Source organism: Andrographis paniculata, unplaced genomic scaffold (assembly GCF_009805555.1).
Source record: "Andrographis paniculata isolate CXL003 unplaced genomic scaffold, ASM980555v1 Contig52END, whole genome shotgun sequence".
Classification (NCBI taxonomy): Eukaryota; Viridiplantae; Streptophyta; class Magnoliopsida; order Lamiales; family Acanthaceae; genus Andrographis; species Andrographis paniculata.
The window spans coordinates 6,905,716-7,979,306 of NW_026137587.1; the positions used below are offsets into that span (position 1 = coordinate 6,905,716).

General features: G+C 35.0%; 213 protein-coding genes, 6 long non-coding RNA genes, 9 other non-coding genes and 1 pseudogene across 374 annotated transcripts; 117 read left to right on the forward strand and 112 right to left on the reverse strand.

Moving 5' to 3' along the window:
- Positions 1–1,103: 1,103 nt before the first annotated feature.
- Positions 1,104–2,917, reverse strand: LOC127254925 (uncharacterized). The gene is made up of 3 exons (XM_051280277.1): positions 2,627–2,917; positions 1,660–1,865; positions 1,104–1,535 (listed from the first exon to the last, which is right to left on the reverse strand). Exons 1-3 carry the CDS (start codon positions 2,714–2,716, stop codon positions 1,277–1,279), a joined length of 555 nt encoding a protein of 184 aa, XP_051136234.1. The 5' UTR covers positions 2,717–2,917; the 3' UTR covers positions 1,104–1,276.
- Positions 2,918–3,702: 785 nt separating this feature from the next.
- On the reverse strand, positions 3,703–11,143 carry LOC127254439 (beta-glucosidase 18-like). The gene is made up of 13 exons (XM_051279531.1): positions 11,107–11,143; positions 6,789–6,848; positions 6,505–6,626; positions 6,324–6,390; positions 6,182–6,240; positions 5,980–6,055; positions 5,778–5,852; positions 5,604–5,691; positions 5,086–5,338; positions 4,888–5,003; positions 4,514–4,787; positions 4,324–4,426; positions 3,703–4,234 (listed from the first exon to the last, which is right to left on the reverse strand). The coding sequence occupies exons 1-13, from the start codon at positions 11,141–11,143 to the stop codon at positions 3,831–3,833; spliced, it is 1,734 nt and encodes a 577-aa protein (XP_051135488.1). The 3' UTR covers positions 3,703–3,830.
- On the reverse strand, positions 10,913–13,923 carry LOC127254506 (beta-glucosidase 18-like). 2 transcript variants are annotated; one of them, XM_051279637.1, is made up of 12 exons: positions 13,619–13,922; positions 13,486–13,552; positions 13,333–13,391; positions 13,175–13,250; positions 12,968–13,042; positions 12,793–12,880; positions 12,353–12,605; positions 12,172–12,287; positions 11,812–12,076; positions 11,635–11,737; positions 11,457–11,556; positions 10,913–11,368 (listed from the first exon to the last, which is right to left on the reverse strand). In XM_051279637.1, exons 1-12 carry the CDS (start codon positions 13,802–13,804, stop codon positions 11,164–11,166), a joined length of 1,593 nt encoding a protein of 530 aa, XP_051135594.1. In that variant the 5' UTR covers positions 13,805–13,922; the 3' UTR covers positions 10,913–11,163. The 2 variants fall into 2 exon arrangements, with proteins under 2 accessions (XP_051135594.1, XP_051135595.1); XM_051279638.1 differs by having other exon boundaries at positions 11,187–11,385; positions 13,619–13,923.
- A 4,714-nt stretch (positions 13,924–18,637) lies between these two features.
- LOC127255013 (ABC transporter G family member 9-like) lies at positions 18,638–20,939 on the forward strand. Its single transcript, XM_051280420.1, has 3 exons — positions 18,638–18,922; positions 19,028–19,820; positions 19,892–20,939. The coding sequence occupies exons 1-3, from the start codon at positions 18,812–18,814 to the stop codon at positions 20,872–20,874; spliced, it is 1,887 nt and encodes a 628-aa protein (XP_051136377.1). The 5' UTR covers positions 18,638–18,811; the 3' UTR covers positions 20,875–20,939.
- Positions 20,940–25,316: 4,377 nt separating this feature from the next.
- Positions 25,317–26,869, forward strand: LOC127255014 (NAC transcription factor 56-like). Of its 2 annotated transcripts, XM_051280422.1 has the most exons (3): positions 25,319–25,625; positions 25,689–26,005; positions 26,075–26,869. In XM_051280422.1, exons 1-3 carry the CDS (start codon positions 25,436–25,438, stop codon positions 26,540–26,542), a joined length of 975 nt encoding a protein of 324 aa, XP_051136379.1. In that variant the 5' UTR covers positions 25,319–25,435; the 3' UTR covers positions 26,543–26,869. The 2 variants fall into 2 exon arrangements, with proteins under 2 accessions (XP_051136378.1, XP_051136379.1); XM_051280421.1 differs by having other exon boundaries at positions 25,317–26,005.
- A 1,810-nt stretch (positions 26,870–28,679) lies between these two features.
- Positions 28,680–33,448, reverse strand: LOC127255016 (peptidyl-prolyl cis-trans isomerase CYP37, chloroplastic). Of its 3 annotated transcripts, none has more exons than XM_051280423.1 (12): positions 33,172–33,448; positions 32,326–32,583; positions 32,155–32,244; positions 31,270–31,365; positions 30,550–30,657; positions 30,296–30,345; positions 30,052–30,154; positions 29,772–29,825; positions 29,417–29,575; positions 29,200–29,322; positions 29,061–29,110; positions 28,680–28,951 (listed from the first exon to the last, which is right to left on the reverse strand). In XM_051280423.1, the coding sequence occupies exons 1-12, from the start codon at positions 33,445–33,447 to the stop codon at positions 28,840–28,842; spliced, it is 1,479 nt and encodes a 492-aa protein (XP_051136380.1). In that variant the 5' UTR covers position 33,448; the 3' UTR covers positions 28,680–28,839. The 3 variants fall into 3 exon arrangements, with proteins under 3 accessions (XP_051136380.1, XP_051136381.1, XP_051136382.1); XM_051280424.1 differs by having other exon boundaries at positions 29,200–29,347; XM_051280425.1 differs by having other exon boundaries at positions 32,326–32,591; positions 33,172–33,313.
- Positions 33,449–33,486: 38 nt separating this feature from the next.
- Positions 33,487–33,558, reverse strand: TRNAQ-CUG (transfer RNA glutamine (anticodon CUG)). The gene has a single exon. It is a non-coding gene; the product is annotated as a tRNA-Gln (tRNA).
- A 699-nt stretch (positions 33,559–34,257) lies between these two features.
- LOC127255017 (uncharacterized) lies at positions 34,258–36,022 on the reverse strand. Its single transcript, XM_051280427.1, has 2 exons — positions 35,000–36,022; positions 34,258–34,912 (listed from the first exon to the last, which is right to left on the reverse strand). The coding sequence occupies exons 1-2, from the start codon at positions 35,515–35,517 to the stop codon at positions 34,537–34,539; spliced, it is 894 nt and encodes a 297-aa protein (XP_051136384.1). The 5' UTR covers positions 35,518–36,022; the 3' UTR covers positions 34,258–34,536.
- Positions 36,023–41,104: 5,082 nt separating this feature from the next.
- On the forward strand, positions 41,105–44,746 carry LOC127255018 (receptor-like protein kinase THESEUS 1). 2 transcript variants are annotated; one of them, XM_051280429.1, is made up of 3 exons: positions 41,105–41,245; positions 41,330–41,496; positions 41,676–44,746. In XM_051280429.1, exon 3 carries the CDS (start codon positions 41,850–41,852, stop codon positions 44,367–44,369), a length of 2,520 nt encoding a protein of 839 aa, XP_051136386.1. In that variant the 5' UTR covers positions 41,105–41,245; positions 41,330–41,496; positions 41,676–41,849; the 3' UTR covers positions 44,370–44,746. The 2 variants fall into 2 exon arrangements, with proteins under 2 accessions (XP_051136386.1, XP_051136385.1); XM_051280428.1 differs by having other exon boundaries at positions 41,107–41,496.
- Positions 44,747–45,156: 410 nt separating this feature from the next.
- LOC127254661 (uncharacterized) lies at positions 45,157–46,973 on the reverse strand. The gene is made up of 3 exons (XM_051279890.1): positions 46,655–46,973; positions 46,003–46,080; positions 45,157–45,446 (listed from the first exon to the last, which is right to left on the reverse strand). The coding sequence occupies exons 1-2, from the start codon at positions 46,838–46,840 to the stop codon at positions 46,024–46,026; spliced, it is 243 nt and encodes an 80-aa protein (XP_051135847.1). The 5' UTR covers positions 46,841–46,973; the 3' UTR covers positions 45,157–45,446; positions 46,003–46,023.
- A 1,288-nt stretch (positions 46,974–48,261) lies between these two features.
- On the forward strand, positions 48,262–53,112 carry LOC127254010 (ADP-ribosylation factor GTPase-activating protein AGD5-like). The gene is made up of 11 exons (XM_051278860.1): positions 48,262–48,556; positions 49,426–49,484; positions 49,801–49,891; positions 50,363–50,417; positions 50,501–50,591; positions 50,681–50,912; positions 51,314–51,518; positions 51,679–51,857; positions 52,080–52,322; positions 52,421–52,479; positions 52,778–53,112. The coding sequence occupies exons 1-11, from the start codon at positions 48,506–48,508 to the stop codon at positions 52,929–52,931; spliced, it is 1,419 nt and encodes a 472-aa protein (XP_051134817.1). The 5' UTR covers positions 48,262–48,505; the 3' UTR covers positions 52,932–53,112.
- A 39-nt stretch (positions 53,113–53,151) lies between these two features.
- On the reverse strand, positions 53,152–55,821 carry LOC127254009 (pentatricopeptide repeat-containing protein At5g43790). Of its 2 annotated transcripts, none has more exons than XM_051278858.1 (2): positions 55,591–55,821; positions 53,152–55,098 (listed from the first exon to the last, which is right to left on the reverse strand). In XM_051278858.1, the coding sequence occupies exon 2, from the start codon at positions 54,952–54,954 to the stop codon at positions 53,152–53,154; it is 1,803 nt and encodes a 600-aa protein (XP_051134815.1). In that variant the 5' UTR covers positions 54,955–55,098; positions 55,591–55,821. The 2 variants fall into 2 exon arrangements, with proteins under 2 accessions (XP_051134815.1, XP_051134816.1); XM_051278859.1 differs by having other exon boundaries at positions 55,583–55,821.
- Positions 55,822–56,246: 425 nt separating this feature from the next.
- LOC127254011 (actin-related protein 4) lies at positions 56,247–63,498 on the forward strand. Of its 3 annotated transcripts, XR_007839384.1 has the most exons (21): positions 56,247–56,383; positions 56,482–56,573; positions 57,112–57,258; positions 57,340–57,413; positions 57,603–57,683; positions 58,235–58,295; positions 58,446–58,495; positions 58,574–58,628; positions 59,591–59,668; positions 59,797–59,850; positions 60,256–60,309; positions 60,381–60,441; positions 61,089–61,140; positions 61,329–61,395; positions 61,520–61,582; positions 61,679–61,741; positions 61,907–61,969; positions 62,246–62,310; positions 62,434–62,502; positions 62,814–62,941; positions 63,243–63,498. XR_007839384.1 is itself a non-coding variant. In XM_051278861.1 (20 exons), exons 1-20 carry the CDS (start codon positions 56,371–56,373, stop codon positions 62,857–62,859), a joined length of 1,308 nt encoding a protein of 435 aa, XP_051134818.1. In that variant the 5' UTR covers positions 56,247–56,370; the 3' UTR covers positions 62,860–63,068. The 3 variants fall into 3 exon arrangements, 1 of the variants encoding a protein (XP_051134818.1); XM_051278861.1 differs by lacking the exon at positions 63,243–63,498 and having other exon boundaries at positions 62,814–63,068; XR_007839385.1 differs by lacking the exons at positions 58,235–58,295; positions 59,797–59,850; positions 60,256–60,309; ... (8 more) ...; positions 62,814–62,941; positions 63,243–63,498.
- A 3,876-nt stretch (positions 63,499–67,374) lies between these two features.
- LOC127254692 (myosin-2-like) lies at positions 67,375–77,491 on the forward strand. 2 transcript variants are annotated; one of them, XM_051279935.1, is made up of 24 exons: positions 67,375–68,198; positions 69,073–69,174; positions 69,260–69,403; positions 69,485–69,635; positions 69,750–69,777; positions 69,937–70,105; positions 70,207–70,270; positions 70,394–70,431; positions 70,509–70,593; positions 70,933–71,036; positions 71,299–71,437; positions 72,199–72,317; positions 72,707–72,859; positions 72,941–73,030; positions 73,261–73,338; positions 73,684–73,842; positions 74,271–74,474; positions 74,718–74,923; positions 75,023–75,158; positions 75,338–75,467; positions 75,739–75,813; positions 75,972–76,075; positions 76,246–76,449; positions 76,604–77,491. In XM_051279935.1, exons 1-24 carry the CDS (start codon positions 67,749–67,751, stop codon positions 77,060–77,062), a joined length of 3,591 nt encoding a protein of 1,196 aa, XP_051135892.1. In that variant the 5' UTR covers positions 67,375–67,748; the 3' UTR covers positions 77,063–77,491. The 2 variants fall into 2 exon arrangements, with proteins under 2 accessions (XP_051135892.1, XP_051135893.1); XM_051279936.1 differs by having other exon boundaries at positions 70,394–70,407.
- Positions 77,492–77,674: 183 nt separating this feature from the next.
- Positions 77,675–77,747, reverse strand: TRNAF-GAA (transfer RNA phenylalanine (anticodon GAA)). Its single transcript has one exon. It is a non-coding gene; the product is annotated as a tRNA-Phe (tRNA).
- Positions 77,748–77,806: 59 nt separating this feature from the next.
- On the reverse strand, positions 77,807–82,267 carry LOC127253957 (diacylglycerol kinase 1-like). Of its 2 annotated transcripts, XM_051278775.1 has the most exons (14): positions 82,060–82,267; positions 81,846–81,947; positions 81,328–81,538; positions 81,101–81,223; positions 80,865–80,993; positions 80,368–80,453; positions 79,909–80,032; positions 79,612–79,660; positions 79,376–79,458; positions 79,172–79,239; positions 78,788–78,862; positions 78,610–78,697; positions 78,402–78,518; positions 77,808–78,325 (listed from the first exon to the last, which is right to left on the reverse strand). In XM_051278775.1, the coding sequence occupies exons 2-14, from the start codon at positions 81,893–81,895 to the stop codon at positions 77,993–77,995; spliced, it is 1,536 nt and encodes a 511-aa protein (XP_051134732.1). In that variant the 5' UTR covers positions 81,896–81,947; positions 82,060–82,267; the 3' UTR covers positions 77,808–77,992. The 2 variants fall into 2 exon arrangements, with proteins under 2 accessions (XP_051134731.1, XP_051134732.1); XM_051278774.1 differs by lacking the exon at positions 82,060–82,267 and having other exon boundaries at positions 77,807–78,325; positions 81,846–81,979.
- Positions 82,268–83,366: 1,099 nt separating this feature from the next.
- LOC127254731 (uncharacterized) lies at positions 83,367–87,475 on the forward strand. 3 transcript variants are annotated; one of them, XM_051279985.1, is made up of 6 exons: positions 83,367–83,597; positions 83,923–85,261; positions 85,671–85,944; positions 86,307–86,518; positions 86,678–86,799; positions 87,247–87,475. In XM_051279985.1, the coding sequence occupies exons 1-5, from the start codon at positions 83,584–83,586 to the stop codon at positions 86,795–86,797; spliced, it is 1,959 nt and encodes a 652-aa protein (XP_051135942.1). In that variant the 5' UTR covers positions 83,367–83,583; the 3' UTR covers positions 86,798–86,799; positions 87,247–87,475. The 3 variants fall into 3 exon arrangements, with proteins under 3 accessions (XP_051135942.1, XP_051135945.1, XP_051135944.1); XM_051279988.1 differs by having other exon boundaries at positions 86,307–86,458; XM_051279987.1 differs by lacking the exon at positions 87,247–87,475 and having other exon boundaries at positions 86,307–86,458; positions 86,678–87,240.
- Positions 87,476–87,957: 482 nt separating this feature from the next.
- Positions 87,958–88,039, forward strand: TRNAS-AGA (transfer RNA serine (anticodon AGA)). Its single transcript has one exon. It is a non-coding gene; the product is annotated as a tRNA-Ser (tRNA).
- A 275-nt stretch (positions 88,040–88,314) lies between these two features.
- On the forward strand, positions 88,315–90,848 carry LOC127254865 (uncharacterized). Of its 2 annotated transcripts, none has more exons than XM_051280189.1 (4): positions 88,315–88,786; positions 89,004–89,169; positions 90,076–90,169; positions 90,271–90,848. In XM_051280189.1, exons 1-4 carry the CDS (start codon positions 88,452–88,454, stop codon positions 90,552–90,554), a joined length of 879 nt encoding a protein of 292 aa, XP_051136146.1. In that variant the 5' UTR covers positions 88,315–88,451; the 3' UTR covers positions 90,555–90,848. The 2 variants fall into 2 exon arrangements, with proteins under 2 accessions (XP_051136146.1, XP_051136145.1); XM_051280188.1 differs by having other exon boundaries at positions 88,317–88,786; positions 90,256–90,848.
- A 1,690-nt stretch (positions 90,849–92,538) lies between these two features.
- Positions 92,539–93,805, forward strand: LOC127254869 (uncharacterized). The gene is made up of 2 exons (XM_051280193.1): positions 92,539–93,005; positions 93,123–93,805. The coding sequence occupies exons 1-2, from the start codon at positions 92,543–92,545 to the stop codon at positions 93,746–93,748; spliced, it is 1,089 nt and encodes a 362-aa protein (XP_051136150.1). The 5' UTR covers positions 92,539–92,542; the 3' UTR covers positions 93,749–93,805.
- Positions 93,806–93,897: 92 nt separating this feature from the next.
- LOC127254867 (calcium/calmodulin-regulated receptor-like kinase 1) lies at positions 93,898–97,813 on the reverse strand. Of its 2 annotated transcripts, XM_051280192.1 has the most exons (10): positions 97,656–97,813; positions 97,494–97,558; positions 97,099–97,167; positions 96,518–96,878; positions 95,919–96,072; positions 95,349–95,475; positions 95,096–95,181; positions 94,894–94,965; positions 94,608–94,811; positions 93,898–94,518 (listed from the first exon to the last, which is right to left on the reverse strand). In XM_051280192.1, exons 4-10 carry the CDS (start codon positions 96,829–96,831, stop codon positions 94,156–94,158), a joined length of 1,320 nt encoding a protein of 439 aa, XP_051136149.1. In that variant the 5' UTR covers positions 96,832–96,878; positions 97,099–97,167; positions 97,494–97,558; positions 97,656–97,813; the 3' UTR covers positions 93,898–94,155. The 2 variants fall into 2 exon arrangements, with proteins under 2 accessions (XP_051136149.1, XP_051136148.1); XM_051280191.1 differs by lacking the exon at positions 97,099–97,167.
- A 3,518-nt stretch (positions 97,814–101,331) lies between these two features.
- Positions 101,332–102,203, forward strand: LOC127254909 (desiccation protectant protein Lea14 homolog). The gene has a single exon (XM_051280258.1). The coding sequence runs from the start codon at positions 101,529–101,531 to the stop codon at positions 102,045–102,047; it is 519 nt and encodes a 172-aa protein (XP_051136215.1). The 5' UTR covers positions 101,332–101,528; the 3' UTR covers positions 102,048–102,203.
- Positions 102,204–103,568: 1,365 nt separating this feature from the next.
- LOC127254846 (organelle RRM domain-containing protein 2, mitochondrial-like) lies at positions 103,569–110,997 on the reverse strand. The gene is made up of 6 exons (XM_051280155.1): positions 110,766–110,997; positions 109,554–109,622; positions 109,364–109,470; positions 108,149–108,782; positions 104,311–104,826; positions 103,569–103,723 (listed from the first exon to the last, which is right to left on the reverse strand). The coding sequence occupies exons 1-4, from the start codon at positions 110,917–110,919 to the stop codon at positions 108,693–108,695; spliced, it is 420 nt and encodes a 139-aa protein (XP_051136112.1). The 5' UTR covers positions 110,920–110,997; the 3' UTR covers positions 103,569–103,723; positions 104,311–104,826; positions 108,149–108,692.
- Positions 110,998–111,698: 701 nt separating this feature from the next.
- On the forward strand, positions 111,699–112,627 carry LOC127254492 (histone H2A.6). The gene is made up of 2 exons (XM_051279612.1): positions 111,699–111,980; positions 112,133–112,627. The coding sequence occupies exons 1-2, from the start codon at positions 111,792–111,794 to the stop codon at positions 112,346–112,348; spliced, it is 405 nt and encodes a 134-aa protein (XP_051135569.1). The 5' UTR covers positions 111,699–111,791; the 3' UTR covers positions 112,349–112,627.
- A 25-nt stretch (positions 112,628–112,652) lies between these two features.
- On the reverse strand, positions 112,653–118,056 carry LOC127254440 (formin-like protein 5). Its single transcript, XM_051279532.1, has 7 exons — positions 117,400–118,056; positions 115,784–116,288; positions 115,620–115,673; positions 114,765–115,539; positions 114,476–114,678; positions 113,777–114,012; positions 112,653–113,702 (listed from the first exon to the last, which is right to left on the reverse strand). Exons 1-7 carry the CDS (start codon positions 117,565–117,567, stop codon positions 112,776–112,778), a joined length of 2,868 nt encoding a protein of 955 aa, XP_051135489.1. The 5' UTR covers positions 117,568–118,056; the 3' UTR covers positions 112,653–112,775.
- A 2,352-nt stretch (positions 118,057–120,408) lies between these two features.
- On the forward strand, positions 120,409–125,887 carry LOC127254491 (kinesin-like protein KIN-14N). Of its 2 annotated transcripts, XM_051279610.1 has the most exons (18): positions 120,409–120,880; positions 121,230–121,478; positions 121,587–121,731; positions 121,855–121,964; positions 122,063–122,182; positions 122,281–122,484; positions 122,797–123,006; positions 123,086–123,160; positions 123,271–123,417; positions 123,517–123,655; positions 123,753–123,862; positions 124,083–124,244; positions 124,333–124,523; positions 124,615–124,696; positions 124,795–124,899; positions 124,995–125,099; positions 125,197–125,413; positions 125,499–125,887. In XM_051279610.1, exons 1-17 carry the CDS (start codon positions 120,836–120,838, stop codon positions 125,374–125,376), a joined length of 2,379 nt encoding a protein of 792 aa, XP_051135567.1. In that variant the 5' UTR covers positions 120,409–120,835; the 3' UTR covers positions 125,377–125,413; positions 125,499–125,887. The 2 variants fall into 2 exon arrangements, with proteins under 2 accessions (XP_051135567.1, XP_051135566.1); XM_051279609.1 differs by having other exon boundaries at positions 125,197–125,887.
- Positions 125,888–126,830: 943 nt separating this feature from the next.
- Positions 126,831–128,838, forward strand: LOC127255005 (transcription factor ILR3-like). The gene is made up of 5 exons (XM_051280408.1): positions 126,831–127,105; positions 127,675–127,737; positions 127,934–128,011; positions 128,087–128,249; positions 128,418–128,838. The coding sequence occupies exons 1-5, from the start codon at positions 126,969–126,971 to the stop codon at positions 128,688–128,690; spliced, it is 714 nt and encodes a 237-aa protein (XP_051136365.1). The 5' UTR covers positions 126,831–126,968; the 3' UTR covers positions 128,691–128,838.
- Positions 128,839–128,983: 145 nt separating this feature from the next.
- On the forward strand, positions 128,984–130,136 carry LOC127255004 (uncharacterized). The gene has a single exon (XM_051280407.1). The coding sequence runs from the start codon at positions 129,032–129,034 to the stop codon at positions 130,109–130,111; it is 1,080 nt and encodes a 359-aa protein (XP_051136364.1). The 5' UTR covers positions 128,984–129,031; the 3' UTR covers positions 130,112–130,136.
- An 806-nt stretch (positions 130,137–130,942) lies between these two features.
- On the reverse strand, positions 130,943–136,695 carry LOC127255003 (autophagy-related protein 18f-like). The gene is made up of 7 exons (XM_051280406.1): positions 135,754–136,695; positions 133,753–134,217; positions 133,221–133,649; positions 132,859–133,095; positions 131,968–132,771; positions 131,697–131,863; positions 130,943–131,542 (listed from the first exon to the last, which is right to left on the reverse strand). Exons 1-7 carry the CDS (start codon positions 135,970–135,972, stop codon positions 131,203–131,205), a joined length of 2,661 nt encoding a protein of 886 aa, XP_051136363.1. The 5' UTR covers positions 135,973–136,695; the 3' UTR covers positions 130,943–131,202.
- Positions 136,696–138,885: 2,190 nt separating this feature from the next.
- LOC127254540 (pentatricopeptide repeat-containing protein At4g21880, mitochondrial-like) lies at positions 138,886–147,647 on the reverse strand. 3 transcript variants are annotated; one of them, XR_007839457.1, is made up of 18 exons: positions 147,080–147,647; positions 146,950–146,997; positions 146,189–146,812; positions 145,647–145,826; positions 145,279–145,343; positions 144,199–144,306; positions 143,927–144,040; positions 143,585–143,683; positions 143,411–143,509; positions 142,523–142,642; positions 141,970–142,074; positions 141,219–141,383; positions 141,014–141,141; positions 140,858–140,933; positions 140,468–140,685; positions 139,901–140,135; positions 139,353–139,459; positions 138,886–139,263 (listed from the first exon to the last, which is right to left on the reverse strand). XR_007839457.1 is itself a non-coding variant. In XM_051279687.1 (17 exons), exons 1-16 carry the CDS (start codon positions 147,558–147,560, stop codon positions 139,925–139,927), a joined length of 2,841 nt encoding a protein of 946 aa, XP_051135644.1. In that variant the 5' UTR covers positions 147,561–147,647; the 3' UTR covers positions 138,886–139,459; positions 139,901–139,924. The 3 variants fall into 3 exon arrangements, 2 of the variants coding, with proteins under 2 accessions (XP_051135644.1, XP_051135646.1); XM_051279687.1 differs by having other exon boundaries at positions 138,886–139,459; XM_051279689.1 differs by having other exon boundaries at positions 138,886–139,459; positions 146,189–146,863; positions 147,080–147,162.
- A 4,750-nt stretch (positions 147,648–152,397) lies between these two features.
- On the forward strand, positions 152,398–154,197 carry LOC127254858 (polyubiquitin). Its single transcript, XM_051280181.1, has 2 exons — positions 152,398–152,535; positions 152,862–154,197. The coding sequence occupies exon 2, from the start codon at positions 152,862–152,864 to the stop codon at positions 154,005–154,007; it is 1,146 nt and encodes a 381-aa protein (XP_051136138.1). The 5' UTR covers positions 152,398–152,535; the 3' UTR covers positions 154,008–154,197.
- A 470-nt stretch (positions 154,198–154,667) lies between these two features.
- On the forward strand, positions 154,668–159,372 carry LOC127254859 (vacuolar protein sorting-associated protein 20 homolog 2). Its single transcript, XM_051280182.1, has 8 exons — positions 154,668–154,811; positions 154,991–155,065; positions 155,832–156,240; positions 156,701–156,853; positions 156,968–157,120; positions 157,787–157,870; positions 158,549–158,687; positions 158,793–159,372. The coding sequence occupies exons 3-8, from the start codon at positions 156,139–156,141 to the stop codon at positions 158,816–158,818; spliced, it is 657 nt and encodes a 218-aa protein (XP_051136139.1). The 5' UTR covers positions 154,668–154,811; positions 154,991–155,065; positions 155,832–156,138; the 3' UTR covers positions 158,819–159,372.
- Positions 159,373–163,236: 3,864 nt separating this feature from the next.
- LOC127254537 (protein translation factor SUI1 homolog 2-like) lies at positions 163,237–165,393 on the forward strand. Its single transcript, XM_051279683.1, has 5 exons — positions 163,237–163,412; positions 164,210–164,317; positions 164,496–164,701; positions 164,804–164,857; positions 165,082–165,393. The coding sequence occupies exons 2-5, from the start codon at positions 164,281–164,283 to the stop codon at positions 165,124–165,126; spliced, it is 342 nt and encodes a 113-aa protein (XP_051135640.1). The 5' UTR covers positions 163,237–163,412; positions 164,210–164,280; the 3' UTR covers positions 165,127–165,393.
- A 315-nt stretch (positions 165,394–165,708) lies between these two features.
- On the reverse strand, positions 165,709–170,754 carry LOC127254535 (uncharacterized). The gene is made up of 11 exons (XM_051279681.1): positions 170,204–170,754; positions 169,427–169,522; positions 168,960–169,063; positions 168,344–168,480; positions 168,144–168,224; positions 167,866–167,988; positions 167,567–167,655; positions 167,269–167,374; positions 167,072–167,169; positions 166,718–166,966; positions 165,709–166,352 (listed from the first exon to the last, which is right to left on the reverse strand). Exons 1-11 carry the CDS (start codon positions 170,294–170,296, stop codon positions 166,239–166,241), a joined length of 1,290 nt encoding a protein of 429 aa, XP_051135638.1. The 5' UTR covers positions 170,297–170,754; the 3' UTR covers positions 165,709–166,238.
- A 1,599-nt stretch (positions 170,755–172,353) lies between these two features.
- Positions 172,354–173,474, forward strand: LOC127254536 (early nodulin-like protein 3). The gene is made up of 2 exons (XM_051279682.1): positions 172,354–172,683; positions 172,771–173,474. Exons 1-2 carry the CDS (start codon positions 172,476–172,478, stop codon positions 173,250–173,252), a joined length of 690 nt encoding a protein of 229 aa, XP_051135639.1. The 5' UTR covers positions 172,354–172,475; the 3' UTR covers positions 173,253–173,474.
- A 701-nt stretch (positions 173,475–174,175) lies between these two features.
- LOC127253977 (uncharacterized) lies at positions 174,176–177,243 on the reverse strand. Of its 4 annotated transcripts, XR_007839379.1 has the most exons (3): positions 176,124–176,614; positions 175,029–175,632; positions 174,176–174,956 (listed from the first exon to the last, which is right to left on the reverse strand). XR_007839379.1 is itself a non-coding variant. In XM_051278810.1 (2 exons), the coding sequence occupies exons 1-2, from the start codon at positions 176,163–176,165 to the stop codon at positions 175,132–175,134; spliced, it is 543 nt and encodes a 180-aa protein (XP_051134767.1). In that variant the 5' UTR covers positions 176,166–176,613; the 3' UTR covers positions 174,179–175,131. The 4 variants fall into 4 exon arrangements, 3 of the variants coding, with proteins under 3 accessions (XP_051134767.1, XP_051134769.1, XP_051134768.1); XM_051278810.1 differs by having other exon boundaries at positions 174,179–175,632; positions 176,124–176,613; XM_051278812.1 differs by lacking the exon at positions 176,124–176,614 and adding an exon at positions 175,795–176,115 and having other exon boundaries at positions 174,179–175,632.
- Positions 177,244–178,453: 1,210 nt separating this feature from the next.
- Positions 178,454–182,307, forward strand: LOC127254305 (microtubule-associated protein TORTIFOLIA1-like). 2 transcript variants are annotated; one of them, XM_051279353.1, is made up of 7 exons: positions 178,454–179,306; positions 179,682–179,873; positions 180,192–180,291; positions 180,394–180,457; positions 180,536–180,947; positions 181,025–181,831; positions 181,926–182,307. In XM_051279353.1, the coding sequence occupies exons 1-7, from the start codon at positions 178,614–178,616 to the stop codon at positions 182,115–182,117; spliced, it is 2,460 nt and encodes an 819-aa protein (XP_051135310.1). In that variant the 5' UTR covers positions 178,454–178,613; the 3' UTR covers positions 182,118–182,307. The 2 variants fall into 2 exon arrangements, with proteins under 2 accessions (XP_051135310.1, XP_051135309.1); XM_051279352.1 differs by having other exon boundaries at positions 180,394–180,947.
- Positions 182,308–182,552: 245 nt separating this feature from the next.
- Positions 182,553–188,802, reverse strand: LOC127254304 (DNA polymerase I B, chloroplastic/mitochondrial-like). Of its 3 annotated transcripts, none has more exons than XM_051279350.1 (14): positions 188,695–188,790; positions 188,442–188,618; positions 187,829–188,075; positions 187,148–187,594; positions 186,818–187,009; positions 186,033–186,706; positions 185,199–185,652; positions 184,688–184,783; positions 184,516–184,608; positions 184,232–184,426; positions 183,820–183,912; positions 183,527–183,739; positions 183,152–183,241; positions 182,553–183,073 (listed from the first exon to the last, which is right to left on the reverse strand). In XM_051279350.1, the coding sequence occupies exons 2-14, from the start codon at positions 188,564–188,566 to the stop codon at positions 182,912–182,914; spliced, it is 3,081 nt and encodes a 1,026-aa protein (XP_051135307.1). In that variant the 5' UTR covers positions 188,567–188,618; positions 188,695–188,790; the 3' UTR covers positions 182,553–182,911. The 3 variants fall into 3 exon arrangements, with proteins under 3 accessions (XP_051135307.1, XP_051135306.1, XP_051135305.1); XM_051279349.1 differs by having other exon boundaries at positions 188,689–188,782; XM_051279348.1 differs by having other exon boundaries at positions 188,442–188,802.
- A 2,510-nt stretch (positions 188,803–191,312) lies between these two features.
- On the forward strand, positions 191,313–194,722 carry LOC127254308 (vacuolar protein sorting-associated protein 22 homolog 1). Its single transcript, XM_051279356.1, has 8 exons — positions 191,313–191,508; positions 192,131–192,200; positions 192,297–192,407; positions 192,860–192,995; positions 193,225–193,379; positions 193,818–193,925; positions 194,326–194,415; positions 194,507–194,722. Exons 2-8 carry the CDS (start codon positions 192,150–192,152, stop codon positions 194,609–194,611), a joined length of 756 nt encoding a protein of 251 aa, XP_051135313.1. The 5' UTR covers positions 191,313–191,508; positions 192,131–192,149; the 3' UTR covers positions 194,612–194,722.
- A 986-nt stretch (positions 194,723–195,708) lies between these two features.
- Positions 195,709–198,459, reverse strand: LOC127254306 (cytochrome P450 716B1-like). Its single transcript, XM_051279354.1, has 4 exons — positions 197,735–198,459; positions 196,661–197,099; positions 196,266–196,453; positions 195,709–196,164 (listed from the first exon to the last, which is right to left on the reverse strand). Exons 1-4 carry the CDS (start codon positions 198,230–198,232, stop codon positions 195,844–195,846), a joined length of 1,446 nt encoding a protein of 481 aa, XP_051135311.1. The 5' UTR covers positions 198,233–198,459; the 3' UTR covers positions 195,709–195,843.
- Positions 198,460–198,788: 329 nt separating this feature from the next.
- LOC127254307 (purple acid phosphatase 18-like) lies at positions 198,789–203,212 on the reverse strand. The gene is made up of 5 exons (XM_051279355.1): positions 202,967–203,212; positions 201,022–201,690; positions 200,360–200,548; positions 200,176–200,264; positions 198,789–200,060 (listed from the first exon to the last, which is right to left on the reverse strand). Exons 1-5 carry the CDS (start codon positions 203,099–203,101, stop codon positions 199,850–199,852), a joined length of 1,293 nt encoding a protein of 430 aa, XP_051135312.1. The 5' UTR covers positions 203,102–203,212; the 3' UTR covers positions 198,789–199,849.
- Positions 203,213–207,086: 3,874 nt separating this feature from the next.
- LOC127254309 (uncharacterized) lies at positions 207,087–210,152 on the forward strand. Its single transcript, XM_051279357.1, has 3 exons — positions 207,087–207,609; positions 207,970–208,101; positions 208,306–210,152. The coding sequence occupies exons 1-3, from the start codon at positions 207,283–207,285 to the stop codon at positions 209,758–209,760; spliced, it is 1,914 nt and encodes a 637-aa protein (XP_051135314.1). The 5' UTR covers positions 207,087–207,282; the 3' UTR covers positions 209,761–210,152.
- On the reverse strand, positions 209,913–211,504 carry LOC127254310 (reactive Intermediate Deaminase A, chloroplastic-like). The gene is made up of 6 exons (XM_051279358.1): positions 211,250–211,504; positions 210,850–210,965; positions 210,640–210,684; positions 210,442–210,515; positions 210,277–210,326; positions 209,913–210,164 (listed from the first exon to the last, which is right to left on the reverse strand). Exons 1-6 carry the CDS (start codon positions 211,410–211,412, stop codon positions 210,067–210,069), a joined length of 546 nt encoding a protein of 181 aa, XP_051135315.1. The 5' UTR covers positions 211,413–211,504; the 3' UTR covers positions 209,913–210,066.
- Positions 211,505–217,086: 5,582 nt separating this feature from the next.
- Positions 217,087–219,996, forward strand: LOC127254847 (NEP1-interacting protein-like 2). The gene is made up of 5 exons (XM_051280156.1): positions 217,087–217,394; positions 217,747–217,898; positions 219,192–219,281; positions 219,487–219,666; positions 219,764–219,996. The coding sequence occupies exons 1-5, from the start codon at positions 217,256–217,258 to the stop codon at positions 219,884–219,886; spliced, it is 684 nt and encodes a 227-aa protein (XP_051136113.1). The 5' UTR covers positions 217,087–217,255; the 3' UTR covers positions 219,887–219,996.
- Positions 219,997–220,154: 158 nt separating this feature from the next.
- LOC127254848 (protein translation factor SUI1 homolog) lies at positions 220,155–221,621 on the reverse strand. The gene is made up of 2 exons (XM_051280157.1): positions 221,516–221,621; positions 220,155–220,821 (listed from the first exon to the last, which is right to left on the reverse strand). The coding sequence occupies exon 2, from the start codon at positions 220,768–220,770 to the stop codon at positions 220,432–220,434; it is 339 nt and encodes a 112-aa protein (XP_051136114.1). The 5' UTR covers positions 220,771–220,821; positions 221,516–221,621; the 3' UTR covers positions 220,155–220,431.
- Positions 221,622–223,260: 1,639 nt separating this feature from the next.
- LOC127255011 (ATP synthase gamma chain, chloroplastic-like) lies at positions 223,261–224,944 on the forward strand. 2 transcript variants are annotated; one of them, XM_051280415.1, is made up of 2 exons: positions 223,261–224,334; positions 224,433–224,569. In XM_051280415.1, exons 1-2 carry the CDS (start codon positions 223,498–223,500, stop codon positions 224,508–224,510), a joined length of 915 nt encoding a protein of 304 aa, XP_051136372.1. In that variant the 5' UTR covers positions 223,261–223,497; the 3' UTR covers positions 224,511–224,569. The 2 variants fall into 2 exon arrangements, with proteins under 2 accessions (XP_051136372.1, XP_051136371.1); XM_051280414.1 differs by having other exon boundaries at positions 223,262–224,944.
- Positions 224,945–226,346: 1,402 nt separating this feature from the next.
- Positions 226,347–228,305, forward strand: LOC127254003 (CASP-like protein 2D1). The gene is made up of 3 exons (XM_051278843.1): positions 226,347–226,791; positions 226,911–227,022; positions 227,912–228,305. Exons 1-3 carry the CDS (start codon positions 226,628–226,630, stop codon positions 228,167–228,169), a joined length of 534 nt encoding a protein of 177 aa, XP_051134800.1. The 5' UTR covers positions 226,347–226,627; the 3' UTR covers positions 228,170–228,305.
- A 1,157-nt stretch (positions 228,306–229,462) lies between these two features.
- On the forward strand, positions 229,463–235,665 carry LOC127254905 (transcription initiation factor TFIID subunit 12b-like). The gene is made up of 8 exons (XM_051280252.1): positions 229,463–229,735; positions 230,352–231,566; positions 232,199–232,324; positions 232,871–233,362; positions 233,530–233,604; positions 233,894–233,972; positions 234,329–234,399; positions 234,884–235,665. The coding sequence occupies exons 2-8, from the start codon at positions 230,481–230,483 to the stop codon at positions 234,977–234,979; spliced, it is 2,025 nt and encodes a 674-aa protein (XP_051136209.1). The 5' UTR covers positions 229,463–229,735; positions 230,352–230,480; the 3' UTR covers positions 234,980–235,665.
- Positions 235,666–235,730: 65 nt separating this feature from the next.
- Positions 235,731–238,854, forward strand: LOC127254441 (uncharacterized). Its single transcript, XM_051279533.1, has 3 exons — positions 235,731–236,048; positions 236,125–238,330; positions 238,436–238,854. Exons 1-3 carry the CDS (start codon positions 235,731–235,733, stop codon positions 238,630–238,632), a joined length of 2,721 nt encoding a protein of 906 aa, XP_051135490.1. The 3' UTR covers positions 238,633–238,854.
- Positions 238,855–239,068: 214 nt separating this feature from the next.
- Positions 239,069–241,171, reverse strand: LOC127254906 (autophagy-related protein 8C-like). Its single transcript, XM_051280253.1, has 5 exons — positions 241,001–241,171; positions 240,299–240,354; positions 240,144–240,196; positions 239,635–239,753; positions 239,069–239,338 (listed from the first exon to the last, which is right to left on the reverse strand). Exons 1-5 carry the CDS (start codon positions 241,035–241,037, stop codon positions 239,244–239,246), a joined length of 360 nt encoding a protein of 119 aa, XP_051136210.1. The 5' UTR covers positions 241,038–241,171; the 3' UTR covers positions 239,069–239,243.
- Positions 241,172–242,572: 1,401 nt separating this feature from the next.
- On the reverse strand, positions 242,573–248,038 carry LOC127254904 (uncharacterized). Its single transcript, XM_051280251.1, has 9 exons — positions 247,429–248,038; positions 246,735–246,780; positions 246,530–246,623; positions 246,407–246,452; positions 246,214–246,312; positions 245,346–245,414; positions 244,939–245,272; positions 244,664–244,812; positions 242,573–244,583 (listed from the first exon to the last, which is right to left on the reverse strand). The coding sequence occupies exons 1-9, from the start codon at positions 247,852–247,854 to the stop codon at positions 243,135–243,137; spliced, it is 2,712 nt and encodes a 903-aa protein (XP_051136208.1). The 5' UTR covers positions 247,855–248,038; the 3' UTR covers positions 242,573–243,134.
- Positions 248,039–250,090: 2,052 nt separating this feature from the next.
- LOC127254803 (probable tetraacyldisaccharide 4'-kinase, mitochondrial) lies at positions 250,091–254,261 on the forward strand. The gene is made up of 9 exons (XM_051280084.1): positions 250,091–250,290; positions 250,504–250,627; positions 251,227–251,454; positions 251,632–251,781; positions 251,903–252,112; positions 252,202–252,261; positions 252,367–252,447; positions 252,556–252,698; positions 253,926–254,261. The coding sequence occupies exons 1-9, from the start codon at positions 250,109–250,111 to the stop codon at positions 254,134–254,136; spliced, it is 1,389 nt and encodes a 462-aa protein (XP_051136041.1). The 5' UTR covers positions 250,091–250,108; the 3' UTR covers positions 254,137–254,261.
- A 33-nt stretch (positions 254,262–254,294) lies between these two features.
- On the forward strand, positions 254,295–255,808 carry LOC127254804 (mitogen-activated protein kinase kinase kinase 18-like). Its single transcript, XM_051280086.1, has one exon. It carries the CDS (start codon positions 254,314–254,316, stop codon positions 255,568–255,570), a length of 1,257 nt encoding a protein of 418 aa, XP_051136043.1. The 5' UTR covers positions 254,295–254,313; the 3' UTR covers positions 255,571–255,808.
- A 1,560-nt stretch (positions 255,809–257,368) lies between these two features.
- LOC127254901 (imidazole glycerol phosphate synthase hisHF, chloroplastic) lies at positions 257,369–262,078 on the forward strand. Of its 2 annotated transcripts, XR_007839527.1 has the most exons (20): positions 257,369–257,615; positions 257,757–257,839; positions 257,966–258,060; positions 258,308–258,411; positions 258,840–259,009; positions 259,109–259,223; positions 259,341–259,396; positions 259,479–259,517; positions 259,724–259,822; positions 259,920–259,982; positions 260,074–260,136; positions 260,381–260,463; positions 260,601–260,709; positions 260,784–260,837; positions 260,953–261,040; positions 261,136–261,173; positions 261,297–261,402; positions 261,508–261,674; positions 261,761–261,889; positions 261,967–262,078. XR_007839527.1 is itself a non-coding variant. In XM_051280249.1 (19 exons), exons 1-19 carry the CDS (start codon positions 257,429–257,431, stop codon positions 261,818–261,820), a joined length of 1,779 nt encoding a protein of 592 aa, XP_051136206.1. In that variant the 5' UTR covers positions 257,369–257,428; the 3' UTR covers positions 261,821–262,078. The 2 variants fall into 2 exon arrangements, 1 of the variants encoding a protein (XP_051136206.1); XM_051280249.1 differs by having other exon boundaries at positions 261,761–262,078.
- Positions 262,079–262,970: 892 nt separating this feature from the next.
- Positions 262,971–266,262, forward strand: LOC127254733 (uncharacterized). Its single transcript, XR_007839489.1, has 2 exons — positions 262,971–264,900; positions 264,994–266,262. It is a non-coding gene; the product is annotated as an uncharacterized LOC127254733 (long non-coding RNA).
- Positions 266,263–270,705: 4,443 nt separating this feature from the next.
- LOC127254732 (mitogen-activated protein kinase kinase kinase 18-like) lies at positions 270,706–272,751 on the reverse strand. Its single transcript, XM_051279989.1, has one exon. The coding sequence runs from the start codon at positions 272,471–272,473 to the stop codon at positions 271,247–271,249; it is 1,227 nt and encodes a 408-aa protein (XP_051135946.1). The 5' UTR covers positions 272,474–272,751; the 3' UTR covers positions 270,706–271,246.
- A 1,377-nt stretch (positions 272,752–274,128) lies between these two features.
- LOC127254827 (uncharacterized) lies at positions 274,129–279,443 on the forward strand. 7 transcript variants are annotated; one of them, XR_007839507.1, is made up of 4 exons: positions 274,183–277,936; positions 278,178–278,268; positions 278,470–279,036; positions 279,137–279,443. It is a non-coding gene; the product is annotated as an uncharacterized LOC127254827 (long non-coding RNA). The 7 variants fall into 7 exon arrangements; XR_007839508.1 differs by having other exon boundaries at positions 274,183–275,912; positions 276,002–277,936; positions 278,178–279,036; XR_007839503.1 differs by having other exon boundaries at positions 278,178–279,036.
- Positions 279,444–282,645: 3,202 nt separating this feature from the next.
- On the forward strand, positions 282,646–287,200 carry LOC127254936 (uncharacterized). The gene is made up of 2 exons (XR_007839531.1): positions 282,646–286,290; positions 286,388–287,200. It is a non-coding gene; the product is annotated as an uncharacterized LOC127254936 (long non-coding RNA).
- Positions 287,201–291,758: 4,558 nt separating this feature from the next.
- LOC127254935 (uncharacterized) lies at positions 291,759–296,323 on the forward strand. Its single transcript, XR_007839530.1, has 2 exons — positions 291,759–295,095; positions 295,238–296,323. It is a non-coding gene; the product is annotated as an uncharacterized LOC127254935 (long non-coding RNA).
- A 1,651-nt stretch (positions 296,324–297,974) lies between these two features.
- Positions 297,975–300,749, forward strand: LOC127254937 (cytochrome b561 and DOMON domain-containing protein At5g35735-like). Of its 4 annotated transcripts, XR_007839532.1 has the most exons (4): positions 297,975–299,060; positions 299,131–299,648; positions 300,178–300,285; positions 300,483–300,592. XR_007839532.1 is itself a non-coding variant. In XM_051280290.1 (3 exons), exons 1-3 carry the CDS (start codon positions 298,416–298,418, stop codon positions 300,574–300,576), a joined length of 1,257 nt encoding a protein of 418 aa, XP_051136247.1. In that variant the 5' UTR covers positions 297,975–298,415; the 3' UTR covers positions 300,577–300,749. The 4 variants fall into 4 exon arrangements, 3 of the variants coding, with proteins under 3 accessions (XP_051136247.1, XP_051136249.1, XP_051136248.1); XM_051280290.1 differs by lacking the exon at positions 300,178–300,285 and having other exon boundaries at positions 300,483–300,749; XM_051280292.1 differs by lacking the exons at positions 300,178–300,285; positions 300,483–300,592 and adding an exon at positions 300,061–300,172.
- On the reverse strand, positions 300,121–302,766 carry LOC127254939 (uncharacterized). Its single transcript, XM_051280295.1, has 4 exons — positions 301,927–302,766; positions 301,363–301,504; positions 300,748–301,283; positions 300,121–300,265 (listed from the first exon to the last, which is right to left on the reverse strand). Exons 3-4 carry the CDS (start codon positions 301,268–301,270, stop codon positions 300,225–300,227), a joined length of 564 nt encoding a protein of 187 aa, XP_051136252.1. The 5' UTR covers positions 301,271–301,283; positions 301,363–301,504; positions 301,927–302,766; the 3' UTR covers positions 300,121–300,224.
- Positions 302,767–302,900: 134 nt separating this feature from the next.
- LOC127254940 (uncharacterized) lies at positions 302,901–304,497 on the reverse strand. Of its 2 annotated transcripts, none has more exons than XM_051280296.1 (2): positions 304,332–304,497; positions 302,901–303,330 (listed from the first exon to the last, which is right to left on the reverse strand). In XM_051280296.1, exon 2 carries the CDS (start codon positions 303,322–303,324, stop codon positions 303,115–303,117), a length of 210 nt encoding a protein of 69 aa, XP_051136253.1. In that variant the 5' UTR covers positions 303,325–303,330; positions 304,332–304,497; the 3' UTR covers positions 302,901–303,114. The 2 variants fall into 2 exon arrangements, with proteins under 2 accessions (XP_051136253.1, XP_051136254.1); XM_051280297.1 differs by having other exon boundaries at positions 304,199–304,334.
- A 247-nt stretch (positions 304,498–304,744) lies between these two features.
- LOC127254938 (uncharacterized) lies at positions 304,745–307,194 on the forward strand. Of its 2 annotated transcripts, none has more exons than XM_051280293.1 (4): positions 304,745–304,868; positions 306,075–306,494; positions 306,597–306,783; positions 306,851–307,194. In XM_051280293.1, exons 2-4 carry the CDS (start codon positions 306,084–306,086, stop codon positions 306,982–306,984), a joined length of 732 nt encoding a protein of 243 aa, XP_051136250.1. In that variant the 5' UTR covers positions 304,745–304,868; positions 306,075–306,083; the 3' UTR covers positions 306,985–307,194. The 2 variants fall into 2 exon arrangements, with proteins under 2 accessions (XP_051136250.1, XP_051136251.1); XM_051280294.1 differs by having other exon boundaries at positions 306,597–306,763.
- A 1,492-nt stretch (positions 307,195–308,686) lies between these two features.
- Positions 308,687–311,146, reverse strand: LOC127254060 (GDP-L-galactose phosphorylase 1). Its single transcript, XM_051278932.1, has 6 exons — positions 310,471–311,146; positions 310,262–310,377; positions 310,123–310,182; positions 309,806–310,048; positions 309,278–309,712; positions 308,687–309,188 (listed from the first exon to the last, which is right to left on the reverse strand). The coding sequence occupies exons 1-6, from the start codon at positions 310,589–310,591 to the stop codon at positions 308,853–308,855; spliced, it is 1,311 nt and encodes a 436-aa protein (XP_051134889.1). The 5' UTR covers positions 310,592–311,146; the 3' UTR covers positions 308,687–308,852.
- Positions 311,147–311,868: 722 nt separating this feature from the next.
- Positions 311,869–313,963, forward strand: LOC127254061 (uncharacterized). Its single transcript, XM_051278934.1, has 3 exons — positions 311,869–312,190; positions 312,299–312,442; positions 313,627–313,963. Exons 1-2 carry the CDS (start codon positions 311,999–312,001, stop codon positions 312,437–312,439), a joined length of 333 nt encoding a protein of 110 aa, XP_051134891.1. The 5' UTR covers positions 311,869–311,998; the 3' UTR covers positions 312,440–312,442; positions 313,627–313,963.
- A 763-nt stretch (positions 313,964–314,726) lies between these two features.
- On the reverse strand, positions 314,727–316,501 carry LOC127254062 (small ubiquitin-related modifier 1-like). The gene is made up of 3 exons (XM_051278935.1): positions 316,321–316,501; positions 315,164–315,313; positions 314,727–315,006 (listed from the first exon to the last, which is right to left on the reverse strand). The coding sequence occupies exons 1-3, from the start codon at positions 316,390–316,392 to the stop codon at positions 314,935–314,937; spliced, it is 294 nt and encodes a 97-aa protein (XP_051134892.1). The 5' UTR covers positions 316,393–316,501; the 3' UTR covers positions 314,727–314,934.
- Positions 316,502–320,063: 3,562 nt separating this feature from the next.
- LOC127254614 (ethylene-responsive transcription factor 3-like) lies at positions 320,064–322,758 on the forward strand. Of its 2 annotated transcripts, none has more exons than XM_051279822.1 (2): positions 320,064–321,372; positions 322,072–322,758. In XM_051279822.1, exon 1 carries the CDS (start codon positions 320,673–320,675, stop codon positions 321,369–321,371), a length of 699 nt encoding a protein of 232 aa, XP_051135779.1. In that variant the 5' UTR covers positions 320,064–320,672; the 3' UTR covers position 321,372; positions 322,072–322,758. The 2 variants fall into 2 exon arrangements, with proteins under 2 accessions (XP_051135779.1, XP_051135780.1); XM_051279823.1 differs by lacking the exon at positions 322,072–322,758 and having other exon boundaries at positions 320,066–320,406; positions 320,560–321,662.
- A 1,610-nt stretch (positions 322,759–324,368) lies between these two features.
- On the forward strand, positions 324,369–327,088 carry LOC127254013 (uncharacterized). The gene is made up of 4 exons (XM_051278862.1): positions 324,369–324,870; positions 324,961–325,410; positions 326,115–326,436; positions 326,579–327,088. The coding sequence occupies exons 1-4, from the start codon at positions 324,463–324,465 to the stop codon at positions 326,713–326,715; spliced, it is 1,317 nt and encodes a 438-aa protein (XP_051134819.1). The 5' UTR covers positions 324,369–324,462; the 3' UTR covers positions 326,716–327,088.
- A 297-nt stretch (positions 327,089–327,385) lies between these two features.
- Positions 327,386–332,979, reverse strand: LOC127254558 (uncharacterized). Of its 5 annotated transcripts, none has more exons than XM_051279718.1 (8): positions 332,862–332,979; positions 331,502–331,942; positions 330,394–330,496; positions 330,148–330,318; positions 328,803–329,932; positions 328,120–328,233; positions 327,777–327,928; positions 327,386–327,598 (listed from the first exon to the last, which is right to left on the reverse strand). In XM_051279718.1, the coding sequence occupies exons 2-8, from the start codon at positions 331,898–331,900 to the stop codon at positions 327,550–327,552; spliced, it is 2,118 nt and encodes a 705-aa protein (XP_051135675.1). In that variant the 5' UTR covers positions 331,901–331,942; positions 332,862–332,979; the 3' UTR covers positions 327,386–327,549. The 5 variants fall into 5 exon arrangements, with proteins under 5 accessions (XP_051135675.1, XP_051135676.1, XP_051135679.1 ...); XM_051279719.1 differs by lacking the exon at positions 332,862–332,979 and adding an exon at positions 332,111–332,122; XM_051279722.1 differs by lacking the exon at positions 332,862–332,979 and having other exon boundaries at positions 328,803–329,185; positions 329,282–329,932; positions 331,502–332,102.
- LOC127254559 (putative BPI/LBP family protein At1g04970) lies at positions 332,750–335,742 on the reverse strand. The gene is made up of 5 exons (XM_051279723.1): positions 335,233–335,742; positions 334,281–334,420; positions 333,765–334,116; positions 333,446–333,694; positions 332,750–333,372 (listed from the first exon to the last, which is right to left on the reverse strand). The coding sequence occupies exons 1-5, from the start codon at positions 335,644–335,646 to the stop codon at positions 333,058–333,060; spliced, it is 1,470 nt and encodes a 489-aa protein (XP_051135680.1). The 5' UTR covers positions 335,647–335,742; the 3' UTR covers positions 332,750–333,057.
- A 199-nt stretch (positions 335,743–335,941) lies between these two features.
- Positions 335,942–339,302, forward strand: LOC127254363 (serine/threonine-protein phosphatase PP-X isozyme 2). Of its 4 annotated transcripts, none has more exons than XM_051279451.1 (8): positions 335,944–336,297; positions 337,061–337,213; positions 337,349–337,411; positions 337,499–337,584; positions 337,841–337,916; positions 337,995–338,263; positions 338,340–338,418; positions 338,745–339,302. In XM_051279451.1, exons 1-8 carry the CDS (start codon positions 336,157–336,159, stop codon positions 338,799–338,801), a joined length of 924 nt encoding a protein of 307 aa, XP_051135408.1. In that variant the 5' UTR covers positions 335,944–336,156; the 3' UTR covers positions 338,802–339,302. The 4 variants fall into 4 exon arrangements, with proteins under 4 accessions (XP_051135412.1, XP_051135410.1, XP_051135408.1 ...); XM_051279452.1 differs by having other exon boundaries at positions 335,947–336,297; positions 338,751–339,302; XM_051279453.1 differs by lacking the exons at positions 338,340–338,418; positions 338,745–339,302 and having other exon boundaries at positions 335,943–336,297; positions 337,841–337,925; positions 337,995–338,143.
- LOC127254362 (cell division protein FtsZ homolog 1, chloroplastic) lies at positions 339,152–342,542 on the reverse strand. The gene is made up of 6 exons (XM_051279450.1): positions 342,182–342,542; positions 341,325–341,424; positions 340,776–341,005; positions 340,224–340,391; positions 339,750–339,983; positions 339,152–339,564 (listed from the first exon to the last, which is right to left on the reverse strand). The coding sequence occupies exons 1-6, from the start codon at positions 342,425–342,427 to the stop codon at positions 339,301–339,303; spliced, it is 1,242 nt and encodes a 413-aa protein (XP_051135407.1). The 5' UTR covers positions 342,428–342,542; the 3' UTR covers positions 339,152–339,300.
- A 528-nt stretch (positions 342,543–343,070) lies between these two features.
- Positions 343,071–345,346, reverse strand: LOC127253954 (V-type proton ATPase subunit e1). The gene is made up of 4 exons (XM_051278770.1): positions 345,201–345,346; positions 344,819–344,952; positions 343,773–343,820; positions 343,071–343,384 (listed from the first exon to the last, which is right to left on the reverse strand). Exons 2-4 carry the CDS (start codon positions 344,914–344,916, stop codon positions 343,318–343,320), a joined length of 213 nt encoding a protein of 70 aa, XP_051134727.1. The 5' UTR covers positions 344,917–344,952; positions 345,201–345,346; the 3' UTR covers positions 343,071–343,317.
- A 604-nt stretch (positions 345,347–345,950) lies between these two features.
- On the reverse strand, positions 345,951–347,421 carry LOC127254638 (long-chain-alcohol O-fatty-acyltransferase-like). The gene has a single exon (XM_051279855.1). It carries the CDS (start codon positions 347,225–347,227, stop codon positions 346,232–346,234), a length of 996 nt encoding a protein of 331 aa, XP_051135812.1. The 5' UTR covers positions 347,228–347,421; the 3' UTR covers positions 345,951–346,231.
- A 399-nt stretch (positions 347,422–347,820) lies between these two features.
- On the forward strand, positions 347,821–350,920 carry LOC127254637 (uncharacterized). Its single transcript, XM_051279854.1, has 6 exons — positions 347,821–348,326; positions 348,986–349,097; positions 349,165–349,336; positions 349,440–349,630; positions 350,177–350,328; positions 350,584–350,920. The coding sequence occupies exons 1-5, from the start codon at positions 347,893–347,895 to the stop codon at positions 350,300–350,302; spliced, it is 1,035 nt and encodes a 344-aa protein (XP_051135811.1). The 5' UTR covers positions 347,821–347,892; the 3' UTR covers positions 350,303–350,328; positions 350,584–350,920.
- A 1,592-nt stretch (positions 350,921–352,512) lies between these two features.
- On the forward strand, positions 352,513–356,459 carry LOC127255025 (glycerophosphodiester phosphodiesterase GDPDL3-like). The gene is made up of 9 exons (XM_051280435.1): positions 352,513–353,030; positions 353,483–353,776; positions 353,860–353,969; positions 354,055–354,556; positions 354,651–354,689; positions 354,776–355,060; positions 355,147–355,289; positions 355,371–355,851; positions 356,024–356,459. Exons 1-9 carry the CDS (start codon positions 352,922–352,924, stop codon positions 356,320–356,322), a joined length of 2,262 nt encoding a protein of 753 aa, XP_051136392.1. The 5' UTR covers positions 352,513–352,921; the 3' UTR covers positions 356,323–356,459.
- A 728-nt stretch (positions 356,460–357,187) lies between these two features.
- On the forward strand, positions 357,188–358,840 carry LOC127255027 (pirin-like protein). 6 transcript variants are annotated; one of them, XM_051280448.1, is made up of 6 exons: positions 357,188–357,472; positions 357,580–357,629; positions 357,729–357,770; positions 357,857–357,885; positions 357,997–358,154; positions 358,268–358,840. In XM_051280448.1, the coding sequence occupies exons 1-6, from the start codon at positions 357,210–357,212 to the stop codon at positions 358,770–358,772; spliced, it is 1,047 nt and encodes a 348-aa protein (XP_051136405.1). In that variant the 5' UTR covers positions 357,188–357,209; the 3' UTR covers positions 358,773–358,840. The 6 variants fall into 6 exon arrangements, with proteins under 6 accessions (XP_051136405.1, XP_051136403.1, XP_051136401.1 ...); XM_051280446.1 differs by having other exon boundaries at positions 357,201–357,472; positions 357,735–357,770; positions 357,997–358,163; XM_051280444.1 differs by having other exon boundaries at positions 357,205–357,472; positions 357,997–358,163.
- A 648-nt stretch (positions 358,841–359,488) lies between these two features.
- On the reverse strand, positions 359,489–361,489 carry LOC127255029 (40S ribosomal protein S8). Its single transcript, XM_051280450.1, has 5 exons — positions 361,353–361,489; positions 361,171–361,243; positions 360,362–360,689; positions 359,851–360,023; positions 359,489–359,768 (listed from the first exon to the last, which is right to left on the reverse strand). Exons 1-5 carry the CDS (start codon positions 361,354–361,356, stop codon positions 359,690–359,692), a joined length of 657 nt encoding a protein of 218 aa, XP_051136407.1. The 5' UTR covers positions 361,357–361,489; the 3' UTR covers positions 359,489–359,689.
- A 250-nt stretch (positions 361,490–361,739) lies between these two features.
- Positions 361,740–362,440, forward strand: LOC127255030 (uncharacterized). Its single transcript, XM_051280451.1, has 2 exons — positions 361,740–361,925; positions 362,033–362,440. Exons 1-2 carry the CDS (start codon positions 361,772–361,774, stop codon positions 362,179–362,181), a joined length of 303 nt encoding a protein of 100 aa, XP_051136408.1. The 5' UTR covers positions 361,740–361,771; the 3' UTR covers positions 362,182–362,440.
- LOC127255026 (probable WRKY transcription factor 20) lies at positions 362,095–366,956 on the reverse strand. Of its 6 annotated transcripts, none has more exons than XM_051280440.1 (8): positions 366,750–366,954; positions 365,533–365,685; positions 364,955–365,000; positions 364,466–364,861; positions 364,235–364,367; positions 364,001–364,156; positions 362,902–363,170; positions 362,095–362,776 (listed from the first exon to the last, which is right to left on the reverse strand). In XM_051280440.1, the coding sequence occupies exons 1-7, from the start codon at positions 366,855–366,857 to the stop codon at positions 362,909–362,911; spliced, it is 1,254 nt and encodes a 417-aa protein (XP_051136397.1). In that variant the 5' UTR covers positions 366,858–366,954; the 3' UTR covers positions 362,095–362,776; positions 362,902–362,908. The 6 variants fall into 6 exon arrangements, with proteins under 6 accessions (XP_051136397.1, XP_051136398.1, XP_051136394.1 ...); XM_051280441.1 differs by adding an exon at positions 365,835–366,025 and having other exon boundaries at positions 364,466–365,000; positions 366,750–366,896; XM_051280437.1 differs by having other exon boundaries at positions 364,466–365,000; positions 365,533–365,670; positions 366,750–366,952.
- A 535-nt stretch (positions 366,957–367,491) lies between these two features.
- LOC127254921 (receptor-like protein CLAVATA2) lies at positions 367,492–369,751 on the reverse strand. Its single transcript, XM_051280271.1, has one exon. The coding sequence runs from the start codon at positions 369,720–369,722 to the stop codon at positions 367,611–367,613; it is 2,112 nt and encodes a 703-aa protein (XP_051136228.1). The 5' UTR covers positions 369,723–369,751; the 3' UTR covers positions 367,492–367,610.
- A 555-nt stretch (positions 369,752–370,306) lies between these two features.
- On the forward strand, positions 370,307–371,183 carry LOC127254442 (probable serine/threonine-protein kinase WNK11; annotated as a pseudogene).
- A 4,090-nt stretch (positions 371,184–375,273) lies between these two features.
- LOC127254677 (heterogeneous nuclear ribonucleoprotein 1-like) lies at positions 375,274–379,782 on the forward strand. 2 transcript variants are annotated; one of them, XM_051279906.1, is made up of 5 exons: positions 375,275–375,491; positions 375,613–375,759; positions 376,055–376,288; positions 376,586–377,795; positions 378,887–379,782. In XM_051279906.1, the coding sequence occupies exons 3-5, from the start codon at positions 376,067–376,069 to the stop codon at positions 378,898–378,900; spliced, it is 1,446 nt and encodes a 481-aa protein (XP_051135863.1). In that variant the 5' UTR covers positions 375,275–375,491; positions 375,613–375,759; positions 376,055–376,066; the 3' UTR covers positions 378,901–379,782. The 2 variants fall into 2 exon arrangements, with proteins under 2 accessions (XP_051135862.1, XP_051135863.1); XM_051279905.1 differs by lacking the exon at positions 378,887–379,782 and having other exon boundaries at positions 375,274–375,491; positions 376,586–378,153.
- A 1,793-nt stretch (positions 379,783–381,575) lies between these two features.
- On the reverse strand, positions 381,576–383,047 carry LOC127254834 (serine acetyltransferase 1, chloroplastic-like). The gene has a single exon (XM_051280139.1). It carries the CDS (start codon positions 382,903–382,905, stop codon positions 381,820–381,822), a length of 1,086 nt encoding a protein of 361 aa, XP_051136096.1. The 5' UTR covers positions 382,906–383,047; the 3' UTR covers positions 381,576–381,819.
- A 4,017-nt stretch (positions 383,048–387,064) lies between these two features.
- LOC127254997 (30S ribosomal protein S10, chloroplastic) lies at positions 387,065–389,350 on the reverse strand. Of its 2 annotated transcripts, XM_051280397.1 has the most exons (4): positions 389,093–389,350; positions 388,939–388,983; positions 387,959–388,274; positions 387,065–387,203 (listed from the first exon to the last, which is right to left on the reverse strand). In XM_051280397.1, exons 1-3 carry the CDS (start codon positions 389,276–389,278, stop codon positions 387,963–387,965), a joined length of 543 nt encoding a protein of 180 aa, XP_051136354.1. In that variant the 5' UTR covers positions 389,279–389,350; the 3' UTR covers positions 387,065–387,203; positions 387,959–387,962. The 2 variants fall into 2 exon arrangements, with proteins under 2 accessions (XP_051136354.1, XP_051136353.1); XM_051280396.1 differs by lacking the exon at positions 387,065–387,203 and having other exon boundaries at positions 387,680–388,274.
- Positions 389,351–390,380: 1,030 nt separating this feature from the next.
- LOC127255000 (uncharacterized) lies at positions 390,381–390,925 on the forward strand. Its single transcript, XM_051280398.1, has one exon. It carries the CDS (start codon positions 390,436–390,438, stop codon positions 390,742–390,744), a length of 309 nt encoding a protein of 102 aa, XP_051136355.1. The 5' UTR covers positions 390,381–390,435; the 3' UTR covers positions 390,745–390,925.
- Positions 390,926–393,167: 2,242 nt separating this feature from the next.
- LOC127254996 (DEK domain-containing chromatin-associated protein 4-like) lies at positions 393,168–398,937 on the forward strand. Its single transcript, XM_051280395.1, has 12 exons — positions 393,168–393,312; positions 393,715–394,520; positions 394,632–394,665; positions 395,420–395,499; positions 396,321–396,383; positions 396,484–396,594; positions 396,714–396,794; positions 396,868–396,936; positions 397,266–397,707; positions 397,845–397,957; positions 398,188–398,218; positions 398,378–398,937. The coding sequence occupies exons 2-12, from the start codon at positions 393,765–393,767 to the stop codon at positions 398,557–398,559; spliced, it is 1,962 nt and encodes a 653-aa protein (XP_051136352.1). The 5' UTR covers positions 393,168–393,312; positions 393,715–393,764; the 3' UTR covers positions 398,560–398,937.
- Positions 398,938–400,361: 1,424 nt separating this feature from the next.
- On the reverse strand, positions 400,362–401,727 carry LOC127254647 (nuclear transcription factor Y subunit B-3-like). Its single transcript, XM_051279866.1, has one exon. The coding sequence runs from the start codon at positions 401,300–401,302 to the stop codon at positions 400,700–400,702; it is 603 nt and encodes a 200-aa protein (XP_051135823.1). The 5' UTR covers positions 401,303–401,727; the 3' UTR covers positions 400,362–400,699.
- Positions 401,728–403,908: 2,181 nt separating this feature from the next.
- On the reverse strand, positions 403,909–404,403 carry LOC127254443 (uncharacterized). The gene has a single exon (XM_051279534.1). It carries the CDS (start codon positions 404,401–404,403, stop codon positions 403,909–403,911), a length of 495 nt encoding a protein of 164 aa, XP_051135491.1.
- A 199-nt stretch (positions 404,404–404,602) lies between these two features.
- On the reverse strand, positions 404,603–406,781 carry LOC127254646 (putative pectate lyase 21). 2 transcript variants are annotated; one of them, XM_051279865.1, is made up of 4 exons: positions 406,689–406,781; positions 405,243–406,004; positions 405,017–405,149; positions 404,603–404,956 (listed from the first exon to the last, which is right to left on the reverse strand). In XM_051279865.1, the coding sequence occupies exons 1-4, from the start codon at positions 406,775–406,777 to the stop codon at positions 404,726–404,728; spliced, it is 1,215 nt and encodes a 404-aa protein (XP_051135822.1). In that variant the 5' UTR covers positions 406,778–406,781; the 3' UTR covers positions 404,603–404,725. The 2 variants fall into 2 exon arrangements, with proteins under 2 accessions (XP_051135822.1, XP_051135820.1); XM_051279863.1 differs by having other exon boundaries at positions 405,017–405,155.
- A 3,952-nt stretch (positions 406,782–410,733) lies between these two features.
- Positions 410,734–412,308, forward strand: LOC127254621 (fasciclin-like arabinogalactan protein 1). The gene has a single exon (XM_051279834.1). The coding sequence runs from the start codon at positions 410,856–410,858 to the stop codon at positions 412,074–412,076; it is 1,221 nt and encodes a 406-aa protein (XP_051135791.1). The 5' UTR covers positions 410,734–410,855; the 3' UTR covers positions 412,077–412,308.
- A 1,899-nt stretch (positions 412,309–414,207) lies between these two features.
- On the forward strand, positions 414,208–415,021 carry LOC127254879 (early nodulin-like protein 1). Its single transcript, XM_051280209.1, has 2 exons — positions 414,208–414,461; positions 414,565–415,021. Exons 1-2 carry the CDS (start codon positions 414,302–414,304, stop codon positions 414,945–414,947), a joined length of 543 nt encoding a protein of 180 aa, XP_051136166.1. The 5' UTR covers positions 414,208–414,301; the 3' UTR covers positions 414,948–415,021.
- Positions 415,022–415,493: 472 nt separating this feature from the next.
- LOC127254528 (uncharacterized) lies at positions 415,494–418,607 on the forward strand. Of its 2 annotated transcripts, none has more exons than XR_007839455.1 (4): positions 415,494–415,631; positions 416,391–416,573; positions 416,738–417,839; positions 417,914–418,607. It is a non-coding gene; the product is annotated as an uncharacterized LOC127254528 (long non-coding RNA). The 2 variants fall into 2 exon arrangements; XR_007839454.1 differs by having other exon boundaries at positions 416,738–417,829.
- A 23-nt stretch (positions 418,608–418,630) lies between these two features.
- LOC127254527 (cellulose synthase-like protein E1) lies at positions 418,631–421,585 on the reverse strand. Its single transcript, XM_051279671.1, is given in 9 exon segments — positions 418,631–419,309; positions 419,407–419,754; positions 419,854–419,967; positions 419,969–420,079; positions 420,160–420,372; positions 420,448–420,579; positions 420,678–420,824; positions 420,900–421,221; positions 421,317–421,585. Coding segments are annotated over 9 exon segments (2,208 nt in total). The 3' UTR covers positions 418,631–418,757.
- A 3,162-nt stretch (positions 421,586–424,747) lies between these two features.
- On the forward strand, positions 424,748–428,412 carry LOC127254192 (WEB family protein At5g55860). 5 transcript variants are annotated; one of them, XM_051279146.1, is made up of 5 exons: positions 424,748–424,963; positions 425,124–425,179; positions 425,293–425,342; positions 426,044–426,246; positions 426,364–428,412. In XM_051279146.1, exons 4-5 carry the CDS (start codon positions 426,076–426,078, stop codon positions 428,170–428,172), a joined length of 1,980 nt encoding a protein of 659 aa, XP_051135103.1. In that variant the 5' UTR covers positions 424,748–424,963; positions 425,124–425,179; positions 425,293–425,342; positions 426,044–426,075; the 3' UTR covers positions 428,173–428,412. The 5 variants fall into 5 exon arrangements, with proteins under 5 accessions (XP_051135103.1, XP_051135106.1, XP_051135108.1 ...); XM_051279149.1 differs by having other exon boundaries at positions 424,748–424,930; XM_051279151.1 differs by lacking the exon at positions 425,124–425,179.
- Positions 428,413–428,674: 262 nt separating this feature from the next.
- On the reverse strand, positions 428,675–431,247 carry LOC127254194 (serine/threonine-protein kinase D6PKL2-like). Of its 2 annotated transcripts, none has more exons than XM_051279154.1 (3): positions 430,871–431,247; positions 429,757–430,510; positions 428,675–429,676 (listed from the first exon to the last, which is right to left on the reverse strand). In XM_051279154.1, exons 2-3 carry the CDS (start codon positions 430,458–430,460, stop codon positions 428,815–428,817), a joined length of 1,566 nt encoding a protein of 521 aa, XP_051135111.1. In that variant the 5' UTR covers positions 430,461–430,510; positions 430,871–431,247; the 3' UTR covers positions 428,675–428,814. The 2 variants fall into 2 exon arrangements, with proteins under 2 accessions (XP_051135111.1, XP_051135110.1); XM_051279153.1 differs by having other exon boundaries at positions 429,757–430,506; positions 430,871–431,246.
- Positions 431,248–432,024: 777 nt separating this feature from the next.
- LOC127254190 (serine/threonine-protein phosphatase 7 long form homolog) lies at positions 432,025–436,813 on the forward strand. Of its 4 annotated transcripts, none has more exons than XM_051279142.1 (7): positions 432,025–432,345; positions 433,063–433,837; positions 433,939–434,057; positions 434,160–434,247; positions 434,342–434,776; positions 434,858–435,317; positions 435,394–436,813. In XM_051279142.1, exons 2-7 carry the CDS (start codon positions 433,076–433,078, stop codon positions 436,638–436,640), a joined length of 3,111 nt encoding a protein of 1,036 aa, XP_051135099.1. In that variant the 5' UTR covers positions 432,025–432,345; positions 433,063–433,075; the 3' UTR covers positions 436,641–436,813. The 4 variants fall into 4 exon arrangements, with proteins under 4 accessions (XP_051135099.1, XP_051135101.1, XP_051135100.1 ...); XM_051279144.1 differs by lacking the exon at positions 432,025–432,345 and adding an exon at positions 432,399–432,561; XM_051279143.1 differs by lacking the exon at positions 432,025–432,345 and adding an exon at positions 432,404–432,576.
- Positions 436,814–436,847: 34 nt separating this feature from the next.
- Positions 436,848–441,858, reverse strand: LOC127254193 (26S rRNA (cytosine-C(5))-methyltransferase NOP2B-like). Its single transcript, XM_051279152.1, has 18 exons — positions 441,689–441,858; positions 441,139–441,422; positions 440,893–441,053; positions 440,726–440,789; positions 440,510–440,643; positions 440,328–440,411; positions 440,168–440,242; positions 439,998–440,069; positions 439,849–439,922; positions 439,529–439,581; positions 438,981–439,090; positions 438,777–438,845; positions 438,604–438,678; positions 438,075–438,167; positions 437,918–437,997; positions 437,732–437,831; positions 437,321–437,583; positions 436,848–437,216 (listed from the first exon to the last, which is right to left on the reverse strand). The coding sequence occupies exons 2-18, from the start codon at positions 441,416–441,418 to the stop codon at positions 437,147–437,149; spliced, it is 1,857 nt and encodes a 618-aa protein (XP_051135109.1). The 5' UTR covers positions 441,419–441,422; positions 441,689–441,858; the 3' UTR covers positions 436,848–437,146.
- An 854-nt stretch (positions 441,859–442,712) lies between these two features.
- LOC127254444 (oligopeptide transporter 1-like) lies at positions 442,713–445,809 on the reverse strand. The gene is made up of 6 exons (XM_051279535.1): positions 445,743–445,809; positions 445,057–445,508; positions 444,883–444,980; positions 444,237–444,809; positions 443,881–444,145; positions 442,713–443,797 (listed from the first exon to the last, which is right to left on the reverse strand). The coding sequence occupies exons 1-6, from the start codon at positions 445,807–445,809 to the stop codon at positions 442,988–442,990; spliced, it is 2,265 nt and encodes a 754-aa protein (XP_051135492.1). The 3' UTR covers positions 442,713–442,987.
- A 1,936-nt stretch (positions 445,810–447,745) lies between these two features.
- On the reverse strand, positions 447,746–450,142 carry LOC127254197 (nucleotide-sugar uncharacterized transporter 2). Its single transcript, XM_051279159.1, has 7 exons — positions 449,967–450,142; positions 449,436–449,587; positions 449,101–449,309; positions 448,925–449,018; positions 448,670–448,836; positions 448,402–448,572; positions 447,746–448,289 (listed from the first exon to the last, which is right to left on the reverse strand). Exons 1-7 carry the CDS (start codon positions 450,043–450,045, stop codon positions 447,950–447,952), a joined length of 1,212 nt encoding a protein of 403 aa, XP_051135116.1. The 5' UTR covers positions 450,046–450,142; the 3' UTR covers positions 447,746–447,949.
- Positions 450,143–450,997: 855 nt separating this feature from the next.
- On the reverse strand, positions 450,998–453,993 carry LOC127254204 (uncharacterized). Its single transcript, XM_051279172.1, has 8 exons — positions 453,861–453,993; positions 453,563–453,750; positions 452,639–452,730; positions 452,494–452,535; positions 452,313–452,397; positions 452,137–452,239; positions 451,448–451,548; positions 450,998–451,344 (listed from the first exon to the last, which is right to left on the reverse strand). The coding sequence occupies exons 2-8, from the start codon at positions 453,691–453,693 to the stop codon at positions 451,221–451,223; spliced, it is 678 nt and encodes a 225-aa protein (XP_051135129.1). The 5' UTR covers positions 453,694–453,750; positions 453,861–453,993; the 3' UTR covers positions 450,998–451,220.
- Positions 453,994–455,753: 1,760 nt separating this feature from the next.
- LOC127254201 (farnesyl pyrophosphate synthase-like) lies at positions 455,754–459,580 on the forward strand. Of its 4 annotated transcripts, XM_051279168.1 has the most exons (13): positions 456,151–456,192; positions 456,723–456,790; positions 457,116–457,140; positions 457,333–457,448; positions 457,567–457,653; positions 457,751–457,873; positions 457,950–458,038; positions 458,286–458,337; positions 458,599–458,697; positions 458,862–458,906; positions 458,984–459,073; positions 459,156–459,227; positions 459,317–459,580. In XM_051279168.1, exons 3-13 carry the CDS (start codon positions 457,116–457,118, stop codon positions 459,419–459,421), a joined length of 903 nt encoding a protein of 300 aa, XP_051135125.1. In that variant the 5' UTR covers positions 456,151–456,192; positions 456,723–456,790; the 3' UTR covers positions 459,422–459,580. The 4 variants fall into 4 exon arrangements, with proteins under 4 accessions (XP_051135124.1, XP_051135123.1, XP_051135126.1 ...); XM_051279167.1 differs by having other exon boundaries at positions 455,754–456,790; XM_051279166.1 differs by lacking the exon at positions 456,723–456,790 and having other exon boundaries at positions 455,754–456,192; positions 457,977–458,038.
- A 517-nt stretch (positions 459,581–460,097) lies between these two features.
- LOC127254199 (farnesyl pyrophosphate synthase-like) lies at positions 460,098–463,874 on the forward strand. The gene is made up of 12 exons (XM_051279162.1): positions 460,098–460,358; positions 461,076–461,100; positions 461,247–461,362; positions 461,502–461,588; positions 461,678–461,794; positions 461,883–461,971; positions 462,234–462,285; positions 462,899–462,994; positions 463,072–463,116; positions 463,237–463,326; positions 463,400–463,471; positions 463,564–463,874. The coding sequence occupies exons 1-12, from the start codon at positions 460,248–460,250 to the stop codon at positions 463,690–463,692; spliced, it is 1,029 nt and encodes a 342-aa protein (XP_051135119.1). The 5' UTR covers positions 460,098–460,247; the 3' UTR covers positions 463,693–463,874.
- A 2,997-nt stretch (positions 463,875–466,871) lies between these two features.
- LOC127254445 (chaperone protein dnaJ 11, chloroplastic-like) lies at positions 466,872–467,309 on the forward strand. Its single transcript, XM_051279536.1, has one exon. The coding sequence runs from the start codon at positions 466,872–466,874 to the stop codon at positions 467,307–467,309; it is 438 nt and encodes a 145-aa protein (XP_051135493.1).
- Positions 467,310–468,728: 1,419 nt separating this feature from the next.
- Positions 468,729–477,263, reverse strand: LOC127254188 (enhancer of mRNA-decapping protein 4-like). The gene is made up of 12 exons (XM_051279139.1): positions 476,075–477,263; positions 475,845–475,894; positions 475,603–475,759; positions 475,293–475,511; positions 473,812–473,940; positions 471,818–473,431; positions 470,789–471,148; positions 470,593–470,712; positions 470,159–470,329; positions 469,893–470,057; positions 469,655–469,780; positions 468,729–469,409 (listed from the first exon to the last, which is right to left on the reverse strand). Exons 1-12 carry the CDS (start codon positions 476,993–476,995, stop codon positions 469,104–469,106), a joined length of 4,338 nt encoding a protein of 1,445 aa, XP_051135096.1. The 5' UTR covers positions 476,996–477,263; the 3' UTR covers positions 468,729–469,103.
- A 1,486-nt stretch (positions 477,264–478,749) lies between these two features.
- Positions 478,750–481,793, forward strand: LOC127254206 (uncharacterized). Of its 2 annotated transcripts, none has more exons than XM_051279177.1 (2): positions 478,750–479,543; positions 481,703–481,793. In XM_051279177.1, exon 1 carries the CDS (start codon positions 479,300–479,302, stop codon positions 479,501–479,503), a length of 204 nt encoding a protein of 67 aa, XP_051135134.1. In that variant the 5' UTR covers positions 478,750–479,299; the 3' UTR covers positions 479,504–479,543; positions 481,703–481,793. The 2 variants fall into 2 exon arrangements, with proteins under 2 accessions (XP_051135134.1, XP_051135133.1); XM_051279176.1 differs by lacking the exon at positions 481,703–481,793 and adding an exon at positions 479,627–479,766 and having other exon boundaries at positions 478,752–479,543.
- Positions 480,613–482,697, reverse strand: LOC127254200 (BTB/POZ domain-containing protein At1g55760-like). Of its 3 annotated transcripts, none has more exons than XM_051279165.1 (5): positions 482,424–482,697; positions 482,020–482,287; positions 481,741–481,892; positions 481,507–481,625; positions 480,613–481,438 (listed from the first exon to the last, which is right to left on the reverse strand). In XM_051279165.1, the coding sequence occupies exons 2-5, from the start codon at positions 482,139–482,141 to the stop codon at positions 480,836–480,838; spliced, it is 996 nt and encodes a 331-aa protein (XP_051135122.1). In that variant the 5' UTR covers positions 482,142–482,287; positions 482,424–482,697; the 3' UTR covers positions 480,613–480,835. The 3 variants fall into 3 exon arrangements, with proteins under 3 accessions (XP_051135122.1, XP_051135120.1, XP_051135121.1); XM_051279163.1 differs by having other exon boundaries at positions 482,020–482,291; XM_051279164.1 differs by lacking the exon at positions 482,424–482,697 and having other exon boundaries at positions 482,020–482,414.
- A 5,057-nt stretch (positions 482,698–487,754) lies between these two features.
- On the forward strand, positions 487,755–492,250 carry LOC127254195 (uridine kinase-like protein 4). Of its 4 annotated transcripts, XM_051279157.1 has the most exons (16): positions 487,755–488,156; positions 488,839–488,897; positions 489,009–489,167; positions 489,249–489,340; positions 489,508–489,577; positions 489,729–489,844; positions 489,934–490,030; positions 490,139–490,218; positions 490,415–490,609; positions 490,698–490,781; positions 490,879–490,939; positions 491,159–491,219; positions 491,289–491,382; positions 491,466–491,538; positions 491,761–491,843; positions 491,953–492,250. In XM_051279157.1, exons 3-16 carry the CDS (start codon positions 489,017–489,019, stop codon positions 492,100–492,102), a joined length of 1,407 nt encoding a protein of 468 aa, XP_051135114.1. In that variant the 5' UTR covers positions 487,755–488,156; positions 488,839–488,897; positions 489,009–489,016; the 3' UTR covers positions 492,103–492,250. The 4 variants fall into 4 exon arrangements, with proteins under 4 accessions (XP_051135114.1, XP_051135113.1, XP_051135112.1 ...); XM_051279156.1 differs by lacking the exon at positions 488,839–488,897 and having other exon boundaries at positions 488,975–489,167; XM_051279155.1 differs by lacking the exon at positions 488,839–488,897 and having other exon boundaries at positions 487,757–488,156.
- A 311-nt stretch (positions 492,251–492,561) lies between these two features.
- LOC127254198 (sufE-like protein 1, chloroplastic/mitochondrial) lies at positions 492,562–493,993 on the forward strand. The gene has a single exon (XM_051279161.1). It carries the CDS (start codon positions 492,596–492,598, stop codon positions 493,769–493,771), a length of 1,176 nt encoding a protein of 391 aa, XP_051135118.1. The 5' UTR covers positions 492,562–492,595; the 3' UTR covers positions 493,772–493,993.
- A 646-nt stretch (positions 493,994–494,639) lies between these two features.
- On the reverse strand, positions 494,640–495,856 carry LOC127254203 (uncharacterized). Of its 2 annotated transcripts, XM_051279171.1 has the most exons (2): positions 494,993–495,856; positions 494,640–494,911 (listed from the first exon to the last, which is right to left on the reverse strand). In XM_051279171.1, exons 1-2 carry the CDS (start codon positions 495,656–495,658, stop codon positions 494,855–494,857), a joined length of 723 nt encoding a protein of 240 aa, XP_051135128.1. In that variant the 5' UTR covers positions 495,659–495,856; the 3' UTR covers positions 494,640–494,854. The 2 variants fall into 2 exon arrangements, with proteins under 2 accessions (XP_051135128.1, XP_051135127.1); XM_051279170.1 differs by having other exon boundaries at positions 494,640–495,856.
- A 2,249-nt stretch (positions 495,857–498,105) lies between these two features.
- On the reverse strand, positions 498,106–499,503 carry LOC127254205 (histone H4). 2 transcript variants are annotated; one of them, XM_051279175.1, is made up of 3 exons: positions 498,730–499,503; positions 498,544–498,569; positions 498,106–498,464 (listed from the first exon to the last, which is right to left on the reverse strand). In XM_051279175.1, the coding sequence occupies exon 1, from the start codon at positions 499,417–499,419 to the stop codon at positions 499,108–499,110; it is 312 nt and encodes a 103-aa protein (XP_051135132.1). In that variant the 5' UTR covers positions 499,420–499,503; the 3' UTR covers positions 498,106–498,464; positions 498,544–498,569; positions 498,730–499,107. The 2 variants fall into 2 exon arrangements, with proteins under 2 accessions (XP_051135132.1, XP_051135131.1); XM_051279174.1 differs by having other exon boundaries at positions 498,544–499,503.
- Positions 498,497–505,714, forward strand: LOC127254189 (kinesin-like protein KIN-14F). Of its 2 annotated transcripts, none has more exons than XM_051279140.1 (17): positions 498,497–498,632; positions 499,890–500,053; positions 500,154–500,291; positions 500,575–500,931; positions 501,227–501,295; positions 501,421–501,645; positions 501,762–501,843; positions 502,041–502,136; positions 502,211–502,390; positions 502,608–502,714; positions 502,875–503,053; positions 503,134–503,298; positions 503,388–503,641; positions 503,819–503,982; positions 504,074–504,235; positions 504,501–505,177; positions 505,251–505,714. In XM_051279140.1, the coding sequence occupies exons 1-17, from the start codon at positions 498,497–498,499 to the stop codon at positions 505,396–505,398; spliced, it is 3,303 nt and encodes a 1,100-aa protein (XP_051135097.1). In that variant the 3' UTR covers positions 505,399–505,714. The 2 variants fall into 2 exon arrangements, with proteins under 2 accessions (XP_051135097.1, XP_051135098.1); XM_051279141.1 differs by lacking the exon at positions 498,497–498,632 and adding an exon at positions 499,530–499,710.
- A 919-nt stretch (positions 505,715–506,633) lies between these two features.
- On the forward strand, positions 506,634–509,690 carry LOC127254776 (heat shock cognate protein 80-like). Its single transcript, XM_051280053.1, has 3 exons — positions 506,634–506,855; positions 507,350–507,491; positions 507,594–509,690. Exons 1-3 carry the CDS (start codon positions 506,733–506,735, stop codon positions 509,432–509,434), a joined length of 2,106 nt encoding a protein of 701 aa, XP_051136010.1. The 5' UTR covers positions 506,634–506,732; the 3' UTR covers positions 509,435–509,690.
- A 475-nt stretch (positions 509,691–510,165) lies between these two features.
- LOC127254778 (protein YELLOW LEAF 1, choloroplastic-like) lies at positions 510,166–512,503 on the reverse strand. 2 transcript variants are annotated; one of them, XM_051280055.1, is made up of 5 exons: positions 512,367–512,503; positions 511,670–511,741; positions 511,350–511,507; positions 510,823–510,898; positions 510,166–510,579 (listed from the first exon to the last, which is right to left on the reverse strand). In XM_051280055.1, exons 2-5 carry the CDS (start codon positions 511,716–511,718, stop codon positions 510,380–510,382), a joined length of 483 nt encoding a protein of 160 aa, XP_051136012.1. In that variant the 5' UTR covers positions 511,719–511,741; positions 512,367–512,503; the 3' UTR covers positions 510,166–510,379. The 2 variants fall into 2 exon arrangements, with proteins under 2 accessions (XP_051136012.1, XP_051136013.1); XM_051280056.1 differs by lacking the exon at positions 512,367–512,503 and adding an exon at positions 512,185–512,257.
- A 2,454-nt stretch (positions 512,504–514,957) lies between these two features.
- Positions 514,958–519,560, forward strand: LOC127254777 (MLO-like protein 11). Its single transcript, XM_051280054.1, has 15 exons — positions 514,958–515,496; positions 515,928–515,985; positions 516,058–516,293; positions 516,390–516,506; positions 516,856–516,916; positions 517,254–517,348; positions 517,445–517,519; positions 517,682–517,767; positions 517,866–517,915; positions 517,992–518,032; positions 518,142–518,312; positions 518,424–518,459; positions 518,554–518,621; positions 518,690–518,750; positions 518,846–519,560. Exons 1-15 carry the CDS (start codon positions 515,362–515,364, stop codon positions 519,239–519,241), a joined length of 1,686 nt encoding a protein of 561 aa, XP_051136011.1. The 5' UTR covers positions 514,958–515,361; the 3' UTR covers positions 519,242–519,560.
- Positions 519,561–519,926: 366 nt separating this feature from the next.
- On the forward strand, positions 519,927–523,802 carry LOC127254932 (uncharacterized). 3 transcript variants are annotated; one of them, XR_007839528.1, is made up of 4 exons: positions 519,927–520,102; positions 520,310–520,388; positions 520,710–522,266; positions 522,405–523,802. XR_007839528.1 is itself a non-coding variant. In XM_051280285.1 (3 exons), exons 1-3 carry the CDS (start codon positions 519,942–519,944, stop codon positions 521,499–521,501), a joined length of 1,032 nt encoding a protein of 343 aa, XP_051136242.1. In that variant the 5' UTR covers positions 519,927–519,941; the 3' UTR covers positions 521,502–523,802. The 3 variants fall into 3 exon arrangements, 1 of the variants encoding a protein (XP_051136242.1); XR_007839529.1 differs by having other exon boundaries at positions 520,710–522,100; positions 522,174–523,802; XM_051280285.1 differs by having other exon boundaries at positions 520,710–523,802.
- Positions 522,870–525,509, reverse strand: LOC127254933 (E3 ubiquitin-protein ligase RMA1H1-like). Of its 3 annotated transcripts, none has more exons than XM_051280288.1 (3): positions 525,208–525,509; positions 524,518–524,593; positions 522,870–523,801 (listed from the first exon to the last, which is right to left on the reverse strand). In XM_051280288.1, exon 3 carries the CDS (start codon positions 523,783–523,785, stop codon positions 523,084–523,086), a length of 702 nt encoding a protein of 233 aa, XP_051136245.1. In that variant the 5' UTR covers positions 523,786–523,801; positions 524,518–524,593; positions 525,208–525,509; the 3' UTR covers positions 522,870–523,083. The 3 variants fall into 3 exon arrangements, with proteins under 3 accessions (XP_051136245.1, XP_051136244.1, XP_051136243.1); XM_051280287.1 differs by lacking the exon at positions 524,518–524,593 and adding an exon at positions 524,628–524,791; XM_051280286.1 differs by lacking the exon at positions 524,518–524,593 and having other exon boundaries at positions 525,208–525,507.
- A 967-nt stretch (positions 525,510–526,476) lies between these two features.
- LOC127254934 (uncharacterized) lies at positions 526,477–528,364 on the reverse strand. Its single transcript, XM_051280289.1, has 2 exons — positions 528,122–528,364; positions 526,477–527,009 (listed from the first exon to the last, which is right to left on the reverse strand). The coding sequence occupies exons 1-2, from the start codon at positions 528,336–528,338 to the stop codon at positions 526,696–526,698; spliced, it is 531 nt and encodes a 176-aa protein (XP_051136246.1). The 5' UTR covers positions 528,339–528,364; the 3' UTR covers positions 526,477–526,695.
- A 266-nt stretch (positions 528,365–528,630) lies between these two features.
- On the reverse strand, positions 528,631–531,375 carry LOC127254446 (uncharacterized). The gene has a single exon (XM_051279538.1). The coding sequence runs from the start codon at positions 531,373–531,375 to the stop codon at positions 528,631–528,633; it is 2,745 nt and encodes a 914-aa protein (XP_051135495.1).
- A 1,818-nt stretch (positions 531,376–533,193) lies between these two features.
- On the forward strand, positions 533,194–535,753 carry LOC127254174 (exocyst complex component SEC15B-like). Its single transcript, XM_051279121.1, has one exon. It carries the CDS (start codon positions 533,317–533,319, stop codon positions 535,705–535,707), a length of 2,391 nt encoding a protein of 796 aa, XP_051135078.1. The 5' UTR covers positions 533,194–533,316; the 3' UTR covers positions 535,708–535,753.
- Positions 535,754–536,296: 543 nt separating this feature from the next.
- Positions 536,297–540,826, reverse strand: LOC127254175 (probable ubiquitin-conjugating enzyme E2 25). Its single transcript, XM_051279123.1, has 9 exons — positions 540,719–540,826; positions 540,421–540,610; positions 540,191–540,308; positions 538,907–539,002; positions 537,769–538,797; positions 537,617–537,680; positions 537,330–537,469; positions 536,926–537,237; positions 536,297–536,838 (listed from the first exon to the last, which is right to left on the reverse strand). Exons 2-9 carry the CDS (start codon positions 540,462–540,464, stop codon positions 536,497–536,499), a joined length of 2,145 nt encoding a protein of 714 aa, XP_051135080.1. The 5' UTR covers positions 540,465–540,610; positions 540,719–540,826; the 3' UTR covers positions 536,297–536,496.
- A 1,235-nt stretch (positions 540,827–542,061) lies between these two features.
- On the forward strand, positions 542,062–549,895 carry LOC127254783 (vesicle-fusing ATPase-like). Its single transcript, XM_051280058.1, has 21 exons — positions 542,062–542,395; positions 543,291–543,387; positions 543,473–543,554; positions 543,705–543,755; positions 544,059–544,229; positions 544,332–544,486; positions 544,588–544,696; positions 544,872–544,971; positions 545,040–545,095; positions 545,491–545,556; positions 545,669–545,751; positions 545,877–546,010; positions 546,180–546,390; positions 547,321–547,452; positions 547,528–547,588; positions 547,678–547,737; positions 547,989–548,047; positions 548,130–548,217; positions 548,567–548,689; positions 549,064–549,129; positions 549,253–549,895. Exons 1-21 carry the CDS (start codon positions 542,233–542,235, stop codon positions 549,394–549,396), a joined length of 2,211 nt encoding a protein of 736 aa, XP_051136015.1. The 5' UTR covers positions 542,062–542,232; the 3' UTR covers positions 549,397–549,895.
- LOC127254785 (uncharacterized) lies at positions 549,754–553,291 on the reverse strand. The gene is made up of 4 exons (XM_051280060.1): positions 552,013–553,291; positions 550,335–551,305; positions 550,203–550,241; positions 549,754–550,091 (listed from the first exon to the last, which is right to left on the reverse strand). The coding sequence occupies exon 1, from the start codon at positions 552,523–552,525 to the stop codon at positions 552,091–552,093; it is 435 nt and encodes a 144-aa protein (XP_051136017.1). The 5' UTR covers positions 552,526–553,291; the 3' UTR covers positions 549,754–550,091; positions 550,203–550,241; positions 550,335–551,305; positions 552,013–552,090.
- A 4,603-nt stretch (positions 553,292–557,894) lies between these two features.
- Positions 557,895–563,543, forward strand: LOC127254786 (probable hexosyltransferase MUCI70). The gene is made up of 10 exons (XM_051280062.1): positions 557,895–558,021; positions 558,649–558,952; positions 559,190–559,471; positions 559,618–559,831; positions 559,925–560,034; positions 560,190–560,389; positions 560,840–560,943; positions 561,052–561,239; positions 561,315–561,514; positions 561,602–563,543. Exons 2-10 carry the CDS (start codon positions 558,709–558,711, stop codon positions 561,779–561,781), a joined length of 1,722 nt encoding a protein of 573 aa, XP_051136019.1. The 5' UTR covers positions 557,895–558,021; positions 558,649–558,708; the 3' UTR covers positions 561,782–563,543.
- On the reverse strand, positions 561,990–563,922 carry LOC127254784 (beta-glucuronosyltransferase GlcAT14B-like). Its single transcript, XM_051280059.1, has 4 exons — positions 563,082–563,922; positions 562,926–563,001; positions 562,720–562,838; positions 561,990–562,633 (listed from the first exon to the last, which is right to left on the reverse strand). Exons 1-4 carry the CDS (start codon positions 563,623–563,625, stop codon positions 562,134–562,136), a joined length of 1,239 nt encoding a protein of 412 aa, XP_051136016.1. The 5' UTR covers positions 563,626–563,922; the 3' UTR covers positions 561,990–562,133.
- A 6,067-nt stretch (positions 563,923–569,989) lies between these two features.
- On the forward strand, positions 569,990–570,644 carry LOC127254855 (VQ motif-containing protein 4-like). Its single transcript, XM_051280170.1, has one exon. It carries the CDS (start codon positions 570,093–570,095, stop codon positions 570,570–570,572), a length of 480 nt encoding a protein of 159 aa, XP_051136127.1. The 5' UTR covers positions 569,990–570,092; the 3' UTR covers positions 570,573–570,644.
- A 763-nt stretch (positions 570,645–571,407) lies between these two features.
- LOC127254358 (uncharacterized) lies at positions 571,408–575,499 on the forward strand. Its single transcript, XM_051279444.1, has 12 exons — positions 571,408–571,721; positions 571,812–571,876; positions 572,127–572,225; positions 572,535–572,667; positions 572,829–572,888; positions 573,128–573,187; positions 573,376–573,498; positions 573,796–573,867; positions 574,088–574,225; positions 574,404–574,559; positions 574,792–574,902; positions 575,257–575,499. The coding sequence occupies exons 1-12, from the start codon at positions 571,497–571,499 to the stop codon at positions 575,293–575,295; spliced, it is 1,281 nt and encodes a 426-aa protein (XP_051135401.1). The 5' UTR covers positions 571,408–571,496; the 3' UTR covers positions 575,296–575,499.
- Positions 575,500–576,878: 1,379 nt separating this feature from the next.
- Positions 576,879–579,624, forward strand: LOC127254357 (ent-kaurene oxidase). Its single transcript, XM_051279443.1, has 8 exons — positions 576,879–577,345; positions 577,474–577,634; positions 577,812–577,973; positions 578,059–578,199; positions 578,291–578,545; positions 578,645–578,806; positions 578,881–579,075; positions 579,154–579,624. The coding sequence occupies exons 1-8, from the start codon at positions 577,207–577,209 to the stop codon at positions 579,463–579,465; spliced, it is 1,527 nt and encodes a 508-aa protein (XP_051135400.1). The 5' UTR covers positions 576,879–577,206; the 3' UTR covers positions 579,466–579,624.
- A 3,571-nt stretch (positions 579,625–583,195) lies between these two features.
- On the reverse strand, positions 583,196–584,907 carry LOC127254588 (glycine-rich cell wall structural protein-like). Its single transcript, XM_051279773.1, has 2 exons — positions 584,526–584,907; positions 583,196–584,451 (listed from the first exon to the last, which is right to left on the reverse strand). The coding sequence occupies exons 1-2, from the start codon at positions 584,701–584,703 to the stop codon at positions 583,331–583,333; spliced, it is 1,299 nt and encodes a 432-aa protein (XP_051135730.1). The 5' UTR covers positions 584,704–584,907; the 3' UTR covers positions 583,196–583,330.
- A 4,217-nt stretch (positions 584,908–589,124) lies between these two features.
- Positions 589,125–591,909, reverse strand: LOC127254866 (protein DETOXIFICATION 19-like). Its single transcript, XM_051280190.1, has 7 exons — positions 591,579–591,909; positions 590,502–591,046; positions 590,318–590,404; positions 590,177–590,233; positions 589,861–590,099; positions 589,647–589,765; positions 589,125–589,384 (listed from the first exon to the last, which is right to left on the reverse strand). Exons 1-7 carry the CDS (start codon positions 591,837–591,839, stop codon positions 589,250–589,252), a joined length of 1,443 nt encoding a protein of 480 aa, XP_051136147.1. The 5' UTR covers positions 591,840–591,909; the 3' UTR covers positions 589,125–589,249.
- Positions 591,910–594,841: 2,932 nt separating this feature from the next.
- Positions 594,842–597,699, reverse strand: LOC127254880 (expansin-B3-like). The gene is made up of 3 exons (XM_051280210.1): positions 597,073–597,699; positions 596,171–596,300; positions 594,842–595,414 (listed from the first exon to the last, which is right to left on the reverse strand). Exons 1-3 carry the CDS (start codon positions 597,549–597,551, stop codon positions 595,223–595,225), a joined length of 801 nt encoding a protein of 266 aa, XP_051136167.1. The 5' UTR covers positions 597,552–597,699; the 3' UTR covers positions 594,842–595,222.
- A 2,973-nt stretch (positions 597,700–600,672) lies between these two features.
- Positions 600,673–603,261, reverse strand: LOC127254881 (tetraspanin-19-like). The gene is made up of 6 exons (XM_051280211.1): positions 602,934–603,261; positions 602,701–602,800; positions 602,067–602,147; positions 601,878–601,982; positions 601,047–601,241; positions 600,673–600,926 (listed from the first exon to the last, which is right to left on the reverse strand). Exons 1-6 carry the CDS (start codon positions 603,083–603,085, stop codon positions 600,915–600,917), a joined length of 645 nt encoding a protein of 214 aa, XP_051136168.1. The 5' UTR covers positions 603,086–603,261; the 3' UTR covers positions 600,673–600,914.
- A 99-nt stretch (positions 603,262–603,360) lies between these two features.
- TRNAV-UAC (transfer RNA valine (anticodon UAC)) lies at positions 603,361–603,433 on the forward strand. The gene has a single exon. It is a non-coding gene; the product is annotated as a tRNA-Val (tRNA).
- Positions 603,434–606,384: 2,951 nt separating this feature from the next.
- Positions 606,385–608,357, reverse strand: LOC127255033 (E3 ubiquitin-protein ligase RMA1H1-like). Of its 2 annotated transcripts, XM_051280456.1 has the most exons (3): positions 608,230–608,357; positions 608,033–608,115; positions 606,385–607,237 (listed from the first exon to the last, which is right to left on the reverse strand). In XM_051280456.1, exon 3 carries the CDS (start codon positions 607,222–607,224, stop codon positions 606,574–606,576), a length of 651 nt encoding a protein of 216 aa, XP_051136413.1. In that variant the 5' UTR covers positions 607,225–607,237; positions 608,033–608,115; positions 608,230–608,357; the 3' UTR covers positions 606,385–606,573. The 2 variants fall into 2 exon arrangements, with proteins under 2 accessions (XP_051136413.1, XP_051136412.1); XM_051280455.1 differs by lacking the exon at positions 608,033–608,115.
- A 2,362-nt stretch (positions 608,358–610,719) lies between these two features.
- LOC127254819 (switch 2) lies at positions 610,720–615,540 on the forward strand. 2 transcript variants are annotated; one of them, XM_051280121.1, is made up of 8 exons: positions 610,720–611,287; positions 612,000–612,106; positions 612,445–613,369; positions 613,531–613,778; positions 614,083–614,209; positions 614,291–614,566; positions 614,656–614,899; positions 615,015–615,540. In XM_051280121.1, exons 1-8 carry the CDS (start codon positions 610,898–610,900, stop codon positions 615,341–615,343), a joined length of 2,646 nt encoding a protein of 881 aa, XP_051136078.1. In that variant the 5' UTR covers positions 610,720–610,897; the 3' UTR covers positions 615,344–615,540. The 2 variants fall into 2 exon arrangements, with proteins under 2 accessions (XP_051136078.1, XP_051136079.1); XM_051280122.1 differs by having other exon boundaries at positions 611,148–611,287; positions 611,990–612,106; positions 615,015–615,539.
- Positions 615,541–615,783: 243 nt separating this feature from the next.
- On the forward strand, positions 615,784–616,542 carry LOC127254447 (GPI-anchored protein LLG1-like). Its single transcript, XM_051279539.1, has 3 exons — positions 615,784–615,916; positions 616,010–616,048; positions 616,169–616,542. Exons 1-3 carry the CDS (start codon positions 615,784–615,786, stop codon positions 616,540–616,542), a joined length of 546 nt encoding a protein of 181 aa, XP_051135496.1.
- On the reverse strand, positions 616,050–618,703 carry LOC127254158 (putative pentatricopeptide repeat-containing protein At3g23330). The gene has a single exon (XM_051279089.1). It carries the CDS (start codon positions 618,651–618,653, stop codon positions 616,653–616,655), a length of 2,001 nt encoding a protein of 666 aa, XP_051135046.1. The 5' UTR covers positions 618,654–618,703; the 3' UTR covers positions 616,050–616,652.
- Positions 618,704–619,458: 755 nt separating this feature from the next.
- LOC127254162 (late embryogenesis abundant protein At3g53040-like) lies at positions 619,459–621,126 on the forward strand. Of its 2 annotated transcripts, none has more exons than XM_051279101.1 (2): positions 619,459–620,709; positions 620,795–621,126. In XM_051279101.1, the coding sequence occupies exons 1-2, from the start codon at positions 619,576–619,578 to the stop codon at positions 620,909–620,911; spliced, it is 1,251 nt and encodes a 416-aa protein (XP_051135058.1). In that variant the 5' UTR covers positions 619,459–619,575; the 3' UTR covers positions 620,912–621,126. The 2 variants fall into 2 exon arrangements, with proteins under 2 accessions (XP_051135058.1, XP_051135057.1); XM_051279100.1 differs by having other exon boundaries at positions 619,460–620,709; positions 620,806–621,126.
- A 1,451-nt stretch (positions 621,127–622,577) lies between these two features.
- On the forward strand, positions 622,578–626,056 carry LOC127254159 (uncharacterized). Of its 2 annotated transcripts, none has more exons than XM_051279090.1 (4): positions 622,578–622,761; positions 623,626–624,700; positions 624,798–625,664; positions 625,742–626,056. In XM_051279090.1, the coding sequence occupies exons 2-4, from the start codon at positions 623,666–623,668 to the stop codon at positions 625,769–625,771; spliced, it is 1,932 nt and encodes a 643-aa protein (XP_051135047.1). In that variant the 5' UTR covers positions 622,578–622,761; positions 623,626–623,665; the 3' UTR covers positions 625,772–626,056. The 2 variants fall into 2 exon arrangements, with proteins under 2 accessions (XP_051135047.1, XP_051135048.1); XM_051279091.1 differs by lacking the exon at positions 622,578–622,761 and adding an exon at positions 622,799–622,944.
- A 113-nt stretch (positions 626,057–626,169) lies between these two features.
- Positions 626,170–628,555, reverse strand: LOC127254167 (receptor homology region, transmembrane domain- and RING domain-containing protein 1). Of its 4 annotated transcripts, none has more exons than XM_051279107.1 (5): positions 628,435–628,555; positions 628,042–628,232; positions 627,725–627,955; positions 626,753–627,145; positions 626,170–626,684 (listed from the first exon to the last, which is right to left on the reverse strand). In XM_051279107.1, the coding sequence occupies exons 2-5, from the start codon at positions 628,154–628,156 to the stop codon at positions 626,584–626,586; spliced, it is 840 nt and encodes a 279-aa protein (XP_051135064.1). In that variant the 5' UTR covers positions 628,157–628,232; positions 628,435–628,555; the 3' UTR covers positions 626,170–626,583. The 4 variants fall into 4 exon arrangements, with proteins under 4 accessions (XP_051135064.1, XP_051135066.1, XP_051135067.1 ...); XM_051279109.1 differs by lacking the exon at positions 628,435–628,555 and having other exon boundaries at positions 626,753–626,971; positions 627,050–627,145; positions 628,042–628,274; XM_051279110.1 differs by lacking the exon at positions 628,435–628,555 and having other exon boundaries at positions 626,753–626,971; positions 627,050–627,142; positions 628,042–628,273.
- A 9-nt stretch (positions 628,556–628,564) lies between these two features.
- On the forward strand, positions 628,565–631,901 carry LOC127254165 (rRNA (cytosine-C(5))-methyltransferase NOP2C). Its single transcript, XM_051279105.1, has 9 exons — positions 628,565–628,707; positions 628,979–629,123; positions 629,794–629,884; positions 630,053–630,262; positions 630,351–630,592; positions 630,692–630,823; positions 631,422–631,489; positions 631,600–631,661; positions 631,754–631,901. The coding sequence occupies exons 1-9, from the start codon at positions 628,565–628,567 to the stop codon at positions 631,885–631,887; spliced, it is 1,227 nt and encodes a 408-aa protein (XP_051135062.1). The 3' UTR covers positions 631,888–631,901.
- Positions 631,845–637,742, forward strand: LOC127254164 (uncharacterized). Its single transcript, XM_051279103.1, has 11 exons — positions 631,845–631,976; positions 632,888–633,530; positions 633,784–633,861; positions 634,537–634,578; positions 634,670–634,775; positions 635,155–635,219; positions 635,297–635,335; positions 635,442–635,549; positions 635,656–635,743; positions 636,702–636,748; positions 637,552–637,742. The coding sequence occupies exons 2-11, from the start codon at positions 632,928–632,930 to the stop codon at positions 637,624–637,626; spliced, it is 1,251 nt and encodes a 416-aa protein (XP_051135060.1). The 5' UTR covers positions 631,845–631,976; positions 632,888–632,927; the 3' UTR covers positions 637,627–637,742.
- Positions 637,743–638,532: 790 nt separating this feature from the next.
- LOC127254163 (aspartate aminotransferase, mitochondrial) lies at positions 638,533–641,967 on the reverse strand. The gene is made up of 10 exons (XM_051279102.1): positions 641,632–641,967; positions 641,247–641,332; positions 640,514–640,720; positions 640,280–640,385; positions 640,056–640,160; positions 639,745–639,917; positions 639,366–639,525; positions 639,083–639,178; positions 638,893–638,987; positions 638,533–638,807 (listed from the first exon to the last, which is right to left on the reverse strand). The coding sequence occupies exons 1-10, from the start codon at positions 641,812–641,814 to the stop codon at positions 638,741–638,743; spliced, it is 1,278 nt and encodes a 425-aa protein (XP_051135059.1). The 5' UTR covers positions 641,815–641,967; the 3' UTR covers positions 638,533–638,740.
- Positions 641,968–644,468: 2,501 nt separating this feature from the next.
- LOC127254155 (probable alpha,alpha-trehalose-phosphate synthase [UDP-forming] 7) lies at positions 644,469–650,077 on the forward strand. Of its 3 annotated transcripts, XM_051279077.1 has the most exons (6): positions 644,469–644,531; positions 644,701–644,878; positions 645,168–647,295; positions 648,861–649,134; positions 649,222–649,571; positions 649,666–650,077. In XM_051279077.1, the coding sequence occupies exons 3-5, from the start codon at positions 645,314–645,316 to the stop codon at positions 649,558–649,560; spliced, it is 2,595 nt and encodes an 864-aa protein (XP_051135034.1). In that variant the 5' UTR covers positions 644,469–644,531; positions 644,701–644,878; positions 645,168–645,313; the 3' UTR covers positions 649,561–649,571; positions 649,666–650,077. The 3 variants fall into 3 exon arrangements, with proteins under 3 accessions (XP_051135034.1, XP_051135031.1, XP_051135032.1); XM_051279074.1 differs by having other exon boundaries at positions 644,470–644,531; positions 649,222–650,077; XM_051279075.1 differs by lacking the exon at positions 644,469–644,531 and having other exon boundaries at positions 644,687–644,878; positions 649,222–650,077.
- Positions 650,078–650,215: 138 nt separating this feature from the next.
- On the reverse strand, positions 650,216–657,103 carry LOC127254154 (callose synthase 12). The gene is made up of 2 exons (XM_051279073.1): positions 651,385–657,103; positions 650,216–650,558 (listed from the first exon to the last, which is right to left on the reverse strand). The coding sequence occupies exon 1, from the start codon at positions 656,704–656,706 to the stop codon at positions 651,391–651,393; it is 5,316 nt and encodes a 1,771-aa protein (XP_051135030.1). The 5' UTR covers positions 656,707–657,103; the 3' UTR covers positions 650,216–650,558; positions 651,385–651,390.
- LOC127255053 (small nucleolar RNA J33) lies at positions 653,670–653,750 on the reverse strand. Its single transcript, XR_007839554.1, has one exon. It is a non-coding gene; the product is annotated as a small nucleolar RNA J33 (small nucleolar RNA).
- A 540-nt stretch (positions 657,104–657,643) lies between the features above and the next one.
- Positions 657,644–662,655, reverse strand: LOC127254161 (uncharacterized). 5 transcript variants are annotated; one of them, XR_007839419.1, is made up of 4 exons: positions 662,495–662,655; positions 661,303–661,593; positions 658,630–659,980; positions 657,644–657,865 (listed from the first exon to the last, which is right to left on the reverse strand). XR_007839419.1 is itself a non-coding variant. In XM_051279098.1 (4 exons), the coding sequence occupies exons 1-4, from the start codon at positions 662,545–662,547 to the stop codon at positions 658,823–658,825; spliced, it is 1,329 nt and encodes a 442-aa protein (XP_051135055.1). In that variant the 5' UTR covers positions 662,548–662,655; the 3' UTR covers positions 658,335–658,822. The 5 variants fall into 5 exon arrangements, 4 of the variants coding, with proteins under 4 accessions (XP_051135055.1, XP_051135056.1, XP_051135053.1 ...); XM_051279098.1 differs by lacking the exon at positions 657,644–657,865 and having other exon boundaries at positions 658,335–659,980; positions 661,303–661,344; positions 661,518–661,593; XM_051279099.1 differs by lacking the exon at positions 657,644–657,865 and having other exon boundaries at positions 658,335–659,980; positions 661,518–661,593.
- Positions 662,656–662,731: 76 nt separating this feature from the next.
- Positions 662,732–667,006, reverse strand: LOC127254160 (actin cytoskeleton-regulatory complex protein pan1-like). 3 transcript variants are annotated; one of them, XM_051279094.1, is made up of 5 exons: positions 666,693–667,006; positions 665,493–665,795; positions 664,103–664,965; positions 663,777–663,952; positions 662,732–662,855 (listed from the first exon to the last, which is right to left on the reverse strand). In XM_051279094.1, exons 1-5 carry the CDS (start codon positions 666,846–666,848, stop codon positions 662,839–662,841), a joined length of 1,515 nt encoding a protein of 504 aa, XP_051135051.1. In that variant the 5' UTR covers positions 666,849–667,006; the 3' UTR covers positions 662,732–662,838. The 3 variants fall into 3 exon arrangements, with proteins under 3 accessions (XP_051135051.1, XP_051135050.1, XP_051135049.1); XM_051279093.1 differs by having other exon boundaries at positions 663,777–664,965; positions 665,493–665,777; XM_051279092.1 differs by having other exon boundaries at positions 663,777–664,965.
- A 2,383-nt stretch (positions 667,007–669,389) lies between these two features.
- Positions 669,390–670,063, forward strand: LOC127254168 (uncharacterized). The gene is made up of 2 exons (XM_051279111.1): positions 669,390–669,590; positions 669,727–670,063. Exons 1-2 carry the CDS (start codon positions 669,483–669,485, stop codon positions 669,847–669,849), a joined length of 231 nt encoding a protein of 76 aa, XP_051135068.1. The 5' UTR covers positions 669,390–669,482; the 3' UTR covers positions 669,850–670,063.
- A 5,921-nt stretch (positions 670,064–675,984) lies between these two features.
- On the forward strand, positions 675,985–686,334 carry LOC127254156 (serine/threonine-protein kinase EDR1). 9 transcript variants are annotated; one of them, XM_051279087.1, is made up of 18 exons: positions 675,985–676,222; positions 677,550–677,709; positions 677,791–677,936; positions 678,801–679,004; positions 679,445–679,636; positions 679,766–680,025; positions 680,183–680,308; positions 680,419–680,508; positions 680,703–680,798; positions 681,196–681,282; positions 682,197–682,299; positions 682,826–683,114; positions 683,272–683,395; positions 683,498–683,517; positions 684,556–684,712; positions 685,435–685,723; positions 685,889–685,961; positions 686,041–686,334. In XM_051279087.1, exons 2-18 carry the CDS (start codon positions 677,688–677,690, stop codon positions 686,121–686,123), a joined length of 2,361 nt encoding a protein of 786 aa, XP_051135044.1. In that variant the 5' UTR covers positions 675,985–676,222; positions 677,550–677,687; the 3' UTR covers positions 686,124–686,334. The 9 variants fall into 9 exon arrangements, with proteins under 9 accessions (XP_051135044.1, XP_051135035.1, XP_051135037.1 ...); XM_051279078.1 differs by having other exon boundaries at positions 677,550–677,936; XM_051279080.1 differs by having other exon boundaries at positions 677,550–677,936; positions 680,431–680,508.
- Positions 686,335–687,576: 1,242 nt separating this feature from the next.
- On the forward strand, positions 687,577–690,566 carry LOC127254166 (trihelix transcription factor ENAP1-like). 3 transcript variants are annotated; one of them, XR_007839421.1, is made up of 3 exons: positions 687,577–688,654; positions 690,258–690,329; positions 690,423–690,566. XR_007839421.1 is itself a non-coding variant. In XM_051279106.1 (2 exons), the coding sequence occupies exons 1-2, from the start codon at positions 687,682–687,684 to the stop codon at positions 690,269–690,271; spliced, it is 987 nt and encodes a 328-aa protein (XP_051135063.1). In that variant the 5' UTR covers positions 687,579–687,681; the 3' UTR covers positions 690,272–690,402. The 3 variants fall into 3 exon arrangements, 1 of the variants encoding a protein (XP_051135063.1); XR_007839420.1 differs by having other exon boundaries at positions 690,426–690,566; XM_051279106.1 differs by lacking the exon at positions 690,423–690,566 and having other exon boundaries at positions 687,579–688,654; positions 690,258–690,402.
- A 39-nt stretch (positions 690,567–690,605) lies between these two features.
- Positions 690,606–693,013, reverse strand: LOC127254157 (putative pentatricopeptide repeat-containing protein At3g08820). The gene has a single exon (XM_051279088.1). It carries the CDS (start codon positions 692,719–692,721, stop codon positions 690,691–690,693), a length of 2,031 nt encoding a protein of 676 aa, XP_051135045.1. The 5' UTR covers positions 692,722–693,013; the 3' UTR covers positions 690,606–690,690.
- A 3,040-nt stretch (positions 693,014–696,053) lies between these two features.
- Positions 696,054–703,045, reverse strand: LOC127253982 (protein LIGHT-DEPENDENT SHORT HYPOCOTYLS 10-like). Its single transcript, XM_051278817.1, has 2 exons — positions 702,425–703,045; positions 696,054–696,361 (listed from the first exon to the last, which is right to left on the reverse strand). Exon 1 carries the CDS (start codon positions 702,958–702,960, stop codon positions 702,427–702,429), a length of 534 nt encoding a protein of 177 aa, XP_051134774.1. The 5' UTR covers positions 702,961–703,045; the 3' UTR covers positions 696,054–696,361; positions 702,425–702,426.
- Positions 703,046–708,024: 4,979 nt separating this feature from the next.
- LOC127253983 (heavy metal-associated isoprenylated plant protein 28) lies at positions 708,025–709,098 on the forward strand. The gene is made up of 3 exons (XM_051278818.1): positions 708,025–708,118; positions 708,213–708,288; positions 708,637–709,098. The coding sequence occupies exons 1-3, from the start codon at positions 708,110–708,112 to the stop codon at positions 709,005–709,007; spliced, it is 456 nt and encodes a 151-aa protein (XP_051134775.1). The 5' UTR covers positions 708,025–708,109; the 3' UTR covers positions 709,008–709,098.
- Positions 709,099–709,724: 626 nt separating this feature from the next.
- LOC127253952 (uncharacterized) lies at positions 709,725–718,182 on the forward strand. The gene is given in 15 exon segments (XM_051278767.1): positions 709,725–710,094; positions 710,512–710,624; positions 711,001–711,050; positions 711,353–711,586; positions 711,781–711,933; positions 712,356–712,451; positions 712,556–712,593; positions 714,095–714,185; positions 715,592–715,623; positions 716,180–716,280; positions 716,375–716,447; positions 716,627–716,658; positions 717,214–717,304; positions 717,474–717,585; positions 717,670–718,182. Coding segments are annotated over 15 exon segments (1,803 nt in total). The 5' UTR covers positions 709,725–709,813; the 3' UTR covers positions 717,976–718,182.
- Positions 718,183–718,436: 254 nt separating this feature from the next.
- On the forward strand, positions 718,437–722,349 carry LOC127253950 (uncharacterized). Of its 5 annotated transcripts, none has more exons than XM_051278763.1 (8): positions 718,473–718,551; positions 718,763–718,971; positions 719,556–719,709; positions 720,243–720,999; positions 721,071–721,172; positions 721,276–721,365; positions 721,725–721,888; positions 721,975–722,349. In XM_051278763.1, the coding sequence occupies exons 3-8, from the start codon at positions 719,623–719,625 to the stop codon at positions 722,143–722,145; spliced, it is 1,371 nt and encodes a 456-aa protein (XP_051134720.1). In that variant the 5' UTR covers positions 718,473–718,551; positions 718,763–718,971; positions 719,556–719,622; the 3' UTR covers positions 722,146–722,349. The 5 variants fall into 5 exon arrangements, with proteins under 5 accessions (XP_051134718.1, XP_051134719.1, XP_051134720.1 ...); XM_051278764.1 differs by having other exon boundaries at positions 719,589–719,709; XM_051278761.1 differs by lacking the exon at positions 718,763–718,971 and having other exon boundaries at positions 718,437–718,551.
- Positions 722,350–722,828: 479 nt separating this feature from the next.
- Positions 722,829–726,014, reverse strand: LOC127253951 (uncharacterized). The gene is made up of 8 exons (XM_051278766.1): positions 725,862–726,014; positions 725,337–725,527; positions 725,107–725,241; positions 724,934–725,012; positions 723,662–723,733; positions 723,493–723,565; positions 723,287–723,343; positions 722,829–723,210 (listed from the first exon to the last, which is right to left on the reverse strand). The coding sequence occupies exons 2-8, from the start codon at positions 725,499–725,501 to the stop codon at positions 722,982–722,984; spliced, it is 810 nt and encodes a 269-aa protein (XP_051134723.1). The 5' UTR covers positions 725,502–725,527; positions 725,862–726,014; the 3' UTR covers positions 722,829–722,981.
- Positions 726,015–731,495: 5,481 nt separating this feature from the next.
- LOC127254636 (probable LRR receptor-like serine/threonine-protein kinase At1g07650) lies at positions 731,496–738,721 on the forward strand. 3 transcript variants are annotated; one of them, XM_051279851.1, is made up of 24 exons: positions 731,496–731,805; positions 731,882–732,056; positions 733,307–733,378; positions 733,461–733,529; positions 733,661–733,732; positions 733,907–733,978; positions 734,068–734,139; positions 734,341–734,412; positions 734,514–734,585; positions 734,670–734,741; positions 734,823–734,894; positions 735,071–735,142; positions 735,234–735,299; positions 735,418–735,483; positions 735,567–735,605; positions 735,706–735,758; positions 735,965–736,353; positions 736,437–736,632; positions 736,723–736,863; positions 737,087–737,172; positions 737,311–737,521; positions 737,602–737,842; positions 737,923–738,070; positions 738,152–738,721. In XM_051279851.1, the coding sequence occupies exons 1-24, from the start codon at positions 731,688–731,690 to the stop codon at positions 738,509–738,511; spliced, it is 3,006 nt and encodes a 1,001-aa protein (XP_051135808.1). In that variant the 5' UTR covers positions 731,496–731,687; the 3' UTR covers positions 738,512–738,721. The 3 variants fall into 3 exon arrangements, with proteins under 3 accessions (XP_051135808.1, XP_051135807.1, XP_051135810.1); XM_051279850.1 differs by having other exon boundaries at positions 731,498–731,805; positions 737,087–737,205; XM_051279853.1 differs by lacking the exons at positions 731,496–731,805; positions 731,882–732,056 and having other exon boundaries at positions 733,461–733,507; positions 737,087–737,205.
- Positions 738,722–738,920: 199 nt separating this feature from the next.
- LOC127254600 (60S ribosomal protein L17-1) lies at positions 738,921–741,256 on the forward strand. Its single transcript, XM_051279800.1, has 7 exons — positions 738,921–739,009; positions 739,090–739,126; positions 739,244–739,284; positions 740,350–740,580; positions 740,663–740,765; positions 740,842–740,909; positions 741,019–741,256. Exons 1-7 carry the CDS (start codon positions 739,007–739,009, stop codon positions 741,049–741,051), a joined length of 516 nt encoding a protein of 171 aa, XP_051135757.1. The 5' UTR covers positions 738,921–739,006; the 3' UTR covers positions 741,052–741,256.
- LOC127255057 (small nucleolar RNA snoR74) lies at positions 739,452–739,583 on the forward strand. The gene has a single exon (XR_007839558.1). It is a non-coding gene; the product is annotated as a small nucleolar RNA snoR74 (small nucleolar RNA).
- Positions 739,722–739,853, forward strand: LOC127255058 (small nucleolar RNA snoR74). Its single transcript, XR_007839559.1, has one exon. It is a non-coding gene; the product is annotated as a small nucleolar RNA snoR74 (small nucleolar RNA).
- Positions 741,257–741,409: 153 nt separating the features above from the next.
- Positions 741,410–747,358, forward strand: LOC127254599 (probable sugar phosphate/phosphate translocator At1g06470). Of its 6 annotated transcripts, XM_051279794.1 has the most exons (12): positions 741,410–741,810; positions 741,893–742,395; positions 742,504–742,670; positions 743,260–743,345; positions 743,892–743,941; positions 744,128–744,195; positions 744,924–745,024; positions 745,166–745,178; positions 745,977–746,161; positions 746,414–746,500; positions 746,694–746,788; positions 747,008–747,358. In XM_051279794.1, exons 2-12 carry the CDS (start codon positions 742,181–742,183, stop codon positions 747,114–747,116), a joined length of 1,176 nt encoding a protein of 391 aa, XP_051135751.1. In that variant the 5' UTR covers positions 741,410–741,810; positions 741,893–742,180; the 3' UTR covers positions 747,117–747,358. The 6 variants fall into 6 exon arrangements, with proteins under 6 accessions (XP_051135751.1, XP_051135754.1, XP_051135756.1 ...); XM_051279797.1 differs by having other exon boundaries at positions 741,410–742,395; positions 746,058–746,161; XM_051279799.1 differs by lacking the exon at positions 741,893–742,395.
- A 1,746-nt stretch (positions 747,359–749,104) lies between these two features.
- Positions 749,105–759,601, forward strand: LOC127254316 (two pore calcium channel protein 1A). The gene is made up of 23 exons (XM_051279371.1): positions 749,105–749,629; positions 750,382–750,525; positions 750,623–750,718; positions 751,183–751,278; positions 752,279–752,409; positions 752,841–752,901; positions 753,020–753,186; positions 753,381–753,486; positions 753,950–754,027; positions 754,271–754,332; positions 754,574–754,646; positions 754,906–754,971; positions 755,053–755,199; positions 755,540–755,597; positions 756,193–756,300; positions 756,776–756,839; positions 757,372–757,540; positions 757,818–757,882; positions 758,096–758,186; positions 758,405–758,491; positions 758,822–758,902; positions 759,108–759,142; positions 759,250–759,601. The coding sequence occupies exons 1-23, from the start codon at positions 749,480–749,482 to the stop codon at positions 759,335–759,337; spliced, it is 2,223 nt and encodes a 740-aa protein (XP_051135328.1). The 5' UTR covers positions 749,105–749,479; the 3' UTR covers positions 759,338–759,601.
- A 603-nt stretch (positions 759,602–760,204) lies between these two features.
- LOC127254448 (uncharacterized) lies at positions 760,205–760,642 on the forward strand. The gene has a single exon (XM_051279540.1). It carries the CDS (start codon positions 760,205–760,207, stop codon positions 760,640–760,642), a length of 438 nt encoding a protein of 145 aa, XP_051135497.1.
- Positions 760,643–762,731: 2,089 nt separating this feature from the next.
- Positions 762,732–763,963, forward strand: LOC127254772 (uncharacterized). The gene is made up of 2 exons (XM_051280047.1): positions 762,732–763,336; positions 763,577–763,963. Exon 1 carries the CDS (start codon positions 762,778–762,780, stop codon positions 763,285–763,287), a length of 510 nt encoding a protein of 169 aa, XP_051136004.1. The 5' UTR covers positions 762,732–762,777; the 3' UTR covers positions 763,288–763,336; positions 763,577–763,963.
- A 302-nt stretch (positions 763,964–764,265) lies between these two features.
- LOC127254773 (protein NUCLEAR FUSION DEFECTIVE 6, mitochondrial-like) lies at positions 764,266–768,047 on the forward strand. 3 transcript variants are annotated; one of them, XM_051280048.1, is made up of 3 exons: positions 764,266–764,505; positions 764,627–764,748; positions 766,232–768,047. In XM_051280048.1, the coding sequence occupies exons 1-3, from the start codon at positions 764,357–764,359 to the stop codon at positions 766,249–766,251; spliced, it is 291 nt and encodes a 96-aa protein (XP_051136005.1). In that variant the 5' UTR covers positions 764,266–764,356; the 3' UTR covers positions 766,252–768,047. The 3 variants fall into 3 exon arrangements, with proteins under 3 accessions (XP_051136005.1, XP_051136006.1, XP_051136007.1); XM_051280049.1 differs by lacking the exon at positions 766,232–768,047 and adding an exon at positions 766,023–766,217; XM_051280050.1 differs by lacking the exon at positions 766,232–768,047 and adding an exon at positions 765,302–766,016.
- On the reverse strand, positions 766,816–767,508 carry LOC127254771 (uncharacterized). Its single transcript, XM_051280046.1, has one exon. The coding sequence runs from the start codon at positions 767,506–767,508 to the stop codon at positions 766,954–766,956; it is 555 nt and encodes a 184-aa protein (XP_051136003.1). The 3' UTR covers positions 766,816–766,953.
- Positions 768,048–768,219: 172 nt separating the features above from the next.
- On the reverse strand, positions 768,220–779,968 carry LOC127254770 (homeobox-DDT domain protein RLT2-like). 2 transcript variants are annotated; one of them, XM_051280043.1, is made up of 18 exons: positions 778,838–779,968; positions 778,149–778,658; positions 776,071–776,150; positions 775,095–775,514; positions 774,836–774,925; positions 774,568–774,732; positions 774,254–774,476; positions 774,001–774,101; positions 773,515–773,601; positions 773,272–773,424; positions 773,025–773,186; positions 772,350–772,559; positions 771,409–772,275; positions 770,777–771,328; positions 769,948–770,553; positions 769,712–769,816; positions 769,247–769,468; positions 768,220–769,150 (listed from the first exon to the last, which is right to left on the reverse strand). In XM_051280043.1, the coding sequence occupies exons 1-18, from the start codon at positions 778,983–778,985 to the stop codon at positions 768,347–768,349; spliced, it is 5,505 nt and encodes a 1,834-aa protein (XP_051136000.1). In that variant the 5' UTR covers positions 778,986–779,968; the 3' UTR covers positions 768,220–768,346. The 2 variants fall into 2 exon arrangements, with proteins under 2 accessions (XP_051136000.1, XP_051136002.1); XM_051280045.1 differs by having other exon boundaries at positions 773,031–773,186; positions 778,838–779,966.
- A 6,739-nt stretch (positions 779,969–786,707) lies between these two features.
- On the forward strand, positions 786,708–790,620 carry LOC127254213 (uncharacterized). 2 transcript variants are annotated; one of them, XM_051279184.1, is made up of 2 exons: positions 786,708–787,506; positions 790,202–790,620. In XM_051279184.1, exon 1 carries the CDS (start codon positions 786,857–786,859, stop codon positions 787,502–787,504), a length of 648 nt encoding a protein of 215 aa, XP_051135141.1. In that variant the 5' UTR covers positions 786,708–786,856; the 3' UTR covers positions 787,505–787,506; positions 790,202–790,620. The 2 variants fall into 2 exon arrangements, with proteins under 2 accessions (XP_051135141.1, XP_051135140.1); XM_051279183.1 differs by having other exon boundaries at positions 786,712–787,506; positions 790,164–790,620.
- A 155-nt stretch (positions 790,621–790,775) lies between these two features.
- Positions 790,776–792,499, reverse strand: LOC127254210 (chavicol O-methyltransferase-like). Its single transcript, XM_051279181.1, has 2 exons — positions 791,607–792,499; positions 790,776–791,284 (listed from the first exon to the last, which is right to left on the reverse strand). Exons 1-2 carry the CDS (start codon positions 792,399–792,401, stop codon positions 790,982–790,984), a joined length of 1,098 nt encoding a protein of 365 aa, XP_051135138.1. The 5' UTR covers positions 792,402–792,499; the 3' UTR covers positions 790,776–790,981.
- Positions 792,500–801,078: 8,579 nt separating this feature from the next.
- Positions 801,079–802,499, reverse strand: LOC127254212 (chavicol O-methyltransferase-like). Its single transcript, XM_051279182.1, has 2 exons — positions 801,665–802,499; positions 801,079–801,545 (listed from the first exon to the last, which is right to left on the reverse strand). Exons 1-2 carry the CDS (start codon positions 802,448–802,450, stop codon positions 801,237–801,239), a joined length of 1,095 nt encoding a protein of 364 aa, XP_051135139.1. The 5' UTR covers positions 802,451–802,499; the 3' UTR covers positions 801,079–801,236.
- A 4,109-nt stretch (positions 802,500–806,608) lies between these two features.
- LOC127254748 (chavicol O-methyltransferase-like) lies at positions 806,609–807,939 on the reverse strand. Its single transcript, XM_051280011.1, has 2 exons — positions 807,125–807,939; positions 806,609–807,042 (listed from the first exon to the last, which is right to left on the reverse strand). Exons 1-2 carry the CDS (start codon positions 807,899–807,901, stop codon positions 806,734–806,736), a joined length of 1,086 nt encoding a protein of 361 aa, XP_051135968.1. The 5' UTR covers positions 807,902–807,939; the 3' UTR covers positions 806,609–806,733.
- Positions 807,940–812,633: 4,694 nt separating this feature from the next.
- Positions 812,634–814,691, reverse strand: LOC127253996 (8-hydroxyquercetin 8-O-methyltransferase-like). The gene is made up of 2 exons (XM_051278830.1): positions 813,553–814,691; positions 812,634–813,043 (listed from the first exon to the last, which is right to left on the reverse strand). Exons 1-2 carry the CDS (start codon positions 814,378–814,380, stop codon positions 812,741–812,743), a joined length of 1,131 nt encoding a protein of 376 aa, XP_051134787.1. The 5' UTR covers positions 814,381–814,691; the 3' UTR covers positions 812,634–812,740.
- Positions 814,692–815,814: 1,123 nt separating this feature from the next.
- On the reverse strand, positions 815,815–817,726 carry LOC127254737 (probable O-methyltransferase 3). Its single transcript, XM_051279993.1, has 2 exons — positions 816,924–817,726; positions 815,815–816,343 (listed from the first exon to the last, which is right to left on the reverse strand). Exons 1-2 carry the CDS (start codon positions 817,722–817,724, stop codon positions 816,041–816,043), a joined length of 1,104 nt encoding a protein of 367 aa, XP_051135950.1. The 5' UTR covers positions 817,725–817,726; the 3' UTR covers positions 815,815–816,040.
- Positions 817,727–819,042: 1,316 nt separating this feature from the next.
- Positions 819,043–827,571, reverse strand: LOC127254626 (uncharacterized). Its single transcript, XM_051279839.1, has 19 exons — positions 827,123–827,571; positions 826,302–826,376; positions 825,340–825,490; positions 825,117–825,185; positions 824,860–825,032; positions 823,748–823,885; positions 823,325–823,450; positions 822,905–823,003; positions 822,521–822,641; positions 822,319–822,382; positions 821,976–822,030; positions 821,771–821,895; positions 821,353–821,426; positions 820,644–820,693; positions 820,381–820,467; positions 820,196–820,246; positions 820,035–820,118; positions 819,781–819,831; positions 819,043–819,561 (listed from the first exon to the last, which is right to left on the reverse strand). The coding sequence occupies exons 1-19, from the start codon at positions 827,498–827,500 to the stop codon at positions 819,478–819,480; spliced, it is 2,055 nt and encodes a 684-aa protein (XP_051135796.1). The 5' UTR covers positions 827,501–827,571; the 3' UTR covers positions 819,043–819,477.
- On the reverse strand, positions 826,671–826,797 carry LOC127255061 (small nucleolar RNA snoR113). Its single transcript, XR_007839562.1, has one exon. It is a non-coding gene; the product is annotated as a small nucleolar RNA snoR113 (small nucleolar RNA).
- Positions 827,572–838,424: 10,853 nt separating the features above from the next.
- LOC127254942 (LOB domain-containing protein 2-like) lies at positions 838,425–839,335 on the forward strand. The gene is made up of 2 exons (XM_051280299.1): positions 838,425–839,091; positions 839,256–839,335. Exons 1-2 carry the CDS (start codon positions 838,476–838,478, stop codon positions 839,315–839,317), a joined length of 678 nt encoding a protein of 225 aa, XP_051136256.1. The 5' UTR covers positions 838,425–838,475; the 3' UTR covers positions 839,318–839,335.
- Positions 839,336–840,456: 1,121 nt separating this feature from the next.
- Positions 840,457–842,530, reverse strand: LOC127254683 (PLASMODESMATA CALLOSE-BINDING PROTEIN 3-like). The gene is made up of 3 exons (XM_051279918.1): positions 841,974–842,530; positions 841,423–841,453; positions 840,457–840,718 (listed from the first exon to the last, which is right to left on the reverse strand). Exons 1-3 carry the CDS (start codon positions 842,482–842,484, stop codon positions 840,556–840,558), a joined length of 705 nt encoding a protein of 234 aa, XP_051135875.1. The 5' UTR covers positions 842,485–842,530; the 3' UTR covers positions 840,457–840,555.
- Positions 842,531–844,411: 1,881 nt separating this feature from the next.
- LOC127254645 (2-oxoglutarate-dependent dioxygenase DAO-like) lies at positions 844,412–845,894 on the reverse strand. The gene is made up of 4 exons (XM_051279862.1): positions 845,878–845,894; positions 845,346–845,689; positions 844,836–845,154; positions 844,412–844,737 (listed from the first exon to the last, which is right to left on the reverse strand). The coding sequence occupies exons 1-4, from the start codon at positions 845,890–845,892 to the stop codon at positions 844,480–844,482; spliced, it is 936 nt and encodes a 311-aa protein (XP_051135819.1). The 5' UTR covers positions 845,893–845,894; the 3' UTR covers positions 844,412–844,479.
- A 600-nt stretch (positions 845,895–846,494) lies between these two features.
- Positions 846,495–849,142, reverse strand: LOC127254077 (uncharacterized). The gene is made up of 4 exons (XM_051278956.1): positions 848,813–849,142; positions 848,437–848,653; positions 847,910–848,225; positions 846,495–847,740 (listed from the first exon to the last, which is right to left on the reverse strand). The coding sequence occupies exons 1-4, from the start codon at positions 849,115–849,117 to the stop codon at positions 847,259–847,261; spliced, it is 1,320 nt and encodes a 439-aa protein (XP_051134913.1). The 5' UTR covers positions 849,118–849,142; the 3' UTR covers positions 846,495–847,258.
- A 110-nt stretch (positions 849,143–849,252) lies between these two features.
- LOC127254076 (flowering time control protein FPA) lies at positions 849,253–856,922 on the reverse strand. Of its 2 annotated transcripts, none has more exons than XM_051278954.1 (3): positions 854,018–855,641; positions 850,782–852,020; positions 849,253–850,580 (listed from the first exon to the last, which is right to left on the reverse strand). In XM_051278954.1, exons 1-3 carry the CDS (start codon positions 854,047–854,049, stop codon positions 849,464–849,466), a joined length of 2,388 nt encoding a protein of 795 aa, XP_051134911.1. In that variant the 5' UTR covers positions 854,050–855,641; the 3' UTR covers positions 849,253–849,463. The 2 variants fall into 2 exon arrangements, with proteins under 2 accessions (XP_051134911.1, XP_051134912.1); XM_051278955.1 differs by lacking the exon at positions 854,018–855,641 and adding an exon at positions 856,536–856,922 and having other exon boundaries at positions 849,258–850,580; positions 850,782–852,007.
- Positions 856,923–861,215: 4,293 nt separating this feature from the next.
- LOC127254821 (uncharacterized) lies at positions 861,216–861,921 on the reverse strand. Its single transcript, XR_007839501.1, has 2 exons — positions 861,821–861,921; positions 861,216–861,709 (listed from the first exon to the last, which is right to left on the reverse strand). It is a non-coding gene; the product is annotated as an uncharacterized LOC127254821 (long non-coding RNA).
- A 16,754-nt stretch (positions 861,922–878,675) lies between these two features.
- LOC127254960 (cytochrome b561 domain-containing protein At4g18260-like) lies at positions 878,676–880,795 on the forward strand. Of its 6 annotated transcripts, none has more exons than XM_051280332.1 (5): positions 878,676–878,794; positions 879,017–879,207; positions 879,309–879,476; positions 879,892–880,040; positions 880,119–880,795. In XM_051280332.1, the coding sequence occupies exons 2-5, from the start codon at positions 879,031–879,033 to the stop codon at positions 880,429–880,431; spliced, it is 807 nt and encodes a 268-aa protein (XP_051136289.1). In that variant the 5' UTR covers positions 878,676–878,794; positions 879,017–879,030; the 3' UTR covers positions 880,432–880,795. The 6 variants fall into 6 exon arrangements, with proteins under 6 accessions (XP_051136289.1, XP_051136291.1, XP_051136287.1 ...); XM_051280334.1 differs by having other exon boundaries at positions 878,684–878,794; positions 879,044–879,207; XM_051280330.1 differs by having other exon boundaries at positions 878,694–878,802.
- LOC127254961 (uncharacterized) lies at positions 880,660–882,093 on the reverse strand. The gene is made up of 3 exons (XM_051280336.1): positions 881,796–882,093; positions 881,193–881,264; positions 880,660–881,105 (listed from the first exon to the last, which is right to left on the reverse strand). Exons 1-3 carry the CDS (start codon positions 881,989–881,991, stop codon positions 880,807–880,809), a joined length of 567 nt encoding a protein of 188 aa, XP_051136293.1. The 5' UTR covers positions 881,992–882,093; the 3' UTR covers positions 880,660–880,806.
- A 246-nt stretch (positions 882,094–882,339) lies between these two features.
- On the forward strand, positions 882,340–883,798 carry LOC127254252 (GDSL esterase/lipase At4g10955). Its single transcript, XM_051279265.1, has 3 exons — positions 882,340–882,645; positions 882,735–883,165; positions 883,248–883,798. Exons 1-3 carry the CDS (start codon positions 882,500–882,502, stop codon positions 883,796–883,798), a joined length of 1,128 nt encoding a protein of 375 aa, XP_051135222.1. The 5' UTR covers positions 882,340–882,499.
- A 155-nt stretch (positions 883,799–883,953) lies between these two features.
- On the reverse strand, positions 883,954–886,517 carry LOC127254253 (phosphatidylglycerophosphate phosphatase 1, chloroplastic/mitochondrial). Its single transcript, XM_051279266.1, has 5 exons — positions 886,000–886,517; positions 885,700–885,777; positions 885,472–885,545; positions 884,962–885,069; positions 883,954–884,096 (listed from the first exon to the last, which is right to left on the reverse strand). The coding sequence occupies exons 1-5, from the start codon at positions 886,298–886,300 to the stop codon at positions 883,980–883,982; spliced, it is 678 nt and encodes a 225-aa protein (XP_051135223.1). The 5' UTR covers positions 886,301–886,517; the 3' UTR covers positions 883,954–883,979.
- Positions 886,518–888,222: 1,705 nt separating this feature from the next.
- On the forward strand, positions 888,223–889,986 carry LOC127254256 (uncharacterized). 5 transcript variants are annotated; one of them, XM_051279272.1, is made up of 4 exons: positions 888,223–888,357; positions 888,438–888,737; positions 889,233–889,322; positions 889,685–889,986. In XM_051279272.1, exons 2-3 carry the CDS (start codon positions 888,459–888,461, stop codon positions 889,311–889,313), a joined length of 360 nt encoding a protein of 119 aa, XP_051135229.1. In that variant the 5' UTR covers positions 888,223–888,357; positions 888,438–888,458; the 3' UTR covers positions 889,314–889,322; positions 889,685–889,986. The 5 variants fall into 5 exon arrangements, with proteins under 5 accessions (XP_051135229.1, XP_051135227.1, XP_051135230.1 ...); XM_051279270.1 differs by having other exon boundaries at positions 888,438–888,725; XM_051279273.1 differs by having other exon boundaries at positions 888,261–888,357; positions 888,429–888,737.
- A 50-nt stretch (positions 889,987–890,036) lies between these two features.
- Positions 890,037–892,543, reverse strand: LOC127254255 (uncharacterized). The gene is made up of 3 exons (XM_051279269.1): positions 892,534–892,543; positions 892,020–892,391; positions 890,037–890,554 (listed from the first exon to the last, which is right to left on the reverse strand). Exons 2-3 carry the CDS (start codon positions 892,375–892,377, stop codon positions 890,184–890,186), a joined length of 729 nt encoding a protein of 242 aa, XP_051135226.1. The 5' UTR covers positions 892,378–892,391; positions 892,534–892,543; the 3' UTR covers positions 890,037–890,183.
- A 269-nt stretch (positions 892,544–892,812) lies between these two features.
- On the reverse strand, positions 892,813–893,768 carry LOC127254257 (transcription factor PAR1-like). Its single transcript, XM_051279275.1, has one exon. The coding sequence runs from the start codon at positions 893,349–893,351 to the stop codon at positions 892,998–893,000; it is 354 nt and encodes a 117-aa protein (XP_051135232.1). The 5' UTR covers positions 893,352–893,768; the 3' UTR covers positions 892,813–892,997.
- Positions 893,769–894,277: 509 nt separating this feature from the next.
- LOC127254254 (mitogen-activated protein kinase 20-like) lies at positions 894,278–900,010 on the reverse strand. The gene is made up of 10 exons (XM_051279267.1): positions 899,495–900,010; positions 898,458–898,866; positions 897,988–898,115; positions 897,836–897,895; positions 897,424–897,573; positions 897,171–897,326; positions 896,783–896,994; positions 896,606–896,707; positions 896,163–896,332; positions 894,278–896,066 (listed from the first exon to the last, which is right to left on the reverse strand). Exons 1-10 carry the CDS (start codon positions 899,516–899,518, stop codon positions 895,621–895,623), a joined length of 1,857 nt encoding a protein of 618 aa, XP_051135224.1. The 5' UTR covers positions 899,519–900,010; the 3' UTR covers positions 894,278–895,620.
- Positions 900,011–904,667: 4,657 nt separating this feature from the next.
- LOC127254258 (cationic amino acid transporter 8, vacuolar) lies at positions 904,668–906,762 on the forward strand. Its single transcript, XM_051279276.1, has one exon. It carries the CDS (start codon positions 904,794–904,796, stop codon positions 906,603–906,605), a length of 1,812 nt encoding a protein of 603 aa, XP_051135233.1. The 5' UTR covers positions 904,668–904,793; the 3' UTR covers positions 906,606–906,762.
- Positions 906,763–914,433: 7,671 nt separating this feature from the next.
- Positions 914,434–917,156, forward strand: LOC127254260 (gibberellin 2-beta-dioxygenase 1-like). Its single transcript, XM_051279279.1, has 3 exons — positions 914,434–915,146; positions 915,234–915,585; positions 915,665–917,156. Exons 1-3 carry the CDS (start codon positions 914,767–914,769, stop codon positions 915,914–915,916), a joined length of 984 nt encoding a protein of 327 aa, XP_051135236.1. The 5' UTR covers positions 914,434–914,766; the 3' UTR covers positions 915,917–917,156.
- Positions 917,157–917,797: 641 nt separating this feature from the next.
- LOC127254259 (stemmadenine O-acetyltransferase-like) lies at positions 917,798–919,403 on the forward strand. The gene has a single exon (XM_051279278.1). It carries the CDS (start codon positions 917,863–917,865, stop codon positions 919,210–919,212), a length of 1,350 nt encoding a protein of 449 aa, XP_051135235.1. The 5' UTR covers positions 917,798–917,862; the 3' UTR covers positions 919,213–919,403.
- A 1,088-nt stretch (positions 919,404–920,491) lies between these two features.
- Positions 920,492–924,109, forward strand: LOC127254261 (solanesyl diphosphate synthase 1, chloroplastic-like). Of its 2 annotated transcripts, none has more exons than XM_051279280.1 (6): positions 920,492–921,140; positions 921,701–921,828; positions 922,028–922,155; positions 922,226–922,329; positions 922,851–922,978; positions 923,330–924,109. In XM_051279280.1, the coding sequence occupies exons 1-6, from the start codon at positions 920,906–920,908 to the stop codon at positions 923,876–923,878; spliced, it is 1,272 nt and encodes a 423-aa protein (XP_051135237.1). In that variant the 5' UTR covers positions 920,492–920,905; the 3' UTR covers positions 923,879–924,109. The 2 variants fall into 2 exon arrangements, with proteins under 2 accessions (XP_051135237.1, XP_051135238.1); XM_051279281.1 differs by having other exon boundaries at positions 921,710–921,828.
- Positions 924,110–925,105: 996 nt separating this feature from the next.
- On the reverse strand, positions 925,106–928,713 carry LOC127254698 (GDSL esterase/lipase At5g62930). The gene is made up of 6 exons (XM_051279947.1): positions 928,487–928,713; positions 928,317–928,394; positions 927,639–927,779; positions 926,454–926,530; positions 925,739–925,900; positions 925,106–925,473 (listed from the first exon to the last, which is right to left on the reverse strand). Exons 1-6 carry the CDS (start codon positions 928,583–928,585, stop codon positions 925,305–925,307), a joined length of 726 nt encoding a protein of 241 aa, XP_051135904.1. The 5' UTR covers positions 928,586–928,713; the 3' UTR covers positions 925,106–925,304.
- A 526-nt stretch (positions 928,714–929,239) lies between these two features.
- LOC127254699 (50S ribosomal protein L19-1, chloroplastic-like) lies at positions 929,240–932,777 on the reverse strand. The gene is made up of 5 exons (XM_051279948.1): positions 932,652–932,777; positions 932,234–932,557; positions 931,250–931,336; positions 931,003–931,136; positions 929,240–929,563 (listed from the first exon to the last, which is right to left on the reverse strand). Exons 1-5 carry the CDS (start codon positions 932,673–932,675, stop codon positions 929,455–929,457), a joined length of 678 nt encoding a protein of 225 aa, XP_051135905.1. The 5' UTR covers positions 932,676–932,777; the 3' UTR covers positions 929,240–929,454.
- A 765-nt stretch (positions 932,778–933,542) lies between these two features.
- LOC127254700 (CASP-like protein 2A1) lies at positions 933,543–935,193 on the forward strand. The gene is made up of 3 exons (XM_051279949.1): positions 933,543–933,792; positions 933,906–934,023; positions 934,711–935,193. Exons 1-3 carry the CDS (start codon positions 933,614–933,616, stop codon positions 934,984–934,986), a joined length of 573 nt encoding a protein of 190 aa, XP_051135906.1. The 5' UTR covers positions 933,543–933,613; the 3' UTR covers positions 934,987–935,193.
- A 303-nt stretch (positions 935,194–935,496) lies between these two features.
- On the reverse strand, positions 935,497–942,021 carry LOC127254697 (uncharacterized). Of its 2 annotated transcripts, none has more exons than XM_051279946.1 (8): positions 941,826–942,021; positions 940,762–941,011; positions 940,125–940,248; positions 938,635–938,978; positions 936,779–938,546; positions 936,180–936,436; positions 935,977–936,082; positions 935,497–935,819 (listed from the first exon to the last, which is right to left on the reverse strand). In XM_051279946.1, the coding sequence occupies exons 1-7, from the start codon at positions 941,912–941,914 to the stop codon at positions 936,011–936,013; spliced, it is 2,904 nt and encodes a 967-aa protein (XP_051135903.1). In that variant the 5' UTR covers positions 941,915–942,021; the 3' UTR covers positions 935,497–935,819; positions 935,977–936,010. The 2 variants fall into 2 exon arrangements, with proteins under 2 accessions (XP_051135903.1, XP_051135902.1); XM_051279945.1 differs by having other exon boundaries at positions 935,977–936,100.
- A 1,745-nt stretch (positions 942,022–943,766) lies between these two features.
- LOC127254179 (translation initiation factor IF-2, chloroplastic) lies at positions 943,767–951,590 on the forward strand. The gene is made up of 13 exons (XM_051279128.1): positions 943,767–943,955; positions 944,081–945,606; positions 945,698–945,730; positions 945,845–945,958; positions 946,112–946,261; positions 946,356–946,454; positions 946,568–946,630; positions 946,966–947,121; positions 947,200–947,265; positions 948,342–948,578; positions 949,125–949,400; positions 950,241–950,429; positions 951,098–951,590. The coding sequence occupies exons 2-13, from the start codon at positions 944,143–944,145 to the stop codon at positions 951,257–951,259; spliced, it is 3,009 nt and encodes a 1,002-aa protein (XP_051135085.1). The 5' UTR covers positions 943,767–943,955; positions 944,081–944,142; the 3' UTR covers positions 951,260–951,590.
- Positions 951,591–955,228: 3,638 nt separating this feature from the next.
- LOC127254941 (probable glutathione S-transferase) lies at positions 955,229–956,728 on the reverse strand. Its single transcript, XM_051280298.1, has 2 exons — positions 956,291–956,728; positions 955,229–955,704 (listed from the first exon to the last, which is right to left on the reverse strand). The coding sequence occupies exons 1-2, from the start codon at positions 956,606–956,608 to the stop codon at positions 955,360–955,362; spliced, it is 663 nt and encodes a 220-aa protein (XP_051136255.1). The 5' UTR covers positions 956,609–956,728; the 3' UTR covers positions 955,229–955,359.
- Positions 956,729–958,472: 1,744 nt separating this feature from the next.
- On the reverse strand, positions 958,473–960,292 carry LOC127254969 (phenolic glucoside malonyltransferase 1-like). Its single transcript, XM_051280352.1, has one exon. It carries the CDS (start codon positions 960,261–960,263, stop codon positions 958,725–958,727), a length of 1,539 nt encoding a protein of 512 aa, XP_051136309.1. The 5' UTR covers positions 960,264–960,292; the 3' UTR covers positions 958,473–958,724.
- Positions 960,293–961,983: 1,691 nt separating this feature from the next.
- Positions 961,984–963,562, reverse strand: LOC127254929 (glutathione S-transferase U19-like). Its single transcript, XM_051280282.1, has 2 exons — positions 963,051–963,562; positions 961,984–962,507 (listed from the first exon to the last, which is right to left on the reverse strand). Exons 1-2 carry the CDS (start codon positions 963,369–963,371, stop codon positions 962,166–962,168), a joined length of 663 nt encoding a protein of 220 aa, XP_051136239.1. The 5' UTR covers positions 963,372–963,562; the 3' UTR covers positions 961,984–962,165.
- Positions 963,563–964,475: 913 nt separating this feature from the next.
- LOC127254288 (glutathione S-transferase U25-like) lies at positions 964,476–965,614 on the reverse strand. The gene is made up of 2 exons (XM_051279318.1): positions 965,178–965,614; positions 964,476–964,964 (listed from the first exon to the last, which is right to left on the reverse strand). The coding sequence occupies exons 1-2, from the start codon at positions 965,499–965,501 to the stop codon at positions 964,623–964,625; spliced, it is 666 nt and encodes a 221-aa protein (XP_051135275.1). The 5' UTR covers positions 965,502–965,614; the 3' UTR covers positions 964,476–964,622.
- Positions 965,615–965,946: 332 nt separating this feature from the next.
- Positions 965,947–966,947, reverse strand: LOC127254287 (probable glutathione S-transferase). The gene is made up of 2 exons (XM_051279317.1): positions 966,508–966,947; positions 965,947–966,433 (listed from the first exon to the last, which is right to left on the reverse strand). The coding sequence occupies exons 1-2, from the start codon at positions 966,829–966,831 to the stop codon at positions 966,092–966,094; spliced, it is 666 nt and encodes a 221-aa protein (XP_051135274.1). The 5' UTR covers positions 966,832–966,947; the 3' UTR covers positions 965,947–966,091.
- A 1,806-nt stretch (positions 966,948–968,753) lies between these two features.
- On the forward strand, positions 968,754–972,272 carry LOC127254110 (nezukol synthase KSL3-like). The gene is made up of 12 exons (XM_051279010.1): positions 968,754–968,812; positions 968,897–969,279; positions 969,369–969,755; positions 969,843–969,963; positions 970,053–970,150; positions 970,246–970,460; positions 970,561–970,670; positions 970,754–970,852; positions 970,950–971,165; positions 971,234–971,381; positions 971,548–971,790; positions 971,884–972,272. The coding sequence occupies exons 2-12, from the start codon at positions 969,075–969,077 to the stop codon at positions 972,199–972,201; spliced, it is 2,160 nt and encodes a 719-aa protein (XP_051134967.1). The 5' UTR covers positions 968,754–968,812; positions 968,897–969,074; the 3' UTR covers positions 972,202–972,272.
- A 1,222-nt stretch (positions 972,273–973,494) lies between these two features.
- Positions 973,495–977,728, forward strand: LOC127254108 (nezukol synthase KSL3-like). 2 transcript variants are annotated; one of them, XM_051279009.1, is made up of 13 exons: positions 973,495–973,666; positions 973,760–974,137; positions 974,233–974,410; positions 974,491–974,696; positions 974,794–974,914; positions 975,011–975,108; positions 975,201–975,415; positions 975,519–975,628; positions 975,721–975,819; positions 975,932–976,150; positions 976,226–976,373; positions 976,912–977,154; positions 977,252–977,727. In XM_051279009.1, exons 1-13 carry the CDS (start codon positions 973,606–973,608, stop codon positions 977,567–977,569), a joined length of 2,394 nt encoding a protein of 797 aa, XP_051134966.1. In that variant the 5' UTR covers positions 973,495–973,605; the 3' UTR covers positions 977,570–977,727. The 2 variants fall into 2 exon arrangements, with proteins under 2 accessions (XP_051134966.1, XP_051134965.1); XM_051279008.1 differs by having other exon boundaries at positions 975,932–976,373; positions 977,252–977,728.
- Positions 977,729–980,137: 2,409 nt separating this feature from the next.
- LOC127254449 (nezukol synthase KSL3-like) lies at positions 980,138–981,001 on the forward strand. Its single transcript, XM_051279541.1, has 3 exons — positions 980,138–980,253; positions 980,344–980,715; positions 980,811–981,001. Exons 1-3 carry the CDS (start codon positions 980,193–980,195, stop codon positions 980,999–981,001), a joined length of 624 nt encoding a protein of 207 aa, XP_051135498.1. The 5' UTR covers positions 980,138–980,192.
- Positions 981,002–981,212: 211 nt separating this feature from the next.
- Positions 981,213–983,946, forward strand: LOC127254450 (nezukol synthase KSL3-like; the record flags this gene model as incomplete). The annotated part of the gene is made up of 10 exons (XM_051279542.1): positions 981,213–981,318; positions 981,414–981,534; positions 981,626–981,723; positions 981,816–982,030; positions 982,131–982,240; positions 982,325–982,423; positions 982,546–982,764; positions 982,840–982,987; positions 983,190–983,432; positions 983,527–983,946. Coding segments are annotated over 10 exons (1,677 nt in total), but the record flags the coding sequence as incomplete, so codon positions are not given.
- Positions 983,947–984,541: 595 nt separating this feature from the next.
- On the forward strand, positions 984,542–988,021 carry LOC127254451 (nezukol synthase KSL3-like). Its single transcript, XM_051279543.1, has 12 exons — positions 984,542–984,703; positions 984,776–985,159; positions 985,249–985,635; positions 985,730–985,850; positions 985,922–986,019; positions 986,105–986,319; positions 986,406–986,515; positions 986,600–986,698; positions 986,798–987,013; positions 987,096–987,243; positions 987,360–987,602; positions 987,692–988,021. The coding sequence occupies exons 1-12, from the start codon at positions 984,646–984,648 to the stop codon at positions 988,019–988,021; spliced, it is 2,409 nt and encodes an 802-aa protein (XP_051135500.1). The 5' UTR covers positions 984,542–984,645.
- A 10-nt stretch (positions 988,022–988,031) lies between these two features.
- On the reverse strand, positions 988,032–991,296 carry LOC127254111 (glycolate oxidase 1). The gene is made up of 12 exons (XM_051279011.1): positions 991,203–991,296; positions 990,670–990,845; positions 990,269–990,393; positions 990,014–990,060; positions 989,768–989,845; positions 989,555–989,679; positions 989,388–989,454; positions 989,235–989,297; positions 989,062–989,131; positions 988,877–988,977; positions 988,704–988,808; positions 988,032–988,437 (listed from the first exon to the last, which is right to left on the reverse strand). The coding sequence occupies exons 2-12, from the start codon at positions 990,807–990,809 to the stop codon at positions 988,249–988,251; spliced, it is 1,110 nt and encodes a 369-aa protein (XP_051134968.1). The 5' UTR covers positions 990,810–990,845; positions 991,203–991,296; the 3' UTR covers positions 988,032–988,248.
- Positions 991,297–993,411: 2,115 nt separating this feature from the next.
- Positions 993,412–997,120, forward strand: LOC127254231 (probable sugar phosphate/phosphate translocator At3g14410). 4 transcript variants are annotated; one of them, XM_051279228.1, is made up of 7 exons: positions 993,414–993,937; positions 994,768–994,875; positions 994,960–994,994; positions 995,475–995,587; positions 995,709–995,970; positions 996,417–996,557; positions 996,654–997,120. In XM_051279228.1, the coding sequence occupies exons 1-7, from the start codon at positions 993,836–993,838 to the stop codon at positions 996,721–996,723; spliced, it is 831 nt and encodes a 276-aa protein (XP_051135185.1). In that variant the 5' UTR covers positions 993,414–993,835; the 3' UTR covers positions 996,724–997,120. The 4 variants fall into 4 exon arrangements, with proteins under 4 accessions (XP_051135187.1, XP_051135185.1, XP_051135184.1 ...); XM_051279227.1 differs by having other exon boundaries at positions 993,419–993,937; positions 996,289–996,557; XM_051279230.1 differs by lacking the exon at positions 996,417–996,557 and having other exon boundaries at positions 993,412–993,937.
- A 94-nt stretch (positions 997,121–997,214) lies between these two features.
- Positions 997,215–998,379, reverse strand: LOC127254232 (glutathione S-transferase U25-like). The gene is made up of 2 exons (XM_051279231.1): positions 997,928–998,379; positions 997,215–997,728 (listed from the first exon to the last, which is right to left on the reverse strand). The coding sequence occupies exons 1-2, from the start codon at positions 998,243–998,245 to the stop codon at positions 997,384–997,386; spliced, it is 663 nt and encodes a 220-aa protein (XP_051135188.1). The 5' UTR covers positions 998,246–998,379; the 3' UTR covers positions 997,215–997,383.
- A 911-nt stretch (positions 998,380–999,290) lies between these two features.
- Positions 999,291–1,001,207, forward strand: LOC127254276 (probable glutathione S-transferase parA). The gene is made up of 2 exons (XM_051279301.1): positions 999,291–999,740; positions 1,000,743–1,001,207. The coding sequence occupies exons 1-2, from the start codon at positions 999,420–999,422 to the stop codon at positions 1,001,070–1,001,072; spliced, it is 651 nt and encodes a 216-aa protein (XP_051135258.1). The 5' UTR covers positions 999,291–999,419; the 3' UTR covers positions 1,001,073–1,001,207.
- Positions 1,001,208–1,001,553: 346 nt separating this feature from the next.
- On the forward strand, positions 1,001,554–1,002,781 carry LOC127254275 (glutathione S-transferase U19-like). Its single transcript, XM_051279300.1, has 2 exons — positions 1,001,554–1,001,910; positions 1,002,356–1,002,781. The coding sequence occupies exons 1-2, from the start codon at positions 1,001,590–1,001,592 to the stop codon at positions 1,002,689–1,002,691; spliced, it is 657 nt and encodes a 218-aa protein (XP_051135257.1). The 5' UTR covers positions 1,001,554–1,001,589; the 3' UTR covers positions 1,002,692–1,002,781.
- On the reverse strand, positions 1,002,652–1,003,173 carry LOC127254278 (nezukol synthase KSL3-like). The gene has a single exon (XM_051279303.1). The coding sequence runs from the start codon at positions 1,003,093–1,003,095 to the stop codon at positions 1,002,820–1,002,822; it is 276 nt and encodes a 91-aa protein (XP_051135260.1). The 5' UTR covers positions 1,003,096–1,003,173; the 3' UTR covers positions 1,002,652–1,002,819.
- Positions 1,002,652–1,005,019, reverse strand: LOC127254452 (class I diterpene synthase 2, chloroplastic-like). Its single transcript, XM_051279544.1, has 9 exons — positions 1,004,952–1,005,019; positions 1,004,783–1,004,880; positions 1,004,483–1,004,697; positions 1,004,287–1,004,396; positions 1,004,104–1,004,202; positions 1,003,813–1,004,028; positions 1,003,586–1,003,733; positions 1,003,254–1,003,496; positions 1,002,652–1,003,172 (listed from the first exon to the last, which is right to left on the reverse strand). The coding sequence occupies exons 1-8, from the start codon at positions 1,005,017–1,005,019 to the stop codon at positions 1,003,281–1,003,283; spliced, it is 1,170 nt and encodes a 389-aa protein (XP_051135501.1). The 3' UTR covers positions 1,002,652–1,003,172; positions 1,003,254–1,003,280.
- On the reverse strand, positions 1,004,978–1,006,256 carry LOC127254277 (cis-abienol synthase, chloroplastic-like). The gene is made up of 3 exons (XM_051279302.1): positions 1,006,105–1,006,256; positions 1,005,642–1,006,022; positions 1,004,978–1,005,552 (listed from the first exon to the last, which is right to left on the reverse strand). The coding sequence occupies exons 2-3, from the start codon at positions 1,005,847–1,005,849 to the stop codon at positions 1,005,149–1,005,151; spliced, it is 612 nt and encodes a 203-aa protein (XP_051135259.1). The 5' UTR covers positions 1,005,850–1,006,022; positions 1,006,105–1,006,256; the 3' UTR covers positions 1,004,978–1,005,148.
- A 1,000-nt stretch (positions 1,006,257–1,007,256) lies between these two features.
- On the reverse strand, positions 1,007,257–1,010,185 carry LOC127254495 (pyruvate dehydrogenase E1 component subunit beta-like). The gene is made up of 4 exons (XM_051279622.1): positions 1,009,824–1,010,185; positions 1,009,547–1,009,629; positions 1,009,398–1,009,438; positions 1,007,257–1,008,456 (listed from the first exon to the last, which is right to left on the reverse strand). Exons 1-4 carry the CDS (start codon positions 1,009,921–1,009,923, stop codon positions 1,007,484–1,007,486), a joined length of 1,197 nt encoding a protein of 398 aa, XP_051135579.1. The 5' UTR covers positions 1,009,924–1,010,185; the 3' UTR covers positions 1,007,257–1,007,483.
- Positions 1,010,186–1,014,613: 4,428 nt separating this feature from the next.
- LOC127254496 (polyadenylate-binding protein-interacting protein 8-like) lies at positions 1,014,614–1,019,748 on the forward strand. Its single transcript, XM_051279623.1, has 10 exons — positions 1,014,614–1,015,493; positions 1,016,371–1,016,478; positions 1,016,640–1,016,684; positions 1,018,187–1,018,259; positions 1,018,344–1,018,456; positions 1,018,575–1,018,634; positions 1,018,759–1,018,806; positions 1,018,875–1,018,943; positions 1,019,201–1,019,262; positions 1,019,368–1,019,748. Exons 1-10 carry the CDS (start codon positions 1,015,125–1,015,127, stop codon positions 1,019,414–1,019,416), a joined length of 996 nt encoding a protein of 331 aa, XP_051135580.1. The 5' UTR covers positions 1,014,614–1,015,124; the 3' UTR covers positions 1,019,417–1,019,748.
- A 3,810-nt stretch (positions 1,019,749–1,023,558) lies between these two features.
- Positions 1,023,559–1,025,407, forward strand: LOC127254497 (polyphenol oxidase I, chloroplastic-like). The gene has a single exon (XM_051279624.1). The coding sequence runs from the start codon at positions 1,023,584–1,023,586 to the stop codon at positions 1,025,264–1,025,266; it is 1,683 nt and encodes a 560-aa protein (XP_051135581.1). The 5' UTR covers positions 1,023,559–1,023,583; the 3' UTR covers positions 1,025,267–1,025,407.
- An 818-nt stretch (positions 1,025,408–1,026,225) lies between these two features.
- LOC127254502 (fatty-acid-binding protein 3, chloroplastic) lies at positions 1,026,226–1,029,342 on the forward strand. Of its 2 annotated transcripts, none has more exons than XM_051279631.1 (5): positions 1,026,226–1,026,468; positions 1,027,952–1,028,053; positions 1,028,163–1,028,318; positions 1,028,665–1,028,879; positions 1,029,009–1,029,342. In XM_051279631.1, the coding sequence occupies exons 1-5, from the start codon at positions 1,026,237–1,026,239 to the stop codon at positions 1,029,162–1,029,164; spliced, it is 861 nt and encodes a 286-aa protein (XP_051135588.1). In that variant the 5' UTR covers positions 1,026,226–1,026,236; the 3' UTR covers positions 1,029,165–1,029,342. The 2 variants fall into 2 exon arrangements, with proteins under 2 accessions (XP_051135588.1, XP_051135589.1); XM_051279632.1 differs by having other exon boundaries at positions 1,029,076–1,029,342.
- A 4-nt stretch (positions 1,029,343–1,029,346) lies between these two features.
- On the reverse strand, positions 1,029,347–1,030,908 carry LOC127254501 (receptor-like serine/threonine-protein kinase At1g78530). The gene is made up of 5 exons (XM_051279630.1): positions 1,030,714–1,030,908; positions 1,030,306–1,030,644; positions 1,029,961–1,030,215; positions 1,029,689–1,029,822; positions 1,029,347–1,029,541 (listed from the first exon to the last, which is right to left on the reverse strand). Exons 1-5 carry the CDS (start codon positions 1,030,865–1,030,867, stop codon positions 1,029,347–1,029,349), a joined length of 1,077 nt encoding a protein of 358 aa, XP_051135587.1. The 5' UTR covers positions 1,030,868–1,030,908.
- Positions 1,030,909–1,031,815: 907 nt separating this feature from the next.
- LOC127254499 (mitogen-activated protein kinase 20-like) lies at positions 1,031,816–1,035,399 on the forward strand. 3 transcript variants are annotated; one of them, XM_051279627.1, is made up of 8 exons: positions 1,031,817–1,032,166; positions 1,032,838–1,033,246; positions 1,033,422–1,033,549; positions 1,033,690–1,033,749; positions 1,034,320–1,034,469; positions 1,034,593–1,034,748; positions 1,034,828–1,035,017; positions 1,035,128–1,035,399. In XM_051279627.1, the coding sequence occupies exons 1-8, from the start codon at positions 1,032,140–1,032,142 to the stop codon at positions 1,035,142–1,035,144; spliced, it is 1,137 nt and encodes a 378-aa protein (XP_051135584.1). In that variant the 5' UTR covers positions 1,031,817–1,032,139; the 3' UTR covers positions 1,035,145–1,035,399. The 3 variants fall into 3 exon arrangements, with proteins under 3 accessions (XP_051135582.1, XP_051135584.1, XP_051135583.1); XM_051279626.1 differs by having other exon boundaries at positions 1,031,818–1,032,166; positions 1,034,828–1,035,044; XM_051279625.1 differs by having other exon boundaries at positions 1,031,816–1,032,166; positions 1,034,320–1,034,748; positions 1,034,828–1,035,044.
- A 64-nt stretch (positions 1,035,400–1,035,463) lies between these two features.
- On the reverse strand, positions 1,035,464–1,039,332 carry LOC127254500 (glycine-rich RNA-binding protein RZ1A). Its single transcript, XM_051279628.1, has 9 exons — positions 1,039,148–1,039,332; positions 1,037,866–1,037,964; positions 1,037,301–1,037,737; positions 1,037,152–1,037,218; positions 1,036,978–1,037,031; positions 1,036,329–1,036,397; positions 1,035,930–1,035,995; positions 1,035,780–1,035,848; positions 1,035,464–1,035,634 (listed from the first exon to the last, which is right to left on the reverse strand). The coding sequence occupies exons 1-9, from the start codon at positions 1,039,313–1,039,315 to the stop codon at positions 1,035,566–1,035,568; spliced, it is 1,098 nt and encodes a 365-aa protein (XP_051135585.1). The 5' UTR covers positions 1,039,316–1,039,332; the 3' UTR covers positions 1,035,464–1,035,565.
- A 103-nt stretch (positions 1,039,333–1,039,435) lies between these two features.
- TRNAE-CUC (transfer RNA glutamic acid (anticodon CUC)) lies at positions 1,039,436–1,039,508 on the forward strand. Its single transcript has one exon. It is a non-coding gene; the product is annotated as a tRNA-Glu (tRNA).
- A 278-nt stretch (positions 1,039,509–1,039,786) lies between these two features.
- LOC127254081 (trifunctional UDP-glucose 4,6-dehydratase/UDP-4-keto-6-deoxy-D-glucose 3,5-epimerase/UDP-4-keto-L-rhamnose-reductase RHM3-like) lies at positions 1,039,787–1,043,562 on the forward strand. Its single transcript, XM_051278963.1, has 3 exons — positions 1,039,787–1,040,023; positions 1,041,113–1,042,699; positions 1,042,811–1,043,562. The coding sequence occupies exons 2-3, from the start codon at positions 1,041,125–1,041,127 to the stop codon at positions 1,043,258–1,043,260; spliced, it is 2,025 nt and encodes a 674-aa protein (XP_051134920.1). The 5' UTR covers positions 1,039,787–1,040,023; positions 1,041,113–1,041,124; the 3' UTR covers positions 1,043,261–1,043,562.
- A 111-nt stretch (positions 1,043,563–1,043,673) lies between these two features.
- On the reverse strand, positions 1,043,674–1,059,376 carry LOC127254080 (alpha,alpha-trehalose-phosphate synthase [UDP-forming] 1-like). 4 transcript variants are annotated; one of them, XM_051278961.1, is made up of 19 exons: positions 1,059,153–1,059,376; positions 1,052,612–1,052,800; positions 1,051,146–1,051,564; positions 1,050,924–1,051,021; positions 1,050,393–1,050,781; positions 1,049,893–1,050,007; positions 1,049,627–1,049,728; positions 1,049,184–1,049,334; positions 1,048,980–1,049,068; positions 1,048,583–1,048,631; positions 1,048,076–1,048,176; positions 1,047,532–1,047,719; positions 1,047,115–1,047,232; positions 1,045,389–1,045,565; positions 1,045,198–1,045,320; positions 1,045,005–1,045,113; positions 1,044,776–1,044,906; positions 1,044,582–1,044,680; positions 1,043,674–1,044,327 (listed from the first exon to the last, which is right to left on the reverse strand). In XM_051278961.1, exons 3-19 carry the CDS (start codon positions 1,051,495–1,051,497, stop codon positions 1,043,911–1,043,913), a joined length of 2,808 nt encoding a protein of 935 aa, XP_051134918.1. In that variant the 5' UTR covers positions 1,051,498–1,051,564; positions 1,052,612–1,052,800; positions 1,059,153–1,059,376; the 3' UTR covers positions 1,043,674–1,043,910. The 4 variants fall into 4 exon arrangements, with proteins under 4 accessions (XP_051134918.1, XP_051134917.1, XP_051134916.1 ...); XM_051278960.1 differs by lacking the exon at positions 1,052,612–1,052,800; XM_051278959.1 differs by lacking the exons at positions 1,052,612–1,052,800; positions 1,059,153–1,059,376 and adding an exon at positions 1,052,218–1,052,589.
- Positions 1,059,377–1,063,847: 4,471 nt separating this feature from the next.
- Positions 1,063,848–1,068,451, reverse strand: LOC127254023 (E3 ubiquitin-protein ligase CCNB1IP1 homolog). Of its 2 annotated transcripts, none has more exons than XM_051278877.1 (8): positions 1,067,998–1,068,451; positions 1,067,820–1,067,892; positions 1,067,576–1,067,621; positions 1,067,394–1,067,424; positions 1,067,036–1,067,291; positions 1,066,772–1,066,935; positions 1,066,196–1,066,472; positions 1,063,848–1,063,977 (listed from the first exon to the last, which is right to left on the reverse strand). In XM_051278877.1, the coding sequence occupies exons 1-8, from the start codon at positions 1,068,107–1,068,109 to the stop codon at positions 1,063,869–1,063,871; spliced, it is 1,068 nt and encodes a 355-aa protein (XP_051134834.1). In that variant the 5' UTR covers positions 1,068,110–1,068,451; the 3' UTR covers positions 1,063,848–1,063,868. The 2 variants fall into 2 exon arrangements, with proteins under 2 accessions (XP_051134834.1, XP_051134832.1); XM_051278875.1 differs by having other exon boundaries at positions 1,066,196–1,066,502.
- Positions 1,068,452–1,069,998: 1,547 nt separating this feature from the next.
- LOC127253956 (protein VTE6, chloroplastic-like) lies at positions 1,069,999–1,072,946 on the reverse strand. Its single transcript, XM_051278773.1, has 5 exons — positions 1,072,507–1,072,946; positions 1,071,702–1,071,955; positions 1,071,413–1,071,536; positions 1,070,776–1,070,880; positions 1,069,999–1,070,341 (listed from the first exon to the last, which is right to left on the reverse strand). The coding sequence occupies exons 1-5, from the start codon at positions 1,072,762–1,072,764 to the stop codon at positions 1,070,243–1,070,245; spliced, it is 840 nt and encodes a 279-aa protein (XP_051134730.1). The 5' UTR covers positions 1,072,765–1,072,946; the 3' UTR covers positions 1,069,999–1,070,242.
- Between the last annotated feature and the right edge of the window lie 645 nt (positions 1,072,947–1,073,591).

The following is a 1,073,591-nucleotide window of genomic DNA, read 5'->3' on the forward strand; positions in this document are numbered from 1 at the left end:
AGAATAATAAGAAAGGATTTGATGGACAGAGAAGTAATAATCATTCCTATTTCCTAGTATTGTTCAATTATTCTAACGATAGATTATATATATATATATATATTCATTTAGTATATATTACAAAAATAGTATATCTATATATAAATTTATGAAATTATAAAATTAAAAAGTAAAAAAAAAAAAGAAAAAAATCTCAAAAAATATAAATCAAACGAGTTGTATTATTTTCTTTAAAAATGGTTTTTAAATTAAAATCTAATATTATAAATAAAATTTGAAAGCAATAGATTAAAAATAACAACATAAAAAAAGAAAAAATGGTTTTACTTTTTGGCCTTTTCTTCTTGGATTCTATATTTTTCAGAAACAAATACATATATTTTTATACAAAAAATTTATTGGCTTATTTCCAATCCAAACTTAAAGAACACTCCCAAGTTTCAAACCCCAATAGGTTTGTTCTCTATTTGATGATTAAAATATGAAAATGATATATAAAGAAAAAAGGCCTGTTTGATTTGTATTTATTTACTTCTATATAAACATATAAATTGCCGAATACAATTTTGTTTATTTTCTTTATTATGATAACATGCATATCTAAAACTGGCCCAATACAAGTTTAAAATATATTCAAAGAGATTTATTAAAAGGAAATGGAGTATATTTTCAAGACATTTCTTTTTATCAGCACTTTGATGGTGTCATAACTAATAGCTGCAAATGAATCTTTTCACAGAAATGTCAATCATAATAAATGAAAAATAAACTTATAATTAAAAGCAAAACTTATTTCACTAAAAGACCGGACCGGATCGGATCGGATCAGACCAAATTCGAAAGGTGTCTCTGTCAAAGCATCAAATTGAAAGGCCCCCACCAAATCCTTTCTAATCTTGCTAACAATCCTAAGGGTTGATTGATCATCAATGAAAAGACATCAGATTTAATGGAAAGAATCATCAGCCCACAAAAATGTCCAAACCCCACATGTGTTGGATCCACCCCTATCTGACAACTAATGGATATACAAACATAAATACATACATGCATGCATATATGGATAAGGACACCCAACACAACCATATCGACATTCCAAAAACTCGACAAACACAGATGTATTTCACAGGATACAATCAATCACATGTACCAAATCCTACAATATAGAGTAGTTGTAGTAGTAATAGAACTCAAGAACAACAAATGAATGATGCAGAAGAATTAAGTAGATGGGATATATTTGCAAACTAATAAGACCATTCTTGTTTAGTGAGACTCACTTGTATGCTGCCATGCCGACTCCAGCTTCTCCTCCGTAAGCAGTGAAGTTTTTCCTGGCCTTGGAGAAGTTGATGTAATAGAACTCGGAGATTATGGCTGTGAATAGAGTGAAAGCAGCCCCTGCAGCGAAGACTCCCTTTCTCACGGTCTCACAAGAAGGCGGGTTCTCAAAGAACCTCGACCTGTACTTGGTGTGGTAAGCGTTTCTCACGGAACCGGCCAGTAGGCAGACTTCAGCGATGATAAATGTTATCCTGCATCATGAGCAGGTTGTAAGCATTTTGATCATATACAGCTCGATTTATTTAAAAACCCAAATGCACTTTCAAAGCAAATTATGGTTAATTAGTTCAAAAAGGGTTGATCATCGAGGTATACCAGCACATAATGAAAAGGATGACAGCACAAGCCCTTGAGCCGCCGGGTTTTAGTGGCGATCCACAGCAGAAGCATTTACTTGCAGCCATTATCATTAACTGACTGACCATGAGGAAAAGAAACGCACCAACGCCATACCCGGTTGCAATGTCGGAATCATAAACACAAAATTGATAGTTATCCTCACCATCCCTCTTTGTTGTGCCCTGTCGAATTAATGGAACAATTCGATAACCACAAGAAAATTACAATGACAGTAACCAATTCTTTAAGACTTCATATCAAGAAGAAAATCATCATCGGAGGCCAAAACCAAATCAGTGTACATTTCCAAAACAACTCATTGAAATTTTTATGCAGGTATGCAGCACTTGATTTTTTAGGGATTAAGTAATCGTTGAGATTTGCTACCGATGGTGATTCTTGTTTTCTAATTCTCATACTTGATGTGATCCGAATCAATGGACAGGGATTAATGGATTTCAATATACACCAACCAATTTCACAGTGAATTATACATTTAGGCACCAAAATTCAGGTCAAGGATTTTTAGAGTCGTCGAGACAATCATCAACCTGTCAAAACCTAATCGATACATTCTTACACACGTTCTGCAAAAATTGTAGGTAAGAAAAGCGCAGCAGAAGAGACAAACTAAACAAATCTTATAACGATTTAGCAAATCCGGCATTGATACAGAAGCCGCAAGGACGAGACACAGAAACTCGAGTATGAATAATATCTACCTAGATTCACTCACTCAAATCAGATTATATTTTTCCAAATCCACTCGGAAAACCTAAACAACAACTCACGAGCACAAAATTCAAAATTACCACAGATCCCTCAAAAGCATCCCCACCCAAGCAGCTCAAACCCTAATCATTTCCAAGCCACTTCAACTAATTCCACATCATTAACCGCAGAAACACTTGGATATTAAAACACACAAAATAAAGAAACTCACAGTGCTTCTCCTCCGCTCCGCCGCAACCGCCAAACCAAAAGCGATGAGATCGAGTATGAAGACAGTAATGAGAATGATTTTGGACGCCATTGAAAGCACAGATCTGGATCTACTGGAGTCGTCCCTCGCAATATAACTGGAAAAGAAGAAGCAGAAGAAGAGTAATCGAAAAGGCGAGCAATATCGGGACTGCGACTCCCCACCGACTCACCAGCAGCAGCAGGAGCAGCTCACACTCACGGGAACCAACCACCACATTAATTGCTTGCTTGCTAAGCTTTACTGCCCAGTATTAACCAATTAATTCTATCTTATATCCACACTCCATAAATGGCTATTGCCAGTCCCTCTTCCCTTCTTTTTTAAATCTGTATTCAATATGAAATGACAAGAAAGCCCCCGGCGATCACTTTTATCTTACTTTCTCTTTGTATTTTGTTTGTTTGATACTATTAATATTTAATATAATATTAATATATATCTAAAATAATTTAAAGTATTATATTTTAAATAAAGGAAATTCAATAGATAGTAAAAGAGAAAGTATATGAAAATAAAAAAGAAAAACGAAATATATATTTTAATTTTAATGAAATAAGACCGCGGCTTCAAGAAGGAGATTTGGAAGGGCTAATATGACAATTCATATTAACAATAAATTTAATTATTTACTATTAATGTAAAGAAAGGGAAATAAATAAATGTGAGGGGGAGGGGGAGGGGGAGGGGGACGGTGACGTGACTGTCGGTGGCACGCGTCAATAATTAATACTTGTACGCGGCAGATAAAAGATCTCTATGTTTAGTGTCAACCGTAACGAATATTTATTTCAACATACGTGTATGTATATATTATTATTATTATTAATTTATTATTAAAAATATTCTCATCCTCCAAATATTTTTGGCAAGTTTTTCTAATAGCAACCGAAGCGGTACGAAGAAGACATTTAACTGTAGATTTTTTCCATGATACCTTCAAGTAGCGACTGCGAATTTTTACGTTATCAAAAAAATAAAAATAAATAAATAATAGCTTGATAGCGTGGGATTAACTCATAATTGTGAAAGTCATATATCCGAACTACGTACAAATTTTGTTTATTCAGAGTTCACTCAAAGAGTAACGGCAGTTATTCCGAATATTGGATAGACAATTAATCATAAAATACATACATATTTGATGGCCTCTTTCGATCTCATCTCAATAAGATTGAACACTTACCGTTGATACACATTTGTCCCAGTTTTCTGCACCAACAGAGCTACCATTGCACAAAAAATCTCGGTACCAAAGGGCAGACAGTTTCGGGATCCTCTTCATACTTGCGTTTTCGCTGCTGCGATCGATGTCGTGTATTCCGAATTTCATAGTGTATCCACTGTCCCATTCGAAGTTGTCGAGCAGACTCCAGATGAAGTATCCGCGCACGTCTGCGCCGTCCCTGCAAATTCTCTCCATGCATGAGATAACTCTGCATTCAGTGTGTTTTTGTAGGAATCGATCGTACCTCATGGCTCGAGCAAGATATTCAAGATGTGACTGATGAAAATGAATTCTCTTCACATCATGCCTGTAGTCCAGTTCATCTACAGGAGTAGCGTAGCCTGCAGATGAAATTACTGTCGAATTTTTATGCACGTCGAAAACAACACATAATCATAACAAATTAATCATCCTCTACAACCAATTTTACCGTTTTCTGTGATGTACATTGGTTTGTTGTTGTATCTCTCCCTAAGATACCGGATGATATCCTCCATGCCCCTCGGAACAACGAAAAACCGAGGCATGCCTGTCTGAAATGAGTGTAACAAGATTTAGATTTCGACAAGAATTTGAAACCAAAAAAAAGTAAAAACAGAGCAAAGATCATGGTATCATACTTTATCTCCTATGAGAACACCATCGCGCTCTCCAGTAGTGTACACAAACCCCCGGATCGGACGGTTACTGCCACCGAGACAGGAGGACTCACTGCAGCTGCAATCGGAATAGATGCAATCCTTTGCATAGAGCGTGCCGTAATGATTTACCCCTATGAAATCGATGCTGTCTTTCAAGAGCAACTTTTCCTCGGGAGAGAACCTTGGCAATTCGCTACCATGATACTGTTTCATTTCCGGAGGGTAGTCGCCAAACACAAGTGGATCCAAGGCCCTTCTTTAATATAAGACAACATAAATTTCTTCCATGTTCTATTGTTTTGGTATGCTGCAATCCTAATAACAAATATATATATATATATAGCAGCATTTACCAAGCTGAATTAAATGCTAGCGCCCGAGCTGCTGCTTCCTTGTCCTTCTCATCATCCGTCAATGGAACATACATCAATGCACACACCGTGATGCTTATGAAACCGTCGAGTTTTGACTGCACCAACAAGATCAGCATATGGGCAAGGAATAAAAAATTGGTCCACGGAAATCTTTTAGGAATTGAAGATAGTACTTACCTTAAACTGATCACGATACACTTTAGCTGCTTTGGCGTGTGCTAGCAACATGTTGTGCATTGCGATTAAAGGCTCAACATCTGAATTTCCAATGACACAGTTACCGAACGGAGGTGAGCAGCGAGCCGGAGGGTAGGTACCCCTTTCATAGGCCATCTCTGCAAATATGTTAGGCTCATTGATTGTCATCCAGTACTTCACACGATCTGCGAAATTCTTGAAACATATTTCTGCAAAGTGTACAAACTCCTCCCTGTTGAATCATGTGCATTTCTACACATTAACAAATAGTCCGCTGTATAAAGATACCTAAAGGGATATTTATCATCCTACAGAACAATCTTGACCGAACATTTCACTGTTGTTTCCTCAATGAAACCATACAAATTAACACTGGACCGTATGAATCATTTGATTGTGATTTTTTATTCGATATTGATTTCATGCCTTGTCAAAAATCCTCCAACCAAACAAAGCATATATATATATATATATAATGAAGCAGGATCTGTACATACTGCATCAGAGGACTGAGCCAGGCCCCAAATCTATCTTCAAGCTCTTGAGGATAGTCATGGTGGTGAATAGTCACAAAAGGCTCAATACCTGGGTTGAATCGTGCTGAGTCCCAAATCAACCAAAACAAACCAGTAAAGTGACTAAGTTAATTCGATTTGTAAATTACAGTGTACCTCTGAGTAGGAGATTGTCTATAATCTTATTGTAGAACTGGATACCAACTTGGTTGACCTCACCAAACGTTCCTCCTACAACCAGACCCTATTTTAGTCAAAAACCCAAAATTCGTCTAAACATTGCCGATAAAGTCGTAGCCAAGGAGAAATTCAATTCAAAGTGAAGCTGCAAACCACAATTTAGGAGCAGAATACATACTAGGAACAACTCTACTCCATGAAATTGAAAATCTGTAAGCAGTCAATCCAAGTGAATGCATTATCTCAATGTCTTCCTACGGTTTGTAACTGCCGATTAGTTTGGAGCAATTGCAGAACACAGCTCTCAAGTCTCAATCGAATCCTCGATTCAACGAAAACTACTTATTATTAACAACAATAATAGTAAATCTAAAACATACCAAATAGCGATGATAATGGTCGTCCGCAACATCACCAGTCGTCCCATCCGCTACTGCACCTAAAAATTCCAAGCAGAAAGCCAAAAGTCAAAAAATCCAAATCCAAAAGGCAGCACCAATGTTGCAGAGAAAGTCATACGACCTTCAATCCGGCAAAAAACGTCCCAATTGCAGAGACTTTTCCCATCTTCGAGAAACGCCCCTTCGATCTAGCCAAAGCGATTTTATCCATTAAAAAAACAAAAATAAAACAGAAAGCAAAGAAGCAGAAGCACCACCATTTGTACATATCAAATTAATTATCCTATCCACCACACTCGCACCTGATACGCCGAAGTAGCAGCTCCGAATAGAAACCCTTTGGGGAAATCCGAGCGCCTGACATCAACTACCACTTCTTCTTCCCCTTCCACAGAGCATTTGAGGGTAGGAATTATTGGTGGAACTGCAACCAAAAAAATAAAATGAAAAATAAAAGCGCGCGTTTGTTTGATTTTATGCATCTTTCGGTTTTCGGTTGCGCTTTTAATTTGTTGTGCAATGCGCTTAAATAACAATCCTACAATTACAAATAGTAACGTGGAATCGGTGGCGATTAGACTACAACCCAAATCATGTAAATAAATATACTCCCTTCCTCCTCCCCTCCGCTCTGCAACAAGGGTGTCTTTTCTTTTTTTTCATGTAAATTTTAAAATATTAGTATATATTGAATTATAATAAAAAAAAAAAAAATAAAAATATTCCTATTAGTATGGTGTAATACAAAGGTAATGACATTTGTGTAATGTATTATATGTTGAAAGGGTATTTATTATGTGGAGTAGGTAATACAATTACTAAATTAGAAAATTATAACCTTGTTTTGGAAATGACGAAAATGAAAAATGGTAACCTTTCAATGGGACGGAGGGAGGGAGTATTATACTCCCTCCGTTCCGGAACTATAATCTTGGTTGTGTTGAGCAGGAGATTTAAGGAATATTGATATTAGATTGACAGTGGATAAAAAGTATAGGTAAAAGACATTGTTGCCTTGCGAGTGTATTAGTGTAAAAGGCAGTGTAATTGTGTAATAATAATAATAAAATAGTAATAATGGTTATATACTGATATGGTTATTTATGGAAATAAGACTATTGTTTTGAAACTGACAAAAATAGTAAACAAGACTATTATATTGGGACGGAATTAATATTATATATTGGAAATTAGCCACAGCTTGTACGGATTTATTTTATTCTCCCTCTGTCACAGGACTTGGGATGTATTTGGGCATCGATTTAAGCAATATTGATATTATATCGATAGTTGGTAAAAATTATGAATACAAATTATTTTTGTCCTTGTGAGTGTATTAGTATAAAAAGTAGCGGTAATTGTATAATAATAAAGAAAAATTATTTATAAAATTAAGACTATTATTTTCAGATTGACAAAAATAATAAACAATACTATTGTATTGGGACGAAAAGTATATTTTTCTAAAAAATCCTCGTACTAGTATAGTTTAAGTACGACTTATAAATATAAACATATATATATATATTATATAAAGCTAACAGTAATGAATTTATGAATTACTCTCTCGTTTCATCATAATTGAATTGATAATATTTATAATTTTAATATAAATTTAATATATATATAATTTTAAAATTTAAAATATATATTTAAATATTTGAAAAATTATATAAAAATTTTTAGAAAATAAAATTTTTTATAATACAAATTATTTATAATTAATATAAATTAATTTTATAAAAGATCTGTAGTTTTAAATATAAGTAAATATATATATATATATTTTTTAAAGAGAGATAAAAAGAAATGATTTTTGAGTTAAATATATTTGTTAAATATATTTTGATTTAATAATTTTAACTCAAAATATAAAATATCAATTGTTATGAAATAGAAAAAAATAAAAATAGTGTTGGTCTGTGACTGAGTGGTCACACTTTATTTAATTATTTTACTAAGCAAAGTCAATCAATATCCTATATATTGAAGGAAAGCTTTAGGGTGTATTTGTTTTTTTTATTACGAAGAAATACATATAAAATATATTAAATTTTTGTGAAAAAATATACGTAAAAAAAAAAAAAAAAAACACATAAAAAAACAAGCTTTTATAGTTTTGAAAATTTTTAACATTAAATTATATTTAATTTGTTTTTATATAAAAAAATATATTTAATAATTAAATATATATTTAAAATAATTTAAAATTCATACAAATAATAATTTTCATTAGTTAACAATAATAGCTTATAATATTATTTTATTATTTTTATATTATTAATAGCATTGATAGTTTTAAAATAAATTTAATTTATATAGTTAAAAAAAATTAAAATATATGCTTAAATATTTTACAAATTATATTCCAATAAAAGTATATATAATATGAATATTATTTTATAAATAATAGAATTTTCTATAATACTTATTTATAATTAAAATAAACTAGTTTTACAGAAGATAATAGTTTTAAATATAGATAAAAATATTTATTTTTTTTAAGAGAAATATAAATAAATAAGTTTTGAACAGTCCAATGTTACGTACAATATACATGTTAAATAGTTAATTAAGTTGATTTATATTTATTAAATATATTTATATTTAATAAATTATACTCAAGATAGAAATATTTAAATGGTAACTGAGACAATGTATCAATTAAAATGAAACGGAAAAACTATTTACTTGTATTTTTTATTTTAATAATTTTAAAATAAATAATAAATATTAAATATGTTACACCATTACGTGTATATATATCATAATACTAGTAATAGATAAATAGAAAATAAAAAAAAATAAAAAATAAAAAAGATGAGAAGGACAAGTGAACAAATCAGTGCCATGGGTGTCAACTTCTGTTGATTATTTGAAATAAATTGAGTAAATATCTTTATAAACGATCCCGATGATGTAATAGAAATTAATTAATTATTTATTAAATCGAAAATTATAAAATCCTAATGATCTATAGAGGTTTACCAACTCAAATTTCATTTTGTAATTTATCCTTTTAGGGAAGTTTTTGACGAATAGGGATTTATATATGTATTTGGTAGTGATCTGTTTTTTCTTTTCTTTTCTTTTGTTACGAGTTTTTCCTTAAAAAATAAATTTATTATTTTTTTTTATGACAAATAAAAATGAAAATAAACTTTTTTTTTTTTTTTTGTTATAACAGAGGAAGTAATAATTTTATACGATGATTTGAATGAATTTGATTTAAGATTTAGACGTTTTTGTCTTGTACTTAAATTTGATGTTTTTTTCTATATGCGGTATTGAAAGCGTGTTAATAATATAAAAGATATTTTTTTATTAAATATTTGACTACTTGTAAAATTATATAATATATAGTATATATTGAAAATTATGTTGCATTTGAATAAACAAAATTATCATTTTAATTTAGATTGTTATATTCTACTTTATCAGCTCTGTAGGTAATTAAAAAAATATAAAATGAGATTAGAATCGTCGATACATTTGATTAGGAATGTGTCTTTTGATTTTTAGATTCTCAGTTGCTTCGTTGATGTTGTTAGGCTGTTTAGTTTCTAGTTTATTTAATTTTTTATTATTTCAATAAAGTTTATGCATATTTTAATTTTGTTCAAAGTTCTATTTTCTATTTTAATTTGATTTACATTAATACTTTCAATGTTAACTATGTTAAAAATTTTGTTCTTAACTCTAATTGTGTTGAGATAAAACAAAAAACTAGATAAATTAAATATGTAAATATTTGTGTTATATTTCTATATAAATATAACGTTAATCGTACTCCTCAAAATATTTGATTTTCGATCAGAAAATTTAGATAAATAGTATATTAAATAAAATAAATTTAAATGTAATGAGAGATAAAAGTATATGTTTATTTTTATTTGACTAATGTGATGAAATAAAATATATATTTATTTGCTATTTTAGAAATATGATAGCAGTACTTAAGACAGATCAAAATAAAAATATTGCAAAATATTTATACGATAGAGAGTATCAATTGATGAGTGTGAAAAGTTTTTTTTTTTTTTTTTTTTTTGTGATGGTATTAAATTAAAAAAAAAAAACAATTTTATTGAAAAAAATATTTAAAAAGAAAAAGAAAATTTTGATTTTGAGTTTAAATATTGTATTTATAGTTTAGTTTAAATATATTTATATTTATAGTGATATTTTGTAAATTAATAGTAGTAATACATTTGATTCGAAACACTCTCTATATGTTCATGGTTTTATAATTCAAATTTTACATTCATCAATTTTTCTTAATTAAACTAAATGTACATAATAATAATAATTTTTATTTATTTTTTCTTTTTTAAGTCACTGTAAAAATTTCTACACCACATTATATTGTATCAAACCATTGATCCAAATTTGATTACTCTCCACCACAAACCCACGAAGAAAGACAACCTTGTACTTAAAAAATCACTGACCTCGTCGTTTTCAAATTCATCTAGTTGTAACTTATTTTTTCTGATGTAATTTATATACTATTAAATTCAATTAAAAATTTACCTAAAGTACGTTTAAATAACCATTACGAATTCTCACATTATAAATAAAAACAATAATAATAATAGTGTTAGTAAATTCGTAATCTAATGTAATAAGTTTAAATCTACGACACCCCGTGTAATGAGATTCCAACATTACTAAAAATAATAATAATACTAATTAATTTCTATTACCATCTATTGTGTAATTAGATTATTTATTTATCTCATTTCCCAAACCACGTAGTATTAGAAATTTATTTGTACAATTTTAATTTATATATATATATATATTAAAAAAAAGATACATTAAAAAACTCTCTTAAATACTTACTATACACACGCCATTGCCAAAAGCAAGAAAATAGATAGAAATATAATCAACTTAATTACCTTGTGTGCAAAGGCTGCTAAGCTGCATCATATTCATATTGGTATTTCTTCTTTTTGCTACCCAACAACAAGTCTTTTGCCACCATTGCCATTGCCATTCAAGAACTCTCGAAACCAATGAGCAGACAGTTTCGGGATCCTGTTCATCGTCCCATTTTCGCGATCCACATGGTATATTCCGAATTTCAATTTGTATCCACTCGACCATTCGAAATTGTCCATCAATGTCCAAATGAAGTATCCACGAACATCCGCGCCGTTCCTGCAAATGCGACGATACTATATACTATACTATGATCGGGTTTTGGGTTTCGGGTAATCCGATAATAATGTGTCTGCATGTAATGTACCTTATAGCTCGAGCAAGATATGCAAGATATGATTTATGAAAATGTATTCTCTTCACATCGTGATGGTAGTTGTCGTATTCGTCGAGAGGACTCGAGTAGCCTGTCGAAACAGGAAACACTTTCGATAACCATTTCGAAAAACACATAAAAGCTTAATGTACCAATTGGTGTTTTTTACCATTCTCTGTGATGTACATTGGTTTGTTGTTGTATCTTCCCTTAACATAATCGACGATGCGTTCCATCCCGCTCGGAACTACGTAAAAATAAGACTGGCCTGTCTGCAAAAGGAATGTATTAAGATATACTTATCAAAAATCAATTTTCGAAAATTAAAGACATGGAGCTAGTGTACTTTATCTCCTATGGGAATGCCATTGCGATACGGGGAAGAGCACACGAACCCCTGGATGGCACGGTTGCCTTCGCTGTTTCGACATATGGAGTCTGCACAATAGAGACAATCGGATGCATAGAGTGTGCCGTAGTGATTGATCCCGATGTAATCGAGGCTGTCTTTCAGAAGCAACTTTTCCTCGGGGGAGAAGATTGGCAGTTCGCTGCCGTGATAGCGTTTCATTTCCGGAGGGTAGTCCCCGAACACAAGTGGATCCAATACCCTTCTCAAATAGAAAAAATGTGCATTTCTTGAATGTTGTTATATATATATAATGTTGATGATATCTGAATTACAGAGATGTGTAGCAGGATTTACCAAGCTACTGTAAAAGCTAGTGCCCGGGAGGCAGCTTCCTTGTCTTTCTCATCTTCTGTCAGCGGGACATACATCAATGCAGCCACCGACAGGCTTATACCACTGTCGATTTTGGACTGCATCAACAAGACATGATTCATCAGTATATAGCAAGGGAAAGACAAAATTGATGATTGGTTACCTTAAACTTATCGCGATACAATTTAGCAGCTTTGGCGTGTGCTAGCAACATGTTGTGCACTGCTATTAATGGCTCGACATCTGAATTTCCGGCAGCACATTGACCGAATGGAGGCGAGCAACGAGCAGGAGGATAAACACCCCTCTCATAGCCTAGCTGTGCATACATGTTGGGCTCGTTGATTGTCATCCAGTTCTTTACACGATCCGAGAAATGCTTGAAACATGTTTCTGCAAAGTGTATAAACTCCTCCCTGTTGAAGAACCATAAAGAGATAATATCATCCTAAAGAACAGTCTCAGCCAAACAAAGGAGGTTATGAAGAACCACTTAGGTTACCACAATCATCTTCATTGTTGTTTTATCGATGCAACAATGATTCTATGTAATTTAAAAACATCAACATTACTGCATAATAATTAAGCAGGATCTGTACATACTGCATCAGGGGGCTGAGCCAGCCCCCAAATCTATCTTCAAGCTCTTGAGGATAGTCATGGTGGTGAATAGTCACAAAAGGTTCCATACCTGTGTTGAATCGTGCTGAGTCAGTCCCAAATCAACCAAAACAAAACTAGTGAAGTAATTGAGTTGATTTGTGATTCTACGGAGAACCTCTGAGTAGGAGATTGTCAATAATCCTGTTGTAGAACTGGATACCGAGTTGGTTGACTTCACCAAAAGTTCCTCCTACAGTCAATTCAAATCCCTATATTAGACCAGATCCAGACTTCGTCAAAACAGTGACGATAAAGTCGTAGCGACGTTGAAATTAAATTCAAGCTGAATCTGGAAATCACAATTTAGGAGTAGAATACATACTAGGAACAACTCTACTCCATGAAATTGAAAATCTATAAGCAGTCAATCCAAGCGAATGCAGTATCTCAATGTCTTCCTACGGTTTGTAAGTGTCGATTAGTTTGGAGCAATCGCAGAGCACAACTCTCGAGAACAAAAACAGGAGGTCTAGAACATACCTTGTACCGATGGTAATGGTCGTCCGCAACATAGCCATTCGTTGCATCAGCTATTGCACCTGAAATTTCAAGCAAAAATCCAAAACCGTGGTGGACACACTACACTACACTACACAAAACCGCCATCAACATAGCAGAGTAAGTCATTCCAACCTTCAATCCGGCAAAACACGTCCCAATTGCAGAGACTTTTCCCATCTTCGAGAACCGCCCCTTCAACCTAGCCAAAAAGCAATGAAGCACCACCGTTTCTACACATCAAATTATGAATGATCCTAAGGCATACCTGATACGCAGAAGTAGCAGCTCCAAATAGAAATCCTTGAGGAAAATCCGAGCGTTCAACATCAACTACCACTGCTTCCGCTGCAGCAGAGCATTTGAGTGTAGATATTGTCGGCGGAAGCAAAAGTAGGGTGTCCAAAACAACCATAACAACAATAAAAATGCATGTGTGTTCCATTGTAGGCATCTGCTTTTCTTTCTGCTGTTGTTGTTCTTCGATTCGCTGTTCCCGACGCTACAATATAACAATCAATCTGCGGATGGTTTTTTGGATCTCCCTTCTCTTCTCAAACTCTGTTAACTCATCTCTGACGACATAAGTAATAATTTTGCAGGGCCCGCATGATTGGCTGTACTCACTACATCAAATAAATAGCACAAAGATTTTTTTTTTACTGTGATAAGTTATTTTTTGGGAAAGTATACATTTTGATTATATTTAAAAATTTTAAATTTTAAATTATATTAATTAATTATTTTAATATTAATTTATAAATATTTTTATTATATTATAATTACTTTTATAAATATATTTTAAATTATTTATTAATCCTACCCTTCCACCATTATTCTTGTTATTATTATTATTGAGTTCAACTTGGGCTGAAGCTAAGTGACTACATACAGTGACGACACAAACCATAAATCGGTAGAACAAAACTCCAATCTGATGGGCCGACATTTTTTTATTTTGAATTTAATCCTCCAAATATAGCATAATCCAGTATTTACCATTGACTTGTCACATATTACATATTTTCTCAAAATTCATTTAAAAAGAAAAAAGAAACTAATCAAAATTCAAAACACACGCTAATGCTTGTAGAATCACTTAACTATTTGTTTTTGTACTGATCTATTTGTTATAGTTTGAAATTGATTTCAAATAAATTATTTATTTTGAATTTTTATTTAAATAATATTTTAATATAATATTTTATAAAAAATAATAATATATTTTTATTTTATTAAAAATTGTGTCGAATGAATTAATAATTTAAATCTAAATATAAAATTACAAAATAACAGATTCCGAATTGCTAAAATATAAATTAACAAAAGTATAAGTTGTTTTTTGATATATTTTAAAAGTATTTTGAAAAATTTTGTAAATAGTGGAAAATTTGAATAAAAAAAATATTTCCTCCATTAGCACTAATTATGATACAATATTCAGGCAAAAATAAAAAAAAATAATATTTAATATAAAAATTGAGTAGTTAAAAAGTGAAATAGAGTTATTATTGAAAATTTATTAAATAATTAATACTCACTCTGTCCACTAAAATTAGCATAATTTAGTCCCGCACAGAGATTAAAAAAATAAATATTTTATTGAAAAAATGATAAATAGTTGCGGTTGTTTTTAGAAATTTAATTAGAAATTAAAGTAAATGAAGAGATAATATAATAAAATTAATGATATTTGTTGTAAATAAGTGTTGAATAGAGGATAATAATTACATGTTGATTTGTTAATTTTATTAAAATTAGTAATATTATAAATTTAACGGTAAAAGAAAAAGTGAGAATAAACTTGGCCGAGGGAAGAAATAATAAAGCAACAAAAATAAATAAATAAAAAAGTAAAAGCAGATTAATTATAAGCATTTATTAAATTAAGGATCATAAATTATGGGTGTATAATATTATTTATTATAAATAAATTTATCCATAAATTTAACGGATCGAAAAAAAATGACATAATTATTCGGAACGAAATAAATAGTTGTTTAATGTGACGTATAAGTAATGTATTAAATATGATATATTGTATACAGTTTTTTAATATAATATTTTAAATAAAAATTATACATTTGATGAGATATTTAAAAAATAAATTGTTGATGAATATTAAAAAAATTTATATATACTCAAACAAGTCATAAATATATTAGATTAATATGGACGATATAATTTGGCAGTTCGTGTAAAATTAGGAAAACTATATCTGGTAAAAGCCAACCAAACCATGCTTGTAAACTAAAATTTAAATTATGATTAATTAAGGCCAAATTCTAGAAAAAAAAAAAAAATTAAATTAATCAGAGAGAATATTTCTTAGTTTTTTAAGTTAAGATTGTTGTTACTTGTTTGGGTGATGAATTAATGAATCAAATACCTAAATACAAATTGAAATTGTTATTATTTTAAGTAATCGTTAGTTTCGAAATATTTTTCAATTTAAAATCTGTATTCTGGAAAAATGTTGATAATACTCCCTCCGTCCCATAACAAAATATCTATTTTTTCATTTTAGTCCGTCTCATAACAAAGTATCAATTTTTTATTTATTTTTTTTTTTAAGTAATTGTACTATCTACTTAACATTACAAATACCCTTACAACTTACAATATATTATACAAATGTCATTACCTTTATATCACACGTATTAATAAAGTTATTTTAGTCATTTCTACTTTATTCCTACTATATCTTAATATAATACTAATATTTCTAAAACTACATGCAAAAAGCAAAATGTAAGAGGGGGTATAATATTTGAAATTTCAAAATGAATAAAATAACTAAATAATTAAGCCCAAAAATAATTTTGAAATAATAATAATAAAAAAAAATCTAAAGTAACACAATTATTAGTTAAATTTAGACTCGGCAATGGGTCGATACGTGTCGGGTTGAATACTTAAATGGGTTAAATTACTCAACTATAACCCGATCTGTTTATTATCGTGTCGGGTTCGGGTTGACTCGTGTTGACCCGTATACATAATTAAGTCTAATTTCTTGATTCAAATTAAATAATTTTTTATTTTGTTTTTGTAAATTAGATTGAATCATTTAAAATTGAACTTAGTTTAAATTAATTTATGAAAAAATTATTAAATTATGATTATTTTATATATATAATAAATATATTAATAAATATTAATATATTATAATTGGGTTGTCGTGTCGGGTTCGAGTTGAGAGCTTTAACCCTAACTCGACCTGTTAATTATCATGTCGGGTTCATGTCAACCCGTATACATAATCGGGTTGAAAATGTTTGACCCAAACCCAATTATTTCGTGTCGGATTATCGTGTCGGGTCAGTTTTTGTCGGCTCTAGTTAAATCACTGTAATAATTACAACTTGTATTAGACAAACAAGAAAGTATAATACTCCCTCCGTCCACAAACTAATGTCGTACTTTCCTACTTGGGACGTCCAACAATTATTGTCCTATTTCATTTTTTAAACACAAATTTTACATTTTTACCCTCTATTCATTTATTATTTTTAATCTCTACCATACAATTAAGGGCAAATTTGTCAATTCATAACAAAAAGACAATCACCTGAAAAACCGTGCAAATATACTTTAGGACAATAAAAATTAGACCGAGGAAGTACTACATAGCAAAAAAGATATTATTATTATTGTCAATTTTTGTTTCTATTATCGGAGCTTGTTGAGGTTGAAAGCTTGGCTCCTTTTCATGTAACAAAACTTCTGTTATGGTGAGTGGTTATATTATTTAGGTGAAATTGAGCTCACACGTTTTATTAAATGTTCGACTAAACAACGATAGTAATTTATATATTGTCTTGTAATTACACAATTATATCATTATTCAATTCTCATTTCTTTTTCATTGTTGGCCAACCATTGCTGAGTTTGCTTTGTAAGATTGTTGAAAATAATTTTTTTTTAATATAAAATATAGAGAATTTTGTAGAAAATATAAAAATAATGAATGTGTGTAATATGTTAATTTATTTTTTTAAAAAAAAATAAATTGAAAAAAAAAGAAGGAAAAGAGAAAGAACAAAGCCCATATAGTTTATTTTTAAAATGTTTCTTTTAATTAAACTTTATTACAATGATTCTATTTCTAATTTATAATCTTTTGAAATTATTTTGTGAGGGTACTTATAAACCTTTTTGAAAAAACACTGATATTACAACAAAATATTACATATATTTATATTATATAATTATATAATATAGATTAATACTTGTAATATGATGATATATTCTACATGTTTACTCTCAAGAATACTTGTGGTATATTATTTATTTTCATTAAAAAAATATTTTTTTTTAATAAAAAAAAATTAAGTAAGTTTGGTTGAGTACGAAACTAAACTTAATAATATTTTAATATTAATGTGAGATATGTAAACAATAAAAATAAAAAATAAAAAATTGATGAATAAATATAAAATGTAGTGGTAATTGATTTTTTTTTTTTTTTGTTAAAGTAAGTAAAATTTATTGTGTATAAAATTATTTTATTATAAATGAATTAGGAATACTATTATTGTAATAGTGATTTTTTTACGTATATAAAAATAATAATATATTTTTATTGATAAATTAAATAGAGTTAATTTTGATTAAAGTTAAAAACAAACAAACAAACGCTTCTAATCCTAAAATAATCATATTTTATTTTACTTTTGACGAAATCTTAATAATAATTATTATATTATCATATTAAAATCATGTGAGGAAATTAGTAATAAGATTGTGTATGTATATAATTTTGTTTGTTTGGATATTTTGAAATGGAAAAAGTGCAAGAAGCGTATGGCCAACAAATTCAAGCCGTGAAACCCTATTGAATCAAAGAAACGTGATAATTTACACATACATACGATGATATATATATATATCTGTATAGATATAGATATAGAGAGAGAGAGAGAGAGAGTTTGTGAATCTGGTTTGAGTGGGAATACAAAACCAATCCCAAACTAGATAGAGAAAGAGGAGAGGAGAGAGAGAGGCAGGAAAAGCTCGGAATCAGTTGTCGTCTCCAGCGCAACCGCCCCTCTTCCCCTCTCATCTTTCCTGCATGATCATATTCATATTCATATTCATATTCATCTCTCTCTCTCTACATTTGACATTAATTGTTTCTCCACAGTTCACTTCTATTCAATTCAATGGCTTCTCCATCAACCCTAGCTCTCTTCCTCATTAACTCTTAATTCGATCTTCCTGTGATTCTCTCCCTTTGCATTTATGGCGCACTTTTGACCATCTGATTCTGATTCTGTGCATCGTATATACATATTTGTATATCGGTAATCAGAATAGGATTTCTTGTTACAAGTGCTCGGGTTTTTTTTTTTTTTTCTTATTTATATTGTCGTCATAGTTGTACAGTCTATTCAATTCATTGAATTACCTTGTATTTATACATATACATATCGACCGGGAGAGGAGAGAAGCACTGCACATGGCGTCGGAGGAAGTTGTCGATTTGGAGCACCAAAATCACAACTTTCACTTCGAGAATGGACCTGCCGCAGCCATCTTCTCCAAAGCCACTCTCCCTGTCACTCTCAAGGTCTCTCTCTCTCCTCTCTCTCTCTCTATATAGTTGTTTAATTTGAATCTCACCTCTAGGGTTCTACAGGGTTTGGGTAATTTTTAATTAAAAATAATTTTGCAGTTTAAGGATGTGATCTACAAAATCAAAATCGAGAAACCAGGAAAGTTCGTTAAAGCCGCCGGGAAATCGGAGGAGCGGACGATCCTCAAGGGAATCTCCGGCGTGGTCTCGCCGGGAGAGATTCTCGCCATGCTCGGCCCCTCCGGCAGCGGCAAAACCACGCTCCTCACCGCACTCGGCGGCCGCCTCGGCGGCCGCCTCGCCGGCAGCGTGTCCTACAACGGCCGGCCGTTCTCCAACGCTATGAAACGCAACACTGGATTCGTTACCCAGGACGACGTCCTCTATCCTCACCTGACGGTGACGGAGACCCTCGTCTACACAGCCCTTCTTCGGCTGCCACGTGTCCTCTCGAAAGCCGAGAAGACGGCTCACGCCGAAGCCGTCATCGCGCAGCTCGGCCTCACGCGCTGCCGGAACAGCATCATCGGCGGGCCGCTCCTCCGCGGAATCTCCGGCGGCGAGAGGAAGCGCGTGAGCATCGGCCAGGAAATGCTGATCAATCCGAGCCTCCTGTTCCTCGACGAGCCGACTTCGGGGCTCGACTCCACGACGGCGCAGCGCATCGTGTCGACTCTGTGGGAGCTCGCTAACGGCGCCAGAACCGTCGTCATGACCATCCACCAGCCGTCGAGCCGCCTCTTCTACATGTTCCATAAAGTGCTTCTCCTCTCCGACGGCAATCCTCTGTACTTCGGCAAGGGCTCCGCCGCCGTCGACTATTTCTCCTCCGTCGGATTCTCCCCCGCCGTCGCCATGAACCCCGCCGATCTCCTCCTCGATCTCGCCAACGGTACCCCCAATTCCAATACAAATTACTCAAAATAAAAAATTAGGGTTTATATATTTAATTTTGAATTGCAGGTGTATCGACGGGTGAGAACGGCGAAGATCAAGCGGCGGTGAAGCAGACATTGGTGGCGGCGTACAAAACACACTTATCGGAAATCGTGGAATCCGAACTCACCGACTGCTCCGCCGAACCTCCCGTCGCCGGAGATGACAGAACACTGAGCCGGTGGTCCAACACCTGGGTCAATCAATTTTCAGTGCTTTTCCGGCGAGGTATAAAAGAGCGAAAACACGAATCCTTCGCCGGAATCAAAGTCGCCCAGGTTCTAATCGTCGCCATAGTCGCCGGACTGTTATGGTGGCAATCCAGCACCAGTCATCTGCAAGATCAGGTGGGGCTAATGTTCTTCTACTCAGCTTTTTGGGGATTCTACCCATTATTCCAGGCGATCTTCACATTCCCTCAAGAACGATTGATGCTGGAGAAGGAGCGTGCGTCGGGGATGTACCGCCTCTCGTCGTACTTCATGGCGCTGACCGTCGGCGACCTTCCGATGGAGATGGTCCTGCCGACGATGTTCTACACGATAACGTATTGGATGGCGGGGCTGAAGCCGACGGCGGGGCACTTCTTCTGGGGTCTGTTGGGGCTGCTGTACGGCGTGCTCTGCGCGCAGGGGCTGGGGCTGGCGATCGGCGCGGCGGTGATGAACCTGAAGTCGGCGACGGTTTTCGCGTCGGTGATAATGTTGACGTTCCAGCTGGCGAGCGGGTTCTTCGTGCAGAACGTGCCGATTTTTATCCGTTGGATTAAATATATATCGATCAGTCAGTATACATTCAAGATCCTGGTGGCGGCGCAGTATAAGGTTGGGGAGACGTATCCTTGCGGCGGCGGCGGCGGCGAGGTTTGTTTGGTGGAGGATTTTCCGGCGATCAAGCCGGTGGGGCTGCGGGGGGTTTCGACGGCGATCGGCGCCATGGCGGTGATGATTGTTGGTTACCGTCTGATTGCCTATTTGGCGCTTACCAGAGTCGGTGCGTTGAAGAAGTGATTATTATTATTATTATTATTATTATTATTATTATTATTATTATTATTATTATTATTATTATTATTATTAATTAGTTGTTTAATTAATATGGGCCTTTTTAAAAAAAAAAAAAAAAAAAAATTGAATTTAGAATTTGGTAGTGTAAGAACATTGTTGCATTGCAAAATTGTTAGGTGTGTCTACTTATCTCATCTTCTACCTTTTTTTGGTAACATAAATGTTATGTCGAGTTAATGTAATTTATATCTTAATAGGTACTATGCATGTTTATTATTGCTTACATATCTATGGTTTGTGAACATAAATTGGGATTTCATTATTTTAATTTGGGTCGAAACATATTATTAGCTTTGGTAAATTACTTTTCTTAATTCAGCCCATTGAATGTCCTATTTCAAAACTTTGTTTAGACAAGATTTTTGAAATTTTAAAGATTGAATTTTGAATGATACGATCCAAATATAAATAATATTTTATTGATGCCCAAAATTAGACATTTTCAATTATGTGAAGATTATCATTTTAAATTGTCGCACTTTTTCTCCTTCTTGTCAGTTTATTTTATTAACTTAGTTACCCCAAAAATTAGCCATCAATGTAACTCTATCATTGAATTTATTTATTTATTATGTAAATGGTAACATATAAATGTTTTTTCAATAAAAAAAAATCAACTGTTTTACATGTAATTAATCGTGCCAATTATAAACACACAGCTCTAAAAAAATATTCTGTCATCAATGAATTTATTGTATGCACTGATAATGTACCTCATTAAAATGGCTAGAAGGCCAAACGTTACAAATTCCAATAACACCTACTACTGACTATGCCCTTAAAATAAAATGACTGATCTTTTTTTTTTTATTATTATTATTTTTAAATATATAGTAAATAAATGAATATTTGTTTATTTTTATAAATTAATTTATATTAATTACATATATATATATATCTATATTTTAAATTTATTATTTTCTATAAAATTTTCACATTGAATAATATATAAATTAAAATACTTTTAACCTTTTCTTTTTTTTTTTCTTTTTTTTTTTTTTCAGATTACTTTACTATGAACTTTCCAATAAAAACATATACTACTAGTCTACTACTTAAACTCACATGTCAAATGGAAAGACAAAAATACAAAGAAAAATTAATATTATTGTGTTTTTATTATTTTCATAAGTTATATCTTAAAATTGTATTTTATTTTATTTACCGAGTATATTGCAGTATTTATATAGCATAAAATACACGTTCAATTTCGCGTGCGAAATAAAAATAAATAAATAAAAAGAAAGTTATTCAATCTTTTTATTTTTATCATTTCAATTTTTTGAATTATATATTGTATCTACAAATTTATTTTTTTCTATTCACTAAATATATTTTTCATATGAAATTACACGCGCAATCTCAAGTGCCAAATGAAAATATGCAAACTTTTTTCTTAATCATTTTAATATTTTGAATTATATCTCCAAAAAGTACAGTATACCATTTACCAAATATATTGTCATATATTCAAAAGCATAAATTTACACGTGATTGGCACCGACGAACTCTCTTGTCCTTTGAAGAAAAATTACAAAAGAAAATTATTTGGAATATATTTATCATTCTAATATTTTATATTTTATTTTTAAAAGAAATTAATTCGGCCCATTTATTGTAGATACTATGAATTTTCAAATAATAAAACATGCACGTGCCGAACAGCGTGCGTTTTATTAAGAAGTCACGTGCGTTTTATTAAAAATTACTAATAATTTGAATTTTTAAAACACATTTCACATGAAAGAATAAAACAAATGGAATCAAATCAAATCAAATTGAAAACAAACAATTAACAATAATAATAATAATAATAGAAGAACACAAAATATTAAAAATCGAAATTCAGTTTGGTATATCGGATTGAAAATCCAAAAGGCAAATCATTTTCAGTAACACTGAAAATATATACCAACAAGGTCTATAGCAGAAATTATTATTATTATTATTATTATTATTATTATTATGTGATTTCTGTCTCTCTATCTTTACAAAAAGAATCAAATCTTCATATAGTTCGGGGCAGACCGGGCGGTTCAAAACTTCAAATTGAAATGTTGAGGTCCAGGCGCGACTTCTTGGCGGAGGCTGCAGGGACAGGCAGTGCGGACACGCGGCGGAAATGGTTGTCGGAAAATTCTCCTCCGGCGGGAACAGATTGGCAGCGGCGGCGGCGGATATGAGGTGGAGCCGGGGGAGGACGATTTCGAGTTTGAGGCAGACATCGAGATGGCGCGCTGCAGTGCAGACTTCACCCTCTCCAGCGTGCACATCCCCTCGAAGTTAGCAGGCGGCGGCGGCACCAGCTTCAACTCCAGACTGGCTTCGAGTTCGTCGAACAGCCACCGGCTCGGCGGCGCCGGGGGGAAGTTGAGGTCCGCTTGCAGCTTGGGTCTCGGATTCGGGTTCGGATCCTGGACGGCCGGCAGTACTGCATTAGTATTGCACCGCTGGAGATACTCGTACACTCGCCCCGACTGCACAGTAATTTTTGTTCCAATGTGACTTTTTTCTTTCTGATTATTTTATGAATTGTATCCATAAATATAATAAATAAGTACAAATCTGAGTACAAAAAATGCAAATATCTCAAAAAAAAAATATATATATATATATAATAAATTGAGATAAGGAAATATTTATTTAATTATATAAAAAATCACATTAAAATACTATTTAATCTTAAAAAAAAAAAAAAAATTCTACAAAAACACAAATCAAAATGAAGCATTTCAAATTTTTTTACCCATAAATAAATAAATAAAAATACTAGAATATATGTGATATATATATATATTTTTTTTCAAAAAAAGTCAAAATTCTAAATTTTGTTATGTAAACAAACCTTTTTTGGCTGGGTAGTTTCTTTGCTGAAGAAAAGCACAATGACATTTGTAGTCATTATTCAATTAAAAATTTTATTTAGCTAATAAATAGAAACCGAGTCACTTCCATCCAAATTATATTTAACGGTCTCATTGTTTTTATTCACAGCCATTTTCAATATTTTGAATTATTTTTTTTATATAATAAAAAGGACCAAAAGGAAATTAAGCATTCTCTTTGTTATTATTTTTATGCAGTAATTTTTATAAAGAAAATATTAATTTCTCCCATAAGATTCTCATATTATCTTATCTCCTATGTATAGATTCATATGTGTATATATATACGCCACACATATGATCTTTCGATATCTACACATTGAGTCGACCGGAAGGAATAAGACTCTGTGTATTTACAAATTTATTTATAAAAAATTTAAATTTTCAAAATCGCTATCTAAATCTACCAAAAATATACTATTATAGATAAAAAGCATAAATTTACAAATTTATTTATAAAAAATTTAAATTTTTAAAATCGCTATCTAAATCTACCAAAAATATACTATTATAGATAAAAAGCATAAATCAACTACTAATTCGATTGAATTAGCCTTACTAAATCAACATATATTTATATATATTTTAACTTATAATAAAATATATATAAATATATATATATATATATTGATTATTTATATAACATATCTATGCAACTCTTATCCAATAAAATTATAACATCAGCAGCACCTTATCTAAGAATTTCAACCGCTAAGTCGGGCCCCACACCCTTATCGTCGTCTTGTCATAAATTATATTTTTATCTTCGTTGCATTTCACTGTTGCTACCCTCGGCCCCACAGAATTTTTTCCCTGTCCACGTGTCACTTCGCCATTGGCTAATAAATCAATTGCGTGTCGAAACACGAGGTGAGCATTCGGATTTTCGGTTCGGATTTTGCCTAGTCCGAACCGATCCGAAAATTCAAAATTTTTGAAAAAATCAATCCGAACTGAAGTGAAATAATCAAAATCCAAAAATCCGAAAATCCAAAATTCGAACTAAAAAAATTCGAATCAAACTAAAAAATCCGAAATTTTAAATATTTTTAATAATTTTTAATAATTTTATTATTATTTTATAATATTAAATATAAATAATATATAAAAGTAAATATATTAAAATATAATTAATAATTTTGATTTTTTATATTAAAATATAATATTTCTAATAAAATATTAAATATATATAATAAAAAAATATATTAAAATACTATATTTTGGATTTCAAATTTGTTCCAATTTTAAATATACCAATTTGATCCGATCCAAAAATTCAAAATTTGTCAAAAATTCAAACTAAATTTTAAAATTTCGATTTGATTTGAATCGAATTTTCGAATTTAAGATATTTTGCTCCGCCTATCGAAACCATCACGCCTCCGGGTGCACAACGGCTCTTCGTCGAGCCATAATCTGCTGCCTCACATTTCGCAATGGCGGCATATGAAATAACTACTCTACCCCCAAATTCCGTACACATGGTCAAATTCTATTGGCCCCGGAAACGAGTGGATAGAACTCGAAATGTACTCGATCGAAACCCCATATATACATACATACAGACCATTCTGTTATAACACTCGAGAAGGCACGTAAAGATCTGATCTGCTGCAGCCATGGAAAGCACCGATTCGTCGGCGGCGGCCGTCCGCCGGCAGCCGCTACTTCCGCCGGGGTTCCGCTTCCACCCGACGGACGAGGAGCTGGTGGTGCACTACCTGAAGAAGAAAGACGCCGCCTCCCCTCTCCCCGTCGCCATCATCGCCGACATCGATATCTACAAATACGATCCATGGGAGCTTCCAGGTCCGTACAATCATATATATATAAATATATATCTATATGTATCTATATCTGTGTGTGTTTCAGAGAAGGCTATATTTGGGGAGCAAGAGTGGTATTTCTTCACGCCGAGGGACAGGAAGTATCCGAACGGGGCGCGGCCGAATCGGGCGGCGACGTCGGGCTACTGGAAGGCGACGGGTACGGACAAGCCGGTGATGGCGGCGGGCGGCGGGCAGAAAGTCGGCGTTAAGAAGGCGCTAGTATTCTACGGCGGGAAGCCGCCGAAAGGGATAAAAACGAACTGGATCATGCACGAGTACAGGCTCCCGGACCAGAGGTCCGGAATCGCTCCGGCGGGCTGCGGCGATTATGGCCACCGGAAGGGGACCTCCTCCTTAAGGGTAATTGATTTGATTTGATTTAATTGATTTTGGGAATGATCTGATGATGGATTTGATCGGACGGTGCAGCTTGACGATTGGGTTCTGTGTCGGATTTACAAAAAGAGCAATGCACAAATTAGGGCAGCTGTGGATCATCACGGTCAGGACGAAATCTGCAGTACAGTAGGAGCTTCGATGAGTTATTGTACGGTAGGGGAGCACCATACGACGCCGTTTCGTGATGATCCGAACTCGACGACGATGATGATGTCTGAGAATATCAATTGCAATTACAACTACATACCTCCGACGAGGCACGTGAGCACCACGTGGAGCTGGAACAACGAGGAATCTGAAGACGAAAATAATTCTGCATTGTCTACTGCTGGATTGTTCTTCCTCCAGGCTGCAGATCGGAATCAGAATCAGAATCTCCTCGGAAGGCCGCCGCCGGCGACGACGACGATGACGATGGTGCCAGAGCAGGGATATGACGATGTTCATCATCATTATCAACAACAACAGGTGCTGGGCATGAATTGGTACCCTAATTAGTTAATTAATGTCTGCAAATTTTGGTCGTCATCGTCGTCAGGATCTCATCTGGACTGGAATGGAGGCTTAATTAGGTTAAAATAATTAAATTTGGGAATGGAGTGAAGTTACGTTTGTGAATGTAATTAGGGGAAATTAAGCTAAGGGATTGTACTGTACGTCGTCGTTTTGGGTTTGTGTTGCATGCTAGCTAAGCTAAGCTAATATAATATAAATAGCTTGGTATGTATGTATTGTATTGTATGTATGTGTCTGTACAGCTAGCTAGTGGTGTCTCAAACAAACAATTAATCCAAAATCAATGCTCAGAGAAATTAATTACTTTCCTATCGCCCATCTCTTTAATTTGCATGCAATATGTAATTTAAGCAATTTATATATATATATATATATATTTTATTATTATTGTTGATATACTATCAATTTTACCTTATGATTTTATAAGTTCTTGATATAGTCTTATTATTATAAGTTACCGTTATTGGCTGACCTGACCATGCATGTCACATCTAATTATTTGTATTGAAGTATTTCAACTTATGTGCATAATCATCATAGGATATCATAAAATTAAGTTGGTAATCAAATTTATTTATACCAATATATTAATACATATTATATAATTGAACATAATTAAGTTGCAATTTTAAAGTGGATTAGAAAGTTTGAACTTATAGTAAAAGCTCTCTTTTAGAGTGAGATTCAATTTGACTCCACTTCTCTATTTCATTCAACCCAAAATTTTGTACATAGTTCAGTTACACACACAGAATTTCGAACTTATATAAATATATTTATTTATTAGAAAGAATATTTTTACTTGGCAGATAAATACCTTTGGATCAATATTCATGAAAGAGAATATGCATATGCATGCACATCCATATATATAATATTTGATATATATAGATAAATATATACTAGGGTGTGGGGTGTGGGGTGTGGCCCTGCAGGGGGTGTTCTACAAACAAGGATAATAGTGGTATTTATTTGATTAGTTAAGTGGTCATCTGATAATTAAGTGTGATGTGACAATAAAATCAATAATAAGAAAAAGGAATCTTGATCTTAAAGCATATACTAGTAAATTAAAGAGTGTTCAGTGTTCACTCCCATTTGAGGAAAATAATTAAAGAGTGAATAGTTGATAAGCAATTAACTTTATGGTTTCTTGTGCCACTAGAAATTGTTATATTTTCTATGTGGTCACAATTTTTATTTCATCACCTCCACAAAAAAATTACTATTTTATCAAATAAATTAATTTATTGTAATATTCCCTTCATTTAAATAAAAAATTGTGAATACAATCAACCGAATTTGTTTACTATCAAATTTATTAATTTCTCAAGAAACAAATAAAAAAGCATCATATTTTATGTCAGGTATTAATTTCGAGGAAGAACAGCATTGTATACGATCCATATCTATTTTTTATGATCAAATTCTTTGAGAATATTCCAATGTTTCATATCTACGGAATTTTAAAAATATTATAATAAAGTAGAAATAAAAATAAAAAAACTAAATTAAGAAATATATTGTAATATTGTATGATATAAAATTAATGATATTTGTGTAATATATTGTAAATTTGAAGAGTATTTGTAATAGTAGGTAAACAATACAATTATTAAAAAAAATTGATACTTTGTTATGGACTGACCAAAATAGAAAAATAGATAGATCGTTAAGGGACGGAAGCAGTATAATATAAAGAAGCTTAGAGCTGCCGCTGAATTTAAAATTCAGGCTGAACAACTGTGCTTGCTATTAGGACGACACATAATATTACTACAAATATCACACTATATGTTAATATAATATAAATACAACACATGAACAAAAAAAACACATACTATATTCTCAACAATACAAAATATTATTACGGACAACACACAGTATTACTAACAACATATACTATAGTCTCATACAACACACACCAGTCGATTTTAGCACATGACATACTTGTATACAACACATTTGTTATTATTAAAAAACAAAGCATACCTTTATTATACACAATATGTGTTGTGTGTTATACTAATGTGTATTGTTTGTATATATAACATATGCTGATGTGAAAAATCAGCACCGTAACCATCCCGAAGCGTGGATTAAAATTATACTCTTACAATTATATCTTGTAAATCTTAATAGATTAAAAAAAATCAATTTAACATTTAACCTTTCTTACGAAAATGTAAAATAACAAGACGAATATAGCTTTCCTTCGAGAGTATTGCTATTTTACATAATAATAGTAATAGTTGAAAGAAGCAGCATGCACCTTTTTTCTAAGTTTGTTGAGGCAGAACAAGTCGATCTTGGCCGTCCACCAGCCGGGCAGATCGGATCACATCCCCTGTTTTAATCTCTGCCAAAATCTCTCTTCCCTTGGTTGAGTACCTGTGAAAGTGTAACAATATTCCATTCCCAACTCAAACCATCAAACAACACAATTCACATCAAAACCAACAAAAAAAAAAAAGGGCTTGCTGGTTGCATAAATACTTACCCGAATACCGAGAATTGGCCTTCGTCGAAGGATAGTCCGCCAAGGCCAGCCTGGTAAAAGGAGGAAAGAATGTTAAATGAGGTTCGACAAACTTGGTTTGTTTGAAGGGAATGGAGAGGAACGAAGAAAAGTTGCTTACGTTTCTCTTGTCGTAGAGATAGAAGAAGAACTGGTTCGGCGAGGAGTACTCCTCGGAGTCTGCACTGTGAGCCATCACCACTGCTCCGTAAACGGATAGTGGAAGCACGGGAAGCTCCCCATCCTTCACTTGGGACTTTGAATGTTAGCTGATGAAATAGTGATGTTTTAAGTTATGTCTTGTGTGTGCGATTGTAATGAAACAGATAAATCTCGACCTGAACGCTTAACATTGTTCGGTAGAGCGGCTCAAACTGCCCCGAAGGTTTAATTTCTAGGGGAGTGCTGTAGCCCTTGTCCTTCAAAGCGCTGCTGTCGGAGAGAACAGCTTGTTCTGTGCAGTTAAGTTTCACCCCGTCGTAAGCCCCGTCCAACACCTAAAATGTATCAGAATACTTGTTGAAAACAGCATTGTAGGATGTAAATTATGCTTGTGCAGTCCCCCCTCACATGTACTACAGAGCATGGTGAAAAACCTGATTAAGGAGGAAGAGATATGGGGAAGAGTAGCTGTCTAGAAGATGAATAATTAAAATGATTTTGGAAGACAGAAGTGAGATATCACTACCTTACCAGTTTTGCAAAGTTCCCTGCGGTTAGTGGTGCCGAATACCCATCTATGACAGCCTACAGATTCGTTTGAAAAGACAATCAGAAAAAAGGTTTCATAAATGTCACATGTCAAACAAGGATTCTTTTCTAGAAGTTTGACAGGATGCTAAACGACTTCTCCACTTCATGTATTTTCCAAGCTAATGCAATCAAAAGTTGAATAGGAAAAAGCATGAAAGTCGATGATCATAACACTTTCCTATGTAAAGTCAACCTAGAGAGATGATAGTAGTATATGTGCCTGAATAATAGCAGTTTTTCTCGGTTCACCAGCAGCTTCTGGAGAAAATGTTGAGCCATCTGCTTTCTCAATAGAAAATTCAACAACAGCTCTTCCTGTAAGCCTGAGGAATTGGAACGCATGTGAACTACAGGTTACCATCTGACATGTTATGGACTCTTAACAGCAAGAAATAAAATAAAGTAGAATAAATTGTAAGCTAGAAAGGGGATATTTGATGGTTGTTGTTCCTAGCATAAGTTACCTGGGGTACGATAAGTATTGTTCAGGTAACAAAAATGACAACCCTGGAGCCTGTTGAAAATTTCATTTACGAACATCACGAATCAGTGGTAATCATATATCTTGTCAATCTAGAAAAGAACTGAACAGCAGGAAAGATATAAAAATGTAGCGGTCTGCTTTATTTACAATACAGTGATGTCGTCTTTTACAATGTTTAGTTTTGTGAAGGTAACATGTTTAACTCATTCAGCTTCCAAAGGCAATCATAGATACCTGTAGTAACTCCAACTGAGCAACAGTATCCAATGTAGATGCGAGGTCAACTGATACCCTGTCAGCATCTTTGTCCTTGATGCTTTGAAGAAGGCTTTTTAATCCGCCCTGATAGCCAAAGGAGGTTCATCATCATTATTTCACCAACAAACTAATTAGCTTTGTATCATGATTTCATTCTCAGCCAGATTACAGGCCATGTTTACTATCATAGATTATGTTGGACTATCATAGCAAAGATTGCCTAAATGGATAAGAGAATCCTACATTCAAGAAGCAGTTGCAAACAGAACCCAGGAATTAATATAATCTTTTTCTTCGTTTCGAGTTTCTTTGACTCACTTCCACACTGGTCATAAATTTGGACTCAAGACATTTAAAATGAGACCTTGGATAACCAAAATCACTAAGGTAACTGTCAGAACCAGAGACAGATACAAAATTCCAAAGGTTACATTAATGTATAGCATAGTTACACACCCACATGTATGTGCTTTTTAAAATTACATCAAGCGTCAGGACATTATTTTGACATCTATTGTAATGTTTATCTTAGATTTTAACAAATAATAATAATAATAATCAAGCAAAACGGCATCATAAATCTGTGCATAGGCTATAACACTTGCCGGAGTTTACAGAATCTGAAAATCCTGCCATTCCAGTTAATATATATTGAATTACAAAAATACAGTTCTTTTTTCATTCTGCCGTTGTTACCTTCCCATCTGTGAGAGATGCATGGAGAACAGAACCCTTTTCTCTCAAGTCACCTGGCATGCTGGACAAAATAGAATCTTTTTCATCCGTTGCAATCTACCAAGAAAACAAGAACAAGGAATTTTTATGATGTGAAAATAGACCAAGTGGAAAAACAGAACACTAAAATAAATAAAACATAAGGTTGAACAAATAGATCATTGATAACACCAGGCAAGAATCAATTGAACAAGGATGTCCAGCTATAAATTAAATGAAAATGCACGTTTCCAGTTGAGAAACTTTATTAAAGTGAAAATAAATCTTGTTTAGGGATCATCTGTAGCAGTTCCTTAAAAGTATGTATTGGGTTGTCCACCTTCCATATGATTAACGGTGTGCGTACTACTGAGATCATCATTTTCAACTCTAGTTTTAAAGATGATCTATCCCACACATTTGATAGCATAGGATACTCATACAAAATGCCATAGTGATCCAGATTACAAATAATTATGATTCTATGTTACATCAAAGTAAACATATGACTAGGATGGATAAAGCAATTTATTCACACTAAACACACCCGAAGAATAGAATTCAATCCTCACCAAAACTGGAAGTCTAATCACATAATAAGTAACCAATTTTCAACCATATAGATATTAAGTAATAAGACCAATGGCAGATGCAAGAGCAATGCAGGAAGAAACACACACACAAACAGGAGTCTCAGCATAATCAGCCTTCACGATCTTGAAACTCAAATAATATAGTCAACATAAGGTAAGGAAATGAACTAGTGCACACTATACGAAGCAGCTAAATTGTTAACTTTGCCCATATACAAGTATTACTTATCCTTCATACAAATTTGATTATACAAGAAAGCAATTCATGGTTTACCTTCAGAGCTTTCTGGACATTGCCCTCCATTGTTCCATATGGTTTCCTCTGCGGAATCCTCAGCAAGTACGATATGTCCTCCAGAGAATCCTTTAGCAGAAGCGTAGGTTTTTTAACTTTGCCCAATTAATGAAGTTTCACAACAATTATATTACAAAAATGCCCTTAGACCTGTATAGCTTTCATGTTTGGATTGGCTGGGATTGCCCGTCTAAGAGCCAGTTCTCCTGTCCGAGGAATTTTAGTTTCCGGGGAATAAAGCACTGCTTCAGCAGGAAAAGTGAGCCAAGACTCATGACCCATCAAAGGTACTGAGAATGACAACTGAAGAAAAATAATCACAGCTGCAAAGGCACTCTTCAGCAGCCTTCTCCCTCCCTCCATCCATTCCTTCAAATTCGAACCATTATCGCACTCATTCCTTAGCTCCTGCGTGACTAACAATATATGTGAAGAAATGGAGATGTCAATTCCGGATGTGATTAGCATCCACACAAAGAAACCCTACAGCTTGCAGTTCCGGCCGCTCTCCGAGGCAGGAGACCCTATAATTTAGACATAAACATTGACTTCCAAACACAGAAACTCGTAGCCCACAATGTAGTGTATGAACTAAACTGTGGAATTTCAATTCCTGCTTCTTGACGCTTTTTCAAGTATAGATAATCAAAATTCTACTCCGTTGCTATCTACAACGCAAAATCTGAGACTATCCCCACACAAATATTTCCATTCCTTCAGATGTTGTTGCATCATATCATGCCATTCTTTCAATTGTGTTGATTATTAATGCAGAATTAGGGTTCTTCAGGTGAAATCCCGCACGCAAAAGTCGAACGATATTTCGAAGTAATTCCTAGAGCAGATTCCAACATCTAAAGCAGAACACCACAATCACCGACACAAGAAAACAAAACGCAGAGCTGCATTTAACATATTCACCGATTGCTACTCATCTTTACGAAAAACACACACACACAAACCAAGTGCTCTCGGAAGGGATCAAGTTAGACTAACCATTGATGCATCACTCCTTGTCGCCAAAATGTGGGTGAATTCCGGCCAAAGACGGCGGGACGGTTCTCGAGGAACTCCATTGCAAAGAAAACCTACACGAACCGCGAGCATAGAATCGGACTTGCGAGTGGAACGGTAGTAGTAGCAGGAGGGGGAGAATTGAGGAGAAATTTTGTTGGAGCAGAGAAAGGAAACGGATAGAGGGAACGCCATGAATGGAAGCTGGAGGTTTTGGCGCGCCTCATCCAAAAGCCTAATCCATAGCAGACTGATCATCCTTCCATCAAAAAATAACTTGTAAAAATGCTTAGTCGAAGGTCCCACCGAGATTTGAACTCGGGTTACTGGATTCAGAGTCCAATGTCCTAACCACTAGACCATGGGACCTGCTATGTTTGAACATTTTTTATTTATATATTTGAATGAACAGTTTGTGGTTTATATATCTTTGAATCAGTCGCAGTGACCCGGCTGAGACAATTGTTTACTCACAATAATAATAATTATAATGACTCAATATAAAATATTACTTACTCTCTGTCCCAAACAAAAAATATTATTTATAAATTTAAAAAAATTACAATGAATTAGGAATAAAAAATAAAAATAAAAATATTGCAGGTGTTTAGGACGGAGGAAGTATCATTTATATGGTGCATTCCATTCTTCAGTTTATGGGTAAGGTAAGCTACTAGTTTATTTTTTTACAAAATTTAATAAACACTGTATAATTCAGTAAACTCACAATAGATGTAAATAAATACTTCATCTATCTCATATCTATTTAAATATAATTATATTTGTATAATATATTATAAATTTGAATGATATTTGAAAATATTAGATAGATAATAGTAGATAACGAACCAAAAGGGTTAAACTCAATACACTCATCATATATTCATTTATATTTCCTTTTTAAGAGATAAATGATCATATAAAATGAGAAATATTTTATTTTTCAAATTTTAATTAAGAAAAATTAAATATTTTTATTTTACTATCTCAATTTTTATATACCAAACCCACCGTTACATTTAAATTCAATTAAAAAAGAAAAACAAATATATTTAAAAAATAAAATACTAAGCGTAATAATATCAACATCAATTCCATAAAGTTTATATCGATTTTTGTGTTGTAACAATCTGTCTTAGTGAGTGTACGGATGAATGTCCATCTATCTATTCATCTGGTTCCACTTCGCGTCCCCAGACCTATTTTTGTCGTATCCATCCTCCACTACTCATCCTCTAATTTACATCCATTTTTCCTGTTATTTTATTTTATTTTTAATAATAATAATAATAATAGGTAGTAGAGTAGCAGTAGTAGTAGTAGAAGACTAGTAGAAGAAAAACAAAGTCAACCGAGATGGTTGAATCTCCAACTCCAGTCGAGTCTGACTTCCCCGGGGCCCACAATATGCTGACGTGGCTTCCGGAAGGAGACAATTTGGCTGCTGACCATAAACGCCGTCACGCGCTCCGACACGCGTATCTCCTCCATCCTCAGCTCGCTCAGCCGCTGCACGTACTCCGGCGCGTGGACCACGTCCCACACCACCGCCGCCCCCCCCGGCTTCAGCACCCTCACCACCTCCCCCAGCACGCGCATCCGCTCCGCCGCCGCCGCCGCCGACTTCGACCCGTACTCCTTCCCCACCTTATGAACAAACACCGCCGACACCACCACGTCGAAGTAGCTGTCGCTGAACGGCAGCTTCGTCGGATCGCCGCCCCTAAAAGTTAGGGTTTACAATTATTTTGAATTAGAGCTATATGTATATATATGTATATGTATGTATGGATGTATGGATTTACGGTACCGGCAAGTGACGTATTCCTGGACGCCTTCGAGGGCGGCGGTTTGGAGGGTTCGGGTCGGGTTGAGGGAGTGGATGTGGGTCGGGGCGAGGCCGACGACCCGGCCGGAGGAACCGGATTTTTTGAGCTGTAAAGCGACGGCGTTGAGGAGGATGCCGCGGCCGCAGCCGAGGTCGAGGGCGTGCTTGACGGAGGACCAGTCGGGGACGGAGGAGACGATGCGCTGGGACATTTCCCAGTGAAGGGCGACGGCGGAGTAGAGGAAATTAGCGCCGGCGAAGAAGAGGCAGACGGCGGAGATGGCGGTGACGGAGCCGGTGAAGCCTGCGGCGAAGCGGGCGGCGGCGGGGGGGAGGAGGCGGTGGAGGAGGAGACAGATGGGTTCGAAGTAGAGGAGGAAGGCGAGGGCGAGGACGGAGAAGACGACGGCGTGGACGAGGAGGAACGCCGGCGTCTGCCATTCATCCACGCCGTAGATCGCGTAGATCTGCGTCCAATCTCGGCCGTTGGATTTCCCCATTGTATGTGAAGCTCCGGCCGTCGGATCAGATCAGATCAGATGAGATCCCAAATCCCGAGTGGATTAGATGAATATATGGGCGGCCATGTCCGGAAACAGATCTAATCTAAGAGCAGGACAGAGTAGCAGGAAGTGTGTAAGTAAGTACACTTTGTTATCAGTGAAATCGCAGTCTGAGAGAGAGAATAAGACAAGTTCTAGAGTGAGAGAGAGATGGTTCAGTGGGGCTAGAAATCAGAGCCCCCAATGTAATGAAATGAAGTGACAGAGTAATTTGTTGAATGGAGATATCAAGCAGGGCAGCAATTAAACAACCCTTTTTTAGGGTTTGTTTTCAGTTAACAGAAGAAGAAGAAGACGAAGAAGACGAAGATGGAGAAAGTGAATAATAATGGACAGTGATGAAAAAGAGAGAAATTTATTCCAAGAAATAGAAAGAGGGAACAGCAGAATGTTGAATATTCTGCACTCACTCTCTCACTTTCACGCGTCTTCAGATTCGCCATTGCTCATTTTACATTACACCCACGGTGAAATTTATTCCATGCCTTAATTACTATTTTTCCTATGCTAATTACTCCTAATTGTTACTACCTTAATTGCCATTTCCATCACCAAAATAAGATTACATACATTAAAGGTGCATTTATTCTGTTGGTGTGCATTTAAAATACATTTAAACCAATTTCAATCGAATTTTAACCATTAAATTACAATCTAACGTTTCAATAATGGGTAAGAGTGAATAAATTCTTAACGATTATAACCATTAGATAAAATTCAGTTTTTATAAAAACTAATTTTAATTTTGGTAATTTTGGTATATGATTTTATATCGGATAGGGGCATATTGGTCATTTCGGTTGCAGAATTTTCAAGTGCGTTAATTAAATAAATAAATGGGAAGACGAAAAATTACAATTAATTAGGTAGCGGCAATCGCGGCGGGCTAAGTTTAGTCAAAGGCCAAAGTCTATTAAGACATGTTCCTTTCCACTTTATTTATATATATTATTTTAATATTTAAAACCCAATTATAAAATTTATTCAATATTTATTTTCCAATTTAATATTTAAATAACAATATCTTCAAAAAGCCGCTGTACAAAATTTCTTCGAAAAAGTCGGTGTTAGCGTACGAAGTCATTGTGATTCAAATGTTTCATATTATTGCAATTATCTGAACTCAGAGTCTTTGGGTAATTATTTTATTTGAATTAGAATTAGTATTTGTTCAACTCAATGATTAATAATTTAATATTTTATTATAAACCAGATTATTATACTTAAAAATAAATAAATATATATAAAGCTTGTTTGTCATTATTTTGGAAACTGCACGAAATTAAATAATATTAATTTAAAATCAAAACAAACATATTTAAACTATATTATCATTTAAACAATATTTGTCTTCTAATTATATGGAAAGCAACATTGTTAAAATTATTATTTTTTAAAAAAAAAAAATAGATTAATTATAATAGTACTAATAAGTCATAATTTTCTGCTATGAAATATATTACTCCCTCAGTCTCAGATACTATGTCCACGTTGCCGTTTCTGTCGGTCCCACATACCGTGTCACTTTCTTTTTTTTTGAAAAATAATTACACACTTTAATCTCATTTATTTTTTTTAAATTTTAATTAAACTAATTAGTTATTTTAATCTTAATTTATAATTATTTATATTATAAAATAATTATTTTTACTAATATATTTTTAGTTATCTACTAATTACACTCCTTCTAAAATACCGTGTCTATAGTATACTATATACGGTATATGGACGGAGGAAGTATAAAATATCGCCGGAGGTACCAGAAAATCAAAGTTTAATTTAATAAATGAGCAAATTGTCATTCAATTTTATAACGATCAAGTGACAAATGGACCCCACCATAATTAATTGACCTATTTCTAATTATGCACAAATAAAAACATTATAAATTATAAATTATAAATTTAGGATTTAGTTATTTGTGGTTGGAATATGTACATTTTTTTTTAGATAAATATATATATATATATATATTTTGCGATATTTTAATAGAATTTGTGTGTCTGTTGTTTTTTAAGGTAGAAAAAAAATATACTATAAATAATTAATTACATGTCCTAAATTAGTTGGTGAGACATTAATTAGGTTTAGAAGTGTTCGACTGAACTTACAAATTTGATATCTATCAAATTCGAAATTAATGAATTTGTACTGAAGTTCCAATAAGTCAATTCTAAATTTCTTCAAATTGTTAATCAATTTTTATTTTCATCGATGGCCCTAAATCAATAAATATGAAAACGATTTTCCACTTATAAAATTAAATGAGTAAATAGAGAAAAATTAAAAATATAATGTAAAAGCAGCCTTCAAGGCTAGGATAAAAGTTTTGAAAAAAATAAAAATAAAATAAAAATACTTTATTCGTCCTGTAATTAAATATCTACTATTTTTTTTACGTAATTTTAAAAATATTAATATTATATATGGATGTAGTAGAAATAAAATAAAAATGACTAAAATAACTTTTATTAGTATGTGTGATATAAATGTAATAACATTTGTGTAATACATTGTAAGTTGTAAGAATATTTGTAATGTTAAGTAGATAGTATAGTTACTAAAAAAATGAAATGAATAATTTGTTATAGGATGGACTAAAATAGAAAAATGCATACTTTGTTATAAAACGGAAGAAAATTAATACTTCCTCCGTCCCGGAACTAAATATCCATTTGCTTTTTGCACGTAGTTTTAGAAATATTAGTATTATATTGGAATATAGTAAGAATAAAATAGAAACGACTAAAATAATCTTATTAGTATGTGTGATATAAAGGTAACGACATTTGTGTAACATATTATAAGTTGTAAGGGTATTTGTAATGTTAGGTAGATAGTACAATTATTAAAAAATGAAATGGTTACTTTGTTATGAAACGAATTAAAATGAAAAAATAAATACTTTATTATGAGACGGATTTTGTTAAAAAAAATACTTGTATTGTACGTTGCGTTCATGAAGTTGTACGTTGCATGAATTTATGACAGTGGGGTAGGGTAGGGTCATAGGTTAGGGTAGGTAGCCGGCTGCTGCCGGTGCATTACTCCACGCCACGTGGTGTTTGCCAAAAAGGGTCGTAGAAATTTTATTGCATCTGGAGAGGTTTAGCTAAATGTGTTATAAATTACAGCAGTCAGCAGTGCACTCCCTAAATTTTATTTTTATTGCTTTTTAAATGTACTAAATATTAATGCATCACAAGTTGTTACTTAATTAAAAAAATTTATCTTACAACTTTTAGAATATTTCAACATTTTATTTAAACCTTACCAATTAATTTAATTTCGACCAATGGTTTTCTTTTTTATTTATTTTTATTTTTATTTTTGTCTATGGAAACCAAATTTAAACATTTGATTTTAAAAAAAACAATACTTCCTTTATTATTTAAATTTATACTTATTTTCCGTCAATTTGGTCTCATGTACTTCCTTCGTCCAAAATACTTTTCAATATTTCTTTTTTGGTATGTTCCAAACATCCTGCAACATTTATAATAATTAATTATATTTAATCTCTATTCCATACTTTATCCTCTCACATCATCTAAATAAAAAATAAAATATATATTTCTCTTTCCATCACATTACCTAATTTCTAAATTATCCTACTTAATATTACCCACCTAAAAATTCGTGCCAAAAGTAAATGTTGCACCTTGTTTGGGACGGAGGGAGTATTTATTTATTTATTTATAGATGGGTCGGACCCGAAACCCGACCCGAATACACATAGTTGGACCCGAGATCCGAACTGGACCTGATTATACCCGGATCCGACCATATCCGGACTCGACCCGAATAATACTCGCAAGACCCGATGGACCCGAAATTATTTTTTTAATTTTTAAAATTTAATTTAAAATTGGACCCGAACTCGGAGACAGACCCGACATTATTAAAATTTATATATTTTATTTAAAAATTTTATAATAAAATAATAAAAAAAATAAAGAAAACTAAAAAGCACAGTTTTAATATAATTTATATTATTAAAAATTAATTTTTTCATATATATAATTAATATATTAGTAATATATTAGTCGGATCCGGGTCCGGATAGGGTCCATCATTGGACCAAAGACCCGACCCGAACCCGACAAGGATACACAATACCCGACTTGGACCTGAATCCAATGCCTATATAATTGGACCCGATCTCAAATAAATGGGTCAAGTCGGGTCTCGGGCCTACTCGAACCCATTGCCATCCTTAGATTTTTGTGAAATGATTGCAACCAACGTTTTATGATAAAATACTTTCAAGTACAAAATTTTGCCAATCAGGTTTATTGGGCCTTTAGCTCATAAAAATGGGCTTTGACATGCCTATCATTCCATTGGAATTTAAATTTTAATATGTTTTATTTTTCATATTTATTAATTTATTTCCTCACTCCACCGTACATTCATGCCATAATTATGACTTCATTTATACATGTCAATTTAAAAATTTTGATATTATTTATCAATTTTAATATTTCTGAAATTATTCTAGAACTTTTAAATTTTTTTATCTAATCAAAATTTATATATATATATATATCTAAAATGATATAATTTAATTAATTTATTTATTTATGATTTAAAGGTAAGAATGGGTAAATAGAAGGGCGATAATTATGAATGCACATGTGATGAGATGAGAGCGGTTACACTAAAAGCGCTTACATTTTATTTTTTCTTCAAACAATAATAATAAATAAATAAATACTGTAATTATTAAAAAAAACAAATAAAATGATGTTGCATGTTCGTTAATACTATAAATTTAATAATATTAATATTTGAGTACCCTTTTATGCACGGCGCCTAACGTCTTCACGCCGTTCTCTTCACTGTCCCTTTCCACCTATAGTCAAGTCCATTTAGAAATTTTGCTTTGTATTTTTATGAAATATTATTAACGTATAGTACTCAGGGATAAACTTTAATAATAATAATATTAATATTTTTTTCTTTTTTTTTTTAAATAACAATCCGAAAAAAGGCATAAATGTAAATGAGGATAATATTACTACTTTTAATCTGAGATATATATTTTTTAAAACAATTATTAATATCTACTAAAGAAAATAGTTACGTTATAACTTAAAACCACCAAATTGCCTAAAAAATAAGCGAATTTTTTATTTTTTATTTTTAAAAAAAGTTCAATTATGTTATGCTTCCTTCAATAACCACAATAATTATTAACTTAATTAAAATGATTACACTAACAGACGTCACTAACTAACTACACTCATTTAATTCAGACACACATGGCCATGGTCACCTCTCCGTTACTTAACGCCGTCATATCTGTCCCTGCCCCAGCAACGCGTTAACGTACGGTCCCCCAGCTTCGTTAATCCCAGCGAAGCACATTTCCTCTTCTCCTCAATTTTCATTTTTTATTTTTTATTATTTTATTTTACAAAAAGAAAGAAAATTGGCCCCAGAGGCGGGGCGGCGCTTTCATGGCAATTTCAGGAACTCACATTCTCCTCAATGTCTATTTTTTTTTAATACCAAAAAATACAGAGGAGAGAGGAGAGAGAGAGAGAGAGAGGGGGAAATCCAAATCACAGCCACATTATCATCATCATCTGCAGACAACAGCTGGTTTGCAAATTGCAAATGGAGAGGAGGATGGGGTTTTGAGGCTTTGTTTTTGTGTTGTGTGGGTCCTTTGCCCTTTTTTTTTTTTTTTCTCTAATTATAATTTAATGGCAACTCTCTCCTTTTGCTCTCTGTAAATTGACAGCTTAATCAACAGCCTGGAAAGAGCTGTTGCAGTTTGCGGCTGCTGCTGCTGCTGCCGCTTCTGCTTCAAAATGGTGAGTTATTTCAGTTATGGCGTTGGCGTAAATGCATTTTGCATCTGAAGCCTTCGCTGGATTCACTGAGCTTCGTTCCGTGACGTGACGTGAGGTAACTGCTTTGATCCTCGCCGTCCTTTTGATCTGATTTAACTTTATCGCATCGTCGATGCATTTTCTCGAAGCAATGCTGCTGTGTTTTCTAGAAACTTCGATTGCTAGTTCGGTTTGCTCTGTGTTCTGTTGTTGAGCGAGCATTTCTCTGAGTAGATCTGGAATTTTATTTTTTAGGTTTATCTATTTCGGCGGAATCGAAGCAGGAAATTAAGTGTTGGTGTGGTTCGTTTGAGATTTAGAATTTTCAATTTCGGCGTCCTCCCGATCCATCGCTGGATTTAGAAACTTTTCCTTTTTGAGTTGAACCTAATTTGAAGTGGATTCGGCGCTTCTGTTGCTTGGGAAGCCATGGATGGGAAGAGATGGAGAAGAAGTGTAGTTGTAGCCCTAATTGTGCTTGGATTCATCTCCAGTTTTGTATCTCATGCTGCATTTACTCCTGCTGATAACTATCTGATTGCCTGTGGATCTCCACACAATGTAACATTCCTTGGCCAGACTTACATTCCTGATTCAATTCAACCCTCAGTCTCTTTCAAAAGCCAGCTGGGGAATTCCTTCTCTGCTACCTCAAATTCCTCCACACCACTTGCTGTTCATCACTCTGCTAGAATATTCACAAGCACGACATCCTACAGATTCGACATCAAGCAACAAGGGCGGCATTGGGTTCGCCTTCATCTCTATCCTCTCCCGCGCCACAATCTGACTTCGGCGTCATTTACAGTTGTTACAGAGGATTTTGTTCTTCTACATAACTTCAGTTTCAGCTCTAACAATGGTTCTTACCTCTTCAAGGAGTATGCAGTGAATGTCACCGCCAATAGCTTGTCGGTCACCTTCATTCCCGGGAACGGTTCTGTTGCTTTCATCAATGCTATTGAAGTTGTGTCTGTCCCGGACTTCTTGATTCCCGATCAGGCGGTGTCAGTCTCCCCGACTGGACATTTCAACGGTATTTCTCTGCTGGCATTAGAAACTGTTTATCGGTTGAATATGGGCGGTCCTCTTGTCACGGCGCAGAATGATACATTGGGAAGAACTTGGGAGAATGACATTGTTTATCTTCATGTGAACAGCTCTGCAGAGAATGTTTCAGTCGATCCTATGAATATAAAGTACATGAACAATGTATCGCCGGAAATAGCGCCCAACTATGTTTACGCTACTGCTGAAAACATGGGCGAAGCAAATGTTGTCAACGGAAACTTCAACATGACTTGGGTCTTCCCGGTTGATCCGAGCTTCTTATATTTCATCAGAGTTCATTTCTGCGACATTGTGAGCAAATCTTTGAACAGCTTGATATTCAATGTGTATATCAACACAGACATTGCCCTTGGAAGCCTGGATCTATCGAATCAAGCAGGTATCTTGGACGTCCCGGTGTATTGGGATTTTGTGGCCAGAGCCTCGGCTGATTCGAACACACTGACTGTCAGTGTAGGTCCCGATACAACCACGGATGACAGCAACGCTATCTTGAATGGGCTCGAGATAATGAAACTGAGCAATGATGCTAGAAGCTTGGGCGGGCTTTCGTCTGTGGATGCTCTCCTCGTGTTGCCTCCGAAGAAGCAGAAAACGGCAATCATAATTGGATGTGCCACCGGTGCCTTTGGTGTATTGTTGTTTATCGGTCTGTGTTACTTCTGTGTGGTAGCTCGAAGATCTAAGGATGCTCCGCCAGGCATCCCATGGCTGCCGCTGCCGTTATACTCTCTGACGGTTACAAAAATGTCGACTACTTCCCAAAAGAGTGGCACTGCTAGCGGCATCTCACTGGCGTCCGCCAACCTCGGCCGGTTCTTCACATTTCAAGAAATTATGGATGCGACAAATAAGTTTGACGAGAGCTTGCTTCTTGGCGTCGGTGGCTTTGGTCGGGTCTACAAAGGAACCGTCGAAGACGGGACTCGAGTGGCAGTCAAGAGAGGGAATCCGAGGTCGGAGCAAGGCCTCGCAGAATTCAGAACCGAAATCGAAATGCTGTCCAAGCTTCGACACCGTCACTTGGTCTCTCTCATTGGCTATTGCGACGAACGGTCGGAGATGATCCTCGTCTATGAATACATGGCTAACGGTCCTCTCCGCAGCCATCTCTATGGGACGGAACTCCCACCTCTGCCATGGAAACAGCGTCTCGAGATCTGCATCGGCGCTGCCCGGGGGCTGCATTACCTCCACACCGGGGCAGCCCAAAGTATCATCCATCGTGACGTAAAGACTACGAACATTCTTCTCGACGAAAACTTTGTTGCCAAGGTCGCTGATTTCGGCCTATCCAAAACCGGGCCGTCACTCGATCAGACTCACGTGAGCACCGCCGTAAAGGGCAGCTTCGGGTACCTTGACCCCGAGTACTTCCGGCGGCAACAGCTCACGGAGAAATCCGACGTCTACTCGTTTGGGGTAGTCCTCATGGAGGTGCTGTGTACGCGTCCCGCCCTGAACCCCGTCCTTCCTCGCGAGCAAGTCAACATTGCCGAGTGGGCGATGATGTGGCAGAAGAAGGCGATGCTGGATCAGATCATGGACAAGAACCTCGTCGGGAAGGTGAACCCGGCTTCGTTAAAGAAGTTCGGGGAGACGGCGGAGAAGTGCCTGGCAGAACACGGCGTCGATAGGCCGTCAATGGGAGATGTTCTGTGGAACTTGGAATACGCTCTTCAATTGGAGGAAACGTCATCAGCTCTCTTGGAGCCGGACGACAACAGCACGAATCACATCCCCGGCATCCCTCTGACTCCGTTCGACAACAGCGTGAGCATGATCGATGGCGGCGCGCATTCTGCGACGGATGACGACGGGGAGGATGCGGCGACCAGCGCCGTTTTCTCACAGCTAGTGAATCCGAGGGGGAGGTAATGTAAGATGGAAGTTAGATTAAGTGAAGGGGATGAAATACAAACCACACCATAGCAGATGCAGCTGCTGATGAAGTTTTGGTTTTTAATTGATACAAAATTATTGATTGATTCTCCATGAAAGAAGAAAGGAAGCAAAAGCAAGAGAGGAGGTATGTATTTATGTATTTATTTATGGTATTGATTTGCATTCATTTTGCATTGCAGTCTGCCAATTTCTTCTAATATGAAGATGAATAGGAAGATGATGATTCTTTTCCTAAGTATGCTGCTGTGTTGATCATTATGATAATAAGAATGTAATGATCCATCCTAAAATTATTGTTTATATGTTGATAACTAAAGATTTGATTTGATGCCTGTCTCTATGTTAGTGCCTGTGCCTGTCTTCTATGTTAGTGCCTGTGCCTGTGCCTGTCTTGCTCATTAGTCATTGCTTTGCTTCCACTGTGGATAGATAGATACTATATCATATCCATACATGGGCCACTTTGTTTCATTATGCTGCTGATAACTACTGCTACTTTTTATTGATGCTCTGCTAAATGTAACTATATTTATTAATACAACATTGCAATTAAATAGTAACATTTTCTTCTCAACATTCATATACACCGGTGAATATAGGTATGCTCTTAAAGCTGCACCCATTCTATTTCTAGGGCGATTAAAAATATCAGTAATACGAATATCATATTATTGTTGTAATTTCATCGAATAATCCTGATTGTACTGAGATTTTTTTTTTTTTTTTAAAAAAAGTTGAACTTTATTGAACATAAATAATTAATTTATAATTTTAGATTCTTATTTATAATTGAATCTCCTCTGTTCAAGATGTTATACATCTAATGATCCAAAGAGCATGCACAGCTGCACAATTCAGCGCCCAAAACACAAAATGCTGGCACGATGAAGCAACACCAATATACACAAAAATACAACTCAGTACTATCGGGGTTTAATAACTCTACAATGCCTATATACTACATACCTCAATTAGTAAACACCGAAATTCGCATTCTTGGTAGTATCTTCAGGTTCTCATCCAGCACCGCTGATATGGGGTGGAAGAATTCTGTCAAAAAATCTTATTAGGCAATGAATGTTGAGTCGCGAAACAGATGGTTAGTAACTGTAGACAATCGAACGTGCACTTTTCTCTCATGAATCTCGTGCTTTAGCTGTGTGCGTAACCTCCAAGACAACTCTTATTACACTGGTTCACGTGTGACGTGTATATGAAGTGAAATGAAATAGGCTACCTTAAACTTAGATAGGAATTCAGTAAGTAAACAATGGAAGCACCAGGGGTGTGGAATAACTTCATGCTTATGTGAGTTTCCAATGGCTATATCGACACATTAGCGAGAAGGATAGACAAAAATACTACTATAACAATGTGGTTATGTAAAACTTATTCGTCAAATTACTTACCAAAACTAGGTGTTGGCTTGCAAAAATCTAGAAAGGAATAATATACCCAATTCAACTTCCTCCCAACAAATGATATTGAAGCAGTAAAAATAGAACAAAAATCTTGTTGAACAAGTGTGGTAGGTCTAGTTATATATATATATGCAACATCCAAGATAACGAGAAACAGAAACATGGAAAAATCCAGATGAGCTAACCAGTTCTGTAGCATCCATTTCTTAGATATGAAGTCCGGCGAAGAGCAACTCCAACTCCTCATCCTGTGAGGAAGTTCTCTGTTGATCAAAAATAGAAAGGTTGATTACATTCTTGAAACTCAAGAGGACTATAAGTGCATATACCCAAGGCATTATAATGGAGCAATTTATTCAGCAAGTTCATAATTTGTATGGGAAATTTCTCTCTAAAGGTAATTGAAAAGTAAATATAATCAAGTTCAATCCTATATGAAATCCACCCAGACAATAGGTTTCAACTGTTACAAAAATTACAACAGGATCCGAGCTGATGTTTAGACTATATTCAAATTCAATTGTGTGCGTCTGCTACCATCTTGGAATAAAAAGATGAGTCGATTTAAGTTTGCACTTTCTTCCTGACAACTTTGAGCGATTTATTCGATATGCATAACATCGGCTAAACCTCTCAATCAAAACTCTCTAGACCATATTTTGTGAATTGGAAGCAATCATCTTCAGTAATGTTAATATTATAATTATTATCACAAACCTAATTGCTTAAACACTTGAGCATATAGACAAGTTGGATGAGTGAATCATAATGAAACCTCAATTTAAGTTTCCAAACACATTAATGGATTGCATCAAATTTCAAGAGGAAGCATCGAACCTCAAGGGAGAGGAGGTGAGCGATCTTGTGGAGGACGCGCAGCCGGTGAGAGGCGTAGCTACTATTGGGAGGCAAACGTCTCATCCTCTGCAACTCCTCATTCACTGCCGCATCCTTCTTTTCGTTGCTGATCTGCTTCGAAATCCGCTCTTGCTTAGCAACATCCACATCATTCTGCGAATCCATATCTTCCGCCAAAATAACGAATAAATTTACAGCCGCCGCAGTTCACAGATTCCGGCGAACTTAGTAAAATTACTACTCCGTCGAATGTAAAGCCCTAATCGAATCAACTATGGTTATGTTTGTTTGGGATATTTCCCAACTGTTAATCAAATATTTTTTACCGTCTAAACATCAAATCATTTGCTTATTATTTTTTTTTTTTTATATTATATTAAAAATTAATTTTATATTTAAAATTAAATTAAAATATTATTAATTTTTACTTATTTTTTTTAAAAAAATATCAAATTAAATATATTTTTTTAATATTATACTATAAATTTATTTTACATTTAAATTATTACATCATCGACTATTTATATCATATAAGATAATTATTCAAATTTAATTTTTTATTATTAAAAAATTCAAACCCCAAACCTACAACAATCACACCCTTCAACAGGTCGGGATCGTAGGTCGAAATATCCCAGTCTATTCAGTTCACCCAATGTAGAGACACATGTGTACTTCAATTCTTTAATTTCTCACCCTCCCTGTCTCATTCTTCCGTCCAATTCGACTGGACATCGAAATCATTCTGACCAGATTTGTCTCAATTCAATTTCCAAGATAAGATTTCGATCCAGCCCACCTCTGGTTTGCCGGATCAGCCGCCACCTGATTTCAACTCCGACACGGCTGGTGGCCGGTAGGAATCATTTCGAAGAGAGAGGAAAAAATTGTCGAATTGGACGGAAGAACAAGAGAGGGAGGGTGAGAAAGTAAAAAAAAATCTAAAATACATATGGTGTATCTCCATTGGGTGAACTGAATAGATTGGACAATGTTTTGACCCAGGATCTCGACCCTTCCAACCCTAACACTTTTCCTAACCGATAATCCAACCCTAACATTTTTCCTAACCAATAAAATGTTATTACCTCCTCGGCTCTAAGGTATCGGTTATTTTTTACTTGTTGATCAAACTTAAGTTAATATCTTATAGTACTAATAAAATAATATTTGAGTATTATTTTTTAATTTATTATTAAATTAAAAAAAATCCCATTCAAAAGAACAGTAGAAATTTCTTTAAAAGAATAATATTTTGTAAATTATAAAAATTTCATTAATAATGTAGTAATATATAAGATATGTTTGACTGAAAATTTGAACTTCGATTTTAAAATTTAAATAACACAAAATTTGAATTATATTTAAATAAATATACAATATAACAAAAATATTTTTATGTAATATTTTATTTTATTTAATAAAAAACTGTAAATGGAAAATTTCGTGTCGACAGCAAATTAGATATTTGTGACGCATACTGACACGCGCTAAGTAAGATACACGCCGAGCCGGGGTTCGATAGTCCACACGCATAATAAGACCTCTCAAAAATATAATAATAATAATTTAGAAACACAGAAAAATTAGAGATGACAGAGAGACAGATGATAAATAAATAAATAAATTCTAAATGGAACACCACCGGGTGGCCATTGCTCTGGATTTCCAAGTTTCGTCGATCTAATTCCATCATTTTCTAATCCGACGGTTCTCAGCGGGAGCAAGAGGGGAGTGGAGAGCATCGCAGCCGTCCATCTTCTATTTCTCCTCCTCCTGCCCCCTTTCTTCCGTCTCTATTCTCCTTTGGCTGCGATTGGAGCCGCCACCATGAACGGGAAGGCAGGCGTGTCCAAGGAGCTCAACGCCAAGCACCGGAAGGTATGTTTGTTTCGTGATCATTGTAATTTCTCCGATCTTGTTGTTTCCGATCGCGGGGGTTGTCATTTGATTCACGCTCTCGGTTAAATCTGGATTTGTTTGTTTGGTTGTTTGTTTTGGGTAATGATTGATTTTGTATGGTTGACGTATGTCGGTTGAATTATTGCATCTGGTTTATATTGTGTCGAGGTTATTGATGATTGTGGCGTTATGGTTGAGAAATTTTTGTAAGATTCTATTGATCAGATGGTATATGATTTATCCAAGTTTCTGGTAATTTGATTCGTTTGTTTTTCTTCAGAGATAGGATTGTTTTCTGTTTGATCTGGATTGATGAGAATTTCGAACAAGCGTTTTTGTTGTTGTGATAATTAAGTTTGGAAGATTCTATCTATAAAATTTGATGCGAAGCTCTCATGATAGCAATTAGGCTATGCAAGTCATAATTTAAATATTATTCCGTTGAGTATTGGACCAATTTTAATAATTAAATGATGATGGTCCTTAGCTTAAGCTTTAGAGAGCTTTGATCAATATCAAGTATTTGATTACTAAATATTACACAGCATCTGAACCATTTCCCGAATGTGGTGAAGATGGTGCTCGTACATGCCGTCTATTGCATATATACTCAGATTTGTATCACTTGAAATGATTTCTCATGTTCCAAGCTTCTATTCATGTGCACCGCTACAGCTTAGATGGCAAGGAGTGTTGTTGAAGTCTTCCATTGTGCTCTTATCATTCATATTTGCTTAGTACAATTGCTATCCAGAACTATAAGATTCTGTGCACTATTACAGTTCATCCGCTTTAATTTAATCTGCCTGTTCTCTCCTGCGAGCTCACTATTATATCTGTATTATCAGATTCTGGAAGGGCTTCTTAAATTGCCTGAAAACAGGGAATGTGCTGATTGCAAATGCAAGTAAGTATTGATTTTCTGACTTCACTTTGTCTGCATTTGATATGAAACAAAGTAAAAGTGTTGCTCATAATATTGTGTTCTTTAACTATTCAACCTATTAACCCCACTCCAAAAGCATCACACCAAGCTTCATTTTTCATATAGAACATCATGTCCTCTATTTTTACCTGAAAAACATCAAAACAGAATTACACACCCTAAATTTTCTACGATATTGCATCTTGTAGTGAGAGATATTGATCTCCTATGTAAAATGCTGCATTATTTATTTATTTATATCTAACCCTTTGATGTCTATTTTCTTATTAATCAACAGAGGTCCTCGGTGGGCGAGTGTGAACTTAGGTATATTTATATGCATGCAGTGTTCTGGGATTCACAGAAGTCTTGGAGTGCACATATCAAAGGTGAATCTCAATTTACAGTTATTTTTTTTTTTTGTTTTTTTCGTTTCTTAGATTGGTTTTCTGATTATATTGGAGGTAGATTACTTTCAAAAGAGATGCTTGTAATATAATGTTAAAATCGTTTATTGTTTGAGTACAATTGTGAACTTGGTGGTTTAAGTTTATCATGTTTGTGCATATGGATTGGTTTATTGGAATAATGCATGAAGTGCTTGAATTGCTAAATACAATCTTGGGGCCCATGCATTAGTTTTACCCATCTACCTGGCTGGCTAACAACAACATAAATATTGAACTTTTGGTTAGCCTTCATTAATCACTTTTCTGGTTGATATATCTGTATCCTCATTAATCGAGAAATAGCAGTGACTGCTTTGCAGTTCTGAGTTGATATATTTCCTACTCCCTTTACTATTAATTTTAATTGAAATTTGTCATAGATTGCTGAAGTGTCTTTTCTATTTTTGGCAGGTGAGATCTGCTACACTGGACACATGGCTTCCTGATCAGGTTGAATTTATTCAATGTAAGAATTCTAAAGCCTGGAAAACTTAGTTCAAATATCCCATTTCAAAAGTTTTTGAGTGCATGTTATGTTTGTAAGTACAGCCATGGGAAATGAGAAGGCAAACAGTTATTGGGAAGCCGAGCTTCCTCCAAATTATGATAGAGTTGGGATTGAGAATTTCATCCGTGCAAAGTATGTTTTATCCTCTTTAATACATGCATTCCACATCTTACTACCTGATTCCGCAAGCTGATTCTGCAACTTATTTTTATCCAATAAAGGTATGAGGAGAAGAGATGGGTATCAAAGGATGGGAATCCTAAATCACCCCCTCGAAAAGTAGAAGAAAAGGCTTCTGTCCAGCAACAGAGACCAAGTGAGCGTAGTGGGCAGGGCTATGCCAGACATTCTGAGAACCCTTCCAATCTGAGGAAGAATGCTCCAGCACCTAGTACAAGAGAGAGCATTCCTGCCAGAGTATCAGTACCTGTGCCTCCTAAAGGACCAGAACAAGTATGCTCTGTTACATGATTATTTGTTCTTCATTTATTGTGTTGATAAGTTTTCCAATTCTATTATTGAGTTTTTGATTTTGTAAATGATTTTCATGTCTCAGCTTCATTTGTTCAACATAATTTATTTATTTATCTATCTTATATGAATTTGGAAGAAAAGTTTCTTGTATTGGAGATTAGAACAATGAATAGTATCTTAGTTTATTATGTAGAGAATGAGTTAAGGATGACTCATAAGTAGTTTTTAGATCTTGAGTTCTCAATTTGGTGTATTGTTGTCTGCGTGTTTAAGTTCTTGTACAAAAAAAAAAAAAAAAAACACTATTAATTTGTTTTATAGTTTTTTATGTTCATGTAAAATCTGAAAATACAGGAATATATTTGTTTGTATTGCTACAGGTTGTTCCAGCTCCAGTGTCTGAACAAGTGATCCCGAAAAAGGAGCCAACTGCAAATGCTGAACCTGCAAAGCAAGCTCCTGCCGCTGCCCCTCCCCCAAAAGTTGATTATGCCACTGATCTCTTTAACATGCTTTCTATGGATGGTTCCAGTGATAAAGCAACAGAAACATCTGGAGAAGATGATGCATGGGCAGGATTTCAGGGTACACTAAATGCTCTCTTGCAGTTACATATCATTATCATTATTATGGGTTGGGTCGTTCTTTGTTGGCCGTGTGCCCATGCATGTTTGGGGTGGGTAGGCGGACACTGTGGAGGCTGTCTTTTCATGATTTTCTAACATGGTGGATAGCTCACTTGCAGCTGCTAATGCATCATCGTCAACAGAACAGCCCACCCCAACAAAAGTTGATGAAAACAAGACACAAACGGCATCTGGAATTGAAGATCTTTTTAAGGATGCACCATCAATTACACCTATTACAATGGCAGGGAAGCCACAAAAAGATGTCAAAAATGATATAATGTCTCTTTTTGAGAAGGTATGTTCCTTGCTTGAGAAGTATAAGCTCTTCCTCTGCATAACCGACAATCCCATCCCTGCCCCAACTTGAAAATGTGATGCGTCAAGTTTTAATGTTCGGTCTTGTATGCTATTATGCGTTGCTTTTATAGATTTAACAAATTAAACAGTCATTGTGCTAGTTTGTCACTTCCAAGTACTGCTGAGAGCCACTAGTCTTATGTCTGCATCTATATTGCAGTCGAATGTTGTTTCACCGTATGCCCTTCATCAACAACAACTTACTATGCTAGCTCAGCAACAATCCCTACTAATAGCTGCCGCAGCAAATGCTTCTGGTGGCGCATCAAAGCCTCCTGGGAACCAACAAGTCGGGATTAATGGAACCAACACAGTTAATCAAAGTTGGCCAAACATGGGCTATCAGTTTCCTGGGATGATGATGCCTACTGCTGGAAAAGTGGATTTGGAGAAATATATGCAGGTAGACATTAGACAAGGGCAACATTTAGTTCTGTATTATTGAATGCCTGAGAGATGAGATACACTAATAATCTTTCTTTCTCCGTCCCGTGGAAACAGATGGGGAATATGGGAGCAGCTCATTCGGTTGGAAATGCATCTTCTTTCCCTGTGCCGAGGTATGTAAAATGTCAGAAGTGTATGGTGTTCATATTATCTCAAAATGTATTTAGAACCATATGCTTGCTTGGGTCGGACATAACTGATTGTTTGATGGATTAATTATCTCAAATTATATGATAACCTTTTCCATATGTCCATACAAAATACCGTGAAGTTTAAGTATGCTCATTTGTGGATTCATTGGCATAAGGAGATGAAATAAAAATATTGGAGACTGCTACTTTATTTTGACGAATCAGTAATGAATAAGGAACCTTTTGTGCCGGGTTCTAATCTTTGGCTCATGCGTTGCAGTCCCTATGCAGCGACGCCTACTGCTTCTGGTAACGGCAGCGTGCCGTCTGTAGCTGGGAAACAAACCTCGTCCTCACTTTCATCAGGTTCCTCGCAATCAGGAAGCGATTACGACTTCTCCTCATTGACACAAGGTTTTTTCTCCAAACATTGACAGAAATTGTTGCGCTCATGCTATACTGCAATTCACGGAGGATCGATATTTCATTTCTTGTGTTAAATCCGGGCGCTGTAAGCTTTGTTTATGGGATAATAATTTGGTTAGATTGAAATATTCTTTATCGTCGTGTACCTGTAGACTACAATTGAATCGAATATGAATTTGAATTTTGACAGACTGAAAGATATTCATATATATATATATGTGATTCAATCTACCAGTAGTCGAAACACGAACAAGTTCCATTGCTGAAGTGATGAAACCTGGTTCTGTCTCTAACTATAATCTCTCTTTTATACACCATAGACAGAAGCTTCGTCGTAGAATGACAATCGACGCAGACCCTGAGGTTCTTGATGATCCTGATGGTTGGCGCGCGCCGAGAGCCATCATCATCATCGTCGTCTGATGCAAGAAGCGCGAAGGCGATAGCCAATCTTTCACTGTGATATGAAAGTGCGCCTTCTTTCTCTTCCTCTTCAATGTCGAACATCACTTCTCTTGTTCGCGGCCGATGACTGAACTCTTGCAACCTCATGTTCATCTCTTCCAGCTTCGAATATATATCGCCTGCGCGAGGATGACTCTTGTCGCCGATGAGGAATTCATGCACAGAGCCATTAACCTCAACTAAACTGCTCCCGGGCATTTTGTCGACGCCATGGTCTTTCATCAGCTGGCGTACTCTCTTCACGTCGCTCCATCTGTTCGTACAAGCATACACATTCGACAAAAGCACGTAGTTCCCGCTCGTCTCCGGCTCCAACTCTACCAATTTCTTCAACGCAACCTCACACATCTCGACATTTCCATGAACTCTAGCAGCTCCAAGCAAAGATCTCCATACGATCGCATTAGGCTTCATAGGCATCGTCGCAATCCGTTCTTGAGCTTCTTCCAGCAGCCCCGCTCGCCCCAAAAGATCGACTAAACAAGAGTAGTGCTCCAGTTTAGGCTCGAGTCTATAATCAACAACCATCGACTCGAAATGTTCGAGTCCTTCCTCCACCAATCCAACATGTGAGCAAGCAGACATTACAGCTAGTATTGTCACATCGTCAGGGAGAAAGCCCTCTCGTTTCATCATCTTGAATAGATCAAGACTCTCGAGTCCATGGCCGTGGATCGCAAGTCCTCTAATCATCGCATTGAAGCACAATGTGTCCTTTTGAGACAGTTCGTCGAACACTTGCCATGCGACGTTCAGGCAGCCCAAATTCGCATACAAGCTGATTAAAGCCGTGCCGATGAATCGATTAAGGCTAAGATTATTCCTGAGTACATATACATGTGCCCATGCACCTTGACCGACAGCGCCTAGCTCGGCACAAGCAGTGATCAAAGCTACTAATGTCACTTCATTCGGCTTGATCAACGACATCTGCATATGGCTGAATAAATTCAAGGCTTCCATCGACGAACTAGTACTTCCATATAAGTCACTCGAAGTAGAATTACGCGCATAAGCCGAGAGAATAGAGTTCCATGTCGCCAAATCTGGATTTCTGATCTGATCGAAGAAATATCTAGCAACGGCTATTCTTCCACATCTCGAATAGAAATTAAGCAACGAGGCTTGAACAAAGCTGTCGTAAGGGGTGTCAAGAAACTTCAAGACATGGCCATGTAAGGTTCGACCATTTCTGAACAATAGACGGGCGCCAAAAGCCTTGAAGAGGGATGGATATGTATAGCTGTTTGGATTGTGGTCGGGGCAGGCGAGAATCTGGTTATAAAGAGAAATCGAAACATGGACTTGACCCTTTTGAACAAGTGATGAGATGAGGGTATTGTAGAGGAAGATGGTCGGGTTTTGAACGAGGTTGAAGATGGTCATAGTGTAGGATAAGGTAGCAAGAGTCAAAGATAAATGGAGAATTCGGCTGACGGGGTAAGTGTGAAGGATAAGACCAGACGTGATCATTTGGGCATGGACTTGCTTCAAGGTATCGAAGGTTTTGCATTTTTGTAAGAGGTGAAGGATCGGGTGTTCTACTCTCGGACTTATACTTCTCATCCCTTCGATGTCGAAGCTGTAACATCTGGATGATCATTCTGTACTTATTCACTCTTGATGGCGTCGACTGAATTAAGGAAATAGTCGAATCCTCTGCCCGGACTGTGAGTTTTTCTTTCACACATTAGCCTTCAGGAAAGAAATCTGCAAAGCACATTCAGATCACATCAATGGAAACAGCAAATCTAACAGTGCACCAAACAACATTCATCAGTTATAGCATCCAACCTACTGATTGATGCTCTGAATTGAACATACAATGAAGTTTGCATCTAATTTGTGTGATTAATCTACCACGGTGTTATTGGCAAAATAGGCTAATACAACAAAACTATCATTAAAATTTCATCTAGAGTACTCCCAAAATGCACAGTAAGAGAAGCATGAACCATGATTTTGCCTGATTTTCAGTTTCTATGGAACTACAATGAAAAACATTAAACAATCACAACTCCAAAACGACATTAACTAGATGCACAATTTTAATTCTTCCAGGAAAATAATGCTTCTAACAAGGCAATATACTTCCAAAAAAAAAAAACACTATTCAGATTGCCAACTCATAACAGAATCACAACTCAATGTAAATTGGACAAAATTAAGACAAAACCAGGATAAATATACTAACAGACTTACGAGTAAGGAAAAAGGAAATTCGGCTAGGACTTCCGTCGAACAGAATGAAGGCCTTCCATTATCAACCATACGTGACCGCGATTAGCATCGCAGAATAAACTCGTTCACTCACCTCCAATCTTCACTACACTAAAATGCTTTGGAAATGAATTTGCAAGTTGGATTTGCCGCAGGAAGAAGTATTTGTGTAGAAGCTGTTCAAAAACCTTCAGCTTCAAAGGCCGAAGATCTTGGAGTGGGAAATGTTGTCAGTAAAAATAATAAATAAACAAACAAAAGCATGAAAAGAAACTGGGCCTTTTGGGGGTATTTTCAATTTTATTGGGCCTCAGGTTTAGAGTTAGTGTTAGCCCAATTAGGACAAACTGTAACAATATGTCGTTCACTTAAAAAAATAAAAAAAAAATAAAAAAAATAATAATAAAATAAAAAATCACATCAAATACAATTTTCTTTTTACAAAATTAAATTTTTCTTTTTTTTTTTCAAAATTTCAAAAACTCGTCTAAACTGAATGGCAAACAATTTATTTTCCCCTATCACACATTTCAATTTAATAAATAAATAAAAACAAAATGAGGGTACAACTACCTAATGCACAGGGATGAAAAAGTACAAGCACGATACAGCAGCGTATGTGATCTATATATATATAATCTATTAGTGTGTATATATAGGTCAGTCGAGTTCGTCGAGCAAGTCTGCAACCCCGCCCTCGATTTCGAATCACTCCGACGACCAAACCAAGGCGGCGGAAGAGCGGCCGCGCTCTGCCGAATCATGTACGGAGGAGGTAAGAGTGAATTAGTATAAGCGGAAATTCTACCACACTTCTCTCTCCTTTTGGATGTTTGTTGTGTACTTATGCATACCATTCCTTCATTTTTGCAGATGAAGTGTCGGCGATGGTGGTCGACTTGGGCTCTCACACCTGCAAGGCGGGTTACGCCGGTGAAGATGCCCCTAAAGCTGTTTTTCCATCTGTTAGACAGCTTCTCTTCTCTCTCTTTCTCTGATTGCTTCTCCTTATTTATTAGTGTAGAGTGACCTTGCTCAAAACACTCAAATGTTAGGGTTTAGTTAACATTAGATTAATTCTTTGAGTTCGAATTAGTTAATGCTGTTAAGAACGAGCACTAAAAGCGTGCCGGAAGTGGATATTGGAGAATGGTTGAAACGAATATGAGTTGGGAATAACTATACCTGTTTTTTATTATTTTTTTTCGAAGTGTGATTTTGTTGTTGGTAGATGGTTCTTGTTTTGAGTTTGTGATACCGGAAACATAATTTTGTTGAAAACTGGGGGAAATGGAATAGAGATGGAGAGAGAATGCTTGTGAAGCTTCTAGTTGCCTGATTGACATGCTTTTGAATTTTTGCTACAAGATTGACCTATACTTATATCTTTGTTTTATAATAAGCTGTTAGTTCTGTGTTCATAGTCACTGTAATAATTAAAAGCTAATTTGATAATTGCATACATTTGTAACTTGGTCTTATTTCGAATCTGTCTCAACTTAGGTTGTTGGGTTGATTGATGAAATGGAAGTTGAAAATACTGATAATTCAGACAAGACCGCCGGATCTACTCCAGATTCTAAAATGAAGGGCAAACGGAAATTGTATATAGGATCACAGGATTTGGGGTTCCGCCGGGACCACATGGAGGTCATTATCTCAATGTATTCTTCTGAGATTTGGTTTCTCCCTTTATACATTGATCTGAAGTTGTAAATACAATGTTATTAGGTGTCTTCTCCCATCAAGGATGGAGTAGTAGTGGACTGGGATATGGTTGATAACATATGGGACTATGCTTTGAGGTATGAAATACTTTGTGTCATTACTTTCCCTACTCAAATATATAAAGAATATGTACATCCTCAGTTAAGGTTCTTATATGATCGATTTTTTGTTTTTAATACTTTTAACCATTTTCCATGTTTTTGGTTCTAGTGTATTGTACTTTGCGACTCACTGGTAACATTGTCGGTAACATTCTTTTAATGCAGGAAATGCCTTTTGGTTGATCCAAAGGAACATCCAATGCTATTTGCTGAGCCTTGTTCTAATACACAGCACCAAAGAGAAAAGTAAGGCAAATGTCTACATTAGTTTATTTAATAAGGCTCATGATTTCTAGACCAAATGTGAAACATGATATTGTTCTAGTTGACAACCACATGCAAAACTCTACATCCCTACAGAACCATGCAGCTAGGAGGGTAGCGAAATCTCTTTCTTTTAGGTGCTGAATTTTAGTGTGATCTACTGGAGATACTTTTGGTGTTACTCATATCTCTGGATGTAGCCTTTTTTTTTAGAGTTTGTTTTGGAGAGACATCATAGGATTATTCAGTACTTTGTGTGTTCCCTGAATTCTCCTTTATGTAGACCTTGTCCTTTCTTTTTGTGAAGTGATATATATTTATTAAGCCTCAAGATGCTTAAGAGTTTTGTTACAAGTTATAGCAAATCTTCAAATAAAGTGTTAAAATCAGATTGTCACTACACTACTACAGTTATGCTGTCTACTAATAATGGAAAACTTTGAGTTGTTGTTCATCATTGTATCTATCGTAATATTTCCTTCACCTGATATCGTTGATTTTGAGTTTATACCAAATTATTCTTTGTTTGGCAGGACTGCTGAGATTATGTTTGAAAAATTCCAAGTTCCTGCATTATTTTTAGCTAAAAACGCAGTGAGCTTCTATTTCAGCCTTTCCTCCATTTTCTAAGATCAATCAATCTGACCACTGATTGCAACTCAAAGACTTCATTTTCTTTGTTATGTTGAATATACAGTTTGATTTGGCGCTTTTTTTTTTTTTTTTTTTTTTTTTTTGTGCAAGGTCCTCACTTCGTTTGCATCAGGACGATCAACTGCTTTAGTTGTTGACTGGTAGGAGATTCAGTGCCACCTATGTTCTTGAGATCATCCTCTTACTGTTGTCATTAATATCTTTCCTACCTGATTCAGTGGTGGAGGGTCAACTGTTGTGGCTCCTGTACAAGACGGATATGTTCTTCAGAAGGTGCCTCCCTTTTGTTGTGAAAATTGCAGTGAATATACATTTTGGCTCATGCCAATGCTAGTTACACATTTTCACTTGCACCTATATCCTTCTTCTATTATCTATTTATTTATGTATTTTTATTACTATGCTCTCAACAAAGAACAACAACAAAAAAGAAGGGTTATTTTCAATAGATCACCTTATGCAGTAGTGCATTTGGATTATTTTTCAGTTAAGATGTATCAATTGGGAGGGCTGAGGTTACTTAGTTTTAATGAATTGAGAGGCTGATGTTACATTGTGGCAAAGCATTCTATGGGTTACATAGCTCGTAAGGTCTTTTTCAGCTTATTGAAGCACTAACCCTCTGAATAATAATAATAATAATAAGGGTTAACTGTTTTTTAGTCCCGTAACTGGACCCCCTTATCATTTTAGTCCCGTAAGTGGAGCTTGTCGTAAACTAGTCCCGTAAGTGAAAAATTTTCGTTGTTTTAGTCCTCCGACACCGGAGATGCCCGTGTGGCTCGCCGGAGGTGACGTGTCCGCCAGGTGTCGCGGACACGTATTTTTTCTTTCATTTTTTTAAATTTTTTTTAAAACTTATTTTTAATTTATTTTAAATTTTATTTGTATTTTTTTATTTTTTATTTAGTCCAATAAAAAAAATAAAAAAAATGAAAAAATAAATAAATTCACGTGTCCGCGAGGTGTCGTTGACCTGGCGGGACACTTGGTGGAAACGTCGCCTCCGGCGAGCCACGCGGGCGTCTCCGGCGCCGGAGAACTAAAACATCGAAAAACCTTCACTTATGGGACTAGTTTGCGACAGGCTCCAGTCCTAGCAGTTACGGGACTAAAAAAACAGTTTACCCTAATAATAATAATAATAATAATAATAAATAATAATAATAATAATAATGTGATTTTGTTCTAAATTTTTACTCAGTGACATTTTATTCAATTTTATTTTTGGACAGGGTGTTTCAACTTCTCCCATTGGAGGAGAATTCCTCACTGACTGCTTGTTAAAAAGTCTTGAACACAAAGGGATTTCAGTGAGTGTACATTTTATTTATTTATCTATTTTTCCATGTAAAATTCACATATAAATAAAATTTTATGGTCAGTATGCCATTTAAATACCTTTTGTTGATTTTAGCCTTCTTAACATCTAAAATTACAGATAAAGCCTCGATATGCATTTCAACGGAAGGAAATTCGACCTGGAGAATTTCAGGTTTTTTTTCTCTTTTATCAGATTTAGATTAGGTGTCATTTATGTGTCCCATAAAGAAAGTAAGTAGACTATTTAGCTTCTACTGTGCTGTAATGGAAAGATAATTTATATGCATTGTCAGAATTGACATCATTTTTATCTTGATTCATTGATTCTGCTATAACTATGCAGCAGTTTTTGGGTGAAGGTTGTTGTAGGTAACATTTAGTTATACAACAGTGGGTACATTTGTTAAAATCACCCTGTCCCATATATATTTGAAATCAAGTGAAACTCTACCTTCTTTACATGTAATTTGAACTTTACCCGTGAATAGCTATTGAGTTAATTTTTTATGTTGTCTGGCCTCAGTTTCTGGTTTCTTGTATTACTGCTCACTACCACCATTACTTCTGGAGCATGCAGGTTTTCGATCTTGATGTTCCGAAGACAACTGAAAGCTACAAACTCTATTCCCAGGTCAATATTTCATTTGAGCTGAATGCTCTCTTTTCATGAATTCTTTTCCTAAATTTCATTCTTCATCACAGCGGGTGATCGTTGATGATATCAAAGAATGTGTATGTCGAGCTCCAGACACTCCATATGATGGTTTGTGTCCCTTAAATCTACATTATTTCCTCTTACGCATTGAATTCTATCGCATGATCTTGACTTGAATTTGAGTGTTGTCTCACTTTGGTAGTTTTAAGAATTTTTTGATGTATAAGAGTTTTAATGAAACAACATGTATGTTCTGAATCCAATAATATTTTCCCCTTGTAAATACCCCAACATTTCATTACATTCATTGAGATTCAGGGATTCTTTATGGCTGGTTAGTAGCATAGACCAAATTACCTGTATGCTAAACCCAGAGTTTTCTATCTTTTGTGGTATGGAAGCATCTAGGGTGCCATTGGCAATATAAATTATTATAGTTGTACACGAATCTTCAATATATATAATCATGATTATTTTTGGCTAACAAATTTGATCTTAAACTTAATCTAACTATGGTTTCGTCAACAATAGAAAGTGTAAATTTCAATTTTTGGAATTTTCTAGTGTTTGGCTCTCTAGCAAAACATGGATAGGATAGTGCATAGGAAAGGTTTTGCACCATCTACTACCATATGAACTGCAATTTGACTAATGTGACTAGATGATGTTCCAACCAAATCAGTTATGGTATTTGTTAATTAATTTGGGTTTATCAAAATAGTCACATCTTTACTAACTCTGCTTATTTTGGTCAGAAACTTCATATACAAACATTCCCATGACGGCTTATGAACTTCCCGATGGACAGTGAGTTTTTTCTCAAGTTATTTATATTTCTCTTTCTGATCATTTTCTCTAAGAATTGGGTCAATATCAAAAGCATCATGTCCTTGTCTTTTAACTTATAGCTCCTTTTATTTCCCTTGTTCGCCTAATATATTTCGTATACACTTTGGCAAGATCATCTGCTTCATATTTTTAATTTGATCATGTAGGACGATTGAAATTGGTGCCGACAGATTTAAGATTCCAGATGTATTATTTAATCCATCTTTAGTTCAGGTGGGCATCCGGATTTTGCTCTTTATATGTTTGTTAAAATTTTGTTGTCTTACTAGTCCAAAACTGAATGTCATTCTATACATGATTTGTTAACTTGGTTTCTACAATTTGGTGTCCATCTCAGACTATACCTGGTATGGAAAGTTCGGTCGAGATGGCTTTCTCTGCTCGTGGTCTTCCGCAAATGGTGAACAGCTTCTAATGAAAAATGTCTACTTTGTTTTCATACCTGTTCTATGGTTTTCATTTTATCCACACAAGTAATTACACTGAATATTTCCAGGTCATTGAGTCCATAAACAAGTGTGATGTTGACATCCGACGAGAACTTTATAGTAGCATATTGGTATGATAGTTACTTCTTTGCCCATCCACTGCGCCACACTAACATGGAAAGGATATTACAAAAGAAAAAAGGAAATAAGACCAAATTGTAACTAAATATAAATCCCCCATGATTCTGTACCTAAATTTGTATGTTCTATTAATCTGTGTCAATTATTCATCGCAGCTTTCTGGTGGAACTGCATCAGTGCAGCAACTAAAGGAACGCCTTGAGAAAGACTTGCTGGAGGTAATGTCACTACTATAACCGACTCGTTTAGATGAAATGTGTCTCTTCCACTTTTGGGGTTGGTTTACATACTGTGATTGCGAAGAATCAGTTATTTACTTTTGTTCTTTCTGTCTGAAGCACAAAGACCTCTTCTTCTTGCTTAACGCTTATCTTTGCCATTCATAAACCACATCATGGATCTCAACTGAACCAAAATTTTGGCAGGGCATGCTTTTAGTTAATGTTGGGGGAGATGATATTCTAATGTTAGTTTTATTAACATGTTGGTTTTAGGAGTCTCCTCAAGCGGCAAGGGTCAAGGTGTTAGCCAGTGGAAATGCTACAGAAAGGAGATTCAGGTTATAGATCATATGATTTGCAAATACTCTCGTTGTTAAGTAATAATGATGAGGACAAAAGTGTGTACAAGAATTATTTAAAATTTGATTTGTTTTTTATTTTTTTGTCTTGAATTGATGCAGTGTGTGGATTGGAGGAAGTATACTAGCATCACTTGGTTCGTTTCAACAGATGTGGTTCTCAAAGGCTGAGTAAGCATTAAAGCCCTTTTGCAGTATTCATTGAAAATGGAAAGCAAATAGTGAAAAGGAAGTAGGAATGAATGAAATAAGAAATAGAAAATTGTTTGGTATCATAATAAGTTTCTTCATATTTCTAAAGTAAAGACCAAATGCATATCTAAGCTTAATAAATGAATGTTTGTTTGTTGTAATATTTCATTAATTTAGAAACAGTAGAGAGATGTGATTTAGAATTGGATTTGTGTGTTTGTTGAATTGTGAGGAATGTTTGACAATAGTTTATGTTTACAATGGGTATGGGTATGGGTATGGTTGTGCAGGTATGACGAGCATGGGGCTTCTTATATTCAACGGAAATGCCCCTGAGCATGAGGACCTCATTTGGCTGAAAACAAACTATTTTATGGTAGGGAAGACGCATCGACCATAGTTGCTACTTTGCTGGTTGGTAGGTGTTGTCTGTTCATCGTTTCTATCTTATATTCTTCATCGTTTTGCAAAGCCTAGTTTATTTGATGTATGATATGAGACATCAATCACTTAACTTGAAAGAAATTGGTAATGTGTGTCTGCGATGTTGATTTCTCTACACTTTGGGCGGAGGGAAGGCAATGAATGCAACTAGACTGTGATTCAGTTTCTAAGAAGTATGATATTAGAAATTTGGTGTGACAAAAACTGATAGATTTTTGTTTTTTGTACTGAGACTAGACTAGACTAGTTTTGATACAGTTGCAATTCCATTTCAGAAGTTGATGCTCACCACTTTGCTCTTGTGGCTGGCATGGGATCACCAGCCCTCTCTGATGCACATTTTACATATATACAGATCACTTTTTGTTAAGAATGGTCGAATATCCAATGTGGTGGGTGGGACAATATTGTGTATGTATATGAAGAGGCTGTAAGTAGGGCTGAGAATCCGTGTCCTTGTGCCCATTTTTTATCCTAAGCTTCCAAATATTCTTTTTATGGGCCCAATTAAATTCATGAATAGTTTCATTAAATTGCCTTCTTCTTGTAACTTTTTTATATAAATAAATAAATCAATCAAATAGCATTACGAAATACAGAATTTATCAAGGTTTTTATTTAAATTTGAGGTTTTTATTGAATTTTGTGGGTTGAATAATGTTGCCTTGTGTTTGAAACAAAAAACAAATACACCTTTGAAATTTGTAGAATTTAGAAAATAGTAAAATTAAAATATTTGATTTAATGTTTTATTAAAAAAAGTAAAGTATTTAAATGTGGTGTTTATTAAAAATGAGTTTATATCATATTCGCATACATGCATGTATTTTATTCAATTTTTTGCTATTGATAAAAAAAATTGTAATATTTTTATCCATTGAATTTAGAGGTTTAAAGTTTTAATTTACAAATATTTGTTGTAATTTTCTAAGATAAATATGATTTGCAGGCTAAATAGTAAAAATAAAAAATTATATAGATAATTAAAATAAAGATACTCTTGATTCTTAGAAAACATATTTAAAAATGCCCTAATTTATCTATTCTCAAAAAAAGGAACAAATTGAAAAGTCAAAATATGGAAAGGAGAGAATAAAACAGTTTGACGACAAAATGTCAGGCGCAGGTGACGACGTCGTATCGTACCTTAAAAGACATGCTCCCATGTCTGATGTCCCCCTTTGCATGCTTGCAAAAATTCAAACGAATTCGATTTTATTATTGTTATTATTATGATTGAGTTTTTTTATTTTTTTATTTTTTCAAATGTTAATACAAAATGCATGAGTCTAATTATTTATATTCATATTTAAATTTCGAACACATGGAAACCCAGGCCAATTGTCATCGAATAGTCACATATAATAATTCAATTGCAAATACATATATAACGTTTATTGTATGATTGTATATTTAGAATTCAAAGTGACGTTTAAATATTACAATTATTTGTAAAAAAAAATAATTTTCAATAAATGGCGCTCCTATAATATAAAATCAGATTGAAAGCACAAATATGTGATTCAAAATAATTCAAAATGAACTTTGTAAAAATAATTTATAATTTAGATTTGTCCGTAGCAGCAAATGGAGGGAAATACAAACACGGAATAAGATCCAACGGTAGAGGGGATTAGGTAGGAAGGCGGGGCCCATCGGACGGCCCAGGTGGCTCTATCCCAGCGTCATTTTCTCCGCCAATCACAGTCGAGTGGGCCCTACAACTTTACCGTTATAAAAGAGGAGCCTTTTTTTTTTTCTTAATTAATTAAAGAAATAAATACATACAGTAATTAATATTCAATAAAAATTGACATTGTTGCACGACCCGACCCGACCGCCTCGCCTCACTCACTTATGGTTCGATTAATCATTTTTAATTTTTTAAAAAATAATTAATGTTAAATAAATAATTGTTGGATGTTTTTGACAACTTTACCTAATGGCATGATTGAAGAGACTCGTGCTTTGATAGTGGGCGACATCTCACAACTTACTCATCCATTATTTTATTTTTATTTATTTTTATTTAATTTTATCTACCAAATAATCCTAATTTTCAGCTTCATTTCTTCACTCTTAGAAATCTATTCATTTTTTTTTTAAATGCCATTTTGACTATTTCTTGTTTGTTGAAGAATAAAAAATTGTATGTATTCCAAATAAATATGTATGGCATTATATATATATATAACTTAAAAAAACCGATGTGTAGTAAATAAATAATATTAAAACTCAAATAATATACTTAAAAATATTTAATTGAATTGGGATAGAGAAAAGTCCTGCACAAAATTTGTACTCCCTCCATCTCACATAATTTGTCTCTATTTTCTATTTTTGTCTGTCCACATAATTTGTTATTTCCTTTTTTGGAAAATTAATTATACACTTTAATTATATTTTAAATTTTAAAATTTAATTTTTTTAATCTTAATTAAACTATTTAGTTATCTTAATCTTAATTTATTTTTAATTTTACTAAATAATAATTATTTTATTAATATATTTCTTAATTATTTATTAATTATACTTTATCTAAATTCCCGTGGTAATAGAGAGGGAGGGAGTAGGATATATTATCAATGAATAGGTTTGTACAAAATGTGCACAATACTCAATGTAATAAGTTCATTGTTTTCAAAGGGAAATTATTTGTAGAGTGTTTTTCCAAGTGAAGTAAAAAGTACGACAATTTATTTCAGTACACAGATAATGACTTTGGTTTCTCACAAGTCTTTTATAAAAATATATATACTGTGTATATATATATATATATTTACAATATTATATACAATAACTATTTAAATTAAAAAAAAAAAAACAAATCAAACACACCAAAATCTCCTTACATATATTATATTGTACCAAAATATTGATACCTTGAACAAATAATTAATAAATAAATAAATAGAATTAATAACAAAAGGATTTTTTTGTTTGAGTTTGATATTAAAATAATGTACGATGAAATGTTTTGTGAGAGAAAAAATTATATATTTTTTTTTGAAAAATACATAGTCCAACTAGTAAAAACTTAGCATTTTGGGTAAAAAGAAATATACCCTTTATTTCTTTAAGTATCGTATTTGGTTTCACAATTTTTTTAAAAAAAATACTATTAAATCAAATATTTATTTTTTATATAGATTATTTTTCAGTCAAAGGTTTTAGGTTTCATCACTTACACCCTTATTCTTCTAATAATCCGTAAGGAATAGTCTGGTGGTCGTATAAAAGTTGGATTTGTGAGAGTATGATCATGGGTTTAAACCCCATGCCTCAGGTCATCTGTCACACATAGTTCGTCTAGTACGACTTTTTTGTCGGACCTAATTTGCAGAGTATTAGGTTCGGTTGGAGGTTTGCCCAGTGTGCACTTTCGAGTAGTGGCGGCAGGTTTCCACGTCATACAAAATAATCACTCAAACAAATAACTCGACATACATTTTTAATTATATGATGCGAATTTTTGTTTTATGTTGCAAAAAGTATATGGAAATGTGCATTAAAAATTAAAATTAGATCGAATCCACTAATTCGTTAATTAACTTTCACAATTGAATTATTCTCCTATTTGAAATATAGCTATTTATCTTTCTTATATATCACTTAATCATATTTCAATAATTAAGTTAGATATAAATCAAAAGTTACAAAGAATTTTGTTAGTACCATTCTTAATAAAATTATATTTATATCATAAAATATTATATTAAAAATTCTATTTAAATAAAAATAAATAAAACTCAAATTAAATCAAACAAATCCTTATTATTACCATTGTATAAATTAATCATACCATACTAATTTAAACTATTTCTAATTATTTAATAAAATGACTTTTATTACTCTCGTATGTATTAAATTTAAAAAATTTAAATTAACCATGATTAATACATAATTTAATAGAAAAAAAATACATCCCCCAATATTTTTATTCAACATGTTTTAAATTTTAAATTAAAGTGACATATATAGAACAGGTCAAAACTTTGTAAATACATAGCCTAAGGGTCACAGAAATATATTCATTTTAATTTTTTAAAAATATGTTATTTCTAGTGTAAATAAATTCGACAAGTCACACAAAAATTCTTTTCTCGTAGAAAGACTGCAACCACTATTTTATTTTATATATTTAAATTTGAGGTAAAAAAATATTGTATAAATATCTTTAGAAATAAATTGAATCCACAAATGGGAGAGGGCAAATGCGTCATTTCAAATAGAAATCTTAAGAACATTCTTCTTTTGCCTTCTCTTTAATAAAACTCCCAAATTATTTCTGTATTTAAAATTTCAAGAAAATATTAATTAATAAATTAATTAATTAATTATTGATTATAATTGTTTCCTTCTTTCCTTTGTCGGATCTCAACGGTTTTAATTATTTATATATTTATTTGAAAAATTCAATTCTGTATGTGAGTTCAAATAATTATCTATCTGTTCAGTGGCTTCTCTTCCATTAATGCATCTCTTCGAGGTTCCGTTCCTTGCCGTGTAGCCAATCTCGTCGAAGATTTGGGTTTGCGTCTGGAGGCTGCTTTGGTTCCAAGCAAGGATTTGTTTATTTTGATTTTTTAGAATTTTGTTTGGCCTGTTTGGAAGCAGTTTTTGGTTATCGGGAAGGTGGGGGACGGCACGGGGGGGAGGAGTTCGAGGATTGATTGGTTTTAGGTTTGATCAATTGAAGGATTCGAGGGGGTTGAGAAATGGTGTATTGTTGAAAATCAGTGGTAATTTTGGGATTGGAGTTGGAAGTTTTGGGAAGGAAGATGTTGTCAATGACGATGCCGCCGACTCCGGTAGTTCGGAGCTCTTTGGAGGAAATGCTGGAGAGTCTCCGGCGAAGTGACGAGACGGAGAAGCCAGGGGACATGCCGCCGGCTCTGCCGGCGCGGCCAAAGCCGACTCCGCGAGCGCGCCTTCCGTCGGCAAAGCGGCCGCTGCCGACGAGCTTGGAAGCCGGCGAATCGACGGCGGGTCGGAGCTTGTTGAAGTGTGATGAGACGAAGGAGAAACCGAAAGGAATGAGAGCGAGAGGTTTGGTGGTTAAAAAATTGAAGGAAACTAAGAAATCCCCTTACGTGGGTTCTGATGAGGAAGACGGAGACCAGAGATCGGAGGTTAGAGGCAATGGCGAGGTCGAGAATTGTGCCTCGAGATCTCCGTTGAGGTCGAGAGATTCCGAGTGGGATGATATCGTCGGATATTTCATCAAAGAGGTATACCTCTGTTTTACACGATGTTCATCACTTTTTGAATTATAGAAACACATTTCTGATAAAAATCTGTAAATTTTATCTTAATTTTAAAATTTTAGAAATGCCTGAATCAGATCATAGCTGCTATTCTTGGTTCTGAACATTTTATAATTTTCATAATTTGTATTACAATTGGAATTTTGTCATTCTGCTATTAATTTACATTAGACGAGGAGATTGTTCTTGAAGTTACTTTTTTTTTTTCCTTGTGTTTCTTGCCTGTGAACTTGGCTATCTTGGTGCGTAATTTTTCTTGTTTTTTTTTTTTTTTTTTTTTTTTTTTTTTACAGTGCCTTCCAAGGCATTTTAACCATCAAGTGTTAGCAATATATTTTAAATAGGATTAATCTTAAAAATATTTTTATGCTTATTGGAACTCTTTTTTTCTTTAGCTTCTATAGTTAATATATGTTATGTCAGCATTCCAGTTATTATTTTTTCTGTTATATGTCTCATTCTATTAATAGTATACTACTTAGTCAACTTATTATAAGGTTTGTGCATTTACTAAAACAAAATTGTAGAAAAAAAACTGTAATTCCATGTTTGAGAAAACTAAATTCGATACAAACTTTTGACACAAATAAGAGACATCTACCTCTATGACCCCCTTGGTGTGTGTAGGGAGATTTTCTAGCTGAGTAGCATTTATCCTGAGTATTTGTTTTATTAATATATTCATTTGTGTATATATATATATACTTTTTAGAATTATGCTAATTATGGTTTTGCCTTCTACAATCATGTTGCTTTGTATTACTAAACTTAGGTACTTAATTTCAGCCGAGGTAAGATTTCCCAGCAGATACTAAACTTAAGTGTTTTATGTTGTCAGAAACTTCCAGTTTGGTGTCAACTACATGATGACCTCTGGAGATCTGGGCATATCCAATCAACTTCTGGAGAAAAAGCATCGGTTTTGCTGTCGGATGGAAGTGTTAGTTAGATAGTTTTTAAATATTTCCACTACTTACTTACTTACTGTTAGAGCATATTAATGTACTCACTGGATATCATTATAGGTTGTGACGGTTCCCGCTCAAGAACTATTGCCTACCAATCCAAGCATCCTTGATGGAGTGGACGATCTTGTGCAGCTTAGTTATGTCAATGAGCCTTCAGTTATTCACAATATTCAGTATAGATATTCCCAAGAGATGCCATATGTAAGTGGTAATGGTAGAATTGTGTATGATTGACTCTTTGAGCACAGGCTTTTAACAAACTTTCTTCTCTACTTGCCCTAGACGAAAGCAGGTCCAGTTTTAGTATCAGTCAATCCTCTTAAAGATATCTACCTGGACAAGAAGGGCTTTGTTGCAGCTTATAGGCATAAAAGTGTGGATATGCCTAATGTTTATGCCATTGCTAATGCGGCATACAATGAAATGATGACAGGTGTTTAAAAATACTTAAAATAATTTTATAATTACTCACTATCATTGATATGTCTTTTTATGTTGAACTGCTGATCTCATTTTTCTCTTGCTGCATCTGTTGTGAGTGTTGCAGATAATACAAATCAGTCGATCATCGTAAGGTTTGTTCATTGTTTACTTTCCCCTTTCTACCAAACCAGATCCATAGCCTTTTCTTTATTTTTGTGATTTATACCATTAACTTCACTGCTTTGGCTATGAATTATAATCTTTTGATGAGAGACGGAATTTCAATTTTCTTTTTTTTTTTTTTACTGTAGTGGAGTGAGTGGCTCTGGGAAGACTGAAATAGCTAAGATTGCATTGCTCTGTTTGACGGCATTTAGTGGAGTCAGTGATGCAATAGAATCTGAAATCTTGCAAATGAGCTGTATACTAGAGGCATTCGGTAATGCGAAAACAGCCAGAAATGATAACTCCAGCAGATTTGTGAGCATTTTTCATTGTGCCTTTAATTTAAACAATAGAACATGTCAGTCTTTGCCAATTATTACGAGGAATTGTTGTTTACCATTCAAAGTTTGGTGCAGGGGAAGTTAATTGAAGTCTACTTTAGTGGAACCGGGCATATATGTGGAGCTAAAGTGCAAACCTGTAAGCATGCTCATACCGACTTTGAGAGTACTGTTTGGTTGTGTTCTATTTCAGTTGTACTATACTGAATAGTTTCAACCTTTTTTTTTCATGTTGAACTTCAATTCCTGATTAATGGTACAGTACTCCTTGAAAAGGTCAGTGCATTGGCTAAAGTGATAGTAATTACGATTTTCTTGCCTATTTCTTTTATTATTATTTTATGTCTGACAATTTAGAGCAAAATCCATTGCATCAGTCTAGGGTTGTCCAATTGGCTCAAGGAGAGCGGTCCTACCACATTTTCTACCAGCTCTGCTCTGGTGCTCCTTCAGATCTCCGAGGTTTGCCTTCGGATTTTCCCCTATTTTTGGAAGTTTCATTTCCTATACCATTCTTTTTCTCTCCTAATTTAGTCTTACCTTGAGAACTTAATTTTTGACTTGGTTCTCATTTAAGTTTAGTATATTATCTTTCTTGTGACTTTACACATGAAACACCTTATATTTTCATCTTAGTGTGAATTAATATGCATAAAAAATTTTATCGGTCTCTTGTAATATTCTCCTTGCTAGAGTCCAATATAACCTGGACAGAAATTCTGTAAAAGTTGAAATAGTTGTCAGGTTTTTTTATTGCAAGATTATAATCTTGTATAAGGCAGCATATGGTTTCTTTTGCAGGTAGGTTGAGGTTAAAAAAGGCTTCTGACTATAACTACCTCAATCAGAGTGATTGCATGAAGATCCACAACATTGACGATGCTCAGAAGTTTCATACGCTTGTGGTAATGTAACAACGTTCACTTTTCTGTGTGCGTAGAATTTACTCCCATTATCGTTTATCCCTGAATACCCATCACCACCCTTATGTTTTTCCCTATCGGTCGCACTGTTGGATTTGAAGAGATATAAATGTTGAGTGAGGAAGTTGTGCTGTGGCAGCAAGTTCTTAAAATTAAACAGTGATTTATGTAACTTCTTATTTGTTTTGCACATTTCCGTTTCTGTCACAAAGGTATACTAAGGCCTAGTTTTTTCTGTCTCTAGGAAGCATTGTATACTCTCCGAATTGGCAAAGAAGATCAGGAACATGTTTTTGAGATGGTTGCAGCTATACTGTGGTTGGGAAACATCTCTTTTCTTGTAACTGACAATCAAAACCATGTAGAAGTTGTTGCTGATGAAGGTACCCCATGTTTTGATACACCATTCCGTGTCTTCTTTTCTTTTTTTATCGTTATCTGTGTCTTGAAAATTCTTTTCCGGTTTTGTTTTCTGGATAGGTGGTTACATCACATTATTTTTCTGTTCTTTATTTCACGAACATTTAGATTTGTTGCTTGAATTACTTGCATTCTTTTAGTTTATCAGAATTTAAAGTGTATCTTTCTCCATGAATGTTGATCCAGGTATATGTGGAAGGAATGATATTTCATTGTTAGATTAAATAATTGGCGCTCCAATATACCAATACCCTTTCAGTTGTTTCTCATTCATTTGGTCTGCAGAAGAGTATTTTGTCAAGTATATTCTGTTAATGAAGATACTATTGTCAAATTCAAAATATCTATTAGGGAACTGTCCTTGAACACCTGTAACACTATGGGGAACTGGTCATGTATGAGGTTGTTACCTAAGTGGCAAGGAGGGTGAGAAGGGATAAAATGCAAGGAGGCTGACACAAATTATCTACGACGGAGGACAGTTATTCATTTAATTCACAAATTTGAAATTTGAGTCATTAATATCAGTTGTTCAGTGAGAAAGACAATGAGAAAACTTCTTTGAGAGCTCTGATTTATGCACTGAAAGGTTTTCCTTGGCACGCCTTTCTCGCGTGCAGTTTGTGTGATTTTCTTTCTGAAGAAACAGCCCTTGATGCTTATGTGCGGAAGATAATGCTTGCCGTAAGCAATGCTGTTAATGATGTGATTTCTTTATTTTCAGCTCTTAGCAATGCTGCCAGTTTGATAGGCTGCAGTGAGAATGAACTAATGCTTGCACTGTCAACCCGGAAAATCCAAGCTGGAAAGGATAAGGTCACCAGAAGGCTGACACAACAACAGGTTCATATAATCATAGCTTTTCTATATCCTTGAATAACTTATTCAGAACTACTCGCAAACTAGGGGTGTGTGTGGTTGTGGATTTTGGGTTTGGGTTTTGAATTAATTGTTGAATTGAAATTGTTTGATATGATATAAATGTGTATTAATGTTATGTTTTGACTATAAAATTTAATTTTTGTAATATAATAAATTAAAAATAAGTATTTGATATTTTTTTTTGGAATAGTGAAAAAACTTTCAAAAACTCACAAGCAAACACAACATAGATGTTTGGCACATAGCATAACATCAGATATGATATGTGACTTCTATGAGCACATAATAAGACGAACACTGTACAAGTTGATGCTAATTATTATTATTTTTTTTGTTTTCCTACCATTTAGGCAATTGAAGCAAGGGATGCACTAGCAAAGTTCATCTATGCAAACTTATTTGACTGGCTTCTACAAGAAATCAATTCATCTCTGGCTAACAGAAAACACGATACTGGTCGAAGCATAACCATTTTAGACATTTACGGATTTGAATCACGTGAGGTAAAAGTCAGTTAAACTTTCTACTGGTTCGTAATATGATGTGCAAGTTTTCTCTAATTTAATCTTGGTTTTTGGCTCCAGAAAAATAGTTTTGAACAGTTTTGCATAAATTATGCTAATGAGAGGCTCAGGCAGCATTTTAATCGACATCTCTTCAAACTCAAGCAAGAAGTAAGCATCTTATATGTTCCATGAAAAGAGTTACATTGTGCCTCCCCCCTCCCCTGTTTATATATATATATATATATTGCCATTCTTCTTTGCATCTAACAATGTTGACAAGAATTTGACTCAATGCAGCTTGCTACGGCTGCAAGATATACATGACACATTTTAGAATATCTCATTTCAGATTGAAATGTTATGCATACTGATGAAACAAAAAAAAAAATTTGATTCAGGAGTACGAGTTAGATGGAGTTGAGTCAACAAAAGTAGATTTTGAAGACAACCAGAACATTGTGGATCTCTTTGAGAAGGTACTTTACTTCTTAAATCGCTATCACTTACCCAAATTTGTGATAAGTGGTGTTTTGTTGGATGTTTGTTCAGTGTAGAGTGTAGCTTTCCTCTATCCAGGCATACATGTCTGGCATGTTCATTTTATAGTTGAATGTGTTTTTATGTGTTGAGAACATGTGGTTTTCGCATGTCTTAGAAACTTGATGCACATTTTATATCATCGATAAAACTTTGCTGTCTCTTCTTCAACTTCAACCAGTTTATCCTTAGTTCATTACCCGTGTTGTGTGGAATAATTATGGTTGCTTTCTCATTCTTAGATTATAATGTTTTTATGATTATATATTGCTGTGGTTGAACAGAAACCTGATGGGCTGATATCTTTATTGGATGAAGTATCCACTTCCCCTAAGGCTACGGATTTAACCTTCGCCAGTAAACTTAAGCAGTGCTTAAATGGCAACAATTGCTTTAAAGTTGAAAGAGGTGGAACATTCACCATTCGCCACTGTGGTGGAGAGGTTAGTTTCACACTTTTGCATGTGGTTGCTCTTTTATGGAACCAAGAAGTCCAAAAGGAAACACAGGATATTTGTTGTATACTTTTGTTGCAGTATTTGCATTATTATATTTCATGGAATAACTGCAATCAACAAAATGTGGACCTTAATGATACATATATGGATATTACTCACATATATAAAGCATGCTTGGCTCAATGGAGCAAAGGCCCGAACAAAATCTTCACATTTAGCAAATGCTAGGGAGACATGTAGCATCTATGTGCATAGTTATACTTTTGTGCATTATTTACAAGTGCAATGCATTTGTTTTTGCTAAAGCTGTGCCTCATATAATCTGTATATATATATGCATATATAATTGTATTAATCTCTCCCATGATGTTGTTTGACACATTTTCTCTGCTGATATTTCCTGTTTACTTCAGGTTCTTTACGAAATGGGGAAATTCTTGGAAAAGAATAGAGATTCATTGCCTTTTGAAACTATTCAACTTCTTCAATCTTGTGCTGGCCGAATTCCTCAACATTTTGCCTCTTCATTATTGAAACAGTCTCAGAATCCAGAAAATATGTTGATGCAGCCAGGAATGCTTGCTTTTCAAAATCAGAATGTTGCCACAAAATTCAAGGTGATCTTGCTTTTATGCCATCACCATACTCCTCCTTTACCTTGTTGCAGTAAATGATGCTTATACTGAAAAAAAAAATAGAAGGAAAAAATTTCGGAAGTACATTTTATCATAGAAAATTCAAGAATTTCTGCCTTTTATAATTGACATCTCAGTGTCCTGCTGATGTATTTACTAGACGAAACCTTCTGTAATCGTACGCAACTATCAATTCTGAAATGTTGTATGCATCTTTGACTGCAGGGTCAGCTATTTAAACTAATGCAGCATCTTGAAAACACAAAACCACACTTCATTTGTTGTATAAAACCAAATAGAAATCAGATTCCGGGGGTGTTCGAAAAAGATCATGTTTTACAGCAACTTCGATGCTGTCAAGTTCTAGAAGTTGTTAGATTTTCAAGATTTGGATACCCCACCTCCATGACTCATCAAGAATTCAGAAAAAGGTGAAAATGTTTATCTCACTTCTGATTCGTAAATAACTTCTTAATGATTAGATGTTACAAAAACTTTCCCGTCATACTTTGCAATGCAATGATTTTCAGGTATGGCTTCCTACTTCCAGAACACATGGCTTCTCAAGATCCCCTAAGTATGTCAATCGCTGTTCTGCAGCAGTTTGGTATCCTTCCAGAAACTTACCAAGTTGGTTATACAAGATTATACTTCCGAGCTGGACAGGTGTGTTTGCATGTTTTTAAATGTCTATAGCATTCTTTTTTCTTTTTTTCGGAAAGATCTATAGCATTCTTAAGCATACAAAATGTTTACTGCGCTTTATCTATAAACATGATAACATAATCGGCATGCATTAATTGTGGAGACTGTAAAATCCCAATTATTGGGTTACTGGAAAACAGATTGTTGGCCTGGAAGATGTCAGGAAAAAAGCCCTTCAAACTGCTCAAGAGATGCAGAAGATTTTCCCGGGTAATCCTACCTGCCATGAATCCCATGAATTCAATGGAGCAGCAATAACATTGCAATCATGTAAGACCAGTACCTGTTTTGATATTAATTGTATAGTCAACACCCCACGTTTTTTTAAAAGAAATTACCTTTTCATGCTCTGTAATTTCTCTGAATCCATTACGATCAACTTGCACTCTGTTTTTAGTTGTTGGCTATATGGAACTTGTTATGTTTTAATTATCAAATGATCTAAATTGAAATATGCATGGTTATTTTGTATATTTAAGTGTCCTGGCCCATATGTCTCAAATTATATTACATTATTATCATAAAAAACTGTTATCTGCAGATGTTCGTGGTGAAAATACAAGGAAGGAGTATGGAATTTTGGAGAAGCACAGCGCAATTGTACATATTCAGTCCGGTAAAGTTCCTTCTTTGGCCATATTTTCATTTCGTTACATTACATTATTACATCAGGCCTTAATTTATGCCATAAAGAGAATGTATTATTGACCGACTGTTTTTTTAACAAATATTTGGAAGCTTTCCTCCTTAATCCAACTATGCTTTTTCATGCAGTGATTCGTGGATGGTTGGCCCGAAGGCATTTTAGCCACAATTGTAAACCAAACAAAGCAAATTCTACTCAAGCGAAACCGTATGGGAGTGTTTCTGAAGTCAAGGTACATATCAAGTACTTTTACCCCAAAATATATGTGTCTTGCCCTTTCTGTTCTTGATATGGATTATATCGTTTATCTTCTTCATTGCAAAGTCTCTGCCCATCATTTCAGATTGTTGGATTCACCATATGTGTATTTCTAATTAAGTTCTGCTTCTATTTTCCGAACAGGACCTGCCACCCAAATCCTTACCTTCAGTTGTTGAAGATCTCAAAAGACAGATGCTGATGGCACAAGCAGAACTCGAACACAAGGAAAAGGAAAACGCTGATCTGAGAGAGCAGATGAAACAGTATTCGGTGAAGTGGTCTGAGTACGAGAACAGAATGAAATCCATGGAGGAGATGTGGCAAAAGCAGATGGTATCTCTACAAGTGAGTTCACTCTTTCTGCAAACATTTTCACAATTAGCGGTTTTATCTGTTAGCATGTTTCAGAACAGCAAGAGAGTTCGCAGCTACAAAATATGGCCACCGAACAGGGGAATGTTGAGCCTCATAGTTCTTACACTTTTGTGGCATTTTGCAGATGAACTTAGCCAATACAAAAAAGAATATGGGCACAGAAAATAAGATAGGAAGGATCGATGGAGGAGTCCAATCACCTCAGTATTATGACTCGGAGGACATGTCTATGGGAACTCAGACGCCCGGAGGCTGCACCCCTGCAAGATTGTTCAGCAACGGCGTAGAGGACTTGCCAATTCGGGATGCAAATGGAGTTTCAAACCCTGTTGGCAATCTGCTGAGGGAGTTCGAGCAAACGAGACAAAACTTCGACGAGCAAGCTGTGACGATTGTAGAGACGAAGACAGGGCAGTCCCTTGGAGCAAACCCTGTTGATGAATTGCGGAGACTGAAACACCGGTTCGAGGCATGGAAAAAGGACTACAAGATTCGGTTGAAGGAGGCGAAGGCGAGAGTGCACAGAACGGGGCAGGCTGAAACCGAGAAACATCGGCGCAAGTGGTGGGGGAAGAAGAAGTAGAAAATATTAGCAACGTGATGACGACGAAGATGATACGACGCGAGCAATGGTACCATATGAGGTACTTCTGCCAATGTGCGGTGGTGGCGGTGATGAGATCATTTTGATGGGCCTGAGTTTTCTTGCACTCCATGAACTCTCAATGTCTATATCTGCGTGTTATGTATGTATATATAAATTTTGTTGATAGCGTTGTGTGATAGTAGTTGCTGCTATATTCCTGGTGAAGAAGCTGCTTCAGTTCAGGACATGGCTTAGTGTGTAATTAGAGAGAGTCAGAAACATGGAAGAGGTACAAAGCTTCATATTATATCATGGATCCGAAATACATACATACATACATACCTATCTACTGTATTTCTTTATATTTATATTACATGTACGTAACTTTATTTATCTTTATATGTGTGTACATATAAATTATATGCACGTGTATGTATTGGTCATTTTTTGAATCTCACAACTTTTTTACATAACATACGGAATGATGGAGAAAGGCCCAAATAAAGCATGAAAGCCCAAAATAGACCCAAATAAACAATGAAAGCCCAAAATAGACCCAAATCTCTAACAGAGGCCCAAAACCGAAAGTAGGAAAAATCTATAAAAGAATGCGGTGAGCGTGGATCGAACACGCGACCTTCAGATCTTCAGTCTGACGCTCTCCCAACTGAGCTATCCCCGCAATTGTTACTTTTAATTTAAGTAACTATTCTTAAATTATTTAGCCTAGTTGGCATATTTCAAAATTAGATATCAATACTCTCTCACCCTAATCCCAGCAGCGAAAGTTCAACTAAACAGCCAAAACAAATAACCAACATATATATATATATATATATATATATGTATACACACGCAACATGTAAGTAAAGTAACACAGCATCAGACTTTGGTAAGTTCGTATGTAATGTATATCAGTTATCAACTCTAACTGAGCTGCTCAATGTGGAAGAAGTCATCTGGTAACCTAAAAGTATCCGCTGCTCCTAACTTTCTGTGTTCTTCCTCATTCTCCATCCTCATGCTGCTGCTATAGTCGATTTCCGATGAGTTGGGGTTGGGTGAGGGTGGTGCATTGGCGATGCTTCGGGCCGGGCACGGTGTGTTTGCGAGTATGCTGGCTTGGCCGAAGTGGGAGATTTCGATCACTACTCCTACTGAGTCGTCGGCAGGAAGGGGCTGCTTCCATGGCTCCCCGTCCATTCGCATGAAGACGTGGTCGGCAGCCCCCTTCTGGAACTCGAATCGAATCCTGTTTGCCTACACGACGGATGATATGTTATGTTGTTGTTAATATTTTACGCGACACTTTGCTTGCGTGGCTCCTACGAGTTACCTGCGCAAGGCGAGTGCCGTGGCCATTTGGAGCAAACAAGATAAGTCCATGCCATGCATCTCGGAAACCGACAACCTCTAGAAATCCATCATCGACATATGGTGGAGTTAGATCCCTCTGTTGGAGTTGGAAGGGAGATATATTAGCGTTCCGAGTATCGGGACTATTCATTTAGGGGTGTGATTTTTATGACGGATTGAATACTGACCGAATGAAGCTTCTGCTTGGTAGGGGTTCCCCAAGGATTAAGACCACCTGAGAAACTAGGCAAGTTAAGGCAAACAATGGACCTGATGCTGCATTCATATAGAAAAAAGGATCATAAGAGAAAGAATTGCCTGCCCGGAGGAATCGTGATATTATATGATAGGATTTGATCGATTTACCTTTGTGGTATGTGAAGGTCTATCCACTCACCAGGCTTTTTCATGATTTTAACTCTTGCCAGATTCGCAATGTTTCTGCAAACGAAAATATGAAAAATGATGAAGATTAGAATCATGGTCATCTTCATTATAGGTACCAAGAGACGAGCGAAGCCTTTCCATTCCCAATAATTTCATAGGGAACATTTCCATGCATCATTGTTTCACTTTTGTGTCGGGCTTGCATCGAAATATAGGGAATGGAGATGGGAGTTGAGAAAGATGAAATCTAATGCATGTTGCATCGACAGCATCCTTGTTATATTTACGCCGAACACTCTTTTTGGCAAGTTGAATATTAGGAGAATTCATAATAGAAGACACAAGAATTGTAGGTAATCTAACCTTGAAGATGGATGCGACAGGGATGCACAAAACCACCCTTGCTTACAGCTAAGCTTTGCATATGCACCCTAACAAATCAAGAATAGTTACAAAAAAGAATTTTGAGATGGCACGGAAAGTGTAGTCAGGTATTTCAGTAAGTAGCAATTGCTTGACAAAGAGAGAAATTTATTTCTTCACTTCATAGGAATGTTTGTGCATTACCTGATTGACTAATTGATTTTTAAATTTTTCTGGATGCAGCTTCCGCTCCAAGTGAAATGCATAGGAAACTTGGGCATCCATACCTGCGAAAAACAAATTGAACAGGAAACGTGTTTCTTAAATAAATGGAAAAACAGTAATGCTCAGTGCTTCCTCCAGCTTGAATGAATTTGTGCAATGAAAGGAGATACTGTAAAATGATTCGGCAGGATCATGTTTGGAAAGAAATAACTCACCCATACTAAAATAATTCCAAAATCCCCCACGAAATTTGTGGTGTCCTCCCTGATGCATGAATAACTATGATCAGCTTGCTTGAGGCATGTGGAGTGGAGAATCAAGAAACAGGATTAATAAATTTCATTCCTAATGTTCCGTTTACAAATCATTAGTTCTTCTGGCATTATGTGACTGAGAATCATCATGAAGCAAAGCAATTGAGTGAGTGAGTAATATATCGACACAGTGTCCAGCTATATACAAGTGGAGATTGTGAAGCAGAGACAAGTAATGATGATGATAAGTTATGATACCTCATTCGTTTCATCTGTTGGCAGGATATGGGTAAAAGCATGCAACGAGAGTGGCAGATCAAGAGGTGTAATAGGATCACATGAACCTTCTCTCGGAGACCTCATCCGCATGAGAAAGTGCCAGCTGAACATAAAATCGTGAGAACCAAGTTGCACTTAGACAAACACTGAAAGCTAGAGAACAAACATTGAAGGAGGCAAATCATTTAGTACAAACAAATTAAACAATTAACTTTTTGAATTTTCTCAAGCTTTTGCCGCAAATCTCCAGCAATGTTTTGGTCAATTTTCAACACAAATTTGTGAGAATATAAAAGTCGTGACAATATTAAGGTTGTGATTCCTAGAATATATAAATAAAGAATACTATGGTAGTTTTCAGCATTTCTATCGGCAAGCATGATTGTCTGAGAATATATTAAGGCAGGAGAAAACTGGACTTTTAAGATGATAATCTACCTGTCGATTTTCATTTCTTTTGCATTCTTCACATGTCTCAAAAATGCCTTCACTGAGTGATAGTCTGTGCCAGGATTTCTTTTCCCCTTACGTAATTAAGCAAATTATATTACAAATAAATCAAGACCTAGAAATTATGTTGAATGAAATTTTTAGGTGGAAAACAGACAAGGAGAGTTCAGTGAAATATAAAGAATAATTTATCGACAAATATCGAAAATTGGAATGTTCCAAAGCTTCCGTGCCAATGCTATCATACTGTGGTAGCTAGGAGATGGGAAGATAAGCAACAGACAGAAATGCAAAAAGTCTTGATGGTCAAAAGTTCACTTAGAAAATCCATTCGAAATTAGTCCAGGATGATTAAATAGTGCCTATAGGACACTTGCTAGTTCTGAGAGTAATGAGGCTTTTGATCGTTTCATGACATCAATTGTTCCTGAAAAAATGGAAGGATTTGAACTTAGGAAAAAGTCATTCATCAGGTAGAATCTCACCCAGCCAAAGGAAAATGGGAGATTGTTCCCTGTCCCTAGCGGCATTGTAGCAATGGGAGGTGGATGTGCCAATTTAAGATCGGACACCACTCCAAGCAGCCATCCAGCTGTTCCATCCCCACCAGCAACCTAAAACAGACAGAAGTGTAAACAATTTAACAGTACCACAGTTGAATCATTAAGTTTTCCAAGGTCTTGTCTAGTTAAGCGAGGACCAAGGACACTGCTCAACTCACAATAATGCGCAATCTTTTCTGAATTTCATAAGCCAAATTGTCTCCATTCCGTTTATGCTTCTCCAAATTGAAATAAAGTTGGTAGAGCACCTTGTCGGGGGCCTTTTCTCCAAGATCAAACACCTGGAAAAACAGAGACATAGCTCAAAGTTTCCAACACTGTGGTTTTTGTTTCAGTCTATCATGTTATCCCCCTCAATTGAATGAAGCAAAAACAATACACAAACCTGATTTTTGTTCAGTAGGTTACGGCATGTTAGCAGAAGTTCACCACCCAATTGCCCCCCACTCTTTGAATTAATGAACACAATCACTGGACAAGATGGAACCTCACACCAACCTTCTTTAGATACTGATTCGGGAATAAGTATGTAATCAGGAATGTAGTACTCCTTCAGAATTTCAACCTTATCTAAATCAAAACCCTCAGCTTCTTGACTGAAATGTTATAATAAAGATATCAAACAATGAACATTTCTGATTGCTGATGATAATTCGAAACAATATAACCTAGTTCGATTATTGTAAATTTGGAAAATATCTGCAGATCAACTGACCACATTATAAAAAAGTCTGAATAATCGGCAACTCATTGAAAAAAAAAACAAAAAAATCCATAGCGAAATAGGAGATCTATACATATGCTTTAGAACAACTATTCTACGATTCCAAACAAAGTATATCCACTCACAAAGCAAAACGCGGAAACTAACAAAATGCACCGATTATCTGAAAGAGCACTCACTTGTTACTGAAATAACTATGCACCGACTGCTTCAGCACTTTAGCCATCATCTGCGATCCCGCCGCTACCTTAGCGGCAGTACTGGCTGATTGCGCCGAAATCCTGCTTATGAAACCCATTCCTCTCAGTCGGAGTCGCGGTATCCGAATCAATAACTGGAAAGCAAATTTATAGCGAGAAGTAACATCACAAAATGCAGAAAATGATACTTTACCCAACCAACAATTCAACGGACGACAAAAAAGGCAGGAATCGACAGTGACACGCTCAAAATCTTCCTTCGGTGCCAGGTTGCGTGATTGAGATTTTCTCAAAGTCTTCGGCAATTAGAATGGTGGAAAGTGGAGCGGTTGGGGTCGTCTGTATTCCAAAGAATGTATGGGTATGGGGACCGGCGTCCAATGCATACATTCTAGAAGGAATTTGATCATTTTAACGGATATGTGTCAGCGCGGGGACGATGAAAAGCTAGCCGGTAACTAGCGGGCTGGGCTCGGGCCGCCTTCAAGTTAGGGCCAATGCGGTTGCTTATCTGAATTGGCCCGGGCCCAGTATAATACTCATGTTTTAGTTTTTTTTTTTTTTTTTTTTTTTATATATAATTTGAAAAAATGTTTAGTTTTAATTTTATTTAAATAATATTTTGATATAATATTTGTTAAAAAAATGATGTATTTTTTAAAAATTAATAAATTTTTAAATATAATTTATATGGATATATATTCACACAATATTTGTTTTTACACAATTTGTTAATATTATTAAGTACAAAATATATATATATATATACATTCTCATACAATATATATAATATATATTATTATGTATTTAAAAGATTAATAATTTAATATAAAATTTTATTTTTATAATTTAAAATGTTTTAAAAGATACAAATACTAAACAAACACACTTTACTATTTTGTAACAAAGTATAATGAATCAAATCATAAATGATTAGAACTAATTGAAAATGTACATATATAACTATGGTACACCATATAAAAATCTAAACAGATTATATAGCCTTTGTTTACATAAAAAAAAAAATAAAAAAAATATATATATTATTTTTATGCAAACATTTAATATTTATTTATATTATATATTTATATATAGCTCTTAATATTGCCAAAATATTCTAACTTTAAAATACTTGGAAAGCATATTTAAATACAACTAGACTGTGTGGTTATTTGTGGCTTCAAGTATGGTGATGAAAATATCAATATATTAGTTGAATATACATATGTATATATATTGGTGGATTTTGTGTAAATTTTATAAATTTCAAGTTATTAGTTATGATCTAACTAAAGTTTCAAGTCAGTGTAAGATAGGAGTCAATGATATTAAAATATAACTAATTTTAGGTGTGGTTTTTTAAGGGATGCATGATGATGCAATTTAATTTAGTAATCAAATGGTAATTTGGATCTATTTGAATCCTAACTCTTTATCCATGACCCACCCATATTCTATAATCGGATCCATCCGTATAAGTAACCCTCGACCAAACGGCGAAAGTTGACCCGCAGCACCCCGAAAGGACATTCGATCCGCCAGCGCCCTCCCTCCGCCGCACGATTTCGCGTTTAACAGGCCGGAAACTCATTGACCACCATGCGAATTGCGTCGGAGCCTCATCAATTCACGAATATCTCGTCGTGATCTATTGGGAAAATGCCTTCCCGTGGCTGTGACTATCGGCGCGTCATTCACCCGGTTCCTACAGATTCCCATGGCCATCTCGAGGTCACTGCTCGCGCTCCTTTGATCTCGTATCACCAATTTGTTACGATTGCTTTTTATTGTTTATTCTTAGTGCTAGGAAGTTAAGCTGCAATCCACAAACCATGAAAATTTGTTTCATGATATATCGTACGGCTATGCTAATTGTGAAATTGATATGCAAATTGAGTTTTAGGTGCAGAAATATTTATCGAAACTTGCGTAGTTCAACTCGCTTCTCCGAGATTCGATCAATTTTCGATAGCATTCACAGCACATGTTCCAAATATTAGGGATTTCATGAAATGTGTATGCATCATTTGTCTGACATTATTCCAAATATGTGCAGATTTATAACAACTGGCCGTATTAGGCAGATTGCTGAATCCCTCATCCCAAGTGCAAGGACACGGTGTCATGAGATAAACCATGGTAGGAGATTACCTCCAGTTGGATTCTTTTACTTAGCACGCCAACTTCACTCACACACCAATATTCCCCATGGACGGTTTACTAGGCTTATATTGGATGAACTTAAAGGGAAATTTTCTTTAAGTCTTGTGCGGAGAGGGAGTCAGTTACCATATAAGAATTACAGGCTTTCCCACCATGCCCAAATTGCTTGGAGACGCCTATACGAAATATGTTCATACAATGGATCATTTTTGCCACCCATAAGTAGGGTAGCATGTGCGGTAAGCCTTGCACTATCTCGATCGCATTTGGTAGCACCTGGCCTTGTAGCCTTCATTGTTGGAGAGCTAGCATGGAACCAAAGAGGTTTTGCTCAGGCAGAGTATCTACCTACAAAGGATACTATCTACTCGTGTGCGCAGGACGGGCATATTTACATGACTTCAGTTGTGTTTTCTCTTTTAGAGGCACTGATCCTTGTTCTGAGAGCTATATATTTGGCGATTTTGTTTTCTCCTTGCATATTGATGGCTCCTTTTGCTGATTCACTTGGATTCGAGTTCAGGACGTCGTGGCTTCAAATTGTCCGTGTAACATTGGAAAAAGCTGGTCCAGCTTTTATAAAATGGGGTCAATGGGCTGCAGCAAGGCCTGATTTGTTCCCAAATGATCTGTGCAATGAGCTTTCTGAGCTTCACACGAAAGCACCAGCTCATAGCTATAGCTATACAAAATACACTGTTGAAAAGGCATTTGGCCGCAAGCTCACTGACATTTTTGAAAAGTTCGAAGAGGAACCTGTTGCATCTGGAAGTATAGCTCAGATTCATCAAGCAACTCTGAAATCTAAATATCCTCGACAGCGGACTAAGCCTATTCTTGTTGCTGTAAAAGTCAGGCATCCAGGCGTCGCAGAGGCAATCCGTAGAGATTTTATGTTGATCAATGTATTTGCAAAACTTTCGAATTACATCCCAGCATTTAAATGGTTAAGATTGGATGAAAGCCTACAACAGTTTGCTGTTTTCATGATGTCTCAAGTAGATCTTGCAAGGGAGGCAGCTAATTTGAGCAGATTCATCTACAATTTCCGTAGTTGGAAGGATGTCTCTTTTCCGAAGCCTCTATATCCTTTGGTACATCCTGCTGTTCTAGTGGAAACTTATGAGCATGGAGAAAATATCCTACATTACATCGACAAGCTCGAAGCACACGAACAAATGAGGACCACACTGGCTCATATAGGGACTCATGCACTCCTAAAGATGCTTCTGGTATGGTTTGTGACTTCATGCTTGCTGTAGCTAAATTTGATACAACATATATGCTTCATTTTCGTGCTTTGCAAAAGAAAGGGTTGGTCAATGTTGTTTTCAAATTACAAGAAATCCCGTCAATCATGATGACTAGACATTTTTCTCCTGGACTTGATCCTAAGTTTTATCAAATTCTTCTGGACTTGATCCTAAGTTTTATCAAATTCTTCTGGACTTGATCCTAAGTTTTATCAAATTCTTCTTATCACATGCGAGACGATGTAATTGGCATTACGAAGGATCAGTTAGTTTTACAATTTACATGTAAACACACCCTGATTTTGGATGAATAATGTTATACATGATCTACTGTTTTTCTTATTTACACCTACATTCTGAACTAAGTTTCTGAGTTTATGTTAATCAGGTGGACAACTTCATCCACGCAGATATGCATCCCGGAAACATTCTTGTCCGGGAAAAACAGAGCAAAACTTCAGGAAACTCTCTGTTCAAATCAAAGCCCCATGTTGTCTTCCTAGATGTGGGTATGACTGCTGAACTTACTAAAAAAGATCGAGACAATCTGGTGGAATTCTTCAAGGCTGTGGCACTTCGTGATGGCCGCACGGCTGCTGAGTGCACGCTGAAATTGTCTAACAAACAAAGCTGCCCGTTTCCGGAGGAGTTCGTTCAGGCAAGTTTCTGTCTGCCTACTGCTTAATTCATGTTCATGAAAAATGTTTGCTGTTTCATAAGCATGTGTTTGATCATTATTTAACGATGCACCGTCAACAATGTGAACCGAAACAATACGATGAACACAATCAATTAGATGGGAATGTGGATATGTTATAGAACAAAATAGCTTGAGAACACAAGAAGTCCTACTTATGGTGTGTTGTTATAGTAATTCATTGTTTGCACATTATCTTTGTGCTCTTCACAAGATATTTTGCTAATAGTTTCATTCCTATTTCAATATGAGGTTTCTGTCTCTGAATCATCATGTGATCAATCTTTCCATTCTGAATCCATATGAAAAATTCATGTGCACAGGAAGTGGAAGATACCTTCAGGTTTTGGGGTTCTGATGAAGGCGAAATCGTTCATCCTGCTGATTGCATGCAGCAAATGCTCGAGCAAGTTAGGCGTCACAGAGTCAACATCGATGGCAATATTTGCACCGTGATTGTTACCACCATGGTGTTGGAGGTGTACTCTGGATCTCAATCTCAATCTCAATCTCAGCTTCTGGAAATTGATGTGGATCAAGTGAATGCCATAACATGAATGATCACGGCCTTCCCTCCATCATTATATTGATTAATTCTGCCTTCATTACAGACTTTTCGATGTTTTATTACAACTTACTTGCAAGGATCGATTCTGCTCGAAACATTGATGCACTTCTCCTTTTCTCGTATCATGCAGGGATGGCAACGGAAGCTCGATCCAGATTACGACGTGATGCACACCTTGCAAACGTTGCTTTTCAAAGTGGATTGGGTGGATTCTCTCTTCTACACCATTGAAGGCATCATGGCTCCCTAAAGGTTTTCTGGTTTCGCCATTTTTTCTGTTTTTACACGATGAAATAAAAATAATAATAATAATAATAATAATACATGATAGAGAATCATTTACTTAGTACTGCTTAGAGACAGTACAAATTTGCAAATATCACAAATGATACGATTATTAGATGATTGAGAGAAGATCCATCAGATCCCTGTTTCGAAATTTCTTAGCAAAAATGAAGGTGGAAATTTTGAAATACTTGCTAACTTGGTCGGAGCTGTCGGAAGCATTTAAAAACGTAATTGAATGCAGCATTGATGATGATGCAAAGAAGAGAATCAAAATCAACCACCATTATCATCGTCATCATCATCAACGCTGCACTCAATGAGGTTTTTAAGCTTTCAATCTGCAGGCTGCATTACCTTTTTGGTTTTGCTCATTGCTCTTTGATATATATATATATATATATATATGCGCAGAAGTACTGCAGATGCCTGCCTGCATTTTAGCATTGTACTATCATTGTTCTTCTTCTGACACGGACACTGCTTCGTGCTGTTGTACTTTGATGATATGTAGTAGTACTACTGCTACTGCTGCTTTCCTCAACTTTGTACTAGAAGTCAACAGCTACGTACTACTGTTTTGGGTGGATCGGATCCTCCCTTCCTGTGTTTCAAATTCAAATGGCTTTACCGAGTTAATCTATTATTTTGTTTTTAAAAGATCATTTAATATGTATTGTCAATTTAGTTTGATATTTTGTATATATAAGCATTTATATTAAAAAGTAAATTTGTTGTTATTTTAGTAATATTATCAGAATTTTCATGTATGATATTGAATAATATATTTTTAAATGCTACTTGAAAGTATGTCATTGTATTAAAATTGTGGAGTATGTTAACCTAATCAAGTTATCTTAATTAAAATTGTGGAGTATGTCGATTTTTTACACCTCATAAAAAAAACTTTCAAACTAAATTACTAACAAACAAACTCATAATTTACTTTTTATTAAACAAAAAGTAAATATACAAAACATAAACTAAAAATAAAAACCAAAACTCGAAAAAATTTAATAAAATGAGAACGATTTCTTTTAAAAGAAAGTTGAATATTCCACTTGCAAGGTTTTCTTTTGATCTAACATAAATAAATATATTTTATATAAATTAATAATCATAGAGGTGGACGTGCCGGAGTGGTTATCGGGCATGACTAGAAATCATGTGGGCTCTGCCCGCGCAGGTTCGAATCCTGCCGTCCACGCCTTTTTTATTCAATTTTATATACAGAACCACATGACAATTATGTGGAATGAATGAATCAATATCTACTCTTAATTTAAAATTTAAATGACCAAAACTTTATTTTAGATTAAAATGCATCATTTATTGTGATTAGTAGTTATTTTATTTTAAATACTTGGGATGATGGGATCAATCCTTCCCTGAAATTCGGGTGGGCTTTTAACGGCCCAATTTGCAGACTTCATCGTTAAGCGAAGCAGAATATGACACGTGCCAGTCTCGTGCCCTTCCATTTGCCGCCTCATCCAAGATACTGTAATTCCTAAAATCAAGCCTCTTTCTACAAACCCTAACGCTAATAAATTCCCCAAATTCGAAGCAAAATCGATCTGGGGTTCATCTGCAGAATCCAATCTTTTCTATCCGGAATCATGGGCGGTGGAGTGATCAGGGCCGCGTCGAAGGTGGCGGGGTTCGGGGTGCCTTCCGGCGGCATCCGCAGTGTCGCCGGGGACCACTTTCAGGTATCCCGAAGAGCAGCTTCTCTCCGTCCCGCGGCCTCTACGGCGGAGGAAGTGAAGCTTGTGGCATCGAATGTGGAAGGTAGCGAGCAGAGGACTGCCTCAGCGGTCGACGATTGGGTGTTTGCCGATGGGGATGGCGACTTTGTGGCCTGTGCTTCGATGCCTAGGGTTGTGTTTGGCGCCGCTCCGACGCTGCAGGAAGCCAAAGAGGCCACTGCCGAACTCTCGGTGGCTCTCGAGAAGTAATTTATTCGTTCATTTGTTAAATATTCAAGCATTTCATATGGAATCTTAATCAACCATGCTATGTTTGCCTCAGTTCTTCCGCTCCATCCCCCACCCCGCTGGTATTTTATGATTTTCGCCTATTTTTCTGAAGATATGAGCAATTCTATATTCAGCTCTTCAATTGGTAGTTTCTGTATGTACTGAAATTCTATCAAATATCGTTATTTCCAGGACATTTTTTTCATCTGCATCCACGGGTTCAGTTGTTGCAGACCTCTCAAATTCACAGATGGTAGAAGCCAAAGGATATGTTGGTACTGAGATTGGAATTGCATCTGCAGTGCCGTCGTCCACTCTTATGGCCTTTAAGTTCCTAAAGGAAAACCCTGTGGCCCAGGTTTTTTACTTGCTCAGAAATCTGATCATCTCAAGTGTTACCTCTTCACATTTCCATGAAATTTAAGTAAATTTTACTGTCTAAATTGCTCAAGAAATTGATGGCTTTTAGAAATTATTTCATTTGGTGTATGTAGGTAGGGATGTAACTCTAGTAGCCTGGTTTAATTCCTAATCCACCGGGCACCCATTTTGTACATTCGATTGAAATAACATTGGGAGTATTCTAAATACCTAAAGATTAAAATACACACACTATAATCAATTGTATGTAGTTTATTTTAGGACCTATGTATTTTCAAATTTGTAGATTTATGCATAAATACAGGTGTATACGTGTGTGTGTGTGTGTGTGTGTGTGTGTGTGTTTGTGTGTATATATCTACACACAGAGGCCAATTTAGAGAAGGGTGGATATGGGTAGCCAACAAGGTTGTAGAAAGTAAAACCCACATCAACCTGTAAATTAGCAGTAAATCCCATTTGCTGTACTAGCACTTTGATCTTGCTCGTGACTGCCTGGTCTAAACTTCATATGTTCTAACAATTCGATACAACTTTATTCATTGAACTGGTTGCCAAGAATTTTCATGTTTCCTGCTATGTCGTTAATATCCTTATAATTCCTTCCCTATTGTTTTATTCTTAGGCCTATACTGACAGAAATCTAATATGGCTGGGTTATTCTTTTCATTGGACTGGTCGCCAACATTTTTCATGCATCAATAAGAAGTATTTATCTTACAAATGTGTGATCATTAAAGTTGATGTGTTTGTAGATTTGGAATTTCGGATAGATAGCTCCATGGGTATTTTTAAAGTTAGTTTATCTTTCGGAACCACATTTCTCTTGTATTAATTGTAATAATGTGTGTATTGATATTCAACCCTTGCCTGCATGCGGTAGAATGTCGTTGCTTCAGTTGCCTGTGATCCAAATGTCTGGAACGCTGTGCTCCAAAACCCGGAGCTCCAGGGGTTTCTGCAGTCGCAGCAATCATGTACGTAAGATCTCTTTCTTTCTTGCTAAACCCAACTCTCCTGTGGCAAATATGCAGCAAGCATTTACTTACTGAGATATTTGAAGGTTTTGTGGGCACAGACGACACCAGCTCAGCAACTGCTAAGTTGGTTGCAGATAGTAGTAGCATGTTCGATCAGGCATCGAGGACAAGTGGTTCTGAGGATGGAAAATCTGGAGGCAGCTTTTTCGACAAGATCAAGAGCACAGTGGTTAACATGATGAACAGTCTCTCGGATTTCTTTGCAAAAATGTTTGGGGGAGGCAGCAATGGCGTGGGTGTGAGTGTGGGTGTGGCTGAAGCATCGACTGTCGTGGGGCTGGCGATTATTGCCATTGTAGTGATTGTGTTGAAGCGAGGTTAAAGAGATAGAAGAAGATGATGAAAATTAATTAATAATTAATTTGTCGAATTTACGTGTGCCTGCAGCTGAAGTAGTTTTGTTTCTTGCTTCATGGTCTGGTCTGTACAAAGTCCTTTTTATGTGTTTTCTTTGGTATAATTTTTCTTAGTATTTGAATTTTGTATTTTTTTACAAATTTTTTATAAAGTACATAATCTGTGCTCGTGCTCAATAATTTAGGAGGTGTGTTTTTTATGTACTCTTAAATTTATTGTTTTTATTTTAATAAATAATGATCTACTTTTTTTAGTTTAATTAGTCGGGACAGGACTACAATTTTTCTATCTTATAAAGTATTATATTAAATATTATTTTAATATAAAATTTAAATTAATTTTTTTCAAATTAAACTGAAAGAGACAGATACTTAATAAAATTCAAATAAAAAAAATTAAATTTAAATCCAAAGAAACACACTCTAAATTCAATATTAATGGGTGATTCAGATATTTATAGTCTTTAAAAAAATGGTATTCAAATATATTTTTAGAAGTGAGGTAACTCGACATTAATTAATGTCGAAACCAAAGCTATTCAAAGGCAGGTTAAAATCTCTACTCACTCATTATTCTTCGTAGTTCCGTCCAACCAATAAAAATAATCCAACTCACTTAACTTTGAAATGAAATTGTCAATTATATATATATATATATATTTGGGTAATTTTTTCATGATTAATTTAATTAAATTTATTCATTCAACCTTTTCAATTTTGTGACATATAAATTACACAGTACTTTTAAAAAAAGTCAATATATAATTTACTGTATACTTATAATTTACTTTATTAGAAAGATTAGTGTTTGTTTATATATATATATATACACAAGAACAAAGGCAATAATGGAAGCCATATGTCATAAAAGACTTCATCTACCGTTGCCATCTAATTAATGTATTCAATACGTTTTGCCGCTTTCTTTCAATGCTTATATTTTATATATATTGAATAAAATCATCACCATCATATATTTATGGGTTTTTCTTTTTGAATTATTATTTTAATATCTCTAGCAAGTCACTAGCCTATAGTATTTAATTTTTAAGGTAGTATTTTTGGTAATACTATTCATATAATTATTCACCAATATTGAAATTGCTAAAGGGCCCATCTCATATATAAATTGTCTTTTTTAAAGTTTTTATTTGTGTTTAAACGAAGACTTTATTAGGACATCCCAGCAAACTTTTCTTTCGACTTCGATTTATTATATTTATATCATACTTTCAATATAAATATTTATATGAAAATCTACAATGCATTATATAAGTATTTGATTATACTTAAGCATACACACTTTTGTATCTATTTATAATTAGCCTATTGGAAGTATGTTTAATTTTAATTAAACTTACTACCTCTATTTGTTATTAGAGCTTCTTTTAGAACAAAATTAAAATCATTATTTTTGTATAATATTTAATCCTATTAAGATGAGAGGGAAAAAATAAAAAAATAAATTTCATTATGATAAATTGATAACCATGGTCAATTTTCTTTATTTGATTTTTAATTATCTAGCGTATAGAATCTACGATTATCGTTCTTTTAATTTATTCTCATATTGATTTATTCTCATATTGAAATGCTTGAAAAGAAGTAATTTCACATTCTTTTACAAAGTCTAATAAAATGTATTCATCCTATACATATTTTGTAGTTAATTTTTGCGCGATTGTTGCGCAAATAAAATCAATAAAATATATATATAAAAGAAAATGATGATTTTGTAACACACATTTCAATTGCATTTATTATGTGTTAGTTAGTACTTTGATTTATGACTCTCTAACGAAAATAACATTTAATGATATTTGAATCAATCTCAATAGTCCTCTTTCAACATTTCCATATCAATTTACAAACTAAACTTTAATTTATTAATGTTATATGTTATTCTTTTTTAAAAATTTCCAATTCAAAAGGGTAATTTATTAAGAAGAAAGACATGCCTGCAGTGTGTTTCTCTCTGAAGAAGACTTTGCACTGCAAATCGGAGCCGTCCGACGTCCAAGATCCGACGGCGCAGAAGCAACTTCCGAGGACGAGTTCGAACGCGGCGAGGTCCGGGTGCTCCAGGTCCATAGCGAACCTCAAGGACGTCGTGATTCACGGGAGCAAGCGGCACCCGGACCCGCCCCCGAATTGCAGTCCTAGATCCATCGGGAGCGCCGACTTCCTCAATCCGATCACTCATCAGGTCTTTCTCACCACTTCCAATCGCGAAATTAGATACTCCGACGCTTCTATGACTCCAAGTCCCGGGACTCCCTGCACCAGGACTCCGACCTCCAAACGGTCGTCGTCTTCCGATCACGACTTCAATAATTACGCCGTCGTCTGCCGGAAATGCGGCGACCATTTCCGGCAACTGGACGCCCTCGAATCCCACCATTTTTCCCGCCACGCCGGTAAGAAATTAATTATTTATCTCTATTTCAAACCTCGTCGTCGTCTCCGATCCGATCCCCAAATTCATTACCGTTAATTACATTATTGTATTCTCCGATTCCCGGCGGCGTTATCAGTGACGGAGCTCGTCGACGGAGACTCGTCCCGGAAGATCGTGGAGATAATTTTCCGATCAAGCTGGACGACGACGACGACGGCGACGACTAACTCCGGCGTACGGATCGAACGGATCCTCAAAATCCACAACACTCCGGCGACGCTGTCCCGCTTCGAGGACCACCGCGACGCCGTCAAGGCGCGGGCGGCGGCGCTGCCGAAGAAGCACTCCCGCTGCCTCGCCGACGGGAACGAGCTCCTCCGTTTCCACGGCGCAAGTCTGTCGTGCTCATTGGGCGCGGGCACCGCCGGCGTCTGCGCGTCGGAGAAATGCAGCGTCTGCGGGATTATCCGGCAAGGGTTTTCCGGCAGGGAGCGCGGCGGGGTCGGCGTGTTTACCGCGTCGACGAGCGGGCGGGCGTACGACTACGAGTCGGCGGCGGTGGGAGATGGGGCGAGGAAGGCGTTAGTGGTGTGCAGGGTGATCGCCGGGAGGGTGCGCCGCCCGGTGGGCGGCGGCGTGAGCCTGGCGGGGTTCGATTCGCTGGCGGGGAAAGTGGGAGCCTATGCAAATATTGAAGAGCTCTATTTGCTTGACCCTAAAGCTCTTCTCCCCTGTTTTGTTGTCGTTTGCAAAAATTCCTAACAATAATAATAATACCAATCAAATACGTCATTTTTTTTATTATTTTAGAAAATAAAATTCAAAACTTCCGCTTAAACTAAACTAAACGGAATTTATAGTTAACACTTACAATTTCTAAACAATCAATTAAATTTTCTGTCTGTTTCTGAACAAGTACAACCAACTTTTCAATTCAAAATTACAAGAAAATCACTGTCGCCTGTATATATGTACAATCAAGGTAGGTCATATTCATATGATATCATATCATAGCCTAATTAACCACCCACCCAACCCAACCCCAAAAAAGCTATCAAGAAAATTAACAAGGCCAATACAGAGACAGAGGCAGAGAAACACAAGTGATCGAATCGAATCCTATCCTAAAAGAAACATTAAAATCAAGAAAGAAAGAACAAAATCGTTCTTCACATATCAACAGAGTCAGCCATGCTGCTGTCAACAGATTCGACTCTCTCATGCTGCCGATGCCTATGAGGCGTCGGCACTGAGCCCCGATACTGTCCTAACTCATCGATATTTACTATTACCTGATCGCCTCGGGGAGTCATAGACTTGCTCTCATGCTTCTTGCTGCCATGTCTCGATTTAAGAATCCTCGTAAGCACTGGGACAATGTCCCTCATCGATGGCCTCCTCCGGGCCACACGGTTCACACATTTATGCGCCAGAGCCGCTACCTCGTTTATTTCTTTGACATCAAAGTTCCCATCGAGCCGAGGATCGACTATTTCTTCCCACCCAACTTTTCCCTCTGTATCCATGGCTGCCTGTGATCATATAAGAACCAAATTTAAGTGTAAGGTAAAATATTAAATCAATGAGATTTGTGTTTAGATGACGGAAAAGGGAGCCATACTAGTTCGACGTATTCCATAAGACCCTGCAGCGGATTTCTCCCTGCAATGAGTTCAAACACCAATATTCCGTAGCTATAAACATCGCTTTTCTTGGTAAATGATCGCGTCGAAATGTATTCAGGATCAAGATATCCAAAAGTGCCACGAACATTGGACACTTGCTTGCTGACCATCTCTTCCCTCGAAAGACCAAAGTCAGCAACCTGTGTATTGTACAGAATGTCATTTTCTTGTAAGCAGATATGTCATGAATAGGAGAAATACGGATGTTAGAAACGGACTTACTCTGGCTCTCATGGACTGATCCAACAAAATATTGGACGATTTGATGTCACGATGAATCACAGGCGGAACTGCCTGAAAAAAATAAGAAAGCACTCAGTAAAGAAAGGATATATAAGCATCGGAATGAAAAGTAATTTACAAGTAAAATGAATGTCAAGAAAACAATTTTGAGTGTTGTATCCGTCTGAATTTCTTGACTTACTCCATCATGAAGATACTCTAAGCCCTTAGCCACGTCGAGAGCAATCTGGACCCTTAATTCCCAATTCAACGGTTCAAGCTTCTCATCTGAAAATCATTATTTTTTAAATTGATATCAGAATTCCAGCAGCACTTGCATCCTCCACTTAGAACGTCTAGTGCATGTGTGGAGAGAGGATGAGAGTATTCGAGGGTAATGGCTTTGCATCAGCCATATCCATTTAAGGTTAAGCAGACAGACATATTTAAATTACCATATAGATGAGATGCCAAGCTTCCTCTGCTCATGTAGACATAAATTAGCATATGTTGGTTCTTCTCAGCGCAGTATCCAACCAAATTCACGAGGTTTCGGTGATGCAACCGTCCTAATAACATAACCTAAAAATAATAACAGAGAAAAGTAGTACATCAGGAATGGAGCCTATTTTGCAAGCTAAAGAAACAGCATAAATCCCCTTGAGCCAAAATATAGGTGCCAATGTCTTTTTTCTCACTTACTCCGGTTATATATAGTCATTTCAGTCCACATTTGAGAATATGAAATTTATACTTGTCCTTTTCTAAATTCACATTTTATCAAATTTATTTGTGTCAGTGGTTCTTATAATATTTCTAATTATATCATCAGAATAGTCATACTAGAGATTAATGGCCCTTAACACACTGCTAACCTTCAACATTGGAATTGTATCCTAGAAATAATTGCCAGGTCCTACAACTTCAAATGACCAACTAGATGTTTAAAAATGATGTAATCAAGATGACCGGGCACAAATCGAAAAACATGTTTCCATCAATTGCTTTGGCTATAAGCACATTACCTCAGACTGGAATTCTTTCTCTCTCTGCTTTGAGTCAGTTGCAAGCACTTTTACAGCAACAGTCTCGCCAGTTGACATCTGAGCTTTGTACACAGAACCAAACGCCCCTTGACCAATTACTGTTGTAAAGTTATAGGTGGCTTTCTGCAAGTCCCTGTTTCATTTATTAATGGAACGATAAATTCGAAAGTAAAAACTATAGCAATAACATGTTATTACACTGCACAAGGTGCATGTATGCAATGTATTCTAAGAGAACAAGAAGCATGATTCAACATACAAATTATGATCATCCGGACAGTCTCTACAGATCATTAATATAATAAAATCAAAAAGTTCTGGCAAATAAGGTGCTGCATTGGCGGTTGGCCAACTTATAAACTATAAAACATTCAATGCTAGCATATTTTGTAGGAATCTTAGTACGAATCTCTTCCTGAGTTTGCCAATAATTATCATATATATCAGCAATAATGCCCCAAAAAAAATAGATAATTAATGATGATGGTGCAACTTTTAATGGAGGATAACTCAATTTGGAAGGAAAACACACCACTATCAGTGCCTACAGCAAAATCTTCATACCAACAGATACATACTTGTAAGAGTACTCCAATATGCCTGAAGCAGAAACCACATTGGCCTTCTTGACTCCGCCAATCCACATTGGCACAACACTTGATATTGTTGACTTGGGAGATTCAGTTCCACAGGATGAATCCGACATCATAGTACAAGAGTCGAGCCCATTTGCCCGAATAGGTATGGTAGAAGCCCTCCGAGAACTGCTATTGCCAATCTGGGAATGCTTCTTGTGATACCGAAAGCATAAAAAGGCAACTATAGCCAAAGTAACTCCAATCACCACTCCACATGATAATCCGATGATTAAGCCAGATGACTCCCCTCTCATTTCTTCCTTCTAATATCTGCTATTGTAATTCATCCATACACTGGCACCTGCAGATTTTAGTGTAAGAAATAATCAACTGGTGAGCTCAGAACCTCAGGATACAGGAAAACACCTACATCCATGAAACCTCAGAGAACTTTACAAGAACATCTTCAAGAGTTCGAATTAATTTTTACAAATAAAGAATAATCGTAGGACCATAGAGAGATACATGACAAGAAAAACAGATTTCGCCATTAGATGCTCAGACCAAACAACAATTCGTACCAGAACAAAAAAAAACCAAGCAATCGTCAGCGTGTATGAATCTGGATATTGCTTGAACACTTGAGTGATCTGGAGATCCAAATATAACAAGAGAGAAAAATAGCGGGCAACAGTGATATTCATAAACTGCGATTCATAAGTTGCGGTCAAAAACTTCCATAAACTCGCCAAAATGGCAAAAAGTCAAATTTCCCTCACAAATTTCCCAACTACAGCAGGAAGAAAAAAATGTAGCATAGTTTATACCGCACGCAAAACACCCAAACACCAACTCTCATGTCGGATCAACAAATCTCATCAAACAAACATTACTCCAAAAAAAGCACAAGTTACCAAAATTACAAGAGGGGAAAAAAAAAAACACAGCATCAAAACAACATATATTCGAGATTTACCTCCTCTCCTCGGCAATAATAATCAATCCTGCTCCACGTTTTGTCCAGCCTGGTATGAATCGTAGCTACACAACAAATATATATATATATATATTAAAATGATGCGCGGAGAAGAGCAAGGAAGGAATCCGGTTCAACAGCAAACGTGAAGTTTATACATACCAGTGCGTTTGGATTTTGGTGCTTTTTCTCAACTTTCCAGAGAAATGAAAAATTCTTCCTGGGCTGGCGAAACCATCAATGGCGACTGCGCAGAGAGACCGCACAATAACACCGCAGCAGTGAATTCGGGGGAATGCGCGTGCTCTTTCAAGTCTGTACTACGACATTTCTGAATTCCCTAAAATACCCCTCTGCAGTTTATGGCGGTTACAAATTACGATTGAATTTAATGCTTGCTTAAAAATTTTAAATTTAAAATAAAAATGTGAGCATCTCTCAAATATTTCCACCTTTGTTTAAATAAATAAAAAAAAATGATTATTTTTTTAAAAAAAATTATTATAATTATTCTACGCAGTATTTAAATTTACATAGAGATGAATTATGTGACAAATTACAAAATAAATTCTTACTTTTTTTGGATTTTTTTTTATTTTTTTTCTATTTGGATTTATATTGTTGTAGAATAGTAGTATGTATTAAGTAATTTTTATTTTTTTTTGGGGGGGGGGGGGGGGAGGGATTATTACAAGCACCAAATGGAGATAAAGTTGGAGACTTTCTAGGAAATATAATAAAGGAAAAGTTAAAGGAAAATTTATTTTGTAGAAAAAAAAAAAAGGTGGTAGATTGGAAAATTTATTTATTTACTTACTTATTTTGTTTAAATTATAGTCAAATGTCAACTTGTGATAAAGGGTTAATATTTATTAAAATATGAATTTATTTATGTTATAATTTTTATCTGGCAAATACATGTATAATGTTCATATTTCATCTAAAAGTTATCAGAATAAAAAAAAACTTTTAATTGTCACAAATTTCATTTTTTATATATCAAGGTCAATGATTTGATGTCATTTAATTAAATTGGCTTTGATTTGTATTATCGACCGAAGCCAAACTACTTGTTAACTAATGATACCACTTCTTGTTTTTTTTTCTCCTTACTGTTTTTTACGTTAAATAATTGATGAAGAAATGACCGAGTCAAAATTTATTTTATTCTGAAAAATACATATGATTATTTCACTTTTAATTAAATAACATTTAAATATATTATAGGTCTCAAATCGGATATATAAATCTCAACCGCTGACACGTTGGGTGAAGATTAAGAACGTGCGTGAAGGTCATGATCGATGTGTAATATTTGAAATTAAATTAAATTATATTTATATTGAAAAATATATTAAATTGAAAAAATAAATATTTATTATTATTATTATTAGGTAAAATTGTAAAAAAACACTCATTATTTCATGAAATTGCTTTAAATATCTACACTTTCGAAATTTCGTCAACTTCTCTCATAGTTTCATAAATTATGTCTGTAATCTCTTCGACGGATTTATTTAATTTCAAATATCTAATAATAGAAATTCTCAATTTGGAGACATGTAAATTAAACACACTTAAAAAAATTAAAAAAAAAACAAACAAACAAACGAAAGAATTAGATGTAGAATTTAAAAATCATGAAGGTATTTTATGCAGTTTTAAAAGTATAAGATATTTAACACAATTTCATAAAATTAAATTTTGTGTAATTTTGCTTTATTATTATTATTACTCCCTCGTTCTCACATTGGTTGTCTGGGTGACCGTAGACACAAGAATTTAGAATAAGTATAATCAGTAGATAATTAAGAATAAATTAGTGAAAATAATTATCCTATATAATATAAATAATTATAAATTAAAGTTAAGACGACTAATTAGTTTAATTAAAATTAAAATAAATAAATAAATAAATAATTTTAAAATTAGATTAAAGTGTATAATATTTTTTTAAAAAAAAAGTGATATGGGATGTGAGACGGACAAGAAACGATAATATGGACATGGTAGGAGGAATTGAGGGAGTAATATGTAATTTTGATGAGGTTATTTGTATAATTATCTACGCATAATTTGATAGTTGTTTGATAAAGAGGGGACAATAGCCTCAATTATTAATTTACTTTTGTATGATTATTATTATTATTATTATTTTCCCCTAATATAGAGCCATGTTTGCGGGCAGCCCATCCCGCTCTGGTGTTTTAAAATTGAACGCTGCATTTATTTTGTACTATTACTTATATATATATATATATATATATTTTTTTTTTTCTAATATATATTAGGTTTCTTTATTTGTATTGTTAAACGAAAGTGTTTTTTCGTGGGTCTTGAAAATATAAAAATAATAGTATTTTATATTTAATTATTGATTTTATATATGAGTAATTAAACATATACTGTATTAATGTGTAAAATATATTTTTTTAATAATATATATGGATGTTATTTATTATTACAAAATATTACTCATTTTTTAATAATGTTTTTTTATTAAAATATATCAAATTAAATATTTATTTTTTATTTTATATATTATATTTAAAATTGATTTTATATTTAAACAAAAAAATGCTATCATGAATCCATCTCATACCACAATATTTGTTCAAAGTTTATTTATATAAATATTTTTAAATATTTTAAGTAAACTGATAATATATTAATTATACATTGGTTAAAATAATTTTAAATAACACATTATTATATTTTATAGTATAAAAGTAAAAAGTCGAGCGTTAAAGCAACAAATTGTAGTTCTTACAACGTAGAAAGATATTGATTTCTTAGTTGGAAATGTTTACATTTGTTTATTAAAATAAAAAAATTATTATTTATTACAAATAAATTATATATATTTAGCAAATAATAAGAAAATGAAAATTACACTTTGTTGTTGTTTTTAGTAATTTATTATTGCAATATTTGTCATAATTAACTATTAGTATATAATGATATAAGCCAAAAAATAAAGATAAAAGGAAGCGTAGGAAGGAGAAGAACGAGTTGGAGTAACATCATTAGAGGGAGAGCACGATCGCCGGACACGTGGGATGCACGTGCTCTGTGGTCTCCCTCCCTCGCTCTCATTCATCACATGCTTCTCACGTGCGTTCACAATGAGTATTCCTATCATCATTATACTATTTATATATACATATTTATTTATTATTATAAAGGACCAAAATTAATAAATAAATACAATTAAACATTTCACAAATTAAAATCACTGTTAAATTTTATTTTTTTTTTAAAAAAAAGGTGAGAGTAATACTTATTTATATTATACTATTAAACAATTATTTATATTCAAAGGACTATTACCTTGAATCCCAATTCTGTTTGGTTTTTTGTTTCAAAATCAAGTCATGATTTACAATAAAATTTTTTTTATTTAAATAAAAATAAAAACCATACCAAACAAACCGCACACTCTCTGTACTTTAATTTGTTCACTTTAGCAAGACACGAAGTTTTAAATATTTTATAATTAATAAATAATTTAAAAAATTATTAATAAAAATAATTATAAATTAAAATTAAAATAATTAAATAATTTAATTTTAAAAATTATAAATTTTATATTATAATTTAAATATATTTATATTTAAAAAAAACAAATTTGATACAACAGATCAAAATAAAAAAAAATGAATAAATTAAATTGGAAGAAGTAATATCTAAAATTAAAAAATCATAAATTAAAAGAATATTAAAAAAAGCAGAAACACCGACCAAAATGAAACGCGGAATATCCACGCGGTAAAGAATAAGATACCACTTTCCTTTTATTTATTATTAGTATTTTTTATTAAATTAAAATACCCTAAAAATATCTCTAAAATCCGTACTTTAAACGCTGTAGACCTCAAACACTTTCCCCTCTTCTTATCTCCTCCGCCCACCGCCACCGCCACCGCCACCGCCGTGCCCTATATATACACACATTTATACATACTCACCCAAACAGAATCAGAATTAAATTAATCAAACACTCGATCTGTATTACTTACGACTTCAATCGATAACATGGATCTCCTGGAGCAGGCACGGAACTTCGTGGCGAAGAAGATCGAGGACCTGCCGAAGCCGGAGGCGACGGTGGTGGACGTCGACCTGAAGGGCGTCGGCTTCGACGGACTCCGGCTGCTGGCCAAGGTATCGGTGGCGAATCCGTACGGCGTCGCAATTCCGATCTGCGAGATCGCCTACACAGTGAAGAGCGCGGGCCGGTGCGTGGCGTCCGGTTCGATCCCTGACCCCGGTTCGCTGGCGGCCAACGACAAGACCGGTCTGGACGTGGCGGTGAAGGTGCCGCACAGCGCCGTCGTGAGCCTGATCCGCGACGTCGGCGCCGACTGGGACGTCGACTACGTGCTCGAGCTGGGGCTCATCATCGACCTGCCGATTGTCGGGAATATTACCATTCCGGTTTCGTACAAAGGCGAGATGAAGCTGCCGACGTTTTCGGATATGTTCGGAGGGAAGTCGGCGGAGGAGGCGGCGGCGGAGGAGGTGGAGAAGGAGAAGATGAAGGAGAAGATCTGATTCGGGATTTTGATTTGATATGTGGATTTGGGTTTTAGGGTTTGACTTACTTATTATGTTTAAATTTCATGGAACTTTGTTGGCATGGCGTAGTCGATGTACCGGAAATGAATGATGACTAGAAATAAAATTGACTTGCGTTTTTGCTGTCTGAAATTTTGTTTGAACTGTTTGCCGATGGGATCTCCGGTGAGGTTCGAGAGTTTTGTGCCGCCGGCGGAGAATGAGGAGGGAGTTGAAGTCCCGGGAGTCGGTGGGATGGAGGTCACGCCGCTTTCATTTGGTCAATTTAATTCGTTACTATCATCTTTTACACCACCTACATTATTATTATTATTATCACCAAAAATATCAAGGTTTTAAATTTTAGATAATGTTGTATATATAATTTTTTATTTAAAATATTTATTATAAATCCAAATACACTTTTAATTAAATTTTTATGTTATTTTCAAACAATAATACATGACATTATAAAATATCAGCAAGCATTTTCTAAATTTTCTTCTTTATTTTGTGTAAAATTAATATATATATATACATAATATTTTTTATCATTTTCAAACATTATTATATATTTTAAACATATCTTTAAATTAAAATAATACAAAGCACAATAAAAACACGTGGAATATGTTTGGTGCATTTATGGCTCGTATATATATCATTATATGTAATTATGTTTCCATTATGGTGCAGTTTTTTTTGGATAAGCGTAAGACGATATATATAGTACTTTATTTTATATATAAATGATTATCTACAAAAAATACTTTTTAACTATATGTCATGTTTTATTTTGTCATACCTACAGTTTTTAACCATATTTCTATGTTTTATTTTTTCTTATATAAAATAAATGTTTTTATATTTTTATAAAATAACCAATAAACAAATTCCAAATGTACGGGCTAGTTGACCCACTGGGCTTCATATTACTGTAAGGAAGCTCCAAGGCTGCTTAAAAGACAGCCCAAGTTTTTTATATTATAAAAATTGTTTTATATAAAGATTTATGTCTAAAATAGTTTTAAGCCCAAGCTTCATATAAGGTCACATAAGATTTTAATTTTTAAAAAAAGGTTTTATAATAAAAGATTTATGTCTAGATTCATTTACATTTGATAAATTAAATTTTTATAATGATTTAACTATTTCTCATTAAATAGTTTGTTTGGTCTCCGTTTTGAAATTGAGTTCTGATGATAAATATGTAAATATAAATTAGGAACTAATTGTATCTTATGCATTTGAATTTACTCGTTAGATAATATTTTTAAGAACAGTGCAAAGCACAAGAGTAGTTTTTATAATATAGCTCAAAATAAATATGTTTTAGTATAATATTTTAATTCAATTTCTCAGATTTACCCAAAAGAAAATTATATACAGTACCAAATTTATTTATAAATATATATATATATATACAAAATATCACAAACAACAATATTGTTTATAAATAAAAAAATAGATAACTAACTCTACAGAAGTTAAACTAATTAAGAAGCTGTACAAAAGCACTTGATCACAGATTTCATCATGTTCATATCTGAAAGCTGATTGGGGGTTACAATTACAAAGATGATTGTATTTGGGGACAAAGTCTACAGGTGCACATTCAAAACATGAAAGGCACTGGAGCAAACGCAGCTATCATCTCCGCGGAATCTCTACGCCTGGAATTAATGATCGACCACAAATAACCGTGATCAAAAACAAAATTACCATAATAAACTGAATGAGATATTATTATGATTCTTAGGGCTCTTGCCTGTCAAACACGATGATTGAGAGTTTTGGCTATATATAAAGAAGAGAAGCACATTAATTTGAACATGATCACGATTTACCTGTAGGTCACGTCAATTTTTAATTTATGTGATGCTAAACAGTTGGTTATTTGGTTTACTACGCGGTCATCGTGCATCGTACGTGCACGTCTCGTACGCACAAACTTTTTAGCTTTAGGTCATGGTCGTTGCGCTATTTAATTTGTGAACAAGGAAAAGAAAAGATGATTGTATGTTTTTGAGAAATTTGAACTTAAGAAGTTGAGATTGAAAGCTTATTATAATGATTTTTTCGTTATTGAAAGTTGTATATAGCTTCTACGTGTCTCGGTTTACTAGAATCATACTGGATCTTAATTGTTTATTGAACCTAGAAAATGGCTAGTATGAGAAAATATAGTGAATAAAACAACTGGAGAATTCACCAGGTATGAAATGGAAACCGAATAGGAAGTATCGAATTCGAATGTTACCTTCTATCATCGTGATGGAACGAACGGTTCCTATCTCGCTGCGAAATCGACGAAACCTTCCTCTTCAGTTCCCTCCGCCACTCCGCAACCGGTCGTTCGACCTTACTACTGTTAATCCTCTCCGGCATCAGCACATCTTCCGAGATCGCCGAAAGCGAAGGTCGCCAATCGCCGCGTCCGACTTGCTTCCGCCACGTGCGTCGGCGAGTAGGCTCTTGAACGACCAGAAATCTCCTCTCAGGTACAAGATATTTCGCCTCCTCCGTCGTCGGTTGCCGAGCTTCACTGGAACACGATGCAGCACCACACACCACGAGCTCCAACAAAAACTTCATAACTTCCTCACCAGAGAAACACACTACAAAAGCAACAACACGTTTCGGCGCGAAGCTCGAGCACGCCGCTAAAATTTAAGCTAAATAATGGGGGGAATCGTCTCCATGACGCCCTTCGATTAATTCCCTATTTCTTCTCTTCGCTGCGAGGCCGGGTCCCTATTTATAGGGCAATGGGCAACTGAAATCGCAGTTTGATGAAACACGTTGATACAATACCGTGGCGGTTAGGGCAGGGCACAAACGGCCAAGAATTTTGAGACTAATGTAACGGCTTTATTCGTAAAGGTTAATTAACTAAGGCCTAAGGTTTAGTATAGGGTGGGTTTGTTTGGTGGATTGGATTTGAAATCTAATATTTATCTCATTTTTTTCTTTCAAGAATATCAAATTAATCACCTATTTTTTATTTTTTATATTATACTAAAAATCAATTTTTTTACATTCAAAACATCACATCAACACCTATTTATATCACGATTATACAATTATTCAAATTCAAAATTTTTACTATTCAAATCTCAATTTAAAATACAAACCTCAAACAAACACACCCATACTTATCCAAACTCAAAATTTTTAATATTGGCTGATAATTTTATTTCAGAAAATGATTGGATGTCAAAGTTTAATGTCAGGCGGATAAAATAAGTTATTTTTTAAATTAAGTGTAATTAATTATGTTTAGCGTTCCACCTGTTTATACTGCACTTTGAAATACATAACTCATCCTCTATAAAATAAGCATATTTTATTTAAAAATTTTAAAGACGATAGTATAGGCATAGCTATTAATCTATTCTTTTAGAATTTAGATTAATTTTAAATTGCTTATGGAGTATTATTGTGTTATTTAAAATATTATATTAAAAATAAATTTATATTAAATATATCTATACAAGGTAAATATTCTATGTAATTTCGGACTTATATGATTTTATTTTCTCCTGTCCATGTTCACTATTCATGTATTCCCTCAATCAACGCAAAAAAAATATATATGATTCTTTATATTTACCTTTTAAAATAATAATAATAATAATAATTTTGTAATAATAAGGAGCATCATAATTTAATTTTCTCTACTAAAATTTCAAGCTTATTACTTTCAAAACTTTTACTATATCAAAAACACCAAACAAATCCAAAAATTCAACAATAATTTTACATTGATTAACACAACTCAATAAATTCACACGTAATGGAACCTATCTAAAATTCAATAACGTTTTTTAAAAATATACTCCCTCAATCTACAAATTAACGTCATGCTTTCTCCTAGTTGGAATGTCAAACAACTATTATCCTCTTTCTATTTTTATATACAAAATTTACTCTTTTACCCTTACTTTATTTACTCTTTCATTTTCTATACACAAAATTAAGGGCAAATTTATCATTTTATAACAAAAACCCTAATTACCTATACGTATAAATATCAAATAGGACAGAGGGAGTATATACATATCATATTATTAGTATTCCATCCATCCACTATAATTATTCACAATCTATTTAAAGTAGACAATTTTATTTACTCACAATTTTATTCCTACATTAATAAAGTAATAATTTTATTTCTACATTAATAAAGTAATAATTAATTCATCAATATTTTTTCTACATATCACCTTATATTTTTATCAATTCTTAAATACTTTTTCTTTTATACCTACACGAAGATGACATAACTTGCAGGAACATAGAGAACTATTTTTCGGTACATACAAAAAGCAATTCCACTGTCAATACATTTACAACGGAGTAGGGGTAAAAATAAGGCAGGCCAGACTACTAATTTTTTTTTTTTTTTAAAAGTCTGAGCTTAGTATTTTTAAAAATTTGGTCTAGCCTACAAATCTATTTAAAAAGACTACATAATATTTTTATTTATTTATTTATTTGTAAATTTAATTAAAAATAAAAAAAATAAAGTACATACAATTATTATATATATAAGTTAAAAAATTCTATTTTTTATAATAAATTTATAATTAAAATTATTTAATAAATATTATTATTAGATATAAATTATTTTTAATATATCATAATAAAAAAATATTTTTACAAAAAAAAAAATAATAATAAATAGACAGACCTGTTAACTAAAAAATTTTTTTTTAAAGTCTAAATCTGTTCTATTAAATAATAAGGCTTTAAATTTTTTTTTAACATGGCATTTTTAGTAAATAGACCTTATGTAGATCAGGCAACAAAGTCAGCCTGGCCTATTCGCATCCCTAAACACTGAGTATAGATAGCATTCAGCAGCGGTGATGATCAATACTCCTAACCTCATCCATTCTCTCTCTCTCTCTATCTATATATAGAAACACACGACAATAACATGTAGTAGTAAATATCTTTCTTAATTTCTCATTTACAAAAACCATAGATAAGATTAAATTTCAAAAGTAAACGTGTAAGCCCAAAAGACATTCAAAAGTGGCGTAGGCATCGACATCATTAGAAATTGATGTGATGAAATGATAAGATAGGATGATGGATAGTGATGAAAATAGAATGAAGATATTATTTTAGGCATAAATGAAGAGACAAGAAGAGGAGAGATGTCAAGTGCAGTGTAGATTAGGGAAGAAGATTACAGCAGTAGGTGCAAGTGCAAGTGCAAGCGCAAGTGATGTGCATAAAACCGCAGTCGCATGCATTTAACCTTCCCAACTGCACCCCACCCCACCCCACCCCACCCCCAATCAATTAAACTAATTCATCACAATCACTCACTCACTCAACACCACCACCACAACCACAAAACCATTCCCACATATACATACATCTATAGATATATATTATCACACACACACACACACACACACACGCTGTCGGGTTACAGTCGAAGCTCGACCCCTAACCTGAGAAACATGGCAATGACACTCCCTCCATTGGTCTATCCCTAACACCTGTTTTCCTTAAAATTGACAAACCATATTTGTAAATTTAATTCGTGTCCTTTAATATTCACAAATAATAATAATAATAATTAAAAAAATTGCTATTTTTGTCATTTGATAGACAAAATTAGCTATTTTTTTTTTAAGGTAGAAGACCAAAACAACGGAACAATATTCAAGACAAAAGTGATAAGTTACCATATAAACATAATTAAATTTGCAACTAAATTACCTATGCTTGTTCATATTTCAATTCTATGGTTGCACTAGCCAATTTACTTAATACACATATACAGTTCTAAATATAACTATTACAAACTTTTTATTTTCATGGAAAAAATTAAGTCCAAAATATCAAAATACAACTAAAAACAAATTAATCCTACATGTGAAAGTGTAGTCCTTTAGTTCTAGCACCGATGTTGACATCACCTACGTTTAAAGCCAGACTATGCAAATCATGTTAGCTTTGATGTGCTACAAATTCCTATAACTGAAGGAGACTAAAGCAGATCCATTATATTAATAACGCAAACTAATTTCCAATATAATTAAACCAAAGAACTAAAAAGGATAAGGAATGGTACATACCAGGCTAAAAATATAATCCCGGGAGCCGCGGTTAAGTGGCTGCCAACGCGGACAAGCAACAGTAATTCTAGTCACAGACGGAAGTAATCCAATTCACACACATTCTCCCACCATTGATTTTCAGTGGCCCCAGCGCAATGTTCGGTTATCATCCTCCTGCATTTATTGTTAGACAATTCCAGAATGCACAAGTTGGAACATAGATGGTAAGCTATATTCTGAAGGCTGTAGTAACAAGCTATAACAGCGATTTTTTTATATTCGAGATGGATGGATGTTTCCAGAACAGTAAGTACTTAACAACCATATATAGATGTTTCCAGAATGCCAAGGCAGCATGTGTGGTGGAGCGCACAGTGATGCTACATGTGGAACAAATTGTCAATTTGATTGCCACAAATATCAGGTGAGGCTATAATTGGACGACGACTGCACACAAGCACCTAGCGCTGTCTGAATCGACACAGGAACATTAAATAATGGGTTGAATTACTGTCTGTTTGGATGAATGGTATACATTAACTAGTAGAGCTGTCGACGAGCATCAATGTGGGCCCTGAGGTGTGTTGTTTGGAAATGGAGGAGGTGGTCTTGGTCTTGCATACTCCGCAAAGATAACCCATCCGTCCAAAAACTACAAAACACAAATTTTTTTGTGAAGACTATTTGCAACATAAGTGCCATTGGCAAGAGAATTGATAAGTTAACTGGTGACTCACTGGGTAATTTTAAATTATAAAGGCTTCCAAGATCATCAGACATATAATTCTACAACACTGTAAAAGTGTGGCCATCCCATGTCATGAGCTCAATCAACTCATTGTTACTGAACCAATACATATATCGATTAAAGTGTTGCAACAAAGAATGGGTAGCATGGAAAAGCTTTAAAAATTGAAGGCAAACAATGTTTGTTTAAAGAGGAAAGGTTAATCAGAAAAAAGCTTTTAAAGTGGAAGGCAACAATATTTGTTTAACAAGAGTAAGCATAGGAAAGGCCATAAAAGCCATAAAACTCAAGTGTGATCTATTATGGAATTTCTAAACCTATACATTACCCAGAAACCTAAATAGTAATATATAAGCACATGTAGATATATTATAAAAACGTTGGGCAGAAGGAAGCCCCATAATTTTTTGGCCAAGCCATTTATCTGAAATTTAGCCTAAGGATATTGTATTACTTAAATTTGTGTCTTCATATTTTAAATTTACCTGACCATCCATGCCTTTGATGCCAGCTTCAGCATCTTTTAGAGTTGCATACTTCACAAAACCGTAACCCTTTGAATATCCAGACACACGATCAGTCACCACTTTCGCTGTAACAATGAGAAGAATAATCATCTTTCATGATTTTCATATGAATCATAAACCCTCATTCAGGAACACAAGAAGAGCATACCATGAACAACTTCACCAAACTTAGCAAAGGCATCACGGAGACCTTCTGTTGTTGTACGTTTGCTAAGCCCTAAATCATAACATAGAAAAAGTCCAATAAGCAGCACATCCTACATCCCCCTACACCATTAGAGAGACTTAACAAAAGCACTTACTAAGTTCAAGTTATGTAGCAGATACTGTTAAACTAGTTGAATGAAAAATCAATTTTACATTCAAAATATTACATCAGCACCTATTTATATCACATTATACAACTATTCCAATTCAAACTTTTTACTATTAAAATCTCAATTCAAAATCCAAACCCCCAAACAAACACACCCTTAGTGGATTTGCCAAATAAAATTGATTGTGTATATTTATAGCGCTCTTGATGTATAATAACACATGCAAGGTACATCATCTTAAAAAATATTATTTCTTCCAATATTTTGTAAATCCATATCAGGTCTTTAGTCCTCACTGCATCATGGTTCAACATTTGACTAACTGAAATTAAAAAGTGTGCACATCACAGTTTAATTGAAAGCAAACTAGTAACCTTATGACTTACACAACCAAAAGAAATCACAATATCAATCTAATCCCTTGAACCAGAAAATCGACAAGGAAAGGACACAATGCAGAATCTATTGAACTACAATCGAGCAACACAGCCCAAAAAAAAAAATGAAAATAAGTACACTGTGTCAATCAATATCCATAACATGCAGGATATAAATTAATCGAATTATGCGTTTGCCTGGCATCAAGTTCAAAAGAAGTTTAAACCAGTGATAGCCCAAAATTTGCAGCTTCAACAAAGACAGTTAGGAAAAATGAATACCTCTGTTTGAAAAGGCTCAAGCACACCATTAAAGCCACAACATGTACACTAAATAGCTCTTCAATTTCTAAGAATGGCATATATTAGAATGGCAGCAGTTGAGCAGTTTTTAGGACTAAGGGAAACTTCGACAGCAAGAGATTGGGCTCATAACAGATTGTAAGGACTCCAGTGTCAGGATTGGATTCAACAGTAGTTTTCTATAAAAAGCATCGCATTAATATTTCTACTCCAGAGCCTTTACAGACCTTACCACCGGTGGCAAAACAATATAAATCCGCACACTTAACCTCAAATATATATCCATATACACATTGAACCTAAGCCAAAAATTACATATTCATCAGCATCAGAGAATTTAGAACAAATATCACAAACATATACCGGAGACGAACAAATTTGTCGAAGGCTCCGCAGGAGGCGGCTTCTCCACTTTTGGCGGTGAAGGATTCAACGGGAAATTCGAAAATGATGAGTACAAAGCCCTTAAGCCCCTCCCAATCGGAGTATTGGCAGATGTCGCCGCCTTCAATGCCATCCTGGGTTTAAGCTCGCGATGCGTGGCCGGGGGGATGGGTTTTGGAATGTCTAGAAGGTACTTCGGCACTTGATAAACAAAATACTCCTATAAAAGAAAAATAAAAACACAAAACCACACCTATTATTCCAAACTTGGTCCAACCCGGTCTGATTCAACCGGCTTTAGACCGGCCCAAGACTAAGCCCGCTAAAATTTGGGCTTGAATTCGAACTTTTAAATGAGGATAAACTGGCCCATATATTAGTCACAATACAAGCCCATTTTAGTTTGAGGTCGATTTACCGCCAGTTTAAATCATAATAAATATATAATCTAAAATTTATTTTTTATAAATTTATATTAAATATATAAACTTAAGGGGGAAAAAATAAAATTAAAGGTCCCATTGCGGAACAAATTTATAATTTTGGTGTCTTATAAAACAAAGTCACCAATATTGGTCCAGATAAAAATAAATGACGAGGGCATACTTACAGAATGAATTGGTCATAATTACTCACTTTTTTTTTTTTCGGTCCGTTGAATTTTTATGTAAAAGGATAAAAAAGTCATATCACCTTATAAGAGAGGACGAAGGGCAGGGGTTAAAAATGTACATTCACTGATTCACAGATGAAATTTTTAAAAACCAAAAAAAAGAAGTGGCTCCTCAAAATTCGTTCACATCTGACCGTTCAATCATTTTGTAATCTACGGTCAATATTCACGATCCGTGCACTGCAATGCCATATGTCCATCTGCAAACCCGCGAACAGTGCTATATAATCTTCTCCACCGCTTCTGGCTTCTCCGTGTGCTTCAGTCAGCGGCAGATTCTCTTCCCCACTCTCAATTCTAGGGTTTTCTCAGGTTAATTCACGTTTCGGAGAATGGCAGGTCGTGGGAAGACATTGGGTTCTGGGTCGGCGAAGAAGGCGCAGTCCAGAAGCAGTAAGGCTGGGCTCCAATTCCCGGTCGGTCGGATTGCTCGATTCCTAAAGGCCGGCAAGTACGCCGAGCGAGTCGGCGCCGGTGCGCCGGTCTATCTCGCCGCGGTTCTGGAGTATTTGGCTGCCGAGGTAATTTGTTACCGAATTCTAGGGTTTGAATCCCCCAATTTCGATCTTATTCTCAATTAATCTCAATTCCACAAACCAACCATCAATTTACTACCAAAACATACGTATTATCTATCCATCCTAAATGCATCTCCTATGGTGAATCCAATCAGGTTTTGGAATTGGCTGGAAATGCTGCAAGAGACAACAAAAAGACGAGAATCGTACCTAGGCACATTCAGCTCGCTGTGAGGAACGACGAAGAACTCAGCAAATTGCTCGGCGATGTGACAATAGCAAGCGGCGGCGTGATGCCGAATATCCACAACCTGTTGCTCCCGAAGAAGACCGGCGGCGCTTCCAAGCCGGCCGCCGACGAGGAAGATTAGATTAGCTCAGTGCCTGTTGATAGTTTACCCTTTCAGTTCTTTTGAAAATTGATTTCTAAATATATATTAGATTTAGGGCTTACGCTATATTAGTTTGTTATCCTAAGAGTGTGCTTTTCTTGGGTTCTTTTATGTGTAGTTTCCCATAAAAGCCACATTCTTTAAGCAATGAAAATATTGGGTAGCTAATTTTCAGGTTGTGTTATTCCCATTTTTGTAACTGATGTAGTTAATTGGTTTAGGTTTTGATCTATCTAAGGTTGTTATATAAAGAAATAAGAATTGATAACATCAGTGTTAGGGAATGGGGCTCAAATCTCAATACCATCTAACCTAGGAGTAACTTAATTTACAGGCAACATAGGCACATTTCAAGGTTGGAAGAAAAATGTTAGGCTTGAGATCATCTTGAATTAGGTTGAGACTTTCAGTCCTCATCTGAACTTGAAGATGACGATTCCGGCCGCCTTTCGGCGATGGCTGGAAAGAGTCTTTGTCTCGGGTTGGGAGGAGGATTTGCCGTCGTTGTCGTTGTTTTGGTGTCTTGAGGAGGTGGAGGCGGCTTTGCTGTTTGTGGCCGTTGCTGTTGCTGTTGCTGCTGCCGTTGCTGGTGCTGCTGCTGCTGTTGATCTTTCTTGGTGGTAGGCTTTACGGGGGCAGTTTTCAATTCTTTACAAACTTTGTCTAAAATGACGAGGAAATCGCGAACAACGCCGAATAATCGGAGCCCTTCATCCTTGCCGGAGTTGCCGTGGAAGTAATCGCCGGTGCTCTTGACGAGCGCCATTATCCGCTTCTCTTCCTCGAGCAGCCACTTGACGTCGCCCTCGGCGTTTTGGATGAAGCTCTTGAGCGTTTGATGGAATCCGTTGTCTTCGTCGACACTCTGCATATCGGTGCTGAGGAAGTCCCTGGCTCTCTTGAGCGAAATCCCGATCTTCGCGACGGTTCCTGTTATACTGTCCGAGTCTAAATTTGCTGCTCTTTTGACGTTCTTGAGGTCGTCGCCTACGCCGGAGATCACTTGCAGGCCGAGGCTCTTTAAATGCTCGTCGGAGTCTTGGACGGGCGCATCGAGTAGGTCATCGGACTGGAAACTGGACATGCTTCGCAGCTCCCGGGATGCACGGGCAGCTCGGATGCCTTCCGATCGGGTTATCTCCTGGACAACAAAGTGGAGTAATGTGGTTTTTCCGTCTACTCCTTTTACGTCCGCTAGTTTAAGAAGTGTATCGAGCTTGAATGCTTGTGCACCCCCTCGGTATGTTCCATCGTTCATTCGATTCCCAGTCTTGAGGACAGCCTCGAGTAGCTTGAGAAACAGCCTACTTTTGCGCAATTCGGTGCAAGCGTTCTGCAGCATGATCAGCAAACATTCACTAAGAGGAAACTTGTCCGGCCGAATGGATTTAGTTGGGATGTTCTTACCTCCAAGACCACGAAAGATTCCTTTAACATCGTCATGTCCTCCTCTAGGGTGCACATGAAAAGCAATGAGTCTAGCCTCTTGTAGGCGAATGAAATCTCGACTAAGCCTTTAAGGAAACGCTCGGCCGGGCCAAGTAGAGCGAGGTCGCCGGTGTAGAGTCTCAGCTTCAGTTCTTCTTCAGCAGTAGGAGCCATCTTTATTAATGTTTGAATGAGTTCTGCAGGAAGCTCATTACCTGAGACATTGTAATTGTTAGCTGATTCCTATCCACACAAGACAAATAACAAAGAGCAAATTCTTTATGTAATGAAGCATCGTTTTTAAGCCATCATCAAATAAAACTACCACATCAAGCAATCTGATTGCAACACCAATGATAGCTAGTTTTTTTTTTTTGCAGGGCATTGAAGGTCAATGAAGAGAGAAAACTGAGGCAACCATTTCTTGTCAAGAGGCAAGGGTGAGTTACCCATAGTTATACAATCATGTGGCAATTATAAAACATAAAGTTAAAATTATCTATACTTCTCCATGTCTTCTCAATCCTTTAATGGCATCCAATTTTTAACTAAATGGGTTGAGATGATGTTTTAGTTATTGGTTGTGCACTGCATAGAAAGGCCAGGTTTTCAGACCACATAATTCTATTCTACACATAGTATTATTTTGTTAAGTAACGAATATAAAAGACAGATCACCTTCTTCGATTGCATCAGAGACTTCTTCTGTAGTCACATTTAATGCTTTGAGCATAATTGATAGATTCTGTGCCTTCTTGGGATCAATAATTTGTATAAACTGAGGAGTATTCTCTTTGGAAGCAGACGCTTTCTTTGCCCCGGTGTTGCCTTTCGCAGCAGGAGCATAGCCAAAAAGACTTTCCATCATCTCTTCATTAAATCTGTTCATAAGTTGTTGCTTGTCAACAAACAGATCGGGCGTGGAAAACTACTTGATAACAAAAACAAGGGTGAAAGTTGAACTTACTGGAAAGACCCAGCTTTGATTTGATTCCAAACCATTGCATTATCAGGGTTAGCATTCACCTTGTCCCAAAAGAAAGGCTTCAGCTTAGCTTTATTAGCAGCACTATCAGCATCATCATCATCTCCTGAAGATGGTCCACGGGGCCGAGGAGGTCTCTTGCTAAAAGGTGGTGGCGGCCTAGGCCCACCCCCTCCTGGAGGTGGTGGAGGCCGAGGACCACCCATCATAGGAGGTGGAGGAGGCGCTCCAGGTGGAGGAGGTGCTCCAGGTGGAGCAGGAGGTGGTGGTGCTCCAGGTGGCCGGGGTGGTGCTGGTGCTCCAGGTGGTGGAGGTGGTGCTGGTGCTGATGCTGATGCTGATGATGATGCTGGTGCCCCAGGTTGTGATGGAACCCCAGGTGGCGAAGGTATTGCTGCTCCCGGTGGTCCAGGCTGCTGAGGAAGAGGGTCACCGGAAGAAGTGCTAGTTGCAGGTTGCATAGGAGGTGGTTGTGGGGGACGAGCTGCATTAGGATGGGGAGGTTTTGAAGTATTTGTCCTTCCAGGAGGCGGCCTCAACGGAGCTATTCCATGTTCGCTGAGCTTGCCAGGAGGTGGTCTTAGTGGAGCTATTCCATGTTCACCTAGCACTCCAGGAGCTGATCCAGGGACTGATCCAGGGGCTGATCCAGGGACTGATCCAGGGGCTGATCCAGGGGGTGGTGGCAGAGAAGACATTTGTGTGGAACCTTGTTCTAACTTGGCTCCTGCCGGGGCAGTGTTTCCAAGCGGAATCTCTGTTATACAAGTGAGAAGAGAATTGTGAGGTTTCATGCAATAATATTATGATCAAATTCTTGTCAAGAGGACTCATTACCAAGTTTTTCTTCACACATTGACGATCCTCGACTGAATGACTTCTGTGGGGAGGCTAAAGGATGAAACAAAAAGACATGCCAAAATGAGATGTGCAATTATCACTATTAAAGACAATGGATTTTGCATAAAATGAATTTTCTCAACTATAGAAGGCATACATACCAATAGAGTTGTCGCTTAAGCTAAAGGTGAGAAGAGGACTCTCGTCATTTTTATTGTGATCGGAATCAGTCTTGCAGCATTTACAGCATAAACAAAGGAGCAGAATAACAATAATCAAGGTAACAGATGCAGCTGCTATGGCAACTACAGGCAATGATGACTCCTCCTTTTTTGCCTTTTTCTTTCCTGATTTTTTCCCACCCAATTCGCGACGGCTAGAAGAATGCTGCGCAGCCAATAAAGACCCCAAATATCTTGTGTACCAAGCATCTACATCCCTCTCCACTGCAGGAATATGAAGCATGAGATTTTTTTTCATCATGCAATCTAAAAGGATTTGCTTAACCTCAGGGCACCAGGCATCAACAGAAGTATCGTGCATTTGTAGTGTTCTAAGGTCATCATCCTGATTGAACAACCCCTTTGTTGGACATAATTGAGGGTCTTCTAAGGTCTTCGTAGCATGTATCAACTCATTCCTGCAGTTCGCCTGCAATAGCTCAGCCTGCAGTCAATAAATCCATTTGATTAGGCACTTCAGTCTACATGTTTATACAATGCAAGATGAGCTATTGTATAGCTTCATTAGGCTTCGTCGCAACTTTCTCAAATCCGTAAAAGGCAAATGATTTTATTTATCAACAGAATGCATATATATATACACCTTAATCAGAAGATATTAGCTTATCAGACGCCATTAATCCACTGTGTGAAAATGAAAACCTTAGTCAGTGATGTTAAGCTGTCCATTGAATCTTGTGGAAAACTCCTCATTCCATTAAATAGAGACACATTTTACCTCTCTCATTCTTAAACCACATTGTTCTTAAAAGAGTACATGTTGCATGTAGAGGAGCAAACTACACATATGCATAAGAAATAAGAAACAACTAAAAATGTATGCACCACCCAAGGAAGTAAGGTTATCTTGGAACTTTCCATTGATATACCTTGATTATAACTCAATGCTTATGAAAATGTATTGCTCTCCCAAAAACATTAAAGAATTCGAAAAATCGAATAGGGCATGAGAAACGGGTGCGGTAGAGCAATCACACACAGAACAATGATGCATAAAAATTAATAACAACACAGGTACAAACTACACAAAGGGCGACTGAACTCCAAAACCTTGAACAAGCTGCATGTTATATATCAACTGCAAATATGAAATAACAGCTACCTACTTGAAAACAGAAAGATAAAAAAAAAAAGGTTTAACCACAAGCAAAAACATTACAAGCCAATGCTGAACAATGAAATCAGCAACTATCTCCGGCTACTATATTCTTGTGAAAGAAACAGCCTAGTTTGGGATTCCATGGATTGTGCTTAAATTCAGAAAAGTGGAGTGAAAAACTATCCAATCCAATTTAGTCAGATATTCTCAATGCAAAATGCAATTATAACTTGAGCAGAAGACAACTAAAGTATCTTCATCCTATCCACCAAAGCAAACATGTCCCTACTGAATTCCTTACGTGTATCATTAGCTGAGCTTCATTTTCTCAAATGTAAACGTGAATTAAAATACAGAAGTAAATAAAAAAGCACATCAGAAAATATCTATCAATGGTGATGAAAAAGAAAAAAAAAAAAAAAGCAGAGCTCTGTACCATCTCATGACTAATCTCTCCTGAGTCGACCAGATTAGTTAGTAAAGGTTCTTGTTCCTCATTCCAATCGCCATCGACGCCAATTGCCACCATAATCAAGAGCAGAACAACAAAAGCCATAAAAGGAAAAATCCAGCTCACGATTTTCTTCGCTTGGTTCCTCATCATCCCAATGGTGCAACAAAATGTTTCTCATAGCACCGGCGAAAGAATGAGACGGAAATTGAAAACAAAATCGGAACACCAACGCCTCGAATTCTAAACAATTCGCTCAACTCTCAGAAGAACTTTCCTAAACGCCCAGCATTGATTGATATAATTCCAACCTTAGCTACCGAAACCTACAATTGTAAAATCAATAATACACCGTAATTACACGCACGTTCCGCCCAAACGCCCCAAATTTGAATCGTAGGAAGCCCCCAAAACGCCTCCACAATCCCAAAAGGGCGGATAAAAGCCAAGGTAGAAACGCGACGATCAAATGTGTATGCACGTATGCATGTGGATTGTTGTCGAATCCCCTTTCGGTGAATCCAGGAATTGATGCGCCGTCGCTTGAGGTTTTGGCTGCGTTGGATCAGATCCACCAAAAGGGATTGAAATGTACAACATTTACAGAGGATTTCGAAGAAGGAAGAAGAACGGAGAAGAAAATCCCGTTTCCGTTAAAAACTGGATATAATCTTTTTTCTGTCTTTGCCTTTTGGAAATGCGGCAGGTCAAAGCCGACAAAATTTTGTGAATTATTTTTCATTATTTTTATTTTATCTATTTGTGCTCATCCCAATTTTTAAATGTGTGTTTTTAAATATATATATATATTTTTTTATTTATGTAATTGTTCATTGTTTTAATAATATATATTGAATTATCTTTTCAATGTGATTTCTTTTTATAATTTTCTATTTATATGTAAATTGTGATCTATTTGTTGAGGTCTGACGGACGGCTTTTCGCCCGGTCAAGGCCGGCCTTGGTTGCTGGAAGTTTATAATAAAAAATAATTGTTAAAGATATTTATTTATTTATTTATTTTCGACATCATAATTCAGCGCTACATCAGACCATCTCTTAATCTTTAATGTATCTTTTATTTTAATAAACATGAACTCAACAATATTGTATTTATTAATTTAATTAAAAATTAAAATATATATCAATTAAAAAATTTATAGTAAAATTTAAATGTATTATCTTATTATAAAAAAATAACATAAAATATGAAACATATAAAAATTATATAAACATCTTTGGTGGATTAAAAAAAATAAAAAATAAAAATAAAGACAGTGTAAGAGATAGAACTTATTGCCTTAACACTTGTAACGAGACATAGTGGAACAATAATAAAAATTGATGTGATTTTAATTTTAAATCAAAGAAACTCTATAGTGTATTTGTTTAGTATTTTATAATGATTAATTTTTTCAAAAAAATTTTCAAACAATTTTATACAATAAACCATGGTAATTTATTTTGTATTTTTAATTTGAATTATTTTATATTAGGTACAAAAAATATTTGAATAAAATAATAATATTTTATATTAAATTATTAATTTTAAAATTAAATATATTATATAATAGACTATGTGTTTTATGTAAATATATATTTTTAGAATATTAACTAAAAATATATTGACTATTTAAAAATAAATACAACATAGACAATAAAAATACAATAATATTTTTTCCCTATATAACATAATATTTTGTTCCATAAGGATGATTTAATAGGATGAAACTTATGACTATAAAATTATATATTTAAATTCAAAACAAATAAATAACTCTATGCCAAATTAACCTTATACTATACTATTACAAGTAGTGCACGGATCATTATTATTGTTACTATAAATTTGTTTATTTTTCAGATTTCTTTAATAAATTTATTATCTAATGTATTGCTTTTAATTTGAAAATACTTATCTTGTTAAAAATACATTGTATTTCACTATATTTTATTTAAATATATAAAACCTCAAAATAACATAAAATAAACACTAATTTATTTTATCATATATATAATTAATATTATTGTAAGATTTGCTTAAATAGTGATTAAATGTTACTCATTTTTTTCCGTATTTTATGTTTTTTTTAAAATAATATATTTTTAATTTATATATTATTTTAATTATAATAATACTAATTAATAAATTTTTAATATATAATTAGTTATATTATAAAATAATTATTGTACTCACATATTTTTAATTATTTTTTAATATTTTGTATTTATAGTAATTCGAACCATAAACAATACTGTGACTATAGTATTTTATACAACAAAAATAATATTACTTCTATTTCATAAATATAGTTTTAATTGGGTTGGACGGTTGGTAAAAATTATGAATAAAAACTATGGATAAAAGTAGAGGCAATTGTGTAATAAAAATGAAAAAATATGGATAATTTTACGATGATATGATTATTTATGGAACAAGACTATTGTTTTTGGGACGAAAAAAATGATAAATAAGACTATTGTATTGGGCATAGAGAACATTATTTATAAAAATTTATAAAGAGTGTATTTGTTTGTGGTTTGAATTTTGAATTATAATTTGAATAGTAAAAATTTTAAATTTGAATAGATATTTAATATGATATAAATAAAAGTGGATAATATTTTGAATATAAAATCAATTTTAGTATAATATAAAAAAAAATATTTGATTTAATACTTTAAAAAAATAATAATAATTATAAATAAATAGTGTATTTAAAATTCAATAGCCTAAACAAACGCACCCAAAATTTACCTGGTAAAATAACATCGAAAATTTTAAAAGTAAACACATCTTGCCGTCTAACTCCCGGCAAGAACAAGACGTAGCCATTTGTACCAATCCGACCGTATCAGAAAAATAAAATAAAATAAAGAGAGAAGGAGCGGATGGATGGGCATAACAGTCAATTCACACCCCAACGGATCTCTCACTGATAATGCCGCCGGATTTAATTTCAAATAATTTCAAAAACCTATGCCCTTCTTCATTCTAACGTTCACTTTGTCTCTCTCCCTCTCTCTCTCTCGCCGGAGCTCTTCTCTCTACAGTCCTTTAATCCCAACGATATTTTCACTTTGATGAAAGCTACCGTGGAGATCCGAGGGTTCTTCTTCTAATTCACTCTTTGCATTTGTGAGGAGAACGGTCGTGAGCCTCTTTTTCGCCCAATTCCATTTTTTCTCCTTTTTACTTTCGACAATCGTTAGGAGTTGAAAGAAAATCAAGATCCCGGATTGTAGTTCTACACTCGAATTATCCTGCGTGTTTATATTGTTTTTTTTTTTTTGCAATCCCTGCAATCAGAGGCGCGGTTCGAATTGCGGGGAGCCTTCCGTTTGAAACGAAGCTCACCAGGCAAATTTCAGGTCGCTACTCTTTGTCTCTCGAACTCGCAGGCTTTCTTGCTTGTTTCTTATGGCTTCCAGGAACCAGAACAAGGCGCCTTCGAGTCCTGGACATGTGAGTTCAATTTCCTGTTCATATCTTGCTACCGAGTTTCCATTTCCTTTCCCGATACTAATTTCTTTCATTTATTTATATATTTTGATCTGTTGATTTTTGATTTGTAGTTAATTAGGTTTAAGAGGTTCTAATAGACGTGTGTGTTTGGGTGTTATGGTTGGCCTTACAAGAGCTCCACAGTTTTTTTGTGTTAGGGTTTAGAGAAATTTGTAGATCTATGTCGGGAAGATGACAGGAATGTTTTCCATTTTAATGTATTGAGAAATAACTGATACTGGGGATTATATTTCTTGGTTTCTTTTGGGTCAAATAGTGATAATGGTTCCTTGCTGGTTTTGCACAACAGAGCAAGAATGCTGCAGATGAGCGATTAGTGGATAAGAAGAGAAGGATTGGAAACATGAAGATGCAACCTAGTGTTGGGACAAAGGGTCAAACTCGGCAAGCTTTTTCGGTGGTGAACGGGACCCAAGATCCGCCTCCAGCCTCTGGGCCGCCAAGCAATTCTGGTTCTGATACTGTTGTGTTCACTAAAGAGGATGTTGATGCATTACTCAATGAGAGGTTGAGAATTAAAAATAAATTCAACCACAAGGTACATTGAATTAGATTCTTTAGCTCCATCTTTTAATTATTTGACCACTTAGAATAGTTTGGTAATTAGTTCAATATTGTGATTGGAATGCTTTTGATGCTTGAGCAGGAAAAAAGTGAACAAATGGCTGAAATGATAAGAAGGCTTAAGCAGTGTATCAAATGGTTTCAACAGCTTGAAGGAAATTACGTTACAGAGCAGGAGAAATTGAAGAACTTGTTGGAATCATTAGAAACAAAATGCAATAACATAGGTAAAAGCCCATTACTTAATTTCATTGTGTCTGCATTTCACTTGCTTTATTTCCCCCTAATTAGAACTGTGTTAAATATGTGGAAGTTTTCTCCATCTGAAGTTTTTGTTCATCAATTTTCAGAGTCGCTTATGAAGGCTAAGGAAGATGAATTGAATGCAATAATTATGGATTTGAGAAAAAGTTTGGAGTCTCTGCAGGAAAAGTATTCGAAAGAGGAAGCAGATAAATCGGTACAGGGTCAAAAATCAATTCAATTCTGCAATTTGGTTTTCAAATGTTTGCTCTGCTTTGCACTGTGAAGAGCTAAAATATCAACTATACTTAATAGGAAGCATTGGATTCTTTGGGGAGAGAGAAAGAAGCTAGATTAGCTGCAGAGAAGTTGAAGGCTTCTCTTTCAGAAGAGCTGAAAAAAGCTCAAGAAGAGAATGCTAGTTCCAACCACAAGGTTAGCAGTGGCTTAAGGAATGATATTTCCTTCCCAAAAATTAAAACCATATGCTGTGCTGGCAATAGTGTCACCATGTTATTTTGTTCCTTCTGCAGATTCAGTCGTTTAATGATATGTACAAGCGATTACAAGAGTACAACACGAGTTTGCAGCAGTACAATACCAGGCTGCAGTCAGAGGTTAATGAAGCCAATGAGGCACTCAAGCGCGTCGAGAAAGAGAAGGGAGCTGTGGTTGAAAACCTCAGTACTTTGAGGGGCCATTATGCCTCGCTGCAAGAGCAACTTGCTTCATCTCGAGTAAGCAATTTTTTTGGTTGAGAGGTTGAGAGTATATTTTTCTTTCCAGACACAACATCTAACACTTAATTTTTAATAGGCATTTCAGGTTCAACTACAGATTAACCAATATGCTTTGCACTTTTTGATTAGCTTGAATTAGAGCTATATACATTGTGTCATTCTGAATAAAATAATTTCTTGAATGCTTACAATGGAAAGTGTTTTATTTGTGAAAATAGTAAATCTTCAAAAGGTTTAGTGGTGTTTCTGTTGCTGTTTTTCTGGTGCCTCTTTTTCCTATCAAACTTACGTAAAAATTTTCTTCTCAAGGCATCTCAAGATGAGGCCATGAAACAGAAGGAAGCACTGGGTAGTGAAGTTGCATGTTTGAGAAATGATTTGCAACAAGCAAGAGAGGATCGTGATCGCCAATTGTCACAAGTCCAAGCTTTGTCAGCCGAAGCAACCAAACACAAGGAGCGTGCTGATAATTATGAGTCACAACTAGACGGCCTCTCCACGAAATCCAATGAGCTGAAGGTGCAGCTCAATACCTTTGATTCTTTTAATAACTGATTATTTGAGATTTTAATTGGCTGTTATATGTATATTTTTTCAGTCCACTTGCTCTTCCCAAAGTGAAGAGATAAGACGACTAAGGGACCAGCTTGCCTTTGCGGAAAAGAAATTGCAGGTTGCTTATCTGGTTTACTGGTTCTTAGTTTCAGAACTTTTGATCTTATTAGTAGTTATATCTGTACAACTAATTTATTATTTTTTTTTTTTGTGTTGCGTTTTCTTTAGCTGTCAGATATGTCACACATGGAAGCAAGATCAGAATTTGAGGGGCAGAAAGCATTGATTCATGAACTACAAAACCGTTTGGCAGATGCAGATTCAAAAATTGTTGAAGGAGAAAAACTGCGGAAGAAACTGCATAATACAATCTTGGTACCCCATCTTTTTCATGGTTTAGCAGTTGCATATGGTCCTTTAACTTTGGTTATACTTCATCAAGTTGTCGCTACTGATAATCTTTTGGTAACTCAGGAATTGAAAGGGAACATTCGAGTGTTTTGTAGAGTGAGACCCTTGTTGTCTGAAGATGGAGTCGGAAGTGATGCAAAAGTTGTTTCATTCCCATCATCAACAGAACTGATGGGGAGGGCCATTGATGTATCACAAAATGGTGAATCCCTCAGATATAAGTTTGAAATCTCAGTATAACTAATTTGCATGATCACAATTTTCTCCAAATTTATTAACATTCTTTTTCTATCTGTAAGGACAAAAACACTCTTTCACTTTTGACAAAGTGTTCTTGCCGGAGGAATCCCAGGAAGATGTTTTTGTGGAGATTTCACAACTTGTTCAAAGTGCCCTTGATGGGTACAAGGTTAGTGGCCTATAATAGCCTGCCATGGAAGTTGTGGTTGACATTCATAACAGAGCTCTTATTGCCATGGATAAAAATATCGAACCTTACCTGCAAAACCTATGCAATTCATGTGCTCTATAGCTTTGACAATGTAATGAAAGTAGTTTGTAATGTTGACAGGAAATGCAGCTGCATGAAAATTTACAACCATTAATAATCTTTTCATTCTTTATATCAGGTTTGTATCTTCGCCTACGGCCAAACTGGTTCTGGTAAGACGTACACAATGATGGGAAAACCAAACCAAGCAGATGAGAAAGGTTTGATACCACGATCACTAGAGCAGGTATTTGAGACTAGGCAACTCCTTGAAGCCGAAGGATGGAAGTATGAAATGCAGGTATAATGCTGCCTGGTGGTTTCCTGTTTTCACTCCATTTTTGTGTGATTATTTACTACCGTTATTTTGATTTGTTTGTTTCTGTTAGGTGTCAATGCTTGAAATATACAACGAAACAATTCGTGACTTATTGGCACCATCACGAGTAGATAATGCTGGGAAGCAATACACCATTAAACATGATGCCAATGGAAACACTTATGTTTCTGATCTTACAACCTTTGATGTTCGCAGTAGCCGGGAAGTCTCCTATCTTTTAGAGAGAGCATCACAAAGCAGGTATTTTGCAAAAATTTCCCAAATTTTAAACCAGAATTCAATTGGCTGCACTCCATGGATTCATTTAGCCGGGTGCACTTAATTTTTTTAGGTCGGTAGGAAAGACTCAAATGAACGAACAATCTTCAAGGAGTCATTTTGTCTTCACTCTCAGAATATCAGGAGTTAATCAGGTACTAACTAAGTGCTTTATATTAATTTAATTCATAGCTATTCACTTCTGCATTTTCTTCATTCTCATGAGAGGATTGTTTGTTGTGTGTGTTGTTAGAGCACCGATCAACAAGTGCAAGGTGTTTTGAATCTCATTGATCTTGCTGGGAGCGAGCGCCTTTCTAGAAGTGGGGCAACCGGTGATCGGTTGAAAGAAACTCAGGTATCAATCAAAACAGAGCTTATTTTATTGACCTTAAATCATCTTCTTCCTATGAGTTTTACATATCTCACTAATTTTGATGCTCCATGAACCAGGCCATTAATAAGAGCTTATCGTCGTTAAGTGATGTCATATTCGCGTTGGCAAAGAGAGAGGAGCATGTGCCATTCAGGAACTCCAAACTAACCTATCTTCTCCAGGTTTATAATTATTATTAGCCATATTATTCATCTGAACTTTCATTGCTTTATGCAAACAAAAATAGGGTTCATTTCCTTTCGTTATGTTTTGCTGCAGCCTTGCTTAGGAGGAGACTCGAAGACATTGATGTTTGTGAACATTTCACCGGATCCTTCCTCGACAGGCGAATCTCTGTGTTCGCTACGATTTGCAGCGAGGGTAAATGCTTGCGAAATAGGCATCCCAAGGCGGCAAACCAGTTTAAGATCCATCGATTCTCGTTTGAGCATTGGCTAGGCTAACTCAACTCAACTCATCTCAAACTCATCTTATGGTATTGATTGATTGATTTGGTGTTATTACATAAGACAATTAGTAAGTATAGTAAATGGGGTGTGTGTTATTTGCTCCTGCTGCAGTTGATTGTTAACAAAAGCGCGCCTAACTGGAATATCATCATTGTCATCATCATCGCTTGTTGTCGCGCAATCGAAGCTGCGATGACAAGACAATATAGAGAGAGAGAGAGAGTGAGAGTGAGTTAGTTAATTGTTTGTGTTTGTCTGTGTGATGAGTAATGAGTTATACACTACTACTAGTAGTACTACTACTGAGGTACCACAGGGGGCTGGTGCCTTGAGCCCCCACTTTTCTTTTCTGCATAAGTAAGTTTGTTTCATCTCATCATCATGTTATGTTAATGTTACTCACTGACTGCTGAAGTTAGTTAGTCTGTGTTTTACAAGCAAGCATAAATTCTATGCAGGGGTAGGAAATTTGATTTGCTGTTGTTGGTCTTGGTGGGATCAGATCTGATATATCTATATATATATATGTGTGTGTGTGTGATAAGATGGAATAATAATCTTCACTGTGCTTCTGTTTTGTGGTTCTTGTTTTTCTTGATCACTATATGCATATGCCTTTGATCTTGAATGACAAGAAGAATTATTTACTATATATTAATTATTATTATTATTGTTATTATTTGATAGGATAGGAATTGGGATTTGGATGATTAGGGTGTTGTCTACTAATGGAATTTGTGTGATATGAATTTACAGACAGAGAAAGAATATGTTCAATATTTAAATAATTATTTACTAATAAATAAACGTTGAATTGATTTGTTGGTCGATTGACTGATTTTAAATATATAGGTGTTGGGCCCCAAAATGCAATTATTTATTTATTTTGAGTGGTATTTTTAAATGGGCTTAGAATAACCAGCCCAATTGATGTGTGCCGATAATAGTGCGCCGGCATCTTTGATTTATTTGGCGAGCTTTCCAAAATTCCTCTAATATTTTATATTAATATTACATGCACAAAACTCTTTTCAAATATTATTTGCTATCACTTTAAATATTAAAAAAATAATAATAAAATTTTCTCAATTTTTTCTTAATTTTTTTTAATGAATGACTATTTCTGATTTATTTTGTACGACTACTATTTTTTGTATTTAATTTTATTTTACTCTATAAATTTCTATGTAGCATCAATATAGTTTAATTTAATTTAATTTATTTTTAACATTTCTATATATCATATTTGGTATAGAATAATAGTGTTCAAATAATAATAAGGAAGAAACCTAACATGAATAATATCGTAATAAAGGGTATCGTATAATGAAATAAAGCAATGTTAAATAAATAATACTACTATTATCAAAATAAAATTACTGTAATGCACTAATTAAATAGTAATAATAATTCACAGGGAAATATAATATTATTAAATAATTTGGAACAGACCAAATTGGCATTCCGATTCCCCATTTCCCCAAATCGCTTCGTCCGATTGCGCGAAATCGGAAACCCTTCTCCTCGGAATCGATCGATTTGGTTTGGCAGATTATACATTTTTGGGTGTTTTGATCGGAAATGGTTTCCCCGGAGAACACAAACTGGCTGTACGATTACGGATTCGAGGATATATCTGCTGCCGATGGTAATTTCGCGGCGGAAAATTCGGGGTTTTCGTGGCCCATGCAAGCGTTGAATGGCTCATCCAACGCCAGGTGAGTTTATTTTTGTGTAATTATTGAGTATTCGGTAGTGATTTGGTTTTTCTTTAAGTTGGTAGGATTTTGCGTTCGTTGATTGTGTACTGATGATAATTATTTATTTATTTATTTGGTGATTTGTGGTTTTTGAATGTTGTTTGATCTCATGCGACTTAGCTGTTAATTGTTTCTCTGGTTATTAATACTAATTGAGAATGTTTCTAGTTGTGCTCTAAATCTAGCCGATACCTTTGTTGATAAGTGAGCGTTTGTTGTTGATTTTGTACGAGTAGTTCGAACATTGTTGAAAAAAAAAAAGAAAGAAAAGAACTCCTCAGACTTCAATGGCTACGACAATTTTGGTATGCTGAATCTATGGTTTCAGAATGGCGTTTCTTTTGGGAGCCTGTTATGTTTTGAGCAATTAGACTGTTGAATATTCACTTCTAGATTTGTGACCAACTCATGATTTATTCAGCTTGTAGTTGGATATATTGGTTAGCTGTCTCTCTTTATCGAAGAAGCTAGGGATTTGAGTCACTATTTTACTTAATGACTTTGGTGTATTTACCTATTCTTGATAGTGTGGAAATTGACGGATCATTGGGAGAGTCGAATTCACAGAAGGAGAGTGGATCGAAAAAGCGGTAATGATCGAATCTTTAATTCCCATAAGTTCAAGTGATGATTGAATTGCCAGAACCTCTGCTTAAATTCTTAACCTTGATTTTGTCGAACCTCTTCTTAAATTCTTAACCTTAATTTTGTCGAACCTCTTCTTAAATTCTTAACCTTAATTTTGTCGAATTGGACGCATCCCCTCACAATATCATAAGTTTGCAGAGCTAGAACTGAATCATGTGTTCCTTCAAGCTCCAAAGCATGCAGGGAGAAACAACGAAGGGATAGGCTAAATGACAGGTAATTCGGTTCTTGCCTTACCGGATTTTTAATTTTGCTCTTCACATCCGGTGACTGCATCGGCTGGTTTTTAAGGTTTATGGAATTGAGTGCTCTGCTCGAGCCGGGAAGACCCCCCAAAACAGATAAAGCAGCAATCTTGGTTGATGCTGTCCGAATAGTAACTCAGCTTAGAACCGAATCTCAGAAGCTGAAAGACTCAAATTCGAATCTTCACGACAAAATTAAGGAGTTGAAAGTAAGAACCATTTTATGCTCCTCTCAACTTTTCAAATCACTTAAAAAGAATAGGTCGTTTTATTTTCTTCCATTTTCCGTAAATTCCGAAAATTGGATCTTGAAAATTGCATTATATTATGGGAAATTGTGGATCCATGAGTGTAAGAAACTTTACTAATGATCGCAGGCCGAGAAGAATGAACTTCGTGACGAGAAGCAAAGGCTAAAGGCAGAGAAGGAAAAGCTCGAGCAGCAGCTGAAGACAATGAACACTCCGGCGGCACAGCCCGGTTTCCTCCCACCTCAGCCAATTCCGGCTGCATTCGCGGCCCAAAGCCCGGCCTCCGGCAACAAATTGGTGCCCATCATCAGTTACCCCGGGGTCGCCATGTGGCAGTTCATGTCTCCGGCAGCAGTCGACACATCTCAGGACCATGTCCTCCGCCCTCCGGTCGCCTAATCCGGCCGGAAATATTATTATAGGTTGTTGTTCATAACCTTCCATCTCCATTGTCTATTTCCCATCTCTACATTGCCCCATTGCTGCTTTTTAACTGTACTAAAGCTTTTGCTCAACCATCATCCAACTTTGGATCAGTTGACTTTGACTTTTTAAGAACAAGAAGACTGAAGACAGACACTTGTGTTGTCTTAGTGCTTGTTGTTGCAGTGTGTTGAAAAAGACTATTTTGCCCCTCCATCTCACCTCCAACAAAACAAATCCTATCCACCCATACTTCATCTACTAGTATTATTATTACATTATCTTCTTTCTTATCAACATATACATTATCCCATCCCATGTATCCATTTCTCTATAATTGTTTGCCCATTTTTCTTATACCTATGGCTGCTGCTTCCAAACTTCTCCAAATCCCCATCAAGAATTCAACCCATCCTTCTTTACACACGAACTTCCTGAGACAAACAACAAACCTCCTACTACCATCTTCATTCATCACAGAACATTGTCCTAACAACCAATCAAGAACAATCCCATCACTATTATCTTCATATCCCAAATGCAAATGCACAAAATCATCATCATCAATATCTCCAAAACCACCCACCACCAAAGAAGAAGCCATTCTCCAAGCCAAACTCTCCCTTGCATCCACCCTAGAGAAGCCCCTCAACAACCTAAAGCTCTCCACCATTGGAAAGATCAAGAAAGTCAAGCAGCTGAGGCTCCGGGTCGAGATCCCCGTCGTCGATGACTCGCCCTCGTCTCTGTCCAAATTGGCCCGCCAAGTTTTCGGCAACATGCCCTTAAAGAAAAAAGGGTCACCGCCGATCAAGATTCTTGTCCTCTGGCCATGTCCCGATTCATTACAAGCTGCTGATGAGGTCTTTAGCTCCTCCCAATCTTCGGACATTCTTGTCCGAAACATTGGTATATCTTCGGGTGTCGGAACTCTGCCCTCTTCCGACATGGCAGTGTTCATGGCGCCGGATGCTTCCCAGCTCGAGATCATGAAGACAGTTGCAGACAGTTTGAATCCGAAGCCAGTAGTGATCTTCAACCCCAAATGGAGGGCCGAGGAAGAGGAAAACTTGGGAGATGCGTACAATGGGTTCATAGGATCGTTCGATGTTGTCTATTCATTTACAGGATTGGAGGTTAGAGGGATCTTGAGCAAGAGGAAAGGTGTGGTTTTTAAGTGTGTTCGAGATGGTGTGATGAGCGGAGAGAAATGGAAGATTATGGTCGAGGAAGAAGGGACCGGCGAATTGAGGGTGGTTTCGAGCTTCAGGGCAAGGCCATCCATGGCTGAAGTCGAGAACGTGCTGTACAATGTCATGGCTGCTAATTCACCTGTCACAAAATCTGCCAAGTTCTTGAAGGATTTGGTTTCTAATGTAACTGGTAAGAACAAGTAAGAACGAATTTGTGCTGACAACATCATATGAAATCCAGCTGCGCATGAGGTATAAATTGACAATACAAAGTATATGTTAAACACATGAACGGACAATATATATAACAATCTACACAACACATTTATGTAACTTTCAAACTATATGCTATAAACTATATTTCATGTGATGATTAAGACTAACTAGCAACCTAACCAGTCTCGTCGCCATTGTAATATGCAATCCTCCAACGTCATAGCTAAGCTATGGCAGAAATCATTTTATAAGAGAATCCCAAACATTTGTAATAAATAAAAACCCAATTTGATAAACAATCAATCCCCTAAATATGAATAGGATACATACAATTAATTGTACAAATCCAATTCTTACCTTTTTGGATGGGCAAAATCCCTTAGACTATAATATCAGACTACTTATGTCAACAAGATGCACATATGTTTCCGGCAATAAACCTAGAAACATAATAGTTATGGGGATTTTCTACAATTAGAGCAACTGAGTGCTTCTAGCATTAGAACAAATGTCATTCATTTCAAGAGTGAATAAATAATCAAAATTTCCATATAGCCAAGAATCCTGACAACTGGACAAAAATGAAAAGGAATACAAAACCATCACAATAATCTGGAGCATACATGCTAACACAACTGAGTGCTTCTAGCATTAGAACAAATGTCATTCATTTCAAGAGTGAATAAATAATCAAAATTTCCATATAGCCAAGAATCCTGACAACTGGACAAAAATGAAAAGGAATACAAAACCATCACAATAATCTGGAGCATACATGCTAACACAAGAGGATAACAAGAGAGAGAGAGAGAGAGAATGTAAAATAAATGTCCAAACAAAGATTTATTGATAATCAGTCAAGAGTATGACAAGCAGCTTTGTTGCAATAATACAACCACAAAGGGAAAGACAAAGAAGGCACATAATAATAATCATAATAATGATAATAATTTCATCCTTTTTTCCCCTATTCGGCATCCCAACAGTTTTAAAAAAACCAAACACATCATTCATTCCATGCTGTTTAGAACGAACACAAACCATGGTCAGCCCAAATCTAACAGGAAATTTACCCCTTTTTAGTCGTCGGATCCGTCGTCGTCATCACTCTTTGTGAGCCAATTCTCCGTTTTCAAGACATCTCTATTATTTACACAACTATCTTGAGTCTCCCCCGCAGAGTCACCTCTAGTATTTACAGTCGCAGACTGAGCACACACCGTTGGGGAGAGGCTCGTATTTACAGGACCCCTGCTGGTTTCGGCAAACTCAACACCATCCTGCCCGGTTTTTTCATGGCTGCTATCCCGTTCATTCTCCATAATGCTGAAATTCGCGAAGGAGTCAAGAGAAAGAGAACCAGTCCCGCAGGCAACTTTGCTGTCCTCGGACCCATGCAGCTGATCTATAACAGAAATCCTGAATATTTTGTTGAAGATTTCATGATCGGAACTTGAACACCCAGGATACAAATATAAAACAAATTATAGAAATGAATGAAACCATGCAATATATAATATAAATGACTCGAATGGTATGCTACTATGTCAAGAAACTTGTATATAAAACACACCTCCCTGTCTGTAACTTTGGAGTCTGAAGATAATCAAATACTGGAACCAAGTTCTTTGATCGTGCCTCAAGGATACGAGTGGGAACACTTTCGATCTCAAACTCTCCCCCATGAGTGCATTCATCGTCTATATTGAACTCATTGGCCAGCATAGGCTGAAAATATATCTGCATAAAAAGTTTCAAAAAGTACGAAAAAGGGAAGGTGATTTTTAGCAAAAGATTGTTAGTTTAGAAGGAAACTAATGTTGACCGCACAAAATGAAATACACCTCAGGCCTCGTCCACAATGGATTTTCATTATCGTGCATTTGAATCTCTGCTTCAGATATGTACATATGGAGCTTTTCTTCGGTAGTTATCTTTTCCTTATTGACTGTGCCAAAAGAATCAGAAATTGTGTCGTGTCCTCTCATTCTTTCAGGATTCATATTCCCGTCCACTCCAAACACATCAATATTATCTCTTCGATCGCGGCAGTTTTGCTTCTGACACACATTCCACTTTTGGATTGCCTCGACAATTACATCACAGTCAAGATTGGATTCGTTATTAATACTCCGGACAGGTGATGGGGTCGAACCATTGAAGGCAGGAGCAGTATGCAATGCATACTGCATCACAAAGCCAGCAGGAGAGAAAACGAGCAGGTGGTGGTTTATTTTCATAGAGCTTGAATCACCATACGCTTCATTATCCTTGCATTTGTGAAAAGCAGATGCAATTGCACCGGATAAAGGATTGAGCAGCCCAGTTGCAGCTGCAGCACCACTCACAGTGTTTATCCAACCATTACTTCCATTTCGTATTCGCCTAACCGGGGAAAGGGTAACCGGTGGACCAGATAAACAGATACTCTGTCGCGACAGCACCTGTATTCCAGAATTTGAAGACCTAGGAACTGCTGGCTTTGCCATCGAGCTAAGTCGACTGTTTCTTGGATGGGATGTCACATCACTGGACTGAAAATTAACTGATCCACCTGATGGCGAAATAGCAAAAAGATGAGTCGTTCCCCTTGAAGAACTGACCATAACCCATTCACTGTCGCTGCTAAAACTTATGTCCCGTATAACCTGTTATGCATCCCAACCAACCATTAACCAATTGTTTATTTGCATAAAATCAACAATAAAATACAATGATGCAGTAATTGTTCTTACAGCATTTGTTAAACCCCGCTGCAATCGGTATAGATGAACATAGGGAGGTCCCGAAGCAGAAGCTTCAGAGTCTCCGAAAACTCCACGCATTATGCAGAACACATTTATGTTGCTTCCCTGCACTGATGCAGTAACTAAGAGAAGACCACTGGGATCGAAGCACAGTGATGAAATGGGACTTTTATGTGCCTTAAACTGCGCAAGCACATTTCTGCTTACAATGTCTCTCACAATGACCTGTTGATTATGATAACATCAATCGGATGTCAGGTTTAAATTACAAACCCTTTAAAAGGAAACTAGTCATAAAAATCAGCATTAACTACTTCTATGAAGCTGCAATTAAAGAGGAATAAACATACCATGCCAACACTGTCAGAATCTGATGAATGACCATTAGCAATACCATTCCCCGTCGCATAAGCCGTTCCAGGCAGAATCTTTCTGCCTTCAGGCAACCGCTCAGAATAGTACCTTGATAGCTTCTTATACCCTATTTCTCCTAAAGTAACTATACCAGCAGCAAGCTGCTTGCTTGACTCTTTTGCATAATGGGCGACAAGGCTTCCATTTGAACCTTGAGAAGGGAAGCTTGGCGAAGAGGTAAGATGTTGCGGAATAAGACGGCCAGAATTCGAAACTGCAACTTGACCCCCACTATATGCTATCCAACGGGGACCCACAGCCAGGGGTCCCAGCCCAGTGTCTCCAGATCCATAACATCCACCGGGTACTGGATTTGTAAGGATCGTATACTCTTTCGCCAGAGTTGAAGGATTGAGACAATGTATCTGTAATTTAAGTATAGCATAACCTCAAACAATAGATAGCTTGAAAGAAGAATTTGTGCTCGGAAATGCATAGTTGTGCAATTGTTTGCAAGAAATGACATACCTGAGCAGACTGTAAAATTGCTATAACTCGAGAGCTGCATCGAACTAAATGGACAACCGATCGAAATCTTAAAAGGTGTACATATGTATGAGATCTCAAGGAGTAAAACCAGACTACTGTGGGCACACAGCTACCGTGAATTGTACCAAGGCGTTGTTGGACGGATCCGATGCCAGGAATACCTGAATCCTCCTGAGCATTAGTGCTCCCGTTGAAGGATCCATCAGCACATATAATCAGCAATGGGCGACTTTCAGCAAATTCATCTGCAGATTGATTTGATACAATCGGTTTTGGTAACATTTGCAGAAATGAAACTGGGCCATCATGCCTGGAGACTAGGTTACAGACATTATCTGCTTCTTCAACATCCCAGACTTGAAATCCATAATTGAATCCCAGCAAAAGAACTTGCCGTGTTGCACCACTTTCAAGTTCTAATCTGTCAAAACCAGCCCAAGAAACCTTCCAAATTGAAAGTTGTGTTAGCCTTAAGAAATTATATCAAACTACATATTAAACAATGGACTGAGTGAAGATACTCAATATTTATTTTCTCTTTTGCTGAAAAAAAGGAAATGTTACGGAACCATTAACTAAGATTATCCACAAGGAGAAACTAATAAAAAAGTCTAATAATTAAGAAAATCAAATTCGGAGCTGCTGGGCTCAGCAAATGCAACCTCACTCATTCTTGGGCCTTTGGGCCCTTAGGGATGACTCCAACTAGTTAGTACAAATAATGGCATTAACCAGCCAGATATCATGTAATTCACAAGAAAAATAACATCTTTGATCGAAGTAGCTAAGGAGACACTGTTTAGGCTAGCGTCAAAGTATCATCATGAAAAATATTGGATATCCATATATGTGTGCAGCAATTGTAAGATCATATATTAAACACAGTTTGTCGTTACCCTACTTCGAATTAAGATAAACACCGAAATATTGGAATATTAAAAGAAAACATGAATATCTCAATTTGCATAAATGCAAAACCAGAAAGTTCCAGAGAACAAGCACACAAGAACTAGTCAATCGAGTATCATCTCATCAATACAAGGAAAGTTTATCAAGTAGGAGTTGAAGATGGAGATAACGACAAAATATTCTCCACGCAACCAGCCGCAAAAAGAAAGTAATACGGAACTTGTCAGCCAGCAGAGAAAATAGAACAGTTAGTCCAGAATATGATTGGAGTCTGTCTTTAATTCACCCGACCGAATAATGGTCAACTACCAAATTGCCTAAAAAGGTAAGTTCATTGTGTAGTAAAGTACAACCAGGCCCCAACACATCTAAAAGGAAACATATATGCTTTAACTGACGTCGTAGAGGCGACAAAAGACTCGCACATACAAGGAATAAAAATAAATGAAGTTGTCGACAGAACCAATATAATCAATCCAACCAACACATCTGTATCTATGAGATTAAACCGAAATGGAAAGATCAAAGATTGATATGGCATATAGATTATAGATTATCATTATCCCACTGCAGTGATCATTTCTACCAGCCCCCTCCTAATAATCCCTTATATTACAAAAACCTAATTACTCCTTAAATCAGGAAAGCAGAAGCGTTATAAATAACACAAACCCCCCCCCACCCCGCCCCACCCCCAATAAACCCTCATTAGACAATTCCTTCTAACACAGCTAAATGCACATTTCCAATTATAGCTTCCTTCTATTTTAGCTATATTACACGCAACTTATGCACACATCTAGGAACTAATGCTAACAATTATTCTCTTCACCCACAGCAAAAAATGTAAGGCAACTGATACAATTCAACAAAAAAAGCTAACAAAGGGTAACACTACACAGCAATGCCATATATCAATCAATGGATCCTTTCTCAACCCTAAAAGGCTAAAACCCAATCATCCATCACAAGCAATACCATTATCAAGAGTCAATAACCATCACCAAATCCAATTGCTGCAAACAGAAAACTAAAATTCTAAAAACCACAAACACAATTCAAAAGCCTTACCTGATCATGCCTGGCCTCACCATCCCTCTCCACGATAGCAGAAGAAGCTGCGGAAGCAGCAGACCTAACAGTGGAGGCAACATTCGAGGCACCAGAAGAAACTATCCTCAAGTAACTCGAAATAGCCTTAAAGGAACTCGGAATAATCCCATTACTAACCCTACCAGGCGCAGCAGCTGCTCCACCATCGCCACCGCTTCTCTGACCATCATTACTCATCACACAACCAAACAAGGAACCACCACAAAGAGCTGCGCACCTCTCCCCCTCTAATGAACATAACAACCTCGAAATGAACCGCCCCACCCTCACCCTCCAACCCTTATTTATATACAGGCGCGCTGAGATGGTAGTAATAAATAGCCACAGCTCAGATCAAACCCTACCACCTTACAGGTGTCGTCATACTCTGCTTACAAATCAGCAAATTTTGCAAAATCATGCAAGTCGCAACAAACCAAAGCCCGAAGCGGTGTTCGAATTACGCCTACACAATCAATCCCCGTCGTCGCCTTCTGCTCTATGCTTATTCACATTAACCCACCACCATCGCATACAAACAAACAAGCTCCATAAACCCAACCAACCAACCAACTAACCACGGAAAATTCAATACACAACAACAAAATCCTCTCAAAAAAACTCCTTTGCTGTATGTATCCGTGGCTGTATCTATATATCTCTCTATCTTCCTATTATGAACAAGCAAACTCTCACAAAATCCAACCTCAGAATTTCTAACCAAAAAAAATTGAAAAAAACCCTAAGAAATCAAAGAATTTGTACAGCGACTGTGAAGAATTAGTCATACAAAGAATATATACAAATTGAATCGACCAGCTTAAAAGGAGCTTTGATAAGAAATCGATTTCTCGTCGTTTAGGGTTTCGATGATCTTTTGGGGAAGAATTGATTGTCCTCCAGAGAGATGTATCTATCTGTATGTATATATATCTGTATATATCACTGCTGTGCCTTTAGAGAGAGAGATTAGGTATCGGATAAACAAAACAATTATTATTATTATTATTATTATTATTATTATTAAAATAATAATAAATTAAATCAAAATCCCCTCTGATTTACGTCACAATCACATTATTAAATTTCTTCGAATTTCCTTTTTGATTTTTTAATAATTAATTATTGTCGAAATCGAAGAGTCGAAAGCAAGACAACTTCGGCGCACGTCTTCTGCGTGGTCAAAAGTCAAACCTCCATTTTCACCGCTGGCGGTAAAACGGTAAAATGACACGTGTGAGTATATGAGTGGTGGCGGAATCTGGATCAGATCGAACGGTCGAGATTTGGGAGGAGTAGGGAGATTAGGTGTAGCGGTGGAGTACACGATAGAAGTTTCCATGACGTCATTTAGTATTGCTGAATTATTTTAATTAAATGAATTGGGACTTTGTGGTGTCTAAAAATAAAATCAGGTGGCAGCCATTAAAACGACGCCGTTTTGGCGGCAAAAAAAAATACAATAGTGTTTGTTTGGTTTGATAGTCATTGAAGGGTGTGTTTGTTCGAAGGATTTTGGTGGATTTCCACTATTCATCCAATTTTTTTCCCCTAAAAATATCAAATTAAACACCTATTTTTTATTTTTTATATTATACTAAAAATCAATTTTACATTCAAAACATCACATCAAACCTTATTTATATCACATCATATAACTATTTAAATTTAAAATTTTTACTATTCAAATTCCAACTCAAAATCCAAACCCCCGAACAAACACACCCGAAATGTACCTTTAATATTCGATTGCCTATTGGAATTAAATTGAATAGTAATAAAAAATGTTATTAAAAAATCTCGATGTCCAATTGGACATCCACCACTAATTAGAATAGTAATAGAACATACAAAAATTGTTTTTACCAAAATTATGATTTCATTATAAAATACCAAACTAAATTCTCATTATATTAAAGCATTGTTTGGTTTTCGTTTAAAAGTAAAATTACAATTTTCAATTAAAATAATATTTATATTGAAAATTAAATACGGAAAAATAAAATAATTGAAGTGCTGAGCCAATAGTCAGCTTTGTAGTTCAATTTGGTGAGTAATTTAAACAGTAATTTGGTGGAGATTCCCCTGATTCCAAATAACCACCAAATGAGTTGTTTAAACACATGATCTAAGACTTGTTTGTTTATATGTTTTTAACTCCTATATTTAATTATTATTATCTTTTCTCACAATCCATAAAAAAATATTAAAATATTATATCCAATTTATTTATCCAACTTGTATTATTTTCAAAATACCCATTCTTAAATATATTCGTGTGAAAGAATACATACCGTCACACGGTACGGATTATATGGACACAGTTGGCCACGTGTAGCTCTTATGATGATGCAATAAGAAAAAAATAAAATATTATAACTAACATGTATCCTTTCAATTTCAAGCAATTCTATTTTGTTTGAAAAATTAGAATTTGAGAAGTAGCAATTCTATTTTGTTTGAAAAATTAGAATTTGAGAAGTAAAAATTTTGAATTTGAATAGTTGTATAATGTGATATAAATAGGCGTTGATGTAATATTTTGAATATAAAATTAATTTTTAATTTAATATAAAAAATAAAAAATAAATATTTGATTTAATATTTTTTGAAAAAAAAAAATGAAATGAACAGTGAATTTAAAATTCAATCCCCAAACAAACAAACCCTACATATATCTATATAAAATTAGTGTCTGAAATTTTTTACGTGTAATATATATATATATATATATTTATATAATAATGAAGTTTGATTTTATTCCCTTCTAAATTATATGTATGGTGGATCACTCGTGGAGGTCATTTTCACCCAACCAAATGCTTCTATTATCACACACAGTCACGAGGTTATTATATTATATATCAAACTAATTAATAATTATGATTAATAATAATACATAATTATTTTGGAAGTATGACTGACTGATACCTTTCTATAACTTAACTAAATACACAAATATATTTCATTTTAAAACAAAGGATTTTATTTGCTTCCATTTTCTTTTTTCATGCAACTTTCCAAGTCCATGTAATAAATAATTTTTTTCTATATAAATTGGTATATTCAACCGTTCACAAATCAAAATAAAAAAAGAAAAAAATAAATAAATAAACAAACCAAAAATACAAAATAAATAGTAGTGATTTGAAACTCAAATTACAACCAAACGAACCCGACTCATGTTTTTCTCTGTATATCAATGAAGATATATAAAACATATAAAGTAAATTTTTTGGTTAAAGGATTAGACTACAAAAACTTATACATTACCATTCTATTTCTAGCAATCCTACCCCTCTTAAGCATGATGCATCTAAATGAATATGTTTCCAGGTCGGCATCGAACTTTACCTCATTTTAATAAAGCTCGATCCTTTCGCAACATAGTTTATGTAGGACAAGCCGTGCTAACAGGTCGATGCAGCCGGTCTGCGCCAATTGCGCGGGGTAGAGAAGATTTGAAATTAACTATCAGCAAAAAGTTTACTAGAGTGGAGGGCAGTTAGTCATTGATTTCAGATATTTTGCAGCTCTTAGCTAAATGGAATGTGAAGAATATATGGTAGCAGGCATACCTCGACAAAATGGGGTATTCGGACGATTAATGTTTCATCAATCTGCCAAAGTCTTAGACTGATTGCTGTATTCTGGAGCGCAAACGGGTGGTGTGTTAATTTTTAACCTGGATAAGAAAGAATGAAATGGATGAGTTACTGTAATAATATGCCAAAACGAATTATTGTGTTTAGTGACACTTTCAAATTTTCTTGTTGACACTGAATCATATCAAATGCTGTCAATGAATGTAAGAATGGTCAATTTTCAAAACTACTGATTCTAGAAGGAATGGTAGATGGCAACTAACAAAATCGGGTTGCATTTCTGGAGTGGTTTACAATGGAAATGAAACCAGAGCAACCATTTTATTATATATTTAGCTGACTTAATGGGAGCATGGATTGCGAATGGGTGAATTACACAGCTATTGCAGTACTTTATGGCATACTCAAATTGTTTAAAAACTCGGCGATTACAGGCTGTGTTATATATACGAGGAAAAAGATTGAACATGTATATATATAAATATATATACATATAGTAATATTCTCGATAAGCTTCTAACCTCATGTGATGTATGTGACATTCGTCACTTGGATTTTAGAGCATCTAACAGTCTGAGAGTGGCAGACAGTGCCTTCTTTATCTTCTTTCCCTTCGGCTCAAATGCCTCCTGATTCAGATATTTATTCTGACACGCTTTTACGATGCAGCGGACATGAAAATCATTTGTGGGCATCTGATTCAGTATTTTATTGGCAGATTTTTCATTCCCTGAAGCCAAAAGAGACTGATACATCCTGCACGTATCAAGATAGTCAACATTAAGATCATGTATTGGAAAAGAGTAGCACATTCATGGTGTAAAATGAGGATAAAAATCAATCACTCAATTATAATTTTATATCCTAAACTGGCTGTCATATATTCACATAATGTACTAACAAAAATTATTAACAGATTCCATGCAGAGAAAACTTGGCTTGTCTGGGTACTAATTTGCATCCCACATTAATGAAAAGAACACCTAAATCATCAAATGCAAAAATCACATTTATGCTTCTTTTATATTCGTGAAAGAATATATATATATATATATCCATAATTATAAGAAACCAAGCAGTATCATTACCACAAGTAACTCAGAACATTGTAAGGCAGCCCTGCTATCTTATATTCTTTCCAAATCATGAAGGCGGCATCTGAATCCTTAGCATTAACACAAGCACTAAGGAGAAAGTCCAGACTTTTTCGTGAAGGGGAAACACCAAATTCTTCCTTAATAGCTTGGAGTAAATTAAGGCCAAACTGCATGTTTCTTGCCTCTTTCTCCGCATACAAGCAAAAAACCTAGTGCACGATATGTAAAAAAAGATATTCATGAGTGTAATTAGGTTTGGAAGCAGACAATCAACAAACAAAGAAGGTTACTATATTAATTCATAAGCAAGAGTCACACATTGAATAATCTACTGTTCCATTAACAGTTCATGCCAAATGGACAGGTACAAAAATGTAATACCTCATCAAATAGCACATCTAAGGAACCTTCAGCACTGAACTTATCCTTCAATTTCTTCAGTATATCAACAGTTGAGCTGAAACAAATAAGATAACATAACATAAATAAATATGTTTACAGTAAAAAGAAAGGAAAATGCCAATCAAGTACAAGAACCTAAAATTTTCCTCTCGAACACAATGTGATATGACCCAGAAGCATGCATCAATCCAATGTGGTGAATTTTCTAATTCATCCAGTAACCCAAACAATTTGCTCAGTTCTCCTTCAGATTGAAAATGTTCCTGCAAAGTTAAGAAGCATTCTAATGAGTTCATATATAAAAATAAAATGACATTTTCAACTGGCAGGCTTAACTTACGGCAAGAGATCTAATAGCTTTTGGTTCAAGGGAACCTTTAGATTCCTTGATCTCTTCATACATTTCAAGAGCTGCCGAAAAGTGCCCATTTGAGGCAAGAGCTCCAATGAGCGCACTCTTTATTCTACTTAAGTCCTCCACTGGTATTCTTTTATCACATACCACCTGCAAACAGATAAATAAATTATATAAAAAAAGAGCTTCACTCCTGTGTTTTGACTGCAGATGCTAGCCTCATCTCAATTACCAAGACCCAAATTATGAGCAGTACGAAAACTTAGGGGTTTGTTTGGTTGGCATTTGAAATTTGTTTGGATTTTGAAGGGTTTTTGGTTTTTGAATGATCTGAATGAGATGTATTTGGTTAAGTTTTGGACTATGACCGCAATATATTTTGTTAAAAATAAATGTAAAATGTGTGTTGAAGTGTTCTAAAAAAATCTCAATAAAATATAACTATAATAAATGTCATTTTGTACATAATAAAATTTCATATAATAAAGAAAAGTAAAAATATATATGTAACATAAATGCATTTCATAAAAATAGAATTTCAAATGTATACATATATATTTATTTATTGAGAGAGAAATATAAAATTGTAACTATCCCATTTTGAGAAAATATCGAGAAATATGAGATGATAAATTTGAAAGCATGTGTGTGGAAAAGTTTTGAGATGCCGACCAGACAAAACCTAAGCTTTGTAAAAGGAATAAACTAAGCATGACTTAAGGTACAGTTTCACCACCTGTTTAGCTTTTTCGAACAGTCCACAGGCTGCATAAGCATTTATTAAGGACATAAAAACCTGCTTTGTTGGCTTTATTTCCAAGCTGATCATCTCATCATGAAACTGCAAGCAGATTACAACAGAACAATTAAGATAAAAAGTAAAACTTAAATGAAGATGGGAAATCATATTACATGAGAAGATATTTTGTTAGAAAATCCATAATTCAGATCTACGTCCCTCTCAAGAAGAACAATATGGTAAGATGCATACAAAACAAAGTTTGGCTTCTTTAAAGACTTAGTGAGTGAAAGGGAATTTAAGATAGCCCTATTATTACTAGAGATTAAGCAAACTAGAGTAACTAAAAGATTTAGCCTATATGATCATAGCCTGTAAGGAATATCCAACTTAGCAAGGCTTGCTTAATTATTGTCTAACACATTATATAATGGATTGCAGCATGGGCTTTTGAATTTGGAAATTCATGCCAAAGATTCAGCATGCAAAAATAATTTACACGTGAAAAGAATGGCAACAAACATCTTCATAACCTGTAATGGTATACAACCTTAATTATATCCTTCTCACATTGACAGCTGCCTATGATATGGCTGTAAGTCAGAGCATCTGGCTTCACATTGGCATCTTCCATTTGCTTGAGAACAGTCATAGCACGCTTGGTATTTTTCTGCATAGTTCCATAACAAAGAAAGTTCAGCTCATAGCACAGTATGCCCATGTTATGTATAACATCAAAAGTTTCTACATTCTCCACAAATATACTAGGCATCAAATCAAGAAACCCAAACAAAATCAGAATGTATTTCATCAAAAAACATATAAAAGATAGCGTAAACAGAGCATCTGGCTTCACATTTACATCTATTTGCTTGAGAACATTTTTAGCACATTCAAAATATTTCTGCATAGTTCCATAAACAAAGAATATTAAACTCAAAGCACAATATTAAGAATGCCCATGTCATGTATAGTACATCAGAAGTTTCTACAGTATACAATCGTAAGAAGCATCAAATCAATAAACCCATCCAAAATTTAATGCAAAAGCATATAATATTAGTGTAAGCAGCAAGCTTGATTCTTGCCAGCTACATTTAATATATAGCATAACTAGAACATTGTATTCGGTTGTTCAAGACCTGTAGGTGTGTTCCTTTAATTAATTAATTAATTTATTTTTATTGTAAGATATTAGATTTAAAATGAGTGCTTTATTTGATGATTGGGACAGGGGGATTTGATGTATAGTGTGAGACCTTATCCAGAACTTAAAGAAACAGTCATAATGTTCTGGTACACCATCAACAAAACATGGGGAAAAAGTCAATACCACATGCTAAATAGATCTTGGCATTACAGTAACACAATCGGATAAAAGTATCAATTTTAGAAAGAAAAAAAAAAATTAAAATGTAGGATCAAGAAATTAAGCTACCTCGCGGAGATATCCTGCCAATATAGTGTTATACACAGTAACTGGTGGTGTCACATTCATCTGCTGAAGGTTGTCAATCAATCTGTAAGCTCCTTCATACTGCATTCCAAAGGAAAGGTCAATAATAGCAAATAAGTTTACACGTTGAGGTTACACACCAAATCACACACTTACATCTTTCATCTTTACACATAGAAGCACCATCCTCCTGATGGTCTCATTGTTTGGTTTCAAACTGGGAAAAGATGATAATCTCAAGTTGACATGGTGAACCTTGGAATTCAAAAAGATCACTCAACATCATTGACAAAACAATTGTACAAAATGAATTATCCAAAAGATGACATAACAGATAAGTTCAATGTACTAACAGCATCAGAAGAAAAGAAAAGGCTTCAATTTGATGGATGTTATATACTATATCATAATTCATGCTGCAGTTCTCCAGAAAGTTATGATGCATTAGAGGAAAACAAATACAAGTAATATCAATGGGAAGAAAGCAAGAAAATGTACCAGATCAAAATCAAAGCTCTGATCACAGGCATCCAAAATCGAATGAAAAGTCTCCAATGACAAAGCAACACCAGATTCCAATGCTTTGTCAATTATGTTAAGTGCCTCATGTACCTAAAATTATTCAGCAGCATATAGTGTAACTTGAGCAATTTGTATATTAGAAGGGGGAAAACATGAAAATCAACACAAGGATGAAATCTATCACAATGCGCTTATGACATCTTTCTAGCAGAGTTTAAATTTATAGAACCAGGTATCAAATTTGATACCTTGAGGAGTTCACAACAATATTTGATGAGCTTTTCATAAGACGCTGAGGTAGGCAAAACCTTCAAAACATTGTGCAATGAATGGAATCTTTCGATGATATCTTCAACCTTCTCCATCCATCAAAAGGAAAGACAGCCAAAGAGGGGGAAACCAATTAGGAAAAAGTCTGCCACAAGTAATCATGAGATTCAATATATCGTGACCAACACCTTTATTCATCTATTGCAGTCGGTCCTTTCTGCATCAACTAAAATGAGACATGGATATTCCACAGCTAAGAAGATGAATGAATCATTATACCAGTCCATACTACGTTCCACTATATCGGATATAAAAGGTAATAACAAGAAAACTATGTACTCCCCCCATCATCCAAAGTTATGCCCTCTTTCTTATTTTGATTGTCATCCAAAAAGATTTCCGTTTCCATTTTTCAGTAAAAAAATATCACTTTTTCAATTTTTTGTTATTATAAAAGGAAAAAAATTCTATTTTTTCCCACTTTTCTTAAAAATCGAGCCCGGTCAAATGGGCATAATTTTAGATGACGGAATGAGTAATAAATAACAGCAGTCTTCACATTACAAGTTAGTCGTAACCATTAACAAGTATTCTTCCCTTATTTCATTCCAATAATAAGATATAAAATGCAGCAAGGAGCAATTTGTCTCATGGATAACCAATTATTCACAATGAAATGTTAGGTGTGAAAAATAAAAGTAAAAATAATTTAGTCTTTACCCAACTTGTTCCAGTGATTGAATATAGATTGTATTAAAATGCAAAATGTATTATATGCATAAAAGCATTCTCACAATCAAATGTCAAGAACTACATTGACCAGTCACCAGTGTTCTGAACAGAGATTCTTCAGTTAATGAGAAAGGTGCAACTACACCCGGATAACTGATAGTAAATAACACAAGAAAAAAAGCCCAAAGGCACAAAATAAATTGTGGTCTGTGAGATTTAACTGATGAACACTTCACAGCAACTTAATCTGTTGTAAACCATGTCCAAGTCAAAAACACTGGCCCTTTAAGTGGCATTACCAAAAGAATTCATGAGAGGTTCCTTACCACTAAACTAGGTGTGCTAGTCAAATATACACCAATGAAGTTTGAGATGTTGTCAACTCCATTATCTGCAGTTAAACAAAGCAATGCCTAATAAAATATCTAAATAGATGCACATCAGCATCAATGCACAGATTTAAAATAGTCAACCTTAATCATAAAGCTATTATCAAGTTCAGGATAATGTGCATTCATCATAAAAAGTATAGTTTAGCAAATGAGTGTTGTTTTTAATACATTTTTTTCAAATAATTTTCCCTTTAAAACAACAACACTCAATAATACACACACACACACTATCAAATTAGAACATTCACAAAAACTTGTTTGTCTCTCTAATATGTGTGCATGTGTGTGTCATTCACACTAACCATTTGATTTGAGCGACAGCAGAATATTTTCTGCCAAATTTGTTTGATCAAACTTCCCCAACGACCCGAAGATGCACTCTAAAAGTGTAGGTGACATAACCTTAGTTGTGTCCAGAGTTTTCAGAAGCATCATAAACTCTTTCTTGCGGTCGCTCTCTCCCAATGCAAGTAATATTTGTTCTGTTCATAATTGATCAGATATATTAGAATTATTTATATGCAGATCTATTTAACAAAATGACTCATTACACACACTGACAAAACTTTTAAAACATCAACTAATCTCTCCATCCTAAATCTAAACCTATTTATTCCAGCATTGACAACTTATATTTACATAAAACACAGAGATCCTAACATGTCCAGAGATCATGCAGAATAAAAGCCAAAAGCCAAGTTCACCAGATTTCCAAATTTTAACATGTGAGTTAACACAAAAGAAACACATCACGATTGAAATATAGAAAGAGGAAAACACACACACAAAAAAAGAGTACAGCAATAGAAATTATAGCGTGTCAGCCATATTGCAGATCAAATACCTAGAAACTTTGATTTCTCTTCAGATGCAGCACCGGCCATAGCAGAATGACAAAGTTCTTGTATTTTCACTTCATTATTGACTGTTATCCATAGAATCATTTCATAATAGGCTAAGCGAGGAAGTGAATCAGGGTTCTCATCTTTGATTAGTTGAGAGAAGAAAAAGAATTCATCAACCATTCCAGAATCAATGAGATACTTTAGGAATTGTCCATAAGTTGCTTCTTCAATAGTAAAACCCCTTTCTCTCATCAATTTAAGAATCTGATATGCCTTATAAATCTGCTCTAATGAAACATCTTCATCTGTGGTATTCTTTGCGTTCTCTATGCATATCTTGATTAAGGCATGAAATTCTTTCTGCCCAGTTTCTTTTCCCAACTTAGCAAATACATCAATGGCAGTGTCTGTTCCCATCTTCTTGGCGCACATTTGCACCAGGCGATTGAACCTAACATCTTGTGAGCTGCTATAAACCCACTTCTGCTTCCTCTCCCGGGAGACTTCTTTCCTCCGCAATGAGATCATGTTGTTTGACAAACTAGACAGCCATGGGAAGTCCAAAACATTCACAACACCTTGGTCATCGTCGCTTTCGTCTTGCCAATCCAAGTCCATCTCATCTGAAATTAAAGGCAAGTCCAGTAGCCGTCATGTCGAGCTCATGCTGTGAACTACTTGTATGCATCACGAGTAGATATTAACTATCTGTAAATTACGGTGTGATATTATCGAAAACAAGTTATAGAAAAATACGCACCGTACAATAGACCGGTGGCGTGTGCCGAAAGCTGCTTCGCTGATTCATCTACGAAAAACACAACTACAATTTATAACCAAATCCTCCAACATCAAGGAAAATGCAGCAATTACTTCATTTATTCATATACCATTGTCATTTCCGCTACTGGAAGTTAAGCTGCCGCTGACTATGTTACTGAGAGTGAACTTCGAATGAGTAGAGGATTGCTGAAGAGGGGCCGCTTTCAAGTTCTTGAGAAGTGACTGAACAGTTTCGGAGGTATCGGCCGAGGACGAGGATCCGATTGAGGAAACGTAACTTTTTAAGGCGGCGTCATCGGATGATAATTTTGAAAGCTTCTTCTGAGCATCGCCGGCGGCGGACGGCGGTGAGACGGATGCAGGTTTCTTCTCAGAATGTTCCTTTTTTGCGGAAGATGAGGAAGGCTCCTTCCGAGTACCTGATGCAGAGAGCTTCTTCTTCTTCTGTGCAGTGGCCGATGATGAACGCGAGGAGGAAGGGTTCTTGGTGGAAGATGAGGCCGCGCTAGCGGTCGCCGACCGTCTTCCGGTGATTCTGGCTGCGGAAGGAAGCTGAGCAATTAGGTTTCGGGCCGTTGATGGCAGCATGTGTGCCCGCGTGACCAAGGAGCCGCTGAGTTTGCGGCGGAGGAATGAACACCTATCTCGGCCGGTAATAAATTCAATTAAGGGGTAAGTTCTTTTATTACATTTTATCGATTTTTTACTTATTTACTTAATTCTTTTTCTTTTTTTTTCCAAAAATATTAAAATATTAATTTATTTATATTATATTTAAAAAATAATTAAAATTAAAATATTGCATTAATATTTATTTTATATTACTCTCTTCACTCACTACATTAAAGGATGACTGCTCAAACCCTATCTCAAAGTCTACTTGCCACATACTAATGACTGCAAATTTTTAAGTTAAAAAAAATATTATTATATAATAAAAATAATAATAATAAATTAAAGTCTATAATTATTTTTTAAAATAGAAAGAATTAACACTTTTGGTGTGATTATTTTGATTTGATTTAAAAACATTTTGAGTATATTTGTTTGGCAAATTTTATAGGAGTTTTACTATTCACTAAATTTTTTTCACCAAAAATATTAAATTAAATATTTATTTTTTATTTTTTATATTATACTAAAAATTAATTTACATTTAAAATATTACATCAACAACTATTTATATCACATCAATACCTATTTATATCACATCATACAATTATTCTAATTCAAAAATTTTATTATTCAAATCTCAACTCAAAATCCAAACCTCAAAACAAACACATCATTTATAAAATAATTTTTTCTGGCACAAAAAAATAATTAAAAATTTAGTGTAAAATACATATACTCCGTATGTCTCGTTACAATTAACATTATTTATATTTTTGTTTGTCAATAACAATCCATAAATGTCTAATTTTTGGTAAATTTATTAAATTATTAAAGATAGAAAGATTAGGGGTGTTTGGCAAAAAGTGTTTACTTATTAAATAGTTTTAGATGTTTGATCAGTCAAAAGCTAACTTAGGTGTTTGTAAATTAGATTTTTGGAATATAGGGTTAGGATATCCTGTCCGGCATATCTCCCTATAGCTCTTGTCCATCCAATTATAGAGCGACAGGGGCTTCTTTATCTTTTTTAAAAAATTAAAATTAAAATTAAATTTTTATTACAATTTACAATTTTACCCCTTAATTTTAATAGCCATTTTATTTTTCTCTCAACCCTAATATAATTTTTATTTTGTTTGAACGACGTAGCAATTCCATCGCCTCGCTCGCCGCCGGTCGCCGACTAGGCCGTCGCCACCGCTCTCTTTTTTCAGCCATCGTCGAAAAATTTCTCAAGACATATTCTTACCCTTTTGGATCCAAAAAAACTAATTTATGAAAAATTAATTTACCCATCGTTTTGAAATAGCTTTTTCTGAAAAAAAAAATAAAATAAAATTATTCCTTACCCTTTAAAATTTATTATGCATTTTACACAAATAAATATATTTTGATTATTTATTAATTATATTAGAATATCTTATTACAATATAATTTTACTTTTATAAATTTAAAATAATTAATTTTTATATAAAAATTATTTTAATTATAAAATATATAAATTTATTAAAATCAACATAAAATAGAAAATATAAATATTAATAATTTATTTTTATATTAAAATTACATTATATAAATTTTATACTAAAAATAAATTAAATAAATTAACTTTATTGAAAATTATAAATATAATAAACTAATTTATAACTAACATAATAAATATATATACGAAAAATTTATTATTTTATATTTTAAGTCATTTTCAATATAAAAAACTATTTATATATTTTAATAAAAATATATTATTTTTTAAAAATATAATTGTAATAAAAATAAATAATTTTATAACACTTTTACAATTTTCAATAACTAATAAAAAAAATTTTAAACATTCTAAACTCAAAAGAATATAATTGAATATATTAGAAATAAAAATAAAATAGAAATGTCTTAATTGTCATTTTACGTATAAACAGCTAACATCAAATGGTTGTTTTACCAAACATTTTAATACGAACAGCTAATCGAATTAGCTAATTGAATCAGCTATCAGCTAATTGCCAAACACGTCCTAAATTATCTTATTAATATTTGATGATATAAAAGTAATTACATTTTGTATAATATATTGTATATTGGAATAATATTTGTAATGTTAAGTAAAAATAAAATTACTTTAAAAAATAAATAAATATTTTGTTATGAAATTGACTAAAATAAAAAATAGATTAATTATTAAAAAATAAGATGAGTATAAATTAACTTAATTAACTATATAACATAACTACGTACCATAGAAAAATTCATAAAAGAATACAAAATGAACAAATTAGTGAAAATATATAAAATGTTTTGATATTTTTGTTTTATATAAATTATATTTATAATTTAAATAAAAATTTAAAAATATTTTAATGTTAGTATATAATTACTTGTATTAAAAATATAGAAATTATTAATTTGAATGAAACATAAAAATGGATAAAGTGATACTTCAATTATAACGCGAAATATAATATCTTATTTATATATATATATATATATATAAATATCTAAAAAAATTAAGATTTAAAAACAAATCAACCAATATATAATTGTTTAAAAACAAACCAACCTCCCGTCCGTGGTTCACCTACTATCTATTTTTCATTTGTCTTTTATTTATTTATAATTACATAAATCAAATTCATCAACTTGTCATGAATCCAACAGCACAAACTCGGAGTCGCATAAAGCGTCTGCCTATCTAGGGTGTGTTTGTTAAGGGTTTGAATTTTGAATTGGGATTTGAATAGTAAAAATTTTGAATTTGAATAGTTATATGATGTGATATAAATAAGTGTTGATGTGATGTTTTGAATGTAAAATTAATTTTTAGTATAATATAAAAAATAAAAAATAAGTGTTTGATTTGATGCTTTTTGGGGGAAAAAATAGGATGATTAGTGGAAATCCAAACAAATCCCTCAAACAAACACATAGTGTATGTTTACTTCTGAGGTTTTAGTTTTGAATTTTGATTTTGAATAGTAAAATTTTGAATTGAAATAGTTGTTTGATGTGATATAAATATGTATTGACGTGATATTTTGAATGTAAAATTAGATTTTAGTGTAATAAAATAAATAAAAATTGGGTGTTTAATTTGATATTTTTGAAAAGGAAAAAAAAATTTAGAATAGTAAAATCGTAAAACAAACACACCCTTAATGATTTCCATTATATTTTTTTATCCATCCATTTTTTTTTCATTTAATTTTAATTTTTATTGTTTACTAAAGTTTTATACTCTTTTCGTCTCAAAATTATATTCTGAGTTGTGTTTTACATGTGAATATATTAATATAAAAAATAGTGGCAATTATGTAACAACAATGAAAAAGTAAGAGTAATTTTATAATGATATAATTATTTATGGAAATAAAAATATTATTTGTTTCGAGACGAACAAAAATGATAAACGAGACAATTGTATTGGAACAAGAGTATTATTGTAAAAAAATTTATTCAAAACATTATTATTCTTTCATTTAATATATAAATACTAATAATTTTATCATTATAAAATACTTTTATTTATATTACCTTTTAATAAACTTTTCAAAAGAATATTCCGGTGTGTTTACTTTTAAAATTATAAATTTTTATTTTAATTTTAAGTAATAAAATTTTAAATTAAAATAATTATTTAATATATATTAATACATTATATTTTGAATATAAATTGAATTTTAATATAATAAAATAAGTAAAATTTATAATCTACATCTTTTTCGAAGACCACCGAAATATTAAATATTAAATAAAATTTCCAATTAATTATTGCCCACCGATATATCTATAATCTATCCATTGTTGAATGGTTGGAGCGGACCAGGCAATTATTTCCGTTGGCCCAAATCCCACGCTCGCCCCAGCGCGTCACCAGAGGTAGTGTTTTTTTTATCAAATTTTTTATTCTCACCGCTAAAATTAGTAACCGGATTTGTGCATCAACTTTTTTTTTTATTTTTTATTTTTTATTTTTTATTATTATTATTAAAAATATTTGTTAATATTTTTCGCCCCACTATTTCGATATATATAATATTTATATTATTTATTTTTTAAAAATGATAATTGAATTTAAATTATTATTTTTATATTTCAATATATATTTTTATATTAAAAAAATAAATTAAACCGCTACACAAACAATCACCTAATATTTAATTATGTAAATTTTGTGTTTGCACCCAACACAAACTTAAGTTAATTTTTATACTCCCTCCGATGATTTTTATTTTTGTTTATCTCAAAATAAAATTACTATTTTTTAATAATTTTACTATCTATTTAATATAATAAATATTTTTTTAATTTATATTATATTATACAAATACTATTATTTTTATATTACACAATAATGATGGAAATATTCTCGTCTTTTTCACTATAATAAAATTATAATATTAATATTAAAAAATATAAAAATATATTTGATAAATGTTGATGTAATATTTTAAATATAAAATTAATTTTTAATATAATATAAAAAATAAAATAAATATTTAATTTAGTATTATAAAAATAAAATAAATAATATATTTAAAATCTAATCTCCTAAATAAACACGTAAACAAGAAGGATCGAGGGAATAAATAATTTTCTGACATAAATATTTTTTTATTTCTACATAAAATTTTAAAAATATTGGCAAATGATAAAAAGTAGCGGTCCAACGGTGGCAGCAGCGCGTGGGTGGTACTCGACTCGACTGACCATCCGATTCCTAATTATCTCCGTCACTCAAAAGAAATGAACAACTTGCCTTTGCCGTGTTGAAATGGTGCGCTCCACCTCACCCCTACACGTGTCTTCATCTGGTTGGCTACCGTCTAGGGCGGTTCTCCCTAAGTCGGTTTATCAACTCCTATATAAACCACCACCTCTTCCATGGTTTTCATAGTTTATCTCTTCTGATAAAAATCTACGTTCATTCTTCAAGTTTTCTTCGTTTCCTCTCAAGGTATGCATCCGCGGATGATTCTTTGAGCTTTTTATTTTTATTTTTGGTTCATTGCGTATGATTGTAGGTAGCTGCAATTTGTGTGGTGTTTAGGTTCTAGGTTTTCGTTATACGCATATCTCGTCGAAAAAAATTCGAGATCTGGTTTTGTTTTGTTGATGCGTTGCGAGATTTGAGTGTATTTCGTTGTAGTCTCGTTCACGGAGATCAATTGTTACGTGTTTGTGTCAGATCTGGTTAATTCATCTGGTTCCGGTGCTGTTCTATATAAGTTTTCGAGAATTGGAATCAAACGTTTCTGATTTTATGTTGTTTTGATTACACAGATGCAGATCTTCGTCAAAACTCTCACCGGCAAGACCATCACCCTTGAGGTCGAAAGCTCCGACACCATCGACAACGTCAAGGCTAAAATCCAGGACAAGGAGGGGATTCCCCCGGACCAGCAGAGGCTGATCTTCGCCGGCAAGCAGCTGGAAGACGGCCGTACATTGGCCGACTACAACATCCAGAAGGAATCCACCCTCCACCTGGTCCTCCGTCTCCGTGGAGGGATGCAGATCTTCGTCAAAACCCTCACCGGCAAGACCATCACCCTGGAGGTGGAAAGCTCCGACACCATTGACAACGTCAAGGCTAAGATCCAGGACAAGGAAGGGATTCCCCCAGACCAGCAGAGGTTGATCTTCGCCGGAAAGCAACTGGAGGACGGCCGCACCTTGGCCGACTACAACATCCAGAAGGAGTCCACCCTCCACCTGGTCCTCCGTCTCCGTGGAGGTATGCAGATCTTTGTCAAGACTCTGACCGGCAAGACCATCACCCTTGAAGTCGAAAGCTCCGACACCATCGACAACGTCAAGGCCAAGATCCAGGACAAGGAAGGCATCCCCCCGGATCAGCAGAGGCTGATCTTCGCCGGAAAGCAACTGGAGGACGGCCGCACCTTGGCCGACTACAACATCCAGAAGGAGTCCACCCTCCACCTGGTCCTCCGTCTCCGTGGAGGTATGCAGATCTTTGTCAAGACTCTGACCGGCAAGACCATCACCCTTGAAGTTGAAAGCTCCGACACCATCGACAACGTCAAGGCCAAGATCCAGGACAAGGAAGGCATCCCCCCGGATCAGCAGAGGCTGATCTTCGCCGGAAAGCAGCTGGAGGACGGCCGAACCTTGGCCGACTACAACATCCAGAAGGAGTCGACCCTCCACTTGGTCCTCCGTCTCCGTGGAGGTATGCAGATCTTTGTGAAGACCCTGACGGGGAAGACCATAACCTTGGAGGTGGAGAGCTCGGACACGATTGACAACGTGAAGGCGAAGATCCAGGATAAGGAAGGCATTCCCCCGGACCAGCAGAGGCTGATCTTTGCAGGGAAGCAGTTGGAGGATGGAAGGACCCTTGCTGATTACAACATCCAGAAGGAGTCCACCCTCCACCTTGTCCTCCGTCTCCGTGGTGGTTTCTGAATCTATGGTGGTTGTGCATCTGGTTGAGTTGCAGATCAACTCTGCTGCTGCTGGTTTGCTGTTTGGTGGGTCACTGCTATGATATGATGAATTATTGTTATGTGTTTGTTGAACTGTTTATATGTCTTCCATTTCGTGTTCCTCCGTCCGCTGCTTTGTTTGAATAAAATTGTCCGTCTCTTGTGTTAAATGGCCTCTTTATTTTCTGCTTTTGCCTTGTGGTGAAATATCATCATCATGTGCTTGCTTCAATTTCGGCCATTTCTCGAAGATAAGAATATATGACCAAACAAACGCCCAGAAATTTGTTGGTTCCATTGAATGGATGTTTGTGTTAACTTTTTCGATCGGAGTTGTGGTCCAAATTGATTCCAACGGTTGTGATATATTAAAAAAAGAAGATTAATATTGTATGATGATGATGATGATGATGACATTAAAATTTTATTCAAATAATTGCATATTTAATGTTTTTTAGTCGCAAAATGTATATTTTTTATAAATTTCCTCGGTCACAAACACAGGAAATGAGAATAAAATGGAAACCTTATAACTATTACGATTCCTTGTTCTTTTATATTGTTATATAAAATAAAATAGATAAAAATACAATTTTTTTTTCTAAAGAGAGGAGAAAAAGGATAGTCCGCTACCATAATTCGCCTACATAGTGTGACCTTTACCCTAATAATACTCCACTATAAATTTAGCCGCCGCACCATCTCTTCCCTTTCATTATTCTTCCTCACCAACTGTTGTTGAACTCCGAAGGGTAAAAGGGCAGCGTGGAGAATTGATGGAATCGTAGGTTCTTATTTTTTAATTTTTAAGGAAAAAAGGGAACTGGCGGTTCACGGTTTGAAAACGAATCGAACCGTAAAAAATTCGATATCGATTGCGGTTCGATGGCAAACCCGAACCGCCGGTTCCGAACTGGATTTACGGATTCACTGATTTCTATCATTTTCCTTTCCTTGCGATAGGCTTGTTCAAACTTCATCGACGAGTATTGTAAACCCCATCGATTGAATCGCACTGAGGTCACTGCTCTTCATCGGGTTTGTGGTTTGATCTATTAATTTTGAGTACCGTTCGGTGCTTTTGTTTTTCATCAGATATTATTTTCAGTGCAGTTGAGATCTGCTTCCGAGATATGATTTGACTGTTTCGTTCTGAATTCCTAATCAATTGGTTGTGCTTAATAGTTTCATGAGTTTTTGAAGATACTTGGTTAATAATTGTCTTGCCTAGCCACGTGATTTGAAAACTTACGATTAGATGAAATTGGTATGTTGGGTATTGCTAACCTTTTTTTGTAATTTGGTTTTGCGACTCTTGATTCCTGTGAGATGGATTTTATGTGTATGAATAAGCTATATGCTGTTTCGTTTCTTTCGATGTATTTGTTGGTTCGGTTGATGATTTTATGTCTATCATGAGAATCCTTTTCAAAAAATTATACTCAGTTTTAGTCTCTTGAGTGATTAGGTTAATGAACAACTTCGTGATTTAGTCTCATCCCTCCCAACTTTTGTTTTTTAATAAAATATTATTACATGAACTACAAGTTTGTTAGGTGGAAGTGTGCTGCGTTTTCTGTGTCTGCTGTTTCTTGGCACTTATCTTTTGGGAAAACCACTTTTATATTTGATTAATTCTGGAAATAGTCTTTTGACATCCATTGCCTTTTTCGTTGATATATTGTCTTGAAATCATCAGTAAAGATGCATATGGTCCTTTGTGACAATCTGCAAAATGCATAGGTAAATTGGTTGTTCGACAATTTCAGCTTATTAATATTTGTTTTTCTTTCTCTTTGATCAGGTCCAAGGTTTCATACATAATTTGAGGAATCTCTATATTTTCGGTCACTTTTGCTGCATCAACCAAGTGTTGTGTCTTATCTTGACACTCTGATTCCTACTACTTTTGCTGTTTGGCCGGTGAAAAGGCAGCTTGTTGAATTGTGAATCCTTAGGATCTGTGAATTGATTTCTGGAGTCTTTCTCGGCATGTCTATGCAATGACAGTGAACTGAGACGAAGGAGGTTTCATAGTTCATACAACTTGAGTGAGAAACGCCAGCGTACTTTAGACTGTGATTTGGGTGCACAAATAGTGGTGGTAAAAGATGGGGAATATGTTCGTGAAGAAGCCAAAGATCACGGAAGTGGACAGAGCAATTCTTTCCCTCAAAACCCAGAGGCGTAAGCTTGCTCAATACCAGCAACAAGTACTGTTTTTGTTTTGGAATGCTCTTACTTTTGGCTGCATGTAGTAATTATTGCGTGCTTATTTGTTGGGTTTGTGAATTTCTTTATTCAATTTTGTCTTACATTTTGAATTTTTTGCATAATCCCTGTGTTTTATTATATGATCAAAATTTTCATATAAACAAAAAGTATGCTAGTATTGGAATTTTTTTTGTCCCCTTTGATTGATTTGAACATTTTTGTGTTTGTTCTTGCCTACCCAGATCTTAGTTGATCAACCATTCACGTGGTCCTTGATGTATATGTGATGCTTTTTATTGGTTGTCTGATGGATGTGAACTTAAATGTATTATGCGCATTTCTACGGAGCTTGAAAATGGGCAATAATTTCGACTTTATACATACATGAAGTAAACTTTCTCTGATAGTTGCTGGCGACTCTCCTATATTCATTCATATATCAATTTTGCGCTGTTTCAGTTAGATGTTGTGATTGAAGCTGAAAAACAAGCAGCAAAAGACTTGCTTCGTGAAAAGAAAAAAGAAAGGGCGTTGTTAGCGTTGAAGAAAAAGAAAGTGCAAGAAGGCTTACTGAAGCAAGTTGATGCATGGCTTATGAATGTTGAGCAGCAAGTAAGTTGAGTTTGATCGAGTTAATTCCATTACTCTGTTTTCTTTTCCATATTGTCTACTAGCAGTTTGTCATCGACCAAATACCATTGTTCTTGAGAATGGGATATGCTGCAGCTGGCAGATGTGGAACTCGCGAGCAAACAAAAAGCAGTATTTGAGAGTTTGAAAGCTGGACACAATGCTGTTAAGGCAATACAAAGCGAAATCAACTTGGACGATGTTCAAAAGCTGATGGATGATACTGCTGAGGCTAAAGCTTACCAAGATGTGTGCTTTTCTTCTTTTTACCCTCCACTTTTTCATTGTCCACAAAAATTTCTATTTTATCATACCTGCTCTGCATCATTCTTCCATTCGATAAAATTCACTTCTCTTCATGCTTAATATATGCATCAAACATTCATGCTTGTATCATTTAGTAGTGTGGTAAAATCACATTAGTCTAATGTTACTATGTGCTAATGATTGTCTGTAATCCTTTTCTTAGAGGTGATGAGGCTGGATGGTTGGGTATTTTAGATAAATTTGACAACTGTTTTCCGAACTATATTTTTAGTCTGACTTTAGGAGTAAGTAGGCAATTTGGTATACAATGAATTTGGTATCATTTTATTATTCTTTCACTCTCAGTAGTAATGACCTACCCACTTAGTGGACTCGAACTTGAGATCCCATGTATAAGATGCTGGTTGCCGGGTGTACATGTTTGGGATTGTTCATGCTATTGTTAATCTTGCTAACTTATAAACTCACTACCATCATTAGTCTACTGTTATTATTGTTATTGCTTATTACTAAATCTCGAGTTATTTTTAATTTGAAAGTAATAGAAATATGAAGTGTTAAACTAATGCATGCTATCAGTGTAGCTCCTAGTTTGCAAGAAATCTATTCATTGATTTTTCCTCTTCTAACAATCATTTTTTAAAATAGGAAATCAATGCAATTCTCGGGGAGAAGCTATCTGCTGAAGATGAAGAGGACATTTTAGCGGAATTTGAAAATCTAGAGAGCCAGGTTTGTTTGACATGTTCTGTTACAATTTATTTTATTGGAAGTTGGTGGTTTCAGTTCATAATTTTTAATCATATTAAACAATGTGTAAGTATATGTTTCTGTTTTGTTGTGTTCAAACTTTGGAAAATTTGATGGTAGTATTTCTATGTGATTCATAATGCACAAGTTTAACCCTTTGTTGTTGATGTGTTAACCCTTTGTTGTTGATGTGTTTGTGATGCTACTTCGATTGCATTTGGCCTGCGCACTGCTTATTTAATTTTGTCGCACTATTTCTTATTGTAAAGCTCCACTGTTGGAATTTGAGGTTCTTCTTCAGCACCTAGAATAGCTATCTGCATAAATCTCACAATAATTCTTCATCAATCAGACATTTGTTAATCATGTTGTGACGAATTGCAACTGGTCTCCATTTGTATCGGTTGTAGATCTTGTTTTTTCTGAATGAATCCTTGTGTACTTACTGCCTTATTTGTTGTTCACATCATGGGGATGGTCTTCGACATCATAAAACAACCAATTTTGGGGTTATCATAAATGGGTCTTCTTGATTTATGATAGTATTATCCTTCCCCCTTAATTTTCTAGACTTGTTTGTACGAGTGAATAACCATTGTCATAAAATATATATACTTAATCGAGTAGAATGCACAATTAATACATTCTGGCTATATACAGATGGCTGTTCACGATCTACCTGATGTTCCTTCTGCAACACCATTGGCAGAAGAGAAGGATGAGCTGGATCTTCCAGATGTACCATCTAAAGCTCCATCCATCCGCGACGAAGTGGCTGAATCTCCTGCTAGCAAAAAAGGTCTCTCTTTCTTACACACACATACTGAACAAATTAGAATATGTTTTGAGTTATTTAGTTCTTTCAAAGTTTTCATTTTTTATAAATATACCAATTTAAATGCAGTACTGGAGGAGCCATTACCTGCTTGATGCGATAATTTGTAAATTGCCGGTTGCCCGGGCATCATTATTATACATGATGCTGTCTTGCCATAATTACCCCCACACAACTTTTGCTTTGCTTCTACCGTAATTCTGCCGGTAAGTGTCTGCGGCATACTTGCCTTATGCATTGGAAGTATGTACAATAGCTTTTTGTTTAGTCATTCTGAAGTAATTCACTCGTACACAAACATTACAATCTTTCTTCTTGAGTAATAGTGAGTATATTATCTTGTATATTACTGTATTGTTGCTTTTGAATCTTGTTGTTTTGAATTTTTTGGATTTTAGGTATTTTTAATGAAAATAAGTTTGGAATGTTGTGATGCATTGAAATTTGTTTGAAAGATAAGTATAGTGTGGAGGATGACTGTGATAATTGGCCATGGCGCCCGCACATGTACTTCCTGGTTTTGGATGATGTGCAGGCGATAACCTTGCGCCTATATATTGAAGAGGCGCAAAGACAAAGCCACTTGTGGTTCTGTAAAGGATGATTTGGTGATAACTTGTTTAAACTTAGACGCCCTCGTATCATCCTGCCATATATAGTTTAATAATATTATCTTTCTTTTTGATCAATTTTATTTGCTAGTTTTGGTTCCAATACAATTTTGTAAGTGATATATTGCCATTTTGATAATTTTTATATCCATTTTGGTTTTATTATTATTATTTTAAGTTTGAAATATTTTTCATAAATGGCAAGATTTGTAAATAATAAGATATCATTTTTTAAAACAAAAAAAAATTAACTATACATACACATAATACCAAAATTAATCATCAACATGCATACATAATGCATAATATAGAAATACAAACCTATTATTGCATGCATACGATGTATACATCATAATAAAATCAACTTTGTGACTTTGTTCATGCACACATTTTTGTTCATTTCAATAAATCATAAAAATTAACACTGCAAATCATTGTAGTAGAAAAAGACTAAATTTCAATAAAAAAGCCCAAAGAAATACTAAATTATATCTTAAAAGTCGATCAATCATGCACGAACGCTACAAAACATAATCAGACATGCCTATTTGCATATATAGGCTCAATTCTACACTATATACCATTCATTCACATAAGGACACATTAAGAACAATCAAGCATTGTGGAAAAAAAAAAAACTACACCTACTCCAACAAGCATCGACAAAAGTTCAACCAAGCATACAAAAAAAAATATACCGAATATAACATGCACACATATACACACTCACAAACAAGTTTAGCATACACACAACAATACAAAATCAATATGAACACATACACACAATACAAAATTTAATTATCCATACATGCATGCACACACTAAATAAAATCATTTATGTGCATCTTAATAAATTAAGAGCCAACATTACAAATCATTGCAATAGAAGAAGATAAATTTCGATCAGGGTAAAATTCATCAAAGAGGCCAAGATAAAGATTAATAATAATAATAAACCAACCAATCATGCATCCATGCCCAATACAAATATTAATCACCTAAATACATGCATACATAAGCAAAAATAATATATCATCCATTCTAGTAAGCCTGCACTAGGAAAAAAACTACTATATACTATCCATGAATACAAGTTAAAAAAAAACCACTATATACTATTCATGAATACAAATTTACATTATAGGATTAACATTACAAATACATTACAAACAAACGAACGAACATTTTACAAAAAGAAAATATACACAATACAACCATACACACATTAGTGTTAAATGTTAACAATGAAGTTAAGAATGCACGAAAAAATGATACAAAAACTAATATAGTGCACACACAAGAAAAGAAAAAGCATAAACAAATAATACACACAAACATGATAATAATAATGACATCAACTAATCATGTATGTCAAAACTATGCAAAAACTCTTCATTACCTGCATACATACACTACGTAATGAAAAATTCACTTAAGTGCATCTTAGTAAATTCATCTAGTCAACATTATAAAGACATTACAATAAAAATTACGGTAAAAAGAAAGATTACGAAATGTAATATATACATACACATTAGTAATAAAGTTAACTAATCACATACATACACAATACAAAAAATAATCACACACATATATGAATAAATACATACACACATTATATACATATATACATACATAAGCCACTCACATAATAAAAAAAACTAATCACACACACATATATTAATAAATATATACATACATATATTCATAAGTCACTCACATATAATACAAAAACATATAAATAAATACATACATACACACATATCAGACATATAGACAAACAAAAAAAAAAATAGCACAGTTATCAAGAATGGTTTCTTCCATAATTAGAATATATTATGTTACTAGTAACAGCTTCCCATAACTTTAGGATTCTTTGTCATCACAATCTCCTGAAATAAGATAATGAAAAGTCCATTTAGAAACTTATGTGTGTGAGTGCATGGACATGTATGCTGTCTTCAACAATGGTATGGAAAAAAAAAGTAGAAAAAAATTCTTACTCAAATTGTAACTTGAGAGAATCCGCTGGCTCGTCCCTCTAACAAACTAAGTATATCATAATTATGGTGCTCGAGATTGAAATATTAAGTTGACAATCTTTGTACATGTTGAATGCTTCATAGACATATTTATGGATTTTATTAACGTGCACATCAGATCCGGCACATGCATAAAATAAATGAAGATGTTTACCAATGTATGAATGTTAAACATTTAGGAATTAAATTGCATTGATGGGTAGAAGTGTGAATTCCTATACAAACAAGGATAAAAAAGATTCGAAACCAAAAATATTTTAACTCATAAATAGGAATATATGCTAGACATAGCAAGGATGAGAGCAAACTAAAAACTTACCCAACTTAGTGAACCAGATGCAAAACCAGAATGGGACCAAATCAGAACAAGAACATGAACCAAATCTAAACAGACAAGAACCGCAACTTGAACAAGACCCAAACCCAATCACAAAAAACTTAGAGCTTGAACCTAACCCAAAATCACCTCAGCCACGTTCACAGCTGAACTGAACCCAAACGGAAATCTGATCCAGACAAGGACAACACCAGAGCTAAAGCAAAAGTTCAAGCTAGAGCCTCAACTAGCCAAAACTTGAGCCATAGCTAGAGCCAAATCCAAACCAGAACTTGAACCATGCCTAAACTAAGTCAGAACTAGACGCAAACCCAACATATAACCACATGAGAAACCAAAGCCAGACTCGATCAAGACCCAAGCTAGAGTTGGAACTAAACTCAAACCCATCTCAGAATCACCCGAGCTTAAGTTAGAGCTAGAACCAAACCCAACTCAGAATCACCTGAGTGAGAGTCAAGAATCGTAGTCATAATGGAACCTGATCTAGACCAGAGCCCGACCTAGAAACCCAGAGATAAACTAGACCCGATTTTAGACCGAGCTAGACTTGAGCCTAAACCAGAGCCACCTGAGTCATAGCCCCAACCGAACTCGAACCAAAACCCGAACCAAAATATCATTAATTTAAAGATTATTTTTTTAAAAATAAAAATAAAAAAGCGAAAAACTTTAGCATTTGATTTGACAAGAGTTTGACCAAAGAAAAACGAAAAAAAAAAAACCCTTCATGAGAGGACTCAATGCAATACTGTTGTGTTTGTACCAAAAAATACAGATATGAGTATCAATCCATTATAAGAGAAGAACGATTGATTGTGACGCATCAATGCATAACTAGTGCACAAAAACAAGTTACAACTTGAATTTAAGATATATTAGAACAAAATAAAATAAAATCGTGTGTTTTAATTAGAAAACATAAATAAAATTTTTAAAAAAAAAACAATTGGATATCGAACGTCAATATTTGACAACCCAAAAACACTTGACCAATATTTGGCATCCCAATATTTGGATGCCAATATTTACTTGGCATCTATTGTACCAGTGCTTATTGTAAGAATATCAGTACCCAATCCTTCCCCGACAAATATTGGTTAATTTTAATAAAATTTACCATATAAATAATTAACTTATCAAATAGATTTGAATTTTAAGGTATACTTGTTAAAACTTACCATATATACATTTGATTAATTTATAAATTAAACTTGAATATTTAAGGCATGTTTAATAAAACTTTCCATATCTAATTAATTTATTAATTAATGTTGTATTTGACCGTTCCACTTTATCTAGTTTTAGTTTAGAATAGGCTGATTAACACATTACGTTATGACCCAAAATTACTATCTGAATTTTTGTCCTCTGTCCTCATTTGAGCTCATTAAGAATATACTCTTAATGGGCTTAAAAATTCAGCATGGGCCCAATATGAATTGCCAGGCCCGGCCCATGTGCGCACTCTTCCTATGTCACGTGGCCCTTCCGCGAAGGAGCAGATAAAAACCCAAATTCCTATATTGTTCAGTCACCGACTTCTCTCTTTTCTCTCTCGACCGACCTAAATTTCGTATAATCTTCCCCGAATTTCATCGACGCGTATTGGAAACCCCTTGATTGAATTCTACTGCAAGAGGTTTACTGATTCGCCGGTGTTCCTTCGTGCTTGATCTGTTAAATTTGTCTCGGTTGGGTACTGTGCTTCTCCTTGCTTCACCTTTATTTTTATTTTAGGGGTTGTGGTTGAGATCTGTTTATGGGATGAGTGATTTTGACTCTGAATCGTAGTTTCTTTTGTTCGGTGGTGCTTAATTATATATATATATCTTTTTTCTTTAGTTGTTTGAAGATATTTTGTTATTGCGTGGATCGTGATTGATTCTAGTGTTAAGTGTTTTTCTTGTGTAGGCACGTGTTTCTTAAATTTCGAGTGAAAGAAATTGTTGTGATGGGGGTACATAACGTTCTTGTGATTTGGTTTTATGATCGTTGATGCTTCCTGTTCACATGTTTCGATGTGTATGCCAGCTATATATTCCGTTTCTTTCCTTATATTTCTTAGCTGTACGATCGAATAAGAAGTTTGAAAGATGCCCAAAGGTTTTTTTTTTTTTTGTGGTTTTAATCATGAGGATGATTTAAAAAATTGCCACTCTCAAGGTCTTGCTAATTTGGACTCATAGATTAATGAGTTTACACAAGAGGTTTGGAACTCTTGGGGAGTTTTGGCAATTGATATATTGTCTTGGAATCTTCAATTATTTTTATTTGAGAAAACACTTTTATTTTTAATTAATTCTGGAATGACTCTTTCGATATCATTCGGACTGCCTTTTTCATTGATATTTTGTCTTGGAATCTCCAATTAAAATAGAATCATCAATAAGGATGGGAATGACATGTGCCCTGTTGTGCCAATTTATCAAATTAATAAATTGATTGTTTGACGGTTTCAGCTTATTGATACTATTTGTTTTCCCCTTTGATCAGGTCCAAAGATTCAAGCTTAATCTGAAGGAATCACAATTTTTTGGTCGCTTTTGCTGCATCAACCAAGTTTCATGTCTGATCTTGACACCCAGCTTCCTACTACCTTTGGTATGATATCATACTGTGTGTGCGCACTCATGAAAAGTTATTTAATCCTTCCTTTCGATTTAGTTGTTAGAGAATCATGGCAAAGTGAATCAATCTGTAATAAGAGCAATAGATCGTTGCCCCTTCCTCTTTGTTCAACTTACAAAAATGGCTGTTGTCTTCCCAATGTAATGCATAGATCCTTTTGCTGATGCAAATGCTGAGAATTCTGGTGCTGGGTCAAAGGACTACATTCATATCCGCATACAGCAGCGTAATGGTCGGAAAAGCCTGACAACCGTGCAGGGATTGAATAAGGAGTTCAGCTATAACAAAATCTTGAAGGATCTTAAGAAAGAATTTTGCTGCAATGGAACTGTTGTTCAGGACCCTGAACTAGGCAAGGTTTGTGCTGAATCGAATGCTGTCTTTTGTTATCCTTCTGTTTTTATATCTTCGAAATGACTTGAGTTTTTTCTATTTTTTTTTTTTTTTTTTTACCTAAAGGTTATTCAACTCCAAGGTGATCAGCGGAAGAATGTTTCTACATTTCTCGTTCAGGTGAATTACTTTGTTACTCTTTACCAGAATTGGATTATCTTGATCGAATGCTGACACATAATAGATTCAGAGAACATGTGAGAAATAGAAGATATACCTTATTAATTTTTCTGGAGAGAAGATATACCTTATTAATTTGTGAAAAATATATGAGATGCTGTCGACATTTTATGATGTGTGTACACTTGGATTTTTTATAATGTAATTCTTTGTTTGGATTACAGGCAGAAATTGTGAAAAAGGAGAATATCAAGATTCATGGTTTCTGAGCCCGCCGACAGCATCCATCGTATTGTGGGTCTTCAATTCTGCATGCTGTATTATATGCTTGATTGTTGAATCTTTTATTTACTTCAAAACTATGATATCTGAACTCTCAACATGAAGAGTGTCTCCTGCTTATTCTGTTTGATATCGATACCTTTTCCGCCCTTGCTGCCTTTTTGGTCTCTAGTGTTGGTTGCTGAACCTTCCTTGTCATTGAATTTGAATTTCAGTTATCTTGATTTGAATTGGAGTTGCATTCTTGATTTGAATTGCCTATGTCCATTGTAATTGTCAGTTAATTTTCCTGCCTTCTACTTCTCAATTGGGACCTTTTTCTTTTTATTAAGGTTTTAATTTGATTTGGTAATAATAAAATTTGCCCATAAATGGAGCAGTATGTTTTTCTTTTACAAATTTGACTCATGATATTTGAATGAAAAATTGATTTTCAGTTTTGTGGATATTATATTCAACAAGTGGTGTAAGATCAGAATCAATTATTTTTTAAAAAAGTGTTAGGATTCAACAGAAATAGGCTATATCTACATCAAGCAGATTTATTTTTCTCTTCAAATAATTTGGTTTGTTTGATTCCAATCTCAAACCAAAGATGCCAGTGCATTTTATTTGGATAACGTGTAATCGAAATAGTAAAAAAGAAATATTAGAGTTTCCGACAAAGCTGAATTAAGATAAGAGTTTCTCATGGCTAGTTATTGGTTCAAGTTCAAGGTATATCTATTTTTTTTTTTTTTTTTTTAATATTAACTCATTAATTGCAATTAATTTATTGTAAACAGAAACAAGCACACCCCCAAAAACCATCCTTTTTACACTTAGCAAAAGATCAGAGTTAATGAAGGAGCAACACATAGAGCGGTAAACCAATGTTTCTAACTTCTACAAACAAATTTACACATAATTTCCACCACATACGTAGATACGTTCATATATATTCATAGATTGAATCAACAGATAAATATATCAAATCAAAGGTTGTTGTTGTTAGGTTCATCAGTAAGGGCAGCTGTTCCTTGTTCGAATCTGTCACGCATTTTTCGCCTGCCACGACAAGATAGAGCTCAATATATTTGTTCTAATGCAATGTTCGATCCTAACAAACAATGAGTCGAATGTTTATCACCTGTTTCAGATACTTCTTATGAAGCTTCATCGCGCCTGCGCAAGCTTTTTTAGCATCGAGGTTACCGTTGCAGTCATTCAGTATCTGTAAATTCATTGCGTAAAGCTCCACTCTCAGTTTCACGAACAACTCATCGATATAGAATCACTAATAATTTATTCGCCAAAAAACTCGTATAGTATGGTAGTTGTAGTTTAGTTAAAGTTAGATTCGCTAGTTAGGAACTTAGCGGTATAGCAACATTCTATCTACTTATTTCATATTTTTGCACTATTCATTCAAAATTCTCTCTAAACTAATCTATATTTTATCGTATTCAAAATATTACATAAAAAAATTGGTTTTTTTGTTTAACTTAGGATTACTGTCGAACTTACTGAGAATTCAATTTATAATTTTTTCAAAAAGTATCTAAATGTAACTCTAGTTTTTGAGTGAGTTTAACTAACCTTCACAACGTCATCCAAGCCCCGGGCTTCAGCCAGCAACTTTGCACTCTTTTCCTTAAGGACATTGGCAATGAGGAAAACTGTAATAGGTAGTTCAGCTCCATTCTTCATGTTTTCTCGTTCATACTTTCCAATCTGTTTCCTCGACTTGGGCTTCGGTTTGTTCGCGTCTGGTCTCTCGCTGCCGGAATCACTGCTGTCCTCGTAGTTGGAGAATAAGTCCGGGTCGTATTCAAGAGCCCACATCATCTGTTAAGAAGATAAGATGATGACAAGAAATGGACATTTGTTGAGCTAGACAAAGTTGTACACTATTAATGAATATGTAAGAGCACGACGGATTGTAATGTTTACCTCCCAAAGGAACAGCGAGTCACCAAATGAGAACTCACGACGAAACAAAACCATGAGCATCCTGAATGCAAACAGATAGTCGCCGCCACCCAAGTGTTCTGTTTAAGAAAAACTATTAGTTCATGCCTAAATACATTCCCATGATGAAGCTCTTAACAAGTCGAGAATTTGGGATCGATGATTAATAGAGATTGTACCTAAGTGTTGATGAAGTTTAGGATCGACGACTTGTGTTACCATGGCTAGACAATTGAGCTGTGACTCCACACCTACAGAGCTCCCAGAGCATCTGAAATTTCCTCTCTTATAAAGGAATTACAATGAACAATAAACATCGTGAGCACAGATGAAGATAATGATTGTTTATGACAACGATACAGCAGCAGAGATAGTTCTTGATTAACAGGATATGACAGAGAATTTGAAATCCTCAAACCATAAGAAATCCTGGCAGTCTTTATTATCACAGATGAACTGAATAATTAAATATGATACCAATTTTCGCATCAAGCGTTCAAAGCACCAAAAAGCATCTGCTTCGTCCTCGAGGAGAATAATCATTGGAGAGCAAAGATCACTCATACCTGTTTGGCATGCAAAAGTTTCAGAAGAGGCTTCACTTTAGAACTACCAGATGTATACAAAGTAATAAATTTGGTGTGTTGCTAATACAAAAGGAATGGTGCATTAAGTATTCAAATTTATACATTGTTGAAGTTTTAATGCATTGACCTCTTCCATAAATGCATTATTGTGTCTTTCCTACTTATGATAAGAAGTTATATGAGACTAACCTTGCCCGTATCCAACATCAGAATCGAACCAGGAATATACAGATAGGACATCCCAAAGTTTTGCGAGATTTTCTTGCTTCTCAAAAAACACCAGTGAACGGTCAGTACGGATCACATCCAGACCTTCCATAATATAGCAGTTGAAAGTCAGAAAAAAAAAATCTGGATAAATCACAAACATGCATAGACTCTCTCTCCCATGCACACACATCATGTTTGCCTGTATTATTGGGAGGTAAAATTAGAAGCTTTTGGTATCAAATTCACTAACCACCAACCTATTTGGTGTAATGTGAGTTTCCAATCAATTTCCTTCTTGTCCATGGGATAATCTTCCATTGGTGTATCTCCCACAACCTCTGTTTTTGCAAGATGCAACATCAAAACATCAAGAATAAATGTGCTGCTGCTGTTTCTGTTTCAGTATACTCCTTGACTAGAATTGTTATAAAAGAAATCAGGTAGATTCCTTTCTTACCTTTAATTTGCTGAATCACAATTGGATCTTGAGTAGTATCTCCGTTTTCTGTAATTATTGGTGCAGTGACAAACTTTCCACTTCCAATTAAGGGGAACAATTGTTTACAAGTTGCTTTCAAACTTTTATACTTCTCTCTGGACATACACAGGAAGCATATGATAATTATGTTAAATATGAACGAAATGGATGGTTTAAAGATTCATATTCTGATCACTCTGAAACAAATGACAAAGGAGCACAAAATTGGCATTAGTTCTACTACGAAATCAACAAAAAGATCAACAGAATTCAAGGATAGATAATTAGTTTAACACATAAAATATGGCCTTGTATAACTAGAAAAAGATAATCAAATTCACTTTAATTCTCTCAAAATAAAAACTGGAGAGCAGTTATTATTGCCTTGGTTCAACATGCATGCATGTTTGAAGAGAAGACGAATATTACTTGAAAGGTACATTAATTCAAACAAGGATGTGAATTGTAATTGCATCTTTCAGGTGATACACAAGATATCCAAAAGAAAATAAAATAAAAGGTTACATAATTCTCAAAATTTGAAAGGCAAGGAACATCATCAAGAAGGAGAATCCTGATAATAAAAGAAAAGTACCTTCGGTGCTCCCTTATTTCCTGTCGCTCTTCAGAAGTGCTGTGAGGGTCAAAACATCCCAATAAAAATTCCCAAACTTCACCTCTAATTGACGGGTGAATCCCCTATGTTTTTGTGACAAGAGCAATGACAAATAATCATATTTGTTATCATAAATTTTGTCAAAAGCTCCATGAAGGAGTCATTCTATATTCCCTCATCTCCATGGAACACACAACAGTCAGGCAACAGTAAATTTCTAAGAATGCACCAATAAATTAAACAAGAAAAAGAAAAAAAGGATGAAATATGCATACAGAGGAAGTTCAAACAATAATAGGTTAAGGAATAACAAAACCAGGTAATTTCAGGAATCAAAAGTTCAAGTCTCAATAAGTTGTCCTTCTACATTCAGTTTTAGAAAGATAACCAACCATGTGAGAAAACCAGCAGCTAGAACTAATGGCAGTCAATGCAAATTAGCTTACCCCTCTATGAATTCGACCGAGTATTTTGCTCATATCAAGATGACCTTCAGGAGAGAAAGCAGCCCTCCATCTTCTCTCACTTAAGGTTTTTCCGGCCTAATTTTGTCAGAAATGAAGTTGAGTCAGGGCTGGTTGAAGGTTGTCGAATTCAACAAAGAGAGAAGAGTATGAAAGCTAATTCAGCCACTTGTCATGAACAAAAGCCAAAATGGCAAACCATTTTGCAACTTTTTATCAATACCAAATCATAATAATCATCATCTATTTATTGGAGGATCGAAATCATACAATACGATTCTCAATAATCTCAATCAGTTAAATTATATATGACTGCATGTTGTCTCAGAAAATCTTAGAAGTTGGAGCAAAGATGAATGAAAAATCATGAATAACATCTGAGACAAATTCATGATAAAAAAATCAATTTCTTGATGCAAGCAGTTAACAAAATGGAGTTCAGACACAAATAATTGAAAAAATTACCCTACACAAACAACCATTTCCCAATCAAATAACAGTTAGAAATGACACATTAATAATATTCTCATTTGAGATATCAGGCCACTTGCCTACATTAAAGAAAATCAAACATTTTGATTGAGAGAATCTCTTCAAATTCTATCAAAATATAAAAACTATTGATGCAATTAAAACTAAAAACAGGCAACAAGTTCCCAACTCTTGGCAAAAATAAAGAAAACAATAAAGGTAATAATAGCCAGCAAGAGTTCAAAACTACAAAATTCTAATGAAACACATATAATATACATATATAACCTTGATTCTGAAGGTGCTCTCCGGAACGTCAGTGCTTTCAGGCCGCACCGGATAATAATCATCAGCTGGAGTTCCTGGATCTCTCCACATCATCTTTGCGATTTCTGCCAGATTGGAACACTATTATTCTTAAAAATAGATGAAATTCAGCAAACCGAAACTGCTCAAGAGCAACAGCTGGTGTAATTCAGAAATCCTTGGAGCTCAAAAAACGCGAGCACACCGGAAGGCAAAGAAATAATATATATATTTGAGCAACAACTTATTTCCTGATTTCCTTCAGGTTAATTTTCAGGCGAGGGGCGATGTAGGTGAAGAAGGTGGTTGGGCAATTAGATTAGATATTGGAGTCAATGATCCAGACACCCAATCCACAAACAATAGGCGGCTTAGCCACGCCTTAACATCCTCCATCTCTGCCTATCTTTAGGTTCTTTCCCTTGAAATTCAGTTCGCACAGCAGGTTCAAGCCGTCGGCCGTTTGTAGCCGCGACTTTGCCGCGGCACCGTAGGACCAATCGCCTCGCCTTCATCCGCGGGAAATTCAAAGAGTGGGTGCTACTGTAAATATATATATATAATTTTTAAATTCTATTTGAGGCCCAATATACTATTTTTGGACTTATAACCCATTACATTGAGGCCCAATAATAAATAAATATCGGCTATCGTCTAAGGGTGTGTTTGTTTGGGGGTTTGGATTTTGAGTTGAGATTTGAATAGTAAAAATTTTGAATTTGAATAGTTGTATGATGTGATATAAATAGGTGTTGATGTGATGTTTTGAATGTAAAATTGATTTTTAGTATAATATAAAAAATGAAAAATAGGTGTCTGATTTGATGTTTTTTGGGGAAAAAAATGAGATTGAATAGTAGAAATCTTTACAAATCCTTCAAACAAACACACCCTAAATTTATTCTATTTTTTTTTCATCTAAATTTATTCTTATTTTTTTAATAAATAATATTATTTTTTCTAAGATTTTTCTACTCTAAAAAAAATATTTCTATTTTTACTATTTTTCTTAAAATCGTTTGTCCAGTCAAATAAGCATACATTTTGATGACACGCAGTTAAATCAATAATTATTTTTAGTAAAAAAATCATTTTTATCCCAAATATAACCCAAAAATTATGAATATAAAAATCTTATTAATTTTGTTTCAATATAACCAAAACTCATAATTTTTTTTTTCTCAATATAATCAAAATTCATTATTTTTTTTTGCTTAATATAAATTTTTTTTATCTTAATCTCAATATGACCAAAACTCATCATTTTGTTCCGTAAAAAAGACGGTTGTTCTCATTTGGAGAGGAACCAGACGATGCAGGTTCTGCATTTCTCCATTTACACGATGCAGATTTTACATCCTGCATTTCTCCATTTACATGCACTTTGACAACAGGGATTCCACTGTAATCTTCAGAAAGCATTTTTCCTATTGAGATGCAATGAATTCCCTGGCATCTGTCTTTCAAAGTTTCTTTATTTTCATTATGTGCCTCTTCTCAACATTGGTATGAATCTCTTATATTAAAGTACAAACAAGTTCTGAACATCATTTGGGATGCATTACTGCAAAAAAAAAAAAAAAATTCACTAAAGTATGGAGTTCTAGGAAAATGATCCCCTGAAATGCTCCTACTTTGTCCTCTTCTGGTATCAATGAGTTTGGGTTATATTTGGACTAAAATTGATAAAAAAAATTTATATTTGGACAAAAAAATGATAAGTTTTGATTATATTTGGGACCAAAATTGATAAGATTTCTATACGTGGACAAAATTGATGAATTTTAGTTATATTGGAACAAAAATAACTTTTTCTTTTATTTTTATTATATAAAAATTATTTTTACTAATAAACTTTTAATTATTTACTAATTATATTTTTTAAAAATTTGTGTGTCTACGTTAAACTGGGCTTGAAAGTCCCAATAGTTGGAATGGTGGAAATACATAATAGTTTTGCTTACTCAAAATGAAAAAAAAAAAAATAAATAAATCCCCCTTTTGGAAGCACACACCGTTCCCTCAACTGCAAGATTTGAACATTCTTGAAAAGATGATCAAGCAAAGCATCAACCATACAAAGGATCTTCTCTATATATCTCATTTAAGAAAACAACATTGTTCTTAATCCAACAAGAGGGGCAACTAATGTACAAATATTCTCTTCTTGATTTTACAAACTTAGATACATTCTCCCCTATAAATACCTCCTCTCATCTCTCATCGAATCCCAAGTTCCTTTCGTTGGCTTGCAATGGCTCGAACATCTTTGAGTCGAGAAGCTTCCGGAACCCGGTTCCTCGCTGCTATCGCCTTTCTCCTTACGGCGGTTTCGAGAGGCGAAGGGTTTCAATTCCAGGTCGGAGGATCGAAAGGGACTTGGGCCGTCCCGACCGATCCCAACACTCCGATCTACAATCAATGGGCGGAAAAGACCCGGTTTCAGATCGGCGACAGTATACGTAAGTTCGTTTCACGTTTTACGCCTCCGTAGATTTTATATTTTTGGTATAATTTCATCGTCGATTGAGATTTTCGCATGCATGCAGTGTTTGTGTACGACGGGAATCACGACTCGGTCCTTCACGTAACGAAAGATGCCTACACAAGCTGTAGCACGGATGGGCCGGTGCTCGACAAGTTCAGCGACGGGCACAGCGTGTACAAATTCGATCAATCCGGGCCGCATTACTTTATCAGCGGAGTCGCCGAGAATTGCCACAAGAACGAAAAGATGGTCATCGTCGTCATGGCCGATAGAGGCAAGAGCAAGACTTCCAATGAGACGGCGCCGGCGCCGTCACCTCACAAGAACCCGAATGAGACGGCACCCGCACCGTCCCCGCATTTGTCGCCGCCCGCACCAGCCCCACAAGTGTCGCCGCCATCTCCGGCGCCCGAAACGAGTTCCACCCCGGCACCCGCGCCGTCGGGGGAGTCGGCCCCGCCGAAGAATGAGGGCTCCGGTAGTGTTGCCAATGGGATTGTGGGGATGGTTATTGCAAGTTTCATCGGGGTTTTAGTTCTTTGATTTGGCGTTCTTGTTTGAAGTAGGAAATGGGTTTTCCTTTTATTTTATTTTATTTTAATTTATTGTTGTTGCTGATGAGTGTTTTGGATTGTTCATAAATTCTTGTTGTTGTGTTGGAAGATTTCTTGATTTGTTGTTGATTTGATCATATGATGTAAATTGTTCAATACTGTGATAAGATTATGTGTGATGTTGTAATGGGAACATGGTTTTTATTTTTTATTTTTTTAATAATGTAATTAAATAGTTGAAAAATCTGAATTCACATGAAATGATTGATCAAACACAAATATCATACGGTTCTCATGACCATCGATCCCCATGTTCATAAAAAGCCAAGTTAGCTCCTAAATCAACATATATTATGACACGTAATGAGTAAATTTTAAAAGATAAGTGGACCTAAAGAGACTAGCAAGGGTGTGTTTGTTTGGGGGTTTGAATTTTGAGTTGGGATTTGAATAGTAAAAATTTTGAATTTAAATAGTTGTATGATGTAATATAAATAGGTGATAGATACGATATTTTGAATGTAAAATTAATTTTTAGTATAATATAAAAAATGAAAAATAGGTGTTTGATTTGATGTTTTTGGGGATAAAATTTTGGATGAACAGTGAAATTTTATCCAAATCCATCAGACGAACACACCCTAAGTGTGTGGCTCTTTGTGTTTTTAACACCATCCAATATACATACTCCCATCCCTCTTAAAAAAAAATAAGATTAGTAATATTTGATATTTTTATTCTTTATAGTAGAAAATTACAATATATATATGTATAATATATCTTTTTTATTATTAATAAAGGAGAACCTAACATATTTTTATGAGAATATATAAAATTTGTTTTAAAAAATCATATATTTACAAAAAGAGTAACATTTTAAACATCTCAAGTCTCTCTCTTTTATTTTTGTCAATATTACATCTAAGTCATTGTTACTTTAATATCCTATCAACAACAACGTAAAGTACAAGGGGGTGTGTTCATCACTATTCAACCTTCACAATTGTATGTAAAAATCTAATTTTCTCTGATGAAACATCACATGTAAATTAAAATAAAAAACAAAATCTAAAAACAGATTACCAAAAACACACCCTAAAACAAAATCCTATTTCTCATTTAAAATGTTCAATCAAATCCAAATATACTCCAAAAAACAAACAATCAGGGTAGCCAAGCCAGAAAATCGACCAAGAATTGAAACAAAGATAGAAAAAGTAGAAGGCAGCAACGCAAAGACGACAGCAAACTTAAATGAGATTCAAAAGGTCAGCACATGAATCTAGTGATCACCACACTTCACAACCCCTATGATGCCTACCATCAATACTCAGCTTTCACAAAACACTACATGCATATATATATATATATATCATATATCATATATCAAAAAGGTTAAGAGATTCGAGCAAACCTGGAGATTGAAACCACCAACTTCAGATGTTCCTAATCCCATCGAAGTGAAGTCTGGGAGCCAAAATGGGTTTTACTTCGCATTCATCATCTACACATCGTCTTAACAGCTCGGCTGTCCCCGAAAAGCCTGCTGCAAGGCCTACCATCCCAGTAGCTATTGGGACGAGAGGCACAGTTGGGTCCCTTATAATGCAAGAAATGGATTATTTCGATCAGCTTGAGTCAGGTAGTAAGGCCAGGTGTCATCAAATTGAAGGAGTTGCTTCGACTGGTGAATCTTCCAAACCGAAACCTGAGTCAATGGCTGCCAATACTAGGAAAAAGAAGAGAGGAAGCAAAGGGCTGATACCAAGTTTCTGTTCTATGGTAGAAGTAGCAGAAAGCAACCGGCGAGGTTCCTTTTCTCGGTTTACATACAGGAATCTGAAAGCAGACGTCGAGAGGCTGGAATTTTAGATAGTGCTGCTCTCTGATAACTTTGAGAATCCAAGTTTTTTCAGACGGTTTGTGATGGGGTTCACCCAGTTCCTGTCGGGATTCCCACATTTTAGATCCACAATTTCAACTACATTCGGCCCCTTTTTGATGGGCTTCTGTCTCATCGGAGTTCCATCTAGAGACATATTATCAGCAGTGAGCATTGGTATATGATGAGTGTGTCCGCCATGGCGCTTTGTTCTCCTTGTAGTTTCGGGGCTTTTATGATTTTTAACGCTTCCCGTGGTGCTGCTGCTAGCTTCGCCAATTGTTTTGAGCTTTCTGGGAGATGTGTTACCAAGCATAACAGAGACAGAGGTAATTGAAGAAGGCGCTTTCGTTGCAGACTTAGCGGAGTCTAATTCTCGAGACATCAGTGCACTGATTGTCCCAGTAGTTCCTACTTTAATAGATCCGCCGCCACCCCTGATAGATTCTAGTGTCTGAACCATAGTGTTTCGAGTACTGTAGAGAACCTGCAGAAGAACATCACGTGCAACGTAAGTCGTTTGTGTTTATGTATATAGTTAATAATGGAGTACAGGTGATTGTTTTTATTCATTGTAAGTGTAGTAGCAACTGTAGGTAAAATACAAAATGGAACAATGCATACACCTTATAATAATACGGTAACTTACACTTTAGGCTACTAATTTTGCAAATACTGATAATGGGGAACTTTAGTTGAACATCATTCAAGAAAATGATATTCTTGAAAAGTTAAGCAAATGATAGGAAGCCTTCTTTTTCAATACAATCAAGGAGTAAATAGAAATGCATATATAAAAGTTTATGTTTAAATCCATCAAAAGCGTTTTTCAGTAAAATGACTACTGCAGACAGTCTTCACTCACAAGCTCCATCTACAGTAGGTATCAAACATGGAAGTATCTTAAAAACAATTAGCCTTCTACATACGAGCTCGAATACATGTGCATGTATATATAGAGAGTTATGAGAGCAATACATGTGATTTACAATTTCCAAGAAATTTAAAAGCCAAGGACATTCAACTCAAAAGCCAACACTCCTAAATCCACATCCACACGAGAAGGCAGTGTTCGTACGAGGAAATGGCATTAAAACAAATGGTGTGGCCACAATAAATAGATTCTAAAGCATCGCACGACGGGCATGGACGAGCATAAATTAGGCACACCATGCCATATATTCAAACCACTTTCCCTAAAAAAATGAACCATCCCATGGAAATATTACTCATACTTCTCATTTTCCTCATCCATCAAAAAATACAATAAAAACCAAATCATTGTATGCTACAGCATTCAAAATTATAAACCTAATGACAATACAAAACCATCTTGTAGATCAAGAATCAAGAGATTTTTAATAAGAGAGGTATTGGACAAGCTCCTAATGGAAGTAATCCAAGCTTTTATTGAAAATGGCACAAATAAATTTCAAGATCAACACATGGTTTTTGTCCTGACCACAAAACGTCAAAAGCAAGCATGCCCACACTTCTCAATTCTCAGCCACGTAAAATAGACCATTCAGGCATATAACGAAATAAGTTCAAACAAACATTAGAAATTTATAAAGTAGAGATAAGCTCCATCTCTATCCGAATCCACAACAAAAACAAAAACTGAAATCACATCAAAACCACGACTAAACATAAACCAAAAAAGCCAATTAGAACAGAACAGAATGCGAGGATATTTAATCATAAAAAATCATCAGCAAAGATCGTAAAATTTCGAACTGAAAAATCGAATATTCATTCAATCCACGCCCTGGGACACATAATTACGAATCGTCACACCAGTCGCACAAAAGCGGGGGCAAAATATCATAAACAAAAGCACACAATCATTGAGATTTGGAGCTCACAAACAAAATCAACCACTATCAGCAGGCTCCAAAAAAATGTGCGAAGATCGCCGTTTTTCGATCCAATGCCTCCCAGAGAATGCGAAAATGCAGAACAAGTCAGATCAAATCGTCGACAGCTCACCAAACAGATTTGAACGCATCAAAGCGAAACTGAAAATTGAAAATCAATCCGAGGATAGTGACATGAGTTCAATGTATTCTAACCTAAGGGCCCTTCGATTGGGTATCCTTTTCTATTTTAAAAAATCGAATTTCAATCTAGTCCTGGGACCTGCTACCGATTGAAGAACCATCTGACCGTTTTCTGTCACTTAATACTTACCAAAATTAGGATTAGTTTAACTTGCGAAATAATTAATGGGCTTCGTTTAAAATTGTGTTGTTTTCTATTTTAAAATTTCAAGTTTTCAAATTTTATAAAATTACTAAAACAAATAAATATTTAATATAATTATGATTTTTTGGTATTATATCTTATATATATTTTGATTTTTTTTAACAAGTGCATTGTTTTTTGAATGATTTATATATAATTTGTTTAGACATGAATGGCGTGTTTTTTTTAATATATATTTTTAAGAGAATTAATATATTATGGGTGTGTTTGTCTGGGAGTTTAGATTTTGAGTTGAGATTTGAATTTGAATAGTTGTATGATTGATATAAATAGGTGTTGATGTGATGTTTTGAATGTAAAATTATTTTTTAGTATAATATAAAAAATAAAAAATAGGTGTTTGATTTTATATTTTTGGGAGAAAAAAATTAAATGAATAGTAAAAATCAAATGCAATCCCCCAAACAAATGTATTCTTTATTTTTATATTAACTATATACTTTTTTATATTTTATATAAAAAAAAAATTAAAATTATTTTATAAAACAAACAAAGCATGTAAGTTTAAATTTATATATAAACAGAATTTAATAAGCAAATTTGAAAAGAAAAATGAAATTAAACTTATTGCACAAAAAAATAAAAAAGAAAAAGAAAAGGGTGTCATATAATACAATTGATAAGGTAATAATTGACACTATTTCTTAACTTTATGGCATTAGCGGGACCTCAGTCACATGGGGGCATCCAGAGGCGAATCTCAAGGGCTCCCGGACTCAAAAACCATAAAAATCTACACCGTTAATTCTGCAAACTCCCTGCATCGAACGGTACGTAACCATCTGGTGTAAAGCAGAATACATTTCTGGTAAATCATTCTCACAACTCATCAGGAGGAGCGGGGATTAGGTTTGGTTTGAAAAGTTAAAGGTCCTGGTGTTAAGATCCCGATTAAATCTCCACCGTTCATTGCGTAACCCACAGGAATAAAGTGTTCAGGAGTTCGGAACCATGGAGTTGTTACAAATTTGTATGTAGATCTCACTATCCTATTATTTCCATGTCAGCCTTCAGTTCACTTTCAGTTTGAATAAAACCCCAAATTCCAATCTCCATGGAAGAGCCTTGTTCCTCACTCCACCTTCGAATAATCGTCAGGGGTAACACATCGATTTGATTCTCGCGATCTGCTGCGCCGGCGCGAATCGGATGCAATTCCTTCGCCGTTGACAGGAAGGTACCGCCGGGGAAGAAATCGGGAAGATGAGTTCGAGATCCGCAAAAACCTCGAAACCGCCGAACCAGCAGGCCGCAGCGAAATCGGCTTCGGTTTCTGCTACATCCTCGCTCTCGACGCATCTGGCGATGGTCGAATTGAAGCATCGAATCCTCACTTCGCTCAACAAGCTGGCCGATCGAGACACGCACCAGATCGCCGTCGAGGACCTGGAGAGCATCATCCAGTCGCTGTCGAACGACGGCATTTCTATGGTGTTGAACTGTCTGCACGACGCCGTGAACGACCCCAAGCCGGCGGTGAAGAAGGAAGGCGTAAGGCTACTCGCTTTTCTCTGCAATGCTCACACCGACCCTGCCGCTAGCCATCTCACCAAAATCATTGCCAACATTGTGAGGAGGCTGAAGGACGCCGACTCGCACGTGCGGGAAGCGTGCCGCGACGCCATTGGTTCGCTTGCGGGGTTGTATTTGAAGGGCGGGAACGGTGGGGACGGCGTCGTGTCGCTGTTCATGAAGCCATTGTTTGAGGTGATGAGCGAGAATAACAAAACCGCGCAAAGCGGCGGGGCGCTGTGTTGGGCGAAGATGGTGGAATGCGCTGCCGATCCACCTTTGATTACTTTCCAGAAGCTGTGTTCTAGGGTTTGTAAGTACTTGAATAGCTCGAATTTCATGGCCAAAGCTTCGATGTTGCAGGTTGTATCAAGTTTGTCGCAGGTTTGTCTCTCATCTAGATCCGACTCCTTTCTTAATTTTGGTGCTCTTACTGAACTTTTTGAATTTGAGACGATTGGTGCTTCAAAATAGCAGTATAAGTTGGGAATTCTGTCCAGATGAACTCATGGCACAACTGATGATATTATTGAGAATAGGAATTTTTTGGTTCACTCTATTTTTAGAGATGTCATAAACCATATTAAGCGTTGAGAAATGGAGGAAATTTGAGCTTATGTTATATTGCTTGAACAGATTAGTGGGGACGAGAACAAGATAACTTTGTCACTGATGTGAGTTTAGGATCTTCCTTTCTTTCAAAGAGCAGTTGTTTTGATGTTATAGAGATCTATCTATTATGTTCTGTGTACATTGTAGGTAGGAGCAATCACACCACAAAATTTAGAACCAATGCTGCAGAGTATTCATGGTTGTCTTCGAAGTTCTGATTGGGCAACAAGGAAGGCTGCAGCCGACACGTTAAGTGTCCTGTCTAAGTATGCTGGAAAAATAACATCCGAAGTTGCTGTTTCCACTTTGAATTCTCTCGAGGCTTGTCGATTTGATAAGGTGTGGTTATAGAAGAACTATGCTCTCTTGATCATCATTTTAAGTTCTCTCTGCAAATGTTATAAATTCATAGAAATTGCCCTGGTTTCTCTAATGACTGAATCATGGCATGTAGCTTACCGACTCAAATCGGTCTTCATTAAGTGTCAAGATCATTTTTGCATTCAGTCTCAGCCTTTGTATTTAAACATATTAGTATCTCATGGAGAATAATCCCATGGTGTATTGCTGTTTGTGCTTATATTAGATGTGGTTGAGGGCTGGAATTTATAGATTGATAGCTCACTTGACTGAGATTAATGTCAAAATGTTTCACAGGTAAAGCCAGTTAGAGAAAGCATGACTGAGGCTATGCTGCTTTGGAAGAAATCTGCTGGAAAAGACGGATCTTCAGATGATCACAAAGCCTCATCTCATGGTATGCACTGGTTGAATGTTTTTATAGTTTCATTTTTTATGATATAGAAACATTTGTACATTCTTTTCAACTTGCTGCATGTCCTAATCCTCAATCTTTCAGATGGTGATACCTTGGAATCTGCTGACATGTCTGATAGAAATGATGGTGATAAAGAAAATAAAAGGTCAGTGAAAGATTCATCCTCTGGATCATCTCCCACCGATCCTAACGCTAAAGGCACAGGAAACAATATCTTGGACAGGGCAGTTGGGATATTAAAGAAGAAGGCACCTGCATTAACTGACAAAGAATTGAACCCTGAGTTCTTCCAGAAACTAGAAGCAAGAGTTTCAGTCCCGGTGGAAGTTATCCTTCCTCGCCGACCCAACAATTCTTCAATTTCGGAAAATGAGGACAGTTCAGAATCAAGTGCAGCTCCAAGTCAGAAAGATAGGCCTAAGGGCTCAGCTGGCAATGGTTCCTCAAAAGAAAAACATGAAGTCGTGGAGGAGGAAACTATTGGTGGTCAGAGTGACTGTAACCAGAGAGAGTTCTCCAACAGAGCTTCATGTAGATCAGAAGGATTTGTGGATGGTAAAGGAAATTGGCTGGCCATCCAGAGGCAATTGTTGCTGCTGGAGAAGCAGCAGGCTCATCTCATGAATATGTTGCAGGTGGATTTAATTCTAAGTGATCTGAAAAAACAGATTACGTAAGTAGATATTTCCCTGATAACTATTCTTCATTGCAGGAGTTCATGGGTGGATCTCATGACAACATGTTGACCCTAGAAAGCAGGGTTAGGGGTCTTGAGAGAGTAGTCGAAGACATGGCACATGATTTATCTGTATCATCAGGCTGGAGGGGAGGCGGTGCTGTCGCTGGATTTGAGGGATCTTCGAACAGGCCACTAAGCAAGTATAACGGTTTGCCCGACTATTCCAATGGCAAGTTTGCAAGAGGCAGTGATGGGCACAATCATTATGGGGAGAGGCTTCCGGCATTTGATGGCGTTGCCTCGGGAATAAAATCTAGGGGCTCTTCTTGGAGATCCAACCCAGCCGACTCGTTGGACTTCCATGCATATGGTAAAAATGGACATTGGTGCTCAAGGAGAGGCTGGGGAAAAGGAGCTGGGCCTGTCAGGTTTAGCGAGGGACCTTCAGCTCGGAGCATCTGGCAAGCCTCAAAGGATGAAGCTACCTTGGCAGCTATTCGTGTGGCCAGTGGAGACAGTGGAATCAGTCGGAGAGCGCAATTGGGTGCGCCTGAAATGGTACATGATACATTAGGTGATAACGGTGGTCTGCAAGATGGCGACCCGCTTTGGGGTTCTTGGAGCAATGCTATGGATGCGCTTCATAACGGGGATGTAGAGTCTGCTTTCACTGAAGTTGTGTCCACTGGGGATGATTTCCTGCTAGTAAAGCTGATGGAGGGGTGCGGTCCCGTCATTGATCAGCTATCAAGCGAGGTGGCTAGTGAAGTCGTCAATGCCATTTCACGATTGGTTGTGGATCCAAACTTGTTCAATGTATGCTTGTATTGGATTCAACAGGTACTAGCCTAGCTATCTTCTTCCCTCAGTTGCACTGTATCACCTCTATCTACTTGCATTTGTCTTGAAAACTCAGATTGCTTCCCTGTATCAGCTGGCTGATATTGTTATCGATTCCGGCCCCGACGCATTGGGGATTCCGATGGAGGTGAGAAGAGAGCTTCTGGTGAATTTGCAAGAAGCATGTTCATCAGTGGAGCATCCTCTGGAAGGATCACGTCCAGACCAATTGCTGCATCAGTTGGGTTCTGCTTGGGAAATTGATGTAAAGCATTTTGGGAGGTAACTAACAACCAACTCCAATCTCAAGAACTAATTGCTTTATTTTATTTTTATTTATTTTCACAATTGGTTTTGATTTAAGGTTGCATTGATCAGTTGGATTTGTCTTTTTAATTGTTCCATGTCCAACGAAAATGAGAGGGGTAATGGTAGGATGGATAACTTTATTATGTCAGTGCACTAGATTGGATATATCTGAGCAGATGCCAATGTTTATCTTTTGGCTTATGGTTTTTTTGTGCTTCAATTTGACACAGTCCATCTGTAAAGAAATTACTTTGAATTTCTCTCAATTAATTAATTATATTCTCCTGCAGGCACACAGCCTTCTTACACACACACATGTATATATATATAGAGAGAGAGAGAGAGAGAGAGATGGTTAGGTGGATTGTTTAGCTTCTCCTAATAACAAACATGATAATGATCACACTGTCTATACACAGAATAGAATAGAATGATAGATAACTCACAAATAAATACAAAGAAAACTGGGAATAAGTGAATCCCAGAAGTAGGTTACTAGAGAATAATCAGTAAAGAAGAAAATTGCTACTTTGACATCAAGAATTCCATTCTTTCTGGGCATCAGGGATTCACCTTATATGTACACCACACTGCAAAACGTACTCACTGACTCACTCTCACTCTCACCTGTTAGATTCACTTTGGAAGAAAATTTCGATTTCTTGCACGGCGCTTTTGCTTGAACGCACCATGTGAGATGCCGAAACAAAATAGAATGTAACAGAATCACTACTCTTCAAGTGACAGAATGCTCGCTCGAACATTCCTTGTCTACTTGGCAGAGTACCAGTTTTGAGCGCACTTGGCATCAACAGATAACCCAACTCGGAGGAAATTTTCCCCATCGAAAGGATTGGACATACAATTCACCACTATAGACTTGGCCTCCTCGCCCGATTCTGTTGGCCCTTCTAGGATTACTTCATCGTGTACCTGTTCCGATGGAAGTAAATCATTTATGTAGCTGAAAAACCAGCCCCGGATTCATATTCATAATTATGAAATCTCAACCTGTAGTATAAGTCTCCACCCTAGCTCCTTTAGCCGTGCGTTCTTGGAAATCTCCAACATGGCACACATGGCAACATCTGCTGCACTTCCCTGTCGAATTTCAGTTTCAAGTTAGGGTGTGTGTGTTTGGGGAATTGGATTAGATTTCAACTATTCATCCCATTTTTTCCCTCCAAAAACATCAAATCAAACACCTATTTTTCATTTTTTATATTATACTAAAAATCAATTTTACATTCAAAACATCACATAACACTTATTTATATCACATCATACAACTATTCAAATCCCAACTCAAAATCCAAACCCCCCAAACAAACATATACATACGTACATATAGAATTGTGTATCTCTCAATTTTAGAACAATCGATACCTGAACTGGGGTATTGATAGCTGCGCGCTCGATGTGAGCTTTGTGGGCAGAGCTCGCATTCTTTAGAGATGGGAAGTGACGTGCACGTCCTAGCAATGTGTGTACGCGTGAATATGTATGTGCTTCTTTTTTTCTTTCTAGTTGCCAAGCCAACACTTCTTTTCTGTCGCTATACCAGAGGTCGACCGTCTCCTGAGCTTCCGCACGTGAAACCTAAGGATGTAGATAAAATTCGTAAAATCCTACGAAACCAACTCAAAAGGCTAAATGAAGAAGAAAAAGAATAGGCGTACTTTCCAGTCACGAGCAAGTCCCACTGTAGTTTTTCCATATGCAATAGAAAAGTTAAGCATCTTTGCTTTCCTTCGTTCAGAAGCAAAAGCATCCTGAAATACAATTTCAGATAATATAATTCACAATAATAAAAGATAATCACAGCAGATGCATGTGGTCAAAGTAAAAGATTAACCAAAAAGCAAACGTAGAATTGACTGAAATTTAAAGCAATTGTTCGCTGTTGATTCAAAGATGTATCATATAGCTTACCTGACTTACAAACAGAATCACATGTTATACTAAAGTTTAGATAATCCCATATGCATATTTAGCCATTTATTTTACTTCTAGCCACAACCAAACATAAAAAGGAAGCAGATAGATCGATTGCGACAAATAGATACTTTAGAAGATGAAGAGCTAACGAACCTTTAACAGAGGGACCGGAGGCTTATCGTCATCTGATTGAGGATGCCACTCGAGAAGGACCTCTTTATTCTCAACAGCCTTACGAATGTGTGGATACATATTCATAGCAGTCCTAGAATGGAAGTCACCGCCAGCTTTAAAAGCATCCAACATGCTCTTGCAGTTGGCTAGATGTGCAAGAATCCTAAGTTCTAACTGATTGTGACAAAAGAAAAAAAACACTTTCTTGGAAACAAACATGGGGAAAAAATGGATCCTTCAGGACAAATTAAAGTCGAAGTTACCTGCCCATAATCAGCAACAATTAATGAGTTTCCCGATGCAGCTATGAAGGCCTGGCGAATCTTATAACGATCTTTCTCCAGTGCTGGTTGGTTCTACATTTTAGAAACACAGATTATTGCGGCAATAAACAGCCTTTGAGCAACCGTAGAACATATCGATAGTGATTCAAACCTGCAAATTAGGTCTTCTCGCAGACAATCTTCCAGTTTCCGTGTTGATATTCAACGAACAATGGATTCTTCCATTCTTGCCTGAAATCTGAGTACCCTGAGGTAACGAAGGGTAGGCGAAATATTAAAAACTCAACAGAATCTCTATTTGATCTTAAATTTTAGTAATGTAAGGGGCGAGCAAGAAGAACTGATGCATTAGCTGGAACTTAAACATCTAGCTAGGGCACTTGATAGGAATTTAAATATGATGCTAAACAAAGAAAGAACCAAATTACGAGCACCTATGTGCAATGCAATAGAAGAAATCTTGAGAACCCTCAATATTTCCAACATAGAAGAACCAAATACACATGCTCAGTTTATCCCCATTAGCGAATCCAGCCATGAAACATAACAATATGATAATCCTAATCCAATAACTGCAAATATAGGCACAATATATGCTTATGCATTTTGTCGATGTATAAGCAACTTCCTTGTTCAATTTGGCAACTGTAGAAGAAACTAACCTGCAAGGGGAGAATAAAGTTGGATATCAGAGAGTCTATGCAGCAAAGTTCATACAAAGCAGCGATGGCATGACAAGACTCGATTCCTGCTTGTCCTCCTCCAAACGCACCATAAGCTGCTCCATAAGCTGATGTATCAGTGCTGATACTTGCAGGTGCTTTATCGTTCACATACAAATCATCAGATGCGTTTTCAGTAAGTTCTTCATTGTTTTTCTCATCCAGGAAGTCGAAGTCAGCAGAAACTTTCCCAGCAAGACTCTTTAATACATCTCCACTGACAGATGGCCAACCACTCGGAGTGAACTTCTCAACCTGAATGTCATCAACAACAATCTTACGCAGTTTGATTTTATAGAATTTAGTGGGCTTCTTCTTGCCTTCTTCAATAATATTATCTACGTTGGGGACTCTGAATTCCTTTTCTGTTGGAAGATGCTCATTTGGATTCTTCCTACAAATATAAAACAATAAGAGTCGATCCACACAGAATTACAATGAAGGGAGAAGAAGAAAAGTTCGACAAGTTTATTGGGCAAAATGATCTCTCAAGTATGTATGACATCAAATCAGTATTAGTGATGCAAGCCAAAAGAAGCTACACTTTAATTAACCTTTAATTTCATAATTAGCTGGGAGTTGTCTCTAGTGGCTATAAACTAAATTTATTGTTTTTCTCGTCCTTGCATAAGGCTACTTAGCCAAAATTAAAATCTTTCTCAAGAAGCTACGAAGTTGAAGTTTTCCACCAAAATTTAGAATGATCTCATAAACACAATCTTGTTTACAGCCTAACCAACATATATCTTATATCTGAATAGTGTCAATTTTTACCTGTTCTGTATGCCACCAAAAAATAGCTGCCGCAACTGCGTATCACTTCCTATGTTCATGTATTTTGCATCAGGACAATGCTTTGATGCCCACTTTCGAAATCTATCAGCTGCTATCTGTTGCTCAGCTTTAGCTACTTTTTCAATCTCAGCAAGGTATGTACGATCGACCAGCATGCCCTCTGTCTCCATTTTCACAAGAAGCTCACCAAATGGGCATAAATACTTTTGGTAGTTGTCAAGCATTGATCCTTTGCATTCACCCTCAACAATCCAAGGGGTTTTCTTTAATTTCTTCTCCAAACTTTCATAAAGCTTCAATGTGCTAATCGAATCTAAAGCAGAGTAGGAAACCCACAATTTCCTCTCTAATCGTTGTAGATCTTCAACAGGAGGAATAGTGATCAGCTTTCCCTCTGATCCATCTTTCTTTATTTTTTTCACCCCAAAAATATTTTTCATAGATACCTTTCCGATCAACATCTCACCAGGACCCTTCTCAGCATCCAACATGATTCTGGGATCACTAGTGAGTGCTTCCAGAGAGTACCCTCCTTCTGTTTGCCGAGAGGAATTCCATAATCGAGCCATGTGCATTGTATCAGCATAGAAACCAGAAACTTTAAGTCCATAGTTCTCTATGACATGATTATCAAAGCTGTAATTGTGCCATACCTGAAAAAATAATAATAATAAATAAATAAACAAGGAAATTGACTATGATCAAAATCAATCCCCACTTAACTAATCGTTTCACTATATAAGCAACAACAGTAAAATATTTACTTTTTTAATTGACGGATCTTCAAAAAATGGTGCAAATTCTTTGAGAAGTTCTTTTCCGTCTCCATCAAGAACATCAACCCATATACAGGACTTTTTGTCACCGAAATCAGCCTCTGGACCAGAATATATACTAAAACATATAAGTTCACCATGGTCAACAGGAGTTTCTCCTTTAACATCAATAAATGCCACCTGCGGTTGTTAGAACAAAAAGAGCTAAGGAGTGTTGTATAATTTCGACAAGAACACATTAAACTAGGAAGTGGGTAAATACTTAGGAGATGAATGCACTAACATATTTTTATCAATTTCCAAGTAAACAATACATGCCTCTGTATCACAAGCATGAACGAGATCTTTGTATCTACCAGTGAGCATTCCAACTACTTGCCTAGCTGCATCAACGTTATCTACCACAAGAACTTTATCATAGACCTGAATAAGCCTCTTCTGGAGTTTAGCATTTTCAGAAGCAACTATTTCCTCACCGATAGATTTACCAACACTCTCACTTGGCAAAGACTTTCTATCAGTGGAGCCAGTTTCCTTGAGGTGAAAGACATCATCCTCTATATTTATTGAATCCTGATGCGTCTTTTCTAACCCATTTGGGCGTGCACCATTCAGGAACGGCCTATCTAATATATTCTTACTATCAACTTGATTTCCATGTGAAACTTGTGGTATTTGGTTAAGGGAACCATGCAACCCAAGTTGGCCAGCATTCTCAATACATCCCTTTTCCTCGCTGCTGATCCACTGGCCTTTTCCTTCATACTGCAAAAAATAAGCAATTTCTAATATCACCCAGAAGCTTTACTAATAATAATGGATAATATAGTGAAAAATTGAAATAAAGCATGTGCAATTTTAAGAACACAATATACAGTTATCATCTTGCCTAGCATTCCCTTGAGCAGCTTTACCAATGATGGCTAATCTAGTGAGAATTCCAAAGATATCATGTGCACCTTGAGAACAATACACAGTTATTATCTTCCCCAGCATTACCTGTTGCGCAATTTCTTCTTCTAAAGCAGTATTTGGCTTAGCAGCTTTGTTCCATTCTTCTTCGGTATTTCCAGGGTTCATTATGTGCCAATCAATGGTAGCAGGTTTATCTTTAATTTCAATATGATTATTATAAGGCTTATTACGACGAGTCAGGTTCATTGTCGTGTACCCACGTCTCTGGTTTGACTCTAGAACATGAGCACTTGGAGCTCCATTTGCATTCTCGGATGCTGCATCTTTTAAACTGCAAAATAAGCAGAATTCTGAAGCAGATAAACAAGGTTTTAGCTGCACTCAACATTAAAATTTGCATTGCAAAACGAGGAAAAATAAAATTCACATCGTAGATAAGCAACAATGCAAGTAGTAGTTCTTCAATCACAAAGAAACACAGTAAAACACAAATAGAATCCTTGCAGAATCAAACAAGCCCTTATGTTTTCCTAAAAATATAAAAATATCCAAGACAACGAAAAACCCTAAGGGTTTATTCTCAATTGGCCAAAAAAATCTCTCAAACAAACTCAACGAATCGCCTGCGGACAAATTAATATAGCCACAACGAAACCGAACAACAAAAATAACCTCACTGAGCTCAAATGAACCGAACCTGCAGAAAATCCCCGGCGAACGAGACAACAGCAGACCGTTCGGACGGCAAAACCAGAAATACGTCGGGCAGAAAGGGGAAGGCCTGGGATGGCTCGCCGGAGCAGACAACCCCATTTTAACCATAGCCACTGCAACCCTCCCCAGCCTGTCGCTACTACGGTAAACAATAATACTACTGCGAAAATATGCCGTCTCGATAAGTCTTCACAAAAAATAACCAGTAATTGATGCTAAGGAGTTCTGACTTTTACATAAGTCGGCGACGACGGCGGCGGCGGCGGCGGCGGCGGCCAAGAGGCTTAAACAACGAGACGAGGGAAATGCGGGTTTGGGCGAGGAAAGAGCGTAAAAGTCCCGCTTTATGAGTGCCGTCGTTTTGACCGTTGGATTTTCACCCGTAATTTTTTAGATTAACCTTTAGCCTTTAGGTTTGTCTCATCTTTCTACGGTATTAGCCGATGGTTTTTTGCTGAATTTGTGCTTTTTTGGGGTTTCATCTCATATTTATTCGAGTGTGGTTTTAAATTGAATTAAAATAAAATTTGAATTTGTATTTATATTTTATATTTAAATATGATTTAATTTAATATTTTCTAAAAAAATTATATATTTTAATTATTAATCACCCAATTTTTTTTAATATTTTATTATTGTCTTTATAAATCATTAATAAAAATATAAGTTTTATAAAATATCAAATAAAATAATACTATTTAAATTAACTTTTTACTTTTTTATTATTTTTTTAGAATGAATATGACGTTTTTTTTTTTCAGAATCCTCTTTTCTTAATTTATTAGATGTTTTTATTATTTTTGTATATTTTTAAAACCCAAAAAAGGCTTGTTTCGCTTAATATATTTTTAATGATAGGATTGTTTTAAATATTATTGAAAGATATAATTTATCCCATTGAAAGGAAACTTTTAGGTTTTCTAGTAAATTAAGAATTAATAATATTTTTTAGTTAATGAAAATATATAAAAAATTTGATTTTTTTTTATTTGATTTTAATTATATGTGTAACATAATAGTAAAAATTGAATGATATTTTAGTATTAATATATATATTTTTAAATATAACAAAATATTTATTTTTTCATTTTAGTCCGTTTTATAACAAAGTGTCAATTTTTTTTAATAACTGTACTATTTAATAAGGTTATTTTAGTTATTTATATTTTATTTCTATTGCGTCCCAATATAATACTAATATTTTTAAAATTACTTGAAAAAAACAAATGAATATCTAATTATGAGACGAGTAGAATATAAATATACTTTCAATTGAGATGGAATGGAGTATATAAATTGTGCATATATTCAATTCATATTATTTTTTAATTTTATATATAAATAATTTATTGTATTAAAAAAAAAATGATCATACCAAAAATATAAATATAAAAACATAAATCAAACATATCAAAATATTTTTACTAATCAATACTCTTTCCGTTCTAAAATAAATATGAATATTTGGGGTGTATTTGATACAGATAAATAAAGTAAGAGAAATGAAAATGATTTCATTTCTTTTGTGTATTTGAGTAAGTTAAATTGAATTTGAGAAGTAAATCATTTTCATTTATTTGTTTTACGTTTATCTCTCATATGCAAATAAATTGAGAAAAATGATATTGCAATATACTCCCTCCGTCCACTTACAAAGAATACATATTTCTATTTTGGGACGTCCAATTACAAAGTAACAATTTCATTAAATACATCATTTTTTTTTTCACAAATACCCTTACTTTACATCACATTATTACTTTTATACCAAAAAACAAGGGCAAAAATGTCATTACACTATTTTTACTACCCACTATAATTAAAATACTATTATTTCTTAAACTCTGCGTCAAAAGTAAATGTATACTTTATCCGTGGACGGAGAGAGTATTTTTTTATTTTTTATTTTTATTTTTTTTTTACCGTTGAATTTGTATACTTTTCTTTTAATTCTATTATTTTAATTTTACAAAAATTAAATTTAATTTATTGTTTAAGTATATAAATTTTACTTTTTTAAAAGAAATTGTACTAAAATATAGTTTTAAAAAACACCATATATAATTTATAATTGTTTTATAAAAAAATCACCAAAAATATTTTTCATTCCTTAAAATTTTTCTTTATAAGTGGGAACCCGGTTAATCATTTATTATGTGTACTTAATTCTTATTATCTACTAATTCCATACTCTCCAATTTCATTATCTACTCTCATTTGTCTGCAATTTTATTATGTGTACCAAACGTTACCTTAGGATAACTATAATAATTAAAAAATTATTAGTATTATATTGATATTTAGTATATTTTTAAAATATTCGTACTTTATATAATTATTATAAAAAATTAATAAGAATGAAATTCATAAACGTTACCGAAAATGAGCATATGATAAACACGGGCATTATGAGATGGTCATTTACTCGTAAAGTAGGTAAAGACTATTGGGTGTGTTTATTTATGTCATTTTGATTTTAAGTATTAGTTTTAAACAATACTCATTGTCATATTTATCTTTTTTTTCATTATATATAATATTAAAAATATTTTTATATTTGTATAATTTTTTTTTTTTTTACAAATATCCTCCTATTAATATTATAAGACATTGATAACAAAAAATTGCAAAAATATACAAATATAATAAAAAATTATAAAAATACTTTTTATAATACTAATAAAATGAGAATTTTAGCAAAACAAAAAATACAAATATAAAAGATACTAACATCTTCCATGACTTATAAAATACAATATAATAAATAAAAAATAAATATTTAATTAATATTATTTTAAAAAAAAAATAGCAAAAATAAAACCAAAACTGCACACACCCATTATTTTTTCATGTATTGAGAAATGCTTTATGCATCCGTAATTCTGTGAACCCTAACCGGGGATCCACTTTCACTCAATTTCTCATTTCCACTTTCTAAAACCGCAGGCGCCATCGATTCGATTTCGTTTCGTCTCTCACCGGCGTCGTCCGTCTTTGTTTTATTTTCCTGCTCCGGCGTCTTCTTATTCATTTGCTCTACCGGAGGCTCTGTAAGTTCATTGCTTGCATTAATTTTGAATTGTTTGTTGCTATTAATTTCAATGCCGAGAGTTTGCTGGTATGGGTATATGGCTCATTGACTGTTTGTAAGATATCATATTACTGTTTTGCCCAAGTTTATGTTAGGTTGCTAACTTGCTATTTCATTTTGATGTGTTTCCGGCATTTAAGTTGTTTTTTACTCTTGTTTTACACCTATTTCATTTCTTATAGAAGCAATTTTCATCATATTTGGAGGTTGGAAAACACAAAAACATTATAGTATATGGTGATTTGAATCAGAGTATTAGTATAGACATCGAAGATTACATAGAAAACTTAAGGCAGGATATTATCATGATATGGATGACCGATGATGAATTTTAATTTTTAAGAATTTTTGTTGAATTTTAATAAATTAATGCCTAAATTGTGTTTATTTCGGAAAAATAAAATAAGACAAACAATGTTTGAAGTTTATTGTGCAACTGTTTTCTGAATATATTTCGCAAATACTCTTTATTGCAGTTTACAAGATTTTATAAATGATGATTGCAAAATTTTGATAATGTTTCACTGCATTGATACGAATTAGTGAAAGTTGTTTGCCTTTTTTCCCCATTGATCAATCAGAGGTAGAAATATTATTAGAATGAGGCGAAGGCCGGGAATTGGAGGTTTGCAGAATGCCGCTGCTGCTAGGGTTGGTTCTTCCTTTCCTTCTGTCATGTTTGTTGTCTATTAAGCTTGCTCATGGTTAAGACTGATTCCATCTTACCTCTTTCACATTGAATTGAAGGATCAATATCGAAGACTGGGAGAGAATGTGGCTAAATTGAGAACTGATCTCATGAAAGAACAGCTCACTACTTTTCGTTCCCAGCTTGAAGACTTTGCTCGGAAACATAAGGTTCTTTTTCCTTTTATAATTGAAGAATCAAGTTTTGTTTGTAGCTATGTAGTTATGCTTTGATTTGTGTAATTATACTGTTGTGGTGTGCACTTTTTCATTAGATAAGACAGCTATTTAACTTCGACGTTAAATGGCCATGCTTCATATATTTTTCTTACGTAAATTTGGGTAGAAATTGGCGATTGATTTAGATGGTGTCTCCTCCTGTTGAAGGAAAGGAATGACTGCTACACCTATAGTATTTTTTGTTGTTGTTGGATCTTGTATGGTGATGATAATATAGATACTATTTGATTTTCAATGTTATGCAAAAGGAGGGAGGAAATTCTTAAATTTTAAGGAAATGGAAATTTATACGCTACTCCTTACCTTGTTTTGGTATTAACGGGTAGTGATTTTTTCTTTTTGTAACTTGACTGAGAACTAGTATACATCCCCTTATTTGGCAGAATGACATTCGCAAGAACCCAGCATTCAGAGCACAATTTCATGAGATGTGTGCCAAAGTTGGAGTAGATCCTCTGGCCTCAAATAAGGGCTTCTGGGCTGAGTTGTTAGGGATTGGTGACTTCTACTATGAACTTGGTATATTACTTATTATGTTTGCTTATTCTCTTTTAATATCATAATGGATTCTACTTGGTCATGTGATAGCCCATGTTTGTGTGTTGATTTTGCATCTCACTTGTTCCACTTCCTTGGGATTGTCTCATTTTTTTTATCTGATATCTGTGTAAACTATTATGAGGTGATCTTTTGTTTTTAATATTTTTTTTTTTTACTTCTAATCAGAAATCACTCTCCATCTAGACAGGAGTGCAAATTGTTGAGATTTGCTTAGCAACTAGACCACACAATGGGGGGTTGATTAGCTTGGAAGAATTGTGTAAATTGCTTGGACAAAGAAGGAAGGGGGCTCGTGAGGCTGTCTCTCAGGATGATTGTTTACGTGCTATCAGTAAGCTCAAGGTATGGTGGTCCAGTTGCAATTTAAAGCAATGCAAATACACGTATCACTTAATAAATTGGTTAATGTAGAATAATGTAACAGTGATAAATGATCTAGATCCACTGGAAAAGTTTGCAGTATTTACTCCGTTACCTACTTGAATTTTAAGATAAACACTGCAACCATCCTGTTGATTGGCAATCTGAAGGTCTCATCATCATGGTATCACTATGCGGGGAATTGGCAACAATGGCAAATTAGGGCAAGTGTGTGTAACAATTTGCTTCCTAGATGTTGGCTAACTTATATATCTTTTTCACCACTATAGGTCGATTTCCTTTAACAGCCAAGCTTGTGCTGTCTCAAAACCTAAATTATGTATTCGGTGGCACACATTTATATTTCTTACACTTTTTCTCTCTCATTGTATCCTTTTGGTAATATTTATTTGTCCTCAGGTGCTTGGTAATGGCTTTGAGGTGATTTCTCTAGGGAAAAAGAAGCTCATTAGATCTGTTCCTACTGAATTGAACAAAGACCACAATGAAATTTTAGAGCTGGCACAGGTTCCTTTGTCCATCTATTGTCTCTCGTTTTTATTTCTACATTTGTACCTTTTTCTAATAACCATTTGTTTGAAACAAAGATTTCTTCTTGAAGAATTGGTTTTTGGCACCTTTTTTTCTCCACTCCATGGTACCTATTTTCTGATTTTAGCATACATGTTCTGATGGAATGACCAAAAAGGTTGGGTGACACGAAATGTGAAACAATCACACCTATATTCTTACTTGAAGTTTGATTGAACTGATTTCCAAATTTGAGAAAAAAGTGTTTGGAGCTCCTTGACCTTACTAACATTTACTTTACTCTGGATTAGGATGGTGGATTGTGTGTTCTGTAATGCTTGTTAATGTGTTATATTCTGCTGTAACTCATAACAGCAGTTGTTTCTTCTTGCTTTAGGGTCAAGGATTTGTGACTGTTGATGAAGTTGAGAGACGGCTCTCTTGGTCGACTGGTCGAGCAACGGATGCTCTTGAAACTTTGTTAGAAGTAAGTTATTGTTTCCATGCTCTTCTATTTATATGGTTCAGACCATTAAACATATATAGTTGAACTTATATAACTGTAATGGATAATACAGGAGGGTCTTGCCATGATTGATGATGGTCACAGGGATGGTAGACGCCGGTATTGGTTCCCCTGCGTATCTTCTGTCTCTTCCTACTCAGGAACAGATTCTGTTTGAGGTTTTTTGGGTCTTGAGTTTTATCTTATCATTCATAAACATGTAATTTCTTAAGTCTTAAGATCAATGATCCAGGAATATATCTGCTTCAGGGTTTTGATTTAACTACAACCCTATGCTTGAGAACATTTTTATTACTCATTGCTTCTGCTCTATGAAAATAATTATCCGAATGTTGATGTAGGAATTTGTGTATTAGAACAATAAGCATTCATATTTGTCATTACTTACTAATGAAAGTATCTGTGATTCATGTGTGAAGCTTCATATGACACTAGTGGCTATGTGGCAGCTTGCGACCACCCTATACATTTTGCTGCAAATGTCTATAGGGATTAAGTTACTATTAATTTCTCAGAAAGATGCAATTTGTTTTCACGTCAGCTCAAGCTGTATTGCAAAGATGATTGTATATGAGATAACAGCATTTGAATTTTCATCCCTACACAGCTTTAGTCTCTCTAAAGTTATAATCTAGATCAAGAATCTTGCATCATCTGATACGTGGGTGATAATTTGCTTACTCATTACAAGGATGATTAGGTTCAAATAGGCTATTTTTACACTCGAGTAGTACAAAAATATACAGGAATTTTGGGTGAACAAGCAAGCCTTATTTAGATTATTAAGTTCACAGAGTGTTCGAATATGCTTCCATACCTTCCTTTTGTGTTCATTTTGGATTTTGAATGGTCACTAAACGGATCGTATTTATCTAGATATGAATATTCTCTCCTATGTGTATTAGTTGATCTGTGGATTTTCATTCTGAATATGCTTATCCTTCAAGCTGTGGATTCAATCCAGCGAATCCTTTTCCTCTACTCCTCTCCCATGCTAAAGATACAACCATCCTTGATGACAGAAAATTACAGGTCAGATTGTGGTATATACACTCTTGCCAGAAGGTTACCTTGTTTTATACTATACTAGCTATACATGTTTTCCACCTGTGCTATTATTTTTGGCCATCTTCTATAGATAGATATATATATACATATGTATGTATGCTTGAGAATGGATCAATATAGTTATTGAATCCCTCTCTAAACCATTTGTCTTTCTAGTGAGGTTTGAGTTCCAAATTAAATGATGAATGTTAACACTTCTCAGGAACTCATATTTTATTAGTTTCTGAACATTCTACAGAAACATCAGAATTAATCTTGAGCTACTTGTCAAGGAAATCAACAGGAGGGTTTTCACTAAAGAAATAATCACCATAATTTTTCTTACTCTGAGCAGGTTGTACTTAGTTTTCTCTTACACAGTTGGATTGGAAGTCCTTGAGCAGGAGCTGGCATTGGATCCCTTATGTAGCTGTTATCCCTGCTGCAGAGCTTCCAATCAAATTCTGTAACCAAATAATGAATTGTGGACAGAATTTCAATCTTTGCAAGCTCATATCCTGGACAAATACGAGCTCCGGCCCCAAACGGAATGTAACTGTAAGGTGGTATGGAAGCTGGATTCACAAACCGGTCTGGATCAAAATTTTCTGGTTCTGGAAAGATGTCTCCATCCATGTGAGTCATGCTCGTCACCCAAAACACCTGTTTCTCATGAGTAAATTTACAGTAGGATTATTACATGCAATATATCATATGTGATTTAATGGGTAGATACTAATAATGATACAAGGAGTGTCACTTACTTGCCATCCTTTCGGTATTAGGTATCCGTTGTACTCAATGTCTTCCATGACCTTTCTGAATCCTCCAAAAATAGGAGGAATCATTCGAAGAGTCTCCATTGCTACTCTCCAGGTATACTTCATCTTTCCCAGGTCTTCCCATGTCAGTAATTCCTTGAGCGGCTTATTGTTTTTAATCTTCACTTGTTCTGTCCGAAGCATATTTTTAAGCCACTTTTAGTTTGAACTATTTAATTTTGCTAGATTATTATATGAAGGTTGGTCATATGTTTAGTCTAATTTATGATTAACTTAAAGTCTGCTGATTAATGGTTTAATCATAGCGTTCACGTGGCATAGATGTCCTGAATAATCGTTTAGGGTCTAAAAATCCCAATGAGTGAGGAATTCCTTACCCTGTAATACTGTTTCACGCACTTGTGCATTATTTGCCAAAAGTCGAACCAGGAAAGTAATGACCACGGCAGATGTGTCATACCCTGCAACCATAACGAGGATGATATTATGTATTATTTCATCCTCGGAGATCAATTCTTCGCCATCATCCCCATGGATGGTGAGCAAACAAGTAATGAGATCTTGGCGAGATGAGGCCCCCTTTTCTAGCTCAATCCTTTTCTCATGTACGACCCCCTTCAACATCTCCCGGACCTTGGCAGCTGCCCTGAGGCTCCGGTTGAAGCGTGTGAAGGGCATGTTGATCGGTAATGTCCACATCCCTGCAATCATTTGTTGAAAATACTCAACAAGTGCATCCCTTATTGCACCCCTTTCTACCCCAAATAAAATGGTGCAGATTATGTCGAATGTTAGTGTCTTCATAAGAGGTAGTACCTGCATTAGTGTAAGTCCAAAAATTTCAGGTAGTTTTAATAAATCCCCTGGTAGGAATTTAGGATGAGTTATTTTTCAATTAGCTTCCATAAATTTGAATTTAAGCTACACCCATGTCTTGCAATTGACCATTTCAATTTATGGATCCATATATTTATTTGTAATCGAGTTTGCATGAGACAGTAACATGTGGTAGTTGGATAAAAATAGTTTGGCATTTCACTTTAGTATTGTTTACTTTTTACAAAAAAAGATTAGGTTAATTACTTGATATAACTAATAGGACCCCCTCTTCACAAATGTTTTCATGATGGTTCCAAGAGTTGATTGATTAAATTAAAGCAAGGGAGTAATTGGTAAATTGCATGTACCATTAAGTAGAAAATTGTATAGGCTCCGCTTAGATAAACTTTTGGAGTTTTAGAAATTTTTGGGAATAGTATGTGATTCTTTTTGGAAAAATTAGCATCTATGATTTATTATTAGAGCATTTGTTGCCGTCACATTCCTTGTTGCCTTTATGATAAGATCATCTTATCAGTTTTTACAATAACAAGATTTATTACCTTGAAATACAGTTATCATGCCTATATTACTTTTTCTAAGAACTGATTACTCACAATAAGTTGACTTACAGTAACTGTCTCTTTCCCATGCCAATTAGCTTCTAAATGCAACTTGATCTCCTCGTCAATCCTCCCAATATAATTCTTCAAACTCTCGGGTTTTAGAAACGAGGTCAGCGCATTCCTTAGGCGCTTATGATCCTCGCCAACGAGCTCCAGCAGACACCGCTCCCCTAACAGCATCCTCATAGACTCAGTCTGCTGGATGCTGAGCTTGGTTCCGTCCCCGCCGAACACAAGCCTGTTGGCTGTCTGGCCATGTACAAAAACTGTAGGCTTCCCAAATAGGCTCATTTTAGAGATGGGGCCATATCTTTTGGCCCTGGCTGAAATCCATTGCTCTGCTGTATTAGACCTCATTGCCCACAGCAGCTTGAAGCTTTGCCCGATTATGGGCAGCCCGAGCTGCCCCGGGGGCACCCGTTCCAACGGCTTTTTTGATTTTGTGATTAGGATAAGAACAGGTAAGAGTAAGAGGAAAAGGATGAGGATGAGGAACATAGCCATGGTTTTTGATGGAAACTGGGGTTGGCTTTAGATCCATTTTTGGTACTGAAGACTTTGTTGCCTTTAGGACATCCCACATAAGCATTGAATAAATAAATAAATAAATAATGCCGACTTACGCAGGAAACGGTAGAATGCTAGACTGCAAGTTTGCTGGATTTTTCTATTTGTTTTGTGCGCGCATAGTCCTTTCTTTAGTTCAGTAAATATAAAAATAATATTTATAATATATACTCTTTATTTTATATTTATAAGAATTTATTTTATTTAAAATATTATATTTTAATTTTGTTATATAAAATTTTATTTAATATTTGTAATTTATAAATATAATATATATTTAATATGTATTATAATATAATATATTTTATTATTAAATTTGCATTTAAAATTTTAATAATTATGTGAGTAGTATATAAAAATTATTTTTTAATTTTTTATTGATAAATAATAAATATTTTATTTTATTAAATATTATAAGAATAAATATGATAAAAAAAAGTATATTTTATTTTTTAAGAAAATATATAAAATATTTAATAAGATCGAAAATATAGAGATTTTAATAGATTCTTCATCGTCAGTGTAAAATATAATTAGAATTCTTTAAGAAGAGAGAAAACTGATGTGTCATAAGAAAGAGAATGGGAAGAAAAATATATATATATATATGATGTAAGCAGAATACGTGCCTGCTTGCATACGTCCCAGTTTAATAACTGAAATTATGTGCTTACGACCATTGACTATTAATGTTACAAAAGTCTTAAAATTATGATCACTGGGTGAGAATTTTCCATATGATATTTATAATAAAAATTATTATAGATGAATAGTGCAAAAAAATTTTCAAACTCTCTATGTAAATAGATGTACTTGAATCAAATGATTCAATAATGAGTTGAGTTGGTGACATATAGATCGTCATCCTCCACCAAACTTGTTGCATATAGCACGATTTGTGACAGAGTCATAATATAATTATTTTATTAAACATTTATTAATTTGTTGAGCTAACACACCATAAATTCATCGAATCAAATAGTTCAATCATTTATAGAGACCACATATAGATTAGAATTTACATTTATGTCCCGTTTGGGCACATTGACGCAAACAACAAGACAGGGTTATGGACAACTCTATAAAGATTGTTTCGAAAAAATTAACAAAAAAATAATTAAATCAAATACTTATTTTTATTAAAAATATTATATTAAAAATTTATTTTCCATAGAAACATTCAAATTTGTTTATATCAAATGTGAATACATATTTTTTATTTAAAGAGAGCCTTCAATCAACTATAAATCCATCCACTATAATTTCACATAAGGAATTTAAATACTTCTAGTTTTAAATTTATGTATATAATTTTATTTTATTTTATTTTATTTTTTTTAAAAAAGGTCATGAGTGGAAAAGAATCAAGAATAAATGGGAACTTCAAGATTCAACTCGGCTTCAATTCAAATTTTAATTCTACTTTTTTTCTTTACCTAATATTTAGCCACACCAGATAATAAAATGCACCATATGTAACATATTGTGTAGCATCATATATATATATATATATATATATTCACATAGATCAGCTAAAAAAACTACATACCCGTTCTACGGCTCCGGCTGAAGGCTCCGGTGAGCGTCGCCGAGGCATCCGGAGTCGAGCAATGAGGTTATCCAGACTTGATCTGATCTAACCGGTTCATCGTAATCGTTCCTATGCCAACTCCATAGTGCATGGCTCGAGTTGACTATAGTCAGCTCGCCATGGCCAAAGCTCGCGTCCCGGAAGATAGACCACTCGGGCCGGGGATTCAGGTAACTGTATATACAAGGGTTGTAACGAAGTTAAAAATTAGCTGAAAAAACAAGAATGAGGAGAGATACATACAATTAGATGTTTGAATTGTAGCTGCTGTGGAGGCAAATGAGCTTACGCATTTGCCAAACCTTCTCGGTTTCCACCATCGCCAATGGTGATGTGGACAGCTCCGCAAGGATCTCGTTTGTCATTGTAGACGCGACCCTGGTTGTAATAACGGAATAAAGCTGATGAGTTTGGGAATCGAAAAGTATTTTTCATTTTATGGTTATGTAAATGGTTTGGGGAGTGGAACTTACTGTGCGCTCGTAGGCGTGAACATGGCCAGCAAGCATCACATCTACGCCTGCAGCATGAAGCAGCTTTTCCATGGATGCCTTCATGCTATCGCCCTCGCCTTGATGAGCCTCATTGCTGTTGTACCATGGAACATGGAAGAGCGCAATTAACCAGGGCGTGCGTTTACGATCCACTTTTGCAAGATCAGCCTATGGATCAAGAATCGGTAACAAATCAATTGGATTAGTACAAGACAATTAGCAATCTGAGTGATTCATGTATATAAATTGGCACATATAATTATCATTCTACACTTTTGAGTAAAATGGCCATATAACAAAAACACACAAGTAACATATATATATTTATATATATAGGATATGAATTAACAACAAAAGACAATAGTCTACGTAACACATACATTCATTGATTTCAGTATATGATATATGTTTATACCGCACATCCTATAAATATAAACAAACACCACATTTTTCAAATAACACATGTGCTTATACTGCACATCCTATAAATATAAATAGACAAGACATGTTTTCGAATAGCATAGTTTGAAAACATGTGTTGTCCGCTAGATTTTAATGTGCTGACTGAGAAAATCAGCATGGTAACCAGTATATATATATTGGAAGTAACATGAATTAGGACAGAGTATGAGATTTTTTACCTTCAGCCAAGCGTATTGCTCGGAATTCTCATCATAATCAGTGTATGATCCAAGCATGATAGCATGAACTCCAGCCACTTCAAAAGAATAATAAAGGTTCGAACCAGATGCACTCTCCTCATAGGGCATCTTCCATCTCGCATTATACGATTTGAAACTGTGTTCCAGCAACGGTATGCGCTCCTCCTCATGGTTCCCTTGAGTCACCATCCATGGTCTTGAGCTCGCAAGAGGCTGCACAAGCTCCCCGAACGTGTCCCAGCTCCTCTGCACATAATCAGCATACGATAGGTCTCCAGGAAGCAGGAGCACGTCGTATTTGCACTGCTCTATATGGTCCAAAGTAGACTTGGTCCACTCTGTCTGCCCTAAATCACCCACCACAGCAAAAGTGATTGGGAGCTGAGAAGGTGGGGTTCTCAGCTGAAACTCAGGACCTTCACCGCCACATCGGTAGTGATACAATGCACTGTCTTCCAGAGGACCAATAACCGTGTGGTGTATCGTTCCAGAGGTGTAGAGGAGATAATTGTAACTAGCACTGTATCCTTGTGCGCGAAAGCTGTAGTTATGCGGTGATGTCCCGTATTCAACTATAGAAGGGGAATGAGCATTCATAGTGACCCATGTGATGCGCATGTGTTTCTCCCCAGCTAAGGAGATGTGAACCTGCAAATAAAATCCGGTACCAACTGAATTTAAAAGTATTTCTACTAATAAAGTTCATAAACACAATTTAAGATCGGGTGACTGATTTGCAACACTCTTTACTATAGAGAAACACACATTAGAAACAACTCCCAAACATACAACACAAGTACATAGTTTCTTTTCCACTCATAGGTATATATACATACAACTTCAATTTTTTTTATCTTTGCACCAATATACCATCATTTTACCTATTCATATATGCACTCATTCAAGCTATGTTTGGTTAATTTCTAGGGATATTTTTAGGCATCTTAGAACCACATTCACATTTAAACATAAAATCCTAGAAAGATAATCACTTTCATCTCTTCTAAGGATTATAAAATGTGTACTATTCTAATATATATTATATAATCAATGTTTTATTTAACTGATTATTGCATAATATTATTAATATTATTTAAAAGACACTTAATTTTAAGATAAAATTAATAGTAAGTTATGTATTAATGAAAGATAAATAGTCTTATAACATCAATAATATTTTATTATTATTTAATACCACCTATAAAAGAGTTATCCCTAGTTATAACAATGCATTAGGTTAGATAAATATTCACCCTAAAAACCGAGATATTAATGCATGCTCATAATTAGTTCTAAATCACAGCAGCATTCGAGCATATAAGCAACAAAACAACTATGGTGAAAACACTTGTGCAACCACTGCATAATATCATGTGTACATAAATTCATACCAAACAAACTAAAATATAATCAATATCAATTACTATGCCACCAACAAAGACAGAAAAAATGACAGGAACCTAAAGGAAACAATCTCTGAATCTGCACTAAATATATAACACTTGTATTTGTGAAGCAAGTTTTGGTGACAATAAATTAAAACAATAAAGTTCACATTCAGAGCAGGTCATTGCAGTCATGGATCTCCAATTAACTACGATACAGCAATGGAGAATGCAACCATCAACAGAATCGGCAAAAACACGAAAAACAGAACCAATACACTCAACAGTATATTAAAAAATATTATACAGAAACTGCATCGAATCCAAAAACCTAAAAAGCTACCGACATCAGATCCACCTCAAAAACACAACCAAATCAAGGAAATCTGAGCAGTCCATCTACAATCACCCTCAACAAATCCAAATTGCACCATAAAACAATAAAATCCAGTTCATTATTTGTTATTTTTGAAGAAAGGACGAATTCAATTTCTTCCTGCAGCTGGAACATAATAGCTAAAAAAATTCGTGAATTCCACCTGTTCAGGCACAGAAGAAGCCTTCTTGCTCCACGGAAACGACAGCGTCTTCCGAGGCGGAGGCCTAACATACTCCGCCCTGGCACACACTGCTAGCACTGCCATCATTGCCAAAGCCAGCTTCAACACTTCCATGGCTGCTGAGTCGCCCTTCTGTTCATCCACCTATTGACGAGAAATGACTAAATAAAATTCCAATTCTTCTTTACATACATAGAAATATAGAATGCGCGTATCTAAAAATATTTGGTTGCCATCTGAATGACTCCTCTTAGATTTTATTTTATTTTACTTTTTTAATTTCTCTTTTCTTTTTTTTTTCTTTTTTTTTTTTTTTTAAAATAATCTCATATTTCTAATTTTCTGAGTAATTTTTTTACATATTTTAAAATTTTTAAATATTATATTTTTTATATCATAATTAAATATTAATATTTAATTAGTAACCAAACGCATAAAAATGTAAAATGCGTAATATTGGTTGCGTGATTCTGGGTAGAACCTTACCTGGATCAAAATAAAAGTGCCCGTGATTATTGCTACGGACTCTTTTTCAAGAATTTTGTTCTCACACGCATCGCAACAGATGTTGGAGAAGGCGAATGATTTTTATTTATTTATTTATATATTTGTTATTATTATTGTGCTTTAATAAAAATGTAAAGTGTGTTCTTCATACATATTTCTGTTATTTGTATTAAAAAAAATATTAATATATCACATAAATTTATTTTTTATATTTTGTACAATTTAATATATTTCATATAAAAAATTATTCATTCAAATTATCTTATAAAACAAATGTACCCATAATTATTTTAGTTTTAAAAAATTGAAACTGTATATACTTTATTTATTTAATTTTTTAAAAAATTTCAATAGTTTTTTTAAGCAATTTTAATTTGTAATTTAAAAATAAAAGATATATTTTGAAATAATTTAGAAAATATATAACTATTTTTTATATAATTTAATAAAAATATTATTTAAAAAGTATATAGTAAAATAATTTTAAAATATATAACTATTGTTTATATTTTAATTAAAAAATTCTAATTTTTCATTAAGAATAGTATTAATAATTAATGCTTTTATATAATTTTTTAATAAATATATATTTTTAATTATGAATTATAAATAATTTAGATTTTTACTACAAATTTTGAATATATATATGATTATTAAATATATTTTTCATTTTTTATTGTTACTATTATTTTGCAATCGATATTAAAAATTTATAATTTTTTTTAGAATCATATTAAATATCCATTGTGTGTGAGTGCTTATTGTTATTGGTATTTTACATATAATAAATATGTATATATTATATGCATGTCTCCCTCTATCTCTCTCTATATATATTTGACATTAATGATGATTAAGTAATTTTTATTAACTTAAGTATTTAAAATTTATTAAGATAATAAATTTTAAAAAATAATTTATATATAAAATATTACATTAAATTCTTGTTTGTTTCCCTATTTTAAAAAGTATTTAAAACTTTTCAATGCTTTTAGATTTGTTATCTAAATTGACCCTACAAGTATTATCAAGTGATATAAACATTTTTTATGTAATGTGGCATATTTTAATATTTTATAGTAAGGCTTAAAATAAATTTCGGGGCCATTTCAATGAAATTGGATTGGCCAGGACATATCGAAGTGTATAGAATTCTCGGTCTCGGATGCTCTGCGCTTCGAGCTGTCGTGTAGTATTGCCGCCACACCGACCACTCACGTGACCATTCCACAGCCCCACCGTGCAATTATTTTTTATTATTATTATTTTCGTGGCTTTTAATCAATAGTAAAAATAATTTATACATAAACACTAAAATATTTTTAATTTTTTATAAAAACAGTATTTATCTTTTTTATAATTATAAAAACAAAAATATTAAAATCACAATATTTTTATCATATTATTGTTAATTTACTATAAATATATATATAATTTATCAAAGTAGAGAAATGTGTATTAATTTTTTTATACGATATATTATTATATTTTTTTAAAACAATTCCGAGGTAATTAATTATTTTTTTCTGTACATTGTTAAAGGATGCGGATTAAGTGATGACCTAAATAAATGCGTTATCACGTAAAGATATATAATATGTATTTGCATAATATAATAATATTATAAGATATCATATGTTGAGTTATAACATAATACTTCCTTCGTCTTCGTAGGAAGATTGTCATTTACTTTTTGCATGTAAATCTTTTAATATTAATATTATATTGGATTGTAGTGAAAAAGACGAAAATATTCTTATTAGTATTGTGTAATATAAAAGTAATGACATTTGTGTAATATAGTATAAGTTGGAAGAGTATTTATTATGTTAGGTAGGTAATACAATTACTAAATTAGAAAATGATAACCTTATTTTAGAACATATAAAAATAAAAAAAGACAACCTTTCAATAGGACGGAGGAAATATATACTTTATCATAATATGTTATAATAATATATAATATTAGTTCATTACTTTTATATGTAATATGCTCACTCTATTCGCAAACTTTGTTAAATTTATATAATACTTATCTATCTTGCATAAATTAATCATAAATTTTCATTTGGTAACATTTTTATCGATTTATTCTTATTCATTATCATCATATATATTATTAATATTTTTTAATTTATATATAAAAAGAAATATATAAATACATATATTTCATACCAAAAAAAAGTATTATCTTCATATATTTTACAAATATTTTTTTTTACATGGAAATCCGTAGCACACATCCAACCCATATACCACTAGACTATTCTTGCCGGACTATATTTTACTAATATTGTTTGCATTTTACCTATTACATTAATAAAAAATTGACTACAATAATTTTTAGAGGGTGGCATGTGTTGTATGACTGCAAGCACGTGTGCATTCTCCTCGGATGCTCGGGCAGTTTTCGCATCAAATTCTACAAAAAAAAAATAAAATAAAATAAAATAAACTATAAATAAATTTTCAAGGTAATAATAAATAGCTTATTGACAAGTCTACGAATTGAGAGTTTATTGGATTCCAATTAGAAAGATGTAACACAAATATATACTAATGTTTCTGTCGCCCACATGGTATGCATACCATTCCTTCCATCCCAAAATATATACATAAAATCGTAATAATTAGTTAACACGATACTTATTAACTTTAATTAATACATTAAATACAATATATGCTGTGTATCTTCAATTTATACAATATATATTGTGTATATTATTAATATTTATTGTACATTTTTATTTATGTATATATTTTGTTAACATATTTTGTACGCTCAAATTGTCATATATTATTGTTTTATTTATTGTATTTTTATTTTTATTTTTATAATATATTATCCCCGACTATTTTTTAAATTAAAAATAAAAAATCCACAAATTACACAGACCATTAAAAAAAATTATAAGAAACCTAAAATATCTCATGTATCCAAAGTTTACCTACAAACACACAATTTTTTAGTACAGTATTTTTGCATAGAAATAATATACTCCAAATATCAAATAAAATCTCATTTACACGATTTTTGAAGATATTGATTTTTTTTTTTTTTATTATTTATAATGAATTATTAAAGAAGCAAATGGATAGGTTGTTGGTGTTACAACTGCTAAATAAATTCGTCACACCGCACGTCTATTTTAGACCATTTCGAATGAATGTGTCGCTATAGGCATGAAACGTCGCCGTCTCGGTGTACTATGATCCCATACGACGTGGTGCCTACCCTTAATTACTCAATCGGTCTCAAACACCATGCAACATTTTTTTTTTTTTATCCCAAACTTATTGTAACATTTACAAATTTAGATATGATTAATAATATATATATTAATATACACTTCACCTTATCCCATCACATCATTCAAATAAAAAAAATAAATAATCATTTCTCTTTCCAATCACATCACTTAATATACAAATTATCTCAAATTATCATACTTAATACTCTCCACTTAAATTCTCGTGTCAAACACAAATATTGCATTCACTGTTTGATCGGATGGAGTATTAAATTGCAGCGTAATTTTATGGTATATAAATCTCTATACTAGTAATTAATCATTATTATAATTAAAAAAACGGAAAACCATTGGAGACGTTGACCGTACACGCTTACATTCACGCCATTACTTCCTTTCTTCCTCACTTCTCGTTGCTGTCTTTTCTCCCAAGAGATCCGAATTCCTCCGTCGGCCGTCCGCCGTCTTCCTCCGCATTCTTCGTCTATTCGGTATCTCGAACCAGTGTGTGATGACTGAGCGCAAGCAGATATAGCAATGGACGCCGAACAATCCCAGCCGCCCCCAGCGAAGTCCAGTTTTCGAGGCAAACCGTCTCGCCGGAAAATTAGGGCCTCCGGAGTGAGGTTGAGGAAGGAATCCGGTCCGATTCTGGCGAAATGGAGCACTCGCCCCGAAACCCCCTTGTTGAGCTGGAAATTTGACGAGCGCGGTACTGGGAAGAGTGAAGAGGAGAAGGTGTCTGGCGGGGCTAATCGGAGGGTTGGGGGGAGGATTAAGCTCACCATTTCGGCTAGAAGTCTTGCCTCCGGCCTGTGGCGTCTGCAATCGCCGGAGGTTGAAAGCCAAAGGCTAGGTCATCAGGTAGCTTTACTTAAACCCTAATTTTTTCAATTCCCCCAAATTTGGGTTAATTACGTGCACTACATGATCTGCGAATGTGGGTGATTGTAACCACGATTGGGTGCACAAATTACAATATTATCAAAATTGGTTTGCTATTTTTCCGATCATCGTCCGAACCTCTCAACGGTAGAGTAAAGTGGAAAACATATACTCCATTAAATTGCTTTATGCACACTCGCCATTGCAGACCGTTTGTTACTTTCTCTTTGAATTTGCTGCTGCGCTTGTTTACTTTGATGGTGTCTAAAGGCTCCCTGATTTTATTGTCGTGCAGATGCCTATTTACAATTCATTTTTCTCTGTTCTCTTAATCTGCAGCCTGTTAGTGGTCATTTTGGAGGCAATGTTCATTGTCACAACGTTGACAGAGTTCATCGATCCTCGGGTAAGGATCTGCTGGTCCGTAATACACGACCTGTATCTGATTCAAAACATGGAATTCTAGAAGAGGTATTGGTTTTCTATCCATGGTCTATCTGCTTGCCATTTGACAATTTCTCTCTGATTCTGGTTTCTTGGATCGTGTGGGATGATCAATTAGTCTTTAGTTGACAAAACTTTACTATTAATTTGCTAAACTATGAGATTCTTATTATGTTAGTAGTTCTAATACGTTTAATTATTGCGCCTGAAATATGCTTTAATTGTTGACAGTTTGAGCCTCCATATCCGCCTCTGAAACCGGTAATGGAAGGTGCAACAAAGTGGGATCCCAACGGACGGAAAGATTCGGATGAAATAAAACGAATATTTGGGCAATCAAAGCTGTCTGACTGTCGAGCAAATGCCACTCGAGTGATATCCACCCTCGAGGCAGAGCTCAAGCAGGCGAGAACAAGAATAGACCATCTTGAAGCCGAGCGAAGATCTTCAAAAAAGAAACTCGAGCAGTTTCTGCACAAGCTCAGTGAGGAGAGGGCAGCTTGGCGGAGCAGAGAACATGAAAAAATCCGGGTGATTATAAATGATCTTAAATCTGAGTTGTCTCGCGAGAAAAAGGCCCGTCAGAAGGTGGAGATTGCCAATTCTAAGCTTGCCAATGAGTTGGCTGATGCCAAGTCGACCACCAAGCGATATGCCCAGGAATATCAAAAAGAGCGGAAGGCACGGGAGTTGGTGGAGGAGGTCTGCGATGAGCTGGCGAAGGAGATCGGGGATGACGAGGCTGAAGTAGAAGCGCTCAAGAGAGAGTCAATGAAGCTGCGTGAGGAAGTCGAGGACGAGCGGCGGATGCTGCAGATGGCAGAGGTGTGGCGGGAGGAGCGTGTCCAGATGAAGCTAGTCGATGCCAAGGTGATGCTCGAGGAGAAGTATGCGCAAATGAACTTTATAATAGAGAATCTTGAGATGTTCATGGAGTCATCGGGGTCGATCGAGAAGGCAGATTCTCTTCGGCAGGCTGTGGCCGCAGTCGATATGCAGGATGTCCGGGAGTTGAAATACGAGCCCCCAACTTCAGACGACATTTTCTCCGTTCTTGAAGATATGAATTTGGGTGAATCGAAGGATAGAGAACTCGAGCCCTGTGATGGTTCTAGAATCGAAGCTTGCAATTCTCCTATTAGCCGATCATCAAGAATCCACACAGTGACTCCCGAGGTTAACAAAGACCGGTCCCATAGGGATCCCGACGGATATACAGAAAGTAGCGAGCTAGAAGAGGATGCAAGTGAATGGGAGACCGTGAGCCATCCAGAGGATCAGGGCTCAAGCTATTCGCCCGACGGCAGTGATCCATCTGTTAGCAAACGATATCAGATGAAAATTTGTGGGGAGGAGGAGAAACCCATTGTTGATAACAATGGTGAAGTCAACTCGAAGATCAGGCAATTGATTAAGTTCCCGTTCCCATCTAAGGACGGTAAGAATGGCAGGTTATCAAATGGAGGCATTGCGTCGCCGGATCATGTTTCAGCGAGAGGCTGTCTGGACGTACCCGAGCAGTGGAGCCCGAGTGATCTGGGAAATCCGCATATAACCCGTGGAATGAAAGGATGCATAGAATGGCCACGGAGCGGACAGAGAAATAGCCTGAAAGCTCGACTGCTGGAAGCTCGGATCGAAAGCCAGAAGGTACAATTGCGACAGGTTTTGAAGCAGAAGATTTAACGACTAATCGATCCACCCATCGCGCACGAAACTTGAAGGTACCCCTTTGTCCGAATACATGTTTATGATTCCTGTCTACGCCACGACAAAATGTTACAGTTTTGTGAGTTAAGGCTGTGTATTATGTCGAATCTAAGAAGTTGTATCTGTGATTCAGACAATGGCACTCTTTATGATTATTTATGTGAAATCCATCTGATTAGCGGTTACAAGCTTATTCGAGTCTCGATTGAGTAGTTATTTAGGTAGCAGATTACAAAGCTTATTTGAGTCTCAATCGAGTTGCGGCTGCTGCTGCTGCTGCGATTACGGCAGCACGGCGATGCAATCGATCTCGACCTTTGCACCCAGAGGCAGTGCTCCGGCCTGAAAGGTCGAGCGGGCCGGCGGGTCTACCTGAAAATCTGCGACGGAATTTGGTGGGGTGGTTAGTGTGTGATAGATGTGCATAAAATGGTGCCCAGAATGTGTGGTGTAGATAAATGGGGGAGTGTTGTTTAAAATGCAAGTGCTTACATTTAGCATAAATTGCATTGACTCTGCTGAAGTCATTGATATCAGCTAACCTGCAATTAATGAGGGATATATGATGTATTATGTATATATATATATAGATGTAAATAATAAGAATAATTATGGAATAAAATAGATCCGTGTCTCTCTATGATTCTATTGACTCACATAATAGTTGTCTTGACGGCGGAATCATAGCCGACTCCACCTGCTTTAAGTATCTCGCCAATGTTTTTCATCGCCTGGATTGATTAAATTAATTAAATAGCAAAATATGATATATTCAGACATTTGTTTCTTACGTACAACAGCGTCTACTACACCACAGTATCCGTTTCTTATATATATATTCTTATATATTTATACCTGCTCAGTTTGATCGTCCACGCTGTCCGAGATAAGTTGTCCAGTCTGTGTAATCAGAATAAATGGGTTTTACAATTACTTACATGCATACATATATAGCCAGGTAGTAGAAGTGGTAAAAATTAATTAGTATGAGAGAGAGAGAGAGAGAGAGAGAGAGAGAGAGAGAGAGAGAGAGAGAGAGAGAGAGAGAGAGAGAGAGAGAGAGACCTCTGGGAGTAGGCCAAGAGAACCAGACACAAAAATCATGTTATTAGCTTTGATGGCTTGAGAGTAAGGCCCCACTGCAGCTGGAGCCTTGTCTGTTTCAATCACCTCCTTATTACCTACGTACACGTTTATTTATTTATTTAGTTTCTGATTAAATAAAAATTAAAAATGAAAGACATGTTATAATAATATTTCAGAAAATATTTTGCTAGTTTAGACTGGAGTTTGGACATAAATACAGTCTAAAATATCCCTTATATATATGTGTATATATATATTTAGCTGTACGGATATATATTTCGATGGTTTTGGCAGAGTTTTCATGGTGACAACGGAACAGCAGCCAGTGCACAAGGTACAATTATTCAATGCAGCGGTGGAGGATGCTCATACTAATTACCTGTTATAGCAGCAGCACTGGCGGCGGAAGCGAAGACCACCGGTGGTCGGCGGCAACGGTTAGCGACGGACAAAGGCACGCAGCGGTGGTTGACGGTCTGAGCCGCTGGTGGTGCGTTGATCGGCGAGAATTGGAAGGTCGTCACGGCGGCGCACCACGCCATTGTATATAATTATCGATCGGGGATTGATGATGATCTTAGAAAGTTCGATCGTAAATTAAAACGTGAATAGAATAGAATAGATAATTGCAAATTTTCAATCTCATAAGCACTTTATATATATATACACAGAGACAGAGGCTGAGACAGATGATCAATCAGTGGCTACATTATTGGTGGTGACCACAGACGCCGGACCGACGGGGACCTGACTTCTCCTCCACGTGCGTCGACCAGTCACCACGTGCAAATTTGGAAATTAGGTCGGCTTTGGTTGTGTACTCTTTCCTCTTTGTGTTTTTATTTTTGCTGTTTCGATACATTACGAGTCGTACTCCATACCATATTCAGCGCCCCATATTTGGCCAGCTCTACCGTAATGTTGGTGTACTTTCATTTATTGATAAATAAGTTTTTAGGTGAGACAATCGTTTATAATTTTTAAACGTGTATTAAAGTTTTCTATCTCGAATTCGAATTTCATCGTCCTCTTAGTAGATAAATAAGTTTTTAGGTAAGATAATCATTTATATTTATTAATATGATATTATACCTTTAGGTCTCGAATTTGATTTTAATCGTTTCCCATTTACAGATAGATAAGCTTTTAAATGAGATAATTATTTTATATTTTTTAATAAATATAACATATTATTATTAATATAATAACACAGTACATACATCAATTGATTTTAAATACTCCCTCCGTTCTGTATGTACATATCAATTTTACTTTTTGTACGGAGTTATATTAGTATTATATTGGAATGTAGTAGAAGTAAAGATAAAAATACTAAATTGTCCTTGTGAGTGTATTAGTATAAAAAATAGTGGCAATTGTGTAATAATAATGAAAAAGTACGAGTAATTTTATAGTGATATGATTATTTATGGAAATGAGACTATCGATAAAAATAGTAAACTGAACTATTGTATCGGGACGGGGGAGTATAAAATAAAAACACATTTCTATTTGGCCATAATTGATAGTTTGAAATAGAAAATGCATAAATTGAAATATCTATCAAAACCCAAACAAAACAAATCTTACTTATGTGTATTGATTTAATGGTGGGCCTAATTGAATGCTCACTTTGGGCCATGAATTTCATACCTAATTGGGCTAACGTTACATATGTATGATTTGAACTTATTTTCAATGAAATTATGTTTTTCTTTTTTAAATATAATATTCTTTAAATATAAAATGATTTTATTTTGTATTAATTGGGTAAAAACAATATTTCATAATACATAACATAAAATGTAAAATCGAAAACACATGTACCATACCCCTAAATTGGGTGTTGTGGCAAATAGTTTTTAAAAAGCTTTTAGTTTATTAAACAACTTTTAGCTATTTGACCAGTTAAAAAATTAATTTAGTGTTTGGTAAATTAGCTTTTTGGAATAGCTTTTGGACAAAAAAAAGCAATAGCTAACTTACCTAGCGTTTTGAAATAGTTTTTTTCTGAAAAAAATTTTTATTTCTTATATGCCCTTAAAAATTTATTATGCATTTTACACAAATAAATATATTTTTGATTATATTAGAATATTTTATTATAATATAGTTTTACTTTTATAAATTTAAAATAATTAATTTTTATATAAAAATTATTTTAATTATAAAATATATAAATTTATTAAAATCAACATAAAATATAAAATATAAAAATTAATAATTTATTTTTATATTAAAATTACATTTGTAGACAAAAAATTGTGTTATTTTTAATAAACACAAAATTTGTACAAATTATATTTGATTTGAATTTAAAGCGGGTACTATTCTAAATGGGTCATTTGATTCTCCTTCCGGGTCGATTTATTTTCCAACTTGGTTTTCGATGGCTTCTTTGATCTGAAGAGGTTTGGTCTTCAGTTTGACTTTGCCGGCTTTTGGAGGGTTTTGGTTTCCGTGCGGGCTATTTGATTGTCGGCTTTGGATTTGATGTCTTTTTTTAGACGATCCGAGGCTTTGATATTTGATTTGGCTTTGGCTTTTGGAGGACTTTGGTCTCCGTATTGGCGATTTGATCATCGTCTTTGGATTTGTTGTCTTCTTTAGACAATCCGCGACTTTGACCTTCGCTTTGGCTTTGCCGCTTTTGGAGGACTTTGGTCTCCGCGTTGGCGATTTGATCATCGTCTTTGGATTTGTTGTCTTCTTTAGACGATCCGCGACTTTGATCTTTAGTTTGCCTTTTTCCGCCTTTTGGAGAGCTTCGGTCTCCGTATGAGTGATTTGATACTCAGCTTTGGATTTGATATCTTCTTTGGACGATCCGCAGCTTTAATTTTTTATTTGTCTTTGCCGCTTTTAGAGGGCTTTGGTCTCCGTACGGGTGATTTGATCCTAAGCTTTGGATTTGATGTCTTCTTTAAACGATCTGCAGCTTTGATCTTTGAAAAGGTGGATTTGGTGCTCCATAACGCTTTTGGCGGCATGTCCCTTTGACATTTGGATCGAAGAGGGCCGAGTTGTTGCTTTGGTGAAGAATGCGATGAACACCTCGAAGCTTTAGGATGAACTTTGGAAACTTTCCCTTGGTTTTGACGAATTCCTCAACGGCTTTGAGAGCTTTGATCATTGAAGATGTGGATTTAGTGCTCCACAGCGCTTTTGGCGGCGTGTCCCTTTGACTTTTGGATCGAAGAGGGCCTGGTTTGCGCCTTTTATGAAGAACGCGATGAACACCTCGAAGCTTTGAGAGAAACTTTGGAGGCTCTTCCTTGGCTTTGATGGATTCCTCGATGGCTTTGAGAACTTTGATCCTTCCTCCGGCTTGGACATACGACGAAGAACGTTAACTTCATCGATTCGTTAACTAATATTGGATCATTTGTCCAAATTAGTGACTTTCGACGAAGAACGCTTCGAAGGACACGAAAAACATGAAGAACAATACAGAGAGAGTCTAGAGACTTACCCCTTTGCTTGAATCCTCGATACAACTTCGGTGTATCAAATGAATTGACCATGGCTCCTATTTATAGGGGATGGGTGGTCTTGGCTTCCTTTTCGGGTGGTGCCACGTGTATGGAAAGATTTTATAATCTTTCATTTTCCATCAGATGTTATTTTCTATTCTTGACGGATTTGATTGTGCACCTTTCGTTCTCGCCAAAATTTTTATATCATTGCCATTTTGGAAGATATTAATTTATATACTTCCTTTATTGACAATATCTTTATATTATTGCCTTGTTTGGAAGATATTAATTTATATTAACATATGTGCATAATTAAATACTATATATTTATTTTATTGGAATTTTATTTTCTTCCAAAATATATGATATCTAATTGATTTTAGACATATATTTTTAGTGTCTACAACATTATATAAATTTTATACTAAAAATAAATTAAATATATTAAATATATTGAAAATTATAAATATAATGAACTAATCGATAACTAACATAATAAATATATACACGAAAAATTTATTATTCTATATTTTACATCATTTCAATAGAAAAAACTATTTATATATTTTAATAAAAATATATTATTTTTTAAAATTTTACTGTAATAAAAATAAATACTTTTATAATTCTTTTATAATTTTCAATAACTAATAACAAAAAAAATTTAAACATTCTAAACTCAAAATAGCATAATTGAATATATTAGAAACAAAAATAAAATAGAAATGTCCTCAATTGTCATTTTACGTATAAACAACTAATATCAAACAGTTGTTTTACCAAACATTTTAATACAAACAGCTAATCGAACAAATGTCAAACCAACTAATTGAATGAGCTAACAGTTAACAGTAACAGCTGTCAGTTAATTGCCAAACGCGCCCATATGTTATGTCAGAACATATGTTTGGGATCATTTTTATTAGCTCTAATCGATTCATAAAATATAATTTGAAAAGAAATACTAATAGTCTAAATGACATTAATACTGGATAGATTGTTATTATGTGTTCTTATATATATATATAAATATATATTGTCTTAATATATTTTATATATTTAGATAAATTATGCTAGTATTTATTGTGTATTATATTAAAATATACAATATAATATTGGTTTATCCATTATGTACTGATATATGTATTTCGTATACAATGAAATCTATTCTGATTAATTATTCTTGAAATAGTAACTGCTGCCATAAAAAATAAATAAATAAAATAAAATAAAATAAGGCAGCCGTGTTCTTATTGCTATTATAATTATTATTTACGACAAGACCCTGAATTTAATGGTCGACGACATTAGCATGATGTTGTCTGCCCTAATTTACTTTTCTTTAAACATGCAGCTGAGGGTTTGATTGTTAATATCTTTAAAAAAGTAATAATAATAAAAAAAAACAATAATAAAATTAGAATGCAGTATTCAAAAGAAATAGAAAACAAATATATTATGTATTATTTTTATTACATGAAATGTATTGCCTATTGAACAAAGTTACTATAAATAATAAATAAATAAAAAAACTGTATAAATAAGACAATCTTAAATGATAAATGAGATAATAAAAAATACACTATCGTGGAAAAAAGTTTATTTTATCATATAAAAATCTATAATAGTAATAATCTAAATCTCTTTAGATCTTTCTTGCATCTTCTATTGACAGACAAAATTGACAAATAATTGTCGTATTTATTAATGATGATCACATTTAATTGTGGAACAAGGATACTTGTAGAAACTCTTATATATATACTATTTTCTTTTTATATTATGCTCCTTCAATCTCGAATGAGTTTTTTTTTTTTTTTTTAAAAAAAAAGATGAAATAGTTGCATAGATATATTTTATATTTATATTAAAAAAATAAGTGTTGGGATGTGGTATTTATGTAGACGATTTGTATGATCACATTAGTAAAATTAATAACAATAAATTAGAGAAGAAACCGGTTAATTAATTTATTGACGGATCGAAAATGGACACCGCAAACATAACAAATGTACATGTGAACTTTTCTATAATAATTCATAATGATGAAAAGAATTTCAATAATGAATTTATCATTTTATTCTTGATAAAAATTTCAATATTGGAATAAATACCAACGAGACAAAGTTTAAACAAACCCCTTATGATCAACACATTATAAGTTTAATTTAATAATTTTTTTAATTAATAGCTTATTAAATAATAAAAATAAAAAATGAAAATATCCAATATAAAATAAGAACAACAACCACGAAAAATAAAATAAAATATTTAAAATAATACTGCCTCCTTCCAAGAATAACAAGAATAATGTAATCACTCCATTTTTATATGCAGTTTAAATAACAATAATAAATTATATATATATAAATAGCTATTTGAGTATAAATAGAGTTGTAAACAAGCAGCAGAAATTGTATGTATTTGAACTCGACTTGTTTTCATTCGCTAAAAGATATGAGTTGAATTTTTTTATTTTAATTCGATTTGATTTAATAATTTTTTTATATAAAGTATAAATAATTATATTAGTAATTTTTTTTAAAAAAAATTATTACTATTATATAAAATACTATTTATTTTTGTAGATAATAAAATATATATTAACAAAGCCTATTTTTCTTACAAAAGAGTAGCATATATATATATATTTATTATTATTATAATGAGTAAACAGAAATGAGTGGTTAACTAACCAGAGAAGCAATTAAGTATAAAAGCCAAAAGAAAAACTATTTAATTCATCACAGAATTAATAATTTGCACCAAATTTCATCTATTTATACACATGCATGCATTTCAACTTCCAATGAAACTCACCCTCTTCTCTCTCTCTCTCTCTATAAATTCCAGACCTTACTCCACGATCGCCATCAGTCAGTGCTGCCGCAGTACAAGTTTCAGTACATATGGTGACGATGATGATGATACGTTGCTCCGCTGCTCTCTCCAGGCTCCGCGCAGGCCTCACGGAGTGTCACTTTAGGCTTATCTTCGTCGTCGTGGAGAAACTTGCTCTTACTCTGGCTATTAGCATTTTCGCTCTAGGTTTCATTATATATATATATATATATTTATATATCGATTCCACTTATTTTCTGGATTGTTGCTTGGAATTTTGTTGTTCAGATCTGTTTCCTCGACTGTTGCTTGGAATTTCCTTGTCATTCTAGTTCCTGCAGGATTGTTGATTAGGTTTCTCGCGAACTATTCGTTAGGCGTTAGTGATTCAGTCGATTTTTCTGTTTTTTATTCTTCTGAATTTCGAAATCACGCCGACCTCATGTTCGATAAAATGCGTCAGTTATAGGATAAAATAGCTTTCACGAATTAATTTTCCTGATTCTAGAAAGATCTACGAGTATCCTGAGACTAATTAGGGTTATTATACGTACTGCAGGAGGAGCTGCAATTGGAGCCATTACAGGGGCGGTGAGAGGCAACACAACGGAGACAGGGCTCCTGCGCGGCTTCGGCGTCGGAGCAGTGGCCGGAGCCATTACAGGCGTTCGACTGTGGGATCTCGTATCAAGTGGAGAGCCATTTTCCAAGGTGAATTAATTAAGTGTGTTCCAGGCTTTAATTTCGTACGTATCATAAATGCGTTTAAAATATTAAATTAATTCATTTCATAATCAATACTCAAGTTGTTTGTGTTTAATTAATTTCCAAATCTGTTGCATTATAAAATCTGAAATATATAATTAAAAGAAATTATTTTCAAATAAATGCAAACTCACGCTTAATTTAATTTTTATAGGTGGTATTGCATAGTAATTTTATTATGTATTGACTTTTATTTTTTTATTTTTCCATAAAACACCAAATTGATTATTTATATTTTATGTTATCTATGTTAAAATAAATGTTATATTTAAAATTGTAAAATCAATGCGACATTTTATTAAATAACTATTCAAATTCACAATTTACAATCCTGATTCTAGTCCTACAACTAAACAAACTAGCTTGGGCCCTAATGTTATTGAAAATATATAAATATACATGAAATATAATCACTAGCTAGTAATCGTTGAATATATATTGAATCATTTAATATATTCCATTTTCAGAAATCAATAATAAACTAAAAGTAAGAGAAAAAACAATCCTCTCAAATAAATCACTTTGGGCTATAGATAATTAATTAATATTTATATTCTTATTTACGCATAATGATTAATTAAATTATCCATAGGATAATCTTTAATTATATTTACTTCACTTGATTTTTTAATTGATTTTTGTCATAAAACATAATATTAAAATAATTTAAGCAAGGAACCCTTATGCTTTAGTCTTACAAAATAAAGTAAGCATATATATGTTTGTTGTTTACTTTGCAATATATTTATATTATAACTTGTTATATAAACGAAAAAAGCCATATGATATACTTAATAATTAATCCCTAGGTATTGAATTTTAGGTATATGTGAATATATATGTATAAATGTAGGCGTTAAATTATTTTTTTTGGATGACGTGGGAATCCGCAGTCGCTACCCGAAGGTGCGCATTGGGGGTTACCTAGTACCCTGCAAACCAGGTCCGACTGGTTGGGGATTTAAACTGTGAGCTCACGGTCACAAGTCCAACGCCATTAAATTTTAATCATACATAGTTATGTTTTTTAGGTGAAGTTTTTATTATTCAATTTACATTACTCAATACAAATTAACTATTTTTAAATATAAAAATATGGTATCAAATTATTTTATATATAAATGGAAATATATGCGTGCATTTATCTCTATCTCAATTAGGAAATATAGGAGAGAGAGATACATTCAGTTTTGCCATACTCCATATTCTAATGGTACCTGAGACACTTAAATTTGTCAGGTTGCAGTAATATGCAGTGTATTGAATGGGAAGATATTCGTGGAATGGATGAATCCCGCAATTCTAAAACCTTATCAATGGCAATGGCAGGTGGTAACCACACTATATATAAATCATTATTTATTGCACCCCATCTCTACTAATGCCCATATTTAATTATGTGCGTTACATATTTATTTTTTCTTTCCACTGTTCTACTTCTACATGTTCAATTTTTTATCTTTAATCTAGGTGATTAATTTTTTTATTTTTGTTTGGGGTTTAATTTTCAAGATAATACTTTTGGCACTCACAGCCACAGGTCACCACGACAAACCCAAGTTTCATGGAAATTCCAGAGATTTTCGAAGCCAATGCTGTAAGGAGATTACGCCATAGTTCGATCAATGAGCTTCCTGTTTATGTCTTCTGTTCTGATACTAAGACAAGAAGTAGCACACGGTTTACAGAAACCACTTGTGCAATTTGCTTACAGGTAATATCATCATATAATTTAATCTATGACCCACTTTTTCTGACATGATATATATATGAAGTGTTAGTATATCATTCTGACTAATTTTGAGAGTTAGGATTTGGAGAATGGAGAACATGCTAGGATTCTGCCTACTTGCCGGCATTTCTTTCACCGGGCCTGCATCGATGAATGGCTCATGCAGCAAGCAACGTGCCCAGTGTGCCGAAGAGACGTTTGATAATGGTAATAAGATAGATATATAGTCTCTATATCATTAAAAAGCATAGGATTGCAATATGGTTGATCAAGAATTTTAAGAAACTCCCTTCCAATTAAAATGTAATTAATATTTCTATACAACTATTTATATGTATCCGAAAGACGGGTTCAAATAAAATGCAATCATATGATATTACATTGATTTGATTCCTAGTATATATATATATTTAAAATAAAAGAATGATGTAATTCAACAAAATTACATTATGTAGCAACCTCGCTATCAATAAGTAAATTATGAAAATAATTATTATTACCAAACGACCATACACATTTGCAGTTTACTAAACACCCCATGGAATGGAATCATCAAAGGGTTGAGTGCAAACTCACACAGCATAAACATAGAAAGTAAAGTAACAATAATAACCAGACTCCCTTCTTAAAGTAAATAAAAAAGAGGATCATAAACTGATCACATGTATTATATTAGGCTTCTACTCCAGATGGATGATATAACATCAATATGTTAAAAGGCGAGGCAAGGCAGCAGCTATTTCGTACCTAGAAACCGTGAATCTTGATCTGATCCTTCTTCACGATCCCGGTGCTAATCAAGAACTGCGAGACATTCTTGCGCTGATCGCCTTGGAGCTGGATCACCTTCCCCAGTTCTTTGTCGTGGACAACGTTGCCGTTGCAGCAGAACTCTTTCTTGAGATCTTTCAGGATTTTTTCGTAGCTGAATTCCTTACGCAGTCCTTGGACAGTCGTCAGGCTTTTCTTCCCATTCCTTTGTTGTATGCGGATGTGCACATATTCCTTAGCCCCCGGGGCTCCAGAGTCCTTGGCCTCAGCAAAGGGATCGAAAGCAGTTGGAACTTGGACGTCTAGATCAACCATGAAACTTGATGGGTAGTGACTTCAATTAGGACGTTTCTGATGCTTGGAGAACTGCATGATTGCTTAGGTGATAAGTTCACGATTAAAATCTAAAACCAGAGTGATTCATAGCAACAAGAGGAAAGCAGGATCAAGATTAACAAGGCTTGATTTAGGCACGACTATCAGGATACAAAAACACCTAATTCTTTCTTCCAAACCCTAGAACATTCCAATCGGCATGATTGATTAATTGATAATCTATCATTAAAAGTTCTAGCCACGAAACCAGAAACAGAGTTGTTAGTAGCATCAAGAGGATAGCAGGATCGACATGATTTAGGCAGGATCAGCACTAATATGAATATGTACGTAGAAATTTGACAATTCTTCGACAGCACGAGATTTCAAGCAAGATCACAGAATAATGTTTAATCAAATACACAAACTCGATTCCCTTCTCAATCGAAAGAAAGGATCGGATACGATCTAATTCAGGATGGCAACATCCGATCCAATTCAGGATCGCAACATCCGATCCCTGGAACTAAAACTGCAGTGATCTATTTGGATAGCTAGCGACAAAAATTCATGCGAGGATCGATCAAATCCAATTTTCTCAATAGCATATATCATTCAAAATTTTCAAAAAAATCACGACAGAAATTACAATCAAACAACGAACAAACAGCAGATCATTCCGTAATTCACAGAAGAAAGTTCAACTATAACGAGAGAAATCTAACGTTTAATCAATAAGGCATACCTTGCGAATTAGATGGACTCTTGGAAGAACTCAAGATGAGAATAGACGCCAATGGAAGTCAAATTTATAGGAAAATTCTGGAAGGCGGTTGTCCACACAATTAACAAGTCACAGGAATAACGTCCAATACAGCTAATTTTAGGTGAATTTAAGACTTCCAATCTGAACCGTTCATTGGGGAATCGATGGACGGACACGATTGCAGGGTGGATAACTTATCCAATCGGGTGGCGTGGGTTCGACGCACTGGCCCGGGACAATGCTTTTGGACAGTAAGACAACAGCATATGTTCGGTGTGGGACCAGATTTTCGGGGAGATCTTAACACGTGTCTTCTTCTGATTGGAGAGTGAGTTTTGTGATGCCCAGGATGCGTGGCGGTACAGTACCATTAATGCAGGTCTTTGCTTTTGTCCTGAGACCATTAATGCTTTAACTAACGCAATTTGTGTCTAAATATATATGTTTAAATGAATAAAATAATAATAACAATGATAAAATTTTAGAGTTACAATTTTGTTTTTTAATTTAGACAATTTATAATATAATTTAAATAAAATAAATATCACTTAATAATTATATTGGTCAATGCAGGGTGTGTTTGTTGGAATTGAGTTTGTTCTCATAGTTAAGAGTATTGAATTTATGTTAAAAAGAATGTATTAATAATAAACATTACATAATATTACTAATGACAACAGATTATTATTAATATAATATAAATATAATAATTGATTAACAATGTATAATATAATTTTATACCGTACATACATCAATTGATTTTAAATGTATTTTTATATAATATATATTCTTATTATACACAACATATATTATTTTTAAATTCTACTGTATACCGATTTAAAAATAATTTATTTTTCCAAACCAGCACCTAATTATTTCCCAATATGTAACGATGAATTCTTATTTAATTTTGATAGTGTTCCTTTTGAAAAAAAAAAAAAGTTCAATATAGTTATTCAAAAATATAAAATCAAACAAATCCTTTATATTTTACTATTATCTTAATATATAATGAAATCATAATATTTAATTTTTAAAACAATTTTAGTGGTCAATTCTATAAATATTAAGGCTTTGTTTATATAATATATTTTTACTTATTTGACACTATTTATTTTTTAAAAAATCTCACATCAAATATATTTTTTTTCTTATAAAACATTAAATTAAATACTAATTTTTTATTTTTTTTCAAACTTTTAAAGTTTTAAGAACTTCCAAAAACCTCCGTGAACAAACCCTAAATAAAACATTAAGTTGCTAAATGTTGGCCTCATAATCTAGTTCTTTTTTTAGTTAGATTTTTTTCTTTATTCACAACAATTTTTTAATTCAAATATCAAATTTAACAATTAATTCTTATTTTTATATTATATCAATATTTAATTTTATAATTAAAATATATTATTATTATTTATATTATATTAACCATTGGTTTTGTTCACGCATTGTTTTTGAATAATTTTTTTTTTGGCATGGTAAAAATTATAGCAAAAATATAAAAATATATATTATTTTAGCTTTAATATCTAACTTTTAAATTTTTTATAATAAATATTTTTATTTTTTATTGTTTTATAAAATATTTTATTTATTAATTATTTTTAAATAATTATAATAAAAAAATAATGTTAAGAAAATAAAACAATTATTTTATTTAAAATTTTACTGTTAAAAACTTAAATTCAAATTTTAATCCCCACAGCTATACAGACTCGACAATTTTGTTTGGGCGGGGTCGGTTTTGGGTTCACCGACCTCCTCCTTTCAATAATCTCAATTCTCACCCACCCCACCCACCAAAGTTGCTTCATTTTCCTTACATCGGTAAAAGAATTCGCCGCCGCCGTTGCACGGTGGCTGAACTTCACCGGTGAAATCCCGACTGCAAATCTTTTCATCTTCTTGCTAATTCCATCTGATCTGAAATCCGAAGGAAAAACGGATTGAATTTGAATAGCATGTCCGCCTTCAATTTGTCGTCGGCGATAAACCCTAAACCCTATGGGAGCCATTTTAGCCCGATCTCCTTCCATTCGCAGCTCAATTCGTTTCCAAAACGCTTCGTTTCAACGTCGCATCGCTATTCCGATTCATCGAAACCCCGGTCGATTCGGAGCGGCCTTCGGGAGCTTCGCGAGAGGATCGAGACGGTGAAGAACACCCAGAAAGTCACGGAGGCGATGAAATTAGTCGCCGCCGCGAAGGTGCGGCGAGCTCAGGAGGCAGTTATCAATGGTCGCCCCTTCGCCGAAACCCTAGCCGAAGTATTGTACGACATCAACGAGCAGTGTCGACTGGAGGATGTAGAAATTCCGTTGACGGAGATCCGGCCGGTGAGACGAGTCGCGCTCGTAGTCATCGCCGGCGACAGAGGCCTCTGCGGCGGTTTCAACTCCGCTGTACTGAAGAAAGCAGAATCTCGAATTGCAGAGCTGAGGAATCTTCAACTACAGTGTGGAGTGATCAGCATTGGTAAAAAGGGGAATGCATATTTCCAGAGACGATCAGATTCAATCACCGTCGAAAGCTTCATCGAAGGGGAGAGTTTTCCGACGGCCAAAGAAGCTCAAGTCATCGCCGACGAGGTGTTTTCACTGTTCTTATCAGCTGAGGTCGACAAAGTCGAGCTTCTATACACAAAATTCGTATCTCTGATCAAATCTGAACCAGTAATTCAGACATTGCTGCCATTGGGGACAGTTTGTGATGTGAATGGAAGGAGCATTGATTATGGCGGCAACGAACTTTTCCGATTGACAACGAAGGAAGGGAAGCTGGCAGTCGAGAGAGATCGTGTAAGAACGCCGGAAGCTTCAAATTTCATAGCTAATTATGAGTTCGAGCAGGATCCTGCACAGATTCTCGATGCATTGATGCCATTATATTTAAACAGCCAGATTTTGAGGGCTTTGCAGGAATCGTACGCCAGCGAGCTTGCGGCGAGGATGAATGCAATGAGCAATGCGACTGATAACGCTGTGGAGCTGAACCGTTCGCTTTCGATTGCTTATAATCGCGAAAGGCAGGCGAAGATTACAGGTGAGTTATTAGAGATTGTTGCAGGGGCAGAGGCGCTTAGATAGATATGTTAGAACAGATCAGATAGATCATTTTGGTTATGGTTGGGGAGTCTTTTTCTTCACATTATTTGAAGGAATGGATTGTTTCGATGAGAATGAGAATGGAAGAATCGAGGGATTACATCAAAGGTAAGATTGAGTTTAGTTTGAATTTGAAGGCTAGAACTATATATTCGTGCAAACATGATCCTATATTATCCCTTAGATGGTTAGATTTCGTCTTGTTCTTGTTCATTGAAGCTATTGGCTTTGTGGATAGTTATTTCTTGTTGCTATCTTTCATGGATGCAATGAATTGATTGAATGGAGGGGGCTAATTTTTCAAGTTTTCAAAATAACATAATATCTAGGTACATAGTTTTCATGGTTTTCTTCTTTCACTTTGCTTGGAATTTAAAAAATGAAAAATCATACTCCATGTTCGAACAAGTCGACGGACAGAGGGCGGCTGAAGGCGACCTATGGTTTCGCCCTTGGTGGTGACGATATGATACGTAATCCTCCCGTAATATTTCACTTGCCAATTTCTTTTTTTCATATTTTTTATTGTTAAATTAAAAATATACTCTTTTTATGTCTCTTAAAATTGTACTAGTATTTACTTTTTATTTTTGTTTCTTTTAAAAATATTTTTATTTTCTTATTTAATAAATTATACTTCTTTCGTCCAAAAAGAAATATCTTATTGGAAGTGGACATGAGAATTAAGAAATAACAATATTTAATTGAAAGTGGATATAAAGTAGATGATAAAAGACTAAAATATTTTACTTTGCTTTTTGAATGATTTTAAAAAGTATGTTAGAATAATAATTAGGGATTGTTTGGAAAAGTACGAATAATTTTGTTATAAAGTGGGAATCACGATTACTAGATAAGAAACAAGACTATTATTTTGGGACGAACAAAAATGGACAAGACAACTCTATTGGGATAACTCTATTGAGACAAAACGAGTATTATTTTGTTTTAGATATTTTTCTTACTATACATAGTAAAAAAGTAACAAAATACTATATATCAAAATCTCATACATTGAAGTTCAGGAATGGGCCGGTGGTGGCCGGAGAAATGAATTTGTGAACGTGAAAATATGAGTTTAAACTGCCACTTATTTTGGTTTTACCTTATAAATAAAAGAAGTATTAATTACTCTCATAAAATATTATATATAAACTATTAAATAAAAATTGTTTTTTGTATTATAGGGTTTATGTAATGTGATCTGGTTTATCAAATTTAATTGGCGGACTATTAAATAAGAAAGGAGGAAAAAAGGTAGGAGTATAACAAAAGAATCCTGAGTGATATTAGGAAAAACAAGAATATATGACAGGTGTCATATATAGTGTTCGAATGCCATTGCCCCACCCACCATTATCATTCATTGTAATAATTGTAAATGAAAGAATGTGGAATATTGCACTAAGAGAATTGATCGATCATAGTAATAATTAGGGTTAAACGTGTATACCCCATTTGTGTTACATATATTTGCGTTACATCATTTACTTTCATAATCTATGTCAATATATTTTTAGTCAAATTACTAGTACAATGTGTGGTTTGGGATTTAATTTTAATTTTGTATTTGAACAATAATTTACATATAACATTTTCCTAATCTCTAGAAATAAAAACAAACCAATAAGTAATTTTCCTAATCTCTAGAAAGAGGTCTACAAACATTCCCAGATATAGCAAACAAACACGGCATAAATGTTCCTCACCAACCAATCCTCATGCTTCCATAATTGCATTCCCGAAAAAGCCATCTCCGCTCCACTCCATTGCTCTCCTATGCTTGCTCGCTTGCTTGCTTATCCACTCTCCCCACCCACTTTAATGGCGACCAACGCTTTTCTGCCTTAATCCGCCGCCCCCTTTTCGAGCCCCTGAAGCTTTTTTTTCATCCACCCGAACTTCAATTCCACCAAACTTCCTCAATCAATCTATAAATACTCACTTGTTTTCTCTTTTAACTTTATACGCCTGATTTGTGAACTCTATGGGGTTTCTTCGCGGCGATGTGTCCGGACTCAAACAATTGGATTTATTTCTGAGATTGTTTGTTGTTCCCTTCGTCGTTGCGACCATTTGGATCGGCGTCGAGGCGCGCCAAAATAACAGTGATTATGGCGAGCTGGGGATGGACAATCTCACAGGGATCAAGTAAGAAATGAAACGCTTCACGTTCATTATTTGGTTAATTTTTCCCTCTATGTTTGGAGCATTATTGTGCTTTTTAGTGAAATTAGGGTTTCAGATTTTCCCTATTTGTTGTGAAACAGGTACATGGTGTGTGTTAGTGCTGTATCTGGCGGATATGCCCTGTTTGGTGCTGTGTGTTTATGCCTAAGATGGTTGCTCACTAAAGCTTGGCTTTTCTTTGTTGCTGATCAGGTTTGATTTTGCCTCTAAAAATACGATATCATTTTGGAAATCTATAATCATGATGCGTTTGGATCGAAAAATTTTGAAATTTGTTTGTGGCGAGCTGATTATGCCCTGAGTTTGGATCAAAATTGAATGGAGTAAAAATGGGTATCTGTTGAATGGTTGAACTGCAAATTATGTTGAACATTGTGTTTGAATATCTTCTGTATTGAAGAGTTACCAGAATGGTAGAAATTAGAAAGATAAAAATTAAGTATAGATGTGATGTTTTTTTTTTTTTAAAAAAAAAAAGAAAAATTACTATTGATTAATAAGATGTGTACATCCAATTAAAGAAATTTGATACATTTTTTTGATTGATATTATAAAAAAAAACTGTATATACACATATTCACACTATAAATACTTTTTAACTCATAAAAAAGTCAATAGTCGACCCATGATATTATAAGCTTCTCTATATATACATCATAAAAAACACTTTAAACAATAAATTAAAAATACTAAACAGACACACTCATGGTATGAAAAGTGATTTGAAAACATGCATAAAAACAGAGCCTAAATCTCCTAAACACGAAATGCTAACAATGTTAAAAATATGTTGAACTGGGCGATGAGTATGTTAAGCAAAGAATGAGTCGATAGGAACCTTGTATTGCTAGATACATACATATTAATTTGGCTTGTATATACTAGATGCCTTTGTTTGTGCATCTTATTTTGGATTCTAAATAGTAACTTTTTGAGTTGGAATATTATATATGATATAAATAAATATTGATATTTTGAATATAATATAGAAAAATGAAATATATAAGTGTTTGATTCGAATTTTTTTTGGATAAATGGTTTCTTGCTTGTCGTTCTCTAACCGGTGACACGAATGGAGCAGATATTGGCGTACTTAATGGTGACCTCAGTGGCGGCACAGGGGGAGTTTCTCTACCTGGCCTACAATGGTGATCGGGAAGTCTCCTGGAGTGAGGCCTGCGGCTCATACAGCAAGTTGTGCACCCGATTGAGAATGGCTTTGGGCGTGCACGTCGTTGCCGCCGCTTGTTTCTTGGCATTGGCTGTAATATCAGGTTACAGGCTCTTTAGGAGGTTTGAGCCTCCTTATGTCCCTTCTACTACTTCTACTGGACAATAAAGGACTTAAGAAAAATTTCTAACCCTTCTTTTGGTCTCTTCCCTGCTTGCTTTCAGTTGGGATTTTAATGTATGGTAGCATTATTATCGAAATTACATATTGATTTAAATAAAATCTTTTTAGGCTTTTGTTTGTTTGTGAGTTTTGCACCTCGGATTCTATTGCTCATGATTTTGTTTTTTTTTTTTTAAATATATATTAAATTAATTTTATATTTAAAATATTATATTAATATTTATTTATATTGCAATCAAATAATTATTTTAATTCAAAATTTTGAATTTAATTTCAAAAACTCATAAATAAACACTCTTACATATATCATAATATGTTATATATACATACTCTATTCCTCTGAGGTATGCCCAAAATCTTTAGACACAGGAAATTGTATTTTAATGCTGGCTTTGTTCACATTGTATAGATGCTTTGTTCACATTGTTTTTCTGCTAAGTATGATTTTCGAGAAATATTATTAAAAAAATAATATATACAAGCATCTATACAATATAGAATATATATTTTATTTATTACAAAAAATTTAATAATTTTTAAAAAATATTATTATTTTTTATATTATCGATATAATTCTTATCCTAGTATAAAATTAAGTTTATTCAAAAATAAAAAATAAAATAGATAAAAATAATAATAAAAAAATAGTTTGATAAACAAAAATTGATAGCAAAACAAATTAATTAATATTTGTTAAAATCTGAATAATAAAATTGTAAATATATAAAGTTCTTTAGTGTACATAAATTGTTAATAAGTTTAACTTATAAAAATAAAAATAAAAATTTGACATAATTGTCCCATAATAAAGGAATATTTTTTCTATTAAAAATATTATTTTATATGTTTAACATAAAAAAACAATAAATTTATCTAAAAATATAAAATAAATATGGAAACAGAATGCACTGTATACATATATATATACTCTCATCTAAACTTATGAATGTCTTGAGTGGATAATAATAATAATAATTTTTTCTTTTTATAATAGAAGAGTATAAGAAAATATTTTTTTACTAAAAATAAAATTTTAAAAAAATATTTTTTATAATAATAAAAATAAATAAATAGGAGTATAAATTTAGACTAAACATAAGCCGCCGGCCCGCCGCCCCCAACAGGTATCCTCTTTTTTTCCTCTTCCGTTCACGTTGAACCGCTTAGAACCGAAATCAACGGTTCACGGTTCGAATAGCGCTGGGATCGAAACTGTAGAAAAATCGGTTTTTGTTTTGGTTTAATAGCTTTCGAAACCAATCGGCGTAGAGGGAAACAACGGCTATATATGTATATTTTGCCAATACGGAACCCTAATGATCGAATTCTCTATTTCTCTCCTTAGGATTCTTGAAAGATGATGCTTAAAGTTGGAATATACTAGGGTATTCTCTTCTCTGATCGTTCGCTATTCTACATGCAATTGCAATTGTCGATTAGCTTAAGTATTTTTTCAGTTGCAAGTTCGCTGAATTTTGCAAGACTAAGGCCTAAGGGTGTATAATGTTCGCAGTGGTGATTAAATTTGTTTTCAGCGCTTGATCACTTCTGGTAATTGGAATTTGAGTGTGTTTTTTGGAATTGTCTTTTCTTTGATTCGTTGTTTTCTTTCCTTTTTCTGCTTCCATTATCTACAATGTGCAATTGAATAATCTGTATTGCTTTCCGTTGTTTGGATTATTTATTAAGCTAATCGATTTCCTTTCCAAGATTAGGCATAGGAGGTCGAGGTTTTGTGGAAGTTCAGGTTATAGTTATATTATCAGCGGTTCAGCATTGGTTGTGCGGTTGTGCCTGTGTTTGGAAAGGATGAAATCGGTGATAGTTATATTTGTCCTGATTATAACTTGAATTAATGAAAGTTGCTTACTCTCTAAAATCTACCATTCTCAACGTTGATTATGTCATTTTGCTGGTTATAGAAAAAGCCTTGAACGCTGTATATATATATATATGTATATATATTGCATTATACAATTGTTTAGTTTTGAAATTTGATCCTTCTACATAGCATGTTGTAAAGAGGCAATGTGCTGACGTTCTGTGATTGATACTTTTATTCAATCTTTATATATATATTATCTATGTATACATGTACAAGTTTTTGGAGTCTTGCTTTTCTGTTCTTTATCAATTGTCATTGATATCCATTTTTATTTTGATGCAGCCTATTGTGGAGAAAGAAGTGATTTCCCAAATTTCACTTGAAATAAAAGTCAAGTTACTCTTCAATTTGGGTTCACACCCTGTAGAAGTTCTTTGGTAGAAAAACCAGAAGTGATGTAAAAATTGGAGAATGAATGCAATGCAGCAACAACAACATCAGCAACAAAATATTAACAACAGTATGAATAATGCTCCTGACAATCAGTTGCAACAGAAAATGAGGCAGATATATCAAGTGATGCAGAAGAGAGGGCACCCTGAACAGCAACAGCAACAAAATATTAACAACAGTATGAATAATGCTGCTGACAATCAGTTGCAGCAGAAAATGTGGCAGATACATCAAGTTATGCAGAAGAGAGGGCACCCTGAACAGCAACAGCAACAGCAACAGCAGCAGCAGCAACAAACTGGGCAGCAAATTCAACTTCAGCGACATATGGGGCAATTGAATCAACAACATCAAAGACTAGCACAAGAGAATCTACTTTTACAGAATCTGAGACCACAGAATCAACTGCAGCAGAAAATCTGGCAACATAATCAACAAGAACAGCAAATTCGGGAGACAAATCAACTGCAACCTCAACGAATGGTGCAGCCACATCAAACAGGGCAAGAGAATCGATTGCAACAGCCACAGACAGGGCATCAGAATCAGTCACAACAGCAGCAGTGGACAGGGCACCAGATTCAGTCGCCACAGCAGCAGACAGTGCAGCAGAGTCAGTTGCAACAGCAGAAAATGAAGCAGTACTATCAATGGCGATCACAGAAAATGAACCAGTACTATCAGAGTCAACTGTCACCTCAACAAATTGAGGAGCCACATCGAATAGGGCGACAGAATCAATTGCAACTGCAGCAGATGGGGCAGCAAGATGAATTGCAACAGCAGAATGGGCAACAGGATCAGTCACAACAGCAACAGCAGACAGTGCAGCAAAATCAATCGCAACAACAGCAGATGGGGCAGCAGAATCTGTTGCAATCGCATCAAATGGAGCAGCAAAATCAGTTGCATCTGCAGCAAATTGGGCAACAGGGTCAGTTATCACCTCAACAAACGGGGGAGCAGATTTGGTTGCAGCAGAAGCTAAGTTTGCTGCAGAGTGAACGGCTGGGTATAACAGAGTCCATGCTGATGGAGCATCTGCCAATGTCATCTGGTCAAGCAGCAGCTACTGCCTCCCCGCTTAATCAGCTTCTGACTTTGGTATGGAATACAATTATTAATTTTGTTATGGTTCTATGGAAAATATTGTTATTTTTTACATAGCATGGTGTTTTGGCCACTACATAGATTTCCTTGTCACATCAGAAAGTTGATCTTTGCATGAGATTATCATTGTCACGGGAAGATCGTCATTAACTTTTATGGTTTATAATGTTCTATATCCCATTGAAGAGATAGAGCTCCAAGGAGTAGTGATTGGTTTTATTAGGTGCAAGCGTATATGGCATAGATGTTTGCTTCATCATTACCTTCTCATCATGCATTTTTTGCTTTATCCTTCAGGTTGGCGAGAGCCAATTTTTTTCCCTATTAATCAACTTTGAACTTGGGTTTTTTATATCAACTCTTTCTTTGCCTAAGAATACCTTATATTTATTTGTATCATATACGTGTGTTCTTCTGAATAAAAGTTGTGCTGGGTACTGATGGTGTGGCAAATTGTTTATAATCATGCTAACTAGTAACTTGGTGTTTTTTATGCATATTTTCATTGTTATAATATGATATTTCATCAGTTTTTTAAAATAAATGAATAAAATTCCTTGCTGAATTAAGCATATAGTTTGTATTATTGCTCATGAAGTTTTGAATCGGTGCTATCTTGGTTGCAGTCACAACAGAGAGAAGGGTTTATGCAAGGCTCTCATGCTGGTCATTCTCCCAGACAGTCCTTGCCAGGAATGCAAGGAATGAGGTTCACAGGATCGCTACAACAAAATGCACTATCTGGTAGTCAGGTATGAGTTACTTTAACTTCTTGTCTATCTTTTGATTCATATATATAACTGAGCCTGTATGTTTATATATATATATATATATTGTTTTAAATATTGCAATTTTGGATGCGTCTATGCGTAGAGTTGTGGCCTGTAGAGTTGTGGCCTGGTTCCATTTCAGTATTACAATTCCAAAAGCATTATATTCCCAATGGATTACTCAGATAATATCTGGACTGAATTGTATCTCGTTAACATGACCACCTTATGCTTAAGGCAATATATTTATAAATATGCTAATTTCTCCGAACTAACTCATTAAACTAAAATGTTTGGATGATCGAAACAAATTTTGAAAAAACAATGTCCTAATATGTATGGGTGATTTCCCATTTCTACATCCAAACATCTTTTGGATCTTATAATAGCCTATCTCATATTCTACCGTATTAATATGCATATCCATCAATTTTATAGCCATTCCAAAATTTTTAAGACTTACTTTTGTTGCTTTACCTTTCCTGTTATGAGGATGAGCTAATGAGTGGTTTTATCATAAAACTACAGGTGCAGAATCTCACAAGGCCATCATATATGAATGCTCAAATTCCGGGGCCGGCACAAAATAAGCAATTGAGTATGATGCAGGATGCTATATCTCAACAACAGCAGTTAAAGCAGTTGCAATCTGCAAATTCTCTCAGTATTCAACAACGATTTCTTCTCCAGAAGCATATTGCTTCTTTACAGACGCCTTCAAATTCGATAGGACTGAATTCACAGCAGTTGTCCCAAATCGTGAAGCCACAAACGCAGTTGAGCCATCCCCAGGTACATCAACAGAAACAACAGCAGGAGCTACCACCCGATCAACTTCTCCAGCAGCAGCAGTCTCCGAGATTGGTGGCCCCAGGAGCTCAGAAGCCTTTGATTTTGAGTGGATCAGAGCCAGAGGCAATTGCATCTAGAAATACCACATCTGGTGGAAATTCAAGCCATGGGGAAAAGGAGAGCGATCAAATTCTTGGGAAGAGAAAGCTACAAGACTTGGTATCACAGGTTGTTCTTATTTATTCGTTTCTTTTTTTTCTATTTAATGTCATGAAGTCTAGAACTAGAAAACCCATTGAAACAAGACAATCATCTTTTCCATTTGGTCATTTTCTTTCGTGAGTATTTTTTCCTGATATCAGGATTTTTCTTTCTAAATCTTTTGTACATCACAGTTGGATGTGAATGCCAAGCTGGACCCCAAACTTGAAGACACCCTTTTGGATATTGCTGATCACTTCATTGATAAGGTGAGGGTCTCGATTAATGCAGCACCTTTTGGCTTTTGTGTGATAGTCGTTGATTTTCTTTCATGAATCATCTTGATCCTATTTTTGCTTCATTTTGTGCTTGTCTGAAAATTAGATTCTGTGTGGGTATCAGTTTTTTTCATCTTTAACTTAACACCTTCGATGTAAGCTACACTTCCCACAAAAGCATCTAATTCTCTTGAAATCACGTGTACGGTATTTTGTAAAGCTTGATGATTAAATGTTAATTTATTTTCCATTTTCCGATAATTTTGTGTATACAATGCAGGTTACTGAATTTGCCTGCGAAATGGCAAAGCATCGGAATTCTTCAACTCTGGTTGCAGAAGATGTGCTGCTGCATCTAGGTTTGTGCTATTTCTTTTAGGATAATTTTTCATATATCATAAAATTGCAATTTTGCTGCTAATCTTGAGCTGCTTCGGAGTTTAGTGATTTTAATTTAGAGGGTAATGTTATTCAGTGTTTTCATACAATTATTTGAGCACACCTAGTGAACTACAATTTGAAGGTCAACAACTATCACACCTCAAATGCAAGATCAGATAGTGATTTGTGTGTTTTGACATGTTAAAAATTATAAGCTATTCTACAGTAACGTTGCAAATTGAATAATATTAACATATATACAAACTCAAAACATTCCCAACTTTCATTCTCTCACATCTATTTGTCTTTATGCTGATTCAATGCATTTTTGCAGAGCGAAACTGGAATTTGACCATTCCTGGATATTCGAGTAAAGGAAAACAGCATAATCCCAATCCCAACCATGTAAGCCTCTCCTCTCTCTCTCTCTCTCTATATATATATATATTAGATCTTTAGACATTGTCTGCAAAAACCTGTATTTTATCATTTTTAGTTAGAATCAGAACTTGCAATTAAAATTAACAATGGTAGATGTAAGGTAGCAGCAGGCAATAATAATCAGAATATCTTAATTTTAAGCATTTAAAAAATGTGAATCCTGAGCTGGGTTTTCCACTTTATACAATATATATTAATGGGCATTAATAAATAAAAATAATAATCCTTCTATAATATCAAGAAGTTAGAAGTGAAGTGAGAATACAAGCATATTTCAGCTGTTCTTTTTCTTCCAGAATTACAGAATGCTCTTTGTTAGAGTTGGCAAACACTGCAGTGTAGAGAATAGTAAAAAATCTTTGAATCACTAAAAATGAAATATGCTCCTAAATTAGCTGCCTGAAATGTGAATTTATTGAGTTCTTGACTATCGATACATTGTTACCAGGAAGAAGAATCTGCAACGATGGAATCAAGACCATCTAAGAGAAGTAATTTGGGTAAGAAGATGGGTAGCAATTCAGTTGGTTTGAACCATGTGTAAGAAGCCCTTCTCCAAATTCAGAGCAGTTGGTTTCGCAAAATGCCGAGCCTGTGGCCAGGCCACAGATGCTGCAACAGACCAACAGAGTCCGATAGGTATTCTGTTTCTATGCAACTCGACATGCATATATACATATGTTTCTTTAGTAAAACTTTCAATAGTTTGGATTTGATAAAATAATATTTATAAAATGTTTTATAGTCGAGAAAGTTGGAGACTGTTTTGTATTTTAATTTAGATAACATATTTTAAAAATTGAATTGAATAGTATTTATTTGTGTCTACAACCAGACACATCCTCTTAACTCTTGATAACCCCTGGATTGTGATAATTTATTTTCAAGTAAGTTAAAAATAAATACAGCTCATATTTTTGCACTAAAATAAGAATTATTTCGTGCATTATTGAATTAAATAAAATTAGTAAAAAATATTTTGTAACAGGGTATACATTCCAATTATAGAATGCATAAGTAGAATGATTGAAAATCCCTTAATTGGTAGTTTAGGTTCACATAAAAAAGAAAAACGAGAGAAGAAGAACAGGAACAAAAACCCATCCACAGAAATGAAATTCTGAAAATTTCCCATCATTCATTCATCTCACAGAAATGAAATTCTAAAAATTAACAAACAAACAAATAATTTAGCATTTTGATTGGATTTATCGATTGATTTACCTTCGTCCTAACGATGTTTGCTGCTGAATTCTTCCATCGGAAAGAAAGACCGCCGTGGGAGAGAACAACACATGCATCACCAAACAGGCGGCAACGGCAACAGCGAGAAACCGAGCGCAAGCCCGAGCCCGGTTGTATACAAGAAAGGTGCATGGAGCAAGGACGAGGACGACAAGCTAATCAAGGCAGTCGAGCTATACGGCGTCCGTAATTGGGTGGCCGTAGAGAAATACTCCGGCCTCCCCCGCCCGGCCAAGAACTGCCGCCTCCGGTGGCTCAATTACCTCCGGCCAAATTTGAAGAAACACTCCTTCACCCCGGATGAAGAGGACCTCATTGTCAAATTGCACGCCAAACACGGCAACAGCTGGTCGCGCATCGCAGCCAAGGTACACCACATAATTAGCATTCGCTCGAAAATATTTCCATCTCAATAAAACTAGCCCCATGGGACGATCATTGCAGCTTCCTGGGCGATCAGACAATGAGATCAAGAACTTCTGGCATAAGAGAGCTAAGAAATGCCGGAAACTTAACCTTCCCATATACCCTCCCAACATCCTGAGCTGTGCCAATGTCGACAACAACGTTGTTGCCACAAACGATTCCAGCAATGCAGTTCCTTCCACAATGACGAATTCTCATTCAAACCATTTGACTCCGATTCTTGGTGGGCCGAGGCGATTCTCCAGAGCCGATGATTATCTATGTTCGGCTGGTTGTTCCGTGATGGGGTCAGGACATTCGGCTGCAATTGCATCGAAACTCAATTTACCATCAAGAGCTCGTCTGAGTGCACAAATGACTGATGCAGCTTTGTCGACGGCATTAATGCCTTCAGATTTCCAATCAAATGTCCCATTCTCCAACCCGGCAATTGCTCCACTCTCTTTCACAGAGATGAAGCGATCATCTTCGGAATCTTTCTTCCGGCCAAATGCGCTGATATCCAACTCAACGATTCGGTTGAATACATCGGATGATTCAGTTCAATCTTCACTGGCAGGGATGAAGAGATCGGCTTCAGAATATTGCTTCCCGTCAAATGCACTAATCTCAAACTCAAGAACTCAGTTCGATTCAGCACAGTCGAGCTGGTCATCTTCTATCAAGGATTCGACAGCAGTTCAACCAATCGATCTTGATATTAATCACGCCAACCCTCCAAATGCCGCTGCACTTGACATTGAATCCGACAGCACATTAATGAATGAACTCATGGAAGCTGAAGCAAGAGTAAGGTTTCTAACAAAAAGGTTGCAGATGCGAAGGCTGGCAGATTATTCGACAAAACAAAGTTCCTTCAACAGATATTCAGAGGAAAGTGACGAAATAAAAACAGAAAATCTCGTCGACAACCTTATGGGCAAAATAAGCACAGTAAACGAATCCTTATCATGCAGGAGAAACTCAAGAACGACAAATTCCGATCACAACATGTTAAGAGCAAATGCACCCCCCAAGAACTTGATCACGAAAGATATGCATAAGAAAGCCACAGCACAAAATGATGCAATTCAAATGTCAAAATTCACAAGCTCACAAGATGTGCCCAAGCTCCAAACTATAGATGATTCCAAGGGCGTCGATTACACACATGAAAACATGGAGGCACAGCAGAAGAGAGACAGTAAAAATTCTGAAAATTCAGATTTCCGGGTTGTTAAACCATGCCCGTCTCAATTCCCTGATGGTAAATACACAGAAGCATGCTCAACAACAGGAGGTTTATCCAATCAATATTCGAATTCATTGCAGGAAATTCTCTGGGAAGGGGATGTGTTCGGTCAAGGAGCAAGGATTGAATACCTGTCATCCTCGGAGAGATATCCCCTTCTTGTAGGTGCATTTGGTCTGGTCTACAGCCAAAGTACTGCACCCATGGTAGAAAAATCCAGTAATGGAAGTAGTCAAATGACCTATTTTCAGCATGATGGGGTGAACTACAGGAATATCAGTGCACCAGAATTTTCCAATGTGATCGAAAGGAAACTTACAGAAAGTAGTTTCATGAACAACAACCTGATGGAAACATCAAATCCCGGAAATTTACAGCAACAATATCCTGCAGCTAATTGGGAAGAATACAGTCATACAGGAACCAAGCGATATATAGCAGGTGAAGAGTTCACTGTTCAAACCTTTCAAGAAGAAACTTCACCCCAGCCGTTGAGACACTGGGGATCAAGCTTGCTGTTTAACGAATGCTGTGAAGCCCGGAAGCTAGATTCCAGCAGTACAGAAAGTAAGCATATCTTGGAACAAGAACCTCCGGGAGGTCAACAAGTTTCCCTTCAAACTCCTGATAGTAGAAAATTGGTAGAGACGTCACAGCTTTTCAACTACACTTTATCACCACATCAACAACACGGTGCAGCCAACCGCGCAGAGTCGCAGTATTTGGTGGGTGGTTTGGAACACGAATATACCGCAGGCGAACAAAATAGCACCCAGACCCCTGATGGAGGCATAGAGACAACAGGATATCCATCAGGAGAAACCTGTAAACAAGAGGTTGTTTTGTTGATAGAGAACTTTTGGCCCGAAACACAAGTGGGATACCTCCAGCCACAACGAACAAACACATCCGAGTCAGCTTTCAATCCAGTCTTGATGTCCCAATCATTGGAATCCAATGATTGGGACAGAGTCTCAGGGAATGGGAATGCAGGTGAATTTTCTAGCAATATCTATCTCTACATATACATTTTCATATAGTAGCCAAAACAAAATAATCCTTTTTGTGCATATTGTACGACAATAATAAACTACTTAGGAAACAAATGGAAGCAAAATCAGGAACATGACCACACGATCATGATGCCTGAAGAACTATCCAGTCTGCTAGAATGGAGTAACAACTGCGTCGAGATTCCTGATATAGAAGCTTATAGTGAACTTGACATGGGCCAGGGTACACTCCAAATGTCACCCCCATCCCAGCCATTATTGACTGTTACAGATTATCTTTAACCTTTTCTTCTAGAACTGATACTTTTTTCTTTTTTTCTTTTTTTCAGTAAGGCATCAAGAAAACAAGATTAGATAAATATATATATATACATATACATGTACCACGATTTTGACGATTTTGGGGAAGTTAGTACCATCAGTAGTGTGAGTTGTATCATTGAGGACTTGAATACATTAATAATTCTGTAGTTTATTTTCTATGTTGTTTCTATAATTTTCATGATCTTACTCAAGGCTGGAGTATTAAAAGTAAAAAAATAAATCAAACTTCTAAAACTGCAACTTCGAGGCATACCTTATTTATTCCTCAATTATAACAAAGGATATGTAACATACATGCATTCATGCTCGTGGTAATTTGTAAGATGAGTTCAGGTGCAGATTATGCATGTAACCAGAAAAGTACTGGAAACCAACAAATTACAGATGGCAAGGGTTTTTGAACAAGGTAACCATGTATTTCAACGATACTGAACAGAGTTTGTAGAAAATGTACTCGAAAAGTCAACAGGAATACGATTTAGCAATTCTTAAGAAGGAAACCATATACGAAATTAAAGTGTATTTACAAGTTGTTGTTGGACTGCAAATAAAGTTCTGCTCAAACAATTTCAGACAAATCCAAAAGTATTCTCTCCACTGTAAGTCATGTACAGAAATCCATCCTCATCTTTATTTTCCTCATAGATTGTAGACATCATTGTAGCTGCAAAGCCAAAGAAAATATAGTAAGCTCAGGTAAGGATCAATGTGTGCTTAAGGGTGTGTTTGTTTGAGGGATTGGATTTTGAGTTGGGAGTTGAATAGTGAAAATTTTGAATTGTAATAGTTGTATGATGTGATATAAATAGGTGGTGATGTTATATTTTGAATGTAAAATTAATTTTTAGTATAATATAAAAAATAGGTGTTCGATTCGATGTTTTTGGGAGGAAAAAATTGGATGAACAGTAGGATTTGAGACAAATCCTTTAAACAAACACACCCTAAGTTTATACTTACCGGTCGGGGGGAGAATGTTCTTAACAAAGACAAATATGGCTTTCTCAGCACTGAGCTTAATTCTTTTGCGAACGACATATACAAATTGTCCAACAGTCAGATCAGCAGGAACTAGATATCTGCAATTTTCATTTCAAGCATCATCATTAGACTATGACCAATTAGCAGTAATGGTAAGCAGGTTGACATTCATCGCCAAAACAAACGAAAAACATTATATTCCCAAATATGAAGACCCAAAAGATCATTTTGTATGTTCTTGACATATTTGTAACTATAATCTCCTTAGCTTATGCATCAACCGGAGTTTCCAACAAGTAAAATTTTCAAGTTCAGCAAACAATTTAAAATTAGCCTAAGTGAGTTAAAATGAGTAAAAGAGTTGAAATGAGTAAAAGGAGTAAGAGAAGTGCCTAAATCTTTTTCCAAGAAAACCTTAACTACAGAAACCATACAAACCCAACTGGATCATATGAAAGGATTGCAGAAAATAATATACTGTGACTGACTTTTTCTTGTCAATGTCAGGAATATCACTTCTTTCAGCCTTCTCCACAATAACCTACACCAGGAGACAAATTAGGGAATGGAAAAATAGAAAAGGACAATGAAATTCGATTAAAGAGTTTGGTGCTTGGCACTTGTGAAATTCAGTTAAAAATACCGGAATTCTATCCGGGTACTTTTCCCTGATACGAGCAGATTCAGCACTACGCCTAGCTGCAAAATGTAAACACAGTACCGCAATGAGAATCGTCGACAAACAAACGGAAACATAACATTGGGAACTGAATTCAGCACTTGAATGAACATCAATGTCCCCAAGTAGAAAATTAGTCATACTTAAGGCCCTGAAGCTGGGCAAGTTCAATTGACTTTGTATATTTAATATATATATATATATCCATCCAAAGCTTGATTGAAGAATCATCATGTACACAAAAGAAAACCAACGTCGTGTAATTACAAACTAAATTATTCACAGACTCAAAGGCGACACGAACGCATCACAAAGGGGCAAAAAGTTCATCACATGCATAGTGGAAAACTTCATAATTCTCTCTTATCCTTCTTATAATACAGACTACAGAGAACTAACAAGGAAATCGACTTCCATCATTTCAACACCAAATCCGATCATCAAACACCGCTAAACCACCACCAGACCACATCAAACAGCAATCACCATAATAAGAAGCTTCTACTACATCCCGGACCGTATAACTTTCAAAGACACGTGATTCAATCAACAATAATCGCATCAGGATTTCGAAACTTAGTGATTCCGTAAAACAAAAGTTCCCCGTGAATTAATTCAAAAGTTCAGAAATAACAGGATCAATAACGATCGGGCGCCCGAATATACCGAAGGGATGTTCCAACTTGAAGGAGCTTTTCGCCATGGAACCCTGCGATGAGCAATCAGAAATTAGAGTCCGATCGAGGAGGACGAGACGAGTCTTTTGGAGCGATCGACCGATTGATCGAGCGTGCGTATACAGTGACAAGGGAAGGGAAGATTGAATAGGTTACGTATACGTTTGTTCATTTAATAGTGTAGAGAAAACAAGCATTACAGACGTGATCCCCACGCCACTATGTGGACCGGGCCAGGCGCGTGTGCTGATATGAATGAATGAATTTATTTAGTTATTTTATGGTTTTATAATGTGAGATATTTCTTTTAAATTGTTTATTAATTAATTTATGTGATCATAGTTTTTTTATTATTTATTTATCACTTATTGTCATCATATTTTATAAAAATTTAAGTGTATACTGTGGGTGTATTTGGTACAGAAAATTAGTGGAATAGAAATGGAAATGTTTTTATTTTTTTTATTTGTTTGAGTAAGATAAACGAAATTGAGAAATAAATTTATTTTTTTTATTTTTTATTTTTCTTCTATATTTTGAGATATTTGGAAAAATTGAGAGAAATGATATTGCAGTATATAATTTTTTTATTTTTTATTTTTTTGTTTATTTAATTTTTATAATTATTTATATAATATTATTTTAATTTTATAAAAATATATTTAATTTATCATTCAAGTATTTAATTTTTTACAATTTCTTTTTAAAAAATTATACTAAAATATGATCTTAGTATATAATATATAATTTTTACCTACTAACACTCTCTTTTGTTAGATTAATTATTTATTATTGTCAGATTTTAATTTTTTTTTTTTTTATATTTCTCAATTGAATTCTATTCTCCCAAACAACGAGAATTAATTCTAATTCTACCAAAAGCCCCATAAGTAAAATGAATTGAAAATTAAATATTAAGACGAAAAATAAATATATATATATATATTTATATTTAATTGAGTAATGTAACCAAATATTATATAATTAAATTTATTTTGTAAATATATATTTAATATTATAAAAATATAAAAAAATTCAAAATTCAAATTATTTTGAGTTCAGTTCAGATTTTCTTATTCGAATTTTAAATTTAAGTTCGAATTGATTATTTTAAAAAATAAAAAATAAAATATTTAGATAAGTTCCAAGCCCAAATCCAACTGATCGCCCCTAAATATGATATCCGTGTCAAGAAAGGGCTGTAAAGATACGTACACCCAGTGATATTTTTATTGAGTTGACAGCAGATAGTTTGTATAGAATACTAAATAAAAAAAATAAAAAATTGGCATTTAATTAATATGTCCCACTCATTATCTGCATTATTTAAATGAAAAGATTTGCCTTATAAAATATTAAGAAATAATACAAATAAATAAACCCATTATATATCATACCATACAATTACTTGCGCCTCAACAATACATATATTCCTGGCAAATAATGACGTTGAACTTATAACATAAGATATGTGTAGCAGTACTAAACAATTATGCAAAGCCAACAATACATAGTAAATGTGATGAAAGGTTTAATTAGAATAGATAGATAGATAGACAGATATCTGGAGAACATGCATGCGTGCAGGCATCTAAAATACTTTACAAAACATTCATTCCTTCCCCATAATCAATCGAATTATTATTACCCTCAGATCAATATCATCCTCATCATCTATCTAATAACATATTGTTCTTCTTCCCTTAAACCTCTTATCTTATGTCCTAAAATGGGGGAGAACAAAATCAATACAGGCAGAGCATCACCAGCCATTCATAATAACGAGCGAAAGCAGCATAGGAAAGGATTTAAAAAGAGGATCGAACAATCGACACCGGAAATAGTTAAGGAAGAGCAAATCTCGGTTACCTCTCACCAATTTACAGCTCTCATCGAAATGAACATACATTGCACTGCAAGGTCGCGCCGTTGCTGCATCAGTTTCGCCTATCTTCGGCGCCAAGCGAATAACCTGAATAATTCATAGAACGAACGAACGGGTCAGCTTTACGATTAGATGAAGCGGCTGCCCCGACTTAGTGTTGCTTCATGAATATTTCACCCTTTCACGAGCTGTCGGCAGTCGTACTTCTCGTAGAATTTCATAAATACTCCGCTAAGTTTCAGAGTTGTAGAGCCAAGTCGGGCTGCTGTGAGTCGACCAGGACGGTGGAAGATTGTCTCCCGGGGGACCCTGAAGACTGGAAACCAATGTTCAAGTCGGGCGGGAGGGATTCTTGCTTCTGTCTTGAAACCATTTGCGGAGTAAGATTCCCCCAATTCGATTGCAGCTGGAACCTCGACAGATCAGCGGTGGTCGCCAACTGCGGATAAACCATACATTGATTCTGAAAAGGCATTTGATTGCTTGGCATAATAGGTATCGGCCCTTGATGTCCGAATGCTCGAGCTTGGGAACTATTCTTGTCTGTCTGAACATAGATTCCTGGCGGGAACTCTCCTCTAGACTGCAAAGACACTTGTGATGCCATGTCACGGGATGTGTGGTAAGGTGGATCAACGTATACCTGGTTCTTGTTAATATTCGCATTTTCAGCAGCTGGTCTCAGCCCTCCTGCCCCGACAGACATCCATGCTCGCGCAGCTGCTAAAGAAGCATTATTTGAATTATTGCCAATCGAGGAAGGAGCAGAAGGTATAACATGAGGAGCACTCTGCTGACTTCGAGCAATTTCTCCCGGCATCTGCTTCAACTGGACTGGATTGCTGCGACCCTGACCCTGACCTGGACCCTGAACCCGACCCTGTTCGTGGGGATAATAGCTAGTCGGTTTAACCAAATCGGAGGATGAATTTGCCGCTGTGTTACCATCCACTCTATTAGCAATGAGTTTTCCTTCTTGTAATCCTCCAAAAACAATTCCATTACCATCCGGTTGTTTAAATGATCCAGACATCGAAAATTTGTTGGTAGACGGGAACTCTGAAGGCCTGGAGGAGTCCAATTCCATCCTCTTTGTAATCGGCTTTCCGAGCCGTTTAGCAGCATTCATGTTCGACGAAGGTGGAGGACCATTTAACTCAACCTGCTTTATAGACTTCTTTTCAGAATCGATAGATTCCCTTCCCCTGAAATTTTGATGCTGGTGACTCTGACTAGGAGAAGCATCGGGTTTAGCCCCGGATGCCAAAAAGAACGGTGGCTTCATTTCTGTAGTGTTTCCTCTGATTTGCTGGGCAGGGATTACTGAAGTTGAAGATGGCCTGATGCCACTAGAACTAAGAAATGGCAAACTTTGTTCCTGAAAAGCTCCATTACCAGAAAACTCTCTGGAAGAGTCGGAATTCCTCGCGCTCTTGGAAAAATTTCCATAATCACTAACGGGCTGTTGTTTTGCCAAAAAAGGAGGTTCTGTTATGTTGCAGTTTTCCAGAAACACTACAGGAGTTGGAAGAGGCTCGTATTCTCCCACCCACCCCCGGCCAAATTTGTATCCCTGAGGCAATGCTTGTTCAATCCTCTTGGAAGCAAAACTCCAGACAAAAGATCCAAGAGTAGCAGAAAAACGAGACAGGCTCCGTGCGTAGGAATGATCTGAGTAAAGTCCGACCTGGTAGAGGAGCATTGAAACAAAGCCGGTGAAACGATACTCCTTGATAAAATGTAAGATGTAAAACTAATGATACCTACAGGTACCAACTGCTTGGTTTCCCCCTCAAAAGTTGAGGATTGAGACTCTCTGCTCGCCACAGGCTCAGAGAGTTGTGTGTTGTACGTTGCACGACGGTTTTCATCCAGTACATTTGATTTCCGACTGAGTCGAGACAGCAGAACCTTACCTACAAAAAACCAAAGTAATCAGGAAAGACAAAAACTGATATGCAAAACAAGATAGCTATTAGCCAAGATTTAATAAGTTTAGAGTTCTGAGTTATTTGTCATATTAACTTGGATTCTTGAAGTACCTGGACCAGGTTCTTCCACTTTGTCGGTAATATTATTACCATTCAAGAAAGAACTTCCCTCAGCATGCCCTTCAGTAGTGCTAGGTTTCTCACATCCAACAGCTTGGGGTGCATTGGCAACATTCTGGAAATCCGTCGATGCAAGTGTAGCTCCAGATGAGAAATCAGAGCCAAGAGGTTCTTGAAGTGGCCGGTTCACGGATCTTTTAATTTGTTTCTTCAAATTTGAACCAGAAGTCATTCTCTGATCAGGTTTCACCTCTCTATCTGATTGTTCCGTGTTCATCTTTATCTTTTCAAATTTCTTTTTTGCCAACTCTTGAATTGCTCGGGCCTTCACAAATGAAAAGATATAAATCCACAGTTTACATGGAGTAAAAAATGTGAAGTTTTGCGTGAACATTTACCTGCTTATGGTATATGGTGTCCGACGAATTGTATTGCATTGCATTTGAGCAAATAAGGAAAACATCACTCTGTGTCAAAAATAAAATAAAATCAACACATTAGAATAACACTGATTTGAACCAAATATAAATAAGAAATAATAACTACAGGATAAAGGGGAAGCATGCAAGATACTTTCTGGCAAGAACTACCAACTGGACGACAAGAAACAAAAGAAAAAAATTCCATTTAGCTGGAAAAATAGAAGCAAAAGGAGTTATATGTTTCACTTCGTAGAGGTCCCAAAAAGACATGTATGTAACAAGAAACAAGATAAAACAAGCAAAAACAGCGTTAAGACTCTTTTGGGGAACATTGGTAAATATTTAGATGCCTCATCATAGCAATTTTAGAAAATACTAATTAAACAGATAAATAGGGAAACACAGACAAACAATTAGCACTTTAAAACCCAGAAATAAAGATGGCTGAAAAGCATACAAGATCAGATGAAGGTGCTGTTCTTACAATTTGGATACAAACAAATCACATAATGTTGCCTAAAAAGTTGAAAAACGAACATAGAGAATCAATATCTGAAATCATTTATAATATTTGAGCAATATCAATTCCAATGAGTACCAGCTTGACAGGTATCAACAAAGAATAATGACTCAATGTAACAATTAAATTGATCCCTCACAAATACCAAAATCAGAAGCTGTAACATGATGACATTGATATTTAAAGGATGGAAGCATATTTAGGCCATCAGTTTAAGCTTAACTGGTAAGAAACTAACTGAGCTAGCATACCCTCTCCTCAGTGTATATATATATATATATAACCTAATTAGAAAATGACAAAATCAAGAAAAGCAGAACTCACCTCAAACTGTTCAAAGGTTACATACAACCCATTTCTCAGCTTGTTCCTCACCGTGGCAAAGTCCATTGGATGCTCAATCACATCATGATAATCCGGAAGCTACACATCAATTAATTAACCAATATTTACAAACCAAGACCGAGAGAAGTCTTTGAAACACAAGACATACACTCCCTAAACAATTGCCAATTACCTCTTCGGGATCAACCGGTTCTGCATATACGCCATAAATATCTTTCCTGCTTGAAATGAAGCCAAAGAACTTTAAGTATCATAATCCCACAAATAAATCCATACATACAGAAAAATCACTCACTTCTGAAGTTTATCCAAGATCAACTCCAAAGCCTTCTCATCTGGCAGCGGTAGCCCTGCTGGAGCCTCAACCTCGGACTCGGCCAGTAGGGTCCCTGTAATCAATCATATACATTAAATGGTTTCAACAAAAAAACCCACCATTATTTTACAGTGGTAAGTGCAACCAAAATATTCCAAAAACACATGAGAAATTAAAGGCAGACCTGGAGATGAATCTTCAACCCTGTGTTCTGGCTTTCCTTCTCTAACCTGTCCAAATCACCATTGTCATTAATTAACTCATAAAATAATAAGTGCCCACCTGAGAAACACAGAATTATCTATTAATAAATGCTACTCGAAACGCTACCCCCTCTCCGCTGGCAGCTTAGGGGAGCAAAAGTCGGCATGCCTATCAGACAGAGACAGAAAACGAAGGCAGACAACATGCGTACACTATAATACCATGTCTGTTTGTGAGCTCTAGAGAGAGAATGGGTGAGAAAGTAGAAGCATCATCAGATTTTGTGGGGGTTAGTTTTTTGTGACAGTTGACCCAACCGTCGATGCTGCACACGCCCAGATGGACATATATATATATAGATATAGATACACACAGAGACAAACCCCACCGACGCCGTTCCATCAGTGGCCTATACATACATACCACAGAGATGCTGGACCAACAAGATATATTAATAATCAGATTTCAGCTCTGGATGAGCTGGAGATTTTCCCACTTCGCCTAAATTATATATGCAATCAGTGCAGCACTTATGGTAAAAAGTAGCCCCAATTCCACCATGGCTGCGGTTTGTTGCCTATTGGCTAATGTTCGATTAATTAATTTTCCAATTTAGGGGCACTTCCACTTCCACACTTGCACACCCAAACAATTATAAACTGATTGATAATCACCTCTTCGTCATCTTCGTCAATAGAATTTTCTCCGCCATTACCATCTTCATTTTCGCAGTCCATATCCTCGTAAACGTATTCATCGATTTTCCGCTTTTTACACGGCTTCCCGCCGTCGGACGAAGATGCCGAAGTGGCCGGCGCGTGGTCCACGCGCCGAGGCCTTCCAGCCTTCCGAGGAGTTGACTCGGCCGCCTCCCCGGCGCTGAGCAAGTGCTTGAGCTTCTTCTCTCTTCGGCGCCGCTCCTCATCATCATCGGCGAAGAACTCGTCCTCGTCGAAGTAGTCGTCGAGGTCGAAGACGTACTTCACATTCCGGCGGCGGAGGCTTCGTCGGAGGTCGGAGTCAGGTTCACGATGCTCCCTAGCAGCAAGATCTACCTTCGGTGGCCTTCCTTTCCTCCTCCGCTTCACGATCTGACCCATCCTTTTCGGGATTCTTCTCCAGCCGCACCTCCCTCGGCTTCTCTCTCTCTCCAATCCAATATTCTCTCTCTCTCTCTCTAGAAAATCGGAAACCCTCGCGCACCCACTCCTCTCGCCATTTTTTTCAAAATACCTTTTGTTTTTTCAGCTTTTGTTTTTTGCCAGTGCCAGCTGGTTTGCCTTTGCCTTTGTCCATTGGGCCGTCGCCTTTAGCTTTCTATCTCTAATTATTTTTCGTTTCAAAAAAAGTCTTTGGGTGGTCCGAGCCTGACTCCGAACCACCTGGGTTCGGATAGAATGCCAAAATATTATTTAGGCACGGAAAGAAGGGCGGGGCGGAGCGAGTGGCTGAGAGTGACGGCTACCCGCTGCCCGCTCTCTGCTGCCCGTGATGGCGCATTTATGACATCTGGATTTTACTCCGTAGATTTTTGGTGTGTGCCCTGGTCGCCGCGCGTGGTCAACACGAAGCGCGTCGACTGGATTTTAGCTCTGTGTGGGGGCCACTTACTGATTCTGACATTTATTATTATTATTATTACTGTGCTGTGCGGTTGTCCGTCTCCCAGTCCGAGTAGGTTATTTGAACTGCGGTGTTGCTCAAAATAGACATTTAAGGCTATGTTTATGCAATACTAATCTACTTTGTTAGTATTAACCTTTTTCTTTTATCAAATTAAATATATATTTTTTAAAATATTATATTTTTTTATTTCCAAAAAAAATTATTATTTATTTTTTAAAATTTTTAATATTAATACTGTACTAATTTATAAATAAAAATATAAAATATTTTAATTATTATAATTTATTTTATATAAAAATAATTGTATCTCTATTTTTAAATTATAATAGTATTTATTATGTTAAGCCAATAGTATAATTACTTAATTATAAAACGATTTTTTTAAAAAAAAAAAAACGGACGTAATATAAAATAATACATTTATGATGAAACTTTAGTAGTATTATTTATTATTTTAAAATTCTTCAAAAGTTTTTGCTAAGGAAAATTTAAAGAATTATTTTTTAAAATGATTTGAAAGAAGTTTTTATATTTGAGTTATAAAAAATATTGTATATAATATATTAATTATTTTGAAAAAAATATGTTTTGGTTTTTAACAAAACAAACAAATCCTAATTATGTTGATTTAGAGTATTATTTCAGTTGTTTTGTTAAACTCTCAAAAGTTTCTGTTATCAACTGAAAATCGTGTTCAAATAGGTTTATTGGCTCTGTTTCCACATAGAATTTTAAAAATTTTAAAAAATATAGTAAAAAGTCAATTTAAATTTGATATTTTATAATATAAATATATATATAATGTAATATTTTTAAAATAATAATAATACCAAATGAATTCGAATTGATTATGTAAACAGAGTCTTAGATTTTGACAGGTCAAAATATTATTGTGATCAATTATCCGAAATGAGCTTTGTGCTTTTTTAAAATTGAATGTAGGAAAGAGGCAAGAAAAAATAGCAAAAATATATGATTTAGAGGAAAAAATAAAAAAATGAAAGTCATTTATCTCTATTTATTTTGCACTATTTTATCTCATAAAATACCATATTAAAATATTATTTAAAAATTTAAAATTTTATTTAAAATTAATTTTAAATTACAACTAAATAAATTTGAATGAAAAAGTTAAAATAATAATAATAATAATAATAGAAAATTAAATTTAAGGCAAATTTGTAAATAAATTCCCTTCAATCTTCATCCATTTAACCACTCAACGGAGTTTAACAATTCCCCTCTCAAGATTCTTAGCGTGTGTTTGTTTTTGAATATCAAAGACGTAAATGATAAAAACGGAGGAAATATAAATAATAAAGACTCTATCTACATAATATATTTTTAATTTGATATTATTTATTTTTAAAAAAAATATCACATCAAAGTAAATATTTTTTTTTCATAAAACATCAAATCAAATACTATTTTTTATTTTTTCCAAATATCTAAATTTCAAAAAATCTCCAAATATTTGGAACCCTTTAAAATCTAAAAAAAATTCCAACCACCACGCTCATATTCATTCTTGAGCATGGGCCCATTAATTTAGGAATCAGGTGTATATAATACACACAATTAGTAGCTCGTCAGTAAGAATGAGCCCATTATATAATGGGCCTATACTAACAAGCCCATTTGAAAGGCCCATTAGGCTAATGACGATTGATGATTGAATTGGGTTTGTCTATGGCGATTCGGTCGGTTTCTTTTCTTCCTTGTTTGAAAATGGAGAAACTGAAAATGGCGGTGTCGCGAATATCTTCCATCCCGCCTCGCCTTTGGCTCACCAATCTCTCCGCTTCGGAGCTCTCTCTGATTCCACTACTCTCACTCGTATCATCTCTCTATTCCGCCGCCGTGCGCCTCCGCCACTATCTCTACATCTTGGGAGTTCTCCGCAAGCACAGGTGATTTATTTTCTGTATCTAATGTGATTGAAGGAATAAATGGAAGCGGATATTAGTCGTCTGTGATGTTCATTTTTTAACTAGGAAGAGCTCCGAGCGAAATTGTTGAATTTTTGGGGATAAAATGGATGTTAGGTTTTAAGTCGAATTGGTTGGCTGGTTCTCTTGTTTGATGAATTTCTGCTAATTTATTATTTCGAAATGTTGGTGAAGGTTGCCAGTTCCGGTGATTAGTGTTGGAAATTTGACGTGGGGAGGCAATGGGAAGACTCCGATGGTGGAATTCCTGGCGCGCGCTTTTGCTGATGATGGAATCTCACCTCTCATTCTTACTAGGGTTTGTTTATTGGTTTTTTCCCGCAGAAGGATCTCATTTTCGAGTTGTCTTCTGTAAAAATGATCAAATTGAGAAAACAATTGCACTAGTTGAAGCGTGAATATGCATACAAAGTATTTTAGAGTTTATTATTATTTTTTTCACTGTATGAATTAACAGTTTTTTTCCATAATCAGTTAGGGCAAGCTAACAATTTAGATCTTCGAAATATGATTTTAGGGGTTCGGCATTTTCAAATGCTTTATATTCACATATCTGCCTGTTGTTACTGCTGTGCATATGATTCTTGTCATTTCCATTTATTTTCATGACTAAAAATCTGTAGGAGTTAAACCTTGTGTAATCTGACTCCAGTTGAAACTTCTTAGTTACCAGAAGGGCTTCTCCCAACTCAACCTTAGCAAGGAAGTTTCAATTTACTGGGATTAAAGTAAATACCGGCTAAAAGATTAACACAAAATTGACACTGTTTTGTGAGACTATAATGATATTCAGCCAACAACTAGAAATCTTTCCCTGCGCACGTTTATGTATTTATGCATGTAAGTCTGATATGTTCTATTTTGTCCTTGGGATATTGAGATTATATTCTATTTCAGGGTTATGGTGGCGCAGACGAAGCTAAAATGCTTCAGAGGCAATTGCAAGGTACATCGGCAAAAGTTGGAGTAGGTGCAAATCGCGCAGCTATTGCATCTAGATTCCTAGAAAGATATGGTTGTGCGGCTTTTAATGGTGCTACGGATAGACCCTTTACCGGGACCAAATCTGAATCTTTATCTACCCCTAGTCAAATTGGTGTTGCTATCCTGGATGATGGGATGCAGGTATGACTGAAAATTTCCAGGTGCTTGTTACTATATGGTGTTAATGCTTATATAGTTGATGCTTTCTCTAAGTCCCGAACTTGCCTTGTTAGAAATAGGAATATGATGCTCAATTTAATTTGAAATAAGGTGAGATTTTAATTTATTTATGAGAAAATGTATACATTTGAAAGACAGCATCTAAGCATCCAGCGTGACCTGGAGATTGTGATGGTGAATGCACTGATGCCATGGGGAAATCATCATTTGCTTCCTCTTGGGCCATTAAGAGAACCTTTAACTGCACTTGGCCGAGCCAACATTGTCGTCATACATCACGCAGATTTGGTATTGAAAGCTTGAATCTCTGCCCGTCGAACTTTATGCCTTTCCATTGATTATTTCATAGATTCATATTTACAATAGCTATTTGAACTAGAAATTGTAAAAATGCTCCTATTTCGTACAGATACCGGAAGAAGATGTTGATGCATTGGAATCAACAATTCTGCAAGTCCAAGAATCTGTTCCAATATTCCACACCAAAATGGCGCCAATAAACTTCTTCTCGTGTCAAGACACTGCCCGTAAAATGCCACTGAATGCCGTAGCTGCTACAGTATTTTTATGCCTCTCAGGCATTGGTTCTGCCGATTCCTTCATCAAGAGGATTGAAAGGGTACTGTATCTTTATGTCCTTACGTGTGAATTTACGCCATTTTTGGATTCTTAGAGCAACACCATCATCAAACTTTCAACTCTTTGCAGTTGGGACCTGCACATGTGGATCGCCTAGATTTCAGCGACCATCATAAATTTCAGTTAAAGGTACTCGATTTCTTACCAGTTGACCCTTTGTAATTTGTTTCAAGCGCCATTTGGATGCTCATAATTATAAGTTTACACAAAATCACATGCTTTATAATGCCTTAGGATATTGAGATGGTTCAAGCACGACTCCGAGCTCTTGAGTCCAAGTTTGGTACTAAACCAATTGTAATTGTAACAGAAAAGGTGAAACATTAACCACTAGCATCTATGTTCTTGTCCCTTAAATAATTATAGTTTTTCAATTCACAGATCCAATAGTAAGTGGTTTTTCCGAATTTTTTGTTCCACAAGGATTATGACAGATCCCCGGAGGCTTTTGAATATCTGAAACCTTACGAAGTCTTAGCGGTCTGCTGTCGCCTGCAAGTTCTCCGGCACAACGGAACCACAGAAGACACCTTCAAAAAGATCATAAAGCTTCATTTGTGTCAAAGGTAAGGGAGGTCAACAAACTATTATATTTATTGTTCAATTTTTGGAAACAATTTTTTTTATTATTATTTTGCTCATAGTGTCTCATATACGTATGAAATCTCAAAGATTTTTAGTAGTAAAACTGATATAGATGTTAATTTCTATAATTATGTTACATTGGTGAATATTTTCACCATAAAATTTCATTTATATGTATAAGATGTGTATACTATCACCCTTTCTTTAGTATAGAACTTAAACTTTGTGAAATTACATTTAAAACAAATTAAAAGTTGTATTAGAATTGTCATTGACTTACTATGTAAAATTGATTTTGAGTAAGTGTAAAAATAAAAAATAAAGTATTTGTGATTTGATATTTTTAAAAGAAATTTTTTGAAGGAATAACAAAAGTCCTCAAGAATCTCAAAATAAACACGCAATAAAATTTTATCTAAATGGAGATTAAAGGTTGTTTTATTATTATTATTATTATTTGTTTTTTTGTGCAAAATTTCTGCCACGAATAGTGAATCACCATGATTTGGAGAAATGACTTTAAAGAACTGAAAGTTATGGCTAATGTGTGGTTAGGTCTCTTATTAGTCCTAATGTTTGGTAAGTCTAAATATCTACATGACTTCATTGAACAAACTTATTTAAATGGGTGGTCAAGAACCTACTAATGTATTGTGAGAAATTGATAGTTATAAATTATTATAATTATTAAACATAATTATAATGATGTAAGGTTATTAACATAAATTGAGGTCTTTTCATCTATCAAAACTACTGCTACAACAACAATGAAAAGGCAGTACATTGAATAAAAATACAGGGAAAATGTATCCGCTCAATTCATTGAATGATAATAATAAAAACAATCAATATTTTATTATAGTGAAACCGTAATTCATAAACCCTGATTACTATTTTATCAAGAAAAATCAGTAGAGCTCTATTTAGATTACTATGTAAGTTTTTGTTGATTTTTTATTATACAATATATAGTTTTTATAAAAACATATTCTATTTTATTGGAGAAAATAATAAGTTCGATTTACTATTTAGACAATATATTTCACAAAATAAATACACCCTAGGTGAACAGTGTAATTTAATAAACTTAGTATATAGTCTAAAATAGGTTTATATAATTCATCAATATATTTTGAAAATTAAATTATTTATTTATATATAAAATTAAATTTCGGTTGTGACGTTAAAGTCGCGTTTCCATTGTGCAGTGGTCGTGTTTTTCATGGCGTCGTAACCAACGATGACAATGGCGGTCAGCGGCTTGCGTCACCGTGTGTCCACGTGACTTCATTCGAAGGTCAGCGACGCGCCGTCCACCGTCGGCGTAGCGATTTCGGCTTATCGCCTGCCGCCACGTGTGTGACTCCACTTAAAGTAGTCCTCCCACGTTTCACACTCGCAAGAATACTTCAAAATTAAAATAAAATAGAAAGTCCGTTATTCTTAATTATATTTCAGATATAAAAATTAAACTGCCGTCACCATTCGCTGCACCCAGACAAAATACTCCATGCCAAACAAGCGTATGCTTATAAATACCTAAAGTTGGAGTTTTTAAAGCTAATTCTTCATTTTTTTTCTTCTTTATTCTCTTCAATGGACTGGACAAGGGGTCCTCCAATCGGCCGCGGCTCCTCCGCCACGGTGTCTCTCGCCACCACCGGCGGCGGCGGAACCTTCGCCGTGAAGTCGACGGACGTCTACTCGGCGGCGCCGCTGCAGAGGGAGGAGTCTCTGCTTTCGCAGCTGTGCTGTCCGTACATCGTGAAGTGCTTCGGCTCAGATATTTCGCGCGAAAATGGGAAACACGTTTTTAATGTATTTTTGGAGTACGTTTCCGGCGGCACGCTTTTTGATCTGATTAAAAAGCGCGGCGGGCGTCTCGAAGAAAGCGCTATTCGGTTCTACTTGCGGCGGTTGCTCTGCGGATTGGATTATCTCCACCGGAAGGGAATCGTGCACGGCGACGTCAAGCCGCAGAATATTCTCGTCGCCGGTGACGGCGGATTGAGGATCGCCGATTTTGGGTGCTCGAGGTGGTTGGGACGCGGCGATTCCGATGCGCAGGCGTTAGCGGGGACGCCGGCGTACATGGCGCCGGAAGTCGCGCGCAGCGAGGAGCAGGGGTTCGCGGCGGATATTTGGGCGTTAGGTTGCACGGTTATTGAAATGGCGACCGGATCCAATCCCTGGCCGGGGGTGAAGGATCCGGCGGCGGTGCTCTACAGAGTCGGATATTCCGGCGACGTTCCGGATATTCCGAGCTGGTTGTCTGACGACGCCGGGGATTTTCTCTCCAAGTGTTTGATTCGTGATTTCAAGGAACGGTGGACGGCCGGCGAACTTCTGCAGCATCCGTTTTTGGATTCTGTGGAGGAGAATTGTGGTTGCGGGGAATTAGTTGGGGAGATTACGAGGAGAACTCCGACTAGCGTGGTGGATGGAGGCTTCTGGAGTGATTTGGAGGCGTCGGATTCTTCTCGAGGTCCGCCGGAAAATGATATCTCGCCGGCAGTGAGAATTAGGGAATTGATCGGAGATGGTAATCTGCCGGAGTCGAATTTTGCAGTCTGGACAGAGGAGGAAGAAGACTGGTTAACGGTGAGGGGTAACGGCGGTTCGACTGTTGCAGATTCCGTTACTATTATCAGCGTTGACGATGACGTCGTTGTAACGTCAGATTTGACGGAAGATGCACTGATTATAGACGCGAGGGATAACATTGCGTTTCCATTGCAAATTACAAATGTAAAATGTAACTCTGTATTTGGAATTGCAATTATTAATTCAATGATAATTTTATCAGTATATAATTATAAATTTTTCATTGCACGGATTTTACTTTTTTATTGATTTTTAAATATATATTTAATTTAATAAAATTAAAGAAGACTGCGTAAACAGGTTAGATACAGACGGCGTTGAAGAACCGGTCCGAGTTGACTCATTGACTCAGTAGCGAGACGATGAAGACCGGAGTTGTGTGACTCGGTAAAGCATTGAATGACTCGGGTTTTTGTGGGACCGGTTAGTATAGAGTCAATTAAATTAAACCGGGCCGCCGCGTTCAGACAGTGAGAAGTGGTCTATTTTGTCTCTGTCTGGTGTGAACGTAGAAGACTCGAAGCATCTGATCTGAAAAGCCTCAGAAAAGATAATGGATGGGTTTGTAAAGCTAAAAAGTCAATCTCTAATTAAATATATATTAGTCAATTCTGCAAGTTGACATCTGGGAGTCAGCGTGTAGGTTTTATCTGAACCACTAACAAAGGCTGTAGAATATTGCTACATTTATTTGATTTGGTATACTGTGAAGTTGTCTATATTATAATGATTGATGAAATGTTTTCAATTATTGTTGTAGTTTATATTTTATCTTAGTTTATTTATTTTTTTCAATATATATATTAACTAAAATCATTATTGAAAATAAAGTAGGCGTTGAGTGCTTTCTCTCTTTATATATATATATGTATATATGTATTAACAAATAAATAATAAATTAAATTATAAAAAAATACAAGTATTCATATCCACCGAAGAGGAATAGCTTTATAATATATAGGTCAACCCAAGCTGAAACCATGGTAAAACCCGACCCTAGGTCTACTCCAATTATTTTGTTCATTAGTCAATTCAATACCGTTGTGGTCCAAAAACTTGTATGGACAATTTAACTCCGTACTGTATGCTTAGATAATTAATATAGAGAAATGTACTCCCTCAGTCCCGTACACCTGCAATATTTTTTTATTTATTTTTTATTTTTAATATCTCAAATATTCTGCAATATTTTTAAAATAAAAAATAATTAATTATAATTAATTTCTATTTTCATATTTTTTTTTCTCACATCATTCAAATAGAAAAATAAAATATACATTTATTTTTTTATCACATCACTTAATTTCTAAATTATTTTATATAATACTGTTCATCTAAAAATCCATGAAAAAAAAAAATATTACATATTGTTTGGAACGGAGAGAGTATATTTTAATCTAAAATATAACACCAAGCGGAGTAGCGGGTAACACTTGATTCAATTATCTATTTACAAAACCAGAACATCAAAACAAATAGTCTTTGACTTTTAGTGCGTTTGTCCATAATTTACAATTTTAAATATTTTATTTTGAGTCATGATAAATTGCACAAATTTTATAGGTAATAATATTTTGTATTTATTTTTATTTTTATATTATTTTTTGTTTTATTGTTATTCACATTTATTATATTTTTTAATAATATATATCAAAATTTATGTATAAATAAACATAAAATGAAGATGCTATTTGTATCTAAATAATAGCTAGACTGTTATATTTTTTGAAAATATTAAATTTTTATTAAAAAATCATAAAAGATTGTACTATAAAATAGATTTAAAAGATTTCCAAATAATTCTAAAGCTAAAATTTAGTAACAATTAAAAATTAATTATTTTATTAAAAATATATTTAATATGATATCTTAAAAAAAATATATTGATATATAAAAAAGAGCTTGTAGTAATTCACACACAGAGGTCCAATTTCACTGTAGTTATTTGGGCCATTATTTAATGGGCCTACTTATTTAATTTTAGCCTAATACCTTGACGAGCCCAATTAGCCACCGCGTGGGCCTAGCTAGATGTTTGACTACTTGCGTTGTGTGCATTGAGCACCGGCGGCGAAAGCTTGTGGAAGAACGAACCGCTACTGACCTAATGGAGGCGGCGGCAACGGCAACGGCGGCGTTCACTTCTTCTCCGCATTATTCGAAGAGCACATCCTCGTGTTTGTCGCCTTCCGGTTCTCATTCTCCGCAGTCGCTTCAGTTTAACCCTTTAAAATTCAAATTGCCAAGAGCGGCGTCCTCAATTCGCGCCTCGGCTTCTGCTGCTGGGGACTCTGGTGCGCTCTTTTAGCTGTAAATTATTTATTACGCGTGCGTTGCGGCGGCACATATGATGTGTTGGTGAAGAGCAGAAAGCTTGTGCGGTTTTTAGGGTGGATTTTCTTTTCTTCTCGATGTGTTTCGAATTTTTGTTGCAGTTGTGACATTGCTTGATTACGGAGCTGGAAATGTACGGAGCCTCAGAAATGCAATCCGATTTCTTGGATACGATATTAAAGATGTAATAGTTGTTTTCTACGACTTTTAGATCAAACTGACTAATTTGAATGGCATGGATGCCGGCATTAGCATTTCAAAGTTCGTAATGATTTATTTATTTATTTTGTTTCTATTATCCTGCTTTCAGGTACAAACTCCAGAGGACATCATGAGCGCCGAACGTTTAATTTTTCCTGGCGTAGGTGCATTCGCACCAGCCATGGACGTGCTCAACAAAACAGGGTGAGCGTGTACATATTTCTCTGAACATTTTGTATTGAGTTTGAAACTGTCAACCAACGATTTGGATTGAATGTCTGTTATATGAAGAAATTAACTGTATTAATTTTTACCAGTGTCATCTTTTATTGTTGCCACTTGCCATATATTTCTGATCAAATTTTAGTTTGGCGTGAGACCTGATTATTATTTGCTGTCATTAGAATTTTCTTTAGAGTCCATTCACTGATTAATACAAAAATTATTGTAGAATGGGTGAAGCACTTTGTTCATACATTGAGCAAGACCGTCCATTTTTAGGCATTTGTCTTGGGTTGCAACTGCTTTTTGAGGCAAGTGAGGAAAATGGACCAGGTAAATTTTTTTATTGGAATTATTCATTTCATCTCACACTGCCATATTTGTCACCGTGTCAACATGTAACACAATGTAATATATCATTCTAAGAACTTGGTTGTAGTAGTCTTTGTTGACGTTTAAAAATCATGATTCTTTCCAATACCAGGCAATTCCTGTTCTCTTTTGCGGATTGTTATTGCAAAGTCCTCATTATCTTAAGCTGTTTTTCATTTCTTTACCAGATTTTACAAATTTTGAAATTTGAACTAGAGAAATACCACACGTCAAATATTTTGGTACTTGCAACAAAGTTACAGTATTGCATGCTTCTTGATGATGGAGATAGACTTGGACTTATATGCTGAAGTGTATATCACAGTGGCGTGTTTTGTTGATTCTTGTTGTTGTTTAGAGCTAAATTTTTTACGGTCTTCTTTACTCAGTGCAAGGACTTGGTTTGATTCCCGGGATTGTTGGTCGTTTTGACTCATCAAATGGATTGAGAGTACCTCATATTGGTTGGAATGCTATCCAAGTAGCTAGAGATTCTCAAATTCTGGATGATGTTGGGAGCCGTCATGTCTACTTTGTTCATTCCTACCGTGCAATACCGGTAACTTATCAACTATTGTCTTCATATTACTTATTGATACCATTCAACACTTGCTTTCCATCACAACATGCAACCATTTTCATCCTTATTCTGCTGCAGTCTGATGACAACAAAGAATGGGTATCCTCAACATGCAACTATGGTGGGGATTTTATTGCTTCAATAAGAAGGGGGAATGTTCATGCAGTTCAATTTCACCCAGAAAAGAGTGGAGGTTAGAACATTTTCTTTGTTTTGAATCCATATATGGTGGGTGCTGTACTCTCTGTTCTGCTTTGTTTCAGTTCTGTCTTGAATAGTGTTTACTTTCATTTGAACCTGGTATGTGCAGATGCTGGCCTATCTGTCCTCAAAAGGTTTTTGAATCCCAATAATGAGGTCACAAAGGTAGTGCCTTTCCTGTATCTTGCATGTGTCTCTTATGTATTTGATGTAACGTTTAACAAATTAACTGTTCATGTGAAGACAGAAGCCAGTCCAACAGAATGCATCTCAACTTGCAAAAAGGGTGAGTAAATTGGGCTGTAGCTCACATTCTGTTTTTAAGGTCACATGGTTAGTTACTCAGGCTTTCTTCTACCACTAGCTGCGTTATACATTTCCAGATCAACTAAGCAAATCCCATACAAGTGCTTCAACATGATTCATGTGTAGCTGTAACTTTTAGGGGCATAACCATTGATTATTAATTTTCTATTTATATAATATAATCAGGTCATTGCTTGCCTTGATGTAAGGACCAATGATAAAGGGGATCTTGTTGTGACTAAGGGAGACCAATATGATGTGAGAGAGCAAACCAAAGAAAATGAGGTTTGTGCCCAAGAGGGATTTTGATTGATAACAGAGCAGAATGAGTGGGTGTTGGTCTCTGTGATCTAACGCTTTAACTTCTTTATTGTTCCTTCAGGTGAGAAACCTTGGCAAGCCAGTTGATCTTGCTGGACAATATTACAAAGATGGTGCTGATGAGGTACATGTTACCCTCATGTTCATTTGATGTATATGTTAAGAAACTGCATACTATGTGAAAGCTCAAATTTTGGTTATTTATGCTGTTTCAGATTAGTTTCCTGAACATTACCGCATTCCGAGACTTTCCTCTTGGTGATTTACCAATGTTACAGGTTTGTTACCATATCACAATCATACAATAGTGAGCTCATTCTTTCATCCCTTTACTTTGATTTACTTAACCAAAATATGATAATGCTTTCACATTTCTCAAAAATTATACGCATGGTTTTATGTTATCTGAAGAATTTGTCATAGAACTTTTTGTCACCCTTTTTTTTTTACACCACGAAGGAAGTTGCATCAGGTGGATAATTGACAGCACCCCAATTAACCTATTTGTTTCTTTTCTTGCAGGTCCTGAGGCTTGCATCAGAGAATGTTTTTGTGCCATTAACAGTTGGTGGAGGTATTAGAGATTTTACTGATGCAAATGGCAGGTATAGTCTTCTTATAGCTCATGATCTTTTTCTCTCTGTAATATATTTGAGTTTGTCATAGCAAGCTTTCCTGAGTGTCTAAATAAACTCTACACCAAACATGTTCTTTTAGTATTAATGTGATGAATATGTGACAGGTATTACTCTAGTTTGGAAGTTGCTTCAGAATATTTCCGATCCGGTGCAGATAAGATATCCATTGGTAGTGATGCTGTTTATGCTGCAGAAGAGTACTTGAAAACAAAGGTAAACTTCTTACTTTGTCTAATCTTCTTGTTATTTTGTGTTCGTCTAAAATTTCAGGTTTCTCTGCTTCCAAGGTGAAATCTGGAAAGAGCAGCCTTGAGCAGATCTCTCGAGTGTATGGAAATCAAGTAAGTTTCCAGCCACATATATTACATTTCCTTGATTAGTTCACATTCTTTCCGTCCCATTTTCACCTCACCAAGTTCCAATGACTATTCTTGATTGTCTTATTCTGTATCATAGGCAGTTGTTGTAAGCATTGATCCTCGTAGGGTGTACTTGAAAGATCCCAAGGATGTTGAATTCAAGTCGATTAGAGTAACAAACCCAGGTACAAATTTAGTGACGAAGTAGAGCCTTTAAGGCAAGAAGACGACATAGAAAAAGTAAAAAATCTATTCTAATTGTTCATTACATGGGTTTCAGGTCCAAATGGCGAGGAATATGCATGGTATCAATGCACAGTACGTCTCTGCAGTTTGCAATCTTTCTCTACTCCAACTTTATTAAACTCTTCCATAACGTTAATAAAAACTACCAATCATTGAATCATCTCACATTCTGTTGAGAAATTGAACATTCTTTAGGTGAGTGGTGGAAGAGAAGGTCGTCCAATTGGCGCATACGAGCTTGCAATAGCTGTCGAGCAACTGGGAGCTGGGGAAATACTGCTTAATTGCATCGATTGTGACGGTACACCCATATATATATATGTAACAATATCGCCCCCCCGCCCTCCCCCCCCTTCCTGATGCACTCAAGAACTTGCATAACTTTGTCGCGTCAATTTGTTCCCAGGTCAAGGGAAAGGGTTCGACATTGATTTGATAAAGCTCATCTCGGATGCTGTAAACATTCCAGTGATAGCAAGCAGTGGCGCCGGAGCAGTCGAACACTTCTCAGAAGTTTTCTCCAAAACAAACGCCTCTGCTGCCCTTGCTGCCGGTATTTTTCATCGAAAGGAGGTTAGACACCAATAACATCACCTCAACATTTACTTTTATTTTTTGTTCTTTCATTTTTTGTTTCAATCTATCCTTCTATGCCGTAGGTGCCGATACAATCTGTGAAAGAGCACTTGCTACACACAGGAATAGAAGTTAGAATGTAAGCACAACAAATGTTCTATTCAGTGTCGATTTGAAACCTCTCCCTTCCCTTTGAAATGCCCAGTCCGAAGGTCTGTATTCTTATCTCAAACCTCTTGAAAAATCATATTTTGTGCTTGGATTTTGAGGCTAAGTATTTATTCTGCAGATTAGAGTTTTCTTGTGAAGGAATTTGTGTTGTAATGTTGTTTCTAGAGTTCTGTGTCTATGGGTGTTTAAATTTCATCGAAGTAATAAATGGAATGACTTTTTATATTGAACCGCGTTTCTTATTTTTGTAAATTCTGTCGAAACAATCCAAGACGTTGATATGTTATGTGCTTTGATTTTCCAAACGTTAGAAATGTTCAGTTAAAGATGTATGATGCTAAAATGTGAGTGACCAGGAGAACAAAAGATATTACGCGTGTTCTTCTTCTTGTCAAAAATATCAATTTGTCACGAACTTTTATTATTTTTATATAATTCTTTTAACTCAAAAAAAATAAAAATATTCATTTAAATTATTTTAACAAACACACTACTGTTTCCATTCTACATTATAATTAATTATTTTAATTAAAAATTTAAAAATTATAATTAAAAATTTAAAAATATAATTAAAATGTATAATTTAATTTTTTCAAAAATTAAAAATGATTTTCTTTTCTTACTATTTTTATAGTTTTTCTTGTCTCATTTAAAAATATCAATTTTTATGTTATTAAAAATAATCATGTACTAATAATATCTTAACTTTAACTTACTTAAATTTAATTATTTATATATAGTAAATACGGGATAAATATAATAAATAAATAATTATATAATATATTAGTAAAAATAATTATTAGAATATATAATAAAAATAATTATAAATTTAAAATAATCTAATAATGTAATAAAATATAAAATTATAATTATAAAATTTAAAATATTATTAAAGTATATGTTTGTTTTGTAAAATTGTTGAAAAATAATTTTTTTTACGTGAGAAATAATAATATAGGTAGTGTATTAATATTTTTAAAAAAATATATAAGAAAAATAAAAAATGATAAATTAATATTTTTTTAAAAAAATAATAAATTAGATGAAACTGAAAAAATGAAAATATAATCATGTACGATGAGAGAATATTTTATTATCTAAAAATATGCATATTTTATCGTAACAACTATTTAAAAAATCAACGGTCGCGAGAACATTCTAGGAACTTGTGGATGCAAAACCAGTGGTTTTGCTGGTAGTTTATCCACGCGGATAAGGATTCACTTAGGCCCTCCGATCAAATTAATCTCATCCGTCCGTTTCTCCAAGGCGTTCTATAAATACCTTCGCCTCAACCCGCTTTCAGTACTTTATCGTCTCCCAGTTACTGTTGTTTCTGCATCGGGGATTCTTTGCTGGTAGTTTATCGTCTACTTTGTTTAATGGTCTCTGCTAATGGATTTCGGTTTTCGGCTTCATCTGTGACGGTTTAGATCGTTGGTAGGGTTTGAATTTGCGTCCCGTGTCGTTTATTAATTCTAGAGTACTGATGGATTGGAACACGGTTTGAATCTCGAGTGACTCCTTTTCAAAGATCTAGATTATATGGTTTGGTGTCGGTTCACTATTGATTGTTTATCGTCTGGCTTCGTTTCTGTTTTGTTTTTGGTTGCATATGTTTCCTGAAACTCAGATGAATCTCGACCGATCTGTGATCAAAGTTCGATTGATTAAGTGCGTGGTTCTCTGGTTTGGTTTCTCTTCGTGTTTCATAATTCATTATTTAGGACTTTTGCTTCCTTAATCTCTGGTGATGTTCTAAGTGGCTACCGTTTTGATAGTGAATCGATGTGGAATTCATGACGTGCACAACTTTTGGTTTGTAGACAACGGATCGGTCCCGATTCTTTTGGGATCTGGTTTGATTTCACTTCATGCTTAATCGCATAGGGTGTATATGTTCGGTTTCTTTCCTTCCGTCGTTTATTATGAAGATAATTTAAAGATACTGTCAATTAGACCGTTCCTGAAAGCCTTGCTAGTTGATATGTCCTATTTTCAATGTCCTATTATCGACATGACAGCTAGATGCAGGACTTGGATTTACGAACGAGTTGTTCTCTATACATGGTTTGTATTGTTGTATTGTCCATTACTCCCTAACCTGCTGTGCCATCTGGATACACTATCGAATGCTAAGCTGTGTGATTTACGATGAAGTTTCAGATTCTGTAGGATCCTCTCCTTGCTGATTTATTGATGAAAGGAGGGCATCTTTTGTTGGCTATACTGTATATATGAGTCTGTCATCTTATATTTTGTGCTGGTTATAACTTCCCAACTTTTCACCAGATCCCTCCAGTGTGATACCTTTAAGCTTTGGCCGGGCTACCTTCAATTTACTTCTATGATGTCTGTTGCTGCGACATAAGCTTTATTCATTTAGGGTTTATAAGATCATTCCCTGTGTTCCTATATTCTACTTATTTCCACCTTTGTTGAGGAGAGATAGTTAGGTGCTGGTGGATTTTGGTACTAACAGCCAGGCGAGCATCATTTCATACATGGAGGGATGATCTTGATTGATGATTTAATATGTTTACTTCTTTTGTAGTTCTAAATTTTATTTTGGTACTCAAGCTCTTGGCTAATCTGATTAATCTGCTTATATATTTCAAATTTTTGATTAGGATGGAAAACTCAAGCAACAAGTGAGGCAGCTCTAAGAGCTCTTATTATTAGAGATATAGAGATGGTTGGGTATGGGTTTTGCAACTAAAATTAGTTTGGTTTTTGTGTGTTGATGAGGTTTCATATGCATGTTGCCCACTATTTAGGATTGCCTTTTCATTTGGTTTATGGGAATTTTAATATTTGAATAGTTGTTTTTGTTTTCACAATTGCATTTTTAAACTGCATGATTAAGCAATAATATGTGTCATGTCCTACATTTTTTTATACTATTATGTCTATATTCTTCGAGTGACTCTACCTATGCTGGTAGATGGTTCTTATATGCAGAGCTCCTATAATTTGGAATGATGCCTGTATGATCTTTATGGCTAAGGTGAAGAGTTTATGGTGAATGGGATATTGGTTAAGTGTGTCATTGGTTAGTGCCTGGTACTTATTATTCATAAATATCTGTATGTTGATTTGTTTACTTGTAGGCCTTTATATGATCAGATGTTATGGTTTTACACAGCCATGGTGCCCCAATCTTGAAGCTGCATGGGCAAGAGAGGGGGCTTTTGTTGGGAAGTAGTGAACTTTGATGTTTTTCATGAACTTGTTTCCTTTAATATTCTTCAAGTGACTGTTTCTATACTAGTTGATGGTTCTTTGTTACAGAACTTTGATTATTTGGAAAGTGGCCTCCAGCAGAATGATTATGGCTAAGATGAAGAGCTTGTGGTCCTGATATATCAATGAGTTACTGGTTGAGTGCCTGGTATTGTTACTTTGTAGTATCTGGAGATTGGTTTCTTTCAATGTAGGTCCTTACATGTGCATTCTGGTTTTGGAGTCTCTACCCTTGCCACATACCAGAGGTTATTGGTGCCTAGTATTTGTTATTCAACAGTAACTGCACATTACTTTCTTTTAAAGGTTCCATAGTAAGATTTATGTTCTTACACAGAAATAGTGCCCTCTATCTTGATGGAGCCTGCATGAGAAAGAAAATGATTCTCTTTTGCCGAACTTTCATAATATTTGGAAAGTGCCCTCTGGAATGTTTATGGTTATGTTGAAGAGCTTACGGTCCTGATTATGGATGGGTTGTTTTTCAAGTGTCTGGTATATGGCTGCACTCTTGGTTTTTTAAGGTAGCCCCTTGCATGTTCATGCTGATTTTGGAGTCTTGACATATATACCAGAGGTTATTGCTTCATGCCTGGTATTTTGGAATCTTGACATATATACCAGAGGTTATTCCGTAGTAGCTTCACACTGGTTTTTGGAATCATGCAATATATTAGAGATTATTGGTTGCATTTGATTTAGGCCTTGACATGTTCACACTGGTTTTGGAATCTTGCCTTATGCACGTTATTGGTTAGGATGACCATGTCCCATGTTTATGTAATTTGCATGCTGGAATCTTCCCTAGGATGACCATCTCTTCTGATGTCTGCACTTATTTGGATGCTAGTACGTCTCATCCTTGTATGCAGACCCCTTGTTGCTGATCCTTGGCTGCAACATGGTAGTTGGTGGGATTGCTGGATTTTTGAGGCTTGGCTTTTAAAATCATGACCTGAATTCTGTCTCTTTGGTTTCTTCTTTAATTATGTGTAGACCTTGGAGAGAGAGTGAGATAATGTAACACAGGGATTGTATATGCAGCTTTGTTGATAGTCTTATGTGATAATCGCTATATAATAGATTTATTTGCTTAATTTATTTTATGCAATTTTTGTATAACATTGGTGATAATCGAATAATTGGTTAAATATAGTGTTATTGTTATATACTTGCAGAAGCCATGCATCTGTATGTTGTACTGATTGTCTGTAGATTTATTATGTTGGTGTTTAATTGGTCCAACTTAATTCAATTATTGACTCTGTGATTCTTTGTCTGACAGCGATTAACAATTAAGATATAAAATAACTGCCTTGAATGTTTGGAGGAGAGTGGTTTGACTTTCAAATTACATGTGCATCTGAGCTTTTATGTACATGCTAATAAATTTCTATATTGATGATCCAAATTAGTTAATGCATCTCTTTCACAACACTAGAATGACTGAGTCTGAATATTGAAATTCATAAAGAAGTGCATTAGAACATACTATATCTACTAATATACCATTTTCTTCAATTGCATTATTTGGTTGCATTTTGGTTAGTTATCTATACGATATCCAAATTTGTTCAAGTACCTCTTTTATAACACTAGAAATGATGGTTCTGAATATTGAAATACATGAAAAAGTGCACTAGTTCTTACTATATCTATAATTTACTTCTTTTTTTTTATTGTGTATTTGGATTAGCTTTTCTTATTTGTTTACATTGTGTTAAATCTATGGTTTAGAATAGAATATTTGGGACAGTTTTCTATAAGATATCTGAACTCGTTAATGTACCTCTCTTGTAACTATGAATATTGAAGTACATAAAGAGTGCACCATGGTATATAATTTATTTTTTCCCATTGTGTTTTTGGATTAGCTTTCATATGTGTTAAATCCATGGTTTAGAATAAAATGTATGGGTTAGGCTTTCATATGTGTTAAATCCATGGTTTAGAATAGAATGTATGGGTTAGTTTTACATAAGAATTCAGGAATATTTGTTTATTTTCATTTATAAAAATTCCTCTGTAAATTTTCCAGTTATGATACAATTTTTGCCTGTCAACCTACTGAAACAATACATATTTTGGGAAAGCTGTTACCTTTAGGTTGATTTTTAATTCATTAGCTCCTGTTTTTTATGGTTCTCAACCCAGTGAAATATACATATTTTTTGAAAAAACTTTACTCATAGGATTCTTTTGTTTTTTTTAATATTTATTTTTAATATATATATTTTTTAATTATTTTGAATGAGGATATGTTTCTCATTGTTAACATTTGGTTTTTTTCTCTTTGCCATATGTATGTTAATGTGTTCAATCTAATTAACTTGTCACTTTCTTATTTATTTCTTTGCTTATATCCCAATAGAGTAACTCGTAAAGTTTGAAATTCAGCTGCAACGGATTAAAATGAAATGAACACCATAACTTGCTGTTAATGATTTTTTGAAGATTCCGTTTGTCATCTGGATTTGTGTGTCAAGGTAGCAAATCCTTATAACTAAATGCTGCAGGTAACTAATAATTCCAAAAGCAACGCCAATCCCACTTAAAATTTCTTTACGTGATTCTACTTTTGCTATGGAATTTCCTAATAAACTAAAATAGAGGTCTGTGAAAATTTTAAAGAATGTCTGCTTTTCGGGGGATGTATTTTAATCTTAAATGTAACGGTTGAACAGGTTAGTTTTTCAAGACACATAAGTAATATTTACCACCACTAGTTTTTTATCTTAATATTTGCTTTATCCTATGCCTTGAGTGCCCAGTTGGCTTGCTTCTTTTTACTTAATCTTGATTACTCTTTTCATTATTAGATGTATACCTGTATGCTTAAAATTCTTTACTAAGTATGTTCACTGGGCTACTGTTACTTTGATGCAATGTGAGTATCTGAGCAGTTTAAATCTTTTGACAAGTAGGATATGAATTCCTTCATTGTGTGGCTGAAACCAATCATAAGTGATTTTGATGAAATCCATCTACAATTTTCAGCGAAGTATTATTTGCAAACACATTGAAAGCTGTTGCAATATAGTTTTGTTCGTCATTCTTTCTTTAAGTTGGTTCGGTATATTTTTGTATGACCCCACTTTGATGTTGAACAAATAAGTAAGATATGTTGGCTACACAATCATTTCTTTAAACTCTATTATATGTAATCCGCTTCTACATTTTATTTTATTTATTGATCTTTCTCATGTGATTCTTCTGTTGTTGATCGAGTCGAATCTATTCTGTAGTGTTTTAATGTAACCCCCTCTTTGGTGTATTCTACGGTTGCTCTTTCTATCTGTTGTTTAAAGGTAGTTAACTTGTTGGCTTTAATTAGGTTAGATTGATCTTTCTCATGTGATTCTTCTGTTGTTGATCGAGTCGAATCTATTCTGTAGTGTTTTAATGTAACCCCCTCTTTGGTGTATTCTACGGTTGCTCTTTCTATCTGTTGTTTAAAGGTAGTTAACTTGTTGGCTTTAATTAGGTTAGGTAGAGTCGTGCAACTCCGCTTGTGCTTTGATATACCTGATAAGCACAACCGGTCCCAAGCCCGGATGAAGGAGGAGGGTCGATCAATTAGGATTTTCTATAAATATATTTGTTGTTATACTCTGGCTCCACTTTGTGGTAATAGCTTGAAAGAAATTAGTTGCTGTTTGCAGAAACAGCAACTAATATTATCCTCTCTTCTCTTTCAACTTCCGAATGTCATTTTCTTCTGCAATAGTGCTGTGACAAATTTCACATCGTGATGAGTGAATGCTGGTCACAATCGACATCCTTGACATTGTGTTTCCTCTCGAAATTTTTAACAAACACCCATACATTATTAGCGGGGTATATGCTAACATGTTTTCTTTAACAAGAGTCATTAGCTGTGAAGGTAATTCGCAAAAAGTAGTGGCAGAATGTTACCGTGATTAGTATACAGTGGTGAAAAGGCAAAAGAATCGAATAGAATAGATGATAACAATGATGGATCTTGTTATTAAAATGTGGGCACACACAGACATGTGAATATCATTGTTTGTGCAAAAGTGTATTTGCTGTTGTTTCAGGACAATATGATGTGGACATTGATGGACAGACACATACAGATCTTGCCTGCCTGCCTGCCTGCCAGCCCTATATCCACAGGGAGTCAAATTCTTGCGGTCTCCTACCAGGTTAGCCAAAAGTCCCCACATATATTTTTCTCAATCTTCGATAAATCATTATTGTTCTTCTACAAAACTACTCATGCCATGCATATACATATTATTTGACATTCAAATGTAGAACCAAATAGTGATGCTATCATTCTGGTTTAGGCCTGAGGATCATGTAATAATAATGTGTTTGTGATTTGACATTATGTAAGAATTATGGTCGTACACACTGCTTTTGTTTCAATTTGTGAAAATTGAAAAAATTAATTATATATTTTTTTAATTAAATGTGTAAAGGGCGACAAGGCGTGATTGACTGCTGCTGACTCTGTGCATTTCCTACAAAGCATGCACCACCTTTGTCGTAAATTATGCTGACTGCTTAATCTTTATATGCTGTTCTAAAATTATTAGGTTTTATTTGGTCTGCTTAAAATTATTTTTTAATTATTAGGTGTTTTTTTTTTTTTTGGTATACTTACTTCTCCCGGCCTGATTTATTCTTGATATTTTTAAATTCATGGCTCTCTTTAATATTATTTGTCAACTGTGTAATTGTTTTAAAGCAATCCCTCTGTCCCAAACACCCTACAATATTTATTTTTTGTTTGTCTCAAATTCACTGCAAACATTTTCAAATTTAGAAATAATTAATAATATTTTTATACATTTCGCTTTATTCGATCACATTGCTCAAATAAAAAAACAAATAATCATTTCTCTTTTCAATCATATCACTTAATATCTAAATTATCTCAAATTATCATACTTAATATTCTCCACTTAAATTTCCGTGCCAAATACAAATGTTGCACGGGAGTATTATATTAGATATTTATTGTTTTTTAAAAAAATCACGCCAACTATTTGATTCTTTATTTTTAAATCTCCAAAAGCCTTTATTTCAATGTATTAATCCGTTGTTATTCTAATGATTATCTATCTACTTAAAAATAATAATAATATTAAGTGTTAAAAGTTTTGGTCGCTTTACTTTTGTATAAAAGTATTCAATAATTTCTCTTTACAATTTACCAAGGCATCCACAAAATGTCAAAATCCATCTCTAGAACTAGTTGCAAGATCGGTATGGGACTGATTTTTTTTACTAATATTTTTTTTAAAAAAAAATTATTTGATAGTAGTTTTGAAATTAATTTGAAATAATTTTTTAAAAATTTTTATTTAAATGATATTAAGTTAAAAATATTTTATATAAAAAAAATATTTATTTTTATTTAAAAATTGTACTGAAATAGTATGAATTTGTATTCAAAATCAATCAAAACAAATAAATTTTAAGAATTAATGTATATACATATATGTATTCGCAAGTAGGGTATGACGAAGCAACCTACGAACTTTTAATTGAATAAAAAATAAGGGTTGACCTAATAAATGGCACCCAAATGCCAAATTCTGGGCCATCCAATTGCTCCTTTCATTCTCCAGCGTTCACACATGACCGTGCCTCCTTGTCTCAACGTTGACTAACCCAAAAGTCAACATTTACACCACAACTCGCGAGTTAACTCACTTATGGGCTCATTTATCTATCGTTGTTGTTATTATTATTATTATTAATCAAACTGTTCTATAATTGCCATATACTTTTCATCATCTAGGCGTTTAATAATTCAGAAATAATGCTGACAAATACAAGTCAAATATTATTAAATGTTTTTCAAAAGTATAGTTTTGTTTGTACTTTGAATTTTAACTTTAATATTTTGTTATTGTAAGTCAAATAATACAATATTACAGTTGAAACACACGCATATTTGAGTATCTTTTATATGGAGATTTATTTCTACGAAGCTTTAAATTGATTACATGCTATAATTTTAAATGCTTATGATCCGAGAAGGTTATTGGATACTTTGTTGAATTATAAGATTTTGTGTATTTGCGTGTTTTCTTTTTTCTTTTTTCGGAGCCAATTATACCTTTCATTATTTGCTATGGAAATGTACAAAAACTGATGACTGAATTTGGCCAAGAATTATATCAAAATTCTAATATTGAAAAAGAATTTAATCTTATTAATATTTTGTTTTCTTTACTGGATACAAAATAATTTTCTACCCTCCTAACTGAATTTTCGCTACTATTCTCCGCGTGCTCATTGAGAGCGTCCTCCGTCAATTGTGACGTTTGAATGACGTCATCGTCCACGCTAAAATGCGTAACGGACGATACTTCCGTTGAACCGCCGTTACCCCTCACCGTTAACCAGTCTTCTTCTTCCTCCTCTGTCCACACTTCAAAATTCGACTCCGCCGGAAGACCGTCTCCGATCAAATCCCTAATTCTCACCGCCGGCGAGATATCATTTTCCGACGGAGCTTCAGAAGAATCCGACGCCTCCAAATCATTCCAGAAGCCTCGGTCCACCACGCTAGTCGGAGATCTCCTCTTAACCTCCCCAACCAATTCCCCGCAACCACAATTCTCTTCCACAGAATCCAAAAACGGATGCTGCAGAAGTTCGCCGGCCGTCCACCGCTCCTTGCAGTCACGAATCAAACACTTGGCGAGAAAATCCCCAGCGTCGGCAGACAACCAGCTCGGAATATCCGGAGCGTCGCCGGAATATCCGACTCTGTAGAGCACCGCCGCCGGATCCTTCATCCCCGGCCAGGGATTAGATCCGGTCGCCATTTCAATAACCGTGCAACCTACCGCCCAAACATCCGCCGCGAAGCCCTGCTCCTCGCCGCGCGCGACCTCCGGCGCCATGTACGCCGGAGTCCCCGAAAACGCCGGCGCATCGGAATCCCCGCGCCCCAACCACCTCGAGCACCCAAAATCGGCGATCCTCACCGCGCCGTCGCCGGCGACGAGAATATTCTGCGGCTTGACGTCGCCGTGCACGATTCCCTTCCGGTGGAGATAATCCAATCCGCAGAGCAACCGCCGCAAGTAGAACCGGATAGCGCTTTCTTCGAGACGCCCGCCGCGCTTTTTAACCAGATCAAAAAGCGTGCCGCCGGAAACATACTCCAGAAATACATTAAAAACGTGTTTCCCATTTTCGCGCGTGATATCTGAGCCGAAGCACTTCACGATGTACGGACTGCACAACCGCGAAAGCAGAGACTCCTCCCTCCGCAGCGGCGCCGCCGAGTAAACGTCCGCCGATTTCACGGCGAATGTCGCGCCGGCGGCGGAGTTTGCCAGATACACAGTGGCGGAGGATCCGCTGCCGATTGTGGGCCCCCTCCTCCACTCCATGGAATAAGAAGAAGAAGAAGTAAAATGAAATTAGGGTTGGGGATTTGTGATTTATTAGTGTGTGTCTATATATATATATATATATAAAAAGGAGTGAGTTAGCTTTGTGGAACAGTTATTCTTTGCATTTATTGGGTGTGGAATTTGTTGTCTTGATGCAGAGAATCTTTCTTTGGTATACCCTCTGATGTTGCATACCATACCATTTACTTTATAGCTTTCCATTTCCTCATTTATTATTATAATACTAATTAAATACAAATCGCTGCCTAAATAATGCTACTAGATTTTATATATATATACACTGTATTAATAGATTTTCTGTTTGAAATTTATTATTATTGTTAAAATGCTAATTAAAATATGAACAGCTGCCTAAATAAATACCAAATGTCTCTACCAAATTGGTGACTTAGTAGATATTTGAGCTTAGGCAGAGATAGGGGTGTAGAAGGCTTTGTTTAATTATTACTGGGCCACGTGGCGAGCTTAGAGAGCGCAGGAGCAATGGGCCGTCTTTGGGCGGCGTGGTTGTTTAGCTCAGCTGTGCTGTGCTTGTGAATAAAGTCACATGGGGACACGCAAAGGCGTGCCGCTGACCGCCGCTATTATCGTTAATCACGAAAACGCGACAACGAAAAAGAGTACTCAGTTTTAAAAACACGACTTTGTAACGCTGCGTCACGTTTTTAATGTCGAAGCCAGCCAATCAGAAACAGACACAGAGGCACAGTAGGGCAGTGTTGTTGTAACAAGAAGACAAATTATTGTTGAGTGGAACAAGAATTGCAACCACCTCTGTTTGTTTAATCTACTTTGTTTTTATGTTCGCTTTATTTTATTTTTCTGTTATTATGTTGTTTAAAATTTTATATTTATTATGTTGTTTTATTTTTAAAAATGAAATTACAAATAACAAATCAATATGCACACGAAAGTGAAATATTAAAATCTAATTTGATATTTCGAAAAGAAAGCTGATAATAATTACAGGCAATCACAACTTAACTTGTATTCTATTCACACAAAATATACTATATTCACTTTTAAAAAAATAATTCAACATAAACTATTATTTTTTTATATTAACAATCATGTTTAACATAAAATTAAACTCATATTTGGTCAAATATAATATATAAGTTTAGATAACATAATTAATTGTTTTGAATAATAATATCTAAAGTACATAAATTTCACAGTATAAATTATCAAATTAAATTACTATTTTCCACTCTAGAAAATTTAGATATAAACAATAAAAAATAAGGCATTGAAAAACACAAGTAAACAATCACACTAGCCTGTAGTTAGAAGGCCGTTTGTTTATTGGATCATCGCCAGATCATTTTACTTCTATTGGGCTAGTCATTAATTTTTAATTCACAGTTTAGTTTCTATTCTCTAATTCCCAGTGGATCACTAATTTCAATAAAATTATTAAAGGCCCACTTATAAGGCCCATTATAGTGAGGCCTAATAAATTTTAAAAGCCCAAACATCGAAGGCCCGTGAAGCTTTCAGAAGCGCGTGAAGAATAAACACGGTCAAACCGCGTGGGTTTTTCACCGCCATTGGCTCATCGAATCTGACCAGAAAAAGGATAAAATAAAATAGCCTTACGGACTTTGAGAGAGTTCCTCACAACCCTACGATCAAATTAATCTTGTCCGTCTATTTTGACCTCAGGCGCCTATAAAAGGCGCACTTGCTGTGGTTGTTCAAGCGTAGCATCTCGCTCTGGTTCGCGTATGCGATGGGTTCGTCGGAGTTGGTGTTTTGAGTGGTCGATCTTCGATAGTTGGTGAAGGCTTATTTGTTGTAGATCTGAGCAGATCTGCGTTCCGATGATGGATTATTTGAGTTACCGAGGCCTGGTGTTCGATAGGAGTTTAATTCGTCCCTGTTTATTTATTTGATTTGGTTTTTGACCGTGCATCTTCTTGCGGCCCTGGCATCTACTTGATTATTTGTGTGCTTTCTGCGATGTAGAATTCGTGAGGGAGTTTAATTTGATGCGTGCTGTCATCTGATCGGCGTCGGATCTCAGATCTCTGTTTATTGGTTTATCGATTTCTGGTTTGGTTTTAGATCGTGCTACTCTACGCGTTTCGGTTACTGCCTGACTTTTTTCGTAAAACTATTTTGTTGTAGAGATCCTCCTGATTAAGATCTATGTCGATGGATTGCTATATCATGTGCTGAAGTTTGATTTGGGATCGGTGCTCGGTGGTTTTCGGTTAATTGGTTTATTATCAATATTTAGTTTTGTTATAGAACGTGCTCTTCTATGCGTTACGGTTGCTGCCTGATTCGTTGGTCTTCCCTTTTGTGTCGTAGAGTTCCTGCGGATTGTAATCCCTCGGCGGTTTTCGCTACAAGTGCTGACGGTTGATATAAGCGATTGGATCTCGGTTACCTGATCTATAATCTATAGTTTTGATCTAGAACGTCCTTTTCTCTCTGTTTTGGCGATTGCCTGATTACCCTGGGTTTCCCCATTCTCTGTTTGTGGAATTTGTGCAGATAGTAAGCGTGGCCCATGTCTGCTCTAACAAGTGCTGATGGCTCTTATGGCACACGACCTAAGTTTCTTGGCCTATTGACTAACTATTTTTTAGAACGTGCTTTAGTCTCAGTTTCGGTTTCTGCCTAATCTTTTGGTTTTCAAATTCCTGCTGTAGAGTTTGCGCGAATCGTAGCGCCCGTGCGATCTGGTCCTTAACAAGTGGTGACTTTTCTTGCAATTACTGGCTGTTCATAGATCTCGGTTTAATGGTTTTTCTGTCTCCAGTTTGGTTTTAGAACGAATATTTCTTGCCTGGTTTTTCGGCCTTTCACCTTTTGTGTTGTAGGGTTCGTGCTGGATGTTAATCTTGGAGATGTTTTGCCTAACAAATGCTGCCTCGATTGGATCTCGGTTAATTCGTTTAAATTAATCTTTGGATCTGTCTAAAAATTTACCAAGTCTATGAGATCTATTCCTGCCTGACTGCTGCCTTAATTCGTTTAAATTGATCTTTGGATCTGTCTTAAAATATACCAAGTCTATGAGATCTATTCCTGCCTGACTGCTGCCTTTCTTTCTGTTGTAGAGTCTGTTTCCTGCTGTGGGTTGCTTAACAAGTGGTGACATTGATTGGGGATTAGTATAATAGTTGATATGTAGTTTTCTTTTTATGATACCTACTTGTGTCCTGCCTGACTGCTGCCTTTCTTTCTGTTGTAGAGTCTGTTTCCCGCTGCGGGTTGCTTAACAAGTGGTGACATTGATTGGGGATTACTATATTTATTAGTTGATATGTAGTTTTCTTTTTATCGTACGTACTTGAGTCCTGCCTGATTGCTTGGCATTTGTTGTGCTGTAGGCGTGGTGCTGGTTGTAAGTCCCACAGGTTTTGTTTATGAACAGCAGATGCTATAGGGGGTTCTATCTTTGGTTGCAAATTGATTTAGTTTTTTATTACCTTAATTTATCAGCTGTAGCTTGCTGTTTGTCTAATGTCTTAAAATGGTCTTTTATTGCAGTGCAATATTTATTGGCAGAAAGTACTTTGGGTTTGTCATAAATTACGGTTTGTTTAAGATTTCTTGATTTCCTTCTTTCAGCCGTGAACATTGGGTGATTATGAATTTTTAATGATTGTTCGTAGAGTCTTGTCTTCTGTGTTGATGGTTCTCTTGCAGATAAATAACGGCTCTATTGGTTTTTGAAGCATTGAACTTTTGCATCATGCCCATGGTTTGGTTGTCTTCCCTTCAGATCTTTTGCAAGTTCATCATGGCATTTGGGTTCTTTCTTTTAGAATTAAGTCATGGCTGTCTGTTGCAGCCTTGATTTTTTCTACATGCATTATTGCTACCTTCTCTCATTGGTTGCAGAACTTATGAATATGTTGGTGAAGATGTGGTGGCAAATGACTAGTCAAGCATTCTTGGATATACTTGGTTTTGTTTACCTCTTTCTAATCCTTTAGCTTCTTAGCCTAAACTTTTATTATCCTCTAGTTTTTCTTTTGCTTTCTTTGCCCTCAATTTTTTTTTGCAGAATTTTGGGTTTGTTGTCAAAGCTATCGTGTTGGAGCTGAGGTTTTGCACTTGGTATTTTTTATGCCTCTCATGGAAAATCTTCAATATTTTTATAATCAATATCCTCACTGCTATTCCTTTTGTTGACATGAAAGCATTATAGTGAATGCCTCCATGGTAGCATTGTGAAGATTTAACATTTAGACTTCTCAAGTGATTTATCAGGAGCCTGTTATCTGTTCTTCTTTTAGACTTCTCTATGTTAGAATTTTGAAGACTTTTAACATTTAGACTTCTCAAGTGATTCATCAGGCATGTCATCTGTTTATCTTTTAGACAAGCTACATAATTAGTCATCTGTTTTTAAGTTATATGTGTAATCTTTGAACATCCTTCTCTTTAAACCTTGTTTTTAGTAGGGTGGTTTTGGTTTTTACAAGATTCTCAGCCAGCACGGCTCTGTTTTCTTCACTAATTTGATTGGTAAATAGTCCCCAACTTCTTTCCTTGCATATGCATGATTTGCCATGGTATTGATAGAATCTGCAGATTTAATCTCTGGGCGCTGACAAAGACTATTATTTGGTGATTGGTCATGTTATCCATCATTTGGTAATTTTGGTATCTTTTTGCACAACTCTATTGTATTTTGTTTTATCAGATCTCTTGGTATTCCTTAGTCTGCAGAATATATATGACTAGATCCCTGGTTGGTGCAAATTTGAGAGGGAAGAAAATATTCTTTAAGTGGGTTTTGAGTTGGTTGTTTCTAAGTAAGCTTACCAGATTATTTGAAGCTTCTTTAACAAGGGTACCTACCGTTTGTTATTTTGGTTGATCTCTCTTGGTTTCTACGCGGATGCTAAGGATTTGATTCCTCATTTATGTAAACATTCATCATGCGACTCTCATTGCTTTGGTGCTTTATGCTTGCTCTCAAGAATAAAATCTGGTGTATCTTTAAGTTCTCTCAGAGTTGGTTTTTGATTGTGCCTCCCCTTAATGTGGTCTTGTTTTCTTCAGATCTCCTAGGAACTTGGGTTACGCCTCTCCTTTTATGTGGTTTGGTATCTGTCTGATTTCACTCCTGTATGCGATCTTGTTTTTGTCAGATTTATATTTCCTTTTATATGTGATTGAAGACTGGGAAACTTAGTTGGTTTATGTTGATGAGTACCCCACATGCTAGCAGAAAAACTTGATGAGATAAATTGGCTTCCTCTGGTTTCAGAGCATTGCTGTTGTTTTGCAGCTATGAAAAGAAGTGTTGCTTTTATATGTGATTGAAGACTGGGAAACTTAGTTGGTTTATGTTGATGAGTAGCCCACACGGTAGCAGCAAAACTTGATGAGATAAATTGGCTTCCTCTGGTTTCAGAGCATTGCCGTTGTTTTGCAGCTATGAAAAGAAGTGTTGCTTTTGGTTGTTGTCAGGTACTGAATGAGTGTTCTCTGAATTTGGTTTTCTTTGGTTTGCATCTCTCCTAAGCATTTTTCTTCTGCCATATTTTGTTATATTTTGGCTTTGACGATATGAAATGATTAACGTCCTTTTCTGATAGTTTCTTTTGACTGCTTGAATATAAGGTGGTTTTTTCACAGTCTGTATTTTGTTTCTCTAGAATTGAAGAGAATTTATTTAATTGCAATTTATTACATTTTGTTTTTCCAACAGCTTTTGGTCAGGTTGGATTTATCTCTGTCTTTCTTGAGTTGGGAGGTTCTTGTCACTTTGCTTTCTTCCTACCAACCCTTTATGCAATAAGGTTCTTCTCAAAATGCTCTTGCTAATTTTTGCAAAGTAAGGCTGCTTTATTAAGAAAGGCGTGCTGATGGTGTTATAAGTGGAGGATTGAACCTACTGTTTTTAAAATGAGATGGCAACTTAAAAGAGTACTGAGGTTTCTATAGATGGTGATTCTGTTCACGTCACCTCTGTTTTTGCTTCGCATCATTTTGCATGGTAGGTTGTTTTCGATGATGATGTCAGTGGATGGAACAGCTATTTTAGGATGATATGATGGTTTTAAGTACTTACTGTTGTGCAAGTCTGTTGGGGTGAAGTTTGGTGTTCTCAAGGTGGTGAGAGATGCTGCATAATTCAAAACTTTACTGTGCTACTATAGGGGGATGATATGTCCTGGTGGTTCTTCTAGTAGAGTTTTCGAGGTGTGGTTAAGAGCTGCTTCATGACTTGAAAATTTTGCGCTGATATATTGGGTTCAGTTTGCTTGGAGTTGAAATGCTGTTTTTATTTTTTCCTCTCTGCATGATGGTACCTCTAATATTGCTTGTCGCGATTTGTAATAATCTGTATGGGGATACATTTGTTACTTCTGGTCCTTTGTGGAGTTAGTTTATTATTATTGTTTTAGTTTTAACTGCCTTTTGGTTAATCACTTAACATCAACTTGCAATATTTTAATTCTACAAGGGGATAATGCTTAATAGGTTTTGAAATCCAATGTCATGGCAACTGTGTCTAGTGGGGCATGATGGCTTAGTTGAGTTGGTTATGTAATGGCTTTGCCTGTGTGAGTGTGACTAATATTTCAGCTACTTGCTTTTTTATGATGCACTACAACACTTCATGAATCAAGAATGCTGACTTTATGTATACTGTTATGCTTCTAGAGTAACTCTTTCGACACTGATAGAAAGGAGATACATAGGTGGTACTGGTACATGAAGACTGTTGGGCTTGGCGTGATAATCTAATTAACTGGAATAATTTTTGGGCTGGAATCTTCTATCAAGAACTCGACACTGATGTGGAGCTAATTTGTAGAGATGGTTATAAATAAGCATGGTACACAGGGACTGTTTTTAGGCTGCAGTATATTTGTCTTGATAATCGAAGCAATGTTTGGAATGGACTCTTCTACCATTTACTTTTTTTTGAAGGAAATATTTATATATATTAATACACGGTGACTATTAACTTCACAGCTATCGAATCATAAGTGGTGTATTTGATTAAAATCGTTTTGAGCGGTTTCTTCTTTCAACTTATATGCCATCTGTTCACTCTCTTTTTGAAAAACTTGGGTCTTCGAGAATGTCTCTTTCTGACAGTGGCTGCATCTAACTCTTTTTGGTGCTGTCTTCTTATGAGTCTTTTGGTTTTAAGGTACTGTGGTAACTCTTTTTGGTGCTGTCAAACCTGTTTGTAACTTGATATATCTATCTCTTTTGAAATGGAGAACCTGCAGGGTTTGTATTGTAGGATAAATAATTTGTGGCTGTAGATACACATAAGATCTAACTCGTGTGTGAATGATTAATATCCCGAGTGTGTTAGTTATATTATATAGTTGGTAGGGTATAGGTACTAGTGTTAAATAATATACTCTTTCTCTCTCTCTTTGGCTCATATCTCATGTCTATTTTTTCATTTTAATTTTATTCTAAAATTTTTAATTTATAATTTTTAAAATTTTAATTATACTAACTGATTATTTTAATTTTAATTTATAATTATTTTATTATATGATAATTATTTTTATTAATATATTTTTAATTATTTATTAATTATATTAAAACGAACAAAATATTCAGGATGGAGGGGAGGGAGTAATTAGGTAGGTATAGGTTTAGGTCTGTAACTCTGCCTGTGCTGCCTGCCATAATAGCACAGCCGGTCCCAAGCCCGGGTAAAGGAGGAGGGCAGACCCAGACCCATAATATTAGGGGGTGTATATATACATCGCATGCGCCGTGCTCTTTTATGTTCAGAAGGTCTGACGTCATTACTTGAACAGGATCTTTCTGAAGATCTTTCCTGTTGGCGATTGGTGTTTTCAGTTCCTCTGCAAATGGTCATTGGATTCCATTCCAGGGGCAATAGAGAAGTTCCTTATGATGATGGGGTGGTGCTTCAATGTGAAGACCCGACAAGCTGATGCAGAAGAAGCATGGCTATGCCATCACCAAAGAAATTTAGATTTAAATTTTTCTATTTAACATTGTTTTTTTTGTAAAAAAAAATTCACAATTATTATGTACTTAATTTATCTATTTTTCCCCTTTTTATTAATTTATTCATGCATTTTAAAAACTTTTATATCACATTATATCAATATAATAATATATTAATTAAAATTCATATTCAATTTATATAATCATATTTTCATTAGCAGACAGATAAAATATATTGCCTTTACTCGAATATTATCTTTATCAATTTTGTTTGTATTATTCAAAAGAAATTATTGACTAATACTAAAAAAAAGTAATAATAATAATAATAACTTTTACTTAAATTATAAATACAACCAATTTATATATAAGTAGAACACAAAAATCTCAAAATATTCCTCCCGGAGTGAATGAAAATAGTATACAAAATCCTCTTTGGAGAGGGATGAATAAAGTAATTTGTAATACTCAATACGTCTCATATTATTTATAATATAAATGTAACGATGTTTGTGTAATATATTGTAAATTTTTTTAATAATCATATAAAAAAAGTTAAAATACAAAATAATACTTAGAAGTTGAACTATTGACACATGTTGTGTTTAAAAGTGTAATTGTGTTTTACAAATCACAAAATGTAATAAAGAAAATGGGTGTGATTATATTTGTATTTTTTCTTTAAACCGTGATTGAGTTCGATTTTACTAGGATAAGTATTACTCATTTCATATAAAAGTATATATATAATTTTTTTTTTTCATATGAGTGTCATGAAATACAAAATCTTTTTTTAGCAAGAAATTAATTTTTGTTTCGCAGTTTGCTTGGGTAAAAAATAAAAAACAATACTGCATTTTAATATAAACTTGGAAAAGATATATTATAAAAATATTACTAAAATGTTGATAAAAAAAAAATAATAAAATGTGTAAAAAAAGATAGTAACAAAAATAGATCTATCATTTGATAAAATAAGAACGTTTAAATTGCTGGAGAATGAAAAAGTATTTGCTATAAATAAAATAGATAGATTAGAAAAATATAACAGTGATATAATTTTAGTGAACAAAAATAATACTACTTTCTCTATCTCAACTTTTTTGTCCATGTTACTTGATGGAGAATTTAATGTTAGAAATATAATAATATTATTATATTGCAAGAATACAATTATCGAAATAAATTCAATAAATACAATAATTTATTGAAATAAATTTCAATAATCAATTTATCGAAATAATTCGATAATCACGTTGCTTTTTTCCGAAAAAACGAATACGCCCGGTAGTGCCTCTGGTTCGTGGCGCAACGTTCCCAGAGATAAAATGACGTTTGTTTCCGAATTAGGTGGCACCTCAATATTTCGGAGCTCCAACGAACTAAAATGAGACAAATTAATACTATGACGAGGGGATTATATATAAGGAGGGCTACCAGAAAATATAATCGGAAAACTTGTCAGAAATTCGGACCGTCGCCGGAAGGTTGAAAAAGAAAGGATATATATATGAGACGAGAGGAATAAGCTTTATTGTTGTTGTTTAAAAAGAATGAATGAAAAGCCTTTTTATAAGCATGCTCACGAGGGGTTTATCAATCTCATGTAACAATTACATTTCTTAAAACGAAATGTAACCAGCCATATCATTAAAACTCATGTTTGAATTTCAAATGAATTTAAATGATAGGTAATGAATTTGCATTATATACATTTCAAAAATGCATTTCATGCATTTATTATAATATATGCTAAAGGTCAGGAATACTTAGCGGACACGTCACCTCTGATGAGCCACGCGGGCGTCTCCGGCGTCGGAGGACTAAAACAGCGAAAATTTTTCACTTATGAGACTAGTTTGCGACAAGCTTCACTTACGGGACTAAAATGATAAAGGGTCCAGTTACCGGATTAAAAAAACAATTTATCCTATATGCTATTATGTATACAATATAATTAATCATGAATTTTTTAAATCTTATTTATTTTCTGTGGCCCGATAAGAGTTTGTATTGTTTGCTTCCTGATGGGCCATAAATTTCGAAACAATTGATGAAGGCCCACTCATAAGGCCATTAAATTGTGGCCTAATGATATTTATAAGCCCAAATATCGAGGCCCGTGAAGATTCCAGAAGCGCGTGGAGAGATGAACCCGGTCAAACAACGGGGATTTTTCACCGCCATTGGCTCATCGAATCATATCAGAAAAAGGAATAAAATAATAGCCCTCCTAAACCGACTTCGAGAGAGTACCTCACTACCCTACGATCAAATTAATCTTGTCCGTCGATGTTGATACCAGGCGCCTATAAAAGGCGCACCTCTGTTATTGGTTTGACGAAGCATCTGGTTCTCGGTGTAGCGTATATGATGGTTTCGTCGGTGCGGCGGTGTTTTGGTTTGTGGATCGTCGATAGTTGGTGGTGGCTTATTTGTTGTAGATCCGTGCTACGATGATGGATTGTTTTGAGTTTGCGAGGCCTGGTGTTCGATAGGAGTTTAATTCGTCCCTCTTTATTTATTTGATTTGGTCTTTGATCGTGCTTCTTCTTGCGGCTGTGGCTTCTACTTGATTTCTCGTGTGCTCTTCTGTGATGTAGAATTCGTGAGGGCGTTTAATATGATGCGTGCAGTCGTCTTATCGGCGTCGGATCTCAGATCTTGGTTTATTGGTTTATCGATTCGTGTTTTCGTTTTAGATCGTTCCCCTCTACGCGTTTTGGTTACTGCCTGACTTTTTGGTAATACTTCCGTTGTAGAGATCCTCGATCTGTGTCGGTGGATTGCCAAATCGTGCACTGGAGTCTGATTCTGAATTGCTTCTCGGTGGTTTTCGGATATTTGGTTTTTATCCATATTTAGTTTTGTTCCAGAACGTGCTACTTTTACATGCTATGGTTGCTACCTGATTCGTTGGTCTCTCCTTTTGTGTCGTAGAGTTCGTGCGGATTGTAATCCTTCGGCGATTTTGCTATACAAGGACCGACAGCTGATATAAGCGATTGGATCTCGGTTACCTGATCTATTAATCTCTAGTTTTTTTTTAGAACGTTCCTTTTGTCTCTGTTCCGGTGATTGCCTGATAGCCCTGGGTTTCTCCTTTCTCTGTTGTGGAATTTGTGCAGATAGTAAGCGTGGCTCCGGTCCACTCTAACAAGTGCTCATGTCTCCTATGACACCGGATCTAAGTTTCAGAGCCTATTGATCTATAGTTTCCATTTTCCCTTTTAAAAATTTTAAAAGATCGTTCGTTATTCTCTGTTTCAATTTTGCCTGATCTTTTGGTATTCTAATTTCCTGCTGTAGAGATTGTGCGAATCGTTATTCTGGCGATCTGCTCTTAACAAGTGCTGGCTGTTCATAGAGGACCAGAGTCGGTTAAATCGTTTATCTACCTCTAGTTAGGGTTTAAAATTCTTTATTATTTGTTTTTTTGGTCTTTTAACCTTTTTTGGTGTAGACTGTGCTGGACGTTATGTTGGAGATGGTTTGCCTAAGAAGTGCTTGTCTATTGACCTGTGATCGGACCTCAGTTTGTTTGTTTAAATTAATCTTTGGTGTTGATTCAGAATATGCCACATCGGTGTGATCTATTCCTGCCTGACCACCGGTTTTCTTTCTGTTGTAGAGTTTGTGTTTCCAGCTGTGGTTTGCCTTAACAAGCAGGGGAAGTTGATTTGGGAGTGATTTATATATTTAGTCTGTTAATCTGTGTTTGCTTTCTTCCGATCTCCTTTTGCCCAGCCTAATTGCTTGGTATCTGCTGTGTTGTAGGCTTTTGTGGTTTCCTTAAGTCGCATGGATTCGTTTATGAAGGGCAATGCTCTAGGGTTTTTAATCTTCAGTTTCAATTTGGCTCTAGTTTTTCATTCATTGCCTCTGCTCTGCTCTCTCTTTCGCTGCCGTTTATTCTAATGTCTTAAAATGATTTTTCAATGCAGTGAAAGAGTTTATTGGCCAAAAGTGCTTTCGGTGCTTTACAGAAAGTTTTGGTTTGTTTACATGATTTCTTAATTTCCTTTTGGCAGTCATGATAATTAAGTACCTATGAAATTTCTAATTCTGGTCCGTAGAAGCTGGTCTTTTGTGTTGGAGGTTTTCTTGCAGATAATTTATGATTCCAACTGCTCTATCTGTTTTGAAGCGTTGATTTCTTGGGTAATTTAGAGCTATAACAAACGCTGGGGATGTCCCTTTCGCATCATGCTGTGTTTTGGCTGTCTTCCTTTAGATCTTTCTTAAAGTTATTGTGGCTTTTCTGTGAAGATTTCTCTTGCATTTAAAATTAGGTCATGACCTGCCTGTTGCAGCCCCTGTTTTATTTTTACATGCTATTGTTGCCTTCTCAATTTTGTTGCAGAACTTACTAATATGTAAGTGAGGCTGTGGTGGTAATTGACTAGTCGAAGTATTGGTGATATACTTGGTTTAGTTTATTTCTTTCTAATCCCTCAGCTTCTTAGCCTAAACTTTCATGATTCTTTAGTTTTTGTTTTGCATATGCCCTTGATTTTTTTGCAGAATTTTGGGTATGTTGCCAAGGCTGTCTTTAGAGAGGAGCTTCTGTGTGCCTTCTTTTCTGCTGTTGGAGCTAAGGATTTGTAGCCTTTGTAGCCACCATTTGGTGTTTTGTATGCCTGGAAAATTTAGTATGATCTTACCAGCATGTACCCGCACCTAATGGTAGTATCAGGCATCAGTAATCTGTCGTAAATATTCTTCACAATTAGTTTATTTATTTTCAAGTTGAATTTGTAATCTTTGAACATCCTTCTCTTTGGGCCTTGTTTTCCCTAGTGTGGTTTTGGTTTTTACATGATTTTCAGGCAGCATGGCACAGGTTTCTTCAGTAGTCTCTATTGTTATTGTCCACGACATCTTTCCTTGTACATGCATGACTTGTCATGATACGTTTCATTTTATATAGAATCTGCAAGACTGGTGCAAGTTTGAACTTGATGAGGAATGGTCCTACATAATATAAGTTTAGGAACCTGGTTGGTGCAAGCTCGAATTGGAGGAAAATGCTTTTAAAGGGTGTCATGAGTTGGAAGTTTCTAAGTAACCTATCCAGATCCTTTATTTTGAAGCTTCTATAACGAGGTTGCCCTTATTTTGGCTGTCAAGGAACAAATCTACTTCAAATCTGTTTATGCGTATCTTATGGGGATTGTAACATATATTTCTAAGTTGGTCTCTGATTGTGCCTCCCCTTCATGTATTCTGGTTTCTGTCAGATTTCACCTTTGCTTATGTATGGATTGAATTCTAGGATATATTGGGATTGCACCTGTCCTTTGTGGTTTGGTTTCTGTCAGATTTCATTATCCTTTTAAACATGGATTTAATGTCTAGGAAATGGGATTGTCTCTCCCCCTTAATGTGGACTTATCAGATTTTAATTTCCCTTTACTCCATGTGGATTTAAGTATTGGAAACTGAGTTGGTTCTTATTGAGAAGTACTCCTTAGAGCTTGCTGACAGACTGGATGAGGTAAATGGCTTCTTTTGGTTTCGAAGCATGTGCTCTGCAGCATTGCGTTATGTTTGCATTGAAGCGACCGTTGAATATAGGTTGCCCACATCCCCTAAGCATGATTCCTTCATTCATTATGTTTATGTGGTGGCTTTGACAGTAAGAAATGATTTACATGATTTTCTGATGGTTTCTCTCGACTGATGGAGCTGAAGGTGACATGTTGAAGTTTGTATTTTGTGTTTCTCTAGTATTGAGGACATTTTATTTATTGGAGTATACCCTGCAGTCGCTTTGATGCTTTATTTTTCGCCGTGTGACCAGCTTCTGGTCAGCTAGTCAAGCTCTGTTCGAGGTTGTGAATATCTAAAACTATCAGATCCTCCAAATAGTAAGTTGGAAGTGTATCTTACTCATATCTTTCATGAATTGGGACAATTCATCGGACAACTTGTTCTCACTTTGCTCTCTTCGAATTATCTGATGAGGTGTCTATACATGCTCTTTGGTTTCTGATGGTGTTATAAGTGGATTGAACCTGCTGCTTCTAAGATGAGGAGATGATTTTAAAATGATACTTGAGGTATCTATAGATGGTTATTCTGTGCAAGTCAGCTCTCTGTTTTTGCTTTGCATTATTTTGCATGGTTAGTCTGTTTTGATTTTGTGGATGGAACTCCTATTTTAGGATATGATATGATGGTTCACAGTGTTTCTGGTGTGTGTGAGTGCTGGTGAAGTTTTGATCTCAAGTTGGTAAAAGATGCTGTGTTAAAAATTTCAACTGTGATGTCCTGGTGATGATGTCTCTAGTAGAATCCTCAAGGTGGCTAAGAGCTGTTGCCTGACTTAGAACTTTGGCCTGCGCTGTCCAAATGACTGGTTTCTACTTACGTTACTTTGGGTCCAATTTGCTTGGAGTTGAAGTGCTTTTCTCAGCCAGCTACTCTTCGATATTGTTGGTCCTCGTCTTCTGCTTAATGTAACCATTTCGTTTGTGTATGCTGTAGCGATCTGCCTATGGGATACAGTTGTAACATTTGTCTAGTTGTTTGGTCTGTTGTGCTATTGATTTATTATTCTTTGAGTTCTAGCTGCCTTTGGTTGGTAGCAATGCTCTTAGATAGAATATATACTTGTCACTTGTATATTTTAATTGTATTGCTTTAGCCCTTTATGAACGGATAATGTTTAGTAGGAAGGGCTAATACTTTGTAGGTTTGAAATCTAATGTCAAGTATCTAGTGGATTTCCATCTTACTGTTACTACATCAATGCAATCATCATTATTCTACACTTAACCAATCACTCATGCCACTATCTTACTAACTTATATTGGCAACTTACTAACTTCTCTCATGTGATTATATTGTGTATATTGTTTAGAAAAAACAATAAGAGTTTGTTAAGAAGTACTTCATTCTTCCTGTTATAAATTTACTAACAGGTCTCATGAAGCTTATAAGGTTATGTTAGTTTGTCTAACAATTCATCTCATATTGTCTAACTAATCTAATAGGAGTATTGTTTGATTGGAATCTTCTACAATTAGCTCTTGCAGTATTTTCCTTGGTAATCTAAATGAACAGGAACAATGTTGGAACTCTTCTACAAATAACTCTTCTGACACTGATGGAATGGAGATGCGTATATATGGTTGCCCAAGTAAAATTTGGTAGTACATGAATACTTATGCTGCATTATTTGGCTTGATAGTTTGATTAGCGGGATTAATGTTTGGAATGCATCTTCTTCGGGAACTCTTCTCACACTTATTCAAAGGTAATTTGTAGAGATGGTCATAAATTATCATGGTTCATAAAGACAGTTCTGCTGGCATTACTAGGCTTAATAATCTGTGAATAAACAGGAGTAATTTGGAATGGGGTCCTTTACTAAGTACTTTTCTGGCACTGATTTGAAGGAATTATGTAGAGATTGAAAAGTAAAGACTGTTATGCTGCCTGCATTATTTGGCCTGATCATCTAATTTAACCGGATTCGCTTTATTTCATATCTATTGAGGCATAAGTGAGGTATTTGATTAAAATCTTTCTGAGGGGTTCTTTCTTTGAACTTTTGGCTTCTCTTTACACTGTATTTGGAAATCTGATCGTCAAGATTGAAATGAATTTACTCATCTCCCTTTCTTGCTGATGCTATTTCTGAAGTAGAAATTGTCGGTGCCTGCATTAATATTCTACATCAAAGCATGAGGGATTGTGCAGTATTGTATAACTTACCTGTTGAAGCATGACTGCATATTGAAAGGCTTCTGTTGATGTGGCTACTGGAATTGTGTTTTTGATGATGTCATACCACACTTCTTCACTGTCTTCTTTTGATGCTCTTTGCTTTCGGATGCTGCAGTCTGTATAAAAACGCATGCATAGTAGAATCTTGAAACGTGTTTTGCTACTTGAACTTGGGTTTGATCATTCTGTTGCACTATACTTTCTCTAGTCAGTATGTTGCTTAGGTCTCTTGTGCGTGTGTGTTAAATTTCAGAACATGTGTTCTAATATCATCTGTCTGTTATATTTCCCTTGTACCCAACATTTGGTGTCAAACCAGTTTGTAACTTGATCTATCTCTCTTCTGAAAATGGTAAACCTGTAGGGTTTTGTATTGTAGGATCAATACACATAATATCTAACAAAAACTTTTACCTATTTAGCTAACAATAAATTTTATCTCGATTTAATCATAGCCTTTTGTTCATAATCTTATCATGAAGTACACTTTCACGATGATACAATTTACTCAGAAGAACGAGTAATATTTGACGTGGGGTATAATTTTTACATTAGTATCTACTAGATTGTGATTGACATCTTCGGTCTTCATAAGAATATGCTCAACTTGCGTGATTGGTTGATAATTCTGGAGTGAGTTTGTGAAGTTGTGCATGTCAGTTAGTGCGTTAAATTATAGTAGCTAGGTTTAGGTTTAGGTCTGTAACTCTGCCTGTGCTGCAGTAGCACAGCCGGTCCCAAGCCCGGGTTAAGGAGGAGGGCAGACCATATAAGATCATATATATACACATTACATGCAACTATTATGCTCTGTGTCCCTTCATGTGGTGGCAGTGGTTTGTTTCGATAAGAATATACTTCAAATTAAAAATCTTTCTTACGAGCAAGCTTTATAATATTTGATTTGAGTCGGCATGCAATTGTATTCGTGTGGATGCTTTACATATCTCATTGGCTTTATTAAAATGCAAAAATGACTTGAAAAGTAGAATATTGATGTTGAAGTAAGATGTGAGGAGGCCGTCGTGTTTCATGGCAGCATCCATTCCTTCCTTGTTGCTTTCTAGATTTGTGTATATATATAGCATACGCACCTTCTGACACCAAGTTGCCAGTGCAACACAACAGTTATCTCCAAAGTGATTAAAGGTTGTCAATGAACATATCCGTAACTTGTTCTTAGAAACCACACATGATGTGATGCAACCATGTTCAGATTTCCTTCTTTCCTGTTGGCCATTGCTGTTTTCACTTCCTCTGCAAATGCTCATATGTGCAGCGAGTAATTCCAGTCAGCAATAGAGAAGTTCAACCTCACCGGAACCTTCTGCTGGAGGAAAATCCTCGGCGCACAAACGGGGTGGCGCTTCAATGTCAAGACGTGACAGCTGGACTTGGCCTTCGGCGCGCAGCTCCCTTCAGAGTTTCCCAGCTGGCTGCCGCGGGGCTCAACTTCACCGAGCCACGGATGGTTGACACTAGGGATGGTATACTGTACCATATTGAAAATATCGATCGATAACGATAACGTACCAAAATTCTCGGTATGGCAAAAATATATACCGTACCAATTTCGTTACGATATTGGTATATATCGTTTATACCAAAAATATAATTTTAAATTTCAAAATAATTAAAATAATTAATAAATATCACAATTGTCCACCACAAAAAATATTATGAAAAAATCAATAAATTTTCAATTGTCTACATATTTTTATTTTTTTATGATTTTAAAATATTATAATTATTATTTATATATATAATTAAATTATTTAATAAAAATAATGTCTGTACCGAACTTTTCGAAAATTCATACAAGTATGGTACTGAAATTTTCAGTATACTGCTTTCGACTTCAAGTACATCGAGGAGATCGATTACTACGTGTAACTGCCACCATGGTTCTCCCACACAACTACGACCCTCCAAGGCCAACGTCATCTGGCAAATCGGATATGCAGTGGAGGAGGACTCACCGCTTGTCCACCGCTGAGACCGTCACTTTAACTACCGGTGAAGTCCTCACCCACTCGGCCCATCTCAGCCGCGCCCTCGCAACGTGGTAACATTTATTATATCAAATTATAATCATCACACCTAAAAATTTAAAATTTTCTATTTATTCCTCAGGTGCATGGAACTCTGAATCTCGTCGGGTGGGGACACACCTTTCAATGGGCGTAATAATCTCGATAATCGATATATTTAAAAAATTACCGAAAATATAAAAAATAAATTAGAAATATTATAAAATATATTATTAAAATATTGATAATATTTTTTTTAATAAAATATGTAAAAAAATAGTAAAAAAATATATTATCATTTGTTAAATAATGCATGTTTAAATTGTAGGAGAATGAAAAAGTATTTGCTATATATAAAATAGATAATTTAACTAAAAAAATTTAAAAAATAATAATATAATTTTAGCGAAAAAACATAGGGAGGATTCTTGGTTTGTCTTTCTCATAGGAAGGAAGTATACTATAAGCTCTCATTTCCGCTTTTGGAACAAAAAATCTTCCACTGGCATGCGATCGTGTTACTTATAATGAGTAAGTAATTAAAAAATTTTATTAGTAAAAATAATTATTGTATAATATAAATAATTAAATATTTTAATTAAAATTAAGAAAATACTGAAGTTTGAAATTTAAAATATTATTATTTAAAAAAAAACAAATTATGTAAAATAGAACAAAATAAAAAAAGTAGGCATTTTATACAGGAAGAATGAAATACTTTTTAACAAACTCTTTTTATTTTTCTAAAAAAGTATATACAATATTATAACTTGTATCACAAAAAACAAAAAGAACTATATTTTTACAAGACAAAATAAATATATATATATTTAAAAAACCTCTATAAATAATTGAGTAATAATATTTGAGATATTTAAATCATATACAAATTATTATATTAAGGGGGTGTTTGACAAATAGCTTTTTGAATCGTTTTTAGCTGTTTGACCGATTAAAAAGCTAATTTAGATGTTTGGTAAATTAGTTTTTTGGAATAGCTTTTTGGATCCAAAAAGCTAATTTTTAAAAAGCTAATTTACCCAGCGTTTTGAAATAGGAATTTTTTTTTTTTATTTCTTATATGTCATCAAAAATTTATTATGCATTTTACACAAATAAATATATTTTGATTATATTAGAATATTTTATTATAATATAGTTTTAATTTTATAAATTTAAAATAATTAATTACTATATAAAAATTATTTTAATTGTAAAATATATAAATTTATTAAAATCAACATAAAATATAAAATATAAATAGTTTATTTTTATATTAAAATTACATTATATAAATTTTATACTAAAAGTAAATTAAATAAATTAAATTGATTGAAAATTATAAATATATACATAAAAAATTTATTATTTTATATTTTACATCATTTTCAATAGAAAAAAACTATATATATATTTTAATAAAAATATATTATTTTTTTAAAATCTAACTGTAATAAAAATAAATACTTTTATCACACTTTTACAATTTTCAATAACTAATAACAAAAAATTTTAAACATTCTAAACTCAAAAGAATATAATTGAATATATTGGAAACAAAAATAAAATAGAAATGTCATCAATTGTCATTTTACGTATAAACAGCTAATATCAAAAAGTTGTTTTGCCAAACATTTTAATACAAACAGCTATCAAATCAGCTAGTCAAACCAACTAATTGAATCAACTAACAACTATCAGCTAATTGCCGAACACGCCGTAAATTACTATTTATCACTTTGCAAAAGATATGAACAAATAAAAATAAGGTATTGAAAATCACAAGTAAACAAGCACATTCGTATGTACTCAGAATGCTATTTGTTTGATTGGGCTAGTCATGAATTTTTTAAACTCATATTTATTTTCTGTGGCCTGATAAGAGTTTGCATTGTTTGCTTCCTGATGGACCATAAATTTCGAAACAATTAATGAAGGCCCACTCATAAGGCCATTAAATTGTGGCCTAATAATATTTATAAGCCCAAACATCGAGGCCCGTGAAGATTCCAGAAGCGCGTGGAGAGATGAACCCGGTCAAACAACGTGGATTTTTCACCGCCATTGGCTCATCGAATCATATCAGAAAAAGGAATAAAATAATAGCCCTCCTAAACCGACTTCGAGAGAGTTCCTCACTACCCTACGATCAAATTAATCTTGTCCGTCGATGTTGATACCAGGCGCCTATAAAAGGCGCACCTCTGTTGTTGATTTGATGTAGCATCTGGTAATCGGTATAGCGTATATGATGATTTCGTCGGTGCGGCGGGGTTTTGGTTTGTGGATCGTCGATAGTTGGTGATGGCTTATTTGTTGTAGATCCGTGCTCCGATGATGGATTGTTTTGAGTTTGCGAGGCCTGGTGTTCGATAGGAGTTTAATTCGTCCCTCTTTATTTATTTGATTTGGTCTTTTGATCGTGCTTCTTCTTGCGGCTGTGGCTTCTACTTGATTTCTCGTGTGCTCTTCTGTGATGTAGAATTCGTGAGGGCGTTTAATATGATGCGTGCAGTCGTCTTATCGGCGTCGGATCTCAGATCTTGGTTTATTTGTTTATCGATTCATGTTTTCGTTTTAGATCGTTCCCCTCTACGCGATTGGTTACTGCCTGACTTTTTGGTAATACTTCCGTTGTAGAGATCCTTGATCTGTGTCGGTGGATTGCCAAATCGTGCGCTGGAGTCTGATTCTGAATTGCTTCTCGGTGGTTTTCGGATATTTGGTTTTCATCAATATTTAGTTTTGTTCCAGAACGTGCTACTTTTACGTGCTATGGTTGCTACCTGATTCGGTGGTCTCTCCTTTTGTGTCGTAGAGTTCGTGCGGATTGTAATCCTTCGACGATTTTGCTATACAAGGACCGACGGCTGATATAAGCGATTGGATCTCGGTTACCTGATCTATTAATCTCTAGTTTTTTTTTTTTTTTTTTAAGAACGTTCCTTTTGTCTATGTTCCGGTGATTGCCTGATAGCCCTGGGTTTCTCCTTTCTCTGTTGTGGAATTTGTGCAGATAGTAAGCGTGGCTCCGGTCCACTCTTAACAAGTGCTCATGTCTCCTGTGACACCGGATCTAAGTTTCAGAATCTATTGATCTATAGTTCCCTTTTTCTTTTTAAAATTTTAAAAGATCGTTCGTTATTCTCTGTTTCAATTTTGCCTGATCTTTTGGTATTCTAATTTCCTGCTGTAGAGATTGTGCGAATCGTTATTCTGGCGATCTGCTCTTAACAAGTGCTGGCTGTTCATAGAGGACAAGAGTCGGTTAAATCGTTTATCTACCTCTAGTTAGGGTTTAACATTCTTTCTTATCTGTTTTTTTGGTCTTTTAACCTTTTTTGGTGTAGACTGTGCTGGACGTTATGTTGGAGATGGTTTGCCTAAGAAGTGCTTTTCTATTGACCTGTGATCGGACCCAAGTTTGTTTGTTTAAATTAATCTTTGGTGTTGATTCAGAATATGCCATATCTGTGTGATCTATTCCTGCCTGATCACCGGCTTTCTTTCTGTTGTAGAGTTTGTGTTTCCAGCTGTGGTTTGCCTTAACAAGCAGGGGAAGTTGATTTGGGAGTGATTTATATATTTAGTCTGTTAATCTGTGTTTGCTTTCTTCCGATCTCCTTTTGCCCAGCCTAATTGCTTGGTATCTGCTGTGTTGTAGGCTTTTGTGGTTTTTTTAGGTCGCATGGATTCGTTTATGAAGGGCAATGCTCTAGGGTTTTTAATCTTCAGTTTCAATTTGGCTCTAGTTTTTCATTCATTGCCTCTGCTCTGCTCTCTCTGTCGCTGCCGTTTATTCTAATGTCTTAAAATGATTTTTCAATGCAGTGAAAGAGTTTATTGGCCAAAAGTGCTTTCAGTGCTTTACACAAAGTTTTGGTTTGTTTACATGATTTCTTAATTTCCTTTTGGCAGTCATGATAATTAAGTACCTATGAAATTTCTAATTCTGGTCCGTAGAAGCTGTTCTTTTTCTTGCAGATAATTTATGATTCCAACTGCTCTATCTGTTTTGAAGCATTGATTTCTTGGGTTTAGAGCTCTAACAAACGCTGGGAATGTCCCTTTTGCATCATGCTGTGTTTTGGTTGTCTTCCTTTAGATCTTTTGAAAGTTATTATGGCTTTTCTGTTAAGATTTCTTTTACATTTATTATTAGGTCATGACCTGCCTGTTGCAGCCCCTGTTTTATCTTTACAAGCTATTGTTGCCTTCTCAATTTTGTTGCAGAACTTATTTAAGCGAGACTGTGGTGGTAATCGACTAGTCGATGTATTGATGGATATACTTGGTTTAGTTTATTTCTTTCTAATCCCTCAGCTTCTTAGCCTAAACTTTCATTATTCTTTAGTTTTTCTTTTGCATATGCCCTTGATTTTTTGCAGAATTTTGGGTATGTTGCCAAAGCTGTCTTTAGAGAGGAGCTTCTGTGTGCCACTTTTCATCTGTTGGAGCTAAGGATTTGTAGCCTTTGTAGCCACCATTTGGTGTTTTGTATGACTGGAAAATTTCCAATATGTTCTTACCAGCATGTACCTGCACCTAATGGTAGTATCAGGCATCAGTAATCTGTCTTAAATATTTCTCACAATTAGTTTATTTATTTTCAAGTTGTATATGTAATCTTTGAACATCCTTCTCTTTGAGCCTTGTTTTCCCTAGTGTGGTTGTGGTTTTTACATGATTTTCAGGCAGCATGGCACAGGTTTCTTCACTAATCTCTAGTGGTATTGTCCACGACATCTTTCCTTGTACATGCATGATTTGTCGTCGCCCTTTTTATTTTATATAGAATCTGGAAGACTGATCTAAGTTCGAATTGGAGAAAAATGTTTTTAAAGGGTTTTATGAGTTGGAAGTTTCTAAGTAGCCTATCCACATCCTCTATTTTGAAGCTTCTATATCAAGGTGTGCCCTTATTTTGGCTGTTCTCCCTCTGTTTCTATGTGGATGCTCATGATATGATTTCTTATTTTAAGATCATTAGTTGAATATCCACTATTTAGAGTTCTCTGTTGGTTTGCACTGAAGTGACCGTTCATGAATATAGGTTGCCCACATCTCCTAAGCATGATTCCTTCATTCATTATTTTTATGTGGTGGCTTTGACCGTTCATGATTTCTCTCGACTGATGGAGCTGAAGGTGACATGTTGATGATTGTATTTTGTGTTTCTCTAGTATTGAAGACATTTTATTTATTGGAGTATACCCTGCAGTTTCTTTGATGCATTGTTCTTCGCCAATTTTGTAATCAGATCCTCCTAATAGTAAGTTGGAAGTTGTATCTTTCTTGAATTGGGACAATTCATCGGACAACTTGTTCTCACTTTGCTCTCTTCCCATTATCTGATGAGGTGTCTATGCATGCTCTTTGCTTTCTGATGGTGTTATAAGTGGATTGAACAAGCTGCTTCTAGGATGATATGATGATTATAAAATGGTACTGAGGTATCTACAAATGGTTATGCTTTGCAAGTCAGCTCTCTGTTTTTGCTTTGCATTATTTTGCATGGTTAGTCTGTTTTGATTTTGTGGATGGAACTCCTATTTTAGGATATGATATGATGGTTCACAGTGTTTCTGGTGTGTGTGAGTGCTGGTGAAGTTTTGATCTCAAGTTGGTAAAAGATGCTGTGTTAAAAATTTCAACTGTGATGTCCTGGTGATGATGTCTCTAGTAGAATCCTCAAGGTGGCTAAGAGCTGTTGCCTGACTTAGAACTTTGGCCTGCGCTGTCCAAATGACTGGTTTCTACTTACGTTACTTTGGGTCCAATTTGCTTGGAGTTGAAGTGCTTTTCTCAGCCAGCTACTCTTCGATATTGTTGGTCCTCGTCTTCTGCTTAATGTAACCATTTCGTTTGTGTATGCTGTAGCGATCTGCCTATGGGATACAGTTGTAACATTTGTCTAGTTGTTTGGTCTGTTGTGCTATTGATTTATTATTCTTTGAGTTCTAGCTGCCTTTGGTTGGTAGCAATGCTCTTAGATAGAATATATACTTGTCACTTGTATATTTTAATTGTATTGCTTTAGCCCTTTATGAACGGATAATGTTTAGTAGGAAGGGCTAATACTTTGTAGGTTTGAAATCTAATGTCAAGTATCTAGTGGATTTCCATCTTACTGTTACTACATCAATGCAATCATCATTATTCTACACTTAAACCAATCACTCATGCCACTATCTTACTAACTTGTATTGGCAACTTACTAACAGGTCTCACGAAGCTTCTAAGGTTATGTTAGTTTTGTCTAACAATTCGTCTCATATTGTCTAACTAAGAACTCTTCTGACACTGATACGAGGGAAATTTTAGATATGGTTACAAACAAACATGACGGTGCAACTAGACTGATATACTGCAGTATTTAGCTTGCTACTCTAGTTTAATAGGAGTGTTGTTTGATTGAAATCTTCTACAATTAGCTCTTGCAGTACTTTGCTAGGTAATCTAAATGAACAGGAACAATGTTAAAAATCTTCTACAAATTACTCTTCCAACACTGAGAATGGAGATGCAAATATATAGTTTGCTAAGTAAAACTACATGAAGACTTATGCTGCTGCATTATTTGGCTTGATAGTTTGATTAGTGATAAATGTTTGGAATGCATCTTCTTTGGGAACTCTTCCCACACTGATTCAAAGGTAATTTGTAGAGATGGTCATAAATTATCATGGTTCTAAAGACTGTTATACTGCAGTTCTAGGCTTAATAATCTGAATAAACAGGATTAATATTTGGAATGGGGTCCTCTACTAAGTACTTTTCTGGCACTGATTCGATGGAATTATGGAGATGCACAAGTGAAGACTGTTATGCTGCCTGCACTATTTGGCTTGATGATCTAATTTAACTGGATTCGCTTTATATCACATCTATTGAAGCGTAAGTGGGGTATTTAATTAAAATCTTTCTGAGCGGTTCCTCCTTTGGACTCTTGGCTTCTCTGTACAATGTTCTTGGAAATCTGATCCTCAAGACTGAAATAAATTTACCCATCTACCTTTCTTGCCGATGCTATTTCTGAAGTAGGGATTGTCTGTTCCCGCATTAATATTGTCTATTAAAGCTCTCCTTTCATATCTGGTGCGGTGTTACTTGATGCTTTCTTTCTGATAGTGGCTGCATCAATCTCTTTTTTGACTGCATATTGAAAGGTTTCTGTTGATGTGGCTACTGGAATTGTGTTTTTGATGATGTCGTATAACACTCTTTCAACGTCTACTTTTGATACTCTTGGTTTTCAGATGCTGCAGTATAAACACGCATGCATAGTAGAATCTTGAACTTGAAACGGTTTTTGCTACTTAAACTTGGGTCTGATCACTCGGTTGCACTACTTCTCTAGTCATTATATTGCTTGGGTCTCTTGCGCTTGTGTGTGTGTACATATATATATATATATATATTGCATTTCAAAATATGCGTTCTAATGTTGTCTCTGTCTGTTATATTCCCCTTGTACCCAACATTCGGTGTCAAACCAGTTTGTAACTTGATCTATCTCTCTCTTTTAAACGTGGTGAACCTGTAGGGTTTTGTATTGTAGGATTAAAACACATAATATCTAACCAAACTTTTTACCTATTTCGTTAACAATAGTTGTCTCTCAATTTAATCATAGGTAGATACAATTGAATCAAAAGAATGAGTAATATTTGACGCGGGGTATAATTTATACTTACATCTCTCCTAAACAGCGATTGTCGTCTTTGGTGTGTTAAATTATAGCTAGTTAGGTTTAGGTCTAGGTCTGTAACTCTGCCTGTGCTGCGGTAGCACAGCCGGTCCCAAGCCCGGGTTAAGGAGGAGGGCAGACCATATAATATCATATATATATATCCACACATTATATTCAACTATAATGCTGTGTCCCTTCATGTGGTGGCAGTGGGTTGTTTCCATAAGAATATACTGTAAATTAAAAATCTTACCTATGAGCAAGCTTTAAAATATTTGATTCGAGTCAGCATGCAATTGTCGTGTGGATGCAAAAATCACTTAAAAAGTAGAGTATTGATGTTGAAGTAAGTTGTGAGAGGCCGTCGTGTTTCATGGCAGCATTCATTCCTTCCTTGTTGCTTTCTCGATTTTTGTGTATGTACATATACATATACTCGCCTTCTGACACCAAGTTGCCGGTGCTACATAATAGTTATCTCCAAAGTGATTAAAGGTTGTGGAAGAACATATCCGTAACTTGTTCTTAGAGCCCAACCATGTTCAGATTTCCTGCATTCCTGTTGGCCATTGCTGTTTTCACTTCCTCTGCAAATGCTCATATGTGCAGTGAGGAATTCCAGTCGGCAATAGAGAAGTTCAATCTCACCGGAACCTTCTGCCGGAGGAAAATCCTCGGCGCACAAACGGGGTGGCGCTTCAATGCCAAGACGCGACAGCTCGATATGGCCTTCGGCGCGCGGCTCCCTTCAGAGGATCCCGGCTGGCTGGCCTGGGGGCTCAACTCCGCCGAGCCAAGGATGGTTGGCACTCAAGCTCTCATCGGCATCAAGCTGAGCAACGGCTCATTGCAGAAGCACGGCTATGCCATCTCCGAAGAAACCAAGCTCAGCTGCCGCCTCATCCCGGTAGCTGACGCAGGCCTCGGCCTTGGTGTCCGCAGTTTCGACTTCAAGTACATCGAGGAGATTGACTACTACGTCGTAATTGCCACCATGGTTCTCCCGCACAACTATGACCCTTCCAAGGCCAACGTCGTCTGGCAGATTGGATATGCCGCAGACAAGGACTCACCGCTGATGCACCCAAATTCGCTCAAACACTTGTCCACCGCCGAGACGGTCGATTTAACCACCGGTGAAGTCCTCACCCACTCGGCCCATCTCCGCCGCGCCCTCGTAACGGTAGGTAACATTTGCTATATCAAAGGATCATCTCACCTAAAAAATTTTATATTTTCTATTTATTCGTTAGGTGCATGGAACTCTGAACATTGTCGGGTGGGGAACCCTCCTTCCGATGGGCGTAATAATCTCGAGATACTTAAAAAGATACCCGAAAGAACTGAAACAATGGTTTAAGTTACACATTGGGTTCCAGATTTGCGGATTTGTGATCGGCGCGACAGGGTGGAGCGTCGGGATTTGGCTGGGGAACACCTCCAAGTACTACTCGTTCCCTTTGCATCGAACCCTGGGGATAATCATCTTCACATTCATGACGATACAGATTGTGGCGCTGTGGCTTCGGGCGAGGGAGGACGATCCATTCCGATCGTATTGGAACATGTACCATCACACTCTCGGGTATTCGCTGCTGGTGATGATTTGGGTGAACATATTCATAGGGATACGCATTGTCGAAAAGGTTCCGGCCTGGAAATGGGCGTGTGTCGGCGTTCTCGGAGCCGTCGGGACACTGCTGCTGCTGTTCGAAGCCTTTACGTGGATCAAGTTTCTTCTGGATCGTGCTGGTGTTCCTCCGCCTCGCAAGTAAGTCGCTATCGATCTAGAATTACTAATAATTGGTGATAATATATATAGAGAGGTGAATGGCGTAGTAGTTTGCTGGCTATTATATGGATGTCTATCTTAATTTGTTCATAATCTTGACTATTTGGGATTATTATTTGTTCATCTATTTTTAAATGGAATTTTTCTGTAGCTGAGAAATATGTATGATTTGTGTTATTTTTATAATTGTTAAGTGTCACTATATATATTTTTGTATTTGTAAATGTTTGTAAATCTAAACTAAAATGCGATGCATAAGCTTACCACACTGTTTGTGGTTTTTTATGACAAAATGTTTTTTGTTTTCGAATTAATTGCAGTTTAGTTAGTAATAAGATGTTTATTCTTCCTACAGAATAATCTCATGAATTTTGGTAATATTATTACCCAGCATGTAGCTGTAAGAACACGACAAGAAAAAGAATCTGCAAAAACTGGATAAGTCTATCACTAATATATATGATGACAATCGCAATGGTTTCCAGCTTTATTTAATTTGGTTGTTTAGAAATGGCGTGGCGTGACCCTCCAACAAACAAAAAGCAGTGTTGAAAATTACAGGTCTCTCAGATCAGCAGTGTTCTTTTTACCACCTACTGCAATTGGGAAGAAAAAGGTAGTGCTTTGCATCGTCACCTATTCGTGTGTATAAAGATATATATATATATAGAGAGAGAGAGTTTTGGTGTTTAATAAAATTATTAACACGGTGCTAACAATATTTTCAATAAATATTACAAAAATTTATATTGATATTCAAGATATTTAGAAAGAGTAGCCTAGTGTGTCTTACTAGTCGGGCCTGGTTTGCAGAATATTAGGTTCGATTGGGGGTTTACCCAGTGCGCACTTTCGAGTAATGGCTGCGGGTTTCCATGTCATCCAAAAAAAGAGGGTGGAGAACTAATCAAGTATGATAAACAACTACTGATCATACAACACCTCTCACATTATATCTATCTTTGTGTGTGTATGTAGCTAAGATGATCCATCCTGTAATCTTAGTAAACAGCATTTTGTTTACATATGTTGATTAATTATGATGCAACTTATAAACAAGTAAACTGAATATGAGTACCTCTAGGGGAAGCATGAAATGAGTGATCAGAGTTAGTTTTGTCGTCGTCCCTCTGCATTCTCAACTGCTTGTAGAAATTCCCAATGAACATCTCAGCCTTCTCAAACAATTCCAATTCCAATTCACCTTCTTCTAATATCACCACTCCCCCTTCTTGTTGTTCTCCGTTTTCGTCTTCTACACTCTCTTCTTCAACAAAGTCAATTGAAGAAGAAGAAGGCGATGGGGATTTCTTCATCTCATCAACTTCACCTGAGTTCTTCTTTGAATCATCAATGCTATCGTTGTTGAGTTTATTTGCGGCTGCTCCTACATTTACATCATCATCATCATCATCTTCATGATTCCTGTCATGGGCTGAGGCGGAGGACCGGAGGAGGCCAGCATCGGCACTTACAGCTATGATGAGGATGTTGACGATGAAGTAGAGGTAAGTGAGGCGATGGGGGGTGGAGACAAGAGGGGTTATCATCAGGAGAGCACCAACTGCAAGAAGCCCAACATTGCTCTTGTGGCCTTCCATCAGAAGAAGATAACTAAGGAGAGAGGGTATTAATATTATGCTGGTGAAAAGTTTATATATATATATATATGTAATGGGAGAGGGAGGGTTACCTTAGCTTTTGAATAGAGGGGGGCTTATTACATCAATCAAATGATGAAGTTGTTGCTCTTGTCTGGTTTAGATAAGAATTCAATTTAGGAAAAGAGAATCTTGGAAGCTCCAGGGACCTCCACTCCACACCAAGAATCTATCCTGTCATTAGCATAAACCAAGATCAGAGTGCACAGCAAAATTTCACCAAACTTATGTGATGTAATGTAATTAATGCATTTATAGAGAGAGAGAGATAAATACATACATGTAGCTTAATTTATCAGCAATGGTGGTTGAATCTCAACTGCTACTCTTGTAGACTATAGAATCTAAAAAGGTGGATCTGGATATATATCTATAGCTACTACATATATAGATATATATATTCATATGTATATATGTATGTATGTATGATGGGATAGTGCACCAAAATATTGGTGGGATGTTTATGAAGTTTTTGACTATGATGCAGTGCATGAATGCCCTATGGGATGGTATGTTATGGTATCATCAATCAATTCAAGAAAAGTAGAGTGAAGGGTCTAAGAAGACTTGTTAGAGCCAATTACTACTACCTTTACCTTTTCTTTGCTTACTTTTTTGCTCCATTGAAAATATCTTCAGAACCTTTTTTTTCCCCCAATTTGTTTTCTTTCTCTTGTTTGTTTGCTTGGGAATCCTTCTGCATTGTCATCACTAAACTATGGTTATCAAATCTGGAACAGAAATAGCAGCAACAACAATAACAATAATTGAAAATTCAATATCTTTATTGTTTTCTTCAAACCCATCCTGAAATTTCAAAAAAAATTTCATGGCCAAGATAACTGTAGTCTACTGTGGTATTACAGTTTGAAAGCCATCAAACAATATTTTTTTACAGATAGGTATATACAATAAGAACCAAATCAAATTGGCATACCAAAAGGAAAATCATTAATCAATCATACTATTTCGTACAAATGGAAGCATTTGATACTTTCAATCACATAAATATATTAACAGCTCCTTCCTAGCAATCAAGACAAGGTTATTGCAACAACATCACAGCTTCATTTCCAACTATCAGCTGAATTTAAGCAAGAGAGGTGGGGTACTTAACCTAGATAGATATCCGTTGCACACAGAGGAACTTCAAATGACGAGCCTGAAAATATATTTCGCAATGCAGGCAGCTGCTTCACACCAACCAGAAGCCTCAGCAGGTTCTTGGTGTTTGGCAGCTTTTCGATTTCCTTTCAGAAGACTATATGCAATAAGCAGCGTCCATCAAAGAAGTAAAAATATTTAACAGAAATTTCTCACCTGGAATGCTACCGTGCATCCCAGTAAAGCATCAATTGAAACCTGGACGCTAATGAGTGAGGAAATATTTAAATAAAGATATCCTCTCAACAAAAACAATTAGAGTTATGATCATTTCCATCATCTAGCAATAAAATAGATCAACAAACTTTCAGAGTGTGTAACCATAAAAGCAAGTTTAAGATGTCAGGAAGGGCACCCCACCCCATACTTCCACACTTAATGAGCTTCAAGCAGTGCCAGAATAGATAAACAGAATCGAAGATGATGTTATGCGAACAGCAGAAAACAACCAAAGAAAATGTTTGGTCAAATCCAATCTTTTAACAGATGTTTATACTAATTAGGAAAGCAACAAGCATTACTCAGTATTCGAAACTGCACAGTAACAAGACCAACCCACATCAAATGATAAGGATTATTCAGTAAGCATGAAACCAAGTGGTCTGCATTTGGCATCTAATTCATTTGTTTTCAGGTTCCTCTTCTTTCTTCTCTCCGTAGCGGCGCTTAAACTTGGCAATCTGCCCTATGCTTTGTGCCATTTGCCGCTTAGCCCGGAAGTGATACACTTTACCCACTTGATGAATCTTGGTCATCGTCACATTGAGCAGCCGCCCGCTTTGAGTCACATATGATATCCACTGCAACTGAGGGTGGATTCCCTTCTTCATAGTTCCCTAACACAATTATAATAGAACCATAAAAGATGACTAGTAGAATATCCATATAATATAAGCAAAGATACAAAGAAAAAGTCCAAAAATCTTCTATAAAATTTCTGGAGCATATAAAACAAGCATTCCAAAACATTCTCATTTGTAGAATTTAACACAGACAGAAGCTAATCCAAAAAAATAAAAAAGGAACACTAAAGGTATAATAGATACAGTATGTTCTAGTGCATTTCTTCTTTATGGTTTTAAACATCAAACTTAGCCATTTCTATCGTTAGAAGGGGTATACTAACAAAGTTAGAGCATCATGAAGAAAGTTAATAACAGACACATGCTCTACACAAAATCTCAGATGCACTTAGAATTGGAAAGACAGCCCATTTGCTTGCCAAAAGTTTATTACACTAAATTTAAATCATCTATCCTGTTTAAGTGTTTGACACCAATGTAATGAAAGACTGAATGATATTAACTAAAAAATAAATCTAGTATAGCAATAAATCCCATAGGATGATTAACAAATCCACATATGAATAAATAAACAACACAAGAATAGAGAAATCTAGATAAATTCCTACAAAAATTCGTTACAATACTATGTAAAATCTTAAAATGAACCAGAGCCTCAAATAAGGCTCGTTTAATTAAGTACATCAGAGCTACAATCTATTCATGTTTACAATATCTTTATCTCTCTCTCGAAGGACAACTCCACAGAATCAAAGAAGAACTCAAGGAGGTAAAATTCAGTTCATATTTCTAGATATTAAAAGCCACATCTCAAAATCCAGCCATCCTACCAACTACTGTGTTTTACCCAAGGATCAGCAATAAGGAGTCTGCATTCAGGGATGAGAGGAAAGTAGCTCACATTTACAAAATATAATCACCAGTGACTGAGCTAGACGGTAACCAATAACAGCAGCCGGATTAGCGCTAACCACCGGCATTGAAAAATTTTTAACAGAAAAACAATTCAAAATTAGCGCAAGAACTGAACTTACAAAGCCACAGACGAAACTGAAGAAGAAGAAAACGCTAAAACGACGACGACGACAAAAAAGTTGCCAGTACTGGATGACAACGTCGAAGAAGTAACGAGGAAACCAGAGAAAGAGAAGACGGCACAGAAGAAAAGGAAACGAAGAAACGTGATACGGATCTAGGTCTGGATATGGAATTGGATCCGAATTCGGATCCGACCCGGTAAGAAGGGTTTACTAGGGTGTTTGTTTGGGGGATTTATACGACGTAATATTTTAAACTTAAAAATTATTTTTAAATATAATATAAAAAATAAAAAATAAATGTTTTAATAATTTAATATTTAAAAAAAAATAAATGAGAAGAATAATTAAATTTAAAATCCAAAAAAAAAAAGATACATATAAAATAAAATAAAATATTCTAAAATATAACTACACAATAGCGTTTCAAATAAATACCATATGGCAAAAAAGGTTCATCACTTCACACCCTAACCATAAGCACTAGGGTTCCGACGGGTTTTCGAAACCGAAGAATCCATCAAAGAAGAAGAGGTCAGTCTGTGTTGCCTTTTTCTTTATCGCACAATCTGTATTTATGTTATGAAATTTGAAGCATTTAAAACCCCTTAATGTGCTCGATAAAATGGCAAGACGAAATTGATACACTACCTCGGAATTTAGGGTTGATGCGAAATGGTTACGTTTCTTTGATTATGAGATCCAATATGGAATGAGAAATGTGAATGTATAGATTAATGTCGGTCTATGTGTGTTGGTGTTATTTAAAAATCTGTGTTGTTGTTGATTGTGGGCATTCTTTGTTGTTTTGTGAGTTTTTAGCATGTTTGAGGGTGATTTGGGAAGCTAAGTCGATCTGAATTTGGTTGTGGCTGTTTTAATCTTAGTTCTACTTGAATCTTACGTCTTAGATTCAGGTTGTTTAGTTTGCAAAGTGCTGTGGGATTATATTCCGATGGATTACTAGCTGAATTCAGTTTTGTTTACTCACTTCATTTTTAGCGTAGGAATTGCTTGCAAATAAGCTCTACAATGGTCTCAAAGGAGGTTAACTTCATCATTGTATCTAAAAGCATAAAACCACTTAAATGTTGATAATCTAGCAATACAGAACTCAGAATATTCATTAAATTTTTAAATTTTAAATACAAACTATTAAAAAAAATGAAAACATCACTCTGCATAAACAAATTGTATTGCGAGTTCGATATTTGTAGCTTCTCTAATCTTAGTTATTCTCTATATTCAGTTTAGTTTTCTCACACGATCGAGGATTCTGAATTATACTTGCAAAATAATGCAAGCCTATTTTTCTGATTCTACGATCTGGTTTTTACTACATTTACATTGTAGTGTTTGGAGACTGTTGCGTTGTTGAAGATAGAAGTAGCAATTGATGAGTGTTGTTGGATGGGGGGAAATAAAATCAAACTAGAGAAAAGAAATTTTGGGTAGTTTTATTTTTCTAAGTAGTAAATAGATCGATTCATCTCATTGTATGAACTTCTGTAGGGAAATTCAATTTGTCTACACGTTTATTGCATATTAAATAGCTAACTTATTTAATCTATACTTGCTTGTATTAAGAGCATCACTTATTGAATGGCTTCTTAGAGTGCCAACGGGCACTGTAATTACAGATTGATCTCTATTCTCTTCATTTTCGTATCCCACAGTGGGTTTGATTGCCTTTGTCCGTAGCATAAAATTGAACTGCTGTAACTTGATATCTTCTAATAGGTTCCGGTAATGGCGGATGAAGTTGACAGCTGTGGAATTAGTGAGGTACATGACGTAGTTGATGTACACTCTCCAGTGACCTCAGTAGATTCGAGTACTAGTGTAGTACAAACCGATATAGATTCCAATGTTGAAGGACCACCTTTGCCAGATCTAGGTAGGCATGGTGTGATTGATTTAAAATGTCCAATTGGTGTTAAAGGAGTGAAGACTTGTAACAAGACTAATAGGCAAAGGCAACGGAGGATAAAGAAGCATGATGAGTTGCAAGCTTGTTTAAGTGAAACTGTTAATTCCGGTCTGGTGGCTATAGCTTCAGCGAATCATGAATCATGGACACTAACGGAGGCTTACTATCGGAGAAGAGAGTTAAGGCGTGATGAAGACTACAAATTCATGTTTCAAGGAGCAAGCGATGAGGTAATGTTGTTTTTTTTTTTTAATGTTACGAAATTATTGTTGTTAATTGTTACTATAATTTATCCTGACATTGTTACTTGATCTTGTTTAAACCGTTCTTAGCATGAAATAACAATGACTCGAGAAATTGAATCATTGCGTCAAGAGTTTAAGATCATTGGCCAGAGGTGGATAGCTGCGAAAGAAAAATTGAAACTGTTGGATCCTAATAATTTGGTGACCGAGTTTGACAAACTATGTTATGCAATGAGGAAGGAACATGTGGAAATGTATAAGCGCGCTTACAATAGTACGTATGAATATTTAATATTGTATTTTATACAAATCTATTATTTACTACTTTTGTACTTATGTAGGGATTAAAGAAACACTTGATGCGATTGACAAGGCAAGTTCAATCGACCCAGTGGAAGTTGATGCAAGTGTTAGGCAGAATGGAATTAAGAAATGTCTATTCAACGAACATGATGTTTCAGATGGTACTCCATAGGAATGGGTATCTCCTACACTCATGTCAATGTTAAATGGGATTTTATTAAATGCATGTGATTTTATAGATGTCTTTGTGTATTGCAATACAATGACGTTGTAATTGGTTTGCTTGTACTGGGCTGGGTGTTATTTCCTATGTTTATAAGCCGAGTTGGTGCTGTAATTGGATGATGTTAATTATGAAAATGCTACCTTTTTTATTAGGAGATGTTGTCTTATGATGCAGTTTTTATTACATTGTCGTGCGCAGATTTTTTCTTGAAAAGGTAGCATGTCTTATATAATGCAGTTTTTTTTTTTTTTTTAATGACTTGTCTTGTGCTTTATATTTTGTGTGTTTGGTCTAAATTTTTTCGATGTGTTCTTGATGATGCAAATGATTATTACCATCGGTGTGTCTACTTCTTGTCCTTGATCATGAATACTCATGTCTGTTGTTCTTGCTTTTGTTGCCGTAAAAAGCTACAATCAGCTGCACAAAATATGTTGGGTTGAACGGGCGAGTTTTAATCCCAACATGTTGGCTGATATTTGCATATGATGGCAATACATGTGATCCTTGTTTAAAGTTGTGTATAGGGGAAGGAATTATTTGATATGAATGACAGGAAAATTTTCTGGGATGTTCTATGGCGAAGACAAGGAGCAGCTATCGGTGAGTCACTTTTGATAGTGTTATCTAATAAAACCGACTTTAAGTACAGCAACAGGTCGGAGGATGCACACCACAAAAACAGTATGTGATGTTGATGCGGAAAGGGTATATTATTCTTAGCGGCCCTTCTTCGCTGTCTCTGCTGCCCAGTGATGGACGGCTACCATTCGTTGAGCGACAGGTCCTCCCTCGGATCAGAAGAGCCTCTGAAATTTTACATGTAAGGTTCTTTTCATGATTATTTGTTTGGCAGTATTAAAGATCCCCTTTGAGATTATTGTTCTGATATGCATGGATGGATCTTGTTTGGGGTCTGGGTTCTCATGTTGTGCAATATCTCCTGTTAGAAAATTTGAATTTAGTTAGACTTGGTGACAAGTACTAGCGATGAATATTTGCTTTGAATTCTTTATTACCATGCAATATTTTTTGTTTCATGTAAAATATTAGGATATTTTTTCTCATACAATATTACATCTAACTTACTTTTTGAAAAAAAAAAAAAAAAAATCCCAAATAAATTCCTAAGTAAACACGCCCAAATTTTGTTAATTATAATTTGTATATGTTAAGACTTAGTAAGATTTAGTTTAGATTGAGATTTTTTTTAGTTTTGAATTTTTTTATTATTTGATATTAGAACTTGTTTAGAAACAGGTTTTCTTTTTTCTTTTTTTTTGAAAATTATAAAAATTTAAGTATTTTATAGTATAACTTATTAGAACTCGTTTAGACAGAAATTTTTAAAATTTTGAAGTTATTTTTAAATAATAAAAAAAAATTATTAAATTTTGTCAAGTCAACGTGAGCCGAATTAATTTGCAATTTTGCATACATCCTTGAAGTTCAACATTTTATTGAACTTCTACAAGTCAGCATGAGCCAAATCTACTTTATTTTTTTTTCCCATTAAATTAAAGTAAATTGTAATGAATGAAATTAGGGTGCTGCTGAATTTTTAAAATTTAGCAGCACATTTATGCCTTAAAAGATACAAATTTTAATTATTGTAATTAAATGATATAATTAATATAATCCTATATAATAGTAGCAAACATAAAAACTCAGATAAAAGAGAACACAAATCCATTACAAACGGTGGAAGAAGCTGCGAGTAGCGATGTAACAACGCAAAACACTAAACAAAAGCATAACAGTCACAGGGCTTAAACAACTTAAAGCAAATCAGGACACGATTCATTCAGGCTGAGCTACACATTGACCATGGCCGTCGGCTGAGATCCTTTGAGCCCATCCCTGTCTTCCCGCGGCTGAGCAGCGGCATCCGCCTCCTCGACGGCGGCAACTACTTCCTCCTCGAAGGTGCAGCAAATTTTATCAAAAATAAGTTCCTTCACTTCTTGAAGCCTTTCCTCCGACAGCGAAACCTCCGCCAAGAGCCTCCACGCATTCTCCTCCGACGCCTCCTCGTAATCCTTCTTCCGTTTCAGCACCATATGTCCGCTTATCTCCCAAACCGCCGGATTCACCTGAGTGTCGAGAAGCTCAGAACTTACTTCCCCAAGCGCTTGTTTCTCCGCATAGCACTGTTCGATCACACCGAAAGTGATTAAAATGATCTTTAGATACCGAGCAAAGGGTAAACAAAATGCATAGGGTCATGAAATTGCGAGACCTGTGGGAATAGGAAGATTCTTTTCCCGGAATCGGAGATGAGGACGTTGTAGGGGATGTTGTTCTCCTGCAGACAAATGCAGGAGTCGGAGACGACGTTCGAGAGATCCTCGAGAGTAGTTCCACCTTCGTAGACGAGGCCCCGAACGGGATATTTGAGAATATCGGATATTTTGACGCCGCCACTCGTGGTGGTTATCTTCTTCGAAGGAGCCTTCTCGATCGGGAACGGCGCTGCTAAGTAGTAGGCCTGGAAGTGGAGGTGGTTTATGGTGGCGAATGCGCCCAAGCTATTGTACCCCACGCGGAAGTACGGATCCCCTGCTTCGGCAGCCATGTGCAGGGCGAGCAAGAAGCTCTCGCGGTCGATTCTTTGTGGCAGGTGCTCGAGAATCCGGGGGATTAGCAACACGTGCCCGTATTCTATTGGACTGACCTGCTCGATTGATCGGGCGCGCACACAAATGGTTGTTAGATCGCAGACGTCGTAATTTTATATAATGTGTGGTGAGGTATGTGAAGTTCTTACATTGATGGCGACCATGTTGGGCGAGGTTTCTGCCTTAATCAGGGCATTTGGGAAGAAGTGTGTTTTGGCAACGTCGTTCGCCCCGAATTGGAACAGCACTTCCTCTTGCCCGACTTTGGTAAAGTTGAACTTGCTCTCATCGAAGGGCTGCAGGACCTCATCGACACGAAACTCGGTTGGCCGCTTCTTGAGATGCCTCCCCTCGTTTAGCTGCGCGATGAATCCGTACTCCCCCGGAATCACCTAAAAATTATTTTTGAAGGTTATTATAGCTCGAATTTGAGTCTGACATAGTCTGGTTTTGCAGTAAGACAGACCTTAGTTTCGCAGGCTGTGACATCGTAGCGAAAAAGGCCTCTCTGCATTCGATCCTCCCACTGCAGAACGAACATCGGTTTTAGACGAGTGATTTGTGAATTGAACAAGTGTAATGGATTCATGGATTATAATTATTACCTCTCCGAGAAGAAGGGAATTTAAGAAATCAACGGGGGGATTTTTGGTGTCATCGTCGTCAACACATCCCTTAGTGTTTTTTGCTCTGTTAAAAGCATACAGAGGTAGCTTTGCCCCTAATTCAATTAACATTCGAGTCAAATTCCATAGATACAAAACCTAGAAATCGAATTGGTAAATAGTGAAGGAAGGTAGCAGCAATTGCGTACCTGGAAGGCAGCAGCTTCTGAGGCAATTGCGGCCGCAGCCGGCGCCGGCGCCTTCATCGGCGTCTTCCTTTTGGAAGTTGGAAACGACAGTCGGAACTCTCTTAATACTCAGAATCATCATGTTTAGTTTTCAATTCCTTTTTCTTCACCGAATACCGAATTCGAACTCTACAGGGTTATTACGTAAATAAAGCTTACACAGCGTAGGGGTGGGAGTGGGGGTGGGGATTAATAACCGCCGCCGGCGAGGAACAGCAGGTCGGAAGGGCTGCCGCCTTCGGAAGGCAAAGCTCCACGTCCGCCGTGCGGCGAAGGGTTGCTCAGCGTTACACAACCCTTGCGTCGGACTGCTCGGACATGTGCAACCGCCGCCGGCCGATTTACTCGTAATAGAGCCGTGATTGTCGTCAATTTTGCCTCCTACTCCTTGCTAGGGTTCCGATCACCTCCCGCTCGGCATAACATAGACGAACGCCTCTAAACCCTAAATTGGAAATTTCCAGATTTGGGGATTTGATTTGAGTGGTGAAAAACAAAGCACTACACTGGACTAAAATTATATATATATAAATATTTTATATAGAAATGAGATCGATCCGGTAGAGGCGAGAGACGGATCGAATCTTGAATCTGTCACAGGCAGCGTTCGGATTCTGCATGTAGACGCGATTGCGGTGCGCAGCTACTTAGTTATATATAGTGACTTGATCATTTGAACAACTTTACAGTGACCACGTCGTCGATTGGAAGCCACGAAAATGAGGAAATTTCTTAGCCGTGTGTCACAGAATATGCTTTTTTGTGCCCCCTTGGCCCTATCTCTTACACACAAAAACAAATACTTACTTCCTAATTCCTATTTTCTTACACCACATAATATTTTCATCTAATACTACATTTTTTTTAATGTGTCCCGTCCATTCAATTTGAGAATGGTGGGTGGGCTTGAATTGGAGTTTAGTGGTGAACTTTTTGAATATACCATCTCATATTAATAAAAATAATATAATTGTACTTTCGAAATATACACAGCATTTATCAATTGGCCGTCAAAATTAATTTATTATTATTTTTTTTGTTTTTATTAAATTTATACATAATAATCTACTTTTATTTTTATATTAAAATATTATAATTTTTAAATAATACTATGATAGTACTTTTGTATGAACTAATGGCTATAGTGCATTGTTAATAAATACGTGTTTAGGATATAGTAAAAATCATTACAATTGTGACATAATTGGTTAGTTTTGTGCAACTTTACTTGAGATTTCATCAATTTACGAAATAATCTTATCCCTTTATTTAATTTATTATACTAAGTTTTAGCCCATCCATGTGGGCCGGCCCGCATAAATCCTCAGTCGGCCCATTCTATAAAACGTGAAACCCTTGCACGCTCTCCGCGAATGCTTCGACTAGATACTTTCTCCATCGGTGCCGGCCGATTCCAAATCGGTTTTTGATAATTGAAAGATCAAATTGGTTGCAGGAAGAAGTTTAATCCGTTGGAGACTGGATTGGAATGAGTGCTTTCAACAAATTCAAAGCCAATGCTGCGGTTGCGTGGAGCCCTAATCTCTACATCACGCTGGTGAGAGGTATTCCGGGGACGAGGAGGCTACACCGCCGCACATTAGAAGCCTTGCGACTCGCCAAGTGCAACCGCACGGTCGTACACCGAAACACGCCTTCTCTCCTAGGAATGCTTCAGCAGGTTTTTTTTTTTTTTTTTTTCCGATTATTGGATTTTATTGATTGTGAGTCGAGATGCTTGGATTAAATGTCGTGTTTGTGTTCTTTTGGTCACCATTTGTAACTTTAGGTGAAAAGGCTGGTTGCAATTGAGACTGAAGAAATGTACAATGCTCGGAAGCAGAAAGAAGCTAATCACAGAGCGCTGCGCCCGCCGCTGGTCGTGAATCATGACCCAAACCTCCCGACTACTGAATCATCGAATCCTTGAATGGTTAGTTTTTGCTTGCGATTGAAATTAATATACATACATACATACACACACATTGTGTGTGTGTATGTATATTCTCAAAGTTGCAAAATATGTTTGATTGTGCACTTCTAAATCTTTGTTGAATGTTTGATGCGTATGCAAGTAGATCTAATCGAAAATTTTGATTTCTACACGTTTATGTCTTGGAAACTACTATCAGTTGATGAACAAATGCATTTGTCTTTTAGAACAGAAAGGATATTACTTGTTTTCAAAGTCCTGAAAATGTGCTTACCTTGAACTGTTTGCTTTGTTTCTTGCTTGTATTTGTACAAATGTGGTTTGATGGTGCTATTAACATATGTTGAGCATATATGCTCGTCTTTGGTGACCATATATAGTAGACTTAACAACCATGAGCCCTAAAAATGTCTGAAAGTGATAGTGCGCCTATAGAAGCACCATTTTGAAGAGCTTATTAAAGTGCTCTTGTTTATTGACTTTAAAAACTTTTCATTTAGGTATTTGATTCGAGAGTTTATGTTGCAGTTATTTGTTAGTATAAGTTTGTATGAAGTTAAAAATGATTGAAATTAACGTTGTTATTATTGTTGTTATTGTTTTAGAAAGTCTTTGCATCTTAAGATTTATAGAATCTTTGGGAGAGTTTTTAATCTCATGCTATTGCATGCAAATTACACACAAAATCGCCAGAGTCTAAGAATTTTAGTGTGCAAATTGATGGTTCACTCTATAAGTTGTACGAATTAAATGGGTTCGATTTCATGATTAATAACAATACAATGCTATGAAATAATTTATCCCTCAATTTTGTGCCCTCAAGTAAGCCTTTAATAAAATTATTGAACCTTAGCAGTAACCACGTTACTTGGTACCTGAATTATCAAGACCAATGCTCTCTACAATAGATCCAACCAATTTATGACTAAGCCCATACTCTACAGGCTCAACTTGAGATGAATTGAGTTATTGGGTCTGTATGATATCCGATAGATTTTGATGTTTTTTTTTTTAATAAAATAAAATTAAATAACAGAAAACCTACCAATTTGATTCATATTGAATATTTGGTCTGTTAATTTGTAATTCTCTGGAGTAATATGACTTACCAATTAATGATTCTATTGTACATAGCTCGATAGTGTTCCTCATCGCAAGGATAATTATGGTTGCTATTGCTGCAGAGATAAACTTGGGATATTGCTTCGTTCAAATGGCTAGAAGATAAACCCAAACAGGATGTTGGTCTGAAATAAAATGTCTGAAATGGAAATATGGCAAGAGAATTGAACAGGTTAAACAATCAGAGTTTTTATCATGTAAAATGCCATAGCAGTTGACGTTCTTAATCATGTATTTGGTATCTAAACATTAACTCGTGCAAAACTATGATAATTTGGCATTGTTTACTTGATTAACAGTACATTTCAAGTTCCCTGTGGAAGAAATTATGCTTGTATTGTGAGAACCCCTCTCTCTCCGTATTTGTATGTATATTTATACACGTGTTTTTTTTTTTTATGATCAGATTAGCTAAAGTAGATGTGTAATGCATGGAAGCCCTGGACATGGACATTATATGAAATTGCCAAACATGCCCAGGAGCCAAAAATGTGGATAATAATTCTGCAGGAAGCAAATTAAGATGCTTTTATGTGGGTCTAATGCAAGCCACTTGTCATGGCCCAAAATGAACCATCCTCAGCAAAAACTCATAATTTAATAAAAAATATATATATTGTTAACAAGTTAAATAACTATTTTTAAAAAACGCCTTATCATAATTACCTAAACAATTTAAAACATATGGACCATATGTCTAATTATCACCCAAGCAACGGAATTGTGACATGCATGAGTGGCAAGATTGTAACGTGTCAATATACTTAAGTAACAAAAAACACATGGATATGTTTTGTCACGATGATAATCAAACAAGCAAATTGAGTACACAGAATATTATTTTGCAATTTCCCCAGACATATAATATAATCATTAAAAATATTGAAAACCCACCCCCACAAAAATGCAGATTATGGCACGTGAGATGTCATATTAAAGTCCAATCTCACACACATCACGTGACACCCCATAAGCCTTGATACAAATTTACCTTGAAAGACAGACGAACAAACACAGGCATCACAGCACAGCTTAGACAGGCAGCACCAAAATACACAAGCAATAATTTGTTAGCTGAGCCAACGTAACAGTGGGCATCCCACGATAAAATGAAAGAGGGTATATGCAGGTAGGGGTTTAAAACAGAAAGAGAGAGAGAGTATAAACCACCACACAACATATTATCATGTCATAGAAAACCGATTCATGCTAAGTTTAGTTAGGCATCAAGAATACCAGTGTGCTAGAAAAGACTCTGTTGATACAAACACAAACAATACCACTGGAAGTCAATCAGGATAGGATAAGATGGGATAGGGTAGGATACCAACGACTCAATAAGGACATGACTAGGAGGATCTACATTCTTGCTAATAACGAGTCGCTACACCCCCAGTCTGGTGCAGCATTGCATCAATCTCGTCTCCTTCTTCCATCTCCAGCTGCAATACAAGAAAGATATTCTTAGTTGAAGGATCAATTGCCATTTAATATTATAAATGATGGTTATGACAAGCTACTAATTAGGATGGATTGATTTTTGAGGAGGAAATGATACATATAAATTTTAGTGAATGTGACTAGGCCAAGGGGAATAACCTCTTCTGGGGTCTGCTCCCCTCGGAGGCGACGACCATCAAACAGAAAGGCAATGGAGTTATAATCCACAGACTGTCGGTCACAGTAGGCATTCATGAGCTTCTTCAATTGTGTGCTTTTCTTGATCCTGAAATGCACTTCATTCCCATCCTGCAACAAGTGATCACATTAGATGCCTCCAAGCATATGCATTTAAGTGATCATCTCATTCAAACAGTAGGATTACAGTAATTGCATGTATAAAAGAATCTAACCAGAGAACCAACCAATGAACACACAAACATGCTTATCAGAATATAATCGAGACTGTACAATGAATGACTGCAGGAAATACCACTATGTGAGAACAATAGAACAGAACATATGATTAGTGACCAACAGTTAATCATCCCAGACGAGCAACACCATAATCACATTTAGCTTCAAACAGCCACATGCCCATGTTATGATGCCTTCTACACCATAAAACATAAATGAATTATAGCGCACAAACAACCAAGCGTCCATACTTTGTGTATCTTCCTAGATCATAACGCTTAAGTGAAAACTACAATATGTCATTCCAATATACACACAAACTCTTATAGTCATTCTAAATGTGACAACCACGCGTCCATACTTTGTATATCTTCCTAGATCATAACGCGTAAATGAAAATTACAATATGTCATTCCAATATACACACAAGCTCTTATAGTCATTCTAAATGTGACAAGAAGCAAAATTGACATGTTTTAACTTTTGAGATTAAATTGCTCAAAATGATAAACACCAATTTGTTAGTCGCTGAGCTTTAACCCCAAACTCAAAAACCGTACGACCCTGAATTGCAATAACAATCACCAACGCAGTTTCCAAAACAAAATCGCATCAGCGATCCTTTCAACATATAAAATGACCAAACATCAGCACGTAAAACGATCAGACACGCATAGTCATATGAAGCCAGAAATTAAACTTCGCTCTGAAGCAAAACCCTAGAAAAAACGTATCTACCAACTATTCGCCATTCCATGATTTCAGAGAAGAAGAAAACTGCAACAAACTCGCAGTATAAACCAACAAAAACCGCTCAATAGAAAACAAAAGCAACAATCGTAAGCGCTCAGGCAAAACAATTCGGAAAAACGCAAGTTAGGGCTTCAGAAACAACAAACCTGTCCTTTCACTTTCAGATTAATGTGTGCCGCCGCATCTGCCGGCTTCTTATCGTCCTCAACGCTCGACATTCTCGCTATAACCGCCGATTAAAATTTTTGACGCTTCGATTCAAAGTTTGTACTTGTTACTACGAAATGCCGCTGCAGCGCCCCCCAACGCCTTATATAGGCGTGGGTCAATAGCAGCGACGGCTGAGATTCTTATGGGCCTGTAATCTGACGGCAAAACGATTACCGAAGTGAAATCTTTTTATTTGAGTAGTATTAAACGTCGTCGTTTCCACTCTAATTCTGCGTAATACGTAAGCTATATATAAATATGATAATAATACTACAGTTCTATCTGTTTGCTCAGTTGGGCCCAATGAACTTGATGTTAAATAAATGTATAGGCCTAAATTCAGCCCATTTAATATAGCAGAATGCCTTTATCATATATATATTCCACGAAAATATTATAAAATAAAAAACTCTTTTTGTTTCATTTAAGTGGGTCATTTGAAATTTTATAATAAAATAAAAAAATAAAAATATTTTTTTATTAATAAAAGTATATAAAATGATTTTGATATTATTATTATTATTTTATTTACATATTGAATTCGCAACCATATGTTTACAATTTATTTAAAATTGAAATTATAGTTTTTTGTTAGCGTTAAAGAATATTTTATATTAATATACTATTATTTTTATTGTAATAAAAATAAATAATTTTAAATGTGACTATCAAAAATAGTATAAATAATCATTTTAATTAAAACCGATAAAATATATAGATAATATATATACATAATAATAATAACATGCAGCATATGATAAATTTCAACAATATATTTAGCACTCATCATATCTCACAAAAAAATAATATAATAATAATAAAAAAAAATCTAGAAATATAAACACTTGACAAATAAACTCAAACAATACATTTTTTTAAAAAATATATATACTAAATTATAGTAATCGGGAAATATTGTGTAAATCTGCTTCTTTTTTTTTTACCTTATATTCCTTTATGATATAAATTAAAAAATCTACAACTTAAGCAGGTTTTCTATAGAATATTAGCGGGATTAGAAGGTAACAATGTAATTTTATTTACATATATGTGTATATGTCATTCAACCATTAAAATCATTTCAAATGTTAGATCTCATATAGTCTATCATGTCTTATATAAAATGTTCTATTTTTTATTCGTTCTGCATAATTTATTTTTTATTTTTAAAAATTAATTATATTTTTTATTTCATAATTTATTATTTTAATATTAATGCATAATTATTTATCCTACTATACTTTTCATTAGAAAGTGGCGTAACAATTTATTCAATCCGGTCTTAAGAGTAAAAAATAAATTAAGGTTTGATATTTGAAATCTTATATGTATATATTGAGTCGAAAGTGTAGGGTCCAGCGGCTCAATGCCCTAAGAAACGTAAGGAACGACAATAAATGAGTTGTCAAACTTTTTAAGGGTGTGTTTGTTTGAGGGATTTGTTTGGATTTTTATTATTCATCTTTTTTTTTTTTCAAAAATATTAAATCAAACATCAATTTTTTATTTTTTATATTATATTAAAAATTAATTTTAAATTCAAAACATCACATCAACGTCTGTTTATATCACATCATACAACTATTCAAATTCAAAATTTTTACTATTCAAATCTCAATTTAAAATCCAAACCCTCAAACAAACACACCCTAAATAGATTAACGACACCTATCCTTATCCTCAAATTTGAATATATATTTACACAATATTTTAATACTTACCAATTTGTTAAGGGACATATAACATGGAAAGATGCACGAGAACTAACCCTAAATTATGGCATCAATCGGTCCATTACGTAACTGTGCTTTCCTTTATGTATTCAATTTTTATTTTTTTCTTCACATTATTGCCAATAATTTTTTTTTAATATTTATAATGAATATAAAAAAAAAAAAAAAAAACATTTTTACAGTTTTCGGTAATTTAAATATGAATAAATTCATAAATACAAATGCACGCGGCGGTACTAAAATTCGGTCAATCTCAAATAACACTGGACAATAAACAAACACAAATAAAATAAAATAGAAGCATTAACATTGCAGTGAAAATATAAAAAATAAAAATATATATTGCGGTGTGAAAGGAATCAACTGTGGAATATTCCGAGATGGCAATGGGACCGCAATATGGGACTGGTGTGTTGCTGTAGCCTCCATACCATCCATATTTATTTCCACCACTAAAATCAATATAATAATAATAAATATAATAACCACGACTTATGCACCCCCAACTCCTGATTTATGATTAAAAATATATTTTAATTAAAATATGTTACACCCTAGAGTGAGTTTGTTTGCATATATGGTTATATACATTTTTAAATATATTAACACTATCTAGTAATGATGTAATATTTTTCAAAAAATTACTCCTAATACTCACATTTTTTTTCTATTTGTAAATTTTGCAGAACTCTAAAATCTTATGGAAACTGAGTCACAATTATTAAATAGTACAATATTTTGAATAAAATAATTTAAATATTTTTGGAGTAAAATGAAAATACATAACCATAGAAAAAACACAGAAAATACTCAGATAAACAAAAACACTTCAGCAATATGTTCTTACAAAAACACTTCAGCAATCAACTATTTAAATTTTTTTTAAGAAAAAATAAAACTAATAAGAATTTGATTTTGTGTTTTGGTGGTGGTTTTGGTATGATTGGTTGTTTGTATTCTGTAAAATAGAGCAGTATGTTATTATATTAAATTGTAAAAAATAAATCAAAATAATTTAAAATTAAATTTCAAATGAACAATATTTAAATTCCAAGAAATTGCTACGTAAGCACGTCATTAATATCTGTTATACGTATATATACATATCAAATATTGCCATAACATTTAGGGAACTTGTATATAGGATGTAATTATTTAAAATAATATAAACATAATAAATGCAGTGCATATTGAATACCATAGCCATGAAAACAAAAAGACAAGTTCAAATAAGCATGACTCTATTTTTTCTAAATCAAAATTTAAATATCAAGCAATTGTTTGTTTTTTTTTTTTTTTTTTAAATAGAAACAAATAATATATATATATATATATTAAACAAAACCATGTTTAAACCCAGTTACCTAACAAAGTAAGGGTTGGACATGTGACCGTGAAATTGGGTTCAAACCTTCCAACTCCTCAGGTCATCTGCCACACATGGTGAATATATGATAACCTAATAGTACGAGAGGGAACTCGTAACCGTGAATATATACATTTATTTATTTTTAAAGTTATTTTAGCTGGCTATTAGTTATTTTCAATATATATTTCTACTGTAAAATAAATAAAATTCTAATAAATAATTTATTTCTTATAATATAAATACCATAAGCAAGGAAATACCAGATGGTTTCCTCAAATAATATCACATTATTTGTATATATTATTTGAATTTTTTATTGGTGCTCTATAGATTTTTTAATCGGTGCTATTCAAAAAATCAATACAATGTTGATTTACTTAAAAAATTATTTAAATGAACATAATTTGGCAAGTTATAAATTATCTACCAAAAATGTAAAGAATGAAATGCACCGTAACCATAAAAATAAAATTTGTGTGTGTATGGTTGGCACCACATTTAATCTCCATCACCCCAAACCCAACTTCCCTTTGCTGCCGTTCCACGTAAATTATTAGCCACAGAAAATGACCTTTCCGGACACCCTTCCTCACCCTCTCCTCCCGCCATTAATGACCTCATCCCACACGTAAATGGTAAAGGTTCCCAGGGGCATTCAAGTCATTTTACATTACCGACCCAGACGAAGGCGGGGAGACGGCAAAGGCAGAGTGCAGTGCAGTGCAGTAGTTGGTTGGTTTGTGGGGGCGTGTGACAAGGTAGAGAAATCGATAAAGCGATTCCGACCCTGCCCCTTCTTTCCCCAAAATTTTTACTTTCAAGATTGGGATAATATATGATGCATCAACAACAACTCGGAACTGAAGGAAGTTCTCGAGGAAATTCAATGATAAAAAGGAGTAACTAAATTCGGGCCTCAGGTTTGCTTTTGGCTTTTTACGCGGTGGACGATAAGGGGGATTCGGAGTTTTTTTCCCTTTTTTTTGAAGGATTTGGTTGAATTTGTTCGTCGCCTGGTTTGGCGGTGGCGGTGTTTGATTTGTTTTTTTTTTTTTTTTTTTTTTGTTTTGTAGATATGGTGGTTGTTTTGGGATTTGGTTTTTTGGCCCTCATATGAAGGCGGTGCTTGGTTAGGGTTTGGTGGTCTTATTTCATTTTTTTTTTGGTATTGTTTTGGTTTTGGGAGATGAGGAAGGGAAGAGCGGTTGGGCGGCCGGCGGCGGTTGTGGAGGCGGAGGGACATGGATCTGGAGTATCTAAGGAAATCAGATTCAGAGGGGTGCGGAAGCGGCCGTGGGGGAGGTACGCGGCGGAGATCAGAGATCCATGGAAGAAGACGCGTGTTTGGCTCGGAACCTTCGATTCGGCGGAGGACGCCGCCCGCGCCTACGACGCCGCCGCGCGGACGCTCCGCGGTCCGAAGGCGAAGACGAACTTTCCCTTACCTCCGGCGGGCGGCGTCGGCGGCGGTGGTGTTTTCCCTAATTTCGGTCCGCACGCTTTGAATCAACCTCAAATCAACCCGAACCCTAACGATCCGTCAATCGATTCGAGATATTATACTCAGGATCGGAACATAATCGCGCAGCAGAGGCCGACCTCGAGCGGTATGAGTAGCACGGTGGAGTCGTTCAGCGGACCGCGGCAGCGACCGCCGGCGGCGCCGATTATCCACCCCCAACGGAAGCATCCACGGTCGCCTCCAGTGGCTCCGGATGATTGCCACAGCGACTGCGATTCCTCCTCCTCGGTGATAGACGATACCGATTGTAACATCGCTTCATCCTCCTGTAAAAAGCTTCTCCCCTTCGATCTTAACATGCTCCCACCGGAAGGTCCATTTCCTGACACGGACGACCTCGCCTGCACGGCTCTACGGCTCTGAGGTGGCTTTCTCCTCCGATGAACATCCATTCATCTCGGAAGAAATTCACCCATTTGGTTAATTACTGGATTTTCTCTTTCTTTTTGGTTCAATTTGCGGAAAATGAAAAAGAAAAAAAAATGGAGAGGGGAATGAATGATAATATGCTCATAGGCAGGGGTTGAAGACATTGGGATGTCTTGTGTTCTATGAGTGTGTTGCTAGAATTGAATTTACTATTATCACGATGATATGAACCCTAATGTTATTGATTACAGAGAGGATATTATGATTGGTATTTTATTGTGTTTATCTGATGATGCCTAAATCTTGTGTATAATCTCTGTTCTTGCATCCCATCTTGATTTCTTGGAGCCTGTCTTGCATTTTCATGTCAATGGGGAGTTTTAGTTGCAGAGATATATTTGGTGTTTCTCTTTGTTTGGTTTTATTGTTCTTTTCTTGTGAGTTCATCTACTTGTCTAGATTGATCATTTCCATTGTAGGGCTCTTGATTATTCACTTCATGATTTGGGATCTATGCTTGCCATTTGCCATAGTGAATTTCTTGATCCAATTTGCTGGTGTTGCTTCATTGGTATTCTGTTTGGTTCATTTTCATGGATGATTCTTCTTTCATAAGGATCAATATTGTTGAGCATTTTTAGATATTCCCAGAAGCATATTGTAATTGATTGTTCATGTTCTTTGTGTTTATCAGCTTCACTGTGAATGCTACTGGAATCAATGGAACACAACTGCAGCAAGGTAATGTAATCTTCTCTTCTACCATATGTTTCTAGTTGCATTCATAATTCGAGAATAAAATATGTTTTTTGAGTCATGAAGGCTGTCTGTGTGTGTGTGTATGGATGGACTCTCTCGTTCTTGTTTCTGGCAATTATTTATTTTTTCCTTTTTGACCGGGGCACTGCCACTTTGGGGAGGTCATGGCCCGTCTCCCATGGCTGCCATGCCATGATACGCATGCATGCCTTTTGGATTCTTTGTCCATAGTGTAAAGCCTTCTCTGCTAAATTCTGAAGCTGTCTCTCTCAAATCTGCCTACCCACTTTTCGGCGCTTCCTTCCTATCAATCTTCACGCTGGCTGCAATGCATTTGGAAATTAGGGTTTCCTCTCAATCTGGGCCGAACGGCCCTTTATTATTTTATTTTTTACTAGGTTAGGGTTATTCACTTATTCTGGTGCTCCTTGCTTGTTACAACACTAATTTTCATGGGGGTTGATCAAATTAACACTTTAATCAAATATCCTTTTAACAAAATTGATGGAGATGAATATATTTGATTTATGTTTTGAATGAAAGTTTGATTTATTTTGATAATGTAATAAATGAAAAAAAAAATATAAATATTTGATTTCATCACTTTGGGGAAAAAAAAGAGTTGGATGAATGGTGTCGGATCATTATTCAAAATTTTAAAATATGACCGCAGACTTTTTAAGGGAAATTAGTATGAAATATCAACTATTTTAAATGTTTGGATTAGCTATTTTATATTTTCTTCTAATTTTTAACTATACAATATATATTTTTAAAATATTCTTTATCATTTCAATTTATGCTTATTACTTTTGTATTTTTTATTGTAAGTTTAAATTTTTTTATTAAAATTTGTATCTAATTAATTGTATGAATATAATTTTCGATAATGGAGAGAGTATCACATTCAATTGATCTTTTATTATAATGGAACATTAAATAATTAAAAAAAATTAATTTGGGTTACAGCCTTAATTCATTTCCGTTAGTTTTATAGTAGGATTTAACGTTATATTATTGGAATGACGTTCTTAAGATTAAAGAGGAGAAAAAAAAAATTCTAATCTAAAACCAAATTTAAATATTAATGCCATGTTACAAAACACAGTGGCTCTGTTTACTTGTAAAATTTTACCTCTGATTTTACTATTATAATCATTTTTTTTTCTTAAAAAAAAATAAAATCAAATATTTAATTTTTATTTATTTTATTACACTAAAATTTAAATTTATATTTAAAATATTATATCAATACATATTTATATCACATCAAATAATTATTTCAATTTAAAATTTTATTATTTAAAATCAAATTTTAATATCAAAATCTCACGGTAAACACACTCAATGTCTCAAACCTCTGCAAGTAATGCAGCATATATTTTCGGACACGTATATAGCGGTGGGCGCATACACGTCGCTCTATAAGTGATTAGATCTACTTTATAATTATATATATATATATATATTTATTCCAAATGGTCCAAATTAGCCCCAAAAAAATTTATTCGTGGTCGAGGAAATTCAAGACCAATTTGGCCTTCATGAAGATTTAATTTATATATAGTCCAATCAATTGCTCACATGTATTGCCTTCGCCCCTCTCCCACCAAAGCTAATTGAATTGACCAAGAATTACCAAACCCTATTATATTTATCTGCACGTCATATGTTGCTCGTGAAAACGACGACGTTCGCTGTGTTTGTCATTAAATAGGATGAGTGTATGTATGTGTTAAACAAACTGCTAAAGAATAATAATAATAATAATATTTTGATTTATGTATTTTCATCATCATTGATAAGTTTATACGTAAATTCGTTGTCACCTGATTATCAAATTCATCCGTTTGTTCGATGCCTTTTGAAAATGAAGCTAATAATTGTAAAATTTCCGAAGTAAACTTGTTAATAATTAGGCTAAAAGAAAATATTATTAATAAGGTTACGGGGGATTTGTACATGTGGTCATGTGGGTGCACATGTAGCATAAAAGCAGGTGTCTACAATGTACACGTTGCAAAGCGCAGGGTCCCACCGCCGCAGCGTAGCAGGTTCGCTGCTTACATGTTGCAAGCTGTGTGGCTTACCATTAACTAAATCTCGTACAGCTAATTGTGTATTGTGATATTTTATATTTTCTCTGAATCGATATTAATCATTAAATCGATAATTAGCTAGTTATTTAATTAAATTAAATTATTAATGATTTAATTATATAGTTGCTTTTTCACGCAGTCGGGAAAGCACGAGATTCCCCCGCATTTTCCCCACTATAAAAGCCTTGGACAGTGATTTCAATCACATCTGCAAACAGTGACTGGCGATGGCGGACGAAAGAGAAGCGCTGCTGAATCTCGGCAAGCGCAAAGCGATGGAGCGGTCGGTGTCGCACGCACAGGACGAACTCAAGGCGTTTCGTACGTGGCTGAAAGGACTGTGCGTCGATCAGTCCAATCCGTGGACTACCTGCCTCTCGTGGCTTGTTTTTGTACTGCTCACGATTGTTGTCCCCTCGCTCTCGCATTTCGTGCTCGCCTGCAGCGATTGTGATAGCCTTCACAACAGACCGTACGACGCCGTTGCGCAGCTGTCCCTCAGCAGTGTCGCCACGCTGTCGTTCCTGTGTTTGTCTGGATTTGTTAGCAAGTATGGACTTCGGAGGTTTCTGTTTTTCGATAAGCTCTGTCACGAGAGCGAAACCGTCAGGAATGGCTACACGAAGCAATTCAATGTAATTGCGTTGAATTTTTACTTTATTACCGTTCAAAATGGATAGATTTCAATCAATTTCGATTAATCTAGTTGATTTTGTTACGTTCAGAGATCATTGAAGCTCTTATTCATCTTCGTGCTCCCCTGCTTCGCCGCTGAGAGCGTGTACAAAATCTGGTGGTATATCTCCGGTGGAACGCGAATACCGTTCCTTGGAAATGTGATCGTTAGCAACACTGTGGCGTGCGCTCTGGAGCTGTGCTCTTGGTTTTATCGGACGATGGTGTTTTTCCTGGTATGCATTCTTTTTCGCCTGATCTGTTGCCTGCAGATTCTCCGCCTACAGGATTTTGCGGAGGTGTTCGAGATCGATTCGGACGTTGAGTCGGTTTTGCGAGAACATTTGAGGATTAGAAGGCATCTTCGGATAATCAGCCATAGGTACAGAACGTTCATACTGTGGGCGCTGATATTCATCACCGCCAGTCAGTTTGCTTCTTTGCTCATGACCACGCGAACTAGCGCAGATGTTGATATATACCACACTGGAGAACTGGCGGTACGTACACGCTTTAATTTTTCTTTTAATATTTATTTTTGATAAAATATACAATCATAAACACAAGCAAAATGATTTAGCTTTGACATGCGAAGTCATAGATACTATAACATTAATTATAATAAGTAAGCCTGTTGATATATATATATATATATTGAGTTTATTTTTTTCACTCGTGTATAGATGAATAAATACTGAGGCATGCCAGAGTATAGCTTATAGGATCCCAAAAAATCCACAGTTTTTTTTTATACACATCTACTTATGCATGAGTGCTTTATGTTAAATTCTTAAAAATTTATTACAACTAACCATATATGAACTAAATTAATTAAACGCGTTTGAAAAGTTAAGCATTAATGGTATTATTAATGAACTGTTTAAACATCCTATATGAATGTTGAGATTATTGTTACAAGAATGAATTAGCGTGTATATAATTTTCATGATGTCGCAAAAGCAAAATAGGTAGTGTAAATATTTCAAATATACATAAATATAATTACTGTTATACAGTATCTACTACATCAATAACGAGTAATAGATGCAATGAAAAATACAATAACGAACAAATTTTTGTGATGCTCGTATATATTTATTTTTATACATTTTACATATTAAGACAACGTCACAGTTCAAAATCCTTGACTCAACTGCTCAAGATCAGCATTATCTAAGTAGCTCAATATAAATTTGATGGACAGGTCTGCTCCGTCAGCCTTCTAGCTGGTCTGCTGATTCTACTCCGTAGTGCGACCAAAATCACGCATAAAGCATTGGCCGTGACATGCCTTGCAGCAAAGTGGCACGTCTGTGCCACAATAGACTCATTTGACATACCAGAAACCACAGGGACGCCAGGTGCGGGGCACCAGATGCTCCGGCATGAACCACCACCTTTCAGCGATCATGGATCATCTGATGAGTTGGATGATGTTGGGGATGAAGAAGACGAACTTGACAACACCAAATTTGTGCCATCACATGTCTACAGTACAATCTCATTTCAGAAAAGACAAGCTCTGGGTAAGCTTGCCAGTTTTTATAATTTCTATTCCGTTATCTGTATCTATCTATATATATATATATATATATAGTATTTTGGCTACTTGATTCGCACAATGTTTGATTTGGTTTGGTGTTATATATATATATATATTTGGTGCAGTGACATACTTTGAGAACAACAGAGCAGGTATTACAGTGTATGGGTTCATGCTGGACAGGACTTCTCTGCATACAATATTTGGGATAGAGCTGTCCTTGGTGCTGTGGCTGTTGGGGAAGACGGTTGGCATTTCTTGAATTCAAAGCTGTGTTGTGCTTGAGGAAATTAAGGGTATGTTAATAATTTATTTTGCTTTAATTAGTAAGATATTGTCTTCGCCTCTCTCTCTTTTTTCTTTTTCTTTTTTTACCTACCTATTCCCTTCTAATTAAAAATGAGTGCTCGGTGTCCTCCATTTATTTATTAAGTTTTCCAAGGTTAATTCATTTGGCATTATTTAAAGATGTTTTGCATGTTAGTGAGTTATGGTTTTTTCTATTTCTCCAGTGGAACTATGTTCCTACTTTTTGTGTCATCACTCGTTCTTCCTCCATATATACCTTCGCATCTAATGATTTAACATGTAGTATATATGAACGATGACACTATAACAATTAACACGTGCACATTTATTCCGGATTGTATTTCTGATATGTCGCTTTCCAGTAATGTTAGAACCCGCAGTGCCGATAGCGTAAACCACTGGCCGAACAAATAGCATGCAAATTACTTCTGAATTTCTGATCCGTCACTTTAGGACGTTGTTTTAGTACTAAATCATCTCTATGGACCTAATATAATCATTAGGTATATATATATATATATATATAAATAAATAAATAAATAAATGTAAAAACTGAAAAAATCCACACATATGTAACAGTTACATACTGCTGCTTAAAACCGCAAAATCAAGTAGGCATTCAATACCAAGGTTTATCACTTTGGTGTCTGTAATAGAATATAATAATGTAATAAACGAAACAAAACCGAGTATATATGTAAGAATGAATTAGTCTATCTTCATGGTTTAAATTTAAACACTCAGGATCAATTCATCCCTTACCGTACTAGTAGGTAGTAGGTGTTGGTTAACATGAAATATCTCGGAATAGCCCTTTCGTTTCATCGTAAATCCATCTGCCAAATACAGCATATGAATATGATTGATTTACAATATACAGAAACACCAAACACATTGTAGATCACTGCAATCCACACACACACACACGCGCGCGCACAAATTTGATTAAAATTCATAAAACACCAAAAAACTTCAGCAGAGAGTAACGTAACATAAACTGATAAACATGCATACCTGCACAAGTACATCGGAATTGAAGCAAAACAGCCATTCAGATCCTTTCTCTTCTCAGTTTCTTCATCAAACTCACCTGCTGGAAGGACTTTGCATGGGCTTTCTATTAAACCATCCATCAACAACGTTATACTTTGTGCAGACTCATAGACCTGCACAAACATCGATTAAATCATCTTACACCGTTTCTCCAACTGTCATAATCGATGTAATAAGCAGAACAAGACATTGGAAAACTTGACTAGTGGGGAAAACAGAACCAAAACAAAAAAGAAAAAAGGCAAAAGAAGCAATATCCATCTGCCCAACCAGTCATCAGAGTCAAAAGGTTATGAAGATTCACCTCACTGCTCGACAAGCTACACGGATGACAAACACCCTCCGGCATCTCACCGGGAAAGTAACACCGATTTACCGATACCCACTTCTTTGAGGTACAAGTATCCTCCCACATAGCCTGTAGGAAAAAAATAGTCATATTTATCATATCATATGTATTCAAATTTACTACAAAGCTATATCAAACAGCCATCGCTCCGCTCACCACAATATTCGGCCTGTCATGCAGTAAAAGGAATATGAAAACCAATCATAGACATATGAAATGATCGACTGTGGTCAACATTAGGACAGCATAATATCATGCACTGGCGATGTTCTAAGGATTTGCAAGAGGGATTTACAGATGTATGATTATAGATAGTCCATCACTGTATCTCCAAATTCCACACAGAAGAAACAAGTATATGGTGAATCGGCATTTTCATGAAAGTGCATAGAGCACTGCAAGTTATTTATGAATACAAAGAAAAATAATGTACGCAGATTGTGAATTAAGAATTGTGCAGCAGCTCACTGGTTTTAAAAATAACAAACAAGAGTGGAGCATACCATCGGGTCCATTGGGCAAAAGTACGATCAACAAACAGAGAGCCATATGAAGTAGCTAATGGAAGGATATTAATGGGTCACGGATAACTACAATGAAACTCAAATCAGATTCTTACAATGACAATTGTCACGTACCCGGAGCCTTGAAGGCGTAGGTTTTCCATTGTCAAGATGAATAACAACATGGCTTGTGACTCTGTAAACATGTCCATTGATGCTGCAAGCTGTATAATAGATTTTCTTATCCAAAACTTGAACTGGCTCACCAACCCACTTGATAGAATGCAAACAATCAGAAGATCTATCTTGATCCAAGGATCCAGAATTGGTTAGGTTTTTCTCCTTCAGTACCGTAGATGTATGATTTGAACTCTTGTCTCCAGGAGATTCTTTCGAATCTGCAGGTGAACTGCAATTTTCTAGGAATCTCTTTACCGTATTTGATTCACCATATAATATCAACGACGTGCCATCTTGAGCATTAGGCAAATTTGAAACCATTCCATCATCTGCTTTGTCTGCTGGTGAATTTAATGAAGCAAAACAAGCAGAATTAGAGGTTTCCATTGTCAAATCTGGCCATTTCTTAGAAGACACTTTACCATCAATCTTACCCTCAGTCAAAAAAATGTCTTTGTCGACTGCAGCATTAGTAGGAACATTTTGTCTCCTAGATTTTCCATGTTCTGTGACCCTTGGCTGGCCAACCTTCGCATCTGAAATATTGATGACTTGTTTAGTTGGAGCAGATGGAACAGCACTTGAATTTGAAGATGAGGACGTGTTGGCATTCCTCAAAACAAGGCCGTACTTGATAGGGAAGGGTTTCCCATTGCTCAATGACAAGCATTTTGCACAATGCCACTCTCCTCTTGTAATGACTTTTTGATTGGTTGCTTGGAGGCATTTCAAGTGATACCCTTTCTCGCAAGCATCGCAGATGAGTATGGTATCTATCTCAGTAACAGTAGCTGTGCAAATTTGACAAGTCAAAGCCTTGTTTATATATTCCCGGGAAAGTGGAAACCAAGTGCGGCGCCCAGACGCTAATGGTTGCAATAGTTGCTTAACAATACTGCCAATTTCAGAATGGGTAGTCTCCATAGAAGCCTGGGCATTATTAGCAACTTCTGAAGGTTGTATAGTTCCTGTTTGTGCAATAATTGCGCCAAACTTCTCTTGAGTGGTCAATCCATGTGTTGCAGTACTACCCCAAACTTGATGGGACATAATTTCGACCACCTTAATATCTGATTGAGCCGTACCTGAGGAAACCAGTTGGGGTTACATTGAGTTTATTGGATCAATAAAAAATGAAGAAGTGATTAAATTTTTTTTTAATAATGTAAACATATAATAAGGTTCACAACAAGATGAACTTGATTCTGAAGTTAAAAACGTTACAAATTCCTTCATTGTCAAGCACAACAAATATTTGAGACAACAAATTCACGAACTATTAATCTAAAACAAAAGTCACCTTGAGCTTGTGAAACATGTGTTGAACCTTTTGATTGTCCATCTGATCTCAGATTCGGTTTTTCACTTTGGCTCAGAGCTACAGAAACAGAGTTGTTTGATTGAAAAGCACAGGAAGCAACTGGTTTGATCTCACTAGAAGGAAGCTGATATTTTAAAGCTGCTGAACTTCCTGTCGTAACAACACCTAAAGGTATAGCAGATTGGAAGGTTGCAGAATATAATACAGGCATAGGACTTGACATACCTATTTTAGATGCTTGAAAATGAAGTGACGCACCAGAACTCCCTCGGCAACATTGAGACAAAGGTAGAGTTAATGGTAACACCAAATCAGCTGCTTGTTCCATCTAAAAAAAATGACCAGAAAAATGTTACATCTTTTGAGAAGCAACTCACATTATAGTCACAAGCACAGAACAAAATGAATCCAGGCAAGAAAATGCAATCAAACATCTGACCCCGTAAAATAATAAGTAATATCGCAACAAGAAGGCTATAAAGGGTGAAAATCTATATACCTTGCAGATTAAATTTGCACTAAATGTCTTTAGTTTACAAATCTATTGGGTGTATCCCATGGTTTTTTGAAAGAATTAACAACATAGCATCTTATACATCTTTCTGTTTGTTGTAGATAACAATACAACTAACATCAAACTAAAAATAAAATAAAATAAAATGTATATAAACACCAAAATTTCTACTGTATATAAGACAAAAGTAAATCACCCAATATTAAAATGAAATGTCCCAAAGGAACTGTCTCAGAAGACAATGACCGGTTCTTAAAAATAAAAAATCCCCCTTTCTTTTCTTATAATTCACCAAGAGGTAAGTGTGAGTGCGAATCATAGTTGTTATCATGGCAAGAATAATTGGTGTGTGTGCTCGTGTTTTTGCACAATGCAACCTACATATTACAATTAAAAAAAAAGTCCTGTAAAAAGTATAACATCACAAACATATTTTTCATTTACAATATTACATCAAACAACTATCATTCAAAACATGGAATCCAAACAACTATTTTCCATTTAAATCATCATATACAAAACAAAATCTCCATTCTAAACACACCTTGCAACAACTATTTTACATCTAAAACCTATTTATAGTTAAACACATTTGAAATCCAAAATATTGAAGACACTAGACTATCTATAGAGACAATCCGTTACCATTACACTATGAACTCCACATCCTATTAAAAGAGCATTATCAGGAACACACATTGGCAATAAAATTATAACCAATACGTTCAATCAAAGTGCACTTTCATCACAGAAAATGAAAGATCAACAACAGAGCCAACAAAACCGGAAAACAGTGATAAAAGCGCCAAAGGAACACACCTTTTTTTTCGAGTCCAATAACTTCTGAGCAATGGACATTGCAGAAGGTTGAAACCCTATCCTTTGTGCCTTGACTCGATTAAGCCCCAAATTCTCAACAACTCCACCAAAAGCATCCTTTCGAAACACCTCCTCAGGCTTAAAACTCTCGCAAACCTTAACCAAGCCATTCCGCGCCTCCTTCATCATCTCCTTCTCCGCCTCGGTAGGCGTCTTCCCTCCCCTCATCTTCCCCATCGCCGCCATCACCAGCACGATCCCCGCAACATTTTTCAAATCGGTAACCACACTCCCTCCCTTAAATCTCTTCGGCTGCGCACTCGCATCCTTGGAGTCGTACTGCCGCCGCTTCTCGCCAACTCCCCCCTCGGTTAACCCCATCCCCGCCGCAGCCTCCATCCAAAGATCCGCCGTATTATCCAAAAACGGAACCGCAAACACCTGCGCAGAAGCGAGAGATCTGAAGCCATTAAGAGGAAATCGCGGGAAGGGAGAAAGGACGAGGGAAAAACGAAAGCGAGGGAATGAATCGAAAATCAAAATCAAAACTAAAATAAATCAAAATTAAAATCAAATTAGAAAGAAAATAACACTAATAAATTTAAATACTTCTCCGAGAGAGGCAATACGCAGAATATATATTATGCATATATTCATAATTCACCTAAATCACAGAAGCTCCTCAACACATGTTACATTCGTGATTTTACTCTTTTGCCCTCGCTCGGGTAAATCGCGGCCTGGGGGTGATTCTAAAATGGACACATGACCATCAAGGCCTACATTTTGAGAACTTAATTAATGTTTTTGATCTTGTCTATCTAATCCAAATCAAAACTCCATTCACATTAATTTTTTTTTTTAAATTATAAAATAATAAATATTTGATCAACAATAGCATAATTATGCCAACACCACCTTGGCCCATTATCTTCCTTTTCATAGGAGCCAAATATGTTACTGCCTCGAATCCAAAAAAATTATTTGAAAATTTATATAATAAATTAAAAAATAATAATATTTTATTAATAAGTATAAAATATAAAAGGAAGACATTGTTAGTATGAAACATCAAATCAAATAGTGTGTTTGTTTAAACAACAAAATAACAATATTATTTAAACAAAATTCAAATAAAAAATTCAATTTCAAATCCAAATAGAACCACCAAAATTTTTTATATAAAATATAGCCTTCATTATTTACTTAATTCTTTATCAATTGTAAAAGTGTCATGAAAACAGCATATTTAAACAAGCAAACCACCATAACATTTAACGTGGAACTCTTCAATCTAAAATGTGTTCAATTTCACGCTATAACAAAAATAATTTTAACTCTAAAACACAATCAAACTTACCCATTTGCTGCACGCCTATGTCCGCGATTCAAATCCGAATCCACGACAAAATAGTAGAGCATGAACAGTCAGTACACTGTGCCCAAAATTCCACACTCCAACTTCGAAACAATCAATCGGGTATCCATCCGGTGTGATCGAGGAATTCATAGATGACAATGGGACAATGTTTAATGTCGAAAAGCTCTTCTGTCGATTAAATAATACTGACCAGTTGTTTTACGCGCGCCACGTCGCTGCATATCACTATCCAAGAATCCATAATGTGGATATGAGCACGTTGAAGCCCGTAGCCATGGAAAGCCGGTATGTGGTATCCGCCGCTAAATTTTACATTGATGTACGGCACGACAACGGTCCTCACCATGGTTGAAATTATGCCTTGGAGTAAATCAATGTGTAAATTCCCAATGTCGCTCCACCTTAAATGCATGGTGAAGTTATTCAGTTTCACAGTCCCTGTCACAGCATCGTTCCCTGAAAATTCAGCAGTTAAGGAAGAACTAATCACCTGCAGGAAACCCGATTCGTTATTTGGGAGACTAAAAAAAGGATTAAATCAGAATAGATTTCGGTGATCTTACTGTGGAAATGCATGCGATGGGGATTGCTCCCAGCTCGTCCAAAACGCCAATCACCACATCGAAAGGAGTTGTTGCCACGACCTGCTGTTTTTCGAGTTTGATTGTTGGTGGCGAGGACGCTGAGATGTTCAGATTCATGGCACGGTTAGGGTACATCTTGTAAAGCTGTGGGATAATGAATCGCCATTCACTCGTGTTCAAGAGAGACTCATTGGGTGCTTCCTCGACAATCCAATGCATCTTGTTCGCCTTAATACAAAGACAAGTTACTACTTTGCTGCAGAGTCGCCTATGTTTTGCAAAGAGATTGGGAATGCACCTTGTAGTAAACCGATGATGCTGATTGAAGAACTTTTTCATGGATTGAAACTTTGGCCATCTCATCCGATTCCTCGCATGACAATGAAGGTTCTAGAGATCTATGGGAGTGGCTAGAAAGTGTGATCTCATGCTTGGTGAAGAACAGCCCATTGATTTCAACATTAACCGATGATTCGCTCAGCTTTGGGTCATCGACAAGTGTAACATTCAGATAGGCAATGTCAGTCGCCGGTACTTCTTTAGGAAGAGACTGCAACAAGGAATCCAGTTTGACAATTCTACTGTTTATTTTCTTAGATACGCCGTCTTCAACAGCAGAACTGATTTTACTTTGGAAGGCGTCGACCAATCTGCAGACACACAAATAAATGGATTGGACTTAATCGAAAGACACAATGCCAATGCACGCATAGAGAATAATCTTGAAAGCCAATGCACCGATCCAATGTATCACATGTAAAATTTTAAAAGACACCAACAAATAGTTTCACGGTTTGGGAAGCAGAAAAGATACCCTTGATAAAGCCAAGATGCTCCTCCAACCAACGTTATGGAAATATCATTCACATAGCATCCACAATCCACGAGAGCAACAGCCAGAGATCCTTCTACAGTCTTTAGAGTGAGGTTAAGAACAACTTCCATATCTTCAACCTTAGAAAAAGCACAGTTCATCGATTCAGTGCATGAATCCACAAGGTAAAGACCAAACCATGTTCACCTTTCTGAAATACAAGTTCTTGGACAGCTGCGTTTATGCATAGAAAACAGTCGACATGGGGAGGAATACGTGTTTGATGCATAAGCGCATTAAGAGATGGACATCAAGATAATATCTACATATATTATAGATTTGCCCAAACATTCTATTACTCATCGATTTACAAGTGGTCATACAATTCCCATATGAGAATGCTACCACAGGGACGCACAAACTTCTCTCAACATGAGGCTACTTGTTGAAACTGAGACAAGTGAATCCAAACTTTCTATGAACTCTTAAGTTCCCTAACAAGTGTAATCACGCCCAAAACATTTTTGCAACAAATTGGTCACCATCCACCATTTCCTCACTTCATTTTGAATACAAGAAATGGCAGACCAAAAAAACTAGCAAAGCAACAGATAATCCGAGGCACACTATGGAGCACTGTTTGCAACAGCTTTAGATAATCTCACTAACATACTTCTCGTAAAAAAGCAGAAGCTGTAGTATTTGCAAACTTCGATTTCTATCAACAGAGCTGCGCTAGGGCTCCCATATTCATTTAAATTTCTGGCTTTAGTCGGAGCAAGGGAAGAGTAGAAAGAAAACAGTAAAAGTGATTTTAGCCTCAGGGAGAAATGTAGTATTTATTCGTAAAACAAGCTTGCACACAGCACAGACTAGATTGCTGATCCCCAAAAAAGTTGAATGCTACAAAATGTCCAACGAATTAAACAGCTTCTGATTCAAAATACAGTACCTGGACAGAGGCGCTTCCTTCGTCGGAAATCGAGACTGGAATTAGCCGCGCAGTGTACCAATACTTCCAATTCATGCTCAAATTCGCAGTGGCGCCCGAAACCTTGACAACTACTCCAGAACTCCCAGTTTCCACAGTAGACGAACCCAAGTGAATACTGTCAACCGTAATATTGGACAGAACCATATGAACCTTACCTATGAGCGGGATTTTCACAGCCTTCTCGATATCGGAAATCCCTAGCGGGACAAGTGAGGCCTCCACCTTCTCTATAAGCAAATCCTTGACAAAATCAATTCCCTTGGTTGATATTTCCCCCACGATGTAGCCTCCTCCTTGAGACCGAACACAGAGATAGAAAAAAGCGGAAAAATATAGTACAAGGAAAGGGAAAGGCAAATTTGAGCTTGCCATGGACGAATCGGGAGAGAATCCAGTTAGGAATTAGGGTTTTGTGATTTGCATTGTATATATATGATTCCAGCCATTGTTGATTTGCGATTTGAGTATTGGTTGTCTGACTGAACAACACGTTAAGCTATTCATTTATTTTTATTAAGCTATAAATTAAATAGTTAGTTAAAATTAAAGTAGAGAAAGGCAGAAAGGGACTGAAGTTGATTGTTTTATAGAATTGAAGGTCCAAACTTTAATAAGGCAAAAAGTATGTGGGGAAGTCGAGAATTCTGAAAATTGAAGGGCCATTTTCGAAACCCTCTACGCAGCTAAGAAAGGGAAAGACAAACACCCAGACTCTCAGTATGCCTGCGCTACGCTGCGCGGCGGCCGCCAATTGATCGGGTGACTGTCGAACGGCGAATGTACTCCAGCCGGAAAGTTAGAATCTCGCCGCGTTTTAAGATTTGGAGTCGCGGGATCTTCGTTTGATTCGGTTTGCGTGGGCTGGAGTTGGAATCTGGGGAGATGTCTGACCTAGACCAGCAGATTGAGCAGCTGAAGAGGTGCGAACCGCTCAAGGAATCGGAAGTCAAGTCCCTCTGTCTTAAGGCGATTGAGATCCTCGTCGAGGAGGGGAACGTTCAGCGCGTTGATGCCCCAGTCACTGTAAGAACCGGATAAACGGATGGAAACGGACTTGAATTTAGCTTACCTGCAAGTTACATTTTTGTCTGGCATTTGGCTGATTTGTTTGAATTGTTGGTTGTTTGTGGATCTGTGTCGGATTGTGGCTCAATTTCGTAACTTTTGGAGTGGTAATCAAGTTCGAGATTCAGGATACTTTCTTCCCTAAAAACCAGACTTTTGGAATTTAATGTTGTAGATATATGTGCTGATGTGTTTGACCTCTCATACACTGACTGAATTGTAATGCGAGTAAGGAGATGCATCAAATTTAGAACATGATGAGTTGCATAACTGAAACTGGTGTAATTTTTAGGGTTTCAAAGTAGGTTTTTTTTTGGATACTTTTAGCCCTGTAATTTAATATGATTTGTTAAAGGTTGGTCGTTAGCAATGAATTCTTAGGGATTCAGACAGTAAAAGTGTGTACATTGTACAAGCTTACACTAATTTGTAAATGTAGCTTGTCGTCCATCTTCGCCAATGTAAATGGATTTCAGCTGATGCACGAACCCTAAACCCTTGATTTTGAAGCTATCATCATGGCTAAAACATGCCACATTATGAACTAGTTGCCATACATTTCCTTCAAAGCCTATAGATAGTTTTATAGGAAATAAAATAAGTTGTAGGGGTGAAAGCTGACGCAGGCTTCTATTCTTCTGTGTTGTTAATGAACTTTTGCCATAATTGTTCTCAAGCCAAATGATAGTACTAACAACTTTCCCCTGTTTTGTTGATGTAGATTTGTGGTGATATTCATGGGCAGTTTTATGACATGAAAGAGCTATTTAGAGTAGGAGGCGATTGTCCGAAGACAAATTACTTATTTCTTGGTGATTTTGTTGATAGAGGATATTACTCTGTCGAGACATTTCTGCTTCTGCTTGCGCTGAAGGTAATCACTTATTGACTTTTTGCTTGGAAACAGCTTTTATGGTGATGCACTGACACCAAATCTGATGACCTGTAATGGCCTAAAGTTATGGAGTTGACGTGTGTCCTGCTCAACTAATAATTAGTGCGTTGACAGGTAAGGTATCCCGACAGGATAACTCTTATTCGAGGAAACCATGAAAGCCGACAAATATCACAGGTTAGTTGTCACACTTTTGGGAGTTTTCAGGTGCTTTATCTTTGGCATGCAGTGCTTATTATATACATATATATATATTCTTCGCAGGTTTATGGCTTCTATGACGAGTGCATACGGAAGTACGGTAACAGCAATGTTTGGAGATATTGCACTGAAGTCTTTGATTACCTAAGGTATGATCTTCTAGATTCTTGATAAGGTCCATGCGGATGTAAAATATTTGAGTTTCATTCATTCATTCAACTATACAGGTTATAAATTAGAAAATTTTGACAAAAAATAGTATACTTGTCCGCTGCTTCATAGAAATGCCAATGTTTAAAATATTTTCTTTGACCTCCATTTTAATGCCGCCTATATTACCAAAATGCTCATTTCCTGCATTGATGGTGTGCTTTTCTCGGGGCCCCACACTGATTGCTGTTTCAGCCTGGCAGCACTCATTGAGAACAAGATATTCAGTGTCCATGGAGGTTTGTCTCCTGCAATTTCGACATTAGACCAGGTCTAAGAAGTAAGAATTATACTTAATCGATAGGTCTGCTGATTATTATTCATATAATAATAACTCCCAATGTTTCAGATTCGGATTATCGACCGGAAGCAAGAAGTTCCTCATGATGGTGCCATGTGTGATCTCCTTTGGTCGGATCCAGAAGACACTGTTGATGGTTGGGGTCTGAGTCCTCGCGGTGCTGGATTTTTATTTGGTGGCAGCGCTGTCTCTTCATTTAATCATTCAAACAATATCGACTACATTTGCCGCGCCCATCAGCTGGTAATGGAAGGTTATAAATGGATGTTCAATGAACAGATAGTTACAGTCTGGTCCGCCCCAAATTACTGCTACAGGTAGCAAAACACCTCCCGTCTTACTTCTTTTGTCCAATCTTCGTGGATTTTATTATCAACTCTACTTGCCCTGCAGATGTGGAAATGTAGCTGCCATTCTTGAGCTAAATGAAAACCTTGAAAAGGAGTTTCGTGTGTTTGAAGCAGCTCCACAGGTACAACCTCTACGATTAAATTCTGCATGGTTTATTCTTCAGCTCTTTAATGCACTCGAGCACACAATTTCTTGATTTCTTTCAAAAGCGCGACTGAGTCTAGGAGTGCTCACAAATTCTAATAATTTCTTAGAACATGCTGGAAGAATTTTGATTAACGCTTATAAACATGTCTTCTTATTCTATTTTAGATAAATTAGACCATAGTTTTTGAAAACGACCCGCACCCTTTGTTCTAATGGAAGCTTTAACCATCAAATATTCTTGAATGCTTATATATACACAAATATATTTAGTGTGATTATAAGTTGTTTGTGGTGGTTGAGATTCAGGACTCAAGAGCAGCACCGGCCAAGAAGCCACCTCCCGATTACTTTTTATAGGGAATGAAATCAACATGGTGAACAGAAAGAGTTGTCCTAGAAGATTGTGGATCGAGCTCGATCTTAGTTGTGGTAAGAATGGTTTTGCACCTATGAGTTTAAGTCCAATATCTTCGGCGGTTGGCCCTGAATGTATACAACTTTTTTCCGCGTTGTGTGTTGTGTCAAAACGCTAGTGAACACTTTTTATGCGTTTGTCAAGAATGGGATGCAGAATTACTGAATTTGTTGTGAGAATTTATAAATTTTCCATAATCTTATTGATTTTGTTACAATCAAATTTCTGGTAAGTGTTTATATTAAGTTGATTTAATCATGTGCATCTAAAAAGAAATTTCTGATTCAAGATATGAACAATTTCCAACTCATTTCCATCAGCAAGAAGTAAAAACAGAAGAAATTGTGCAGTCCAATCAAGAACCATACAGCATAGCAACCAACTAACCTAATTGAGTGACAGTAAAGATAAAGAAACGACCAAATTTAATAAGAAACAAGGCTAGAAAAAGAGCCTCCTGGAAGTATTGGCAGTAGAGGGAGGAGAAGAATTCAGGGCGACCGGTGATTTTATGTTCTCCAGGCTCCCAGTGGCAGCGCCTTTGTTCGATAGCTTAGCTCCCCTTGGATCAGTCAGGAGTGTCTTCTGAAACGACTGAGCGAAACCGGTGGCAATAATAGTCACATGGATTTCCCCATTGTATCGTTCATCCACGACTGCGCCAAATATAATGTTTGCTGAAGGATCTGCCAAACTCGTGACGACCTGGAAAGCAAAGAAATTGGTAACCACAACAGGTAAATTTTGGCGACTGATCATGAATGACACATACATAATTGGGATAGCTTAGGAATTTATTGTTTCACTAGAAGGGTTCAATCTTCATTGTCACATATGTAGGTGAGTTGTAACAGAAATTCAAAAAAAGAGTAGATATAAATATGAACTACCTGTGACACCCTATTCACTTCTTGCAGTGTTATATCCTTGCCGCCGGTTATATTGTATACGACTCCAGTGGCGGATTGAATAGAAGAGCCAATTAATGGAGCCAAAGTTGCTTGTTCAGCTGCTTCTTCAGCACGGTTCTTGCTTGAGGAAACACCAATCCCGAGCATAGCAGTGCCGGAGTCCTTCATGACTGCCTTGACATCTGCAAAGTCCACATTTACCAAACCGGGTATCTGCAAAATACAACATTGAACCTCGGTTGTAACCTTAGTATTAAGAATGTCATATTCGCCATAGGCAATTCAGTAGTCTACCAAGAAATATTGAAACAGAGAAATCATACTATCTACAATGACAATAGTTGAAGGTACATTTTAGTACATGAACCTGTCTAGAATAGTTAAGTTTTGAGAACTTGTTTATAAAGCATCAAAATTTTAATCAATGCACTACAGATTCATACCATCACTTACTGTGATTATATCGGATATTCCCTGAACACCTTGCCGGAGCACATCGTCCGCTAGAAGGAAAGCATCTTGAAGAGGAGTCTGTTCATCAGCGATATCTAGGAGACGATCATTTGGAATCACTATAAGTGTATCAACATTTTTCTGGAGCTTTTCAATTGCTTCTAGAGCCTGAAACAAAATTGTATGTGCAAACATTGAGTCTGTAGGAACACACCCTGAAAGCAATTTGGCACAATCAATAGAATTCGGCTAGCACAATTCTTTCAACCCACCATACATTGGTACAATTTAATTTGATATTTCAAAAGGGTAGAAAGATAACCGAAACATGAAAAGCTAGCAAGTTCATGGTCATAGTAAAGTCGCACATCTTAGCAGGAGATTGCCATAGAATACCAGATATAGTGACTTCTTTATGCCCTTTTCTTTCAAAAAATTCACATCTTAATTGTATAACAGTAAAATAAGCAACCCAAGACCTAAAGAAGGTAAATTGCATAAATCATTAAAATCGATTGATAAGCCATGTCAAATGAAACGAAAAGGGATTGCCTGCATTGATCTTTTACGTCCTTCAAAACTGAATGGGTAGGTAACAACACCCACAGTCAAGTACCCGGCTTCCTTTGATACTTGTGCAACAACTGGGGCGGCACCAGAGCCAGTGCCACCACCCATTCCTGCCGTTATGAACACCATATCTGATCCCTTGAGAGCATTTGCAATAGCTTCCTTTGATTCCTCTGCAGCCTGCTCACCCAAAAGTGGGTTGCCACCAGTGCCTGCAATACAGATTGTTTTTCATTATTATCCACCACAACATCATATTAAGAAACCATAATGCTATCTCTAGAAATCAGGTTAAGAAATCAAATCAAGAGACGACTAGAAATCATATTAAGAAATCATTATTCTCCAGTGCCTGCAATACATAGACTGTTTTTCATCATTCTCCACCACATCAACCATGACAAGTTAGAGAGTCAGATAGAAATCATATTAAGAAACCATAATGCAATCTCTACTGCAGTTGGAACACAGGAAAATAAAGATTGCACAAGGTCTGGAGCTTAATATTAAAGAAAAAAGAGAGATGTTAACCAAGTCCACGAGTCAAAAGCTCTCCAATCTGAATAGGATTCTCAGCGGAAGATTGCACTAGGGCCTGAGCATCTGTGTTTATGGCATAGAAGTCCACTCCCTATTCAAAATAATGTGTCCAATAATTTAGACAGTCAACGACAGATATATCTAAACAAGAATACAATCAAGTCATAAATATGTAAGGAATGTTTCTGCTGATTTCTCAATAAAGGGCGTGGAAATAATCATAGGATCAAATTAGCATATCCATAGTGAAAGAATTTATAGAGTCATAGACACATTTTATCATTTCATCAAAAGAGTATGACCCACACTTTATCTGACAAGAATTGGCATTCCCCAGTATCAAAACCAATTTAAGCTTCTTTTCAACCATAATTACTCCTGAACAATCAGAATCCTTAAAATATACATCAAGGCATGTGGATTTGACATACACTTCTTTACCCCCTTCATATTTTAGCAAGAAACATCACAACTCGTTTATAATCACATACCAATTAGATGGCACACAAAATTTAGTTACGAACCTCATGGTTAAAAATTTATATATATGTTGGAAATCAAATAATTGTGACATTCCAATTTCCATAGCATGTCTCACATGCTATCTTTCACTAGCTTGTACTTTTAACCTTGAAGGATACAGCTACTCAGCAGGTTTTTCTTTCTTTACTTCTTGTGGACAAATTGAATGCTTAACGCAGTTCACAAATTAACGAGTGCAAGACGCAATTCCAAAAACGGTTCGTGATAGTAACAAACTCTAAACCTAACAGAATAAATCAAAACACATCTACGATAAGTACTCTATTCTCAAACAATTTCCTACATAGGGGAAAATTGGAGAATACCTGTAAGCCGCTGCCAATCATGCGATTAACGGCATTATTCCCACCTCCTCCGACACCAACAACCTTAATCCTAGCGGATTCAGAAGGAATAAAGGAGCAGCAAACCGCCCCATTCCTCTGCTTCCTGGAATTAAAGCGGGAGCGAGAGAGAAAGAAGCTTTTGCAGGGCAATGGGGAAACACCGACGGAAATGGAGGACGCAGAGGTCAATTCGGAGGCCGGCGCTGAGAATCGGAGCGTTGCCATGAAGGAGAAGCAAGCTCACCTTCTTTGGAAAGTCGTAAATGGTAAATGGGTGGGGGCTATCAGTATCACTCAGCTGTGCTGTGAGTGAGAGAGAGAGACAGAAGAGGTGTTTTTAGGGTTTTAGATTTTTGTAGTTAAAAGTTGTTTTTGTTTCTTCCGCCTTGCAATTTTGAAAATAATAATAATAATAATTGTCACTTTATCTCACTTTTGGAATTATAGTTATAATTATGAGATTTGATTGTAAGTTAAATTATACTTCTACCTCTATCAAATTAATTTGTGTATTCTTTTTCAAAAATATACATACTTATCATAAATTGTGTGAACAAAAAAAGAGAGTATATAATATGTGTTCGTCGTAAACTATCAATATTTATATATTATATTTGTATTATATTAATATTAATTTATAATTTATTTATCGAATAGCTTCTAGATATTTGTATTATATTAACATTAATTTATAATTTATTTATCGAATAGCTTCGAACTAGTAGCATGCTTGCTAGGAACTCCTACCGAGTTGTTCTTGTTCTAACCTCCTCGATCTCGACAATACAAGACAAACCATAACTTGTTTTGAATGTACACAAAACTTAACAAACTCATTCAACATAAGGACTAAAATCCTCGACAAAAATCACACCCAAAAGTTTTTTTCCTTTCACAAAGAAGCAACGAGATACAAATCATCGAGATTGTTACTCATTTTATTTTCTTCCACGCAAATGTTGCCGTAAACCTTAACAAATAAATAAAACTACGACAGTTTTGGGAAGCTGTCTCACAGCAGAGAAGATAGTAATGGAAGATACATACGGATCTGATGCAGCCAACAGGGCTGGCTGTCTCTAACCCTCCATAGATAACAAAGCAGCTTGATAATATCATTCTGTCTCGTTTAGAATCGGGACTATTAGCGGATTCATCTGAGCTAGGTAAACGATAGCCCACCTACATGTGTCGAGCAAGAGCCAAGTGAATTGTCGAATGAATAGCATGTGGCGTACACATTGTAAAAAGAATTATAGACACAGAAGCAGTGAAAATGACAACAAAACACTTGTATATTTAACCACGGAAACATCAGATTAGCCATTAACTTGGAATCGAATCAAATTATGGAATCCTAAGGGATGAGTTCACTGAATTTACTATAAAGGGGTAAAATATTCAAAACTTATTGAAGAGGCTAAGCATAGTAAACTACCCAATGAAAGCCATATTATAATTGACATAAAAATGGCGGCAAAAACTATTAAGCAATGCATGCAAGGAGGGAAATTTATTCGGGCAAGAGAATGTGTGCTACTGGGAGCTCAAACAAGTGAATGCAACTTACATCATCCAACAGCAAACTGTTGCAGTAATAACCAGCGTCAGGTGCAACCTGAATTTGCAGTAAAAAATTTACCATGAGGCACGCAGCAGTTCAAAATAAGATATGAGAAAAATATTAACCAATAAAGGGATTGTGATGAACAGTAAGCACGATAATTTTGTATAGCAAAGAGTAGTGATAATCCCATGCCAGATAACAATCAAATTGTTTCTTCGACTAAATTGTACTTGATGGTCAAATTCACCAGCTATTAGGAAGCATATAGGCACAAATAATGGAATGGTTGGGAGGTCTATTGAGTAGTTGTTTCATTCACTTGTTAAAGCCAATTAGGTATGTTTCGCTTCAATCATTAAAACACCTTTTCGATGCATCTAGTAAGATCTTCTTCTTACAAATTCAACATTTTAATCACTCTTGCTAGTCGTTGATAATTTCTTCTATCACCCAGCTTGTCGGTATCTCTCCGTCCCTTCTCCCATTAAATGTATTGGTTCCACCTCAAATACTTACATTTAACTATGAATTTGTGTGTTTTTCTTGTACTTAAGGAAGTGTCAAGTACTTATATTTAACTATGAATTTGTGTGTTTTTCTTGTACTTAAGGAAGTGTCAAGTACTTATATTTAACTATGAATTTGTGTGTTTTTCTTGTACTTAAGGAAGTCATCACACAAAGTAATTATACCTGAAGAAATTGAATGGAATAAAGTTCAAACTAGCCAAATTTGTAAACTATATGATGATAAATTCATAGCAAAAGAAACAATAGTCAAATACAACAATAAGCTCATCTTCTGCATACAAGAATGTAACAATCTAAGTGGCTAACCTCAACAAACTTTTCCCCACTTTTATTCCGATACACCTTAAGCATAAGCTTAGTAACTATATCAAATTTGCTATGAATCCACACAAGAAAAGCAGAAAATTGATAGCTATAGAAATCGTGGTGCAGTTACTTTTAGCTCAGAGACTGCAAGCATAATTAAAACGGACTGAAATTCTTCTAAAGTTGCTATAAGAAAAAGGAATTGGAACATACAGATTCGTGGATGGTCCTCTATTGCAGCAGATTCTGACGCATAAGGACGCAATAATCCCAACGACTACAAAAATCAAGGTAGTCACGAGGAAACCCATTTCCCCCAACTCCTCGCAACGCGACACTAATTATACCTGCACCACGGGTTTGAGCAAGCGATCGATTCAGAGATCCAAAATTCCAAATCCAATATCCAATTTCAAAAATTTTCAAATTCGATAAACCGTTTCCAAAACTCAAAAAACTCGGTAACGCAAATGGTCAGCCAGCGCAAAGCGGAAAAAATCTGGACTAAACTCAATTGGATCGAGGCTATAAAGTAAAATTGCAACAAATGTCAAGATGCAAGACGAAACTCGATAACGACGAAATATAAAGTTACCCAAAACTCCGGCCACCGGCAACGGTCCTGGACGGCAGTTGAAGCTGCTTGATCCGGCGTCGATTTGATTAGATTCAAGTTTTCCACGATGAATGGAAGAAATTCAGTTGCAAAAAAAAAAGGATTCGATTCAGCGATGCGCTCAGACCCGGTTCAGCCCCGAACCAACAATCAGCTTGGGCTTAAAGATATACCGGTTTAGCCCAATAGGCCCAATTGACTCAACCAAGAGCCCAGAGCTTGATATTAAAAAAATGTACAGTAATTAGGAATTTTTATATGAACAGTAATTCTCATTTAATTTAAATAAACTTTAATTTATTATATTATCCTTTTCACATTAATTCTTTTATTATCTATCAAATTAATATTATTTCAAATTATGAACCCCAAATTGAATCTACTATTTCAAAGAAATTACTTTTTCAAATCTATTTTAAAGGTTAAGTATAATCTACATATAAACCAATTCTTTCAATAATTATCCCAAAGGAACACAATTTTATATTGCTAGGGTGTGTTAGCACAGTGTTTTATTTAGATTTAGAGTTTTGATTTTGTTTTTTTTAATAAACTACATTTTGATTTAACGTTTAGTGAAAGAATATAAATATTTAATGTACTATTAAAAAATAACTTTGTAAATAATTTTAATTGTAATAAATTTTTTTTATTATTATTATTTACGAATATTATATAATTCTGAAGAGAAAAATAAAATAAAATAAAATAATTACTACGGAGTATTTTATATTAATATGTAATTTCCATAAACTCTATAAAAATACAAGATTTTATTTATTTTAAATTAATTTACTTTAAAGTCAAATTAAATTAGATTCTAATATAGCCCAATTCCATCTACCCAATTAAATAACTACTCAATACACGTTTCCTCATTTGGAACCACGACTTTACCCAAACAAAACCTCATCCACACTTTTCAAACATACGCCTTTGCCCAAAATTGGATGCTACCGTAGATTCAATCACAGTAGAAAAATCAAACACAACGACTAGTAAAGTCGTCGTCAATCGCCGCCGGTAATAAACCGCACCAAGATCCGGTATTCACCAATGGCCTTCAAGTCCACTCCACTTCGAACCACCTGCGGGAAAAACAGCCACCAGCCGGTGACCGCCACGAAACCCAAGGTCAGCAGCCGCGACACCGCCGTCGGCAACCGCCACCTGCCGATCAAAGTCTTCTTCACCCAAACCTCCGTGACCACACAAAACCCATGCAGAACAAAGAACCACGTGACCTCCCACGTGGGGCGGACACGTGTCAGATAATAATAGATCAGCTCGTGCATCAGGCCCGACACAAGGAACGTGGCCAAAAACGCCGCCGCCCGGCCCCGATCGCCGCCGACGGCCCGCCGCACCGGAAAGTAGACGGTGGGGCGGAGGATTCCGCTGACCATCAGATTCCACCGGCGGCCCCAGAAGTCCTGGAGCGACGTCGCTAAATACGGCTCGTCGAACTGCGGCTCGAGGTCCAGTCCGAGCACGGCTCGCACCGGCGCCGCCGTGATGGCCAGGACAAGCTCCACGCCGAGGTACACGTGGCAGCAGTACAGAAGCACGATGAAAAACGGATGGATCAGATCTCTGTAATCATAACTCTTCACAATTGCCGCCAGGAGGAGACATTTGAGCAGAAACTGAAACGGCGAATTCCGGCGCCGGTCGGATTTGGTCGTTGACCTTTGTTTGATCGGAAAAATGGCGAACGCTATAAAATGGAGGATCGACAGCGGCGGATCAGCGGCGAGCGGCGGCTGACCGGCGGCGAAAAGAAGGATCTTGAAGTTTCCGAGCCAGACGAGGTAGAGGAAGGTGGGGCCGGCGATGTGGAAAGCTGTAAGGCGGAAGGGAAGGACGGTGAAGAGGTAGACGACAGGGATGAGGGAGATGAGCCTGGCGGCGCCGGCGGGAAGCCTGGCGGCGATCTGGTGGCAATAGATGAGGCATGCGACTGCGGTTGACCAGGTAAAGACGAACGTACGGATCTCAGAATCCATAGCCGAACCGAGACGGGAAATGAGGACCACACTTAATAAATGTAGAACGTAATAAATTATGGACCGTTACAGCCAACTTGAATCCCACTAGTTCAATCTGATTCATATGTTCACTTATATAATAATATAATAATATGAGAAGTTATGTATATATAAAGTAATATTTTATACCTACACACTTATGTATAAATATATACAATATGTATATGGGATAAGGGGATAGAATTTTGTTCAGGACAGATGATCCCGTCCGTCCGTAATATAATACACTCAATATGATATTTATACAAATTTAATCATCCCACGAATGAGAACTAATTATGGTATAAAATTGATATCGAACGTAAACTATTGTTTTTGCCTTGTTTTTTTATATATACATGTATATATGTAGAATTTTGGCATAGGTTAAAAAATTTAATGCAATTTTTTAATCTCAAAATCGGACCGTTAACTGTTGCGCGACCGGAGATTGTCAACGGTCCCAAGGTGTCTGCCACCTATCTGGAACGTGTCTATTTCTTATTGGCCTGCTGCGACCAGTCTTCTTCGAGGGGTAATTTCGTCATTACAGTTCTCCAGTTTGAGAGAGAGAGGGGAAGGGTTCGTTATCATGTGGTACTGTGGAAGCAGCGGTAGTGTTGAGTGACGAATTTGGTGCATTAATGGGTGAGCGCGTGACGGCGGCGGCGGCGGAGATGGCGGTGACGGAGCAGCAACTTGCGGAGGCGTTGGAGTCTATACTCCTCGACACCACCGCTTTCACTTCCCTCAACGGCGTCGTTCAGCAGCTCGAGTCGAAATTGGGCGTCGATTTGAGCCACAAACTCGACTTCATTCGCGGACAAATCCACCACTTCCTCCTCCGGTCTCAGCCGCAGAGTTTCTTACCACACCAGTTGCAGCAGAACGGCCGTTTCATCCTCAACCAAAGCCCTAATTTCCACCCCCATTTGCCTCACAATTTCGCCGCTTACAATCCCGCAGAGGGCTACGGTCTCCGCCCCGCACCTCCGCCGCAAACATCGCAGCGTCCGCCTCCGCTGCCGGTGGCCACCGCCTCTAGAATGACTGTTGCTAGAGTGTCGCCCAAAGCGAGGTTGGTTTGCTCTCCTCAACTTAAACCTCTGTCACAGAGTTATTGTTCGCTGCCCTTTCAATTTCTTACCAACTGCAGTGGCTTCTGTTTCTATTTTATGCTGTTTCTACAGATTCGTCTCTTCGTGGAATTTATTGCACTCTAGGACATTTCTTGTACTGAACGAATAGAAACCACCACAGAGTTATGAATATCTTTTTCATATGTAGAACTTAATGTTGGTGACTTTTATTGAAGAATTAATTGTTCCTTAACCATTTGGGTGCTAAATAATTTATGCTCTTTTTGAAATCTTTCCTGCATTGATGAATACTTGTACCTTAATTTGGTGGACTGTGTCACTGACCGGAAATCATCAAAGTGGAAATATCTCCAGAAAATGGCTATCTTTGTATCACCATTAACTTATGCAGTTAGTTTGCTTGGATCATAAATGGAGGTTGATTAAATTGTACATATTAAATAGTACGTCAGAATAAACAACCCAATTGCTGTTAAGAACAATATTGATTTCTAAATGTTAACAGGCATTGGATACGGTGCGGTGCTCATTGTTGATTTTGTTTTGGTTACATGCTGAATGTTTCTTTTAAGCATCTAAAGCAATGTAGTGAGGACAATTGATTCCATATGCTTTAACAAGAACTGGTAATTTGTAGAGTTCCGGCAGTAAGAAGAAGAAGAGGTGGCCCTGGGGGCCTGAACAAACTGTGCGGTGTTTCTCCTGAGCTTCAAACCATTGTTGGCCAGCCGACCTTGCCAAGAACTGAGGTTTACGCTTATTTTCTCTTACATTTCTTCCGAAACTTGGTTCCTTCTAAAACAAGTGCTTTTGCAGATTGTGAAGCAGCTGTGGGCATACATAAGGAAGAACAACCTTCAAGATCCTAACAACAGAAGGAAAATAATTTGCAATGATGAGCTCCGCTTGGTGCTCGAGACTGATTGCATCGACATGTTCAGGATGAATAAGTTGCTAGCAAAACATATTTTTGCGCTTGAGCAGACTAGTATGAGCATAAATGTTCCTTATCTTTTTTGGGATGTTTCGGTTTTCCTACTGGTTACCTCTGTTGAAGAAAGTTATAAAATATTGCTGTTTCTTTCTTACAGAGCAAACAGGTCGAAATACTAAGAAATTGAAGGTTGAGGATGAAGAACCGGAGACCAAAATTGACGAGCCTGTTCCAATTGTTGTAGTTTCTGAAGAACTTGGGAGTTTCTTGGGAACTGATGAGAGGGAAATGTCACAAGCAGAAGTATTAAGACAGATGTGGGAGTACATAAAAATTCACCAACTTGAGGTATGCAACTGAGTAAGGCATCATTTGAAAATGCTTCTATTTTATTTTCTTTTATTTTTTATAGTTGTAAACTGAAATCAAATTAAAAGTTGTGGTTGGAACAATTGTTCTTCAAATCATAATGAGAAGTTAATGCTGGAGTATGTAAAAGTAGTAAGTTTGCTATTAAATTCATATCTTCAAAGGACATCCTTTTAACCTTAATTAAGAATATCAATCATATTCATGAGAAGATACTAAATTGACCAATGTAATATCATTTTATTTTAAATCCTGGAATCACCTCTGATAAGTTTTTAAGCAGCTTTAGGATCTCAGTGTTTTTAGACCACAAGCGGGAATTCAATACTTGTTTCTGGTACTCAGTGGTGCAATCATTTTATAAGCCTGAAGTGTAGTTGTAACAATTTCATTTTAGGTGTTTCTCTTTAAGCCTGTATCTCATTCCAGTACTTGTTTCTATCCAGGTTACGATTGCTTCCATTTCAACTGTTAAATTTTGATATAGTTCCACGTGGTTCTCTTACTTTGTTTTCCGGCTCATAGGATCCTTCAAATCCAATGTCCATCTTGTGTGATGTTAAACTGCGAGAACTTCTTGGATGCGAAAGTGTTTCCGCATTGAGGATGCCTGAGATGTTGGAACAAAGGCATTTATTCAAGAAATCGTGACGGAAGCACTGACTTGCAAGTAAAGGGTACGAGCAGCTTAGTAGTTTGCTAAATTGAATATAATGCCCTAACTTAAGCACGAGACAAGATATTTCTGATCTTTTATGATTATTTTATCGTCATTTTTTTATTCATCTCTATCTTTAGATTTATTTAACATCGAGAGCTTTATCTAGAAGTCGTAAGAAACACAGGTTTACTTCCCATTGGACATCCCCAAATTGACTTACACTTTACCAACATCATCGCCAATGCTTACTATAACTCGAATGTCCTTTCAGATCTCCCAGATTTAGGACTCCGATGATCAAAAGTTCTCAACTGAAGAAAAAACTCTCCACGGACTTGCTTTCTCGGCTAATGGCAAGTTTATCGAATGGCCAGCCTTAGTTCTCCCTGGCTGTGTCGGGTGCTGTAATTTCCAGACAGTAGAATAGTTAGCTTCTGTAGATGGGGACGACAACCTCGCCTTCTGGTTTTGAAGATCGTGTTTCGATCGATCCCCCTGTAAATATATCCCCAGATTATGCCTGATTTTAAATGCTCTCCCTCCTGATTTACTTACTGAATTTCAACATTGTTGCTTGTGACAAGGATTCTGCATTTGTTGTGCGTTCTTGCTCTTGTTCTTGATGGTTTTTTCTTGAGTTTGAATGCCTCTGGGTGTTGAGGTCCCGGAGCTTACAGGATCATTCAATAATGAAATTACGTTTCAATATATATATTATATATAAGATAAAATTTAAATAGATATATTATATAAAATGTCATTACAATTCATTAAAGGCGTGCACTCCTCTACCCTTTTTCAATTTTATAAATACAGCTGTTGATAGGTTGGGGTGGATGCAAAATCTTATTCTCTTCCACATTTTAAATAAGAAAAATATATATAATAATGATTTAAAACTTAATCTTCTAGTTCTGAAATATATACATATTTTAAAAATAGTTGACAGTATGAATAAAAATAACATATAATAAATCTACGAATTTATACACCAACCACAATGATAATAGTGACATGGTTGTTACATATGTATATATGGGGGGAATGAAATACGAATGAATAAAAATACAATAATATATGATAGAAAAAAATACAACAGATGTATAGTTTACAAAAAAGTCATTGTCCAAGAAATTTAATTGATTTAATTAAGTAGAGAATGTCAACAAGGTTGAAATATTCCATAAAGTATTTGATCAATTAATTAATAATTTGCCTAAAAAAGTTCCTTTCATTTTCATGCACTCCATTACATGAAATACTCAACAAACACACAGCTTTCACACACATACAAGGTCGCGTTTTCTTATGTTTATTTAAATTACCAAATTAAATTAAATATCTATTTTAGTTCATCCTTCAAACTTCAGTTTTAAATTCAAATTAAATGAATACTCCCTATATATATATATACCATTAAATTTCCTTGAGTCTTTAGCCTTTCTCATCTTCAATCTATAATATTTTCCAATAAAATATATAATATATTTTTATAATTATATTAAAGACAAAACTGTGTATGAATAAAAAATATGAAAAATTTGAAATAGGAACCAAACAGCTTTTTTGCATTAATGACAGTTAGTGCTGTTTACAGTAACTGAACTGATTCATAAATATAGCGTAATAATAACGGAGACATTAATATTGGACCGGTACAATAACTGTACACACAATTACTCTCATCAGTTTGGAGAATTGCAATTGCCTCCCATTAATTTTTACTATTTTAAAAAAGGACCCCTAGTCATTCTTTTTCCTAATTGGCTAGTCACAAAGCTTTCTTCAACATATATACACCGAAATGCAACATGTGATTTATAGATGGACTGAATTGCAAATTTTTGGAAGTAGAAAAAGGGTTCCTACAGTGTACTTTCTCGAATCAAACAAAACCCCAAACCTCAACAGCTCAGCAACTGTCCTTTTCCAATTGTTTTTGGCGTCACATATGACGTCCAATGGCCTCCTGCCACGTGGTCATACGCCAGAGCAACGCTGACCCCTGTTGTATGCTAGCCAGCTTGCAGAGAATCTGCTCTGCGGCTCGGCTCAATCAAGCCAAGCCGTCCACTGTTACACGCCAGCTGCCAGCTAAACCAGTTCACGAATATGGAGGTTGTGATGTAAGAACGCGTGGAAGAAGACATACATACATACATACTTACTTACAGACAGGCGGCTTCCAGTTTCACGCGGATTTGATAATAATTTCTCAGATTTTTGGTCAAATTGCGGATTATATTATTGATTAGGTTTGTGATCGATTTACTGGAGACATTAATTTACTCAAATCGTCGTAAACGCTCTGCAATTGCAATTGGGTAATTTTTTTGTTATAGGTATTATAAAACTCGGCTTTCAAAGCGCACAGAACGTGCAGGCTCATTAAAGAAATTGAGTTTATTCAGAAACGGCGGAAGTTGCTCGCTCGCTCTTGGAGTCAGTTTCCTGCGGAATCCAACCCTAATAGAAACAAAGAGGAACGAGGATTATCTGGAAATCGTTGTCAACAGTCCGCGATTGGCGCAACTTCTGGAAGCGGAGCTAGAGGCTCGTTTTAGTGGAAGCTAGAAACCGCTGCTTGCCGGAAAATTGAGCCGCCGGAAATGTGGAAGCTCCGGTCAGTCTTTGCCTTGTTTTTGCCTCTCCTGCTTTGCTCGTTGCTAGATTCAGTTGCTGCTCAAAGATCCAACAGTAAATGGCAAACACTTAGCGGTAAAACCTCTCTCTCTTGGATTTACACGATCTATTAGGGATTATTGTGATGAATTGTCAGATTTGAGTGAGGATTGGGTGAATTCGTTGTAGGTTGTTTGAATTCCTTTTCTGGATTTTTCAAGGCATGATATTAAACTCACCTTGTTTGATTAGTCTGTTCCTTAATTCATCAGATACAGAACAATTCCATTATTCTGATAATCTCCTGCTCATCTGTGCTTTCCAATTTTGCGTTGGATGAATCAAATCGTGAGAAGAATTTCACATGACATCATTGTTCATAAAACCTAATAATCAATTGTATCTCGATGCTTACCATAAATGAAGATATTCTGCATAGCTAGATTGATAGTCTTCCATGATTTGGAGAATCAACACAAACTATAAATTGGTGAAGAACAACATCTGCAAGCCTATATAGTTTGATCCTCTGTATTGGCTCCTTGCAGGGAATGCGCCGTTGGTTATAGCAAGAGGTGGCCTGTCAGGGATATTCCCCGATTCGAGCTTTTATGCGTATTCGGTAGCAGTTCAGACTGGCTCGGGGGACTTGAACGCATGGTGCGATGTTCAGCTAACGAAAGACGGGGCCGGTATCTGCTTCCCGGATATAATGCTCCAGAACTCGTCCAACATCGACATTGTCTTTCCCGATCGGCAGGCCACCTATGATGTCAATGGAGTTTCGATGCGAGGATGGTCATCTGTGGATTTCACGCTCGACGAGCTCGCAAATGTTAGCTGTAAGCTTATTACAACCGTCATCTTCATGCATTTCGTCGCCTATTACTGTTTCTCGATGACTTATCTTTCCTACATGAACTAGTGAAGCAAAGGATTTTCTCCCGGCCGCCTAATTTTGATGGCCTGCCAATTCTTACCGTCGATGGGTTAGCTGACAGAGTAAAACCACCTCGACTGTGGTTGAATGTAGCGGTATGCGATTCGAGTGTTCTTGATTGTGTTTTTGTAGACTATTGGCTCGACTCCTGATCGGTTTTATTCTCGATCAAACTTGCAGCACGACGTATTTTTCGCTCGGCACAATCTGAGTATGAGGACGTTCGTTCTTTCTATATCCAGAACGGTAATTGTGGATTACATTTCGTCGCCGGAGGTGGGCTTCTTGCGTGGTGTCGTGTCGCGATTCAGACCGACCAGGACAAAGCTCGTGTTCCAATTCCTGGGAACCGACGACGTGGAGCCAACGACCAACCAAACGTACGGTTCACTCTTGAGAAATCTGACATCGATCGGAACTTTTGCAGCGGGGATTCTTGTTCCTAAATCTTACATATGGCCCGTCGACAACACACAGTATCTTCTGAATCATACGTCGCTTGTGCTCGACGCACATAGAGCAGGCCTCGAAGTCTTTGCGTATAACTTTGCCAATGACGCAGCCTTACCGTATGATTTCAGCTTCGACCCCGTCTCCGAGTATCTCTCCTTTATCGACAATGGTGAGTTCTCGGTAGATGGAGTGCTCTCCGACTTCCCCATCACTCCATCCGAAACCATAGGTAAGTTATGAAACATTTCTTACGTATCGACGCATTCATCCTTACCTGTTTCGGGATGGTTTTCCGATGATCTTCGATTCTTTTTCACTTGCAGATTGCTTCGCTCACATGGGCAAGAACGATACGGTACAAGGTATACTCGGATAAAAACGCTTGAATGATTCGTTATATAGAAATCCCCGGAATGCTAACACGATTCTTCTGTTCGAATCAATGCAGCGAAAGTTTTGATCATCTCGAACGAGGGCGCTAGCGGGGACTATCCGGGGTGTAGCGATAAGGCATACGAGAAAGCTGTATCGGACGGTGTGGATGTTCTCGACTGCCCGGTTCAAATGTCAAGCGATGGGATACCGTTCTGCTTGGGATCCATTAACCTTAGGGACCGAACAAATGTTGCGCAGTCGGACTTCGGAAGCTTCACGGAGAATAATCCCGACCTCAACATCACAAACGGCATCTTCGCCTACAACCTCACTTGGAGCCAAATCCAGACCTTGAAACGTAAGTGAACAATCGAAATCTTAGTTAGTCGAAATTGATCCTTTCTTGCATATGATTTCTTCATCAATCCATGCTTTCCATTGCAGCTGCAATCTACAATCCTTACACAAATTACTCGCTCTTCCGGAATCCGAGAGCCAGAAACGACGGCAACTTAATGCAGTTATCCGATTTCTTGGGATTCGCCAACAATGCATCTTCAGTCTCCGGTGTCTTAATCAGCATCGAGGTAATCCCAGAACTAAAATTTCCGATTCTGCTTTATTTTTATTACACGACGTCAAGTCACATTCAAGCTTCTGCAATGTAGAACGCGGCGTACCTTGCGCAAAAACAGGGACTAGGCATCACCGACGCTGTCTCGGACGTTCTAAACAAATCCCAGACGACGAAGAAGGTCATGATCAGATCGAGTGACAGTGCTGTGCTGTCCAAGTTAAAGAGCAACAGCAGCAGCAGCAATTACGAGTTCGTGTACCTGGTCGACGAGAACGTCCGCGACATTCTGAACTCGACCATTTTGGAGATCAAGAAATTCGCAAGCTCTGTGGTCATCTCCAAAGCTTCCGTCTTCCCCGTCGACCTTCTATTTTTGACGGGCGAGACGAATATCGTGCCAAAGCTACAGGCCTTTAATCTCTCTGTGTACGTGCAGTACTTCCAGAACGAGTTTGTGTCTCAGCCTTGGGACTTCTTCTCCGATCCGTACGTCGAGATCAACACTCACGTCAATTACATGGGGATCGACGGAATCATTACTGACTACCCTGCAACGGCTGCAAAATTCCGACGTAAGTTCATTTACACACATACATGCACGATTAATTTCTTATCGCCCAATCTTACTCGACTAATCGAGCGAGTCTAGAAATGAAGTTACTTTTTGAGCCAAGTTCGAGGTTTATTGAATTGATGAGTTGCTCGATATTGTTTTAACGAATGCACAAATTTCTTCGATGACAGGGAACCGATGTTTAGGGTACAAAGAGATACCGCCTTACATGTCTCCGGTACAACCGGCAGGTCTCGTTTCACTTATGGCGAAGCAGGCCTTGCCTCCGGCGCAGCCTCCGAGCCCGGTGCTGACGGAAAATGATGTGGCTGAGGCACCTCTGCCGCCAGTGGTGGCGAGGACGCCTGCCAACAGCGGGAACGGCACGACAGCCCCCGGCCCCACTGCCCCGAGCGGGCAGCCGGCGGTGGCTGCCGGCGCCGCCGTGGCCGTGATAGGTTTTGTTCTTGCAGGCTGTGTTCTTTGGTGATGAGTATGAGAATTGAATGGATGGGTTCTTTGTGGTGAATTTGGTTTTTTTTTTTTTTTTTTTTTAAATGAATGAAGAGATGAGTTGGGGATGTGTAATTTATGATTGATTCTTTGTAATTTTACTAAGTTTCAACTTTTGTTGTTGTAAATTTTGTTTATTTGTCATGAATACATTCTTTTTCCGAGTTTTGATTTTATATTATATATATATATAATGATTATAGTAATTGGATATGTGCTCATGTATGAAAAGTATTGTATTTTATTATTTTTTAATGAGATACTATAGATTTTTTTTTATTTTTTAAAAAATATATTAATAATGGTAAGAAATGTTGCATCAACATTTCGTAATGGTTGGATCATACATCCATGATCCATCCATCCTGGCACGATTATTTGTCATTTGGTGACTTGACTTTTTCGATGTCAAACCACACCAGACTATGCACGCTTCTTCTTCTTCTTCTTTTATGTATTTGTTTTTATATAATAATAATAAATCCCACTATAGTTGGGCAATAACTAATTAGTTAGTGACCTGAAACGATTTTAGTAATAAAATCCCACTTCAACTTACAAAAGGAGGAATTCATCACTGATCCAAAATGAAATTAAATGAGCCATGGAAAGTCGCATTTTAGACGGTGACGCCATTACGACGTCGTGCTGAGAGCACTTTACTTGGTCTTAATAACTTATTTTTACTTGATCCTCTCCTTGAGTTCATCCATCGATTCATACATACATATATATATATATATATTCTTTTTTTCTCACTAAACAATAACACAATCCATTCCCCCCACTGGGTATCCCTCTCCACCCCCCCACTTTCTTAATCGATAGTCACTCCCACTCTCACTCTCAACCCTATAAAAGAAGATGATGGACAGCAGACGAAAATACTATGCAGACAGCCCATCCATATATATATATATATATATATATACACACATATATATTTCTGAGGTAGACTTTATTGTGTTCTTGTTGGTGCTTCTACCAGATTGGTGTATTGATAATTCATTCAACCATCAAATAAGTATGTCTGATGCAGTGAGGGAGGCGAGGCCGGTTGTCAGAAAGTTTCTTGCCAGGCAACAAAGGGAAGGCGTTGGAGCTGTCGTCCGGAGAAGCATTGGCAGGTAGTAATTTACTAATACTAAAAAGAAAAAGAACTCTTACTACAATAATCAAGTATTCTTTTCTTTTTTGTTACGATGTGGCTCTGATAATCTTGTTTTAAAATCAGGCCTGAGATAAAATATTTTGACCCTTTTCTTGCACTGGATGAGTTCTCAGGTTTGGGGTCTTTCTTGAAGTCTGAATTTCTTTCTAGAAGGAATCTTGGTCTTGTCTTGTCTTTGTATTGATTGATGTTTTGATATTTGGTTTTTGTAGTAACAGTACCTGGTGGATTTCCTGATCATCCACATAGAGGTGGTAGTGGTGGTTCTTGATTTCAAAACAATATTTTGTTCATCTCTTACAGATAACTTACATGAAAGCATGTTGTTATGTTTGGACAGGTTTTGAGACTGTCACCTACATGTTGCAGGTAAAAAACATATGCTTTATTGTGTTCCTAAACCCTAAATCCTCCCTATTCATTCATCCTCTAAGCCTAAAACCAAAACCAACATGATAGAATAATACTTCGATCCTTCAGGGAGCCATAACACATGAAGATTTTGAGGGACACAAGGGCACAATAGAAGCTGGCGACGTGCAATGGATGACTGCCGGCAGAGGTATTGTGCATTCCGAAATGCCGGCAGGTGAGGGCACTCAAAAAGGCCTACAGCTCTGGATCAACCTCTCCTCTAGGTACAAAATGTGAGTGATTCTGATAGAGATAAAGAACCATATATATAACAAAGAAAGCTAAAAACGTAAGTCCCAGGATCATATACTTATTTCATCTCATTCCTAACTTACAGGATCGAGCCGAGGTATCAAGAAATGTGTAACACCGACATTGCAGAAGCTGCAAGAGACGGCGTCAAGGTGAGAGTGATAGCAGGGGAGGCAATGGGAGTAAGTTCTACGGTTCATACTATAACACCTACAATGTACTTAGACTTCACTATCAAGCCGGGATCACATATCCGGCAGGCCATACCGCCTACATGGAATGCATTTGTGTATACTCTAGAGGGTGAGGGCACATTCGGGAATTCCCGATCCACGCCTGTTTCCCCACACCACCTGCTCCTGCTAGGCCCGGGGGACGGGCTCAATGCATGGAACAGGTCGGGGAGAGCAATGAGGTTTTTGTTGGTCGGGGGAGAGCCTTTGGAGGAGGCTGTGGTGCAACACGGGCCGTTTGTGATGAACAGCCAAGAGGAAATAGAACAGGCTGTGGAAGATTATGAGAGCTGTAGCAATGGATTTGAGAAAGCAAGATGCTGGAAATCTGAATTAAGTACTGCATTTGGTTACTGATATTATGGTTTTATTTTTTACGGCCAAGAAGAAATCAATGAATATTATTATTATTATTATTATTATTATTATTATTGTGTTGTGAGTGCAAAAAGGAAGGTGTCCAAAATTAATCTTAAAAGGTCTCCACAATTACTAGTTGCTATTGCTATCTATAAGTATACTAACCACAAAGGAAATGATTCTTGTTCTCTAACTCCTAATTTTATAAATAATCTGCCAGTCCAATATAAGTAGTTATGATAATACGTGACTACTTTCTTTTAGACTAAGCTTTCCATTCCAGATCATTTTCTCCCTACTCAATTCCAGCATCCAAACAAAACCTATTTCTTTTCTTTTCTATCCAACATTTGGGATCGAGCATTACAGACTGAACAAAACCAACACAAACGACCAGGCATAGAGTAAACAGTCCTAGAAATCATGTTATGAGGACATTTTAAAGTTTAATTTGAGCTTAAATGACAAGACTTCACATGATTGTACTTGAAATATCTGTTCCATTATTGACAATAGAAAGCCTAAGAGCATGGAGAGAGTATAACAAAAGGGTGTGATGCACTGGTGATTGGAAGAAGTTGCAAGCATACATGTCTAGAATATGGATATGGGTTGATCGGTAGCAGTAAGGATGATTTCCCACAAGATATTAAATAAACTTTTCACATCAAATGTGAATAGATGGTATAATCTCTAAAATGGTCAAGAACACATTATGGAATTTAAATTACTTCAGCATAAAATGAAAATATATGTTTGGAAAAACACAAAAAGCAGACCAAATATTATCCACCACAACTTACTATTGAAATGTCAATGAAATTCTACGAGGCTCAACGAAGCAATACATCGAAATTGGAATGGTTATCAAAACAGTGAAAGCCAAGTACCTGATTGGAAAATTTTGATGACTTCTAAGCAGCAGCACCCTTTCCTTTCTTTCGCTGGATCTTCTTCATGTAAAATTCTAACTCTTTTCCCTCCAAGATGTATCTATTATACAACCAAAACACTTTATGAGAAGGAAAACTTTTTGGGAAAATAGAACATGAAAATGTGAAACGGAAATACATACCCATCAGCACGACCACACTGGCCCGGGCGGGAGGAGATTGCAGCCAACAAACGACCACCACCAAATTGCTCCTCAATATGGGGGTCAATCTTGCGATCCTGCTGACGCTTTTCAATTTTTCTTTGAACATGATTGCTCTTCTTTGCCTCTTCAGTAGCACCAGCCTCAGCTTCCTACTCAAAAACAAAAAATGACAATGAAAATAGATTTAGAAATCTGCTCTGCTATGACAATAGCTTACTCTAGAATGTTTTCAGCATGCTTTTACTTGGCAGCATTTCCACAATTTTGAACTTAATACAATGTTTACTCCCTGATTCATGTGTGGAATACTCACCTAAGGTGGAATTAAAGAACATTCTGTGTATACATTTTAATGTTAACGATTTCCTTTCCTCATTGATCCAAGATCCAAAATTTTATAGCTCAATAACACTTATGAAACTCCAATTTTAATTACCACATTCTATGATGCACAATGAAGCAATAAAAAAGAATAGTGGATCACCACCTCTCCTTCCTTCTTGGCAGCAGTCTTTTTCTTGCGGCCAATGTCAACTCCATAATGCTGTAGATACCACTGCTTGAATGGTGCAGCATCCACCTGAATGATAGCACCCTTGACCAAAGTTTGGGTCCTAACCAACTCATTGTTGGATGCGTTGTAAACCACATCAAGAATACGGGTCTTTCGGGTCACAGCCTCACTTCCCCAAGAGAAGTTTCCTGTGTCCAATCTCAGGGCACGCCACTTAACATTACCACCACGGACCCTCACCCTTCGCACTGTCTTGTTACTTGACAGCTTTGTATTCGCTGGCTGCCTGCCGAGCTCATACCTGATAATTACAAAATAGAAAAAATAATCATGCCGCAGTTAGGAGAAATAAATAGATCCCATATAGACAGCATTCAAAAACTTGCAGAAATAATACATTGAAACAGGTCCTAGAAACACTTTTAAGATAAAAACCAAATAACATATTCGGGTCTGATTAAAGATAGAGTAACATATTCATAAACAACCAATCTATAGGAGGAAGTAGGATCGAGCACTTTTTTTAAGTTTCTTTTGTAGTCAAATTTCTTTTCATTGTGCTTCAAAGCTAGCACATGAATGTTCCAAATTTAAAAAAAGAAAAAAAAAATTGCATATGTCAAAATGCTTAGAAGATATTTTGTATTGTATTGTGTTGAAGCTTTGCTAATGACAAATGTAAGCAAAATATTGAGCCAAAATTATATCAAGTATCAACGAAGAAGATCAGCAATTAAAAACAAGAATAACAACCGAACGAAACTTAAAGAAACAAAATTTACTTTCTCTTCTTCCTCCACGCCTTCTTCTTCCCTCCAGTGGCACGTCTCTTGTGCATGGAATCCCGAGAAATACCTGCGACAAAAACATGACACCCTTCACTCTCCAAAAACCAACCACCGAACAAATTCACCGAATTAGAAAATCCGGAGGCAACAGAAACACAGTGGCCGCCAACACTTACCCATGATTGCCGGCGGTGTATTCTACAGCTCCGATAAGTCTGCAATCGAACGCAGCCACCACCCAGGAAAGATAACAGCAGCCCTTCCCCTCTACGAGTCTTTTAACTCCTATCCCCCAAAACCCTAGATACCTAAAGTTACATTTATACCCTTCTTGTCCTATCCAACACGACGTCGTATCGACTTTCCTATGGTCCTTTTTAGTCATTATAATACCAATGTCTGCATTTCTATAATATCACACAAAAGTACAGGCCCATTTGTTTAGGCCTAATTTGGCATATTAATAAAAACGGCTCAGTTTGAAAATTCTAGGCCCATTTGAGGCCCACTAGGCCCAATTATGATCGGTTAAATGAAATGTATCTGAAGGTAAAGGAAGAAGACACTGAAGAAGTGAGGTGTGAAGCTGAGGAAGATGAACACTGACATCACTGCGCTAGTGAAGCCGGAGTACCCCGTCATCGATCGGAATCCTCCGTTCACGAAGACGGTGGCGAACTTCAACACTCTCGACTACCTCCGACTCACCACCATCGCCGGCGTATCCATCGTCGTCGGCTATTTATCCGGTACGCACTTCGTAGTACTTCACATGGAATGGAAACCCTAGCTTATTGGTTCTGATCGAAATTTATAATGAAAAATTTTCCGATTCGGTACGGAATCGGATTATTAGGGATCAAGCCGGGGATCAGGGGGCCTTCGATGGTGACCGGGGGTTTGATAGGGGTGATGGGGGGGTTCATGTACGCGTACCAGAATTCCGCCGGCAGACTCATGGGGTTCTTCCCCAATGAAGGAGAGGTTGCCAAGTACAAGAAGTGATTGTTTCTAGGCGCTTCAAATTGGCGTTTGTTTATTCGTGTTTGAAGTTCTGGTAGGAATCTGCCATTGGCAGTTGCAGGGGAGGTTTTAGCCTTTGATGTTATGAGTTTTGATTATATATAGTGTGTATATATATATATATATCATGATTATGAAGCTGTTCTGAAATAAATTAAGATATGTCAAAATTGCTGCTTTAATGGCTACAATATTTGAATGCTTTGTTTTCAGTTATGGATATGCAAATTAGGTTTTGGTATTTGTCTCAGTGGATAAGAGTAGTTGAATTGTCTATGCTTAATAACCTTTACTATAAATTCCATACTCTTGTCAAGAATTTTATTTAGAAACACAGCACATTCCTGGTGGCAACCAACCACATGCTTTCTAATGCTTTGTTCCTTCGTTTAATCACTCACGGCACCGAGTATCGTCGGGCCATATTTAGAATTTGCTACAAATAAGCCATTCCTGGGAAACCACTGTAAGAAAAGCATCATCTTCAAGAACATAGGATCATGGTCAATAAATAGTTAGTTGGATCTTGGATGAGGGTGTGTATCTTCCCATGTAGTTTGCTACAGAATTTGATTTCCTGCAAACAAAATTGCCCCAAATGCATGCAAGTTCATGTTAATTACATTGTTTGATCAGGACACTAATTTATTTGTTTAGATAGAATAAATGGAATATTATGTGAGAGGAAATCAAGGGGAGTACCTGCACATTAGCTGGAGTGCTGACAAAATGGATTTCCAACACCAAGATGGAGGCCGAATGCACTGCTACTGCTACTCCCTTCTACCATGGCATTTGAAGGTCGACCATAGAATGCAGCTGCTGAGAATTCATGGCTGGTGGGCCTGGAAGTTGGGAGATCATGATTATGCTTGCCCTCGTATGTTGTTAGAACAGACTTAGGGTCATGAGAGGCTCTTTCCACATGCTTCCTCACAGTGCATCCAGCAACTGTGCACTTGTAATAACTCCTGGATTAAAAAAATACATCCAACAAACACCTATGTATATACATCAAAAAAAACTATTCAAATTCAAATTTAGATAAAATAATTGATCCGACTATGAAAGCAAGATCTTTATTAATAATGGAATTGAGAGATTTTTGACCACTTCTTCTTTTTATGTATCAAAACCTAGTGAGGCAAAAAAAATAATAGAAAACTATCAAAGAACGACCATTCAATTTTTCGTCTATGAAAGCAAGATCTTTATAAATAATGGATTTAGAGATTTTTGACCACTTCTTTTTATGTATCAAAACCTAGTGAGGAAAAAAAATAATAGAAAACTATCAAAGATCGACCATTCAATTTAAAAAAATACTTGTATTCATTTCATCTCAAAGTTTTTGCTATTATATTTAATTTGGGATATCTCAAAATTTTTACACCACCTTATTATTTATATGCATTTTTTTTTTTCCTTTCTACCTTTATCCATACAAAAACAGATAAATAGTAAGAACAAAAAACTTTAAAAAATAAAAAAAATCGAAATTATACCACCTTTTAAAAAAATCACACAAAAAGTAAAAAATGCACAAATAAAGTCAAGCCACAACATTGGTCAACTAATGAAACAATCTTATCAAACCAAAATTTTTACTATTAAAACTCAAAACTTCCAAACAAAGGCACTCTTAAATTCAGATTCAGAGGAAAGTGTAAGAACACTATGAAATGCGACATGCATATATACAGCCAAAGCAACAATAAAATTTTTAATGATGATGACAGGTTTTTATTGATTTGAACTTCCATTGTGCATTGAAAGTGTTCATATTCAGCTTATCAATTACCTTGGGTTTGGATTTCCACGAACAACTTTCTGTCCATACTTGCGCCACCGATATCCATCATCCAGGATATCAACCTCAGTCATGGTTTGAACTATAACTCGTGGCTCGCGAATTGGCTTAACGACTGGGGTATAATCCAGTCCATCTTCTATTTTCCTGCTCCAAATTTTGGAAAACCGTGGTTACTAGAAATGTGGTGATTCTAGGATCAGTGGCAATGTTAAAAATAATTACCTCAGCTTGGAGAATTGATCATCATCATTCATGCCCTGGATTTGGGATTCTGGACCAGTAAAACCTTTACTTCCTTGACAAGGAGATTTTCTCGGAGAGAAATTTTGCTCCATAATATTAGTGTTCAAGTTATCTTCAAATAAACAATACAGTTAAAAATGAGGCATGATCTCAAACACTTCAACTGCGGACCAACCAAAGGACAAATAAGCAATGAATTATAGTAGTTACCATCTTGACTGGTGAACTCAGAAACAGTTCTGTCCATTGCCTTGTCATGCATGGACATAAGGGAACCTGGATTGTGGTGCCTGGCGGGTTGAGGTTTTGGGTGATCATGTGAACCTTTGTAAACAATTTCTGTTATTTGTCCACTTGGGGACTGTTCGAAGATCTTTCTCACCTCACAGTTAGGATATGTACACTTGTAATAACTACGTGGGAACTCGCTTCCTTTAACCACCTTTTGTCCATACTTTCTCCAGTTATACCCCTCATCAGTTCTTTTGGTAGCTGCAGTTAAGGAGATGCTATATTTTTGGTCAGATGACTGCGTGGCATTGCTCGAATTTGACCATCCATCCTGGGCGAGTTCTTCAACTTTACCACACACAGATTCAGGCATATCTGTAGCTGTAGATGTATTCAGTTCCTCTGAGCTGCGTTGCTTGTCTGACAGAGAAATTGAAGTAGGGACAGATAATTGTGAGATATTTTGACCTTGAACTTGATTGACTGGTCCATCTAGATTCAACCCTGCAAGAATCTAAACGCGCAAGAACACAATTAAGGACACTGTATAAGGAAAGCAGTTCACCAGTATGTTCGGAAAGTCCATTTTGAGATTTGCATCTAGCCATTGAATAATGCTCTAAATCATAAGATGTAAAACAATTGATCTTTAATCTTGTGAATTGACAAAAAAAAAAAATGCATATATTGCTTGAAGACGAGATGCAGATGGATGAGGCTAACTCACCAGAAAGTAAATGTCATAGCAAACAATGACCGAGTGACAACAGGGGATTGACAAAAGATGTGTTTTATTAAGCTCTCATTCAGTGCCATAAAATGGAGAAGAAGGGAAATCTGCAAATTCCACATCTCATATTTTATTTTCCAAACTAAGTTCTTTTTAGTAAAAAGATGAACACAATTTAACCTAAGTGAGAAGAGAAATGGAATGGATAACTACCCTTCAATATATGTGTTGTTCTAAAAAGATTAACTTAGAGAGGATGGTATGCAAACACACATAATTGATTAAAAATATTCACAAGGAGATGTTGAATCGTTACCGTTTGTGACAATAATCTCGATCCTGAAGATCCTGGGCTGAGCTTAAACTCAAAGCTGCTGCTGGATGCTTTGTCATCAGCAATAATGTCACCGGAGCAACTTCTATCCACACATGGTTCCGAAGTGTCCCTAGGATTCTGCATAAGTCGATGCTTCAAAAAGGATTGTGAGATTTACAAAAGCTCAAGATCAGGGTTTAAATTTACATCACCCCAAGAAACAAGAATGGAATACTTTCCAACCCAACCTTTTTCACTTCTAACTCAAAGACAGAACAGAAAGAGATGGAGAATTTCCTTACCATAAAAAATTAAATTTTATCCACTGATGCTGAACAATCAATCATTTTATAAGCATCAGTGGCTGAGTGAAGATGTTCGGTGTACTGGAATAGCAACAAAAGATTGGTGTGGTCCAACAAGCATAATGGAACAAGACATATAATGCTGCATTCCAGAAGCTCGCTTGTTAAAGTGTAAAATTGTTTGCTGCCTGGAACAACTCAAAATGGAAAATGCTAAGCATCAACCAACAAAAGAAGGATTCATTATGTGAAAAAACAACAATGAAACTTCAACATATTTCTTTTCCAAATTAGAAAAATAAAAAGGCTTAGAGGTGCTGGAATTATTTCTACTCAGAATTCCAATATAAAAAAACATTCTAATGCAGGAATCGGAATCCAACAGCGCAAAAACCAACACAAGGCAAATTTTTATTATGCGCGATTCACAATAAATATTCGTTAATCCGCACTCGTAATGAAAGAGAAAATCATTGACAAAACTGCAGCATGATACGGAAAAAGGAACCAAACGTCAAATCAATAATGTATCCACCAACGGATCCAATCAATTCCAGAAATTCCCCACTACAGGCCTGCGACGTCGGCACTAAACCTTGTTTGCTTACTCGAAACTTAAAATACACCATAAGAACATATTCCAAATAATTAAGCACGTACAGGTGGATATCGTACTGTGAGATGCTTCAAACTTCAACGGCTAACCAATAAACCAACATATAATTTGAATTCCATATCCTCCCCAACATTTAAAAGTATATCAACTTATGCATCGGATCGGAATCTAAACCTCTCGAGCTACCGAAACAAATGGCACATTTTGGAAAAGTGTTCCATGAATAGTTTGATAGTTCCTAATCATAAAGCAAAACAAAGCAACTTTATCTCAATTTCGTGGAAAACGACAAAAACCTTGAAGCTGGAGAGAGGAAATGTGGATTCCAGAAACGACGTCGGACTGAATCCAGATGCTCCTGTCATGCAAGTTGACCTAGAGATCCGGAGCTTCACCGGCGACATGTCGGAGACGGAGCAGCGGAGCAGTATAGTGAAGGCGTGGGACTGAATTCGAGATTTTTGTCCGTCATCAACGCCAAAGTCAAAAGGCGGAAATTCACTGTAAATAGTCATTCCCCCCTCCGGACTAATTCGCGGGTCGGATCGGGTCACATGAATTTGTGAGTATAAATAAAATAAAATTTCAGAAAATACAATTTCAAGTAAAATAATATTATGTATTGAATAATTATTTTTTTATAAATAAATAATTTATATATTATATTAATGTGTGAATATTTTTATTTTTTTAATAATATTTATAAAAAATTATTCTATTAAAAAATATTGAATAAACAAACAAATTTCTCATGCAATAAAACATTATGTCCTATAGTAACTATAAATGAAAAGTTGAAATATATTAAAAATAGATTATTCATTAGGTTTCTTCATTTATATAAATACCACCAGTTCTATTACTTTCACTTTTTTTATTTACTTTATTTTTTAACTAAATTTTTAAAAATATCTTTAATTGTTAATTATTTTTTCAATAAAATATTATTATTATTATTATTATTATTATTATTATTATTTTTATGCCATACCAAATGATCTAATTTCAATAGAAGGAAGCTAATATTTAAGGAAAAAAAAAAAAAACCAAAAATAATTGCAACAACCACCTCTTCTATCTTACAAGAAGCACACGCACAACAAATATCCATAACATATATGAATGCTAAATCCTCCCTAACTATCTATGTATCATCATCAAGCCTTAGTCTGCAAAATGTAGTTTCTTGCCTGAGCAGAGCAGAAGAGGCTAACAACGCCGCCATAGAAGCTAACAAAAGCACTCAAACAAAATATCCAAATCGAAACAACCCCTCCCTCGTCTTCCTCCACCAACATCTTCCCCTTCCCCGCCCCGCCGCCGCAACCGTTGCGCAACGTCTCCAAACACAGCCCCGGGTTCCCGGAAAACGCTCCAGGGAACCTCCAGTAGCCCTGCATTGGCGGGACAGTCCCCGAAAGACAATTATACGACATGTTAAGGAGAACGAGGTTTCCCAGCCCAGTTATGTTGTCTTCAACAGGGCCCGATATGGAATTGTGCGACAAGTCGAGGACCTTCAAACCCGACATCTGCCCCAAACCGACCGGCATTTGGCCATCGATCGAATTGTACGACAAGTTTAAGTACTCCAACCCCCGCAATCCGAAGATTCCCGCCGGGATTTTCCCCTGCAGCAAATTGTTAGAGAAATCGAGGCCGACCATGCTCGAGAGGCTATAATCGAGGCTCAATTCGGCTCCGTCGACGTCTGGCAAGATCTGCATGTTTAGATCAGTCGACGAAGCATTCGTCCGGGCAGCGCCGTCCCGGGTTTTGAAATTCAACGTAACATTGAAGTTCCCATCTGGAATGTTCCCGGAAAACCTGTTTCCGGAAAGATCGATGGTCTCGATCACTTCGAACGAGAACAGCCAGCTCGGTAGTGCTCCGTCAAACTTGTTGTTCGACAGGGAGAGATACCGGAGGCTCGACCATTTGGTCACCGCATCATTTAACGACCCCGAGAGGTTGTTAAAGCTCAAGTCGACGACTTCCAATGACTTGCATCCCGCGAGAGTCAGCGGGATTTCCCCGGAAATGTCGTTGTGGCTCAAGACCAGTAGTTTCAGGCTGTCCAATGCGTCGAGCTCCGGTGGAATCCCGCCAGAAAGATTGTTGTTATCCAGCTTCAATGCAAGCAACTGAAAACATCCGACGATGTTAGAAGGGACCGAGCCCGACAGCAAATTATGAGACAAATCAATCGCTTGAAGATACGTTAAGTTCCCGATTCTCTTCGGTATCTCTCCGGTCAGGAGATTATGCGACAGGAACAATCCCTGCAAGTTTTTCAAATCCATTATTGATGCTTCGATTTCGCCGGTGAATCTATTGTCGGACAGGTCGAGGAATAGCATGCTCGATTTCTCCGGTGTTGCGACGATGTTTATTGGAAGGTTTCCGGACAGAAAATTGGAGCTGAAATCCAACGCGAGTAAAGAATCTGAAAAGACTAATCTTGGCGAGAGGCCATAGCTCAATTGGTTAGAGGATAGGTTGAGGTGAGTCAAACTCCGGCAATGGGAAATGCAGGCGGGAATCCCGCCGACGATGGAATTACCGGCGAGGTTGAGCACAGATAAGGAGGAGGAGGAGGAGAAGAAGCACGGCAAGGTCCCCGACAAGGAATTGGATTCCAAATTGAGATACACCAATGAGGCACGAAATTCAGACAGAGTCCCCGTCAAGTTATTGTGGGATAAATCGAGGTATTGCAGCGGCGGCGGCGACGAAAACAAGGTTGCCGGGATTTCGCCGTGGAAGCCATTGAATCCTAGGTCGAGCTTCGTAAGTTTGGAGGAGAAGTTCCCAATCCAATTGGGGATTTCACCGGACAACAAATTGTGGCTAAGATCAAGAACAGACAGCTGGTGGAGAAGAGCAAGGGATTGGGGCAAGTCCCCGCTCAAATTGTTGTGGCTGATGTCTAAAAATTGAAGTCTTGGCAGGAAATTGAAGCAGAGAGGAAGAGTACCTGTGAAAGCGTTGTGGGAGAGAATTAGGGTTTGGAGAAAAGTGAGGTTGCAGAGGGAGGACGTGAGGCGGCCGGAGATTGATAGCCCGGTGAGGTTGAGGGAGGTGAGGCGGCCGTTCCGGTCGGCGGTCCACGTCGTCGAGTTGCCGGAGGGGCCTCGAATTCCGGCGGTGAGTTGCAAGAGGGCCGCCCGATCCCCGGGCCGGAGAAGAAGCCCCTTCTGGGAATCAAGGGAAGCTATTTGGGAAAGGAGGAGCGTGAAGACGAAGAAGAATTTAGGGATTTCATCCATGGAGTCTGTGAGTGAGTGAGGCAGCAAATATTCTGTTCTCTGACAGCTAATTAATTATGATATAAAAGCGGAAGGAAAATAATAGTAAATACATAGCGACTTTGAGAAAGCGCTAGTGCGACTTTCATAGGGATATAATTGTAAGTTTGTAACTAAATAACGGAACAATTTTTATATAAATTAGAATCAGTAAGTCTCGCATCCTCGCTCTTCACTCAGATCGCTGCTGCTGCCTCTTCGTGAAACCAGGTTCCTGATTTTTTTTCTATCATTCTCTCGAAATTTTTTAATTCTAACGTTGAATTTGTTCAGATTATTTTCAATTTTGCTGTGGATTCGTGATTGTTTGGGTGAAAAATGATTTTAAGAGAATAATGAGTTTTAAATAGAAGAAACTAAGATTTAATTCTTTTGTTATTGATTTCTACATGTTACATTTATCCCGAAATCTGTATATATCGAATGTAATTGTTAATTTTTATTTTTGGAAATTTTTGAAGGAATTAATGACATAAATAATTCAGTGTTCATAAAAATGGAATTATAATTTAATTTAGTATTTAGTTTTTGGTACAGATGCCCCCATGTTATTCATTGATGGTGATCCAGACGCAGAACCATTTGTTGAAGTGGATCACACCTGAAGATATGGTCGTTACAACGAGCTTCTCGGATCCGGGGCAATAAAGAGTATGTACAGATCTTTTGATCAAGAAGAAGGAATTGAGGTGGCTTATAATCAAATACAGCTACAGAACTTTTATGGTGATGAATCTGCCATTGATAGACTGTATTCGGAGATCAAGCTGTTAAGGAATTTGAAAAACAAGAACATAATACCTCTATATAATGTGTGGCGGGACAATGAAAGAAACACTCTAAATTTCATAACTGAGGTTTGGAACATGAAGGAGTACAGAAAGAACCACAAACATGTCTCGATGCAGTAAAGAAGTGGTCTCTACAGATACTCAAGGGCTTAAATTATTTGCATACATAGGGCACTATACATAGGGATCTCAATTGTAGCAGTGTGTTCGTCAATGGAAATATTGGTCAGGTAAGTATTCTTTATTATATTAGTTCATTTATAAATTTGCTAGTGTATCATTAATATTGGATAAATTCAATATTTTTGTTGTGTTTGAGTATATGTTTATCGATTTTATTTTATTTTTTACATTTATAGATTAAAATTGGTGATTTCGGACTTGCATCTATGATCAGGCTAAAACAATGGACTTTTGCACCCGAATTTATGGCTGCTGAGTTACACGAAAAACAATACACAAATCTTGTAGATATATATTCATTCGGAATGTGTTTACTCGAGACGGTAACTTTGGAGTTACCGTATAAAGAATGCAATAATATTGCCAATTTAAGACGAAAAAAATTATTGACAAGTGTCTAGCTCACCCAAATGATAGGCCTTCGGCAGCTGTGCTCCTCCAAGATTGATTTTTTTGACATAATTACAGACAATTATAATTAAATAAGAAATAAAACTCTGTTTTTTTGTCGTCTTAAATTTTAATTTTTCAATATTTTTTTATTAACTTTTGTTGGGCTGAATAGACATAATTGATTGTTCTTGACATTTATTTTATTTGACTACTTTGTTACTTCTCACCATTGTTAATATTGACTTGTTTTTATATATATTTTCTGCATTTAAAATATTTATAAAATTAAAAATAATTTAATTATGTAATTTGTAGTATTTATATACACATTACCTTCTTAATAGAATTGTTAAGATCAATTTGAGCATACTATCCTCCTTGTTGATCAAAAAGCTATAAATGAATCACTAAACATATTTAGAAGTCTTCCAAAATTGTATACAAATTTAAACAGTTTAATAAATTGTAAAGAGTTTCTCAAGTATTGTCCAAACTAATGAACAACCCAAAATCCAACATAAATTTAAATTGAAATTTAAATTATTATATACAAATATAGATATTATATATTTATTTTTCAAAATTTAAACAATGTGTAATATATTTAATAACTTATAGGAGTATTTCAAAAGACATTCAAAGTTTAAAATACTAATAAAAAATAAAAATAAAAATAAAAATCACTAAGTGAGAAATTAGTGAGAATTTTTTCACAATGTTTCTAAAATCATATTATTTTGAATTTTTATTCCATTTTTTACTATTTAAATTTTATATTATTTGAAAAAATAAATAAATTATTTTATCAAATATTATATTAATAAAGTAAAAGAAATTTTAAATTTAATCCACATAAAAATTAAATAAAAAAAAAAAAAAGAAATCATAACCTTAAAGCAAATGTATATACATATATATTGAATTGCTTTTATATTTGATGTGATATATATTTGTCTATAATCGAAGTATTGTCAATAAATTTATTAACACACTGTCCAAAAATTAGACATTATTTAAATGAAAAGTTTTAGAGCGTGTTTGTGGTTGAAGTTCAAATAATTATTATTCATTTTTCAAGAGTTTTAATAATAAATTTATTTTTATAAAATATTGTGTTTAAATATTATTTAAATTAAAATTCAAATTATTTTTTAATTTAAATTAGTTTCAAATTTCAATCAAATAAAAAAAAATTAAAATTATAATAATACATATTTAATATGATAATTTGTATACAAAATTACCATTTTATTATAATATTTAAGATGAAAAATATATATTTAATATAATATTTTTTAAAAATATATTATTAATAAATAGTAGAAAAATAAACATAGCAGTACATGTAGTTAGTCTGTTTCTTTGAATTTGGTTGTTGTTGATTATTTAAATTTTATATTAACAAGATATGTTTTTATAAATATTACGAAAAATGTCAAATAACAAATCATATAAAATTAATTAATGTTATACATATTTTCATTTATATTTGTAATAATTATATTTATAATAAATTGAAAGTTTTTCCTATTAAAAATAGAATAAAAAGCAATTTAACTATTAACATAATCCACTTTTATGGTAGGTCAAGGTAGGTGGAAGAAAGATACTACTCCATGTTCACTTTATTTTTATTTTGATAGTAAATACTTCATCCGTCTAATTTATATTGTTCTAAAATATATTTGCACAATTTTTTAGGTGATTGTCCTTTGGTTATGAATTGACAAATTTGCCATAAATTGTATAGTAGAGATTAAAAATAATAAATGAATGAAGGGTAAACATGTAAAATTTGTATTTAAAAAAGGAAGTAGGACAATAATTGTTGGACGTCCGGATATGAAAGTATAACATTAGTTTGTGGATGGAGAGAGTATAACATATTATATTAAATACATTTTATTTTATTTTTTTGTTAAATGTTTTCTTTTTGGTGAGTTTGAAAAAAAGAAAAAAAAATTTAGATTTTATATTAAAATAATATTTGATAAGATAATTTGTAATTAAAAAATTAATTTTATTCGAAAAAAGATAAAATCAAATAATATTATTTTAAAATATTTTTTAAAAAAGAAAACACTCGAATTATATATTAATTGCATATATTTGTATATTTTTAAATATATATATATATATATATTGAGATTGCATCATCAATAAATTATTGAATAAACATACAAATTGTTAATTTATTATTGAAATTATAGGTTTTGGATAGTAGGGGGTGTTCTTTTGTAATTTTATTTTAAATTTTTAACTATATCATTATTGTAATTTTCTTTATAAAAAATATTAGTTTAATTTAATAAAATATCATATTAAAAAGAAAAAACACTTGAACAAAATTCTAAAATTACAATTTGCTAAGTATTTTGGGTGTATTTGTGGGAGTAAAATTTTGAATTGAAATAATTGTTTGATGTGATATAAATACAGATTAATATAATATTTTCATTGTAAAATTTAATTTGAATGTAATATAATAAATAAAAAATATGTATTTAATTTGATAATTTATTAAAAAACAATATTGAAATACTAAAACCAGACTCAAAATCGCACAAATAAACACACTATTTTATGATATGTAAAACTTTACATTACACGGGGATGTGGTTATATAATTGGTCTAATAAGCATTATTTCTAGTTCAATTATTTTTTCACAAATATATTTAGTTTTATATTCATTGTAAAATAACAAAAATATAATAAATAGCAAAATAATTTTTTATTATTGTGTCACAAAAAGAATAGCAATTAACGATGTTATTATTGGCCACATAATTTATTATTTTTTTTTTTTTTATAAAAAGGCCACTTAAAATTTTAATTTTATTTGGCAAAAAATGAGTTTTTCAACGTCACTCTCACACCCCACACACAATATATATATATATATATATTAATGTGTAAAATATACAAAAATAAGATTTAATTTAATTTAAGTTATGGTGTCATATAAATTTATATAAGTCCCACAGAAAGGTGTAATTAATCTGGCAATGCAAATTTCTTTTTTTAATTATCAATACGATGTGTTTGTCTGGGAGATTGGATTTTAAATATACTATTCATTTTTTTTTTCTTTTACATTCAAAACATCACATCAACACCTATTTATATCATATCATACAACTATTCAAATTCAAAATTTTTACTATTCCAAATATTTTAAGAAAAATCTATATAAAACTTATACTCCCTCCGTCCCATAACTAAGTATCAATTTACGTTTTGCATGTTGATCTTTGGATATTAATTATTATATCAAAATATATTACAAATCAAGAAAAAATTGCAAAAATATCTCTATTAGTGTCTTATAATACTAATATAATGACATTTGTATAAAAAATTATACAAATATAAAGATATTTTTAACGTTAAATACGATGACGCAAAAGGTAAATGGATACCTTGTTATAAAACGGATGGAGTATTTAACAGCAAATAGTAATATTTTTCATCCGATCCTATAAATATCACAATTCCATTAATAATATCATTAGAAAATTATTATTCTTATTTACAAATTTTAAAATTAGTAAAGAAAAAATCTAATATTTCTTCACATACATATCAAATCTGCCATTACATTTACTTACCATGCAATCGTTAATTAGCAAATACATTTTTTAAAAAAAAAATCATTAAATATGACCATATTTTTTAAATTAGAGCAATGAAATAAATTCACAAACACATCCTAAATATATTAAATAAGACTATATATCAAAGCCACAATTATACATATTTAAAATCACATTTATTATTATTTAAGCAATATTTTATTTTATTATATATAAAGGTACATATTTTATTTCAACGACGGAGAAAACGGTAAAAAAGTTGAAAAAAAATAGAAGTGGTGAATATATGTAATCTGTCTTAGACTTCAAATATTCTTTTCGATCAGAGATTATCGGCTCACTCATTATATATATATATATATATATGTATTTATGGGCGTGTGTTTCTCTCTCACTACATTTTCCTTTACCTAATTGTTATTTCTGATATATATAAATAATATATCTTGTTTCTGTAGAGCTAAAGGAATTCTTCATTTCTTTTGATTTTTGAATTTTTAAGGTTTTTTTTTTTTTTTTTAATTTTTGGATTCTAATTATTTATTTATTTTTTTTGTTTTTGCGGTTTAAAAGAGAGTGGAATAACCAAGGAAAAGGAAGGAATTCCATTTCTTTTGATTTCGATATATATATATATATAAGTATAATTTTTGTATTTTGATATTTTTGGTTTTGGATTAAAAGGGGGGAGTGGAATAACCGAGGAAAAAGAAAGCTAAGATCTTGGTTTCATCAATTTTCCAATCCGTAATTTTCCCCCTTCCATCGGTGAGTTGTGAATGGTTTGATGGAAATGGAGATTTATGGATTTGTTGTTGGATTATCGTTGTTGTTCTATGCGTTTGTTCGGTTCCGATTGCGCCTTTTGTTTGATCTGCTGAATTTTTAGGGGTCCGTGTGTTGAATCGGGATTGATGAATCAGGGATCTTATGGTTCTCTATTGAATCCAGCATTCCCCACCTGAGATTGAGTTTACTTTGATCGCTCTCTCCCTCGCTGCTGCTGCTTCTGCTCGATTGTATTCTTCTGGATAAGGTATGGAATATGTTCCTTGGATTTTTGTTTGCTCTCTCGGATCTGCTCTATTCGCCATCCGATGATCAATCTCTCGATTATTTCTGCGATTTCAAACGGACTTGTTGTCGCCTGTTTTTTCTCAATCGATTTGTTAATGGATCAGATGGATATAGATAATCATTTGAGATTTCAATCAATTCATAGTTAGTTGGTAGCAATCGGAGTTTGCCATTGCTTCGTTTGTTTGTATGTTTTATTTCATATGTTTGAAAGCAAGCTGGTTTGATTGATGATGGATGGATTTGATGTGCAGATTGCAGGAAAGATGGAAACTGATAGAGGCAAGCTATTTATTGGCGGCATATCTTGGGACACCAATGAGGATCGTCTCAAGGAGTATTTTGGGTCTTATGGGGAGGTGATGGAGGCAGTGATCATGAGAGATCGAACCACCGGGCGTGCTCGTGGGTTCGGATTTGTAGTCTTTGCGGATCCTGCTGTTGCCGAGAGAGTGGTTAAAGAGAAGCACATGATCGATGGACGAACTGTAAGTTGGTTAAGTAAAATTCATCTATCTATCTATCCATCTATATATATATATATAAAATTGCAATACGTGTAGAAATGCCGCACATTGTGAGTGATTCTCATGCTCGAATACGATAACATGTGTTGTAAAATTACTTGCTGTTCTGAGTAATGGCAGAAAAATGGATCTTGTAGGAATGTCTTAGTTCTCTGATCTGATCTGGCCTGGTTTTCGTGTTTGAAGTAGGAATTTTGTGGGCATTTTTGTTTCAAGGTCTATGTATAGACTATCCGATCTGTCTTTTCATTTTTTCAGGTGGAAGCAAAGAAAGCTGTCCCAAGAGATGATCAGCACTTGATAAATAGAAGCAGTGGCAGCAGCATTCAGGGATCGCCCGGCCCGGGGCGCACTAGGAAGATTTTTGTAGGAGGATTACCATCTACTATCACTGAGAGTGACTTTAAGAATTATTTTGAGCAGTTTGGCACCACGACAGATGTTGTCGTGATGTATGATCACAACACTCAAAGGCCAAGAGGGTTTGGTTTCATAACCTATGATTCAGAAGATGCAGTTGATAGGGCATTGCAGAAAACCTTTCACGAGCTTAATGGTAAGATGGTTGAGGTGAAGCGAGCAGTTCCTAAAGAATTGTCGCCAGGGCCGAGCCGGGGTCCTCTTATTGGTTACAATTATAATTTTGGTAGATCAAACAACTTCCTCAGCAGCTTTCCTCAGGGATATAATGTGGGTTCACTGGCAAACTACGGTGTCCGGTTGGATGGAAGATACAGTCCATTAGCTAGTACGCGCACTGGGTATTCTCATTTCGGTTCACCTGGTTATGGATTGGGTATGAACATGGAGCAAGGTTTGAGTGCTGCCGGGTTTGCTGGGGGCTCTAACTTTAGTGGAAACTTAGGTTACGGCCGTGTTATGAATCCCTATTTTGGCAGCAGCCAGAGCAGGTACAACACTCCTATTGGTTACAATACAAGTGGCAGCCGTGGTGATTCTTTTTTCAACTCGCCAACCAGAAATCTGTGGGGAAGTGGCAGCCTTAATAATTCAGCTAATAATGCCAACTCTGGCTCCTACTTTGGGTCGGGAAGTGGCGGGTTTGGGATGTTTGGAAACATTGGCACGAACTGGGGTGCTTCTCCTGTCGGTACTTCACTTGCAGGAAGTTCTTCTGGCTACAGTGGTGGCAATGTCGGTTATAGAGATGGTGAAAATAGCTATGGTTTGGGTGCCGGAGGAGGATTTGGAAGGAACAGTGGAACGGCTCTGGCTACAGCATCTTCATTTTCTGGTTCTAGCCATGGCTATGAAGGATCTTATGGGGATCTATACCGCATTGGGTCGGGTTATGGTGATCCTACTTGGCAAACTACATCTGCGGAGCTCGATAATTCTGGTACATTTGGTTATGCCCTTGGAGCTTCAGAAGATGCTGCTGCTGCTGCTAAAGATTCTGAGGATTATGGCGTGGGCTATGACCTTCCAAATAGACAATCCAATAGAGGTATTGAATTCTCATTCTCGCACTAAAAGTTGAGAATTACAGAGGCAGAAGCATTTTCGGTTTTAGCTTCTTTGCTGGGTTTTAAAGGAAGAGCTGGTTATGATATGATGAGATGAATTGCTTTTTATTTGCTTACAGTCACACATGTTAAGAGAAGCTCGCTGATAAGAAAATGTGGTTTCAAGGAACTGTTTTTTTCTTTTCTTTTCTTTTCTTTTTTTTTATCTGCTAGTAATTTCACCTGAGTTGAGCAGTCAAAAATCTCAGTTTTTTATTTTTGTTTATTCCATTTTTGTAAGAATTCTATGTATTCTTGTTTGTGAAAATAAAAATTGAAGGTGTGAAATTAGCTGCATCATACATTGTGAGTATATTGAGAGGCCTCTCAAGATATTTTATTTCCATCAGGGCCGATAATGTGATGATATGAAATTCGAGCCAGGGATTCGTGAATATGAAGGCGCTACTTTTGTCATTTTACATCTGATGCTTTAATTATGCTTGGTAGCTTTAGCCTTACGAAGAAAGTAAATCTTGTTTTCAACATTGCTGTCTTAAGATTATAATTTGCAAATGATTTGGTGTTTCTTTCAATCAATGACTGTCCTGTGTTACTGACAAATGGAATTCAATTGTTTGATCCAAATAGTGCAATTAAAGAAACACGATGCATGTATCCTGTTTTGTATTTATGGGTTTGTCATCCATCACTATGTGACGATAGTATTCATGCTTAAAAGTAGTCGCTTGCTGTTACTTGACTAGTCTATTTCTGTTAGAAGCTCTGATAAAATCCTTTACAGTTGGAAGTAAAATACGCGCAAAATTTAGGAGTTGAAGCTGTATATTGAGCACATAAAACTTAGCTAATCCTGTGGCACATCAATATCTTTTGTCCATAGTCTATCTAATTAACTTTCATATATATTCTGGAGATGATTGTCTTACTGATGTTGTCAATTGTTGATATCTGCAAGTGTTGGTTTGTATTTATTTGAAGTTATTGCTCTAATATCACATTCTTTAGTTGGAAAGTTTAGCACAAGTATTTAATCTAACAGTCTAACTCGTCTCCTTCATTTTCTCCTCAGGTATTGCTGCCTAGGAACTTTTGAGTATGCTGAAATCGTAGGGGAGATTTTTTTTTTTTCTTAAAAAAAAAACAAAAACAAAAAAAACGAAAGACACTTGGATTGCGATTGTGAATTATATATTGATGATGCCGTTACACAGAGCTAACATGGTCTTTGCGCAAAGTATATACATTCTTGGAGAGAGCAGTCTCGTGAGTTTTGTGAATTTCTGGAAGTTTGATTCTTAGTATCGTAAACTAGGCTGTTGTTTTTCTTCTTCTTTTTTAGCAGCATTTTGATCGATATAAAGATCAGATTGCGTGGGATATACCATGGGAGATCCCTTCTAGCTTTATTTGTTGTGCAACTCGTCAACACAAAGACGTCGTTACTGGGTGGTATGAACGATCTACATTTGAAAAAGGTAGAGAGTTTATTTTTGTATTTGTTTTTCTCTTAATTCCTTTTTGAGAGTCCGAGTTTTTTGTCTGGGATCTGTATTCTCTCTCGTAGACTGTATGTGAGTCTGGTTCGGAGCTTCTTTATGTTTGTTTACTAGCGTGAGATATTAGAAGGGTGCGACGCCCGGCTTTAAGGTTTGCCTTCAATAAGAAAAACACTGAGACGTACATTGATTATTTTGCTTTGCCGCACATTGAATAGATCTAGTGTGAGAAAACTCTTCTCCATCTTTTTTCTGCGCATATATATACATGTGTGTGTGTGTGCGCGTGCGCGTGTTTCTTGTGGCTTAGCTTCTCGATGATTCGAGAATTTGTTTCTGTAGTGTGGGATTTGGATAAAGGCACTGTAATGTTTAACCTGAAACTATGGCTCAACTCACGTTGATTTCCATTATATTGTTGATCGAACCATTTTCAGAGTATTTTTTGATTATCCAATATTTGAAGTCACTATTCTTGTTTTCGATTGTTTGATTATTGTGAGTGATTGATCATTGTATGTATATTCAAGAACACTGCAGATTGATAGTTGTATGTATAAGTGATTGTTTTTACACTATAAAAACAAAATGTAGTATTTTTTTTTTACAAATTTATTAGCTAAAAAAGAAAAAAAGGTAGTTCTTTTTGAATAAGTTGAATTTAGTTGAAATAGTACAATAGCTCGGAACAGTTGCTGTCGTCGATCGTATTCAGGCACTGTTCCACGACATCCCGCCGCCGCGTGTGGCTGAGATAGGTGGCGGTCTAATACTATTGCCGTCGTTCCATTATGGCGGTGATTTCAAGTCATTGCCTTTGGCGAGAATGGAAATGGCTACGGAAGAGGGGCTTTTTAGTAAATTCACTGTTGGTTTGAATTTTTAAAATGTCCTGCAGTCATCAACGGTCAGTTTGCTACAGTCGTATATGGGTCCGACGCCTTTCTTCTCCGCACAGACACAGTGCTTTTTCCGAATAGAGCGTTTGAACGGAATCAGGTCTGCTGGTGATTTGGAGCTATTCGCACGAGATTCCGCCGTGTTAGTGCTGCTCAAGGATTTGTTCATGATATCTGTCAGTAACTCAGGTAAATTCGAGCATATATTCACGCAATTTAGCCTATTCGAGGATTTATTCATTGCGATTTTAGGTTTTCTATTTATGAGTTCGAAGTCGAGCACTTCGACGGTGAGAAAACCGATCCGATCGTTTTCTCGAAATCGAAAATTCTCAATTAGTCCCCGAGTGCGTGAGGAATTCGAGATCCAGAAAGTAATTCGCTAAACTAATTCTCATTCCAGCACTCGAGGTCACATAATCCAACATTCTATGATTTCTATCCCCTAATTGTGTGCTTTTTCGGATGTTTCACTCGTTATGTTTGGCCTTTCATTAGTTTTTTTAAGCATCTTGAGATTTTTACTTTGTTCTTAACCCAACAAAATTCTTAAAATATAATATTTATTATTCTTTCTATTATAAAAAATATACATGTTTTTTTATAACAAAAAAATATGTATCATTTTTTTTTATCACTTTTTTTTTGTTATAAAATAAAAAATTGTATATATAATACATTTAAACTAGTGCCTAAATTTATTGAATATATTTTTGCATAACGAATGAAAATATATTTAAAAAAAAAAATCATAAAATGAAATTTAATATAAAATACTATGGTTTATATTTGACATAATTTATTATAATTTATGTAGTATAAAATTATTTTAAAATTGTGGCTGTTCAAGCCAAAATTGAAAATTTTAAATCAGAATCATTTAATCATTAAGATCTGAAACTAAAACCGATTAAGCATAAATCAGAACAGTAATTTCGGTTTGATTAATTTACAGGTTCAAAAGTGTGGACAAGTTTATTGCTCTTGTTACCTCAATTGAACAGTCTGCAATATTTATGGTTCTGATTTAAGAATCACGTGAGTTCAAAAGTAAATCTCTTGTTTGAACCAAAAAAAACAAACCCACCCTTAGTAGTAGGCCCTTTATTTTTCTTCAATCCTATGGCGGCTTTGAACCTTGAAAATTTTGGATGTTTATGCCATTTTACAATATTCGAGGCGATAAAATCTTGTTATCTTATCTTTTACTATGTTTAGTATATGTATGCTTTCATTTAATGTATAGGATTGGATACTCAATAAATTGTTAAAATAAATTAATAATTCCAAATTCAAATCTAAACACCACATAGTTAACTTTCCCACACAACTAACTTTTAGGAAAGAAAAAACTCCAAAGAGGAAATACCAATAATCTCCAATAACATTAACGATCACATAGAGGGATTGAATTGGATTGGATATGCAACCAAATCCAATCCAGACATTAGTAGTATATGATCCATCGATCCTATTAGCCAATCTAGTCCGGTCCGGTCGGCGTCGTGGTCGACATCTAAAGCAGCAAGTAACCTTGCTTAATCACTAGTACATGTAAAACTAGAACAATCATACATAGGAAGAACCATACAAACACACAAAAATCTTTAGATAACATAATCAGACCACTCAGAAATGTGTGATGTATGGTCCATAGTCAAGCTAGGCATCTCATCCAACTTAACTGGATTCTCCTTCCCTCCCATCAGCCTCGCCGGATTCCCCACAGCCGTCGTTCTTGCCGGGACCTGTTTAAGCACAACAGACCCTGCCCCAATCTTGGCCCCATCCTCAATCCTCACATTGCCAAGAACACAAGTCCCTGCCCCAATCAACACCCCATCCCCAATCTTCGGGTGCCGGTCGCCGGACACCTTCCCGGTCCCGCCTAATGTCACATTATGCAGGATTGAGACATTGTCACCAATCACTGCTGTCTCCCCAACCACAACCCCAGTGGCATGATCCAGCAAGATTCCCCTCCCAATCTTGGCCCCTGGATGAATGTCCACTGCAAATACCTCTGAAACCCTGTTTTGTATCATCAGGGCCAAGATTTTCCTGCCGTTTGTCCACAAATTGTGGGCTATTCTATGAGCCTGGCAGGCCAAGAACCCCTTGAAATTCAAGAAACAGTGGACATAGCTGATGCAGGCAGGGTCCCTTTCCCTGACTGCCCTCAGATCATCCCCCACAGCTCTGATAATCTCTTCCCCATCTCCTCCAAGGAGAACACCCAAGAAAAGATCGTAGAGGGTCGTGCTAGTCAGGCTCGAATCACTCAGCTTGACAGAGAGGTAATTGGCTAGGGCACTTTGTAGAGAATTGTGGGACAGAATTGAACTGAAATAGTAGTTTGATAATATGGGTTCTTGCTCCACATCTGCCCTTGCTTCTTCCTTCATTTGGGCCCATATGTCATCGTCGACGAATCTGAGCAGTGGCTGCTGCTGCTCGTCGGCGATGGGGATTGGGATTGGGATTGGGAGGCAGGTGACCTGTTCGGGTAAATCGGGTCTGCAGAATTTGACATAGTTGGTGAAGACGACATGATTGTTGTCGTCGATGTTTGGGGAAGGGTCTGCTCGGGAAGGGTGGACGCAGGTAGCCATGGTTAAATTAGGGTTCTTGAATGGCATGAAATAGGAATGGCTTATATGAACAAATGGCGACCTTAGCGAATTTGGGGGCATAGAATTTGGCGGCGGCGGCGCAGGGAAACGTGAGGTTATAAGAGAGAGAGAAGATGAATGGAGATTGGAAGGTTGTTAGTAATTTTTAGAGAGAGAGAGAGGGAATTAGTCAGTGAGTGGGATTTGTGAGGAGGAAGAAGAAGATGATGAAAGGCGGCGTGTCGAAAAAGCGTTGGGCTGTAGAATTTCCACAGGTTAGGAGTTAGGACGGTGTGGAGCTTCTAGAAGGTTTTGGGGTGGGATTTATCTGAGGTCCTGGGAGTTAGAAGTCCAGATTATTTTGGCCTCTGGGGATACGTCCGGTGACCAAGTCCCGGGAGCTTTGGAATGGGGTGAGGCTGAAGCATATTCTTTGAATCTTTTGAATTAATAAAATAATTGCGGCCATTAATAATTTGTTTTCCATATATGTTGAGATTTTATTTGAAATCATTGATAGGTATTTATAATAATGTCGGTTTACCTTATTTCGAATTTGGAAATCACACTACAGTTAAATATTTAATTTAGGATTGCTTATTATTATTACATTATTTTACATTACAAACTTTAATTTGTTTATATATAGTGTATGATTTTAATATTTTATTCAAAAATGTTTAATTACTATTTCTATTCTAAAAATATTAAAATACAATGCTCACATCTTACTTTGATAGTGACTGTTGATTAATTGAGTTTGTTAATTATAATCAATATTAAAATAAGAAAATAGATAAAATAAAAAAATATGTTGGAGCGGAATATAAATCTTTTGTTTGATATTTAATCATTTTAGTTTTTTTGGTTATTAAGTTATGAAAAGTTATAAAAGTATTACTCCCTCTTTGTGTGTAAACACATATATTAATTTCTGTTTACATGTTACTGCAATGATTTTTTATTATTTTTTAAAAAATTTAAATGACTTTTTAATACTCGTTTTGTGAAAAATATAATACAGTATCATAAGGCATAAAGTTAAGATTAGTTTAATTGTTTATATTCATTTTTTAGGTAAAAACATTTTAAAATATATAGTTTTTAGAAAAGAAAAAAATAAAAAGAGTAAAAAATGATTGTATAAAGCATAAGTATACAAACCCTTAAATTCATTGAAAAATTGTCCTTTAATTCTCCACCATTCGATTATTAAATCCAACTTTTGTTGTCAAGCTTTCTTTTGTAATTTTGCTTTTGCACTTAACGGCTAATTTTCGTATGGTATAAGAAAATTTCTGCACATATGCGGATTTCATGTTAATTAATTCAATCAAAATATATAATGAAGGTAAATAAAATATACTTTTATATAGCATGATATATTGTTTACACAATACAATATATACTGTGTTATAAATATGATATTTATATATAATAAATATTATTATTTATCTTTAATAATTGAGTTAAATTAGTATAATATCAATTCGAGAGAATCATTATCGTTTCGGCATACTTATATTACGTGCAATGCTTTGTAATTTGGGGTGTATTTTGTTTATTATTATTATTATTATTATTATTATTATTATTATTTATTCAATTGTTACAATTTTTATATAAATATATAAAATATTAGCATTTTTTAAAATAATATCACATTAAAATATTATTTAAAACAAAATTTAATACAAAGTGTACAGATAACATACCTCTTTACATTTGTATTTACCTTAATATATTTTAATAATTTTGCATCGATTCTCTCCTAATCTGTAATATACTATAAATATTATAGTTAATTATCCAAATATACGCATCCATCCTATATTTTTATTAGGGTTTCTTATTATGTAAAAATTTTAATATATTTTTTCATTTTCTTTTATTGAAAAAATTGTTAAATTAATGTTTTTATATTTAAAATAATAATACTACTATACATTATCTTTAAAATATTTTCCATAAATATATTTAAAGACAACTTTAAATACTTCAAAAAAAAAAAAAAAAAAAACTCTCACTTATCATCAATGTATTGTTTTAGAATTCACAATTAATGTTAGTTAATCGTCCCCTAGTAAATATGATCCTCAGGATATTAATAAAATATATTTATATTTCATATAAAAAATTAATTATAGGATTCTCTCTCCATTATACTTTCAACGACATACAATACATAGGGTGTGTTTGTTTGGGGTTTTGAATTTTGAATTGAAATTTGAATATTAAAAATTTTGAATTTGAATAGTTGATATAAATAAGTGTTGATTTAATATTTTGAATGTAAAATTGATTTTTAGTATAATATAAAAAATAAAAAATATGTGTTTGATTTGATGTTTTTTGAAAGAAAAAATAAAATGAATAGTGTATTTAAAATTCAATCTCCGAACAAACACATCCTTTATATATAAAAACGCCGCCTTCGTTTAAATGTAATGTAGTGATCGATAGGGCACAGCGCCAATAATTGAATGGAATGTGGACGCAGTAGTGGTCTAGGTTCAGCATTGGATGCTGGGGCAAAAAAAAAGAATGTTTATTTTATTTTTATATATTATCAAATACTACTATTGTTTTCAATTTAATTTTTTTTTTTTTTCCGTGGCTGCTTTTGTCACTTTTTTTTTTTTTCGCGTAGGAAAATGGTAAAAGCCATTTTGTTATTTGCATCCTAAATAAAGTAACACAAATACATTTATTTATATTATATACTAAAATATTATATAATGTATGGGGTCGACAATGATTATTAATTTATTATAAGTTGATTCTTCAAGATAAAAGAGATGAAACTTAACGTGTGAATACTTTAAATGGATCCGTTTATTATTGTATCTAATTTTTTGATTCAAATTAACGGTGGAACGTAATATCCTGCAAATCAGGCCCAACGAGAAAGTGTTTGAACCCATGACCTTACGGTCACAAATTTAACCCCTACACCACCAGCTCATCCCTTTAAGGACTTTTGTTTTTAGGTATTTATTTATTAAACACAAATATTGTACGGATTGCAAATGATTAAATTCAACTATTATATTGATAGAGTGTATTGAAAAAAATATACTAGTAGGGTTAGGGGTGTCTTTGTTGTAGTACTATCATGCTTAAAGGAATTTTTAATTTTTTTTTTTCATATAATGCTTTTTGTATTTGAAAATATAATATATTTCTCCGGCTGCTTTTGATGCATTTCTATTGTCATTTTTCACTCTCCACGGTAAAGTTTCAATCTCTTTTTTAATCGATATAAATTTACAGTATATTATAAATATTTTAAGATTTGTATTTATTTATACCAATATAATTACATTAATCAATATATCAAAGATTGAAAAATAAATAATTACATATTAAAATTAACATTAATTACTATTAAAATAAAATATTCATTAAATGCAGCATAAAAGTAAATGATTAGTATATAGATATATTTTTTATTCTTTGCATAAATTTTAACAGCATAAACCATATTGAACCATTAAAAACAAATATAGTATATAGTTATATTATTTAATTATTTAAATTATATTGTGAATATTATTTTTTCAAATGCAAATTAATATTTATTAAAAAAAAATTGAAAATTGTAACCGCATCACAGTGGATGGCCTTTCATAAACCCAATTGTCATCCATTACTGGTCTGACTGTTCAATTTCACGAGAAGACACCCACCCATCTATCATCATCATTTCTGTAAAAAAAATAATAATAATAATCTGCAAAAAAATAAAATTAAAATTTGTAGATTTTATTTGTTTTAAATTTTCTATAGTTTCGATTTTTTGTGATTCATGTTTTATGGTAAAAAATGTTTTGGAGGTTAGCAGTAGTCCACTCTTTTTTCTATGTATATATATATGTGTGTGTGTGATTTCATGTGAAATTGTCCCTTTCACAAAAAGGGTCAATTGTGTTATACCAATTGTTTTCATTATCCAATCTATTTTGCTCTATTAATATAATAAATAAATATTAGTTTATTAATTTTTTTTTTTAAATTAATAGATTTGACTTGTAATTCAACTTTTATATAGAGTTTGACATCAAATTAAATTTAAATAATCAGATAATTAAATTTAAAACAAGATTTGTTTCTCTCAATTCACTTGGGCCCAGCAGGAAACAAAATACAGGAAAAAAATATCTTAATACTACATAAATAGAATAGATGAAAAATAAAATAAAAAAATAAAATTATTTATTATAAATAGATTATATATAAATTTTAAAAGACAATTTTTTTAAAAAAAAAAGTAATGAAAAAAATTCATGGACAGTGCCAAAACCACATGTGACATAAATGGGTACATTTAAAAACATTACTCAATACAGTGAGCTGGGCCGGTTCCTAATTGGACAGTTCTGTTAAAGGGGAAAAAAAGCATAGGTGAGTTTACATTTGTGTAAAAATTAAAAAAAAAAAAGACATCACATATACCATAGTAATACTAATTAAACCAAAAATCAAATAAAATATTAAATTTCAAATCAAAACCAAACAAACATATAGAATGCCAATAAATTTAAATTCTATCATCAATATTGAAAGTAAAAGAATAACAAAATTGAATTAAGAAAAAAAAATCCTTTCACAACTGAGGAAACCAAAAAAAAAAAAGAAAAAAGAAAAAGAAATTTCTACCAACACACAAACAATGTTTGGAATATATTTATACATCCTATGCATATAACTTGATCAATACAACTATTCTTAGGTCATATTTAATATCAATAATGCAAATGGATCCAATGCAATTTGAAATTAAAACTAAGTTCGATATCATCATAGTAGTTTTAGAAGTATCCTATCCTATTGAATAAATCGAAACATAATCTCATGAAATAAGATCAAGTGATCATATATTAAACATGCCATCTTTAGGAGCCATCTATATTCAACAAAATCGAACTAATTTTCGAGTTTCTGGCAATATTCACTACCCAAAATGCGAATAATACTGCAGGCATCACATCATAAGCAGAACAAAAAGAACCCATGTAGCATATCACATGAAGAAATTGCATGCAACTATTTTGTACTTAATCTACTCGCCCGCCATCAATTCAGCATACGTCACAATTATGTGTATATGCAATGAGAAACAGAAGTTACATACCGGTCTAAAGCTTAACCTCAACGTCGACACCGGCAGGCAGGTCCAGCTGCATCAGCGAGTCAATTGTTTGGGCAGTTGGGTAGAGAATGTCGATGAGCCGTTGATGAGTTCTGATCTCAAAGTGGAACCTTGCATCTTTGTTCACATGTGGAGATTTTAGAACACAATACACTCTTTTCTTGGTTGGTAATGGGACAGGACCCATAGTCTTTGCATTCGTCGTCCTTGCAGCATCCATTATCTGCTTACACGAGTCTTCGATTAGGGGCACCCAGTATGATCTTAATTTGATTCTGATCTTCTGCTTGGCAGCAACCTGAGATAAAACTCGGGGATCATATAATTGAAACTCCCTAACTACCACAAAGCTGTACATTATAGGGTAGTGCATTGCTTTATGCTCGTTTACATTTGATTCTTCGACAATAATCATTACCAGAAAAAAGCTTCAGTAACATTGCTATAGGAAGTAGAAATTGCATATGCCAGACTCTATGCTACATTGCATCTATAGCTAGTGAAGATTTAACAATTTTTACAGTTTCAAAAGCTTGCAACACACTTGCCACATCAGAGCAAAATCGTGTCATGGTTCCAATTCATATCTCTAATTAAACTACTTCGAAAGTGCAAATCAACAAAAAATATATAAATCAATTTGAACTTTCAGGAAATACATTTGATAACACTATGCAGTCAGAGATTCAATGCATTACTAAGCAGAGTTGAATAGGTAGTAAAGCTAATGAAACATCAAATATTCAACCTCTAGTCTCAAGCCTCGCTATCCTTCTGCCATTGCTTATCACAAAGAAACAATTCGTTATGGCAAAGACTGGGTAATGTCTCAAACAACAATAGCGAATTTCTGCGCCAAATTTTTTAAAACCAAAAATCTAACACCACATTTCATTCAGCTTACAAGCTAAAAAAAAAAATAATAATAATAAATCAAATTTGTTCAAGGATACAAAATCTACCTTATCTGTATCTGCGCTGATACTCACACTCGATGGAGTCTCACCCTAAAACAGTCATTAAACAATACAATCAGACACCAATCCTTAGGTATTTGATATATTATAAACTTCAAATCCTTCAACTCGAGAGAGCAAAACATAGATTGAACAAAACCTCGGCTACAGTAGGACCGGCGTTAGCTTCCAGAGCTTCAGGAGCAGCCATAACTCTCGAAGAGGAAATTCCCGAGGCTTTCACGGTCATTAACTTTGATGAAATCAAACAAGGAGCAGAAATCCGTGGCTTGGAATTGCACACTGGTAAAAGCACCGCCGAAAATGGAGAAGAGACTGCGGCCATGCTCGATTCCTAGACTTCACCTTCGCTCGCTCGAAATTTCTCTGCAGCTTTATCCAGAAGATTTTTCTTTTTCTTTTTTTTTTTAAATAAAAACTTATTCTCTTATTGCTTGATTTAACAATATTGGGCCGACATTCTAGGCCCAATATATATAACTTTAAATTGATTTGGGTCCACTAACAATTTATTTGGTCCATTGGGCCTAAATTATTTGAGCTGCTGATTTTGGCATATGACTCGTACTTAAAGTACATGTTTTTTTTTTTATATAGAAATTAAAATTTTTGAGTTTGGATTTTAAAAAGAAAGAAATTTAAATTTTAATAATTGTTTGATATTATATAAAACTATATTGATTTTAATCTAATAATTATTTTTAAAAGATACACTATATACATATTTTATTTTATTTTTTAAAAAAAGTGAAAACAAATAGGCCTAATTTTATAAAGGCAAATAAAAAAAATGAATAAGTTTTTAATGACCGTAGGAGCATTTAATACTCAATCAATATGATTGATTTTCTTAATAGCGTAATTTTAATAATTACAAAAAAAAAAAAAATAAAGAATTGAATGATTGGGCAATAATCAGGTGGGACATTGGCGCAGGCAAATCCATGCACCAGAGGACAGCTGTACCAAAACCATCAACACACAAGCCCCCTGAAATTATTGATAAACTTTTAAACAAGTCCAGGGACTCCAAGTCCCAATACATCTCCACCATTAATTTAGCGGTGACAATATACATGGATCTGAAGGCGTGGCGTTCAAAGAATCATTACTTAGAGCTGGAAACATCTAGACGCCACACTGAATTAAATTTCAATTAATTAATCAATAAGGGTGCGTTTGTTTGTAGATTAAGATTTTAAATTAAGATTTGAATAATAAAAAAATTGAATACAAATACAGATATATACCTGTATGTGATATAAATAAATATTGATATGAAATTTCAAATTTGATATAATATTTTTAAGAAGAAAATCTAAAAAATCTTACAAAACAAACAAACCGCAAAATCCTCCAAGCAATCGCCCATCGATTCACGCACATCATATTTTCTCCGCTACCGCCTATATATAGGCACGCAGAAGAGGAATCACTTTTCACAAAATCGGTGCAGGCTGCAAAGTACATACAGTGATACAGATGGCATTCGGTTGGCTTCTCAACTTCGCGAACACGATATTTGTGGAGCACTGGTCTTCCGAGCGGGCGGTGAAGGAGCGCGAGTGCGGCGCGGCGGTGGAATTCGGAAAACAACAGGCTGGTGATGGAGAATCGTCGACGTTTAAGATGCCGGTGCACTATCCGAGGTATGTGAAATCTGATTACGAGAAGATGGAGGAATGGAGGCTTGATGTGCTTCTCCAGCAGTATGGAGTGAGTTTCAGTGGTAGTTTGGAGGAGAAGAGGCGGTTCGCCATGGGCGCCTTTTTGTGGCCGGATCAGTTTTGATACTCTCTCTAGGGTATAGACCATAGACTATAGAGTATGTGTGTCAGTGGTGTGTGTATGACTATGCCTTCCCATAAGGTACTTGACCTTGGGGTGCTTATTATTATTATTATTTTTTATCGAAAGACCTCTGTGTTATTATTAGTATTATATTCAATAGATTGGAGTTATTCATTCCTCATTTGAGTTTTCTGTGTTGGTTCTATCTACTGCGCCCACCCCAATCCAACATTCTATCGTATATTACTTTTATTATTGAATTCAAATTAAAAAAATTTAAGAAACACTTTATATTTGAAAGATTATGCTTCCTCGTTACATAAGGATGATCTCCTGACCATAATTGTGAAATTATGTGATCAAACTCTGATGTCTTTGTATAATTTCATTGTTAGAAAAAATCTGAGTTAAGTGAAACGTATTCCATTATCAAAAGTCGAGTTCCGTAAGGGATGGCCTGATGAGTTAGGGATTGGACTTGTGACCGTAAGGTCTGGGTTTACACTTGACACTTCAGGTCACCTGTCATGGTTAGTCCTTGTGAGTTATCGATTTTAATTGTAATATTTTAAAAGTAATATAAATATAATTTTATCTTGTGACTAGTTAAATCTTTTTTTTTTTAACAATAATAATATGATGATGAAGTAAACGTTGCGAACAACCAAAAACAAAAATATACATACGGAAGAGTATATTAAATAGAAAAATAACATCCTTCAAAAGATTTTACAAGACAAACACACTCTTAATTTTTGCAAAAAAAAAAAAACAAAAACAAAAAATATTAACTTGGGATAAGGAAGTTTTATTTATATATACAATCATTATATCAAATTAAATATTTATTTTTTTTCACTTTCATATTTATTTACTTAATATTAGAATTATTATTATATTTATATAACATTTTATACAAATATAATAAACAATACTAATAAAAATATTTTTATTTATGTCATGTATAAATATAATATTAAAATTTAAAGTAAACACAACGTCTAACTTAAGGGATATTATATTAAAAATCAAATCAAACTAAATTAAAAAATTTATAATTTAATTCACAACTCTAAGATAAACAATCTTTTAACATAATTTTGATTAATATTATGTATATATATAATAATTTAGTTGGCACGTATATTTAAAAATAATACTACATAGTTTAATATTTAAAATACAGAAAAAAGAAAAATATGAATATTATAGAAAAATGATAAAAAAAAAATAAAAATAAAATAATAATAATAATAATAATAATAATAATAATAATAATAAGTGGAGTAAATAAAATTCAATGATAAATTAATTATTATTTATTAAAATAGATATTATAAAATTATGTTATAATAAAATTATTTACAAGAGTGCATAAATTTAGCAGACGGACTAAAAAAAAGGAACAATAACACAATTTTAACTCGACCAATAGAGAAAGTATAATATATCAACTCATATCAAATTAATATTTTGATACGAAATATTTTCTTTTATATTAAAAATACAATCATCATATCCAATATAAAGTAAATTTTGTGAGATTATTGTAAAGTAAATTTTTTGATGTTAGTATAGAGAATCCTTTATAAAATATAAAAACAATGAAAGTAGTGTATTAATTTTAATTTTTTGGAAAAAAAAATGTAGAAAAAAATTAGAGAAAGAACAAAACACAAATTCAATATATTTAATCTATTTTAGTACTCTCTTCGTTCCAAATACTCTGCAATATTGTTTTTTTTTTGGTAAATCTCAAACACTCTGCTACATTTCTAAAATAAGAAATAATTAATTATACTTAATATCTAGCCCACACTTTATTCCCCATATTATCCAAATAAAAAATAAAATATACATTTTTCTCTTCATCACATCACCTAATTTTCAAATTATTACGCTTAACACTGCCACCTAAAACCTGTGCAAAAAACAAATATTGCATCTTATTTGGGACAGATCATTTAATTTTTATATTTAATTTTTATATATCATTATATATCAAATTAATATATGCATAAATTATAAAAGAACAAAATATAAAAAATATCTTACATATCAAATTTTATTATTTATTAATTTAATGTAAAACTAATGACCTATTTGAATTGATATAAAAAAATTATATATATGAAAATATTTTTTATAATATTAATTAAGTAAAAAAAAATGTTGGAAGCCCACACTCCAATTTTGTTTTATAAAACAATATGCAAAACTGGGTTAAGTAATTACGGTCCAACTAGCTTAAGTCCATTAGTAAGGCCCATATAATCCAATAGTCAAAGTTAATCGCAGCCGTTGATTCAAAACGTGCGTAGTAAGTCCGATCTTAGCTGTACACGTGTCTAATTTCAGAATCCCGCTCCCAATCCGACTTGGCATTAAACTGGATTTAAAATCCGGACTTGACGTCCGCTGTATAAATTTCTGCGCAGGGAAAAGGTGCGGTGGTGTTAGATAAGTACAAAACCGACTGTCAAGCCGAAGGATTGAGCCGTGGAATCACTTCAGTTCAGCCTCGACGCGTGTTCTGGCACCTGTTCTTGGGTTCGCTTTCTTCGAATTGTACGCCGTTAACCTCAATCCTTAGCTTTGTTAACTTGAATTCAGTTGGATTTGTGTTTGGTTTTTGTTGTGGTTGGATTGAGTTTTTCTGGTTAGGGTTTGGTGTTGTGTGAGCAAATTTTGAGCTATTTTTGGCGATTTTTTAATCTTGATTGCTGCATTAATTTGCATAATTATTGTTTTGTTGTGTGTTTGGGTTGGCTGAAGACAGGTGGGGTTTTAAGGAGGGTATGCGGTGGCTGTTTTTGTGTATAAACGTGTTTTCGTTCAACTACACCGCTGCGTTTGGGATCTAGAAATTGTGAAATTCAAGTGACTATGTGTATTGATTGTACAGGCTCGAGGCTAGTTCTTGGAATTTGGTGTATAAGAGTAATTAGTCTGCAATAATTTTGTTTGCAGGGTAGCAAGACGGGATTTTTGTTGAAGCCTGCTTTTGATTTGCAGTCGGTATGGGTGAGGAAGATGCGGTTTCTGAAAAGGTTGAGCCTGTGGCCAATGGCAACTCGGAGGTGGAGAAGTCTCCTGTAGTGGAGGGGGAGACTGATGATGCAGCGGATGAGAAGGGGGAGCAGCATGATGGAGCGACTGAAATGGAAGAAGACGATAAAGTGGATGATGGGAAAGTTGAGGAACAGGATATGGACTCGGGCAAAAGAGATCCCTATGTAAGCAAGAACGTCGAGGAACATGTAGATGATTCAGTAATGAAGGGGGGTGAGAAGGAAGAGACAGAAGCTAACGAAGAAAAGCAAGAAGTTGAAGGAGAAGATAGGGAAAAGGAGGAATTGAAGAGTGAGGAAATGGTGGAAGACTGTGAAAAGAAAACCAAGGAAGAGACTGAGGGTGAAGTTGATGAAGAGGCTGATGAAGTGAAAGAAGAGGAAGAAGCAAAAGAAGAAGAAGAGACTGATGGAGTGAAAGAGGAAGATGAGCCTAAAGAAAAAAAGGGATCGAAGAAACGCCCAAGACCAAAGAGTAACAATGGGAAGAAGGATAGAGTGAAAAAGAAAGAATCTGAAGATAAGGAAGATCTGAAAACCCCAACCTACAAAAAGACAAAGGAATCTAAAACCCCAGTAGAAAAAAAGCAGCCAAAAACCCCTTCCGCGGCCTTAATTGATCGCCCTGTTCGGGAACGGAAATCGGTGGAGAGGTTGGTTGCTATTATTGACAAGGATTATGCCAAGGAGTTTCACGTTGAAAAGGTGTATCTTTAATTTTAACTTTTCTGTTCGACCGTTATGTTTTTGTCATCATCGATGATATTTAATAGTTCGTTGAATATTTACAAGTGGCACACTATTACTGATTTGCAGGGTCGTGGAACTGCTCTGAAAGATATCCCAAATGGTATAGTGCTAAACTAATTTTGTTTGCTTCTTGTCGGCGAATCATTTTCAAATATTGCAATTTTCGATGAGTTGCATTAATTGACTTCTATTCTTACTGCATAGTTTCTATAGGTGCTCTGCTTCAATTGATATTTGTAAGTTTTGGGCCATGATTTGTGAATCCAGTGAGATGATTTGACTTATCCCATAATTAGGCTGAAGTTTTGGCACTGCAAACTTATTTTCGTCGTATTAAATAGTGTTGTTTCCATGGATTTCTTAGCTCTTTCTGTTGATCACTGCGTTCCCTGTTGGAGCTTCTGCTTTTCCTTATTTCCGTGTACCAAAAGCATGAACTTGTTTATCTTTGACACGTGTTGGTGTTCTGTCGTTTAGCATATTATGACGCAGAATCATTAGTAACAAACATTCCTTTGGACAATGCTTAATATTTTAACAATTTCATGCTCTGTTGTTTGATCTTTGTAAAGTTCTGCCTTGTGTGTTTATACAGTGGCGGCGATGTATTATGTGTTAGGCTGTGTGATACAACTTTTTATGTCGGTGAGACGGTGATACATTTCCCGATATATTATTAAAAAAATATATATTCTAAAATATTGCATCATTGTTCGCAATACTTCTTAATATAATCGTTGAATTTACTGTTGAGGAGGTGGAATTTTGCTATGTGTTTAAGATTATGCATAACTTTAGCTGCTTTGATTTATGACTATATTTCTTACTATTCCCGAGCCTTGATTCTATTTCAGTGGCGTATAAGCTGTCGAGGAAGAAGTCAGATGATACTTTTAAATTGCTCCATACTATTCTATTTGGAAGGAGAGGAAAGGTAAAGTTCTTCTGTCAAATCTCTTTTGGAAATCCTATTTCCGGTATCCAACTAAGCTAAAAAAATTCATTTTGTACATTGATGTTTCAAAATGCATTCAGAAACATCATGACTAATGACTGCTCCTTTTGCATAAGAATGCTGTTCTCAAGAATTCATCCTTTTCCAGTAGTACTTGTATAAGTCAATATGTCCATATTGGATTCAGTCCTAATATCTGCATTTTGAAAATTTACCTTCTGCATTCGTATCTTTTTCTTCTATGATCGGATGATGGTGTATCCGAAGTAATTTTTTTTGCTCATTCATCTGTCTTTTTACCTTTTGTATTAGAGTAATTTATAAATTCAAAATATACGAGCTTAATGTTTTTATGATCTTACCTGCTAAAATATGTTCCTAGCAAATATAGATTCCTTCAAATTTACGTTTCGCAGTGCAACAAATCGAAAACTAATTATTACGTATATCTTTCTCCACTTAAATCTACAGTTAAGTGAATATTTGTATTTACTGCAGTCGCATGCACTTTAAGGTAATATACAGACATAGTCGCTATAAATTAATCATTGTGATTATTAGCATATGTCATTAAAGCAATCTATGCATATTATATATATTTATAATATACACACAAAAATATAGTTTTTCTACACTAGACTTTTTTTTTTTTACTTAACAGAACACTTTGTTTTGTACACATAATATCGCAAAGCATAGTGTAAAGTGCAAACCATGGCTGGAGACTATCTTGCTCATGTTGATAAAATTGAGGCGCATGTCAATTTTAATACTTTTTTTTCCCCCTTTTACTTGGACAGGCAGCTGAAGTGAAGAACAATATTTCAAGATTCTCTGGTTTCGTTTGGAATGCTGCTAATGAGGTAATAAAAAATAAGGATGACTCGCTTTTGAATTGTGCACGACATCTTCAGCCCTCGGTTGGATTTGTTGTAACTTCCAGTGTACCTAATGAATGTTCAGGAAAAGCAAATGAGTAAAGTCAAAGAAAAACTTGACAAGTGTGTCAAAGAGAAACTAGTAGAGTTCTGTGATGTTCTTGATATCCCAATTTCCAAGGCTAATGCAAGAAAGGTTTGTTTAAAACATTCTTGTTTCTAGAAATTTTACTGCATCGCGGTCTTGTCTGTAGAATTTCTCTTGCTTATCTTGATGAATACTGGACATTCTGAATTCAACTGTTTTATTTTCAGGAAGAGATCATTACTAAACTGGTAGATTTTTTGCTGGAACCTCGTGCAACTACTTCTGATTTGCTGGCTGATAAAGATCAGGTTCGGTACTGAAATAGCCTATTGTGGAAATTTTAGTTGCTATATTAACTTTCCTGGTGATCTGTCATTTAAGGGAAAGAAGAGAAAGAGTGCCAGCAAATCAGCATCTAGGAGTAGGACACCGTCAAAAAGCTCAGCGAAGGTAAGTTTCTGGTGGAATTGAAACTTTTCTGTCATGTTGGATTGTATTAAAATTAATTTTTGGTAACGTCAAATCATTGCTGCAGAGCACTTTTGCATATGCAAATTGACAGACTTGGGGATGCATGTTGGGTAGTTTAGATAGTTTTTACAAAGTTATTTTGAAGTAACATAGTGAATTTGGAGTTTGCAATCTGGTGTCTTCGTTTACATGATACGAAGGATCATTTAACCAGGGTTTCTAAGTACCCTATCAAATAATGTGAAAGCTTTGGTTAAAAGGTATGTTTAAATACACATTCTCATCGTTCGAGTCTATCTATTCTCCAGCGTCAAAAGAAAGGTGAGAGTGAATCCAAGAATGATGAAGAGACAAAGGACACTAATCTGGAATCAGAAGATGAATCAGAAGATGAGAAAGAGAGAGACATAAATGGTGTTCCAGAGAAATCTGATGAGGAAATGTCTGAACAAGGCGAAAGTGAGCAGAAAGGAAGTGATTCTGAAGCAGAATCAGAGGAAGAGAGTGTAAAGAAGAAGCGAGGATCAGCTAAGTCTTCTACGAAGAAGGTTTCTGAAGAACCCAAAACCAAGAAGACTACAATTTCTAAAAGGACCAGTTCTACTGCCAAAAAAGCAGCTGCCAAATCACCACCTAGTAGAGCGAAAAGCAATGATAGGAATAGTGCAAAGAAGTCTTCCAGTAAGAAGAAAGAGGAACCAACCAAGAAGTCAGACCCTCCAAAGGAATCAGCAACAAAGGAGAGCGCTGGTATGAATTGTAGCCATTCTGAAATATCATTTGCTTGATGAAATAGTAACTGATACATATATATATATATATGTGGAAACTATTTTGCCAGCTGATTGTGTGACGATACTGATTATTCTGTTCTTGTTTGAATGCAGGGAAGAAGATTATGAAAGTGAAAGAAAAGCTCAGGGAGGAGACATTAAAACCTAGTGATGAAGAACTTAAGGTTCAGATCTTGGAAATCCTCAATGAGGTTGACTTCAACACAGTAAGTTGTAAAATCTTTTGATATATGGTTCTTGTAAGTGCTACTAGAATAAACTTCACTATATTATCTAGGATCTTGCATTCAGATTCCTGATAACATAGACAAATTTTTAGTTACCATTAGTTTTTTGGAATTACTTTTTTATTACGCCATGCTCAGTATTTACTTGCCTCCTTTTACTTGGTATTCCTTTTCATTTTCGTATTTATCTGATTGATTGTGTTTTGCAGGCAACCTTTACTGACATTGTGAAGCTACTCTGTAAGCCCCCTTATAAACTCTCTTTTGAACTCTGTTATCGCCATTACCATTCACTTTACTCATTGTCGGTTTGTTGTTTGATTGCCATGAAATATAACCTTTTCTTTTTGGTGTGGGATGCAATTTGTTTAATTTAATTATCTGCATTTGTTTGATCAGCTAAGCGGTTCAAGACAGATCTGACATCAAGAAAATCATTGATAAAGAGCATTATCCAGGATGAGCTGACAAAGCTAGCCGAGGCTGATGAGAAAGATGATGAAGAGAATGAGGGCGACGCCGAGAAGAATGATAACAAGGCTTCCACCACCCCCCCCACCACCGTACGCGTCAAGGGATGAGCTGATGGATTGCAACACAGATAGATACATTTGTGTACACTAGAGACAACCATACCATACCATATCGATCACTCCATCCTGCCCGCTGCTGTTTCATGTTGGCGCTGTAAGTTATCAACCATTAGAAAGAAATGTTAAGTAGTCTGCTCTGAATGCTATGCTCTAAACTGTGTTGTGGTAGAATCATCATTTGAATTGAAGCTCTTGTGTAGATTTGTTTAAGATTCTGACCTTCCTTCCTTCCTATAGGGGTAGGATTAGTACCCGAGTCGATTCGACTTAACTGTTCTGAGGTTTCTGTTGTTTCTATGGCTTGGTTATGACTAGTCTTTTTAAATTATTGACCACCCATCAAGAGATCATTCTCTTCCCCTTCTATTCTTTTCTGTTCATTTGCCACTTGTGTAGTAGTCTCTGCATTTTTTAGGTGGTGAGAAAAAATGGGTTTTTATGTGGTTTTCTTTTCCTTTTTTTTTTTTTTTAACGATTTTTATTGTTGTGTGTATATATATATTTTATTTTATAGGGAATACTATATCTAATTAAGAACTGTGCAGTAATAAAATATGTAATGTTTCATTTTGGCTTATTAAACATTCGTAAGCCCAAAGACAAAGTATTTGCATATTTTGTACTTCGAATTTTTTGTTTACCGCATGTATAAAATATTAAATTGACTGTATAATTCAGATTATTATGTACATAATTTTTTTAAATTCATTTTTTCTATAAGTGTGGGAAGGCAGCGAAAGCATAAATCGACAGTGACAAGTGACATCTTCCTATGGCGTAAATATAAAATTAATAATTTTATTGGAAGTTTATTTTGTGGAGTAAATCATAAAAAATTAATAGGCGGCGGTAACAGATAAACCACTACAATTAAATTTAAAATAAAAGATAATAATAGGTTGATTAGCTGTTGGATTTTTGTCGATTTGACACTATTAAAATAATAATAATAATAATAATAATAATAATAATAATTTTTTCCACTGGCATCAAAAGATATCACTTAGTGGAGCACTTCTCACGTACACTCCAATTTTAATATGTAATCAGTGTATAATAAAGTTTTTAAATGGTTTAATATACATGTTTTTATTTATTTTGTTTTATAATTAAAAATAGAACTTTTAACTTTGATTTCAAATTTTTGCTATGCAACGAAAATTCCTTATAGAAATATATATATATATATATTGAAATTGATTTGAAATAAAATATTGTTTTAAATTTTTGTTTAATATTTGTGAAAAAAATTTAATATATTTTTTCATTAAATTTTATTAATTTAAAATCATAAAAAAAAAAAGAAACCCAAGGCTAATTTTCAATATGAAACTCTATTGTATCAACCTCCAAACAAATAAATATATATGTTTTTAATGAAAATATTTGTTAAATAAATTATTTTGTGTAAAAATCAAAATAAATTATTTAAGGTAACTATAAATATACAAACATATTAAACAAAAAGTTTGGGTAACCCTCCATTAATTAATGGAAATTAATTATGAATTGATTATAAAAATCAAGATAAATTATTACATGAAACTAATTTGAATTCGATTCAACTCTTACAAAGATGCTGTTCTAATTGCTTCCAAAAATTTAACAATGACTTTTATTTGTTACTATTTAAATGTTTTTTTTTTTTTTTTTTTGTTAATTAAAATCTTCTTGTGAGAATAAATTTAACAATGACTATTGGTATACGACATTATGACATATAGAGAATAAACAAGCCCTATTCCCTATTTATTTGCATGCTCTCTACCCTCCACTCTCAAAAGACCCACCTTCTTTTTTTTTTTTTTTTTTTTTTTTTTTTTTTTTTTTTTTTTTGTAAGAAGGGAATTGAAAATGACAATACAAACATACACACTCATTCATTCATTCACCCTATCAAATTATATCAATCCCTCCAATTAAATTATGTTTTTTTTTTTTTTTTCAATAAAAGGAAAGGCTTTATATATATATATATGTATGTATTAATGTATGTATATATGTATGATTATGCAAGAACAATAATATTACAAATATAATAATAATAATAATATGAATAATAATAGAAATCCCCATCAATCACTAATTAATTAATGTACGGCTTTAGTTTAAAGTAGAAGTCAAATATTTACCTAGGCCTGCCAGCGCCCATGCCCGTTCCCGACCCGGATCCGATATTATAACTCGATCCCACTTTACCGGGTATACCCTGTGATTGCCCGTACCCGTATACGGATCCTCCCATCATATTCACGCCATACATCCCTTCGTAACCGTCTCCGCCGCCGGAGGTTCCTAAATTCACGACGCTACCATTCCCTCCTCCTCCTCCGCCGACGCCGATTGTCTCTTTGTCTCCTCTTCCTGCGATAGCGCTCTTCTCTCCTTCCATATCCCGAAAGCGCTGCAAGTAGACTTTGAGCGGCTCCACGTACTCCTCGAATCCGAGAGTAGTCATCGCCCACAGCAGGTCGTCGCCGTTGATCGTCTTGCGCTTCTCGCGCTGGCACTTGTCGGAGGCCTCTCCGGTGATGAAGCTGATGAACTCGGAGACGCATTCCTGCACCGTCTCCTTGGCGTCTTTGGATATTTTGGCGTTCGCAGGGAGAGCCTTCTTCATGATCCTACTGACGTTGGCGATCGGGAGGAACCTGTCCTGCTCGCGAGGAGACGCTTCGTTTTGAGAACTGTGGTCGCGGTTTCCTCCTGATTCATTATCCGAATCCGCCATTCCTACTCGATATATACGTATGTATGTATTCAATTTCAAAGGAGCTGTTGAATTTCTGCGCTTCGGAATTGTTGATTCAGATGATAATCAAGCAGAAGTTGAGAATGAACAGAACAGATTGCGAGAACACTAGCTACTGTTCTTCGGTATCAAATTTGAGGTGAAAGTGAATCAACAAATTACTCTCAACACAGACAACGAGAAATAGAAAGCAATCGATTCAGAAACCGAAGGCTCTGAAACTCGAGGATTCGACGAGTCGAATCAATAAAGAGGATTTATTTAATCCACCAGAAACGGAGGGAAAATCACATTCCGATCGAATTGACGAGAAAAGCAGAGAAAATTACACGAATTACGGCCGCGCAATACTCCGGCGACGAATATTCCGGCCGGGGGAGAGAGGCGGAGAGATGAGATGAATTTGGAGAGAGTAGAGAATGTGAGGTCCGTTGGATCAAAGACTATAATAACGCCATCGGATGAGACACGTGTTCGATCCTTGGCCGTTCCATGTCGATAACCATGCCTTACTTCTGACCGTCGGATTGAAACGATCTGAGACGTCCACTTGGCAAGAGGTAACTGGTGTCGGTAAGTGGTTTACCTGGACCACTCGCACAATTGATTTCCTCCATTTAATTCCCATTATTCCTTTCAGTTAGTTTTACTACAGCACTTTGACTATTCATTCATTATATTTATACCTCAAATAAAAAAACCCATTGTTAAATATTTTAAAGTATGCTTAGTGTTTTAAACTATTTTAGATATTTTGAGATATATATATATTTTTTTATTTTGATTATTTTAATAGAGTATTGGTAATAAAGTAGTTATATTGCTTTAAACGTGACATATTCAATCAACAAATTGCACATTTCAATATTTATTCCATCCTACTATCATTTAAATATTTTATTTAATCAATATTTTACTGACTAAATTTATAATTTTATGTTGTATAATATTTTTTTTTTATCAAAGTATACTAATAATAATTTCACAATAAAATCTGAATAATTTTGATTAGAACACTCTTAGCATTTAAGCAACTAAACACTATTGATTGTGATGAATGATTCATTAAAATTCAATCTAATCAAATATAAAAAATAATTATTTTTATGGTAAAGCGAAATCACTCAGTAGTGTCCCTTTTCTTTTATTATTAAACCGATGAAAGCATGTAGGGAGTAAATGTCAAAATGTTAGGTTGTGTTTGTTTGCGTTTTATCTATTTTAATCTTGTTATTGTATTATTATAATTTATAGTAATAAATTTAATTGTATATTTGTATAAGCTATATTAATTATCATCTTGATATATTAAATGGATTTATTTATAAAAATATCACTATCGATAGTTTTAATAATATTGTATAAATGCATATATAATTGTAATATCGGTTGCTATTTGATCAAAATATAATATATTTATTTATTTTTTTCTAAAAAAACAGAATATTAACATACCATGTAATAATACTATATACATAAAGCATCACACTAGAAACATATTTTTTTTTATTTTCAAATATTCTAATTAAGAACACTAAAAGTTTTAATAATAAAAACACCTCAATTTAGTGGTATCACGGGGACTTGAGGTCCATGGAGTGGCATCTCATGGGAATGACAGTTGAATGGTGGGAGGTGGGGTCCACCAAGAAGTCAAATGGGGTTTGACCAATGCACTGAGAATGTGAGAGGAGAGGTGAGGTGGGGGAGGTTTTTAATGTTCCAAAGTCTTCCCAAACAGTAGCTAATTAGCATTTTTTTTTAAAATTTTTTACTTGAATAATAATTTGAATTTAATATTTTATAAATATAATTTATTTTATAAATAATGTAATTGCATAATAAAGAAAAAATGAAAACATAAACTTTAAAAGATTTTTTAATAATAATAGTTGACAATTGGACAGATTCTTGTTTCATTCTCACGTTATTTCTGTTCAATCTCCCATATGCTTCCTTTAATTGTATGTTGGGCCAGGTCCAACTCCGTATTGGACTAAGAGAAATTGGATTTATAACTTTTTAGGCCCATTTAGTTTTTGCATAAAAGCCCATTTATGTTGTATGGCCCTGTATCCATTTCATATTATTATTATTTACAAAAATATATTTATTGACCAATGCTCTGAATATAACCGTTTGAAGAAGTTTTGTAGTCTTCTAAATCAGTCACGGAGAGACAAACGAAAAAGACAAGGATGACCGGTTCAGCCGGTAGGAGTCTAAGACAAACGGCTATATTACTGGCTGCAGCCGGTAACTAAGGGACCCACTGCTCAAACGGTCTTCCCCTTCGGTTCCTACCAGCGTTTCGCTTCGAAAGATTCTGCTATAAATCTCCACCGTCGATCTGAACCATCCGACAGTATCGTCAAACATTCATTCCCGCATTATACCCGTCGCCGGAATATTCCCTCCGCATTAGAAAAAATGAACGGAATATTCGCCGTCGTTGCGGTTCTTCTACTGTCCGCCCAATATTCCACTGATGCACAATCTCCCGGGGCTCCTTCTCCGGCGCCGGCCACTCACGCGCCGCCCGCGGGGAAAACACACCCCCCGTCATCACAGTCTCCGGCGAGTCCTCACTCGTCCCCGACAAAGTCTCCGGTGGTTTCGCCGGCACCGGCGGCGAATTCTCCAAAAATTAGCCCTTCCGCTTCTCCTCCAGCATCTCCGCCGCGGAACACTGTCTCTCCGTCGCCGACACCGTCGTCCACCGCGGCATCTCCGGCGAGTCCCACTCCTGCAGCAGCCACTCCATCCGCCTCTCCGGCGTATTCTCCAGCGGCGTCTCCGCCTGCAGAAGTGATTACTCCTTCACCGGAGTCCTCACCCCCGGCCAATCCCCCGGAGCCGGAATTGCCGCCGACTGCCGGCGCAACGCCGCCGTCGTCCAACATTCCCTCAACTTCCGCGACCCCAACAGAGTCGCCTGACATATTCCCGGCGCCGCCGGTGAGTTCCGCTCCAGGATCCGCCGAAGGACCGGTGATCGACGACACCGCCCCCTCAGACTCCCCAACACATCCTTCTCCGGCCATTCTCGCCGCCGTCGCCATTTCCGCCGCCCTGACCATATTTAGTTAACGTCCTCTATTCCCTTATCACGTCTTATTATATAGTTCAGATTCGATATAAAACTAAGCTTCTAGAAGCCTTATCCATATCCACTTATTTGTATCTACACTTCAATTATATATCTTCATATAAATTTTGACACATATTTTTAGCAGATTCATCAAACTTCGCAAGATCAATCAAGAGTGAGACACAAACTATCGAACACAATTGAACATTCATTCATTCACACATCACACACACATATATATAGAACAAATCAAAATCAAAATCATAACAAACAATAATACATCATCCTAATCAATATCTTGTTGCAATAAATTAGGTTGAGCAACTTTGTCCAATTTGGCAGTTGAGTACTCCTGCAGAAGGTATAATGTTGGCCAGCAACGACGCCGGCCTCGCGACCATGCTCGACGCTTTCACATAGCTCTCCGAGGTATCATTACCCGATGTCGTGAAATACGCCCCATTAAGTAGTAAGTCCCCGTCCGATCTCCAATTCCAACTCTTCCATTCCTCATCCTCTGGATCCGTTTCCCTTTTCGTCACCTATTCAAACAAAATCATTGTAATAACTATATATCGAAAAAAATGTAATAACTAACTAACCTCCTTTGTAGTATGCTCGTCGGATGCAATGAAAACGTTGCCCTGACTATTAATGGTCGGATTCGCGCTCCCTCCGATCGCATACATTTTCCAACCGGTGTACACATTGTTCACGACGTGAAAGTACCCATGCCTACACCTTTCGACATTCAAGAATTCGACTTATATTTTTTGAATAGGCATTATTATTGATGAATAGTATCAAAAGTTTTTAATTTAAAATTACCTTGGGATCCTCTGGACTAACCCCTCGCCGAAGTAGTTAAAAGCGATCGTGACCTGCATAACTCGATCCTCTATGAAATCGTCGCTATGTCCCATGAGCATAACCTCGTTGTGCCGGAACATGTAATTGTTCGACACGGTTATGGCCGTCGACGCATTCACAACGTCGACGAGGCCGTCGGAGCACTCGGCGAGGGTGCAATGGTCGATCCAAATGTCACGGCTGCCGAAGATGGAGATCCCGTCGCCGTCCGACAGGCCCCTCAGCTGGTAGTGGCGGGGCTTGTCGGTGACAACGGCGTTCCCCGCCGGAACGCAGCCATGGATGTAGACGCCGTGGATGATGATGTTGGAGACGCCCTGGATTGTGATGCAGGGGCCGTCTGAAATCTCCACGTGCCGGCCACGTGCGTCGATGGTCTTGTAGGAGTTCATCATTAGCTCCTCCTTGAGGCGGATGCTCATATCGTGGTCGAAGATGATCCAGAGCGGCTCCGATTGGATGACGGCGTGCCGGAGAGTGCCCGGAGGAGGGTCGCGGGGGTCGTCGGCGGGAGAATTAACGACGTAGAATTCGCCGTCGCGGCCGCCGACGGCGTTCCGGCCGAAGCCGATGCTGCAGTCGGCGAGGTTGCGGCGGTTGGCTTCCCAGTCGGGGTCGCAACGCCAGCAGTCGTCGATGGGATTTCCAGTTCGACATGACGACGGTTTCGATTTCGGTTCCGGCGACTCTGATTGATCCGACGAGTTCTTGGCGGATCTCCTGCAATGTTTATATTAGATACTTTCACTCTCATTTGTTACTATCTACGTTTTAAAAAACATTACATCAAATATTAATTTTTTATTTTTTTTAAACTTTCAAATTTTCAAATTTTTTTAAAAATTTCTATCTAAACAAAGTCTAATGTAAGAAATGAGGGAGAAAATTGAAGGGTGTTTTTGAAATTGGTTAAAGAAATCGTTCTTGGATTAATGGAATGTAAGAAATGGTGTAGAAAATTGAATGGTATTTTTTAATATTGTTTAAAAATTGGTTCTTGGATTAATGGATGTAAGAAATGAGAGAGGAAAATGAAGGGTATTTTTTAATATTGGTTAAATAAACGATCTTGGATTAATGGTATGTAAGAAATGGGGGAGAAAATTGATGGGGGATTTTGGGAAATGGTTTGAAATTTTACTATTGGAATAATAATTTGAATGTTGAGTCTAATTGAAAATTTTGATGGGATGTTGTGAGAAATGAGGAAAACACAAATGTGGTTAAAAATTTGATCATTGGGTCAATGGGATGTAAGAAATGTAGATGAATAAAGAAATTAGAATGGCATTTCCAAAAATGGTCAAAAACCTGATTCTTGGATGAATTTTAAGAAAATGGTTAAAAAATACTTTCCTTGGAAAAATAAATAAATAAAATTGAAGGGTTTTTTTAGTGACTAACCATAGGATGGAATCTGAGAGATCTTTGGAGCAAAGTATGGAAGCATATTGGGCAAAGAGGGCAATGCAAATGAGGGAAATTTTGGACATTTTGGTACACATGTTTGTGGGAAAAAACAAAGATGGTTTTGAAGGGTACAAATATGAGAATGAAATTTGTTGTAATAAATTGGAAATGATGAAAAGTTGGTTAGAATTCATGGCAATAAATCCATAAGCTGCAGAAGCTGTTGGAAGTGTACAATTTTAGTAGGTGACGATATACTTTAAATATGAGATTTAAATTAATTTTTTTCTTCTTTTGCACTGACAATAAATTAATTATGGTGTTTAATTAAATCAATGTACTACTTTTATTCAACAAAAATGCTTTCAAATAAAATAGTTATTATATTGCGAAATAAATTAACATGGCCAATTTTCTTTTAAAAAAATGTAGACTCTAATTAATTGATTTTAATTAAAATTTTTCTTGTTGCTGCATCGATCGATGATCGATCTAAACTCGTCTAATTAACTCAAGATATAATTATAATATTTAGAATTTTATTCGGCATCGAATCCAAACCGACAATAGGATTTATTTATTTAATAATAATAATAATAATAATAATAATCTTAGAGACAAAAAAGGTGAAATTTGGCAACCAAGAAGGGCAGCTTGGCCTTAAATGTGTTGGTCAATTTATGGAGGGGCTAATTAATCCTAAGTGTATTATTATGGTGATTCAATAAATGTGCTATTACAATGAATAAATGAAGAAGGTTCAATTCTTGCTTTTAATTTAAATCACTTTTAATTTTGTGGGGTAGTTTTTTTTTTCATTTTTATTTTTTAAAATTATTGGCATGTATTTAATTGCTAAGTTTTATGGGTTGAATTTTTTCGGGGACCAAATTTGACAAAATTGGGTTGTGAGGGAATTCATGCATTGATTGTTAGTGTATTGTAACGTGTCCGGAAGCTGACACGCCCGGCGCCTAGGTCACGCCCGCGCTGAGGCCCAGATCAGCTGTCCCATGTGCGCAACATACAGTATGGGAAAATCATGCGAAACACGTACCTACACCAAGATATGAGTCATTAGTCGGCGGTATAAGAAGGGACTCGCATACATGGGACGAGCTATAACCGAGAACAGGGGTAGGAATGTCAGCCCGTGACAGTAATGTATGATGTAAATTATTATTTTTGGAATTCTTAAATATTCACTTGTGTACTGTCTAAGTAACATTTTAATATAGGTGGTAATTTAGATGACTTGAACAAAGATCTAATCGATATTAAATCATTCTGATTGTTGGAGTATTTTATTATTAGATAAAAAGAGTAAAATAATTACACTGCTATGTTCATACATGTTTTTCAAATTTATTTTGATACTATATGTGTGCAAAAATTATCTATTTCAAACTTAAATATACATATTTTTATTTAAAATATTATACTACTAAAATTTATTTTTAATCTGAAACATATTTTTTTAATGTTTATTTACATTATATCAAATATATATTTATTTAATTTAACTGTTATTATAAAAAAATTCCAAAAAAGGATTTTGATTCGTTTTTTTTTTTTTTTTTTTAATAATACTTGAATGTCATGTGTATTTTTAAAAATAAATATAACTGCAATTTGGGCTTACGAAATTTGGGCAGGCCCAATCTGTAACAAAGATAATCTCGCATTAAATAGCATATGTATGGATTTTTTTATTTTTTATTATTACTAATTTCTTTTTTTACGCAAAAATCGTAACTTTATCTATATCTATATTTATAAAAGATCATATTCAAATAACTATTTAAACAATAAATCAAAATAAAGAAACAAAATTATACTCCAAAAGTACACTTCATATTATAATTGTAGAGCTGACAAAAAATGATCCGACACAAAATAATTGGATTTGAGTCAAAAATTTCAATCTGATTATATACACAGAGTGACACGAACCCGATACGATAATAAACGGGTTGGGTTAGGGTTGAGACTCTCAACTCGAACCCGACACGACAACTCGATTATAATATATAAAAATTGATTAATATATTTATTATATATGTAAAATAATCATAATTTATTAATTTTCTCATAAATTAATTTAAACTAAGTTAAATTTTAAATAATTCAACCTAATTTACGCTCAAACCAATAAAAACTAACATAACACGACAACACAACAAAAAAATTATTTAATTTGAATCAAAAAATTCGACTTAAATATGTATACGGATCAACACGAGTTAACCCGAACCCGACATGATAATAAACGGTCAACACGAACCTGACATGATGATAAACGAGTTGGATTAGGGTTGAGTAATTTAACCCGTTTAAAGTATTCAATCCGACACGAATCAATCAATTGCCAGCTCTATATAATCGTAAGAGAAAATTATTTACTCTGAAAAATAAACCCTAAAACTACCTGAACAACGCAAATAAATACAATTATGATTAATTATGATATAATTTTATGAAGCAGACACATTCTAAATTAAACTATATAGAATAGAATGAAAGCATAAAATATTGTTATGAGCAATGAAATGTAAGTAATTCATAAATATTTTTTATTTAATATATTACGTCGAATATTTAAGTTGTGTTTGATATAAGATAAGTTTTTGAATGGCTTAAAATTTTTTAAATAATTACTTGTAATAAATACTATGGAAAGTAATTAAAAATATATATCAAATTGAAAATTTATTTATCTCACATAATTTATTTGAAAGTTTTTGTCATACTCAAAATATATATCAAATCTAAAAAATACCCGTATGTATATACTGATACAATAAAAAAATAAAAAATAAACACCCACTAAAATCAACAAATTTGTGATAAACTTGGGAAATCCAAATTGAATAAATCAGATCATCACGCATGTTTCACCAAAATAAATTATATAATAAACGTGGACAGAGAAAATCTCAAATTTTGTGTACATTCATAATCTATAATGATTCACAATCCAGTCCATCAATAAATTAGCAAATATAGAAATCATCCATGCATGCATGCAGTCGCTGCATTTATTATTATTATTATTATTATTATTATTATTTGAGATTCAAAGAAAAGGACTATTATATACATCAAAATGGAGGCACAAAATTATATGATAAGTGACAGAAGGAAATTCATTACCAAATTTTTTAATTTAATTTTCTCCTTATATATACCTTTTCTTTTATTTTATGACAAATATATGTAAGAGATGCTTAAATTCCAGAAATCTTATATATAATCAAGTCATAAACTTTAGCTAAGCTAAAATTTTATTATTATTATTTATTAAATATAAAAAAAAAAAAAGAAAAAGAAAAGGCAAACTTTGGCAGCCGAATCCGAATCCCAACTGCTGTTGCAGAGAGGAGAGGAGACAAGGAAAACCTAGTTGAAGTTATCATCCACCCCATTGTCGGTGCACGTGCCAATCACGTGATCGGTGGTGCATTGCATGCATGTCCCCTTTTTAAAAAAAATAGATATTTAATTTTTCTTGACAACAATTTCAAGAATCAATACCTCCCTCCCTCCTCCCTCCTAACTACTACTACTCTCTTGTTCTAAAAGATGTAATAATATTATCTACTATTTATTTGCAAAGCCACACAACACACAGCCCACGTGGTGTGTCTGTATCTGGCTTTAGCTCTTTCCCAATCTTGGATTACACGAAAATGGAAATACCTATCAATCCTATGTCAGCTTTTCCTAATTCCCTTATTTGGGATACTTGATTCATCCTTGTAATATTCGTCTATAAGTCCCATCTTCATGCAACTATATTACAATCTCTCTTTATCTTTATACATGGGATGGGATGGAAGAACAACCCCGGGAGTTGAGGTACCGGGCGTGGTTAGACAAATAACGGGACCACAGCGAACGGTCATGTCAGTTTCTATTTTCAGTGAAGCTAAAGTGCAGTGCATACTCGAAAAAGGACCGGCGTTTGCTACTTTTGTTTAACGATTTTAAGAAAGATATATGAAAATCGCTGAAATGTAATAATAATAAGAAGTCGCATTTAAGTAAAGGGTTTTAGGAGGAGGACCTGTAGTGACGTGCGCTTTTTGTTGCTCTGGGTATAAAGTCGCGTTTTCACCTCTACCGCTTTTGCTTTGTACCGGTTTACGACTTACGATTAATATGCAGCTCCGACTGCCCGCCGTGGCGGTGGTGGTGATGTGTGTGTGTGTTTTCTTTCTTCTCCCGAACGCCGCCGTCGCGCATAATATCACTCAAATTCTCTCGAAGCTTCCAGAGTTCTCCACGTTTAACCACTACTTGACGGTTACGCAGCTGGCGCCGGAGATCAATCGGAAAGAGACAATAACCGTCTGCGCCGTGGACAACGCCGGAATGGCGGATCTACTCGCGAAGCGCCTCTCGATCGGAGCTATTAGGAACGTTCTCTCGCTCCATGTTCTCCTCGATTACTTCGACGCGAAGAAGCTCCACCAGATCACCGACGGAACCGCCGTCGCCGCCACGATGTTCCAGGCCACCGGCGCGGCGCCAGGATCCTTCGGTTTCGTCAACATCACCGATCTCAAAGGTGGAAAGGTCGGTTTCTCACCGGACGACAATAACGGCGTCGTTTCGGCGACGTTCGTCAAGTCTATCGAAGCTGTACCGTACAACATATCTGTAATCCAGATTTCTTCTATCTTACCTTCTCCGGAGGCGGAGGCGCCGGCGCCGGAGCCGAGCCAGATGAATCTGACTGCTCTTATGTCCGCTCACGGTTGCAAAGTCTTCGCCGAGACGCTGTTGGCGAACCCGGCGGAACAAACGTTCGAGAGCAACGTCGAGAGCGGATTAACCGTATTCTGCCCCGGCGACGACGCGATGAAGAGCTTTCTGCCGAAATACAGGAATCTAACCGCCGGCGGTAAGCAATCCTTGCTCGAGTACCACGGAATGCCTATTTACGAGTCTCTCGCCGGTTTGAGATCGAGCAATGGCGTAACCAACACCTTGGCCACCGACGGCGCCGAAAAGTACGATTTCACAGTCCAGAACGACGGAACCGCCGTGACGATCAAGACGAAGATCGTAACAGCAAAGATCATCAACACTCTGATTGATAAGCAGCCATTGGCAATCCACGAACTGGATAAGGTTTTGATGCCGGTAGAGCTCTTCAAATCAGCTCTGCCGCCGGCTCCTGCTCCTGCTCCGCGCGCGGCTTCTCCGAAGGCGCACAACACTCCGCCTTCACCATCCTCTCCGGCGGATTCGCCAGCCGATGGTCCTGACGGAGATGCGGCGGATCAAAATTCAGACGGTAACGGCGCCGTTAAATATAACGCCGGGAGGTTTGGTGCCGTTATTTTGAGTATCTGGCTTGTGTTATCAAAGCTGTGATTTTTATTTATTTCCTTTCCATGAAGTTTTTCTTTATTTAATGTATGTTTCTTGAAGCAAAAAAAGAAGTTGATTTCGTAAATTTTAGGATGAATCTGATGATTTATTGAGAGTGCTTTGGCGATATGTTGTAATAGCTAGGAATTAATTGTGTTTGGATTTGTTAAGTCATGACTGAATTTAAACTTGTTACATGTGTATATGCTGTATGATTTGTGGTTTTATTAATGATGAAGGATTTATTTTTTTTGAATATGTGAACTCAATAATAAAAACATTTTGAAGCAACGAACTTTAAAAAAAAAAATTATATAAATATATATAAGTATGTATATTTAAAAATAATATATAAAATAGTAAAAAAAAAAAAAAAAACCCACTAAGGTATTGCATCTTCAAAGCCCAGTTTGTTTTTGTTCTCAACTTGTTTTTATTGTGGCCGGCCTATCTAGCAGGTAGAAATGGGTTAACTTTTATTTTCCATCCGTCTTGTTGATTTTTTTCAAAAAAAAAGTTTATAAATTTGATCTTAATCGATCATTTTTGCTAAATTTTGATTGTCAAGACTGAAATAAAATAAATTAATTACTGACGAGATAAATAAAATAGTTTTATCTTTTCTTCCCATATACATCTCACTGTAATCCTAATTTACCTTGAATGAATTCGTAATCGTGAAGTCATTTAGTTCAAATTTGACACTTTCAAGTTTTTTCCTAACATACATAGTTCGTCTATACATGGATTTATATAAAAATAAAAATAAAAATAATAGAGCAGCAGCAACATACTCTTAGATTAATTCCCCATCCCTTCCATCTCGTGACAACGTAGGTTCAGGGATGTACGGACAACGACTACTACTAATGTTACTCAGTGCGGCATGCAAGAAAATTCCTCCACCCGGCCCAACCTGGTAGTTCTGAAAGCTGGTTTTCTCTTCCCTTTTATTTATTCTCTTGTGGTTAGCGAGGGATCATTCATCACCTGCACATTAGAGTTACACACATTAATAATGATACTATATATATAATAACAACAATTAATGCAACAATAATATATATATATATATATATATTTAAGAAGAGAGAATTAGAGATTGATTAAGTATGTAATTAATTAATATTGAGTTGGGTTAATTGGGGTTGGGGTTAGGGTTGACAGGAGAAGAGAGAGCACAATCCCAGGCAAAGCGATCCTTCTTTGATCATTCCTGCAGATCCGGGCTGTGCTCTCTCTCTTCTGTCAACCCATCTCTCTCTCTCTCTCTCTCTCTCTCTCTATATATATATATATATATCAGTGATTAATTATATATCTCCGATCGACCGGAGATCGACGCCCACTGCCGGCCGGCCGGCCGCCCTTAGTTGTTAACTCATAATTAAACTAAACACAACACCACCATATATTAATATCATCACAATATCCTTATTTCTCCTCCTACTCCGATACCATAATACAATACAATAGTACTAGTGTAGTGTTGCAAACTAAACAAGAAACCACCTCCTTATTTATAGGCGACAATTTATTATATTAATGATAATAATAATAATAATAAAATGAAATAAGCAGCATTGGGCAGTGCAGTAGTAATTAACTAGTGTGGTACGTACGGTATATATCAACATCCAAGCTCGTCTCAAAATGATATGAATTTATTCCCCAGGGGAAAACAAATCATACACATCCATCCCTACTTAGCAATTCTACCAAATCAACCTTCCTGCCAATCCCTCTCTCTCTTTCTATATGTGTGTTTAATCATTATTAATTAAGGTAATTAATTAGTCAGGCATGAATTGTGATTATCGGTCTACCAGACTCAGACACTGCCTTCCCATATTAAGGGCGAAAACGACTTTTTACTCAGGCCCTCTTTTCATACCCACGAAAGCGACGTCGTATCAGCTCCCCGCATGTGAACTCATCCTCTCCGTTTTCTTTCCCTTTCAACCCCACGTAACCAATTTTAATTTATTATTAGCCACTTTGGGCCTCATTGACCGGCCCATTAAGCCCAATTGGCGCCATGTTTGACTGATTCCAAGCACAGTGCTGAAAACCGCCTTAACTGCCTTCGTCCACCTCCACTTCCCCACTCACTCATTCTCCCGCGCATGGATTCGTCACTCCTGCTTATAAATACTTCGATTTTGGTGCAAGTCTCCTTGTCTCAGCTACGATCGATCGACGGATTGATTGATTCATTCTCAGTTCCGATGGCCTGTCGCAGCGTGATTGTGCTTTCTGTCTTCCTCGCAGCTTCCATGGCGTCCGCCTTCGAGTTTGAAGTAGCGTGGAGGAAACCGACGGGGATGGAGTCGGAGACGTACAATCAGTGGGCGTCGAGGAACCGCTTCCGCATCGCCGATTCCATTTGTAAGTTTGTTTAATTATTAATAGTTTTTCGTAATTTATTCATCCATTCAGTCATACATTTATGTATATGTTTTTAATTAGTTGATTTAATTGTATTTTTCAGATTTCAAGTACCAAAACGACACCGTTTTGGAGGTCAGCCCGGAGGATTACCTGCACTGCGACACGTCCAACCCGATCTCGAAATCGGACGACGGAGACACGGTGTTCGAATTTGAACGGTCAGGATTCTTCTATTTCATCAGCGGGCAGCCCGATCACTGCCAATCCGGGCAGCGCCTGATTGTCCGGGTGATGCACCCTTCCGAGGAAGATGAGGAGGAGATCGCCGCGCCGGCGCCGTCCCCGGCTCCGTCTTCCCACGGTGGATTCGACTCCGGCGAGCTGGGGACGCCGGCGGCCAATTCCACCACCAAGCTCTCGGTGGTTTCGTACTTCGTCACGGCTTTTATTGGCCTGTTTGTGATATTCTACATTTTCATGTAGCCATGCATCCATGCATTAATACACAATTTTAAATTTAAAACATATTTATATTTTTTTTAGGGTTTATTGAGATTAATTTTAGGGTTTGGACATTTCTCTATTGATTTTGATTATTATAGTTGGAAATGAAATCGCATGATTGTATGATTATTTCTTACTATTATTGTTTTTTGTTATTTAAATACTATAAATTTATTTAAATTTAAAAGCATAGGCAGCAGACAGAACCTAGCACTATTACATTGCCAGCTGTATTTGTCTGCCCTTGATGCCCTGTCCGATTATCAAGAATTTTAATCAATTTTGGATTGGAACTTTCAAAATATGAATTTTCAAAATTTTTAGCTACAAAGTATGTCTGATAAAACTGATATTTAAATATTTGTTTAATTGTTTTTATAATAATAATAATAATAGTAGTAGTATTAAAAATGAAAAGAATTATAAGACGACACACATTTGACTACGACTTATCTGAATTTCGGGATTTTGCACAGCCAAACACGTCCTTGTGGGCTTGTTTTTAGCCACAGTTATTTATACATAAAGTATGTATCTTTATGTACGTATATTTGTACAGCTGAAAACCCTTTAATTCTCTCTCCTTCAAATCCAGCGCTTTCCGTCTCCTACGGTTCGGGTCAATTTTCTGCGAATAAATATCTCTGCTCAGGATTCATGTCGGTATGTGATTGAATTTGTATCGCTAGTTGTTGTTGTCAATCTGCTTCTGATTTCAATTACTTGGATTTATTGAAGAGAAGAGCTCCGGTTATTTGGATTTGGGTCGATTTTTTGGTTTCCAAGCTTTTTCCCTCCTTAATCGCATTTTTTGCGCTAATTATTGATGAAATTCCACCGATTTCAATTGCTTCTTTGATCGGTTTCTGTGTACGGGAAGATGATTGTGGAAGTTAAGCTAGGTTTGACTTTGTGTATACGGATTTTCGCGAGGTTTAGTTAAATTTCATATGTAGTTGCTTGAGATATTGAGGGAATTTTGTTTGGTAAAGTAGACGAGCCTTTTTTGCCCATCTGAAATGGAAATTGCATCAAAATACGCGATTCACTTGTCACCAAACGAATGATCAATTAATGGTTTTAAATTGTGAACTCATTTCCTTATCTAACTTTTAGCTGATCTGGGTATCATCTGCACCTGGCCTTATGGGGAATTAATTCTTGTAATGCTCTTAAAGATTACTATGAATTTTGGTTTACTTCCACACATGATCAGTAATTTATCTGACTTTTTGTAAGCAGGTTGAAAAGACCAGCTTTAGAAGTGATCTTTGTAGCAAGTTTTTAAGTTCTAAATCACATACTAATAATCATTAGTGAGTTTTGAATTTGTGTTGAAGGTTTAGTCACTGCAGGTAATCACTGCATTTGTGTTCTAATTAGAGAGTTTTGTTGGACTTCTTTATTTCTGCCCTCTTGAAGGACAAGGGTCAGCCACTGCCAAAGTTTGGGGACTGGGATGTCAATGATCCAGCTTCGGCGGAGGGATTTTCTGTTATATTTAACAGGGCTAGGGATGAGAAGAAGATGGGTGGGAAGCCAGAGTCTCCTACAAGGGTGGATGCAGACACAAAGCATGAAGTGGAACCTTTGAAACCTCATCGTGTGAGTTGCTCTTTCAATTACCGCTAACTCCACTTGGTCACAAATGCATGCTTCCTATTTTTTTTTGTGACAATTTTGCAATTCATATACATTACTTTCCCAAGAAATTGTTTGTCTTATTTTGGTGCTTGATTCAAAGACTAAATCGTTGGGTTGGTTTGCAGAAAAAATGGTTTTGCTGTGGGTAGAGCTCCAATGCAGAATGGGACCAGATTTATTTATGAAAGAATGATGTATACTGGTATCAGGTACCGGTCCGTTTTGTATGCTACTTAGAAAACTTGAATGTCATAAATTGGATGTTGTTTTCAATTAGACTGGTTTTATGAGTGTTGAGTTTGCTGTATTTTGTGGCATGTAAAGTGTTTGTGCATCTTTAGTTAATTTTTATTTGCTGATTTATATGCTGAAGCCTGAAGTAAACCCCTTTTTTTACAATGTTCATTTGCAAATGCAATCTAGAATTTGAAGATCCTTTCAGTGAACTCTATCTTAAGAACTATGTTTGATATTTGCTGCTCTGCTCTATTACCACAAGTTTTAGGACAAATTTCTACAAAAAAGAATCTGGCCAGTTCAAGTGACAATGCTAGTTAGTTAGCTGAAACTATAACTAGGATAATGTTCATACATGGTCTTGAAGGTTTAGGAAAACTATAGTTGAACTTATGAGGATACATTGTGTTGGGATATGAAGCCTGATTGTATCCTAAAATTTAGGGATATGATTTGGATATTATATTTTAGATTTTAGAGATATGATTTGGATATTATTGTCAAAGGTTTAGGCTATAAATATCCACGTATTCTCACTTTAACATGTGCCTGCGTACTTTATAGTAAAATTTCTGGCTTGGCAGCGCCCCCAGACGTAGATCATCGTGATCGAACTGGGTTACCAAATTCTTGTGTTCTTTTGTCTTTGTTGTCTCGTTTTGATTTCCCGGAATTTCCGTAACAAGTGGTATCAGAGCCTAGTTCGTTGATAGGGTGGATTGAGAGGAATCGGACGTTGGATCGTTGTGGGAATCCCTTGTGACCTGCGGAGGTGCCTTGTATCGAAAGTCTCCTGGCGGTGTTGGGTCGGTCCTGACTGGTAGGTCAGGCAGCGAGTCCCTTTGTGATAGGCGGCGCAAGGTTGGTAGGGAAGGATAAGGGTTTCGGCAAACGCAGCGGAATATCCGATGTGCTCTCATATCAAGTGAACCTTAGGTTTGTTTGTGGGAGTCAAGATGGGTGATCGTCATGTTGTCAAGGTATTCGATGGTATGAACTTCGATTTCTAAAATATGCATATAGAAGATTACATGAATGGTAAAGATCTAGATGCGGTATTGAAGGAGAAATCCGAAGAAATGGATGAAGCCAAATACAAGAAGATCGACAGGAAGATGATGAGTGCGGTTCGACTAACCCTTTGGGAGAATGTCTCAACTGAATTTAGATTTGAGGCAAAAGGAAAGTGTGAAGATCAAGTCAAAGTTGAAGCCGAAGAATAAGGACAAAGAAGATGCAAGTCAGGTGGTATGTTGGAACTGCAAGGGGCACTTGAAACGACAGTGCAGGGCGCCGGAGAAGAATTAGGGTTCGGCAAACGCAACGGAGGAGATATCCGATGTGCTGATTCTGAGCGTCAGCAGTCCAATGAAGTCATGGATTTTGGTCTCAGGAGCGCCATTCCACTCATGCAGTGATTCGGGAATCATGGAATCCTATCTTGCAGATGATGAAACACTGAAAATTGTAAGTAAAGAAAGGATTCGAATCAGAATACCGAATGGTGGGGAGTGGAGATTGGATGAGGTATGTTGAAGTGAAAGATGAAATCAGTCTTCAAGTGCGAGATTGTTGGGATATAAAGCCTGATTATATCCTAAAATCTAGGGATATGATTTGGATATTATATTTTAGATTTTAGAGATATGATTTGGATATTATTATCAAAGGCTTAGGCTATAAATATCCATGTATTCTCACTTTAACAGGTGCCTGTGTACTTTATAGTAAAATTCCTGGCTTGGCAGCGCCCCCAGACATAGATCATCGTTATCGAACTGGGTTACCAAATTATTGTGTTCTTTTGTCTTTGTTGTCTCGTTTAATTTCCTGGAATTTCCGTAACACATTGTCTTGATGATTTGACGAGTTTAGTTTGGGTACAAAATATCAAATCTAACAACTATTTCACGTCAAAAAAGCATAAGTAGCACATAAAGAGATAGCTATAGCGATGGATTTATGTGTGATGGAGGTTGGTATTCTCCCCTTATCCTTTCTCACTACAGCTGCATTGTACAATGGCAGATTGATCGAAACCAAAGCTACACATAAAACAATCTGCCCCACCATGACTTCGCCACCCTTCCCTGCCCCAATCACTACCACCTTTGTAACCATTCCGGATAGACAAACCAGATTGATAGCTGCGAGTGTTGACAGTATGGTAAACATGGTAGAATTTGTTCCAAACTCTATCTTCTCTTGCTCGTACCTACGTAGCGAATCCTCATCTGATACTTTGCTCGATAGTACAAAGCCTGACTGTGTATAGCCCGCCAACCTCAATAATGTGTCGATTGTTGCGAATAGGTACGAAGTTGTCCTTTTGTAGAGCCACATTCTTTGCTCATTCCACCACCCTAGAACTGTTCCTCCCGATGAAAGATACTCGTAGAAACTATATACATGCACGGCTATGATCACATAGGCGAATGGTAGAAACCACGCGCTCGAGACCTGGAATTTTTTATGACTGTTATAACTTGATAGAATTGGATAGGTGTATCATAGTCTTTGTAGTCTATATATAGTCATCATTGTCGTCGTGGATTACCTGTGGGAATAAAGCGATGCCTTTGAGGAGATATAGGGAAGGTATCACCGAGTAGTACAGCGTTGCGAAGCAATTGAGTGCCCACAGGAAGTAAACCGAGTATCCCATCATAAGGCCAACACTTATCCGGCCGAGTCCAATCCACACCGGGTTGTGTCTCGACAGAAAAATCTGTAGGTCTCCTTCAGACCACCTCTTGTGCTGTACTAATGTTTGTTCGAGCGTTGTAGTAGCTAAACCTAGGAAAGCTGTCCTCTTAGGATTGAAATAAACAGATTTCCACCCTCGTGACTGGATTGAGAGCCCGGTGAGCATGTCTTCGACAAGGCACCCGTACTTTACGCCCATCTAGCGAACAATGATCGAGACATCTTAGGCCGTGTTCTTTCAAGTTTAATCGCACACAAATGCTTATTCGATAGATTAGTTAAAGTGAAGTAGGAAAACCTCGCGCCCCCACAGGGTGTTCTTCTCGAACGTGCAACTCGCTAGCTCGGCGATTCTTTCTTCCAGATGAGTTGTACTCTCCCCCTTTTCTGGGGCCCTACTCTGTTCCATATCAAACTGTATATTCCTTAGCCGGGTATTTCCCACATAGAGTGTCCCTTCTATGAAAGCAGCCTGTCCCGATGTACGCAGGACCTCCACAGCCATCCAAACCGTGGAATTCGACCTGCGGTATCCCCGAGAAGTTAGTTGAGAATTTGGATTACAAAGTAGCATACTAATTCTCGTATAGCGAAGAACACACACCTCACTAATCACTCTAATTGAGCCTCCGTAGATTTCGTTCCTAGTGAGGTTGTAGAACTTCTGTGGAAACTGAACATAAGCGATCTCGCGGCCTTTCTCCTCGTCCACCAAGAAACACAATGCGTCTTTTATCGACTGAGAGTTGTTTGAATACATGTCGCAGTCGACGTTCAGAATTATAGGCCCGTTGCTGATTTCGGACGACACCCTTATCTGCAATGTTATTGTGCTAAGAATAAAAATTTAGCATTAATTTTCGACGATTCTGTGGTAACAATATTGTCTTACCAGAGCATTCATAGCTCCGGCTTTGAAGTTATGGAAATGCTGGGGTCGCTTCTCGCGCGCCAAATAGACTAGACTCGGCATTCCCCACCCTTCCGAGTCCTTCTCTTCCGCTTCTCTTCCATCTATCAGAATCTGGAGAATACGAAACATAGAACAGAGCCACGAATGTAGTTAGAACTCGAAATGACTCTGTTTTTCAAGATTTGATTGTCCGAATCGATGAAATTTACATGGAGTATCGTGTCATGATCGTTTCTAGATGAAAAGGATTCCCACTTAGAAAATCCTCTGTGCTCCTTGGCCATGAATGCAGTTTTCGATCCTCTTTTGAGCTTTCCGGCGAGCTCTATCCTCCTCTCCATGCTCTCAAACATCTCCTTCATATCCCGAACGAAATGAGAATTTATGGTCTTAAAATGTTGTTGGTGTTCTAAAGTCGTCATCATCGATACCTTAACTGAAGCCAAATGGTGAGATTGATCTCTTCCCAAGTTTGTAAGCACCTCCCGGAAATAGGCCTCCGGTGACCGTGGCTCGATGTTGAACTTCCGGCAATAAGGTATCCATTCCCTGGCGAAGCGTGAAGCCTCGAGGAGGGCGTAGAATGTAGCTTCCGATCCAGCATCATCGGAAAGATAGACAGAGAGCTTCTCCGGCGGGTAATCGTAAGCCATGAGAGATAAAACAGTGTTGATGACCATCGTCGGGGGTTCCATTTCCGGATCAGCTGTGCAGACGAATACATCGACTCTAGGTAACTTCTCGTTGCCATACCTATTAGTTTTAGTACTCATCATCAAATTGAACACACACACACACAAGCACTCTTAGCAAGCCTCGATTCGATTGGATTCGATTTTGTGAACTACCTTTGAGCGAGTCGATGCTTGAAGGTGCGACGGTGGATCGGATTCCATCGTTGCGATTGAGTGATGATCCAGTAGAGACCGAACCACAACTCAGCCCCAAACATTCCTGCAGAAGCAGACGAGGCATGGATGAGGAGAGCTCTGTAAGTCCAGATGAGAAGAATCCCTGCCAGCACTGAAGCAGCGTAAATCCTGTGGCACGTGATCAGTTTGGCGCTTGCTTTCCTGGTTTCGAACAGCGGTTCTTCACTTTCAGAATTCTTCGCCATGGTTATGGTTACTGTTGATTCAGGTAAGGTTACGTTCAATTAGGATAAGATGTGTGAATTGAACTTGGCGTTGCTTGTGGATCTCATAAAGTGCTCTTGGGAAACGAGTAAACGACAGACCAGTGTGGGATGAATTCTTAGAGAGTTTTTTAGGGTTCAAATTTATGCCTTTGGCTCAACGGTTTTTGGAGAGTTTGGAATTTTAGAAATTTGAAAAAAAATAAATAAATAAATTAGTATTTGATTTGATATTTTGTTATAAAAAAAATTGTATTTAAATAATTATTACTCCATCGGTGTTTCAGTATTTAAAGAATATTAATATTATATTGATATTTGGTAAAAAATATAGATAAAAGATATTTTTGCCTTTGTAAGTGTATTAGTGTAAAAAGTAGTGACAATTGTGTAATAATAATGAAATAGCAAGGGTAGTTATATAGTGATATGATTATTTACGAAAATAAAACTATTGTTTTAGAATAGATAAAAATAGTAAACAAAACTATTGTACTAAGACAAAGGGAGTATATGATTATATGAATTATATTATTAACTATATAAATTAGAATTATTTATTTTTAAGACATAAGTATGATGCTAAATCCTAAACCCTAAATTCGGCACTCTAACTTCACTCAATACTCAAACACACACACATCCACCATCCTAGACCCTACATTTATGTGGTTGGGTAATCAATTATTATTTTTAACTATTAAACTTAGGTTATATTTTGTGTTTGTTTGAAAAATAATTTTTTAATCTTATAAAATTTTCAAAATATATAAGATATATTATATTATATTCTTTTTTTAAAAAATCAGCATTTAATATAAAATATTATACTATTTTATATCAATTGTATATTTTTTATATCTCATATAAAAAATAATTTAAGTTAAAATACTAAATAATATAACCTTTATGTTTTATGTATAAAATAAAACATACGACTGAATTATACTCATGTAACTTATTAAACTATTGTATATAATATAGACAAGGGTACATACTAAATAAAGTATCCTGCTCGGCTGAGGCCCAATATAATCCTTTCAATAAACAACGCCTTTGGGCTTAGGCCCAATAATATTAGGCCTCACCGTGACTCTCCCCTCTCGTTTTTATTAACAAAACGTTGAATCCTATATTTTAAAAAATAATACTCCCTCCATCCCATAACAAAATATTTATTTGTTTATTTTAGTCTGTCCCATAATAAAGTATTTATTTTCTTTTTTATTAATTGTACTATCTACCTAACATTACAAATACCCTTACAACTTACAATATATTACACAAATATCATTACCTTTATAACACACATACTAATAAAGTTATTTTAGTCACTTCTACTTTATTCCTACTATATCTCAATATAATACTAATATTTCTAAAACTACGTGCAAAAAACAAATGGATATTTAATTCCGGGATAGAGGGAGTAATAAATTAACTATACATATAATAGTGACTAAATAAGTAGTTATTTCGTCCCTTAACAATCTATTCATTTTTTCATTTTGATTCGTCCTATAACAAAGTATCCATTTATTTTTTTAGTAATTGTACTATCTATCTAACATTACAAATATCCTTCTAATTTACAATATATTACACAAATGTCATTACCTTTATATCATACAATAGCTAACTTAGTTTTTTTACCTTTATTTCTACTTTATCCCAATATAATACTAATATTTCTAAAATTTCGTGCAAAAAGAAAATGAATATATAGATATGAGACAGAAGCATTATTTCATAATTATATAGACAAATAGTTCAAAAATATAATAAATTGATCGAATTCTCTATATATATTTTTTAATAGATTGAAGGATTATAGTATGTTATTGTTAAATAAAATATCCTACTATTTTATTTTATAATATATTTTATTAATATACATAAATCAAACAAATTCTTGAAATTCTAAAGTTGTGTTTGGTTTTTATTTCAAACCAAAACACTATTATTTGTTTGTTTGTGCAAGTGTTTAATAGTATAATAATATTTTCTTCCCCAGATATTATATTAAAATATTGTTTAAATAAAAATGTAAATTAAATCAAACCAAACCAGTATTAGAATTCTATTACAAGAGTTTTTTTCCAACTCCATTAATATAAAAATGAGTTACATAACATGAAATATTAGGTCAAATCATTATTAAATATTTCTTTTGTTTCAACTAAATATTTTTATTTATATATTTAAAAAATAATCACACATTAATATTAAAATATCATAAATTTTACATAACTTATAAATATATTACTATATAATTATTTTTATATATAAACAAAAGGACAAAATATTAATAATCTCGTACATTTTAGTTAAATACACCTAAAATTGTGATAAATCAACAAATTTTTCAATCTTTTAATTATTTGGAATTGAAAACGTGCATATATTTTTATTTACTGTTAAATGTTAATAAAAGCACCGATTTGATTTCCAACCATTATGACTGCGTTTAAATAAGATTTCCAAGAGTTTGAAACTTGCAAAAATTTTAAAATAAGTAAAAAATAATATTTAATTTTATATGATATTTTAAATTTTTTGAAATAATGCTAAATACTAAAAAAATGCTTCATCCTTCCCATAATAAAGTATCCATTTTTTTATTTTAGTCAGTCCGATAACAAAATATTTATTTCTTTTTTTTAATAACTGTACTATCTACCTAACATTACAAATACCCTTACAACTTACAATATATTACACAAATATCATTACCTTTATATCACACATACTAATAAAGTTATTTTAGTCACTTCAACTTTATTCCTACTATATTTCAATATAATACTCATATTTTTAAAACTACGTGCAAAAAACAAATGGATACTTACTTTCGGGACGGAGTGAGTATTACATATCTAATTTTAAATTCAAATAAAAAATACATAAAAGGGGCAATTTTCGAAAAAAAAAAAATACAAAACAAAATTGGTCAAAACAAAAACACCATTTGTACGTTTCCATATTTACTTTCTCGTGAAACTGCAAAAAGGGGAAAATTATTCGTTCTTACCAAAAAATAAAAAAACAAAATAAACGGCTGACGCGGCAGTCTTCTTGCATCATCATCGTATTTGTTTATTTAAAATTTTTAATTTAAATATAAAAATGATCGTAAATGAAGTTTCAAACTATCACAGGCAACAGCTGTGGGGAATTTCTCTTTTACAGATTCTCCCCTGCTTTCGTCTTCGCCTTCAAAATTTTCCAAAGAATTACTTTTTCGTGGAAATCGGAGTTCTTTGAGATCAATTTCGTGGCTGTGCTCTGAAGTTGAGAGGTCGGAGGACTGATATCGTCTCGGTTGTGGTTCGTCTAAGCGCTTGTGGAGTTTATTTTAGGGTTTGTTTTTTCTTGACTTCGAGAAGGTTCTTAAAAAGTTTCTGAGTTTGATCGAGGGCCGACTTCTTCTTTTTCGCTTTTGATTGAATTGCTTTGTCGCTGCTGCTGTTAGGAGGAACAGTTCTTCTGAGCTTGATTTTTTGTAATGATTTGTGTCTAGGGTTTGTCGCTGCCTTTTTGCTGTTGCACTCGCTTTCTTGTGATTTAGGGTTTTAGGTTTGTACCTTCTCGTGAAGCTTTTTCTCGTTTGCTTAATTTTTTTCGTTATTTTCCTATTATACGCTCCAGGGTTTTATGTTTTACTGATGTTGATATTTATGCGAATTCAGGTTGAAGAAACAAATTTCAACGGACGGTTCCGAGCGAGGATAAATTTCTGGTAATAATTGCTATTTGGATGCTGTTGCTTTCAAATTCTGATTCTTTTTCATTCTGTTATGGTGGTCGGATTTTTGTAGAATTATAATAATCTGTCCGATGGTGATTTTTCTTATCGCTTCTCCATTTGATGCCGAAAGTTGACCTTCTTGTGGTAAACTATTTATGGAATGAAAGTTTGTAATCCTAGCTTAATTGTTAAGGTCTTTGAATCATTTTTGTGTTTTCTGTGTAAATTTTTATTAGAGTCTGGACTGGCCCTGAATTCTGCTTTGGCCACTTTACATGATTATGTTCGTCATTTGATGAAATAATGAGGTTGACAAATTAGGAAATAGTTGGAGATGCAATCAGTTTTTCTAAACATGTTGCAGAGTTGCATTTTAAGAATTTAGATCCATTCGTATCCTACCTTTGATCATATAAATAGATATTCTATCCTGAGAGCTGAATTTCAGTATGTGATTATATATGGATTGGTTATTTTCTGCTTGATTTGTTAACTTCAATTATCTGTAAGACATGCAAACTTCTTGATTGTACTTCCTTTTTAAACCAGCTTGGCAGTGGCAGTTTTCGAGTTATAAATGTTTTTTCATTCTCCATGGGAGGAATAGTTTTGTTTTCTCAGTACCAGGAATGGCTATTTTATGGTTTATGTGGTTTGTCATTATTTTTGGATTTTTTGGTGGTTTATTTTAGGTAAGAGCTGGAGAAATAGTGAGTGAGAAATAATGGTTGCAAAAGATTTCCACAAAACTAAAGGATCAGCTAAAGCTGAGGTGGGAGAAATCGACACCAGCGCGCCATTTCAATCGGTCAAAGATGCTGTCAATTTGTTCGGTGAAGGTGCATTTTCAGGGGAAAAGCCTGCCATTCGAAAGGCCAAACCACAATCTGCTGAAGTACGGTGACACAAATCAAATATCTTAACAATCACAACTTTGCATTAAATTTGTCTGTCATCTTATCACAGATGTTTGCCGTTAGCATCAGAGTTTAAATGTTTAATTTCCTTTCAGAGGGTGTTGGCGAAAGAGACGCAGCTGCACTTGGCTGAGAAGCAGTTGAAAAAATTCAAGGAACAGTTAGAAAATGCTGAAACCATTAAAGCTCAAGCATTGGTAGAGCTTGAAAAAGCTAAAAGGACTGTTGAGGAGTTAACTCAGCAGCTGAAGAATATTAATGAGTCGAAGGATTCCGCAATACAGGCCACTGAAGCAGCTAAGCATCAGGCGAAGCAATTTACAGAGGCCAACAATGTCAAGCCTCTGGGAACCGATGGATCATTGAATATTGCTCCTATGGAAACTTCAAGTGTTGAGTATATGAATGCCGTTTCTGAATTAGATGCAGCAAAGCAGGAGCTGAGGAAAATTCGTCAAGAATACGAAGATTCCAAGAAAGCGAAAAACAGTGCTGCAGAGCAATTGGCTATGGCTGAGGCTGCTGCCAAAGCCAATGCAGAGAGAGCCGGTGAGCTGTCCAATGAAATCGCTAGCGTAAATGAATCTGTCGAGCAAGTCAAGCTTGAAACTGTACGAGCAAAGGATGGAGAAGCGACGGTCTGTTCTGAAAAGGATAACGAGAAGACATCATATAAAGCCAGGCTTGAAAATTTGTCGAACAAATTACTTGCTTTGAAGAAAGACATTGATCCCGAACACATCAAGAGTCTGGAGACTCAACTGGCCAAAACATTGTCAGAGATCAAAGTTCTCCAGAACGAAATGGAGAGCAAAAGAACTGCGGATCTTGATTCTGTTAAGACTGTTACTTCAGAGCTGGATGGAGCTAAAGAATCGCTGCAAAAAGTAGTCGAACAGGAGGGCGGTCTGAGGACCCTAGTCGAGAGCCTCAAACAAGAACTGGATAATCTGAAAAAGGAGCATTCTGAATTGAAGGATAAGGAAGCAGAAACCGAATCAACTGCAGGTAATCTTCATGTTAAGCTGCAGAAAGCCAAATCCGAGCTGAAAGACGCACTTGCAGAAGAAGACAAAGCACGGGGTGCATGTGATGACATGACTGCGACTGTCAAACAGTTGGCACTGGAGAGAGAACTAGCAAAGCACGAAGCCGAAGAGATGAAGCAGCAAGCCGAGGAGCTTAAAAGAGAAGCCGAGGCTGCCAGACTTGAATTAGAAGAAGCCGAAAAGAAACTCAAACTTGCAACACATGAAGCTGAAGTAGCAAAGGCAGCTGAGGCTAGAGCGCTCGACCAAATCCGGGCATTATCCGAAAAAACCGACGCCGCACGCTCCTCAACTTCAGAGCCCGGCGCTCAGATAACTATTTCCCGAGACGAGTTCGAAGCGCTAAGCCGGAAGGTCGAAGAATCCGAGAAATTAGCTGAGATCAAAGTTGCGGCTGCAGTAGCTCAGGTGGAAGCTGTGAAAGCCGGCGAGAACGAGGCGGTCAGGAGACTAGAGGCGACCCGTAAGGAAATTGAAGAGATGAAAATCGCGACTCAGGAGGCACTCAAGAAAGCGGAAATGGCGGAGGCTGCTCGGAGGGCTGTCGAGGGAGAGCTCAGAAGATGGCGCGAACGGGAACAAAAGAAGGCAGCAGAAGCAGCCTCGCGTATTCTTGCAGAAACAGAGAACACCTTCGAATCGTCCCCACGCAGTTACCAAATCTCGAAGCAGTCGCCCCTAGTGAAAGGATCGGAAGCCCGGAAGCTGGAGAAAGCCAAGACTTCCATCACCAAGAAAGCACTGATGCCCAGCCTGACCAATGTGTTTCTTAAGAAGAAAAACCAAGTCGACGGCCGTGCTGCCGGCAGCGGCGGGTCGCCGTCTTACTTGCCGGGAGAGAAGCCCAGCTGGTGAGTTTAATTTACTTAATTATCGATGTTTTTTCTTGTGTGTGTATATTTGAAGCTTTTGTTTTTTTGTGTGTGTATATTTTGAGGATCTTGTTGGTTTGAAGTCAGGAAATATTGCTGACTAGTTCTTGCAAACATGCTTGGCTAAAGTTATTTCCCTGAGGGGTTTTTGTTTTTTTAACCTGATGAGTGATTTGTGTCTTGGCCAAGTTTCTCTGTCTGATGAATCTTGAAATTAAGTTTATGTGATGAATGTTTTGGTTGGAATGAATAGGACAAATGCTTTTTCTAATTTCCTACATGATGAAGATATATGCATGTCGTTATTATGTTGTTTGGACATGTTTTGAAAAAGTAACAGTAAATAATAATAATACTATGTCTTTGAAGATGTATGATGATCAATGATTGAATAAATAGTTGATTTAACATATGCTTGGAGAGTATTTTGAAAATTAAAGTGAAATTATTCACTTATAAATTGTGCAGTGCCAAAAGACACCCACTTAATTTGAAATAAAATATATATTTTGATGATGAACAATATTACAATGTCCAAATGCATACAACAAAATCATAAAAACATCATTCCTCCCCATACACAAACACTACAAATCACACCAAACTCTTATCACTGAAAATCATTCTAAAAGAAATCAAACTCCAGGTAACCGTCCGAGTTCTGGTGAACCGGAGCGGCCTTAACGCCGGTTCCAAGAACCGGTCCGGCAACTGTACCAAACTCAACAGGCGTTGGCACCTCCGGCGGGGTGGCGCACCGGATCAGAGCCCAGTTCACACCTTCGAAGAACGGGTGCTGCTTGATCTCCGTCGCTCCTCTTTTATACGCCAACCGATTCTGCGGCTCCTTCACCAGCAACCCTCTGATCAGATCACGAGCCGCGAAGCTAACCATCGGCGATTCCGGGAAACGCAGAGGCTGACCCACGACATTGAAAAGGGTGGCCCGATTGCTCGATCCTCTAAACGGAGTCTTCGCAAAGAGCAGCTCGTACAAAAATACTCCAAACGTCCACCAGTCGACAGCGCTGCCGTGCCCTTCGCCTTTAATGATCTCGGGAGCCAAGTATTCGTGAGTCCCCACAAACGACATCGATCGAGCATCGGTAGGCTCCGCAATGAGCTCCGGCAACGGGTTCACTTGATTTCCCGTCTCGGTTTTGAGCTTCCGGTCTTTCCTCGACTTGCTCGAGAAGAGCCGAGGAGTGAAACACGAGGACGGCATTGCGCACGACGGCTGTATGCATGACGGCTCGATGCAAGCCGGCTGGGCGCAGTACGCAGCGTTTCTCCTCGACGGGTCGGAATCAAGGGTGGCGGATTTGATCAGCGTCGGGCTGACGCTGCAGCGGAGCGACAGGTCGAAATCGGTGAGCATTACATGCCCGTCTTCCCGGACAAGAACGTTCTCGGGTTTTAGGTCGCGGTAGACGATCCCGAGCATGTGGAGATACTCCAACGCGAGGAGAATCTCGGCTACGTAAAACCTGCGGAAAAAAAAACGAATATGTAATGAAAACTAAATACACATAAATAAACAATACGTTTTCGATGATCTTAAGCTTACTTTACTGCCTGCTCGGAAAAGTGCTTCCCCGGCTGCCTCTGCCGGAGCGTATGCAAGTCGCCGCCGGGGCAAAACTCCATTACCAAACAGGAGAATTTCTCCGTCTCAAAGTGAGTGTAGAGCGTCGGGAGGAAAGGGTGGTCGAGCAACTGCAGAATGTCGCGCTCCGTCTGCGCGCGCAGCAGTTTCTTCCGACTGGCGAGCAAAGCTTTATCCATAACCTTCATAGCAAAGTAGCAGTTGGTGCCGCACAATTCCGAGAGGTAAACGCTTCCGATGTCGCCGCAGCCGAGCTTCTTCAGTAACCTGAAGTGCCTAAGATCCAACGGGCTGTCCTTCTTCCGGACAACCTGGATCGCCTCCCATCGTTGATCGTTCGATTTGTGCGGTTTGTTCACGCTACTGCTGAAGCTACTGCAGCTGCTCTCGTCGCTCATGTCTGAGCCCGTGCTGTCTCGGCACATGCTGCTGCTTATCCCGCTCTCGGTGAAATCGATCCGATCGTGGAGCTTTCGATCTCCATTTCCGGGCAATGACAATGGCAATGGCTTTGACTTACCTAAGTTTAAGCTTTGATCCAATTTACTAGCCAATGAACTGACTAATCCCTTCGACATATGGTTAGGTAGTTTTGGTTCTCTTGAGGTTTCCGCCATATGTTTCTTAGAACCAAAGGTTTCGATGTGTTTTTGCGACAAAGCCATCAGTAAACAGAGACTTGGAATTAATTGAATCGATCAATATCATCGCCTAGCTAGCAACAAGGATTAATCAAGATCAGTATCCTCCATAAACAAACATCAATTGGAACTGCAAAATTGGGATACAAACATAGACATGGAAGGAAGCAGGTACAGATCAATTAGGGTATAAATTAACGAACAAAGGGGGAATCCATGATATTAAGGAAACAAGAACAACTGGAAGAGAATGAATTAATGGGTCCACGAACAGAGAGATCGATCTTTAACAATGACCCACCCACTCCTCTAGGCTAACCCTACCAGGAACTGGAAGGAAGGTTGATCCATTGAATCTCCACAATGATACAAAATGCTATCTAATTCATTGTACGGATAAAAGATACGAATTCAAACAGAGCACAGAAACTCACCTGGCGGAGAAGCGAAGAAACGGCGAAACAATCGATCGGTTGGACTTCGGCGATGATCAAAACTGTAGAAGAGTTCCGAGACTTGCACTGATGCAGAAAAAGCAGTAGAGAAAGATGGTGAGCTTTTGAGAATGTCGAAGCAGGGGAAAAGAGCGAATTGGGTTTGGGTGGATAACTGGCCAGTGGGGGTGGGGTGGGGTGGGGGTGGGCCTACCACATTACCATTTCAATCGTCTCCTTCCTTCTACATATAATAATAATGATTCTACTCTCTGTAGCGAGAGAGACAGAGGGAGGGGTCAAAGATAGCTTTTACAGATTGAATGATTTGAGTGGAAGTTTGTCGTGTGAATCAACACACGGCCCTACAATTGCTCAAACCTGTCCCCCCGGCGGCCCCACCCACCCACCAAATTCTAGGGTTAGGGTTAGGGTTAGGGTTAGGGTTCTTCCTTTACTGTCTTCTTCCTTCCTTCCAATTTAGGACTGCGTTTAGTGTTTGTTCACTGTAATATAAATATCAATTCTTACTTATAAAATTACAATTGGGTTTGGGCTGATGGGTTTTTGTATTTCAGAATCTCAAATTGGATTGGGCCACAAATCCTATCGTACCAAATAAATATAGCCAATCCATTACTTAGTCCTATAACTGGGCCTATAAATAAATATAGCCAATCCATTACTTAGTCCTGTAACTGGGCCTATAAATAAATATAGCCAATCCATTACTTAGTCCTATAACTGGGCCTATAAATAAATATAGCCAATCCATTACTTAGTCCTATAACTGGGCCTATAATTTATAAGGCCCACATACATGAAATACAATAACAAATACGGTAAGAAAAAATGCAATATGTAGTTATAGTTTAAATGACGCAAATATATTATATTGATATTAAATATGCTGTACTGTACTATTTACTTGGAAAAAAATATGTAATAGAAAAATTCATCTAAATTGTTGGTGTAAGATAACCACGTAACTAAAATCGTGCCACGAGTTTCGTGCCGTTTAATGGAAAGAGCGAAAAGTAGTGGGCGGAAAATAAGAATAAGTAATAGTTTAGAGGTGGATTTGATATTGGGGAAAAATGGAGACCCCTTTGAGGAAAAACAAAGATAGGGATAGAAAAGGGGTGGGACGCTTTTAGGTTTGGGAGGTTGCTGGGTTAACCAACCGAACAAAAACCCTAACACTTTTATCCCTTTTTCCCAAAACGCGCAGAGGGGAAGCGAAGTCGCGCCTACGATTCTCTAATGGCGATCTGGACTCGACTGAGTGAAGAATAGCCGTTGGAATTTCATACATTTGTTCCCTCCTTTTTTCCCCGGCTACAGGAATTTATTGTTCTTGACGGGATCCGTCTCGGAGCCTGCGTTGGTGAGATTGATGTTGGTCGGGGTGAATTTTGTGTGCGACTCGAGGGAGTGAGGAACGCGGACGCTCGGGTTTGTGGAATTCTGGTTCGGTAAGCCTTTTTTTTTTTTTTTTTCTTTTTTTCCGGAAATGCTTTTGAGTTCTGAGATTGTGGTGATTACTTTTTGTTTTGTAATTTTGTTGGTGTGATGCGGGGTGGTGGTGGCTGATTTGTCGTTGTTGCTGGTGGTGGAGTGAATTGGTTTTGTAATTTGGAGAATTCTGACTCGGAGATGGGGACTTCTATCTGTGTTTGTATGTATGTGTGGTGAGATTCAAGAAGGCATGTTTTTTGTGCATTTGAGTCGTTCCTCGTACAATAAGTATAAGAATTTCCATGATATTTGTTATAGGAAATATGTTTTTTCTGTGCTTGGGAAGTCATTCCATGTAGATGATACAACTTGGCAGGCTGTGTCATATGGCATTTTAGTTTATGACCTGTCAATCATCATCTTTTCAATTTTTTGCTTCCTATAATTTTTTGTCAAATTGATCACGATCATAATGAGATGAGGATGTGGGGTAAGAGGGGTAAGAAATGTTGAAATTAATAAGGAGAGAAGTGATTTGTAGTTTGAGATAGAGCTAATAAGAAACACATGTCATGCATTTGCCTGCTGTGATGCATGTTGTTTAGGGGCCTTAATGTGGGAATTCTCGTTTTCTGAGAGCTGATATATGTTCTTTTGGATTGTTGTATTAATTTATGTCTCGACTCTCGAGTATTGCTCTCAGTGCGATGTTGATTAGTTAATTACATTTTCAGGTGCTTTTGTTAGATGGACGCAGGACTTGGTCACACGCTGCATCCTGGACCCATCGATGACTCTATACTTACTTTACAGGACCATCACAGGTCCACCGATATATGGAATGGTCATGATTTTGAGCCTCTGACATGTAGGAGATGTGATGGCCACTTTTGGCGATTGGGTGTTGTGCACCCACGAGTGCAGCATATGATGTTGAAAGCAGGTTTCTATGGGGTGTACAAAGCCGGTCGTATACGGCTGGATCATGCATTGATCACAGCATTGGTTGAGCGATGGCGTCCAGAGACCCATACTTTCCATTTGCCAGTTGGTGAGACCACCGTCACACTGCAGGACATTTCTGTCCTATGGGGTCTCCCTGTAGATGGTGAACCTATTACTGGTGTTGATACCAATCGGTCGATGGTTGAATGGCAGGAGATATGTAACGAGCTGCTGGGTTTTAGACCACCTCCTGAGGATTTTGATCGTGGTCGTCTCAAAATCAGATGCTTACAGGAAAGATTTAAAACATTGCCAGAAGGTGCATCTGAGGACACAGTGAAGTTTTATGCCAGAGCATACATTTTGCAGTTGCTGGGGGGGCAGCTATTGTCGGATATGTCTAATAATAAAGTAAAGTTGATGTATTTACCCCTGCTGAGGGATTTTGAGACAGCTGGTAGGTTTAGCTGGGGTAGCGCTGTCCTGGCATGTCTTTACCGTGCTCTCTGCCGAGCAACCAAACCTGAGACATCAGATATATGTGGTCCGCTTGTGCTACTGCAGGTAATACTTTTGCACATTTCGATAATTGTTTGGTGTTCAATATGTGAATTGAAGTACCCTAACAATGAGAGCCCTACATTTTCTTTACTTATATTAATTAGATTTGGGCATGGGAGAGAATGACATTTATAAGACCTGGGAGATTAGAACCACGAGAGTTGCCACCGCCTGATATTGTTGCTGGGGAGCCCCCTTTGCCTGCTGCTCCTTACGGTTCCCGGTACATGATTCTCCTAAAACCAAAAGTTACATGTTCTCTTATGCTTCGACATTATGCTGTGCTGGTAACATAAATAACTGTACTCTTCGTATCTACTTACAGGTGGAATGTTGGTTTTAAGCTGGAAAGTGTAGGAAAACATGTCTTGGTGCGGTATAGAGACCAACTAGACAATATGAAGGATGATCAGGTTCTTTATGTGTTATTCTTGGTTTAGTATTTGCAGTTACACATGGCAATGCAATAAATTCTAACCAAATTTCAATTTCTGCTCCGTGTTTTAGTTTGTGTGGGAACCGTATCCTCTTGACGTGTTGGATGGCCTTCCTGAGTACTGCATTTCAGGTAGACGAATCTGGCAATCCGTGTCTCCTCTCATCTGCTTTGATGTGGTAGAGTTCTACCACCCTGACCGTGTCCTGCGTCAGTTTGGGCAACAACAACCGATCCCAGTTGCTTGCGATACTATTCCAGACATCCATCTTACTGATCGTCGCGGAAGACAAAACTATGACTGGGCGCACCATCACAAGCAATTTGTTGATATGTGGGCTGCACGCTGTGACCGTGTTGTAACTTCACCACCTATTGAATGCCCAGTTGACCAGAACAATCCATACATAATATGGTACAGACAAATTACTCGTTTGCTGATTGGCAATCCGGCTAGTCGTCCAAATACTGGATACTCGGGAGAAGGAGGAACAGTCGAGGGAATGGTGGGGGCCTTTATTTTTTCGCCACATTTGTGTCCCAGTTTTATACTTGAGATCTAATTTTTCACTTTGCCTCCTATCCAGGCTCAGAGCTTACAAAAAATATACCATCGTGCCACTGATGCGATCCACCAAGGCTGGGAGATATCCGGCGAAGATGCACTCCGAGAGATACAAGACATATGCGCATATTCCTTGAGAACAGTTCAAGATACCCATCGTCTCACTGTCAAACCAGAACTTCTGTCGCCCGGGGCGGCTGCTGTAACCCCATTTGTTGCACCAAGAGCGCCGAGAGGCAGACCCAAGAAAAGAGGAGGCTTTAGTGGTGGATCAGCTACTGAGCAACGTAGGAGAGGTTCGTATGCACAAGCAACAATGTCTACCTCGGTTGCAGTTTCTCACTCTCCTCTTTCATCGAACCTTTTTCAATCAAATATTGGACAGCCTGATACTCCACAGACATGGGATTCTTCACTCAGTGCGTCCGAGTTCCAGGACACTAAGGATCCAAATGCATTGCATTTGGATTCTGAAGCTACAGGTGACCAATGATCATTCGTTCTTAAACCTTTTTGTAAAAATTGTCGTTCTTTCTTAAACCTGACCTTTTTACACAGATACGAGATCGCACCTCTATCAAGCCCTCGGGAAGATTCAGGATATCTGTGCTTGCGCGCTGAGAACATGTAGCAAAAACCAGAACATTCTCCTGGAGCAGGAACCGACGATTCCAGTTGGTCCTAAAACTAAGCGCTGTAAGCCGAGAAGAAGAGGTACAATGACCGGATACTTGCTCGGCGAAAGTGATCCCTACTCACCATTGTCGCCTGCACCCTCTACTTCTATGAGACTTAATGACAGCCCCGGGCTTCCGCACGATATCTCTGAACAGGATATGCAGCCTTCTGTTGCGCCATTCTCGAGGGACTCTTCGTTGGTCGAACTAGAGGACAACTTACAGGTGGAGATGATAGAGTTGGACACCATAACCGGTAGTAGAGAAGCTTCCCCGTCCCACGCCAACCCCTCTATGCTCGGAATGTCTACCAACCCTCACAGTCACGAGGATTCAGTGATGCTACAAACAGGAGAAAGCGCCAACTTTTCGTTACATGAAGATGCACCAGTCTTCACAGATTATGCTGATGCTACTCATCCAGGATCTGAACAAGAAGATGTCAGAGGCAATGAAGTCTTACCCGGCGAATCCGATGCCCCTGTAGCTGAAGTCGACTACAGTAACACTGAAATCTTACCGGCTGAACCCGAGGCCCCTGTAAATGCAGGGGGGGATTACGATGCAACCGTAGAGTTTACTGAGACACCACCTCTCGAAAATCCTGACTCTTCCGAACCTGCTGCAGAGGAGCATGACGGTTCGACAGCCCCTGCACCGCCTAACCAGGTAGCGACCGATAGCAATGGACCCGACACTCTGTCCAATCCGGAACCTTCTCTACCAGTGGCCCAAGGTGCTGTGACACTAACACCACTCGATAGCATAAGACATGAAGTCGATGAATCAATGCCCTCGACTGAGGAGGGTGTGCCTTCTTCAGCAATGGATCAAATATCCGCCACCGAGCATTTGGCTTCTGCTGAAGTAGCGAGCGAGGTTGTTGTTGCAGATGGTGATACACTCGCAGCAGTCGGAGGGAAAAGGAAAGATCCGGACATGGACTCCATAAGCTGCGACAATTCTGCGCAAAAGCATGATACTTCTGCCAATCCGCCGGAAGCATTGGAGGCTTCTGCAGCCGACGATTCTGATGCTACTAACAAAAATGCTCCAGCAGCAGTCAAGGAGGATGGCCATAGAACATACAAGCGACAACGACGAACTGTGGCGAATAACACCAAGTAGGATTTGTCTGTAGTTATTATCAAAAGCATTGCATTGTGTGGTGCGGTGTGGTAGGTTGATTTTATCCTTATTATCAATAACCTCTCTCTGGTCATGGTTAAAACTCTGGATAACCTCATGGGATTAATTAACATCTTGGCTATTAGTGTTTTTTATTCCTTTTTGTAATTAAATTCTACTGTTAGTCAATATTTATTCTGTGGAGCAGGTAAGCAATGTGAAAATTCTTGAAATGGTAAATGCGTCTGGGGCATTACATTTACATAATGACCAGAAGTAACAAAATTTAGTGGCATTATACAGCCAAAAGTACCAAACTATTGCATCAAATTCAACTCAACCAGTGATACAGATCTTTAAATAACATGTAGATGATAACTAACAGCAGGATCCCCACATTTCAACTATTACCTGCTGTGATATTTTCCAGAGGCATACAATGTTGCATCCTCCGGTGCATTAACTGAGGCGAAGCGAATCATTTTGTATTCTTAAGTTCCCTGGCACTAGGGCTTGCCTTGTTTTCCTGATTTTGCTTTTCTCTTTGCCTCCAATAGAGCTTGTCTTTTTGCTTCTCTGCAGATGATGAAGAAAGAAAGTTAAGGTGTCGTACAAAGAGCAGTGGATTTCGCTTATGCTATCATATTAATATCAACATTCTGCAAGCCACAGCATTTTACCTAGCTTCTGCAATTTCTTCCCTCGAAGGTAATTTCCTTTTACTCTTCTTTTCATTCCCCATCGCTTTGTTTCCTGTCGCCAATTTAGTAGAGCCGTTGGTGACTTTTTTGCTCTCTTTCACAGCAATCTTTTTCTGTTGTTTGTGTTTATCACCTTGAGGATTTTTTTGATCGTTTTTCTCAACTGATGCCAAAGATTCCTCAACCTCCCCTAAATTTTCAGACTGTTGTGGAGTTGGCTTTGTATTACTCATTTTCTTCAGCTGAAAAGCAGCATTATCAATGCAATCAAATTTGGTGTTTGTGCTGAGATGTGCATATAGCGTTAATGAAAATATTTAGTAGTGGAATGAAATGCAGTAACACGAAAGCTCTTAATTTGATTAACATCAAAGAATAGGGAAGACAAACCTTGGCCACAAAGAATCCGTCCATGTTGTGTACGTGGGGATAAAACCGCCTGGTCTTATCCAAGGAAGTGTGGAAGCGATGCTCTCTGAAGCGAATAAATCTGAACAGGATGAAATGTTGTCAGATCACAATTATCTAATGCATTAATTGTCCTGCCAAAATGAATTAAACAAGTAGAAGCAGTACCCTGGACGCCCAAAATCAAGTCCACAGGGCACGAGTTTAACATCCCGCTTCTTGAGTGCATAGTCAATAACAGCTTCATTCTGAAATTTATTTCAAAATTGAGAATGAAGATAGATAAATGTTTTGAGGTTGAATTAACAGTCCCAGAGCCACATACCTCGGCAACCATTATGGAACATGTGGAGTAAACAATGTATCCTCCTGATTTTGAGTTTGCATCCACCATATCAATTGCGGCAAGTATTAGTTGCTGCATCCACCAATAAAAGAGCAAATAACCATTAGAGAAACTGTTTAGCAGCAACGATGTTGGAAAGGAGTAACATATTCCTAACTCATTATTGAATATACATGGAGCGATGTTATAGTCAGAAGGTCACAACTTAGAAGAAATATAACAGGAACTTCGTACTGTCAAAAGTTAAGGCCAAAAATTAAACAGGCTGACGAAGGACACATGAATGAAATGATTTCCTTATGTATCTTCTTAGAATATGGGATGAAACTTTCTCACACAGCAAAAGGATGAAAAAAATAAATAAAATAAGAAGTAATACTTCACACAACAGACAATCAAATTTACTGACGATCAATAGTTGCCTTGGACATAAAAAGAAGGGTCCATTCCCCACAAAAGGTAAGGTGGTGCAATGAAATTTCTTCAATTCTTACAGAAGGCTCCATACCTTTTGTAGATGGGCACAATTTTGTATATCTAAGTTATTTTTTGAGGTTTTCACAGACTCGTCCTTGGAAATAACCTGCCAAAAAAAAGAAAGAAAGAAAAAAAGTCACACCATTTTCTTCTCCTGCTAGGCTAGAAGCTCAACTATTACTTAAGTTATGACTGATTACATACCCCAGTGCCACTGCAAGGAGCATCCAATAATACTCTATCTACTGAGTTGTTCCCTAGAACTTTGGGCAGCTGAAGTAGAAGGTAAAAAACAACACATTACATTTAACAATATCAGAGAGGAGCTGGCAAAAAACCCCAAACAAAAGCTAATAATGATATAATATCTTCTTTACAGAATCAGGGAAAGTAAGCTAAAACCATCACCTCCCTCCCATCATAGTTAGAAACTATGGAGTTGGTCACACCCATCCTATGCAAATTTGCAGTTAGTGATTTGAGTCTTGATTCCTTCATCTCATTTGCATAAACGATACCTTTTAAAGAAGAAGTGTATCAGATGCATATGAACGACAGAATAAATAATAACCATCATATTGTAGGAAGAAGCGGAAGATAAGTAGAATGGTATTACATTTAAGGCTTGTGTGCATATTGCAGACAAGTGTAGATACTAAAAAGGAATTTCAACTGCCATACCAACTATGACTACTATTTATTTCAGTGGAGAACAGAAAAAAAAAAAAACAAAAAAACAAAAAAAAAAATGCTTCCCATATTTCCACCAAAATATGCATTAGAAAGGAAGGGAATATTCTTTTAGCCATCAACAAATGTGTAGAATTGAAGATACAAGTGTATAACAGGGGAAGGGATATAAAAGTCGGACATATACCAGATGCTCTTGGCTTTTACAGAAAGAGATTAAAGTAACATAGCTACTTGGCAGATATAGCTCCAGACAAGTAACTCACCAGTATTTTTCATAAGAGCAGCAATGTAAGTCGTTTTACCACCAGGAGCAGCCCTAAAAATGCAAACTAAATCAGAAGGGAAGGATTGTAAAAGAGAAGAAACAGTAGCCACACCATTTATGGTCTAATTACATAAAAATGCATTCTCAGTGTAGATAGGATCTTTTTTTCACATGCATCTTAAAGACAATATGAATAAGAGATGCTGCCATAGTATTGGGAGATCGCTGCTAATAGGGGCAGTGAACATGTTATCCGGTCATGTACTAGTGAGTAACGCAAACACAATTGCACAAAAAGGCCAGGAAAATAATACTCACGCCATGTCAACAATTCTTTCCTTTTCATGAGGAGCAAGGGCCATAACTGGTAAAAAGGAGCTCGCACTTTGAAGCTGCCAGCAATTAAGGGATTAGATTTATCACAAACTTATATATGACCTGGAAATAAGAGGGTCAGAAGAAGATACCATATAATGGCCAGCCATATATTCTGGAGTTGCACCAATCGGAACTTGTGAATCATATACAACCAAACCAACCTAAAGGAAAACAAATATGCTCATATATTATTGTTGAGGTATACTTGTAGCCTTATATCTTAAATAAGGAATTTCTATAAACAACAAAAAGATCTTACCTTGGACCATTTGCTTAATGGATCAAGGTTGACTCCTCGATTTAATAGAATACCAGCCAGGTCCCTCCGACGAGTCTGCATCCAATTTACAGATGTCAACCTGATGCAATTTATTGGCCGAGAGAAAGATTGCAAGTGAAGTACTAAAATTAAATATTACCTTCAAAGTGTTTGTGCGAATGCATATAGGTCGAGGCTTCTCAAAGGCTTCAATAAGTTCCATAAGTTCAACAGCAGGAAACATCTGAAAAAATATTGTCACAGGCAATTTGAAATCATTAATCAATAAAGAAAATAAATGGAAGCATTGAACATAAGTTCTTTGGGAAGAAGGAGAGCAACCTCAATCAACGCTTCAATTAGAAATTCATTGTATCCATAGTAAGAGCATAAGTCTAGTTTAAGTTGATTGATACAATCCTTCCGTGATGCACCCTCTGGACTCAAAGACTTAAAATTTGAAAGGATGCGCACAACTGAAATAATTATTCAAAGTCAGCACTCAAATCAAAATAATTCCAAATTTCCTAACAAGATATGCATATAAAGCCAACATACTCTCTTTTATCCTTCTCTGAAGATTGGAAAGATCTGGCGGTCTATTTGCTTCTTCTTCAAGCTCCTATATCATTCCAACCAAGTTCACAATAAGAATACCTAAATGGTTTAAAGTGGAATGGACAATTTAAACCTCACAGTGAAAAATGGAAGATCATAAACCAAACCTCTTCAGTTGGTAATCTAAACTCATCAGTTTCTTCTTTGATGTTAAGCTGCAATTCGGCCTCTGCATCTTCTTCTTCCTGTGCTTTTTCCTCATCAATAGCCCTTGCACTCTTCTCAATGTCAGATGCATCTGAATCTGAGTCGTCACCAGAACTCTCCTCTGAAAATTAAAACATACAAAACACCATAATAAATTGAATATAAAGATACTAAAACATGCCTCTAACCACCACAAAACACAGTACCTTCATCATCATCATCACCACCATCATCGCTATTTCCTTTTAGTATATCATCTGCAAATGGATCATCATCCTCTGATGACATGTCTGAATCAGAATCCTTCTCCGGTTCTTCCCCATCTGATTCCCCAAAGTTCTCAGGCTCGTCTGTGACATCAGAATCACTAAACAAGTCCTCTTTTTCCGACTCTTTTTCCAAACTAAATTCTGCTTTTTGCTTCTTCCTAGGGGGAATAGTTGCAGCCCTACCGCCCTTCTTCTTGCCGAGTTTAGGACCAGCCATTTTACTGCACACATGAACCACAGAAAGTTAACAAACGCAACATGATAAATAAAAACCGTCCTCCTGATGCTATGAGGCGTTAATACATTACATGAACAATCGCCCCAACTTATCCCGTAGAACTAATCTGCTATTTGTTCATTGTTTTGCAGGAATTAAACAATAACAAAGATCACCTATATTTTGGCGAAAATAAACATTGCTAATTAACAGAAAATAAGTGTAACCAGTACGCCAACAACACATTCACGTCAATTCGGAGCATGTTACCTCTTGAATATTCTTAAGACGACGATTTTCCGCCGCGGTGGCGGTGGCGGTGGCGGTGCGTTAGTTGACGGCGGCGAGCGGGCGGCTTGCGCGGCGCAGGGTTTTTAGGTAAGGGTTTTTCTTCAGATTGACACAGCAGACTAGACAACCCTTGACATTGGTTGGCTCTTTTTCTTATGTATTATATATATTTAAATCATTAATTTTCTTTTTGTTTAAGGAATTATTTTGGAGGGGAAATTTTTCCTTGGGCCAAAGAATAATTCGGCCACGTAGAGTATTTGAGTAACTATTATTATTATATTATTACGAATTTTTTATTTCTTAAATAGAAGTAAATATGTTTTAATGTAAAATATTATATTAAATAAACATTTATTTTAAAAAATATTAAAATATAAAATACTAAAAATAAACATCTAGCATTATTATAGGCTATTATTTTTGTTATAAACTTTTCATAAATAGATATAATGCATGTGAATTATTAAAGTGAGTGGATTATTGATTTATTAGAGTATTTTGTAAAAGTAAATAGTACTTATTTCATTTTATTTTTTTCCTTATAAAAGAAAAGGTATACAAACAATAATATAATATTTTTACTAATTAAAATGAAAAGAAAATATATTATATTGAGAATCTTATCAATTAGACAGTAAAATGTGTATACATGTGACTGTAACTTGCCAGTCGGACTTAGTTTGGAGGGTATTAGGTTTAATCGGGAGTTTACGGAGTGCGTACTTTCGGATTTCCACCTCATAAAAAAAAAAATAGCAATAATAAGTTGTAGTTGAAATATGAGTTTTATTTAATTTTGTTTGAGTATGGTCCTCCCTCGGACCCTTAGAAATATTTGATTAAAAATATATTTAAAATTATACTACTATAATTTAATATAGATGTGGGTTAAATTAGATAAAATACAAACTAGACACATGTTTAGGCTATAGCCGGAGGGAGTAAATTAAATAGTAGTAGTAGCATGTGATTCATCAATAATGCACATCTTAAACAAACAAAATCAAGAAGATCGAATTAAGGTCCCATAAATCAATCCACTCAAACTTTAAATAAAATCAAAACAAAACACATTAACAAGATTACATATTTAAGAAGAAGAAGAAGAAGAAGATGGCATGTGATTAATTGACTATCCACAAATTTAAAGCACAAATTACAGAAATAAAATAATCAATTACGTACGGGCAGAGATCCTCATCATCATGACACAACACGATCATGATAGTGAGGATCTTGTGCCAAACGTACTTACTTACTAATGAAACAGTATAGTCAACTGGCAACAGTCGGGCAGCCGTCAGCCTGAACGCCGGGGTGGGTGGGGCAGGAGGCGAGCGGGCAGTGGTCGTCGGTGTCGAGCCCCCACCAGTCGGGCCCCTCGATGTCGTACGACTGGAGCGTGAAGAACAGCAGCACCCCCATGAAGGCGATCCCGGCGTTGAGGGCCGCAGCCATGACGTAAGCGTGACGCGCCCACCACTTCTTGTAGACGCGGAAGACGTACATGTTGAAGAACAGCCCCACGGCCCCCCACATGATGAAGTTGAGCGACTGCGCCGGCGGCATGTTCATGGTGCCCCCAAGGATCAGCGGCATGTTCACCAGCCGTATCCACTTCTTCTCCGGGTACTTCTTGCTCAGGAGGTACGTCGGGAAGGGGGCCACCGCCCCCACCAGGAACCACCAGTTGAGCTTGCCGTAGACACCCAGGCTGGCGAACATGCGGAGGGGGCCGATGACCCCCCAGATGATGGACGCGTTGTAGAAGACGTTGTCCCCCGGGCAGGTCCAGGGGCTGCCCTTGGAGAGCTTGTCCTGGTCACAGATGTTGGGGATGCTGGTCAGCAGCCACCAGGAGGTCCCGAAGTAGACCGAGGACGCCACCACTGTCCCCACCAGCTGAGCTGCGAACATGGACCTTGGAGGGATCTTCATGTAATGGCCCAGCTTGAAGTCGCCGAGGAAAGCCAGGGCCTGGGACATGCTTATGTATCCGTAGGTCTTGAAGGCCACGTTGGCTAGAGGCTTCCCTGGGAGGATGTAGCCTATCACCATTTCTGTGATGATGTTCAGCCCTATTTGCTGTGTTCAGAGAGAGAGAGAGAGAGATCATATATATGTGATGTAAAAAGGGAAGAGAGAGAAAGTGAGTGAGTGATCAGTACGATGTTTGTTGTGGCTTGAATGATGCCGACAGGGAGGGTGAAGAACAAGGCCATGAGGCAGGCCATGACGAGGCCCCACCATGGGAGCTGGAGCTGCTTGCCGAAGCCTTGGCAGGCGAACAAGGAGAGGGCGAAGGTGAGGACAAGTATGGCGTGGAACCACCACTCCGGGACCGCCTTGTAGTTCTTCCTCATGATTCTCGTGTGCACGTCCACTTTCCTGTCCAGGGTGCTCTGGGCCTTGGACCACAGCGACCATATCGTCCTGCACACCCACCCACCATCGTCATCATCATCAAAATCATCGATTCCAGATTATAATTTAGAAATTTCTGCAACTTAGAATTCAGACTCACTTTCCGTGATAAAGTACGACGTGGGTGATGGTGGCCGCAAGCGAGGCGAATCCGAGGCCATAAGTGAAGGCGAAGAACACACTGAGGTAAAGCTTGCTGTACCCCAAATAAGCATCCATGTCGATGCTGAAGGTCTGCGGGTTGAGCACGCGCGAGATGTTGTACCGCTGCCCGTCGCGGTCGAACGTGTGGGACGAGAAGATCGGGAACTTCCTCGCCTCGTAGATGTTGTTGAAGTAAGTGATCGGCAGCATCACATACATCACAATGAAGAACCCTACCAGAGTGTTAATAATGGCGAACCCCGGCGACGCAATCGGGTTCCCCAGGAAGCTCACCACGGCGGACCAGTCCAGGGAGAACGACCCGATCCCCAACCCGTGCAGACCCGACCCGATTTGATGTATCAGTACGGAGTCCTTCCAGATTAGGCACAAGGTCGAAATTGCGGCTATGGAGGGGAACAAGTAGCCTGGGATGATGTAGTAGGCGAAGCTGGAGATCAAAACTACAAGGAAGAATTGCACCCTGGATAAACCCCCCTTCGGCCTCTCGTCCTTTTCGTGCAGAGCCCTGTAAATAAATAATTCATAAATCAAATTAAGATCAAGATATCATCAATTCAATTTTATTTAATTAATTATACCTGAATAAAGACACTTGTACCATGGAATCCGGCCACCACATGAACGGTGAATCCACCAGAAGTCTCCTGAACACTCCAGCCCAACCATAGCCAAGCATCTGTAAATTAACACGGTTATATATATATGTATGGATAATGTATATTTATATATATCGAAGAATTGATTGGACTTGCCTGAGTGGTTTGGGCCAAGAGAAATCCGGCGAGAGGGTGCAGCGGGCGGCGATACAGGGCCTTGACGATGGTGACAATTCCGACGGCGTAGACGCCGGCGGAGCCACAGTTGGCGAAGATGGTGATCAGCACGTGCTCTTTGAGATTGAAGGGCCCCGGGTTCATGGAGAAGGACCAGCTAGTCCCAGGAACTCGGAACCGGCGCGTGGGGAGCACGTTCGCCATGAACTTCCCCATCGGGAGGGTGACGATCTGCGCCGTCACCGACGATATGCTGAGCTGGCTCTTGCGGTAGCCGAAGAACTGGTTCACGAAGGCCAGGAGCACGCAGAAGAGCAGGCCCAGGGTCCATGTACGGAAGGTGAGGGCCGGGAGCTCCGGGTCGTCGGTCTGCGGCACCGTCAGCCGGACCTGCTCGATCGGACAGTAATTCTCGTCGTCGTCATCATCGCCTGCGAAATAATTTGGCCCGCGGAACGAAACCCTAATTCAATTCCCAAAATCAAAGCATGCATCTCCGTATGAAATATTAATAATTAATAAAATCAAAACCCTAACTTCGATCCCCTTACAGAATGGTTCGAATTCACGACTTCGATTTGCAGAAACACAAATTCAATCAAGTGCAAAACGAAAACCCTAATCAAATCAGTCAAATCAAAATTAATTTATGCATACGTGCGTACCTTCGATCTCGAGGCTTGCATGGACTTTTTTGGGTGGCTTTTCCGACAAGTCATTCCCGGCGGCCATTGGAGAGCGACGACAGGAGATCGAAAATGATTCTAAGGGATTTCAAAACTGGGTCTGAATCTCTTCCTTTTCCACTTATACTAAATTAGAAGACGAATGTGTAAAAATTCCCTAATTATTTTCAAAATTCACATTCCCAATACATACAATGGCAACTGGCAATAGCAAATGGTTGGCTGTATGTAATTTTGGAGGACGATGAGAATGAACATCGCCGGAATTGTGGTCTGTGTTCAGATCTTTCCTGGCAACACAACGGACTGAGTAAGTTATTTATTTCCCTTTTCTAACGAAATCTGGGAGTAATTAAGGTAGGAGGATTATGGAATATTAATTGACAATTAATTACATAGTGAATGCTATGAATATTTTTTAAAAAAAAAAAATTGTGATTTTTTTTTTTTTTTTTTTTTGTGTTTGATTTTATTGAACTTTTTTTTATTTAAAATATACTCTCTCCCTTTCAAAAACAATAGTTTTATTTTCATAATATAAAATTATTCCTACTTTTTCATTTTACACTGATATACTCACAATGGTAAAAAAAAAATTTACCCGTAGTTTTTACCGCTACCAATATAATATCAATATTCTTTAAATCTCGTGTGAAACCCAACTCAAACTATAATTTTGGAACGGAGTGAGTATAACTTATATTTTGCAAATTCAAATTCAAATTCAAATGCATATCCGTTTTAAACATATTAATAAACGCACACACCTAAAATATAGGTTTAATTAAGATAATTATTAAGTTAGGTACTACTATTTATTATGAAATGATACATGTACTAAAAATTTTGGTAGAATAATTGAGTTTGTTTGCTCAAAAAAAATTATGGAACATAATTCTCGATATATATATTTTATTTGACCTAAAAAAGTAAATATTATTTTTTAAAAAATAATAATTATAGTCAATACAGCACGTCGGTATATCTTTAATAATCAACGTGGCAATGTATACATTATATGTATTTGAAAATTTATGAACAGTATATTGTTTTATGGGATGAAGGAAATTGAATTTATTTATTTTTTATGTTTATCCTATGACTATTTTATATTTATATGTATGTTAATATTTATACCCTCACGTAAAAAGAATGATTAAATTTGGTAAAATGTAGACTTAGTAGTTATTGAAACATTTTAGAATCAATGCATGTTTTAGTTATGGGAGCTGTATGCTGTAAACTATCAAATTAGGAAACTTGTAAATTTAATTTGTTAAGTATCGATTTAAATCAATCAATTGCATATATATATATATATATATATATATATGATTGTGTTAGCTGTGTTTTAATTTTAGGTTTGTTTTCTCTTTTGAGAATTTTGAACTGCGTGTCTGTCCATCTAATTTAATATATAAAAACAAAATTAGAGAGGATACCGAGGTCTTAGGTCACTTTTTACTAGTGTGACCAGTGTACATTTTCGAATAATTATTTTATTATTCAATTTATTTTACAGATCAAACAACTATTCAATTTTACTTTTTACTATTAAAAAACCAGGATCCACGAACAAACAAACCCTAAAAAAAAAATTATTGTTGTGTATGAATGGCATGTATGTAATTGTCATTTAATTTAATTGTCACAAGAATATTAACTTGTTACAAAGATGTGAATTAGATCATTTTACACCATTAAAAGATCTACCAGCGTTAATAATAATAATAATATAGTATGCACTGGATAAATTCAGTCCGAATCTAATACTGTAACTTAGGCTCAACAAACAAGTCACATCGGGCGAACGTAGACTGTAGTTTGTATTTTGTTAATTAAAGAGAGACTATTTATACTAATTAAAGTGCAATGGGCCAGAATGGCCTAATTGACAACTTTAAAACCCCTTGGACAATACCACCCTCAAACAAATCCATCCTAAGACCATCTCCTATTCTAACTGTTTGAATGCAATTTGAAAATTACAATATCACATTAACTACATATTTATATAACATCAAGAGTTATATCAATTTAATTTTTTACTATTCCCATACAAAAATTCAAACTTTGAAGGATCGGAAAAATGCAATCCATTGAACTTTCATTAGTTTAATTTCTATACAAATTGCATTGCATGTCACTCAACAAAATCCATTTAGGCATGTGTGTGTATGCCCATATCAAACAGCTGATGTTGTTGTAACAACACTGTTGCTGCAGTTGTCGTTGCCGCCGCCGCCGTCGGCAACCGGCGATTTCTTTCCGAGTAACTCACGATCGTCGTCTCCAACCGACGCCACTGCCTGAATCGATGGCAACGGAAAGCCACCCGTCCCCTTCTTCTCCCTCGCCGATTCTTTCATGCTCAATGTCGTGTAAACCGACATGCCTCCGAGAGCCACCATTGCGCCGCAAATGCTCACAAAACCCGGGTCCGACCCGAAAACCATATACCCTCCTAGCAAAATCACGCATGTCTTGAACTGTCCTAAAACCACATGAGTCGTTGCAGATGTCGCCCTGTAGTTAAAAAAGTAACAAAAATTACTGTTGATAAATAGTATCACTGCTCGTTTAACAATATATATATATATATATGTGTAAACATAGTACTGTTTCATTGTATTCTTACCCGAGTGCGAGCGCTCCGGACCATTGTAATAAAAAGCCGAGGAGAGCGGATATGAGGATCGCGGTGACATTCTTGACGTCCCACGGGAAGGACAGCACGCCGGGAGGGTCGAGCCACGGCATTAGAGCTAACAAGAAGAAGATCGTCACCGGCGTAGTCCTCCACATCAACCTATACATATACATATTATATTACACGATGATGATAATTGTTGTTGTAAGAAAACTCGTCGCAACTATATATATATATATATATATAATTCACTCACGCGAGCGCGGTCCAGTTGCCCTGTTGCTGCAGAGTCGACCAGAGAATCTTGTTGACGGCGCTCGGGATTATCCACGCGACTGCGGCGCAGGCGCCAAAGACATTAAATTCCAAGTCCGTCACCGTTGCAACTGCCACGCCGAACGAGACAACGACCAGAGCAACAACCTGCACATGATGTCTTAGCATTACAACTCAAGTTTTTTAACAGCTGAGGAGTAAAGGTTGTAATAAGAAGACATGTTCTTTGTAATGCCTTGTGGAATGATATGAGCTTTCTAAAGAGAACGAATTCTGCGACAACGATCGTCGGAGTGACAGCGATCTTCGCCATCTGATAGAACCCGATGCTGGAAAACAACAACAAAAAATTATAAGGCAACCCACGCAACATTGGACTAAAGTAATCGATAATTCAGTATATAGACACACCTATTATGTTTCAAGCTGGTGTTTGCAAGCCCGGAGGCGAAAGCCATGATGGCTCCTAAAGTGAATAACGACGAGAAAGGCGTGGTCTTGGAAGGAGGCGCCACCGGGAGCAACGAAAGCAGTCTGAATAGGGCGAGAAGAATCCAAGCAATGGTGTAATGAATGAGAGTTAAGAATATAGGATAATTGAATCCAACTCTTCCCATAACCTGTTGTAAGAAACAACATATCATAAATAATTATCGACGAAACTTTGGTGATAATATATGCTCTCAATTCATATGATCTGCTGTAAGAATTCTATCAAGAAAGATAACAAATGACAAATGACAGACCATCTTATTGCCAAAAATGATGCCAACAGCCACTACAAAATTGAAGCTCAAAGCAACGGCAGGCCCGCAGAAGCGTTGCTGCTGTCGCTTGGCGCCTTCGGATGTTCGAAGCTCGTTGTAGAGGGAGCTTCGGAGTTCTTCCAACGCGCGGCCTGATCGAAGAGATGCATTGTAAATTTGGTTATTGAAGTAGTGAGAAAAGATGAGTTATTGCATAAATTTTTGAGGAATGGATTAGTACACACTACACAGGATTATGGTTTTTGTTGGCTGTCTTGATTTGGGAATTCTCATTTCTCAACCATTGATGATCAGTGACACCAATTCTTGAAATGAATTGGATCTTTAGGCAATGAATGCAAGAAAGTAGTTTTGAATGAATGATAACAACAATTTGTGAGAATCCGAGGATGAAATTAAAATGGTTTGTTGAATCTCCCAACACATAATCCACAATTATTACAAAAAATGCTTCGCAAGAACACAAAACATGAATCTAAAACCCAAAATGAAATAAAAACAAAAACAAACCTGCTTCCCCTGCATCACTGTCTTTTCTCTTGATGAATCTTCTCTCATTTCTTCCCAACAGAAGATTGATCAATCCCATAAATGCATTTGCCGAAGGGTGCAAATAGAATGATGTGCTAAAGCCAAATCATGGTACACCCTCAAAGAAAAAAAACTTGTGATAATATGATTGAGGCTTGGGGGTGGGTGGGTGGGTAGGGAAAAGGGTTCTCTAACAGATAACCAAAAATGATATCAGAGACTGCAGCAGTAAAGACATTTATGTAGGTATGAGGTGTGTCACTTAAAGAATAGCAATTTCAGGACAGATGGCTGAGTGAATCACTGAAATATTTTTGTGGGTTGTTTTGTTTTTCACAAGAAAGGGTATATTGAATGCTGGAAACGGCTTTATTTTATTGATGGGGTGGTAGTGTAGGGTGAGGGTGATGATGCAGCATTAATTAAAAAGTGAGTCTTTTTTTCTTGTTTAAGGAAACTTAAGATGCCATCAAGAATCTGTCAAAAACTACTGAGTCGGATATCACGGATCTTCTGCTTTTACTGTCAGGCTCACATGGAAAAAATAAAACACATACACAGTGAAAATAAATTTAAAGAAAAAGGGTATTTTGTTTTCAATGGAATCACCCTGTAACTGTATTTGGAATGTAGCCTACAAAAGGGGTTGATAGTTACAGTGTTTGTTGTGGAAAGAACCCACCCTCAAGATTTATTTTTTATTATTTAGTGAGGGGGAAAGGAGTCCATTTAATTTATTTATCTTGTAGTTCTTGATAGTTGTTTATGCCTGCCCCTAAAAAGGGTGGGTGAATTCAAGGGTAAACCTTGAAATGGATGGTGTTTGGTGCTGCTGTTGGTCACTTGTTGCCTTCAAGAGTTTTTTTTTTTTTTTTTGAGTAGCAGCCAAGATTTGTTGAGTTGGTTATTGATTCAACAAATTAGGGCAAAGGGGTTGCTTAGATAATGTTCATCACATGATCATTGGTGATTGATTTAATGATTGATTTCAAGAACCAAGGACATTTAGAAACATTCCAAAGACATATGCAACTTACTCAAGAAACTTGTCCACCGATTGTGATAATTTTTCAACAAATTTGCCAAGCAAGTCTAATGCATGCAGTACAGGAATCAGTTCCAATTAAAACAAGTTTAAACCACACAGAGGACAGAATGTATCGAAGGACCTATGGCTCTTGTAAAAGTCTTGTTCATACCACACATGTTTTTTGGCTAATATATGTAAAGACATTACTTCATGTACTTCTGGAGGAACTTTCGGTGGAAATCATTCCTGATGGTATCATTGATGAAACGCTTGGGCGCTTTAGCCTCTCCACGAGCTTGGTTCTTGAAAACCACATCATCATCCCATCTGAACAAACAGAAATTCAGTAAGCACTTTACCAAGGAATACTTCTTCAAGATATAATTGTGTAGAGGAGAACAGAAACAGGTGAAGAATGATTTTTCATTACCTTCTCTTCACGCTAAAGCTAGTGGGATTATTCAGCAGAGGATTTCCAAGCAGCAACTGCTCTTCTTTAGCTTTCAGCTCTTCTTCCTGCCTTTGTCGTTCCTGCCATAAACACGCACTTCGCTAAGATTTTACGCACTATAATAGCAATATAAATCAGTACCAAAAAAAAAAAAACAATCAAGTTGACATTTTATAAGCTTTTCTTGGCACAAATTGGCAGGTACTCGAAACAAACCCAAAATAGTTTCTAGATCTAGTGAAATTTGAAACCAAACATCAGAGCTATTTTCTCCATAAAATCAACTTACTACAGAATCTAACCTTCAGAAAATTTGACTGCCTATATTGTCTGCATTCAACACAGCGGATGGGAAAATACTTAAATGCAGTTCTATAATAATACCCCCTCCATCCGACATAAATTGTCTACATTTTCCATATCCGTGTCCCTTTCATTTCTTGGAAAATAATTATACTTCAATTTTATACTTTATAATTTTTTAATCTTCTTAAATTCTCGTATCTATAAGAAACCGGACAAGTAAGGTGGGACGGAGGGAGTGGGAGTATATGCTAAATCGAAATAGAAGTTGACTAATAGGCTATGCTGATGCGCTCTCGAACACAACCATTCAATTTATTAAGCAGCTATGGAAATCCAGGAATCCAGACATCAGCATGACTTACCTCGCGTTCTTTCTGCTCTGCCTTTTCTTTCCTTAAGCGCTCAAGTTCTGCCAAGAGTGCTTCCTCATCATCACCATCATCATCATCGTCGTCGTCCTCATCACTACAAAATTATAATTAAGAGTAATTAAAGAAGCACCATCAAAACTAGTGAATGATAAAGAAATAGGACTAACCTATCATCACTAGGAGCATCCACATCAGCATCATCAGCATCTACACTTCGAGGAACAATTCGATCTTCAACATCTCTCCTAGGTCCTGAAAATAGAGGCACCATTATAATAAACACCAAAATTCCATCTGCCATACTTCGTCTCAGTTTAAAATCCTAAACAAGAATATCAAATAATTTACCTTCCAACAGAAGATGACCTTCCTTCCGACGATTCCTTTCCTCTGCAACATGTATTATGCTCCACAATTAATAACACCTCATCCATCAGAAATGTAAGAAAATGTTTGTATGAGATACTTAATAAAGTACATTAGAAGACCATACCCTTTGATAAGAAATGCCTCCTCTCGCGCTCCTCAAGTTCATCCCTAAGATTCCTTCTCTGCAGCTCATCATGAGTATCTTGCCCTTCTTTTCTGCAGCAACAATCACATTGCAACAGTCTTAGTGCAGGAAAAAACGCAACATACTTGCAGAAATAAATTAACAAGCAAATTTTCATACCAAAAGAAGTGAGCATAAGGGAAACGCTTATTTCAATACAAGGAAATAAGCACAATCACGTCAGGATAAACCAACTGAACTCATTTTGCTGTACCCTTCTATCTATTCATACAACTTAAAAAAGAGAGATGGAAGAGTGAAAAGAAGCGGGTTTTGGCAAAAACAAGAGAATCCCCAAAACCTATTTCAGTAATCGAGTCTACTCTTCAATTGAACAATCTATAACATATTGTAAACAGAAAATTGGACTAAAAGACAGCTTTTATAATGGCGGATAAAGTGAGGTCGAGGCAACCCAGCCAGAAATAGTGTCTTACCGATTAAACACTACATGAAATACATAAAGTAGAAATATATAATTAGCCGAATACCCAAGAAAAGAAAATCATATATATAGTGTTGTCTCATGTCTATTCAAAATTGACAGTAAAGCATCACCAAAAGTATATATGAAAACCAGATGATGTAGCTCAATGTCTTAGAACCGCGAAAAGATCCTTTCAAGTGCTTTTAAGAGTCAGCTAATCTTCTCTTCCATATAACAATTTTAAAATTGGATACAGATATTTAAAACATTAAGGGAAAATGTTTAATAGAAGGATAATATTCAGCATCAACATTTTCATCCAAACAATCCCAAAACACACCGACATACAACGAATTAAGCGAATCAGTAAATCAACCAAAACGAAAAAGCAACGCCAAAATAACAATAACCAAACGAATAGTGAGACGAAAACAGACCTCGGTTTTAATGTCGTATGAGAGGCGATATCCCTTGAAGAATACTTCTGAGATGGGCCGAATATCCGCGTCCCGCCTTGTTCGTTCCCACCCTTTGCAGGAGCCCAAGTAGGTCTTGCTGCGGTCGTCATATCGGAACCCTAATTTCACGATCTTCGATTATACACAGTTCTGCCTGCCAACGAAACCTAAACCAACCCGATCAATAGAACCAAGATCCAAGAAAATCAACCGTATCGGCAAAGGGACTCAAATCCCTCAATAGATTAGGGTTCGACACCCTTCAATTCAATTTTACCTATGAGATCGAGAGAGAAGTGGTCTGAGACCGTCAGAACGAAAGGGGTAGCTGAATTTAGTTTTACCCGTTTTGTCAATGTCGGCCACTTCTACGGGTTTGGATTTTTGGACTTGTAAAAAAATAAATTTAAATAATTATTTCTGTTATATAAATAAATATTAATCTCATCATTCTTGGAATATTCTTTATTTATACAAGCCATTTCAATTTATGGGCCACGCTTATATTTTGGACCTTATCGACCCAAAAAGAATTGTCGCTATATTTTTATTATCTAAACACGTGAATCGTGTTTTTTTAAAAAAAAAATAAAAATAAAAAAATTCAATATTAATCATAATATAACAAAAATTGTATCAATTTTGATTTTAATATAATAAATTTATCAATTTTATTCCAATTATAAACAATTTTTTTTTTTTATTCGAAGAAAAAAAGAATCCCAAAACAATCTATAATTGTTTTAGCAATTGAATTTTCTTTGATTGATCAATAAATGAGATTCTGAATTCTCATTTTTAATGGGATCCAAATAATATCACGATTGATCAAAAGATCATTTCAATTGGTTAGAATGCGACAATAAATTACTATATTTTGTTTTGATATATGTATTTTTTCATTATTTGAATCAAAACTCTAAACAAACTGTACACGCTCAAAATTAATTGGATTGGTCCAGCACAACGTTTTAGCCGAACAAAAAGTTCAAATCAAGCCGGTCTAAGTACATTTGAAGCAGTCAAAAAAAGGTGGAAGCGAATGTGGTTGGAGTTGTTGTATGATTCAAAATAAACAAATAAATAGAGCATATTAGCTAGGATTGGCAAACGGATCAGGTCGGGTCGAGTTCAGGACCTTTTATTAATTGGGTCAACTTGAATCTGACTCATATAACCCGTTTAAATCTAAAATATTTAAATTTTAATTTAAAATTATAATTTATATTAACAAAACTTTTTAATGCATATTATATATACATATTAAAGCAAAAAATTATTTATTCATATCATGAAACCGATATTCAAGAATTGAATTAACAAACACTACGTAATAGTACACAACACAATCCTTTATTTTTTATTATTTATTTTTATAAAATTGGCCATAAATATTGAATTGTATTGATAAAATTTAAAAAATATATTTAAATTTAAAATAATATTCAGGTCGAAAATGTAGACCTTAACCTGACCCATTTAATTAAATGAGTTAAACGGGTTTGACCCAATTATTAATTGGGTCAAAAATCTCAACCCAAACCCAACTATTTCAGGTCAGATTCGGGTCGGGTTATCAGGTCGAGTTAATTTTTGTCAGGCCTAATATTAGCACAGTCACCATTGTGATCTCCTTCTTCTATTTTATCTGCAATTTTTTCATTTTTCATATTTTTACAGTTTTTTTCGATTAATTCTAATTAAATTTTTAGCATTAATTTCCATCTTACCTTCTTCTTTCTTGACCAATTTTTTCCGAATTTTTTTTTGACAACAACGCAAATACATCGTTATTGTACACGGCCTCTTAATTTTTTTAGTTTGTATTTTTATTATGTAATATTTATATAATTTTTAAAATATGTGTTGGCACTCTTATAAATTTAATCAAAATGTTATTATGGCATTTTCTTAATTAAAATATTTAAATTTTTTTATTCAAATATCTCAAATATTTATAAAAGATAAAACGACAAAAAATCAAATGAATTATTGTTTATAATTTTCTTTAAAAAATTAATTGTATTAGATAATTTTAAAATTATTAACAAACTATATATAGCAGATGATCCGAACCCATACCGTCATGAGTCACCGGCCCATCCCTTGCGGACATATATTTTGATTATACTGGGCTTTGATTTTTTGGATTTTTTTTTTATTTTTTATTTTCTCTTTCGCCAAGAAACAAACAACCGCAATTCGATCGTTTTTTATCCCGCGTGGAAATTCGAAGGTTTCGCGAAGAAATCAGGAAAAGAACGTGGAGGAGGTGCATCGCATCATAAGAAAAGGAAGGGAAAAAATGCGAAGGAAAAGGAATAAACAAGTCATCTCCATATTCAGAGGCCAGAGGATTCTTGAGCACAAAGGATTGTATTTAATGCAGTGGAAAATGAAGCGGTTCGGCTCACTCTTGCTCCCGGATTTAGGTGCGCAACGGAAATTTGTTGCCGCTGTTCTACACATTAAATCACTGCGTGATTAGCAATCCAGCCATGGCGGATCTCAAGTCCAAGTTCATGGCAGTGTACTCTGTATTGAAATCAGAGTTATTGAATGACCCTGTATTTGAGCACAATGACTTTTCTCGCCAATGGCTTGAGGGGGTAATGACATGGCTTCAGTTTGAATTCTCTGTTATTACTGTTGTTTGAAGTTCCAGATTTTGAATCATATATAATTTGGTAGGTTGAGAGTTATATTTTAATGTTATTTCGCATTCCTTTGGAAATAGTGGCTCGACATTCACCAGATAATTTTAATCTTGTTTTCCAATTTACTTATAATCTCCTATGTTAGGCAATTTGGTTGCTTACAAGTGGTTTGGACATGTTTACTAAGCTAGGCATTCGAGCAAAGGTTTAGGATTTGTATTCACAAATGTCACTATAAGTAAAAGCCCGGAAGATTTCTCCACTATTTCTTCTCTATTGTGTTTTGTCTTTGATCATATTCTTTCCAAACAACACATTTGATTTTATGTTCATAGTGATGTAATGCTTGCATATGGTACTCGGGAGCAAAGTTTGATAGCCAGATTTGTTCAATGGATCCAGTTGGCTTTCCATCTTGTAGTGCATTTGTTCTGTAGCAGATCCTTTACAAGATCAATTTGGATTGACTATGGTTCGTTCAGAAAATCTGGTTCGAGGAACTATAAGTGGAGCAATTCGGCATAACTTGATAGCTATTACTCTGATTTTGGTAACTTTAACTCCATTGACAACCACTTATGAATCTTTGTTTGGTTTACACCCGTATCTCAAGTTTTAGTCCATTGAAACAAATAGATCATGGGAGAAATTTGAGTTATTTAGGCCCTGGAGGACTAAGAGGACGAACTGCTAAGTTGTTATATTAAAATGTGCCCACATCAAATAAATATGTATTTGTTATCCGAAAAATTTGAATTTATGGACAGTTCTTCTATTGAGTGGGAGTTATTTTTCAAATATTTAGACTATTTATATTAATCATGTATTTTGCCTAATTATATCTATGTTGGTATGGCCACTTTTTTCTTTTGCAGATGTTTGACTACAATGCTCCGGAAGGTAGGATTCTAGTCTTTGTTGTAATTCTTACACCATGACAGTTTTCTTTGTAGTTTTGGTTTCTGTTTTCAAGGTCCACCATTGTTTTCTGTCATTAATTGTTAATCAAATTTTCTGTCTTGATCATTGGATGCATTTTGGGTATCAATAGAAGTCAAACTACTTGTCCCCTGTCTTTGTGTTCGAATGCAGGTGAGCTGAACCTTGGGCTTTCTGTACTCAACAGCTATAGGCTGCTGAAACAAGGGGAAGCACTTACAGAGGATGAAGAGTTTCTCAGTTGTGCACTTGGATTGTGCTTGGAATGGGTATGAGGACCTGGTGTTACTTCGAATACAATTACTCTCATAATTGTGTCTCATTTTGTCTTTTATTAATGGTAATGTATGTGGCTTGCTGGAGCTAATAGCAATGTTATTCATGCAGCTTCAAAAATATTTTTCTGTTATTAATGGCGTAACTGATGACTCTAAGTCCCACGATGATGATTCCTATATGTTCAAAGTGTCCAAGGTGTGCTCCTTAAAAAAGGATAACATTTGTTTATCTTCCTCACCTACATAACATCTGAGAAATTGTTATTACTGTGTTCTTTATGATCATCTCTAAGATGGGATCGCTTCGAATGAATGTTGGTTTAACACTTCACACTCATAAGTATACTTCAAGGATTCTTAAGAAGCATTTCAGAGGAAAACCTTACTATGTGGATCTGGTGGATCTGTTTAATGAGGTTTGTTTACAGCTCGATACGTTTCCTTACAAGATGTTCCTTTGCACTGTTCTAATGCCATTTTATGAGTTAATAGGTGGAGTATCGTGCAACTCATGGACAGGTGATGAATTTGGTTCACACTCGTGTTGGAGAGAAAGACCTATCGAAGTTTTCTTTGTCTTTGTAAGTAGAACTTTAAAATTGGCTGTTTAACTACTGGTGCTCAAAATTAAGTTGTCTTTATGAGTCCCCTAGTGAGATCTGTAATTTTTGTATATAAAGTTTGAATATTGTGTTTACATCTACTTAATCATCTTAATTATATCATAGATACATAATGATACTTCATTATATGATTTGGTTGTATTATTAATACTTCTACTTTTAGCACATCATATATCTCATTTACATAATGTTTTTTTTGTCACAGATATCGCCAAACTGTTGCATACAAAACTGCTTATTACTCGTTATATCTTCCGGTGAGTTACCTCTTAATGTTCTGTTTGATGATTTAGGTTGTGATCAACCCGATAAGTAAAAGCAATTGCGCCCGATTCTCTGTTTAGCCTCTCAAATGTGTAATTCTGGAGTTTTTCATACATTTGGATAGTGTTTAGGGTCACCTGGCCTGTTGTTCATCAGTCACTCACCTATCTAATGCAGGCAAAGAAGAACTTATGATTTTCATTAACTCAACCTCTAGTGGTTTGAATTATTTAACCTTGCCAAGATCTTGACAGGTAATGTGTGCACTTCTCATGTTCGATGAGAACATGGATAACAATCATGACATTAATCAGGAGATATTTATCGAAATGGCTATTTATTTTCAAGTCCGGGTAAGTGATTTTAGCATATGAATCCCATATAATCAAGAACACTAGACTAATACCTACTCAATGCTTTGGTTCCCCGACATTCATTGTAGCTCAAAAAAAACTTGAACCTGAAGATTTTACTATGGTGGTGATCTGTGATCACTAACTTTTCTTACATTTCATAGGACGACTACCTCAATTGTTTTGGTCATCCAGTTGCAGGCGGGAAGGTAAATCTTTTACATGAATTATGGTGCATTCTCCTCTCGCATAAGTGAATAAACTTTTGCCATTTTTGCTTTCTTAGAGAGGTACCGATATTCAAGATTTTAATTGCTCTTGGTTGGTGGTGAAAGCTCTTGATCTTTGTAACGATGAGCAGAAGAAAACACTCTATGTACCATCCAAACTACATTAACATCGGATCTTTTTACAATCATTGGCGCCAATATATTTCTTTAATCGAGCATATCTATCAGGAAAATTATGGGAAGCATGACTCCATATGCATTGCGAAAGTGGAGGAGCTTTATAAGGTTCTCAAACTTCAGGTTTTTTTCGTCTACCTTAGCTCAAAATATTTTTTTAATGCATTACATCATTACTATATATCAATTTCATTTACAACCTTATTTTAAAGGATGCTTATTTGGAGTATGAGGCGAGTAGTTATGACAAGATAACCAAGTTGATCGAAGCTCATCCGCGCAAGGAAGTGCAAGAGGTGTTGAAATCATTCTTGTAATAGACTTATTCAAGTGAAGAGTTCGAAAATCGATCACCTATGTAGCATTAGAGGAACTTGCATGCTTTAGCTCTCAAAACAATATTGTTCTACATGGAAATGTAGTTGTTATATAAAGAATAAATTATGTGTTTCAACTTTAGATGTCTTCAAATCTTATTTGTTTCACATAATTAGCATAGTGTGACTTATTTTACCGACTTATAGTTTGTAGGCTAAGATTGTAGTGACTATAAATTCTCATGTTATTAAAAAAAAATTAAAAAAAATTGTATTTGTACATTAATGATATAACAATAACTATAACTTCAAAAATTGTTATGTACTATTTGAAATTTGATAAAATTGATGAAAAAGGATTGAATACTTGCATGATATTGATGGTTCAAGTTTGTTAAGATATACTCTATTAATCTGCTAAATTATGTATATTTTTAAGTTTGATTTTATAATTTATTTATTTATTTATTTTTCTACCAGGTTGTTTTCCCTTTTTTAAAAATAAAAAATAAATTTAAATCGGACAGTCTAACTGCTATCAAGAATTGCGGTGATAAGAAGATTGCAGATGCAATTTTATATTTTTAAGAATATATTTATCTATACAATACTTTGGAAATAAAAATAAAATTTATTTAGGTGTGCATTTAATAAAATAGGTTTTAAAAAAAAAAAACATGAAAGGATTCTCATTTATTATTTGTCACCGAAAGCTCTCTGCTAATTCTCCTCTGCTTCAAAACAAAGAGAGCATATCCGCCTAAGTTGCTGCCGTTGATTCAGGCAAGGCAAAGCAAGCTTGCAGTCGGGACCTTCTAATCCAACAATGGCCGATATCAAGTCTAAGTTCTTGGAGGTTTACTCTATCTTGAAATCCGAGCTGTTGAACGACTCCGCTTTTGAGTTCACCGACGATTCGCGCCAGTGGGTTGAGCGGGTAATAATTCTATGTTTTAGCAATTCTTCTTGCTACTGTTTGTAATTTTTATTTTTCAGTTTATTGATGATTTTTGTAGCACAAGTTATCTTCAGTTTTGTAGGTTAAAAATCATTCTCGGCTAACATATTTTGTTCGCTGTAAAAATTTGATAATAGTTCCATAGAACTACACAAACACAAAGATTACCATTCTCACTCCATCGTCTACCACTGAGAGAGACCGCGACACAGCTATTAATACAGCGGACGCTGATGTGTATACGATTTTGAGTTTCTGTGTAAAGAAGGGAGTATTGTAGCTTGGTCTCTGTCTTACTTCATTGTTTCTCTTTTTGGTGGTTTTTCTTACCTGTGTTTTGGCAGTATTGTTTTTTAAATTGAATGGTGATGTGATTTTTCCCTTGGAGATGTTTTTTCTAAATATTTCAAAGAAAAATGGATCTAATTAGTCTCTTGATTAACCTTCCTCCAGAATTTCAAACTTTACAGTGTAGAAGCATGGTTGATGATTGCTAACGATCATAATAGACATGGTTTGATCAAGATTGGTTGTTAACTTGTGTTCAGAATTCCTCTGCACATCTTTCTAAAATGAATTTGTATATGTCTTACATTTCTGCCTTTTGTAATATCAAATTCTGGCAAGTTTTCAATTCTAACATATGTTTAAATCCTTTTTCATGCCTAATCGTAACCTTTTGCAATTGTCTTGTAGATGTTGGACTACAATGTGCCCAAAGGTATTATTAAACTCTTTGCTGTTATCTGGCACTAACTCATATTCCTTTGTAGCGTAGGTTGCTCTTTTAAATCATGACTATCCGTAATTATGAGGTTCATTGCAGAACTACTCCAGGATGAATTGAATTCTCCCCATTTTTTGCAGGAAAGCTGAACCGTGGGCTCTCCGTCATTGACAGTTATAAGCTGCTCAAATTAGGGCAAGAATTGACAGATGATGAGGTGTTTCTTGCTTGTGCACTTGGATGGTGTGTTGAGTGGGTATGAAATTATTACGCTATTGATTTGTTTCTAATGCTTCTGGATGCATATCCATTTAAGTTGATTACATTGTCTCACTTGTTGTTCTATCCACAGCAAATTATTTTTGACACTCTAATACAAAACAATTGTGTCGTAGCTACAAGCCTATTTCCTTGTTCTTGATGATATAATGGATGGATCTCATACGCGCCGTGGCCAGCCCTGTTGGTTCAGATTACCCAATGTATGGCTCTTGAATGATAATACTTTTTCTTTCTTTACTCGATAATGTTTGTGAATGGAAAGAACTGTGCTCTTTCTGAAAACATCCAGGTCGGAATGATAGCTGCAAATGATGGGTTAATACTTCGCAATCATATTCCAAGAATCCTCAAAAAGCATTTTAAAGGAAAGCCTTACTATGCAGATCTGTTAGATTTATTTAATGAGGTTTATTTCTACCCTTAGAATAAGCTTTTTGATTGTCTTCCTCAAAAGATACTTTGCCTTTTTATAATGTTATTTCATGAGTTAACAGGTGGAGTTTCAGACAACTCATGGACAGATGATAGATTTGATCACTACACTTGTTGGAGAGAAGGAATTATCAAAGTACTCGTTACCTTTGTAAGTGAGAAATAGATTCGTCCCCATTCTTAATTGCCCAGCAATGTCACATATGAAGCATCAATCTTCTGCATAACTGTGTTTCGCACTTTACTTATGTTCAATCTATGATATGAATGCTATGCATATTTTATACACATGATACAAATTTGCTCCAAGAAGAAGTGAATATAATAGACAATATTCATTCAATGCTTCTATTTTTCCATATGTTATTACATAACTTTGGTTCTTCCAAACTCAATATCCTGTATTTTTACAGGCATCGTCGAATTGTTCAATACAAAACTGCCTATTACTCCTTTTATCTTCCTGTAAGTAAGCACTTCATTTCTAAACAAGAATATAGCCTGGAGTCAGTTAGGTGAGAGAAGATGCAATCATGCCCCATTCTTTCTGCTTAATCTATCTACTTGTATTTATTAATTTCTTCTGGGGCTTTGGCGGCTTCTAAATCTTTTCTTTCTGTTATATAGTCTAATAGGAGCTATTCTGATCAATTTTTTGGGAAAGAGTAGATGCAGGGATCATATTGCTGATCATAAGATAAAAACCTGATCAATAATGCATCAAATTGAAAATCATGTTTTCCTTATCTCTTAAAGAATATTTAGTTGAAGAAAAGCAATAGTTGTCATTAGGAAGTACTTCCGGTGCACCTATACAAGATCCTTAAATATCAAGGTTGCATTTCATGAAACTAAAGATATCGGATGTTCTCGTTATTCATGGAACCATACGAGTTGAACAGAACAAAGTGGAAAACTTTTATTTGGTTGCCACACCTCTATATCTATAAATTCCCTCCATGACATGAGAACTTAATATAGGTTCGAAGAATTAAGATGTAGTAAAGTTCATTGCCTAAGCCTGAAAGATCTTACTTAACCAGTTGGTTGTTCAATTTGGTATGGCAAATCAACGCAGGTGGCATGTGCACTTCTTATGTTTGGTGAGAACTTGGATGATCATGTCAATGTAAAGGACGTTCTAATCGAAATGGGTGTCTACTTTCAAGTTCAGGTAAACAATGCCTCCATATAAAAGCTCATACAAGTTCCCAACCATTCTTTTTATGATTGATTTCCAAATTTCTGTAGGATGATTATCTAGATTGCTTTGGCGATCCAGAGGTCATTGGCAAGGTAAGATTTTACATTGTTAACGACTCCATTTTCTAGCGCACATATCGTCTCCATTGATCTCACGTGAACACATGTATGCCCTTTCTTGTTTTTACCATTTTCTTTTATTATTATTTTCAGATTGGAACAGATATTGAAGATTTTAAGTGCTCTTGGTTGGTAGCGAAAGCCATCGAGCTCTGCAACGATGACCAAAAGAAAATCCTCTATGTATAATCATCCATGCTAGATCAGTCTCATAATATCATTGTCGGGATTTCTTGTAATTTGATGTTTCTTGCAGGAGAATTATGGAAAGGACAACCCTGCATGTGTAGCTAAAGTCAAAGAGCTCTATGAAGTTCTCAAGCTACAGGTTTCATGTCTCCACCATCACTAATTCATACATCTAAAGTGCATTGTATGAATCTCAACATTCGACAATTCATCGTGTTGTTTGATTCGCAGGATGTTTATTCGGAATACGAAAAGAGCAGCTACACGAGGATAACCAACTCAATCGAGACACACCCTAGAAAGGAAGTGCAGGCAGTGTTGAAATCATTCTTGGCAAAGATTTATAAACGGCAAAAGTAAGAAGATCGTCGGCTGCCATGCAACTACTCTTTACATTTCCAGGTATACAGAATACAAACCAATAATAAAACTTGCATCAAATCGAATAAATTTTGGGTCTATTATATTACTCATAGACCCCTTCTATGCTTAATACAAAAACTTTGGCCAGTATGATTTTTATTTTCTATTTTTGGCTTGAATCAGTCTGTCTCATCCTTAACAAATTGCTGTAGATTTTGTGTTGGTATAGGAAACTTAGTGAAATTTTTATCTTTTCCTTAATATGTTGATGTATATTTAGATAAAATAATTTCAGTGTTTACCAGGGTGAAAAGGTTTATTACTTGGAAGAATTATACTTCATGAAATTACTAGGTGAAGATATTTGCATATTTATGGACAAAATAAGGGAAGATGATCAAACTTAGGAACAACATTATAAGTTTAATTAGGCTCTGATACCATGTCGGATGAAAAGATCGAATTTTTAGAGAAACGCAGTCATTAATCATATATGCGCAAATAGAATTCCGACATCTATTGATGTTGTCCCCATTTTTGAAAGATTTACCAGCAAATGAATGTATTACCTCACTATATCGCAATTGACCCAAAAAAACCCATTTATAATATTAATCTAATTATCCTAATTAATTTTAAAGAGTCAGCACATGTACTGAATAAAATATTTAGCCCCTGATCTGCATTGTATATATAAACAATTACTAATAAATACCCCAAACGCATAACCAAGGGCAACATCAATATTTGAATTAAAATAGATTGAATCAAACATTAATCGAATAATTTATTGTGTACTAATTGGTGGGTTTGTATGGATTATTTTGTGAATTACGACATTAAACCTGACTAATCACCACAAGTTAATTAAGATTTCACAAAGGGGACCAAAAAAATAAAATAAAATAAAAAGTGTGTAAGAGCAAATTACACAAAGACAATGATAGCGAAAGACGCCTTCTAGAAACTTTGGAATGTGTTTTATGAGGCGAGGAAATGAAAAGTGAAAATAGTAATAATACTCATTGAAATGAAAAGTGAAAATAGTAATTTAGCAACGATACTCCGTACATAACATAATAAATATTTTTTCAACTTATAATATATTACACAAATGTTATTACTTTTATATTATACCATACTAATACAAATATTTTTTTTTCTTTTTTACTACAATCTAAAATAATACTAATATTAAAAAATCTACACGCAAATAATAAAAATCACCCTTCCAATGGGATGGAGAGAGTATAATTTCATATATAATAAACCGATTATACAACTATATAGGTTACAGACATACTTTTATATAACACTAACATATATTGTTTGTATTGTGATAGGTGTTGATTGTTTAAAGTTAGTGCGTTGATTTTATCAAGTAGTTTATATAACACAGTTTTTCAAAAAGGTATTAATTTGATCAAATCAACAAGCTAACTTAAAATAATTAGAAAATCATTACATTACAAATAACATCTTACCAAATTAAAACATTAATTTAAAACAATTAGCAAATCGTCATAAAGAACATAACATATTTTGTGTTATATAATGTCCTATATATTATATTAGATTTCAAACTATAATTAAACACACCTTTTACTTAGTACAATTTTTTTTTTTTTTTTTTTTTTAATATTTTGATGTTTAAGGGTGTGTTTTTGTTGCTTGAGTTTGGAAAATTTTGGTTTGAGTTTGGTATTAAAATAATATTTGATGAGATATTTTGTAAGAGAAATTTTAATTTTATATTATTTTATTTTATTTTCAAAAAACACATGGTCCAAATAATAAAATTTGAAAATTTTTGTCAAAAGGAACATAACAATTAAAAATAGGTTACAAATAATATTTTATAAAATATTATATTTCAATAATTAATTTTAGTTTCAAAATATTTATTTATTTATTTTATAAGGAGCATTATATATGAGTGTACTTCGATCGAATTTAATTTTTAAACTATTAAATTCGATACAAAAAATTATATTAGACGAGTTATATGTGATAGCTAAAATTCGAATCGATTATTTTACTGATTTAAATCCACTATACACAACCAAACCAAACCAAACCAAACCAAAGGAAAGAGGATTCATAATGAAATGAATGGACAGTGTGAGAAGGAAAGGCTTCTAGAAGCCAATGGATGGGGACACGTGGCGACATCCTAAGGCAGTCTTCTAGAAGTTCTGTCCCGGACAACAGTCACAGTCACAGTCATAGTCCAAACTCCAAATATATCCCGTACCGTTCAATCCATGTGGTCCCAACCTAAATAAGCAGTAGAGCCACACTATATATCTTCCATCAAAGTCGTTAACCGGTCCCCTTCTCCGAAACGTAAGAAGTCGCACTTCACCCCCCCAGCGACTTTTTAAAAACGTTTTCAAGTCTCCACCTCATAATACGGCGTCGCTTATGCACTGACACTGGTGATTAATATCAATATATTTAAAAATACCTCAATTTAATTAATTCTCTATATTATTATGAATATGAGTTGCTTTAATGGAGTATAGTTTTTAAATTTTTGTATAAAACAAATTGATTTTATTTTAAGGAATTTGATACGTGCATTGAAATGGCTGCCTCTATATCCTTCCTACTGCGTATTAATTAAACGCAGAAGAAACTAAGCAAAACGACACTCGAGGAAATTTAAAATTTAAAATTTTTATAATATAGTAATGCTTGCATCCTTTAGTGGATGACTCATTTGCGTAAAAATATCTGCTATTATTTTATTTGAAAATGCATTAAAAAAAAATAAAAAATAGTTACTTTTATTTTTTAAATAAATAAATATCATAGATTTACAAAATATGTATACCACTGCCATAGTGCTATTACCACTTGAGTTTAGTAGGCCTACCAGTAACCTAAACGGAGCCGTATTGTAATTTTAAAGCCGCTCACAAGGCGCCAATCGGCTTGGCTCGGGGAAGCCAGTCACTCTCGGGAAGCGGGAACCAACCTTCTAGAAGCATAGGCCACTCCAGCCGGCGCGCCAACAGTTTTACGCCAATCCAATGTGCCATGTCAGCAGAAGTGGGGCCCACTGACAACTAGGCTGCAGCTGACTTTGATATAAACCCCCCAAACAATTCATCCAATCATTATCCAATCTGTTCTTCAACTTCTTCCCCCAAAAATCCCCAAATTGAAAGCAGATGCTGGGAACCCTAACCCTAACTCCTAAATCAGCGATCGCCTTCCAATCCAGTCGCTGCAGCCGTAGGATCGTCTGTGAAGCCGTATCGGATTTCGCCCCGCCCGCGCTGGATCGGAGGAGCCTCTACGAGGTCCTCCGCGTCAAACGCGACGCCTCGCAGACGGAGATCAAGACGGCGTATCGTACGCTCGCGAAGCTGTACCATCCCGACGCCAGGTCGCGATTCATGGACTCGCCGGTCGCGTCGTCGGCGGATGGTCGAGATTTCATCGAGATCCACAACGCGTACGCCACTTTGTCAGATCCAAAAGCGAGGGCCATGTACGATTGTAATTTGAATGTCGATTCGCCGCGGCGGTGGGGCACCGGATTCCACGGTTCCGGTCGGAGGAGATTCCACCCCACGCGCCGGTGGGAGACGGATCAGTGCTGGTAAAAAGGTTAGAGACTGCGCGGATCGGATGGAATTAGATGTAAATCCTTGTTTTCCTTCCCTTTCACTATTGATTTTCAGCTTTTTCAAGGAAAATCTGTGTACACATTTTTTTTTATATCACACTTTCCTTTGTGCCAAAAAGAGAAATCAGATCTTAATGAGCTGCAATCAATTGTGATTGATTTAAACGAGGGTTCTGTGTGGTCATTCTTCAGTAATAAGTTAAAAATGGATGAAGAATTAAATGATAATTTTGATAATCTGACAATGAACTAAAATGATACTAATACGGATACTTCCAAATGTTGATTTTGAGTGAGCTAAATGAATTACTAAAACTATATTTATATTTTGAGTTTTGTTACTATAAATAAAACTAGCCATCAAAATAAATAGTGAAATAATTTTAGCTGAAAAGTAATAGTGGTATTTATTTTTTATTACTATAAAATATCATCTCCAGCTTCCTTTCCCGTTACATTCAATTTTTTCTATTATTACTTATTTTAGAAAATTTTCAAAATTTTGTAAATCTATATCTAAAAGTAGTTATAATGATTAAAAGTGAAAATCATTTCACTCTAATATCGAAGCTATACTCGAGTAAAAACAAAAAGTAAACGGTAGTAACAAATTTGGGGCGTGATTGGATTTAATTAAATAGTGTTTTTTTTGTGATCTTTCAAAAAATTATTATTCATCAAATTTCTTTTCTTATAAAATATAAAAATATTTATTTTTATTTTTTATATTAAAATTTAATTTTATTAGTACCTATTTATATTAAATTATATAATTATTTCTATTTAAAATTATTCAAAATCAAATCCCAAACATACGGCACACTGAAAAATGTTTTAAATACCATCGACCCAAAACAATAAGATCATTGTTTATTAGCGGAGGGAGCTATAGAACATAGCGACGGCTGGAATTGTGGTCATTTTAGTAGAATCAGAAAAAACAAATTACAGCCACACAATTTTCAATTTTCTTAAATATTTTTATAAATAATATACTTTTATAAATAATTTTTCTAAACATACTTATAACTCAAAAATACATGGCATATATTTTTCTTATATATTTCATCTAAAAAAATTATATTCAATAACTCGCTTATTTCAAAAAATCAGAATTTAAAAAGTAAATTACAGCATACATATACTAATACTATTATTATTAGTTTGACAAAAGCTAATCATAATTATAATTTTATATAAAGTAGAAATACACTTGTCTGAAAATACGACTAAATATCACTCACTTAATTAGAACCCTCGAGAAAAAAAACATTCCCACAAGTATAAAGAGACTGAAAGGAGTGGTAAAAGTTAGACAATGACAACTAGCCATGCTGCAAAAAATATATCGCAAAATTAGATGAGAAATATTTAAAAACAGTAACAAAAACACAAATACAGAGAGAGTTGCACATTAAATTAAAACACGAGTCTTGGCCTTGGGGTGGGTGAGTTGTGTACAGTCCAGATACAAAATTGCATATAAACACATTGTCCCATCAAACATAACAACAAAATAACCTCCAATAATTCAACTCACTTTTCTACACAAATTTTTTTAAACTTAGGAACTTAGAAATAAAATTAAAAAGGAAAAGAAAAACAAAAACAAAAACAATGGCATAACAATGAACTCTACATGCTCCTCTTCCTTCCTCATTGAGCACATATATATATATGTATGTATATATATATATTATATATATCCCTAGAATTTGTACAAACCTGCCAATCCCCTCACCATAAGGGCCTCAACACTCGGTACATCGACTCACTTGGTCATGAGCATTGAATTGATAACATGCATGATCAACCGAATGTTGGAAAGTTCAGTGCCGCTGGTGGTGGGAAGGTTGCGGTGGTGATTTACTATCTGGTACACTTGCTCGAAGATGGGGCGTACGTGCATCACAATCATTGAGTCGGCTGGGTTTATAGCTGATAAAATCTCCATCATCCATGCCAGTTTTCGAGGGGTGTCCTTGCCGATATCACATGCCAACTGCTGTAGGAGAGACAGGAGCACACCCTGGCTCAATGGAAGGGGATTCATCGATAGGATTCCCGGTAAATCCACCTATACAAAATATTAGAATAAAGGCTTGAAGTCAAAACACATTATCTCTTGAAGCTTATATGTCTAATGGCCGGAGTATAATTAAGCCTCATCTCTTCAAAAAACCATACTCAAACAAGTTATAATGCAAAGGGAGGATGAAAGAATTCAAAAAACCAAAAGACATGAAACCACAAATCTAAAGGCACCAACACCAACAATAGGTGACCACAAAGGGAAATGTTTTTCAGTAAGACAATTCATACCTGCGCGCACAACCATGATACAATACTAACATCACTCCTTTGCAGGGCAGAAGTGAAAGCCTCCTCATATTTGCGCTCAGCCACAAGTCTAGAAAGTTCTTTTGTTGGATCAAGTGGTGCTTCGAGCTTACATAGTAAACACATCATATCAGATTACTTATAATTTAAACTGATAAGCACAGGATAGGATAGATTATCAATTCCAATTAAATTCTCAAGGAGATATCAAAGGGGCAACCTTCTCATGGAGACCACCTAGTGGACCGTTGCTCAGTTGACTAACCAATGGGTTTGATACTTTAGAGTTTGCTCCTGCAACAGCAAGAGCCAACAGTTTTCTTTGACCGTCAAGAACCTCGGTGCTCAAAGTCTGAGTCATTGATGATGCCGAATTTATAGCATCCTGAAAAAATTATGCCCAAATACGAGGCCTCTCAATATGGTACAAATTAAAATAGCCAGAAAAGAAAAGAAAGCATAAATGGCATCACAATGTTAATATACCCTTAGAGCAATTGCTAATGGAGAATGTGAGGCATCAAACTGTTGCTGAGCCGCTGCAGTATGTTCAGTCATTCCTTTCTGAAAAGTGGCGTCAACCTGCTCAAACATTGCCCTGCACGACATCTCAAATGCCGGAACAACAGATGTTTCTAAACTTGATTTCAGCGTGTCCTGCACAAAATATTTCAAGTTCAGATTCTGTTGGTAAGATACAGTACAAGCTAAAAGAATAGCACCATTATGATTCTCCTTTTCCTTCTCCCACTGGCCAAAAGAACAATTTAAAAGCAAATATAAGTTGCATTTCAACTTGTTTATGTATCCTACTGCTTTCTAAATCATGTTGATGTGGGTGCACACGGTTTACTTACACACACATACATATAAAAACTTTGGAATCTGAAATCATTGTAAAACAAGTTTTTGATCAACACCTGAAGCGCCTGCTTGCCAGAAGTTTGAAATTGAGTTTGAATATGCCTAGCAACTGTAGCTTCAAGTTTGGAGATAAGGGATTTGTCCAGCTGATTCACAGCTTTGTCACCAACACCTTTCTGTGCGTGCAAATAAGATAAAGACTTCACGCTTTGATCAGGCCAAACAAAGATCGAAATGTGTAAAAACGTTAACCTGGAAGTTCTCTGTGAGGGAAGTGGATATTGATTTCTCAATGATTGGAGTTATAGTCCGTGCAACAGATTGCCCCACAGCACCCAGTTCCCTTTTAAAAGTTTTCTCTATGATTGACGGTATGTCCTTGTTTAAGCTATTGGTGATTAGATTTGTTAACTGTTGCATGCGCTCCCTCGCTGCTTTTTCATGTTTTGCATTCTCTTCTTGAAATCGAGCCCATAAAGCATCAGTATTGGCTTTCACAGCCTTCTCCATGCTCCGACCCAGTGCTGCCTCAAGCCTTTTGCCTTCTTTAGTAACTGGGTTAGCTACCATGGTTGTCATCTGCTTCTGCATTTCTCTTTGCATAGACACAAGCTGCAAGAAAGGATAAACTCATAAGTTCAAAATAAAACATTGTAATGAATAAACCATGAAGGTGATACGACGGACACTTGCTGTTAGAAATTAAAAAGCCCATGTTTTCCATTGAGAATAACAACAGAATGCCTTATTTATAAGGTAACTGTTAGCTATCAAACTATCAAGGGTAAACCAGAAAGAAAATAATAAATGCAGTCAAATTTCAATTTCAAAATACCTTCTCAAGAAAAGCACAGGTATAAATGCAGTCACAGAGAAGCATTCATAATTAGAAAAACAAAAGCTTCTATGAGTTGACCTTAAGCTAGTGTAGGAGGAATTGACATATACATATATATATGTATATATAATGACCAACTTCCCAGTCAGACTAGCATTTAGAGGTAGTCAAGTTCCAGCGACTGGAAGGATACAAGGAAGAAAATCACCCAAGAAATGAATAGATAAAATGCTAACTGAGTAGGTCCCAACGACAAGGTAGGGTTATTAATAGATAATTGTTGTTGCAATATTAAAATTGTTAAGTCCATAGTTCATAACAGATCCAAAACATCAAGAATAGTGAATGAAGTAGTGGGGCAGGAATTTAAGAACCTGATAATAGCAATTCCAAGCTACATTCTTACAATGGGTATAATAATAAATAGATAATGATGTCAATACCTGACTCAGCATTTCTTGAGTGGAATTTACTTGTGTGGATGCACCTTCTATAGCATTGCTGGAATTGACACCCTGGTCATTATTAGAATCTGTTGAATTGAAAGCACTGGTTGACAGTGAAGGTGTGCCAGATCCTTGAGCACTCTTTCCCTTCTGCTTTTTCCCTTTTGCATTTGTTGCAGGTTGATGCTGAGTTGGTAACGGTGCTGGAGGATCAACTACCTTCCCAGAAGCATCTCTAGCAGTGTCAACTTCTTCTGCAGATGACTGTTCATTAATAGTTTCAGTTTCACCAGGTACATTAAACTGCCTAGCTTCCCCAGCAATGTAGGATTCAGGGGACAAGGCACGGCATTCTCGTGCCATGTCAATTCCAAGATCAGATACTTGAGAGCAGAACATTTTTTCCTTGCTTGCTGACACGAAAGTCTGAAGTTCTTGTCGAGCACCATCATCATTGTTTTGATGAGATCTGATCTCACCCACAACTTTTACCTCCACCTCAACATTCCTTGTATCATTGTTCATCACCACGTCTGGAATATTAAGTTCAGCATCACTTTTGGGCTCATTAGTCCGGCTCGCTTCAGATGCTGAATTGCCCATCAATATTTCCGAAGGAGTTACCAGATGAGTAGGGTGTTTGAACTTAACTGGAGGATTGAGGTCCATAGAATTATCTTGTGAAAGTTTGTCATCATTGCTAGGGTCATTATCCAGCGATGCAACATCCGATAACTTTGTATGAATAGCATCCATTTGCCTATCAACTGAATAATCAACAACCTTAGGCTCCAAATTAGGATCACTCATTGTAGAATCATGGTCCAAACTGGTCAAATGAGTGCTTAAACCCGACTGTACTTTTGTTAGCTTGGGGCTCAAAGGCAGAGGAGGTGAAGTAGCAGAAGGAATATTTGCATCTTTAGAAGCCTCTGACAAAGGTGTTGACTTAATTTCCGCACTGGAGGAAGCTAAATCCTGAGCCTTCGGTGATTCAACAGAAGCAGTGGTGACAGGGTATCTTACTGCAGATGCATCTTCCCGACCACTCTCCTGAGCGGAAGTTTTAGGTCCTGAGCTAGATACAGACATCTCAATTTGTTTACTGCTAGAACTATAAACTTCAGCATGTCTATCAACACTAGATGCATCCTGGGGGAAGCTAGAATCAAGCTTCTCATATATAGAATTTTCCATTGGGGGTGGAAGGCACTGTGACAAGTTCAAAGCATACTGTTGAATAGCTTGTGTCTGAACACAATATACCTGAACAACTTGTTCGCCATGAGGAAGTATATCGCTTGTCCCTGTAAAACTGAGTATCGGCATGGTGACTGTAAATTCTGAAATGTAATCCATGCGAGTTGCCTCCGGGTTAGGACCATATTCCAAGTGCACTGCATATATAGCGTTCCTTTGGGCATTTGCCAACAAAAGAAGACCCGGCTGTGACAAAGCTATAACTTGATTGAAAAAGGCTTCTTCAGAATGTGCCTCTGAACTCTTTAACTCCAATCTTTGGGTACAATGCCATGATTCAGCTTCGGTAGGAAGCAACCATCCTTCTTCATTCCCAGATACCCAGATTTTCACTTCCCGGTTCAAAGGACCCTGAACAGATTTTTATGGAAGTTAACATATGAAGTATAATCATTGAAACCAAAAGCTAGACACATGTCGAAATGTTCTCTAAGGGTGTGTTTGTTTGGGGGTTTGGATTTTGGATTGGGATTTAAAAAGTAAAAATTTTGAATTTGAATAGTTGTATGATGTAATATAAATAGGTGTTGATGTGATGTTTTTTTATGTAAAATTGATTTTTAGTATAATATAAAAAATAAAAAATAGGTGTTTGATTTGATGTTTTTTGGGGAGAAATTTTGGATGAATAGTAGGATTTTGACAAAATCCAACAAACGAACACACCCTAAATGTCCACATGACCAACACAAGTGTGCAATTTACTCAACATAAAAGCAACTCCAGCATACCCCGGTAATAAGTATGACATGATCAGGACGATGAGGAGCAGCCAGAAAAGTGACAGAATTTACAGGCTGTCCATCATGTGGCCGGATAACTGCAGTATGCTGCGATTTCCTATCTTCCCAAATCTTGATCTGCAGATCACAGAGAAATCAACAGTGGTTTAAGTTAGCTACCATGCCATAAATGAACTTCTAAGCATGAATTAAGTATCCAACTATCTATCATTACAAATTGGAAGCATTTTTGTTGCAGCAAAAACTATGGAAACACCTCCAAATCTCATTATAATCACTATTTCAAATTCACTTGGAGGAGTTTACCATATTGGGATAAAAATCCGACTGGTAAGAAGTTCATAACTACATTCAAATCTTCATGCATTCCGTAAAGGAAACCATAGATTGTAGAAAACTTGCAAGGCTGGTGGGCTAAACCTTAAATCAATTTTCATCTATTAACTGTTTGAATAGTTCATATAAAATCTTATATAAAACTCAGATCAGTCAAGGGATGCTTGAACTTTGGATGAGTACAAAATTACAGGTATGAATGTGTTTGAGCATGGCTGACTTAAATATTACTGAGATTACTGAAAGGCGTCACGGAGATTCAGTCAACTCAGAATAGGAAAATATAAGCTGGGTACAAAGCTGACATATGATATGTGCATTAAATAACTAGATCTTGTTAGTTCTCACCTGCTGATAAAGTCCAGAGACTGGACAATAAAGAAAGGAGGAAATAGAAACTAATTTATTAAAAAGATAGCATGAGATATATACATATATTGAATAATGCAAATATTTGTTATCTGATTATGATTAGATTTAGACAAGAAAATGAGAACCAAGAGCATTCAATAAAGATAACACTATATATATAGCTCAAATAATTTATGATTCTGTGGGTTTTACTTTTCAATTTTAACAAAATTAATTCCCATCCAACTTCATGAAAGCTTCAAAATAAGCTACAATAAGGTCCTTTTTTTCCTTAAATTCAACATGTTTTACCAAGTCGCAAAACAAAAGGAAAAAATAAATAAATAAAAAAAAACCACTAATAAGGCGATGCATCTAATAAATACTAACCTAGCAACATAAAAATGGGACAACTTATCAAAACCATGCTGTGTAGAAACTTAATCTCTTTAAAAGCCATCAATTTATTTTTTTTTTCTTTTTAATTCTAACATTTTTCAAACAGTTGGGAGTTGTTCAGAAACATTTCAAACCATTCTTTCTCCGTTTCAAAACTTCCTACAAGCATCGATTTACAGCTTCCATCAAGGCCCTTACTTCCATAGGAATCTTTAAAAAATTTACTGAATGCTAACAATCAAAAATATCTCTCCACCTTAAAATTATTCATAGTAATTCTAAACCAACACATCCAAGCAGAACCTTCGTCACTCGCTCCTTCATGAGCTCAGCTAGTATATTAATTGAAACAAGTTCGAGTAAGGACAAAATGTTTGACAAACCGTGCCATCTACTGAAGCAGATACCAGCCGGGTAGTCATCCACTGGCACATAGACAGGTCAGTCACCTCTCCGTCATGAGTACCGACAAGATGGACCCCATCAATTAACTTGTCAACAGAACACTTGAGTGGTTCCTCAGCAGAAAATTTTTCACCTTTTCCAACTTTTGTTGTATCGATCTTTAAAACATATCTACCAATTGCGACAACAAGAATTTCCTGCGACCAAATGACATCTCAATGAGATCACAGAAGTTAAGATGCCATTTTTAATTAAGAGGAAGATACATATAAGAGATAAAAAGAATACCTGTTTATGGCAGTGCCAGCAAACTCTAGGGTGAACTGATTCCCCTGCTCCAGTAATTTGAATGGCAATAACAACTCTTCCGGTAATTTGTGGTTTTTCTTCTTTATCTGGACCTTCACTGATCTTCCAAACATAAACCCTGCCATCCATGCTTGCACTGCACAAGAGCAAATTATAATACTAAGCACAGATCAAGATTTAAATCCCTCATACAAATAAGAGAAAAATAGACTACTGAATACCTAGCCAAAAGGTGAACATCCTCAGCAAAGAATGCCATGTCTGTGACCCTCTGGTAAATATTTGCATTATTAGAGATAAATCAATGCTAAGATATGGGCTTGAATTGAATATCAAGACTAAGAAGTGGATTTGCATTATAACTTACAAGATAACCATTATATAATCTAAAGCATTTGGTGTTAATTATCACTGATCTCAAAATAAACACGAACAAAGATTAAATAACAACCTGAGCTAGGCCCTTGAGCAACGATCTCAATGCAGTGTTGATATTGAGTACCCGAACGGCGCCTTGCTTTAGCCCGTAACAAATATAAGTCTTATTAACAGCAACTTGCCTGCCCAAAACCAGTTCAGGATCAGACCCATACTTCGTGATGGGTGTAACCTCGAGCTGAGGCTGCACCTCTCCCGGCAACCGTAAATCTATGTCGTAGGCCAATCGATCCCCAACCAGATGCCTCCCCTTGGGAAGCTTACTGCTCGGCATCCTCATTACAGGACCCTGATGCGAAACCACAGGAGCACCTCCTACGGCCACAGTGTTTACATTCTGGGGGGCGGTCATATCAGAACCTGCGGAGGATGTTGGGTGGATTTGAGGCACGGGCATTGTCGGTTGCTGCGAGATTTCATGCGTAGCAGGAGGCGCGCTCAGCAACTCCATCAAACGAGCACCGTGGGCGTTAGGGTTTTGGGAATTAGGATAATTATGAAAATTGGGGTGCTGCGGCGAAGCGGTTGAGGTCTGGACTTGCAGCGTGGGGGTAGGATAAGACATGGATCTCTGCGGATGCACGTTAGCCGCTTCTTGCTGCTGCTGTGGAGGCGGCGGCGGTGGATTTGCATAAGCAGCGTATACCGGGTGGTAATTGAACGGCGGCGAGGTCAAGGGAGGATAAGGATACCCGCCGCCAGTAGCGCCGCCGGTGGGCGGGGGGTACGACGACGAAGGAGGCGGATATGGGGAGGAAGTCATATTAGGGTTTGCTAGAGTGTTGGAAGCCCCAGTATTGGCGAAGTTTTGAGGGTTAGAGGTGGATGACGTAATGGCGGTGGAAGACGACGGTGGCGGCGTCGATGGCTTGAAGAGCTTCTGCATATCAAAGGGCACTCCGCCCGGTGGGTTTGGGTTGCCGGCGGAAGCCATATCCAAATCCCTAAGATTAGAACTATACAAGAAACAGCAAAGCGGATTGAAATGAAAACACTGGAAATGTTGAGATGGGTATGGATAGATCTGGAAATTGATTGCGAAAAGTGAATCAGTGAGCAGATCCGTGGGCGATCGGGATTCGGGATTTGGGATTTGGGGGAAGAGCGACCCGAGACGGTGGATGAAAGAATTGATCGAGCGGAAGACGAGAGAGAAAGAAAGAGAGACAGAGAGAGAAACACACTGACTATTGGGAGACCAAAGGCCAGACCCATCTATTCATTATTTTTTCTTTTTTGCTTTTCGTGTCTTTTTTTTATTATTATTAAATGTTAGAATATGAAAATTAAAATACTAAACTCCGTTTGCTCCAAACCTTTTTTCACCATTTTTATCTTCGTACACTCAAAATAATTTTTTTATTTTAGAAAACAAAAAAAAGTATACACTATGTACGAAATATTCTTTATTTTTATTTAAAAATATTCTACCATTAAATATATAATTATTTTATATATAAATTCAAAGACAAAATCTCTTACACAATTTTATTAACTAATAAAATATTACTCTCTCCATTCAATTTCTACGGTTTTTTAGGTGATTTGTTTTTTTTGTTATGAATGCACAAATTTGTCCTTAATTGTATAGTAGAGTTTAAAAGTAACAAATGAATGAAGGATAAAAATGTAAATTTGTGTTTAAAAAATGAAATAAGACAATAGTTATTGGACGTCCCAAATAAGAAAGTATGAAGGTAGTTCGTGGACGGAGGGAGTATTATATATTAATTTACTACACGATTCAAACATTTTTTAATTGAGATAGAGAAAATATTATTTATTTTCTCTATTATCAATATAATTTTTATATTTTTAATATAAAAATATATATTTTTCAAAAATACAAAATAAATAACTCATTATTTCTTATGTAAAATGTGTTATTTAAAAATTCTTAATACAAATCAATTTTTTTCCTATATTGAGTATATAATAAATCAATTCATAATACATGAAACACTAATAGTAAAAAATTGTATAAAGATTCAAAATACTTTATTTGCTTTGAGGAAAAAAAATTTCAAAATTTTCAACTATCACAATTTACTGTAAAAATACACAACTTAATCTCAAAAAATAATATATAAAAATTATACAAAAAAAAAAAAAAACAAATAATAACATTGACAAGCACCTCAAACTATACAACCCTTCTCCTCACTTGGAATTTAATTTTGTATTTTTGTTTTTTTTATTATTTAAATATGATATTCTCTCCACCTTACATATTATATTATTTTTTTTCGTCCCACATAATTTGTCTATATTTTTTATTTTTATCTTAATCCATAATTATTTTTATTATACAATAATTATTTTTATTAATTATATTTTACTTAAATTCCCGCGTCTATAATAATATGCACATATTATATGAGACGGAGGAAGTGTTTTTTTTGATAAAATATATTTTATATTTTAATTATATTTTAAATTTTATAATTTATAATTTTTAAAATTTTTATTAGATTAAATAATTATTTTAATTTTTAATTATTTATATTATATTATAATTAATTGTAATTACATATTTTAAATTATTTAGTAATCATATTTTTCTTAAATTATGATATATAATATTCTTATAATATTAAGAATGGAGGAAGTATTTTAAAATTACATATTTATATATATAAAAAAAACAAGAATAAAATTATAAGCGAAAAATCAAAAGGCCCTAATACACTTAAAAATATTTACCCTAATAAAATCATTAAACACATTCACAGCTGCCGCCTACACCAGTTATTTCTCCGCTCCGGTGCGTGCTAATGCTACCGGTGAGGTTAATATATATTTCTTTCAAATAATAATTTAAAAATAAAATAAAATAAAAATTTCTGAACCGCCCGGTTCGTCCGAAAAAAAAAGAACCAAAACTGAACCGTGTGAGAATCGGTTCGGTTTGACGGCGGTCCGGTTTGTCTGCTGTTAGCTGAAAAGTCACGTGACTGGAATTATTTTTTAAAATTTCGTAATAAATATTTTGTTCCGGAAATCCCTTCAGATAAACCAAACCATGCGTAGAGTAGCCGCTTTCAAAATAACGTCGGAGAAAGAGTAACCTCACCGAATCCACCCACAGCGTCTTCCTTTCCACCAAATCCTCATTCGCCGTTTCGAATCCAATCAAATTCGCTCGTTGATTGCGTGTTTTCCCTAGATCTCGAAGGAATCGACTCGCATTTTGCAAGCGGAACGAAGAAGAGGAAGGCAAGGGAGTCGGGAGGGAGGGATGTGTTTCTCAAGGATTTGCTGCTGCTGCGTGTGTATCGTGCTGGTGGTGATCGCGATCGGATTTACGGTCGGATTCGGAGTTTTCCAGCACGGATTCGACAAATTGAAGTCCTCGATGCATATGTGCGAGTCGTTCGGCACGAACGGAACCGTTACTACTTTCTGTGGCCGGCCGTTTCTGCCCGCTCCTCCGCCGCGCTGATGGTCGACTGGTTACTGCACCTGCTCGCGCTTGCCTTCAGGTTAGATAGATTCGTTGCTTTGATGGAATGAAGTATGTTGTTAATCCTTCCGAGTGTTGATCTATTGTGGTTATTGTCATTAGGATTTGTGAGCAACATGGAGCCTGATTTTTGCACCTTCCATCTGTGAAGTTGTTTTATTATGGTTTGGTTTTATATATTTTCCACAGCTTTTTACCCTGCATTTTTGGCTTGAGAATTTATTCTTGTTGGAAAAAAGTTTCCAGAATAAAATATCTGATATGATTCATTATCCATATGTTTATCATTTAGTGTAAATTGAAAATGAGCATAGTATTCAATCATCGATCAATAATTCCATAGAGATATTTTACAATCTTCTGTACAGCACAGGGGATTTGCTTCGATTGCTGTACAGTAATTTGTGCCCTTAAAACCAACATTGATAATTGATGTTTGCTTGGAAGGCAGACTCAAACTTTTTGCCTTCAAACATAAGTCAGAGTTATCATTGATTGTCTTAAAGAAATGTTCAATACAGAACTTGAATGTATATGTTCATAGATGAAAGAAAGGTGTCCTAAAGATAATCTTGTGACGTAGAAATAGACCCATAAGTTGAAACCCCAAAAGTCCATAAATGTTACGTCATGGATGGAACAGCTTGAGCTTGAATCAAGTTTGCTCAACTAATCTACTCGATGTTAAAGACATCTCAACAATTGAATTTCTGGAGTTGGTCACCCAAAATATCCACTCATTCTATGCCCTCTTTGGAAATATCGTGTAAAAGGAAGTGAAACATTCAAGACAATATTTGAGACTATGCTTCTTCTTTCATAAGATTTGTGGCTGTTGGCCTAAAAGGGGCTTAATCCATAAGCTCTTCTCAAAAGTCATTATTGTTGTTGCTCGACTCATCGGCGTCCCGAACCTCCGGGTCGCACACACAAAGCTCTACATATTTCGAATCGAATTGGATATATCATGAATATCAACAACCAGCAGTTCAAATGACATCAAACATGCCCGTGTAGTGTAGTCAAACCTCTACCTAAAGTGATCGTCGAAAAATGTTTTAACAAAAGATAAGATCGAGGAAAAACCTCGAACAATTGTTCAGCATGGTCAGTAAGATAACACATTTATAAATTGCAAGCATCAAATTCACCTTTACATTGTTCTTACACAACGAATCGTATCGAATCAATGCATGTATGTATGTACAAGTGAACAAGCACAATCGACGTTTTTATAAGAAAAGAATGCCTATTTCGAAATCCATCGATATAAACAAACTTACAGTCGAATTGGTCATATAATGTGATGTTTCAGAAGCCCTTCCACGCGGCGAGGATTTCGTTCAATAGTTCGCCGATCAGTTCCCTATCGGCGCATTGTAGAAAGGCGTTGAAATCATCCCGTATATCGTAGATCTTCCCGAACCTCACAAGGTATTGCATGCAGCTGGTCTTAAGTTTCGGGAGTTGGTAGAGAGTCGCGTTCTGCAGCCTTTCGAGAACATTCTTAGTGTCAATATCCTCGACCAGGCTCTGATGGCATGCCTCTTTTAGATCCGGTATGTCATACTTGTCGGCTGCTTGGAGCAGGGCCAGCCGGTGGTTCAAGAAGTCTTCGTTACGTATGTTTCCGTAAATGTAGTCGAGAAATGCGTGGCAGGCTTCGATCGACATGTCGGAAATCGTCACAGAAGAGAGTTCCTTCTCTTTAAGATCGTGCGAGAACATGCTGCGGAAAACGGGCGATCTCGAGGCGAGAACTGCACGGTGCGCCGGGATGCTTCCATCCGAGACTGCGATAACAATGTCGGTGTGGATGCTTTCGGACAGCATTCGTCCGAGGGATGTAAGAGCCTTTTCGTTCGAGTCTCGCTGCACAAAGGCTTCGCCCCAAATCGAGCATGGCCCGGCGCCCTGTATATAAAAATGAATAAACAAAGCTTTCGGAATGGTAGATGTTTAAGAAATTTGTGCAGACTTACGTCCAGGGATTCGACTTTGAGATCGAGAAATTCGACGTCTATGATGAATTTTCCGGTTAATGGAACCTCGATCGCCCAGAGGAAATCCTCGTTGCTCTTGAGCTGTTTGTCGATTACTTCTGCATTCGATGTAAGAGAGGAATCATTGTTTTGAAATTTCAGTTATTAACTGATGTTTTCCGGAATTTGAACGCAGGAAAGTGATGATCGGATGGAGATCGAGTTTGATCTTACCTGGATGAACCAAACACTTGCGATCTCCGGCGGAGGAAACCGCTTTGATGACGAAGGATGCGATCGGAGGCTTGTCTCTGGATAAATTCGATATCACAGGGTATAATCTAATGAACAAGGCCATGGTACGATTCTTCTCCACAGATAAATGCCTAGAAACGAAGCAAAATCGGAGTCGATTGGTTATTGGATGATATAGAAATTGTGCAGTTATTGAGTGCGTGTTTAGATTGCTCGGCTAGGGTTTTGAATTTTGGGAAAAGGATGTAGTGAACTGACCAATTCCATTTTCCGATGGTGAAGGGATCGGATTTGCGGTAAGTGCAGGAGGCGAGATTTTCGATCCGCCATTGGGCGAGGCGCGAGGTGGTTTCGACGCGGTAAGCGGAGTCGGTGGTCATCCTAGAGAAGACGAGCGCCGCCGTGATTTCATTGATGCAATCGAAAACCCCTTCCAGCAGCTGATCGCCGTGCTTTCCCAGCTTTGCAGCTCCCCGCTCTCTTCCTCATATATTGTTCACGATCTCCTCCTCCCTCTCCTCGCTCTCTGTCTGTCGATCCACACACAATCACTCACATACGCACACACACATATATATATATATAGAGAGAGAGAGAGAGAGAGAGAGTATGTGTGTGTGTGTGTGTGTGTGTGATTTGCTTGATTTATAGTAAGTATTTACACAGTTTTGTGTGAAGGTAGGTTTCCAGCACGCAAGGCTAAGCCGCCATGGATGTTGAAGTTGTTGAGCAGAGGAGATGAGATTGCATTTGCAGGGAAGGCTCTGTTTTAGGGGATGTTGCTTTCAGGTGATGATGGTTGTTGGCTTAGACTGCACTTCAAGAATTGATTGGGCTGGCTATATATTATGCAATCATCGAAGGCAAGCTTCTCTTTCTCTCTCTTTCTATATCTTCTGATCCAAATTCATTCATTCATTCATTCATTGATGCATTTTTTGATGATGATGATGATGATGGGTGCGTGCGTTGATTTCAAAGGTTTCCAACTGAATCTTGGAATATAATAATTTTTTTTTTGTGATTTTGGGTCCTTACAAGCAAAGAATCTGTTTCAATTGCCTCTGCCTTTTCTTTGGATTCCTTTTTTATGCAATAATGTTCCTAATGACATCCTACTGTGATACATTTTAATTGTTTTTTTAAAATATATATATATATATAATTTTAATTTAAATAATAATTTGATTGGAAAATAATTAGCAGGAAAAAAATATACATACAAACTTATCTCTTGTGTTAAAACTAATATAAGCATATTATATGTAAACTACGATGGTGTATTGTCAAATTCTATTTATATTAAATTTTATACTATTATATTATATTTTAAATATTGTCTATAAATTTTTATATACTTCACATTTGTCCATCAAATTTATGTATGCTTTTAGTTTTTATTTTTTATTTATAGTAAATAATCTTTACATATGTTTTTTAATATTATATTTATATACACACTTAATCTATCAAAAAGTTTATATCATTTTGTTAATTAACTTGTATATTTTTTAAAATATACATATTTTGTCATAATTAACCAATATAATATTATATTTATTAAAATTAATATTTAACTCAAATGAATATATATTTGGCGACGCATAGTAATATTTTATAAGAAGTGACCATCTATTTTTATTGGAGGGGGTAATAAGAACACAAAATTAGGATCTATTACATCCAAGTGCAAATGATCATTTGTTTCTTGACTATACTTCCCATTTGGTGGTGGTCATTAGTGGGTTTTGTCTATGTGAAGAGTACCCATAATTTTTAGTGCAATGTTTATTTGTCCGTAACGGTTATATTATGAGTTAAAAAAATTCAACTGTCTTCAAATAAAAATGACTACAGACTTCACATCATAAAAATATATATATATATATACAAATAAAATAAAGTTAGATTATATATTGATTTATATATATATATATAAATTTATATAATCAAACAACAAAATTACACAAAATATCTGAATGGATGATCTAAGCCAAATGAGAATAAGCAACCATGATTGCCCCTCTTTATAATATATATATATATATATTCATAAAATGTTAAATAAAATAGAATGGTGGGGGCATTGTCTTGAGTGAGGATTAGAATCTTCAATTAAATATAATATTTAATTTTTATTTAAATATATGTCCCCTTTGATCAAACTGTCACGGAAGGTATCTGTAATTTGTGGGTCTCATTCATTATATTTATTTAATATTTAATATTTTAATATCTAGCCGTAGGGTTTAGGGATACTTACTCTCCCTCCGTCCCAGATACCATGTCCATATTGTCGTTTCTGTCCGTCCTACATACCATGTCATTTTCCTTTTTTGGAGAATGATTACACACTTTAATCTCATTTTAAATTTTAAATTTTATTTTTTTTAATTTTAATTAAACTAATTAGTTATCTTAATCTTAATTTATAATTATTTATATTATAGGATAATTATTTTCACTAATACATTCTTAATTATCTACTAATTACACTTCTCCTAAAAAAATACCGTGTCTACAGTGTAGCAGACACAATATTTGGGACGGAGGGAGTATTATATATATATATATATCATATTAAATATTTGTAATACAGAATTCAAATTATATTTTTTTATGTCTAGGATTTGGATTTTTTTCCCCTTAATTTTATATGTTCTAAATTAAAATAATACTTAGTTTGATATCTATATTTTATAGGAAAAAAATACTATATTTTTATTAGTAATGATTAAATTGTAGAAAAAAGTTTTAAAACTTTAAAATGCAAAAGTAGCTAAGCCATTAAAGTTTATGTTGATTGGTTGTATGTTATGAAAATTGCTGATTATATTTGATTTGTGTTTAATTAAAGCAGCCAAGTTGGGCAAAAATATATATTTTTTTTTATTTTTTATTTTTAATAACATGCAAAATATTAAAGCAGGCAAGTTGGTTTAAGCAATATGTTAAGAGTATATATTTGTTTTACGACTTGCAATCACATCTTGCTTTCAAATAGCTAGGACTGATATTTACTAGTATTTTATTTTTTTGCTTGTATTATTATATAATCTCTAATACTTAATAACTTATTGTTTAAATTAATTACTAAATAATAATGTTATTAAACTGTTTGTGTATCATCTGGGTCGCTTTAGAGTGAATCTTTTCTAAAGTGTTCTATTATTTCACGCAATCAACGATCAATCTATATTATTATTATTATTATTATTATTATTATTATTATTATTATTATTATTATTATTATTGTTGTTGAAATTTTCTAAATCCGAAATAAAGTTAAACCCTACTAATTTTTAGATATGACATAAGAATTTAGGTAAAGTATAATCAGTAGATAATTAAGAAATGTATTAGTAAAAATAATTATAAATTAAAATTAATAAGTAAATAGTTTAATTAAAATTTAAAAAATAAAAAATAAAAAATTTGATTAAAGTGCATAATTATATTTCAAAAATAGAAGAAAAATTATGTGAGAGAGACGAAAGTAAAAAAATATGGACAAATTATGTGAGATGAAGATAGTAATTGTGTACACAGGGTCTACGTTGGAGAGTTGTTCTCAGTAATTACCCAAAGGAGACACGTGTACAACTATATACAACTATATATATGAATGATAATGGGTAGAGTATGACTTGGGTATAGGCACGGGTGTCAAAATTAAATCCAACCCGAAAAATTGAATCTGTTTCACCTGAAAATTTTTTAGGTTCGGGTTTGTAAAAAATCGGGTCAACCAGAACCCGAAACAAAAAAAAAAATAAAATGTCATGTTTGGATCGTGTTTCATGTGACCTGATAACTCGAAATAAAAATCAGGTCAGGTTTCGGGTTGACCTGAAATTATATACTCCCTTAGTCCCGTTGGAAGGGTGGCGTTTACTGTTTGCATGTAGATTTTTGAATATTAGTATTATATTGTATTGTAGTGAAAAAGATAAAAATACCCCCATTACTATGGTGTAATATAAAAGCAATGACATTTATGTAATATCTTGTAAGTTGAAAGGGTATTTATTACGTTAAGTAGATAGTGCAATTACTAAATTAAGAAATAGTAACTTTATTTTGGGATGAACGAAAATGAAAAATTGCTAACCTTTCAATGGGACGGGGGGGAGTATTAAGAAATAATAATAGATTGTATAGTGAAAATGAGCCATTTGGAGTTTTGTAGTATATTAAGAAATAATAATATTTTATTAGTTAGTGAAAATGCATAAGAGATTTTGACATTTTTGTCATTTAATTTTATGTATAAAGTAATTGTATATGTAATTGTATGTTTGTAATTTAGGTGAAAGTTAAAGGTATTTTGATATTGGTGTATAATTACTTTTACTAAAATAAAAAAAAATACTTGTGAAACAGACAAAAATGTATTTGAGTTTGGACGGAGTGAGTATTATTATTATTTTTAATTTATAATATATATTATTTTAACATTTAAAATAAAAATGAATTTTTAAGGGTTTTTTTTTTTTTTTTTTTTTTTTTTTTTTTTTTAAGTTTTTGAGTCTGTTTAATCTTTCTGTTCGTGTGAGGTTTGTTTAGGTTTCGTGTGACTTGAAACTAATTCAGGTCAACCTGAACCTGATATGAAAGAATTTGTGTCGTCTTCGGGTTTAGGATTTCAGATCAAATTTCGAATTCGGGTTGACAATTTTTTTTTTTTTACCCCATAACTCAACTCAACCCGACACAAACACGACCTGAAAATACGAATTGACATTCCTATGTATAGATGAACCCGAGATTCTAACCATATATATTACTAGACTTAAGATTCTAATCATATATATTACTAGACCTAAGATTCTACCCAGATTTTATACCTAAATAATTGAATCCGATCTCAAATAATAGGTAAGTTCAGGTCGAATCTCGAGTCTACCCTACTCATTGCCATCCTAACGATATATATTTTCTCCGTTTGGAGAATTATTTTCATTTATTTGAAAAAATACAACAAATGAAAAAAAGAAAAAAAAAAAAAAAAACCACGAAAGACTGAATTGACTATATACTTTTTGTCCTTACACTTTCTAAATTTCTATCAATTAAACCTGCTATGTATGTGTGTTTGTACTGTTTTAGCTGCCACATATATATCATTGATTCGTGATAGTCTAATTTATCTTGTCGGTCTAATTTGCAGATTTGATGAGAGGTTACTAAAAATGTACTTGTGAGTTTCCATATTAGAACATTTTTTATCATATTTTTTTTTGTTACCTTTATGATTATCATTTTAATTTTTACTATGATAATTAGTTACATTTCTCATTATCTTTAAAAAAATAAAATTATTCATTATTTATTACCTTTGTAAAAAATCGATTATTTTTAACAAAATTTAACAAAATATATTATTTAAAAAATTTAAAATTTAAAATTTAAATGTACTAATATATATGTTGATTTATTCTAATAATTTCAATTTTTTTAAACAACAAATTATATATTTCAATATATTAAAATTTATATAGATTATAATATTATATAAAAATATTATTAAACAATAAAATTATACAGAACTAAATAAATTGGTGCAGTATAAAATACTATCTCCATCCTATGTCTGCTAACTGTAGACAAATTTAATTAAAATAAAAAAATAAATTAAAAAATTTAAAATGAGATTAAAATGTATAATTATTTTCCAAAAAAGAGAGTGACATGCAATGTGGACGGATAAAAACAACAACGTGGACATGTGGTGGGACCGAGGTAAATAAATTCGCCATTAAATTTTTACACTATAAATGTTAATAAAAATAAGATAAACTTTTGGTGTGTTTGTTTGAGAATTTGAATTTCAAACTGAAATTTGAATAATTATAATTTTGAATTAAACTTATTTTTTTAATATATATAAAAAAGTCTAATTTGATATATTTTTTTTTTTTAAAAAAAATGTTATGAATAATAGGAATGACGCCCAAAATCCTACACGGCCCAGAATTTTCCAGGAAAGATACAAGAAGTGACACCATACGCTGCAATTAACACTAACGACTCAGCTCCGAGAATTCCCAGAAACCAAAAAACACTATTCAAACAAGCAAACGCAATTCAACACAATCTCGACGAATCAGAATCCAGGGATGACCCAAAACCTCCCAATTTCTTTTCGGAATTCCTTCAAAATATCTTTATCCAAATTCCGTATGCAATTTCCTTCTCTACCTACTACATACACAGTACCGTACAGTTTTTTCAAGCAACATTCACAAATACAGCCACAAGTCGCTCTCTCATCGGTGCCCCCACCACTCCACAACCCCTTTGGACCGCAGGCGGTATCGATTGCTGCAACTTTTTGAGGAATCGGGAGCTCCGCCATACCAACTGAAGCTGCTGCTTCTTCCGCCCACAGTTAGGTCAGTCTCGCTTAGCTGAAAAGTGGAACTCATAATCGGTTTTATTTCGACTACGAAATTGCAGTTTCGTAAATTTGAATTCCTGGTGCATGAGCGTGTGGTTACATTGCGGCGTTGTTTTCTGGAATCTGGAGTGTATATTTTCTCTTCGAAGTATTAATTTGTTTGAAATCCATGTGTTTATTAGATTCGATTTCCCCCCCTAGGGTTTGATGGGTTTTAGCGGCAAATTACTGTGGGCTATGTAGTTGTGTAAATTCAAGTTCTGTTGGTGTGCATTTGTTTGTTTTTCAAGTTAAGTGGATTCATGTGATTGAAAGGCTTGTGATTGTGTGGAGTCATAGGGTTGGTTCATGGTCTCCTGTCTGGTAACTTTCTAAGCCTTTTTTAGAATTGCTGATGTCTTTGTTTGGTTTAGTGGCTTTGGTTGTTAACTCTTGATTATTGTTTAGTGGCTTTGCTTTAGAATTGATGTGATCGGGTGATTGTAACCTTGTATTTGTAGGTAGTTGTTAAGTTAATGTTACAAAGACATTGTAGTGCCAAACTAGTTAGACTCGCGGTGTCCTGAGATTAGGTGTATCGGCTGAAAAAGGAAAATGTGTTAATAGGTTGAATGAGTTAGTTGTATGATGGATGCTCGTAAGAGACACTAATGGCACTTGTCTTTTTGATTGTTTAGGTGAAATTGTATGGACTCAAAGAAGTTTTCGTTGTGTTTGGTTCCAAGCAGATTCATTAGTTAGGATTTGGATCTTATGATCTCTAATTGAAATTTGTGCTCCATCCTCCTTTCAAGTGTGTCATCTTTTTGCTAGTTGTTGAAACGTAATACTATTGGATGGCTCACAGCTTGACCGATGGGTTCGACAGCAGTCGATGATTTCATGGAAGCTTCATCTGGGGCTCATTTCTCTGGTTTTCATTTAGAGAATGGTGATCTAACTGGTTCCGAAGCTCAGCAGCCAGCTAATTCTGCTGCAGAAAATGTCAAGCAGCCATTTGTCATAGGTACGACAATGGTGAACTATTATTCATTTTAACAAATTTGAAATGGATGTGTTAATTGTAAGTCGTGAATTGGATTCACAGGCGTTGCCGGAGGTGCTGCATCTGGGAAGACTTCTGTTTGTGATATGATCATCGAACAGCTTCGTGATCAGCGTGTTGTGGTGGTTAACCAGGTTTCACTCCCCTCTCTTCGTAGTAACCTCGACCTCTGTTCTTTCATTGCTTTCGAACATGGTCGATCATGGATCACTGGATGTTTTTTGCTATCTTATTATACAGTGATCGATCATGGATCACACTTCAACTGGTTTACTTTCTTTTTCTTACAATTTATTGGCAGGATTCCTTCTATCACAATTTGACACCTGAGGAACTTAAAAATGTCTCTGAATACAACTTTGACCATCCGGGTGAGTTTTATATTGTTGCTATTATTTTGATTTATTTTTTAAAACTTACATTATTCTATCCCAGGTGTATGTTATATTCAATTGAAACTTTTAGAATGATACGCGGATGCTGTTCCCTACTCTTGACTTCATTTAATCATGTTTCTCACAGATGCATTTGATACTGATAAATTGTTGTGCACATTGGACAAACTGAAACATGGCCAGCCGGTTGATGTTCCGAAATATGATTTCAAGACATATAAAAGTGATGTACACACCCGAAGAGTAATTCCCTTAACCCTTTCCTTTAATTAGGAAATCCTTTGTTTTCTTCAGTCAATACACACTTCATCTTCGTTGTTCATATTTGGCAGGTAAATCCCGCAGATGTTATAATCCTAGAAGGTATACTCGTCTTCCATGACATGCGTATTAGAGATGCCATGAACATGAAGATATTTGTAGATACAGGTTTCTTATCTTTTATCTTCCACTTTTCATGCACTTTAGTGTTTGTCTTTTGCTCCGTGTGTGATATCTGGATTCAAAGCTTACGGTCGATCTTTTCCTAAAACAAAGATGCTGATGTACGCCTGGCAAGAAGAATAAGACGCGACACAGCTGAGAAGGGTAGAGACATTGACATGGTGCTCGATCAGGTAGCAACAGATCCCAACCCCTTTATTTGAGTTCAACAGATTGTTTGATGATAACTTGGTTGTGGTGAGAATCGACATGTCAAGTTTGCAATGTCTTGTTTTGTAATAAGATTAAAAAATGGAATTGATTCTATTTTACAATTAGAAGTAATTTTTGTTTTTCGCCTACTGAACTTTGCTTCTGGTTTCCATGCAGTACTCAAAATTTGTTAAGCCTGCTTTTGATGACTTTATACTCCCCACGAAGAAGTATGCTGACATTATCATTCCTCGGGGAGGAGACAATCATGTTGCCATCGACTTGATTGTCCAACATATACGCACGAAGCTCGGCCAGCACGATCTTTGTAAAATCTTTCCCAATTTATATGTCATCAATACCACTTTTCAGGTCTTGTTTTCTACAAATATATTCATTCCGAAGTTTTAATTTAACCTTTTCACTCATCTTGATTCTAAGTCTTGTTCGTCTTGTCCAGATTCGTGGTATGCACACACTCATTCGTGATTCTCAAACCACCAAGCATGATTTCATCTTCTACGCTGATCGGCTGATACGTCTGGTATGCCCGTCTTCAATATGGATTATTTTATCATTGGAAAAGAATAGTTGCAAACAATTTTCTTCTCATTTTACTTACAGAAATTCATCTGTGCCAGGTTGTCGAGCACGGGCTTGGGCATCTTCCGTTTACAGAGAAGCAAGTGATAACTCCAACCGGTAAGCAATTACCATCGCTAGTTATTATGAGCCCTTCAATATATTCGATCCATCTTCAAAATGTTCTATGTAAGATACTAAAGTTAAAACTATTTTCTTTATATGACCAAATATGCTAGTATTCGAAAAGCTCGGGTTTTATCAAGTTAGCTTATACAGAAGTTCTCATATAAATCATTTTCACAATTGCTTGCTTGTGGCGACGCTCCATTCCTGCAGGATCCGTGTACACCGGTGTAGACTTTTGCAAGCGATTATGCGGCGTCTCTGTCATCAGGAGGTTCAAAAGCAATCTCTCCCTCTTCTTTCCCTGGTTTTAGTATCTGAAACATTTTCGAAACATTTTCAGCGGTGAGAGCATGGAGAACGCTTTACGCGCATGCTGCAAAGGGATCAAAATTGGCAAGATCCTTATTCATAGAGAAGGCGACAATGGTCAGCAGGTCTGTGAAAAGCTTTTTTACGAGTTCCTGGCGAACAATGCTGATCACGTTCTTTCTTTACTCGCATCATTTTGTTTCTGCAGCTTATATACGAAAAACTCCCGACAGACATCTCGGACAGACATGTCTTGTTGTTGGACCCGATTCTCGGGACAGGTAAGTTCCACAATGCTATTACACATTTTTAGTTTTAATTTGAATTTTATGTTTTATGACGAGAAATAATATATTTTTATAGAAAACAATGAGTGTTAAAACTAAATTTCAAATAAACAAAGCCTATGTTTCATGCATCGGGAGTAAAATTTAAATTATATATATGTATGTATTTTACCCTAGGATGTACATTCTACTTACCTTTATGAATGTGTCTTTCAGGCAATTCAGCTGTTCAAGCTATCTCTTTGATCATCAACAAAGGCGTGCCGGAGTCGAACATCATATTTCTTAATCTCATTTCTGTGAGTTTCTAGTCGTTTATCAAATGATCATTTCATCTAAAAATTTAAACTTAAGCTTTAACCTTGACCTTAAGCTTAAAACTCAACCGGATTTTCATTTTATCCCCAGGCACCTCGGGGGATACACGTGGTTTGCCAGCGCTTCCCTCGACTAAAGATAGTGACTTCCGAAATCGAAATGGGCTTGAATGAATATTACCGCGTCATTCCCGGCATGGGCGAGTTTGGTGACAGGTACTTCGGCACGGACGACGATTGAACTTTCTCTCCGGTGTCGGAGGGCAAAAATATTTCGATTTTTTTTTTACAAATGAACTTGAGACTAAATGTTGAGTATTTGCACCTCAGCTGGCTGTGCTCTTTTATCCTCTTGCCAAAATGTGCATTTTATTTTATTTATTGGCTCATCTTATCTTCAAATTAAAATATAAAAAACATAAAATATACATTACACGAGTAAGTACTTGTAATTCCCTTTAATATAATGTTTCTTTATCTCAAATTTATCAATTTTTTTGAAAAAAATATTTTTTTTTTCTTTACAAAATATTCCATCAAATATTATTTTAATATTAAATTTAAAATAAAATTTTACCAAACTTATAAAAGAAATAAAAAAATAAGCGCTCCAGAATAGAATAAAAAAAAGCTCTAGAATAGAATAAAAAAATTAAATATTAGTGGTTGCAATTTGCAAATGGTGTTCTTGCAAAACGACAGCGGCGCAGATTGTAGTTTATAGTTGATTGGCAATGAAAACAATTCGAGCTGTTACTTCTTCATCGTCTACGTCGTTGTTCATTTCTCGACTGCGAATTCAAAACCCTAGAGCTTCGTCTGCAATTCCGAATTCTCAGTCTCCGGACTCCATGTCGATTTCCGCAAAAATTCCTCACTCCCCCTTCTTCCACCATTCTACAGCTCCGGTATTGGCGAAGATCCCGCATTCAATTCCCGTTTCCCACAAATTATTCTTCAAGAGCATCACAATCGAGAGAGTATCCACTAGAGATCCTATCCGCTCCGCCTCTTCTTCACCCTCGTCATCATCATCTTCTGTTTCTCTGCAGCCGATCGAGGAGCTCCCGCCGAAGTTACAGGAGATCGTCAGGCTATTCCATGGAGTCCAGGAGCCGAAGGCGAAGTACGAGCAGCTGTTGTTTTATGGTAGGAATTTGAAGCCTTTGGATTCGAAGTATAAAACGAGTGGAAACAAGGTTCAAGGTTGCGTTTCTCAGGTTTGGGTTAGGGCATATTTGGATAGCGATAGAAATGTGGTTTTTGAAGCGGATTCTGATTCGGTGCTGACTAAAGGGCTTGCTGCTTTGCTTGTTCAAGGACTTTCGGGGCGGCCGGTGGAGGAGATTGTTAGGGTATCTCCTGATTTTGCGGTGCTCCTTGGGTTGCAGCAGAGCTTGACTCCTTCTAGGAATAATGGATTTCTGAACATGTTGAAGCTGATGCAGAAGAAAGCTTTGCAATTGTATATTGAATATCAGAACGCCGGTGATTCCAGCAATGAAAGTTCTGGCAGAAGCTCTGTAGAAAATTCAGAGGGAGTGTTGAATGACAGTGGTGAAAATGGTGGAGTGGTGGCTATGGAAACTGGTGATGATCTGAAGGGGTTAGGTAATGGGAGTGCATTGGGCAGTAGAGGAAGGAGAATTAAGGAAAAGCTTGAAAAGGAACTGAGGGCTGTAAAAGTAGAAGTTGAGGATATTTCCTATCAGCATGCTGGGCATGCTGGTGTTAGGGGGAGTGATGGAGAGACACATTTCAATGTGAGAGTGGTTTCGGGAGAATTTGAGGGGAAGAGTTTGGTTAAGAGGCATAGATTGATTTATAGCATGTTGCAAGATGAATTGGATAGTGGATTGCATGCTTTGTCGATTGAGGCAAAAACGCCATCGGAAGTTGAATCTGGGTGAAGTTTACTGTGGTTAAGGTTTTGTTTTGCTTGTTGTTTGGACATATACACGTATTTAAATTTAGTGATGCTAGTTGTATCAATAATGATTTTCTGAATATAACAAAAACAGGAAAGTTGTGTTATTGATACTGATCATGCACACATTTAATAAGTGTATTAGATGGTGTTTGGTGCTCTTATTTCATATGTTCCTTAATGTCATATTTTTTAATTTCCTGGGGATTGCCTTGTTTGGTATTTAGGCATGTCACTTGAACTTATCTTAGAAACACACTGTGTTGCTAGTTATGAGGTAAGCTAGACAAGCATTCTTGGTATATTCATTTCAGCAGAGCATGCCTTCCATGCACTTTACACGAAACAAGCAATTTTGTCATTCTATTATGGCCCATTTTTGTGACCTGGGACTCTCTGTGATGATGTCAGGATCTTCTGAATTTCTATCCTTGATTTGAAATAGTGAAAAAATGTGGCAATATGATTTTTATGGCTTGTGAGATAATACAAAGGCAGAGAAGATTGGATAAGGTCTCTGTAGAGTGTAGACTGGAGGACACTAGAATGGCTGTGTGAGTTAATAATATTTCTCCAGTTTTGATAGATTTATATTCTGCATGTACTGTATGCTGTGCTGGACCTACTTTTGGTTGCCTTTACTACAGAGTGTCATTTTGGAGATTTTTGGTCAATATTCTACAACAATATTGATACTATGTTTCAAAGGTAGATCCACTTGTTAGAGTTGATCAAGCAGACATGCATCAAAGTAATCACATGATGAACTTAGTGGAAAGGATGTGGTTAATCTTTTTGTCCCATTAGTATATCCCTCTTTAAGCTTTACTGGATTTAAACCATTGGAAGGGTTTGAAATTATCAAATTATCTATACATATACAATCATTAGATTATATTTAAGTCTTTTGCTGTATACAAGTGTGCCAAATTTGTAAGCCTATCATAGAACACAAGCCTTCCGCATCTTTCAAGCAGTGTGTGTTTCGACCTTTTTGTATCTAATATCTTTGAAGTAGAAAATATTCATTTAGTTCGATCTTAAAGAAAAAGAGTGTTCCTGCCTCTCATCTTTTGGTTATGCAGCTATGCCGTATTAGGACACCCGCCGGTGGACTCGTCATCTCCATTTGACATTTTGCATGCAACCAGTAAGAATAATGAACTATCCCAAGCTTAACTTTGACCCTGAAAATTCCTTTTACCTTGTAAACTATTTGATTCCTCTGCTCCTGCTTTTGCAGTTCAAGAGCAAGGTTTGGAGGCAGATAGACCAAGCTTGACAGCAAATGCACTGGTGACACCCGCACTTCTCTCGGCCTTAGACTAAATGGCTGAAGAACTTGGCTCGCTATCAACGTCTCTGAGAAGTAAAGTTCAATGTGCAGGTTATCAAATCTAACTTCCAATTTCCTATTCGGGTTAGAAAAATTAGCAAGAAATATTATATCACTATTCAAAAATTCCGGTGAATACAAGTAGATGACACTAAGTCTTGCTTCTGGTGTGTCGAACACAGGATTCCTTGGCTTAATACCCACATAGATTATTAGAGTCATGATGCCAAAGAAGATGAGAAGTAGGCTGAAGAGCAAACATAGGATTGCACCACACCATACTATTGGATTAGTCTTCTTAGGATGTTGGAGAATTGGCTGCTCCCTTGTTTTTAGCTTAGCCCTGTTCTGTGGCGTATCTTGCCGCTCTCGTGTTGAGACTTTAGTGCTGTTGTGTGGCGCTTCAGGTGTTGAAATCTTCTGATTCCTGGCACCATTAGAGAGGACTATCTGACGAAGAGGAGATGGCTTGGTTTGCCTGTGGGATGGAGGTTTATAGGGGGGTGGGGGTGGTAGGGGGAGAGGGAGATCCATCTATGTCTAGTGAATGAAAGAATTGTTTAAGAAACCCTCAGCCTGGAGGAATGAGAAGAGAAACAAACATGGCTTATTATTTCTTTAAATAGAATTGGCCAAGTGGATTAAATTTTTTAAGGAGATAGCAAAAAGCAGCTTTTGGTAGGGAGTGGTTCTTGGAAGCTACCAGAACATAAAAACCTAGGAGTCCACACCATTGATACTCTTGGATCGATGGTTGAGATCCTTTCTGGTGCTGGAGGTCCTTGGAGCTTGCTGAGAGAACACATCTCTGATAATGGTGGGGCAAATCACTTCTTTATAGAAAAAGCAAAAGTGAATATATTTGAAATCTTTTAGAAGATGTAAGAGGTTTGAATAATGGTCTGTGGTGACTCTGAAGCAAGCAAGGCAACCACCTTAAGGAAATGCCAATTGAGAAGGGAAGGGACCCCTTGTACTAATTTGCAAGTTGCAACTGATAATGAGGTTTTGGGTATATTTACTCAGTGTTTTGTATTCTTATGTTGTTTTTAGTGAAAGCTCTTTTTTTAAATACGATGTTTTTTGGTGGGAATTAAAAATATTTCACCTGTAGATTTGAATTAGATGAAAATACAAGTGTTCACACCCACACCCTTAGATTGTTTGCTCATGGGGTTGGTTAGGTTATATACTTAACTTTAAGCAAGTTTGAAATTAGTGGAATATGATGAATGCTGTTTCATCTCCCTTTTGAGTGATTTGTCTGGACTCTATAAAAATTACTCTACTTTTATTATAATGGATTTGTCAACAAATAGCAATTAGATTTGGTTGTTTGTTATTACTTGCCACTGTGTTTCTGGCTTGAAGTTTTCCACTGTTTTTCATTGAAAAATGATCCAACTGCTGTCCGGTGCCGAGCAATTCGAGCCTTGCCCAAGAAATTTGTGCAAAGAACCTTGGATTTAATGTGAGTTGAGTTTGGATTTAATCAGAGTCATTATATATGGAGTTTTCATAGTCATTTTTCTGGGTTAATGGTGATGGTAGATTTTGCATTTAGCAGTTTACTGCAGATTTTATTGCTATGGTTTTTAAATTTACAGATTTTATTGTATTGTCTATAAAATTAGGGTTTAGCGTGATCTATTTTGCTGCTGTTTGAATTTTCATTGTAGCTATGTTTAAATTAAAATTATAACATAAACCAATTTATATGTTAATCAAAGCTCAAATCAGTAGGCCTTAGTACGTAAAGTTTTATGGGTTCGTTTCATCAAGCTCCTTTTAATTAATTACATTTAGGCCCAAGTTTTTATTGGGCTGATGTTGGGTCCAATTTGGATAATTGGGCTTGCAACTGTATTGTTAGCATTCTATGTAGGGAATTCCCAATTTAGAGTATTGATTTTTTTTTATTTTTTTTTAAATAATAAAAAATTAGGTTTTCAATATAATGTTTTCGTAATAATATGTATTCAACCTAATGTTTTTTGAAAAAATTGTTGTTCATAAATAATTAAAATTTTCCAAATGTGTTAAAAGCTTTGTTACATGGAATCATTTTTAATAAGTGAAGAATGTCAATGTTGGATATTCTTGTCTCCTTTTATAAAATTGATTTTATTTTATCATTTCCCAAAAATATAAATATATAAAACGATTCCATAAAAGCAAAAGGCAATTCCACTACGAAGGCTTTTCCACCTTTAATTTTCTTCGCATTCACAATTTAGACAAATACAAAGTACGATTAATTATGGCAACTTCCCATATAAGTTGTTTATGGCCATTAAATGTTTTGCTTTTGAACCACACACATTTTAAAAGTTGTTACCAATACTGTGTGTGTATATTTTTTACAAGAAAAATCCAGTTATTTGTCATTGACATTAAAAATACTACTGATTAATTAGAGATTGATTTTACAAATTCACAGTGGTGATCCAGATTCAAAAGACTAAGAACATAGTGATTAAATAGCTATGCTTAATGTATATTAATCATTTTACACAATAAAATGGGTGAACATGATAATAACTGAGAAGCACGCTTTTTAAAGCACGAGTTCATAATGTTGGGAGTGAAATTAAATTAGATTATTATATTGAGTGACAATAGAAAGCACAAAAACAAATTTACGGCGGTGTTCCTCGTAAATGGATTTCAACCTCCTTTGTCTACTTATTTCGGTGACAAATAAAAACATTATATAATCAAACAAGAAATTGAGAAGAAACACAAAAGCATGACAAGAGCCAATCATTTAGACAAAAGAGAATCCTATGTAATTAATTTTGTAACAGTTGTCACGACTTTTTTTAAAACTTCCAACCTTCAAATTCACTCTACATATATTTAAAGTCAACTGTTGTATTTGAATATGACAAATTTAATATATAGCGTATACCTTGTAATTCCATAAGTTATATTGTAGTGGACACAAAATCATGATGGTCCAAACAAGAACGCTAGTCATGGTCTAGAAAAGAGAACATACTAATATGAGTAAAACCAAGAAAATACAATTTTACATTAAAACAAAACGACATCGTTTCCATTCTATACCATTTGTTTCTCTCTTCCCTCAAGCCTTCTTTCCCTTCTCCTTCTTTTCAGAGAGAGAGAACTGAACTGAGCCCAGTGTTTTTCTTATATGCATGACAAAAACTTGTATGATGAGCAGCATTCATGTCTGATCACTTGTTTTCCTCACCAATTCAGCTACTCCCCACTTTCTCATTCAATTGTCTTTGTATCATTCAATAGCATTACGTCTCCATAGATGCCATTGTCACAGATTCCTTAGCTTCTCTTCCTAGCTCTCAACTGTTAGTCTCTAAGCGACACGAACAGGGAGATCAACTCAATATGCCACAAGAAAGCCACAGAAGTTCAAATCTAATCACTCCACATACCAGCATCAATGGCGGCAGCACCCAACCTCCATATGCCAATGAAATAATTGATTACGGTGGATTAGCTCAGAGAAAGGCCGAAGAAGCTGGTATGCTATACACCATATACTATATGTCTATACATACATGCATTGCTACATTCCTATATATGTATTGATAGCTAGAGAGAATGGTGGAGGCGTTCACCTTACAGTCATCGGAGCTCCACCTCCGGTTAATCGGCGGTTTCAAGGCGTGCGGTCCACCTCATAATCACCGCCTTCTTTTTCTCGATATCCTGTGCGGATGGCCTTAGCGGTGGGTCTACTTCCTCAACCACGCCACTCGGTCAAAAGCACCCTACAGCATTCCACAATCATATCGCTTTTGACACCACAATTCTCGCTTCAATCATTATCTTTCAAAAAGTGTAAGCAAGGAAACTGCAAATTGATGATGGATGGAAGAGTAAATTTCACTTCATTCACGAAAACTGTAAGGAAATAGGAGTCTACACGACAACTGTGGTCAATCTCAAAATTTACCAATCCATACTAATCACCCAAACCCTAACCCTAGAAATCCCTAACCACCGAATCCGTACAGAGTACGGCCTTGCCTCTTGAGCGCGTAGACGACGTCCATGGCGGTAACGGTCTTGCGGCGAGCATGCTCGGTATAGGTAACGGCATCGCGGATGACGTTCTCTAGGAAAATCTTCAGCACACCGCGAGTCTCCTCGTAGATTAGGCCACTGATACGCTTCACTCCGCCACGGCGAGCTAACCGCCGAATCGCCGGCTTAGTGATGCCTTGGATGTTGTCCCGCAGCACCTTCCTGTGCCGCTTCGCGCCGCCCTTCCCCAATCCCTTTCCGCCCTTTCCCCGGCCAGACATTCTCGCTTCTTCTGATGGAAATTACTCTCTGAGAGAAGGAACGCAGTTAGGGATTCAGATGAATTTGCGTCTGGCGAGAATTCGCAACTGGGGAGAATTTATATTGGAAATTCATCGACTGGGGAGCATTTGAGAGCCGTAGATTATGTACCATTATCGACGGATGAGAATGCCCATCCAAGACATTCTGGATTGCGCATTCGCGTCCGTTGATTTTATGAGAATCTACGGCTGATATGTTTTTAAAATTAGTGGATCGGATCGAGGCTGAAATATTTGAAATTTCAGCGGGTATCCTCGAAAGAACTGGCGCTCCCAATTTTATTTATTTAAAATATTTAGTAAATATAATTCCCTCACACATAAATATTTGATTCTAATTATTTCGCTATTTTATAGTTAATTTATATATTTATATTATTATAAAATTCGATCGTACTGTCGGTGTGACTTCCATGCTTGTGTTTCAGCTGCACGGCGGCACCAGGCGGCGCAATGGCTGCGGAAAATGGACGGTGGCGCGGCGGAGGCGCTTCCGAAGGAGCCGACGGAGGAGGAGTTCCGTTTCGCGCTCCGAAGTGGACTTATTCTCTGCAATGTCCTCAACAAAGTCAATCCCGGCGCGGTGCCACGGGTAATGCAGACAGCTGTGTGCAATCGGTTGTCCGCGCGGCAGATGTGTGTTTCTTTGGAGCTATGTGTGATGGTTCCTGTCCTGTTTGTGATGTGTGTAGGTGGTGGAAGTGTTGGACGTGCAGGCTACGGAAGGTGCAGCACAGGCTGCCATTCAGTACTTTGAGAACATGAGAAACTTCCTCGTTTCTGTTGGCAGGATGAAGCTGCTCACATTCGAAGCGTCAGATGTTGAAAAGGTTTGAATAGCTGGTTATTGCGATTTTAAGCTTCTAGATATAATGCGATAGCGCCATAAATTACTCTTTCTTGTAGATACAACAGCTTAATTAGACTGAGGAAAGGTGACGATAACTGTAGTTCCATCTGCTCGAATTGATGTTGAAATGGTCTGTGTATAAATAAACTCAAGCAACAAAAGAATATGCATAAGTGGTTTAATGTCATATCTGTAGAAGAATATGCAACCATGTTCCGGTGAGAGCAATAAAATGTGATGCGACCTTCATATTTTATTTTCAGGGAGGATCTTCAAGCAAAGTAGTGGACTGCATTTTATGTTTGAAAGGGTATTATGAATGGAAACAATCTGGAGGCGTTGGTGTCTGGAAATATGGAGGAACAGTGAGAATTACTTCTCAACCAAAAGACCTTCCATCATCTGTCGTGAGCAGTGAAAGTGCTGATGAGTCGCTAGATGATTCTGAATCATCCCAATATGATCCTCTGATGGAATTTTTCCACTTATACACTAACTCACTCGAGGATTCCAGGGCAGCCAATATACTCACTTTCATGTTTGATTATTATAGCATTGGTCTCCTGCAAGCTTATGTGACAGAAACAAACGCATTTGAGGACATCCCTTTAAATTCAATGGTAGGTGAGACTGATAAATGTCATGAGCACAAAGCCTAGTGTTAATTCTATTGCTTATATGCACTTGAATGAAACAAGTTTCAGGAAAAAAGGTATATGAGAGTTAGTTCTTTTATGACATCAATCTGAAGTGGGAGTCCATAACATTCAATTTGTTCAAAAATAGACTGTTTCTTGTTTCTATAGATTTCCCACTTGAAATATGTATATACACACAGAGAGAAGAATCTACCATGACATTTCTCTTTCCATTTTCTTAGAGCATTTGCCATAATTAATTGTTTGAGACATGTAGGTCACTGATATAGTGATAAGGAAGGTTGTTAAAGATTTCTCAGAATTGCTGGATTCCCAAGGCAATCAGGTATTAGCAACAAGTAAATAGTTCTCTACTGCTCTGCTGCCTCTTCGATCTCATTTTCTAGCTAGTACAACCAAATTTCATGAAGAGTGGGCAGTTTGACTGATACTTATTTTTCTGAACTGCAGCTTGGATCATTTCTTAAGAAAGTTTTGAACAAAGCTTGCACACCTCATAACAAATCTCAATTCATTGACATTACGTCAAAGTATTTAAAAAGAAGGACAAGTCTTGTATCAAGCGATGTTTCAGATTTTTGCATTTGTGGTGGAATTGAAAAAGAAGCAGAGAGTAGGGAACATCCCTCACATTCTAATGTAGAAATGCTTAATCTGCTGCAGAAACCATTGGAGGTATGACTTGTGTAAAGAGGGATACTGTTTTCCACATATATAATGGTTTTTATGCTGGTTTGCATAAATATAATTCAGTATATCTTATTTATTGTCTCAAATCCAACAATTTTCAGGATTTAAAAGCTCTTTATATTGAGACCAAGCAAGAAGTCTATCGGACACAATTGGGATGGGAAAAGGAACTTCTATGGCTGGGTGAGAAACTACGATTTGTTTATATTAACTCATTTCTTCATTCCATTCATTTATTTAATCTTTTCTTTTTCTTCTGTGTGTGTTTTGTGCAAGCAGTTCCCTGTATAGTACTAATACTTTGTGTATAACCTAGAAGTACATTTTATTTCGCACCTCATCGTTAGTGTAGACTACTGATAAAATGATTGCTTGATCAGGACACCATGTCAAGGGTCTTGAGGTCGCAGCTGCTTCATATCACACAGTTTTGGAGGAAAACCGTTTGCTATATAATCAAGTCCAAGACCTTAAAGGTTTTCATTTTCGAAGTTACATAAAATTTTATGCACTTAGTGAGAGTTAATAAATTCTAATGCTGTCTCTACAGGGACTATTAGAGTTTACTGTAGGGTAAGGCCTTTCCTATCTGGGCAATCAGATGGGCATTCCACCGTAGATTACATTGGAGAAGATGGAAGTATTATGATTGTTAATCCACACAGGCAGGGTAAAGATGCAAGGAGGATCTTCATGTTCAACAAAGTTTTTGGAACTAATGCAACACAGCGTATGTTCTTTTTCAACCATTTTTTCAAGTTGCTTTATCTTTATAAAAACATTCAAATAGACATCTGAAGATATTCATTGGAGGATCAGATAGTCTATTGACATTTTTCTTATTCAAAATTTGTCTTGTATACAAGAACTATGGGTCCTGTGCTTGGATACAGGATATAGGTTTTGAAAATTAATCAGTTTTATTCTTTTTGACCATCAATTTGCAGGTCAAATATATGCAGATACTCAACCCTTGGTGAGATCTGTTCTTGATGGATATAATGTTTGTATATTTGCATACGGTCAGACTGGCTCTGGGAAGACATACACTATGGTAATTTGTAATTACATAATCTTGCTATGGTATATTTAAGAGAACTGATCCTTTTTGCAGCATAATATTCACAAACATGCAATATATTTCAAGCATACTAATTTTGTATGTTCTTTTTCTTTTCAACACCCTTCAACATTTTATTATCTTCCATTTTTAGAGTGGTCCAGACTTGACAACGGAGGAGACATGGGGAGTGAATTATCGTGCTCTCCGGGACCTATTCCACATATCAAAGGCCAGAATGGATGTCATAAAATATGAAGTTGGAGTCCAAATGATTGAAATATACAATGAACAAGTGAGGGATTTGTTAGTCATGGATGGGAGTAATCAAAGATATCCTTGTTGAATTTCTTTATTTCGCGCATGATGGTTTTTCCTTGATAAAAAATCTTTTTGTCCTTAATTATGCACACGTTAGATATTCGTAACAACTCCCAGCTCAATGGGCTCAATGTTCCTGATGCAAGTTTGATTCCTGTAAAATGTACTCAAGATGTTCTTGATTTAATGAGAATTGGACAAAGAAATCGAGCTATTGGTGCCACAGCTTTGAATGAGCGCAGTAGTCGATCTCATAGGTAATTTTAAATACTTCTAAGTGTATAGATTTCCACTCAGGATATGTTATTTATGTTATCGAATCAATAATTGACCTCTTCTGCTGCAGCATTTTGACAGTTCATGTTCGAGGGAAAGAATTGATTTCAAGTTCCACATTGAAAGGTTGCCTTCACCTAGTAGATCTTGCTGGAAGTGAGAGAGTCGATAGATCTGAAGCTGTTGGAGATAGATTGAAAGAAGCTCAACATATTAATAGGTCTCTATCCGCCCTTGGAGATGTCATTGCTGCTCTGGCACAAAAAAGTTCTCATGTTCCTTACAGAAATAGCAAGCTAACGCAAGTTTTACAAGATTCTTTAGGTACTGCATTTATGCACCCTACTTTGAACACCACCCAGATACGGTTCACTCTTCCATTGTTGGTTGTTGAGAACTACTTATACATATGCATATGTATAGTTTCCTTTCACAACAGAACTTGCTTAGATGATTGCTTGGACGTGCATCACGTTTTTACCGCATTCATTTTATCCACAGGGGGGCATGCTAAAACACTGATGTTTGTGCACATAAACCCCGAGGTTAATGCTCTCGGAGAGACATTCAGCACATTGAAATTTGCTGAAAGAGTAGCCACGGTGGAGCTTGGGGCAGCTCAATCTAACAAGGAAACCTGTGAACTTAGAGAATGCAAAGAAGAGGTCTGTTCTAATACTTTAATTGAGTCTTGATTCCTTCTTATCCCTTAATGGCTTACTAGCTCGCTTTACTATTATTCTAATTTTGTTTAAGATATCCAACCTTCGAACATCGCTCGAAAGGAAGGAGGCTGAATTGGAGCAACTGAAAAGCCGCCCAAATACTCGAGGCGCAGCTTCACCTCTTAGGATGGCGAAACAGAGCAATCCAAAACCTGAGATCAGTGAGAAGCATGTTGATCCACAAACCATAGAGGTACCCCCAGTCTCATATTGTATTCAAATGAAACCATTTACAGTTTCATTCTGTGTCCCTCCAAAACATCCCAAATCCATGTATGTTTATTTTAAATCTAAAAATGGAATGAGGAAACACTGAATGACTTGTGGCTTAACTTATCAACAACCTTAAAATATGGCTTCTGATTATGAAAAATAGAATAGGTGTATTTGTATAATCTTTGCTACATTTCTTACTCTGCTGTGGTTCAAACTTCCTTAAATGGCAAGCTAATTTTCAGGTGAGAAGCTGTTCTGTTGGTAAGCAAAGAAGGTCTCAATATCCCTCCAAATTCAGTGACAAAGATGCTCTGCCGAAACTGCCTGTCCTGTCTGAAGAAAGAGCAGTGAGCTCCACCAAACCAAGATCCCCATCTCCTCCAGTTCGAAGATCGACATCCACTGACAGAGTTGCCACAATCAAAACAAAAGCAAAATCCAACTTACCCGAAAACTTGCCAGTCATTAAAACGCCATTCCCTGCTAGTATATCAGTCAGCAAATCTATTACCAATGCCCCTCCAGTAGTTGTGCCCGCACATCAAAATCAAGTTTCACAAGAAACGGCTATTTCAGATGCCTTGAACAGCTTCTCAAGGGTGACGATTCGAAAACCTCACCCTCCACATGAAGAAGAGCAGTTTAAACAAGCACTGAATATTCGCCAAGGCGGCATCAGAAAAGGCAAACAAGAGAGTAAGATCAAGACTAAGCATCAGGCTTTGGCAAAACTTCCCAAGTCCAACAATTCTTCTGAAACACTGCTTTCTGACATTGACTCGGATAAATTTTTCGAGGAGGCTCAGAATACAGATTTTTTAGACCCCGAAGATGAGCTTGTGCCAGTTAGACTGGCGCCGGCATCCGGTGCTCCCCGCGTCAAGAATCCCCACACAAACTCTCGAAACATTGATCAAAGGTATTACTCTAATATTTTTGTTGGAAACTTTAGGCCATCACAGTACATTCAGCTCACTTTCTTTCTCAAACAGGGAAACCATAGAGCCAATTGATTCCTCGCCAATTGGAGCCCGGGATAACAAATTCTCGAACGGGAAGGAAGCCAGCAACTCATCAGGTGTCCTGGAATTCCGAAGGAGTCGATCCATACCTCGCGGTAAACTGATGATCCACCCATAGAAGCCTCACTTCAGAGGATGTAATTCTTGAGAGTTTGTTTTCTTAATCCTCTCTTACTTTGTTTTGCAATGCTCTTCCTCTTCCTTTTCCAACAAATTTTCTGAAATGGTTTTTGATATATATGTTTGATCTGCCTTTTATATATATATATATATATTTCCAGTATATCTAGTACATACATGGGCCATTAAATAGAGATGGATTTGTGAGATGACTGCCTGTATGTATACGTGCACATATTGTTTTGGTACATAGTTTTGAATCAGAAACAACATACTATATGGCCATTGAGATTGCAAATTCTTGCATTGTTGCATCATGTTTTTGGTGATATTTACAAGTAAACAACAGGCACACACACATATATATTTACTATTGTTAGAATGATTTGTCAGTATGTTTGATTTTTATTTTGATTTTGATTTGAAATTGATATGATATAGAGTATTAGATTTGAATTTTATTTGAATAATATTTTGTGAGAAAAAATAAGTATATTATATTGGAAATCATGCATTAAATAGTATTGATTTGTATTTCCTATATGTTTTAATGTCCTCAACTTCAATATTCAGCATATTATGTTTTTAATATGAAATGGCTTAACATTGAACATTTTATTAATATTTGTTAGTAGTTACTAAATATAATATTTATAAAAAAATAGTAATGCATGTAATGTAATTTTAAAATATAGTATCTAAAACATTTCATTTTTGCAATCAAAGACACGGAAACGAGAGCGCTTTTTTAAATATTCATTTTGTCACAATTTGTGTTATTATTATATGTTTATTTTTTAAAAATGTAACGTTTGCAATTTTATTTTTTATTTTTTATCAATACAATTTATAAATTAATCATAAACAAAAAAAAATAAAATAGTTAAAATTTTAAAATAAAATGCTTTTAAATTTTAAATAGTATTAAAATAATATATATTTATATTGTAACCGACGATACAGTCACAAAACAACAAAACCAAAAATTAGCAAGTATTTTGACGTGGAAGTAATATTTCATTTTATCCCACAAGATCCGACCCAGTAACTATTACGTGATCCATATCCAATTTTGCCATGGCAGAAAAGCGGACCTGAATTTTCACGCGGGACCCACATTTAACTTCTCTCCAAGAAATTCGAAATAAAAAATATTACAACTACTAAAAATAAGGACGGTGCTTCCGAACTCTCTAGAAACCCTAACTGATGAACTATATAAACCCCTCTCCCATTTCTCGACTCACTGCCTCTTCATTTTTCCTCGTTCGCAGTTTGTAGATTTGCTATTTTCTTTCGCTTTGCTTCTGCTGTTGCTTAGAGATCGCAAATATGGCGGAAACCGAGACGTTTGCGTTCCAGGCGGAGATTAATCAGCTTTTGAGTCTGATTATCAACACGTTTTACAGCAACAAGGAGATCTTCCTCCGTGAGTTAATCAGTAATTCATCTGATGTAAGTGTCTTTTCCTTATTCTTTTCGGGAACTAAGATGTGATTATGTGGCGGCATGCCTGGTTTTCCCGTTTTTCTTATGATTTTTATTTGTATGTAAATTATGCTTACCCTTTTGATTAGATCTGTTTACTGTGGATGTTTTGGGGTAATATGTGATGCGTAGAAATTGAAATTGGACATTTTTGGGAAGCTGTCATTGTGTGTTGAACTTGTCAACGTTCTGTTACAGCGAAGTGACTATGTTTTTACGGTGCAAAATGAAAAATATATGAGCAGATTGTCTTTATTCGTTACACTGCAATTTTATTTGTTAGTTATGCTATTTTACCCCGTAATTCATTGTCCATGTTTGTGCCTCGTTCAGGGCATGTAGAAATCCGACCTGAGGTTTATTTGCAATTGCTCGTGTTCTTTATGTGGTGGCTATTTAATTGCTCTTACCGTGGATTTCAATTTGTGTATTTGGATTCTCATTATAAATGGCCCCTTCAGGCTCTGGACAAGATCCGTTTTGAAAGCTTGACTGACAAAAGCAAGCTAGATGCGCAGCCTGAGCTCTTCATCCATATCATTCCTGACAAAACTAACAACAGCCTGTCAATTATTGACAGTGGTATTGGTATGACCAAGGCAGGTTAGTATCAGTATCAATATTTTCATTCCATTTATTTATGGAGACTGATTCATTCTAAGTTTGTTATGAATGACTGATGCTAATATGTTTTTTTTATTGCAGATTTGGTCAACAATCTCGGTACAATTGCAAGGTCTGGCACCAAGGAATTCATGGAAGCACTTGCTGCTGGTGCTGATGTGAGCATGATTGGGCAGTTTGGTGTTGGTTTCTACTCAGCATACTTAGTAGCTGAGAAGGTTGTTGTCACAACAAAGCATAATGATGATGAGCAGTATGTCTGGGAATCCCAAGCTGGCGGATCCTTTACTGTTACAAGGGACACATCTGGTGAACCTCTTGGTAGAGGCACCAAGATCACTCTCTTTCTCAAAGAAGACCAGCTTGAGTATCTTGAGGAGCGCCGTTTGAAGGACTTGGTCAAGAAGCACTCTGAATTCATCAGCTACCCTATCTCTCTCTGGGTTGAGAAGACCACAGAGAAAGAAATCTCAGATGATGAGGACGAGGAGGAGAAGAAGGATGAAGAAGGGGAGGTTGAGGAGGTTGATGAAGAGAAGGAGAAAGCTGAGAAGAAGAAGAAGAAGATCAAGGAAGTCTCTCATGAATGGGATCTGGTAAACAAGCAGAAGCCAATCTGGATGAGGAAGCCAGAGGAGATCACCAAGGAAGAGTATGCTGCTTTTTACAAGAGCCTCACTAATGACTGGGAGGAGCATTTGGCTGTCAAACACTTTTCAGTTGAGGGGCAGCTTGAGTTCAAGGCAATTCTTTTTGTTCCCAAGAGGGCACCTTTTGACCTCTTTGACACCCGAAAGAAACCAAACAATATTAAGCTCTATGTCCGCCGTGTCTTCATCATGGATAACTGCGAGGAGTTGATTCCTGAGTATCTTAGCTTCGTTAAGGGTATTGTGGATTCTGAGGACTTGCCCCTCAACATTTCCCGTGAAATGTTGCAGCAGAACAAGATCTTGAAGGTCATCCGCAAGAATCTTGTCAAGAAGTGCATAGAGCTGTTCTTTGAGATTGCTGAGAACAAGGAAGACTACAACAAATTTTATGAGTCTTTCTCGAAGAACCTCAAGCTTGGAATCCACGAGGATTCCCAGAACAAGACAAAGATTGCTGAGTTGCTGAGGTACCACTCAACCAAGAGTGGTGATGAAATGACGAGCTTGAAGGACTACGTGACTCGGATGAAGGAAGGCCAGAATGACATCTACTACATTACCGGTGAGAGCCGCAAGGCTGTGGAGAACTCTCCCTTCCTTGAGAAGCTAAAGAAGAAGGGATATGAGGTCCTGTTCATGGTGGATGCGATTGATGAGTATGCTGTCGGTCAGTTGAAGGAATTTGAGGGGAAAAAACTTGTGTCTGCCACAAAGGAAGGTCTGAAGCTGGATGAGAGCGAGGACGAGAAGAAGAAAAAGGAAGATCTGAAGCAGCAGTTTGAAGGGCTGTGCAAGGTGATCAAGGATGTTCTTGGGGACAAGGTTGAGAAGGTTATTGTCTCAGACCGTGTGGTCGACTCTCCTTGCTGTCTGGTGACTGGGGAATACGGATGGACTGCTAACATGGAAAGGATTATGAAGGCGCAAGCTCTTAGGGACTCGAGCATGGCTGGGTACATGTCGAGCAAGAAGACAATGGAGATCAACCCTGAGAACCCCATCATGGATGAGCTGAGGAAGAGAGCTGATGCGGACAAGAATGACAAGTCTGTGAAGGACTTGGTGCTGCTGCTGTTTGAGACTGCTCTGCTGACTTCCGGATTCAGTCTGGATGACCCCAACATGTTTGGGAATAGAATCCACAGGATGTTGAAATTGGGGCTGAGCATCGATGAGGATGGCGCCGATGCTGATGCTGACATGCCGGCTTTGGAGGAGACTGATGGCGATGCTGATGCCGATGGCAGCAAGATGGAGGAAGTCGACTAAATTAATTATTATATAAGATGGGATGGCCTTGCCCTGTCTCTAGCTGGTATTTGTTGCTTCTACCCCCCTTCCCCTCCCTTTTCTCTTCTCTTTTTCTACTTATGTTTTGTTTTGGTTCTCTTTTAGGATTTGGATCTTGCTTTGCTTTGGGTTTTGTTTATGTCGGATGATGGTAGGCTAATGAGTTTTTAAATTTTCATCACTTATTATTATCTCAACTAATTAATCGATCAATAGATTTGGTACTTGACCGTGATGTGATTTGCATGTCTGTTTGTTCTCCTCTCCCTGAGGCATACCTATTCCTATTCCTATTCCTGTATGGCAAATTCATTTGATGAATAATGTCATTGGTTGTTGTGCTAAACTATACGAATGTGTAACGCAACATCCATGTTAAATTCTTGTGCTAGGTTTATCATTATTACATTCATTTCCCCTTAACAAAATTTGCGCTTGAAACGAATGGCCATATGTGCGTACGTTGTTGATCTACGAGTACCCTTCCTTCAAACTCTTCAATATTATGGGTTTGCAATGCTTGCTAGCTAGCTAACCTTTGCGTCTAAAATCCTGTCTCAATTTTCGCATTCAACCGATCTCACAATTACGAAAATCCCACTTAAATTTAAATATGCAACCATAATAGATGATAATTTTTAATTTTTGATTTTCTGGTTCACCTAAGACACAAATATACCCTGCAAAAAGACAGACAATGATGAGACTGATTGATGATGCAACCCAGAAATGGATAGCCACACTATCTTTATGAATGAAGATGACTAGTTTCGCGATGGACAGATGTATCAAGGAGGTATAACTAGCACAAGAAAAGTGTAAACTTGCGTTCAGATCAAATAATGAATCTCCATAAAATTCTGTATTGCAGCAGCAGCCAAAGAAGATCACACACAGAAAGCCCAAGGACAATCATCCAAACTCTTATCGCCTGCGCCTTCCGTCCCGGTATGGCCCCTCACTCTCTTGATCCTTTAGGAAACCCAGGAAAGCAAGGAAACCAAAGAAGAAGAACCCACCAGACCAGTGGCCACCACCGCCGCCACCTCCGCCGCCACCATCGTCATCATCACGTGGAGGAAAACCTGATCCACCATCATCAAGTTCCGGGGACTTTTCCTTTCCTGCAGTTGACAAACAATGTTTCTCACACCCTGAAACTTGTTGTTTATATAGAATTTTCTCAAATGTCCCCCCCCTCTTTATAAATGTCGCCATAGGTAAAAACGATTCATCTACTACGAACCCCAAAACTTGTGTAGCTCAAGAATTTGAACTTGATCTACGCAGATTTCGAGAATCTATTCAAAGTATTGACCATCCAGCTTTGCAAATACTTTAAACAGGAACAGAAAATGTGTGATTACCTTCAATAGGCGCCACAGTAATTGTAGATGATTGCCGTGTTACTGTTTGGGTTTGCTCTGCGGCACAGGTAGCACTCTGCAGTCCAGAAATTTAGGAAGTAAGCCGCATATCAATAACATAGTTTATTAGGGAGGAGTTCTAGTGCCTCCTGAAAGAATTAAATGCATTTCCACAGGTTGCTGTGAGCCAAACTGTGAAGCTAGAAGCTAGAAGCTAGAAGCCTTCACAACCTTGGAACAACCAAAATTTTCACCACCAAGTTCAGAAATTATAAGAGTGTCTTCCTAGACATTACCCTCCACATGAAGTTTCACATTTTTTAGGCGTAAACAGGAAGAAACCAAGCCCAATCTACACTTTGATATATCAGAAATCTAAGGACCTAAGACTTGTGCTGTTTTGTCTAGTAAGAAAAGCGTACAGCAAATTTAAATGTAGGATAGATTTAAGCGAAACAAATAAAGATCATGTTCTTAATGAATTAATTACTGCTCATTGTCAGAAGCATAGAATAAAGTAAAATTACCAGAGCAGCAGCACATATTACAGAAGAGTGCTTGACTCGGGGAGTATAAGTTATGATTCGTCCTCCAACAGACTGAAATTGCATTCGAAGGGGCGTCAGGCCCATTGGTCTGAATAGAACATTCTTCCTAATCTTTAGGAACTGATCCTCAAATCGAACTGTAAACAGAAATTTTTTTTTTTTAAGTACATAGATTCAGCACAACATCACTTTTTCTAACTGATAAATAATCAGATGAAGCAATTTAACCACACAAATCATTCGTCAACAGTATGATGATCCAAGTATTCAGCTGTTCTGATCATAGGAGGTCAGCATACCTGTAGGCGGCAATGTGATTGGAGTAGCAACAGTGTTACTCAGCGACATCTCAATTTAAACCGTAGTATCCCCTGAAAACATATTGTAACATTGACAATAAGGAAGAAGAAATGTAATAGCATCATTCAACAAAACAGAACAATTTCTCTTTAGGAAAATTATCCAGACGTTACATTCTCATGTGTAATATAACAACGAATTTTCCTTTATTGGAGAAGAATCAAACCATAAAAGCTGTTGTCTATCCACAAGTTTCTAACAATTCATTTCCTAATGCAGGCAAAGTAGATAAATCAACAAAACTATTCATATGCACATCCGCTAGCCTTTTCTTGTTCCAATTTTAGAGCCTACTTCTTCCACCGTATAAAACTCTCCTCGAACCTCCATAAACATTACTCACCTCCAATTCAAAGCGCGGAAAAACATCGGAGTTCATAACCCTCACGTTTTACAAAATCAAACTCGCTATTCCGTGTTTTATTCGATACATTAACCAATTTGACAAACTTACAAGGAAATTGTACTGAATTCGATTCAAAACCTGCGGCAAATTATTTCCCTAATCCAAGAGCACGCACAGGAACTGGATAGGGAAAAATTGATTGTGCAAACTATCAAGGCATAACAAACATAGAAAAATCATGAATCGAAGAGCAGCCCATATATGAACGGATCAGGAGTCGTCGTTCCTACCTCGAATCGGACGGAAGACCAGAACGCCGAACCAGAGGAAACCAAACAAGAGGGGAATACAGAAGGTAATCGAAGTAGATTATATAGTAACCCTTAGCGTACCGTGCCTCGCACGTGACTTATCCTTTCAACTTTTTTCCCATTTATTATTTTCATTTTATTAAGGCGGTGTTAACCAAATGAGTAAAATGATCAAATAAAATAAAATAAAAAATCTAGTTATACGATGCAAATTAATTAAAAAATAATAATATTTTAATATAAAAAATTTAATTATAGTATTAATTTTTTTCATAAAAATTATTATAGATTGTATTTAATGGATAGTATATAACGAGTGTTTGTTGCGAGTTTGGAATTTTTGTTAGAATTTAAATATTAAAAATTTTGAATTGAAATAATACGATATTTTGAATATAAAATTAATTTTTAGTACTTCTTTTGTTTCAATACAATAGTCTTGTTTACCATTTTTGTCCGTTTAAAAATAATAGTCTCATTTTTTTAAATAATCACCGTAAAACTATCCTACTTTTTATTATTATTATTACACAATTATCATTACTTATTACATTAATATATTCACAAGAGCAAAAAGTCATTTTTTTTATTTTTTTACTAACTACCAATATAATATATTTTAAAAAATAAATATTTGATTTGATTTTTAAAAAATAAAATTTATGAATAGTGGAAATAGAGAAAATTGGAAAAAAAAAAAAAAAAACACATGATCAAACTATTATTATGTATTTAAACTTTAAAGTGTTGATTAGTATTTAAGTAGATGAAAAATACAAGTTATTAATTATGATATAACTATTAGTTTGATGGGTAAATAAATGATTAATCTAATATACTAAAATTTTAATATCATAAATTAATATTTAATTAAAATTTTTGAATAATGAATTGAGAAGGGCATCCATTAAAAACACAGCCTACTTTATTATTTTTTAAAGAAAAATATACTATATGTTTTAAAAAAATTCAAAAAGGAGAATCAATATGTGGATACTAAACAAACACTACTACCTCACAATTTCTCTTAAATTAGACGTGATATTTTTAAAAATAATCCTTTGCCGTTGCTAAATAAGTTGATGTAATGTAAAAAAAATAAAAAATAAAAATAAATAATAATAATAATAATAAGTAAATGAAAAAAATAATAATAATAATAGGATTTGTGACCTAAATCCTAAACCCCAACAAGAAATTTACTCTTTAATCTCACTAAATCATCTCTTCTTGTTATAATTTCATAACCTTTTACTTTGATTGCAATGTTTTGAATCTTTTAATAAGAGTTGGCAAAAGAATTGAACTTAAATGTCGAATTATTGAACCGAACTAAATTAAATTAAAATTTTAATTAATCAAGTAAGTTCGATTCAAATACTAAATACTTGCATATTTGCAAATAATTCACGAATAATAAGTAGAAATAAAACTACAAAAGGCCCAATAATGTTCGTCACATTATGGATGCAAATTGTCAATTAGGTCTTCTTTAGTTACATTTATTTTCAATCAATAATTTATCAGTTTTGTGGGTCTTGAACATGGGGAAATCGACCTATCCTCTTTGTGTCGCTTTTCACATATATATATGTACACACATACCTAACCAAAAGTTTTGGGATATTGCATAATTTTGATATAATATATATATATATATATAGTAATTGTTCTTTTTTGAAATTTATTTTTTATTTTTTATTTTGAATAATAATTTTTATATAATTATTTGTGCGATAATATAATTTTATTTTTTTTATATAGAAATTGAACAATAGAAAAAAAAAATCAATTATAACACAGAATTATAGATCATTCAGTAAGTTATGACTTTTAAAAGAAATAAAAAAATTTAAAAATATAATTAAAAAAATATTATCTTCTCCCAGATATTTTGGGCAGGTAATTAAAAAATTAAAATAAAAATGTATCGATAAAAATAATTATTATTTAGTAAAAATAATTATAAATTAATATTAAAATAAAAAAATAATTTAATTAAAATTAAAAAAATTATAAAATTTAATATTCAACATAATTATATTGAAAAAATAAGTTACGTAGTACGTGAATAAAATATAAAATAAGAATAAATTAGTGGACAGAGAGAGTAATTGTTTGTGTTTTTAGAATATTTATTTTTGTAATGTGTTTTTTATGTTCTATTTTTTTACATGTTCTTGCCATTAATTGATGGGTTGTTACAGGCACTTGGCAAATTGTTATTGTGTTGTTAATCACTTGATTCGAAAATTTACTGCTATTTAAAAATAGCTAGGTCAAATTCCTAATGATAATAATAATAATAGTAACTATTGTTGGGGTTAATTTTAGGGTTTGAAAAATTGTACATAATGACGACAAAGGTCAGCAGTGTTGAGGACGAAGAACACAAGTCGAGCATGGAAAAGACGTTGGGTCACCCTCTATTAATGGCGATGGCGGGTCTGGTGGGGACTCCGGGTGTCAACAGCTGGACCTCCCCCATAGGCGTGGCTACTGACTCTTTTTGTCTGGGTCCCGTCCCCGTCCCCTCCGCCTTCACCTCTTCTTCACTTCTCTAACAAATTTAAATGAAGCTCGGAATTGGGAGGAATGAATGTAGAACGACAACTGGTGCTGCACAACTCCACGCGCTCATTTGCTGCTGACCATCAGCTTTTTTTTTTTTGTTTTCACCTTTCTTCTTTTTGCTAAAGTTGATTTGGACTCTATCTAACCCCTTTTCGCGGTTGCTGCGTTGTAATGAGATGTAATCTTCTCCACAATTATTCTCTCTACTCTTCCCTATTGGCGAAACACTCACTGGCTGCATTTTGTAATCTCATGTATGATGTATCCCCCCAGAATCTGCTATGATTCTTGACTGATACCATACCAGATTAGGTTTCAGCAGCTTCGTCGTCGAATGGGTTTCAGCTATTATTAGACAAACCAAACAGGAAGTCCTGACTGCTAACTGGATTTTCAGAAAATGGCGGAATCTGTTTCACGTAGTCAGGAGTTCAGGTCCCTCGGCTCGACTCCAACTTGGTCTGTCTGCGCGGTGTTGACTGTGTTCGTCGCTATTTCACTGCTAGTCGAGCGTTCAATTTACCGCCTCTGTAATGTGAGTCACACTCTATTTTGTACTAAATTCATTCGTTGCCTATGTTAAGATTGTTGAGATTTTTTTGCTGTAGTTCAAATTGTTTGGAAGTAGTTCCAGAATCCTTATTTTTTCAATTGAAAAGTGTTCTTGAGTCCGATTAGAATTTGGAATTTGCTCCTAATGAGCAATGAATCGAGTCTTCCATTGGTCCTTTATTTCTGTTGTGTTACTAGCCACTAGGTATTGTTTTTTGTACTTTTCCACGATGATTTCTTCTTTTTTATTGTTCTTTGTGCAATCTTTTGTTCTTGCTCATTCATAAATATGAATATTTTTTTTCAGTATACTTCAGGACATCCATGGTGTTTACTGTTTAGGGCAATTACTGTTTTATCACCGAATAAAGGTTATGATCTCTGATTTCATGTTGTTTGATCATTATTGTTCAGTGGTTGAAGAAAACAGATAGAAAGCCTTTACTTGCAGCGGTCGAGAAAATGAAGGAAGGTAATATCTATAGCAGTACTTCTCTTGTTTTAAATTTGTTGTCTCCATTATTGCAACGATACTTTCGTGCAGAGTTGATGCTTCTTGGCTTCATATCTCTCCTCCTCACGGCAACCTCGAAACTCATTTCTACTATATGCATACCCTCAAAGTTCTACAATCCGATGTTTGCTCCGTGCACTGAAAGTGAAGATAAGGTAGACAGGGACAATGATGATTCAAAGGAGCGGAAACTCTTGATGACTTTCATGGATTCTCACTTGCATAGGAGGATGCTGTCGGGCCTAAACCAGAATAAGTGCTCAAAGGCAAGTCGATTTTCAATGATAATTGGCGAGTGCAGTAGTATAGATTGTATGATGATTTTTCCCGGTGCCGTGTTGTTGACTTGATTTTACATGCAGGGCTACGAACCATTTGTGTCGTACGAGGGACTTGAGCAGCTCCATCGTTTCATTTTTGTTATGGCAGTGACGCATATAACTTACAGCTGCTTAACAATGCTGCTCGCGATTGTTAAGGTATCGTTTCCATGTTTATCTTACAGCTCCTTAACATTGGTTATGTTGCTAAAGCAGTTAACCCTTCGGCAATATCTGCAGTCACCTTTGAACTTGAGTTTCTTCAATTTGTTTTCTGTTTATTGCCTAAGCCTCGTTGTCTGCTTTTCGATAAAAAAATTTCCTGTTGGATGATTGCGTGTTATATATCCCGTATGATGAATTATTTCTATCATATGATATTTTTACTAAATTGAGTTTGAAAAATTAGTTTGAACAAACTGAAGCTGTAATGATGTAAATTTTTTGAACCAGTTCGTTCTTGTTTGGGATAAATTTGTTGTTTGTTTGTTTGAAATATTTTCGGCAGGTTCACAGTTGGAGAGGATGGGAGGAAGAAGCTCACTTGGATAGAAACAATTCACTACGCGGTATGTTTGGAGCGATTCTTTCAGGCTAATGTTATTACATAATTGCTTCAAGAATCTGACATTTTCATGGTGGTTCCATGCTTCTTTTTCAATTTTATCGAATAACTGGGAAACTATAACAAACACGAGCCCATAGCCATAAACATGGTTGATTATAGAAGTATAATGAAAATGTTATGCCAACCATACAACTGTCCTCTGTTTAGATGGCAATTTCTGTCTGATAAGTTGAGCCATCATTTTAAGCTCCAGAACTGATGATTCTCACCGAAGACTTACCGTAAAATAAGAAATTGATGAGAGTTAAGTATATTTACTATGATTTTCTTTATTGCAGAAATCACCAGAGCCCTGACAATGCGGAGGCAGTCGACTTTTGTGAGAGTTCATACCTCAAATCCTATGGACAGGAACAGTATTCTTGTTTGGGTGGTAAGTTCAACTCTGTAGCAAATATCGACCACATGCTAGTTAAAATTTTTGGCGCAGATTAATTCTGAATAGTATAATAATGCTCTTGTTTTCTAGACTTGTTTCTTTCGCCAGTTTGGAAAATCAGTCGTGCGTGCTGATTACCTCACTCTACGCCAGGGATTTATCTCAGTAAGTCAACATGCTACTTCATCACCCTCTTTTGGTTTCCTTTCTTGTTTTGGATCATCGATTTTCTAATGATTCTTATTTTTGTCAGCTCGACTTCTGGTGAACTTTTCACATGTCAAAACTCTTTGTTTACATTCTTTTCTACTTGTTATTTTCTGGCAGAATCACAACCTCACATCGAAATATGATTTTCACAGCTATATGATTCGCTCGATGGAAGAAGAATTTCAACGAATAGTTGGTGTCAGGTAAGGAATAATTGAGTCTTTGATGTTCCTAATGTTCCTCTTTTAAATTCAAAACGAAACTACGGTGATGTCGCCTGGTTTTTGTTGGATTTTTACAGTGCTCCGCTGTGGGGATTCGTTGTGGCTTTTATGCTGTTTAATGTGAAAGGTTAATCGATCAAACCAAATCTTATCTTTTGTTTTCTTCGCGATGATCGCCGGGTTATATTTTCATTTTCTTGCAGGATCAAATCTCTATTTCTGGATTGCACTTATACCCGCCACTGTAAGTACTCGATATGAAACACAATGCACCATTATACGCTAAAAAATATGCATAACAAGCAGACGAGGATGCGTATTTTGTTCAAACAATTCATTGCTTTTACTTGCAGCTCGTTCTGCTCGTGGGCACGAAACTGCAGCACGTTATCGCAACCTTGGCTTTAGAGAGTGCCGGAATAAGTGGGAATTTTTCAGATTCGAAGTTAAAGCCACGGGACGAGCTGTTTTGGTTTAATAAGCCCGAAATGTTGCTGTCCCTCATTCATTTCATCCTTTTTCAGGTTGTTTAATTTCTCCTTTTCATTCACATTCTTCACAGATCATGCACCCTGTTAATTCAAATAAACGATGCATTGATGCTGAAATGAGTCACTCTTTGTTGACACTTGCAGAATGCATTCGAACTCGCTTCGTTCTTCTGGTTCTGGGTATTCCCTCGACCCCGTCTTTACTTCGTTTTTCTACTAATTATGACAGTGCTTATCCGCAGAATTTCACTCGATGCTTTGCTTTTGATTGCAGTGGCAATTCGGGTATAATTCTTGCTTCATCCGGAACCACACCCTCTTGTATCTCCGACTTCTTGTCGGGTAAGCGCAAACCTAAATGTAACCTCTTGCTTCAATATCGACGAGTATTGAACTCTTTCCTCGATTAGGTTTGCGGCGCAATTTTTATGCAGCTACAGCACGTTGCCACTCTACGCGTTGGTCACTCAGGTACGACATTCGAACACCCATATCACTCTATATCGAAACATTTGCATGTTTCCCGCCTTACGTAAATCCATACATGTTGAATTCGTCTTCTTCAGATGGGCTCAAACTATAAACCAGCACTACTCCCGCAAAGAATCCGTGATACAATGCACGGATGGGGAAAGGCTGTGAGGAGGAGAAGACGGATGGGCGTATTCACTGACGAATCGACCATCCACACGGACACAAGCACGGTAGCGTCGGTAGATGACGAAAATGACGACGACAGCAATCAAGCGATGGATAGTCCTCCGTTTGCCCCTCAGCCGGATGTCGAGGTCGAGCTGCGGCAAATGGCTGCTGTTGTTATCAATGACGACTTTCCGGTCGCGAACGAGACTTCGAGTCGAGTCGGAACGCCTCTTCTACGGCCCTTTAGCACGGGTTCTTCCCCAGTTTCTCAGGTAATCGCGGCGGAGATGGCGCCGAGATCGTCGTCGATGCCACATTAGGATACAAAGAAATATCAAAAAGTGTTTGCAAGTATAAAGAAAAAGAAGTCATAGATATGTGGCAGGAACTTAATACTTTGCAAATTAGGCTCGAACAAGTTCATATGTGACAGGTGATCTGAGATAGCAAGTGATTTGAGCAGTTGGGTTTGAGAGTGTTTGATATTTGGGGTTGTGATTATGTTACTTAATTGCTGTATACACAAATATGGGTGAAATCAGCCTAGATTAGTAACTAGAAGTCATCTTCACTATAGTCTAATTATTTCCATTTCATCTGGGGGAAAATGTGTTAATATATACATGTAAATTACGAGTATTTTTTCGTTTAAATTAGATTTTATTTTTTTAAAAAATATTAATTTTAAAATCTTAATGTGTTTATATTACTTCCAAATTAATTGATGGAAAATAGAACTATTGCACAATAAAATATAATAGATTCAATATTATTATTCATTAAAATCATAATTTTTATTGAAGGTATATGTCAAAATTAAAATTATTATGGAATACCAATCATTGGTCATTTATAAATTATAAGAATAGTGTTTTAAATTTAAATTTAATTATTGAATTAATAAAGAAAGAAAGAAAAATAAAAGGATTTATAAATTATAAGAATAGTGTTTTAAATTTAAATTTAATTATTGAATTAATAAAGAAAGAAAGAAAAATAAAAGGGGGAGGAGTATATAATATGAAGGTACAATTGGAAACCCTCTTCAGTCTGAGTCTTCGAATCGTTCAGTCGGAACGGACCCCGCCTTCCCTCTCTTCCTCGTTTCGGGCTGTGGGCAGAGTGAGTCACTCCAATTCCTCGAAGTCAGCCGCACCTGCTCTTCCTTCTTCCCGCAGCCGGTATGCTTCCGTTTCGATTCGATTTAACATGCGGTGAATCTTGCGGATTCTTTTCTCAATTTGCAATAAAATTGTTTTTCGTTTTCGTTTTTCTGGAACGATTCCTTCTTCTTTGAGCTACTTCACGATTTGTTTCGTGCTTTTGTGTGTGTATATTGGCGTTACACGAATCGGATCGCTTGATTAACCGTTCGAATTCGAGGATAGAGGAAAAACAAACAAGTGTCGGAAAGTGAAGACTAGTGGAGGTTCAACTGCTTTTGATACGGAAACGATATTAAGTAAGGCAAGAGCATAAAGAAAATAAAAGTATTTCAGCGCAAATAAAAAGTTAAAGCTGGATTGGTTCATTTAAAGGAATTCTGTTTTAAGTGGTGTGATTTTGTTTCCTCATTTCATTATTTCTGCTTTATCTTTTATATAAATTAAGTTATGAAAATTTTTAGCTATATTTTCAAAGGATGCAAGAAAATGAAGATTATGCTCTTATATTGATGTATGAATCAAATGATGCATAGCAGTAGTTGGACAATGTACTCATGCCTTTATCAGGAATGTTTTTATCAAATTTACGACTTCACTTGCTAATTATCAATTTATTACTCAGGGATTAATTCTTTCTAGAATTTTGATGGAGTATACAATCAATGATGATGTAAATGGTGAGGTTGTGGGAAGTTCTACTAATTTTGAAGGACGAACAGACGATGATGATGGAATTTTGGGAAGTTCTGTCAACAGTGTGCTTCAGCAAGAACAAGATATTAAGGTAGACGACGATTCGTCCGGCAGGGAATTGTATAGACTGGATGAGTTACAAGACGTGAACTGTTTAGATCCTATTGATGAACCCTATGTGGGGCAGGAGTTTGAATCTGAAGCAGCTGCGCATGCATTTTATCATTCATATGCCACAAGGACTGGTTTTGTTATTCGTGTCAGCAAGCTTTCTCGATCAAGGCGTGATGGATCTGCAATTGGTCGTGCTCTTGTTTGCAACAAAGAGGGCTTTAGAACACCGGACAGGCGAGAGAAAATTGTAAGGCAAAGGGCTGAGACGAGGGTTGGTTGCAGAGCTATGATTTTAGTTAGAAAGGTTAGTTCTGGCAAATGGGTTATTACAAAATTTGTGAAGGAGCATACACATCCTATGACTCCTGGAAAAGGCCGTAAAGATCTAATTTATGATCAATATCCAAACGAGCATGACAAAATCCGAGAACTATCACACCAGCTGGCCATTGAAAAAAAGAAGGTTGCAACGTATAAGAGGCATCTGGAGATGCTTTTCGAACATATCGAGGAACACAACCAATCTCTTGCAAAGAAGATCCAAGACATTGTGAATAGCGTCAGAGATATGGAATCAAAGGAACAAGTACGGCCTAGATATTGTTGACACTCGGGTTATGTCACCGATTGAATTGAAACTACACATGATGTGCATAATGCCTTTGGATGGAGAAAATTTCCACAAGCATAGCTGATTTATTTTCCAAAATTTTGCCCCCAAATGAGATACAGATTGGAGGAATTCTGCTTACTTACCTTCCTGTGTTTGTCATTTGTGCATTACATGCAGGGCGAGCGGGGGCAGAATGTGTACTGTGTGTAATCTCTATTCGATATCCATTCTGAGGTGTTTAGATGTCTCACTAACTCATATTTTATGAACCAGTGAAATACTAAACATGGAAAATGCCTTATGTTTCTGTCTTTGCATGTTTAACTCATGACTCAGGCTTGGCAAATGATTTAATTTTATCCATTACTAATAAGATATTGCTTTGCTTTTGTCGATTTTAAGTCTAATAGCTTACTACATTTGATAAGTGAATAACTGATAAACCCTTTTTGCATTGCTTTCAGGATTCATCTTCTTTGAGATATATGATGATTGTATATGTGGACTAAATTGTCGATCAGATCTATCTATTCTGGGACATGTTTTAGTTGTTTAAAGTACATGCAGCTTCTATTGTGCAGCCCACAACTATGGTTCTCTTCTTATAAATCCAATCGTGTTTGTTTCTAAATGGTTCTTTAGTTTGTAAGATTTTTATTCTCACAGATGAATGTCGGTAACATCCTTAGCATCCATTGCTGGCCGTCCGGTTTCCTGAACTCTTTCAGCAATTCAACAGTTATGGGCTGCTTGAATCAGGTACAAGTTAATAGGTGCACCATCTTATATGTAAACTGCATCCATACATAGAAAGCTAAAGCTTTTATTGTAATTGTGCCTTGTTTTGGCAATTTTTTATTTCTTTGATATTAAGAATTTCTTGCATTCATGTATCAGATTAGGTCTCATGGAAGGTTATTTCTATAAATCTGCTGCAATATAAGAACTTGCTTGTTGGTGTGAATAATGGTTAGAGGTTAGAATACATAATTTGTAGAATCTGTTGTGAACAATAATGAATAAAATTGAATGAAGTTATACTTGGAGTGTTGGTTACATGTTTGTAAATTTGGTTATTGGAAAGAAAACTAAAGTATCCTGCACCAAAAATTGTGCCTAAAACAGCTACCACATTAGAATATAGAAGAGATAAGAGGTATCACATATATAGAGTATTTTTAAGATCAATAAAGGATTGTTGATATGATTTGCTAAGGGCATCTCCATTATTAACCATCAAACAAAGGAAAAAGAAAAGTTCTATCTAGAGTTGCATTAGGTTATACACAAGCATCATCTGTACCAAAAACCTAAAGCATACATTATAAATGATCCAATGAAACCTTATCTTTGTTTTCCCAATAAAATAGAAGTAGAGCTGTAGTCATATATAACACAATGAGCTGATCGACTTCTTGTTGTCAAAGCTCCAAACATGAGATGTTGTACTTGTACATAATATTGCTTTGTGTGTTAAATGTGTTGCATAAAAAAAACAAGTCTATATCCGAAGCTCGGAAGCAGCTGACATCTATACACAGCAGCACTTTATATTACAACAAAAAAAAACAAGAACTCAGAAAAGGATTAGGCACAAGGCAATGCAACAAAAAAGAAAGATGGATACTCTGTTGAGTGACTTGTCCAGCTGCATTTCCTGCCTTCTTAACCTGGGGCTGCTTCTTCCTAGAAAATGGTAGGAGTTCTGATACGGGTACGCGAACAAACTAGTGTCTGAACTCCCAAACATTCCGGCAAATACCATTTCACTGACCATATTAATTGTCGGGCTGAATGAGCTGCTGGCTGCACTAGGGCTCGGGGGTGCGATCAAACCCTGATTGTTGAATGGATGGGAAATGTAATGCTGCGGCCGAAAACCAGGGCTCTCAGGTTGGAATGATGACAGATTATTGTTGTTTGTTGCAAGCAGGGAATCGACACTAAGTGGCGAAGGCCGGTTGGGGATCGTCAAATCCAATTGGGGGGGCTTCTTGACCTCGGATCCATGTTCTTGACCTCGACCATAGAGGGGAACCAGCGAGGAAGTAGAAATGTAAGCCTTACAAACAGGGCACTTGGGTCGATCATCCTCCGACTCAAAAGAAGCCGAAGTGGTCTGAACATGAAGCCATTTGTAAATGCAGGGCCAACAATAGAGATGGCCACATAGTGTCACCACAGGATCAAGGCATGAATCTAAACATATATTGCAATCAAAGCACTCTTTTAAGGTCTCAAGATGCGCCCCGCGAGCCTCTCTCTGCTGAAAAGGCATAATGAAAACACAACACCTGCATAAAAGGGTTTAGGGTTATCAAATTTGTTTTGTAATAACAAGTGGATAACTTGCAATTTCAATTCTACAGAAGTGTCGATGCATACAAGAAGGATTAAGACATAAATAAAGGTAGGTATAAGTAGATAATGTTAGGATATTTTGATAAAATATCTCTCTAGAAACTCATTGCCGACCTAGCTATTATTAAAAAGTATGAAAAGTTTATCCTAGGCTGGATAACTCCATAAAAATAAGACAAAACTATCAATTGGGTGGGTCCATTGTTGCCTTAGAACTTATCTATTTAGACATAGTGCAAAGTTGTAGTAATAGTGCTAGTAGTAGGTCCAATACTTTAAAAAGGTACCTCTCACTCTCACTTTTTTTTTTTTTTTTTTTTCTCTCTCTCTTTAAAAACTTCTCCACATGTCTAAAATATATTGCCTAAAATTTCACATGGCATTATTCATGACAGAAAGTTGACCTATTTACCCAAAGTCTTTATCTAATTGAATAAAAGCACTTGTAGATGCTTCCTAATGTGAGCACTATCATTAAGAATCAACCTTCTCAGTGCCTGCAAATTAGTCCAATTTCATTGAGAAAAACCACCATGGTTTTACTTTTTACATAAATGGGTAGAGATTTAAGGAATGTGATGAAATCTAGGCTCTGTTAATAGTAAAAGTCTAAGTATTTGATGTAATATTTGATAGTAAATATTAGTACCTGAGCTCAAAGCATGTAGAATCCAATCAATCCATTAAACAAAGATGGCACATATGAACTCTAAGAACTTTGGGGGCTGAAAAACACCAATCTGAGTATAATATTCGTACCAAGAAAAAACAGACACATGGAAAACAACTTTGCTTGTCCCATTATAGCTTCCGAAGATTCCTTAGTCTATGATGCTAAGAACTATGTCTCTTGCTTGGTGGTCACTTTTTCCAAAGTTTTGTTACCGTCACAAGCAAGTCAACAATATATTCCTTTCAGTTTCCTATAAAAATAGGATTCAGCTTTGCATAATTAGAGCTTCTGCAAAGGAATTTTGCACATACATAGAATAACCACAGAATGGCACTTTACATCCAAAACTTCATAATGAAAAAAACCAAAATCAAAGAAAACACACGCATACATACATACATACATACAAGTAACAAGATGAAAGTGCTGAAATTAGCATATAAAGGCAGCAAGCTATCCAACGTTCCCTTTCTTTCCATCGATTCTAAACAATCACTCAGAATAAAAATCCGACAAATAATTGCGTCGGATCTAATGAAACGACGCAACCTAACTAATCAGCTACAAACAAAAAAATGAAAGAGAAAATTTGCGGAAAATGAACAAGAAATCGAGAAATGGGGAGGGTAAAGGAATGAGAGAGAGGGAGAGAACGCATGCACCTACCTGGGTAAATGAAAGAGGAGGAGGAGGAGGATGATGATAGAATCAACTTATTACAACTCCAGACCAGAGAAGAAGGGCGAAGGCAAAGGGAAGGGGTCGAGGGAAGAAACGAGATGTGGATGAGAGAGAGAGAGAGAGAGAGAGAGAGGTAAATCGGGGAGAAAACTTGCAGAAATCATAAATAGAAAGAACAACAGGAACGGAGGGAGGGAAGATTAGGTGCACTGTGCCTGCGTCGCATCATATAAAAACTCACCTGCCGCGGGGCCAGGGAATCCGACGCGCCTCCGAACATCTATTCTCTCCTCTGCCTAATTTGTATGGTTGTGTTGTTTTGTTATTGAAATTGATTTCAAATTGGTGATTTGTTTTTTTTTTTTTGTTTTATTTAAATTTATTTTGATTTGATATTTCATCTAAAAAAAAAAAAACATATTTTTATTAAAAATGATGTCTAATAAATAATATTAATTTTAATTAAAAAAAATAAAATAACAAACAGATTTATATATTTATTGTAATAATACCTTATGATTATCCTAATATGATATTTAAGACTTTCTTGATTTATTTATTTTTTTCTGATTATAACATCATGTATAGTATATATATATATTTTTTAATCACATTTAAATCAAATGAATATATAATAGCCTTCCATTCATTGTCTATTCATGCATTGATCTTTTTATATACATATGCATACCTAATTTAAAAAGATTTTTTAGTTGATTATTTAAGTAAAAAACAATAAGTGAATATAATAATTGTATTCAATATAGAGTTGACAATGATGTGTATATACATATAACTTAAAAATCATTTTAAAATTTGCCACTTAAATTAACCTTTTTTTTTCCATTAATTGTGTTTATCATTCACAAATTTTATTGCATAACAAAATATCTCTTGCCTTTTTTTCTTTTTTAAAGTAAATGTCATTATAAAAATGGTATAATAGTATATATAATATATAATAGTGATTTACACAGCACAACTTTTATATATGTAGATATTCCTAATTCACTTACTATTGTTCATTATAGTAAGTAGTAAATACGGTATTTACTATTCACTTATACTCTATATTTACCACTATAACCAAGTAACCATAATTTCTCTAATACTTAACCACTATCAACCCATCATTATACATCTGAATAACTAAATTTTCTGATCGACAAAATTATAAGGTCATAAACAATACATTTGTTGGCAAAACATTTTGTTGATATGACCATATAATTTTGTTTAGAACATGATCAAAGATCATAAAATTTCAAAACAACATATTTAGCACCAAATCGAAAAACAATTCACTTATTCCACAAATAAACATATCATAGATCAGCGTCAAGGCAACTAAATACATCATACCTTAAAGGTCGATCGGAGCCATTTTTGCGCAGCAACAAGGATAAGACCAGGTCTAGGTGTAGATGAGACTGGATCTTCGAGAGAATTGTGTATATACATACCCTCACCCTTCTACAAGAATTTTTCGATGCAGGTTGTTAATGTCGATTCTGGGACTGCCCCAATCACTGCTTCTTTCTTCTCACCATTCTTAAAGACAATCACGGTTGGAATGCTCCGGACGCCATATTGGGTCGCAATAGAAGGGCACTCATCAGTATTGACCTTGTAGCATTTGAGCTTTCCAGCGTATTGCTTAGCCAGTTTAACAACAACAGGGTCGATCATACGGCATGGGCCACACCACGGTGCCCAAAATTCCACCAAAACAGGTGAACTGCTTTCAAGAACAAGAGACTGCCAAGTCGAGTCAGTAACACCAGACACTGCAGGTTTTCAAAGAGAGAGAATGAATAACAGCTCTAGTTGATGCTATAATACTACCCGACGCGGGCAAAATCACAGCATAATGCTTTTGAATTGAATAAACATCTTATGTTACAAAGAATAGAACTTGATATGCGATATGATCATCCAAGCAATCCAAAACCCAACATGTTGAACATACCAAACAACAGATATAAAAGAATCATGGTCCCGATGTTGACAAACGAACACTGATACAGAGCAATAGTATCATTAAAACTACGCAATTATTGAATCAAATCAAATCAAATTGAAAATTTGTTGTGTACTTAAAGGCTAAACATCAGTCAGCGTCCCAAATGATTGAATTTAGAATGTGGTATTCAAAAACAGATGTACGTAAGGCACAAAGTAAGCGAAGTAGCGAACAATGAAACCAACCTCATCGATGTTCAAACTACTTAGAGTTGTTAAGATAATCCAATAATACAAAGACCTAGCTTGCTCTAGTTGATAATTGCTAACAAATGTTAACCAAACTAATACATTCACTGCAGGATTTTGTCAATAAATGGATGGACATCATCACAATATTACCTGGTCACAAATCACTTATCTTCGCCCAAAAACTCGTTTGCTGCAGATGTGCAACGAGAATAAGCTTACTTGCTATGTTGTAGGCTCAAGGAAAACCATTAAATGAGCCTTACCCACCATTTCTTAAGAAGTTTAGTGCAGTATTGGTTAATCTACGTAGCAAGATAAGCATCTCCATTTTTATCATCCGTCTACATACTGTGCAGGTAATATACAGCAGCCAAGGAACAGAATCAACGGCTAATCGAACCTAAAAAGTTTAAACTAGTTGACGTTCATCAGAGAAGTGTATTTTCCAAGGAGCTCAGGAAATTAATAATTCCTACCCAAAGCAATATGATCAGATGCCATACGAAATCTAGTTAATGAAAAAAAAAAGTTCCTCAATTAACGGATTAAACTGATACACCATGCAATCACGCTGCTTATCGTATCAGAAATCTTCGGCAGAATCAGAAATTTCGTTTCATTCAGCACAAAACCCTTCATCGATATCACAAACAAAAAAGACAAAAACGAAATAGAAAATCCGTACCTTCAACAGCTGCTTCCTGCGCCTCGCAAACGATCCTACCACGGCCACGAGCGAGTCTCGACGCTGACCTTAGCTTCACCGATGAGCGAACCGGCCGGATCCTGAGTCCCCTGTATTCGGATATTCTGACAGCGCTGGATCCGGCCACCGGAGCCAAGGAGGAAGAAGGAATTGCGGAAGCGCGAGGGACGAACAGTGCTTCCATCAGGCCAGCCATAGCTACAGAGACTCGAAGCGCACAATCTGCGTTTTGTGGATGAAATGGACCCGAAAGGATAGAGGAATCCTCACGTGTGGCATCAGGATCATATGGGCTTTCCTTCCAAGTTCCAACACTATTGGGCCCATTCACTACGGATAGGCTGTTTATATAAATAGCAAAATAGTCCTCCTACTACTTTTTATTAGAGCCTTTCAATCTGAGACAAAGAAAACAGAAAATTGCAAAGTGGTACATTCATTCACTCACATACCCATGCAATGTAAATAACATTGTGCAAGTTCATTTTTCATTGATTCTCAGCAGTAGGAACCTTTGCATACAGCTCCACTTCCCTAAACCTCTTCGGAAGGATGCACCGGCCGCCGCGCCGCTGCTGCAGAAACACCGCCGCCGCCATCGCCGCCACCACCACCGGAATCACCACGTCCCACGCTGTCGAGTAGAAATCGCCGGCCGGGTTCGCATAGTAGTAAGTCCCGTTCACAAACGGCGCTGGATAACTCCATGCCCGGTACCGATTATACGCATGCGGCACCAGCCGCACAGCGCTGGTGCCCATGTAAAACGGATGCGACAGCGCCTTCTCCGTCGAGCCCCTCGCCGCATTCATCGCAACCTGCGGGAGCAAAAACCCGTCGAGGATCAACCCGGCGTACGACCTCAAACCGCCCCACACCGAGTAGTTGCGATACCCATGAGGGCCATAGGTCCGGTTCCCGCCGTATTGGGTCCTCGTCAAATTAACGACGACGGTGATCAGAGCGCCAGCAATATAGATCGGTAACGTGATCAGCGAGGCCTTCTTCTCGCCGCCAGAGTCGCGCTTTGCAGCCCATACGAGCTGGAGAAGGCGTATTTGCAGCAAGAACGCGACGAGCGTGATGACCCGGACGGCGACTTCGTTGGCCTCGACCCATCCGCCGCTGCTGAGGAACACCGTTTGCCGGCTGTGTCCCTCGAAGAAGATGGCCTCGACGTTTAGAACGAGTGGGATCATGTGGCCGAGAGCGAGTATCGCGACCATTACGAGCGAGATTGCCTCGACAGCTTCCGGATGCCTCTTCGTGTGGAAGATTTGCAACCCGATGAAGATGCAGAAGAGCGTGTTCGAGATCAACACGAGCGTGATTTCGATGTCGATCCGCCACACGGCAGCCTCGGATGCCTCCGTGTAGTACGCGCTGCCTGATAACTTCAACTCGTCGAAGCGAAGAGGATCCCCCTTCGATCGGGTGCTCGCGATCGTTCCCTTAATCACTCGCTCGTCTCGCCCTGCATTCACCGGAGGAAACTCGAACTTCACAAGAATTTCGCAATCTGTCGATTCGTTCTTCAGCTTCCTGCACCCGATCATGCAGAGCTCCCCGGTGTCGGATCTGTAAACGCCCTCGGCCGTGATCTCCACCTGAGGATGACGATCGAGTGACGTGTTGAGAACCGAGATCCATTTGCTCGAATTGTAATCAAAATAACTAGGGATAACGATCTTGTAGCTGATGTTAAACACTGTGGTGGCTCTATCGATGATCTCCATATCAGATACTGCGACAGACGACGCAGGCGCCAAAGCGATGGCTACTCCGAAGGAATACATCTCATCTTCGACAAATAGAGGCATTGCATTACCCCAAGCAGTTGGCTCACCTTTCGAATTCCCAACGGACATATCGAACCTCATGTCTAAGGATCGTTCGTCGGGATAAGTCTTCCCCTTCCTCTTCTTCGACCCCTGCTTTGCCACAGGGCACGAGTCCTGGACCCTTTTCAGTTCCGTGTACTCGTATTTCAGCCCGAGAACTCCAACCATGTCGACCATGTCGTTGTTGACGAGGGTGAGGTTAATCCTATTAAAGTTTCCTTTTTTATCGATGTTTTTTATGCTCCAAAGCTCCCCGTAGATTCCCAAGTCATGGCGGATTGTCCATGCTGCAGGGTATCTCAAGTTCATCCTTATCCCGCAGTCGCCGACGGATTCAGATTCGCCGAAATGGTGGATCGGATCTAAGATTCGACAGGCTTCGATGAACATCCTACCGCCATTTTCGTCCCAAAGTCCCTCCGCAATCAACGTGGAGGAGAAGCTAAAGCTTTGATCATTGTGAGTGATGTTCTGAAATGTAGCAATGTATCTCGTGGTAATCTTTTTATCTTCGTTTGAGCACTGAATCGGCATCAGGAGCAGAGACTCCGGCACGGCGGTGGTGGCGAGGGGTGAGCAACGGCGGGGGTCCGTACAGTTCGCGGCGGAGTAGTCGAGGTCGAAGGAGAACGATTTCCACGACAGTATGTTGCAGAATTGGAACCCCTCAGGGCGGAGAGGTCGGCGGGGGAAGGTTCCGGAATCTTCTAGAAGCAGGGTATAGTTGTAGTTAGGAAAATGAGGGTAACTGAAGATGGAAATGGGATCAAAGTACCCGGGATCTCCCTTCGGGAGCGTGCTCTGGAAGGTCCCGGAGGTTACGGCAGTGCGGAGAGTCGGATTCTCGGCGGCGAACTGCAATTTAACGACGCCGGAGAAATCTAAGGTTCCGCCGTCTCCCAATTTGAGGGAAGCCGATCCGACCAAGCACGCCGTCCGCTTACTCTCCGACCAGAATCCGGTCAACGTGAACCTGACGGCGCCGCGGGATCGGCGGCGGCGGTAGTTGTAAGATCCGGCGAAGGTGAAGTTCGACGGAGCGTTGCCATAGTCGGCGGCGTACGGAGAGCGGACGTAGAGGAGGCCGTCGACTTTGTAGACGCCGGAGACCGCGGTTTCGTGGCAGCTGGATCGGAACCGGAGGCTGAGGGACTTACCGGAGTAGTAAAACGAGTGGTTGTTCCGGAGGCCGAGGAGGCGGTCGCCGCCGGTGAAGTAGGAGGTGGAGAGAGACGGCAGGTCGTCTTTGTAGGTGGGATTCGTGGGCGGCGACGGAGGGACGACGGCGGAGCAGTGGTCGCTGTAGGGAGGGATTGAGGAGGCGGCGGAAATGGAGGAGTAGAGGAAGGCGGCGGAGATGAGAGGTAGAAGATGGAAGGGTAGAGAAGCCATGGCGGCGGGAAGTTGGAGGAGGGAGACGGCCGGCGGGGAGGGGGGAGGAGGAGGAGGAGTACTTGATGGTGTTGAGGAAGGTTGTCTAAGTCAAAGTCAACACTGGCTGATCAGTGGGCAGTGTTTGTTTAATGTATTTTTTAATTTTTTTGTGGGCCCCATCTTTTTGTGGAAATTTTGGGGGTTGACTGATGTGGGGGCCTTGTGCATTTATTAGGTAATTAGAAACTAAGGACTTGTCCTTGATTGAGATTTAATAGTAGATGGAAGTCTATGACAAAATATTTATATATGAAATTATAAGATGGTTTGTATAATAAAAAATGCTTGTAGAAAATAGTAGAGGGTTTTGTTTGGCTTGCTATTATTTGAAAATTGATATTTTAATAAAAATCAAATATCATTGAAAATTTGGATTGAAGAGTAAAAAAAATTAATTTAATTGCTCAATGAGAATATATTAAATGTATTGCGAATTAGGGAGTCCGTTTACTTAGCCATTATATATTTAATTTTATTATTTATTTTGTAAATATTCTTTTCAATTTTTTTTAAAATATTGAAATGTTTTTTTGTTAATCAAGTATCTAATTCTTTCTTTTTTAAAAAAAAAAAAAACAGTAGAAATGTGCAGCTGCTATCTGACATTGTAATATTGGATAAACTCTAGGTCGAATTTAATACCTGCATGTCCTATTTTAGCAAACAACTGTTACAAACAAACATGGATCCAAAATAAATTTATTGATTGAGTATTCATGTAGAGTTTTTTTTTTTTTCTTTGAGTAATCATGTAACGTTGTTATCCAACTGATGCCACTACTAGATCTTGTTCAACAAACTCATCATTGAATTAAAAATAATAATAATAATAATAATAATAATAATAATAATAATAATAATAACTAACCCTGAACAGAGTCGATACAATTGGATAAAAATAAATTCATCACATGATGTTTTTGAATAATAAACTTATAATTCGGCATCACTGCACATGGTGCATTGAATAAATACTCCTTACACAATATTTGTCGTTATTTTATAACTTTAAATTTAAATTAATACTACTTATTTACATATTTTTTTAATAAAAATATTCTATTATTTTTAAATAAATATTAGTATAACAAAAGATTAATTATATAAAAATTCAAAACATTTTATTTGAAATCAAATCAATTTCAAACTAAAGCCAAATAAATCTTAAATATACACACATGGAAAGGAACGAGTTTTACTGTTTTAGAAAATATTTAAACTACTTATTAAATAAAAAATTGAAATTAAAATATTAAATTAATTTTTAATTTAATAAACTCAAAACTTATGTAATCATAACCATCTCATCTAAAAATTTAAATTGATAGTATCATTAATTTATTTATATACTCTTATCTAAGATCATGAGTCTCAAATTTGAATGTTACGGTCCCTATCTCATATGTATGTGAGTAGCGTATTGATTAATTATTTTTAACTATCGATAGTATTATATTTTAATGATAAATTAAAAGTAAATATACACTTTAATGCGAGAGAGAGGGTGTGTTTATTTTGTTTTTGGTTTAAAATTATTTTATATAAAATATAAAAAATTATCTAAATAATATAAAAATAATAAATATATATAGTATATTAATTTTTTGAAAAAAAATATTATGAATAATTTTTGGTAAAAGAGCACGAGTATTTCTCTTCTAAAAATATGAAATCCAACTAAATGATGTAAAATTTTGAAATAAGAAAAAGCACACATTTTTCAATTACTAGGTTATTTATTTATTTTTTATATAATTTTATACTATAAAATAAATTAAAAAAATAGTAGAAAGAACAGAATGGCTCTCTCCTTTCCTTTTCTATTCAAACCTCGTCGTCGTTCAACTGCACAACCCACTTCCGTCATTCTGTATACCTTTTCCGTACAAAACCAGCATCATGCACTCCACAAAATCTCGCCGCCGGAGGATCGTTCCGGCCCCTGCTACCGCCGACCTCTCCGATAAACAAGATCAACTCCTCCTCTCCGCCGCCATCTGCAACGGTGAAGATCTCGGCCCCTTCGTCCGCAAAGCTTTTGCCTCAGGCAAACCCGAAACCCTCCTCCACCTCCTCAAAAGCTTCTCCAGATCCAAGGAATCCGAGATCGAGGACGTCTGCCGCGCTCACTACCAGGACTTCATTGTCGCCGTCGACGATCTCCGATCCCTATTATCCGATGTCGATTCACTCAAATCCTCTCTCTCCAACTCCAACTCCAAACTTCAAAACGTCGCGGTACCTCTCCTCACCTCCCTCGACTCCTTCGTCGAAGCTAAAAACAAGTGCTCCAACATCACCCTCGCCATAAACTCCCTCAACGAGTGCGCGCTGCTTATGGAGCTTTGCAGGCGTGCGAATTTTCATCTTTCCAAAAACAACTTCTACATGGCGTTGAAATGCCTGGATTCAATCGAATCGAATTTCCTGGCCGAAACGCCGTCGACTACTCTGCAAAGGATGCTGGAGAAGCAGATCCCCGCAATTAGGGTTCACATAGAGAGAAAATCGAGTAAAGAATTTGGGGATTGGCTGGTCGAGATCCGAACCGTGAGCAGAAATTTAGGCCAGCTCGCCATCGGACAGGCCTCAGCAGCTCGCCAGAGAGAAGAAGAACTTCGAATTAAGCAGCGCCAAGCCGAGGAACAAAGCCGCCTCAGCTTGAGAGATTGTGCCTATGCATTAGAAGAAGAGGAACACGATGAAATGGACAGCGAGGTCGACGGAAATGGAGTTTCTAGCTTCGATTTAATGCCTCTGCACAGGGCTTACCATATCCATCGAACCCTAGGGCTTGAAGAAACCTTTAAGCAGTACTATTTCGAGAACAGGAAGCTGCAGCTCACATCTGATTTCCAGGTCTCATCAATGACTCCATTCCTCGAGTCCCACCAGACATTTTTTGCACAAATTGCAGGATTCTTCATAGTCGAGGATAGCGTTTTGAGGACGGGAGGAGGATTGGTTTCAAAAATGGAGGTGGAGAATCTGTGGGATACTGCAGTGAGCAAGATGTGCTCAGTGTTGGAAGATCAGTTTTCCAGGATGCAAACTGCTAATCACTTGCTGTTGATAAAGGATTACGTGAGTTTGCTCGGTGTTACTCTCCGTAGATTTGGATATCCAGTTGATGCTTTGCTCGACGTCTTGAGCAAGCACAGGGACAAGTATCATGAGCTGTTACTGTCCGATTGTCAAAAGCAGTTCGCCGAAGCTCTGGCAGCCGACAAGCTTGAGCAGATGTACATGAAAAAGGAGTACGAGTATTCGATGAATGTTCTTTCTTTTCAGCTGCAAACATCAAGCATCATGCCGGCATTTCCATACGTCGCTCCATTTTCTTCTACGGTGCCCGATTGCTGTAGAATTGTGAGGTCGTTTATAGAGGATTCGGTGAGTTTCATGGCATATAGCGGGCAGCTAGACTTTTACGATGTCGTTAAAAAGTACTTGGACAGGCTGTTATCGGAGGTTTTGGACAGGGCATTGTCTAAAGTTATTAGTGGTTCGATCAATGGAGTTGCGCAAGCTATGCAGATGGCAGCGAATATGTCGGTGTTTGAACGAGCTTGTGATTTTTTCTTCCGTCATGCTGCGCAGCTGTCCGGGATTCCTTTGAGGATAGCTGAGAGAGGAAGGAGACAGTTTCCATTGATGAAAGCTCGGGAAGCTGCAGAGGAGGCGCTCTCGGGGTTGTTGAAGCAAAAAGTCGATGGCTTTCTAACATTGATTGAAAATGTGGATTGGATGGCGGATGATCCTCCGCAGGGAGGGAATGAGTATTCGAACGAGGTGATAATTTTCTTGGAAACATTGGTTTCGACTGCGCAGCAGGTCTTACCCGTTGAAGTACTGAAACGGGTTTTGCAAGATGTTCTTGCGCATATATCGGAGGTGATTGTCGGGGCCTTACATGGGGATTCGGTTAAGAGATTTAACATCAATTCGATCATGGGACTTGATGTCGATGTTAAGCTGTTGGAATCTTTTGCTGAAAATCAGGCGCATATTATGTCGGAGGCAGATGCAAGTGAATTGAAGTCGGGGCTTGCCGAGTCGAGGCAAATGGTGAATTTGCTTTTGAGTAGTCATCCTGAGAACTACTTGAATCCAGTGATAAGGGAAAGAAGCTACAACAAGCTCGACCATCGGATAGTGGTCGCAATTTCGGAGAAATTAAAGGATCAATCTGACAGAATATTTGCATCTTTTGGAACAAGAGGAGCTAGGCAGAATCCTAAGAAGAAATCCCTTGATGCAATGATAAGAAGGCTCAAGGATGCAAACTGAAATTGTATCCTAACTTCTATTTATTGTTGTTATCATATTTACTCAATGGGTAGTTTCTTGCACTCTCTCTAGATTAGAGGAGTTAGTATTCCTACTTTAGGGTATATTTTGTACTATGTATTTTTCGAAAAACATATACAATATCACATTATAATTATACAACATTTAAATTTTAGACCAAATCCTCTCAATTCAAACTAGAAACAAACCCCTAATTATTTAAAACATACGACACTTCGGGGCATGTTTTCTATGGGTGATCTCTAAGGGTTGTCAATTAATTTCATACTAAGAACAATCAATATTTGTAAAGTCAATTCAGTTTGTGCTATAGAGATTTTGATATGAACAAAATCCTGAGCTTAACTTGTTTGTGTTCGAAAACTTAAATCTAGGCTAAATTAACAGAACAGGGGTTCTAAAATGGGCTAGCATGTAGAACCTATTAATTAGAAAACAAAAATATTTCACACACAATTGGAACTTCACAGCAACAGAAACTCAAAAGGATATGAAAAAAAAAAAAACCACAAGAAATTTTGGCAATTAGTTTTTACCATATTCACATTAGGAAAAGCACAAAACGATCGGAACAAAGTAGCATAACTTGTCTCTGCAATTATCACCAAGAATTAGGAGGAAAATGCACACCTAGAATCATATCCACTTATACACATGTTTATTGTTGAATATGACCGATGATTATGCATTCCCAAGCCAACTAATAATAATAATAATAATACCCTAGAGTAGGAGTGCGCATACCTCACATGTCACAAAATTGTGCTATCAATAATTTAAGGGAAAGTTTGGGGTTACCCAGGAGGCATTAGCAGGAGCAGGAGCAGGAGCAGTAGCAGGAGCAGGCACATTTGCCTTCGAGGCCAATGAAAGAAATTCTTCACACCCCTGGGCTCCAATCTGGGAGAATGTATTTACCAGAACAGGGATGAACCGAGCCAAATTGCTCCTGAACCGGTGTGAGGAGCTCTTGTCGCCTTCATTCACATCTTGAATGTCACTGCCTTTCACAAGACAGCCCACCTGGGCCCCTTCCAAGTAGGCCTTACACGACACCAGAATGTCACGGGCATTCTTGCAGAAATGCCCGATAACAAAGTCCTCAAAATGCTACACATGAAACATAATGGAGCTTGGAGTCAAATAAAGGCAGTAAAGCAAATCTTCTAGTCATAGTGAAACATTAATTTATCATACCTTGGGAGGCCTTCTCATGCTGTAAACCATAGTTTGCAGGGAATGCATAAATGTTTTTTCATTGTAGTCAAAAGATCGCTCTTCTCCTCTAGCAGAACCACTTAAAGTCGCATACCCAGGTTCATTAAAGTAGGGTTGGGCATTCAGAATCAGCCCCTGTATGGATACCAAAACTTGTAGCATAGTTGATGTGCCAGGAAGCCACTTCTCCTTTTGGCTACCCGACCAGGTGTTAAGAAGGCTGAGGCACACTTTTCCACAATTGTATAAGTTAGGATTGATTCGGAGACCACCGGAATGGTAATAGACATGCTGCAAACAGTAGTAAACAAGTAAAAAAGTGTCAAAGTAAGAAATAACTAGTATTGTTGTAAACACACTGGATTTAGAAATCATAAACATACAGGGGGGATATTGGGATAACTGGTCGGAAAGAAGACATCAAAGAAATAGAGGCCATCATGGTACGGTGTTCCATCTGCCCCTACTATCACAGCTCTTAAAAGATCCATCCTCGATTCATAGACCCTCACAAAAATTTTGTCTGTTCAAATATCAGAAGAATATGCCGTGAGTACAATTGTTCAGAAATGTCAGCAAAACAATCCAATAAATCTAACAAATGCAAAAAACCAACATATAAAGAAGTGGCATCATATTTAAAAGTAAAATAGGTGGACTTTTAACTTACCAGGCAAATCCTTTTGCAGAATCTTCCATTCTTCATGTATTCTCTTGGCCCAAGTTTTTGGAGCCTGCATCATTCAGTAAAGATGATTCGGTAAAGCAAGGAAATAAGGATGTGTGGCACAAGAATATAGTACATTCAAGAGTAGTATTCACCAGTTTCGCAGAAGAACCATTTTTAGAGAAGTGGTGATCGTCATAATCTTCAACAGTATCAAACTTCTTAAAAGAGTCAAAGTTCTGGAGAATTTGATCCATATTTCTTGGCTCTACTGTGAGGGTCAGTGAAGTATCCATAGGAGGTGCACCCTTTTGATCAATGGCAGGATCTGGTGTCCAGCTTGAGAATTGTCCACCAGGATAAACTTCAGAAGAGCCCAGAAGAGGTTCAAACATATTTAGGGGATCTTTCCAAACAGGCATATAATTTCCCTGTCCAGGTGCCGTTGTTGGAATGCTCAAAGGAGGATGGCTATTGGGACTGCTAATATTACTCACATAGGGTGGAGGCTGATTGTACAAAATAGGGTGGAATGCACGAGACTTCTTTTTAATCTTTGACAAACTCTGCAAAACATCCTTGCCATGCTTATGAGGAAACGGAGCCTTAGAGTATTGTGAAAAGGAATTGGAGGTGCTACTTGAAGTAGGTGGATTCTTTAGACCCATACTATGCTCCTTCCATATAGAAGTTAGCAGCTTCTCCTTTGCATGTTGTCTGTCAACATTCAACTGAGTACTGCCGACGGATTTGATCCGTGGAGTTGATTGGTTTCCTATTTGGATGTGTTTCAGAGGAAATGAGGGTTGAGGACAGTATGGGTTAGAAGCATGATCAGCAGTATCCATATGAAGTAGTGAGCCAGTACTACTTGGAGCGCTGCTTGGTAATGCCTTGGAATCACTTCCAGGTGAACTTGGAAACCATGGGAATGGTGCCTCCACTCCAGGTGGAATATCCATATGATCAAACTGTGATTCTAGCACAGTATAATCATCGAACAGTATGTCCTCATAATAGGTATCTATCCATTCATCCTCTTCATAGAATAAATCAGGGCTGTAGTCGTCAACGTAGGTTGAATCATGCAAGCCAGCAACACCATAATTTGGCATCGGAATATTACTATCAGATTCGCCAGTTAATAAACTGTTGAATTCAGCGAAAGTATGGTGCAACACTTCCTATTAGCAGAAAATAAAAATTAGCCAAGTACATTATATGGAAATAGGAAAACAGGAAGCTGAGAGACTTTAAAAGCAACTATTGAGTTACGCCAGAACTTTGCTCTACCTTGCCTTTGCCACTTGGATCAAATTCACCATCAGTCAACATAATTTCTTCAGGGTCATCGTCCATGTCAACATCTATTATTTCATTATGAATAACCTTCAAGAAATGGGGAACATTGGATGTTAGCACACATCTAAAATGATATTATTCAGAGACAAACCGTTAATGGGGTAATATAGAAAAATAAAAACTAAAGCAAGCTAATTATGTTCTGAAGAATGCAATGCATGAAATAGACATAGTGTATTTTTATCAATTCATAACCTAATTCAAGAAGTTGCACTAAAGTTAACTGCTAACAAATATACTACATTATATGAGCCACTCGGTTTAAAGTTAACAGAAGCATTAACAGAGAATTAAAAATCATCTCAAATGTAATAATAGTAATAATTAAGAAAGATAAAGGATCTTGCCATCACACAGATGATCAAAATTATTTCCAGAATTTCCCCTTTCTAAAATAATTTGTCTTAACAATTAGTTAACTCAGAAATATACAACTTTTCATTTACTTAAATGTAAAACATCCACAACTGTGATTAAGTACACAGTACACACAGGACAGTATCCCAAAATACAAGGATGCCCAGCACACAATGAATCCTAACAAGTTATGAAATGTCATAGCACACAATATGTTGCTATGCTGCCTCAAATCTCAATATATATAAATCTCATATTTACCAAACCAGAAATGCACCACAAGCGATACAGTTTAGTCAGACAATTTTACATATTCAGAAAATCTGCATTCATACAAACAAATTGCAAAAGCATTTCTTCATTCGAGGTTTGAATGACCAGAAGACTAAAAACAATTTGCAAGTTTATGTCAATATTTCACATGCCAGTCCACCACAGAGGAAACAGGTCCTGTTTCAACCCAACTGCAGGGCAAATATGTACTCAAGTCAGGCTGCACAAATTATCTCAAACAGAAAACTACATTTAACTAGCAAATAGCGATAAGCCTCAAAACCACTTACAATATCAAAAGCACGTTTAACTAATATAAGGGGCAGATGCTGCTGCAACTATCAATGCTGTAAATCTAAAAGCAACATAAAAAAGAACACATACTTCGGCAGCTCTAATACCAAGAAGATGACTATTCACAAATCAATTTCACAGTGAAGAGAAAACAAAAGAAAACCTTTCAAGGATAAATCAGATATCTAGATAAACCAAAGCCCAGAGATCATATAAATAGGGACAGTAAAATCCCCAACTACATACGAAATGGAGAGGGGGCATAAAAATACATTAGAACAAGCTTTTCACCTCTTTTTGTTTGGACGACATGGGTGGCATCGATGTTCGGTTAGCCGGAGGCGATATTTCCAACACCTCAGCGTCTTTATACGCCGACGAAGAGCTTCCGGCGGGAAAAACCCTTTTCCTGACCAAATCACCACACAAATCAGCAATTCCAAACCCGCAAACACAGATTCCCACAAAGAAAATCCAATAGCAAAATCTCTCACACACACACACACGCATATGGGGCTTACTTTGAGCTCGCGATGTATCGCGAAACCGGCGTCGGCGACTCCATGAGATAGATCGCAGTGACGTTCGACTCAAATTAGGGCTGGATAGATTTCTACTCAAGCTGGAGAGCCTTCTCTCAAGCTTTCCCCACAATCAACTCCCTCGGCAGTGTGAATTTACCATACGAGGGTTCCGTTTCCCAACAGGATTCTGCAAATATACATATTTATACACAAACACAAGGACCGATATATTAATGTATAATCATTGACTCCGCCATGAATAAAATCCACAAACAAACAAAGATTGGAACCAAACCGGAGTGGGCGAGCGAGTGTGTGGTTGCTGCTCTTGGTCTTGGGTTCGCGCCGTCGCCAGATGAAACGCCGTACTCTGGATCATCGAAAAACTACAAGCGCTTTGAAATGTATATATATAGTGGGACAGTGGGAAATGTGAAAAGGCCGTAGTAGCGTGTTGAGGTCTACGTGGGCCTGGACTTCGGGAGCACGATCCATTTCCCGACCCGGTTTTCACAATCTGATGCGGGCTTCAAGTAAGCGGGCCTTTGGCAATGAATTGAATAGGTCGGAACCCGACCAAATAAATTCTACGTTTCAAAATAAAATGGCATTATTTTTTTCTTTAAGTAAAATTGTCCGTAAAAAATATTCATTCTGTCTCATATATTTTGTATTCACTGTAAATAAAAAAATTAGGTAAAATATAATTAATAAATAATAAAAATATATTAATAAAAATAATTATAAATTAAAATTAAATATTTAATCATATTTTTTAAGAAAAAACAAAATTATGTGGAATAAAAAAGTAAAATAGAGACAAAGTCTCAGTATTACTTCAAAAATATTTTAAATTACATTATAATATTCTTTCATACATATAGGGTGTGTTTTTTTTATGGATTTGGATAAAATTTCATTATTCATTCAAAATTTTTCCACCGTATCATCCCCTATTTATATCACAATTTTTACTATTCCAATCTCAACACAAAATCCAAACTCCCAACAAACACACTCATATTTTGTTCCGTTCTTTTTTAATTTTGTAATAAATTTTATAAATAATAATATTTTAATGGTTAATATTTTTAAAATAATTATATATTTAATAATATGTTTGTAATTTTAATAAAAATTAAAATTTTAGTATTTGCGTAAAGAATTTTATAAATATTAATATTATATTAAAATGCGATAAATTAAAAGTAAAATAAAGTGCATTAAAATTGATATTTTATTAACAAATTAATAAATTTTTATTTCTTTTATTTATTTCTAATTTATTTTTTTTTTCCATTTATTGATTAATCAAATATAAAAATATTATTTTAACCCACACACTTTATGTAGTATTTTTACTTCAACTAACAACTTTATTTTTTACTTCAAAAAAAAAATATTCTTCTAATATTTTATTTTATAAATTATTTTAAACTATTTTTTATATCTATAATTAATATTATTTTTAAAAAAAATTTAAAAAAATAAAAGAATTAATATGTAATTTTTTTGAAAAAAAAAAATACAAAACAAGATAACGTCATAAATAGCGTTGCTATAGTTTGTACTGTAACAAACATCATCTGTGGTGTCAAAAATAGCTCTGCATTGAAGTGCAGAAACTCCATTTGTAGTGCAATTGCAAAAAAAACCAAAAGCCTCCAATAATATTTTCTTTCCATCCCTCGCCGCCCCCTCTCTTCCATTAAAGTCCCTCCCATCCCTTCCCTCGCAATCCCCTCTTCCATTAAAATCCCTCCCCTACTTTCATTTGAACCAAACAGAGTAGAGTCTATCAGCTGAACGATGGCGGGACGTTCGCCGGCGATGATTGTTACCAACACTCCATCGAGGGATCTCGCCTACACCAACTTCGCCTACTGCTCGCCCTCCGATCTCCGCAATTTCATCCTACCTGGATCCAGACTTGCCTACGCCTTGGTCGGCGATGTCTTCGTGCTTTCTATCGCATATCCTTTTTAATCGATCTCCAACTTCTGCACGCTTGTGTTTGCTACTTTCATTTATTTTAACTCTGTCGATGCTTCGTGCTGTGTATTTTCGCACGAGCGTGATTGTTTTTTTAGTATGCAAATTGCGATACAATTCGGTTTTCGATGCTCTCTAGTTCATAGAATATGTGTTATAGCGTGCGGACTTTGGGACGTTTGATTTGAGCTGAGATGCATTTGCTTTGCGTTTGTTTGGGGCTGATCGTGTGTGAATCGTCCTTTATTGACCAGTTGATTTCAATTTTTAACCAACGGTGCTAGTGCTACACCTGTTAGGTTTTTGAAGAACCTTACGCTGATTTGATTTGAATTATTTTATTTGCATTTTCAGCTGGTGCTTAATTGAATTATATTTTTCGTGCATACGAGACAATTGGGTGTTGATGAAATAGTTATTGATGTTTGTTTCCTTTTCTCTATCTTTATTATACGATAGTTTCAGTTTCCGATGAAGAAGAGCAACACAACTGAATGATACTTACAGAGCCAAACCTTATATCTTGGTTATCTGACAGATCTGTTATGTAAAATTTGAAAACCAATACTAAATATAACTGTTGGGTGATGATGAGCTAGTGAGCTGCTCAATCTCCTAGAAGCTTTCTAGTGGAAATCTGAAGGGTCATCATCCTGAATGGTGCAAATTATATCTGTTCTATTAAGTGATTCTGCTAGTACCAATATGATTCCTGCTGTTTATTCTGCTTTTGACATCATTAGATCAATGTCATCGTGCTGGAACGACAGGATAATGTATTTATATATATATATTTGTGAGACTAGCAAGCTATTAGATGATGTATTGGTGTTGCATTCTTCCATTATTTAATTTGTGATCTTAACTTCAATATACTGGGCATGATTCTATTCCTAGTGGCCAAATTGCTCTTAATGCCATCCAACGGCGCTTTGCCAAAGTCTCCACTGGAGACTCAATATCTGTTAGCAGGTATATTAGATTTCATTTCACAGCTGTTGATAAAATGAATATCTTCTGGCTGCACTATTTTTGCAATAATCTATTACAATTCTAGGTTTATCCCTCCTGAAAATTTCAACCTTGCATTGCTAACCCTGGAATTGGAGTTTGTAAAGAAAGGGGCAAAGGATGAACAGGTATTTGCCTTGAACTTTTTATTTCCCCTTCTTTTCTCATTTCTACTTGTTAAGTTATCTATTTATTTTTTTTGTACCTCTCTACTGCTATTTTATTACTTTTCCTTGTTATGTCTTATGTCTTACAAACTGAATTGTCTTACCATGCAGCTGGATGCTGTTCGTTTGTCCCAGCAGATTCACAAAAGATTTTCAAACCAGGTTGGAGCTTCATCTCAGTCTTTGTAATCAATAGAAGCTGATATAAGTAGCTTTTTAAGAATTGAAGTCTTTACCTAACCTGCGCAGCTATAGGGTGTTTATGTGGTCTACTTAATGTTCTTCCTTTGGAGTTTGGAATGTGATAAAAGTTACTGTCATAATGTATTTGGAATTTCTATCTATGCACTTTCTGTATCTACAAATCTATTAAGTGATATCAAATATATACAATGAGAGATTTTGGATAAATTATCACTGCTGCATATTGGATTATTCTCAAAACAACACTGCTTTTATATATAGGTCATGTCAAGTGGGCAAAGGGTGACATTTGAATATCAAGGCAATGGATATATATTTACTGTCAATCAAGCTACTATAGAAGGGCAAGAAAAATCAAATGGCATTGAGAGAGGGATATTGTCAGCTGAAACCTACATAATTTTTGAAGCCTCACATTCAAGTGGAATAAAGGTTTGGAAAAATGCGGCAATGTCTTGTTTTATGATATCGAATGCAATGCGTTGAATCATTGTATAAAGTTCTGTGAGTTATGTTTTCTGCTGAGTTTTTCAGATTGTCAACCAGCGTGAAGCTGCTAGTAGCAACATATTTAGGCACAAAGAGTTCAATCTTCAGTCATTTGGTATAGGTGGTTTGAGTGAAGAATTTGCTGACATATTCCGTAGGGCTTTCGCTTCCAGGGTTTTCCCTGCACATGTCACCTCTAAGTAATGTTCCTAATTCTACATCTTGTAATTTATACTGACATGGGCTAACTTTTCAATTCTTATTTTTTCTTATGTGGCTTTGTGAATGTCCTCCAATGCAGACTTGGTATCAAGCATGTTAAAGGTATGCTGCTTTATGGACCTCCTGGTACTGGAAAGACTTTAATGGCTCGTCAAATTGGAAAAATGTTGAATGGGAGGGAGCCAAAGGTAAATGATCAAAAGATATTTTATTGCATGAATCAATGCTACTTCGCTTATATGTATGATCTTTGATAGTTGTCTGGAAGTCCTTCAATTACTGTAGTTAAATCTCTAGATAATGTTGTTATGCATTATGTTGCTACCACCCTTTGTTTTTATGTTTAATGATTTTGAATTTTAGATTGTCAATGGGCCTGAAGTGTTAAGCAAATTTGTTGGTGAAACTGAGAAGAATGTGCGGGATCTATTTGCTGATGCTGAAAATGATCAAAGAACCAAAGGTAGAAACTTAGAGAGCTAAACTTTGTTCTTTGATATGTTGGCTAACTGTTTCTCTTTCATTTTTCAGGTGATCAAAGTGTCTTGCATATCATCATATTTGATGAAATAGATGCAATTTGTAAGGTAAATATTATGAAGACAGAATTTCTATTGTACAGGATTCAGGATTTTAATTTTATTATGAATTTTATTTTTATTTTCTCTCCCTGAGAATAGCTTCCATCTCTTATTCTCCTCCTTACTTTTACCCGTGGTAGTGGGCTGCAACTTTCGATGAGACTTGTGATCAAATGCATAGTATTACATTAACTTTAGAGCTGGGTAGCAGTGAAATTCATCCTGATTATTTGTTTACAATTTCCACGAGCTCTATATACGTATGCCCAGCCTCTGTGTTCTCCTTTTTTTTAATACATCCAACCTAATATATTTGTCAAATCATGTGATCAGCTGTACCTTCTTTTGTTGTAATTGTAAAGTTCTTATTTCATTACACTATTTTGGATTTATTTTTTCAGTCTAGAGGTTCAACCAGAGATGGGACTGGAGTACATGATAGTATTGTGAACCAGCTTCTAACCAAGGTATCTTAAGCTTTTTGTTGGAGTTTATTGGTATGAAGGTGGGGGTCCACTTCATTCCACCTCTACTCAGCTGATATTATGTGATTACTAACTCACAACACTTGCTGTTTAGATAGATGGTGTGGAATCTCTAAACAATGTGTTACTTATTGGAATGACAAACAGGAAAGATTTGCTTGACGAAGCTCTTTTGAGGTGAAAATGGTTTTCTGTATCGATTTTTTTACAGATACTGGCATTCTGATTTGTCTGCAAATGCACAGTATATCTTTAACAGAGTGAGTGTATCTATATATCATGATACTTTTCTGGGTTTTCAGGCCTGGACGCCTGGAAGTTCAAGTTGAGATCAGCCTTCCCGATGAAAATGGCCGTTTGCAAATTCTTCAGATTCATACAAACAAGATGAAAGAAAGTTCCTTTCTTGCTCCTGATGTGAATTTGGAAGAGCTGGGTATGTGATTTGCTTGGTATCCCAGAGAGTGAATTTGATATTTGGACTTGAATTTCTGCTTGTTTGTCTAAGATAATGTGTGGAAGTATTGCCTATTTTTGAGTTCAAGACAGAATGGTTTTTGAAATCTAACAAAATATGAGGGCATTACTTCTCTTTATGGATGCAGCTGCTCGGACAAAAAATTATAGTGGAGCAGAGCTTGAAGGTGTTGTAAAAAGTGCAGTGTCATATGCACTGAATAGGCAACTAAGTATGGATGATCTTACCAAACCAGTGGATGAGGAAAGCATCAAAGTCACCATGGATGATTTTTTGAATGCCCTTCAAGAAGTCATTCCAGCATTTGGAGCTTCCACAGATGATCTTGAGCGCTGCAGGTATGAACAATTACCTGATGAAAGTTCTTTTGCTAATGTATCAAGTAACTTCACTATACATATATGCATTTAATGGTGAACTTCAAGATAATATTGATGTGAGCTTCTAGGCAGATTAGGCTAATAACTTCCAGTTATATCAGCTGGAAGTGGATAACAGTAAAGATTGGTTGATCTATTGCAAAAGTAACATTATGCTAAATCCAGCTTAAATGGTAGACAAGTCTGAGATTGCTGCCGTGGTCTGTTTCTGAGATTCCTTTGTACACAATTAACTGTGAGGTTTCTGTAAATATCTTCAGTAAATGCTGGGCCGTATTGCCATTTTAAGTTTCCTTTGTGATAAGTTGAGAGCTAAGGTCAAATTTTCATGATCTAACCGGGGCTTTTTATTCACCCCGTGGATCATAGGCATTTCCAATACCTCCTATTTCTCAGAAATGTTAGGCTTACAAAATATTATCAAACTCATTGTGCTGTTCTCTAAATCACATGAAATCTGCCAGGAACTAGTCTCCAGCGTCTAAGTTTTCTTTGAATCAGATTAAAGATATGTAATTGAAACACGTCAAAGTATGAAGAGCTGCTGTTAATTTATAGGAATATGCAATAGTCGAGATTAAAATACAGTAATACAAATGGAAGTAGTATGACTGCATGGTTTGGAAGTTTTAGTTGGTATAAAAAGTGTAGCAATTTATATTTTAATATTTATTTGAGCTGTTTTAGTTTCTTGAACAGTCTTTCTCTTGACTCTCCTCCCTCTGGTCCTATTAGCTGGGTGTGTATGATCATTTGTCTCAAAGATATATTATGGTAACCGATCATTTATTTAATACTATTCTGTAGAAACGGAGAGTAATTAGTTATCATCTAGGAAACAAATGTGAGCGCCTTCTTTGATGCTATGAAGGGTTATTTCTCCTTCAGACTTAATGGCATCATGGACTGTGGGCCACGGCACGACCATATTTACCGAAGAACTATGCTTTTGGCAGAACAAGTTAAAGTTAGTCATGGAAGTCCACTTATTACTTGTCTTCTGGAAGGTCCAAGTGGAAGGTAAAAAATCGCATTTTCCTTGATTATATGTGTAGAATTTATTTCAACAAAATCTTTTTTTTTTTTCTTGGACAGTGGTAAGACGGCAATGGCTTCAACAATTGGTATTGAAAGTGATTTCCCCTATGTTAAGATAGTAAGTATATAAATTGGTAGTGATATTTTTTGTCTTTTGGTCTTTGACAATCTCTCTCTCACTATTTCCCTTATTTGCTAATATTTTAGATATCTGCTGAAACAATGATTGGACTCAGTGAATCTACTAAATGTGCTCGGATTGTTAAGGTCTGTTCACTCTACTTTTAAACACTATCTTAGTCTAGGCTACAGCCTAGGATAGCTATATCTTAATAAGAAAAGTTGTATCTCATTCTGCTCGTCACCCAGTTTCATTTGCCGACTCCAAGCAGCTCGTTGTTGATTGAAAAAATATATACTTCAGAATGCATCATAGTGTCGTGTCTCTGCAAATTGATATATATACACATATGTATTGGTTGTATTGAGGACAATTTGCTTGTTGGTTCCCCTTGTAGGTATTTGAAGATGCTTATAAGTCACCACTAAGCATTATTATCCTGGATGATATTGAAAGGTAACGTTATTATGCTGGAAAATGGATATCTTAATTATTGAGCATGCCCCAGCAATCCATGTATTCGGAATTTGCTTTCCAGGCTACTGGAGTATGTTGCGCTTGGACCTCGTTTCTCAAATTTAATTTCTCAGACATTGTTGGTGCTCTTGAAACGGCTTCCTCCAAAGGTATTTTAATTTTTTGATGTTTGGCTGGCGGGTGCTTCCATATTTTGCTGCACTACACTAGTGATTACCTTTGCTCATAAGTGGAGAATTTATGGAAATCATTTGTGGTAATCACACTATTTCCATCCGTTTCCTCTGGGGCATAAGTCGAAAATAGTATGACAATCAGGAGCAATCTTTGAGCAGATTTGAGAATTAAACTATGAGTGGAAACAACTCTAGTTTGAAACTCCTTCCCAAATTTTCCTTTAACACGATTGTCTTGTATAACCTTCAGTCATTTTATATAGTCTTGTTAGTTCTTTTTTTCTGAACAATATATGATTTACATTTGTGTTTATTTTCTCAGGGGAAAAAAGTTCTTGTTATTGGAACCACAAGTGAAGTCAATTTCCTGGATTCTATTGGCCTTAGGGATGCATTCTCAGTTTCCTACAATGTTCCAACACTAAAGAAAGAAGATGCCAAACAGGTATGTAATAACCTCGCTTTCCTCACTAACTTCAGACATTTTAAACTCTTTGCCGTAATGACCCATAAAATCGTGTCTATTCTTGCAATTGCAATCATGCTTTGCTCTTTCGGATCTAGGACAGATATGTTATGTGGAAATGGATAATGTAATAACAATGATAATATTCTGGGCTTAAGAATTGGTGATTTTAAAGGAGGGATAAAAAATGAAAGAAGGCGGGGTAGCAGGTAAGGGAAACATGAACTGTTGATGATATTGATACATTTGAGGCATGGAAATCAGTATAAGCTTTGTGGTTCCGAAGATTGTATTCCTGATGTATGTGTTGCGAGTCGATTCCCCACCTATTAATGCTCCCGCTCTCCTCACAGGTGCTACAGAAGCTCAATGTGTTCTCAAGCGACGATATTGATTCTGCCGCAGAAGCATTGAATGATGTAAGTCTATTCCAACAACAAACCTCTATTACATAATATTACGAATATCATTATACAACAGGACGGACAACATAATTGCTGATATACACTACTGTTATTGGTTTATCCTGATGCTCACTCCAGATGCCCCTGAAGAAGATCTACATGGTTATCGAAATGGCTGCTCAGGGCGAACTCGGAGGTAGCGCTGAAGCCATCTATTCTGGCAAAGAGAAGATTAATATCTCGCACTTCTACGACTGCCTTCAGGATATAGTGCGCTTTTAATGCTACGGTATGTATGCCATTTTCTCTCCACGGCTTTAATTCACACTGAATGAGTTGCGTAGAGCTACTCTTTATCTTTTCTGTGCATGCTTGTTTCCCGTGTGATTTGTTGAAGAGAGAACGTTATGCGCCTAGCCATCGATGCTGTTAGAATATCGTGTTCTCATTTCTGGAATCGACAACCCTTTTCGGTGCACTGATGCTTGTGTTCTTGTAGCATCCATCACTCACTATCTTCACTATGATAGCTCCTTTGTTTCCTTGTATGTAGTTTTTTTTTCATGTTATTAGTGTCTATTGAGAATTGTTATGATGTTTATATATATATGTATGGGGATGCTCATTAAAAAAAAAAGATAGTAGCAACCAATATATATATATTAATTACTTCATAAACACCATTACATAATTGGTGAAAACACTAAAAGCACACTGTCAACAATCACTCACAACTAACTTATTGATGATCACCCCTTTCATAGTAACACTAATAGTACAATAGGGACTATTCATCAACTGTATCTTTTTATTTTGGTAGTATGTAAATATATAAAGATGCGATATGAGTAGTCGAATTGATTCAATGGCCGCAGGTGCAGTTGGGGCAGGCGCAGCTCGGCCCACACTTGCACTGGCAGCCGCCGCCGTTCTCAGCCGCCACCGGAGCATCCATAACGCCGCCAGCATTCATGTAGCTGCACAAACGAAAGCAAGTCACTCGACCAGACCAAACCTCGTTAGAAATTCAAGAAAATCGATAATAGTCTTGTATATATATATATATGTATGTATATATGCATGCATACCTTGCGGGCTCGATGGCCTCAGCCGTGGAGTCCTTCTTCCTACAACATATTGACAGAATATATATTTATGTTAGAATTCAATGAATAATGAAAAACGCCGAAATGAAGTTGAAGAAGAAGGCGAGGACTTACACACACTGTGTCCTGTCAAAGCAGCTGCAGTTGCCGCAAATGATGTCTGCCATGATCGATATGACGAGAGTTGTCGAGGAAACTAGCTAGGAAGAGTGAAATGCCGATGATGAAGTGATAATACATGGAGGAACGAGAATTTATAGGCGGTGGAGGGCGCCGGGGAATCGAGGAAAAAGGCGATGGAGCTAAGGAATCATGTGCCGTGGAGTCGGCAATGTTAATGTATGTCGTTATCTTCTTTTTCACGGCCATTTTTGGATGCTCATTTGATGTTAGATTCTTTTATTTGGAGTTTGATTTCAAATTATTATTATTTTTTTTAATATGTAATTATCGTAGTTTATTGTAAAGAGATGATATTTTTTACTTTTGAAAATTGATGTTGAAAAGAGATGAGTGTATGAATTATTTGGAGTGATTAAGGAAGGACAAGCAATAATAGATGATGAATAGATACGTAGAGATAGAGGGAATGAATAATGTTGTCGTGTTGGTGTGGAAGTCTGATAAAAGGGAGGCACAAATTCCCGATGTTTATAAGCCATACAATTTGAATAAAAAGAGGATTTCCAATTGCCCAAAAAGCTCTATTCTTATGCTAAATGGAGGACAACGTCAATCACAAATGTGGCCTTCTCTATCCATTTCAACTTATATTTGTTCAAATAAAAAATACAAAATGAAACAAACCCTAAGTATATTTTAACAAATAATAACCAAATTATAAAATATTTATCTCATCGCATTTTAATCTATTATTTGATAAATTAAAGAAGTATAATTTTGACATACATTATTTTACCATTATTTTTTATTTAAAATAATTTATAAATTATGAGTAAATAAAAATAAGGAAAAGCTACCAAGCCTTGGAACATCTAAAATTTAAAACCAAATTTGACACGGTTGTATTAATTCTCTGGAACAATAACATACATATTGGGCTGGAGCAACTCAGCTTGATAGTGCTGTAAAATTTTGAACATAATGAACTCATTACTCTACTCCGAATATGACCTAACCCTAACCCACAAATCTATAGGCAAAATTCAGAGACCAAACAATCTTGCAAATGCTTGCATGGTCTTAGAGAAAGCCAATGCTAATGCAATCATCTAACAAATTCAAAATGTTCAAAAAAATCGATACAAATCTCACTTTAAACATAAAAACATTCATTCCCCTGGCGACAGAACAACTCATTCGACAAAGAAACCTCTCTGCAGACTATCAATAAATATAAGTTAACAGAAATAACGGCAAGGAAACAAAACTACAACATTAACATGCTAATACAAATATAAGCGCGTGGCCATGATAAGAATGACGGATATTCATCCGTAGAAAGTACAATACATCATGTAAAGATGTCTAGCAAAAACAGAGATAACAAAGTATGCAATTTTTTTGATGAACCAAGTCGAATGCAATAATCATTAGCGCCGCAAGAAGTGATCAAGCATCAAATTTTAAACAGAGGCTCAAACAAGTTACACCATTAAGAGAAAATTTACAGTTTAATCGATATACAATAAATAAACAACGAAGCGCAAAGATCGAAAATTATAAAGAAAGAAAACAATAATAATAATAAACAAGAAAAATATCCACAGTCTACACAAATTCTTAAAATCCCCTCAAAAATTTTCCTGTAAAAGCTTCTTTCCAATCTTACCATTCTTCGTCGAGTGAGAAAAATCGGGCGCAAATAGCTGCAATACCACACCGAATTCTCCTCAACAAAATACCAGCATCAATCATACTTCTCTCTCCACGAAAACACGAGAAAGAATACCCACGAAAGCCCCAAAACAATGTCTCCAATGAGCTGCCTCAGCCAATCGTGGCCAAGAACTTCCACCTTCCTCTCGAAGTAAATTCTCCAAATGGCCATTGCAATGTGGAGAAGAACACAACCCCTCGCGAAGAAGCCATGAAACTCCCTGTCCTTGACAAAAGCAACCATGAACAAAAGAAAACCTATGGCGAATAGAAGCAGGCCCGAAAACGAGTCTGATGTCTGGATCAACAGCTGATCATGGGGAGTAGACCCCAAAATCTTGCTGGCATGGTCTAGGCCATGGCTGAACACATAGATCTCCTCTCTATAGAACATCATCAGAGCTCCACTGGTAATGGCGACCAAAGAGTGGAGCATGCATATCAGGAAAAAACCAGGGGACACCATTGATGAGTGATAACCCTAATTCCAGCGATGCCTTTACTCCTCACTTCACTTCAAACAGTTTTATTGAAGAACAATCCCCAATCTCTCAAATCAAAATAAACCCTAATTTCATCCCCCGTTCGTCTCCCAAATCACAATAGCAGGAAAACAACTCTTACCACTACTATTCGTAAACCCTAATTTCATTCCCCCGTTCGCCTTTCAAATCAAAAACAGCAATTACACGACGATTCCGCAATTGCATAATGAACAGAAACTATCGAATTCAATTATTCCAAAAAAAAAAAAACAATCGACAACACAAATCATCACCAGCATCGGGAAATTCAAAAGCGCGCGGCTCTCTGGATCCGGAGCTCCGGCGTCGGCGGACTGAGACAGATCCAGAAAAGATTGATTGGTGGAACAAAGCGTGGTGAGTGTGGGGTATGCGGATTAGGGAAAAAGATTGAGGTAGGGTCAATGGAATGGAATGGAATGGAATGGAAAAAGGAAGGTTTGTTGGGCGATTTATGAGCAAACAAGGGAAGCTTATCGTGGTGATACCTTGCCGTTAACTTCTTGGTTGAAGGTTGGTTGTCGTCGTTGCAGAGGATTTACTTTACAGAAGTGGCCTCAGCCTGCAAATAATCAAATCAATTGGTGATTATGATTATGTATATGTATTATTGTATTCATCGAAGGAGGAGCTAAGCTGCTTTATGAGCATCTGGTTCGAGATTTGGAGAAGAAATCAAGAATGTGTGTGTATATTATTATATGGATGAAATATCTGTGATTTAAAAAGATAGGCTGCGTTTAGATGAGATTTAAGAGATTTTATACATTAAAAAAATAATACTCCATTACTCATTCATATCTTATGTTTTTTATTTTTTTAATTATCTTATAAAAATATTATCGTTGATTTTAACAAAAATATGTGTTTATATATATATATTAATTTTTTTATACTTCCTTCTTCCACGTATGGTGATATATTATAAAAATATACACTTATGTATTTATTTTACTATATTAATTAGTAATAATTTTTTAAAATATTATCAAATCAAATCAAATATGATGATGTGTTTAGTAATTTCAAATTCAAATTAATATATTTAATTTGCACATATATTGCTTCTTGTTACAAAATATAAAGTTAAGATATTATCTATAAAATATCAAATTAAATAATAAATTAAAATTTTTGGAGCTTCTTTAAATAAAAATAAAAAATAAAGTATTTAAATATTTAACAAGCTAACTTAGTATTTATGACTATCTTTAGATGGCCACTAGAGGTGTGGGACAAAATGTTTTTATATATAAGGTTTTTTTAAAAAAAAAATAATAATAATAAAATAAAAATATATAACTATTTAATATAATATTTTTTAAAAAATTATTATTTTGAAGGAACGGAATCATTTAAAGAATATGAAAAGTAATAGGAATAAAATTTATAACTAAAATATGAAATGAGGCAACAATAAAAAATTTTAAAGTGAATATAAAAAATAAAAAAAAAAATCATAGTCCAAAACAAATAATAAAAACATATTATAATACAATTGAATGCAAAAATCATTTAAATTGCATATAATCACGCCTCAACACCGATTGATTAATCAATGAATATTACAAACTTAAGTAAGAATGAAGATCAAGAAAATCAATTTCAAAAAAATCTACTATTGTCCTCAAAAGTTTTGTTATAATATAGAGATCATGTTGAAATTTCATTGTTGGATTGAAAGAAAACGAGTTATGAATATCATATAAAAAAAATTAATTTCATCAATGGTTAACAAAATAAAAAATTGCATTTTTTCGAAGTAACGTAATATTTGGCATAAATATTTATTTTCTCTCTTTCTTGTGGACGGTTTTGATCAAGTTATTCCTTAATTATGATAACCCTAATCGTAACATTGATTCGAATGAAATTTTTTATATATATATTTTTGCTTATTCTAAATAATTTATTTATTTTTTTAAGTATAATTTAACGTTTATAACCTTTGAAATCTCATATATTAATAAAATTTAGAGACGTTGGACTTGTGACCGTGAGGTCAGGATTCAAACTCCCAACATCTCAGATCACCTGTCACATATGGTTCGTCTAGTGTGACTTTCCTGTCGAACTTGATTTTTTCAGTACACACGTTTAGGTGGCGACTGCAGATTCCCACATCATCTAAAAAAAATCAAATCCTCCAAATCCAGATCAAACCTAAAAAAAAAAAAAAAAACACAAAAATCAAAATTAATTTTAAAATTCAAATTTAACCCAAACTCAAATCCAATTTCTTAAAACTCCTTCAAAAGAAATACTTTATGCTTGGATTAGTAAATTTAAAACATCGGTTTTGAGTCCAACTTTTTTCTTTTTTCCTTTTTTTTTAAATATATATATATATAATTAAGTTAAATTTTGATAGTTTTATTTTTATGATTCTTAAATCAAATTTATTATAATTGTATTGTATCCCAACAAGGTTTAGCATACGTGGTGATACCCTACGTATATTATAGAGTGGATGCTGCGTGCTAGTCAAGGCACTCTTTATGCGATTACTTATGCGCCACACCGGACCCCGCCCCAAAAATATTAGGTCTAGAATTAACAATAAATAGATAATTTTTTTTTTTAATAAAATATCATATTAACTATTATTATTATATTTTTAGAATTTTATAAAATTTAAAAGACTTTATTTAAATAGAGTTTACGTGCTACACCCTATCTCATAGTAGGATGTAATAGCTGTTATAGCTTATAGGAACACGTGTATTTTAATTTTATATTTAAATAATATTTGATAAATTTTTTTTATTAAAAAAATATTTATTTTTAAAAAATATGAAATTTCAATAGTAAATTTCAGTAGGAAAATGTCAAGGAAACCTAAGTACAAAATGTAACTATTAGGGGTTCTTTGGTTCAGGAATTTTTTTTTGTGGAATTGGGATTTCACAATAGGATTTATATGTGACGTGATTTATTATATTTAGAATTTGGAATCTCATATTATGTTTGGTTGGTAAAATATAGTGGGATTTTTATTTCGTGGATTTGGATTTTTTATATTCTAAATGACATAATTGTCCTCTTATGAATTTTATTTATTTTGACAAATTAAACCTCTAATTAATTATTAATATAAATTGAAAAGACATCAATAATTTTATAGAACGACAATAGATTCGCGTAAACTCGAGATCCGACCGAACCCGACCTATTTATTTGAAGTTGAGTCCAATTATTTGAGTATTAAGCCTGGATCCGGATCATGATGAGGGTAATATAATAATATATCAACCATACATATCAAAAAAATAATTTCGAATAATATAATTATATTAAAAATATTTTTTGACTTTAACGTATTCATTATTTTCTAATAAAATACATAAATTTTAATGCATTGGATCCGATACATGTGTAATTTTAAACTAAAATTTAAGAATGGTAAAAAAAATAGATTTTTCGGATCCATCAAGTCTTACCGGGTATAATCTCGGTCGGATCTAGTATAATCGGATCCAATTTGAATATCGGATTTAACAATATATTTGGGATGAATATCAATTCCGACTGAATCCGACTTATGGTGGTCTCTATAATTTTATAATTCAAATAAAATTTATAATAAATAATAATTTAAATAATGAATTTATTAATTTATTTAAAAAATATTGTACAATAAAAAATAATATAAATTTAATTAAGTATATAATTAAAATAATAATTAATGTTAAAATTATTTAATTTTTTTATATAAATATAATACTATTATTTTTTTATAAGAGGATATAAATGTAAAAATTAAAATTTCAAGAATTGAGATTTAAAAGTAACATGGCATTCCATTAAAAAAAAAAATCCCTTATTTGTAAGATTTTAGACCATTTTTTCAAATCTCATCATTTTAAATTCCACCTTCTTTTTTTTAACCAAGCATAAATTTTATACAAATCCCATGAATCCCATCAAATCATTGAACCAAATAGCCCCTTAACTTCCATTGAAATACTCAAAATTGTTTGTTTCATTTTCAAAAAAATTTTACACTCGTTATCTTTTAGGTAAATTTTTAGTAGAATTTAATAGTTCGCAAATTAAGTCTGATAAAACAAATCATATTAAACAAGTTATGTGTGACAAATAAAACCAAAAGACATCGAAATTTGAATACATAACTTCACAATTACAAATTTATCCCCTTTTGACTATATTTGTATTTTCCCGTTAACAATGATTGGATGCAGACTTGTACATGGATAATGGTGGGCTGCAAGCATATTTCATCACGTTATATCTTACAATTTTTTTTTTTTTTATATGTTTAAATATAGTATTCCATTCGTCCACTTACAATATTTATATATTTTTATTTTGAAACGTTCAATCACAAATTTAATATTTTATTAAATACCCTACTTTTTTCCACAAATACCATTACTTTACATCACATCGTTACTTTTACACAAGAAAGTAAGGGCAAAAATATCGTTACACTGCTTTTAACTATTCACTATAATTAAAATACTATTATTTTTTAAACACGTCGCCAAAAGTAAATGTAAACTTTCAAAGAGGACGGAGGAAGTATTATTTCCTTCAATTTATTATAGTTACATTTTTATTTTTATCTGTCTCATATTTTATGTAAATCTTTTTTTCAATATGATTATACATCTTAATTTCATTTTAAATTTTTTAATTTTATTTTTATTATTAATTATTTATATTATAAGATAATTATTTTTACTAAATACATTTTTAATAATATACTAATTATATTTAGTCTTAGGCCATGCTCCAAAGATTCAATAAAACTTTGGTTTTAAAATTTTTTATATTTAAATATAGGAGCTTAAACTATTACCAAGAATTAAAATCATTTATTCTCTTCTTTCCAACTAGATTTACTTTTACTTCTATTTTTATTAAATTAATAATATTTTATTGAGTAATAAAAATATGTAAAATTATTTTAATATTTTTATTTTTATAAATATAAAGAAATATAATATAATTTTTTATATATATACAATTAGAGAAATATATTTAATTCAATATTTCAAATATAAAATAAAAATAAAATACCATCACCCTACATATATTCTGAAAAGTATATATATATATATGTATATATTTTCTAATTATTGGAGAATATTTCTCGGATTCTGAAATTCCAATAATGGCGCGCATTTTGCAACACAAAATTTTTTTATTTAATTTATCCTCCAAAATCATTACCTAATATATTAAAAATAAAAATAAAAATAAACATGTAATTAAACCCAATTACTCAAGTCGATGCGCAAACCCAAACAACCGGAAGAGGACAACACAACATTTTTATTTATTAATTATTATTTTTTATTTTATAATTTTCGTCCCCTGAATCTCATACTGTTCAGCTAGAAATTCATTCTTACTGGTCGCAATTGATTTGCTCCGTTTTCCGAATGGAAAATTCACCGCCGTCGTCTCCGTAGGTGAGCTGTTTAGCGTAATCTCATTATATCTCGATCGCTGGGAACTAATTTTGCTGGAACAGTGATGTGTGTTAGTCCAGATTTGAATTCTCAGAAACGGTTGAAAGTTTGGCTGTTTTTTTGTTCTGATTGAAGTCGGTACCAATCGAAATGTTTTCTGTAAGATTTCTGTTTGTTTTTTAAGTTGTTTTTTGTTTTTTGTATTTGTATAGTTTGTGCGAACCGGCATTGACAAAGCAATGGGAAAGTAGTTATGTTTGAGTTACTGTTGAACTAGGAGTTTCGGAGGAGGAATTTTGTTTTGAATTAGAGTGAGCTGTTCCGAAATTTTTGTGTAATCTCTGTTGTATTAAACGTATGGAATAAATTTTGTGAATTCGCATTGTTTTTCTCGGTATTTAGGTATTGATATTGTGAGAACATTTGTAGTTGTGATGTGATTGCAGACCTAGGAGCATATTCTCATTGTTCAGAATTTTAATTTGTGAAATTAATCAAGATTCTTCTTACTGTTGCATAAATGGGAAATTTCTTGAGATTGGGAAGTTGATGTAGTGTTTCTACATAATCTGGTGGTTGATGCATCTGTAATTGATTGAGATATTTAGTAAACTCCAATTCTTCTAGTGATTGAAGGAAAATTTTAAGAGAAGAGATGAAAATTGCTTTAGCACGACCGAAGATAAAATGACTGGAATGTCATTGGGATCAAGACTGTCTGGTAGCTTTGGATCATTGCCTCAGCTAGCACAGAATGGAGGAAATCATAACGTACGCAGGTCTTTGAAGACGTCTCTCAATGGTTCTAGGGAGAGGGAAAGATCTTGTCTTTCGGCTTTCAGATATCTGCCCAGAAAGAAAGTGGGAATGTTAATTTTGGCTGTGCTTGCCTTCTTTGCGTTCATGACTGGGTTCTTTACTATCAATAAAGGTTTGATTAGCTGCCTTTTTTCCTTCTTGTGCAATGTTGAAATGGTCAGATTTCCAAAATGTTTGTATTGCTTAAAAAGGAGCAAACTGTTTTGATATACTTTGTTCATATTTGTCATATTTCTAATCCTCTTCGAGCATCTGTCTAGCCTTTAATTCTCTTCTGTATCCCCTCACGAATTCCTAACACTTTTTTTAGCACTGTAACTTATTTAAGTGACTGCTTGTTTTTTGTCAGAGGATGATTTCAAAAGCTCTTGGTTGGTATTTGATGCCAGATATCTTAACAACTCTTATGTTGCAAATTCACTGTTGCCTGCTAGAAAAGCAATGCTATCAAATATTAATCCAAAGATCAATGAAGTTATAGTGTGTAATGGTAGTTCTCGATGGGAATATCTCTTCAATAGTATGCCCATGGATGATTCTTCCAACGAGCCTACTGATTATACTGATCCATGTGCTGATTTTGCATTTCCACCCCCTCCTCCCGGTGATATGAGGCGAGCTGGTCCACGCCGTAAGTTGTTTTCACTTGTACGTTTATTTAAGCTAATTTGTTTCATACGAATTTCAGGCTCTTATTTCTGTAGCATGTTTCTTTAAGTCTTGTGTCTGGACTAGCTTTTATAGATTAAGTTGGCTTAAATTTCTTTTACTCCTCAGCGTGCCCTGTATGCTATATTCCGGTGGAGCAAGCTATAGCTCGTATGCCCAGAGTCCCATCTCCATCTCCTGTGCTTCATCATTTAAATTATTTATCTGAGGAAAATCCATTAAAAGTTGAACCTAATGGAGGCTCTAATTTTGGTGGTTATCCTTCTCTGAAACAGAGGAATGATTCTTTTAATATTAAAGAGTCGATGACTGTTCACTGTGGGTAGGTCATACTATTCTTGATTTCCAATATTAATAGATTTTCTCCAAAGTTGTTTTTCTGCATGTATTCAGAGGTTGATAAACACGTGTTCAGATTTATCAAAGGATGCAGAGCTGGCTATCAAACTGGATTTGACATTGATGTGGCAGATCTTGAGGTGTTGGAGCAATTCCATGAGGTCATTGTAACCTCTGCTGTTTTCGGTACTGTCAAGCATAAGCTACATCTAATGTTCACAAATTTATCCTTAGTGTGTCTGGATGTTTTTTAGTCCACCTCCTTGTGCCATGCATGATCTCTTAATGTTCTAAGTTTCATTATTTAGCTGCCTTTTTTGGGTTTCTGTATATTTTTGTAGGAAACTATGATGTGATTCAACAACCAATGAATATTGGTGAAACTGCAAGAAGCAAAGTTCCTTTTTTCATGTTTGTGGATGAAGAGACTGAATCATATATAAAGAACTATAGCCTCTTGAGCAACGACAAACATGTAGGATTATGGAGAATTATAGTGGTGCACAATGTTCCTTACACGGATTCAAGACGAAATGGAAAGGTTTGTCTGCTGCACCAGGCATTTTAACTGTGAAGTTTGAATTTGGTTTGTACCTATAGTTTTCTTTGTTCATCTAATTAGCCTAAAGCCTGTGTATTTGGCTGTTTGCGCCAAAGCAAACTGGCATTTTAGATGCAGCTGTTTGGTTGCCGATGAAAATTTCTACAACCAATATGGATGTACAATTAAAGATCATGCATATTTGATTTCAAAAGTGGTTGATTCAATATGTGTTCTAGCTACTTGGGTCCGTGATATGCCTTTACTTTCCTTGTCTACACTTGTGAATTTGGTGAGTTGATTTGAAGGAGTTAAATCTATTTTATTCATTACTGAACAATGAATTTCCACTCCGATCATAGTTCTTTGTTTTTCTAATTATTTTATCTTTTTTCCATGCTCTTGTAAAATAACCTCAATACGCAACTTGGCGCTAATTTGTCATGGCAGGTGCCTAAGCTCTTGTTGCATAGGCTTTTCTCAAATACACGATTCTCTATCTGGATAGATGGGAAGCTTCAGCTTGTTGTCGATCCATACCAGATTCTTGAGAGGTATCTACTCCCCTCCCACTAACTCTTAATCTATTTTACTCATTATTTGTTAGTGTAAAGTTGTTTTATGTCACCCTTCTTGCCTGCACTTGCCATTTCATCACCCAGATTCCTTTGGCGCAAAAATGCAACTTTTGCTATATCAAGACATTACAGACGCTTTGACGTATTTGAGGAGGCTGAGGCAAACAAAGCTGGAGGGAAATACGATAATATTTCTATTGATTACCAAGTTGAATTTTACAGGAAGGAAGGTTTAACACCATACACAATTGCAAAGCTACCTATAACAAGTGGTACGGTTATACATGACTGGCATATCTGCATTTACCCTTTTGTCTCGATACTGATCTGCATTGAAATTTTTGCAGATGTTCCTGAAGGGTGTGTGATAATTAGAGAACACATTCCAATAACAAATCTTTTCAGCTGTCTATGGTTCAATGAAGTAGATCGCTTTACTTCCCGGGACCAGCTGAGCTTTTCCACCGTGAGGGATAAGATATCAGCCCAACTAAACTGGAGTGTCAACATGTTTCTAGACTGTGAAAGGCGCAATTTTGTAATACAGGTAGCTTTTTATCCACTGTAACCCCGTCTTATCGAATCCATTCACCGTGATTCTTCCATGATCCTAAAGTACCCTGAAATCTTACAGGCTTATCACAGAGATTTATTGGAACAAAGAGCTCAAATGTCAAGGCTCAGAAGGCACCCTCCCCCGGCTTTAGCTCATGACAAACCTTCTCCCAGAAGAGTTATCGTGCGCCGAGGAAGGGACAAAAGAAGAAAACGGCACCGAGCCACTCCCAGAAAAGGGGGAAGTTTCTTCTCCTGATAATCACTTTTTTCGTCATTTTTTGAATGAAAAGAGTATAGTGTTTCCAGTCTTGTTGCTTGGCAGGGATAGGACCAAATTCAGGCATAAAATTTTACACAGGTATTAGTTGAAAACTTATCAACCAGTTTATAATATTGCAATTGCTATACTCATCACAGGTAAATCAGGATTAAAGGTTTATGTTCTTAAGTTTCAAAATCGAATTTTAGAATTCAATGGTTCAAAATTTAGCAAATAGACCTCTGAGTTCAACCTTGTACTTGAGACTTTCATAGATATTAAGGGGAAAAAAAACAGGTAACTTTGATAGACATATACATACACAGTATTCCATTTCATCATATGATTTCTACTTGCATTGTTGTTGCCTAAATTCAGCTGAAAAAACCATCTTATCTATAAGTTTTTGAAGTCTCTTGGCACCCGGGCCCGGCCGGAGCTTGGCCCGTTTGCCCACCTTTGAGCAGCGGGGCTTGCCGGCGCACCACCCTCCTGGCGTGAAGCTCCCGTTTCTTCTCCCGAGTAATTCCCTGTCTATCCAGTCCAAGACAGGAGTATCCTGCTTGAACTTACGAGCGAAGGCTGCGCCACTGTCGACCATGGCTGCCGTGTGGTTGAGGCTGAGGGTGTGTGGGTGCTGCTGCGGTGGGTCGTCCCATGAGATGTAGTGCATGTCGTGGTTGACGAGCGTTGGCGCAAACTCGGGGGCGTTGCAGACAAGCGTCTGGAAGTAATGCTCGGGCGATGAGACGAAGTTGGTGTAGTACATGAGTAGCGTTCGCGGGAGATTGTCCCAACCCCATATGCAGTATTCGACGAATGGCCGGGACAAGACCATCCAAGCTGAACCTACACATGCATCATCGATGGAGACTTACAACGGGACGTATACAAATCGAGGATTTGAAATGAGCATGATTGATCGTTGAACTAACCGGTGAACAACTTGAACGCGGTGGGAAGATCTCTTTGTTGTTCGACAACCCATAGTAAGTCCGACTTTGTCGTTTGGGATAGCCCAGGGTCGAATATCAATGGCATTCCCCGATGGCGCCTGCCGGAAAAAAACAAATATATTTGGCATAATAAGACTATATAATCATGCGTAGATCGCTCGCTATTAAGCGTGGATCAAGCTTACGCTTTCCATCCTAAATCGCTCGTATGCTCGATGAAATTCAGCTCGCGCTTCAAACCCGAAAACACGTGGAGAAGATCTACAACAAAGAAAACACTTGTTAGAGAAATGTAGAAGGTGCGCAATGGATATAATCGACATTGCTCACTCGCTACGGACCATCTTGAGTCATCAATGGGTAATCCGATGCGCTAAGGTTGATGAACCAATCCCAATCGGGGAATCGTTTGAGAAGAATCGCGCAAGCGTGGAGCGTGTTCGACACCATTGTCGGGCCTCTATACGTAACCATATTCGACTTGTTATTAACAACAACATTTCCAAGCTTTGTGAGAACGGCGTGACTCGTGATGCGGCGCACGAGCTCCGACCTCTCCTCCGGCAGGGACTCGAGGTCCAGGTGGACGACGTAGTAGTTCTGTGGATGGTACAGGGCGTGCAGCGCCCGCCAGAGCTTCTCCAGGTCCCCCTTCGATCCAGATATCAGGTACGCCAGCTTCGGCGGCGCCGGCGCCGGCGGAGCGGCGGCGGGACGGGGCGGAGGGGCGGCGGCCGGGGCGGAGAATATGGAGAGGATGGTGTGGAGTGAGAAAACGAGGCCGACGTTGAAGGAAGTGGCGATCAGGAAAATGAATGCCAGGGAGGTTATTGCGAGTGGGAAGATCCACCGCTTCTCCGCCGCGGCGGGGGCGGCGTAGCCCATCGGAAAACTGACTGTTGTTTGTTTGTTTGATTGATTGATCGGAAGTTGGAGTTGCAGAGCAGAATTAATTCATTTATTTGTTTTGAGAGAGAGAGAGAGAGAGAATGGAAATAAAGAGAGAGGGAGATCGGAAAGATGAGCTCCACCGACAAGAAATGCTCCGACTGTCTGAGATTTGTAAAAATGGAGATCGAGTATGTCGGTTGCCAAAATGTGAGGGAAAGAGAGAAGTGGTACGTCTATGCGTAAATAGGAGAAGAGAGTAGTCATCAGTAAGTGTGTGTGTGTGTGTGAGTGATTGGATTTTGTCGCCATGAAAGTATGGTGTGGAGTCGAGTTTCAGAGAGAATTACGCAGGTTTTTAATACGACGTCATTGTCATGTGGAAATTGCCTTTGAATTTTGGTCTTCCTTCTACCGGAATCTGACTATTATAATCATATTATTATTATCTACCAATGTATGATCTCCGTCCTGCAAATTTGTTTCTATTTTTTTTTTTTTTTATAATTTGTCATTTTTTTTTAAAATATAATTATATGTTTTAATCGTATTTTAAATTTTAAATTTTTTTAAATTTTAATTAAATTATCTTAATCTTAATTTATAATTATTTTTACTAATATATTTTTTAATTATTTACTAATTATATTTTACCTAAAGTTTCGTATCTACGGTAATGCACGGACGGAGTATCAAACAAAACTATCAATAATGCCTAGTTTCATATTCCCGAATTAATTGTATTTTGAATTTTATAATATATTTTTAAATTTGTATATTCTTTTATTTTTAGAATCAATCATATACTCATTTAATTAATTTTGGCACTCAAATTTACTCTTTTCATATTGTCTATTTTTTTTAGTCAATTCTCACTTTGTTAGTTTTTGTTTAAATGATTATATATTTTAACTATATTTATAATTTCATAATTTATATTCGGTCTGTCCTAATACAATAGTCCTATTTATCATTTTTTTCCGTCACAAAACAATAGTCTCATTTCCATAAATAATAATATCACAGTAAAACTATCCCTACTTTTTCATTATTATTACACAATTGTCACTACTTTTACACTAATATACTCACAAGGTAAAAAAGTCATTTATCATTATTTTTTACTTTAAATTTCGTGCTCAATACAATAAGACTATATTTTTTGAAAGGGATGAATATTTTTTTTAGTTTTAATTGAATTATATAATTATCTTAATTTAAATATATAATTATTTATATTATACAATTATTATTTTTATTAATATACTTCATAATTATTTATTTAAAATTTCTTATTTATAATAACGTAGATATTTATTATGCATGTCTCAAGATTTTCTATGAAAATATTATACTAGTAGTATTATTTATCTCATAAAACATTATACTCAACCTAACATTTAACATTCTTTTTAATCACCAAATAAACATACTTTAAAATACTACTTTCTTAGTCCCACATAATTTGTTCATATTTTTTATTTTCGTCCGTCCCACATAATTTGTCCTTTCTTTTTTTGGAAAATTAATTATACATTTTAATCATATTTTAAAATTTAAAATTTAAATTTTTTTTTTAATTTTAATTAAACTATTTAGTTATCTTAGTCTACAATTATTTTTACTAAATAATAATTCTTTTTACTAATATATTTCTTAATTATTTACTAATTATACTTTATCTAAATTGTCGTATCTACAGTAATACACTCATATTATATGGGACGGAAAGAGTATCTATTTTGAGATTTCTTTTTTTTTTTTCTTCATTTTCTTTATGGTACAATCACCATCCTTTCAATCCACTAAAAATACTTTTGTTCGGAGGATTCTCCCATAAATAAACTGTTCTATCTCATTTTTTTCTCTAAAAAATATCAAATCAAATACCTATTTTTTATTTTTTATATTATACTAAAAATTAATTTTACATTCAAAATATCACATCAAACACCTACTTATATCACATCGTACCACTATTCAAATTCAAAATTTTTACTATTTAAATTCCAATTCAAAATCCAAATCCCCAAACAAACACACCCAAGTAAATCTATCTTTTTTTTTTTTTTTTTTCTATAAAATAATGATTAACTATAACATTTTGTAACAATTTGTAAAATTCAATTCACAATTATTCCACTTATATATATATATAAACATCATCGGCATCAATTTTTTCTGATCCAATCATGCCTCACACATGTTCTTTCGATTTTTCAATATCACTTTCTTCCCTATAAATATGGATATCTAAACTAGCCAACGTGTCACGCATATTACGCAGTACTAGCTATGTCCTAATTTTTTATTAGTTTTTTTTTTTTATTTAAATATATATTTTATTTTTATTATTTGTTTTTTTTATTTATTTAAAGATATATATTATTTTTTTATTATTTATTCAGTTATAAGAAAATTTGAAAGACAAATTAGATAGGGTCCCAATTTTTATTTTTTTATTTTTTATTTATATATATAAATAAATTAAAACAGGGTTTAGAGCAAACCGGCCATGTCATTGATTTACGGTGATTGATTCTTTTTCTTATTTTTAAGTCTTGTCATTGACGTGATCTTTTTTAATGTGTTTTTATTATTATTAAAAACTAATAGTACTCCTCCGTCATGTCTCCGTTGCTGTTTCTGTCCGTCCTCTATACCGTGTCACTTTTTATTTTTGGAAAATGTCTCATTTTAAATTTTTAATTTTTTTTTTAAAAATTTTAATTAAACTAATTTGTTATCTTAATCTTAATTTATAATTATTTATATTATAGGATAATTATTTTCACTAATACATTCTTAATTATATACTAATTACATCTCTTCTAAAATACTGTGTCTATGGTGTAACCGACACGGTATCCGAGACGGAGAGAGTATTAAATTTTGAATATAAAATTTTAAATGAGAATTTATTATTATTATTATATACACACCATTTACGTACATATAATAATAATAATAATAATAATAATAATAATAATAATAATAATAAGTGAAGAGTGATTTATGGTGAGTAGCATGGATTGGATTGATCAATGATTTCTTTTGTTTCACGTCTTTCTTCCTAGTACTCATGTCATCGAGAATTTAATAAGTCCATGCTTTACAATTATTTATATTATATTTGATAATAGAAGGAAATTATAAATTTACATTATTGCCATCATATATAACTATCATTAGATTTTTTTATTTTTTATTTTTTATTTTTGAAAAAAAAAAAAAATATATATATATATATATATATACAATAAGAATGGTCCAGTGGCCGTTAATGCGATAAACATGGCATATTATAGTTCATATATTTAAATAAATTAAGATATTAAAATTTATAAATATAACTAATTATTCAATGTGTGAGATGATATGTGTCGGTGACATTATTGAGGAGTCGCTATTCATAATTCATGATTAAATATTATGCACATAAGTAATACAAATAATTATATAATATTTTAAAATTAAGATTATATATATATATATATATTTTTTGTTCTACTTGCGTTTCGATTATGTTTTAATATGTACCATATACAAACTACAATATCTATTTTCACTTTTATTTTTCTAAAAAAAATAAACAAATAAAAATTCAATGGAATTGGAATTAATGAAATTGGAATATAGAGAGTTAATTATTGTGGTTAGAAATTAAAGTGTGTAGGGTATATATATATATATGAAGAGAAATGTGAGATGATGATACGAGGGAGAGTTGGGTGACACTAAATTTGTTTAATTAAGGAAGTAGGTCTCCTTCAATTAATTAGGGTAGGGTAGGGTAGGGTAGGGTAGGGTTATGGTTCGGGTTAGGGTTAGGGTTTCCCTAAAAATATTCATGCAACACATTCAATTCAAATATATATACACACCAACCCTTCCATTTTATTATTATTCAGTGTATACAAATTTACTACTATAATTCATATATTAGTATATAGATAAGGTGGAGTCATTTATGTTGTACAATGCTCTATTTGCTTGACTTTAATTTTGTCTCATTTCCTGTTATACATTTTTATTTAAAAATATATATTATTTTATTTTACAAAATATTAAATTTAAATTAAAATAAAAAAAATAGCTCCAAATGAAACAGAGCCTTTATCTTATTTAAAAGTTTTATTATTATTTATAAGTTAGGTTCTTCACCGATTATATTATAATTATTTCATGTAATATATATATATATAGTATTTAATATGAATCATATTATATAAATGTATGATTATAATGTTTTGAGATAAAAATATATATATATATATATAAAAATATTAAACTAATAGAGATGCGAACAATAACACAAGCAAAGAAATAAAATGGGACCTCATTATATTTCAACAGGATTATTAATTAAATTTCAGGTCCACAGGGAAGGGAATTAGACATATATAGAAATAGTGTAAGTTGAAAGAGAATAATTATTATTTTTTTCATTAAAAATAAGTTTGTATAAATTAATGTGTTCATAGTGTGATGATTATTCCATTTGAATTTAATCACTTTATCAATTTAATAATTATGTGGTTTGACTACAATGCTTAGATCAATTGCTAAAATGGATGTCATTATTTTTAATTATAAAGTAGCTGCTTTTTATTATTATTTGAATTCATTCTCTCTCTAGTTTTCATGTATGAAAATTTATTTTATTATTTTTAAATGAACTAGAATATTTTATATTATTATTTTTCTTTTTGTTGTAAAAAAATAATTGTAAAATCTTGTACTATATATATATATATATATGGGTTGTAAAAAAAAAAAAGAAACAATTAAATTCACTTCATTGAGAGGGTGCAATAGTAAGAAATAAATGTAATTAAATAAATAAATAAAAATTAACTAGAAAAATAATAGTATTATTTGAATTGATGTACATAATTTTTTTAATTGCTTCAAATGTGGGAAGTGAAGAAAGATGTGTTATGTGGTTGTGTAATCATGGTTTCAATTAGTTAAAGTTTCATAATTAGATTATTATGAAGTAAATTGAAAGAAAAGCAATATATATTTTGTAGATTATTTATTTATTTATTTATATATATATATGTTAATAAATTGATTCCTTCATTTTCCATGGAACCAAAATTGGTCCCATAGCAAAATAAGGAGAAAAGTAATTCTCAATCATGTAACAGTACTTGCTTTCGAATTGAAAAAAGTATACAAATAGCTATTACACTTTATTTTTTATTTTAATTTTTTTGCATATACATACTGTTTTGTTTTGTTTTTTTTTTTTTAATAACGTAGTAACCCGCAGCCGCTATCCGAAAGTACTCACTGGGTAAACCCCCGGCCGAACCTAATACCTTGCAAACCAGGCGCGACGGAAATATACATACTGTTTAGAGAGTGAAAAATGGATACTTTGACACTTTAATATATATTAAAAAATATCAAACAATTTTATTTTTTATTATATATATTTTTTACATATACGGCATTTAAATTTGGGTTAACAAATAGCTCAATCAAATCAAAACAAGTTTGATTTCTGGTGGCCGCTGCAGATTCCTATGTCATATAAAAAAATAAAATAAAATATTGATTTCAATTGACTTGATGAAAAATTTCAAAATTATTCAAATTGTTGCGTAAATAGATATATTTTTATACATATTTACTTCAAAACTGCCTATTAAAAACTATGACTTTATTTATCTACATTTTTTTTAAAAAAAAATTACTACTATTCATAAGTATTTTTTAAAAATATATATTGCATCAAATATATATTACATTATATATAATATTATATATTTTTCATTCACTTATTTTATTATTTTTCATTAGGGTGTACTGCTATTTGTGTGAGAATTTAGATTTTTTAATAGTATTAACCTTTTAAACTTAAATATTAGTTTAATGTAATATAAATGAATGTTGGATGTAGTATTTTAAATATAAAATTAATTTTTAGTATAATATAAAAAATAAATATTTAATTTGAATTTTTTTTAAAAAAAATTAATTAGTGCAAAATTATTGAATAATTAATTGACGTTTTTAGTGCCTTTAATTTACATGTAACTGTGAAATAAATTAAATATTGAATCCATTGCTCAAATTTGAGCCTTTCGTACAGTCCAATCCTCGATAGGGAATTTCAAGTGAGCCCATTTCACAAAAATGTTGCATTTAAATTTTATTGGGCTATATATATATATATAATTTTAGGGTACTTTTAATATTTAATGCATTTAAAAAAAATAGTCTAGTGGTGTCCAAATAAATTTATTTAGTATGGCTTGTCTTTTTAAATTTAATTTATATGATATTAGATTTGGCAAGAGTTTATCCAAAATATAAAGAACAACCATTGTGAATTTTAATTTCGTGAAAATATATATATATATTAAACCACATTTTGTTTAATTTCCGATCGATCGCACCCACTCAGTATTTCTCTCACCATAAAGTTCTCGCCGCCGCCGGCCGGTATATTAATGGGGACGGAAAAGCACCGTCCGCCGCCGACCGCCGATGGATCCGTCCGGTGCAGATTTCACGAGGAGGCCAGTAATTCTTATCCCACCACTTTCGTCCAAGCAGACACCTCCACCTTCAAGCACGTCGTGCAAATGCTCACCGGCTCCACCTCCGACACGGCGCCGCCGCCGCCGCGTGCAGGCGGAGGCAGCTGCTTCTTCGTACCGCCGATCAAGAAGAAGCAAAGCTTCAAGCTCTACGAGCGGAGGAACAGTACCCTCAAGAACGGCCTCTTTATCGACGCTCCGCCGGGGAAGTCGCCGGGGATCTTGTCCCCCAGCATTCTCGATTTTCCGGCGCTCGCCCTCAGCCCCGAGGAGAAGGCCATCGCCGAGAAGAAATTCTACCTGCATCCATCGCCGAGGGGCGGCGCCGCCTCGCCGCGCCTCTTGCCGCTTTTTCCGGTGACTTCGCCGCCGCCGACCGGAATTAAATAAATAAATAAATTATTACTTATTATTATAAAATAATATTAATTAGGCGGCGATTTGTACAACTGATTTTTGTACTTATTATTGCAGTAATATTATTAGTTCGTAATTTTTACTGCAGCTTGGAGAAGGCAATAATTTAATTTATTGAATTGAATTTGAAGAGAAATGGTAACGGAAAATAACCTAATAGTGCATGCAATGCAGGTACACAAACATGGCTGTCATTATTATCGTATATATCACCTAATATATTAATATTCAATACCTAATATATATGTACAAATTAAATAAAATTTTCTCGTATAGGTTTTGTTATGATTTCTAGTTGGAATTTCTCAATTTTTTTTGTACCTTTCCTCTTTATACTAAACAAAGACAAGATAATTAGAAAGCTATTGCAATTATATCACATCAAAAATCATTCATATAGAACATTGATGGCTGGAATTTTATAATTGTGTATATATATATATCATGCGTATTTATTGATTCATATAAAACCAAATTGATTCCCATTGATTGGACATATAAGTTGACGAAACTAATTGCAAAGAAAAAGTTGAAATCCCATGTATATACATACATATATATATATATTAGGATTTATTATATATTTATCCCATTTTTCATTTACTTTTTTTAAAAAATAAAAAATAAAAAATTACGACATAGATATAATTTATAAATTCAGAATTCCATAAAAAAAGGGGGGATTTTAGTGCGTTCTTTTGATGCCTTTTTTTAAAATAAAAAAATATATATATATATATATATATATAAAATTTATGAAATTGTTAGGGCTTAGATAAATGGAAATGAGAAAGCCCAATCCAGATTGATAGAGTGTGTGCTGCCTTTATCGAACCCATTATTGTTTTCATTTCGTTATCCGGATTGAGCTGAGCAGAGCTTCTTCCACCGCCGGCGATGTCTCGGGGAACGGAAAAACTTGTTGAGAGCGTCAAGAAATTTGTGGACAAGCAGTACAAGCTGTTCTCGCACCGTTACGGCCACCAAATCTCTGACATCCTTGACTTCCCCATCAAGGTCGTGCTTCTGCCCTTCACTCTCCCCTTCGACATCGCCGGCTCTGCCCCGCGCGGCTTTGGTATCCCCGAATTCATCTCCAAGCTCTCCTACTCCGCCGTCTTCGTATGCTCTGCTACTGCTCTATTTTCCGCTCTCTTATATGTTCTTAATCTGATGGCTTCGTTAATTCGTTCGTCAATGAGTTTATTTCAGGCTGTGGCTGCTCTAGGGACTTATGATATTGGGTTTGAATTGGGGAAGAAGGTTATATGTCAGAGGTGACTATCTAATTGTATATATTGGCCAGTTTTATTTCGAAAATTGAATGTTAGGGATGAAAAATGTGGGGATGTTATAATCTAATTGAATATGGAGGCTGGTTATTTACCTTTGTAGTGAAATTCTGTATATTAATACTTTTGCTAGAAATGTGATTGTCTCTAGATTTTTGCTTCTCGATGATGTATTTAATGGCAGAAGGTTTGTCCACGAATTGATGGTGTGAAATGGTTGGTGAATGAAATGCAGGAATTGCCGGACCTGCACTGGATGGCAGGCTATGCAATGCACCATGTGTAGAGGCTCGGGGAAGGTTCAATACCAAGTAAAAAATTATTCACTGAGAAGGTGGGTGAATTGCTAATGCGTTGTTGAGTAATATTGTGTGTATGGAAGAGATCTATTCTATTTAATGTATCAATGGTTGAATTCACGGAATTTTTTTATCGAAGACCACTTTCGAGTTTGAACTGATGCAAAAGGTCGTGACTAATAATATTTGAACCAATATTTAGCCGGGTATAATGTTATGGTTTTGATTCTCTATTGTGTAGTGGATGTCTCCTTGCTTTGGCTTAGATATGAATTTACTTTGATTAGTTAAACTTTTGTGTATTTATTGTTAGATTGTTCTTTAGTTCTGATATGTTTCTGCAGTGGAGAGAAGGCAACGGCTGAAAACATTGCTGATGCAATCGCGGAAAACCGAGCAGAGTTGGTCCACTTACCGTCTAGTGTTGACCTACATTTGCCATTCCCCACTAAAGAATGCCCCAGTTGTGATGGATCGGTAAGAGGAGTTGGCACCATAAACTAAAGTTTTCATACCTTTTTCTATTGTCGGTTTGATTTAAAAACATCGCACCTTTGGAACAGTAATTTCTATTATTATTGTTACAAAAGAGGCCATTTCGTTACATAAACTAATGTTCAATTGTATTGTTTCGCCAGGGGGTTATGAAATGTCCGGAATGCAAAGGCAAGTTTCCGGTCAGAATATCTGCGGACGATGTAAGATTTGGTGCTTTTATATTGTTATTTGAGCAGTTGTTTCTAATTTTGGTTATGCTTTTTGGAATCTTAAATTCAAATAATTTCTTAAAATAATTTCTAATAAGATTTGGTGCTTGCTAGTGTTTGGCTTGGAGTGTAATTTTGGAACTCCATGTATATAAGCTACTTAATGTGTTTCGTGGCAGAGGTTATCAATCCATTAGTTTATTCATTCATTTTGTTGCCTGTTTCATCAGATAATGGAACCTCCATGGAAAGCTTATAACATCTTGCAAAAGATGGACTATCCATATGAGGTTAGTGCTATTCTATTGTGTTAAATTTCAATTTTTGATACAATTATTATAGCAAATATAGCCTTACTAGATTTTTTGCTGTTGAAATTCACTCATGTAGTGTCAAACAATATCACAGAAGCTTCCCATGGACTTTAAATTATATACTGTAACAGTGCAGGTTGACTGTTTTTGTTTACTTTTCGCAGCATATAGTTGATAGTATGAAGGACCCCAGCATCGCTGCGTTTTGGTTGATAACTTTACCTGAGATTGTTGGAGGTTTCGAGTACGATGCAGATATTAAGCAAAAAATTTGGTGGGAATACAAGGTCACCTTTCCTTCTTTGCTCTCCAATTTTTCTGAAGTTGGGTATCATAAACCAGTTTTATACATCATTACCATTTAAAAAATTGCAGCAGGCAAAAGAAAGTATTTGAGGCTCGATTATTATGTGATTGGAAATATGTGCATAAGCACTACTAGTCTATCACTGAAATTTTAGTATTGTTTAATGCATTGATGAATGGGAAGTCCTTTCATATGAAATCTTCTTCAAAAAATCAATTAATTGCATTTGCTTTTTATCTTTGTGCTATAATCTTACATTTCTCTGGTCATTGTTCAGGAATCCATGCGGTATGATCAACTTCGCGATGAGGTTGTCAAACGGAAGCCTGGGTGGGAGCATCTGCAGCAGGTGGAATGATTATCTATTAATAAAATCGTTTTCTTCCAAAGGGTAGCGGGTGTGTGCCGGTATTGAGTGCACAATAGAAGGATTTAAATTATTGGCAAAAGCATAGCATGGAAAATGTTTGATATCCTGTGGCTTTTAAGAATAATCTTAGGTGATTTATAATAGTTGGGTGTTGATTGAGAAGCTATTGTTTACCCTGCTATCTTTATTACATCGGCAGGCTTTAATCTCCATTGATCCCGACCGTGCTAAGGATGATCCTGCTGTTGTGAAAAACGTTTCATTTTACAAGGCCAAAAAAGCTCTGGAGATGGAAGTAATGAATCTTGATCCTCCACCACGGCCCAAAAATTGGGGGGTAAATTTCTTTTGTTGTTTTCTGGTTGCTTCCGATTCACTTTCTCATCAAGTGTTGTCAGTCTTTCCAGCTTAACATTATTCGAAAATTCAATAGCGAAAACATTGCCATGTTATTTCCTTGTGAATATTTACTTGCACCAATGGAAATGTTTTTGTTCTGTTTTTTCGTGGCGTAGGAATTGGATATGCCGCTAAATGAATCCTTTTGGAGCGAGGAAGACCTTAAAGATCCAAACAAGCGCGAAGAGAAGACAATTCTTCTCAACGCACAAAGAGAAATGGCAGATAAAATACTAGACTCACAGTGGGAAGCAACGTGGCGAATAGAGAAGGTCAGTTATCTTTCTAGTGTCCTCGGGCAGCCGATGGATGATAACAATCCGTCTCTAGAAATATTTTACAATTTATATATCCAATTTGCATGAGCCTCGTCTTTCTCCAAGTTTGATCCATATTTCTACATTGTTTGTAGAGTTAAGCACGCCGACTTAATTTACCTGTTGAAGAACTATTTACACGGTAACTTTGTGCATTAGCTGACGACTACAGAAATATAATTTTCAGTTGAATGAGATGCTAAAAGAGAAAACGGAGCCATACTTGCAAAACGGCGACAACAGTGTCCTCTCACAGGCGATAGTATTGCCGGCCTCCCAAGGAAGCCAAGACCAAAAGGTACACCACATATATAATGTGTTAATACGTGTATATATTATATTTTTTAATAATATTAAGATGAATCGTTTCACCTAAAAACACTAAGGGTGTGTTTGTTTGGGGGTTTGGATTTTGAGTTGGGAGTTGAATAGTAAAAATTTTGAATTTGAATAGTTGTATGATGTGATATAAATAGGTGTTGATGTGATGTTTTGAATGTAAAATTGATTTTCAGTATAATATAAAAAATGAAAAATAGGTGTTTGATTTGATGTTTTTGGGGGAAAAAAATTGGATGAATAGTGTAAATCCAATCCAATCCCCCAAACAAACACACCCTTAAGTGAACAAAACTATTGCTGTTTGGTGCAGAGAAATCCAAGAAAGCAACGGAGATGGTGGCTCTTTTGATCTTCCTCGTCCTGCATTGTAAATAATCTCTGAGTTTAGAAATTTCTTGTGATTTGGAGTTTCTACCAAGTAAATTGACTGGTCTGATAGAATTTTGATGGCTTGTTGGTTTTATTTTGTTGCAATGGGGTCCTCATCGTGCTCCTAAGGGTGTGTTTGTTTGTGGGTTTGAATTTTTTAGTAATGAAAAGTTGAATTTGAATAGTTGTTTGATGATAAATAGAGGCTGACGGGATATTTTGAATGTAAACTAGATTTGTAGTATAGTATAAAAAAAAAAAAAAAGTTAATGTTTAATATGATATTTTAAGAGAAAAAAAATGTGAATAGTAAAAATATGTGGTAAAATTAGTTTGATTGTTTTTTAAGATTTTTAAAGTAAGATTTGATTTTCTACATTGTTTGTTCCTCCCATAGTTTGATTGTTTTTTTAAAGATTTTTTTGTATTTTTTCTTTAGTTATGTGTTTATATAGTATTTTGGTTTGATTCTTTACATCAAAATTATTGAAAACATTTATTATATTATATTTGTAGGAAATCTATTGGAAAAAAAAAAGGTAAATACATGATAATGCTCCCACTGTCTATATACTTTATTGCATATTTTTCATCTACCATATTACTGTTGAAATTTTATTGACACTCCATATGACTCATCGTACCATTTGGTGGGGACGTATAGAGAAAATAGTTAAGTGTTACAGTATTTGCAAATGTCTTATGTTAGTGAAACAATAAATGATGTATTGTTAAACAATGCGCTCTTAAAATTATCAAAAAGAGATATATTGTTAATGTATATATGTTATTTGTTACGTTTTTTTAAATTTATTTTAAAATATAATTTCTAAATTGAAAATATATGTAGAAACCCATCTAGATGGGACATTAGTAATTTAAAAAAAATTACGAAGTGTAAAATTAGGTATTTCATAGCAATAAAGAGCATAAATTTAAAAGTGAGATTCTTTTCTTTTCTTTTTTTCCTAAAAAATGTGGGGAGTTTTGTGATAGTTTTAGGCGCGAAAATTAAATAAGAAATAGAAATGTAAATCCACCAACAAACATCCTCGTGGTATGTGCTGTCACAAGTACAGATGCGAAAAAATCTGTGCCGTCGTCAGAATCCAATTAATTTCCTAAACTCGATCCACTGGACTTTTCCGACTATATATATACATACATGCATACACTGATACACACACACACACACACACACTTTGTTTCGAGATATTTGACACCTAAACCTTGTATATATTAGTATTTAATTATTAATATCATTGAATAAAAAAATTAAAATAATCTAAACTGCGAAAATTATCTGTGAGAAGGACAAACAAATATATAAATTAATTTGAACATTGCAAAATATGAATAGAGGTACTTGTTTGAAGTAGTAGGTTTATGTGTGTGTGGGGATCATCAAAGCGGTGCAAACTCGTGTGGTGTTAGCTTTTTGGATTCAAGTCAAGTCTAAACAAAATTTGCAATTTCCTATACAATAGGTAGACAGATAATTTAATTTAATTGCAATGCAATTTCATAATTTTCATTTCATATTGTTGTATTGTGTTGTCGTCTTCTCAAATTGATTCTGTTGGTAGTTCCCCACACACATCTCGCCTGTCAATGGCGATCCCTCTTTCGTCGCCTTTAATGTCCGTTCTTTCTTTCTTTCTTTCTTTCATTCCCCATGCTCCTTGCCCTTCCATTCTCTTCCCAAACAACAATAAATTAATGGTTTCCTCACCGCACCGCACCCCCACTCACTCCACTTTCTCAAAGGCGAACCAACTCGACTGACCTCATCTCATTCATTCATCCATCCATCACTAAATAAATTAGCACAATCGCAGCTACTTTTCCCTAATTTCAATTCTACTCGATTAATTTTCTCGTCTCTGCAACGATGGATGCGGTCGTCACTCTTCCACCTCTTCCAATCGGAGTCGGAGTAGGAGCCGCCGTCGGCGTCACTCTGCTCTTCGTTGTGAAGAATAGCCGCAACAATAACAACAGCAGATCCTCCGCCTTACCCTCGCCTCCAGGTTCGTTATTCATTGTTGTCTTGTACTTGTACTTGTTTGTTTATTTGCTCAGTTCTTCCATGGCCATGGAGGTAGCTAGTGTTTTTTATCGATCGATCGATTGATTAACTAAAAATTGTGATGTGCAGAGGTGCCTGGGCTGCCTGTGCTTGGGAATCTGCTCCAGCTGAAGGAGAAGAAACCCTACAAAACCTTCGCAAGATGGGCGGCACTCTATGGCCCCATTTACTCCATTAAAGCCGGCTCCAACCGCATGGTCGTTGTCAACTCAGCCGATCTCGCCAAAGAGGTGATTCAATTCAATTCAATTCAGTTCTCCATTTCGTAACTGTTCCGATTAACCCTAATAATCAATATTCTGCCATTGAGCTTGAATTCGAACTCCAAAAAGTACTTAGAACTTAGAAGAATCATGGTTTGATGAATAATTTCGTTGATCAAACATAATATTGCTTTGGATTTTTAGGCTATGGTAGCGAACTATTCCTCTATCTCGACGAGAAAGCTGTCGAATGCGTTGAACATCCTCACCTGCAAAAAAAGCATGGTTGCCATGAGCGACTACAACGAGTTTTACAAGACGGCCAAGCGGAACATTCTTACAAGCACTCTTGGACCCAATGCACAGGTTCGAAATCGTGACTGAAACAATGTCAATTCGGCGTCGAAGATTTAGATTGATAAATTGTGCTTTAATTGATTAATTATTTCAGAAAAAGCATCGCATACATCGGGACACCATTATAAACACCATGTGTGAGCAGTTCCATGAGCACGTTAAGACGAATGGCTCTAAGCCTGTCAATTTCAGGGAAATATTTCAGTCTAACCTTTTCAGCTTATCGATGAAAGAGGTGAGTCATTGAGTTTATTTGAATTAGCACAGTGATTTGATCTATTAATGTTGTTTGAATCTTGTGATGAGATGATAATTTCAATGTTCAGGCGATCGGGGAGGATGTGGAATCCATTTATGTCCCCGAATTTGACAGGGTTGTATCTAGAGAGGAAATCTTCGATATATTAGTAGTTGCCCCCATGGGAGGCGCCATTGAGGTTGATTGGAGGGATTTCTTCCCTTATCTGAAATGGATTCCGAATCAGCGCTTTGAATACAAACTCAATCAGATGCATTTCCGGAGGATGGCTGTCATGAAGGCACTTGTCGATAAGCAGAAACAACGCATAGCTTCTGGAACGGTAACCTCTGTTTCTCGAAATTAAGAACAACTTGTGTTGTCATGTGTATATAAATTGCCTCGGTCTGGTTAATATCTTACATTGCCTTTGTCGGGACAGGCGATCAACTGTTATCTCGACTACTTGCTGGCTGAAGCACCGATGTTGTCCGAAGAACAGCTGCAGATGCTTGTCTGGGAGACAATCATCGAAGCATCCGACACTACATTAGTCACTTCCGAATGGGCGATTTATGAGCTCTCAAAAGATCCCGAGAGACAGGTCTCTTTTACACCCCATGTTTCGAATTTGATCTAATTATGAATGGATAACATTGTTTACTTATCATTCAACAGGATCGCCTCTTGATGGAAATCCAAAGCGTTTGCGGATCCGACAAGATCACCGAAGAAAAATTATCGCAGCTCCCGTACTTAACTTCTGTGTTCCATGAAACAATAAGGAAGTACAGCCCTGCACCTATAGTCCCGTTACGATACGTGCATGAAGACGTTCAAATCGGTGGATATCACATCGCCCGTGGCACCGAGGTATTCGACGTGAACTTCAAATTTCACGTAAAATTAGATCATTCTTTTAATACTCGTCTATATTGGTGTGTTTTATAGTTGGCGATAAATATATACGGATGCAACATGGACTCGAAGCTTTGGGAGAGTCCTGACGATTGGATGCCGGAGAGGTTTCTGAACGGGAAAGGCGAGACGATGGAGCTGCAAAAGACCATGGCATTCGGGGCCGGGAAGAGGGTCTGTGCCGGAGCACTTCAGGCGATGCTGATTTCTTGCGTGGCGATCGGGCGATTCGTGCAGGAGTTTCAATGGAGGTTGAAGGAAGGGGAGGAAGCGAACATCGACACTGTCGGGTTGACGACTCACAAGCTTCACCCGTTGTTTGTGGTCGTAGAGCCGAGAAATTGAGAGGAATGAATGGGTTGGGATGGATCGGTACGGTATACCGTATTGAATTTTATCATTATTATTATTGTTGGGGTGTCAAGAATTAGCTGTTTCTAAGCTTTGTTTTGTTGAACTTGTGGGAATGTTTTTTCGAATAATATGGTGGGTTTTATTGCTTTTTTTTGGCTTGTAAATATACTACTTTTAATTGGACCGGACTCTGTTTCACCTCGGCCCATATTCAGCTTATTGGGCCGGGCTGAAGTTATTCATCAACATTCAACGTGTTTCGAGCGACAAATGGAGAATACGATTGGTGATGTACGAAAATGACTAGGAATGGTCCAATGATTGATTCTACTTTGACCTTACATTACATATCAATTAAATTCTTTTTATTATTATTGGTTTTTTGTTTTATATTTTTGAGTTAAAACATGCTTTCTTACGTATATGTGATAGAATCATAAAATTAAAGATTTGAATTAATATTTAATTTATATTGATGCAATGGTACGTACTTAACTATATTATTATTATTATTATTATATTGATATTGAAATGTATTATCAAAATTAAGTCTTGAAAAGTGCGAATTACAAAATTGGATAAAACACACACAATGGAGGGCAACTTACAAAGTTTTATTTAAATTGAGATTGAAAAAATATATACCAAAAATTTCAATATTTTAGGGAATACTCTTGACATCCAATGGTTTGTTCATACTTTCAAACACACGTTTTAATATAATTTATATATATATATAAATAAGATTATCTTTTAATGACATCTGAAAAAATAGAAATAAAATTGGACGAAAAATGAAATATATATTTTCCATGATGCAAAAAGACGTGGCAAAGCGTAGGATTTGAAACCTGATGTGTGATGCAGAATATTACATTTGTGAAGCATTATTTATTGCGAGATAAGCTTGCTGCCGACAACATTAAAATCCCAAAAATAAAATAATAATAATATTAATAATAAAAGCAAATATCACATGCCACGTGGAATGACTAGTCAACATTGTTAAAATTTGATTTTATTAGGTCCATTCAATATTGTTGATTGAAAAATCAGGATTAAAAAGAAAAAAAAAAAAGTGTGAATGTCACGTGTCAGTCACGAGGAGGATTATTGGAGATAGGATCAAAAGAGGTACAAGCGCCAGCGTGTTTGTTTGAGGGTTTGGATTTTGGGTTGGGATTTGAATAGTAAAAATTTTGAATTTGAATAGTTGTATGATATGATATAAATAAGCATTGATGTGATGTTTTGAATGTAAAATTGATTTTTAGTATAATATAAAAAATGAAAAATAAATGTTTGATTTGATATTTTTGGAAGGAAAATTTTGTGGGAATAGTAGAAATTCCACAAAATCCCCCAAACAAACACACCCGAATTCTATACTGATTTAAGGGCAAAATAGTTACACATTCCTTTTTTACATTACAAACTTTTACCTATTTAACATTATTAAGTTTTTAAAAAATATTAAATTAAATATTTTTTTTTTTTATAAAATATCAAATCAAATAATAATCTTTTATTTTTTTCAAATTTCCAAAATTTCAAAAACTCATATCTAAACAAAGTCTCTAACTCAAACTAAAAAAATATATATAAGGATTGTGTCCAAATTTCACTAAATCTGTGGGGTAAAATTGACTATACAAAAATTTATATTCTTATTTTTGTTAGAATAAATTATATATACAAACTAAATTAGCACATATAAATATATAGTTCCAATATAAAAATAATTTTTGTATATATATTTTTTATTGATACTAAATAACTTATGTAATAAAATTCACATAAAAATGTTTTCCTTTTTTAAAGTTATAAATAAAATTATACAATAATTAGGAATAAAAATAAAAACTGAAATAGGATGAAGCGTGGAAGGGGAAGGGATCAATTGAAACCTAAAAGTATCATTTTTGGGGGGAGGGGTGGGGGGCGGCGAGGTGTCGCTTTTTTCTCACAGAATTTTAGGGTGTGTTTGTTTGAAGGATTTTGGTGGATTTCCTTCCCCCAAAAATATGAAATCAAACACCTATTTTTTATTTTTTATATTATACTAAAAATCAATTTTACATTCAAAACATCACATCAAACCCTATTTATATCACATCATACAACTATTTAAATTCAAAATTTTTACTATTCAAATCCCAACTCAAAATTCAAACCCTCAAACAAACACACCCTTAATGTCGACCAGAAATCAGTTAATAATAAATACATAAATAAACAAATTTTCAATCCTCTCCTATTATAAATGTGAGTGGGTCCCTGTCAACTTTAAAAAACAACGCTCTCTCTGTAATTCAAATATATGTTTATTTTTTTTTGGATTGTCATAAAAAAAATTTTTTTGTTTTTTTAAGTAAAAAATTATTATATTTTTATACTTTTTTTTACTATAAAAAAGTAACAATTATTACTCACTTTTAGTAAAACTCGTGTCCGGTCAAATAAGCAAACATTTGCATGACGGAGGGAGTAATAATAAGTGTAAGTTCATATAAATATGATATTGTTAGTTTTGAGTGAAATTCATTTAAATTTATTTTTAAACGTTTTGAAAATGTCTCGTATTATAATATTGTTGAATATTAATATACAAAAGATAGAGGACTAGTTTGATTTTTTGATTTAAATCTGAGTATTTGAAGTTTGATATAAATAATATTTTTATTAAAAACAATATAAATTAAATAGTGTTTTTGTAACTCAAACCAAATATATTGATAAGATTCTAAACATATATATATTTATTTATTAATGAAAGATTAGAAACGAAATAGTTTTAATAGAAATAATTTAGATATTAAAAAAATAATAATTAAAAACATAGTGTCAATATAGAGTACAATTTGTAAGCAAAAGACGTCCAATCTATATGTGTAGGTAGGGAGAAATAGAATATACAATCTGCTTGATTAATATTTATAGAATACATAAATCAAAATAATATGACATAATAAATAAATATTCTTGTCCTCCTCTAAATTTTATTGGGACAAATAGAGTATTTAAATAAATAAATAAAAATTCATATAACATCATTCATCTAATATTCTTATAATTACTTGTACATTACAAGAAAACAACTAAAACAATCAGTAGGTACGTGGACGTGGTAAGATGTTATGTGCTGTGGTGTCTGAATATCACAAGATCATTGATTAATTCGCTCTATTAATCATTAATTAATTTTATACGTATTCATTTCCAAACAATTGATATGACCATTCGCATCTCCTCATCTTTATCCTATATAATTAATTCCTTTATTATTATAATAATACTTACCACTTTTATTTTATTCCTTATAATTATATATTTGTATAATAGTTTAACAATAAAATTCTTAAACAATAAATTACTATGTTTCATTTTTCTCATTTTTAATATGTCTACAAAATATATTTTTTATTTAAGATTTTATGCACTATTTTTCTATATATTTATATGACTTCATATATTTCTTAGACACATACAAGATTATATTACTAATTTCATTTATAACAAAAAAGAATGGAGTAATAAATAATTCTTGACTGAAGAAACATCCTTGTAGTCAAAGAAGTATGTTGATTGACAATAAATTCTTTTGTTACATTTTTTTTTTTTTTTAATTTCTTTTGTTACATTTTTATTCAATTGTAAAGTAACAAGTGCAATACATTAAAAATAAAATAAAATAGACCGGTACTGATAACAAAAGGACAAATAAAATAAGAAAGGAAGATATGATTAAGATGAATTATATGTCTCACAAATAATTTTAAAATTCAAATATTACAGAGAAATATATAAGCAACGGGCTGGAGATGTAAAATAAAAATGAAAAATATATTTATTTATTTTAAAGAGAAATGATAATGTCACCCAACGCCGCACTCAATAGAAGTGACAGCGTCATCACCAACACAAATGAAGGGTTGCCGGCTTGAACCGCAGCCGACGGCGGCGGAGGCGAAGATCCGCCGCCGCCGGATGGAGGAGGAACGTCGGCCGGAGTATTACCTCCGCCGGGAGTGCCGCTGCCCGGTGATCCCGAAGGCGATGATCCCCCGGTTCCCGTGGATGGAGGTGACGCGCCGCCTCCGCCCGGCGGTGATCCTCCCGGTGATGAAGACGGCGAGGTAACTCCGCCCGACGGCGACGGAGCAATCGAAGGTCCTCCGGCGCCTCCTCCTCCACCACCGCCGCCACTCGACGGAGCCGGAGCAATCGAAGGTCCTCCGGCGCCTCCTCCGCCACCACCACCCGACGGAGACGGAGAAGTCGATGGCCCCCCGGCGCCTCCTCCGCCACCACCACCCGACGGAGACGGAGAAGTCGATGGCCCTCCGGCGCCGCCTCCGCCACCACCACCCGACGGAGACGGAGACGGAGAAGTCGATGGCCCTCCGGCGCCTCCGCCACCGCCTGACGGGGACGGGGAAGTCGACGGCCCTCCAGCGCCTCCGCCTCCGCCACCGCCAGACGGAGATGGAGATGTCGACGGCCCTCCTGCGCCACCACCGCCGGACGGAGCCGGCGACCTAGAAGGCCCTCCTGCACCTCCACCTCCGCCTCCGCCTCCGCCGGAGGGCGATGGCGATGTCGAGGGCCCTCCTGCGCCTCCGCCTCCACCTCCACCACCACCACCCGATGGAGCCGGTGACGTGGACGGTGGCGTCGAGCCTCCCCCGCCGCCTCCGCCACCACCTGACGGAGCCGGCGACGTGGACGGCGGCGTCGAGCCTCCTCCTCCTCCTCCTCCGGTAGCATTATTCCTAACAGCCATAACGACGACGATCATCTTCTGGCCCCGATCGCAATTCTCCTTAATCCCGCTGATGAAATAAAACGGACCCGACCGATCAAACTTGAACTGTTCCGAATTCCCCAGTTTCTTAATCGGACTCGCCGCGTCGCACTTGTCGTACCCATCCTTGCTCACCACCACCGCCGAATCCGCCGGATTACTGTAACTAAACCCTACAATACAATTAAATCAAAATCAAAATCAAAATCGAAATTGAAATCGAGATCGAAATCGAAACGATGCTCACCGATGGTGTCATTAACCTGGAATCTCATTCTCCCCGCCCAGGAATTGTAGGGTTCCTTGGGATTAACGACCCACGAAACAGAGAACTGATATGATCCATGGCAGAGCGGCACTGCCATACACGACATTAATATAATACTAATAAACACCAGATGATGATGATGATGATCGGCAGCCATGGATGATATGACGAAGAACAACCACAACGTACAACGCCAAAAGTAAAAGCAACAACCACACCTCTGTCAAAAATAGTAGCAGTAGCAATTAAAAGCCTTTTAAGAAAATGAGAGAGAGAGAGAGAGAGAGAGAGAGAGAATTGAAGATATAGTAAGTAAGTACTAGTGTAGAATGAGGGGCAAGGGCAGGGGTGGGTGATATATATTGATTGATTGAGATAATTAGGGATCAGGTTACCGTTGCAAAATACGTATATACATTATTATTATTATTATTTTAAATATATATATATATATATTGTAATTGTAATAAATAGGGTGTCTGATTTATCCATCCATCCATCGGAGTATTAATTAAGTAGGTCAAATTTTTTTGCACTTTTATTACACACACCTGTCCAGTCCACACACAATACACACGCAGGCAGGAAGGAAGGAAGGAAGGCACACCAACGGATAGGACACGAAAAGGAGAAGCAGACATTACTCACACGACCACTGTGGATTTGTGCTTTTATTAATTTTTTTTAAAAAAAATAAAAAATTTTAAAAAATCAAATTAAATATTTATTTTTAATTTTTATATTATATATCAAAAATATTTCATCAACATCTATTTATAGTTCCTATACAACTATTATAATTCTAAATTAATTCTAACTAAAAATAAATAAAAATCATACTTCCAAACAAACACAATGTTATATACTCTCTCCGTCCACTTACAATGTTTACATATTTCTATTTTGGGACGTCCAATTACAAAGTTAACATTTCATTAAATACCCTACTTTTTTCACAAATACCCTTACTTTACATGACATCATTACTTTTACACAAAAAAAAAAAGTAAGGGCAAAAATATCATAACACTACTTTTAACTACTTATTATAATTAAAATACTATTATTTCTTAAATATCGCGCCAAAAGTAAATGCCAACCTTCCAAGTGGACAGAGGGAGTATATTGAAGATAAATAACTTGTGTGTGGGTGTGTATCTATTTATCTATATATATATATATATGTATGTATGTATCGATGGATACATAGATATCATACATTGGCCGACGTACTACGTATACATACAATTTTGGAATGGGAAAAGGATCGGGTAAGATTATTTGTGTATATTTTTTAAAAAATAAAATAATGTATGGAAAGACTTGTCCGAAATTAAACTTGTTCACGAATTTTGGATATCTTTCAAAATTTATAACATTTTAACAGATATGTGTTTCTTTCTTCTTTTTTTTTTTAGAGTATTTTTTAAAAATTTCCTTTTTAAATTAATATTACATATTAATATATATATATAATATTATATTGACAATAGTGTAAAAGTGATTTTAAAAAATCAAAATACTCTTACTTTATTTAATTATTGTGAAAAAATAAAAATAATTTTGTAAAAAAGATGAGAAGTTAGTCAAAAAATAAAAATTAAACTATTATTTTGAGAGGACGAAACGACAAAACGAGACTGTTATTTTGAAATGGATAGAATATTTTACTAAAAGAGTAAGTATTTTTTTCTACTTAATTATTGAGGGTTTTATGCAAAATAACCAACATACAAACATCAATCCAATAATTACAATTTTGCTAAACATTTTAATTAATTACTATGTTTGAATAATAATTAATTTGTTGATAAGAATATTTCTATTGCCACCGACTTTTATTATTATTATTATTATTATTATTATAGATAGATAGACTTTGGGAAGTTGGGACCGTAAAACTACACTCTTCTAGCTACATGATAATAATGCTTTAATTGCACTTTTAATAATATATTATAATTAAATTATTCACTCGTTTCAAAAAATACTACTTCAATCCACTCATAAGTATAATATTTTATTATTTAAATACAAAGTATATATTTTATTATTTAAATATGTATGAACTTTAATACACATTACAAATACCTTATATTTATGTTTATTTACATTAATATCTCATATTAATTTTACATATTATAAAAATACAATAGTTTTATGAAACAAAAATTATCATCGATTATTATTAATATGCAATTTTAATCAAACTTTGTGAATAAATAAATATATGTATATATTAAGTAGACTGAGAGTACGTATTATTTTATAGAATAATAATATCAAGATTAAGTTAAAGTTTGTTTAGCAAAACTTACAATATTGTTTATAATTTTAAATTTTAAATTTTTAACGGTAAAATGATGTATATTGTAACAGTGAAAAAAATATTAATTAAATGATTGATAGATGTTATATATAGTTGTTAGTATTTAAATGCATACTATATATATATATATATATTTGGATAAGATGCAATAAGTGCATTTTCCATATTTAAAAATATTTGGAAACAAAAATAATTGACTTATCGTTTTATATTAAAAGATTATATATATCTAATATAGTAATTGTGCGTATTTAGATATTTTATTATCCATTTTATTATCATAAAATGTAAAAATGTGTGAAGATTTTAAAATTATTTTCCAATAATATCGTGTTTTTTTAATTTATTATTTGAAATATATATTTTATTTGTACACATAAAGATATTGTTTTTGAAATATAAATATACTATTTAAACCCAAGGTGTGTTTGTTTGTTAATGTAATATTTTATGTGTAAAATTACTTTTTATTTAATATAAGAAATAAAAAATTTAAATTAATTGTTCAATTTAATACTTTTAAATAAAAAATAAAATTGTGTAAAAATGTTGAGAGAATCTTAAAGACAAAAAAAAAAAAAAAACAATTTAGGTTTTGTAACCTGGATAAATGGGCCTTGGGCTGTGTCGGTATGTGTTTTTTTAAAAAATAAAAATAAAAATATTTTTAGTATAATTATTTATATAAAAAATGAATGATATTGTATATTTAACAAACAAATAAATAAATATAAAAATGTACTTTTAATGGGCTTCGTAAAGTTTGTAAGAAGCAAAAGGCCTGTAACCTGAATTGATTTCATCAAAGCCCACTTTTAATATGGCCCAAATTTTGATACTGCACTGTACGTAATTATTATGGATGCCGCCTATTCTATATATTATATTGAATGTTTGAATTTTTATTAAGTAGCAATTATTCTTATTAAAATACTTTTAAATACGATCAATAAAGTATTTTATAAAATTTGATATTAGAAAATCGTGTATTTTTTATACATTAATTAATTTAGTTTGGTTATATAATTGATATATTTTTTTTTTTAAACTAAAAATCTTACGTGTAACTTAAAATACATTAAATACATGTTTGGACAAGACATAATCTATGATTTAATTTCTATTATTATTGAATATGTATAACAATGATAATAATAAAATTATTACACTAATTCAAGACAAATAAAAAAGGAAAAAAAAAAAAGAAGAAGAAGAATTTACTTGTGTTTTCAATTTCAAATTATTGTTTTTCACAACTGAACATGCTCCGATGTATCTGGACGACAATGTGGCAGAAGAGATGAATTAAGAACATAGACAATGAAAAATGATATATTTTGTGCAGTTCTTCGCATGGAATGCATCTGGTCAAGAATATTAGTCAAGTTCATATTTATATATTCACCAAGTAAAGTAAAAAATAATTTTACATATACAAACACACAGGGAAGGACATAAGGACTAGGGCAACTGACCCAAGTTCATTTTCTTCCCAAGCCCTTAAAAAAATAAAATAAAATATTTTCTCCGTCCTAAATAGATGATTTTTGAGAGTTTTACACTATATTAAAAAATAATAATATTTTATTAATTATGATTAAATTTTTTAAAATAAAACAAACAAAAATGATAAAAAAAAATAAATTAATTAATATAAAAAAATTATACTTTTTCTTTAATTCTATAATCTTGCCGCCAATTCAAATATCTTACTCTATTTTATCTTTTATTTTATTATTCTAATATATGATACTATATAATCATTTTAATTATAAATATTTATTAAAAATATATATTATCCAAAATATTACTGCCATTGTATTATATTGTTTTACTTTACGGTTATATATATATATATATATATATTTTCTATGATCTCTACAGTGTCGAGAGGAATCAAATAAAATAAAGTGATTCAGAATCAATGAAAGTGAATGAAGAAGTTGGTTCTTACCATTTTCTTTTACACAACAAAAAATAATAATAAACTACATGATTAAATAAAAAAAATTAAAAAAATCAACGGTTTAAAATATATTAAAATTGAAATAGAATAGAAAATATTTAAGTAAACATTTTTAATAATAAAAAATATAATATTCATTTTTTAGTTAATAGTACATCTTTTACTTACAAAAATGGAATGTTAATTCAATCTTAATAAATGTTATAAAATAAAACGTATCGTTTTCAAGTTTCATTTATTATAGCGGCCTTATCCCTATTTACAATATGCTATTAAATAAATGTATTTTCAATCTCATATGTTATATATGATCCATCATCAGTTTTACACTTTTATCGCTAAGCATATTTTTGATAATATAATACATACATACATACGAGACTAATAATGCATTTATCTCAAAAAAATTCAGACGTCCGCAACAGTTGTCTTCGACGGCAAATCCGGGGAAATCTCGACCGTCCGCCATTTTGTGAATCTTGCGAGCACCAAAAGACCAATCATCTGGACCGTCAATCCACAGATCAATCCGATCCACAATCCCTGAGACCAAAATTATTACACTAATCTTAATTATTCCAAGATTAATAAATATGTAATAACATTTTCCTTCTTTCATCTAAATTTATATTTATTTTTTATTTTTTATCCAAAAGTATTGTACTTTTTATATTTTCTTTACTATAAAAAAAAAATAAATTATATTTTTATCTATTTTTTCTTAAAACTAGTATCCAATTAAATGAGCGTAATTTTACGTGACAGAAACTGGACTGGACTAGCATATTTCATATGCCAATACTACCTTGGTGTATAATTTGAATTTGAAACCTAGAAGAACAGCAACGGGCACGCCTAGTAAATAGAACGTTCCCAAGTTGATGTACACCACCAAGTGCTGCCATCCGCAACCTCTTGCAACCCCTACATACAACACACATTATATATATATATATATAGATATGACAGGTTGCAGGTTGTTACTGTGCTGAGCATATATTCGATATTTAATTACATACCGGATAAGATCCCCTGAACAAAGTCGGAAACCATCGACACCAAAAGAAGCGGCGTCATCGAGGCGAAAGCATCGATCACCGTCAGGCTGTTGCTGAAGGATCCCGCCCACAGATCATGCCCGAAATAAAGGGACACGACGATGCAGAGCGAAAGGATGACAGTGAGTTTAAGAGCCACGGAAGTTGCGCGCCTTGCTCGATCGGGTCTCCCTGCTCCCAACTCGTTCGACACCCTCGTGCTGCGAACATTAATTAAATCGAACACTCAGATTATTACATGCAACAAGTTGGTAAGTACGAAGCTTGGTTTTCTTACCTCGCTGCGGCGCTGAGACCATAGGCGATCATGTAGGCGATCGACTCTGTATTTACGCTAAAATCACACAAAACACGAATCATATATACACAACTCTTACTAAAGAAATGACGAAATCGCGAGGCCGTGAAATGTATTTACCACATCGCTATAATCGACGTAGATAGTTTTGAGTTCGGCATCAACCCTGCTAACAAAACGAGAATCTCGAACGCCCAATACTCCAAACTTTTCGAGTACCCAAAAAAAAATAAAAATCACACTATGAGAACGAAAAAAATATTACGTAAAGGATCAAAAACCAAATTTACATACAATAACATACCACACCATGGCTGCAGACGGCAAAGCGAGCTTCAAATCGACAACAACGAAGCTCCACGACGGAAATGTGAATCCCTCGCGGGTCTCCTTGAATCTCTTCGCCTTAAGCACGTAAAGTGCCAACATGAGAACCGAGATCCACAGTGATACAGAGGCTGCCAACGGCGCGCCACCGTAATCGAACGATGTCCAATTAGAAAATATGTGGCGGATGCCGATCTGGAGAGCAAGCGGGATCGTCGAGCAGATGACAAGTGGCACGACGACGCGCTGTGTCTGAAGGAATTTCAGCATGTTCTGTAATAAACCGTAGGCGAACAGTCCGGGGATGAGGTACCTCAGATAGAGCCTTGCGGATTTCGACACTTGAGGGTCTTGGCCTAGTAAAGTCAGAACAATGTCTGAATACCACCAGAGCAGAGAAACTAGGATGGAGAAGACCGTGGTAACAATGCAGGATGCCTGAAGATACGATCCTAACATTCGATGTAGTTTAGCGCCGAAAGCTTGCCCGCACAATGTCTCGAGAGCGCCGGTCAAGCCAACCTGGTTCGACAGAGGAATCAAGCCAATCTCAGACACTAGTCAAGTTAACAACTACTACAAACAACTTTAGGACAACAATTGAATCATTTTCAGCAAACTTTGTTCTTACGAGAGCGGAAATTCGAAATCTAGGACAATCTAGGGTGATCAAACAGCTTGGCAGTGTGAGGATCATTCAATTGAATACAATTGTTGTAAGAATTTCTACAAACTATTCACACTCACTGTGTCCAAAAACAGTTACGCAGCTCGAACCGTGTGCTTCCACTAATACCAGTGTCGTGTTAGCGCTTTCGGAAGAACACGAAATCGCATTAGCGATTTTTGACGGTTAGTGACCAATCGGGCGATTCCAGACAACACTTGTTCTTGCAGTGAAAGGGAAATCTGGTAATAAACCCTACGACGGCGGTCCTCAGGTTTCTATCTGTTTTAGCAGATCTACAGAAGCGGCTATTTCTATTTCTCTAATTTTAAAATTATTTTTAGAAATTAACAAAGAGAGAGCGAGAGAGGAGAAATTTGTTAGTACCATGAGGTCGAAACCGGTGACGAAGGCCCAGGAGTTGGCTAGGTTGGCGGCGGCGAGCTCGGATTCTCCGATGTGGCCGGCGAACATCACCGAGACGAGCGGGATGAAGTAGTACGACACATTGGTGACTATCATCGGCACCGCCAGGAATATTTGGTCCTTCGCCTCCTCCACGTCAACAATCTTGTTCAGACATCCTTCAGCCGTCTTTTCCAGCAGCGGAGTCGCCGCCGCCGCGTCGGCGCTGTTCTCTGAAGCCATACCCTTCTCTGACCTCCAGAACTTTTCCGATGATGTTTTTTTTGTTATTATTTGTTTTGGGTAAGAGTTAGGACACGGCTCCTGCAATGTTTATATATAGACGTACACACGAGAACACATACGTATACAGTATGTATACCAATGACGTGGCAGTGGATGGGCGTTATCCGTGAAACGACGTCGTATAGAAGGTGGAGAAGTAATAAATACTTTGTTCAGTTCACATAATTTGTCCATATTTTTTATTTTTGTCTGTTTCACATCATTTATTTTTTTTAAAAAAAATATATATATAATTATATAATTTAAATACATTTTAAATTTTATAATTTTTAAATTTTAATTAAATTATTTAAATTTTAATATACGATTATTTTTATTAATAATTTTTTTAATTATTTAGTGTTGCGTTCAATAGGACGGAGGGATAGGAGTACTGCTGCGCCTACTATTTGGTATAAATATTTACTAAATTACAATATTCAATAATGCTGGCAGGTAGGTTTGTTTGCTGAGATTATTTATTTATTTATTCTTTAAGGAATATTAAAATATAAAATTATTTTATTAAAAAATATCACATAATAAATATATATATTATTTACAAAATATTATATTAAATATATTTTTTTATTTTAAAATTTTCAAAACCCACAATCTTCCAAAACAAAACAAAAAATATGTTTATAGTCAATATATTTATACGTGTGTTTGTTGGCACGTGGGGTAATAGTTGGACAGTCGTTCTCGACTCTCTGCATCACGTCCAGTAAATAATTAAAGGTTACCCTACCTAAGCATTTTCGGACATGCAGATAAATTGAATTATGTGAGTCGTGAAAACCATGTGTTTTGTTTGTTCTGACTTGTTTATATCTATCAATAATCTAAAATAATTATTACTCCCCAATCTATCTATCCATTTTGTTTATGCACGAGATTTTAGAAATATTAGTATTATATTGAGATAAAGTAGAAATAAAGGTAAAAAAACTAAATTAACCCTGTTAGTATTGTATGATATAAAAGTAATGACATTTGTGTAATACATTGTAAATTAGAAGGGTATTTGTAATGTTAGGTAGATAGTACAATTACTAAAAAAAAAAAAACGGATATTTTGTTATGGGACGGACCAAAATGAAAAAATGGATAAATTGTTAAGGAACGGATGGAGTATTTGATTTGAATTTAACTCTTTTTTTTTTTTATTTTAATTCAAATAATATTGTATAAAAAATATTACAATAACTATGAACAGAATTGTATAGTATTTATTTTGATTTGAAACTGTAATTAAACATACCATAGTATTTATTTAAAAACAAAAATTTTATAACATTTTTAAAAATAATACTCCCTCATGTCATGCAAGTCTGTGCTCATTTGATCGGGCATCAAAATTAATAAAAATGAGTAATAATTATTACTTTTTTCTTTTTATAGTAAAAAAATATATAAAAATGTAATAATTTTTTATTTAAAAGAGAAGCAATAATAGTTTTCGATAACAACCAAAAAGAAAAGTGAGTATAGATTTGAACGAGGGACTAATAACAAAATTTTAATTTTTTTTTTTTTTAATATTATAAGAATACAGCCACCTCTATATTTTTCCTTTTGATCATTTGAGCAGAATATGCCCCGACTCTGATTCGGATGCCAAACATATCTTTCTTTCGTACACTTCTTGCGGGGCCCATCCAATATGGAATTTCACGAAATTTATATATGTATAGTAGATTATTATTTTTTTAAATAATTTTCATGTTGATAATTTTGTTATGCAGTTAATAGGGTTTGTATTCAGTTTTATTCACTTCAACGGCTTAACCATTTTTAGTTAATTAGTTATTGACTTAATTTGATATTTTATTTGATGTAATAATATATATTATGAATAACCGTAATATTTTTAGAAGATTTTATTTTCTCCATCAATTTAGTTTTTAACAAATATGACATCAAAAGTTTTTTTTATAAAAAAATATTAATTAGAATTTCAATTTAAAGTCATATTTACATTAAAAATAAATTAAACCACAAATATATAAATAAATAAAATAATAAAGCATGTACGAAATTGCACAGCCACACAGTCCACAGACGTTCTCGACTCTCGGAATCACGTTCGTGTTCACATCCCAACAGCTCTCAGCTGTCAGAAAATTATAACATATGGCCCACCCTATCCTTTATCTTTTAACTGGACCGGACCGGACCGGTCCGGTCGGGGTGTAATATTTAAACGCTAATCATTGTGTTGGGGTTCCAACATAGTGTCCGAAAACAGGGCAAACGCTCAGCATAAAAAAGGCCTGCCTATATTGGGCTTTCTAATGGGCCCCATTGGACTATACATATACATTTACTTATATTTTGGATTGTTTTAAATTATTTTTCAGATTTTAAGTTTTAACGAAATTTTAAGATTACATATATATATATAATATTTTAAATATATAAGGAAAATAATTTTTAAATGTAGCATTTTAATGTATATTTCTAAGCTATAGTTTGACAATTGGATGAAAGTATGAGTTCATTGAGATAATGATTATATGTGATATTTCTCCAAAACAATAATATATATAAATATATTAAAATACAAATATTCAAATCCATGAATACATGGAGCCTCCTCACTATAGTTACATGACAAGGCTTAATAAGTGGGCTGGGCTGGGCTGGGCTGGCAACCCAATAAATTGTATATACGAGGTTTATTGGGTTTTTTTACATGTTTTATTATTCTATTTCATAATTAGTTTTCTTTTTGTAACAAATAACATAACATTTAATATACACATGTATTACTAGAAAACATCATCTTCAATCTTTATATAAGCTAAAAGAGAAACCGTCTCGTAAGGGATGGCCGGTGGTGTAGGAGCTGGACTTGTGACCATGAGAAATGAACTATATGTAAAAACAGGAATACTATACATAAATAATCACATCAATCATGGATGTGAATTTAACTATAAAAGTCACATGTCGAATGACATTCAACCTATATATAACATTTATTTATATTTAAAATGTCATATATATATATATATATATATTACAAATTATACCTAAACTTCCCACCAAACACAACAATTATTATATGCTATAAAATACATATTGCCACTAATAAGGGAACAACGCACTCTCTCCCTTTGGAGAGGGCTACATGTCATCAACCTTCCTTCACGCACTAAAAATTAAACACAAACAAACAACCCTATATCACATATATATATATATATATATATATTAGAAAAAAGTTTGGCCATTAATGGTTGCAACTTTTTTCTTTGAACCAACCAACCAACCATATACCCTAACTTTAGGGTATGGGTTGACTTAACCTATTTCGATTGGTGTGAAAAATGTGCTCAGAAATTAAGTCGAGAGGTGTATGTTGCTAATGGCGTCCAATTTCTTGGAATGACATCTCGGGCCGAGAGGGCCTTTCCGGTTGAAAGTGTAGTGAGCTTCACCGAAAACGGGCCTTGAAGAGGCCCGGCAATGATACACCAATTCGCGCCCCATACATGTGTCATTTGTAGCCATTGGTTCGAATTCGCCTACATGTCGTTAAATACAATAAATTAGAAATAAATAGGTGTAAAAATATTCTATTATATTTATTATTATAGAACTAAAACACTTGGAAATACAAAAAAGAACAACTCTTAAAAGTATGTAATCTTATATAAATACTACAATACTTTAGATGAAAATATCTATAAATAATGTGAAAGACTTAGATTCGAATATTAAATAATATAAAAAAAAGTAAAAATAAAAGCAATATTGTGTAACGTGATTTCTAATGAATTTTAAATTTTGCTAATTAATTATTTTAATGTTAGTTTAAAGTAGTAAATAAGTACTTTTACCATGTGAAAGTGTCGACAAAAAATCTCTCTAGAATAGCAAAAGCTTCTTTTGACTATGGCCAAAATATTTTATTTCTTTTATTGTGCAAAAAACAAAAAAAAAAAAAAGAAAGAGAAACAATTCCTTTTATAGTAATCTTTTTAAAAGTAAATAAAGAAATAATTAATTAATAGAAATAATATTGCTTTACCAAGAGTGTCTTAGAAACTTAGTGATGATGCTTTTGTCACGTGGTCGGGTCATGAGACAACATATGCAATATTTTCTCTAAAAGAATATTAGATAGTGTTTGATATTGTAAATTATTATTATATAATACTTATGTATTATATTTATTATTTTGAAGTAAATAAAATCCCATAAGCTAATTATGTAGAATATCATAATTTTTTTTTTTTAAAAAAAAAAACATTTTTGTAAATAAAATTACGAAAATTTACCTCTCGAATGTGCATCGATCCAACATCACCGTCCCCGTCCTCGTATTCTACTAAGAGTGATAGCCAATAGTTTGTCGAGCCCTCGTTAACATGAAAAGCTATATTTTTTCCCGGATATTTGCAAGGTGTCCTGTTTAATTATAAATAAATTATTATTTTACAATAATTGACTATAAAGAAAAATATAAAGATACTATAAAGAGTGTGCCTAATTTTGTTTTTTTTTTTTTCATTTTAGTAATATTTATATATTAATTTTCATTTAAAAATGTCAAAAAAAATCGTAATAAAGTTTGAAAATAAAAACGAAAACAAAACACAATTGAACCTATACAATTTTTTGTGCCTCATTCAAGACTTAATTTATATAGAGAAAAATACGTATATATATATACTAATTTTGTAGGTAAGAATATTTTTTTGGAATGAATTTATGAATATTGACCCAATGACACGTGTCATATCTTAATCGTGACAGAGACCATTAACTAACAAACTGAAACAAACCAGTAATTACTCACCCTACCTGGAAAAAACAAATTAATACTCACTTACAATATTTAAATATTCTTATTTGGGGACGTTTTACAAAGTTAACATTTTATTAAATATTTTTTTTTTTTACAAATGCTTTTACTTTATCACATCATTATTTTTACATAAAAAAATAAAGGCAAAAATATTATTATACTACTTTTAGCTACACTATATATAATTAAAATACTGTTATTTCTTAAACACGGTGACAAAAGTAAAGGTAAACATGGTTAGTTAACCATTAATAAAAATAAACAAATTAAATCTTAAATCACAAAATGACAAAACAGAAGAAGACCGTTAAGAAACAGTAAATCAACAACTAAATTAAAATTAATTAAATAAATAAATAATTAATTAATTACCTCCGAAAGATCACCGGAATTTCGCCGCGGTTGCGTAGCTGGCCGCCATTTCCGGCGACGGCCATCCGGCCGAAGGCGGCGCCGCTGAGATCGAAATGCGTGCGGCCATTGGAGCAGTAGCCGCCGGGGCACTCGTCGGTGATAATAACCGTCACCGCCCGTCGCGAGCAGATCGACTGGTCCACGCACTTCACCTTGTAGCACGCGCCGCACCCTTCGCCGCCCTTGAAAAGCACCGGACTGACGGCGCCGACGCGCGCCCTGAACGGCTTCACGTCCACCAGCGACCCGTACCCGCACGCGCCGCCGTCGCTTCCGTCGCCCTCCGGGCTGCCGTACCACGTGGCCGTCGCCGGATGCCAATGCAGGTCCGCCACCGCGGAGGCGGAGCGGCCGGCTAGAGCGAGGAAAATGAAAATGCAGTGGAAGTTATAAAGAATGGTCAGCAGCGGCAGCAGCAGCCGCCTCGGAGCAGCCATTTCACGGCGGCGCGTGGAGATCGAGGGGCTGCCGACACTTTTACTCTCACTTTGTTTTTTACTCTGTTTTGTGGTAAGAATAGCGCTGTTGGGGACACACACACACCCGTATGTACTGTGTACTATGACTCTCTCTAGTGTAGTCTGCTTGGTATCTGTGTGTACATATATATATATATACAAATATTTTTTTTTTATATTTTATTTATACACCATCTTTATTCCCAAAAAAAAAAAGAGAAAAAGAAATCTATATTTCCATTAAAATATATATTTTTTTTTTTAAAAAAAAATGATATCGCGAGTTTCTGAAGTGGTTTAACAAAATTTAAATATAATTGCAAAATAAAATTATGATATAAACTAATGGAAGGTAACGGACGGCTTAAATTAAGGATTGAAATGGGTAATAAAAAACTGAAAAGTCGATATGGCCCATGGAGTTTAGCTTTAATGACGAGGGAGCCACTGCGAGTGTCCACTATAGAGTGGGACCGGACGACAGTTAAGGCGTTAAATCCGCACGACAGCATCCACGTGTTTGATTGTGAGTGTCAGATGAGGAAGGGTATTTCGGTCATTACGCTTGAGTCGTTCCTTCAACATTCTACCGTTAGTGATGCATTGTTGTTGTTTCTTTAAAGCGGCCAGGATGGAGACACGTGGCGCATTCTCAATATTGTTGTGTTGTAGTATTATTGTTTCCTTTGGATCATATCTTCTTACACGATATTTTCACGTGAGTTGCCTTTTTTCAATTTCCTGTATCTTTTTTCTTGTCAATAATATATGTACGTCAATTTATAGTAGAGTTTTTTCTTTTTCTTTTTCCTCTTCTCTTTATACAAAGTGTTCGGAAAAATAATTTAAGGTTCGCTGTCTATGTTTTAGGTGTTTCGATTTTGATTTTTTTTTTTTACTTTGTGATGACTTTAAGTCAATAATCTATATATATATATATAATTAATTAAGAAGGCATGCATTATATTCCATATGAGTTGAAACATGTTTGTATAAGGTAATAAGTAGTTGAGAATGAAAATGTGAATGTGAATGTGAATGGGAATACAAATAAATAAATGCAGACGCAGAGCAGATGTGAACAAGGAACGGTGCCTCCAAAATCGACCGCGACTCAACACCAACCGCCATGTGCTTTCACATGTCACTTAGGGGTTCAATTTATAAGTTTAACTATTCAAGGAGAGATCCTTCAATAATTATTATTGAATCTGCACTCTCACCTTGTCCGTCCTTTAAATTTATCTATTACTCCCTCCATCCCAATACAATAGTATTATTTATCATTTTTATCCGTTTCAGAACAATAGTCTTGTTTACATAAATAATCATATCACCGTAAAACTACTCCTACTTTTTCATTTTTATTACACTATTGCCACTATTTTTTACACTGATACGCTCACAAGGCAAAAAAAGTATTTTATCCATACTTTTTACTAATTATAACTACAGGATAATATCAATATTCCTTAAATTCCGTGTACAACCCAATTAAGACTATATGGGAAGGAAGGAGTATTATATTTGAAAAAGTAAAAAAAAATCAAAATTTAATTATTACTTTTCATTCAACTCTTATTTCCAATAAATATCACTCAATTTATTATATTCTCTCTCAATTCTCTTTAGTTTCTAATTAAACTTAAAAAAAACACCATCAATTACCTTTTCACTTTTTCAATAAAATATTTATTTTTCTTCTCTGCATAACAAACCCAAATGGACTAAATTTCCCGGACCAAGGAAGTATTATTATTATATTATTAGAGTAAATTATATAACACTCCTAATATTTTAATAAAAAAACAAAAACATATCAATTGAAAATTATATTAGTCTATATGCTTTACCAAATATTGCAATATCACACATTAATAAGTTAAAGATGCAACTCACAACACATTTTTGTATGCAATTGGATATTTAACGTTGGTGTTGGGATTTAAACTCGATAGGAAAACGGAGTTGGACTATAGAGAAGTTATCCACATAATCTGTGACTCATTTCGGCCCTCAAAATTGTGATTGCATGTGGACCATTTATATATATATACACACACACTGACACATATGTATCATTATTTTGAGTGTGGACCTTATACATTTCGGCCAAGATTTAATATCACCTTACAACTTGATTGAACTTTTTCCTCACGCCACTTCCCACTTTCCACACAAATAGCTAGCGTCGAAGTCGAACAATCGCCACATAGCGTCGAATTAAATAGATTTGGATTGCATGATCGAAAACTAACACTATAACAAGACCATAGCAAGTTTATGAAGTTAGAAATAGAAATCAAGTTTCATAACAAATCACAATAAATTGTGTAATAACATAGCAAGAACAAAAACCTACCAAACATTGATATAATAAGAATACCACCAGTGACAACTTTTCTAAAAAAACTCACTCAAATCACTAGAAATGTATGTATATGTATGTGCCTTTGTCCCTTTTTCTCCCACTACACGAGTCACAGCCAAAAAGGAAAAATCTCCACTAAAATTCATCGTTTCTAGCATTTATTTTCCATTAAAGAACATATTTTTATTAAAACAAACCCATAATTAAACAGAGTGTAATAAACCCATAATCAAAATGAATAAATTAAACAATTAAGTGCTAAGGATAAAGTGAAAATCAAATACTTATTAAAAAGAGAAGCTTTACCTTTAAGATTGAAGTCAAGAGTCGCCTTAATTGTACTGTCCCCGGACACCCCGTTGGCAGTTAAAAGCAGCAGTTGAACAATAATATCTATCATATATATAATTATATATGTCTCTATTCTGTTGTGTGTATGTGGGGTGGGGTGGGGTGGGGTGGGGGTGGGGTGGGGGGGGGGGGAGTGCCCCAATAATGCAAGTATTTAATTTGGTCACGCACCAACAAACTTTGTCGGTAGAAACAAATATGCAAAAGCAAAAGACACAAGATAACACAAACTGGTGGCACTTCCATTTTTTTGCTTTGTAAAGGCTGAAACATTATATACATATATCTATATCTATATATAAACATAAATGTAGGAACTAATGCTATAACTAAGAAACCTACCATTCAGGCAACATTCATTGTGAATTGGACAAAATCTTTCTCAAGTAGAAAGAAATATGATATATAATACATCAATAAAATGTCAAATGTGTATCTTTTGAAATGCAAGCATTATTATTGCTATGATTATCTTGAGTTATATACAAAATATGCAGTTTTATTGAAATTTAGGCGTACCAGAGACGAGGAAGTAGTTCTCCTTCCATGACAAAAATAAATAAATTAAATTCCATGTACATTTGATGTCTCCTCCATCTGCTTCATGGCCATAAAATTGATTATCGACTTGTCTGGAAGGGAAAAAAAAAAAAAAGAAAATGTGAATTACGATGGCAAAAAAAGTGATATAAATTCTCATAACGTAGGCAGTTGAAGTTCTTTGAAATCGTGTGTTAGGAAAGATCACAAACCTTACTATTAACTCTCATGTTCCAAGCATTATTTTTCACCGAATAGGCTGGGTCGCCAACAACATAGGATTGTGGGGGTATATAATTCTTTAGGAGAGGTACTCTAGCTGGTAGATACTCATCGTCACTTTCATAGTATCTCTCGGGATGTGGTCCTAATGCTTTGAGAATCATCGCCAACAAGATGTTTATCCCCTGCAAGAAAAGCCATTACAACCTTAGTATACTTAAAGAGGAACACTGTAAACAGAAAACAATGTAAGAGGCATGATATGACAAAAAAACGCCACTACAAAGCACGGAATTCATGTCATACAGTTTTCGCCAATCCATTCTCAGGAAAATTTTAATTTATTTTGATATGTTTACGTATTTAGTTTTAATCCATCTATTGGTTTAATATTTTTAGGCCTTGAAACGACAAAGTATGGTAAATGTACTTTGAAGTTAGTTTCCGATGGCGGATCTTCTTAGTCATGTGACAAACTTCATAAAAAATCATTTCAACTTATCTTGGAATCAAAAGCTACTAGGAATTCGGAAATTACAATTTTTTTTTGGGTCAAATTTGCAGCTACCACATAATTATGGGTTCAATATGCACAGTGATTGAAGTATCGAACTATTCTAAGTTGGATCTATTAGATAAAAAGATCACATTGACTTAATTACTACAATTGCTTCCAGCCTTGTGATAAGTAATCACGACTAACAAACAGTTATTGCATAAATGAAACTGGAAATATTCGGAGTTCTAATTCCAAGAAAAGTCTACATTACCATCGATCTTCAGGTAATCGACAAAGGGTGCAAAAATAGAAAGAAATTAACCTCTAAAGCAACCACTGAAAGGCCAATCCATTTGCATATATCAAAGTTTTCTTGGATAAAATCCTTTAAATTATCAAAATTTCCAGTTGGGTCCTCCGGGAAGTCCTGATCAAGATTAGAAAGTAAACATTTATAAAATTGTACATTACTGATATATATATATATATGAAGTCGAAAACTAGAGCAAACCTCCTTCCAATTATGGTTTAGGAAAATATCAGCAGTGACTGTAGCTTCCAGCACAAAAAGCAGAAAAACAAAAACCATGTACTGCATTTGTTAAGGTCAAGAACAACTGCTTCGTAGAAATTCATTCGTAGAAATTCATTGATCGTAACACTCCACAGGCAGACATCTAAATGCCAAATCTTATAATACGTATGCACGACACAGTTTTTAGCATTAGTGAAGTTACACATATTCTTTCACAAGGAAATACATTATGTAATTTCGTCTCCTTAATCAGCACCTCTAAACAACAATGGATAGGCTAAAAAAACGGATGTATCGTCGAAATCTTCTGAAATAAAGAATTTCAGCAGGAGAAACAAATACACTAATCATAAGAACATTCCTAAGTGCAGGACAAATTCAGCAAACAACATGCATGAGGTATTTTCAAGACAATAAATAAGAAATTAAACACCCCGCAATCGATCACAATGAAATTTCCCTAAATCAACAAAAGAGGCTAGCAGTCTCCTAAAGATCAATGCCTTAGCCTTCCAAGTTCCATCCACCTAAATTGAAATTTTATGCATGCCAATAGTGAAAATCAAATCCATATTTGATCAATTGAATATAACCAACACACGAAAGATACAATGTACAAGCAACAACCGGTAGCAGTCTCGGCCGCAACGTGTCCTGAGCATGAAATCACGCACACAGCAACCCCAAGCCCTAGAACAGTGTATATGAACCTGAATTCCAATTAAACGAAAGCAAAATTTCAGAAATTAAAATTTAAAAATGAAATCGGAAGCACCAAGCACCATTCACGAAGCTTCGATTTATACAATGCACAGACATTCAAAAAATCATCAGAAACATTACCAGGGAATAGGGACCTCCGTGGATTCGTAGTGGCGGAGCCAAACCCTAAGCATCCAAATAGCGTAGATAGCAACAGCAATTCCTACCATTCCTAACACCGAATTCGTGAGCTTTAGCATCGATTGGATGCAACTCCGCGCCATTCGACCCATTTTTATTTTTTATTTTCAGCAAAATTATTACGTTTCAATAAGATCCCAAATCCAAAACCGACACTGCAGATTGACAATGGAAACCAAAATCCCAACTCCAGCAATCAGAAGAACATCAGATTAAGGGGTCGGGATTGAATCGGTCGGGAATCAATTAGGGTTTGATTTGATGGAATGGGAAGACGAAGAAGAAACAGATACGAAAAAACAGAATTGTAAAATGACACATTAAATATAATAAATAAAATTTTAAAAAATTATTAGTAAAACATCAAGTTGCTGTGGTGTAGTGGTTATCACGTTAGTCTTACACACTAAAGGTCCCCAGTTCGATCCTGGGCAGCAACAAAATCATTATTTTTTTATTTCTCTATATTTTATTTATTTTGATTTCCTTAAAATAAAATGGGTTGAAAGATTTTTAATTAACTTTTGTTGAAAGATTTGTGTTGATTTTATATTTTATAATAAAGTAACACATCCTAAACGAACTTAATTATCTTAGGATAAAATTTAGCTTATATTATTAAAACAACAACCAATGTTTGTTCAACAACACATTTGCAATAACATACTCCCACCATTCCAAACAAGGTGTAACATTTACTTTTGGCACGAGTTTTTAGGTGGGTAGTATTAAGTAAGATAATTTAGAAATTAGTTGATGTGATGGAGAGAGAAATATATATTTTATTTTTTTTATTTGGATTATGTGAGGGGATAAAGTGTGGGGTAAAAATTAAATATAATTAATTATTTTTTATTTTAGAAATATTGTAGGGTATTTGGGAGTACCAAAAAAAAAATGTTGCATGTTTGTGTTTGGGACGGAGAGAGTATTTCTTAATATCGAAAGCAACTTGCAAACTTATGGAATATATACAATATTGTGGTAAAAGTGCAATACATGTTTACGATTTAAAATCTTTTACTATATATAATTTCAATTAAATCATATTTAATACTTCCTCCGTCCCATAATTAAATATTCATTTGCGTTTTGCACGTAGTTTTAGAAATATTAGTATTATATTGGGATATAGTAGAAATAAAGTAAAAATGACTAAAATAATCTTATTAGTATGTGTGATATAAAGATAATGACATTTGTGTAATATATTGTAAGTTGTAAGGGTATTTGTAATATTAGGTATATAATATAATTACTAAAAAAAAAAGGAAATAGATACTTTGTTATGGAACGAACTAAAATAGAAAAATAAAAACTTTGTTATGGGACAGAGGGGGTATTATCTTTTCATACAAATAATTACATCTGATACAAATAAACCCACCGGACATGTAACACTCAGCAAATTTTTTTGAGTAAAAAGATTTCGAATTTGTTTGGTTTGTAATTCAAACTAGTTGTATTATTGTAATACATTTATACATTTTTCAATAAATATATAATATTATTCTATCGTGTAAAATATTATATCAAAATTTTGTTTAAATCAAAACTTAAACAAGTGGGAATTTGAGTTATAGAAAAAAATAATATAATTCAAAATAAAAATATGTATATTATGTGAGGCAACAGAGTAAATATTCGATAACATATATTCAAAACATATATATAATAAAATTATATTTTTTATATATATAAATATATGTATATATGTGTTAAATGAAATCTATCACATATCATTTTCAATTTGTTTTACTAAATAGTACTCCCTCCGTTCCAGATAGCGTGTCTGCTATACTGTAGACACGGTATTTTAGGAGATGTGTAATTAGTAGATAATTAAGAATGTATTAGTGAAAATAATTATCCTATAATATAAATAATTATAAATTAACATTAAGATAACTAATTAGTTTAATTAAAATTAAAAAAAATGAGATTAAAGTGTGTAATCATTTTTTTTTTAAAAAAAAAAGTGACATAGTATGTGGGACGGACAGAAACGAAAATATGGATATGGTATTTGGGACGGAGGGAGTATAAAACTAATTATAAGTATATTGATACTTTTATTGAAGATTTGTATCTAGTGTTCACAACATGACAATGATTTTTATTTAATTTTTTAAAGTACTAGTTGTTGACACGCAAGTTGATATTTACTATTACATGATTATTTTAAGTCATTTAAGTATTAAAAAAATAAATTGTATGATTTAAATGTTTTTGTTTGATGTCAATATTAATAAGGAAATATATTGAAATGTTCAAAGATAGAAAGTGATTTACACAACCTATTCAACTATATTAAGGTTTGTAAATTGTGTATATTATATTATAAAATTAGTTAGAGTCATTGTCATTAGGTCACACCTCTTAATAATTTAATTCATATGTTTGTAAAATTGGCTAGTAAGACAATTTTTATTTATTTTTTATTATATAATTAATTTGTTGCTCATTCTTATTATTTGATTATGAACGTGATATGTACAACCTATAAATTTGATGATATATATCCAATTTAATTAAATGTGTGTGTTTTCTTTAGGATTTTTCTTTTTTCATTCAAATTTATGCATAATTTTTACTTATATATTATTATAAAAAATAACTATTATTATATATTTTTATTAAAATTCGTATCCAATCAAATAGACATCATTTTTTATGATGGAAAAAATATTTTTTTTATATAAAATCACCCTAGTAATAAATAATAAAGAACTAAATTCTAAAAGAACATGAATTCATCTAGAATTGATGGTACAAATTTTAATAAAAATATATTATTTTATTTTATAAAATATTATATAAATCAAAATTTAAATACAATTACAAGCACAAACCAACCAAACTTCAGAACTAATTAATTTCTTTTATCTTTTCATTAATTCATTATGTATAATTGAACAGTTTATTTTAGTTTACATGCAGTTTTAAAGATGATTTAATAATTTTAATTTAGTATCAAATATTATTTTTTTCATTTTCGTTTGAGAACAGATAATAAAAATATGATTAAATGTATATGTTAAGTGATAAGTCAACTTATTGTAATTATTATTATTATTATTATTGTTATATGAAAAAAAAATAAAAAGAGATGGCATATGAAAACAATCATATAAAATTGTAGTACAATACAAAGACTATATCATATCCACATATTTACATATATTATATTAATTTTTTTATAATATATATTTTATGATATATTCGTGTTAGTTACTATTTTTACGTGATAAGGTTTCAAATACGAATTTTCATACCCTAAAATGATGTATGTTTTTAGTAATTGTGTACTATTATTATTTATTTTATTTTTTTAAAACTCATCGGATTTAATAATCTGTAAAGTAGCCGCAACAAGTAGAGTGACACAGGCTTATAAATATTTTTAATTGTTATGTAATGTAACTCATAGTTATATTCACATATAAGCTGTGCAGTGTGTCAACAGCCGCTCACCACCACCTTGTCTTTTATCTTATACTTTCATCATCATCATCATCAATATTTACATACATTAACTATATAACCCATATAATAATAATATATCCAGGGGGTGGGGGGCTTAGAACAAGAGAAGACACAGCACAACACAGCAGAAGAGAAACAATAATATCCTCCCCAACGATTCTTCACTCCGCCTCATAAATCGCCTCCTATTCCAATTCCCGTTTCCGTACGCTACTCGATGCCCGTAAAACGACGTCGTCCCGGTCCCGGACTCCCCAAACATCTCCCCGCATATTATATCCCCTAACATCCCGATCATCGGGTCCACCATGTAGTTGCTACTCGCATTCTCCGCCCAAGACGCCGGCGCCGGCGCCGGACTTCGCAGCACCGGCGACGGCGACAACGCACTGCATCTGCAGTCGAATCGCCGAGGCCTCTCAGGTATCCGATTCTGCATTTTATCCTCGCCGGCGGCCGCTGCGCCGTAGAGCGGGATCACGGTGGTTAGTGAGACCTCTTTCTTGCACACCGGGCATGGCGATGATTTCTGGTGGTTCGGATTTTGGATCCATTTGTATATGCACGGCCAGCAGTACAGGTGGCCGCAGAATGTCACGACTGGCTCTTGCACGGCGTCCAGACAGATGTTGCATTCGAATCCGTGCAACAAATTGTTGTCGTCTGCTTCATCGTGGCTGCCAAAGGAAGCTCCTACTTTGTAGTCCAGAGGACTCTGTGCGAGCGTGCGTTGATCCATGGACATGGACGAAATTTCACTGCAGAAGAAAGGAGAGAAACAAATGAGATCGGGAATCGAACAATGAGGATTGTGGTATAAGAAAATTTATTAGCATGAGATTGCAAGTTCTTTGTAAGCAGTTGATCAGGTAGAGATTGATCTAAACTACTGAATTATGCATTGCGGATACTTCATAAATGGATTCGAAGATGAGTTCAGGTTATTGGTATTAAATGGAAATAAGAACATCATCCTTTTTACGTGCGTAAATCAGGTGAGGCGTTTAATCAACATGATTCCGAAGACAAAAGCGTTGCACCTAATTCCTGACTGCGGACCTAATATGTTCCTTCAATTTAGAGGAATTAATTCCTTATGAACAAAGCAGCAGACAATTGCTACTGTACCTACAGCACTACCTTAATCAGGCATCAAAATAAAACGTATTCATGGTAAAAACCTTCAAAAGCTACGGATTATATGTGAGGAATCAGATTTGCTCAGATTCGTGCTCAAATCACCAGAGATAAGGCTGAAAAAAAGTGGTGTCTCTGTGAATGAAATTTCCTAAAAACTTTGAGATATGATGATCTGAGGTTTGGCGTGGTATTCTCAACGCAGTTCAATGTACAATCGAAGAATACAATTATCCAGAAAGTGATGGCAAATTGGATAAGATAGTCATTGCAACACCACAACTGAGAATTTTTCTCGCCGGATAAAGGTAAAGATAATCTCCAGACTCAATCCAATAAAGCATCAAAACGAAATTCCTCTAATAGAAACCTAAAAAAGTTTAAAAAGAAAAAGAAAACTGCACGAAAAGCATTACTCAATCAACTCGAACGCATCTGCTAATCCAGCGACGAGGAAACCTCCTGGTAATTCACGAATTCAGCCTTCTTTTACACAGTTCTACGATTAAGCAACCAATTCCATTCACTCTTACAGTTACCGATCGCAAACGGAAGAAGCTATCAATAATTAATGCAGAAAACAAAAACAAAAACTACAGAAACAACTTATAACCTTGAACATCCGTTGAAACAAAAGGTGATCGCGTGCGCGCCTTGCTCGCCTCGCAGTGGGGACCGTACAGAAGATGAGAAGCCTGTTGCTTTCGTTCTTCGTATCCACAGAGTGCTGTATGGGAAGAAGGCCGCACACACGCTACTTATATATATATATAGAGATATAGATATCTACATACGTACAAATAGATATACGTATACGTATACGTATATGTATATGCTGAGGGTGACATAATTTGTAACCGCTTTTGGAATTTTACCCGGCGTGATTCTCGGGATCTTTATGCCAGGTCGATCTACACCGTTCATCGGATTGATTCTCCCATATCATCAACGGTGTAGATGTCTTGGGTGTTGAGGTCCGGGCTTTCAGGTATAGTTGGATAATACGCCAGGGGTTCCTGACGTGGCGGATTCCAAGTATTTATTTATTTTTCATATTAATCTACTTTTTTAAAACAAAAATATTTGTCAGTAATTCATTAGAACCAGGTTTCTTGACTAAGCTTACACTCTCTAATCCTTTCTTCTACTTGAGATAAATAATTAATACTTACAAATTTTTAAAATAAAATAATAATAATAATATAAAATATTTGTCTGTATTTAAATTTTATCTACATTTTGATGGCGATGTTTGTATAGATAATTATATTAATACAAGAGTGTGTTTAATTTTATTGATTTGGATTTGAAATTCAATTAAAAATTCTTATAATTTTTATTTAAAAAAAAACATATGAGATCTAATAGTACAAATCTAGGGAATTATGTATCTATAACAACTTTATTTGATTTGCATTTTATTTTTCTTTTTTTATGTATTCTCTGTTAAAATACAAATAAAAAAAACTTAGAATTTGTTTGTTTTGTGTTTTGCTTTAATTTTTCTTTTTTTTTTTTTTAATATGAATTATAAAGAATTGTGAAGATAATACTCCCTCCATCCCAATACAATAGTCTTGTTATTTACCAGTTTTGTTCATCCCAAAACAATAATGTCATTTTCATAAATAACCATATCACTGTAAAACTAGACTTACTTTTTCATTATTATTACGCAATTGCTACACTCACAAGAGCAAAAAATTCTTTTACCTGTACTTTTTATCCACGGCTAATATAATATCAATATTCATTAAATCTTATGTCAAACACAACTCAAACTATAGTTTTGAGACGAATGAAGTATATTATTATTTAAAAAAAAAATAAAAAGAGAAAAGAATATGTTAGATATTTTTGATAAAAAAATATACATCCTAAATAAATCCGTCCCTTCAATCTCTTAAAGAGTTATTTATTTATTTATTTATTATTAAGAGCAGATCAGTTGGGGTTGGACTTTATCTTTTAACGTGTGATTATTTTAATGTATGATTTCTATGTCTTATTGCAACTTAATCAAACATTAACAATTATTCATCTCATTGTCATTTAATTTGTCATAAGAATGAAAACAATAACAATAATAATATAGTGTGTGTAATTTTTAATTTTATTTTATATTTTTATATATTAGATATGTTTTGAGAGTGTTTAAAAATTTTGATTTTTTTTTTTTAATAGTAACAATTAAAATAAAAGTTATGTATTTTGATCTGATATAAATAAATATTAAATATATGGTTTAGTATAATATTCTATTAAAAACAATAAATTTAAATATAATTTTTTTTAAAAAAATCTCATAAATATTTCGGAAACTAATATATTATTGGCATGTATTTATTTTTATAACAATTATTGGTGTGACTCGAGTATAATATGTCTTTGATGTTGTAGCCATTCTATTATAATCGACAAAAAAAGTTTGAGTTTCATTTGGTCATCAAACAAATATTTTGTAATGAACCGAAGCATTTGTGTTTATTTTGTGTTTGATTTTGATTGTGTTATTTGTATTTTTAAAATGAAATAATTATTTATTAAAATGTATTGTTATATATTTTTAAAAAAAGCTACAAAATTGTATAGTAAAAATATTGGACGAAAAATATCAAAGTAAACAAAATGAATTTTTAAACTCGTGGATTTATGGATATTATGATCGTAAAAAAAAAATAAAATTCTTGTTGTCAAATCAATGATTTGTCTCATTTTATTGTTCATTTTGTACGATTTTCTGTAAGAAAAATACTAACTCTATTTTATAAAATATTATATTAAAATATAATTTAAATTAAAATTCAAATAAAAGAACTTAATTCTAAACTTAAGACAAATACAACCTTAAAAATAATATAAAAATAATATTTTTTTATCATATTATTCATTTTTATATATAAATAAAAATATTAATTGAACAAGCATGATGTTTAAAAAAAGAATTATTTTGTTATATTTGGTTTGAACAATATTTATTTTAGTGAATTCTGTAAATATTATATAATGAATAATATATAATATAGTATTAATTTTTTAAATAATATATATTAAAAAAAAAAAACAAATCATAAATAAGACTAAAAACAGAGAGTGGGAAAAATTGCAAATAGAAAAGGTAGAAAAATTCAAACAATTTTGTTCCAAAAGTCGGGGAAAAGAATATCATCGTTCCGGCGAATACAGATAAAAGTCACCGCCCGCCGACCAACGCCATTGTTAACTTCCTTTTCCATCGGCGGCGCACCGCCTTCTCTGTATCCTCCCTTCCCACCTTACCCATGTCGTTTAACGCCTTCAAAGAGGCTCTAAAGCCCTGCAAAACCAGCAGTACATCATCCACCTCCCCGAATTCTTCCTTCTCTACTTCGCTCATTTCCCGAGAGTTTGATCCATCAATTGTACCCAGAAAGCCCCCTAAATCATCTGTGGCTCAGCAGCTTCTGCGCCTCCAGGGAGATGCCGATTTCTGTCCGCAAATCGAATTGAAAGAATCAAAAAAGGAGGGAAATCTGAATCCTGGAAAAAATGGTCTCAGTGAAGTGAAAGGCGAAAAGGAGAAGGAAAATAAACCGAGAGATTTTGAATCAGAGGGTTTTCGTCAGATTGAGAACACTGGACCTTACGAGCCTCTTCTTCTGTCTCAGCCTGGCGAGAATCCTGTTGTGCAGGTTGGATTTTGTAGCAAGCCCTTTCAATTCGCGTTTTGTAGCTTTATGTGTTCACAAATTTGTGTCTGATTGATTAGGGTTTCTCAGTGGACTCGTTGATTGTGCTACTATTGGTTGCCTGAACTGCGTATTCGGTTTCTATATATGCACTAGAAAGCACAGGCATTCATTTTCTATATACATTAAATGTAGGTGCTTGTTTGCACCAAGGGTGGAGTTTCTATGTCAGCTGCATTAGTCTAGGTGGTTTTTACTGCAAATTATGTTGAGGAAGGATGAATCATTTCCAAAATGGAGTAACTGGTCTATTTCTACAGGGGGAATGGAATTCAATTAAATTTGGCCTGGGGTTGAGACTAGAGGAAATTACTCATAGTCTGGAACTTTGAACATGGACACACCATTAAGCTCTAGAGTAGCTTATTTTTATAATAGTGATCTTGTAAAATTTCCTGAAGGGTTGGTCCAATATTGGTTAAGACTGAAGCGTTTCTACTTTTTTTTTTTTTTTTCCTTTGTTGATAAACATGACGATAAGTGTTTAGTGATTATGATAATATGTTCTCTGTATTTTGACAATGGGAACTTAAAGACTCCCTATGCACAAGTTATAATATATCAAACATATGTTTGCATATTATTAAAAATGAATCTTGATGAGACCATCCTTGGGTGTAATTTGGATATTGTTCCATTTTTAAGTAATTTTCAGGTTCCCGCATCAATAAATAGTAGACTATTGGAGCATCAAAGACATGGAGTGAAATTTTTATATAACCTGTACAGAAACCACCATGGAGGTGTTTTAGGAGATGATATGTAAGTTCCAGTTTTACATTATATTTTACATAAGTCGATTTAAGTTAAATTATCTAATTTTAAATATATGGATTGCTCAGAAGGCCGTATATATGAACACTTCTTTGACAAGCACTGTTGTCATGTTTTGGTGCATTTAATGCTTTATGAAAAATACCTGTGTATATTCTAAAACTGAGATGCATTCATACATTGTGCGATAAATATCTGAAAAAATCTGTCATACGGTTCATGGCTTAGCTCTTAGTTATGCATTTGTGTTTCTTTTTTCGTTCCGTCTTTTTGTCCAGTTTAATTCTCCTTATATTTCTGCTTTGGAATTTATGCTGCTACATCAGGGGATTGGGAAAGACTATTCAGATAATTGCGTTTTTGGCTGCGGTATATGGGAAAGGTCTGGAGCCAGAGTCGGCATCTGACAAAGGAAAACAAACAGAGAAGAAGGGTCCTGTGCTAATCATTTGCCCCAGTTCCATAATTGTTAATTGGGAAAATGAAATTTCCAGATGGTCTACTTTCAACGCTTCGGTTTACCATGGACCAAATCGTGATTTGATACTTGACAAACTTAAGTTAGACAGTGTTGAGATTCTTATAACCAGCTTTGACACGTATAGATTGCAAGGAAGCATCTTGTCAAATATCCAGTGGGAGATTGTGGTAATTGATGAGGCACACCGGCTTAAGAATCAGAAGTCGAAGCTTTATACAGAATGTCTGAAGATTAGGACCAAGAAACGATATGGGCTTACAGGAACTATAATGCAGAACAAAATGATGGAACTGTTCAATCTCTTTGATTGGGCAGTACCTGGCAGCTTGGGGGCACGGGAGCACTTTAGAGAGTTTTACGATGAACCTATCAAGCACGGTCAAAGATCAAGTGCCCCAGAAAGATTTGTCACAATTGCTAACGAGCGAAAAAATCATTTGGTATCAGTTTTGCGAAAGTATATGCTCAGAAGGACAAAAGAAGAAACAATTGGGCATCTTATGATGGGAAAAGAAGATAATGTTGTATTTTGTGCCATGAGTGAGTTGCAAAAACGGGTTTATACGAGGATACTGCAGCTACCCGACATCCAAACCCTTGTCAATAAGGACCTTCCATGCAGCTGTGGGAGCCCTCTGAAACAAGTTGAATGCTGTAAAAGAACAGTGCCAGATGGTCTTATTTGGCCTTATCTTCATCGAGACAATCCTGACGGCTGTGATTCTTGTCCTTTTTGCCTTGTTCTGCCTTGCCTGGTCAAGCTTCAACAGGTATCTGTTTTCAATACAAACCAATATAATTTTGATGGGAAGGATAATGCTGCTTGCAACACATTTTCTAGATGTTAATCTTACAGCGTATATATCCTTCCTGCGTGCCTGTTTCAACATTACTTATCGTTGCGCTGTGTTTTTTGGCTGTACTATGACAGATAAGTAATCACCTGGAGCTTATCAAACCTAACTCTAAGGATGATAAAGATAAGCAAAGAAAAGATGCGGAATTTGCTTCCACTGTATTTGGTGCAGATATTGATCTAGTGGGAGGGAGCATCCAAAATGACAGTTTCATGGGGGTTAGTGATGTGAGACATTGCGGAAAGATGAGGACATTGGAGAGACTGATTCATTCATGGATTTCTAAGGGGGACAAGATTCTTCTATTTAGTTACTCAGTAAGGTAATATGTCGAGTTATGTACATTCCTGGATTAGTTTCACTGCATTATAGTAATATATTTTCTTGTTATTATGTTTCCTCCGAACAAGTTGATTATATAATGTTGGAGTCTGAAACCATCTACATATGGAAATTGCTCTTGCATATCATGGAGGCAGACTTCAAGCGTCATCTTAATAATTGCATTTCAATCACATTATCTGTTTTGATTGGCATCTTTCGTCTATGTTTTACCTTTGTGTTGCAAAGTGTGGTGTTGGCTTGTCTTGCATTCAAATTCTTATTAACAAACATGTTTATCCTAGGATGCTAGACATACTTGAAAAATTCATCATACGTAAAGGCTATTGCTTCTCACGACTAGATGGTTCCACTCCAACGAGTCTGCGTCAGTCTCTTGTAGATGACTTCAACTCAAGTCCAAGTAAACAGGTCGATTTTCTGCCTTAATGCCTTGAGTTCAATTGTTTCTGTTCAAGTTTTGTTTTCGAAATGTCTGTTTTTTAACATTAGGTGTTCCTGATATCTACACGAGCTGGTGGACTAGGCCTAAATCTTGTTAGTGCCAATCGGGTTGTAATCTTTGACCCAAACTGGAACCCTGCTCAGGATCTGCAGGCGCAAGACCGGTCGTTTCGTTTCGGCCAGAAGAGGCATGTAACAGTTTTCCGTCTTCTTGCAGCTGGTTCTCTTGAGGAACTCGTCTACACAAGGCAGATATATAAGCAACAGTTATCAAATGTTTCTGTTGCTGGGAAAATGGAAAAACGATATTTTGAAGGCGTGCAGGTAGCCAAAATACTTCCATAACATCAAAACTGTTTCCTCCTGATGTGTATTTAATTCATGATCTATCATCTTCTACGATATCCGTAAAGGACTGCAAGGAGTTTCAGGGCGAGTTGTTTGGGATCTGCAACTTGTTCCGTGATCTTTCCAATAAGCTTTTCACTAGTGAGATTGTGGAATTACACGAGAAGGACGGAAAAGAAACTGATTACAGTTGCAGCGCCGTGCTGGACTTGACTGAGGACGGAAATCAATCTGACCCTCGGGGGGAACAAATAGCTTCCAACCTTTCAGAAGAAATGGCGATAGATAATCCAGTGTTTAGAAACCTCGGTATGTTTGCATTAGGTGCCATTGATTACGAGTTCAGGGTCGTCGTATTTATGTAGCGTTTGCAAATTCTGGAGAAAACAGAAGCAAACTTTAACCGTTCGTGTTGTTTGTTCAGGTGTTGTATATGCTCATCGAAATGAGGATGTTGTGAACATACGATCCGTGATACGGGCGAAGAAGACACCTTTGAGGGGAGATAGGGAACAGGCAAGAAGCCCTCCAACCGAAGAATTGAATGAAATTCCTAAAGAATCTAATGAGGAGAAGAAGGATGAGACTGATCATCATGACTTGGATTCCTCGAAGAGAAGGAAACATGATCAATGCAGCCTTCTTTCGATATTCATGGGCATTGAAGAGGTAGAGTTAAGAAAGTTATTACACCCGGGATCTCCCGATGGCTCTCAGTCGAGTCGGCGGGACGAAGAGGTCCCTAACGGTTGAAAAACGTCCAATTTCTGGACTTAGTTCGTGTCTAATTGCAAATGTGCATATAGTAGGATGGCGTTTCTTTGAAATCTAATTAGGTATGAATCTTTTTGTCTTTGTTGTTTGGTAAAACATCCCTCCGCTGTACCTTGTATATATGTATGACTTTTGATGTAAAATTATTAGATATATTAAAATGATAAAAATTGTTAAATTATAAATTTATTGAATCACATAAAACCATGTAGTATAAAATACGAATGTCATAGAATATATTCCATTGTTTCCTCCACTTTTTTCTCTTGCCCCAGAAGGAAATATATATATATATATATATATCCCATAAATATAAAAAATAGATATGCCAAGAGATTTAAGAAGAAACGAAAATAGATCGAAAAATAGAAAGATCAAAACATAGAAATTGAAAAAGGACAAGAAACGGCAAGGCAACAATGGGTTTGAAACGATCCTCGTTGCATTTGTTTCTTCTCTTTCTTGTCGTCGCCTTTCATCTCGCATCTTCTTCTTCGTCCCACATTTCATGTAGCCATCATATTTCAGCTAATTCAATAATATTTGTTTATCGTGATAATATTTTATGTTAAATTGTCGATCAATTTATGCCTATTCATATTTTTTATCGATCCTTTTTACACACAGATGGAGTTATCACGTCAGATGGTAACATTGGTCGTTCCCTTCTACAACAAAAGACAAGTAAGACACAAATCGTCTTCATACCTTAAAAATGTTCGATTCCATTAGAAACTCGAACGAACAATAATATATTTTTATATAGAAAATTATCGTATAAATAACTTCGTCGACATATTGCAGCTTGCAACGTCGACTTCGAGCACATGAACTACACGGTGATCACGAGCCAATGCAAGGGCCCAAACTACACGCCCGACCGGTGTTGCCCGCCTCTAAAGCAATTGCTTTGCCCCTACAAAGATCAGGTAAACGACCTCAAGAGCAACTGCGCCGATACCTTTTTCAGCTACGTTAATTTGTACGGGAAGTACCCGCCGGGACTCTTTGCGTCATTGTGCAAAGATCGAGAGGAAGGCCTCTCGTGCGACGGGGTCGACGCACAATCAAACCCACAAGCTACAGCAAGTTCCGCCGTCCCGGTTATTTCCCCGACCTCCTCGTCGTTGTACACGTTCGTCGTTGGTCTCCCGTTGTTGCTCGCCATTTACATGTAAGTAGTGTTGTATCGAAACATTGCGTCAATTTTCGAATATTGATCGATCACATTTTCGATCCGCGCATTTGGATGATACGATTCCTCGATAGCTCCGTCGGATTTTCATTGTCACAAGGTTACGCTATCTTCAATCAATTCGAGAACACACCCTTTGTGTTCTATCTGTTCCGTAAGAACTTGCAGAGCTTCGTTTATTCGATCGTAATCCGGGTGGCTCTCATCACCCGACGCGAAAACGTGCGACTCGTATCGAACTTCGATCCAGCTGCAAGCGGCTTCCTTCTTCATTCCCTTGTTTCTCATCTTCATTCTCATCTTCGTCGCGTCTTTCCATCTTCCAGCCGCGGTATAAACGTTCGATAACAGAACGTAAGCGTTTACGTATCGAGGATCGATCGCGAGCATTTCTCCCGCAACCTTCTCGGCTAGCTCGACTTTCTTGTGCACTCGGCAAGAAGACAACAATGTCGACCAAATCGCCACCGTTGGTTTGATGGCATCCATCCCGCGAATGAACTCGTAAGCCTCGTCTAATCTTCCCGCACGGCTGAAAACATCTGAGACTGCCGCGTAGTGTTCGATCTGCGGATGGATTCCGTAATCCTCAACCATGCTTGCGAAATACCCGCGGGCTGTATCGACCAATCCGGCATGGCTACACGCGGTCAAGACCGCGAGAAACGATGCGGAATTCGGTTCGACTCCTTCCATCGACATTTTCTCAAAGAGCAAAACTGCGTCGTGAGCCTGACCGTGCGTCGCATAAGCCATTATCATCGCCGTCAAAGAAAACGCGTCGTGAAACTCCATTTTATCGAAGATCCACCTCGCCGTCTTTATGCTGCCGCACTTCGCATAGATGTCGACAAGCGAACTCGCAACGTATATGTTGTCCTCAAAACCCCACCTGATTATATAGCCGTGGAGCTGCTTTCCCAAACACATCGTCGTCAGGTGAGCGCAGGCCGGCATTATGCTCGAAAATGAAATCGCCACTGGCTTGAAATTCGCAGCCAGCATTTCCCGGAACAGTTTTAATCCGTCGTCGAACCTGCCGTTCTGCACCCACGCAGCTACCATCGAATTCCAAGAAACACTGTCCTTCAATGGCAGCGCGGCGAAAATGCAATACGAATCCTCCGGTCGGTTGCAATTTGCATACATATCGATCAAACTGCTGCCCATGAACAACCCTTTGTCGAAGCCACACCTAACAGCGTATCCGTGGATCTCTTTTCCTTTAACAATATCGACGTTGCGGGCAATGATGGGAAGAACGGTAGACAGAGTGAAGGAATCGGGCTTCACATTGAACCTCACCATGTCCTTCAATGCCGACAATGCTGCTGAGGAGATCCGGTTCTGTACAAGTCCTCGAATCACAGTGTTCCATGAGACAACATCTCTAACTGGCATGGCTTCGAAGATTTTACTCACACTGTCTAATTCATCCCTGCTTCGAACATAGAATTTCTTCTCGCTGCCATTGAAATCCAAGCAATTCTCCAGCGAATCTCCCTCGTTTTCATTTAAATGAGAGCCTACATATGTCTCTACACCATTATATTTAAATCTAAGCTTTCGTTTCTGTTGAGGCATTTCGTCGAACACATTGCGGGCGTCCATAGGCGGCTCCAATTTGGAGTACATGTTCATCAGGGAATTTCCGGTGAAAAGGTCGCCATCGACGCCGTGCCTGACCACGCATCCATGAACAGCCCGGCCGAGGCGGAAATCTCCTAAATCGGCGCAGGCTTTGAGCAGAAGAGGGAACACGTTCGGATCGGGAGTTATCCCAGAGGTCCTCATTCTGTTGAAATAGGCGACGGACTCGACGGAATTTCCGGTGGAAGCGCAGCATTTAATCATGGATTTCCATGCCTTTTTGGGAGGGATTTTTCGGAAGGAGTTGAAGAGTGAGAGGCAGTATTGAAGGAGGCTGAAATTGGTGTAGATGGAGAGGATAATGGCTGCAGAAGAATCGGGAAAGGAAACGATTGCTGGTTGAAGTTTGATGACACGGGCGTGTAGCTGCTTGGCCTCGCCGGCCGTTCTGATGCTCGCCGGATTGTTCAGAACCGCCCAGAGGTTTCGGGCGGCCCCCGCCATGGTTGTACCAGTAATACTTTTGTGTGCACGATACTACGGAGCAGCTAGGTTCTGTCTGGTTACCGTTGGTTTTAAAATCGGTTTTAGGTATTTTATTTATGATGTAAAATATAGTATATAATTAAAAATTATATTATGTATTTAAATGTTTTAAATTTTATAAGAATACTTTACAACAAAATAAAATTTTATACGATATAAATAAATATTATAACTAGTTTAAATTAATTTTATATAACTTTTTATAATATATATGAGATAAAAACAGAAAATCTTAAACGAATGTATTATGTAATATTTTAAAAAATTGAAAAATATATATCAATTAAAATCTAACACTAGATAATAAAAAACATATGGTCTGTTTGTTTGATTTTCTAAATTTATTGTTATTATTTAACTGATAATCAAATATACTTGAATTAATTTATTTAATTAATATTTTATTTAGATGAATAATTACACTGATATAAATAATTTAATAATATAATCTATATTTAAAATTAATTTTTATTATTTACATATATCAATATTTTAATATAGATAGAGGAAAGTCCGAAAGTGGACATATATATTAATGATTAATGATGATGAGGTGCTCTGCTGGGTATGTGCCTGTGCCAGTGACTGCCACGTAGTATTCTGAGAACAGAAGTCAGCTGGCTATATGGCTACTCACACATACACCTAGACCAATACCTGACACGTGCCATGCATATGGCTCCTCCTTCCGCACTTCTAAGTTCCATCTCTATCCAATTCCTCTCTCATCTCTATTATATTTATATTTATATTTATACCCCTCCATCTCCTAAAAACTACATCTTCCTCGATTCATATTCTCTGCTTCTCCTACTCTCATTGCATATTCATAATCATAACCATATCAGCACACTCTGCTAATTAATTAATTAATTAATTAATGGCTTCTCAACAGCACCGGCAACAACTTAGGAGAGACGAGGATCATAATGTAGACGTCGTGGAGAAAGATAGAGTCCCCAAATTGGCCACTCATTACGAGTCTCTCGCCGTCAAGACCACCTCGCCGGAATCCGACCAGAAGAAGATGGAAACGTCTTCTTCCCCTTCCTTGGAGGAGATCTCCGACTTGAGGTCGCAGGCGCAGCAGAATTCAATCGACGCTGTAATGGCCGCCGAGAACCGCTACCGGAAAGCCAAGGATTTGGGACTTATTGCCGACGATGGCAAGGACGTAATTTCACACTGGACGGAGGGAGAGCCTCAGCCTGTCGAGGGTAAGGATGTAATTTCTAACAAAGGCAGTCGTCTGGCGGATACTAAGGCGGGGGAGGGTAAAGATGTCATTTCGGCCAAAACTGAAGCTTTGAAGAACGCGGCGGCGGAGAAGGGCCAACAAGCGACGGATAGCGTTTCGGCGATCGGGCAATCCGCCGCCGTCCAGGCTGCGGCGGCGAAGGACAAGGCGGCCGACGCTGCCAAGAGCGCCGCCGAGTACGCGGCGGAGAAGGCGAGGGCGGCGAAGGACACGGCGGCGGACACTTCTATGACCGCCGCCGAGTACGCTGCGGAGAAGGCGAGGGCGGCGAAAGACACGGCGGCGGACACTTCTATGACCGCCGCCGAGTACGCGGCGGAGAAGGCGAGGGCAGCGAAGGACACGGCGGCGGAGACTACAAGATCCGCTGCTGGGTACGTCGGCGAGAAAGCTGCGGCGGCGAAGGATGCGACGGTGGAGGCCGGGAAGGGGGCGGCGGGATACGCCGGAGAAACAGCGGCGAAGGTGAAGGACCAAGCCGCCGCGGCCGGCTGGGGCGCGGCGCATTACACTCTGGAGAAGGTTGCCGCCGCGACGAAGACGGCGGAGGGCGTCGCGTCCAGCGTTGCTGGATACACCGGCGAGAAGGCGGTGGCGGCGAAGGATGCGGTGGCCGGGGTGGGGCAGAGTGCGGTGGGGTACGCCGGGGAGAAGCTCGCGCAGGCGACGGAAGCCGTTGTTGCGGCGGAGGAGAAGGCGGCGGAGTACGCCGCCGAGAAGAAGGCGGAGATGGACAAGAAGACAGCATCCCAAGAGGTACGTAAAATGACGATCCTACCCCTCCTGGGAAATAACTAGTTATAAATCTATATATATAATTAATTAATGCAAGACTGTTAAGAGGCGGTGCAGGTGCAGCAGGCCGCCGGAGGAGTTGGCATGGAGGAGACAGCCGCTCCGGCGGAATACGGCGGCGGAGGCGGCGGAGGGATTGCGAAAGCAATTGGGGAAACTATAGTGGAGATCGGGCAAACGACGACGGACCTGATAGCAGGTGAAGGGATATTGGGCGATAGTGATCGAGTGAGGAAGAACAAATAATTAAAACGAGGACAGGTGTCCTGTACGGACAAATAAAGCTGTATAGAGTTTAGTCTTGTACACAACATGTATTCTGTTTTCTTGTCGATGTACGTTTCAATTATGCAACGTATTTTATTTTATTTTATTTTATATTCGAGTGCTGACTCATTTCGATTATCAATTTAAAGAAACTATGGTACATATATAATGGAAGTTAAAGTATACATTGCATCTACAAAATAGAAAATTCAATTATGAATGTAAAAAAGATTAAAGAGAAAATGAGTTCAGTTTTAGTGAATTAATTCTCTCCTTTCTTGTAAAAAGATGCAGCATTTGGATCAAGAAAATTAATTTAGTTTAGATCATTATATTTTTTTTTTGATAAAATAGAGAAAAAAAAAATATATATATATATAGCAATTTGAATGAATTATTAAAAAAAAAAGAGATAAAAAAGGAACAATTAATACATTAGAATTTATGATTAGAATTTTTTATTTTTATTTTTGGTAATTTTTTTTTAAATAATAAATTAGATGTAATCTTCTAATAGTATTTTAAAATTTATTATTATTATTATTTTATTTTCCCACTTTTTTTTTTTATTTTTCTAAAAAGAAGCAAATTATTGAGGCTTTTTTAAGTGGAAAAAAGGAGATGCAAAGGGACAAAAGCATATGCCCAAATACATTAATGTTGAGGTGTACAAAATTTTGCCCTATTGAATTGTAAATGATTAAAAGTAATTATACGCTAATATATTATAAAATTATAGTAGTATATTAATTGTAAAATTTATATTTATTCTTTTATAGCAAAAAAAAAAATGTGCCTTAGAATTTATAAAGTATATATAAAAACAAATTCATGATATTCAATAACTATTTTACATAAAAAAAAAAAAAAAAATAAATAAACTTATAAAATATCATATTCAATAATTATATTCAAAATTTCAATAATAAAATACTAAATTATAATAAATTAGTTCAAATTTCAAGGAGATATGCATGGAAATGATAAGGATGCATGTGTGGGGTAGGAGGGACTATGACTTTATGGGTCCTATAATTAAATGACATTCACATGATCCTCTCCTCTCCTCTCCTCTCCTCTCTAAGGTCCAAACATTTATGCGTCTGGTACAACTGGCGTACTCTTCTCAGATTTTCATGCACTCAATTTTCAAAATTCCTGCTATTCTTTATTGCACCCCACCCCCCACCTAATATATATTCCTTACTACGTCTGTTATAAAAATACAAATTGTACTCGCACTAATTAATTATTTTTATATAATAAAATACCATCTTATTAAATTTCATTTTTAAAAGAGCCTTGTTTATTTAGAGTTAAAAGTGGGCATAATAATTATTCATATTTTTTAATTTATTACATATTGTCAATAATCATTGTGGTTTAAAATAAAATTTTATACAATAATATAATAAAATAAATAAGTTTCCTATAATATAATAGTAAGGTATTTATAAGTAATAAATTCCACTTGATCATGACTGAGTATAACTAATATGTATACATGCACCTATTACTTATATATATATATATATATTATACAGTCACATGGTAAGCTACTGTTTTGCTGTCTCTGAATAACTGAAAACGAGTCACTATAAAATTAATGACGATAATCAATCATTCCATAAGCTTGCGAGTATGCGCTGTGGAGTACGCGACGCGTTTCGACAGGATTCTCTGCAGGAGTGAGTTCAATTGTAAAGCTCTTTCAAGTTTCGAGATTCCTCGCCGTCCGTCGCGAAGGTGCTGCTGCTGCTCTTTTTTTTTTTTTTTTATTTCTATCTGTTTCTACTGTTGCTTGTTTGGAGGAGTATTTATTGTGTTCACATCTTTGTTGGCGGCGTCGGAGTTTTTTGAATGCGGACGGTGAAGCTTTAAATTGATGAAAGATGTTGTGGTTCTGTTTTTATTGAATTTCCGCTTTAGGTTGGTAGCCGGATCCCTTTTAACAGTTTACTATGTCGAATTGTAGCATAATTTTGAGATTTTGCGTCATATTTATTCGCAACGAGTATGTTTTTAGTGATGCAGAATATATTGTCAATCTTATGAGTTTTTTTGTCAGATTGAGTAGTCAAAGGTGCAGATCTTAAATAGGTGGGTGTGTACGTGTATTTAAGATAGTAGTTACTGGTTTTAGAAAATCGATTGGTAATCAATTAGATTATGGAAGGACTATACCCAGAATATCTGTTCTCTTCTTCCACTGGAAATATGTGTTGTGTGTGTAGTTTACGTGACAAATAGGAGTTTAGATTATTGTTGCCCCTGAATGGATCAATAGCAATCTTCAATTGAAGCTCGAGGAACTCCTCGGAATCTGTGTAGTGCTTACAGACTAATCTGTATGTGCGTGTGTATACACCCTTTTGTGGTTGTGCGTGTGGATAGATTGCTATGGATATCTGAGTTTGTTTAATCCTTCGAGTGCTACAGTAGCCACGAGGTTGTAAATATATATATATATATATATACTTACACATTCTGTAAGCTGAAGGTTTGCAATAATGAATCAGAACGGGTATTTTAATGATTGATTAGACTTAAAATTGTTGTGTTGGTGTATTAAAATTAGCTAACCATTTTAGATTCTCGTGTTGGCCACAGGTGAAGAAACAAGTTGTGTTCATATCGGTTGCTGCAGTTGATGCTGGTGAAGAATGTCATGGAGAACAATTTGTTGAATTTTGATCAACCGTTTTTATCAGTAAGAAGAAGCACACCTGCATTGCCGCCAGAACAGAGAGATACTAGGAAAACCAATGTTTCTCACCCTGCTATACCGCGCCTTCCTCCCCACAGATCCGAGCTAAAATCTGGTCCCATTAGGAATCCTGGTTTGGTGCCATTTCTGTGGGAACAAACTCCCGGTCGTCCTAAAGAAGAGGCAAAACCTGATAATCAGAACCATGATAGACCTCCAAAGCTTCCTCCTGGGAGATATGTCAAACCTAATAAGAAGGATGGTGATAAACTTTCGACAAGTTCTAGTGTTGGTAAGAATGAAGCCGTTATTGCTCCACCTAGTGAAAACCAGAGGAAAACTTTAGATGTCTTTGATGAAAAAATCAAAGTTGTTGAGAGAAGTAAAGGGATGACAGTAGAGAAGGAGAGTTCTGATTCTGGGGATAGTGATGCTTTTGTGGATGCACTGGATACACTCTCGAGAACAGAATCCAATTTCTTGAATTGTAGTATTAGTGGCTTACATGAATTGGATAATTTGGATGTGGACTCATCTGGAATCTTTTCGACGGATCGACAAGCTCAAAAGTTCATGATGGATAGGTTTCTCCCGGCTGCAAAGGCAATGGCTTCTGATACAGTTCATTATACTCCTAAAAAGCAACCTGTAGTTCAAGATCAACCGAAAAAGATAGATAAAGGAGTAAATCAATACAAGCCATCGCTACGATATGGACCTAGTTTTGCAAAGAGGTATTCTGAATATTGTGAAAATGAAGAGGAAGAAGAAGAAGATAGTGAAGAAGATGATGATGATGATCATCAGGCAAAGTTGCCTTCTGCTTGTGGTTTATTACCCCGGTTTTGCTTTAAGGGTTCCATCGGCCGCTTAAATCCAGTTCCTGGAATGAGTGTGAGGACCCGAGCACCAATATCTTCTGATAAAACACGGCTTAGGTCGTCATCCTCGGGTTCTTGTAGTGAAATGGACAATGAGGTAACATCTCTGTTTCTGCTACCGAGTTTTCAAGTTAAAGTGCATTTACTAAATTATGTGTGCTTGTGTAATTTTTTTCATTGTGTTGTTTGAGCAGTCAAAGAGCAACATATCCAAGAATCTCTTTTTCGAAGAAGCTCAACCAGCTGAGTTCATCGAAAGAAAGACTCCATTGAGAAATGCCAAGGAACAATTCGAGAGTCGTATCACAGCAACATATAGCCATGCAAATCGCCCTTTTCTTGAAACAAAAGTGCTCAGTGGCTCAGAAGAACAAAAATATGCAATCGATAATGATTCAAGTCAATATGGAAAGGGCCTCATATCCTTTCAGGAGGCGTTGGCTGATCAGGACAGTCTAAAGAAGCCGAATTCAGGAAGTTGCATCACGGAGAAAACTCTCTATATAGATACCGTACAGAATCTGGAATCCCCGAACCGGACGTTGCACACCAGTGATACACAAGACTCATCGGGACTTCCTAGATTGGACCAAGATCATGAGATCACTACTAAAAAGATCGATCGAAGCCATGTAGCAGATTCAACAGCCATTGATTCAAAAAGGTTGGATGATGTAAATGGAGAGGAGAAACACCTGCCCAATGCTCACAAATGTGATGGCTCGATTATTTCCTCGTCATTCGATGAACCAAATGGAGAACACATGATGGAGACACCAAATGCCTGGCTTACTACAGGAACTACAGAACCTGTAAAAACAGCCACAGAGAATCTCAAAAACCAATTACCGGGAAACACCGATCTCCTCACTCCTCCACCCTTACCCAAATCTCCATCTGATTCTTGGCTTCTTCGTACATTACCTTCCATCTCGAAGAATTCATCGAAAATTGCTCAAAGCCATGGTCCAGATGCTCCTATAAAGGATGTCAAGTGGGAAACTATGGTTAAAGCTACGATTAGTACGAAGCTGCAGCCACGCCATCTGCATGGTTCAGTGGTAAGATTATTTGTTACACTTAAGTGATCCGATCATTTTTTGTTCAGGCTCACGTTGTGGCACATATTGTGTATCAGGGAATGCTGGCAGCTATACCTGAAGCATAGTGTGGAAATGTGGTTTCTTGAAATCCCGAGCCTTTACGAGTTGTTCGGTAAGTAAGTTATCTTTCTGCAGCTTTTGAAGTCAATTCTTATATTGGTTGCCTTGAAGTTACACATTGCTTTTCCCTACGGTGGGTTGCTCGCTGGTGGTTTGGATCCCTTGTTTAGTAATGATATTTGAATAAAATCACAATGGGAATACTCCTGTGATGGGGTCAACTCATATCTACTGGTAAATCTGTGTACAAAGAAACATACAATTCAATGCAGTAAGTTTTTTTATTAATAGTTGACCTGGCTGAATTTTAAAACACGTTACATATAGTTGACTTGAAGCAGCGAAGTAAAAAATGCATTTGATTAGAAATAATAATAACTAGAGGAATGTGCATTGGGGGGACTAGCGATCAATTTTGCTTTTCTCTGCTTCTGGGATAATATATAAATAACTAACATTCAATAGTACTACTACACAGCAGAAAAACTTCTGGAACACAAAAAGGTGCATTAAAATACATGTATGCAACAAGCTTTCAAGGCCACATTTCCAGTAGACATTCTTAGCATTTGCTTCTTTTAGCAACTGCATGCTTCTCCCAGAAGCCTCGATTTCTCTCCTTGTACCATTGTTTTTTCTTCACCCAAATCTGTTTCAGTAATCTCGTGATAATCTCAGGCGAGAGGTTTAGTAAAGTCTTAGTAAATTAGCACAGCCGACAAACTGACGGACTCTGGTTGATATGCTGCGAAAGAGAATCTCGCAGAAACTAAAACCTCAGCAGTGCATGGTAGGCCTCTCTATCTTCTTTGGTTGGTCACTCTGAGGATACGATTCCAACCCGGGCATCGTGCTTGCAAACTGGGCAGAATGTAGCCCATTTTGTCAACCACGAGTTCACGCAGGTAGCATGAAATACTGCAAGAAAGCAACTTCAAAGCTCATCAATATTATTAAGTATTGCGCACGACAAGAATGAAGCTCACCATGGTTGCAGGGAAGCAGCTTTAGATTCTCCCTGTCTTTGTAATCCTCGAGACAAATCGCACACGTCTCTCCCACATGGCCAGTTAGATTAGCCGAGTAATACATGATGCAGGGAATAACATCCACTTCTTCGCCTTCCATAACAATAGGCCCCGGCTGCTGAATATGATTCCACCTGTGGTTGAACGAGAAGAAGACCATAACCAGTAGGGTTATTACTGCAAGGACAGAAATAAACGATATAACCAGCACTGTCCAGGCAGTTTCATCAAGAAACGACGCTATGCAACACTCGCCTCCCTTGGCTACAGCCTGCTCTTTTAGGATCTCCCCTACTGCATTCGACACAAACACGGCATGTATCCATATTCCCTCAGAACTCCCCATCACTGCTTCATCAAGAAAAGAAACAATGCCATTATGCTCTGCAACCCCAAACCGAATCGGAAATTGCAACATGATATTCAATATAACAAAGAGAAAATGGGCAATCACTAGAAACTCCAGGTATCCCGACACTTAATTTTACAGATAATATTGTCCCTTTGACACTTAATCACTAGCAGATGAAGAAGCTTAAAATTAAAGGAACATTGCCATGAAACCTATTAAAAGTTGGTTCAATGATTTCGACTCAAACACTGGGGAAGTATACACCATAGAGAATGGACATTGAAATTGTTCCTACATCCTAACAAATTATCATAATGCCTTGCTTTTTATTACGTGTAATATATACTTCAATGGTTTCGCCCTTGATTTATCATTCCATACATTTTTCATTAGTTTTTCTGGTTCCTTGTAGATTTCTAGGTTTATTTGGCATTTATTTTATCCTTCAAATCCGAACAAAACCTAGACATCACTAGAAGGAAGATGAAGATGAACTTTTAACAAAAACACACCAAATTCACAGTCAAAAACCTCAAAATTTTCATCCAACCATAGCAATGGCTAAGCACAAGCCTTACTTGAAATGAGGTCCTGATTGTGCTCATCATCGTAAACAATGGCCGCTCGAAACCCCGAATCCTGCGCATGCCTCACCTTCTCCTCAAACGCGCATCCTCCTCTCACAATTAGAGCAATCCTCTCACTCCCCGATTCGCTGTACTCGACTTCATTCAGCAACGGCGAACAGGCGTCGATTGGATCCGCCAACCGCAAATCCCCGCAGATTGCACTGCCGTTCAATCCTCCAGCTGCAAAAAAGATGAAATAAAATCAGATAAAAATAACAAGTCACTATCAAATTCCGAAACGAGAAAATCGATCGTGTAGTGCCTACTGAATCTGGCAGGGGAGTCCGGGAACGAAGTGTAAACGGATTTGAGCTGGACGACCGAACAGCTGCGATTGGTCAGACAGCAGAAAACAAGTGCGCAGAGTAAGAATTTGCTCATTTCATCATCATCAAATTCTCGACGGATTTCTTCCACTCAGTTTATCTCCTCCATGATTCCCTCGCCCGGCGGCCAACTGTTTACGTAAGTTTTGCGTCGGTCAATCTCAATTATCAGACTGATCGATTAATAATTTATATTTATCATTATTTCACTCTCGGCCCTTAATTTCAACTTCAGTTCATTTTGACCCCATACTTTTATTTTTTCCATAATTTTTTGTTAAACAAATTTTGATTTTATTTTATAGAAAAAAAAAAAAAAAAATGGAACTGTGCCTGGACAATTAAGGGGAAAACCCCCGCCGCCGCCGCCGCCGCCTGCTGCCGCTCCGCCACCGTGTTGTATTTTGATGCAATCAGCGCAAACTTTTCCTCGGTTTTGTTCTTTATCCCTAATTCTCGCCATATGCTTCAGACCGGGGATGAGGAGGTGGTGATGGAAAGTTCCTCCAACCTACCGCTACCGGAAGCCTTTCTGAATTTTCTCAACCAGAATGGTTTGGATCCTTCAATTTATGCTGCTACTCAATCCATCCCTCGCTACATTAGGTGCGTGTTTCTAATATTCGGGAGAATAATTTTTTGTTCTCTGAGCCCGGGTATGTTTGTGTGTTCTTTATTTGTTGATTTCGTTATTGGTGCTTCGTTTTGGAAATTGAACTTATTTGTTTATTGATTAATGAATTGTGATCTTGGCGACACCTTTTGAAGTAGGACGTGGAGTGCTAATTTGTTGTTACAGATTGGGATAAAATCTGTAGTTTTGCTATATGGAAGATTGTGATAATGTATCTTATTTTTACTCTTTTTTTTTTGGAAGATTAAAACCAGGGTGTGAAGATCGGATTTCAGAAATTGAAGCTGAAATTAACTGTGAGCTTAGAGAAGTGTATTGGCTGCCAAATTTTTATTGTCTTCCACCTGATGTTGGAATAGCTAGCACAAAGGCCTATCAAGAAGGACAGGTGATAAATGTGGATGTTTAGTTCTTACTCGATGGTATATATGAAGTTGGATGTCTTGCAATGGATATTGTTTGGTTTAATTCTTCTTTGCACGTGAGGAAAAAGATGATAACTTCGAAAACACTTTTATGACAGACAAGGTTTTTCATATATATGTGTGTGTGTGCGCGCATGCCTGCATAATATATGGCAAGAATTGAGAAGATGATAATGCATGATTGGCCCTAAATTTATGTAACGGGAACTGGGAAGATAAAATCTTTGTTAGAAGTTTTCTCGAGCAATTGAAAGTTAAAAACACTCCTAGAAGTATGCAATGACAAACTTAGTGTGGAATGTCACAATCTTGGGACTTAGGATTTTAGTATGAGCAAAAGGGGAATAAATCCATACGGTGCACGAGATTTTGATGGTACTTGTATCTTATTGCTTACCTCAAAAAACATTTTGGTCCAAATGCGGCATGTGCATCCAGTACTTTGGTTATATTTTTATTATGCTATTGCATTGTTTTCCATCACAAGTATTGGCTATTTGTTTCACCATCTCTCAACCCCAATAGGCAAGTTATCGCACTAGACTTTACATGTTAATGAAAGTTGACAAAAATGTTTCAAAAAATACCTCTTTAAAAACTAAATAAATAAAATCATATGGTTCTATCATATAGGTATACGGCATAGATGCTGCTTCTGGAGCTGCTGTTTCAGCTCTGGGTGTGTCACCGGGAGACCATGTCCTTGATCTCTGTGCAGCCCCAGGTATGTGCTTCTTACACATTATATTATATGGAAAATCGTATCACCTAATTTTGATTAAAATTTCATTCTTTTGCACATGCTCTAAAAAGTTTGTGGCAGAAACAGTTCTCACGGTCATATGCATTTCCTCAACAGCCCTTTGCTTTATCTGTCCTGTCTGTTTTGCAGGAGCTAAACTTTGTATGATCTTGGACCTTCTTGGCGGTTCAGGTTCTGTAACTGGTGTTGATATCTCTAGGCATCGATTAGCAGCTTCTCGAACTATGCTTCAAAAATACAAGCTTGGTGAAAGATGTCGACTTTTTGTTGCTGATGGAACAAAATTCTCCCTTATTCCAACGAGGGTTCTGGAAAAATCTAAATCATGTATTGAATGTGGTAAATAAGTTAACTTCGTCTATTTTGAAATCGTTCTAGTGTTCGACATTATGGTTGTTGTAACATGAAAGAAAATCATCTTCAATAGGGAATGCTGAGTTGGAAGAAAATTTTGAGATATTCAAGGAGTGGACTTCTAAGAAACCTTGGAAAGAAAGAAAGAGGATAGCTAATTCTAGGAAGAAGAATATTACATCTGATAAATCATTACATATTCAAGATCCAGAGTTGATATTCTACGGGCGTCATTCTGGGGTTGCTGGTTTCAGTAAAAGTGATGTTTACCAAGATGTAAAGGACCATGAGTTTTCACTGTTTGGCTATGACAAGGTATGTGATAGTCCGTGGTTCTCTTCTTGCAATTTATTTTTTTACTATCCTGTCTTATATTCTCCGAAAAGACTGCCAAGTAGTTGTAATTTAGTTCAGGTCCTTGTGGATGCAGAATGCACACACGATGGTTCAATTAAACATATCCAGAAATTTGAGCAATGGGGATGGGAGACACTTTCACGCCGAGTACTTGATGCTGAAAGAACTGATGACTTGACAGCTCTTCAGGTATGCATATCTTCTCCTCTTCATTCCACAATTTGTCATTTTAAAATTATTCTTGTGAGGGCTGATTGTTATTGATTGAACATTGGAAAAAATAGTGAACTTTATTGAGGATTCGATGAATACATATATGCCTATTTACATGGACTCAAGACATATTAAATAAAAGACTAAAATATAAATTAAAATAAAATAAAACAGAAGCCCACCCTTGAGTCGTCAACCTTGTGCCACGATTAAATCTAAGTAAACTCAGTCATTCTTTCCTTGTCTAACTCTTAACATAAACTATAATATCGTCTGACCTTATATCAGTTATTAGTTTGCCTAGGCTTTGAAAGGAAGTGTGTGATTTGTTTCGTATAGTTTTATCTTTTCTACATCTTTTAACAGATACAATATTTTGATTTTGGACTCTTGGGAAAGCATAGTAGTTTTTGGCAGAGTTCACATTGCTCTCCTTTTAAAACTTTCATCGAAATCTGTTTAGTAATTCAAATGCATCAAGAAATTAAAACAAATGTCCACCTTACCCTTTTTTGGTCATTTTTTCACTTCAGTTTCTGTGTGTGTTCTTATGCTAAAAGAAGGTTACTTGCAGTTAAAGTTGCTAACGAATGGCTTCAAATTACTCAAAGTAGGCGGATCCCTTGTCTACAGCACCTGCAGGTGCCTCTCGAAGAATCTTCTGATATTTGCAAAGCAAGCTTTTAGTCTTTTTTTTTTTGTGATTGCTCTTAACTGCGAGCTTTGTTTTCACCATGTGATTGAATGAACAGCTTGACAGTTGCTCAAAATGAAGATGTGGTAGAGAAATTCCTTTCGCAAAATGCATCTGCTGGTAGGTCCTGTTTCATCGTTCCTCATAATCTATAAATATGTTTGTTTCTGGGAAATTGATAGTGAGTCATATTTGTGTGTATTTGGTGACAGAATTGGTGGAGATAGAAGCGGGCAAGAATTGGCCGTGTGGTGGAGCAAGAATACAAAAGACACTAAGGTTTGATCCATTGACATCATCTACCAGTGGCCTTTTTATTGCCAAGTTCAAAAAAATAGCCATCTGACGTTCAACTCTGGCCATAGAGACTTTCTTAGCGGGAAGAATTGCTGTGCAAAGGTTTATATACTGAGTTGGTTAAAGCCAAAGATCTATGTAAGATATTATTAATGGAGTATCAATTATTTTACCAATCAACAATATATACGGATGTCAATGAGGCTGGTTCGGGTCTAAAAAAAATTGTTTTGGGGCGGGACATGGATTTTAAATTTTAAACTCGGGTTCGGGGCAGATTGCAGGCTTTATTAAAAATTCAGCCCATTCCGGATCGGGACCGAACTCGAATATTGTAATAATTATTAAAATTAATATATATATAATATAAATTATATATTTATTTAAAATTAAAATATAAAATGAAATTTTAATTCTTAAATTAAATTTGTTTTTGACGTTTCTTTCTTTAATTCTCTTCGCAACAACGCCTCTCTACCACTGTTACTGTAGACTACCAACTAAAATTTATTTAGTGCTTTAACACTTATTTTTTAAATATTAAATTATTAAAATAAATTATATTTTTAATTTATTTTTAAAAATTTTAAAAGAAAAATTGGGTAAGCTCTGAACTTGGAGCTTTCGGGGTTTCGAGCCTGCAAAATCTATCCCGAACGCACCGAGTTGGCATCCATAACAATACATAGTTCACAATTTGTTTTGACTCTCAATGCTCATGGCAGTTATTATACTCTCTTCATGTTTAAAATAATAATAATAATAATAACAATAACTTAATTATGAGGTTTTAGTGTTGATTTTAATTTTTTTATTTAAATATTATTCTAATGTAATTAGTGCATTATACTCTCTCTGTGTCGTTACTGTCGTAAAAAATATATATTATAGTTTTTCTTAATAAAAAAATATATTTTTTCATCCTTTTTTAAGAGAAATAAAATTATTTTTAGAAATTGTTTTTAAAATGGGTCTTCAGAGAGAGACAGGAAAAAATACAAAACCCTTTTTCTCGTTAAAACTAAAACCCCACTCCATATTTTGCACAGTGCTCTTCTTCAGATCAGCGCTTCCCTTCCCAACGCAACAATGGCGGCATTCAGACACTTGATGCTTTCTCAAACTGGTTGCCGCCGCCGCTTGTCCCCGTCGCCACCGCACCTCCTTTCTCTTCTCCGCCGCCGCTTCTCCAACGAACCGGCGCAACCGCTTCCCAATCCCGAGCCCAGCGACGATGCTCGGAAATCAACACCTATCCAGCCCGTTTCGTATCCAGTTAAGCCTAAACCTCCAGTCGCCGAGGAAATTCACGAGGAATCTCCTCCTGAAAGGGCGGCGTCGTCGGCTGTTCCCCCGGAAGCTCGATCGTGGACCCGAGATGAAATGCGGTACATGAAGGACGCCCCTTCGATTTCGCCGGTTTCATACGCCGCGCGGACTGCGCCGCTGCCCGAGGCACCAGTGCCGGCGTCGGAAAAGGAGGAGGAGAAGGGCGATGGGAATGCGGAGCTGGAGAGGGAGAGGAGGAATATTGACGAGTACAGGCGGCGGGTAGTGCACAGATTTGCAGATGAGGAGGAAGATAGGGCTTTGCCGTTTCCCAAGCTGATTAAGGTGGAGAATAACGATGAAAGCAGTAAGAAAAAAAGTAAGGCTATATACGATCTCAAGGAGGCTATTAAGCTCGTCAAGGTCAGTTCTTTTTGTATTTAGATTTGTTTCCTATAGGAAGAAATCTGTGAAATATACCCAGTCTTTGCTTTTTGAGAATTTTAGGAATGAAATGCAATCATTAAGTTAATTAATGTAATATTGTATGTAATTGACGTGAAATTGGTGGGTGGTTTAAGGAGGTATTACAGTTTCTATATGATTACATATTTCATTGCCTAAGTCTTCATATTAGTAACTTCATATGATGGATGACATGTTTGCAATTGCTCAGGGTAATTCCAGAATAACCTTCGATGAAACTTTCGAAGCTCATGTTAAAATGACCCCGGAATTGCGAAGAACTGATCTGGTATGTTTGTCACTTGTTTCTTGTATGATAATTTCAAGGACAGTCGGGTGCTCTATAACTGAGGGCATATGGAAATTAACTTTTTCTGCGATCACTGAGCTTTTGAGATTGAATAGTTTAGGCATACCTCGCTTCTTGTAGTGTACATCTGGCAACGAAATTTATTTTGTATCTTTAACAGGATGCTTTTCTTTTCTTTGTTCGACTTGACTGTGTTGCCTTTCCACTATTTTATATTGTGCTACATGCTGCTTCTGCTTCTGCTTCTACATTGCATATTATTAAATGTATTCTTAGATATTAGGCAGCTGATCTATGTGCTGTGCTTCTGATTGAGTAGTGATATCAAACTGCACCCTTTTCAGTTTTTGCTGGGGACAAGTTCTTTAGGTTTGGTATTACAAATTTTAATAACCTGGAGAATATTAGTTATAAGCTCGTTATTGATTATTAGAAATGTCTGGACAAGATCTTTTGATCATTTATAGGCTGACTGAAGATAATAGTCTTCTTTCGGTGGCTAGTTTCTGTAAGAAATGACTTAAATCATTGTAAAATGACATTTGGCAAGAATTGAATTTTATTTTTTTTGGATCCTAAGTTACGAAACTGGCACATGCTTGTAAAATGTCACAAGGAGGATCATCTTTAAACATTTCTTTTTCTGAACTGCAGAAACTTAATAGTTTTGTGCGCCTTCCTCATGGTTTTGGTAAGGTATGATGCTGTATGATTTGACCATATAAATATTCACCAATTCTATATTTGCTTCCATATTGTATTATCTGATGGCTGAAGATCTTATCAGACATATCGGGTGGCTGTCTTTGCGGAAGGAGCTGCTGCAGATGAGGCCACAGAAGCTGGGGCCGATATTGTTGGCGGCCCTGAGCTGGTGGAGAATATCCGAACAGGTGATGAACTATTGTTCTTGTGACACCATATTGCTATATTGAGTAGTTATGAGCATTTAATGTGATAAACATACCCTGCTCTGATTGTGTCCTTGTTGGAACTATATTGGCATTTGACAAGTTATTGAACACATAATTTTTCTGAGAATCATTGGATTGTGCTTGTTTCTGGCATCCAAAAGCTAAACCAATTATCAAAGTTCACTGCTATTGCCATTATTTGTTCTTTTCCTGTTATACTTCATTATGTTACGAGTTTGCAACTCAAAAGAATAGATCTTGGATCAGGGCTCTTTTTCCTTTGGAATTCTAGAAGAAATGTGTAAAATAGTCTATGAATGTGGGTTTTGATGGGAATAGTGGTTTTGATTACATGCAGGTCAAGTCAAAGTAGATTTTGACAAGTGTATTGCTACTCCATCCATGATGGAGCATGTGAAAAAGGTTTCTGTTTTAAATTTATCTACTTTGCAGTTAGCATGTTCTACTCAACGTTTGTCTAACTGTTTTATCTTGTGCAGTTATCAAGAAATCTTAAACAATTAATGCCAGACACCAAGGTGTATATATATATATATATATGTAATTATATATTTTCCTGTCAACACCTTATTGTTTAATTCGCCAAAAATTGTAGAAATATCTAATGAGCTTGTCAAAGTGCAGAAAGGTACTTTGACCAATAATATATCTCGGGCTGTCAAAGAAGCAAAAGAGCAGAGTGTTCAATTCAAGAAAGACAAAACTGCGATTGTACATGTAGGATTGGGGAAGGTATGATTGTGTTCTACCGTTCTATTTTATTCTATTTGTGATTGTTTGTTCACATACACATGTTTTATTTCTAATACTTCGATTGTAAATAACATACAATTTGCAGCTTAGTTTTTCCGAGGATGCTTTAAGGGAAAATGTTGGTGCTTTTGTAAATGCTCTTTTGCTTGCAAAGCCAGCTGGTTTGAAAAAAAGTAAGTCAGCTCCATTTTGCATTTTCAATTTCATTGTATGCTATTTCTTTTGCAGTAGAACTGGCCACTCACTGGTTTCTATTTACTCTGGATGGATGAATCTTCGTTGGAAACTAATTTTATATATGTATGATTGTACAATTTCTAGTTTTTTCATGCTACTAGTTCACTATAATAAATGATGTTGTGGCAAACCATGTTTGTTAATTATATCATTGTAAATGTTTGAAATAGGGTTATTTCTAGAAGTTCCAAAAAAATTATAATATGGAAACTACGCATGGATGGATTTCTTGGCATTGAGGATACTTTTTTTTTGGTTTACATTTATCTGACTTAGCTCTGGAATTTTATTATATGTTTCCAGTCTCATTTTACTTATTCTTATATGGATGGAAAAAGTTCGTTTTTCGACCATCCTTCTCATGTCTTGAATGTTGAGTGAGTTTTCTATTTCCAATTTGTGAATCTCCAAGTGGATATGTATTGCCAGCAAGCCCTTCAGGAGAAAGAAAGTAGAAAATAGAGTTGATTGATTAAGCCCTTTTACATATTAGGTATGTTTTTATGCACAATGTGTATATCATCTGCCAAGCAGCTAATAAGTGTAACGATATTAAGGCTGTATGGGTTCTACAATTGTTTCCTGATTATACATTTGAAACAAGGATCTTACTTCCTGATGGAAGGAAGTATGACACTATGCCTAACTCTGTGATTATCCATATCTGTCTGCAGGATAAACTATTCTATTTTCGTTAAATTCGTGTACTTTATGATGGAAGGATAATTACATCCAATGGCTGTATTTTTATAGGAAGTGAACTGCTTGCTCTTAAAACTGAATGAGAACTATCATGAGTAGCTTAATTGTGCCTAAGATAGCATAAGTCAGTGTTGGTAGGAGGTTTATAACTGCTCTACTGCTTAATCAAATTTCCTGCTGTACTATTTGCAGGTTCCAAGTTTGCTGGGTATATCGATTCCTTCCATATCTGCAGTACGGTAAGCCTATAAATTAGATTTCTGTGTGTTGCTGCTCTAAATTAGATATTAGATTTGTTTGTTAGATAGATTATCTAGCATTACCTATATATATATGTATATATGTGTGTGTTTGTGTGTGTGTATTCTCTTCGAATGAAAAAGCATATTCTTCCCCCTTTTTCTCTACAATGCGAGTGGAATCATTACATCTCAATCCTAGTAGCATTTGGTTATTAATTTAGTCCATAGTTGGTATCCCGTGATAATATCGTTGCACATAGATTTCAAATATGAATAAACATAACATAACCGTGGTTGCTTCTAATTATGAGAAGGCAGGTTTTGCAAATGGGTTATAATAGCATAACTTGTTATGTTTCATGAAATCTATACTTGTTACTCAGAGAAACTTGAGATTAGAATGCAAACACTAAAATATGTTAGTGTTACGGCATTCAAAACTTCATAAATATATAAATATTTCTCAAGTTTAAATCATTTTTACTAATTCCTAGTTCCATATGCCATTTTTATTCACAAATCAAACCTCTGATAATAAAAATGAAGCACAGCTGGTGATATAAGATTTTTTACTGTACTACAAGTGTTTTGTGTAAACTTTTCTGTTACATATCGGAAACCGAAGTCCATTCTTTTGCACAGTGCCATTGGCGGTCTGTTGAATGAATTGTATTAAGCCTTGGGCATGCATGTTTTAATTCTTCTTTTGTTAGCAATAATAGCATGCAATGCATACTGGGAATCAGATCTATCTCTGATCAAAGGAATAATAAAATGTGATGTGTGGTGAAATTGTGCAGATGGGAAGTTCCTTCCGCGTATCTATACAATCCCTGTCGATGGCTGCCGATCGCATCAACAGATTGCAGCAATGATCAAATTTTGCTGATTCATTCTTATCTTCATCGTCATAATCATAGTATGTTTTGTTGTACCCAAATCCTATCTTTTCTTTGATTTGTTTTTAATGCTGAGCTTACTTTGCTTTTCAGATTTCATTGCATATCTAGCTATTATTATTTTTATTATCAATCTATATGATGCGATGCGATGTAGCAACTCAAGTGTCTTTTCCCTTGCTACACTGCTACCCTAGCCTTTTCACTTGGTGATATTTGTGTTGTAATAATAATAATAATTTACAGTGACATGATATTTTATAACAAACAGAAATAATAAAACAAGAATTCGGATGGGGAGAACAGGAATACTATAGATAATATAAAAACAAACAATTGTTAGATTTTTTATAAATTAATAAACTATATATATATATTGTATTAATATCTGTATATTATATATGTTTTTTAATATTTATGAGAAATGTACGCTTAAATAAATAAAATTTATACAAAACTTACTTCGTTACCTTCAAGTGACTTTTTGGAGGAATTTTAGTAATTGATATTGTATGATTTTACCAAATTTTTTATTTATTCTATTTCGGTTCAAGATTATCATTTAAAATTGGTCAAGTTCCTACTACATATTTCGTGACTTCTCTTTCTATCTCATGATTCTAACTCTGCACACATACATCAAGTTTTTTTTTATCATATAAAAATATGCACTTTGTGAAATCAATCCTAATGAGGCTTCCTTGTGAAATGTGTAATTTTTTCATTACACTAGTGACCCACCCTACTATTTATTGTTTATGAAATTTTCTGAAATTTCAAACTTCATTCAGGCTTCCTTGCTTGCATTCAGACAGTTAAATATATATATATATATAGAAACTCCAAACAATGTATATATAAACTACAAATATAACAAAAACCTTGTAATAAGCAATTCCAATGGTTAGTTCATTCATAAATTATTATTATTATTAGTCCACCAAAAATGATAAATAACATTTCTGAAATCAAGAGGAAGCTATCATCTCCTGATTCCATTTTATTCAGTCTCCTCATGTTATGTTATGTATCAAAAATGAAGAATCATCATCATCATCATAATTTCATAACAATTCACACACCTCTAACCTCATTTTGTGACCTCGTGTATAGCCTTAGCCAAGTACCCGACGTTGCCCGTCGTCACTCCAGCCATACTGCATTACAACACACATACATCGTAAGATTGAGTACACGCCGTAGTACTTATCGGGTGAGGGCCAAAAATGATGTTAGTTATACCTAATACGGCCGTTGCGAGTCATGTAAATATGGAACTCCTTTGTTAGGCGATCTACTTGCTCGGGTGTCATTCCACTGTAGCAAAACATGCCAATCTGATCCACAAACGCTTCGATCTATGAGCTTCTCTAAATTTAATGAATTGCACGAGCATATGAAATTTATTTATGCCGGGAAAAGCTAGCTGAACCTGCTTGGTTATGTGCTCCCATGAGAGAGGTGAACCCAACTTCTCGAGATTTTCTTTTAGGGCAGTTCTCATTCCAATTATTCGATCCGCCATTCCCTGGAAAAAGTGCCAATTGTTAATAACTAGTGACAAAATTGTGAAGCCTCTTTGCATCAGGGAGAACCTTAAGGTTTACTGTTGTGTTATTGTGTATGGTTCAGTCTCTAATTAAAATTTTAACCACAACATCGTGCAACTAGTGTTTCCACCACTGCATTGTTAGTCTGTAAGTTTAGAGACTTACTTTTACTTCCTTGAGCCACAGGCTTTTCAGGCTGGGATCTCCGAGAATGGTGGAAACGATGTGGGCGCCATGAACAGGTGGGTTACTGTACATGGGCCTTGCAAGTTGCTGTAACTGGCTCTTCACTGCCACGGCTTGTTTCTCGTCATCGCAGACAACACTGCGATGAAGATAAAGGAATGAGACTATGAGAGTAAAGCATAAACTGACTAAATATGTAGCGATGTCTAAGTTAAGCATTTGCCTAGAGAAATAAGCTCGGGTTCTAGAACATTATCTGATAAGTGACTGTTGATAATTACAGTAATCATTTTGATTCCGATCTAGTAGTATATAAATCGAATGCAGGCGAAAATTTCAAATATATTTGGAACATTACCTGAGGCAACCAACTCTCTGACCGTAAAGTCCCATGTTCTTTGCATATGATTGGGCACAGCCTATTTGATGGCCATCTTCGAGGAAAATTCGAATAGCCTTTGCATCTCTTTCTGGATCACCACTTGCAAAACCTTGATATGCCATATCGAAAAAGGCAAAATGTCCTTTAACCTGAAGATATTACCTAATTAGCTTGTTTGCATATAAACAACATGCATCGGTGGTCCACAACGCAAATATACACAAGAGATTCAAAAGAAATCACAACGAAAATACCTACGAAACCAAAACTTAATCAAAGAGTTTCACCTTCATTTGGTATGATATCTCCTTCCACTGTTCTTCTGTTGGATCCACTCCAGTTGGATTATGTGCACAGGCATGAAGCAGGAAAAATGATCCATTGGGAGCATTCTGTGACAAAGAAATGAAATGGATTTTTTTTTATTAAAAAAAAAAGCCTAATTACATTCTTCAACAAAACATGCAAGCAAATGAATTCCAGTCCAGCCTATCAGAGTGATATGTTGTACCTTTATGTCATCCATCATCGAAGCAAAGTCCAAACCCCTCGATTCTGGATGATAATAGTGGTATGTTCTCTGAGGAACTTGGGCATCCCTCCAGATGTTGTGATGACTGCAAGTATTTCAGTAAGTCAAAAATTTATCGAACTATTAAGAATCTAAACAAACTACAAAAATGTTCATGCAATTTCAAAGAGAATTTTGAAACCGGAAACAAACAACTTGTGAACAAATACTTACTTAGCCCAAGTCGGCACAGGAATGTATATTTGCGAATCAGGGGAGAAACGCTTCTGGAAATCCGCAAAGAGCCTGCATGCACCAGTCCCCGAAAGAGCTTGCACTGCAGCAATACGTTTGTCTTTGATCAAGCCGGAATTCTCCCCATAAGCCAGCTTCAATGTCTCCTCAACCATCTTTACGCTTCCGCCCATTGGAAGATATTCCCTTGATGAATTAAAGTTCACTAACTCACGATCCATGTACTTCTAACCAAAACAAGGAACACCACTCCACACCACACCACAGATCTAAATCTTGTTTATCCAACATTTCACCTTCTCATTAGAAATTTCATTTTCCAGATATTATAGCTTATTTACTTCAAGTGTTCTGAAAAACAAGGAATAAACCATCCACCAATCGTATCCCTATCTACTCTAAAGGAGGAATCAGAATAGCAAGTGTAGATAAAAAGCTTCGACCATAGGACCACTGCATAGTCAGTCAGTGGCACCCAAAAAAAAAAAGCATCAAATTATTAAATTACGCATTGCCTGACATCTACTCAGTGACTTGATGCAGAACTCTTGGATGGCTATGGCGAGCCAACATAACTATTAACAGTCCAGGCAGCCAATTTCTTCAACAGAAGTACGATCGTAGCAGTGATCAAAGAAAGTATTAACTACGAATATCATACAGCACATCGTAAGAGATCGGATCGAACCAAAAAAAAAAATCAGAAACTCACATATTAAGACTTCCGGCGATCCTCCTTTCCGCTTCTCTGACGCACTCAAGCACCACCGGCTTTCCATTATCGTCACGATAAGCGCCCTAGCTCACAAAAACAGGATCAGACGACAATGAACACAACTCGATCATCATTTAAGTTTTACTAACGAAATTCCGAAGACGTAAAACAACTCGGCAAAAACTCCACAATTAAGATCACAACAGAAGAACTCCGAACATTAATAAGCAAACCAAACTCCACACACAGTCAAAACGTTCAGCCAAAAGCACCAACGCCTAATCAAAATGACTTCCCAAAACTCCTTAAAACAAACTGCAAAACAATAGAAAAGCCAAAAAAAATCACTCTTCCTCAAATTTAGCAACTTCTAAATACTCACAACGCCGACGTTAACTTTCTCCGGACTAGGATCGGCAAGGAAAGCTTCGGTAACGCCGAGAATCGGATCCTTGGCAGCCGGCTGCACAGCGCTCCACCACGCCGTGGACATGGATCTCACAGCTCCGCCTGCACCAGAACCCGATATGCGACCCGAAAGCCCGGCCCGAAGCAACTGCGCCATTGGAGAGTATTCCTTCCTCCCTTCCTTCACTGCGGACAGACAGAGGCGAGCGAAATTCGGAGGCCAGAAAATAAAACGACAGCAAGGACCGGGTGCGATGCTCCCGGGATACTTATTAATGACTCCGACACTTCTCGGAAAGCGTGGTTTCGGGTTGGCCGTTGGGGCGGTGTAGTAATGATAAAATTAACAAAAGTCGCTGATATATCATAGCGCTTTTGCCTTGATATGTAATTACGGGTTTAGCCTCACAGGTAGGTGAGGTTCGGAAGGGTATAATGGGTATTTGATTGGGAGTTGAAATGTTTTATTTATTCATTTACGCAAGTCAAACGCAGTGAGAGTCAACTAGCAAATAGCAATAGCATGATAGTGTATGCTAATTGCTATGTTATTAGCATTATATCTGTATATTTAAATATTAATTAAATTTTTATTATATTGTAAAAAGGTCCGCCATGGTCAAACACTAAGTCAAATAGCTTTTATTTTACAACACGGTCATGTTTTCAATTTTTCCTTTTTTTTTTTTTATCATATAGTAGTAGCTATTCTTTCAAGTGTGCTTTAGGTATTTTTGATTAAATTTAATAATTTATAAATTAAATTTGATAAAATAAGTTACATTAGACTAATCAATCTAATCTAAACCTTCCCTCTAAATTGTATGAAGTTTAATCATCACTATATTACTCAATACGCACTTTCGGGCATGGCTGGTTCGCACATTATAAATAAAAAAAAAATATATAGTGTATTTTTTAAAATAAAATACATATATGATGTATGCATTATATAAATTAATATTTATTTTGTTGAAAATTCTTTATTTGATTTTTACTTGAATTAGAATTGGAATTTGATTTTTTTAATTAATATTTCAATGTAATATTTTATAAAATATATATATATTATTAGAAATTGTAAGAACTAAATAATAGCATTGTTTTTAATATATAATAAAAATCAAACACACTCAATAATAGACTTGTATTAATTATTTTGGTGTTGACAATAATGTTTTCGTTATTAGTAGCTTTTGCTTTGATTCATTCTTCACCATTTTAGAATTTTATTGAAAAAACTTGTCAATATTGATTTTTAAGTATATTATTTGTCTTAAGTATAAAATTCAATGTGTTGAGTATGGTCAATGTTAAAAAAATTCAATACCTTTAAATCATTTAATTTCATAACTATTTACATATTTATATAAATGTGCTCATGAATGATTTAATTTCATAATATTCTTAATCATTTTTGTTTATTTCAAATAACACTCTGTGTAGATTAAAACTACATATGTGAATTGTCTATTTATTTCAATCAATGTTTGATCACTATTTCACAATCAGTATATATTATTTGTATTCTTTATACTACTTCCGTCCCGTAATAAAGTATTTATTTTTTCATTTTAGTCCGTCTCATAACAAAGTATCAATTTCTTGTATAATCTAACTAACATTACAAATACCCTTACAACTTACAAACTATTACTTTTATATTATTTTAGCCATTTATATTTTATTTCTACTATATCCCAATATAATATAAATATTTCTGCAAAAAGCAAATGGATATATTTTTATGAAACGGAGAAAGCATGATTTTTCTAACTTCTATTTCAATTTTAAATATAGTATTTTTCAACAAAGTTGTCAACCAATCAATAAATTATAAACTATTATTTTTTTTGGTATATATATATATATATTATTTTACCAGTGATTGCACATTCAATAGAATAATTGCTCTCTCGCAGATTACTCTCACATAGGTTTGATTTATTTTACCATTTCTCTTTTTTCACCAAAAATAAAAAATCCCAAAAGTAATGAACATATTATTTCTATGTTAAAAATATAGTTAACATATCTTACAATATTTTATTTCCTTAACATTTTTCAATTATCCAACAATATTTTAAAATATAAAATAAATGACTATATTTTATTTCACATCATCCAAATAAAATATATGTATACACTTTTCTATAATCACATTACCTAATTGTTACTGGATCACTTAATTCACATAAAAATATAAATATATTTGCTTCGTGTATATATGTTTATGAAATAAGGGTGTATTTGTTTGAGGGGTTTGGATTTTGAGTTGGAATTTGAATAGTAAAAATTTTGAATTTGAATAGTTGTATGATGTGATATAAATAATGTTGACGTGATGTTTTGAATGCAAAATTGATTTTTTAGTATAATATAAAAAATAAAAAATTGGTGTTTGATTTGATTTTTTTGGAAAGAATTAGATAAAGAGTGTAAACCTAATCCAATCCCCCAAATAAACACACCATAAATGAATGCATAATTCCACCTCATTGTTATTTAACTTATAATCATAGAGCAAGATAGAGTAAACAAAAATAAAAATTTAATTAATTATTTTGAAATTTTAATTTTTTTTTTTTATGTATAAAAATTATATCAAAATACTATTGAAATAAAATATTAGTAAATAATTTTAAATTATTTTCAAATTACAACCAATAAATTTTAAATTCTCTTTTTTTTTAAAAAAAAAAAAAAAAAAAAAAAAAAAAAAAAAACTGAAATTGTTTACTGGCAACTTTTAGTAGCTACAGTGGGTGGCGTCTCGGCACCTTTCCGTTGCCCTATATATACATAAAGGTCGCCGCTTTATCTCGCCTGCTTTCTTTCTTTCTTTCATTTTGGCAAATTGAAGTTTCGAAGAAGGTGGGTGAGGGTGAGGGTGAGGGTGAGGGTGTGGGTGGAATGGCATCTTTTTATCTCAATATTATTCTATTCCAATTTTATTTTATTCAATTTTATTTTAAACTTATATGCAATAATAAATTTAATTATTCCTCTGAATATTCACGTCCATTGCTTTTCTTTTTTACAGGTTGAAGGCGACCGCCGATTCTTTAAATCTTGTTTATCGAATTCCGGATTTACTAGTATTAATTATTTCTTCCTTTGTATCCAGCAGCGGCCAAACCAAACCAAACCTCTGGGAAACCCTCCCTCTCTCAAGCTTGAATCTTTCGGACTACCTGCAACCCGAAATTTGACTCACTGAGGTCAGCCACTCGGTCGCTACTCCAATCTCAATTTACGGTTGCTTTCAAATCGAATTGAAAAACTAGGGTTTTTGAGAATTGTGCTATTTCTTTCTGATGCACGAGGGTTTCCGCGGTGGGTAGCTTCGGGAGCTCTTTTTGATTCGATGATTTAGCTCGATTAGCTGAAGTTTTTGGATTTATTGTCTGTTTGTTTGGAATTGAATCTAAGGTTTTCTAGTTGTATGAATGATTTGGCTGGGTATGAATCATTTTATTTATTTATTTTTGTTTGTTTAACTTAATGCAGCTGGTAGTGAAGGATTTGGCTGAATATAGCATTTGTATAGGGAGAATATAGAGAGAGAGAGATCAGAGAGATTGGATTTGAGGGTTTTAGATTTGGGGGCCGAATTAGGTAATTTTTGGGGGGAGTTTGAAAGGAAGCTTGCAAAGATGATGTCCAGATCTTATACAAATCTTTTGGAGTTGGCGTCGGGGAATTTCCCCGTAATGGGTCGGGAGAAGAAGCGTTTTCCGAGGGTGATGACGGTTCCCGGGAATATTACTGAGCTTGATGATGAACAAGCTAGTAGTGTTGCATCAGAGAACCAGTCCTCAGTAGCCGGTGAGAGAATTATTATTGTTGCAAACCTATTGCCTCTGAAGGCGAAACGGAGGCCGGACAATAAAGGGTGGAGCTTTAGCTGGAATGAGGATTCCTTACTTCTGCGGGTTAAGGATGGGTTGCCGGAGGATATGGAGGTTTTATATGTTGGCTCTTTGCCTGTTGATGTTGATCCCATAGAGCAGGATGATGTAGCCAGCTATCTTCTGGATAAATTTAAATGTGTCGCTGCTTTTCTACCGCCTAATTTATTGGAGAAGTATTATCATGGTTTTTGCAAGAAGCAGCTGTGGCCACTTTTCCACTATATGTTACCATTTTCAGCTGATCATGGGGGTCGATTTGATCGTTCAATGTGGGAAGCGTATGTATCTGCCAACAAGCTGTTCTCGCAGAAAGTTATTGAAGTTTTGAATCCTGAGGATGATTATGTTTGGATTCATGACTATCATTTGATGGTTTTGCCCACATTTTTGAGAAGGCGCTTCATTCGTTTGCGAATGGGGTTTTTCCTTCACAGCCCGTTTCCCTCGTCTGAGCTGTACAGGTCACTTCCTGTAAGAGATGAAATCCTCAAGGCTCTGCTTCTATCTGATCTTATTGGTTTTCATACCTTTGATTACGCTCGCCATTTCCTTTCCTGCTGCAGTCGTATGCTGGGATTGGAATATCAATCGAAAAGGGGCTACATAGGGTTGGATTATTATGGAAGGACAGTAGGCATAAAGATTATGCCTGTTGGAATACACATGGGTCACATTGAATCAGTGATGAGACAGGCAGATAAAGTACTGAAGGTTGAAGAGTTAGAGGAGCAGTTTAAAGGTAAAACCGTGTTGTTAGGAGTTGATGATATGGACATATTTAAAGGTATCAATTTGAAGATTTTGGCCATGGAGAACTTGCTCAAGCAGCATCAGAATTGGCATGGGAAGGCTGTACTTGTCCAGATTGCAAATCCTGCTAGAGGGAGAGGGATAGATTTGGACGAAATACAGGCTGAAATAGAGGAGAGCTGCAATCGAATCAACCGGGAGCTTGGAAGTTCGGGATATCAACCTATAGTGCTTATCCATCGGCCTTTGTCCATTAGTGAGAGAATGGCCTACTACAGTATTGCTGAATGTGTCGTGGTCACAGCAGTTCGGGATGGGATGAATTTGACACCTTATGAATATACTGTGTGCAGACAAGGGGTTTCGGGTGCAGAAGCCGGCTCTGATTTGAGTGGGCCTAAAAAGAGCATGCTAGTGGTCTCTGAATTCATTGGCTGTTCGCCTTCTTTAAGTGGTGCAATTCGTGTTAATCCATGGAATGTTGAATCAACTGCCGAAGCAATGAATGAGGCCATATCAATGGCTGAATCAGAAAAGGAGATGCGGCATGAAAAGCATTACCGATATGTTAGCACGCATGATGTAGCTTTTTGGTCGAGAAGTTTCTTCCAAGATTTGGAGAGAACATGCGCTGATCACTTCAGGAAAAGATGCTGGGGAATTGGTCTTGGTTTCGGTTTTCGGGTGGTGGCATTGGATCCAAACTTTAGAAAGCTTTCAGTAGATGATATTGTTGCAGCTTATTGTCGGGCTAAAAGCAGAGCTATATTATTAGATTATGATGGAACACTCATGCCTCAAAATTTAATCAGCAAGACTCCAAGTCCCCACGTTCTGTCTCTCTTGAACAAACTATGTGATGATCCCAAAAATTTAGTATTTACGGTGAGCGGAAGAGGCAGGGACAGCTTAAGTAATTGGTTTCATCCTTGCAAGAAGCTAGGACTTGCTGCTGAACATGGCTACTTTATAAGGTAATGTGCCTTTCCTCCATCTTATTTAAGTTACTCTCTTCACTGGTTGAATGTGCTTGAAGTAGTGTGCCTGACAGATCTACAACTAACGATCCGTGTCTGTGCCCGTAATTAATATTTATGTTTTGAGATCACCACAGAAAAATTTTGATATTGAGCTCAAACAAGGCCAAGTGGATATTCTCTTCTAAGTAGTTTTTGATAGAAAATGGGCAACAGTTGATTTCAGTTTCCTTGAACTAATAAGGTCAAGTATAGTGCAGTTTATTAAGCTTAGAACTCTCTAGTTGGTGTTGAATATTCTAAATACTTTCGGTTTATTTACATATGTTTTGGGTGCGTTTGATTGGAAGTTGGAGGTTTTTTTTTCCTCTAAAAAATTTGAAAATGTTGAGATTGATGTTAGATTGTAATTTGAGTTTGTAATGATGATGTGTGATTGAGGTTTAGTTGAAGTAAATGTTATTGTTTGATGTCATAGGTTGGAATAAAAAATTAAAGGTTAAAAAAATGGTGTGTAAGGCTATGTGTAAAAGCATTACAGGTTAGAGCATATGGATAATTACATGCACACCAACATTGGGCATGTTGAGGGTTGGGTTGTTTGCTGACTGCAGTCGATGGACAAGATGTGAGTGCCGGGTGATGTCAGGAGTTTGTCTGGTGTTGGGAATATGACCAAATTATTTGGACTTGTATATACCTATATCTATGAAGTCTTATTTTTTTCGATTTGCTGATGTGAAGTTTGTCGTATTGAATGTGGATATGCTGGTTAAAGACTATGCATATATTTTTGGGGTTATTTCTCCAAATGAAGGATAAACCTACTCCTTTGTTACACAGTATTAAAAATGTTCTTAATTTCTAGTGGTTTTGATTAGTTTTCAATGGTTTAAATTTTCCTTAGACTTGCATGTGCTGATTTTTCTAGAAGAAGCTATTGATCTGAACTCTACATTTCTTAAATCTTTTATTGAGCTATGCTGTGTGAGTTTGTCTGCACAACATCTTACAATATGGATTTGTTAGAATCTTACCTATGCCATTGTCATGTTGTTGTTTGAAGCCCTTTTAAGGTTGTTGTGTCTTACCTGTGCTTTCATATTGTCTGTGTGTCCTTGTTAGTGGGGCTTGTTGCTTTCTGCTGAGTGGATTGTGCATGTTCTACGACATATCTTTGTGGTTGTATTTTTCTGTGTCATTTATAGCATCGATGAGCTAGTCTTTTCTTGTAACTTAATTGGCCTGGTGTGGTTCTTCGTTGTTTTTCGATTTCTTACTATTGCACAATTCTTGTGGAAGTGTCTTGGAATGTGCACTCTCACTAAGTTTTACAACTTGTCATCTTTTCTCAGACTTGGGCAAGCTTGTTACAATCCAAGTTCAACTTGAGCGAAGTTTTGTTTATATTAGTTAGGATCCATTGTCTTCAACTCCTTTTTCTATCTACTCTTTGTTTTGTGCCTGGGATGCTGTGTAATTCACCTGTGCACGCCTGTATTTGTTTCGGATATTTTTCTTATGTATTATTAGTACATTAAGTTTTCCACAAATATCGGCAGGTGGCCACAACACGAAGAATGGGAAACATATGGCCAGAGTTTCGACTTCGGGTGGATGGAGCTTGCAGAGCCTGTCATGAAGTCATATGCTGAAGCAACTGATGGCTCCGGGATAGAGAGGAAGGAAAGTGCTTTAGTCTGGCATTATCAGGATGCTGATCCTGGATTCGGTTTTTCTCAAGCCAAGGAAATGCTGGATCATCTAGAAAGTGTTTTGGCGAATGAACCCGTCGCTGTCAAGAGTGGCCAGTTCATTGTTGAAGTGAAACCTCAGGCATGCATGTGTTAATTTGCTTTCGAGTGTTTACAGAATCATTTTTTAAAGCATTTCAATAACTTCGATAATAAAAAATGTATGCAGGGTGTCAGCAAAGGTGTGGTGGCTGAAAAAATATTGACATCGATGAACGAGAAGGGGAAACAGGCCGATTTCGTGCTCTGCATTGGCGACGACAGATCAGATGAGGACATGTTCGAAATAATCGCTAATGCTGTGTCTTCGCATCTTCTTTCCTACAGCACTGAAGTATTCGCGTGCACCGTAGGGCAAAAACCGAGCAAAGCAAAGTACTATCTTGACGACTCTTCAGAAGTGGTGACAATGCTCGACTCTCTTGCTGATGCTACAGATTCCGCAACCTCATCCGATGATGAAGCTGACGACCTCCCAAGACGACTCAGCCATGTTTCTTTTTCTTGAAAATCCACCAGGTTTTCAAATGCCCGTATGACAGAAATTGTTGATTTTTCTGTTCCCGTTTTCGCCCATCGCTTTGTTGTTAGTTCTGATTCTGAATGAACTCAGATCAAAACCCGAAGAGTGGACTGAGGTCGGGAACTGATTCGTGAATTTGTTGTAAGCGACCACTGTCTGAGGCGGTATACATACTACAGAGCCTTCGATTTTTAAGTCCAAATGACAAAACCTACCTCGGAGTCGTTGCTGGACAACTTGGGATTCGCTCTTTTGCTGGCTTTTTGTGGTCCAAGATATTCGTTCGTTCACTGTACATGTCGCCGGTAAGACCTGCTCTGCTCCACTCTACTCTACTCTACATAGGATTGACTTTGTTTGTTGTTTTTGCATTTGCAATTTGCTTGTGAATATGGGTTGTGGTATTGCAATAAGACTGGAATGTTGGTCTCTTTTCTTGTTCATTTCCATCACTTTTTATTTAATTACATTGCTGCTGAAGTGGACTGACTACGTTGTTGTAGTTTATCTTCCCTTTTGTTTTGTTTACATTACAATTGTGAAGTATTTAGCAATGTGTGCAACTGTGCATCTACTTTGGAAACAATACAATTTTATGGTTAACTTTTAAACACCACAAGAATGACCAAGTAAATGAATAAATAGGGAATGAATGAAAATATTAATTAATTAATACAATGGAAGCAAACAAAAGTAGTTGGTACAATATACGTTCTTCTCACTAAAATTACACTCTTAACACTGTTGCTTACAAAACCATATACTTCCCAACACTGTGAATCACTAATCTGAGCAAAAAGGGCACCAGCAGCAATGTGTAATGTAAGCCCCAAGTCGACTTGATTGTAATTAATTACACGACGTAAAATGCAGCATCCCAAACAATGGCAGCCCCTATATAAACGACAACACAGGAAAATAACCCCAAACTCTGCTCCGAATCAAGAATCGAACCAAACCAAACCGAATACTCCGACTCAGACCTGCAACCACGAGCAAATGCATTCAGATAATTACTTTACTTTAATGGCTGGAGGATATTAACAAGAACACACCAGAAACACATAAATAGAACCATCGAAATTTGTAAACAAGAAGCACTTGCTGCAATTTAGGAAGTTCAACAAAAGGGTTGTATTCAGATTCATCCAAAAGCTGATGGTGCAAAAATGATAAGAACCAGAAAATGGAATCCATTGTCCCGAGGCTAAATGAATATTTGGGACAAACAAACTGAGGCAGCACCAACACAACGAGGATAGATAGAACTACTTAAAATTCCTATCTTTGCCACGAAAAAATTCATTCACAATGTATATAATTGAAAGAAATAAACAGCATACACCCCGCAGAGAGTACTAATACGCTCGTCCGTCCATCATGAAGTTGGGCATATAGAAAAATAAAAGAAGAAGAAAACCTTAAGTGACTACGTACTATAATACCGGACACATCAAATTACTTTGTTCTTTAGGGAACATTGGACCAGTGAACTCAGGATTGTGCAATGAAGCAGCAATACATTTGAGGCTATGTGAAGCCTGACTATGGTTCACAAAGATTCAGTGTTTAAATTTCAAGAAAAGGGAAACCTCAGGAGGATCATATGGGGTGATTGAAATATGCAATTTTATAACACATGTAAAATATGCAATACCAAAATGCACAATACAATATACCAGAAATGACAAGACAATTTTTCCAAACTATTCATTTGTGAAACGAAGATGTATTCAAGTCAAGCATTATGAGCAACTTATATGAAATGCCTCAAGATCTAAAAATGGTATGATCAGACTGATAATTTACCTTAGATTACGTTTCGACCTTTGGTTTCTTCCCAGAGACAATCTGTGATATGTGTAAGCCCCTACTGAAAGCTTCGTTGAAAAGAATCCTTGTCTGCATGTTTTGGAACCCGGGAAGCCATGATAGAAGAGCAACAGGGACCAAGACAATAACTCCGAACATTATGTCATAAAGGCGAGCTAAAGACACAACAGTCTTCCAAATCCGTGTCCTCTCCCAAAAGGGCCTAAGAACCTGAGCGATAGACAACAACCCCCACCCAGTCGGAAGAAACGCCAATAAACTGGTGAAGATATCCACAAATTCAAATGCCGTAAACTTGAGCAACGAAATTATAACGACTACACCAAGAATAATGACAAGGAACTGAACAAAACGATAGTATATGTGTTCCTTCGCAGCATATTTATTACGAGCATATGCTATTAGTGAGTAAAGTCCAAGGGCCACAACCACGTAAGTCCATGATAGCAAGTAAACCAGAATGTTCTTTTTCCCAGCAGCAATGCCTAATTGATACACAATGCCATACTGGAAAAAGAAGAACCGGAGGTCCAAAATGATTTCCATAATCTTTCCCCAAAGTCCTGTTGTCCTCAAATGATCTTGCTCCTCATACCACCACTTTTCCCAGCTCTGTTCGGATTTCGCAAACACACCACCCCTGTACCAAATCCAGTTCATGAACTCATCAAAATCATACACAGTCTTTAACCAATCAAAGCCCAAAGGATTAAACACAAAAGGCCCCAAAATCCAGGATACTACTAAAAACCAACTGAAAATGGTCAATGCTATGTACACCAAAGTTCCTTTAGCTACGGCACTGTAGGAAGCATATACGGTGAGTATCAATCCAAGTTCAATAGCCTTCACAAAATGACTGCGAGCATATAGTCTATAGTTCTCAGCAAAACTCTTGTGCTGCACAACAAAACCGCGGCCTGTAGCACGGTATTTCGCACCACCATGCAGAATAGTTCGGCCAAAGTAATGGCCACGGGTCCCCATGGAGAAGGTATAGAATACGGAAGAAAGTTGGAGCATCATTGTTATAAAGTCCCAAATGGCATTCAGAAAACCATGCTCGAGGGAAAGTTGTACAATCATAGGTAAGGCTGTAAAGAGACCGAGTTGGATGATGAACTGCTGGTTCAATATTGTAGCAAGAGCTCTATTGTTACTTGTATCCGATAAGGCAGAGCCTTCAACGCCACTTAATGCCAGGTACAGCCGGCCCCATAAAAATGCATACACGGTGAGCAGAATCATCATGGTATTTAAGAAGAATCCCACCGTGGTATAGAAGAATGAGAGCATCCGGAAGAAGTCAAGCCTGTGACCCAACCTATAAACATCACGGCTCAGTGTTTGCTCGCCATTTCCACTCGCTACTTTTGCTTCAAACATCGAAATTTGATTCAGCCCCACATCCCTTCCTTTTCCCACTTGGATGTATTCATGATGGGTAACATTTCCACCCCTCAATGTGCAATTGAATCCAGCAAAAATATCCTCGCTGATATTGATCACACGTGAAGCCTTGCTTAAACCTCCCCTGGATAGAAACCAAAACCTGTCAAACACATCAGGGTGCCCATAATGCATCCGAATTTTTAATGGATTAGCTAAAACACGCTGCCCCAAAGTGACAAAACTCATCTCCTGTGCAGACATGAACCAAGCAAGTGATGACACAGAACCAGTAAAAACGTGCTCCCGAACTCCCAGAATGGTAGGTTTCCTGATACCATAGTATTGTTTAAATTCCTGCAGAAGATTCCGCATCTTTAGAGCTTCTTCAAAATAGTTATCTTGGTTCATGTCAATGGTCTGAACTGCATCCCCACGAGTGAATATAAGAGCATGATTCTGATTTTCTGGTTTTCCCTCTCCAAGCTTAACAGGGCCGGGCAACTTTACACGGTAAATCTCAACTTCCCTCTCCAACTTCTGATCATACTTCACCAGGACAGAGTAATACTGTATCTCATCCCTTCCGGACGACACCTCATCAACATAGGCAACTCTAAGCGCTTCATTATTTTTCATCAACTGAAGTATCTCCTCGGCACGAGGATCTTTCTTGGCCTTTTGAGAACCATAAATCTGGCATGCTACTACATAAGTAAATTTCATCAAAGCTGTTCCACGCTCATGACCTTTGAAAAGAACACTGACTGAACTATTTGCTCTGCTCAAACTTCTTGAGGAATGAGATTTTTCTGACCTCAGATCATCCACCTCATCATTATGCCTCGTGGAGATTGGTTGCTGAGATCCCTCTCTCATATCCATCTCAGAAGCAGAATCCAGAAAAGTAAGCATCTCAAGAGCACGGTAATAGTACATCATCCCTCTTACCGTTCGCGCAAGTGTCTGGCCTCTGTATGATGCCCACAGTCGAAGATCTCTCAGTCTACTAGGCCCCCACAGTTCCCTTTCACTCTTCATCCCTTCTCGACGCATCCTCTCCAAGAAGTTTTTCCAGTCACTTGCATAGATGGTTTGCAAGTAGTAAAGAGTTGAAATCCCATCTTCGTTCTCAGTTCGAAGTTGTTCCTTGCTGTAAAGTACCTCTTCACTATAGTATGGTGTCAAAACACTGAAGGCCATCATTTTCTCCACAAGAGGAGCATGAGGCATATTCATGAACAAGGAGTTGCTGAAGAAGGCAATCCGGCGTCTAGCCTCGATATTTTCAGGAACCTTTTGCATAGCGTCTCGAGAAGTGAGGATGGTATGCAACCGCCGAACACGACGATAGAAAGTCCCATTATTTGCATCAGGCAACTCAACTGTATTATGGAAAAGCAATCCTTCACCAGAAGCAGCAGGAGCCAGGCCATCCTCCTTCAATTGGCTATTGTTTCTCTTCTCTTTCAGGAAATCTCTAATGGCAGCCTCATAAAGGGCCTGTAGAGCATTCACCACCTTATCAACATTTTTATCTGGACTGAGGACAAGAGCAAGAAGATGGACCAACTTTTGATGTATTTTCGGAAGTGCATTCATATCATAGGTTTTTGTAAATTTCTCCAGCTGAATCCACTGATCAATCTCTTGGAAAAAGGTTCGGATTATGGACCGCTCCTCCCTATCATATCTGACAATTGCAAGTAGAAAGTGCTTTAAACTATCGTATGCTTCGACAATAGCACACCGCCTGTACTCATTCTTGCAGATCTTGTGCCAAAGCCACTTGTCAGGAGCATCCACCAACTCTTTTGCCTGACTGAGAGCAAGCAGAAGCTCGTTGCAGAGGAGCAAACACGGCCACTGAATCACCCGAATTTCCCAGTTACTCTTAGGATCTCTTCGGTCATTTTGAGGGAGCTCCAAAAGTTCAACCTCACGATCACTGACTATGTCTTCTTCTCTAAATATATTAATAATTTCATTCCATATCAACGCAAATTTGTAGGCCTCCACCTGGTTGGATTCAAGTTTTTTAAAGGGCCGACCCAGTCCATATCTCAGCTTCAACCTGTGAATGAAATCCGTGATCTTGCTCTTAAATGATCCACCATAATTCAACAACTGCTCCTCAGGCATGAGATTAAACTGAATAGCACTGGCAAAGAACTGAAATCTCAACCTCAATTGCGGCATGTCACGTATTTCACCCAAGTGATCAAACAACCCAACTGCAGCCCCAACAAATGACGAGTAAATAGCATACCAGATCTGCAGATCGGATAGGTAAACCAATATGACAGGAAGCCATATCAGCCCCACTGCAAAGCGATTACTTCTATGAAAAATCTCATGCCATTCATAAGTAACATTTTTCAGATTCAGCAATGTCCTGGTTGGACGAATCATAGGCTTAATCTGCATAAAGTAGCTAAACATAAACTTTGTCCCAAGCACTGCAATCCAGAAAAGGGAATACTTAATATTGTCAAAAAGTCCTTCCCTAAGCCCCCGACCCACAAAAATCCGGCTCTGAAACCACCACGAGAACAAATATACTATCTTCCAATTTCTCTTCTCCAAAAAATTCCTAATCCATGGAAGAAGAAATAGTGCCACAGCTAACAGCTCTGGAATAAGAAAGGCCACCACAACTTCAAGAAACTCCACCACTTTTCTATCCACAGCATTCGACCATCTCCTATCCCGATTCCTCTGCTGCCATATTCTACCATAGAACACCCCAAACACCAGAATCCAGGCAGCTGCAACTATGGTTTTCAGAATCATCCTCACTCCCGAAGACTTGGTCTCCCTTGACACCAAACTGTACTGCATTCCCATATCCAACAAAGACTGCAGTAACCGCAGGGCGCTCCAAGTGAGCAGAACCGACAAACACTTAACTTGCACCCTCCTACTCCTCAACGCCTGCCATGGATATTGCTTGTCCTCCCAAGCCACAATAATCGCCGCCTGGAGAAACAAAATCAGCATGATCCACATCTTATCAAAGCTTCTAAATAAATTCCAGAAAGACCTCCGCTCCACAAACCCTGTCTTCCCCACCTTCTTCCCCTTGTTTCCCGTCACAAAAAAATTACTCCCAACATCTATTGGCCATTTCATCTTCTCAAAACACCTCTTACTCCAAAAATACTCATTCAAATCATCATAGTTCCGCCAGGCAGAATGAGGGGCCGTTCCATTTCTACTGTTATCCACCTCTTCTTTAATTGTATCATAAATTGGCTTCACAATCTTATCAAGAAAAGCATTCTCCCCAGAAATGGACGGCAAAAAGGGTCTACCAGTGTTCTCATCAATGTAATCTTCCAAAATCCTATTCAACTCCATCGCCATATTATGAAATATGTAACAAATGCATTCCGGCATGAAGCGTAAGTTAGCGGACTCACCCCAAATCAGCAGATACAGAGACACGTACAGAAGCTCCCGCCGGTGATCGGAGGAGGAGTGCCGGGAGTGCGAGTCCGAGAGCCAAACATTGGACTTGACGTTAAGGTAGGAACACCAATCGGAGTAGTTCCTCAAAAGACGTCGCCGGAAGCGGCGGAGGACGGACGGCTCCAGAACATCGATGTTGTCCGGAGGAGGAGTGAGGCGCATCTGAGCATTGGCGAGATGGAGCACCAGATGCTCCCTCTGGTTGCTCACGTTTGACGCCTGGAAACCGAAGAAGAGCGCAAGCCAGTCGAGGAGGTCGTAGTGCTGCTTCCACGGCTGGAACGGCGGCAGGCGGAGGTCACCGACCGTCCGGAGCGCGGCTGCCGCCGCCCGGACCTCCGGAAAGCGGAGCGATGGGTGGTCAGCGAGGAGGTTGTGGATTGGAATAACATTGTAAACCCCGTCGTCTTGCTCCGGTCGTGGCGGCCGCTGATTCATCGTGGCATCCGGCGCCACAAAGAGATCTGAAAATTCAGTGGGTGGGGGGGTTTCTCCGGGGTCTGGCTATGGAATTTGGGCTTAGATTTCGCAGAATGGGAGTTCAGTTTTGTGGAGTAGAGATACAGATTTGGTCGGGTCGGGAAGACGAACGGAACGAAAAAGACGATGGCGAGGTGATTAAGAAATTGAAAATTTCAAACGACGACGACGTCGTTTTACAATCTACGCGGTGTTGAAGTGACGTGTTGCACCCTGCGCTTCATCTTGTTGTACCCTGTGCTATTGCGTTTGCACTGCCTGTATTGTCAGTCAACTTTGCCATTTTCCAGACCGGGAAAATTATTTAATTCGAAGTGTTTACTTTTGCACCCTTTTGGACAATAAAATATAATCACACTACCTCAAAATTTTATTTATTAAAAGTAGTTTATTTAAGTTTTTTTTTCTTATCTTATTTATTTTAATTTACATTTCTCAAAAAAATGTTATATGTAATCATTACAATTGCTTCTTTAAAGGTTAAAAGCGTGTGTTAATTGATATAAAAGGCTGTTACATAAGTAATTATGAAAGTAGTATTAAGTTTGTTTTTATTAGTGTTTTGACGTTATTATTGAAAATATCTAAAATAACTTCATTGGTTTAAATATTATTTTCACAAGGTACTCCTAATTTGGAATACTGCCTCTGCTATAAAATAATTAATTCCTTTACTATAATAGTTTTTAATAATGATAACTACAATTATAACTGTAACCATAATTTTTTTAGTACACTGAAAAGATAATTTATACTATACAAACTAGATTTAGCAAGCAAGAACAAGTAACATGAATTGAAGTGAAATAATTTGAGTTATTTAGGGTCTGTTTAAATGATTTTTTTAAGTGAAATAATAATTTAAATGATTTTATTTTTTTTTTAATAAAAGCAGATATTGATTTGATTTTTACATTTTAATTTGGTTGGGATTATTATTATTATTATTACAACTTTATTTTGGATAAAAATCAACTTCTATTTATTTATTTATTAGTGAACACAATAGCGTGTATTTGGGGCATAAGAAAAGGATGACATGGGAGTATGGGCAATTGCAATTTGCACACACAATCATTCTTCAATCCTCAGACGAAATTCCAGATCATTCCCCATACTGAAATATACCAATAAACAAATAAAACAATTAATTGATAATAAATGTTTTATTGTAAATATTCTTTATAAAAATAGATAATATAATCACTGTTTTTTTTAAATAAAAAAAATATATCAAAACATAAACACAAGATCAAAGTTAATATATCCAAACCGAAAAAATATTATTGCACAAATAATTTGTAGTATAGTTCCAAAAATAAAATTACTTGAATTCTATGCAATACACAATATAGTAATTCTATATGAAACAATTCAAAATATCATATACAATCATTATTTTTTATTTAAAAACTTAAGAAATACAGGAAACACACAAAACTGCTCACCTAAGCAAAAGACACTTTGGGCAACTGTTTACTTAATTTTGACTAATCAAGGACAAATACTTCTTTAGTGACAGATAGGCACAAATTTTAAGAAAACGTAGCATAATATACATAACTTATTATTGTTGTAGTACTATATTTTAATTCCATTGTCATTTAATTTTTTTCTTAATAATACATGCATACAAACAAAATTGATCAACACATGGAGATAAATGTTCAACAAAAGAGGTTCTCTAGCATATACATACATTTTTATGCTGTTTTCTAACATCAAAATCTTATCCAATTTGAATTCAGAAAACCAGAGACTATATACTCCATAAATGGACAAATCTATACGATCAAGAGCACCAAAGATGAACAAAACGACATAAAAATGTATGAACTACGGCTGCTGTTAGGGAAGAAGAAGAAGAAAAGAAACCATTACCAGTCATGGAGCCAAGTATGTCGCCGTCGCCTGAGCAGCGGCGACTACATTGGGAAGAAGAGTGTGTATAAAAGCATCTCTCCATCCCGGGCCGGCATTCACCAAAATTGGGTATGCTCGATTTATTCCGTATTCACTACAAAGTGTTAGCTATGGAAGCAGGAGTAATCAGGTAAAATAGATGAAGTTAGTTTTACCCGGACCATCCCCTCTGAGATCCTTCAGCAGAGTGTGCATTCAACCGGTCGAGGACAGCATTGAAATCGATCGCCTGACCACTCTCCTCGAGCCTCTGAATTATGTTGATAACATGATCGCTCCTGTAGCCCATCCCTGCCAGCTTCTCAATCAATTCGCTGTAAGGATGGCTCCGCGCCATGTGAGGAGCTACCATATTCGACACCTGCTGTGGTCTCTGGGGCTGGACTGCATTCGATGGGAAATTACTTTGCTGGAAATGAACCTGTGCCGGAGGGTGGTGAGGGGGCCGTCCTCCTTCACCTTCATAGATCAGATATGTGTTTCCTGAGTGAAGAGCCGGGCGAGGTCCACTATGTGAGTAGCTGTTCCCGGGTTGGGGTTGGGCAGTGGAAAATGCAGTCTTGATGTGCTGCATTGAAGGCTGTTGCTGTATCGGCCGACCTCCAGCACCATACCCGTGAGAGGTTGCCTCATGACTGGTGAAGCCAGGCTGGGGTGGCCCGGGAAATGGTACTTGAACAGGCATGGTATTTGAAGCCGTTTCTGGTGTGGGGGGGTTCGACTGGTTCGTCATGTAGCCAGAGCAAACCACTTGGGAAGGGTTTCTGATCTTTGGCTGCATAACAGGCTGTTGGGGCGGTTGCTGAGACCACTGTGGCAGAAATGCAGACACAGGCTGCGGATGTGAGCTCGGGTTTACATGATAATGCACAGATGGCGCTGGCATTCTGGAGTGGTCTTGGACATGAGGCAGCGGTTTAAGGTATTGAGGCTGGGATGGTTGAGTTACGCCTCCTCCGGTGTTCATCATTTGAGGTGTGGTTAAGTAATATGCAGGCATTGATGGTGGGAGGGATGCCAGATGAGGTTGCTGGTGGTGGTCGAGCGGCTGCTGTGGTTGGGTGTGGCGAGAAGGCTGAGGGGACACATGATGGGATACAATGAGTGCCAGCTGCTGATTGTGGGAATCGGAGGAGTTATTGCTGTCTCTGCGTTCGGACGTTGGCGTAGCAGCTCTATCTCGATCATCACTCTGTTGAGAATTTCCGGTGGAAGAGGATTCTTTCTGAGCAAGGTGAAGTTTTGATAGTTCCTTCTGAGTGTCGGCTAGTTCCTGCTTGTCTCTTAGGATCTGGATAGACCGATGAACCTACATTTGGAAATGAAAGAAAGGGGGAAAGAATTTTATTAGCTGTGCTTGGATTCAGCAGTATGGCGCAATAAATTCGATTAGGTATCAAGGGATCATATTAAGAATGTGATCACAACAGGCAAAGGCAAATTCAAATCACAAAAACCAAAGCATGAGCTCTGTTATGGATGTGTCTTTAACAAAGCAATCGGTTTCTAGCCAAGCCTAAAAAGCTTTTCTTGCCGAGAAACAACTCCATCCTTCTCATGTCATGACTTATCTCTCGACACATTTAATTTATAATGTTTGCTGAGCTATAGCTGTTAACTAACTGCAAGTGAAGCACAATGCCAAAGAAGTCTTGGGTCTTATGGTGTGCGGCCTAGCACAAATCTATCAAAAATTTTTTTTTGGAAAAACTCCATAATGATGTCCATATTATAAGAGTAGAAACAATAGATATCACAAGATTTAGAAAAATCACCACAGAAGCCCTTTTAACCAAGCATTGGATGTGATTAATATATCGGGACAATCATTTAGCAGCTGCAAGGTAAACCTTGAAATGTATTGCAAATATATAAAAATTCCACCAGCACTAAAGCAGCACCGATTATCAAGTAGAGGATGACAATAGACAGAAAAATAAAAAATAGTGAGTCCAGCCAAATTCCAAGCTAATTCTAATCATCTCATGTCAAAGAACATATTATATCAAAGATAATTGCTGGAAGGCTCTGAGAAATAATCAGGAAACTCATGCTACATAGAAAGCCTTTTTCAATGCTGAAACAATTAAGACAAGATCTAGGAATGCGACATTACCACAAGACCGTGTCACAACAGTTTACAAATCAGAAAATGTTGCCGATCAGATGCTATATCAGAGTGCCCACAGAAAACAGAACAAAAACAAAAGGTCCGTCAAATATCAAGCTATGGCACAAAGTTCCACAAGGTTAGACAAAGAAGGAACAAATGAAAGAAGAGTAACTACAACATACAGCTGCCTTATGTGCTACTGCCATCATCATGTTTTAACTTCTATTCAGAGAACAGATACACATAACTTTTTCTACAGAGGTCTTTTAATGGTTTTTTTTTTTTTTTTAATAACAAAAAGATAAAAGCTAAGCACCTTCAATAAGACCAAGTGCATATCTGACAACATTGTTGAGAATCAAAGTTATTAAACAAACATATCAATACTAATTGATACTATGCTTTTTTTATCTCTCATTTACATTATTCAACACATCCTACCATCCATCATACTATCTTATCTCACATTCAAAAAAAAAAAAAACAAACAAACACTTTAAACCAGTTTAGAGATGGACCTCTTCAATATGTATTTCCAGCAATTTGAGCTTTGACTCAGACTTTGCATGAACAGAAACCAAGTCAGAACGCATTTCACCAATAGATTTGTCGAGATTATAACAATATAGTTCCAATTGTGATAGCCGCAAGCTGATGCCCTCAAGAAAACGCATGACACTGTCTGTGTACTTCTTCATTGTATTTTCAATGGTAGAGGCAACAACTCGATTACCTGAAGACTCTTCCAATGGACTATAAGCTGCTGCCGGATATGCGGATGACCTTGCCATTCGGTTTTTGTTAAAGTCCTGCTCAATGTAGAGTGGATATCACAATGTCCAATCACTATAGAATAGACCACATAGTCAAAGGAAAGCAGCACAAAAAAGACTAAACTAGAAAAAAACGACACAATGTTATACTTTGCAACAAACTAAACTTATGAAATACAATTGTTCCGACAAAATATGTCTCTTCTTTCCTAGCAATCATGTCTTCGTTATATTGCAGACTGTACGATCAAATACACTTAGACAAACTTTGATTGAGGTTTCTAGATTACTGTTAATTTGTCTTCAATTTCATGTCCAATGGATAAATTCCAAGAAAGATTATGTGAATTCCCACAACGTACACTTAAAAACACTCCTATTTTTTAATTCAACATGTTCATTTCTGCCCACTGGCTGATAACTAGAGATTCAGATGGTGTACAATATAGTTAACAAGTAACAATTACAAGCTTTGTATTACAACCTCCTTTTTCTCAATGGCCTCAACTTCACCAATGAGTAGATAGTTGGTTGCACAAACCTAAAAGGAAGGAACCTAAAGATCTTAGCTAGTAATTACAACCAAAGCTTGTCGTGACCACCTTGACACAGCAGCACATTTATCATGCTCTATATGATCTCCTACTAGGTAAGAGTTGTTCGAGATTGATTACATTTTTCACCCAACAAAGATCAATCCATGATAACTTGCAGAAATGAACTTCGAATAACTGAAATATTCAACACCAAAAACACCAACAAATTTACCTATTTTTGTGATTCTAGCACCAAAAGAAACGAGTAATTGTATGAAACAGTTTCTATTAAACATCATGCAACAAGACGAAAACTAAGAACAAAGAGAACAGCTGCAGCAGTAAAAGAAAATTCTGAATTAACAAACGTCGAAGGTAAAACACAGAATCAAATGGCATACCTTGGGGGAATTAGAACCGGAGGAAGGTTCGGGATGGAGTCCACTACAGCCATCCGGATTGTCGCGATCCTCGTAGGAGCAAAAAATGTTGTCGGACCCGAAATCGAACCCGGAGGGCGTATCAGTGGCCTGCCCTGCCCCCGACGCCATAGCAGCTGGCGATTTACGTCAAGAAAATTCTCACAAAATTCATCCACAATTGAAAACGATGTTCGGGATTGAAGATTATTCCCGGTTGTGCATTGAATTGGATATTATTATGTCTTCGGATTTTGATTTCGACAGAGACACGATCCTCCGATCGAAGCTCGTGGGTTAAAATGGGTAGACCTCACCGACCATGTTCAATCAACCGTTGATACTATCGTCAACAAATTCACGTCATTAATACCAGGCATTTAAAATATGCATTTTACTACGTTTATTATTTTATTTTTGTTTTATTTTTTTTATATCAAAGCATCAATTTATCAAGTATCAATTTCATACCGGTATTTTGCTATACAAGGTTGTTATAATCATGTCGTTATTTTTCTATTGTTATTTGATTTTAATTTGAAATTAGAATCTTGACTTTGAAAATAAAATAAAATAAAAATCAAACACGCCCTTTAATTCATAGACGGGACGTAAAATCCATAAATATTAAACATTACTTATGAAAATAGAGCTAATTTCATTTTAGCTATGCCTAAAGCTAAGAGAGAGAGAGACAGATAAATATAAATTCCTGGTCCGGTCCGGTCCGGTCTGGTCCGGTCCGGTCCGGCCGGGTCTATAATGAAAATACCAACATATACTACATAAAAACTGATTGTGCAAGTGTAACTCATTCACCAATAAACATAAAATTAACATATAGTTCAGTTCTTCCAAGGCGAGTGAGTATAAACTAACAGTTCATAATATATGTTAACACGACAGCAGTAATATATATAAATTAAAGAGGTGATTCCATCGTAAAAGTAAGGCAAAAGATCATCAATATCCAAGAAACAGATAAGAGGACGATTTGCAGCTGCATTACAACGTAAGAACAAAACACAAACTAGAACAGGAAGGAAGGAAAAGAGAATACAGATCTAAAAACGAGCATCTCTTTATCCTTCTAGCAGTAGCAGTAGCATTTTTCCATACACACATGCCTCAAACCTTCTTTCATTATTTATTCCCTCCCATCCCATCGACGCGCACCGCCAACCAACCAAGCAGGTAAAGGAAAACATGGAAACTCATAGTAGAAGACGTAAACCACGAATGGGTAAAATATTTAAACACTAACCAGACCATCCTCTCTGGGGGCCACCGGAAGGCTGCGAGTGTCCATTGAGCCTGTCCAGCACCGAGTTGAAGTCGATGGGTTGCCCGCTCTCCTCCAGCCTCTGAATGATTCCCACAACATGGTCGCCTCGGTAACCCATGCTCACCAGCTTCTCGATCAGCTCATTGTAGGGGTGGCTGCGCATAGAGTGAGACACAGCAATGTTAGGATTATTAGGCATTCGCTGCGGGTTCTGCAGCTGGATGTTATTCAGAGGATAAGTGTTCTGTTGGTAATGTGACTGAGGGGGAGGAGGATGATGCATCCTGCCTCCTTCCCCGTCGTACATCATGTAAGCATTTCCCGGGGGTAGAGCTGGATGCGGCCCGCTGTGGACATAGCCATCGCCTGGTTGAGTAGGGTTGTAGCCAGGTTTGACGTGCTGAGATGGAAGCTGTGGTTGAGGCGGTCTTCCGGAAGCAACAAAGCCATAAGCTGGAGGCTCGGATCCTGCAGGAACTGTTTGTGAGGCTCCCCCGAATGGCACCTGCATAGGCATACTGTTGGGAGCCATTTCTGCAGAGGGCTGGTTCGACTGACTGGGGAGATAGTTGGAGTAGACCACTTGGGACGATCCCCTGATCTGCGGCTGCATAACTGCCTGCTGGGGCGGTTGACCAGGCTGCTGTAGCTGGTGGGGCCACTGCGGCGGATATGAAGGTATCGGCTGAACATGTGAGTTTTGATTCACTGGAGATTGTGCCGGAAGTTGCGGAGCGGCCATTCTAGATGGGTCTTGAATCTGAGATGCTGCTGGTTGATATTGACCCTGAGATGGCTGGGATTGGGCTGCAACGGGGTTGGTCTGTGCTGGATGTAGGTAATAAGCATGCCCAGGTGGTGGCAGTGTTTGTGGAGGCATAGTCGAGGGAGGTGGCATAGGAGACTGCTGATGGTCGACTGGCTGGGCAGGGAGAGTCGGTTGAGTAGCAGCTTGGTGAGGCACAAGTGCCAATTGCTGGTCGTGAGAATCCGATGAATGCTCGCTTGCTTTGGATTCAGAAGCAGGCAGTGAAGCGTTCTCCTTGTTCTGTAGAGAATTATTGCCAGCTGAAGAGGATTCTTTGTGTGCAAGCTGAAGCTTCGCAAGCTCCTTTTGGGTATCGGCAAGTTCCTGCTTATCCCGCAAGATCTGCACAGACCTGTGAACCTGCATATATTAGAATGAAAACGTCGTAATTTATTAGAAGGATAAGGGTGATAAACCATGGGGAAAAAAAGAAAGTACAATAAAAATTCTTTTCATATTTTTCTGTTATTACCAAACAACGATAGCAATTTACCAAAGCTATTATACCCGCTAGCATCAGAATACAAATATGCCTATGAAGTGGAATACATGATGATTATCATCTAGAGTGTTCCAAGATTAAACTCAAACCCACAAGGCAATCTATAAAATTCATGAATTTTATGAACCACAACCAAACTTAGACAACTACACAGCAGTTTGCAAATTGATAGGCATCAATATGGACAATGTTATGAGAAAACAGAAAATGTAAAACATAGTTGGGGGAAGAATATAGTGCATACCAGCCACCCATTCATGACACGTTTAATATGAAATTATCCATTCCAAAACAATGAATATGATAGTTGCGGCAAGATTTATGGAAAAATGAGAGGGCTCTAACAAATATAGGAGCCCACAGATGCAATATTATAAGTAAATACCTCTTGCATATGTTTTTCCAGATATTTGAGCTTAGCCTCTGACCCTTCATGATCACGAACTAAATCAGAGCGCATTTCTCCAATAGATTTGTCAAGATTATAACAATATAGCTCCAACTGTGATAGCCGTGAGCTAATTCCTTCAAGAAAGCGCATTATATTGTCTGAGTATTTCTTCATGGTGCTTTCAACAGTGGAAATAACATCTTGGTTATAAGACTCTTCCGGGGGACTGTACGAAGCAGGAAAAACAGATCCCCTTGCCATTCTGCTTTTGTGGAACTCCTGCTCAATTAAAGCAGCCTTCTCACAATATGCAATATAAATGTAAAGGAGAGGTGAGAACAGAAATACAAGAAAAACAAACCTAGAAGGAATTTTTGAGGAAAAAAAGGCAACTTATTTCATGCTGTTTATCTTGAACACTCATAAATTTAATTTCTATCATAAGACTATACTTCTTAATTTGCACTAACACACAAAATAATTGACTTCTGCTAGTGAGCTCAAGATTTCTAGCTTGTCAATTTGGTACAGGTCAGGCAATTTCACTACAAAATTAATCGACAACAGGCAGCAAACAGTGGCAACAACCTGCAGGAAATTCATCAAAATTTAATATGGATTCTCCTTCACCCGCTGATATCAATCATTTGTTATTTGCAACATTTTTAGCTACCGCAGCCCAGCAGAGTAAGGATAGATAAGATTTGAATCATGACCATGCATTGGAAAAAAACTTATCAACTTCCCCAACCTACTGTGTAGTTTTCCATCACTTAATTCATTGCCTTATTGCATCCTTACCACACGAACGTTTCGTTCCCAAGAACGAGTTACAAGTTCAGTTTAGAAATTGACAAAATCAGCTTATGTAACCAACAAAATGATTAATATCATTACATACTTTCACAAAAATTATTGAATCGAAAGGTAACAAGAAATGGTAGCAACCCAAGTTCTACATAAACACATACTTTTCAGTCGATCCAGTAAAAACCAAAACCCTGCATCGATCACACGAACGCACGCAAGTCAACATCTTCAACCGACAACATAATCTTAAGATTTTAAAACACACGGCCCGTTCAAATCTAAACCCTAAGCAGATAAACGAAGGGAGCTTCGGAGCCCTCACCGGCCAACAAAAACCCTAATTACACAAAAATAAAAACACAAATATACACAAACAAAAAATACCTTCCCCGAATTCGCTGCGATTGAAGGATCGGAATGGTTCCCACTAGTCCCGTCCCGAGCTCCGTAATCCTCGTAGGAGCAAAGAATATCATCGGACGCGAAATCAAAGGCCTTGGAGGCCGAGTTGGTAGTCCGACCGGACGATCCAGATGCCATCGGCGCGCACAGTGGTGCCTCGAGATGCAGCAGATACCCCGCAGTAGAGATACGATATGGTCTGCGAGTTTGCGTAGCTTCCGAGCAATCGTTGATAGATGGAACAAAGAGAGAATATCGTTGATGCGCACTGCGTTCATGTGATGTGAGGTCAATTGATAACTTCAATTTTATTTCTACGAGGACAAAAGCGCGTTTTCACGATACTGTTCTTGGAAACACGTTTTTAATGCAAATTTCAATTGAAAGCGTGGGTCTGTTATGTTTGATGGCATCTTTTATTTAATTATAAAAACATCAGATCACGGCTTTCATTCCGTTCCGTTTAAAATCTTCACTCTTTCCATTTTAATCAATCTCATCTTTTACCATTTAAAATTACATTTCAAGTTTTGTAATTTAATTATACTTCCGTTCCAAAGAAAAGTAATATTTACTTTTACACATTGATTTTTTAATATTAATTTTATATTTATTTATAATGAAAATTACAAAATATTCTATTACATTGTGTGATATAAAAATAATAATATTTGTATAATATATTAAAAATTATAAAAGTATTAATTATGTTAAGCAATAGTATAATTACTAAGTAAAAAAATAATATCTTTGTTTTAGCACAGGTAAAAATGAAAATGATATAGTTGTTATGAGACGGGAAAGTATTTAGATTCATTTACAAATATATTTATATTTTGAATTGTATAATTACTTTTTCATTTCCGAGCTAAAAAGAATTAATGTATATTTTAAAAATGGATGAGGAAAACACAATTTTTTAAAAAACTTTAGAGCGTAAAATAGTTGTCTATGTAAAAATAAAAAATAAAAATTTTTAAAATTTAGCACTATATAAGATTTATTCACATAATTAAAAAAAATTTTACCATAATTTTCAATATATATAATATATATATATATATTTCTCACTAAATTCAATAATTAAATGAAAAAGTATTATTTTTTATATTACACAAATTATTTATACTTAAAGTCTTAATATAAAAATATTTTAAAACAAAATACTAAACAAAAACGTTCATAATTTTTTTATTATAGTAGATTAAATATATAGTTTAAAGTATTATTTAAATATTAATTTTTTATTATAAATTAAAAAAAAATGTATAAACGAAACGTGCATAACATTCAAAATGCCTTAAATTATTTTATTTTTATTTTTTTAAATATTATAAAGATAAATCCATTATTTAAAAAATTATTAGAATTAATAAATGGGCCTTTATTGTATTGATTTCAACTATTGTGGGTCATTTACGATCCCATATTCCGTACAATAGCAATGGGCTCTATTTCGGCCCATAATACCTTCTACTTATATTTAAATTTTATATTTATATCAAATTAATAGTAGATATTTTTTTATTTATTTTAAATAAAGTTAAATTTGTAAAGTAAATAAAAATGTGTCTTAAGTGATGGGACGAAGAAAATAAATAAATGCACTGATTATTATGTGTGATGCATGTGGTTAGCGAGCCGTGACGACTCAACCACTTGGGCGGGCCCTACGCACAACGTGTGTACAGCGTTGATGTCGCCGTGGCTTCATATCCACCATACACGTGGCCTCCTCTGATTTGCTCTCAACCTCCAAATATCGGCTGTTTGTCTGTCCAAATTCCACAATTTCCTACTACCAATTTCCCACGCACAAAACCACTTTCTTTATCTCTTGTGTGTATTGACCAGACTACCCCCAGTATTCCCAATATATAATTTTAAATTATTTTGTGGGATTATTCTATTCGTTTATTTAATCTCAATATATAACATGGCTCCAAGGAATAATTCCAAATTGATACCAAATCATTTGAGCCCATGATGCTTATGACATGATTTGACTACAATTATTATTTAAAAGGCTTTTACTTAAATATTTTTATTGCCACATCAATATCATTAATTAATTCAATTTATAGTACAGTAAAAACATATTAAATTTAGAAGTTTTTCTAAAAAAAAAATGGGAATTTCAATTTTATAATCTCAAATGATTCACATCATGACAATTTTTACTATTTTAATGTAATTGCAGTTTGTTTATATACACGCATATTATTTATATCTTTTTTTGTACTGTACTAATTTGATTGTGTAAATTTTTATTATCATTATTTTAATTGACATAATGATTCATATATTCTGTGGACAATTGAAATGAAAATTATATGATAAAGAGTCTCACACTATAATATATTAATGAAAAGGCAAACATATGCATTTTCTACATAATTATTTTTCTTTATTTTTTAAAAAAATTATTATATTAAAAATATTTTTTTCATAAAATATCAAATTAGATGCTAATTTTTTAAAAAAAAAAATTTAAAATTTAAAAAATTGTCTAAACGAATCATACCCTTTTGAAATGACTTGTAAATAGAAAAAAAGTAGAAGGGTACGACTGTAATTTCAACTGACATGTGGGGGTAGAGATGCCAAAGTTGTCGCCGCAGCGCGGCCCGCGAACAAATTGACCACTATAAAAAGCCTCTTGGCCACAAACTTCCCCATTTCTTAATTAATCTCTTTCCCACAAATCTTTACCTTCAAATTCAATTTTTCAGATTCCGAGAGGGAAAGCCACAGATTTCTCATCCAAACGCCATGAAGAAATCAGCGCTCGTAGCTGCGTCCGTCACCGCCGCTTCCGCCACCGCCATCTCCGCATCCTCCTCTTCATCTTCCTCGTCCAAATTTCACTTTCCTCGGGAGGTATATCACGATTTTTGTCCTCTCATGTTATTATTTGGAAAATCAATAAATGCTCTCCTCTCTCGGAATCTCGCTTTCGAATAATCTGTATAATCTGATCTGATTGCGTTTGTTTTTCTTAAAATTTCATTCAAAGGATGATTACAACCGGAAAACCGGTGAAAACTCGTCGTCGGACGGATCATCGTCTACAGAGAAATTTGCGCCGAGATTCGATGGATTGAGATTCATCGAGACATTGATCACTGCTCATAGATAAGAATTGCGTCATTTTTCTCCCAAATTTTATCTTATAACTATTTTCAGTGCGCCAAACGTGTTACCAGAAAAAAGAAAAATGAAAAGCTTCTTTACTGTGGAGACTCTGTTAGGCGTGATTGCGTTACTAGGCTAAATTTTTAAGTCTGTAACTGGTGAAATCTTGTGTATAATTTAAAATTATATGATAGTGACTATTAATACAGTATTTTGTATGGCTCTGTTTGTTCTGCTGGTTTTAATCATTCTAATTATCACAACAAACCAATCAGACGCTTCATCAACCAGTCGTTGACACTTCAACTAAGAGGTTATTATAGGCAGAGGATTGATTCAGATTATTTTATTCTTCTCGTCATTATGGCTATATTTGGTATGATTGTACAATTCAATTTTTGATCGGCTGTTTCTGGAATTTTGAAATTAACGTGTAATTTTAAATTATTAAACCTTTAAATAAAAGACTCTAGACAAAAAAGACATTCAATTTTAATAATTAGATGTTTTTTTATTTTTATTTTTTTTTTGAAACTTTATTTCATAAATCATAAAAGAAAAATAAAATACATATATATATATATATAAAGGGGCGTGGATAGCACGCTGAAGCATAAAATAATGAAAATCAAAATAAAATACTGTTGTCTGTTGTGTATTTGTATTCAAAATTTGACGTGTTTTAGTATTTGACGTTATCTCGTAAACAAAAAGTACAAAAATCGAATAAATTCATAATAAACTAAAATTAATAACAAATTGAAATTTACAATTAATAATAATAAAGGCAAATGCATATTCTTGAATTAGACATAAACCCAACCGAACAGCCGGCATACGGAGGTTTATGGGTTTTGGCCTATGATATATTAAGGCCCGATCCAATTATTTGAGCCCAGTCCAACAAACATCAAAATAAACTTTTATTCTAACTGAAAAAATTATCGTGTCAAAATTTAAATATTAATATTATATTTATATATAGTACAAATTTTTTTAAAAAATATTTTTATCACATAATACAGATGTAGGTATAAAATATTATTTTATATATAAATATATTTTTAGCGTCAATTACATTTATATGACAAAATAAATATATTGAAATTATAGCATCAATATTTATATATTATACTCAATTTGTTCGAAAAGTATAGTTTTATTATGTTGGGTACGACATTTAAAAAATACTGATATTATATTGGTAATTGATAAAAAATAAAGATAAATAATTTTTTTTTGTCTTATATTAGTGTAAAAAATAGTGACAATTGTGTGATAATAATAAAAAAGTAGATAGTTTTACAATTATATGATTACTTATAAAAATGAAATTATTATTTTAGGAAGAATAAAAATAGTAAATAAGACTATTGTATTGAAAACGAGATAATATGAAATAATTTGATTATTTTAAATCACAAATCCAATTTAGAAAGACAAACAAACAGACAGATGGATCGGAGAGAGTTGAAGAGAATCACGCGGAAGGGAAGGCAAAGAGTGGCTGTTGTGAAGCCACCCCTTCACCGCCAGCTGTTTCTCTGTCTGTCACCCAACCATATTATTACTGTAATTCTTAATATTTCTTTATTATTAATATTTTTTTTACTACTACCTGCTCCCATATATTTTGGACATAAATAAAAAAAATTAGGTAAAATATAAAGTAAGTAATTAAAAAAAATATATTTATAAAAATAATTATAAATTAAAATTAAAATAAATAAATAATTTAATTAAAATAAAAAAATTATAAAAATTAAAATTTAATTAAAGTAGATAATCATATTTTCAAACAAAAAAAAATTACAAATTATATGGACGAACGAAATTGACGAAAGGAGTATACCATTTTGAACCATTTGTTTCTTATTTTCCATTTTAAATTAATTTTCTTATTTATAACCAAAAATAAGTTATTTATTTTTCACAATATATTATATTAAAATATTAATTATTTTATCATGTATAATTTGATCAGACAAAGTAAACATGCCCTAATGTATAATTCATTCACGAAAAAATAAAAACTGTAAAACAGACTTTGATTTCAATGTAGTTAATAGTTTCATAGTAAAATTATTGGAAATGATATATAAAGAGAACAAAATTATTGATATTTAAAATTAATATATAATTTTAAATTTTACAGTTAGTTAGTAGTATGGGCATAAATAAATAAATAAAATGGTAGGAAACAACTTATATATTATCCCTACATCAAATTTTCCTTTTTAAGTAAATAATTTTTAATTTAGAGTACATATACATACAATATATATTTTTAATACTCCATCTGTTCACTTAATAAATTTATATTTATTTTTTAAGTCATTATATTTAACATTAAAAATATTATTAGTATAATTTTTTATACAAATATCATTATATTTATATTATAAAATACTAATAAAAATATTTTTGTCATTTTTTTTTTACTATTTTTACACATAATAATTAATATTCATCGATATAAAAAAATAAATTTCAATATTGTAAGTTGACGGAACTAATATATATTGTTGATGTATTTTTTCAACAAAAATAAAGTAAAATTCAAAGATATAGAAAATATCCTTAAACTTGATTAATTAGTGCCTGAGATTCTAAACACTGTATGGTACAGAAAATAAACTGGAAAATAAAAGACTGAAATTTAAAGTGGTGATCCCCAAATCTGACTTTGCTTTGTTGAAGTTGATTGAAGATGCCTTTTCTGACGGATTTGAATCCTTTAAATAGCCTTTCAGAGAAAACGGTTTGAACCGCCGTCTGGTCGGTTACAGCAACCGCTGTCAACCGACCACCAATTTCTCCTCTATTGACACGTATTACAACTTCCTTCAACCGTTCCCACCAGTCACAGAACTCAGACCTGCCTCTTACCCGACCTGCCTGTCCACTGCCAAATTTCTTTTGCCCGACTTCGTCCTTCACCCGACCTGCTTCTTCGCCCGACCTCACTTGGGCCGACCTCCGCATCAGCCGCCCTCCGTCTTTGACCGAAGACCTCCGCGTCTGTCCGTACCTCTTCCTTGCCCGACCTTCCTCTTGACAAACCTCCGCGTCTGCCCGACTTCGCCTTCCATCTGACTACGGTTTACCCGACTTGGGTACACCCTTTTTTTTTAGACTCCGCCCGACCTTTCTTCCTTTTCCCGACCTTTATTCTGCCCGACCTCCAGACCTTTTGGCTTTCATTCAGACCCTACCCAGAATCCTACTGCCACTTACTATTATTATTATTTTTTGTGCTTAACAATAAGCCTCCTCCTCAAGACTCCTAAACATCACTTCCAGTGATGTTTTAGGAGTTTGCAGGCCGGCATCCGAGGCTACGTCAGCCTCAGATCCGACCTCCATCCTTCGAGGCTACGTTGGACCCGACCTCCATTTATCGCGGAATGGTGCTGGCCTGGACGTTGGTCGATCTTGCACTAACATTGCTTCAGCATCTCCCCCCTGACGGAAGTCATGATTATTTTCTGTAAAAAAGGATTCTAACCTTCTTGCCGTGGATGCTAAACTGGCCAGATCTTGAAAGTCGTGGGCTGTCAGGGCCTCGCGAAGTCTGGTATGCATGTTCCTGACCACGAGATTGGTCATTTCGCTTTCATTGATCATCGTAGGACATCGTCCCTTCATCAATCGCATCCTCTCTATGAATTGGTAGCCGGTCTCTTCCGGCATCTGCGTGATCTCCAGAAGGTCTATCAGTGAGACTGTCGGCAGAGGAGTAAAGAACCTTGCATGAAAATCTGCCTCTAAATCTTCCCAAGTTTGCAACTGTCCAGGCGGCAGACTGGCATACCAAGAAAAAGCTGTTCTTGTGAGCGACAACCCAAACAATTGTAACTTGTGAAACGGATTGTTGCCTACTTCTCCCAATTGAGCCGTGAAGCGACCCACATGTTCAATGGTAGAGGCTCCGTCTTCTCCCGAAAAAGAATTGAAGTCTGGTGGCCTATAATTTCTCGGGAGAGGATGATCGTTAATGATCCTTTCTGGAAATGGCCTCTGGTAAACCGGCCTGTTCACCGTTTGCGGATTCATTCCGAAATGCACCCGCAGAACTTGAGCAATATCCTCCGGATCTACTATGGGTGGAATATAGTCGAACACTGGAATGTGATCGTGAGTCTGACCTCCCAATCTTTCTTCTCTGGAGAAGGCTGGTTCGGCTGGGATGGGATTATGAGTCTGTCCCTCTAATCTCTCATTCGGCTGGGTATTATCAACCCTCGGTCCCAAAGGAACATTATCTGGGAAAGTTAGAGGAATCTTCCCCATATCTGTTCGGTTGAAAGTTGTAACGCTTGGAAACGTACTGTCAACGTATGATGGTTCTGCAAACGTTGATCCTGAGAAAGTCGCCTGAAAACGAGAAGGTGACACGGCTGGAAGCATGTTTGGATACAGGGTGAATCTGGAGAATGCCTGATCCAACATGTTTTGCATTAGATTTTGTTGTTCACGCAACAAGTTCGTTTGTTGCTCACGCAACATATTCTGCATAACCAAAGTATGCTGGTTGTTCATTTGTTGAACATAAGACAACCAATCGGTAGGTGGTGGGGGAATCTCCCCTGGATTTGGCATGATAGGTGGTGGAACGGATTCTCCCACCGGTGCCGAAGATGATTGAGGTTGTGAACCTGCCATATGGACCCTTCCGATGATACGGCCGGATCTTAGACGTATGAAATTATCGCCGGAATTGGAATGAGCAATTTTGTCTTGCTCCCACTGTGGTCGCCAATTTGTTGATATATTTTTTCAACAAAAATAAAGTAAAATTCAAAGATATAGAAAATATCCTTAAACTTGATTAATTAGTGCCTGAGATTAGGAATCTCTAAACACTGTATGGTACAGAAAATAAACTGGAAAATAAAAGACTGAAATTTAAAGTGGTGATCCCCAAATCTGACTTTGCTTTGTTGAAGTTGATTGAAGATGCCTTTTCTGACGGATTTGAATCCTTTAAATAGCCTTTCAGAGAAAACGGTTTGAACCGCCGTCTGGTCGGTTACAGCAACCGCTGTCAACCGACCACCAATTTCTCCTCTATTGACACGTATTACAACTTCCTTCAACCGTTCCCACCAGTCACAGAACTCAGACCTGCCTCTTACCCGACCTGCCTGTCCACTGCCAAATTTCTTTTGCCCGACTTCATCCTTCACCCGACCTGCTTCTTCGCCCGACCTCACTTGGGCCGACCTCCGCATCAGCCGCCCTCCGTCTTTGACCGAAGACCTCCGCGTCTGTCCGTACCTCTTCCTTGCCCGACCTTCCTCTTGACAAACCTCCGCGTCTGCCCGACTTCGCCTTCCATCTGACTACGGTTTACCCGACTTGGGTACACCCTTTTTTTTTAGACTCCGCCCGACCTTTCTTCCTTTTCCCGACCTTTATTCTGCCCGACCTCCAGACCTTTTGGCTTTCATTCAGACCCTACCCAGAATCCTACTGCCACTTACTATTATTATTATTTTTTGTGCTTAACATATATATATATATTTTGCTTGAATATATCTCTTTTATATTTCTATATGCATAATATTATTTGTTTAAAAAGTATATAGCTTTATTATGTTGTCACAATTTTATTCACATATATACAATTAAATGGTGTATTATACAAATAATTTTATGCTATTAAGTTTTAAGTATTGATTTATCATAGTAATAAAATACTATTTAAAATAAAATCTAAAAAAAAATTGAAACTTAAACAAACACAAATCAAATATACATAATAATAATTTATGATTTCATTTCATCTGTTAATGTGAACATAAAATAAATAAAATATTCACTAAGCAATGTAAATTAAATTTTAGGTCAAACCAACATTTATGAGACCCATTAATTAATTAATTATATAAAAAAAATAAAGAAGGAGGAGGAGGAATGAAGAGGACAGCATTGGACATTGTGCTCCGTGCATTACAGGTTGTACATTTGGTCCAAATGCTTTTCTGCAACGCCATCACTTTCCGCTAGATCCATTCAACGAAGAATTAATTATTTCTAACCTCAGATCCGATTCAGGAAACCCGACCCGTACGTGGGATCGGGTAACCGGGTCCGATAAAACCCCCGGCCTCCTTGACACCCGGTATAAATTTGTTGGGACTGCTACTGTTGTGCTGTTGCCTCGTTTACATCTAATGCGTTTCATTTCCTCTCTCTTTGTAGCTAGTTAATTGCGATTCGAACTTCTACCCAATCAGGTTGGATTTTTCGGTTCTACGTCTGTTTTGTGGAGTTGGATGGCGTAATTTGTTGTTCGAGGAGCTGCTGGAGTCAAATGCGAGCTGAGGTTTTGGGTCTAAGATCTGCCGGCGGTGAACTGTCGATCACGTTTGGTATGCTTTGCGTGTGATTGTGTGGTTATTTATTTATTTTTTTTATGGTGCGCGATTGTGTTTGTTTTAGCCTGCGCGTTGCTGCTGTTTGTTGGTTGGTTTGTGTAGTTAATTTTTTTTGGTTCGTGGCGTTTTGAAGTTGTTTTGGGTGGATTTGTAATGAAGATGAGCGATCCAAGTGTTTTTGTGTGCGAGAGTAGAGCAAGGGCCTAGGGTTAGTCATTGAGCCTTTTGGTTTTGAAGTAGCGTTGAGTTAACTATTGAAGATCTGGAAATTGGATGTATGGGAAATTCGTTGTTGGTTGGTTGCTTTTGTTTTGTAGTGATGCATGGTAGGAATAATTCGCTCACTTACTTTACAAAACTGCAACTGAGCAATGGAAGAATTTTTGACAAGTGTAAGCCAATTAGACATCTAACCAACTAGCTACAGGACAAGAGAAGCTAAATTACGAAATCTACTACTTCCCTTAAAGATGGTAAAAATGTGCTACTTTGTAGGTGAGCTTTCAGTCAATAAAGATGGAGCAGGAGGTGAATATACAACAGACTTTTGCTAACAACCTTTGAAGCACAACCTTTTCATTTGAATGCTACTTTAAAAAATAGACCACAATTACGCCATCAAGCAATTCAGCATTTCAAGGGATAATTATATATGTACATCCTGGTGGTTACCAAATGCTAAACTTAACATGAGTAGAGATACCGTCAAAAATATTTTGAATGCCAGTCACATTGTTCTTGATGGAAATAGCGTTGTGAAAGCATACCACCATTTGCTGAGAATAGCACTTCAAGCACTTGTCTTCATTCCAAATCCTTCCAAAACAACTCAAAAGCACCACACACACACACACACACAAAAAGAAAAAAAAAAGAAAAGAAAAGAAAAGAAACATTAAACAGTGTCATGATATAGTTGCTACACTGGTGTTGTTCTACTGGTTTGCTAGTTAATGTAATAAAATATTTCTAATTGATAAACCCTGTCTATTAATAGTGCATTGTTGTCTTGACACAGTTCCTTTGTTCTACTGCATTCATTTCTTTCTTCCTGTTTTTTTTTTTTTTTTTTTTTTTTTTTTCACTTTATTTTGGTATTGCACTTTCTGATGCTACACTGAAGTGTTTCCGATCTCTGAATTGCATCCTTTGCATTGCTTATGGAAGTCCTGTTTTCTTTGCCCTAGATAAGGTGATGTAATTGAGTAGCTTATATTGTTCAATATTTTCTCCCACTTGTTGGCCACCTTGAGCCTTAGATGGTCCTGTGAATATTGGAGGTGGGAACATTTCATATGAGTTTATTTTCATAAATTTTCAGGTTCTATGGCGCCCAGCATTGGGAAGTTGGACAAGAAAGTTCCTATTCAACACGTAGGTGTTGGTACTGAATTTTGCAACTGATGAGTGACTGTATGGGTTAAGAGTGGTTAAGAGATGGTGTTGCATTTCAAGAATTATGAACATGGAGGATACACAAGGTAATACTGGACCCACACAGCAGAGGTCTCCTGCATGGTGGCCTTCTGATTTTGCTGACTCATTTGGATCTATATCTTTAGACTCTAAGGATGAGACTCCCAGTAATGAGGAATTTAAAGACAAAGAGCACTATGATAGATCAATTTCCAGAAGAGCATCACAGACCTTATGGACCACTGGAGTTCTTTCTGAACCAATTCCAAATGGTTTCTACTCTGTTGTACCTGTAAGCTCTAAAATTAAACTAATAACGCATTATGTATAGTGTGTAGTTTTGGTTCTTTCAATATAATCATGAAAGAAAGCTATTAATTAGTATGAGTAACCAGTTGAGTGGTGAGTATTAAGTGCAAATGAACTTGTTACTTCCAAGTTTCAACCATGTTGAGGTTCTATGTCCTGCTTATGACAGAAAATGAAACGCAACATCCGTAATTGTTTTATTACCTTGTAATGTATCTCCTATTTACTATTATTTATTTTTTTAAGTGAATTTTTGTAGAGATCTGTAGGTATCTGTTGATTTCCCAAGATATGTTCAGTTTGATAGCAGAGCATGAAAACTTGATATTAATAATTGAATTGATGATGAGGATGTGCCATGAACTTTACTGAATATTTTGGGAAGGGCTTTACAGTCATGAGTCATAAAGTTGCACTGTAGATGATATTCATAATTTGGACTGAATTTACTTATTCTGTCAAGTTCCTTTTTTTTGTTATTTAATTTTCAACATATGAAACCATTACATATGTTGAAATTTGATATTCATCCTATTGGTATAGTTGGAAGACACAGGCGAACTTGTGTAGGAAGAAAATGCAAGCATTACATTCTTCATTAGATTAATGACGAAATGCAATCTACTTGATGTACTGCCTCTTATGTAGTGCAATTTAATTGATGTATCTCAAATTTTCTTTTTTAACCCAGAAGGTGAAACTCGGCTGCTAAGTTGCTCCTGAAAATAGCTTGCACCACATCATATCTGAAAGCCAAATCCTTATGCTTATAAGTCATGTGTCATGAGTTTTCTTATCCTATGTTTTTTTGATGGTGAATTCCTTTTAACTATGTTTTTACTGCCAGGATAAAAAGATTAAGGAACGTTTTCAAGATATACCTACTCTGGAGGAGCTTCATGCTTTGGAACTTGAGGGTTTGAGAGCAGATGTTATTCTTGTAGATGCTGAAAGAGACAGAAAGCTCTGTAAGCTGAAACAGTTCATTGTAGCTGTGGTTAAAGGTTTGAACACAAATGTTGCAGCTGTAATAAAAAAGATTGCTGGATTGGTGAGATTACCTTGCTAACTCAAGCTTTAATGAGCATTTCTATTACTAGTATCACCATACTCTTCTGGATTCCCTTGACATGATGCATGATGGGTTTGAATTTATGATATATATATTTATCTTTTCTACTTGTAAGTAGTTTGCCTAATGACTGAATCCCCTTGTATGTTAGTATTATGTCTGCTATATATCTATTGAGAATTTTATTATTTATATTAGTGTATTTGATTAATTTGCTATAGCAATTAATTTTCTCATCCGGAGTCTTAACTTGAATTTATTGCTATTTTAGTTTACAAAAGAATAAAATTTAAGTATGAACTTTCATTTTTGTTAAATAAAAGCATGTTCATTTGTTTTCTTACCTAGCTGTTTGTGCTGTTCTTGTCTTTTCTTCAATCTAAATTGTGGAAATTCTCAACTCTGAACTTCCTTGACAGGTATCTGATTTTTACAAGAGACCCAATGCAGAACTAAGTCCCAATAAAGCTTCTCAGGAGGAAACCTCACACTTTTCTGAGAATCGAGGTGTGCAGATGCTGGGACATATAAAACATGGTTCTTGCAGACCTCGGGCAATATTGTTTAAAGTTCTTGCAGATGCGGTAGGACTTGAAAGTAGACTCATGGTGGTAAGATGTTTTACTCATGATATTCATTTCTTGTAAAGCTTTTGTTAGTTTGGCTGGTAGTTAGTGATAAGTCAGAAGGTCCTCAACTTTTTTCATCACTGTATTTATAACAAGTTCATGTGTTATCAGGGTTTACCGACTGACGGAGCTGCTGAGTGTGGTGACTCTGACAAACATATGTCTGTCATAGTTGTGTTGAATTCTGTAGAAATGTTGGTTGATTTAATGCGGTTTCCTGGCCAATTGATACCTCGATCTACCAAGGCGATTTTTATGACTCATATATCAGCTGCTGGGGAGAGTGATTCTGCTGAAAATGATTCTTGTGATTCACCCATGGAACCAAACAGCCCCCTTTATGGGGTTTCTGAGAGAGTTGATTCTGAGAGGTTAGTAGTTATATGCCTTTTTACACTTGCATCCTGCACTAGCTTTAAGATTGGCTGTTTTAGCATTAAATGAAGTTATCTGGATTGTATAATATGCTTGCTATGATGAGTCATATTGAATAGAAAGACTAGTTCAATTGAACATAGTTGTTCTAAGTGCCTGCAGTGGTGACAAAGAAGAAGGTCTGCTGTTTCAGCGAAGGCTAGAGTCCTATTCAAATGCAGCAGGCCCTTCATTAAGGAGTATGATGCTGCGTTCAAATTCTGTAGATAGGAATCTCAGGTACCACTGCATCTCAATGTGGCTTTTTTTCTATAACCTTCAAATTCGTGCTTATGCTGTGTAAACTTTTTTCAAGATTCAATTATATTGGATTAATACTACCCTTCCAGCTTGTCACACAGTGAACCTAATATTGCTGCTACATTTTGGCAAAGGAGCAGGAGAAAGGTCATTTCAGAACAAAGGACTGCAAGCTCAAGGTTTTTCTTGAGAACTGAACACTAGTTCCTAACATAACTGGATCCTTTTTTAGAGCTTTTTGTTGGCAGATTTAATGGAAATAAATTAGGCACTACATTGGTAAAAAGCATGTATGTAATTGATTGTGTGAAATTGAAGATTTGGGTGGCATTGGTCTTACTCGTTGATTATGTATAAAATATTCATTTTTCAGCCCTGAACATCCTTCACTTCGAGCACATGGCCGTTCTGTGCTTAGTGGAACTAGCAAATCTACCAGAGATTACTCTGATGAGATTGCTACGTCAAGGTACCTCTACATTTTTTCGCCACATCATGTAAGCTTAAACAGTAGAATATGGGCATATGGTATAAAAATCAGATGTAACATCAGAGAATTGAATAACACATAAGGCAGTTGCCAAACATGCCATTAGGTCAAGCAAATGGGCCGAGGAATGAGACAAAATTATTACATTTAATATCAGTGGTTCTAAATATGTTACCTTTGTCTTAATATCAACGGGACTAGAAGTGTTACAAAATTTATAGCGGGATCTAAAATGTTACTTGGCAGGGTCAATGGAATTTGTTTTGATATTTACCCTATTAATTATTATTTGAGGTTGATTGTTGACCTATTATACCTTTAACTTTATTGTTTTGTGAGAAAAAATTTCTGACCAGACAACTAATTGTTACTGCAGGTCGGAAGGTGCATCAACTTCAGAACCACGCAGACTAAGGAGAAGAAGTATCAGTGTGACTCCAGAAATAAGCGATGACATCGTAAGGTTAATATTATCTTACATACAACTGAAAATGAATTCTTTTAATTTCAGAAAATAGCTTGTTTGATTTTTGACCAACTACTTTAGTTCACTATTCAAATTGTTGTTGCAATTTTTTTTCCTCCTGAAAATAATGTTTGCGTATTTCCTTTAGAACAGGAAAAAGCATCTGAACTTCCGAAGAAATGCATTTTCTCTTGTAATTTGGATAGGCAGTTGTTCTGTGCTGCACTGAACTGACTTATTCCATGAATTGCTAGTATATAGTGTCATCTTTGTTCCCATAGATGTCTACTCAACATTTTCATAATTGTATGACTTTGAATAGTATAAAGCTACTTCATGCAAACTCCATGATCACTCTTCATATACTCACTCCACTTTCCTCTGTAAACAATGCTGAAGTGAGGATGAAGAATTCAGTTTCCTGTGAAAAGTTCTATTTTTTAACCGATAACATGAGTGTTACTAGTTGAAGTTTTTGCTATTAATTCTATCAGGCAAGAATCATTGTAATATGTCCAATCGCTGGAAAATCTTGGCAAAAGCAGCGTCTAGGCAATTGCACTCTGCATTTAAGATTTTAGAGCTGTGAACATAATATAAAATTTGATGTTCATCTAGGTAGATCTTGTAAAGATTATTCCTAGTAATTATTATAAAGTTTGGATGTTGTACACGATCTGTGGTTTATAGGAATTGCTAAGCTGTGAAAGTTATAAACGCCTTAAACTTGTTGTCTGAGTTAAATGCATGTATATATGTTTGTGTTTATATGGATGTGGTCCCTAACATTAACAATGGAATATACTGAAACAAGTCCCAGCACTAGCCAATATGTTGTGTGAGATATTTGGGTGAACTTTTCGTCTTAATCACTTCTTCTTGTTGAATAAATGCATTTGAAATCATGTCAGGGCTGTTCGAGCTATGAATGAATCACTGAAGCAGAATCGCCTTCTAAGAGAACCAAACGAGAGTGGTCCAAATGACCTACATAATGCTGGTCAATCGAAAGATGTATGTTTCTTATAACCTGTGCAAACAGTGTGGCTTGCTTTACCCTTCCCTAGCAACCTTTCAAAAGAAAATTTTATGATATTCTTCTACATGCTTTACTATGTTGACCCATGACCCCTATGAAATCAGATCGTAGAAAAAATAATTGTTATTGTTGAGGATGGTGTTTAATCAAAAGAAGGTTTCCGCGATAATGATCAATTTCAATAGAGAAATTAATCTAATTTGTGTTGAAAATAATTCTCTTTGGCAAATAAGTTTGCTTTGTTTTGACAAATACAAGATATGCATCTCCTTTTAATAATTCTTTGGCTTAGAGAAGGCAGACTTAAAGTACAAAAACCATAATTAGTTGTTGCATCACCTTTTAGTTATTGTCTGGTACTTGGTCCACTGTGGTCCTGCAGAAAGCATTTTCTATATGCTTTTAGTTGTTGGAGAAACATGAGTGTTAAAATTTTGCTAGATTTATGTTTCAAAATATTTGTGTTGTCTGCAATTACCAATTACCTTGTACTACCTTCAGATATCCAGTACCGAATATGATCATTCCAAACTGTCCGGTGGAAGGCCAGATTTGTATGGTCCTCTGAGGCAGCACAGCTCTCAGAAGGCAGTGTCGTTGCCCTCATCTCCTCACGAGTTTAGGAATCAATCTCCAGAAAGAAGTGGGATTCCCAGGGTAAATGAAGACATGGTTTCCACATGGAACAGGGTTCTGGATTTACCTATCTTCCAGAATAAGCCTCTGTTACCATTTGAAGACTGGAATATTGATTTCTCAGAGTTAACTGTTGGCACTCGAATTGGGATTGGTGAGAACTATTTCTTCCTTTCATTTGTAGTGTTGACTGTTGATAAAGCCGAAGTTTTAATACTTGGAATTCTTGAAAAAATGTCTCGATATGTCACCCTGTCTTCAAGTTTTCCTCTGGGAACTGTCTTGATTTAGTAGTAAGATTATTATTTCAGGGTTCTTTGGGGAAGTTTTTCGTGGTATTTGGAATGGAACTGAAGTTGCAATTAAAGTGTTTTTGGAGCAAGATCTCACTGCTGAAAACATGGAGGACTTCTGCAATGAAATATCTATCCTCAGGTGGCCTTTCTCTTTATTTGGTTGTGTATGTCTTTTTTTTTTTTTTTTTTTTTTTAATCCTGATGCATAGTTCTAACTTTGTCTGTTTTTTTCTTACTCCAGTCGCCTTCGGCACCCAAATGGTATATCTCTGCAACTTCTTTTATTTGAATGTGAAATTCAGTCATCAGTTTAATATTATTTACATGTTTTGCAAATCTAATTATTGCTAGCGAGGAAAGTTTGTGAAAAGCAAAAAAATGAGCTTCTTGTAATTAACATATGTGAAGAAGTTGGATTCCAATCATGTTCAATTCCCTTTTTGATGCCACAGTGCTGATATGTATTTGCAATTTATAATCACAACAAAAACTTTGAAATTTCACTTTATCATCACTTGGTAGGTGTTTCATTCATAATTGGGAATTGCAACCATTCCCCTCTCAAATTTGATTAACTAAAAAATTTGAACCCTGGAGGGTTCTGGGATTCCCTTCTTATTGGTTTGTTTATAGCTTTCATTCTCTTACTATTCATCCAAATAAAGATATTGATTTCATATGTTCTATTTCTTGTTCCCTAAAACCAGACACCATCTTGCTTGCATTACATGCACAAGAACTTGTCTCTGGAAACTTGTGCATATTTGTTGTATGCTATATAATGCTACATGTTACTTGTACACTCCTATCTTATCTGTCCTGGCTCACAGACATGTACAATTTTAAACAAATCTACACTTGATTTGTAATTTTTCTTATGCTTATAACATCTTCTTGACTGAAGCAATTTAACCAACTGGTTGTAAAGTTGAGTGGAATAGGATGGTTAGAGGTCCCAGGAGAGAACACATTAGAAACTCCAGACAGTGATGCTAGTAATTAAGATATGGGAATAGGTTTAGTTGCTGTTTGAGCCTAGTAACACATGGGCATGTAGTTTATAACATACCCAAGGAGTATTTAAAGTTTCCAAGATATATTGATTGCATAATAGTTTTGGAGAATTATGTATTAGATAGCTTTGATTCTCCTGATCATCTATTTTGATTATATTTGACCACCTAAGAAATCTTCCAAGTTCTAAAATCGCATCTAGGAGCTAGCTAGCTAATGAATAAGAACTTTTCACATGTCCAGCTGGATTGACTTATTGACTATTTCCTTGGTGCTTTTGTTCAGTTATACTATTTCTTGGTGCATGTACGAAACCTCCAAGGCTGTCCATGGTTACTGAATACATGGAAATGGGGTCATTGTATTACTTGATTCATCTAAGTGGTCAGAAAAAGAAGCTCAGTTGGCGGAAAAGAATCAAGATGCTACGTGACATATGCAGGTCAGTTGTGTATTTCAATAAGATTTCGAGGTTGGAGCTGGGGTTGGGCGGATTGCAATTATATTTTTTGTTGGTTAAGTATTAGCACATCTCCTATGTTTGATCTCAAGTTGTGAATCTATACCTTGCAAGAAATCTTATGTAAATTTGGCGTTTGGCCAATAATTTGCAGGCCTCAGTTTCTGTTTGGTCCTTTTCAACTTTTTGTTGTCTTTGAAAGCAGTTTTGTTGGCAGATATTATGATTAGATCATCACGTAATCATTTGTTTCCGAGATGGTTATAAACTTTCAATGCAACTGAAATCTTTTGCATAGCAATTTCTTGAAATAGTTATTGCATGTACTGTTGGTGTTATCAAATAACGGCATATTTCTGAGCTACAATCATAATTTAGATTAGAAGCTACATGACGAAATTGGAATTGCTTGTCATCGAGGAGTTTCATGTAGAAGTAATCCCTTCGATGGGAGGCACTGTTTCTTTCAGGTCCTCTGACTGGAACCTAAACTAGAGAAATAATATATTTCCAAGAAACTTGAGATATTTTCACTACAAATGATACTCTGATGTTGATAACCCCTCGATTGTCCTATGCAATTGAACCTGGCATTTGAAAGATCTTACCTGAATCTCTATATGAATTCTGTTTCAAATAGACTGGAAGCATGATTTATTTTTCGTAATCCTAACACGCTACAACTCTTCTCTGGTTTGCATCAGAGGCCTTATGTGCATACATCGGATGAAGATTGTCCACCGTGATATTAAAAGTGCAAACTGCCTTGTCAACAAGCACTGGATTGTTAAGATCTGCGATTTTGGGCTCTCGAGGATCATGACCCGTACACCCATGACCGACTCTTCCTCAGCTGGGACACCAGAATGGATGGCTCCAGAACTCATCCGAAATGAACCCTTCACAGAGAAATGTGACATTTTCAGCCTCGGTGTCGTCATGTGGGAACTATGCACGCTTAAAAGACCTTGGGATGGGATTCCACCCGAGCGGGTATGCTCCAAGATTCTTTTCTTTTCTTTTCCTTTCCACTTTCTCATTCACATTATCTTCAATGGCACTAGTCATCTCTTCCAATTTTCACACTTAAGATCCACTTGTAATAATGAATGCATGTGGTCTGCTCATCTCAGTCTTCTTATCCTCTGCCTCATACAGGTTGTTTACACAGTTGCAAACGAGGGTTCGCGACTGGAGATACCTGAAGGGCCACTGGGCAGGTTAATTGCAGGTATTTTGCTACTTGTTGTTATACAAACTTGTACATACCCGAGTCGTCTTCTTCATCTTCTTTTGCTTGTTTGTTGCAGACTGTTGGGCAGAACCACATGAACGGCCCCGTTGTGAGGATATCCTTACGCGCTTGTTAGACTGCGAATTGGCACTCTGCTGATACTGTGGTATGGTATGGTAAGCTACATTGTGTTGTCTGTACAGCGCGAACAAATCAAACGACACCAGTTGAGGAGGTATTATCCTGTATTTTCGGCTCAAATTTTATAACACCTTTCCCCTAATCATTGGGCGACAATTGTGAGTGTGATTGTGCGGAAACACACGGTTGATTGTTATTTGTTTGTTGTTGTTATGTACACTTTTCTTAATCAGTAGTTGCACACACCCACCCAACCACTCCTTGTTATCTGTGTGTTGTGTCCTACCCCTTCCTAAACACAAAATGGATTTGGAGGCCTCTCCTCTCCTCTCCTCTCCTCTCCTCTCCATTGATTAGCTGCTCACTCTGTGTCCTCCTATTCTTTTCCAAAACTATTTAAAACCTAAAATACAGTAACATTCAAATAGGGTTGGTAGAGAGGATACCTGTGAATGGGAATTGGAAAATGGTAGTAGTAATTTTGAAAGAACGGAATGGTGAAGTGATTTATAATATAGCAATTTTTTTTTTTTTTTTTGGTGAGTGTGTCGTGAGAGTGCAGATGGAAATAGAAGATCCTTTACTTTATTTTATTTTATTTATTTATTTTTCTTCTTATTATTTTCTTGTAGTTTTTATTGGTTTTCATTTATCAATTTATATTAAATGTAATGATTATGTTTGGCTTTGAGATAGTATTTTAAGAGAAATGTAATTAGTAAATAATGTATCAATGAAAATAATTGTTTTATAATATAAATAATTATAAATTAAGATTAAAATAACTAATTAGTTTAATTAAAATTAAAAAAATAAATTAAAAAGTTTATAATGAAATTAAAGATCATTTTTCAAAAATGTGACATAAAATATGGACGAACAGAAACGGCAAGACATGATACGTGGGATGGAAGGAGTAAAAGTTTGTTGTTTTATTGGTAAAATAGTTTGTTTAATATGATGTTTTATAAAAGAATATACTTATAATCAAACCCATCCATATTTAATTATTATTTTATTTTTAAAACAGAAAATATCACAGGATTTTACTTATTTTATTATGGGATAATTAAGATTAGAAATTAGATTTAACTAATTTATAATATTTTCCAATTTTTCAAAAAATTAATATCTATATAATAAAATGATGTAATGAATATTTCAATCTTTAATAATTTTTAATTATTCAACAATTGAATCATCATAACTAATTAATGGACAAAAAATAAATACGGCTACTTATTGGGAGTGTTCCCTTAAAAATATGATTTATTCTAAATGTGTTTTGATGATGTTTCGATGTTTTAAAATGGCTAACAATAAAAGTTTATTTATGCCTTATTTTAAATAAATAATAAAAAATTAGATTAAAATAACAATTTTCTCTTGCCAAATAAACAAACAAGCTTGAAATAAATACTAATAAAAAAAAAACTAAAAAAAAAATAAAAAAGTAGGTCCCACGGCTAAGTCCTTTCCGTCACGAACTGCCGGCGTTAGGGCCTTCGATTCACATCGCTTTTCTCATTTTCAAACCCAAAAATCGCCGTCCTTCCTCTCGCCGGCCGGCGCCGCCATGACACCACCGCCCACCCCATCCCCTCCGCCTCCCGACGCCGCCTCTCCAAAACAGCCCATGCCCGATGACGACGGCAAACCCGCCCCTTCTTCTTCTCCTCTGCCCGGAGTTTCGTCAGACCTTCCGACGCCGGCGGCGAAGACCCCGGCTTTTCCGGCCAGAGAGGACTTCTGGTCGGAGGACGCGACGCGTACGCTGATCGACGCGTGGGGCGGCCACTACCTCGAGCTCAACCGCGGCAACCTCCGGCAGAAGCACTGGCAAGAGGTCGCCGACGCCGTCAACGCCGCTTCGGTCAAGCTCCGCCGGACCGACGTGCAGTGCAAAAACCGCATCGACACCATCAAAAAGAAATACAAGATCGAGAAGTCCAGGACCCTCCAATCCAACGGCCGGTACGTCTCCACATGGCCGCACTTCCCCAGCCTCGACTTTCTCATCGGCGACTCATTCTCCAAATCTCACACCCCCGGCCCCAACCGGAACCCCCGCCGGAAACCTCCAAACTCGCCGGAAATCACCCCTCCGCCGCCTCCTCCTTCGGCCACGATTTATTCCCTACCTAGACCTCAATCGGCGACGAATCATCCCCGAGAAAACGATCCTAAATTAGGTCAACAGTTGAAGCTCCCCTGGCAGGTACCCGTCGGACCTCGGTCAAAACGCAGTGTGGCTGAACGCAATTTCTCAGTAATGGCCGCCGCCGCCGCCGCAATGGAGGATGCTTACGAAGAAGATGAATGGTGTAGGAGGCGGCCGGCGGCAGCAGCCGGCCGGAAAAGGAAGGGCTCCAAAATGCTGGCTGAGGCAATAATGAGATTAGGAAAGGTATATGAGAAAGTAGAAGGAGAGAAGCAGCAGCAGATCCTGGAGTTAGAGAAGCAGAAGATGCAGTTCACCATGGAATTGGAGATCCAGAGGATGGAGATCTTCATGGAATCGCAGGTCCAGCTTCATAAGCTAAAGAATAGTAAGTGCTGCAACAAATCTTCCTCCCTGGTTTGATTTGATTTCAATATTTGCTTTTGGTTATCCCATATTTAGTCGATTCTTACAGCTTTCTTGTGTTATGTATATATCGTTTCGAAAGATGAATCTGTCCTTTACAACTTGCTATTCGTCGTGGAGTTTTTGTTAGATTGGTGTTTAGTGTTCTTGAAATTGTTGAAAAATCCTTTACAAGACTGATTTTTATTTTTATTTTTGCTTTCGGAATGTGGTGATCTTTCTTGTGCTTTCTGTTTAAGATATTCATTGATTTTCTTGCTCATCATCTTCATGGATAATTGAAGAATCTGAAACTATAAGTGCAAACAATTGTTCGAATGCAACCATCAAATTAGATTGTACGTATGATTTCTGATAAAAACATGGAAGAAATGAATCTGCTGCCCTTCACTCCTCTGAATGACTGTCTAAGTAGACATTTAATCTCTCGGGTTGTGTCTCCAAACAGTCTTTCGAATGTGCATTCTTCTGGTTGTTTCGACTATTCTCAGTGTTTTGGAAATTTCAAATGGTAACAAGAAATAATGACAATGTCTTGTATTTTAGCCTTAGTAATCACTAAGCTCAAGTTTATCTTCGACTTTTTGGAAACATTTTGTTCCTTTTGTTAATCATACAGAGACAAAAGCATCATTGTTGTCTATGGAAATTTCGACATGTTTAATAAGGTGCTAAGGTACTTTCAGTATTGTAAGAATACCGGAACTCTCTCGCCACTGTTAATTTGTGATTTCATAATAGTATTCAATTGCCCGTTGGTAAATCTTTCGAGGAAGCGATCTTAATATGAACAGTGTTGTTTGATGTTACGAGATTCATTTAGGGATCTCCACCTACTTGTAATTCAAGCCATTCTTTCGTCTTTTTACTGTATAATATTGCACTTGGCTGTGTAATTAAAGATCTGTTTGGATCGATTGAATTTCATAATTTGGAGTTCATATTCATCATAACAACTTGATGGATCGAGACTGTCGATTTAAAGTTTCAAGTACTTTAAGTCCTCAATTTGAACTCGCTAACCGTGGAGTCATTTGGAATCTTTCCCAAAGCATTGAATCATGTTTACAGATAGATGTTGTGACATTATTTTCGGAAAACTGACACTTTGTCTTTCTTGACAAGAAATATATACTTTCCTAGGTTGAAAATCGTGCAATTTTATGCGTTGATTGAGACTTCCACGAGCTTTTATTGATTGTGTAGTTCATCTTGAAAGTTCTATCAAGTGTTCCACTTGATTACAATACTCATCATTGATTATGGATCGATGGAATTTCTTTTCTTGATGAGAATGAGTGAAACAGTTGCATTCTAATAAATTGCTCGAAATGGTTGTTTCTTGAAGTAGTATTCTTCTACGAATTACGGCGAAACAATACTTGTTTTTTGTCAAGATGAGCCTCTTGTCTGTGTAATAAGACTCGGATACTGGTGACTTCATTTTGATATCCTCTTGGGATCTTTCGACAGTTTTCTTTATAAGTTTATGGCCAGTTTGCGCAATCATTAAGGTTTATATTCGATTCGATGTTGTGTTTACTTGTTCCGTTTCCTTGTAACAGACAGTTGTTTGTAGATACGTCGCTGTGAAGCATTCGCTCTCAAGTCGGACTGTCGGGACGAATGCATTGCAAGTAAGTTCTTGTTAGCTTCTGCCCACATATATATTATATATATGTATGTATTTATATACATAGATGTCTGGAAAATTTACATAAATTCTTTAGCAGGAACGCTTCAATTGTTTTTAAGTTTTACGGTGGCGGGAAGTGTGTAGCTTTAACTACTTTCTATTCATGTGTAGCATATAATTCATCCAACACTATTGTTGCTGGAATTATCGTTCTTACACATCTTCTCTTTGTTTCCCGGGCCTCTAAAAGGTTGCTGGAATTATCGTTCTTACACATCTTCTCTTTGTTTTCCGGGCCTCTAAAATATCAAATCTTTGACGATTCGATCGATCTTCGAGTCCATAATATATGACATTAGTAGTCACCAATAATCTCGGCACGAGCACGATCCATCGACGAAGTGATGGAAACGGTTCGTGTCCCGTACGAGGATTTCTCTACCCGTAATCTTCGATATGAGCTTGATCGCGGCGTGACAGTCGCCGCATACCCGAAGGTTCTTAACTATTCGGATCACCGAATTTGGTTCGAGACGAATTAGGCCTAATGCTAGAGCCAACTTCTCACTATGACACCCCAAGAATTGCTCTTTCTCCTCCTCTTCGATGTCGAACATCACGAATTCTATCGTCGGCCTATACCCGACTCTTCTTAGCTCCTTCGATAGCTCGTCGAGCTTCGCGTATATATCGTCCGACATCGGATGTGACGTATCTCCAACAAGAAACTCGTGAACGACTCCATCGATCTCTATCCAGCTATATCCGCGTACCTTTTGGATGCCTCTCTCCTTCATAATCGACCTTACGTTCTCCGACTCCTCCCATTTCCGATTAGCCGAGTAAATATTCGACAAGAGGACGTAGTTCCCCGAGTTCCGAGGCTCCAACGCAATCAATTCCTTCAGTACAACCTCGGCGAGACGAGTATCCTTGTACAATCGACACCCGCCCAACAAAGCTCCCCAAACTATCGCGTTAGCCTTCATTGGCATACTGCGAACTATTCGATACGCCTTCTCCAACAAACCTGCTCTCGCAAGAAGATCGACAACGCTCCCGTAATGCTCGACGGTAGGAGCTACGAAATACGCGCGACTCATGGTGTAGAAACACCGAAGACCGTCGTTGACAAGGCCAGAATGAGTGCACCCGCAAAGCAAGCCGAGAAAGGTGTTCTCGTCCGGTGCCAACCCCTCTTTCTTCGCCAAACCGAAACAGCTAAAAGCAGCCCTCACGCTGCCCGTCATCGCCAGACCCGAAATTACGGCGTTGAAAATTACGATGTCCTTCGCTCTCATCCCCTTGAACACCTCCAAAGCCGCACGCATCTTCCCGCACTTGGCGTACATGTCGATCAGCGCAGTCCCCATAACGGCGTTCGACTTAAACTCTTCTCGATCCATCATGTCGCTCGCCTGTTCTCCGAGCTCCAAAGCTCCAAGCCTCGCGCAGGCCGAAAGAACCCCAACGATTACATAACAGTCCGGCTTCATATTCTCTTCCCGCATTCTGTAGAACACGGCTAAAGCTTCCTTCGGAAGCCCATTCGCTGCGTAGCCTTGGACCATAGTACCCCAAGTTACGATATCTTTTTCCTGCATCTCGTCGAAGACGGCGAGCGCCCTCTCCATGCTCCCGAACTTGGCGTACATGTCGACAAGAGCCGTATTCACAAACACGTTCCTTCCCATTCCTACATCAAGAATGAACTTATGTATCCATTCGCCGGCTCCGAAATCGCCAAGATGACTGCATGCGGATAGAGCTCGAACAAGTGTGTAGCTGTCTGGCCTTAATCCCTTTGTCAATGAATTCCTAAATAGATCTACAGCTTCTCTGAATCTCCTAGCCTTCATATAACCCCCAATTATGGCAGTCCAAGAAACTACATTCTTCTCAGGAATATCGTCGAACACCTTGTGTGCATCCTCCAAGCTCTCTAATTTGGCGTAGAACCCAACCAATCCAGTTTTCACGAAAACATCACTTTCATAACCGACTTTAACTACCAGAGAATGAATCTTCAAACCTAACCATGAATCCATAATTCTCGAGCAAGACTTCAGCACAAATGGGAAGGTGAAGTTGTTTGGTACAAATCCTTGTCTCCGCATCGAGTGGAAGAACTCATTGGCTTCGGTGAAACGATCATTCGAGACCAAACCGCGGATCATAGTGTTGTAGAGATAAAAATTGGGGTCGTTGGTGTGGCTGAACACTGAGGTAGCGTACTCTGGGTGCTTGAAATGAAAGGCGGATTTCAAAACCATGTTTAAAAGATAATGATCACGATGGAAATGGAGGCGCAGAAGGTGAGCGTGAATGCCTCTGAGTTGAGCGAAATTACTCAAACCTTGAAATAATGCTGAATTGATATCCCCAATCGCCATGGGAATTGAGTGCAGAGAGCTCAAATGAACGAGCTTCTATGAACCCTAATCAACAATTTGGAATGAATAGAAACTCTTCAAATTAAGCAATTAATTCTTCGATAAAGCTAATATCTTCGACGACATCCGCCCCACACTATTATACTAATTCATTTCGTACTATGATTGCAATCATAAGATCCACCATTAACGCAAGAATCAGAGTCGAGTCTTCTAACAAGTAAGAGCAGAAGCGAGAGAGATCACCCAAATTCTGCACAGAGATGAAGCACGGCAATGCAAGACCTTCGAATAACACAAATGACAAAATGAATGATATAACGATTTAACAATACATTAGAAGGTCTTAAACCCTAAAAAACGCACCCTTTATTTCAACCTCGAATTCTACCATTGTCCAGTCAATTATCAGAAAAAAAAAAAAAAAACTACCTCCCTCATTAAAACAACAAAATAAAAAAAGATTCATATATATGCTTTAATATGATTACTTTTTTTTTTTTTTTGTAAAAAGTAAATATACTACAAATAAAAAAGAAAGTCTATTTTTTTTTTTTAATATATGGATTATTAAATTAAATATATATTTTTATAAACATCATGTTTTTTAATATATGGATTATTAAATAAAATATATATTTTTATAAACATCATGTCTTTTTATTATTAGCAAAATTTTTAAAACTTCTATTCTAGGCGATGCCAAAATTAATTTGGGGTGTGTTTGTTTGCGCATTGGATTTTTAATCCATTATTCATCTTATTTTTTTTCTAAAAAAAAATATCAAATCAAACATCTATTTTTTATTTTTTTTATATTATATTAAAAATCAATTTTACATTCAAAATATCACATCAACTCCTATTTATATCACATCGTACAACTATTCAAATTCAACGAATATAGATGGGAACATGGAATATTAATAGGTGCTTCTTTTTTGTAAGTATGAAGTTATTTCTTAGTGTGAGTCTATTATAACATGTCAATACATTTTATACAATAAACAGTTAGATATTTAATCGAACTCTTTATTTAAAAAAAAAAAAAAAACAAAAAATTATTATTGATCAACATAGTTAAAATTTTCATATATGTGTATATAGAAAGCCTTAATATTAGTATAACTATAAGATTATACTTGTTCTCGAGAAAAGAAGAAGAAGAAGAAGAAGGGACAAGTGCGGAAGATGGATCAAGCCAAAAAGGGACGTGCATTTTCCGGGATCGAATATTATGATCAAATTAAAGTGTTGTTGGATGCATATATATATATATACATATATAATTTTTCCCAGTTAGTTTCTGAAACATTATTGATATCATGTTCGAGAGAGAAAGAGAGGACCACTGAAGCAATCAAATTCATGGCATTATATATTTGCTTGAACCTGGCCAAGATTGTGGCTAATATCAATAATATATATACATACATACATACATACATGTCCGAATAATGAGAGAGAAAGAGGGATCGATCGGAGTGAGAAAGAGAAAGAGAAAGAAATTGACATTTGTATGTATGTATGTATGTATATCATCATCTTCAACTTTAGGATTTTGGTCCAGATTTCTCCACTTTTCTCCATACTCATTCCCATCGATTATCTGACTTTCTTTTTCTTATTAATTTTTTTTTTTTTTTTTTTTTTTTTTTTTGCCATTCACAATTATGCAGATTGAATCACCAGAGAGTGAGTGAGTGAGTGATGAATTTAGAGGGTAATTGTGATGAAACTAGGACAAGTTGGAAAGTGTGGATCAAGAATATAATCTCTATATATTCCTTCATACCATCTATCTATCTATCTATCTCTTCGTATATTATTCTTCACTTGTCCCATTTTCTTGGCCAGGTTCAGTTTCGATCTGCCCGGTTTCCCAACACCCTCGAAGAGGTTCATTCTTCGACGTATACAATTAATATTTCATGCACATCGAATGCATGGATCCCTACATCAACCAATATATATATATATATATATGCCGGTTTCGATATGATCAATCCATCAATCATCAATACATTCATCAGATTTCCCCGGGAGATCCTCCAAACGCTTCATTGAGTGGGCGATTGAAAAAAAGCCATTTCACTGAAGCGTTTGGGGGAACTTCCGGGGATATATTGATACAACACAATGGTGGAATTTTCAGGTTTTTCGAACATTGGCTAAATAGTTATATTATATATATATATGAATGGTCGAAATGTGTTTCCATCGGGTTTCCTTAGGAGTTCTCTCAATTGCTTCATTGAGCCGGTTTTGCGACGCGATTTACTGAAGCGTTTGGGAGAACTCTTATGGGTATCTGATCTTGTTTTTGATGAATGTTCGATGTATGAAGGTAAGGAAATGTTTCTTTGTGTTTTTGAATTTGTTTTTTGCTATGTTCAATTTATGATGAAGTGTTTAATTTTTCTTCAAAAGTATGGTATTTAATATTTAAAATTTATTTTTCATTGAAAAGAAATTTTGTGTACAAAATATAAGACAAACACCTTATCTATAGTTCTTATAACTTGTAAGAGAGTGCCTTTTTAAGATTCTTACACTTGTTGATTTCTTTCTTTCTTTTCGGAGGCCGTACCAAAGATTATTGCTTAAATCATCACTGGTGTACCAAAGATTATTGCTTAAATCATCACTGGTGTTGGAGTCGCCGCATCCGCTGCATCAAAATTGTTTGGCATTTTTAATGGTATTGATATGTATAGTTGCAAGAATACAATGAGGAAATTAATGTTGTACTAGAAAATTTCTCTTGTACCACAATAGTTTTTATGTTTTTGTTTTCAACAAGAATTCATTTACATAGGTGCAAATTGTTATGTAGCGCATAAAAATGTCAATTTTCATTATATATACGCTAGATATAAATAAAATAAAATATTATATATAACTATCGATTTTAAAATAGTTGAATAAAGTTATAACATAATAACAATAACCTAATTATATATATATATACAAGATTAGAATTGCAAATTTTTTTTTTTCTTTTATAAAAATTGTGCTGTGCTTAAACAACAAAAGAACTATATATATATATATATATATAACAATCATCACCACAAAATTTTGTCACTCTCTAATCGATATATATATATATATATGCTTTAATATATGACAACAATCAAACTACTAATTAAATTTAACCATTATAGTATAAAAGTGTGCATAATACATACTATAATTGATTTCATTTCATTTCATTACATAATGCTACACATTAATAGAACACAATGAACCATAGTAGTAATTATTTATACCATTCTATTTTAATTCCAGCCAAATACTACTTTGTATATAACATATTTAAGATAGGAAATAAGCAAGACAATTAATCCAATGGAACTCCAGAAGAAAACTTACATCATATATATATATATATATATATATATAAGCCGGACATAAATCATGAGGGTTTATACATGTTCTCACAAGAGATAAATGAAATTCCAAAATAGCTGCAAAATGCGCAAAATAACGAGCTGGTCGAAAAATTCCAAAACATTCTTATGTACATAATCGATGATATGATTCAAAGAAGAACACAATTAATTAATTAATACTCGGATTCATTCATTCCTTCATCCACACAGCCGATCCATGCTTTCTTCCACTCCTACCATAGCTCCTACAGATCATATAAATATACATATATATATATATATTTTACAAAAATTTGAATAGAATTGATAAGACTGAAATTAAATAATAAAAATTATTGTTAGCACAATTCACAGTTATGCATATATATATATATATATATGACTAAGTACTGCTTGAATTATAACAATCACACTATGGCTAAGTATCAGTTCTTAGTAAGTTCTAGTTTAATACTTCCTCTGTCAATTTCCTGATGTCCTATTCGATATTTACACGCATTTTTATGCAATTAGGGTTTTTGTTATAAAATGACAAATTTGTCGTATAGAAAATAAAAGAGCAAATAAAATAAGGGCAAAAGAGTTAATTCTGTATATAAAAATAGAAATTGGACAATAATTGTTGGACATTCCAAATAGAAAAGTAGGACGTTTAGTTTGTGGACGGATGAAGTATATATGACTACATACATACATGGAAGAAAAAAACAGATGAACTAATTAGTACAATGAAAGTGAAGATCAGTTGTATGTATGGTAATATTGTGTATGTATGTATATATACACACATCATATATTTCAAAAGAAAATTTGTAAGTTTGGCTTATGTGTACGATTAATATCACATCAATATATTATTTAAACTCAAATACAAAGCAAACAAACCCTATATTTTGATCACAAAAAGTTACAATTATTAGGGTTCTCTTTACACATGTTTTGGACTCAATTTCAATTTTATACATTACAAGTTTTTCTTTTCTAAAATATAACACATCCAATGTCTATATATTTATCTAAAATATTATGTTAATAATCTATTTCTATACAAAACAACACATTCAATATCTATTTTTATTTAAAATTTTATATTAATAATCTATTATCTATTTTCTATTCAACTTTTTACTATCACTAAAAATTTTCAAAAACTCCAAAAACTCTTCTAAAATATATCTAAACATACTCTAGTTTTTTTCGCCTTCAACCTTACATAACACGACAATCATGTGAATTATAGAATTGAACCAAGTAAAATAAATAAATATAATCTGTTTATAGTTCATCATAACGATTCATTTATAATTTTAGAACAGTAAGCAAATCTTGTATAGAAATATAATTTTTCCATGATTTTTTTTTTAATTTTTTATTTTTTTATAGTAAAAACAGTCGTCCGGTACCGAAATTGCATGCATGACACCCTTGTAGCTGATGTGTCAATGCCACTTGACAGGCCATGAGGGTATCATATCATGTACGCAATTATGGTATCGATAAACTATTTCTACCATTATTTTAAATTGTTGGATTATTACTATACAAAATATTTCAAAAGATTTTGAGACAACATAGGAAGAAATCGAAATTCTTCCAAGAAACGGGATGATCTAATTTCGATCTTTTACATGGGATTATAATATCACATTGACTTCAAGATTTTTTATAATCTAAGTGTCATTTACAATAAATCATTGTAAAAATAATGCAAAAATAAATTGAATCTCATTAAAAAAAAAATAATATATTTGTAACAGAATTCCGTCCCTAAAATTCACGTAGCTAACGTAATTCCATTCCTATTTCCGACTCTAATGTCATTAGTAACGGAAAAAATAGATTTAGAAACAAAAAAATTTTGTTTAAAAAATAATTTTTTCTTGTAGTGTCTTGGCACCTAAAAAACAACTACATGAAGATATGTTGACGAGTCAAGAAGAATGAAAGTAATAATGCATCTTATAGTAATATACATAACTCAAGTAGCAAGTTCTAGATTTCATATATAATCGAATTTATTTCAATAGACGATGCACTTGTTTTGGCTGCATCGAGTATATTCGAATTAAAGTTACATATATATATACATAACTCTTTTCATGATAAATTTTGGTATACAATTTATTTGTGAAAATTCAAATATATATTTCGTAAAGCAAAATTGAAATATATTTTGCATAACTAATATCCAAAATTTTCAATTGAAATAGTTATTTAAAAAAATATACAAATTAAAAATTCCTTTCAATTATTTATTTATTTATTTTAGTTGAATATATATACTAATAGAATGTATATTGATAATTAAATTCATAATGGCACTGAATCTTTAAGTAAGGAAAAATACAAAAGGATGGATCCAATTTGTTCACATCGATCAGATTGGTAATTATTTTAATTAATTAAATATGGGAATTAAAAATAAAATTAATGATAGATTGGGACAAAATGGAATAATTTGGATGCCCCACAAAATCTCAACATACTGAAGGCAATCTAATAAAGATGCAATAAAAACATTCACCTATATTTATATGCAAATTTCTAGAAAGCACTCAAAGATTATATTAATATTAACTAATTTAATCATGATTGATTAATCTAATTATTTATATGCTAATGGGTGACTTCATTAACTCAAAAAATTCCTATAAACAGTTTAAAAAATAACATTAAAAAAAAATACAAGTATGAAAATAATTTCTTTATAATAATATAATGAAATATAAGTGTATCACTTACTAAACCTATACATAATATGATTAATTAAATATTTATTTAAATAAGCAAACATAATGTGTATTGTGTATCTTAGACATAGCTTAATCAATTAACCTAAGTACACACACATACATACTCATAATTTTATATAAAGGAGAAATTATTTATGTATATATAAGCATGATCATCATTCTGAATTATGTATTAATACATACATTATTTAATTCCCAATTTTAATAACTCAAAGAAAGGATTATTAAGTGTGGATTTTCACGTCATAAAAAAAAAAAAAAACATGCTGTATAATTTCGAGTGTATAAATAAAACTATATATAAAAATATAAAATAAAAAAGAATATTGAAGTACAATGATTCCGACACAAATTGCAAGTTATGGGTGCAGAGTTTTCAGAGAATATTTTTAGATCTATGGAACAATACAACATAAATAGATACACAATATATATATATATATTAATTATTTGAGCAAACATCATAATTGCTAAAATACAGAAGCCCAATGGATGGATGAGTAGTGTGTGAAGCAATGAGAGAATATTTTTATATATAAACAATAAAAAATAAATAAAAATTATATATATATATATGTATATATTTAGGGTGTGTTTGTTTGAAGGATTTTGGAGGATTTCCACTATTCATCCAATTTTTTTCCCCCCAAAAACATCAAATCAAACACCTATTTTTTATTTTTTATATTATACTAAAAATCAATTTTACATTCAAAACATCACATCAAACCCTATTTATATCACATCATACAACTATTCAAATTCAAAATTTTTACTATTCAAATCCCAATCCAAAATCTAAACCCCCAAACAAACACACCCTATATGACCTCACTCAGTCAGTGTATAGGAAAAGTTGTGAAGCAAAATGAAGAATAATTGAACATATATACTTTCTCCATTTTGGCCCATCAAATATTAATCAATTATATAATGGCACCAAATTATATATATATATATATATGTACATACCCTAAACCTAAACCTAAAAACAAGTGAAGAGAAGAGAATGATAATTTTTTTTTCAAAATTTTTATTTGTTGGTTTAGTGTCAGTGGAAAAAGAAGCTAAGGGTCCATTTATATATATATATATAAATATTTTTCTGTTTTAATAAATAAATAAATAAATTTATTATTGGTCAGAATTGAAAATGGGCAAGAATCTAATGTCACCTGTGTCGTGTCCTAATTATTCCCCAACATATCTACAAAAGTAGATTATATTGTATTCTATCTTTCTCTCTCTCTCTCTCTCTCTCTCTCTCATCAGCAGGTAATTTGGACTTTAGGGTTTGTATATATAAAAAACTACTACTACGTTGTAGTATAAAGTATATATATATATATATATATAAACTTACAGTGACAGACAGATGTGTTTGTGTGGGTTTTTCTTCTTTTTTATGATAGAGACTTAAATCGATCGATCTGTAGATTTGACAAGTAAAGTAATAAAAAAATGTATATTCATTCTTGTTTTGTAAGGTATGTAAGTCATGAGGTGGTTTTAGGACAAGCTAAGGTTTAACATCACGTAATGTTAAACCTTATATCTCTATATATATCTTTTGGATTCTATATATAATTCGATCTTTTAATAAAGTATTGGTGTCTGTTTTTATGTTTTGGATTTAAATAAGCTTTGAATATAATATATATATATATATATATATTGGGTACCAAAACTATGTTGTTATATTACCTAGTGCAAAAATGAGGATGTGTTGTGTTCTTTTCGACTTTGTTTATTTGTAGGTTTTGTGTGGAGTTTTTTATTATTGTATAAGAAAAAAGGAATTTCTTTTTAAAATTATCAAATTTTATATTTATTTCAATTCAAAATTTTAATATTCAAAACGCAAAACTACAAACCAAACACAATACCGTTTTTTATAAATAATGAAAATCTTCTAAATTTACAAACCAAACACAATATTGTTTAATAAACAATGAAAATTTTGTAAACCTACAAATCAAATACAATACTATTTTATAAATAGTGAAAATTTTGTAAATCTACAAACTAAATACACTACTGTTTTATAAACAGTGAAAATCTTGTAAACTTACAATCAAATACAGGACTGTCTTATAAACAATGAAAATCTTGTAAATTTACAATCAAACACAGTACTGTCTTATAAACAGTGAAAATTTTGTTGTTAACTGTTGGAAATTGTAAAAGTGTTTTAGGGAATTGTAATGTTTGACTGTTGTTATTTTTTATTGGTTTTTAAATATTTTCTAAAACTAAACAGTATATTTTTATTTTAAAAAAATGTGAGTAAATTTTATTATTTTTTATTTTTTTAATATAAGTGGACACACCCTGTAATTTTTTGTCCTGTATGTAATTTTGTCATGTTTTTTTACAATTAGAATTCAGTTTGTAATTGAAACATGACAAAATCACATATCGGACATTACTAAAACTTATGAGACCAAATTACAAACACGAAAAAGTATATATAAAAAAAGGTTATAATTAAGTATATATACGCAACAAAAACTATAATTTGATTTAGTTATCGATGAAATTATTTATATAATTCCACATTGGTTGAATCTATCGTCACCAACTATATATAGATCAAGATAAAATGGAGAATCGAGATCGAACGAATGATTTTCTCATTAAGTATTATATTTGCTTATAATACAATAATATTCAACAACCTAACAAGTTATATTGAAGAAGAAATGTTACATATCAACTTAACCATAATAATATAGTTAGATCTAATTCTTTCGATGAAATTACTAATAGTTAATATAGTATGCTCCGAGTGTACTTAGAATTTTTAACAAAACATATAATGTAAGAATCAAGTTAGTAAATTTTGTCTTAGTATCAACTATTTTCACACACACACATATATATGTATATAGGCGGCTGTAGCACAATGCTAACGGCACATAATGTTGAATAGATAATAAATGATAAATTTACAATATATTAAAAGAGCTTTCATATCACATACTATAATTTATCCTAAAACACAATATAAATCAATACATGCTAATACTATATACCTTTTTTTTTTTTTTTTTTTTTTTATACTGATTAATCCTAATCAACACTCTAACCCTTTGGAATTTTGAATTATATAATATACATACATATATATATATATATATTTGAAGGAAGATGGAGCAATTAATTAAAGTTTCTTGAATTGGTAATGCATTATTGGTCCCATCTAGGGTTTATGGATTTGAGGTTATAAAACTTAACTCAAATCTTTCCTATTTTCAGACACCACACGACTGTACGTTTATTCTTGTCTACTTCCCATCTGTCTAACTGTCGGTGAGGTGATCGATCGATCGATCAAAAACACCAATTAAAAAAGAAAAAGAAAAAAAAAAGTTAAAGAAATAACTATTTAGGTATATACTATGATTTTAATTTCATATCCTTAAATTATATATTGAGAGATCAGAACATGAGATGCGATCGAAGATGAAGAAACTTAATTTAATTAATTAATGGGCAAATATATATATAAAAGAATTATTTAATTAATTAATAATGCAAGAAAGTTAAACTTACCTTCAAGAGAAGGGCATGGAAGAGGAACTGGAATCGTCGTCGGGAGTTTTGCTGCCGCTACCGGAGCCTCCGCCGGCGCCGGCGGGTTTCTTCTTCTTCTTGTAAGGGATGCCTCGGGCCTTGGCCTGGCAGTCCTTAACCTCCCTGAGGTAAATTCTGATGGCGCCGCTGGCGAAGGGGTTATTCTCCGGCGAGCCGCCGTTCTCCTCGTAGGCGGCGCGGAGCCGGCCGATGAGGGCGTCGAGGCTGCCCCAGGCCTGCCGGAGCGGGCAGGTGCAGGGCGCCGGCGGCTCGGGCTGACCGTAGAAGATGCAGCCCTGGAGATGGACCTTCGTCTTCCCGAACTGGTCCAGGTACCGGAGGAAATCCAGCACGTGGTTGCTGGAGCACTCCGACAGCCCCACCGGCGGCCGCTGGTTGCGGAGGAACTGCCCGAAGGTGTTCCAGTCGCGGCGCTTCTGGGACTCGTACCGGCTCGGCGCCGCGCCGCCGCCGCCGGAGGAGCCGTCCGGTAAGTCTCTGCCGGTGCTGTCCATGGGATTGAAATATCACAAATTGGGAGGAATAATATATAATACTAATAATTAACGAAGAATATATGAGAATTGGGGGGTGGGGTGGGGGAGGTTTTCGTTTCTATTTATTTATTTTATTTTTAATAATAATAATAATAATATTATTATTATTATTTGCTTGACTATTGTTGAGGCTATGGCTAATTATGGGTGCTGCTAAGTTATAAGGGTGAAAGGAAAATGACATGAATGAGTTGACGTGCAATGGGCCATATGCAGTGTTTCTTATTATTAATCCATCCTTTATTTAAATTTACTCTTTTTTTTTTTTAAATTGTTACAAAAAAAAAAAGTTAAAAATATATATTTTACTATAATAGACAAATAATAATTATTATTATCAATTTTTTTTATTATTATAATTCGTAATTTCTAAAAAAATTTTAAATGATGATAAAATATTATTATTTTCGATTACTTCCTCCTCTCATAAACTCACTTTTCTTATTATCAAAAATATGTTTAGTTTTTTTTTTTTGTAAAAAAAAGATTTATAATGCTTTTTACTTTTTTAATTACTTTTTTATTTTTCATACTATTAAAAACAAAAATAAAAATAAAAATAAACACTATGTTAAAGTAAGTTTATTTTTCATATCAGGCTGTATTATATAATTTCAATTATTTCTAGTTCCCTCTCAATCAATTTTATATACATTTAGAAGCACGGCAATATAATTGTATACAACATTATCTACAGTGACTACGGTTGGGAAATGGTGGATCGATCAAAACTCCTTCGAACATCAAGAAAGGACCAACACCCTGAAGTGTGATTATTTCAGAGTAATAACAATTTTATGTTAACGAAGCAAATAGTGAAACACCAAAACAATAAAGAAGATAAGATATTAGTAATCCAGTTCGGTTAAAACAACCTACATCTAGGAGTCTCAATTCATAAAATATTTTATTATAATCAATACTGAATATAATACAAAACAACCTCAAACTCACTTAACTTATATCCTCCATAAAGACTTACCTTACATGCATAAGTACTGGATATCACAAACACGTACTAACACCAGTGTCTACAACAAGTCCAGAGTAATACAGTCAACTATTTGATCGTCACCTCCTATTGGATCTCTGAAAACTTTTTTCTCCGAAAATTCCTCCGATGATTTTTATTTATCAAACACAAGTGAAAATCATGGAGATGAAAAGGGACTCAAATAAGAACTTCAACAATAGTTTCTCTCTCTAGAATAATCTCTCAAATGTGCTCTCTCAAAACCAAAATTGTCTTATGTTGTGTATACAACAGTCTCGTTTGAATGTAAATTAAGAATTAATTAATTCACTTGACATATAAATTGAATGATACGATTTTCAATTTTCAATATAAATTTGACATTTCATTGACTATTCTCATTTTATCAATTTGTTTTGTATGAATATTTGAAAAGATGAGATAAAATGAATAAGACAAAATATATTCACAGGTGTTACAGATCTGAATCTCTCTACAATCTGTGTATGTGTCAAATTTTTTACTATTCCAAAATTGAAAAACACAATAAGGCAAGCCACCTTTATATATATACGAAATTCAAAGATAGATCAAAAATATTTTGAATTTATTTAGAAAGTTGGTCAAGTAGAAGTGTTTGATTGAAATGTGTCCACATTGGATTCTAAACCCCCAACTCAAATTATCTATCAGAATTTTCATGTATATATATTATTTATGAGGTCATTTCATTTCATTATTTGTTATTATTTTATTTATTATTTTATTTATTTACTTTTACTTATAAATAATAATTTCTTAAGAATAATAATAGAGTATAGTGTAAACTTGACATTAGTGTGCCAAACAATAATAAGAAGAAGAAGAAGGATGTGTTACTTGTATCTATATCTGTATTTATATATGGGTAAATTGTTTTTTTAGTTCCGTAACTGGATCTTCTTATCATTTTAGTTCTGTAAGTGGAGTATGTCGCAAACTAGTCCCATAAGTGAAAAATTTTCGCTGTTTTAGTTCTCTGGCGCCGAAGATGCCCGCGTGGCTCGCCGGAGGTACGTGTCCGCCAGCTGTCGCTGACCTGGCGGACACGTGGATTTTTTTTATTTTTTTTCATTTTGTAAAAAAATTTTTAAAACTTATTTTTAATTTATTTTAAATTTTATTTGTATTTTTTTTGGTTCAATAAAAAAAATTAAAAAATATAAAAAAATGAAAATAAATAAATAAATCCACGTGTCCGCCTGGTGTCGCTGACCTGGCGGGACACCTGGCGGACACGTCACCTCCGGTGAGCCACGCGGGCGTCTCCGACGCCGGAGGACTAAAACAGCGAAAAATTTTCACTATAGGACTAGTTTGCAACGTGCTCCACCTACAGAACTAAAATGATAAAGGTGGGATAAAAAACAGTTTACTCTTTATATATTATACAATTTACAACAAAATCATTTCTTTTCAATTAAAAAAATTATATATTCAATATATAATTCAAATACTAGTATTTAATATTTATTTTTTATTAAAAAAAACTGAAATAAATACAACAAATACAAAATAAAAATTAACACACCATAATGATTGCTTCTTAAGACAGAATTCAAACTTAATAAATATAAAAGCTTATTTCCTGGTATATATATTTAAGTTTAATTTATTCTTTTATTTTAATAGTAGTTTAAATGTGATCTTTTTTAAAAAAAAAAATATATATATATGTTTTTATAAATTAGTAATTGTTAAATAATTAAAAAACTGAAGCAAATATCAAAAGAACATTAGCTTTTGATTTTAGAGATATTATTTTAAAGACCCTTAATTATTTAGGTTATTATAATGACCCTTGTTTAAAAGCTTATTTAGGTGATCTACAATGACCTTCACAATTATTTTCTAATCAATAATGTCTCACATTTTCAAGGAAATTATTAAATTATATCTTATTCAAAAATTGTCATGAAACTTATATATAATTGCTCCTATAATTAATTTTGGTGTAACAGTCATTATAACCACTTTGTTTATTTTAAATTTTTTTCAATATTTGTTTCATCACGATCATTTTTAGTAAAAATACGATGGTAAACTGTTTTCTTAGTCCGTAATTGGACTCCCTTATCATATTAGTTCTGTAAGTGAAGCATATCGCAAACTAGTCCCATAAGTGAAAAATTTTCGTTGTTTTAGTCCTTCGTCGCCGGAGATGCTCGCGTGGCTCGCCGGAAACCACGTGTCCGCCAAATGTTCCGTCAGGTTAGCGACACCTGGCGGACACGTAGATTTTATTTTATTTTTTATTTTTTTTTTTCAATTGGATCAAATAAAAAAATTAAAAATAAATTTTATATAAAATAAAAAAAATGAAAAAAAAAATAATAAAATCCATGTATCTGCTAAGTGTCGCTGACCTGGCATACACATAACCTCTGGCGAACCACGCGGGTGTCTCCGGCGCCGGAAGACTAAAACAATGAAAAAATTTCACTTATGAAACTAGTTTGCGACATGCTCCACCTACGGAACTAAAATATAAAGAAGTTCAGTTATGGAACTAAAAAAAAAATTTAGCCAAAATATAATATTTGTATGCAAAATACCCCAAGTAATTAATATTTCATCAAATATATATATATATAACAAAAATAAAAATATAGTAATGAGACATGAAAAGAACAGAGGCATTATATTGTTGGTGGAATAATTTGTCCATATTAGTAGCCTAAACCCCACTTAGTGATATAGGAATTAGGATTACACAAAAGATAATAATATATAATTCCCCACTTGTTGACAAAATGCAATCTCTATTTCTATCAATAATAATAATAATAATAATAATAAAAGTATACATATATGTCAATTTCATGTGATTTTGTTAAAAAATAAAATAAAATAATTTAATTCCGAGTAAAAGCCTACTTAATTATCTCTAAAAAAAAATAATTATAATAATTATTGCTGATGTTGGTGTTATTACAATTATTGTAATGTTGATGGATAACTTTTGTTTTTATCAAAGTTTTTATTGAAAGGAAGCTATTCATGTGTACTGGATTTGTCTGGGTGCGATTTTATTAATTAATTAATTAATTATTAATATTATTATTAAGCGTCAAGATTTGATTAACAAATAATTAAATTGATAACGCGTCGCTATTAATTTATTTTAATTAATTGAATATCGGTGCATTTATTGATATGGACATCGTTTTTCAATATAATCTGATGTGATGTGATGCCACTATCAAATGTCTTCCAAAATATATTTATATATTTATAGCCTTACCAAAATGCAAATGTGGGAAACGGTGTAGGCCTTCTTTACGCGTTATTTATCTTATTTTTATAATTTATTTTTTATTCAATTTAAATTAAATTATATTTAAACCAACCAAATATCGTGTCCAAAATATATTTTATATTCTTTTGTTCATTTTGTATGTACTCATTTCTTTTGGTATGGGAACCAGTAATGGGCCACGAACAGCAGGGCTTTAAATTTTTTATTGGGCCGACATATTGGGCCACGGGCCATAAAATGAAATACATTATATAAATTGGAAAAATTATAAAATATTGATATATTGGTAATTTCATGTGAAATGTAAAAATGTTTTATTATTGGTGCATAAACCATAAAAATAAAATATATATATTTATATATATATTGTGTCTTGTAAGAAATAACTTGGTGGTGTAGGAGTTGGACTCACGCTTTAAAAAAAAAATAATATTATTATTATTACTACGTCGTCGTTTTACCCTTTGCTTTGCATGCACAACAAATTTTAGTTCCTTATATATATATACTTTGTTAATTTTTGGTATTCGTATTTAAATAATCATTAAATATAATATTTTATTTCAGCGTTGGCAACATGCGATGCCGAAAGAGAAGGCATAAATGCAGTGGCCGGTGAACATGTAACATGCAGTTGCTTCACTCACTACTAACCATGGTTACTTAATAGTTAGTTAGTTAGTTAGTTGACCACACACACTTTTAATTATATATACATATACTTTTCTCTAATTTCGACATTAAGATTAGCTAAAGCTTAAAGAAGATTAGATAGATCGATCAATGGAGTAGCTGAAAGGGATTCATTAACCAATATATATCTTCGGCAATTTGACATGACAACGGTATTTATATCTCTCGATTTTCATGATTTTTATCGTCGATCTCCATGGTTGTTATAGAAATATCTTAGAATTGATCGAAATTTCAATTTTTTAGATTACAGAAATGCGGGTGCATATGGACTGTGCCGGATGCCAAAGCAAGATTCGGAAGGCCCTCCAAAGAATTAAAGGTGACAAATGTACTTTAGTTACGCTTTTATTATGAAATTTGCGAAATGCTATTAAAATTATATCACTATTTTTATTTTTTTATCGTCCGTTAAATTTCTCTATTTATAATAAATAATTTTATCCACCCAACATTTTATCATTCATACTCTGATAACAATTCGTTACTATTATTTCTATTGGCTTATTAATTTTTTAATAAATTTTTATAATATTCCATAGTTTATTTTTACTTCCTTTAATATTAAAATATTATTGTTTTTTAGTCTTTATGTCCAAACAAATTTATATAACTTTTTCGAACTGATAAGAAAGTATATAGAAATTTAATTTTTTTTTTTAATATGTAGGTGTTGATGAGGTGGACATCGACATGGCCTTGCAAAAGGTTACAGTGACCGGATGGGCCGACCAAAAGAAAGTCCTTAAGACGGTGAGGAAAACTGGACGAATGGCTGAATTATGGCAATTTCCATACAATCCCGAAATGAGGAACCACAACTACACCGGCCACAACCACCACTTCAACCATCACAACTCTGGCAACCCTTCGATTTACTATACAGCTCCACCCCCAGCATCGTCATACAACTACTACAAACATGGTTACAATATTTACAATGGCTCTCGGATTTATTATAATGGAAATTCAACGATCTTTGGGAGTCGAACAGGCGATACTTTTAGCGATGAAAATCCACATGGATGTTCTATCATGTAACATTATTTATTTATTTATTTTTATTTTGAAATTTTTATGATAATAAAGATGGTTCACATAAAATTATATTAATAGTACGATGACAACAATAATAAAGCGTTTATCCTCATGGATGTTCTATCGTGTAATATTTTTTATTTTATGATAATAAAGATGATTTACATAAAATTATATTAATAGTAGATAAACTTACAATTATTGTTTTATGTCAAAGGGTATGTTTTTTTAGACACTAGAACTTGAGCTATTGTCCTTTAAGTGCATAGTAGATAAACTAACATGTATATTATACTAACTGAATAATACAAATATTAAATGAGTTTTGTATAACAAATTAGACAAATAAAATATTAACCTATCAAAAATGTAAGTTGACTTGAGGCATAATAATAATTTAATCTATCTATGTTTCAATATAAAAATAGATAGGAGCTCATTTAAATACTAATGAGCATATTCTAATACTACAAATAGTTGGATGTATTTATTTCCAGCACCCAATTATCATCGTAATATAATAATTTAAATAAAAATATATGTATTTTGATAAAAGTATGAAATAAATCATTTCTAAGGCAAATAAATTTCGAAAAATAAAAATAAATAGAAATATAGTAAAAAATTAGTGGCGGAAAGTGGAAATCCCAACCATATCCTAACCACGTGTCGCCGGAGGATTGGTTGTTAAGATTTGGTAGTGCGGCGATATCAACGACCATTACCACCAACGGCGTCCCTGCGGGCAACCAAAGTCCCCCGAAGAACTCCATAGCATAGTAGCTTCCCCATAAGCTTCCGGAAGAAAAATGGCCTTCAGCATTGTCTCCAAGCTCAGCAACGCAAACGCCTGTGCGATAACCACCATCAGATCGAGATACAGCGAGGGCGGAAGGAGCAGGCCGGACAGAATCCGAGTTGCGGCGGCGCAGACGGGTGGCGGCGGAATGACGGTGGAGTTCGAAGAGGGGCAGCTGGAGAGACCTAAATGGACTGGAGAAACGCCGCTGTCTCGATTCGTCGGGGCTCTTATTTCCTTCAGACCTCTGTTCTCTGTTCTCAAACTCGGTGCTCGACAAGTTTTCATCAGGTGAGGTGAATCTGTGAGCATCCTCAGGAAAATTTTGCATTCGTTTGTCTCCGCGTAGTAATTGTTTCTGTGGATTAGTTTAAGTTCCTTGTTATTTCAATTTGTGGTTGATTGTTGTATCATATTGTGATGATTTGTAGTATTTTGAGCATCATGCTTCGGTTTGTTTGCTGAATTTATTGGTTAACTGTTGTTAGATGAACAGTGTAGTGACTAGTGAGCACTGAGCATCACTCTCTTCATGTAATAATGGTTGTTGTTATTGCTTAATAACCACGGTTCTTCTACAAGTTATTATAATTACTGAACTCAATGGATTGTTTTAGTTTGTTTTCATTAGCTTAGAATTGTCAAGTTATGTTTGTGATCTTCTAAATCCGAGTATGTTTATTTAATTTGTGATTTTGCTTTGGACAGTACAGCTGAGAAAGCCAACATTCCCTGGACGAAGATGACCAAGGAGATTTTAGAGTCGGATGTTTACAAGGAGATGGATGATCTTATGGACCCCTCTATTGTTTATCCTGATTGTAATTTCCTCAGCTCTTTGCATTCTTGCATTTGGAATGCATTCTTTAGACTGACTTTATCAATTTCTTGATTTTTCTTTGCTAGTAACCTTTTTTTTTCCAAAATGATCAGTGGTGATCATGAATCCCTTTGCTTGATACTGGTTTCTCTTTGATGCATTTACTAAATCTAAATGAAATTATACATGTGTCTATACATGATTGTGGTTATCAGACCTTTTCAACTCATTTTAATGCTAAGAACCCTCAATGCAAATATCAGGCAGCGTACATAGGAATGTTAAATTAGAAGGATGAGTAAGATGAATTTGAAGATGCTTCATATGTTGGTTTTGTGACTGATTATTATTTATTCATTGCTATCTTATCTATGCAGATTATCTCAATCCTTTCCATGCATATGATGAGGGAAACCTTTCTTGGCTGGTAGTAATCTCTGATTCTTCTCTCAACATTGATCTTTTAACTTAGAATAATCTTATTTACGGTTTGTTAAACTACTTTATTCAGTATTTTGTATGTTCTCTCATATTTATAAATGTATCTTTGAATCTAGATTTTTTGTACTGGCTTTATTTATCTGATTTTTCAAATGTGTAATCTTTTATCATCAATATTCATATTCTGTTTTTGTTATGCTTCTAGATTCATGGGAAATTTTCACTTACACTGTTATCCAGAAGTGGACCTACAGAAACTAATGCTCTGTAGCTATTTGTTTACAACAGGCTGCAGCAGAAGCTGAGGCTGCAACTATGTCTATGATGTTAAGGGCCATACCATATGCTTCATCGCTTGATGAAGCAAAACAAGTGGTTCGAGGAAACTGGCTTCAGGCAATTGAAAACCACCACCAAAAATATTCAGGAAATTTCCCAATTAAAGACGTATTAGATATTGGATGCTCAGTTGGTGTGAGCACAACATGTCTTGCTGATAAATTCCCCGCTGCTAAAGTCACTGTACGTATATCATCATAAACTGTTATAATTACTCGATATCCTTTCACTATTTTTTATGGTTTTCTTGAGGTGAAATAGCAAGATCTAATGATTGGTGCAATTCTTATTATCCACTGCTTAATTCAGATTCTTGTTGATTTAACTGTCCTGCAGTCCATGGACCATAATAATATTTACATGCTCATACTCTGTAGGGACTAGATCTTTCTCCGTACTTCATTTCTGTCGCGCAGTATAAGGAAAAGCAAAGAAACCAGAGGAAAGAACCAATACGGTGGATCCATGGAAATGGTGAAGACACAGGCTTGCCTTCAAAATCGTTCGACCTTGTTTCAATTGCTTATGTGGTAAAATCTTTAGTTTTTTGACTAATATTGCACCCTTCCTACATTTGTTTCGTTGTTTGCCTTGTTAAAGGATTAAAAAGAACTCACAATGCTGTGGGAAATTATATTTATAAAGAACATTAGAATCTTTGGAATCTGCAAGATATATCAAATTATCCCTCCTTCATTTGTTTCAATAAGAAGACATTATCATTATTCCCAGAACTTTGCAAACCAATTGTAAGATATCAGTAAAAGATATATACAGAAAGGAGTGGGGAGTGTTTATGTAATAAAGCAGTTCCTAAGGCTCTTTCACCCTGGGGATATCATAATTTTTTGCTAGCTGCATAACAACATTGGAGAATAATATCAAGAATTATAATTTATGTTTTATAAAAGATGGTGAACATGTTTGTTGTTTTGGACTTTGATGAATGCAGTTCCATGAATGCCCTGAAAGAGCAATCAGAAATATAGTAAAGGAAGCGTTCCGCCTACTTAGACCTGGAGGCACCTTTTCTGTGACCGACAACTCGGTAAATACCAGAATAAAATCATGATTTTGAAGTGAAAATTCCACACCCAAAATCCATTGCAGAATTATCAAACCTTGCTCACTTCTTTTTCTGTCTTCTGGCAGCCAAAATCGAAGACTCTTCAGGTAATTATACTTCAATAGTCAGCTTCAAAATCTTCTATGACTATGAACCTACTCTTGGCAGTCGGTACTCCATTTTGTCTTATGATCAAGATTCTATTTATTTCTTCTCACCGAACTATTGATAGCTGAAGTGTGTGCATAGGAATAAATCATTCGATATGAAACAAGCTTAAGTGAATGAACTCATCATGAACTTAAGGCATTTTTTCACTATATATATATGTATTATGTGGTGTTAGGAATTGCCGCCGGTTCTGTTCACATTGATGAAGAGCACAGAACCTTTTCTGGACGAATACTACCTGACTGATCTTGAAGGAGCAATGAAGCACGCCGGCTTCATCAACGTGCAGACTGTTATGACGGATCCGAGACATCGAACTGTGACTGCTACGGTACCCTGTTAAGATTATTGATGTGTAGAAGTGGTCACATACATTTTTGGCTGTTATCTTTCTTGACTGCATACCTCTTACTACATGTGTTCTGTACAAGTATGTTCTCATATTTGACACCATAATAACCTTGTTGGAAAGTATTGCATTGTTGCTTTCAGAAGATGAATGACATTTGTGACAGGATATAGAGCTCTTGATCCGATCAAATCAGCAAGATGCTGACACTTTATTATAAAATATTATATAACACAATATATGTCGATTATCCACGTGTTATATGTTGATCCGATCAAATTAATAACAAAAGTTTTTTTTTTTCATGTTCAATAATAATTCTTTATCTTATTCCAAGACGGTGATATCTATAAGTTTTATATACAAAGTAATATTTAACATAAATATATAAATATTGTATTGTGTTTTTATGAACATTATATCAAATACTTCTTCCGTCCCAAAAAGATGTCTGGAGTTGGCATGGAGAATCAAGGATTTTAAAGAGTAATAATAATTAAGTATAGTTTGAAAAAGTAAAAATAATTGTGTTATAAAATAAAAACGAAAATAAAAAATAAAACAATTTTTTTGGACGAACAGACGGAGTATATGTATTTACTGTATTTCTTTTTTTTAATTTAAAACATACATATTAGGATAGTAATAATATATTTTACGCTTAAAATGAATGGCATTTTTATTATTAAAATTTTAAACTTAAATTAATTTTTTTTTGTTATAAACCATAACATTAATTATTAATTTTTTTATATTTTCAAAACTACAAAACTCAAAATCTCCAAAAATTTTATAGCTAAACAAATTAAAAATAGTTTTTCAATGGTCAATGTTTTTTTATATAAAACCAAACTATACGTAACATTCCAAAATTACATTTACGATCAAAATAATAAACTAAAAATTAAGTTCAAATCTTGAAAAAGAAATTATACATTCTTTCCGATTAGAACCCCTCGGGAGATTCTTGTCCAGATCAAGACGACGTACTTGCTTGCACCCATTCCCAAATTAAATACCGATTCAGCTAGGTTAATCGGATTCACGTGGATTCCGACTGAGTTTGATCTCGCCGATTGGGGAAGTGCGATCGCATGGAGGATAGGGGAAAGAAAGTGGAGGAAAAGCGTCAAGAAGAAGAGGAAGAGGCCATCGAACTTGTTCTATTTCAAGTTTCCGAATGCTATGTCTACTTGGTAATTCCTCTTTCCTTGCTCGAATCACGCTTCTTTATTTTCCTAATGCATATGCAAAATGCGGCCGAGAATTATGTTGTTGGGATTCTTCGGGCTTTATTTGAACTTAGATTGGGTTACTGACTGGTGAATTGGTTTTCAATAGTTTGGGGTTAAGAATTAAGATGAGAATATGTTTAATTTCATATGATCTTGTTGAAATCTTTTTCTTGGGAGTTGTTTCATGCTTCTCAATTGATGCCTAGTAGCCTTGGTAAGGTTTTCCGAATGTAATTTGAAGCATTTCTGGTTAGGAGGTGGAATTGAACAAATTCACATTCTTAGTTTTACTTCTTTAGGGTTTTCCAAATATTTGATGTTCGTCGTTTGGGTTTTGGTGGATTGAACTTTCAAGTAGTAAAGATTCTGTTTGAGTTTATTATATTAGTTCATGAATTTGCTTTGGGAACTAATGTTTATGTTGATCAATGTTCGTTAGCTCTATTGTAATTTGTAAGGTATTGTAATTGGTCCTTTCGGTTTTTCCAACCTTCGAAAGCTATTTCTGCTCTTTAATGACAGAGAATTGTCTTCATATGTTTAACCTTATACGCCGTGTTTAATGTTATACTACTAGTGCTTATTACCATCTTCATTCTGCCCCCCATACCTATGATGACTGATTATAGTTATGCCATTTGTCGATTCTTTCTTTCTTTTATTTATTTATTTATTTATCATTTTTATTTTCCTTTATATTGGCACACGAGCCATATTGCATGCTCATAGGTTTGCAATAAAGATTGCTTGGTTCAGCTATTCCTTGGCCTTGGATTTATGGAAGTAGTTTTGATAAATCTTTTCAATTTTATTGCGAAGAGTTATGAAAATTTCAGAGAATTGAGGCAATTACATACAACAGTTATTGTTTAAATTTATTCTTTTTCCCTTTGTCATTTTCTACCAATTTTCTTGGGTATATGAACCAGATCTCTGATTTGGAGAAAGTTTTTAGAAGAATTGACACTTATTGAAGATGAATAGCATTTTTCTACACTCATATTGTTATTTTGAAGATTCTACAACCTCTTGCTCATTGAACGTTAGCTTCTGCAGCAGACCTTGTCGACCCTAGAAATGTGGTTCACACCCGATGCATAATTTATGCTAAAATATTTTGCGAGGCATTAGACCTTTACCTGCATCTTAAAGATATATGCTTTGAAAATTACTTCATGTTCCTTAGTTTCCGGAACTTGCTCTGCATTCTAAAAATATTTACACGGGGATGTTTTATTCGCTGCATGTTAATATAAATGCAATATTCTTACAATGGTCTTATGGTATGACCACAATTTTAGTTGAAACTTTGTTTGACAATTGAAATTTATAATTTGAACTGACTTTGACATGTCTGCTCATTGCAGATACCTCCACGAAAAACTGCAGCATCCTACAGGTAGCCTTTCATAAAATAATACTTAAAAATCTTGTTTTGGTGTCGATGAGATATTTTAGATATTTAGTTTAAGGTTTAGATTAGATTTCTGTTATCTACATTATGTGGTTTATTATTTGGCTGTATCCATTAGATTAGATTAGATTAGATTATTATTATTATTATTCGTCTAAATATTACGCCTATTTTTAGACTCCTGATTCCATCAATAATAATATGCAATTCTGAGATTCCGCACAATGTAACAGATGTGAAGTTGCCATTGGCTGATTACTGTCTTGTTGTAGTTGTAATTTGTATTACATCATTTATTCTAAGAAGAAAAGAATTCGGTAGAAAGACCATTTCTTCATAGAATATTATTATTTATTTATTTATTTATTTATTTTCACCATAGTTATGATTGATGAAATTTATTTTGCTTCAATATTATGTGTTGCCTTCGTGACAAGATTGTCTTCGTATTATTATTCTTTTGTGTTCTTGGTACAAACTTCCTTTCTCGTGAATTGATACCTGGGATCAAGAATGCAAAAGTAACTGTTCTCTACTGTAGGGCTGACGAATGGAATGTTAACAAATGGGCATGGGAAGGCACTCTAAAAGTTGTTAGTAAAGGAGAAGAATGCATTATTCGGTTAGAGGATAAGACAACTGGTGATTTACTGATACCAGGGTTCATCTCAGCTCTCACCTTAATGATCCATGCTATTTGAAATTTGTAACTTCCAACTATTATATCTGTAAATAGGTGAACTCTATGCTCGGGCATTTCTTAGAGAGGGAGAGCCACATCCAGTGGAACCTGTAATCGATAGCAGCAGGTTGGAATGTCCATTTTGAATTGACATCTCCTGCTTCTGTTTTCTATGTACTTTAAGATCCTGTGACATATATACATACATAGATATATATATATACACACACATAAATATATTTACCTCATTATTGTCACATGCTTTATCAGCATTTAATTCTTTTTATGAATTTTATGCCTGAACAGATATTTTGTTCTCCGGATTGAAGAGAATATTGGTATGTTTTTTTCCCCTTCTTTTATGCCATTTCTTACAAGCTGTAGTGCCCGTTAATTCACTGAAAGAACATTACAGTTGTTAAATTGTGCTTGCATGGTCTGAATTTACATTCTTCCTGAGCTAACTGAAGAGCCATGAAATTTGGGGCATTCATTTAGTGGTTCAATTGCTTAGTGATATTTTTTGCTTAGCAAAGTAGTTAAGCACTAATGTCGATTCAAAAGATGTCATTTAGTGAGCCATGAAATTTGGGGCATTCATTTAATGTCATGTCTACGAAGAACCGTAATTGGTTATGGTGTATCGATCACTGTTATTACTGATTGTTGGTTGTAATGTGGTAATGACTATTTATAAACATTTTATAGACAACTTGAGTTCTCATATCAACTGGTGTCGGTGATGTCTTCCCGCCAAAGTAAGCACGATAGTTTTATGGTGATGTTGATCATTTAATTGGTGTCAAAAGACATTAGCAAAGTGTCTTCTACGCATTACACATTACATATTTGCACGACTCAATTTCATGAATGGAAATTTGCGTGTTTTTCAGATGGCCGCCTCCGCCATGCTTTTGTTGGTATAGGATTTCGAGAAAGACCCGAAGCCTATGATTTCCAAGCCGCCCTTCACGATCACATGAAGTATTCTTCCCTGTTCTTGATTCATTGCCTCCTTTTTGTTTCGCCTTCTACTTTCATTCATATATAGATTTTAGCACTATCCTAATTAGTTGCATTATCGACACCTGCACACAATTTTATGTATGTATACAACAGTCCTTATACTTGCGTGTTCAACTTCACTCTGAAGGTACCTCAACAAGAAGAAAACTGCCGAGGAGATGGAGCAGCAATTCCAGAACACCTCCTCTGTCGATTACAGTTTAAAAGACGGGGAAACATTGGTGCTTCAATTGAAGAACGTAAATTCTCTAACTTCGATTTCTTTCCATCTACCTATGCTTGTCATCATAAATAAATCGATGATGATCCACTCTTTGCTGCAGAAAAGCAGCAGCGGCGCTATTAAATCCAAGTTTTTCGAGCAGGGCCTGAACAATCTTTCATTGGACGACAAGAGTAAATCACCCGAAACCCCAAAGGGTATTCTTCTGCCCCCACCTCCCCCACCGCCTGGACCTCTCTCACCCGTTACGTCACCTGAGAAATCTCCCGGAGAATTTCCCTCAAAATTCAGCCTCGACGAATCCTCGGCAGCCGAGGCGCCGGAAGATCGAGTAAAGGAGTCGAAGCCACCTGGAAATGAAAATGTACCCGACGATGATTTTGGAGATTTTCAAGCTGCTGGGTAATGTGTGTTGTGTGTTTTTGTTGGTTATACTACACAATACATACATACAGTATATGTAACTCAGGTGGCTTCTGTTGATCTGTTCTGTGTGTTTGTTTCTGTTGGTTTTATATATTTGTTATTTGTTATGGCTTAACATTACCTCAAATTAAATCATTGTTGCAACCAGGTCTTATAAAATGAATTATTTCATTTTTAGTCCCACTCATATTTAAAGTATTTAAAAATAAATATGGCTGTCGTTGTAACATGATATAATTGTGCCGTCATTACTACTATAATATATTTATGATAAATTATTTTGGTGGCTTAAATTATGTTGACTTGTTCCCAGTAAATTACTATTACCGTTTTGCCCTTAATTTTGTCTTCCGATGCTTACTAATAAAAAAATTCTATTTGAAAATTATTAAATTAAAATATATATTTTTTATTTATATATTCAATCTAAAGCCACAAATATATATTTATATATATATTGTTCTGTGTCTTTTTTCATCGTTCTGCTTGAAAGCGCCTATGGTTCGCCCAATAAACCTGTTTCGAGAGGTTCATCGCGGATTTTCTTCCTTCGATCGTGAGTTTTCTGGACTTATATGCTCCAATTACACTGTTCTAAAGTCTGTAATTGTTTCTTCGATGGGAGTTGGTAGGCAAATGGTATTTAATTTTGATGTTTATCTTTCCTGAAAGCAATGGTTGAAGATGAAGCTTTGCGTTTCAATCTTGTCTTTTAGTTGAATTAATTTGTTGACACCACGCAAGCTGAGAATTCGGAACTAATTTAGGTCAGTTGAAGGAAGCCTCGAGTTAGAGAGAGAGCGACTGCTGGTTTGATGGAAGTAAAATTGTTGAAGGAATATGTTCCAAAAAGTGTTCTTAGAAAGTTTTCCTTTTGATGTAAAGTTGTGCTGAGAATATTTGCATATCACTGTGGCGATTAAGAATCTCTTGTTTAAACTCCTAAGTCACGATAAAGGGGTTTCTTTTCTTGGGGGTAAATCTGCACTATTTTCGAGCCTTTTAATTTTGCTAACCCTAGTTTTGATTTCTCCTATGCAAGTTTTTATTTTCCAATCAAGAGGTGAGATGTGTGTTAATGGTGGTTTAGGTTTTTGTGGATGCCATCCTCATGTTGTTGGTGTAAGTTCATGTTATGGACAAGATGGTTTGACTAATGCTTCTGTTTTTTAACAGTTTCGGTGGCTTCGTTGTTAGGGTGATCAATTGCTCGTCTGAGTAGCTTTTTTTTTTTTATTTTATCCAGGTTGCATACAACTTTTCTTGATTAAGCTTTTGCTCTTGTGAGTACATATGGTGAATTTATTTTTATCTTGTGTGAATTACTTTCGCTTTTTCGCTTTCCTGGATGTAAGTATTTTAATTTATTTTTCGAATTCAAACTAAATGCTTTAGTTGGCGTCTCTTTCTTGACGTATGCATCAGATTTAAGTTCTTTGACATTTATGCAGCCAGTGTTTTTTTTTTTTTTTTTTTTTAACTACTACAGTTAAAACAAAACCATTGAGCAATATTGGATATTTTCTGATTTTAAACTTGTACTTGTCTTAATTCTGACAGCTGAGTAAAGAATTCATATCGGAAATTGTACAGATAACTCTATTTGACTTCAAAAAGACGCCATGCTATGGATGTCAAAGGTATAGCTTGGATGGAAAATATATACCATAAGTTTGAGGCTATGTGCCTGGAGATGGAAGAGGTTATGTACCAGGTAAAGCTTCTTTGTTCTCGATTCTTTAAAGAAGGATGTAACAACGGTTTGTAATCCTCACAAGTTAATGTAACAAGATATCTTAGAGAAAAATGATGGAATATTCATCTAAATCTCTTCAAATATAGCCAACAACTACTCTAAATTTAACCATGATAGTCACACTTGCATTCTTTGTACTTCAGTCAGTGATGTTTCTCGCCAATTATTGAATTTATGGAACTACTTTGTGACATGGAATCTGAATGATTACAACAAATGTAATCATCTTCCATTTTACTTGTGTTCATATATGATTCATGTCGTAAATGAAAATCCAAAGTCATTTTATAGAATGAAAATTGAGTTTCTTCAGAACTATGTTTGTTTGCCTTCTCTTTTTTATGAACCAATAATTGATTGATCATTTTAGTTGTCAGATGCTGTTTATACATTTTCAAATCTTATTAAGGTAAATTGATTCGAGCACTGCAGGTGTTACTGTGCTTTTGGTCATGTACACTACAATATGATGTATTCTCTGGTTTCAATAGGACACGGTTGAATACATGGAAAATCAGGCGCAGAAAGTCGGCGTCTGTGTGAAGAAGTTCTATTCTGAAGTCATGGAAAACTTGCTTCCTCCATCATGTGTAGATCCCGTGAAAGAATCTACCAATGACTTGTCTCTTAACCCTTATGATCGTACTGATGTAAATAAGAAGCCGTTGCCTAGCATATGGGCCAATCACGGATCTCTGGAGAAGAAACTAAATGAAGATAGAGTTATCTCTGATATGATATCTGAAAAAGAATCGTCCACTAGACGTTGCAGTGACAGTGCTGACTCTCCTGATGTCGTCTCTCCTGCAGTATCTATGGATAACAAATTGCATGAACCATTTTGCGGTAAAAGCAAGAAACTTGGAGCATACAGACGCAGAATTGGAATTAAAAGAAATTCTCAGGATGATCATCCTGCAAATGATTCCTCTCGGGTGACGTCTGTTTTGGGCAACAGAAATACTGATGCTGTATCTTTGGACATGAGAAGTAGTTCTCTAACAGCCTTTGCCAACACAACTGTTAAACCATTCTCTACCTCGGATAAGAAATGTGTAAAAACTGTAAAAGAAAATGAACCTAAGGATGATAATTCCCCAGCTCTGTCTGAGTCAAAAACGAATTTGTCAGCCAAGATTTTGTGGCAAAATGAAGATGATTCTGAGCATGTCAAAGAATCTATTATGAAAAAGAATCAAGTCTCCGACTATGCATCAACCTGTCGCCACTCGCCCACACAATATACCGGTTAGCATTATCTGATGGAATCTACTGCGTCTTCTCATTCAACTGCTGTAAAAAATTCTGTTCTTTGACAGGTGAATCCACCGATGAAACTTCAGTTCCTATGTTGGGTTCGAGTATGAAAACTAATGCTTGTAGTGTTGAATCTGAGGCCGAGCCAATTGGAACAAATGAAGGTTATATACTGTTTCAAAGATGGATATCATCAATTATCTAGCGGTTTATCTGTTAAAGAAAATCAAAACCTTTATATTCCAACTTATTTATTTTTTTGCGCAGGTAAATCCATGCTAGGGGGCTCATCGGATATGAGCAGTAATATGTGCAATGTTGAGTTCAGAGATGAGGATGATACAATGTGTGATGAAGGTAATATAGACTAGCTTATATGCTCGCTTTAGTTTTGTCGGTAAAGAATTACAGAGATGGAAATAAATAATATATCTGTGGAATTTATAACTAAACTGTACCATTATATTCCGATTCGATAAGCTTTCGTAGCGAACAGGAAAAGACAAATCAAACTTTCTTTGTGTTGCGAAAATTTACACCATAGCCATATTCATAGCAAATATTAGTATGTAGGATCAATTTTTAATGAATCGTTCCCTTTCTCATATAGATATATATATAGTGGTAGCATATTGATATGCTTAAATTCGAATGGAGAGAAAGGAAAATGTTAATAATTTGTATGCCTGCCTTCAATATCACATTTTTCTGTTCAGACGAATTCAAAGCTGAGTTGATTACAAATGAGCAAGCTACTGGATCGTCACTAGACAATTTTGATCCATTCGAGGACGCAAATTTGGATAATTCTTGCGTGCTTGTGGAAGGATACAAACTTTGCTCCCATCCTCAGGAGACTAAAACAAGAATATCTTACAAGGTTCGCCACCGATGCTTTTGTCATTGTATTTACTCTCGATGCATTGCATTCACAATTGAACTGAGTCCCGACCCCGTTCTTTCCAGAATAAAATCCGCAGAGCTCTTTCATCGAAATTGAGATCAACAAGAAAGTATGATCGCTTCGTTTCAACACAGGATGATTCCGGTTTGAACGAGAATGCAGATACGTCGTCGTTTTTGTCGATTCCGGGTTTGAGGAGCCCTTCTGAGCTTGATGATTGGGAACTTCTGTAGAATGTGGTAAGTTTCCCACAAGTGAAAGCTGTAGTGTTTGTGTTGCTGATACGCATTTATCAGCCATATTATGGAACTTTTAAATCGACGCTTTCAGTGGGAAGTAATTATGTATAGGGAAAAAAGAAGTCTGGTTTGTTTGTAATTCAATAATACTTTGAATATGAATAAATATATATATATATATATCGAATTGAATTTAAATTACTCATATATTTTGAAAGTATTTTATAATTTTGGAGAGTTAGTAAAAATTGTATGTGTGTGTATATATGTGCGGACGAATGATAAAAATTTAAAACAATGTATTGAAATATATAACTTAATAACATATAGACACAACTACTTTGATAATAGAATGATTTTTATTGGTGTATGAATATATGTATGTGTATATATACGTTTACTATGTTCTCTATAGGTTAAAATTTATACATTTTGGTACATAGTGAGATTCAGCATAACAATACCATTATGGCATTGAAGAATTTTCCACAATAAAACAAGAATTACAATAATCCTATAAAAATAGATTTGATGGTCACGCACTTACATGATTCCCTATTGTCATAGGCTATATACAATTAATACCCTATTAAAAAAAAAATGACTAGTACTTACATAAAAAATTACATCAAATTAGTATATATATGTACAAAATATAAACACAAACAAACCAGAAAAACTAGAAATCCGAATTACCATTTTGATAGAGAAACAACATGTAGTTTTAGACACAACAGATGTTTTAATCTTACATATCAAATCCAATGTGATTTCATCACCTGTAACAAGAACATAAGATACACAGTTCCGCTCTCTAGGAGAAAAATAGCTCACCTTCTTTGTGACCATGGCTTCGCCAGTTTGGTCACCGGCGAAGGCTTAGGAAAAGGCGAAGGCTTAGTTACTGCAGTTGTGGCCGCCATCAAAGGTTTAGGCAAAGGCAAAGGCAAAGGCGAAGGCTTAGTTACTGCAGTTGTAGCCGCCATCGAAGGTTTAGGCAAAGGTGAAGGCTTAGATAATGCAGTTGCCGCAACTGGTTTCCGGATGGGAGAGGGCTCGCTGTAAAAAAATCCAGTTATATATCTTCGTGTCGTTAAAATACCATTTATGGATGCTCAATGCATAATATAATTACCTAGGTCTCCTCTGAATTGTCTTGTTGTTCATAACAGATAAGTTTTTGAACTCGTGGCTGCAAAAAGGAGTGCAGAGGCATTAAAGGTGCTCGAAAGAAACTATTGTGTTTGTGAAAAACAGACGGAACAATGACTGGAGACCAAACAAGTTCTTCAATGTGCAGTGGATATGAACGTAAAAGGTGAGATTTCATGGGGAAGATACCTGTTGACATAGTCTATCTTGGCTTTCTTCAACAAGCTGCTTTTGGTGTTGTAAATGTTGTTAGCGATTGCGCCTATATGGATGATTGAATAAACGGCGCATGAGTTTTTACACTTCAAAGTTGAAGAAGCTCAGAACAGTAGTTGAAATTAATCTAATTCTTTAGTACCTCCAAAAAAGGTTCTTTTTTTGCTTGAAGGTGGAGCCTTTGTGCACAGCTTCACCTGTCGACTTTGTTTCCCTACAAGATTAGGCAGACGAGTTTAAATTAGGTCTAAGAGCAAGAAGCAAGATGCATGGACAAACCAAAATGATTATAGGATAACCACAAGCACAATGTTAGAGAAAATATAATAACTATGAAATTCGTAGCAACATATATTACAATACATTACACACCTTAATATCCATGTAAACATGGCTATGTTAATAGAGGTAATAAAGTTACTTATGGAAATTTACTATACAAAAACATCTAAACAAACATACACGCCAACGAAGAGTTGACACCCAAAGCTTAAATTATGTCCTAGTTGATCCAAATTCAACAATAGAAATGTATTGAGTTTTCTCCAATAATCACATACATTCTATGTATATAATGCATAATGAATTCCATCCATAAATTGATCTTCTACCCTATGAATTCTAGTCTCAATAAGAATGCTAGTTCATATATTTATAGTATGAAATGTACCACACCAACTTGTTATGTGTGGATGATGAGATTCCACTGATACAAAACCGATTCCAATGAACTTATTGGAAGGTCCCTTGGGCGTCCATTCAGTAGGAATTGGACCCACAAATTCGCCAATTGTGAGCTGGCACTTTAACCATCCAGCCATGGATGCTTGGGACTTTGATGCAGTAGCATCAAAGCAGAAAATGACCGTATGTCAGATATATTATGTAAATATAAGTTTAACAAGAAGTGGAAATGCATACTCAAGTACGGTGAAGGCATGAGATTCGCATGTGAAATTCAATCTTACATCAAAGAATAGGACAAAAAAAAATTAATTGTTCTATACCTAACTGGCAACACTATCACCAATAAAAAATTTGAGAGGGAAATATAGATAAGTTTAACAAACACGACACGTTGCCTTGTGATATGTCGATGGGGAGAAAAAATTTTCTTGGCATTATACACCAACGCACACAGAAATATCTCTAGGGAAGCAAAAAAGACAATCTCGCTTCCACCACGTGGAAGATATCCACATTAATAACCGAGCTGTCGGAGGTTAGTCAATATCCAATTAATAACCGAACTGTTGGAAGTTAGTTGATATCTATCATTATAATTTGAAAGCTAGTAAAACAAATCCACGTATGCACATGCTTTTATGAAACCTAAGGTACGTATCATTTATGAATCAGTGCAGATAATCAGCATAAGGATTCGGTAATCTTAGTTAACATAAAGGCAACATACTGGCATCTTCTTCTTTATATCGTTGCCTTATCCGATCAAGCGATTTTTGCGTTGCCTCTTCCCTTTCTTCTACCTTTGCCTAAATACAGTAATGAAAAAGGAAATTTGAACATGCCACTGAAAGGGAAAACCTGAGATTGTTAATTCAATAACCCTAAAAAGGTGTAAATCACCTCAAACAATTGCTTCCATTTGAAGGTAACTTTCTTCTGTTTCATCCTCTCAACAACAACATTTGTGCTTTCGACCCCAAATTGAGCTTTGTAAAACGATTTCCACAATTTGTCAGTTACAGGGCTGAGATCTCTCTGCAGTAACACAAAAACAAAACAGCTCACAACCTACTTCTAATATCAAACAAAGCACATTACAGATTTAACATAACATGTTAGCAATGCCTTACTTCAGTACAATCTTCAATGTGTTTCAGCTGATCAAGAGTGCAGTGAGATAGAATCCGGTCTAAGAGATGATAATCGGTTTCCCCGACATCTCCTAGATACCTAACATACTTTATCGCCACCTGAACACACAAGTCAACTAGCGACGGCACTTTCAGCATTGCCATAGAACACTACCGCCTCCTCACACCCCCTGCAGAGCCGAGATTATTTCGAAGAACGAAAATCAATCAAACACTCCAAAAAGAGGCACATTCTTCAATTCCACATATCCTAACTTTTCTTCACAATTAATCAAAGTGAAAACAGAAAATCCTCAGGAATTGAAATTAAAAAATCGACAAGACTACAATCTGGATACGTAATCGCATATCAAGATCAAGAAATTAAATCAATCTCACGCATCAATAAGCATAAATAAGACGATACGCAGGTAAGATTCCCCCGTCAAAGAAATCTAGACAACAATCAGCTGGAAAACGACCAAAACCCATAGGGAAAGAGATTGAGGGGTGGGCAAAACATACCCTTGGACGAGATCGGAACCGGAGAAGGTATCGTCGAACAATTTCAGGTGATAATTGCCATTCCTGAGGCGTCGATGCTTTCTATGCAGCTGCGTTTTTTCGTTGTACGGCGAGCTCGCTTATCTGTCACTACGGGCGTATTTATAGGCAGCCAATTGTTTTCGATTTATATAGAATGTGTTTGTTTCTTATTTCAGTTTTATTTAAATTTATATCAATAAAAAAATATATTCCATCCGAACTAATATCCTACTTTCATATCTTGAATGTTAAACAATTATTGTCTTTTTTCTATTTTTATACATAAAATTTACTCTTTTACCCTTACTTTATTTACTCTTTCATTTTCTATACACAAGATTAAGGGCAAATTTTTCATTTGTCATTTTATAATAAAACCCTAATTGCCTAAATGCGTGTAAATATTAAATAGGATATTAAAAAATAGACAGAATAAGTATTATTTTGTAAGTATTACTTTCTTTGTCATTAAATTTTATTCTTATTTGACAAAATACGAAATTTTAAGAAAAATATATAAAAATAGAATTTTTTTAAAAAAATATCTTTTATAATGAAGAAAAAATAAAAAAAAATTATTCTTTTACCATAAAAGAATAAAATAAATTTAAATGAAAGAAAGAGTATATTAAAATATTATTTAAATAAAAAATTAACTTAAATATTTTATTTCAAATTATAACTAAATAAAATGAGATATATTTAATTGTATTTTAATATTAATTATAAGTAAGCATGGTATTATTTAACAAAAAAAAAAATTAAATTTCAAATCAAAATTAAATGAATTTATAAAAAAATTATTTAAATAATATTACATATATCATCAATTTTATTTTATTTTCTATTATAATTTTTTATTTTCTCAATTAAATTTATACTTTTTGTTATAGATACAATGTATTAAAAAAATTGTGTCTAAAAATATAAAAATGCAATTAAGTTTCGATTAGATCACTTAAAAATAAGCTACTCCTATTAAAAATAAAAATAAAAGCCTAAGTATCAGCTAGGATGTGTTTGTTTGGGAATTAGATTTTAAATATATTTGTTGATGTAATTTTTCAACAAAAATAAAGTAAAATTCAAAGATATAGAAAATATCCTTAAACTTGATTAATTAGTGCCTGAGATTAGGAATCTCTAAACACTGTATGGTACACAAAATAAACTGGAAAATAAAAGACTGAAATTTAAAGTGGTGATCCCCAAATCTGACTTTGCTTTGTTGAAGTTGATTGAAGATGCCTTTTCTGACGGATTTGAATCCTTTAAATAGCCTTTCAGAGAAAACGGTTTGAACCGCCGTCTGGTCGGTTACAGCAACCGCTGTCAACCGACCACCAATTTCTCCTCTATTGACACGTATTACAACTTCCTTCAACCGTTCCCACCAGTCACAGAACTCAGACCTGCTTCTTACCCGACCTGCCTGTCCACTGCCAAATTTCTTTTGCCCGACTTCGTCCTTCGCCCGACCTGCTTCTTCGCCCGACCTCACTTGGGCCGACCTCCGCATCAGCCGCCCTCCGTCTTTGACCGAAGACCTCCGCGTCTGTCCGTACCTCTTCCTTGCCCGACCTTCCTCTTGACAGACCTCCGCGTCTGCCCGACTTCGCCTTCCATCCGATCTACGGTTTACCCGACTTGGGTACACCTTTTTTTTAGACTCCGCCCGACCTGAATACAGCCCGAACTGCTGATCACGGACAACCATCTCTTGGTAGTACCTGAGTCTGGATTTGGATCAATTCTTGAGATCTTAACTTTCTTCCTTTTCCCGACCTTTATTCTGCCCGACCTCCAGACCTTTTGGCTTTCATTCAGACCCTACCCAGAATCCTACTGCCACTTACTATTATTATTATTTTTTGTGCTTAACAATAAGCCTCCTCCTCAAGACTCCTAAACATCACTTCCAGTGATGTTTTAGGAGTTTGCAGGCCGGCATCCGAGGCTACGTCAGCCTCAGATCCGACCTCCATCCTTCGAGGCTACGTTGGACCCGACCTCCATTTATCGCGGAATGGTGCTGGCCTGGACATTGGTCGATCTTGCACTAACATTGCTTCAGCATCTCCCCCCTGACGGAAGTCATGATTATTTTCTGTAAAAAAGGATTCTAACCTTCTTGCCGTGGATGCTAAACTGGCCAGATCTTGAAAGTCGTGGGCTGTCAGGGCCTCGCGAAGTCTGGTATGCATGTTCCTGACCACCAAATTGGTCATTTCGCTTTCATTGATCATCGTAGGACATCGTCCTTTCATCAATCGCATCCTCTCTATGAATTGGTAGCCGGTCTCTTCCGGCATCTGCGTGATCTCCAGAAGGTCTGTCAATGAGACTGTCGGCAGAGGATTAAAGAACCTTGCATGAAAATCTGCCTCTAAATCTTCCCAAGTTTGCAACTGTCCAGGCGGCAGACTGGCATACTAAGAAAAAGCTGTTCTTGTGAACGACAACCCAAACAATTGTAACTTGTGAAACGGATTGTTGCCTACTTCTCCCAATTGAGCCGTGAAGCGACCCACATGCTCAATGGTAGAGGCTCTGTCTTCTCCCGAAAAAGAATAGAAGTCTGGTGGCCTATAATTTCTCGGGAGAGGATGATCGTTAATGATCCTTTCTGGAAATGGCCTCTGGTAAACCGGCCTGTTCACCGTTTGCGGATTCATTCCGAAATGCACCCGCAGAACTTGAGCAATATCCTCCGGATCTACTCTGGGTGGAATATGGTCGAACACTGGAATGTGATCGTGAGTCTGACCTCCCAATCTTTCTTCTCTGGAGAAGGCTGGTTCGGCTGGGATGGGATTATGAGTCTGTCCCTTGGGTGGAATATGGTCGAACACTGGAATGTGATCGTGAGTCTGACCTCCCAATCTTTCTTCTCTGGAGAAGGCTGGTTCGGCTGGGATGGGATTATGAGTCTGTCCCTCCAACCTTTCTTCTCTAGAGAAGGCTGGTTCGGTTGGAATGGGATTATGAGTCTGTCCTCCTAATCTCTCATTCGGCTGGGTATTATCAACCCTCGGTCCCAAAGGAACATTATCTGGAAAAGTTAGAGGAATCTTCCCCATATCTGTTCGGTTGAAAGTTGTGACGCTTGGAAACATACTGTCAACGTACGTTGGCCCTGCAAACGTTGATCCTGGAAAAATCGCCTGAAAACGAGCAGGTGACACGGCTGGAAGCATGTTTGGATACATGGTGAATCTGGAGAATGCCTGATCCACCATGTTCTGTATTAGATTTTGTTGTTCACGCAACATGTTCGTTTGTTGCTCACGCAACATGTTCTGCATAACCAAAGTTTGCTGGTTGTTCATTTGTTGAACATAAGACAACCAATCGGTAGGTGGTGGGGGAATCTCCCCTGGATTTGGCATGACTGGTGGTGAAACATTTTCTCCCACCGGTGCTGATGATATTTGAGGTTGTGTGCCTACCATATTGATTTTTCTGATGATTCGGCCAGACCTCAATTGTATGACATTTTGTGTTGATGTAGTATCAGCAATCTTGCCTTTCTCCCACTGTGGTCGCCAATTTGTTGATGTAATTTTTCAACAAAAATAAAGTAAAATTCAAAGATATAGAAAATATCCTTAAACTTGATTAATTAGTGCCTGAGATTAGGAATCTCTAAACACTGTATGGTACAGAAAATAAACTGGAAAATAAAAGACTGAAATTTAAAGTGGTGATCCCCAAATCTGACTTTGCTTTGTTGAAGTTGATTGAAGATGCCTTTTCTGACGGATTTGAATCCTTTAAATAGCCTTTCAGAGAAAACGGTTTGAACCGCCGTCTGGTCGGTTACAGCAACCGCTGTCAACCGACCACCAATTTCTCCTCTATTGACACGTATTACAACTTCCTTCAACCGTTCCCACCAGTCACAGAACTCAGACCTGCCTCTTACCCGACCTGCCTGTCCACTGCCAAATTTCTTTTGCCCGACTTCGTCCTTCGCCCGACCTGCTTCTTCGCCCGACCTCACTTGGGCCGACCTCCGCATCAGCCGCCCTCCGTCTTTGACCGAAGACCTCCGCGTCTGTCCGTACCTCTTCCTTGCCCGACCTTCCTCTTGACAGACCTCCGCGTCTGCCCGACTTCGCCTTCCATCCGATCTACGGTTTACCCGACTTGGGTACACCTTTTTTTTAGACTCCGCCCGACCTGAATACAGCCCGAACTGCTGATCACGGACAACCATCTCTTGGTAGTACCTGAGTCTGGATTTGGATCAATTCTTGAGATCTTAACTTTCTTCCTTTTCCCGACCTTTATTCTGCCCGACCAGACCTTTTGGCTTTCATTCAGACCCTACCCAGAATCCTACTGCCACTTACTATTATTATTATTTTTTGTGCTTAACAATATTATTCATCTGTTTTTTCCTCTAAAAATATCAAATCAAATCTCTATGTTTTATTTTTTATATTATATTAAAAATCAATTTTACATTAAAAAATAACATCAATACCACGTTATACACTTATTCAAATTCAAAATTTTTATTATTCAAATCTCAACTCAAAATTCAAATCCCAAAAAAATACACCCGAAGTGTTTTCTTTTAATTTTGTTAGTGGAAGTTTAGCTGGTGTTTCCTTGTATGATTTTGATTTTAAGTTTTGATTTTAAATAATAAAATTTTGAATTTAAATTGTTATTTAATGTGATATAAATATGTATTGATGTTATATTTTGAATGTAAAAATAAATTTTAATATAATAAAATAAATAAAAAATGAGTGTTTGACTTGATACTTTAAATCGAAAAATCAAGTTTCACAGGTAAACACACCCTTAGTGTTATAATAAAGTAACTATAACTTTGTTCTTTTTTTCTTTTTTGATGTCTTTTTTAAAATATTAATATATTATTCATATTTATTATTATATTTTTGGTACAATTTAAATTTCATATAATTTTTTTTTTTTCAACAATCTTCACAAACAAACACAGTCATATATTCAATTAACATATATGTTAATAATTACATTTATATTGCTGTATTTAGTAAAAAAAAATATTTGATGATATTTCGAGATAGTCGAAAAACAACGTAATTCAAATAGTAAAATTTTAAAAAATCGGACTAAAATAACAAACCCTAAATATAACATATTCAAAAGCTGGACTAAAGAGGAATCAAATTAATTGTTTTTATATATTGGATGGTATATAATTATGTATTTATATTTTGAAACTGAAAGTTATATTTCTTTTTTATGTAGTAATTAAATATAAAATATATATTACTATTATTTATATAATCAATATAATTCATTGAATTCAGCAAAAAAAAAATTAAAAAAATTACACATCTAAAACAGAAAGTGAATAAACCTGTAAATTAAATTTCCAGATTTTATTTCTCTATTTATATAATTTTATAGTATTAAAAACATCTCACTTCAAAATCGGATAAAGTAACCTTAAGCAGTAGGGAGTAGGGACAGCAACCTAGTGGATTGATTGAATCCTTGACAGAGAAATGAGTTGAGTGCTGTGCAGCAATAGAATAAAAAAAGAATTGTTATTAGAATCTGACTGGATGCATTTTATGGCTATGGAAATGTGGAATGGATGCTGCCAAATTCCACATATGAAGACGAGCCCAGTCCTAGACACGGAGAGAGAGAGAGAGAGGCTGTCCCTTTCCCCACATGGAAAATATCTCCTTCTTTTATAGCAGCTCCATGCCTCCATTGTCAATGGCAGACACACCAAGGGGATGGATAGTTAGTTAGTTAGTACAACATCTCTATGAGAGGAGAACCTAGCTAGAAAGAATGAAGAGGAATAATGCCACAAGTAGCTCCGCACTTCCAATATACTACTTCATTTTGATTTTCTTGAGCTTTTCCGATTCAGCTGCCGAGAAGCCGCCGCAGCTGCGCCAGGATGAAGGTAATAACACGAAAGTGAGTTAGTGAGTGAGTCAAATTTAGGGTTTTATTTACTTGTTTTTGAAATTTGTATGCAGTTAGGGCGTTGAAGGAGATTGGGAGGAAAATGGGGAAGAAGGATTGGGATTTCAGCAAGGATCCGTGCAGTGGAGAGGGGAATTGGAGTTTGCCCATTCTCAGGAAAGGATTCGAGAGCTCTGTTACTTGTGACTGCACTTTTGATCAGAATTCTACTTGCCATGTTGTTGGCATGTAAGTTGCTCACATCCTTCATCTCAACTTTGTAGATTCAATCTGGATAAAATTGAAGTTCGATCTTGAACACTAATTTCAACCAGAGCTTTGTTTGCTTGCTAATGTCGGTAGTTTTTATTAGTTACTGCTTGTTAGAGAGTAACTTATGTTTATCAGATTCAAATCAAATCTTTGGAGGAAGTAGTCTATTGGGTAAAAGAAAATGTAGTGTTCCAGCTCTAACTAGAAAATCAAGCATGGAAAGTTGTCTCAGTAATGGCTCTAATAAGGAATTTAGAGTTTAAGATTGGAAAATCTTGTGTGATTAATTTCCTTAAAATGTGGAAGCTGCAGAGGGTTTGTATGCACTTTTTTATTACGTATGGGAATCCTTTGCTGTTTCATATTGGTGTCTGAAAATCTCGACTTGGTGGTTGTGTGAAACTAATAACTTTCTAGATGGCTGGAGATGTCGATGAGTTCATGGCAGAGTAGTGTTGACTGGGCAACCAGTCAACTCTGGATCGCTCAGCCGTTGACTTTCTAATGATTGTTTTTCCATCTTCCAGCTGTACAGTGGTTGGCTGAGGACCCCAATGTCTGAGAGTCCCACAACCTTTAATTCAATTCAATGAAGACAACATGGCTTGTCTTGTATTGAATTGTTTAAATTCAGTGCACTGTAGCGTGTCCACCCAATCAAGTTCCACAATCAGAAGATTATTTGTTCATATAGATTTGAAATGACTGTGAAGTAGGTGTTCATTGGGTTTTAAAAATTAACTGAGGATTGTGTTTTTAATTAAGGGGCATATATAGTCTTGATGGATGCAGACACAATGCCTGCTGCAACTTATTTGTTTCTTTCTTTCTTTTGTCTTTCCAATGGGTCATAATCTTGAAGTTAGTTGTTGGCACTGTGAAAATAAATGTGTTAGATGGTAGGCTTGATCAGTTGCATGGGATCAAGTCACACATTTAAAATTTGAGTATGGTCGCATGTCCCGCAAAAGCTACCGTGATTTTGAATGGAGGTATATCCGATTGACTGGTGTTAATAGCCACTATTTGACTATGATATTTAGTTGTCTCTAAAATTTAATTAGAGAAGTATCATAATTTCTTCTTTTACATGTTGCAACCCCACAAGATTTCTATATTTCATGCATGAGAATTCGATAAAAATCCACTATCAACTGATACTACTGTATAATTAACAAATATGTTTTGTCAAGTTGTTTCTAACTCTGCCCCTTGAACTGCTGCAGAGCTTTGAAATCCCAGAATCTAACAGGAGGCGTTCCGCCGGAATTTGCCAAACTTCGCCATCTTACGCATTTGTGAGCCATCAATGAAATGGATTTGAGTCTATTAAAGTTTTGATCTCTGTTTGTCTCTGAATTTTATTCCCTTGCTGTACAGGGATCTCAGTCGTAATAACTTCAATGGTTCCATACCTCTTCAGTGGGGTAAAATGAGTTTGGTTGATTTGTAAATCCCTTTTCCTAGGCTTTTTAATATTGATGTATATAGCTCAAGTAAAAACAATGTTTCATTGCCATTCATAGTACAAAGTGGATTGAAGTTATGTGCTTTTTTTTGGCGGGGTTGAATATATGCAGGTCTTTCATGGGAAACAGATTATCTGGTCCATTTCCAGAGATGATTACCAAAATGACCACCCTTGTAAACCTGTATGTTTCAAGCTCCTTTAAATTAGTGCTCTTACTGCTCCAATTTCTTTGTGCTGATTAAACCATCAAACTCCTTCTTGATATTACTCTCCTTCTTGCTCATGTTATAAGCTGTTTCCATGTATTAATTGTTTTTACGTTCGAGTTGAGATTGAGTTTCCTGTATAAATGCAGGAGTCTTGAGGGTAACCAATTTTCTGGGTCTATTCCTTCCAAAATCGGCCTATTGGTCAACTTGAAAAAACTGTAAGTGCTTTTGGCTTTAAATAGTGTATTCTGTATCCTTAAATTCACTTATGCTTTCCTCCAGACTAGATCTGATTCCATCCTTTCAGTGTTTTATCATCAAATACATTCACAGGAGATTTACCAGAGGCCTTTTCGAAGCTTACCTCCTTAATTGATCTGTGAGTAATGACTGTTCAATTCAAATTATCTCAAGCATATGTATTCACTATCTAGTAAAGTTCACTTGATCACTTCTCTAAGAAAAACTCTCACCTGTTTCTTTTTGTAGAAAATCTTTTATACATCATGCTACCATTTTTCTATTTGTGGATTCCATAATATTTCCTTGAAAGTTTATCATTTCATGTGACAAATTTTAGGAGGATAAATGACAATAACTTCACTGGACATATTCCCAATTTTATCAGCAGCTGGACGCAAATTGAAAAACTGTATGTAACCCTTTACTTGTATGGACTATTCATAACACACTAGTTTAACTCAGAGCAAGACAACATGTAGAGACCTTGTTAACGGCGGTGTGTTAATGTAGGCATATGCAAGGTTGCTCTCTCAAGGGACCAATCCCTTCTTCTATCTCAGCCCTAACAAAATTGACTGATTTGTGAGCGTCTATTTTATTTTTCTCCTATTCATTTTATTTTTCTATGCATGCCTCGTGTTTTATACTCCAACTTAAGATTTTCAGGAGGATCAGTGATTTAACAGGTGGAGGATCTGTGTTTCCCCCTCTAAGCAAAATAAAGTCCTTCAAAGTGCTGTAAGATTAAATCTTTTCCCAGCTATAGTGCTAATGCTAGAAAATAGACTGTTTTGATGTTGCTAAGCTCTTTGTCTGTAGGATACTCCGAAGTTGCTTAATACATGGCCAGATCCCTGATTACATTGCAGACATGAAGACTTTGAAAGTCTTGTAAGCATATTACACATTTTGCTACATCTCATTGCTGTAGAATCTGCAGCTTAAGACACTTGTTTATAAATACTGTCTTTCTGTTTTCATTCCCAAATAGTTTCACTTAATGCATAGCCTAATATGCTTCTACATAGTATGGTCGATGAAATCTTATGCTAAGCTTTGCAATGTAGGGACCTAAGCTTTAATAATTTGACTGGAGAAATTCCAGCTGCTTTCAGCCGTCTTACCAGGGTTGATTTTCTGTAAGTGCGGATCATCTGCTGACCAAACCTTTGGCCTTTCTCATATGATTATATTCGTGCTCGATTAGAAATAATCAGTTTTTCATTTCAGGTATTTGACGGGAAATGAACTTACTGGACAAATTCCTATGTGGATCCTAGAACGAAATAAGAATGCGTTAAGTGACTTAGCTCAAGCTACATTCCTCTGTTAAAGTGTATTTCCTGATGATTTTGCAGCATTGTAGTTTTGTGTAATATTGTTTCTCATATTGTTCATACTATTTGGCAAACAGCGATCTATCTCTTAACAACTTCACCTCCGAAAGTTCCACCCCGTCTGAGTGCCCACGAGGGAGTGTGTAAGTCCTTCACATATTTGTTTTTCTTTGTTATTTATGGATTTTCATGTTGCATGAAGATTTAACTGGTTCATTTCCTTCAGGAATTTGGTGGAGAGTTTTTCATCAGCAGCTACTGAACCGTAAGACGATATCTTTGTTTTAAATCTATCATTCAACTTCAAGGCTATACATTCTTGAACTATACCATTAATCTTATGACAAAGCTTTATATAATTGTAGAGTTCATCCGTGCATGAGGCAGGAGTTTCCATGCTCAGACCCCAGAAAAAAGCGTTAGTACTTCCTATAATCTTGCACAGTTTGCTTATTTTATGTCATTCAAATTGCAATATCTAAATGCATTGATTCAAAGCGAGAGTTATCGACACTTCAATTTTAGCCTATGACACTTTCAGGGTCGAATGTTATATATATGTATATATGTTATTAACTGTTCCTGTCAGCTCATGATATACATTTCGGAATTTCCAATCGACAGAGCATTACTCATTGCACATCAATTGTGGCGGCAAACAAATAAACATCCCTGGAGATTCGACATTTGATGCTGATTCGGAACCCAGAGGTGCTTCCATGTATTACCCAAAACAAAACCACTGGGCGTTCAGCAGCACCGGGAACTTCATGGACAATGATTTAGATTCTGATAACTACATAGCGACCAATGTTTCTACATTATATAATGTCACTGAGCCAGTATCAGAGCTGTACAAAACTGCACGCGTCTCTCCCCTTTCGCTCACTTATTATGGCCTTTGTCTCCTAAATGGAAACTACACTGTGAAGCTTCACTTTGCAGAAATTGCTTTTACCAACGGTAGCACGTTCAACAGCCTTGGCAGGCGCATATTCGACGTCTACTTGCAGGTACTTGTGGTTACACTCACACTGAGCCTTTTGCTGCTGAATCTTCCATTATGTTGTGATGCTTATTGAACTGATTCATGCAGGAAAAGTTAGTGTTGAAGGATTTCAACATTGCTGACGAGGCTGGCGGACCGGGTAAGCCTCTTGTGCGAAAATTCACTGTAGCGATAACGAGCCACACTCTGAAGATTCATCTGTACTGGGCGGGGAGAGGAACGACTGGTATTCCACAGCGTGGAACTTATGGGCCTCTTATATCTGCCATATCTGTGGATCCTAGTAAGTTTCTTTTATCCTTAGCAATTTGCTTCATGATAAAACTTCGAAGATCCTACAAGATTGAAGACTCTTGATGCCTCTATATTGCAGATTTTAAACCACCGGTATTCCACAAGATAAATACGCCTGCTGTGGCTGGTGGAGCAGTGGCTGGAGCATTACTTGTAGCTCTGATTCTAGTCATCTTGAGAAAGAAAGGCTACCTTGGAGGGAAAACTCCTGTCGATAAAGGTACTACGCTTCCCAGAAAGTTAGCTTGCTCGACTTTCATTTGAACACTTAATGAATATCCTCACAAGAATTTTGTATTGAGATCCATGCAATCGAGCCTAAGCAGATCATTCTTGTCTGAGCTCTTGAAATGCTATGTAGCTTTCGAGAGCCATTTACGCAAGCAATATAATTTTGTGGCATACAAAAAAGTTTGATGTAACGTATTGATTTGTTTGGACAGAGCTTCGAGGCCTTGATCTGCAAACAGGGCTCTTCTCATTGAAGCAGATCAAGGCTGCAACAAAGAACTTTGATCCAGAAAACAAGGTAGGTGAGGGCGGCTTCGGCTCAGTTTACAAGGTACTGTTGTATTAGCATATGTGCTTAGTTGACGAAACTTCTTACACTTTCATGTCTTTTTCTGTTGATTAAATAAAAAACTGACTCTTCTCTAACGCGACGCAGGGGCTGTTGTCAGATGGAACGATAATTGCAGTGAAGCAGCTCTCCTCGAAGTCGAAACAGGGAACACGCGAATTCGTCAACGAAGTAGGAATGATTTCTGCGCTGCAGCACCCGAATCTAGTAAAGCTTTACGGCTGCTGTGTTGAAGGCAATAACTTGATGCTAATCTATGAGTACATGGAGAACAATTGTGTATCCCGTGCACTATTCGGTGAGTATCGTTTTCGTATCAGCCGAGGCTCTATGATTCGATTCACTTCCATGATGAATCCATCCTCTTACATTTCCTAGGAAAGGACACCGAGAAAAAGTTGAAGCTCGATTGGCCAACGAGGATTAAAGTTTGTCTCGGCATTGCAAAAGGCCTAGCTTTCCTCCACGAAGAATCGAGGCTGAAGATAGTCCATCGAGACATCAAGACTAGCAACGTTTTGCTCGACAAGAATCTGAATGCAAAGATATCCGATTTTGGCCTCGCTAAGCTCATCGAAGACGATAAGACTCACATCAGCACTCGAATTGCCGGGACTATGTACGTTCTTCTTCCTCCTTTACTCCCGACATCATACACTTTTTGGAACACTTATCAACGGATTATCTGTCGTCTTGCAGAGGTTACATGGCGCCGGAGTATGCAATGCGCGGCTACCTCACTAACAAAGCGGATGTCTACAGCTTCGGCGTGGTGGCACTGGAGATCATCAGCGGTAAAAGCAACACCAATTATCGACCGGAGGATTTCGTCTATCTTCTCGACTGGGTACACATAGCATCCGCATTTCCATTTCTCCATAGTCCATTTTATCGAGCCTTATTAATCGATCTATTCGTCTATAATCAGGCCTACGTTCTGCAAGAGAGGGGCAGTCTTCTGGAGCTGGTGGATCCCGATTTGGGATCTGCGTACTCGTCGGAAGAGGCGATGGTGCTGCTGAATGTGGCCCTTCTGTGCACCAATGCAGCCCCGACTCTGCGGCCGATCATGTCGCAAGTGGTGAGCATGCTCGAGGGTCGGACTCCGGTCCAGGACTTGCTTTCGGATCCGGGCTTTTCGGCCGTGGATCCCAAGTTTCAGGCGATAAGGAACCATTTCTGGCAGCAGCCGGAAGTTAGCCGGAGCACGTCGACAAATGAGCTGTATACTGACTCATCTCACTCCAATGTAGAGAAGGACGGAAATGGGATAGCTGAAGAGGGCTAATTAATTAAAGAGCCGTTGGATTCAAGTTTTAAAATTAGGCTTGTAGAAGTTATGTATTAGCATCAAGTCATCAAGTGTGTGGCTGTTATAGTATAAATCAACAACCCAATATATATTAATTGTTGATTTTTAAAGGTTCATACAACAATGTATCTAAAATGATATGAAACTATTGCTGAAATAGCAAAGATATTATTTGTTTCGGATTAAATTACAAAACTAATTTTTTTATAAAAAGGAATATATGAAAAATTTTAACATTAAAGAATAAATAACTGTAACGCTGAATAAGCCCGATTCATATAATTTAAAATACTTAACACGATAGAGTACGGCTTCCAGTCTAAATCGGCCGGCCCATTTTACACCGGCCCACTAAATTAGGGTTCTATATATAGAAAGGATGGCGCAGCAGCATTCCTTGCCTTTGCTCCACTGCCGTCGAAGAAAGATTCGTCCTGAGTAGTCCGCAGCGCCGCCGCTTCAACAGAGACAATGGTACGTCTACTATAATCAGGTTCTTGGATTTGGAGAATGATTTGTCTTAATATTTCATCGAATGGTGTTTTTTGCTGCAGGTGAAGTATTCGAGAGAGCCCGATAACCCTACCAAATGTAATTTCGTTGTACTTTAGCCTGCGTTTTGTTCTTTAATCTCTTGGTGTAATTGCAATTCTTTAAATTTGATTTGCTAATTACTGTTGATTTACTGTGTTTTTTTTTTTTTGGTAGCTTGCAATGCTCGGGGATCTCAACTGCGAGTCCACTTCAAGGTTCGGATTTTAAATATTGTTGGTCGGCGTATGATTTTCGATTGTTTGTGTTGTAATTTAGGCACTAATCAACTGTTAGTGGTTTGTATAACTATTTTTATTTATGTTTTTCCTGTCTTTTGTGGCCTTTGGATCTTCTATGAGGGATTATGCGTGTAAACCTGATGAAAAAAGCAGGGATCTGTTGCCATATGTGAACAGTTCTCTCGTAAACTTCAGGGATAAAGAATGGCAATGTTATTGGGTGAACCTATTGAGCTATTTCGATGATTGATGGTTCAGTAAACAATGGAATATCTTTATTTCGATTGTTTGTGTTGTAATTTAGGCACTAATCAACTGTTATTGGTTTCTATAACTACTTTTTAGTTTTGCTTTTTTCTTGTCTTTTGTGGCGTTTGGATCTTCTATGAGGGATTATGCATGTAAACCTGATGAAAAAAGCAGGGATCTGTTGCCATATGTGAACAGTTCTCTCGTAAACCACAGGGATAAAAAATGGCAATGTTATTGGGTGAACCTATTGAGCTATTTCAATGATTGATGGTTCAGTAAACAATGCAATATCTTTAGTTTGTTTCTAAAGATAGAGTTTGGTCTTTATTTACAGACTACTTCCTGCTAATGTTGAGACTTGTACTTATACACTATCCCCGCTGTGTATATATTGTTGGTATGTGCTCTCCTTGAATATGATGAACGAATTAGGAAAAGATTGATTCTGAGTATTGGTTTATTCCAGATGTATGATTGGTTTCCTACTAAATTATTTGTGGTTAAATTGCTGTAGTGTGTCCAAGAGAATGTTGAATTACCCTTGATGATATAATATTGCAAATCTTATTTCCTAAACAATGAGGGATTTTAATCTTGATATATTTACGGTGTCTTGAGGCTATTAGCTTGAAAGTGCACTGACATGTTAAATAGACTGTTCTTGAAGGGTTAGTTGTAAACATTGATTGCTACTTTCTGTTGCACTATGGATCTATCTCATTATGTATGCTGCTTATTTGATCTAATAACTTTAGTTACAAAGCTGACTGATTAATTTCATTTGTGTAGAACACTAGGGAAACTGCCCATGCTATTAGGAAACTCCCTCTTAACAAGGCCAAGCGGTACTTGGAGGATGTAATTGCACACAAGCAGGCCATACCCTTTACTCGCTTTTGTGGAGGTGTTGGCCGAACTGCACAAGCAAAAAACAGGCATTCAAATGGACAGGGACGTTGGCCTGCAAAATCGGCCAAGTTCATCCTGGATCTGCTGAAAAATGCTGAAAGCAATGCTGAGGTATATATATTGTCTCCTAATTCTTTATAAATGATTTGTTGCTTTGCACTTTACAATCCCAATTACACTTTTTTTGTTGCAGGTCAAAGGCTTGGATGTGGATTCTCTCCACATCTCTCACATCCAGGTCAATCAGGCTCAGAAGCAGAGGCGCCGTACTTACCGAGCTCACGGAAGAATAAATCGTAAGCAGACATTTCATTCATTTAACCACCTGTCTGTCGGTTCTTGCAAAATTCATTTTACTGATTTCATTTACAGCATATATGTCATCCCCGTGCCACATCGAGGTGATCCTATCTGAGAAGGAGGAGCCCGTCAAGAAAGAGGTAAAATGTGCCCCATTCTTTCCTCTTTGTTTTGTCACACGGGCATATTTCTTCCTCCATGTTTGTTTACACCGTTTTCTGACCTGCAATTGATATATTTTTCCGGCAGCCTGAGTCCCAGCTGGCAACCAGGAAGGCCTAGATGAAGAAACCATAGTTGCTGTGCTTTCCTTAGCGACATTAATGGGAGTAATCTGCGGCTTTTGTTCCCCCCTCTTTTTGTCTTTTTAATTTTTGTTGGAAAAGATTATTGTATGTATTTCCCTTTTGGATTTTCCTTCGACAACTATTGAGAGTTCAAAATTGGCGAACTTGCTATATGGTGCAAGGAAGCTACTATTGCATTATCTTTACATTTGTTAATGCTACATGGAAAAGGGAATTTGACTCTAATCTATAGGTCTGTTTTTTTGTGAGAATTAAACAGAATACAATCAATATGAAAAACCCATTCAACTTTATTTGATAAATTGCTATATTTTTTAATCGAGTTAAAAGGGAAAAAACATCCCTACTTATTAATATGAAAAAAAAATTATAATTTTAGTTTTATTATAAATAATGTTAATTAATTTATTCCCACAGTCCAAAAATAGATCAAAAAGTGCAAATCATGATTTTGGGTAAATTGAAACTAATAATATATTGCAACGTGTCTGGTCACAGGGACTACCTTGAGTTTTGCATATGTGAAAAAAGATCCTATAATTTTGCAAGAAATCTTTAAAGAGACTTTGATATCTGTGGTCAATTTTGATTCTCAAGTAGAAATTTACTCGTATTCATGGGATGATGCGGTCTTTTGTTTTTAGGTTGCATTTGACCTTAGTTGAAAAAAGTTTGTGTTTCGATTTCTTCAGGATATTCGTTAGAATTTGGACAGTTTGCGCAATTGAAAGAGGTAAAATTTGAATTTGACGTAGTTCGGAAGGAATTTGGAACCGGTAGAGGTTAACGATTTCTCTGCATTGTCTGCCCTTTAGGTGTTCGACGAAATGCTGCAAAACAAAGAAATGGTTTATTTTTTGTGTCTATTGATTTCATTTTAAATGTCTCTCACAATGTGCAGTGAATGCAATGAGTGGTTTGAAATTTGTATAAGTGTATGCAAGTTGGGGAATGGGGATGGACACATAATGCACCTAGATTAGGCGAGGGGGTTGTATCCGAAAATGATTTTGATTTTGGATTGTCCTTAGTTGGACAGCATTTGCCTAAGGAAAGAAGCTTAGATACCAAGAGATTTGGATCGAATTAACTTTCAAGAAAGGATGGAAGTTGATCCCGAAATTGGCGATGTGCCTTGTAATGATTTCGAACCTCTTATGATTGATAAAGGATGTAACACTAGCTCGAATAGCTTTAATCTTATGGACTACCGTAGCTCATCTCAATTGGAATCAGAAAGTTCGATTACAGTAGCATACTTGCTGAAAACGGCGTTTTTTATATTCGTCTGGTACACAGTCAGTACATTACTCACACTGTGAGTGCTTTCTTGCTTCATTAGTAATTAGTTTCCTTGTGGAATTCATGTATTATAGATTCTGAAATGTTTAAGCTGTTGTATTGTTAATATCTCTGTTGTTTTTAGGTATAATAAAACTTTACTTGGGGATCATATGGGGAGATTCCCTGCTCCGCTATTGATGAACACCATTCATTTTGCTATTCAAGCTACTTTGTCAATGGCTATAACAAGGTTTTGGCCTGACAAGCATCATTCCCCAGTCATGTCCTGGAGGGACTATTTATCCAAAGGTGGGAGCAACAAGGTGACTCTTTTTGGCACTATTTAGTCATATGAAAGAAGTTATAAAATGGTACTTTTGTGTGTGTGTTGTTGTTATTCATGTGTTTTGTCTACAAATTCTTTCTTCAAATATGGGGAAAAAAACGAAGTGTTTAATGACTTACCTTCTTAGATGTAAGTAATGAACTTAGTAGTGAGTGTTATATAAGTGAAACTGATCGGAGCTCTTCAGATTACTTTCACCTGTGCATAAATTATTATGATCACAATGCTAATGTCCTTCAACTTTCACCTTAATTGATGATATTTTATGCCAGGGCTAGTTATGGACTACATCTTGAATCTATTGATTACTACATGATTGATTGATTAAAGTAATCTTAACTCACTAAATATACCGAGCTTAATGATGTACCTAATTAGGAGAAGGGGCTGTGCTTAAGAATTCAACCATTCGATCCATGTCCAAGGATAACATAAGTTCATATTTGTTTAAAAATAGTGTTACTTTAAATTGGTATTTCCCTTCTACGTAATTTGTTAGTATCATTAACTTCTCTAACAACTAATGGTACAGATGGCCTTTACCTTTCACAGTTGTACCGACGGCTGTCAGCACTGCGTTGGATATTGATTTAAGCAATGCCTCCCTGGTTTTCATCTCTGTTACCTTTGCCACCATGGTTAGTCAATTTTCTTTGATCATATTTCATGGTCATTCATCCCTTCTTAAAAGTCTAGTTTCTATGGCAGTTAATTGATGACAATTCGAATTGTCCTCTTGGTATGTATGCTTAATGTGTGTGATTAACTATTTAAATGAAGGAGGAAAGCACAGGTGAGATGAATCAGCCTAGAATTGAAGCCAACAGTTATTCATTTTGATGGAGATCCTATAAATATTGGTTTGATCTTATTGTTGAAATTTATTATATATTCAGCAACAAAATTTAAATGAATGTCATAGATGGGCATGCTTAGTAAATTAACAAAAAAGAAAGAGAAAGATTGAGCAGAAATGTCAGATGTTCAATTATCTGTTTAAGAAGATTCAACTTTCCACAAGCTTTATAAATTTTCATTTATGTTCCCAGATTATCCTTTTCGACACTCTCTTATAAATGAGTTATCATAGAGGAACAGTGTTGAGTTCGTGTTGAAAAACCAACCAGGCTTTGAGTTTGTGTATCTCATATTTAGATAACTAAGTCCTTATTTGTTCTATGCAGTGTAAATCAGCATCACCAATATTTCTTCTACTGTTTGCCTTTGCTTTCAGGTAGTTACCAGTTAACTTATTTATAATACATCCTATCTCTCTGCTGCATACTATAAATGTTAGTTGAACCTCTAGACATGATAATTATTCAAGATCTAGCATTTTAAATGTTACACAAAATTTGTTGCCATCTGATTCACCTCTGTTTTGTTTTGTTGTACGTGTATTTGTTTTGATACGACCAAGATTGGAGTCTCCAAGTGTTGAGCTGCTTGGAATAATCTTAATCATCTCCATGGGTGTATTATTAACAGGTAACATGTATTCGAAATGCACTTTTTTCCTATGATATCATTGAATAAAACCTAGTATTTATCTATTTAATTAAACTAGTATTGACATAGATGAACCTGAAAAAGAAGGGGTAAAATGAGGAGTTTTGGAATTTCTCTATGGGAATGAAAAACATAAAGTGAAGTAATTACACTTTTGAATTTAAATTACAAGACAAACAATTGTCCCAACTCCAAACAGATTCTATCAATTTCATCGTAGTAAAGGACTAATAGTTCTCTGTTTATATTTCATTAATTATTCGTCTGATATAATACTTCCTTTATCTAATAAAATGTGATTTTGTTAAAAGTAGTTGTTCAAAATCATAAGTTATTTAGGTAACTTCACAGAAAAAATGTAAGTTCATTTTAATATTGCTTAGACTCTTGTACCTTTTCTCCATTTTCTTTCATGATCTTTATTGGTATAGTTTTATTATATAGGGAGATCTTCATAATAATTATCATTCTTCAGTGTGTTTGAAATTCTCTAAAACTGACATGTATGTTGAGAATGTGTTCTAGATAATATCAAATATTTTGATTTCGCAATAATGTATTTTTCCTTGTACTTGACAAATTAAGTGGATATATACAACAATGGAATAAAGTTTTGCTTTAGCTAAGGTCTAATAATCAGCTTATGAGGCATATTATGCATTTTTAACTAGTAAATACAACTTGATCTGTTTGTGTGTATAATGCAGCTGCAAAGGAGACAGAATTTGAGTTTTGGGGGTTTTTATTAGTTATGCTTTCGGCTTTTATGTCTGGGTTACGGTGGACAATGACACAAATTCTTCTCCAGGTATGAGCATCAGTATAATTTGACAACCATATGATAAAAAGCCTTGGCTTTTTTTTTGTTGCTTAAGATTTTGGAGAATGCACTAACTTGTCTGTGCTTGATTTTGTCGCCCAACGATGTTCATATCAAACTGCCATGAAGAAAGAAGTCTATGGTAAGTGTACCCTATAACATGGCTTTTACACAACTATCAGGAAATTTTATTAACTAACAGTTACACCATATTAGCTTAATTAAACCTTGGACTAATGTATGCAGTTTTCGAAGGTAGTCTACTTGAGTTCTGTTTGTCTCTGTTGCATCAAAATTATACATCACTTGGCTCATTAAAATTCTGGAAGATTTAATGTGTATATGCTGGAGAATCATTTACATGAATTTCAATTGCCTAAGCAAACATTATGCTCGATAGAGAAAAGATTGTGTGTTTCCATAAGTCCATTATTTTGTGGAGATGAATATAATTTTATTGGAGAGGAATTAAAAATTAGCTACATAGACAAAAGGGTAGGGAAAAATAAAGATGAAAACTATAGTCCAATTGATGGATCAACGTTTCCCTTAGGGCCGCATTTAGCGAAGAAGACCACCTCATTTGCACTTCTAGGAATATTTTGGAAAATGACTAGGGGGATCTTTTCGATGAAAAAATGAAGCTTATTGATGTTCAAGAATGGATAATCAGCCTGAAGAATTTATCAGTAAAGGATGCTAGATATTTTATGCCGTTTAACCACTAAGGCCTTGTTTACTTTGAGATACTTGTAAGTACGCAATCCTTAATGTCTAATAAAACCAGCTTTCATATCTATCCCTATATTTTACTTTTACAAGTTATAGAAAAAGTACATTGATAATGCTCAAGAGTTTTATTTACACGATAGACGGTTAATCTGATCCAAGAAACCATATAATCTTATTCTGTGTCATTTTTTCACCGTTATGTTTCAAGGTCTCAAGAACCCCCTTACGTTGATGAGTTATGTGGCCCCGGTTATGATGGTTGCAACTGCTGTACTGTCATTGTTGTTAGATCCTTGGGATGAGTTCAATATGAGCAATTACTTTAACAGCTGGTGGCATACAGTGAGGAGTTGTCTACTGATGTCATTTGGGGGAATTCTAGCTTTCGTCATGGTAAAGAATTCATGATCTCTTATTTTGATATTCATTGCAGAAATTCTTGTCAAGTTCTTAGCTTATCGTCTAATATCTATTTTTGTCATAGGCCTTACACATCGAATGCTTCTTACCATGTCTAAATATTGAAATATTGCATCGAATACAAGCTAAAAAGTCCTAGAGGGATATGCCAATTCATAGTTATTAAGATTCGATAAATGCTATCTTAATTCGGCGAGTAATGCTTGCCTGTTTAAATTATTTCAGGTGTTGTCTGAGTACATTCTTGTGTCTGTGACAAGTGCAGTAACTGTCACAATAGCCGGGGTTGTGAAGGAAGTCGTAACTATTTTGGTACGCCAAGCGCGACATTATTATTGAGTTTATATCGAATATATTGAGGTTTAGGCTTCTTGGTCAAGCCAAAAGCTTCATTTACACTACAGCTTGATTTCCACTGATTAAGTCATTGAGTGTACCTGCTTCTCAGACAACTATGAAATGTTCGATCCTCGACTAATTACAGAACCTCGAATGTTCTTTTCAGGTGGCTGTGCTATACTTCCATGATGAGTTCACTTGGATTAAGGGGGTTGGCCTTGCAATCACCATGGTTGGAGTCAGTTTATTTAACTGGTACAAGTAAGCAATCAAGATTCATCTGTATTCTTTTCTGATCCTAGACAAGAAATTTAAGTTCATATGTTGATAATATCTGTAAGATCATTGCATAGTGACCAGATACATTTTCGAAGTTATATGAAATCTGCATGTCACTACAGGTTAAAACAAAGCTGCAAATCTGTGCTTCTTCTGAACTGATGAATTGTTTGTTCTGATTCTAATTTCGACTCGAATCAGATACGAGAAGCTGCTAAAGGCCAAGAACAACCACGGTGGATCGCCATTTTCGAAGTATTCGATTCTTGATCAGAGTGATAAGGAAGATGAAGAAGAAGACACCTCTTAGACAATCCAATTTGCATTTGAAGGAATGTGTCATTGCAAGTAAGCTTCTTACAGATTTGTGTCTTTCCATTTCTTAAGTTTTTATTTTCTATTTTTAATTATTATTTTATGACTACCCGAGACTAATATTTATACAAGAATGAAGTATAAATCTTCTGTTTTTGTTCTTTTCAACTAGTTTTGGAAAAGTTAGATTTACCAATGTACAGTCTTTGTAAAACACTTTTGATCCAACAAGTTCTTTTCTACAGTAATTCTTATGTAAGTTTTATAAACAATGCAATGGTAATTTTAAAAATCAACACAATTATTTGGATTTGTTTACTTAGATGTATTTTTATTTTTTAAAAATATATTGAAGTTATATTATATATATTTAAATAACAAAAAAATATTCATTTTAGTTTTAAAAACACTCAAAACTCAAATGATATATATTGAATACTTTTTTTAAAAAAATATATTATATGTATATATATGTTTCATAATATTTTAATATTTTCTTGCAAATTAAAACTTATGAATCTATGTTTATTTTCGTATAGGATAGTTATATATTTGTTTATAAGATAATACTTGTTTATAATAAATATAAATATATTACTTAATTACATAATAAAATTTAATATAATATTTAGTATATATTATGACAAATATAAATATACATGTTTTTTTAAGGCAATATATCCACAAGTCAATTCTTTAATTAGAAATTTCAATCCAATAGTGGTGGAAGCCCACTTTTGAAATAGTGAAATCAACTATTGGTGTTCATTGATAAAATATTTAATCATAATAATATTAATATATATTTGTTAGAAATTGTAAAAGTTAAGTGCAAAAAGAATACTTATTTTATATAAAGAAAAAAAAATGATAAATTATTGTAATTTTATTAGTGATGTTTTATGCTCTGTAATTTTATTTTTTTTCTGTAAAATTTTGTATGACAATAAACAATTTTACATGTCATTTGCATGGACATGATTATATATTCACCACATAAGACAATTAGAATGTCCACAAGTGAGATATATTGGGTATGTTTCTTTTGACAAAATTTTTCAATTTTATTATTTGAACTATATATTTTTCAAAAAAAAATATATATATTTTTTCTTATAAAATATTTCATCAAATATTATTTTAATGCCAAATCAAAATCAAATTTTTCTAAACTCAAGCAAAAGAAACACATCAAATATTATTTTTTAGACGTTATTCATTTGAATAGTTAAAGTTATAAAGAAGTAATTTTTTTTTTATTCTTATTTTAATGTATAATCAATTAGGACCATACAAAAGAAATTCAAAATATACATATCATATCACATAACATACCCAAAAAAAAAAAAAAAAATTTCACAAAATTTGGGAAAATGCCAAGTATATAGATACAAAGTCAGAAAAAAATAATAATAATTGGACAATACAAAGAAGTACAATACAGTAACATAATAGGATTCTGTGACTTTTTTTTTTCTTTTTTAATTTTTAATTTATATTTATCAATTCTTAATTTTAAATAAAAATATATTATTTTTTAATAAAATATTATTTTTATTGGAAATAATTATATTATTTTTTTATCTGTTAAATTTATACATTATTTATTTATATAATAAATAATTTTATTATTCTTATCCTAATTAATAATAATCAATTATTATTTTCGAAAAGAAAAGTATTATTTAAATTAAATATCAAATTCAAAATTCAAACACACTAGTATCACTTAAATATTTAAATATAAATTTTATACATGTAGTTGTAGAGAATTTATTATAACATTAAAGAATTTATGAATAGCAATATAAAAATGTTACTGTCGTCTTGATGGATTAAAACAATACAATACGTTCTTTCAACATCCTAACTATCAAGAAAGCTCAATCAAGAATGAAACGACACCGTTCTGAGGAAGGCTCAAGAACTGACAAATCAATTCAATTCAATTCAATGCCACCAGTCCCACCAAACGCTGCCGACACAATTCCATTACATTATCCATTTGTAGTTAAGTCCGTTAATCCCACGCATCACTCGGATCTTCACGACACTCGTCGATCTGCAGTCCTCACGCGTAGCCCCCCCTCTCTTATTGATCAAACAATTCATTCATTCACTCATTCAATCGCCACTCCCAACCCCACCTCTCCCTTTCATCGCCGAATCATCACATAAATTAACTTCTTTGACTCCCAGCAACTCCACTTGCACCTGCAGATCACATTCACATTCACATGCTTTCGTGTATATTTAATTATTTATTAATGGATGCGGACACATGATGCTCTGAGATTGTTCGAGATAGCTGAACTGAAAGTCAAAAAAATCTGTTCTTGATCCGAATTGGGGGAAGACATGGATGAAGCTTTGTTGGGTGGTCGCAGAGAGGCCGGCGGCAGCGGCAGCGGCGGCGCAGGATGGGACCGGAAGCGTTTGTTCGACAGAAGATCCGACGCTATTGCTCACGGATCAACGTATCAGAAGGCTGCTGCTTTGGTTGATCTTGTACGTTTTTTTGTTTTTCGTCTTTTTTGGTTTCGTCGAGTTGCGTTGCTTTTATGGCATTGTCTTGCGGTTTAGATAATGCCCGAAAAGGAGGTTCTTCTGATGTTTATTAGTATCGGCAACTTTCTTGATTTTCTTGAATAAAACAAGTGAAACAGTATATTCCATGAATATCGAATATGAACGTTTTGTTTAGGATTATGCGTTTTGTGACAAATACGCATCATCTTGAAAATAAGTTATGAAATGTGTTGTTTGGGAACATTCATGGTTGTAGCTTTCACTATGACTTTATTCTCTATGTGCAAAGGTTCTATAGAATAATTTCAATTTTAGTAAATCTAAATAGAGATGATAACACGAGATTTCGTTCTTTTTATTTCTTCTGGAGGTCCTACTTAATGAAAATATTGCTGGAGTATATCTTGATGTAGCATAAATATACACTTTGGATGAACTATGGATTTTAAATGAGTTAGCTTGCATGTTTCGGGCTTGCTAATGCACACGAAGTCGCAGACTGCACAATTTTCTTTAGTTCTGAATTTTGCTGTCATTTGAAGGAAACTTCTAATAGGTGACCTGACCTGGCTTATTGTAACTTCCATTTTTCAGAGTAATGGCATTTTGGATAAAGTAATGTTTTTCATGACCTAGATGGGGATAAATGTATTCATGTCGAAACTATTTTCAATTTTGGTGTTTTGTGTTGAATGTTCTTCTAACAATATCAAATGTGGATGCTTCTGCAGGCTGAAGATGGAATTGGCATACCAGAGGAGATTCTTGATCAATCTAGCTTTGGAACCTCCTTAAACTCATATTTAATGTTTTCACGATTTGATTTCCTTTGGACCGTCAACTACTTTGCCTTAATTGCTCTGAATTTCTTGGAGGTTTGTAGAGTCTCTCAACTGTTTTTTTGTTATGTTGTCTGAATTATAAGATCTGAAGCAAGTATCTTGACTCATGAATAATTGTTTGGAATCTAAGAAACCTTTATGGTGCACTGAGAACTGCAATAATCGCGACTACTACTTTCTAGGAGAGCTTCCATTCCTCACTACTGCTGAAAGTCTTGTTTATGAGGTAACTAGCATATTATTAATTGAATAGCCTGTGACTGTTTTTGAGTTGCTCAATTCATTTTATGTTACTGTTTAGATATTGCATCTGTATTCTAAATATTTTGATTTCTGATCTTTCTCTACTTTGCCTAGAACATAATCTACTACTTTTCTCTCCAAGAGAGAGAGAGAGAGAGAGAAAAGATTACTAGGCAATATAGATGTGAATAATGCTGAAAATCTTGGAATAACTAACAATAGCAAGATTGTATAGTGGATGGTAACTAAGGGAAAAAAGAAAGGATTTGTAATTTTATATGTCCGCACACATCCCTGTTTTCATTTTCTGAATCTGTTGTCTAATCCCATATATGAAAACTAAAGCTATTGTTGTTGTTGTTTTCTTTTTTTTTTTTTTTTTTCTGGAGTGGGGTTTCTGTCAGAGCTTCTTATTTATCTCATACACTATGTTTCCACTTTTTGCAGGGTGTGACTCTTTTGATTCTGGTTGTACATATACTTTTTCCAGTATCATATGAAGGATTCAATATCTTCTGGAAGAGTGTTCTTAATAGACTCAAGGTACATCATTTCATAGCCAAGGACATTTACAACAATTTTCTGTTTTAAGTATAAAAGCTTTTAGCATACAAAGGAGTTGTTGATAATTATTATTTTGCTGTAGATTATGTGCCGTTTGATGAAATTGTGAGCTTGTTTCTGTTGGGGTTGTATTCTATTCATACCAGATCCATATAAATAACTTAGTCTATTTCGATAAGGTAGTTTAGAGTACAAAAAGTTAGGAAGCGATAAACGAGTATTGCTTCCGAGGCTAGACCAAGTGAATCATCTAGAATAAACACCTAGAAGAGAAGATTAATGATAAGGTATTCGTTCTGCATGTATTCAAGATTGCCTCTTAGGACTTGGGATCATAGCTACTGTTTGCTCACTTTTTCTCTTTCTATTTCAATTCTAGAAACAATCAAAGAATGCTGTGAGGGAGACACCTAGCCTGTAGCAGTAAAATGTATTATTTAAAGTGATTTAGCATTTTCAGATTACGAGCTTATAATGAGGACTAGAAGGTTGAGGGAATGTGTAATAATCAGTCCGTGCCATTTCTTTTGGTTCAACTATTGGCATCTGAAGTCGTGTATTGAGGGTACATAGACCTGTCTGCTAAAGAAACAGTAATGGCGATATATCTTTTAGAATCTATTTCTTGCATTTGGTTCTGCATCATGAAACCTAGATTCTATATTTCAAGAAAAAAAATACATCAATAACTCAATCTCCCACATAGTATCGAAGGTGGACTTTTATATGTCCGTACCATCTATATCCGGATATTTCTGGCAGCATTTTCCCTGCAAATGATTTCTGTGCCATTTAAGAGTTTCTATCATCTTTATATTAACATAATTATCTGATGGCTGCATAGTCTATTTATATAGAAAATGTGCATGTGTTTTCTAACACTTTTGGAAATATTGATTTTTTTTTTCCTTATAATGAACTTATTTTATGAATTACGATCCTTAATCTTTTGCCTCTGTTTGCTGTATTTCATTTGCAGGTACTCTTTTTAGTAATACTTATTGTTGATCTATCAGTATATATTGTTTATCTTTCTCCAGCAGCATTCGATACTCTTCCATTCCGTATTGCACCTTATATCCGGGTTGTCTTTTTCATTCTTAACATAAGGTAAGGGTGCATCCATTTTGCAATGGCCTTACTAGTTCTTAGATTATTTTGTGCTTTTGCATAGCAATTTACCCCCTTTGATATCAAACATTTTCCTTTTTCCCCTCTTTTCTTTTCTTTTCTTTTCTTATAATGTTTATATTGCCTTGGATAGTTCATGTTCAATGGAGAACTTTTGCTCTATGAAAAGAGAATATAGCATTGTGGAAATCTGTTTGATAGATCGTCTTTATCATTATTTAACCTATAATATCTAAAGTAAAATATGCATTAACTATACTTTACAAAATTAACATTATATAGATAAAATGTCTGTATTGTTCTATTACTTGCTCGTCAAAATGTGCTTGTTTCATTATTTGTTTGTGAAAAATGTTTGTGTCCATTCATTACTTGATTGATAAACTGAGGATTCTTTTAACTGACTACAGGGACATACGGGATAGCATAATCATTCTTTATGGAATGCTTGGCACTTATCTCAATGTCATGGTGTGTTTTCTCTCAAAAATTCACTTCAAAGTTTTCTACTAAATTTCAAAAAGTTCGAAGCAAATTCATTGATTATCATTTTTTCTTTTGACTGGTTGTAATCGAAAACCAAATGCAGGCTTTATTGCTTTTATTCCTTCTGTTTTCTAGTTGGTTGGCGTATGTTATCTTCGAAGACACTGAACAGGGCAAAACTACATTTACCTCTTATGGTGTAACATTGTACGAGATGTTTATTCTGTTCACAACTTCCAACAATCCAGACGTCTGGATTCCTGCATACAAGTAAGTTTCTGCAGAAAACAAATACTGGATGCTGTTAGCATCTCTTTTTGAAATTTTTGCCATTCGAAAATGGATATTGTGCCGCAAATACACAGAAACGTAGGCTGGAATAATTAACTGCAACAATCTATTGATTCTGGTATTGTGTTTGAATCTCTAAATGTCCTAACTCGACAATCTAATTTTCTATGTAGGCAATCACGGTGGAATGTTCTATTCTTTGTCGTTTTTGTGCTTTTGGGGGTTTACTTTGTCACCAACTTGATTCTTGCCGTTGTTTATGATAGCTTCAAGGGTGAGGTGCGCTCTGTCCCTAATTATTTATTGAAATATATATGGTTTAACGCATCGAAAGTACCTAAACTGCATGCCATACAATATAGTGAAGGTGTTATTAGTGTTTGTGGCATGAATATTTTGCAAAACTGTAATTAGTCTATCACAAGATTAGACCCCTTTATCGATATGTCAGAGAAAAAAAATTGTGTGGTGTGGATGGAGGTAGTGTTTTTCGTGTTTAAATGGTGGCTGTAGATTTAAGAGCACATATCTTTATATTGCTGTTACTGGGAAAAAAAGTTAGGTTTTTCATTCCTTAAAGAGGCTATGCATCCTTCAAATCTTAGTCCAAATATGGAACTTTACCTTCTGAAGGAATGTTTTGAATCATATGCATCAACATTTTGACAACCTTGTGAATATGGATTCCCTTATTTGTTCTCATTTTAGAAGTGTGATAAGTAACTGATCTGTTTTTCTGCAGCTTGTGAAGCAAGTGGCTGAGAAGGATCGAACTAGAACAAGGGTACTGAAGAAAGCATTTAACCTGATTGATGAGAATGTGAGTAATATTTCATTTTCCACTAATTGGGATTACAAGGTATGTAAAAAATCATATGATGCCATAACTTCTTTCGTAGTAGGCTCTGAAACACCATCTGTGTTGATATGTTTCCTACACACAAGGGATGTGTCGGTTCTACTTTCAATTTTTAATTTACCTGTAACTGGAGAAAATCCTATTTTTATAAAGCATCATTCATGAACTTGCTTGATTTATTCTTTTCTTTTTGGTTATTGGCAGGAGCTTGGTTACCTTGACAAGGATCAGTGCATTCGTCTATTTGCAGAACTGAACAAATACAGGTTTTTTATATTTTTTTTAATAGGAGTAATATTTATTCTAGAAACATATGATATAGGAACCACCCCTAATTTTCTCTTCAGAAATGTTTTTCACTTCAAATTGTTTTTGCCTTAACATTAGCCATGTTCTTGTTGGTTGTTACCTGTTTATATGATGCATATATGTGTATATATATTAAGATGCTTTTCTTTTGTATCATTCAGCTCTGAATATTCAAAAACTCTGTTCCATGATATGTAGGACATTGCCCAAAATATCGCGCGAGGACTTTGAATTGATATTCTATGAGTTGGATGATAGTCATGATGTCAAGGTAACTCTTCCACTTTTTTCCATTTTCTCAAGATCAATTATCATCCAGTGCCATGTCTTCACCTGTGTTGCTTAGTTTTGTAGTCTTATACCCTGGACATGTATAGATTCTGAATGCTCGTGCTTTCAAATTGTTTTATATACACACGGATATGATCAAAATGGGATTCATTTTGTTATAGAAGTGATTGCATCGAAAGGTGGCTTTCTCCATATACTGTCACATTTACTGTTTTTCTGTTCTGTTGATTTACGTGCAGATTAATTTGGAAGAATTTGTTGATCTGTCGCATGCCATAGGACTCAGATTTCAGAAAGAGGAATCAGTAAATTATCTTTACGTCTTCTTAAGAGCTATGTTCTTTGATCTCTCTTACTGGGTACTTACTGCTGCTTTGCCTCTGCAGGAACCTGTTTTTCGAAATTGTTGTCCCACATTCTACAACTCTTATGCATCTGAGAAAATAAAAGAGTTTGTTCGAAGCGCCATATTCAATTACATTGTAGCATTCATTCTGATCCTGAACTTTGTTGCTGTTGTTATTGAGACAACGGTATGGCTGTTTAATCTAGGTGTTTCAAGAAATATTTTTGTTTTTATTTATTTATTTTGGCACTTTCTTGTTTGTAGAGAACTAGTGGTGTTTTTTAGGCTTGACAAGGACCAAGAAAGTCATATTTACAATGGGAGATCCTCTCCTCATAGCCCTACAAACCTAACTTGTAACTTGATATTTTCAGTAAATAATCTCACATAAGCATTGGCGTAAAGCACGCAGATCATAACAATAAAGAAGAAATAGGAAAAGTGTCTAAAAGAGAATCAATATTATCTTCCTTAACAAGTGAAGCCTTTGTTTTATTATTATTTACGTGTTTCTTGTTGCACTGCAGCTTGATATCGAGGATAATTCTGCTCAAGATGCTTGGCAGAAATTGGAGTTTGTATTTGGTAAAATCTTCATGAATTACATGCTATGATTTTATCATAAAGTTCCTTCAAATTCAAATCGTTGAGTGCGACTAAACCTAATATTGAAGCTATGAAATTGATTCAAATTGTTTGCATGTCTCTGAGTTAATATGGAATCTTTATTTAATTTCTGTAGATTTTATCCAACGCAAAATTTATCTATATTATTCTCATATTAAAGTAAAAGAGAATGGTGTTCACTGCTGACTGTACTTTCTCTTGGCAGATGTTATTTACGATTCCTAACATTATACTGGACTATCAAGTGTCAGTTTTCGACATTACTATCAAAATGAATGTGCTTACTTCTAAAGCATTGTCAGATAGATCTACATTTAGATATATATACATATATATGTTGTATGTATTGATCTCTATTTTACAAATGATACCGAGGTCTAGCTAGAAACATTTTAGATGTAATATATGCTTCGTGGAAGTTCTCTAAATGTTCTTACTTGGTTAAGTTTTTAACTGATCGTTCTCTTATTACCATTTCAAAAGTGGCTGTCTTGGTCTGTATTTTGCAATCTTATTCATATATGAAACTAAGAATTGGTATTTCCTTTCACAGGATGGATTTATGTCCTGGAAATGGCATTAAAAGTTTATGCCTATGGGTTTGAAAATTATTGGAGGGACGGACAAAATCGCTTTGACTTTATAATTACATGGGTTATTGGTAAGTATGGTTATCAATTTAATGAAACATGTCTTCTAGATTCATGTCGATAAACAAACTTCTAGTTGATCTTCCATTTATAGAATTTCATATACACATGTGTGTGTGTGTGTTTGTGTGAGCATTGTTTCTTGTTGGCAAGATTGAAACATGTATTATTCTTATCAATAATGCATGGTCAAAGCTAATTAAATACCAAAACCAGTGTAAAAAAGCAAAGAAAATAGTCATGTTCCTTGATCAGTATCTTCACATAATCAACAAGCACAATCTAATACTTTTTGCCGCCAAACTTACTGAAAGCAACTTCTTTGTGATATGTGTCATTGATCTTTCATGTATGACTGCTGAAAGTCAGAATTGAAAAGAGGAAATTATTTAGAAAAAGTGTCAACGTCGTAATTTCTTCCTGAAGTTTATGTTTGTTCTTTATTTTTATAACACTTAATGCTGAATACTGTCTTCTTTTTTACAGTAATAGGAGAAACAGCAACTTTTATCACCCCCACCGGAGGCAGTTTCCTCTCGAATGGTGAATGGTGAGGTTCCTTAACATATGATTTCTATGATGTTCTATTCCACCAATTTTTCTTCTAAAAATTCCAATTTTTCTTCAGTAACAAAAGTATAAAGCTGTTTTAGATGAAGAGATTGGAGATAATAACAGATTCACAATGTATTGACAAAACATTAGTATCTCCTTTCTCTTTCTAACCTTTTTCAAAAGCTTGATTAACTTATCCATAATTCTCGTTTATCCATCCCATCCTTCACATTAAACATATATTACATCAGGAATAGCAATTCTTTCATATAAAAAGCATAAGTCCTAACCTGACACCTGTACAAAATTGCTGTTGTGGTTTGAGCTGTTTGTTATGTGTCCGCAATGTTCATGAGGAAAAGATGAGAGTTATAGGCTTACCAAAATGTAATATAAAGCTCTTTCGATTGTATATCTATTTATTGAGGTGATTTTTAGCACATTTGAAGATGTGGTTCATTTGCGCGTCTTCTATGCATACATTAAGTTCTATTTGTCTAAATGTGAATGTGGATGTTAATTTGCAGGATTCGGTATCTTCTGATAGCAAGAATGCTACGACTGATTAGGCTTTTGATGCATGTTCCACAGTATCGTGCATTTGTGGCTACGTTCTTTACCCTAATACCAAGTCTAATGCCGTACCTGGGAACCATATTTTGTGTAATGTGTGTATACTGTTCCCTCGGTGTACAGGTATATTACTGCTTTTCGATGTAGTTTTCTCCTATATTTTGCTTCTCTTTTCCGCCCCTTCAAAATAGTAGCTTCAAACAGAACACAAAATTCGAAAAACAATATATACATATATAGATTTTGTGTTCTAACACAGCTAATGCATCTTTGATACCCCCTTATATTTGGTTCTTGATTTTTAATAGATAATTGAAAGGTCATGATAATGAACAGTTGAATTTGTCTTCCTGATATTTCACTCCTGTTTTTATTTAAAATTTTCTTCTGAACATTGTAGATCTTTGGTGGGGTAGTTTACGATGGGAATATGGATCTCGACCGGACTGACCTGAAAGATAATGAGTATCCTTGGTTGCGAGTGAATTTCATTTAGTCTTTATATATTTATCCTTAAACATGTAAAGATTTACTGATTTTGGGTTGTAAACCAAAAAAAAATAGAAAAAGAAATGCATAACTTTCTTGCCGGAGTTTACCTTGTGCAGTGTCCTGAGAACATTTGAAGTAACATTATTGGTTAATCGTCTTCTCATGAAGTTTCCTTGACAAACTTAGCTACTTACTCTTCAACTTCAATGACTACCCCAATGGCATGGTTACGCTTTTCAATTTGCTAGTGATGGGAAATTGGCAAGCATGGATGCAGGTAACGTACATTAGAAACTCGTTGCAGCAGTTCAATCGTTGCATCATTCTTTTTAAGCTAAAACCTTCTTTTTTGCAACATTTTGACGTTGCTTGCATTTAGTATGTTATGCGAATTGCATGCTAGATTTCTCTTCTCTGAGCACTGTAAATTTTTGGGTATTCTACCTCTTAGTGCCATTGTTCTTTTATATGATTCGATAATGGTTGTAACTCCAGAGCTACAAGGAACTGACGGGAACAGCTTGGGTCTACGTCTACTTCATCAGCTTCTATCTCATTACAGTGTTACTCCTTTTGAATTTGGTAAGTCATACTCAGTAATGCATCACAAACTTCTCGCATAATCTGAGACTAATTGGCATTATCGTACAATTGAGTGTTGAAATTAATTGTTGCTATGCTTCTTGCATTTTCCCTCCCTATTTTTTTCGAAACAATGGTTTGATCACTGATAATATGGTCACATGCTATGATCCCGAACTAGGAAAATGTTTCTTGAGACATGTTTTTCAAAGGTTTTCTGTTCGCTTCCTACGACTTCCATATTCAGGAACATTTTCTCCAGCTATCAAGTTCTCTGATCACTCTAGTAAGAGAATATGATGTGACATTTCTTTTCACTTGTATTTTTAGGTGGTGGCTTTTGTCTTGGAAGCTTTCTTTGCGGAAATGGAACTCGAAGCTTCTGACAAATCTGAAGAGGTGGATGTTAAGGTCTGTTGATTACTTTCATTACATGCATCTTCTCAATCATAATTCGGGATAATCAAACTCCAGCATATATCTCATGGATTAATCAATAGAGGATCATCTGTTGCTTGGTTATCTTAGAATTCACACAGCATATAGATTTCTTATATACATTGCAATAGAAAATCAAATCAAATCAAATTATTTACACGATGAACTCCATGTTCAGGATGACAATGGAAAGGAGCGAAGGCGTCGTCTTGGGTAAGTCTACTGCCACCATTTTCTTTCTTTGTTGATGTAGCTTGAGATACATTTCGATCTTATATATATTTATTTATTTTGTCGAATTTGTGCTTATGCCGTGGCAGTGCTAAGTCGAGGAATCAGAGGGTTGACATGCTTCTGCACCATATGCTGAGCGCAGAGCTGAAAACCACCGAATGCTCCGAGGCATAAACTGGATTCACAGTGATTACTCTCTCCCACATTTTCGTCTGTTTACTGCAATAAGTCTCCCGTTCTTCATGTCCAAATTTTATATGGAACTCACCGAGGACAATCTGCAGGTTCCCTTTGTTATATCATGTCGATGATCGAGCTTTTTTGCAAAATGAATTATTACAGGACTAGTTGTTTTAAGTGTGGTTTGATCTTTAGGCCATTGGAGGTTGTGAAAAATGCTTCAGTCTTGTTTTGGTTATTACTACTAACATAGTTTATATGTTTGTCCATATATATGAGATTTTAGTCTCACATTTTTGTACTTAATTTGATCGTTTCTTCGGGTGGCTTTCGATGTAGTATTACTTCAATTCGATCATATTATTTTTTGCTTTGGTCAGCAGATTTACATATTATGAATAAAATAAAAAATAACAAAATTTAACGAATTTTCATTAAAAGTATATTGGTTCTTTTTAATCAAAGAGAGGTGAGAAAACAAGAAATTATTAAATTTCTATTTCATGAAAAGGTGTGGGGAATTGATTGATCACACAGTTGGCCAAATTGCCAAAAGGAAGAACAAGACCAAACATTACATGGCACACTTATCAATGACCCCTCTCCAACTTTTTGGAAATTAGGGTTTTTAGGGTTTCCAAAATCCCCAATCCCCATTCCTATTTTTGTCCCTTAATGGCAATCCTCAATCCCAATAAAGATTCCAATGCAGAAAATGAAAATTTAATCATCCTCTCCTTGTGATCATATATATATATAAAAAAAAAACTTCTCAATTCACTGTTCCATTAACTCTACAAGAACCCTAATTATACATATATATATATATATATGAAATTTTCACATTATCAATCTCCATTAATGGAACAATCATCAGTGTTCTTCATCATCTGCATGCTGCATTCCTTCATCACCCTAACCTGTGGAGGCCTCATTATGTTCTACCACAAGGAGGTTTTGGCCTTCGGGCACGGCGTCGAGACGGCGAGGATGCTCTGGGGATCGACGCCGCATGATCAGCTGATCATCGAGGTGTCAAACTCGTTTTCCGGCCTGCTGCTGGTCCTTATAGGGGGCCTGGTTTTCATGGTGGGGTTCGTCCGGGATCGGGAGTTCCAATTGTTCTTCGCCAAGGGATGTGTGGTGTTGCATTTCCTGATGGCCATATGGAGAGCATTCTTTGAAAGACGATTGGAGGATTTGGCGTCGGATTGGCCGCGGCAGCTCGTCGGGGATTTAGTGTTGGCTCTTTCATGGGTTTTAGTTTTTGCTTACACTTGGTCGGACAAGTATGATTAATGAGTAATGAATTGGAGGATTGATCTTGGAAAAAATTTGGGTTTGATCTTGTGCTTGTGTGAATCTTTTGATGTAATAATGTGGATGGATTGTAAAATTTAGTGTAGTAGCCAGTAGGGTTACTTGGCAAAATCTTTACAAATATATTATTATACAACTTTGATTTGTATACTAGTTACTTCTGTCACCTAACAATCTATGAATTTGTGTAGATTTTTTTTTTTTTTTAATGCATTTATTTATGGGTTTTTAATTTGAATTTTGATATTTAAAAGACAAAATAATTTATTATATGCAATTGTACATAAAATATATATGGGTTATAAGGCTTTCCAAAGAATTGAGATATTGCATAGCAAAAAGAATAGAGAAAAAGAAAAAATATATATATTTAGTTTTGTTTGTTTGAATAATAATTGACATGTGTAATTATTGCAAAAAGTCAACGTGCATTTAAAACTAGAACATGCATGCATTAATTAAATTTAACCAGTCTTATCTACCCATTCCAATTATATATATATATATATATATGTTGCAAAGTTATTTCGAAGTTACTCTTTTATATATATATATATATATTATACACTAAATTAATGCAAATTTCAAAATTTTGAAAAGTTTTTAATATATATATATTGTTGATGTGCAAATCTAAGTCCCACATACTATGTATGAGACATTTTAGAGGATATCCAAAATAAATCCGTGCGGTTTAACTTGTTTCAGTCGCTAATTACTTGCTTTTTTATTTTAATAAAAATTAGACAATTGATAATCATGTAAAATTTTATTGAATTATATTAGTTTTATTTGCTTTGATTAATTTTTTGTTTTACTATAATATAAAATAAATACTTAAAAAATAGTACATTAACAGGTGAAAGAAGTAATTTTCTAGTAAAATATAGCATCAAATCAATTATTTAAATATATAATCAAAATAAATTAATAAGCCAAAGCCCGTTGATGAAGAAGCCCATGAGGAAGATGAAAATCAAATCGATCATTCCATCCTTAACAAGGAATGATCATTTCTAATTCAACGCACGTGTATAAAAATTAATAATCCAAATACTATATTTCTTATTATTATTATTATTATTATTATTATTATTATTATTATTATTATTATTATTATTATTATTATTATTATTATTATTCTTGATTCTAGAATGCAAAAATAAAAAGGAAATTTGAGTTTTGGCTCTAGGGAATAATAATTTTGAATCGGGGACAATTATATGTTTACTTTTTGTTCAACTGTGTGATTTTTTATTGATTTTTGTTTAAATTTTGGATGAATCATATCTGTATCAATTTTATTTTAACATAAATTTATAACATTTAGTAACACATGACACACATATATATAATAATAATAAAAAATTAATTATGTCCATATTTGTTTTGAATTGTCCAAATGCATTATACTTGGTGGTCAATCCATTTTATTGTACCTAAAAGAGAAGTTGAATTTTACAAAATTTAAAACTTGTATAGAGATGAGTCTTGATACGCCATCTCATAAATAAACAATTTAAGGGTGTCTTTCAATATATTTTTAAAGTATTTTATAATATTTTGAATAAAATTAATAATTAATGTAAAATAAAAATAAACAATTCTTCTTTCCATATTATTGATTTCTTCTTTCTTGGACTTGGACTGACTTGTTGTTCTTTTTTGTCTCCCACTAGGAATCAAACTCTTGTTATTTTCTTTTTCCTTCTTCAGTTTTGCCCCCACTACACATTTAAACATAATAAATTATTATAATCAAGTAGTTAGCTTGGTAAATTTCATATTTAAATAAATTGTTTATAAATGACCAACAAAATATATTTCAAAATGAGTTTAGTAGTTTCCTAACATGTAGTATAACTAAAAAGATTACGATCCAATAATCCACAACCCGACCCACCCATTTCAAGAAAGAAACGGTTACCCGTACCCGTACATCTATGTCTATGTATACTACGTCATCCTCGGGTCGACCCATGTCACATCCCCCACGCGCCTTCTAGCGCGTGTCTGACCAAAAGAATTCGAAAGCAAAAGGAAAGTGCGGTGGGTGTGCAGACCAGACCACAGCACTTCATATCAGACCTGACCAGAGCTGCAAAACCCTAACCATGGCGGACGAAGAAGACGACTTCATTAATCCGAATCAATTACCCCAAATCCCACCCCAATCCTCATTCCTGCTGAAGCTCATGAGCAAGCGCCGCACCTGGGTGTTCCTCTTCGTCTCCGTCTACGCCGCCCTCCTCTCCCTCTCCTGGAACCTCCTCAAATCCGCCCTCTCCCGCTACGAAGCTTCCCTATCCTCCTCCTCCTCGGCGCTCTACGCCTCCGCCCTCCTAGGCCTCGCCTTCGGCGTCCTCTCCATGGTCGCCGCCCTCGCCGTCGCCGTCCCCGCCACCGTCGTCACCTGGATAACCGTCCTCGTCCTCCTCACCTTCTGCGGCAAGCCGCGGGAAGCTCTCGTCGTCGAGGGCAAAAAATTGACGGCGGAGATCACCGGCTCCGTCGTCCGCGTCCTCATCAAGGAAGGTAATGTCGTCGCCGCCGTCTGCGCCGTCCTCGGCTACTTCGCCCTCGTCCGCAACCGATCGGACGCCGCCGCCGCCGATTTTGACTAGCCGCCGGCGCCGGCGATCTGATCATCAATGAATCAATCCGTTTCATTGTGTATGTGCTGTGCAATACAAATCGATTAATTAATTAATTATACAATCAGAATCCCCTTTCTTTGATCAAACAATTTTTCTTCTTCCTCTTCACAAAATTTTTACTATTTTCTTTGTAGTAGCATAATTTTGGAAAGCTCTGTTCTGTTGCAGCTGTCTGTCTGACTTGACTGTTGATCAATCTTTCTTACCTGCAATGGTGTCTGTTCTATATATGTCTGTAAGTTTGTTGTATGTACAGATCAGTTTGCCTGATTTAGCAATGGAGACGACGATGATGATGATGAAATTGAGGAAGATGGAGTTACTACTGCACTATGATTTTGTATCTCTTCTGTAAAGCCGTTTGATCTCTTTGTCGATTAGAAAAACTTGCAATAAAAAACCCAACCAATCCTAACCTAAAAACAACTCTCATTCATTCCTTGCTCCTCGAAATTTTGTAATTTGACGACCGGTTTCGATCGACGTCGGGAGTTTGAACTAACGACCTTGTGACCAAAAAATTGTCTTTGGAACAATGCATGATCTTTGTCCAGTATAATAATGCAGTTACTCTTCTTTAACGGTAGATTTTACGTTACTCAAACATATTATGTTCGAATCGTATTTAATAAAATTAAATTTCATTAATGAATTTGTCCGATAAATTAAACTGACCCAACAAACTTTATTTATAATTTGTAACTTTCAATTTACGCAATGGGCAATGCAATGCAATGCATTCGACAGTTATTGCATTTATAAATATGATGTTGTCTTGACATAATCAAATAAATTTTAGTTTATGCACAAGATTAAAGCAATCATTTTTTAAATTTTATAAAATTTAGCAATCAATAAATATGACGTTATATTAAATAAAAATATATATAAGCATACTGTATTGATATATTTTTTTTGTTAAAATTAAAATTTGATGAATTGTAATCTAGACTACGTTAATGTTGGATGGGGTTTGGGTTTTAGGCCAAAACCCTTGTTTCGTTCCACCGTAGCAAACGACGAAGAGGACGTCGAGATGACAATGGCCGCCGCCGCGAGATCTGTTTTCCGGTCTTCAACCGTCCGTGCCGCCACCGTCGCTCCGAGGCTTGCCTCTCAATCGAAAGCCGCTGGCTCCTCGGTTCACCTTCAATCGAGAACACCGCTCTCTAGACAATTCTTCGGGTTTGTATGCTACGTTTGTTGAACACCGCGTTGTTTTTACTCAATTTGCAGATTCGATACGTTGTTAGTTGATATCTAATTATTATTTTTTATTTTTCAATTTCTAATTGGTTGATTAAAGGATCCCCGTTGAAATGAGCGCGTGCGTGAAATCAATGCAGCCTTACCACACTGCCACTGCCTCCGCATTGATGACGTCGATGCTTACAGTCTCCCGCTGTGGTTTTGGTTGGCTTTCTGAAGGTGTTTGACTAATTTACAATATTAGTTGTTCTGTTGAATATTGAGTTATTTGAGTTAATTTGAGTTACTCTGTTTGTGAAAATTTACGGCGGGGTTAAGGCCCTGTAATCCATTATTAATAGTTGGTTATTTGTTGAATGAGTTATTCCAATAATGGTATATGATTTATGCTAAGAGATGTTTTTGGTACTAAAAAGAAGATAATTGGATATGTTGACACTGTATAATATGTGCCTCTTGTTAGTGTAAAAATTCCATTCATTAGACCAGTTCACACTTCTGGAATATAAGAATATAAGTACAGATGCATTTTGGGGTTTTAGAGATGTAAGCCTTTTATGCGTGTCAACCTTGTAAGTTGTAAGATGCTTGAACCCATATGTTTCGTTATCAAACTCTGCTGTTGTGTATGCTCCATTTGTGACTGCTCAAATCCAGTGGATAACTTCTATATGTGTATTCTTACTCCTCTGTGCTAGAAGAAGGCTTGAATGCTTGATTTAGTAAGTGTTGATAGTCTGACTAATCAATGACTTTTTAATTCTTGATTTAGGTATCTAGTGCTGTTTGTAGAGCTCTCTTTGCTGCTTGTATCCTAATTTGGTTTATCTGGTGAGTTAGTGAACTATAGATGATTTCCTACTTCCAGAAACATTGTTAATAGACCTGGGATATGAATAAACTGGACTATGTCAAATTCAACAATAGTTTGTTCTATATCCTTCTGTCCCTTTATCCACTGTATACCTTACATTTGTTCTTTTAGGTGATAAATAGCATGGGTATAATTGCCCTGTTCTGTTTGTTCCTTCCAAAATTTTCAAGCTGTTTCAAGTGTTTTTCCAAATTCGCTTTCCAAACATTGATGCATGAGCATGTTTTTTAATCTTCCTGGCATAAGCTTCCCCTCAACTGTATGACATCCAGAAGTAAAGAGGCCTGTTGTAATACCCAACAAAATGTACTTTAACTTGAACATATATAAACTAGTGCTTTCTTCTGGTATATAGAAACAAGGTGTTTTGAACTTACATTATTGATTTTCTTTTATATGTGATTTGCTCATTCAAAACCTAATGATTGGATCCCTCTACTTCCATTTTTGTGCATTTGTGTTCTTGTATATTATTTGTATTGCCAGAGTATGTAATAAAAAGTTAACCTTTGATTGTCACTGTTGTATTCTATTCGATCAAACTGGATTAGTATCCAGGCTTGTTTACAGAAGAAGGGTACTAAGATTAACACTTGTGTGTTCATCTTGATTTAACCAGCTGGCCGCAATGGTGTGTGATGAACTTTGAAGGCATCGATTTTCTTATCTAATTTGATGGGAGAAAATGATGAAGTTTTAATTGAGCACTCTGTTCCTAGAAAATATTACATTGCATGTTTCTTTGTTTCACAATTACATGGAGACATTATGTTGTGACTGAGGGTTTTATATTGATGATGAATGTCTGATTTCTCATTTATCAATCAGCCTGCAATGACGATCTGTGATGGGTACACATGATCCTTCAAGTTGACAGGGTTTTCTATTGATGGTCGGTGTCTGATTTCTCCTTAGTCAAACAGCTCACGATGATGAACTATGATGAGTATGCACAATCCTTCAAAGTGTCCATATTAGAGATGTTTTTAGGTGGTGGGAAATCTTAACCCTGTTGATAAGTTTGAGGTATCTGTTCTTGCTATAATAGTTTGTTTTTATCTATATTGCACTTTGTATCATTTCATTGCTTAGAATACCTTTACCTCTGATCAAGTGAGATTTAGATGAAGAAACCCAAAGATATATGCTTTTAGAAAAATCTCAACAGCATGATGTTGTAAAATCTACCTGTGTTTCAGCAATAAATTTATGCATTTGCTCATGAGTCATGCTCATGTTTTCAGTAGATCAATTCATCAGACAATCCATGTTATGGTAATGTATCTATTTTACGGATTTTGAAAACAGTTCATTTATCAAACAAATTATCTGAGAACTTAAAGATTCAATGCACAAATTCTAAGAGAAGGTTTTGCAATCAGGCTTGAATTGAACTATGTATAGCCCAAGGAAAAAAAATGATTCCAGGCAATATATTCTTATCACATGGTACAGAGGCACATGTGTGCTTGCATGTGTATGTGTGTTTCGTTACTCATTCGATGTATTAGCAATTTTCCAATCATATGCATAAAGACTGACAATAATGTTCAGGGAATGAAGTGATCCAGCTGAAAATCTGGATATCCTTCCTGTTTCTCATACTCCTCCATGGAATCAAACTCGTACCTCGTTTTCTGCCTGTCTGTATAGTAAGAACCTACTGCATTGTTGTTTCTTGAGGCGCCACCTTGGCGGCCACCATTGTAGTAGTACTTGCTGTTGTCATTATCTGTCAACCTAGTGTCGCTCATCCCTTGTGGTTCACTCCTGTAACCTTGATAGCCCCATAAGGCACTGTTGCCGACATTGCTGAAGCTATCAGGGTGACCTCCATTGGAGTAGTATTCCTTAGGATCTTCACTCCTCAACTCTTTGTCATCATCAGAGAACTCATCCTCCTTTATATTGTTGTCATCATCTATCAAGTAGCTCGTCTTGTAGGTGTTTAAATCGTCAGTTTCTGGAGGGGTGGCTGGAGCTGCAGCTGGTGCTGAGGTGGGAGCGGCGCTGATTTGGCTGGTGGTGGGAGCAGGAGCAGGGGCTGGGCTGGGAGGTGTAGGTACACTTTGTTCATCAAGGTGGATGTATTTTGAGAAGAACATCGTCTTTCTGGCCTCGCTAGATTGTTGGCAAGCAAACAACACTATGAGCAAGAGACATGAGAATTGAGTGGCAAATGTGGCCATTAGGAGAGCAAATGGATTGGAGCAAAAGATTGCTGGTAAGTTTTAATGTTCTTCACACACACACACACACATATATATATATGCATGCTGGTGTTATTATTTATTTACAAATACTGTTTTCTATTGGTGAAATCTTTGATGCTGGATTTGTCATTTCTTTATTTATTAAAGAAAAAGGAAAAGGGGTTAGTTTTAGAAACATAGTAGTGATTGTGAGGCGAAATATGATGCGGGGATTGAGGGAATTAGAAAAAGTCAGTGGGAGTGGGACATGAAAATTGACAATAATGATTTCGTAGAGCATACATTTGTTTAGGCTTCCCATGTGAGGGTATTGAAAATGTTGGGTGTGTTCCTAACTTTACCACACCCCCTCATGAGTAGTCATAAATATGGTCTGCCCATGTATTTGATCTCTCTCTATATATGTGTATGGTTTTTACTTTTTAGTTAAATGTTGTGAGTTTCAATATAAGCTATATATATTATGTTGGATAAATCATTATAAATCAAGATTGTGTTCTATAGAGATTACATAGAAAAGCATAGCCGAGAGTGGAAATGAGATCTGGGGTTCTTAAAGCCTTAGAAAGATATTACCCAATTTTGTTGAGTATGTGAAGCAGGTAACCAAAAAAGAAGACTCCATTGGATTCATCATCCTAAATATTGTAGAAGTAGGTGTATACATTAGCCTTGCCTTGTGCAGTCTCTCAGTCATGTACATATTGATGATGTTTAGGTCAGAAGTTGGTTAATAACTGTAATCAGACGATGACGAAGACGACAATGATCTTAAACTACCTGCATCCGAGACCCTATTTACATTCCTAACTTGCCCTCCCCCGCTCAACTGATTTCCTTCCTCGAAATCCCTGTCGGTGATGAATCCATCGACGTAGAAATCACCCTCTTGTTCCTGTTCCCGTTCCTCCTCCTCGCCATCACCTTCAGCTTCATCATTGTCATCTACATCAGTCCCGGCTTTATAATTATCCGATCCACCAGCTAAGTGTGCGAACTTTTCATTCCTCTCGCCACAATAATCCATCGAGAGGTCATCGTATTCATCTCCCGATGCTTGACTGTTGTCCTCATAAAATTCTGATCTTTCAGAACTGCTCCCATTTTTAGCCTCTGCCACTTCTGCAGGTGTTTCGTCCATATTCCATTCCTCTTGCCCGATGTCCGGTGCATTATCAAAACTAGAGCCCTTTGCGCCACTTTGTGCCGCAATATTCTTACCTGCCCTTCCCTCGGCGGGCTTCTGCCGTGATCTAATTGAACGGCGACCTTTCCTACGACCACCTTGCCCACGTGGTCGACCTTTCCACCCCGGAAGCTCTCCAAATTTATTGCTCGACGTAGTTCCATGAGCTGATTCGTCGTAGGAATTGATGGATTTTCTCGCTGATTTTCCTCCACGAGCGCGAGTGGGACCTCTTGGACGTCCTCGCCCTCGTTTCACATTGGCTTGCACAGATAATAAATCAACCCAATCACCTTGGGGCGTGTTATCTGTCACACCGCCAATCGCATCATGACTTGGTCGAAGCCTCTGCGCAAGTAAAAACAGACAATGGCCTCAGTTAGAAGCAGAAAAGTTGTGTAGAAGTATTGGTTTTATGAAATATGAGCAAGAAAAAATGCTTACAGAAGATTTTCCAGCTTCATTGGCATCTTGTCGAGTGTCTTTTTGACGAAGTGTGTAATAGATAGACGAATCAAGCTCCATGAGCCGGAGAGCCACAGCTGATGTGGTCGTAGGTATCCATGGAATCACGACATCTTTAGTGAAACCTAACATTTCAGCAGTGGTCTCGTAATTGTCTGATATGAAGTCCCTTTTGACGCTGTTTTCCAACATCGTCAAAATCTGGCCACCGATGGACACAAATGTCAATACATATGTAATACACACTTCGAGACATGACTACCAATGAAATATTTATGATATGTATGGAGATTTGGCAAAGAAGGGTACTTTTACTACACAATGGCACTATAAGCCTAGCCTATCTTATATTAACAATATAAGATAGTAACAAGTTATTGAACAGGCTCGTGTACACGGTAACCAACGTATATAACCAAAACAAGAATAAGAAAAGAAAGATACCCGAAGGAGCTCTTCAGCTGTTGATGCCCTATGCAACTCCATGCCCCAAGATCTTCTGCACTCGTCGGACCAAACACATTCGAAAGCTTCGTAAGGAATGGAGGCCTACAAATCAAGAAATACTTGCAGCATAAATACCGAGTGAATTAAATGGAAAAGTCGATGGAACAAAAGATGCAGGGAAGTATCTTTTTTGTCAAGAAACATGAATTAAATCTCTAGGGACATTCTCAAACCTCAACCATGGCCAATTGAGCTTTCAGCAATCTAAACCTCGGGGAAAGAGAAAGGTTCATTGTGATTTGATCGGGCTCTTCGCTCAGTTTCCCATTGCATCGAGAAACATGTTGTGAAAAGTCAAAACTTCCATCAGAAGTACTATAAGTCCTATGACAAAATGGACAGTGGCTGTCGTCACAAGTAAACAGGTCGCGACACCAATTGCAAATTTCCAACAGCAATTGGCATCTCAATCTACCCGATTTTACGGCATTCAATCTATTGGAATCAAAGCATTCATCCCACATCCACCTCTCGGCATCTTTGTACCTATTGACGTGCTCATTTTCCCCTCTGACATTGACCACAAAGGAATACGATGCCGTAATATCTGGTGAAGTCATATATGGCTTCTGTGTGTCATTGCCGAGCTGCTTTTCAGGCTTGGGTCTCAGTGGCAGAAATCCCTTATCCTTTTGATCGTCATGTAGCTGTTCACGAAGTTTGTACGAGTTTTTTCTAGCAGCTTCTTTGAAAGATACCTCTATCCTTTGCAACATCAAATGTAAATGATACTCTCTAACTCCACGGATATCCAAAGAAGACGTTAGAGTGTCAAAATCCTGCACGCAGCATAAAGGGAACACCTCAACTACATTTTTTCATATATATTCATGGCCAAACAAGCGATGTCGGCAATAGGGGTGGTTTTAGTAACACATATAGCTACTATAAAATTTTAACGGTTAGAACAATATTAAAAATATTATCTCAGAACTAAGTAAAAGCATTCGATCATAGATGCAGGTGCCTTAGCAATTTAAAATGAAATGAAATGGAAATTACCTCTTCAGAATCAATAAGCCTCCAACCACCATTGCACAGTTCAACAAATATTCTGCCGGTACCTGGATCATTTCGCGATGGAGATGTAATGAATTGCCAATATCGATTTCGTCTGCGATCAAGCCCAAGAGGCAATGACCTGTACACACACATCTCCTCTGCCTGGTGACCAATCAAAGCCTTCAGCACTGACCGTGACTTTTCAGAATTATATGCAGATTGCTGGACTAACAAGTTATCAGATCCCACAGAAAATTCCTGCACTAGACGAGTCTTCTCACTGCCGTCATTACAGCAGCTTTGCTCATTCTGTTGCTCATTTAAGTCCACCATCTGGAGTGCATGACTCGATGATGATAAAGAATTTTTTATGTCACAATTAAGTGTATTTTGCTTGTCCTCGAAGGTGCCAAAGGACGGGTGTTCAGTTCGATCAAATGCAGCAGATGAATGATGCAATTTCAAAGCATTCTCCTCTTTTATACGCCTCTTGTCGAGCTTTGCCTCTGCCCACATTTGCTTCTTTAACGCATTTGCAGCTTCTAGGCGTTCCTGAAAAATTATTTCCATCAGCCAATTTACAAACTATGAGATCAAAAAGTAACATGGATACTTTAGGAATTCCAGAATACCTCTAAAACCACGCGCATGCTATTTCCTTCATTCACGATACTGATCAACGCAACAAGAATATTTAGCCGCTCTTCAATGCTAAGATCAGGATACTCTCCTTCAGTAAGTCCCTGAACCCATGGTTCTCCCAATCCACATTCATTTATTACATTATCTTCTTGATCAGTAAAACCAATCCGGGTATCGATCCCTGTATTTCCCTCATATGGATCGCCAGAAGTTCCATTACATTCCATGTTACTTACAGAAGGCTTAAAACTGATACTTGGAGTTTCAACTACCTCATTGTAGGAATTCACCTTTCCATATGCCGAGCAACTTTGATTTTCAGTTCTTCCTTCACTAGAATGAGAATCTTCCTTATTTTTTGTGATAACATCCATGTCATCAACATCAGGGGTTATGTGACCTACGGACTGCTTCAAAATGTTATTTGGGGTTTCAGGGTTATCCACCGGGTTTTCTATAAACTCATTGCAGGAGTTATCCTTTCCATGCATGGAGAAGTTTTGATCTTCGATTCTCTGCTCACTAGAATGAGTATCTTCGTTAAGTTTTGCAATAGCATCCAAGTCATCAACATCAGGATCGTCAGCAGTATCACTTTCAGAGTCTTGATCTCTTTCAGCGTCCTCCTTTTCAGCATCTTCTGTTTCCCCATCTAAATTTGCATTTTGATATATTCGAATCTTTTCCCTGGCGGAAGAGAGTACTGCATCAGCATCACCTGAGTCCTTCCTGTAAGGAGAGCGTACACAATATGTTGATGGAGCTGTTCTCTCGAAGAGCTTTGTATCCCTTGACAAAGCAGCAGAAATGGATGCTTCTGGCGTCTTACTTGTAGTGAGATCCCGAAGTCCAGATTTCTTCCAAGAAGTGATAAATGACTGTCAGTATCAGGGTGGCAAAAACAGGCAATGGATTTACATGGTAAAATTACCTGAATCTTGTGAGCAACATCTAAAATCGAAAGTCCCCTACTTCCCTCCAACGAAAGAACATGAAATGCTGCATACTTGACTGTTCCAGGGGTCAAACGATGCCGGGATCTCCGGGGATTTGATAAACCCCTTTCTTGCATTATAACAACTGCATTCTCTGCTGCTGCTCCACTTCTCAATCTGGATACAGCGTCTTTACCATCATCACTCTGCCATTTAGAATACATTCAGTTATACGAAATTTTCTGTAAATGGGCAATATTACTAAGACATGATGATAGTACTCTATCGAAGCTATAGCTAGAAGAATTGATGAATTGCTTTTCCTTTACTTCCAGCTAGTTCATCATATGTTTACATCAGATCACCGCTAGACTAGAGAAAAAAGAAAAAAAACTTTTAAGGTGAATCATAATAATCATGAAATGTCTTGAATGGAATTTTTACAAATTAACAACAGTGGCATAAGCTGAAGATTCTTGTTTTTTGTTTGTTTGTTTTTTCCCGTAAGCGAACATTTCACAAAATGGAATCTCAAGGAGATAATATGTGCTCTACTAGATTCTCCATTTCAAAAAGATTCACATATACACATGCATAAAAACTCGTATTTGTGGATCACTTTATCACATGAAACTTGGAAAACTAAAACAAAGCAAATATGTATTAACCACCCGTGCCTCATGATCATCGTGAAGATATGGTTTCCCATCATTCGGCTTCTTCAATTTTGGCCCAAAACCTGCAGCTAGAGAAATCTGCCGCAAAACTTCAGGCCAAGTTAAAGGAGTGAGGTGGCTCTTCCAACTAGCCAAGTCAAATCCCCAAGCATGTGCCTGTTATGAGATACAAGGTTGAGTGACTCACTCACAATCAATTAAAATCTATCGTACAGATCCCAGCACGTGAATAAGCAGATACCCCTGCAACAATTTGTAGATGGCCACCCCCAGGTAAAGCTACCAAGTTTTGATTTGCTGCCAATGCAGTATTTGGTGTTCTAGCAACATCTTCAATGTCTTTTAAGATGGATCTCAGAAGAGCTATATGGATCTCTCCAAGCAACCTTGGATCCTGCAAACATGGATATTTGCTCAACAGTTCCAAAAATATCAAAAGGTAACCTCATGATAGAATTGACGAAGCAGAACATCTAAAACTTACACAATCATGCAATGCTTGAGTGAACTCATCCAGAGTGAAAGGCCACAGATCAAGAACATCGGAAAAGGTAATTAAAAATCTCCAAACCTACACAAGGTCATGCTCTTAGAAATAACTCTACATTAATAAATAAGATACTGCTGTAATTAAATTAAATTCTAAACTAATCCTAAGTTAGCATTCTGGGTGCAACAAACTTGTTCAACTTGGAAAAACACAGGAGCAGAGTTGTTGATCACTTTCTGATTACACATAAATATATTTTTAATTACCAACCAGAAATTTCAAACAATGTAGGGATAGTTTTAATCCACACCACAAGTGGATGCAGAGTTGAGCATGTAAGACATGCTAAATTGAGACAAAATGCAATTAATAACAATACAGAGGTGAGATATAAAGATAGGACATCATCTCATTGGTACTAGATATTACATTAACGATTGAAAATACAAGAATCAATTCCAGAGGGGCAAATTATCTCACCATAAGAAGATTACCGACATTCTCCTCCGAATTATTCCATGGCTCTACACCAAATGGACTCTTCAAGTTCACAGACTTTTGTGGAAACTCTGGAAGTTTATCTGAAGAAAGAAAGATGTCGGGTATTAAATAATAAAAATAGAAAGGAAGTCCAGGAATGATATGCTACTGCTGATGTGGAACTCTTTACAGAATTGAACTAAAACCCACTGAAGATTAAAGATGATGAATAAATTTCGGCTATGACTAATACCTTTAAACGAGTCAAGATTCTGTAAAGCATCACTGTCAAGTGCTGAAACTGATGATAAACCCTTAGTTAAAGCTGCAATCTCCATAAGCTCCAATCGCTCATCATCTATCAATTCCATTGATTCCTTAGCAATTCTTCGAGCAACTGCCCTTTCATTAGCTGCTTTAAGCCTTGCAGCTACCTTCTCCTTGCGCAGTTCTTCTTTAAGCCTCATCTTCTCTGCCTGCAAAACAAGAACGGAGGACAATTAACTGCTAACTATACTCACTATAGAGATAAAAATACATGATAAATTAACAAGTGTGAGGACTAACTTTAATATACTCCTTCTGAAGGAATTTCTCTCTTCGTTCCATTTCACGTCTTTGCTCCCTTTGGTATCTTTCCTCCTCACGTTGCTTTTCACGTAATATTCTTTCCTCTTCCCTCCGCCTTTCACGATCTTGCCTCTCCATTTCCTTTCTCAGCTGTTCTTCTCTCTATAGAAGATAAATGAGAAAAAGATTGCATAACCTTCTCATCTGGAGATATCTTGCAGAAAAAAAGAACATGAGGTAAATAAATTAGAACCTTAAGCATTACCTTTCTTCTCAGCATATCTTGTTTTTCCAGCTCTTTCCTGATCCTTTTCTCGTGAGCTTCCACTTCCTTGGCTATTCTAGCCTCTTCAGACTGCAAAAAATTAACGCAAGAACTTCAGAAATCATGGCTCACTTGCTTCAAATCAAATGAGTTGCTTCTGATTTGAGCATCTTGCTAAAAAGGCTCAGCATAGGGATTAAGTTATCTGAATAATATGGGTGATATATAACAATTTCTTCCACGAAAATGATAGAAGCACCTTGCGCTTCTTTTCTAGCCTCTCTTGATCGTTAACAGTTCGTCGCTCTTTTGTAACAGACAGATTGTTCATTCCATTCACCAAGTGAGCGTTATAATGAGTCTCAATGCCGACACTTGCCAAGGGTGTTGCTCCTGGAATAAACTCAACCTCTCCATGAGCTGGGGACGATCGGTGACTTTGCCTTCCATGCTGTGTCAAAAGACTTACGCTCGGCATCTGACTATGGACACTATATCCAGAGGGTACTGGTTCATTGCTCTGCGTTACAGATCTTCCGGTTGGCAACGAAACTCGAGTATTATGGATATCAATTTGTGAACCATAATAATGAGGTGGTACGGCCTTTCCGTAGGCATCATTTCTTACAGATGGCTTCTCTGGGAGAAATTGATATTCGTGGAGAGCCTTTGAACCACCCTGCAATGTCAAATTCAACAAGACTCATTTTGATCAAACTAGAGAGAGAGAAAGAGAGAGATTAGTTAAAAAAACAGAAGGTTTTTCAAACCTAACATTTTCAAACTTACACAAAGCAGTTAATTGACATAGAGAAAAGATAATGGACAAAGTGCCAGTAGATGGGCTATCGATTATTTTCTTTTCCTTGTTCAGAATTTTAGATACCACATTAGATAAGCATATTTCCCACAGCAAAAAGGGTTAGTATGTTCTGAATTGCAACTATTCTGCAGTCATTACATAACACTTTGAACTATGAAAACAACTTTTTAGAAAACAAGCTTTAAGTGGGAATGGAACATTGAGTTAGCATCATCTCTGTAATCTGGAAAATGCTATGTTTGTGATTTGTGAATAGATAAATAAACATTCATGTCAAATTTAGAGTTCAAGGCATCAAAATGTTACAATTATGTCATTTAGAAAATTACTTAAATGAGTGGTTGAAAAAATCATCCAATCAGCAAGCTATTCACAGGGACCTCAAAAGTTAAAAGGTTTTCAAGAGACTCACCGTGCTCGACTTACTATCAGACCTCTCATATGATTGGCCCTCATAGGAACGCCCAACTGCATTCTGTTGGTTTGAGGGAACTGTTACATATGAAAAATTTTCAGGGTGAATTGTGGAATTTTACAAAAAGCAAATATACAGATAACATGGGGTTCAAACTTGATTGCATACAACATATCCGATAAACAGAAAAGAAGAGACATTATGAACCTATACCCATGACATAGTACATGGAACCACATATAAATTCATTTAAAGCAAAACATGCTTTTGGTGTTTTCCATGAATTCACATCAAATGTCGAAACTTATGCAACTCCATGTATCAGACATCTGTAAGAGTTCAATGTTTTGAATCCCATACTTTATTCGAACTTATCTCCAATAATACTAAACATTAACCACTTTGTTTTGAGGAGAGTGACAAAGAAAACCTAAACTGCAAAAACAATCATTTCTATATTTCTACATTCTACAAAACAATTATACATTAATTTTATATAATGCTCTTGAGATAAAGCTAGTCAGATGAAACTTTGACATTTGTCGATTGCATGTGTCGAGCAACATGACTATCCCTCCATGTGTGTACGATTCACTGTAAGGTATAAAACAATCTCTCCTTGCTTGGTTTGACAGATTAATGTTATTATATATGAGTTTGGATTTATTAAATGGGAATCAAAACACACTTAAACATCTATTCCAACATTTCCAAACCAATTATTTGGGGCGGCTTATATATTTTCTTGGCATTGAGGTTGCTTTGTTGGGCAAGGGGATTCTTATCTCATGATGCAAATATGCATTGGATATCTTAGAAGAAGCAGGCATGGATATCAACTCGAAAATTCTTTCGGAACAGGGAATGCATCTTGCAGGAATTGGTTACCTGAAATAATTAGTTGGTAAGCTTAATTAACTTATTATATCAAATACCCTGATGTTTTCTATGTTGTCGGCTTTGTTAGTCAGTTTTTTTATTCTCCACATAGCACTCATTGGGATGCCGTGATTTGCATTTTATCATATGTGAAAGATCCTCTGGTCAAGGTTTATTATATATGAATTAAGTTCACACGCAACGTGTTTGATATATACAGATGTTGATTGGTAAGATCACCTTCTGACAAGTAGTCTCCATTCGGATATTGCATATTCATTGTATCTATTTTGGAAGAGTAAGAAGTAAAGTTTTGTAATTCGATCTTGTGCTATAATGTGTTTGTATTCCAAAGATGAAGTTATTTTGTGATTATAAAGCTGTAATACATATTGTTTCTGACCTAGTATTCCACGAGTGCACAAAATATCAAGATCGATTGATACTTTATTTGAAAAAAGATGTTATTTGGGTGTATTACCTCTATTTATGTATCGTACAATGATCAATTTGGATAAATCCTCACAACATTTATTTAGAGCTCCTAGTCTCGACTCTCGAGTATTTATATGACAAGCTTGGTGCACGTGACTAAAGTCTGACAAACCTAATACTAAGGCCTAATTCCCATACATATCTAGTTTGTTCCAAATTTGCCTATCTATGTTTGATTCTCCTAAATAGCTATTTTCAACACACTATAAAAGATCCTCCAACATATTAGTTTTCCAACTAACAAGCCATCGACAAAGCTTTATCTCCCACTTCTAAAACCCATGATTCCAAACGCTAAAATCCTGAATAAAGCCTATTTTCAAGATCCTAAAAGTAAGAATATTTCTCGCCAATATCCGGTAATCTTTTGACAAAAAAAAAAAAAAGTTCATTCCTAAACATTCCCTAGCAAATACTCATGCACTATGATGAAAGTAAAGCTAAAATGCTATCAAAACAATAGTCAGTGTCTTCAACTAGAAAATTTCAAACTTTTTTGCTCGAAAATTTAAGACGAGCCAATCATAAACTCCTATTTGTTAAGACACTAGATATTAACCATTATTCAAAATAGACATAATAATAGCTTCCCAATCGAAAAACTAGGGTTTTACCTGGTTAGTTGCACGACTCACAAAAAGAAAATTTTACTAGCATAACATAACAAAAAGGAGAATAATACTTTGAGCGAAGAGATATACCGATTGGTGCCCCAAATGCACCGGGTGGCAAAGGATCAAACTCCATTCCTAGAATCGGCCCATCCTCCCTCAATGACTCTCCCAACTGGGCTTCAACAAAAGTAATTGCCCTTTGCTCGGATATAGCAAGAGGCGGCTCATAGAACCTCCTGATGGCCGGTGATTCCGTCGATATCCTCGGCACAGCAGTCCCAACTTTATGAGCTACTCTTGGCGGCGGCGGTGGGGGCGGAGGCTGCTGCGGCTGGATATCCACACTCCCAAACAAACCTAAACCACCTCGATCCTTTGGTGCTGCCGCGGCATTATTATCAACTACTGTTTGATTTGCATTTCCGGAAGAGGTCCCTTCCACAGCACATGGTGAAACACTCTTCTTTGGCTTCTTCTCTGGCGGTGCCTTCCGGTCTTTCAATCTCCGGTGGCAAAACCACATTTGCAGCTGCCGATCAGAGAGCCCTAACTTGACAGAAAGCTCCGCTCGCAATGACTCGGAAGGATACGTTTCCACTGCACAGAAATCACAAAAATCCCCACCATTACATTCATCACAATGCAGCTGTATGAAATTAACAATCTTTTTGCGCTTAAACCCTAGTAAATTAAAAAATTAACTAAAAAAAATATATTAAAAAAATTAAATTAAATTAAATCTCAAGGGCAACTTAAGAGAGAGAGATGAAACTCACCAGCATAAGTTTTCTCCAGAAGCTCCAACTGTGAAGGAGTCTTCATTCTGCGCTTGACCTTGGGTTCTCCTTCCGCAACGTTCTTCTTCTCCATCTCCACAGCACCTCCACCGCCGCCATCAGCGTCGCCAGATCCGTCGACTTCCATTGGACAGGCAACTCAAAAGTCCCCCCAAGAAATAAAACCAATCAGTCAATCAGCAATCGACAATCAACAAAGGCTTGGCGGAGGGTTGAAACAGATCACTAATCCAAACCCAACCCCATTAACAAGGAAACAAAGAATCCCAAGAGCCAGCCCCCAAATTTTAGGGTTTGCAGGAAGCAGCAGCCCACACCCACCATGAGTAATCGAAAAGCAAAAGTCTTTCTCAAGATAATAATCTATTGGGCGTTGGAACTCAAACCCAAATACACAACAGCCGAGTTTGACAAAAAGATGTGCGGTGAAGATTCACCGAATGCCGATATTAAATATGTGTATATATATATATTAATTAATAGTGCAGGAAGGAAGAGCTGCTGCATAGCAGACCATACCCGTATCAGAACCAAAAGCGAAAACAAAAACAAAAACAATAATACAAATAATTTGGATACTATTAATGATGATAATAATAATAACAGTTTGGTTTTGAGGATAAAGGCAAGAAAGAAAGAAAGAAGAAATAAAAAAGAGCAGTTGTCGTACGGGTAAGAATTCAAAGAGAAAAGACCAACAGGAATGAATACACAACACACGAACCCCAAATCAAAACAACAACAATAGTAATAATAATAATTATAATTCATGTTTCTCTTTCTAATCCTACTGCCCATCACTCTCTCTCTCTCTCTCTCTATCTTTGTTTCTTTGATTTTCGAAGAAAATAAATTGTGGGTTGGGTCGCTCTTTTCATCGAATGTGATGCTGTAAATGCATATATGTGTATATCTAAAAAAAAAAAAATCTAAGGAGGAAAATCCATTCGAGAGAGAGAGAGAGAGAGAGAGAGAGAGCACAGTACACGATGCGAGCTGAAGTTAACGCGTGTGTGTTAGTCAAAGGGAAATGGGTTTTCTTGCTTTTTTATCCTCTGGAGGATTTATTAAAAAATCCGAGGGTTTGATCCACGAATGAATTTCTGGATGGGTGGTTTCGGGGTTTTCTGCTTTTTCTTCCTTTCTCTCTCTTCTTCTTGTTCTTCTTTTCTCTCTCTAGACTGGTTCGATGATCTGGGTCGGATCGACATTTATGTTTGAGTTTATGTTTTTTGTTCGACGGGTTTGATCGACGGAGTTTGTGCTGCACGCGTACGAATTGAATGGTTGAGATTAAAATCGATGAATGCGTGTATGACACGCGCTACTAGAAACGGGTAGAGTGTGTGGTATGACTGTACCTCAGCTTCTGGTGGGCTGGGCCCACTTACACGAACAGCATATCGTATTATGTTTGTTATTTTCAAATCCACTCTATATTTAAATTTGTATATATTTTTAGTTTGTTATTAGGTAAAATATTTCCAAAACATAATTAAATACTATTTATTTTCAGATAAATTAATATTTCTAGGATAATTATATATCTTTTATTATATAATAAAAACAAATTAAAATAGACAATTAGTATTATAAGGTATACATTATTAGATTGAACTAAAATGTTTGTTGATTTTGTAGTTTGAATAGACACCATTTATACAGTGAAATTTCATTATCATATTGGGTTGGCTTACAATTCAGGGCTTAATTATTCATAATAAGTACTTGATCCAATAAATATTATTTTTGGGGTTAATAAATAGTATGAATTTTTTAAAATAATAATAATTCAAATATATATATTGTTATGTTAGATGTGATTTTAAAAATAGTAAATTTTATATAAATATTGAAATTCTTTCTATTTCATTTTTATTGGATAATTGTTTTATTAATTTTCTTCGACTTTCGATAACAAGTCCGGTAAAAAATATAGAAATAAAAATCCAATCTTTTAAAATTGAATTGTATAGAGCTAACAGTTGATTTTTCGATTATCGAAATGTGAAGTTTCCTCTTACCAAATATTTAATCTAAATGTATTCTTACAAATTGATACAATTGTTTTATTAATATAACTCTAATATAACACGGCCCGGCTAACATGACTTGTTATGTCATCGTATTTGTATACATATGATTCACATCATCGAAACTATTTCAACTTTAATAATACCAAATTAATTCACGCTATAAATGCACGGCGGAGCGAAATTTATATATTTTCTTTACATTTGGTATCGTTCTACCAAATTTCTTGACGAAGAACAACTCAATTGGTATCATTGTATTGCTTTATATGAAAGAATATATTAATGATGAATTAGGCATAGCCATTTAATGTAAGCCTAACGATGGCCACTGTTAATTCATTATCTACAATCCTACAAAATTTAGCCAAATTCAAATTCCTTAAAAAATTAAACAAGAAAAATTAAGTGTAAGTACTATTAGCCACTTTAATTTAAAGAGCATAGTAGTCTATAAACATGTCATTTTAATAAAGTGGTTAAAGTGTATTTATTAAAAGTTCCAATTTTTTTTTTAAAAAACTACATTATTTTCCTTTATAATTTTAAAATTATGTAAAACTCCTACATGCTGTAAAGAACATTGCATAAATAATATCTTCTTCTGAGATTTATGTACAAAAATATTGAAAATGTGAAAAAGTCTCGTGTAATTTTTATAAAATTTTATATAAAAAATTTCAAAATATACTATGCCTAATAATAATTATTTGCTAATTAAACTACGCAAATGACAATTTAACCGTAGTGCTATATAGAAATGATCTTGATAGTACTATTTGTTAATTTATTAATAGGCAATAATAATAATAATTAATCAATTATTTTTTTAGAGTTTGATTTTTAACTTTTTTTTTAAGTATGCAATTCCCGCGATTTTTAATAAAAAGTATTTTAAAATTAAATATTTTTTTCATAAAATATTATATTCGTTTGCTTATTTTAATAAAATACAACAAACTATAATACTACCTCATTCCCACATCTGCTACACTGTAGACACGGTATTTTAGGAGGGATATAATTAGTAGATAATTAAGAATATATTAGTGAAAATAATTATTCTATAATATAAATAATTATAAATTAAGATTAAGATAACTAATTAGTTTAATTAAAATTTAAAAAATAAAATAAAATTAAAAAGTTTAAAATGAAATTAAAGTTTGTAATTATTTTCCAAAAAAGAAAAGTGACATGCTATATGGGACGGACAGAAACAGCAACATGGACATGGTATGTGGGACGGAGGGAGTATAACACATCCATGAATAGGTGGGAGATTGCTTTTAATATTTTGTAGGTTGCCAAACTCCCTAGTCTAATGCCATAGCTAAGCTTGAAGGTCCATCTTGTATAAATGATATTACCATATAAGCATGCCTCGACGAAGTTCATATGAATTCAAAACCTTTAGGAAGCACAACCAATGTTGATAAGAGGAGCCACATTACTAACATTGAATAATGTTGGCGTCAATTATAACAATCGTTTATCTTATCCCAAAATTTCACATTATCGAGTTGAACATGCCAACAATATAGTAGCTCGGAGACATTTAGGATGGTGTTCTATTAAAGCCATCAAAGTGGAGAAGAGAGAGACGGATTTAGAGGCACATCATCTTGTAAGTGATTACAAGCAATACTTAAAGAACTTGGGCGATGATCCTTATTCTTACAAGGAGAGATTCATCGTGAGGTTCCACGAGGTTGGAATCAATGGAGCTCTAAAGATCCAATCTATTGCCAACTTCTTGCAGGTATGTTAAAGATACATATGAATATTATAGTTTCGTAATATTAGTAGATGATCATTACATTTGAAATTTTGATTTTTTTTTTCTATTTATCTTAAATGTTTGAAAGTAACAAATCTCGTTGAAGTTTATACAAAAATGACATAATAAAATTTTTATTATAGATTTAAATCGCAATACAATTAGTTCATTAACAATGCAATTTAAAATGGTGGAGGGTTTGTTTATTTGGTAATTTTTTTTTTTTTTATTATTTTTTTTTATGTGAGAACTTGCAACGGTTACTTTTTAAGTGCGCTTTGGTAAATCATCCGTCGAACATAATAGTCTGCGAACTAGATTCGACCAGACAAGTCATACTAGACGTCATGTGTGACGAGACAAAACTTAAAGGCGTCGGACTTTTGATTTTTTTTTTTTTTTATAATAGGGATAAATGGTATTTTTTAGGATAAAATTATAATTTTATAACGTAAGAATTATAGATTAAGTTTTTTTTTTTTTTTTAGTAAAATCACCTGAATAAATAGAACAATATATATATATATATATATCAGAATGCCCTGCTTTTAAAGATAAATCTTCAACAAATATATATTTCATGAATTTGTTTTCAAATCCTTCTAACATGTTGTGCTCTAAGAATGTTTTTATGGACAAAGCCTTTGAATAAAGGATTATATCATAATTGGATTCAAACTAAGTGTTTTTTTTTTTTTTAAAAAAAAATGAACTCTATATTATCAATAAGACATCACTAGATATTAAAATACACAATTGAAAATTTTTTGAGTTGATGAAATTGGTATATAAAATAACTAAATCAATGATATATGTATAAGATAATTCTCATTAATATTATAAATCAAAATTTATAGTAAATTGTTCATATAAATAATCATAATGTAAATTTCTTGATTCTAAATGATTCCAATATTTATAATGTAGGAAGTTGGGTGTAACCACTTTCTAAGCAAAGGATACACAACTAAAGACGGATTTTCGACTACGCATTCCATGAGAGAACACGATCTCATATGGGTGACTTCGCGCATGCACATAGAGATCTCTAAATACCCAACATGGTAAATTGTCGATGGTTTCAACTTTGACTTATAAAAGTATTTTTGGGTCGAACATACATTTTTTAAAAAAGATAAATTACAAATAGCTTGTGTAGAGAATGAAAATATAAATGTGGATATGATACCCATGGAATATAATTCATACTAATGTAATTCTACAATTGTAATAATACAAGAATGATTTCGTAAATTTATTTAACTTAGGATTCTTTTCTAGGAAATATGAGAATTGCTTAGTAATAGCAAGTTATATTTTAGTGCCTTTAAGTTTACTTTTGTTTGTAATGTTTGTATATATACATTTTTTTTTATGGTTGTGGAACAAAGAACAATTGTGTGCAATTCATAGGAATGATGTAATCGAGATAGAGACATGGTTCCAAGGCGAAGGAAGCCGTAACATGAGGCGCGATTGGACGATAACCGATTGTACCACAGGCGAAGTCATCGGAAGGGTTACAAGGTGAGAACCCATATTAATTACTAGAAAATACCTATTGCCAAAATTATGATTATAAATAATAGATATATGAACAAATCCTCGTCTTTGAACAAAAGTTATATTGCTTAAAATTACGAGGTACGAATACTAAACAGTCTAATTGATTGCAGCTCTATACATAATAGTGTCATTATTTAAATCAAACATATATTAGAGCATGTGTATTACTAAGTTTAATTTATACATATATAATGATCTTAAGACATTCGACATAAAATTTGTTCTTAGTAAATGGCTACTATTAAACCAAAAGACTCGAAGGCTTCAAAAAGCTCCGGAAGCCCTTCTCAAGGAAATTGTTGAACACTCTTCAGAACAACCAAGGTAAGATCAATTATTTTATTCATGTTTTAAATAATTGGACATGAAGAAGTTGTTGATTTCAATGTTGTAACTTCACTTATTTTATGAGAGCACAGATTTGCGTTTCCTCCGGGGAATAATAATGTCCTCAAGAAAATCGAAAGATTTGATGAACCAACTCAATATACCAAGTTGAGGTTAATGGTAAAAATTGCATGCATATATCATATAGAAGCTTAATATAATAAGTTAGGTAGTATTTTGAAGTGAAATTGGTTTTACGAGTTATATAAATTGACATTTATTTAAAGTTATTTAAATTTTTTTAAGTTATCTATTTTTTTTTTTCTTGTAGAATATTGTCATCATTTTTTTTTTAACAGTTTAAATACATAACATATTTTTATCGGAACCCTCTAAGCTAGCTTCATTTATCTTTGTAGCCTAGACGTGCTGATTTGGACATGAACCAACATGTCAACAATGCGACTTACATTGGATGGATCCTAGAGGTTAGTAATCGAGCAACAATATATATATATACTTTTAGAATATTTGAATTTATGCATTAATATTTTTACAAAGTATCACATTAAATATTTTTATTTTTCTAATTTTTCTAATTTTTTTTTTTCAAAACTATATATATTTTATCTAAACTGAGCTTCGACTTTGTTTTAAATTTTTCTAAATACAATGCAATTTCCCTTGTAACAAGGTTTAATTATTTGCATATTTTAGTAAAATATGCGACATTTGTAGATTTATAAGTCTATCTTTTGTTGTTTTTGAAAAAAAAATTCAAAAAAAATTCACAAATTGCAAAGTTTTTTTTTTTTTTTATGTGTAGTAGATTATTATTATTAATTTTTATTTTTTATTTTTTATTTTTTATTTTTCATTTATATATATAACAAGGTTATTGCAATGAAATTGCTACTAATATAGATTTTTTTAAAAAGAAATCGGAATCGCTACTAATATAGATTTATTTGTCGACAGAGTGTGCCTCATCATGTACACGTAACTCACGAGCTTTCGAGTTTGACTTTAGATTATAAGCGCGAATGCGGATATAGTGACATTATTGATTCTTTCACAAGCTATGAACAAACGGCATATAAAGAATCCAACAAGAACGAGCAAGAGGAAACAATAGCAACTCAATCCATTCCATCTTCAAAAGATCGCGAAATTGATGACCTTCAATTTCGACATATGTTAAAATTATCGGAGAATAGTTTAGAGACAAATAGGGGCAAAACTAAATGGAGAAAAATAAAATCCATCAAAACTATTAATTAGTTTGTCAAATTACCTTTGTCTATAATTTAAAAAAGCGAAAAAATAATATGTTTAATTATTTAAGAAAGATTTATTTTAGTGATGTAAAAATACATTTATATATAATATTAATTTTAGTCTCATAATTTATGAAGATTTAATCTATCTGTAGTCAAATAAATTTATTTGCATCTTGTATCACAAATTTTCATATTTGACAAAAAATAATTATACACTAATACTAAAATACAGTTAATTTTTACTTAAATTACAAATATACCACTACATATTCAATTATTATATAAAAATAAAAAATATCAAAATTTCTTATCTACTTCCACTAATTAGTAAAATAATATTATTTTTAATTTACTACAAAGCCTCAAATGATCATTTCGAAAGAGACTGAAGAAGTATTATATTATTTCTATTACAATAAAAAAATTATACTTCCCGGTCATCCTGTAACTAAGTATTCGTTTACTTGGTCTTGTTATATTTGAATATTAATTATAATATCAAAATATATTATAAATTAAAAAAAATTGACAAAAAAAAATACCTATTAGATTATAATAATAATATAACTATATTTTTTACAAAAATTATACAAATATAATAAATAGTAAATAAATATAGTATTATTATTATTATTGGATAGATATAGAATATTTTACATATTTTTAAATAATCAATTATAATAATTTATTCTTATCTTATAAAATTTCATATTCGAAGTACATTTGGCCGATAGGGTGGGAGCATTTATTTTATTATAAACAATTATATTAAAATTAAAAATAAAAATAAAACAAAACTTACGTGATATAGATGATGTATATATATATATTTAGATTTAATTATTTAGTACATAAAACCGCCTATTCTTCTCCTTTTTTATTTCCGTATACGCAAAAGTCCAAAGGGCCGAAACTTCGACCTCGCCTTTCGCCTCCTCTTCCTCCTCCTCCTTGCAACAGTGGCTAACGGCGGTGCGTCTCGTGGTTGCGGCGGCGGCGGCGGAACAGGTGGATGGCAAGAAGCAACAAATACACCTCCATCAATCTCAACGATGTCTTCGAGAAAAAGCTGAATAACAATTCCAACAAACAATCCACCACCACCAACAATTCCTCCGCCAAATCGTTCCCCAATCAGAGCAAGACCGTCCTCTCCAACTCCCGCATCCATGGCCACATGCTTGTTTTGACCCGACCCACCCCCAAGCCCATATCCGTTCCCCAGAAGCCCCAAGACAAGAGCCCCTCCGTCGTTCCTGCTGCGTCGGCGCCGGATCAATCCAAAGGCGGCGTTCCCGAGCCGGTTTCGATTTCTCTCCGTCCACAGGGACGAACCGGGTCTGGTCCAGCACTTGCTTCCTCTCCCTTGCCGTCTCCCGTATCGCCTTTGCCTCCGCCGCCCGTGAAGTCCGATCGCTTTGTTCCGCCGCATCTGAGGCCAGGGTTTGTGGGGAAAGAGGAGAAGCCTGGATCCGATTTGGGGAAGGGTGGGGCAGGTAGTTTTAAGGGTAAGCCAGAGGTCAGGCCGCCGCATCGTTCCGGTCCCCATCACGGCTTGGATCCGATTGAGAGAAGGCCCAAGTCCGGCGGTGGGTATGAGCACCTGACGGATCTGAATCGCCCTGGCTCGAGTGGAACCCGGCCCAGCTCTAGTGGATGATGGTATGATCCCTTTTCTTCATCTTCGTCTTCGTCTTCATCTTCATGTATATATATATATATATATATGTTCGTATGTCTTGTTTTGGATGATCTTGCTCCGTATTACTTTTCTTTAGTTTCTTGGATTTGGAAAAATGTTCAATTTTTTTGCTTTGCTCATTAATGGCCATTAGATGCAATGTGTTTTATTCGATTAAAGCTTTGAAATATGTCTTGCTGGTGGTAGTTTTTATGGGTGAGGCTATTGGATAGTTTGCCATCGAGGTATGGGAGATGAGATGTTTGAGGATGGTGGTTCATGTTCTTTCCCTTTTTCATATTTGTTTGATTATGCTTGTGACGATTGATTCGCAGTTAAGTAGTTGGAAAAGACAAAATCTTGACATGGTTTGTAACGTATTTCGGCTATATTTAAAAGTTTGTTGGTTGAAAATATTGGAAATGAACGGAGCTGAGTATGTCATACTGAACTTAAATGGGATATGAAAGCAGTGAGTTGCAGATAGGTTATTCTAGAATATTTAATTGCTTTGTCGTATTATCAGAACAATAGCTCATGATTTTATTCTTCGCTAATGGCTTGCTTCGCTATGATTAAAAGATTATGAACATTTAGTTTAAGCTGTCTTGTGTTTTGTTTATGTACTTATAAACATTAAAAAAATCACATTTGGTGGGCTAGCGGCGGTAATTTCCACTGAATTTATTAAACGATCCAGAACACAGATATCTTCCTAAACATTTTGCTTGTTTTCTTGTTCTTGTCCGGTATCTTTTGGCTACAGGAGAGGGGATGACAATTTGAAAGTTAATTCTCAAATTTATTCTGTACTGGTTCTATGACACCAACTGACTAGAATAAAAGTCTTGGAAAATGTCACGTATTAAGTGTTGGAACAATCTGCTTGAAAATACAATTAAGCGGATAAAGATCACTTTATATGCTGTATGTGATGATGTTTGATTGTGTTCTAACTTGAGACAAAAGTGATCTTTCTGTGTGAGCATCTCAGAAATTTTTTTAGTAACTTAGCTTTTTGTTAGGAATTAGCAACTTTTCTCTGATGCCAAGTGACTGGGGCATATTTGATTGATATCCACAGTGTTCGTCTAGATGAGGCATTACCATTAGTTAGTGTGACATACTAGCTTGGTTTGTCCAGCCACTGCCCCCTTTACATTTTCTTCAATTTGATTATATAATTTTTATGTCGAAGATGCTAATATAATCTAAATTGGATTCTTATCTTCCCTTTTCAATGGCTCAAATGAACCAGCAAGTTTTGGATATAATGCTGGTTTTTGATGCGTGGAGTTATATTGCACCAGTGCCATTCTTCGGAAAGATGGAAGTAGAATCTACACAAAAAGAGATTAAAATACTTCATAGAAATGAAAGAAAGACATGTTTAGATAATTAATTATTTGAGATGGACCAAGCCACGGTAATATATGTGTTTATGTGTGTATATATGTATATACCAGCTGGTTAATAGAAGATATAATTATTGAATTTTGAGCATTTATGTTGAATATTTTAATAATTCTGATACTATTGGAAGCTGTTTTGAAGCGCCATTTCATACAAAGTAGAGCAGTACCAATTTTTGTTGATGTATATATTAAAGAATGATTGTCCTTTGCTTCTTTTATTGCTTAGATCACATTGAGAATGAATTTTAAGTCATATGTACACTTCCTCTGTCATGTAAAAATATGCTTATACTTTTTGGCACGAGTTTTAATATAGATGTGTATTAATTGGTACTTTTTGTTTTTTATAGCTAAAAAGGTAGATATGATTTTTTACTAAAACGAGAACAATAACATTTTAAACATAAATTTGGATGATAGATGGAGTATGGTATAATTGTTGAATTGGTGGAATTTATAAATTTTAGCCATTGCCTGTTACAAGAAATGGCTTCAAAGGGCATTTTTTCATTCACCATTAGCTCTGTGTTGGATATAAAGCTACAGTTACTACTGTGTAGAGCTTTCGTTTATTTATAATAAGCTATTGAGATATTTAGACGTGGCGATGTAAAAAAAGCAATAATGCTAACAGCCATTCTCTGTGTAGAATACAGCTCAATTTTGAATTATTTATGAGTACTCATGAATATATGAATGCATGTGTGTGAAGTGCAGGTAATAATTTGTCCTTTTTGTTTACTTAATCCTTCAGTTTTACCTTCTTTCGATAGCTATACCTCTGTGTTTTTCTATGTATTGATGCATGCTCACCATACTAATTTATTAAAATGCTTTAAGGATAGTAGACATTGTTGTTGGTTACTTACTATAGCGCAAAAGACTTTAGCATGCCATAGTGTTTGGTGCATGCCGTAGCATGCCTTGTTGAAGTTGTAAAAGCTTTCAATAAATAAAATATATTAATAGATGCTGTAGAAACTATTTAAATATTACAAATGATTAAGTTATGGATAGTATGCAACTCTTAATATTTCATATTCGCACTTGTTTCATGAACATGGACTTATTTTGTTTAAACCAAATCAATAGTGCAGTTCAAAAAACTCCGCCTACTTGGTGGGCAAATTATTTTTAGCTTTTTTGATTAAGTTCATAGTTGCCACTTACATTATGGTTTTTAAATATCTGATATGTTGCTTGTCTCAACATGTCTACGTCAGCATTCGACCAGTCTGACCTCCTTCATTGACGAACACAGAAGCACTCTCTAACTCCATCTGTCGGCCGGTGTTATCAATCTTCTGGTGAAGCTTGGTCCCTTGCTCTAAACTGCTGCGACATTGAACCTCAAATTAGTGTTGTTTTAGAACGCTGGATTCCTATCGACCAACAGGAAATGGATTGTTCTAAAAGCAGCGCAGCATTAGTGGTTATTCTCTAGGTTTTTGAGGCCTGATGAGCCGCAGCTGATAAACATTACCTTGTTTTCTTGTTGTTTCAAAGCTTTATTAATAAAGGAGACGATGATGACTGGTGGCTGTAGGATATACTTGTCTGATCTGTTGTCTTGTTGCTACTCTTGTAAAACTATGTTGGGAAGAAGTGCTGTCGAAGAGTCTCGGCCCTCAGGAACCTTCTTGTATTTGATATTTGGATATGAATCTCTGTGTGCCTGTCGATTGCGTGCTTGTTTCTTTTTACTCGTTCGAGAAATTCCTACTTCTCAATAGCTTGATATTTGGGATACACTGGCATCTACATGATTGCATATTCTTGTATGGTAGGTAAGGTTATAAATTTCATTATGTATTTATATTCTAGTAAGTTATTTTACAGAAGCAGAGAACATGAATATCGATCACGAGATATCTTTTACGGAACAACAAATTGTAATATATATATATTCTTTTTTTTTATAACGCGAGAATTCGCAGTCGCTATTTGAAAGTGCGTACTAGGTAAATTCCCGACCGAATCTATTATCCTGCAAATTATGCTAGGTCCGACAACCAAACCACGTATCCAATCCAAATTACTTTCATGGATAAACCTCAATTACAGATCTGGCCCCTAACACAGGACTAATCTTATACTTAGTGAAGCCAGCATCTGTGAAAAGCTTTGCCCATTCCCTCTCACTTCTTTCTTTTCCAGTTAAATAAGTCATCATCACCATATCGAACAAGAGTTGAGCTTCTTGGATGATTTTGTTGTTGTCTCCTTTGCCCTTATGGCCAAGAACTGCATCGATTATTATCACTTTTCCCCTTTCTGAGATTGCTTCTTTGCATTTCTTCAATATTCTCACACAACTTTCATCGTCCCAGTCGTGCAATATCCACTGTATGTCACATTGACATACCACAAACAATAGATTAAGTTAGTACCGCTCTAATTAGATCGGTTGGTTGAGAAGATTAAAAAGACTTTAGATTTTTATAATTACAAATTATTTCTCATAAAACAAAACATTTAAAGTTGCTTGGTACTTTGAAAAATATTTGAAAAAATTAGGTGGATTTACATCACATAAGAATTTTGATCTGATATCATATTAAAATGATCATCTCACATAAAAATTTATATTTTGAAAATTAAAAGATCGCATAAAGGAGAGAAGGTAAAACTTACAATGAAGATCGAATAAGAGATATGAGGTATACCTTGAGGAGGATGGCATCACTGCGAGGAATATTGTCGAACATGTCTCCTCCGACAAATGTCAAGTTATGTGTCCCTTCCAAGCCCGCTACGACTTGTGGGAGATCAAGAACAATGCATTTCATCGCCGGGAATACATCTAGGATCGCCTTTGTTGTAGTCCCGACACCCCCTCCCACATCCACAAGCAACCCGACCCCCTCGAACACTTGCTTGTAATCTTTAAGCAATACATACATCACAAGCCTCGTGTCACGCGACATACTTTCATTAAACAAGTTACCCAATCTCGAGTCGCAATTCCCAAAGTGTTCCCAAAAGGTCTTTCCATGCGCGACCTCAAAGGCCGACTCATGGTGCTCGCCAACAAGCCATTCCCTCATGTAATGCCCGGCCTTCGCATTGACCGGGTCCGTAATAAATTGTACAAGTGGTGCAACAGCCATGGGATTATTCCTTAGAAGGAGATGCCCGGCCGGGGTGAGCCAATAGCGCGCCTCTTCATCATCCGGCTTGTCGGAGGTGTCGTGCTTGACAAAGAATTTAGAGTGGACGAGCAAGCGCATCAAGCGATGGATGCAATGCGACTTTGCTTTGTTGATAGGAAGCGTGTCGACTAATTGGGATAGCGACATTGGAGTTCCGTGGCGATGGATGATGTCTGGGATGCCCAAATCGATCGCGCAACTTATAGACATGGAGTGTATGAAGGAGAATGTGTGGTTCCACACTTGAGCTTGAGCCTCAAGTAGTTCTCCATTATTAGAAAGCTCCATATCACCATTAAGCTTTGCCATTTTTCTAGCACTTGATATTGTTTGTCATTTGGCTTTCTAAGCCTATATATATATATATATATATATGATATTATATTGTATAGACGGTAGTTATAAAATTAATCTCAGCGTAAAATAGAGTAGATATCAATCTACACACATTATATTGAATGACAAAATATACTCTAATCAGCATCCTAACTATTTCGATATATATATATATATTATTCAGCATCTTATCAAATGTTAGGATCTTTTGTCAAAATTCACAAGTTTACAAAAATTCACACACACACACATGCATGTATATTCCATGGATCTGTGTTTCTTTCGCCAAGTTTCTTCAAATTTTTTTATCACATAGACTTTGTATTTCTCGAAAAAAAAATATACACATTTTTTTCTCATAAGACATTCCATCAAATATGATTTTAATACTAAATTCAAACTAATTTTTCTTAAACTCACCAAAAAAAAAAAAAACACACACACGTATACATTCCAGATCCTTATATATATATTGGTGGTAGATAGTACATATAATTTGTTGAACTAATTAATATACAGTTTTTTTTTTAATATAAAAAATAAAATGAAAAATCTAATAAAATAATTGCAATAATTTTGAATTTGGTTGGGTTAAAATCCACAGGCTTCACGTTGATTTAGGTCCCTTCAATGTTTGATATTTAATTGTTATATAAAAGTATGTGGGACTTGTTCTTAGCCAACTCTATTATTAAGGGGGAAGAGGATTGTGTGTTGATAATTGATTAATTACATATATAGGAGAGCATTAATATATAATTTTAGTTTTATGATTAATTGTATAAGAAAATGAAATTTATTGCAAACTTGTGTCTCTTCACTATTTATCCAATAATTTGAGTCTGTGTTGTCTTTGAATTCTTTATAAATAATAGTTATATTTAATTGCCCAAATGCAAAATAATTTGAGTTTCATTATTGTTGGAAAAAGAATAAACTTAAGTTTCACACCGGAGAAATAAAAAGAAATATATATGTATTTTTATTTTAAGATAATATTTAACTTTACATAGTTTGAACCCTTTTGAAAAGTTTAAAGTGAAATTAGACCCGCTGCACCACGCCGATTAGATGATAAATTTATAAAATATATTCGATAAATCGTAAAGTGAAATTAGATCCATTACACGTCGATTAGACGATAAATTCATAAAATATATTCGATAAATCATGCAATATGTGTGGCGCGAATTTACCGAAAAAGGCTGGTGAGACAGCTCACCTATCATTCTTTTCATAAATTCACCAACGCGATCAAATACGTATATCAAATATTATGAACCGTGAAGTCTCCCACGTGCACATATATATATATAAATATATACATGTACTGACAAAATGATTCACATAATATCACATTAGCATATTAATCAGAATCGCATCGCATGCAACATACATACCTAATTTCTTAAAATTAAATTCCTTACTGTTTACCTCTTATCGGTACTCGTTAGCTTTTGCAATCTCACTCAAATCTCCTCCAATGTACACCAGCCCCATTATTCACTCAAATCAAATCAGATAAGCTATATGTTTATTCACATGAGCTACCTGCTTATTCAAAAGCTAATTTCTATAATTAGCTCGATTGGTTTCAAACTTTTATATTTAGTAGAATACAAGATTCTATATAAAATTTTTATACCTCATAATATTTATATCGTCCAATTATTAAATAAAAATACTTAGAGATATGAATAAACAAGCAGGTGCGGTACAATGCCGTTTTCAATTTGGCTCGGATCGATACGAAATTCTCATAATATAATGCTAAGACTACGAATAGACTATTAGCTAATGAAATTCGTTGATTAAATAGCCAAATAGCCATTTATGAATTTTTAAAAAATTTTTAATTTAATATCTTCAATATCTAAATTCATATTAAAATTTATAATTAAATACTACGTATAATAAGGAATACAATATCAAAGTCAGAATCGAACGGCTAAATCTTTTTTTTTTCTTTTTCCTTTTTCTTCTTTCTTCTCCTTCTCGTTTCTTCCTCTCCCTTCCTTCGCAGGTAATGTTTTGCTTGTTTATATATATATAATTATATTATTGTTGATGCAAATTTTCAACAATAAAAAGTAAAACCCGAAAATAGAAATTATCTTCAAATTTGATAAAATAAAATGTCTAAGATTAAGAATCCCTAGACACTATACGATACATAAATAAAATAGGAAAATAAATACTACAGACTGTAAAAGTAAAATGGTGATCCCAAAAGAAATTCATTGAATTTGATGTCGATTGAAGATGGTTTCTTTAGGTCATGAACAGACCTATTTAAAACCTATGTCAACCGCCACAACCAGATTGTGTCTTCATATCCGCTCGCCGGTTGTAACTTCTCTCAACCGTCTTAGAACTGTTTTTCGTCCGACCAGCACACCTGCTACTACGTCTTCTCTTGCTCGCCTTTCACTTGTTCGATCCACTCGCCGGTTGTAACTTCCCTTAACCGTCTTTTCAGACAGTTCATAAATCACCATCCGACTGAGAAACTGTCGTATGTTCGGTTATAGCAACCGCCGTCAACCGCCCACTAATTCCTCTTCTATTGACACGTGTTTTAACTGTTTCACCAACCGCTCCCACCAGTTACAGAACCCAACTGGCTCGACCGACCGCCTCTGGGCATCTTACCTCCTTAAATGGACGGCTGGTCCCGAACGACTACTCAACCGCCCGGCATACTTTAGACAGATTGCAGGCTGACCGACTGCCTGGACCATCCACCGACTGAACCTACCGAATAACCTAACGATTGACCAACCGACCAATCCAAATACTAACTGGCCACTAGACCAAACGACTAAACAGTTGCCCACTCGAGCGACCACCATTCAGTCCCTTCAAACAGCTGAAACAACCATTTGTCCAGACGGGTTTATCGATCGCCCAATCAAGTGATCACCATCCAGTCCGTTCAATCGCCTGAACAACCATTCGTCCAGAAGATTCATAGGTCGCCCAAGCAAGCGACCATCATCCAGTCCCTTCAATCGGCTCAACAACCATTCGTCCAGACAATTCATCGGTCGCCCAATCAAGCAACCACCATCCAGTCCCTTTAAACGGCTGAACAACTGTTTGACCAAATGACCTGCCAATCAATCAGGTGATTAACAGGTTGCTTAATTAAGCGATCAATTAACAGATCTTTTTTTGTCCTGACCAATTAACAGACCTTTCCTGTTGTCCGACCTCCGTATCTGCCATCTCATCTTTCTTCGCCCGACCTCCTTTTGTCCGACCTCCGCCCTCTCATCTTTCTTGGCCCGACCTCCTTTTGACCGACCTTCGTATCGGCCGTCTCATCTTTATTCGTCCGGCCTTATCTTGTCCGACCTCTCATCTCATCCTTCTTTGCTCGACCTTATCTTGTCCGACCTCCCATCTCATCCTTCGCCCGATTTCATTTAAGACCCTACTACCATTACCAGGCCCATTGGACTATACATTAATCCAATTTATAAGCTCATTCTCAAGAAATCCTATACATTAGTTTTTTCTTACTCAACAATTATATTATATTATTATTAACGTTATTATATATTATTATTATCCTTACCATCGTTATTATATTATTATATTTTATATTTATCCTTATCAATATTTATTGGTTTAGCAGTCTTTTTAATCATAATTAATAAATAAAATAAAAATAAAATTTATTTTAAAATATTAATTTCTTAATCCTAAAATATTATAAAAATATTTATTTACTATAATAATATTATTTTATATACTTCGAAATCGGGACATTACAATTTCTTATATCTTTTATAGAATAAAAAATGAACGAATATAATATTATTTTTTATAGTATAAAACATATGTGATTTAGCCCGCTTGGTGCTCCACCAGCCAATAGATCGAGTTGGATTGTCTAAATCATAATTCTACTCCGTGGTAGGTTGATTCGCAAACAATTTATTTATTTACGAATTACGATGAATTATGGGCTAATTTAACCGTTAATCCATTTTAACCGCTATCATAGCGATTGTATTTTCTAAATTAAAATTGTGTAAATGAAGTTTGTAGATGGAAGATAACTTAATATCATCGAATTCTTAAATTTCAATGCACTATAAATTTATTAAGAAAATACATTTACTGTTAATATCCATGAATTTATTGTTGTATATATTAAAAATAATTGTAAATATTTAATAAGATAAGGTGTTAAAGGACATAATTTTGCAACTTGCCCTCCAAAGCTGCTATAGGTTTCTCACTTTATGGATTATTTTCAAGTATTTAAATAATCGATCCACTCGTGGTTTTATTTATTTTATTTTATTTCAACATGCAGTCAGACCATGTGATATTCATTAATTGCTGCTGTCTGTTTCCTTTTTTTCTAATAATAATTAGCCAAAAAAAAAAAAAAAAAAATCACTAGGGAAAAAACAAATTGCCAGCTGCGAGGCTAGCTATTTAATGGACTATAATAATAATAATACTAATAATAGTAATAAGGATCAATAATTTTGGGTATGTATATTTTGGGTAAAATATTAATTAATTTTGTTGGGATGGAAATAAGTGCTACTTCAATAAATCCTCGTAACACCGACTTGTCAATGAAATAAATGAAAGGATTTCAAAGCAATAAATGACAAAGGTATTTGTTTACCCGGTTCGGATATAAATCATCCTACATTTACTAATCCAGGAGATGTCCATTAATCAGTGCTAATTAATAACAAAACACTCAAACCTCCACCAACCCAAACTACATATTAATTACCTAGGAAATTCCCTCCACAGACATAAGTTGTTACAAACGCGTACTAACAAGCGATATATAGTTGTGCTGCACATAGTTCGAATGTTCCCCTGATTGCAACTTCGATCTTCGTTCAATCTCCAAGTTTCTCCGGTAGGAATACAGTGTAAAACACTCACTTAGTACCTGGAGGTGGAAGGGAAATGGTTGAGAGGATAAACACAATAATTCTCTTACTACCCAATCTCTCAAAATCACTCACACTACTTCCCACAAATCTCTAGCACTGTTAAACACACCACAACAGCCATGAAATGACATGCAATAAATTCTTTTTGATCCAACTAAAGAATGATGTTGTATCAAATCAGTTCTGATCACAAAAGGACAAATTCGAGATGTCCATTTTGTCTTTAAGCGGCTACCAAACTTGAAGGGATACAGGGGCTGCATGATTGGATTTAACCAGCAAGTTCAGAGTTGCTGTTTTTGAAAGCCAACGACCACAGAAGCATAAAGTGGTTTTTGTCACTGGATGTTTAGGTTTGAGATTAACTTAACAAATTTGATTGTATGTATAGCTACCACTCTTTTAGGTGAAAAGAATATGTTAGAAAATTTCTATGTTGTCGAGATCTTGTTGGAAATATATAAATAAATTTTTGTATTTAAATTAAAATACATGTGATGCAGATCTAGTTTGGATTTGTGTAATATTGGTTCACTTGGTTTGAGTATGTGAAATTGTGTTTGAACGTTTATCATATTTTGTTAGAATAGATAATACTCCACGTTTTAACTGAAATTTACGTGTGAAATTTTGTCTTGAAATTAATAAATATCTAAACCAAAACAAACACAATCTGGTATTTTTAGCTATATATATATATATATATTATAGAGATGGTACTAATAATCTATAAAAATGATATATTTAATTTGTATGTGTTACGAAAATTTTCAGGAAATCAAGATGAGATAATAAAGACAAAAGAACACAAGAATTTGGTAACCCATTTCGATCACGATGATCTACGTCTGGGGGCGCTGCCAAGCCAGGAATTTTACTATAAAGTACGTAGGCACGTGTTAAAGTGAGAATACATGGATATTTATAGCCTAAGCCTTTGACAATAATATCCAAATCATATATCTAAAATCTAAAATATAATATCCAAATCATATCCCTAGATTTTAGGATATAATCAGGCTTCATATCCTAACAATCTCCCACTTGAATACTGATTTCATCTTCCACTTCAACATACCTCATCCAATCTCCACTCTCCACCATTCCGTGTTCTGATTCGAATCATTCCTTTACCTACAATTTTCAGTGTCTCATCATCTCCAAGATAGACAACACCAAAATTACCTGTGGTATAAGATTCCATGATTCTCGAATCACTGCATGAGTGGAATGACGCTCGACCAAAATCCATGACTCCATTGAACTGCTGACGCTCAGAATCAGCGCATCGGATATCTCCTCCGTTGCGTTTGCTGAACCCTGATCCTTCTCCGGCGCCCTGCACTGTCGTTTCAAATGCCCCTTGCAATTCCAATATACCACTTGACTTGCATCTTCCTTGTCCTTATTCTTCGACTTCAACTTTGACCATTCTTGATCTTCACCTTTTCCTTTTGCCTCAAATCTAAATTCAGTCGAGACATTCTCCCAAAGGGTTAGTCGAACCGCACTCATCGTCTTCCTGTCGATCTTCTTGTATTCGGCTTCATCCATGTCTTCGAATTTCTCCTTCAATACCGCATCTAGATCTTTACCATACATGTAATCTTCTATCGGCATATTTCAGAAATCGAAGTTCATACCGTCGAATACCTTGACAACATGACGATCACCCATCTTGACTCCCACAAACAAACATAAGGTTCACTTGATATGAGAGCACATCGGATATTCCGCTGCGTTTGCCGAAACCCTTATCCTTCCCTACCAACCTTGCACCGCCTATCACAAAGGGACTCGCTGCCTGACCTACAAGTCGGGACCGACCCAACACCGCCAGGAGACTTTCGACACAAGGCACCTCCGCAGGTCACAAGGGATTCCCACAACGATCCAACGCCCGATTCCTCTCAATCCACCCTATCAACGAACTAGGTTCTGATACCACTTGTTATGAGAAAACGAGAAAGAAAGCAAATAAAGAACACAGAGGTTTTACGTGGTGGTGGTTCGATGACGGTGTGTCAACCTACGTCCACGGGTAGGAACCGGAGAGATTTTATTATACTGATTCAGAGATTTACAATATGTCATCCGACTAAGAACCATAGTTGTCTATTTATAAGCACCTCAAAACACCCTAAACCGTAAGCCTATTTGTTATCAATTAGGATAAGCCCAAAAGGAATCCTGCCAATTGAAAGAGCCCTTTCGCTTTGGTTTATGGTCGGGTAGACTGCTAAATCCAAGTCACGTTTCAACAATTATAAAATATTATGTTAAAATATTATATATGTTTATTCAATATTTGTCTATTTATATGATTTTTTATTTTTATTTTTATAATTTACTAAAACATTAATAACTTTTAAAAAATATTATTGATTTTGTCATTATTTTACACAATGCCACATTTTTTTTCTTTAATATAAAAGAAACTTTTTTATTTTTATCCGGTCAAATGAGTATGAAAATCATACTCAATTAAAAAAAAATATATATTTTTTTTATAAAATATTATATCAAAATTTTATTTAAAATAATATTTAATTTCAAAATACAATTAAATAAATAAAAAAAATTGATATTTTATGCCTTGTAACATGCCTACCACTATGTATTGATTATTATAATGGTCCCATGGTTCCACCATTTTTATGTTGTCTTAATAAATTGCCAAAATGAAAATGATGCTGACACAACACTTACCACAACATCAACATGGGTCTTACCCTTACCCTTACCCTTACCACAAGTCAATTATTGCATTAATAATAAAAGGACAAAAAATGAAAAAGTGGAAAATAAAATCTTACAAAAGGGCAGTTGGATCCTAAGGTCCCCATTTGTTGCTAAGTTATAGATATCTGATCTGGAAGTTGCCAATTTCCTGTCCTCTAAAACTTGCTGCTCCTTTTATGGTGCGGGTTGCCCTTTTCAGTCCCGACGTTGAGATACTCTATGTATATAATAATTGCTTAATATAATTCATTTATGTACATTCCTTTTCTATATATATATATATATATATATAAATTAGAGAAAGTTTGTTTAGTTTTTTTAGTATTAGGTGTTTTTTAGCTTGAAATACAAAAAAAATGAAAATATTATAAAAATTGATATTTTATGTGGTTTAGTAATTTTGAGTATTTTTGTTTACTTATTATTATTATTATTATTATTATTATTCTTCTCTCAGTCCCTGTCCAAATTGGTCATTTGAAATCTTTTAGTAGATTAAAAAATAATAATATTTTAATAATTAGTAGAAGTGTGTAATAAATTTTGACATTTTTATTCTTTGATTTTATGTAAAAATAATTATATATAATGATATATTTGTAATTTAGATAAAAATTAATGGTATTTTGATATTAATATATGATTACTTTTATTAAAATAAAAAATTAATACTTTAAAATAAATAAAAATAATATTTTGAATTAGGGATATCACGGTTGATGTTAATATTTACTCTAGTTGATAAATAATTACAACAAATTTATAGTGCATTAATTGTGGATAAGGATGGTTTGTTTGATATTCCAAGGCAATGTCGCACTATATACGACAAGCTACGTTATCAATCATTTAAAAAAAAAAATTAAATTGTGACAAAAAAAGATATTATTTTCTTCTGGCCATAACACACATCCAATTTAAAGCTAAAATAAAACTTAAACCCTAAAAATCCCCAAATAAAATAAACAAACCCATAGTAATAAATAATAACTTTATTGTTGATTGAAACATACATCCCAAGGATAACATCGTAACCTTGGTAAATCTTACATTGCAAATCATGGAAAATGAAGTAAAGATGATACGTACGCAATCCAAACTAACTTAATTAATTATAAATTAGTAATTAATTTCAAACGTAAACCTCAATAACGGATCTTGCCCCTAAGACATGATTGAACTTGTAGTTCGTCAAGCCTGCATCTGCAAAAAGCTTTTCCCATTCTTTCTTGGTTCTTTCTTTCCCTCCCAAATATGTCATTACCATCATGTCGAACAATATTTGAGCTTCGCGGACAACGTCCGTGTTGTCGTTGTCCGCTTTGTAATCGTCGCTAAGTACCATGTCGATTATTATTATTTTCCCTCCTTCCGGTAGCGCTTCCCGGCAATTCTTGAAAATCGTCTGACAATAGTCGTCGTTCCAGTCGTGCAATATCCACTGTCAAAGTACCATGTCGCAAAGTTAGTTACTATTAGGGCGTTGAAGAAAAAATTAAACGCATTGGATCCAATCAGAACTTTAAAATTAACTGAAAAGAAAGAAAAAATTTATTATACCTTGAAGAGAATAGCGTCGCCTCGGGGAATTTGTTTGAGCATATCTCCGGCGACGTAGGTCAAGTTGTGTGTCCCTTTCAAGGAGCCTACGACGCGTTCTTGATCAAAAACAATGCCTTTCATGCCGGGGAATACGTCGAGGATTGTTTTCAAGGCCGTCCCGACATTCCCTCCCACGTCCACGAGCAAATCGATCCCTTCGAATATATGCTTGTACTCGTTAAGCAAAATGGACATCACGAACCTCGTGTCGCATGACATACTTTCGTTGAACGAGTTGCCAATTTTGGGATCGCTCGCGGAGAAGCATTGCCAAAGTGTCTTCCCGTGCGCGGTCTCAAAAGGCGAATCCTCGTCCCCGGCGACAAACCATTTGCTAATGTGGCTCCACGCTTTCAACGTCTCGTGGTTCAACATGACCGGGAAATATGGTGCCACGGCCATAGGCGCATCCTTTAAAAGCAGTGCCCCGGCTGGACTCAGGGAATAATACGGCTCGTCGTTTCCGGACTTTTCGTCTATGACGAAAACTTTGGAATATACGAGCACGCGCATTATGCGATGGATGTCTTGTACCTTCGACTTGGCAAGGGGAAGTTCCTCGACTAATTTGGAGTGTGGCATGGGACGACCGTATCGATGGACGATGTCCGGGATGCCCAATTCGACCGCGCAATTTATGGCCATGGTGTATACGAAGGAGAATGTGTCCTTCCACATACGAGCTTGAGCCTGAAGCATTTCTTCAGTAGTACCAAGCTTCGCATTACCGTTAACCTTCGCCATTTTTGTGTAAGCTAAGGTAAGCTAAGAGATGTTTTTTTTTTATTTTTTTGCTGTGGTTTGTAACGGTTTTGCACATTCAAGCATATATATAGGGGTCAGCATTCAATTATTATTATTATTATTTTTTGTCTCAGTTCAATAACTTTAATAAAGTACATATTTGGGGGACTGGTAGGGATGGAAATAGACCGACCCTGTGAAGGCCCATGGGCTGGCCTACATAAGTCTAGTCTGATCTGATTTATTTATTAAAATGATAGAGTTAAAAAAAATTTAAAGTCTTTTAAATTAACAGGTCAGCCTATTTAATATTATTATTTTTTATAAAAATAATTTTTATAATTATATATATTAAAAATAATTTTCTATCTAATAATAATATTTATTAAATAATTTTAATTATAAATTTATTATAAAAAATAGATTTTTTTAACTTTTGTATATATTAAATAATTGTTTATATTTTATTTATTTTTTTATTTCTAATCAAATTTGCAGATAAATAAATAAATAAAAATGTTATGTAATTTTTTAAATAGATTTGCAAACCAGGCTAGACTTTTAAAAAGGCCATACTCAGACTTTTAAAAAGAAAATTTCAGGTTTACAAGCCAGACTTAGGCCATATATTTTTAAAATAGGACAAGTCTATTTATCCAGAGTCTGGTTTAGCTTGTCCTATTTCCATCCCTAGGCGCGGGTACAATATCATAAGAAAAATATGTATTTTTTCTATCACAAGTTAAAAGTATTTGTTTATTTCGTTTTTGTATATCTATTTAAAAATATTAATTTTTTATTATAGTAAAATAGTTATATATTAATATCAAAATAATTTTTAATTTTTAAACATATAGACCAAAATTTTAAAGTTATTTTTAACTTTTACTATCAAATAAAATATTATTATATGGGTAGAAAAAAATATATAGCTACATATATATATATATGTTCTATAGTCCAGACCACATACAATATAGAAATATACAATACATAATTTACAATCGCACATAAATCTGCATTGATTGTATAAAATAAATCATATTAATTTGAGTTAGTCAACATATATATATACTAAATATATATAATACTTATTTTTATATTGTCAAAATTATATAATTATTATTTTTGTTTATCTGCTATACTTATGAACAATTTTAAACAATTTTATTTATCTACAATTTTATTATCATTCTTCTAGTTAATAATAGTGGAATTACTACTATTTTTATTATATATGCTGATTGGATTAAATTAACTGTACGGATAATTTTATTTAACATTTTGTTACTTAAAAGTGTATGCTATTTCTCTATTCTTTTTACGTTACTTTATAAACAGTATTTTCTTCATTCAATTATGCTAAGATATTTTTATGCAGTCTTTTCAAATCAATCTAAATGTTCAATTAATAATTACCCAATCCAAACTATATAATTGCTAACAATGTCTTAAATTACTCAAAATCTTAAGACTAAATACACTCTTAATAAACAAATTAATAATATGAGAAGTATAGATTCATATCACTTCAGGTGCAATAATTTGATTTTCGCTATAAGAATTTAAATAGGTAAAATAAAATGAGAATTATGTCGCACAGTAAAATAGAAAAATATATATATATATATATTTTATTCGAATGATGCGATAAGATAAAATATTATTAATTATTTTTTATGAAATATTGCAAAATATGTGATATAAATCAAAATAAAAAATAATGCAACATATTTGTAACAAAAGAGAGTATTAGATACCATATTTAAAAAGAATATAATGTTATATAGTAAAAAAATCCACCCACTTTTAACATATTATTATTATTTATAATTATTTTAATATAAAACAGAATATTTCACTCCTTCGAAACCACGTGAGCTCTTCAATCGTGTGCCGCTCACCTACCCCGATTAGCTTACAGCTCTACCTACACCTGCCAAATACATAATTTATTTTTGCGTCCCTACACGAAAGCCCCACAGTATCAATTAATTATAGACGCCCCCCCAAAATTATAAAAGCAAGTGGGGCTACCCTAAATAATTTGAAACCTACACAAAATAATTTGTAATTCAGTGTGTTTTCACAACTACTTACCCTTTCGATCAATCATCCCACCAACCCCCCGGGCCCGCCCCTCAAATTTAAAAGGAAACGTGTCACTAATAGTTTCCTCTCGCACTATCTATTTTTGTTGATTTTTTAATTTTTACGGTAACAAAATTCATTATATTTAATAAAAAATATATTTATCAAAATTTATTATTTTTATAAAAAATTCATTACCTTCAATAAAAAAAAATTAAAAAGAAATTAATTTTTCTTTTTTGAAATTTTAAAATTTTAAAGTTTAAATTTAACAAATTTATCTATAAATATATTTAAATTTCATTAACAATTTTTTATCTTTTTCGTATTCAATTAAACAAAATGGCTAGTTAAAATACTGATCATTTCAATAAGTTCTTAAATTAAATTATTGGACATGATTTGACAATAAAAGCAATAATTTTAAGTTATGTTGTTAATATATTTATTTTATACGTTTATATTATATTATTATTATTTATTTTTATGTTATTTTTAATTAATATATGCTGATTTATTTTGAATAATTTCAATTATTATATATATTAATATTTAAAAGTTAAAATATCATTAGACAATAAAAATATATATAAATAAATACATTATTTATATATATATATATATTATTATGTAATAAAAATATATAAAAATAAATAAATTATTGTGGATTTATAAAATAGTAAAGGTAATGTATTAAAGGTGATTTATTGGAACGGGTGATAAATGAAATAATTTGAATGTTGAGATAAATACAATGTTAATGAGATAGATAAAAAAATAATGGAGTAACAATAATGACTATACCAATACTCTAATATGATTATTATTCTAATAATGATGAAAATAATAATATTATATAAATCTTAGTATAATTAGTAGTAGTATTTTTTATTACTATAATTTTGTTTTTATATAATTTAATTATTACTAATGATATTTTAGTAGTATTACTTATTAAATATCAAAATAAAAATACTATTATACATAAAGTGTAATTATTAGAAACAAATATAAATAAATAGACATCTCAAATTATTTAGATCTTTTTCCAACTCATAAATTTATCATTAATATCACAAAAAGGTAATCAATTCTATTTTAGTGTAATTATAATTATTCATAAAATATTTATATTTTTTATTATAAAAAAAATAACTAAAAATATACGTTCATATTAAAAGTAGTGTAAACAAAATTGAGCATATTTTTAAGTGACCGGAAAGAGTAACATTTTAAAAGAAACAAATATATATGTAACTATAATATCTTAACATACTTTATTATTTATATCTAAATCATATCTTATATCAACATATATTATATTTATACTTAACATATTATGTAACTACAACAAACTATATTTATATATGAATATATTGCAAAAAAAAAGGACTTATTTATCAACAACATATTATCTCTTAAAAAAGTACATAAAAAAAATTCTCTCAACAATATATTTAATTATAGAAAACACCATATGAACAACGGATAAAAATAAACACGATTAAAAAATTTGATCAAAACCTAGCATGAAAAAATTGTGCTTTAATCTAAAAAAAATATACTCCGAAAAATTTGGGCCACGCCAATCCGACATGAAAGATCAACTCTATTGGGCCTAGGCCGATAAAGGTCGACCGTGCTTAACTATAGGCTTATATATACAAGAAATTGGATTAAATTTTGATTATAAAAAAAAATTCTAGTATATGTCGAACTCATTTGCAATGTTTTGAACTTTGTCTTGTTATCTCGATTGCATCATAATGTAATGTAAAAATACGAGTGAACGAGTGAATGAGAACCCAATAGATAAAGATTTTGAATGCGAATAAAAACGAGTGAAGTGAAGAATAGATCATAGATTTATATTTATATTTATATATTTCTTAAATGAAATACTAATAGTTATATGTAATTTCTTAAAGGTATATATTCTACGTGTGACATTTTGTCCCATGCGGCTAAAGAATAGAAATAAAATATTTATAAATATGTGATATATATTTTGCTAGTAAACTAAATACATGAATATTTTATTACAATTTTTCATATATCAAAGCGTCTGATTATTCTTACAATACAATACAATACAATACAAATTAAAGATACGATAAATAAACTAAGAGAACATGAATTAAGAATCATGGACAACCAAATCAGACCTCGAACACATCCAATCCAAATTATTTTCATGGATAAACTTCGATTACAGACCTCGCACCTAACACAGGAGTAATCTTATAGGTAGTGAAGCCAGCATCTGTGAAAAGCTTTGCCCATTCCCTCTCACTTCTTTCTTTTCCTTCGACATAAGTCATCAACAATAGGTCGAACAACAGCTGAGATTCCTCGATAATGTCGTCCTTATGATCTCCTCGGCAAGATTCATCGTTCAAAACCATGTCGATTATGATCACTTTCCCGCCTTCCGACAGAACTTCTCTGCATTTCTTCAACACTCTCGTGCAATTCTCATCGTTCCAGTCGTGCAAGACCCACTGTCGACCACAAGGCAAATTAGTTAAGGATTTACAATACTAATCGATCCATATATGATTGTATTTTGTAAGATGGCGGTACCTTGAAGAGTATAGCATCACCGCGAGGAATGTCGTCGAACATGTCTCCTCCAACGAATTTCAAGCTCTGTGTCCCTTCCAATCCAGCTACAACAAGTGGGAGATCAAGAACAATGCATTCCATGCCCGGAAATACATCGAGGATTTCTTTTGCTGCTGTCCCAACGCCCCCTCCCACGTCCACTAGCAACCCCACCCCCTCGAAAACTTTCTTGTAATCTTTAAGCAATACGGACATCACAAGCCTTGTGTCGCACGACATAGCTTCGTTGAACATGTCGCCCAATCTCGACTCACTCCCTGAAAAATGCTCCCAAACGGTCTTCCCGTGCGCGATCTCAAAGGGCGACCCATTGTTTCCACTAACAAGCCATTGGCTCATATAGTGCCACACTTTCACCATTTCCGGATTCGACATGACTTGCAAATATGGCGCAACAGCCATGGGATTATTTTTTAGAAGGAGGTCTCCGGCCGGAGTGAGCCAATAGCGCGCCTCTTCATCCTCCGTGGTGTTGAGTTTGATGAAGAGCTTAGAGTGGACGAGTGAGCGCATCAAGCGATGGATGCAATTTGACTTCGCTTTGTTGATGGGAAGTGCGTCGACTAATTGGGATAGCGACATTGGACTTCCGTGGCGATGGATGATGTCCGGGATGCCCAACTCGACGGCGCAATTTAGAGCCATTGTGTGTATGAAGGGAAATGTGTTGTTCCATACTTGAGCTTGAGCCCCAAGTAGTTCTTTACTCTCTATATCAACATTAAGCTTTGCCATTGTTCTAACACTGATTTTGTTTAGTGATGTGATATGCAAAATTGCAATTTCTAAGCACATATGTATGTAATATATATATATATATTGTCACATATAGGAGGAGTGTTCAATCTTCTAGTTAAATCTTTTGTCACAATTCACAAGTTTAGCGTACTCACACTTAACCTTTTTTCGTCATTCAATAATTCAATTAGTCAAATTAATTCAAGTACAATTTAAATAAGAATTCAATATTGTCGATAATATCAACAATGGTGTCTAAGTGAATAGCTAAAGTTTAAATCTTTAAGTCATTTTTGCATTATCACTTGTCTATTAATATTCTAAATTGTATCTCTTAAAATATATTCAAACTCAAGTATTTGGAGTAGCTTCTAGAAATGCTGTGACGACTCAAGGTTTTAATTATGCCGCACTACAAATTACTTGATACAATAAATTAAGAAAAACAAGGCAGTCCGGTAGACTTTTCTATGGATAATAAACTAGTTTCGACATTTTTCGTGTCGTCTTATTTTTTCCAAGTCAAGTCGTATAGAAAAATAATGGGCATCCTCTTCACACGAGTAAATTGCAAAAAATATCACACACTTATACACTATTATCATTTTTGTCTCGTATTTATCTCCATGGCAAAATATATCCCACATGTTTACAAAAGTCGTTATTTATGTCCTTTTCTCGCGCGTGAAATTCACACCAAGCGTTTTTACGCGCGGCCACGCGCGGTCAAATGATAGAAATAACGAATTTTGAAAACATGTATGATATATTTTTCCAGAGAAATAAATACAGGACAAAAGTGATAATGAGGTATACGTGTGAGATATTTTTTGCAATTTTCCCCTCTTCACACTATTCGTTTGTCAATCATATTCATAAGGAAACTTAATTTGTCATCTTCGCTAACAAGCAAAACTAAATGAACAAAAGTTTTTGAAATCAAACTAAGTATAAAACAAATGAAACGAATGAAATATTAACCAAATCTATCGAAATCCTGATTTATATTTATACTTAAAAGAATTTCAATTATTGAAAGTATTAAAATTCAAACTCAATTTAAGCACAATAAAAAATCGATTGACTCAAGAAAGTAACGTATTTTACGGATAATTCTACTTAAATAAAAATAGTTAAATAAAATATTTTAATTTAATTTAACTCAATATAAATTAAAGAAACATAAATTAAAAATAAATTAAACCCACATAAATTGATAATAATCTATATTAATACTATTCTAGATTTAATTAAATAACTATCTCTAAAATAACTATTAATGACTATGGGTGCGTTTGACAATTAGCTGATAGCTAGCTGATTCAATTAACTGTTAGCGGTTAGCTGATTCAATAAGCTGGTTTGACTAGCGATTCAATTAGCGATTTGTATTAAAGTGTTTGGTAAAACAACGGTTGACATTAGCTGTTTATACGTAAAAATGACTATTAAGAATATTGATATGTTATATTTAATTTTGTTAATTTTGGTTTGAAATTTATGAGAATTTTTGTTATTAATTATTGAAAATTATAAAATATTTATTTTTATTTTTATTATTTAGATTTGAAAAAATTATTTTTACTAAAAAATAATAATTTTTTATTAAAATTATGTAAAATATGAAATAATAAATCTTTCGTGTATATTTTTATTATGTTAATTATTATTTTAATATATATAAATAAATTAATAATTTTTTTTCTATTTGATTTATTTTAAAAATTTATATATTTTACAAATAAAATAATTTATATGTAATGATTAATAATAGTAATTATTTTAAATTTATAAAAATAAAAATATAATTTAATAAATTAAATATATTAAAAATAATTAATAAATACTGCTATAAAAATATATTTATATATATAATAAATAATTAAGTTTTAAAGGTAAATAAAAAATAACTAAAATTAAAACAAAGAAAGTTGTAGATGAGCTTTTAAAAAATGAGCCTTTAGATCCAAAAAGCGTCGAATAAGCTATTTCCCAAATATGCTCGTATCTAACTTACTAATAACCACGTATCTTTCAGTAAGTTCTAGAATAAATATACATAAAATAAATAAAAGTTGACTAAGTATAGTACAATAAATTAAATTGCAGCGACAATAAATGCATGATTTATTGTTGGAATTGTTGCCGCTGAAATTAAATGTTGTTGGATAAATGCCGCTTTATTATCACTAAATAAATTTTTTTAAAAAAATAAATATAAATATTTAAAAATATAATAATTTTTTATATTAAATTAAAATTATATATATATAAATCAGCTGGCTTGTTCTAATTAATTTAATATGTTTCAGAATACACCTAAATTGAACATTTTTAATAAATATAATTGGTTTACTTTCTCCTTTTATGTTAACCTCGTCGGTGTTGACTTTTGGCCGCGGGTATTTTTGCTCCAAAACTGAATTTGGGCTCACAAGATAGTTTTAAAGCAAAATCTCACCTTAATAAAAATAAACATTCAATAAATAATTATTTACATAAAAATAATCTCTTATAAATTAATTTAGTTAAAATTAAATATATAAATAATATATAAATGACAGCCTAAAATATAGTTAAAGAAACATATTAATTTAATTAATTTATACACCAAAATAATTATAATATATATCTAAAAACTAATAAATTAATATTTTACATATAAAATATAATAAATATAATTATTGGAATAAATTAACATAAATAATATCAAAATTCTACATAAATAAATAAATATAAATGATAAAATATGTCAAAATCAAGAGTTATCATAAACGTGTGTATGTATATTACATTTGTTTATATGAATGTATTTATTTTTTAAAAATAATTGAAGTATGATAATCTTACGTTTGTAAATATCGGTAGAAATATCTTATGTCTCTTCCTCTTCATCGTCTAGCAATTGTGATGTTTTACTAAACTTTAAATTATAGTTTTTCTGTCTTATTTTAATTGACATATTTTTTATTTTTGTCCATATCATAACAATTGACATATGGTCAAATTTAAAAATAAATTAATACACTGATATTTGTTGAGTAAATTTTGTGTAAAACTCTGAATTTCAATACTAAGTACTGTCACCCGGTATACATGCGCTATCCTCTTCTATAACTCTCTTTACGATTGCCCAAGAAATCCATGATCATTCATCATACAATTATGATACTAGCAAAATGTCTTCTATGGTTGGACCTACAACTTCTCAGTCATCAGATGAGTTTTAAACCACCATGAGAGGTCTAGGAGTTCTTCAATATGAGGATGGGAAACACAAAAATCTTTATGTGGATGTTCAATCTTTTAGTAAAATCTTTTGTCACAATTCACAAGTTTAGCATACATATATATATATATATATTACATTTATTTATGTTGATGCATACACGTGTACTCCATATTTATCTTGCTGTTAAAATATATAACACATGTTTACCAACATCACTATTCATATCCTTTGCACGTGCGTCACATTTACACCACGCGTGGCCACACGCGACTAAAGAATAGAAATAAAGACTTTTGCAAACATGTGAAATATATTTTGCCATACAATAAAATGGGGTATACATAGGGATGTCAAATGGGGCGGGTCCGGGGAGCTCTTAATGGGGCGGGTTCGGGTCTAAATAATATGTTTCGGGACGGGTTGTAGATTTAAAATTTTAAACCCGGTCGGGTTACGGGTTTTACTAAAAATCCGCCCCAACCCGGACCCGGACCCGAACCCGGATAACTTTTAAAATTATTATAACTAATATATATGTACATTTATATAATAAAAATATATTATTTATTTACTTTCAATTAGTCGTCTGCTCCAAATAATTAATATATGTATATTTATATAATAAAAATATATTATTTATTTATTTATCTTATTTTTATGGATCAAATATTTGATTGTTTTTAGATTTTTTTTTTAATGCTATTTGTTTTGGTATTCGATTGTTTAAAAAATATTTATTATTATATATTTTAAAAAAAAACAGGTTTGCCGGATCGAGGGTTCGGGGCGGGGCGGGTTTCGGAGCCTAATATTTTTTAGCGGGACAGGTATCGGGGCTTGTAGAACCCGTTCCGAACCCGCCCCGTTGACATCCTAAGTAAGTATACGTATGAGATATTTTTTGCAATTTTCTCGCATTATGCTTTATAAGTTTAAAAGACTACTTGCAAGAGATTAACCATCTTTCCCAATTTCTCGAGCTTCTAGCACTAAGTAATTAAAAAACAGAAGATGGCAAAACTTTCAATTACTTTTAAACTTTAAAATTAGAATTACAACAAATAAATAATTTCGGAACAATAATCAAACTTTGAAAATTTGAAGTTCGCTCCAGGATCGTGTCGATTGGGTTAATTAGTATGGTGATAATTTAACTTAATTAACAAATATTTATAAAGAATGTAACAAATATTAATATAATATATAACATATTATATAATTATATATAACAAATATATATATTTTGAGCTCAATTTGCTAATTTGACCCATCAGCACTCTAGCCGACACCTTTGAAATTACAAATAGATATGTGGCATGGAATCACTGACTCTTTTCCTTCATGCGCCCCCCCCCCCCCCCCCCCCAAAGTGATATATATACAATATATGTATGTAAATATGATATATAAATATAATATATATATATATATATATTATGGGGGCGTGGAGGGGAGGGGCCGGTGATCCCTTCCCCGAAAAGATAGAACAATTACATCTCCACACAAGCATCCCAAGGATATATTACATGTTTGATAATTCTTACAATGCAAAGATGGTACCAAATAACATAAGCAAGTTGAACATAGGACCATCCAAATTATTTTCATGGATAAACCTCAATTACAGATCTCACACCTAACACAGGACTTATCTTATAGGTAGTGAAGCCAGCATCTGTGAAAAGCTTTGCCCATTCTCTCTCACTTCTTTCTTTGCCATTAACATAAGCCATCATCGCCATGTCGAACAAGAGTTGAGCTTCTTCGATAATCTTGTTGTTGTCTCCTTGGCCATCATCCTTCAGAACCACGTCGAATATGATCACTTTTCCTCCTTCTGTGACTGCTTCTCTGCATTTCTTCAATATTCTCGCGCAACTTTCATCGTTCCAGTCGTGCAATACCCACTGTCGAATTTTCATATCGCAAAGTTAGTAGTGTCTCAGATTAACTAGCTCAATTCTATGATTGAACAATTCTTTTTTTTTTTTTTAAAAAAAAAAAGAAATTGAGTTTTACCGTAATGATTTGATATGAAAACAATATCTTGTGGCATTTATATTAATAATACTCTTTTGTCGTGATGACATTAATTTCTTTGCGACAAATTTCACTTTCTTCTTTGTGGTAGTACTCTTATTGTTGTGATGAATACAATAAAGATAATAAAAGTCAAAAAAAATAAAAAAATAGAATTATATGATTCATCGACAGGGGTGTTGACTACGTCTATAGCATAAAGAAAATAATCTTATTGGAGAAACTTGTACGATTCAGTGAAATGACAAACAAATATCAAAACACCGGATTCAAGGCATCCCAATACTTATTTTTTAGGATGGAATTTCAATATCAATTTCATTTAAGAAATACTTATGCCATAAATATTGTATTTTGAAAATTATGAGCTATATACCTTGAAGAGGATAGCATCACCTCGAGGAATGTCGTCGAACATGTCTCCTCCAACAAATGTCAAGTTGTGTGTCCCTTTCAAGCCAGCTACAACCTGTGGGAGATCAAGAACAACGCATTCCATGCCCGGAAATACGTCATGGATTTCCTTTGTTGCTGTCCCAATACCCCCTCCCACATCCACAAGCAACCCGACCCCCTCGAACACTTGCTTGTAATCCTTGAGCACTACAGACATCACAAGCCTTGTGTCGCACGCCATACTTTCATTAAAAAGGTTAGCCAATCTTGGCTCGTCACCATCAAAATACTCCCAAATGCTTATCCCGTGCGCAACCTCAAAGGCCGACCCTTCATGCCCATTAACAAGCCATTCACTCATATGGTGCCATGTTTTCATCATGACCGGGTTCGAAATGACTTGCAAATATGGTGCAATGGATATAGGATCATCCCTTAGAAGGAGGCGCCCGGCCGGAGTTAGCCAATAATGCACCTCTTCATCCCCCGGCTTGTCCAAGATTTCGAGTTTGTCAAAGACCTTACATTGAACAAGTAATCGCATCAAGCGACGGATGCAATGTGCCTTTACTTTGTTGATGGGAAGCGTGTCGACTAATTGGGATAGCGACATTGGAGTTCCGTGGCGATGGATGATGTCAGGGATGCCCAAATCGATCGCGCACTTTAGAGACATGGTGTGTATGAAGGAGAATGTTTGGTTCCACACTTGAGCTTGAGCCTCAAGTAGTTCTTCATTATTAGAAAGCTCCATATCACCATTAAGCTTTGCCATTTTTCGTACACTGATATTGTTTAGTTCTGTCATTTGGCTTTCTAAGCACACGCAGATATATATGTTGGGAAAGAAAGTACACCTGAGGAAGACAAACAACTAATACAAACACAAAAATAAATGGTCCCTTTTCAATTAATGTAAGAAGTAAATCTACAAAAATCCACTAAATCAACCATGAGACTTCATGAAAAACAAAATCTGCTTCACTACAACAAAGGATCTTCCAATCAACCCCACCTGATCATACCTGTGATATATATATAATTTTTTATTTGTTCACTTGGCTTCACTCGTTCCTATCTTTTCTTATCCATAGCTCAGCTTTTTTGTTTTCTTTTGGTTTTGATGATGATAGATTTGGATCAGAGCCGTTTTGGTCTATCACAAGGATAAATATACGACAATTTTTAAGATGAATATTTTCATATTATATATATTTTATAATAATTACTTTAAATATACATATATTTTTTAATAAAAAAGGCTCCAAAAATTTTGATCCCCACCGACTGTGACTTGGATCTATTTAAAGTAAACCAAATCTCATCAAAACCAATCAAATTTCAGGCAGAAGGAAAACCAACAAAATATATACAAATAATTAAACCATATTGGTATATTCATGTTTAGAACAAATCTGAACCAATATCTATGATATACTATTGAAGAAAATCATTACAGGTTTAACGTATACCACGACATTTATTTAGCAACATAGACACGTGAACGACACGAGTATTTAACTTAATTTGTCCAAATTAGATAATAATTCATATTTTAAGAAGTGGGACAATAATGAAAATTAATATAGTTGAATATGATCAATTAATTGCAATAAGTTTCGAGATTGATAGTTTGGTATTCAACATGCTTCATGTTGATTCATTAGATTGCAGTTATATATATATATATATATATATTGTTGGTCTTAAACAGTACCCTCTAGAAAATTAAAAACTTGAGCTTCTATTTACCTATTCTTTTTAATAAATAATTATAAAAAATAAAATTTTAATTATTCGTTTTATTAGAATAAAACATATAATTATTAATTTTAGTAGTATTTTTTTGTTTTAATAGGATACATATATATTATTAATATTATATATATATACATGAAGAGGGCCTCAAGGACTCAAAAATTTTGGGCCTTGGCCATGGCCCAAACAACCTAATCTAAGCCAGATTTGTGCTTTGAGTTTGATTGTTGATGTAGATAAAAACTACATTCCCCTCATATTTCTTTAGAAACATAGAAAATCTTTTCAAAGAGCTTCAAATAGAACAACAATATATTAGATGTGGATAAATAACTAGTCAACAAAAAAAATAAATAATAAATAAATAACTAGTCGCGCGCGAAAGGATGACCCGTGCCATGACAAAATAAGTCACATTAGCTGAATCAACATACATAAAACTCTCGCATTTTTTTCCTATCAAATTTGTTTTATTATCGTTTTGCTCGATTAATTGTTGGCTCTTAAAACAAACACCATTTAAACAACTTCAAACTACGGCAGAAATATCAATGATATCGATCGGCAAATTAATACAATAAGGGGTTTTCCACACAAATATCCTAGGAGGAGGATAGCTTGTCTAGCAAATCTTATTAATTAGTTATACTATGCTAAGACGATCGATGCAAATCATAGATATACAGATAATCATCATCTCAACTTTAATTTCATGGATAGACCTCAATTACAGATCTGGCACCTAACACACGACTAAACTTATAGTTAGTGAAGCCAGCATCTGTGAAAAGCTTTGCCCATTCACTCTCACTTCTTTCTTTTCCATTAACACAATTCATCATCAGCATGTCTGAAATCAGTTGAGCTTCTTCCACAACGTTGTCATTGTCTCGCGGGCAATCATCGGTCAGAACAATATCGATGATGATCACTTTTCCACCTTCCAAGATTGCTTCTTTGCATTTCTTCAATATCCTCGTGCTACTTTCATCGTTCCAGTCGTGCAATATCCACTGTTAAAGATCCAAACCACAAAGTTAGTAGCTAGCGTATGTGTCGATTAAATTGGTCAATTCCATGCTCGTAAAAAATAACAAAGAATTGTTCATGTAAGTATTAAATAAAAATTTTATCAAAAAGTTTAATCTTAAAGGGATACAAATCAATATTTATTATATAGTCAATCAATGCACCCCTTCATGGATAAGATAGATTTACACTACATATGAAACTTGTACGTGAATGATGACAAATAGAGGATGATGAGACTAAAAAACAAGATATTAGGCTTTAATACCGGGGCATGGATCATCTGCTGATCCGGTCAAATTAGCATATTTATAATATATTTATAATACAATATATATTACATTATAACTACGCATATATTATCTTATAACAAATCATATGTCATATGTTATCCATATAATATATGTTGATCCGATCAAATTAGCACCATGCTGACTTTGGTCAGATCAGCACAGGATTTGCAACCTTAATACCATGTTAAAATGATTATATCTTAGATGAGATGGTCAATTAACGGTAGAGAAACTATAAATTGAATCCGATGAAATCGGGCATGAGTTATACCTTGAGAAGAACAGCATTGCATCGAGGAATGTTATCGAACATATCTCCTCCGACAAATTTCAAGTTATGTGTTCCTTCCAAGCCAGCCACAACATGTGGGAGATCAAGAACAATGCATTCCGTGCCGGGGAATACGTCTAGGATCGCCTTTGTTGTCGTCCCGATACCCCCTCCCACATCCACAAGCAACCCGACCCCCTCGAACACTTGCTTGTAATCTTGAAGCAACACGGACATCACAAGCTTCGTGTCGCACGACATACTTTCATTAAAAAAGTTAGCCAATCTCAACTCCCCCGCGGCAAAATGCTCCCAAATGCTTCTCCCGTGCGCCATCTCAAACGGCGACCCCTCATGCCCGCTCTCAAGCCATTCCTTCATGTGGTGCCACGGCTTCAACATGACGGGGTCCGAGAAAAGTTGCACAAATGGCGCGACCGTCATCGAATTATCCTTTAGAAGGAGACTCGCCGCCGGGGTTAGCCAATAGTGCACCTCCTTATCCTTTCCCTTCTCCTGAATCTCATCGAGCTTTATAAAAAGCTTCGATTGAACGAGCAAGCGCATCAAGCGACGAATGCAATGCGCCTTTGTTTTGTGGATAGGAAGCGCCTCGACTAATTCGGACAGCGACATCGGACGTCCGTGGCGACGGATGATGTCGGGGATGCCCAATTTGACAGCACAATTTAGAGACATGGAGTGGATGAAGGAGAATACGTGTGTCCATACTTGAGCTTGAGCCTCAAGTAGTTCTCCATTGTTCTTAGGCAGTTCGAAATTACCATTGATGTTTGTCATGATAATAGATATCGTTTGAATTTTGTATTGTCTATCTAAGCTTATATATATATATAGAAGAGGGAGACGATGAACAGTAGCCTCAATGATTTACTGAGAAAATACTTACTATAAAATGCTGTTTAGTAAGTATATTAATTTATTTGTATTTTTGCTAAACTATAATTATAGTTTTACACATTTAAAGTAAGTGAATTATTTTTTTGTATCCAATTTATTATAGTTGTAAAATATGGAAAGTTATTAAAATATTATTTAATATGTTTCTATTTTTGCTAAATAATATGAATAATATTATAAATTTAAAACATTTGAATTTTTTCCTTTAAATAAAAATTATTTTAATCGTAAAATATACATAAGTTTATTAAGACAGTGCTAATTTATTTATATACGTATATAATGTTTTTTATCATGTAATTTTTATATATTAAAAAGAAATACAATAAAATAAATTTATTTAAAACTATAATTTTAGTAATACAATAAAAATAATATATATATTCTAAAAATATTCTCAATTGTTATTCTACTTCTACTTATAAACAACTAACATAAAAAAATTGTTTTATCAAATATTCTAATACAAATAATTAATATATTCAACTAATTAAACTAAATAATTAATCAATTGGCAATTAAAAACTATAACTAATTGTTAAACACCCCATAATATCATTATATAATTTGCCTATTAAATACGAATTGATTCAATTGATTGCTTATTTTTAGTTTAAAAATAAAACATAACTCAAATTAAAAATACTAAATAAATACATTCTAAAAATTATTTTATTTTTATTTTAAATTAATTTATATTAGTAATATATATAATAGAAAAAATAGGTAATGTAATATATTAAATAAAATATTGAGTGTCAGTATCACTCATCATCCATATGCACCGGACACCCTTTTTAAAGTGTGGGCACACTATTACATTAATGTGTGTATGCAAGGAAATATCTTGCCTCTCCCTTTTTTTTTTTTGTATGACTAAACAAAAAGATAATCAAATTGTCCCATAAGGGATAGCTGATGGTACCATTGTAGGGAGTGAACTTGTAATAAGTCATGAATTTCAACCCCTGACGCCTCCAAGTCCACACCCAACTTGCTCGAAGATATACCGCTACAACAGGTTATGTTGCCATCAACTTAAATATGGTCCCGTGAATCTGACTGTGTTAGTTCAGTATTCATGGACATTGAAGAGGGGCAAGCAAGTTAGCTGAGATTGGCTTTCAATAGATTGCCTTAAATCATAGTACTTGCTAATATTTGAACTCATCGATTATTGGTTAATAAACAAGCGACAAATCAAATATCTATTTTTTATTTTTTATATTATACTTTAAAATAATTTTACATAGATCAATGTCTATTTACATCCCATAGTACAAATAACATTCCAACATCTCTTTTCATACAAAACCAATTTTACTACAAATGAAAAGAAACCATTCACTATCTATCAGCAGCACTTCTGTTAAATCTTGAACTTTAAATATAATGGAAAGTGACAACAACAGCTGCAATATCTTGCAGTTTGGAGAATACCTTATTAAATCATCAGTGAGGATAAATATGACAGAAATGATTAACCTATTATTAATAGACTATTACAAGCTATAAATTACTATATATGCCCTTATATATATCAACAATTCGTATGGGAAAATTCGGCAAAAGTGTAAATTGGAAATAAAAAGAGTAGGTATTGGCTCACAAAATTGTAGAGCTTGAAGTAGTCTCACTCCTTTGGCCTTTTACTCATAGCTTTCCGCTTGTTGACATCCAGGTATTTCTTTCTTAGACGAATGGCGCTAGGAGTAACCTGCATAGCCGAGAAAAACACCAAATAATGGTGAAAAGGGAATGAGAAGTCTGATTGATCAGATATCCATAGAAGAACCAAACTAGAAATCACAAATGCAAACTCATGTAATAAATATTTCATTCCAACTAAATATGGATAGTTTCCCTAAAGTGCATCTTTCATGAACCTCTCTAATGATAATAAAAATAATATACTGAAACTTGAGCAAGTGCATACCTCAATTAGCTCATCAGAAGCAACGTACCCAATCGCTTCCTCAAGAGTCATCTGCAAGTAATGCAGCAACAATATTTTCTGTCACTAAATAATAATAATAATAATAATAATAATAATAATAATAATAATAATAATAATAATAATTTATATTAGCCTGAATTGAGAAATTCCATAAGAGTCCAATCAATTGGTGTAAACTCATTTGTAAGATCAAGAACCAATTTAAGGGTAAAGGAATGAATTGGAGGACATACAATTCGGGGAGGAGTTAGCTTAATATTTTCATCCTTGGAAGGTGCACGAATATTTGTCAGCTCCTTTGTTCGCACAGGATTAACCTACAACAAGCATGAATTGAGGTTATATACTTTACTGAACGGAAGCATGATATTCTATAAATGTACATTTTCCATACATCAAGATCTGTATCTCGGGAATGTTCACCGATAATCATGCCATCATATGTCTGCATTGTTCAAGTAAAAAAAAAAAATTGTAAGTAACTTGGGTAATGCAAAAATATAGGAAAAACAGAAAATATAGAATTGTTTTGCTCATTATCAAAATGCCAAGAGAAGTAAAGAATATAATCATCAAAACCTCCATTCCAGGCTTGACAAAGAGTATGCCACGAGCTTCCAAACTCATCAATGCATGAGCAGTGATGGTACCAAATCCCATTGATACCTATTCAGTCACGTTCAGTCAATTAAACGAGGGTATTAACTGTAAATAGAGTAGAGATTAAGATTGACTTAGATGTCAAAGTATAACTGAACTGTTTATTTAGTTGGAAGAACATAGATCAAAGTGTTAAAAACAAGTATGAAAGCAACATCAATTTTGCAACTTGTTAAATTTACCAGTACTCCTTTTCGGACATGTCCTAGGGGGCCTCGGTATTTCTCATACTCTGCATAAACAATAAATATAAAGTAAATTATTATACATATACATGTGGCACCTCAAACCCTGAGAAAAGCAGAAGCAAGTATCAAATAATTAATAGACCCAAGCATCAATAATAATAGCATTAAATTTATTTCCCTAAGAAACAAAATTTGTGAAGTTGTCTATAAGATGGCTTGCCCGCAAGAAAAAATATCTCATGCATTTAAAGTTTAAAATATTAAAGATCATGACAAGAGATAAGAGAGTCAGAAGATACAGAATTATCACTTTCCATCAATTCCTAGAATTGGAAAAAATATGGATGACTTTCTTGCAAAGTGCAGAGCTAGGATCTGAGATGAGTTGTCTTCATGATGATAGTGTTCTTATTTTGAGTTTTCTATTTTGATTCATTTGGCCAGTTTGCACTGATGGTTACCTATCACTTCCTAAAGCTCTGTTTTTCTAACCTATTTTAATGCACAAAAAATCATTTCACTATCCAAAAAAAGCCAGCAGGCAAAGTACAGTATGTGTCAGAAGAAATAATGTTGGTTCAAGATTACCCTTTAAATAAAAATAAACCAGTAACAGAAGCAGCAAAAAAAGGGCAATCATCACAACACAAGGCACAAATTTTTAAACAAAGATATGTAAAAGTGGTTGGAAAGGCATTATTACTCAGGAATGCTCGATGCATAAATCCGGTGCCTCTTGTATCACTGTTGAAAACACTTCTATAACCAACCAACCCCCTGTACATGAAACATGTGAGGTAAAAATATCAGGACTAAATATTTTTAGACAGTTATTAAAATAATAATTAAAATAAAAATCACATACTCAATTGGTGAATGCTGCAATTTAGAAGTTAAAAAAAAAAAAAAAAAAAAAAATCTGTGGAGGAAAACATGATTGGTGATGAATCAACAATCATGTAAATTATAACACGATTATTTAATAGTCATGTAAGTGTAAACAAGCCCATAGAGCAGAACATAAAGAATTTGCATTCTTAAAACAAATAAAAGGATGAATAAATAAAAAATGGAGGTGAAACATAATTCTAAGAATGAGAAAAAAGGATATCTGTACATACCTGGAAGGACAAGTCAGACAAACTCTAGTCCTACCAACATTGCCTGGGACTGGCCCCATATCAGTAACCTCACCTCGCCTATGGGAAAGAGCTTCCATAACCAAACCCACGTGCTCTTCATTTACCTGACACATATAAGGCACATGTCATTATCAAAGTTATGGTTGGCTTTAAGAAATTACAAATTCTGCTCCAGTGCTATCACCTCAATTGTAACCTCTTCAATTGGCTCCAGCTTTTGCCCATTTTCAAATTTATACCTGATTACATACAAACATCATCCACATCTTTGATAACAGAACCATTTACTGCTATGGGGTATAGTGAGTAATAATAAGCTGAAAGTAAATCATTAAGGACCGTATATAATTGAAATAAAACATTTCAATAAGACCCAATAGACTACAATTTTTATTCTAGAAATATATGTACTCATAGATGTGTAGCATTAGAATGAATTTTCACTAACATCACTTAGAAATAAATGAAGACAATATAAAAAGTAAATAAATTAATAAAAAAAAAAAAAACCCAGGAGAAGAACTTACATGACTCTAGGAGGGGACACAGAAAGCTCAAACTTTTCACGCCTCATGTTCTCAATAAGGATACCTGTTAATTAGGGAATACTAGCTTGTGAAAAAGGAATATGACAACATCAACATAGATCAACTAAATTTTACGTAATAAACACAGAAGATTATAAGTAACTTTGTACGGAAAGAATAATATCTAAGCATGAGACCTCACCTAATTGAAGCTCTCCTCTTCCTTGAACTTCATAAGAGTCTGATGTACCAGAGAGAACATTTATTGCAAGGTTCCTTTCGGCTTCTGCCATTAAGCGATCACCAATTTGTCTTCCAGTTAACTACATGTATAGAGAACACATAAAATTATTTAACATACAGCATACCTTATGCCCAACTGAAATCAGTGAGAGAAGCATGCAATGAAAATGAACTTAGACACATCAAGAGAAGGACAACTAGCAGTTGTCTCATTAAGATTTATTATACATTCATGCCAGAAAGTTAAGCATAGTGAAGCTGGGGGACAAAATTTGAGAGGATTAGATGTGGCAGGTAAAAGATACATGTAACATAGCAAACAAAGGAAATTTGATTTTCTTACATAAGTACCATCTCGGCCAGCTAATGGTGAGTCATTAACTCCAAAAGTCATGGAAATGGTGGGGGGATCAAGCTCAACAGTAGGCAAAGCTGTCAAAACCTAAAAAAAATAGCATATATAGTATTAGAACAAACGTAAATATATCGAGATGACAACATGCCAAAAGTAATAATGTGATCATCTAAACAAGATAAAAAGGTTAACCAAAACACAATCACTTCTATTATGATCAACAAGGATTATGAGAAACAAATGAATAGAGATTGAAGGGAAAAATATAGGTGCCACAATACTTCCAACATGCTCATGGAATTAAATAGAGATTAAGGAAATAAAAAAGGAGTCAAAAGTTGCTAAATTAGGATTGAATCTAAGCAGTTGACAGCAGAGGTATGTATTAGTGAAAAGTAATCAGTATACCTCAACGGTTGCTACAGTGTGCCCTATTGCTGGGCTAGACAGCCCAGCTATAGACACTATATCACCAGCACCAGCACTATCAACTGACACAATATTCATGCCTTTCTTTTTCATCAGCTTGACAACCTACACAATTTTATACAAATCCTGTTTAACCATTACAAATCATACAATAAGTACCTATAAATACACAAGAGACAAATAGGGCATCATGATATCTTACACAACAGATTTCTTAAGCATGTTCATTCTTCATATAATATAATGCAAATCTTGAGCAAGTGATCAAAGGACACATTATATTATATGAAGAAACGAACATGCTTAAGAAATCTGGTTTTCACATTTTGCAAAATCCTTAAGAATATCCACATAGGATAATTGACTAAAAGTAGAGCATCACAACAGTTTCAAGGCCAAAACCTTCCCCTCTTCAATTTTGACAGTCCCAGAATCCGTATTTTGAAGTCCATGCACTTTATCACCCACTTGGAGGACGCCAGAATATATGCGACCTGTGAGGATCCGCCCAACATAATTATCTCTTTCCATCATAGACACCTGAATAAGGAGTTATCAGACAACTTTATCAAGGTTCCTCTGTAAAAGGATTAGAATTGCATCAATAAATAATAAATAGCAGCTGAAAACAGCTGAGAACATCAATGAAGTAAGAAGATAGACTAAGGGACTGTTAAAGAGAAACTAATGACAGCAAAATAAGGGTTAAAAGTTTTATGTGAACCCCTAAACATTTTTATCCTCACTAATACGATGACACCAATTAGGCAATCTAAATCTGATTATGAAATGCATTGTCAATGTTTTTCACATTGTATGTCAATTTGAAAATTGCCCAGAAATTGACCTAACACATCAATCGTAACGTGAATATTGTTTCTCACACACTAATCAAAAAATTTCATATAATAATTTTTAGATCAATAGATCATAATGCATATTTAAACTCAGATTGAAATCTAAAACTGTATATTCACTGAAGCCCTATGCCTGACACTTAATCATTATTTGTACATGTTATGAGATCATCTATCATTATGTACCATTAACATAAAGATCATAGATGATATATCATTCCACTTATTTTCAATAATAATACACACCATTTAACATATTTAAATTTATATCCATTCCATGGTCAATGGTAATGGTAATGGTGCAGTGAATTGAAGCTTCAGGAAGTGCGCAATAGATAAAATAATTCTTTCTTAACAATCATATAAAAAAATTTAAGAACAGTACATAATTAAGAAGGAAATGGAAAATTTTAAATCATACTTATGTTAATATCAAATGAGTAAAAGCTGAGAAGATGATCCCCAGTAACTATGCAGGTTTCATCAAAACAAATCATTCAATATATATCAAGGCTTGGATCTTTAGATCATCAATAATCCTACATATTGATCGAAGGAAATAATCAAGCTCATTCTAACTGCTCAAAAATGCACACGCAACTTTTATAGAAGCACATGTACAATAGATATGTATGATAGTCAAGCACAGGCACTAACCAACATCTGAAAAGGGGCATCAAGGCTAGCAACAGGAGGAGGAACATGTCTTATGATTGCATCAAGTAGTTCAGACATGTTCTTTGTGTTACTGGGAGGACTTTTGGTGTAGGAGGATGAGGCCCACCCTTCCTTTGCAGAAGCATAAAGAACAGGAAACTCTAATTGCTCCTCTGATGAACAAATGCAAAACAAGTAATACAGAAACTAAAAAACAAACATAAGCTATAATTTAAAAAATGTAACATATCAAAGACCTGTGGCACCAAGATTTGCAAAAAGGTCGAACACTAGGCTCTCGACTTCATTGCACCTCTCCTCAGAAACTATACGAATAGCATATTAGTCAAAAGGTACACTTCGAAAGCATAAAAAAACCTGATGAGATAATGAAATAGAGGATATAATGAAAGCAAATACCCTGTTAGTTGATTTTTTTCAAACATAAGAATTTTACAATCAAACTTACTACAAAGGTACCTGAAGGTCGGTCTACTTTATTTAGAAGAAGTATAGGACGTAGACCATATTTTAAAGCCTTTGCAAGAACAAATTTTGTCTGTGCCAGTGGACCTTCACCAGCATCAACAACTAAAATTGCACCCTCTACCATGCCCACAACTCGTTCAACCTATAAGAAGCAAAAGAATCTTAAGCAGTGCTATTCATCTACAAAAACCATTGGCAAGAATATTAATTCAGGCTTAGCCATGGAAATGACATTCAATTTTTTTACCATTAATCTGCATTCAAACCTACTAAAATGGAAACAAAATCTAGAATGGAAATCATTCACAGTCATAAAGTTGATACATAATAAATATGATCAGGATGCTTGCATCAATGACTGATAAGAAAAATATAAGGTTTCGGTGACGGAAGGTTTATAGTCGCCAACTTGAACAAGCAAGTTGAGCAATTTAAAAATGTTATCATTGTTTCTGCAGTGGTTTTTATTATCGAAGCCTTCAAGATATCAGCAAAAATAAATAAATGACTTTCCAATGTTCTTGCAGGCTCTAAACAATTTCATCCATTGTTGCTTAAAAAATATCAACATGAACTCAAATAAAGAAGTAAAAAATATCAACATGAACTCAACTGAAGAAGTACAGGTACTTCCATGAATTCCAGTTTCCTTAACATGATCAAATTAACTGCATGCAAACACTAGTCTGATTTCTGAAACAATGCTCCTGCTTTAATTCTAAAAGGGTGTGTTTAATAGCTTGATAAGATGTGATTATAAATTTACAATAATATAATGTAATTGTGTATTTGTGTATTAATTCTCATACAAATATTATATAAATTTCCTATCTTCCACAGTAAACAAGCCCTAAGCGTATAACAGTTATAAATTGAAGATTCAGGTGATGCATCACATATATATAGCTTGTTAGACAAAAACATTCAGTTCCCATATAAAGACCATGGCATACTTCACCACCAAAATCTGCATGTCCAGGAGTGTCAACCATGTTTAGCTCATTTTCTTTCCAGGAAATAGATGTAACCTGCAAAGTCAAGAATAATTGACATCACTACAAATATTACATCAAACAAATAACAAAAAAGTTCAGAAGATGATGTAGTGTCCATAGACTAGGAAATAGCTTTATTGAAGGTGTTAATTCTGCATCCAAAGAATTACTCACCCGATTCTGTATGTGTGTGTGTGTCATATATATGTATCAGAATGTGGCAGCAATATATTGAGAATTCAATGTACAGTTTCCATCAGACATGCATTTATACAGTTTATAGTTATACTGATAGCAGCTAGCTAAGAGTTTTGCCCAATCATAATACTGGCTCAGAAATAATACCTATTTCAAACTTCATCAATCTACTACCAAACAACTGATGGCAACTGTTTCAATCTGCTACCAATCAATAGTGGCAGCCGTAAGTCCGGCCTTTTTTTCATCACAGCCAGTGGAAACCCCATGTCAATATTAAAGACGGTAAGAATATAATGTCAATTTAAAGATAGCATCAATGCATACCACTATATTCAACAAAATGTTATCAAGAAACCTTAAGCTTCAAATTGAGCACAAGTTCTCTCCTTTAAATTATATCAAACCAAAGGTGGAAACTGACTACTTTAAAATATAAAATGAATAAACTTTAGCAATAAAATTTGCAAAACAACTCCAATTTCTTGAGCTCAGTCAATTGGTTACCTCTATTCAACCAAGGTCTTTCATTCCAAACCAATATATAGATTAACTATGAAAAATAAACAAATATCAAACACCTTGGAGGCTATGGTAATGCCACGCTCACGCTCTAGACTGATCGAATCCAGCGCACGCTCATGTGGAATATCGGCGCCGCACTGGCGCAGGAGCCGATCCATGAGTGTTGTCTTCCCATGGTCAACGTGAGCTATTACAGCAACATTCCGAATACGACTGGGATCGACGGCGCCTCCGGGAGCATCCGCAGCTGAAGGCAACGGCGCTGACGAATATGGCCTCGCCAAGCCCGCGTTTCCATGAGCTTTCAGGCGCCTCAAGAAATGGGAGGCAGAGGCAGAGGCAGAGACAGAGGCAGGGCCCAATGAGGAAGAAGAAGATGAGTAGAATTTGCCAGCGGCGGCGGAGTAAAGAGAGCGGAGCAGCGGTCCAACCATTCCTGGAGCCGCGATAGGGATAAATCGCTGCTTCTGCTCTGCTCTGTTCAGCAGAGGAAAGAAAGCAGGATGCCTCTGTTAGGGTTTATGGGGCTTTTCATTTGACACAATAATCCCTATAAAAATAGCAATTCACGAAACAACCCAATTCTTTTTTCTTTTCTTTTTTTTTTTTTTTAAAGATGTGAAATTTGTAACCATTATTTATTTTTTTTAAAGTACTTTAAATAAATTTTGTTCAAATTTACTAATTTCAACAAAACAAATATGAGTTACTTTTATACAAATTTTCTGACATATTTTCTTATTAAAAAAAATACTGCAATATAATATATATATATATATTTTAGGCATTCATAAAATAATATTATTTTCGTCCTACTTTAACAGTTTCATTCATTTTTTATGGGTTAATCTTTAAATATTAATTATTATATAAAAATATAGTACAAATAAATAAAAAATAACAAAAATATTTATATTACTGTCTTACAATACTATTATAATAACATTTGAAAAAACAATTATATAAATATAAAAATATTTTTAATATTAAATACAATGAGATAAAATATAAATAAGAGCCTTAGAACATACGGAACGGAAGGTAATATATTTTTCATTTTAATTAAAAATATTTAGTTTATATTTTGTATTTAATAATTTTTTTAAAAGAATCAATTTTTAAAATTTTTATTCATAATTCAAAAAATAAATTTGAAATGTAAAATCTAGAAAAACATATCCTCCACAATTTAAATTAAAAATAGAAAAACAAATGTTCCTTTCTATACAACTCAATATATTTATTTGACAATTTTTGTTTGTTATACTTAAAAAATATATATTTTATATTATAATAAAGTAATTATTTATAAATATCAAAATATTTTTAATTTTTATAAAGTTATAAGGACAAAATATAAAATTATCTTATATAGTTTAACTAATTAATAAAATATTACTGTATTATAAAAATAATAAAAAGATATGTCTTTCCACTAAGAATTTTTGTGAATAGTATGTTACAAGATACTTTAAAAAGAAATACAATTGAATAAATAACATTGAAACATTCACTATTTAAAAAAAAAGAACATTCTTGTACCTTAAAAATAGTTTGATAGTGTGATGTAGACTCATTAATTGTTTGTATAATCAAATATGATTCTATTAATTGGGCCATAATGGTTTCAAATATTTCAATTCAGATCGGATCGGATCGGATCGGATTGGGTTGGGTTGCGTTGGATTGGATTGGTAATTTTATAATTTTTATTATTTTGTTCCTATTTTTTAAAGTTTTAATAATAATAATAATAATAATAATAATAATAATAATAATAATAAGGGTAAACTGTTTTTTTAAGTCTCGTAACTAGACCCCCTTATCATTTTAGTCCTTTAAGTGGAGCCTGTCGCAAACTAGTCCCATAAGTGAAAAATTTTCGCTGTTTTAGTCATCCGACGCCGGAGATGCCTGCGTGGCTCGCCGGAGGTGACGTGTCCACCAGGTCAGGACACCTGGCGGACACGTGGACTTTTTTTTTTTTTTAAATTTTTTTTTAAACTTATTTTTAATTTTATTTGTATATTTTTAATTTTTTTATTTGGTCCAATTAAAAAAAATTAAAAAAATAAATAAATCCACGTGTCCGCCAGGTGGCGCTGACCTGGCGGGACACGTCACCTCCGGCGAGCCACGCAGGCGTCTCCGGCGCCGGAGGACTAAAATAGCAAAAACATTTCACTTATGGGACTAGTTTGCGACAGACTCCACTTACGAGACTAAAATGATAAAGGGGTCCAGTTACGGGACTAAAAAAACAGTTTACCGTAATAATAATAATAATAATAATGATGGCGATGGTTTAATAATCTAATACTTCAATTTCACAAGATGATAAGATATCTTTGCGTTGGATCCTAAAATTCGGAGGTTCCAAAATAATTCGTCGATTCATCGGTGTGGATTTCGAAAGTACTCCAAAGAGCTTGTCCGTTGTCGGATTTGGGACGGCTCATTCGGTGGAGCCTGCACGGCTTCGATCTTAAACGAGGCTTCGAACCTAAACGATTGATTTCGATGGATTTAAACTAACATCTACTAAAACTTGGATAAATCTACTGGAAATAGGATAAAAATATGCTAGAAACATAAAGACATGTAATTCAAATTAAAATACATAAATGGAAACTAAAAACTACAAAAAGAAAATAGAGAAATATGCAAGTTCATTTTCTTGTGTGTGTGTGATGTGTTTTTCCTTAGTTTTAATCTTAAAATGGAATAACCGTCTCTTCCCACTAAAAGAGGCAGTTTTAATTATTCCTCCACTACTCTCAACTGTCTAGTAACCTCCCACTACTGCCTCCAACTGCCTGGTAACCTCCTTCCACTACCTCCAATTGTCTAGTAACCTCATTTCATCCGTTCCCTGTAACCTCCTTCTATCAGCTCCTAACCACCTGGTAACCTCATTTCATCAGCTCCCAACTGCTTTCATTGCCTCTAGACCAGGTTCCACTTGCTCTGAACTTCTTTCATTGCCTCTGGACCAGATATGCCGTTTACTCTGACTTGTTTCCATCGTACTCCTAGCCGGTCCACGGGGATGTATCCCCAACAGTCTCGAGTTAAATAAAATCTTCGGTTTTCCTCTTGTTGACTTGTTTTATGGAGCTTTTTGAATAAAATATGAAAGTGCATAGGTCTTCCACTAATGTTAAGTACAAAATTATTAACACAAGGCCAACGGAGGTAGTTATCCCATGATCTGTAGAAGCTATTGCTTTTTTTTATATTGTGGAGTCAACCTTCCTCTGCTTTGTGGAAGCATCGCAGTCCAATGTACCTAGTTGTTTTCAACCAAACGGAGACAACACTTTCTGATCTTATGGAAACATTGTTCCAGGATAGAGGCACCATAGTCCAATGAGTTACTGTCCATGAAGGTTGCTGCTTTCGGCACTGTGAAAGTACCACAATCCAATGGAAACTGTTGGCTTCAGCTCTATGGAGGCAACAGTTTTTGGTTCCGAGGCTTGAACCTCCATTGCTATTGAGCGGCCCCATGGCCAATGAGCTCTGACTCCACTTTTATCTTTAAGTATCCTTCACGTTCAATTGCTTTTGGACCCATGTCCAACACATTGAAATTGATATTAATGTAAGACTTTTTTTTTCAAAACAAGTATAACAAAATATGTCAATTTAGATAATTTCACAACAATTTGTATGGCCAACACATGTGAAATCCAATGTTTTGTGATTAAAATATGACATTCAATTAACTCCCACTCATTGTTAATAAAATAAATAAAGTATAATCACTTTGAATTATGGTTAATTTGTTTTTTTAGCCACATCAAAGTGCTTTGTCTTGCCAAATATCAGCTTTAGTTTTGTAGTGGAGATAATAATACATACATACATACATATATATGTACATACAAAATTATAATAATAATATACATTTTTATATGATCAAATTACAAAGTTGCCACATTTTCAAAACTAGAGCTACAATTTTAGGATAAAATTACAATTTTGGGCATTGGATTTTAAATACACTATTCTATTCCATTTTTTTTTTCTCCAAAAACATCAAATCAAACACCTATTTTTTTTTATTTTTTATATTATACTAAAAATCAATTTTACATTCAAAATATCACATCAACATCTATTTATATCACATTATACAATTATTCAAATTCAAAATTTTTACTATTCAAATCCCGATTTAAAATTCAAACCCCCAAACAAACACACATATAATATGATATCAAATTTCACATCAAATTCATTTCATGTCGTATGCTTAAGCTAAATCAACAACATGAAATCCTATCTCATCAAATAAAATAATTAACGCTCAATTGAATCACAAAAGTGTCCTATCATATCGTAAAAGAATAAAATATCAATATCGCCAATAATTATTATTGGCAGTTGAATAGAGACAAGCCACTTTAAAATTATATTTTCCCATAAAGTCGAAAAGGGGCAATGCCTACAAATTTAGCTTTATATGTGTTGTTTGTTGGGATTTTTTTGAGTTTGCACTTTGTAAAATTAGACTTATTAGTTCATAATTTAGTATATCCTTAATTCTAATGTGGATCCAAATCATAGAATTATGTCCTTATCTGTCTCTAGCCTACTTCTCATGCATGGCCTTCGCCATTAAAGTTGCTCGATGAATATTCTACTTGGAAAAAGAGAATCGAAACATATAATATTTTATATTAATAAAATACAAAAGAAATAAATTAAAAGTTGCTAGGCGTATTAATCTTGCGTGCTTTGTGAGCTAGGATTTTAATAACTTCATGGATTCATGTAGCATTTTAGTTACACCTTTAAGATTAGGGTTTTCAAACTTTTAAATGTAATCATATATATATATATATGTATATGTTTGATTCCTAATTTATTTTTGTTGTTAGTTTATTGAAATTTAATTTATTCTACAACATAGATCACATGCTGAATCCATAAGAATCAGCCGTGCTGGTAATATATCTTACTTACTTTTGTATAATTATGATTATAGATGCAAAATTAGTGGCTGAGATTATATTCAGCAATGCTGAATTAAAATATAATCTCAGCATATGATCCATAACCTTTATTCTAGCGGGTTAATACTCTTTTTTTGTTAAAGAAGTGGATGGCAATTCCAAATGAAGAAGCTCACATCATTAAACATTGATGGTAGATATAAGATTATAATGTAAAAACAATAATGGTAATTTATGAATTAAACACTATATATAATGATTTTATTTTTTATTTTTTCACATTGAAGAAATTTTAGAAGAGGGCAACTTATATTTAATTAAAAATGACAATGCTAACATATCTAATCTTTCTTAATTTATGGATCACATGTTTTTTTATTTATTTATCAGCTTGATTAGGTTATGGAAAGAACTAATACGAACAACATCATCATTAGAAGACATTTGGCAATATTAACTATATATATCATTAGAAGATCAACCACAGCTGATCACTCTTTATTAATTACACCAGAAAAACCACACCCTCCATATATATATAAACCATGAAAAACATGTATATATATATAAAGCTAGCCATGACACCAAACAAAAGTAGTAAACCAAACATTGTGCAGTTATTCAGCCAGCAGTAGGACCATCATAATGATGCTGAGGATTCGGCCCACCCGGCGCCGCTCGATCCTGATTCAGATCCTTCAACATCCTCCTATATTGCTCGAAATCTGCCGGTGTAAACCCTAATATCACCTCAGTCGAATCACCACCCGCCTTTTCAGGCATCCTTTCCAATACTCGAGACTCGGAATATGTGAGGAGGAAAAAAAAGAGGAGGACGAAGAAGAACGAGAAGAGGGACACTCTTATGAGAGCCATTAGTATATTTTATTTGGAAGAAGAAACCCTAAATTGAGAATTATTGTGAATAAGGGTGATTAGATAATTATTGTTTTGTTTGCTATATCTATGTCTTTATTATCCAATCTAGCTAGATATATATATATAGAGGATGATTTAAGGCACCTGGTTCTCAAAAAATTAATAAGATTGATTATTGTAGTGGACAAAATGTGATATTGATTTGTTTATTGCACAGACAAAAGCTCTTGCGTGGTAATTGTCTTTTCCACGAGGGAGTTTTAGAGTTATTATTTAAAGGAATCACACCAAATCCTTCAAATCTTGATATATATATATTGCTAGTGGAAAGTTGTGATTTTAATCTGTATTTGAATTTATGTTTCTTGGACCTTTAAGAAAATGAATCCCTATTCGAAAAGATATGGATATGCTCACACTAACCCGTATATCGTTGAAGTTTCCTATTTTTGTCTTCTGGCACCATAAATTGCGCGGAATGGCAAAGGACTTGCATTATAGAATGAAAGAACAGAAGGATTTGATGAACTCCTAAAAGTCATGCATAAATCTTCAATTATAATACTCTCTTTTCTTGATTCTTTCCTCACAATTGCAATGTTATCTTTAAATGTATTTTTGAGTTGTAAACCTATATGTAGTTGTAATTTTTTTATTTTTTTTTTAATGACGTGGGAACCCGCAGCTGCTACCCGAAAGTGTGCACCGGGTAAACTCCCGGTCGAATATTTGTAGTTGTAATTTTCATGCTATAAAGTGAAGCTATAGAGTAGTATCAATTTTTATTTATTTTTTTATTTATATTACAAAAAAAAAAAACTCAACGAATTCTAATTCTAAGATATTCCGTTCAAGGGGTATGAGAATAATGAATTACACCGCACATGCAACACTTTCAAGAGTTTAACTGATTATATTTTAGATTAATACAATTCCTATAAATTATGACAATCTCTCTTAAGAAGCAAATTTGGTTGGCTAGTAGAATTCTAGTTCGCAAAATATTTATGCAAATTTATCGAGATTAATTTGCAGCCTATTAAGTTCAGGCGTCGGGGCATTATCCAGAGCGCACTCGTTCGGGTAACGACTGCAGATTCTTACATTATCAAAAAATAAATAAATAAATAAATGTTACATCAATGATTCATCAAGTAAGCAACAAGTCCGGCCTTGTTTGGATTTTTGCGCACGGGATCGTTGGTTCCAGAAGGGTACTAGTCCCTTGTCAAACACATATATATCTTGTGTACTATAAACAAGTCTTATTTCATTATTGGTAAAAAATATCTTATAAATTGTTCCATAATGTAACAGATATCTATAAAAATGAATTTTCTAGCACGATTTTCACTTATATGGCTTCATCCTTAAATTCCTAATGATTTTTTTTCCCTCTAATTCCAAATTTTTGACTTGGTTAAACTCCAAAATGTCGGTCACGTCAGCTCTAGCATATAATAAAATCCATTTTAGGTATGTTCATACATATGTTTGCTCTCATTTATTCACACTTTTGTTGCATCCTTTGCAAAACTAGCATCGTTATTCTTGGATTGATACATCGTTATTCATTGCGTACTTTGTTTGTTGATCGATGAACATGAATAGTTTCTAAACTTTACTTTCCTCGAATATCTGGATCTTAACATATACATATACATATATATATATATATTAAACATATTTTATATATTTATGTTAAGTAAAACCATATGCTATTAATGTATTTCACCCATAAATAATATACCAAATAAATTTTGTATAAAGAAGAGCTCAATTCCTTATCATATCCCAAAATTTGTATGTATTCCCTTTCACTTTTCATTTATATAAAACAATAATACATTCACTTTCAGTCATCTCCAAGTTTGGATATGACCAGTGCAATTTATAAAGTGTGAATAGATTAATCTAATCATTATTGGAAAGCATGCATTCTTCATCACTATATATAATTAAGCATATTTTGGAGTCGATCGAGCCGCCCCATACATATCCAACGTTAGTATCTCAGAAGATTCAAACAATAATTAACATAATGAAATGCCACAATTATTTAATTAAAGCAAACGAATGATTAAATGAATAATTAGTTATTTATTTGTACACATCAATATACAACCACCAACTTTGTAGCACTTAAACGTTATATATATATATATATATATTACATGATTTAATTAGTACATATAAATATATAAAAATTATTTGGTGAAGGAAAAATTAATCGAAAACTTTTATTATTGTTTTGTCTGGGGGATTGGATTGGATTTACACTTTTCATCCAATTTTTTCTCCCCAAAAACATCAAATCAATCACCTATTTTTCATTTTTTTTATTATACTAAAAATCAATTTTACATTCAAAACATCACATCAACACCTATTTATATAACATCATACAACTATTCAAATTCAAAATTTTTACTATTCAAATCCCAACTCAAAATCCAAACTCCCAAACAAACACACCCTAAACAGAAAATCTAATGTATGCGTATATAAATATATATATCCGGAGGTTTTGGTGTGGCGCTTAAGGTGGAGTTTTAGCCGGTGCTTAAGGATATTGTAAAGATATAAGACAACATTAACTTATTCATAAAAGGACAGAGATTCAATTTTAAAAGAGAAGCAAAACAGCTACCATCCAAAGACATCGAAGGAAAGAATGGTTTTCTTACTAGATCCATTGTGGAATTGAAGAAGAGGTACGTAAGATGCAAATGGCTGTCCACAATGATCCAATATTGTTGCATAAAAATTAAAAAAAAAAAGTATATACATACAAATCATTTCATTATAATAATATGCAGACAGTAAAAAGTATATTGAATATTTTATTCTAAACAGTCAGAATTGAGATTTATAAATTAAAAGCCTTATTACATTCTAAGATCATTCTCCTTTTGTGTTTAAAGTCATTTCAAAGTTTGGTTAAATATAATCTTCAAAAAAATATACAGCTTTAGTTTAGTATTATACCCTCATAAATTAAATACTTTATCCAAAGCAGATTGGATTGTTTTTACAAATAATTCAATAATATTGTTTTGCTTTAAGAAATATATTATCGACGGTAAAATAGCTTTTTAGCAACGATAATATCTTATTTCCATCAAACTTTAAGAAAGGATATCACTTGTATATATAAGACTCAAATTATAATTGTTCATATAATCCGTGTAATATTTTGGTTATTTTGTATGAAATAATTTTGTGCACGTTAATATGCAAAGAAGACTTATATACGTTTCAAAAATGATATACAATTGTTATCACTCGGTTGGAGATTTATTCAATACACACTGAAAAAAAAGGTGCTCCAAGTTCTTGCATCATAACAAAATATGATATGCAATTGCCTCCTAAAATGCAAAATTTGAGTATTTTAATATTTATAATTAGAAAATGATATACATACTCATATTTTACATAATAATAAAAATAAAAATCATTAATATGACGACTAATTTAAAAAAGAGTTTTTTCTTTTTTTTTTTTTTTTGCTCAATTGGGATTCAAACACATGAACTTTTTACAAGTAGTATATATATATATACTGCTATTCACATTACCTTCATAAATGTTCGATTGATTAGTTAAAAATAAAAATTAGTTCGAATACAACATTTTGAAAGATTTTGATAATATTCACGATAAATAATCTAGAATTATAATAATGCTATAACATCACCGAGTAAATTTAGTATAAACTCATTAGAAAAAAAAATAAAGAAAAAAAGTATTATTACTAACAAGATTAGCCAAGCTCAAATACAAATTAAAAACCAATCTATGGAAGATTGAAAAATAACTTAGCTCAAAATACAAATTATAAACCAATCAATGGAAGATTAAAAAAATAATTATCAATCGAAACTAAAGCTAGCTAGTTTTATACAAGCCAAGCTCGAATCATATATAAATGAGCTTAACTAACTCACTTGTAAAGTTGGCCAAAAGAAGCTGACTGTATAATCACCATACCATAAGGAAGTACTAGGTTCATTTTTATTTATTTATTTATTTTGGCGCACTATATAAATTCTTGGATCAAACATAATAACTTGCAAATTAAACTAGCCGATCGAGTTAGCCACACTAGACAAATTAAGTCTGTGTCGACCAAGAAGGCATTAGCCTAATATAAACTAGTGACCTCATCGTCAATATCATACTATACTACACCAATTCTGTCATCCCTTATCGGGGCTTAAGGGATATTGTATGGTATAAGACACCATTAACCTAGTCATAAAAGGACAGATTCAATTTTAATAAGGAAATAATTTAACCAGCTACCATTTAAAGGCATCTACTAGGTAGCTAGGTTCAATTTTTATTCTCTGTGTTGGTGATTCGAAACCAATAATGTGCATGGATGATGCATCATAGCTGTCCAGCCACTCTATGGATACATTCATGAATAAAAAAATAAAAAAATAATAAACAAATTATTAAACAAATTTGTAGCAGCAATAAGAAAACCCTAGAAAAGGTACTGTTGTATATATATATACACATATATTAGAACTCATCAGTAAGATGAATATAATGTGTTCTTGGAAGATTTGCTTGTGCTTCATGTTAATGTGGGGAATGGTAGTGATGCAATTGGAAGCTCGAAAATATGGACTCTTTGGGAGGGGACTAAGTGTAAGAAAGATTTTGCTCGAAGAAGACGGAGACAATAGTGATGCTGGCTTAGATGGCGTGCGAAGGATCATCAACAGGCCGAGCCCCGGAGGACCCGACCCTTACCATCATTTCAATATACCAATGCCGTAAACAAAGTGTGTGTGTGCGCGCTCGCGCATGTGTTGTTTTTAATGAAATTAAAGCACTAGCTTGTAATTGTTGGACTTCTAGGCGACAAGCGCGTTCTAAGAACTAATCATCGACATGGATGATGAGAAGTCGCTACCTTGATTGGAGCGTGTAAGTACTAATAAGTTGTAGTATAATTTCATTTCAATTCGTATATCAAATTATCATTTTTTATCTTATATTTATTTAATATTATTGAAATATAAAAATAAAATTTTCTATTTCAATAGTAAAATCTTATACATCAATAGTATAATACATATCATATTCAAGAGTTCTATAAATCTCTCAAACAATATAAATATTATAATTATAATATATATATATATTCCAAATATATCGTAACAAATGTGTCATCGCAACTTAGTTCCTATAACACTTAACTCCCCTTGTGATCTACCTACAACTATTCAATCACAACTCTATACCTCAAAGAAGTATAGCTTTAGTAACCATCTTTCCATGCTCTATTTTAAACCATTTCTTCAATACTAGTCTTCTACTTAGTTCAATTTTTACATCTAATCTTTGTGAGCAATCTTTCCATTCTTCCCAAACAAACAAAGTACATCAATCATGCTTCAATATTTATATTTATATCACATTAATAAACCAATGATTCCTCCAAGGCATGACCCCCCTAACCCTAATTCAAAACAAAAAATATAAAAATAAATTCCTCCTTTCTCTTTCCTTCCCCTTCATTATATTCCAGAACGGAATATATAGCGCGTCAATGCAACGCGCCAACGGCACATCCGCGTGCGCATCTTGCAAGCACCAACGCAAGAAGTGCATCGACAAATGTGTGTTGGCCCCATTCTTCCCGGTCGACCGGACCCGCGAGTTCCAAGCCGTGCACAAAGTGTTCGGCGTTAGCAACATCACGAAAATTGTGACGAACCTCAAGGAGGAGGACCGGAGGAGGGCAGTCGACTCGCTCATATGGGAAGCCTTGTGTCGCGCAAAGGACCCTATCCTCGGCCCCTACGGCGAATACCATCGGGTGTGCGAGGAGCTGAGGCTCTACAAAAATCAGTATCAGATTCTCCACCATGTCGTGCCATCGACACAAGGGAACGTCGTGTACAAAGGAGCTGCGACGGCTGCGCACGGCCTAGTCGGGTGGGGGAATAATGCCAATGGAAATGGCAAAGTTGTCGCCGGAAATGGTGGCGGCGGCGGTGGTGCCTCCGCCGGCGTCAGCGTTGCTTACAACAACAACAGCAGTGGATTTCATACGGCAACGGTAGCAGCAGCCATGAGGGCAGAAAGTGACAATGGATCTGCTTTGATTCTACCTGAACAGCATTTGAGGAATGGATTCAATCAACACTACTTCCTCAATACTGGTAATTAATTTATATCATTAATTTATAATGACATATTTGATTAATATTGAAGTAAAAGTGAATTATGAAATTGGGCAAATCTTATACTTTCATTTCTTAATAACCATTTTTTTTGTTTAATTTATAATGATATATTTGGCTAATCTTCATATAATTAATTACAGGTCAGTACAACCCAATGGATGCCAAATCTGTGGAAAGCACACTATGGGAAGGCAGTTCATAAATTAATTGTTGTTGTGACATTATTGTATCTTTTATTTATAATGATTCATTGTAATGGGATAATAATATTCTTGTATAATCTAAAAATAATCCATTTTATTTTTTTAATAAAATAATGCAATTTATTTCCCCATTCGGATGTAATTTGAAATTCTGAATGACTGCTGGAGAATTGTTTTTGTACATATATATATCAATTTTATTTTATTTTTTTGAGAAATACTTTGAAGGATGGAGATTATGAACAAAAATGTTTGCTTTATGTATCAATTTGATTCTTTGTTAAAATTTAAATTTCAATAATGTTGAATCTCGAGTGGGTAAACTGGTCACACCACGAAAAATTTGGACTCAGACCTTAGAAATATGCACGAAAGGAAGTTTGGGCCAGACAGACAAAATCCAAATAAGAATCTTGGGCTAAACTTTTTTTAAAAAATACAAAATATACTAATAAATATATAATACAATATAATAGTAATAAATTATAAATCTTTAATTTCAAAGTTCCAGACTTTTTCTATCGTATTATCACTGGTAAACTTCGTGGTTCTCATTCTAAATTAAAGAAAATCATTTAGTGACACACTTTGGGTGTGTTTGTTTGAGGGATTTGTTTGGATTTTTACTATTCATTCAATTTTTTCCCCCCAAAAACATCAAATCAAACATCTATTTTTTATTTTTTATATTATATTAAAAATCAATTTTACATTCAAAACATCACATCAACACCTATTTATATCACATCATACAACTATTCAAATTCAAAATTTTTATTATTCAAATCCCAACTCAAAATCCAAACCCTCAAACAAACACACCCTTTAAGAAAATTTATAAAATAAAAGTTATCATGGACTAAATTTTCTTGAATTAAAATTTCTTAAACAAAGTTAGTCGAAGAAACAACTTTGTGAAAGAAAGTAATTGAAATCAAAATGAATGCAAATACCAATGGAAAGATGAGAGTTTGGTAACAAATTGCATTTAGTATTTGTATTTAAATAATACTAATATATTATTTTATAAACTGATACATACGGGAAAATTTTTATATTAATTTTTTTTTTTAAATCAAAGAGAGTAGAGTTTCATACTATGAATGATCCAGATGATTGAAAAAAAAAAAAAAAACCAATTCATTCGTGTGTGTATAAATATTTGTTTGATTCTCTTTGATGCTCTAAATACAAAATTGGCTAAAATTTATAGACAGTTGGTTGCCGATCCGAAAATTTAACAAATTTTCGAGCTCACAATGATAAGGGCTACGAAAAAATGATGAGTATAATCGATGTTCTTAGCAACAGCCGCTTGGGAAGTCGCTGGTGTGATTGGGCCGGCCCCAAAAACCCGAGATCCGCTCGAATTTGTGGTGTTCAACAGAGAGGATGTTGTGCTACACATGTTTGTCCACATATCACAATTATTTTACTATTAAATTTTTTAGCATATATGTGTTTTCAAATCCATTAAGGTGAATTTTACTTTCTATACATTAATTTCATTTAAAATAAATATATTCATAGGCCAATTTGATATAAAATATCAAAATTCAGATTATAAAATAAAAATAAAGACATTAGGAAATATACACAAAGTTTTGCAAAAACTTTATTGAAAATCTTCACAAATTATTATTATTTTGAAAATGATCATAGGTTCTAACAACATAGATATTCATATATAACCTAAATGCTAAATTTTTAAATATATCAAATTAAATATTTTTTTTTTATATATATAAAATTTCCAAAATTTGTTATCTAAACGGAACAATTGCTTTCTTTGAAAGGTATAAAAATAAATGAATAAAATTTGAATAAAAGTTCACTTCAAATTAAACTAATATGTATGGACAAAAATAGATGAAATATTTTGAAAGTGTAAAGAAAATTATTTTAATGAACATGTATTTTAACACGAATATCTAAACTATCTTATATGAAAATTATTTCATACAGGATTTTTTGTCAAAATAATTAATTAAATCATTTTATCTTTTATCTTTATTTTGTTATTTCTGAATTTTATGTGCTTATATATAATCCTTATACATATTGAAATTAAAAATTTTAAAAAAAAATCAAAATTAAAAATCACCTGATGGATGGATAGCGACACGTGGCATAACCTGTAAAAGAATGTAACATCATCATCACGGCCTAATAAACGCCTTTAATGTGAACATATGACTACGATGGACAAAAAATTAATTTAAATATAAAATATGAAATAAACTAAAGATGAGCAATCATTTAAAAATACATTATTGAGAAGGTTGTGATCATAATATTTCGAAGTTTTGAAAAGTCTTTAAAACAATACTATAGAAATTTGATAATTTTTCTATTGTCTAAATATATGTTTTTTTTTTTTTTTTTTTTTTTTTTTTTTTTTTATAATAAAGAAGTATTATTATAGTAATATTTATATTCGCAGATTCTAACTTTAGTTTTAACCCCAAGTGCCTTTAAATCCTGGCCGTTGATTCTAATCTTATAGCACTATAAAAAATTAGAAAAGGAAGAAATAAATAAAAAATGAAGTCTTGGCAAGAATGGGTATGACAAAGACCAACTTTAATTAGTTAAGCTCGATCCTGTTAAGGTTGAATCTAGAAATTAAATTCATGGAGGAGAAAAAATTCATACTTGGATCGGAGCTCGTGGTGACGGCGGAGCCGCCAAAATTGCAGCTGGTCGGAATCGGATTTTTCTGATAGTAAGAATTGAATGCATAGGACGCGTGGTCGCGCACCGTCGTCGGACTGTAGCAGCTCCCGCCGGGCTGGATGGCGGAGCAGTCAGCGCCGCCGTGACCACACGCGTAGTCCAACGCCGCCTGCAATGCCGCCCGCGACACGGCCTGGCTCGCCACGCACCAGTTCTTCGACGGCGTACCACTCGCCGCCGCCGACGACGACGGCGACGGAGTAACCACCGGATTCCCCGGGTTGACGATGGTCGGGGTGTCCCGGCCGGCGTCGGTAGGGTTCAGTACGGCGGCGGCGGCGGGAATTGACGGGATAATTGTGGTCATCGGAGTGGTGACGTCGTCGGGGAGCGGCGCGGCGGCGGGCGGGAGGAGGAGGAGGAGGAGATGGGCTGCGAGAATGTGGATGAATGACGTCGGGAAATTTAGGGTTTTGGTTTTGTGGGTCATTATTGCTTGTGTGGATGTCAATGTGTTTTGAGGTTTTTGGGTTTTTTAGATTTAAATTTGGATGGAGATGGAGATGGAGATCCGACATAATATAGATATAGATAGATACACATATATGTGTATGTAGTGGTAAGTGGGAGTGTGGGGTTGAAGTTTGATGGCAGTAATGATGGCGTAGATATTGCGATTTTCACTTTTTGCCTTTTTTTTTTTTTTTTTTCTTTTTTTTTCTTGCTTTATCCAGCAATGATGCTTAGTGATCATAAATTTTTATTACATGTGTCTTTTATAGGTAAATAGAAACCACTCTTTAAAAATTAAGATGCTATGTACGTAAAACACGAGTGAATTTATGATTATGTGATTATAAGTTTAATTTGTTTTTATATTTATGAATTTTGTTTGTTACATATAAGCATACCACGTAAAAAAAAAAAAAAAATTTGAATTCACGATTATAAGTTTACTCAATCACCTCATCCTAAAAATTATATTAATGCAAAGTTGATGCAATTAGTTCATTAGTTGAAAGTCAACTTGAAAATGCATTTATTTTAATTTATTTTGTCTCTTTTGTGACCCTACCATTTTATGGGTAACAATATTCTTTTGACGTTTATTGTTTGGAATATTTTTAAATTTAAAAACGAAAATATATTAAGAAATATTAATAGTAAGTTTATATATATATATTATAAAAGTGTATTGATTAATATCAACAACTCATATATGTTGATATTTTTCATGTAAAATGTGAAGATATTTTTATTATTGTGTAGATCCATATTTACTAGATTAGAAAAGAAAAAAAAATAAAAAAATCCATTGATAATATACCATTCAAGATATAGATAAGAAATTTATTGAATTGAACTTAATAAAACCAACATATAAAATATAATAGTTTAATATGGTCATAAAATTAAACGAGTACATGAACACAACCTTAACATTAAAAATTGATTTAATTGGGCATTGGATGAGATCTTGCCATATCAATTTTGATATATAAATTCATGTACTTTTGACCAATTGGTATCATATAAATACATATGCTTTTTGACCAATTGGTATCCAAACTTGTAGCTAGCAACCTAGCTAGTAATATAATATGCATATTATATTGAATGGTAAATTGTTTTTTTAGTCCCGTTACTAGATCCTCTTATCATTTTAGTTCCGTAAGTAGAATCTGTCGCAAACTAGTCCCATGAAGAATTTTTGCTGTTTTAGTCCTCCGGCGCCGGAGATGCCCGCGTGGCTCGCCGGAGGTGACATGTCCGCCAGGTGTCGCTGACCTGGTGGACACGTGGATTTTTTTTATTTTTTTTCATTTTTTAAAATTTTTTTTAAAACTTATTTTTAATTTATTTTTAATTTTATTTGTATTTTTTTATTTTTTATTTGTTACAATTAAAAAAATTAAAAAATGAAAAAAAAAATCCACGTGTCAGCCAGGTGTCGCTAACCTGGCGGACACGTCACTTCCGGCGAGCCACGCGGGCGTCTCCGGCGCCGAAGGACTAAAACAACAAAAAATTTTCACTTATAAGACTAGTTTACGATATGCTCCACTTACAGAACTAAATGATAAAGGGTCTTAGGGACTAAAAAAATAATTTAGGAATAACACAAAATGGTGTTTTAAATTTTTTATTTTAATTCTTCAATATGTACTCAATGCTAGTGAGAATTTAAAGAACTATTTACTTGTACTTTTAGGTGAACTTTTATAATATTTATCAAACCTTTGATTCCATGAACAAAGTTACATGAATGATCAAAAGTCATAATAGTGATTAGTGGCCATTCCACTATTATTACTTTTTGTTCTTACTAATTCAATAATATATATATGAAGAGACGTTGCTTGTTACACCAACTCGATCACTCTTTACGATTTATAATTATTTTGAAGAGTCTAAAATGGCGTCAAATAATAATTAAAATATATTTAAACTCGTGTAATATTACATTATTTTTTCAACGATGATTTCACTCGCTAGATGATTCTTTCCGCAACAACTCCAAAGCTTCCCCGGCTCGCAACCCCGTCGAGAGCCTTAGCTTGCGATAATCTTCCACCGTGAAAGGGCAAAAGAGCCGGCCGCGCTCTACATCCACTAGTTCAACCGGGGCTTCGACTCTCCCTTCCTTGGGTCCTAAAACAAACAATGCTATTGAAATTCTTGTCGTCGGTTCTCTACATTGCACGCGGTGCTTAACATTGCACAATCTTCCATTGCTCCAAGCCTACATATATACGACACAATGTAGTTTGAAACATCCTTTGAAGCGAAGAATGTATCGAATCATTGTTTCAATAAAAATAAATTAAAAGTCGCGCTCACTTTTGCAGTATCGCCAAAATTTACTACAAGCGACCCTGGCAAGGGATCCACGGCTATAAATTCTCCGGATCGCTCGTCCATCACCTCTAGGCCGCCGACACATTCATCGTCTTGTAGGATTGTTAGAAAGCCCGAATCCGTGTGAATTTGAACTCCGGTTAAGCCGACGCTTTCGCGCGTAAAATTATACTTGTTGATTCTAAATTGGCATGTCCATTCTTTGCATAAATCCAGATTTAAACCTAAACTTTTGCAAAGTTTTTGACCTATCTCAATGGCTAGCTCTTGAATGGCTTCCGAGTACTTTTGGATAATCTCTCTATAATAAAGATAAATTTTTTTTATGAGCATATAAATGTATTTAATCACTACACAATCAATTATACATTTTTGGTAAGTTTAATCTTAACCTGGTAAAAATTCGAATCGAAACTGTAAGTTAGAAAAATAAGGTAAAATAAAAAGCAGTAAATTAGGGTAAAAATGGAGAAGAAATTAAATTGAGGAAACCTTTGATTGGGAGAGAGATGGAGCTGAGAGCAGAAGTGATGAAGAGCTTGAGGAGATCCGACGTCGTAAAGCCCCAGCGCTTCGTACAGCGGATTAGCTTTTCCCGGCGGGACGTAGCCGCTGCCGGCGATGACATCTTTGTTCCTCGCCTTAATTTCCGGCGGGAGATCCAGAAGGCATCTCACTGTGGCCTTCATCTCCGCCATTAACGCCGCCGGAATTGGGTGGTTGGTCAGGCGGAAGCACCCCCATTCCTCCGACGCCGGCAGAAGCTCCGATTGGAGCTCATCGAAATCTATGATGGGGGGCGCACCCATTTCCGATTGGGGATTCTGCAACTGCAACTGGTGGATCGGAAATTAAAAAGTTTATTTATTTATTTACTATTGCAAGATATATGGAGAGGATTCCTATGTTTATTTATTTATTTAATTTATTAGATAAATGCTCTCTTTGACTTCAATAATGGGAACTGTTATTATGTTAATAATAGCAAAAAAAAATTAAATTGAATGCTACAATATTATCTTACTTGGAATACAAGCATGAGACAAAATACATTAAATTGAATGTTTCAAATTCGTATGTTGGAGTCAAATGATAAGATTATAGTCTGCAATAACAAAGTCATCAATGACCCATTTTTTAGCTCTACTGGATAGTATTTGAACTTTTCTATAATTCATTAATATATACATATATACATATATATATGTGAGATATATATTATTGTCACTTTCAATCATATATTGTATGTATTATAATATTATATATTGTCTATTTATAGTGTCATTATATTTCTTGTATTGTTAACACCATAATCTTTCTATCTATATATATATATTTGGAGTTGCATCTATAAATAGGCATACATACATAACCTTAATTGAAACCTCACTAACTCATAAATGTTTTGCTGTCTGCGGACCAGAGGCCGCGGAGAGGGAAAATACAACGACCCACCCTCCCTCGTAAACGCCAGACCTCCGCCGCCTGCTGCTACGGCGGCGCCGTACGGCTACGACCGGAAAATTGCAAAGTCAACGGGCAACGGAATAAAGGACGGGAACATGGTACTGCTAGCCGGAGGGGGCGCCGCCTTGGCTGCAACAGCGGCTACCGTAGCTGTGGCGGACGCTGCTAATCCCGACCGCAATAATGGCGGCGGGGCGGCGGGTTCCAGCGCCTCCCAAGGCTGCTGCTGCGGTGGGGGAGATGGAGGAGGATGCGGCGGCTGTGGTGGCTGCGGTGGCTGTGGAGGTTGATTGATTAATTTGCCAAAATAATTAGGTATATAAAAGTATGTAATATTATTACTGCTGATGGTGCTGAGAGTTGATAATTCGCCGGCGCCGGCGATTAACAGTTGGTCGGCAGCAACTTGTATTATCAATTTACTTATTTTGTTTCATGATGATGAGAAAAGAAGTCGTGGAAACATTATTAGCTTTTATTGGTCAACCAAAGCTTATCCTAAAGTGGATAAAAATATGCACTGCACTTGAAAGAGTCAAAGCTGCATTTGTTACGAATTACAGAAACGAATTTGGATAGAAAGATAATTAACGAGGAATTGAAAATAAAAAATAATTTGAAACAACTTTTGATCTTCAATTAAACCGAATTTTTCAAAGGATGATGCAGAAAACACAATATATAAATATATATGAATATACATGCGGATCTTGCGTTCATCTGGCAAGTCGACATAGTTCGAATTTGATCGGATCAACATATGTCATGCACGTAACCAACATATATTTACACATAATATAATATATGCTCGAGTTATAATATAACATATGCTAATATAATATATATTGTATTATGAATATGTTGCGACATATATAAATATATGTTGATTACCTGTATAACTTATGTTGATCATACTCTCATACATATATGAGCGTTGATCAATCAGAAACAAGAACAAGACTATGATCAAAACCTGCAGCAGCTTGTAAAACCTCCGAACCCTCCAAATGTTCGATCAATGCAGGTTCAGCTTCATCCGCCGAGCTACCCAACCCGAGCCGGCCATTCCTGCCACACCCCCAAGCCCACGCCTCACCATTTTTCGTCACAGCGACTGAATGCACCCGTCCACCACAAACAGAAACCGGCTCTTCATCAGCCAGACCACCATACACAACCCCGGGTACATTCTCCGGACCCTCTCTCCCAAGCTGATGATTTCCATTCCATCCCCATGTTGTCAAAACACTCGATCCATCTTTTCCTTCGCCAACTGCCAACGAGTGCCCGAGCCCAGATGCTATAACAATAGGCGACATGGCTGTTGCATCTACATCCACAGGATACAGTCCTAAATCTTCGTCTACTCTGCCTAACTGGCCGTATGCATTGCTCCCTCCACTTAAAAGAGTGCCATTACCTAAATGTCGATCACCCCATTAGCTTATAACTAAAAACATTTTCTACAACACTATTCCATCAATCTTAAATGATCCCAAAAATCGAATTCTGCTACTAACATAAAAGCCATTCCAATTAAAAGCGCAATTTCGTCTGTATAAAACAAATGGATGGCTGTAATGACTTACGGCATAGAACTAAGGAATGGTCGAGGCCACAGGCAACATCCACAACTTCAACATTTCCCAGTTCTTCTATCAAAGTAGGTTCCCAAATGATCGGCATGTCCTTTTCCTTCTCGATTGCTTCTACAACTAATTTCTCAGCTGATTCGATCATTGACTTAGAATTCCGGTATGAATTTACCTTTTGGGTAACTGAATCCAATGGAGAAGCCTCCAACAATGTACTGATCTTCCCCAATCTACCATCAGCATAATAACCCCACCCAAACAATTTCCCACTCTTTGTCAAGGCAAGAGTGTGTCCCCACCCTAGTGAGACCTGCAACACAATAAAATCGAACGTAAGGAGTTTGAATCTCCATTGCTGAATGGACAGTTCAATAAGTTAAATTGCAATTCAAGAAGCTAGTTTGTCGAATTAGGACTTTACATAGCAATAGGTGTGTATCACCTCAAGTGATTGATTTTTATATTGGATTTGCTACAAGTACACCTTAAACATTACTACCTTAAAGATGAACGAAGACCACCTTAACTATCTCGTGTCCAACAAGTGCTTCGACTCTAGCTGGTAAAACAGCCTCAGTGATGTTTTGTCCGAGACCTAATTGTCCACGCTTGGATTTTCCCCATACCCACAAACTGCCATCGTCTCCTACGGCAGCCGATGCCACACCAGATGCAAATGCATCTCGAACCATCACTGTATCCAATCCTTCCACTCTTTGAGGTTTGCTCCATGACTCCCTAAACAAAAAAGAAAATGTAAATGTAAACCAGAAGAAGCATTATGATATATGTATCTAGTTGCAACAGCAAATTGATAAGAATTCAGAAATTATTCTTAAAAGCCCTAAATCCCTAAACACTTGCTTTACCAATCAGATAGTGTTTTTTGGGAAAAACCTTTGGGAGATCTCCCGTCGCCCAAGTTGGGACTCATTGTTACGGCCCCAAGCCCAAACATGCCCCTGAGAAGTGACGGCGAGGGAGTGGTAGTGACCGGCGGCGATGCGGCAGACGTCGGGGGGTAGGTCTGGGACAGGAGTTGGCTCATAAGCGTCGCAGCCAAAGCCTACCGGGGAACCTTCCAGGCCTAGCGCACCCTGAGATCCATCTCCGAAGCTCATCACCGTCGTCTTGGTGGATAACCATCGCCGAATCAGCCCAATTACGACGCCCGATTGGGATCGGCTCCGCCGGGAAAGCATCGTGATTCAAAGTTCTTACCTTTTTGTTAATAGTCGTATATTGTTATATTTTAACAGATCGAAGCAAACGACACTTTATACATAAATAAATAAAATCGCGCTTCGATTCCATGAATAAGAAATGACAATTATGAGAAATCCCCGATGAACACTTGTGCTACTACCAAATCACAGCATATAACATAACCAGAAAAGTTTAGGCATAAACAAACACCACCATTTCCATTCAATTCAATTCCAAGGACTGCCTGAACTATCTATTTATCAATAATAATAATAATAATAATCTAAAATCACTCTTTCAATAAGTGCAGTGCAGATAAGATTTTCAAGATCTCCATCATCATCATCCATCATGTGATTTCTGAGTCCCTTTGCCTTGCTGAATCTGCTGAAGCAGTGCAGCTGCCAGCTGCAGCGTCGCCTGCAGCCGTTTCTGCGGATCTCCCTCACCGTCATCCTGCCCGCCGCCGCCATTCTGGAACTGTTGGTTCATTTGAGGTGGTGGCGGAGGCGGCGGTAGCTGCTGCTGCACTTGACTGTACTGCTGCTGCTGTTGTGCGAATTCAGAAGGCACCTGGTGATCATTCTGCATTTCATAATTAGGGGGCGCCATGTTGTACGGGTAACTGGATTGGTTGATGTTTCCCAATGGTGCATACTCTGCAGAACCTGCCATGCCGACGAGTTGCCCCTGTTGCCCGAGAAGGGAGGATGCCAGCTGAGCCACTTGCTCCGCCGGGAAACTTGCAAGAGGCGTGGATGCAGGCATAGAAGGCCTTTCCGAAACTGAAAACTTACTGTTTCCACTCATCTGAGTATTATCAGGTGTGTAGTTCCGACTTGCCATTGCAGAGTAGGGGTGATCCATGGAGGGAGGTGGCGGGAGGTTTGATGGCGGCTGCACGGTAGCAGAAGTTTTAACAGCCACATTTGAGGTCTGCATATCATGGGCCGACCAGTTTGGTTGCCGAGCATAATCGTGCCCCTGTGCAGTTCCGGGCTGCATTGCAGACACAGAACCAGAAGACAAATTCACAGATTTGTCATCATTAACAAACTGTTGATGCGACAAGTAATGCCCTTGAGGTGAGATCGGCTTCTGGTACTGTAAATCACTCTGGAAAGTAGGTTCTCTGCCGTATTGCTGTGGGAGGGATCCAAAGCTGGAACCTGGGGTATCTAATCTTAAGACAACACCTGAGATGCTGAGTTTCCCCGGAACTTTAAGAACTTTCTCGGAGAAATCGGATGGAGGGACAAGGAATAAGGTGGTCGCCTCGTTCAGCTTTGCAACTGCAGCACGCTGCCTGTCGCCAAGATAGTTCATGAACTCATTGTAGTATGAAATGTCCGGATCGTTTGCAGGGACAAAAAAGACAACCCAAGCACTAACTGCTTGATAGTAATGCTTTGAGAGCATGTCTAAGGTTGTCCTTGCCGTGCAGTCTAGATATTCAGGTCTGCAGCATTGGAAATGTTTTCATGAGTAGCTGTCGGGGCAATAGACAAAAGAAGGCAAGAATAGAAGATTTGTAAATTATGCTAAACTCTGAGAATCCTAATACAAACAAGAGCACATCTACCATATAGCTAGGAAAAGATTCAATGGAAGCTTGAAATGGAAAATTGTATGCAAGACATTATAACAAAACCACACTTACAGAACCATGTCTGGAGGTTTTCCAACTGGAAAGCAGCGAGCCCGACAAATAGGATTTCCGCCCTTAGCTATAACACCCTCCCATTTCCACACTTCTTTTGAAGACGATTCTCTTCTTTCAGGGCTCAATCGTCTTCGATCAACAGGAAGCGGGGGCATCGAACCAGCCTGGTAATCATCGCGCAAGGCACTCCAGTGATCATCCCTTTCCCCGTGTACTTGTGCTGGAGTTATGCTCGATAGACGCTCGGGAACTGGTCTATATCCAGAATTTCTGGAATCATACATTTTTTCATGGCTCTCAGATTGGGGAATGTCATGGGGGAGGATATGCTTTGCTTTATCCAGATCTGAGAATGGATATTCTGGTAAATCATTCTCGGGAGGGAATGAACTTGTTTTTAGTTTCTTCGAACCAGGCAATAGGGAAACGTCTTCAGGCAAACCCCATGGATCGTCATAGATTGGACCCTGTCGAGGAAAACTGGGAGGGGAGAATTCGCGCATGCGGGCACCACCATAGTTTCTTAGAGGACTATCAGGATGTTCATAGACATTTCCAGGTAATCGCATATCGGGTCCTTGCCCCAGGTATCTCCTACGTTCAAGGGCATCATTGCTACCAGACCATAAATTATTATCCCTACCTATAATATTGCGATCACCAGGATCCAGATTAGAGGTGTAAGGGGATCTAAGACCAGGATCCTCAGGCATAATCCCGAAGTTCCTATCATGTTGGAAACGCTCAAAAGATCCAGCACGTTCATATGATCCTACATGTGGTGAAGGAGGGCCATTTATTGAACTTCTTTCCCGATTGGATGTCCCTGAATCACTCTTAGCAAAACATATATGTACGCGAGGATTTCCAAACAATTTTCCCTGCAGTGTTTCTTTAGCCCTGCACGCTGCCATCACCTTTCTAAATCGAACAAAGGCATAAGTGCGACCAGGAAATGTGGTTATTTTCTCAATTTCTCCAAATGGGGAGAAAGCCTTTCTTAGCACAAATTCATCCACTTTTAACTGAGCAGGAAATCCAATCCATAACACTTCACTGGGATCTGCATCTTTGTCGCTCATCTTGGATTTCTTCATATGTGAAGTCTCAGGGCTAGGTCGGTGATCTCTAGCATCCCTAGGGGAGAGTGGCGAACCTCTTGCCTTGGAGTGTTCATCCCGTCTTTCAAAGTGCAAGTTCCGCGCGGATGCTAAAGATTTTTCCTGTAAAATGGAACTGCATAAGATTGTGGTTATTTGAATATTGTTGATTGACATCAAAAGACAATGTATCGTCTCCAAACCAAGCCAATGCCACTTCCACATCCACAAACCCGCAGCACGAATATAAGCTTATAAAATATTCAATAGTGCCAGAAGGCTTCTAACACTGCCCATCCAACTCGACAACAGAGACAAACACCAAAATTTTCCCTTTACATAGGGTTTCTCTTCTAATGTATTAAACAGCATAGGTGGCATCTACCTGAGTCCCAATGTTTTCTTTAAATATGACCAGCATCACAGTTTAGGGTTAGAAAATATAGCTGTGTCTAATGCACTTAGAAGAGATTGGAAAGACAACTTGTCAAAGCAAGTAAAAATGAACAACTTTTCATAAGCAGTATTAGCTGGCTAACACAGATGTTACGGTTTAAGAAATAATATGTAAACAAAAGAAAGAGAGTGCCCAGCAACAGAACCAAACCCATTTTAAATCCTAAAATTGTTGAAACACATATCAAGTGAACGTCGCAAAATTAATTGAAAAGCATACCAAAACACATTCCATAAGCATGCATAACTTGTTGGGTTAAGTGTAGGGATGGGAATAGGCCAGGCCGCCTATCAGGGGCCTACGGCCTGGCCTACATAAGGCCTAGCCTGGCGTGATCTATTTACTAAAAAGGGTCAGGTCAAAAAAAATTTTAAAGCTTTTTTATTTAAATAGAACAGACTTAGGCTTAAAAAAAAATCTTTTTAATTAACAGGTCAGCCTATTTAATATTATTATTTTTTTATAAAAATATTTTTTATAATTATATACTAAAAATAACTTTCTATCTAATAATAATATTTATTAAATAATTTTAATTATAAATTTATTATAAAAAATAGAATTTTTACCTTTTGTATATATTAAATAATTGTTTATACTTTATTTATTTTTTATTTCTAACTACATTTGCAGATAAATAAATAAAAATATTATGTAGTTTTTTAAATAGGCTTGTAGACTCAGGCTTAGACCAGATATTTTTAAAATGCCTATTTAGCCAAAGTCTGACCTGGCCTATTTCCATCCCTAGTTAAGTGTCCAACAAAAACATCTCCAAAACATTCGAAAAACCACAACACATGGCTTTTTCATCATTGAAAGGTTCAATGTATGTAAAGAGTAAAGACAGGCTAGAAGAATGGTAAAAATCTTGTAGCAATTTGTAGAGAACTAACAACATTAAAATGGACAGATCCCATCAGAAGAAGCATTGACAGTAGCTGATGTTCTATCTCATTTCTTCAAAAGCAAATGGAGAGTAACACATCTTTCATGAGCAAGACATTGTGGACACAAATTTTTTAAGCATAAGCATGTGTGTAAAAGCATCTAAAAATTCAAATGCTCATCATTTCCAAGCCACAACAAAAGAATAAATCAAAGTCATAACTACTCATTCCACTTAAAATACAAGTTAGTCCATATCAATATACAAACATTTGTATAAATGAATGAATCCTAAATGTCTTGCAGCCATTAATTTAATTCAGTGGAAAGAATTAAGTACTAACAAACAGAAAAAGTCAAAAGGCACATCACACTTCGCTGAATGGAGCATCTTTTGATAGAGTGGAAATGTTCAGCTTTCTGTTAAAACCTTTTTCACTGCTTAGATCAACTAATTTTAGTTTAAGTTCACAAAAACTGTCAACTTTAGATAAAGGAGTTCAGAACCAGTGTATTCAAATACGTTGTCAATATCAAAGCTACAAAAATATCAGATATAGATTGAGGTCCACTATTTTGAAGTTGATGTGATACACAAAAATAATGGTTTCTAATTTTTATAGCAACATATATATATATATATATATATTAGATGAAGTTGAAGATGCAACAGAGAAGATGCATCTTCCTCTCACAAACACAAGACCACTTCAATGCATTGAAGCTCAGAAAATTAAGCAATTGTCTATTGTAACTTGTTAAAGAAGTGTAAAAAAGAACTGGCTTACAAGTTGAAGAATCCAACAAAGTAAGGATGCATCCATGTTGCCAATCAATTGTAGGTTGGATCTTTAATAGCAGCCTCAAGAGAAATAGATACTTACTCGCAATGAAATATATTGCTAACACATAAAGCCTAGGCTTCACACACAAAAACCTGATAAAACATGCTTCCCAGTGCTATATGGTTATTCCTAAATCACTTGAGATGATAATTGGCACTAAGCCTTCAGGTTATTCATCCAACAATAACAACCATGCATACCAGCTAATGAAATTGCTTTAAATGATGTACAATATGTGAGATTGCATATGCACCTCTTTGAGGATTGTCAATATCTGTGAACTGATCAAGTGTGACTTAATGCTCGTGTAAGTTGGAAGTGTCAGAGTAAAGGTTTCGAAATGATCATTCTCACAAAGTAAATGAGCTACAAATGTGGATAATAAAGTTTAGGTTAAGTAAAATCTAACTTTGAAATGTAAGCGTCCCCTAATAATTTGTTTCCTATTTCATGCATACTCATCAGCTTTAATGAACTGTTGAGCTTTCTCACTATCTTTCTGTTGGGTATAGAGACGGGATATGGGGTTGCAAGTGGAAAACTTGAGAACGAGGTCACACAAATTGGATCATTAAGCACAGTTACAGTTTTCATGTATTGTCATTAGATAAAAAAGGACTGGTAATCCTAATGTCAATTATGATGAAATGCTTAATTTGGTTATGAACAGTATTAGTTGTAGGGCTGCAGAATAATTGCTGATAATATATTGTCTTCATATCACCTCAATGGAACTACATATTATCGATTCTGACAAACTTATACACAGCCCAAGTTGCAACAAGAGATCAGAAGAATGATGGCCTCCAAACAATGGGAATTGATCCGATAGAAAAGACCCTCATTCAAGGATGAAAGCAGTGGATGGAAATCAAACTGCAGATTGCATTTAGAACCAACACACGAACTGGAAAATGCTGTTGATTACAAGTACTGGATTTATGAAACAGGAACGATCTCTCAGTTAAAATTCGTTATGATGCAGTTGATAGTTCATGTACACACTGACTGCTAACCGAATATGAGCGTGATCCAGGAATAACGAGACACTCAATCAAGGCAGTTCAAATCAGATTTAGTATTCCTATAATCCTATCTCTCATTTCCATTAGGTGCACAGATTTAAATCAGCACTTTGATCCCTTGAGCAACCATTAGGTGAGAATTTCTTTTCCAGTTAAGGATAAAGAAAACCCTATTTATAATGATTCACCATTCTATCAAGCTGAATGCACACGGTCATGCTTCACCACCCTAACACAATGTCTTTTGAAGGCATGCCATAAAAGATATGGTACAGAGGTGCTTGGTGGACGACAACACTTCTATTGGTACCCAAATGTGAAAAGAACCATATGGCTATAAGAAGTCCGGTTGCAATGGGGCTTGAATAATATTATAGATCATGATTTAATTTTACACAACTATTGGTTTCAAGTTCCAAATATTTATGTAATTATTTTGCTTGATGTGATTATTTCTTGTGCAGCAATTACTTCTGTGTAGACCCCAATCTGTTGAACAGGCAGCATCCACTTCACAATGGTTAATTGATGTAGCTAGTCCATGCCAATATCAACACTAAAGGATAAGGCAACAAGTAGGAAAGAATAAGGGAAGAAACTTCACAAGTTTTCAAAAACGAAAGGGAAAAAGGAGAACGCTAATTTGATTCGAATTATGGTCCTAAGTGATCATAGAGTAATGTATATGAGCAGCAAATAATTGTCATCAGAATGTTACTGTCAAGCAATACCGTTAGTAAAAAGTTCGCTTTATGCACAAGGAAGGTCTATTCAGCACTATCTGATTGGAGGAAAGGATTCACTAATCAGGAGGTCCACTAATCAATTGTATGCCAATTAAAGCTAATACTTGAATTCTTCAGCCTAAAACTATAATTTGCATTGCCTAGTGGATCATGGAATTCAATTTTCCTTCAACATCAGGCGAACCATGTTAAAGCTTTTGATTCGAATTGGAGTTTAGCTAGGAAAAAAAAAATGGTCCTTCTTAAGGTGCCGAGAAAAGATAGCTTGGGTAGAAACGTGTATATGCAGCTGTGAACTGAACATTTCTCTGAAATGTTTTCAAGTACTACGATTATCCACCTCAGGCATATTGTAAGATGAGGAAATGAATGGCATTTTGAAGCGGTTGAAGAACTTGAACCATACATCTAGAATTAGATAGCATGTTTCCATGGAAAGTCAAGGTGCCAGTGGTGAGAAATGGCACTATTTGCAATTCTAACATGATAAACTTTAAGATCTTGTTCAAGTTGCAAGTGGAAGTCAACAGCTTCGCTTGATTTTAACTGACATTTGGGGGAATGGTTCCATGATGTGCAGTGAAGCTGTATGTATTTATTATCTCTTTCATCACTACCCAGAGATTTAAAAAACCATGAATTCCATAGAAGTAGCAATAAAAGAGTTAGACAAAGATTAACAACACTAACCGCCTTCGCAAACTCAATCCTAAGCGGATTGCCTCCAAGAGCAAAGCCCTGAAGTTCTTTAATCGCAGCAAAAGCATCGTCTTCGTTTCTGTAATTAACAAAAGCATAGCTCCGACCTGGCTGAAACGCAACGCTCTCGAGTTCCCCAAACTGCAGGAAGTGGTGGACGAAGGCTCTTTCGGTTAAACTGTGGGACAGATTTCCAACCCAGAGGTGCCTCGACGGGGGATTGTTCCCACGATCACCGCGCGATTTCTCTTCCGATCTTGAAGGGTAATCCCTGCGAGATCGGCCCCTTCCATCCATTGTTCTTTTTTCACCAGAACCGACGGCGACTACAACTGCCCCCGAAGTTCTGGATCCGAGCAGAGCCCAGCAGCCTCTAGGTTATCGGCAGCTGATCCCCGAATATTTCGAGAAATCGGCTCTCACGCAACGTCAACGGAGATTCTCGGACACAATTGAAGTTGTTAATTGAATCGAAACAGCAGGATTGAAGTTGATTGATTGTGGGGTTTGAGGGGAAGGCGTGGCGAGGAAGAAGAATCGAGAAGGTGTTAAAGATGCGGCGACGGCGGTAGTATCGGCGACGGCGGCTACGATGATGATTAGGTTTGAGATGAGAAAGGGGAGAAGGGTTCGAATCGGTATTATCCAAACCCAATTATCCAAACGAAAGTGGGTGGGCGGGTGTGGTTGGGTGGTGCAAAGTGCAATTGCTAATGCGAGCCGTCAACTTTTAACGCTGCTTCCCAATCCCATTTATTATCCTGATAGCCTCGTCCCTCCTTCCTATTTATTTTTTTGTTTTTTTGTTTGGGGGGTTGGATTTTGGATTAGGATTTGAATAGTGAAATATTTAAATTGAAATAGTTGTATGATGTGATATAAATAAGTATTAATGTGATATTTTGAATGTAAAATTAATTTTTAGTGTAATATAAAACATAAAAAATAGACGTTTGATTTAAAAATTTTGGAAGAATAGTACAAATTCTCTAAAATCTTTCAAACAAACACATAAGAATTTTTACCTTTGTTGAAATTAAAACAAGATGAATGAATATATTTTTAATTTTCGTAGTTTAGAAATATAGAGATTCTAAAATTCTTCGCTTATAACTGAAACGCTGTTAAATAAGGACGGATGATGAAAAGTTTGTCGCCAAAGTTGAAAGTACTAGACATTTGGCATAATTTTGTAAAATTGAGCATGAATTATATGTAGTTTACCTTAATTTTATTTGTATTTTAATCCTTCAAATTAAAATACTTTTTTATAAATATTATTAAAAAATTATAAAATATTTGATCTGCAGTAAGTTTTTTATTTTATTTTTATATATAAATTAAAATAAATTGATATTTTATAAATATATAAGTATAACAAAATAGTATAATATCTATTTTCTCTTTGACATTAAAGTAAAATTAATATGAAAAGGTAAAAAATAATGATATTTTGATATTTAGTTGAATTTTTTTTTTTTTTTAAAAAAAAGGAAATTTTGATTAATGGCTAATGTGATTGTTGTCTTATTATTATTAAATTTTATACTAAGGACGTATTATATATTTTAAAATTCAAACTTTAATTGAATCATCTTGAGTGGATTGCAAATTTGAAATAAAAATTAAAAATTTTCTCCAAATTTGGCCACATCTCAAATCTATTTAAATCAATAATTTAAAAAATTAATGTTATATATTTATATAATTTATATATAGAATTTTATACTTATATTGTTTTTAGTTTCTTTAATATTTTCATAATTTTTCAAGGGTATTGTAAACCTTGAAGATGCAATATGTTTGAAAACTTTGATGAATAAAAATACATTTGGTCGAATAAGAGAAATAATTGATTTTTTTTTTTTTTTTGACTTGAAAATAATTAATTTGTGGCACAAAATTGTAATATGGACTAACTATGTTAATTAGAGAGTAATTAACTATAAAATATTGGAATTTTGTCCTACATAAAAAAAAAAAAAAAAAGAATTTGTATTTCAATAAAATTGTGATTAATTAACGTGACAAGAAGTATTATCAAAGACATGAATGTCCATAAGCCGTAATATTTAATGTTATTACAGAATACTAGTAGAGTTGAACTTTGTCTACTCAACTTCTTTTGAAAGTAATGTCAATATTTTTACACGATAGACTTAATTGATTATAGTAAACAACACAGAATTTTTAAACATCAGACGATCCCTCATCGATTAAAACATTTTAACAATCAAAAACTTGTGAAAGGAAATAAGTAGTTGTGTCCTAATCATACATTTTTTTTGTTGTACAACTTCATCATAGTTCTAAATTCTTAAAAAAAAAGTTATTACGTAATTCTTTTAATTTCAGATAATAATCACAATAAAAGTAAAAATGATTATTCAACCACAACTGTGTAGAATATAAATTACGTTTTCTTCAACAATCCTTATATCAAAATACATTTATTTCCACCGGCTAGCCTCCATTGAAGCTACACGAATTTTAATTTCTTATGATACATTTATAGTTACATACCGATATTATAATTATCGAGCAGTTTGGATGGTGGGCAAGCTCCACATGATTTGCAACATGCTTTTACGCAACTTTTACAGACAAAACCGATACCGTCAGCAGAACAACCCATGAAACAATCGGACAGGCATGTCGCATGTGAACATTCGGGCAGCACGAGTGCCAGTCATTACAAATATTACAATGACTAGATTAAATTGTTTCATTATTTTCTCTTTGTTAATGAAATAATTTAAAAGTATTTTGTTCAGAGAATATATATTTTCTTCGTATTGTTGTATTGCTATTGGTATGAATTTCACTTTTTATAGATAATTTTTCTAATAATATAAAATACAATTATTACAATATGAATAATGTTATAAATATATTAAAGAAATACTCTAATTACAACATATAATACATTTATAGCTATATTATAACAATTATAACAATATTTGTGAGTAATTTGACATATATAAACAAATATTGTGGTAATATTTTAACAATAGCTTATAATATTTTAACATTAGTTTGACATAAAAATATTGTGGCAATATCATTTTTAAACCAATCCAAAATTTTAAATATTTTTTAAATACATTTAAACATGATATTAATTTTGAAAAATATCACAAACACAATGGCAGCAGCGTTTTTAAATGCCTTGATTTTTAGTGTGTGATATAGAGAATTATCCTAAAAGTATAGAATATATTATTTTAAATTAAATATTTAACGTTTTTAACCTTTTGTAATAAGTATTTTTTATTTTTTTTACCATTGTAAAAAGTTTTTTGTGTTCTTTATTATTATTATTTTTTTAAATGACAATTGAGAAATAGCATCGGAGAATAAAGTGAATATACTCATCAAATAAAACTACACAACAAAATGTTTGTTTGGTTTGAGTTTTCAAAATTCCTAATTAAAAATTTTAACTATATTTTTAATTAAAAATATATTCTTTCGTATCATTAAATAAATAACATGTAAAATTTTATTTCACCTAAAAAATAATACAAATCAAACAACACAAACCCCGTATAAGTTCGCTTGATGTGATTTACCTTGTCGAACTTAATTTGCAGATTATTAGACTCGGATGGAATTTTACCCAAAATACACCCGAATAATAACGATTGTGAATGAATTTTTTATTATTTTTTTTCTTTTTCTTTTGTGGATTCCCACGTTAAGTTGCAAGTTGTACTTTGAAATTAAATTTTACTATTGAGTATTAAATTATTATTGATAGTAAATTGAATTATAATTTAATGCATTTGATTAAAAATAATTTAATATATATATAACATTTTTAAAATATATACTTTAATAAATTGTATTCAAAATAAATTTTACAAAAAAATAACTTTTCTATATATATTAATTCATATAAAGAACAAAAAAATAGTGGATACAAAACTTGTATGTGCATAATATGAACAAAAGCTAAAATTAACAAACTAGAAATTACCTTATTTAATAATAGAAACTTGTTGGCCAAGCAATCTTCATTTTTAAATACTAAAATTAAGGGTATGTTTCTTTACTTTAAATTTCTTAAATTTTACTATTTGAAATCTGCGATACATTTTTTTCTCTCTCACAAAATATCCCATCAAATATTATTTTAATATCAAATTCAAAGCAAAATTTTACCAAACTTATATAAAAAAAAAAGGGTATGTTTCTTTTAATAAGTTTTAAACTTTAAATTCTATAAAAATTTAAATTACTTTTAGAATTTTTAACACTATTTCTAAATAATGGTGAAGAAGTGTAACTCAGACGATTAAGTACTCTTTAGCAACTTTGTGGAATACAAAAAACAAAATAACAAAAAAATTACATTAAATGTATGTTCTTTTATCTTATAAAAACATATAATTAAATAATCAATTTCTTACAAACTAGACTATCCAAGTGTATGTTCTTTTTTAATTTAGTTTCATTTTTTTCTTAAAACCATCATAAAAAAAAAACACCCCATGTATATATTAGTCAGCTTGTATAATTAGCCTCAATTATCAAATTAGTATTATGCCTTCTAAAGCACAAATCTCACAAAAAAATAAAAATAAAAATAAAATTAAAAATTAAAAATTGCGAAAAATATTTTACAGAGGACATAATCGTACCCCTAAAATACAAACGAACACATATCAATTACACCAAAAAAATTAAATAACCACAATACATATGAACGAGATTAAAATAGTCTGCAATATTCAGCCAAAGTTTATCCAAAATACACACTCAAAGAGTAGCGATTATAAATTTCTATATATATATATTACCTTTAAAAATAAATTAAAATATATATCAAACACCTTATCTATAGCTAGCTCCAATTTTCCAGTCCCGGCGACAAGTTAAATTAAAAACAACCTTAGCATCAACCGCCGCCGCCGCCGCCCCCACAGCCGCCGCCGCCGCCGCCGCCGCCCCCACCACAGCCGCCGCCACAACCTCCGCCGCCCCCACCACAGCCGCCGCCGCCGCCGCCACCTCCCCATCGTCTTCGCCGCCTCCGCGGCCTATCGACGCAAGCAAATATGAAGACAGAAATAAGTGAAACAGACAGAAGAATCATTCCGACGGTGTAGGAAGCCTGAGAAATTATGTCACCGTTCCCACCTGCAAGAAATCTTATTGTTGCTCTGCCCATAATATGTTAATAATATTTAGTCTTGTCTTGAATAATATGTATATATATATAAATTATTTAAAGACTTGTAATGTCCGTTGCAGCATAAAGAATGGCTACTCACCATATTGTCGTGAGGCCATAAGTCAATATTATAAGAAGCAGCCCAGAATCTGGCAAGAAATTTCTACTTTAATTAATATTCCATGTCTAATAATATTCTTCTTGCTTTGCTGTAACATTCAGACTCACGCATGCATATATATTTATATATATATATATATATATCTCTAATTAATATCTATATATTTGTAAATTTGCTTAAGTCTAATTATTGTAATTTGGGAGATTTATTAAATTCGATTGAAGATGTATTTGTGTATCTCTGTAATTTATTTAAAAGATATATAATATTCTAGACACGTTAGGAGATTTCTGGACTTAATTAACATATTTTTTGAATTAATTAGAAAAAAGTGTTTCACTTTCACAAATAACAGGTTATGTACAAAAAATTTATATTTTTTTGTAAGAAAAAATTAATGAAAATTCATACCAAATATATCACAATTAAAATTATTGTATTCGAAGTTTTTCTAACCACAAATTAGAGGCAGAAATGATAAGGCTGGATACTAATTTTCAACCGTAAATTTCCCTTTCTTTGCTACCTTAATCTTTGACGACTATTCTACGAAAAATTACAAATCACTACGTAAATACCATGTTAAATAATTTACAATAAAATCAATTATTTATTGTAGAACAATGGATAGTTTATTTTTATTGTGTAATTAAAATTTATATATACATATATAAAAATTAGTACAACATATATACTTAATTAAATAAAGAAGTTAGACTTTTCTATCTTATCAAAATCTTAAAAGTTAAATAGCAAATACACAAACTAATTAGGGCTAATTACACAAATGTGTATTTTAACACGAATACATAAAATATTCAATATATATTAATATATTATCACATACTTTATATTCATATTAGAAAGAAATATATATACACACATCTTGATTTAATTTAATATAATTATAAATATATTTTGCATATAAAATCATCATATATATATATATATATTATTTACCCAATGAAATAATTGGAAACTTACAACTCAACCTACATAATATAGTAAGTCAAATTAAATAGATGAAAATTATTTTATATTGATATATATTTATTTTATCAGGAAACAATGATACCTATACACGTAAGTACATAATATTTTCAAATTAAAATTTGAATATTCTATAATAATTGATTCGTAAAGGAATCCACTTCATGTCACATTGAATTTTATATCTGCAGAGAGAAATTATGAGATGTTCTCTTTGATTTTGTTTTTTTCAAATTTTTAACTTACTATTACGATTTGTGATAAAAATACATAATTTTTTTTTTCCTTTAATATCATATCCAATCTATTATCTAAACTAAAAATATATATAAAATATAAAATCAAATCCACCTTAAATCTATAATGAAAAAAAATAAAATAAAATAAAAATAATTTACAAGAAACTAGTCAATAAACCAAATCAAAGTCAATGCCCTCTCTCTCGCTCTCTCTTGTTTTATTATTATTATTATTATTAAGAAAATATTTTATTGTATTGCAAGCCTTCTTGGCTAAAGGTCAAAGTCAGATTGTAAAGTGTTGGCAATTATTTTATTTATTTTTATATATATATATATATATTTTTAAATTTTGTAATTAGCTTGCTATGTGTTTTCTTTAATTTTACGCAATATAGAATTAAATTCTTATGGCGACAAATCAACAACTAAGACATTTCTAAGAAAGTAGATTGGATGCAATTTATCTACTTTGGACCATTAGCATAGTTGAACGTGGCAAGCCAATAAATAAATAATGTAATATTAAAATAATTAGCCGACAACTTGCAGCTGATTCAATTAGCTGGTTTGACTAGCTGATTCGATTAGATATTTGTATTAAAATATTTGGTAAAACAACTGTTTAATATTAGCTGTTTATATATAAAATGACAATTGAGGATATTTCTGTTTTATTTTTTTCTAATATATTCAATTGTGTTCTTGTGAGTTTAGAATGTTTAAAAATTTTTGTTATTAGTTATTGAAAATTGTAAAAGTGTTATAAAATAATATTTATTTTTATTGTAGTTAAATTTTAAAAATAATATATTTTTATTGAAAAATATAAATAGTTTTTTCTATTGAAAATAATATAAAATATAATATAACAAATTTTTAGTTTATATATTTATTAGGTTAATTATCGATTAGTTCATCATATTTATAATTTTCAATAAATTTAATTTATTTATATTTTTAATTATAAAATTTATATAATATAATTTTAATATAAAAATAAATTATTATTATTTATATTTTCTATTTTGTGTTGATTTTATTAAATTTATATATATAAATTAATTATTTTAAATTTATAAAAGTAAAACTATAATATAATAACATATTCTAATATAATTAATAAATAATCAAAATATATTTATGTATGTAGAATGCATAATAAACTTTTAATGGCAAATAAGGAATAAAAAAATTTAAACTGAAAAAGCTATTTCAAAATGTAGGTAAATTACTAGCTTTTCAAAAATTAGTTTTTTTTGTTCCAAAAAACTATTTTGAAAAGCTAATTTACCAAATACCTAAATTAGCTGTTCAAACAACTAAAAACTGTTCAATCAATTAAAAAGCTCTTTGCTAAACACCTTCGTAGCCTCGAAATTTTTTCGACTATTTAAATAATTTCGGATAATCCGAAATAATAAAAATGGCAACTAAATCTATTCTTTGGGTACCGTTCCAATGCAAATTTGCAGTTAAATAAAAATTGTTGTAGAATTAGTTTAAATTCTTAATCAATTTTTCAAAGCAATTGACAAATTTCTCACAGTGAATATTATATTGAATAAGAAGATATATAAACTAATTGAACTCAAATCTAATATAGTTGAATAGCTATAATTACATAGATGAAATTATAAAGGGGAAAGAATTATGTTACTTTCATTAAATAGCAAAGTAATATATTGTGTTTGTTTTGGGGTTTGGATTTTGAGGTGGGATTTGAATAGTAAAAATTTTGAATTTGAATAGTTGTATGATGTGATATAAACAGGTGTTGATGTGATATTTTGAATGTAAAATTGATTTTTAGTATAATATAAAAAATGAAAAATAAGTGTTTGATTTGATATTTTTGGGGGAAAAAAATGGGATGAACAGTGGTAATAAAATCCAATCCCCCAAACAAACACACTTCTCTTTCAAGATTTTTATTTTGTAGAGAGTTAAATTCCCCATGTCTAATTAAGAAGGAAGAAATTAAATCAGATTTTTATAATGTTTTAAAACCAAATATTTAACCTAAAAAAAGTGATAATAATAAATTAACAGGCATACAATAAAAATCCAAAAAAATTGCCATTTTTATCTGTATCTCATATGATATTAATTAGAATGTAAAATAACACAATAAGAGATACAGATGTGACTGTTTATTTTGCCCATTCTGCAGCACAAAGCATCACAGTCTTGTTGTCTAAAGGAGAAATAAAAATTATTTTTAGTTAGTTTACCATTCTTGTTTATTTCCACTGAATGCATATTTTAACCCTAATAATCGATTGCAATATATAATCCCCGATTTCCACAATTACACAAACAAAAAGTGGCAAACTGTATGCTTCACATCATCGATCTAAACTTCCAAACTATTACAACCTTAACATACATACTACATTAATTCTTGGCCTTAATGTTCATACAACACCAACCATAAACAAACCAAGCATTTATCAGTATGATTAATTATACCTAGACATTGCCCTTTCATAAGAATTAAATTTCTTGCAAACCCTAATCCATAAAATTAAGACATTTTTCATGAATAAGATTCTCCGAGATAATCACATAATGGCGCAAGCTGCGCCGGTTGTGGTCTCGGATGCTTGGTAGCAATTGCAATTTGGATAAAAATAGTAGTGGGAAGGAGGCGGCAAAAACTGAGGTATCTTGGCTAAGGCATGTCCTTCATTGACCTCAACAATTCTGACAAGCTCGGCACAGGCCACCTTCTTCCTGATCCGTCGTGTCAGCTCCACCGAGTCAATGCCATGCCCGACCACCTCGACATGGTTCTTCTCTGGCCCGGTCAGCGCCACCGACTCTACCCCTGAAAACCCTAAAATATTTGAAGAGAAAAAAAAAAAAAAATTATGTTCATGTGTTGGTAATTATCGATGTAATGACCTGACATGCCAACGGCAATATGGAGCGCTTTGGATCGAGACTTGTCGCTTTGCATTGAGACCCTAATCAGTATCTTTTGCTGCAGATGAAAAACAAGTTAGTTAGTATAGTGAAGTTGTTTGGAATTTTATTTGTGGTGTTGGAATTCTTTGAAGAAGAAATTAAATTAGGAATAGAGAGATGGTTTTTTTGTAGTTTTTTGTTATGTAATATGATACCTTCATTCTCTGGTGATGAGGAAGACTGTAGAGTATGAAAATTAAATTTGGAGGGAGATTAGGGTTTTGTGAAAGGCCTTTGATGAATTAATGAGAATGGGATGTAATGGCAATATATATGTGTACTTTATTTTAATGTTTCTTTTCTTCTAATTTTGGTGCAATATAAAAGTTATTTTGGCCCAAAATACAATACAATTTTGACACTGCATTAGTTTTAAATATGATGCAATATTTTATTTGAATTTAGAGATTAAGTATAATTATTTATTTTTTATTTTAAAAATATTATAGAATATTTGAAACTAATTAAAAAAAAAATTGCAAGTACGGATTTTAGTAGATTAAGCGTGGCTTGGTATGATGTCACCGCAATAATTTTTTCGATAGTGTTTTAAAATATTGCAAAGCATTAAATAAGTATATTTACACATTTGGAATTTATGAGGTGTTTTTTTAATGTTTTTAATGTGTTTTATTTCACATTAAAAACATAAAAAAAAAAATAAAATAAAATGGACCATTTGTTATTTTGTGATCTAAATTCTAAAGTGGGCCGTTATATATTGTTGTAATTGGGTTGGGTATTTTAGATGACCTAATTTTGAGGCCTAGGCCATTTATTTGTATGATATATTTTAAAATTTTGAATTGGTTTAAAAATAATAAAATATTGAATTGATAATATATGTTTAATATAGTATAAATAAGTATTGAAATTTAAATTTGATATTTTGAATAAATAATGTTTTATTCTTTACATGATATGTTAAATAAAAATATTTTAGATATTTTAAAACGAATTATATGAAAATAATCTTAATAACATAAGTAAAAGATCTTTAAGAATTTTCTCTATGCTATCTAGTGATGTAAGAACAATTTTACCATAATTTGAAATATATAAAGAGCTTGCTTGACATTACCGTTTTAATTATGTTCTTTAATCAGTGTTTTAAACGTACAAACTTTTTATGGTTAGGTGTTAGGAATTATAAAAATGTGTTTTGAAATTGTAAAATATTTTGAGTAAAATAATTTTTATAATTTTCAAATATTATTCTTGGAAAAATTGTAAAAAATATTCTCAATGTATACCCGATTTATCTTGCATAAAAAATGATTTTTGCAAATATGTAAAATATATTTTAGTAGATAAATAAATGACAAAAGCTATAATTGAATTATGATAGTTTTTGCAATTTTCTTAATTTACTTATATTAAAAAAAATATGAGTAAAGAATTTAATTTTGAATTATGTATTTTGAAAGAACAAATCATTTTTTAAAAAATTTCTATCATAATGTTGTTATAGTTATAGATTGTTATTATGATTATGATTATATTATTATTAGTATATTTTAAAACTATTTTCAATATACAATTAATAATATTGATTATTTTATTAATGCAAACATATTATATTATATTGTTAAACTATTACCACAATATTTATTCATATACATTAATTTACTCACAAATAGTGTTATAATATCATTATAAGTGTATTTTATATTTTAATAAGCACATTTATATAATATATACTTCTATAACATTATTCTTATCCTCAATAACTGCATTTTATACTATTAGAAAAAAAACTCTATAAAATGTGAGATGATTATAACATATAGCATTGCAATTCTTCAAAGAAAACAACATTGTTAAGACAAGTCTCAAAGTTATTACACAAACAAAGAAGATACGATGAAGCAATTCAATCCAGCCCTCGTAATATTTATTATGACGGCACTCGTTATGCTGCCCGAATGTTCATTTGCGGACAGACGGTGCCTATTTGATTGTGTCGGCACTTGTGGCACTCTTATTGTAAGCAAAAGTTGTCTCAGAGCATGTTGCAAAAAATGCGGAGGTTGCCCGCGCCAACTGTTCAAGAATGATATAAAAAATTTGAACATCGATGAGCAAATATAAATGCATTGTAACAAATAAAATTTCCCGTAGTCTCAATAGAGGCTAGCCCGTGAAAGTATAATGCATTTTGTTATAAGGATTATCAAATAAACGTGCCTTTTTTTGTACATATTGATCCCAAGCTTTTTGAATGATATCGGCAATTCGATTCGAGAGTTTGTGCGTTGATCAAACAACTAACGAATAAATTATACAAATTATAGAAAATAAAAGATAGATAAAACACACGAATTGTTCACCAAGTTCGGTCCAACCGTAACCTTATCAACACAGGATTCATTCACTATATTTCAATATAATTATTTTTGCAAAACACTAAATTAACAATCACACAACTTTATCAGTAAGACTATGAACAACTTGAGCGTTGTCCGCATCCGGCAGGAATCACTCAGGACGCATCCTTTTACTCGGCTTGTGATATTGGTTGTGTTTTCATCCAAAAACCTTCTAGCAAGAACTCAATGAATACCAAACTCGATTTTAACTTATTCTCCAAGTTTTTAAAATAAAACTTTTTCAAAGATGCATGATCATCCTTCCAAAAAAAAAAAAAAAACCATGAACAACTGGGTGGAAAAACTCACAATGATTTGCTCATGGAGATCAACAATTTTCTCTTGAATTGTGTGAAATTTTCTCTTCCACTTTTCTCTCAAATATATCTTCTTGTCACGAATGCACTCAACTCCAGCACGAGAAGTTGTATTGATAATATAAAAAATAATATTTTATAAATTGTTATTTTTTTGAGTGAATAAAATATTGTATAATACTAAAGAATTAATATATATAATATTATTTTATATTTTTTGTGATTTTTTCGAATTAATATACTTTTTATATTAGGCACGAGAAATTATATTGATAATGCAAAAAATAATAATTTATATTAGAATGTTGAATTTTTGTGAGTGAAATAAAATATGTTATAGTACTATTACAATATAATATTATTGTAATAAGATTACTATAATATATATTATTATAACATTACTCTTATCCTCAATAATTGTATTTTATATTTTTAGAAAAAAAAAAAAAATCTTTAAAAGATGAGATGACCATACCACATAGCATTGCATTTCTTCAAAGAAAAACATCACTAGTAAGAAAAAAGCTTCAAAGGTATTTCTAAAAAAAAGAAAGAAGAGAAAACGATGAAGCAAATCAATCCGGCCATTGTAATATTCATTATGGCGGCACTCTTTATGCTACCCGAATGCTCAAATGCCGATAAATGGTGCATGTCCGATTGCATGAGCGGTTGCGGCGTTTATGGTAGCACCCCTCTAGACCCAACTTGTGCCAAAAGATGTTGCAAAGAATGCGGAGGTTGCTCGCAGTCCGAGATCGATAAAATAAATTTGAAGATTGGTGCGCAACTATAAACGCATCACAACAAATAAATGTATTTCGATTATCAAACGGATGCTAGCCGCTGGAATAAATGTATTTTGTTATAAGAATTATCAGATAGATCGTGTTTTTTTTTTGTTCTACACATTTTAAATTTATTGGATAATTATTTTTACTTTTTCTTTTGTGATTATTGTTTGAAATTAAAGAAGTTGTGTAATGAGCCTTGAAGAATTTGGTAAGAGTTTCCGGTGAGATTTGGAACCCTTTCTTTGCAATTGATTTTCAGTTTGTAGTCTTTTAAAAAAAGTAAGTCACATAAAATGAGCTTTGGCTAAAGCTTGAATTATGGCTAAAGGGAAATGAATTTGGGTACAAAGAATTAGACCAAATCCGGTGGGGTAACTAAAAAGTAGATCAATTTTATTATATTATCGATGGAGGAATTGTGTTAGGAACTTTCATTTGGCTATAATAAAATTAATATTACAATAATCTGAAATATATAAAGGGAGAGTTTTTATAATTTTAGATTGGGATTTTTTTAATTTCTTTTTCTTAAGAAAATATCAAATTATATATATAAATTTGGAATAAAATTATTTTTTTAGTTACGTATTATTTTACTTATATATGAAAATTATTATGTAACTTTTTTTTTCTTTTTTTTTTTTTCGGCACAATTGATCATCTGGCGCAAAAGATATGCACGTGGCATATGGCTGACACGCTGGAGCACATATGTCAGCCAAATAGACGCCACATGCCAGGCACGCTAGAGCATACGTATTGTACTTGTCTGCCACATTTGGAATATGCCACATATGCTTGTCTGCCAAGCAGACGTCACCTGATCTTTTTTAATTCCATAATTGACCCGTTATCATTTTAATCCTTGATTTTATTTTTATTTTTTTTGTACTTGGCGGACTCATGAGCTTCTGTATGGCATGGATATCCGTGGGACGCAGACTAATTGTGCCAAAAAAAAATTACTTACAAGGTGATTTTTATATATTATTAAGGGTGTGTTTGGCAATTAGCCGATAGCTGTTAGCTGATTCAATTAGATGGTTTGACTAGCTAATTCGATTAGCTGTTTGTATTAAATTATTTGGTAAAACAACTATTTGATATTAGTTGTTTATACGTAAAATGACAATTGGGGACATTTCTATTTTATTCTTATTTCAAATATATTCAATTATGTTCTTTTGAGTTTAAAATATTTAAAAAAATTTTGTTATTAGTTATTAAAAATTGTAAAAGTATTATAAAAATATTTATTTTTATTACAGGTAGATTTAAAAAATAATATATTTTTATTAAAATATATAAATAGTTTTTTTTATTGAAAATGATGTAAAATATAAAATAATAATTTTTTTGTGTATATATTTATTATGTTAGTTATCGATTAGTTCATTATATTTATAATTTTCAATAAATTTAATTTATGTAATTTATTTTTAGTATAAAATTTATAGAATGTAATTTTAATAAAAAAATAAATTATTAATATTTATATTTTTTTTATTTTATGTTGATTTTAATAAATTTATATATTTTACAATTAAAATAATTTTTATATAAAAATTAATTATTTTAAATTTATAAAAGTAAAATTATAATATAATAAAATATTCTAATATAATTAATAAATAATCAAAATATATTTATTTGTATAAAATATATAATAAATTTTTAAGGGCATATAAAGAATAAAAAAAATTTACAGAAAAACCGTTGGGTAAGTTAGCTTTTCAGAAATTAGCTTTTTGGGTCCAAAAAGCTATTCCAAAAAGCTAATTTACCAAACATCTAAATTAGCTTTTTGACTGGTCAAACAGCTAAAAGCTGTTCAACAAGCTAAAAGCTCTTCAAAAAGCTATTTGTCAAACCACCCCTAAGACTAATTTTTTTCAAAATATTACATCAAGACATTTTATAACGCATCAAACAACTATTTAAATTCAAAATTTTAGTATTTAAAAATTCAAACCCAAGAACTTGATCTTCAAACAAACACATCCAAAGTATTTTAAAGATTGATAATTGGGAAAGTGTGTTTTGAAATTTGTAAAATATTCTAAGTAAAATAATTTTTGTCATTTTTAGATATTTTCTAAAATAAAATAGGTTATTTTTATTAGAAAATATGAGGAAAGAATTTTATTTTGAATTATGTATTTCAAATGAACAGGCCCTTTATTTTTAAATTTCTATCGTAACATTGTTATATTAATATTATTTATTTAATTATATCATAATATTATTATATTTATAGAATATTATCTTTTTAAATCTATCATAATATTTTTATATTTATGGAATATTATTTTATAGTATTATTACACCTTTTGAAATATTTTCAATATGCAGTTAAGAATTATTGATTTTTTAATAATTTAAAATAGTATATGTTATTGTTATAATATTTCCTCAATACTTATTTACATTATATGTGTTATAATATCGTTATAAGCCTATTTTATATTATAATAAGTGTATTATTCTAATATTATTCCTATTGTTAATAATAGTATTTTATAGTATTCTAGAAAGGGAAAAAATAAAACTCTATAAAAATGTTAGATAGTCATACCATACAACCTCACAAAAAACGTACATATTGCTAAGACAACATTCAAAGCTATTTCGCAAATAAAAACGATGAAGCAAGTCACTTCAGCCATTGTAATATTTGTAATAACGGCACTCGTTATGCTACCCGATTGTTCAGATGCGAAGTGCCTATCTGATTGCTTCTCCGGTTGTGGCGGTACGGGTGGCACTCTTGTAGACCCAAGTTGTATCAAACAATGTTGCATAAAATGTAGAGACACTTGTAGATCCAGGTTGTCTCAAAAATTGTTGCGAATGAATGATAACAAGGATCTGAATATCGGTGTATAACTATAAATGCATCGTTAGAAATAAAAATTCGTGTAGTCTCAATGGAGGTGAGCTCGAAGAAATAAATGTATTTTGTCATAAGGATTATCAAATAAATCGTTTTCTTTTTTTGTTCTACATACTTTTGGTTAGATAATCTTTTTTACTTCTCTTATGATTATTGCCTAAAATTAAAAGAGCCGCATAATGAACTTTGAAGAATTCAGAATTAAACAGAAGTAGAGTGTGTATATATATATATATGATTAAGATTACATATTTTCGTAAGTGTATGATTAGGGCACAACTATTTATTTCCTTACACAATTTTAAAGTGGTTGTCTGTTATCATTAGTTGATTTGGCGAATTAATTAAAGTTTTTTGTTGTTAAACTACTTCAATCGATGAGGCATCAATTGATGTTTAGAAATTATGTACATATTCATTGCAATTAATTATGATGTGAAAATGTTGCCATCACTTTCAATCAAATTAGTTTTTTTTTGCCCTAAATCGTTGGTTTTTTACTTTAACAAAATGTATAGAAACTCAAAAGTTTGTAGGTAGTTAGCTTCGAAAGTTAATTGGATATTCCAAACACTATTTCGGGGTTAGATTCTTGATGGCTTTTTCACCTTTTCCCACGTTTATCTCAATCATCATTTCATGCATGTAAATGGATAAAATTTGAATACAATAAAAATTTGATGAAATTAATATAAATTATGTTATATTTAGGATACAAAATTGATAAATTGGTATTTATCAATCTAATTTTTCCAATGCCAATATTGCAATCTAACACATCTCCTTTGTAGTTTATCAAACCTATGTACACACACTGTTGGGAAATGCTTTATCGAACAAAACATTTTTGAACACTTCAAATGGCCGACTCGTGTGGACAATTCATAGTTAAAACAACTCTATGACAACAAAATATAATGCAGAACTGAAAATAACAAATGAGACAAGGTACTTGTTGATTCGGTTCGATTATCAATCAATCTACATCCGGGGATACCAATCCATAAGAGATTCTACTAATCAAAACTTATTATAGAACATAAACAATCACAACTTTTTCAACCCAAAAAGCTATCATAGTTTACCTAGGAAACTATATCCACATGTTCATGTTGTCACAAACGTGTACTCACAACAACCATATAATAGAGCAGTTGAGAGTCTGATCGTCTTCTCCGATTGGAACTCTATTAACTTCGATCACCGTCGACCTCTCTAGTAGATTTTAGGGTCAAACACTTATTCAAACTAAGAAAAATCGATATGGGTGGAGGGTGAGAGCTTCACACACTTCTTCTCTCTCTAAAGCATGTTGTCAAACTCACTCACAACCAACTTTTTTGTTCAATGGTTGTACATCCCATGCAACATTGGAATGGGAAAATCTCACATTAATTTCTCTTAGCACCCTTAGCATGAAATGAGATGGAGTATCATTCAATGAATCTGCACGTTTTGACCATTCTCAAAATATTATTTTTGTTTCTTGTAAGCATTTAATGAATGAGACACACTGAATAAAAATAAGTTCATGAAGCTGGTTGCATCATGGTTGTAACAGTAGACTTTCTGCAACCACTGTCTGTTAAAAATAGAATAACTTGTTGCGGTACGAAGAAAGTACATTTGTCCTATGTCAAAAATAACTATGAGACTTTTTCATTCACATATACATCCCTCAACAAACAACCATTTAATTATGTGACGGACACACGTGTGCTCTGGCGTGCTAGGCGGGTGCCGCGTGCATATCTCTAGGCCGGGAACCAAATGAGCCAAAAAAAAAAATTACTTACGAAATAATTTCTATACAGTTATGATATCAACACATATTTATATCATATCAAATAACTATTTAAATTTAAAATTTAAGTATTAAAGATTTCAAACCCAAAAGTATCTTCAAACAAACACATCCAAAGTATTTTAAAAGTAATAGGCGTTTTAATATTGTTATTTATTGATAATTGGGAAAGTGTTTTTAGAAATTGTAAATTATTTTAAGTACAGTAATTTTTATCGTTTTTAAATATTTTCTAAAATATTTTTTTTAAAAAAAGAAATATGAGGAAAGAATTTAATTTTTGAATTATGTATTTTAAATGAACAAGCCCTTTATTTTTAAATTTCTATCATAATATTAATATTATTATTTTTAATTATATCATATTACTATCTCCGTCCGATTTTAAGGGTCTTGTTTATTTTTTTATGTGTTGATATTTGAATATAACTATTATATCAAAGTGTAATACAAATTAAGAAAAAATTGAAAAAATACTTTCATTAGTTATAATGCTAATAGAATGATATTTATACAATTATATAAGTATAACGACGCAAAAGGTAAATGTAATCCTTAGAGGCGGACGAAAAGAGTATTTTTTCAACGTTACACCTTTTGAAGTATTTTCAATATGCAGTTAATAATATTGATTCTTTAATAATTTAAAATATTATTATATGTTATTGTTATAATATATTATTACCTCAATATTTATTTACATGTGAGGATTTACTCACGTATATTGTTATAAGTGTTATAATATTGTTATAAGCGTATTTTATATTGTAATAAGTGTATTATTATAATATTATTCCTAATGTTAATAATTGTATTTTTTGGTATTCTGAAAAGGGAAAAAATAAAATTCTATAAAATTTTAGCTAAGCTAGATAGATATTGTTAAGACAACATTCAAAGCTATTTCACAAATGAAATCGATGAAGCAAGTCACTTCAGCCACTGTAATATTTATAATAACAGCACTCGTTATGCTACCCGATTGTTCATGTGCAAAGTCGAAGCCGTCGAAGTGCCTATCTGATTGCTTCCCCGCTTGTGGCGGCTACAATGGCACTATTGTAGACCCACGTTGTATTAGACAATGTTGCAAAGAATGTGGAGATCCTTGTAGATCCAAGTTGTCTCAAAGAATTTTGCAAATGAATAATAACAAGGATCTGAATATCGGTGTGTAACTATCAATGCATCGTTAAAATAAAAATTCGTGTAGTCTCAATGGAGGTTATTAGCTCGTGGAAATAAATGTATTTTGTTATAAAGGATTATCAAATAAATCGTACTTTTTGTTCTACATAGTTTTGGTTATGATTATTGCCTAAAATAAAAAGAGCCGCATAATGAACTTTGAAGAATTCTGAATTATAATGAAGTCGTATATATATGTGATTAAGATTATATATTTTCCGAAATGTATGATTAGGGCACAACTATTTATTTCCTTTAACAATCGTAAAGTGATTGTCTTTTATCGTTAGTTTATTTAGCGAATTAATTAAAGTTTTTGGTTGTTAAAATGCTTCATTGGATGAGGCATCAATTGATGTTTTGAAATTATGTACATATATTCATTGCAATTAATTATGATATGAAAATGTTGCCATCACTTTCAATCAAATTTGATTGTTTTGCCTTAAATCATTTGATTTTTTACTTTAACAAAATGTAGAGGAACTCAAAAGTCATAGGTACTTAGCTTCGAAATTCAATTAGATGTTCCAAACACTATTTTGGGTTTCAATTCTTGACGACTTTTTCACTTTTTCCCACGTTATCTCAATCATGATTTCATGTAAATGGATAAAATTTGAATACAATAAAATGTTGATGAATAAATATAAATGATGTTATATTACTAAATTGATGATTTGGTATTTATCAATCTATTTTTTGCAATGCCAATAGTGTAATCTAACACAGCTCAACAAACAAGCATTTAACTTATTTATATTATTGTTCGATTAGTTTTTTATTTAGTTTAACATCTATAATACAATTGTCCTATTAATGGGCTTCCGTTCGTCGATAAATACATAAATAATACATATCCCTAATAGATTAAAATTTTAGGTGTGACGTTAATTATGTTAGATAAATTGACATTAAATGTAGGTCAATGACATTTTATTTATATATTGATGTAACATACAATATAAAGTCAATTATGTAATATGTTGTGTACATGGTTAGTATGTGTTTGTTAGAGCTAATCAATTGATTAATGTCATTAATTCATGTTTGAGCTTGGATAATTTTAATTCTCAAATAAATTGAATTTATGTTCCATTTTTGGAATTTAAATAATAAGAATAATATAATTTGAGTATTTAAGGTGATATTTATAGATATATATATATATATATATGTAATATATATTTTTAAATGTTACTGTTAATAAATAGTGTTTTAAAAAAAAGGTTAAATATGTCAATTTTTTCTATAGATGATTAAAAAAAATCACACCTAGCTTTTAGACAAACTTGTACGTAGCCAATCAAGCACTAAGACCATAAATAAAATAAAATAAAATAAAAAGACAATAATGTAGGATCCAAAATATCATCATCACAATTGAGACTTGACATAAGGATATGATATTAGAGGGTGGGGAAGAGGGACCATAAGGATATATGAATTATGATATGTCCAAAATTCAATTCTCTTTGTATTATTATTTAATTTGTGCTCTCTGAGCTGTCCAATTTTGTTAGGATTAATGATATTACACATACACATGCATGAAAACTTTAAAAATATGACAATTATATAATATAAATATATATATTCTCAATTGACATATGCATATATAAAAGGCAATAAATCCAACTCTAATGTCGTTACTTCCTTAGCGAAAGGAATATTTATGACACGTTATGGTTCCTAAAATTGTCACTGCGAAAAATTCTAACACTAAAATGTTAGGTCGTCGGATAAGGGATGGTATGGTGGTGGACTCGTGGTCGCGAGGTTATAAGTTTAAACTCTGAGACTTTCCATCAAATATTTTAATAAAAAATTATACAGATTGAATAGTAAACTTTTTTATTTAAAATAAAAAGCAAACATACCAATGGTGTGAATGATTTTTAAATAGGTGTTCCTGCAGAAGATTTAAAACAATTTTTTGTTAGACATAATCATAATCTCAAAGACTATTATATGATAAGTGAATCATAACACAACTAATATTATTTGTACTTCGATGAATTAGTTGCAATATATATATATACATGTAAAATTATCGTAGCTATGTCGTTCATTTACACAAAGTTGTAATTTAGTTATTGGGTCTGGTTTCACCATATTTGATTGTACAATAATCAAAATTATTAGAACTCTTGTACCCAATTAAAGACATAGTTTTATGTTATACTAGTGAAACTTTTAGGATGAACAAATGTATATGGAACCATTCATTACATTCTTATAATTTATTTGATATATATCTAAGTGTATTTGTTTAGTATTTATGATTTTTAGGTGTTTTTTACTATGATTTATGAAGAAAAACAAAAGTATTGTAAAAAAATTAAATTTGGCATACTTTTTATTTACTTTTATTGTCGAATGTATATATTGTTAATTATATTTTGTAATTTTTCCTTAATATTCTTGAAGAATCTTGTAAATAATAAAACACTTATTGTTTAATGCTAATTTAAGCTATGTTTAGATACACCAAATAATATATATATTCTGGCAATGACTCCAACAATACCATATAAGGCTACACAAACAACATTGAATTAATTAAATGACTACTAATATATAAAATGTAGTACCTACAAATTCAAAACAACTATAATCTTCCATTATGAAAGGCCCCATATGGACGAACATACAATATCCCCCAATTCTTTCATAGTCTTAAAAGTCTAAAAGGTGACTACTAATTTCTCAAAGTTCAGAAACCATTATATATTATATGTATAATATATATATATACATATATATACACATACACATTGTCTGCATCTAAATAGAGCATCCAGCATAAGATAGTGTGTTGCAGAGCACAAACTAAAGCAGCCCACCACAAGTTTGAAAATTGTTGAGTTTAAAAAAAAATAAAAAATTTTGAAAATTGTTCGCCGTGACAGGTGGTCGGGTTAGTGTGAAAGTGAATTTATAATCGTAAAATTATAAATTCAAACTCTTTTGACGTCTTTGTCTCACATAATTTACCTATTTCATCAATATTTTTTAAATCAGTATGCACTCGAAAAGCATCGAGTATAAATTTTCACTTCATTAAAATAATAATAATAATAAATCAATCGAGAAGAAGAAAATTGTTCTTCCATTGCAATCTTGACTAACCACCAAAATCATCAAAAATTTCAACCTCTACCCATTAAAACCAAAAAGCCTGTCAAGAAGACCCCACAAAAATACAAAGCATATTGCCCATTCTCCACACTCCATTCTTTCCTATAAAATAACAATAACAACATTCCCAAAAAATAAAATAAACAAGTAACCACAATGCAATAGTCACAAGAGATAACCCTATTCTAATCATCCCACTTTGCCTTTAAAAACCTAAAGAAGGAAGGAAAGCAAGAAAGGCCACAACTGTAAGAGAGTAATGAACATATTCTACTACTACTTTTAAATTTCCTTGTCAGATAAATCTTTGTTTTCTATATCATAGAGATCAAAAGAAAGAAAAGGGATACATTGCCTTGGCAATAATGAACTTTGTAGCTCATCAAAGAAATGTATATATAAAGCACTTTTGCAGCAAGTTTTCAATGGACAATGGCTTGATATGCTCTTTTTGCTCATTATGTTTATAGGGTTTTTTCTTTTTATGTGTTGGCAAGGCATAGGATTCTCCAACAAGATGAGAGACATGTTAGTTTCGAAAAAATTGGCTGCGGTCGCCATTTTTGTAGGGATCGTTGTCCTTAATCCTATCGCGCCGGTTGGTTCAGTTGATGAGGATACGCCGGTGGTGGCGAAAATCAACTCAGGCAATAAAGACAAGGTGTGTGAATTTTTATCATATGGATTATCATGTTTAGTATGATATATGAATCAAAGTTTTTCAAGAACACTTTCTTCAATGGATTCCATTTTTGGCTTCAGATTATGATCAGTTCTCAACTCTCTTTCGAGATCAAACTCCATGGATTTCTTTGGTGGGCTTCGGTTGGTTTGCTAATGCCGGCTGGAATACTTGTGAAGAGGATATTGAACAATGAGGCATCCGGCCGCAGGCTTAAAATTGTATTCTATGTTCATGCTTTCATGGAGGTGTGTACAAACTTGTTATAAATATTTTTATTTTTTTTTCTAGCTTCATGTTATAATAAGCACGCGATATATCAAGTAATCGATTTTATACTTCTTTCGCTTTTCTTGCAAGGCTTAAAGCCATTAGCAAATCTTGATATTATGGCAATTTGTAGTTATAGATCTACAAAGAGAAACCAGTTCTTCATGGCATGAATGTTTGTTAGATTAAGAAAATGTTGTCACTAATTAATCATGTTAGGTTAGGTTTGTAGCTATTATTAATTATGATGAATAAGTAAAGTAAAAAAAGGCTAATTTCTTTACACAAATGATGATGTTTGTGGCTCCTCACGATCACGTGACAGAATGATGAAAGTGTAGTTCCTCAAGATTGTCATCAATGTGAATATATACATATGATTTCGATTTGCAGATTTCAGCAGTTCTAATTGGAACAGCAGCTGCTGCAATGTCGATAAAATACTTCGACAACACATTCAACAATGGCCACCAGAGAATAGGGTTGGTGTTCTATCTTGTAATGTGGCTCCAATTACTGACCGCCATTTTCAGACCAAAAAGGTAAGAACATCAAACCTTAAAACCACTTGAAAAACATCTAAATATAGTTTTTTTAAAGTATTCAAGTTTGTATTGCAGAGGAAGCAAAGGCAGAAGTATGTGGTTCTTCCTTCACTGGCTACTTGGAATAGCTGTTCCATTATTGGGAGTGATCAATATCTACACTGGCTTACAAGCCTACCATGGAAGAACGTCGAAGAATGTCGGCATTTGGACAATCATATTTACTGTCCAGATATCTATCCTGCTCTTTTTCTACCTCCTACAAGACAAATGGCCTTACATACAAAAACAAGGCATGATTCTCAGAAACGATCCTGTATCGCCAACCGATCATGAGATGTCGTCACCACACCGGCAAAAAGAAGCTCGAAATGGTGAATCTTGTTGAGGAATGAATATGTATGTGTACATATCGATTGATACATTATTTTTGATTCTTTACAAAGATTAATTTATGCGGATCAGGGTGATCATAGGGTACAAGTTTATGGGATTTGGATCATTTTCATCTTCAAATTTGTAAAGTTATTGTCATCTTCAAATATCATTAAAAGTTTATGAAATCATCATAAAGTTAAATGTTGACTACTGTTTCCTTTCAATGCTTTCTTGTAAATTCATAAATTCAATAACATTTAGATATCTTTGCGGAGTTTCTTACCACCTTAGACTTTACAAACAGTAAAAGGTATAATAATAAGACTGTATTTTCTAACCTACTCTATGTATTTCCTATATATATGAAGTATGTACAGAGTTCGCGTCACGGGAAAAGTTGCACATAACCTGTTGCAATGGCGACTCCTAATATAACAACAGGCGGGAGGATAACAAATGCGCCAATGGTGGCGAAGAAAGTAGAGTCGTTTCTCTGGGATACCTCTTTCAAATAAGACTGCCTTCGAATGTTTCTCTTCTGGGATATGGTCAAGAATTTGTCAGTCACCTTCTTCAGATTCTTGCCAAGAGGAATGCTGAAATCGTCGTCGCGGTCTCCTACCAAATTAGCGAGCTGTTCCCTTATTGTCGCTGCCCTGAAGGTGCTTCCGTCACTCTCATAACCTGATAAGTTTTGGTTAACAATCAAACCAGTTAGAGAATAAATACGATCGTTGTTCATAGAACCAATACGAATGAGGCAATGCTTACCATCGACTGGTGATCCACTCGAAGTGAGCCTTTCCAAGAGATCTAGTTGCATTCGAGCAGATGACTCCTTAACTTTAAATCAAGAATATTGAAGTTAGAAAAGCTTGGCAACGCGGCACCATTATTGTAGAATTCAAAGCTTAGAACTTGATGCATTACATTGACATGAACATTTCATTTTCTTTGCCATTTTAAGTAGTAAGAAATCTTTCGGGCTTGTCCTATTCCCTTAGATCATTATAGCTCAACATTATGTGTTCCATTATAGCCCAACAATATGTGGCACAACAGTTCTAATCAGGGTTGCATTATGACAATTTTGGCTGAAAATTAATCATATGATCTCAATCAACGTTTCAAAAGTTCCTAGACTCGCAAAAAAAGTTGATTCTTGGAAACCAAAGCCAAGAAACAACGTTTGCAGATGTAATAACACGCCGCCACAACCATACTCCAATCTCAACTGCCTCAATTACTACAACAGCATCACTTAAAGACAATCAGGAAAACAGAGTAACAATAGCTAACCAAACAGTAACCCAACTTTTTCAAGAAGTTCATCAAATTTCAAAACCCCTAATTTTCGGAGAAAACGAAAATTACCGGAATAGGTCGTCGGATCATCCTCGTCGACTCTGCTCTCTGTTCCTTCGGATACAGCCGCAGCAGCCTTGAGACAGGACGACGGTGCGTCGAGGGGCTTCAAGGCACTTTTCTGGCTGAAAATCTTGGGAGAAATTAAGGGTTTTGGGCGAAGTGTAGTGGTGGAAGCAGCAGGAGTTCCCAAATTGAAGGCCATAGAAATAGAAATAATAGCTGTGAGATTTTTCTTTGGAGTACAGTTTCGTGCTTAGGGTTGGAAGTAAATTGCAGAGTCCATTGAGAAATTGGTAGCAGACGATCCACAACCAGAATTAATGGCGGCAGAGAGAATTAGCTCCACCACAAATATTGTTTGCTGCTCGCCACGCCATCCACGTGGCACAAATCAAGAGGGTTATGAAAAGAATGGACGGTGAGGATTCTATGATGGAATGGAAGCGGTATTCTAGAAGACCATCCACCAAGGGTCAAGATTTTCTTAAGAATATGACCGTTGCAAGCAGATCCATCCACCCAAAATTTCATAATACAAAAGGGAAGTCAAGTCGTTCAAAACCAGCATTTGCATTTATTCCCTTCGAATCGAATTCCACAAACCCTCCATCCTTCCTACTTTACTCTTTATTCTCTCTCCCCTTCCATCTTCTCCCCATAGATTGCAGAGAACGCCATTGCTAATCATTCGACAAGTTTGCAGATCGGAGATGAAGAATGAGGTTTCGCCGCCGGCGGAGGAAGGATCCCAAAATCAAAATCAAAATCATAATCAACAGCATCCGTATGCATTTCACGTGTCGGGACCTCGTAATGTCCCGTCAATTAACTGGAGGGATCTCATTAGCTCCACTTGGTCAGTGCCCCTTTCCAATCTAAAACTCCATTTTTGTCAATACGAATATGTGTTCGAAGATAATTTAGGTTTCTTATCATTATCCATAGGAAGAATAGCAATTACAAGAGGACAGTCATTGCCTGCTTCATACAAGGAGTATACTTGCTCGAACTCGACAGACAAGAAAACAGAAGCCATGAAAATGCTCTGGCTCCCAAATGGTGGATACCATTCAAGTACAAGCTGGTTCAAACACTCGTGGATGATCGCGACGGCTCGATCTTTGGTGCCATACTCGAATGGGACCGCGCATCAGCTTTGCAAGACTTCGTACTTGTGAGGCCGAGTGGCGCGCCGAGAGCTGTTCTAGCACTTCGAGGGACACTGCTAAAAAGTCCAACCATCCGACGCGACATTGAGGATGATCTACGCTTTCTAGCCTGGGAAAGCTTGAAAGGATCCATCCGATTCGCCTGCAGCTTGAAGGCATTGAGATCGATTTGCGATAAGTATGGGAGTAGCAACATCTGCATCGCAGGTAATTCGAATGATCATTCTCGACAAATTAAACGAGCTATTGAGATTGTACGTACTTTTTTTAGTTTCGACTGTAATCGCAGGACATTCTTTGGGAGCCGGCTTTGCCTTGCAAGTCGGGAAAGCGCTGGCGAAAGAAGGGATATATGTTGAAGCCCATTTGTTCAATCCACCGTCCGTTTCGCTCGCAAGCAGCCTCAAAACCGTGGTCGAAAGAGCAGGGGATATGTGGAGGAAAGTCCGGGCGATGTTGCCGTATGCTCAGGCAGATATGAGTGAAAGATCAGCAGAAATGGCGATCTCAGGATCGAAGCAATGGATGCCTCATTTGTATGTAAATAATAGCGACTACATTTGCTGCTACTATACGGACGCAAATGGGGCTGCAGAATGCAGCGGCAGTGAGAAGGAGAATGTGAAGCCGATAATTTCTGGCGCTGCATCGTCGAAGCTGTTTGTGTTGTCTAAGGGGAAGCAGAAGTTCCTCGAGGCGCACGGGTTGGAGCAGTGGTGGGGCGACGACTTGGAGCTACAAATGGCTGTGAACAGCAGTAAGCTGATCAGCAGACAGCTGAAATCCTTGTACAGTCTTCCAGCCTCCGAGCAGTCGCCGCTGACAGGAAAGGGTCGATGACGGCGACAAAATACAGCCTAATGTATCAAATTCTTGAAGAGGGCATAAAATGAAGTAACAAAGCATCAGCTGGTCTGTGTTTTTTATAGGAATCAGTCTATTGTTTTTGTAATGAGTTCGAGCTCGAAAAAAATTTAAGCCAAATTAACTCGTACCCAATTCTAGAATTTGCTTGCGGAGGCTATCCTAGCGGTGAATCTTTTACACAGTCAACAGAATTTGGAATCAAACTGTGGCTGTTTGGTTTCAAACCTTGTTCAGACCATCGTCGCACAAGGGCAGCCTCGAGCATCCTTACCTGAAACAGCGCATCCAACATTTAGACATAAGAGTGATTCTCAAGGAAGAAATACAAAAACAGAGTGACCTGGGCAGGATAACCTCATATGTCATTAAAACACCACATTCAGGACCTTTGTTCAAACTATCTTTGTCATTGCTATCGCAAAAAACTAAACCTAGTGAATGCATGGCGTTTGTTTCAAAGGAATACACCAAAAGGATATTATCACAACACCTGATCAACCAAACAAATCCATCACAAAATTATATAAAGATTCAACAATTTTATGTTTATTCAATCCTTGCCGTCGGTACTAATTCAAATCTATCAATACTCACAAACCTGATCATAAAAACTATCTGCTATCTAAACTCAGGTACTCAACGCATATGCAATATTTCATACTCGCAGAGTACCTGCAAATCTAGTTTGACTGTTATCTAATTAAAAAGCACACATAGTATTTCATATACATACAACACTCTGAAATTACATCCAAAGGCAACCATGTGAAAATCCCTTTCCCAGAGAAACAATTTAAATCTAGTTAGATTGTATATAAAATTGTAGGGAGTGAAATTAAATGCTTTTTGTGTTTAAGCTTCTAAGTACTTAACATTATCTTGCGTTTCAACTCGTCCATCTTTACCCTCCTCCAATCCAGCATTTATCAGACCTAATTCTTTTCAGAAAGTTACCGAATCCACATAGACATCCAATCTTGATAAACATGTACGAGTTGCTAAACGATATTCGATGATCGTGCATGGACAATATCAGATATGGCAGCATGAATAAAGAATTGACAATCCTAACTTGAAATCAACTAATTAATTTGCCATGGCAGAAAGGGCTCTTGAACAGGATGTTAGTGAGCTACCTGTCTCACAATCAAAGGTTCCTCGGCAAGGCTCAATGGTTCGGTCAGAACAGTGAGAAACCCATTTCTGTTTCCATAAACAATATCCGTGAAGGGCCGATCACCCACCTGTTATTTTCACAAGAATAGACGATAAGATACAGGGAAAACATAAAAAGAAACTGCTAGAAGAATGGAACAAACTATAAACCACATTAAAAAAAAAGGGAATTGAGATACTCTAACCTAGAATCGTAAACGCCACCTCAATTTAGGTATCATTGCTTATAAAAACTTAATTGGAGACAAAATTACTACAACTTTTAACCTGATGCAATTTTTTCCATTAAAAGATTAACATTACTGAGCTCTGAATAGTGTTACCTTTCAATTTTGACAGCATAACTGGCACAACTTCGCTAGGAATTTGAATTTTTTGTAAATAATATAATACAAGTATGAACTATAATTCAAATCAGTTTGTTTTATTTGATCAAGGATTCCATATATATCATAACAAAAGATTCCTACCATGATAAGCCTCAAAGATTCACAGCCAAACTGCCGTTCAATTTCTTCAGCAGTTCCAGCCGGCTTCTTCATCCCTAGATATTAACGAACATTACCAAATCCAAACAAAAACAGTAAAAATTGCTTTAGTGTTGTGCAACAATCACTATAGGCTTCATTTATGATCTTCGATGAGAAAACCAACTCTGTATCAAAATCACAAATTATTCATGTGTGGAAACACCTTACTGTGTCTTATAACTTTGATTCCAATGGCATCTTCGAGTGCTTTAGCTTCTTTTTCATCAGGATCATACTCAAGCAATCCTAGAAATGCAAAATAAACCACTCAAACTATTATGGGTATGCAAGTTCCAAAAGAAAATAAACTCGAATTCAAAATTCATTCTTTGGGGGACGAATTTCAGTAGTAATATGACATAATTGCAATAGAGATATCTTCAATTTGATAAGTTTGAAAAAGAAAATACTGAATTCCAAACCACTATGCAAAAGCAGAAGAAGAACAAATTTTGCCAATATGATTACCGGCGGAGTTACTGAACACCGCAACATTGTTTCCAAACAAGGATTTGCAGTGGTCTATCGACGATCGAAGGGGTGCCCACAAGCTCAAGGAATAGGGAACAGTAATGGTGTTGTCCTTGTCAAAGACCACACCTTCAAACCCCCTCCTCTTCAGCTCGGCCCAATCAATGTACCTAATGTCAGGCACGCTAACATGAGGGATCGCCATGTGCTTGTCTTTTGATAGAATTCCAACGGAGGAAGCGATACCTTCCAGATTGAATCTTTGCCCAATAGCCGCTTTCAAATCAGTCCACCACATGTTCGACGAAATGTCCCAACCACTGGTATACACAAACCCTAGCAGTTCACTGCCTACTCCCGATGCAGCAAAACAAAATCGCGGTTTGTGGTTGATGATGATGATAAGAGTAGAATGGTTATTGAGAAAGCACTTCCTTTTTCCTGTTCCGGTGAAAAATCTAACGGAGCATTTGGACAGGAAATTGCAGTTTTAGAATGGTTGGATGTAAATTGTAAACAGTAATTTGATATAATTAAAAATAATTTATTTTTATTAAAAATTAAATTAAATAATAATTTTGATTGGAAATCCAAAACAAACTGAAATGAGCAAAAATAGAAAATAAAATAATTAAATTTTTTAATTAATTACAATATATTATCAAAATAAATTAAATTTTTTCATTCGATATACTTTGTTTATTTCCAGCAGCACCTCGATCATCCTCATACGTTGCCTTCAATATATCGGGATTTTTGTTATGAGAAAGATTCTGCTGGTCTTTGGCCCATATATATATTTTATTTAATAATTTAATTTTTGAAATCAAATTATGATATAGTATTTACATAATTACATGTGCACTGTAAGATTAAAGATGTAGATTCATTGCAAAAATCAAATTCTAGAATATGGGTTTGTTAACACTTTTTTGTTTCCTCTTATTTAAAATTACAACCAAATAAACTTTAATTAAATTTAAAATGTGAGAAAGGGAAGTGTCCAACTACCAACGCAACAAACACATCAACAACAGCTGTACACTTTTGCCGGCTTTAATAAGCAACCATTAAACTAATTATTTTTTTGACCTTTTTCAATCATAATGAAAATAACAATTTTTTAATATTAATTTGTATGTAAATTATTAAATTTCATATAAGAAAAAATATTAAAAAAAAAAAAAAAAGAAAACCATAAATAAATAAAGGAGAAGAACCCTAAACACTTCCCACTTGGGTTTATATATATAATATACAAATCTAATATTGCTTCTGCTCCTTCTTCCCAGACGACTCCCGGGACTCCAACACTCATACTTGATTCGAGGACCTTTTATATATATCTATAACTATGTGCAGTGAGTGCAATTAATCATGAACCCAATTGTGTTTGTACAGTCACTACTCACTCCTAATTAACTTTTATTTATTTATTTATGTTATTGGAAATAGAAATAATTGAATTAAGGGGCGGGTGGGTGGGTGGGTGTACGTGTGTTGTGAGTTGCGACAGTTAATTATTTAATTGTTGGTCTGTGAATTGAATTGAATTGAATGAGAGGGAGCTGGAGTCCATGGAGCCCCCAAGAATCACCACCGACGCCGACCTAAATCTATATGGGTAGTATAATACTTCATCCGTCTCAAACACTTCGCAATGTTTTTTTTTGGTATGTCTCAAACACATTATAATATTTTAAAAATAAGAAATAATTAATTATACTTAATCTCTATTCCACACTTTTATCGTCTCACATCATCCAAAAAAATATATATATATTTTTCTCAATCAAATCATTTAATTTCTAAATTATTTTACTTAATACTACTCACCTAAAAACTCGTACCAAAAGTAAATGTTGCCCTTGGACTACTGAGGGAGTATATCATAGCTAGGACAATTAATTTAATTTGATTTCATACTAACTTGTTCAACAAATTAAACTCTTTCCAATAATGCAACTCTCCCTCTCCCTCTCCCTCTCTCACTCTCACTAAGTAATTAATTTCACAAACACAAACAAATTTATATTTATATATATATATATTATAATAATACCCTTAATTACTTGATCAATACTAGACTTAGACTTGTATTTTCAAATTTATTTATCTTGTGACGACATATCATATATATTTTACTAGATGTAATATATATATATATATATATATTAATCCTTTTTTTATTTATTTTAAAATCCCATAAAATTAAATAAAACCTTCAACAACACAACTACAATGGAATATTCCAAGATGTGGTGGTAATATATTTATACCCTCACTCACATCAATCATTTCATATATACTTACAATAATATCATATCCCCAATTGAAGTGGTGTTGTCGCCATTGGTACATCAATTTATTTATTTTTATTTCGAGTCATCTAAACTAATCTGATATGTTCTGATCAAACAATTAAGATTGTTCAGGCAAGAATCAATCAATCAGAGATGGCGGATGAAGACACCTCCAAGGTCAAGGAAGTCACCTACGAGCCGCCGGCTGATCACGCCGGCGGCGGCTTGGTGGAAGAAGTCACGGCGGCTGCAAAATCTGTATTGGAAGATGCGGCGGCCAAGTCGTCTTCTTACGTCGAAAGCCTCGTGCCCAGTTTTAAGACTCTCGGCGGCGGCGCCGCCTCTGAAGATCCGCTGCCAACTTCCGACAAGAATGTCGGAGAACCCCCCGCCGCCGCCGCAACTGCTGCTCCCAGAGAGGTAGAGGAAAAAGTATGTTTCTTTTAACTTAAATTTTTTTTTTTTTAATTTAACTATTTGTCTGATATAATATTTTTGAATAAATATGTTATATAAAAATAAATATATGATGTCATATTTTAATAAAGAGAAAATTAAATTATTATAAATAAATAATAAAAATACGTGAGAAAAACAAAAAATTTATCATTTTCATCTTATAACTTGTACAAATTACCTATCTCTTCTATGCTATTTTTTTTTTTTTTTATTCTTGAATATCATGTAATAGTAGTATGATTTTTTACTTTTATATTGAAATACTTTTCTACATCAAAATATGATTATACAAATTTACCAAATAAAATTTATAATCCGGAAAATATTTATGAAATTAATATTGCAATTTATTCCAGTGTGACGGGGTATAATTAGATATAAGATCCATGATTAATTGGTTTTTTAAAATGTAACAATTTTTTTGGTCTGAATTTGATACCAATCGAATGAATTGTCGGGACGAGACAGGGATTCGTGGCTACCGGGAGCCAGGCTTCATGGAAGAACTGCTGCGGTTTGCTCGATTTTCTGCAAGGCTCCGACCGGTGATGACTACCGGTGAGTTATATATCCAATTATCTTGTTGTGCCTCAAATTCATGGATTGTTCGTAAAACATTTTAAACCCTATATAAAGTAAAAAGTATTTTTATATATAAATCCTATATTGGTTTGGTTTCTTTCATGCTAATTGAATCAAATCAAAGGTAAACATATTTTATAAAAGAAGACAAAACATAGATAATATAATATATAACAAACAAATTTTGACAACATATTATATAATTCTATATATTACACTATACTTTGATCATATGTGCTGATTGCATCAAAAATGTTTTATTAATATAGTATGTAATAAGTAAAATTAAACATAATATTTGAAGTAATTTTATACAATTATTGATGTATATTTGTCAGGATTAAAACATCGACGATGAGGTGCCCAGAATGAGTGATTGGAGTTGTATTCTTGAACAAATTTGTAAATTTATGAGTTATGTATGTGAATATAATATTGAAAATGCACACAATAAGGTTGAGGGTACATAAGATCCACTGTTTTTTTAATGACTTTGATCGTAATTTGATCTCAATGTATCATTTCGTGGTTTTCAGTTCTCATCTTCTTCTCATTGCATTGCAGAAGATGTCTGGATTTATTCTACAATTTGTGTTGTTGAAATCTTATTTTTTATAATTTGATGATGTTAACTCTCTAATACTATTAATTAGAAGCTATTACATATTCAATGAAAGAATAATTTCTTATCAAATGAACTACAACAAATGCATTTATTCTTCTCCATAAAAATGACTAGAAGAAATTGTGGAAGAAAGACACGACCAACAAGATCAAAATAGTATAATCGCCTAACATTACTAGACCCCAAAATTCGAAATGACTAACCTTTTCAAGTTAAACTTTTTTTGCGCGGCAAACAATCCAAATAGTTGCAGCAACTGCAACTATAGCCGATCCACGGATGATCTTCAACTCCCTTCGGCTACCATTGCATTTCCAACACTTCTTCTCATTGATTATTCTCTCCTTATCAGCTAAACTATTCTTCAGCTCTTTAATCTCACTCTTCATTCGCTCGACAATACTCTCCAACTCCTTAGTCGAACGTTTACTAACATTTAACAACACATTCATTTCTTCCTCGGTCTTTTTCATTTCATTCCTCAATTTAGTCTCCACGACGACTGCTTTCGCAAGTTCAGCAGCCAATGTCGCCTTCTCCTTCTCCAACTTCTCTAGCTTCTCGTCCTTCTCCTTCTCCCGACCTGTCAATGAGTCCTTTTTAATTTAAGACTTGCAAGATTTCTGAATATATTACCAAAAAATTGCATTAATTCCATGAATCAAGAATGTTTATAACTCGATTTCTATTGGAATAAATGGTATATACATACTATAAACTTACCACAAAATCTATCAAAATGTACTTAATATTCAACACTAGAAAATGATAACTTAACTGGAGAATGGTATTGTAAAAAATACATATCTACACAATATATAATATATATTCTATCACCTAACAATATAGTGTAACTACATAAAAGCATATGAATAGATTTCAATGAAGAATAAACTGATGGCTAAAATGGAACTAGAGAATTATGCTAAGAACAATCTATTGCATCAAATGTATATACTCAATCTGTTGGGATATGAAGTCTGATTATATCCTAAAATCTAGGGATATGATTTGGATATTATATTTTAGATTTTAGAGATATGATTTGGATATTATTGTCAAAGGCTTAGGATATAAATATCCATGTATTTTCACTTTAACATGTGTCTGCGTACTTTATAGTAAAATTTCTGGCTTGGCAGCGCCCCCAGACGTAGATCATCGTGATCGAACTGGGTTACCAAATCTTGTGTTCTTTTGTCTTTGTTATTTCATCTTAATTTCCTGGGAATTTTCGTAACAAGTGGTATCAGAGCCTAGTTCGTTAATAGGGTGGATTGAGAGGAATCGGACGTTGGATCATTGTGGGAATCCCCTGTGACCTGCGGAGGTGCCTTGTGTCGAAAGTCTTCTGGCGGTGTTAGGTCGGTCCTGACTGGTAGGTCAGGTAGCGAGTCCCTATGTGATAGGCGGTGCAAGGTAAGCAGGGAAGAATAAGGGTTTCGGCAAACGCAGCGGAATATCCGATGTGCTCTCATATCAAGTGAGCCTTATGTTTGTTTGTGGGAGTCAAGATGGATGAAGTCGAGTAAAAGAAGATCGACAAGGAAGATGCAAGTCAGGTGGTACGTTGAAACTGCAAGGGGCACTTGAAACGAGAGTGCGGGGCGCCCGATAAGGATCAGGGTTCCGCAAACACAGCGGAGGAGATATCCGATGTGCTGATTCTGAGCGTCAGCAGTTCAATGGAGTCATAGATTTTGGTCTTAGGAGCATCATTCCACTCAGTGATTCGGGAATCATGGAATCTTATACCACAGGTAATTTTGGTGTTGTCTATCTTGGAGATGATGAGACACTGAAAATTAACACTGAAGGGTGGGGAGTGGAGATTGGATGAGGTATGTTGAAGTGGAAGATGAAATCAGTCTTTTGTTGGGATATGAAGCCTGATTTACGGAATCTTGTGTTCTTTTGTCTTTGTTATTTCATTCATGGGAATTTCCGCAACACAATCCTTATAAAGATTTTTTAAAAAATCATATGAATTTTTTATTTTTTATTTTTAAAAAAAAAAGGTTTGAAAGATCGAGATGGATTATATGTACCTCTCATTCCATCCAATTCGTTCTTCAAGTTGGACAATTCCTCAGAGGAAAATTCCAAACCCTTGACAGCGGACACCAAATCTTGCTGCAATTTGGAGACCTCGGATTCCAGTTCGGCGGTTCGAGCGACGACAACCTCCAATGTCTGGTTCTCTGCCTCAACCTTCTCCAGCTGCATTCTCAGCTCCTCATTCTCACTGCTTAATTTTCCGATTGTCGCCTTCAATTCGTCGCCGGCGGCGTCGGCGTTCTTCTTCGATCCTTTTTTCTTCCCCTTATGATCGGAAGATTTCTTCGGAGCTCCATCCGCCGTCCGATCATCTGACGATGATCCGCTGTCCAGCTTCTTGTCGGCCATTTCTGATGTAATTCCTGCAGAGATCCAAGAGAATTAATGATCAAGGAAGAGACATTATTAAATCATGAACAATATTGGCAATGGAATTTGTTAAGCGATTGATTTGTGGTGGAGCAGTTTGCAATCGTTTTTAGGGTTCTTGATTGGAAACTTAACTGAACTTGGATCGTGAGTGCCACGTGTTTGAACCTATCAAATTATTATTATTATTATAATTACTAATATAAAAATATATATTTGATATATTATATTTTTTAAAATATTGATTGAAAAGTATGTTAAAAATATAACCATCAAAATCAGAAACATATCATCTAAATTTGTAGTCCAAACTATACAAGTTTTTCCTCACTGTTCGTTCCAATAACAAATCAAAAGGCATTTTGGTTGAAGATCATCAGATATCCATTCCGATCCAGAAGAGAGGAAGGAAGATAAGGAAAATTTACAGATCCAAATCCACTGTTATCAGAATTTAACAAGTTATATACAGCACTCCATAATAACAGTCGAGCACTACTGCATATTGCATAAGCAATGTGACTAGCCGAACTGAAATTACGAACCTCCTAATCCTTATTTTTGTTTTTAATTTACTGAAGAACTCAGCGGAGATGCACTCAACCGCCAGATTTCCTCTGCTCTCCATCCGCTATGGCGCAGAGGAATCTCAAAACTTGCACTCGGCGTTTCAACGACGCAATATACTCAGCGGTCTCCTCAAACAGCTTATCCATCGGCAATCCTTCGCTGCCAGGCACTATCTTCTGCAGCGCGACGATCCTTCTCTTCACGTCGAATTTCTCCTCTGCCAAGCCTTCTCCGACGCCGCCATCGCATTCGCACGCCGCGCTCGATGTCTTCCTCCTCTTCCTCTTAATCCTCGCCGTGTTATTCCTATCTTCGTTGCAGATTCCTTCAATTTCTGTTGTAGATGATGGCTCGGATTGTGCAGAGACCTCGGCATTCTCCATGGAAAAGGATGAGGCGGTGGCGATGTGGTGTGAGGACTTACTGAAGAGCAGTTGTACAGAGAGATATATATATACACACACACATACATATATATATATATCTATATAGACAACGGAAAGTGGGCCCCGTTCTAGAATTTGGGCTTTCCCATTGATCACGGACCATTTGATCAACGCCACGTCAGCTCCTTAAAAATTTATATAATATTTTTCTAATATATATCATGTGCGTATAATTAAACATTAAAAGTGGAATAATTTTTTTAAATAATAATTTAATAAATATATATATTATTATATGTTCACAATTATGAATATAAGTAAAGAAATTGTTCATATCGAATTTTATGTTAAATGAGATATATCTCTTCTAGCTTAAATAAATAATTATAATATACAACATCCCTATATATAATGATTGATGTATGTTACCCCAAACCAAAAACAAAAAATTTTATTATTCTAAAGTCGAAATGCTAAAAAAAAATTATTAAAATGTTAAAAAACTGTAGAGTGAAGATTAAGTTGCCTATTAATAAGTAGAACTACGTACGTAGAGTGGCGATATATATAAATTAAATGACTATACAAAAGAAGAGAAATGAGACCTATCGACAATGTGAATATATAATAACAAAAAATAAATAAATATAAATTTACAAAGGTTTTTTAAAATACTAATAATTTAATAAATTTATTACATATAATAATACCAAGATATATACATAGAGAGAGAGGAGGAGTGAGAGAGAAACAGAGCACATGTGATGAGGATGAAGTGGGGAAATGGATGCATATATATATTCTTGAGCCCCACAAACAATATAATCCACTCTTTAATTTCGTATGCCCTACAACCCTGCTGGATTCATGTGCAATATTTTCTGACTTTTCTATTTTTAATTTTTAATTAATTAAATAACATGCATGGAATTCAAATATGTCTTATATTGCTTATTAGTAGTTTTTTTTTTTACTATTTAATATATTTATATATTTGATATTATGGTTGGATAATTTTATTATGTAATTAAACAATATTAAGAAAATGACTGGTATAAGGTTTTGATAATAATAATAATAATAATAAGTTATTGTCCATAATTATCTATCTGTGTTTTTTGTTGCATTCCTCAATGATTGAGAATTCCATCGACATCATACATTATAAAAGTGACATAGCTACATAAAATTGTGGATTGAAACATAAATATATATTCTATATTCATAAATATTTATACTATAATTTTATTATCGGAGACAAATATAAAAAATTTATATCATTGTGACTGCAATAACTCAGTGTATATGTAAGGTCGAGGAGACCCGAATCCACCTGACATTATGACAAGGTAATTTGGTGCATCAAAGTTTCATTATTGCACTTATATCATTATTTGGCCGAATTTAATAAATTAGTAGTTGACAGAATTCAAAGTTTATGAATATTTTTTATTAAAAAATTTAAATTATACACACAGATAAAAAAAAAAAATGTACTATAATATTTCAAAGATATTCCAATTGGAAGTACAAAACTTTACTTGGATCACTACTCACGAGTTATTGGTCAATCATAATTTTTCTTATCTTAATCCTAATCCATAATTATCTTTTCATACATACAATAAATAAATAAATATACAGATCAATTATAGACGATTCTCAAAACAAATGAAGAACACATGCAACTACTTCAAATATTTTACACAAGATTAGCCAAAAAAAAACATTTCGTTAAATACAAACCAAATACAAATCTTGCTTTTAATAGATATCTTAAATTAAATAACAAAATAGTGTCATAAACAAATATAATAAAATTTGCTACTTAACTCTTACACTAGATTTTTTTTTTTTTTTTTCATGCAATGGTTAGAAATAAATCAGTTACTACTACCACTAGTAGTGCACTCAATTTCAACAACTCATTATTCAACAATGGAGCCATATAGTGTTCTTCTACATCATGTAATTTTCCCAGATAGTTTCTATGGTGAATTTTCAGGGGAAGACATCGAATCGTGCCAAGAAATACAGACATATATATATATAACACCACGAAAACAATATGAAGCTGTAATATTATTATCAATTTAAAACAAGCAAGAATGCGATCGATCGATAGAAAGAACCTGACATGATGCTCGCTGTATGTTCGTCCAGATTCGAAGAAATCCCTTCCCTTTCCTGTACACGGCTGCCAATTCTGGAAGGTACTTCAATGGTGGATTTAATTTACCTGTAGTCTCGGACAATCCAACTGGCTCTAATACATTTTTGCCATCGTATATTGTACGCTGCCGACCTTCCTGTGAGGAGCGACATTTGCTGTTGCAACAAACCCATATTGAGCCTTACCCTGCAGAAGATTGGCATCAATCGTGACTCTGTCACTAGAACCGTGTTCTGCTCGGCTCATATAGAAAGGATTGCTGCTGTCTATGTTTATCGCAATGTCGGGCGCTAACTTGGCAGCCATCCCACAGTTTGGTCTTTGTTTCATCTGGTATGGTGGGAACTCGTCTCTGTGGGTGTCAGATACCGATTTTTCTGGTTTTCCAGCTCGGTTCTGCGGGCAAGAATAGTAAGCCGAGGATACAGCTTGGGTTTGGGGGGCAGCATTCCGGGCTAGTGTCCAAGGATCGTATGATTCTCTAACTATGTTTCCATTCTCGTTAGGTAATGCGGCGCCAATGGCTTTTCCAGGTTTAGCTTGATTATCAAGAGTTCCAAATATAAATTAATCAGCAAAATTTGACGAGGCCGAAATGAATTAATACAGTTAGGTGATGGGATTCTTTGAAGTACCTTGAGGGAGCCGTTGCGGTGGGTGCAACGTTCTTGATAAACTATTGTGAGGTCCGTCATGGGTCCGGGAGTTTCTGCTGCATGATTCTTCGGTGTTGAGCCGTTCTCGATGTTTTGCAATGAGGGGTTGATCCTTTGGCGGTACTATATTAGAAGGTACAATCGATGACCTGCAGCAATCCCAGCAATTTACGATACGTGTGAATAAACAAAAATGATTCTATCACTAATAATATATTTGTTTCATGTAACGAGTGTGCGATTTCTAAGTCGCGAATATAAGCCGTATATTTGATTTTGCATTCAAACGCTTTAAACAGAAAAATTTATAAAGCTTTATGCTACTTAGAACTGCAAAAATGAAAGACAGTAGGTATATAGGCATCAGTGTATTTCGAAAAGCACGAATCAAAGTGTAAGGAGTTAACTTTTGCATATCATACCTGGGGAGGGAAATATGTTTTCTATCGAGTGGAACTACAGGTCCATTTTTCCCAATATTTTCTTCTAAATGAGCAAATTGCTTCTTAAACTGATCAACGGCGCTGCACAATAGATAAAATCAGCAATATATACTTCAACAAGAATCGAAATAATGGATGGAATTATCTTTTTACCACCTTGGATAAACAAAACTGGTCCGCTCAATTCCATTTACGTAATCCTTCAGCAGCTGGGGATGGTATTCGAGTACTTCACGGAATATTAATTCTCTAATATCCTCCTTAGTAACCCTTCGCCTCTCAAATTCAAATTCCATCTTGGAAATCATCTGACAAGCTGGTTCTCTCTCAACTCTGGCCAATCCCTTAAAGTAAGGATCAGCCAATGCCTAAAATGCATCATTTTATGTATATATTAGAAGACAATGATATCGAATATATACAACATAAGAATATAATAATATATGCCAATAGAGAACTCGTACTCGTTCAATGAATCCATTCACAGGAAACTCATAAACTTTTAAGGACTTGGGACTGAATATGGTATATATTCAATTTATACCTCTTCTGCAGTAGGACGGTCCTTTGGGTCAAACGCAAGCAGCCGCTCCAACAACCGAAGAGCTAAAGGATCAGCATTCGGAAACTTTTGAGAAAAAGGAACAGGCTGCTTCTTTCTCATGCTTGTAAGATATCTCCTAGCCTTGTCATTTCGAACCTAAACAAAGAATATAATAAACAAAGCTCATATGACATTATTGGAAACATTGAAATGCAAACCTTCAGCATTAAATTCAAATTGAATAACTCCATACCCGAGAAATGGTGTCCATTGAAGGAGTTCCAAGAAGATCAGTTATCAAATCCAGCTGGTGCACGACATTCTTCCCAGGAAAAAGTGGTTTCCCTGTCAAAACCTCGGCAAAAATGCAGCCAATACTCCATATATCAATTGCTGGTGTATACTGAAAACACAAGAAAAATCACAAGGGATATCAATAGACGAATGAAACACGTGTACTGTTATGAATATGAAGCATTAAATATTGACCAATAACTACATAAGATATTGAAATGATAGAGAACTTGATTCTAACAGATGGAGCAGATAGATAACCATCCTCCAGGTGAAATAATCCGATATTATACGTAGGAAACATAATTAAAATGAGGGGTGTATATGGATTAAATTAAGCATTACGAGGTAGTCATAATGTAGATCCGTACCTTTGAGAAAAATGAGCCACACAACTCTGGAGCTCTATACCATCTTGTAGCCACGTAATCCTATATATGTGTGATAGTGCAAGCAAATCTTAGAAGTAAGGAACAAATGAAGTAAAGGAAGCCATAACAATAAATGCCGACAATCATCATACCGTCCAAAATACTGTGCTAGGTGTGTCGTTGAATGCAACTCTAGCCAACCCAAAATCACAAATTTTGAGTTTACAGTTTGCATTTGCCAGGATATTTTTCGGCTTCAAATCTCGATGATAAACATTAGCTGCAACAGGAAACCGTAATCATTCCACAAGTTAAAAAAATCGCACTCAAAATAACAAGGCATAAGACAAGCCTAGAGATGGACTGACGAGAACTACAGACATCAATTCGATGCATTCATCTGTGTTGGAAACTGTCAAGATTTCATAATTTTGCTTAAAGTCACATTCTAGATATCACATAAGCACATAATTATACAGAAAATCCTGCGAAAGATCAGGTTATAAATAATCAGAGTAGTATTAAGTGATTGACTAACTGCATTACTCTTTGTTGGGGCATTAAATGCGACCGTCAAATAAGACAAACATGGGAAAATGGGAGAAGTAGCAGCATAGACAACCTGTGTGGATGTATTTCAGCGCGCGAAGTAGTTGGTATAGGAAAAAATGGCAATGCTCCTGAGTCAAGTCATCATTAGCCTTAATGACTTGATGAAGATCTGATTCCATTAATTCAAAAACAACATAGATATCTTTGAATTCTCTCCTCGACGGGGGAATCATAATATGCTTGATTTCAACAATATCTGGATGTCGCAGAAGCCTAAGAAGCTTTATCTCTCTTAGAATTCGAGCAGCATCTGAAATGTGCTCAAAAATATCGTGTATTTTCTTTATTGCCACTTTCTCGCCCGTGTAAGTGTCTATGGCAGAACAAACAACGCCATAGCTTCCTTTCCCAATGACTTCCTGAATTCTATACCTGCTTGCTTCGCCATACTCCGAAAAGAATTCCATTTCAGTTGAATTCTGTTCCATGAAACAAATAAATTAATCCACCAATGAAGATTTCAATAACTAACCATATCATCACATGAAATACCGCGTATAAACAATCAAAGTAATCACTTTTTGATAGATTTACACAGACTGAGTAAAATATGCAGCCCTGTTCTTTTCTTCTTACTGAAGATATACAGAACTACCACAAAATTCAGATGTCATAGTTTCAAGAAAGGAACAATTGGAAGCTTTTATTTCGAGGAAATTTCTCTAGAGAATAAATTGTACAAAACTATAACTATTCCACCACAAATTATTCATTCAAAAAGGACATATAACAAAGAATCTTTTTCTCGTTCAACTGCATAATTCAACATTGAAAAGAAATTGACGAGAGGAAGAAAATAAAGATCCTCGGAGAAGAAAGGTTGATAAAAATAATCCATCCACCTTCTCCTTTCTAATCAAGAACGTCCCTTCAGCAACGTAAAAATCGAAAATCGAACGTAAAACCCTAGTAACCAGAATTCCCTTTTTTGTTTTTGCATTTCCGAATTTCCACCAAGATTGATCACAATTCCAGCAAGAAATGGTATTAATGATTCGAAAAAGTAAGGGAAACAAAAAAGAAAAGAAGAGATGGAAAACATCTGACTTTCTTCCGATGATCGGCCTGCATTTTTGACGATTCTCGAAAATCCGATCGCAAGAACAGAAAAGCTCCCACAGGCTTGAAACGTGACGGATTCCAACATGAAATTGTAAATTCAAGTAGTGCAAGAAAAATCACACGAAAGGCCAATCGAACAATTCTTCAGCCAGAATTCCCCCATCTGCGTACGGAAAACGAGCAATCCGACCTTGCACGCTTCAAATTACAGCTGCAATGGAAAACAAAATCCGATCCTTGATAGAACTCTTGTCCTTTCCCCACAGAACCAGCATCAACAACAACTCCCCGCACCAAAAATTCTTGCAAATACAGAGCACCTCACCCCCCCTCCCGCCTGTAGTTCTTTATACGCAATACCGAACCTCCACCTCCACACTGGGTGGAAAGAATGTGTGGATCTTAAGGAACCTTCAGCAGGGGGGGTTGAGATCTGACACCGACACAAAGTAGAGAGGGAAAGGGTTTTAGAGAGAGAAGTGAACGAAATAATGAATGCAAAGCAGAATGCTGCCATTTGAATATGAGAGAGAGAGAGAGAGAGAGAGAGAGAGAGAGAGAGAGAGGGTGTACGTCTTCTGTGACGGGTTGTACTTTTGTTCTCATATGGCGTTTTTATGATTTAGGTAATCGAAATTGGACCGTCTCTAATTTTGGATATCACACTTTAACGCTCTAACCTTTCTAATAATAATTTTAGATATATTTACTAAATTTAATATCGAATTTTGTTAATATTTTTTTTTTTTTTTATGTGATGTAATATTATCTCTTTTATATATATATATATCAAATTCTTGTAAATAAAATGGTAACCCATTTTTGCTTCAGGATTAGTTCGATCTCAAGTAGACGCATGTGTGATTGTAAATTACCAACACTAATGTTTAAGTTAGTAATAATATGCATATAAATATATTTATGTATGGTGTCCGAATGTACTTGTGATGATGAGGTCATGCTCTGTTCTCGTTGTCTTTGACGAAGTATATTTATTTTATTGTAATTTAAAATTAATTTGAAACAAATTTTGATATTAATATAAAAAATATATATTTTATTGAGAATCTGCTAAATAAATAATGATGATTTAGTTTTAAAATTAGAAACAAACACATTTTTCTTATTATAAATTTTTTATTTGCATAATGATTTAAATGATATTTTTATAAAAAGTTATACTAATATTTAAATAGGAATTTTTTTAAACAAAAATTTAAAACACACCCCATAAATCCCTCTAAGGAATATAATAATGAATTCTTACTGTATGCTTGTTTGGGTTTTCGATTTTTTATTAGAATTTAAATGGTAAAATTTTTTTAATTTAATAATTATATAATTTGATATTTTAAATATAAATTAATTTTTGACATAATATAAAAAATATAAAAAAATTAATATACTCTAGAGAAAAAAATAATAATAATAATAAATCTTAAATTTAATTGTAAAAGAACTCACTTAATAAAATATATGAGAAGCAGTAAATTTTTGACGAGTGTTGCTTAAAAAGTATCACAAATATAAATGAAATGGCAATTAATTAATTAATAAGGTTAGCACAATCAATTTCACTTGTCACTTTATTACAATGACTCATAAATCAAAAGGAATGAATGGACTGTGGCAATCCACGAACAGCACAATACCTTATTTTATGATATTTATGTTCGAATTAATTCTTTTTTCAATAATAACACCATCTAATTTAAATAATATTTTTTTTTAAGACTGAAATTACTACTGTTTATTTTATAAAATTTTTAGTAAAAATATTATTTTTTATCGTAAATTATGATTTAAACAAAAATTCAAATCAATACTTCGTTTCAATAGTCCGTGGACAAAAAAAATAAAAAAAATCATAATTTATCTCTAACTTGATAAAAATTCTTATGGCGTATTAAAGTAAAATAAAATGTTTATTAGTATAAAAATTCAGGTATAGTGTCACGATCAAACACAACAATTTACTTACAAGTGAAGGTTGGATGCCTCTTTTATTTTTATTATTATTATTATTATTATAAATATAAATTGTTTATTGTTTCAGCAATACGTGTCACTTGGAACTACTCAGTTTTTTTTTTTTTTTTTAGTTAGGCATTTAAACACGTGTATCTCATGTTTATATTTAAATCTAATGGAATAGTCTTCTAGACGTAGTCCTTGCCGTTGCCGGCCTTTTAAAGTGTCGGTAACTATCCGCATTGATTATAATTCTTGATTTTATTTTATTTTATTTTTTATATAGTATGTATATTAGGTTTAATTAAATATAAAGTTATTAACATCGTCAAAATGGATGAATATTGAAAATTGAAACTTTATATATATATCTTATTCTTTGACATATTTAAATTGAAAATTATAAAAAATAAAATAAAAATGATAGAAAATAATTTAAAGAAGAATAAACTTTTAAGATTTGTATTAGAAAATTTATTTTCTAATAAATCTACTATTGTTAAGACTCATTTTATTTTAATTTAAAATTTATATTATGAATTGTATAAAAATTCGTATTCCACTATTATAAAACCTATATATTTTTTGATCAATCTCTACGTCCAAAGATTTTACATATATTTTTTATAACATGGATAAAATAATAAACAACAAACAATGTTCTAATGATATGATATAAAATATAATAATGAATATTCCACAATTTTTTTTTTCCTTTAAATTAGAATAATAAAATAATGTAAAAAGCATAAATAAACACATCTATGATCTTAAGTATATTTGTTTGTATTCTTAATATGATTTAATGTAATATATTTTACTATAATATAAAAATATTGTTTATTAAAATAAATTTATAAATATATATAAAAAAACTTTAAGTACATGCAAAGATTAAAGACAAGAGCTACATATATATGTATGGAATTTATTTGGCTGTGGGGTTAGACCTCGCGGGTTCAAATTCCAATCCGTCAGGCTGCGGATTCCACGTTATAAAAAATTATATATATTATTTAATTTTTTAGTATTATTATTATTATTATTATTATTTTAAATTTAAGATTCATTTTCATATAAAAAGAGAGAGAGCCGTTTCTGTGTGTGGCTAGAATTGGAATGAGAATCACGCAAAGTTTTTTATTAAAAAAAAAAAAAAAAGTTAAAGTGCACAAAGCCACTGAAGCAATAAGGACTGAAATGTGGATGCTGAATGTATCCATTTCTGTCACATATTATTAATTAATTAATTTCTTTATATAAAATAAATAAAAACACTTTATCATGTTGCCTTACTGTGATTTTATTTAGTAACCGTAATTTTATTTTAACACAACTTGGATTTATAAATTGAAGATTATTCATTATCATATTTGCATTAATATTCAATTAATTATTATTCACTAATCTTTAATAATTATTTGTTTGTTTCTCAAAAAAAAAAAAATTGACACAATTTTTAATATATATATTTTATCTTTTCATCAAAGTTAATTCAATTTTTTATAAAATAAAATTTTAGATTTTAAATTGTAATTTGAATTAAAATGTAATGTTATATAAATATGTATTGATATAATATTTTGAATTTTTTTAATATAATATAATAAATAATAAATAAATATTTAATTTGATATTTTTAAGAAAATACTATAAACTTAATTAGAATTACTTGGATTCTTTTTAGTTATTGAGAATTATAAAATATTTTAGAAATTGTCATTTTTTTTTATTGAAGTCATTTTTAATGTTTTTTTACATATTTTACAATAAAAACATTTTTATTGAAAATATACAGTTTTTTATTAAAAATAATACTCCCTCCGTCATGCAAATGTATTCATTTGACCGGACTCGAATTTTAATAAATATGAGTAATAATTATTATTTTTTCCTTTTATAATAAAAAAATATAAGAGTGTAATAATTTTTTACTTAAAAATAAACGAGAATATTTATTTAGGACAACAAAAAAAGAAAAATGAAGAGTATAAAAATAAAACAACAAACTCTTCTATTTTAATAATAATAATTGGGCCCATAAAGCCCACTTCCTTTGGAAAGTCCCTCATGAGTACAATAATAATAATGGGCCCATGAAGCCCACTTCCTTTGCAAAGTCCTCTCATGAGTACAATAATAATAATGGGCTCAAACTGGGTCTAGCATCATTCTTTTATCTGTGTTTTCATTAATAATAATATGCTTTGTTCTTTTCATTTTGTTTAAATCTTCCTACTATTAAATCATCATTATTTTTTATTATATATATTACTATTTTCAGAAAAAAAATACATTATTATTATTAATATAATATCACAAAATAAATATATAAAACCAAATTCTGAAAAACACATTCAAGTAAACATTTATAGTGTATTTTCTCTCCAATATTAGGACAAAAAATTAAAAACTAATAATATTTTCATATAATGAGATAATAATATAATGAAAAACTAATTAAAGAATCAACAAAAAATTTAATTAAATAAGAAGAAAAAATAATAACAATTGATTATTATTTGTCAAAAATAAAAGTAAGAATAAAACATGTATAAATTTAGTGAAAAGAAAAACTAACATAATTATCTTAGAGGAAAAGAATAATTATTAAATATAATATTTTCTATAATAAATAATACTAAAACTAATTATATTTTTTTATAAAAATAATATTACAATTCGTTTGAAAATATTTTTTATATTTTTTTAATAACAAAATAATAATAATAATAATAATAATAAAAACTATAAAAAAAAGACTAAAAGAACATCAGTCAATGAGTCACAAATTAATTTTAATGATAACATTTCCTTTTAGAAAAAAAAAAAAGGAAAAAGGAAAAATTTTAGGTGTATTTAATTTGAAATTCAAAACTAAATCATCTATAATTTTTAATAAAAATATATTCTTTATTTAAAAATTTATGAAATATCACGTTAAAATAAAGAAATTTGCTTACATATATTAATTATTTATGTTACTAAATATCTTGATATATAATATCTTTTTAACAAAAAATAAGTAGTTATTATTGAGAGAAAAAGTAGCAAGTAAAGTAAATACACATGTTAAAAACACATCTAAACAACAAACTAAATACGAACAAACAAGGTAAGGAGTATAATTTAAAATTACCAATTGCAAAGTAATCATAATAATATATGAACCAAATATTATTTACACGTTTACCTCCAGCCAAAAAAGCGTCCAAATACACTCAAAATATTCTAAATTCGATCCAAAATCGGAACCAAATCCCTCCGCTTTCAAATCCCGGATACTCACTGCATTCAAATCCCTCCGCTTTTTATGGGATTTCCCACCGGAGTTCCTCCAGATCTCACAGCTCCTCTCGCCATGGATTCCTCCACCGCCACCGCCGCCGCGGCCACCGGAAAGAAGTCCTACTGGCGGTTCAGCAAGCAGGACTTCTATCCGGAGCCGACTTTCAGCAACTTCTCGACCTACCTCTCCGCGCTGTCGGAGACCCACCGCCGCCTCAAGGACCGCGTCTTCGGCCGCTCCTCCGACTTCAATGAACTGATCGAAAGCAGGAAGCAATCGGAGAACGAGATGAAGAAGGTACTCACATGGTGGGACCTAATCTGGCTAGGGTTCGGCTCCATCGTCGGGTCGGGAATCTTCAGCATCACCGGACAAGAAACCCACGACCACGCCGGCCCCGCCATCGTCCTCTCCTACGCCGTCTCAGGTCTCTCCGCTTTACTCTCCGTCTTTTGCTACACTGAATTTTCCGTCGAAATCCCCATCGCCGGCGGTTCCTTCTCGTTTCTCCGAATCGAATTGGGCGATTTCGTCGCTTTCATCGCCGCCGGTAATATAATGTTAGAAGGCCTCGTAGGCGCCGCCGGATTGGGGCGGTCGTGGTCATCCTATTTGGGCAGCATCATCAAGAGTAGCAATCCCGATTTCCTGAGAATCAAAATCGATTCATTCGCCGATGGATTCAATCTGTTGGATCCAGTGGCCGTAGCTGTTCTTATAATTGTTAATGGCTTCGCTTTAACGGGCACGAAGAGGGCATCGGTCCTGAATTGGGTGAGCTCTGTGTTAGAAATGGGCGTGATCGTGTTCATCATAATCATAGGTTTTATACATGGAAAGAGTGAGAATCTGGAGCCCTTTTTCCCCTATGGAGCCAAAGGTATATTCACTGCCGCGGCAGTCGTTTTCTGGTCATATACCGGCTTCGATATGGTGGCGAATATGGCCGAGGAAGTGAAACGCCCCTCGACAGATATACCCGTCGGATTAGTCGGTTCGATGTCTTTGATCACTGTGGTTTATTGTCTTATGGCACTGGCATTGACAATGACTGTGAAGTACACTCAAGTGGATGTCAATGCGGCGTATTCGATGATGTTTGAGGGGATGGGGATGAAGTGGGCTAAGTATATGGTGAGCATTATCGCGATCAAGGGGATGACGACGAGCTTGCTGGTTGGATCAATGGGGCAGGCTCGGTACACGACTCAAATTGCCAGGACACATATGATTCCTCCTTGGTTCGCCCTAGTCCATCCGAAAACCGGAACACCAATATACGCGACGCTTTTGACGACGACGGGAAGCTGTGTTCTTGCTTTCTTCACGAGCCTAGATGTTTTGTCGAGTGTTTTGTCGTTTGCTACGCTCCTACTTTTCATGCTCGTGGCTGTGGCATTGCTGACGAGGAGGTATAACGTTAAGGATGTAACTCCGAGGAATGATGCGATGAAATTTATGGCGTCGTTGTTCGTTATTTTTGGGTCGTCGATTAGCTTAGCTGTGATTTGGAATTCATCGATCGAGAAGGGGTGGATTGGATATGCTGTGAGCGGGGGGTTTTGGTTTCTCGGAACTTTGGGAATGGCATTGACCCCAAAGCAGAGGAACCCTAAGGTTTGGGGAGTTCCCCTGGTTCCTTGGCTGCCGTCTTTGTCGATTGCGATTAATATATTTCTTATCGGATCTCTTGGCAAGGCGGCGTTCTTCAGGTTCATCATATGTAGTGCTTTGATGTTGGTGTACTATCTCTTGGCCGGCGTTCATGCTACTTATGATGTTGCTCGTATGGAGAAACAGGCATCGAGCCTCGAGGTTGGGGCAGGATCCTTGTAGCTCGCTCGGAGGTAAATCGATTCTGAATTGTGAATTTGATTCTAATGTGCATACCTATGCTCTGAAGACCTTTTGATTGAATTCGTTTTGTATAATTATCGGAATAATCTTCAAATCGATGTTTGGTTTCTTATGTTATGAATGTCGTTTGATGATCGATTTAGTACATTCCCCGTTAAACGGGGCTCGACTCACCGGACCGGGGCCTGTATTGTCATCTGTTACAAAACTTGATGTTGGACTTGTGAATTTGGGGATTACTTTACAAGTTGACATCAAGTTTTGCAGCAAATTAAGATTAGGACTTGGAACTTTGCATTTCCAGGAGTAGTTAACATGGAGTTGATCATCGATGTACATAATGCTGATATGATAAAATAGACCAGAGTTAAATCAAGAAAAACGATTCAAAAAGTAGCGGCTAAAATAGGCCAAAAGCCCAACCCGTTAAATAAAGAAAAAAAATAAAATTCATATAGCCTATCTTTATCGGGTACATTCAGTCATTTTACTTCACCAATAAATTGAATTAATTGTATGAGTATTATATATTTGGCTATATTAGATTTTTTACAAAATATTATTTAAGTTAAAGTTTAAATAAAAATTCTAATAAAAACCAAACAAATTGGATGTTTTCTCGAATAAAGCATATATATAATCTTTTTGTACCTTTTTCTTTTACTAATTTTAAATAAAAATATTTATTTATTTTTGTACAAAATATCACATTAACTTACTATATTATTAAAAAAATAACAAAACACAAATCAAACACATTGAGTTTGTTATTTGTGATTTTATAATTTTTTTTTGAACTTTGTAAATTCATTCCTTCTTAGAATTTTAGCACTCTCTACAAATAGAAACTAAATTTATTGAACATTATGTTACAAATAGTTTTATATATTTAATTTGATAATAAATATAGAATAATAATTGATAGATGCATATCAAGAAATGGATTGAGATATAGGCAAGCTAAGGCAACCAAACACTGCAGTGTTGAAGAGACATGACAGACAGCTTGAAATCAACGCTCTACCAAACATACATATTTGTATTATAAGTATATATATATATATATATATATAAATAAATAAATACACAATAAATTAACAAAATCTAAAGCCCTTTCTTTGTCAACCACAATTCAGTACCATACCCTTCACATGCCATGAAAACAATTGACAGATATATGATGATGGAGTTATAAATATTTATATTATAAAATAAAATTTGAAATTCTTCCCTGGATAGAATCAGACAGTTTGTTGTCATTTCAGGGGTACCATTATTCATATAGACTGTGTCTTAAGGGACCTTCAAATTATTTACATCAGTTCCTGGAAATATGGCAGACTTTTTAATATATATTCTTCAATTATTACAATGGCTTCATTTCGTGGACAAAGTTGCACAAGGTTTATCAAGGATTCAAATCCCCTTTTCTTAAAAATTGTATAAATATATGTAAAACCACAAAATTATTTTAGAGTGTTTGATTGAATTAATAATGAGGGCATGAATTGGATTAATTTCCCAAACTTCATAGAATGTTCAAGAATTTGTTCAAAGAATCTTTTAATAATACATATATATATATATAATAGCGACATATAGAAGGTGCCCGATAATAATAATAATAATAATAATAATAATAATAATAATAATAATAATAATAAAGTCAATGGTTGATTAATTACTCATGACAACGACATTGTATCTATCAATGAATCCTATTTTATCTCCTCAATAAGACTTAACTATATATCTAAACTTGAATAAGATTAAAATTGATTTTCCTATAATATAATTATAATTATAATTTGTTCGATTTTTTAAAATTTATATTTAAGACCATACTCAATGCATTGTTGTAGATCATTAAATTCATGCGTGCTCATATTTTAAATTCCTTTAAAAATTACTATAATTACTATATATATTTGAAACTTGTCACTTTTAAGTTATAGGTTCTAACACACATATATATATATATATATTTTTTATCATTAAACTAATTTTTTATACTTATGAGAGAAAATGGTCATTGTAACTAAAATTGATGATACAAAGTTTTGAAATGTTCAAATTAATAATGAATGACAAGACGTTAATTCCTAAATGTGTATTACAAATTTAGGGTTTTAATTTGTGTTCTTAATTGGTGGAATTTTTAGTCAAAATTTCATATTTCAAATCGGCCCTACTTACATAAAATAAATAAATAAATAAGAATTCCAGTTCACCTTTCTCTTTCTTGATCTCTACTATATATATTATGATTAGACATATATACACACATATGTGTATTTATATATATATATATATATATATTATATGCATAGGCCATCTCGAGAGCACCACCTATGAACTCTTGACAAGTTACTATCACCCCTAACAGATCACTCTCACTCTCCTCATATATATATATTATAGGGGTGGCGGGGGGTTGTATATTTGAAATAAAAATTAGATTGTAGAACATGTCCTATCAGTTTTAATGGATGGGCAATGAGATATATATATTTATATATTATGTACTCCTTTGTGCCATATATTTTTGGCTTATTATTACTGTAGATACAAAAATTCAGATAAAGTATAATTAGTATGTAATTAAAAAATTTATTAGTAAAAATAATTATTATTTAGTAAAAATAATTATAGATTAAGATTAATACTCCCTCCGTCCAACTAGAAAGTATACATGTTTTTATTTTGGTACATCCAATTACAAAGTAAATATTTCATTAAATACCTTACTTTTTTCCACAAATACTCCTACTTTACATCACATCGTTACTTTTACACCAAAAAGCAAGGGCAAAAATGTCATTACACTACTTTTAACTACCCATTATAATTAAAATAATATTATTTCTTAAACACCGCGCCAAAAGTAATTGTATACTTTTTTTGTGGACGGAGGGAGTATAAGAAAATAGTTTAATTAAAATTGAGAAAATTATATAATTTAAAATTTAAAATATGATTAAAGTGCATCATTATATTTCCAAAAATAAAAATGACAAGTTATGTGGGACGGACGAAAATACAAAATATGAACGAATTATGTGGGAGAGAGAGAGTATGTATTAATATTCAATTATTGGAAATTCAATGATATGTATATTTATATATATATATATGTGTATATTGATATCTTGAAGTGAGAGTTGGGACCGAAAGCAACTGACGATCATTTATCATCATTTTTGCCGACGTCTTGTTCTACCAATAATATTCAAATTTCAATTTTTATTACTATTATTTTCATTTTTTTTTTAAAAAAAAAACCTTATATTATTTGTATTATTAGTAGTACTACAATTTCAACTACCATATACATGCATGCATGTCCCCATGCCAATTAATTTTTTAACTATTTAATCAATAATTTTATTGGTTTCAATATTATATTTGCCTATATAGTATATAGGTAGGGTTTGGTTAATTTGAAATTGCCACTTTGATCACTATTGCAATTTTATAATCCAAACTTTGCTCTTAATTTGTGACAGTGTCCATGAACCTAGATTTTTGGTGAAATAAAAATTACAACTCCTTTAATAATAATAATAATAATAATAATAAAATACATATAAATAAATATTGAATTTAATATTTAAAATTAATAGCGGAGCACTACTAGTAGTTAGTGTGGCCAATTTCCTATTTTAGGAGTGGGGCGAGGCCATTCCTATTTTAAGAAAGGCCAGCAAGAGAGCAAAAGTATATGTGTACTTGTCTTTAATTTTAAATGATTTTATTATTTTGAATGTTTATTTATTTTATTTTTTTAAATGTGAATATATAATATATCTAAAAATCAAATTAATAAATTGAACGGTGCAAAAATGGCTATAAATATACAATTAAACAAGTAATTAAGCAAGTTCCTTTAATTTTGATTCAAGATTACCAATTGCAAATGCCGTTGCAATATTATTTATTTATTTTTGGTAGGGTGCGATTAAAATATGCATTTACAATAAATGAAAATAATCTAAAAAAATAAATACGTCAATCATTTTCAATAATTAATCAATTATGGCAATTTTTCATCCCTATTTCTATGTGACAAAGACATGTGGTAGCAAAAATTCCCTCTTCAACCAACTCATTATTGCCCATCATCATATATTAATAAATAATAATAATAATTATTATTATTATTATATACAGCTATATATGCATACTCATAAATGGCTAAAGATCTTTGATTCTGATGGTGCCGATTATATTATTAATACTAAATAATATAGGATCACATCATATTATACTCCCTTCGTCTCATGTTTATATATTTATTTATTTTTTCACATAATATTAGAAATATTAGTATTATATTGGAATAAAATAGAAATAAATATAAAAAGACTAAATTAATCATATTAGTATTATATGATAATATGATATAAATATAATGACATTTTTGCAATATATCGTAAATTAGAAGGGTTTGTAATGTTAGGTAAATAGTATAATTACTAAAAGAAAAATGGATACTTTATTATGCGACGAACCAAAATAAAAAAAAAAATAAATTGTTAAGGAATGAAAGAAATATTATATATACAAAATATACATATGCTTTGTTACACATATCATATCATTGATTGTACCTTGCGGAGAAGTTATATATACATATATATATATATTTAAACCAAGAGTTTATGATCACGAGTCTATTCCAACACTATCGATTTTTATTTTTATTTTTTTTAGGGAACTTACTATTATTATATTATTATTATTTGGTAACATGGCACATAAATTAGTGTCCTTTCAGAGAGCCCCATACCACTGTGCCTTGCACACATATACAAATATTAATATATATATATATATGTATATATTACATCTCATATTATTGATATACAAATACTAATTATTTAAACCTACATCTACATCTACACCTACACCAAAGTTGAATAATTATATTATAACAACTGGTAGGCTAAATATTTTACACGTATCTCCATCTCCATCTCCATCTCCATGCTCCACAAAATTATGAATACCAACATTCACCACATACTTATAATTCAAAAAAAAAAAATATTAATGGAATGAACATACTTGAATACACATATAACACAATAATTATAATAAATAATAAAAGCCAAAATGTTGTGGTCAAAAGCCAAGTTGAGACATCTGAAAAATTCTTCTGCAAAAGGGTCCCACATTTTGACAGCCGACCAATCCCACGTTGTTGACTATGCCAGCTGTTTGAAATTCCTCTTTTGCCCCGGACGTATATATAATTAATAAATACTACAATAATAACCAAAGCGTCAAAATCTACAAAATTGGTGAAAACAATATAATAGTAGGTAATGTCGATTACATTCAAATATATATATATATATAATGTCATATCAATATTTTATATAGTTGAGCAATTAGTAACAATCATCTCTAATTATTTTATTTTTCTCTATAGATATGGAATATTGCCATAAATATGTGAGGGACCAAATACAATTAAGTGGAGCAGAGAGAACAGACATATGATATTAGGGTTCTTATCTTTGTCAATCACATTCCATCATTTCAATATATATATATATATATATATTTCTCCTATACAATAGTCAAATACATATCTTTCTACACTATGCACGAATCTAACAATTGTAGTCAATTTTAAGTACACATTAATCAACCTTTTCTTGATAGCTCAGCCTTAAATATAATAAATTTAATAGAAAAAAAAAATAATAATAAATTCAAATATACTTCAAGAACGAAATTAAGATCACATCAATATGTCGGGGTGGAAGTTATAAAGAAAATAAAATCACATCAACGTGTTCTAATAACTTCATGTTACGTGCATGGTTTATATTCTCTTATGTTTTCATCGTTTTTATTAAGAGTACAAATAACATATCTATTTGAATTGATTTAAACTTCTACCATCTTTTACTTTTTTAAAGAATAAAGTTCAAAGCAAGGGATGGTGACCAATTTTTGGTCGTCTGTCTTAATAAGTGGATGTAGATTCATGCGGTCGTTCTCTGCTGCATTGGTCTTTTCATTCCCCACTCGCCACCATAACAAAATTTTAGGTTCAAATCCCCGATGCTTTTAGGTTTTGTTTAGCAACACATAGTTTGCCTAGTGTTATTTGTCATGTCGGATCTGGCAACGGAGATTTACCCAGAGCGCACAAAAAGAATAGTAACGGCAGATTTCCACATTATAGAAAAATATATATATATATTCAAACGAGTCCCACATTGGAAGTTGTGAAGAAAATTACACACCTTATAAGTCGTAAGTGAACTCCACTAATAGGAGGCCTTTTGGAGGATATAAAAAAACAAATTCGTGCGGGCTCAGCCCAAAGCGGGGAATATCATACTAGTATTGAATTATTACATAACTAAGCTCTATAGAAAAAGATGTCAAATAAAAATATCTCTTATTTTCTATTTTATTTGTCTCATCCTTCCTACATGTAGTAGAGATGAGATGAAATGAATTAGAAGAGTGTTTCATTAATTGTGGGTACCATTCTTTGGAAAACAATTTATAATATTTTATTTATTGTACTTGTAATATGTGTTTGAGTTTTACTGCTTTTTATATTTAGATTTTTTAATACTAATTAATTAGTATATCAATAGGTAATACAAAACAAGGTAAAATATACAAATGTAAAAATATTTTAATATTTTATCAACGTGATGATCGGTAGCTGATCCGAGACGGCGATCATCCACATTGGGACTGAGACATGGCCCGACTAAATGGAAGACAAAAAGCAAACTGCGTTCTTCCTATGGGACAAAGATAGTTTATTTTTATAAAAAGTTAAAAGATATTTTCTTGATAATTTTTTTATACCATTGAAAAATTGAAGATGTCGTAATAAGGATATGGTGACTACATATATATCAATGAATTTTTAAAATATTTCATAATTAATTCATTTGGATAAATGGGATTTTAAAGATATATATATATTTAGAGACATTGAACCACGAGGTTGTCTCTATATCCATCAACTGTTGGTTCAAAGCCCTTAACTATATATAATCATATTTATATACACGTATTGTTAATATTCGATGTATCTAAAGCCTTTACGTAGGGTTACTAAACTAGTTGCATGTGGACCATGCATTTTATCCAATATTAAATTATTATTATTGTTATTGATATTGTTATTAGTACATGCCTTTCACACCGTAGGACGTGCATAAAAACATGTATTGATGTAACTAGGTATATAGTTGATTGATGTTTTTAATGAAAAATAAATAAATATATTGTAATACATAATTATATAATATGCTATCAAAATTTTTTGTTATACATTATATTAATATGTATTATTATTTTTTTCTTATAAATATGTGATTGGATCACTACACTAATGTGATCCAATGGTAATCAAAATTATATATACATTACTTAATTTATAGTAAATAAATTTATCTTCAAAATGTAACATTTAAATTTTATTTTTATTTAATATATTTCGCACGTTAATATTTATTTTTATTCAAATGAGCACGCTTAAAAATTTATTTATATTTAGACATCCACATTTTAAATTGATTATATATGTAAAATATTCTAAACACCTTAAAATACTTATATTGTAAAAAAATAAAAATAAAATAAAAAGTACATTGAATCCATTTATTGCAGCAGGTTTGTCCATGATGATGTAAGAGGCAGGACCATTTGCCATTTGGCCAACAACGAAAACTATGTACACTCTACTCTATTCTAGTCTAGTCTAGTCTACTCTACTATTCTATAGGTATGCCCATTGCATTTTCCCCACTCTAATAAAAATAACTTCCACATTTATAACCATACATTTCACTGTTCAATCATTCTTCGTAAAAAACTAGGAAGAATTACGTCCACCAAAGTGATCTTCAAAACACCACGGTCTTCAGAGTCCTGTCAAATCCACATCGTCAATTCTGTCCGCAACGGTGTGGATTAATCAGGTCCTCGTGCTCCATGGACCTGCATAAAAGAATCCCCAAAAAATCTGCTTTCACTGCTCGAGAAACCCTATAAATAGGCGGCTGTAAGAAGGGAGCTCCCACAACGAAACTCCCAACTCCAATTTTCCGACCAATTTCATCCTCACCGGCATTAATTCTATTCTTCATTTTCTCCAATGGTGGTTCTCTCCAAGTTCTCCACCGCCCCGGCGTTATTTCCCGGCGGCGGCGGCGTTCCTGTCCCGCTGATCGACCTCTCGGAACCTGACTCCCGGGAGCAGCTGGTCCAGGCCTGCGAAGAATTCGGGTTCTTCAAAGTCATCAACCATGGCGTCCCAACTGAGGCTATCGCGGCCCTCGAATCCCAGGCCCTCGAATTCTTCTCCCTCCCAATCGCCGATAAGGAGAGAACCGGGCCCTTCGTCTACGGCAAGAACAAAATAGGCCCCAATGGCGACGTCGGTTGGGTCGAGTACTTGCTCTTCACCTCCGACTCCCACGCCGACATCCACCGCCGCTTCTCCGCCGTCTTCGGCGAAGCCGCCCATGAATTCCGGTCAGTTCAGAGTTCAATACCCACGCACAAACACATACACATATCTCTGATAATATGTATAAAAAAATGATATTTTTCGAAATACAGATGTGCAGTGAATGAGTACTTATCGGCGATGAAGAAAATGGCGTGTGAGATTCTCGAAATGGTGGCGGAGGGGCTGAAGATTCCGGCGAGGGACGCCTTCAGCAAGCTGGTGATGGACGAGCAGAGCGACTCTGTTTTCCGGGTCAATCACTACCCGCCCTGCCCGGATATTCGGTCCGGACCCGACACCCCAATTCCGATCGGGTTCGGGGAACACACCGACCCGCAAATAATCTCCGTCCTCCGATCCAACAACACGTCGGGGCTCCAGATTTCCCTCAAAAACGGGCAATGGATATCCGTCCCGCCCGACCAGGACTCCTTCTTCATCAACGTCGGCGACTCTCTCCAGGTAATTAAGAAACCTCCGGCGCCGGCGATGGTTAATTTGATCGACTAATTAATGAATTAATTAATTAACTATCATGCAGGTAATGACGAATGGGAGATTCAAGAGCGTGAAGCACAGAGTGGTGGCGAACAGCCCGTCGTCGCGGCTGTCGATGATATACTTCGGCGGGCCGCCGCTGAGCGAGAAGATAGCGCCGGTGCCGGCGCTGGTGCGGCGGGGGGAGGACAGTTTGTACAAGGAGTTTACCTGGTTTGACTACAAAAAATCTGTCTACAATTCCAGGCTTGCGGATAACAGGTTGGGCCGCTTTGAGAAAATTGCTGCCTCTTAATTTCTTCTTCTTCTTCTTTTTTTTTTTTAATTACTTAATTAATTAATAAACGCCAATTAGTTTGGCTTACAATAAATATACACATATTTTTTCTTTTTCTTTTTTTTTTTTTTGAGTGTTGCCTTTTAATTAGGTTAGCCAAAGCCAATAGTGATTTTTCTTTCCTGTTTTTTTTTTTTTTTTTTTTTTTTTAAAATGTTCTTTTTTGAAGTGATAATTGATAGAATTTTTGTTTGCAGTTTGTAAAAGAGTGTGAAAATTGTCGTTGTCAATGCGTTTCTGAATAATAATAATAATAATAATAATAATTGTCATATGGAAAAACAAGACATATCGACGTCAAGAAAAAAACTTGGAAAGCTTTTCCCCAAAACAATCCCATTCACGTCCACACGTGTTTTGCCCATAACAAACTTTTTTTTCCCCATTATTATTGAAAAGTAGGTTTGTGATATTTATATCTAAATTCAAAATAAATAAAATATTTTATATAAATTTATTTCTAAACCATCTTCATATTGACATAAGATATTTAATTCCATCCATAAAACTCTCTCTCACTCTTTTTCTCATATATATATATAATATATATATATATTTTTTGAAATATATTTGTGTTTACGATGGATTATCACTTTGTCCCAATATGTTTTTATTGTATTTGTCATATATTTAATAAGTAATACCATATATATTCTCCCGACTTCTAAATTCAAGCAAATAAAAAAGTTACTCTTGTTTCCTCTTAGGGTGTGTTCGCTTTGGAGGTTTGGATTTTGAGTTGGGATTTAAACAGTAAAAATTTTGAATTTGAATAGTTGTATGATGTGATATAAATAGGTGTTTATGTGATATTTTAAATGTAAAATTGATTTTTAGTATAATATAAAAAAATAAAAAATAAATGTTTGATTTGATATTTTTGGGAGAAAAAAATAGGATGAATAATATATTTAAAATTCAATCCCCAAACAAACACAACTTTAATATAAAAAAATAATAAAAAAATAAAATAAAATAAATTACAAGTTTTTGAATCAAAGCACAATTGAAATATATGATCGATCATTGGGTATATATCCATTATTAAAGTCAAATCAATTTTAAGCAAACGATCCGGGAGTATAGTATAGAGGGTCATTATGGTCACGCGTGGATTTCCACGCCACTAGGTCATTCATCACAAAATTATTTTATAATATAATAATAAATTTATATTTAAAATTAATTGAAAAAAAAACATATAAGCAAAGTTCTTAGTTGATTTTAAAATGATTTTTTCACGGTTTTTATAACAAAAAAAATGGGAAAAAAAACAATATGAAATTAGTTAAAGTATAGGATAGTCAATCCATTGAAATTTGGAAACCATTTCCGCAGTTGGTTTCCAATTTTTACTTAAATGAAAATAAAAATATTATTATTATTATTATTATTATTATTATTATTATTATTTAAAAATAATAAAAAATAAAAAATAAAAAATTTGGTATGGTATATCCGCACGTGCGATGTGACCGCAGCATAGCATTGGTAATTCTGCCCATGGGATCGCATCGTTGGGCCGAGCGGAGCGATGACATGAAAAGCGACTCGCTACCACCGCAGCCAAAAAGGACACATTACCTGTCATTATTAAATCACCTTTTATCTGTCATTGTACGAATATGTGACTAGAATTAAGAAGCAAAATTAAGCTATAATAATATATTTAAAAAGCACCAACAACCCACCAATTATTATTCATCCATTAGAATTTCAAAAGGCTATCTATTGTGGTATTATTTACATTATCTATAAAAAGTAAGTGGTGATATTTATTGCCTCCACCATACAAAAGTAAGTGGCGACTTTAAATTATAAAAAATTGAAAGAAATAAAAGCCACTACATAAATAGAAGCAGGAGGCTGTTAGTTTCAGACAAGAATTAGTTAAGGATAAAACAATGGTGAGTGACAGTGTATCATCCCCTAATGTGGTAATGATCTCTCCGTCTTCTCCGACTCCTCCACACCTCAGAAACCTCCAGCTTTCCTTCCTCGACCAGCTCTCCCCGCCGATGTACATCCACATCATTCTCCACTTCGATTCCTCCCACTCCCAGATTAAGATTAACGACGACAACCTCCGACGATCCCTGTCCGAAGCTTTAGCTGTGTACTATCCACTCGCCGGCAGACTCCGCGACGGCCTCTCTTCCGTCGACTGCAACGACGCCGGCGCCGAGTACGTCGAAGCTCACTTCCCCGCCTCAAGAATTTCCGATGTTATTCAAACTGCACACCCGGAAGACCTCAGACAGTACGTCCCGGCGGCGCCGTCAGGCGGCGCCGACATCCCCCTGGCAGTCCAGGTCAGCTTCTTCGCCGGCGGCGGCTTAGCAATCGGCGTCTGCCTCTCGCATAGAATCGCCGACGCCACGTCGATGGTCATGTTTATCAGCACGTGGGCTGCAGCCTGTCGGGCCGACGCCGGCGCGGTTGCGGCCGCTCAGCCCAGCTTCAGCTCCGCCTCCCGTTTCCCGCCGGCGGACTTTTCCAGATTCTTCCCCTCCGTTGCAGCGCCGCCTCCACCGCCGCCGGCGGAAAAGATCATCACGAGGAGATTTGTTTTCAATAAATGGAAAGTCTCGGCCCTGAGACAGGCTGCTTCCGGGCCGCTGATGGCGTCGCCGGCGACCAGGGTGGAAGCCGTCTCCGCCTTCCTCTGGCGGCACTTCATAGAATCGGCGGTGACGTCAAAAGACAAAAAACAGGCGTTCGCTGCCACGCACGCCGTCGACATACGGCGGCGGGCGAGTCCTCCTCTGCCACGTCACTACTTCGGAAACGCCTGCGCGAGGGCAATGGCGGTGACCGAGTCGCCGGCGAGTGAGTTCGGCGGTTACTACGAGTTAGTTCTGAAGCTAAGGGAGACAATAAGTAAGGCTGATTCGAGGTATGTCGGAAGGCTGGAAAACGGAGACGAGTTTCTGACATACTATTCTGAGAACGAGGAGAATGATCCGACATTTAGGGATGGATCGAAAACCCTAGAAATCTGCAGTTTTACGAGCTGGCACAGGCTTCCGGGGTACGAGGTGGATTACGGATGGGGGAAGCCTGCGTGGGTTTCGATAATGGAGGTGCCATTGAAGAACTTGATATTCTTACTGGGGACGAAAAGTGGGGATGGGATTGAAGCTTGGGTGAACATGCGGGAAGAAGACATGGCCGCCATTAAGACACACTACGATCTTCTTCAGACAGTTGAAGATATGGAAAAGCACAAGAATTTTAATTTAAGTGTTAATTAAATTAAACCTGAAATTAATTGAGGTCTTCCAAATTGATTTGTTAAGTTTACTTTTGATAACTTTTACTATTTTGTATTTATAAATGCTTTATATTATATTTAAATTAAAAATTAGAGAATAAAATGTAAGAAAGCACAAGTAGGCAAATTTTATTAAATGTAAAATTTAGAATTCAGTACTAAAGTAAAGAGTCTCTTTCCCTATGTTTTAATTCAAATTAAATAATTAAAAAAAAAAAATCAACACACACCTACAAACCCTAATTAGGGGTATATATATCTAGTTTGAAGTTATTCTCCAAATTTGTACTAATCTTTATTTATGCTTTCACAATTGTTTTTGTACTATTTATATAGAAAAATATGGGGGAGCTCTTTGGGCCACGGTAGTCCTTTTTGACATATTTTGGGCCAAGGGTTACTTTTTAGCCTATGGGACAATTCTTACCCCTGGGCGATTGGGCTGGACCAAAAATATAAAATTCAAGATGTGTTTTTTTATTTTTAAAGTTTTCGAGGCGAGTTATTTTATATGATAATATATATAAATTGATGTTGAAATTTGAATGAGATAATAATAATAATAATAATAATAATAATAATAATAATGATAATAATAATTAAAAATAAAAGATTGAGAAAATAAAAAATAATAAATCTTGATATTCTATCACTTTTTAAAATGCTTTTTTTTTTTGAGCTAATTGAATATCAATCCATCCCCAAAACCTTCTATTTTTTTTTTTTTAAAAAATATTTTTTTCGTTTGTAAATTTTATGTCCGTTTTTATTTTTCTTTTAGAAATATATTAACTAATTTTATCATGAGTTTAAAAGTTAATTAAGGATGGTGAAACAATTTGAAGCCTAAACTATAAACTTATCTATTTTGAAGAAGCCTACGCGAGTTAGAGCTTATTTTGAGAAAATGATGCAAGACTTGTGAAATATAATAGAAAAAACAAACCCCAAAAGAAAAGTGTACACAGGGATTTTAGAAATGAAGAAAATTACGTCGAAAAGCTGTAGTCTGCCCTTTTCTCACAAGAAAATTAACATCCCTAATTTCGTACATCGTTGAAAAACATTACATTGTTTCCACTGTAATAAAATGAGCCGACGATTTGAGAAAAGAATCACAAAAAATGACTGATGGATATAAATGGCAAGCGTGGCAGAGTCCACACTTCCAAAATGCTTCGAATCGAAACAAAAATGGTTTCTTGGTTCTTAAAAAACCACACTTCTTCGTTCTCAGTCCACCCCCTTTTCTCTCTCTCCTGCCCTGCCCTGCCCTGCCCTTTCTCTCTCTAACCTGCCGATAAGATACAATTACAGCGTCACCTTATTTTCCCTTCTCCACATGCCTATGTCTATGCGTACTTATTTATTCAACTTGCCTAGCAAAAAGGTTCGAGATAATAAAAATTATTAAAGAATAATTGGCGTTGCATTTTCTGGGCCACTCAAAAGGCCTTCTCAACTTGTGAAGTGGCTCGCGCAGAGCTTCTTCTTTCTCCTTCTCCTCTTCCTTCAAATTATTATTCTCTTCAGAAAGATCCAATCATTTATGGGGTTTATTGAAATTAGGGATTTGAGTGTTCTTTAATTGTTAATCTTTTTAGATTCTTTTTTCACCAAGTGGGGTGGGTTCTTGATTTTAAGGGAGATTCTTCAATCTCTGCACTTTGGGGATGGTATCGGTGGCATGTCATAATCTGGATTTCGGGCGAACAGCGCGGCTGGATTTCGGGCCGTGTGGCTGCTCATCCAACGCCACCGCCGCCGCCGCCGTCAATCGCTTCTCTGTAAAGAACGCCGCCGCCGAGGGAGTTCTTCGGAATGCCCGGCGGAAGCTCCTCTGCCGCCGGCGTGGAACCGGGCGCTGCCGTGTGTACTCCACCAAGACTCCGGAGGCTTTTCTCAGCGGTATTTTAATCATTTTGTTCGATTTTGTTAATGATGGAATAAAATTTGTGTACTAAATCTTAGATTTGCGTTAATATTCATCAGAAATATGCTCTAGTTTTCCTTTTTTAATAAACATTTGATCGGCGATGGTAAACATTCTAGTAATGAATAGAAACCTTTCTTGTTATACTATGATCTGATTTAAGATTGTTTGTAAGTTTTTGGATTCAGGGCACCTTTTTTCAATGAGTATAAATGAATTTGAATTTGAATCATTATCCAATTGCAAATTTGTATGTTATAATGTTTGTATATTGGAGATGGAAAGTATAATTTTGTGAAGTTAGATTTGATGTATCTTTGTGTTTGAGGATGAAATCATCTTCGACATTGGTACAAAGTGCCTTCATTTGCCTAGCTATCGATCGAATCTCAAAAAATGGCTGCTGTGTCTGTTGCTGTATGGATATATGTTTGTGTCGAGGAAATTCATGTGGTTGAATTCAAGACATTGTCTATTCTCCGTTAATTGACTCATAGTTGGATCAAAACTAAAGGATTTTCTTATGTAATCGAAGGGGTTGCAGCTGATGGGCCTCCGTCGGTGCTGGAAGTGACAGAGGAGCCAAAAGGTCTCCGTTCAATGTCGGATATTTTGGAAGTGGTTTCTGAAGATTTGCTAACGTTGAACAAGAATCTGCAGTCGGTAAGTGCAGGTTTTACTTTGAATGCTTTATTTTTTGAGTGTGCAATTCGTGATAAGACAAGACATGTAAGAATGCCGACAAGTGGGTAGGTTCATGTAACAAGACACTGTCGTAATGTGGCGTTATTGAACATTAGGCTTCGTTTATAAGATGAGAAAAAATGGAACAACCAATACATTAAAACTTTGACATTGTCAGATTGTGGGTTCAGAAAACCCGGTGTTGATGTCTGCTGCCGAGCAAATCTTTGGGGCCGGCGGGAAGAGGATGAGACCGGCATTAGTGTTTCTAGTATCACGAGCCACTGCAGAGCTCGCCAGTTTGGGGTGAGAAATGTTTGAAATTCTCTCCTTACACTACTTTTGTCGAGACTAAACTCGCTCTTCATACAACCAGGGAGCTGACGAAAGAGCACAGAAGGTTGGCTGAGATTATCGAGATGATCCACACTGCAAGTTTAATACATGACGATGTGTTGGATGAAAGTGACATGAGGAGAGGTTAGTTTTTGCGCCTTTCTTTCTTTTTTCGAACTTTACGTAGGAGTTTCGGACTTCTTTAGGATTGTTTTGCAATTCATCGATCGGGTTTCTCTATGTTAACGGATTTCTTGTCTATGGCCCTCATGATGCATATTTACTGAGACGGGATGAAAAATTCACACTTGAGAAATAACATATGCAAGTTTGAGTTGAGGACAAGTTTTTGATGAATAGGGTTGTAAGAAAGTAGTCATTTTCGTACAAAGCGTACTATTTTCTTTGGCGGAAGTTATTGTGCTTACAGCACACGACATAATCAGATAAACATATGATTTATGTTAGCATAATACAAATGTAGCATATCAAAATTGTCTACCTTACACCCTTAAGTATGAATTGTCAGCACATTGTTTTAATTAACACAACATTCTTAATTATCTTTTCATGTGCTCGTTGGGCCCTAAATTGCCTTAGTAAGCACCATAACTTCTCCCCCTGTCTTATTAAGTCTTTTACTTTGCCTAAACTCTGCGTCTTAGGAAAGGAGACTGTCCATCAAATGTACGGGACGAGAGTTGCTGTGCTGGCTGGAGATTTCATGTTTGCACAGTCGTCTTGGTATCTTGCAAATCTAGAAAACATCGAGGTTATAAAGCTCATCAGCCAGGTACATCAAATCTCCTTCATATATATATATATATGCGCACGAGGATTGTGGATGTAAGAACGGTTAAATAACAACCTTAGGTCTTATAAGAAAAGTTCATTTCGATTATAACCTCATTAAATCTTATGTAGTTGCAATGAGAGCTTTCTGTAATAGTATTTAGCACTGTGCTAATGAATTTTGTCAAATTAATATGAAATGTTTCTTATGGGACAAAGTAAGCTATTGGCAAAAATAGGATAATGAGTATGTCATTTTTGCGCTTAATTCACAATTTACTTCCTTCCGTCATTTACGGGCGAAAACAATTTTATAATAGCGTAGAAAATTTTTACTTACATTTTCTTACAGGTCATCAAAGACTTCGCCAGCGGCGAAATAAAGCAAGCATCAAGTTTATTCGACTGCGACGTCCAGCTGGACGAGTACCTAATCAAGAGTTACTACAAGACGGCCTCGTTGATGGCTGCGAGCGCCAAGGGGGCAGCCATTTTCAGCGGGGTTCATGGCGACATCTGCGAGCAAATGTACCAATATGGTAAGAACCTAGGCCTGTCCTTCCAAGTGGTCGACGACATTCTCGATTTCACTCAGTCAGCTGATCAACTGGGCAAGCCTGCCGGGAGCGACCTGTCCAAGGGGAACTTGACGGCGCCAGTTATATTTGCGCTCGAGAAAGAGTCGAAGCTGCGGGACGTCATCGAATCCGAATTCTGCGAGACGGGTTCGTTGGATGAGGCAATCGAGATCGTCAAGGCCAGCGGGGGAATCGAGAGGGCCCGGGAGCTGGCGAGGGAGATAGCCGAGCGGGCTGTGGAGAATCTGGAGTGTCTGCCGGAGAGCTCGTTCCGGTCGGCGCTCGAACAGGTTGTGAACTATAACTTGGAGAGGATAACATGATCGGAAATTTGTAAGAAAGAATGGTTGAAGGTGAAGGGAGGAAAACACTACAGTGATATTGATATGATTGTTGTATATTTTATAGGGTGACTGATGCTTTAGGTATCATATACATATATACGTATGTAATTTTGGAGAAGTGGCTTATTACAATACAGCATGCAAATGCCAATTGGGATGTAAAATTCGAATCTTTTTTATGCTACACTACTAAAAATTTAGAATTTTTAATGTCTTTTTTTCTTCCAATGTAATCATGTATAAAATGGTTCTTGAATTTTGGGCCGGCCCGTAAAAAGTCGGTCCAGTTCATGGGGCCGAACCCTAGCCCATTTCTCTGCTTCTCTATTTAAATGTGAGTAGGTTGAGGGTTTTACTTTTTATTTCAATGGTGCCTTTGAGAGAACTTGGCGTTTGGGAAACCATGGCGCTTTTGTTCCGTTGCGGGCATATATCGATCTGCGGAGCCTTTCGCAGGCGTCATTTGGTAATAGTTTTCATATGATTTGCGAAAGGTTCCAGAAATTTTATGGTTTGGTATTTTGGAAGTTCTTTGATTGATTATGGATCTCGACGATTCGTCAGTGGCCGATCCAATGAGTTATCGCCGTTTCCTGCGAGATCTCTATTTCACCCGGCCGAAATGTACCGTTGTGCAGCCTCAGAGATTTAGGCATGTTTTCTGTCGTGTCTAAATTGAGGGAAACTGCTCTATATTTTTCATTACAAAGACCCAATTTTTTGGACAGTGGTTTTTACTGGCAAAGTATCAATTTCACTATCAAAAGTTGTTGCTGTTGTATTCTCCTGTTTTCAACATAAAATTAAAAAAAGTGTATAACTCTCTGTTCAAAATAAATAAATAAATAAATAAATAATATGGTGTTTGGGTCTAAAGAAATTGACCTAATAGTTATAACTCTCTGCTCAAAAAAAACAAACAATAAATAAATAAATTATAACGGTTTTTATTTTTGTCTTTTCTTATTGTTTTCAGTTTTACTCAAAGCATTTGGATTTGTGTGGTTTTTATTTTAGTTTGAGGGTTTTTATGAGAATGAAAATTACTGATTTTTACGTGAGAGTTTGAATAATATTAATTCTGGTTTAAAATTCAAATAAAAGACATCTTGTAGGGTATTCAAAAACTATTTATATGAAATTTTTTGTCATAGATATAATTTAGCTATAGTACAATTAGTAGCAAAATTTAAGACTGAATCGAGATGAAATACAAACTGCAAATTGTTTGAACTAATCACAGTAAGGTCAGAAAAAATTACAAAAAAAACGTGTTGTATTATATTATTGGTGAACAGAGCATAAAATGTATTAATTCCGAGTAAGCATAAACATGAAGTAATACCCGGCAAAAATGTGATTGTAATTGTCGAAATAAATCTGCAGCAGTAACCAGCCAAATGAATTACACTGCAGATATTTGTTGTGCAAAGGCTTTCCCGGGATCCTCCTCATCGATGTCCGAATGCATTGGAAAGTCGTAAGGTAGGTCCGAGAATCCAGCCCCATCAAGTATCTTGATCACTTCTTTGGAAACAAAAGCATTCCCTTCGCTTGTCAAGTGCAGGCCGTCGCTGCAAACAAAATTCAAATTACACTTGCTGGATGATATAACAAATTATTCATGTGTTCGTCTGAAACTATAAAAATTTAAGAACGACGTTACAGAAAAATTAGTTTAGATCGAAAAATTTGTAACTGGGTCAATGAAAATGATCGATCTTTTCATAATATAATACACTTGCTGGATGATATAACAAATTATTCATAAGTCGGATTTTGTGCTTTAACATTTTAGTGTTACAGATGGCGAAAGACAATATTGGTAGGGAAACAAACCTTAAAAACTTCTGCCAGCCATCGATTTCCTGCATCTTAGACCACAGATTGACTGAAGGAAGACCAAGTTCTTCAGCTAAAGCAACACACTCTTCAGCATATATTCCTGTGATTTCATTTGTCCTATCAGGTGAATTCGAAGCCTTGTCGCCATAGCGAGACCTGCATGTAAGTAGACAAAAGGGGAAGGACTTTTCCAGTCCTCAAATGGATCATTTGTGTCATTTAGGACTAAATCCCTAAATGTAAATGCATTACACAGGTGTGTTTTTCTTTACTTTTTCTCGATTAAATGTTTTTGCAACTAAAACAACATGCAGAACATATATATATCTGAACTACTCTTAGTAAAAATGGCAGTACTAAATGTGATATTAATTAACAGAAAATCATTACATTGTATGCTTGATGGATGATAGTGCCACTTCATATAAGGGATAATGTGACTTCAGCAATCAATTTGAGAGATCAAAAAATGTCAATTGAGTGTATATAAAATAATGGTTGTTGAAATACGACTTTGAAATCCCCAAAATGAAAATCTATGCAGGATATTTGAGAAAGTAAATGGTTTCATCATGTTACTGGGCAATGGTAAGAGCATGCATAAATGTGCACTATCACACGTTACAGCAATACCTAATTTTATTTTTTATTTTTAAAAAACCAAAAGTTAAAAATCAAACAATGAATGCTAAGAACAAGACACTTTTACCTTGCATATTCACGTCGCCCTCCAATATCTATGGGAGGTGGAGTTATAAGAACAACAATTGTCTTGGAGGACAAGCTCTGCAATGGTCATATATGAGAATAATGCACTGTCATTTTTATATAAGTTGTTTATGGAATTTAGAATTTCAATTATTTTGGGTCACTTTTTAAAGCATAACACTTCTTTATTTCACTCAATATGTTCAACATGGACAAATGTCTTCTCAGAATAAGCTATATACAAGTTTCTTGCTCTTTATACAATATTGATTCATTAAGGATCATATATGTGAATGCATACATCTTCAAGTACAAAATTAAAGAGAGGAATAGAATCATAGAGTTTGTTCCCAAAGTCCAATAAAACAATTCTCTGCCTCTTCACACATTCATATATAATGTTTGCAAAGGAAGCAACTATTTCATTGGTTATTTTTATGAGCATAATATAAGCATATTAAAGAGATCCAATGTTTTTAAAATTTTATGTGAGTTAATACAGGATATAAAAACCCAATGATTTAACAAAGTATCTAACACATGTTCTAGCAACTTTTTAAAAATAATAATGATTTTATTTTCAAGGTGATTAAAAATTTAGAGCTTCAGAGACTTGTATAATTTGAACTTTGAAATTTAGGTAAAGTTACTAGGATGGATTAAATTAACACAATTCTCATGCAAAATTTTCCAGTTAATATGCATCTAGATACACTTTGAAAGATATAAATTCTGAATTTGCCTTTCTTTTGAGGATGGAAATTTAGAAAACCAATTACAATTTTAGTTTTTATCCTATAAAGTAGTAATCTTTTATTGTTGGTAAATACTTACTCCATATTCCATTACATATTCAAAATACTGTCCCCATCAACGTACCAGTTAAAATGGAAATTTAAACATCAGTCTATTGAAATTAAAGAGATAAAGGTAGCAGAAAGTTACTCATTTGATAAAAATATGGTCATGTTACAATTTTATACACAAATCAACTAAGCAGATGAACATTAGAGTGGAACCAAAATTTGCACGAAACACCCAAATAAACACGCCCAAATCAATGAAATCTTCCTTCCAGGCTATCTTAGATGTGTTAGAGGATTTCATTCAACTATGGTCCTCATTCTAAAAGACTGATGCTCAATTACTTCGGTGAAAAGGGAAAAAGGAAAATTAGGATGTATACCTTGATATGTTCGACCATTTTTCTCAAATTGTTCTTGTATTCTTCCACAGGAACATGCTGCTTTTTACCAGTGCCATCTAACAGAGCAGCATCGTTGGCCCCAAAAAATATTGTAGCCGCAATTGGAGGTTTTTCCCATCCCTGATCGAGAGTTAAAAATAAAAAAGAATTTTACTGCTTGATTTCAGCAACCGACACAAAATCACACATTAGACATGTTGGTAGGAATTTAAAATTATTTAAAAGTAAAAGAAAAGTAATCCAAGCTCAAATACTCTGGCTCCAAGCTAAAGCAGTCCAATTCAGAATATCCCAGAACCATAAAGCCTAACAAAATCAGATATACATTGAGCTCTGTATCGTTGTCTTAGAATTCCAGTGAGTTTCAATCAAAAGACAAATCACTAGGCGCTAGGTCAAACGAATCTGATACATCTAGTTCGGATTTGAGTATTCAATTCTATAGCAACTGGCACACAATACATTCATTTCCTGAAGAAAAAATGAAATGGCAATCTTTTAAAATGGATATGAACATAGCGCATTCCAATTAAAAAAGGAACAAAACAGAAACACACAATATATATATATGTATGTATATGATATGACGACATATAAACCACATTATACCCATCAACGACACATGATTGAAATCATATGATTAAGAATCAGGATTACCAGAGGAAAAATATGATTCAACAAGAAGAGCGCCCACCTAGTGTTGTATCCGCTGTAACCACGAAGTACTACATCCGCCTAACAAAATCAGATTCACAACGCACAAACAACTTCAGGAATAAATAGCTAAATAGATAAACAATTAAAAATTCCGAAACAAAAGAAGGTACCTTCCTGGAGTAAGCATCGGCAACGGCGGCACCCCAACCGCCCGATCCAAAAGAATGCTGCGTTATTGAGTCCCCAAACAAAACTATTTGAGGCCTCATTTCTTTCGCAGAGTAGCTCGCACCCCTTCCTGCACAATCTGAGCTGCTGGTACAGATTCGATAGAGCAGTTATACAAAAATATATTGCGGTTTTTGCACACTACAGTCTACGCTACTGTGAGAGTGAGTCTGCAATTTCTGCACTTAAATTTATTATTATTATTATATTATTATTATTAGTTAAATTAACTGTACCAAGGCTCCATATACAAGATTTTATTTAGGGTTGAAATTTTAAAATTTTAAAAAAAATAAAAATGAATATTTAATATAATATTTTAAATAAAAATTATACTAAATTTGATATCAAATTATTCATATATATATATATATATTTTTTCTCAACAACATATTTATCAATGCACACTTTCGGATAAAACTTTTTTATTAATTTAACTAATATGATAAAATGTGAGCTTTGATCGATCTCATAATATTCAATTTTTTATTTTTTCAATATTAACAAATTCTAGGATATGATTTGTTTTGTGTTTTGGATGCTAAAATTTTTTAAAATCTTATTTCTATATTTTAAATAAATAACATACAAATTATTTTATATAAATTGCTATATGTATTATATTTAATTCAGTTACTGCTAATCAGTTCGTCCATTAAGAGATGATCTGGACTTATAACATAACATCATAACAATAGAAAATAAATGAAGATTGAATATCAGAGGATAAATATTCCAGAATGACGGCAAAAATTAAATAATGGGAAGAGGAGAGTTACAAGTGATTAGGAAACATGGAATTTCTGAAGATGTAAGACGAACAAAACAAAAGTTTATACTCATGGGATATGGAAGATGCCCGGATACATAATAGCACACTGTACAGTGAGTGTTTGTTTGTTTGGCTCTTTCATTTGAAAGTGGAGAGCCTCGGAAGCTTGTCGCGCAGATAGTACAGCTTGGCCCTCCGGACTTTCCGGTGGTTGACTACTTTTATCTCCTTAATGTTCGGTGAATATCTGTATCAAGGAGAATGATGGTTAAAATTCACCATCTTGGTCTCATAGACATTTGCAGAGAAGGATAGACATGTTAATGTATGAAAAGTTAAAACACCAAAGAAAGAGCCATGTTAGAAGAACAATTGAGTATCTTGCTTATGGCAACGGCAATCCTCTAAAGTCAGGCGTAAAAACAATGCTTGAAGCTCAAAATAAGTAGTTGCTATGCTACGAAATGCCTATCTGTAAAAAACTAGAATGGAATATATACATTCAAGTGAAAATCCAGTTAAGCCTTCACTAATTTATGATAACTCAGTCAAACTATAATCAATTAATCCCCAACTCTTAATTTTTCAGAATTATCACTAAATTAATTCCTAAATGAATAAAGCTACACTATACATTACCCCAATAGTATTAATTTATTCTATAAGTATGAATTTAAACTAATCCCAAATTTACAATAAGAAACAGCCAAGACAAAGTGATTATAAGATCATAGCTTTGAGAAAAAAACAAAAACTAATCATATTTGATGTGTGCACAATGCTTTCTATATGGAGGCTGGTATTATAATCAGACACATCATGACCCCATAAACAGATTCATGAGGTGGGGTAATCTGTTTGGTAAAGGAGAATTGGATTACCATTGTTGGGAAGTTTGAGTGGAAGCTAGGAAGATAGGAAGGACACATCTCTCTAAAGGTGGGAGTCTCACATCTAACAAGATTGAGTTGTTTTTGGACCATAATCACTGATATGGGCAGGCACTACATTCTTTCTTTCCCAAGGTTTATATGTGGCATACATATAAAATAACCAGTTGATTTGGAAAGAACAAGATTGGTTGTTGGTCTACTTACTAAATCTTATTGAGTTCCTTTGTAGGTTACAACTTAACAGAAAAGAACAGGCCATGATGAAAAGGAACAAAAAACAGAAAAGAGCACACTGGAATCTTACTATAGTAAACTTCTACTGAAAACATGACATAATTGTTTTCTTGAAAACAAGTTTATCTAACACAAAAAATACTCTTTGGGCTTCTTTTCATGTTAAGAAATGATAGAACCCTCATTGTGATCATGATTTACCTAGTTGTTTCACATATAGCCCCTTTTGTATGTGCTCCAATTTCCACTAGGGTGTAATCAAACCTAGTTTTTTATTTTATAAAACAAAAGTATATTTACTGTGTGAACAACAATTCTTTCGGTGTTTCCGGTATAAGCTTGGCTTCTTGACCACCTACATCTTAATAGGAGAAATCTCTTCTAGGTATAGGAACAGAAAATCTTGTTGTAAATCGTTAGCTAATGATCATTCATTATTACAATCAAGTCAACAATTAATTGGACACAGAAGCCTTACTGTTCAAATGTTCAGAGAGATGCTTGATAGCTGCAACAAAATAATTATGTGCAATAAAACTCCTCAAGAATGAATACTTACATGGGAAACACTGTCTCAACTCCTACACCAGCAATGATCCGCCGAATCCGAATTGTGGTGTGGATGCCAGCATTTTGCTTTGAAATAATTATACCTTTATATATAGACACCCTTTTCCTGTTCTCTGGGACTTCCTATAAAGAATAAATTATATCTCCAGTTCACATGTCAAACAAATCAAGGAGTGTAGGCAGACACAAATGTGTCCTTACTGAAAATAAAACTGAAAATCAAGATGATTTGTTACCAGTTTTATTTCCACAATATCACCGACACGAAGATCTGGAATGGGCCTTTCCTGATCTGATGCTTCAATTGCTCTTTTATTCAGTATCTGTTTTTCAATATCCACACCCATTAACACAATCTTTCTGTTCCAAGAATCAATAAAATGCAAGGAAAAACCAAAAAAAAAAAAATGCTACATACATATAACCATTAAAGACAGGTAAAACTTATAGAACTTATGTTTTGGTGTGATTTGAGACTGTCTGCAGGACTTATTCGACAATGCAATGACAGAGATTCCTATGATTCCACAAAATTTACAATTTATCTCATTTTCACATTCACACCACACATATTAGTCTCTAAGCATCCTCAAAACAAATTCCATTGCTCTTTGTCTAGCCATCCAGTATCTAGAGAGCGATGGCACAACTTCAACTATTCAAGACTCAGCTCAAGTGGTTCCCCCAATATCTCACTCTGGAGGGTAAGCCCTGGCCCGGAGCTTTTAATAAGACATCACATGTCAAAATCAACCTCATAACCTCTCCTTGACAACAACAGTTTGCTTACCACCGGTCCCGGCAACTAACTCTCAAATGAACACCAAAAGCTAAATTTTATACTTACACACTTCCCTTTAAAAGCCAACTCCTCCACCATGGCAGTATCATAAAGACTCTTATCAAGTAACGCCACTTTAAGTCTCTTCTACCAACTGCTGTCCACCCCTTATCTCCTTAGTCTTCTATTCCAAGTTTTCCAAGCAGTAGACGACCATCATTCATACTAACAGTACAAGTTCATAAATTCTATAACTACAAGTTCTCCAATTTTATACCAATGCCATCTAATAAACAAGATATAGACCAACTTGAAAATTCCACACAAATCATGCCAAAAGTACAACCAAATTTCTAATCATGAGAACCAAATTGGAGATATCTCTCAAAAAATTAACTACACACGGATAATAGCCAAAAGTAATGGTGAAGATTATTACCCCCATAATATCTCCAAGTTTAACTCTAGGTTGTCTAGGTGGCTTGTCATCAGCCTGTGTCTCTTCCGTTTCAACGCTCTCCACATTTTCGCTGATATCTACCACTTCAGCTTCCACTTCCACTTCCACTTCAGCCTTCGCCTCCGCATTCACGACGAACGAGCACTTCTTACCCCTTTCCCTTCCCGAAAAACACAAGCCGTCGGATCTCGTTGAAATCCTGGAAACCAAACCAACCACAGAGTTGCGCCGCGAAACTGCCGTAGAAAAGGCCAGATTCTTCGCCGAGCACCGTGCCGGAGTTCCACGAACCATGAACGAAGCCTACCACAAAATTAGAACCAACAAAATGACGAATATCAAGACACAATTCATCCTGCCAACTCCATACATTGTTAATAAAGCGAGAAATCGGTACCTGGGGTACAAAATTGGAGGCCATGATCGATAAATGTTGAGTTCCTCAGCATGTATTGTCGAACGAACCTGAAGTGGAACCGCTAAAGCCACCCTTATCTGTTGACTGTGTTTACCGTCAGAAAGAGTTCGGGTTTCTGGGTCAAGTTAAGTAGCTCCACTTTGGCCTTCCGGGTCGGGTCAGAAATCCAATTTTCTGATTTCCATTTTTTTTTTTTTTTTAATTTTTTCTCACTATCGTATCTTTTCCAGTCTGGCCCTACTGATAAAAATGTCTTTTACTTCAATTATCCCCTTTCTTCATTCAATTTTGATAATTTATTTATGTTATTAAATTAATTTTTGATCTTAATTTTCAATTATAATTATAGTAAGATCCCAATACAATGACAATGTGTTGGTCATTAACCAACAGCAAATCCCATTAACGATAATTAAAAGATATATAAAATTCAATTGAAATTGCACAAATTAAAGAATTGGGATCGAAATTGCAAACGCTTTCCTAGCTAGACATAGAGATAGAGTATAGACATAACAAGCATATTAAGTTCATTTAAATATTTATATTTATATCAAAACTCATTATTGGCACATTGATGAAGTCGATTTGGTTAATAATGAATGAATGAATGAAGGTATCACGATCATGCATATCAATAATGTAGAAATTAATTAAAACAAATAATACAAAGAAAAAGAAAAGGATAGAGCAATATATTTTTTAGTTATATATATATATATATATATATGTGCATAGGAAAGTGTGGCCAAATTTAATGCGACAATAAATTCATCACAACCATATCTCAACTGTACGTACGTCTCTCATTAATAAATAAATTTAAATTATATTATTATTATAAGTAGCTGCTTCTCGGCCCTCCCAACCAAACAATAATTCCTTCCATCTTCAACACATATATTTCAAATTCAATTGCAGAAAAGTAAGAATTACAGGAAATGGGGAAGGTGGAGGAGGAGGAGGTGGTGGCTGCGGACGGTGGCGCGATGAGGACGGCGGAGACGCTGCTGCGGATTCTGCCGGTGGGGCTGTGCGTGGCGGCGCTTGTAATAATGCTCAAGGACTCTCAGACCACCGACTATGGCACTCTCTCCTACTCCGACCTCGGAGCTTTCAGGCACGCATATTATATATATATATCTGGATCGATGTTTTTGTATGCATGTGTATCTATCTATCTATATATATATTTATGTAATAGTGAGTGAGTGTGTGTGTGTGTGTTTGTAGATATTTGGTGCACGCGAGCGGGGTGTGCGCCGGCTACTCCCTGCTGTCGGCGGCGGTGGCGGCGGTGCCCCGGCCGGCCACCATGTCACGTGCTTGGGCCTTCTTTCTGCTTGATCAGGTTCTTAATTTATTACTTCCAACCTATCCATCTATATATACCACTATTAATTTTTTAATTTTATTTTTATATTTTTTAATTATTTTAAATTAAAATAATTAGTAAATATAGTATTATAAATTAAATAAAAAAATCAAATTCAAATATATAATTGTAGAAAATCAAATAAAAGTGTACGTACCCTAAATTATTGTGTAATTAGTCATACATGCATATATAGGATAAAATTTACTTCCTCCCTCCCGGATAATTTGACCACGTTATCGTAGACACGAAAATTTAGGAGGGATATAATTAGTAAATAATTAAAAATATATTAGTGAAAATAATTATCGTATAATAAAAATAATTATAAATTAAAATTAAGATAATTGATTAGTATAATTAAAATTAAAAATTAAATTTTAAAAATAAGATTAAAGTGTATAATTATTTTCCAAAAGAAAAAAAAAAGTGACAAAATAAATGGAAGGGACGAAAATAAAAAGGTGGACATGGACGGAGGAAGTAGTAATTTATATGAACTTTTGAATCTAGCAAATTTATAGAAACCCTAGTGAAAATTGCGAGACTCTTTTTATCTAGTAAAATTATGTAAATTTGGTTGGACATAACTTTTTTTTTTATTAAATAATAATCTAAAAATTAAAAATGGAGTGCATTAATTGTATTTGTATTTGCATGCAGCTGCTGACCTACATTATACTGGCGGCCGGAGCGATCTCGACGGAGGTGGTGTACCTGGCCTACAAGGGCGACGCTTCCATCACCTGGAGCCAAACGTGCGGTGCATTCGGCGGCTTCTGCCGCAAGGCCACCGCCTCCGTTGCCATCACATTCATCGTCACCCTCTGCTACGCCGCCCTTTCCCTCATCTCCTCTTACCGACTCTTCAGCAAGTACGATGCCCCCGCCGCCGCCGCCTACTCCGACACCGCTGCCGCGGCTGTCTTCCAGACCTGATTGATATGTATGCACAACTGAAGCCGCCGGCCGGACAGCGACCAAAAAATATAAAAATAAAAACTACTGATGATATATATATATGTGTGTGTGTAGGACTTGTAATGTCGTTGAGACATATATATGCATTCATTTGTGCGTGTATGTTTCGACCTACTTTGTTTCTGATCGACTTAGGGTTTTGGTAATAATATGTTGAGAAATAAATAGTGCTTGCATAAAAAAAGAAAACCGTATTTAATTTGTTGTCTAGGTTGTCTTAGTTATTACATCTTAAATCTAGAAAATAATAATGATTGATTTTTAGTGTTTAAGTTCATTTTGAAAGGACTTCATTTAAGCCGGCTAATACAGATTGTCTTCTTCTACCTCCACAGCTCCTCACTAAAATTTGGAATACAGAATTGAGACAGCCACCATTAAAAATGCAATTTCAAGTAAAATATATCAAAAAATAAATCGTAGAAATCACAGGAAAACATTTTAAGCAAAAAGAAAACAGTAATCGTCTGAGGGCTGAATCCAGACAGATGTATTGTTCAATAGCAAGAATGCCTCATGAATAAGTAACTGTCAGAGAAAACTTCAACCACATTTATGAATGTGAAGAAGAGCTTCAAATACATGTCTCATGCCCGACGAAAGTACCAGAAGGTCCTTGCAAGGTATTATTATTGATACTAGCTCTGGAAACAAGCATAAAAAAAAAGCACCACAGGCAATGGAGTTTTCTAAATACAGTAAAGATGCAATGACTGGCTTTCGCCGTTTTCAGTTTGATCAAGTGCTGTTCATCTTCAACTTTGGTGTCTTGCACAAGGAAGCAGTAGCAACTGAAAGCAATGAAATTAAAACATCATGGTTATTGGAAGGATAACCGATGAATATCAACAAATCAGAGGCTCATTTTGAAAGTTTTGATTAAGTTAGGTCGATTATAATCCAGGTGTTGAATTGTTACTTAACTAGCAACAAGATGTAGAAAAATACCAGATTCTGGAACTCTAAACCAACTATATCTGATTCAGTTTTTGCCATGGCTTTTGTTGAAAGAGTGTCGTGCCAAGAGCTTCCGATTGCCAGTATGATGCTCATCCTGCAACCAATCAGAGTTCTGTGTTTCATTGTTGTTACAATAACTTGGGAGAGAACAACTGTAACAGTGGAAGAGGCAAACAAAAGTTTTCACAAACCTTATACATGGAAGCTGCTGATTCAGATTCCACTGTCTGTACCGGAACTTGCCCCTGTGATTGAAAAGCATCCAAAGCATCTAAGGTCTGCTGCCAGCCACAAAGTGCAACTGCTCCCGCGCTGGAACCCGAACCACTGCTGCTAGTACAGCCAGCAGCAGCAACATTTCCGTTCACCCAGGGGCAGAAGGGGTTATGATGTTTGATTGGATCAAACTCAACTGCTTCGTCATAGTTGCTTCCACCATTGGGAGGCCCTGACAAAGCTCCATAGGCAACATCATTACCCATTGAAAATAAATAAGCAGAGGAAAAGATACTGCGACAACGTTAAAGGGAATGAACCTAGTTAGAACTTAGAATTGATAATCAAACAGAACATAATTAACTTAAGTAAAAGTCTGCCAAAGAAGCTCGTGATCAAAGGAAAAAACAGATCCATGGAGTGGAACTCATTCTTCACACTTATATTTTTGCACTTTGATGTGCTAAATCTCAAATGATGTCTTCTATTAGAAATTTTTAATATATACCATACGCACAATCATATATCAAGCAGTAGCTACAAATTAATTTAATCATTGAAAGCAAAGGATTACCTGCGGCAGTTGAAATATGATACCCTGATTCCACATATCCACATTCATCAGTGGTTGGGTCTTTGGCAGCCTGAGTTACTTCTTCCTTGGAAACTTCAAAGCCAGAACACAAGATGGCATTGCATGACAGGGAAGGATGAGGACTGTTCTCATAGGAGGTGCCCCGCATGTTACTGGTCTTTTCACCACTTTCAACAGAGTCTGCTTTAGTTGAACCCATAATTTTTGAGCCACTATCAGCTCTTACTACAGATCGAGACATTAAATCTTGACTATCTCCTTGAGGATCCTCCCTATCCATTTCTTCAGGGACGAATTCACCCATTAGCCCTGGATCTGAAGCAAACTCACCTGTTTGGCCTTGGTTGTCAGTTATTTCAGCAATAGGTTCTACATCACCAACACCACTTTCAGCTCTATATATGGAAGCATCAGTCCCATGAATTTCAGCTTCATGGCTGGCGCCCATACCAACGCTACCTCCACTAATTCCAAAACTGGGGACGTCCCTCCCATGGGCGGTTGCAGTATCTGTGTTTACCACTTCTTCATTTGTGCTACTAACACCCATTTCACCAGCAGTTCTGATAACAGCTTGACAAGTGCTCTGTTGTGCTTGAGTGCTGTAGTTCAATTCAGAAGTCTCATTTTGGTCAGCATTCTTGATTGTTGATGTGGAAGGCAATTGAACATCATCAAAATCTCCAGGATAGTTTTCAACGCTTTCCATTGAATCATTATCTGCATTGTGACAGATTGTGTCCATAGCAATAACAGAGGACACATGCGTCGAATCTCTAGTTGATGGGTTTCCAATAAATTGGTCATGACCCTGGTCAAAATCATCTTTGTAAGCATCAAGTCCAACATCAAAACCAAACGAACGGCTTGGACCAGCACCAGAAGAGTCCCTTTTATAGGGTGAGAGATGGTGCTCAACAACCCTGGAGTCACGAGCGCGCTTTGAAGGACCGGCAGAGTACTGTCCACCTCCATCGACTTCATCACCATCACGGTCAATTACAGTTCCTTCAACACTGTCTGTTGGTTGGACCAATAACTGCGGCCTGTCAACTGTGCTTCCACCTTCATCTAAATTCCTCTTCCGGGAGCTAGGACCATGTGACTCATATGAAGCTGCACGATCACCAATCTCACTTCCAGAAGGCTGCCCAATCAATAAATCTCTTCCTCTATGCACATCTTGAAATGGCTCAGACATAGCATTCATATTCAGCCGTGACGAAGACAAGCCAGCTGACATAGTAAGATTCAAATCCACCCCGACATTTGACATTGATTTTCCCTCACCAGTTGCGACTTCATCATGGTAGTCTACCTGCTCCTTCTCAATACCATCCACAGCAACCCACCCACTGATGGCACTAGCTGCACTTACTCCCCTTGTCAACACCATCTTTTTACTAGTTTCTGGAGCATCAATGCTACTTGGAACAAAAGTAGTTGGGCGTGTGACAGTGAGGAAGTCCCAGATTCTCACTGTTGCCCCACATAAGCTACAATCCAACAGTGGCGATCCAGATATACTTTTTGAGTTGGTACCTGTAAATTCCTTGGTACCAAAAACATTTTTGGTGGAAGAGGACAATGCTTTTTTTCCACGGCTACGATCTCGTGGTGGGGCATGATGTTTTGAAGGACCACTTGAACATCCATTCCTTGCAGATTGAGCAGAATGCTCTTCACAATCCTGAACATTTGGAAGCCATCTGGGTTCCCATCCACAAAGGCTTATTAACTTCTGTGACTGCAACAAAAAAAAAAAAAAAATCAACAGTGAAGTGAACACTAAGTGCTATGAACAAATAAAATGTAAGAGAGCTTTCATATAGTACACGAGAGTATATGAAGAAAATATCATCTTTGGTGTTCTCTGATCCTAATAAAACTTCAAGCCTGACACCAGATTCATTCCGTGCAAACTGAGACTGGGCCAACAGCTTATCAAGTTCTGGACCCCTAGAAATCCTAATATGCTCAATGGCATATGTAGCAACAATAGGAAGGGATGGAAACTGAAGCAACCCATCACATCTATCCCTGTAGCCACCAACAAGAGCTGATGGTGGAGTCGGTGGAAACTGCACCAGACTTTCTGCACAACAATTTCCCATCCATGGACAGTTAATCTTATGTTCTTCATCTAGTCTCTTAGCAAAGTCTTCTCCAGCAACATCAGCTGCCACATAAAATTAATAGTTAAAACAGAGTTTTGATTAATCAGCAGAGAGCACAAACAGAGCTGTCTCTAACAGAAAATTTCTCAACTACAGGTTACAAATACAGAGTACGTACAAATAACAATGAATACAATTAGCAACTACATCAACTCTCTTGTCTTTGGTATATGTTGCAAGGGTTCTATGGTATGGTAAAAAAAAAAAATTTACACCCACCCTTCAAGTTGAATTTATTAAAAGCTTGATAGATACACATGTATTGGAATTGATACCAAATTTCATTACAAACTTTTAACTTCCCCAGGGAAAAACCATGTTGGTAGTGAGTGATTAAGATAGGATTTAGAAAAAAATACTGGCTCAAATAGCTGCAAATAGTGAAGAAAATTAATATCAAAGAAGCTAATGATTTTTTTAATAATATATCTCGTTTTCCATTATAATAAACAACAATGTTAGTTGTTATTATCATTGTAATCTGTGATTATCTCTACAAATAAAATATTTACATTTTTAAAGGCACCATTAGTTGCAACTCTAAGAAAAAACATCCTCATCGAGTAGATCTATTACCCATAATTTTAAGTGTCATTGGACTTCTGAGTACACAACAATATACAAAACAAGAATTAACCGAAATTGATGCCCTATATTCCATCCAACATGTAGCTTTAATAGCTTACAATATTAACAAGTACAATCTTTAAATTTGATAGATTTTAAAAGAAAACACAAATATAGAGGATCATACAAAGAATGACATTAACATGAATGATACAGCTTCATTTGAAGCAATGTATTTAACTAAGATAGAGAGAGAGAGAGAGTATAACTTCAAGCTTCTCTTTATTTTGTTTTAGAAAAGTTTAGATACAAATATGAACATATTGGAAAATCACGGTGTTCACTTGTAAGATTTTGGTTTTGGTTTTACTATTTCAAAAAATTTTCCCCAAAAAATATCAAATCAAACACTTATTTACATTTACTACATTAAACTAAAAATTAATTTTACATTCAAAACATCACATAAAACAACTATTGCAATTCAAAATTTTACTATTCAAAACTAAAACCGCACAAATAAACACACCAGAAACTTCTTGTAACCCAAACATCAACTAATAACATTATTCAACACTTACCTTCAGAAGGTGTCCAAGTAGCTGATGAAACAAACTTCAAAACTGCGCCGCAAGATTCACATTCAATTGTATCAACATCCACATTTACCCAGCCCCTTCTTGCACATGAAAGCGAACTGGCAGCCTAAATCAAAATTGCATGAAAAACAACAATAAGCAGAAAAACCAGCTTCTTTTTTTCACAGCCAAGGACACCTTACAAGCCAAAACTATCAAAATAAAATAAAAACCTCAACACATCAGGCAGCTATGATGTTTTTACTAATAAGCATTAAATATGACACAACAGAATATCCTACCATCATTCTGAGTGGACCCTTCACATCTCTGTTGGCCTGCCTACATCCAAATTACTCATTTGCAGAAAAGTTCATGACAGGTAAAGGCTCAATTTTGCGTAATTATTTGTTGGATTTTACAGCTCCCCAAAAACAATATCAAACCAAATATATGATCTATCTAATATACATTATCAAATACCCATACACAAAAATTCAAGATCAATTCTCACTCTATCAGCATGAATAATAAATATGTATGAACAAGGCAGCCACATGGGAATATGAACAAAAATAAACTTAAATTGGAGTAGAGCATTCACTGATATCATAGCAAAATTTGTAAGCCATTTTCACACCTTCGGCTTTCCACTCCAATTTGCAGGTACAAATGTGGACAGACGCCTTAACAAATCCCCCCTTTCCCAGGGCCTGCAGGAAGGCTGTGAAGATCCAAGAATAGAACCACCAGCACTGGTACTCAATGATGTGTTCATTGGCTGTGAACCAATGCAAGACACTGATCCGCCTTTCAAATTCTGCCCTTGACCAAGCCAGTCTGTGCTGCCAGCATTTGCGGGAACAGCTGGGGATGATGCTCCAACAGAACTAGAAAGGGGGAAAAATGATAAGCAGTGTAGCCATAATGTGGAAGACTACTACATCCACTCCATTCTCCAAAGCTAATATCATGCACTTATTACCCTTATTAAGGATCCTTTTTGCATATGCCAGATTAAAATCTTTACAAAACTAAACTTTATATCAAGAATGCTAGGGGCCATAAAGCAGCTAATCTGAACACAAAGCATTGAAGACTTCGTTTTTAAGAATGTTCAGCATATTTAGCTAAACCATGCAGTCCTTGACAGAGAGAGATACAATATCCCAACTGTACTTCAACCTCACGATAATTTAAATAGTGCGTACTTATAACTATCAGGACAAACATATTCCATACAAATCAAGCAAAGCATATAATATCAAGGTGAATATAGTGTATATATATATATAGGAAAACAAATAAGAAGTAAGCTCTCGTCATATAACGTTGCTTTCCATACAACCACCGTACCTAAAGGAAACAAATGAAACTGAAGATAAATATGGGAAATTTATAGGCCAAGCTGATTTTTTTAATTGAATCGACAAAGGACCCAATTACATAAACATAGATCCCTGCTTGTTCAAAAAGAAAAACAAAATTGCCCCAATTCATAGGAAGCCCTAATTTCACTTCACTCTCCACAAGCACAGCAAAAACAGGCTCGTGCACACAATTGACCCCGTCAAATTCTAAGATTTGCATAATTCACGTCCGAATTTCACAATTTCCAGCTAGGAAAATAACACCAACAACAAATTAGGGCAACTGATATATTGGGAGAGAAACAAGTGCTCAAACGGAAGTAAAATATTTCACCTGGCGGCGGGAGTGAGACTCGGCGGAGGGGACGAAGATCTTGGAGGCAGCGGCGGGTCTCCTGAAGAGCTTACGGCGTCGTCCCTCATTTTTCCTTCTCCTCTGTCTCTCTTCTCCAAGATATATAATATGCGCGTGTCTTTATGTCATTATTTCATCAAAACCTCAATTCGCACAAACTATTCTCCGCTCAGTGAGAGCGCGTTTATATATATATACACAATATATCTATATATTGTCAAAATAATTTTTTCAGATCGATTATATATTTTATTATGCTATTTCATTTTTATTTTATTATTATTTTTTTTCTTGTTGTTTTTCCAGCCGCTGGGTCGATCCAGACCCGTTTTAAGTTGTGACCCGTATTTATTATAAATTTTAATATATGGTTAATCTCAAATATATATATATTTGTTCCTTAATATCTAGTCCAGGTCTCGCTCAATTTTATTTTCTCGCATAAATGAGAAAATTAAATATTTATTCTTTACTTAATATATTATAAAAACAATTTTTTATTCAAAAATTAAATATTTATCATATGCAATTGTTTCAATTCTTTTTTTTTTTTTTTTTTTTTATTGCAATCACATTTTTATTAATGGGTAACGAGTTCATCTCTGTGTCATCTTCACTAATAACTGATAAAATAGGCATTAAAATTTAATACCAAGACGAGACCATTCAATATTAAATGTTATGATGTGCAGTCTAACAACTAGAGACGACAATAAACCTATATATTTACTAATAAATGAAAATTATATATAAAAAAAAATATTACACTGATCGATTAATTTTAAAAGAAATGAATACTCAATATTATTTATTATGGACTTAAAAAAAAATGTTTATAATGATATAATATAATCAACAAATATAAGAAGCTATAAGTTCGTTTATTTGTATTTTTTTATTAATGTATTATTTCTTATGTTAGTTATAAAAAAATTGTTAGTAATATAAAAAAATATAGTGAATCCTGAACAAATTCGAAATTATGTGGATTTAGAGATGTCAGGAGTTTGAAACCATAAACTTATAATTACAAGTTTACTTCTGCATCATTATATCATCTTTTTACGTGACATCATTATGCCACTCCTTAAGAAACTATTAGATGGATAAAGAATATTGTGAACTACTTATTAATATAATGAACTATTAGAATTGAGCTAACTCAATGTTTTTGGACTATTTCGAAAAAAGTCTCGTACTAATGAAATTTATGTAGAATTGATGAAGTGTGAATATTTCTATCCAATAATCCTCCCTCAATCCAAAAATCCACCTATGGGTCTTCTTCAATGGTATTTACCTTAGGTCCCCTGAACTACCTCGCATATTTTAATTACGAGGTCAACGAGAGCGAATCTACAATCAATGTCTAATACTATCAAGTCCATTTTACAATCAAATTGGGCTAGATCAAATCAACACTAATATAATATTATCGGCTTGGATTGAGTGTACGAATTTATTTTTAACTTCCTAAAAAAATCTTATATCAGTGGAATTTATGTAGAATTTACAAGGTATAGATTTTTCTTTAAACTTTTCAATGTGAAAATTGAGTTTCTACTTCAATAATTCTTCCCTCAAATCAAGGACTAATTTACGACTTTACCTTGGGCCGCCACCGCCACAACCAATGCTTGATGTCATCGAGTCCACTCTACCACTGAACCAGATAAGTGCAAAAATAAATTTGTATGGGCTCAACTCTAAGCCGACAATATCATAGTTAGCCCAATCCCATGGAGAAAAATCCTAAAACAAAATAAAAGTTTTCGGCTAGAGATACAAAAATCTTTACTCAAGGGACCAAATTGTAAAGCTTTTACGCAGGGAAATCATATGGAGTAAGAAATGGCTTCCGCAGAAGCCAACAAGAATGAGTAGAAAAGAAAAGCCTTATCAACATGCAAATTGGTAACATTTGTAGGGAGGAGGAACCACCACACAACCACAGGCCAATCCACCTCACGAAATTTCCCATTCTCTTAGTCCATCCGATAATAACAACCACTCGTACGCCTCATTCCTTTCCTCCCTCCCATCTCTCTACTGTTGGGGCAAAAAATCGACTCTTGCTTGTACTTGGAGGAGGAACCCCGCACTTCGCAGGTATGATTGTCTACCCATTTAATCAATGCCAGTTGTGGGGTTCGTGTTGGTGGAATTGTGAAGAAAGATATACGAGATGTAGATTTTGATTTTGATTTTCTTGAAAAAAAAACTGTTTCTTGCAGGAATTTGGAAGTTTTTTACTGGCTTTGTTTCGGTGAAGTGATTCTCGAATGGTGGAGGATATATGAGTGTTGGCATGGCTTATTTAGCTTCCCTGGCGAATTTGGGAAGCTTGAATATGATATCTTTCGGTAATTTTGATGGTTCCGTTTGCTTCGTTAGGAAGGTTTCTTTCAACAGAAATGGGGCTAATTTTAGAAGGTTTTGGAGTGGGGAGAGATGGAGGTACATTAGTGTTTGTAAATATTCCGTAACAACTGATTTTGTTGCCGAGCACGGGACTTCAGTGTCTCTTGATTCTCCTTACGAAGGTGGTAAAGACAATAAGAATGATGCATTGCTAAAGCCAGCTCCCAAGCCAGTTTTGAAGTCAGAATCGAGGGACAATTCCCTTCCTGGCATGTCTTGGGATGAATCAAAACTTGGTGTGGAGTCGAACAATGAGAAGCCAGATAGAAAAGAGGAGGAGAGAAGTCAAGTGATTGAATCACTTGAGGAGGTCTTGGAGAAGGCGGAGAAGCTAGAGACTAGAAAGACGGTGAATGTTTCTGTAAACAAAGTGGCAGCTAATGGAACTGTGGCCCAAAAGAATGGAAAACCAGTTCATTCTTTGGATAATTCGGCTCGTAAGTCTAAGACTGTGAGAAGCGTCTGGCGTAAGGGTAATCCAGTGGGAACTGCACAAACTACAGTGAAGGAACCTGGAAGTAGGACGAATGGAAGTGGGGGGGCTGCCTCTCCGCCAGCTGCTCCACCTTCGCCGCCTAAACCGCCTGAAAAAGTGCAACCTAAATTACAAGCAAAACCCTCCGTAGCTCCTCCTGCTCCTATAAGAAAACCAGTCATTTTGAAGGATGTAAATGCTACTGATTCAGGAACAAAGACTAAAGAACGCAAGCCAATTTTGATTGATAAGTTTGCATCAAAGAAACCAGCTGTTGATCCTGTGATTGCCCAATCAGTTTTAGCTCCTCCAAAACCAGGGAAGGGTCCTACTCCAGGAAAATTCAAGGATGAGTTCCGAAAAAGGGGTGGTCCATCCAGTGCACCTCGGAGGCGTCTGGTTAATGATGATGAAGATGCAATTGCTGATGAGGATATATCCGAGCTTGATGTTACTATACCTGGCACTGCCACTGCTAGAAAAGGAAGAAAATGGTCTAAAGCAAGCCGAAAGGCTGCTAGACTACAGGCTGCAAAAGATGCTGCACCTGTTAAAATGGAAATCATGGAAGTTGGTGAAGATGGTATGTTAACTGAGGAGTTGGCGTTCAACTTAGCCATCAGTGAGGGTGAAATTCTTGGGAATTTGTACGCTAAGGGAATTAAGCCCGATGGCGTCCAAAAGCTGAGCAAAGACATGGTGAAGATGGTCTGTAAAGAGTATGACGTGGAAGTCATAGATGCTGCTCCTCACAGGGTAGAGGAAATGGCGAAAAAGAAGGAAATTCTTGATGAAGATGATTTGGACAAACTAGAAGAGAGACCTCCTGTGCTAACCATAATGGGCCATGTTGACCATGGGAAGGTCGGGACTACCCCAATTGTTTTATTCAATGTTTATTAACAAACTCTCTATTAGTTAACTATCCAACTGACTGGATTGTGTACACATGCAGACAACACTTCTGGATTACATACGGAAGAGTAAGGTACATATGTGACGTCTATTGTGCAAAAGGGTTACATATGTTATTACAAGCTGATGATTAGATGAGTAAAAATGTATTAGTTGCTTGGGTCACTGAATTGGTTGCTCCAATTAGGTGGCAGCATCTGAAGCTGGTGGAATTACACAAGGAATAGGGGCGTACAAGGTTGATATAAATCTGGATGGCAAGCCACAAACCTGTGTGTTTCTTGATACTCCTGGACATGAGGTAATAATATTCTAAATTGATTCTGTTAAGAGTTTGTTTATCTTCTGTCCCGCAACTTGAACATATTCTGGAATCGATGAGTCCACATCTGGAACCTATTTGCCTAGTACTTGTAATCATCAATAAAATTGCTAGTTGGTATTTTTTCCACAGGCATTTGGAGCAATGAGAGCACGTGGGGCGAGAGTAACAGACATTGCCGTCATTGTAGTTGCAGCGGATGATGGGATCAGGCCTCAAACAAATGAGGCCATTGCTCATGCCAAAGCTGCAGGCGTGCCAATTATTGTAGCTATTAATAAGGTATGTTGATGTGGTATAATTGTTCAGATGCCAATTTTCCCAGGTGTCCTTCTACGGATTATGATATATTTGTATTCATTCCCCTTTTTTGTAGATAGATAAGGATGGTGCTAATCCAGACCGAGTAATGCAAGATCTTTCATCAATTGGTTTAATGCCAGAAGATTGGGGTGGCGATGTCCCAATGGTTAAGGTAACATAAATCTTATAAATTATGCTAACTTCAGAGGTCATAGAAAAATATGAAAATTATGTTTCAGATGCTGAAGTTATTGCTTAACTGATTTATGGCTGACTTTTTTACAGATAAGTGCTATTAAGGGGGAGAATGTGGATGAGTTGCTGGAAACCATTATGCTTGTTGCCGAGGTAGGTTTATATATTTTACTCAATTATAATTCTAATTCACAGCTGCTCAATATGTTCTAAATTTCGATGCCCTACTGGTTTTATACCACGCATCATATGTATGCTCCAATGAAGATGTTAAGGTGTTAGCAAGTCAGTAAGAGCATTGTAGAGAATCTACACACTTGTTATAGTATATACTGTTGTGAGATTGCTCACTTTTAGCATTTCCTTCTTGATGGTTGGAACTCAATGACATCTGTGATTCAAAACAGAGGAAAATTGTTTCAAATTTCCTTATATGTGTTTCTGTTTGTGATCCAATCTAAGTTTGCGATTATGGTTTTCCATTGAAGTTGCAAGAACTCAAGGCTAATCCGCAAAGGAATGCTAAAGGAACTGTAATTGAAGCTGGTCTTGATAAATCAAGGGGGCCCGTAGCTACTTTTATAGTGCAAAATGGAACCCTGAAAAAAGGGGATATTGTGGTTTGTGGTGAAGCTTTTGGCAAGGTTTGTACAAAAAATTCTGATCTTTGGAAGATTTTTAAGATCTCTCTGATGACAGGGATGATTCTTACATAATTTCAGGTGCGGGCTTTGTTTGATGATAAAGGGAAGCAGGTTGATAATGTAGGGCCCTCCATTCCAGTACAGGTATTTCTATATACATGTGCTGTCTGCCTTATTTTATATTCTTATATTATTTTGAAGAATGGGTTGTGTGGGCGTATATGGTTGTAGTTAAGTCTTTGAGATGCTTAATTTTGCAAAGATGTGAAAGTTTGTCGTTGGAAACTTTGTATATCGATAGCCTTGGCATGGTTTGCTCTTACTGCTATATTTGCTGGTGTGATTCGCTACATGTGTTGGATCACTTCATTTGCACTTAGATGACTTATGTTTACTCCATGACATACTTCATTTTAAATACTTCTAGCCTAAGGAATCAGACATGCACATCTTAAATGGACGAGCTCTTCCTTGTGCTCTTACAACTAGAATGCAGCAGCACTTGATTCTTTTTTCTTGTTGTATGCACATACTATTAAAGATTATTATTAACTCTGAAACATCATATTCTCTAAAAACTAATTTTTTTGGATATCAATGACGCAAGCTGTTTCAATTTTCAAACATCCTTATGATTCAACTTGTATCATGATACTCTATAGCAGAAAGTAGACACATACGCCAGACTGGGAACCTCAAATAGTGCTCTGCGATTATATTCGAAGTTTCAAAAAATATGTAGAAATGGACTATATAAATAGCTCTACCATGATCTGCATAAATCTTGATCTCAGAAACTGTAGAAAATGATGCAGAACGAGCAAAGGCTCCTCCATTAGAGAAAGTCCCGTGAGGGCTTAGTTGATCTATTCCTTACCTCTGGACCTAATTGGTTACTGGGAGGAAGAGCCATGCTCTTTCTGAAGTGAAAAATGAACTAGGATTCTTGATAATCATAATGTTATGCCATAATAATTCAGAAGGCTTCATGCCCCAGCATATATGTTATGTCGTTTAGTAAATTTTCATGTAGTTACATGAAGTTTGGGCACACTGATTTCCATTTTGATAAGGCTAAAGATTTGGTTCTTGAAGTCCCGAGCTCTTTTACCCTGCCCCTCCTTGCATCCAACACATGCCCAATCATCTTTCTCAATATTTGTACTTTAACTTAACTGCTTTTTACAATTTCTTGATAACTTTACTGTATGTTTTGCCAGGTCATAGGATTGAGTAATGTTCCTTTAGCCGGTGATGAGTTTGAGGTTGTTGGTTCACTTGATGTTGCTCGAGAGAAGGCAGAATCCCGGGCAGACTATCTGAGAAATGAGCGGATTACTGAAAAAGCAGGGGATGGGAAGGTTACTCTCTCTTCCTTTGCTTCTGCTGTTTCAGCAGGAAAGAGCGCTGGATTAGATCTGCACCAGCTTAATATCATCCTCAAGGTTGATGTTCAGGTAGGTCCAGCCAAAGCATTCAAACCAAATATAATGTTTTAATCTTGCAAAACTAGGCTGGATATTGTTTAAGGAAAACAGTAACAGGTCAATATCTGAAAATTACGGTGCCTAATTCATCATTTGTGATTATAATGCTCTTAGTTCTCCATGTTCTCATGTATGTGTTTTACATTTAGAGAGGCTAATATAGATTTAGGTGCTATGGGTTTTGAATGCTTTATTTGGTTCAGGTATCTCTAGCATCTCTCACTAATGTTAAATATTATGCTAGAATTATTTTTCCTTTTTCTTTTCAGTTTTGTTTTTCTTTAGGATTTGGTATTCATTCAACAATAGGATTTGGGTTCCAGCATAAGCATCAGCTTGGTTAAGACAACTCAGGCTCAAAATTATAATACAAACAATCTATGCTGTCATGTGTTTTCTTCTGATTCTATATGCAAAACAAAAGTACCATCAAACAACATAACATTTATGTATTCAATAGTTTCTCGTAATCAGATCATGATCTTCAATTAAGACAAACATCTGATTAATGTCTAGGGATCCATTGAGGCTGTCCGGCAAGCGCTGCAGGTGCTTCCACAAGATAATATCACTTTGAAGTTCCTACTCCAAGCAACTGGAGATATCAGCACCAGTGACATTGACCTTGCAGTGGCAAGTAAAGCTATTGTTTTTGGTTTTAATGTCCGAGCACCGGGCTCAGTCAAAAGCTACGCAGATAACAGAGGTGTTGAAGTTCGTCTGTATAAAGTTATATATGAGCTCATTGATGATGTGCGAAATGCAATGGAGGGACTTCTGGACCCAGTTGAGGTAAGAGTATTTCCCCATTTCTTACATTTTCCTTTTAAGAGCATTTCCCCATTTCTTACATTTGCCTTTTTCTAAAGAATGCAAGACTTCAATATGTTCTATAGTTTAGTATGAGGTGTGTCTCTTATTATAAATAAGTAAATTTAGTTGCTTTTTGTGTATGCATGTATATTAATCAGTAATTATTTTAAGTTGTGTGTGTGACAGGTGTATATCTAACATAAGAACAATGGGTAGTATTTAACAATAGTTTGGATACATATATAGTTCACAAATTATCCCCACAAAGCTGTTACAAACAAAGATATATATATATATATATAGCGAGAGAGAGAGAGAGAGAGAGAGATACTTTGAGCATATAATTTCCCATATGGATGACCGAGAGGCTTGTTCTATGAAGATCCTTCACCTTCTCCCTAGAATTTCAAAGGCTTCGTTCCAATAATGTTGTGGCTGAAAATTAAGTTGCATTGATTGGGAAGAACATTTTGATGAGGTTTTATTTATTTATTTTTGTATATATACATTATAAATGATGAATTGAACAATGGAGTATGAACCAGTTTGCATATGATTGTGTATGTGCGGACAATTATTAAATTGAGATGTTTGTATATATATCACATATGTAAATAATTATTTTTGAAGAGTATTTTATATGAGGGTTAAATGTTTTGAATATGTATTTTTTTTTCTCCGATTAAGCTCTGATGAAGCACTTCATTCCTTGAGCTTCTGAAGTTATTCATGATAAAACAATGTTTATCGATTTTTGTGTTTTGCATTTTAAGCTCAGGTCAAGCATATCATTTGGCTACTATTTCCTTTTTTCCACAGGATCAAGTGCAAATTGGTTTAGCAGAGGTAAGGGCTGTATTTAGTAGCGGAAGTGGTCGGGTTGCTGGATGCATGGTCACAGAGGGTAAAATCGTCAAGGACTGTGGAATTCGTGTTATAAGAAAAGGCAAGAAAGTCCATGTTGGGGAGCTTAGTTCCTTAAAAAGGGTCAAGGAGACGGTGAATGAGGTAACTTTTGCAAATTTATTTTGTACTCTTTGTGCGGTCTCATTTATCACTAGCTGAAATTCCAGCATTTTCATTCTGCTTCTTCTTCTCCACTTTAGCCTTTTTGAAATTTTTATAACCTCTTGTGCTGCAGCTACAAGAAAAAAAGCAGTTAGAGAGTATTTACAGATTGCTTAAAATTTTTGGTTAAAACCATCTATTTGTAGCTTCTCGATTTTTTCTTGAAAATTTGAAAAGTACTTTTAAAGGGTCAGATAACTGATGATGCATTGTAATATCCGGGAAATATTTTGGGTTACTATGTCTGAGATGACTTCAGTCAAGGATTTCCTTGATCATATTGAGAAGAGATTTGCCAAACGTGAAATGGCTGAAATTAACGAACTTTTGACGTATCTCATCTCATTGAGGTATCGCGGCAAATGAAACATATTGGGATACATTAGGGAGTGGTTTACTTTCAACCATTAATTAGTCTTTGTGTTGTAAATAGAGTAATTAGTCCATGAAAATAAATTTCCCTTGGACTAATTTATATGTGGGCAATCTTAATCAGTACTGTATTAACATGTGTCCCTATATTTGAGGTAAAAATAAGAAATTTCTGCAAACAGTGCCTTCATATCAGGAAGACTTTTCTCTTACCTTTTCTACTGTGTTTTTTACAGGTAAATGCTGGACTTGAGTGTGGAATTGGCGTCGAGGGATTTGACGAGTGGCAAGAAGGCGATAGCATTGAGGCCTTCAACATGGTGCTAAAGAGAAGAACACTGGAAGAGGCGTCAGCTTCAATGACCGAGGCACTCAAAGAAGCCGGAATTCAATTGTAAACAGTGTCATTTCCGAGCGTGGTGAGTTTTGAATGCCTCGACCATATCCAGATAAGCGCCTTACTGGATCGCCATCCAATTCATGCTGGTAAAAACTGCGGGTGATATTGGTGCCTATTTGTTTGTAAATAGTTATGGTACACGACAGGTTAGACTTGAGAGGCGAATGGATCTTTCAAAGGCATATATATATATATATATATATATATAATGAAAAGAAAAAAAATATGAAAGATTCAATGTCCTGACATATATGATATATATGTAAAGTGATACTTGACTGTTGTAACCAATTTTCTCCATGAAATTGTTACACTCTTCTTTTGGTCGATGATTTTGGTTGAATCTGTAGCCCATGGATAAATGTTAGCCTCGGATAGGAAATTGTTGAATTGTGATAGAGATAGATGTGATGAAAAAGGTAAATTACAAAACATAAAAAAAGTTATTTATCCAAAGCCAAATACGGATTACTATTATGCAAGAACAAAAAATCATAATGAATAGATATATTAAAAACAAATCTGAAAAATTTTAAACATTCCATAACTCAACAAGCTTGCATATTTAACATCTTGACACTGTTATATGCATATATATTCCGCCGCCTCCAAATTTTGCGCATATTTACTCAGAATGCACCAAAGGATAAGGCGAATTCTCACGTTATAAATAAATAAATAAATAATGAGATATTTTTTAGGCGAATTCTCACGTTATAAATAAATAAATAAATAAATAATGAGATATTTTTTATAAATTTTGATCGGTACATTTTTTTTTTTTGATAAAGTATTAGTAACATAGGAAATGCATAGAGAGAATTTGAAGCGATGATTCAAATGTCATATTACCTCCACTATTTAAAAAAAAAGAAAAAGAAAAACCAATGTTTTATTATTGCACATATGTGTATATATCGAAAGAAAATTCGTACAATTAATCATAATAATGAATATTATACAACTTAGACAAAAATTAAACATGCTACATTACTCTATTATAATGAGTGCATACTTTAGAATAATAATATACCTAAATTAATATGACATCCATTTAATTATATAAAATTAATCTAAACATACAACTTTCATACAACAAAACAATGTTCCTATTAACTCAATACAACAATAATATTAAGCTTAGACAAGCTTAAATATCGCGGCGACCAACAATAAGCTCAACATATCTTCAAGCCCAATTGATTAGCATTAGTTTCGATTACGCGCTTTGTCAAATTATTACAAGATGCCACGGAAGCAAAAGCCTTGTCCTCGTGGATAGTTTCCAAAATTTTGACCATTGGCCATCTCACCACGGAAATATACTTTGGGGGAGCAACTTCTATCGCGAACCTTTCTTTTGAGAATTTGGACATTGTCGATGCTTTCAAATTACTTTCGAACAAAGAGTTAGAATAAAAAGAAAATAATAAGATAATTTGTGTTGTAGACAAAGGATGAAGAAGAAAAAGGATTTATATATAGGAATAGAATATGACACTTGTACTCTAAACTCCCTAGTCGACACGTAGTTGCCCTCAAGATCGCACTACATAGCCGCCTCTCTACTTTTTGTATTTATTGCGCGAAATTCTTTATCTCCAAAAGGAAACAAAACACCGTGTGAAGAAGAAACATGGCTTTTTTTGTCTTAGTGATATTTCTTCGTCGTAAAAGGGGGACCAAAAAGCTAACGCTAAGCTTGCATTCCCTTAGGGTAATTCTTCTTATTAAATAGATCGAACAACTTGAAAACAAGTTGAGCTTTGTTAAGCACAAAAAATAATAATAATAAATAATGGCAGTGGGATTCTGGACGGGTCTGGATATAAGTTAAATGACCCAGAAGTAGGGTGCAATCGGACAGATGCAAGGATCGGGAAGGAAGAAAGGTCGGGCGGAGTCTAAAAAAGGTGTACCCAAGTCGGGTAAACCGTAGATCGGGTGAAAGACGAAGTCGGGCAGACGCGAAGGTTTGTCAAGAGAAAGGTCGGGCAAGGAAGAGGTACGGACAGATGCGGAGGTCTGTCCAGAGGACAGTCTGTCCTTCTAAAGAGATAAGGCAAATAGAGCCGGTCGGTTGGTCCGTGGTCGGGACCACATTTGGTTGGTCCATGGTCGGACCAATTAAAGACGGTCAAAGACGGAGGGCGGCTGATGCGGAGGTCGGCCCAAATGATGTCGGGCGAAGAAGCAGGTCGGGCATTGAGGTCAGGACGTGATACGAAGTTCGGACCAAGTGAAGTAGCATGTGCAGGTCGGGTGAGAGAGCAGTTCTGGGGCGGTTAGAGGAAGTTGCAACTGGCGAACGGTTTTTTGAAGGTCGGACGTAGTAGAACGGTTGACACAAGTGTCAATAGAAGAGAACTTTTGGGGCGGTTAACAACGGTTATGGTAACTGACCAGACGACGGTTCTGAACGTTTTCTTCAAAGAATATTTAAGGATTTGGATCATCATTTGGCAAGGCATCTTCAATCAACTTCAACAAAGCAAAGTCAGATTTGGGGATCACCACTTTAAATTTCAGTCTTTTATTTTCCAGTTTATTTTCTGTACCATACAGTATTTAGAGATTCCTAATCTCAGGCACTAATTAATCAAGTTTAAGGATATTTTCTATATCTTTGAATTTTACTTTATTTTTGTTGAAAAATTACATCAACAAGCTTATTATAAACAACTTCTTTTTCTTTAATTTTGCTTTTATATCTTGTCATTTCAATAGTTTTGTATATGGTTATCACTCACACATACATTATATAGACACTCTCTACATTATTATATAGTTATTAAATAATTAGAGTTATGAAGAAGACATAAAATCATTATTCCTAAAGTAAACCCATTTAAGTGATCAAAATGGTAAAATAATAATAATAATCATAACATACATAATACAAATTATAATAACACCAAAGTCATTAAACTAACACTCGTTTGTAGCCTTTACATTTGAAAATATGTTATTTACTTATCTATTATGCATAAAATTATGATGAATAAGAAATTTAAAATTTTTTTTGGTATAAATCTTAATTAGTTACTAACTTTAATATAGTATAAATAAATATTATAGAGAATTATTCTTCATAACATCATTCAATAAATGTAGCTGCTTGTTTCTTATCCACACTGCAACTTGCTATCTAGAAATAATGTCCCCTGTCGGCCGGCCTAGCCCGGCTTGGATTGACCTGGTTAGGACCGGGTTCAATGTGTAACTAATTATGATATATTTCTAAATAAATAACATTAAAGAGTGTGTAATTTTTTTTTTTAATAAATAAAATTCTACAGTCGGGACCTGTACAATCCATGGGCTGGGCCAAGCTAATTTATAAATATTTTAACATGGCCCGAGACCGACCCAGAACCATATCCAGGCTGGCCCGCCTATGCTCGGTTTCAATTTTGTTTTATCATAATAAAATTAATCACCAATTTTACAGAATTATATTAAAATATAGTAGTAGTAGTTTATATTGAAAATAATTAAATTCAATAATTATTATTTTTTATTAAAAATATTCCATAAGGTACATATTTTTTTCTTCAATATTTTTTACTATTTACAAAATAATCTAAAACACAAAAATACTTCCAAAGAACATAAATAAACCAACACATGATACTAGTTGAGATAATGTTTCAATCAACAAAAGGTAAGTTGGAAGTCAAAAACAACAATAGAGAATCCAAAAAGAATCCAAAGAAAGAAGATCCAAAATCATGAATTAAGGCTGAAGAATACACGTAAATTAAAATTTTTTCAACATCTTCAAATTTTGGCTCATTGTCAAGAAATAGTTATATTCAAAAGATGGTAATCAATCAACTTCATTTCATGTTTCATGTGATACTTCTAGATCTTTCTCAAGGTATTTTATTAAGTACATATAGGTACTCAAGATCAAAATTAGATCCAAGAAATTTTTTGAGATGGAACTAAGACAAGGCCATGGACATCATAAGAAAAAAATAAAATAAAATAACCAAATTGCTTAAAGCATACACGAAATCAAAAGACGTTACAAAGTCATCAACATTATTACAAACAAGCGCGCGCAATCGATGTTCATACACTAAATTAAGGAGCCTAATCAAAGCCGAATCTCTTCCTAAGTACCAAAACAAAGTCGTAGACTTCCTTGGGATTGGGCAAGGATTTGGCGACGCTCTCCTTCTCCATGCATCGTTTGCCCCACGCCAACAATGTCGGGCAATGCTCTTCAATTTTAAAGTTTCCAAGAATCTCGTATGCCTCGAACCAACTATAAAAAGGAATCAAGGCCACATCCACAAACCCGAAGCTTTCTCCTCCAAAATATGGCTTTTCCCCTAACTCCCGCTCGAATAACTTTAGGTTATCTATAAATTCTTCGACTGCCGGTTGCCTCTCCCCTTCTTTTCCCGTCCATACTTTCATCGCGCTAGCGCTCACCTTTTTCATCCACATTATATTACAAACCTTAGTTTGTGCTGTTAATCTTATGTTTGCACTGTATATTCTATGGTAAAATTTTACAATATCGATTTTATACTCAAAATATTATATTTAAAATTTATTTTTCATTCGAATCATTCAAAACATTGTCTCCAAAGTTATCTTTAAATATAACGTTGGAACAATGAAAAAATACTACAAGGAAACACACCTAAAGTTTTGTTCGATTTGTATAGTATTTTCAACATCGTTTTCTACAACCCAAAAATACTTTTAAACTTTTTATGCTAAAAAGTAAAAACACAGTTTCCAATACTTAATTGCACAACAACATTTTGTCGCCAAGTAATATATATATATATATATATATATATGGCTATTAAATGTTCCCTGTAAAATTTATCAGATGAAATAAATTGAGACAAAATGCACAGCTGATTACTACTGAAATATACAATAAAAACAGTTTTGAATCAAACGACACAAATTATTCCAAAGATTAAAAAAGAATTAAGAAATATATAATCAATTAACACCAGAATAGCAATTCGTTTGCAATTAAGTTGAAAGCAAATAAATATACCTTCTTCTCGACGAGATCTGCCCAGAGCCTGGCGTGGGCTCTCTGGTAGGGATCAGAGGGAAGCAATGGCGGAGACTTATCCTTCCAGACCTCATCGATATACTCGACGATAATCAAAGACTCGCAGACGGGGTTACCATTGTGGATGAGGACAGGGATTTTCTTGTGGATAGGGTTTGTCTGAAGCAGAAGGGGGCTTTTGTTGCCCAAATTTTCCTCCTTGAATTCATAGTCGACCCCCTTTTCTGATAGAGCCACTCTGGCCCTCATCGCAAAACCACTGTAACGAGTGCCCAGAAGAACCACTTGTTCGCCCATCTCTTCTCTTTCTCTCCAGTCTCCACTTACTTGATAAGAAATTAAGAATAGGGTTTGGGGGTGTTTATTTATTTGAAGAGAGGGAGAGAGGGGTGTCGGCGTGTGGCTATTTCCGAGTTAGGTTATTGTCAAAAACAAGATCCGATACGCCATTTCTTTCACCTAACGACATTAAAAAATAGGCAGTTGGTATTCAAAATCACATGCAACCATTCCTACCCATTTTGAATCAAGTTAGGTGTGAACTACTTAAGTGAGCCAAAAAGTTTTTCAGACTTATACTCATATGGAAAAGTCTATGTTTATTTTTTGTGTTTACTTAATGTACATGTTAAGAAGTTAATTAAATTAATTTATATTTATTAAATATATTTTAAATAGATATAATTTTTAATTTTTGCTATTATTTTTATATAATTCTATGCATCAAATGTAATGTTGAAGATGCTAGATATCCACTTGTGAAGGATTTTTTCTTGCACTATGATTGATTTTTGTGAAATATTTCATGGAAATTAATAATTGTATTATATTAATCATCAAAATAAAAAAAAAAACTATGTAAATCTATGTATAAAAAACATAAAATAATTTTGATAAGATCAAATTTAAATTTAAATATAAAATCAAATATCTAAAATATTTCAATATCTCCTAAAAATTCAAATAAGTTTATAAAGAAAGATCGAAGCTGACGTAACTACAATTGTCCATCATGCTAGAATAAAAAATAATGTTCTCAACTGAATTAGAGTCGGAAATATGGAACTCTCACCGGGTTGGAAAATGACAGGACTCTTTTTGGAGTCAGAAACAATGGGACTCTCTTTGGAGTCGGAAATAATAGGACTCTCACCGAAGTCGAAAACAATGAGACTTTCACCGTAGTCAGAAACGACGGGTGTATTTCTTTAGTCTCCAAACCCATCGTACTCTATTTGGACTCTGCATTTTCCAAAAAAGATATATTTTTTTCCTCTCACAAAACATCTCATCATACATTATTTTAATATCAAATTCAAACTAAATTTTTCCCAAACTTATTAAAAGAAACATACCCGAAGTGTATCTCAATGCAATCGGAAGTAATGCTTTGTACTTAACCATGACAAAAAATCAAAGACCAAACTCGTACGCAAGATTAAGAAATAAATTTGACGGACAATCAATTGTAGATGGATCTCAAAATTGGAAAACTTCCGTTCATGCTAATCATAAATAAAAATCTCAAAATTTAAAACCTCCGTGTATATTTCAGATTGAATGTACCCAGAGAGACACACGTTACTATATTACATCTACTTTAGAAGAAAAATAAACTCTTATAGCATATAAAAATATTCTATATTGTATTGATTATATATCAAAATAAAAAATTTATATATAAACAACATAAAATATACTCTAAAAATCAAATCTAAATATATTAAATATTTAAAATATTTCAACAATTCTCAATAAAAATATCGAAGTTTTTTTTTTATATGCGTTCACTGAAAGAAACATGGGGACATTATTAATACAAGTGTCTTTATTAACAGGAGGAAGAAGAGATTTTTTTATATGCCCCTATTGAGTATTAATCATATTTTAATTTTTTAGATAACCAATCTTAAGAGATGCGTGTTAAATATGTCCCATATAGAAAAAAATATGGGAACTTACTTGCTTATAAGAGCGACGGGATCTCCGTTTAATGCCAGTTAGTTTTAAATTGGAAATTTGGATCCTTTTTAAAATGGTCACTTATATTGTTTGAATTTTAGATTTTTTTGAAAAAAATATTATAATTTTTTTTTTCACAAAACATTATTATTTTAATACCAAAATTAAATTAAAATTTTTCAAAACCCATAAAAAAATATAAAATATACATTTAGATCATCGAAGACAATAATAATTAATTTTGATGAGTGCAAAGAAAAGAGCTTACAAAAATAGAAAGTATAGTGCGATTTTATTAATGGGATCGAATCCCAACAATTTTGTTAGCCGTTCTTGTCCATTTTTGGGCAGGGATATTCGGTTTAAAACTTATTTAGTTTAACTAATTATTTTATAATATTTATTTTGTTTTTTTAAAATAATTAGTTAAACTGATTAAATTGGATGAATTTTAAACTGACGATGTATTGCCCCATTTTTGTCGGTTTAAGGGCAGCGATCCATGTGAGTGCTTGTGGACCGTCCGATCAAACACATCTGCGAACGCATCCATCGTCTCCTTCTTCAAGCATAGTCCGATCTCCAATCCTCCGCCGGAATCCATGGCGGCCGACACCGATACAGCCCGCTCCCAATCAATCGCCCCCGTCTCGAACTTCCTCGGCCGCCCCCATCCATAATCCGCCGAATACATACTGAACTTCGGCGACCCCGCCACCGCCAGCACCCGTTTCCCCGTCAGTCCCCCGTACTTCTCCGGCCAGTTCTTGCCATCCGCGAGAATCCCCTCCTTGTTATCCACAATCTCACGTATCGCTTCTCCGAGAAGCTCCGCCGCCGTCGCGAGCCCTGCCTCGCCTTTCAACGACCCGTGGCTCGTCTCCGCCAACAACATCGATAGACAGTTCCCGAAGTACGCCTCCGGCAGCGGCGGATTCAGTCGCCTGCGGCAGTCGGCGGTGAACACCATGTACTCCGGCTCATCGTCGGCGATCGGTTCCGCTCTCGCGAGGCTGGTCCAGACCAGCCCGCACGTGACTGTGAAGGAAGTCACGTGCGTCAAACACGGCCGTGTTTCGACAATGTACTGCTTTAGTTTCTTGATTTGATCATTAGTGAGGACGAAAGTCCGGCGAACTTTGTTCAGTGGGAATGGGAGCTTTGGGAATTTAACGCCTTGGTATTGGATTTGCATTTTCCAGAAGATGGAACCCAAATCGTCGGGGTCTTTGAACCCGGTCCGGTCCAGAACCGGCGCCGGATCCGAATAGTTGAACTCGCCGGACTTGTTGACGGCGGCCCAAGATTTCACGAAATCGACGGTGCACCTCGCATCGCCGATGGCGTGGTGGTTGTTGATGCCCACGCACACGCCGTGCCCCGGAAAGAGCGTGACTTGCACGGCCAGTACAGAGAACTCAATCCCGCCGGCGGACTGCTCCGCCGGAGGCAGCTGAGGGACGCAATCGTAAAACTCGTCGGCGTTTCGTGAGTGATTTCCGACGAGGTGGTTGAAATCCTTATCCGACTCAGAGACTGTGAATGAAACGGAGTCGCCGGGGGCGAATCTTGCGAAGGGCATGCGGCCGGAGTCGTCGGGAATGACAATTTTCCCGGTGAGTGGGAGAAATCGGGCGAGCGTTTGAGCTAGGGATTGCTTCAAATTGGGGACGATGGTTTGAAGAAATTGGGATTTGGTGCAGCTGGGGATTTCGTAGAAGAGGAGACGGTGGGCGGGGTGGAAGTACAACCATATTAGGTCGAGGGGGGTGAGGGGGAGAATGAGCTCCGCCGTCGGCAGATCCTCCGCCGACGGCTGAATGTTGCAGCGTTCGATCGCGTTTCCGGCCATCGGAAAGAGCTTTCTGTGAAGAAGTGATGGATATGGCAATTGCAGGTACCTTCGGGGGAAATTTATGGAGTTATGTACAGTACAGAACAGAATTGGGACAGCTCCAACACATGACATAGCTAGCACACAAGGTCTCATGCACCGACGTGTTATTTATTTATTATTACACTCTTCTATAAAAAAATTTAGTCACACCTCTGACTGAACATTTAAATGTTTTTCAATCTTATCTCCACATGGGCTAATCACGTAATCCATCAAAATTAGTCCATGCATGAAAATTAAATAAAATAAAAAATATTATATTAAAAAAGTGATAAGTAGTTAGATGTATTTTTGGAAATTTAGTTAAGAAGCAAAAAATAAAGAGAGAATTCAATAAAGTTAGTGGTATTTGTTGTAAATAAATATTGAATGGAGGGCAAAAATTAAATATTGATTTGTTGACTTTGTCGAAATTAGTAATTAGATAAATTTAACGGACGGACTAAAAAGAAAAGTAAGAATAAATTTGGGGGACGAAGGGAGTAATATTTATATAAATATTTTTGTACTATTTATTAATAGTATTTTTATTTTTTTAAAATCTAAAATAGTTAATTTTTTTTTACAAAATATTATATTAAATACTAACATTTTACTACTATTATTATTATTTTTTTTCAAATTAAAAATCTAATACTAAAAATTATTGTCTAAAGTAGAATAAATTTGTGAATTCTTAAAATATTGTAGAGTTGGATAAAATTACTTTTTTTTTTACTCCCCGTTTCACAAAATTGTGTTAAAAACTTTTCGGCATAAGTTTTAATGTGTGGAATTTTGATTGAAACCTTTTAGTATTTTGTACTTTTTAAAAAATAAAAAATAAAAAATAAAAAATTGATATAATTGTTTACTTAAAAAATGAAATGAAAATTTTTAGGAGATGAAGGGAGCTAGTATTATATTTTTGTTGGATGTCTTATTTCTTATAGATTTAAGTTACATATACACATAAGTTTAAAGACCTCAACTACCCATATATATCATTAATTAACTTGTAAATAGATCTAAAAAATATTCTTATTTTCCGAATAGAAATATTAAAGAGCATTCTACATCATATCATATTCGTGAGTCACGATATAGCTGTACCAATCAATGTATATTTGAGCTGTATTTATGGTCAATTATTTAGAAAAATAATTATATGGATCTTTAATTAGGGTGTGGTCCTATGTAGTTTGATTTGATTTTGTTTTGATTTTTTATTTAAATAATAATTTAAATGTAATATATATATATATATATATTTTTGTTTAAAAGATGATTAATGTATTTTTATAGAAAATTACAATAATTAAATAAAATTGAAACCCTAAACTCCGAAAATTAAATCAGTTGTTAGTATTGTCTAAGGCCATGACAATCCCCTAACAAAGGATATATTTTGTTCTTTCTCCTCTTCACATCATAATCAAGACTTGATGAAGTTCAAATATTTAGAAGCCCCTACATTAATTGGTATATACAATATGAACACATATGCAATGAAATCATGCAATGATTGTTACCATAATTAAACCTAATTAAAGAAGCCACGTCATTAGTCAAAGAATCTCAGTTACCTCAGATTTGAAAAATAAAATAAAATGAATCACGACTACATATATATGCTAGATCATTGATAATGACCTAACAACAAAATAAAATTTAAAATTTATTTTTTTATTTGTAGGTTTTATTATAAACCAAGTCAAAGTCTTGTTAGTGGCAGAAACATGTTAGTAACGTTCCTTTTTTTAATGTTAGCTTAATTTTAGAAGTCATTAGTTATTTTAGGAGTGTATTGTATATATTAAGTTAATTACAGAAGTGCAATAAAAGATTCCTCTTATTTTATACTTTCCAAACTTACACGAGCAAGACCACATTATTTATGACACAAACTTCAACTATAATAATAATATGAAAAAGAAAAAAGAAAAAACAAAGGAGGAGGAATAAAAATTATAAAACATCACATCAAATATTCGACAAAATGAACAAGTAAGGCTATTAAAAGCCGTACTTCTTCTTCAAAAGCAAAACATACTCGTAAACCTTCTTTGGATCCGCCAAGGACTTGGAAACACTCTCCCTCGCCATACACCGTTTGCCCCATGCTACTAGTTTCGGGCAATGCTCTTCGATGCTAAAATTACCACAAATTTCGTACGACTCAAACCAACAATAGTAAGTCACCAAAGCCACATCAAGAAATCCAAAGTGATCGCCTCCGAAGTAGGGTTTGTCCCCTAACTCCCCTTCCAACATCTCAAGGGCCTCGATGAATTCTTTCTTGCCCGCCTCATGTTCTTCCCCTTTGAGTGCCCAAATCTTTCTTGTCGAATAAGACACCTATGTTGATTATATACATAATCAAGCACAAAATTAGACCTATGAAGCTTTAATTTGTTGCACACCTTAATTTTTGTGATATATGCATATGTTCTTGTTTTTAAATTTAGATGTTTATTTTATTTTATGATCCCTAGAAACAATTATAGGGGAAGATTAGACACTTTGTTCAAAATTTGTGTGTTTTAACATTTTTTTTTATATTATTTAATTATACTATTACCTAATTTACTGCTAAAAACGAAAATCATCATTTACCAATTTTTATTTCAAAAATTTCAAATTCAAAATAATAAAGACATCTCAAAATACAAATACAATAGCATGATAAATTAATTTCCATATATACAATATGAGGTAGAGTTTTATATAATACAAAACATATATTCCAAATTAACATTTTTGTAAAATGATGCAGTTTACTCCCTTGTACTTAAAAATTATATTCTGTTCTTTTGTTAAATCTGTATTTGAGGTAATTTCGAATAGATAATATATATTTTTTAACGATGGATATTGTTTTCATAAATAAATAATGCTTACTTTCTTGTCGATAAAATCAGCCCAGAATCTGGCGCGAGCTCTCTGGTAGGGATTGGAGGGCAACAATGGAGACTTATCATTATCTTTCCAGACCTCATCGATATACTCGACGATTATCAAAGACTCAGAGATGGGGTTGCCATTGTGGATCAAGACAGGGACTTTCTTGTGGATAGGGTTTGTCTGAAGAAGAAGTGGACTTTTGTTGCTCAAGTCTTCTTCCCTGTACTCAAACTCCACTCCCTTCTCGTACAAAGCCACATTTGCCCTCGTAGAGAACATGCTGAAACGAGTGCCCAGGACAATCACCTTATCCGCCATTAATTGATTTAATTCAGATCGATTTTGTTGAGGACTCCCGTTTGCGGGATATGTAACTAGTGGCTTAGTTTCCCTAACAAGTTCGAGCTTTTAGGTGAGACGGTCATTAGCTTCCGACAGATTTCTATAATATATATTGCCTTAGTAATTAATATGGTTGTCGGAATTGATTCGGTAAGGATGCTGTATTTAGTTATTTATAGGTAAAGAATGGTGTAGAAGTCGTGTCCAAGTTTTCTATACAAGGTTCAATTGGATTGATTATTCGTTTGATGAGACTTATCCAATTATTTATTTGATTTTGAGTTATTATTTTTGTCTCAGGTCATTGCTGACGAAACATATTATACAGTTTTAGAAATAAAAAGTTTAAAATAGTAAAAAATATATATATTTATTGTAATACTTTGTGAAGGAGATTTTGATGAAATATATATATATATTTAAAAAATTACTATTAAAAGTTTAAAAAATGTACGTGTCAATAATTAAATTAAAAAAATATTTAAATATTTTAAACAATACTAAAAATAAAAATATTGCGATAACAAAGGCAAATTTGATACGTGATTCTAGAGGTAGGGCCCACTAATGAAATTTTGTCCTTATGACCCTTCAAAGAAGATTAGACAAGAATAATGCTCCGATCATTTTACACATCAATTTATTATTATTAATTTTTAATACAAAATATTATATTCAAATCACTGTCTTATTTAAAAGTAAAAGCAAATTCAAAACCAAAATAAAAAATTTAATAACAAGAATAAAGACAATGTTTAGACATATGTTTTGATCACTTTTGAAACCTTGTGAATTTTTGTCATATTATATTAAATATTCGTCTTGTGAACTCTCTTCACTCCCACAATATAATACAATTTTATTTGACCGTGTAATTAATTTATTTGTACAAACTAAATTGGTAAGTTCACAATTTTGTTTGTGGTAAGGTGTTCTAATTGCTAGATTTGCTAAGGCAATCTAGAGCACATGTGTGAAAAATGAGATACTATCAATGTCAAATTTATCGCCTAATTTGGACATACGATACATATTTAGAATCATCGTAAACTATGTTACCTTGTTAAGAACATAACAAAATAACAAACCTTAAAATTTATTCGAAAACAAGACATCATATGCGGCGCACGAGAGTGAACCACAACAACAATCACACAATCGAACTCTAGAGCGAACATGTTTAACTCTAGATCGCGCACAAGACAATACAAGACGATCATAAGATTATTACACGCGGAGTAACTTCATCTTCGAAGACATAATCTCATAAACCTTCTTAGGATCCGCCAAGGACTTGGCGACACTCTCCTTCTCCATGCAGCGTTTCCCCCACGCCACGAGGTTTGGACAATGTTCTTCGATACTAAGATTGCCGAAAGTCTCGTATGTCTCAAACCAGCAATAGTATGGCACCAATGCCACATCGACAAACCCGAAATGATCGCCTCCGAAGTAGGGTTTGTCCCCTAACTCTGTCTCGAACAGCTTCAGAGCTTCCATGAATTCTTTCTTGCCTGCCTCATACTCTTCCCCTTTTTCTGCATAAAGCTTTCTTCCCGACAGATACACCTGTGAATTAATATGTATTGGCATTACTTTGTTATTACACAAATTAATTCGTCGACCACATATCTTAATCCCCAACAGTCCCAATTTGGATTTGGGAATTTTTTTTTTAGTAATTGAACAAGTTGAATCACAATTATTAGTTAAACCAATTAAGAGCTAGCTAGCTAGCACAATTGTTAATTTAATTAAACCAATAAAATATAGTAATACTACCTTTTTGTCGATAAGATCTGCCCAGAACCTGGCGTGGGCTCTCTGGTAGGGATCAGAGGGCAGCAATGGAGACTTATCTTTCCAGACCTCATCGATGTACTCGACGATGATCAAAGACTCGCAGACAGGCTTGCCGTTGTGGATGAGGACAGGGATCTTCTTGTGGATAGGGTTTGACTGAAGGAGAAGAGGGCTTCTGTTGGTGAGGACCTCCTCCCTGAAGTCGTAGTCGACGCCCTTCTCGGACAGAGCCACTCGGACTCGCATCACGAACAAGCTGTGAACAGTGCCCAGCACAATCACCTTATGATCATCGTCCGCCATTACTGTGTATTTTTGATCGAATAAGGAAATTAGATCTGAAGAGGGCAGGCGGTAGGGTTGGTGTGAGATCCAATTTGCAAAGCCCGAGGGTACCGTTCTCGAGAATTGAAGATAATGGAGTATTAATTTATATGAAATCGATGACCCATGTCTCAAAAATTTTAAGCTTTTTTTTAAAAAAAATAAAAATAATTCCACATGTTTAAATTAAGTTTTTAAATTATATTTTACTTTTTAAGCTATAGTATACAAGACGTTTGTTTTGACCACTTTTAATACAAATTTATTTGACCGTATAATTAATTTATTTGTACACATAACTAAATTGGAAGTTTCTTGGGGAATGCATGTGTAAAAAATGAGATACTAATTGATGCACACTTTTTCATTATAATTTTTACTTCATATCGATCTTGGATCAATTTATAAACATTAATTCACAAGATAACAAACCTTAGAATTAATTTATTCAGAAACAAGAAATCGTATGTGACCCACGAAAGTGAACCGCAACAACAATCCCAAAGGAAGAACAAAAACAAAACTAGAAAGGCAAAAACACAAGACGACAATGAACAAGATGATTACATTTACAGGCCGAGGTTATTCCTGAAAGACAAGACAAGCTCATAAATGTCGTTAGGATCCGCCAAGGACTTGGCGACAGTGTCCCTCTCCATGCAGCGTTTCCCCCACGCCACGAGGTTGGGGCAATGCTCTTCGATGCTGAGATTGCCTAAAGTCTCGTATGTCTGAAACCAGCACTGGTATGCCAGCAAGGCCACATCGACAAACCCGAGTTGATCTCCTCCGAAGTAGGGTTTGTCCCCTAACTGCTCCTCCAACAGCTTCAGAGCTTCGATGAACTCTTTCTTGCCTGCCTCGTACTCTTCCCCTTTCCCCACCAAAAGCTTTCTTGTCGAGGGATACACCTGTAGTGTCAATATAATTAACCAAATAAGATCACATACAATTATTTATTAATTAATTGATTCAGTAATAATACCTTTTTGTCGATAAGATCTGCCCAGAACCTGGCCTGGGATCGCTGGTAGGGATCAGAGGGTAACAATGGAGACTTATCTTTCCAGACCTCATCGATATACTCGACGATGATGAGGGACTCGCAGACGGGTTTGCCGTTGTGGATGAGGACAGGGATTTTCTTGTGGATAGGGTTTGACTTTAGGAGAAGAGGGCTTCTGTTGCTCAAATCCTCCTCCCTGAACTCGTAGTCGACGCCCTTCTCGGCCAGAGCGACTCTGACCCTAATCGCGAACATGCTGTGAACAGTGCCCAGCAAGATCACCTTACGATCATCATCCCCCATTGTAGTAATTTTGATCGATATTATGAAGAAAATTAGATCTGATGGATGGTTGGTTAATTGGGTTAAATCTGTCTGAATTGAAGTGGCACTCAGATTGAGATAGAGATAGAGATAGAGCGCTTATATATAGATAGATAAAGTTAAAGAGGGCAAAGGTCCAGAGTGTTCTCACCAGATTCGTCTGTATTTGCTCAGGTCACTGCTGACGCTACTTGTTTATTTTTGCATATTTCAAATAATAATGTTGATCAAATATTTTATTATATATATATAAATTTAACTGACAATCAAAAATATTAATACTATAATTTTGGCGGTGGAAAAAGAAGTAAAATACGTTGAAACGATGACTTCAAATTGGCGGGCGTACGTACACACGTTAGTTCCAGAAGGCAGAAGGGGCCGCCATCAAGTAGCTATCTAGTCTTTGGTTTCTTTCTCTTCATTTTCAACCTTCTATTTAATGATGAAAACGATTTGTGTTTAGAAATTGGTTTATATTTATAGTGTGTATTTGTGACTTTTCCAATCGGCTTATTCTATTAAAAGTTCTAAAAGTGCACCATATAGATTTTTCAAATCCTTGCTTCTACATATTTTGACTTTGTACATACATTGACAGCTAAAGTCATGATAATTTATATTTTAAATTTTTATATGTTAATATATATATATATATGTAATTTCAATATTTATTATATGTATACATTATAAATTTATAGGGCTTATGGCCCAATCAAAAATGGGTTAGGGCGGCAGCCTAGTTCATGGCCAGCTACGTCCATTGTTGGGTTATTGGGCCTTGTAGTAAGGCTTCATTTTGGGGTTATTTGAGGACTCCTTACATGATAATTCATGGCTTTTTATTTTTATTTATTTTATATTTTATATTTTATTTTATTTTTTATTATTTTTTTATTTTATCATGATAATTCATGGCTTACAGGGTGTGCTTTTAGTGTTTCTATTTTTCTTTTTTATTTTGTATTTCTAATTTTATTATTTTTTAAACTAGAATAACTGTTTGATGTAATTTTCCTTCGCTGGGCATACGCTTATAATGCACAGACACACTTCAAGGGAATAATTCTTACATTTCTCCCAAAAAAACAACGGTTTGGCTCAGAAAAGTTTTTCTAGAGTTTCGAGCAAAAAATAAATTATAGATTTTATAAAAATGTGATTAAATTTATTTTTTAAAATAATATTAACAAAAAATATATAATAAATTCTATAAAAAAATAAAATTTATTTAAATTATGTATAGAATAAACGGACATCGACAAAGTGTATAACAATAAGTAAAAAATAAATAATAATTTAACCATTATGAAATCAGTAATCCAATAATAATAATAAAAAAAACAATATGACATTGTTAGGCTAGAGATAATCGTAAAAAAAAAAAATAGTAAAAAAAGAAAGTAAAATTTAGTCCTAATTATGTTTACAAGTAATTTAAAAATATAATAATAATGGAATGAAATTAAAAAATATGAGCCATTTTGGATCCAAACCCTAGCAATTGCTCATGCTGATAGAGCCGGCACTGAATGAGCCGGCTAAAGATGATGATTAGCATAATAAATATGAATTGAAGAAATATATTGTTTAACATCATCGTCACCATGCATCACGATCAATTTGTCAACCAGAAAGTCTAACTACTATTCCGACCAAAGAGTACCTAATTAATTTATTTAATCCCGGCCGCCGGCAAGCGGATGTAAATCATACATAGAATTTGTCCCATGCAATATAATGGCAAATATATTAATATATATGCACCTGAAACTTCACTGCCATCTTCAGACATCAGCTATATACTTCCATTAGTCTTTAATTCAGAGCTAGCTTAGCTTAATATTCACACTGGTCGGTTAGTATTGAATTAATGTTCCTCTGAACAAAATAACAATAATAATGTCATCATCTGGCGGCCATCACTTTAATCCTCTGCAGGCAACCCAATTTTCGCAAGGTATGTATATATATGTTTGTGTGTGTGTATATATATATATGTATGTATGTATGTATGTATGTCCTGGTTAACTCCTTTCTCTAGGAAGTGGCAGCGTATGTGGACGAACAAAATCAATCGTAAAGGTTCCATCAGTGAGCCAGCCTCCCAGAAAGTTGGATCAAGATTACTACAAGGAGAAGATTCGAAAGAGTTTGAGGATCAGTGATAATAATGCTAGCTGGAAGTGTCTCCGTCGGCGTATGATACGGCCTGGGTGGCAATGGTGCCGGCCGGGGAATATTCCGGCAGGCCTAGGCCTCGTTTTCAGCAGTGCCTCCAATGGGTAATGGAAAACCAGAATGGGGACGGGTCATGGGGACTCAATCCAGGTCACCCCTCCCTCGTTAAGGACTCACTTTCACGCACTCTGGCATGCGTCCTCGCCCTCCGGACATGGAACCTCGGCCACCGCCTTCTCCGACAAGGTAGTGAACTAACATGTTTAATGTCTGCAAATCCTAGATCTCTGTATTACAGTGATGTGTGTTGGATTTTGATTTTGTTTGAATTGTAGGTTTGGATTATATTGGATCAAATGCTTGGGCTACCTCTTCTGCTGATCAGATATCTCCAATTGGATTTAATATCGTGTTTCCCGCCATGGTTGATCATGCTCTCGAACTGGATTTAACTCTTCCATTAAGCCAGAGCCTGATTGATTCACTCATTCGCAATCGAGATTCTGAAATTAGGCTTTGCGGAAGAAATTATGGTAACTTGGGGTATGTTGCTGAAGGACTTGGCGACTATTGTGATTGGAAGCAGCTCTTGAACAATCGAAGAAGTAATGGCTCGTTGTTCGACTCGCCGGCCACCACTGCTGCTGCTCTGATTCGATGCCCTGATGATCGTAAAAGCTTTCAATACTTGGCTACGGTTGTCGACTCTTTTGGTGGATGGGGTGCGCACACCGCAAATTCATATACTATTTCAAATTTATCTCTTGATTAATATTCGATCTCATTGGTCTTTTTTTTTTTTGGGGAAGTACCGTCTGTCTATCCTATGCACATGCATACTCATCTCCGCCTAGTCGACACTATGGAAAGGTTGGGCGTCGATCGCCATTTCAGAGAAGAGCTTCGCATTATTCTTGATGAAATATACAGGTGATATGTATATATATATATATGTCTTAACATCTACCTATATTAATTTCATTGGTGTGGATATAACCAAAATGCTTGCTGCCAAACAGGGGTTGGCTGGCGAAAGACGAAGGGATATTTTCTGATATCAGTTGTCTAGCCATGGCATTTCGACTGCTACGAACTAATGGATATGATGTCTCATCAGGTTCTGTATTCTTCCATTGGCATTGCATAATTCTTCGATTTTCAAATCGACAAAAGTGTGTTAATTACCCTTTGTTGTATTTTTTAATGTATTAGATGAATTGGCTGCTTTTGTTGATGAAGAGGACTTCTTTGGTACATGTGGGATACAAAACACCAGCGTCGCGACATGTCTAGAACTCTACAGAGCTTCACAAGTGAGAATATACGAAGAAGAACCGGTTTTGGAGAAAACTCTTACATGGACTAGAGAGTTTCTGAAGCAACAAGTGTTGAACCAAAACATTCCTGACAAGAAACTATGTACAGAGGTGATACTTAGTGTTGATTTTCAGGGGAATGACCCCCTCATTCCTCAACAAACTAACTCTTTTAATTAACTCGACTCAAATATTGTTTGGATCTTGAAAGGTGGAACATGACCTGAGGAATTTCTATGGGAAACTTGATCGAGTTAGTCATAGACGAAGCATTGAATTATATGATGTCGAAGAATTCCAAATGCTAAAAACGGCATATAGGTGGAACCTCTCTTATAGCTGATATCCCCTTCATTTCATTGGATTTTTTGTTGATGCTAACTGCAAATTGTTTCGAACATTAGGTGTCGTACAATTTACAATGACGACCTTGCCATGTTCGCAGCGCAAGACTTCAGAATGTCCCAAGCACAGTACCAAGAAGAACTAACACAAGTTCAGAAGTACAATAATGGATACAAATCAAGAAACATATGGCGTTTTCTTTTTACATCATATATATATATATAACTAAGATGCATTGGGTGTCAATTAAAACAGGTGGTTCGTCGACTGCAATATGGATAGCATGAAACAATCGAGGGACACTTGTCTAGTATCTTCAGCATTTGCTGCTGGTGTTATGGCTGACACTGAATTAGCCCAGGCTCGTATAGCCTTCGCTCAATGCTCAATTCTCTTAACTTTGATTGATGATTTTATCGATAATTATGGATCCAAAGAAGAGTCGATCCGCCTTGTAGAGTTATTAAGGAAGTACGATTTCTTCTTTCTTCCAAGTTATGCCTGTTCTTCCAAAATCTTACAGCATCATTTGGTTGCAGCTGGGATAAGCAGAATCTGGAGGAGATCTCTTACAGCTCTAGAGAAGTAGAGATAATGTATACTGCATTATGCAAAAACATGGACGAACATGCCGAAAAGGCTTATGCTGTGCAAGGCCGTTGTGTTAAGCATGAACTGCACAAATTGGTACTTCTTTACAACACTTCAACCCTGTTTCCATTGCTACTATTAACACTTCATTTTGACCCCAAACCTCATTACAAACTAACAAAGGATGGTTATCATATCCATCTGATCTTTAACAATGATAATTAGTTTTACAATTTTTATTTTTTATTTTCGGTTGGAGCAGTGGCTTGAGTTACTTATGGAGTTCCTAAATGAGAAGGGTTGGGGAGACAAAAAGATTACAGCCATGGATCAATACATTTCCACTTCTTGTATAACTGGGGGCTTCAAAATCTCTTTTGTTACAGTCAGTTATTTCCTAGGACACAAAATTCTCGAGGACGTATCTTCAAGTCCCGATTTCAACACTATGTTCTACCACACATGCTTGGCCGGTCGACTCCTCAACGACATCAAGACTTACAAGGTAATAACAAGCCTTCATTAACTATGTTTATTATATATAAATAAATATAGGTGGATTCAACATTGAACAATGTATTTTTTGAGTTTTGAGCAGAGGGAACAGGAAGAAGGTGTCTTGAACATCATCTGCATGCTTACAGCTGGAGGATCTTTGTCAGAGGAGGAAGCCGTTTCGATGGCACAGCGAATGCAAGAAGACAGTCAGAGAAAAGTTTGGCAAATGGTTTGTCTGAGTAAAGGCAACATGGTTCCTAGAAGATGTCAAGAATTCTTGTGGGCGCTATGTAAGATGGCTAACTGGCTGTACAATGAAGATGGAGGGGATCAATTCTCGTTTCCAGATCAAATTGTCGACGATATTAACGCATTGATTTGGGAGCCACTCGAGCTTCCTCATATTATTCAAAGTTGAAGGTGGTGAAGATGATGAATGTAGATGGTTAATTGGGTTGTTTTTTTTTTTTTTTAATGCAATTTATGTAAGATGGCTAATGGTTGGGTTGGAATTTTTTTTGTTCATATATCCGGACTCATGTTTCTGCATCATTAACATTACATGATATTTTCTGAGAAAATCACTAGAATCTTATTTTTATAATACATCTGGACAATTCTTCTAGATCGGATGGATGGCAGTAAAATACTATTCAAATATCTGATCACATGATGTCATCATATTTTTGCAAATCGACATAAAAGATTTTTAAATTTTGATTATAAAACACGATACCAAAAGTAGATGGGGGCCTTCATTATTGGACAAGATTATTTGGGCATTTCTTGTAGGATTTGAATTTGAACGTGGAAATGACAAAATTTCACAACATCATCATATTTTCTTCGCAAATCGACATAAAATATTTCTAAATTTAAATTATAAATTACGGTACGAAAAGTAGATGGACCTTCATTATCTAGCAAGATAAAAACCATTTACGTTGCATTTGAAAGATGCATTTATGTATATTAGATTTGATTGCACAAGATTATTTGGCCCATTTCTTGTAGGATTTGAATTTGTATTTGAAAATGACAATAGACACAAGTAGTTACTATGCTCGGATGAATCCTTCCACCCATGGGCAGAGGGCAATAGTTTCACTAGTCAATATGATATCCAAATACAATATATATGTAGCTCACAAATCAATGGATAGTCGAACAATTTTAATCTTAGGATGGATTGAATTTGGGCTTGACATGCATTTACTCAATTTCAAGCCACATAAAAACAATTCTTCACCTTGGCTGAATTCAAGTTCCAAACAACAACTTCATAATGTTGTCGATTCTAATGCTCACCTGGTTCGTTCATATATTGCATAAACCAATCAAGTTCATATATTGTCTATTCTACATATATATTTTCCAAAAATAAATTGGCTCTACATTGGGGGAATTCGTGGCGTGCTTGAAGCTTTTGGTTCCATTATATTGGTCTCTACATACTATGCAATTAATCTTTTATATTCTAGTGACGAATTTCAGCATGCGATCCTGTGGGGTCTATCATAAAGATGATGAAGAAGACATATATTGTGAGATGTATTAGCAACATCATCATCGTCTATTTAAAAAAGAGAAAAAGAAAAAATCTAACTACTATCCAACAGAGACGTCTAATTAATTAACTAATTAATCAGGGCACGTGAATCCGATGCAAATTATGAATCAAATTAATTTGTCGCAGCTATATATTCTCGTGATACTTCATTGGATTCTTCACAAATCTGATATATAATTTCACAATTGTTTGATTAAGAGCTAGCTTAGCTTGGTTATTCATTGTTAATATTCACTGGACTAATAAAGAATAATGTCATCAGCCAACGGCTATCACTTTAATCCTCTGCAGCAGGCAATCCACAATTCGCCTCGTATGTATCCATCTGTGTATCTTTCTATATGTCTGTATACGTGCATATATTTATATGCATATATATATATATATATCGTGGACATTTTTCCAGGAGGCAGCAGATCGGGTGGACTAACCAAATGCATACCAAAGGTTGCTTCAGTACTAAACCAGAATCCCAGAAAGTTGAATCAAGATTACTACAAGGAGAGGATTCGAAAGAGGCTGTGTGATGTTAAGCTGGAAGTTTCGCCGTCTGCGTATGATACGGCTTGGGTGGCGATGGTGCCGGGGCTGGGGGAATACTCCGGAAGGCCTAGGCCTCGTTTCGAGCAGTGCCTCCAATGGGTAATGGAAAATCAGAATTGGGATGGCTCATGGGGACTCAATCCAGGTCACCCCTCCCTGGTTAAGGACTCGCTTTCATGCACTTTGGCATGCGTCCTCGCCCTCCGTACATGGAACCTTGGCCACCGCCTTCTCCAAAGAGGTAACTAATAACTAAACATGTTTAATGTCTGCAAATCCTAGATTTCTCTATTACAGTGGTGTCTCTGTTGGATTTTGATTTTGTTTGAATTGTAGGTTTGGATTATATTGGATCAAATGCTTGGGCTGCCTCTTCTGCTGATCAGTTATCTCCGATTGGCTTTAATATCGTGTTCCCTGCCATGGTTGATCGTGCTCTCAAACTGGATTTAACACTTCCATTAAAGCCCACGTTGATCGATTCACTCCTTTTCGCTCGAGATGCAGAAATTAGGTTTGTTTCTGAATTTGTATAAATCATCAACAGATAGCTCTTTTATGAGCTTTATCTGAATCTAGTGCTTCTTGCAATAGGCTTTGTGGCAGCAATGATCACTTGGCCTATGTTTCTGAAGGACTTGGGGACTATTGTGATTGGAAGCAGCTCTTCAAGCACCGAAGAATTAATGGTTCGTTGTTCAACTCTCCGGCCACCACTGCTGCTGCTCTGATTCAATGCCCTGATGATCATAAAAGCATTCAATACTTGGCTACAGTTGTCGAATCTTTTGATGGATGGGGTAAAAGCACGCGAACTCATATACTCTATTGAATTTAACTCTTGATTACATGTTCTCTGTTTTGATGAATATTCATGCTCATTGTTTTCTTTTGAAGTACCGGCTGTCTATCCTATGCACATACACGCTCATCTCCGCCTTGTTGATACCATAGAAAGGTTGGGCGTCAATCGCCATTTCAGAGACGAGCTTCACAATATTCTTGATGAAATATATAGGTGATATATCTTAACTTCAATACCTATATTAAGTATTTCACTGGTGTGGATCGATATAATCAATGCCAAACCAATTTCTACGAAAAATATTTATAGGGCTTGGCTGGCGAAAGATGAGGGGATATTCTCTGATATCAGTTGTCTAGCCATGGCATTTCGACTGCTACGAACCAATGGATATGATGTCTCATCAGGTTCTGTATTCTTCCATTGGCATTACATAATTCTTTGATTCTCAGATTTACAAAAGTGTCTTAATTACCCTTTGTTGTTTTTCTTGTATTAGATGAATTAGCTGCATTTGTTGACGAAGACAAATTCTTTGAGACATGTGGAATACAAAACACCGGTGTTGCGACATGTCTGGAACTTTATAGAGCTTCACAGATGAGAATATATGAAGATGAACAGGTTTTGGAGAAGATTCTTATATGGACTAGAGACTTTTTGAAGCAACAAGTGTTGGACCAAAACATTCCTGACAAGAAACTATGTGCAGAGGTGATACTTTTGTCAATTTTCAAGGGAATATATGACCTCCTCATTCCTCAACAATCTAACTCATTTAATTAACTTGATTGAAATTTTGTTTGGAACTTGAAAGGTGGAACATGACTTGAAGAATTTCTATGGAAAACTCGATCGAGTTAGTCATAGACGAAGCATCGAATTATGTGAGGTTGAAGAATTTCAAATGCTGAAAACGGCATATAGGTGGAACCTCTATTATTATAGCTGATTTTTTTTTATCCCCTTTGATTCGATTGTTTGTTGATGCTAACCTGCAATATTGTCTTGAACATTAGGTGCCGAACAATTTTCAATGAAGACCTTGCCATGTTCGCAGCAAAAGACTTCAGAATCTCCCAAGCAAAATACCACAAAGAATTAAAACAAGTGCAGAAGTACAGGGGATACAAATCAAGAAACACATGACTATTCTTTTTACTTCATATATATATATATAATATACATATATGTATGTATAACTAATGATGCATTGGGGTGTCGAAACAGGTGGTTCACTGACTGCAATATGGATGGAATGAAACAATCGAGGGACACTTCGCTGGTTTCTTCAGCATGTGCAGCTGGTGTGTTGTTTCCTGAGCCTGAATTCGCCCAGGCTCGTATAGGCTTTACTCAATTCTTTGCTCTCGCAACTTTCATTGATGATTTTATCGATAATTATGGGTCCAAGGAAGAGGCCATCCGCCTTCTAGAATTATTCAGGATGTATGTTTTCCTTTCTTCCATGTTATGTTTCTTCTTTCAAAATCTTACAGCATCTGCCGCGTCGTTTGATTGCAGCTGGGATGAGCAGAAGCTGGACGGGATCTCTGACAGCTCTAGAGAAGTAAAGATAATGTATACTGCATTATGCAAAACCATAGACGGACAAGCTGAAATGGTTTATGCCATGCAAGGCCATTGTATTAAGCATGACCTACACGAAATGGTACTTCCTCATAACACATCATTATGTTTCTATTGTTACTATTAACACTTCATTTTGACTCAAACCTCATAACAAACTAACGCAAAATTGCACAAAATTCACATGTGATTTCATAAAATTACGTCAAATCCTCTATACTTCTAAAATTACGTCAGACTCCCTAAAAAAACAATAATATACTTGGAAATAGTTGCTTTCATCTTGTTCTAAGAATTCATTTACTTTCCTCGAGGTTAAATATAATAGGTATAAATATATTTGTAATTTCCGGGTTTAAAAATAGAGATTCTAAAACATATTCGCAGTTTGGACACGTGTAGTCAAACACTATTAAATAAGGACGTCCGAGAGGTTAATAAGACGCATAGTCTATGAAATCATTAAGAAATTTGACGCAATTTCGTGAAATCACATATAATTTTGTACGGTTTCTTCCAAATTATCAGTAGATGGTTAAGTTATCCATCAATTCATCTAATGATTTATGACATGGATCATTACTTTCACCTTTGCGTTTATTTATTTTTCGTTGGAGCAGTGGATTGAGTTTCTTAGCGAGCTTCTAAATGAGAAGGGATGGGGAGAGAAGAAGATTACAACCATGGATCAATACATATCCACTTCTTGTACAACTTTTGGCCTCAAATTCTATATTCTCCTGGCATATTATTTTCTAGGACACAATATGCCCGAGGGCTTATTGGAAAGTCCCGATTTCTATACTATGTTGCACCACGCAAGCTTGGTAGGTCGACTCCTCAACGACACCGTGACATACAAGGTAATAAGCCTTCATCTACCTATGTTTAAAAAATTTTAAGATTGAAAGGGCATATAGACAGGTGGATCCAAGTATGCATGTTTTGACTTCTGAGCAGAGAGAACAGAAAGAAGGTGGCTTGAACTTCATATGCATGCTCACGGCTGGAGGAACTGTCTCGGAGGAGGAAGCCATTTCGATGGCGCAGCAAATGGCAGAAGACAGTCAGAGGAAAGTTTTGCAGATGGTTTGTCTGAGTAAAGGAAACATGGTTCCTAGAAGATGTCAAGAATTCTTTTGGGCGTTATGTAAGATGGGTAATTGGCTCTACAACGAAGATGGCGGCGATCGATTCTCATCGATGGATAAAGTTGTCGACGATATCAACAAATTGATTTTGGAGCCACTCGAGCTTCCTCGTATTGTTGAAAGTTGAAGGTGATGAAGTTATTATGTTTATATAGTTGTAAAACTAGTTATTTTGCGAGTTAATTTGAAGATAGAGATTTGTTGGAGAAATAATCTGGACTGAATGAAAATACAAAGAAATAAAATTTTGCAAGGCATACACTGTCTTGGATATACTTTGAGTCAGAGTAGATTCGCTTTCCTTATATGATATTTCGACCCTATTAACGGCTTGGGTTACACGAAATTCGTACGAGAATAAAACAAAATAACACTCGAATTTTAGGCGAAAAATTGAGCAACGTAAAAGTTTGAGAGATTATTTGCTAATGAAGAATATAATTTCGAGAATCCTGAAAGAAAGGAGAGACTTGAGAGTATTATGTGTATTTCACTCATGACTTTTTGTCACTATATATTTGGAAGTGTCTTTTCTGAAAAATTTGAATTTGAATTTTAAATTCAAAAGACACAATCTTTCATGAAAACATGCAACTTTAATTTCAAATTAAAAAAATTTCATTTATTCATTAAAATTATTGTTATAAAAAATATAATCGAATCTAAAGATTTTATTAAAGAAATGGAGTGAATAACGCAAAATAAACTTGAATTAGTTTTGGTTTTGAAGGCTCAGCCCAAATCAACTCGAAAACACAAATCACACTACAACACACCCAACAAACACAATAGCACCGCCTAAAACCCACGACACAAGACCTATATCCCTACAAACCAAAAATACAAGGCTTAACAGAAGCCTACAACGTTGAGAGAGCCCCTTGCGGCTCAACACAACAATACAGGGGAAATAATCACGCCAGAGAACTCCACAGATAGGAGGAAGGCAACCGTCGAAGAACCACCGGAAATCGTCGCCGAAAAAGGGCCAGAGAGTTGAGCGAGAGAAAAGAGAGCTAGAGAGAGGGCGAAAGGATATGTAGAGAGAGAAATAATATTGAGTAAATTAATGGTCACGACCTCTCTCTCTCAATATATATACATAAGGAAAAGAGTAAGTGGACCATGGGCCGTGGATTTGGGCCAAATGCTTTTGGGCTGCGTAAACATGAGTGTGTATTGTGTATAATTGGGTGGATCATTATGGAAAAAAAAATCCAACAGTTATCTATTGAAATTTAAATTTGAATTTATAAGCATGAATTAAATAATTTAATTCATCTTTTGAAAATAATAATTTTCAAACAATATGACCATAATTTTCACCTTTCCTGAAGATAGCTCGATACAATATTCGTTATCTTCGAATAAATTCAATAACAACAAAATAATCAACAAGATTCATTCCAATATTGTCTTTTTTATTTTTTATATGATGTGGAAAACCGCAGTCATTGCTCTTCGAACATATCTTCTACTACATATGAAAGCTTTAAGGACACTTGTGCTGGAGGGCTTTTGAACATCCTGAAGAAATAATCTGGACTTGAATCAGTGGAGAATAGCAAACAAATTTCAATATGCTTCAAGTGATCGATAATGTACTCAAAACATTAACTTAAAATTATTTTTATTAATTAAAAAGGTTACAAAGATTACAAGTAAACATACACAAGCGGACAACGAATTCCTTTATTTGATATATGAAATCGAGAAGATAAACTAATTAAATCAGGTTCAGTACGAGATCTAACACATTTCAACGCTTTAAAAAATGAAAAATTAAAAGCCAATGTTTTAGTTTTAGATATATATATATATATATATATATAGATATTTTGTGTTTGTTACATGAAAATGAAAAATGGGTAATTAATACCAAAAAAAAATTATCTTGAATTATTTAAATTTTATATCTAGATAAAATATATTTTATATTGTGGGATTATATTATATATTGTGGTAATATTAATAGATAACGTGCAGATTTTTTTCTTGGGTAAGTGAACAAATTCTTGGCACTCACGCTGGCGATGCTGTTTTTACAAATCGAATTAAAATATTTCAGAAGTTTTGATTATAAAACACGATACAACAGGTAGATGAACCTTGTAATTGAAGGATACATATGTAACTAATGGCTTAGTCTCCCTAACAAGTTCGAGCTTTTAGGTGAGACGGTCATTAGTTTCCGACATGGTATCAGAGTCTAGGCTAGGTCTCGAGTTCGAGTCCCGCCCGTCCCCATTTGTGGCATATGCATGTGCGTGTTCGTAGGTTTAACGGAAGGCCAAATGTATAAAGGGAAATGAGGTGTTAACTCAAACACAGTATGACAGTGTCCGTAAGGGATGGTCCCGGTTCAAATCCCGATACCTAACGGTCTTGGCTGTTGTCGCCTAGTGTCACTTGTCCTGTGGGCTTAGTTTGCAACTTATAACTTGAGTCACTATTATTATTATTATTTTTTTGAGTTGGATGAGTAAATATCTCGTTTCCTTTGAGATTGAATAGTATATAATAAATGACATAGCTGGGGAAAGTTGTGACGTGCTTGAGCTTTTGATTTGGCTATAGTTGTCTCTACATATTTTGCAATTAATTAATCTTTTATATTATGGTGAAGAATTTCAAATGCTCCTCCTGATCCTTCACTGCGTCTCACACATCTGATTGATAACTCCACTGGAGCTTGGCTTATTCACATTACTTGTTGTAATCGCATTGTTTCACTGGACAAAAGAATAATAATGTCAGCAGCTAACGGCCATCACTTCAATCCTCTTCAGCAGGCACTCAACAATTCTCCTGGTATGTATCTGTGTATCTTTCTATATGTGTGTACATGCATATATGTATATATATAGATATATATATATCGTGGTTAAGTCATTTCTTCAGGAGGTGGCAGATTCGGTGGACCAACAAAATGCATCCCGAAGGTTGCTTCAGTACTGAACCAGAACCCCGGGAAGTTGAATCAAGATTACTACAAGGAGAGGATTAGAAAGAGGCTGTGTGATGTTAAGCTGGAAGTGTCGCCGTCTGCGTATGATACGGCGTGGGTGGCAATGGTACCGGGGCTGGGAGAATACTCCGGCAGGCCTCGTTTCCAGAAGTGCCTTGAATGGGTAATGGAAAACCAGAATGGGGACGGCTCATGGGGACTCACTCCAGGTCACCCCTCCCTCGTTAAGGATTCACTTTCATGCACTTTGGCATGCATCCTCGCCCTCCATAAATGGAACCTCGGCCACCGACTTCTCGAAAGAGGTAACTAACAAATCTTATATATATAATGTCTGCCTACCCTGGATTTCCCTGTTGCACTGCTGTCTGTGGTATTTTCAATTTGTTTTGAACTGTAGGTTTGGATTATATTGGATCAAATTCTTGGGCTGCCTCTTCTGCTGATCAGTTATCTCCCATTGGATTCAATATAGTGTTTCCTGCCATGGTTGACCGTGCTATCAAATTGGATTTAACTCTTCCATTAAAGCCCACATTGATCGATTCACTCCTTCACGCTCGAGATTCAGAAATTAGGTTTGTTTTCTGACCCTGATGCACTCAAATTAGAAGGCTTCAATTTTTATTTTTGAATTGTTATAAATCTTCAACAGGGATCTCTTTTATGAGCTCAATCTGAATCTGAGTGCTTCTTGCAATAGGCTTTGTGGCAGAAATGATAACTTGGCATATGTTGCTGAAGGACTTGGCGACTATTGTGATTGGAAGCAGCTCTTAAAGCACCGAAGAATTAATGGTTCATTGTTCGACTCACCGGCCACCACTGCTGCTGCTCTGTTCAATGCTCTGATGATTATACAAGTTTTGAATACTTGTCTACAGTTGTAGACTCTTTTGATGGATGGGGTAAGAGCGTGCAAACTTGTATACCCTGTTGAATTTAGCTCTTGATTACACGTTCTCTGTTTTAATGATCATTCATTCTCATTGTGTCTTTAAAGTACCAGCTTTCCATCCAATGCGCATACACACTTGTCTCCGCCTTGTTGATACCATAGAAAGGTTGGGCATCGATAGCCATTTCAGAGATGAGCTCCACAGTATTCTTGATGAAATACATAGGTGATATGTGTCAACTTCTGTTCCTATATATTAATTTCACTCGTGTGGATATTATCAATGCTAAACCAATTTCCACGACAAATATTAATAGGGGTTGGCTTGCGAAAGACGAAGGGATATTCTCTGATATCAGTTGTCTAGCCATGGCATTTCGACTGCTACGAACCAATGGATATGATGTCTCATCTGGTTCTGTATTCTTCCACTGGCATTACATAATTCTTTGATTCTCAGATTTACGTAAGTGTCTTAATTACCCTTTGTTGTTTTTCTTGTATTAGATGAATTAGCTAAGTTTGTCGATGAAGACAAATTCTTTGCTACATGTGGAATACAAAACACCTGTGTTGCGACATGTCTTGAACTTTACAGAGCTTCACAAGTACGAATATACGAAGAAGAACTAGTTTTGGAGAAAATACTTTCATGGAGTAGAGAATTTCTAAAGCAACAAGTGTTGAACCAAAACATTCCTGACAAGAAACTACGTGCAGAGGTGATATATACTTGTGTCAAGTTTCAAGGGAATGACTCTCATTTCTGAACAAGCTCACTCTTTCAATTACTGGACTAAAATCTTGTTTGGAACTTCAAAGGTGGAATATGACTTGAGGAATTTCTATGGAAAACTCGATCGGATTAGTCACAGACGAAGCATCGAATTATATGATGTTGAAGAATTTCAAATGTTAAAAACAGCATATAGGTGGAACCTATATTATAACTTTAATTTATCCACTTTGATTAGATTGTTTGTTGATGCTAACTTCCATATTGTCTTGAACATTAGGTGCCGTACCATTTACAATGACGAACTTGCCATGTTCGCAGTGCAAGACTTCAGAATCTCCCAAGCACAATACCAAGAAGAATTCAAACAAGTGCAGAAGTACAATTATTCGATACAAATCAATAAACAGATGCTTTGTTTATCTTTTTTCTTTCCTTTACTTCATATGTATATAAATATATATGTGTTTGTATTTAATAATCCATTGGGTGTCAAAACAGGTGGTTCATCGAAAGCAATATGGATTGCATAAAACAATTGCGGAACACTTGTCTAGTTTCTTCGGCATTGGCTCTTGGTGCTATGGCAGCTGACCCTGAATTAGCGCAGATTCGTGTAGCCTTTGCTCAATGCTCGACTCTTGGAACATCGCTTGATGATTTTTTCGATAGTTATAAATCCAAAGGAGAGGCCACCAACCTTGTAGAATTATTAAGGAAGTACGTTTTTCTTTCTTACGAGCTATGCTTCTTGTTTCAAAATCTTGCGTCATCTGCAGCATCATTTTACTGCAGTTGGGATAAGCAGAAGCTGGAGGAGATCTCTTACAGCTCTAGAGAAGTAGAGATTATGTATACCGCGACATGCAAAACCATAGGCGAGCATGCCGAAAAGGCTTTTTCAGTGCAAGGCCGTTGTGTTAAGCACGAACTACACAAAGTGGTGAGTTCACTGAATCTTCTTTCCTGCGCTAGACGATGATCCAAATGACCGTCTCACCTAACAACTTAAATTTTTTAGGTGAAACAGCTAAATGACCGTCTCCTCTTTCATCAACATCGACAAAAAAATCCCTTCATCTCGTGATTTATAATAATGATCGTTAGTTTAAACCTTTTTCTTTTTTGTTTGTTCGGTGGAGCAGTGGCTTGAGTATCTTATGGAGTTTCTGAATAAGAAGGGATGGGGAGAGAAGAAGATTACAACCATGGATCAATACATATCCACTTCTCGTATAACTACCGGTGTTGTAATAGCTATTGTCACAGCCTGTTATTTTCTAGCACCAAAAATTCCCGATGGCTTCTTGTCAAGTCCCGATTTCTATACTATGTCGTACCATACAACCTTGGTCGTTCGACTCCTCAACGACATCAATACTTACAAGGTAATCACAGCCTTCATTTAACTATGTCTGACTTCATTTTTTTAGGATTGAAAGACAGGTGGATCCAATTATGCATGTTTTGAATTTTGAGCAGAGGGAACAGAAAGAAGGTTCCTTGAACTTCATATGCATGCTCACGGCTGGAGGAAGTGTCTCGGAGGAGGAAGCCATTTCGATGGCGCATCGAATGAAAGAAGACAGTCAAAGGAAAGTTTTGCAGATGCTTTGTATGAGTAAAGGAAACATGGTTCCCAGAAGATGCCAAGAATTCATGTGGGGGACATGTAAGATTGCCAATTGGCTCTACAATGAAGATGGCAGTGACCAATTCTCATCGCCGGAGAAAAATGTCGAGGATATTAAGGCATTGATTTGGGAGCCACTCGAGCTTCCTCTTATTGTTGAAACTTGAAGGCTATCAAGATGATGAATGCAGATGGTCTCAAAGTTAAAAAGATATTTGACGACTACCTAGTTATCTTAATTTTCAATAAGCATCTATTATCTATCTTTTTGTGACGTGTGTTCATGTGATTGTTAATGGTTTTTTCTAAACTAAATACATTGGTTTAGTAAAAAAAACATATATATGTGAGCTGGACAGATGCTTATAATGAGCAGACACACAGCACACAAGTCAACGTCAATATAACACTTGCATTTCTCTGAAAAAAAAAAAAAAAAACAACGGTTTGCTTGCGTATTACATTTTGGATATGTCGATCTGGACAACCTCTATTTTGTCCACAAATTAAAGCATTGGAGAGATTAATTAATGTATTGCACAGAGAAGAAAAAACATTCAAGAATGGCAGCTCCAACCATAATGAATAAAGATGATGGATGATTAGCATATATGATAAATTTTAATTGAAGAAATATTTTATTTAATTTGTTGGCATCATCATATATTTGTCACCCAGAAAGTCTAACTACTCCTCGACCACAGACAACAAACGAGTTACTTTATTAATCCCGGTGATAGAGTGGATGCCATTTAATTAATTAAATATCGAATTTGTCCCATGCAAGGGCGGATATACATGCTCTTGATCCTTCACTGGCATCTTCACATACCTAGTATACATATACTTATATATATATATATATATGTATACTTCCATTAGTCTTTATTAAGAGCAAGCTTAGCTTAGCTTATCACATTAATTGGTTGCAATTGTGGATTAAAGTTCCTCTGGACAAAATAATAATAATGTCATCAGCTTGCGGCTATCACTTTAATCCTCTGCAGGCAACCCAAATTTCTCATGGTATGTATGTGTGTGTATATACATATATATATGTATATGTATATGCATGTCCTGGTTAACTTCTTTCTCCAGGAGGCGGCAGCATAGGTGGACGGACGAAATCTACCCTAAAGGTTCCGGCAACGAGCCGGCCTGCCCGGAAGTTGGATCAAGATCACTACAAGGAGAAGGTTCGAAAGAGTTTGAGGAGTGGTAATAATGTTGAGCTGGAAATGTCGCCGTCTGCGTATGATACGGCGTGGGTGGCAATGGTGCCGGAGCTGGGGGAATATTCCGGCAGGTCTAAGCCTCGTTTCCAGCAGTGCCTCCAATGGGTAATGGAAAACCAGAATGGGGACGGCTCCTGGGGACTCAATCCAGGTCACCCCTCCCTCGTTAAGGACTCGCTTTCATGCACTTTGGCATGCGTCCTTGCCCTCGGTACATGGAACCTCGGCCATCGCCTTCTCCAAAGAGGTAATGAACTTACATGTTTAATTTCTGCAAATTCTAGATCTCTGTATTACAGTAATGTCTGTTGGATTTTGATTTTGTTTGAATTGTAGGTTTGGATTATATTGGATCAAATGCTTGGGCTGCCTCTTCTGCTGATCAGTTATCTCCCATTGGATTTAATATCGTGTTTCCTGCCATGGTTGATCGTGCTCTCAAACTGGATTTAACTCTTCCATTAAGCCAGAGGCTGATCGATTCACTCATTCGCAGTCGAGATTCTGAAATTGGGCTTTGCGGAAGAAATTATTCTAACTTGGCGTATGTTGCTGAAGGACTTGGCGACTATTGTGATTGGAAGCAGCTCTTAAACCATAGAAGAAGTAATGGTTCGTTGTTCGACTCTCCGGCCACCACTGCTGCTGCTCTGATTCGATACCCTGATGATCATAAAAGCTTTCAATACTTGGCTACAGTTGTCGACTCTTTTGATGGATCGGGTGAGCTCAGCAAGATAATATATTCTGTCGAATTTAGCTCTTGGTTACACGTTGTGTGTTTTGATGAATATTCATGCTCTTTCTTGTTATGAAGTACCCTGTGTCTATCCTATGCACATACGCACTCGTCTCCGTCTTGTTGACACCATGGAAAGGTTGGGAGTCAATTGCCATTTTAGAGATGAGCTTCACAATATTCTTGATGAAATATATAGGTAATAGATCTTTACTTCAATACCTACATAATCAAAATGCTTGCTGCATAACCAATTTCCACGGCAAACAGGGGTTGGCTGGCGAAAGACGAAGAGATATTCTCTGATATCAGTTGTCTAGCCATGGCATTTCGACTGCTACGAACCAATGGATATGATGTCTCATCAGGTTCAGTATTCTTCCATTGTCATTACATAATTCTTTCACTTTCAAATTAACAATAGTGTGTTGTTTTTTCATGTACCTCGATTAGACGAATTAGCTGCTTTTGTTGATGAGGAGAAGTTCTTTGATACATGTGGAATACAAAACACCAGCATCGCAACATGTCTAGAACTCTACCGAGCTTCACAACTGAGAATATACGAAGAAGAACAGATTTTGGAGAAAATTCTTACATGGACTAGAGAATTTCTGAAGAAACAAGTCTTGAACCAAAACATTCTGGACAAGAAACTATGTAGAGAGGTGATACTCTTGTCGATTTTCAGGGGAATGACCTCCTCATTCCTCAACAAACTAACTCGACTCAAATATTGTTTGGAACTTGAAAGGTGGAACATGACTTGAGGAATTTCTATGGAAAACTCGATCGAGTTAGTCATAGACGAACCATCGAATCATATGATGCTCAAGAATTTCAAATGCTAAAAACGGCATATAGGTGGAACCTCTCCTATAGCTGATATCTCCTTAATTTGATTGGATTTTTTGTCGATGCTAACTGCAATATTGTCTTGAACATTAGGTGTCGTACAATTTACAATGACGAACTTGCCATGTTGGCAGTGGAAGATTTCATAGTTTCCCAAGCACAATACCAGGAAGAACTAAAACACGTGCAGAAGTAAAATGGATACAAAACAAGATACAGATGCCTTTTTTTTTTTACTGCATATAGCTCTGTGTATGTAACTAATGATGCATTGGGTGTCGATTAAAACAGGTGGTTCGTCGACTGCAATATGGATCGCATGAAACAATCGAGGGACACGTCACTAGTTTCGTCAGCATTTGCTTCTGGTGTTATGGTTGGCCCTGAATTAGCCCAGGCTCGTATAGCCTTTGCTCAAGTCTCGGTTCTTACAACTGTGATTGATGATTTTATCGATGATTATGGATCCAGAGAAGAGTCGATCAGACTTGTGGAATTATTAAGGAAGTATGATTTTCCTCTCTTGCATGTTATGCCAAAAATTATGATTCTTGTCCAAACAAATCTAATTACCATCATTTGATTGCAGCTGGGATAAGCAGAACCTGGAGAAGATCTCTGACAGCTCTAGAGAAGTAAAGATAATGTATACTGCTTTATGCAAAACCATAGATGAACAATCGAAAAAGGCTTATGCCGTGCAAGGCCGTTGTATTAAGCAAGAACTTCACGAAATGGTACCACGTCATAATTAGCACTTCATTCTACCTATTGCTACTATTTCATGAACATCCACAAAAAATTCCTTTTCATCTCATCATTTATGGCAATGATCATTTGTCTGTTGGAGCAGTGGCTTGAGTTACTTGAAGAATTTCTAAATGGGAAGGGTTGGGGAGACAAGAAGATTACAACCATGCATCAATACATATCCACTTCTCGTATAACGTCCATCGCCAAACTCTTGACTGTCTCGGCCACCTATGGTCTAGGACAAAAAATACCCGAGGGCTTATCATCAACTCCCGATTTCTATACTATGTGGTACCACACAAGCTTGGTTGGTCGACTTCTCAACGATGTCAAGAGTTACAAAGTAATATAAAACCTTCACCCAACTATGTTCTAACAAAATTTAAGATTGAAAAGGTGGATTAAAGTTTGTAATTTTTGAGTTTCGTGCAGAGGGAACAGGAAGAAGGTGCTTTGAACTTCATCTCCATGCTGACAGCAGGAGGAACTGTCTCGGAGGAGGAAGCCATTTCGACGGCGCAGCGAATGAGAGAAGACAGTCAGAGGAAAATGTTGCAGATGCTTTGTCTGAGTAAAGGCAACATTGTTCCTAGAAGATGTAAAGAATTTTTGTGGGGGGTATGTAAGATTGCTAATTGGCTCTACAACGGAGATGGCTGCGATCAATTCACGTCGCCGGATAAAATTGTCGAGGATATTAACGCGTTGATTTGGGAGCCACTCGAGCTCCGATCCCTCAGACTGCAACCAGTTGAGCAATGAAGAAGACGAGTCAGAAATCAAACATATATAGGCAGCCATGGCTATTTATGAGAAACACAGACACATACATACATACATATACGTATGTGCTTGTGTATGTATCAGACCCCAAAAGTGTATGGTTTTTACAATACAAGTAACAATGAGTGGCATTGCTAAGTTCTTATAATCGAATGAAAATCTCCAGATTTCCACATATCGGAACGACTTCGCCATGCGTAATATATTTACAGCCGAGCAGCCGGGAGCGGAGAGGCATCCCAGTCGGTCTTGATGTGGTTGCGATTAATATCGCTCAGAGACGTGCAGCCATTCAATGCCATCGTCAGTTCAAACTCGTCGTGCAACATCTGAAGTACTTTCCTCACGCCGGCTTCCCCTTCAGTAGCCAATGCAAACAACACCGGTCTCCCAATCTAGCATCGAATGAATATATCTTTCTATCGTTAAATTACGAAATGAGAGCCAGATAATATCGAATGAATACCATCAATGGTTCTTCGAGAAAAAGATAAAAGGGGTTTAGGTAAAATCCTACCATGTTTCGAATCATTTTCGAGATTAAAGTTAGTAAATATTACAAAACTTAAGCATTTCTTCCATCGCATGCATATAGCAATGTAACAAATATAAGATCGATATTTGTCGTGAGCTTCATGAACATAGGATCGAACAAACTTACGAAGATGCCGGAAGCACCAAGTGCAAGGGCCTTGAAGACATCTGTCCCACGTCGAACCCCGCCATCCAAGAAAACCGGGAGGCGACCCTGAGCAGCTTTCACGACCTAAATTTCGGGACAAGGATTAGCGAGAGGGAGAATACAAAGTGATAGGAAATTAGTAGAGACGATACCTCTTCCAGAGCCTCAATGGTCGCAGGAACATAGTCGAGCTGGCGAGCGCCATGGTTGGATACAATAATCCCGGCAACTCCATTCTGGATGGCAATCCTTGCTGTTCGATACATTCAAGACGAGAAAATGAATACACACAAAAGCATGAATACTGAAGGAAAAATGACGAGATGCCGTCTCTTACTATCCTCAGCAGTGATTATGCCCTTAACCAGGATGGGCAACGAGGTAATCGATTGGAGCCACTTCACATCCTGTCGATGTTCAGACAACATGGTATCAATATCCATAGAGTTTTTCAAATATACAGCCTCCCCTGTTTGCGAAACCTTCAACATTTTCAATTTATAAATGTACCTTCCAGCTCAAAGTTCGATCAATTTGGCCAGCAACATATGAGGCCAATCCAGAGTCATCAGCCTGCATTGAAGATTTGAGTTGAGAATAACATCAACCATGTCCATGTATATTTATTTCGCGCTAAATTAAGAATGTAATTGGGACACATACTTTGTCCATCTTCCCCAAGTCCAAACCTTCAAAATTCTTCAGAGACAGATGAGGCGGCAAAGTGAATCTGTACACAAGCAAATCATGAGTTCCTTCAAGAAATTGTAATACGATCATTAGGTGATTGATCATTGATTTGATACGATGTGTCGAGTTAATGTCTGCACCTGTTCTTGATGTCAGCCTCTCTGCGTCCGAGTCTTGGAGTATCCACAGTGAGCGCAATCGCCTTAAAACCGGCCTTTTCAGCTCTCCTTACGAGCTGAGCCACCACATTCCTGTCCTTGTAGACCTAAACATTATTTCAATGACTCAAAATAATCAGACAGGGAACAGTGTTTCAGGTTCGGCGTGTGTTGTAAACATAGCCTCATTCTTACATAAAGCTGGAAGAATCGAATGCCTGGTCCAGTCGAAGCAACTTCTTCAACACTGGAAGTAGCCCAGGATGACAATGTCTGAAATAAAATATCAACCATTCATTCGATTCAACGGAGAGAAATACAAAGGCTATGAAAATGAATACTTCTCAAATCAGATTGTTCCCAAATCTTAGGAATTTTAAGACAAATATCTATGTAGTCTTGGTTTATACGCAAGAAATCGAACAAGGAGAGAATCCGAACCATGATTGTTCCTGCAGCTGATGCAGCTCTTGCTGTTGCATACTCTCCTGTTGCATAACATAACCGACAAAATAAATATGAATAAACACCAAATACAGAATCCATATCCAAGTGTGACGTATGATCACAGAAACTGGACTTTTATTCATGAAATAATTAATCTGAACTTCGCCATTCCGGTATTCACCAAATCAAGATAACTACTGGTTATAGACTGTTATACGCAAACTACGAACAGATATCATCGATACTGACCATCAACATGAGCCATTTTCTGCATAGCAGATGGTGCAATCATGATTGGCATCGAAATCTTGAAGCCAAGGACAGTGGTAGTCATGTCGATCTTGCTTACATCAATCAGGACACGGGGCCTAAACCTGAACGATTTTTGTCACAACAACACTTCAAATTATCACGACATAAAACAACCCATAAATCGGATCATACCATCAAATAACAGCTTGTCTACAAGTTTAAACTAAAAAGCAAACATATGTCACTCTTGCAATTAACTTGTTTTAGTTTCTCAACATACAACAACCTTTATTTCGATCTTTCGTGTCTACAATACACCTTATGCACAAACTGAGGGAGATGCACAAAACGAAGTTGAAAATTTCACATATATATATATATAACCAATGATGACTTACAGAATCCGGGAGAATGCATTCCGATTCTCGGCCAGAGTCCACTCATCTTCTGCACCAGATGCATAGTAGTCATACACCATTTTCGGCAATTTTTGCTTGGCAATAGCCTGATACTCCATCACATTCGTAATCTCCCCCATCGTCGCAGCCGGCGTCTCAAAGTCCCCTTCGAAAATCTGGATCAAACAAGGATAGATACACATAATACATGTCACATACCCCTTCAACAACATGAACAACTAGCTTAAGCCTAAAAAACTATCACCAAACATATATGATCAATATATATATATACACACAAATAACCTCATGTTTATAAGACCAAATATGCATGTAATGTGTAAAACCCAAACAAAATGAATCAAAACAGCGACTCTGCATCATTAACTCAATCAAAATGAATTTAAAAATTGAGACAATCCACAAGCAAATCCACCATTCTAAGCAAATAACCATTACTACCAATCAAATCTTGTCTGAGAAAAAACAGAGGCAGACGGAGAGAAAAAGATAGAGAAGAGAGAGGAGCAGACCTGAGGGCTGAAGAGAAATGAGAAGAGCAACACTGAAGAGGGATACTAGTTATGTATTATTGTTGCAAATGGATAGACCTGAAAAGTTAGTGAACCAAGAAAAAAACTGACCAATAAAATACTCGAAAAAACTGAAAAATTAAAAATCCAAGATTAGGGTTGGGAAATTAAAGGAAGAAGACAAATTAAGAGGTGATGACAAAAGAATTGAGGATGAGCATTTGGAGGCTACAATTCGAAACCCCATCCGATTAGAGGGGCAACTGGGCTGCTCTCTACCACATGCTTCTTCTGTGCTTCTCACTGCTTCGTTCTCTCATCCCCTCTCTATGGGCTAAAATTTTTTATCCACGTTTTATTTTATTTTTCTGGAAAGTACTGTATCGTCCTTTCATCATCATCTTCTTCTTCTCAATGTCTTGTTCTATGTCGGCTCACTCTCAGTCCTTCTCTTGTGGGTTTCCATTTTAACAAGAAAGGAAATCGAAGAATCTTATGTATAAATGTATTGGGGTGTGTGTTTTATGTATATGTGACCAAGAATCATAATTCGCAATACAAGTGATTGGTAGTAAATGGGGGTTTCAGACCAATCTTGTCTGATTTGTTTGTCATCATTTCACATTTTCACGCAGGGTATAAATATTTAATTAGATACTTCTTAGTAAAAGAATTTAATAAATAGTAAAAAATCTCAATAAATCCCATAACAAATTAGAATTTTTATGAATAATGTACTGAGGGTGTTCACGAAGCAGTGTTATATTAATTCCAGCTCCAACGGCTATTTTCGGGTTCTTGTTAGGGTGGGTATACGAGCAGATCTCAGCAGAATTCGGGCGGCGCCACGCCATTTGGTCATCTATCAAAATAAATGTGTTTTTTTTTTTTTTTTTCCGATCAAGAAAAAATAAATAAATGTGTTTTATTCCTATACAATTTTTACATATGTTCTTAAAAAATAATATATATATAATAATTTATAAATTATTATTTTGCATAATACTTATATTTTTTAATATATATTTATTTGATTTATGTTTTATATACTGTTAAAATTTATTTTGCCACAATCCATACAATTTGCTCCGGAAATTGTTTAAATTTATATGTGATTACATTATTTTTTTAATTTATTAATTAAATATTAAATAAATATAGATATTTTACCCCCGAAATTTAAACTCTATTTTCGCCATTTTATTTACTAATAGTATATTATATTTAATTAAAGAATGACGTAATATCATTAAAGCTCGTTCATCGTGTATTACATTATGAAAATTAACAACACATGACATCAGAGTAGATATATAATAATAATAATAATAATATAATCTAAAACTACATATCATCGACTTGATCAAACTTGACGTATGCAAATACCGTATGGTTTCCTAAAACCGGCGAACACGGGACTGAACTCGCTCGACTTCGTTGCACCTGAGTAGGATCGTCCTGATCCATTGTTTCACCAACTCTATCAACCAATACAAATTGCTATCTTCCTCTTTGTGTTTTGATTTTTGTAATTATACCCATCAACTGTAATATGCGAAAACTACACACCATCAAAATACCGCAAGGTTTTTCCATCATTCCATCGAATACCCCAGAACCTTTTGTCAATTGAGTGACATAAGGCCCAGTAGCAATGCCGTGAAAACGTTTATTCTCAACTTATGTATAAGAAAACGTGCAAGTATAAATTTTAAACTTATTGACATACGTTCATGCGTACTCCAAAGATAACATAAATCGTGTGTATCGTAAAAGTGTATACCAAAGTCGATACCTTCAATCGTATAGGATTGCGAAAGCTCTCCATGCTAATTTGCGACCAAAATAGACAAGCATTTTTTGGTATCAAAATTGGCATTTTCCAAAATATTATTTTCTTCTACTAATATTGTTCGGCTAGACTCTTTAATGTCTGCGAACGAATTTTAATCGAAAAAAAACCGAGTTCACGAACGACTCCATTCCTTTAAGAAACATCGTTGTTGTGGTTCTTTATTCAACTTTAGCTTGTATAGTCAAATTTCTGCATTTTGAAGTAATTGCTTAGAAATCCACGGTATATTATGTTGAGAAAATTACTGAAAATTGATTTGTTAAAATAAAATAATTGAAAAGACTTGGTCTTAGAACTGGATGTTATCTTTTCCTTATTTTTAGCAATGTTTGTTTTATATCACAGCCGCAACTTGCCTATATTTCATCAGACACTTCCATTTCCTTCGTTCAGACACTTTCATTTCCTTCGTTTAATCAAATAATAATCAATAACAGTGAACGAGTTCTTTCTCATTCCCAATTCCTCTATTCAGTTTAATTCCAACATATTATACACACGTCTGTGCGGATCAGTGCAGTCCATCGTCGACGACGCAGCACCCTCCGCGCCTTCACTGTCGATCGCCTAGATTTCACCTGCGATCTACTGTTTGGGGTTTTTTTCGCCCTTTCCAAGTCAAACGCCAATGAGAGACTTGCAAACCCAAATCCTCTCTTTACCCTTAATCCCCAATTTTCCCGTCTAATTTCGCCTCTGGGTTTTGGTTTTGGTTTTGGTTTTGGTTTTGGATTCAGGTTGTATTCAGTCATTAGGGTTTCATCCTTGGATCCAAACAATGGCAGATCGCAGCAGAAAATGGCTCAGAGAAGAGTTTGTGACTTACGCCTACATTCTCCTCTACATAGCCCTGTCCAGCGGGCAGATCTTTTACAACAAGGTTCTTGCCCTAAAACTGTTAACTTCTGCATTTATCACAGTGGAATTCGCTGTTAATTTTTCTGTTATTCAGCATTTAGTCGAGCATGTGGTAGGGTTTTTTTATTGCGCTTTTCATAGCTATGGACTATGAATTTAGCACTCTCTCCAATGGATATTTTGGGGAAAATAAGGTGGATTCCATGGGATATTATTCTTAAGCCAAACTGAAGCTAATTTGTTGGATGGTCATTTCATTTTTGAGCTCCTGTTACTTTCTGAAATGTTTATTCATGTCATCATGTCTATTTTGATTTTATGCAATGAGGGATTTCCATAAGCTCTAAGTGCTTGTTGCTAATCCTTAATCTGTCTGGATTGTTATGGTTTGGACACTAGCCATACATTATTTTCCAATTCTAAATGCTTCATGGACTGATGTCATCCAAAAATTTCCAGAATTGCTGACCTATGTCTCAGTTGCATTTAACTCTAGTTAGTGCAAAAACCTTGCCGGTGTGTCGTTCTATTCCTAATCAATGCGCTGTGTATGCTGCTATATGATGTTGCCTTTCATTAAATTATTATCATAAATTTTGCATTATGATAGCAAGAGAACATTCAGAAAGGATACAAAATATATTTTGGTAGTTGAATATGTCTTTGATCGATCATATGTGATCATTTTAATCCTCATTACTAATGAAACCCAAGATCCTGTCAGTAGATAGCATTTATTACAAAATTGGATCTTGAGGAATCATGTTGGCTATATTTCCTGTTTGATGTGGATGTTTGGTTTTAATATCTGTTACATTGACAATTGGTAAATCCTTATTGTACTGAATGCAGTGGGTTCTGTCGTCGAAGGAAATAAACTTCCCTTATCCTCTTGGATTAACCCTGCTTCACATGATCTTCTCCTCTGTTTTATGTATTGTACCTATCAAAGTTCTTAAGGTACTTTTTCTTAAATTTAGCTTTATCATTCAAATGCTTCTCATTATAAAGTATTAGTAGAATATTAATTTGGAATTCTTTCAGATAATGAAGGTTGAGGAAGGAATGACATTGGATATGTGAGTCTTCTTTCCTTTTGATACACACGTATTTTTATTTTTATTTTTTTTACTTTTGGCATCATTTCATGCTCTTATCTTAATATGTTAATTTGGTTTCTATGTATATTCTTAAACAAAAATATACACACCAAGTGTAAGGGCAGATATAATTGAAGTATTTGCCTCCGAAACCATTAGAGAAATTAAATGGAATGAAAGATATACAATACCTACTCCTCACCCTTTAGGGACACTTTCCTTCCCAACTCAATAGGTAGATTTCTATATTCAAATTTTGGTAAGACCAATAACCCCAACACTTAGCTGATTCTAGAGAAATTCTGAAATACCATTTTGTGCCTTTACCTTGATGACTTAACCTTAATATTATTATTTTCTATAACCATGCCTTTCAATTTTATTCGACTTGCATATTTTCCAAGCTGATTTGATAAATGCTATATGCTATTATTAAAAGCATTAGTGCTGATTTTACAGATACATATCCTCTGTCATCCCTATTGGTGCTATGTTTGCAATGACACTTTGGCTTGGGAACACTGCTTACCTGTATATATCGGTGGCATTCGCTCAAATGTTGAAAGCAATCAGTACGTATGTTCTGGCTATTTTCATTAGTGTGGTCATTGGCATTTTATTTAACACTGGCGGAAAAGCTGTAACTTATCTTGTACTTGTGTTGTTGGTCTTCATTATTTGTGGCGTCTATAGTGCCAGTTGCTGTTTTCGTTCTTGGTGTATTGGCTGGACTTGAAGTCATGAGTTGCAAGATGCTTCTGATAATGTCGATTATCAGTTTTGGTGTATTGGTAGCTTCTTATGGTGAAATAAGTATTAGCTGGATTGGCGTAGTTTACCAAATGGGAGGTGTGGTCGGAGAAGCTCTGAGGCTAATATTCGTGGAGATTTTTGTGAAGCGGAAGGGCCTAAAACTAAATCCTATATCTATGATGTACTACGTCAGCCCCTGCAGGCACGCTCTCTATCCTCTAAAATATTGGAACATGATAAAAATTTGTTAAATTACACATTTGTCTCCTGTGAAATACTTTTTTTTTTTTTAAAGAAATGCTGCCATAACTCCATGCTTTTAAATTGATGCAATTTATTTTCCCATTAGAAATTTCTGAGAGTTCTTCTGTGGGTTTTTCTTCAAGTTTTCACCGAGCACAACTGGATATTTGCTGACTATTTTAGATGGCATTTCCTAAATGTTCTATGTTTTATGGGTAGGCAATTTGCAATTTGCCACTGTGTTACACTTTTAAGTGAACTTCTGTTCCTACTACAGTGCCATTTGCCTCTTCGTTCCATGGCTCTTCCTGGAGAGGCCTAAGATGGAAGCGCAGGGGACGTGGAGCTTCAAACCTTTCGTTTTGTGTCTTAACTCCCTCTGTACTTTTGCCCTCAACCTTTCAGTCTTCCTCGTAATTTCGCATACGAGTGCTTTGACCATTCGTGTGGCTGGTGTTGTGAAGGACTGGGTGGTGGTTCTTCTCTCAGCCCTTCTTTTTGCAGACACGAAATTGACATTTATCAATCTGCTGGGCTATGCCATCGGTACAAACAATGTTTACAGCTAATTTTTAAATTCCATGGTTCTACTTTCCTCTGTCTCCTTAGAGATTGTTGTAATGAAAGCATTTGCAATTGCAGCTATTGCAGGTGTAGCTGCATACAACAACTACAAGCTAAAGAAGGAAGCTTCACGAGTAACCACGGATGAACCTGCTACTGAGTCGATCCCACTGGTTTCAACATCAACTTCCAATCAAGAAACAAGGAATACACATTTTTAGGAAGTTCTCAGGTCTACGAGAAAAATTGTCCTCCGAGATAATATATATGGCTTCGAGGGATAATGTTGTATGCCGGTATTTATAAATCTACATGAGCAGCGGACACAAGCCATCCGCCATTGGAGAAGCAGCGCAAAGACTAGGTTCAGTTTATGGGTAACACTTGCGTTTCATTTGTTGTTTAAAATGCAATGGATATTAGGCCAAATGTGAAGCTGAGATACTCAATTTTGGCATTATTTGTAGAAATTGTGCAGAATTTGCCTTATTGGGACACATTATACTTATAGTCTTATACTATCCATCATTGGAAACTTTCTATAACCTCGTGTTTGTGTTTGTGTTTGTGTTCGTTGTTCATTGCTTACCATATTTCTTAAAGAAGAGTACGGTGCCTTTAGAACATTTATATGTAGGATGATCCAAAGCTCGGATTTTCATTCAATCACAAATAAAACATCACATGTAAGCAAAACTACCATTTATTACATATATATTTCTGATATGATCAAATGCAACATAAAGAGTGCAACAATACAGCCATATTATTTATGTTTGCAGAACTCAACAGTATGAAGGTGAAGGAGCTAAGCAACACCATTCCTCTTCTTGAGAACCATAATAAAGTCGCAAACCGTCTTGACATCAGCTGCAGACTTAGCGACGCTCTCCTTCTCCATGCAGCGTTCGCCCCATGCCATAAGCTTCGGGCAATGCTCCTTGATGCTAATGTTGCCACAAATCTCGATCGCCTGGAACCAGTTGTAGTAAGTCACGAGGGCCACGTCGAGAAATCCGAAGCGATCGCCTCCAAAATAAGGTTTGTCCCCTAACTCTGCCTCAAACAACTTTAGAACCTCGATGAATTCTTTCTTGCCTTCCTCTAGCTCTTCCCCTTTCTTCCTCCAAATATTGCTTGCTGAAGTATATACCTATATACATACATATATATATATCCAATATATATGATTAGTTCAATAACTAAAGATATGGCTTTAGTACATAATAAACAATCTCGTAAATCTTATCATTAAATATATATATAGATATATATGTCGATAATTCACTTTTTCGTTTTCATGTTGGAAAAAAAACATATATATATATAGCTTAATTGCAAGATTATTGTACCTTTTTGTCGACAAGATCGGCCCAGAATCTGGCCTGAGCTCTCTGGTAGGGATTAGAGGGCAATAATGGAGACTTATCCTTCCAGACCTCATCGATATACTCGAGAATTATCAAGGACTCACAGATGGGCTTCCCGTTGTGGATGAGGACAGGGATTTTCTTGTGGATAGGATTTGTCTGAAGGAGAAGGGGGCTTTTGTTGCCCAAATCCTCTTCCCTGTACTCATACTTGATGCCCTTCTCAGACAAAGCCACTCGAACTCTCATGGAGAACATGCTGAAGACAGTGCCCAGCACAATCACCTCATCATCACCCATTCTTGCTTAGCTTCCAGAGATCTCTCTTAAGAATTATATATATGATTATTGTCTGTTTATATGGATGAATTGGATCGGTGGGGGTGTATATATATACATACATACACACACACACACAAACTCTATGTATATCTCATGGCTGACGTCATCAATGGTGTTTTCTTTTTACTTCACGAAGACACGGAACTGAAGATTTGAGAAGGATGGGGTGTGCAATCAGTAGTCTTTCGAATAGTCTAGACAACGAGTGACATATATGTTTAGGTTCCGTTTGGTTTAGGGCTGTTTAAATTATCTACTACTATTTACTAAAAGAATTAAAATTTTTAAATAAAAAATTAATCAAACATTTAAATTTTTTTATGTTATTGTAAAAATTAATTTTATATTTAAATATTATATGAATATTTGACGTTTGTCGTCACTACTCTTTAAATAATCTTTAGATAAATTTCGAATGGAACTTAACTAGGTTCGACAAGTTAATAATATTGAGATTACGATTAATATGTTGCGTGGACTATAGTTATATATTGCCACGTAATGTGCTGATTATAATTAATGACTGTAACATCAGCCTTATTTATGAGAAGAACTGGGATCATTTAAGAGGTGGCAGTCCTAATCTTGGCTTCTTCTTTTTTTTTTCCTTTTAACAAAAAATTAATATATTATAAATATATTTTACTTTTAAAAAATATTAAAACACAAATCAAACACACTTTTTATGTATAGTCATTCAAATTTATATTTATATTTTTATTTAAAAATAATTTTGTTTTTTAATAAAAACTATATTTTTTTATTATTTTATTTCATTTTTATCCTTTTTTTTTAAAAAAAAAAAAATTGTTTTCGATTGACATAATTTTAAATATCTAAGATATTTAAAAAGAATAAAAAGATTTCTCAGAAAAACAACTAGTAAAGTTAATGATTTTCTTTCTACACACATTTAATTATTGTCCCCACTTGTTCATCCGCCACCGCCCTTCCGAGTATCTTTTCCTTTTAGCCCAAGTTTGGCAAGTAAAATTAAATCCTACTTAATTAAAAAACACAATATTATAGTAATATATTACTTCTTCGTGACCCCATTATAATTAATTCGCTGCAATCTGTGCAGCTAACCCATTAAAACCTAAAACTTAAAGAGATCCAGATCAGATCATTAATGGCGGAAGACGATGAGCTGATTGTTCTGGACTTTTGGAGCAGCCCCTTTGGTGCGAGAGTGCGAATAGCTCTGAGAGAAAAGGGATTGGAATTTGAGTCGATAGAGCAGGATTTGGTCAACAAATCTTCACTGCTGCTGGAGATGAACCCTGTCAATAAGCAATTGCCTGTCCTCATCCGCAACGGGAAACCCATCTGCGAATCCACCATCATCGTCCAGTACGTCGACGAGACCTGGACAACGTCAACGCCTCTGCTCCCCGACGATCCCTACCAGCGATCTCGAGCCAGGTTTTGGGCCGACTACATAGACAAGAAGGTCAACTTCTTATCCCCCAAACATAAATGAAATTCAATTGTTGGTTCATTGGGACCTAAATTGCAGTGTTTGTTCTTATTAGGTTAGGGTTTCCTCATCAGTTTTAATTTCTTTTCAAGAAGGGTTTTTGTCTTTTTTTTCTTTTTTTGATATTGTTTGTTATCAGTATTTTATTGAAGAGGGGTTTTTTAATGGGATTGGATAATTGGATGAAGAGATTAGGAATGATGACGATGAATTGATTTCAAATTAAAGATCAGAATCAACTCTTTAAGGTTGTGTTCGGAAATGTAGAGTCTTGGAAGATCAGTTCATGGAACAGTCAAAATCATAATAAGATGATATTAGCTCCGTTTATATTTTTGAACAATTTTAAAAAATAGTAACAATTAATATTTCATAAAATGTGTGAAAATATATATTTGTAAAAAGAATACTACGATGATTTTATTTTTTACATAACATGCTAAATAAAATCACGTTTTAAATATATAAAATACATACGTATACTATTGATGGTAATATAAAAAACTATTTAAGAATATTCTATGAATGTTACTATTTCTGCTTGTCAAAATGATGTCATGTAATATAATTTGGGCGGATAGATGGATTAATATTATACGTTCGGTGATTATGAGGTAAATGTATAATAAATAAAATACTTTAAATTATAAGGAGATTTAATAAAATATATGTTGAAAAAAGTATTTATTAATATTGTGAAGTCTATATGAAAAATATATTGAGAAAAAGTAAATATAAAGAGAGCGTGGGTTTCTAAATAATTTTTATATGGCCCAAGGGTGGATAGACTACACTAATTATTATTCTATTTGTTATCGAAAATTATATTTATTTGATTTAAGTACAAATTTTATTAAATATGGATAATACTTGTTCATTTTTTATGGTAAAAATTAAAAATTAAAATAAATAAAAATATTACAAAAAAAATAAATTATGAGCATAAATTTGAATAACATTTGCATTATTTTGTAGATATACAATGTCGCAAAGGCATTGTGGGTAGACCAAGAGGGAGCAACCGAACAACTGATCGAGTGCTTCAAGACGATCGAACTAGAGCTTGGCGAGAAGCCATACTTGGGAGGCGACACATTTGGCCTTGCGGACATCAACCTAGTATCATTCTCGAGCATGTTCTACACTTGGGAGAAGTGTGGCAATTTTAGCCTAAGTGTCGAATGTCCTAAATTGGCGACGTGGATCACCCGGTGCCGGGAGAGGGATAGCGTCGCAAAGTCTCTGCCCGATCCACATAAGATATATGAATTCTTCATGAATTTTAAGAACAATGCTTCAAATTGAGAAAAAATCTTAAGAAGAAGCCTCCGAATACTTGCAATATGTTTTAAACGAAATAATTTCGTCCAATCGAATGTAATAAATACATTTCTTCCTAACTTTAGTTGGGACTAAAATATTACATCATATTGGAATCTACTCCTTAACAAGCAATGCATTTATATCATCGACAATATTCTCCGGCTATATCGGTCACATGAGCTCCAACAATTTTTGGGCTCAAATTAAATAAAGCCCGAGTTAATTCAGAGTCAGCTATTACACTTATTTAATAATATTATAACATAAAAGTACTAAAATTAAAATTAATGATTTTCTTTCTACACACATTTAATTATGTTCCCCACTTGCTCCTTCAACATGTTCATCCACCGCCGCCCTCTATACAATTTTTTTTTGTTTGTTTGTTTTTAGCCCAATTTCTCTACTTAATTTAAAAAAAAAAAAAAACAGTAGGATAAGTCGTGACCCCATTATAAGAGAGAGCTCGGATAGGATAGGATAGGATCGGATCAGATCAATGGGGGAAGATGATGAGGTGATTGTTCTGGACTTATGGAACAGCCCCTTTGCTGCAAGAGTGCGAATAGCTCTGAGAGAGAAGGGATTGGAGTTTGAGTCGATAGAGCAGGATTTGGTCAACAAATCTTCACTGCTGCTGGAGATGAACCCTATCAATAAGCAAGTGCCTGTCCTCATCCACAACGGGAAACCCATCTGCGAATCCACCACCATCATCCAATACGTCGACGAGACCTGGACAACGACAACGCCTCTGCTCCCCGCCGATCCCTACCAGCGATCTCGAGCCAGGTTTTGGGCCGACTACATGGACAAGAAGGTCAACTTCTTATCCCCCCAAACATAAATGAAATCCAATTGCTCCTTCACTGGGACACAAATTGAACTACATTTTCTTATTTAGGGTAGGGTTTTCTCATCAATTTTAATTTCTTTTCCAGAAAATTTTTGTTTAAGAGTGGTTTCTAAACGGATTTGGATAATTGGATGAAGAGGTTTAGAATGATGGTGATGAAATATTGATTTCAAAGAAGATCAAATCCAATATTTTAAGGTTGTGTTTAGATCTTATTTGGAAATGTGGAGTCTTGGAGAGTTCCTGGAACAGTCAATCAATAGAATTTAATTATAGAAAAATTAAATTAAATTCATGATTTTTAGAATCAATTATGGAGTGAATTGAAATGAAGAGGTGGATAGACATATATTTCTACATATCAAAATATATGTTAGTATATCTTAATTATTAGTATGTATATTTGTAGATATACAATGCTGCAAAGAAACTGTGGCCGGTAGGCCAAGAGGGGGCAACGGAGCACCTGATCGAGTGCCTCAAGACGATCGAATCGGAGCTTGGCGACAAACCTTACTTGGGAGGCCATGCATTTGGCCTTGCCGACATCAACCTCGTATCATTCTCCACCATGTTCTACACCTGGGAGAAGTGTGGCAACTTTAGCCTAAGTGCCGAATGTCCTAAACTGGCGGCGTGGAGCAGCCGATGCCGGGAGAGGGATAGCGTCGTAAAGTCTGTGCCCGATCCACTTAAGTATTATGATTTCCTTATGAATCTTCTTGAGAAGAAACCTTCAAATTGAGCAGAAATCTTAAGAAGCAGCCTCCAAAGTCATGTTTTTAAACCAAATATATCGTTCAATCGAATATAATAAATGCATCATTTATAAGTACTAAGGTTCTGTCTATAATGTATGTAGTTCTTAAAATTTCAGACAGTAGAAAGCTCCAGAATTTCACCATCATCGAGTTCAACTTTCAACAATCCTCTGGAGTCGAGTGGCTTCAAAAGCAATGCATTAATATCCTCGACAATATTCTCCGGCGACGAGAATTGGTCGCCACCATCTTCGGCGTAGACCCAATTAGCAATCTTACAGATCCCCCAAATGAATTCTCGACATCTTCTAGGAACCATGTTTCCCTTACTCAGACAAACCATCTGCAACACTTTCCTCTGACTCTCTTCTTTCATTCTCTGCGCCATCGAAACAGCTTCCTCCTCCGACACAGCTCCTCCAGCTGTCAGAATTCCGATGATGTTCAACCTTCTTTCTGCTCCCTCTGCTCAAAGCTCAAAAAATACATTGTTAGAATCCACCAATCCTAAAATATAAACATTGTTAGATGAAGGCTTATGATTACCTTGTAAGTCTTGATGTCGTTGAGGAGTCAACCGGCCAAGCTTGCGTGGTACAACATTGTAGCGAAATCGGGAGTTGATGATAAGCCCTCGGGTATTTTGTGTCCTAGAAAATAACTGGCCGAACTAATCGAGAGTTTCACGGTGGTAGTTATACAAGAAGTGGATATGTATTGATCCATGGTTGTAATCTTCTTGTCTCCCCAACCCTTCTCATTTAGAAACTCTTTAAGTACCTCAAGCCACTGCTCCAACAAAAAAAAAAAGTGTAAAACTAATGATCATTGTTATAAATCTAGGAGATGAAGGGATATTGTTAATTATGAGGTAGTACCAATTCGTGTAGTTCTTGCTTAACACAACGGCCTTGCACGGCATAAGCCTTTTTTGCATGTTCGTCGATGGTTTTGCATATTGCAGTATACATAATCTCTACTTCTCTAGAGCTGTAAGAGATCTCCTCCAGCTTCTGCTTATCCCAGCTGCAATCAGATGATGCAAGATTTGTTTGAGCAAGAATCATACTTTTCGGCGTAACAGAGAAGAAAGGAGAAAACATACTTTTTTAATAACTCTACGAGGCTGGTAAACTCTTCTTTGGATCCATAATTATCGATAAAATCATCAATCACGGTTGAGAGAACCGTGCACTGAGCAAAGGTTATACGAGCCTGGGCTAATTCAGGGTCAGCCATTACACCAGCACCAAATGCCAAAGAAACTAGCGTAGTGTCCCTCGATTGTTTCAAGCGATTCATATTGCAGTCGACGAACCACCTGTTTCAATTGACACCCAATGCATCATTAGTTATATATACTAACATGTCAAAAAAAAAAAAGCAATTGTTGTACTTCTGCACTTGTTTTAGTTCTTCCTGATACTGTGCTTGGGAAATTCTGAAGTCTTGCTCTGCGAACATGGCAAGTTCGTCATTGTAAATTGTACGAGGCCTAATGTTCAAGACAATATTGCAGTTAGCATCGACAAAAAATCCAATCAAATTAAGGAGATATCAGCTATAGGAGAGGTTCCACCTATATGCTGTTTTTAGCATTTGAAATTCTTGAGCATCATATGATTCGATGGTTCGTCTATGACTAACTCGATCGAGTTTTCCATAGAAATTCCTCAAGTCATGTTCCACCTTTCAAGTTCCAAACAATATTTGAGTCGAGTTAGTTTGTTGAGGAATGAGGAGGTCATTCCCCTGAAAATCGACAAGAGTATCACCTCTCTACATAGTTTCTTGTCCAGAATGTTTTGGTTCAAGACTTGTTTCTTCAGAAATTCTCTAGTCCATGTAAGAATTTTCTCCAAAATCTGTTCTTCTTCGTATATTCTCAGTTGTGAAGCTCGGTAGAGTTCTAGACATGTTGCGATGCTGGTGTTTTGTATTCCACATGTATCAAAGAACTTCTCCTCATCAACAAAAGCAGCTAATTCGTCTAATCGAGGTACATGAAAAAACAACACACTATTGTTAATTTGAAAGTGAAAGAATTATGTAATGACAATGGAAGAATACTGAACCTGATGAGACATCATATCCATTGGTTCGTAGCAGTCGAAATGCCATGGCTAGACAACTGATATCAGAGAATATCTCTTCGTCTTTCGCCAGCCAACCCCTGTTTGCCGTGGAAATTGGTTATGCAGCAAGCATTTTGATTATGTAGGTATTGAAGTAAAGATCTATTACCTATATATTTCATCAAGAATATTGTGAAGCTCATCTCTAAAATGGCAATTGACTCCCAACCTTTCCATGGTGTCAACAAGACGGAGACGAGTGCGTATGTGCATAGGATAGACACAGGGTACTTCATAACAAGAAAGAGCATGAATATTCATCAAAACACACAACGTGTAATCAAGAGCTAAATTCGACAGAATATATTATCTTGCTGAGCTCACCCGATCCATCAAAAGAGTCACAACTGTAGCCAAGTATTGAAAGCTTTTATGATCATCAGGGTATCGAATCAGAGCAGCAGCAGTGGTGGCCGGAGAGTCGAACAACGAACCATTACTTCTTCTATGGTTTAAGAGCTGCTTCCAATCACAATAGTCGCCAAGTCCTTCAGCAACATACGCCAAGTTAGAATAATTTCTTCCGCAAAGCCCAATTTCAGAATCTCGACTGTGAATGAGTGAATCGATCAGCCTCTGGCTTAATGGAAGAGTTAAATCCAGTTCGAGAGCACGATCAACCATGGCGGGAAACACGATATTAAATCCAATTGGAGACAACTGATCAGCAGAAGAGGCAGCCCAAGCATTCGATCCAATATAATCCAAACCTACAGTTTAAACAAAATCAAAATCCAACAGACATCACTGTAATACAGAGATCTAGGATTTGCAGACATTAAACATGTAAGTTCATTACCTCTTTGGAGAAGGCGATGGCCGAGGTTCCATGTACGGAGGGCGAGGATGCATGCCAAAGTGCATGAAAGCGAGTCCTTAAAGAGGGAGGGGTGGCCCGGATTGAGTCCCCAGGAGCCATCCCCATTCTGGTTTTCCACTACCCATTGGAGGCACTGCTGGAAACGAGGCCTAGACCTTCCGGAATATTCCCCCAGCTCCGGCACCATTGCCACCCATGCTGTATCATACGCTGACGGCGACACTTCCAGCTCAGCATTATTATCACTGATCCTCAAACTCTTTCGAATCTTCTCCTTGTAGTAATCTTGATCCAACTTCCGGGCAGGCTCTGATGGAAGCTTTACAATGGATTTCGTTCGTCTTCCCAATCTCCCGCCTCCTGGAGAAATTCAAACAAATAGCATCAACGTCCATTTACATATATATATATATATATATAAAGAGATTAATTTCTCCCATACTCGTTGAATTTTCCTGGTGCAGAGGAGGATTAAAACGACGGCTCGGGCAGCCGATGACATTATTATTATTATTTTTTTTATATTATTTGTGGAGGGATACAAGTACAATCAACGGCGGACGGCTTCAAATATAGATGAAAGACCGTGTAAGTTGGTACGTGCATCAATGCACACTCACGTTTATGGGCTAATTTCACAAATAAATTCATATATATATATATATCTATTTGTATATATCCACTTGATCGGATCTGAGCAGTCGCTATATATTGAAGACTGTGTTTAAGAAATAAACAATCATAGTTCAATATTTTCCTTAATTAATTTTCCATGTCTATACTTGTCTTTGTTTACTGTGTTCATTAATTATATTATCAGCAATTCAGCATGTGTCCGCCCGACAAGTCTTCGATCTTAGAGGGGAAAAAAACTGTCACTTTTATTTATTTATTTTTTAATTTTATTTTAAAATATTATATTTATTTAATATTTATAATAATTATATGGTAAAAAAATATATACAATATGTAAGAGAATAAAATTTTCTATAATACATATAAATAAAAATTTAAATATACACATATATTGGGTATAATATAAATTCATAATCAAATTATATAATATAAATTTTATTAATTAAATTTAATACACATTTATATTATTTTATTAATTATCCATGAAATCAATGTTAACCTTAATTCATTTTAATTCTGGCTATGATAATGTATAAAAATAACCAATGTTTATCTCATTCTCTCAGCCAACTTAAATTCAATAATACAAAAAATGAAGTAAGATAATACGCAGCATGCTGAATACATGATCCGGCTTAGTGGTATAGGATAAACCGGTGACCGTGGAGTACAAAAATAAGAGAATAAGTGAACCTAATAATATAATGTCCTCTTCATATGAGAGGAAAGAAACAACAACAAAAACTTTTTATAAAAATAATAAATATCAAAATTGATAAAAGATTTATGTTGATGTTCCTTTTATATTATTTATTTGATTTTTATGCATGACGGATTTAGCAAATGCATATTATTTATTTGATAAATAAATAAATAATGTCACATTTTCATATCGGCGCAACAAACTTCCTAAACATAGGAAATGTAACTAATTTTGGAACTTTAAAATCACTAGAGAGATCATAGCAAAAGGATGGAAATCCAAAACTTGATTTATCAACACAGAAACATGTGTTCTAAATCTTCCAATGTTCATAACCATTTAAATTAAGCTAACAGAAAAAGCATTCCAATGAATAACACAGCAGCAGCAGCAGCAAAACTAAACAGAAAGTGCTTGAGATAAGAAACAATGGTAAAAGAGGCAACGAAGGAGAAGCAAGTACCACAACCATTGCTAAAAAACTACCCACAGAGCTGCTCGACGGCAGCGACGATCTGCGCCGGCTGAACGACCGTCCACTCCTCCAATGTCCCAGCATAAGGAGTCGGCACGTCCTGCGACGACAGGCAAACAATCGGAGCATCCAAATAATCGTTAAAATTCTCATTAATTGCAGCCGTAAGGCTCGCCCCGATGCCCCCGGTTCTCATGCATTCCTCAACGATGAGCACCTTGTGCGTTTTCTTCACAGAATTCCCGATGGTGTAAAGATCAAAGGGTTTCAAAGACCGAATGTCGATGACCTCAGGATCGTAACCTTTGTTGACTAAAGTTTTCGCAGCTTGCATCACATGGTACCTCATCCTCGAGTACGTCAGGATCGTCACATGCTCCCCGGGCCTAACCATCTCCGCCTCTTCGAGGGACAACACGTACTCCTCGTCGGGAATCCGCTCCTTGAGGTTGTAAAGAAGCACGTGCTCGAACAGCACGACAGGGTTCTCACTACGGATGGCAGCTTTCATCAGACCTTTGGCATTGTATGGAGTCGAACAGGCAACCATCTGTATTCCAGGAATGGACTGGAAATAGGACTCGAGTCTCTGAGAGTGTTCTGCCCCGAGCTGGCGCCCGACTCCTCCTGGCCCTCGGATCACAGTTGGGATCGTGAACTGCCCTCCGGAGGTGTAATGCAACATTCCACAGTTGTCGGATATTTGGTTGAAGGCCAGTAGAAGAAATCCCATGTTCATGCCCTCGACGATTGGCCTCAGACCAGTCATGGCTGCACCAATGGCCATGCCTGTGAAAGAATTTTCAGCAATGGGCGTGTCGAGCACCCTCAGATCTCCATATTTCTCCGCAAGGCCTTTGGTGACCTTGTACGAACCTCCATAATGGCCTACGTCTTCACCCATGACACAAACTCGAACATCTCTGTCCATTTCTTCCTCCAACCCTTCTCTCAGGGCTTCAAATAGCAAGAGTTCATGCCTGAAATTACCAGTAATGTCATTTCGAGTCTATACAATATATAGAATAAATATTTCGACATAAAAAGGAGTTGCTGAAATACAACAAGCATGCACATCTTTTAGATGGACTATTTTCTCATTAAACGATGTTGAAGTCATATATAGATATCATTATGTGCTAGTAATCATGCTGAAAATAAAAGCATTGTGTTTTCCCCAATTTCGACTGATGAAAGAGTGTCCCCTACCTACGGAGAACACTGAAATAGGTAGAGTTTACGATTCTAAATTCAAATGAGTACTAAACTATCAAATCATCCTTCAAAAGATTTGCAGAAAATCTAACAAACATCCACATGAAATAAATAGATTAGCCAACCATGTCTTCGAATTTTCCTGCCTTTCACATTTTGCTGACTTCAGAAGCATGCTTTGGTAATGCAATATAATTGAAAGGAGGTAGTTGCACGATGTGATATCTATATGAACGAGCACATGTACTTCATTTCTCACTATCAATTTACCGATGAGCATCTTTAAATGGAAACTGATATTATCCTTAATGTCTACAATTCCTATCAAAACATCAATGTACATGTCCAAAGCCTAGCGATCCAACACAGTTGATCAAAAGCATTGTTTCGAAGAAAATATTTGCAAAAGTAGAGCAAATACAAGGACATAATGTTGGTTAGGATTCAGATACTTTGAAGAGCTCAACCACTATGTAGAGAATGCTTTCACTGTCTTATCAATAACATGCAAGAAACAACTGCGAATTTCTAACATAATGAAATCAGAAAATGCACTTTAAATTTATATGTTTTTCATTGGATGAAGTTTGAATCTACATTAAGTATCATGTTCGTAAGATGAACTGTAAATCATATATTTTCATAGACGCATTATCAGATCAATTGAATCTAATGACAGATATTGGGTAAGATTTCGGAAACGTACCCTGGTTTCGAAGCTGCTGAAGCAGAATTTTCAGCCTGTGCCTGAAAACCCCCAAATGCAGAAAATATGACAAAAATTCTTTTGAAGAAACAAAATCCAAATCAATATTATCGACGAAAGAACCTAATAAGGCAAGAGGAAACACAGACCGTAACTGCTTTGGTAACCGCCTTTCTCGCCTTCCCAATTCCACGAATCGGATCAAAACTCGAGCTTTTCTCAGATCTAATCACTGATATAAACAACAAACATTAAAATCACGATTAGAAATCACAGGTTAATGAATCCAAACCGATTACTGCTACGATATCATTCAAGATTCAATATCAACCTAAAATTCCCAAATTTCCCCAACCAAATTCGAACTGCTCAAAATCAAAATTCAGAAAAAAACCAAAAATTAAAAATTAAAAATTAAAAAGTAACCTGGGAGGGAACAAACGGGAAAGGCAGGCGATTTATTGGAGTGATCCGGGAGCTGAAAAGAAGCCGACGTGACTCCAACAGATTGCAAGATGGCAGCCATGTACTCCTCGGTGAAGGGTGCGTATGAACGAGAGCAAAATTGGAGATTGAGTGAAAGGAGAGAATCGGGCAATGTGTGTATAAATAGAATAGAATCAGGGAGAAAAAAGAGAAGGGGCGGAGAAACAAATGCAAGGTCTGGCAAGATATATCAATGGCGATGATACCAAAGAAGATGCAGATGCAGGTGCTGCAACCCAACCAGTTTTTTCTTGCCTAGCCTTAATACGCATCTCAACTGTTAAGACCTAACAACGTTTTTACATTACATGGCCCCGTGCTGTGTAATATTATTATAAACACTACTTTAGAATTTTGTATAACGTTTTTAAGGCTAAAATAACTAGACCTTGTTTTATTTAAAATTTATTCATTTATGAAAATATATATATATATATATATGTATAAATAGATATAATCAACATTACAAGTGTGTTTTGAATTTTAATTTTTTAAGTGATTTTATTTTATTTTTAAGATTGGGCCACTTTGAGTCACTATTAACTTGGGCCAAATTTGAATTAACATGGGCCAAATTTGAAGGAGATGTTTTTAAATAAAAAAGTTTACTACTTAACGCGAACATATTACTATCAATAAAAAATACTTTCTTCGTCCCATAATTATAGTTTATACGAATAGTGAGTAAAAAGTATGGATAAAATACTTTTTTGACTTGTGAATGTATTAGTATAAAAAGTAGTGGCAATTGTGTAATACTAATGAAAAAATGAGAGTAATTTTATAATGATTTATTTATGGAAATGAGACTATTGTTTTGAGATTGACAAAAATAATAAACAAGACTGTTGTATTGGGACGGAGGGCGTAGTTCTTATAGAATATTATATTTAAATACTACTATTTAAATTAAAATTTAAATTATTTCAAATCAAAATTAAACAAACTTTAAATACTTCTTCCGATTGATTAATTTAATTATCATTTTTATTCAATTTACTTGAATATTTTCTTGCAAAAAAGTATATATATTTTTATTTTGATTGCTATTTTATTAAATATCTTTTTTCTTAACACAAATATTTTTACTTTTTGTTACATTATTATTCTTGCACAAAAAAAAAAAATTGTATATTTATTAGCCGGACGGAAAGAGTATATATCAAATATTTATCTTAGTTATATAAGAGATAGTTTGGTATAGGTAGACTCAGTACCATGAGATTTATGATTTAAAAATTTTTAACGCTATTTAACATCGTATATTAGTGCATCATTTTTCGGCATTCATTTTTTTCCATTCTTCGTATATACGAGAGAAAAATAAAAAAATGAATAAAAATAATTTTCTCATTTTTCTATATCGAACATATCCTTAGGATTTGTTTATTTTAATTGTGTATAATAAACTTTTTTCGTTTTTCATTCAAATTTTGTTTATCCAAATATGTCATCATCGTTTATTTACATATAAAAATGCATAAGTTATGGGTTTGTTTGTATTGCTACCGCTTAATGTATATAGAATGTTATGTTCTATTTTATGTTTGTGTTTTTATCGTTTTAAATTCAAATTATACTATTTTACTTTAATTTCAATAAAAAAAAAAAAAAATTTATAAAATATTATATCAAAATATTATTTAAATAAAAATATTCATTTCAAACCACAACTAAACAAAACTTTTAACTTTTTATTTATATTTCATGTTCTTAACTTTTGGCTCGTCCTCCTGTCTGCTCGTTTGACATATATAATTTTGAAGTTACAATTTTTTTTATATACATTTATCCTTTATACTTTTATACCTCGTTAACGAAAATTACTCCCATCTCACCATATAATCGAAAGGTTCAATTAATATCGATATGATAATTGTATATTTCATGCGAAACTTTTTATTATATATAATTAGACCATAGATTTATAAACTAATGGTCATATATAAAATGCAATATATATCATTAAAACATATCATTAAAGTACATAAAATTAAAACAAGATAGTTCTATATATCCCGTGCCACACAATGCAAGTACAATAATAAAATACAACAAATCTAGAGCGCACTCGAAGTGTAGCGACTGCAAATTCACACATAAAAACAAAAAAAAAACAATAAAAATGCAACAACCAAAAAACAATAAAAATCAAATCCCGCGAGGAGATCGATGAGGTAGTTAGTATATATAGTAGTAAAGCAAGTGTAATTTGCTACGTCGAATGTCGCCTATTTTGACGGCGGCGGCGAGAAGAAAGGAAACGACGGCATGGAGGTTGGGAAGCCGGGAATCGATGGCATGGAGGTTGGGAATCCGGGGATCGATGGCATGTTTGGGATGATGGTGCTCGGAAATGGCGGAAATGCCAACTTTGGCAACGAGGGATTAATAGTCGGCAAAGGAGTGGTCGGAAATGATGGAAATTTAGGTGTAGAAGGAAGAGGAGGGATCGCCGGGAATGCCGGTTGAGAAGTTTGCAGAAGGTTGCGCGACGACGCGGCGGTTGACCGGAGAGTGGCCAAGAGAGTGATGGTTAGGATGATCAAGTGAAAAAAAATTAGGGTTTTAGAGGCAGCCATTGTTGGAATTGGGAATTGGGAATTGAGAATTGATGGTTGATTTTGATGAAAGTAATTAAGGGTTTGTGTTGATTATGTGTTATGTGTTGTGTTATTTATAGTTAGTGAGTTGATGAGTTGGGCAAGAAGATGAACTTGTTAGGTTAACTTCTTAAGTACTTAAAGTTATATTTGTTACAATTTTGATTACCAACCTGACCAAAATGTATTTAATTTATATAAATGTATATAGATGATCAAGTGTCAAATATCTGAGGCCAAAATTGCAACTCTTAATCTCATGACATGAAAATATTATATTTAACAATTATGTATCAATATATATCAAATGACAACCCCTTTATTTATATTGAATTATACAATATTAAACAATATTGAATAATTTCTTTTATCCAATAATTATACTATTAACCATTCATTTCATATTTATATAAATGTTGTCATAAAATAACAAAAAAATAATAATGCCAAAACTTGAAAAAAAAAAAAAAAACTTGTTTTCTTTGGAAATTATATCATAAGTCATATCTATCCATGCAAACATCATTGACTTATTCATACAAATATTTAAATGTTATTTTTAGACGTATTTCCTATTTCAATTTAGAAACTTACAAATTAATGGTCATTGTCCTAATACCTAACACCTACACAAAATATTAAATGCACCAAAAATATCAATACAAAATAATATAATAATTTTTAAAATGTGAAATGAATTTATTATGAGAGGTAAGAATTACTATTCATACAAGAAATACTAATAGTAAATTCTTCGCATATAATCAGAGTTTTATCAAATAAATTATCTATAAAATTGTGCTAACACCTAAGTTTGGGTAGTCGGCGGGTTCGAGTATGAATTTCATACCCGACACTTGATCCGGGTTTTTTTATGGGTATCTCAAATCCAAACATATATATATTTATTTAAAATACATCTATTTGATTAATTCAAAAATATTGAATTTTCCTTCGAGTATATTTGGTTTGATGAATTTGGAGGGCGACGAAGGGGAGGGAATAAAAAAATTACAATTACCTCATTTGGTTCAATTTTTTTAAAGGAGTTGGAATATAAAATAAATTTAAGTTATTTTTCCTTAAAATCGGAGGAATTTGACAGGAAGATAAAGATGTCTATGTTTTTATTTTATAAAATTATTATTATATTTAATTATACATAAATTATTTTATACTGTATTTTATAATTAATAATTAGTTATAATATTTTTAAATTTTATAATGTAATTAAATTATAAAATAAAATGTTATATAAATTAAATTAAATTTATTTTAATCATTTAATTAAACTGTTAGGTTTTACTCCCTATGTAATATGGGTGTATTACTGTAGACACAATTTAGGTAAAATATAATTAGTAAATAATTAATAAATGTTTGGTAAAAATAATTAGTATTTAGTAAAAATAATTATAAATTAAAATTAAGATAAATAAATAGTTTAATTAAAATTAAGAAAATTATAAAATTTAAAATTTAAAATGCGGTTAAAATGTATAATTATATTTTCAAAAATAGAAAGGACAAATTACGTGGGACAAACGAAAATAGAAAATAGAGACAAATTATGTGGGATTGAGGGAGTAATTAATAAAATAGATTCATGTCTATTATATTTATATTGTAATTTATTCTAAATAAATAAAATTTATGTTAAAATAATTATTTTGTTATTGAATGATTTAATTTTTTTATATATAATTTTTTTTTATTTACATAATATAAATATATATTTATTTTAAAATAAACTACGTTATTCATTGATGTTTTATTATTAAATTAATAAAATTTTATTAAATATTTTTATTTTTATTTATTTATATTAAAGATAAAATAGTAAAATTATTATATTTTCTCTTTCACCCTCTCCCACCTCCTCTCCATTCCATTAAAATTCCTCCCCCCACCCCTACCTTGATTTTGAACCAAACTGACCCTAATAAATCCCAACTATCCGACCTGAATGCCTATCTATACAAAGAGTATCGACAACAAATTCCAAAATTATAAAAAAATAAATAAAGCCCAAATAAACAAATGAAAACTTTGCCAAACATGGAGTATTAAACTATAGAATAAAATGAAATAAACAAAATCCCTACCAAACCTAAGATCATCATAGGAATTGACAAAGATGAAGCGGCTCGGCTCGGCTCGGCTCGGCTCCAGTACATGGTTGGGCCGTTGGCTCCGATTTCTGCATCCCATCTTTCTCCCATTCCTCAGTTAAATTGGGTGTGCGTGTGTGTCTGCTCCCCATTCCCATTCTTGTTTAGTTTGTGCATCAAGGCCAAGGCCAAGGCCAAGGGCAAGCCGAAGAGCCGTACAGCTGCTTCCCATAAACCACCACCAAAACCACTGCCACCACTTTGTGATCAAGAATATGCTTTAGGGAAAATAGCCCTTATTCACATTTATGGCGTCTGTTGTATAATTGTGTCGTCTTTCCTCGTTGTTTCTCTTCTCTGTTTAATCTTTCTGGGAATGGGTTTTTGGGCGGAGATCAAGGAGCAATCGGAACATTGTTTTTGACCGATCTCTCTAATTGAGGATTTCTTTTGATAAAGTAGTGTCGGAATTTTTGTTTTTGTTTTTAATTTTAATTTTTTTTTGTCTGTGGTTGTTCGTTGATTCCATGGCTGCCGGTGCGGAGGTGTTTGGTGAGGCGGCGGCGGGGATGGATTCCCCCACCGCTTTTGAGCCTGCATCACCGAAACATACAGACTCTGTCACTGAGAAGAGCGTTGAAAACAATGGAAATTCTGATTTCGGTTCTGAGGTGGATGTAGACGACGGTCCAAAGGATTCGGATGTTAAGCCCAATCTCGATTCGAAATCAGAAATGAAGATGAAGAATTTCGTTGATATGTTGGAAAAACTGAAGCTGAATCCCCTGGCTAAGGAGTTTATACCTTCATCTAATTATTATGGCCAAATTGGGACTTATGGCTTTGTGATTTCTGCTATGAATTCTGGAAATGATGGTTCTCCGGACAATCGTAAGGTAGAAAATTTGGATATTCTGTTTCTATCCGATTGATTGAATTAATTGCACTCTGTTTTCGATTTTTGGATTCAATTTATTAGTTTTTTTTCCACATTATAAGATGGTTTAGTTTGTGAAATTCAATGGTGGAAATTCAGTCTTCGTTCGATCATTTAACTGCCCTTATTTTCGATGCCTCAGATAATGCTAAATAAATTATATGTTTCTGCTTCTGAGCTTGAAGGTGTGGTTACAGATATGAGTTCACCTCACCTGCAAGATTCTTTCAAAATCGAACACATGATCAAGCTAAAATTTTCTAAATCAGTTGGAGAGACAAAACAAAAATGGAAGTTGTGTTCATATGGTTTGTCCATTTGTAGATTCTTAAATGGTTTTAAATTTTACCTTAGAAAAGAATTTTCCAGGACTGTGGTTTTCATATATTTATTGTGAATAATGTATTTCATGAATGTATTGAATATAATTCTCTTACGGCTTTGTTTACTTGATGTGTAGTTGTATACTATACAAATTTACAGTGTCATAGTGACTTGAAGTTGTCATTTTGAGATGTATTATGTTCACTTGATGGTTAATATGTCATCATTAACCTTACAAACATTCACATATTCGGAGCAGTTCTTCCCCAAACTGTCCATGTTGACAACAATGCATACAACATTTGTGTGATAAATTTGGTAATCTAATAATTTTTTCAGCATCTTATGTGGTAATGCATTTACTTTTTCCACATATCTCTCGGTGTTTACGTATCTGATCATTTAATTGTAAAATTGATGTTCCTGCCGTTCTTAGTTCTGTCTTGACATCCTTTAGCTTTTTGTCTACTGTTTGATTGGCCAAGCTCTGATTGTGCTCTCTTGTTTTTCAGAAGAGAAACTACAGCTCAGGCCGGAAAAGAACAAGTAGCAGAGCTTCTAAAGCTCAGAGAGAAGACAGTATCAGGCGGACTGTCTATGTATCTGATCTTGACAATAATGTAAGTATAACACCGAAAGGATTTTATTTCCCTGGTTTCATGGTATATCATTGGGGTGTTTACTATAAAAGAGGAATTAGTTTAAAATGCTAATTAGTCTTTTAAAGTAAACATGGCCTATGAGGATTTAAGCTAATGTGGCTTTTTATCTCTCAATTAAGGTTACTGAGGAGCGACTTGCTGCTGTGTTCAGTGGGTATGGACCAGTAAGTTTTTCTACTCAAGATTGACGTGGATTATTCCACTGCAGAGTTAATGATAGTAGCTTCTTTCTGCTTCAGCTGCAGGATTATATTTTGTGAAATTCTAAAATGAGAAGTAAAAAATAAGAAAATTGATTGTATGGTCAGTAGATAAGTTCACTCTGGTGATTCTTTTAAATTCATTAAGGCCCCATTTGGTTGGAAGGATTTTGATTTGAGGGTGGATTTTAAATGAATGATTTTGAAATACTTTAGTAAAGGGTATTTGAAATATAAAAATGGGATGATTTGAAATCCATTGCCAATTTTGGAGATTGGAAATTCATTGCATTGTCAAATGATACTAATGGATTTGATAGAGTAATTTGAAATACCTTAAAGGTGTGTTTGTTTGGGGGATTTGTCCCAAAATCTACTATTCATCCAATTTTTTCCCCCCAAAAATATCTAATCAAACACCTATTTTTCATTTTTTATATTATACTAAAAATTAATTTTACATTCAAAACATCACATCACTACCTATTTATATCACATCATATAACTATTCAAATTCAAATTTTTTACTATTCAAATCTCAACTCAAAATCCAAACCCCCAAACAAACACATAATCCAAATTCCTCCAACTAAATGGGGCCTAATTTTATTTTCAAATGACTGTTTATAATAGGTTTGTTCTAGTTTGTTCATCTATTTACAGTACTATATTTGTAAATATGGTATATTATTAATGAATTTGACATGAATTCGTATTCAACAAGCACTGGAATAGTTTTGGCACCAGTTTCTTAGTAAAACAGCAATGATTTGATTTGATTTGATTTTCTTTCTAAAATAAAAAATACTGAAATTTAAGCTATGCTACTGTGAATTTAATACTCATCTCCAGTTCCAATGGATAATCCACAATACACATCTACGGAATCATTTGGTGAACTACCTAGACAGTTAGATGGGAATCTTGTACTTTCTTCTGCCATTTGATCACTCTATACAATGGTAAATATGGTGATAGTTTTCTTCTGCCATTTGATCACAGTAACCTTCGAGGTGACAGTTAAATTTATAAATTCTTGGTAACAGTAATTTAGAATTTTCAGAAAATCAATTGGTGATGACACGTGTTTGTAATTTTTCGAAACTAGATAATAACCATGGCCTGTTCTCATGTGGTTCACGTGTAAGCTGAATTTATTGTGTTGGAAGTTGTTGGTTTGTGTGCACCAATGCTGTTGTTTTGGAAGTTTATGTTTTATTGCTAGTCGAATAGCCATGCCCAATGAACTATACATTTTTCTCTAAACTATTAATTAAATTATTCTGTTTTCCTGAAAATGTTTTGTCTGTCTCTGTTCTCATTAAATTGGTGTTTTTGCTCGGAAAGGAAACAGACGCCATTATATTAAATGTTGTACCATCCATGTGCAAGGAATAGTCCATTCATTTTACTTTCGGTCCATAGAACTGAATATGTACAACATTTCTTTCTTTCTTGTATTTCAGGTTGTTGATTGTCGTGTTTGTGGCGATGCTCACTCTCGTCTCCGCTTTGCTTTTGTAGAATTTGCTGATGAATGTGAGTGATCATATTTTGCCCATAGTTACTTTTCATCCTTGTCGGAGCTCTTAATACGTTGTCTTTCTTCCTGTAAAATGACAGATTCTGCCAAAGCTGCTCTTAGCCTGTCTGGGTCACTGTTAGGATTCTCTCCTATCAAAGTCATGCCTTCAAAAACTGCCATTCTGCCTGTGAATCCAACGTTCCTTCCCAGGGTAAGAGCAAGCTTTCAGTTTTGTTTCCTCTGACAACAAGTTTCTTACATCATTTCTCTGCATGTTATTGGTATCTAATCTTGTTGTGATTAGTATATAAACTGATTATAATGTGCAGTCTGAGGATGAACGCGAGATGTGTGCTCGAACAGTCTACTGTACAAACATTGATAAGAAGGTAGATTTTTTATTGATTTCTTTGTTTACCTGTGTCACATGGTTTACCCAAATTTGGTTTGTGATCCTCTTTCATTTTTAATCACATTCCTTCAATTTTATTTTATTTTTTTTTTCGAGTGCAGGTTTCTCAAGCTGATGTCAAGTTTTTTTTCGAGAGGAGATGTGGAGCGGTATGTGTAGAAATGACATCCAATAAGTTGGGTTCGTCAAATGTTTGAGTTTGTATGACTTTTTGTAGGTTTCTCGACTGAGGCTCTTGGGAGACAACGTGCACTCCACACGAATTGCATTTGTTGAATTCTACATGGTATATTCACTTTTTCCATAATACAATTCCTTTATCAGCCAAGGCCACTTTTAGTTTAACAATAAAAGTCTATTTGTCGTGTGTTGTCAGTATTTGTATTGTATTAAAATATATTTTTACCGTTAGTTTACAACTCATGTGCTGTTAGTATCAGCAGAGTAACAGGTGCCTATAACATCATAGGCTTATTATTAGTTAAACCGATGAAAGAAAGATACAATTTTGAAATTATTCACGAATGTTGCTAACTTTTGCAGGCTGAGAGCGCAATCCTTGCTCTCGATTGCTGTGGCGAAATGCTAGGATCCCAGCGCATCAGGTACAAACAAAACCAAACTGTGTTAACAAGGAGTGTTGTTGCAGAGCCAAGTAAGAAGTTTCGACTTTATTACTGATTCTTTTGATCGATTATAATGTTGTGCAGGGTGAGTCCTTCGAAGACGCCAGTGAGGCCAAGGCTTCCTAATGCGTAACTGCAGATGAAGACTGATGCAGTGAGATTAAGATTCTACTTGTTTCGGTTCTCCTTCTTCTACTCGCGACTTTGTTTTCTTGCACCTGAGGTTATTTCTTCTTGTTCGACGACGACTATTACTACTACTGCCTGCTAAGTTCTTACAATCAATCTTGGATGTTGATTAGTTCTTACTTTGCTATATACTATGCTATAATTATATCTCCTCTTTTAATTTGGCTGCCTTCAGCACTCGAATGTTGCTTTAAAATTGAACCAACTTTTTTGTTGGGTTATTTAGATTTACTTATCTACTTTAGTTGGTCTCTTTTCAATTTATAATTTCATGCATCTTTTCTTTTCATAATTGCAAGGTTTAGAATTTTTATTTTTCTTTAAATTGCATTTTTTATTTTTTATTTTTTTTTTTAAAAAAATTATTATTCTATTTAGAACTTATGTTATCAGTGAATAGAATATGATCATTAATGGATAGGATATAAGTAGGAATATTTAGGTTGGGGTTTCACAAACATTTTCCAAAGTTTTGTCATTATGTATCAAAGGCTACTTCTTTTTATTATTATTATTATATATGTTTATTTTTTTTTAGTGCTGTGAGAATTTTCGATCGAATTTAATAACCTACGAATTAGGTCCGATAATGTAAATGACTATTTATTTTTAAAGTAACCTTAATTCATTTTTATATAAATTTAGTTTATTTTGATTATTCAAGCACATAAGTTGAATTAACAAGAGAATGAAGAAATCAAAATTGTTACATTATGCACATTTTCTTGATTCAATGAACAATGCTGGTCAAGTAAATAATAATAATAATAATAATAATAATAGTATCAATTTGATTAGCAAAATTGTTATTAACGCCCAGTTGTTATAGTAAATCAATAGTGTTATTAATGTAATTAATTGTTATAATAATGTTATTTGTGACTTGGTCTTTTGGGTGACAACCAAGCTATTGGTTTGTTATTAGTACTTTTTTATAAAGGTAACTTTAACTACATAATATTTGAAATGAAAAATATATTTGATAAAAGTATTTTAAAATTAATATTTAAAATGCATGAATATATATGTGCAAAAGAAAAAATTTTCTACTATAAATGTGTGTTCACTTACCAAAAATATATGTATTTTATAATTAATATTATAAAAAATACAATATATATACATATTAATATAATACTATATATTATATATTTTTTAAATATTTAAAAAATTTAGTAATTCAATTTAAAATATTATTTTTTATATATTAGAAATATATTTTCTAATATTTAACATAAAAATACTTTAAATTAAAAATACTAACAATCACACTCAATATATGCAAAAGTCAAATAAAAAATTTAAAAAAGTATTCGATATCAAAATTATTTTATAAAAAATAAAACTATATAATAAAATAAATATTTATATATAATTAATATAATTTATGAGAACAAAATTTAATATGTAAATATAATCATTTATTTAAAAAATAGAAATAGAAAATGAAAAAGAATAATACAAGTCCCGTACGTTTTTTAGAAATTTTAAAAAATATTTAAAATGAAAAAGAAAAATCAAAATTATAGTACAAACTAAATTTGGGAACACAAACAAACAGGTCCTTTGCAAATGCTTCTCACCAACCAGTCAAATTCCAAATTCACTCTTGGTGTTGGTGGTGTGTATATTTTGGCTTTATTTGTTTGTTTATTTTGTTTGTTTATAATTAAAATAAAAGACTACTTTTTTTTTCATCAAATATTAATAAATATAATTATATTGTATATTTATATTTTAAATAATAAATATATTTTTAAATATAGATTTAATAGTGAACTATTTCCTTAAAAAAAAAGCCCCTTAATTACAGTTTTTTTTAAACAATAATTTTCTTTAATATAATTTCCGTTATAATCTTTTTGGCATTAGTTTTAATTTCAAATATTAATATTTTTTTAGAATTGTTTTTCCTTCCTTTTTTAATCATAAAATGGCAATAAAATGAAAACCTGACCAAAAAAAATTCGAATTTGATTGGCACAATTTTTAATAAATATTATAAAATATATAATATATAAAATATATATTCATTAGCACAATATATAGGGTGTGTTTTTTAGGGGAGTTTGGGGAAAGTTGGATCTGTATTTGGTTTTTATTTGAATTTTAGGATAAGTTTGAATTTTGGTTGGAGTTTGGGGAGTTTTGACGTGCATTGATTTGATGGATAATGAATAAAATAATATAAATATATATTAAATTTAATTGATAAAAATTTATATGGTATGATTTGATTATAAATTTATATTATAACCAATATATATATATATTTAAATTTTTATTTATTTGTATTATAAAAAATTGTATTTTCTACAGAATTTTAAATTAAAAAAAAAAAAGTTTGGCGCCCATTTTACTATTCACAGTAAGTGTACAGTAAAATCGAACCAAACCACCTTTGGAAAACATATCCATAATATACATCAACTTACAAAATTCAAACAAAGTATTATTAACTTTTATATTATCATGATTTTTTATACCACAAAAAATACATATATTTAAAAATACAAAAATGAGAACTTCAATGACTTGATCAATTTTTATTTTTTTATTCCACAATTATATCAGATAAAGTTGGATATTTATAAAGGCATAGACAGAAATAGGACCAGAAATATTTCACAAGCCGCCACAATTAAAAATAAATAATCGTATACGAAGACATCACACAAATCGAATTAGGTGAAATTCACAGATCATCAATCTTGAAACTACCTAATTATTTAAAATTAAATTATAGCTTTGTTTAAACCAATTTGGTTGCATTCATATTCATAATAAAGCCTCCCACTAAATTTTTTAATTATTACTTATTATTATTATTATTATTATTATTATTATTATTATTTTTTCAATATAGAGAGAAGCGTGCATAAAAATAACAATCTTACACACACACACACACACATATATATATATATATAATTTTAAACGTTTATTCTAACGTAAAATAAAAGTCAATAAAATTATTTAGACCCTCTTCTAGATTATTTCAAAGATGTTTTTGTTTTATCATTGATGGTGCCTGTGTGTTTGTTTTTTAGTAATGTACTTTGGGTAAATGTCGATTATTATTATTATTATTATTATTATTATTATTATTATTATTATTATTATTATTATCTAAAAAGATATAAAAATTAATATATCAATATATATATATGCAAAAATGACTTTGAATGGAGACTCTTTTCACTTTTATTTTTTTTATTTTTACTTTATTTACACATATTTTTAAAATTTTTGATATTATTTATTAACAGTAATATTCTTTTTTATTAAAACATCTTATCAAATACTTATTCTTTTAATAAAATATTACATAAAATAATTTTATAATATATATATATATATTTCAAAATTCTAAAAATTTCAAAAGTACCTATTTAAATGAAGCCAAATTTTGTCAAGAAGGATATTTCAAACATTTTGATCTTTCAAATCCCACTTGTATTATTGAAAAATTGCAATTAGTGGATAAAATATTAAGCAAAGTATTAGTTGGATATATGTATACATATATATGGTAGTTAAGTTTATAATTATGTGCAACATGTTATAATTCATACTCCTATTATTTAAAATTAGTCTGAATTATTTTACATGACAGTGGATATTTGTTGTAGGCTTCCTTCATGGCTCACACAGTCCAATAAGATATGTAGACATATGTATTTTTTTAAGTAATTTTTTAAAATATTATATTAAATGTTTTTCTCACAATCCAATAATATATAGATGATATATATATATATATATTTTAAAGTAATATTTTTGAAAGAAGTTAAAATATAAAATGGAAACACAAGATAGAGTAATATACAAATCCTTTTATATCAAAATAATTTAAAATAGCAGTGTCGCATATCACCACTCAAAAAGTGAGTATACATATACCTGCATTTCCAACTTAAATAAATAATATATTTTTTTTATAATTAAAATTTATAAATCATATTTAAAGAATATAATAAATTAAGAAAATTTACAAAAGTTTTGGACATAGTATAATTTAATAAATTAGATATATATAATTAAATAAATTTCGTTCTATATATACAGGAGGAGAGTTTTATTCGCAATTTACAAGTAAACCACAGCCAAGATGTCTCTTATTACACTTTCATCCTCCATTACATTTACAATTACAAACCACTCCCGACACACACGAACCCAATCCCTGACCGTACGATGTACCGATGATAATCAATACAATATCCAAACTAGCCCCGCCGCCGGACAAGTGGACAGAAGACATTTGCTTATGGGAATCGGAGGCCTGTACGGCGCCGCCGCCGCCCCCGCCTCCGCCACTCCGATCACAGCCCCGGATTTCTCCAAATGCGGCGTCGCCACTAACCTCAACACTAGCCAGCCCCTCAAAGACAACTGCTGCCCGCCATTATCCTCCGAAATCATCGACTACAAGCTCCCCACCGCCGGCGGACTGCGCCTCCGCCCCGCCGCCCATTTAGCCGGAAAAGAGTACTGGGCCAAGTACGCCAAAGCCGTCGAACTCATGAAAGCCCTCCCCGCCGACGACCCCCGGAATTTTATGCAACAGGCCAACGTCCACTGCGCTTACTGCAACCTCACCTACCCTCAGACCCCCGCCGCCGGCGACTCCGATTTGAAGCTCCAAATTCACAACTGCTGGCATTTCTTTCCATGGCACAGATGGTATTTGTATTTCTACGAAAGGATTTTAAGCAAATTGATCGACGATCCCAGCTTCGCCTTGCCGTTCTGGAACTGGGACAATCCCGACGGCGTCGTTTTGCCGGAGGCTTTTGTGGAGAAGAACTCTCCTTTATACAATCCGCGCCGGAATCCGGAGCACCTGCCGCCGGCGATGGCGGACCTGGCGTACTCCTCAAGTAAGCCGACGAATCCGAAAAAAGTGATTAAAAACAACCTGAGCGTGATGCACAGAGAGATGGTCCGGCGGGTGTGGCGGCTGCAGGATTTCTACGGCGCGAAATATGTCGCCGGAAGTTCTCCCGATCCAGGCCCCGGCGCGGTGGAGCGTGGCTCCCACATCGCGCTGCACGTCTGGGTCGGGGAGAACACCACCGGCGGCGAGGATATGGGCAATTTCTACTCGACGGCGCGTGATTCTGTCTTCTTCAGCCACCACGCGAACGTCGATCGTCTCTGGACGGTGTGGCGCGGCCTGAGAGGAACGAAGAAGAAGGAATTCACCGATTCCGATTGGCTCGACGCCGAGTTCCAATTCTACGACGAACACGCGCGGCTCGTGCGCGTGCGCGTCGCCGACGCGCTGGAAAACGAGAGGATGGGATACGCGTACCAGGAGGTGGACCTTCCATGGCTCAAGAACCGCCTCTTGGCGCGGAAGAAGAAGTCCAAAGCGGCGGCGGGGGCAGCGTACCGCGCGGGGGAGAAGGTTTTTCCGGCGAAGCTGGATAAGGTAGTGAGAGCGGTGGTGAAGCGGCCGAAGAAATCGCGGGAGAAGGAGGAGGAAGAGGAGGAACTGCTGGTGATCGAAGGGATTGAAGCGGACACAGGGAGATTTGTGAAGTTCGATGTTTTTGTGAACGACGAGGAGGAGGCGGCGGGGGATTTGGACAAGGCGGAGTACGCGGGGTGTTATTCGCATGTTCCGCATAGGAATTCGGGGAGGATTAAGACGATGATCAGACTGGGGCTGAGTGAGCTGCTGGAGGATTTGGAGGCGGAGGAAGACGACAAGATCTTGGTGTCGTTGGTGCCCAGAGACGGCGGAGAAGATATCACCATTGGCGGTGTCAAAATTGTCTATGATTAATTACAATCTTGGATATTTATTTTGTGGTGTACGATGTAGGATGTCTGTCTGAACCCTTTGATTCCATAGTTATTGTGTCTGTTTTCCTTCTGTATCTGTTCAGTTCGCAGTATTTCAAATAAACATGCATGATTGAAATTAGGGTTTGTTTCTTTTTATCCAAATTTCAATTTTTTATTATTTGAATTTTATATTTTCAGAAAAAAATTATAAAACGTTTCATCATACATTAATTAATCTGACTTCTTCTTTATTTCTTTATTTTTATTTATTTACGTTAAAATTCAAAATTAATAAAATAAATGAAGAATTAAAAAAAAAAAAACTTCTTTAACGAGGAAGGAAAAAGTTTTACTGTATTTATGCAGGACAAACAATCTATCAGACAAAAGGTTTTTTTTTTTTTTTTTTTTTTAAAGGTTGGTCTATTTATATATATATATATAGATATATAGACATATAAAAAAAAAAGGAAAATTGGTATTAAACATTGATAATATTTTTTTGGAACAGGATCAAATGCTGAAAATAAACATTTCAGCACCTAGCTGAATACATATAAATTAAGTTTGTTAATTTATATTATTAGATTATTTAATTAGTATAATTATATAAAATTATCCATCCCGATATTTTTTCAAAAATATATGTAAAGTAAAAACATGAATGGTTTATGGACAAGGGATACAGGATACTGTTGTATGAAAAATAAATATACTAGATATAAAATTTTAAATAAATACTCCTATTACATATCAATTTGATATAATTGAAGTGGTGCGCTCATCGCATGAGCCATGATGTGAGCAGCCCAGGGGGAAAAGCCTTCAACTTTTTTCCAACAAAATGAAATAAATATTGAAATTGCCGCAGCCATTTACATTTCGCCACGTGGATCGCCGTACGATTTCCTCTTCCTATATAAACCCCGAATCCCACGACTGGCTGGCCGCCTGACAGTTTCCCAAAAATGGCTTCACCTGTAGTAGCAACGATATCCACGCCTCTTCCCCATTCTTCACCCGCCAAAAGCAAAGCCTTTTGTGCTTTCCTCAATTCCCGCTGTTCTGAGAAGTTCTCAACAATTCCGCCGTCAGTGCTGCGGACTCACACCGATAGATCTGTGCTCCGTTTATCCACATTTTCTCCAAATGTCTTTGCCAAGAGGATTGCTCGATTTCACATACTGAAAGCTACTTCAGGTGAATAATTGATCGCTCTGCGATTCTTTTAGGCAATGCTGTTGAAATAACTTCTGTTAGGTTGTGAAATCATTTCCCGGCTATATTTGTATTTTTGTTTTACGAAGTGGTATGTCGTTTCTGTCGTTGGAGGCATACGAACGTGATTCGGAGTTTCTGTGAATAATTTGACCGAATGCGTAGCTGGTTGGTACAATTGAAAATTGTGGAGTAGGAAGTATGATCAGAGGATTTAAGCAGTAGCCATTGGTAATGAAGATTTAGGCACTGTTTGAGAATGCTTTACTTGAATTACTTCTTACTTGTAATTCTGCTTAGAAGATTGATATTTGCTAATAAAGTAATAACTAGAGAAAAGTTTTATTACGGTGTTTGGAAAAAGAATTAAAATTACTCATTCATTACTAAATTTATATTTCTAATCTTCATTATTATAAAATAATCAAGGAAAGGTGTTCACATATATTTAATACGGAATTCTTTAGGTTTCATCGTAATATTAAAATCAAATTAGAAATCAAGTAACCATTTTGAAGAATTCAAGAAGCTTATAAAAGTAGCTTTGGAGGTGTTTTCACTCCTGGCAAAAATTTGCACGCACCTGATACCCTTTTATTTAGAAATTTCATTGATGTGTTGTACTGCACTGTGGCCTAATGATGCTCTCTCTCTCTCTCGTTTTTTTTAGAAGCTTTTATAAATAAATCAGTGAGTCAAACAAGAGGGAAGCAATAACAAAAACTACTGGTTTCAAAAAATAAACATATACCAACGTAGGAAGATAAACAGTGAGAGCCTAAATACATAAATGATGTGGGCATATTGAGGCTGAGAAATTATTATTGTTTGGCTGGTAAGAAGTGTACTTATAATAGGCATAGATTGTGCTAATGTAGCTGCCCCCCATCCTCATCTTCCCCTTGTCAACATTAATTGGAGCAATTAGCTTGTTACTGCACTTTGTGCTATTGACATTTCAATGAGTTAGGTGGATGCATACGTGCATAGATATACTATGAAAGCTCATTTATAGCCTATATTAGGTGAAAATATCAGTTTTAGTCCTACCATAAGGCCTGCTTTCAATCCTTTGGCTTATTAATCTTTAGTACTATTATTATTTTATCCATTGAAAGTGTTGATAAATGCGCATGCTAGAGTTGTGGCTGGTGAGTAATTGTTCATTTTTTAGGGCCAGAGGTGTTGCTTTTGACAGTGATGAAAGTCATGGAATTGAATTTAATGCATATTGAAGTCAACTTGAAATTTAATATCGATTACAGAATAAGATTTAAACATTATTAATTGTTCTGTTGAGAAAAAATAAATGAATCTAGTAGGATTCAGAAACTGCTTTACAACCTATGCTAATATAAAATGTTAAATCTTTTCGAGTTCACTATGAAACCTTGGCCTTGACAACGTTATATTCATATGATTGAATTATCTAACAGTGTTGGTGTAATGGCTTTTTGGCTTTTAGTTGTAAACTCAGAATACACTGAAGAACCCGAGACAAAAGTAAAATTCCAAACATCAGTGAGTCTTCCAGGTTGTTCTTCCCCACTATCTTTGCTTGGAACTGGTGAGTTGCAAAGCCATCTATTTGGAAGCATGAATTCTACATTGCTTGTTTTTTTTGTAAATCATCATTCATTGGCGTGTAAAAACTTTGCCTTTTGTAATATGATTAGGATACCGGGAAAAAGTATTTGCAATAATCAAAGTTAAAGTATACGCTGCGGCACTGTATACAAATCCATCGATCTTTGGTAAACTAGACCCCTGGAAAGGCCATTCATCTGAGGAGCTAGAACAAGATTCATCATTATCCACTGCAATTCTTCAAGGTAATTCCCATATAACATTGTCTAGGTCTAGTGAAATTTGCTTTTCGTCATAATTTAAAGTTTGAGCTTTTCAATAGATTTTAATAGTTTCAGTTCCATGATTTTGCGGTTCTTTAACATTGAGGGAAAACATTGCAGGGATGCTGCAGCATACACTATGAGCTAACATGTTAACTGTTTCTTCTTGTTTAATCTGAAAACTATTAAACCTAAATAACTAAAAGTTGAATTACTAATGCAATCAACTTCTTGTGGTACTAAAATAGAAATAATTGCTGCTTCTTCCTCAGTATAATTTTGTCCTGTAGATTATTGTCCAATTTAATTATGTTTTTGTGAAGTGAAGCTCCTCTAGAGAAATCACTCCAAATTGTTCTAGTACGAGACATTGATGGTAAAACATTTTGGGGTGCCTTGGACGAGGCAATCTCCCCGAGAATCTCATCTCTAACTTCGGCTGATAAATCTGCAATTTCAACATTCCGTGGAGTCTTCCAGGGTAGGCCACTTAACAAAGGAACCTTCATATTTTTGACTTGGTTGGACACAACAAAAATGCTAGTAAGTATTTTGCATATTTCTTCATGTAATAATAAATTTCATTTCTTTCTGACCTCAAATCACTTGTCTCATTTTTTGTTTTTCACGTATATTTGTTCTTGGATTGAATGTGGTCTTGTAAATCCTCAGATTAGTGTATCCGACGGTCTTCCCTCTTCCATTGATGCTACTATTGAATCCTCGAATGTTGCTTCAGGTTTGTTTGATGTGTTTCTTGGAGGTACACCAGTTTCTCCTTCATTAAAAGCTTCTGTTTCTAAAGGGTTGGCCGCAGCGCTCAACTAGAAGGCGTTGCTTGCCATGTTCGGATCCTCTTTTCCTCGTTAAGTTTAATTTGATCAATACTCTACAAAAAGTCTAACTACATTTATCGAGTTTGCTACATGCATGCATACATTTTAAAAGGATTTGGAAACAATATATGCCTAGTTCTAGTAGTGATCACTTTCCGACTATCTCTTCAAGTTTCACACAACTTCTGAATCTGATTTTATGTGTTCTAGCATCTTGAGCACTTCCGACATAGTTGGTCTATTATTTGGCTCTGTCTCGAGGCACATTAGCGCTATATCAAATGCTCGATTGATTTCTTTAGTCGGGCTATTGACCAAACACTTGTCGATTACATATTCTTCTTTCTCTTCTTGCACAACTAACTTCACCTGTAACAACATATCGATTCATAGCAAATTAGTATCCAAAATATGCATTAGCTACATTCCTAATATCGGTTTAAAGTATGCTTACTAAGGTGTGGATTTGATACTAGTTGTTTATGTTTACATGCGCTTCAAAGTTAGAAGCATTACCCATGTCACCAGCTTAGTTCCCTCCTCAAAAAACTCCTCGTCTGTAGGTTTTCGCCCGGTTAATAGCTCAAGCAATACGACACCAAAGCTATAAACATCGCCTTTAGTTGTCGCCTTTCCGGTATCAAAATACTCTGCGGAGAGTCGTTGGAACACTTATCAAACTAGTTTCATTACAGTTTAGAGATATCTTAGGACACTAGATTCAAGCCTGGTTTCATTTGCACTTCAAATGATGCCATAACTTGACAACGCTAGTCGTAATAACATACCTGGAGCCAAGTATCCAAAAGTTCCGGCTAATAATGTCGATGCATGAGTTCTATCGGGTTCCATTAAGGTTGCTAGCCCGAAATCGGATACTCGAACCTCCAAGTTATGATCGAGCAATATGTTGCTCGACTTGATGTCCCTATGTATTATGTGCGGAATACAGTCGTGATGGAGGTAGGAAATCCCTCTTCCCGCCCCAACCGCGATTTTGTATCTCGTAGGCCAATCCAGAACAGCCTTGTTCGACGACGTCCCTGCATAGTTATTACCTCATCGTAATCTTAAAAATCATCTTTTTAAGTTTTTGATTCTTATTCAAAAAATTACTCACTGTTGTAGCGTACCATGAAGTAACTCGTATAAACTACCGTTGGGCATTAGTTCATAGACGAGAAGGTTATATTGAGGGGCCGTATAGTATCCGTGAAGGGTCACTATATTTCGGTGCTTGATGTCGCCCATCGCCTCGAGCTCCCTCTCGAACCCTCTGTCGTGTTCTGCGCTCAATCTATTCATTTTTTTAACTGCAAACGATGTATTTTCGTCGATTACCAACTTGTAAACCATCCCGTATCCTCCCGATCCAATTACATCCTCGTTGCGTAGCTTCGCTATCCTATTTAATAACGTGTTCGAATCCAACGACTTTGTCTTCGGTGATTTGAACATTGCTAGTTTCCCGCCTACATTCCAATTAAGAACATTCTTGAATTCAATCGTAGAAGATAAGTAAGAAAAATGAGCATACATACCCATAAAGCTTTGGTGGAAAACAAGTTGCTTTTTTTCCCGATTCCGGCGACGGCTCCGGTAGCAGATGACGGCGATGACGATCTTGGAGAAGACAAAGGCAAGAGCAGAAACAGACACGTAGAATGGAATGGTCCATGTTTGTGTTTGTCCCATGTTTTTTCACTGCTCAACCTAATCAAAGAAGGAAATAGGAAATGAAGAAATTATAATGGAGAGTAGTCAGTAGATTTGTAGTTGAGATGGCACTGAATTATACTTGGATATTCAAACTTAGGCACTGCAGGTTTTGGCTGTATTATTGTTATGAAGTAATTGAGGATTTATTGTGAATATTTTCAGGATATTCATTTGACTTTTTGATTGTCGGCCGTGAATTATGATATGTGATTGATTTCAATTTGGAGCACTTTTCTTGCTTTGTTTGATTTTCCTGTTTCTAGCAAGAGAAGCTGCGTGAGAATATTATTTATTTTTTCAAGAAAATACATACCTCACAATGCTGATTTTATTGCATGTTCATGTAATAATAGAAAAACTGTCGGTGTCTGACAAGTTTTGAATTAAATTTTGTAACTTTTCTTTTTTAAAATTTATCTAATTTATTTTGTCGAATTATTAAATTCGATAAGAAAAAATTTACTCAAAATATAATTATTCAGTTAATATTATAAAAAATACTATGCAGATATCCAATATAAAAATATAAATATTTATTCAAGAATAAAACACACTACTCACGTGAATGTTTGCTATGAAATATACGTTTGATATTACCCTCTCAACCAATTTTAAATTATATTTTTAAAATTTTTAAATTTTATTTATTTCTTAAATATAACTATATATTTATTTATATTTAAAATATTCTATTTTTTTATAAATTAATTTAATATTAAGTTTTATTATTATTATTATTATTATTTTTTATAATTGTAATTTAACAACATATCGTTACTCAATAAAACATAATTCCCAACTACAAATATATGTTTATAACCAAACACACCCGAATTTGACACTAACGAACGGTGGTCTTATAATTGTACTTTTTTTAAAAATAAAATATTTATGACACTAACATTAATGAAAAAGGGTCAAGATCCAAACCTACATGAAGAAAAAGAAACCTCCTTTTGTATGTAATTGATCGATGAGGTGACAACACCACACCCGACATTTCATTTTCATTCCTTCCTATTTCTTATTTTCCATCGATCTTCAAACCACCGCACCGCATGCCTTTTGATTTCTGCGCCGGATTGCACCGTCGGTTGAGCAATTTGTCGAGGCACTGGAAATTCCGCTGGATGCGAATGTTATTAATTCTCAAAGATAATTTCTGAATTGTGTGCAGCTGCTTCATGGTGACCTAGCCTAGCCTGTAATTTTCGTTTTCCTCGATAAGAAGGTTGTTGGTTTGAAAGGATGCAGCGGCGGGATCAGCGGAAGGAGGTTTGATCCGTCTTGTTCTTTCTCTCTGTTTTTGGCTTGCTGTTTTCTTTATAATTTGTGCTCTTCGCGATGTATGGATGATTTTTAAATTTTTTTTTTACACGCACGCGCGAATGCGAATTGGAATTGTTATTCACACAGTGCAAAATGAATTTTCTTTAAGTAATGTGCTTAAACTTTTGTTTAGGATGATGATAGGAAAAACAAAAAAAAAAAAATGGTGAAAGTCTTTCAGATGAGGTTTAGGTTTGGTAAATTGTACCGAGTGCGAGGGAGTTAGGTTAGTTTCTTTGGAAGTTTCATTCTTTGTATCGTTTTTCGTATTCTTTATGTTCGCAGATAATTTGAAGTAAAAGGAAACAAAAGATTTGGCTGTGGGGGTTTTGGAATTTTCTTTTCTTATACCACTATCTACAATGGCATGATGTCTGATCTTCATATTATCTATATAAGATTCTTGGTGGTGTTGCAGTGCATTAAAAATTAAGTATAGAAGTTTGGAATTATATATATATATATATGTGTGTGTGTGTGTTTATGGATCACCTTTTTCTTAGGATTAATGAATGCAACAATAAAATTGTTTTTAAAATAAGTTAGATATCTCGACATCGAGAGCTGTATTTCCAACCTGCACTTTTTGATTGAAATATGACTCATACTTTGTGCAGGTCCCGAAAGGAGCTGAATTTTTTTCAGATTATGGAGAAGCCAACAGGTACAAAATTGTGGATATTGTTGGAAAGGGTAGCTATGGAGTTGTTTGTTCTGCAATTGACATGCTTACGGGGGAAAAGGTAGCCATAAAGAAAATAACCAACATTTTCGAGCATAATTCTGATGCAATTCGAATTTTGCGTGAGATTAAGTTGCTTCGCCTTTTGCGACATCCTGATATTGTTGAACTTAAGCGGATCGTTATGCCACCCTCTAGACGTGATTACAGAGAAATATATGTTGTTTTCGAACTTATGGAGTCTGATCTTCATCATGTCATAAAAGCCAATAATGATTTGAAGCAAGAACACCAACGTTTTTTCCTTTATCAAATGCTTCGAGCGCTGAAATACATGCATACGGGTGAGTAGCAACATCCTGTTGCTAGATGGATGAGCTTTATTGTTATTATTCTATCCATATTGTCTCTTTCGTTGTTTTTTTATTTCCTTGAGTTTCTTGTCGACAATGACCTTGAAACTTTTTACTCTGGTCCTCACCTTGTTTTTAATTTCAATGCTATGCTGTTTGCTTTCAGCTAATGTGTATCATCGAGACCTTAAACCAAAGAATGTATTAGCAAATGGCAACTGTAAACTTAAACTATGCGATTTTGGATTAGCAAGAGTGGCATTCAATGACACCCCAACGACAATATTTTGGACGGTATGTTCTTATATAGCTTTGCAGATGCTTATTATGTCGCTCAGCAATTTGATGGATTATTTTGATATTTATATAACTTTTCTGAAGGTGTTTGGGCAACTAATAATCTTAAGATGTTTTTTATTTTTCCACAAATGTAGGATTATGTTGCTACAAGATGGTATCGGGCTCCTGAGTTGTGTGGATCTTTCTTCTCTATGGTAGGTACAGAAGTTAAGCCATGTTTTCTATATATGTTGCATAGCCAATTTAGATTTGAATGCAATATGTAAGAACCAAGGTTACTGATATGTTATTGATAAAAAAAGTTCTTCCAGATTGTTATAAAAAGCTGATTTGATTGTGATTTTTAGGTCTACTTATTTGCTTCTCCGTCATTCATCCATATCATAATTGAGGTCTTTCATTTTTCCTCGGCAATAAGTTTGTTGTTGCATTATTGACTGTCTGCTAGGCTCTTCTTATTATTCGATTATTACCAAGTGATTCGTAGTGATAATGCAGCAAGATTGTAAATTACATGCTCTTTTGTGGTGTTATTTACAATTCATCATTGTGAACCAATAATGGCAAGGGTATTACAATGGCCTTTTGCTTTAAATGACTGACAAGTAAAGCTAAACTAAAACAAATCTTATTCGTGGATGAATCTCAAACTCTCTTGGGAGCTGATAAAAGTCGGGTTGCATTGTTTTCATAGTATTTCTATTGTTGTACTCTTTCAATAAACGAATCCATGCTGGTATGTGTTATGTCTTACTTTCTTGCAGTATACTCCAGCCATCGATATTTGGGGCGTAGGATGCATATTCGCGGAAGTCTTACTCGGGAGGCCGCTGTTTCCAGGTAAAAGTGTAGTGCATCAACTGGACTTGATCACCGATCTTCTAGGGACACCGTCAACAGATACAATTTCCGGAGTAAGGATTATACCCTTTCTAGAAACTATATATATATATTTTTCCGGCACAATCTTTTGTTCCCTAATATGTTTGAACTACTTTTGTTCCCTAATATGTTTGAACTACTTTTCCCTCTTACAGGTTCGAAACGAGAAGGCAAGGAAATATCTAATGAGTATGAGGAAAAAATCCCCAGTGCCGTTCATGGAAAAATTTCTGAACACCGATCCCTTAGCTCTCAATTTATTGCAAAGATTGTTAGCATTCGATCCAAAAGATCGGCCAAGCGCCGAAGAGGTGTGATCCTCCATCGATTTCTTCGTGATTTATCCATTGTGCATTTATCTTCCCTGAGTATGGCTTGTGTTGTATATAGGCTTTGGCTGATCCATATTTTAATGGTCTGGCTGAAATCAAGAGGGAACCTTCTTGTCAGCCGCTATCGAAGATGGAATTTGAATTTGATTGGCGCCGAGTGACGAAGTCAGATCTCAAGGAGTTGATATTCCGGGAAATATTAGAGTACCATCCTCAAGTTTCGAAGGACTATTTGGCGGGAGGAAATGGTGTCACTGGTTTTCTCTGTGTTCTAGGTTTTGGACTTATTTCATTCGAGCATGTTCTTTCGAAAAATGGCTTGTGATCTAACGATTCTGTCATTCTTTGCACCATACAGTGCCGTGTGTCGTATGAGGATGCCGATGGACAGTCGGGAGGCGAATACTCGGAGAATGGAGCCTTTGATTCGGGTAGATGCAAGTGTTTCTCATCCATGGTTAGTTCTTACATTCTCTTTTACCTTGGAATAGACAAAACTTGAATTCCCTTGGTCTAGATTACAAGGGTTCCTATAAAAATTGATACATGTAATTTATTTGTATATATACAGTTAAAATTTGATTAATATTAGTTTATAAGCAATGTATAAATCCTATCCGTTAGAATTTGCATTCATATGGTTTTGGTTTGCAATTAAATAATTTTAAGTTCAAGTGAAGGATGAAAGCTTGAATTTATCCTAAACAGAAACATGCATAAAGTTATAAAACATTGTGCATGTATCAACACAAACCGTATCAACAATACTTGAAAATACTGTTCTACAGATCATTAATCAAGCCCTTCCATCTCCAATGACGCCTCCATCATTCAACAGGTCCATCGAGCTCGAATCTACCAGCCACTGCAAATAATACACAAACCCCAAATTCATTTATGCTTTTCATCGATAAATCTTTGAATCAGTTTTGGAAATTTGAAATTATTCTGTGATGAAAAAGTAAAATTACAAGGAGGGTTGTATGAACACATATCATAGGCTCACTAACCTGGAGTTCTTGTTCAGTTTTCTTCATTTTCTCGTCGTAGTCCCTCATTTGAATGTAACATTTATGCAACTGCACCAACCATACACTTTGAGAGAACAGCTTTCAAATTTCCACTGCTAACAAAAATAGTATCTTGCTATATCATATTACCTTGGATAATTGCAGGTGACAGTGCGAAGTAAGCTTTTTAGCTTGAATTAATGAGTCCTCCAATTTCTAAGTTCACAAAAGAAATCGTTTATAAGGAAAGCATGAACACAAAGAGAATCAAAACATTTCTTATATAAAACCTCATGTAAATTGACTAAACATTTTATAAATATTACTCTCTGTTTTGTAGAAACTTTAAACAGAACCCTTAAATGTATAACAAGGGCTAATTTATAACTTACCCATAGGGCTAAACAATAAAATGTCTACTAAACCAGGCAATTTCTGCTGGAATATATCAATCCTCCATTGTCAGGGGTTCACAAAAATGATATCGTGTAGCATAAAAAACCAAAACACGGAAACATAAAACCAAAACTGACAGAGAAAAAATTTCACCTGGCATTTCTCCTGTAAACTGGAAACAACTTCTTGTTTGTCTGCAGCCATTTCTTCCATCCGAGTGATCTGATCAACAAGGCATCATCTTATATTAATGTGGAAAACTTATCAGATTATACAGCAAAACTGCAAATTAAAGGAGTAATTTAACCTCAATTCATTGTAGATTGTAATCTGAAAGTGAATAGTTTTGCTACAAACTGAATAATAAAAATTCAACTATGGAATCAACACTTCTAATTATGAAGAAGTCCAAAGCAATCTCAATACTTCTAGTTTATTTTTTCCACATTCCTTCAGGTCATGAATTAACAAAAATGATCATTGAACCCTGCATCGTGCTGTCAAGCTCCCCAGATACGGTTAACGATAAACTAGGGATGCAACTTCATGTTAAATGACAGATTCTAGATTCAGTTTTGCACTTCAAATAGTGAAAAGGACAATCAATGGACCAGCACTACTACATATGATCAAGGCGACCAAACTGTCTTTGTTACAAAATCCTACCATACCCATTGCACTTCCCTATGTTAAAAAACGAGCATATCTTTTTCACAAAATTCACACTTGAAACTGAGTTAAGCCCTGTAAGAATCATGTTTGAGATTATTGTCTGGTCTAACTCTGCAATATAAATGCTTACCTCCTTACGAATCTCTTCAAGCTTTTGGGTTGAAACTGCTAATTTGCTTTCACCCTGTTCAAGCAGAGAAGAAATAGTTAAATTAAGAGTCCAACTGGTTTAGAAAGATGTAGAAATAATGTCCGCGTGTGTGTGTGTGTGTTTGAGAGAGAGATAAAACATCAAGAGTTAAACCTGATCCTCCTCATCATCAAATGATTCCAAAGAAAGCTCTCTACTCCCAGGCTCATCAAATCTAGACCTGATAATATATATATTAGCAACTGCTTAAACAACACTAGAGTAGCTCAATAGCAACCATAGGTTGAAACCCAAAATGATACCTATTCAGCAAGCGAGGCTGTTGTTTATCCTTGTCCCCACTTTTATGATGAATGTTCCTCTGCTGCTCGTTATTTTTATCACTCTCTCTTGCCCAATCACGTTCACGCTTTCTTCCAATCAGAGGCTCAGTATCATCAACATTCCTATCATAATCCTGATATCTATCTTCATCCACATATCGATTTCCTGTACGATTGTAACCACGCATACGGTCATGACCTCTCTCCCGACTTTGGTCATATCCTTGCCATCTTTCTCGATGCCCCTCATTATGACGTGGCCTGTCATAATTATAATCTCTTCCACGATCTCTACCCACATCATCATCATCATCGATACTTCTCTCCAAATCATATCGCGAACTATCATGGTTAAAGTTTGATCTCCCACCACGACTCCTAACTTCATTCACCTTGACAACCCGTCCATCAATAGCCTGAATCAAAACTTTATTACATAAATAGTTTGAAAAATTAACTAAAATCTACGTAATAAAAAATATGTCTAAGAAATCCATTTGCATATAAGTTACAAACATGCATGAGATAGAAGGGAGGTGGGCACCTTGCCATCCATTTCATTGATTGCTTGTGTTGCCGAGCGAGGATTAGCAAAAGTAACAAATCCATAACATTTCCCTCCCACTGCACGGTCATTGATTATCTGGAAAAGTAATAGCATAATCTTTATTCTCCTAATAGTAATGACCAAACAAGAAAGCAGGGTAGACCAATCATCAGAAGTACATGAACAAGGTCAATATGAAATGCATGAAATCAAGATACAAATTTGACAGGAGGAAACAAAACCACTTTCCCATTTTTCTAATGGATTAAAACTGAAGCAGACATGAGACAACATACATATTAAAGAAGCCAGTATCATTAAAAATCAGTATTATAAAAAAACCACCAGAAGTCCTAAACACTGAATCTAAGAATCATGCCTATTAGAGAAAGTAAATCAATGGCTAGGAAAGAGTTTGGTCAAAATATTAAACAAATATGCTGCAATGTAAATTTATTTATCGATTTATACTTTAATTCATTACTATGTTAAATGTACAAGTAAGATTTGGTTTTGTCCTCATCCAAAAGTTAAAACTCAAGATCCATATATAGCACTAAAAGTCTCCATCAGGAAAAGAGTGGCAAGTTAATTGGTTTTTTAGTTCAGAAGATTTAGGTCATAGAAGACCTGTAAAGCTTCTTACTTCATAACCCAGATATCAAAATCGCGAATCCTCTATGTTTTTAAACATAGAGAAAGAAACATAAACCTACTATGTAGAAATAAAATGGATCTCTCAAAAAGTAGAAACAGCTAAATAACAGTGATCATGTATTGATATAGGCCTTATAAGGCACTTAGCAATAATAACCTAGACCAATACAAGAGCAACATGATAATTAGTTTTTTAAAAATAATTTGTTGATTCCCAATAGTTCCAATAAGTCATAAACTCCACCTAACAGGGAAGAACGTTGCATCTCTCTTTATTCAAAAGTCAGCCGTTGCATATAGACACACTAAACCATACAGCATCCCATTCACTTTCTAATTAAAACGTCCATACATCTCCACAGAGGGAATTCACTTCCACAACATATTCTCACAGTGACAGCCCCAAAAAAACAAGCCTTTTTTTTTTTTTTTTTCTAAAACGTGAGTAAAACTAATAAATAGCAAGAAATCCGAGTGAATCATGTACAAGAGAGATAATAAGGCCGATCCTAATACTCAAATTCAGCAAGCGTAAACAATAAAGGCAGAAATTGTAAATGCCGACGGATAAAGGCCTCAAAACTCACCGAGAAATCATAACAAGCAGAAGAGGAAAAGATACCTTGACAGCGACAACAGCGCCGTAGATGTAGAACACCCTTCGAAGCCCATCCTCGGTGATGTCGTACGGGAGACCGCCGACGTATATCGAGCTGTTGTCGTCTATCGTCATGCCCTCTCTCCACGATTGCTCCCTACTCCCTAGTCCCCCTGCTCGCTGCAATTGCATTTGCAACCGAATCTTCCACCATTATAGTACATGTGTGTATTATTTTTTTTATATATCTTTCTTATAGAAATAAAAATATATAAGTAATTTATAAATTAAATCTAAATCTAATATCAACCATCCGTTGTAGTCTAGTTGGTTAGGATACTCGGCTCTCACCCGAGAGACCCGGGTTCAAGTCCCGGCAACGGAATATTTTTTTATTTTTATTGTATCTATTTAAACTTGGATCAGGCCCATTTACCCAACGGGTCAAATTATTAACAGACCCATTTAATTTTACTTTTTAAAGGCCCATATAATCAAACGGGTAAAATCATTAACAGGCCCATTAATAAATCATTAATAATTATATATTTTATTGGGAATATTATTGTTACGTAAATTTAGTTTTTAATTTCTTTAAAAAGGGCTAAAAATGCATGAACCGCGAGTGTAGGTGTACACGGATAATGTACGTATCGTGTTTGTTGGAAAAAAGTTGTGTCGGTGGTGGGGGGTGTATATATTTAGGGGTGAGACTCTGGTTGACGCTCCTTGTATTTCGCGATCAGTCGCCTCTCGTCTAAATTGTTGTTCGTTTTCTCTCTCTCTCTCTCATTCCCATCCTTCTTCGTTCCGTGGAGGGATTTTTGTTCAAAAAGTTTTTTCCTTGTTTGATTGCTATTTTGTGGATCCTGATCGAATACCCGGACAGTTGAAGAAATTGTGAGTAGCGATTATGTCGTTTTGATTTTCAGCAAGGATTTTGTGTGTTTATTTTCTATTATTTTATTTTGTTTATGGTTTTTGATGACCTTATATTTTTGTTTTTTATTATGTGTTGGTGTTATGCGTGTGTGGCGTTTCTCTTGATGTTTCATGGCTGTGGATTCCGGATTTCTGTGTAAATTGCATTTATTGAATGTTATGATGTGGTTGGAATCGAAGGTAATTTAATCATTCATGATGTAAGCAGTTAGAATGTTCGTGGATCCGTGTGGATCTGCAAATGCTGGTGTTAGTTGATCTAATATTTGAAGATTTGGATGTCGTTGGTGTTTTAAGTTTTAACTGAGATCTGATTGTCTGATATAGATTATTGATCGGTAGATAGATGCCCTTTGATTTTTCTACTGTTTCTATTTGTTTAGTAATGAACCTTTTTCGGCAATGAAATTTCTGATTAAGAAATTAATGATGTGCCCTCTGAGTTGCCTTGGGATGGTAACCATGGTTCAATAATTATTCTTGTAGGTGCACTTTGAATAGTACATGCGTTGGCATCTGGATTCTGGATTACTTCTAATGTAAAAATCTGGTGATTATGACTTCACTTTTTTGTTTACCAGATATTAAGCATGATGCTATACAGTTTGGACGTTTTATGAAGAATCGCCATATTAAACAGTTGTTTGTGTAGAATCAATTAGTTATATCAGACAAGTGTTTAGAATTTCTATGGCTTTATCTGTTGTTAAATTTACCTTTTTGTTTTATATGGAAGATTTCAGCTAGTATTAATTAAATATTTGACGAAGAAAAACGTTCCTAGACTTTGGTACTTTGCAGAAGTAGTTACTATATCCTATCTGTGTTTGAAATTACTCTGGATGCCATGTTCTGCATATGTTGAAATTGCTCTGCTGTTTACTCGTGCAGATATGATGCATTATTTTATTGTTTACGTTTTTGTATCAAAACATCACTTTTTCTAAATTGTTGTATTTTGTACAAGCAGATAATTATATCATATGGAAGTAAGATTGCTGGTTCTGCATCTGTAATTAAGTTTGCCTTTGTTGTTAATTCGTGCAGATATAATCTGAAATGGCGACATTCAAGCCCAAAAATATCCTCCTCACTGGAGGTGCCGGATTCATTGCTTCACATGTTGCAAACCGGCTCATCAGAAACTATCCCGAGTACAAGATTGTTGTGCTTGACAAACTTGATTACTGTTCTAATCTCAAAAATCTGCTCCCGTCTAACTCCTCTCCCAACTTCAAATTTGTCAAGGGGGACATTGCCAGTGCAGACCTTGTCAACTACCTTCTCATTACTGAGAACATTGACACTATAATGCATTTTGCAGCCCAGACTCATGTTGACAATTCTTTTGGAAACAGTTTTGAGTTCACCAAGAACAATATTTACGGTACCCATGTTCTTCTGGAGGCCTGCAAAGTTACCGGCCAGATTAGAAGATTTATCCATGTTAGTACAGATGAGGTCTATGGAGAGACTGATGAGGATGCTGTTGTTGGAAACCATGAGGCCTCACAACTCCTTCCAACAAATCCCTACTCTGCAACAAAAGCTGGGGCGGAAATGCTTGTCATGGCTTATGCTAGATCTTATGGGTTGCCTGTCATCACCACCCGAGGGAACAATGTTTATGGCCCCAATCAGTTTCCTGAGAAGCTAATTCCCAAGTTCATCCTTCTAGCTATGAGGGGGAAGAAACTTCCCATCCATGGAGATGGCTGCAATGTGCGAAGTTACCTTTACTGCGAGGATGTTGCAGAGGCCTTTGAAGTCATTCTTCACAAGGGAGAACTTTGTCATGTTTACAACATTGGGACAAAGAAGGAGAGGAGAGTCACAGATGTTGCCACAGACATATGCAAACTATTCAACATGGATCCAAAAGAGAACATTCAGTATGTGGAGAACAGACCCTTTAATGATCAAAGGTACTTCCTTGATGACCAAAAGCTCAAGAATCTGGGTTGGGCCGAGAGGACGACATGGGAAGAAGGGCTGAAAAAGACCATGGAGTGGTACACAAACAATCCTGACTGGTGGGGCGATGTTTCTGGTGCATTGTTGCCTCATCCGAGAATGCTGATGATGCCTGGTGGAATTGAAAGGCATTCTGATGGATCTGAGAAGTGTACTTCATCTGGTAACCCTGAGTTCACCACAAATTCCAACCAGAATAAAATGTTGGTACCGCCTCCCAAGAGTCCATCATCACAGAAATCTTCCATAAAATTCTTGATCTATGGCAAGACTGGATGGATCGGTGGTTTGCTCGGGAAATTGTGCGAAAAACAGGGCATTCCCTATGAATATGGAAAGGGCCGTCTCGAGTTTCGCACACAGCTTTCTGCTGACATCCTTGCTGTTAAACCAACCCATGTTTTCAATGCTGCAGGTTTAACTGGTAGACCCAATGTCGACTGGTGTGAAAGCCATAAGATGGAAACGATCCGTACCAACGTGGTGGGTACATTGACCCTGGCTGATGTATGCAAAGAGCATGGGCTCCTTCTGATGAACTATGCCACTGGATGCATATTTGAATATGATGCTTCGCATACTCAAGGTTCAGGAATTGGGTTCAAGGAGGAAGACAAGCCCAATTTCATTGGCTCATTCTATTCGAAGACAAAAGCAATGGTAATAATCTTCTTCTCTCTATCATGTCTTTGCACTTGCCTCCCAATTTCAACTGTTTTCTTCTCTCTATCATGTCCTCATATTTATATGGCAATTCATTTTCTGAATCAGGTTGAAGAGCTCTTGAAAGAATTCGACAATGTGTGCACCCTGAGAATCCGGATGCCAATATCCTCTGACCTGAACAATCCTCGCAACTTCATCACTAAGATCTCAAGGTACAACAAGGTTGTCAACATCCCAAACAGCATGACTGTCCTGGATGAGCTTCTCCCCATCTCGGTCGAGATGGCCAAGCGCAACCTCCGGGGAATATGGAACTTCACTAACCCTGGCGTTGTCAGCCACAACGAAATCTTGGAGATGTACAAGAAGTACATGGATCCGGGTTTCAAATGGACAAACTTCAGTTTGGAAGAGCAAGCAAAGGTAATTGTTGCACCGAGAAGCAACAATGAGTTGAATGCCACCAAGTTGAAGAAAGAGTTCCCGGAGTTGCTGTCGATTAAGGAGTCGTTGATCAAGTACGTTTTCGAACCTAACAGAAAAACCTCTGCATAGTTGTTTTTTCATATTATATATCTATGGTGAGCTGATTCTGCTGCATTCTTTCTGGTTGTCGTATATGATCTGCATCAGTTAGTTTTAGATTAATGCCATGCTTACTTAGCTTTCGGCATGCAATTTTCAATTCTTTTTAGTAGAAAATTTTATTAGATTCAAATTTTTTACTATATATTATCATAGGTTGAGGAAGATTGATCTGATTTGTTGTTGGTTTTGTGTCCTTGTGCTTGAAAAAAAATGGAGTTGATGTGTCAATTAATTTGTATATGATGAATATGTATTGTAAATTTCTGTAACTTTCTATTTGTATTGTATTGTGTATATATGGCTTCTTCAGAAATTAAGGATATCGTGTGCGTGCGTGGATGGACTTCGAAAGACCTACAATAATATTAAACGTTTTCACAAAACGAAATAAAAACAATCTATAAATTTAACAATAATGAAACGGGGAAAGGACCATCACAATCAAATTTGGTACATTGCACATTATAGATTTGCATCTAAAATGTATAAAACAGCATGCAGCCAAACGAAAGGCCTCAACTAAAGACTAGTACTACTACTACTACTACTACTACTACTACATACGTAACTTGTATATATAGCAGGGGTTGCAAAAACTTGTGAATAATGAAATAACACTAGTTCCGGAATGGCGCCGAAGATTCGGCCAACTCGTTAAGAAAGGCAACAACTTCATCCGAGTTAGTGAGAAGATACCTCGCATTCGTTCGAGTGCGTCCCACAGCACACGAGAAGTAGTTCTCCTTCTTCAAATCCAGCACATTCCAAGTAGTGTTGTTTTCAGAAGACGGTCGCCTGTGGTGCTGGCTGCCCGAGGCGTGGTTGTTCGATTTCTTGTCATGGTTATTTCCATGGTGCTGCGTCTGCGCCTGCTGATTCTTACTCTGTGGCTTGGAATTGCTTCGCCCTGATGGAACCTTTGCTGATTGCTTTTTCTCAAGGGAGTGCTTGATCGCCTCTGTTACTTTGGTTCTTGGTAAACCTAACGAATCCGGAGGGAGCTCTGGCTCAAAAAATGTGTACACATCCTCATCCTACAGGGAAACACATATCAATACGGCGTCAAATTAGCATATCATCAAGCAAATATTGTCGACCTTGTAATGTATAACTAACATCCATCCAATACTAAGAAATATAGCAGAAAAGAATCACATTGCATTACACCCGTTAATACTTGAGTATTCCGTAGACGATAAAATTTTATTAGAAAGCAAATTCTTTGCAGCACGAAACAAGGATGATTAATGATATATGGAGAAGTGAATATAAGTTTGTGTTTGTGTACCTTGCCCAAGAAATGTCCAATGCACAAAACGTAGTCAATTGGCGAGCTGATGGCTTTACTGTGAACGATTTCTCCTAATATCCTGTCAATAGCAGCACCCTATAGATGGAACAATAAATAACTTATTAGTGGCTGCTCGTCAAAGTTCTGCAAATATATATAGATGGCATAGTGCGTTATTGAGAACTCATTACCTTTGTGACACCAACGGCTCGCACCTCGACTGAACGGCTTCCTTGGACAACATCAACAGATGAATTTGAAATTGGACCAGTCCAGAGATGTTGCAGCATGTCTCTGGCTTGCAATCTTCCGAATTCAATGTCTTAAATTACAGGGAAAGAAAGAAGTAAAATTTTAGAAACAGGAAGGAAGAAATGTTAAATTAGGTTCTTTCAGGCTCCAGTATCAGGAACATGTTACCTGCATACTTGTAGTTCCATACAAGCGATGTTTCTCGTCGTTCAAAATGTGATCTTGGGGTCCTTTCGGTGAAATACTCGAAAACATGCTGGAATGGTTGTTCAATGCACTGAGTAATTTTATGATTATATATTGACAATATTATTATAATGAGAAGAACAGTCAGTCCTGATTATCAAATAGTTTGCCATACCTTTACACTGTCAACCCAATCCATATTCAAGTGCTCGGGCATTGTTGTCATCCATTCTCCATTCGTAGACCTTAGAAACATACCATTCTCTGCTGCCAACCACATGTTGTAGTCCGCAAAGTTCTGCAGAAGTGATTGGTTTAGATAGTACAACAGGTAATGAAGAAGGAAAAGGAAGCTGGGAAGGAAACCTCATCTAGGACCGTTCGGTCACTTCCACTAAGGACCACAATTGTTGTATTTGGGTCGTTGCAAAGCATGGTCAGAGGTCCTTTCAACTCCGGGTGCAATTTAAGCTCCATTTCTTTGATTTGGTCTCCCCTTCTTCCAGGAGTGTCGATTGGTTCGGTTAGTGTGGCATTAAAACCCTGACAATTATAAAGAAACGAGTGTAAGAATTGCATCGATACCTAAAATAAGGACACTGGGAATCGGAGGTAGACATAGGAGCAAAGGCAGGTTATTTTTAACTTTTAATGTAATTTATGAGATAACATCCTGCTCTCAGTTCATTGACGTGTAATGGAACAAGTCTTTTAATCCTACAATAAATCAAAAATCACTTATCCCTTGGTCTACTATCAAGAATAAATTGATCATTATGTGCAAATTATAACCTGAAAATAACTTACTGTAAACAAGGCCAAACGCCTCTGGTAAGTGTTTAACAGCAACCAAACTGATGCAAGAAAATGAAAATAATAATATATATAATCATACATCAGGTGAAATTTTGTGGTAATTTCCACCAAGCAAGATGGAAGGTAATTTTAACGTGTTTGATTGAGTAGAATCTATGCATATAATTGTTGATTACTACATCTTGCTAGCATGGGTATTTGAATGATGAATTATTGTCTCTAAATGATCTATGCAAATTGATTGTGCTGCACCCCCTACTATTCCGACTCCTTGCTAGACCAACATTATCATCATATATTCAAAAATCCCCACCCACCCCAACTCACTTGGAAGGGAACTACAGATACAGAGATGCCACCTCTGAATTCTACAGGTACCTGTCTGGTTTTAATAGGTGTTTTCCATCACCACTAAACAATGAGACAATAGAAGCATAGATTGTCTGATAAAAAGAAATAGAAGCATAGATTGATATGAATCTGGCTTTTGGTTAAAAATACAAAGCTACTCATATGTTCCCTGGGGATGCTAGAATATCTACTTTGAGATATTGCACTTAAGAGGAGAGTTTAAAATACATAAGAGCAAAAAAATGACACTTTGGTTGGATTCAGGAGAAAGATGAGTACTAAATTAAGAGTTCACAGAGTTAGTGAGATGTTGTGTTTGAAGTATATGATAATATATGATGGATAATTTAGAGCTCCAAACCCATATGTTTCATGAGAAATGAATATATAAATGTACAGAGGTTCATTGCTACTTATTTTGGGATCAGAAAAGAAATGAATATATAAATGTATAGAGAGGTTCATTGCTACTTCGTTTGGTATCACAAAGTTGCAGGCGGTTGACATTCACCCTAAGCAATTGAGTGCTGAATCACTCTAACATATACAATAATGTAATAAGTTGGCATAATTACTACCCCATGCATCGTAGCAGGAAAATCAATGTGGAATTTGTTTCAAGGAAACACAAATTACCTGTTTAATTAACTTCTATCATAAATCAACAAACACAATACTTGAGGCTCAATAAAATTAACGTACAAGCAGTTGTCAAATTGCCGTTTTTTAGCAGAAAATCCAATTGAGAGGTTAAAAGTTGTTTGGAAATAGTTATCAGCCAAATATAGGCTCTTTGAAAAGCTTTAACAAATGGATATTATGTTGCTTTAAATCTCATTAGTGCAGAACCACCAATGGAAAGGAATGTAATTACTCCATCTCTCCAAATTGAAATTTAAAACTGAACGGGAAAAGTAGTCTGTACCAGTATAAGCAACCGATTACTAGACTGCAAGTAGTGCTGGACAGCATCACTGACGACAAGTGGTGGTGGAGATTTTCTGATTCTCTGCTGGGCTTCGATAACGGTATCATTCAGTTCACTGCAATCATAAGCCATATTATTGACCTTACAAAATACCTCACTGTGAAATAAATCATTGTAATGTCAGATTCCGGATGGGTTTTTCACTTAAGGTTAACTATTGGGATTCAGGAATTTCTGAGATGAACCAGAACAGGACAGGAGGGGACTGGGGAAAATATTTTATCCTGGTTTAATTTATGAAACAGCATTAGACGATCAAAAGTTGTCCTGTCCCATCTAGCACCTACCCCTAATTATGAAAATTAAGTCAAATCCACCAGGTACATCAAGATGAACCTTGTTCATTTTACGCACCTTACAAAGAATTCAGCCCATTGTTGGGCAGTATGTGTTGTCACATGTTCAAAGTTATGCCGATGACGTTTTTCTCTTTCATCAGCAGGCATATTCAAAGCTTGGCCTATAGCAGCAGCAACTTCTGTGATGTTCCAAGGATTTACAAGAATTGCTCCAGCACCAAGGGACTGTGCTGCTCCAGCAAACTACAGATATAGAAGAATAATTATGAATATGATAAAGAAGATGATAAAATAGCAGCTACAGTGGAAAAAGCAGATTGGTTTCACATGTAAATGAACGGAAAAATGAAATGCATATATTTACCCACTAAAACATAAAAAAGTCTCAACCAAAAGAAAAACTAAATTTGAAGGGGGGGTGTGTATCACTAGAAATAGCCAAGAAAAAAAATATTACTCAGATGCTGCCAATGTGAGGAGTATCAAAACAACTTTTATGACATCAAGAGGAAACATACAGCTACCTCCAACAATTCTGGTTGGTTAAATTATTCAACAGAGAAGTAGGTGCAAAATTAAGTTGAAGCGCATGAAATTACTTCGCTGAGGATGAGAACCCCTCTTTTGGAATCTTGGCACGCCACAAACTCATAGCTGACGAGATTCATTCCATCCCGTAGAGATGTGACCAGTGCTACATCTGATGAACAAGTCAACAGCCAAGATGTTAGTTGAATTCTTCAGTCACATTTCAAAACTGATACTGAATGATATCAAGGACTGAATTTAAACGCATGCATATATACTTGGAAAGAACAAACTAAAAACATGAGGTGGGCTCTTTCTGCTTAATTAATCTTGATTCAGCGCCGCATGCCTAACACAATATGGGAATATCGAAGAATCAACGTTATTATATAACAGCTTCATTGGGACTATGTTCATGAATTTAAAGCTCCCCACCTTTGACGTGGCTTAACATACCAAGATAAGTATTGTATGGTTTAAGAATGCTATGGCTCTTCTGGGTAATCTCTTTTATATTACACCACAACATTGGAGGCTACAATTGATATGAAAAAACAAGAAAATAATGTTCACTTTACCGGTAACAGAATAAAGTGCACACAAGCCATGGAAGTCGAGGGACCGATCCTGCAGAACAAAGGCAAAGTTTCTTTAACTATCTGAAGGAATGTATCTGAAATTCATTGTCTAGACTTCAGTTACATGATAAGAAGTAGATAACTATCATTTCACAATAAAAAGACAGGCAGGTATGGATAAATAAATCAATTAATAAATACAGATAGATAGAGAGAGTATGTGCTAACAATTGCAACTATATCTAACAAGTTACAGTCCTCAAGAGAAACTATAATAAGTGCAAATGCTGAAGAACTTCCTTTGATAAGCCTAAATCAATCCCAAGAGAAATTAATCAAATACATGCATGCATGTGGGTATAACTTAAAAGGAGATGAGTGCAGCGAAATTGCCAACCAGATGGTGAATGGGAACAGCAGTCAAACTTCCAAATCTGCCATTGATCCTTCCAACAATTTCGTGAACCTGGCTTGTAAGTTTTTGATCTAGATATAGATGAAAAAAGAAAAACCAGATTAGGTTCCAATATCCAAGGGAGGGGCAGAGGGAAACGGGGAGAAAATTGAAGTAAAATTACACAATACTAAGATAAGATCGTACACTCGGGAACGTCTGTCCTCGTAGGCACAGCAATTTGTAGCAAAACAACCTTGTCACGCCAGTATGGGTTTTCCTCCAGAAATTTTTCAAATGCCAGTATCTTTTGAGGGATCCCTTTTATCATATCAAGACGATCTACACCAAGCATTACCTGTAGGAAGATAAATAGTTAAATACCTCACATCAATTGAACAGAATAAAAAATTTTTAGAACCAACTACATCAATATGTAGAACACTGATTAGTGTTGTATAAATCTCTAACCAATAACTGAATTAAGTAAAGATGGAACTAGATTTGTCAGAGGATACAAATAGTCATATCTTGTCAGTTTTTGCTCCTGAACAGAAGAACCATCCAACAAAGTTTTATGAGGACAGGAAAACAACCCCGAGCACTTTTGAGCTCAATTGAGAAGGAAGAAGGGGTGACTAAGAACAAACCTTTCTTCCAGCAAATCTTTCTTTTAGTTCTCTAATGTTCTTCTGAACATCAGTAACATCAAGAGCACGGATGAACCTCTCAGAATCAATTCCTATAGGGAACTGCTTTCACCAGATAAAGAAGAAAATATATTAGTATCGAGATCATAACAAGTAAATTATAAGGCAGTCATTCTTTGATAGTTGTCATGCATTGCTTTTAAGTGTAATTGTACAGTATATGAAATAGGATATGCTCCCAAAAACAAGGGTAATATGAAATATACCGCAGCTACACGTGTTACTCTCCCTTGATCCTCTACTCCTTCCGGAGTTCCTTCAAGTCCAAGAATACGAGTACAAGCACTCACAAAGTGTCTTGCATAATCATATGTGTGGAAGCTGGAGAGAAATCCAAGTTATAATGAGTAAGAAGTCCCACATGCGACTAAGAGAAGGAAGATGTCAGGCTCATTCCAATAAAACAAAACCAACAATCCTTGCACATGGTAAAAGATGTCATGAAATAGTAATACAATAATTGAGACTTTCTTTACTAAGAATAATGGAACTTTAGAAATAGTGTCTAGTTTCTAATGGACCACATAACAAATAATAAATATTTAGTCAGCAGGCTCTTGAACTAAGTAACACACATGCATGCATTATCTACTGATATCTGAACAATCGCAGCATTGTAAAGCTAGGGATTTACAATTATATCCATTATAACCAATAGGCATATGTTAGATTTGTGGCTACTAATAGGAACAACAAGATTAATTACCCCACTAAATCAGCAGCTAGAACCGCATGCAACAGCTCAGATCGAGATGGCAAAGTCCTGTGAATTTCCGAGGATGGGAATGGCGTATGCAGAAACCATCCAACTTTCATCTTACTGTCATGATCCTTCAAATACTTTGGAAGAAACATTAGGTGGTAGTCATGACACCAGACTACATCACCCTCTTGATAATGTTGGTAAACAACATCAGCAAACATTTGGTTTGCCTTTTTATATGCTGTAAACTGTGACTGAAAACTCCTGGTCGTAGCAAGACGGTCTTCTTGTGGAAGTCCAAGATAATGAAACAGAGGCCATAATATATTGTTGCAATAGCCGTTGTAGTACTGATGGACAATCTCTTCATCAAGGAAAACAGGAATGCACCTCTGGATTGAGTGGAAAGCATACGTGAAACATAGATAATAAGCAAATAAAAATTAAGGAATCAAATGAATATATCCAAATGATATTTCCAAATAAGGAAGGTACAGATGTACAAAACATGTGGAAAGTCAATGAATGTCTCACCTTCTCTGCTAGAGCTCTAGTGAGTGCCTTTTGCCCAATCTCATCGGGTACATTGACACCTGCCCAACCAATCCATCGCGCCTCAAACTCCTTAACACCTACATTGGGTGACACTTGGAAGCATCAGGTGGTGAGAATGCACCTTGTTAATGCAATTAATAATATGACCCATACTGAAAACTTAGAGAGCACATACTCGTTGGTATAACAGAGAATCCTCACCTAAAAGTGCGCTGACTAGACCTCCTGCACTTATCTCTAGTGACCAAGAATCCTCTCCTCTCCTCACTGCCGACACAGGGAGTCTGTTTGCAACTACTAGCAATCTTTGTCTGGTTGGCCTCCCATCAGACCTCTCCCCCTCATTAAATGTTCGGACAGCTCCTTCTGAATTCTGTTCCACGCTGGAAGTTCCAGAGATGTCATTTTCGGAGACATTGATTCTTCTAACGTAATCATTTCCATAAACTGCAGGCGGAGTTCTGTTGTTTCTTCTGAGCTCTCTTTCTCTCAAAAGTCTCGCAGTTCGGGTATCGGGAACTTGTGGGTGGTTGTTATACTTGTTCCCTTGCATACCGGCAGTTCACAAACGACTCCAAAATGGACTTCAATACAGGTCAAAAGTGCTGGCAAGCAACCCCCTGCATCTCAATAGCAACAGATCAAGGAGTCACTTCAAAACACTCTCAAGAATGACGATAATCCATGATTGCATGACTGTTGTAGAGAAGCAATAAATATACAAATTCAGGAAAGCAATATTGTTTCTCATTCTTCAATATAGTTTCTTATCACGTGTATACCAATCACAATTAGAAGTAAACAATCCCACACGGTTGGGAGAATGTGATTAATACAATTGCCTAAAACCGAAAGAGTTCCATTAGCACCACTTTTTCATAGCCACAAAATCGATTCCATACTGAGTTTCAATGCAGCAACAGGAAACAGTAATCAAGCACGCAGCAACACAAACAAAAATACACATAGAATCAGTGTAAGAACTCAGTGCCCTCTGCCAAAATTCTGCAAATGAATACAAACATAAACACATTGCACGCAAGGAAATCACGAATCTTGAGTCAGATACAACCCAAAAATTGTCAGCACCAATTCCAAGTGAATTACACAGCACAAATGAAACTACGTTGAACACTAAAAACCCATATCCACATAAGCGATGATCAAGAAAGCACGGAGAATCCAGAGAATTGGAAAGAATAGGAATCGATTGCATTTAAAAAATATAAAAATAAGAAAGGCAATGCGAGGAAAACAAAACTAATCGGCTTACCGATTTGAGCCCCAAAACCCTCTCAGAAACCGAGAGTGAAGATCACAACGCATACAGAAAAACCAAAAACGAAGAAAAGGGGCAGAAGCCAAAGCGGTGGTGGTTGAAAGATTCTCCGGGTGGCAGAGCGAGAGCGTCGCCAGATGTGAAGAGAACGCTAATACGACACAAGGTCGTGTCAGCTTCACGGGGGGGTTGGGGGTGGGTATGTAGAGACTAGAGAGACTCACAGCCATGCAGCAGAGGAAACCCACAGGGCAGGAATGAAATTTAACCACCTATTGCTCTTTCTCTCTCTCTTCCTTCTTTCTCTCTCTCGTCTTAATTCATAGTATTTCATACTACACTTGCACTACCAGTTAAAAAAACAAAACCAAAACAACAGGAAATATACCTCAAATTCAAATCCATTATTATATAAGCCTAATCAGCAGTCTTGCTTACGCCAAGAACAAGAAAACGCAGGGACACCGTCCGCGTGTTTTGGCTGCCAATCATCCCTGTGCGCCCCCCATGGAATATTGCAGAATTTAGGATGCTGTCTGCGCCCGATAGCGATGTCGTGGTGGAATGAGTTCACTCTCTATAAGTTTGTTTGAAAACAAAGCTACTCATCAATCATCAAGATATTATTTTTGTTACTATTACTGTTAGTTAAGAAATTTACAAAGGATCTTTCTAGAATTTCTTTTAAATCTCGAAAATAATTGGAAAGTTTAGGTAGATCTATAGAATATATACTCTCAGGTGCAAGGAAAGGTGATCGATTGCTGTAATAGTTCAATGATGGCGAATAAGAGGTGGGTCCGAAAATGGGATTCTATTATGCGACCGAATCCTTAAAAGCTATAAATTATTGGTGTTCTTGATTGGTAATATTCGTCCTAGCATAAACTCCATAGATATTTTGCTAGAACAACTTATAAGGTCTATAAACTTTTAATGTTCAATTTCCAGAAGATATTGGATTGAGGTGGTAATCAACTGGTCCTCTACTATCTGCTCAATATATGAAATCAAAGGATTTGTTTACTTTTATTTTAAATACAATGTAATATTTTATATAAGAATTGAAGGTGTGCAATAAAAATATTTTGTTTATATTTAGTATATATAATATATACTCTAATTCATTAATAAAAATTAACAATTCAACATAAAACTATCACTTTTTATATTATTAACTCTCTTTTTTACTTAACAAAAATATTAAACTAAAATGCTAAATAAATACACTCTTAGTTTAAAGTATCCAATATGGTAGATTATATAATATAAAAATAAAAAAATAATGTTAATAACATAAATGAGCAAAAATATACATAGCCTTATCTATGAAACGCTACTCTCTAATCTTATTGTTTTCAATAAAATTAGACATAAGCATTAATTAATAAAATCGTGATCAACATAATTAAAACAATGATGAGTATGACAATAATTGTATCAATATTGATCCATCCATGAAATGAAATACTCAAAAGATAGTATTTTTCATTATTAAGTTGAACATTGAAAGCCATATTTGAAAGCCTTAAATACTTTTTTTCTTTTTTTTAATTCTACTTCAACAAGTCCAACTTTATTTTATATTTAATCCCTTGTTTCTTTCTTTCATTTGAGTTTATTTTAAACTCTACCTAGCTAGTCAAATTGTTTTATTTTCTAGTTCATGTCAGATCATAAAAGCAGGAGGCATAAACCACAGCAAAATAACACAATTTGATTGATGAAGGTAAATTGGAAGCAGAATGTGTTGGGGAATTAATTGCATGTATTAATGATGTAATGTTGCATATCAAACGAATAAGTTTTTAGTGCATACTTAATTAGAAATGCTATACAGAGATATATATATATATATATTAATGTTAGTTAATACTACCTCAGATACTTATATTAATGTTAAAATCTGGAGTAATTAATAGTGAGTAATACATTTTGGTCCATGGAGATGGTCTGACTGACAGTACGTCATAGATATGACAGAATATTATGGGCCCACAAATCCTACTTTGTGGTAGATTTTGATTCCTCTCTCGTTCTAATTATTATGATTTATGAAGCGACGAGCGTGCAAATATAAAAAGATTTGGTTTTCATATACTCCATATCTTATTCTATATTATGAAAAATATGTCATATTTATTTTATAGTTAAAATATCTAAAACATTATATTTAAATGTATTGTTTTTAAAATAATTTAAAACGTCATAATTCTATAACAAATACTTAGACGCAACCTTCATCTTTAATTTCTTTAGCAAGGTCATTTTCAAATATAAATACAGTACATACAAATAAATGAATTAATTTATGTCACATCAATTTTCTACGAATCAATAATTATTAATTTCGGGATATGCAGTTATGTGCTACCAAAAATTCGTGTATCTCATATCAATTTTAGAAAATTATTAAATTATAGTGTATTTTATAATTAACTTAATCAAGATTATCAATTAACACCAAATCTATGAAGTTAATTTTAATGGAATGTTCGGTTAGTTGTACATGCATGTGTTCAGATAGGGAAAAAATTAAGTTCAATACTGAAAATGTATTTCTATACATATATCATGCTCATTCCAATTTCCAATAATGTGTACATATATTGTAATATAGGAAACTCAATTGAAGCTAATGGTAAATTTTTTAGCTGTAGTGATTCTAGAAAAAGCTGATACCATTTCTAAACTGTTATTTCCTATTCCTATTGAATCAAATACAGTTCTGAAATATTAGATTAGATTAGATTTTATATAAATAATCCTAAATTGAAAACAAACATTGATTCAAACACATATATCATTTGAATTCAAATCCTTAATTCTAAATCCTAAATCTTAATTGGATTGGGATGCAATTCAAAAAAGTTTATGTGGCCATATCTAGCAATCTCTGGTTGGATCCAACATTCAGTAGTTGAATATTAATGATTTGAAGAAAGAAGAAACTAGTAGGATGGAGATGGGAGGGGGAACAGAAAAGACCCACATGCCTGCCAACAGCAAGTTGGAGACATGTGATTACTTCATGGGAAAGTTCAACAAGGCAACACCAGCGCCAGGCAACCTCGGATATTTGTAGGCAAGCAGACAGGCAAACCACACAAATTGAAGCTAGCTAGGATTACAACTCAATGGCAGCAGCCACGTTATAGCTCTGTTTGTTTCTGGGTTTTTAATTTAGATTTTATTATTCACTATTTTTTTTAGCAAAAATTATCAAATCAAATTATTATTTTTTTAAATATTATATTAATAATTTACTTGGACTATATACATTATGTGAAATATTAGATCAAGTATTATTAATATATATATAAAATGCAGACTTCCAGATTCAATTTTGCCTTGGTGAGGGTGACTTTTGTGACGCCAACTAAAGGGGGAGAAGAAGAAGTCACAATAAATCTGTGGTAGCTTATTTATTACGTTTATGGCAAAGGACAGATGTACAGCAAAGCACTGTAGAATATATATCACATGGTGTGCAACACTATTAGACAGGTAGGGCCATTGCGATTCTATGAATGCCTTAAAGCACACTTCAATCGTATACACTAATAAAAAAATATTTGGAATATTTCTTTTCTATAGGATTCCCTCAAGCAAACTACACGTCCTTAATTAGTCATACCATGAGGCAAAGACCTGTGCTTAATTCGGATTGCAGAAGCTTTTTCAATAAATAATATGTATATATATGTACTGTGCACAATCTATAAATATACTTTGTAATTTATTTTTTTTAAAGTCAAATTTATACCCAAAATAATAAGTGCAAACAAATATAACTCTTGTGTTAATATGTGCTAATTAATAGTTATATTTTATGAGTATATAAATATTATATTTCATGCAAGATGCTATATCCTGTGTGAATATATTATTTTCATGTGATATTAATTTATGTGCTACATTTGTATTTGTAGTATACTAATATAAATTATATGTTGTTAACTTATGATTCATGTATTATTCATTATATTTGAGTATTGTCCGCACAACAACTATCATCTTTAGAGGTTATTGTTGATTCTAAATATTTGTATTTTATGTGGATACTTAGGATTTTTTAACTTTTAAAATTGTGTTAGATATTGTGATTTTTATCATTCACATTAATTAAAGTAATTTTCTACATATAAATATTGATGTGTTGATTTTGATTTTTTTTTTTTTTTATCTAATTTTATTACATCCTTAAAATTCAATAATGATGAGAAATTGTCAGAGGCCATTGAATATTATTTTTAGTTGCTGTTTTAGAAAATTCACAATAAAGAGTAAGAACCATATAACTAACTACTAAGGCCAGGCTTCAAATGATCTTATTTGTTGGAGAATGTCAAGCTATAGCTGTAAATGTAATTATGCACAGGATCCAATCTTGAGTTTCATTTTATTTTATTTTTTATTTGCCATCATATAATTTTACCATTGATGAAGGACAAAGAATGAATATCACTGGCTTTATTATATCTAATCAAATTATTTATGGTTAAAGCTATTATAGTATAATTTTGTGTGTGTCTACCGAACAAGCACGACTATAAAAATCTAGACTCAATCTACATCATATTGTATCGATATTTCTGTCACTATATGTTATTGATTCAAGAAACTCCTAGATAGGAATCGAATATTTGTACAGTATACATGAATTAAGCCTATAATATAAAAATAAGGTTACAGGCGACTGGTTCAAGAAAAGGAAATTAGAGACAGGTTCATGCATTTGAGCATTATGTGGATAACTACAACACTTGTTAGATTCTTGTACATCAGCTCAAACCAATTGTCAGTAAACAGACAAAGTTCCAAATATTAAAAAATGATTCACACACTACGTACCCTGCTATGCTCAGAAATTTTGATTATTCCCCATGCACGAATTTGTGCTTTACAAACTCATCTTCATGAACTGAATTAGATGCATATTGCATGTTCAATTCAGTTGATCACACAAGTATAGTCTACGTGTGTTGGATGGCTTTTTTATACAAATACTACTCATGTTCGTTATCTATGGAAGATTTATAATCTTATGTGGAATTTAAATTGTTACTTTTAAAATTTTGAGCATTGGTCATATGCTTTCTACAATGATGTTTCAAAATGAATTAAGAGTTATAGAGCTGTTCAAAACACTGCTTATTGGGAGTAAAAGTTTAAGAAAAGGTAAGGGAGTGTCAAGAATCCATCATGAAATGAAGATTGGAAATAATAAGAATATTCTCTTAAGCTATTTTTGTTGGTGATTATTTTAAGAGTATTGTGAGGGGAGATTTAAGTGGAATATATTAGTAGACATGTCACACAGTTTATATTGTATAGCCTATATATTTTTCTAAAACATGTATGTATATGTGTATATATATATATATATGGGTTGAAATGATCGACTTGAATAAACAAGCTCTCTATCTGAACATACTTTACTATTTTAATACAAAAGTTTAACATTGCCGTAAACATATATAGCTAATTTTGTTTGTTCATAGGTTCACTTGTGTGACCTCTCTTGCTATATAAGACTAGTATCCCTTAAGAATTTCTTAATTAAGCTTGAGTTTTTTAATATGATTTATTCAAAAAATTAGAAATGAAGTCCAAATTAAAAACTTTAATATTGATTGCTCGTTAACACGCCAGGGCTAGCTAGCTAAGTCCAAATTAAAACTTTAAAGTTTGTTTAAAGTTGGGTAGGTTTATAATTAGGTTTGATGTTTGAAGATAATAAAATATTAAAATTAAAATTAAAATTAAAATTAAAATATAGTTTTGATATACTACAAATAAATATTGAATTTGGAATTTTGAATGAAATTTAAAATTTTTATGCAATATATATTAATTTGATTTAATAATTAAAAAAAGAGTGATACATACTATGCTCTCGAAACTCTCTTTCTCAATTTCAAAATGATAACTTCACAAATTTATCATTTTTGTTTGGTGGGGCTATTTCCAATCTTATATATTTGTCTCTTCTAAATAAATATATTAAAAACTTTCTAGGTTCTTTTCAGAAAATAATTTATGTCAACATTAGTCATACTTAGATATATATATAAATATATTCTTTATTTATATTATATAAAAATTAGCATTCTCTAAATAATTAGTAATATTTATGTTATACATCGTATCGATATATAAAAATACATATTTTATATCTATTTTTGATTAAATATATTTAATAATAAATCTAAAGATCATCCAAACAAACACCAAATTTATAACTATTAAACCAACCTATACATAAAAATAAAATTGAACCTACTAATTTTATCACAACAATACTCTGGAATTGTTTATGAACATACTAGACTGTTTACTTCTTTTAGTGAGGCATAGTTAGTATGAGTCAGTAAATTATGATATCACCTTCAAACAAAAAATCCCATACTGCCCATCACGAATGCCTATGGCTGTCTGCCTGACCCACAGCCATCGAAACTCTAAACAATTTGAGTTTTAAATTAGACGGTAATCAGCATCATCATCATTACAAAATATGTGGCTAATTTAGTAGAATCATGATTACAATAATATAACCGAGAGGGGATTAGGTAAACACGTTTAACGAATTTAGGAATTTTAAATGGTTAAATAAGCATAATGAAGCACACGTACGCAACAACAAGGCACACTTCATCTTCGATCAATAGAAAATAATTTGCTAAAAATAAAATCAAACACATATCAATAAATCGCCATCAAATTCATCAATGAGAGAACAATCAGCACAGTAACAGCATTGAATCACCAAAAACACGGAGTTCATCGAAAACAAAGCAGTTACGATTTAACAACTAAAACCTAGTTCAATCTCCACAGCCATAGACACGAGTTTCAATTTCACGATCTGCTATGAGCAATATAATTGTAATCGGACATTCAAAGAAGGAAGCTAGAAATCTAACCTGGAAATTCAACCGGGAGATTTCTGTAATCAACCTCTTCTGATTCACATCAATCTGGAGAAGCTGTCCGATCCGATCGGCGAGGTTCGTGAGCACAGAGATGGCAAATTGAAGGCGAGCGGAGCAGGAGAGATCGTGCCTTTTTTCTGCAATGGCGTTGGTGCTACGTGAAAAAGGTAAAAGATAAAGAAGGAATTTGGCAGAGAAAGGTACTGAATTTGTGTGTATTATAAATGCATACACAATATATATATATATATATACATACAGCTACAGGGCAAGGGAGGAGCCAGCTGTATTGTGATGCAGCGCCATAAATTGGAGGGAATTTATTCTAATTTCTCTGTTCAAAAAAGGAAATAAAAAATACTGCCATGTGTCATGCCTTCCTTACCAAGTTTTCTATCTTCATATGTCTGCCTTCTCAATCGACTACCTTACTAATGTACTCTTTTCAAATTTTCGTAATAAATTCAAAAATAAATACTTTAATATAGTGTCTAAGATAATTTTAATATTTTTATCAAGTTATATTAATCTTTTTTCGTCAATAAAATTTGTTTCTTTTATTATTATTATTATTATTATAAAAGTGTGTTTGTTTAGTAAGAATGTTGAAAAAGAAACTTTTTATGTAAAGTATAGAATATTTTAAAATAATATATAATAGGATGTTTTGTAAAAATAAAAAAAAATTTAAAAAAATATAGAATTAAAATAGTAAAAACAAAGAAATTTTGAGCAAAAGAAACTTACCCTTATATATTCAATATATCTATATTTTTCTCATCTTGTTAATTTCTTCATATATTTTTAAAAATATTTTTATTTTATGTAGCAATTAATTAATATAATACAACTCAAGTGGAGCTCTCAAGTCCATCTCTAAATAATACTATTAAACTGTAATGTCAAAATAATATTTATTCTATCCATCTAATATTTATATTTTCATTTGTCAAATTCAAGTATATATATTTTTTAATAATTTTTAATCATACCATAAATTAATATCTTTATTTGCAATCATACTATTACATATTACTCTCTCCATCTCATTTACCATGTTCACGTTGCCGATTCTGTCCATCTAATGTCACTTTATTTTTTTGGAAAATAATTATTCATCTTAATTTTATTTTTAATTTTTTAATTTTTTTATTTTAATTAAACTAATTAATTATCTAAATCTAAATCTATAATGATTTATATTATAAGTTAATTATTTTCACTAATACATTCTTAATTATCTACTAATTCTACTTATCATAAATTTTCGTGTCTACAGTAACAAAGACACTTAATGTGGAACGGAGGTAGTATTACTTTTTAATAAAGACATAATATTTATACATGATTAACTACTATCAATTGTTACTAAAATATTAATATTTTTTAATTTACTTGTCAAAAAACAAATGTACACTTTAAAAGTTCGTGTAAATAAAATTTATATATATACCTCTTATTATAATTAAAATATAAATAATTTTTAAATTTTATATTAGAAATAAGAGTTTACTTTTAAACTCTACTCAAATACAAATAACAAAGAAAATTTACATAAGATTTTCAATTAAAAAATTTTGTAAAAAAAAAAAAAAAAAAAAAAAAAAGATAGAGAGAACATATTGTTAAGTAATAAAATATTCCTTTAAATTATTTTATATAATAAACAAACTCATAAATTTTTTTACAAAACAATTAATAATATAGAAACCGAATTAAAAATATGAGTTTGTTTAATTTGATTCTTATTTAATTTTTTTTTAATTTAATATTTTCTAAACAAAATATACCATTACCATCACTAAAAAAAAATTATATAGACAAAGTCTTATTTTAATATAAATTCCTAAAATGCCTAAATTTAATACTATTATAATAATAGAAAGCAAGCGACAATGTAAGTCCGCATCAGCACCAACGAGTACACTTTTTTTATTTCTAAAAAACAAAAATAAAGTATTTACAAGTTTAATGTTCTAATATCAAACACTTTCTATATAAAAATGAAAATAATATTGATGGAACTCAAAATAAGAAGTTTTATTTATATGTTTTAAATAATTTGACATTATCTATAAATAATATTTCTTCCGAAATAAAAAATAATTAACTACTTACATTTTATCTCATTACATTATTAAAAAAAATAATAATAAATATAAACTTTTTTCGCATCATATTATATAATTTTTAATTTTTTTCTACTTAATATTATCCATATAATTTATTTATTGTTTTTATCGAAAACTAAATATTTCACCATATATGAGACTATTAGAATAATTTTTATTTTTTTTAAAAAAAAATATTGTATCAAATATACTTTTTTCTTTTATAAAGATATCTTTTTTAGACAATAACTTTGGGGTTTTTGCACTATTTCGACTTTTTTTTGAAAAAATCACCTTAAAATATTTTTTCTTTCACAAGTATTACATTAACTACTATATTTTTACTAGTTTTAAAATTTTTCAAAATTCTCTTAACTTCCAAAAGTTTCTTACTTAAAAGGAGTCTAAGGCTATCTCAAATCTGGCAATTCTATTTATGCCATTATAACTTTAAAAATGCAGTTGTTATAGTAATTTTACTCAAACCCACAACTCTATTTTTTACTCTAAAACTAATATTCTTCAAATATTCCAGCTTATATACTCCTGTTTTTATTTTGGGACGTCCAATTACAAATTACAAAGTAAACATTTTATTAAATACCTTATTTTTTTTCCACAAATACCCTTATTTTACATCGCATTGTTACTTTTACACCAAAAAGCAAAGGCAAAATTGTCATTACACTACTTTTAACTACTCACTATAAATAAAATACTATTATTTTTTAAACACCGCGCCAAAAGTAAATATATACTTTTTGTGTGGACGGAGGGAGTATTATTTTAAACAATTTTTTATCTCTACAATTAATATTTTCTTTTAAATAAATTTAAAAAATTAATTAATTAATTAATATACAATTTTTTTGTTTTTTTTTAAAAAAAAACAACAGTATTTTTAGTGTAAAAAATAGAGCAAAATTGAAGTAAGAAAATTTCATTTATGGAACTGCAACGTCAAAATTGCAGCCTCGGAGATGACCTAAATCAAATGCTAATATTTCTTTTTTACTGGTCTAAAAGCCATTCCAATTAATATTAAGAAAACATCTATGTCAACAAAGTCAAAATTTCCCAACCCTATTTCGTAACTTTTTTTACTTTTGGTTTGTTATGGGGCAAAAAGTTGAAATTTCATTCGCCAATGGCTTCTCTTGCTTTGTTTGCGAATTCAATTGTTAAGCAAAGTGTATGGATTTCTTCTTTTTAAAAAAATGCATGCATGTCTTACGCTCATATGCCTTTCCATTTAGTGGATCTTTTTTTTACATTCCTTTATTCCAATATCATATTCTCAATAATGGATTTTGTAAACGAGGGGCGAAAAGTAAGAATATTCTACGTGAGCCAAGAAGCATATATATCATTTTTATAATAATAATAAAAAACACTTAACTAATTTTTATTTTTTTTTTTAAAAAAAAAAACACTTATCATCAAATCAATAATTGATAGTTTCCACGTCATAAAATAATAATAATAATAATAATAATTGGTAACATAATCGTTAGTAAAATGTGATTTAAGCAAAGAAAACATCAATGAAGGATGTTCAGAGTGAAAATAAAAAATCAATGAACAAAATAATACCAAATAAAAAAATTTGTTTAGTTTGTATTTTTTAGTGTAACGATTCTACATAAATATTATAAAAAAATATAATATATATACAGTAATATATATTTTTTCTATTATTAAAATAATCATAAATTCAATACAGAATATTATTTTTTATATTTTATTAATAGAATTTCGCATACTTAAACATAAAAATATATTTATTCAAAAAGTCAAAGTAAGCATAAAAAGGACTAATAAAGATGTGAATAAATAACATGTCTTTAACCCAATTATTTTTAGATGACATGATTTATTATGAATATATAAAATAAAAAAAAATACAATATTTTGTTTTCTCAAATATATATATAAAATATCGTATAAATCGAAAATAAAACCCAAATTCAAATACAAATTCTTTTTTCATTAAGTTGTAGTTATTAAATATTAAGAATCAATATTGAATGTAATAAAATAATAATTAAAAAAAAATCATGATACTAGATTGAATGACAACAAAATTAAAAATAAAAATGTAAATGAACATGCTAGGTGGGCCTATTGGACTAGTCCCAGACCTGCTATAATATCCGGGCCAACCGCCATCCTGGATTTATGGGCCCGGGGGAGTGTCGGGTCAGCCCGATTGAGAATTTCAATATGCAGTGGACGAGATGCGATACTAATACTAACCCGATTACCCGACGGCTTTCCGCTCTTATGACAATGCGGGTCGGGTGGATGCAACTGCAACATGAATCGGACCGGTTATATATAATGTGTGCGCGACTGTGTACAGTAGAAGTTTCTGGATCCATACCGTACCCGACTGTGCTACGGAATTTTTGATTGCAGAGAATCACGCAAGCCGGAGAATACGCGAATTTGTCTCCCTGCATTCCCGCCCGTTTCAGATTTTCTTGAGAGGACGATTGAACCTTCTCGTCGCAAAGAAAGAGGCCCTGCGCTGACGACGACGATTGCTGCGGCTGCAAGAATTGAAATGTTATTGACAAGGAAGAAAGATATTATGCTACAAAAGCGATTGCTGGTGCTGTTGAAGCCGTTCTGTTCCAATCTGGGACGCGAGGATGAACTCGCCTTTGTCTCCGGCTTCGATCGTCGCAAGGTAGAAATTGTGTCTGAAACAAACAAATTTGAATGAATTAAGTAGATGAATGGAAGAATCAGCGAAGCAAACAAGTATTTTTTTCAATTATTCAGTATTTAAACTGCTTCACGTCTTTAAAATGCGAGTTCATTGAGCAGGCATTCAAATTTCTACGTGATAGAACTCTGGTACACAAAAATGCTGTTAATCACTGCTTGGAGATTCTGAAGAAAAAGGCGGTTCGACCTGTAGTTATTTCCCGCAGTGAACTATCGCAGCCAATACGAGACGTAGACTTAGTGGTTACGATTGGAGGCGACGGAACGCTGTTACACGCAAGCCATTTCATGGATGATTCGATTTCATTACTTGGAATAAATTCTGATCCAACCATACCGGAAGAGGTAGGATCGGTTCATTTAACAGAACTTGAATTGATATCTACATTTTCTACATCATTCCAATTAACCGAGAAAGATTCAATGACTTTGATTCTTGGTATGACAAAATAATAACTGTTTTGCTTAGGTTGACAGTAATATTCAAGAATTTGATGCCAGGAGGAGCACTGGCTATCTTTGTGCCGCCACTTCCAGTAGTTTTGAACAGGTTAGCTTTTGATTTCATCTGACTTTCCGTTTCAGATATTTGCATGACTAATTTGATATTTAGAATTAGAATAGATTTAGTTCTTGATTCTGTTTCATAGTTTATTGCTGTGGCTAGTATCTACAAATATCAGTTTGATAGGAGTCGACAACATAATCATTTATTTCTAACACAACTTGAGTGTAGATCTTAGATTCTTATACGAACTTTTGCATGCTGATTCATTTAATAATTGCTGCTGTGGCTCATATGTCTTATGCAAGACTTGTGGTGCTGTTTCTATAGAAATTATCAACTGGGTTCTAGTATTAGGTGAACATTGTTATAGATGAAACTGTTTTTGGTCCAAGAAACTTATTGGAGCATTCAGTTATTATCAACTACTTTATGGGGCATCATTTTACGCCACTCCCGGTCCCGGCTTATGAGGAAGCATGTCCTGTACTTAATGTTACTTATGTGTCTGCAAGTCTTTTTTTTTTTTTTTTCTCTAAAGGTGTACATGGAGAAACAGTCTCAATTTGTTAGAACACTACAACTGCATATGTATATTTCAATCTAGGACTGACTGTCAAATATTCGATGGTTTTTCTAATTATTCGTGACCATACGCGATAAAGAATTTCCTTGCCTGCTCATTGCTGAACCTCTTATGCTGTAACCCTATGTTAGATCCTAGATAGCATCCTAGAGAATCACTCCAAACCAGCTGAATTAGCAAGAATCGCTGTCGATATCAACTCAAAGATCATCTCAACTTCTGCACTGAACGATGTTTTGCTAGCGCACCCATGTCCTGCTGCACCTTCCCAATTCTCATTCAGGTATAATTAAGCTTCACCCTCAATTATTTCGATTACACAGCTATATACTAACATGCACATACATGTCTTCCTATTCTTTCATATATCGAAAGTATCATTGCCGAAAATGAGAAGCCTCGCTTGTCCCTGCTGCACTCTCGATCGAGTGGCCTAAGAGTCTCGACAGCCACTGGATCAACAGCTGCCATGCTCTCAGCCGGCGGATCCGTGATGCCCAGTTTATCGAAAGAGTTACAGTACATGGTAAGGGAGCCCATTGTGGGCGCCGGCCATAGTGCGGCTTCCATGCATGGTTTTGTTAAGGGAAATGAAACGATGGATATAAGATGGTCGAGCAAAGATGGGACTTTGTACATGGATGGTTGTAGCGTTTCTCATTGTGTTCATCATGGGGATATCATCAGAATCTCTTCTAGAGCTCCAACTTTGAAAATGTACGTGCCACCTCACTTCTTATCATCTACTTCAAATTTGTGAATAAATAATGCTGCTTGTGGTTAGAGCAGTTGTCAATATGACTATGTTTTTCATGTGAATATTTTCACCCTTAAATGAAAAGAGTCCTCAAATGATCAATCTAATAAGTATTTATATATACACAAATTAAATTTAAATCACTCTCCATACTTGGAACTTGAAATTATAAATGCATAAAACACATATATCGAGGTACTAGTATGCTTTTCCTTAACAAATTTATTAATAGAGAGAGACACCAAAGAAGCCATTCCTAATGTCCTTAGAAAAGCATGCAAGGAAATTTTCTTGCCAAGAATATACAGAGCACGTGCATGTATAGAGACTGTTAAAACTTACAGATGACGAGTGGCGTACAGTCGGGATTGATTCCGAGAGAGTTGAGGACGTTTTATTGGCGAGAGGATAAGGTTTCTGAGTGTCATGGAGGGATTCCCAGCTCCACCTGTGAAAGAAGGGTGACTGCTAGGCATTCTGTTCACATTATCCTTTGGAATAGCAGACTGTTTTGCAGGTGAGCCACCAGAGACGTCGAATGTGGAGTTGGAGCTGTTCTGTCTTGTTGGCCAAATGTCGTCCTTCGGCCCTGGAGTGTCCGGAGTGAGATGCGACCAATCTGCCACAAATGAGTCGGTTATTATTATTCCTGGGAAACAAATATGACGAAGTCTGCAGTTAGACATTTAACCAAATAGACAAGATAAGCTCGTTGTTAGAAAAATAAAACAAACTCAAGTTTCACTTTGAAAAATAAAAGAAAAGTCATTGATTATAAGTTCATATCTAACTACACGGAGTATAAGAATTTTTTGGGAAGTTTAAAGGTAAATGGAATTAACCTGTGACTACAACGCTAATGATGATATCAAACCATCCTATGAGATCTTTAACCAAAAATAAATAAAAATGGATTACCTCTCCTGCTGGAATCCCGGTTGTCCATCCTAGTACTTGGATGTGGGAACAGATTGGATTCTTGTCTGGAAAAGAAGCGACCAACAGGCTGAATGGCTGAGCCCTTCAATGAATCGATTTCGGATCTTGCCTGGTCATACATTTCATCGAGCTTCCTCTTCTGCCTGGAAACTATGCATGTTTTAAGCTATGGTAAAAATGGCGATAAGTAATTACTGTACATCAGGACTGGAAAGGAATAGGGAAGAATCGGGATAGACTAACCTGCACTTCTCTGCAAATTTTTCATGAAGCTCTTTGTTATCTTTGGTTAAGTTTTCAATGTCTTGCTCCATCATCTTGCATCTCTTAGCTGTTTCCTGATAGGCAGCATAGACCTGCTCGAATTTTCCTGAAAATTTTTCTTGCATAGCGTCGCATTTCTGCCTGAACTGAGCTACAATTTTGTTCATTTTAACTTGCATCTCCAACTCCCTTTGCCCAATGTAGAACATTATGCTTTTGTAAGCACTCTTCATGGCTGGGAAGAATCAGTTAAAAAACCAATGGGGAAGATATGTGCTAGATAAAAGAAAAGATGTAAAAGCATAAAGTGTGGACACGGTTGTGCTGTCGAGGATACAATTCTGTGGAGATATTCCATACATAGCCGTCTGCATAAAAGGTACAGCACTGTCTGAAGTGAATCTGATATAGAGAACAGAATGCATATATATATATATATATATATATCCTATTTTATCATGCAAAATGCAGGCAATAATTTGAGGGAATGAAGAGCTTTGTTGGGAAAAGTTTTCATACATTTGTCCATTCGTCGTTCGGATTTAGGTCCACTGGTTTCATAAGACTGATAACAAGAGAGACATCATGTCAATACAATGATTTCATGATCATGCGGCCATACAAGTAGAAGGCATATAAGGCAGATGAATAAAAAGGTAAGATGATGGATTCATAGAAACAGAGAATTAGTCCTTTCCTAATACTCTTGAACATATTTGAGATTCAGAGTTAGATCCTAAATCGATGGAGGATAGTCACTGACCTTTTGGAGAGGACTTGATCACAAATCGGACATGCGCCATCATTACTGAGTATCTTGTTGGCATCTTCAGAGCCTTTTCAAGAACTTAAGAAAATAACAGAAATGCATACAGAGAGGGATATCCAGAGCATAAATGGTTCTTTTTGTAAACATGGATTGATTTAAATTTGTTGGATACAGAAGATGTGACTGCAGCTTGTGGCGACTGCTCGTCCTTCCAATTCTTGCCAGCAAGCATTACATCTCATTTCAGCCAACCAATTCACTTCTTTACATCCAAAAACCTGCATTTTCAACAAATTTCTCTATCGTTTCTAGTTCCAGATAAACCAATGTTTCACATTCTTGTGGAAGGATACCAAAGTAATGAAGAACTAGAATTGATGATAAATAATTGCTCATCGACAACAGGGATGAGCTATGCAGAAGTTTTAATATACCATTCCCCAAATCAACCAGGGTTGTTATTCCTAACAAGAATTTATTTTAGAAAACTTTACATGAGAAGCTAAGCAACACAAATTTTCAATGTATAAATCTTGCATAGTATGCCATTTTCTATTCTCAAAATAAAGCATATCAACATGAGCATAGATCCTTTTGCTCATCAGCACATCATCAAATATTTCTTTACTTTTTGTTATCTATATTAAGCATATCAAGCACATACATAAATGGCTCGTGTAGTTGCCAATGAATTTCCTCCATTACATTCTCACTTTGGCACAAACTATAGGCTGCTTCTAATGCATATTGCTCTGATCAATAACAGGATGTATATAATGCATATAATGTTTAAGAACTTCTCGAGAGCACCGGCAGTTATAATGACTGGTAATAGCTCTTCTAAACCATATGGAATGAGGATAACTACATTGATCTGCTGAATTAGTACTTCTATTATCTATCAACTAACAAAATGTTGGTATTGGTGAAGTACCTAATAGTACTTCCCATATGCTGTAAAAAGTTTACATCTGCAGTGTTATACCTTATAATAAATTAGGATAAAATATACAGAACGTCGTTCTTGCATACCAGATTATGATATTTGCAGACACTTTCATCCAAACAAATTTACCAAGCATCACATTTGAAAAGAAAATGAACACCTAACACAGGACTAATATATCGGATTCAAACGTAGCAATTTTGCAATTTCATTGTAGTTGAGCTAAACCAAAAGTTAAGCTGATTGTCGGTAAGCTTTGAAACAAAAGAAAACCAAATCTACTAAATCATTTCGTGAGGTTGATCTGATTCTATTACGGTTTCTAGACAAATTCAAACGTCAAATGAGCTGAAGAATTTTAATTGTAAAACATGATCCACTTAAAAGCCTGGAAGTGGAGAGCACAAGAACATAATCACCACGATGATCATTATTTCATGCATTCCAGAAAACCAAAATCTCAGGGAACGAAAGGTCAGCTGAGCAACACAGATAGGCAAAAACATTCCGACGCTACAATTCAAACCAAATCTAGTGCAATTTAATCGAGAAATGGAAATTCCGTGCTCGTCAAGTGGCGCACCTAGCAAGCAAGTAGAGAAACACGATTGCTTGAGGATTCCACCCAATCACAAACGTGTTCAGAATATCAGGTTAGTTCTTCGGTAGTGATGCAGAGACAGCTCGGATGGATCACTACTCAATCAATTTAACCGTTGTGGAAAGTGTGAAATCGTGTTGCCAAAGCCTTTCGTCAACAAAATTGTGCATTTTGAACGTTATATTATATATGCACTCAGTACTTACACGCGCGCTCATTGGCGTATGTTTGTTTGGAGAATTTAAATATATATATATATATATTTTCTAACGGAGTTGGAATAAATATATATATATATATCATGATATTTTGAATGTAGTATAATATAAAAAATAAAATATAAATATTTAATTTAACTCTTTTTTGAAGAAAAAAAAATCAAAATAATGATTTCCAGCATGTTTCTATACTATGAATATGCATGACTTGGTTCATTTTAAGGTTTATTTGATTTTTTTAGTATGTTTAAATAATATTTTTTTAATAAAAATATTTTTATTTTTATAGAAATTGAAGGACTGTATAATAAATAAAAAAGATCGGAGCCTTGTAGTCCCGCACAACCTGAATCCGTAGACTCTGCACAACTCAGTTCACAGAATTCAATCAGACAACCACACGATTCATTTTCAAAAACAGATTGAGAAGCGACTGACTATTCCAAATTGCTGGAAATGGTACATATAGAATTCCAAGTAAAATTTGATGAATTCCAAACCATTTCACGTGTAAGCTACCTTCATCAATTCATTATACAGTACCATCAGGTAATTCCAAGTCGTTGTTTTTCAGTGGTCTTCCTATAAGTAAATAAATTTACACAGCACAAAATCTATGTTCACCGGCGTATGCTTAATTCTTTTTACCAGTTTATGATGTCAATTCCTGCAATAGTAGCAGTCGTCGCATAAGAACTGCCAAGATGCTCCCGGTTGATATGTTGATAATATTGACGACATCGTTGTTGAGCTGAGAAGTTATTAGAAATGTTATCAGTCGCGCAAATCAACAAATCATAAAATGTATATCATTCAGTACACAAAGTGAAACTCATTGTCAATAATGTGAAAGACGAGAATGGTGGAAATTCATTAATTATTGTAAGGGATTTATCAACACAAATCAAATTCAAATTTGAAGTGAAAGTGTGAAACTAGTATGTAAGATCGGTAAAGAATTATCATTTCATTTATCGGTATATCCAGTTCATTCCCAAATTCAAATTCAGAATGCAAACCACATTACTAAATTCATCTTGCTGAATTATTGAATTAAAACTCAAATCCGAAGCTAACCCCTAAATAATTTCAGCAAGAAGAACCAAAAGGACAACCACATCAATTTACTTAACCAAGTATCAAACATCAAACAGATGATTAGAACAGTCTTGAATAATAACTTACCCATCTAAATCCTTCTCTGTCTTGGAACGAGGCGCCAATGATGCTCTCTCCAAAATTTGCAATCTGAGAGGCAATCACACATATGCATGCTTCGGGGCCTGATATCTGTTCACAAAGCTCTTCATCAGCCGAAAAAGTTAAGTGCAGGCTCACGACAGCGAATTATATATGTAAAGTGCGACCAGACTTTCATTCATATTGTAATGTTTAAGATCAGAGGAAAAAATAACCGTAAACTTTAAATTTGGGTCTGAGTACTTACATAAATCCAATCTTATTCAAATTTGTGGCACTTTTAGTCCAACACAAATATTTTTCCATTGGAAATGACAATTTACTCACATCATGCTAAATAATATCTAAAAAACTTTATACACAACTTCAAAATATATAATTCTACAACAGGAATGAATCTAATCTTTTTTTTTTTTCTTGAGCCAAAAACCTTTGAAATAATAAAATTGTCGCAGCATGGCTATGAATTATAGAGAAAAGACAAATTTAAGAATAACAAGGTCAGTGGGTGCTTCCAAACTGTTATTTTATCAACAACAGCTTAATGAGAAAGAAGATACAAGCAATTTCTAACACAAATATATGTTCTACTACTTAAAGAATACGACAATATAACTTTTACCTCGCCCATTAGAAAGGCCACAAAAGCGAGAACAACTGAAGCTAAAAGGCCGGCAAAGGTTCCCTCAATGCTAATTGCACCATCTGTTCCTCTCGGGACTTTCTTTAGGGTTGTCACTAGGTAACTAAAATACAGAAAATTGCATTAACACTAAAACATTCTATATTTGTGTGTGTACATCCAATCATAAAGTAGATCTACAACTATCAAGATTCAGAAACAACAAGCTTGTGTTAAGTGCCCCGCCTCAACAAAAACCATAATCTATTAAACAAAACTGAGTACTCACGTTGTTTTTCCATACGCCTTCCCTATCTCACTCGAAACAGTGTCGCTCAGTTTAGTGCAGAAACTGGCCAGAAAACCGAGTTCCCAAAGGTGAGCAAAAGCATGCCCGCCAATACCATTTATCAAGAAAAAAGCACAGATGCAACCTGCAGCACTTGATCCGATAACACTTGCAGGTCCCCTCCTACCTTTCCTTTTCTCAGCAATCCCTTGTACCTCCTTTTGCTTCATCTTTACTTTCGTTGCTGCGGTACCCTGAAAATATTCACACGGCTAATTGAAATCTCTTGCTAAAACCTAAACCATGTCAACTCCGGCATCCGAAACTTCAAACTAGTTAGGTAACTATTATTTGAAAAAACAACTATAATACCTCAATCAGGAAAACTAGTTACATGGAGCAACGAATGATTGAAAATAAAATGCTTAACACCCTTTGCACAAATCAATTACAGGATCCAAAGCAATGGAGAAACAAGCTTATCTTTTTCTTATAGCTACGATCCAAAAATAACATTCACCTAACATGCGGTTCCTTATTCTTTTCTTCCTCTACGGTACCTTACTGACACTTCCATTCAAGTATTTAAGCTATATAAACACCAACGATTCTATAAAAAGTTACCACATCAATCATTTTATAAAATTACCTAATTGCAGAAGGACAATCAAAACATTTATCTCCCTGTTTCATATAGCTCAATTAAATAACAAGCTTCATAAGTCCACATTCTGACAACCAAACAAAAAAAAAATTCATAACTGCAATGTACATGTGGAAAGAAAGTCTAGAAAATTGAACTCACAGCGACAAAGTATGTAGCCACGAGAAGGAATCCAGATGAACCAAAGGCGCGCCAAGTAAGGATGCCGAGAAGAAAGGCCGCAGCAATACCGGGGAGCGTCAGGCCGGGAACGAGAATCGGAAAGCCCAGAATGAATATTAAGACATTGCTCAGGAAGGCCGACGACCACGTAGGCGGCGATGACTGGACGATCCGAATGGCGGTCTGCACCAGGCTGGGATCGAGATCAGCGCCTCCCGCTTGAATTTGTGTCGGCATTGATTTGCCGAGCGAAATTAGGGTTTATAGGGTGTAATGATTTTCGAAAAGGAATAGAATTTTTGATCTGAGCCCGGGGCTTTTGGCAAGAAAAGGTCAGGAAATTGACGCTGTTGAGGATAAAACTCGTCATAATTAGGGTTTGATCGGATCGTGGAATTAGGAAAGCTACCGTGCTATGAATCGATCCGTTTGTACGGACATTCTATGATTTTTTATTTTTATTTTTTATTTTTTAAGAAATATAGATTTCTATTTTATAAAAAATAAATGGTAAGTAATAAATTATCATTTATTATTTGTACATAAGCAAAGGCCCAATAAGTTTTTAAAGGCAAAGCCCACTTCATACAATCCACTGTTTAGGCTAAAGGTTCAACCCCAATTGCCTCTACTCCGCGTGAGGTTTTTGAGTTTTCCGTGGATCGGGAGATGATACAGTGGCCGGCCGGGGAAGTGGTTCGCACGAAACTCACTCGATTGTTATGTTTTATGGGAGCTGGAGGTGAGTGTAGAATTTGGATGCGCATCTCTCATATTTCTTATCGATCTTTTCTTTTAATTCGGATTTTCGTGTCGTGTGGGTGATTTTTGTTGCTGAAGCTGTGTGCGCGGTGGGGATCAACAAGTACAGAGAACACGAGAGAAAATCAATGATTGAGAAGCAGAAGCAGACACACGGATCGTCGGTAGAAGAATCGTCGAATTTGGTACAGCAGAGCAGTTGATTTATAATTATAATGAGCAGCGGTCTTGTTTCGGATGTGCGATTAATGTTGATGAATCTTTCCTTGGATGATGATGATTATAACTTGTTCTTATTTCGT

Bases quoted from the DNA above. Each gene is read 5' to 3' on its own strand.
- LOC127254925 (XM_051280277.1), bottom strand. From the start codon at position 2,716: ATGGCGTCCAAAATCATTCTCATTACTGTCTTCATACTCGATCTCATC. The intron at 1,866-2,626 runs GTGAGTTTCTTT...TTAATTCGACAG, and splicing joins CGGAGCGGAGGAGAAGCACT to GGCACAACAAAGAGGGATGG. The intron at 1,536-1,659 runs GTATACCTCGAT...CTCATGATGCAG, and splicing joins ATCCTTTTCATTATGTGCTG to GATAACATTTATCATCGCTG.
- LOC127254439 (XM_051279531.1), bottom strand. From the start codon at position 11,143: ATGAATATGATGCAGCTTAGCAGCCTTTGCACACAAG. The intron at 6,241-6,323 runs GTCGTATGACTT...TGGAATTTTTAG, and splicing joins CGTTTTTTGCCGGATTGAAG to GTGCAGTAGCGGATGGGACG. The intron at 4,235-4,323 runs GTAAAATTGGTT...TTTCATCTGCAG, and splicing joins AATGTACATCACAGAAAACG to GCTACGCTACTCCTGTAGAT.
- LOC127254506 (XM_051279637.1), bottom strand. From the start codon at position 13,804: ATGCCTACAATGGAACACACATGCATTTTTATTGTTGTTATGGTTGTT. The intron at 12,606-12,792 runs GTATGTACAGAT...GTTCTTCAACAG, and splicing joins TGGCTCAGCCCCCTGATGCA to GGAGGAGTTTATACACTTTG. The intron at 11,557-11,634 runs GTAAAAAACACC...CTGTTTCGACAG, and splicing joins AATGTACATCACAGAGAATG to GCTACTCGAGTCCTCTCGAC.
- LOC127255013 (XM_051280420.1), top strand. From the start codon at position 18,812: ATGGCGTCGGAGGAAGTTGTCGATTTGGAGCACCAAAATCACAACTTT. The intron at 18,923-19,027 runs GTCTCTCTCTCT...ATAATTTTGCAG, and splicing joins CTCTCCCTGTCACTCTCAAG to TTTAAGGATGTGATCTACAA. The intron at 19,821-19,891 runs GTACCCCCAATT...TTTGAATTGCAG, and splicing joins CCTCCTCGATCTCGCCAACG to GTGTATCGACGGGTGAGAAC.
- LOC127255014 (XM_051280421.1), top strand. From the start codon at position 25,436: ATGGAAAGCACCGATTCGTCGGCGGCGGCCGTCCGCCGGCAGCCGCTA. The intron at 26,006-26,074 runs GTAATTGATTTG...CGGACGGTGCAG, and splicing joins AGGGGACCTCCTCCTTAAGG to CTTGACGATTGGGTTCTGTG.
- LOC127255016 (XM_051280423.1), bottom strand. From the start codon at position 33,447: ATGATCAGTCTGCTATGGATTAGGCTTTTGGATGAGGCGCGCCAAAAC. The intron at 29,323-29,416 runs GTCGAGATTTAT...TCCCAAGTGAAG, and splicing joins GAACAATGTTAAGCGTTCAG to GATGGGGAGCTTCCCGTGCT. The intron at 29,111-29,199 runs GTAAGCAACTTT...TCCTTTTACCAG, and splicing joins ATCTCTACGACAAGAGAAAC to GCTGGCCTTGGCGGACTATC.
- LOC127255017 (XM_051280427.1), bottom strand. From the start codon at position 35,517: ATGGGGAAATCCAACGGCCGAGATTGGACGCAGATCTACGCGATCTAC. The intron at 34,913-34,999 runs GTACCGTAAATC...CCTAACTTTTAG, and splicing joins CAGGAATACGTCACTTGCCG to GGGCGGCGATCCGACGAAGC.
- LOC127255018 (XM_051280429.1), top strand. From the start codon at position 41,850: ATGGATGGGAAGAGATGGAGAAGAAGTGTAGTTGTAGCCCTAATTGTG.
- LOC127254661 (XM_051279890.1), bottom strand. From the start codon at position 46,840: ATGGATTCGCAGAATGATGTGGATGTTGCTAAGCAAGAGCGGATTTCG. The intron at 46,081-46,654 runs GTTCGATGCTTC...TTTGATCAACAG, and splicing joins CTCACCTCCTCTCCCTTGAG to AGAACTTCCTCACAGGATGA.
- LOC127254010 (XM_051278860.1), top strand. From the start codon at position 48,506: ATGAACGGGAAGGCAGGCGTGTCCAAGGAGCTCAACGCCAAGCACCGG. The intron at 48,557-49,425 runs GTATGTTTGTTT...CTGTATTATCAG, and splicing joins TCAACGCCAAGCACCGGAAG to ATTCTGGAAGGGCTTCTTAA. The intron at 51,519-51,678 runs GTACACTAAATG...GCTCACTTGCAG, and splicing joins TGCATGGGCAGGATTTCAGG to CTGCTAATGCATCATCGTCA.
- LOC127254009 (XM_051278858.1), bottom strand. From the start codon at position 54,954: ATGAGAAGTATAAGTCCGAGAGTAGAACACCCGATCCTTCACCTCTTA.
- LOC127254011 (XM_051278861.1), top strand. The intron at 58,629-59,590 runs GTGCCTCCCTTT...ATTTTTGGACAG, and splicing joins ACGGATATGTTCTTCAGAAG to GGTGTTTCAACTTCTCCCAT. The intron at 61,141-61,328 runs GTGAGTTTTTTC...TTGATCATGTAG, and splicing joins TATGAACTTCCCGATGGACA to GACGATTGAAATTGGTGCCG.
- LOC127254692 (XM_051279935.1), top strand. From the start codon at position 67,749: ATGTTGTCAATGACGATGCCGCCGACTCCGGTAGTTCGGAGCTCTTTG. The intron at 70,271-70,393 runs GTAAGCATGCTC...TTAATGGTACAG, and splicing joins TGGAGCTAAAGTGCAAACCT to TACTCCTTGAAAAGGTCAGT. The intron at 72,318-72,706 runs GTTCATATAATC...CCTACCATTTAG, and splicing joins GAAGGCTGACACAACAACAG to GCAATTGAAGCAAGGGATGC.
- LOC127253957 (XM_051278774.1), bottom strand. From the start codon at position 81,964: ATGGGTTTCATAAGCAGGATTTCGGCGCAATCAGCCAGTACTGCCGCT. The intron at 81,539-81,845 runs GTGAGTGCTCTT...ATAACATTTCAG, and splicing joins CATAGTTATTTCAGTAACAA to TCAAGAAGCTGAGGGTTTTG. The intron at 78,863-79,171 runs GTTAGATTACCT...TTTCGTTTGCAG, and splicing joins CTGTCGCATCCATCTTCAAG to AAACATTGCGAATCTGGCAA.
- LOC127254731 (XM_051279985.1), top strand. The intron at 85,262-85,670 runs GTATGGTTTGTG...TATGTTAATCAG, and splicing joins CACTCCTAAAGATGCTTCTG to GTGGACAACTTCATCCACGC. The intron at 85,945-86,306 runs GTTTCTGTCTGC...GTGCACAGGAAG, and splicing joins GGAGGAGTTCGTTCAGGCAA to TGGAAGATACCTTCAGGTTT.
- LOC127254865 (XM_051280188.1), top strand. From the start codon at position 88,452: ATGGGCGGTGGAGTGATCAGGGCCGCGTCGAAGGTGGCGGGGTTCGGG. The intron at 88,787-89,003 runs GTAATTTATTCG...CGTTATTTCCAG, and splicing joins CTCTCGGTGGCTCTCGAGAA to GACATTTTTTTCATCTGCAT. The intron at 89,170-90,075 runs GTTTTTTACTTG...TGCATGCGGTAG, and splicing joins AGGAAAACCCTGTGGCCCAG to AATGTCGTTGCTTCAGTTGC.
- LOC127254869 (XM_051280193.1), top strand. From the start codon at position 92,543: ATGCCTGCAGTGTGTTTCTCTCTGAAGAAGACTTTGCACTGCAAATCG. The intron at 93,006-93,122 runs GTAAGAAATTAA...CGGCGTTATCAG, and splicing joins CCATTTTTCCCGCCACGCCG to TGACGGAGCTCGTCGACGGA.
- LOC127254867 (XM_051280191.1), bottom strand. From the start codon at position 96,831: ATGAGAGGGGAGTCATCTGGCTTAATCATCGGATTATCATGTGGAGTG. The intron at 94,812-94,893 runs GTAAGTCCGTTT...TACAATACACAG, and splicing joins ATCAGTCCATGAGAGCCAGA to GTTGCTGACTTTGGTCTTTC. The intron at 94,519-94,607 runs GTATGGCTCCCT...ATATGATCACAG, and splicing joins TTATGGAATACGTCGAACTA to GCAGCCATGGATACAGAGGG.
- LOC127254909 (XM_051280258.1), top strand. From the start codon at position 101,529: ATGGATCTCCTGGAGCAGGCACGGAACTTCGTGGCGAAGAAGATCGAG.
- LOC127254846 (XM_051280155.1), bottom strand. From the start codon at position 110,919: ATGGCATTGAAGGCGGCGACATCTGCCAATACTCCGATTGGGAGGGGC. The intron at 109,623-110,765 runs GTATATGTTTGT...GTTATGATTTAG, and splicing joins GACAAATTTGTTCGTCTCCG to GGCTTAGCAAACGTACAACA. The intron at 109,471-109,553 runs GTATGCTCTTCT...TCATTGTTACAG, and splicing joins GTTTGGTGAAGTTGTTCATG to CGAAAGTGGTGACTGATCGT.
- LOC127254492 (XM_051279612.1), top strand. From the start codon at position 111,792: ATGGCAGGTCGTGGGAAGACATTGGGTTCTGGGTCGGCGAAGAAGGCG. The intron at 111,981-112,132 runs GTAATTTGTTAC...GAATCCAATCAG, and splicing joins TGGAGTATTTGGCTGCCGAG to GTTTTGGAATTGGCTGGAAA.
- LOC127254440 (XM_051279532.1), bottom strand. From the start codon at position 117,567: ATGATGAGGAACCAAGCGAAGAAAATCGTGAGCTGGATTTTTCCTTTT. The intron at 116,289-117,399 runs GTACAGAGCTCT...TATTGACTGCAG, and splicing joins GAGAGATTAGTCATGAGATG to GCTGAGCTATTGCAGGCGAA. The intron at 114,013-114,475 runs GTGATCTGTCTT...ACAATGTCTCAG, and splicing joins CTCTGATGCAATCGAAGAAG to GTAATGAGCTTCCTGCAGAA.
- LOC127254491 (XM_051279609.1), top strand. From the start codon at position 120,836: ATGGCTTCCAGGAACCAGAACAAGGCGCCTTCGAGTCCTGGACAT. The intron at 121,965-122,062 runs GTACAGGGTCAA...TATACTTAATAG, and splicing joins AAGAGGAAGCAGATAAATCG to GAAGCATTGGATTCTTTGGG. The intron at 123,007-123,085 runs GTGCAGCTCAAT...ATATTTTTTCAG, and splicing joins CGAAATCCAATGAGCTGAAG to TCCACTTGCTCTTCCCAAAG.
- LOC127255005 (XM_051280408.1), top strand. From the start codon at position 126,969: ATGGTTTCCCCGGAGAACACAAACTGGCTGTACGATTACGGATTCGAG. The intron at 127,738-127,933 runs GTAATGATCGAA...ATAAGTTTGCAG, and splicing joins GAGAGTGGATCGAAAAAGCG to AGCTAGAACTGAATCATGTG. The intron at 128,012-128,086 runs GTAATTCGGTTC...CTGGTTTTTAAG, and splicing joins AGGGATAGGCTAAATGACAG to GTTTATGGAATTGAGTGCTC.
- LOC127255004 (XM_051280407.1), top strand. From the start codon at position 129,032: ATGTATCCATTTCTCTATAATTGTTTGCCCATTTTTCTTATACCTATG.
- LOC127255003 (XM_051280406.1), bottom strand. From the start codon at position 135,972: ATGAGTAATGATGGTCAGAGAAGCGGTGGCGATGGTGGAGCAGCTGCT. The intron at 133,650-133,752 runs GTATGTCATTTC...CTTAAATTACAG, and splicing joins CAATTTTACAGTCTGCTCAG to ATACATTGTCTCAATCCTTC. The intron at 133,096-133,220 runs GTATGTTTATTC...CATAATCAACAG, and splicing joins ATTCTGACAGTGTTGGCATG to GTCATTGTGAGAGACATTGT.
- LOC127254540 (XM_051279687.1), bottom strand. From the start codon at position 147,560: ATGCTGCCATCAACGGCCCGAAACCTAATTGCTCAGCTTCCTTCCGCA. The intron at 146,998-147,079 runs GTATATGAATAA...TGTTTTTCGTAG, and splicing joins CAGTAGCGGAAATGACAATG to ATGAATCAGCGAAGCAGCTT. The intron at 141,384-141,969 runs GTGGTGAAACTG...ATCTGTTTGCAG, and splicing joins TGTTCGAAAAAGCTAAACAG to GTGGTATGTGATAAAAGAAT.
- LOC127254858 (XM_051280181.1), top strand. From the start codon at position 152,862: ATGCAGATCTTCGTCAAAACTCTCACCGGCAAGACCATCACCCTTGAG.
- LOC127254859 (XM_051280182.1), top strand. From the start codon at position 156,139: ATGGGGAATATGTTCGTGAAGAAGCCAAAGATCACGGAAGTGGACAGA. The intron at 156,241-156,700 runs GTACTGTTTTTG...GCGCTGTTTCAG, and splicing joins TTGCTCAATACCAGCAACAA to TTAGATGTTGTGATTGAAGC. The intron at 158,688-158,792 runs GTCTCTCTTTCT...ATTTAAATGCAG, and splicing joins ATCTCCTGCTAGCAAAAAAG to TACTGGAGGAGCCATTACCT.
- LOC127254537 (XM_051279683.1), top strand. From the start codon at position 164,281: ATGTCTGATCTTGACACCCAGCTTCCTACTACCTTTG. The intron at 164,318-164,495 runs GTATGATATCAT...TGTAATGCATAG, and splicing joins CCAGCTTCCTACTACCTTTG to ATCCTTTTGCTGATGCAAAT. The intron at 164,702-164,803 runs GTTTGTGCTGAA...TTTTACCTAAAG, and splicing joins AGGACCCTGAACTAGGCAAG to GTTATTCAACTCCAAGGTGA.
- LOC127254535 (XM_051279681.1), bottom strand. From the start codon at position 170,296: ATGATGTGGAGAGATCCAGGAACTCCAGCTGATGATTATTATCCGGTG. The intron at 169,064-169,426 runs GTAAGCTAATTT...ACAAAAACATAG, and splicing joins TCGGTCGAATTCATAGAGGG to GGGATTCACCCGTCAATTAG. The intron at 166,967-167,071 runs GTAAACATTACA...TCTTCTTAACAG, and splicing joins ACTCGCTGTTCCTTTGGGAG to ATGATGTGGGCTCTTGAATA.
- LOC127254536 (XM_051279682.1), top strand. From the start codon at position 172,476: ATGGCTCGAACATCTTTGAGTCGAGAAGCTTCCGGAACCCGGTTCCTC. The intron at 172,684-172,770 runs GTAAGTTCGTTT...GCATGCATGCAG, and splicing joins TCAGATCGGCGACAGTATAC to TGTTTGTGTACGACGGGAAT.
- LOC127253977 (XM_051278810.1), bottom strand. From the start codon at position 176,165: ATGTCCTTGGCTTTTAAATTTCTTGGAAATTGTAAATCACAT. The intron at 175,633-176,123 runs GTATTGCTCTCA...GTTCTTCTGCAG, and splicing joins TTGGAAATTGTAAATCACAT to GTTCTCTACAGTACTCGAAA.
- LOC127254305 (XM_051279352.1), top strand. From the start codon at position 178,614: ATGAGTTCGAGATCCGCAAAAACCTCGAAACCGCCGAACCAGCAGGCC. The intron at 179,874-180,191 runs GTGTGGTTATAG...AATGTTTCACAG, and splicing joins AGGCTTGTCGATTTGATAAG to GTAAAGCCAGTTAGAGAAAG. The intron at 181,832-181,925 runs GTACTAGCCTAG...TCCCTGTATCAG, and splicing joins GCTTGTATTGGATTCAACAG to CTGGCTGATATTGTTATCGA.
- LOC127254304 (XM_051279348.1), bottom strand. From the start codon at position 188,566: ATGGTTAAAATGGGGTTGTCTGCTCCGGCGAGCCATCCCAGGCCTTCC. The intron at 185,653-186,032 runs GTAAAAATTGAC...TTATATTTGTAG, and splicing joins TTTGGTGGCATACAGAACAG to GAAGAATCCAAATGAGCATC. The intron at 184,609-184,687 runs GTTTGAATCACT...TCTAAAATGTAG, and splicing joins CGAGAAGACCTAATTTGCAG to AACCAACCAGCACTGGAGAA.
- LOC127254308 (XM_051279356.1), top strand. From the start codon at position 192,150: ATGAGGCGAAGGCCGGGAATTGGAGGTTTGCAGAATGCCGCTGCTGCT. The intron at 192,408-192,859 runs GTTCTTTTTCCT...CTTATTTGGCAG, and splicing joins ACTTTGCTCGGAAACATAAG to AATGACATTCGCAAGAACCC. The intron at 194,416-194,506 runs GTAAGTTATTGT...TGGATAATACAG, and splicing joins CTCTTGAAACTTTGTTAGAA to GAGGGTCTTGCCATGATTGA.
- LOC127254306 (XM_051279354.1), bottom strand. From the start codon at position 198,232: ATGGCTATGTTCCTCATCCTCATCCTTTTCCTCTTACTCTTACCTGTT. The intron at 197,100-197,734 runs GTAAGTCAACTT...ACACTAATGCAG, and splicing joins ATGGGAAAGAGACAGTTACT to GTACTACCTCTTATGAAGAC. The intron at 196,165-196,265 runs GTAAGTGACACT...CATGAGAAACAG, and splicing joins TAATACCGAAAGGATGGCAA to GTGTTTTGGGTGACGAGCAT.
- LOC127254307 (XM_051279355.1), bottom strand. From the start codon at position 203,101: ATGGAAGTGTTGAAGCTGGCTTTGGCAATGATGGCAGTGCTAGCAGTG. The intron at 200,549-201,021 runs GTAAAAAATCTC...CTTGATCCATAG, and splicing joins AGCAATACGCTTGGCTGAAG to GCTGATCTTGCAAAAGTGGA. The intron at 200,061-200,175 runs GTAAGCTCATTT...TTGTATATACAG, and splicing joins CGAGAAGGTTTGGCAAATGC to TTACCTGAATCCCCGGCCCG.
- LOC127254309 (XM_051279357.1), top strand. From the start codon at position 207,283: ATGGACGCCGAACAATCCCAGCCGCCCCCAGCGAAGTCCAGTTTTCGA. The intron at 207,610-207,969 runs GTAGCTTTACTT...CTTAATCTGCAG, and splicing joins GCCAAAGGCTAGGTCATCAG to CCTGTTAGTGGTCATTTTGG. The intron at 208,102-208,305 runs GTATTGGTTTTC...AATTGTTGACAG, and splicing joins AACATGGAATTCTAGAAGAG to TTTGAGCCTCCATATCCGCC.
- LOC127254310 (XM_051279358.1), bottom strand. From the start codon at position 211,412: ATGGCGTGGTGCGCCGCCGTGACGACCTTCCAATTCTCGCCGATCAAC. The intron at 210,685-210,849 runs GTCTCTCTCTCT...CTGATTACACAG, and splicing joins CTCTTGGCCTACTCCCAGAG to ACTGGACAACTTATCTCGGA. The intron at 210,327-210,441 runs GTGAGTCAATAG...CATTAATTGCAG, and splicing joins GCCGTCAAGACAACTATTAT to GTTAGCTGATATCAATGACT.
- LOC127254847 (XM_051280156.1), top strand. From the start codon at position 217,256: ATGGTGACGATGATGATGATACGTTGCTCCGCTGCTCTCTCCAGGCTC. The intron at 217,395-217,746 runs GTTTCATTATAT...TACGTACTGCAG, and splicing joins TATTAGCATTTTCGCTCTAG to GAGGAGCTGCAATTGGAGCC. The intron at 219,667-219,763 runs GTAATATCATCA...TTTGAGAGTTAG, and splicing joins CTTGTGCAATTTGCTTACAG to GATTTGGAGAATGGAGAACA.
- LOC127254848 (XM_051280157.1), bottom strand. From the start codon at position 220,770: ATGGTTGATCTAGACGTCCAAGTTCCAACTGCTTTCGATCCCTTTGCT.
- LOC127255011 (XM_051280414.1), top strand. From the start codon at position 223,498: ATGTCCGCCTTCAATTTGTCGTCGGCGATAAACCCTAAACCCTATGGG.
- LOC127254003 (XM_051278843.1), top strand. From the start codon at position 226,628: ATGGGGTTTCTTCGCGGCGATGTGTCCGGACTCAAACAATTGGATTTA. The intron at 226,792-226,910 runs GTAAGAAATGAA...GTTGTGAAACAG, and splicing joins GACAATCTCACAGGGATCAA to GTACATGGTGTGTGTTAGTG. The intron at 227,023-227,911 runs GTTTGATTTTGC...CGAATGGAGCAG, and splicing joins TTTTCTTTGTTGCTGATCAG to ATATTGGCGTACTTAATGGT.
- LOC127254905 (XM_051280252.1), top strand. From the start codon at position 230,481: ATGAATGCAATGCAGCAACAACAACATCAGCAACAAAATATTAACAAC. The intron at 233,605-233,893 runs GTGAGGGTCTCG...TATACAATGCAG, and splicing joins CTGATCACTTCATTGATAAG to GTTACTGAATTTGCCTGCGA. The intron at 233,973-234,328 runs GTTTGTGCTATT...GCATTTTTGCAG, and splicing joins AGATGTGCTGCTGCATCTAG to AGCGAAACTGGAATTTGACC.
- LOC127254441 (XM_051279533.1), top strand. From the start codon at position 235,731: ATGCATCACCAAACAGGCGGCAACGGCAACAGCGAGAAACCGAGCGCA. The intron at 236,049-236,124 runs GTACACCACATA...CGATCATTGCAG, and splicing joins GGTCGCGCATCGCAGCCAAG to CTTCCTGGGCGATCAGACAA. The intron at 238,331-238,435 runs GTGAATTTTCTA...TAAACTACTTAG, and splicing joins CTCAGGGAATGGGAATGCAG to GAAACAAATGGAAGCAAAAT.
- LOC127254906 (XM_051280253.1), bottom strand. From the start codon at position 241,037: ATGGCGAAAAGCTCCTTCAAGTTGGAACATCCCTTCG. The intron at 240,197-240,298 runs GTATTTTTAACT...CTCCTGGTGTAG, and splicing joins AGTACCCGGATAGAATTCCG to GTTATTGTGGAGAAGGCTGA. The intron at 239,754-240,143 runs GTCAGTCACAGT...TGAAAATTGCAG, and splicing joins CCTGACATTGACAAGAAAAA to ATATCTAGTTCCTGCTGATC.
- LOC127254904 (XM_051280251.1), bottom strand. From the start codon at position 247,854: ATGGGTCAGATCGTGAAGCGGAGGAGGAAAGGAAGGCCACCGAAGGTA. The intron at 246,453-246,529 runs GTGAGTGATTTT...CATTTCAAGCAG, and splicing joins ATCTTGGATAAACTTCAGAA to GAAAGATATTTATGGCGTAT. The intron at 246,313-246,406 runs GTAATTGGCAAT...ATTGATGTGTAG, and splicing joins AACCGGTTGATCCCGAAGAG to CTTCCGGATTATCATGATGT.
- LOC127254803 (XM_051280084.1), top strand. From the start codon at position 250,109: ATGGAGAAACTGAAAATGGCGGTGTCGCGAATATCTTCCATCCCGCCT. The intron at 250,628-251,226 runs GTTTGTTTATTG...ATTCTATTTCAG, and splicing joins CACCTCTCATTCTTACTAGG to GGTTATGGTGGCGCAGACGA. The intron at 252,262-252,366 runs GTACTCGATTTC...ATAATGCCTTAG, and splicing joins ATCATAAATTTCAGTTAAAG to GATATTGAGATGGTTCAAGC.
- LOC127254804 (XM_051280086.1), top strand. From the start codon at position 254,314: ATGGACTGGACAAGGGGTCCTCCAATCGGCCGCGGCTCCTCCGCCACG.
- LOC127254901 (XM_051280249.1), top strand. From the start codon at position 257,429: ATGGAGGCGGCGGCAACGGCAACGGCGGCGTTCACTTCTTCTCCGCAT. The intron at 257,616-257,756 runs GTGCGCTCTTTT...TTTTTGTTGCAG, and splicing joins TTCTGCTGCTGGGGACTCTG to TTGTGACATTGCTTGATTAC. The intron at 259,010-259,108 runs GTAACTTATCAA...ATTCTGCTGCAG, and splicing joins ATTCCTACCGTGCAATACCG to TCTGATGACAACAAAGAATG.
- LOC127254732 (XM_051279989.1), bottom strand. From the start codon at position 272,473: ATGGAGTGGAGGAGGGGGCCCACAATCGGCAGCGGATCCTCCGCCACT.
- LOC127254937 (XM_051280290.1), top strand. From the start codon at position 298,416: ATGTTCAGATTTCCTGCATTCCTGTTGGCCATTGCTGTTTTCACTTCC. The intron at 299,061-299,130 runs GTAGGTAACATT...TTTATTCGTTAG, and splicing joins TCCGCCGCGCCCTCGTAACG to GTGCATGGAACTCTGAACAT. The intron at 299,649-300,482 runs GTAAGTCGCTAT...CCTGGTTTGCAG, and splicing joins GGTGTTCCTCCGCCTCGCAA to AATATTAGGTTCGATTGGGG.
- LOC127254939 (XM_051280295.1), bottom strand. From the start codon at position 301,270: ATGGAAGGCCACAAGAGCAATGTTGGGCTTCTTGCAGTTGGTGCTCTC. The intron at 300,266-300,747 runs GTACTCATATTC...TCCCAATTGCAG, and splicing joins ATTTCATGCTTCCCCTAGAG to TAGGTGGTAAAAAGAACACT.
- LOC127254940 (XM_051280296.1), bottom strand. From the start codon at position 303,324: ATGAAGAAGGGAATCCACCCTCAGTTGCAGTGGATATCATATGTGACT.
- LOC127254938 (XM_051280293.1), top strand. From the start codon at position 306,084: ATGGCGGATGAAGTTGACAGCTGTGGAATTAGTGAGGTACATGACGTA. The intron at 306,495-306,596 runs GTAATGTTGTTT...AACCGTTCTTAG, and splicing joins TTCAAGGAGCAAGCGATGAG to CATGAAATAACAATGACTCG. The intron at 306,784-306,850 runs GTACGTATGAAT...GTACTTATGTAG, and splicing joins GTATAAGCGCGCTTACAATA to GGATTAAAGAAACACTTGAT.
- LOC127254060 (XM_051278932.1), bottom strand. From the start codon at position 310,591: ATGATGATTCTGAGTATTAAGAGAGTTCCGACTGTCGTTTCCAACTTC. The intron at 310,378-310,470 runs GTACGCAATTGC...TAATTGAATTAG, and splicing joins CAGAAGCTGCTGCCTTCCAG to GGGCAAAGCTACCTCTGTAT. The intron at 309,189-309,277 runs GTCTCGCAATTT...GTGATCGAACAG, and splicing joins GAATCTTCCTATTCCCACAG to TGCTATGCGGAGAAACAAGC.
- LOC127254061 (XM_051278934.1), top strand. From the start codon at position 311,999: ATGAGTGCTTTCAACAAATTCAAAGCCAATGCTGCGGTTGCGTGGAGC. The intron at 312,191-312,298 runs GTTTTTTTTTTT...TTGTAACTTTAG, and splicing joins TCCTAGGAATGCTTCAGCAG to GTGAAAAGGCTGGTTGCAAT.
- LOC127254062 (XM_051278935.1), bottom strand. From the start codon at position 316,392: ATGTCGAGCGTTGAGGACGATAAGAAGCCGGCAGATGCGGCGGCACAC. The intron at 315,314-316,320 runs GTTTGTTGTTTC...CACTTGTTGCAG, and splicing joins ATCTGAAAGTGAAAGGACAG to GATGGGAATGAAGTGCATTT. The intron at 315,007-315,163 runs GTTATTCCCCTT...CTTGTATTGCAG, and splicing joins GGGAGCAGACCCCAGAAGAG to CTGGAGATGGAAGAAGGAGA.
- LOC127254614 (XM_051279822.1), top strand. From the start codon at position 320,673: ATGAGGAAGGGAAGAGCGGTTGGGCGGCCGGCGGCGGTTGTGGAGGCG.
- LOC127254013 (XM_051278862.1), top strand. From the start codon at position 324,463: ATGGCGGACGAAAGAGAAGCGCTGCTGAATCTCGGCAAGCGCAAAGCG. The intron at 324,871-324,960 runs GTAATTGCGTTG...TGTTACGTTCAG, and splicing joins GCTACACGAAGCAATTCAAT to AGATCATTGAAGCTCTTATT. The intron at 326,437-326,578 runs GTAAGCTTGCCA...TATTTGGTGCAG, and splicing joins TCAGAAAAGACAAGCTCTGG to TGACATACTTTGAGAACAAC.
- LOC127254558 (XM_051279718.1), bottom strand. From the start codon at position 331,900: ATGGAGGCTGCGGCGGGGATGGGGTTAACCGAGGGGGGAGTTGGCGAG. The intron at 329,933-330,147 runs GTGACTTTTGTT...TGGTTTCCTCAG, and splicing joins ACATGTTTCACAAGCTCAAG to GTACGGCTCAATCAGATATT. The intron at 328,234-328,802 runs GTACGTGACAAT...TTTTTCCTACAG, and splicing joins CTACGCCTTCAAGGCTCCGG to GCTATGTGGGAGGATACTTG.
- LOC127254559 (XM_051279723.1), bottom strand. From the start codon at position 335,646: ATGGCAAGCTCAAATTTGCCTTTCCCTTTCCTTGTACTATATTTTTCC. The intron at 334,421-335,232 runs GTACTGTATTTT...GCTTTTTCTAAG, and splicing joins AAGGAAGCGCCTCTGTCCAG to GTTGAAGATATGGAAGTTGT. The intron at 333,695-333,764 runs GTGCATTCCCAA...CTTTGTATTAAG, and splicing joins CATCATCGGTTTACTACAAG to GCGAACAAGATGCATTGGAT.
- LOC127254363 (XM_051279451.1), top strand. From the start codon at position 336,157: ATGTCTGACCTAGACCAGCAGATTGAGCAGCTGAAGAGGTGCGAACCG. The intron at 337,585-337,840 runs GTATGATCTTCT...TTGCTGTTTCAG, and splicing joins GAAGTCTTTGATTACCTAAG to CCTGGCAGCACTCATTGAGA. The intron at 338,264-338,339 runs GTAGCAAAACAC...CTTGCCCTGCAG, and splicing joins GCCCCAAATTACTGCTACAG to ATGTGGAAATGTAGCTGCCA.
- LOC127254362 (XM_051279450.1), bottom strand. From the start codon at position 342,427: ATGGCAACGCTCCGATTCTCAGCGCCGGCCTCCGAATTGACCTCTGCG. The intron at 341,425-342,181 runs GTATTCTCCAAT...TATTTTGAATAG, and splicing joins TGATTGGCAGCGGCTTACAG to GGAGTGGACTTCTATGCCAT. The intron at 341,006-341,324 runs GTTAACATCTCT...TCTGTATTGCAG, and splicing joins GCTTTTGACTCGTGGACTTG to GCACTGGTGGCAACCCACTT.
- LOC127253954 (XM_051278770.1), bottom strand. From the start codon at position 344,916: ATGGGTTTCCTCGTGACTACCTTGATTTTTGTAGTCGTTGGGATTATT. The intron at 343,821-344,818 runs GTATGTTCCAAT...CTGCAAATTCAG, and splicing joins AGAGGACCATCCACGAATCT to GTTGCACCTGACGCTGGTTA. The intron at 343,385-343,772 runs GTAAGTTGCATT...CGACACATGTAG, and splicing joins ACAGTTTGCTGTTGGATGAT to GTGGGCTATCGTTTACCTAG.
- LOC127254638 (XM_051279855.1), bottom strand. From the start codon at position 347,227: ATGGATTCTGAGATCCGTACGTTCGTCTTTACCTGGTCAACCGCAGTC.
- LOC127254637 (XM_051279854.1), top strand. From the start codon at position 347,893: ATGGGTGAGCGCGTGACGGCGGCGGCGGCGGAGATGGCGGTGACGGAG. The intron at 348,327-348,985 runs GTTGGTTTGCTC...GGTAATTTGTAG, and splicing joins AGAGTGTCGCCCAAAGCGAG to AGTTCCGGCAGTAAGAAGAA. The intron at 349,098-349,164 runs GTTTACGCTTAT...GTGCTTTTGCAG, and splicing joins CGACCTTGCCAAGAACTGAG to ATTGTGAAGCAGCTGTGGGC.
- LOC127255025 (XM_051280435.1), top strand. From the start codon at position 352,922: ATGTGGAAGCTCCGGTCAGTCTTTGCCTTGTTTTTGCCTCTCCTGCTT. The intron at 355,061-355,146 runs GTAAGTGAACAA...TTTCCATTGCAG, and splicing joins CCAAATCCAGACCTTGAAAC to CTGCAATCTACAATCCTTAC. The intron at 355,290-355,370 runs GTAATCCCAGAA...TCTGCAATGTAG, and splicing joins GTGTCTTAATCAGCATCGAG to AACGCGGCGTACCTTGCGCA.
- LOC127255027 (XM_051280444.1), top strand. From the start codon at position 357,210: ATGATGGACAGCAGACGAAAATACTATGCAGACAGCCCATCCATATAT. The intron at 357,630-357,728 runs GTTTGGGGTCTT...TGGTTTTTGTAG, and splicing joins TGCACTGGATGAGTTCTCAG to TAACAGTACCTGGTGGATTT. The intron at 357,886-357,996 runs GTAAAAAACATA...TCGATCCTTCAG, and splicing joins CTGTCACCTACATGTTGCAG to GGAGCCATAACACATGAAGA.
- LOC127255029 (XM_051280450.1), bottom strand. The intron at 360,024-360,361 runs GTGGTGATCCAC...GTTTTTGAGTAG, and splicing joins CTGCCAAGAAGGAAGGAGAG to GAAGCTGAGGCTGGTGCTAC. The intron at 359,769-359,850 runs GTATGTATTTCC...GTTGTATAATAG, and splicing joins CAGTGTGGTCGTGCTGATGG to ATACATCTTGGAGGGAAAAG.
- LOC127255030 (XM_051280451.1), top strand. From the start codon at position 361,772: ATGAACACTGACATCACTGCGCTAGTGAAGCCGGAGTACCCCGTCATC. The intron at 361,926-362,032 runs GTACGCACTTCG...TCGGATTATTAG, and splicing joins CGTCGTCGGCTATTTATCCG to GGATCAAGCCGGGGATCAGG.
- LOC127255026 (XM_051280436.1), bottom strand. From the start codon at position 366,857: ATGTCGCCGGTGAAGCTCCGGATCTCTAGGTCAACTTGCATGACAGGA. The intron at 364,157-364,234 runs GTAATTATTTTT...AATTTGGAGCAG, and splicing joins GATCAATTCTCCAAGCTGAG to GAAAATAGAAGATGGACTGG. The intron at 363,171-364,000 runs GTAATTGATAAG...TTTTTAATCCAG, and splicing joins CGTGGAAATCCAAACCCAAG to GAGTTATTACAAGTGCACAG.
- LOC127254921 (XM_051280271.1), bottom strand. From the start codon at position 369,722: ATGGATGAAATCCCTAAATTCTTCTTCGTCTTCACGCTCCTCCTTTCC.
- LOC127254677 (XM_051279905.1), top strand. From the start codon at position 376,067: ATGGAAACTGATAGAGGCAAGCTATTTATTGGCGGCATATCTTGGGAC. The intron at 376,289-376,585 runs GTAAGTTGGTTA...TCATTTTTTCAG, and splicing joins ACATGATCGATGGACGAACT to GTGGAAGCAAAGAAAGCTGT.
- LOC127254834 (XM_051280139.1), bottom strand. From the start codon at position 382,905: ATGCCCCCAAATTCGCTAAGGTCGCCATTTGTTCATATAAGCCATTCC.
- LOC127254997 (XM_051280397.1), bottom strand. From the start codon at position 389,278: ATGGCCGCAGTCTCTTCTCCATTTTCGGCGGTGCTTTTACCAGTGTGC. The intron at 388,984-389,092 runs GTTTTGTTCAAT...TGACTGTTTTAG, and splicing joins CCGGTCCTACTGTAGCCGAG to GGTGAGACTCCATCGAGTGT. The intron at 388,275-388,938 runs GTAGATTTTGTA...GTTTTATCTCAG, and splicing joins TCAGCGCAGATACAGATAAG to GTTGCTGCCAAGCAGAAGAT.
- LOC127255000 (XM_051280398.1), top strand. From the start codon at position 390,436: ATGGCATTCGGTTGGCTTCTCAACTTCGCGAACACGATATTTGTGGAG.
- LOC127254996 (XM_051280395.1), top strand. From the start codon at position 393,765: ATGGGTGAGGAAGATGCGGTTTCTGAAAAGGTTGAGCCTGTGGCCAAT. The intron at 394,521-394,631 runs GTGTATCTTTAA...ACTGATTTGCAG, and splicing joins AGGAGTTTCACGTTGAAAAG to GGTCGTGGAACTGCTCTGAA. The intron at 397,958-398,187 runs GTAAGTTGTAAA...TGTGTTTTGCAG, and splicing joins ATGAGGTTGACTTCAACACA to GCAACCTTTACTGACATTGT.
- LOC127254647 (XM_051279866.1), bottom strand. From the start codon at position 401,302: ATGGCGGATTCGGATAATGAATCAGGAGGAAACCGCGACCACAGTTCT.
- LOC127254443 (XM_051279534.1), bottom strand. From the start codon at position 404,403: ATGGTCAGGGCGGCGGAAATGGCGACGGCGGCGAGAATGGCCGGAGAA.
- LOC127254646 (XM_051279863.1), bottom strand. From the start codon at position 406,777: ATGTCCAAAATTTCCCTCATTTGCATTGCCCTCTTTGCCCAATATGCT. The intron at 406,005-406,688 runs GTTAGTCACTAA...TAAACATTGCAG, and splicing joins CTCTCAGATTCCATCCTATG to GAGATCCGCCAAGAACTCGT. The intron at 404,957-405,016 runs GTTAGTTAGTTA...TTGTTTGAATAG, and splicing joins ACGAGCATACTACAAAGGAG to GTGACGAAAAGGGAAACGGA.
- LOC127254621 (XM_051279834.1), top strand. From the start codon at position 410,856: ATGCAGCTCCGACTGCCCGCCGTGGCGGTGGTGGTGATGTGTGTGTGT.
- LOC127254879 (XM_051280209.1), top strand. From the start codon at position 414,302: ATGGCCTGTCGCAGCGTGATTGTGCTTTCTGTCTTCCTCGCAGCTTCC. The intron at 414,462-414,564 runs GTAAGTTTGTTT...TGTATTTTTCAG, and splicing joins CCGCATCGCCGATTCCATTT to ATTTCAAGTACCAAAACGAC.
- LOC127254192 (XM_051279146.1), top strand. From the start codon at position 426,076: ATGGTTGCAAAAGATTTCCACAAAACTAAAGGATCAGCTAAAGCTGAG. The intron at 426,247-426,363 runs GTACGGTGACAC...ATTTCCTTTCAG, and splicing joins CCAAACCACAATCTGCTGAA to AGGGTGTTGGCGAAAGAGAC.
- LOC127254194 (XM_051279154.1), bottom strand. From the start codon at position 430,460: ATGGCTTTGTCGCAAAAACACATCGAAACCTTTGGTTCTAAGAAACAT. The intron at 429,677-429,756 runs GTAAGCTTAAGA...TTTTTTCCGCAG, and splicing joins TTTTCCGAGCAGGCAGTAAA to GTTTTACGTAGCCGAGATTC.
- LOC127254190 (XM_051279142.1), top strand. From the start codon at position 433,076: ATGGACGCAGGACTTGGTCACACGCTGCATCCTGGACCCATCGATGAC. The intron at 434,058-434,159 runs GTACATGATTCT...ATCTACTTACAG, and splicing joins GCTGCTCCTTACGGTTCCCG to GTGGAATGTTGGTTTTAAGC. The intron at 434,777-434,857 runs GTGGGGGCCTTT...CCTCCTATCCAG, and splicing joins GAGGAACAGTCGAGGGAATG to GCTCAGAGCTTACAAAAAAT.
- LOC127254193 (XM_051279152.1), bottom strand. From the start codon at position 441,418: ATGGCTGGTCCTAAACTCGGCAAGAAGAAGGGCGGTAGGGCTGCAACT. The intron at 441,054-441,138 runs GTACTGTGTTTT...TTTAATTTTCAG, and splicing joins TGGTGATGATGATGATGAAG to AGGAGAGTTCTGGTGACGAC. The intron at 440,790-440,892 runs GTTTGGTTTATG...GGAATGATATAG, and splicing joins TTAGATTACCAACTGAAGAG to GAGCTTGAAGAAGAAGCAAA.
- LOC127254444 (XM_051279535.1), bottom strand. From the start codon at position 445,809: ATGGCCGCCGGGAATGACTTGTCGGAAAAGCCACCCAAAAAAGTCCAT. The intron at 445,509-445,742 runs GTACGCACGTAT...ATTATTTCGCAG, and splicing joins TGCAAGCCTCGAGATCGAAG to GCGATGATGACGACGACGAG. The intron at 444,146-444,236 runs GTGAGTCTGAAT...GTGGGTGTGCAG, and splicing joins GTCGTACTTTATCACGGAAA to GACGATATGGTCGCTGTGGT.
- LOC127254197 (XM_051279159.1), bottom strand. From the start codon at position 450,045: ATGGGATTGATCAATCTTCTGTTGGGAAGAAATGAGAGAAGATTCATC. The intron at 449,310-449,435 runs GTCTGTCATTTG...TTCTTACAACAG, and splicing joins TCATTTTTGGCAATAAGATG to GTTATGGGAAGAGTTGGATT. The intron at 448,837-448,924 runs GCATTACAAAGA...CATCATGTGCAG, and splicing joins AGCTCATATCATTCCACAAG to GTTGTTGCTCTGGTCGTTGT.
- LOC127254204 (XM_051279172.1), bottom strand. From the start codon at position 453,693: ATGACGACCGCAGCAAGACCTACTTGGGCTCCTGCAAAGGGTGGGAAC. The intron at 452,731-453,562 runs GTCTGTTTTCGT...TTGTTGCTGCAG, and splicing joins CATACGACATTAAAACCGAG to AAAAGAAGGGCAAGATACTC. The intron at 451,549-452,136 runs GTAAGTCATGCT...TGTTTATGGCAG, and splicing joins CAGAGCAGAAAGAACGCGAG to GAACGACAAAGGCAGGAAGA.
- LOC127254201 (XM_051279169.1), top strand. From the start codon at position 456,082: ATGGCGGATCTCAAGTCCAAGTTCATGGCAGTGTACTCTGTATTGAAA. The intron at 456,193-457,115 runs GTAATGACATGG...TTTCTTTTGCAG, and splicing joins CTCGCCAATGGCTTGAGGGG to ATGTTTGACTACAATGCTCC. The intron at 458,338-458,598 runs GTGAGTTACCTC...AGATCTTGACAG, and splicing joins ATTACTCGTTATATCTTCCG to GTAATGTGTGCACTTCTCAT.
- LOC127254199 (XM_051279162.1), top strand. From the start codon at position 460,248: ATGGCCGATATCAAGTCTAAGTTCTTGGAGGTTTACTCTATCTTGAAA. The intron at 462,995-463,071 runs GTAAACAATGCC...AAATTTCTGTAG, and splicing joins GTGTCTACTTTCAAGTTCAG to GATGATTATCTAGATTGCTT. The intron at 463,327-463,399 runs GTATAATCATCC...TGTTTCTTGCAG, and splicing joins ACCAAAAGAAAATCCTCTAT to GAGAATTATGGAAAGGACAA.
- LOC127254445 (XM_051279536.1), top strand. From the start codon at position 466,872: ATGCTGGGAACCCTAACCCTAACTCCTAAATCAGCGATCGCCTTCCAA.
- LOC127254188 (XM_051279139.1), bottom strand. From the start codon at position 476,995: ATGGCTTCCGCCGGCAACCCAAACCCACCGGGCGGAGTGCCCTTTGAT. The intron at 471,149-471,817 runs GTATTGACATCA...CCTTTCTTGCAG, and splicing joins CTCAAGAAATGCTGAGTCAG to CTTGTGTCTATGCAAAGAGA. The intron at 470,330-470,592 runs GTGTTGATCAAA...TATTTTGTGCAG, and splicing joins CTGGCAAGCAGGCGCTTCAG to GACACGCTGAAATCAAGTTT.
- LOC127254206 (XM_051279177.1), top strand. From the start codon at position 479,300: ATGTGTTTCTCAAGGATTTGCTGCTGCTGCGTGTGTATCGTGCTGGTG.
- LOC127254200 (XM_051279165.1), bottom strand. From the start codon at position 482,141: ATGACCACCGACTCCGCTTACCGCGTCGAAACCACCTCGCGCCTCGCC. The intron at 481,893-482,019 runs GTCAGTTCACTA...CTTCGTTTCTAG, and splicing joins ACCATCGGAAAATGGAATTG to GCATTTATCTGTGGAGAAGA. The intron at 481,626-481,740 runs GTAAGATCAAAC...CATCGAATGCAG, and splicing joins CAAGTGTTTGGTTCATCCAG to AAGTAATCGACAAACAGCTC.
- LOC127254195 (XM_051279157.1), top strand. From the start codon at position 489,017: ATGGGTTCGACAGCAGTCGATGATTTCATGGAAGCTTCATCTGGGGCT. The intron at 489,168-489,248 runs GTACGACAATGG...TTGGATTCACAG, and splicing joins CAAGCAGCCATTTGTCATAG to GCGTTGCCGGAGGTGCTGCA. The intron at 490,940-491,158 runs GTAAGCAATTAC...CCATTCCTGCAG, and splicing joins GCAAGTGATAACTCCAACCG to GATCCGTGTACACCGGTGTA.
- LOC127254198 (XM_051279161.1), top strand. From the start codon at position 492,596: ATGAAAACAATTCGAGCTGTTACTTCTTCATCGTCTACGTCGTTGTTC.
- LOC127254203 (XM_051279170.1), bottom strand. From the start codon at position 495,658: ATGGATCTCCCTCTCCCCCTACCACCCCCACCCCCCTATAAACCTCCA.
- LOC127254189 (XM_051279140.1), top strand. From the start codon at position 498,497: ATGCCACAAGAAAGCCACAGAAGTTCAAATCTAATCACTCCACATACC. The intron at 498,633-499,889 runs GTATGCTATACA...CTTGTGTTTCAG, and splicing joins GAGAAAGGCCGAAGAAGCTG to CTGCACGGCGGCACCAGGCG. The intron at 501,844-502,040 runs GTGAGAAACTAC...TTGCTTGATCAG, and splicing joins AAAGGAACTTCTATGGCTGG to GACACCATGTCAAGGGTCTT.
- LOC127254205 (XM_051279175.1), bottom strand. From the start codon at position 499,419: ATGTCTGGCCGGGGAAAGGGCGGAAAGGGATTGGGGAAGGGCGGCGCG.
- LOC127254776 (XM_051280053.1), top strand. From the start codon at position 506,733: ATGGCGGAAACCGAGACGTTTGCGTTCCAGGCGGAGATTAATCAGCTT. The intron at 506,856-507,349 runs GTAAGTGTCTTT...TGGCCCCTTCAG, and splicing joins TAATCAGTAATTCATCTGAT to GCTCTGGACAAGATCCGTTT. The intron at 507,492-507,593 runs GTTAGTATCAGT...TTTTTATTGCAG, and splicing joins TATTGGTATGACCAAGGCAG to ATTTGGTCAACAATCTCGGT.
- LOC127254778 (XM_051280055.1), bottom strand. From the start codon at position 511,718: ATGTCGCTGAGTAACACTGTTGCTACTCCAATCACATTGCCGCCTACA. The intron at 510,899-511,349 runs GTAATTTTACTT...TCTGGACTGCAG, and splicing joins TAATATGTGCTGCTGCTCTG to AGTGCTACCTGTGCCGCAGA. The intron at 510,580-510,822 runs GTAATCACACAT...TGTCAACTGCAG, and splicing joins TACTGTGGCGCCTATTGAAG to GAAAGGAAAAGTCCCCGGAA.
- LOC127254777 (XM_051280054.1), top strand. From the start codon at position 515,362: ATGGCGGAATCTGTTTCACGTAGTCAGGAGTTCAGGTCCCTCGGCTCG. The intron at 515,986-516,057 runs GTAATATCTATA...ACTTTCGTGCAG, and splicing joins GGTCGAGAAAATGAAGGAAG to AGTTGATGCTTCTTGGCTTC. The intron at 518,460-518,553 runs GTATTCCCTCGA...TTTTGATTGCAG, and splicing joins CTTCGTTCTTCTGGTTCTGG to TGGCAATTCGGGTATAATTC.
- LOC127254932 (XM_051280285.1), top strand. From the start codon at position 519,942: ATGAAGGTACAATTGGAAACCCTCTTCAGTCTGAGTCTTCGAATCGTT. The intron at 520,103-520,309 runs GTATGCTTCCGT...ATTCGAGGATAG, and splicing joins CTTCCTTCTTCCCGCAGCCG to AGGAAAAACAAACAAGTGTC. The intron at 520,389-520,709 runs GCAAGAGCATAA...TTTATTACTCAG, and splicing joins CGGAAACGATATTAAGTAAG to GGATTAATTCTTTCTAGAAT.
- LOC127254933 (XM_051280288.1), bottom strand. From the start codon at position 523,785: ATGCCTTTTCAGCAGAGAGAGGCTCGCGGGGCGCATCTTGAGACCTTA.
- LOC127254934 (XM_051280289.1), bottom strand. From the start codon at position 528,338: ATGGCTGGCCTGATGGAAGCACTGTTCGTCCCTCGCGCTTCCGCAATT. The intron at 527,010-528,121 runs GTACGGATTTTC...GAAAACCTGCAG, and splicing joins GCAGGAAGCAGCTGTTGAAG to TGTCTGGTGTTACTGACTCG.
- LOC127254446 (XM_051279538.1), bottom strand. From the start codon at position 531,375: ATGGCTTCTCTACCCTTCCATCTTCTACCTCTCATCTCCGCCGCCTTC.
- LOC127254174 (XM_051279121.1), top strand. From the start codon at position 533,317: ATGCACTCCACAAAATCTCGCCGCCGGAGGATCGTTCCGGCCCCTGCT.
- LOC127254175 (XM_051279123.1), bottom strand. From the start codon at position 540,464: ATGGAGTCGCCGACGCCGGTTTCGCGATACATCGCGAGCTCAAA. The intron at 538,798-538,906 runs GTAGAGCAAAGT...TTCTGCTAATAG, and splicing joins ATCCAAGTGGCAAAGGCAAG to GAAGTGTTGCACCATACTTT. The intron at 536,839-536,925 runs GTATGATAAATT...TTTCATGTGTAG, and splicing joins GCATGAGAAGGCCTCCCAAG to CATTTTGAGGACTTTGTTAT.
- LOC127254783 (XM_051280058.1), top strand. From the start codon at position 542,233: ATGGCGGGACGTTCGCCGGCGATGATTGTTACCAACACTCCATCGAGG. The intron at 544,697-544,871 runs GTAAATGATCAA...TTTGAATTTTAG, and splicing joins TGAATGGGAGGGAGCCAAAG to ATTGTCAATGGGCCTGAAGT. The intron at 548,048-548,129 runs GTAACGTTATTA...TTTGCTTTCCAG, and splicing joins ATCCTGGATGATATTGAAAG to GCTACTGGAGTATGTTGCGC.
- LOC127254785 (XM_051280060.1), bottom strand. From the start codon at position 552,525: ATGGTGTCCCCTGGTTTTTTCCTGATATGCATGCTCCACTCTTTGGTC.
- LOC127254786 (XM_051280062.1), top strand. From the start codon at position 558,709: ATGACTGGAATGTCATTGGGATCAAGACTGTCTGGTAGCTTTGGATCA. The intron at 558,953-559,189 runs GTTTGATTAGCT...GTTTTTTGTCAG, and splicing joins GTTCTTTACTATCAATAAAG to AGGATGATTTCAAAAGCTCT. The intron at 561,240-561,314 runs GTACGGTTATAC...AAATTTTTGCAG, and splicing joins AAAGCTACCTATAACAAGTG to ATGTTCCTGAAGGGTGTGTG.
- LOC127254784 (XM_051280059.1), bottom strand. From the start codon at position 563,625: ATGGGCTACGCCGCCCCCGCCGCGGCGGAGAAGCGGTGGATCTTCCCA. The intron at 563,002-563,081 runs GTCCGTAGCGAG...TCTTTGTTGTAG, and splicing joins CCCATTGATGACTCAAGATG to ATCTTCTCCACGTGTTTTCG. The intron at 562,839-562,925 runs GTAAGCTTGATC...TTTTTCCGGCAG, and splicing joins AGCGATTTAGGATGGAAAGC to GCGCCATCGGGGAATGCCAT.
- LOC127254855 (XM_051280170.1), top strand. From the start codon at position 570,093: ATGGGGACGGAAAAGCACCGTCCGCCGCCGACCGCCGATGGATCCGTC.
- LOC127254358 (XM_051279444.1), top strand. From the start codon at position 571,497: ATGTCTCGGGGAACGGAAAAACTTGTTGAGAGCGTCAAGAAATTTGTG. The intron at 571,722-571,811 runs GTATGCTCTGCT...AGTTTATTTCAG, and splicing joins TCTCCTACTCCGCCGTCTTC to GCTGTGGCTGCTCTAGGGAC. The intron at 573,868-574,087 runs GTGGAATGATTA...TTACATCGGCAG, and splicing joins GGTGGGAGCATCTGCAGCAG to GCTTTAATCTCCATTGATCC.
- LOC127254357 (XM_051279443.1), top strand. From the start codon at position 577,207: ATGGATGCGGTCGTCACTCTTCCACCTCTTCCAATCGGAGTCGGAGTA. The intron at 577,346-577,473 runs GTTCGTTATTCA...TGTGATGTGCAG, and splicing joins CGCCTTACCCTCGCCTCCAG to AGGTGCCTGGGCTGCCTGTG. The intron at 578,200-578,290 runs GTGAGTCATTGA...TTCAATGTTCAG, and splicing joins TCAGCTTATCGATGAAAGAG to GCGATCGGGGAGGATGTGGA.
- LOC127254588 (XM_051279773.1), bottom strand. From the start codon at position 584,703: ATGGCTGCCGATCATCATCATCATCATCTGGTGTTTATTAGTATTATA. The intron at 584,452-584,525 runs GTGAGCATCGTT...ATTGTATTGTAG, and splicing joins CCAGGTTAATGACACCATCG to GGTTTAGTTACAGTAATCCG.
- LOC127254866 (XM_051280190.1), bottom strand. From the start codon at position 591,839: ATGGCTTCAGAGAACAGCGCCGACGCGGCGGCGGCGACTCCGCTGCTG. The intron at 590,100-590,176 runs GTAAGAAAACCA...TAATGTTCGCAG, and splicing joins GGTCTCAGCGCCGCAGCGAG to CACGAGGGTGTCGAACGAGT. The intron at 589,766-589,860 runs GTATGTAATTAA...TGTTGTATGTAG, and splicing joins TGTTCAGGGGATCTTATCCG to GGGTTGCAAGAGGTTGCGGA.
- LOC127254880 (XM_051280210.1), bottom strand. From the start codon at position 597,551: ATGGCTGCTCCGAGGCGGCTGCTGCTGCCGCTGCTGACCATTCTTTAT. The intron at 596,301-597,072 runs GTAATTAATTAA...ATAATTAAACAG, and splicing joins ATTCCGGTGATCTTTCGGAG to GACACCTTGCAAATATCCGG. The intron at 595,415-596,170 runs GTAAATTTTCGT...AACGACATGTAG, and splicing joins GATCGATGCACATTCGAGAG to GCGAATTCGAACCAATGGCT.
- LOC127254881 (XM_051280211.1), bottom strand. From the start codon at position 603,085: ATGGGTCGAATGGCGCGGAGTTGCATCCAATCGATGCTAAAGCTCACG. The intron at 602,801-602,933 runs GTAATGTTTCTG...ATTGGAATTCAG, and splicing joins ACGGAGGTCCCTATTCCCTG to GTTCATATACACTGTTCTAG. The intron at 602,148-602,700 runs GTATCTTTCGTG...TAACAAATGCAG, and splicing joins CCGGTTGTTGCTTGTACATT to TACATGGTTTTTGTTTTTCT.
- LOC127255033 (XM_051280455.1), bottom strand. From the start codon at position 607,224: ATGTCCATGGATCAACGCACGCTCGCACAGAGTCCTCTGGACTACAAA.
- LOC127254819 (XM_051280121.1), top strand. From the start codon at position 610,898: ATGTCGTTTAACGCCTTCAAAGAGGCTCTAAAGCCCTGCAAAACCAGC. The intron at 611,288-611,999 runs GTTGGATTTTGT...AGTAATTTTCAG, and splicing joins GCGAGAATCCTGTTGTGCAG to GTTCCCGCATCAATAAATAG. The intron at 614,567-614,655 runs GTAGCCAAAATA...ATATCCGTAAAG, and splicing joins GATATTTTGAAGGCGTGCAG to GACTGCAAGGAGTTTCAGGG.
- LOC127254447 (XM_051279539.1), top strand. From the start codon at position 615,784: ATGGGTTTGAAACGATCCTCGTTGCATTTGTTTCTTCTCTTTCTTGTC. The intron at 615,917-616,009 runs GTGATAATATTT...TTATCACGTCAG, and splicing joins TTCAATAATATTTGTTTATC to ATGGTAACATTGGTCGTTCC. The intron at 616,049-616,168 runs GTAAGACACAAA...GACATATTGCAG, and splicing joins CCTTCTACAACAAAAGACAA to CTTGCAACGTCGACTTCGAG.
- LOC127254158 (XM_051279089.1), bottom strand. From the start codon at position 618,653: ATGGCGGGGGCCGCCCGAAACCTCTGGGCGGTTCTGAACAATCCGGCG.
- LOC127254162 (XM_051279100.1), top strand. From the start codon at position 619,576: ATGGCTTCTCAACAGCACCGGCAACAACTTAGGAGAGACGAGGATCAT. The intron at 620,710-620,805 runs GTACGTAAAATG...GAGGCGGTGCAG, and splicing joins AGAAGACAGCATCCCAAGAG to GTGCAGCAGGCCGCCGGAGG.
- LOC127254159 (XM_051279090.1), top strand. From the start codon at position 623,666: ATGCTGGTGAAGAATGTCATGGAGAACAATTTGTTGAATTTTGATCAA. The intron at 624,701-624,797 runs GTAACATCTCTG...TTGTTTGAGCAG, and splicing joins GTAGTGAAATGGACAATGAG to TCAAAGAGCAACATATCCAA. The intron at 625,665-625,741 runs GTAAGATTATTT...ATTGTGTATCAG, and splicing joins GCCATCTGCATGGTTCAGTG to GGAATGCTGGCAGCTATACC.
- LOC127254167 (XM_051279107.1), bottom strand. From the start codon at position 628,156: ATGAGCAAATTCTTACTCTGCGCACTTGTTTTCTGCTGTCTGACCAAT. The intron at 627,146-627,724 runs GTAAGGCTTGTG...TTCTTGATGAAG, and splicing joins CAATCAGGACCTCATTTCAA to CAGTGATGGGGAGTTCTGAG. The intron at 626,685-626,752 runs GTGAGCTTCATT...GCTTTCTTGCAG, and splicing joins GCTGCTTCCCTGCAACCATG to TATTTCATGCTACCTGCGTG.
- LOC127254165 (XM_051279105.1), top strand. From the start codon at position 628,565: ATGCTTCAGACCGGGGATGAGGAGGTGGTGATGGAAAGTTCCTCCAAC. The intron at 629,885-630,052 runs GTATGTGCTTCT...TCTGTTTTGCAG, and splicing joins TGATCTCTGTGCAGCCCCAG to GAGCTAAACTTTGTATGATC. The intron at 630,263-630,350 runs GTAAATAAGTTA...CATCTTCAATAG, and splicing joins TAAATCATGTATTGAATGTG to GGAATGCTGAGTTGGAAGAA.
- LOC127254164 (XM_051279103.1), top strand. From the start codon at position 632,928: ATGGCGGCATTCAGACACTTGATGCTTTCTCAAACTGGTTGCCGCCGC. The intron at 633,862-634,536 runs GTATGTTTGTCA...TCTGAACTGCAG, and splicing joins AATTGCGAAGAACTGATCTG to AAACTTAATAGTTTTGTGCG. The intron at 635,336-635,441 runs GTGTATATATAT...GTCAAAGTGCAG, and splicing joins AATTAATGCCAGACACCAAG to AAAGGTACTTTGACCAATAA.
- LOC127254163 (XM_051279102.1), bottom strand. From the start codon at position 641,814: ATGGCGCAGTTGCTTCGGGCCGGGCTTTCGGGTCGCATATCGGGTTCT. The intron at 641,333-641,631 runs GTGAGTATTTAG...TTTGTGAGCTAG, and splicing joins AGAAAGTTAACGTCGGCGTT to GGCGCTTATCGTGACGATAA. The intron at 639,526-639,744 runs GTAATGTTCCAA...TCTTCATCGCAG, and splicing joins CAGAGAGTTGGTTGCCTCAG to TGTTGTCTGCGATGACGAGA.
- LOC127254155 (XM_051279077.1), top strand. From the start codon at position 645,314: ATGATGTCCAGATCTTATACAAATCTTTTGGAGTTGGCGTCGGGGAAT. The intron at 647,296-648,860 runs GTAATGTGCCTT...AAATATCGGCAG, and splicing joins GAACATGGCTACTTTATAAG to GTGGCCACAACACGAAGAAT. The intron at 649,135-649,221 runs GCATGCATGTGT...AAATGTATGCAG, and splicing joins TTGTTGAAGTGAAACCTCAG to GGTGTCAGCAAAGGTGTGGT.
- LOC127254154 (XM_051279073.1), bottom strand. From the start codon at position 656,706: ATGAATCAGCGGCCGCCACGACCGGAGCAAGACGACGGGGTTTACAAT.
- LOC127254161 (XM_051279096.1), bottom strand. From the start codon at position 662,644: ATGGCGTCGGGGGCAGGGCAGGCCACTGATACGCCCTCCGGGTTCGAT. The intron at 661,594-662,494 runs GTATGCCATTTG...TACATTGAGCAG, and splicing joins CCGGTTCTAATTCCCCCAAG to GACTTTAACAAAAACCGAAT. The intron at 659,981-661,302 runs GTCCATCTCTAA...TTCCAAATGTAG, and splicing joins TGGAAATACATATTGAAGAG to GTTCATCGGTCTATCCAGAT.
- LOC127254160 (XM_051279092.1), bottom strand. From the start codon at position 666,848: ATGGCATCTGGATCGTCCGGTCGGACTACCAACTCGGCCTCCAAGGCC. The intron at 665,796-666,692 runs GTATTTTTTGTT...TATTGTGAGAAG, and splicing joins TCGCAGCGAATTCGGGGAAG to GCTGCTTTAATTGAGCAGGA. The intron at 664,966-665,492 runs GTATTTACTTAT...TAATATATGCAG, and splicing joins TGGAAAAACATATGCAAGAG to GTTCACAGGTCTGTGCAGAT.
- LOC127254168 (XM_051279111.1), top strand. From the start codon at position 669,483: ATGAAGAAATCAGCGCTCGTAGCTGCGTCCGTCACCGCCGCTTCCGCC. The intron at 669,591-669,726 runs GTATATCACGAT...TTTCATTCAAAG, and splicing joins AATTTCACTTTCCTCGGGAG to GATGATTACAACCGGAAAAC.
- LOC127254156 (XM_051279078.1), top strand. From the start codon at position 677,688: ATGAACATGGAGGATACACAAGGTAATACTGGACCCACACAGCAGAGG. The intron at 680,799-681,195 runs GTACCTCTACAT...TTGTTACTGCAG, and splicing joins GATGAGATTGCTACGTCAAG to GTCGGAAGGTGCATCAACTT. The intron at 683,115-683,271 runs GTGAGAACTATT...TTATTATTTCAG, and splicing joins TGGCACTCGAATTGGGATTG to GGTTCTTTGGGGAAGTTTTT.
- LOC127254166 (XM_051279106.1), top strand. From the start codon at position 687,682: ATGACACCACCGCCCACCCCATCCCCTCCGCCTCCCGACGCCGCCTCT.
- LOC127254157 (XM_051279088.1), bottom strand. From the start codon at position 692,721: ATGGCGATTGGGGATATCAATTCAGCATTATTTCAAGGTTTGAGTAAT.
- LOC127253982 (XM_051278817.1), bottom strand. From the start codon at position 702,960: ATGGACAGCACCGGCAGAGACTTACCGGACGGCTCCTCCGGCGGCGGC.
- LOC127253983 (XM_051278818.1), top strand. The intron at 708,289-708,636 runs GTGACAAATGTA...TTTAATATGTAG, and splicing joins GGCCCTCCAAAGAATTAAAG to GTGTTGATGAGGTGGACATC.
- LOC127253950 (XM_051278761.1), top strand. From the start codon at position 719,623: ATGGATGTCAAAGGTATAGCTTGGATGGAAAATATATACCATAAGTTT. The intron at 721,000-721,070 runs GTTAGCATTATC...GTTCTTTGACAG, and splicing joins CTCGCCCACACAATATACCG to GTGAATCCACCGATGAAACT. The intron at 721,366-721,724 runs GTAATATAGACT...TTTTCTGTTCAG, and splicing joins TGATACAATGTGTGATGAAG to ACGAATTCAAAGCTGAGTTG.
- LOC127253951 (XM_051278766.1), bottom strand. From the start codon at position 725,501: ATGGCAATGCTGAAAGTGCCGTCGCTAGTTGACTTGTGTGTTCAGGTG. The intron at 725,242-725,336 runs GTAAGGCATTGC...GTGTTACTGCAG, and splicing joins ACATTGAAGATTGTACTGAA to AGAGATCTCAGCCCTGTAAC. The intron at 723,211-723,286 runs GTAATTATATTA...ATTTTTTTACAG, and splicing joins ACAATTCAGAGGAGACCTAG to CGAGCCCTCTCCCATCCGGA.
- LOC127254636 (XM_051279850.1), top strand. From the start codon at position 731,688: ATGAAGAGGAATAATGCCACAAGTAGCTCCGCACTTCCAATATACTAC. The intron at 733,530-733,660 runs GTAAATCCCTTT...GAATATATGCAG, and splicing joins AAAATGAGTTTGGTTGATTT to GTCTTTCATGGGAAACAGAT. The intron at 737,522-737,601 runs GTGAGTATCGTT...TACATTTCCTAG, and splicing joins TGTATCCCGTGCACTATTCG to GAAAGGACACCGAGAAAAAG.
- LOC127254600 (XM_051279800.1), top strand. The intron at 739,127-739,243 runs GTAATTTCGTTG...TTTTTTTGGTAG, and splicing joins GCCCGATAACCCTACCAAAT to CTTGCAATGCTCGGGGATCT. The intron at 739,285-740,349 runs GTTCGGATTTTA...TCATTTGTGTAG, and splicing joins AACTGCGAGTCCACTTCAAG to AACACTAGGGAAACTGCCCA.
- LOC127254599 (XM_051279794.1), top strand. From the start codon at position 742,181: ATGGAAGTTGATCCCGAAATTGGCGATGTGCCTTGTAATGATTTCGAA. The intron at 742,671-743,259 runs GTGGGAGCAACA...TACCTTTCACAG, and splicing joins GAGGGACTATTTATCCAAAG to TTGTACCGACGGCTGTCAGC. The intron at 743,942-744,127 runs GTAGTTACCAGT...GATACGACCAAG, and splicing joins CTGTTTGCCTTTGCTTTCAG to ATTGGAGTCTCCAAGTGTTG.
- LOC127254316 (XM_051279371.1), top strand. From the start codon at position 749,480: ATGGATGAAGCTTTGTTGGGTGGTCGCAGAGAGGCCGGCGGCAGCGGC. The intron at 754,972-755,052 runs GTAAATTATCTT...TTGCCTCTGCAG, and splicing joins GATTTCAGAAAGAGGAATCA to GAACCTGTTTTTCGAAATTG. The intron at 755,200-755,539 runs GTATGGCTGTTT...GTTGCACTGCAG, and splicing joins CTGTTGTTATTGAGACAACG to CTTGATATCGAGGATAATTC.
- LOC127254448 (XM_051279540.1), top strand. From the start codon at position 760,205: ATGGAACAATCATCAGTGTTCTTCATCATCTGCATGCTGCATTCCTTC.
- LOC127254772 (XM_051280047.1), top strand. From the start codon at position 762,778: ATGGCGGACGAAGAAGACGACTTCATTAATCCGAATCAATTACCCCAA.
- LOC127254773 (XM_051280048.1), top strand. From the start codon at position 764,357: ATGACAATGGCCGCCGCCGCGAGATCTGTTTTCCGGTCTTCAACCGTC. The intron at 764,506-764,626 runs GTTTGTATGCTA...GGTTGATTAAAG, and splicing joins CTCTCTAGACAATTCTTCGG to GATCCCCGTTGAAATGAGCG. The intron at 764,749-766,231 runs GTGTTTGACTAA...TTTATCAATCAG, and splicing joins TTTTGGTTGGCTTTCTGAAG to CCTGCAATGACGATCTGTGA.
- LOC127254771 (XM_051280046.1), bottom strand. From the start codon at position 767,508: ATGTTCTTCTCAAAATACATCCACCTTGATGAACAAAGTGTACCTACA.
- LOC127254770 (XM_051280043.1), bottom strand. From the start codon at position 778,985: ATGGAAGTCGACGGATCTGGCGACGCTGATGGCGGCGGTGGAGGTGCT. The intron at 778,659-778,837 runs GTGAGTTTCATC...ATTTCTGTGCAG, and splicing joins TCTGGAGAAAACTTATGCTG to TGGAAACGTATCCTTCCGAG. The intron at 773,602-774,000 runs GTGAGATAATTT...GACCTTGTGTAG, and splicing joins ATGTCGGTAATCTTCTTATG to GTTTGGAGATTTTTAATTAC.
- LOC127254213 (XM_051279184.1), top strand. From the start codon at position 786,857: ATGGCAAGAAGCAACAAATACACCTCCATCAATCTCAACGATGTCTTC.
- LOC127254210 (XM_051279181.1), bottom strand. From the start codon at position 792,401: ATGGCAAAGCTTAATGGTGATATGGAGCTTTCTAATAATGGAGAACTA. The intron at 791,285-791,606 runs GTATACCTCATA...TGTGACATACAG, and splicing joins GTGATGCCATCCTCCTCAAG to TGGATATTGCACGACTGGGA.
- LOC127254212 (XM_051279182.1), bottom strand. From the start codon at position 802,450: ATGGCGAAGGTTAACGGTAATGCGAAGCTTGGTACTACTGAAGAAATG. The intron at 801,546-801,664 runs GTATAATAAATT...GTACTTTGACAG, and splicing joins GCGACGCTATTCTCTTCAAG to TGGATATTGCACGACTGGAA.
- LOC127254748 (XM_051280011.1), bottom strand. From the start codon at position 807,901: ATGGCAAAGCTTAATGTTGATATAGAGAGTAAAGAACTACTTGGGGCT. The intron at 807,043-807,124 runs GTACCGCCATCT...TGTGGTCGACAG, and splicing joins GTGATGCTATACTCTTCAAG to TGGGTCTTGCACGACTGGAA.
- LOC127253996 (XM_051278830.1), bottom strand. From the start codon at position 814,380: ATGACAGAACTAAACAATATCAGTGTACGAAAAATGGCAAAGCTTAAT. The intron at 813,044-813,552 runs GTATATAGCTCA...AAAATTCGACAG, and splicing joins GTGATGCTATCCTCTTCAAG to TGGGTATTGCACGACTGGAA.
- LOC127254737 (XM_051279993.1), bottom strand. From the start codon at position 817,724: ATGACAAACATCAATGGTAATTTCGAACTGCCTAAGAACAATGGAGAA. The intron at 816,344-816,923 runs GTATAACTCATG...GATCTTTAACAG, and splicing joins GCAATGCTGTTCTTCTCAAG to TGGATATTGCACGACTGGAA.
- LOC127254626 (XM_051279839.1), bottom strand. From the start codon at position 827,500: ATGGTTGGACCGCTGCTCCGCTCTCTTTACTCCGCCGCCGCTGGCAAA. The intron at 823,451-823,747 runs GTTTTGGCCTTG...AAAATTGTGTAG, and splicing joins TCAAAATTGAAGAGGGGAAG to GTTGTCAAGCTGATGAAAAA. The intron at 822,383-822,520 runs GTGAGGTCTCAT...CCTAATTAACAG, and splicing joins AAGAGGAGAGCTTCAATTAG to GTATCCTTATTGAGAACATG.
- LOC127254942 (XM_051280299.1), top strand. From the start codon at position 838,476: ATGCAACGCGCCAACGGCACATCCGCGTGCGCATCTTGCAAGCACCAA. The intron at 839,092-839,255 runs GTAATTAATTTA...AATTAATTACAG, and splicing joins ACACTACTTCCTCAATACTG to GTCAGTACAACCCAATGGAT.
- LOC127254683 (XM_051279918.1), bottom strand. From the start codon at position 842,484: ATGACCCACAAAACCAAAACCCTAAATTTCCCGACGTCATTCATCCAC. The intron at 841,454-841,973 runs GTATGAATTTTT...ATTCTTTTACAG, and splicing joins CACCACGAGCTCCGATCCAA to GTTATGCCACGTGTCGCTAT. The intron at 840,719-841,422 runs GTGATTTTTAAT...AAACATGTGTAG, and splicing joins TGTCGCTATCCATCCATCAG to CACAACATCCTCTCTGTTGA.
- LOC127254645 (XM_051279862.1), bottom strand. The intron at 845,155-845,345 runs GTTTCCTCAATT...TCTTTATTATAG, and splicing joins CATCTCTCTCCCAATCAAAG to AGAGATTATCCAAAAGTACT. The intron at 844,738-844,835 runs GTGAGCGCGACT...GTATATATGTAG, and splicing joins ATTTTGGCGATACTGCAAAA to GCTTGGAGCAATGGAAGATT.
- LOC127254077 (XM_051278956.1), bottom strand. From the start codon at position 849,117: ATGCTTTCCCGGCGGAGCCGATCCCAATCGGGCGTCGTAATTGGGCTG. The intron at 848,654-848,812 runs GTTTTTCCCAAA...TTTTTTGTTTAG, and splicing joins CGACGGGAGATCTCCCAAAG to GGAGTCATGGAGCAAACCTC. The intron at 848,226-848,436 runs GTGGTCTTCGTT...ATTGTGTTGCAG, and splicing joins TTGGACACGAGATAGTTAAG to GTCTCACTAGGGTGGGGACA.
- LOC127254076 (XM_051278955.1), bottom strand. From the start codon at position 856,841: ATGGATGGAAGGGGCCGATCTCGCAGGGATTACCCTTCAAGATCGGAA. The intron at 852,008-856,535 runs GTTAGTGTTGTT...TCCATTTTACAG, and splicing joins GGATTGAGTTTGCGAAGGCG to GAAAAATCTTTAGCATCCGC. The intron at 850,581-850,781 runs GTAAGTGTGGTT...CCAATGCTGCAG, and splicing joins AAACCTCCAGACATGGTTCT to ACCTGAATATCTAGACTGCA.
- LOC127254960 (XM_051280329.1), top strand. From the start codon at position 878,989: ATGCTCTTTTTGCTCATTATGTTTATAGGGTTTTTTCTTTTTATGTGT. The intron at 879,208-879,308 runs GTGTGTGAATTT...TTTTGGCTTCAG, and splicing joins ACTCAGGCAATAAAGACAAG to ATTATGATCAGTTCTCAACT. The intron at 879,477-879,891 runs GTGTGTACAAAC...TTCGATTTGCAG, and splicing joins ATGTTCATGCTTTCATGGAG to ATTTCAGCAGTTCTAATTGG.
- LOC127254961 (XM_051280336.1), bottom strand. From the start codon at position 881,991: ATGGCCTTCAATTTGGGAACTCCTGCTGCTTCCACCACTACACTTCGC. The intron at 881,265-881,795 runs GTAATTTTCGTT...CTTGATTTAAAG, and splicing joins TGATCCGACGACCTATTCCG to TTAAGGAGTCATCTGCTCGA. The intron at 881,106-881,192 runs GTAAGCATTGCC...AAAACTTATCAG, and splicing joins GAGTGGATCACCAGTCGATG to GTTATGAGAGTGACGGAAGC.
- LOC127254252 (XM_051279265.1), top strand. From the start codon at position 882,500: ATGAAGAATGAGGTTTCGCCGCCGGCGGAGGAAGGATCCCAAAATCAA. The intron at 882,646-882,734 runs GTCAGTGCCCCT...CATTATCCATAG, and splicing joins GATCTCATTAGCTCCACTTG to GAAGAATAGCAATTACAAGA. The intron at 883,166-883,247 runs GTAATTCGAATG...CTGTAATCGCAG, and splicing joins TAGCAACATCTGCATCGCAG to GACATTCTTTGGGAGCCGGC.
- LOC127254253 (XM_051279266.1), bottom strand. From the start codon at position 886,300: ATGTGGTGGACTGATTTGAAAGCGGCTATTGGGCAAAGATTCAATCTG. The intron at 885,546-885,699 runs GTAAGGTGTTTC...GTTAATATCTAG, and splicing joins AATCAAAGTTATAAGACACA to GGATGAAGAAGCCGGCTGGA. The intron at 885,070-885,471 runs GTAGGAATCTTT...TGAAAATAACAG, and splicing joins AATCTTTGAGGCTTATCATG to GTGGGTGATCGGCCCTTCAC.
- LOC127254256 (XM_051279270.1), top strand. From the start codon at position 888,466: ATGAAGACACCTCCAAGGTCAAGGAAGTCACCTACGAGCCGCCGGCTG. The intron at 888,726-889,232 runs GTAGAGGAAAAA...GGGACGAGACAG, and splicing joins CAACTGCTGCTCCCAGAGAG to GGATTCGTGGCTACCGGGAG. The intron at 889,323-889,684 runs GTGAGTTATATA...TATATTTGTCAG, and splicing joins CCGACCGGTGATGACTACCG to GATTAAAACATCGACGATGA.
- LOC127254255 (XM_051279269.1), bottom strand. From the start codon at position 892,377: ATGGCCGACAAGAAGCTGGACAGCGGATCATCGTCAGATGATCGGACG. The intron at 890,555-892,019 runs GTACATATAATC...ACTCATTGACAG, and splicing joins CGAATTGGATGGAATGAGAG to GTCGGGAGAAGGAGAAGGAC.
- LOC127254257 (XM_051279275.1), bottom strand. From the start codon at position 893,351: ATGGAGAATGCCGAGGTCTCTGCACAATCCGAGCCATCATCTACAACA.
- LOC127254254 (XM_051279267.1), bottom strand. From the start codon at position 899,518: ATGCAGGCCGATCATCGGAAGAAA. The intron at 897,327-897,423 runs GTATGGAGTTAT...TTCTTTGTTTAG, and splicing joins CAATGGACACCATTTCTCGG to GTTCGAAATGACAAGGCTAG. The intron at 896,333-896,605 runs GTATGATATGCA...GGATTGCTGCAG, and splicing joins AAACATATTTCCCTCCCCAG to GTCATCGATTGTACCTTCTA.
- LOC127254258 (XM_051279276.1), top strand. From the start codon at position 904,794: ATGGGATTTCCCACCGGAGTTCCTCCAGATCTCACAGCTCCTCTCGCC.
- LOC127254260 (XM_051279279.1), top strand. From the start codon at position 914,767: ATGGTGGTTCTCTCCAAGTTCTCCACCGCCCCGGCGTTATTTCCCGGC. The intron at 915,147-915,233 runs GTCAGTTCAGAG...TTCGAAATACAG, and splicing joins GAAGCCGCCCATGAATTCCG to ATGTGCAGTGAATGAGTACT. The intron at 915,586-915,664 runs GTAATTAAGAAA...ACTATCATGCAG, and splicing joins ACGTCGGCGACTCTCTCCAG to GTAATGACGAATGGGAGATT.
- LOC127254259 (XM_051279278.1), top strand. From the start codon at position 917,863: ATGGTGAGTGACAGTGTATCATCCCCTAATGTGGTAATGATCTCTCCG.
- LOC127254261 (XM_051279280.1), top strand. From the start codon at position 920,906: ATGGTATCGGTGGCATGTCATAATCTGGATTTCGGGCGAACAGCGCGG. The intron at 921,829-922,027 runs GTAAGTGCAGGT...TGACATTGTCAG, and splicing joins TGAACAAGAATCTGCAGTCG to ATTGTGGGTTCAGAAAACCC. The intron at 922,979-923,329 runs GTACATCAAATC...ATTTTCTTACAG, and splicing joins TTATAAAGCTCATCAGCCAG to GTCATCAAAGACTTCGCCAG.
- LOC127254698 (XM_051279947.1), bottom strand. From the start codon at position 928,585: ATGAGGCCTCAAATAGTTTTGTTTGGGGACTCAATAACGCAGCATTCT. The intron at 928,395-928,486 runs GTACCTTCTTTT...TGATTTTGTTAG, and splicing joins CCGATGCTTACTCCAGGAAG to GCGGATGTAGTACTTCGTGG. The intron at 927,780-928,316 runs GTAATCCTGATT...ACTCTCGATCAG, and splicing joins TGAATCATATTTTTCCTCTG to GGATGGGAAAAACCTCCAAT.
- LOC127254699 (XM_051279948.1), bottom strand. From the start codon at position 932,675: ATGGCCTCCAATTTTGTACCCCAG. The intron at 932,558-932,651 runs GTACCGATTTCT...ATTTTGTGGTAG, and splicing joins CCTCCAATTTTGTACCCCAG to GCTTCGTTCATGGTTCGTGG. The intron at 931,137-931,249 runs GTAACAAATCAT...TATTCTTTATAG, and splicing joins ATATTGTGGAAATAAAACTG to GAAGTCCCAGAGAACAGGAA.
- LOC127254700 (XM_051279949.1), top strand. From the start codon at position 933,614: ATGGGGAAGGTGGAGGAGGAGGAGGTGGTGGCTGCGGACGGTGGCGCG. The intron at 933,793-933,905 runs GCACGCATATTA...GTGTGTTTGTAG, and splicing joins TCCGACCTCGGAGCTTTCAG to ATATTTGGTGCACGCGAGCG. The intron at 934,024-934,710 runs GTTCTTAATTTA...ATTTGCATGCAG, and splicing joins CCTTCTTTCTGCTTGATCAG to CTGCTGACCTACATTATACT.
- LOC127254697 (XM_051279945.1), bottom strand. From the start codon at position 941,914: ATGAGGGACGACGCCGTAAGCTCTTCAGGAGACCCGCCGCTGCCTCCA. The intron at 941,012-941,825 runs GTGAAATATTTT...CCCCCTTTCTAG, and splicing joins AGTCTCACTCCCGCCGCCAG to TTCTGTTGGAGCATCATCCC. The intron at 940,249-940,761 runs GTGTGAAAATGG...ATTTTGATTTAG, and splicing joins ATTGGAGTGGAAAGCCGAAG to GCTGCCAGTTCGCTTTCATG.
- LOC127254179 (XM_051279128.1), top strand. From the start codon at position 944,143: ATGAGTGTTGGCATGGCTTATTTAGCTTCCCTGGCGAATTTGGGAAGC. The intron at 945,959-946,111 runs GTAATAATATTC...TTTTTTCCACAG, and splicing joins TTGATACTCCTGGACATGAG to GCATTTGGAGCAATGAGAGC. The intron at 946,262-946,355 runs GTATGTTGATGT...CCTTTTTTGTAG, and splicing joins TTATTGTAGCTATTAATAAG to ATAGATAAGGATGGTGCTAA.
- LOC127254941 (XM_051280298.1), bottom strand. From the start codon at position 956,608: ATGGGCGAACAAGTGGTTCTTCTGGGCACTCGTTACAGTGGTTTTGCG. The intron at 955,705-956,290 runs GTATATTTATTT...TGGATGAAAAAG, and splicing joins CAGATCTCGTCGAGAAGAAG to GTGAGCGCTAGCGCGATGAA.
- LOC127254969 (XM_051280352.1), bottom strand. From the start codon at position 960,263: ATGAGACCTTGTGTGCTAGCTATGTCATGTGTTGGAGCTGTCCCAATT.
- LOC127254929 (XM_051280282.1), bottom strand. From the start codon at position 963,371: ATGGCGGATAAGGTGATTGTCCTGGGCACTCGTTTCAGCATGTTCTCT. The intron at 962,508-963,050 runs GTAAGCATTATT...TAATCAACATAG, and splicing joins CTGATTTTATCGACAAGAAA to GTGTCTTATTCGACAAGAAA.
- LOC127254288 (XM_051279318.1), bottom strand. From the start codon at position 965,501: ATGGCGGACGATGATCATAAGGTGATTGTGCTGGGCACTGTTCACAGC. The intron at 964,965-965,177 runs GTAGTATTACTA...ATTAATTCACAG, and splicing joins CAGATCTTATCGACAAAAAG to GTGTATCTGTCGGGAAGAAA.
- LOC127254287 (XM_051279317.1), bottom strand. From the start codon at position 966,831: ATGGGGGATGATGATCGTAAGGTGATCTTGCTGGGCACTGTTCACAGC. The intron at 966,434-966,507 runs GTATTATTACTG...TTGACACTACAG, and splicing joins CAGATCTTATCGACAAAAAG to GTGTATCCCTCGACAAGAAA.
- LOC127254110 (XM_051279010.1), top strand. From the start codon at position 969,075: ATGGTGCCGGCCGGGGAATATTCCGGCAGGCCTAGGCCTCGTTTTCAG. The intron at 969,964-970,052 runs GTGATATGTATA...GCTGCCAAACAG, and splicing joins ATTCTTGATGAAATATACAG to GGGTTGGCTGGCGAAAGACG. The intron at 971,166-971,233 runs GTACGATTTCTT...ATTTGGTTGCAG, and splicing joins CTTGTAGAGTTATTAAGGAA to CTGGGATAAGCAGAATCTGG.
- LOC127254108 (XM_051279008.1), top strand. From the start codon at position 973,606: ATGTCATCAGCCAACGGCTATCACTTTAATCCTCTGCAGCAGGCAATC. The intron at 976,374-976,911 runs GTACTTCCTCAT...TCGTTGGAGCAG, and splicing joins AGCATGACCTACACGAAATG to TGGATTGAGTTTCTTAGCGA. The intron at 977,155-977,251 runs GTAATAAGCCTT...ACTTCTGAGCAG, and splicing joins ACGACACCGTGACATACAAG to AGAGAACAGAAAGAAGGTGG.
- LOC127254449 (XM_051279541.1), top strand. From the start codon at position 980,193: ATGTCAGCAGCTAACGGCCATCACTTCAATCCTCTTCAGCAGGCACTC. The intron at 980,254-980,343 runs GTATGTATCTGT...TCATTTCTTCAG, and splicing joins GGCACTCAACAATTCTCCTG to GAGGTGGCAGATTCGGTGGA. The intron at 980,716-980,810 runs GTAACTAACAAA...TTTGAACTGTAG, and splicing joins CCACCGACTTCTCGAAAGAG to GTTTGGATTATATTGGATCA.
- LOC127254451 (XM_051279543.1), top strand. From the start codon at position 984,646: ATGTCATCAGCTTGCGGCTATCACTTTAATCCTCTGCAGGCAACCCAA. The intron at 985,851-985,921 runs GTAATAGATCTT...CACGGCAAACAG, and splicing joins ATTCTTGATGAAATATATAG to GGGTTGGCTGGCGAAAGACG. The intron at 987,244-987,359 runs GTACCACGTCAT...CTGTTGGAGCAG, and splicing joins AGCAAGAACTTCACGAAATG to TGGCTTGAGTTACTTGAAGA.
- LOC127254111 (XM_051279011.1), bottom strand. From the start codon at position 990,809: ATGGGGGAGATTACGAATGTGATGGAGTATCAGGCTATTGCCAAGCAA. The intron at 990,061-990,268 runs GTCAGTATCGAT...GTTATGCAACAG, and splicing joins GAAAATGGCTCATGTTGATG to GAGAGTATGCAACAGCAAGA. The intron at 988,438-988,703 runs GTAAGTTTGTTC...ATTCGATGCTAG, and splicing joins TTGGTGCTTCCGGCATCTTC to ATTGGGAGACCGGTGTTGTT.
- LOC127254231 (XM_051279227.1), top strand. From the start codon at position 993,836: ATGGCAGATCGCAGCAGAAAATGGCTCAGAGAAGAGTTTGTGACTTAC. The intron at 995,588-995,708 runs GTACGTATGTTC...TGGCGTCTATAG, and splicing joins TCAAATGTTGAAAGCAATCA to TGCCAGTTGCTGTTTTCGTT. The intron at 996,558-996,653 runs GTACAAACAATG...TTGCAATTGCAG, and splicing joins TCTGCTGGGCTATGCCATCG to CTATTGCAGGTGTAGCTGCA.
- LOC127254232 (XM_051279231.1), bottom strand. From the start codon at position 998,245: ATGGGTGATGATGAGGTGATTGTGCTGGGCACTGTCTTCAGCATGTTC. The intron at 997,729-997,927 runs GTACAATAATCT...GTATGTATATAG, and splicing joins CCGATCTTGTCGACAAAAAG to GTATATACTTCAGCAAGCAA.
- LOC127254276 (XM_051279301.1), top strand. From the start codon at position 999,420: ATGGCGGAAGACGATGAGCTGATTGTTCTGGACTTTTGGAGCAGCCCC. The intron at 999,741-1,000,742 runs GTCAACTTCTTA...ATTATTTTGTAG, and splicing joins CCGACTACATAGACAAGAAG to ATATACAATGTCGCAAAGGC.
- LOC127254275 (XM_051279300.1), top strand. From the start codon at position 1,001,590: ATGGGGGAAGATGATGAGGTGATTGTTCTGGACTTATGGAACAGCCCC. The intron at 1,001,911-1,002,355 runs GTCAACTTCTTA...GTATATTTGTAG, and splicing joins CCGACTACATGGACAAGAAG to ATATACAATGCTGCAAAGAA.
- LOC127254278 (XM_051279303.1), bottom strand. From the start codon at position 1,003,095: ATGGCGCAGAGAATGAAAGAAGAGAGTCAGAGGAAAGTGTTGCAGATG.
- LOC127254452 (XM_051279544.1), bottom strand. From the start codon at position 1,005,019: ATGGAAAGGTTGGGAGTCAATTGCCATTTTAGAGATGAGCTTCACAAT. The intron at 1,004,397-1,004,482 runs GTGATACTCTTG...GGAACTTGAAAG, and splicing joins ACAAGAAACTATGTAGAGAG to GTGGAACATGACTTGAGGAA. The intron at 1,003,734-1,003,812 runs GTATGTTTTCTC...ATCTGATTGCAG, and splicing joins CTCGTAGAGTTATTAAAAAA to CTGGGATAAGCAGAAGCTGG.
- LOC127254277 (XM_051279302.1), bottom strand. From the start codon at position 1,005,849: ATGGTGCCGGAGCTGGGGGAATATTCCGGAAGGTCTAGGCCTCGTTTC. The intron at 1,005,553-1,005,641 runs GTAATGAACTTA...TTTAAACTGTAG, and splicing joins CCATCGCCTTCTCCAAAGAG to GTTTGGATTATATTGGATCG.
- LOC127254495 (XM_051279622.1), bottom strand. From the start codon at position 1,009,923: ATGGCTGCCATCTTGCAATCTGTTGGAGTCACGTCGGCTTCTTTTCAG. The intron at 1,009,630-1,009,823 runs GTTACTTTTTAA...TGTTTATATCAG, and splicing joins TCCCGTTTGTTCCCTCCCAG to TGATTAGATCTGAGAAAAGC. The intron at 1,008,457-1,009,397 runs GTACGTTTCCGA...TGGTAATTTCAG, and splicing joins TCAGCAGCTTCGAAACCAGG to GCATGAACTCTTGCTATTTG.
- LOC127254496 (XM_051279623.1), top strand. From the start codon at position 1,015,125: ATGGCTGCCGGTGCGGAGGTGTTTGGTGAGGCGGCGGCGGGGATGGAT. The intron at 1,015,494-1,016,370 runs GTAGAAAATTTG...CTTGTTTTTCAG, and splicing joins GTTCTCCGGACAATCGTAAG to AAGAGAAACTACAGCTCAGG. The intron at 1,016,479-1,016,639 runs GTAAGTATAACA...CTCTCAATTAAG, and splicing joins TATCTGATCTTGACAATAAT to GTTACTGAGGAGCGACTTGC.
- LOC127254497 (XM_051279624.1), top strand. From the start codon at position 1,023,584: ATGTCTCTTATTACACTTTCATCCTCCATTACATTTACAATTACAAAC.
- LOC127254502 (XM_051279631.1), top strand. From the start codon at position 1,026,237: ATGGCTTCACCTGTAGTAGCAACGATATCCACGCCTCTTCCCCATTCT. The intron at 1,028,054-1,028,162 runs GTGAGTTGCAAA...TAATATGATTAG, and splicing joins ACTATCTTTGCTTGGAACTG to GATACCGGGAAAAAGTATTT. The intron at 1,028,319-1,028,664 runs GTAATTCCCATA...TGTGAAGTGAAG, and splicing joins ATCCACTGCAATTCTTCAAG to CTCCTCTAGAGAAATCACTC.
- LOC127254501 (XM_051279630.1), bottom strand. From the start codon at position 1,030,867: ATGGGACAAACACAAACATGGACCATTCCATTCTACGTGTCTGTTTCT. The intron at 1,030,645-1,030,713 runs GTATGTATGCTC...ATTGGAATGTAG, and splicing joins TTTCCACCAAAGCTTTATGG to GCGGGAAACTAGCAATGTTC. The intron at 1,029,542-1,029,688 runs GTAATGCTTCTA...ATGTTGTTACAG, and splicing joins GAACTAAGCTGGTGACATGG to GTGAAGTTAGTTGTGCAAGA.
- LOC127254499 (XM_051279625.1), top strand. From the start codon at position 1,032,140: ATGCAGCGGCGGGATCAGCGGAAGGAG. The intron at 1,032,167-1,032,837 runs GTTTGATCCGTC...TACTTTGTGCAG, and splicing joins GGCGGGATCAGCGGAAGGAG to GTCCCGAAAGGAGCTGAATT. The intron at 1,034,749-1,034,827 runs GTGTGATCCTCC...TGTTGTATATAG, and splicing joins ATCGGCCAAGCGCCGAAGAG to GCTTTGGCTGATCCATATTT.
- LOC127254500 (XM_051279628.1), bottom strand. From the start codon at position 1,039,315: ATGCAATTGCAGCGAGCAGGGGGACTAGGGAGTAGGGAGCAATCGTGG. The intron at 1,037,738-1,037,865 runs GTGCCCACCTCC...GTTTTGATTCAG, and splicing joins TCAATGAAATGGATGGCAAG to GCTATTGATGGACGGGTTGT. The intron at 1,036,398-1,036,977 runs GTAAGCATTTAT...CTTGTTGATCAG, and splicing joins TTGAAGAGATTCGTAAGGAG to ATCACTCGGATGGAAGAAAT.
- LOC127254081 (XM_051278963.1), top strand. From the start codon at position 1,041,125: ATGGCGACATTCAAGCCCAAAAATATCCTCCTCACTGGAGGTGCCGGA. The intron at 1,042,700-1,042,810 runs GTAATAATCTTC...TTTCTGAATCAG, and splicing joins ATTCGAAGACAAAAGCAATG to GTTGAAGAGCTCTTGAAAGA.
- LOC127254080 (XM_051278960.1), bottom strand. From the start codon at position 1,051,497: ATGCAAGGGAACAAGTATAACAACCACCCACAAGTTCCCGATACCCGA. The intron at 1,049,335-1,049,626 runs GTTTGTTCTTAG...ATCTTCCTACAG, and splicing joins AAAGATTTGCTGGAAGAAAG to GTAATGCTTGGTGTAGATCG. The intron at 1,048,177-1,048,582 runs GTAAAGTGAACA...CTTGTTCATCAG, and splicing joins TGCACTTTATTCTGTTACCG to ATGTAGCACTGGTCACATCT.
- LOC127254023 (XM_051278875.1), bottom strand. From the start codon at position 1,068,109: ATGCAGGTTTTTGGATGTAAAGAAGTGAATTGGTTGGCTGAAATGAGA. The intron at 1,067,622-1,067,819 runs GTCAGTGACTAT...TCTTGTTATCAG, and splicing joins GATCAAGTCCTCTCCAAAAG to TCTTATGAAACCAGTGGACC. The intron at 1,066,936-1,067,035 runs GTTAGTCTATCC...CATAGTTTCCAG, and splicing joins AAATTTGCAGAGAAGTGCAG to GCAGAAGAGGAAGCTCGATG.
- LOC127253956 (XM_051278773.1), bottom strand. From the start codon at position 1,072,764: ATGCCGACACAAATTCAAGCGGGAGGCGCTGATCTCGATCCCAGCCTG. The intron at 1,071,537-1,071,701 runs GTGAGTACTCAG...TCTGTATTTTAG, and splicing joins AAGGCGTATGGAAAAACAAC to TTACCTAGTGACAACCCTAA. The intron at 1,070,881-1,071,412 runs GTAAAAGTTATA...CTTTGTGAACAG, and splicing joins TGGCCTTTCTAATGGGCGAG to ATATCAGGCCCCGAAGCATG.